At 36.3% G+C, this 1153433-nt stretch overlaps 5 protein-coding genes, 4 long non-coding RNA genes and 3 pseudogenes across 34 annotated transcripts; 6 read left to right on the top strand and 6 right to left on the bottom strand.

Annotated features, from left to right (window-relative positions):
* The first annotated feature begins 36292 nt into the window (after window positions 1–36292).
* On the top strand, window positions 36293–38130 carry LOC138918775 (uncharacterized). The gene is made up of 3 exons (XR_011428518.1): window positions 36293–36408; window positions 36883–36969; window positions 38054–38130. It is a non-coding gene; the product is annotated as an uncharacterized lncRNA (long non-coding RNA).
* A 199490-nt stretch (window positions 38131–237620) lies between these two features.
* On the bottom strand, window positions 237621–240001 carry LOC100061448 (4-hydroxybenzoate polyprenyltransferase, mitochondrial-like; annotated as a pseudogene).
* A 74201-nt stretch (window positions 240002–314202) lies between these two features.
* LOC100061409 (NADH dehydrogenase [ubiquinone] iron-sulfur protein 3, mitochondrial-like) lies at window positions 314203–314998 on the bottom strand (annotated as a pseudogene).
* A 55538-nt stretch (window positions 314999–370536) lies between these two features.
* Window positions 370537–389868, bottom strand: LOC138918774 (uncharacterized). Its single transcript, XR_011428517.1, has 3 exons — window positions 389741–389868; window positions 373958–374034; window positions 370537–373096 (listed from the first exon to the last, which is right to left on the bottom strand). It is a non-coding gene; the product is annotated as an uncharacterized lncRNA (long non-coding RNA).
* On the top strand, window positions 389745–861528 carry KCNH7 (potassium voltage-gated channel subfamily H member 7). 12 transcript variants are annotated; one of them, XR_011428514.1, is made up of 17 exons: window positions 389748–390047; window positions 391714–391944; window positions 692448–692603; window positions 718754–719182; window positions 723703–723723; window positions 724153–724176; window positions 736175–736389; window positions 780611–781036; window positions 796612–797011; window positions 806546–806749; window positions 829564–829816; window positions 832939–833144; window positions 835010–835085; window positions 843275–843538; window positions 848321–848489; window positions 856567–856759; window positions 858085–861528. XR_011428514.1 is itself a non-coding variant. In XM_070241909.1 (17 exons), the coding sequence occupies exons 1-17, from the start codon at window positions 389972–389974 to the stop codon at window positions 858349–858351; spliced, it is 3597 nt and encodes a 1198-aa protein (XP_070098010.1). In that variant the 5' UTR covers window positions 389748–389971; the 3' UTR covers window positions 858352–861528. The 12 variants fall into 12 exon arrangements, 8 of the variants coding, with proteins under 8 accessions (XP_070098009.1, XP_070098010.1, XP_070098008.1 ...); XR_011428513.1 differs by having other exon boundaries at window positions 834986–835085; XM_070241909.1 differs by having other exon boundaries at window positions 806546–806745; window positions 829573–829816.
* Window positions 454801–456727, top strand: LOC111768911 (uncharacterized). Its single transcript, XR_002801580.2, has 3 exons — window positions 454801–454905; window positions 455162–455287; window positions 456545–456727. It is a non-coding gene; the product is annotated as an uncharacterized lncRNA (long non-coding RNA).
* On the bottom strand, window positions 858559–902526 carry GCA (grancalcin). 5 transcript variants are annotated; one of them, XM_070241913.1, is made up of 11 exons: window positions 902399–902526; window positions 901994–902074; window positions 901678–901877; window positions 901350–901433; window positions 878942–879115; window positions 876207–876276; window positions 875284–875327; window positions 874846–874993; window positions 872177–872290; window positions 871775–871833; window positions 867425–870893 (listed from the first exon to the last, which is right to left on the bottom strand). In XM_070241913.1, the coding sequence occupies exons 5-11, from the start codon at window positions 879092–879094 to the stop codon at window positions 870867–870869; spliced, it is 615 nt and encodes a 204-aa protein (XP_070098014.1). In that variant the 5' UTR covers window positions 879095–879115; window positions 901350–901433; window positions 901678–901877; window positions 901994–902074; window positions 902399–902526; the 3' UTR covers window positions 867425–870866. The 5 variants fall into 5 exon arrangements, with proteins under 5 accessions (XP_023478797.1, XP_070098013.1, XP_070098014.1 ...); XM_023623029.2 differs by lacking the exons at window positions 867425–870893; window positions 901994–902074; window positions 902399–902526 and adding an exon at window positions 858559–858865 and having other exon boundaries at window positions 901350–901931; XM_070241912.1 differs by lacking the exons at window positions 867425–870893; window positions 901350–901433; window positions 901678–901877; window positions 901994–902074; window positions 902399–902526 and adding exons at window positions 858559–858865; window positions 883667–883835.
* IFIH1 (interferon induced with helicase C domain 1) lies at window positions 902468–954535 on the top strand. The gene is made up of 16 exons (XM_001494330.5): window positions 902468–902920; window positions 909344–909512; window positions 914123–914269; window positions 926567–926671; window positions 931819–932039; window positions 939577–939787; window positions 940660–940877; window positions 942036–942152; window positions 944135–944258; window positions 944796–945062; window positions 945443–945702; window positions 948075–948224; window positions 949714–949875; window positions 953062–953252; window positions 953839–953932; window positions 954034–954535. Exons 1-16 carry the CDS (start codon window positions 902468–902470, stop codon window positions 954211–954213), a joined length of 3069 nt encoding a protein of 1022 aa, XP_001494380.2. The 3' UTR covers window positions 954214–954535.
* Window positions 954536–980003: 25468 nt separating this feature from the next.
* Window positions 980004–1054219, top strand: FAP (fibroblast activation protein alpha). Of its 10 annotated transcripts, XM_070241903.1 has the most exons (28): window positions 980086–980380; window positions 981625–981805; window positions 982140–982224; window positions 984239–984349; window positions 997109–997207; window positions 998155–998249; window positions 999178–999252; window positions 1000772–1000824; window positions 1004442–1004514; window positions 1005194–1005314; window positions 1006262–1006416; window positions 1008899–1009002; window positions 1011122–1011257; window positions 1014833–1014877; window positions 1020778–1020882; window positions 1020981–1021051; window positions 1023304–1023357; window positions 1024984–1025108; window positions 1029343–1029390; window positions 1036100–1036198; window positions 1036651–1036720; window positions 1037464–1037658; window positions 1042540–1042594; window positions 1050269–1050368; window positions 1051429–1051493; window positions 1051993–1052065; window positions 1052327–1052400; window positions 1053819–1054219. In XM_070241903.1, the coding sequence occupies exons 6-28, from the start codon at window positions 998247–998249 to the stop codon at window positions 1053918–1053920; spliced, it is 2001 nt and encodes a 666-aa protein (XP_070098004.1). In that variant the 5' UTR covers window positions 980086–980380; window positions 981625–981805; window positions 982140–982224; window positions 984239–984349; window positions 997109–997207; window positions 998155–998246; the 3' UTR covers window positions 1053921–1054219. The 10 variants fall into 10 exon arrangements, with proteins under 10 accessions (XP_023478788.1, XP_014587994.1, XP_014587995.1 ...); XM_014732508.3 differs by lacking the exon at window positions 984239–984349 and having other exon boundaries at window positions 980028–980380; XM_070241905.1 differs by lacking the exon at window positions 1036100–1036198 and having other exon boundaries at window positions 980080–980380.
* On the bottom strand, window positions 1011915–1019942 carry LOC138918773 (uncharacterized). The gene is made up of 2 exons (XR_011428512.1): window positions 1018831–1019942; window positions 1011915–1013629 (listed from the first exon to the last, which is right to left on the bottom strand). It is a non-coding gene; the product is annotated as an uncharacterized lncRNA (long non-coding RNA).
* An 18278-nt stretch (window positions 1054220–1072497) lies between the features above and the next one.
* On the top strand, window positions 1072498–1081691 carry GCG (glucagon). 2 transcript variants are annotated; one of them, XM_001494268.5, is made up of 6 exons: window positions 1072499–1072653; window positions 1075635–1075735; window positions 1077179–1077340; window positions 1078946–1079083; window positions 1080428–1080571; window positions 1081204–1081691. In XM_001494268.5, exons 2-6 carry the CDS (start codon window positions 1075644–1075646, stop codon window positions 1081208–1081210), a joined length of 543 nt encoding a protein of 180 aa, XP_001494318.2. In that variant the 5' UTR covers window positions 1072499–1072653; window positions 1075635–1075643; the 3' UTR covers window positions 1081211–1081691. The 2 variants fall into 2 exon arrangements, with proteins under 2 accessions (XP_005601602.1, XP_001494318.2); XM_005601545.4 differs by lacking the exon at window positions 1081204–1081691 and having other exon boundaries at window positions 1072498–1072653; window positions 1080428–1080575.
* On the bottom strand, window positions 1081530–1089810 carry LOC100061192 (securin-like; annotated as a pseudogene).
* Between the last annotated feature and the right edge of the window lie 63623 nt (window positions 1089811–1153433).

Here is a 1153433-nt window from a genome sequence, read left to right as displayed (position 1 = left end):
TTAATTACTTCTTTAAAGATTCTGTCCTAATTACATTCACATTCTACGGTACTAAGAGTTAGGACTTCAACATAGGATCTTTGAGAGAACACAATTCAACCAACCGATAACACCAGGGCTGGAATTCAAGCTATTGTCCATTAGTTGGCACGTTACTAATCTACCTCTTTGATGATACCTAATCTGATTTGCCATCTTTAATTCTGTCTTTCTTATTTCTATATCTCTTTGAACTTTTCCATAGGATTTGGGGAAAAGGAGAGGACAAAGACAGGGACTCAAATTACAATTTTATATTGAAGTCTTCTGAGGTTTTCCAACACCTGTGTAGGAGACAAAGAGAAGAAGGAAGACATCATTAGAGATCACTATAGTGTATTCATCTATCTTAACCCTGAAGGGCATGAGCTGTGTGTGCGTGTGCATGAATCTTCAGGGAAGAATAAAACTGAAATGCTATCACATTTATTACTCATTTGAATTGCTCCAAAATGTTTATAACCCACATTTTAAAGTTGTTGATTAATATATAATTAAATATTAATATGATTTGTAAAATTAAAGATGAAATACAATGGGAGTACTTGTGATTTATCTGAGATCATGGCCAGAATATCACAGTAACACTTTTATATTACAATACTTATAATAATATATTGTATATTATTTATAAATATTTATATCTATATAATTTACAGTGTTTCTGCCTACTAGTGTCTAATTTGTAATCTTATTTTCTAGTCATACCAAGACATGAGTCTTTACCAACTATACAAGCACTGCTAAAAAGGATGATTAAAAATGGGTTTTAAAGTTTCATATTGGAAGAACATTTTCTGTGAATGTATTCCATTCTCCCCTCTTGATACCTCAGCCCACACAACTAATACAACTGCTCCCTTTAATTAAAATGAGAAAATATATTACTTATAAAGCTTAGTCTTAAGCAGAACCAGATACAAAATCTATAGTTCCCATAATGGGAGATGCAATATAAAATGGAATAAAATGATAAATTGATAAATAAATGGTATAATTATTTATTCCCTGTTGCAATCTATCTTTTATCAGGGGAAAGGAAATAGAAAAGAATTATAAAGTCTGTGTTTAATAAAAGGAAAACAATGAATTATATAACACATGAGTTCTTACAGTTCTAAAAAGTTTTTGAACTCAAAATTCTCCCTAGATCTTTTTATCCTTGACACAATTTTTCTCTTTTCTTTATAATAATTAATAAAATCCTTATGGATAATTTCTCCTGTTTTTTTTTTTTTATTTCAGAGGAGCCAAATTATTGAAGGGAAAAATAGTTTTTAATGACGTGTGCTTTATTTTGTATTTGTCCATGAATACTTTGGTCTTAGACTGAAAAAAATGGGACCAAAATGCAGCTGTAATATGAGATGAACTTTAGACACCAAATAAGTATTCCCTGGAGGGGAAGAAACAGAAATATGAGCTGCTTACTCTAGGAGCTTTTCAAATCCTCTAATCTGTTTGAAATTATTTTGATGCTGTTATTTAAAGGTTAGAGTTTTATTGTTACAAGCAAGCTTCGGTCTGGCATTCCTTGCCTGTGCTATCCTAACAGTTGTTAGGATTCTGGAATCAGGACTTCCTTTCATTCTGCCTGAAGTATAGTTGGGTGTTTCTACTTACTGTTACATTTTGACTCAAATGAAATTTTCACACTTCTGCTCATAAAATATATATTTCCTGAGAAGGGGAGAAAAGGATGTGGAGATTGGGGGCACCAACCCAAATGGGCAACTATGCTCACATATAGTTGATCACACAGATTGATGAAAATACTCTATGCCTTCATAGCTTTGTGTACAGATTTCATATTAAATGAAAGAGACACTGTAATGCAGAGCTACATTTAGAAAACTACGCACACTCAAAGCATTTTCAAGATGCTTCTACCACAATATAAAAACAGAAAAATTGTACCATTGTTTTATTGTGTTTATTTAGCCCTAGGCTAGTGTGTAGGAATATAAAACCTAACGGCTGTTCCTTAGGGAAGTAGGAGATCCAATATGTTTTTCATTTTAATTCTGTTTAAAATAAAGTGCCAAGGTGCTACTTGGCTTTAGTGGACTCTTGGCTTAAGCCTCACTTTTCTATTTTTCCTTCCCCAAAGCCCCATACATAGTTGTATATTATAGTTGTAAATCTTTCTACTTCTTCTATGTGAGCCACCGCCACAGCATGGCTACTGACAGACCAGTGGTGGGGTTCTGCACCTGGGAATTGAACAGAGGTCACCAAAGCAGAGCATGTCAAAGTTTAACTGCTAGGCCATCAGGGCCAGCTCAAGTCTCGCTTTTTGAGGCAACTTTTAAAACTTCAAGTTCTCCAAACTGGGTTCTGGAGAAGATATAGAGACTAGGTTGAATCCATCATAATGCTCCAGTAACGAGAAACAGAATAATCAAAATAGCCCTTGCCTACTAAATGTCAGATACATTTCTCTATTTCTTACAACTTTCAACTAATCTGTTAAAGTACGTTATTTTAACCATTTTTATAGAGGGGAGAAAAATGGACTCAGAGAGTAATGGTGGTACCAAGACTTGAACACACAATTGTCTTACTCTAAAAGCTACACTGAGTCCAACTCATGCAGTTGTCTTTGAAATATTCAAAAGCCTGTACTGGTTCCATGGCTTATAGTTACCATAGTGCATGTGAAGTCACAGGAATGAGGTTGAAGCATAGCTGAGGTGAATCACAATTCTACACTGTCTTTTGGCTCCACCCAAGCAATTCAATCATGTAGTCACAACCGAAGAAATGAATGAAAACATTATATACAAATTCTATAATTATTGCTCAATGACTTCCTAACCACGGGGCCCTGGAAATACCTCAGATGAATTACAGACATTCTGAGATTCATAGATATGGAATATCTGCGTTCTTGAGTTAGTATGCCTACCCCCTGGCCCAAGCTGCTTGTCTGACCTCCCCCTACCCACCTGTCATGGTTGTAAGCATAGGAATCCTTTACATTTCAAGAACATCCTTGCCTAACTGGTCCAGTTCTGTTTTCTTCCATTGTCCATTTGGCACAGCAAGATTAAGATCCTGACATTTCCGGGACACACCATGTTCTTCTAGACTGTTGTGTCTTTGATCAAGGTGACCTCTGTTTGGCATATTAACACCACTACTACCTTCTTACTAAACCCAGCTTTTCTACTCGGGATCTCAGATCAAAGGCAACCATCTCTGTGGCTCCTTCTTTAAGTCCCCAGATAGACCAAAGACATTCTCCTAGACTTCCACACAGTTTGTGTATATCTTTACTATAAAAGTAATTATTCCAATTGAAATGGCTTATTTCTATCTTTCATTACTTTCTTCTCATTGTACTCTAAAACTCATTCTGACATAAACAATGCTATCCCTAACTAAATTGATGACTGGATCAGAGTAGACCTCCGCTAAAATTTGCTTAATTAATTGTTTAATAATTGATATGGAAAATAAGGCCAGACATTCCCTTTATTTTCAGCTTTCTTCTGGCAAAGAAGCCAATATATATCCCATCCATATAATAATTAATGTTGAAAATACATTCCCAGGATTATGCTCTACTTTGTACATAAAAAGGCGATGCCAGAGTTTCAAGTTCCTATTTAAAGAAAATTAAAGAAGAAAACTTATTAAGGAATCATTCTTTTTAAAAATTTTTCAAATAAGAAAAATCCTGTATTCTTCAAGGAAGTTGTATTTATTGTTTTCCTTCCCAAGACATTTTGTCTCAGTGTTCCTATAATGTAAGTACTTAAGAGTTAAGTGACAACATGAATATAAGGTCAATGGACAAAATTTTTTCTACTTTGTATTGAAGAGTAGAACCTATCAAAGGGGAATACCAGAGAACGAAGCCATGAATTACCATCAAAGGGGCTCTTGTATCCTACTTTCAATTAGAGTTTTAGAGTTTACATTTGGGAAATGCTGATGCTGTGTTATGTATTTTTTAAGTAAATTTAAACCTGAATTTGTTTAAAACAACACAAGCACAACAAAATGTTAAGAGTGTGCCTAAAAGTATTACCATTCAGGGAGTACATCAGATACTTGCATCTCTCTCATAAATATATTCTTGAAATCTCTTAAAATTTCAAAAATAAAACAGTACCTTAAGAATTATTTCATAATGGTTAATTGTATGGCACTTATTACATTGTACATAAACTTCCATTATTTTTTGAAGATACAGAAGAGTCTAACAACATAAAATTAATCTCATAAAATTTAGAGAGGAAGTTTTATTTTATTTTACTTTTTAAAGATTGGCATCTGAGCTAACATGTGAAGCCAATCTTCTTTTTTTTCTCTGCTTCTCCTCAAGGCCCCCCAGTACATAGCTGTATATTCTAGTTGTGAGTGCCTCTGGTTGTGGCATGTGGGATGCCGCCTCAGCACAGCTTGACGAGCGGTGCCATGTCCGCACCAGGGATCTGAACTGGCAAAACCCTGAGCTTCTGAAGCAGAGAGCGTGAACTTAATCACTCAGCCATGGGGCTGGCCCAGAGAGGAAGTTTTTATGCTAAAGGCTTATAAGTCTTGAAGTGTTACTCACTGGATGATTTGTGTAGAATTAGAGAATAAGCACATGGAGCTATCAAGTGGTTACTAGGAAAATTTGTCACTAAAAGTTGAGTTTCCACGTCACCATATTTATGTACCCCTTTACCCCTTTCACTCACCTATTTGCCCTCTGGTAACCACCAATCTGTTCTCTGTATCTATGTGTCTGTTTATCTTCTGCATGTGAGTGGAGTCATACGGTATTTGTCTTTCTCCATCTGGCTTATTTCCCTTAGCATAATACCCTTAGGGTCCATCCATGTTGTCACAAATGGCATGATTTTATCTTTTTTATGACTGAGTAGTATTCCATTACATATATATATGTATATATACCACATCTTCTTTATCCAGTCAGCCATTGATAGGCACTCAGGTTGCTTCCAAGTTTTGGCTATTGTGAATAGTGCTACCATGAATATAGGGGTGTGTACGTCTTTTTGAATTAGTGTTTTCCTGTAGACTTTTGATGGTGAATATAATGCAGCCTATACAGAAGCTGAATTATAATGATGTGCACCTGAAATTTACATAATGCTATAAATCAATGTGACCTCAATAAAAAAAATTGCCAAAATTATCTCATTTTGCTTTGTCATGTCATGCAGGATAGCTATCCTTATAACTACATTTTTTTTCTCACTCGTAATTACTTTCTCTAGAAAATTATTTATCATTTTGGCTAAAACACTATGCAACTAAGATTTTTGATCTGTTCCCAAATTATTCTCCAGAAAGTTTTCATACGTTTTTATACCAGAAATTTTAAATTTTAATGTCATCAAAATCAATGTTATTTTCTATTATGGTTTCTGGGTTTCCTTTCCTGCTTAGATAGCTTTTTCACATAGTAAGATAATGCTATTGCTCACCTATATTTTCTTGGAGTGTGTTTCAGCCCATTGTAATGTGGATAATGGTGTGGGTGATTATATGCTCATTTATACCTTAGCATCGAGCATGATTAAGCCCATGCTATTGTTCTCCAATCATATGAGGCTTTATGCTTAAGGATCTTTAGAGTTCCTTCTAGTTGAAACACTTTCTCATTTTATGGTTCTGCACTGTGACATTATTGCTGCCAGTATAAAGCTTCACAAGTTACTAAATGCTGTAGATGTTTATTCTGATGCTATACAGGTTTTCATGGAAGTTCCTTTTTTGGTCATCCCTTCCATGATGAACCCATAAAAACTTAAAGGCAACCAGTGTTTCTGTTATACAGTTGAAAAAATTCTAAAAAACCTTGGGTTTTTTGAAAGAATGGCATTGCTTCTCTAGACAGAGGCAGCAAAAGTACCAGCAGAATGCTGCTTTGTAAGCTCTTCAGCTAAAGAAGAATTGTTTTCTTCTGTGCTACCATATCAGTTTGGTAGTCCTATTGTCTCATGATTTTTCCCCCTTTCATGTTCACCCTACCTCTATTTGCTCTCATGATTATTTTACGTGAATCATAGACACAGGGACTATGGGGAAAATGACAGGTCATTGTATTCAGACCCCTGTACCTAGTGCATGTTATTGCCAGACACTTATATTATTCCCTTTAGAATTATATTTAATCTCTTTCTGAATGTCTTATTGATGTTTCCTCAATGACCTCTTTGGGTGGCTATTCCATTGTTAAATTGCTCTTGCCTTTAGGACACTTTCTCTTATAAGTAATTTAAACATGCCCTTCTTATTTCTTGTAAAACATTCTAAGTCAACCACAAATGATTCTTCCCTCTACTGTATCTTATTTCCTTCTTCTCCAGTAAAATACCACATGTCATGGGAGGCAAGCTCCCCATTCAACATGTAGGCCGTTCAGAAGAAACCTAACAGATTTGTGTCATTCCTTCATCTGTAAAAGGAACATCTAAACGTTCTCTAAAATTCCTTCCAGCTCTAATCTTCTGTGATCCTAATATTCCTACATTTGGTTGTGGGATTTCCAAATTAGTCCCTGTCCCACAGTTTGTTATGTCTGTGAACTTTTAAGTCTGGCATTCTTAAATCTATTATTTTTAACTTTTAATCATCTGAAAATATAAATTGTATCTTATAGAGTTAATAGTATCTGCTTTTATTGAATATTTTATTATGTACTACTTTATATTATTAAAATATTTATATGTTTAAAATTTCTCTCTTAAAGATATTTTCTAGTGTTTTACTGGAGTTAAATATATGTGCACACACACATAATACGTATTTAAATTTATTCCATTGGAACCATTACATTCAACACATCTTTTTTTTATCCTTTTTCCTCTTGTGCCATCGCATCCTTTTTCCTTTTGCTTTATGAAGAATTTCTGAGGACACTTGTCCCATAAAAATACTTTACGGAACTCTTGTCCTATTCTCTTTGACACTATTTCCAATTCTTTTTATCTCTTTATGGCTACCAAGGAGGTTTGTTTACTTCCATATATTTTCAAGAACTCTAGAGGTAGCTAATATTTTCAAAAAAAGAAATATGTCTTATTCCTTTTGAAATAACTTAGAAAGAGAATTGTTTGATAATCTCAAACTGAATAGATTCTTTGTTGTATAAAATGTTTGTTTTATTATTAATTAGGTGATATTATCTGTCAATAATGATGAGATTGGGCTCTCATACTGCCTACACATGATAATCCTAGACCTACCAAGAGATCTTTTCTATTAGTCGTGTTTAACTGAGGGATATTTCTTGGTATGCTCTTCAAGCAACATTCCCAGATGCTTTACTGAAAAAAGTAGAAAACCATATCTAGGAAACCAGCATGTTCTTAGGGCATCTGACAATGGAAAATAGGTTCGATGCAGTCCATAGCTGCACACTAGGTAAGTCTGCAGACAAGGTTAATTCTAGGCTTTGTGTGCCTTAGTGATTTGGAGCTGCCACCTACAAATCAGGCACATGTATCTTCCTTCTAACAGCCATCCTATCTATCATTTCTTTGAAAGTTCAATTTCTGGACAGACTATTCAATGGTTAGTGTTTTCACAGCCTCTCTTCCTAGTCCTGCTTCTTTTCTTAGACTCTCTTCCCACCTCTCTACCTTATTCTGCTTCTCTACTGTCTCAACCTGCCCTCAACAATGTGGCTTCTTTATGTTTAAACCCAATGGATGCATGTCAATCCTTATCCTACATGACCTACCTAGGCAGTTGCCATTATTGACTATTATCATATTTTTGAAACTTTTCCCTATATGGGTTTCTGTGACATCATTCTAGTTAGGTGGAATAGTGGTTAATTATTCTGACTCCGGAGACAGACTGCCTGGGTTCAAATCCTGACTCCTCCAATTGCTGTGTGAACTCGAGGGTACCAATTAACTTTTCTGCATAAAATGTTGAGGATAATAACAGAATCTACCTCCGGGAGTTGTTGTGAAGATTGAAATAGCACACCCAGAGGCACTGAGAACATTGCCTGGGATGTAATATTATATACATGCTACCTATTCTTGTTCTCAAACTCTTTCCTGCATCTTCTTCCTCCTTGGATTCTTATTTTTCTTGTTCTCTAGGTTTCCATCCATGGTCTTTTTCTGTTTTTTACTACAAGCTATTTTATGGGTAATTTTATCCTTTCCTAGGTATAAATAACCAAGAAAATACTGATAATTTCAGTGCAAATCTCTCAATTGCTATCTACACCTGAATATACAACTACCTATTGATTATTACTTGGATGTCCCAAAGGCATTTCAAACTCAATATGATTCAACTTGAAATCCCTTTCTATCACTTTTCTCTCCCTTTCGATCACAGTCAGCTCACTGACTGGCAACATCAGATATGCCAGTTGTTTCCAGAGTGGGATGCACACCCACAGGCGAGCAGCTGAAGTGAAGGGAGAAAATATTAGGACTTCTATTTATATTAAAAAGTCAAGAATGAAATTTATCTTTTCAGACATTTAAACCTTAGATTGACACTGGCTTACCCACTGAGCCAGTGCATCAGATAGACATGAGCTAAGCATCCTGTGAGAAGAGCAAGAATCCACACCAAGGAAGGGTTGACCATAATGCCCTCACTCTTTCATTTGCTTTCAGCATTTTGTGACACACTGAAGCTTTCTTGTGCCTGACCAAGCGGATTTTTGGATTGTTTTATGTAATACTCATAAAGTGGACATTTTTTCTCAAAAGTTTTCTTCAAATAAACCAAGAATAAGATAGAATTTCAACTTTGTATCTTCCAGCTCTCATTCACAACATACATTACAGCACTAAGTTCTTCATTCCAGTATCTTCACTCCATCTTTCTGCCCACAGTCTAGGGGAGGCTCTCCTCATTGATTATTCAGGGAGTATATAGTCCCCTAAATGATCTTGCTCCCTCTAGTCTTACTCCCTCTTACTCCTTACTGCTCTATCTAACAGTACCCTCTTCCTATAATACACAGCCGATCATGTTTGTTGAACCTGTTGAACACCTGTTGAACATCATTTGTCTTCGTCTTCTCAGGCTGCCATAACAAAATACCACAGACAAGGTGGCTTAAACAACAGAAACTTATTTTTCTCACAGTTCTGGAGGCCAGAAGTCTGAGATCAGCCTGCCAGCATGGTCAAGGTCTGGTGAGAACTCCCTTCCTGGCTTGCAGACAGCTGCCTTCTCACTGCATTCTCATGTGGTCTCTCCTCTGTGTGTGCACATGGATATACCCACATATACATACATACATACATACATACATACATGTATATATGTATATAGAGAGAGGGAGAGCTTCCTCTTCTTACAAAGTTACCAATCCTATCAGATTATGATCCCACCCTTATGACCTTATTAAACCTCAATTATTTCCTAAAAGCCCCATCTTGAAATATAGTGACTTTGGGGCTTAGTGCTTCAACCTATGAATTTTGGGAGGAACATAATTTAGTCCATTGCATCATTTGTTGCTTCTCTATCTCCCATCTTGTTAGATGCTGGGCTCCGGGTCATGGCATCCAAGGATCTCCATGATCCCACATCAGCCTGTCTCTCTTGCCTCAGCTATCATCATGCCTGCCCCAGTGTGCTGTACTCAAGCCGTACCTACTGGTTCCTCAAAGCATATCATGTTATCTTCTTAGTTATCAGCCTAGATTTTCCTCCTACCTCATTTTTAACATTTCCTCTTCATCCTTAGAAACTCAATTCAGGCATTTTCTCCTCCAAGAAGCCCACAATGTAATTCTTTACTTATACTCTATTCCACATCCCTCCATCCTGAGTCTGGGTTAAGGGTCCATCCTCAGTGCTCTCTGGATACGTTGATATCACACTATATTATAGTGATTTGGTCACTTGCCTGCCTCCCCATTAGATTATAAACTCGTTGAGGGCAGGGTTCATGTTTTATTTTTATTGCTATTCTTTCTGTTCCCCATGGTTACTATTAGCTGGTTAGATGCTCAAAAAGTTCTTGTCACTGAAAGTTTTTTAGCATCACCTATATTTATATAAACTGATGAGTATGGATATCAATATTGCCATCAAAAAATACGAAGTCTCCTACTCTGGATGAGTGTGGAATAATGCCACTATAGCTTATATTACACGGGTATAGAGTAGTTAGAAGGCAGACAGTAAAGCACTGCTTAATTGTGCAGAAAGGGGGGGAGGGCTGGGAGTGGAAGACAGGGCAGAGAGAAGAAACGTAACTGAATCTGTTATCACACTTTAAAGAAGAGTGACATATTTAAGAAGGCAAAACATAACAGCTGAGAAACATCCCTCCATCACCATCTAGGAGGCAGGGATTCCTCCCACCTGAATGCCTGTCACCAGAGTCGATCAGTGTTTAATCATTGCCTAACCACTTATAACCAATCAACACTTTCCCAGTTAGCAGTGTTTGTAGTCTGAGGGGCTGTCCTGGCATGCTCCACGCCGAGCTCCCTGAAGAGTTCACTTGACATTGCTCTCCATTTAAATCCCATTCCAATTATAATGACTCAACTGAGATGGATGAAAAAACCATAGTGGCTCCATATGTATGAGTTAAATGAAAAAATATTCCTGGTTTCCCAGGATAAGGAACTGGGCCACATCTCCTCTTGCCAGATTTGCTACGGTGTGAGCTTTCTTGGTTTTACTGTCAGGTCCAGGGTGTATGTGGAGAGATTCTCCAGGCAACCTCAAAAATTTTGCTTTCTCTTGAATTCTGTGTTCCTGCTACTTGGGTTTGGGAAAAAGTCTAAATGGAACAATACCTCCAAATGCACTTGCCTGCCAACAGCCCTTTTCCTGCCCTGTGGTCAAAAAACACAGTATTTACCTCATGGTACTGCCATGCTTCCCTCTTCTTAACTGACTACATGAGAACAATCATTTCAGGCATGGATCAAAAGGCCGTCATGCACTCCCTTCTTATCCTCCGGGTTTCACTGTCGTTACAGCCTATCCTCCTATATCCATGGGTTTGCAGCAACTATCAACCTTTCCTAACAAAATATTGGAGTTCTTGAGACAAGTGTTTGGTAATTAGAAGTTATTTTCACAAAGAATCAGTTTTCCATATATATAGTCAATCATCTTTAGTGTTGTTAAGAAGATGAATTTAGGGTATAGCTAACAAATTATAAAAATCGGTCAAATATAATTAAGAAAAACTTCTTAATCATTGGTGAAGTGTTTCCAGAGTTCAATAACTTCCAGAATTTATACCTACTAGTGGTTAAGGAGAGATAAAACACAGTAGGTGGATAATTCGCGTACAAGATGATTTTTATAACACCTGCAAAATACAGCTGTGAGTTCTTTCGTTGGGGAACATATGTTTCTGTTTTTGAACTGATGACCTCCTTTGCACTTCTCAAACAGCAGCAAAACAAAATTCCCTCAGAACTGAAGAAATTTTAAACACGTCAAATAGCATGTGAAGCTGAGAATCCTCTAAGGCAGAGGAATCCAGTTTTTAAGAGGGTAGAGAAATAAGCAAAATGACCCAGACAGAAAACTTACCCTAAGAGAGAAAATAGCTGGGAGTGGAAAACCAATTCTTCAGAGGACAAAGATAGGAGGATAATTGGTTCAGAAGAAAAACTTCTACCTGAAGTAGAGAAAAAGCAGGTTGATAACCCTTGGGGAAGTACGAAGGAAGAGAAACTAGAGCTGTCTTCATAATCATGGAGGCTGGGATGGCCCCCAGTATTAGAGACTCTATTGTGGATGTTAAAGGATAGAAGAAAAGGAAGTCATTGTTCACTTGGAAAGGAGCTAAAATGTTTTCAGGCCAAAGAAAATTCAATACTGGGATCGGAACTATGAAGAAATAAAAAAATAAGTGAAATCCTAAGTGGAAAACCAAAGATAATACCAAATAAATAAATAAAACCAAATATAATTTTTAGGGAGATTATTGAAAACTGGGGAACGCATATTCTCCAAATTATTGAATTTATTCACATTTCTATTTCTATTAAACCTAAGCGTATTATTTCAAAATAAATGAAGTCGATGATAGTTTTTCTCTTTCCTACACATCAGTCTACAGGTATGTGTTGAACACTTACACATAGCAAACATAAGGTCTGCAGAGACTACTCAACGCTATGTGAGGTGGTTAAAAAGTCAAACTTTGAGCCACTAGAATCAGAGAAGGGAGTGTGCTTGTGTTTAAATGTGTCACACTGAGAGTGGAATGGCACTCTGTCTCTTTGTAATTCTGGGAATCTTTTCCTTTTGGGCTGCATCTGGAATGTTTTTCTTTTTTTCCAAAAGCAAGAAAAATAAAACCTCAATATTGCAGATTATGGAATTATAGAACTAGAGACAGAAATAAGACTACTGCAAACAGATAGGCAAATCTTGGAGAAAGTAGATGCCTTTAAATACAATTTTTAAAGAATATACATTCAAAATTGGAGAGTGAGGGTTTTTTTTACACTAATTTTAGCAGAATTATGCAAAGGAGAAATCATTCCAATATAGAAAAACTTTGGACAAAGAACACGGATACTTACAAGAGAACATTGCAAGCTGAATGATTCAAGAGAAAAGTATAGATCCAATGCTCACATAATATGTGTATAAAGACTTCCTTAAAAAGAATCAATCGTTTTTGAAGGCAAATTTAAAAGTAAATAAAATATTGTTATGCAATTCAGGGGACGTTGGGAGCTCCTCTTCCACTGATGTTCAGAAATTTAGGGAACTCCTGAAGTTTCTGTCAATTCCGCAGCCAATGAAACCCAAAACTCCACTGGAGCAGATGATGTTGGTGCCCTGCCCATATCCCTTCACTCAACTTGCAACTTCTACCACCTGTATATTCATCTTTATCTCTTGGGGCCGGAAGTGCTAAGGAATACCCTCGGAGAGTAGCCCTCAACCAGTGACAGGCAAGAATGATATATGAATGCCCAGTCCCTCAGGGAGAATAACTCTGTGTTATTATTCTCTCTGTGTGTTTCACACTGGCTCCCCTTTCTCCATCGGGATTAAGTCCACCCACAGGTAGTCGGTTTAACAAAGAACATTTTTCGGGCTGCCTTCCCTTCCTTGTTTCATTTCCTCCCTGCCCTACTGGTGGGTTCTTCTCCTCCCAAGTAAACTATTTGCACTAGAATCCCTAGAATCCTTGTGTCAGCATCTACTAGTAGGGACATACAAACTCTAGCACCTTCTCTGAGATTTGTATGTATTCCCAGGGTGATGACCTTTTAGAGGCCCTGGATCCTCATGAGCAAACCAGGGATGGAACTCAGTTGCTTCCTCAGGTCTCCAAATAAATTTTACTCCCCCAACTTTTATGAATTTCAAAGACTTTATTGAGAATTTGGAAGGCTCTCTGGAGGAGGCACTTTGCACAACATGCAGCTTTTCCCTCTCCCTTTTCTCTTCCTCTGTTTCCCTTTTGCAGATTGCCTGGGGAACCTCAAATTCTTCTTCCTTCTATTACAGACAGCAATTTCTTTTTCCTTTCAAGGCTTAGTGCAGGCCGTCCGGGGCCTGGGAGTCCCATCTACTACTCCAAGAACTTCTGCTGTTTTCTCAAAGATTGCACTCTCCCTTAAAGGGACTATGGAGTCAGTAGTTAAAATAATAACATTTTCTACATTCGTGTGGTCACAATCTTTCTGCATGACCCCTATGTTCTTAAAGATATTATTAGTTATTCTTATATAGAATAAAATATGAAGTAGCTATTCTTTTTTGAAGAAGAAGAACAAGATTAGCCCTGACCTAGCTACTGCTAGTCCTCCTCTTTTTTGCTGAGGAAGCCTGGCCCTGAGCTAACATCCATGCCCATCTTCATCTACTTTATATGTGGGCTGCCTACCACAGCATAGTGTGCCAAGCTGTGCCATGTCTGCGCCAGGATCTGAACCGGCAAACCCAGGCCACTGAGAAGCAGAACGTGCACACTTAACCGCTGCGCCACCGGGCCAGCCCCAAAGTAGGTGTTCTTAAAGTTATATTCTTAAGCCAGCCCTGGTGATCTAGTGGTTAAGATTTGACACTCTTGCCACCTCTGCCAGGGTTTGTTTCCTGGTAAGGGAACCACACCACTCCGTTGTCATACTGTGGTGACTGCCTGTTGCCATGATGCTAAAAGCTGTGCCACCAGTATTTCAAATACCAGCAGGGTCACCCATGGTGGATAGGTTTCAGTGGAGCTTCCAGACTAAGATGGACTAGGAAGAAAGACCTAGCTACCTACTTCCAAAAAACTGGATCATGAAGGGCCGGCTATAATGCCTCTGAAAATGTGTCTTCTTGGCCCCTAAATAGCTCACTATCTGTGAAAGGAAGAACACACCAAAGATAAATCTAGCATAAAACTCTACTTGCTGTCTTCATGTTACCTTTGGAGGTAATTGGATCAGCCTTATATTCAGGTGGAGGGGCAACCCAAATTCCTGGGTTAGTAGATAAGCCCAGGGTAGTGGGGCATAAACCCCCAATGGGATTGTAATAAATACCCCTTGAAGTATCTATCTTCCCAACTTGCAAATGGCCACTACCCCAATTGCCTTTCGTCAGCTATATTGGAGTACATAATCGATCTTCCTATTCTAGTTGATTGAACCAAGAAAGAACATTCTCTCCAACCTGAGCTGAGAAGATTTTTATTTCCAGGAAATTCAGAACTGATAGTAATATATCCTTGTTCAGCTGGGAGCAACTGTAAACTTAGAAGTGTGAGGCGGCTCTCTTCCACTCACTGCAAACTGGGAACTGAGAAGCAGAGAAAACCAGTTCACAGAGAGAGAAGCTGCCAGTAAAATTTCCTGTTTACGGGGCTGAGCTCATGCTTTCTTCTTTGGGGGTTAGAATATACCTGTGCATCATTTATAATGTTTGGACTTTTTCTGTTTGTTTCTTTATACCGTAATCTAGCTTGAGTTCATTTCAGTTAATTGCAATTTACACAGTCCTAATGAATACAGAGATGCAACTCAAAACCTACGTTTATTTTGTTAAAAAAAGCCCCCTTCTTATCAAGTTTGTCCTCCTTCAGAATTGTAACTAGAATTTGCTATGATACTTTTAGAATCTAATTAACAGGAGCCAGAATTTTCAGATTCAGCTATGACCAGGACTATATCTCAGTGTGATGTGGCCAGGACTGGTAATTTCTGAAGGCAACGGTTATTTCTCAAGGTGCATAGTATTAAATATGTCTTTACCAGATACTTCCGTAATTCCATGTTCTCCGTTTAAAGATCGAGGTTATCTTATTTTCAGTTTCTTCCAGTCATTAATATATTCCTGTTTTTTTCCTTCATAGAAACTTTTGATAATGAATCTTTGCTTTATTAGAGCTTGGGGCTTTTTAAAAAGTTCAATTTCACTGTGAAGTCAAGGTCTTAAAATTTCTTATAAGTAAATGATTTATGCTTTATATTCATCTCATTTACTAGATTAGTTATAGCCTCAACTAAGCATTGATTTGATATTTCTTGTGTGTTTGTGTCTGTATGCCTGCATTTCCGTACGCATGTATTCATGTAATAGTAACTGTCTAAAATAAATTATCATAGTGCAAGCAAGAGGCAGGTGAAGGCCATCACTATTAACTCATTAAATAAAAGTAATTTCTTTAGTTAGTCGGGTATAATCCATATATGGACGTTATCATTTGGGAGTCCAAAGTAATTTGAGTATTTTCTGAGGCACAGGATGCTTCCTATACTAATAATACCTATTTTGATTGTCTACCTGATTCTGTTAGATCTTCTGTTCCTGAGAAATACATAATTTTAGAAGTTGAAAAATATTTTAAAGGTAAAAATGTCACTCATTAATTTTCCTAAGCAATGTATTTCAGTTGCAAAACTTGGAAATGGGTTAATATTTCTTTCAAATTTTATGTCTTATGAGTAGTTTAAAAGGTTTGGATTATCATCTTCATACCTTTCAAAAAGATAATCGAATAAAATTACACAAAACAAAACTTAGATTTGATTCTTCCAAGAAGAGCTAAGAGTATTTGCACATCATTACAGTCCCCATGGTTGTTTCTTTCTTTAAGCAGATATTTAAATTTGGAGCTATATTTACTATTTAAAGTAACCCAATATAGCAGAAAAAGTAGGAACCCTCAAGCCACATCTCTTTACATCTCCAATACATAAATATTGTATCCTAGCATGACATTAGTAAGATTCACCGGGGAAAATGAAATTTTATGATAACTGATTGCAATTTTCTTGTAGCAAGCTGAGCTGGGAAAACCATACATAGAAATTAGAACTACAGTTGGAGCTTAAAGAGGATGCAGGATAGAGCAACCATTATGTAATAAATATTTTACTTGTGGGGCATGCCTTTTTTTCATTGATTTTAATTTTTTTGTGTGCAACATATGCATAAAATACATAAAATGTGTAGGAACAATTCACTTGTCTTTATTTGTAGTTTTATCATATATATGTTCACCCAGAAATAATTTGATTTGTATTATTTTTGAACTTTATATACATGTAATCATACTGTCTATATCTTTGTTGAATTATTGTTTTTCATTCAACTGTATGACATCTTTTTTCTTTTTTTCTGTGGAAGATTAGCCCTGAGATAACATTACTGCCAATCCTCCTCTTTTTGCTGAGGAAGACTGGCCCTAAGCTAACATCCATGCTCATCTTCTTCTATTTTATGTGGGACTCCTGCCACAGCATGGCTTGACAAGCAGTGCACAGGTCCACACCTGGGATGCAAACCTGTGAACCCTGGGCCGCCAAATCAGAATGTGTGCACTAACCACTGTGCCACCGGGTGGGTCCTATGACATGTGTTAAAGATTTTTCATATTGTAGATCATTCATTTTCACTTCAAGTAATAGTCTAATTTTTAAGATAAATAGTTTAGTAAGTTATACACTTGGTAAATATCATCTGGATTGTTACTAGGTTTTTAAAAATTTGTTCATTTTTAGTTTTACTGTATTGCTATGAACATTCTTGTATGTCTCTAAGGTATATATCTAGAGTTGAAATTGCTGAATCAAAGAATATGTGCACATTCCAATTGATTAGATAATGCAAATTGTTTTGCAAAGTTGATGTAATATTTAACAATTCCATCTATATATGAGAGCTTCATTACCCTAAATCGTAGTCAAGATTTAGTATTTACTAATGTTTTAATTATTTTCTTGGTGATGGGTGAGATAAAGTACATCATAACATACATATAAAATTTAACAAAACCTTAAGATGATAAAAATCTTCACCCTTCTCCTTAATAATGCTGGGATTTAGAATGTTTAAACTCTGATCACCCACTTCTTAATATGCTATTGTTGAACAAGATTTTTATTCTGTCTTGATTTTACACCAACTCCATGAAGTAGTTATTATTATAGTTTTATAGAACACATGTGTCGAGTTTAACCTTTTTCCCTCAAGTGATTCTTTTTTTTATCTCAGATCTTCCTTCTCGAAAGCAGTATATCCTTTAGGATTTTCCTTAGTGAGAGACTTTTAGCTTTTAACTCTCCCCATTTTCTTAAAGTAAAAAAAACTTATTTTATCTTCTTCTTTGAATATTCTTTTCGCTGGATGTATAATTCATTATGTACAGTTATTTTGCCATTTGAAGAAATCATTCGACTTCCCTCTTTCCCCCTGTTGCTCTCGTTGAGAAACTAGTTATCTGTGCAATGCTTGTTTCTTGGTGGTTAACCTATCTTATCGCTGACTGTTTTTAAGATTTTCCAATTTTGTGATTTTTCCTTTTAACTTTGTCTAAATGCTTTTTAAAATTATTTCATGACCTTCGAATTATCTTTATCATTTATCTTTTCCAGAAATTCTATTGCACATTTTTTCAAATCTTCCCAGTGTCTAATTCTTCATCACACGAAAAATTGTTTTATTTTTAAAAATATCTTAAATATTGTTACTTTATATTTGATATTTATTAGTTCAAACCCTGCAGTTTTTGTGAGTTTGATTCTGAAGTTTTTTTGTTTCTGTTTAGACTCATTTATAGTGACTCCCTTCTACATGTTTTAGTGACTTTTTTAGTTATGAGACTATGTTTCTATAAACTTTATCTGTGGGAATTCTTTGAAAATTGAGTTTAAACACGTACTTTCCATAGAAGAATTGTATATGCTTCTGCTAGGGGCCTGGGGGACTTATTCACTGAGGAACATTTTAAATGAGACATTTGGCTTGGGATTTTGAGGGGCCAAATGGGAATCTGAATTCCAGTTCTCAGACTCTGTGAGGGTAGTTACAATTAAGAATTTGCGGGGAAACTTTTTTCACCATTTTCTCTGGATTTACTCAGAAGCAAAGACAAAACAGTTAAGTGTTCTCTAAAGTGGTAGGTTGTTCTTTAGGTCACTTACAGAAGGCCCAACAGTTTTGAGGGCGCCAGCTTTTGAGGAGGCTGTCTGATTTCCAACTCGCTTCAGCCCTCCTTTGCCTTCTCCTGCTTCCCCAGGATGGGGCCTTTAACCGGGACAGGTTAGCAAACGCCCTAAAGGCAAAGCTTTCAAGGCTTCTTTACACCTGTGGAACAGGTTTCTTACAGTTCCTTGCCTCTCAGGGAATTATTTTTCCACTGTCTTATCCATCTCTCTCTATTAAAAAAAAATATCAAACAGTTTTGATTTTCTCTGCTGGGAAATGTTTTGTTGCACATTTAGAGTCCCATACTGTGAGAAATTAAAATGCATTGCTTTTTTTTCTCTTCTTCCTAAAATTTAGGTCGTTGGGGTGCATAGAAGATTATAATTTTAAGCACAAGTGGGGCTCTGGCATGATTCTCTTTTGGTCAAAAATTGTGTTTTGGGCGTTTATTAGCAGTGCGATCTTGGGAAAGTTTCTGAAATGACTTCCACCTCAGTTTCCTTCTGGGGTTAGTAACTGTACTTACTTCATAAGGTTATTAAGTTGTTAAATGAGTTTCATAGTTAAACTGGTGACTTACACAATAGCAGGTACTCGATACATGCTAATAGTATTGTTGTTTTCTCTGATGAAGTGCGAAGAAATCAAATGTCGTCTTCTTGTTAGGCCAGCTTGCATAGGCAGGAAAAGCAAAATTTTGTAAAATATGACTTGTAGACTGAGTTAAAGATAGCCACTATCATAAAGATAGAACCTTGTGGTTTCAATCTGTCATATATTCCTGATTGTATTTCATCAAATTCTTAAAAGTTAAAATTTTCACCATGGCTATCGCACTTTATTTAAAATTTTTGGACTATGAGGCGTAAGATACAAATATATTAAAATATTTACTCAAAAATGTGTTCCCAAACCAATAAGAAAGGTTGCAATTTAGGTATTTTAAGCCCATTTACTGAATATTATGTTTGTTTAATTGAAAAATGGATAAGACGATGTGGTTTCTGCTCTTCCTACTAATGTAATTCTGCTCCCCCAGCTCCACTAGAATAGAAAAAGTAGAAATGACTTTTAATGAAAAGCACCTTATTTCCTCCATACGTTGCATCAACTCTGATTATTGAGTATAGCCCTATGGCTCATTTGTATCCAGCACTGTGAGTTCCGAGGAAGGAGCAATTAGACTCTGACAATGGGATTCCAGAACATAATGGACAATATGCCAGGTATTTAGTTTCAGTGTCTTCATTTCTATTCACATCTTTATGTACTGTGTGATTTTTCCTTAATTTAATTTTAGGGCCATTATTGTATCTTCTGTTTAATTTTTTTATAGCTCGCTATAATTAAGCTTTTATTTGGAAGTCATTTTAAAACCACTGCATCGTTGTCATGGAATTGTTGGTAATATGTGATTACATTATGTTGTCTTTTGCCAGGACACTCTTGTAAATGAAGCATTATCCTCCGAGATTTTCTTGGCTGAAAATGTAAGTAATTAAAAATGTAAACAAATATTATCTGTTACATATGCTGCAATAATAAATACTTCAGTATAATACAAGTTAATGTCTCTTTTGGGACACAGTTTAATCCTGCTACAACATGTTTTATAAATGGATGAATAAACGGTTAAGCACTTAATATCTTATGTACCACGGCATGCAGATGCCCAGGATTTTTATATAGTCTCTCTTTGAGTATTTATGCATTTCTTAACAGGCATTATCAAGAATCTTTGAGTAATATTTTTTATTTAATAACAACAGAAGCTCTGGAGATTTGAAAAACAGAATCACACGTCAAAAATTCCCAATTAATAACCAATATAAATGATAGTCTAGGAAAATGGGCACTCTTTGTCTATAGATAAATAAAAATTAATACATCCTGCTTGGAAGGCAATTTGGCAATATGTGTCAAAAGCCTAAAAATGTGCATAACCTTTTACTGATGAATGGACTTCTTGGAAGTTATCCTAAAAAATCATTGAAATATACACAAAAGAGAGTGGACATGATTTTAATCATTATGCTATTTTTAATATCAAAATATTATAAATGAGTGAGCATATATCTGTAGAGAATTGGTAAAGTAGAATATCATCAATCCATAAAATAGAATACTATGCAGCTATTAAAACCAAGTCATAGAGGAAAAGTAAATGACATGATAGCATAAAAGTTTAGATTATATGGATAAGCAACAACAAACAAAAATCGGCTTAACCAAGAATGGTTCTCCAATGATTATTCAGATCTTTTAAAAAGAAGTCATCATGGGCTCATATGAGGAGTATCTATCGTAAATTAGTGATTTTGTCCACACTGAAGGAAACCACACAAAGAAAATTATTAGATCAACCAGTTGAATAGACTGATTTTTAAAACAAATTGATTGCAATGTTGATTACATAAACAGCTCAGACTTTCTTGAACCTTTCCTCAGCCTTTACACAGTGTACAAGAAGCAATATATTGTACTAAAAATCCAGGCAATTCCACGTAAAATCAGATTTTTAAAAAGATGTATAATATTAGCAGGGAAATTCCTGTGAAGTGCTGAGAAACTGTATCTATCTTTTTTGTACAAGGGTAGCTTTATCTAAGTTTTGTTAAAAGAGAACTTAGGTTTTTACTCTGGCCAAGTGAGAGATTATAAAATTCTTATTCTTCAAAATAAGTATAAAACTGGACAAAATTGACAAAAATAACTATTTCAGTATGTATAAAATTGACAATTGCATAAAACAATCTAAGAGGGATTTATCCTTGAAAATCTGCTGAACTTTGGGTAGTATTATTTTGACTTTACAGCATTCTGGCCTCAAGCTACTCCGCTATCCTCCACCATCCAACCAGCTACCACTGCTAGGATTAGATGGTGCGGCAGCTTCTTTGCAGTACACCAGATTTAGAGTGGTGGGTGGTACCCATAGCCAGGAGCATTGTTAGTGGACAAGACTTCACAAAAGCAGGTGAAAAGGGGAGGGCCAATGACTCAGTGTAGTTAGCCTACGATTGCCATTATGACTGGGCAAACCTAATTCTACTGAGATTGGGTATATATGTTCAGTGGAGATTGGAGAAGCTTCAAGCTATTCACATACTCCTGGCCAACGCTGAGGCTGTGCATGTGCACATAGGATACTTGAAAGGGCTCAGACAGAAGGTAAAACCTGGAGCAGATCTTAACTGTTCTAACCACAAAAAAGAAATGGTAATTATGTGATGTGATGGAGGTGTTAGCGAACCATATGGTGGGAATAATTTTGTAATATGTAAGTGTATCAAATCAACATGTGTACACCTTAAACTTGCACAATGTTCTATGTCAATTATATCTCAATAAAGCTCAGGAAAAAATGGTCTGGAATTTGGAAATGATATAGATTTATCAGTAGAGAACAGTAGCCATACTGGCTAATCATTAATTGATTAGTTTGAGATTCTCGATAAGGATATATGAATATATATACACACACCCACACACATTAGATATATGTGTAAATATATGCATATATACATTATGCATATGCATATACTAGAAATTCTGGAGTTGAAGAGTACAATAACTGAAATGAAAAACTCAGTAGAGAGCTCAACAGCAGATTCAAGATGGTAGGAAAAAGAATCAGTGAACTTGAAGGTAGATTGAGGGAAATTATACAATCTAAAAAAAGAAAGAAGAGTAAAGAAAAATGAACAATCTTAGAGATCTGTTGGTCAACATTAGGTGTATCAACATACGTGCAATCAAAGTCCTAGAAGGAGAGAAGAGAGAAAGAAACGACAGAAAAAAAATAAAGAAGTAATGATCAAAACTCCCCAAATTTGATGAAAAACATAATCTATACATTCAAGAAAGTTACCAACCCCCAAGAAGGATAAGTAAAAGAGGTGAGATATATATACAATTAATGGCTGACTTCTCATCAGAAACAATGAAGCCCAGGAAGCCTGGAATAACATATACAAGGGCTGAGAGAATAAACAAGGAAACAAAAACAAACAAAAAATTGCCAATCAAAAATTCTATTTTTAGCAAAACTATCATTCAAAAATAAAGATGAAAGGAAGATGGAGTATACATATTGTTCCCCATTCCTCACTCTAGGTACTGCTAAAAAACTAGAAATTATATATAAACTAAACATAAGTAGAATCTGAAAAGTGTAGACAGTGAGGCACTTGCCTAGAAATCTCATGCTCCACAGACTAACATAATAGTGCCCAAGACTGAGTAACAAGGATGTCTACTCTTACTACTCTGCTTTTAAAATTAATTTTTTATTTTTTAATTTTTTTTTGCTGAGGAAGATTCACCCTGAGCTAACATCCATTGCCAATCTTCCTCTTTTTTCGTTTGAAGAAGATTAGCTGTGAGCTAACATCTGTGCCAATCTTCCTCTATTTTGTACATGAGTTGCCTCCACAGTAGGCTGAGGAGTGATGTAGGTCTGCTCCTGGGATCTGAACCCACAAACTCGGTCTCCCAAAGCAGAGCATGCTGAACTCAACCACTAGGTTCCGGGTCAGCCCCCTCTCACCATCCTTATTCCACAAAGTACTGGAAGTTCTAGCCACTGCAAGAAGACAAACAAAGAAATAAAAGGCATATATATTGAAAAGGAAGAAATGAAACTGGGCTTATTTGCAGATGGCATGATATTTTACATAGAAAATCCCAAGGAATCTACAAAACAAAACTCTTATGACTAATAAGTGACTTCAGCAAGGTTGCAGGATACAAGATAAACAAATAAAAATTAACTACATTTTTATATACTAACAATGAACCTAAGGAAACTGAAATAAAACGCAATGCCATTTACAATTGCTCCAAATAAAATGAAATGTTTATATATAAATTGAACACTTGTGGAATTTGTATACTGATAATTATAATGCTTATGAAAAAAATCAAGGAAGATCTAAATAAATGGAGAGACATACATGTTTATGGACTGGATGACCCAACATAGTTAAGATGTCGATACTTTCCAAATTGCTCTTTATGTTCAATTCAATTCCTATCAAAATTCCAGCAATAGCTTTTGTGTGCACTCATAAGCTTATAACTAAAATTTACATGGAAAGGCATGAGCCCAGAAATAGCCAAAACAATACTGAAAAAGGAGAAAGTGGGATGAATCACATTAAGTGATATTAAAGTTACATATATATTGATATATAGCTGTAGTAATCATGATGGTTTGGTACTGGTGGATGGATAGACACATAGATCAATTGAATAGAATAGAGACCCAGGAAGAATCCACACAAATACACCCAACTGATTTTTGACTAAGGTACAAAAGTAATTCAATTGAGTGGAGAATGGTATCTATTTCAACAAACAGTGCTGGAGTAATTGGACATGTATGGGCAAAAAACCTCCACAAAACATTGTTCTAAACATTATACTTTCTACAAAAATTTATCTCAAAATATATCACAGAATGCAAAGTGAAAAGCTATAAAACTTTCAGAAAAAAATATGGAGAAAATTTCCATTTGCATTTCCAGGACTAGGCAAAGAGTTCTTGGACTTGACATCAAAAGCATTATCCATAAAAAGAGAGAATGATAAATTGGACCTCATCAAAATTGCTCTCTAAAAGACTGTGTACAGGATAAGGGGACAACTGTAAACTGGGTGAAAATATTTGCAAACCATTCTGGATAATAATTTTCCAACTTCTTATAAAACCAAATGTGCAATTTCCGTGAGATTGAAAAATTGTACTTTTGGGTATTTATCTCACAGACATGAAAAGCTATGTTCACACAAACACCTGTACATAAAAGTTATAGGAATTTCACTCATATAAGCCCCAAACTGAAAACAACCCAGGAGTTTTTCAATGGATGTATAGTTAAACAAACTGAGGTACATTTATACTACTGTGGAATATTACTCAGCAGTAACAAAGAATGAACTATAGATCCACACCACAGCATGGATGAATCTCTGGGAAATTGTGCTGAGTAAAAAAGCCAATTCCAAAAGGGTATATAGTATATGATTCCATTTAGGTAACATTTTGAAAAGACAAAATTTCAGAAATGGTGAACAGATTCATGGTTGCGAGGGATTAGTGCATGATGGAACATGAGAGGGAATTGGGTGTGGTTATAAAAAGGTAACACAAGGGATCCTTTGGTGATGAAATTATTCTGTATCTTGACTCTGATGCTTGATACACAAACTGACACATGATGGAATTGTACAGAACTAAATACACACACAAACAAATACACACCAATGAGTACACCTAAAATTGAGGGGATCAGAATAAGATAGGTGGATTGGATCAATGACAATAATCTAGTTGTGATGTTGTAACATACATTTGTAACATGTTATTATTGCTGGAAATATACAAAGGGTACAAGGAATCTCTTTGTATTATTTTTCACAACTGCATGTGAATTTACAATGATCTCAAAATAAAAAGTTTAATTTAAAAAAAGAATTATATTACAACCAAGTGAGGTTTATTCCAGTGATACAAACCTAGTTCAATATTTAAAACAATCAATGAAATCCTCCATGATAGCAAACTAAAAAGTAAAATCACATGATCATATCAATTAAGGGAGAAAAAGTCCTTAATTAAATCCATGACCTGTTCATGCTAAAACCTCTCAACAAACTAGTAATAGAAGAGAACTTCATAAAACGGATAAAAGACATCTAAAAAACCCCCACAGCTAACATTATATTGAATGGCAAAAGACAAAGTGCTTTCTTCCTATAACTGTAAACAAGGTAAGAATGCCCACTTTTTCATCACTTCTATTCAACAGTATACTGTAACTTCTAGCTAGTACAATGAAGCAAGAAAAAAATAAAATAAAGACATTCAAATGTTTTAAAGGAAACAATAAAATGGTCTTTATTGCAGAATTATCTGGTATGTATAAAATCTCAAAAATTCACAGAAATCTATTATATTTATATGTATGAAAAATCAAAATCTGAAAATAAAATTAAGAAAACATTTTCATTCAGAACAGCATCAAAAAGAATAAAATACTTAGGAATTTGTTTAATAAAAATCTTCAAACCTGATGTATTAGAAATTATAAAACATTGCTTAAGAGAAATTAAAAGAGATTCATATAAACCAAGAGATAGTCCATGTTCATGGATTAAAGTTTCAATATTGTCAGGATGACAGTTCTCCCCAAGTTGATCTCTAAAATCCCTGTAATCTCTATTACATGCTAGCCAGCTCTTTTGGTAGAAATTGTCAAGCTGATCCTAAAATTTGTTTGGAAAATAAAAGCACCTAGGATAGTCAAAACAATTTTTAAAAAGAAAAAATTGTTGGAAGACATATGACGCCTGGTTTAAAAGCTTACTGAGTCCACAGTAGTCAGGACAGTGTGGTACTGGCATAAGCCTAGAGAGACAGAGCGATGGAACAGAGCTCAGCATTCACGAGTAAATCCTTACAGCTAAGTTCAATTGATTTTCAATAAAGACAAGTCAATGGAGAAAGGTTAGCTTTTTCAAAATATGGTGCTGGTACAATTGGATGTGTACATACAAAAAAACCCAAAACACCACAAAGCTTAGACTCTATTGTTATCTTATACCATATTCAAAAATTAACTCAAAATGGACCTTAACCCTAATGTAAGAGAAAAAACTATGAAACTTCTAGAGAAACACAAGAGAACCATGCCTTTCAGTTGAGTAAAGTGTTCTTAGATGTGAGACCAAAAGCATGATCAATAAAGAAAAAAATAATATATTGGATGCCACCAAAGTTAGAACTTTGTGCTTCAAAAAACACGATTAAAAAAATGAAGACAAGCCATATACTGGGAGAAAATTTGGCAGACCATATATCTGATAAAGAAATTGTACCTCGACTATAAAAGAACTCTAACAACCCAATCAAAGAAGACATACAACCCAATTTTTAAAAAGGCAAAAGATATTAACAGAAATTACACCAAAGAAAATATATGAAAGGCTTATACTACATCAAAAGATGCTCAACATTATTGTTGTTGGGGAAATGTGAGGTAAACTAACAAGAGGCTACTACACATCCATTCAAATGGCTGTAATCAAAGAGACAGACAATACCAAGCGGTGGTGAAGATGTGAAGAAACTGGAGTCCTCACGCATCGCTGGCGGGAATGTAAAATGTTACAGGCACTTTAGAAAACATTTTGGCCATTTCTTTAAAAATTAAAACTAAGTTTACCATATAAACCAAGAATTCCTTTCCTTGGAATCTATAGCAGAAATCTAAACATATTCTCACACAAAGACATGTATGCAAAGAGTCACAGCAACATTATTCAAAACTATCAAGTTGTGGAAAACAATCCAAGGGTCCATTAGCTGGTAAAGTGATAAACAAATTTTGGTATATCCATACAATGCAACACTATTTAGCCATTAAAAAGAATGAGCTACTGGGGGCTGGCCAGTGGCACAGGGGTTAAGTTCGCACATTCCGCTTCAGAGGCCTGGGGTTCACTGGTTCAGATCCCAGGTGCAGAGCTAGCCCTGCTTGTCAAGCCATGCTGTGGCAGGTGTCCCACCATATAAAAAGTAGAGGAAGATGGGTGTGGATGTTAGCTCAGGTTCAGTCTTCCTCAGAAAAAAAAAAAGAGAGAGAGGAGGATTGGTGGCAGATGTTAGCTTGGGGCTAATCTTCCTCAAAAATAAAAGAATGAGCTGCTGATACATGGATGTCAAAAAGGTTATGCTCAGAGTCAAATAGAAGCCAGAGTCAAAAGACTGTATATTATGATTCCAGTTATTTGAAATGTCTACAAAAGGCATATTCATAGAAATGGAAGGCACATCACTGGACTTGGGGGAGAAAAGGGGTTAATCGTGAAACAGCTTTTTGGGTTGATGGACATGTTCTAAAACTGGGTTGTGGTGATGTTTTCACATCTTTATAAACAATCTGCCAACATCATTGAATTGTTTTACAATGAGTGACTATTACGTGTCAATTATTTATCTCAATAAATCTATTCAAAAATAAACATTGTTTTCATTATATATAACACATATTTTGTTTGAACAAATGTAAAATAGACAATCGAAAAAACCTGAGTCCTTTAGTCGACTCTTGTATGATCCAGAATTTTGACGGCTGCTCACTCATTTTGTTTTGTTTCCAGTGTCTTGTGATGCATATAGTTTATGTCATGGTTTTCCGGTGAACAGACTCACTTGATAAGTGCATAATATGTTCAGTAAGACTTAATTTTAGAAGATAAATTTTACATTCTTTTTTTTAAGTTACGTTCTTCTACAACCCACTGATTCCATCATTTTTAGAAACGTAGTTCACACTCCAATGTTTCCCGATGCTTCGGTAGTTCTCCGAGCAGGTGAACACACAGGTGGAGAGCTATCTTTACCAGGAAACATTTGTTTAATGTCCACCTGTGCACATTATATTAAATAATTAATCCATTTTGTATTTTGCATTCTTGTAGGACAAAAAAAATGCTGTAATAGTATTTTCTCACACAGTGTTCTAAAATCATAAATGAGAAGAGGGCTCAACAATGTTGGAACACTGCCAGATGCAGAGCTAGAGAAGGAGAAGCAGCTGGAGGAAGCCCTGAAGTCAAAGACACCGTGCATGTCTTAAGTGTGCCAAGGATTAACTCCTGTATTCTGGTCTCTAATATCCAGCTCAGTTTACTCCTTTTCTCTCTGATTTGGTGCACACACTCTTACTTTTAATATCAGATCATCACATAAAAGCCCTTTTTATGTATCTTGCCTGTGCCTAATGGCATGCCGAACTGGTCAAATACGTGGTCTTTGACCTTAAAGCAAATAGCTTAAAACAAGTAGCACATATATGAAAGGCATTTGAGCAGCTAAATACATATGATTCTAAGGCCTAAAATGTGCTTACTTGTCATTAATATTTTGTTTTATAAAAATGGTAGTCAGCATTCATACAACCTTGAGTCATTTCATTTCACATTAATCTTTACTTACTTTTATAGCTCCATATAAGAATTCCTCAGCCTTTATTTTAAAGAGGTATGAAGAAAAGTGAGGGATGTGACAAAGTGATTTATATAGAGAGTTTAAAAGTTAGGCTTTTTTTTTTTTATTGGTTAGTTTTGAAATTTTTTTTTTTTCAGTCTTGGAGAAGGGGGCCAACCAGATTGAACAGCCCTGCCAAATTCCCAGGTGTCTCCACTAGTGTTGGAAGTCTTGTTTCTTTGCTGAATATGTGGAGTTCACTGAACAAGCAGTGACTCACACAAAGGAAGAGGAGAAAAAGATAAACTAGTATGACGGAGAAGTAGGTAATCATTCTGTGGTCTTCTCCTCCACTATAGAAAAAAAGGAAAATGCTGCCATTAATTAAATCTCTGTGTTATGAAGCCAAAGTGTCTTCAAATAAAGCCTAAGAGAAGTGAACTGCAATAAAAGGAACATGTGTTAAACATATTGGTCATTCTACCTCTGGTTTTCCAGTTGCAAAACCAATTGATACTTTTAAAGAGTTCTAGGAATCCCAGCTGGCATCCGTGATTGCTGTTCCAAAGCATAAGAAGCAGCAAAAGGAGAGCATTACTCACCAGGAAAAATTCTTTAATTACTTTTGTAAATGAAGGAAAATGGAGAAATATACCAACAGAACACTCTCAGGCATTTAAATTGTGTTTATTCAATGTTACAAACACTCACATTAAATTAAGAGAAAGAAGCTAAAACACAATAAAAAAAAAAGTGTCTCATAATTGTATACCACGTCTTGATACAGGGCGGAGCTCTAATAAAAAATGAGGCCTCTTTTCTAAACCAGCAGGAAGGATGTCCGAAGCAGGTAGCCTTTCAGTCCTTATTAATTCAAAACTGCTGTATTTTTTCAGGCTCAGACTGTGTATCAGACACTAGCCCTCCTATTCTTTATTTCCTCTTCCCGCTTCCTCTTTGCTCTGTGGATGATAAGGGTACCAAATCAATAGCTGTGTAGAAGAAGCAGATATAACATTCCCAGAGACACTGGAGACAGGGAATAGAAGCCACAATTCATTTTTCTGTCTCAGTTGAGATTGTATTTATACCACCTGCTGTGCCTGTGGGAATGGAATCTATAGTAGTGTCTTTAGACACAAACTTTCTCTTAGTCTCTTTCCTTTTTCTATTCAGTATGATAGGTTTTTTTTTTTTTTTCTAGGAGGAGTAGCCTATGGCACTTGGCTGAAGAGATGAGACTTCAATGAGATATAGGAGACAAAGAGTGACAAATTAAAATGACAAGGCTGTCTTATAAGATTGTGAGCCAGTGAAATGAAGTATTTCTTGCCCAGTCAATGTAGACAGCATTATGCTATGTGGTAATAGATTGCAAGACCTGGGCAGCCTGTATATGTCTTTGAGATAACTGAATTTGTCACTATCAACACTCTCCCAAAATGTGTCTCTCCTGGCTTTTGAGAATAGGAGTACGAACAAAGGTATTCATGTAAGTCAAATATTTAGGGACATTTTATCTTTTATTAAAAAAGAAACCTTTAAAAAAGAAATTTTAATAATCTGTTAGTCAGTGGCATGACATTAATCCAAGCAGAAGCCTTGAAATAGGCAACTAACAGCCCCGAAAGTGGCGGTGAACTTTGGTATTGTGTCTATTGAATGTCTTCTTATATCTGTCCCCTCGTAACTCTAACTGGTGGTTGAGCACACGCTCTCTCCGACCTTCAGTTCCATCCGCTAGATGTCTTTACCTTGTCTCAACATCATCATTCCAAATTTAACAAACATTAAGTAAAATTTTTAGACTTTCTTTAAAAATAAACAGCAGAAATGCAATTGTACATTATCAGAAAAAGAGTTTGTTTGGTCTGCATTCACATACTTGGTATGGAATGGGGAAGGGAAAGGGAGCAGAGGATTGCAAGCACACTGGAGCAGGAGAAAATTTGGAGTCATCTCTAATATGCCCTTCTTTGTCATCTCCTACAGGTGACTTGGTAAGACACCAAGTCCTGTAGTTGTTTTGTTGCAATATTTCTTTCAAACGTTTTTCCCATTTCCAATCTTTCTGCCTCCCTCCTAGCTCAGGTCCTCATTTCTTTTCAAAGTGAGAAATATAAATCATCCAGGGACTCTAATCATGTTATAAATACTTTCTGTGGAACACTGAGAATACAGAAGAGATTATTTTTTTCCTTTCATCAAAGTTCCTCTTGATGATTCTGGCCAATTATATTATGTTAGGGAATTGGGGCCACCATAGTAGGTTGTATTTGTTGTATATTTTGGAAATAGTCTAAGATTTCTTGGGAATTCAACCCAAGAAAACGTTAGCCTCTCATAAATTAGTGAATACCTTCAGTTGTGGATGGTCATGTTTTTCATCTTTTGGTTGGTCACAGATTTTTAGTTGTTTCTAGTTTATTGATGCAATCACTACAAAAACTAGAGGATGGTGTGCTTTTCTCAAAGCTATGCGACAGTCGTGGAATAGGAAGTGTCTTTACATAAATGTCATTCCCATTTCCCCAGGTAGACTATACATTTCTTTTCTTTTTTTAATTTATATAGTTTGAGGAGTATTTTAGGTGATTTCTATTTCACCAAAATCAAATACTAAACAGTTTAGATAATTAGTGAAAAAGTTGAATAAATGAGCGATGGCAAACCTGATTGTTGCAGAAAGCTGAGATTCCCCAAAGTTCTTTCATTGGAGTGGGTTGTAACGATAGCCCTTTGGATGCAAAAGGGTTTGAGTGGAGCTGTGTTTTGTAATTCAGAAATACAGAAGAAAAGTTAAGATAGAGCTATCATTCTTGGGAACAAGCGAGTCCCTCGTGGTGAATCAGGAGTTTCCATACATACACTGGTCTTCCCTTACCTGCAGGGGATACCTTCCAAGCGCCCCAGTGGATGCCTGAAACCATAGATAGTACTGAACTCTATACATGCTATGTTTGTTCCTGTACTGTACATACGTAACTATGATAAAGTTTAACCTGTAAATTAGGCACAGTAGGAGATTAACAATAATAACTAAAATAAAACAGAACAAATATAACAATATACTGTAATATAAATTACCTTAGATCTTAGTAACCTCAGCATATTTTTTTTTTTTTCCTTATTGAGTAGAGAACTTTCACCTTTTCACTTAAAGAAAGCACTATATGACTTCTCTTTGGCATATCTGAATTGCCAGCATCACCACTCTTGCACTTTAGGGACAGTATTAAATAAAATAAGTTTTACTTGCACATAAGCACTGTGATACCGTGACAGTTCATCTGATAATCGAGAGGGCTACTAAGTGACGAACGGGCAGGTACAGTGTGGATGCACTGGACAAAGGGATGACACATTCCCAGTGGAACAGAGTGAGACAGTAGGAGATTTCCTCACGCTGCTCAGAAAGGTGCTCAATTTAAAATTTATGAATTGTTTATTTCTGGAATTTTTCATTTAATACTTTCTGACTGTGATTGACCATGAGTAACTGAAAGTGCTGAAAGCGAACCAATGAATAAAGGGGGACTATTGTATTCTCATAACATGAGGAAATAGAAACTACCTTCAGAGTCCCCAGTCTTATCCTATTGTCTTATTTTTTAAAACTTTAGATTGTTTCACTCAGTTCCCAGTTTTGGATTTTCCCAATGTGTTAAGCAGAGGAAAATAAAAGATAAATCATAAAATGTCAAAAAAAAATTTAAACACGCATAAAATGTAAGACCCGAATTTGACTTACTTCTCAGATTCATGCAGGTAAGAATCAATGAACATAATCTCTCTTTTGCAAACTTACTGTTTCTGAATTATATATTGCTCAATATACAATTTTTCCTCTAAAGCCAATGGAAAGAGAATGATGACTTCAACAGCAAAGATAACACTATATAAATGAGCTCAACGATGGTCATCCTTTACTCAATTGGATTTAAGATGAATAAACAATTTCAATAAATTGACTTAATTAGATTGTGCTTAAGTGTGCAAGCAGTCTATTTGCTGAAATCATGTACAATAACTTATTCAAGAAGTGCTGGTGTATAATTGCCTGAAGTCAGAAGATAAAAAAGAGAAAAAGCTGAAAATCCATTATGTTCGTGTTAACAGTCTAACTAAACTAATTAACTGCTATCTGAATTTTCACACCTCTATTTCCTGATCTTCTTGCCTCAAATCTCCAAGCTGCAAAAGCAACAAACAAAAAAACCATTTGAAAGAGAACAGTACTAAATATAATGCAGAATATCCCATTTTGTAAACCAGTTACTCTTATTTTCTCCACCCTCATGTGTTTACATTGTTTGACCAACAACCTTGTCATCTATACTCTCTATATTACTTATGTATCTTAATCAGTTATCCGCACACAAATGAAATAATAAAATATTTTCTGTACAGCTATCACCTTAACCTGACTCATGTGTATAGCTACTTTTAAATTTAATACTGAGAATTAGAATTCCTGATACTGCAGAAAAGTGTGGGAGATCTGCAAATTCAAACTTTTTAAATAATTAAATAAAAAGATTTCAAATCAAGTACCAATACCCAGCTCTCCAAATTTGTTACACCATATTGAAAATGTCTAGAGTTTTCTTCAGTTTCTAACTGGATTTGAATACACAAACTCTCAGTTACAGCTAAAATCAATTTATCCACACACCTTCACTAACTAGGATCTGTTATCTTATATTTGATTTTTAAAGAAAGAGACATATGAAAAGGAAACAAGTTTTCCTAATTAGGAATTTATGCTTATGTAACAGGAAAGTGAACAACGGCCAACAGAAATCAAAGACAAACTGTTATGTTGAACCATAAGAAATCTCCAATATTTGACTTTTTTTTGTCTTACATAAATGGTTATTTAATATGGTTCAACCGGATTTCATTCTGGTTTAAATCAGAGTTCTTCATTTCTTATACATTCCAGTTAATGGAGGCATTATAATATAATGAAAGATCTCCCAAAAGTCTTCCAATTTTCATTACCTTAATGTCAAGATGCCAATTTTACCTTTGAAAATTTGAGAAGTGTGGCCAGCCCCGTGGCTGAGCGATGAAGTTCGCAAACTCCGCTGCAGCGGCCCAGGGGTTCGCCAGTTCGAATCGTGGGCGCTGACATGGCACCACGCATCAGGCCACGCTGAGGCAGCGTCCCACATCCCACAACTAGAAGGACCCACAACTAAGAATATACAACTATGTACTCGGGGGCTCTGGGAAGAAAAAGGGGAAAAAAATTGAGAAATATAGCCTATAATATATCCCCATCACCAAATAACAGTCTTGTAAGTCACTATAATGAAATGCAGTTTATTGAACGTACAATTATTCTCATAGTGTATTATTCTCTTGTAGAAGATATTCTGCTGTTGCTTGATGATTGGCTTTACAGATATGTATTTTATTGTGATTTACTGTGTAATATAATTTATTTCAATTTTGTTTACAAGAAGAGATGATATTGATAGTGATAGCAATTTGTTTGAATAGATATATTTGCATTAAATTATTTTATATAATAATTATACCATGTGTAAAATACATAATAAATCATAATATTTTTACATCGATTATTTCTTTATAGTTTCTGATACACTTTAATTTACAGAGTTCTAGACAAAACAGAACTACCATGAACAATTTTCTTATTTTTATTAATAATAATTCTTCTTTCTTGATAACTTTTCATCCATGATTCGTGAATAACACTGAATCTGAAACTGCACCATCAATTTAAATAAATTAAGAACTCACAAACCACAGATCATGTTATATTCTAGAGTTGAATCTGCTACTAAGCAGTGTCATATGCATGAATAGAAATCTTTGAGAATGATCAGACCCTAATTTCTTGTGTTGCTATCCCTCTCTCATGCTGTCTGGCTTACAGATTGTCTGGCTAATTTCTACAGTTGAGTTCTGACTGTGAAGTGGCATTGAGGTTCAGCAGGACACACTTTCTGTATATATCCATGGCTGGTTGTGCAATTGGTAAGAACACTTAGCTAATGAATCCAAGGTCGTGAGTTCACTACTGTGTGGACATGTTTGCTTTGTTCTATTCAAGGGTTATGGATCACACCCCTCCTCACAGGTAACTTTCTTGTGCATATATGTTACTGGTCACAAAAGAGGTCCACACGATGGTGTTTGGGAGGATCAAAGCAAATCCATATGCACAGTTGGGAAAATCACCCAAAGTGCTTGTTCACTAGAGACTGAGTCAACTTCTTCATCCAGGATTCCTGCTGTTCTCTGTTCTATGTTCACGTGTCCTCCATACTCTTCTCCATGCCTCACAGCAGGGTGATGATGAGGCTCTTCAAGTTTGGGGGTGAGAAGCCCTTATTAATTATGTTCTACCACTCTGCTACACGCGTGGTAATGAAAGAATGAATCTAACACTCAGAGTCGTTGTCACAAATCCTATTCTTCCAGCCTTTGTATGTGGATTTTGAGCTTTAATTAATATCATCAAGAACACAAAATTTCTCAAATCAAGAGTCATAAACTCCACAAACCTAGGAAATTCTCACGTTATTAAAGAATTTGTGAGTCAAAAAAGAAACTTTTTCTACTTATTTATAAAATAATTTCATAAAGCTGTGCTTGTTATAACTATCTAGTCCTCCCAGCCTTGAAGACATAACTTCAAGTAATGTACATATTTTTAGAACTTAGAAATATTTATCTTTCTAAAATGTAAACAGAAAAGTAACCAATAACATGAATGAAGATCTTTTATAGAGTTTAGAACTAATATCCGCTCCACTGGATTTTATTTTCAAACAAATTAATCATTTGCCTATAAGTATTTATGTTCTTCAAGTGTTAATCAAATTTTAAAAAGCAGTTACTGGTTGTGCTAGAGTGGAAGCCTCCAAAGGTAAAGACTTGGAATAGTTGCAGACCCAAATCATAACACACAAATAAGGCAGAGAATATTTACAAATAGAATTTTCAAGGTCTAAAAGTAAGAGTATTAAAACAGCATCAACCAGGCATGTCCATCTTGAAACTTTCACATAAATGTCAAAAGTGATATTATGACTAAATAGGATAAGGTCCTTGTGATATTGAGGTGCAGAAGGATTTCTTATACACACTCCAAAAATCCAAAACAAGAGTATACTTTACATCAATTAAAGAACTTCCGTAAAGTAAAAAGAAAAAGGAAACAAACTAGAAAAATGGACAAATAGAGTATTGCCACTAGTAAAGAGAGAAACGCAAATTTAAATAGCAGTACTCTACCTGTAATGATATGCTACAATACTCAGTGAAATTTAATGTGTAGATATCTCTACCATATGACTCTACAGTATGAGACCAGTCTGAGTATGTATGCCATCCAGAGAAACCCTTGCTTAGGTTCCTAAGGGGATATGTACATAAGTGCTTACTTCAGTGCTGTGTGTGTGTGTGTGTGTGAGTTGGAAGCAATCTAATGGCCCATCAGCAGGGAGATGAGTAAGTAAAAGTATGGATGTACATGATGAAATACTATGAGGCAGTCAGAAGTAATAAACTAGAAGTAGATAGTGGAAGATGAAATCTTAAAACTTACAGCTGAGTGAAAAAAGTAAACAAACAAAAACACAAAACCCAGCAAAATAAAAACAAGGACTATAGTATGACAGGCATTACGTAAGACTAAAAATTCCAATATACACAAAATGATCTTTTTAGGGATTCTTATATATCTTACAAATTTGCTTTCATATTAGAATGGGCACCTATTGGGAAGAGGAAAAGCGAAAGAAAGATGGGGACAATGGAGAAAAAAATAAAAACAAAATGGAACAGTGACAGACCTTGCAGAGATGGAAGATGATAAGGTGCCAAGAGCTGAGGAATGTAACTCGTTCCTTTGCAGGTTGTACAAGAGAAAGAAAATGGAGGAGGAGGAAAGAAGAGTCAGAAGAAAGAGGAAGAGGAGAGGCTCCAGCAAACATGTGCCTCCTACTCTGCCTAAGTCACCAAGGATGTGATTTTAAGTAAGTTTTGAACTCAAAGCAAAAGTGCAGTCAATGTTCTCAGAACACCCCCGACACAGTGCCTTCAGAGGATGGAAGTGCTTAGTTCACCTTATGCTTTCAGCAAAGATGCTGCTGGTTCTCATTCATCATATGATCCTTACATTCTGGTAACGATAGTCTCAGATTTTATTAATTCGGGAATTGTTTTTCTAACAAGGCTATTTGTGTGATGACAAGCCCATGTGACTTTGAATGCATTTGGTGAACCATTAGAATCTTAAAGGAGTACATTGGGTATACTAAGCTTGATTAGAAAAAGTGTCACTGATTGCCCTACAGCTAAACTCTTTATTAATTTGTACCGTGCAATTTCTAGTTTGAAATTCATAGGCATTTAGAAAATTAATCCTTCACAGAGAGAGGATAATTCAGGTGGTGAACCTAGTAGAAGGCAGCCCTTTTGGGTATTTACTCTGGACACATTATCCCCAGCAGAACTGAATGAAGAGCACTCTGAACCATTCACGGCACAAACCCTTCAGCAAGGCAAGTTCAGATGTTGGCCTTCATCAGCTTATGGTGAGTGAATAAATCTTGCATTTACATAGTCCTTTGCATTTTAAGAGTCTTAAAGTGCTTTACAGGCTACATCTGATTTAAGTAGGCAGAAATATAAAATCTCAGGGGCTAGGGGCAAAGCAATTCATGCTCTTAACCACACACACACACAAACAAACAAAAAAGCCACCAATTCTTCCTCAGTGGTAGAAATCAGTGTTGACAGGAAAATCTTTCACCTAGAAGCCAACTGTGATATCACAAGCATAAGATTATAGGCACATTTTCTGCCAGCCAGCTACATGGAAACTTGAAGCTGAGTTCTATTCTTAGTGATTTCAGTTCAATTCTCAGAGGAGTTTCGTGGCATAAATATCAAAGTGCAGAATTGACTTTGGAGCATAAGTACATGAAATAAAAGCTGGTTTCTATAGAAAAGGCAGTGGGATGATTAAACTCATATTAAACAACGTTATTTAATGGTTCCATATTTCTTTTATATAACTCAAAGGACCAGAAATAAACTCACAGAGCATTACAAAATCAGTGTATATCCAGCTGGAAAAATCGTTCAAAGGCTGATTATCTCTAAGATTTTTTCAAAGTGAGTATAAACTGGTAACACCTTGGAACTCAGTCAACGATTTTAATGTATACTAATTGCACATAATGTATACTGTATGTCTACTATATGCATTTATGTATATCTACACACTTATTTTTTCAGAATATACCACATTAACAGAAATGCATATAGTCCATACATATCCATTTGTAAATGTACATATATACACACATCAGGGATGGCTCCCTGTAGAATAATAACATAAATATACCTGAAACTTGAATTTAAAAAACACAAATGTATCTTCAACTTTGCAAACAATCTATCCCTAGTTGTCTAGAGAAAAGCAACACTTTTAAAAATAAAGTTTTGCTTATTATATTACCATTGTGCACGCTGACGAAAATTCTTAGGAATATTAATGGATGACACTTTAAAACGTTGCCTAAATCTGTGGTTTCTCCTTTTTCTGTCAATATATTCTAATATTGTGGCTAAAGATACTCATGAAGAGACTTACTTTTTGTTTGATGATTACAGGACATGAACCTGGTGGCAAATCAAAATTGTCTTCTGAGCTGAGGAAAGTGACCAAGTATGTCTGTTTCCTTTTTGTTGTTGCTGTTTTAAGAAAAAAAATTGGCACTTAAAAATAATGATGACAATTCCTAATGAGAACATTCGTTGAAGACTGTGTGTCAGTGCCAGTATAAGCTAACAATTTCAACAAAGTTAGGTAGTTGATTGACATTAGCTGGGACATATAACATTCAAGGTGTGTCTGTGTGAGTTTTGAATATTACCTTATTAATTGTCTCTGGACGGCACGTAACCTCCTAGCGTTCAGCTAAGTTTACATCACTTGGTATCTGTATATAGGACAGAGGGTCCTGATTCCTTTCTGATAACGAGCTAATAGACAAGTATGACAAACTTACCCTGCTGCCAATCTTCAAGTCTAATACTTGGTTTTCTGAGACTTTTAGAATAAACTAATATGGTCTACTAATGATATGGTCTGTGATTTTCATCAGTAGGTATCCTGGGAAAGGGTCAGTTTTAGAAATAAGTAGGTTATAGATGAGGGCACACTCAGGCCTGAGGGCCGCAGCACATCTGTGGCCAATTCTGAACAGATTTCTCAGACCTTTCAGCCACAGCCTCTGCGCTCTACTGGCAGGTTTGTAAACATCTTTAAAATAACGAAGAGGGGGAGGGGGCGGGGAATAGGGAGATGGTTGCCCCCAGATTGACAGGCACACCATGCGATTATCTTTTATTCCTTGTTTTTTTAAAAATGCATAGATTATTCATTTTCATAGCACATAGAGAAGAACAAAAGAAATGATTTCAATGTCTATTACCACCTATTATCTGGGACTACATTAAGGAGGTGCTGGTCAGCTTGGCTTCATTTGTCCTCCAGACGCTGCAGAGATGTGAGGCCAGGCCAATTGGGGTTAAAGCCAGCAAGGAACCAATACAGCTGGGGATCGTTAAGAGTGATCAAGGGGCAGCCAGAAGAAAAAGTCAGCTGAAAACAAGGCTGAGAGCTCTTCCAGGCAGAGCGGCAGAGTCGTGTGCATTCAGGAAACAGCCTAACCCCATCCAGCGAACTTTGTTGATTTAATTAGATTTTGTTTAAAATTCCAGAGTAGGAGCAGCTTGGTCAGCTTTGATGCAAAAATTGGCAGGGGAAAACTATTGTCAATTTTCAAAATTAATATTATTGGGGCATTTAAGAAAGGTTAAAAATCTTTACCATGGTGAAAATATTTATATATGTAGTACAGCACACGATTGTCTCTTTGCTGATAAAATATTATCATCTTTCCGTGACCAATTAATACATAGATTGCGAATTTTAGTGGGAGCCTGCAGATTTATGCACTTTTAATTCATTGGCTTTCCTCCTGTCTCTGTCTCACACTTCCCTCACAGTACTTTCCAAATAAATTATTTGCACCAAATCCTTGTCTCAGAGTCTATTTAATGAAACTAAATCAAGATGTTGAAATTCTAGCAATTACTTAAATTCAATTCTTGCCTCACAGGGATGTTGTGAGGATCACATTTGGTAGTACGTGCAAAAATAGCTTTTAATAGTAAAATGATACAAGCGAAAGTTATTCAATTTCCTCCACCCCAACTATGTTTTTAAAGACCAAAAAATTTACTTTTGTACCTATTGTAATTTGCAGAATTATCAAAATAGAGGAGGAATTTAATAAAGGTCTGTGGGAAAATGCTAGAATTCTGTTGCTCTCTTGCCCACCTAAAATATTTTGAGAACTAAAGGAGGGCTTGTTGTTCTCACGGGCGTATAGATATGAGAGATGCTGCTACCGAGTCCTACCTTCTGCATGGTTCTGTGAGAGTAAGGTGTAATCCAAAACTGGGGAAGGGGAGGCAAAGAAAGAGGCAAGTAATATTAGCAAACACTAGATCTTTGCCTATATTGAGTCTTGCCTACAAAACATAGCCCTGAGGAAGACAAACAAACAAAATTCTGAGTCCCTAGAGGCCAAATTATTTTCCAAGGATAGGTTAAACCAAGTAAGATGCTGAAGGAGCAGATGGACTCAGTTCATTAGTGTATTTTTGTTGTTTTTCCATGGAGCCCTGGAAGTTTCGTCTCTTCTAGTATTTGCCTGTTTAGGCATAGCTTACACCAGTAGTTCTAAAAGTGTGGTCCTCAACCACAAGCATTAACATCATCTGAGAGCTTGTTAGAAATGGAAATTCTTTATTTTAAATTATTATTCAATATTTGTATATATTGCAAAATGATCACCACAAGTCCAATTAATATCCATCTTCATACATTGTTGTAAAAATTTTTTTCTTGTGATGAGAACTTTCAAGATGCACTCTCCTAGCTATATTCAGGTGTGCAATATGGTGTTATTAACTATAGTCGCCATGCTGTACATTACATGCCCATTACTTATTCATTTTATAACTGGAAATTTCTGCCTTTTGACACCCTTCATCCATTTTGCCCACTCCTCACCCCCTGCCTCATGCAACCACCAATCTGTTCTCTATATCTGTAAGCTTAGGGGGTTGTTTATTTATTTATTTTTTGTGAGGAAGTTTCACTCTGAGCTAACATCTGTTGGCAATCTTCCTCTTTTTACTTGAGGAAGATTAGCCTTGAGCTAAAATCTGTGCCAGTCTTCCTCTGTTTTATATATAAGTCGCTTCCACAGCATGGCTTGACAAATGGTGTAGGTCCATGCCTGGGATCAAAAGAGGAACTCACTGAACTTAACCACTATACCTTGGAGTCGACCCCTTTTGTTGTTCTTAGATTTCACTTATAAGTGAGATCACAGGGTATTTATCTTTTTTTCTGTCTGATCTATTTCACTTTGCATAATGCCCTTGAGGTCCAGCCATGTGTCTCAATTGGCATGATTTCACTCCTTTTATGGCTGAATAATATTCCATTGTGTATGTACACCAAATTCTCTTTATCCATTCATCCATCGATGGACATTTAGGTTGTTCCTATGTCTTTGCTATTGTAAATAATGCTGCAATGAACATGGGAGTACAGATATCTTTTCAAATTGGTATTTTCATTTTCTTCAGAAAAATATTCAGAAGTGAAGTTGCTGGATTATATGGTAATTCTATTTTTGATCTTTTGAGGAACCTCCATATTGCTTTTCATAGTGGCTGCATCAGTTTCCATTCCCACCAACAATGCACATGTTCCCTTTTCTCCACATCTTTGCCAACATTTGCTACTTGTATTTTTGATAATAGTTTTTCTAACAGGTGTGAGGTAATATCTCATTGTGGTTTTGATTTGCATTTTCTTCATGATTAGTGATGTTGAGCATCTTTTCATGTAACTGTTGGCCATTTGTAGGTCTTCTTTGCAAAGATGTCTATTCAGATCCTCTGTCCATTTTTTAATTGGGTTGCTTGATTTTTTGCTATTGAGTTGTATGCATTCTTTATATATCTTAGATATTAACCCCTTATCAGTTATATGACTTGCAAATATTTTTTCCCATTCAGTAGGTTGCCTTTTCATTTTGTTGATGGTTTATTTTTCTGTGCAGAGAGAAATTCTTGAGTCCCACCCTAAACCTACTGAATCAGAAGCTCTGGACTTGTGGCTGAGAAATGTGTTTTCCAAGCCTTCTAGGAGATTCTGATACATTCTAAAATTTTAGAACCTCTGTCCCCCAGTGATATCTTTGGACAAACTGAGAATGCCTCTGGTTTAAAGTGAGGATCCTAGAACCAGTCTAGTCTGCTAAAATTCTCTTGGACCAAAGCTTGCCTCTTTCTGTTCTTAGAACATCTAAAATGAGGATCTGAGTTACATTATCCAAGTTTCCAGGTGCCAGAGCAATAGGAGGAAGCATTCAGGATATCTAGGAATAGGACTTTGGAAATCAGGTTCTGCATAAATAGGTGAGGGTAGGGGAGAGCAGAAGCCTATGCACATCTCCCGAGCAGGACACAGTTAAGTTAGTAGTGGGAAACGATGTCTCTACCGAATGACCTCTGCAGAGGTCAGGAAATGATACCTTCCTAGTGCTGTCTGGATAGAGAAAGAAAGGTCTTGCTGGTGCACAACTTCTTTCCCCCAATCCATTTCAATGCTACTCAAATGTATCATTTCCTTGGGAAATACTATCACTTATATTATTCTTTTTTTGTTTTTTTGAGGAAGATTAGCCCTGAGGTAACATCCGTGCCCATCTTCCTATATTTTGTATGTGGGACGCCTGCCACAGCATGGCTTGATAAGCGGTGCCTAGGTGTGCTGCTGGGATCGGAACAGGCAAACCCCAGGCCACGGAAGCGGAGTGTGCGCACTTAACTGCTACACTACAAGGCTGGCCTCATATTATTCTTCATCTTGGTTATATTGCATGCTAAAAGTCCTGGTGTGACCTCTGTGTACGGTGACCCCCAACATTCTTGATAAATACTGGCTCTTAGATAAGTAGCACTCTCTATTTTATTTGGAAAGTGCATGCAAATTGGATATAATGGCAGTTTATTTGTATTTACTATTGTGTTTTACTGCTTGTTAATACGTCTAAATTCAGTTTTTTTCATGGTCAACTTGACGCTTGTACACTGTGGTGTTCAACTTGGGACCATCTTATCATTTGAGATTCTCACATTAAGCTAAATGTGGAAAACAGTATGTGGAAGACAATATGAAGGAAAGAAGTGGAAATAACCAGACAATTTGAAAGCAGACTAGTGGGGAAAGGTTAAGGGAATTCTGGTTAAATAGTTTAGCGAAGGGAAGGCTGAGAGGCAGCCTACTCCTTTACCTCCAGTTTATGGAGGACAGCCACTAGCACTTCATCCCATTCAATGGCAAAAGTAAAAGGGTGAGCTTAAATTACAGTAGGTAGGATATAACTTAACTAAAAGAACCTTCTTAAAATTAGGATTAATGGTGCAATGCCTCATAATTAATGAAACTGGACTTCTTCAGTGGAAAACTGGGCAGTGACTTGATGAGAAGGAAGCCCAAGTATGTTCATTCCTAGTCCAGGTATGGGAATGTTACTGTGGATTCTCACTCTTAGAAACTCAATAAATGGCAAGGTATTGTGGGAAGTGATCAGTTCTACTTCACAAATGGTTAAACTGCAGTTAATTCGTGGACACTAAAAGAGTATTGACAATGTATAATTCAGGGAGCTTTAGAATCAATGACCTACCATTTAGCCAAACCTTCATTGTTTTTTTCCCTAAATTTGACCATTGTAATTCCTACCATTTCCAAACATTGATGTTTCATTCTACCTTTGAAAAATTTTCCATTTAAAAACTAAACTATTGGATTTTGTAAACCTATTGTTGAAATCTAAGGAAATTGATTAGGTTCTAATTACCTCCTTTATTAAAAGGAGTGTTCTTTTTATGATGGAAAGATCGGGAATATTCACGTCTGAGAGGAGGATCTGCAGATGCCACTGGCATTCAAATCCATGTAACTTCTAAACTCATAGAAAATTTGAAATGTGTTTATACTTCAACTTATTTTTCATGTAATAAAAGAGTTGAGGAGCTTAATAAATCAATAACAAATTTGTTTCAATGAGAAAAAGGTTTGGCATTCATCGTATTTTTATGTAAAAGAAAGAATTAGCATTTGATTTCTCTAGTAGTTCTCGGGGTGCTGAAACTTTGTATGTCTGCATGCATAGGAGGGTGACTAGGCATATGCTTATGTATGTGTATTTATGAACATACATGTGCACACTCATGTTTCACATTTCTAAATAATAATTAAAAACAGAATCCCTCAAGAAGAGTAGTTCCAGGACATGATTGATATAAATGAAACCCTTAGACTTGATAAATGATGGAACTGGAGAAATCTTGGCTCAAGGTTACTTACTTTATTAAATCCTCAATTTTTAAGTGGAGAACAGTCTTATGTTGTATAACCAACCACAAAAGTATAGAATCTAAAATTATAGTGCTTCACCCTTAAAAATAGTTGCATTTCAATCTGAGACTTAGAAACTTGTATTCCTGCAGTTATAAGAGTTAACATAGGAGAAATATTGCATGTCAATTTAGATAGTAATGATTTGAATATGTTCACAATTATCATTGCATTATTTTATTAATCTTTACACATCTGTTAAATAACATTTACAACACAACTATATAAATCCATTAAATAGATAAATGTTTTGATTATCTTTTATTGTTTATTTTTCATCTTCAGGGATTCATTACATTGACTATACCTTTCAAAACATAATCTACAGCTTAATTAAGCCTTGCAGTTATAAATTTTGAGCCAACATATTAAGAGAGAAGTTATTGCTTTTGGGGGTACAATATTACTAATGAATGTTTTGCTCTGCGACACCACTGCTGGTATAAGATTCTAAGTCTATCCAAAAGAAACTGTCCTTGATTTCACTATACAGAGATCATAAGTCAACTTTTTATGTACTATAAGCTTCTTAGGAACAAAATCCAAACCCATTGATGGCTGAGTAAATTTCACAGCTTGTAGAAAAGACACATATCATTGTAATGTGTGAAATTTTAATCAAAAATGTTATGGAGGAGAAAGGTAAACTGACTGCTATAATTAATGTGTTCTGACACAGAGATTTAGCTGGCACATTTGTGGATGTGCTGTGCTGTGTTAACTGTTCCATTGCTTAAGGACTGTCAGAGTTTGAGGAGTTCCCATGTTATGGTTTCACCACTCGACACATTTTCCTAGAGCGTCAGCTTTGTCATGATTTGAAATGTAAAGTCATTTCTTCCTTGGCTTTGCTATTAATATTTAGTAAGGTGTCATGGGTGTCCGGTGATAGGGTATGTTATCTTTCTTTTAAAAGCAGCTTTATTTAAAATTAAACTATATAAGCATTGCTTTTAAAGCGAATCAGCCTGTGTTTTGTTTCTCTGGTATTTAAACATTACCCAGTGTCTTAAAGGTAAGAGGATTGAGTAAAACTAATTGAGGTAATGAATAAATTAGGAACTGTACCTCATGTTACACATCATAATAAAATATTTTCATATTATGCCACATATATTTCCTAATTAAATAATACTCGCTTGCTTTCACAAAGTAAGCAAAATATTTTTCCATATATGAAATAAACTCTGATTTTAAAAGGACTTTTGCCATATTTATAATTTGGAAGTAACATCAAATTCATGAACTACTTGTAAAATCCTGCTAAAATATTCTTTCATGCTAGACACTGGCTGAGATTGTGGCTCTATATTTCAGAGAGATTCCTCCGAAAATTATAGATTGGATTCCTAGCTCTGCGGTGTCAATCTCCTTGCAGAGATCCACTGCACACTCTCTCCGAGCACTGCCAGCGTGGTTGTGCAGTAGACAAAAGACATACCTGAAAGAGGAAGACAGATATGCCACTTAAATTAAATAGGAAATGAATTGGCCAGCAAGTTGGCGTGTCTGCTGAGACAAATCATGGACAACATGTCTCTCAACAACAAAACTTATTTGTTTTCTCTTGCCAACAGATTCATCACTGCCCAGGCAAAACAGGCAAAATACATTAGTGTCATGGTAAACTGATAAAGAGAAGTGCCTCAATCTAGCATCCTCAATGGCGAAAGTCTTAGGGCAGTATTGATCTGTGTTATATAAATCTTGTTTTCTGTCTGCAGAAGTGAATCAGGAATGACCCGTAAGGTTAACAAACATTGTAATGTCTTTCAGCTGGGGCCGATGCCTGGGAGTTCCACACATTGTGTTTGGTCAAGTTCCATCTTGTCATTTTACCGCCAAGAAGCTTAACTAATTGCTGGCAATCATAAGAATGTTGGACGGAAGGAGAGAATTCCTACAATTTTTACCCCCTCTCCCATCCCCTCTTTTTTTTCTTAAGTCTTAACAAGCAGTCAAAGCCAAGTAGCGGAAAACAATCAACACTGAATTAGTCAGCAGGAGTCTTCACTTAGTTGAAAGTTTATGTAATCGGCATGTCATGTTCCTACATCGCCAGGAACAGACCTGATTAAGCTGATGCACTTTGTTTCAGTAAAGTTTGACAAAGAAAGCTTCTTATCCTTTTGAGTTACATGTCAGGGTATGTGCTTAACATGATTTTCTTCTGTTCACGAGGAATCAAAGGCTCAATGTGTACTCTGTGAACTGATGCAATAAAAATTCTCACCAAACCAAGGCCTGACAAAGTTGGTGTTTTGGGCAAAAGAGGAGGGAATATCGGTAGTGAAAGATAATCACCAATGAAAAGAAAATTTATTAGCAAAAATGCAATTACCCATAAGAATCTGCTTTATTTTATAAACAGGGTACTCTTAAAGGAACCACAAATTCAGTCCTATTTTATAACGGGATTCACTTGACCTCACAAGCTTTCTCCACACGCAGTATTTTATGCTTTAACTTACAAAAAACAATTGTCACTGTAGCTTTAACAAAGTTTTACAATGGACACTCTCTTTAGAGATTAATCAACCTTCTAAATTTGGTCTGCTAACTTTTTACAATCCTTTATTCGGCTGTGTGTGATGGATTCTGCCCTTATTTGGAGAGTCAGCCTTTACGGTGAAAAAACAAATGCCTACCATTGGAAGAGACTCCATAAAGCTTATGATATTTTATTTGTACTTGCTCACACAAGTGTCCCCCTTGTCATAACCCTAAATCAAATGATAGATTTGAACTTGGCTTAGATTATTAAAGCTAAAAGAGAGCAGTGGCTGAGGGAGCGGTTCACGCATCTGTTACGTCATAGCTGACAGTATAAGGGCAAGATTCAGGGAACTAATGGAGTTTCTTTTTCTTCTCCCCTTTTGTCATAGAAAGGTCAAGCTAGTTTTCACCATTTTTATGTATGTCATTCTCAATATAGCAACAGAATCTCTTATGGAAAACAATGTAAGTAAATGTCTGCACGATGCTACTAGTCACCTGATCAAAAGCCAATGTTGAAAAACACTTCTAATGACTGTCTCTTATGCATCAGTGCACCTACTAATGAGCTGCCAGAAAAGGCTTTGTAAAGCTTTGCTAAGATAGAGCAGGAATGTGAGAAGCCTGAGATAGAACTTCCCTGCTGTGATTCCTGCCTTTCTACTAACAGGGAGCCTAGACTCGGAGCTGCTAATGAGCATGCTGGAGAGAGTGTCCAAACCGATGCAGGCTGCAGACAATTCACCTGTCTGCTTTCAGATCCAGGGTGTGATGCATGACAGTAAGACACCCGGTAGTAGCTTTTCTTTAAATAATTTAGATATTTATTGATTTTCCCTCTCTACCCCATATTTTGATTTAGTCCCTGCATTTTACTTTCTTTCAGGGATTTCTAGCACCGTCAGAGAAAAAGGAATAAGGATTTTTTCTCCCAGCTCGTTACTCCCCTACCCACATATATATAAGAAATTAATGTCATTATGTCGTATAATAGCAATATGGAGTACCTAATTAGTTTTTCTGTGGGGAAGAGAAATATGTGCTTTTCGGAGGTGGTATTTATAAAATGAGGCAGTGGAAATTAATAGCTTTTTAAAAGCCAAAATATGGCTTATTTGAATTAAAAGAATTCAAAATATGGCATATATTTTGACACTTAAAACAATGTACAGCATAAGTTAAATGCTTTTCTCCCTCTAGCAATGCCTTGTTCAACATCTTTATCCATAGGCAAAACCCAGCAGGATCTTTATAAAGAACACTTACTTAACTTGGTTTGTAGCAATTCCTGGCCTATAAATGAAATAGTTAACTGCAGGATACCTTTCAAGTTCAATGTTAAGCTGTTCACATTACACATTTTGATGCTATGCTTCCTTTGAGTTTTCCTAGAGGCTATTTTACTAGTTAATTTTTTTTTTTTAGTCAAACAAAATTACAGGATACAAACTGTGTAATTTCACCAATTTGCAATGCCACAGTTATCCCAGAAAGAGAATCAACATCACTACCCATTAATTATAATCCTATCTCCCAGCGTCCCAGGAGGCAGCCCATGCGGTTCACATGGGCTGGTGCTATCTGTCCCTTCCAGTTGCCGATGTTCCTATTTTCCACAGCTCACCCTTGCTTTTTCTCTGGTTGATACAACATGCCATGGGAAATCTCAGGCTCCGTGGTGACCAGGGAGATAAGAATGCTCTGTGCCTTGGCAGCCTGTTTTATCCAAGGATCTCCAAAGAGGTTTATAAAAATCTATTTTTTTAATCCTCTGGATACCCCAGTGAGATAGGTATTAGCCTGACTTCACAGCTAACAGAACTCAAATCAGGACCATCTACCTGCATCTCAGCTCCTGAACCCTTCTTGCTGTTGGATAGGGTGCAAGGAGAGAGCTTGGATTCTGAACCCAATTCTGACAATGTAGGGGAGGGGATTGAACACCTGTTTCCTGCCAGGAAATTTATGAGGCCCCAAAGCATTTGAGCTGCACAGAAGTACAATTTTTGAAAATGTAAACACTAAACAGAAATACTAATAATATAATGAATATTTGAGGTAACCACTGTATTATAACACACCTGATTTGGAACTTTGTCACCAAGAAATCCTTACCTTCTCCAATTTGGGACTCCAAAGTACCCTATTTTAATTTTTTGTTTGGTAGACAACTTGCCAAAAGAGTAGGGAGGATGGAGGTTAACCAGTAAAGGTTTTTGAGCACATCTCAACTCTGTAGAGAGCTACCCAATATGTAAAAATCAACTTCTTTCTCTCAGGAAATTTATAATCTAAGAGGAAAGAGAAAAATAGTTAAGCTTATAAACATAAATGATATGCATATCATGAATATAACCTGCTATGGCTAAAAAGTTATATTTTGGGAATTTCACTATCTATAGTGATAAAATATGGAGAAAATGTCTCTTTTTATGATGCTATTTGTGGAATTCAGTCTATGCATATCTGCATCTAATGGAAAAATAAATTCTTAGTTAATAAGGTATTTTCTTATTAAGATGTGATCTTGAAATACTGTAGAATGTTCTATTAAGGACTGCTGAGGTACCCAGGGGCACAGTAGATGTAATATTGTTGTTGTCCTTTGGAATTTCACATTTCATTTGTAAAATTTTGGTTTGGCATTAAGTTTTATTGTTTAATCTTATCTGTTTGTCAAAATATGTAAACTTGATATAATTTTCCTTAAATTTTATCTTATTTTAGATCAACATGATCTAAAATATTCTTTATTCCTCAGTGACCAAATATTTCAGAACCTAAATAAATTATCAAACCAAAACTATAAGAAAATCTGCATACTTTCTCTTTATTTTCCCCAAAATCCAAGCTCGTGGAGAAAGGCAAGTAAAGCACAATGTTATCTTAGCTTACCAATAGATAAGCCGTGTTCTTCTCTAAGCAAGAGAATTTCCTGACAGGAAGTTAGGCCCTTGGAAAGAGAGGTTTGCTCTCTGAGCCACCAGGGTCCTATTATATGTGTCACGTTGACTGGTGCTTTATGCTCAGTTTAAATTTTTGTATTTCCCACTTTTATCAGTAAAAGATTTGACCAAGCATCTTTAATATATTTGCATTTATATATAAGTTATGTATCTATGCTACTACTCTCTCTATATATTTTGAAGTATACATAGAATATTAAGAAGAATGAGAGAAGATAAAGAAAATATTTTAATATTTATTTATTAATAGGGCAAAACATTTTGCTTCTAGTAATGGTATTAATTATAATACTTTGGCAAACTATATATAATTGGATATGATTCCTTGTTTTTGGAAATCTTGGTTAATTCTTGGTGGTATTACAGTTTCCAAAGACTGGCCTCTAGATTCAGTTTATTTTGATCCTTGATTTTAATTGTTACCATAGCTGGAAATAATACCTCACAAAGTATTATGAAAGAAATGCATTTGTGAAATCATTATATTGATTTTTAAATTCCATCCAAAAATATGCAAATATTTTCATTTGAATGTTGATAGTAAGTTTCCACCTGTCTGATGACAATCATTTTTGCATTTTGTTGGATTGAGTGGTATTTTAATATTTTTAATGAATAGCTTCAACATTGCTAAAATTCTTTGTTTAGGAGATTTCAAAACATGTTAGAAAATTCTCATTGCAATTTTTTTTTTCTGTTTCAGTGGACCAATGTGCATCTTCATACAAGATACATCACTTTGGCTGCAAAAACCCAGAATGACAAATCATTTCCAAATATCTATTTTCAAAATTCATTTTCATTATATGTTTCTTTAAAAGTAAAGTTTATTTATCAGTCACTGGAATAAAAACACCTTTATTGAAAGAGATATAATTAATGTGGTTTTATTTGGAAAAAGAAAAACACAGCTACTTATCATACCACTGGAGCCATTGTCATCATCAGCAAATTTAGAACACTTGCCTTTTTATAAAAGAAAAACACATGTCTCTTCTAACAACTTCCTTGTAAGATAACCAGGGAAGATTTTCATGACATTCTTCACGTCATTCAAAATTACTATAAAGGGTCTACTTTTTAAATGAATTGCTTTTATGAAAATAAACCTGCACTTTTTATCTACAAAATGAAAACTGCAAGTTGTTATGATATACTGAAGGCAAACAACTGGGTAAAGCCATGTCTTTTAGGCTCATTGTGGAACACCATTCTTTCCTCAAGATAGAGTACATAGCAATGAGCCTCTCTCTTTTGGACCAGTATTGATCTTTAGAAAAGCATAATTTCTTTCTCTTTATTAGATTAAAACAAATTTCACTGCATGAGCTGATATTTTCCCATATCCTAATAGAATGACTTTTCCACTTTGGTGGCCATCATTCCACAATGGAGAATGGAACAGCTCCATTTCACTGAAGGCAGCCACAAGATGAAGTGAGGATCATTAGGAAGGCTAGGGATCTGAATAAAATTTTAGTTGGGGCCAAAGCAATATTATCACACATAAAAATAATATTGGACAATTTGGAACATGGTCACAAACATTAAAAGAATTCAGTATATCGGCTGGTCATAAAGTTAGTATACGCAAGTAAATAGATTTCTCACATACTAGGAGTATATTGGGTTAGAAAATAGAGTGACAAACTTGTCATTTTTAATATTAACACAAAGACACAACACCAAGAAGTAAATCTAAAGAGAAACATTCAAGATCTATATGAATAAAAGTGTAACATGTTCTGAGGGACATGAAAAGAAGACAAAAATTGAAAAGAGCTACTTGACTCTTGGATAGGAATACAGACACATGGGGATGGAAATAGTCATTGCCTCTGGGAAAAGGAACTCTGGCAGAGATGAGACAGTTATTTTTTTAATGTACATCTTTTTGATTATTTAAGCTTTTTTAAATTGCACATGGATAGTGCAATTATTATTTTCAAAGAAATACTATAATACTTATACTCACGATATGCTTATACTACATGGCAGGCGGTGTTCTGTGTACTTTACATATATTAACTCACTTAAACCTCACTACAACCTCATGAGTTGAATAACGTTATTCTTATTTTGCTTTACATTTTAGGAGACTGAGGCACAGATAGGTTATGTGTCATAGGCCACGTAGTAAGTGACTGGAATTTTTAACCCAATTAGTCTGATAAACAGTCTAAGCTCCAAGCCTTAGTATATGCTTTCTCTCTAGAAGAAACACCTAAAAAATAATTTTCCCCCAAATTTGAGGTGATTTTAATAAATCAAAATAACCAAATAAAATGTATACTTATGAACATACTGTTTAGATGTTCTAAATATTCAGGAAACATTACTGAACTCTGTACCAAGGCCTCCCAGGTAAGCACAGATCCTTCCACAGACTGACAAACATGAGACCAAAGTCAGTCCTGTGTTTTATGAGAATTCACGCAAAGTCTCAGTCTGCAGACAATGTCTTCTATTTAACAAGGAAAAAAATAGAAAATTGTTACAAACTTTGTCTTAGAAATGATTTCTCACTGTTTTCTAACACAAGTCGCCATAACCAATCACACGTACTTTTTCCTGCCCTAAGGGTTTTTCTCTGAGCTTTTCCCCCACACCCACACCCTCATGACTAATTCTGCTCACCTTTAAGACAAAGGTTAATCCCCCCTCTTGTACCAATGCTACCAGAGTAACATATTTTGTAGTTATTTTTCTCTCACATAAAGTTCTTATTATACTCACATAAAATCTGAGACATACCTGGCCATTCTTGCTCATATTTTCTCTTAGAAATATTTTCTAATTTTTTAATATATGTACATGGTTTCTCTTTTTTCTAATTTTTATCAAATTCTGAAAAATGGATTCTTTTTATGTTTCCTATACTACTCAACATAGTGTGGAACTCAGTTAATTATTTAATTAATATTTATTAACTGTCTTTTATGTACAGGTCTGCTAGATGTTGAGGTTGTTAGGAAAATGAATAAAATTATACCACTTGCTCTCTGGGAACTTACAGTTTTGTAGAGGAGATGTTAGAAAGGTAAGCATTATATTGAAAGTTAAGCACAACAGTAAGTGATTGTGAAATGACTGACTAAATATTTGAGTGTATAGTCAGTCTTTACCTTGGTTTTTTGACTCCTGAGAATACAATTCATATTTGTGTATCCAGTATTTTTTAATAAGATTAAAAAATTATTCCTCCAAATCAGCATGACATGGAACGTTTAATGCTAAAACTATGTCAGTCTTATATAATGTGTATTTGTTTCATAAAGTTCATTTTTAACCATACTCTTGAGGTTAAATATTCAACTTACAATTTTTCAACTCCTTCTGGTCTGTTATAATCCCAAATACTTATGCTTTGTTTTTTCTTTTAAGTCACATAGCATAAATTCCAAATGGTTGAATAACAAAGCAACACATATCAAAATAAAACACAGTTTACTCAGTTTTTTCCTTTTTCTTCTTAGATGTATTTCCATGATACAAGTTATGGATAGGCTTATCATTCTACGGAAACTCAACATGTGTGTGTGTGTGTTTGTTAAACCTCCAAGGTAACATAAAGTAGGAAGGAAGCTTGTGTTTTAGAAATATTTTACATAGCAGTAAGTAATGGAGAAATCAATTGCTTGATCCATATTTATTATGTATATTCTCTACACCACATACATGCTATCTCTGAGCATATGGCACTTTTGGGGGGCTTTTTCAAGCTACATGATGCAGGCAACAAAATGTATATACTGAAATTGACAGTATTCTGCAAAGGAACAGTGAACTATCACCACATGATATTGCTGCTAATGTGTAGAGAATTCCACAAGACTGGCTGCCAGCTTCTCCATGGAGCTTCCTTGGCTTGAAAATATGTCTCCTATATATGTAACTGCACTTTAAAAAGAAATATTTGAAAGGATGGAAAGACATAAAATTAAAACTGAGTTTTTTTATCAGCTCCACCTGCTGCTTTCCTCTGTAACACTATATACCAAGCTTTCAGTTCTATTGATCTATCATTGTACGTGACTTCTACTGGCTTCTCCTTAAGAAAGACAAGAAATCTAGCTCACTGATATTCTTTTCTTCGTAAACTCCTCCAAACTTTGTGAATTAATATTTTTATCTTTAGCTATATGGGTTACCCCTAAAAATCAAATACTATTCATGACTTTTTATTTCTTGGTCCATAACTTTTAGGTGCTGTATATAATTCCCTACACATAAGAAGACGTTAACACTCTCTTTCTCCATCCTTCTTTCTCTTACCCCTCCCAATGTGTGTTAATCATGTCATTAGTTTTATATCATCAATTCTATATTTACTACAATTTTATACTATATATTATACATAGTATGTATATAATAATTATATAGGATAATAAAATATATTTTATATATGTTTATATAGTATATAATTTAGTTTTCTATACTTTGCTTCTGGATTAATTTTGAAAATTGGTAATGAATAGTATTTGATATATTATTATTATGAAAATAATAATAAGTTCTGTAAAGAATGCAATATGTAGTAATTGGTTCTGTAGAAAAGCAGACACAGTTTTTTGAACTAAATCTATTTCTCTTAAAGAGAGAGAATCTAAATGTCAAAGTCAAATGCCTTTTATTTTCTTAAACTCAATTAGTGCCCCCAAACTTTGGGGCTATGACTTTCTTGGACAGCTAGAGTTTCTAATTATATAGTTTTCTCATTAAAAATATAAATATGTACTCTTTGTACTACTGGATGCCTGGTGAAATTTGAACAAACTGCTTTCTAGGACTAAAAGCACTCCTGCTTAAGATAAACTCTTATTTTGGATCTCATGTCTTCCTCTTTCTTAGATTTTATTTTCATCTTCTTGGAATATTTTAATTTTTTTAAGAAAGTGGACCATGGTAAACTACTAGGGGCTTGCATTTTCAAAAAGTGTTCTTTATTTCACTGTACTGCCCACTGGTATGCTGGAGCTGGCTCGTACCAGCTCACAAATGCTGACTTTGTAGCATCTCTTCCCAATTCTGTGACCTCACTTTGCTTGAAATTGGCCATCTTGGGAGGATTCCATAAAAATAACCGAATACTACAAATCAGGTTGGCTACTCTTTTTTTTGGAGAGCTAGTTGTTAAGATTTTATCAGCATGCTGCTTCACCTACAAGGTTGGGTACAAAATTTCAGATTCAAAATTACTTTCCCTGTATATTTAGAAGCTCTGGAAAATATTCTTCTATGGGTTATTTACATTTTTTCTTTTCTCCTATATTTTCTCTTTTTTCTCTTTCTCTTTGGAATGCCTTGTGTGTTGTTTAACTACTCCAACACGATGTAAACTCCATAAGGGCAAAGACTGTTTCTCATTCATTACCATGTCGAATCCATGAGGACAATACGTAGCACATAGTAAGCACTCAATATATATTTGACTAATGAATGCATCAAATCTTGTTAGGAAAACATTGGCCCCCCTAGATTTATATCTCTGTCTCTCTACTTTTTCCTCAAGTCTTCAATCTCTTGATGTTTTATTCTATGTTCAGGGAATTTTTCAGTAAATTGCTCTTATTATTATATTTATTATTTCAGCAACCAGTTCAATTTCGGGAGCTCTTACTTGTTCTCTAACTGCTCCCTTTTCATAGCAGCATGTTCTTGTGTTATGTGCAATGTCATCTAATGCTCTTTGGGAGGTCACCTTTGGAATTCTTTTAACATCTCTTTCCTTCTCCTAATTTTTCTCTGCTTCCTCTGATATTAGTCCTTCTGTTTCTTTATCTCAGTCTTTTTCTCTTGAAATGCTGATATTCCCTAGGTCTTATGATTATTTGGTGATTGGTTTTTATTTATTAATGAAGAATTAGTTTGATTTGTATTAGTTCATGTGGGCTTCTCTTATTATTGCTATTCCCTCACCTGATTTAAGAGGACTGACTATAAAACCTTTGCAAGTGGATACAGTTTGTTAACAACCTGAAGGCTTTATTTTGGTCTAGCAGACAAGAGTCTTGCCGCATATCACCATATTCCATGTGTCAGTACTAAAAGGATCTATTCTGAAGGATCAATACTCTCTTCTGGGATATGAATAAATATATTTACATGTATACTTATATAATGTTTTAAAATTTAAAATTGATGGGCTTTCTTTATCCTTAGGTGTGATTCCATACTCTTTCTCTTATAAGAAATTCTACAAAACAGTTGGCCCTCTGACATTCTTGTCCTCTTCCTTATAGCTTCTACCTAAGAATTTTAAAGTATTTTTTTCACACATATTTCTTTACAGTCAATTCAATGGATCTTAATGAGAGAAGGTAGTTAAAATGTGTGCTCAGCTCTCTGTCTTGAATCACATGGTTGGTTTACATCTTAATAAATTCCTCAACAATAATTTAAATTCTGAATATTTGGAAGATTTTTTACTTCATAGAAATAGATCTCCAGTATGATATTAGATATTTGTGAAGGATAGAATTTGCATTATCAAATTTGCAACTAATAGTATTATACGTATATTCCGGGATACATCTGTAAGTGAAAATCATCTACAGCACATTTTATGATCTCAAAATTAATACCTTCTTAGGAAAACTGGGATGTAGGAGAGGAATTTGGCAAGTGTGAATCTCACACTTAAGGAAAATTCTCTATATAATATCAAAGCCCTATGCAGTTCATTTAGACGTGTGACGTTAGGCTATCACGTGGAAAAAAGAAGGAACAGATGCATTTTGAACATGGTATATTAAGTTTAACAATAGAAAATCAAAGCTATTTCCTTTGGAAATGTTGTAGTCTATTGTGGATATGTAAGTAACCATAATTAGTGAGTTATGACAAGAGAAAACTAACTAAAACATCTAAATTGTATTTGTTTGCCTATTGTGATTAGACACAAGAAAGGATCATTGGCTGTTAAGATTCTTTATTGGCCCTTCTTCTAGAGTTTCCTGGAACTTTTCCTCTATTAACAAATACCCTTAGCTTGAATTTAACTATGACAAATGATCATTGGCATATGTGTCCATTTCCAGTAATTGAGCAGGCAGTCTATAACTCCACAAACTATAGATTTGTTGTGTTATAGCAATCTAATTATATTAATGCCATTCATTTACAGTGCTATCTTCTGATGTCTCTTGGCTTCTGGAAAAGATATAAGTCCATTACTTAATCCACACAGTATATACACAATGGTCTTCTGGATTGCTGCCACAATCAACATGTTCAGAAAAAGAGGACTTTTAAATATCATCTCTATGAGATCTGAATCTCTAAAGTTTTGGTTTAAGGAGAGTGGTTCTATGGATCTCACCACAAGATTGATCAATTTAGGGTAGTTACCATTTCTAAGTTCAGTGCTTTTTTTCACCTATAAAACAAGAAAATTGTATTAATTATTATTTTGTATATCTTCTAGCTTTAAAATTCTATGATCATAAGCTTCAAAGATGGTAACACATACAATAATAATATACTGCATCATTAATACGTAACGTAGAAACCTAAGAAGAGTATTTAAATTTGAGTGTATTGCCTTATAAAGATTTAAAATTATGAGAACAACCCTGGGTTAGTGTTAAAGTTTTACACTTGAAAACTCTTAAAATGATATTAATAAACGCTTTCTTGAAACTCTTCTTCAATTTTGGCAAAAATTTAATCATTTTTAAATGTATTACTATAGAACATATTATATGCCAGAAAAATGATTAATAAAAGTTGAAATCAGCTAGTAATTTCATTAAGTGAAATGGGAAATCAGTAGCACAAAAGGTGAAAAGTAAATGCCTCTTTCATGTTCTCATTTAACTTATAAATAATGCAATTAGAGCTTTGTCTTAAATGTTTATTGAGACCATGCTCTCTCATTGAGAACTCTCAGACTTTGCTCTCCTTGTACTCAAATGTTCAATTTCATTAATACAGTTTTGGCATGAGTAATAAAGTATAAATATTTTACAGAATCAAGGTTCTAAGAAGGTACTATGAAACAGTTGGTTGGTGTGTTTCTTAAAGTAATTCCCTCCAAATTAATTTAAATTGGCTCTGGAATGAACACTGAAAATTTGCTTAAGGACCATAAGAAAAGGTAATTATAAATGGCAGAGCATCCGACTTAGGGGAGCTGTCTGGTGGGGTGTTTGGTGTTCATCCAAGTTTTCTCTAACAACTTTATTAATTATCTGGAAGAAGAAATAAACAGCATGTTAATTAAATTTGCAGCTGATAATAATTGGGAAATGTTGCCAACTCCAACGCAAAAAAACGAGAAAAGAAAACAAAAAGAAATAATAGAAGAACAGATTGGTTTGATATATGATCAGAACTATAAGAAAACAAGAAAGAAATGAGAAATATGATAGAGGAAAATAAAAGAATAGAATGAAGAATCCCAATCATAAACCCATGAAAAAAATACATTAATAAGCAATTTAAAAGATTTATAATATAGCCAATATAACTAATAAATATTGTAAGCTTAAACGTGGTAGAAAATGTACATAGGTGGTCTGTAGTGCCTTCATACTTTAAATATATGGATCATCAATGATTTTATTCAAGAATCAAGCCCTAACACAAAAGATGCATGAAATCTTGGTGTTTTAGATTTGGAGAGATCAATATGATGACCAGGGTAAGACTATTGTCGATCAGACTGAGTCATATTTAGATTTTCTTCTACCTAATCTCCATCCGAACACTCTTATCACCAGCCTTTACACAGTTTTTACCTATTCTTAAAGGCAAACAATTGGAATTTTATAAAAGACCTAAGTTATTTGCTTTATAAATGACAACTGTATTATGTAGCATACTTATCAAGCGTACTGTCAAGAATAGTTTTTGTCATATATTCAAACCTAAATAGTCATAAAATAGAAAGGAGATGAGGAAAATAGCAGATAATATAGGAGATGTTTAACTATAAGGAGATGTTTAAATAAAGATGCAGCTCTTTCTTTCCTTACTCTCCATAACTTGTTGTTCTCCTAGTCATGATAACCATGTTACAGGAAGACTTCACAGATTAAACTCACATAATGTCTTAAAAATGGATCCTTAACACTACTTATCACATCACAAGTATATGCTTATTTATCTGTCTCTCTTCACTATGTGGTGAGATCCTTGAGTATAGAAAGCACATCTTAGGCGTCTTTGTAATTTTCAGCATCTAGAGCCATGTCTGATATCTAATAAATGCTCAGGTGAAGTTAACTCATTGAATACGTGCTGCGTGATATTTTGAAAACCTTTCTTGGCTACTAATTATCTCTGTGACATTGAGCAGATTTTTACCTCTGAGTCTCAGTCTTCCTATTCCTAAAAATGAAGAAAATAATATCCCATTTTAAATGGATCTGGATAAATCCTGCATATAAAATACAGTGCCTAGCCATAAAACTTCAGCTCCTCTCCCTTTCTTTCCTTCCTTTTTTTGTAAGGAATCCCAACAAAACCAATGTGGGTGGAGATTTTTCCCCTAAAATAAGTTATTTCATTAAAAAACTATTTAAAATATTTATGAATATCAGTATTTTAAAGGAATAGATACTTCTAAGAGAGTTGAGCTTAACTATATCGAACAGCTATAATGGCCATATATTTTTTAATATTTAGCTCTCTCTAGAAACTTGTAGTTTTCTTTTTAGATTTTATCCAAATTCTACGATCAACTCTATATGCACTGTTAAGTAGCTATTAAGTGACTTACCTTGACTTCTCATAATGATAATATGTGAAAAGATCTTATGATTTATGTATTTGGGAATTTTAAGACAATTATTACTTAGAACACTATATGACCACTCCATAAAACTACACATCACTGTAAAATAACTGCATATGGAGTATTTAATCTTGAACTTCTAAAGATGAAAAGTGAAAGTAGTTACAATAATCATTATTTTCAATTTTATGTAGTTAAGTGGTTTTACACAAAAAAATTAGCCTTCCAAATGACATAGTTATAATGCGTTAATGGTAGCATAACGTGTTATTACATTACGCAACATAATTCATGGATATTATGTATGGCATTTTAGAAACTCGTGTACTTATAGTTATTAGAAGATACTCAATTTTTTCAGACCATGTTCTTCTTAACCCTATTACTTAATGTAATCCTTGAGTGGTTTCTCTGCCTTTTGATGAGGTCTTTCTATGGATTGTATAACCTACTTTCTAACAGTTTAACTTACTGTTCCCTAATTTCTTCATTATCATCTTTTTGTCTTATTCTTATTTCCAACTGAATATTTAGAATATTGTCTTAAAGGAATCCCAAAGTCAAGAAGTAGTTATGATCCAATGTATCTAATTTATAAAAGTGCTTTGGTTTCGAATGTTGGCTATTTACGTAATAAAGCTTAACAAGTTTAGATGGAATGGTATATCTCTTCTATTCTCAGCACCAAAAATAGTGCTTTATTCCTCATAATTCATTCAATTCTTTAATAATAAATTATCATTTATCAAAAACTTAGCATTCAGTTAAATCACTGCTTGCTGAGTACCTGCTTTTTGAGAGACTGTACACATAGTGATTAAAAACACAGACCCTTCCTTCAAAGATAACTGGATTCAAATCCCATATTTGATACTTAATTGTTTTGTGAGTTTGGCAAATTGATCTCTTAGACTCATTTTCTTTACCTATAAGAGAAATTTAGTAATTATCACTCCAAACATTTTTTTCTTAAGGATATCTGAAAATAAGATAGCTAAAACGTCTGGCACATGGTAGCTGTTCAGTACATGATAACAGATATTGCTATTCTAATTAATAATTCAATGTGTTAGTGGTAGTATTACAAAGGTAAACAAAGAGTTCTTAGTTTTATGGAGCTAGGAGCTGACAAGATCACATAATCAGGTAAGATTAAAGTCTCTGCCCTCAAGAAATGCCATGTAGTACTCGTTAAATAAATTAAAATGCTAGCAACTAAGATTTGTATAGCATTAACTTCACTGGAAGTCAGGGTCTTTATTACTATAATGGATATAAAAGCAAAGTACTGTGGATATTCAGGAGAAGGGGATTGAATGATTATGGTTGAGGAGGATGAGACAAGGTTTAGAGGATTTGGAGGATAAGTGGGAATTTAATGTTTGGAGAACGACAGGAGGGTATTCAAAGCAAGAGAAAACCATGGACAAAGTCACGAAAGCATTAATTTCTTGAATGTTTGCAAGGTCAAGATTTCTAGTACTCTATGAAGGAGAGGTGCAAGGTTCAGGAAATAGAACAACCAGTGATGGAGAGGTATGAATGGGATGATATATGTGACATCATTTTCTGCAGAAAATGGGGAGGTATTCAATGAACAAAACCATCTAAAAAATTTAGAAGGCGTATTTATGTATTTACATGTGTATGTGGAATGTTTGTTTGTGAGAATTGTGATAGAGCTTTAGGTTCTGTTCACAACAGTCTGAGCCCGCCCTCTAGCATCTTACAGCCTATTCTACATTGATCGCAATAGACAAATGAAAGACACATAGAAAGTGGTCTGACAATGGTCAATATATTTGGGACAGTAAGTTAGAAGGAAGAAGGTTGTACTGATGAGTATCTGGATGGGGTGAGGCAGTACTTAGAGTCTGAGAAGACCCAACTTGATAAGCAGGCAGGTACCAAGCAAAGGATTTATTTCTCAAAACAGAAATGATGATGGCATGCTCCCAGCATTAGTTTCCTCTATTAGCTTGTAGTCCTTAATACAAAAATGCTGTTTTTATCTCAAGTTTGTTCTATTCATTCTCTCCTTCAAGGAACTCTGAGTTTTGCTTTACTTCTTTCGTCTCCCACTTTTCCTTGCAAACGAGTCAAGAAATGTCTCTGGCAAAAAGCTTAAAATGGAGGGCGTTCCATCAAGTCATAATATGAAGTAATCAGTTTAAGGTATTGAATCAGTATGGGCTTTGAATCAGAGACCCATACTTACTGGGCATGCTGCTCAGCTGTTCTAAGCCTCGGTTTCTTCATCTCTACAATGAGAGTATTAATAATTTCTTCTTTATAGGGTTCCTCTGGGAATTAAGTTCAGTAACGCATTCAAAGAACCTAGCACAGTTCCTAGCATATAGTATCTGCTCAATATAAATTGACCTTTATTATTGTCTTCGTGGTAAAGACATTAGACCAGTGCTTTTGGAAGAGGTGGTTTCTTCTGTCTTTGCTACTTATGAAATGAATGAATTAGAGCAAGTCACTTAACACCTCTGACATTCAGATCTAAGTTGGTTAACATCTCAAGCCATTCAAGAAGCAAGTCTGTCATATCCCCTAGGGTTTTGCCTTTTCCCAAGGAAGTCCTCCCAAGTCAATGGTATCTTGCTTATTCAGTCTTACATTCTAGCAACCTTGATCAAGTTCCCTCAAGATCTAACTCCAGGGGTGTTCCCCTAGCTACTGCCAATACATGTCTGCTAATTTTTGCAGTTACTTTAGGTTGTAATCTCTTTCCTCCTTTCTCAAGACCAGCAGGTCCACAACCGATTATGTTGAGATTTAACTGTAGTTATTGTCCTGGTAGCTGAGTGAGCAGGTGGGGCAACTTCTGAGTAGGGCACTTCTTGCCTTTTGGGTGAGTCTTTGCAGATTCTCATAGCATGCGTCAAGCGCTAGTCTTACTCCAAAGGATTGGACAACTTCTGAAAGCTCTAAACATTTAAAGTGTTTACAGAACCAAAACCTTAGGAGCATCCATCCAGATGTCCCCATCTCATTGTAGGATCTCAGGTTTTCCTTATCAAAACCCTACCTTAGTGTAACACACTTGCCTGGACTGAGTGTTTAAATGTCTCTGGAGCTCTTCTATCCTAACAATCAGATCCTGTGTTTGATCATCAGCTGTGTCTGTTCTGCCATTGCAGGAAACAAGGGCCTATTTTTACGTCACCATATATACCCTCAAGCCCTAGTTCCTAGCCTTTAAATGTTTGTTACAGACCTCAGTTTTCCATTATCCCCCTGGAGAGCATCAATACAACTTAGTAATAGCCATCCAATTCCATTGTCCTTGTAGGCTTTATTTTCCTCTTATTTTTCAGATGCCCGAATTACTGTACCAATAAGAATTTCTCTTCTACTGGGATATTTCCCCAAGTCACCAATAGTGAAATCTTCAGTAATTGGGTCAGCACTTTGTGCAAGGGACATTTTGTGGTCCCCACATCCCACCTGTCTTATTAGGCCAGTCCCTGTTTACCTCTGTCAGGCAACAAGATGAAAGTGGACATGGAAGAGATTTATTTGGGGGAAACACCTGTGAAGGAGAAAGGGCAAGGAGCAGGAGTAGGCAAGGAGAGCCTTCAGATGATGATGTAGGTCTGGTACCTGAGAAAGGAGAGAAAGAAGGAAAGATGGGGGAGAAAGAGCATCAGACTATATCGCAGTTCTGATAATGTTCTTGCCAGGTTGCTGGGGATTCCCGAGAAAAAGTTATCTATTAGAAAAATCTTTCAGTGAGCAAGAATGGTCTGGTTTTGGTAACTCTGCTGTACTCAATCCTTGGCTGCAAGCAGCCTGTAAAACCATGTGTTGGCAGGGACATCACATTACATCTAACGGTGTAGTGCCTAGAGACTATTGTTACCCATTAAGTAATTAATCCTCATTTTCCTCCACCCTTAGCCCCTGGCAATCTCTAATCCACATTATGTCTCCACAGATTTACATATTTCATATAAATGGAATCATACAATATGTGGCCTTTTGTATCTGTTTTCTTTCACATGGCATAACGTAGCATTTTTTTTTATTACTCATTCCTTTCTATGGCTGAACAACATTCCACTGTATGTATATACCATATTCTGTTTATATATTCATCCATTAGTGGACATTTTGGGTTTTTCTACCTTTTGATTATTGTGAATAATGCTGCTATAAACATTTGTGTACAAGTATTTTTTTGAGTCACTGTTTTCAATTATTCTAGTTATATACATAGGAGTGACATTTCTGAATCATATGGTAATATTATGTTTAACTATTTGAGGAACCATCAAAATGTTTTCCACCGTGGCTGTATCATTTACATTCCCACCAGCAATGCAAAAATGTTCCTATTCCTCTACGTTCTTACCAATGCTTGTTATTTTCTGTATAATTATTGTTATTATGAATGTAAACTGGTATTTCCTTGTGGTTTTGGTTTATATTTTCCTAATTACTAATGATGTTGAGCATCTTATCATGTGCTTATTGTCCATTTATATGTCTTATTTGGAGCAATATCTCTTCGAGGTCTTTCCTATTTATTAGTTGGGCTTTTTAATTTTTTAATTAATTAATTTTTTTTTTGAGGAAGATTAGCCCTGAGCTAACTGCTGCCAATCCTCCTCTTTTTGCTGAGGAAGGTTGGCCCTGAGCTAGCATCCATGCCCATCTTCCTCTGCTTTATATGTGGGATGCCTACCACAGCATGGTTTGCCACATGGTGCCAGGTCTGCACCCAGGATCCGAACCAGCGAGCCCAGGGCTGCCGAAGCAGAAAGTGCGCACTTAACTGCTGCGCCACCGGGCCGGCTCCTCTTTTATTGTTGAGTTGTAAGAGTTCTTCATACATTTTGGATACTAGTCCCTTGTCAGATATAGGACTTGCAAATATTTCTCCCATTCTGTAAGTTATCTTTTCACTTTCTTGATTATGTCCTCTCATGCACAAAGTATTTAATTTTGATGAAGTCTATTTTTTCTTTTTTTGTTCATGTTTTCAGTGTCATATGTAATAATCCATTGCCAGATCCAAGGTCATGAACATTTACACCTGTGTTTTTTTCTAAGAATTTTATGGTTTAGCTCTTGCATTTAGATTTTTCTTCTGTTAGATTTTCAAAATTTTTGCCCATCTTCTCATTGACTTTACAGAGGAGCAGGTTTTTGAAAACCCTTTCTCTGCCATTCTAAATGTGGCTCTATCTACCTTTGACCTTTAACCTTTTCACTTTTTAAAGGTTTAGGCCAGTTATTTTAAAGAATGGCATCATTTAGGGTTTGATATTTCCTCATGGCTAGACTCAGGTTATAAAGTTTGGTAGCGAAAGCAAAGAAGTGATGTTTGTCTTTGGTGTGTCATATCAGAAGACACATGGTACTGATTGGCAAATTAATATGATGTTAACTTGGATCATTTGGTTAAGGTGGGATCTGTCATATTTATCCAATGTGAAATCTTTATTTTTCTCTTTGTAATTAACAAATCTGTTGTGGGAATATAATTTGAAACTATGTAAATATCTTGCTTCACGTTAAATTTTTTCCAATTCTTTTATTATCCACAGCTGTTTCTTACTTTAATAAATTATTATTATGATGGTTACCAATGGTAATTTCCTAATTATTTCACTTCTTCTATAATAGTTGGCCATATCTTTGGCTTTTGGTTGCAAAGAATTTCAAATTGATAGACTGCAAGTTTCAAAAAGGTCAAGGTTGAGTCTGTGTCATTTGTGGTGAATGTGTAGTAAAGAATTTGACCTTTTCCAAAGAGATATCTGGCCTTGGTCCCTGGCTCCTAGGAGGTAATCTCTAAACACTTGGAATTCCCTGAGTAATAAGAATGTCTGTGCTATTCATGATAGATTCCTTGGACCTCTCCTGATAGTTTATGCTGACAAGATGACTCATGTTGGGCCTGTGGACCACGTAGTATCAGCCCAACATCTGGGGAGATTGGGCTGGAGACTGTGTTCAACCACATAGGCAATTAATCAATCAATTATGCTTGCTCAATAGAGCCCCTATAAAAACTCTGTACACCAAAGCTTGTATGACCTTCCTGGTTTGACAATACTTCATGCATATTGCCACTCACAGCAGCTGGGAATTAACGTGTAATGAGGACAATGGAAGCTTTGAATCTACAAGTTTCTTTGACTCTACCTTACGTGCCTCTTCCTTTGGCTGATTCTAATTTGTATCTTTTCCCTGTAATAAATCATAACTGTTAGTAAAATAGTTATCACTGAGTTCTCTGAGTCCTTCCAGCAAATTATCGAATGTGGGAATGGTTTTGAATACTCCCCAAAATTGCAGTTGGCATCAGAAGTAGGACATTCTTGGGGACTGTGCCTCAGACTTTGCCTTGTGGCTAACTCTAGGTAGAAAGTGACAAATTTTCGCTTCAGAGTGGAGTCTTAAGAGCCACTATCTGGTTTGTCATGCCCTCTTTTCCCTGCTTCCACAATCCCAGAAACATGGTTGAAATGAAACCTCCCCCACACCAGTTCTGTGAGTGCCTACAATGAGCTGAACCCTCTGACTGGATGGTCATGCAGCATTAGTGAGAGTGAAACTATGCTGGTTTAGACAACTGAGATTTTCGGGTTGTTTGTTACCACTCATAAACTTGCCTACCCTGACTTATACTCTAATTCTAGAATATGGTAGCCAAGTAAGAAAGATTGTTAGTGTTTATTCTGTGGTGTCTGCATCAGGCAGTCACAAGTATTTTTTTAACTAGAGAAAGGACTTTTCTTAAAATATGGGGATAATTTATCAAGTTTTTTCATAGGCATAATTCTAGTCTCCATGCAAATCAAATATTTTTTGCTTTTATTCTAATCAACCATCATATCTGTCTCGATAGCCCATTTTGGCATAATGAGCATTTCAGTTAGTGGAAAGTTTTCATTGTCAATGATAATACATAAATTAACATTCTTCTTTTTTTACCATTCTCTTATAAGTCAATTCCTTAGAATCTCACCAGTTAGTAAAGAGGATTCATTGACCTGCAAAGTTGAGAAAAGATCAGGATGTATCTATGGTGATTCTACCATTTGGAGAAGCTTTGCTTCCATTGACAACTTTTATTTGAGTAGCTCTTTAGCTAGTAAAAGGTTTCAAATTCTTCAAACAAAATTATTTCAAGGAATGATGTTAAATCATTAAATATTATGAGACACTATTATGTGAAACTATTTATGTTAAACTATTCATGAGAAAAATGATATTTTGTTATGATGTGAAGTTTTTACTACCTTTCTTGAGAGCATTTATTTTTTCTCTTTATTCTTCTTCCTAAAAGATATCAATCAAATATAGTTATTCTCTTTGGAGTTTCCCTTTTGTGATAAAAAATTATTTACCACAAAATTAAATAAATTATTTGAAACATTTCAGGCATTGTGTATTTTCCCTCAACAAATAACGAAAGAGTTGAAATCACCTGAAATAGCAGGTAGTTTGTTCTAACCATCTGTTCTATTTATTTTGACAATTGTGTATCCTCATCCTGCCTTTCATTTCAACTTTTGTTGTGTGTATCATGAATAAATAAGCTATAGAACAGCTCATACTCCCAACATACAACTGTGTCAAATGGGTTATTTAGTAAGGCACATTGATAGATTAAGGCAGAGGAATAAAGATCTATTAGCTAAAAGCCAGGAAGATCCAATTTATTGGATCTTAACCTCATTTAAATCAATTAGATCAATTAACCTCATTTAAACCTATACTGCATTAAATACTGTACTTTAAAATAGATGATACTAAATCACCTGTCACCTTCTGCCAGAAATACAGTCCAGACATTCCTTGAAATGTGAACAGTGGAGTAATGAAAATTTATTTTCTATTTATTATTATGTTTCTTTGTGAGGGAGATTGGCCTTGAGCTAACATCTATGCCAGTCTGCCTCTATTTTGTACATGGGATGCCGCCACAGCCTAGCTTCATGTGTGGTGTGTAGGTTGCACTTGGGATCTGAACGTATAAACCTAACTACTACGCCACCAGGCTGGCCCCCAAAATTTATTAATAGAATCAATTAGTTGATGCTCTCCCTTTCTTTCCTCCACTCAAAAGTTTAGATCATCAACCCCATCCAAGGCACCATCAGAACAAAAGCTCCTATAGATGACTTGTTCTTCGGCCACTTAGCTATTCTCAACCTGCTGTCCCCCTTGTCCACCCTTCACTACAGAGACTGAGAAGTCTAGCTACTCTCTTTCCCAACCTCTCTTGTAGGTAGGAATGATCATACGATACAGTTCTGGCCAATGAACTATTAGGGGAAATCTGCTGTGAGCTTTCTGAAATGTTTTATTTGATAAAAGGAGAGAGACATTATTATAAAGTTCTCATGCATGTCACTCTGCTTTCCACTTTGGATATGTGTGTGAAAACATACTGACTGGGGCTGCAGCAGCTATGTGTGATCAAGAAGTGATATGTCAAAAATTGCTCAGATGGTAAAGCAAAAGGATGAAGGGACTCTGGGTTCTTGAGGATAATGCAGAGCTCATGAACTAACCTTGGGATAGCCTGACTCCAGACTTCTCATCCAGTCAACAATAAATGCCAGGTACTAGTTAAGTAATACAATGTGTCTCAAACCCTGCTACTCAAAGGGTGGTAATCATCAACATCATCTGGGGAATTTGGAAAATGTGCACCCTCAGGACCCACCCCAGATCTAATGAATCAGATAGGCACTTTAACGAGATATCCAGGTGATTTCTATGCACATTAAAATTTAAGAAGCCCTGGTTCAAGCCCTTGTAAGGTGGCCATGGTGTTACTTGGAACTGCAAATTATTTAACTGACAGGACTGCTCCATTGCCAGTGTCCTGTGGTACTATCTGTTGTTTATTATATGGTATTCTGACCCTTAATAGTTCTTTTATTTCCCCACATTAGAATCAAATAAATACTATACTTTCTATGCTTCTCAGTTTTTCACAGTTAAGAACTCATCTAATTTTGACTTTTCCTTGCTCTCTATTGACTTGTTCCTGCCTGCCTTCTGGAGGAAAAAAGTTTCCGCTCCTCTTCTTTTCCTTCTTCATTCTTTAGTTAATTAAGTTTATTAAGGGCTCATCACCAAATATATATATTGGTGATAATATATATATATCATATATATGTAGGTGATATGAATGTATGTGATATATATATGATGACGTATCTCAAATATATGATATAGGTGATATAAATATATATGCTACATATATAGGCGATATGTATATATATGTATATGTATATATAGGTGTATATGTATATATTATATATAAGTATATATATTATAAATATATGATATTTATATTATGTGTGTATATATATATATATACACATGTAAAATCTACAGTTCTATACTAGCACTGGCATTTAAAAAATTAAATAAGACGTGGGCCCTATTTGTTTTGTTTTGTTTTTTAAAGATTGACACCTGAGCTAGCAACTGTTGCCAATTTTTTTTTTAATTTCTTTTCTTCTTCTCCCCAAAGCCCCCCAGTACATAGTTGTAGATTCTAGCTGTGAGTGACTCTAGTTGTGCTATGTGGGATGCTGCTTCAGCATAGCCTGATGAGCGGTGCCATGTCTGCACCCAGGTATCCGAACTGGCAAAATCCTGGGCCCCGAAGCAGAGTGCTCGAACTTCACCACTCTGCCACCGGACCGGCCACCGTGGGTCCTATTTATAATCAAAATACTACTCTTCCCTTATCTTTATTAAACAACTCAATTATTTTACTGAGGAAACAGATATAAGTTTGGATAAAAGGAAAGTAAATACGTAAAACTAGGAGAATAGTTTATCATAGTTAAAATAGGAAAAAAAATGTAAGCCACTCCCAAAGCCCTTGAATGTATTCCATGGAAAATTTTCACAAGACTTCACTTTCTTATCAGTTGTTTTTAATTATACTTGCAGCTTTACTCAAGAATCAAAATTAGGGGCCAGCCCAGTGGCACAGCGGTTAAGTCTGCACATTCTGCTTCTCAGCAGCCCAGGGTTCGCTGGTTCGGATCCCAGGTGCGGACATGGCACCACTTGGCACGCCATGCTGTGGTAGGCGTCCCGCATATAAAAAGTAGAGGAAGATGATCACGGATGTTAGCTCAGGGCCAGGCTTCCTCAGCAAAAAGAGGAGGATTGGCAGTAGTTAGCTCAGGGCTAACCTTCCTCAAAAAAAAAAAAAAAGAATCAAAATTAGGGGCGAGCCCAGAGGTGTAGTGGTTAATTTCACATGCTCCACTTCAGCAGGCTTGGGTTTGCAGGTCTGGATCCCAGGCACAGACCTACAACACTCATCAAGCTATGCTGCGGTGGTGACCCACATTTAATAAAGGGGAGGAAGAGGGACACAGATGTTGGCTCAGGGACAATCTCCCTCAAGCAAAAAGAGGATGATCAGCAACAGATGTTAGCTCAGCGCCAATCTCCCTCACCAAATAATACTAACAATAACTTTTATTTTTTATCCAATGATATTTTTAAAATATAATATCTTTAAGAGAGATTTACTTCCATTCCTGAAAGTTTACACCATTTTAAGTTCATAAAAACTAATGATTTCGTGGGCTGGCCTGGAGCCTTCATCACTACATATCATTTTGTGAAAGAATCCATGCCAAATGAATCATAAACACATTTTGATAGTCCAATCTATTTCTTTGGTAGGAATACTTACTGCATTGCCTGGAAGTTTGGTACGTGCCAGTATAGTACCATTTAATTCAAGTTTATGGAAACTTATCCCTTGTTCTTCAAAATAAAAAAAGTTACTACTTATGAAAAGTTTATTTTCTTCTAGGCTCCATTCAAGACATTTTCCATGCATTCTCTAATTTAGTCCTCACAATATCACTATGATAGGAAATACTGTCAGGGATGAAGATATAGCTGCACCAAGAGATGACGTAAACCAGGATAATAAATGAATGTGTAACAAAAGAGATTTGTTCATTTCCACTATGAATATGGATTCCAAGAAGCAAAAATTTGTGTTTTTAAAGTAAATTTTTATTGTAAGGTAAACAATTTTTTTTCTCTCAGTTTACATTCACCAATAATCTTTTTTTTTTTTTTTCAGTTTTCAGGAAAACCTCCGCTGATGTTGAGACTGTTGATTCCACGGGACTTTTGGCAAAACAACTTTCTAATTTGTGCTTTGTGGAGTTTTATAGGTTTCATTGGCTTATCCCTTGAGATAGAGCTGAGAAGTAGGGGCAGTTACTCCCAAAAGCCTACGGAATCAGGCCCGCCATTGCTGGTGCCCTTTCTACTGGCTGTTCTGGGCACCAGATGCTTCTCTCTGCTGTTGTGACAGTTGGGAAAGCACTGTATCTTCATTCTTTTCATCATCCTGCTGGGCCTTTTCCTGAACGTTTGACAGTGGCTGCTGTTTAATGACAGTAAGGCTGTTGGTGAAATAGCTGTTTCTTGTGTTCAATGATATATAAATCCATGGTCAAACACTGTGGTCTGGAAAAAGTGGATGTAGAGTTAAATGTGGCTCAAATATTTAATACGAGGAACTGTGAAAATGTTGTAAGAAAGACCAAGTACAAACAGGGCTTATCACCACGCTCATCAGAATATAAAGACTTCCTTACTACAACATGAGGATGACCTGGCTGAGGCTTTCAAAGTCAGCAGTGACTTGCATTTTTGATTGGGTCTCAGAAATCAGAGGACTTCCCAATGAATCCATTTTCCCAGCAGCCAAGTGCTAGTTACCTGCCTCTCCTCTGCATGCTACTGGCATCTGTGATCTACGTTGGGCAAAGCAGAGATCGTCCTCTGCTTCATAAAAGTTAGTCATTAAGAAGGTTTTATGTTTTACCACTTTTTAAAGATTTCAAAAAGGCCACCCCAAAGAACTTTGTGAATATAGAAAATTTAAAGAGGAGAAAATCATCAGTTATTTATTTATTTATTTTTTAAAGATTGGCACTTGACCTAACAACTGTTGCCGATCTTCTTTTTTTTTTTTTTCCTGCTCTTTTCTCCCCAAATACCCCCAGCACATATTTGTGTATTTTTCTAGTTGTGGGTCCTCCTAGTTGTGGCATGTGGGATGCCGCCTCAATGTGGCCTGATGAGTGGTGCCATGTCTGCGCCCAGGATCCAAACTGGTGAAACCCTGGGCCGTCGAAGTGGAGAGTGTGAACTTAACCACTAGGCCACGGGGCCGGCCCCATCAGTTATTATTAAGCTATAAAATCAATGATAGGATTTGTATGCTGAAGGGACTTAGATGAAACTCTTCAATTGACCTGGACATTTGAGAGCCAGATAAAGTCAAAGATAAACAGAAATAAATTCATGCTCTTAGAACTCGGATCAGACCCTTGATGCCCAACCTTGTTTCTGTCGGTTAGGCCCCTTTACCCAGCAGACTGAATTCCTAATAGACAGGGAATATGGACAGGGAGCAGCAATGTGAATCTCAATGTCAAATAGCCTACAAATTGCCTTGAGGCCCATTAGACCAGATCTGCTCTAGCAAATGGCAATTAACTTGAAAGGAAAATGTGCTGGCTTGAAGGAGTTACCTAATTCTGAAAATCATGTTTATTTTGTTTTGTTTAAATAGAGGATTGCTATAGGTTAGATTTTAGACAGTTTCAAAGAGAAAGAGAAAATGTGGGGCCAGAAAATAAGCTCCTCCTAACCAATGTCACAGCCAGTTGCTGGACTAGCAAGAACATTTCCATGAAATTTAAATGAGGCATTTAAATTGGCTCCTTGTATGAGTTACCCTACATGGATATTCTCCTATCTGACTTACATGCTGATTTTAGATGGGTCTTGCTGCTACATGGAGTGTAGTTTATGTAAAATAAATAAGGATTGAAAAAAAAAATTTTAGGTTGGCCCAATTTGAACAGGTTAAAGTAGAATAAGAGAAGAGAATACTTCTCCCAAAGCTTACATTATTTGCAAAATTAGATGCAAAAACACCATTTATATTAAGGAAAAAATAAGTTTGAACTCTTCATTGTAGAGATATAAGGAATTTACAAGTTATAGTAGGATGCTTCCTTCAATAGAAAAAACTCTGGATTCCAAGAGCTTACATTGCTTCATATGAGGAAAAAGAGGAGAATTCTTAGCAACTAAGGTCAAAATGGGACCTAAGAAATTGGAGATAAAATTTCATAACTCTCCTAAACGCCACACGTTTCTTTTGCTGAGCAGTGGAACACTGTCCACAATACAAAGTTTGGGTAGTGAAGGGCGCAGGCTCAACCAGTCTGGCATATCCCTCCGTTGGCTTCCTGCTGTTTCAGATACACTGAGGCTGATTTTCCTCTTCCCCTCCTGCCTCACCTTTGTCTTAGAATCAGTACAGTAGTTCTGCATCTGACATTTCAATGTGACTAAGAATGTCTGCCTTGTGGTCACTGTTAAGGAAAGGCATGAGTTCTCCAGTATAAACACTTGCTTCCAAAGTCATGTTTCATCATTAACTTGAGAACACTGGTTATAGAAGTATTTTTAATTGCTCTATGTTTATTGTTTTAAAAAATGTGAGTTTTTTTCCTATTGAAATGCAGAAAACAAGTCTAATAATTATATTGACTCTTTGAAGAATCCAGAGTATTCTCATGATATTTTTAATTCTCCAAAATATTAGAATATATATTCCTCACAATACACATCTTATATACTTTAAATTCATACTTGGAAAATTATTTAGAAATCCATATACTAATCTTAATGAACTATCTTATATTCTCCAATTGAATGATATACTGATAAGACACCAAGGAACTAAAGATTTTTAAGGATATAAACATCAAGGTGATTACAAGTCAGGTTGTTTGATAATGTCTGATGGAGTCTGAAACTCAAGATGTCTTTAAATTGCTGGAAAGACCATATAGGTTCCAGGAATTCCAAATAGTGCCTGTTAAGGGCTGAACTGTGTCCTCTCAAAATGCCTATGTTGAAGTCCTAACCACCCCCACTACCTCAGAATGTGACTGTATTTGGAGATAGGGTCTTAAAAAGGTAATTGAATTAAAATGAGGTCATTACGATGAGCCTTAATCCAGTATGCCTGGTTTCCTTTTGAGAAGAGGAAATTTGGACGCAGATACATACAGAGGGAAGACCCATGTGAAGACCCAGAGAGAAGACAATCATCTACAAGCAAAGGAGAGAGGCCTCAGAAGAAACTAGCCCTACCAATGCCTTTATCCCAGACTTCTATTGTAAGAAAATAAAGTTCTACTGTTTAAGTCACCCATTCTATGGTCCTTTGTTATGGCAGCCTTAGCAAACTAATAAAGTATCCCAGAGATTGAAAGGAGATAATGTGTTCCCTAAATTGCCTCTCCAATTTCCCCCAAAAATAGCAATCTCTCAGACAATCTGGCTCTTTAACTCCTTCAGTAATTCACTAATTAATTCATACTGTCAACAAATAAGCACTCATTGAATATTTTCTATCCACTGGTCATTTGCTAAATTCTGGAAAAATAAGGATGACTTCTCAAGAAATTCACAACTAGTGGGAGATATAGACATGCAGAAATAATTGCAGTCAATGTGGGATGTCCAAGTGAATATCTTCATTCCTTTATGCTTTCACTGATTTTCCGAATCCAATCCACATTTGTTGAGATCTTAGGAACATTGAACTCTTATGGCAAGATATTTCAATAAAGCACTCCCTAAGAACATGTCCATTCACTAATGAGGAAGGAAAGTTTTATTAAATGTGTTCTATTATTTATTATCTGGATATCCCATCAGTATCTCATACTGAAACCTCCATAACAGTGCCTATTGTCTTCCCGAACTCATCCCTCTTGCTGATTTCCTCATCTTATTCCCTGGCATGCTCGTCCACCCAGTCACTCATGTCAAAACCTGAGATCAGCTGCCTTTCACTCTCACCGTGTATCTGTTGAGTCATCAAGTCTGCTGACTCTTCTCAAATATCTCTAAACACTCTAACTCTCTCCATGCCTTATTCTTTATTTCAGGCCTTCATCACCTCTTGCTTAGATTAGTTTAGTCTATAATTGTTATAGTCTACAATTTAGGATCTAGATTATTATCTTCTATAGTAGGAGCACTTCTACCTCCTGTTGCCTCTCATTCTAATCAATCTTCTACATTGAATCAAAAATTATACTTTTAAAGTGAAAATGTGGGTATGTAACTCTTTGGCACAACATTTCACGACTGCTAATGACACGTAGTATGAACTCCTTAACCCAGTACACTAGGTCCTGTCTGCTTCTCCAGTTGTACTTCCCATCACTTACCAGAATGCATCTTATGCTCTTGTCATAAGAAAATTAAGATTTTGAGATTTCAAATATAGAATATAAACCTGAATAAAAACAGGAGAAGAAAGGGAAAGCTTTGTGTTTTCTTTAGTAACTGTCAAACCAGAGAGAGGATTACCATCCTAGATCTTAATATTTGTGTGCCCTGTCAATAGCTATGGTTCAATATTTGTTAAACCAAATGTCCCTGTCTAGATCCTACTTATATTTACTATCATCTTCATTCCCCCTGCAATATGCATACAAGACTTACCACTTGCAGGGGGAAAGAGGAAGACGACACTATCCAAAGAAAATGTTTAATCAAATAACAAATCTCCATACTTTTTCCTCACAGGAAAAAGAGTATCCAGTGAAGAATATTTTAAAGGAAAATTCAAACATTCAAACATTTAACTCAGTGAAGGCAATAAGCAAGCATATTGCATTATATTTTTCATGAGTAGTAGAATACATATTATGTCTTATGACCAACAAGTTTTATGTGACATGGATGACCCCAGAAGCAGAATCAAAGAGTTATTGAATATAGCTAATAATGTAAAGAGTTGTTTTTCCCTTACATTAATAAGTTTGCTAAAATATGATTTCATGAGCCATTTCTTCAGAATAATAAATGTTCAGAAAAAAATACTGACGTATTTTAAATCAACCAAAGAAAAAATTTCCCAAGTTTTGATAGCAAAATCTGCCAATCTGAATCTTTAGACATTAAATTCTTGGGGTGTCTTTTTCCATCAAAAATGAAAGTGCTAATATGTCTAGCCTCCCCTTTTGGCATATATCACATTGTGAGAAATTAATAAATATTAAGAAATTCTTATCAAAAGATGAACTGTTTCAGGCATCCAACCATGAGTAGTGTCTTCAGAAGTTCCAGCCTTCTGGAGCCAGCCGTCGAATTCATGAGAGTTCTGGGAGGGCACAGTCCAATGACTGCAAGTGTGTCTGAGGATAAAGGCTCGGAATACTATGCTAGGAAGCACTGATCATCAAAGAGAGAAAAAGAACCCAGCTTGATTTTAATGAAATCATTTGAAAGTGCAGGAGAGGCGAGGAAGGTGGAAAACATCAGTGACTTGGGAAGCAGGTTGGAGGAGGGGGCCCCCAGTCTATTCAGAAGATTACTTGGTACCAGACGCTAATTAGATAGTCTCTTGGAAATGAGTTAATGGACGGCCCTTACTCTGGGCAGATATTTCCCTGTCCAAACTCCAACTTATTGCCCAAAATGGATCTGTTAAAACCCTCCTGCCTACATCAGTTGGGCTTGGAGATTACAGTCTCTTCATTGGCATTTCCAGGGCTTCTACAAAAGCTTTTCCTGCTCTACAGGTTTTATGGCTAAATGGAAGTTTCCAGCCTCCAGAGCTGCTAATTTAAGAGCTTTCGTGAGTATTAGAGTTCAAGGAAAATAATCCTTTTTAAAAGTGTACATTAAGTTACTTCTCACTAATTCATGAGAAAGGCCTTCTCTCCCAATTACTAAGTATTAAAAAGTTGCCAATTATTAGAGGCTTTACTGACAAGGTCATTTATAAAAGAATCATTCAATCTAGCCAGAAAAAAAACATTGCTGAGAACACAACAAGAAACAATTCTTCAGCTAAATTCTCAGGAAATTAATGTTTCTGTTATCTATATTTGTATTTAGAGAAGGAGCTGTGAGAATGTTTCATCCTTGAACTGAGAAACTACCTCCGAGCTCTTTGCAGAGAAAAAGAAGAAAGTTTGATTGCAATGGCAGGCTTGAACAGTTTGGATGTGTTGAGTATTGATTTCTCTCCTGTTTTTATTCTATTCTTGTGTTAGGAAATGTTAAGTATCTGGAGAAGGATGGCAAAGTGGACATTTTTAAAACAGTTTGAGATGATTGAAAGTCTTCATATGTGTCAAGGTGTTTACCTGCTATATGGAATTTTTTTGCTTTCACATTTTTGTTCTCAATAGATGTCATATCCTTGAAACGTGTCAGATTCATGTCTCTGAAATATCAGTTTTTCAGTTTAACACCGGACGCAGTTAGTTCTGGACTAGGGAGCTGCGATATGTTGATATAGCCATATGTTTTTGGCCCCTTTTTTTACTAATAAAGAGTTGGTAAGTCCAAGGAATTGCCTCTATTGTGCTGCTCAGCACATGGATCAAACTGTTCTCAGCTCTGTATTCTAACCAGCCATGGCCATTCTTTAGCCCTGTCTCAAAAGGTACCACAGTTCCCAAGCTGGTTTCTCTGGCAACTGTAAAGACAGTTGAATTACAATTCGTAATTGACCAGTCACCAGCCCTGGGGATTTTTCTTCATCCGCCAAGCTTCCGTGTGGCCTGTGGAGTGTGGAAAGTGCTTGCCCCTCCCAGTTTCCTGAGTCCTTTGAGACAGAGCCAGTGAACCACAACCCTCTGTGTTCTGATCACTGGAAGGATTTTTTTTTTCTTTACGATTCATTCAGAACTGCTTTGACTTTCTTAAAAGACTGTTATTCCAGGGAACAATGCTGCTTATTTTGGATTGTTTTGTGCCCTTCATACCTGTTGAGCTCGAATTATGCTAAAGCTGCTAACTCACTTTATACAGAGTCATCTGGAAAACAATTCGAAAATGTCATCTTTTTGCCTCCTTTACAAACTCCACTCCAATTATCACCAAATGTAATGAGAATAATAACTTGTTGGGCTCCTAAAATGTCTCTCAGATATTGCTCATGTGGAAGCCATTTCAAATAAGTCGTCTTAAGTTAGAGTTATTATCAAAGACTCTTTATGTCTTAAGCAAATTTGTGAAAAACTCCTTCTGAGCTCTTGAAAGAATATTTAGTATATTTCCTTTCTAGGTTTATGAGTAAGAAATCTTGGCATCTGAAAATATGCTAGTTATTTTAGGCACTGAAAATCTGTCAAATTTGTCATAAATATAGTCTAATTTCAAATAAGCCTGATATTGAGAAGCATTAAATATTTTGGGAAATATCCAAGCACAATCCTGCATTGTTTGATGTATAAATAAATTCCAAAATCTATATGACTAGGGTAATTGCATTTGGAGTTATAGATACTTAGAGTTGCATGAACGTTTATTTTGCATTATCCATTGATTTGATCTAGGTTGATGAAGATGGTAGACTGGCGGGAATCTTTACATTTTTAAGTTCACATCAGGGTCCATATAGGGCACAGACGTTCGGGGCAGAGACTGTGTGGAAATGCCAGGCTTCAAGAAATGGAGCCTGTAAGCACCAACACCACAGATGCCTGTCTGATGCCACTAGAAGAGAAGCACTCCTTTTGCTCACCACTGTCAGTCACCTTATCGATCACTAGCACTGGAGAGGAAATGTTACTACCTACGGTACAAATTGAGCCAGAGAAGTAACTCAATTAACATGATTCCAATGCCATGGCCACTTTTTCAAGATGTGTTCTTGCTCACTCAGTGACTTTCCTGTTTCATTGATTCTGGGCACTCAGTTTCCCTGAGAATATATATGACCAAGTGGTCTTTCTTTTGCTTTTATGGCTTACCATAGCACAAATTGCTGCAGATGTGAATGTTCTTATTGGCATACATGGAAGAATGACCTTACTTTATAGAGCTATTATAAAAGCACAGTTTAAACCAGCCTTTCAATTTTTGTGTGACAGAAGAAGGGGCTAATCTTATGGGTCTTGACCTCTCTCGAGCATTCAAACTATTGATGACAGAGCACAAGGCTCTTTACATTGCCTGCTTGTCATTTTCTTGGCTGTAGATGGTTTCCAACCCATTTCAGTGCATATGCCTTATTGACGTCCTGCATTGGAGGGTAATGCATCTTCTCAGACTCAACATCTCTGGTCCACTCTTCTGCAAGGATTAAGGAAAGAAACGATCTGCATGAGCCCCAGACCTGGCTTTCTACATCTCCAATTCATAGCAGCATAAATACTAAAGGAAGTATAAGACTTCCTAGGTTTTTAAGAAGAATACCTAATCAATAAATTATTTCAAGCACCTGGTTGATCACCCAGTTTTGTGGCTCACATTTGTGTGCTAAACTGGATCTTCCTCAGAAACACCTGTAATTTCTTTTACAGCAGATGTGTAAATTAGTTTTCCATTTTCCGCTGAGGTTTCCATGAGGATTCCATATACTGTGCTTATTCCTCCCTTAGGCATTTATCAGTACTCTATACAAATTTAAGCAGGGACAATTTTGGAGTTCTCATAAGGATATACAAATGAAAAATGTAAAATTGTTAAGGACGTACTAAATGCAGTACAAAAGAAGATGTAAATAATACTAAAAGGGGGCATCCTAAGCCATCTGTCAGTTTCACAGTTTCCTTGGGGATTCCAAGGTGCCTGCTACTCCTGCATTCCCTCAGAGGGGTTCCTTATTCAGGTGACGTCACCACTCTAGCCATGTACAATTGGTCCCAGAGTGTGTGCTGGACACAAAGGCACCCATACAGAGTCTGGCCAGTAGAGTGTACGTTGTCCTGGCGAGAGCACTTTTACCAACTGGGTTGCCTTAAAATGGATGAGACTGACAGACCCAATCAGATTTTCCCCTCTTTTGTGAAGTTTGAATGGGACATTCAAAGAAAGGCTGAAGACAATAGGGGGGTAAAGTTGCTGAGAGATGCACAGAAAGGAAGCAGTAAGCAGAAACTATGGGGATGTAGGACTCAGGGTTAAGAAAATGCCTCAATAGAGAGGAGAATAATGAGGGTCAGCCTGCAAGTGACAGCAGGAGCTGTGGATGCAGAGAGAGAGAATGACTGAGTTGGCATCGTGTGGAACGCTTAAGCAAGGAGAAGAGGATAACATGTGCTCAGGGGACAGCTTGGTTCTGTAGAGCTGTGTTTACCCTAAAAGATTGTCCATTTCTCCCCAGAGGCTGGCTGGGTGGTTGTGGGTGCATTCTGAAAGTTGTTGCCATTTCCACGAACCAAGTCAGGCATCTCTTTTGTTCTTCCACTTTTCCACATTTATCTTCTCAATAAACCATGGCTGGAGTGTATGGCTATTCTTAGGAGACAGAAAAACCAGCACAATATTTATAGTCATTTTTGGTGGGGAGAGTAGATGGTGTCTAGTTTAGATGACTTGCAATCATATTGTTGAGAAAAGTTACAGATTTGGCAAAAAAAAAAAATTTACATTAAAGGTGGTAGGAAAAGAATAGTCAGGATATTTTGCACCTGTTTTCTGAGAGACACTTATTAGGCAATTCTTAAAAGTGAGCTTTTAGGATGAGGATAATGTGTTAAGTTTGGGACAGATTTAGGAAGTACATTAGCTTATTAAAGCTCTGTGAAATTTTGCAATTAAGAACAAATATTACTCTGTTTAACCTAGCAAGAGAAAACACCTTTTCATTCCATCAGAGCAACAGATAATATCTCACCAAATTATTTTTTCTATGGCATGCACCTTTTAAAACTTTAATTTATATAAATGATCTTAGTAACCACATTACATTTTATCAAAGATAGCTGGCCTTGAGATTGTACTTAGCTGTGAATTATTCTAAACTTTGGAGTTCTTATTCTTTGCAATGTCATGCAAGAGGTCTTAGAAATAATACTAAAGGTGTACTGGTTATTAAATGTTCTGTAAATGCCAGTCTGAAAAATTTCCTTCTGTCTCTTCCCACCTGCCAGACTACTGGTTGTCTGTAGTAGAAGAAGAGCTCCTTTGTGGGTTGTCACTGCGGTTTGGAAATTTTGCACATAAACTTTCAAACCAGAGGAAATTGGAAGAGCAATAAGATGCGGATGTAGTTGTCTTAATCTCTGTGAAACAATGTGATGAAAATTTAAGGGACCAATAGGAACTGGATAAACTCATCTTTCATACCTGGTACATGGCTAAATGGATTCAAACATTTCCCACAGGATGTTAAAATATTGAGTCTTCTGAGATGCACAGTTTGACACACCAAGAAAAATATTCAAATTTTATATTTCAGTAAGGGGAACAGTAATTAATACTATTTTAATGGAAGTTCAACTTGAAAAGAAGAATGAGGAAAGAATTTCAATTATAAAGGCAACTGTTGGTTTAATCTACAGAAGATTTTTAGGAACATGAAAGTGGAAAATCAGTTGTAAAATTTTGTGGTATCTCCTTAATAACTCTAAAAGTAGAATGGTCAGTAGAATATAGTTACATGCAAACTTTATTTGGCTGAGTAGCTTTTAATTCTGATAATATTTATGTGTGGAGTTTGTGGGTGGAGGCAATAATATTAAAATTATCTGATTGTTGAAGTAATAAATGCACATTTTGAAAATTTGGAGAAGCATAACAAAGAACTTACCACCCACTCATAATTAGTATGTTTAGAAATATTGATTCTTTTATATCTGGCAGATATTTTCTTCCAGTCTTTTTTATACATATATCCTTCTACAGAATTGAGATATTGATATGTAATTTTTCCACCTTTTACCTGTGCTACTATTTTGTCAATATTTTCATACTTCCCATGCTACTCAACTAAGTAAAGATTAATAAAAACTCTTTCTAATCCTCATTTTAAAAGTTACATGGTATGCTATTGCAATTTACTTAACATTTCTCCATTGGTTAATTCAGGTTGATTTAAATCTGAATCAGTGTATAGCTTTAGTTTTACCAACAATACTCTGATGTGTGTTACTCTCTTTTTTCTTTAAAAATGTTTGCTTTGGAATAGATTTCAAAAATGGGATTAATGGGTCAAATGTTTCAACCTTTTAAAAACTTACAGTACATATTTTAAATATTTGATTATAAATCCTGTAAAAATGTACATTCTCTACTATAACATATTACAACCTTCATATGTACTCATTTGTGAATTTCTTGTTCACGTCCTTTCTCCACTCCCCTATTGAGCTTTATATTTTTCTTATAAATTTTATATTTTTTATATTAACACTTTATTTTGTATATTAAATAAAATATTGGTAAATATTTTTCCAAATTGTTTGCTTTTACAAATTTTAGTAAATAGAAAATGGATGATTATGTTCTAGAAGCCATTGATATTTCTGCGATTTCTTCATTCCTTATATGCTTAGCATATCCACTTTTCTTAGGACTAATACAGATTCGGGATGACTCCTCTCTGTGCTACTGTACTCATTGTGAGAGAGAATTTTCTGAACACCCATACAGGGAATAGTAAACAGTTTATTGTCCTTTATCCCTTAACAAGTTTTCGGAGGTGGGGGAGGAGGTATTCTGCCCTTGTTATGTTAACCTCTACCACAGCAGAAATGATGAGTCTGTGGTAATATCTCATCAAATTCTCGACTTTTCAGTTCAGTGAAACTAACGTCTTGTCTAGCCTCTAACAGAATCGTAGCCTGCACTACTTCTAAACCAAGAATGCTTTGAATGTGAGGGTCTGTGGAGGCCGTTCTCTCCCCCGTCAATGTAGTCTATCACCTGGAAAAGGAGCACCTGGATCTTGGTCAGACTTATGAACAGTGGATGACAGTCACACATTTTATTTCATCTGTTTTATACTGCCTCTCTCACAATATATAAACTCATTTGCAGAGTCTCTTTCTGGACTGTATTATTCTACCTTATTGACCTGATGTTTATTCTAATATTATCATCACATCATTGTGTGTAATTTTGATAGTAAAGTTTAAAATCCTGTATGGCAAATACCTTATCATTAGCCTTTTTTTTTTATTTTCCTAACTATTAACGTCTATTTAATTTTTCTAACAATATACTTGATTCTAAAATCGTCCCTTTGGAAGTTTTATTGAATTTTCATTAAAAATATACATTAATTTTAGAAGAAAATTATAATATTATCTTTTAATAGACATCATGACTCACAAAAGCCAAAATTTGTTTCTCAGAAGTATAATGTATAATGGATTGAAGTGTGCTGTAGTGGAAAGAACAAGAGGTTAGGCATTGGGAGATCTGGTTGCTAGGCCTGGCTTTTGATATTCTACCTTTGTGAACCTAGAAAAATTAATTCACCGCTGTATGGCTCAGTTTCTTTATTTGAATAATGAAGAGGTTGGACTAGATAAGGCATTAGAATGGTCAATGAGTTCCATTCCAAATTGTGAATGCAATGAACATCTGACGTTATTAAAAATAATTGTTGTGTGCCCACAGGATACTTAGTAATACCATCTTAGTTTAACAACCACTCTTCCTCCAATTTCAGCACTGCTTTTCTAGGTAAAGATATATTTCACAGAAATGGATAGAAATTATTACACATTAAAAAATTATGCTTGCCATATAAATAGATTACCTAATTACAAGTGGAATGCCACTGTGCACTATTCACATAAAATTAGAATCCCAGATTCAATTAGTTTGGTTTTAGTAACATAACCCCACTATTCCTATCCTGTCTTACATAGAATTCCAGTATGCAAAAATTAACCTGATGGGAAAGAAATCATAAATAACCGAAAAAACCAAAGTAAACTTATAAAATAAAAATAACTAGTAATATGTTACAAAATAGATTTAATGCAAAACAACTTAGTCAAAATGAAATCCTATATTTGAAGCACATTCACAATTTTATGATATTAACCTAAAATATGAAAATAATTTTAAAATAATGGTTTATAAACACTACAACAAGATGTGCAAGCTGCTGTAACAAAACAAACTAGATTCTCAGTGTCTTACAACAAAAATTTGTTACTCTCCTGTGTTATCATTTAATGTGGATTTGCTCTGTGCTGTCATTAAAAGTCTAAAGAGCCTTACCTCCTGTGGATCCACCACCTCCTAGGGCCTCATTTTTCTCTGCATTTAATGGTGTGGATGAGAAAAGAGATGAGAGAGAAGGCACATTCACTCTTAATCACCTAAGCCTGGGAGTGATACATCACATTTCCTTCCTTTCTTTGGCCTCAGTTGTGTGGTTCTCCATAACTGCATGGGAATCTGGGAAATCTAGTCTAGTGATGTGCCCAGGAAGAAGAGAACACATTTAGTTATGAGAACTAGCAACCTCTGCGACAGTCAGCCTTTCTAACCATGAAATATTAATCATCTCTTTTCCTCAACATATAGAACACCTACAACCCCCTCCACAGGAGAGAACATTCAATTTAATTTTTGCATCGAGTGCTAAGCCTGGACCATCCACATGAGAGAAAGTATTCCCATCAGTCCAATTGTGGCTTCTCGTTTTCTGGGGACCTATGATATAAACAGGCAAGTTTCCTCTCTTTCCATACCCAGTGGGCAGGCATGCTGAATGTCACCTACCCTGGCAGTTGAGAAGATAATTTTTGGTGTCACTGTTATTTTTGGTGTCACTTATCTCTGACCTCTGGGAGCTTATTCTCTGTCAGTTATTCTCCACGACCACATCTGAGGTGGGCATTTGAGAGTGTTTCCTTGGAAGCTGTGCAGTTTTCGCAGACTGTTTCTAATGAAGTAAGCTTCGGGGCCCAAAATTTGTTTTACAGCTTCAGCAATCAAAGGTTCTCTTTAGCCTGGGATCATAGTTTTTTTGAGATTTGACAAAAATGTAGTGGACATAAGACACATTTGCTTCTAATCAAATCCACATCCCAGTAACTATATTCCTTCCTAGACAGTTCTTAATTTCTTACTTCTTTTCCCCTCTGCCTCAACTTAATGGTGCTAACTTGGGCAAACTAAAACAAAACCCTCATCTTTGCCATTGCTGAGTTTCTGTCCTCAACTGAGATTTCTCAGTTTTCACTGCTCGATCTTTTCCCATGCTCTCTCTTGCTGTTTGACATCTAGAAGCAAATTCTAGAACTTCTGATCTTCTCAGCTCAGTTTCATTTCTGTTTGTAAACCAACCAATTATTTCTATAGCTCATCTATTTCATTTTAATATTTTGCCAAAGTCACCAATAGTTATCTAAAACACACAGTGTTTCTTTCCAAACAATTTTCCGAGAGCTGCCTGCTTGATGGCACAAGGTCTGCCTTCCAAAGCATCGTGTCAGCAGTTTTATCAAATATCTTACCAAAGGATATTGAGGGCTTCCAGCCTACCGGCCTCTAATATTGATTGGTTTTGCATTAGACGTGGCCTGCTCACTAAGCCTATTGCTGAGCATTTTTGGATACTTTGCATTAACATCACCCCTCTTGATATCAGTTCATTTTTTGGTAAGCATATGTTAATGGCTATAACAAACAACCCCAAATTCTTAGTATCTTAAATTAATAAATATTTATTTTTCAAACATCAAAATCCAGTATGGTTGGCAGTGGAGCTCTACTTCACAGAAATAGGCTTTTGTCCTTATGCAGCGCAACCATTTTCTAGGACTTCGTCTTCTTCCGCATTAAGCAGCTGGATTGGGAAAGAGAAAGTGGGTGGAAAGTGCACGTATTTTTAATTGCCTTGGTCTAAAAAGTGATACACATCACCTCTGCTCACAATCCATTGGCCAGAAACCCATCAAGCCGCTGCACCAACTGCAATAGACTCTGGGGAATGTATTCTAGATGTATTCCCAGGAAGAAGAGGAACCCTGCAGCTCTGCCATAAGCCTGCAAATTACCCGACAAAAAAGGATAAAAATGTAGTTTGTTAAAAACTTGCCTGTTACTATCACTGTTTCTTTACTCAATTCACTTTGAATGTAATATTAGAACAGAAAAGAGTGCAGCAATGATACAGTTCCATCTCCACTTTTCTATAACTTCCTTCTACATTTAATTGTTCAAGTATCACAGTGCTGGAATCTGGAAACACTCAAACTCTCATTTGCTTGCCATGATCCCTGTGCCACGCCCTCTGCTCCATTCTCAAAGTGAGCTATCGGCAAAAGGAGGTGGTACTAATCCTTGGAACTACTTACATATTTGGTCAGAGGAAGAGGTGGTTGTACGTTGCTATAGACACCACATGGCAGTTATTGGTTATTCCGTAGTTCCATGCAATGCATGAATTCTTACATATAGATGCTGAAGCATTTGTAATTTTTAAGAGAGTGAATTTATTAGTTTTAGCACAGTGAACCTGACAAATAGATAATCAGTCTATAGAAAATCGAGAATTAACTATAAAAGAGATAAACACCAATAGAAAGAATAAACAAATGAGACTTCCTCAGACTAAAGAGCTTCTTCAAGGCAAGGGAAAACAGGATTGAAACAAAAAGCAACCCACTAGTTGGGAAAAAATATTTACAAGTTATTTATCCGACAAAGGGTTAATCTCCATAATATATAAAGAACTCACACAGCTCAACAACAAAAAATCAAACAACCCTATCAAAAAATGGGCAGGGGACATGAACAGGCATTTCTCCAAAGAAGATATACAGATGGCCAATAGACACATGAAAAGATGCTCATCATCACTAATCATCAGGGAAATGCAAATCAAAACTACACTAAGATATCACCTTACACCTGTTAGAATGGCAAAAATAACCAAAACAAAAAGTGACAAATGTTGGAGAGGTTGTGGAGAAAAAGGAACTCTCATGCACTGTTGGTGGGAATGCAAACTAGTACAGCCACTATGAAACAGTATGGAGATTTCTCAAAAAATTAAAAATAGAAATACCTTATGACCCAGCCATCCCACTACTGGGTATCTATCCAAAGAACTTGAAATCAGCAATTCCAAAAGTCCCATGCACCCCTATGTTCATCACAGCATTGTTTACACTAGCCAAGACGTGGAAGCAACCTAAATGCCCATCAACTGATGATTGGATAAAGAAGATATGGTATATATATACATTGGAGCACTACTCAGCCATAAAAAAAGATAAAATCGTCCCACTCACAACAACATGGATGGACCTTGAAGGTATTATGTTAAGTGAAATAAGCCAGATAGATAAAGATGAACTCTGTATGACACCACTCATAGGTGGATGTTAAACACAGAGACAAAGAGAACTGATTGGTGGCTACCAGGGGAAAGGTGGGGGGTGGGAGGAGAGCACAAAGGGTGAAGTGGTGCACCTACAACATGACTAACAATAATGTACAACTGAAATTTCACAAGGTTGTAAACTATCATAATCTTAATAAAACGTTTAAAAAAAAAGAGAGATGAACACATACATTCTCTGGATTATGGTTGGGTAGAAATCTGGTAACTCTGTCTCCAGAGGAGGCTTGTTTAAAAAACTCGTGGGCTACATGGACATAACTTGAAAACAACTGACCTAGTCCTCTTGGTAGACAGTTACTGATTCTAATTCTTTGCCCATCCCTGAGTTAAAATTTCTTTTTTCTTTATTTTATTTTTTTATTATGGTAACATTGGTTTATGACATTATATAAATTTCAGGTGTACATCATTATATTTTGATTTCTGTGTAGACTACATCGTGTTTTCCACCCAAAGAGTAATTACTATCTACCACCATACACATATGTCATTTTACTCCTTTTGCCCTCCCTTCTCTCCCCTTTCCCTCTGTTAACCATCAATCTAATCTCTATATCTATATGTTTGTTTGTTGCTGTTATTGTTTTTATCTTGTACATATGAGTGAAATCCTATGGTATTTGGCTTTCTTTGTTTGACTTATTTCGCTTAGCCAGTACTCTCAAGGACCATAGTTCCTCCAATTAGAGATAGAGTGTATTTCTTTACCCCTTGACTTTGGGATCCACCACATGACTTACTTTGGCAATGGATTTTAGTAGATGTGAAGTAAGCAAAGGCTTGAAATATACTAGTGTGGTTGGGCTTGCCATTGTACTTCTGCCATCTCCGTGAGAAAAGCATGCTCCAGGAAATGCACCACTCCAAGAAGGATGAGAGACGTTTGGGGAGGAGTTTGACCCAACTTCCTTCTTGGAGCCAAGACTATCCAAGCCCAGCTGAGCCTAGCCTGGATCATCCAAACCTGAGCCAACTGGCAGATGCACGGACAAGAATAAGCGATGGCTGTTTTAGGCCACTGGGTGTTGGGATGTTTTCTTAAGCAGAAATAGTTGATTGATACACCCTTAACAGGCAATCAGATGGACTACGATAAAAGTTACTTGGCAAAGGCAAGAGCCAGGATATATAATCAGATATTTTTATTTCCAGATGGGTGACCTTTATAACATTATCTTCAGTTCAAAATTAGTTTCTATAGGGATCTACCCTATGCCATGGCTTAGGTTCAGAATAATGAAGCTTATATATTCTCAATGTAAGCAGAATTAAGATGCTATTAGAGAATTAAGCTTTGTTTATGCTTTTTGTCATAGTTTTCTAGAGTGTGCTTTAAGCTTTAAGAATTGGCCACAAGCCACATTGGGACATTAAGTAATCACAATACTAACACATTTCAATATTCAGCTGGCAACAAGGCCTGCAATTATAGTTAAGCTTTTATTCTCTGTGTCTGCAATTATGTAACCAGTGAAAGGAGATTTTCATGATTGCCATTAAGGGTTTAATTATGACTGAGTTAGATGCAAGAACAGTTGTTAGCTAGATATCTATCCATCCCTGTGGGTAAATTGACTCTTCTAAGGACAGGGACTAGAAAGAGAGGGCAAAGTAGTAAAGGCCGCCAGTCAGCTGCATTACTGTGGACTCAGGAAACATTGCTGCCATCCTAGCTCCCTTAAAGAAGTTCACGTGGTATGGGCCACCTTAGTGGCTCTGCACCATCAGAAGGCCAATTGACCTCAGGTGAAGAACAGTTGGTTGTCCTGATGGAAGCCTCTTCCTCTAGGAGTCTGGCTACTTACCCTGTAACCAAGGGTGGAATAAAAGAAAGTTCTCAGCATCTAAGTAATAGACAAAGTTAACACTTTGAGTTGCTTGGAAAAGAACTGGAAGATTGCATATCATTAATCTGTTGGTTTTCTTTATTCAATGTTCCTGTCACTTTAATAGCCCATTTACAGCTATAATCCAACATTGAATATTTAGTGGCTTTGTTATAAACCATATCAAACAATTTCAATCTAAGCGTGTTGGAGGAGAATGTCACTGGTTTGCCTAGTTGTCTGACAGGCGTGTTTGTTGGCAGATAATAAGCCAAAAGTACCATTGTTTTTTAAAATCTGTGGAATCCAGACAACACTCTGAACAAAGGATCAACTAAGAAATAGAGATGGAGAGTTATTATGGAGTGCTTTGGAGAAGCTTGTTAGTAAGGATGTTAGATCATAATGGAACTAACCAAAGGTGATTTTATTTATCTGAGTGTCTGAAGTACATATTGTCCTGATTAGTTGTTTGCTTAAATAGGAGAGCGATGATTATAATACAGACAAAAAAAAACCTTCATGTTTTTGTTATATCAAGAGAAGAAACATTATTCATTGTCCATATGCTAAATTTATTTTAACAAGTGTGTTTTGAACCACTTTTATAGCTCCGAGATTTTTTTTCTTTTCAGCTCAAACCTGTTCTACCATTTCAACTATTTGGAAAATAAATTTGATGAATTTTAGAATGTGCCAGAGCATGGAGGATTCTCAGTAGGAATTTCACGCTGCAATAAATTATATTTTTAGAAAATGTTTAAAATTTAGCTTCAGCCTGAAAGGTGAAATTATCTTTTTCATATTTAAAAATTCCATTAAAATGAATTTAAGTTTAAGCAGAATTTAAAATTATTTTGTCAATGATTATTTAAGTTGAAGAGAATCAGAATTATGCTTTAATTCAATTTTAAAACATTTAAATTTAATATTTACTAAATTTTCCAAAGAGTAAAAAAGATGCCCACGTGATCTGCTTTTTTCAATAAAATTGCATGTTAGAATGTAAAGTAAGAAACTTAAAACCTAGAATTAAATGTAGAAACAGGAAAAGGTAAAATCTCCGAACACCAAAGTCAACATAAAGCCACATTAGAAAAATGGCCACGTGACTGAAAAAAGTGAAAGTTTTAGAAATTAAGACGTGAAAAGATGGCAAGACCTACAATCGACAGATTCAATACAGAGCCTGTGAGAGTAAAGAGGCCCACTCTCTAAAAGCCCCCAAGATAGACACCTTTTCTACCATCTAGAATTTACAAAGAAAGAAAAAAGACAAAAGTATGTGCAAACAGAAGAGGTGATTGTGATGCCTGTTTAATTTGTTAGTTTTTGTTTTTAACACACACTTTTGCAGCATTCACTATAACCAGACACTAGCCGCTAACTAAGTACTTTACAGTATCAACTTATATAATCTTCTAAGTAACTCTATCAGGTAGGCATTGATACTGCTACTGATGCACAGAACAGGTAACAATTTGCCCAAGATCACACAGCAGTTAACGGTGGAGGTGATATTCAAACCCAGACAGGCTGATTCCAGAGTAAGCGCACAGAATCACTATGCTTCAATGCCTGTGTAACAGCTCAATGAGTAGACACTTCTTTGTCTGCATGGATCACCCCACCTATTTTCAGGTTGTTGCAAAAGAATAGTATATGCATATAGTATTAAACTGAAGTCTAGTTTCAGCCAGCGTAAGTTGCACGCTATCTGTTTTGGAATGTATTCCCTGAACGCAATTGAGAAATAAGATCACATGTGTCCAAATACAAAGAGTTTTTCCCTCAAATTTTCCCTTAGGAAAGAGAATATACTGTATAATTGAGTTCTTCTGAAGTTTGTTTGGAGAAGGCAAATTAGTTAGAAATAACCATCATCAGCATTAGTAGCTTGGGATGATTATAGAGGTTACTTACAATCTCTATACTTTTTCTTTAAGGGGTCAAACACATTTACCTACCATCCTTGGGACTAAAACTTCCCAATCGCATTAGATGCCATTTACGTAAAACATATAAATCACTTTATAAAGCAAGACGGTGACTGATTACAGAGATCACATACTATAAAAATCCATTACTAAATAAACAGACAAAAATAACAACAGCTACAACAAAAATCTGAAACTTTCCTAAAGTTATACAAGTAGGAACTTACAACTTAGGATAAAAGTTCCAATGAGAGCATTATATATTGATTCAGAAACTCTCTGTATCAAACAAATTATCTGAATGAGAAAATAAAGCTTTCTAGAACATCTTTCCAAATGACAAAGATCCAACTCAATTGATTACGAAGACACTGATGTTGAAGATGCGTAAAAAAAACATTTAAATAAAGTTGTTTCATGGAACATGAGAGTGGAAAATGTTGCTAAATTAAGATATCATTTTCAGCATGTGGCTTTAATTCATATCTGTAATTAATTTTTTAAAACAAACACTGCAAAGGTGCATTGACTTTCATCTATAATCTTAAAAGTTTATATCCAAAACTCTTTGTAGTTATATGTGATAATTATGCAGTTTATGATATATAAAATTTGTGTGTATGATTGATCTTAAATATTTCACACTTAGAAGTTGAGTTGTCATCTTTAGCTGCGGTCCCATTGTTTGAACAGCAGAAATGAAACTAGGAAGCTTGCCCCACTAGATCTTTATCTAATTCTGTATTCTGTTGAGTACTGCTCATGATTCAGAACCTCAATAAATGTTAAATGACAATATTGACTCTTGTACTCTACCTTTAAATATACTTATCCTTGAAGCTTTCATTAAATACGTGTGCTTTTATTTATATTAGTATACATGCTTTTCACAATTTAAAAAATGTTGTTGCCTACGTATGTTTGTATATGTTTATGTGTGTGTGTGTGTGTATCTGCCAGTATTAACACTTTTAAGCTATTAGAAGAATTGGGCTCACACATTTATTCCCCAAACTTGTGTCAAGTAACAACTAAATGCATTATACCATATGCTTGAAATGACTGGGAAGCACAAAACAATAAAGCTATAATATTCTTAAGAAAAGAAAAACAGGCCCCACTAACTGTAGACCATGCTTTGTAAATAAGTCTATCACTAAATATTTTCTGAGTATTTCACATAAGAATAGTGTTTATGACTGTGCCACAAAACATAGGCTTATGTGCTGGATTTAGACTTCTTCAAGTCTAATGAACATGGATTTAGACTTATTCAAGAAGATGAGCCCTGTGAAAGAATTTGAAGATATCGACACCAATGAACAATGGTTCTAAGGGGGCAGATATCACAAGTCTTTGGAAAAGGGATTACATGTGAAGGAATTTTCATAATATTTTAAGATGATAGATAGTGGGACTTGTCTGGCTGGCAGGAGAGATGAGAAAAAGTAGTTGTGTGTGTGTGTATGTGTACACCGGTGTCTTAGAATTAAGATGGGGATGGGATTAAATATCAATTAAGAATTTATATTTAAACAAATACATAGTGGGATAGTCACTGAAGATACTTGATTGAAAGAAAACCGTTTATAGACATAGCGGTGACGTGAAAATAGCCTTTCAGTAAAATGATACTTATAACTGTATATATGATGTATATGATGAAAACAGCAAGAAATCAGATTCTAGGCAAATCAGAACTGGCACATGGCTATGTCAGTGCAGAGACGGAGTCCAGTCATGAGATGATAAAAAGAAGAACACATGCATGGTGTCCTTCTTGGAGAAAAGTAGGAACAATATACATATAAATTGTCAGTACAGTTAGGATACCTAGAGGTTTAATTTGTGATAACTAAGTATATAAATAAAAATACCCATTGGTGGCATCCAAATTTGCATTTTTCTTTAAATTAAGAAAACTCCATTCCCCATTTCATTACCAGATTTGTAAGAAAAAAATTAGACTCAAAAGTAAGAAGAGTGAATATATGACTCAGTCTCAGAGAGATGAGAGAGAAAATGCTTAAACACAAACTCTTACTCCTGAGAGACTGGTCCATGGTGCCACCTTGTGTTGATGATCCAGTGTTTCTGTTTTGTGTTTTGTTTTGTTTTCAGACTAATTTTCTTGGTGCTCAACTACCTACAGAAGTAAATATGGGTAATTTTGCCCTAATTCCAAAGTAGTGAAGTACTGAAATGGGTATCAAATAAATATTTTTAAATAATCTCGTCCATTAGTCAATTTTTCTGCTCATTTTGTTGCAAATTGGTACATTCTTTTTTTACTAAAATGTGGTCAATCCATTGGGGCCATGGAAAGCAGTATTGGGAACAAATGGATTTCGTACTGAATCCAAGGGTAGAACTTAACAACACACATTGTTTTAAGGTAATTGTAATCAAAGTACACGACCAGGGTATGCACATTCTAATATAACACTACAATTAATTTGTATTGGCCAATATCTATTTTTTTACATCAATTTTTAAAGATTTTATTTTTTTCCTTTTTCTCCTGAAAGCCCCCCAGTACATAGTTGTATATTCTTAGTTGTGGGTCCTTATAGTTGTGGCATGTGGGACACTGCCTCAGCATTGCCTGATGAGTGGTGCCATGTCTGCACCCAGGATTCGAACCAGCAAAACCCTGGGCCACTGTAATGGAGCATGTGAACTCAACCACTCAGCCACGGGGCCAGCCCCTTCATCTATTTTTTAAATGGCTACGAATTACTGACATTTTAACGGAAAAATTTTTTGAATTCACTATTTTGAGAATAATTGAAATAGGAACTGATCAAATCTATCTTTAGCAAGTATTTTTATTATATCTAAGCCTTCATTGTTTGAACTAACAGTTGATCACTATTTTTAATCACCAGCCAAAATGGATATCTCTTTCTGTTAATTCCTGGAGAGCTAGTAGATAAAATGCTTGGGGAAGATAATTTGGACAATAAACTACAAACCCTGTTTCTAAAGCCACTATCCAAAACTGTCTTATGGCCTATAAGTCTTCAGATGCTTTAAATTGAATACTATTTTCTTCCTAGAAAATTGTAGTAGCTGTTTCTTTCCTATTTTCCCTTGTCTTGGTGACTGATTCATTTAAGAGAAAATAAGCTTGAACTGGAGTTTTGTACTTTCCTTTTCCTCCTGTTGAATGACTTTAATGTTCTTAGATATAGCCTGGTATTAAATTAGAAAATAAAGATAACATATGTAATTTATTTAAAGTGTAGTTGGCCAAGATACTAGACCTATCCTTGAAATAAAAGTAGAATTCTCAGACTCTTATTATTATGAATCTTATTATACTGACTTATTCAAGTCAATATAACTTCTTAATTAAAAACTTCCAAATACCAACCTGCATCTGGAGTCTTTATTTGTTATAATGAAACAAATATTTAGTGTGTTTAGTATATACATAAATATCTATAATTATATGTAAACTTCAATATATGTTTCAAGTATACATAATTTATACATCTAACATATACATATAATTCTACTGAAAACTTTGGATTTCCTATGGTTGTGGGATGTGCTGATCATGGTATAATTTCCATATCCTCAGTAGTATGGATAAAGAGATTCTTTGTGTCCAATAGCAAATGACTAAGGCAAATTGTCTACCTATTAAGAATAATTTTAGGTTCTATGTAAACTTTGCTATAGGCAACCTTCTTCCCTTCTGGCACTCAAGTCAAAAAATGTTCATTTCTAGAGAGTTTGAGTCTATCAATTAAAATTTCATACTCTTATGACCAATTCAACAATATGCTTAACTATTGTCAAAGAATCTCAACTCTTCATACAAACACATTTTTTAAGTGACAAACAAGGAATTTACCGCTATCACTTATTCAGGATGTCATTTCTTTCCTTTTCATCGTAAAGGAAATTCTGTCATTCCTTTGCAGAATACATATTTTTATCTATTTGCAGTGCATTATTTTTAGGAGGAAAGCTGTTCAACAGATTAGGGAATTTGAGCTAGCCAGTGGAGAACTTAACTACATAAGCGTACTACACCTAATTATAAAAGATGAAGGTTTTAAAATTTGCATAATTGCAACTATTGATAGGGGTCGGTAACATATTTGCATTATCTACTTATGTTCCATACCAACACTTTTTTAAGCACCACTTTAAAAAAAAGTCTGTAAGTCAGATGCTTGTAGGTGTCAGAGCATCGTAACCTAAAATGCAGGGAATGCCTTTTGCTACCCACACCCCTGGGTTCTGACAGCTTTCTAAAATCAATTTCTAGGTTTTGGTATGATTTCATTTCCTGAATTTTGAAATAAGCAATCTTTCATCCATAGTTGCATGCAGCAAGAGAAATGCCTGGTGCCTCTAAACCAAGTCCCAAGTACTCACTTATTTCCTTTGCAAATAATCATTCCATTTGCTATAATTCATAATCATTCATATTTACAAAAATGGCATTCACAGAATAAAAGCATCGAGATAGTCAAGAAGAGTGGTTGGTTATACAAGTTTTCCTTGTCTACCCAATAATACAAGAATATTTAGTTCTTGTTTGAAAATATTTGTTTAATACCTCTTAAATATAATATTTAGATTTGATATTTGTGTCTTATGCACAGGAATCAAAAACAGTTTTTACACACCATTAGAATGCTCCAAAGAAGGAAAGGTGTTTGCAATTCAATCTACACAAATATAAAAAAGCTAGAAAAATATGATTTGTAGCTTTTCTATTTCTCTTTCATCAGCTTTCAAGGAAAATAACTAGCAATGACTATAAAAAGATTTTTGATGAAAGATGGTAGCTAACGTTACTCCTATGTAAATAACACTCATCCAATTAACTCTTCCATCTTCGTCTTGTCTACTGAGTTTTTGGTAGTCTCTTCATTTCTCAACATTTTCTTCTCAAAGTACTGTTTTCTTGTCTCACAGCATAGTTTTAATATTTAATTAAAAGTGAGTATTTGGTTTGTCTTAGCAAATCTATTTTAGTAATTTATCTGTCCTTAGAACACTGCTTTTCACCCTCCATACTGAAGCATTTTCCCCAAAATTCGTATTTTGCTTTTGTGTTTGCTCATTTTTATGAAGTTCTATACTGTCACCTATTCTTTATAGCTGGTGTAATAATGTTTAGTTTTCGTTACAATCCTCTGGGCTCTGCTCACTTCCTATTTGATGTTCCCACTCTGGCTATAGTAGGATGTTGCACAGAGCAGGTAGTTGCTCTTAGTTGAGGAAGTGAAGAAATAAGTGAAATGCATTTGGTCTTATTTTGAGGACAGCTAATCTTTATGAGCAGAAAAATGTTGAGGTGGTGATCTATCCTATTAACTAGATTATTAAAGTTCTGCCATGGAGGTATTATTCAGAAAATATAGTTGTAATTTTGTGGGAAGGAGGCAAGGTGGAATAGTGGAAAAAACATGGACTATAGTGTCAGAAAAAGCAGGTTTAAATCCAGGTTTAATTTCTATAAGCTCTATAAACTTGGTCAAGTTATTGAATTTCTCTGAGCTTCAAGTTCCTCTTCTATAAAATAGGGGAAAATTATCTATCTTACCAGGTTTTAATGAGAATTAGAAATAATATACGTAAAGTGTCTGGACCTTGCACATAGAAGCTATCAAATTGATGGTAGCTATTATCATCATAATTTTTGTTAGCAAATTCTCAAAACTGATTTATCAATCCCCCTTTCCAGTTTTGAATTCAATTATTTCAGATGTTATTTAGATATTTAAATAAGATCAGCTACAAAAAGATGTTCATTTCTCTAACATACAGGGGTTTTTTTAGCCTCCAAAGTATACAGGCCTTTATGAAGGATGCCCAGACTTCCCAGGAAACCACCAGCACTTCTGCTTTCCATACACTTAGGCATTTTCACGTAGACTGGAGAACACTCACTGAAGATTAAACCAGGCATTCTCCCAAATGTCTCTGCCTATGATGGGAAATTTCCCCTCTCCTCTCTTCTCCTTCCTCTTGAAATCTGGCATAAGTTCTTCTTGTATCACAAAAATGTTTACAGGGGGTGAGGAGGAAGAATAGAACACATCAGAAAAGTGATTTCTACCAAGTATCAATTTACAAGTATTTAATTCAAAATACATGATGTCCAGGGCACTAATGCAATCACAAACTTCCATTCTCCAATACAGAGTCATAGAGGACACATTATTTCCTTGAATGTGAGTTTTTGGAAAATTTCTGAGTATAAGTTTAACATAAACAAAAAATCATCACAGTTACACAAAGAAATAGAAGAGAAGACTCAAACCATAGAATCTTAAATCTAAAAATGACCACTATTAGAAATCATTTTATAGATGAGCAAATAATTCTCAAGGGATTGGTGATTTCCTTCAGCTGATCTGCTAAATAAGAATGGTGCTGCCAGAATTGGAATTCAGGTTTTCCTGTGTACTGTGCTAGGTGTCTTTTGCTGTACCATAGCTCAGCATCTACCTGTGAAGCAAATAAGGCTCATTAGCTCCAGGAATATTGAGACTTGAGACAGCTAGTAAATCACTCGAGGGAAGTCCAGCTCAGGTTTAGCTGTCTCCGAAGACTCTCTTGGCCTCCACATTACTGGACCTGTTACTAGTATCTGGTCTCCCAGTAGATTCACAATGATGATGCAACATTGTGTGTGAGTATTTAGGGTGCTCTTGTTTTGTGTTTAGAAGTTTCTGAGGGGATATTTTAATTCCAGTTTATACAAGAAAATGTGTCCTTCTTGGCCAGCTCACAGTTTAGACAGATACAAAGACTTAGAAAAACAATTTAGGAAAGGGAGATTGTCAAAAAAGGAAAAGGCATTTTATTTCCACAATGAGTCATGCTTTGTAGAGTAACAGCCTGGAGAGTCAAATGGTCAATTTTTTTACTGTACAAATGTAACTGGAAGATAATTTACTCAGTTATAATGCTATATTCATAAAAAATCAAAACAACATTTGCTTACAAATCAAATATTACAAGAAGATATGTTTTTTCTAGTTAAAATTGCTCGTGGTGTGCTGACAATTCCCAATAATCAAAACTGCACAGGAAGCGAGGTTGTTTTAGCTGGCTCCTGGAACGCATACGTTTATTTCACACTTACGGTAAATATCACAACTTTTCACTGGCATTGCCCAGGGCCCCTTCAGTTGCTGCTCTCCTGAGGTAACTCCCAGACCCGGCATTTTCTGTAACTTGATTCCTCAGTACTTTCCAGGAAAGAAGGGTAGCAAGGAGCCTCGAGTTTTATTGTCAACTCCTTCACGATAGGAGAAAGCCTCATCATCGCTTTCAGCTTTTCAGCCATAGAGATAAAAATAAAGTATATAACTACATTTTCTTTTACATGAAGTTAGAATGTCACCAAGTAGAGTAAAATCCATACTCAGATTTCTCTGAGCGAGCATCAAAAATACGAGCAGGTGTGCCTGTGTGCATGAGTGTTTGGGTACGCATAGGTGCTTCTCATATTTCCCATCGTATCTTCACCTGATGGTAATAATAGTATATGGCTCTGCATGAGTGTTTTTCTCACTGCAGATTTTGATTTGCTGGGTTTTGAACTCCTGACAAATTTGGTGACACTATGGCTGATCCACTTTATCCCTGCTTTGTTTGGGCTCAGTCTTGCTCTCTGAGGCTCCAACTTCCCCATTTTCATTGACTTCAGGAAAAGGTTCATTAGTTCTGATCTCTCTGTCTTTTTTCTTCCTCCCCTTTCTTCTCTCATCTCCACGCTGGACTCTGGGGCTCTTTATTCCTCCAGTCCCCTGTAGGTTAAGCCTAAGCTCTTATCCTCTCTTCTCTTTAACTCACAGTCAGCACTGGTACCTGTATTCTGTAACCCTCCATATGAATAAATAAAAGCAGGTACCAGCCTCCCAAATCTCCAGGTCTGGCCAGACAAACAGCTTGAGACACAGCTCCTGTCTCAATTTCACATCACCTTGGAGCAAAAACTCCCCAATGCCATTAAGATGCATCTGACTGTAACTTTAATTCCCTGGTGCTTAAGTTTGCCAGCCTCCCACAAGCCTCTACATGACCTACAAATAATTAACATCTAAAGGAAGAGAAATTTTGGATATAAATGATGCACTAAGACGGAAGGAATGAATGTATCTGTGCATGGGATAATTAAGGGTTTCTGCGGGGATCTTCATGCTTTTTGGAGGGTCTGACTTGTCTGTAGACAACTAGGGTCTCAGCCAGTTTGAGCAGTTTGATGGGTAATTTGCATTTGCCAGGACTTCTCCCTCCTCGTTCTGTATACCCATGATTCGTGTTCTTTACAGAAATTCGGCATTTTTCAAAGAGTATGCTCCTTTGAAATTATTACAAAATGATTATTGTCTGAAAGTGAAACTTGTGAGGTGAAGGGCTAGTACTCCCGCTCTTGTGAAGTTTTGTTTTTGCTTCTGTTTTAAACTTGAGGTTTAAACAAACTTGAGGTATTTGCATTATCAGTTCACAAAACTTATCATCCTGGGTAGATGTGAGTCGCCTATCTTCGTGAGTTGGTTGGCTGTTGATTTGTTTATTTTTTAAAATTCCTTTTGGTCCCTGTTCTTAACCACACTCATCACTTCCTGAATGGGCAACCATTGGAATGTGTAGCTTTTTATTATGTTGCATTCTTGAAAAATGTATATTGTGTTATGTGCATATATTTTAACATAAATGATATTGTTATGTAACTCTTTCTGTTTCCTACTTTTATCTTCTGTGTTTTTAGTCCCCATCCTTGCTTTTAGGTGTGCTCCTAGTTCACTGTTAACTGTTCCATAATGTTCATGGTGTGTCTCTACCACTCTTCGCCTATTCATTAAAGGTCTGAGTTTCACTTCTGAGTAAAGAAAAACAGGCAAATATCCTAAAGTTTGTTTTCTCTTTTGTGCTGGCTCTTTGAGTATTTTCTGTGTCTGTGCTGGGTGAAAGGGATATAATGACCTAATTTAAGGATGGAAACAAAGGGAGAAAGGATGTGATCAGAATTATGAGTCATTTAGAATAAACAAGGTTAAGGTTAGCTGTTTTAGATTCAACTCTGTACAGTAGTAGGGTTGACAGGCTTACACCTGCTCAGACTTGCTGGGTGTTAATCTTGGTTCATCTACTTACCAGCTCTGTAACTTAGGCAAGTTACTTAACCCTTTGAGGGTTGGTTTCTTCATTTATAATATGGATATAAAAATAATACATTACTTGTGCCAATCCAGATAGGCTATAGTATGCTGCTATAACAAACCACCCCCAAATCCCAAGGGATTAAAATCACTGAAGATATTTCTTGCTCACATTATGTATTTGTCAGAGTCTGCCGGGGGCTCTGTTCCACGTTGCTCTCACCCTCACTGTAGGACCGCTGCTGATGAAGCAACCACCATCCAGATTTCTGGTTGCTGAGATAGAGGGTAAAGAGAGCTCTGGAGGCTCACGCAGCGGGTTAAATACTCAGCCCACAGATAACAACTGTCCTTCTGCTCAGAAGTTCTAGGCCATACTCAACCCTGCTGACCTCAACCCAAGAGGTCATAAAGGGAAATCTCACTAAGCGCCCAGAGGTTGGAGAAGATCCTGAAATGTTCAGTGACCATCTTTAATGACTACCATATCCCTCATGTGGTTTTTGCAAGGATAAATGAAGTTATTTCTTATCAAGTAGTTAGTACAATACCTAGAGCACAGCAGACACTGAATAAATATTAGCCGTTATTTTATTTTTTTAAAGATTTTTTTACTTTTTCCTTTTTTTTTCCTCCCCAAAGCCCCCCCGGTACATACTTGTGTATTCTTTGTTGTGGGTTCTTCTAGTTGTGGCATGTGGGACGCTGCCTCAGCGTGGTCTGATGAGCAGTGCCATGTCCGCGCCCAGGATTCGAACTAACGAAACACTGGGCCGCCTGCAGCAGAGTGCGCGAACTTAACCACTCGGCCACGGGGCCAGCCCCTATTAGCCGTTATTTTATAGTCATTAAAATGATACATAAGGCCTTTCCTGTTTTCCAAACACTCTCCAGTTAAACACTGTGTTCTGTTAGTTCCAAATCTTCCTTTTTTCTGCGCACCTCCCATTAGAAAAATATGCCAACACTTCCTTCATGTTTCAGGTGAACAGCATCTTTCAGTACCTTGATCCTCATTCCATTCCTCTAGGCTTTCCTAGCCACTATTGACTCCTTACCAATTCTGCCATTATAACTACATCGTGCCCCTTGGATCTACTTGCCCTACCGGTCTTGGTGACAATTGGCTCACAGTGGTCTTTTTGTTGTTAGCGCAGTTAAGTCGATTGCGACTCCTAGCAACCCCGTGTACAGCAGAGCGGAATTCTGCCCATTCTTTTTACACCATCCTCTCACCTTCTGGTGCTGTATCAGAGAATGCTCTGCTGCTATTCATAGGATCTTCATGGCCAGTTTTTTTGGAAGTGGGCAGCCAGGTCCTTCTTCCTGGTCTGTCTTAGTCCAGAGACTCTGCTGAACCCTGTCCACCATAGGTGACCCTGCTGGTATTTGAAATACCAGTGGCATAGCTTTTAGCATCACAGCAGCATGCAGCTGATAGATGGGTGGTGTGGATCCTTGAACAGGAACAAACAGGGACTGCGGTGATGAGAGCACCAAATCTTAACCACTAGACAGCCAGGGCTGACTCACAGCTCTCTTTACTATGGCTTTATTTATGTTTTGGCATAAAAATAAAATTATTGTCCAAACTAGCACTTTTTAAAGAGTAAAATGGGGCAGTAAGTCAAAACTGGGACTGTCTCAGGGAAACTGGGATGGATAGTCACTCCAGTTTGTTGATTTCAGCCACAACTTAATGGGCTGCTTTAATAGCTTCCTATGGTATCTTTATTCCATATGGTCCCAGCTCACTAGGCTCATGCTGGACTTGAGGATTTTCTCATTTTTCAAGACACCTGGAGCATCACTTTTCCTGGGCACCCTTTCCCAACTCCCTCCTTCCTCCAGAGTTAGTACATTCTTCCTTTGTTTTCCCAAAGAAACAGGAGTATACTACACGGTGTATGAAAATTTTTTATTTACCTATCTCATAAAGCTATGAGGTCCTTGCACACAGAGATCTAATTTCATTCGTCTTTGTAACCCCAGGAAGCTACAGAGTCCTGACACACGGCAGGCAATCAATGTTTGTTGCACAGATGAATGCAGTCCTAGAAATGTAATACCTTAATTAAGGAGACCAAATCTTTAGTGGGCTGGGAAGTGGGTATTTCAGGCATTGTGGGAAGACAGCTGGAGACAGATTTTGAGAAAGAATGTATTTCAGTATTATCCTAAGATTTCATGTCAATCAATTTTTCTGTTTACATTTGAATGCTGATTCTAATTGATTTGTAGTATTTCGTGTCACTAGTTGATAAGAATTATAGTGTTCTAATACTATCTCTGGGATAGTTTTAGATGTTCTAAAACTTCAGATATTTTATTAATACTAATAGTAGTAGTAACAAATAATCACATAAATCTTTAGAGGATTTAGGCACTTCAAATACCTGACATTTTTTTTAATGAAAAAGTAAAAATGAAAAAGCACCCAATCTCATCACTGACAGAATCTAGCAGGCTTCCTAAAAAAGCCTTCCCAAAGAGTCTGGTGGCAAAACTCTTTAAAAAGCCCGAAACCTGCACGACAGTTCCCCGGCCTTTAGAACTCTCACAGGGATCCACTTTCTTTATATAGGCCCTCCTTTTGTTTCCACCCAGGGCGTTGCACTATGGCAAGAGCCTCCTCAATGGCTTCCCTGATTCTAGTCTCTTGCACCTCCAATCCATGCACCTACAGTCATGTGGCCAGCGACTGCAAAACAGTAATTAGATCATATGACTCCCTTTGTCAAAAATTATTAAGAAGGTGGATCCTTATGATTTGAAGATTAAAGGACAGTATGTCCATTCAAAATCCCTCATCAATTATACCTAATTTACTTTCCCAGACCCAAGACTGCTTACTATTCACCATAATTCCTACTCTTCAGTTACACAATTACCTGCCCGAATATACTGTGTTTGCACAACTGTGTCTTTTTCTTATGTTTTCTTCTTCCTTCTCTCTTCCCTCTAAAAAACTCTAATTCTTCGATATCCAGTTAAAGAGCATACTTCCTTCCATTCCATTCCCATGTTTTCAATTTTTCCTTAGCTTAGCTTTTACATCTCCAATAGACTTTAAATTCCTTGACAAGAATTTTCATGTCCTATTCATATTTATTCCTTTTTAGCATCTACTTAAGCTCCTGCAATTTGTAGTTACTGGTTTTTAAATTTTAATTGAATTAATTACGTAAATTAGCCTATTGCATTACAGTTCCAGTTCTGAATGAAGACATAATTCGTTACTGTCAGATTTGAGGAATGGCCTGGACTTCCACAAGAATTTTAACGTTCTCAGATGAGTTTACCTAGGTCCATCTTTGTAGGATGAGGACAATCTTTCTCATTTCTTGATTTCATTTTCTTCCTATACGTCAAGAGTTATAAAAAAATGATAATGGAATCTGCTTTATAAAAATATAAAAGTGTTTTGCAACATATACACAATGATTATGAACTCAAAATTGTTAATATTGTTTGAAGCTAAAATCTCTAATAATCTTAATATAAAGTCATCCATAATGCCTATAATAGTGACATCTGGTGGCTCCTAAGGAATGTTACATTAATCTACGAATTTTAACCTCTAAATATATTTCTATTTTAGTAAGACAGTTGACTTTGTGCTTGTAAATTAGTCCCAATCATTTAAAATATTTGCTCCATCCCTTACTGAAAAATAAATATTACGTTATATGTTTTATTCTCTAATATGTACAAGTCTTAAATTTATATTTTCAGTTAGTAAAAGCAGGCTAAATTGCAGACCTGCGTTCTTATGCCTGAAAGGGGTGAAAGGTGGAAGAATGCATTCACAGCCCCTGTAATCCCTCCTACTGTAAATCTGAACTCAACCCTCCCTACACAACCCTGGTCTTCTAGAACGTATATGTTATAACTTATCCTTTGTACCTGGTGTAAATCGTTGCCGTGACACAAAGATCAGAAGACAAGAAGATTGGATTTCCAGACCAATCCTACCACTACACAATTGTGTAACTCTGAATCGGTCACTTCCATGGGCTTAAATTTTCTGATCTGCAAGATTTAGAATCAATATCCTCTATCTTGAAAATTCTTAATGACAAGGACTTAATAGACAGTGATGGTTAATTATAATGACATAGCTCTCCTCTGATATTTGGCTTTTGGTGCATAGAGGATAGGTATTTTACAAAATGATAATAAGGCTTCTTTAAATTTATATTCAGTATTCATGTAACATCCATTATCAGAGTACCCAATGGGATAACTCAAGAGTCCCAGGGCCACTGGCAAGGAGCCAAAGCTATTACAGTCGCATTTGTGAATAAATTAGAAACAGCTTAGGCTCAGTTTCTCACACTCAAGAATTGACTAAATGTACCTGCTGCTCTATCCCCATTCAGTAATTTCCAAAGTCTGTTAGAGAATAGATTCATTAGAATCATCTGGACACTTGTTAAATACATGTCTCTCATGCTCCTCTCTACACTTACTGAAGGGAGATGATAGGAATCCAGATTTTTAAGAAGCTCTCCTGATAATAATAAGGGTTATCCTGGTTTGGGTACTTCTTACTATCCCAACTCAGAAACCACGTTGATTCAGACAGACAGGGATACTGGTTTCATCTGGATGATGAAAGATAAAGTCCTTTAAATCAGGACTTGTAAACTCAAGTGTCTACAGGGCCCACACAAGTAAGTTAAATGAAAAATCGGCCAAGGCAGAATTAAGGGAAACTCTAGAGAGCATGCCCCATGTAAAGTAGATAGCCTTTAATTAGCTGTAGTGGTTACCAGGAGGGCAAGCTTCCCAGGGTTGCCCTACACTTTGTAAAAAGAAGATGAAAATAAGATTCTTACGTGAAATCTCCACTTTGTAGGAGTTGGTACTAATTCAATGTGAGCTAAATGAAACACATTTGTGGCTTCAAGTCTGTAGTCTCTATTTTAGATCCAATTCTCATTTGTGCCCTCTGTATCACACTTTCCTCTGTTTCAGCTCCACTGCATTTTTCAGTCTAATGCATTTAACCAGCCAGATGAACCTACAGAAAACCCTAAATAGACTGGCCATTCCATCTTTTTTGTTGTCATATCCTTTCAAATTCTTAGAAAATTTGTTGAAACCTTGTCTCTTCCATAAATCATTTTGGAACTTTACTCTCCAACTGTCTGCCAATGCATTCTTTTCAGATACTATTCTCAAAGAGCTTTCCCCTCCATTTATTTAACAAATATTATCATAGGTCTTCTTCATCTTCACATATCACACCTATTAGAGGATTTAGCTTAAATAGGGGAAGATAATAGTTCCAATAATAATTTTTGTTAATGACTAAGTATATTATATATAATTATCCTTCACATAGATATTTAAATGTTGCAACCTTATTATTTATTCCTTATTGAGTGCCTATTACTAGTTTAATATTACCTTGATTAAAATCAAATACTATGCACAACTCTCTTCATTCTGAAGCAAGAGTCAGAATTCTTAAAATAAGTAGATAAAAAGGACCTTTCCTAATAAGAAAGTCAAAAAGAAGCCTTACGATGAGGTGTTCTTGGAGCCTAGATCCTAAGGCAGAATAAAAGAAAGCCTCTGGGGTGGGTGGTGAAGCAAAGGACTTTAAATAGAAACCCAGAAACTTCTCCTAAAATAAACCCTACACCTTATGCTAGAAAGAAGTTTTAATAATTGGCCAAATGTAGTTAGTCAACTTTTTTGTTTGTTTTTTGCTTGTTTCTGTTTTATGGTAGTGCTGGTGGAATGATGCTTCCAGATAACAGGGAAACACCTCAAGTCCCCTGAAGAGAAGGGAAGGAAAATAAAAGCATATTACTCTGAGAGAGGATCTATCACAGCAGTATGGGGACTGAGACTCACCAAAGCACGATCAATTATCTCCACATCCTGGAACTGGTCATCGAAAGGAACTTAGGGATTTATCATAACCTGGAAAGTGTCCAAAAGCCACTATTTCTGATATATGACATATCACCAGGACTCATACCATTGTAAAATGATATGACTCAATTAATTTGAATGAAGATAAAAGATATCTAAATTTTATGTCCTATAATAAGTATCACTTACATGACACATTAGGAGAATTTATAGAGGTTGATGATTTATTGAATGTTAGCCATGATCGTGGCCTTATCTGAGATGATGGAGAAAGAATAAAAATAAACAAAAGAGATCATCTCCACTCTAGAGTAGTTTAAACTCTATTTAAAGAATACAAATAAAGTACATGCATAAAGGTGCTTTGGAACAGGGTAGGGTTCTGAATGAATTGTGTATTTTAATGAGAACTTGGTCCACTGAGTTTTAAGGAAGTAAAGATTCAGAGTACAGTGGCAATAGCTATGCAAATTAAATAAGCTGTTTTTAATTCGTCAGCATAACTAGCTTTGAGTCTCCTAATTCATTCAATCATTTATTCATTCAACAAACATTTGTTAAGTACTTCTCTGCATTTTTATTGAAAGGTAATGCATTCATGTGGCTCAAAAATGAAAAGATATTTTAAGAAGTCTCACTGCTGCTCCATCCTAATCCTCTTCCATAAGTGATCATTTTTATTAATTTATTTCTTATCCTTCTAGTTTACTCATGCAAATGCTAAAAAATATTAATGTGATTAAGAATATATTACTGTGATTTAGTAATTTAACCTCTTTAGTATATAAACGGTAGTGTATATTATATACACTGGTCTCTACTTTACTTTCAGTATTATAAAAATTCCCTACAAAACTGAATAAAATTCCATTCTGTGACTGTACCATTGTTTAACCCATCCCTTACAGATGGATACAGATTATATCCAATTTCTTGCTAATATCAGAGTACTAATATCCCTGTAATGATAATCTTGCAGATGAGTGTTCATATTCCTGTCTTTTCTTATCAAACTCCCTCAATAGATTCTAACACTCTAATAATACTTACATAAATTCTTATTGGTTCGAGAGAAAAGAGGTTTGGGAATGGGTGTGGAGCATAAAGTAATGAAAAGATAACAGCAGAAGTGATAGAGGAAAGGGGACCTTGCAGGACATTTGATCCTGTCCAAAGCGTCCATGGAGACATTAGTTCCACGCCAAGAGGTCCTTGATATTTGGTCATATTTGAGCCTGTCCAAAATGTCCAAGGAGACTTTGGTTTCATGCCAAAAGCTCCTTGACATTTGGTCCTCCCCAAAATCATTTTGCATGGAGCGAATATGCACATGGACATTTTGAGCAGGACCAAATGCCAAGGACCTTTTGGCATGGACCAAATGTCTTATGGACCAAATGTCCTCTGGACATTTCAAGCAGGACCAAATGTCTGCTAATCGAAGGGGATAGTACGAGGGGACAGGCCCTGCTTTGAATGTTGCCTATTATTGAAATGTTACTTCTCTTCTCACAAGAGCTGTATCTCTGAAAGTAAAGTAGCTTATTATTATCAAATTGTGAAAACTAAAAATCCTGCCATGGTTGTCTGTAAAAGAGAAAATAATAAAAAAGAACAGCATAAATTCAGAAGTACTAATTGCTTAAGAAATCCTAAATACTCTGTGATATATACAGGTATATATATTTTTTACGATGTATACATATTTATATAAGAATTATGCATATAATTACATATAAAATATCTGTTATATATAATATACAATTTTAAACTTGATATACATTATTGCTGTTGGTAACATCCCCTAATATAAATCACAGCATGAATTCTCCTCCATTTCCTTTGAAGCCATTTTAAGGAACCCTAGTGCAACCAACCTTGAGAGAGAGATGACATTCTTTGGCTGTCCATACCTCACACTATCATTTTTTCTTAGTAATCACCATCTTTTCTATCTCAATCTCCTATTGGTGTTGGGTTATGGATCATCACACAGTCAAAACGTTAACTGAATCATGTCATGTCCCATGGAGTTTTATCATGTTTAAATTTTCAAAACTTGACTGCATGTAGGAAAATGAAAGGTATTAAAAAAACCAAAGCCCAGGTTCTTCCCAAGCTCTGACAGCTTGAAAGGAACTCCAACAGAGAAACAGAAGTAAAACGAAAACTCCTGGCGTCTTCGTGCACCCATACAAGACTCTAATTGGCAGACTTCCTAGGGAATTTGTCGGTCCTTCAAGTTCCATGCACTTTATTTCCTGATTAACTTTGAAAACACAGACATTGTGTGATACTGTAATTTGTCTCAAAATTAAAGTAAAACATTACTTTAATATTTTACAAAAGTTTACATTTAATGTGCGCATTTATCTTAAAACATACTCGTTACATATTTCTTTATTACTTTTTATTAGAACTGTTGCTCAAATATCTACTTCAAGAACCTAGTCCATTTGCAAATGAGATCATATTCATGATATTTTAATTCACAGCTCATTTAGCCAATTCATATCTTTTCAAAATGCCTCTATCTAAATGTAAAATATTTCAAAGCCCGTCTTTGCAATGTGGGTGAATAATAGAACACACCAGACATACACTTCTGACGACTCCTAAGATCTTTTGCTAATTGAAAAAAAATGAATGCTACTGCTTCAGAAGATCTCAAAGAACTTTAAAATTATCTGGTTTTAAAATCTTGCATGCTTGTGAGGGATCAATATTATTTTGAAGAATATGCGACTTCTGAAAGCTCGGAGTCAGTGGTGGAGCTCAAAATAGAACCAATGAATCTTGACTCTCAATTTGTGTCTCTAGCTAACCACATTAACTGGACAATTTTCTTTCATCTGTGTATTATTAATAACATAATATCCTGTGATACAACAGACTAATAGCCTCTTTGGAGAATTACCTTAGAGTTATGTGGTACACGTTTTTAAAGATGTTATGTGCAGATATATATAACTTATGGACTGTCACATAATTAAATAATTTCTGGCTATTTGGATAAGAGTTTTCACTTCCAATAGTCTTAGTCTTATAAATAGGTATGGGTCATTTAGAACAATGATACATCTTAAATTTACAGAGTAGCTTTTTTCAAGAAATTCCAATTTTTTCATACCCGGATACCTCATGAAGAGGGAGGGAGGTAGAATTTTCACAACCTATCTTTATTTTAGATTAAAGGTAAGTGAGGTCTGGCCTGAGTAAGTCACTGCCTCTGGATCCAAAGGAAATTAGTATTAGACAAGACTTTGAACCCAGGCTATTCAACTTCAAATCAAGACTAACGGGTTTTCCAACTTGTATGGTTTTTGGTTAATGTTATTACTGTTAGCTATTCAAGTATCATGATAACTTCACTATATTTCAAACTTTTCCCTCCCTTAGTGGCAATGATAATGTGGTGTTAAGGTTTTCATTTTATTTCTCTATGTTTAATTTCTTCTATACCATAAATGAAGGTTTTCCTCAATGGTCTCTCCTTGAACTCCTTCCTTTTTTTTTTTTTTTTTTGTCATAAACTTCTATAGCTTCAATTATTGCTTATAAGAAGCTCATTTTAACGTGTATAACACTAGCTTAACCTTACTCCTGAGATTTATTTGCCTTCTAGTCATTTCCTCTTGGGTTTTCATTAGCAGCTCAAATTCAACATGTTTTAAGTTTTCCTTAACTTTTTACTCTTGAGGGCATCAGCCTCATATACTCTGTGATCCCATATGCATAAAATGCCTTTTTCTTTTCCATATTGTCTTATAATTATACCTTTATAGGTGTTTTATCCCAGCTAATTTGCAATCTCCTCGTGAACAGGGTCTTGTTCATTTTGTTGTTCTGGTACATATCACAGTACAGTATCTAGCAGATGCTCAATCCTTTTTTGGTGAAGGAATGAATGAATGAATGATCATTGGGTAAACTTTCAAAGTATATGAGATGGAAGGAGATTGATTTCCTGCAAGAAAAATAATTTAAGCCTTGCGTTTTAAAAAGTTGCTAGAGAATCAATTGTTAAAATCCACTCTAACAACATACTGGAACACCTTCGCAATATGTATCATTATTATGTGCTTTTGAAATACAATTTTAAGAAAATTATATTTTCTTGATGGAGCGTTTTCAACAATAGGTGATAGTCTCTTAAAGTCAGTCTTATAAAGGGACGCCATTCTATTAAAGTTTATGTTACTAAAGTGTTAGGTATTTATAATTATGAAGGAAATACAATGAAGACAAAAGTATTTCCAATCAAATAGGGTTTGATTACCCATTAATGCTAAATGGGAGGTTCATGACCTGAGCCTAATGGGCCCTTTACAAGTTGTAGTGGACAATTAAAGGACTCAGCAGTGAAACTGACGTTGAGGAGCAGATTTTGCCTGCCAGCCACTCTCAGGGTTTTGGTTTGGATTTCACTGGATCATGTTCCGAAAGGTCAGCACTGGACAGATGACCAGTCCAGAACTGCAGATGGCAATGTGGTCACCTGACCACTCTGGGGCTCCCCAACCTGCTGCACAGGCTCAAGTTCACTGAAAGGTCATGGCAGGCCCTTGCCATTAATCAGGAATACCGTAATTCCAGGTACTGTCTCTTCTACATTGTGTGGGAGAAAATGGATCCATTTGGACCCAGCCAGAGGATAAAATCATGATGCTGTTGTAACACTTGCAAGATAGCAGCTTAGCTATAGGCAGCAGCTCAGCATGGGACACCTTTCTTCAGAGGAATGTTCACATTCTGTAGGTGAAACAGCATTTACACACTCACCAGAAACTTGGGTGATATACACCAGCTTTCACGTCTGACTTCACCAATTACAAGCTGTACATCCTTGTGCCAGTCACACCATCTGCTTGAACCTCAGTTTCATTTCCAGCTGTAAACTGGAGAAGATAGTCTTGTACCTATCCTGCCCTCCCAACTTCAGAGAGTTCAGAAACACAGTGTGTGAGTCATCGGCAAGCTGTCTGGTGATATACAAACATATATCCATTTCCTTTCTGTTTGAATGAGAGTCTTTGTGTGAATTTCCAGAGAAAAAAGTGAAAAAAGATTTTTTTGAATTTTTAAGCTGTACAAGTCAGATTTAGTGAGTAAGCGAAAATGCATTTATTGCCCCTAAACTATTTTAAAAAGAGACCCAAAAGGGAAACAGATGATCTAAAAACATCTCTGGTCAATGATTCTCGTTCTCAAATTTTGCCCAAACTAGCAGGAAAATGAGATGAACTTTAAATATTTTTATACTCTTTCAGAGTCAGAATTTAGGAATATATGTTTGAATGAGGCTTTGAACTATTGTATTATATATGCTCAAACAGCGTTTTTAAAAAACGTGTAGGATACCGTCACAAAGTCTCCCCCCCAGTTCTGCTATCCTTTGTAACTCTCGCTGCTTCAACAGGGTGTTTCGTTTGCCCACAGGCCCGACCTCTTGGACGTTGCTCACTCGAGGTAAATGGAGAGAGGTTATGTCCATAATACGAAGAGCTCATCTAACATGAGAGAAAAAGCTGGGCTCACAGGAGGTGCTGGAATCTTAAACAATGAGGTTATTTTTTCTGAAAAGCCTCTTAAGAATAATCAGAAATGGACGTGGATCTGGAAACACCGCCCACGGCCCCTGGATGAGCCTGCAGGAGTGCTTCCGCAGAGTTTTGCGCCCAAATGTTAGCAAACAGCTGCTCTTGGCGGTAAGATTTTAACTTGTTTGTTTTAAATTGTAATATCCTAAAGAAGAGCTTAAAGTATTTTAACTTAGAACAAATGGGAAAGGAAAATTTTATATATTCATTTGATACAATTTTCACCAGACATCTAATTTGCATCGACGCTTTCTAATTTTGCCCAATTTTATTTCCCTACACTGCATCAGCTAAGAGAACAGAGGCATCTGTCTACAGCTAACACAGCCTTCTCTGAAAGTTCTCAGGGAAAACAATCAAGGACACAATGGAGAAGAAGGCAGATGTACAGTCTTCAAGTCTCCTGTTGGCTTGGCTTGGCTTCAGGTCCTGGGAAATAGAGAGAAGGCTGATTTGCATGGTTGATCCCGTTCAAAGGGAAGGCAGAGTGCCCCATTACCCTGTGGCGTGTGCCTAGCAAACACTTCTGGTTCCTTGGAGCAGAAGCAAGAAGACAATAAATAGATCAGTCGCCTCCTAGAAACTAGAAAGCTAGAATTTCTACCTTGTTTTTGCGAAAACTTGAGAACCAGGCAGGTTTTATAGTACACAGGAGAGGAAGACAGTCGTAGAGACAGACAGGAGGTGCCATTTCCTTAAGTCTCCCCTTTCAGTATGTGGGCAGTTAGCATTCTGAGTAGCTTATGTTGTGTCAGGTGTGACACCTGCTCTGCTGTTGGTTTCTAAAAACTATGTCCACACACATGTGGTTAAAACCTTCCTCTCTTGGGTGTCTCCTGTCTGTATTGGGTGGGATTTGGCTCCAGGAACCTGGATTCCTGTTTGTTCACCTAGCCACCATCCCCAATATGGTACCCACATATAGGCCTCACCACTCACCTACTGTTTCTGCCTTCATAACTGTCCCCAATACCTCAGTCACCACCAACTTTTGCCGCCAGAATTGATTTGCCCTGAGGGAACCACTGGGGCAGCTGGTGGGACAAACTGTACTCTCTAACTCTTCTTCTGCACTTTGCATCTTAGGGGCATTTCAATTAGAAAAGGTATGCTCAATGTACTTAAAATTGCTCCTGCAGAGGCTGCTCTAGAAACATTTGAACTGTATGCAAATCTGTCAGCCCTCTCCCTTTCTGAAAACCATCTTCACTTTTTCTCAGCCTAGGTGTCTGTATAGCCCCACAGAACCCAATCCTGGCTTGCAGGGTCAAGCTGTCCTTTCACAGTGAGAAACAGCTGATGAAAATCCTTCACACGGAGGTGTTAAGAGCTTAATGACCAAGGCTCCCTTGAGTATCTTCATTTTGAAAGAGATTGCCTGGAGAGGTTATTGATTTACACAGAAAAATGGATTTCTAATCCTGGAATTTTGTCAAGAGAAGGGAAAAGATTTACTTGGGTGGAGAGAGAGAGAATTTTTTTTGGAATGACTCCAGAAATTAAACAGGAACAGCCACCTGACTTGTCCTCTGATGAGGTGGCCCAGATAATGTTAGTGCCTTTGACTCAAATATAGTGCTAACCTTTGATAGAGAAAACAAAGGAGAAGAGAAAAGGGAGAGAGGAGAAAAAAGAGCAAGAGGAGAGGGGAGAAGGAAAAGTAGAGATGTACAGTCAGTATGACCTCACAGTAACATAAAGGCAACCGAGAATTCCACAACCCACAACCCTGGTGAGGAAATGCATTTCTAGGCAAATATTTCGACTAATTTGGCATAGAACTGTAGCCACAGAGCTCAGCAATTGAACCAGATTAAAATCAATATGTTTATCAGCATAAAATAAAATGAAGTACTATCTTAAAAAAAAAAGCCATAGAATTAATAACTAAATGTTCTTCTCTTGAATGTGACTCCATAAGATTTTTAGAAGTCTCATCTGCTGGAGATTATGACTTAAAAAAAAAAAAGGAAAGGGAAAGAAAACTGAAGAGACTAGGGCAAAATGAGATCACTGTAATTGGATATCAGAGATGACTAAAAATAGCCACTTCATATCCAGATAAGCAAGTACAGGATGAATAAACTAGCAGTAATATTGACAATATTTATTTAAGATAATGATGGTGTTGAGGACTATTCTAATTTCTTATGTAACTAGATCATCATGATAATTCTATGAAATAGATACTCTTAGCATTTTATTTTTATTTTTTTTGGTGAGGAAGATTGGCCCTGCCCTAACATCTGTGCCAATCTTCCTTTTTTGCTTCAGGAAGATTGTTGCTGAAATAAGGTCTGTGCCAATCTTCCTCTTTTGTCTGTGGGACATTGCCACAGCATGGCTTGATGAGCAGTGTGTAGGTTCACACCTGGGATCCACACTCACAAACTTGGATCCAAACCCTTGAACCTGGATCTGAACCCTCGACCCCTGGGGCTGCCGAAGTAGAGCGTGAACTTAACCAGTAGGCCACCTTGCCAGCCCCATCTTAGCATTTTAGAGAGAGGAAAAAGAGGCACAGAAAGTTGATGGATTGACAATTAGCAAGTGGGAGAGCCAGAAGTAAGCAAAGTAGTGCTGTGGTTTCCTTAAGTGTATTCTGAGGCTACGTATTAGCATTTCCGGCATGGTTGTCCTAAACTTTGTCTGTGCTTTTGAATCATCTTTGTTCCACTCCTCTGTTTTAGCATTGTGGGAGTTCCTAATGATGTAGGCCAAACAATGACACATCCTCACATTATTTGCAAATCCTGCAAATTAATACTTCAAAGAAAGCAAGAACCAGTTGCTCTGGGGACTTAAACAAATGGAGGATGATTGCTTAAATGAATCAACCAATTGCCATAACTTTTTTTACATTAAACAACAATGGCAACAATGCTCTCTAAAATTCCTGGTTTTGAAGTTTGGAAGAGACGCTAGAGATAATCTTGTCCCTCACCCTCACTTTACAGACGAGGAAACTGAGGTCCAGAAAGAAGGCATCAACTAATTTGCTCAAAGTAACACAATGGTATGAGATGGACTAATTTCCCAAAAAGTAGTTCTAAGTGGTATTAACCATTGTGTCTTTTAGTGATTTGTGATATAGTTAACTTAATCTAGGTTACTGAGATGGCTGATATAAAATAAGCATTTTGCTACTTTTTGTTAGCCTTCCTCCTTTTGATCAACTTTGGCTTTTGCCCAGAGTCTCCAGAATCATCGCTTCTGTTACATGAGAGTAAACACTGGACTTTTAGATAGCTCTTCCCCCTTTCCTGTTTCCCCTCCGACCTTCATTGTTATCCTTCGCTGAAGAATGAAAGCCTTTTACAAGTCTGTTTTCTTAAGGAGGAATCATTCTTTTCTTTCCTTCCTTTTCTTTGTTTTTCAAGAACATTTGATTTCTAGGACCAAAAAGGAAATTATAGGTTAAGATGTTAGTTGATAAATTTTTGACTTTTTTCCCTATAATCAACTCCCTAGTTCTAGGATTATTTAACTTACGTGTTAAATTTTGTATTGATTTATGTGTGCTTGTACATATTTATATATACATATATTTGTATCCATGTATATGTGTGTGTGTATGCATATATATATATAAATACATTCCCCTCCTGCCCCCCACATCTCTCCTAGGCCAGGTGCCATCTGTGAGGCATTATAGAGCTCAGAATTTGGATTCAAATGTTAGCTCCAACTCTTAGTAGGTAGGTAAATTTGCACAATTTACTTGCCTTCTTGGTTCTCTTATTTCTTCTTGTGTAAATTAATAATAGTATTGATTTTTCAGAGCTGTTTTAAGGATAACAGACATAAGAGATAGTATAAAGAGTCTAGCACAATGCCTGGCATATCGGAGTGATCAAAAAATGTTTCTCTTATTATTATTTTTGCCTGACCTATAGTAGGTGTTCAATAAATACTGCTACTGTTATCATCATTATTATTATTCTATGTCTCTGATCATTCACAATTACTCTCACTACCATAGCAACAATGCTGTATAACTACCACCACATACCTTCGTTCTTTAAATAGAAAAATAGGCAGCATGTAATATACTTGTGAGGATTATGCAAGGCGATCCCTAAACAATTGTCATATGAAGTGCTCAATAATGGTAGATATTATTAGGATTTTGTTTATTAACAAAATTGTTGTACGAGGCTTGCTGTGCACATTTTCCTTTCCTTGATGTTCTAGCTTCTTAATTAGGCTGATCAGCTTGGCTCTTCATTTCTAAGAGAAATATAAAACCACTAATGGTATGGAAATCTTATTTCTATCTACATGGTCCTTTGTGGCTTTGGCCAGGTCGTTCATCATGTATAAGACTCAGTTTCTCAACCCTAGAATGAAGTATGTAAATGAGATCTTGAAAGGACTTTTTCAATTTCATACAAAAGTGATTTTCTGAATCTGTTTTGTGAGTGAAAAGAAAGCCAAAGGGTAGTCACCATTCACCACGAAAGTATGTGACCACTGCTTTGCTTTCAGTCTAATTTGAACTGATCCAATGAGATTTCTTATAAAAGAGGCACAAGCCACTTGAAAGTCAAATACTAAACATCCCTGCTTTAAATACAGTTCTTAACCTCCTGTATTTTCTCCATTTCCTACTTTGGCCTCCTGATGTCTCAGGATAAAAGGCAGCGTATACATTACCTAAACGGTGAGATCTCAGTGTGAGTCATTTGTTTTGATCGTGTTGCTGTAAATTGTTTACAACGTCAGCCTAGACCTATTATGTGCGGAACTACAAAGAATCATAATCTGATGGGCCATGAAGAAATACAGTTTTGTCCAAAAATCTATTTGTTCAGTAAAAGGCATTTACTTTTACTTGTTTTAATACATGGTGTATAGTGACATCTATTGGAGATTGGGTGTAATGAGTGACATAAAGCTAAAATCAAGATTCTATGGGTGTGGTAAGTTTTCATGTAAGGAAAATGCATTAAATGGAAACAGGAAAATATAAATTCAATGTTAACACTTAAGGTGGGTGTCTCCTCAAAGAATGAAAGATGCTTGGTGTATATCCCATAAAGTAAATATCTTCAAATGACTGGAAAAAATTGAAGAGGAAGACAGCAATTTCCATGGTAACCATATAAAGGTGAATTTTGTAAAGGAAGAGTAAGGTGAAGAACAGAAATAAAAAGAGGTTGGCCAGAAAAGAGAATACACCTGGCCAGAAATAGCGCAGAAGTAGTTCTTTAGTTGAAATATCTATAAATAATATTTAATTCTCTAAAACAATAATACTAATAAAAAAAAAAACTATGGATATAATTACAATTCTATCATGTGCTATACCATCTAAATTGTATTCCCCAACCAGAAGAATTGTGTCCCAGACACATCTCGAAAAGTAGTGGCAGCACAGCATGGAGAGAAGAGCAGACGGTGGTCAGGGGATGGACTCAGATTCCAGGGCCGCCTAACTTCTCTGGACCTTCGATGTTTTACCCACAAAATGAAAATGGGTGGAAAGGCAATTTCAAAGGCGGAAATTAGCTCTAAATTTTTCACGAATGATTTAAAGTCGTGGTGACTTTTCTATTTTGATGATTCTCTGATTAGGGACTAACTTGATGTCCAGCCTTGTACAAAGCACTTAACCTCTCCGCACCATGGCTTCTTCACTTATAATGGCAGATGTTTGGATAGGATGATCTCTGGATTGACATCTCTAAAATGTGATTATTCTCAGATGCTTTATCATATTTCCAATTAAAATTTTACTGTGAGGTAGAGTTAAGAGAATCAGTTGAAACACCAAGCATGTAGGTGAAACAACCACTTACATTAAACATGAATATTGTGTCTCCAAACATATTTATACAAGCTTGAAGAAGATATTTTGACTTTTTAAAAAAATCTATGTACCCACACCACTTCCGTGTTTTGGTTGGTATTTGGCGACAGCAATAGAAAGGCTGGTGTGTCACTGAAGGTCTTTTCTCCTCCCCAACCCTATTCCCAATCAGGCTTCAAATTTGGACCAGTGGTCCTAAATAGATGAAGAGGTCTAAATTTCTGAATTTAATTCCCTGGATTCTTCCAAAGCCTTCATAGTTTAATCTAAGGCTCATGAAGACATTGACTAAGATTTTGAAACAATTAAATATGTATTTCCTATACCTGTGCTGAAAAGAGATGTTTTAGTATAGCAAATCATCCTATTTATATTCAAACGTTACTATACCTATTCTGGAAAAAGCTACAAGTTACTAGGATTTCTTCATATTCAACAAAAGAGAAACTCTTTTTCCTGATGTTTTGGCTTGAAGCCAAGCTTAGAATCCTCTCAGTAGTAAATTAAAGACCAATTATATTGGAAACATATTATGAGCTAAAAATGATGTTAAAACTTCAGGCGCAGTGTCTCATTTAATCTTTATAATTCAATGAAGCTTTTGTGACCTTGTGATAAATGAAGAAAATAAAGCTTTGAAAGTTTAACATATTAAGCTTAAAACTGAATTGAAGTATCATGAACTCTCATTCGTTCTGTCTCTCTCACACACCCACATGTGGCACACACATACTTTAATTGGTTCCTGCCATTGTTATCACAGGTTTAGTCTTTCTTACCATACTTATATTATGAGCTAAAAGTCAATGGCATGTTCAGTTTCTATATGAAAAGGGCTAAGTTAAAATTAAGGCTAGAAAATAGTTTTATTATCTATTTCTGATGTTGTTGTTATGCTATGGGAAAGAGAACTATGTGCAGAGAATCTCATATAAGGTTAAGAAATATCAGGTGCTACTGATAGAGGTGAATGGAGTAGTTGAGGCACAGTGCATTACACTTAATGCATTTATTTTGGGTAACTATGTGTTAAAATTTTCATTTCAAAATATATTTTTTTCAATTTTGCCTTTTTTATTGTAAAGGATTTTCAACATTTAAAAAAATAGAATAGGGGCTGGTCCAGTGGCATAGTGGTTAAGTTTATGTGATCCTCTTCAGCGGCCTGGAGTTCGCAGGTTAGGATCCCGGGCATGGACCTAGCACTGCTCGTCAAGCCACAATGTGGAGGCATCCCAAATAAAATAGAGGAAGATTGGAACAGATGCTGGCTCAGGGCTGATCTTCCTCACACACACACACACAGAACAGTAAAGAAGCGTAACCAATATGAATCTATGGGCAATCCTGCCTCAATCACAACCCATTCACTCCCCTTTCCCATGTTATTTCACAGCAAATCCTTATCATCACATCATTTCATCTGCATATATTTCAGAATGGGTCAATAAAATATAATTTTGTGTAATGTAAAAATGCATTTCTCACACATACCCCAAAGTAACAATTTCTTGTTATCAAATATTCAGTCAATGTTTTTTGAAGTACAATTGAATTTAGAAAATATTTTTCTTAGAAAACAAGAAATGGAAAAAGAACTTTCTTAATCTAATAAAGAATGTCTTAGAAAAAGCCACAGTATATATCATAATCAATGGTGAATTATTGAAAGATTTTCTCTAGAGATCAAGAACAGGACATGGATGTATGCTGTCATTGCTTGCAGGAAACATAGTACTAGAATCCTAGCAATAAAAGAAATCAAGAACAAAAGACATTAGTTTGCAAAGCAAGAAATCAAGCCATCAGTTTTGCAAATGACATGATTGTGCATGCAGACAATACAGATTCTTTAGCAAGTAGCTAGATGTAGCAAGGTAGCTGGATATAAGGTAAATATACAAAAACTAATTGCATTTCTAAATACCAGAAATAAGCAGATGGAAAATGAAAAATTTTAAAAGAACATCAAAAACATGAGATACTGAGGAAAAATTCAGTAATATATGTAAGACCTTTACACTAAAAACTACAAATATCATTGAAAGAAATTAAAGAAATCCCATGTAAATGGAAAGATATGCAAGATCTACTGATTAGAACTCTCAAAATTGCAAACATATCAATTCTTTCCGACTTGATCTATAGATAAAAGGTGTTTCCAATTAAAAACACACAAATTAATATCTATAGACTTTACATCTGGTTGTGTATTCTTTTGGAGCATACACGAATATTGACAAAAATGGATTTATACTAAATATTAAATTTGAAAGAATACCCTGTAGGTCCACAAACACAAGACAAAGAAAGGCCTCACAATTTCAATTTGTAAAGATACAAGGAACCAGATTTAGATTTACAGAGTATATTACTTATATGGACAGCAACAAAAATCCCCTATAAACCAAAGATGACATCTCCCTGCGTCCTGGTCTAACACATTAAAAAGGATGACACTGAAGCAAAAGGAGCTGAATGACTGCAATTCAAGTTGTAGAATATTCTGTTGCCAAGGAGCCAAATCTAGACTGAGCTGAGTGCTGTTATATTCTACAGCTCTATATTGAGAGGGGTGGGGCAGAAAGCACCATAACTCATCTGAGCCAGGAAGCAATGAGAAACGGTCTCATAACAGCCTTCCAGAGGAGATAATGAGAAGAGTGGGCAATGGCCTCATTGAAGCTCCTTAAAGGACTCCCACAGTCTCATGTCTCCAGAAGATCATAAGATATACTGCCAAGAGTCAAATAAGCTGCAGTTCATACCTTTGCCTATATGAATACATGCAAGGTCACCAAGGTAGCATGGATGTGCTATTACCCTAAAACTATGTTCTCTGTGAAAAACACAGCCAGCAAAGAAGATATACAAATGGAAAATAAGCTTATGAAAAGATGTTCCAAATTATATGTATTCAGGGAAATGTAAATTAAATCACAATGAGATATCACTACTATTAGAATGGCCAAAAAGCAGAACACTGATAACACCAAATGCTGGTGGGGATGTGGTGCAAGAAGAACTCTCATTTATTGTTGGTGAGAATAAAAAATGGTATAGTCACTTTCAAAGACAGTTTCACAGTTTTTTACAAAACTGAAAATGCTTTTACTATGCAATTCAACAATCACGTTACTTGGTATTTACCCAAAGGAATTGAAAACTCATGTCCACACAAAACCCTGCACACAGATGTTTATAGCGGCTTCATGCATAATTGCCAAATTCTGGAAGCAATCTAGATGTCCTTCAGTAGGTGAATGGATCAACAAACTGTGGTACATCCAGACAATGGAATATTACTCAGTGCTAAAAAGAAATCAGCTATCAAGCTATAAAAAAGCATGGAGAAACCTTAAATGAATACTACTACGTGAAAGAAGCCAATCTGAAAAGGTTACATACTATATGATTCCAACTTATGACATACTGGAAAAGACAAAACTATGTAGATGATAAAAAGATCAGCCATTGCCAGGGGTAAAGAGGGAGGAAAGAGAAGAATAGGCAGAGCACAGAGGATGTTTAGGGCAGCAAAAATACTTTGTATGATATTATAATGGTGGATATATATCATTATATATTTATCTAATGTCATAGACTGTATAACACGAAGAGTGAACCCTAAGGTAAACTATGAGTGTTGGGTAATTATGATGTGTCAAGGTAGGTTCATCCTTGGTAAAAAATGTACCATTCTGGTGAGTGATGTTGATAATGAGGGAGGCTAAACATGTGTGGGGGCAGAGGGTATATGGGAAATCTCTGTACTTTGATTTTGCCATATCTCTGAAACTGCTCTAAAAAAACAGTCTTAAGAAATAAATAATAAAAGTAAAAAAAAGTAAAAATAAAAACCAAACAGAGGGAGGGACCAGAAACATGGCAGAGTGAGCTGTTCCCTTTGTCTCTCCCCCTTCAAACTACAACTAACTAGACATTCATTGTTCAGAGGAGGATATTCACACAGCATATCAAGATAACTGAGAGACCCACTCAGCTATACATCTGAAGAGGGCTGGGCTACGCCCAGGAAGGTAGTGGAGATGGTGAGCACTCTTCATCCCCTGGCAGGCCTGTACAACTGCTCTCCAAGCTGGAGCACCCATAGCATCACTGTGGCCCCAAGGGTGGGAGTGCGTTTTGGTGTGACTACAAGAACAGGTGTTGGCAGGCTTGAGGCCCTGTGTGATCACTCTCCTACCTGGTGGGAGAGCCCACAAGGCTTCCACACACCCCAGGAAGTGGTCCAGGCTCCAATTCAGTGGGGAGGCCCCATCCATCCATCAAGCACAACGGCTGGTGCAATGTAGGAAGAGATGGTGGGGAATCTGCATGCCTGGGTGAATGAGTTCCTGGCTGCTGCGAATACCCATAATACCACTGTGGCCACAGAGAGGGGAGCATGTCTCAGTGGGACTGTGGGAGCAGGTGGTGGCAGCCCTGAACCCCCATGTGGTGGCTTTCCCATTTAGTGGGAGAACCCAACAGTGCCCCTGAGGTCCCAAGAAGTGGCCCAGGCTCAGACAGGCACAGCTGACAGGGATTTTGGCATGTTCAGAATACACAGCTCCTGCCTTCCCACCCCAGTGGTGGCAGATGGAATCTGTTAACAGATACTGTCTCCATGCAAAAGCACAAATCCACTCATCAAATAGTATGAAGTATACTAATACTCCAGACCAGAAGGAAAAAGATAAACACCCAGAAATCAATCCTGAAGGCACAGAAATCTACAATCTAAATGATAGAGAATTCAAAATAGTTATCAAAAAAACTCAATGATTTACAAGAGAACTCAGAAAGACAGTTCAATGAAATCAGGACCAAAACTAATGAACAGAGGGGAGTCTTCACAAAAGAGATTGAAACTATAAAGAAAAACCAATCAGAAATGTTGGAGATGAAAAACACAGTGAATAAGACAAAGAAAACTCTAGAGTCCTTAAATAACAGAGAAGACATTATGGAGGAAAGAATTAGCAATTGAGAGCATGAGAATATAGAAATGCTTCAGATGGAGGAAGAGAGAGAACTAAGACTAAAAGGAAATGAAGAAACTTTCTGAGAAATATTTGACCCAATTAAGAAATGTAACCCAAGGATTATAAGTATACAAAATGGAGAAGAGAGGAAGAAAATAGCAGATAGCTTGTTCAAAGAAATAAAAGCTGAGAATTTACCAAATATGGGGAAGGAGCTGAAATTACCAGTAGAAGAAGTTAAAAGAACTCCTAATTACATCAATGTATAAAGGCCTTCTCCAAGGGATATATTAGTAAAACTGGCAAAAGTTAATGACAAAGAAAAAATGTTAATGGCAGCAAGAGAGAAGAAAATAATCTACAAAGGAACCCCCATCAGGCTTTCAGCAGATTTCTCAGCAGAACCCTCACAGGCTAAGAGAGAGTGGAATGATATATTCAAAATTCTGAAAGACAAAAACTTTCAGTCAAGAACACTATATCCAGTGAAATTATCCTTCAGATAGGATGGAGAAATAAAAATTTTCCCAGATAAACAAAAACTGAGGGAGTTCATCACCGCAAGACCCCCCCAACACACAAGACATAATCAAGAAGGCCCTCATACCTGAAGAAAAAAAAAGAGTTACAAAGCCTTGAGCAAGGAGATAAATAGGCAAACAAATCAGAAAATTGCAACTCACTATCAGAACAGATTAGCAAATACTTTATAACATTAAAGATAAAGAGAAGGAAAATATCAAAATTAATATAATCACTTCATTTTAACCACAAACTCACAACACAAAGTGGAATAAGTTGTGAGAACAATAACTCAGAAGGGGAAGAGGATAGAACCTGCTTATAGTAACGGAAAAAGAGGCTATCAGAAAATGGACTATCTCCTCTACAAGATCTTATATACAAACCTCACAGCAACCACGAAACAAATAATCAGAACAGAGACGCAAATGATAAATAAAGCAAAAACTGGGAAAACTATCATAGAGAGCTGCCAAACTGAATTGGCAGTCCGAAATACACAGGACTAGAAACAAGAGAAATATAGAATAACCAGAAACCAAGTGATAAAATGACAGCATTAAGCCCTCACACATCAATAGTCACTCTAAGTGTAAATGGATTGAATTCCCCAATCAAAAGGCACACAGTGGCTGGATGGATTGAAAAACAAGACCTGACAATATGCTTCCTTCAGGAAACACTTCTCAGTGCTAAAGATAAACACAGGCTTAGAGTGAAGGAATGGAAGATGATATGCCAAACTAATGGCAAAGAAAAGAAAGCTGGTGTTGACATTCTTATATCAGACAAAGTAGACTTGAAGATCAGAAAAGACAATGAGAGACAAAGAGAGGCAATGTATAATGATAAAAGGATATAACACATAAATACATATTCACCTAGCACAGGAGCACCAAAGGACATAAAGCAACTATTAATTGACCTAAAAGGAGATATTAACAACAACACAATAATAGTAGGGGACTTAACATCCCACTTTCATCAATGGGTAGAGCATCTAGACAGAAAGTCAACAAAGAAATAGTGGAACTGAACAAAAAACTAGAACAGATGGACTTAATACGTATAAATATAAAACACTCCATCCAAAATCAGCAAAATACACATTCTTCTCAAGTGCACATGGAACATTCTCAAAGGTAGACCATATGTTGGGAAACAAGGCAAGCCTCAAGAAATTTAAGAAGATTGAAATCATATCAAACATCTTTTCTGACCATAATGTTATGAAACTAGAAATCAACTACAAGAAAAAAGCTAAGAAAGTGACAAATATGTGGAGGCTAAACAAAATGCTACCGGACAATCAAAGGATCATTGAAGAAATTCAAGGAGAAATCAAAATATATCTGGAGACAAAAGAAACTGAAAATACACCATACCAACTCATATCGGATGTAGCAAAAGTGGTCTGAAGAGGGAAACTCATAGTGATACAGGCTCATCTTAACAAACAAGAAAAGTCTCAAATAAGCAGTCTTAAACTACATTTAACAGAACTAGAAAAGGAAGAAACAAAGCCAAAAGTCAGCAGAAGGAAGGAAATAATAAAAATTATAGGAAAAATGAATGAAATTGAAACCCCCCCAAAAAAGTAGAAAGGATCAATGAAATGAAGAGTTGGTTCTTTGAGAAGATAAATGAAATTGGCAAACACTTAGCCAAACTCACTAAGAAAAAAAGAGAGCAGTCTCAAATAAATAAAAATAAAAATGAAAGAGAAGAAATTACAATGGATTCCACAGAAATACCAGAGATTACAAGAGACTACTATGGAAAATTATATGTCAACAAATTGGACAATCTAAAAGAAATGGATAAGTTCTTATACAACCTCCCAAACCAAGAAGAAGTAGAGCATCTGAGTAGACGATTCACAAGTAAAGAAATTGAAACAGTAATCAAAAACTTCCTCCAAAATAAAAGTCCAGGACCAGATGACTTCTCTGGAGAATTCTGCTAAACATTCAAAGAAGATTTAGTACCTATCCTTCTCAAACTATTTCAAAAAGTTGAAGAATATGGAACACATCCTAACACATTTTATGAGGCCAACATCACCCTGATGCCAAAGCCAAACAAGGACAACACAAAATTTACAGGCCAATATCACTGATAAACATAGATGAAAAAATCCTCGACAAAATATTGGCAAACTGAATACAGTAATACATCAAAAGGATCATACACCATTATCAAGTGGGACTTATACCAGGGACACAGGGATGGTTTAACATCCACAAATCAATCAATGTTATACACCACATTAACAAAGTGAAGAATAAAAACCACACGATGATCTCAATAGACACTGGGAAAGCATTTGGCAAGATCCAACACCCATTTATGATAAAAACTCTCAATAAAATGAGTATAGTAGGAAAGTACCTCAAAATAATAAAGGCCATATATGACAAACCCACAGCCCACATCATAGTCAACAGGAAAAAACTGAACAACATCCCCCTGAGAACCAGAAGAAGACAAGGGTGCCCACTCTCAGCACTCTTATTCAATATAGTACTGGAGGCTTTGGCTAGAGCAATTAGGCAAGAAAGAAAAATAAAGGGTATCAAATTGGCAAAGAAGAAATTTGCAGATGATGTGATTTTACACGTAGAAAACCCTAAATAATCCATCGAAAAACTATTAGAAATAATCAACAACTACAGCAAAGTTGCAGGGTACAAAATCAACTACAAAAATCGGTTGCATTTCTATACTCTAATAATGAACTCACAGAGGACTCAAGAATACAATATCATTTACAACTGCAACAAAAAGAATGAAATATCTAGGAATAAATTTAACCAAGAAGGTGAAAGATCTATACAATGAGAACTATAAGACATTATTGAAAGAAATTAATGATGATATAAAGAAATGGAAAGATATTCCAGGCACATGGTTTGGAAGGATAAACATAGTTAAAATGTCCATACTACCTAAAGCAATCTACAGATTCACTGCAGTCTCAGTCGGAATACCAATGATATTCTTCAAGAAAGTAGAGGAAAGAATCCTAAAATTCATATGGGGCAACAAAAGACCCTAAATAGCTACAGCAATCCTTAGAAAAAAGAACAAAGCTGGAGACATTGCAATCACTGACTTAAAAATATACTACAAAGCTATAGTCATCAAAGCAGCATGGCACTGATACAACAACAGACACACAGATCAGTGGAACAGAATTGAGATCCCAGAAAAAAAACCACACATCTATGGATAGCTAATCTTCGATGAATGAGCTAAGAACATACAATGGTGAAAGGAAAGTCTCTTTAATAAATGGCATTGGGAAACTGGACAGCCACAAGCAAAAGAATGAAAGTAGACAATTATCTTTTGCCATACAAAAAAATGAACTCAAAATGAATTAAAAACTTAAAGTTAAGATGTGAAACCATAAAACTCCTAGAATAAAATATAAGCAGTACACTCTTTGACATCAGTCTTAACAGCATCTTCTCAAATACCATGTCTACTCAGACAAGGGAAACAAAAGAAAAACTAAACAAATGGGACTTCATCAGACTAAAGAGATTCTGTAAGGCAAAGGAAATAATGAACAAAATGAAAAGACAGCCCACCAACTGGGAGAAAATATTTGAAAATCATATATCTAACAAGGGGTTGATCTCCAAAATGTAGAAAGAACTCACACAACTCAACAACAAAAAAACAAACAACTCTATCAAAAAATGGGCAGAGGATATGAATAGAAATTTTTCCAAAGAAGATATACAGATGGCCAACAGGCACATGAAAAGAGGTTCAACATCACTAATCATCAGGGAAATGCAAATCAAAACTACAACGAGATATCAGCTTACACTTGTTAGGATAGCTGTAATTACCAACACAAAAAAACAACAAATGGAGAGGATGTGGAGAAAAGGGAATCCTCATACACTGCTGGTGGGAATGTAACCAGGTGCAACCACTAAGGAAAATGGTATGGAGATTTATCAAAAAGTTAAAAATAGAAATACTACATGATCCAGCTATTCCACCACTGGGTATTTATCCAAAGAACTTGAAATCAACAATTCAAAGAGACTTCTGCACCCTTACGTTCATTGCAGCATTATTCACAATAGCCAAGATATGGAAGCAACCCAAGTGCCCACTGACTGATGAATGCATAAAGAAGATGTGGTATATATGTACAATGGAATACTACTCTGCCATAAAAAAGACAAAATTGTCCCATTTGTAACAGCATTGATGAACTTAAGGGTATTATGTCAAGTGAAATAAGCCAGATAGAGAAAGACAAACACCATGTGATTTCACTTATCTGTGGAAAATAGACAAATACATGGACAAAGAGAACAGACTAGTGGTTATCAGAGGGGAAGGGGATTGAAAGGTAGGCATAAGGGGTAAAGGGGCACATATGTACGGTGACTGACAAATAATGTGGAACTGAAATTTCACAATGTTATAAACTATTATGACCTCAATAAAAAAAGCAATATGAAATATTATATATTTAGAAACAAAAAAATAAAGAATATTCTTGGGGTGAGGAAGAAGTCATAAGGGAAATAATTACAACTCAATGTCAAATTTCTGAATGACAGTTAAAGTAGTATTTTTAAAAAGCAAAGTAATAACTTTAAATATATATCAGAAGACAAGAAAAAATTAAAATATGAGCTAAGTATTTAAATCAGATAGATTAAAAAGGAGAATGAAAATAAATCCAAAGTAATAAAGAAAAAAGGAAGGAAATATTTCTGTATGTAATCTTTAGTATGCACACTAAGTTAAACCTGAATTCTTACTGATATCTCTAACACTAATCTGTTACCTCATGGATCAACCCTCAAGCTGTTCTCTAAGAAACCTAGTTTCTGCCATTCATCAGCCATTTACTTAATTATTCAACTCCATTATCTTTGTATACCAGTATAAGAATTGTTAATCTATGTTCCCCTGTGGGGAACAACTTCATCAACTAGAGTACAGTACTGATGTATAGTTCCTTTTGCCGTTAATTTTATAGGCTCCATTCATATCTATGACTTTCTATCTATGTATTTATAGATACGTGTACATGCACGGGTTAGTATACAAACAAAATTCTTTGCTCTGTCAGCTGAGCTAGCCTAAAAGAAATGACATACCAGTAGCAACGAGGACACCAAGTGCCCAGATCTTGGTTTCTAATACCATTCTCCAATAAATGGAACCAGGGCTCCTTGGCGTAATAGCTGAATCTAGGACAGGAGTAGAAAAGATATAAGATGAACTTGGAGCATCTCACAGTGTCATAAAGTAAAAAAGTGCTTAAACAAACCAATCCTCTCACATTGCTGGAGGTATGTCAAAGGGGCACAGAAACCAACAGAAAGAGCCTCCAATAGGAAAGCTGTAACAATTTGAGCAACAAAATGAAGTAGGTTATAGCCCAAAGTACAAAATAAATATTCATGAGTCCATTGTGATAATAAATGATTAAATAAATGAGGCATACAAGACAGAACTAACTGCAAAGAATAATTCTAAATAAATTTTGTAGATAGTCTACACTAAAGAAAGTGGAGCACAGAAAGTGTGGGTTGCACTCAATGACTTCCTTCCAAAGGGTGCAGTATGGGAGGGGGTGAAAAGAGAGTAGCTTTACTGTAGAGAAAACTGACAAGCAGTACTTCAGCCAGATAAACAAAGTCAACATCCACAGTCACAAATCATGTTGATAGTATGTGCCCTGGATATGATGTGAGAAAAGTGGCACTGAACCTCTGTGATCTTACCCCCAAAAACCCATAACCCCAGGATAATCATGAGAAAAACATCAAATTCCATTACAGAGTATCCTATAATACACCTGACAAATACTCTTCAAAACTGTCATCGAAAACAAGGGAATTTGGAGAAACTGTCACAGCCAAGAGGAATATAAAAAGACATAACAAATACATATGAAGTGGTATCCTGGAACAGAAGTAGGACATTCGGTAAAAATAAAGGAAATCAATAAACTATGACCTTTGTTAATAAATTTAAAAAGGAAGGCCATGACAAGAAAGCAGACCCACAAAAAAGACAACAAATGTGACTAATTCGTGCCCACCCAGATAATCCAGGATAATCTCTCCATCTCAAGGTCTGTAACTTTAACCTAATCTGTAAATTCCCTCTGCCCTACCATATAACATATTTACGAGATCCAGAATCTAAGATGTGGATATCTTTAGCCGGGGCGGGGCATTTTTCTTCCTATCACAGGAATATAAAGTAACTTTGAATAAATAGAGAAATGCACTATATTATGAACAGAACTATTTAATATTTTCCCTGAAATAATCAATATAAATGTAAGGCAATCTCAATGAAACTTTTGGTGATAATGAAATAATTTAATAAACTGATTCTAAAATACAAATGACCAAGAATAGCCAAAACAATTTTGAAAAAGAAGAGCAAAACGAAAAGAATTGTATTTCCTATTGAATGAATCAAAACTTTCATAAATGAATGTTATACTTGGGATGGACTTGACAAATAGACCAATGGAAAGAAATTGTATGTTTAAACTGTAAAGATATTGAAAATTGGCATATGAGAGATGTGGTATGAGAGATTAGTAAAGAAAGGCTAGATTTTCTTATGAATAATGATGGAAAACTTGCTTACTACATGGAGAAAATTAGTTTAGAATGCCTAATTTATATCATTTAGAAAACTCCAAATGTATTAAAGACCTAAATTTAAAAGGTATACTATAAAGCTATTAAAATCATATTTAGAATAACCTTCTAAAGATGCGGTGGATTTGGATGTCTTACACAATACTTGAAAACAGAAAATACAATGGGAAAAGTTATTGGTTTGACTACAATAAAAGCAATGCTTTTGGGGCTAGCCTGGTAGCATAGTGGTTAAGTTCGCACACTCCCAGTTTGCATTTTGGGAATCCCAGGCGTGGACCTAGCACCACTCATCAAGCCATGTTGTGATGTCATGCCATAGAAAATAGAAGAAGTTTGGCACAGATGTTAGCTCAAGGTCAACCTTCCTCACAAAAAAACCAAACGAACAAAAACAATGCTTTCTTTTCATTGCAAACACACAAAGATTGAGAGAAGATGTTTGCAATGCCCCAAATCAGAAGAGTAGTAATACTTGGCATAAACAAAAAAATTCTCAAATCAACTAGAATATTATAGGAAACAATGAAAACAATACGCAAGAAATAGAAATAGTAATCTACGGAAGTTAAGCCTGGGTGGTTAACGGGTATTTGAAGTAATGCTCAGGCTCATTAGTAGTCAGAGAAAACAAAACTATTTTCAGCTTGGCAAAAAATCAGAACTTATTTTCCAAGAGTTAAGAACAAGAACTCCTGATGAAAGTGTAAACTGATGTGGCCGCTATACTCAACGTTTTGGCAGTTCTCTCTCCCTCTCCCTCTCTCTTTTGAACAAGCCAACAAGTGAACGAACGTATGTTAGATACATAAGAATTGTCAGGATTCAATTGCTATCTTCATGGTACTTATCTTCTGGTAGGGATACATAGATCTATAAAATCATATATTATATATGTTTAACTTTGGGCTTGGGAGGGGATAAAGGGAAAAGTTAATCAAATTAAATAAAACATGGGAAGGGCCTTGCATGATTATCCAAATAATAATGGATCATGAACTCTCCCTAACAAACATGATGTATCCTACTATTGTGGGTCTGGGATTGGAATTTATAATGCATCCTTAGACTTCAACAAAACTTGAAGACATATTAGAGCATAACTGCACCCTAGAAACTTATTTTTCAGTCAGTACACTGAGGCAACATCCGTTAAAAGCAGAAGAATGAAACCAAGTTGCCGCCAGGCAACAGAAACTTAGACAGCATCTGTTAGCTCTAACTATTCTTAATGGTAAAGAGATCCCAGGAGAATTTTTTCAAGACAATGTCTCTGACATAGGTTTATAACCAAGAGAATGCCCCAAATGAAATCAAGCATGTACCAAATTTATAGAGAAAAATTCCAAGTTTTATCATCAGAGATATGGGGGTTTTTTTTCCTTCAAATCAAGGATTTCTTGTCCTTGGTGTACAGAAAATATATAATAAATGCCAATAGCTCAGAGTCCTGCTCTTCCCAGGATGTAGCTCCAAATAAAACTGGAGATAAGAACCCTTCAAGAGGCAGAACCTGGAGCAGCCAGATTGGCAGGCCGAGGAATTCTCTCTAATTCGAGGCAGTGATAAAACATATGTATGCATCTGAAAATTTGCTGATCCTATCATGTGCCTTAAAATTTCTATGTTCTAGTATGTAGTATCTGTTCTAGTCCCATTATCAATATTCATTTCTTTCTAAGAAGTCTCCTTCTTTACTCTCCTTTTGTAAATGCTAATTCTTATTGCAATTTTTCTGTATTGGAGTTGTCACTGACTAATTGCTCCAAGGAACTCAAGGGAGGTTTCAGAAGCCTCTATTTCTCCAAATTGTTTTGTTGTTGTTGTTATGTTAAGAGATACAATCACCAACCACCCTGAACCAGACTGAGCCCCACCACAAGAGCAGTGCCTGCACGGATGAGCTTGGAGATGACCTAAAGTCACCCTTTGCTTCATTTTAATACTAAAATCTCCTCCCCAGGAGGAGCCTAAGCCTTATTACCATAACACGCAATGTATGTGGAAGCATGTTTTCCAACTGAGCCTGCACAAGCGAATACCCACCTCTCCCTTTTGAATATTCATTCCTCATCCGAAGTAAAAGGCCCCCGCTTTCCTGTGCTTGGGGAGCCATGACTTTGGGAAATGACTCCCCATGGTCTCCTTGTTTGTGGCAAATAAACTTCACTTTGTGTGACAACTACTTCTGGAGAAGGCTCTGATTTCAACTCACCAAGAAGCAGACCCACTTTGCTTTGGTAACAAAGTGATTAAACTTTAATTAAGAGTTTGATAGTGAGGGCTTTTCATAAATCCAGTCCAAAAGAAAAAAAAACTGAAAGAGGAATAGAAGTAACCTGGAGAGGGTGGATTCTGAGGAATATTCCTCCTTCACCTCTCAAATCTTTGGTTTGTGTCTTTGAGAGGAATACTTTTGAAGCTGCTTCTATAGTTAGAATTGTATTATCTTTTAGGTAGACATATTTGGAATCTTATAAATGTTGGTTGGCGATTATGTATTCCATGCCAAAAAACAAAAAAGGATAAGATATCCTGGAAATCCACATACATCCTTCACCAGTCAGCTGTGGTGCAGGAATTGGGTGTTGGTATTTAGAGTGGCCTCTGAGAGGGATCTTTGCAAAGGTGCTGTGGGTGTAGAGAGAATGTGTCCCTGAGTACTACTGTCAGAATCTCCTTACTTGCTTCCTGTCAAGTTTATAGTGATCTGAAAAACATTTTTTTCTGTTCAAATTAATTAATTAGCTTGCTTTTTCCTCTTCAATCCCTTGCCAATGCTGTTTGTTATGCTGTTGTGTCTAACATTTTTACACATACAGAAAGTACAAAGATCATATGTTCTTGCAAATGCTACATAGAAGTCCAAGTTAAATAATTTTATTCTTTTTTGTAAAGGCAATTAATTAAATGAATAATCAATAGTCACTTAATACTTATTCCCTGGAGAATATGTTCACACACTTCAATTCATAGACTAGAAAAGGGTCTTTTTTAAACCATGTGAGGTATTTTTGAATAAATAAAATATGAAGATGACTCTGCCTTTGAAACATTTTGGTGAAACATTTCAAAATAGCGTCAATGCAAATAACCCATAATCAATCTATAAGTCAAAATTGGGGTGAGTTTATTATGAGCCAGATCTGAAGACGAGCCTGGGGCCTTCCTTCTCCTAGGAAGGAAGGGCACCAAAGAAGTGGGGTGTATAGAGTGGTTATATACCATCTTGGAACAAAGAGCATACATCACATATGACAGGAATGTCCTTTTTACCGTTGTTAGGAGATGCTTACCTGGCACAGCAGATCAGTGGTCAGCAGGTCAGTGGTCACAAGGTGAGCACAGGTCGGTAATTAATCCTTAGTTCCAGGAAGAGATGCTTATCCTTAAAGAAATGCTGAAATGGGGGGAAGTTATATCCCTATCTTTAGGGCATCATTCTTGTTCTTGGGACATAGTAAATATTTAAAGCAGATGTACAATGCATGCTCAACAGGCCACATCAGGCCCTTTTGGAAAAACGGGTTCAGGCCAAATTAGTTTTAAGCCAAACAGCTTCCTTAGATACTCCTTATTGCTTTTCATTTATTTATCATTTTTCTCCTTTTGATCTGTAATCTTTTGATAGAAAGGGTGATGATCAAAATATTGTCCCTTGGTGTCAGAGTGGTTGCTGCCTGCCCTGGATCCATCATGTCTCTCGGTGCTAGCTTTTTGTCTCATTTATTTGCTCCATTATCCATGTTGGAGGAAAATAGTCAGACAAGCATAGAGGTATATATTAATGGAGGAAACATTTCATAGGTTATATAAATTTTCAATTAATTTCAGATTGTCACACAAACATTGTGCTTTTATGTGACTCCTCACACTCACATTGTTTACAATCATAACCAATTCCTGAAGACAGCCAACCAAACAAATCAAGACTGAGTGTAGCATCACTTAAGCCATTCACTTGCCTTTTTAATGTGCTTTAGGAAAGACGACAAATTGGAAAATTCATCAGGTATAAAAACACAGCAGTTTGAATGAGTTTACACATACCACCTTAGGATGCAGTTAAAATATCTAAAGCCATTCTATTTTGAAGGAGAGCCTTTTTCATTAAAGACATTTTGGTACTCTGCAAGCCTATTCCTGCTTGACTATCTTTAAGGGCTTGTTGAATAAATTTAGTCAGGGTTTCTATATGTGATGACAACATCTTCTAGTCCCAAGGAAGAAACAAATATAGCTGTTAGGTGGCCATGCCAGTGGAACACTGAATAAGCCCATCTGGCCTTAACGAGAGGAAGGTGGGCAATAGGTGTTAGCTCAGTATGAATCCTTCCCTGCATCCAAGGGAACTTCAGGGTGTAGTGTTTTAGCATCCAGGCAGTAGCCCAGGCCAGAGATTTGTTCCACATAGCCATTGAGTTCCATTAGGAGCCACCTGATAAATGCCTGGTCTTCGAGACCAGTCTGTTCCAAATAAATCACTTTCGTTAAGTATGATAATATTCTTAAAACCTTAAATAGAACAATTACAAAATAGGTATAAAGTTTAAGCATAACAAAGGTTTAAGCATAACAAAGGTTTAAATGAGGAGATATAAGATTGGGAATACAGGCCTGGTCCAGAGTCTTGGGACAGTTGTCTATAACAGATGCTGTCTTCTTCTCATCCTGGTTTGCAGATATTTGTCTTGGTCAGTGGAAGACATGTATCAGAAATAAGAACTGAAACCCACTCAAGTGGAGAGGCCTTTTTGAAAAGAGAAATATGAATCCATGAGTCTATGCCTTTTCATTCTGCACTGCGTGAATTTGTTAAAAGCCCCAGGTATGGTCCTTTCCAAAAGGGCTATAAAGAGTCTTTCACTTGATGCCTCTTCCAGTATATAAATTCTCCAGGTATAGTCCATGATCTTTAAAGTCTGGGACCTCTCTGTGAAAAGAATCAGCTACCAACCTTTCATTTCTTTTAAGCATCTCAATGAGACCATGACAACAATGTAATACATCTCCCTTAAGCAAAGTTGGTTCATATATTCCTTCCTCTAATTGGATAGGCCATCCCATTATTATCTCCAAAGGAGACAGCCAATGTTTACCAAAGTGTATAGATCTAGGATTGAGGAGCACTAGCAGAAGAGCTTTTGGTCATGAGAGATTAAATGCTTCTGAAAGCTTTGCCAATTGAGTTTTGATTGTGCCATTAGTTAAAATGTTGCATTATTGACCAAAAGTGACAAATAGATTGAATTATTTGTCTGGTGAAATGAGTTCCTTGATCACTGTGTAACTTGGTAGGAATTACTCAAACAGGAATTATCTTTTTGAATAATAATTGACCTAAAGCCATTGCTCTTATGAAAGAAAGGCCTCAACCCAATGTGAGAACAGACAGACCATTACAAGATATATTTATGCTTGAGATGGTGGCATTTGGACAAAGTCCAGTTGTCACACCTCAAATAGTCCCTTAGGAAGGGGAAAGTGGCCTTGTGATTCATAAAATAGTTTCCCTACATTATATTTTAAGCATATAGTACTAGTATAGGCTTTATGAGCTACTGTGGGAGAAAGTTTCCAAAAGTATTGTTTTCCCCCTTTTGTTGCTACCTTTATTTCTTTTCTTCTGTGGTGATTTATTGAGCCTATAGAAGAAATCTTTTACTGGGTTAGCAGAGTCAATGCAAAGTAGCAGGCATTTTTGAGGCTGGACAGCATATCCAGCTTGATAATGTCCTTGCTTATCATTTACAGATGCATCTGTAAACTAAATTAAATAATAGAATGCAATCGTGGTCTTTTGCTCTTGTGATGTTGGAAGAAAGGTATCAGGGGTAAAATAGTGAATGATATTTATCTACACATATAACCTAAGAAGGTTTATCACCATTTACTTGACAATGCATCCCACGCAATTTAGCATACCAAACAAGCCTAATTAGTCTCTCTCTCTTTGTAGGAAGAGAGGACACATTTCTTTGAGAAGTCCCAAGGGCCTTCTGAAAATCCCCCAAAAAACATCAAAAGAAAGATTCTGTTTAGGGTATGAATTTTGGGGAGCTTGACAAAAGTATCAAAATGTTTTAAAACACTTGGTCAAACAAGATAAAGGGGTTGTTGATCTTGTTGCTGTGAAACATGAGTTGTTGTGAAAAAATGTTTAGTTATCCATTTAAATAAAGTAAGACTCACTCAAGAGTAAAGAAAAGCGTTTATAATCTCTTTATCAAAAGCAGGCTAAAAGTCCAGGAAAATTATCCTTTTTAAGAGAAAGAGAAAACCAAATTCTAATTTTTTACACCAGCTTACTTCTGATATTAAAATTTATTCACTTAATTAAATTTATTTTAATCTTAGTTTCCCTACTAGTACTTTGGGATAAATTTATCTTTTTTTAATAAAAGAAAAATGTTTCCATTCTTTATACCTTCTTTACTGAAAAATTACATCCTTCCTCAAATACAAAGATGTTTTCCTTATTAATTTTTAGTAGCTTTAATCACATATATTAATTAGAATTTTAACCCTTATAGACCTTAACCTTTAGTGAAAACTAAGAAATAAGTAATTATAAACTGTCTTTCACATTAGCATTCTGTGGCTTGGCAAATTTATACATACTTTTCATAACTTCTAAAAGCATGCTACTTCATAGTACAATTTTTCAATAAAATACAAGGCATGTTTACTAATAGACCTAAACATCTTTTGGTTTCTCTGTAATAAGAAGCCAAATGTATGTAACCTATATTTAGTAATTAATATCTAATATTTTATCTTATGTGGAAATGACCTAGATATTCAATAAATTTGTATCACTTAACCTATTTAACAAAACTCTAAGGTTTCAAGTCATCGAAATGTTTTGAAATTATTTTAAATATACATGCCATAACACACAATTATTTTAAAAAGTTCACCCAACACTTTTATTTTTTTATATCTATTTAGTTTAGTCATTCTCAATAATTATTTGGATTACCTACAAAACTTCACAAAAGATTAGGCAAAATTAGCCAACATTGTAAGCCATTACTTTTATTAACCAGTTTTTTAATAGAGATAACATCGGCTTATTTGATCAATAAACGTAGAATAAAGACTGCATGTCTGCATCGTATCCAATGCTGATAACTCTGAAGGCATGTTAATTTTAATCAAACCAACAAATATAAATAAACTTTCACTTACCAAAGACATATTTGCTTGAAAGACATTATGTTAGTTTCCATTATATTTAGAAATAATTTATGTAAGTGCTTACTTTAAGCAATTAAATAGAGGTCTTAATTTTGGCAATACCGTTTACAGGTAAAAATATCGCATACGTGTAACATACACATAGATACACATATATAGAGACTCCACAGCTATTGTTTTAAAATTACTGCCATGGAGCAGGTACGGTAATATGAGGTTCTCTAGTTATGAATCTAAATTTTGTTTTAAGCTTTTCTTTAGTAATATTTGTGGAGAAGACACTCAAGATGCTAGATTTTTGACGAGGGAGCTCTTACAGCCATTTTTATTACTTTTTTCTTCTTTTTTCCCCTTCAGTTTTAGGAATTAGTGATGGGCTAGAAAACAATTCCCAGAGAGGCAAGGTGATAATCCTTTTTGAGATAAAGGAACTGGGTGGCATCTGAACTGCCTCTGGACTTGCTTTTTAGTTTTGCTGGAGTTTGTATGTTGAGAACAGCTGTTCTACCTGTCCAATTACATCACCCTAATTTGCTTCTTTCCCTCTGGGTGCTTAGTTTTATTTTAACTTAGGGAAGCCGGCCTAGGAAGAAAATTCCTATCAGGCTCTCAGTATCAACTTCCAGTCTGGCTGACTTTCTGATAGTAAATTGTTAATTCCTTTCAAATATCTTGTCAGGTCTTAGCCAGGACAAACTAACTCCCTGGGCTGTATTGAATCTTTGATGTAGCAGTTTCCCAGAAAGTCTCATTAACTCTAGGAGTAGATTACGGAGGTGTCTGTGATGTCATGGCCTAGTATATTTTCCTTTAAGTATTATTTATAACTTAATTTTCTATTAGCTTTTTGCAATAAAACTTTCAACAAGATTACTTTGGAATTTTGAAGTCTTTGCTTTCAAGTGCACTTCTTTTTTTTTTTTTTTTTTTTTTATTTTAAGATTTTATTTTTTCCTTTTTCTCCCCAAAGCCCCCCAGTACATAGTTGTATATTCTTCGTTGTGGATCCTTCTAGTTGTAGCATGTGGGACGCTGCCTCAGCGTGGTCTGATGAGCAGTGCCATGTCTGTGCCCAGGATTCGAACTAACGAAACACTGGGCCGCCTGCAGCGGAGCGCACGAACTTAACCACTTGGCCACGGGGCCAGCCCCTCAAGTGCACTTCTTAAATAATCTTATCTAATTGGAATGTTCTTTCTAATGGCCAATGTAATTCCCCTGAGGCTGGTAGCAGTTTGGTAAGACCCTTAGCCAAGAATGGAGTGCAACCCACATTTCTGTCCGACCATCTCTGACCACAAAATGGAGTGCAATCACATTTTGTCTGACTGTATTTTGGGACCTCCAACCTGACGATTATTAACCTAAACCCTCAGAATATGAAATAAGCTTGGTAAGAATTTTGTGAGTGTGTGTGGGCGTGAGGAATATTTGCCCTAAGCTAACCTCTGTGCCAATCTTCTTCTATTTTGCATGTGGGATGCTGCCACAGCATGGCCTGAAGAGAGATGTGTAGGTCCACACCCAGGATCTGAACCTGTGAATCCCAGGCCACAGAAGTGTAGCACACGAACTTAACCACTACACCACTGAGCTGGCAGTGATTTTTTTTTTTTTTTTTTTTTTTTTTTTTTGCTTTCTTTGTAAACATTTACAGCTTCCAGAACCTTTAGTTTGAGTAATTGTGCTGGAAGTTGGTGAGCTCTACTCTTTAAAAATTTCTCTGTTATCTGGTCCTTAAAAGGGAGCCCCACAGTGGCCATGGTGATTTTAAATTATCCTGGGTTATCTTCTCAGTCATTTACAGCTCTCTTTATTTCGTTAAGCATTAGCAAGTTTCAGCATGAAGCCAGCCGGAGTTCTGCGGGGAGGCTGCCCATTCAAGAACTGGTCAGCTTTTAGAAGCTCAATTTCCCATTTTTCTTTTAGTTTAGTTTTCCATAAAATCTGAACAATTTCTAGGGACAGTGTAAGAAGCTGGTACCCCTTCTTTTCTTGGCAGAACAAGTTCAGACTCTCATTTCTCTATCAAGCAGCTTGTTCAGACTTTATAAACACAATTCTTTCCAATTTAAAGCCAACTTAAAAAGTTCAGACTGCCCCATTCACTCCAAAGTTCCCCTAGGCTCCCCTGGCCTAGGAAATTCCCCCTTGGTTTCTCTTTCCTAGGAATCTCCCCCTGGCCAGGTTCCTCTTACCTAGGGTCTGTACCAGTACTCCCTCAAGACACCTAGTCTTAAGGCTTGAAAAAGCTCATATAAACTCTGGACCATTGATTTAAAATAAGGAGGTCCAGGTTTCAGGAGACCTCACCAGGGTTGCCTGAAAAATGCAGTGATCTGGGGGGACTCAGTGGGCCCCTATTGGTACGAAATGCCAGTTCCGTGTAGATTCCAGGTGGTCTCCAGAGGGTTTCTCTGAAATCCTGCCATGACTACACCAAGAAATGTTGACACAAATAATCCATAATCAATCTATAAATCAAAATTAGGTGAGTTTATTATGAGCCAGATCTGAGGACTAGCCTGGGGCCTTCCTTCTCCTAGGAAGGAAGGGCACCAAAGAAGTGGGGTGTACAGAGTGGTTATATACTGTCTTGGAACAAAGAGCATACATCACATATGACAGGAATGTCCTTTTTACAATTGTCAGCAGATGCTTAACTGGCACAGCAGATAAGCGATCAGCAGGTCAGTGGTCACAAGGTGATTAATTCTTAGTTCCCAGGAAAAGATGCTTATCCTTAAAGAAATGCTGAGATGGGGGCAAGTTACATCCCTATCTTTAAGGGCATCATTCTTGCTCTTGGGAAGTAGTATATATCTAAAGCAGATACACAATGCATGCTCAACAGGCCACATCAGGCCCTTTTGGAAAAAGAAGTTCAGGCCAAATTAGTCTTAACCCAAACGTCTTCCTCATATACTCCAATATAATTCTATTGCTTTTCATTTATTTATCAATAGTTACGGAATTTATCAATTCAAAATATGCTGTTGATTGGAGCAGTGGGGAATAAAGTCCAGGATTGAGTCCTGGAGTGAGGAACTGAGAGAGAAACACAGTTGCTTCAAATATTTCTTCTGTTCTTTCACCTCTTTCTTCTCCTTCTGGTATTCCCATTTCATGTATGCTGCCCCTTTTGCAATTTTCCCACAGTTTTTGGATATTCTGTTCTGACGTTTTCATTCTTTTTTCTCTTTGCTTTTCAGTTTGGGGATTCTATTGACATATCCTCAAGTTCACAGCTTCTTTCCTCAGCCGTGTCCACTCTACCAATGAGTCGTTCAGAGGCATTCTTCAACTCTGATACAGCGGTTTTGATTTCTAGCATGTCTTTTTTCTTTCTCAGAATTTCCATCTCTCTGCTTCCATTATTCATCTCTTCTTGCATGTTGTCTACTTATTCCATTAGAGACCTTAGCCTATTAATCATACTTGTTTGAAATTCATGGTCTGATAATTCCAACATCCCTGCCATGTCTGATTCTGATGCTTGTTCTGCCTCTTCAAACTGGTTTTACCTTCCAGTACATGGTGTAATTTTTTGGTGAAAGGCAGACATGTCCTATCAGGTAAATGGAATTCTGGTGAATAGACCTTTAGAGCTATAGTGGTAAACTGTTGGGGGTTGGGGGGTGGGGGGAAGAATTTTATAGTCCTGTGGTAGGTCTTAGTCTTCTAGGGACCTGCACCCCTGGGCTGTGAACGTCACAAGTGCTTCTCAGTTGGTTCCTTTCATCCGCTTAGGTAGTACAGGACGGCTAGAGGGTGCTGGAGTTCCATTTTGCTTCCTCCAGGTAGTTTAGGCTGTGATAAAACACCAACAGGTTAAACTCTGGCAAAACAGTCTTTCTTGAGGGCAGGCCTTTTCAAAGTGGATACTTCTCCCTTCCCTCTGCAAGAAGCCCAAGGGGATTTTTCTTTAATCTCACACATTCTTACAGTGAATCTGTTAGAATTCCAGGAGTTAAAACTTATAAAAACATTGCTGGGTCCCTCTGACTAGGACCTCTTAGAGTTCCTATTTCTTAGCCTTGTCCACACTGAACTTCCAGCAATTTGTCAATTAGTCCAGGCTTCTTGGGGAAGTTTCTGCTGGTAGATTTCTACTCCAGTAAGTTGTGATTCTCTGTATCTGCTTGTCTTTCTCTCTAATTTGGGGGCAGTGGTTTGTCCTGTGACCTCACTTCTCTGATGGATCTAAGACTTGTTGATTTTTCAATTTGTTCAGCTTTTTACTTGTTAGAATGGAGCGGAGACTTCTAAGCTCCTCACATGCCAGACTGGAAACTAGAAGTCCTAAATCTATACACTTTTGTTTTTATATATAATTTTGTAATAACATTTTACTAGTCTCATAAAATGAATTGGCTATTCCAGCATCTTTTTTTCCCCTTCTGTTGGCTGGAACAAGTCTGTTAGGAGGAATCATTCATTCCTTAAATGTTTGGTTAAAGCCACCTGCAAAACAGTGTGGGCCTGGGAGGTCTTATGATTCTTTTAAATATTGCTTCAGGTTGTGTTTCCATATAGCTCAATTAAATTCTTTGAGTCTTTTGGTTCTCTGCATTCAGCCATAATCAATCTTTTTTCAGTACCTCAGAAAAACTCTGGGTTTTGCACATGCTATTTCTCTTTTTGAAGTAGTCTTCTTTCCATGTATTTTGCCAGCAAATTTTTATCATCCTTTAGTTTTCTTTGAAACTGTCTGCAGTCAATAGCTCTCATCAGATGGCGGTGATTATATGTTATAGAGAACGACATCTTCCAGAAAGCCTTCCTTGATCTAAGTCAGATTGCATGTACATGTTATGAGAGCACATAGATTCCTGTAGTTCTGCTCTATATTCCTTATCACACAATATTGTCATTTGCTGTAGACTCATCAGTATGTCCCACTAGTCCATAATCTCCTTGAAGGCAAGAATTATATCACTTCTTGATTCCTCAGTGATCAACATATATTGTCTTAAAGTATTTGTTAAATAGAATAATTGTTCTATAACACTGTAACTGAGTTATGTTGTTAAAGAGGCAGTGATTGGGCCAGCCCCAGTGGTCTAGTGATTAGGTGCGGTGTGCTCAGCCTAGGCAGCCTGGATTAGGTTCCCAGGCACAGACCTACACCACTTGTCTGTTAGTGGACATGCTGCGGTGGAAGTTCACATACAAAAAGAGGAAGATTAGCAGCGGATGTTAGCTCAGGGTAAATTTTCCTCAGCAAAAAAAAAAAAGAAAAGAAAAAAGAGGAAGTGATTGACTTTTGACTTTCTCCATACCTTTTTGATATTGACATTGGTGAAGAGATTTTAATCATTCAGTATACACTTTAAAGCAGTCAACCACTACCATCTGGTGGCAATTACATGAATTACAGTCTATAGCCTCAAAGTAACTCAAAGTGTGTATGTTCTTTTAAGCCAGTAGTTCTCATTTTGGGGCTTCGGAAATTAGATTACTGGGGGTTTAAGTAACAAGGCGTTTCTTGAAATTCTTCAAAGGTCAAAGTTAACACATTATTTTTAAAAACATTATGAGTGTATTCAGTGGTAAATATATAATCATATATTTTACTCATAATCTCAAAGCTCAAACATTCTTTGAAGATATTAAATTAGGTGAATACACATTTATTATCATTGTATCTCCCCACTAAATTAACTTTTTCATCATTATGAAATGTCCTACTTTATTACCAAAAATTCTTCCTGCCTTAAGTTCTACATTGATATTAATAGAGTTACACCACTTCATTTTGATTATTATTTTGCAAGGCAAGTCTTCTTCTATCATTTCACTTTCAACTGATCTGTGTCCTCATAGCTAAAGTTTGTGACTATCACTCCATCAGCTCCATTGGCTCTGGTTTATATGTCAGATGGTCCTTTGGAGGTCACCACACCTTTCTTCTCTGAGGGCTTTCAAGCCATTACTTTTTCTCTTGGCTTCAGGGAAGGATGACATCATGCTATGCTGGCTTCACTCTAAGCTGTGCCAGACGCGGATAGATATTTCCTGTGCAAATAGGATGCTCTTTTTGTTCTGCCTATGAACGCTTGCCTGTAGTCTCTGTTTACAGCCTTGTGGGGAAGGCATTGAACAAGATCACATCCTACGAATGTGGAGATTATGGCCTAACGTGTTGCAGAGAAGAGATAGGTGGAAGATGTGTAGTTTATGATATGAAATCCCAAATAGGAAATTTAACATGACCAAAAAATAAATTGTTGTTCACATTTTCCTGCATATACTGGAAAATTATCAATGATGTTCAGTTACAACTTTTAGAGAGCTATTAAAAGCTAGTATTCATGGGCAACATAATGGATGATACAACATCATAAGGAACAATGTAATCAGCATCAAATTAATGGTGTTAAAACACCACAGAGGCAAGATCTATATTGTTTTGATACAAACAAGTTCCAAAGAGCCACAGCATTGTGACTAATAACAAGATTGACCCCTTTTTCTAAATATTGGAAATATGAAGCTAGCCAGGAAGAGCCATTTGACAATATGGAACACACAAGAAAATCATTCATGAATTTGAACAGAAAGAAATTGTGTTTTGACACTGGAAAGAATCTTCATGTATGCCAATAAATAAATACATATGTGCCTTGTTTTCTGTGTACTGTTAAAAAGAATCTTCATAATAAATCACTATATCTTATATAGATGCAAGAATATTGAAATGCATTTTAAAATCATGTCCTAGAGATATAAAGAGTCCTCCATAAAATATAAAATATGCCTGATGCCCTCTGTTCACCCTAGAGGGGGTCCTATTTGCAAGCATCTCTAATTAGACAGTAGGCAACTTGTTTAGGAATGGGATCATAGGAGGAAAATATTCCTAACTGATCAAGATATAATTAAACAGAACAAATCGGAAACTTTTCTTATAGTGAGGCAAGTAATGGATTCACACACTGATCATGTTCCGTAAATTAAGGGAAAGCACCAATTTAATTTCAGCAAAAGGATAGCTTGAGCACAGATCTCTGATTTCCATACCTTTCTGAGTTTCTTTCTAGGATAATACCATATGACATTCTAGAAAAGGCAAAACTATGGGGATATAAAATGACTCAGAAATTATACCCCAATCTATCCTATTTGAAGAAAATACTATAGGGATTATTATAATTAAATGACAATTGAAACAGGGCAGAGATTTCAGAGTAGGTGGCAACCAATAAGAGAGGAAAATTTTGTGAGAATTAAATCAATCTTTCTCTTTCTCTCTCTATCTTTCTCTTTACCTACCTACGTACTTATCTATCTAAAAGGACTATGCTTTTGAAATAAAAGCTTTAACCACTCAAGCCATTCAAGAAACGTCATAAGAAAAAATACTAATAGAAGCCTGAAATAGAATTTTTTTTTTTTTTTTTTTTTTTTTTGCTGAGGAAGATTTGCCCTGAGCTAACATCTGTGCCAATCTTCCCTTATTTTGTATGTGGGTCACTGCCATAGTGTGGCCACTGACAAGTGGTGTAGGTCCACACCCAGGAGCCAGACCTGGGCCAGTGAAGCAGAGTGTGCCAAACTTAGCCACTAGGCCATGGGGCTGGCTTTGAAATAGAAATTCTCAATTGTCTCAGCAAAAATTAGCAGGATTGGTTGGTGTGAGTTGAAATTGATACCACTCATATTACATAATGCTAAGAGTGATAAAATAGGAAGCAGATATTTTTCATTAATGTGGATGGAAGATAGGATACTTTTTAACTAGGAGAAATAAGTTTAAATTTAAAAAAGATCCATTTTTGTAAAAGCAAGCAAGCCAAAACTCTATATATGTGCATATACTTGTACATAATTTTGCACGGGCACAGGGTAAGAGGGAATATAAAGGCTATTGACATTGGTTCAACCATGAATAGATAAAGGAGAAAAGCAATTAGAGAGAGATCATTAATTGTTTATACTGCCTTGCATTATTTCACTCATTACAGTGCTCACATAATATTTATTTAATTAACATTTCAATAAGGAAAGTATTAATTAACGAATGGTTATTTATTATTGTGGAGATGCATTCAAAATCTTTTGTTGAGAACCTACTATCTACAAGATCTTGAGCTAAAGTGGAGAATTGAGGCCATATATGAAATCCGCCCTCAAGAAATTATCAACCATTTTCCCACTTCTGTTAAAGAGAGCCTAGGTTGTGGCAGACAAATTATCTGGACATATTTAGGCTTTGGGTATTTATCAAGGACTAAAAGAAAACACAGAAAGGTGAGCCCAATATTTAGTGCAGGCTTTTCCCCTTGAGGTATTTGCCAATTAACGTGTACTATCTGATAGGCTAAAGGTGGGACACAAAGGGCGGCTTAGATCCTGAGAAATTGGGCAGAGCTTCTGACCATTTCATGAAGTTGATGGGACAAAATTATGTTCCAAAGAGACAAAGGAGGAAAATATTACACAAACACTTCAGGTTTTTAGTTAAAGACCTTGAACAATTACAATCTAGAAGTATGGATGAAGGGAAATAGACCATCTGTCACAAATAACAACATCTAGGTAACAATAAAGTCAGAGTTTAAGGTTATTCACCCCCAACCTAGCCCACCAGGAACAAAATTAAACCTTCTTTGGAAGAATACAACATCATCGATAGCATGAAAACACCCTTTCCATACACAATGTTTGGCATTAATCAAAACTACTAGGCCCAAGAGAAGACAAATTACATGAAAAAGTTCAATAGGAAAAAACCCAGAAAATAGAAACAGACCTAGAGAAGATCATTGTATTTGATTTATCATTAACTTGTATGACAATGCACAGCATATCAGAAAAATACTACAAATGAAAAAGGTCAAATAGAAATACTAGATCTGTTATTGTAAAAATAGAATAACAGAAATTAAGAAATCAAACCATAAATTTAACACCACACAGCTGGAGACAAGATTTCCTTAAGGTACAAGATATATTTGATTTTGATGAATATTCCAAATTCTGGGGGAATAAAGGAAACCTCAAAAAATTTCAAACGACTGAAATTGCAAAGCATATTGTTTTAAAACAGTGAAATTAAAAAATAAAGACAGCTAGAAAACTAAATATTTGGAAATAGTGGAATACACCACTAAATATACCATGGGTCAAAAAGAAATATAAGAACCATTGGGAAATATTTTGAACTGAATAGATATGTAAATAGTGCAAATGGATATTTATGTAATGCAGCTATAACCTAATAAAGGAAGAAAGCTATAACCATGCTTCCAGAGAAACTCATAGCCTTTCTTTTTCTTCTGCTTTATCTCCCCAAATCCCCCCGGTACATAGTTGTATATCTTAGTTGCAGGTCCTTCTAGTTGTGGCATAAACTCATAGTCTTAAAGGCATGTTTTAGAACAGAAAAAGACTGAAAAGTCAGTGATTTCAATATCCATCTCAAGAGTTAGAAAAAATAATTAAACCAAAGAAAGAAGTAACAAAATGATAAATATAAAAGCAGAAATTAATGAAATAGATAGCTGACAAAGAATAGAGAAAAACCTCAAAGGCCAAAAGCTGATTGAAAAAAGTGATAAAGTTGTTAAACCTCTAGAATGATTATTGCAGGAAAAAGAGAGAAGGCGCAAAATACCAATATCAGAAAAAAAAAAGAGATAGCAGTATAGATCATACAGATGTTACAAACATTAGCACAGTTTTGTGAACAGCTTTATGATAATACCTGATATTTCCAAATATAGATGAAATTGACAAACTCTTTAAACAACATAAATTGCCAAAACTGACATAAGGAGAAAGAGAACATCTGAATAGTCCTACATCTATTAAAGAAATGAAACCACAATTAACCTTTTCAACTAAATACTCCAGGTATATAAAGCTTTGATGGAGAATTATTCCTAATATTTAAAGAGGAGACACCACTATTCCAGAAAATTGAAAATTAATGAACACTTATCAACTCATTTTATGAAGGCACAATACTTGATATAAAAATCCAAGATGGGGATAATTAGAAAGGAAAATTCCACACTAATTTCCTTAAACACAGATGAAAATAATAAACAAATATTAGCAAGCTAAGTCAAGCAATGTGAAAATTATATCATGACTAATTGGGCTTTTTCAGTGATAAAAAGTTATTCAATGGTTTGAAAAATAAATAATATAATTCACTTCATTAACAAAACAAAGGTGAAAAACTATGTGGTCTTCTTAAATATGTGGAAAAATATTTGATATAATTCAATACTCATGAAATGGGGAAAAAAGTAACTGTAAACTAGGCTGAGAAAGATATTTCTTTAATCTAATAAAGAGTACCTATAAAAACCTACAGTAAACATCATGCTTCCCACAATGAGATTGGGAAGGATTACATTCTATCACCACTTTTATTCAATATTGTAGTGGAGAACTTAGCCAGTGCAATATGATAAGAAAAATAAATAAGAGTTATGAGGATTAAAGAGGAAGAAATAAAATACTTTATTTGCTAAAAGCATGATTATGTATCCCAAAATTTAAAAATAAATATATATGGAAGCAAGCCAAGCATCCATCAACGAATGAATAGATAAACAAATTGTGGTATATACATGCAGAGGAATATTGTTCAGACTTAAAAAGGAAAGAAATTTTGACACATGCTAAAACATGGTTGAAACTTGAAGACATTATACTAAATGAAATAAACCAGTCACAAAAAGACAAATACTCTGTAATTTCAATTATATGAGGTACATAGAATAGTCAAATTGGTAGAGAGAGAAAGGAGAATGGTAGTTACCAGGGCCTGGGGGAAGGGGAAATGGGGAGTTGCTGTTTAACGGGTGTAGGGTTTCAGTTTTGCAGGATGAAAAGAGTTCTTGAGATTGGTTGCACAACAATGTGAATGTACTCAACACTACCAAACTGTGCATTTAAAAACAATTAAGATAATAAATTTTATATTGTGTGTATTTAACCACAATTAAAAAAATAAATGTATAGTTAAACTATTAGAATTAATAAGTGAATTTAAAAAGTTCACTTAATTTCTATACACTATCACCACCACCACCACCAGAAAAAAAGCAAATACTAAATCTAACAAACGATGTGCAATACTTATACATGAAAAACTTTAAAATATTAGTGAAATAAGTTTAAAAAGAATCTAATCAGTGAAAAATGTGCTCTGTAAATATGTCTATTTTATCCAAATATACCCTTAGATTTAATACAATCCTAAACACAATCCTAGCAGTCCTTTTGTGTGTGTTTGAGGTGTAAGTAGAAGTAACTAATCCTGAAAATTAGATGAGAATATGAAGAGCTAAGAACAGTAAGATAATATTGAAAAAAATTGGAGAATGTGGTATTGACAAAAGTATAGGGAAACTATACAAATATAAGAGAATAGATAGTCTAGAAACAGATCCACGTATATATTAAAACTTGATATGTGGTAAATGACACTGCATACTAGTGGAAAAAGGAAGACCTCTCGACAAATGATGTTGGGTAAAATAAATATACAGAAGAAAGAGAATTTTGATCACCATCTCATATAATATACACAATTAAATTCCAGGTTTCCAAATGGATTAAAGGCTTTGGTGTAAAATATAAAACCTTTAGAATGTTATATAGGAGCATATTTTCATGAACTTCTGCTAGGTAAAATTTTGAAAAATAGTACCGAAAGTACCACAAAAGTAGTAATCATTAAAGTTACAAATTTCTCGTCAACTAAAAACCCTATTAAAAGAGTAAAAAAGCATGTTTTGTGATTTTTTACCACAATTTTTAAAAAGAGGAGTAAACAGGTGATCCAGAGAATAGGAAAATCTAAAACTGACAAAGGCCTCATTGAATAATATATAAAAATCACTGACAAATCCACAAGAAAAAGACATAAAGCCAAGATAAAAATGAGCAAGGAATTTTAACAAGCACTTTGAAAAGAAAATCCAAATGGTTGGGAAATGTATAATGACTTGGTCAACTTCATCAGCCCTTAGAGAAATATAAATTAAGCCCATAATGAGATACCACAACATACATCAGAATGGCTAAATTTAAAAAGACTGAAAATTCCAAATGCTGGTGAGGATTCGGAGCAATTGAAGTTCTCATATACTGCTAATAGGACTGTAAATTAGTACAACCTCTTTGGAAATTATTTAGCAGTATCTACTAACGCCGAGCACATGCCTACTCTATGACACAGAAATTCACTACAAGGTATATAACCAGCAGAAATGCATACATATATTCACCAAAAGGCAAAAGGCATGTACAAGAAGGTCATAGCAGCAATACTGAAATGACTGAAAATTGGAAACAACTCAGAGGCCCATTTGCATTAGAATAGATAAATGGTTTTCTGCAAATTCATGTAATAGAACACTATGTAGAAGTGAAAAATAAACTATTGCTACACAAAGTGATGTGAATGAATGTCACAAATATAACCAGCAAAAGAAGTGAAGCCTTAAATACATTCAGTATGGTTCAGTTATATGAAATCCATAAAAGTGCAAAGCTAAATTTGAGGTTAGATCTTAAGAGCATGGTTGACTTTAGTAACAGGATGGGAACAACGATTTGAAGGTGACATGAAGGAGGACTTCAGGATGCTAGTTATATTGTAGTTCTTCCTATACACATTGCTTGTATCGTTATCAATTTGGATAGCATAATTAGAGAAGTAAGGAGAGAGACATCACTAAAGGCAGGCTGAGAAAAGTGATAATCAATAGCAAAAGTAACAAGAAATAGAATAACTATGAAAAGCAATAAATATTTTAAAAGCCAAATAATTCTATAGTCTTAACTGTAGGGAGCAAATAGTCATTCCAACAACCCCATAGGTCATCAAGGGATGACTGGGTTCCAGTATGGAGCACGGTTGATAGTGAAAGCTGTGGCCAGAAATCATTAAGAAATCAACCCAACCTAAAGTTCTCTCCCTCTGTTTTTTATCTTAGTGGATATAACACTAAGATTACTACAGGTATTAATGTGTTACAGAATACATTACAAACATGTCTATTAAAGTCTTCAATATTTATTCAGATTGAGGTGGAAGTAAAGTGGGATGAGATTGAGAAAGTCAAAACTGATCAGAATTTTATATGTATAATATAAGTTCATTAGTTATAATGCCTATTTTTAAAAACTTCTTTTATGAAAGCTTTTATCATTCTTACAAAAAGAATCAGTTCACCAGCAACCAGGGTTGGACCTTGGGAATAATTTCTCTTTATGAGCCTATTTTTATCTGGCTCTCAATGTCCCAGTAGGGGCAGAACTAAAGGCTTTAGACCAAAGCAAAAGTATGTGTAATATATTTGTGATATTCCCACTAAATACACACACACACATCATTTTGGCATTTAGCAAACCAAACTTTAACTGTAAAATTTATTTATAGAGAATACGTTTCCCAGCAATAGTAGATAAATGAGGTCTTATTGTGTATACTATCAGCTCTTCAAATAGCTTAACTATTGAAACATGATCACCAGCTTTGTACTTTAAAATTGCATGATTCTGTTTTAAACTTGAGGATGTTTATAAAAATGCGTATATTTAAGGTGTACAATGTGATGTTTTGTATAAATATATGTTGTGAAATGCTTATCACAGTCAATCTAATTAACATATCCATCACCTCACATACTTACCTTTGAGTGTGTGTATGTGTGGTGAGAACACCTAAAATCTACTCCCTTAGCAAATTTCAAGTATACAATACAGTATTTTCAACTATAGGCACTATGATGTACATTAGATCTTTAAACTTATCCATCCTACATACCTGAAACTTTGTACCCTTGACCAACATCTCTCCATGCTGTGATCTTTTTTACAAGACAAAACTACATAGTTACAAATATTTTCTCTTCCTGAAGCATTATTGCAGCTTTAATTGTATTATATATATAATATATATAAGGTGCATATGTTTTGTATTATATTGTAAAATGCTTGCAAATGGCTAAAATACGACTGACTCCATCTCCCCTTTATTTTGCTTTTTGATCAGTAACAAAGTAATCTCAGAGCCTAATTGGGTTAAAATTATACAAGAATTTGAACATTATTTTTCTGCGCTCAGAGTCATGTGATTCATAAGCATGAATCTTATCCATCATTTCACATATTTTCCCCCAATTTACTTTCTACCCTTAACATTTTAACAAAAGCTACAGTCTTTATCCCTTCTATCACCCCTCCTCTTCCTGCACTGCATCTTCTTTATTTAAAAAAGAGGTAAGATTTATTTGGAATTATAAAAAAAAAAAAACAAGTGAATCATGATTCTGGAAAAACTGTGAAGTCATAAAGGAAGTTCTCTCTGAGAAACAGAGCTATGACCTAGATGGAAAGTTCGCTCTACAAAGAAATGATCCCACATTCTCGGGCTCTGTGAACATTATATTGCTAAAAAAAGTTAGACTAACAAAATCCCAGTGGAATATGTACATTGCAGCAGTTGCTAAGGTAACCCTTTTAAAATTCTCTAAATAGAAAAAAAAAAATTAAAAATACATTCTTTGAGGGCAGATCCACTAAGGCTGTCCCAAGGCTTTCTAAGAGTATTTTTGTGGGAGCAGTGAATGACTGTAAGGAAAACAGCTGGGATCTAAACTGAGACTGAGTCACAGGGAAACAATTAATAGAGCAGTACAAATGAAATTAAGACAACATAGAATACAGCCCTTCTGAAGTCCTCTTTAGGTGTCCACAAGGAAGAGCAGCCTCAAGGAGAACTAAAAATGAGGAAATTAAACTGTATTGTCATATTCATCCCTTAGGGTGAATTCACTGTTAAGATAGAAAGAAGCTGGGAATAATTTGCTCACTATACAGCTCTTCCTAGCCAAACTTTATCTTTCCTCTGCGGTGAACTTTGAAACTACAGATTTCTTATATAAGAGCCTGGAAATACACAGAGAACAAGTTTCAGAACAAGATTAAATTACTCTCTATTTGAAAAGTATAAAATATCTAAATATATATTATTTAAAGAGGAGGCCACTGGATGTCATTGTAATGCCACGAAAATAGAAGTTTCCTAAGTAAACCTTTATTCCATAAATTTGATAGCATTAAGCATAGTTCAGTCTATATTATCTAAAGCATCAGCAAAGATATGCTTTCCAGATTTGTTTCACTTCGTGGTGATGAGATATTCATTAAAGGATTTAAATACCTTATTTGATTTGCATTTCTTCTGTTCTGTTAGTCAACTGATAAGTAGACTGAAAATATTTTATGATTTTTCTGTTACTACACTTTGGTTATTTAAGTCAAATTAGTTTGCATTATTAACTAATGAACAAAAACTTTACTAACTAAGACATTTTATGGTTAGTAGAACCAGAGAAATAATGAAGATTTGAGGCGCAGCTCATGGGATGCTTCAGCTTTTACTGAGGCTACTGTACGTAAATGATTCATAAGGACAGCAGGCATGCTGGGCACTCATGAGGGACAGGATTTGAATACCGTATTTGCCATTGAAGTAGGTCCCCCCTACTACTTAAGACACCCTGTTCAGAGTGCTAGTTGCCCAGAGAAGCTCCTAACAGTTTTCCACAGTTTAAGGACAAATTCAAATTGTCGAATTGAATCAGTGTCTTCTCCATCCAGCTCAGAATTCTCTCTCCAACAAAAACACCAATGAAAGCAAGGTTTGGCTGAGGTTATTCTTACTCTATTTGAGGTCAGATCAAAAAGCTTAGGTAATTAGGAAGGTGCCTTACCCCTATCTCTGGCATTCATATTTCCCTTAATAATAACCCATAACAAATCTATTATTTATTTATATAAACAAATTTACCAAAGTAAATTCAATGAAACCAGGGTTCTACCAAAATTCCCTATAAACAAAAGGGCCCAGTGGTCAAGATTTGAAAATCAAGCACTCTATGAACCTCTTGGAACTTCACAATGAGTTTTATATTATCGAAGGCTCTGAGAATTCTTGCAGTAAAGAAATCTATCTAAATATATTTAATATAGATTTGTTGCCTTTTAATTCCTGTCATAATTTATTAGTTCTAATAAGTTGTCTGTTATTACATGCTTACAATTTATCAACTGATTTTCTAGAGAAAAACAAACACCATACTATATGTACATGCACAATTATTTACCAATCATAATATGTAATTATTCCTAGACTTAAATACCTCTTTCTTCTTCAATAGAAACATTTAGGTTTCCATCTAGACTTTCTTCACATTCTAAATTAAAGATTCTTCTGAGTCACTCTGGGGTCAGAGTTGCAAGGTTTTTCCTACAACGTGATGTCCTTTTATCATGTTCAGTTCTGATGCACCATTTCAAAGACTGATGTTTTTTAGCTATTTGGGGTATTTTATTTCTACCATGCTCTCATTCTGCAAGCTTTGGTGCAGATGTCCCTTTAATCTTACCATAAGGCAGCAGAAGAAAAAACTCAGTACTCTATAGGTTTCATACTCTTTTCTTAGAGAAGTGGTTTTAAATTTCAGCATCCATCAGATACACTTGGAAGGCTGTTAAAAGACAGATTGCTAGACCTCACTCCCAGAGTTTCTGATTCAGAATGTCTGGGACGGACTTCAAGAATCTAAATCTGACAAATTCCCAGGTGATGTTGGTGCTGTGTCCAAGGGACCACACTTGGAGAACTACTGCCTTAGGTCTTCTCTAAAATGATTTGTTCAAACATCAAGAGCTTGAAGGTGGTTAGCTGTACTATCAGGAATAAAAGCTATATCATAGCACATGCTGCTAAATTTATTTTCAGCTGATTGAATGAATTGATTGTTCACGGAACCCATTAAAAATTTATGGACTAGTTGTGTCAACTAGAGATGTCTTGCACAAATATTCAAGAAAAATGTTACCCATCTTGGCACCAGCACAAAAATCCTACCTTCACTTTTCATGCAAGTATAATTATATATTTGAAATAGAAAATGCATGCATTCTTATTTAACTTGTCTCCTAAAATGATATAAGATGGCAGAAGCAGTAACAAGTAGTATCAAAGTGAAGCACTTTATTTCAAAACTGGTGCTTTTGAAATTAATATCTTTAACAGTTTTAGGATTGACGGTATAATTTGGAGGTCTATTTGATGCAATATTTATCTAGTTCTTATCTGGTTAAATTTGAGGTTAATTTTTTTCTTCATTGAATTTTTTCACCAAATCAATGAAAGTCACACAGCACCTTCTGAAAGTCAGACACTGAAAGATGGAAATTTGTCACTTGACTGATATTCCTTCATGATGCACAAAGTGGATCATAAGTTCTTTTTTCTTTGAGAAGTCCGTAATCCTGTCACAGAGGTTTGGCAATATGTATGGTCTTTAATTGCATTTTCTTGTAAGTGACAAAAAAATTTTTTTGAATAAGTCTCAATGACAAAATGAAATATGTCTTTATTTGTACCTTGCACCTTGAAGTTCTGAAAGTTTCTTGGTTTTATTCTTCAAAAAAGAATGTGGAAATGTAGTCTTTTCTCCAGTGATAGAGATTTTAAATCTCACAGCTGTATTTCTATATTCTTTTTGTTTCAAAATTTTATTATAGTGAAAACTTTTAAAGGACATTTTAAATGACTAAGTATATAAATATAAACATAAACTGTCTGTGATTTTATCAATGCTAATAACTAGAGGTGACAATAAGTTAAAATTCTTTTTATGCACATTTGACATAAGCAAGCAAAGACAACACACCTTTCTCTTCTGTCCAGAGGTTAGCTGTAAACATGTGACAAAATGTATATGCATGTATATGGAATTAAGGAAATAAGGTATAAAAAAAGCCAAGGAAATAGTGACATAAGCTGATGAATACATTCTTAAAGTTTCAGGAATTGGTAAATTTGTATACTTTGACTATAGTTTTCTTTTTTTTTTTTTGCTTTATATCTTTATAGATCAGAGAGAGTTGCCACGACTGTTCAGGGGAGAGCTTCTCTATGAATGTAAATACTTTCATCTCTTTTCCTGAATTTGAACTTATCTAAAGGAATTTATTTTAGGAAATAAAAATGATATCAAAACAATTCACAGTCTAAGTAACAAGTAATGTTACATATACAAGCAATGCAAATGTTTTGTCCTCATTCATTTCTATATAGACTAGTAAATGGTATAAGGTTGTGCCTATGTTAGAAGAGGAAGGGAAAACTGAAGGATCATCGCATAGATTCAATAAAATGAACAGAGAGACAAAAACTTAAAGTTTAGTAACAGAAAGGATTGTAGAGATCATCTAGAATGCCTCATTTTACAGAGGAGCAACTTCAAATCCAGTGAGACTAAATAAAGTTTCCAAAAGACAGTGGCCATGGCTAATAAAGATCATAAAGACAGTTAGCGACAAACTCAGAGCTAGCACTTTTCTGCTGAAGGGCTTTTCTACTAAACATTCTAAAGGAATATTAAGTTAAGATGATATGGTAAGTCTCAATAACATTTTCTTCTCAGCTGATTACAGATTCCAAATATATTCTTCCCCCAAAGTCTTTCCTCTGTAGCCCCTTTTCTTTCTGTTTCCTTTTGCATTACATCCAGTCTATGAGTTATCTCCTTTTTTCTTTTCACAGTCTGAATCCCTCATGGTAGGAGAGATGATTCCCTGAGCAAGGCCTGGTCAGGTGGTAAGCAGTAATGCTTATGAAATGGGTGAGGAAGAAGAGAGTGGATTTGGGGACTGGTGGGAGGAGGGCAGTCATGGGAATGGAATTTGACACTGCGGAACTCAAATGTTCAAGCTTATTCATAACGAGTCGGCAGTCAACCATTTCCCTCAAGTAGGCATCTCAAAAGACTTCGCATTTTAGCATCCTATTCATCTCGTGTGTGTGTGTGTGTGTGTGTGTGTGTGTGAGAGAGAGAGAGAGAGAGAGAGAGAGAGAGAGAAAATGAGAGAGTGAGCTTTGTTTCTTTCTTCAACCTGCAAAATCATAAATTCCTTAGAGTTGTAAAAGGACTCGGGATCACACAGCACAGTATTGAACAAATAGCACACATTTTATAAATTATCGTTTGCTTGGTAATTTTATGTATATGTTTTATGTTCTCATATTTGGAGTAATAGGTTTAGCCAATTATTTATTGTTTGAAGGCGAAAAAAAAATCCATTCATTATTTCATTTATTCAACTACCATTAATTGAATGCTCCTCATGTGCCAGGCAGGTACTGTGCTAGACTCTGGAGTTGCAAAGACGTTACTACCTCTACCACATCCTCCACCAAATCTAACGAAGATGTCATAGCAGTTGCTACAGCTGCTGATAATAGAGATGAAGATAATGAATGCTAACATTTGTTGAGAGTTTACTATCTCCCAGGCATTGCTCTGCTTTACTCACTTAATCTTTAGAACAAATGTAGGAAGTAGCTACTATTATTTTCATTTTATAGTTGAGAAAAATAGAGCAACTTGTCCATTGTCACAGCACTAATAGCTGATGCATCTAGGATTAGGTGACTCATCTGGGGTTAGGTGAGTGACCTGGTGTCTGGACTTCAAGCAGTCTAGCTCTAGAGCTACTCACACCTGAGTCATTGTGCTGTCGAGGGTGTCTCTGCCCTCCGGAAGCTCTCAGTCTGAAGGAGGAGCAGCATACGTGAGTGGACACGAGAAGTGCCAACTATGATTTGCAAGATAAATGCAGTGAGTGCAGAAAGCCTGATGTGCTGAGCCCCCACTGGAGAAGTTGTGGAGGCATCCCAGAGCAGAAAGCATGATGTAGGTCTAACGGGAGTTCTTCGTATGATTTTCCTTCAGACTCCTCGGGCAGTCTGACGAATTTTTCACTGAATAATACTTTTAAGCGCATAAAATAAAATACACAGAAATGTAACTGAAACTAACTGTGTGGAAATAAAGTTATTTAAAATACAGTTTTCATGTAATAATATGTGTACGTCTTTATTAATACTTTAAATAACAATATCTAATGGTAGTTCTAATAATTACTCTAATTCAAAGAAGTGAGGAATCTAAATGTTATTTGAAACACCTGCAAAAACTGTAACCTGTGATGAAAATATCTGTGATTTCTGTTGGTGATAAAGTCACAGGTTCTGCTAAGAATACTGAGGTTTGTAGCCTACATTTGTTTTAGAAAGACATGCTAAATCTTAGCTCGGGGTTAGCAAAAGTAGAGATATAATTTTTTCCATACATGTTCACAAATACATTGAATTCTATCCACGGTCTATGTGGGGTCCATGGACCCCAAATTAAGAACCCCTGGAAGAACGAAGAAGCATTTATGATGTGGATAAGGCAGGCATAACTTGCTATGGTATAATTTGGAAAATGCCACATTGAGGGTTATCTTCAGTTTACTCACAAACAAAAGTCCTTCCCCAAAGTATAAGCAGCAGATTATTATTTTCACACCATGCACTGCAAGAATGACCTGCTGAGAAGCACCATTAATTAAGACTGAACAGTATAGTTCCCTCTCTACAAACTTTGTTCCTCTTTCACTACAGCCAACTTAGAATTTACGCGCTCTTGCCAGCACTATCCTGCAGATTTCAGAGTCATAGTAGTTTTATTATAAGGTAAATATTTGATCCCAAAGAAGACATATTTCCTACCTAAGCAGCCTCCATAGTGTGGGAAAGACCTAAAATGTCATAACAAAAGGAGTCCCCAGTCAAGCTGGGACCAGCATTTTGGCAGCCAACCGAGTGGAAGAACTCAGTGAATGTCCAATTTGGGACGTAGGATGCATCTTGGAAGGACTGATAGACGATAAGAAAAAAGAGGGAAAGGGATTCTTGGTTACACTTTGAAGGCAAAGTCGCCATTGAATGTCATGGACATCACTGAAACTCAATGTTCAAATATTTGTTTACCACCTAGCCCCCTGCTGCCAGGTTTCCGTGTGTGCTGGAAGTTTCCCACAGCACATGCAAGGCTCCAAGTAGTTCATTAAGGCTTCTCACCTCTTTCTTGCTCCCCCTCATCTTCAGAGGTGTAAATTAGAGAGGCAGATGTACCATCTGGGAAGTTTTCCAGCTACATATTTAGAATGTGGAGTGTTCGGCACTGTGGGCGTTGAACAGAGTTTTTCAGTCTGTCACACATCCAGCTTCAGTGCCAGGGAAACCCCCCAAAAGGCTCCTGAATGCTTTGTTCTAGAAGAAAATAGTAACCTTTATCAGGACAGGCTGCAGTTTGTTTTTTAATTTTTATTGTATAACGAATAAGGATTGAACTTGGTGGGAGAAAAAGAGGATTCTGATGAAGTCTGGGAAGCCTGAGTTTCTTGGCTAGATGGTATGTGTTAGGAGAAAGTTTTAAAGGGTCCCTTTATTGCAATTGCAGAAAAAGCTTGTGCAAGGAGAACATTAGATACCAGAAGGCTGAAATGGCATAAGAGTATACTTACTTATATTTGAAAAATACTTTCCAATTTGAAAAGTGTTTTTATGTATTTTCTCATATTATTCTTATTAAGCCTCAAACCTACAGGGTAGATTTTATTTTTCCAAAATTTGATAGGAAATCAGTCTCCAGCTAAGTAGGTCTGTCAATGTCATGAAGATATATTATGATGGAATTTGGTCTCAATTCCTTCATTCATGAAACTATTCAAGAACTATCATTTATCAAGAGAAAATATAGGGAAATAGTATAGAACTCTATACTCATTAATTTCCTCCACTATCTCTCAACCTAATATGGAGAGGAGTCATCTGAGAAGTAAAAAGCATCAAGTATGAACGGAGATTCAAGGCAGCCTCATAAAGAACATGGTGACTTGGGGAAATTGTTCCTGTGGGCGCTTTCCGTGCATAGAGATCTGTTTCCATCTCACACTTTTTTGAGCACAATTGAGTTCTCTAGTTTTCCCTTCTCTAAATTTCTCTTATCTTCCTTTACTCTGAATTGCAAAGACTCAGACTCCACTGATGGTGTAAACGCTCTCTACTTTTGTCACTGAAGTGGACTATTCTGAGATGGATTCTGTATGGCTCTTCAGAGGTTCTGAGTAGGACTGAGGGCCAGTTCCCCACCGTGATGACCTTCTCAAGAATGCACACTTGTAATGACGTTCCCTTCTTTTCATTTTTCACTCTCTCTGACCTCTCACTCCTGTTCTCTGGGATCACGTTCAAAATAAGCCACTTATACAAGCCCTTGTTTCAAGCTCTGCTTTCTGGGGAAAGGCAAGGTGAACGCAGGGGAACTATGGGCCTTTGGTTTTGTGTAACCTAAATTCCTTAGTTGGCTGTATGTTAAAAAAAATTCTGTTACTATATGCTATCAACTCCAAAAATTAATAGTTGAACCAAAACACTTTAGGAGAGGAAGTGAATGCCATAAGCCTCTCACATTGAAGGAAGCCAGAACAAGGGAAGCCCAAGTTTCAATTGCCCACAGCTCACACTACAGAGTTGCAAGACCATCTTAGTATTATGTTCTTTCCATCTTCCCTAATTAGAGCTCTGAGCAGAAAAAAAGGAAGACACCTCTGCCCTGCATGTTTTACCCGACACAGACTCAACCTTAAGGCAGATTCCCCTTTCAATTAAGTAGGCCCCCAACTGAGGACTCTACTAATGTGCTCCATCCTATTTTCATCATCAAATTCAGCTTCCTTTTCTTAGCATGATTCATTTCAAGTGAATGTCCTAGGAACTCCCTGTCCCCTTTGACTTTTCTGTGGCAGCAGAACACATGGCGTTGTTCCTGACAGCCACATTGCCACAGGCACCTCCTCCTCATCACAGAGTCTGCGGACAACAGGAAGCAACACCTCTGCCTTCCTTGCCAGTACATTCTGCGCTGGCTTTGGGAACGATGGTTATAGTCTATTATGTGGACACTCCTGCCCCAAGGATTCTAAGGAAAAAATGAATTCATAAACCTCTCGTTCCATGTTTAAATGGTTAACACTTACTTCGTTTTTTTCAAAACTACAAGAGAGAAGCCATATGACTGACCTTCATTATGACATCACTCACAAGAAATTGGAGAGCTGTTCATTTAGCCACTGTCTCCATTCACTTGCTCCAGAGGAAGTCATTATGTGAAGGCTTTTATTTTCAACATAATCCCAATCTGTGGAAAGAATGTAAAAACTCTGGCTGTTCTATTTTCTTGTCTGCTGTTACAAAAAATGAAGTTTCACTCAAACTTTTAGAATAATCCCTTTTAATGGTATGATGGAGCTCAGGAACAAGCATAAATATCTGACAAAAATGGTGCAGCAGCTGCAAAGTCACGATCTTGGATACCTTTTACAGTATTAGACAAATATAGAATAATTATTTTTAGGTGATGGTAGCATATTTGTGTGTGTGTCAGGAGTAAGTAAATCACTCCTCACCTTATGTTTTGAACTTGTGAAATGATCGGTTTTGTCATTTACATGTGGGGCCAGTATAATCATATACACTATTCCAATTTAAACTAAAAAATTTTGGAAACAATTTTGCTATTTTTTAAACCTACCACTAGATGGTATGCAAATACTCTTTCTTCAGGGATGGTTCTACTGTTTTTAGATTGTTAGAATATGAGATGTATCTGTGTATGTGATGTTCTGATTTAATTTTATTCTTGTCTTCGAAGTTGGGGTGGGTAGGAGGAAGGGATGCTGCTTAAACAAGAATTTTTCATAAACTAATGTCACCTCCCCAGGACTAATTTTATTTCTTTACATGTCAATGGTGATATTTTGACTTTTTAAAGTTTTTATACCATTTCCTCAGTATACTGAAGAACCAATTAGTAAATAATAATATTTAAGGATTGTCTGCAATTAGCAAGTGTACTTCATACCTTGAAGTTCTTTGGACTTGAAGAGCTAAAGAGATTTTACATTAGTGATTTTAAAAAATTATTTAGAGGTTTAAAATAGTGCATAGTTATCAAATATAAATATCACTTCGTGGTCTGCAAAAAGAAAAAAATGTGTTTTATATATAGTTATCTAATACTTCTAATAGCTAAAATTAGTTCCCAATTTGGCCTATTCAAATAGCTATATCTTTCAATATATTTGAAAATGCTTAATGTTCCCCTGTCTGAGATTCTGATTTGATTCCTTCTAACTCATAAATGAAATTAATGGGTTACTATTCCTAATGTGGTAATGAGATCCATCACTGTACAACAAATCTATGGTGAGTCTACATTTTTCCAAAACCAGTTACTACGTGAAGTATCAATCAGCTCCATCTCCCAGTATTAGATAGTAGTTTACCATTTCAGCTTCATTGTTCCTGCTGGAACGTGGAAGAGCTTCTCTGTGAAATTTACCTATAAGCTGTCCTGAACTACGGTCTCCAATTGGCAGCAGTGGTCTTCCTTCCATTCTTCTGGATGGAGGATTAAAGAAAGACTAACAAAGGGGGCCAGACGGGTGGTGTAGTGGTTAAGTTCACGTGCTCCAATTCGGCAGCCTGGCGTTCGCCATTTTGGGTCCTGGACAGGGACCTATGCATCACTCATCAAGCCACCCTGCGGCAGGCATCCCACATATAAAATAAAGGAAGATGGGCACAGATGTTAGCTCAGGGCTGATTTTCCTCAAAAATAAATAAATAAACAAAAAGGAAGATTAGCAAAGAGTAGAGAGGAAAATGAAGATGGATGCGATGGCCATAGAATCATTGACTCATCTGTGCTTAAAATTAACCATTTCTCTGAATATGTAGCACAGTCTCATGTATTAGTGAGATTTCAGAAATAAAGGACATCTTATCATGTTACAGCTATTTAGCTGTTTATATAACCACATATATCTACACAGCTATACACACTATCATGTAAACAGCCATCTGCATACATAACCACATAAATAGTAAGAAACTGCCCTACATCTCAAATTATCTGAGCTTTTCTGATTACTCATTCTCACATAGTTGAGACTTCCTTATCAGCCTGAACTTCATGTTCATCTATTTCTTTCCTCTTTTTGCCACATTTTCTTTTTAAATCCTTGGCTTTTTGTTCTCATATTTGCTTTCCCTGTTCTTATTCTAGATCACAAAGTAATCTCACAGGAGGAAAGCTAACCAGGAAGATCTCATGCAGGACAGAAACCAGCTCAGAAGGAGCCCTCCTACTTGCTAATTTACTACTGAAACTCCTAAAGGAATTATATCCTTTGCCCAAGGTCCTGGCTCACTGATTCCACACACAGACACTATTGTGGATGAACTCACCTTTGGTTTCATTGAAAGGATGGAGATTCTTGGATCTAGTCTTCTTAATTCTACATTTTTTAAAAAATAGCTGCAGGGGAAGGTGTAGCGATCTTTGTGATCCATTAAGCAGTTGCCTTTGATCCCGTCATTTCCTGACACCTCAGGGCTTTCCTCTAGACCCAACTCTGCACTGTTTATCTTCAGTCACTCTTTTTCCTATTTCAATATATTTCCCTTCTCTCTTAAAAAAACAAAAATGAAAACAAAAACACTAATGAGTCCTTCCTTTGCCTCTCCACACTTACCCCCAGTTTCCAACTTTTACCTTTTATTTCACTGGAAAAGTGTCAATATTCCGACATTTTCATTCCTCTCTTTATTGGCTGTAACCTCTGCAATTTTACAATTGACTTCACTCTTCTGAAAAATACTCTCTTTCTAATATTCCATTTATTGCCACTTCTAATGACATTTCTTATTTGTCTGGACTTGTGGACTATATTTATTTTTTGACCAAACTAATCTTTGTGAACCTCCCTTGTGCTGTGAACTGTGTGATCCCTCTCTTGATTCTCCTCTTGTCACTCTGAGAGCATATTCATTTATTTGAATATCCTCTTCCTGCACTTCCTCTTTCTTCTTAATTATGAATATTTCTCAGAGCTCACTGCATTCTGATTCTTTGCTATTCTATTTATTCTCCACTTATTTACTTTTTCATTCACCCATTCCTTTTGTACAGCTATCATACCAGTCTACCCATACCACTACTAAATCTAGTATATCTTCTTGTGGTATGGCTCTACAGGGAAAAGATCATTACAGAAGAACTAATTGGAAATATGAAAAAAATGCTAGGGTTAGGAAATCATCGTATTTTAACCAAATAAAGTTAAGTATATAAACCATGTATGGTCATGCATTGCTTAATGATGGGGATATGTTCTGAGCAATGCATCATTAGGTGATTTCATCATTATGTGAACATCGTAGAGTGTACTGAAGGGGAACAAAATTTGCCACATCAAAATGTGTCTTTTCAACATGAGGATTATTTTATGCTGATTTGTTTTTTGGAAGATTGGCCCTGAGCTAACATATGTTGCCAATCTTCCTCTTTTTCTTTTCTTCCCAAAGCCCCATTACATAGTTGTATATCCTAGTTGCAGATCATTCTAGTTCTTCTATGTAGGATGCCGTCACAGCATGGCTTGATGAGTAGCGTGTAGGTTTGTGCCCAGGATCCAAACTGACAAACTCGGTTCCTGAAGCAGAGCGCACAAACTTAACCACTCTGCCCTGGAGACAGCCCCTATGCTGATTTGTTTTAAGAAATAAAAGGCTCAAAAAGGTTTTCTTGTTACCCACCCCTTAACTGCCTAAAAGAATTCAGTTAAAAAAAACCTGTCTCAGGAAGTGAGCTATCACCTTAGCATAACATGAACTAGGTGGTAGACAGGCAAGAACCTAGAAAGCCTGTTTCTTGGGCTTCCCTTTGTGTGCTTCTGTTTCTGTGTAGCCAAATACTGGTTTTCCAAACATTTGCTCCTTCTCACCTACCTATGCATTGCCTTCCATCCCTTTGAAGTCCCTGACTCTCACCACTCTCAACATCTTCTTTTGTCTTTAGCTGAGGATGATATTTAAGGTGAGGGATTCAGCCATTTTGGTGAGTTACTAGGATTTCCTGAGTTTCTCCCATGTACACGTTATTAAAACTTTGTTTTTCTTCTGTTGATCTGTCTTATGTTAATTTAATTTTCTGACCAGCCAGAAGAACCCAGAAGGATAGAGGAAAATTTCTTTCTCTCATGTCACAAAATGAGACAATGATGGATGTTGTCTGCCTCCAGATGTTATGCCCTGGTACAATATCTCTTAAGCCATCTGCACCTCAGCTTCCTTAGCTAGGAATTGAAGATGTGTTTTGTGAATTCAACTCAATACTGTGCTTGAATCATTGCAAACATTCAATAAATGTTGATTTTTCTTTCAAATTCTTCCACATTATATCTTCATACAACATTTCTTACCTTGTGTCCAACTTCTCTTCAGTATGTTTTCTTCACCCAAGTCACATGTATCTCTTTGCCCCAGCTAGACTGGCAGGTAGTATTTAGAATTGTGTTTTACACAGACTAGATGCTGATACATGTTGGTTGTTGCCATTGATGTTGGATTACTGTATAAACTGTTTTTTGATGAATTGGAGGAGAAAGGACTCTTCTAACTTACATTAAGTCTGTTGCTGTAGATACTACATTTGCCTCTGTGTTTTAATTTTCTTACTTCTCTGTATGCTACCAGCAAATTAGTTTCATCACATCTCTTTCTAACCTGATTGAGCGAGACAAATAGGAAAGGCAATAATTTAATTTGAGACAACCTAATTCAAAGCTTATAAACAATTCTTCTCATAATAAATTGTATTTTACAGAACTGACACTGGAAGACATATTTATTGATTATGCTGTGAAGCATAAGGTAACATTAAATTTTAAAGTAAAATTCTTATCCAGGTGTAGCTAAAGAAGCAGGTTAAGACTGAATATATGATGCAATTTAATTAAATAGTTTAAAATCTCATATTACATTAAAAATATATTGGCAAATCATGTTGATTGATTACACAGAGAAATATAAGGCAATTATTGATTTTAAACTAAAGTTATTTTTCAATTGGGTCTAAGAAATAATTAGGATGTTTGATTCATTTTCATTAAGCCACCTTGGAACTTTATCCTCTACATTAAAATGTACTGGTCAAATTTAGATTTTTTGATCCAGAGACCAGCAAGAAATATTGTTTTAAGTTTTATTATTTACTATATTCATAGAGTTTGTGTTCATTAAAGCATATTATGATTTGTTTACATTGTAGCATGAAATAAGGAAAATTAATATCCATTCAATACAAATAAAATGGAGTTGAAGTCAGTTTAATATTTTCTATGATTTTCTCAATTGATTACTTAGTAATTTAGCAACCTTTGTATAGTGATTTAATTTTTTAGTTGAGACAAAGATTTTTTTGAGCTTTCTTTTTAGACAATCTTAGTGAACACATTAAGGTAATAAATGTTTCAGAAATTAAGTACATGTTCTTCAGTTTATAAACCACATTCTTGAAATATAACCTGAATTCTCTGCATATACAAACTCAAAACAACCATCTCTGGCTAAAAACATTAGAAAAAGAAATTAACTTTATGACATCCTAATCCGTAGTATTTTGTAGCTTGTTTTTAAATGCAGGGTTAAAAGCATTTATTGAGATAGAAAGCATTGAATGACAAGTAGAATAATTTTGTTTTGTTTTCTTTCATAGTATTTAAAGACACAATGCTATAAGGAACAATTAGAGAAATGATATAACACAATTCTTTGTTTAATTTAAGTGTAATTTTCTTTTTGTTTTTTTTTAAAGATTGGCACCTGGGCTAACTGTTGCCAATCTTTTTTTTTTCTGCCTTATTTCCCCAAACCCCTCCTGTACATGGTTGTATATCTTAGTTGCAGGTCCCTCCTGTACATGGTTGTATATCTTAGTTGCAGGTCCTTCTAGTTGTGGGATATGGGATGCCGCCTCAACGTGGCCTGATGAGCGGTGCCATGTCCGTGCTCAGGATCCAAACCCTGGCACGCCGCAGCAGAGCGCACAAACTTAACCACTTGGCCATGGAGCCAGCCCCTGTAATTTTCAATACCTGTCAAATAATGAATAAAAGGAAGTGAAAGATATATAAACAGTACATTCACCAAGACTGGAGAATAAAGGAAGTATTCCTTATCAAGATTCTATAACAATAATATTAATGAGCTCTACTTATCAGTTTCAATTTATAAACAGCATCTTGTATACATTAATTTCTACCTTAACTCTATTAGCTCTATTTGACAAATAAGAAAATAGACCTGTATTATCTTTATTTGACAAATGAGAAAATAGAGACTTCCACAGGTTAAGTAATCTGGGCAAGTTCATGAAAAAAGTACAGGCTAGAGCCAGAATTCAAAAATAGGTGAGTCTTCATTTAAAGTCTGCACTTTTAAGCAGTATGCATACTGCCTTCATGGGTATGCTTATATTTCAAGGGTGAAGGCCAAGCAAGTTTTAGTTTCTGTTGTTCTCCTTTGAGCATGTCTATATTCTACTCTCATCTTACCAGAAAACTGGTCAAGAAAAATATGAGTTTTCACATCATGTACTATCTTTTAACCTTTCATTCCATAGAAAGAAACTATTTGGATGCCAAGTTTCAAGTGGAAATGTCTTCTACTGATACTATTTTTTTTTTCCCATTTTAGAGTGAGGAAAATAATACCTACTATCAAATGTTGTTGTAAGGATCAAGTGAGATAAGGCATCATAAAGTCATGTGTAAGAAGTTGCTGAAGTGTGCTCTACAAATGTGAGCACCATTTTTGCCTTTTTCTATGTTTTTCATGAGTACTCAGCATCATGATATAGTTAAGACTTGAAAAAAGAGCTTCAGCTTTGGGATAAATAGTGCCATAACTACGTTTATAAGTATGGCACACTAAAACATTCTGATTTTCCCCTAGGGTACAAGGCAGATATGAGTAATTTCAGGGCTTCCCACTGGTGCTCTGATACAATAACACACTGGCTAGTTTAGACCCTCTGGAGAAGTGAAATATTTCATAAAATGTTTGAGGAGAATCAAAGTTTTTGTGTGAGTGCTCTCTGTTTTGAAAGTTGTTTTATATATAGGTTATATATATATATATATGTTTCTTATGACTATTAAATGAATTGGCTGCATGCTTACCTGCCATAATAAATAAGAACTTGCCAGGTGACTGGATCATACATACCTTTTCTGATATGTATATACTTTCAGTCTGTCCATATAGAAGGGCCCTTTTAGACAAGAATATAAGTTACACTTTAATATTTTCTCAACGGAGTGTCAGTTCTACCACCTGCATATCTGGTGTCTAAAACATATGGATCTCTCCAATTAATGACATGGAATATTGACACTTCAGACACTTGTCACAGAATTCAATAATAAATTGAATGTGATTGCCAAATGCTCATTTGAGATAGCTAATGTCTTAGATGACAGACATCAAAATGCTGATCCAGGTACTCAGAAAACCCCAAGAAGGATAAATACCAAAAAACTTAACTCTAGCATGATACTCAACCTGCAGGGAAACAAATACAAAGGGAAAATCTTGAAAGAAGAGGAAACGAGGGAAACCTTATCTATAGAGGAATAAGGATAAGAACTGCACTGCACTTCTCTTCAGAAACCATGCGTGCAAGAAGAGTGCAGTGAAATATTTAAAGCCTTGGAAAAAAACACCACCACCTCACCTATCTAGAATTTTGTATTCTGTGAAATTATCCTTCAAAACTGAAGGAGAAACAGAGACTTTTTCAGACAAACAAAAACTTTAGGAACTTGTCATCAGTAGACCTGCCCTGCAAGTTTGTTAAAAGAAGTTCCTCCGATGATAGAGGTCAGAGACTCAGATTTACATGAAGAAAAGAGAAGCATTAGAGAAAGAATAAATGAAAGTAAAATAAAATCTTTTTAAAAATTCTTAGTTGATCTAAAAGATAACTGTTCAAAATAATAATAGTAATAATGTATTGGGTGATTATATCTTATGAGTAAACAAAATGAATGGCAGCAATGCTATAATGGAAGGGAGGAAGTAATTGGGAATATTCTGTTACACTCTTCACTTCCCAATGAAGTGATATAGTCTTATTTGAAGGTGGACTTAGATTAATTATAAAAGTATACTTCAAGCCTTAAGGCAGCCATTAAAAAATGAATATGAAAGTGTTACATCAAAATTTGTGTGATGCAGCAAAAGCCAGGATTAGAGGGAAGTTTAAAACGTTGAATGCATATATTAGAAATAAAATAAGATATAAAGTCAATAATCTAAATTACTTTAATAATCTAATAATAATAATAATAAATAATAATTTAATAAGCTAAATACTTTAAGAAACTAGAGGAAGAAGATCAATGTAAACTTAAAACATGAAAAGAAAAGAAATAATAAAAATCAGCACAGAAATCAATGGAGTTGAAAACAGGAATATGAAAAAGAAAATTAATGAAATCAAAAGCAGACTCTTTGAAAAGAACATACAATTGATAAACTTCTACCCAGGCTAACTAAGAAAAAAGAGAGAAGACAAATTACTAATATCAGAAATATACAAAGGTCCATCACTACTGATTCCATGGATTTTAAAGGGTAATAAAGGAATGTGATGATCAACTCCCTGTCCACAAAGTGATAATTTAAGTGAAATGAACCAATTCTTTGAAAGACAAAGTCTACCAAAACTCACACAGAGATAGAACATCTGAAAAGGCCCATATCCATTAAAGGAATTGCATCAACAACCGATAATCTTACAAAAAAGAAAGTATGAGACCCAGGTGGTGTCACTGGTGAATTTAATCAAACATTTAAGGAAGAAATGATACCAATTATCTACGACCTTATCCAGAAAACTGAAGCGGAAGGTACAATTCCTAACTCATTCTTTGAGGCTAGCATTATCCTAATACCAAAACTAAAGAAACACATTATAACAAACTACAAACCAAAATCTTTCATGAACATGCAAAAATCTTCAATAAAATATTAGCAAATCAAATCCAACAATGTATAAAAGCACTAGGTGCACCAGGGTGGGGTTTCTGTTTTCCTCTATTTTTCTTCCCAAATTAATACATGTTCTTTTTAGAAAAATTAGAAAACATTCATAACTAAAAAAATTTTTACCCATATCAACATCTGCAAATGACAAGTTAGTATTTTATGGATATACTTCCTGACTTTTTCTTAGGACAATTCATAACAGTCTATCTTTTACAAAAATTAGGCCACCGTATGTAATTTACAAATTACTTTAAACTAGCAATATCTCATGAATGTACTTCTATGTCAAAAATAAATCTTGATCGCTTAATGGATAAACAATATTCTATCATATGGATAAAATTGTTTGCTTAATCATCTGGTATTGCTGGACATTTCAGTTTTTTACTATTTGCTTTTAAATAAATAATAATAAACATTCTTATACAAAAAAAGAATTATACACCACAACCAAGTAGGATTTATCCCAAATATGCAAACTTAGTTCAACATTCAAAGATCAATTAAAATAATTCATCAAATCCACAAACTATAAAAGAAATGTCCCATGACCATATTATAGATGCAGGAAAAAATTTGATAAACTCCAACACCTACTCTAGATAAAAACTCTCAGCAAACTAGGAATAAAGGAGAACTTCCTCAACTTGATAAATTACACTATAAAACACTTTAATGGTGAAAAGCTAAATGCTTTCCACCTAAGATTGGAACAAGGCAAGAATTATCTTTCTAACCACTCAGAATCAACATTACACTGGAAATCCTAGCGAATGCAACATGAAAAAGAAATAAAAGGAAAACAGATTGAGAAGAAAGAAAGAAAACTGCCTTTGTTTGCAGATGACATGATTCTCTATGTAGAGAACCCCAAAGAATAAAAAACAAAACAAACAAACAAGAAAAAGCAAAAAAAATTGCCTGGAGCTAACACATGATTATTGTAAGGTTGCAGGGTACAAGACAAATATATAAAAGTTGCTATAGATCAGCAAATACATAAAAGTTGCTTTCCTACATACTGACTATGAAAAATTGAAGTTTGAGACTAAAACCACAATACCATTTACAAGGGTACCCTCCTCTCAAAAAAAAAAAGAGAGAGAAATACTTAGGTATAACTTTAACAATATACATGTAAGATCTATATGAGCAAGATTACAAACTCTGATTAAATAAATCAAAGACAAATAAATGGAGAGATATTTCATGTTCATGGATAGGAAAACACAATATTATTAAGATGTCAGTTTTTTTCCAACTTGATCTCTAGATTGAATTCAATCAGAATCAAAATCCCAGCAAGTTATTTTGTGAATATCAACAAACTAATTCTAAAGTTTATATAGAAATTCAAAAGATGCCAAATAGCCAACACAGTACTGAAGAAGAATAAAGTCACAGAACTGAGATGATCTGACTTCAAGACTTATTATAAACCTACAATAAATAGAATAGTAGGGTATTGGCAAAAAAAAAATAGACAAATGGATCAATGGAATAGAATAGAGAACCTAGAAATAAACCCACATAAATATAATCAACTGTTGTTTGACAAAGAAGCAAAAGCCATACAATGGAACAACGATCATCATTTTAACAAATGGTGGTGGGTCAGGTGGACATCCGCAGGGAAAAAATGAATCTAGATGCAGACATTATACCCTTCACAAAAATTTACCCCGAATGGACCACAGAACTAAATTTAAAATGTAAAACTTTAAAACTACAAGATGATAATAGAAGAGAAAATCTAGATGACCTGGGGTATGGCGATGACTTTTTAGATATGACTCCAAAGGCATGACCCATGAAGAAACAATTGCTAAGCTGGACTTCATTAAAATTAAAAACTGCTGTATAAAAGACATTGTCAAAAGAATGAGAAGACAAACAACAGATGGGGAGAAAATATTTGCAAAAGATATATCAGATAAAGGAATATTATCCAAAATGTACAAAACTCAACAATAAGAAGACAAACAACTCATTTAAGAAATGAGCTAGAGACCTGAACAGACACCTTACTGAAGAAGATAAACAGATGATAAGTATATAAAAATATGCTCAACATCATACGTCATTAGGGAATTGCAAATTCAAACAATGAAATATCACCACACACTTATTAGAATGGCCAAAATCCGAAACACAGACAGTGCCAAATGCTGACAAAGATGTGGAGTAACAGGAACCCTCATTCACTGCTAGTGGGAATGCAGAAAGGTATAGCCACTTTGGAAGACAGTTTGGCAGTTTCTTACAAAGCTACACATAATATTACCATATGATCAGCATTTGTGTTCCTAGGTATTTGAAAACATATGTCCACATAGACACCTGCACACGAATGATTATAGCAGCTTTATACATAAATGCCATATTCTGGAAGCAACCAATGTACCATTCAATAGGAGAATGGATAAACAAATTGTAGTACATCCATAATACAGAATATTATCCAGCAATAAAAAGAAATGTTCTCAGAAGCTACAAAAAGATATGGAGGAAACAAATGCATTTTATTAAGTGAAAGAAGCCAATCAGAAAAAAGCTACATACTGTATGACTCCAAGTATATAACATTCTGCGAAGATAAAACTATAGAGAGAGCAAAAAGATCAGTGGTTGCAGGGTGGGGGGCAGGAGGTGGTAGGAGGGGGTACATGTGGGTAGGAGGTATGCAGGTGAAGCACAGGAGGAAATTTTTAGGTATGTGAAACTATTCTGTACTGTACTGTAATGGTGGATATATGACATTATGCATTTGCCAAAACCCATAGAACTGTGCAACACAAAGAATGAATCCTAACATAAACTATGGACTTTAGTTCATGAAAGAAAAGAAAAAAAATTTTTTTAAAAGAAACATAATCTGCTCCTTTGAGATGTATCTTCTCTGACTTATGAACTCTTACATGTCCTCCTAACTATCAGTTTCCTAGCACATGGCTCATTGACTTGCTTCCACCTCAAGTTCTGCTTGTATCCTTGGGGACACAAAGAGTTCATCCAACAATATGGCTTCTCAATTCCCAGATCCTCTCATCTCTAATGACATCTCATACATCTAGGCTTAGGGGTACAGCTTGGTCATGTCATTATCTGAAAATAAATGAATCTCTTTTGAAAGAGTAAATTCAAACATCCCTCTCTCTCATCAAAACTTTTCTTCCATTCTGCTCTCTCATTCAGTTTCTTGTATTATACCACAGTTTGATCTTTGGGCCGCCGTTTCTTCTATGTTCTCTCTACCTACATTCTTCTGTTCATACTTCTCTCTCTAGCCAGCTAAATCTACCATTTTAACTATTCTTTGGCCATATCTTTACGGTCTATTGTTTTTCAATCATACCGACCTGCCAAAACCCAAACTTCAGATCAACCTATCTCAACTGCCTGACAACAACCCATGAATACATCTCCCTTGCACCCAGGTTGCCAAGCCCTGCTGAAGATAATCACGTACAGACACAAAATTGACATATTTCTTCATCTCTCAATGAAACAGAACCTCTAGTGTTGTCCAGTAATCTTTTTGTCTTTCCATACCTTTCTACCTTTTCCCATTCTTCAGAGATACCACTTTGCTGAAATATCTGACACCACATCTTTCTCTCATTTTTCAGCATTAACACTAGAGCTTCATAAAGAAAACATAATTCACTATACGAATAGTCACTTGACTTCCTATATCGAAGCCATTCATCACATGGGCCCTGGAGTGAGACTTATGTTCAAATCTCAGCTCTATTATTTAGCATATGACCTTGCACAGGTAACTTAACCTTTCTGAGTGAGTTTTATCTTCTATATGATGATATGATAATAAAAGAATTTTCTTCATTGAATTGTGAAGATTAAATGAATGGTGCATGCTAAGCATTCAGAACAGTGTTTGGTATATACTGGGTGCTCTTTAAATTATATAAATTATAATTGTTGTGATTGTTAATGGTATTTCTGCCACCTATTTTACAAACTTATCTCCTTCAATATTCTTCATTCCCTCTGATTTTAAACCAGAAAAGTGTCCCTCCTGGAACACCATGAATGGTGAAGGCTTTCAGCTATATTTTGGATTCTATTCCCTCCTACTTTCTCCAGTACTCTTTTCGATTTTTAGTTCCTTTTCAATTCTGTTATCCTGTATCTTATTTATATTACTTACTTGCTTATTACTTACTTAGTTAATTTATTCCTATCTCTTTCTCATCATCATTTAAATATGCTTAATTCTCTCCTATCTTAAAAAGAAAGGAAACGAATTCTATTTTCACCAATGGTCAAGCAGCTTATATCAGACTAATCCTCCTAGAAATAACAGTTATAAACTGTGGAAACATAAAAAGTTACTGTGATGAATGGCAAAAAGCAGGGAGAACTGGAAAAGATTCAACCCTTCAAAGAAGGAAAACACACTGAGATTCACATGTATATGGTTTTTCCACTGAAGGCACTTTGGAGTCCCAGTGTCAGGGGGTAGCTAGTACTTATGTAGAAATCTGAAGTCATATGCCTGAGAAGTAGAAGGTCAGAAAGCAATGCTGCAAGAGTGGCTGGAAATCGATGGAGGAAATTTTCAAAAGGAGGGGCCCACAAAAGGGAGAACCCATCTGGGCTCCATCTGTGTATAAGTTCCTCTTAAATATGGATTATTCTAGAGCTGCAGAAAGCCCAAGTGAAAAAAAAAAAAAAAAAAAAAAAAACAGGCATAAGTTTAAAAGCCAAATAGAGATTTCACCTGTTGCTCACTTTAGGGGAGAAAGAGTTGAAAGATAGAGTGTCTTGATAAAAAACTCAGACTTGAAACCCTAGAAAGGCCGTATGTTAGGAGTAAAAGACTACATTTTTGGACTAAGACATTCTCCCTAGGACAAAATTTAAAAAAAAAAACAGACCTGCTCTAGCAAAGCTTAAAATCAAGCCTGTAGGTTTCCTGTCTAGTAATTGCTGAGTAGCTTCTATTGAATTAACTCTCCTAAAGATAACAATAGATTCTTCATTAAAAAAAACCCCAAAACTACTTGAAGGCACTGAGTTTTTAAAAGCAGGCAGACACTGGAGGGGAATAAACCCTTGGAAGAAGGGGCTATTCTTGGTGATTTTCTTGTTTTTCACAGCTTTACGTCGGAAGGAAGATTGGACTTGACATCACAAATGGCAATTGAACTTGGGTAAAAAAATCTTAGTGGCTCAAAGGAATAGAGAGCAAGGATATGGGCAATCACAATAGCTGAGGTGAGATAATAGCAACTCCAAGTTATGCATATAACCTCTGATCAGATCTCTGGCTGGTCCTTGAATGACACATAAAGAGGACAGGCTGAAAGCTGCCCAGATGTAACAAAAAAGAACTGCAGATAGATTTTAGCTCTCGCCCATGTTAGGGAAAATAGAGCTTGGAATTTTGGCTCAGTCAAGTTAATTATTAACATTAATTATTAAAAAAAATCAACACTGTGAAGAGAATAGAAAGGAATCAAAAATGTCTACAATATATAATTTTTAATGCCCAGTACACAACCCCAAATTATGCATACTAATAAATATGAAAAACATAAACCATACTCAAGAGAAAAGGTAATTAATGGAGATCAATCTTAAGATGACTCAGATGTTATAATTGCTAAATAAGGATTTAAACATTTGAATGACAAATACACGTAGTAAAAGATGCTCATATCATTAGTTATCTTAAATGTAAATTAAACTACATTGAGATACTACTTCACATCCACTAGAATGGCTAAAATTATAAAGAATGACTATATCAAATGTTGGAGAGGATTTGAAGCAAGTAGAACTTTCATATACTGTAAAATGTTACCATTCGTTCGGAAAAAGTTTGGTATTATTTTATAAACTTAAATGTATGCCCAACTTTTGACCTACTACTTACTCCCCTAAGTATTTACTTATATCAGTTTTCTACCAATAATGCACAAATATTGAAAGCAATCTAAATATTCAGCAACAACAGAATGGATAAAATGTGATGAATACCACCCAGCATGAAAAAGCATAAACTACTGATAAACTCAACAATATGGATAATCTCCAAAGCATTTTGGTAAGTGAAAGGAGACAGATGCAAAGGACTGCAAAATGTGTCATTCTGTTACATGAAGTTCGGTAACAAACAAAACTAAACTGGTGAAATCAGAAGAGCAGCTACATTTGGGGATTGGGGTTTGACTAGAAATGGGAATGGAGAAACTCACTGGGGTATTTCAGCTGGTATGGTGGTTACATGCATGTATACACTTGCCATAATTCTTTAAACTCTACTCCTAATATTGATTCTTTAATTTTGCCTGAAAATTCTACATTTTTTTAAAAGTCTTCATCCTCACATACATACTTGACTAACATGATATGTCCACCTTATGCCTGTCATTGCCATATCTAATCAACAGCTTCTGGAAATCATCCTGTTTTCTTCTTCTGCACTGCTGCCTTATACATTTAGGCTATCATTCTCTCTCATACAGTTTATTAAAATATTTTACAATTAAGATCATTGTTTGCAACTTAGTTGAACTGATTTTTTTTTTAAATGCAAAACGGATCACAGTACATTATTACTTAAAATCCTCCAATGGCTGTGAATGGATCTTAAACAAAATCTTAAATCTCTTTCTGTGTCTTCATGGATCTTTATGGCCTGGGCCCTGCCTACCACTTCAATCTTATCTTTCACAATTTACCCACTAGAGCATTTGGTCCCAGACATTAGAAATGTTTTTAGTTTAATTTCAACCTCTTCTCCTGATTCTGGTTCTTCCTACATGCTTTTCCTTTGACATGAAACAATCCTCTTTCCCTCTTACTTGACTAATTCCTACTCAATCATCTCGTTTCAACTTAATTAACCTTTTGCTCTGCGAAGCTTTCCCCAGCCACAAATTCTGTTAAGGGCATAAATGCTACCATAATATCCTACTCTTCTCACACTGCATTTAATTACTTGTTTATTTGTCTATATTTCTTTCTCAACTTTAACCATGTGATTTGAAAGATCACGTCTGTCTTGTTTACAATAACATCCACAGCATCCACAACAATTCCTGGTTCATGATTGAGTCTCAATAAATATGCAATTATTACTAAGTCATTGAATAATTGAGTGAATAAATAAATGAGTGAAATAAAGAATGAGTGAATGCTGTACTCTTGGCCTTTTAAAAAGAGGAAGTCTATATAAAACAGCCATTTAAAGACTAGTTGGATACCATTTACAGAACTGTACTCAATTTCATCCATAAAAGTCTCATTGCTGCTTAAGTTTGTCACCACTTGTGTCAGTTGTCTTTAAAAACTTCTGACTGATATAAGGCAAGATATTCTGGCATACTGAACAAATAAGTTCTGAGAAGTTTAAAACTTGTTCTGTTCCTGTATAAACAGGACATTGGTTCTCCTGTGACAATAGCTGCTAAGTAGTTAAAAATAAAAACAAACCTTTTATAAGTCAACATCCCACGGGAAACTCAGAGGAAGCAACATAGTTGACATCCTTTTATAAACGATGTTAATTTATAATTAAAACAAAATCCCCAGTAGAAAATTTGGGAAGTAATTCATGGCACCTCTCAGGTAACACAAGAAAGTACAAATTCTAATGGTAATTATGTAAATTATTTCTTGTAATTTTATTGCCATGTTGTGATCTCTCCTTATTAGTTAACGCTCAGCCTTGCCCCAGTTGAAGCCTGGCAAACCCACCAGATAAAAATACATCGAGTGATAAAAGTTTTACATAATTAAATAATGATTTTGTTTTGCCATCTGTAAAGTTCTCAGTTAATTTTTTTCTTAGTAATAGGTTATGATGCTATTAGCCAGCATTCACCAAGTGTTTATTATATATCAGATGATGTTTAGTTTCTGATTTACGGACAGGTTTTATTTCACCTTAGTGAAAAATCAATTATGAGAAAATGAATGGTGGGGATATGTCAATAACATTATTGGGAAAAACAATATATTATTAAAAAGTTCACTGAGTATAATTCTGATTATTTAAAATTATGGATATACTATGTATGTGTGTACACATGTAAAAAAGCCCAAGCAGATTCCTCACCAAAATGCTGACAATCATTATGTTTGCATGATGTGATTTGAGGTGATTCTTACTTTAAAAAAATTATTTTCAGTGTTTTAAAAAAGACATTTCATAATAAGTATGCATTATTTTAATTTGCAGTAAACTCCTCTGCCTCCCTACACACATATTTACTTTGAAGAGATATGTTAGACTTTTTATCATATTTATAATCTTCCCTCTATTTTCATGTCCATAAACAGAAGCCTCCTATTTCAAGCTTTATAGATGCAGGGTTTTTTTTCTTTAACTTCTATGTCTGTACCTTAATATTTTACCAGAATCAGAGTGGGTAGAAATGGCTCATTGAAAGATAAATAAATAATTTTATATGGAATAAATTGTAATTGCGTCTTGGGTCATACCTCATACCTCTTCTTAGTATATAGCTAAACAAATTAGTTTAGTTTTAAAATATATTGGATTATGATGTCCCACCATAGACTAAGAATATAATCACTAATCGCATTTCATTACTCTTGAAAGTTGGAATGTACTTAAGAAATTATTTAAAAAGAATAATTTCGTATCAACTACACCAAAAACTAAGTGTTTTCTGGAGAAGAATTTTCCAGTGTTCAGATAGACTATATAAAATCATTCCACCCAAAACATACTCAACAATTTATGAAGCTGCAACTTGAAACTACAGCTTGCAGCTAACGTATGCTAGTAGGCTCAACAAAATCTGTGAACTTCAAAATCAGACATTCTACTAGAGTTGTATAGAGACTTCTTATTGCTATACTTGCACTCAAAATTTTATAGCTTTCAAGTTCCTACTTTTCTAGGCCTTAGGGAAATTTTAGAGATCATTTTGAGAAAATATCTGTAACTTATTCCTACAGTCTATCTTTTCACAAGAATATAAGGTCACCATACTATAACATAATATTGACACAATTACTTGAGGAAATATTATCTAAAGCAAGGGGAGTCTCTGTTTGACCATTTAAATAATTTTTGCCCTTTAGACATTGACCAGAGAGCTTCATCCTTTATTGACTCTTCCAATTCTTGTCAAAAAAATATTTGAAACAAGTGTTCTAGAGAAAAAACATCCAGAAAACATGTTATTTCTATCAGTAAATAATTGTGCTCATCTTCCCATGAAAAGGCCTCTTCTACAAATAAATCTCTTGGAAGTAATTCACTGCTTCAGATGGGGAACCTTAGCGAATATGATCTAGTGAAGAACATGTCCCGGCTTCGGATGACAAGAGCGAGTGAAAAACTTTAAGCCCGTCATGGCTATTTTCTTGTTTCTTTGAGACCTGGTTCTGCTCCTTACTCTTGTGTTTCGAACTAGCAACTGATGCTGAGGACTAAGAGGTACAGTGTCTCATCTTCTATCCGGTCTCGATATATCTTGTCCTAAAACTAAAGATAGTCTAAGAGAATATCTTGTTTTACAACTAAGGGTAGGGAATAAAGGAAGATGGTGGGGTGGCACTGCTCATGTTCCTTATTTATAGCACTCCGATGAGTAGACTTCCCTCTTCCTGAAGAGTTGGAATTACTATTTTTAATTGGTAATTGATTATTTCATAAAATTTTTTACACAGCAGTGGATTCTAGAAGATATTGTGAATTTTTTTTTCTCCACCCTTTATTCTTTGTACCAACACAGAGAGTTTCTTCAGAAATGTCTACTGACAGGGAGAAAAGTTGTCTCTGACCTTTATCAAGGATCAAATGAATTTAAAAAAATTTCCTTTTTATCATATATAAATATTTAATACCCCTTAAATAGATTGTTGTTCTTCCTAAAAGGAATAAGAAAGGAGGAATGATAAATTACTCTTACAATTTGGGGTAAGAAAATGTGTCTCTCTTGACAATCTTTCTCCAAATTGACCTAAAGATTACAATATGCATCTTTTAGTAATGATAATATACCATGAATTTATATTAAATCACTGCATATATATATATATACACACACATAGTTTAAGAGCTTTAATACAGCATAATTCTATTTGTATCTCCCCTTTATTTCTATTATTTTGTCATAAATTTTACTCACCTGTGTTCTAAATATCACATACATTATTATTATTTGTAATTAAATAATCAATTTACTTTTAAAGAATTTAAGAAAAGATATAAAAATATGCTTCTGTATCTATCTACATGTTTACCATTTCTAATCTTCAACATTCCTTCCTATGTATAAGAATTTCTATTGGGAGTCATTTACCTTAAGTCTGAGAAATTTATTTAGCAATATTTTAGTGTAAATTTTCTGCGACAAGTTCTATCAACTTCTGTTTACACAAAAATGTCTTTTTTTTCCTTACATTTTTAAAGATATTTTTCCTGGATATAGATTTTTTTCTTTCAGAATTTTTATAATGTTATTCCATTGTCTTCTGATTTACACAATTTCTTTTCCTTTTCTTTTTTTTTTTTTTTGAGGAGGATTGGCCTTGAGCTAACATCTGTGCCCATCTTTCTCCACTTTATATGTGGGCTGCTGCCACAGCCCGGCTTGATATATGGTACTTAGGTCCATGCCCAGGGTCTGAACCAGCAAACCCCAGGCTGCCAAAGTAGAGCACACGAACTTAACCACTACCCCACCAGTCTGACCCCTGATTGCCACCATTTCGAAAGAGAAGTAAGCAATATTCTTATTGCAGTTCCACTGTGTATAATTTTTCTTTTTCCTCTGGTTGCTTTCAGAATTTTTCTCTGGTTATCAGCAATTTGACTGGGTAATGACTAGGCACGTTTTCCGCTTTATTTTTGCTGTTCTGGGCTCACTGATTGTCCTGCAACTATAGGTTGCTCTTTTAAATCAAATTCAGAAAATTTTCAGCCAATACTTCTTCAAATATTTTTTTTTCTACACCTCCTTTTCTTCTCCTTCTGGGACTCTAATTACATATGTGTTACACTACTTGATACTGTCATTTTGGCCGGTGAAGCTCTGTTTGTACTTCTCAGTCACTTTTCTCTTCATACTTTGGTTTGGATAATTTCTGTTGACTTGTTTCACATTTACTGATCCATTCTTCTCTTTTGTGCAATCTGTTGTTAATAACATGCAGTGAAGTTTTGATTTCAGATATTGTTTTTTTTCAGCTTTACATTTTCCATTTGTTTCTTCTTTACAGTTGTATAGCTCTTCTGAAATTTTCCATCATTTTTCCAGTTTACTCATGATTTCCTCTAATTCCTTTAATGTATTTATCATAATTATATACAAATCCTGACTGATAATTCCAACATCTGGGTCATATGTGGGTTTGTTTTTAGTGGATTATATTTCCTCTTCTTCACATATCTGGGATTTCTTTCTTTTTTTTTTAGAAGCTGCCATTATGTATTGTAGAGAGTCCAGAATCTGCTATTGTCTTCTGAAAAGTGCTGTATTTTGTACAAGCAAGCAGTTACATCTAACAGTTTTCTTGATCTTTGAGAGGATTCTTTTTAGGCTTTCTTAGAGTGGTAAATTTTATTCTTCTCTTCAAGTCTGATGACAAACACCTTAGTCTGTGGATGTAGTCTTTAGTCCTAAGGTGTGACCTTTTGTTGTCAACAGAGAATCTGAGATGTTTACTAATTTCCTCAAAATGGTGAGATTCATTCTCCAGTCCTAGCTCCCCAGCAGTGGACCACTACTAACATCTCAGTACAACTCCTTCAGCCTTCCAGGTGTCGTCTTCCCCAGATGGAGTCATTGATGTCTTATTCTGTGCATGTAGAGCTGAAGGTTCAATGATTTGAGAGGGGTTCATATGCAGAGTGTCCGTGGTTCTCTCCTTTCCAGGATTCTCCCTGCATGTTCTATCCCCTCCCAGATCCATTAATTTTATTGTCTGACTCCTTAAACCAATAAGACAGTAGCTTCTTTTCTTAAATTCTATCAAAGGTATGTCATGTGGACTTGAGAGTTCCCTAAACAGAACATCACATAAGTGGAGACTTTTTCAGGGTTAAACCTTTTCCAGTTTGTGCTTGTTTTTGTTACTCTTCAGTTGCTTTAAGTATTTATATTTTATATTTTGTCTGTAGTTTATAACTGTTTGCAGCAAATCAGTTAGTCCATTATAAGTTTTTCCATCATTGCCAGAAGCTAGAAGCTTCCATCACTTTTATTTGCTTGATTTTCAAATTATTAGTGAACTGAGAGATCTTCAAGATATTTTACTAATATAAATTCATTTAAATGCAAATTATCTCTTAATTATGTGAATGTTGCTACAACAAATGGATAAGAGCCTCAGAAATTAGATATGTCATTATTTTTAAAGTGCATTAGTCATTATGCAATGAGCATACTAAAGTTTACACAAACAGATATTTGGAAGATGGCAATCAGGAATCTCAAGTCATCTTTATACAAGTATTTACTGAAGTTGCTAATATGTTTTCTAATGTCAATTGATGTCACTCTTGCATTTTAGCTTTATAATTATTTAGATTAATTTGCTTATTTAAAATAGCATTAAATGTCTTGGGAAAGGAATTACGTATTTATTCAACATAAACATTTATCCCTAAAGACATCTCACATTCATAAAATACTCTACAGTTTGTAAACAAAATTCTCATATGTTTACCTGGTTTAATTTTCTTAACCACCCTTTGTGGTAGCATGTCAGGATCTCCATTTTATACATTACAAAATTAGAATTTTAAAAGGATTATGGTGACTTTCCAAATAAAACACAGATAGCAGGTGATGGAGCCAGGTCCTGAATACAGACATTCTGCCTCCCAATAAAACTTTGTTCCACTAATTCATAGCAATCTCCTTAATTGTGTCCTATCTAATTCTACTTTGGATCTCAATGTCCTTCTTGGTACAAAAATACTTTGTGTTATTCTTGACATAACAGAGAGCAACACAGGATATTTGATGGTAACTTTGAGTTTGAGACTGGTTAACTTGATGAGAAAATACAATTCAGAAAAGGCTAAGGTAGCATACAGAGATCACATAGATTGACATAGCTCAGATTAGAATTTGGGTATCCTAACTACTGAATGTTCCATTGCTTTGTGCTTGGCAATGCAAATTAAGGAGATGCATTCTGGCTCACTGTTTTCTATTATCCATGTTTATATTTTTAAATCTTGATCAACTTCAAGCTTAATATAAACAATTCATTTGGACTCGAGCAGGGAATGTTTTGTAGAAAAAAATCAGTAAGTGCAATTTTTGAAGTAAATGTTAGACTAAAATCTGTCTCTCTTAGCCTCCTATGTTTTATAATCAGGCGTGAGGACAAATTTTAAAAATTTGCTTGCAAATAGCCTTTTATCTCTGCAACCTGGAACTAGTTTGATTTACCCTCTGGAAAGAAATGGAAGATGAACTTGATTCCATTTTTGATCTACAATTTCCATTTGTTTAACCCCTCTTTTAAATTAAATTATTTTTTTTAACTTCTCTACTGTAGCTCTTCTCTACTAAAGTTGCACCTTTTCTTTGATTGCCAGATGTCCCATGCAGAAAGTGAAGCTCATTCTGAAAAGCTCTTGCCTTGCTAATACACTGAAGGCATATAATTGTAGGGAGGGAGCTCCTTGAAGAACATATATGTGATTCTTGTTACTAGAAAACCATATTCCTAGATTAAATACCTTTCATACAGGAACTGTTCAATGGAAACATATGTCGGTTTGTTATCCATATATATGTATATGCATATCCAAAATTTTGCACATACATAAAAATCAAGTTAAAGTAGGAAATGCCTTCCAGAGATATGATTTATACAAATTTAGTTGTACTGACACTTTTGAATGTCAAAGAAGTATATGATTGATTGTAGGTCTTAAGTTCTTAACATTAGAAGTATAAAGAATGGCAATTTAAAGCATAAAATAAGTTAAATTTGAAATCTTTCCAGTATCTAGTTCTCTGTATTAAAAATGAGTGTTGAGGGTAGTAAAAAGAGACACTTGATTAAATTGTTAGAGCTGAATTTAGATATATCACAGGATTTATAAATTTCCTTTCTTTTAAGATAGTAAGAAAGACATATATATATATATATATATATGTATATATATATATATATGTATATATATATATCAACGTACTTAGTTTCTTGGGGCTTAAAGACTGTTATAGACCATTTGATCAAATTTTCCTTCTATTCCTACATTTTTTTGATAAAATTAGAGAAAGCTGCCTTTTGCAAATTGTTACAATGGTGAAGCGCATCCACTCAAGCACTATTGTTCAGAAAACTTCCCCTTAGTGGGCCTTTGCCTAAAATTAAGCCTGATATAGTGTAATATAAAAAGAAGAATCATTTTGAGCCTGTGGCCAGAATGACCACTAAGCTTCGTGGGACAGTAGGAAAGCTCCACTATTGGGAGCTATCGTAGAGAGCAAAATGATTACTAGCTCAACTATATTTGAAGGAGCTTATTAGACTAGTGGCAAGGTTTAACCCCTCTAGGTTTGTGGGTGAGGTGGTATACACTCTCCCAGCCCTGAAGGAGGTTAAGAGACTTCTCTATAGTATCTTTCTGGGTTATAAAGGGCTCACACGATATCATATGACTCTCTGCGCCTTCAGTTATTTGCACACACATGCTTGCATGCATGCATACACACAGACACACTCAGACATTTAATCAGAGATGCTAAATCTTAGGTAGTTGACCTAGAGAATTCAGTTCTGTAAAAGTCAGTCAGTAGTTGATGCAGGCTAGTAAGCAAAATTTAAACTTGTGTGATATGGAAATTTGTGACCATTATACAAATATTTCTGTGGCCTTGTAAGGGAGTCAAAAGGAAGAGTTTCAGTGAAAAAGTGAGTTGGGATTATGAACTTAGGAAGTATGAGTAGTTGAGGAAGTTCAGCCAGAATTAAGGACAGAACTGTGAGGAGAGATGCTGCTTCAGGAGGGCTGAAAATCACAGAATCGTGAAGTTTCCAATTTGGAAAATATTTAATCAATCACAGCTCTCAGGTTTCATAAATATGCATATTGTAGACCAAAGATTGATTGCCCAAGCTCTTAAGATGTAATGACAGAGACACAACTATATCTTCGCTCTCTGACTCCTATTCCAGAATTTTTCCCATTATATTGTGCTGTATTCACACATACATGAGCTCCCCATTGGCTCTAATGCAACTGCCTTTTTTTACTCCCATTACTGGGAAGTAAAATAATCCTCTTTGAGTGAAGGCCTAGTCACACACAAATAAAAGCATCCATATCCAGTGCTGAAGGACTTTCTTCAAGAGAATGGATGCACTTTGAGGGATCCTGGGAACAGACGCTGGTCACAAAATTATGAGGTTAAACAAACACATCTGCAAAATTATGTGATTTTGGCTAAAAATGAAAAGCTAAGTAATGTAACAATTTGAAAATATTCAGTCTTTTAATATAACTCAGATGCCTATTTTTTCTTTTCGGGTTAAAATGTAAATTGAAGGAATTGAGACATTGGCAAAATGACAAGAGCAAATCATCTTCTAAGACTAAGACATCTTTTAGGTACTTCTGAAATTTCTTAAGCATAAATGATCTGATTGGACTAAATGTTCCAAAGCAGCAGAAATAAACTTTCGTGAGAGATATATATAATTAGCCAGGAATGTAGTTATGTTGCCTTTGCTCTGGATTTTGGTTTGCTTCAGCACTGTTTCTACATTAATTGTGGGTGACTCACGGGGATTGAAAAGATTATTCTTTTTTGGAAAAACCTATCTTTACCAAATATTGATCAGGAAGAAATTTATTTGGCTTCAAATTTTAGCATTTTGAAATGAATAAAACAGCACTTACAGGAAGAGAAGCCGTTATGTGAGGTTTGTCATTTTCAAAACTATTTTTTTCTTTTGAAATAAATTAAGTATGACGCAAAATTGAGAGGCAAAAGAAAATATTGATAACTTCAACTAAATAAAAATTGTATAACTTAAAAACCACCATGAGGGGCCAGCCTGGTGGCACAGTGGTTAAGTGCACACGTTCTGCTACAGTGGCCCAGGTTTCGCCAGTTCGATCCTGGGTGCAGACGTGGCACCGCTTGGCAAGCCATGCTGTGGTAGGCGGCCCACATATAAATTAGAGGAAGATGGGCACAGATGTTAGCCCAGGGCCAGTCTTCCTCAGCAAAAAGAGGACGATTGGCAGCAGTTAGCTCAGGGCTAGTCTTCCCTCCCCCGTCCCTATATATATATATTATATATATATAATATATAATATATATATATATCAAAGAAAACAAAACAAAGCATATATTCAGAGATATTTCTTGCAGCAATATTTCTAATAGCAAATTATTTGAAACAAATAAAATTCTCATTTATACAAAATTGGCTGAATAACCTATGTTACCTCACACAAATGGATAACTAAGCAGATTTAATAAAAATGAGGATGATCTCTATGAATCATACTGCTTTATTTCCAAGATATATTGTGAAGTGGAAAAAACAAGGTGGGAAAAATGTATTACTACAGTACCTTTGGTTTAAGGGTGAAAGGGGAATAAGATATTTATTTACACATCTTTTTCACTCCTAGTTTTTTAGAAAAGAAAAGAGAAAGGAACAGATAGATACTAAAGAAAATGGTTACACAGAAGGAGTGGTGGGAATCTAGTGGAAAGGAAAGGGTCAAGAATAAAACTCTTCTTACTACATGTTTTTACTGTAAACTATGTAAATAATTCACATATTTAAAATAAATTAAATTAAAAAGGATACAAAAGAAACAAACACCAACATGAAAAACAAATAGAAACAAAGGAATGTAGCACTATAATATTGATAACATAATCCTACAGAAGGAATTAATCTGCTTAATCAGAAGAGGAGTTAGCACGTTTTTGAAGATAGCTCTCTGATGGTACACTCGCTATGGGTTATACTCTAAAGATAAGATAAAACAGCAGCAAAAACTACGCAGAAAAAGGGACATGGTAGGTGTGATATTTGTAGTGGTGAGAATGTAGAAATTCCAAAACTATTTGTGTGTATTTTATGATTGAGCAAGTGGAGGAACATATTGATACTGTTGGGACCTAGGTTCTCACAGTGGGAGAAGTGAGACACAAATACAGGACAGGAAAGGAGAGAAAGAACCCTGTGAAGTGGGATTAGCATTAGAGGTATCAGTATAGCTTCTTGACTTAAAAAAAATTTCTGTATCTATCTATCTATTTAGCTAGCTAGCTAGATAGCATTGCTAGCTAACGCATAGCATGCTAGTTTCCTGTGCATTTCTTAACAGTCTCCGTTGACTGGACCTAGAATTCCAGTAGCTATTCAGTGCCCAGATCTTGTTTTTTCTACATTATTTCCCACTAAAAGAAACCAGGCTCCTTAGAGAAGTGACTAGAGGTAGAAGAGGGAAAGTACAAGTTTGAAAAATGACAGACAGAAAGTAAAGAAGCACCCCAAAACAGATGGAGATGTGGAAAGGACACAGGAGCTAGCTTAAAGCGGTGTTCACTGGCCCAAATTAGCACAATCTGAGTATCCAAACGAATAATGACATGAATGGTTTCATAGTGCATGGCATGAGAAAGCATCCATGAGTTTATACAGATACATAAAAAATAAAAAAGCTTTAATGGAGTAGAAAAGGAAGAGTTCTTTTTCTTTTCTTTTCTTTTCTTTTTTTCTGCTTTACTTCCCCAAATCCCCCTGGTACTAAGTTGTATATCTTAGTTGCAGGTCCTTCTAGTTGTGGCATGTGGGACGCCCCCTCAGCATGGCCTGAAGAGTGGTTCCATGTCTGCGTCCAGGATCCGAACTGACAGAACCCTGGGCCGCAGCAGAGGAGAGTATGAACTTAACCACTTGGCCATGGGCTGACCCCGAAAAGGGAAAGTTCTTTACAAAAGGATGCCAACCTGTAAATATAGAAGAATTGATGGAATTATAGCATCATCACCATAGTCATAATTGATTCAGGCAAGAATCATCAACGAATTGTAAAGCTATTACATGAAAGATTGTTGTGAAACAGGATTTTCACACAGTCTCAAAATATCACTTCACATGCTACTTATAGAATTCAAAGAGGAAAGCATACCTTAAGAATGACGGAATCTGGCAGATGCCACCTTGACCAGGGAATCAAATTTAGCATCACCAATAATAGGACACTCTGACTTATAAGCCTCCCTATATAATGCATTGAGAAAGAGGCAATATCCCTGTATAACATTACTGACAAAATGAATATGATCGGGAGGAAATAATTGGAAAATAAAAATTGAAAGACATTCTGCAAAACAAGTGACACAGATGTTAATGTCAACGTTAGAAAATATTACCAAAAAAAAACCCCTGAAGAAATGGTCTAAATTATACACAACTAAAGTGCTATAACACCTAAATGCAATGTGTGATCCCTGATTGGATGACAGATTGAAAAAAAAAAAAAGAAAAAGAAAATAGGCACTATTGGGACAATAGGGAAAATTTAAATATGGACTTGCTTTCAACTACAGCAGAATGAAGTTTGCGTAAATTGAAATGAATTTAAATGAACTATCTAGGAAGTAAAATCACTCAGGAAAAGTGGTTTAATTTGTGACAACAGAACACATTTTATCTAAAACTCATTTTGAGAACTTAATTAGTGATTTTGCTGAAATGAAAGTAACAAATAGATTTTATAAATTGAATATGTGATAACATAAAGAACAATAAGTATTCACTTTGGAAGGACAAAAAAAATACAAAGAATAAAATTAAAACCATTGATTTTAATAAAATTAAAATTAATCCCTTTCCCATGAGAACTCTTTCCAATATTTCAGTGAATGTTGTTCCAATCTCTTTTCTATGTTTACTTTTCTTTTTATTTTTTTAGTTTGGCTTCTTTTCTGTGCACTACCTTTTGCCTAACATAGTGCCCTTTCCAACTATCTTTGAACATTATGCTTTGACTTTGTTTTTACAAGCAGAATAGTATCCTTTAATGTGTATCCACATCTGTATGGTTTTAATTATTTTCTAGATTGGTTTAGCAAGACCATTTTAAACTTGAGTTCATTTTTTCAGGAGACATGTTTTTCCCTAGGTCCTGGTGTGTATGTCTGTAAATAAAAGGGAGCTCCAGTTAGACAAAATAATCTAAAACTCAGTGATAGTCTATTTACGAAATAAAGGAAGCCAGCAGCCATATCACACCAACAATTTCACATTTGACTTGCTTTTCCTCGTAAAATATTAAGAGTCTGGTGCTCATTAGCTGAAGACATACAGCATCAAACGAAAATGCTGCTTGAAATAACAAGAATGTTAGTGCTGGAATTTTCTTTGTTACTATCTGTGCTTCTGTTAAAACAAATAGAGAAGGTTCTTGATCTAGATGGTTGGAGGCATAACTTAGAAACTGCACATGAACAGGGTAAGTGGCAAAGACTCTCTCAGGCTCAGTTTTGAACTAGCTGAACTAGACCTACACACAAAAGGTCACCCTGCTCCAGCCGGGTGCTCTGACTGGTCCCTCTCTAACACCTCCCGTACCTTTCCATTGCAGCTTGTTTCCTTGCTCCTGAGATGAAATTCTGCCTCCTCACACCTCATTCACGTGGCACTCCTACACTCCCACACTTGATGCTGAGCTGAGCTGCCTCCTATTGTGGAGGAATAATTATTTCCTCAGTGACTAGACAAACACAGTTTCTCTGAAATCATAAACACAAACTTATACAGTAATCAATCCAACTCCGGATCTATAATTCACCAAAAAGCTCCATCCTTTTAAAAATAATCAATAAACACATTAAAGTAAGAACTTACCTTTGCTATATACATGACACATTTACTTTGAAAATATTTGGACTACAAGACCCATTTCTTTCCGTATGTGTATGAAAACAATATGCTCTCTTTGCATGTTATATGTGTTCAGGCAGCCAGCAAGAGAGAATTCAAGCCTTAATACGTTTTTAAAAATTTTTCATTTTAATTTAATTAACTGTGACACAAGCGAAAAAATAACTCTATTTTCCCTGTATTTTCCTCACATATGCCTCACACCCCTCCAGCATAAGAATAATCAGTTCTGCCCAATAAAGTTGGTGGCATTAATGATTGCTGCATCACTTCACTGTAACATCAGGCTCTGCAGTGATGGCTGGCTGCCTGCCAGAGGACAATCTTCCTTCCCCTCAGCTTTCTCATTCTTCTTTCATTAGCTGCAAGTGAAATTGTCACATATATTTTCAGCTTTTTTCATGAGAACCTAATTCATTCAATATTATATCTAGCCTGAAATTCTGGGCATCACAGCTTGTGTGTATTTCAAGAAACTTTATTTTTAGCTTGTCCCTTTTTGTGCCCTGTCAGCACTTATGGCTTTCCTCCCTCTGTAGGTAGGTGGCTAGGAAAGGCTAATAGCTAAAAAGATAGATGCATTCAGAAAGAATAGCCTCATGAATCCTTGGGATGACTATTTCTCCTGCTACGCCAAATATTTATAAAACAGCGTGTAAATGAGCATCATTCAGCTGGGATTATTTCCATTGGCACTAAAGGTCAACACTTCCTTTTATAGATTGTGTTTGAATATATATTTACACTCACAAAGCCCTAATTTTTGTTTCTGTCCCTTTATCATCCAAAATGATCCAGCAACATTGTAGTTATGATATGCTGGAAAAAAAGTCCTGCTAGACTTTAGTCATAATGCAGTCCAGGAAATTGGCAGGCTCTCTTGAGTCACACGCCATCACTCTTACTCCTTAAAGCTAGTTTGTCAAACTGATCTATCTACACACCCAGGAAATGTGAAGTACTTTTAGACTTTCTTAGGGTGGGATGAAGAGGAAAAGAATTTACCAAGGTCAGCGAAAAATAGTGTTGATACTTTTGGAAATTGATTTAATTTGAGCCTAGTCCTTGAGTTTTAAGAAGCAGCCAGGTTCTCACACTCCATTTTCTCTGTCTTCCTTGGTCTGAAGGACAAACCCCAAAGGTACTGATTAGTCACTCTGAGATCAGAAGATCTGAAAATTCCCTGGAATTGCTCTTTAGTAAAAATAATTTAAAAGATATGAGTGAATATACTCACTGGTTTCACAACTCAAGCTTACCACAAATCACAACAAGGAACCCAACGTTTAAGCCCAAAACGAATTCTCGTCTCATAAATTGAATTGGCTTTTACACCAAGGAAATAAGTAGCTAAACACTCTCTATGCTTGTTGTGTGTAACTTTACTCTAAAAGTAGTAGAATTTTCCACCAAAATCATATACTGCGGACTTCTGAAAGTCAGTAAGCACTAAGGCTAGAATAATCTTTGTTCTTCAGTGGCTGTTGAGGTGACTAGCAAGGAAAGTTCTGGGGCTTATCAACTAACTGCAGCCAATGAAAGTAGGAGCAGATAGCTTTTTTCAGCATACAGTCAAAATGCGGATTTCACCAACTCAACAAAAAAAGGTGTGGATAAAGAAATTTCATTAGCACACCACAATAGTAAATTTCCTACTAGTCTGTGTTTGGTGAGCTCCTTTCTCTTACACTCTTTCTCTCCAGACATTTCTCATAAAATTGTGTATTCTTTGGGTGGTTGTTCTTTGCATTTTAACAGATATGCTGAACTAAATTTAAAGTTAATCATTCTTTCTATGCTACTCACCCCAAAACATAAGGAACAGAGAATTATCCAACCTGAATATTTCTCTCTGTATTTTATGGCATTTTTGTCGGGTATCTAGGTTTTTTTCTCTCTATTTTTAACAGCAAAAATAAATAATTATTATTTTTGTAGTCAATGTTAATATAGATTTATCCATATTTTAATCAACATTTTTGCACCTTCTTCTGTCTTGCATTCTAAACTTTCATTAAATATTTTTCTTTTTCTTGAAGCATATCTATTGAAAGTTTCTTTAATGAGGTTCTATTGAAGGTAGACTCTCTTAGCTTTATATAAATATGTATTTCATCATACTCTTAAATGTAAGTTAAGGTAGGTTTACAGCCTTAAGTTATAGCTATGTTATTTTAGCAAATCAAAGATATTGCTCCATTAACATCCAGCTTGTATTGTTGTTGAAAAGTTGCCTGTCAGTCTAAATGTTGATTGTCTGCAGACAATCTGTCTTTTCTTTTTCATAACTTTAGGGAAACTCTCTTTGTCTTTGGACTTCTACAGCTTCACCATGATGTATCCAATGTTTTTGGTTTTGTTTTTCTGTTTGGGTTTTGTTGAGATTCCTGAATCTGAGAATTCACATCACCAGGGAACGAAAATGTTCAGCCATTATCTCTTCAAATGTCCCATGTGCATTCTATTTTCTCCTTCTAGAATTTTGAAAAGAAATGTATTAGATGTACTTATTTTTCTCTCTTAATTTCTCATGTTTTCTATCCCTTTGCTTCCCTAGACTTCAGATTAATATCTCTATTTATTAATTATCTTCAGTTCTGTCTATATGTGATATTTATGAGATCCACTAATTTCAATAATTATACGTCTATTGTAGACATTCTATTTGCGTTTGTTTGTTTTGATTTTTGGTTTTGGTTTGGTTTGGTTTTAATATCTGACTACTTTTAAAAGTCTCTTATTCCTTGTTCATGCTTTCATGTACCATTTAATTTTAAACAAACTTTCTTCATATGCTCTAGCTGATCTTCCTAATATTAAAAATACTTGTGCTGATGGTTGTTTCTGCTGATGGCCTCTTAGACACGGCGATTTATTTCTCAGCATGTCTGATCATTTTGAATTATGAGCTCATATTCAGTTACTCTTTATAAAAATTCTGTAAGACTGGGTTGAGGCACATTCTTCTAAAAATTATTTGTGTTTGATGCTTCCACGTACTTGGGATCACACTATCAGCTTAGAGTTTCCTAGAACTCACAAGTAATGTAAATTTAGGCCTAAAACTGTGCGAAACACCTTTGGCCGTGAATTCTCAGGAGGGACATTTTTGTTCCACCTATAATCAAGGTGAAGACAGACTAATTCTCTTGTCATTTTTAATTGCCAGAGGAAATATATTTTCTAGTGTATTCTCCACTGAGCAAGTAGCTCATGGAGGTTCTTTGTTCCGTGCAACTGTCTCAGCTTCACCTCACCATGCTGCAGGGCCAAAGGCCTTATTTCCTTCCCATAATAAGAACAGTTTCTGTTTCAACTTTAGCTTTCTATTACTCATTCAGATAATTTTATTTTTATTTTTTACCCCTTAAGATTTTGTTTTTATTTCTCAAAAGTTCAACTAGGCATTTAAAAGGGTTTTTGTACTATTTTATAAAGAATTTCTGTATTTTTTTAAAAGGAAGTTTTTCAGGCTTTTTAACCCATCAATATAGCCAGAAATTTAAGATCATATATTTCTTTTAATGTGATTCAAAGGATTAATAGAAGTATACGTTAGAAATATAGATTATAATCCTAAATCCATCTCTGATACTCTGAATGTTCATGTTATGAGTAATGAGCAGTGTCTCTTTTCCTGAAAATTTTTTTTCCTATAGTGAGTGTTCTTACTGGCTTTTCAGATTCAGATCCCGAGGTACTTTACTATACCTCAGAAATTCAAGTCTGATCATTACCATGAATTATTTGAGGTACACTTTAGATAGCTCATTTTATGTTATCATACATGTGCGTTGAATTAGAAATCCATCAGTAACCATAGATTTGCCTTGATCTTGCCAAACTCCTTAGTGCCCTTCCTCCAGTTGTAAACATTTTTATAAGGCTTTTGGTGAAAAATTGGAGGATAGTACATGGTTACAGAATGGGGCTGTAAATATAGTTTATTCCTTAATAGAATGATAATCTACCTGACCAACGTAAACAAATTTGATTATAATTAGTTGATAACCCATATGCTTAAAAAAACCCAAATGACCTCTAAAAGTCAAATTAAAAGCCAATCAGGGAGCAAAATGGAAAAATTAAATTATCTAGAGAAGTGTTTGCTAAACCATCACATTAGAATCACCTGGGAAACTTGTTCTTTGACTATTCATGCCCACGGTTCTCTCTGAATAGTGATTTAGACTTTTTAATAGTAGATCCTGTAGAAATGGGTTGGAAGTAAATTATTATAGTCAAACGATTTTGACAGTATATTCCTGAAATATATTGGGACTAATACAGTGTATATAATTTATTTCAGGGAAAAAAGGCATGTTATAGTTTAAAAGAAATAAAAGGAACAAGCAATCAAGAAATGAATTTTGGGGGCCGGGCCCTGTCGTGCAGCAGTTAAGTTCACACACTCCATTTTGGCAGCCTGGGGTTTGCCAGTTCAGATCCCAGGTGTGGACCTACGCACCACTTATCAAGCCACATTGTGGCAGGTGTCCCACGTATAAAGTAGAGGAAGATGGGTATGTGTGTTAGCTCGGATGTTAGCTCAGGACTAATCTTTCTCAAAAACAAAAAAAGAAATGAATTTTTGATGTAATGCCTATAAATATCTAAGTCATGAGATATGTAAATATTCCTTTTCTTGGTATTATTAAAGTATTATACGAATAGGAAGTAGAATTATTTAGTTTTGCTGTCATTGTTATATTACTTCCTATATATTGACTAAAGACAAACATTTATAAATTCTGAACAAAACAGTGGTCTCTTCTAACTTTCCTTTGTAACAGGTCAGTCATATGGAATATTTCTAGTCATCATCACTATTTAAATGAGAGATTTACTAGAAATAGTTTTCAAAATGATTGGAAGAATGGAATGAAAATAGATTGTCATTAGTAAGAGTAGACCATCTCCATGCTAAGGATGTGTATAAAATAATACTTTGACAAATATAAAAGTTGTATGGAATCTACGGTTCTCTAAGAAACCCAATTGAAATCATTCTCTGGTGTTTTTCAAAGGTGAGTTGTCTCATTTTTCCCATTATTAATGTCTCATTATGTTCTACCACCTACAACTAAGTTGTTCTCTCTGGGTCTTAGTTTTCCCATCTTTAAAATAAATAAAATGGAGATAATAATACATATATGGTTGCTATAAAGATTCGATATTATAATGGATGTAAGGTTTTTAGTCCTGATTCATAGTTAGCAAAAGATGTCTTATTTTTGGGAGATGTGAATTTAGATTGCAAACAAACCTAAGTTTCGATATAAAATTTTTTTAGTACTAAAACACAATAGATCATGGTGCTCAGGAATAAATATTTTAAATTTCAAAATTGTAAGAAAAAGAGATCCTTTGACTTTCTTGAAAACAATAAAATTATCATCTGCTAAGAACCTGATATTTTAGTTGATTTGTTTTAAGCAATGACTTGAGGATGTGTAAGTAAAAACAGCCAAATTTTTACCATGCTAATATTTTGAGATAACATTATAAGATCCTTACAATTGCCTCAACAGGTATTATACCAGCTAATGTTAGTTTATGGTGACTATTCAGTACTAGTATGATTTCAAATTGACCATTTGAATATACTTTACATCAAGAGCATAACAGGTAAAACCAGCAGTCCCTTAAAATACAAGTAAAGGAAAATGTGATCACTTTGAAATGAGCAATATGTTGAAATGGCATTGACAGAAGATGGGATGACTAATGAATGAAATAATACACATCATCTAGTGACAGGGGAATATCGTACAATTACACAGGATAACAAATCATTCTGGTTTCAGGATTGTCAAATGTCATGAACTCATCTTAAAATGTTAAGTTCCATAAAATACTCAACACGTAAATTGCTTTTAGATCACGCAAAGGTTAATCTTTGAATTAATTTGAATATCTGTTCAGGATACTATCAAGTGTTCATGAGAAATTTTTAAAGAATCCATTAAGGATTTCCAATGAAGTACCTTTAAGCCAATTAAAAGAAAATACACACACACGGAGCAACAGTAACAAAAATAACAGATCTTGAATGCGATGCTTTGTTAATGTCAAGAATTTACTTGGAAAACTTGTAGTCATCATTTTATAAGGACTCCCAGCTCTGAGGCAAAATTCTCTTGCCTTTAATTCTTGTACTACTTCTAGTCCTCATTTGCTTATTAATATTCTTGAACAAATATTATTGTTAAGGAGACAAGGAAACTAAAGCATATGCAATGGTATTGAGTTGTATTTTCACACCAACAGGGATGAAAATCTTTGCACATAAGAATAGAAATGAAAAATGTTCTAAGGAATCCCAGTGGCATCAGAGTCTGGGATTAAACCTTAAACATATTGGAGGTAGGCAAGCCTGTCTATTTTGTCACGACTGCAGAAGCAAAGTAGATGTGATATAAATCGAATCAAGGAGCAAGGAGTCAGTGAGAGTTTTCCTGCGTCATCAGTGGGCAAGAGAACTGGATGGCAGTTTTGTACAGGTCCTCTTTGATAACCATTAAGAAATCACAAACAACATGCAGGAGGGGGCAGCTTGCTAAGACCGTTTTCTGGGGGCCTACGCTCGATCAGGGGACAACTCAATACTGCTTTGAAACCTATCAGATGCAGGGATGAAGAGGACCTGAAACAATGTCTCTCATAACATGGAATTTCGGTTCACCCAGGACCAAGCAAAATTTGGTCCAAAATGCCATGCAAAACTCTTGCTCTCTAACCACAAAATACATAAATATATAAAATATTTTTAAGTACAGCTTAAACATACAAAAGAGAGAAGATTATTCAGAATCAAAATAATTTTAAGAGAGAATAGGATAGAGGATTTTCCTGAAAGTAGGTTGGGTGAGTACAGGCGGAAAATCATGAAGTCATTACTAGAATTGTCAACATCTACTAAAAGAGGGAGAATTTGGCATTACATAATCTTTAATCACGTGAGTAGAAGTCTTGCTCTTGATCAAATAATTTCCTTAACTCATCTGTCATAAGAAAGAAAATAAAAGATGGAAAGGAGAAATTAAACTTTATAATTCCCTTCTATTCTAGAATTGCATATACTTTCAGGAATCTTATGATTATAATGTCGAGTATAATAGTCACCCCACCACAAGTCAGCCATATAGCATTTCTGGATTTTTGTTTACCTCCTTCTCTATAAAAAAGAGCAATGAAGAAATAGATCTCAGATAATAAATACGAAAAGTGAACCTTACTACTATAGATTTTTTTGTTTATTGTTTGTGCATTTATTTTTTATTCTTGGGTGCTAGAAAAGGAATTTAAAAAGGTGGTGATTACTTGTGCTGCTATGAAACTACAGAAACAATAGAAACTAGAAATTCTCTAATATTGGCAGCGTGCAGCAATAACTGTATCTTTAAAGCCCTACCTGCAGGCTCACATTCCGAAAATAGATCTCTTAGTAGTGTTTTCAGGCAGTATCTTTATTCCTTTCAAACAACTGCAGGAGAATCCAAGCTTTTGCTTTCATATTTTAAGTTTGTTAAAAAGAAATAAAACATATACAAACACTGGCTTTTAGTTTAATTCTACCAAATCCAAGTTTTTTCAACTTTAACCCTTTGAAATTGAAGTTAATTGAGCACCAGTGAATAAAACGAAGCAGCAAGTCCTTATAGTCTACCTTCAATCACTCTTGATGTGAAAATGGGGTTTAGGAACCCTCTCCCAGTTATTTTTACTCCTTGCCTGGGTTCACTGTACTTGTCAAGGAACAGACAATACTCAGAGTAACTTTAAGGCATTTTCAGACTGATTAGAGAAAAGATATTTACAACCGAAAGGTAAGTCCAGGACGTTAAGAAATACATGCATCAGTGCTAGCTCATGCAGTGCACACACGAGGTGTAAGGAGAGGAGAAGGAATTTTGTGGTTTGGAAAAAGTGAAACGTGAGCTCCACATGATGGCATAGACAAATAGTTCCTTCAAGGGTAGAGGGGAAAGGACTCTGTAGGCAGGGGAATGGTGGTGAGCAAATAGAACTTCGGCTAAGAGTTCAAAGCTCAACTGTTTCACAGCCTGAAACCATAATAGTTTACACACGTTTTAGAACCATAGAAATCGCTCACTCTCTCTAGATCTCCATCTTTCTGTCTCACTCCCTCTCTTTTCTCTAAGCACCTCTTTCTTAGTCTTTGTACTTGCTTACTCTTATGCTTTCCTAGTCTAAATTTTCTCTCTCTCAACCTCTTATATTGATATATTCCCCTTTTCTTCTTACATTCTATCCTCAAAAATATGTATTGCCTATGTATATTTTTAGTATGGTTTAAAATACTTTTTACATTTATCTAAAAAAAATTAAGGGTCTCTATTTTAAAATTTTCAACAGTTTTCTTTACCCTTTTACCTCTCAGAAAGAATTTATCTTTATGAATTTAACTTGGAACTCCATCTTGTTAAAAGATAAACCGAGGCACGTGAAAAATTTTGTTTATTTGAGCAAAAATCGATTCTAATTGGGCAACATCTAATCTAGCAGATAAAAAGGAACTCTGAGGAGCTGTGCAAAATGAAAGATCTTTCTAGGCAGAAGGGAGCAAAAAGAAGGCTAGTATAGTAGACAAGAAAACAGGTTGGCTACTGCAAGGGTACTTTCCTTTAGGGGATGGCAGGGGTCTTTTAGGCAGGTTACCTAATAGTGCTGATCAGGCAATTCCTGACTGACTGGTTTAAGATTCTATTTCTGGGAGAGCTGAAATTCTAATTAAGCCTTGATTTGGTGATGTGGGCTTTAGCATAAGTGACTCCATTTTGTCTGTTGTATTGTTTTAAAAAATCTCCATCCTTCTTTTTCAGTACTTCAATTCCCTATAAAGAAAAAAATCTTACTTTGCTCTCTCCCTTCTTTATGAACTATGTTTGGAAGTTTTTATTTATTTTTTAAATTAATTAATTATTTTTGGAACTTTTTAGATAAATAGATGCATGAGTGCAAAAAAGTAGTACCCTTTTCTCCTGATTCCATGCTACATTACACACATTCTCACAAAGCAATCACACCGGTTGTGCAGTGATTGGTGACAAAAGAACAACAGATTAATTCATTGCAAGACTTCTTAGAACCTTAAATGTAGTAACGTACATTGTGAATTCTCTTTAATTCTTTACTTTCTTTTTCTCATAGCATTTCATGATTCAACTAGTGCTCCACAAACATACTGTGGGAAATTTATCATTGTATTTCCATTTTTGTGCATATATTCTGTAATATAAACAAATATCTCTATAAACTATATTTAATTGTTTTCTTTGCATAACAAAGACAAAAGATTACATTAAACCTCTGTCAGAAGAACAATATATTGATTCTAAAGAAAGTGCAGTATTGACATTCTACTGTGACCTAGGGGTACCTTAGAGAATCTATTCTCGGTTTCATGCTCCCTTGGTTCTTATGTTAAGAGTTAAAATATAGATTTGAGTTATAAACAGAGATAACACACTAACAAAAATAGAATTTAAAATGCTCCATACCTATTTTTCCAAAACACCTTGAAAAGAAATTTTACTTGGTAAAGATTATGAGATTTAATTTAGAGATTAAAAACAGTAATGTTGATCTATTAATAATTGGTACATCTGACTCTCAATGTTTGTTAGTTATCTTTATGGCAACTGATATCTTTTTCCCAAAATGGAATTAAAATCTGACGACCATGTGTTCTCAGTATAAACACAGATATACACAGGCGTACACAAGGATTATAACAAGATTGCTTTACTGCCTTCTGCTATGTCTGCGTCAACTGGAAACTAAATTTTTTGAAGTTGGTAAGGTAAATTGAAAAGCCAGAAAAACTATGTTGAAAATGATATTTTTCTAATCTGTGAGTTGCTGATGATAAAATTATATTTCTTTTAGAGACTCTGGTGTGAGTAGATATTTAGATTTCCTCATCCTTCAAAGGAAATTACGTTTCTCCAGTTATAACCTCCGGTTGGGGTTGTGTGCTTTCTGAGGGTTAAACAGATTTTTAATAAATGCACCATATTCAGAATTTGTCATCTTTCAAATCAATTTAAGCTTCCCCTTGAAACTGGGGGTCTGCTCATAGTTTTCCAGGTTTGGATTGCCAATCTGCATTCAAACTGACCCTTGCCAAGCTGATGAAGGTACTTTAACCTTCAGCAAGAAACACTAAGCATAGTGTATGCTGGGATGTTGACCTAATTTTTGAAACTTCAACAATACCAGTGACATCTTTGCAATTAATACAGTTTCAAGCTTCCTTCAAAGGGCTACAAAGAAACATGAGGGTAAAATCTGCAAAGACCTTCCAAGGTGGAAATTAGAAAATTAATAGAGGTGACCATGGGTTCAAGAGACTATATTTCTGTTTTCTTTATTTGCTCCTCTCCTAGTTCCTGCTGGGAAATCCCACACAGACATGTTAATCAAAATTCCACCAGAACTTGCCTCAATCTTTTTATTTTGATTCATCAACAAGAAGTCTAATGTGTGGCATAGAGTTTGAAAACTATGTCAAAGTTAGAATGGCTCTCTAAGAGCTGGAACAAATGGTAGAAAATTTTCTTAGCATTATCATCTGATACCGATGCTTTGAATGGAACCCAATACGTTTCAAATGTTTTATCTCCTTTTCCCCCTTTCTTCACAGAATCATTTAGGCAGGGGCATGGAGTATTATTTCTATTGTAGGAGAGGTCACATTGCACCAAGGAATTTATAGAGAAGCTGGTCCTGTGCCATTCTAAATTTAGCAAGAAGATCCCACTGTGCACAGACATTTGCTCTACGTAATTGCCAGAGTCTCAGGCTTTGTTACAGAAGCTTACGAAAACAAATGCAACCCTCCACCCCAGCAAGGACCAAGTACCCTTGAGCATCTCTAGACCCTGGGTCTAATTGAAGCTTTTCTCAGCAAAGCACTTGTTACTTAAGCAGGCAAAATTCCAGCCATATCTGCACATAGTAATCAGGCTGCAAAGAGGAAAGAGTGGGGAGACAGTACCTAAGGCAGCATGAGTTCTCTATAGAACCTAAGAGCTGGTACTTCTGCCGGAACCAGAAATAAGGGATTCCTTTGACAATAACTGAGAATAGCCTCTGAAAATGTGTTTCAAAGTTACCTTCAGTGGGAAGAAATACAGGATGTTAATCAGTATCAAATGATAATGAGGTAGTATTTTATAGAGAGTAATAGAAAGACTGTACCACCAAAGACTGATGCAGATGTTATGAATCAGGAGACTGCGAAATGAATCCCACAATACAAATCATTTTGTCTTGTCTTAATGTGAGTTAGTTTCTAACGTTTAAAAATTGAGAGAGTTTCACTCAAAGAACCAATTTCTCCCATCTTTTAAAGATTGGAGGGTCCTGGGGCCAGCCCTGTGGCCTAATGGTTAAATTCGGTGAGCTCTGCTTCAGCAGCCCCGGTTAGGTTCCTGGGCACGGACTTACACCACTCATCTGTCAGTGGCCATGCTGTAGCAGTGACCCACATAAAAATAGAAGAAGATTGGCAACAGATGTTAGCTCAGGGAGAATCTTCCTCACAAAAAAACACCCCCAAAAACATTGGAGGATCCGAACAATTGTAGTGTCTGTTAATGAGTGAATAGATAAGGAAAGCGTGGTATAAATAAAGATTATTCAGCCATTAAAAAAAAAGGAAATTCTGCCATTTTCAACAACATCACTCCATTTCCCCAGCCCTCAGCCCCTGGCAGCCACCATTCTAGTCTCTGTTTCTATGAATTCAATGTTTTTATGAGTGAGATCATTCAGTGTCTTTCCCTTTCTGACTTATTTCACTTAGCATAATTCCCTCAAAATCATCATTGTTGAAAATGGCTGTGATGTTGGTCAAAGGGTACAACCAGTTCTAAGATGATTAAGATCCAGGATGTAAGGGACGGCGTGGTGACTTTACTTAGCAACACTGAACTGCGTACTTGAAAGTTGCAGTGAGAACAGAGGTCTAATGTTCTCCCCATAACAACAGCAACAAACTGGTAATTAGGTGAGGTGAGGGATGTGATAACTAACTTCATTGTGGTAAACATTTGCCACATATATGTATGTGGATGAAATCATCGCAATTGTACATCTTAAACTCACACAATGCTGTATGTCAATTCTATCTCAATAAAGCTGAAAAAATAAATAATTTTTTTTGAAAATTGGAGGGCCTGGCAATAGTGGGCCCACATTCCTTAATGTCAACAATGAGCTGAAGCTTACATCCCCCTGCTCCCTTTACTTGGTCTGTTTTGCATGTCACTAGAGCATCTCACTTTGCAAATCCTGCTCTGAGAGATGCTTGAGATAGGAAAACTGGGCCTGGATGTCACCTGGAGGCTTCAAAGGGTATATGGTGACTCTAGGAGATGGCACCTAGAAATATCAGTTTTTAGGTCATTGTAGTTTATCACTACTTCTGCATATAAGGAGACCAGAAATAGGTACCACAAAACAATCAATCTAATGTGTCTGAGTATTACAAAGCCCACCCTCAGGAGTGCCCAAGGCCCTGTGAACCCACACCCCTCACCACATCGCATGCACTTATCTTCTCTGACTTTCTGAAAAGCCCCAGGATTTCAAGGAAGCCCTCTGTGTTTAGAGTACAGTACAATGACCTGTCTGTATTATAGTGGATCTCCTGAAACAGGTCACAATTTCCTTTCACTAAGATCTTAAGTCATCAGGAATTTAAGCTAATAACTAGTTTTAGTGACATAGAAGCACTTTATATTTGACAATTACATACAATACATTTTCCTAACACTTTACAACTTTTAACGTGCTCTCACCTGCATTAACTCCTTCATTTCTTATAATGACTCTGAAAAGTAAGCAAAGCAGATATTCTTGCTCCTTTTAATAGTCTCTGATAGTAAAAATGACCTTTGTTCAAGACCAAAAAAATAATTTGAAAAGCCATGAGTAGAACTCTGGTCTGTTTTCTACCAATAGTGAAATTTTGAAGTGTGTTCTTTAAATACCTAAATTATGTCAATTGAGTAAACGTTACAGAGAGGTACAGGTCTTAAGAATGCAAGTTCTGGGGGCAGGTCTTGTGGCCTAGTAGTTAAGTTTGGCATGCTCCGCTTCGGCGGTCTGGGTTCATTTCCCGAGCACAGACCCACACAACTCATTGGTGGCTGTGCTGTGGTGGCAACCCACATAGAAAATAGAGGAAGATGTCACAGATGCTAGTTCGTGGAGAATCTTCCAAATCTTCCTCAAGCAAAAAGAAGAAGATTGGCAACAGATGGTAGCTCAGGGCGAATCTTCCTCAGCAAACAAAAAAAGCAAGTTCTGGAATTACTAGATCTCGGTTACTATTCTGAGTGTGTTGCTTAATAGCTCTGAGATCATGAACAATTTAATATTTTTTTTTATTTTTCTCATTTGTAAAATGTACATAACTGTAGTTACCTTACAGAATTATTGTGAAAATAAATAAGATAATGCCTGTTTAATGCTTATAACAGTGGCTGGCATACAATAGGATTTCAAATAATATTTAAAAGAATCATCTTAAGATACATAGGAAAGTAGAGAATTTGAATTTACGTAACTGGGTGAAAGAATGATTTAGGTTATTTTACTATAACTTTCTCTTTACGAATTCAATAGCATGTAGGGTAAAAAATGGTCCACGCGGAATTTAACTTAGATAATTGAATATATATATGCAAGGAATCCTATAAAGACGCCAGAATGCTACTTAGGAAAAAAAAATTGCTTTTGGATTCTATTACTCTTTTTTGTGATGCAAAATTTTCAAAAAATCATTTTGTATTTATTTATTGACAGAAATTTTTTAATACTTGAAATGGTTGTAAGTGCAACACTTTTAACAATTCATTTTACGTTAGCATTGACAAATGGAAGCATTCTAAAGTAATGCTTTCTCAGTTACAATTGTGAGAGATTTTGTAAAGCTCTTGGAGAGTTGCAACCTTGCTTTTAGTTTGCAGCAAATTTGACTGTTTTTTTTTCTTTCTTTTCTTCAGAGGTGCTATAATTCTCTCATCAGGTAATGAGAAACAGTCAAAGCTCATTAAGATGAAAACCAACCAACCAAGGCTCATATTTCTCTGTGTACCATGTAACAGATACAAGGTTCTCACATTCGAATAAGTATCAATGCTTAATTTATTGCCTGATCATAGTTCATTAGAAATGGATCCTGACAATAAAATTGCAATACTGTTGACTCTTAATTTACAAGCTACATCCTTACAAAACACAACTAAACTGCATATTCTTTATCCTGCATTGCTTGCACAGTTCTCAAGGGACAATGGTAACAGTGCAGGTGCCTCTAAATCACTTTTATAGAACTCAAGGAATATCATATCTTGTTTACTATCTTTAATGTCTTAGGATTTCGTGAAAAATTCCACTGTTTCATATTCAATTATTCAAAACACCTAAATCAAATTGACAATGACTTTGGATCTTGGCTTAATTAAAGCACTGAAGATTTAGGTAAACCCACCTGCTTTGCCAGGATTTTGTTGGTCGGTTTCCTTATGGTTTATTTGTGCACATTTTTTGAAAAAGAAATTTAACACCTCTCAAGACTTGGTGGTTTTAAGAATTATTTATAAACGTGAACCAATATATTCTTTTCCTTTAAAAATGGCCATTTTAGGGAAGAAATGGATATTTATTTGAATCTGGAGACTCTCATAAATTTAAAGATGGTAATTACACAGCAAAAGGAAAGAGAACTATAAAATCCTCTTTCAATGGTAGTGCTAATATTTTTTAAATTTCCCTTTTAAGTTAGCTTAATAGTTAATACTTTATTGCATCTCTGTTTTCATATGGCAAATTTTATATACAATTTCACTTGCTATTTTCATAGATTTTATTGACTATCAAATTGTTTTTCAGTTACTAACATATACAAATTATTGGAATAAATATATACTTGGGTCTTCATAGATGTATGCATGTGTATTATGTTATAATAGTTTACATTAATTCTATGTCCATAATTAATATATTTCCCATAAAAAGAAGAGTAAGTAAATAAATTTTAATATTTTCAATATTACTTTTAACATTACTCAGGCAATTTTATGGCATTTTTCATAAGCTACAAGGAATTTATGCATATCACAAAAGGAAAAATTTTTATTGGATAAAAGAATTTAACCAAGGAAGCAGCATTAAATTATTACTTAGTTTGATGCACTGTAGGGTTTGTTTACAGACATTTTTTACTGCATGGCTAATATAATGGGGACTAGAAAAACTAAAAGTACTATACAGAAAAACTAGCAGCCACAAATGAAAAAAATAAGCAACAGATCCTTATTAGTTGACTTCTCACATGAAAGTCTAACGCAAGTTGCTGGAGCAAAACAGAACCTTTACAAATATTAAGTTCACGCAAAATTTTTTTCAGAAATATGTTTTGTTAACTATATTACAGTTACTAATTCACTATTTGTTACAGAAAGTAAAATCAAAAAACAATTGAAATGCAGATAACTGAAATATTATAACCTGACATTATTGGCTATTGTTATATACATTGTGATTTGCTTTTCTAGAAGTTATTGTATACAACTTACGTATCTAATGTTCATTTAAAACTTATTTGTAAATCGAAGAGTGTCCAATTTTTCCATCAAATGCTAGGGAATTTGCCTGTGCTCACTATTGACAAAGAACCCACTATTGTCAGCATCTTTTCTTCAGAGGGTCTTGAGAGTAATATAAATGAATAACTTAATTACTTCTCTTAAAAACACATTTTTTTCCAGTACCGAGTTTCAGTCTGGAAATTTTTATACGTAGATTCTAAGAAGAGAAAGCTTCAACATATTTGAATTCCCAGCCCATCTCAAAAGCTCAGACTGTGCAAACACTCGTTTCTCTCCAGTAACTCTCCGTTGCCTACTCCCTTTGACAATCTCTGTGCTGTGCATTTCATTGAATAAGTCAGATAGTCCTTTATCTTCCTTCATTTCATGAAATAATTTGGATCACAGATTTTCACTATTGTGATGTTTTAAATTATATTGGTAAGATTTCTCTATTTGGATTTGCACACTTGAACAAGATAACTACTTCATGCAAATGTCTAATCATTGCCAACACTATCATGATGACAACTACTAGCATTTTCTAGATGTTAACCTTGTGCTTTACATATATTACTTAATTTATTCCTTACATCACCACCACATTTCATTGAATATAAGATGCCATCAATTATAAGAAGTGTCACCTTTTCTGTCCCTAAAAGAAATGATGCTTTCAATCAAACTATGTCCCAATGCTAAAGCATCATAGGCTGTAAGATACATCTTGATTTTAAAGATGTTGAAATGTGAAAAACAAATGTACATTTAAAAATCTATCCAACACAACTACTCTAAAGAACCAAGGATGCTTCCAGAATTATTTCGTAAAACACACACGCACATACACACACATATTTGAGGACGTATCTCTTAGTATTTAGGAAATGCATCACAGCACTTTGGTCTAGTTACCTTTCCAGTAACATGGCAAATCGAAAACTCTGTATATCATGACACCAGAGGTATCTGTTATTTTATCACCCATTTCTATTTCTTTTTCTTCCAAGAGCACTCTAACTTTGCTTTGGGAGATCCAAGTGCAGGTGACTACACATATTCTCCTTGGAATTGGAAGTATGAATAATGTCAAAAATATCAACCATGGTAGCACCCCGAAGAGATTGTCAGTTTTTCCCTCCCAGATCCTGAAAGCTGCCTTGGACGTAGCATTTCCAAGCCCAATGAGTCAATGATTCGGTTTTTCCTTAAATTCTGTGAGCTCACCTACTCCTTTCCAAACAATTTCTTTCCTGCTCCACTTACCTGCCACTAATGGATCCTGAATGAAACCAACCGTGACAGTCGAATGACCTTCCATACAACATGATTCCGTGGTCAGTTAGATATGACAACACTGGGGCAAACATTCCAATAAAAATAGCAAATTTAGTTTACCTGGATATTGTAAACATATATCTATCAGTTTGTTTTAATTTTAATTAACTTAATTATCAATTAAAAATTTTAATTTTTATGTTTAGAGTATTTTGTTGTTTTCAGGAGTCCTTAGCTGCAAAGACATCATCTGGGAGCTTGTCAGAAATGCAGATTCCCAGGCTTACCCCAGACAGATTTAATCAGAATCTGCATTTTTATAAGGTCACCATTTTCAACATTAAAGTTTGAGAAGCACTACTTTAAGTCTTATTCTGAATCAAACACATGAAACAGAACCCTGCTGACACAAATAGAGGCCATGCTCAAAGCTATTATATCCATTAGAGTGAGAGAGATCCATGATTATTGTAGAGTGCTTTTGGAAAATCCATAACGTTCAATCAAAAATGTCTTGTCTGTTCACCATTTTTTAATTATAAAATCTGCCTACTCTTAAATTCAGAGAACAAGGGATTATGCAACTATATATTTGAGATAGTGGCTATTTTTAGTTAATTTCTTTTTAAACAAGTCAAACATGAAATTTATCCTCATAAAATATCCCAACGATAAAAATAAATATAGTAAAAAGCTGTGGTCCTTTGCATACTACCTACCTCACTAATTCCTTACCTCTCCTTAGAGTTAATAATTAGTTCTATGCCCTTTCAAATATTTTTCTATCCATGTGTGTGTGGACCTGTTTTTATATGTAGTTATAGAGAACAGATACATGAATGTTCTCTATAAAAATTTAGATACAGAGAAAGGAACTAACACAGGTAATATGTATGGATCTATGAAATACATCATAAACTTTGTTGTGGAGAAAAAAACGTCTTCTTTACTTTTTTATGCTGGATTCCATATGTATCTTCATTTTTTTCCAGTAAAGGAAAGCTTATTTTTTCCAATTCATGATAAACTCAGTCAATTCAGACATTCCTCAGTTGATTCAGAGATCTTTAAGTTCTAAGGGCTTACGTAACATCATGGCATTGGCAGGAAGACTCTGGTCCTGGATCATCACCTCTCAATGTGATATCTGCTGCTCCGATTAGGTGTTAGCTCATACTCAGGACTCAGGACTGATGGCTCCCATTGCTATCTATAATCGGTCCACTCTCAGCCACACAGAAACACGCTTATTTGCTCCTGCTTTTCTACTGGGGTCCATGAAGACTCTGAGATTGGAATAGGTCCATTGGCCTATGCACCCCCAGATAACCATTTCTACTCTACTTTGTTGTGTCACAGTAACACAGAAAACTTTAAGGGCACTTGCTCCCCTCAGGTTCTTAGGAGGTGGGACAAAAGCCTTTCCTACTATCAGGTTGCTACGCTTATCTAGGAGTTCTGTTGATCACCTCCAGTTAGCACAGGGGCAGGCATAGATAGGGTCCTTTCTCAGCAAATACGCCAGTGTCTAACATTCTTATTACTTCATTGCAGTAAATTTTATCCTTTGGGCAGGTGGAAAACTCTACCTATAGTTGTCTCCCTTCAGTTCCAATAATTCTCTCTCTTTTTGTTTTCCTATGGAATTAGCTAGGACCTGTCACATATATTGAATACAGTGTGATAGCATGCAATTTTGCTTTTACTATTTAGAAGACAGAACCCTCTACCTTTTGGTAAGATACCACGTTATCAAGTTAAGAAAGCTTCCTTCTATTTCTGACTTACCATTTTTAAAATCTGTCAAATTCCTTATGCTGATTTTCTCCTTGGATGTATTAATTACTTATGGGTTCCCTAATGTTGAGTCATCCTTGCATTCTTAGGACAAATCCTACTTGCTTACAATACCAAGTCTGTTAGTGCACTGTTGGACTCAACTTACAATATTTTATCTGGGAACTTTATATCTATGTTCATAAGTAAAATTGGTCTACTTTCCTCTCTCTTTTATTTATTTTATGTTTTTGTTTTATGTTGTCCAGCATTATTATCAATATCCTTTGTATAAGAAACACGTGTCACTCCTGAAAGACTAAGGAACAAGTATGTTATAGGGTACTTTGATTAACCAAATAGTTTAATTTGGTTATACACATTTGGAGTGTCCACCTAAATTTGAGGTGTCCAGCCACCAAATTCCCATGGCTTTCCTTTGTTTAGCATTACATTTTAATAATCTGAGCCTAGTATATTGTCACCTTGCACTTGAACTCTGTATTATTTTACTAACAGGTATGCCACCAGTATCACTCCTTTCTAAAACATTTTACATATCTTTGTTAAAGTAGTCTTCCCAAATCTTTTCATTGTCACATCTTCTTTTCTTTTAAAAACCCATTCCCAATACTCATTCACTTGTCAATATTATGCCTTAATCAGGTAGAGTTGGATAAATTTTCTAATGTTGGATAAATTTTCTAATATTCATATTTTCTAATGTTGATGATTACAATAAAACATGGTAAAAAATAAGTACATATTAAATAAAAAATATACATACATAAAGTACTAATAATCCTTTAATCTTTAATTCTGAAGATACTTTAGAATCTGTTAGAACAATATAAAAATCTTCATTAAATAGTTTATCTTTGTGTAGTGCTGTAAGATGAGGAAAGGATCTTATCATTTGAGATCTTAGCTAAAATATAATTTTCTCTCAGAGTTCAAGGGAAAAATTGACAAATATGTATAAAGCAACAATAATAAATTTTTCACTCTGTATGGACATATGGTGTGTCTGCATTTTAGAGTTTAAAGAAACAAATATTGTCAGTTGTAACTTACAAAAGAAAATGTATGTATTTGTCATTCTTCAAAGATTTAGAATGTTTTAGTTTATATGTTGTCTTGAGAAAATTAGATGAATCTTGGCTAAGTGTAGCACTCAAGTTTCCTTGATTCTACTGAGTTTCATCTGTCTGCAGAATGACCAGCTTTCATTCATCTTGGAAAAAGATGTCTGTGATAAAATACCTCTCTCTTTATATATATATATATATATCTCATATACATATGTATGATCACAAAAATTAATAAATATACACATAAGCTAATACAAATATACACATAATCTAATGTGACAGACAATTAAATGCATTCAGCTAAAGTGAGAGAACAGAACCCACGAAAACGAAAAGAGTAGTGGAAACACAGGGGCCACTTGAATTTCTGAAATATCTATTGGACAATGTGACTTCAACTGTGAAACAGGATTTATTTCCAGCATCAAAAAAATAGACGCAAAACTCCCTGGTTGGATCTATTCTGGTCTATAGACTGCATTTTTATTTTTATGCCACTGTAGCTAAGTTTAGTAATTCTCTCTTCTCTGTTACCAGCTGTAAAACAACACTTTCAGAGTAAAAATATACTTTTCACTGTAACTTGTTTAATATTCAATTTTTAAGTTTAGTTTTCTCATATGATCCAAATGTAAGTTGAATTCTTTTAGGCACTAACTAGATTCCCACACCTACCCTCTCCCTTATTCCTTTGCACTGTATATTAACTCTAAGAATTAACACACTACCCCAGGTTATGGGGATGGGACCCAAAATACACTACTGAAATTAAATTTCCACACAGCTTATTGGAATAGGGGCTAGAAATAAAAATTAAGTAGAATTATAGATATAAAACATGGTTCTTATAACATGAACTTGTAGACCAAAATTCATGCCCTATATAATCATACGATTTTTTGTTGTTTCTAAAAAGGGAATGCAAAAGAAAGGACATTCCAGGAAAGAACAACCTATGGAAAGGTGAAAAACTTAACTTTGATATTTCATATTGTGCCAAGAGACTGCATGGCCCCGATTCAAATTAGGTGCAAAATAAATATTTATTGAATATGTCAAATTAAGAGCCGACACCAAAAGCTGATGAACATTTTGTTTTCTTCTATAAAGGGCCTGTATCACTAAGTCCAGTGTATGTAAAATCACTTAAGAGATCTACCTATCGAATTTCCAAATGCTGTTTATACATCCTCACTTGTGTTTTTTACCCCTAACATAAAGTCTGAAATGAAAGTCCCAAATGAAATGATTTTCTTTTACTTCACCTGATCCAAATTTATTTTAATTCCTTACTCCTTCGGCATCCCTTCAGTTATAAGATACCATACGTCCAATAGCCAGGTTGAGATATATCCTACAACTTCTTGAGTCTCCTAATCCAAGCATGCCTCTAATTCCATAGCCATATACCAAGGATAGACCCTTACTAGCTCATAGTCAGTTACGTATGATTCCACTCATCTAATTTTCATGTCTTGGGCTCTTTCCCATCTGGTGCATCTATAGTATTTCTGCTATGCAGTGCATATATTTCTCAAGAATCTTGCCAGTAACTTAAATTTATTCAAGATTTAATGGATCCAACATTGTAGACTCGCCAATCTCTTGTATTCCCTACTGCATAATTTTAGTTTTTCAAAATTTTCTATCATGTAGCCTCTAAATTGGTCCTTTCACCTATTTTATACATACTTATGTAGAACTGAATACTATTTCCTCACCTTTATAAAAACACTTTGGGGTTTCTACTTCAATTTTTGAGCTTCACTGACCTTTTTGTAAATTATTATTTTGTCTTAGTGATTAAAACCTAGTTAGCTCTATGACCTCGTAATGACTTAATAAAAGAAAATGGCTTTTCTCAACATGTGATTATGTGTCCTAATTAATTAATTCAGTAATTGTTTTTAAGACAGTTGGGATAACTTTAACCTTTACATTTCAGTTTTTATTACCAGGACTTTAAACAAAATGTTTCAATGAACGTTCAAATATATAGCAGATACATTTTGAATTCTTGTGACAATATGGTAAGGAAATAAGGCAAGAACTATTTCCATCTCAAATGAAAGAAAATGAGGCTTAGCAAAGTTGGGCAATTTATCAAAAGCCATTTAACTAATGGCATATTCAAAAAGAATATATAATTTAGTCTGAACATTTGTTGGCCAAACTTCTGTTTCTCAACTACAACAATATCACACCACATGAATAGAAAATTAATCATAAATTCAGATTGAGGAGGATTTACATCTTAAAATAACCCAAGTGGAATTCTACTTAAGTAGCATCTGTTCCCACCCACCATCCCTTCTGATTTTCTTTCCCCAAAGCGCAAGGAAATGGTTATTGAGGACACTCAACAACATTGCTATGTTTTACCTCCAAAGTCAAGATTTAAATTGAACTTGTGATGTGAGCTACATCGTCCTATAAAGCACCAGCTATATATCCTATAGTTAAAAATTCCTTAAATCAAAATAAATCTCATGCTAAGGTTTTAAAAATGAAACCTGAAATTCAGCTAATAATTTCCTATGGTAACATTATAATAAGGTTTTCTTGAATATACATCTGTATATTTTTACTTTAGTCACAAATATGTTTTGTTTGCCATATGTATGATCTGCTCACTTTTGTTTTCCATTGCAGGATTTTCTTTTATTTGCACTTTGCATGGGATGATGATCTGAACTCATCCACGTTTAGCACGCCGTCACCTACAAAGAGTAACTACCAAAGCCTTTAGCTAATATCACATATGATTTCCAGCTTCTTTTTAATGTTCATTACCCTTTATCACCACTCATTAAGGTCTATAGCACTCTCATAGGTGTAAGGAAGCACCTAGAAGTGTGTGAACCACTGCCAATGTTGCAGCTAATGAAAATGGGTCTCCATCTGCAGGCTGCTGTGTCAATCTCTCCCCAGTACTGCTCCCTACTTTCTCCTGCAAATAAGGGAAACAGGTTTGGATAATCATGGATGAGTTCCTTGGGGTTCTATAGAGGTAGAAAGTAAAGGTGGTATTCTTTTATTTCTCCATTAGTAAGCACAAGCTTACCCAGCACTACAAGGTCTATGCTTCAGTACCAAAGATAACATTCCTAGTTCTTGGTGCCGCCTCAAGTATTTACAAGTACACTTTTGTAAACTGAGGAGTAGAGCATTTCTTCCCAGCGGCCAGAATTCTGTTCTCCTAGTCAGAAATACAGATAGGTCTGAATCCAGACTAGGGCTCATAGAATCGTCTTCCCTGTTTGTCTTTCTCCTACTTATTCCTTGCTTCTACCTCTATTTCTGTTATCTTCTCCCAAAACTTTTAAAAGGTAACAGATCTTTTCAAGTAGGAGCTAATATGACAGGTATTTCTCTAAGTGGAGCACACTGAAGTTAAACTTGGCTGAAGGACTTTCACGTTGGACACAGCTTCTGGGGTCTCAGGTCTCAAAATTTCCACTGTGCTCAGTGATTTTATCTCCTTTGATTGTATCAGTTTCTCTTCTACTCAACAGCCTTTAACAAGCATTTAAGTTCATTTATTCCTATTGGTTTACCAGGCAGGAAGGAAGAGGGAGGAGAAAGAGAATCTAATGTCCCAGCTTCTGTCCTACTTTTTACACATCTTCTAGTGATGGCATCAGAGTCACTGAGTCAGTCCTATGAAACACACTATGGCCCAAGATTCAGATGATTTACTGTACCTGGCACCCTCAAAGAGTGTGTGTGTGTGTGTGTGTGCATGTGTCTGTATACTACACAGGAAGTTTTAACAAAGCACTAAAACCTGACAGGGTGTGATGCCAAGGATCCAAGGTAGAACCATTTAAGTCACCATGAAAATGTAACTATTAAGCTCAATATCCACCTGAGAAAAACTTTCTGTCTTCATGGCTCTATCACAGGAGAACAAAGAAACTATCAATAATGAATTCAATGGGCTAGGAAACATATATTCGAATAAAGAATTATTATGAAATAACATAAAATTTAGAAACATTTGCATGTTTCTCTTTTGTACTAAATATTTATATTCTGTCTTTGCCATTGTCCACGTTCATAAAAGGCTCCCTGTTGCTAAAAACAGCGCAAGTGCTTAAGGAAACTTCTTTCAGTTTTAGATGTCCGATTGTAAAAATGGAGAGGTTTCTGAAGATATTTTTGGTGTTATTGATCACAGTCAGATGGAAATGACCTACAAAAATACTTTTCTTTTTTTTGCCGTTTGTGCTATTAGCTGTATCCAAAAGAAGAGCTGTAAACAAAGCAAAGTCAGTACAGCTTACTAACATTAACGATATTAAATAAATAGCTTACTAACATTAACGATATTAAATAAATAAATAAAATATTAATAATAGCTAACATTTATTGAGTAGTTACAATGTGCTAGTTACTATTTCAAGCATTTTATGCTTATAAATTTTGAATTCTCACAATAACTCCAGTAGTTTATTTTAATTCTCCAAATGATTTATGTTGGTGGTAGTTGACATTAATTACTGTTCAATCCAATTTATCTCACTTTTTCAGTAGCGAAACTGCATCATGCCTTATGTCTTTAAGTACTATAATAATTAAATTATAAACAAAAATTAAAACAATTCAATTAACTAAATTAAACCAAATTAATTGAATCAAAAACAAAACAGTCTCTGTTAAAAATGAGAGTGTCGAGTGAAAATTTGACATAATGAATCAAGAGATGATGATATTATGGTATTACAGTTACTTTCAATAGCCCTTTCTTTAAAATTTTCCTGAGGGTCAGTGACCAATGGAACCTCTATTGCACACTGGTAGGATGCTATCTTAATCCATGCACTGATTACTTTGCTATTGATAAATAGAAAATTCAGTCACATGTAACAATTCTTTTAAGTAGAGACACAATTTATGTAAGAAAGTGACAATTAGTTCTTTTCATTTTGAGTGCAGTTTGAATCCACCTTCACTTTTAAACTCCGATGCCACTTTTTTAAACAATTAATTTTGAACAATTACTGCTGCATCCCTAATTCTACTCTTTCAAACTTGCAGTAGTGTCTCCACTCAGCTTCTAAAACTGCCATTTTCTGGCTTAAGACCTTCTCTGGGAAAGCATCCAGGTGTAGAGGATAATGGTGACCTCCTGAATCTAAATCTCTTCATAACAACCTTCCAGAAAACCACAAGATCAATAATGACAAACAAAATGACACAAATAAACAAAGAACACTAGTAAAAATACCTTTGGTGATGCTTTAGGCATTACCAGGGAAAAGAGAATACCAAGAACTTTTAATTCCTTATAAGTAGAGAAAAAAACAAATTCCAACAAGCTCTCATGGCTAGTGAAAGTCTACAGGCATGAAGAATGAGGGAAGGAAAACAAAAGATTCTGTGAAAAAGAAGAGTGGAACAGAAGATGCAGATAAAATATAGAAAAACCCCTTCCAGAAAGAAAAAATACAACCAGAATACTAAACACAAATCAAGGAAGTGGTAGTTCCAAGCATCAGCTATAAGAATAGGGTTTGAAAGTAAGCCGAACTGGAAGTATTCGCTTTGGGGAAGCATTTCTTCTCCGGGAGAATCTGCTAAACAGAGAAGGGATGGCAGTGAAAAGAGAGAAAAAAGAAAGGGGAAGAATTGAAAGTTAAGAATCCCATAGAAACAAAGACAAATATGACAAACCACCCTTTCCCTCTTCCTGCCATCATCCCTACCATCACCAAGATAATCATTTTTTAAATGCATTTTATATATGTTTATATATGTTATATGTGTTTATATGTATTTATATTTATACTGGTAGAAAATGGCACTCGACCCAGGAAAATTATCAAGGAAAGGCTAAAGGATTAAAAAACAAAATCAACCCAATTCTGCAACTGTGAGTACTGCAAAAAGTAAACAGAAAACTCAAATTAAATATGTCCGTGATAAATATTTTTCCAAAAATCAATAAGGAAGCAGAAGGATACTGCAACAAACAGCTTAAATTGAATTAAATAGTCTTAAACAAGCATTAGTTCTGATTATAAAAATGTATTCAATCATACATTTTAAAAACTAATGAGAAAAAAAGGACAAAACACAGGAAAAAATGCAAGGAAAGTCAAACTTAGAAAGGAAATTGAAGAAAAAGACAAAGTCAACCTGGAAATGAAGAAGAAATTAGAACATGCCCCAAAGAATATAAATTGGAATAAAAATTTAATAAAGGGCTTTGAGGAAAGGCAGGAAAACAACCAAGAGAGTTCATTTCAGATTTTAAAATAACAAAAAGTTTAAAGAGAAAGTGAATGAAATGCCAGACAGACAAGAAAAAATCTGTTCTTTATGTAATTAGGGTTACTGGAAAAGAAAAAGAAACAGAACAGAAATAAATATTCTGTAAGACAAGAAAACTATCTGGAAATAAACGACAACTTAAATTTACATTTTGAGGGGACCTACCTTGTACCTGGAAAGTGACTCAAAAACAAATATCTCTGAGAAATATGCTAGTAAAACGATTCTACTTTAAAGAAAAAATTCATCAGGTCCTCTCAACAAAATAATCAAATTACCTATAATGGGAAGAATATTAATCTAGCCTCAGCCTCTCAAGAGCAACATACAGTACATAGCAACAGTGGAGCAGCATTTTCAAAATATTCAATGAAAGAAAAGTTAACCAAAGTTTTTTATTCAGTCAGGCTGTCTTTAAAGTATCAAGACTATAGAAAAACAGTTTCAACTGTCCAAGAACCTAGGAACTATTGTCTGGGTGAGTCATTCATGAGGAATCTACTACAGGATGAGTTCACGTAACCAAGACATACCAAGGAAACCATGGTAAATGGATTGATGGTGATTATTTAACATATTTAATTGTAAATCAAATACTAACAAGAATAGGGTAAGGCGTGAGATAATTCCATTTAAATATTCTGACTATGTAGAAAGAATTCCATCAAAACTGGGAGGAGGAGAGAGGGAGAAGGGTGAAATTTGAAAAACTTAATTGACTGTTGTGCATGTGAGTCTCAATGAGTACCACTGAAAACTGGCAGACTAGATAGCAAAATATTTTTTAAGAAAAATAAAAATTAAGGGGACTCTTAATAGGTACAAATATAGAGATAATTACTAGAACAAAACAGAATCTTTCCTAAGAACCAAATGAAATAATAAAAGAAAATTTTGTTATATTTATTGCAAATAGAACATGATACATATGCATATGTATTTATATGCATATTATATCAATATAGCATAAAATAATGTCAGAATTGAAACTAAATGTCACTCATAACATTAAAAGTACATGGACAAGAATGTCCGTTCTCACCACTTCTATTTGACGTTATACTGGAAGTCCTAGCTAATGCAACGAGACAAGAAAAAGAAACAAAAGGTATACAGAATGGACAGGCGGAAATGAAACTGTTTTAATTTACGGATGCAATGATTGTCTATGGAGAAAATGCCAAAGAATCTTCAAAATAACCTACTGGAGCTAGTAAGTGTGTATAATGGGTAGCAGGATATAAGGTCGATAGATGAAAATCAATTGCTTTCCTATGTACCAGAGATGAAAAACTGGAATTTAAAATTTAGAGAAATACCATTTACAGCAGTATCAGAAAATCCAACACTTAGGCATGAAGCTAGCAAAATGTACACAGAATCTATATGTGGAAAACTGCAAAATACTGCTGAAAGAAATTAAAGATTATGTAAATGAATGGATCGATATTCTGTGTTCATGGATTGGAAGACTCGATCTAGTTAAGATGCCAGTTCTTTCCAACATGATCTATAGATTCAATGCAATCTCAGTCTAAATTCCAGGGACCTGTTTTGTCAATAATGATAAACTGATTCTAAAGTTTATATGGAAAGGCAAAAGACATGCAATCCTATACAACATGATATCCTTTCTTCATTGGTTACTATGTTTCTTTTTAAAATGGATGATTTTTATTCTTAATTCCAGCTTTTCATATTAGTAAAAATATATCATTAATATCTCTGGAAAGGTAGACTGGTTATTGGAAAATTACCTTGGAAATCAAGCTCAAGTGTATCACCACGGGATGCCCTTTTGCCATCCTTAAGGAAGTTGGCAGTTAGTTGTCTATCTGGGTTGCTCCTGGGATTCCATTTTAAACTTCTCACCATTGCATACCTAAAGGATTACATGTGCCTGGTGGCAAGCATGCTGAGTGTGTACCATTTGGTTTACTTCATTGCTCAAAATCGTAATAGATCTCTACAGATTAAAGTTAGAAAGTTATATATTGTGATGGAACTAAACAGTTACGTGAAAATTTATTAGCCAAAACCAAAACTCAAGCAATTCATTAGTTTAACCTGGCAATAGAGTCTGTAAAATCAGATAATTGAAATTCTGTCCTTACCTAATCCTGCACAAGAGATGATTAAATAAAACTTATGGAATCTGCTAGTACTGATCACTATAACTTCCTAGCAGAGTAGCTCATAAGTTTTGATTTATATCATAATCATCAGCAGAGCTTGTTAAACTCATAGATGCCCAAGCCCTCTGCCTCACAACTTACGATACTGGGATCTCTTGGAGATTGGTCATTTGTATTTGTAACTAGCTCCTCAGGTAATTTTGATGTACACCGATCTCGTGAATCACCATCTTAGCAAATAGCAGTCCCTCTAATAAGGAGCATGAAAGGAATTTACTGTTGATTATTCATTATCAGTGCCCAGTAAGAGAGAACCTATTTCTTTTGCTGCAACTACCTCTCTCTGCCATCATTTTCTTATCATTTTACATCACATTAATATGTCTATCTCATAGCGAAGGGAAAGAGAGATGAAACAAAAATTTGTCATTTTTTCTTCTCAAAGGTTTTGGTAAAAGGTGGAGCAAGAAAAAGAGTAAAATCAATTTTAAGATTTTCTGGGGATTTTGGTATCCATACTCTCCATGTTTTTGGTTCCCACAGATTAATAGAGGTTATTATATCAACTTGGATCCTAAATAGATCCTAAAATAGATTCAAGAATCATAGCACTGGAGAGTTAGCAACAGTCTCAGAAATTATCTAAATTGCCTCAGTTTCTTGATACAGAACCAGAGCAATTTTATTTTATGTTTTTACTTTCAAACAGGCTTCTACTTTGCTTGATATCTGCTTCAAATGAAGACAAGTCAGAAATATAGTGTAGGGCCATTAACATATAATAAATGAGCACAATGTGCATGTAAAGACTTTTTTACATCCTGTCAACCTTCTGAAACAGGTTCTAAAATGTATCTGGTCATGATCCAACCAGTTTGAGAGAAACGGAAAATCTGAAGAACAATTGGCAAAGAGGGTTGTTGAAAAGAAGTGAGAAAAAAGAAGAATCTAAAGGATTTATAAGATCTACGATACAGGAGAGTAAAAACATATTTTCCATTTCAATTGGGAATAAAATGAAGAATCTGTTTTAAATTGCGTCAGGAAGGGTTGGCCCTAGCCTATACTTGCAGTTTTGCTAAACTAAGAACCCTATGTCATGCCTCACTCTCTTTGCACATGCGATTTCTTCTACTTGGAATGCTCTTCTCTTACAAGGCTTTCTTGACTTCACGGACTATGCAGTTTTCCTTCACTTGGTGTAATTTAATTGTTCCTGAGCTTGGCTGCTACACATCCCAGGCAGAGATGGTATTTTATTCACCTTTAATTCTTCATTCTTATTAGAATGCTTTGCATACACTGGTTCTTGACAAACCAAAGAGTTGAAGGTTAACAAAAACAAGTCATTGGGAGTAAAAAAAAGTGGCTGCCTTCTCTCACTAGAATTGACCAGAAGGTAAATATGTGAAGCATCTGTTGCTTTCTTCAAACCTGTTCTCTCTCCTATGGTCACAGGGCAATGAGCATGGCAATTGTGGTGGCCCCTGAGAAGCTTCTACTTTAGTTAGACCCACCACTTTCTAAGTCTGAGCACAGAATCTACGGGTTGACTGCTAGCAACCATACTTCATGTTGCAATCCCTGTGTAACTGAACAGCATGAGCTGTAAGGTGGGACCTCCTGTACCAGAGGAGAACTTCATAGCCTGCAGTCAGAAAGCCTGAAGGCAGAAATGCTGGCCTGTAACCAGGAAAAGGTCAACTCCTATCACAATAGATAGAAAAGAAAACACCAATACAAAGGGGGTAGGAAAAAAAGTAAAAAAATTCTGGATAACTATATTAGGACAAGAGCAAGGGGCTGCACAAGATATAAAGCAGTCAATTCCACAAGGCAGGTAAAGATATAGTTCTGCGGAAGTCCAGAAGACAGAAATAGTATACTAAGCTGTGGGGCAGAGCTCAGTGAAGGCATCGTGGATGGAGTGAGACTTGATTTGGGCCTTGAAGAATCAGTAACCTATGAACACATGGGCAAGAGCATCCGCGACGGAGGAAACCTTGAGCAAGGTTTGGAAGCATTGAAGCAGATGATGTACATGGGTAAGGGAGTGCTTCTATTTTGCTTTAGCAGGGTAGTGGTAAGAAATAGAATTGAAATGTTACATGAGTCTGAAAGGAGTCGCAAATGAAGGCCTTTGCTTATTTGGTAACTTTTTCCACACAGGTGCGTCTAACATGAACAGAGCAGCAGACACTTATTTCCAGCTTAAGCAGTCCCAGAGGTGGTAACTGGGATGTCAATATCACCGCCTTTTCAAAATGTGATGAGTCAATTGGAGTCTAGAAAAGACGTCTCTATTAGTCACAGATAAATATTCAACCGAGCCTGTCACATGCACCTAACAAGAGGGGAGGTGTGGCAGTATTGAACAGATGCAGCCTTTTCACGCTGCGGTCCCCAGGCATTTTCTAAAGGGAACATTAAAAGAATGACAGTATTTAGAACCGAAGGGAACTAACACCACAGCCTCTAGCAATGAGCACCGCAGTGTAAGTGAGAGCACCTAGATTCGATCTTGGCTCCACCATTAACCCCTCCTGTGGCTTGGGGTAGAGCCTAACGCACTAAGGCACACTCCCTCCTGGGCTCTGACTCCTGACTAAATTGAAAGGAAAATCATTATAGTAAAAATGTCTCAAGATCTGGCAATAGGCCAGCAAAAGTTGCTGCTATTAGCAAACAAATATTAAATGAATACATGTTTTTAGACTTAAAGTAAAAAAGTTACATATTCTCTTAATTCCAACAATATGGTGGAAATTGAAAACGAGTTTTTTGAACTTTGCAAGAAGTAATAATGTATGAAATCTCTATGTTAGCTATTCAATTGTATCTTGAATATCAAGTTACTAGAAGATAGAGTCATACTACAATGAAGATTTTCTAATTATATAATGTATTTGTTATTTTTTTCCTTCAGGGAAATTATATAACAAAAAAATAATTGTGGAGCCAATCTCAGATGTTGTAAATATATTGCAGGGACTGTTGGCTATGTTTCTCTCTATATTAAAAATTCATATACTTGAAATATATGTGCATATATATGTGTTTAAAACATATATGCTAAAAACACATATACACATAAATGCATATGTGTTTAAAACAATAAGACAAATGCTCATAGGAGTCCCCTGAAAGGATTTTCGTTAATATATATTAACATGATATGGCAAGAAAATCTGACCTCCGTTAAGGATTCAGAATTACACTTGCTGCGTATATACCAAAATGGATGTTATTTAGGATGCCTCATTTAGTAGACAACCGCAGATGATTTCTACCTTATGATAGAAATGAGTTTGCCTCATGTGGAGTGTAGGCCACATTACTGCTCCCAAAGGTAATATTAACATGCCAAATACAAGGGACGTGGTTTGTTGAATGACCTACAGAATTCAAAACGGTGACCTTTAGCTCTGACAATTTTGCTAACTAATTTACTGGATACCATTATTGACTTTTCTGATGACACATCATTTATACTCTCAAAATGTATACATCAATTATTGGCAGCATCATCAGAATGACAATATACCAACACAGTTTCACCATATAGATGACACTTAAAGAAGAGACCCAAGCTACATACACCAAAATTACCGCTGGAAGAAGGAGGTATTAGTTGGATTCTGAAGAATAATAACACCGTGAAGCTCAGAACACACGGAGAAGTAATTTCTATAAACAACTAATTGTCTTTAGTATAAAAGAATGAGGAGGGCAGTTGAGTAGCTCAGAAAGGAGAAAACCAAAATGAGCTTTGATTTAAATTATTTAATGAATTATGGAATGTTGCTGTTGCTACTGTTTATATATAAAAACCAGGCTTGTAGTATTAAGCAGCTAGACAGTCTACATACTAGGAATATTTTTTAGATCACCATTTATGTTCTAGAATATTAATGAATGAATAATTTATTTGAGAACATTTTATGTACAGAAGTGATTCTAAATTTTCTGATCCTAATTGTTAAAATACACTGCTTATAGAAACATGTGTCTTTAAAATAAGCTTAGGAAAATTCCAACTTTTTTTTTTTAAGTAATATCTACTTCTGGCCTGATAGCAAAACATGATGAATACGACTAGCTTTTCCCAATGAATAAATTACATCCTGAGGCAAATTTGCACTTTTTGGGACTCTAACTTTATTCCTCCTAAAACTCACTCCTGAGAGCCTATAGGCAGAACTAAAATAGTTATTTACTAATCATGTACCATCATTTTATTTGGCATATGGCATTTTATTGTTTTATTCTGTATATGTACATGCTCTATTTATTAAAAATATATAGGTTGTAGGGCGAAATAATTTACTATGGTCTACAGCAATCCAGTTCAACAAAGATGTGCTACATACCTACTGTGTGTCAAGAATTGTTTACTTGAATTTTTGTTGTTGATATGTAGTATTGAAGAGTTTTAAGCAGAGAAATTAATCTGCATCTTGTGTGGGAAATGAATTTGAGGCAATCACCCCATTACGAAGGTGATGCCATAGTCCAGGCTAGAAATATCCAAGTTTTATTCAAGTTGTGAGAGAGATGATGAAGAAAGAAGTAAAGAAGAATTCAAGGAATACTAAAGATGTAAATTGCCTCCTCCCGATGATTAATTGCATGTAGAGGGTGAAGACAACCAAGGGAAAGCAAAGAGTTGAAGATGTTTCTAAGGTTTTTAGCTTAGGTTGGGATGATTAGTGACATCCCCAGATATGATAGAGAACAAAGGAGAAGGTATTGATTGAAAGCAGAGGAAATGATGAGTTAAGCTTTGAGTATATTAATTCCGAGCTTCTTCAAGGCATGCAGGTAGAACTTTCCAGCCGAGATATGAAAGTCTGAAGAAGATAAAGGAAACCTCCGGGCTGGATATAGAAACTTAGTCAGGATCAGTAAATGGTATTAAAGTGGATCAATCACATCAGGAGAGAATGGAGAGAAAGAACAAAAATAGTTTGATGGCAAAACCTTGTAAAGAATATCAATGTTTAAGGCACGGATAGACCAAGAAGGTATAGGCAACTAAGTAGAAAAGGTAGTAGAAGGACCAATAATCTGGTTTCACTGGAGCAAAGGAGGTCTATGAATCATCAAACTAATTGTTCACTTAAAACGTCAGCTCCACTGGAGTAAGGCACTTCCAGACGTGTTCACTGCTGAATCCCCAGCACTGGCAGCAATGTCTGGACTGTAACGGACACTCAATAAATGTTGTATGAATGAATCAAACAGTGGTATAAAAGGCACCACAGAGGTTTATTCAAATAAACACTGAAAAATGTACCATTGATAAAGCAATTGAGGGCATTGACTGAAATCATTTCAATGAAAGGATGAGCGCAAAAGCCAAACTATAAGGGAAGGTTAAGTATTACAAACACTGAGGGATGATTTCTCGTCAGAAAAATAAATTCTGTATAAAGGAAAGGAAAAAGGAAGGCAATTCTTAAGAAAAACAAAAGCTTGGGAGACAGGAGATTGTCAAAAGGAAAAATCCTTTAAAGTTTAGCGTGTGAAGGATTGGAGTCAAGTCATACTAACATGGGGCACAGAAAGGAGAATTCCACCACCAGATTGCAATTTCTTGAATAACAGAGCCAGCATCTCACTCCATTCTCTTCTCATGACAGGTTCTGACATGAAGCAGGTGCTCAAATTGGATGCGCTTGCTGAATCAACCACATCTAAACTAACTTTACTCCAACATGAAACCTGTTTGTACTTATTAGTCCTGTCCTTCCTCTCTCTGTCCTCTCCCTCCCCTCCCAGCTGCGCAGCTGAGACATTGCTCTCAGGAGCTGGGCCCACGCTTGAAGAAAAAATGATTGGAAATGGTCAGAAAGGGTGTTAGTGCTACCTGCACATGGGGCTTAATTATGCTCTAGGCCTGGGAGCTCTGAGGAAATGGGATGAAACCATTGCTCCATATTAGGAAATCAATTCTCACTCAACTAGAGATCAGATTGGTTATATAGCACTTGAAATTTTTTATAAGATTCAAAAGGTTTGAATTAGATACCAAAACTCCTTGATACTGGTGAATGCATATTTTAGAGCTATTTATTAGCCCAAATAAAAGTTTGTTTCTGTGGATGCAATTAAGTTACTTTCATATGTTTGCCTGTATATTGGAAAACAATAATATTATTTTAAACCTGGGATTTGGTTTTCCTTATTTCCTTCCTTCCTTCTCTCTGTTAGAATGGATATATGCTGAAGCTGGATGTTTTTGATTTAGGTGATTATACTTGTTTTGTTTCATGTTTCTCTCTTATCTCTACACAGCTAGTTTACAGTGTTTGGATACATTCTTTGGTATCTGCAGTGTTTTGACAAAATACTAGTTGTAGGTAGACTGTTACGTAAGTTACTGTGGCTCTGCAGGCCATGAGCATTTGGAGCTCTGTCAATGACAGTTGCAGATATTGGGAGCTGTTTTATCTCTACTTTACAGGATGTCTCAGTGGATCTTTAATCTGATGTAATTGTGCCAAAATAACCTGGTGCCATGCATGTACAATATGTCTGTGCTAAAAACTCCCATAAAAATTTTGGATGAGTAACCTCACAGACAAAGTAACTGGGATCTGCTATTTTAAAAACAGAAGTAATGTGATTGTGTTTGTTGTTTTCAAATGGCAAAGAGTATTATTATCATTAAATATGCTCATTGCTCAACATAACCTGCATAAATATGCGTTATACTAGGTGTCCTATAGAAAGCGTCAATTTCACGTATAGCTACAAGTGCTTGTTTATTTCTCTCCAAGGTCATGACAGTAGAGCCCCCATTGCCTGTATAAAAGTTCATTGTGATGGGAAACTACTTAAACTATCTCCTAAGACTATTTTGGACCAAAAAAGAAAAAGTCTGTGACATAATGAGCTTTGGAATCAGCTTTACAGACTAAATAATTAGCTAGAAAGAAGTAGAAAAGCATAAGACCTGACTTGCATTAAGGTTTCTCAAACTTATATGTGCCTAAAAGTCATTCAGGAGGCTCATTAAAATTGCAGTTTCATGGGCTCTGTCTCATACCTACTGAACAGGAATCTATGGATGTGGAGGCTGAACTAAGGAATTTAATAACCACTCTTGAATTAATCTTATATCAGTGGTCCTAAGCACACCTTGTGTGTCCAGGCAAAGTTTTAAAACTTTCTGGGATTCAGTGCCAAACAGTCTTTTATCTTAGCTGGTTTTCATATTTTCTTCCAGCCTCTATTTGTATATGAAGATGATGTGGGATTCTCAATAGACCGTCATGAATCTGGAAACCTGCAGAGAATGAAGGTCAGGAGAAGAGAAAGGACTGTGTCTGCCTCTCCTCCTTGGACAGGACATGATGATAAGGCATCCCTGCTCATGAAGCAAAGCAGCCATTGGAGGCCACTGACCACGGAAGTGAAGGGAATTAGGTCATTCCCTGAGCAGGTGAATTTGCTATCTGAATTATCAGGGGAACTGACCTGATTTTCTGCTTTTTCTTGTCGATGGGGACTTGGCCTAAATTTGCCCTCACTGCATGCAAACCGAGTATGATAAGTGATCAGACAGATCCAAATGGTCCAGAGTGCTCTTAAAATATTTGTGCTAGTCTTTCATTAGCATCAACATCATAATAGATTGAATTTTGATAACTATTCAGATATTTTGAAGCCTTTTTTTGTAGGTTATGTCATTTGAGCCTCAAAAATGTACAGGACAGGATTTTAGTCCTATGTGACTGCTAAAAAGACTGAAACCCCAGAAAAATCTAACAGCTTGTTTGTCAATCAGGGACTAAAGCTCAAGTTCCCTAATATATTATTCAGTGATATATCTTTGATTGTGCTTTGATTTCTTTTATCTTAAAAAATTATTAATAAATGTTGCTACCTATTAATAGGAATCCTGAATCTATTAAGATATTTTAAGCTGCAAGTCACAGAAAATCTTCTCAATATGGCCTAAACAATAAAGGCAATTTATTGACTCCTCAAAACAAATGCTCCTATAGCTCGTACCGCTTCCAGAGAGGCTTGATCCTGGGATTCAAATAAGGACCTGGTATTTTTCTTCCTGTTTCTTCATCCAACTTATCATTGCTGACTCCGATCTTCTGCATGATCTTTCTTGTGGCCCTAAAACAATGACCAGCAGCACCTGAAGCAAAACTTTCCTTTTTATACAGCAGAAAAGAGAAAGCTCTCTTCTGGCCAATGGCTAGATTAAAATCTCATTGGCCTGATTTGGATCATATGCCCAGTTCTGAGGGCAGAATGGATGGTACAGCTCCCAAGCTCACACTTGAAGGTAAGGTTCTCAAAAATGCAGTGTCAAGACAAAAGGATGTTCATGGAGATCAGAATAATTTTACTGGTCAGGATTCTGACTTCAAAGTCCCAATACCCTTTACTATTTGTTTTAAAAATATCTTCCTGGTCGCCTGGAGGTTTGTGGTAATGAAAGCGAGACATTGGGTAACATACTAGTTAGACTAGTTTTATAGAAGAAAAACCCCATCATTTTCCTAGTTCTGGCAAAACTTTACTTTTGATAACAAAAGGACCCAGAATAGAGTATGTATGGTTTAGTATAATCTTTGTTCATTAATATGGAAAATAATATTAGCATATAATAATAAAAGACATAGAGTATATACTGCACCAGTAAGTCTTAAGTCACTGATCTTTGGAGGACACAGTGAGCCGTTTCTACAGCTTTATTCCATCCCTGCCCTCCGAAGTCTTCCTGTAATGGGGAAAGATAGCCTCTTTGAAACAACATTGGCCCTAAGTACTAGACATACAGCAAGAATATATCAGTGAAAGAAAAATATGGAAGCATAAGACAAACTAAAAGAGGAATTTTCTCCTTTGAAAACTGCTATGCCAAAAGAAGAACTCTCTACGATTTAGGAAGATTAGGTTATCTGGAGAGAAACCATTCCAATTTTAAGAGCAACAGAACTTTACACAGAAAGAGTAAGCATTAAAGTGCTTCATTCAATGAACAAATATTTCTTGAGCAACAACTCTGTGCAAAGGATTTATTTAAGCATCCTGTTCAATTACTGCAGAGGATAGATTATACTTCTTGGCTTTTTGTTTTGTTTGTTATACTTGTGGATTGACTACCGTCTAACCCCACACTTTCCTTAGAAGGATATTGATTTGCCTTCTGAAAATCACAGCTCTAACTCTCAGTTTCTGCTGTTGGGACATAGTAACCATACCTCAGTTCCAGCAATAAGCACAGGACTAACTCCTTGGCCAAGAATAGAATTTTTTTCCCCTGTCCACAGTAATTGGTTCAGAGATTTACTCAAGCCAGATCACTGGCAGTTATTTCAGGAAATTTTGCTGAAACTATCAAGAAAGAGAAACTGGCACTACTTTTTACATGAAATACTGAGATACAAGCATCAAGCTTCTGAGGGCCATTACAGGGGAGAGAATTGGCTGAGAAAATAAAAACCAAGATGGAAGAGGGCAGAGTTAACAGATGCAGATGGAGATCCAGTCTTGATAATATTTGAGTTGCTGTTATCATCAGCATCTGAAACTATACTATATACTCTTCAATTAGGTGGGCCAATACATCTCTTTTTTTGTTTAAACCACTTTGATTTGCATTTCTTACACGACTAAAATTATGAATTAACATAGTCGCCAATTCTAAGCAGGTTTATAAATGTAAGCCCTTATTTTTAAACTAACAAAGAATTAAAGAATTTTAAAATATATATACTGTAAGGTGAATGTAGCAAGTTATAGTGAATATTATGTTAAATGGGAGCGATTTGTATAAGTGATCAAAATTTTCTAAAAGGTAGACACAATTTAATTGCAAAGTTTTTCAGTAGGTACCATAGCCCTTCTTTATCACAAGTGGTCTGAGATTTCATCCCCTTCATAGAAAGCTTAACGCAGAAACAACATCTCTGCGCCTATATGTATATGTATATATATATATATATGTTGTTTTTAAATAAAATGTGCCCAGTTCTCAGAGGAGGCTACTCCAGGGTCGGGATTTTAGAAAGAGATGACTTCAGACACACTTATAATTTCATTTTATCTTAAGAGGTTAAATAGAGAATTTAAAAGTTGTAGATTTTTGGTCTAGCATGTTCATCTAGGTGACTTTCTGTTTGTGACATTTGGAAAGTGAAAACCATTAACAACTGTGTGTTTTGATAACTCCTGAAATAAATGGTATGGTAAGAAACCATAAGAAAGTGCCAAATTGTGCACTTTTAGTTTGGGTCCAAGTAGGGAAAATCATTCTTTCTTTCTTATTGAGGTAAAATTTACATACTGCAAAATTAAAAAAAAGACAAAGTGCATAGTTTGACAAGCTGTGATATAAATATACACCATAGTAACCACCACACCAGGAAAGATAGAAAAAATTTCCAGTCACCCCAGAAAATACTCTGGTATAAGAATCCAGGCAACCAAACCCCCATAAACAATCACTGTCTGATTTTTTAATGACTATAGATTATTTGCCCTTTTTTGAACATCATATAAATGTAATCATAGAGTATTTACTCTTTTGTGTCTGATTTCATTTGCTCAACGTAACATTTTAGAGATTTACCTGCATCGTTGAGTATATTACCAGTTCATTTTTTAATCATCTTTATTGGGATATGATTTACATGAAATTACATTTAACAATTTTAAGTGTATAATTCAATGAGTTTTAACAAATGTATACAGCCAGGTAACCATCACCCAAACCATGATATAGAATACATCCATCATCCCAAACCTTTCCCACATGCCCCTTTATGGTCAACACTGCTCCCTACCGCGGGTCCGTGCCAAACGCTGATCTGCTTTCTGTCACTATAGCTTTGCCTGTTCTAGAATTTTATATAAATGGAGTTACAGATTGTGTAGTGTTTCGTGTCTGGCTTCTTTTACTTAGAATAATGTTTTTACAATTCATTCATTTTGATATTTAATAGTTTGCTCCTTTTCATTGCTAAATATTATTAATTGCATTTTATTATATGAATATACCACGATTTGTTTGTCCATTTGCCAGTTGATGAATATTTTAGATTTCTTTCAGTTTGGAACTATTAGGAATAAGGTTGTTATAAACATTCAAGGACAAATCTTTTATGGATAATTATTTTCATTTTTCCTGCGCAACTAGCTAAGATTTGTATTGTTAAGTTGTATTCTAAAAGTTTTTACGTTTATAAGAAAAAACGAAGCTGTTTTCCAATGTAGCTGTATCATTTTGTATTCCTGTTGGAGGAGGTCATTGAGAGGACATGACCTCTGGTTGACCTGCAGGCTGGGCCAGGACAAATCAGAGGCTCCTCACCAGCCCCTGTCCTTGGAATGTAGGTTCCACCCACCATTCCCACACTGGGAGCTATTCCAAGGACATAGCTTTGGGAGAGTAAGGTGTTGTTGAGACCATCTGAACTGTATTGTGACTCAACCCCGTTAAGGCCTCTATATAAACTTCTAAGATTCTAGCAAGTGGATGTGGAGACCTACTCATCTTGTGGCCACCCAAGACAAGCCTGGTATGTAAGTTCCCCTCCTTATTATATCTGCCACCCATGCATCTGGAGTGGCGGGCCTCTTTCTTCAGTCTCTACTTGCCCTCTATGTATGGGGGCCAGTTTCTGAGCCAACATTTGGTGACTGAACCAGGAGACTGAAGAAATGGCTTTTGGGAAAGAGGCATTTGTGGGGGATACCCCAAGTTGGCCATCAACCTCTATATGGGGAGGGGTGGCCTGTATGTTAGATGCTTGTGGATTGCCGCCTGAGCACAAGGACCCCTGTAAACACCAGCTGGTCTAATGTGCTTGTGTGAGGAACTGCATGTGGTGCACTGCAGCAAGGAAGGGAAGGGAATGGCTGCGCAGTGGGCTGGCCTCTACTGTGGGCAGTTTGGCTGGCTACCAATGCCCAACTAGAGGCTGAAGCTTGAGTTAGGAAATTGGAAGAAGAGCTGAGTTAGAGAAGGATGTGCAGCTGTCCATTACTATGCCAGTTTCTGGGCTGACAGACAAGGTGGGAGAGCAGGATAATAAGTTGGAGAACTTAGATTGCCCTTTTGCAAAGCTAGAGGGGCACAAACCGCCACAGATTAAGGTCCAAGCACTTCTGGCAAAGCCTGATTGGGATGCTAAGAGACAGAATCCCTGGAAAAGTGAGGACAAGGAGAATGTCATGGTGATTGACAGTGACACAAACGAAAGGTCCTGTGCCAATTGACCTCGAATACAAAGCAAAGCAAAAGCACAACCACCACCACCCCGGCCAGTGGGGCAGCCCCTAGTTCAGGAAATGTTCATGATGAGAGAATCTACTCACACTGAGCTAAATTGATATAACTGCCAAATTCCAGCAAAAGGCCAGGGAAACTATCCAGGCAGGTTAGTGCAGCTATGGGATATGGGGTAGAAGTAGGGGGTTGATGGCATTTCTCTGTCCAGCAGGAGGCAGAGTAAATGAGCAACATCACCACACACCCTGCCCTCCGGCAGCACCGGCATGGTGCTCAGGGGCTCAAGGTACTCACTCCCTCCTAGATTGGATTATTCTAGCTTGCAGGGAGACGCGGTCCAATGAGAAGGATCTCCCTGGGTCTGTGGGACCCTGGAAATCTATAAAGGAGATACAACAAATTCTTAGGGAGTTGCAAATCAGACAGGCAATCTACGCTGCTGTCTTTGAAGGCCCTTCTCCAGTCACATTCACTGAAGAAATGAATGCCAAGTTACTCCAGCCCAACCCCAGCACCCAGTAGGGACACTGATATTCATGATGAGCCCAGCTGTGGGACAAGACATGACGTTGGGCAATCCATTGCTGATCTGGGGAAAACTGACAAATCCCAGAAATGAGTATGAGCTTTGGGAAAGACCCAAGGCAGAGGGGAAGACTGGAAAGCCAAAAGCCTATTCCAATAGGTTGTAAATTCCAGATAAGGGTCGTTGGAGGCAATTGACGGCCTCATATTGAGCTCACTATTCACTGGTCCACAAGAAATAAACAGAAGGTGACAGCTCTGGTTGACACTGGAGCCAAGCATACTGTAATACATGGTTGACCCTCGAGTTGGATCAGGACAAACCAGAGGCTTCTCACCCCAACCCCTGTCCTTGGAATGTAGGTTCTACCCACCATTCCCACATTAGGAGCTGTTCCAAGGGCATACCTTGAGAGAGTAATGTGTTGTTGAGACCATCTGGACCGTAGAAGTGACTGGACCCAGTTAAGGCCTCTATATCAACTTTTAAGATTCTGGGAGGCTGTGTGAAGATCTACACGTTTTGTGGGCTGCCCAAGACAAGCCTCATATGCAATTTCCCTTGCTTAGTAAACCTGCTACTTTCCAATCTTGAGTGGTCTGCCTCTTTCTTCAGTCTCTGTGCTCCGTAAACAGAGGCCAGTTTTTGAACCAACAATTCCCACCAGCAATATATAAGAGTTTCAATTTCTCTGCCTTGTCACTAATACTTGGTATTGTCAGTTGTGTGTGTGTGTGTGTGGTTTTTTGGTTCGTTTTGGATATTTTAATAACCATGATGTGCTATCTAATGTTTTTAACTTGTCTTTCTCTGACAACATGATGTTGAGCATTTTCAGTGTAATTCTTTGCTATTTGTACAACTTCTTTGGTAAAGTATCTGTTAAAAGATTTTGCCTATTTTTAAACAGCATTTTTTCTTTTTTTGGTGAGGAGGGTTGACCCTGAGCTAATGTCTGTTGCCAATCTTCCTATTTTTGCTTGAGGAAGATCGTCCCTGAGCTAACATCTGTGCCACTCTTCCTCTATTTTGTATGTGGGGCACCGCCACAGCATAGAGAGTGTATTTTAAAGAGCAAAATATTTTAATTGTATTTTCTTATGAAATTGATCAGTACTGAAAAGTTCTTAGCCATTGCCATTTTGAGTTGGTGTTATTATTTTAACTGTATTTCAGATAAAAATCCAAAACATAAAAAAACTACTAGGAAAGAAACATGTATACAAATAAAAAAGAAAAAAACCCTCAAATGTTATGTATAGCCAACCTAATAACATTGATTTTTCTCTTATAGGTAACATGTATTTCAAACTTGAATTGCATAATATTTCTGGTCTATTTGGTAAACAATGTTGGGTTAGAAAAACTAAAGTATGAATACAGATTTACCCAAAGGAATATAGTAGCTTAACTTATAGTATCTTAAAAGACCATAATTGTACATATAATGCTTAATGTTTATCTTTAACAAAAGCACTTAATTGTGTAAAAGTATAATTTGAAGTCCAATTTATTTTTTTTTTCAGTTCATGATTTTTGTATCCTGAGGAATATTTGTCTAATCCAACTTTCTCCTATGTTTTTTTCCTAGGAGTATAACTTTAGCTCTTATATTTATATTTATTATTCATTTTTATTCAAAATTTATAATAGTGTAGGGAAAGATATGAGGTTTATTTTTTGCATCTGGTTATCCAATTGTTCCAGCAGCATTTGTTGAAAGAGCTATTGTATTAGTTTTCTATTAGTGCTGTAACAAATTATCAGAAATTTGGTAGCTTATAATAACACAAATTTGCTATCTTATGGTTGTGGAGGTCAGAAGTCTAAAATCTGTTGCTGGGCTAAAGGTCAAGTTGTTGTCAATGCTGGTTCCTTCTGGATGCTCTAGGGGAGAATTCTTTGCTTACATTTTCCAGATTGTAGAGGTCACCGCATTCCTTGGCTCATGACCATTTCCTCTGGCTTCAAAGCCAGCAGTACAGCATTGTCAAATTTAGTTTACTGATTCTGCTTCCATCATCACATTGCCTTCTCTTACTCTGAAACTTCTACCTCCATCTTATAAGGATTCTTGCAATTACATTGTGCCCACCTGGGTAATGGTTTTGGGCCCACTCAGAAAGTAAAGATCCATAATTTAATAACATCAACAAAGTCCCTTTTGACATATAAGTTAGCATCTGCACAGATTTAGATGATTTAGACATGGACATCTTTGGGGAGGGGGCATTATTCAGCCTACCATAACTGTCATTTCATCCATTAAATTACTTTTGTTGAAAATCAATTGACCATACATGTCAGTCTGTTTCTAGACTCTGTATTCTGATCCACCAATCTACATACCTATCCTTAAGCCAATACCATGTGTCCAAATTACTAAAGCCTTAGAGTGATTCTTGAATTCATGGAATGAAAGTCCTCCAACTCTATTCTACTTTTTCAAACACGTTTGGCTATTCTAGATCTGCATTTACACATAAATTTCAAAAGTAGCTTTTCAATGTCTACATCAACACCCATATTTCCATTTGAGAATTAAAAGCTTAGCAAAATGAGATTTCCTGATCAATGACTATTTTATATATATATATATATATATATTTGTGTGAATAAATACATAATAATATATATATGTATCTTTTATTTAGGTCTTCTATAATTCCCTAATCAATTCTTTGTAGACTTTAGTATATAGATCTGTCTTGTACAAATTAAGTTTATCCCTGTGTATTTCAAATAATTTTCTGATATTAAAATGGTATTTGTTTTTACTTTTCAATCTCCAATTGTTTATGGCAAGTATATAGAAATACAATTACATTTTTTACATTGACTTTGTATCTTAAAATTTTGATAAATCAACTTATTAACTTTAGTTGTTTTTATATATTCCATAGAATTTTCTACATAGATGATCAGATTATCTTGAATAACGACAATTCAACTTCTTTCTTTCCAATCTGGATGTTTTTTATTATCTTCCTTGACGTATTACACTGACTAGAATTTCCAGAATTGTGCTTAATAAAAACAGTGGAAGTGGACATCATTGCCTTGTTCCCAATCTTGGAGGATTTCATTATAAAGTATGATGCTAAATGAAAGTCATATGCATATTCCTTTATCAAGTTCAAGAAGTTCCCTTCTATTCTTGATTTACTGAGAGTTTTTAACATGAATTTATGTGAAATTTTTTTCATGACTTTTTTGAATCTATTGATATGATTATACCATTTTTTTTTTTTTAAAGATTGGCACCTGGGCTAACAACTGTTGCCAATCTTTTTTTTTCCCTGCTTTATCTCCCCAAACCCCCTGTACACAGTTGTATATCTTAGTTGCAGGTCCTTCTAGTTGTGGGATGTGGGACACCACCTCAACGTGGCCTGACGAGCGGTGCCATGTCCGTGCCCAGGATCCGAACCCTGGGCCACCGCAGCAGAGCGCGAGAACTCAACCACTCGGCCACGGGAGCTATCCCCTGATTATACCCTTTTTTTATTGGTCTGTTGAGATAAGCTACATAGATTGGTTTTCAGATTTAAAATTCATCTTGTATTCCTAGAATGATCTCACTAGGCCATGACATATTATCCCTTTTGTATATTGATGCAATCAATTTTCTAATATTTTGTAAAGGTTTTTTGTGTCGATATTTATGAGGAATATTGTATTGTAGTTTTCTTTTCTTGTAATATTTTTGTCCAACTTTGAAATCAGTGTAATTACGGGCTTATAAAATGAATTAGGAAAAGCTCTCTTCTATCCTACTTTTGGAAACAGCTAGTGTAAAACTAGCATTATTTATTCCTTAAATGATTGATAAAATTCACCAAGGAATCCATCTAGGCCTGGAGTTTTTCTTTCTTTGCAAGTTTTTAATTATGAATTCAGTTTCTTTCATAGCCAAAAGGTTACTTAGGTTTTTTATATCTTCTTGATTTTGTTTTGGTAATTTATATCTTTCAAAAGATTTGTCCATTTCTTATAAGTAGTCAATTTAGTGGCATGAAATTATTCATAAAATTCTCTTGTTATGAGTTAACGTATGTGGGAATGTCCCTAATTTCATATCTGATGTTGGTAATTTGTATTTTCTTCTTTCAAATCAGTTTATTTTATCCATGTATTGTGCTTTTCAAAGAATTGGCTTTCAAATTCATTAATTTTCTCTACTTTTTTGGTTTTCTACTTCATTTTATATTTTATCTACTTTATCATTTCATTGATTTCTGCTTACATCATCTCCTTACTTCTTCTTAACTTAGATTTAGTTTGATTTTTTCTTGTTTCTTAAGTTGAAATTTAAATCGCTTCATTGAAACTTGTCTTCTTTCCTAAAATGATCATTTAATTTAATGCTATAAAATCCCCTGCAAGCAATGCTTTAACTGTATGCCTCATATTTTGGTATGTGGTATTTTCCTTTTCATTCAGTTAAAAATATTTTATGCTTTGCCTTGTAGTTTCTATTTTGACTATTGGTTTTTTTAAAGTTATGTTGTTTAATTCCCCCATTTTCCAGATATCTTTCTTTAATTTAAATTTAATTGTTTTGTTCAGAGTACATACTTTGTATGCATTCAATCCTCTTAAATTTATTTTGATATTTTTATGGACAAGAATGTGGTCTATTTTGATGACAGTTCTTTGTACACTTTAAAAGAGTGCTTATTCGCCTAATATAGAATACAGTGTTCTATAAATGTTAATTTGGCAAAGTTGATAGCATTGCTCAATTCAACTTTATTTTTATACCTGTTCTATCAATTTTTGAGAAAATTATATTAGAGTATACAACTGAATTAATTACACATTAATCAACTTAATTGTTCATTTGTTACAAGGACTCATAGGTTTCAAACAGTTTTTGCTCACAAAACAACTTTATTATTGAAGGTCTCAAACCACCACCAGCCTGCCTGAAGCAAGGCACCTACATACCAGGAAGCCCAAGGTCTATCACAGTGAAGGTCTTTTAGAGTACGCTGATTTTATAGGCATATTCTACTATGTGACGCGCCTTAACTATTGGAGGCCCTATTACCACCATTTACTGAAACCAGGTGCAAATCATAAATTCAACTAGTATTTCTAAACAATACTGTCAGGATATTAAATCCTGTTCTGAAACAGCTCACAGAACCATGGTTACAGAATATTATTTATCTTTATAATAGATTCCATGGCATTGACCAAGGGCCAGTAGCTCTGGAGAAAAGCATGAGATCAACCCAGATGAGCCAAAGTGAATCCACACTACACCAGTGAGACATAGGTATTATTTATTTAAGAAGACAACTAAAGTAACATATAATTTTTGTAAAAATTTTATCAGAGTTTTTGCACCAACTTAACTATTCTCTGACAATCTTTGTTCACTGTAATTTGAACTTTATTATAAGCTAAAGCTTATAATCAATAATTAACTCATTATTATTGAGCCTAAGTCCTCTTGAGACCCATAAGCTTCCATTGAGATTACATCCTAAGCAGATTCTAGCTCAATTTTCCAGTACATTTGATCAACTATGTGTGTATTATCAAAAGTCTTATTGTCATCTATCAAATTGACTTTACCACTGATCTCAGTATTGTACAAAATTGCAACATTATTATGACTATTAGTAATATAATTACAAAAAAATCAGAAATTATGACTGTAGTCTCTATTGTTGCTTCTCAACAGAAATAACTGTTTTCTTTGTGCCAAATATTATTATGTACATGATTATTAACCAAAGGTTATCTTTCAATGAGGTATGGAGTTCTAGGTGCTCTGTGTGAAGATAACTTCATCAAACAAGATCAAATCAAGATGGATTTCAAATAGAAGGAATCTTTTAAGAGAGCCCCTTAACCGTCTCTTGGGAGAATTCATGTAAAATTTAAAAGTTTTCTATACTCTCAAGTTGTACAATTGGGCTGTCTTATTCCAATCTATTGATGTTGCCAGAGCTGTTAAGAAGACTAATGTAAAATATACTCCCCATTTGGAAGCTTGTATTGATGGAGGGATCCATATATTTTCCATGAATAGGCTACCTCTGTTTTGGCAGTTGTATGCCAGGCCAATGGGATTGCCTATTTTGGCCTCCATTTGAAGCAATATGTCTAAAACTCCTGCTTGTGTTATAGTACAAAGCTTTGCTTACTGTTGTGTTCGGGCATATTGTCTTACCTTTGTTCCATTTGTAAAAATGGTTTAGTTAAAACTGCATTATCAGACCAAACAGCTTGCAATCTTGTCTACTTCATGGAATTTGATTACTCCCCAAGCTACCTTTTCTGATAAGAGGATCATTTTTCTCCGAGAACTCTCTTAATTAAAGCAAATTCTGTTTATCGAATTCTTCCTAAGTCTGTTCTTATTTCCCTTTAAACTCTCTTTGATCTGGTAGTAAATATTTTAGCATTGTCCCCATTGTATGTTGTTCCCAATGTGTGCTAATTGCCTATGGGTAGCTGGAAAACACATCCTGTAACCAGAAATGCCATATTTCCCAGGACTAAGTCAAATCAGAAATGAGTACTCCTATATATCTTTGTGGATACCAGAATGTCCTTCATAGGTCTCTCCAAATTCCAGATATTGTATTTCTGGTATATGATACCACTAGGTTAGCTGTAGGTATTGATCAATCTCGAGAACTCACACATTCTTTTAGTTATTCTTTAAAGGTATTGGTGTGTAATACTATGACACACCAGGCAGGTAGCAGAAGGCATTCTACCATTATAAACTGTTCTTAACAGTGCATCAACATTTTTAGTTCCATAATGATATTTTCAGTTCTAATATAGAAGAGAGTGCATGAGGTTTGACCTAGGGAATGAAATTCCCATAGGAATAATCCTGCTTGAGGCCCCAATAATAAATATAGCCTGTAAAATAAGAGCTGAAAGACATACCATGCTAGTGTTGTTCCATTTAGACATTGTGAGGATTTTTGTTGTTTTATTGAATCGTATGACATAAACCATTCCCGTAATGATGTTGCTTAATGCTTTCTCCCAGGTCATGGCGTTTTGTTCTAGTAGTGATGGAACATTAGCAGAAAAAGATGTATCATTCCTACAGGGATGTGAATCAAAGCTAAGAAAGAAAATTATTTTTTGGCTGTAAGTCTTTCTCAAGGTGCCAGAATAATGTCTGATGTTTCCTAATGAATAATTCCTTTGTTAACTCTACCCTCAGTGATTATTTCACGTTCTTTCCATTTATTTCAACCCAAACTTTTCCTCCCCAAGTATGCACTCAGATCTGGCCACTATGCTGATCCACGTTGCTAGAAGAAATACAAGCCTTGCTACTGCCTCCCCCTTGACCCATTCCAATTCATTTGGGGTAGAATTAGAAAAAACAAAAGACTTATAGACTATCCACTAGGTAATAAGGCATTTGATATTGTTGAAGCCAGCTTTGGCTATATATATATATATTTAATTATTTTATTGAGGCCATATTGGCTTATAACCTTGTATAAATTTCAGGTGTACATCACTATATTTCAGTTTCTGTATAGACTGCATTGTGTTCACCACGAACAGTCTAGTTTTTTTTGAAGAAGAAAATTAGCCCTGAGCTAACATCTGTGGCCATCTTCCTCCACTTTATACATGGGACACCTGCCACAGCATGTCTTGAGGAGAGGTGTGTAGGTCCGTACCCGGGATCCGAACCAGTGAATCTCAGGCTGCCAAAGTGAAGCACACTAACTTAACTGCTGCACCACTGGGCCAGCCCCCTAACAGTGAAGTTTTTATCTGTCACCATACATATGTGCCCCTTTGCCCCTTTCACCCTCCCCTACCCTTTCTTCTCTGGTAACCACTAATCTGTTCTCCTTCTCTGTGTGCTTATCTTCCACATATGAGTAAAATCGTACAGTATTTGTCCTTCTCCATCTGATTTATTTCGCTTAGCATAATACCCTCAAGGTCCATCCACGCCGTTACAAATGGCACAATTTTGTCTTTCTTATGAGTGAGTAGTATTCCATTGTATATGTATACAACATCTTTATCCCTTCATCTGGTTTTATATATTTTGAAGGATTGTGATTAGGAAGATACACATTTAGGATTTTATGTCTCCTTGATGAATTGACCCTTTTTTCCAGTTTTATTGAGCTATAATTGACATACAGCACTGTATAAGTATAAGGTATACAGCATAATGACTTGACGTGCATATATTGTGAAATGGTTACCACAATGCTCACTTAACATCAACCATCTCATATAGATAAAAGAAAGAAAAAAAGTGGTTTTCTCTTGCGATGAGAACTTTTAGGATCTGCTCTCTTAGCAACTTTGAAATATACCATACAGCAGTCCTAACCATAGTCATCATGTTGTACATTACATGTCCAATACTTATTTATCTTATAACTGGAAGTTTGTGCCTTTTGACTACTTTCATCCAATTCAATTACAAATTGACCCTTTAACACTATGCAACATCATTATTTATCCTTCATAATATTCCTTCCACTGAAATAAACTTTATCTAATAATTTGTTTAGCCATTCCATATAAAAAAAAGAAGTTTTTCTTGAATTATAGTTTTTGGCAGTGAGTAAAGGTTACAATAAAGAACAATAAGTCCCAGTTTTCCATAGCTTTATTTTTCCCTAAAAAGAAAGCCCATTTTAGTACAGAATAGAATGCATATTCATTTAGATGTGTATTCTAATGCACATGAAATTTTTTTCTTAAGTGCCAAAACTCATATAATTCACATTATTTCAGAGCAGGAGAATGCATCAACTTAAATACTCAAGGTCATCTCAAATCCTGAAGAGTCCTTGGTTTCTGTGATAGGGGAAGAATTTTGCTAGCAAATAGTTGGAGTAAAATTTGGGCAAAATACCCTAAGTCTTCATCTTCTAATTCTTAATTATTTCATATATTGTAACAGATTGCTTATTCAAGTCTAATTATGTGCTAACAAGACCCGAGAGTACTTTGTCAAAATTTGTTTTAAAAATTCCTAGACAAACTTCATTTGCCAATTTTCTATTCTGCTGTCTATATTTTTCTTCATTTGGTCTGTCTTCTTTTCTTTCCACAAATTCCCAAGGACAATCTCTAGAAGACCATTAGTCATATTGTTTGGTTGGAGGTAAATTTATTTCCACAATCCTCAAGAGCGGATGTCTAGAATGTAGATCTGACAAGCCACTTGGTCTCCAGCAGCCAGAGCAGGGCTGTAGGGAGCTGTCTGATCACTGTTCACTCCCACAGGCTCAGTCCCTCCAGCATCACGATGCTGAAGCCACTGAGCCACTGCTTGGTGTTTTCACTGAGCTGCAGTGTTGTGGACTTAAGACCAATCGGAACATCATCTCTTTTGTCCTGATAGGCATAATAGTATCATATATTAGTGCACATGCAATTCCAGAAAAAGGAAGAGGCAGGTGAACAGATGGATCATAGGGACCCTTGATAACAGACCATCCAAGGAACACTCTTCAATTAAAAGTCAACCCCAAAGCTAAGGCTAATTGGCGCCAGTATGTAATTCTTTCTGTTAGTGGGTAGGTGATGACAAGAAGTAGGGATCCTTCTCTCAGAGCTGTATTTTTTATTGTAGTCCCAGTCCCACATGTCATTAACAGTGCAGCCTGTTCCATGCATCAGAACAGCTCCAATGCCAAAGAGGTATAATATGTATGAATCTGGAAAACAACCTGGTTCAAAGGCCAAATCAATGCTTCAAGTACATGGCAGACACAGCAGCCAGGTTCCAATGGACTTGTCCAACTGTATGAGGAGCAGGTAGGGCTGTAGAGGGTGGGGAGCCCAATTCATGACCTCCAGTGCCACAGGCTGAGTGACTTCTGGGCCTGAGGGCTGCCCATCCCCCTGCAGCAGTGGGCACCAAGGTCAGGGAGCAGGCCCAGGAGTCCTGCAGCCATGCCTGCACAGGCCCACAGGCCCCAGGAAAGCCTGCAGTGGGGAGCCTAGGAGGCAAGATCTCCCTGTCATGAGCTCTTTGTTCTGTTCTTTTCATTTTCTGCCTTCTTTTGGTTATTGGGTACTTTTTATGATCCCCTTGTATCACCATCATTATCTTATCAGCTACACCTCTGTATTAGTCAGGGTTCTCCAGGAAAGCAGAACCAATAGGATATATCAAAAGATTTGTTTTGAGGAATTGGCCTATGTGATTGTGAGGGCTGACTAATGGGAAATCTGCATGTTCAGACAGGAGTTGACGTAGTCTGAAATCTAAAATGTAGAATAGGCCAACAGCCAGAAATTCAGGTGGGATTTTTAAGTTACACTCTGGAGGCAGAATTCCTCATTCTCCAGGAAATGTCAGTTTTTGTCTTAAGGCTTCAACTGATACAGAACATATTCATCATCACAACAGTCCCTCATGTTCCCATTTTATAGCCACACCCTACCTTCTCCTTAACGCCTGTCAACCACAAATCCGCTCTCCATTTCTACAACTCTATCTTTTCAAGAAGCTACGTAAATGAAATCATAGAGTATGTGCTTTCTGAGATTGTTTTCTTTTTCCACTTAGCAGAATTCTCTGGGGTTTCATCCAGTTTTCCTTATGTCAGATAATTCTATCATTTCTGTCATTTTGGTCCGGCATCTATTGATTGTGTTTTTTAAATTGAGACTGGGATCTTCCTGGTTTTTGATAGGAGGAGTGATTTTCAACTGAAATCTGGACATTTTCGCATTATGTTCTGAGGCTTTGGATCGTATTTAAACTTCTGGTTTAGATGTCTTTTTCTGACATTGCTCCATCGGGGAAAGCAGGGGAATGTTGCCTTGTTACTTCCAGATGGAGGTGGAAGTTCAGTTTCCTCACTTGGCCTTTGTTGAGAACAAAGGGAGTAGGAGCTCCTTGTCACCTTTGGTGGGCATGTGAATTTGAGCTCCCCATGTGGAGTCCACTGACATTGTGGTGGAGATGGCCTCACTGCTGAGTGGATGTGAAAGTCTAGGCTGTGGCCTCCATTAACTCTGTGGCGAGGGACTCATCACCAGCTTGTGGAGATGAAAATCCTAACTCCTTGCTTGACCTTCTCTGATACCACCTCTGGGGGATTGTTACAGCACTTCACTACAGCCTCATGAGAGTGGAAGTGTAGGTTTCCCACTCAGCCTTTGCTGGTATGGAAGGGATGTGGCCACAGCTTCTTCTGTGGTTTTGATTGAAGTAGATTGGTTATTGTCTAAAAGTTTTCTGTCTTGCTAAACTGGTCTTTCCCAGTCCCTTGGCTAGAAAGAACAAGCTTTTATGGAGGCTGTTTTGTCCGTACTCTTTAGCATTCCTAGGCTGCCAGCTTCTTCAGCTCCAGATCTGGGATATGAAGCACAACGTGATGCCACAGAACTCACCGCCATTTTGTCCATTGGATTCTGAGCTCCCTACTAGTCTACCTTCTTCCTGCTATCTTTCAGAGTCTTAGAGTTCTACATACACATGCACACACGTGTATGCACACACTCACATGCACACACACATTCATATACACACATTTATATCTCTGTCTATCTATCTATCTATCAATCATCTAACTATCTTAGTTTTCTAGGGCTGTCATAATTGAGTACTATACATCAGGTGGCTTAAACAATAGAAATTTACTTTCTCACAGTTGCAGAGGCTAGAAGTCCATGATCATGGTTTCTTCTAAAGCCTCCGTTCTTGGCTTGTAGATGGCTGCCTTCTTACTGTGTCCTCACAAGTTCTTTCCCCTATGCATGCACATGTCTAGTGTTTGTGTGTCCAAATTTTCTCTTCTTATAAGGGCACCAGTGAGATTAGATTAAGGCCTACCCTAATGGCCTATTTTAACTTAATCACCTCTTCAAAACCTTATCTCCAAATATAGTCACATTCTGAGGTACCGGGGCTTAGAGATTCAACATATGATTTTTTGGGGAACAAAGTTCATACCACTGCACTCTCTCTCTCTCTGTATGTATGTGTGTGTGTGTATATATATATATAGTGTCCAGGAATTTAGTTGTACTTAGAGGAAAAATAGAGAAAAGTACATGCACTCCATCTTCCCAGAAGTGGAAGTCTTCCTTGTTATTGGTTTTAAAGTCATCACTTTAAAGATGACATTGTATTCTGGCCTCCCCTATACCTAGCGAAATGTTAGCCATCATTTATTTGTGGAGTTGTATCTCTCTTTGTAATATACATTTTTTTTTCTTTTGATTTTCGGCAGTTTGACTGTATGTGTCCAGAGATGGTCTTATTTGTGTTACCTTACTTTTCATTTGCTGGGCTCTTTATAGTTTATATTCATTATCAAATATTGAAAATGTTCAGCTCTTATGTCTTCATATGCTTTTTCTGTTCCATTTTCTCTCTCCAGTCCTTTTGGAACTCCAATTATACGTGATAGGTCACTTGATTTTGTGTCACAGATTATTGAGGCCCTTTTTTTTCCTTATCATTTTTATCTCTATTTTTCAGATTGGTTAATTTCTGTTGAACATTTTCTACATATGTTGATCATTTCTTTGGCCGTCTCCAATTATCTGTTGATCCGGTTCAATGAATCTTTTATTTCAGTTATTGTCCTTCTAAATTCTAAAATGTCCATTGTTATTTTTTTATATTTCCCTTTTCCCTGCTGAGATCCTGCATATATTCACTCATTTTGATAACATCTTCCTTTTTATCTTTGTATATATTTTTATTAGCTACTATAGAGCTAATAAATTCCAACTTTTGGATTATCTTGGAATTTGTGTTCATTCACTATTTTTTTCTCTTAAACATGAGCCACATTTTCCCACATGTTTTCATGTATCTAGTAATTTTTATTGTATACTAGATATTGTAGATAATACTTAGTAGAAATTCTAGAAATTCATTAAGTTCCTCTGAAGAATGTTGATTTGTGTTTTTCAGACAGTGAATTATTGGCTGTTAACATTCAGCTTGGTAGGCTTGCTTTTGTGCTTTATTAGAAGAGATCTGTTTGGTTTTATCTTTTTTCAAGATAAATATTGTAGTCCTGCTACATCATCTATGTAGCATAATCTATTAAGGTACAATCTCATGGTGTTTCACTGAGAATAACACAAACTCAAAATTTTATCTCCCTTCTGTGGGAAGAAACTGAGCTATCTGCCCAGCTAATTCAGCCTTCCACTTGATGTTTTCCACTCTTATCATTAGAGTCTTCTCTATGCATGCACAGTTTAGGAAACAGCCAATGATTTGAGGATGGTTATACACAGATTTGGAGCCTATCCTTTCAGTGTTCTCTTCCTTTCCAGAATCTTCACACAATTTCCAGTAACTCTGGCAGCTCCAAACTCTGTCCTCTGAGACCTCAAGCCACTGAGACAGCAGTTTTCTGCTTGAGTTCTAATCACCTCATGTCGTGTGGACTGGAATGTGTTTTAGTAGAAAAGTGAAACTCACTTTTAAGATATAATTCTCCTAATTTCATATCTCTATTTGTTTGATCTCCCAGGCCTTCATATACTTATCTTAAAAAATATTTTGTTTAGAGTTTATAATTGTTATCTGGGACAGGGTTGTGTTATACCAATGAAAGCTTCTCCACCATACCAAAGCCAAAATTCTCTTAATTTATATTTGTAAGTAAAAGAAAATTGTCAATTAAAGAATGATAAGAAGGTAGAAGAAAACATAAATGATAATAATTTACTGGTTTCTTAGAATGGTACATGTAAAGTGCCTTCCAGTGGATGTTTGAGTATTAGCAATCCTGTTTTGTTTTTATCTGAATAAATGTTAGGAATATCAAGTGGTTCAAATCAACTATGAAATAAATTGATAAAAACAGAAAAAGTCAAAGAAATATCAAATTTGGCTTTATAGCCCCATGTCAAAACCTAATTTTTAGACTGAGTCTCACACCAAGTTTTCTAATTCTAAGGCTACATGGAAGAATTTCAATTACCATATTTAAGACTTCAAAGGAGAAATAAATAATAATGCACTTTTAAATTTTTTATTAGATTCTGTGAAAAATAAGGTTTCTCTTCTTATGACTCACAGAATTGTTCTCTCAATAAGATGCCGGGCAGTGGCCGTCGTGTGCAGCAGCATTTGCTGAGCACGTAACAAGAATGTGTTTAGGGAATATTGATGAGGAACGATTAGTGTCCCCAGATATCATTTTTTGCGCTTTTTCAAAATGCTTCTTAAATTCTATAAAATGCTTGCAAACGGCTTTAACTGTCACAGAGTAAAGTAACAAGCTAGTTCCCCTGACTGAGGAGGCTTGATTTCACAAAGTCAAATTTGTACTCTTGTGATTTCAGGCATATTTCTTTTTCTTCCATACATAATTTCAGGAATCAAAATTAATTCTTCTTTACAGCTATTCCTATAAAATTTGTTGTAGCAAACAGAATTAAATAGAAATGCAATTAGTTTCAAAGAATAAAATAATAATCATGTCAGCCTAAACATTGAATTTCCCAACTATGCCCACATTTTGGCCTACCTTTTCTATTATTTAAGATGGTTTTTGTTCTTAAGGCCTTCTTTTCTTAGTGTGCTTGTGAATGAATGGAAAGGCTGCCTCTAGGAAGATTAAAAAGTAATTTTCTGGGAAAATACTTTTATACAATTAAGCACTTTTTTAAAAGATAAACATTAAGCATTATATGCACAATTATGGTCTTTTAAGCAACTATGAGCTAAGCTACTAAATCCCATTGGGTAAATCTGTATTCACACTTTACTTTTTTCAGCCCAACGTTGTTTACCAAATAGACCAGAAATATTATGCAATTCAAGTTTGAAATACATGTGATCTATAAGAAAAATATCAGTTATTAAACTGTTTATACATAAAATTTTGAGGATTTTTTCTTTTTTTGTATACATGTTTCTTTCCTAATAGTTTTTATTATTACTTTTTTGAATTTTATCTGAAATAAAATGAAAATAATACCACCAACTCAAAATGGTAATGGCTAAGAACTTTTCAGTACTGGTCAATTTGATAAGATATTTGGACATTATCCATGTGGCTTCATTATGGCATTTCTCTCTGTGAAGATGGAAATGAGTGTTTATTAATATTTATTTTACTTATAATGTGTATACATGTGTGTGTATTTCTCTTATCTCTTCATCGTCTGCCTCTCACTCTCCTCTCCCCGATGCTCCCCTCAGTCTATTATTTCAACTTCACAAGTGTGTATTTTGCTGGTGACCTTTCTAATTCATCACTCTGTCTGGGTAGGTGTTGATCATTTGCCTTCTGTTGCTAAGTACAAGTTTTCTTTTCAAATCCCATTTACTCTCAAATAGTTCCTGCTTGTCAATTGGGTAGCGTATATTGGACTTCCTAGTATTCTTTTGCACCTACTGGTTCAAGAAACAGAGAAGGCACGCATTGGGTGAAGAAAAGTATACATATCCAACTATGGGCTCTCTCTGGGGAATTGTTATGTCAGGTTCTCATCTTTATTAACATTTATTTTGCTTGTTGCTGCTTCTGTTAAAATGTATTTACAATTTTCAATAATTTACATCTTGTTGAACTCATTGCAGTATATTGAACGCAGAGAATTGTAGTTATGTTTTGGCTCTTATCTCCTGCTATGTAGCTATGTAACATGTAATTGTATCTAAGACACCTAAAAGTAATTGTGCTACTTATAAAATAGCAATTGCATTAATAAAATTAAGCAAAAGCAAAGTTTGATTGAATATGTCTTGGTTATGTCACCTATTCCTGTCACCTGTCTGTCCCATAATATTTGCTCAATTTTGAATTGCATTTATATGATGTGATTGAATATTGTTCACGCAAATGCCACATGCACTATTGCATTTTTTTAGCTGTATCTTCCTTTGATTTAGGAGGATGAAGTTTATTCAATTCATAGTTATTGAAGACCCACAGGTGCATGCAATTTCTTATGATTTACCTGCCAAAATGCTGCTTGCCAGAGCTAGAGCCATATTCATAATCTTTCTCAAATTCTCCAAATTTATTGAAACATTTAAGATGCTATATGTTAGAGGCAATGTCAATAATGGTTCAACTTTTAAAAATTAGGCGTACTCGATGTTTGGCATGGTATACATTCTAGATTGTAATTAGATTCCATCTCTTGATTATAGGCCAAATTGACTCCATTGACATTGTTTCTCTACAGTCCTATGTTGAATAGGCTGTCAAAGGTCTCTTCCTTCTCAAGAGGACAGGGTAGTGGATTAATGTTCAAGGGACAAGGTGTGGCAATCCTTTTGTCACCAGACATGAGCCCTAACCTACTTCTCTCATTCTGCTTAAAAATCTACTCTTTATGTTTGACCTAATTCTCTTGTATTCTTGAAAGGCACAGGGGTTCCTTTATCTAACACTTGGGGCCTTGAGCTTATGTCATTTTCAGCTATGTTCCAGGAAGAAGCTCTAAGCCGCAGTGGCCAGGCACCCAGCTGTGCTGAACTGGACCAGGCAGGCCCAGACCACAACCACAAAACTGAAACCTTGGGGCTGGCCCCCTGGCCGAGTGGTTAAGTTCATGCGCTCCGCTGCAGGCGGCCCAGTGTTTCGTTGGTTCGAATCTTGGGCGCGGACATGGCACTGCTCATCAAACCACGCTGAGGCAGCGTCCCACATGCCACAACTAGAAGGACCCACAACGAAGAATATACAACTATGCACCAGGGGGCTTTGAGGAGAAAAAGGAAAAAATAAAATCTTTCAAAAAAAAAAAACTGGAACCTGTACAAGCGGCCAAAAGTTGTACTAAAGTAACCTGCCCTCATTAACGTCGTAAATTCCCCTCCTCTGGGAGAGGTGAAGCAGCCATTTTTAGGTCATGCAATGCATGTAGAAGCGTGACTTCAAACCATGCATGTGCAAGCTTATGCCCGCCTCTACATACAATAATGAAACTTCTCCTTTGAATGTTCATTCCGCCTCCCAAATAAAGATACCCACCTCCTTGTTCTCAGGGGGCCATAGCTTTGGGAAATTATCCCCTATGGTTTCCATCTTTCTCTTTGCTGCATGCCACAAATGAAAATCGATTTTGTGAAACAACTACTTCTGAGCAGTTTAACTTAACTCTCAAGAAGGGACCCATGTTTGATCCAGTAACACTTTTGCTGTACACTTTCCAACACTGGTGTAGACCAAATCACTATTGATTTACACAATTTGTTCAGTTTCCTAACAGTATGAGGCTATGAGCCCATAACTGTAGTTACATGTCAAAATAAATTGTTCCCAGATGGTATAACCATCTTATTAAGGAGAGATAAAACAACCAGGTAGAAGATATTAAACAGTCTTAAATAACGTAAACATTCTTAGTGTGTAAAGCCAAAGATGGACTAGGGTGTATAGCCAGAAAGAGTTTTCCTTAGTTAGAAGTTATCAAAAGAAAAAACGTTCTAAAAATGTTTGCTTGACAGATGTGAAAAATGATTGTTATTTAGTATTCCTAAACAATGATTAAGGTAGAAATGATGAAATACCTATAAATTCAAATGCTAAAAATAGGAAAGACAGAAAGAGATTAGAGTGTCTATTGACCATTGTGTTTGAAATTCTCGTCATCCCTACCAAATGATCATTCAGCTTCTGTTTGGACTCTGGGAACGATGAGAAACTCATTATCTCATGATCAAGCCTATAGCCTCCTTAGATGAATTTAATTGTCATTTTAGAAAGTATTTAACAAATATTTATTTCTATGGAATTTCCTCATGTCAGTAGACTTATGGGAGTTAAAGGCAAAGAATAAACTAAAAATATCATGTCTTATCATAACATATATTTTATTATCTGCTTTTGTTAAAAAGCAAAATTCTGCTCTGTTTCTAACTGCATGAAAACACTGATATGAAAATTAACAAAAAAGAGAATAAGCAATCTAAGACTGTGACTTTCCTATTTTATTCAGGTTGGGCTTGGTTTAAGCTTGAGGCAAAGTTATGCATGCTCCTTTTGTTGTGATCTTCTTATTGAGAAAAAATTTCCATCCCTTTTCTGAATAAGTAGAAGTATACTAAATGTCAATCTTCTTGCTAAACAAGTTTTAAGATATAGCTTGCAAGTGTATTATCAATCTTGAAATCTACCTTGAGGCCTTCTTTGTCGGGATGCGTGTAAAGCTAATTTAACTTAGCTCAGTTGTTAAACACTCTTTGCTGACTGTTCTAAGCTTTTTCTACCTTTCTTGACTGATAATAAAGCAATTTTGTGATGGTGGGTCAAGTGGTGTGTAGGCATGGATTATACTGTGCTATTCTGCTTTCCTCATCTCCTGTTTCCAGCCACTGGGTATACTTGTTGGGATTTCCAAAAGGTCCTCCATAAATGGCATTATTCCTTTCTACCTAGTTCTGAACAATTCCAGAAGTAAAACAAAACAATAAAAACATGGGAGCTAAAATGTTCCTTTGTTGCTTATAGTAAGCAGGTTACTGTAGGCATCAGGTCTGTTCCTTTGGCAGACTAATATCCTTGTTACCTCTGCCTTGTAGGTTGCAGGCAATCCTCGGTAATTGAGCTAGGCCACCACCACAAAGAGGCAACACTCCCAGACCAGTAGTGGAATGCGTGTCTCTGCAGAAGATAGCTTGCTACCAAGAGGAAGGAAGGCAGAGATGAGCCAAGCTCAGAGATGAGTTAATTGTCTTAAATTTACCCATCTGACAAATCTTACCTTCCTAATGACAAAGAGAGGTGATCTGTATGCTGAGAAAAAATTCTTCCTCAGGGAAGTCAGGAGAAAGGGGAAAAAGTATTCCCAATTAGCATGCTCAGTGAAAGGACATGGAGGCGAAAGTCTCTCTCTACTGATCACAGAAGCTTCACAACAGCGTTTTCTTCCAAAAGGCCACTGTTTCAAAGGGACATCAAGTAAGGTCAAAAAATATTAATTGACATTATATTTTATATATTTTACCCAATTTAACTAGTTTCTTCTCCAGTTGTAAATTTTAATTCTAGGGGCAGTCACAAACACCCAAACCTCTACAATAAATGCCCGGCATTGCCACTGTGTTGCAACATTTATGCTTCTGCAACCCTTTATTAACAGTTAATTACTTCTTTCATTATTTCGTATTAAGTTTACATTTTAAAAATCTCTAGTCGTTTGTAATGAGGTTTTTATATCACGACTTCCCTAGAGCACAAGAGGTTTTTAGTAAACATCTAATCCTACGCTCACATTTTAAACATAAAGAAACTGAAGTCAAGAGACATAGGCACATATGAGGTCACAAAATTAAGATAAAATGCTTTTTAAAGGAAATAACCATTTCCTGATTATAAAATGCACGAAGATACTGGAGTAAATACTTCAGAATATGTTTATTTTATATATACATATCTCAATTAATATTTACTACTCTTATGAGGCACATAACATTATCACCCTAGTTTTATAGATAAGGAATTGAGGTTCAAAGGAATTATAAAACTGCCCAAGAACACAAGCCTAATAATTAGCATGTTTCTGACTTGACCTTCTCCGACTCCAGAGAACTGTGTTTTTTATAGAAAACTTGAAAAATATCAAACTATCTAATCAAGACCATAAAATAGTACAAAATTCCAAGACATAGCAATATCCGTCATCAACAATTTGGTATGTGTTTACAATAATTCTTCTACTTTATATATTGACACATGTTTTAAATAATTGAAATTAGTGTTTTAGTATATATTTTTCACTTTTTAGTGAGATAAGATTCACTCTTTTAAAGTATACAATTCAGTGGTTTTTAATATATTCACAAAGTTGTGTAACTATCACCACTGCCTAAGTCCACAAATTATTCGTTACTCAAAAGTACCTGTTAAACCTTGTACCCACTAGCAGGCATTCCTCATTCTCCCCTTCCACCAGTCCCTGGCAACCACTAGTATACTTTCTCTATGGATTTGCCTATTCATTCATATAAATGGAATCATATAATACAGAACCTTTTATGTCTATCTTCCTTTACTTAGCATAATGTTTTCAAGTTGTTCATCCATGTTCATGTATGTTCAGCCATGTTGTTAACATGTATAAGTACTTTCTCTTAAGGCTAAATACTATTCCATTGTATGGGTATACCACATTTTCTTGTCCATTCATCAGCTGATGGACAGTTGAGTTGTTTCTACCTTTTGGCTATTATGAGTAATGCTGTGAACATTCATGTACAAGTTTTTGTGTGGATGTGTGTTTTCACTGCTCTTGGGTATACACCTAGAGGTGGAATTGCTGGGTCATATGGTAACTTTATGTCTAACTTTTCGAGGAACTGCCAAAATTTTTCCAAATTAGTTGCACCATTTTTCATCTTCATCAGCAATATATAGGGTTCCAATTTCTTCACATATTCACCAAAACTTGTTATCTGTCTTTTTGATTAAAATACATATTTTATACCTTACATTTTTGCTTATTAACTTATGTCATGATAATCTTTGTAGACAGATTATTTTATAATTATTTGGATATATGATTTGCAAATATTTTCTCCCAGTTGGTGGGTTATCTTTTCATTTTGTTCGTGATTTCCTTTGCCTTGTAGAAGCTTTTTAGTCTGATGTAGTCCCATTTGTTTATTCTTCCTTTTGTTTCCCTTGCCTGAGTAGACATGGTATTCAAAAAGATGCTGCTAAGACCAAAGTCAATATTAGGAAATTAGTCAAATTTAGGAGTGTACTCCTAATATTTTCTGCTAGGAATTTAATGGTTTAACATCTTACACTCAAGTCTAATCAATTTTGAGTTAATTTTTGTGTGTGGTGAAAGATTATGGTGTACTTTTGCATTTATAAAAAGACCAAAATTTACATTCTCTCCATCAGTATATAAGAATGAATATGTATTATGGATTTCTCATCAACTCTGAGGATAAGTTCTATTGAAAGGATAAAAGTTACATTTTTATTACTTTTGAATTTGAAAAATGTTCCCAGCTTCTACTGGCCATTTGCATTTTCTTTTCTGTAAACTATTTTGTTTATAAATGTTGCCTCTCCCTGTGATTATTTGTAACTCTGTATTTGTTGTAATCAATCTATATGACTTCTTTGAATATTACATGCATATGAACCTTTGTCATATTGATTGAAAATGTTCATCTCAATTTTTTAAAATTTCGTTTCTAATGTGTATTATAGAGATATACACGAATTTTACTTAAAGAGTAGAATTTATTAATCCGTGGTGGCTTCTTACATTGTTTAGAGACTTAGAGTATTTCAACCACGAGAGATCTGTTAAATATTCACCAACAGTTTTTTTTCCACCTTGTTAAGTTCATTTTACACTTGTCCTTACTACCTGCAGGTTTTATTTTGATGTATTATATGTGTCCAAATCTGTTTGGAATCCTTAACAACTCTCCATTCACAGGGAAGGTAGAGTCTTTTAAAAGGTCACCTGGATCTATCTCATTTCTCTTAGGACTTGTTAACACCGGTAACATTTCTTTGGCTTCAGACCAAGTTTCCATTTCTTGAGTTACCTCAATAATACCTGAGTGTTAATTTGGGCTGTGTCTTTGCTTCCTAAAGGCAAAATTTTCCTTAAAACTCTGCCTGCTGTACCTCTCTCGTGACATGTCCTCAATTGCAAGTCAATTCTGGCACAGCACAGTTTATTTCCTTGATTGAATTTCTTTTTCCAAGTACCCAGTTTACCAAACATCAGTTTTCCGTTTGATATGTGGCTGTGTGTGTGTGTTTGCGTGTGTGTTTGGATAATATATTGTCTGCTTATATGGTTTTTAATTCTTAGCAATATTACACTTCTGAGTGCTATGGCTTTTCAATGTGCTTTAACTCAGCCAGGAAGTGTCCTTTTATCACACTTCTTTCAGAAATAACTATTCCTGACAGTTTGTTTTTCTTTAATGTTTTGATTTAATTTTTATTTTTCACATAATATAAAAATTTAAATAGTTTTACAAGGCAGTTGAGAGAAAAAATTAGTTCTTGCTACTATCTCTATCCCCATTCCTTCTCCTAAGACAAATACATCTTCAATTCCTTTAGTATTTCTGTGGATAATTAACTTCACATCTTTAAATTTGCTTACACACAGCTTCTTATTATTTTGGTTTTAGGCATTATCTACAGACATGAAAAAGACCTTTATGAAAAAAACTTTTTTTGTCCTGTCCTAATAAACACACTTTCTCCCCTGGTCCTTTCTTTCTCTCTTTATTCCCCCATTTCCTTAATACAGTAAATTCATAATTATTGGTTAGAACAATATTCAGGGACTATATTGTGACTATGTGAAAAATATTCATAGCTAACACTTCACATTTCTTTTTTGGTACAAATCTGTTTTTTTCCTGTAAGTAAAAACTGTATCCTTTTGTTCAATTATTTAGTTAGCTTTTCATTATAAATAGTCCTTTATTATGAGTTTGCATAGTGCTTGATACATAAAATAAATTTCATTCAAAATATTTAACATAATTCCTGAACATATGCAATATATTCTGCATATCACTATAATAATGTCCACATTCAAACCTTTAAATATGAGGACACCGCTGTTCCTCACACACAGGAAGACATGGTCAGCGGTCTAATTGTGCTGTTTACCATAGTGGTAGTTAATTTTTTTTTCTTTTTCTTTTTAGCATCTTTATTTGAAAAGTATAGGCAAATTCCTCATTTTTACTTCAGTCCAAATCCTCAGTATTCTTTTTATTTCTGTTGTAATATTTTTAGTTTCCAAGAAATGTTTCTTATTGTTTTTGTCCTACAGCATTATTTTTATGGTATTGTAAAAGTCATTTTTTCTGTCATTATTTTCAAACACATCAGATTTTCTTTCAATGTCGTGCTCATGGAGCCAGCTCTCTGGAGCCCCTTGCCCTGCTCCACTCTGGACTGGCAGCTCCAAAAGGGTGTTTCACTGCTGCCTGCTTGGCGTCCACCTTCCCCGCCATGGGGGTGCTGCTCTTCACCTCTTCGCTCTGTTTCACTTTCTATTTTCTGGTTCTGATCTCTTTATTTTCCTAAATGCTTCAAAAAGATGATGTGCCTCTCACCACCAGAAAAAGTGTATGGAAAGTAAATTTTGTGCATCTTGTATATCAAAGATGTGCTTATTATATCCTCTTAATTGATTTATCGGTTTGCTGGGTGAAGAATTCTGGATTGAAATTTTTCCTAAAACTTTTGGAGCTAGTTTCCCATTGTCTTCTAGATTCTGCTGTTGAGAAGTCTAGCAGTCTGAAACCATTCCAATTCTTGATCTTTTCTATATGACCTCTTCCCCTCCTCACTCAGACAGGTTTTTAAGATTTTTTAGTTTGCACTTTTCTGAAAGTTCATGATATTATAGCTTTGTGTGGGTCACTTCATCCATTGTGCCTGGCTCTCAGTATATCTGCCACTCTTGACTCTGTGTCTTTGAATTCTGGAAAGCATTTTTTATATTTATTTGATAATTTTCTACTCCTGGTTTACTTTATTGTCTTTTCCATATTCTAATAATTCAGATACTAGATTGTTCAGACTAAATCATGTACTCTTATGATTTCTTCTTTTTTTTGCTTTTTCGTCTTCTTCTTACTAGACAAGTTCCTTAATTTTACTTGAATACAAATGCTCAGTATTCTTTTTACTTCTGTTATATTTTCATTTTCCAAGAAATATTTCTTGTACTATCATGTTATTTTTATAGCATTTTAAACATTATTTTTATCTCTTTAAGGATTAGTTACTGATTTTTTTAAAATTGCTTTCTCCCTGCATTATTGCTAGTTTTCTGAAGTTACCATTTACTATTTCTTCTGATCTTTATTTTTCCCATGAGAAAATTCCTTCAAATATCTGGTGATCCATGGCTGTCTCTTCATACTTTAACGTGGGGCACTGAAAGCTCTTTAGGATCCCCATGTCATGGGGAGGTCTTATGACTCTTAGACTTTTTAGGGGTGGTGACTAAGTTGGGTTATTTTGTTGCAGGATTCACAACTCCTGTACATATAGATATTCACTCAGGCTGGTCAGATTTCCCAGAAAAGTTATTGTTTTGGGAGGAGAAGAGGACGTAAAGGGAGTATAAGCATGCAGGACAGAGTGGTAGATGCCTAATGAGGGAAGTTGACTGTGGGTGTGCTTGTATGGGAGAAGGATATCTTACTGATTATTCTATAAATTTTCCTTTAATTCCCCTGGTTTCAATAGGGTATCCCTGGCCTCAGCTGTTGTCTCATCAGCCAGACTTTGTTCAATGTCTCTAGAAAACAATCCTTTCTTACATTGGTGCTGCGATAAAGTAGTTGCTTGGATTTATAATATAGGAAAGAAGAGCTGGAGTATTTAAATCTTATCAAATTGGTGTTCAGCTCATTCTTCATTCCACTGTCCACGCCAGAGCTACCTAATGCAGCCAATCCCAGACTTTCTGGGATTCAGTAGCGCAAAGTACATTACACTCCACTTCCTAGACATTAGCTTTTCATGAGTTTATCCTTCTTAGGGTAGCCAATTTATTACTCCTCTTTCAATTGCTTTCCAACGTCCAAAATTTAGTAGTTGTTTTCTCCTCTACTATTCTTTGGCTTTTAAATTTAACTTCTTTACTTGTAATTTCTGAGATTTTAGTAGTGAGCAGAAGAAAGAATGTGTGCTTAATCTATCATCTTCAATCAGAAGCTATATTTGGTCAAGATTTTGGTTTTGATTAAATTAAGTCAATAAATTAGACTTGAATGTTCTTTGACATAAGTAATTTTTTTTTCATATAAGTTCCCCATAATTTGCCTCTCAGTATTGAAAAAAAATTGTTTTTGTTTTATACCTGTTGTAGATTCTAAGATGTCATTGCTAGTATAAGGAAAGTTAATCGGTTTCTGATATTTTTGTACCCAGACAGTTACAGAATTCTCTTATTAATCTACAATTGCTTAGTCTTCTAGATAGGTAATTGTATTCTTTCTTCATGATACTTTACTTTTGATGTGTACCTTTACCTGATATTCAATTAGATATAGACAACCGAGTTATGAAATAAACACTTTGCACAATTTTATTTGCACTTGAACAATTGCATATCATTGGAATTAGTTGCTACTTTAAAGTTTAAATATATTGTTTACAAAACTGTCTAGCCCTGAAGACTTATTTGTTTGGCCTGGAAAGATTCAGCCTGAACTAACATGTGTTGCAAATCTTTTTCTCTCTCTTTTTTTTTTTCCCTCCCCAAGCCACAGTATGTGGTTGTACATTCTAGTTGTAAGTCCTTCTAGTTTTTCTATGTGAGCCGCTGCCACAGCATGGCTACTGACAAACAAGTGGTGTGATTCTGTGCCCACAAACCAAACCTGGACTGCCAAAGGGGAGTGCACTGAACTTTAACCACAAGGCCATCAGGGCTGGCTCATAGCCCTGCAGACTGTTTTTCAATTGACATCTGATATTTTAAAATTCTTCTGTTTTACTATCTATACAGGTTCTCTCTCTCTCTCTCTCTCTCTCTCTCTCTATGTATACATGTAAATATGTATCCCTGTATCTATAAACATATATAATACAAATATATTTTTTATATATACTATATAGTATAAATATATATAAATCTATGTAATTGATATATTACATATATAGTTATAGAAAATTTTTTAATTTACTCCAGTTAAAAATATTTTGTGTAATTATGTATAATAAACAATAATAATTTTTACAATATCCTGACTACATTTCTTGTTACATCTCTTGCTGATTTTACTTGTATTATCTGTATTTTACTTTGGTTAGATTTTCCAGATAGTTATATATTTTTTGGTGAAAAAATTCTCACTTAAATATCAATTTTATCCCTTGTTAATTCATTTTTTTTACATTTTACCTTTAATATTTTCCCAAGTACTTTTATTCATCTTTATCAATTCATTGACTTGAAGATTTGTCATTGATATTAATTATTCGTATTCACAGTGATATAATTAAAAGTTAGGAATTGGGGGCTGGTCCAGTGGCATAGTGGTTAAGTTTGCATGCTCTGTTTCAGCAGCCCAGTGTTTCTAGGTTTGGATTCTGGGCGCAGACTAGGTACCACTCATCAAGCTACGCTGTGGTGGCATCCCACACAAAATAGAGGAAGATTGGCACAGGTATTAGCTCAGTGACAGTCTTCCTCAAGCAAAAGGAGGAAGATTGCCAACAGATGTTAGCTCAGGGCCAATATTCCTTACAAAAAAAACAAAAGTTAAGAATTGACCGGAATAGATTAGCCACCTTTTACACTTTTTCAGAAAGTATCTTTTTCTTCTGAATATTCTGGAATTGTAATGTTGGTTTTTGTTATGGGTTGAATTGTGTTTGTGTGTTGAAGTCCTAACCCCAAGAACCTCAGAATGTGACTTTATTCAGAAATAGGGTCCTTGCAGATGTAGACGAGATGAGATCATGCTAGAGTAAGGTGAGCCCCTAAGCCAATATGACAAGAGTCCCATAAAAAGAACTCGATATGAAGATACAGAATTTAGACAATAACAGCACAACATGAACATTAAGGCAGAGATTAGGGTGCTATATGTACAATCAAGAAACACCAAAGATTCTAGGAAACCACCAGAAGCTAGGAAAGGGGCATGGAATATATTCTCCCTCAAAACCCTCAGAAGGAACCAACCCTGAGACCCCTTGATTTCAGATTTCCAGCCTCTGGAACTGTGAGGCAATACATTTCTGGGATTTCAGCCACCCAGTTTGTGGTGCTTGGTTACAGCAGTCCTAGGAAACTAGTACAGTTTTCTATTGGACCTTACAATGTAAAAGAATTTTTTTCATTGCAAAAATAAATTGCAAAATATTTTGAAGTTTCTTTTTTAGATGAATACTAGATATCATTGTTAGAAATATTCAAAAGTCGCTTGAGATTTTATCCCTTCATAATATAAAATGTGATATATAACAACTTATTAGTTCAACCAGTATTATTCTAGCTTATAAGGCACCAAGCACTGCTCTAAGTGCTGGGGAAACGGCAGTGAACAAGTCAGATAAGGTCTATGCTTATGAAATGTAAGATAAGAAAAAGAGGAAACAGTTAATAAACACATAAATAGATTTTCAGATTGTGTTACAGCCTACGAAGGAAATATACAGAGTTGTATATTGTAAACTAAGAAGGGTAAGGCATGGAGAATGGTTCAGAGAAGGTTTAGCTAAAGAGATGATGTTCAAATAAAGCTTCAAAGATTGAGAAGGAGCCTGTCAGCTGGAATAGTGAGTGCCGGGAGCCGTAAGCCTACAAGTTAAGCCTCTGCCTTGTGACACGGTCTGGGAGAGACATGAGGGGACGCACGGTGACCCTCAAGGGAATCTATCAGGTTGCCCCTGCAACGAGTCTCCCTGGTACTTTTGACTTTCCTGCTTCTGCTCACTCTGTTCTGCACCTGGGGTTATTTCAGGGGAAGTCAGTCCAGCCCTGGGAATGAGAATGATACAATGCAATATTCTAGGGAAAGTTCTGGGGAAAAACATCTTCTAGGGAAAGAACATTCTGACCCGTCCTTTGGTGGGTAAAGCGGTGGGAGTGGAGAGGGAACAAAGAAATCTGTGGCCCCCACAGATCTCTCTAGGAGGACGGTGGTTACCATGGCCCATTGAGTCAGGCGGCCGCTGGGGGTAGCCTCCTTGAAGTAAAGAATTACAGAAGCTTGACTCCCCCAGGGCCTACATGCAATCAATTGCTCTTAGGATTATTGTCTACCTTACAATCAATTGCTCTTAGGACTATTGTCTACCTTGCAAAAACCCACTTACGCGAGCCAAAAATATGTACTGTGACTGTTTCATGAAATCATCCTTGCATATCCTGAGCCCTATATAAATCATACATACACAAAATAAAGTTACACTTGGACACCAAACTCCTTGTCTCACTGCCTCCTCCTTCGCCGATGCTGTCCATTCCTCAGGAGACCCTGTTCTGGCTGGGGCTGGACCCCGGCAAATGAGCGCATATTCCAAGTAGAAGCAACAGTAAGTGCAGTCTACAAGCTAAGAATAAATATGACCTGTTCAGAAACAGCAAGGAGACCAAGTTTGCTGGAGCAAGGTACAGAGTGGTAGAAGTAGACTAGAACCAAAGCATATACAACCATGTAGTGGGGTTTGCTGTGTTTTGGCATCTAGTGTCCTTTTCTATTTTTCCTGGTAAGAGAACACAGTTGTCTTCTAGGGGAACCAGTCCCCCCCCCAGTCTCAGTCAGTGTGGATCTCTCCACCCACTTTCTCAGAGGTGGAAATTTGACTCAGGCCTGGCTAAGTAGCTCATCACATTACCTTGCCATGCACTTGTGACTAAATCAGAGGAGAGACTTGAGGGCAAGACACGCTCTCTTCTTCAGCATGAGAGCCAGGCATTTCATCATCATGTGGATACCTGATCACGATGCAGAGAGCCAGTCGAGTCACTGAGAACGGATCCTGGAGATATCCTCTAAGTCCTTTACTCGTGATGCTCTGAAGCCAGATCTATCCTAATGGGACCTCTATTTTCAGTTTGATTTTCTGTCTATCAAGGTTATAATAGAAAGAGATTATATCTATTAATTCATCTTTATTAATTATATTGTTTAAATAATTTCCTTTTTTTCTACTTCTTCAGCGTTTGATCGATACCAGCATTTTAAAATCTCTCGCTGCATTTGTATTTCTGTCAATGTCACACTGTATCTCAACATCTTAATGTACAGCTCTTCATTACAGCGTATACCGCTATTGATATAAAATGACCTGCTTTGACTGATATGACTGTTTTGTTCCTGGCATTGTCCTTTGCTAGTAGGAGAAGCCAGGCTTTGCCTTTGGCTTTCTTTTTTCCACCTTTAGACCATTGCATATCCTTCGATTTTTAGACTTTATTATTTGTTTAAAATATTTCTTGTGAGCTGATTGTTGTTAGTTTTTGCTTTTTTTTTTGTTTTCAAGCAATCTGAGCTCTTACCCTAATGTGCCAGGCTTTAGATGCTCTGGTTCCTTAGTAACTTTCTGATTTCGCTGACAGATCTCCTGATCAATCTCATTGCTGTAGCTGCCCTCGCCTCCTTGCTAATCTTTAAATACTCCTGTCGCATTTTCTCTGTAGTGTGTACCATTGTCTAGCATGTTTCATACTTTACTCAGTTTACTTTGTTGATCATCTGACTCTCTTAGTGGAATGCACACTCGATGAGGGAAGGAATTTTTGTCTGTTTTCTTAACCACTCTACACTTGGGACCTAGAATATTGTCTAGTGAATAATAGGTACTCACAAATGCTTGTTGACTGAATGAGTTGAACAAATAGATCTGTTTTTTTTTAAGCTATAATATTTAATTTCAGCATATATTTTTCTTATTTTGTGCTCCTTAGCTGCTCCTTTTTCTATATAAGTTGTCTTATTCTTATTTGCTTATGCATTTGTGGAATTATTTCAAAGTTAGTCATATGCTTTTTAGTTCTACAAATGGTTTTCTTAAAGCTTTTCTGTGACATTTACAAGCCAACATTATACTGTGAAATGTGGAGATTAAGATCAAACCCTTGCTTCAGTTCATCCCAAATGTGTGATTTAGGCAAATTACTTAACTTCTTTGTAACAGTTTTTTTATCTGCAAAGTGGGAATCATAACATTACCTATAGGTTGATTTTGAGAATTAAATGAGTATATATTTTACAGTCCTTGGCACATTGTGAGCACTATATGGTTGACAGAAATTGTCTTAGTCTGTTTGTGCTGTTATAACAAATCACCACAGACTGGGTGGTTTAGACAACAGACATTTACTTCTTGTGGTTCTGGTAGCTGGAAATTCAAGATTAAGGTGTGGCACGTGGCAGGTTCACTGTCTGGTGAGAGTCCTCTTTCTAGCTTATAGACTGCCTTCTTCTCCTTGTATCCTCAGATGGTGGGGAGCAGAGAGAGAGGGCAAGCTCTTATGTTTCTTCTCATAATGGCTTGAGGACTCCACCCTCTTGAACTGGTTACCTCCCAAAGTCACCACCTCCTTAATTTCATCACATTAGGGGTTAGGATTTCAACACATGAGTTTGAGGTGACACAGACAGTTCAGGACAGCATATGATTATTACCGTCATTACCATAAAATCATAGATATCAGTAACAAACTAGTAGTATTTTCCTCACCCTTATGGAAGAGGAGCGTAATCCTTTGTCCACCACTATTTTCCCATTCTATTTTACTTTAATCCACAAATACAACACCGTGTTCTTTTTCTTCTTCTCTCTTGATATGGTTTTACAAACAGTTAATTGAACATAGTGCTAGCCAACAGGTTACAAGTAATAAATTAAAGTCAACATGATCCTAAGGGTACACAGTTTAGTGGGAAAAGATACAATAAAGAGGTGAAAATATAAAACCAAATAAATATATATATAAAACATAAGAAAAATCTTCTGATTATGACAAAACTGCGCTGTGATAGAAAAATACTAGAAAGTTACCTTGGTTTAGGTTTGTCAGATAAGGCTCTCTAGGGTGATATGACTGAAATTCAGAACTGAAAAGATGGAAAGTCTAGGAATGTTGATAATAGAAAGACAGGGGCACCAGAAGGTTCCAGGCAAAAGTAACTGCACGTGCTCATAAGATTATTCATGTTTATTCTTCAAAACTTCCACCAGGATACAGATTATTCTCTTTTCATTAACTTTATCTCAAGGAGTTTCCACTCTCAATTTTTAGACTAATTTTTCTTTAGATACAAGGATTTTTATTCTATTATTTCTATTAGATACTGTTTGAAACTTCTATTTGAGTAGGATGAATTCTATGGCTCTGATCTAAGGGTCTCAATATTTTTCTTTAGGTTTTAAGATTTCCCTTCTTACTCTTTGAATTTTGGGGAATTTCTTGAGATTGACTTCTTTAGTAATTTGATTTTCTGTAGCATTCACTGTCTCCATTATTATTATTATTATTATTTTGGTGAGGAAGTTTCCCCCTGAGCTAACATCTGTTGCCAATCTTCCTTTTTTTTTTTTTGCTTGAGGAAGATTAGCCCTGAGCTACATCTGTGTCAGTCCTCCTCTACTTTGTATGTGGGATGCCTCCACAGCATGGCTGATGAACAGAGCAGATCCACACCTGGCACCTGAACCCATGAACCTGGGCCAATGGTGTAGCGCACATGGAAATTTAACGAGTCAGCCATGGGGCTGGCCCCTTCTGTTATTTTTTAATATGTTAATTATGCTTTAAATTCTCTTTAAATTCCTCATAAAGCCAAACAGCCCCATTTTTATACTTTTATATTACTTATTTATAATTCAAATAGGCAAAGTCTTCTTTGAACCTTACTGAGAACACAAATCATACATTTTAGTGTTTATTTTTTTCTTTTCTTTTTCTATTCATTTAAGCAACTGGTTTAATAAGAATAAACCTCCATGTACTTCAAGAAGTTACCTTTTTTTGAACTAAAGAATCTTTTAAAAGACTAATAGTTTTTTCTGTCAGTAGGAGCTTTCTGATGGCTCAGTATCGGCTGATCATCAGATAGAATTAGACAAAAGTCAGTGAGGGTCCCTGCTCATATGTAAAGAAAATTTTTTCAAGTTCTGTTTATGATTACATGAGGAAAAGTAACATCAAATGGCAATTTGAGTACGGATAATTTCCTAAAATACTTTAATAATAATATTGACTGCAAAAAGAGAAAAAAAAGAATTCCATACAGAATATGTTTAGTTTCATATATTGGATAGTTTTGGTGTGAAACATATAATGAATTTGATTATTTCACATTGGTTAGTGAATTCTAGCTCTAAAATTGTCTTGACTTTTACTATTTTATTAAATTTTTCTTTTTCTTCTCCAAATAGGTCTTAAGGGAAAATAACCCAGTAAAAGACAATTCTGAAATATTCAGAATAAGGAAATTCAGAGGAAGAGAAAGTAGATTATGGTTGCCATAGGACGGAGGAGAGAGGAATGGGAGTAATGGCTTAATAGACATGGAGCTTCTTTCTGGGGTGGTAAAAATATTTTGGGACTCGATAGTCAGGATGATTGCAGCACTTTGAATGGATCAAGTGTCACAAAAGTGTACACTTTAAAATGGTTATTTTTTATGCTATGGGTATTTTTCCACACTCAAAATCTAAAGGATTGCTTACAAGCAACAACAAAAGTAATTCCTTTCTCTTAAGTAACAGCCTTGATTATGCTATGCAATAGGATGTTTCTTTCTCCGATGGGCAAGAACAAGAGGAAAGCACATAAGAGGTCAAAACCCCGGTCAAGATGAGGTGGTTATGGACAGCATACATTGTTCTCAGTTGAGTAAGGCACCTTGTGGTCTGGAGCTAGCCACATCCACAACATGTGATACAAAATGATAGAACAGAAACAGTGACTATAAAAAAGACATCTGCTTGAAAAAGAGCAGAATAGAAAATGCAGCAGTCTCTTCTCCATAGCATATATTTTCTCCTAAATAAAAATGGTGAAGAGTCCCCACCTGCCAGTGGAATAGGCTTCTGTGTTAGCCACTCTAGAAGAGTTCTGCTGTCACGGAAGAGGCTCCTTCTTCATTGTCCTCCATGACCACAACAGAGAGGGACCCTGTCCACGTCTACACTACTTTAGTAGTCCATGCCCTGTAGCATTAAGTTGGTGGCCTTAGGATTGAACATTGACAGGTTGTTGCCAGATCATCAAGAGCCTTTCTATCAAGAGTCTCCTCAAAAACTTAACAGTCTTCTATAATACTTATTTGTTGAGCTAATAACTACAACTAAGATCTTGACTACACTGAAGTCCATGTTCTTTCCAGATTTAACCTTCAGTTGAACGGACTCTGCCTTCAGCCCAGGAAATAATAACCACTAATCAGATTTTTTTCTTAACCAAGTTTGTTCATTCTGTCTGGTGTAGAATGCCTAATGATAGAACCCTAAAATAGGCATGGGTTTCACTCTCGACAATTAGATTTTCTGCAAAGTCATTTACTTCCTGATTCTCTGAAGGCACCAGCTTCAGCTCAAGGATAGTGAAATTGTCTTATAAAACCTGAAAAACACCATATGTAGGGGCTCTACTTAGAAGGCTTGTTATAGACAGAAAGCATCTTTCTTCTCATAGCTGCATTTTCTTCCCTTTCTCCTTTCAGCTCAACCTTCCTTAGGCTAAATTTCTTTCTGTTTTATAGTCCCCTGCTGACAGCCACAGGATAAAACCAATGCACACAAACATTTTGAATTTTTCATGCTTTTTTCCTAGTTTTTTCTTTCTTTACTAGGAGGCCTGTTATGCTAGAAATAAAGCGAAAGTGGTGGTGGGGGTTGTGGGGATAGACAATGACCATTAATTAAAACAGTCAACAAAGTCTGCTAGACTCAGGGCTTAACAAATGTTTATTATGCACACAAACATTTTGAATTTTTCATGCTTTTTTCCTAGTTTTTTCTTTCTTTACTAGGAGGCCTGTTATGCTAGAAATAAAGCGAAAGTGGTGGTGGGGGTTGTGGGGATAGACAATGACCATTAATTAAAACAGTCAACAAAGTCTGCTAGACTCAGGGCTTAACAAATGTTTATTGAATTATTTAGCTTGGGTTCATAGTTGCTTCTGACAGCTCTTGATATTAAGAATGTTTTATTATTTTAGAAATCTTTCCTTACCTGTTTTTTCCCCCAAATTCTAAATACCCTTGTATTAGTGTGATCAGGCTGCCATACACAATATCACAGAGCAAATGGCTTAAAAAACAGAAATTTACCTTTTCACAGTTCTCGAGGCCAGACGTCCAAGATCAAGGTGCCAGCCTGGTTGGTTTCTGGTGAGACTCTCTTCCTGACTTACACATAGCTACCTTCTTGCTGTGTCTCCATAGTCTTCTTTGCGCATGTGTGGGAAGAGAGAGTTCTCTGGGGTCTCTCCCTTATCTTCTTTTAGGGCCCCAGTTCTGTTGGATTAGGGCTCACCCTTATAATCTCATTTGACCTTACTTATCTCCTTAAAGGCCCTGTCTCCAAATACAGTAACTTTGGGGATTAGAGCTTCAACATATGAATTTTGGAGGGATACAATTCCATCCAAACAACCCCATTTTTAAGCAAAATCCTAGTAGTAACTAAGTATGTCTTGGAAAATCTGTTGCTCTCACTGTGAAAGGCACATTACCATTAATAGGTCAGAGGCATTGCTCATTGCTATTGATTAGATGAGAAATCTTTCATTTTGGAGGAGGGAAATTTACTAGATTAAGAAAAATATTTAATATAGACTCCATTTAGTGCAAGGGATAGGAATGTGTAATTGTGATTACCCTGCTTGAACATGTATGTTGACTTGTTAGAAGTAGAGTATAGCAAATTGATAGACTGAGTAAAAGAGGTCTTAGTAAGAAGAAGGAAGACACAAGAAAGAGCAGGAACTGTGAGGATTTTGCATTCTTATAACCATGAACACAAAGCATTCTGGAGAATATTAAGTCTGGCCAAACATGGGAAAGGTTTCAATTAAGAATGAACCATGCTGGCTGCATTCCTGGTCTCCCTGGTTAGTAGATTCCATTGCCTAGATAAGCCATTTCTTATGAGTGCCTAATGCATTCTAGGCACTGAGGATACAGCAGAGAATTAGATAAGACAAGTACAGTAGATGCAGTTATATCACCCCAGCCTCTGGCAGTACAGGAAAGTCCCCATGCAGGCTGACAGCTTTTCCACCCAGGCACCTATGCTTCTTGGTCTAAACCTTAGGCTTTCTCCAGAACTCAGGTAATTGTTCATCCCACACAATGGACAGCCCAAAAGAACTGGAAATTGAGCATTATCAGGATAAATCGCCTCGATGGGAAAATTCTGAGGTTTAATCATTTCTGCTATAATGCTTGTCTTGAAAATGTGAATTCGTTCCAACACAATCGCTATATTAAGGAATGATTTGAGCAGAAACCAGTTTTGTGTTTGCTCGCACATGATTTCTTCCATGAGAAACGTTAAATTAGAGATTGGCAAACTCCGGCCCATTGCCTATTTTTGTAAATAAGCTTTTACTGGGACACCCTGGACATGTTCATATCTTAAAACCTCTTTTCTATGACTGTGGCAGGGTCTGTATGGCCCTCAATACCAAAAATATTTACTATCTGATCTTTTAAGAAGAAATGTGAAAATCTCTGATCTAAGTGAATGCAGAAAACAACATGCAGTTGACTAAAGCCATGTAAAAATACAAAAGCGTGCACACACCTTGAACATCTACAGTGACCCCAGGGCATCACATGAGTTATGAGCCACACCCAGCCACACCTAGAGTTACAACTTTCCAACAGATTTCATGTAACTCTTCTTCCGCTACTTGCCAATAACTCACAAACTGCAACCTTTCCAGCATGCCCCTCCATAAGCAAACATCAGGCCTTGTTCAAAGTAAAATGCCTTATTTATTGTAGATTTTATGCATTTCTTAACCATTTAACATGTGTAACACTGTGCTACCATTTTTAAGAATCTATCTTTTTTATGTGTGACTGGTGAAGATTTCGAGTACTGTGTTCCTAACTTCATTTTTTTCCAGAAGCCCTGTGGTTTGTATCACATGATTTTGTATAGCACAAGGATTTTTTTAGGAACACATATGCCACGTTATATCAGAACTGACTGTACTCTCTACACTCTGTTCCTTAGAAATTTTCCAGAAGAATGAACCCCAAGTGGCCAATCAGTGACTTGTTCATTAACAGATGGACTAAATGGCTTTTTCCTCTTCCCTGTCTCTCTTCTCCCACTCCCTTCTTTGGGCTTCCTTGAATCATCTTTCACATAAACTCCTTGCTCCCAAATCTTTGTCTCAGGCTCTAATTTTGAGGGGGAACAAATTAAGACAACAGATTTCTGCCTTTATGGAGCATATCTCTTAATTTGAGAAAAGAACTATAATCGAGTAACTAAATGAAGAAACAACAAGCAAGCAAGATAAATATATATTGTGATCTTTTTTTTTTTTTTGCGGAGGAAGATTCACCCTGAGCTAACATTTGTTGCCATCTTCCTCTATTTTATATGTGGGTTGCAGCCACAACATGGTCACTGACAAGTGGTGTAGATCTGTGCCTGGGAACCAAACCCAGGCTGCCGAAGCAGAGCATGCCCAACTTAACCACTAGGCCACGAGGCCAGCCCCCAGATTGTGATCATTTTTATGTAAGAAATAACCAGGGTGATGAGAGAAAGAAAAATTGGAGGAAGTCACTTTAGAAAGGATTCAGGGAAGGCCTTTCTGAGGAGGTGACATTTGAATCGAGACATAAACGATGAAAGTGAGCCAACTGGAGTAAAAATGATAATGGTGTTACAATGAGAAATATTAGAGGGAAACCACTAGATGGAAAAGGACCAGAGTGGTACATAAGGATGTTGAATCAATACTTGTGGATGTGTTGGGAACTGCAATGTCTGACATTTCTCCCACTGGTATGGCAACCAACAGTATAAGTACACTATTTCTTAATGTTATATTCACTGTATGGAAAGGACCACAGCCTGGAAGACTGAAGTTCACTTTCAACATTTGTGAGTTGGCATAGGTTCGGAGAAACTGCAGCAACTACTGCCTCAATGGTTCTCCCTGCCCTGTACTGCTGCAAAATAAGGTTTTCAAAAAACGATAAGAACCAACAAGTAGGATAAGAGATCAACAAGCATGGCATAAAAATATGATATGTGGTACAGATAAAGCATCTAAAATGACCCTGGGAATCCTTGAGTCCCCAAGAGTAGGCTCTCAAGGAATAGTGACAGTGATGGCTTTGACATTGACCTTGGTATTTATGATGGAAAGTAGTGATACTCATGATGTTCATTAATTATTAATCCTCAGTGCAGAAATAATGACATATAATCTCAACCACTAGGCTTCTTGCCAATTTGGAAGAGATGCACTATTTGGACATTCTTTATAGAAATGGCTCCTAAATCTTAAGGCGTCTGATCTAAAAGAAAGGAGCAGAGGGAAGAAAGGATGGGTCAAGATAAATGGCACTGCTGAGTATCCACATGGAATCACTCTACGGCACGTTTTATATACAATCTTACTCATCTTCACAATAACCATATGTGATAGTTAGTAGTTTTCCTAGTTGTCACTAACAAGGAGACTGAATCTTGGAGAGGTTCTATAATTTCCCCAAATTCCTATAGCTCATTCAAACCAACGTATATCTGGCTCCGTGCTAAGAGAGGAAAAAATAAGTTACTCACATAGACTAAAGAGATAGGGACAAATTTAAAGAAAGGAACAAACGTGGAAAAACTGAATGCCAGCTTTAAGTTTAAGACTTCATTTAGAAAAAATTGGAAAGGAGACAAGCCAGGAAAGGCTGCAGTGGGACGCGAGGTCTCCTCACTCAAATTGTACTGTCTTTAGCAGTTGATTCATTCTTGTCAATCATCACCTCTACTAAGATACACAGTATTAGGCTTCGTGTCAGTAATTAAACATTTGTGCTGATTTTGAAGAATTTTATGAACACAGTCGGGAAGCCAAACTGATGTAATTGTTTTGCTAATTGCTAATTTGCCTCAGTATAATAGCAGGTGTTTGCATTTGTGTAATTAGGAAGAGGGCCAGAATAACATTTGTAAGAAATCCTACACTAAAATTGGAAAAGTAAGAACTATGTTGACCAAGGGTCCATACCATAAAGCAGGTGGTTTGAATTTTTTTTGAGTTTTAAAATAATATTATGATGCAATGTCAGTGGCTTTCTCTACCCTCTTTAAGTGAGTACACTGATATATCTATCTCTCTGTCTATCTAGATATTTATTCTTTTTGTTTTGTTTTGATTTTTTTACATATTTAGGCTGCTAATGGGGATTACTTAATACGGAACTACAGGAAAGCTCATCACTAGCAGCTGACTCTTCCCTCACTCTCCACCTCTATTTCTTCCTTTTGTCTTTTCTTAAATTTGTCTCCATAAATTTAAAATTTGTCTTCATAAATTTAAAATTTTCTTAAATTAATTTCTATTCTTTTTTAAAATACTGTTCTTGTTTATATTATACTCCTTTACTACACTTTTGGTTTAGTTAAAAAATTTTCTGTGATAAAAAGTTTCTCGGTATGTAAATGAGGTGTACAATTTTTATGTTCTGCTTGATTTCAAGAAATTTGGGGAAATTGCTACAAATATACACTATACTATATACATTTTTTTCCACAGTTTGCTTCATCGGTATGAAGAAGAAAGAAACTCTGTTAATTTTTATCTGAGTCATGTGCTCCCAGGGACAGTTAAGAAATCCTTCCACCATTTTGTTTTCTAATTCTCCTCACCATTTTATGTTTCAAGAAATGGCTAACCTAACTACAAAGGACTTTCTCTCTCTCTCATATTCCAAAAAAAGACTCACCTCCACCCTCATCCATCCTCAGCGATTCAGAGTAAAACCATCTCTGTCCTTCTTCATGACTCCCATAAGACTCACTGATAATTTTCTCATTTACCTGCCTCTATAAAACTGTCCTTAATTAAAGAGCATGCTCGATATTACAATAGCCTTAATAGGATCATCTCCTTAATTGTCTGGTACCTTTTATCTTTCTCAGAATGTTGAATGACTTGGAAGAGATACTTGAATTTATACTTGACAAAGGCTTTCATCAATACCCATTCTTCTTTGTCCTTGAGGTAGCCAGATGGCTGGAGAATATAGTACATAGCAATTAACTGATTCTATTCACAAACTCTTGGCACAAATATGACTACTTAAAGCAGAGGCGATTATGTTCAAGTTCATCACTACCAAGTGATATGAGTTGAATATCATAGGATGACCTTCTGCTCCAAAGTATCTTATTCCTATCTTACTGGTATACACTCAAATACATATCAAAGAAAATATGCAAAGGTTTTAGTTCAGTTCATGGTACACAGTGAATGCTCTATAAATATTAGTACTTTTTTGCTGCTATTGCTAACCAAGTGCTCACAGTGCTTCCAGAAACTTAGCTATTCATTTCTCTGGCTTGGAATACCTCCTACATCTGAGATGTTCACTAATAAATGCAAATCATTTTGGAATAGGTGACATATCAACCTATTATTGGAAAATCTCTAAATTAGTTTGAATTACAACAGCAGAGGAGCCAAAGCATTCTCTCTGGTAATGGGTGGCCAAGAGACTAGAAAGCATCATAAACTATCTATTTATAATTTGGCCTTATAATTATCACTCAAGGTCATAGCAATGTCCTAGAGTTTTGTGTTATTTTTAACAGGATCACAAATTTATACTGTATGCTCAGAGGTACACAGAAAACATACTTTACTTATTTAACTTTTCCAACCTTCCTTAAAGCAACCCACTGCCACATTACATTTATATCAATTCCACTGATATGTGTATATCAGTAGATATCAATTCCACTGATATGTGTATATCAGTAGATATATATTTACATATATAATTTTAATATATTTTATATATATTTACATATATTTACATATATATTACACCCCTTCCAGGAAAAAAAAAACTGAATTAAATGTAGTTCGTTCTGGTAAACTCAATCCGATCTGGTATTTTAGTCTCTGTCTCTTTCAGGTCAAAAGAAATCTTGAAGATATCCTTTTCCTCCCTACTCCTTTCCTAGAAACGTTTTAGATAAAATGAAAACTAAGGCTTTTGTGACATTGTATCTGAAAGAAGTAGGGAATGAAGACTGGACCTTTTATCCACATGATAACTTTGAATGCTCCCTTGCAAATGCTGTGATGTAGCTAGTCTGGGCTACTCTCAGAACAAGTAATTGCTGAGGCAAGATTAGTCCTGTTCAGCCATTAAAGCATCTTGTAAAGGTCACTTATCCTTCGTCAGAAAGTCCTCACACGTGGTGGCTGCTTTGTCCTAATCCCAGGCCTCTGCAGATTCAATGACCTTCTCAGTTTCTCTGTGGCTCTTCAATCAAAGCACATAGAACACCTGGACCCCCTGTGCTTCATACAGGGCTTGGGAGCTAGAAACATTTCAAAAGGTTTTTCTAGTTACTTCTTTCTGCCAGTGCTATACAATCCCACATCATGATAGATGTGACTATGCTATGTTGTGCTAAACCTAGATGTTTGTGGCTTTCCCAGGAAAATATGCCACTGGCCAGTGCCAATGCACTCTAGTCCCTCCATTTCAGGGTGTTTGCCCTATTCTATTTTTCACATCTTTCATTTTTCACTTTAAAAGATGGAAAGCAAGGATGTGTGTGTCTGATACTTTTTCCTCCTCCATGTCTGTCTGCTCTTTGCAGTCATAGTCTGGGGCCATAATGGGTGAATTTATTTTTTTATTATTTACCATCCCGCTGAAGGTAGAAACCATCCAACATCCACCTCCATGTCCCACTTTCTCCTGGGACGCTGGATCCTAAGGACTTCAAGAGACCCTGCTGGCTAGGACAAATGGGCATCTCCATGATAACCAGCATGGGCAGAACACCAGAGGAACTACCCTCGAATGAACTGTATGAGACACTTGGTATTTTACATGACTATCTGGAATGGAGGAAACACCAAAAATAACTGAGCCATAATTTCCCAGCAGGCTAGCTATATGAGGGCTCTTCTTTGACCTCCATAGAATTTAATTAGACTAAAAGAAAATAAATAAATAAGAACTCTATTGCAAGCTTTAATTTGTGGACAATAAATCACATCTGCTGCTTACCATTGTTCCTCTCCCACTGTTAGTTCAGAATTTCTGATAATTTGCTTAACATTCACAAAGGCTAACTACAGGAATTTAGAAATTGATACTTTTAATGTAGATTTTATCCTCCTCAATGTGCAATTTTAATAAATTTAAATCTTGCATGCATTGCATAGACTGTGATAGTTATTTATTCCTCTAAAGGAAATTGAACTTTTGCAATTTGTTATACTGAAATATCCTTGAATTTCCCCATCATCTGGTATGACAAGTATATCATATTTGCCATATTTATATTTTTAACAGTTGTGGCTTTTAAGAATTTGAGTGTTTTAGAGACCAATATACTCAACCCACACATTAATTCTTTATGCTGTGTAAAATATCTAAATCAATAAACATTTTAGAAGAAAAAAATCAATATTACCCAAACTCCAGTGAGTAGACTATGTCCCTGTGCTTCAGGTAAGTGCTGAAGATCTGTGGGGAGACTCATCATTGGATTGATTTTGGTTTTGGCCTTGTGATGCACCTTGATCGACTGTGCTATATTTCCAGCATTCCCCTTTGTAGTAAACCTATGCATTCAGGGTCAGAGCCCCATTTTCAATTGTGTATATTTAGTGTGTGACACCTGAGGGACATTTGGGGTCATCTACTTAGAGATACAAAGAAGTGACTCTAAGGACAAATGTTAAAGGTGATTTGTAAACTGATGATTTATTATTAATATTACTTTATTTTTCAGGGCCATTGTCATAGAGAAGTATAGCATTTTATCTAAACCTGGAAAAAAGGAGGATCATCAGAAATAATAGAATTCTAATTCTCCAGCAACAGACCAAATGAAGCCCTCTGGTGACCTCTATTGAATTAAACTAAATTAAAAGAAAATAAATAAATGAGACATTTCCTGCAAACCTAACTCAAAATGCTAATGTAAATACGTTATAACCAGACAGATAATGGAGTACAGATATATTCCCTTTAGGCGTTACTCAAAAATCATATTTCATCAAACATTAATGTGTTTTTGTATTTTCTATACTTCAGAATCAATTGTTTGTTTGAAAAGCTAGACAGCTCTAACTTGCCAAGCCAGAGTTTGCTGCATGTGTCCTTTTCAGTTATATTTAGGTGCCAAGGTGAACCCCAGTGGATCATCTGGGTTTCACGTACGTTCCTTTCATCAGCTGCTAGGGACTGAATAATTTCCCCCTCCCTAATTCATAAGTTGAAGTTCTAACCCTCAGTGTGACTTTGTTTGGAGAGAGAGCTTTCAGGAAGCAATTAAGGTTAAGTGAGGTCATAAGGGTAGAATCCTAATCAATAGGATTGATGGCCTTATAAGTAGAGGAAGAGAGATCTCTCTCCATGTGCATGCATCATGGAAAGTCCATGTGAACACACTGAGAAGACAGCTATCTGCAAGCTAAGAAAAGAGCCTTCACCAGGACTCAACCATGGCGGCACTCTGATCTCAGACTTCCAGCCTCTAGAGCTGTGAGAATAAATCTCTGTTTTTTAAGCCTCACAGTCTACGGTCCTTGTTATGGTAGCCAGAACTGAGCAAGACATCAACATTTTGTATATCACCCGTACCTCTTACTAATCAAGGTCAATTCCCACTGCTAATATGATGATGACTCTTCTTGCCTGCTGACCCTTGGTCACAAGAAATCCAAAGAGCCATGGCAACAACTGTAGCCTGTAGTTCAATGTGTCCCTTGCTGTGTCCCAAGAATGCACCCTTTTTGGAGACTATGTCCTCTAATCCCACAGACGGCAGAGTTGCAGGGATAAAAAGCATAATTTCCTAAGTAGGTGTTTGGGAGTGATGGTAAAAGGGACCATCCTACTAGCACCATTCAGTTCTCAGATCAATGCATTCTTACTGGGAACACAGTACCATATGCAGTTTTCTGATTTAGTACATATACCGAGTCCTAAATGATGACACCACATCCTTGCAGAGTATTGCTTCCAAGCTGGGACTTTAGTATGGTGTTCACTAGGTCATCCCTATGTTAGAGGAGATCAGCTACTTCTGCTCGTTGCAATATGTGATCTAACCAGTGGATCCCATTATTACAAGCCCACTCTTGCATATTCTTTGCTATAAAATAAGTCCTTTGGTTGGATGCTATGTTGTATGGAATTTAATTCCTAAGGATTGGGCATTCCCTAAACCTGTGGATAGTTGTTCTGGCTGAGGTTCTGTAGACAGGAAAGGCAAATCCAAGCCTGCAAGAGGTGTCTCTGGGAGGATAAACCTCCTGGAATTTCTAGGACAGAAGGCCCAGTGTAGTTAACCTTCCATTAAGTGGCCAGTTGATCATCTTGAGGGATTGTTTCACCTTAGTGGCTCCATAGGGCCTGTATTGCTGACATGTTAGACATTCAGTGGCAGTAGTAGCTAAGTTGGCCTTGACAAGTGGTCCTGTGAGTAACCTCTATCTATGCATAATGGCCACTCTGTTCAAATGCACCCCTGATGAAGACTGGCTAATGCTGACATGTTAATTCATTTCACCTTCATGGTTGCTCATGCTTCTTATGTGATGGATGCTTCTAGTGAGTATTAATCTTCACGTTTTTTGCCCACTTTCAAATGCCCAACCACATGCTTCTACCCCAGACCTCTTTATCTCAAATTTTCCAGTCTAAGTCCTTCTAGGCTCCTGACTAGGTGGTGAGGGCACTGAACTTGCACTACCTTGCATGATTTCTCCTTCTACATGAAATGGAGGATCAGGTATACCATTCTCTAAACCCTTTAGAAAGATTTTCCCTCCTCAATGTTTTTCAAGGCCATTCCTGAATATGGCTGTATTGTAACCACTGTTCATTTCAAGCTTGCAACCATATGCCATTAGTAAGCCAAGCTTGACTTCTTTTTTACTCTTTCAGCTTGCCATTTGAGACCTCCTCACAAGACCATAGGAGTAAACTGGGTTGGTTTCTAGTGCAACTTGATGGGGAATACAGGTGGCTAGGCTATATGCTCATGTAGTTTACATGTTTCCCTGGTCCTCCCCAAGCTCTGTCCTAGATACACCCCTTCCACTTTCTGATGGACTTCTGTTGAGCCTGTTCATCTTTGTTGCTTGATGGCTCCAATAGAATCCATGTTATAAGGGACAGTTCCAGACACTTGGTGTGGGGGTCAATGGTGGAACATTTTCTCTCTTACAAGGGCCCAATAACATAACAGGGTCTGTTTCTTGAAAAATGCATCCTTATCCACTGTGGGTGGCATGGCCTTGCTCAAGAACCTCAGAAGGCTGCATTGCGAGTCTCTAACACAGGGTTGTCATAAATTCCACACTGAATCTTTCCCCATCACTAACACCCCCAACACCAAATATTATGGCCCAAGAGACAACTTGGACCTTCTGTGGAGCCCTTTCCTAATCTGTACCTCACTCAGGCTGGAGGTCTTCCATGTCACACAGTATGTAGGCTGGAGCAGTATTCCCAGGGTTGAAATGTATTGTCTCTAGAACCTGAAGAGATGTAATGCTATGCTTCCTTCTTTGTAAAAGGGGAAGCAAAGCCATAATTTGTCTTTTAACTTGGAAGGACATGCCCTTGACCATGGAGCCTCTTAAATTTTTAATGAAATAGTAGGTCTCTGAATCCCTCAAATTTCATAGGGCTTAATCCTCACTCTTTCAATGCATGTGTTTTACCAAGGCTTCCAGTGTATTAAATACTTCATGCTTATTCTGCCTGATTGCTGTGATGTCATCAATGAAAGGATCAATGTCATGTTCTGCAGACTAGAAAGTACAGATAGCTTCAGACGATATTATGAAAGAAAACAGAAGAGTTCATGTAACTGTGGGCAAAACCATAAATGAATACTTTTATCCATTCCATGCCAATTCAATCAATTTCTAATTCTATTTTCTAACTGTAGACTTGACACCTATGAAAGGAGAGAGAGAAAGAAAGAGAATTGGATAGGAAGAGATTCATACTGCCATGGAACCGAAAATCTAGGCTGGGGTGATGAGGAGTCCTCAGAAAAGGCTTCCCTAGAGGCCCGTCAGACAGAAAAGGCCTGGCTCTAATATTTCCACCATTGTCAGTCATTGCTGGCGGCAGCCCAGGGGAAGCGTGGCCCTTGTGTGGCTGCCATGGAAGAACAAAGGTTATCTGAAAACTCAGTCATCTACGGTCGCTACCACAGATTTTTTGGAAGGGAGATTCAAAGAGTGCAAACTCCTGGTTGCCACAAACAGAAAAAATTGTGTCTGTTATCTCTGATCTCTGGATGAAGAGCGGGAATTTCAAATCGGTTTCGCTTTGACTTCATTAGATAGTCCTCTCAAGTGGAAAACAGACAACCAAACAAATAAACCACTTCTCCCAGCCACTCATCCTTAATTCACTAAAGAAACATTGAACAAATACATAAAGAATATCAATTTGAAGGGATATAAAATTATTTTTCTGCCCAGGGCATTTGCAGTCTAACCCTGTGTATATTCATCGCCTCTGTCTCCCTCTTGAGTCTCTCCCCTCCCATCTCTGCTTTTATTATGCCCATGTACCCTGGCTGTTAGAGGAGACGATATCTGCAGTAACTGCATGCAGGGATTTGATCATTTTCGTTTTTCAATTATTAAGACATCTTCCATCCATCAGATATCAGTTATGGGCTTGTATCTGATTTCCAACCGTTTAAAAGATTTTACGTTTTTAGCATGCAGGCTGACAAAATAACTATCAAAGTGGAGAGGTGCCACACTAAAATGATTTGTAGATCTGGCAGAAACATAAAAATTTTGTGCTTCAAAGCAAGATATGTTACCAACTGACTGGGTGTGCTTTGCCACCTTAATGTATGTTTTCCCACATCAAAAAATGTGTAAGCATATTCAATCTTATCCCTGAAAGTTTTACAAAAAATATTACCTAGTAAAAAGCAAGACCTATTTGTTCTATTAGTTTCTCAATGTGAACACACTATATTCTAATGGCCTATTAGGTACAGCAGGCAAAGCTTTCTTAACTTAAATGTGTGGTTGTTTGACTTGATGGAACAGAGTCTGCATAGGTTTTTGTTTTTTTTTTTTTCCTGAAGGATTCTTTGTCACTCTATGTTCAAACTACCTTTCACCTCTATTGGCATTAACTAACCTCAGCATCTGTCTACAGGATGCTTCACTGTTTACTGTTTCCTCCATATATAGTTTCATCCATCTGTGAAAATTTCTTTGGTGCTTTTTTCCCTGAGATGAATTTTCTGTTTATTCCGTTAGATTGTAAAAATGATCAAAATAGATACTTTATTTAAAATATAGAAGTGGTAATGTATATTGAGATTTCTTCATTGCTATACAACTTGAATTAGTAATACTAACATGCATATATATTGTGATTTATTCTATACAAATATATATATAGTATTTTTAATATAACTCTCTCTGAATATCTGTGTAATAATTGAGAATGTTTTGTTTGACGTTGAAAGACACCCTCTATTAAGAAACCATTTTGGCTCCTAAATAAATCTGGAAATAGTGTTGAATTTAAATTCACGTAACATGGTTACAAGTTTATTACTCTATTATGTGTTGAAAAGAAAGATTTGTTTTACTTAAAACTGAGACCAAATATATCTTTGAGGAAAGAGTTGTCTATAGATAAAATCTCCACTTCTGCATCTCCTATTTATTCTTCATCCCAATCCATTCCACGCTATCCCTCTACCATTCAATTAATTGCTTTTGTCAAGATTGCAAATGTTTTCCAAATCCAGTGGCTATTTATCAGTTCTTATTTCACTGATTGGTCTTAGGCTGCCATAGTTGAATACACCTACTTTGTGAATCACGTTTTTATATTGGCTTTTGTGATGCCACATTCAACTGTTTAGTTTTGTTTTTATCTTCTCTCTTTTCTTACCTCCCTGACCACTGTAACTCGATCTCTATTACTGGCTCATCAAGACATGTTGCAATGTTCTATGAGGCCTAATTCGTTCTTACTTACCTTGCCACCTATACTGGCCAGCTATTGCTGTATAACAAACATGTACAAAATCTCAGTAGCATACAATAATAAAAATTTGTTTCTTACATATCTGTGGGTTGGCTGGAGTGGCTCTGCCGATCTTGACTGGGCTTGTTCATGTGCCCATGGGTTGGGGGTTGTGTGAACTAGATAGACTCATCTGGGTAGCTTTGTTTTCAAACCTAAGATCTGCCAATTAGCCAGGTGGCTCTGCTTTACATGTCTCTCATGTTTCTAGGCTAGTGGGTTAGGTAGAGCATGTTCTTCTCATGGAGATGGCAGAGGTGCAAGGGGGAAGCCAAAGCAGGCAATGTTTGTAAGGAGATTCAGAATTGGCACATTACCATTTCCATTCATATTCCATTGGTCAAAGAAAGTCACATATTTGAGTCCAAAGTCAAGAAGAATGGACATGAGGAAACTAAGGAACAGAGAGATTGAGAAACTTGTCCAATCTACATAATTACTAAATGGCAAAACCACTATGCTCTGCAGGTCCACAGACTTGTTGCAATTCCATAAGCCAAAAGTTCTACAAACCATACATTTTTGGGTCCAAAGAGGTTTATGCACCCCCATGTTCATTGTAGCATTATTCACAATAACGAAGATGTGGAAACAACCTTAATGCCCTTCTAAAGATGAATGGATAAAGAAGATGTGTGGACATGTGTACATATATATATATGTACACACAATGGAATACTACTCAGCCATAAAAAAAGAAAAAATTGTCCCATTTGCAACAACATGGATGAACCTTGAGGATATGATGTTAGGTGAAATAAGCAAGACAGAGAAATACAAAAACTGCATGATTTCTCTCATATGTGGAAGATAACAAATACATGGAAAAAGAGAACAGATTAGTGGTTACCAGAGGGGAAGGGGGTTGGAGAGTGGGCAAAAGGGATAAAGGGGCGCATATGTGTGGTAATGGATAAAAATTAGACTACTGGGGGTGAGCACAATGAAATTACACAATGTCATAAAATATTATGATCCCAGTAAAATTACTTGAAAAAGAAAATCACACATTTTTGTAACTCATTTTCTAGCAACAGAAACTTGACCTTTACATGATTAATCCAGGAGCTTAAGATGGTGGTAACATCAAAGGAAAACTTTTATTTGGACAGGGAGACCCAAACATATTTGCAGGCATCAGGGAAGATGTTCATGGAAAAAAAAGAAAATACATTATTTTGACATATATGCATGTTTAATTTTATTTTTTTCTTAGCACTATGCTAGGTTCTGAGTATATAGCAATGAACTCAACATAGTTTCTGGCCTCATGGAGCCCGTATTCTGTAGAGGAAGAATCCTTGATAGAGCAAGATTTCAGGGGAGGCAGGAGGAGATGGGAGCAAAGCAGTATGATGCAAAGTGTGGTCCATGGATGGCAGCATCAGCATCACTGGAGAGCTTGAAAGAAATGCAAACTCTCAGGTCCTCCCTTAGGCTTACTGCATCAGAATCTCTGCTGAGAGGCCCTGGGTGTGTATTAATACACTTATTACCTGATTCCTATGCATGCTAAAGTTTCAGAATCACTGGTTTAGAGCACACATGGAGAGATCGGCCTTGTTAAGGAGGAAGAAACAAATGAGAAAAGATATTAAAGTTTGAGGAATAGTGAAATGAAGGCAAGGTAGATCACACCAGAAGATCTTCACTTTTCACTGACGTCAGAGTGAGGTCACCTGCTGAGCGTATGCCACACGCTTCCGGTCCCTCTGCAGTTGTATCTCCCACTATGTCTCTACATACTCTCACTCTAGCCAGCATCTCCCAAATACAATAGGCACATTTCTGCCTCCTAGCCTTTTTCATTTATCTGAAGTAACTTCCTGTTCCTCTAAATTTATTAAGGTCTCCCCCTCCTACAAGTCCATGTGGATTCAGTGTAGACTTCTCATAGAAGTGCCTTTCCTGTGAGCTCCTGTTGCAGCTGGTGGCAGTATAGACAAAGTAGAGTCATTACAGGTGCGCTGTAGCACGGGCTCTGGAGCCAGGTGACTGGGTCTATATCAGTTCTACAACTTAACGTGATTTGCGGGGAAAGTTACTTAAGTTTTCTGAACTTCAGTGTCGTCATTGCAAACTGGAGATGATAATAGTATCTTCCTCGTAGGCACACTTGGCAAATGGTAAGTACTCTTTAAATGTTAGTGCTTATTGTTTATTACCTACTTCAGGCTTGCCGTCAGTATATGCTACCTATATAGTTATTTTCTATATATCTATCTATATACAAACATATATACATGCTCACAATGGATTCTCTTCTCACTTGAAACAAGGGATGAATCTTAATTGTTCAACTCCATCTAGCTTCAGAAAGCTGGGTGGGGACTTAATAAATGTGTTGAATAAACGATGATGTAATAGTTATCCATTTTATGCTTTCTGTTTTGAGTCCTGGGCCAGACAATCCCTCTTAATGTATCCCCCACAGTATCTCAACAACTGTGTTCCACGTTACTGCTTTGATGGGTTCATTATTAGCCTCGGAGGAGAAAACTGTGGTGTGATAAGGACACTGAGCCTAGAGTTTGAACACTGAACTCTAATTCAGGGTTTTTCAGGCTCAGCACTATTGGCTCTTTGAGCTGGATAACTGTTGTTATGGAGTCTGCCCTGTGTATTGCAGGGTGTTTTATAGTACCCCTGGCCTCTACCTACCAGATGTCGTAGTGCCCCTCTCCCAGCTGTGAAAATAAAAAACGTCTCCAGACATTACCAAATGCTCCTGGAGGGCAAAATTGCCCCTAGTTGAGAACAACTGATCTACCACCGATCTATTTATGTTTGAATATTGTCACTTTTTAGCTATATGTAATGTTGGTTGGGTCACTCCTCTCTCTAAGCCTCAGATACTTCATCTGTAAAATGTGTATTTCATAACAGCTACTGTATAGGAGTGTTATAAAGACAGAATGAGATGCTGTATTTCAGTGACTCTCAGAATATATCAATAATACAATCTGTTACTCTAAATTTCGGAAGTCTCTATTGTTTATCCAGGCAGAACAAGAGGAAACGCTAAAATGCACCCAAAGGATGGAAAAAGATCATGCCCATTTCTAACCATCTTAATTCTCTCCCACCCTGGCATCATTTTACACTTGACTTGACCCATGTTTGCTGTGGAGCTAAAATTGGCACTGTTTTAAATAACCTTCATGCACCACCTGTCTCTTCTGGCAGCTCAAACTTAAAGAGACAAGTCAGAAGGAGAAGAGGAAGAACGAAACACAACAACCAAAACACACCAGCAGCCGGGAGGAACGTGAGATTCTGAATTTAGAGAGAGCGAATTTTTGGTCTTTAGGGAATACAGCACATTCCTTGGACAGCTTCACAGGGCTCAAATACCTACCTAGGCCAAACTTAGGGAATGCTATTCTTGATAGTTGAAAAATAATATGCCTTAAGTGGATAAATTAATCATTATTACAGAAAATAGAAAGTTAAATAACCCCATTATAGCTCAGTAGATTAATAAAACAACTATCCATGTAGAGTGCAATTATTCTTAAGAAATTATTTGATTCAGCAAACCAATTCTATTTTCTTATGGTATTGAAACTATAAATAAAATATTACCGTTACTGAAATACTTGTGAATGCCTTAGAATATGAAGCCAAAATTAAATATGTCAAAGGATGCAAACATGAGGTCCTTTCCCAAAGGATGGGTTAGCTCTTAGAAGTAATGAAAAACTTGATTGACCAACAATGTTGCTGCAGAATTGAGCTGTTGTGTTTAACTTGAATATTTTTCCTTGCATAGAGTTTTCAAAAATCTCCAAACTGTTGTAAAGTATATTTGCGCATTTTCCTGTATTAAGAAACAAACAACCTGAGAATTTCCTTGCCAATACAGGATCTTGAAATGCTTCAGGGGTTCTCATTCTCATGAAGAATGCGTAATGAAGAGATAGCAAACATTGGATTGAAAGGAAATATCCAGAAAAATGTTTTTCAAATTGTGTCCCATAGACCCACTGTTTTTCTTATATTTGTCTCTGTTTGCTGGAAGCCAAGCACAAAAATACCTAGAAGTAGGTCCTTCGCATTCTCCTTCCGCCCATCTCTTCTTTCCTTTTCTCTTCCTTTCTCTCTTTCTTCAATCCTCTCCAGATTCAACAAATATTGATTTATTATGTAAACCTACTCCAAATGGTAAATTTGACCAATATCTATAAATATTGGGTTACCCACAGGCCTAGCTGCCTCTAGGAGACAATTCATCTCACCACTAAAAATAATGTCTTTGAAACTAAAGGTGTTATAGACACTAAACGTGTATTTTATAATTGCTAGATATCTAGCCATTATTATCGTTCACTTAGAATTAGTGAGTAAATCATAAACTGATTCATAAACTGACACAAAATAATTTGAAACTACTTTTTTTTTTTTTTGGTTTTCCTTACATCTGCTTTTCTTGACTTCAAAAGGATTAAGAGGAGGTAAAGAAAATTATCTCATCATTGCTTACAAATGGTGCACAAATTGCCACTGTCACCCTGTCCTTACGCACGCACACATATATACACAGAGACGTGCAAATAAACACACATAATCCTTCACTTCACCTATATGCTGATTTATTATATAAGGATTTGTTAAAAGAGGTTATTACTCAGATGGAAAACTTTACTTAAGAGAGAAAGCACAGGTTTCTTTGTGACTCAGAAAGAGTTTTCATCCTGTGATTTAATTAATTATTTGCAATTAATGTTCTCTTTGATTCTAAGTACTTATTTTTATTTAATAGTCAACTTATAGTTGCTTCTCTGGTATTGCTCTGGGACTTGAAATTCTGGCCTTTTGTATGAGAAACAAAACATGAATTATTTTGCTTGACTTTCCTATTTTATCTGTTATTTTCCTGAAATTAAAAAGACAACTTGCTCAGACTGTATATCGTAGATTTAATAAGAAAATAAGTAGAAATGTCCTTGACATTTTCCATGACTGTTCCAAACTGAAAATCTATTCAATTTACTCTCATTTAATTAGGATTATGGTAAATATATCCAAGACTTACTTCAATTATCTCATACCCACACACACAAACGCACATGCAAAGGTATGATGAAAATTTTAACTTAAGTATTTGTACTCCCACACATTCTGCATATGTGTATATATATATATGCCAATATGTGTTATGTGTTTGCAGTTATCTCCTTGCAATCATATATATTTACAATTGTCTATATATTTGCATATGTATTTTCTATTTGTAATTTTTACATTTCATATATTTTAAAGTACTTTTCACATAATTTAAATATCAAAATATTCTCTCCCTCCTTGATAAATAAGGAAACTAAACATAATTTTGCTAAATAGCTTATGTAAGCTGACATAATCAGGCAGTATCAATCTGAGACCAGAATCTGAGGCTTCTGCTGATAGCCTTGCAACCTTTTCACTAAATATTTGTGCTGGATGGGGGGGCTTGTAATCGTCATGAGGACAAAACTCATGAAATTGGCTTGTTTGAGTCCAGTAAGGTACATCGGGAATAATCAATGTGTAATAGTTAGCATAACCTTAGAACACTATTAAGTTGAATTTCATTTTGTGCATATCTTTGTAAGCAACACAGGCAGGCAAATTTCATGTTACTATCTGAATACTATTCTTTGGATTTTAAGTCTGTTTTGCCTCTCTCTTCTCTTCCTCCCCCCATGCTTGCACACCCTTCTCTCCACCATTCCTTGCCTTTTCCGGGCAGTGTTCCAGTTTGGGGCGTGAGGTGTCTATGTATGCGTGTGCACACATGGTTGGCTGTGCATGGGCACATGCTCATTTTTGTTTACCATGATGTACTGCATCTCAGATTCAGTTTTTGAGTGGAGTGCTTTATAAATCGTTATTGTTAATGTTCTCATTAAAGCTTTTTTACAAATAGAATGCGGTGTTCAAGCATCTTACCTGCCACAAAACAGGCAGACGGGGAGGCTAATTATTCATCTTTGCATTCCTAATCTTCCTCAAAGAAAGATAAAAGAGGTGTGAGTTTAGAAAACACAGACAAGGTGAATACAAAATGTTCGCTATTCCGAGACAGATGTCTGCGAATTGACTCAATTCAAAAATAGCTATGAGGTATTCAAAAAGCTATTGTTCTGGGAATGCAGAACTAACATGGTCATGTATAAAAACTTTACAAAAGCTGCTTCATATACAAATCTGCTATTGTTTCTTTACACTAGACATAAGCTTGGGTAAATTGAAATGGGAGCCAGCAGCCATAACTTGATCCTGAAAATGGGAAAGGAAAGAAAACTAAAACTAGGGTTAAAAAAAAATTCCTTTTATTTCACTCAGTGAGACCAAATTATACAATTTTCATAACTTACTCCACAAGCTCTAAACTCAATGGAAAATATCACTTAGCCTCTCTACTTGTCATGTAACATTCGAAAATAAAGCTTTGCCGTTTTTGTGACTGAGCTTTTCCTCAACTACTGGTGGGGACTATCTCCAGTTGGACTCCTGTTATGGAGGCCACACATTGGGGTTCGTGGCAGTGTGGTGCCATCCAAATTTCTTTGAGTCATATTGTTTCAGAGAAGTGTGTGTTAAGCGTGATATTAATATGCCAGGGTTTTGGTTTAAATCAGTAATCATAAGTTAGATCTAGTTTTGGTAATATGGCTAGTATTTTAACAAAAAATAATGTCCTGTAAAATTGTTGGAGTACTTGATGGGTATATGAAAGAAAATGTATTAAAATGTTTTTGTTCTTAATGTCATCAATAAGATAGATATATACTGATCATCTGCCAAGTCTTGCTTAATCCCTCAGTAAATCACAAATACTAACCCTATAAGCAAGGCTATTGGAAACCTCTAACTGAGAATATCTAGTATCATAAAAGATTTCCAAAATAGTTTCCTAGCGATTTTTTCTTGCTCTTCTCTGATTCATTTTACAATGACTTGAATTCAGGGAGGAAAATTAAAAGCTGGCCACCAAAGGTGTCACAACTTACTCTCTGGAAATGAAACCAATATGTCATCTAATTTCAAGGAGTCTAAAGTAGTACTTCTATTTAAAGCCTGACAGTATGAACAAGGTAATGGTCTTTTAGCTCCAGTCTTGAGATGGACTGTGTGAAGCAACAGACAAGGAAATGATATGATATTGCAGTAAAGCAGTTCATTTGTTATTTTCAAGTTTCTTAATTCCTATTAGAGTAGCTGTAGCATCAAGGATTGCTATAAGCACAGGAGACAAGTAGATCAGCGTGATCCCACATAGGTACCCCTGGTAAATGGCCTGAACTCTGATGAGTCCATTCAAAAAGATTGGGAGGACATCTAATTTATGCCAAGCCCTGTGTAGGAGCTCACGGCCAGAGCTGCACTGGCTCAATGACACTGTAAGAAATAAAACCTGAAGCACAGGAAGGAATTGTTTCATATGTAGTAGGTAGAAATTTGAGTATTGGCATGGCCCTCACCCAACCTAATATTACAAAAAGCAAGGAGCTCTTAGCTCTCTGATCTGCCGGAAACCTCATTCCGCATAAACTACATTGACCACAAAGCTTGGGACGCATATTTGTGAGGAACTAGGGAATTCTAGTTCCCATTAGAAAGCTACATCCACTCGCTCATTTGCATCTTTATCTCATATATCATTTACACTATTTGAGTCTGCCAGTAAACCAAAGTGAAAGCAATTATGCCAGGTGTGAATTCTCATTTTAACAGATATACATATGTAAATTTGTTTGTTTGTTTGTTTGGTGAGGAAGATTGGCCCTGAGCTAACATCTGTTGACAATCTTCCACTTTTTGCTTGAGGAAGATCGTCCCTGAGCTAACATCTGTGCCAATCTTTCTCTATCTATGCCAATCTTCCTTTATTTTGTATGTGAGATGCCACCACAGCACGGCTTGATGAGTGGTATATAGGCCCACACCTGGGATCCAAACTTGCAAACCCTGGGCTGCCAAAGCAGAGCACATGAACTTAACCACTATGCTACCAGGCCAACCCATTTTAACAGATATTTTGAATGGAATGCATCTTTGTGGTTCATTTGGCACATATTTTGCTAGGTACTCCTGAATATGCAAGAACATGGATTCTAAAGGTGAAGCACAGTATCTTTCACACCTGTTCAGTTAAATCCAAAGATTTTATTTTGGTCAATTAAATGAAAGAACCAATCAAACAATTTTTTCGTTCATTACCTTAAGTGACTTTAATTGACCATATGGTTAATTACATGTGAATTTTAAATATAGGAGTCCTATATATATATAGACTCTTCACCTCTCCCTTTTAATTCTACATGATTTCCTCTTTAAGACCACTGTAGAATCAAGATACCATACAAAATTAAACTCTTCTGGTTCATATTTTTGATATTTTAGATGGTATCTTGTGTTTGAAAAATAGAAGCTTTCTATCTGAACTCTATTTTTCAAAAAATCTATTGTGGCATATTCGATCTTTACATACAAATTATTTAAAGATAAAAAAGAGAGTGCATAGATTATACTCATAGCTGGTGCATGCGCTCCACCATCTGGAGAAAACGCCCTAGAGCCTCATCGTTGTTAGCTAATCTGAAAGAGAAGAGTTCAATTATTTGCCCAAGACAACAAAGAGAACTACAACCAAATCTACATTATAACCAAAAATTCCCACAAAGCATTCTTTTTTACATATGCCCTGTGTTAAGTAGTAAGAATATATTCGCCATAATATTGTAAAAACTTTTAGCTACCCCAAAATTAAAAGTCAAACTTTATAAAGTCAGGGAATGCTAAACCTGAAATGGAATTATGACTGAAACTAATTACATTCCTGTTATCAAGTTATAATTTATTAGATAGATTTATTAATTAAAGTAAATATATGTATCTGCTTATGGAGGGTACTTCCCCTACATTCAAAGTAAGGGAATACCAAGAAGGATCAAACCTAGTCTTGGCTACTATGTAAATTTACCAAGAAAACTTAAAATTCTAAAAAGAAGTTAGAAATTTTAGGGCCTGCCAGCTGGCATAGTGGTTAAGTTGGCAGGTGTGTATCCCAGGCATGGACCTATACCCTGCTTGTCAAACCATGGTGTGGTGGAGTCCCATATACAAAATAGAGGAAGACTGGCACAGATGTTAGCTCAGGGACAATCTTCCTCAAGCCAAACAGAGGAAGATTGGTAACAGATGCTCTCTCTTTCAAAGCTCTGCAGGCATTTAGAGTAATATTTTTGCATATGCAAATACTTTGTTAAATGCCTGCCTTTAATTTATCTAAGGCCACTGCTAGCCTATCTGGTATCTTTAGGCAGATAGAATAAGTACTTACTCTGGGCAACTGATTAGGAAGAGTCCCTCCCTTTTGGCAGATGCCTCCCATGGGCATGCTTTTGAGCTGAGCACTGGCTCGATTTGAATCCCACAGCCCCACCTGGCACGGTTGGCAGTCCCCAGGATGCTTGGTGGTCCTGAGTCTAACCTCCCCTATGCAATCATTGTCTACATTCTCACTTTGAAAAAACTCTTTCCTTCAGTTTAATAATCATGTCCTTCCATAACGGACATCTGTTGACCAATGGATTCTTCACCCTGTAGTTTTAAATCTTTGCGGCCAAGATTTTAGCTTTAAACATCCTTGGATTTATCAAGAAAACAACAGCACCAAAAAGGCAAAACTAAACTCTGCAAGAGATGACTTTGTAAAACATGGACACTTAGAATAAAAAGGTGGAAATCTAGAATAAAAAGGTGGAAATCATCAGCAAGAAAAACAACTGAGACTTTTAAATGTTTTAGTTTAAATTCAACTCCATGAGGGCACCCATGAAATATTTATACTTTAATGTCCCCAAAGTAGTTTAATCTGATCTGCCAAGTCACAGCTACAGCAGAATACTATGTTCCAGGGTCAGGCAATGTGCTGAACTCAGCAGGACAGGCTCAGCTTCCACAGCCAAAAATATATGTCATGCAGGCTTTGGTGAGAAGGCTGTAGCTAAGCAGCTCCCTCAACTCTCACCACAGAGCTCCTTTAGAAATGGTAAAGAATTTTCTGTTTAGATCTTTGGATTTGTTATTTCTTAATTGATATTATGAGTGGAAGAGTCAGTATTTGCAGAATTGCTACACAATTGCACACACATACAACCGAGGTATTGACCAATTATCAACAATTTCGAAGGGCCATTTATAATGAAAGCCATAAAGATGCTTCAGAAATTTAAATGTTCTTAATATCTGGCAATGAGAAGAGTTTGTTAAAATGGCGGGATGGTGGAGTAAATCACTCTTAATTCATTTATCAGTTACTCAGAATAACACCATGATAAATAATTATCACCTAACCACAACTGGTTGAACCATTTCCTTTCAAGTGATATTTATGACATATTATCAGCATACACAACTTAAAAGCTTACATATGTTTTTCTCATCCATGTAATCTAATCAAAGGTGCAAACCCTGGATCTATGCCAGTACAAACCTTCCTTGTTACATGGTTGCAGCCTGCGTGGTCCATCTGGAGTTGCTGGTCTGCTTGATGTCACATGACAGATCCTACTGGCGTGGAAGATGAAAGGATGTTCAGGCCACGTGTCTGGGGATGACAGTTTCCTTTGTGATGAACCACAGAGTCACAGCTTGTTAAATAAGCCTGTGACAGTGATAAAAGACAAAGCCATCAGTTTATAGCAGAATATGGCCTATCTGCCCACGACAAACCATGCTATCTCTTCTCACACACGCTGACATCTCATAAAGCATTCCCACAAGTGGTGGCTAGAAATAGTCTCTGAAGACAGCTCCAAAAAAGAGTAATAGCCTGCGCTTATCTTTGAGTAAATGAATGGAAAAAACCTGGAGTGCACAATGTAGTTCTCTTAGCCTCACAGATAAAGGGGTCTTTCTACTTAGAACATTTTGTATGGTGGACCTATTTCACATAACATTAAAATCCTGAGCACTGACAGAAAGATGACTATGAGGTCTGTTTTCAAATACATGCTACTTTTGAAGGCCCCTCTTATTGTTCCATAAGTCCATAGGCCAACTTTACAAGACTGCTTCTGTTTATTCAGAAACAATATGTCTATTAACCAAATAATAATAATAAAAGAACAATAACAAGAGCTATCATCTAGTCAATACTTACAATGTGCTAGCACAGTGCTAATCACACAATATATATTACTTCAATCAATTTCTATAAGCCATATATCACCTAAACTCAACCGAATGTACCATTTCCTTTAAGGTGATAGTATTATTATACCCATTTTGCAAATGAGGCAACTGAGACCCAGAGAAGTAATTTACTTAGATCACTCAATGGATGAATCAAGGATAGGATTGTGAGACTTCTGATTTACCATTTCCACACTACCAGAAAAGTAACAATTATGGCGGGAAACATTATAAAAATGGATGAAAAAATCTGAGGTCCATCATCTTGTACCCCTACTTTGGGGTCACATCTAAATTCATCAGTGATTTAAATCAAGATCGAGTGTTGAAATCGTTAGGTCCAGTTATCTTAGTGTGTCAGAGCATGATAGTTTTCCAGACGCTTTGCAGATGTGTGGTTATCTGCGAACTGTTCCCACAAAAAGAGAACAGTTTTTAATAACATTCAACCACTCCTTTCCCTCTCTTCTATTTTTCTTCCTCTCATTTTTCTAGTTTCTTTCTAGCCATCTTACTTTCCAAAACCTCATTTCTTTTCTTTCTTCTTTTTTTTTTTTTTGAGGAAGATTAGCCCTGAGCTAACTACTGCCAATCCTCCTCTTTTTGCTGAGGAGGACTTGCCCTGAGCTAACATCCATGCCCATCTTCCTTTACTTTATACGTGGGATGCCCACCACAGCATGGCATGCCAAGCGATGCCATGTCTGCACCCTGGATCTGAACTGGCAAACCCCAGGTCGCTGAGAAGCAGAACGTGTGAACTTAACCACTGCGCCCCCGGCTCAGCCCCGCCGTTTCTTTTCATCTGATGCACTCTACTCCTTCTATTGTCTATGGTACCTTTGAATTTTAGTCTCTTCTCTACTTTATCATCTACTTTATACATACACACGCACACACATACACACACACACACATTCTGGTGTTGGGTTCTATTTAATGGTAGGACATTTTCACATAGTTCTATAATTGTCTTATATATGTAAATTTTGGCTCTCTACTATTTCCGACAAATTTCTTGAGACTGTAAATGGGTCATACACTTCTCTCATAGTTATATCAGACTTTGCAGAGTCCTCGTCAACTAGAAGATGTTCAGTGAATGGTTCCAACTAAAAGTCCTTTTTTCCCAAGAGGAGACTGCACCTCTAATGTTAAGGAACAATACTACCTGCCAAATCCAAACTCTGAACAAGCTTCTCATTCGCAATAGAAGCTTGCTTTGGGGAAAAAATTTACTTTTTCTAGTTCACTAAAATTAAAACAAAAAATTCTTTTAATCTACTAGTTCCTACTGTTCTGAGGGGACTGGCTAAACTCTATTGCTATTTTGGTTTTGATGTCTGCCATAATTTTAAGTGTTTATGATACACTGTGAATAGAATTTATAGACATATTAGGATGCAATGATTAGTACGTAAAAATACAATTTTAATTATAAAACTACAAAATAAGAAAGTTTCAGGCCAGACTTGAACTTTTAAGTTTAATTAACTAATTGATCTTAACTGGTTCTCAAGTCCTACTGCATATTTGAATCAACTACATGGCATTTGACATATATATATATATATTTTTTTTTTTTTTAAATATTTAAAAATATATTTTCAGGTGATTCTCTTATGTAATCAGGGTAAGCCAGTAATCTAGTTTAACTACAGATTGGTGCTAGAGTCTCTTCTATAATACCTCTCCCCAAGATCATGTAACCTATTTCTTTAACACCTTTAAATGACAGAGCAGTGTCAGTGCACTCCACAACACTCATGAACTGAAAGACGTGAGGTCACTTGCAAAATACATTATTTACAATTGGAGAAGAACAACACACTCCTGATTAGAACAAACATTGCTCTTAGATGTCAAAATTAGCATATTTTACAGGTTTACTTCAAAATTGTAAAGCACATACTACACAATATGACTTTTAAGCCCAAGTCTTTCCCACTAAAGGCTTTGTGTTCTTGATGAGAAAAGTGGGGAAGTCAAGTGGAAAATGGCTGAAGAGAGGCCAGGGAAAGATTCTCAAGAAGACAGCAACAGAAAAAGGAGAACAAGATATTAATATAGAAAAAGGATAATTAGTTAGTGTATTATTCTGAAAGTTTGGCTGTACTCTTTGCTTAATTTTCGGCTGCCAGCCTCAAGTCACAGAACAATACTAGAGATCAGATAATGTGTGTGCATGTGTGGTATTGGTGTAACATTCAAGGAGACTGGCAGGCTTTGTAGGAGAATATCAAAACTCACCATCAAGAGAAATCAACTAATATTTATTGAAAATCTATTATATGAAAGACACTGTTAGAATAGGGCTTGGAGAAAGAAGCAGGGCTAGCCAATATATAGAAGCCCTGAAAAAATTAGACAGGCTTGTTGAAGTGGACCAGTTGGTTTTGAAAGAGACCAGAGTAGCCTTTAAATGGAGATAGAGCTGGAAAAACTAACAATGTCTGAGAGGAACGGTGAGAGCAGTGAACAATGATTCTGAGTGAGATGTGAGCTTGGCCTCCTGCAATGGATGAAAAATATACATATTAGAAAAGAATTGCACAATTAGGAAGATAACCTTCTAAAGATTTGATAATATTGAACTAATTATTTGGGCCTCTATCTTCCCCCAGACTAAGAATAACTTTATAGTCCCCAAGCTGGAGTTTGAAGAAAGGGTGGAAAGGATGATATTACAAATGGATGGTATGTGAATTTTGGCTGTAGTTATTTGAAGCTCACAGGAAGAGGGACCAAGAAGATCATCACAGACCCTGTGCCTTATATAATCAATGATTTTAAGGGGATAAGATATTCTCTTACCTCTAATAAAACAAAGCATAAGGAGATGATAAGAAACAATAAAATAAACTTCAAATATAATAATAGAAGGGAAGCCGTAGGATAATAGAAAATTAATTGTACAATGATGAGTTGTTCAGATAATAATGGCTCTAAGAGTCCCAAAAAGGTACAGATCCCTTCAGTCTGAAGGGCTAAGAAAATGTGAAGGAGAATATTGTGACTGGGTGTAAGTAGAAGGTAACATTCCAAGGGAGAAGCATTCTGTCATTAAATGCTTAGAGGCAGGATCTTTAGACAGTTTCAATAAACAATTTATTTGGTAGGAGGGGAATTTTGGGCAAGGATAGATAGCTTTAGGTACTCAAACACATGCTGGAGAGTTTGAACTTTATTTTGAAAACAATGGTGACCCATTGAAGGTTTTTACAGACGGGAGTTATTTGTGATCAAAGCAGTATTACCGACAATTGACTTGATAGCTCATATAGAATGGATCGGAGGGGAAAGAAATTGGAGAGCCGAAGATGGGTTGGGAAGTTACTACAGTAGAGCAGACACAAGGCAATAGGAGTCTGAACTGGGGTCACAGCTGTGGAACAGAAAGAAGAGGTCCAATGCAGGAGTTGCCCCAAAGAAAGAACTGACAAGATGTGTCAACTACTTCTCATTAACTTTATTACTTCTATCATTTAACTGTGATCAGAAGTCTCTAATGAGTTAATTTGGTGAAACATTAGCTCAGTTGAAATGTGTGACAATTTACCACTTAAAAGGTCACACAAGTCAAACCCAAAAAGCTTTCTTATTTGGATACAATTATTCAAACACCATTTGGAAACAGCATTTCACTGACATGCTGCCTACCAAAATTTAGCCAGTCCCCTCAATTAGGCCTTTTCATCTGTGGAATTTATCCAAGTCAACAATGTTCCTTGGCCTCTGATGTCCTTTTCAAATCATATCTGACAGAGAGAGAACCCTCTGTATTTACTGAAGATAGAAAATAACATTAAATTCTAAAGCAGTATGGGTTCATTATCATTTAAAAGGATTTTGAAAACACAGAGGTTATGAATTTGACCATATAAAAGCTCCATTTAGCTCGTTGGTGCTTAAGGTGATGCTGTACAGACAGGTCATCTTTGTAGGTGGCAAAAATAACACCAGCGACAAAACTTCAAAAGTACTTAAATCATTATAAAAATAAAAACAGTAAACCAACCCTATTTCACATCTGGCTTTTTCAAATAATTGAATATTTCTGAAGTAAATTCTATTTACATAATAGTTGAATAATCGAAAATTTGTTTATTACTTAAAATGTATGAACTTCGAAAGTTTATCTCGCAAATATCTTCTGAAGATCTATTGTTACTTGATGTAGAATCTTTAGTTTTGTTCTTTTTGTCCTGAATTCTTTGAAAAGTCCCAGGTACACAAGACGATACATTTCAATCTCTTGTCAGTGATACACTTGGTAATTTGTCCTATGTAGGACATTCTAGGATTATACAGGCATCTCCAGCACATCCTGAGATGATAATACTTCACAGAATCATGACATCTTAAATTTGGAAAAGACTTTGGAAATTATACAGCCAACCTCCCACTCAAGACAGAAATACCTTCTCTGACAAGGATATCCCTGACAGAAATTATCACCCAGACTGTTGGAATGCTTTGCAAGTATTCCATTCTATAGTTTCTACTACAAAAAAAAGTCTTTCTTCTATATATTTATCCAAAGCATTTGTAAAATTTTTGAACAAAGCAAAGCCAAATGCTAACTCTACAGTACCAGAGACCTATTAGAAATATCACCATTCCTTGTTTGTTTGGGGTTTTTTTGTATTTGACCTCGTCTTACCGTCTTGGCCACAATGACATGGGAGATTATAAGACCTAAATTATTGGATTCTTTTGAAGCAAAAGTATTTCAAAAGGGAACAGTCTAGGCACTTCATCTAGGGCATTCTCATCTGCCAGAGGAAATCCAATTAACAGGGCATGATTTGTTCTTTGTGAATCCACGGTGCCCTCTAGTCATCACACTTTATTTTCAAAGTATTTACAAATAATCTATTTAATAATTTATTCCAGAATTCTTCCAGCATTAAATGTTAACTTCATCAGAATATATATTTATGGTATACTTTATTGATTCATTTAGTTTGACCAATATTCGTTAAGCACCTACTTTATACTATGTACTGGTCTATGTTGTAGTATGTGATGGTAAATATGTTCTCTACATTCCAGAAGCTTAGAGTCTAATAGGGAAAATAGAAAAGAAAGTTTAAAGACACTGGTATAAGGAATAAGACAGAAGAAATAGAAAGGTTTTTGGAAGCACATTGGAGGAGTATTTATTGAGGTTAAGTTAGGTTTCCAGAGGATTTTCGAGCTTAGCTGAGACAAAATTAATAAGTAGAAGTTAAGTAAAAGCAAGGATTATCAGTGGGGAGAGATCAGCATGTTTGAAGGTCCCAGTGATAGACTTTCATTTCACTGAGGAAGGGCAGAGTACATAGAGAACAGAGTATGGGCTAGTTTGGGCAAAAGGCTGTAGCGAGAAATGAAACTAAAGAGGACAGTACCACAGGAGGCTTAATATCCAAAAACTCTGCCATTTATATTATATTCCATTATATTCCACTATATCATATCATATATCATATCATATTATATTATATTATATTATGTCATATCATATGTGTGTTTGAAAGAGATACTGAGATGTAACAACCAGAGAGGTAGAAGGAAAAACAAGAGAATGTAGTGGCTTGAATGCCAAAGGAAGACCATTTTTCAAGCAGTAGTCAATTATACCAGATGTATTTTAAGAAATCAAGCAAGAAAAAAGTAGGAGGTATTTATCGAATCTAGCAGCAAAGAGGCTCTTGGTAACACTGATGTCAACAGTATCAGTGGAGTTGGATATGCTAAATCCAGATCATTATGGATTGAAGTGTGACTGCAAGGGTCTTGAGAAAGTATATACAGTAAATATAGAGAACCCTATGGATAACTTCAGTGTGAATAAAGACAATGCGGTAACTAGGAAGAAAACTCAAGGGAAAATTTTTTAAGCATGGAGATACCAGAGTTAAAAATGTTTAAATCTAGGGTAGATATTGAAAAAGGAAAAAATAATTTATAAATCTCAAGAGTCAGGAGAGAATAAGATCAAGATCAAATGGAGAAAGCCACCACAGACAAGAGAAGAAACACAACCTGTATTTTAAAGGAAAAAGGGAGAAAAAGATGAATGCCAGTGCAGGAACGTCTGTAAGTTTGGTCATAGCTCTAGGAAGAATGTTTATCTTATTGTACCTTTTACTTTCTCTATAAGACAAACAGCTTAGATGGAAATACTTGTTTAAATTGAAGCTTAAAAGAGTGGAAAAGATCTTGCAGTGAATTTTGCTAGAGATTTGAATGGCTCGCTTTCCAATTCATTAGAAATCTTGAGAAATATTTAAGTATTGAAAAATCATGAAAGTATTATCTGATGGCATAGAAGACCCATTTGGGGGATGATAACAATAAAGTTATAATTTGTACAGTTTTGTGAAACTTATCCATCAGCATCATCAAATAGATTGTAGACAGATAAAAATGCAAAGACTAGATGAGAATGTCTAAAGTGGCTAAAATGGAGCACAGGGAGGATTACAGGAGTAAAAATGGAAAGGCTAAGATACTTGGCAATTGAATGAGTTGTCTTTGTGGAGGCAGGTATCTCCCCGGATGACAGAAGGATGGGAATGGAAAGGAAGACAGTCAGGCACTAAAATCTCCAGTGAATAAGGGATATGTATACAGCAGGATTGTGTCTGACAGCAATGAGGATGACTGGAGGCAGAAATGGCTTGATGTTATTCACCCCAAAAGAGTGATTGTTACAAGGAAATAGAGAAATAATGGCTTGAAATTAGCACTGGAAATTCTGGCAGGAGCAGACCTTGCGATGTGTGGATGTGGGAAAAATAGCAGCCTCCTCTTGAGGGATCTGTCAAAGGGCAGAGTGATCCAGGATCCACTTAGTTGTGATTTCTAAACCAATGTAGTGACTGCTTAACTGCCACTAGCAGGTTTTGCTCCATCCCAGACTAAAGAATATTTATATTCACATAAAGGACAAGTCAAACTAGAAAAATGTGACACTTCCTGAAAACTGGTCCCTTCTCATTACTGGTTCCACTGTAACAGCATTCACCCTGCCCAGTCACCAAGACTCTCTTATGTACCCTCAAGACTCTTAAAAATAATAATCACTTTCCTTCATTGAGTGTTTACTATGTGCAGCCACTTCATGTGCTTTTGTCAACCCTGCAAGGTAGGCAGTACTCTTATTAAACTCTTACAATGAAAGCGATACTTGAGGAAGTAAGCAAATTGGCCAAGTTCACAGAGTTGACTGGCTTCAAAGCTCATGCTTCTGGGACCATGAACCAATTTTCATTTGTATCTCATTTCCCCAATTTCCACTTATTATCTGGCTAATTACTGTATCCTTTGCTGGAAACGTAAACCTCATATAACCAATTGTCCAGTCTATCCATATTTGAATCCCTGCCTTTGATCTTAAACGAATGCTCTGTACATCCGACCTGTCTTTCTCTCTATAGATTTGCTTTCCGATTCATTTCCCAGTCTGCCCATTCTTTATATGCCCAACTGATACCTTGCCTCCCATATGTCTCCACACATGGCTTCCAGCTTTCATCATTTCCATTTTTTGCCCCAGTGATAACATTTGTGGAGTCCCTGGACCTTGCTCTCAGCCATTATGCTAGTACTAAGTGCAGTTATATTAAGAAGAAATATAAAATAACTTCACTGCTCACCAAAGAAACTAAAAACCTAGCAGGGGGCCAAGTAGAATTCTCAAAGGCTCTCTGATGCGAAATCTTATAAGAAGACAATTGGACTTTTGAAAATATTAGATGAAATGGTAAAATGAGCTAATTGAAATTTAAAGGCGTGCTAAGTGCCTTTAAAACCCTGAAATTCCATGCTTCTGTGATCTAAATTTAGAGCAAGCACAATCTTGTACTCCAAGCTGTTCCAGACTGTTGGGAACTTATTGAGTTCTAATCCCTAGTATATAACTGGGAATTAAGCCTCTTGGGTTTATGGGGTCAGAGAACACACAATCATTTGAGGTCGACTGTGTTTTGCAAGCCTGCCGAGCTTGATAGGCAAGCTACTGGAGACGGAACGTACAATAAAATTTCTTTGGACTTGAAGTAAACATTTATACGCCCACAGAAAAAGAAATTTTTCTACACCCCAAAGTGACAACTTACTTAAACTCTTTACTTCTTTCTTTCACTCATTCATCTTATAAGTATTTTTAAATGATTGCTGTTAGCAAGGAAGTTGGGAGGGCACAAAAAAAATCACATTGGAATGCAGCATAAAGATTTTTTTCCCCATAGGGAAGAATAGTTATAAATGTGAATAATTATGATTCATGAAAAATATTATAAAGGCCTTAGGAGTCTTAGCATAAATTTAGCTACAATATTTAATGCTGACTATGGGGATTATAATTAACTATTCCCAATTTTTCATATGCTGATGAATACAAGAAACTGGAAGCAATTCTTTGGAGGTCATAGGCTGGTTGGGAAGAGTTAGAAGGAGAGTAGAAGACTGTGTACTAGCATCTCTGGGGGTGGAAGACAGATACCACCTTTAAAAGCTTCCAAACGATTAGGATATAGGCCCCCACACAGGTAAGGCCACAGTAGAACCAGCCTTGTTAGTCTACTTTAACCAAAGTAAAGAATAGGATGCTGATGAAATGCTTGATCTGAATAAGGGGAGGGCTGTCCCATGAGGATACTGGTGTAGCAGAAGCTAAAGGAGGGTGAGGTAGGTGAGAGTCTTAGCCTTGGAGTTCCACTTATCAAGTGTTGAACAGAAGAGATCTGTGTTGTGAAAAGATCTTTATCTGTCCTTGATAGTTATAGTGCAAACACAAGTATGTAAGGTTAAATGGCCTAGGATTTCTTTACTTGCTATGATTGTATGTAAGAGTAAAGAAAACATCCAGAGAGATTCTTGGTGTCCATCCACCTCTATATGACAAGACAAAGCAAATCCACAATTTCCAACACAATTAGCAAAAATGACCCTTCCTGCTTATGAACTTTTCTATCCTCTCTTTTTCTGTCCTCCGTTCTCTTTCTTTTGCTTTCTTTTACCCCTTCCTTAGTCCAATAATGTCAGTCATATCTACCAGATCTACAAAGTCCATTTAGTTTACACCATATAGTTTATGACAAAAGACAAGGACAAAAGAAAAAGTGAAGCCATAAAAATACATACATATGTATGTAAAACAAAATTACATGACAGAAATAAAATTCAGATGATGAATTATAAAGTGAAATTATCAGTACCTAGAAAATATAATGAAATAAATTCCATTTGCAACAGCAAGAAAAACATAATATATCTAGGAAATAACTAAAATAAAGCAAATGTTACTATGGCATATAAAATAAAATGAATAGATGGTGGCTATTGAATAAATGTTATTGAATTGGAAGTTTCAAAATTGTAAAGATGTTAATACTCCATATATTGATCTACAAATTGAATAAATTAGTGAATCCCAATCAAAGTGGTATTCGTGGTATTTTTTAATATCTAAAAGATTAAATTTTCCCATTGTCCTTTTTTCCCAAAATTTTCTTGGATATCATTTTTTGCACATTATATAAAACGATTTTTGGGATTATTTCATCAAATTACTAAGCAAATGACAAATTTACTCTGTAAAAAATTATGCAAATTGCATGAATGTAGAATGCAAAGAGAGACAAAATAAGCAAAATCCGCCAATGTATATTTGTAAGGTAAATATGTAACTTCTGTAATATAAAATGCAAATAAAAAGATATAACATCTTTTTCCTCTTCAGATTGACATTCGAAAACATTACAATACTCCGTGTTAGTGAGGATGTGAGGGAATGGGTAGTCTTCTATACTGCTGGTCCAAATAGAAAGCAATAAATAACAAAGTCCTAATCTTTAATGTAGTGACTCCCCACTCTTCCCCTGCGCACCAAGAATTCAACTTTCAGGAATTTGTCTGAAAAGAATACTTGAACAAAACCCAAAAGATGTATTTATGAACATGTTCGTTGAGTTCAATACTTCGAAGAGAATAGGTCTGCAATCAACATTTTAGTGGATTAGCATGACCCAGGGCAAGTTACTCTGCTCTCTGACTCTGTATTTCCTCCCCCTTGAAATGGGATCAAAATGCATACCACTCAAGATCGTTATGAGAACAACTATGACGCTGTCTGTAAATACACAGCTTATTCTGAGCATGGAAAACAGTGCTTGCTAAGGGTAGTTATAAGAAAAAGATTTATAAATACATAATCTATTTCAACATATGTAAACATTAAACATTTCTGTGCATTTTTGTCTATAGACTGTTTCAACAGAATGTAGTTTTTATTTTATTTCATTTTCCAACATAGCTTTTAAAAATTGTGAATTGTTTATTTTTTCTACGTAAATAGGACTGCTGAAAAAGTAGCTGCATTCCAGCACATATATCTTTTGCAGTGTAGGTGAAAACATCTTAATAAATGATAAGCTGAGGAAAAATGGAATTCCTAAATATTTAATTTACCCTCCAGCCTCCCCAAACACCCTTCCCGACACACACGCACACAAATGCTCACACACATTGTCCTGAGAGATCCAATAATATTTAAACTTATGCGCCACAATTTAATGTTTATTATGTCATAAGCTTCCCCCAAATCATCAAATGCATGCTCACAATTGCATTTATGCCTGACACATTGAATGCACGCATTGTTACTGCTTTGGAGCAAAGAATACAGACCATGACTCTAATACAGACTGCCTCAAGGACAGGTGTGTTGTTGTTGGCTCTTCTGTTCCATTTCTTTGTGTTCTTGGCAGAGCTGCTTTCCTAATATAGCAGCCTGGGACTGTTTGATTGTTTACACACAAACCTCATTTTAGTGTCTTACAAACTACATTGCTACCAAAGTCACACACAGCAGTGACACAAGCTAATTACACCATTCTCAAGAGTGTCAGAACACCGGGCAATGTGGGAGGAAGGCTACTTGAAGGAGAACTCTATTTAAACTCCTAAAGACAGCCAAAAGTAGGTTGCATACTCCTGTGATCACTACCCGAAGAAGATATCAACATCTCTATAAACTCCACTCTTTTAACATTTTCCTGTAGCCTGGTTTATTTTAATCTAGAAATGATGCAATCGAGGTGCAAGTGTCATATCTCCTTTACATCTGCGTCAAATACAATTTATGTAAAACCTCTTAAGACACAAATAGCAAAAAAAAAGAGATGATTTTGAGTTGACACAAAATGTTCTCAAATTCCTTACTAACCAAACTAGACTATTTCTTAACAAACTTGTCAGATGTAAAATGTCTAAAGCTGGACCTTCAAGCCACCTTATCTCGGTTGAATTAATCCTTTCTGATTATTCTAGTCTTCTCCAGACTGAAATGTAAGCAGTGTACTGCCCTATTTTCAATGTGGAGGTGGAATTCCTTTGGGTTTTGGTTCTCACAGCTAGAAGGTCAGCCACAGCGGCCCCATGTTCTTACCCGGGCTCTTTTTGCCCCAGCTACATGGAAAACCCTCTTGGCTACTGGAACTCTAGAATATAAGATTTACCATCTAAGGAACTGAACAAGGTTGGTGAGAAAATTCACAACAGGATACCCAGAACAGACAGTACATTTTTGTAACCCTTGTGTTATGTGGGGTGGTGAGAAACAAAAGTCCTTTTGCATTTTAATGTGAAGTCTCCTGAGGAGTACATACCGGCCTAGCCTTAAGCGCCCGAATTAGAAGTCGCCAGTGACCCCGGGAGAGCAAATAGCTCACTTAGAAAGAGAAAATAAAACATTAGGATGCCTTGTATTCACATTTCAGGTTTGGAAAATATCCTGCCATGCTTTATATGAGATGTTTCTCACTGTAATTCTGGGGTCTATTCACTCAGTATAGTTTGATCAGTGACAGACGGAGTGCCACTGTGAAAAGGGCTGTAGTACAGCTAGAATCCTCTGGGGTCTACACTGAGGTCATCTAACAACCAAAGTATGATAATAAGAAGCAACTTGTTTATAGTATAGACATTCAGATTTAGGAATCGAGGTAGACTATTGCCTGAATTGCAAATAGATGTGGGTCTACCTTGAAGGTATTCACCATCTGAAACGCTCAGTCCTCCCTCCCCAAATCATTTATCTTGGGATTTCAAATATCTGGCACATATTTTGGAGCAGCAATTGTCTCTTTGTAATTATTAAAGTCATCTGCATGTCCTGAATTGAGAGAAAGAGACCAAGAAACGTGATGGGGAGCCCCCTTCCTGTCCCATTCCAGTCACTACCCTGTAATCCAGGGTAACCAGTATTCCAACTTCTGACGGCACAGACTAGTCATGCTTGTTTTTGAACTTGAAATGTTTGAAATCATAGACTTTGTATTATTTTTATAGCTGTCTTCTTTTAATTGATGTTATGTTTCTTAGATTCATATATATTGTGCTTACAGAAATAGTTTGTTCATTCTCATCGCTTCATAAAATTTCATTATATGAATATACTACAATTTACTTATCCCTTCAACTTTTGGGTGTTTGGGTAATTTTCAGTTTCAGCCTGTTATAAATAGTGCTGTTTAAGCATCCTTGTACATGCCTTTAGGGAACATATCTCCATATTTCTGTTATATCTATACCTAGGAATGGAATTGCTGAGTGATGGTGTGTGTGTGCATTCAACATTAGTGTATGCTGTCAGTTTTTCAAGTTTTTGTACCCAGTTAACACTCCTACCAGCAATGTCTGAGGAGTTCTAATGCAGTACATCTTCTCCAACACGCAGCAGTTTTAGTCTTTTTAATTTTATCCTTTCTCATGTGTGGTGACTTGTATTTTTTGGTTTTAATTTGTATTTTCTCATTATTAAGACTTAGTTTACTGTTTTTAAAATAAACAGGTGTTGAATTTTACCATATTACTTTTCTGCTTCTATTTAGATGACTATACAATTTTTCTCTCACATTTTTATTAGCGTGGTGGATTATGTTGATGAATTTCCATATATTAAAATACCTTTGATTTGTTGGAATAAACTCTGTTTAGTCCTGAAGTATTCCTTTTTTCCAGTACAACTGAGTTTCATTTTTTAGTAGCTTATTTAGGATAGTTGAGATAGATGGGTGACCGATATTGGTAAATAAGTTTTCCTTTCTTTTCATATCTTTGTAGGGTTTGGTTTCAACGTTATGCAAGCTCCATATGAGGAGGTGGAAGTGTCTTCTGTTTATTCTCTGGTAGATTTTGTATGATATTGATATTTGGAAGGATTCATAAGTGAATCTATTATAGCCTGGAATTTTCTTTGTGGAAAGACTTTAAAAATTGAATTAATTTCTTTAAAAGATTTTACACTATTCAGATATTAAATTTCCTCTTAAGTCTGTTTGGCAATCTGGGTTTTCAGAGAATTTTTCCATTTCATTAAAATTGTTAAATGTATTGGCTTAAAGTTTTTCATTTTTAATCATCATAGTTTTAATATTTAGGTGATTTATACTGATGCCTCCTCTTATATTCCTGATATAGGTAATTGGTATTTTCTGCTTGCTTTAGTCAGTCTTACTAGGGGTTTTTCAGCTTTATTAAAAGTTAAGTGAAAACAACTTTTTGATGTTTTTCTCTGTTGTTTATTTTGTATTTCATAGATTTTTTTTCAATCTTACCCTTATTATTTGCTTTCTTCATTCTTGAGGATTGCTTTGCTGTTCTTTATTTTTTTATAGTTTCTTCAGATAGATTCTTAGTTGATTTTTTATTATTTCTTCTTTTCTACAATATGTACTTATGACTTTACATTTCCTTTTCAGCACTGCTTTAGCTCTATCCAGTAAGACTTGACGTGTCTGTGTCTTCATTATTCTTCAGTTCATAACGTTCTCTAATTTCCGTTGTGATTTCTCCTTTGACATATAGATTACTTGCAATTTCCCAGCTTGTAGACTTATTATAGTTTTTTTATTATTATTCAGTTTCAGCTAAATTCTACTGTGGTGAGAGAATATACTCTGAATGACTTCAATTCTTTGATATTTTTAAGGATATTTTTACGACAACATGATTAATTTGGTGAATATTTCTGTGCAGTTCAAAACATTAAACGATGCCATTGTTAGATTCAGTGTTCTGTATATATGAATTCGGTAAAGTTTTGTTAATGGTGTTTTTTGGATCTTCTATGCCCTTACTGCGTTTTCTATCAGTTATAGAGATGCGTCTAATTCCTCCTCTACAATTGTGGAATTGTCCATTGTCTCTTTAGATCTATTTTCTGCTTTGTGTATATTAAATCTGTGTTATTTATTGCATATATATTTAGGATTGTGCTATTTTCTGGTTGATTGATCTCTTCATGATTAAAAAATGTCCGTTATTAATAGTGCTTCTTACCTTAAAGTCTACATTCTCTATTAGTGGAAATATGTTAGTGTTCTTTTTATTAGTATTTTTATATTTCATCAATTGTCCTTTTATTTTCACCATGTCTGTGTGCTTATACTCAGAATGCTTTTCCTCCTGGAAGAATAGAGGTATTCTTTATTTCAATCTAACAAGCATAGTATTTTAATTAAAATATCCAATCCATTCACCTTTAATATAAATACAGATACATCTGTGTTAAAATCTATCATTTTGTTATTAGTTTTCTCTATGTTTCTTGTCTTCTTTATTCCTTTGTTTCTCCTTTTAAGTTTTCTTTTGCATTTGCACAATATTTTTATTATTCCGTTTTCCTTCTTTATTACCTTCTGAATTATACATTCTCTTATTACTCTTTTAGTGCTTACTGATTAAAAATGTATCCTTGACTTATTACCATCTAGTACAAGTTATTAATAATTTCGCTTGTCTGTAATGTTAACATCTTAGAATACCTTACTTTCAAGAATCCACCTCCCATTTTTGCATTACTGTTGTAATGGATTTTGTCTGTATTTTTGTTATAAATTTCATAAAGCATTAAAATTATTTTATATAATCAATATATATTTATCAAAATATTTACCATTTCTAGTGCTCATAATTCCTTTATGCATTCCATTTATTTGTCTGGAATTATTTCACTGCAGCTTAAGAACTCCTTTGCATGTCTTCTGATGTCTATTGATGATATACTCAGTTCTTGTTTGCTGAGAACATCTTTACTTCACGTTTGTTTTCAAAGAATATTTTTACTAGGTATAGGATTCTAGATTAACAGTTATTTTAACACTTTAAAAATATCAACCCATCACTTTATAACTTCCTTTGTTTCTGATGAGAAGTCATCTGTTAGTCTTATTTTTGATCTTTTGATAATACTGTCTTTTTTACTGATCGCCACTGTGAGACTTTCTCCTTGTCTTTGGTGAGCAGCAACATGACTGTAATGTTCATAGTCATGATTTTTAAAATCTTCCTTGTGGTTTGCTGAGCTTATTTTATGTATGTGTTGATGGTGTTCATCTGTTTTTAAAAATGCTCAGCTCACATTTCTTTAAAACTATCTCTCTCTTGTCTTTCATTCACATATATGTTAGACTTCTTGACAGATTTCCTCAAGTCTGTTATACTCTTTTTTGTTGTTATTCTGTGCTTCGAGTTGGGTATTTCCTATTGACCTATCTTCTACTTGTTCAAGCTTCTGTGAAAATTGTCCATTGTTTTCTTAATTTCGCATATTGTGTTTTTATTTCTATAATATTCATTTTATTCTTATAGCATATTGAACTTCTCCCAACATTACCAATATTTTCATCTCTTCTCTAATTTCTTGAATATATTGGTCATAGTCATTTTTAAATCACTGACTTCTAATCTCAATATCAGGATCACCTGAAAGTCTGATTCTATGGTCTGTTTTTCCTCCTGGTTACTGATCATGTGATCCTATCTCTCTGTATGCTTAATAATTTTTTATATAATTATGAACACTGTATATAAAAAAACTATAAAGGTTCAGATTATAGATGCCATTTTTTCACCATAAAGTTTATAGGAAATGAAATGGAGGAACAATCACTTTAATCCAATCAGAAATGGAGCCAGGTCCAAACTGCTTTGGATTTTTGTCAAGATTCAAGCTCTCTCTACTTTGTCTCTATTCTCAGGGATGCTCACAAAAAGCTTTAAATTTAATTGAGAGCCTGGAAAGCATTTTTCTTCTCATTTCTGGGAGATTGTTGGGATTTCTGTTCCGCTTCTCAGAGATTTTTCAGCTTATCTTGTCTTGTGTAGCTTTCAAATGGAAATGATCTTATGAGGAAGTCTGGCTGGAGGTTAGAATGGCAAAACTCTTACTTGTTTCTCAGCTTCCCAAAACCCTATGCCAGGGGCCAGGCCTGGATTCTCTACCTCTAGCTTCACTCAGAATAAGCAAATATCCCCAGAAAGAAAAGTTAATAGTAGAATGTCAGTGTTAGTTCACCACTCTATTCAGTGCCTTCAAAAATTGTTTTTGGAGTTTTCCTCTGGCAGAGAGGAAAATTCAGTAAAATTTCAGTATTCAGTAAAAAATTTAGTAAAATTTCCAGCATAGTTCTTTAACCACTCACTCTGCCCGTCCATAAATGAAGTTATATACTTATGAGAGAAACTGGCCATATCTTTGAGGCAATTTAAGTCTGCAGTCCTGGACAACTGCGAAAAGCTCTGTTGGCTTATTTGTTCCTTCTCATTGGCTTTCTCTCTGAAGGAAGCCCAGACCCTCAGGTTCTAGATCTTGCTCCAACTTCTCCCATGTTCCCAGGGAAAAGACAGCTGGAAATTCTGGGCTAACCTCTCAATATATTTCTGAATATTTTCTCTAAAAATTTAGTCCCTCTAGTCTTCCTTGTATCCACAGCTCTCTGATGCCTTTATGATTTTTATAATTTATCTCATTCCCCTAGATGTTCACATTGGGAATGTTAGCCTCTTGCAAATTACTTCATCTTACTTGAAAGTAAAATTCTCCCTAGATAGTTCATTTTGATTTGAATGCCAGTAAGGGGGACAATCGTTCTTCAGGTTTCCAAAGGTTTTATAAGTCCCTATTGTCTGAAATGCACAGGCTGATTCACTGTAGAGTAAGTTTGTGACAACTATGCTAAAAAAAAAAAAAAAAAAACGTATAATTTTTTATCTCTTCTACCTTCCCTGTTCTTATCAGATTTTTAAGGTTCAATTCAAGCCAAACTCCTCTGGGACAACTTGCCTGGCTGGCAAGAGATGTCTACTTTCAATAAATTTCTTGACACTGTTGTCCTCCTGTGCCATTTTACTCAACAATAAATATTGGCAAAGAGCTCATGTGTTCTAAAAGAAAAGAACATTTCTACTTTCTGAAATAGTTTAGAAATGGGTAGAGGGCCAGGGAAGAATGGCTTTTGACTCTTGCCAATTTCTTCTCACCCTTATAATTGAAAAGTTGTTTTAAAAGACTTTAACAGCTATAGATTGCATGGAAGAAAAGCTAATACTTTTTGAAAAAAGCAGCTCTTAAACGACTTTGGAAAATACAGTTTATAGGTCTCCAAGTGCTTTCTTATTTCTGCAAACTGAAGACACAGTGGAAAAAGAAATTGTATGCAGAAGTCAGTTGCTCCTGATAGCAACATCAAATTTGTTCCACTGAATATGACTATTAAGTTGTTCTATTGAACATTCCACTTCTGGCTATACTTAAAATCCCTCAAGCTTCAGAGTTGGGTGAAAAAAGCTACTATACTACTAATGACTTATTATCTTCCCAGTTTAGGTAAGTGTCCTCTAGTCCCCAAAGGCAATCAGCTAGTGCCCTGAAGCACACAATTTAAGTATATAGTTACTAATGTTAATAAAATGATGGCTCTTATTTTGAAAAATACTTTATAACAATATTGATGATATTCCAGTAGCAATATTTGAAAATCCAGCCATAATACCTTGATATTAAAGTCTGTATATTCAGTAGCGTACACTTATCAATACACCACCACATGATTTATTCATACCACTCACCTGGTCTCCTCCAGCATTGATCTTAAGGCTGTATTTTAGCTCTGTGATGAAAACTCTACAGCTTAAAAATCCTGATCAAATGTCATCGCTTGATTCTATACCAGATCAGAAATATGACCCATGTGGCTTAAAGTAGAAGAAACTCTTTCTCTTGCATCATAAAATCTTGCCCATGGCTTATATTGAGAAAAGGCGGAAAACAACTCACTGAGTCAGCAAACTTACTGTCATCCTCTCATCAGGATAGACTGAGTTTATCTTTCTGAACCATGTGCTCAAAAAATGAAAAAAAATGCGGCTGATCTAATGAGTAAGAGAGAATATTTAACAAGGATGTGACTTTTGGAAACACACTTATGATGGACAGCAAAAAAACCCACACACATACTAAGAAAAAGTCTTGTTTAAAATGAGGTTAATTTAAAATTGGAAACAATCTTGGAACAATAATAGTAAAAACTTCACTAGATTTCTCCATTATCCAATGTTAAATGCTTAGAAAAGAGTTAGCTCTGGATTGGGTAAGTAACATTATCATTTCAAACACCATAGGCTCTGAGGCATGATAGTGACATTTTGACAAACAAAAATGAAAAAATAAAATTCCCAAAAACAAAATTCCAAGGAGACCTCTGAAGTATTTCTGGTTAAACTCTTCTTGGAAGGCATCTTATAAACAAAAGTCAGCATCCTGTGTGGCCTCCGGCTTTATAGCAGGGTTGGTGATGGCGGTGAGGTGCCATACTTTGCTTTTGAAAGACAGCAAAATACCTAGTTTCTATATTATTTGGTGCAAATGAAAATCTCCATCACATGTATTTAAGAGCTATGGGTTTCCAATAAAGTAAGTCCCTCTTTGTTTATATTAATTTAATGTCAGTGTATATAATATACACACTTTTATACAAATGTCTAAAGTATCAAACATGAAAACCAGTAAGATTCCACAGGATAAGAAACAATTGAGGTTGACCTAAGAAAAATCACAGTAGATATAAGAAATGTTAAAAAAAAAATGGACAGAATACCTTCTAGCAATGAAACAATCTCTGAGTTTAATTTCTAAGATGTTATAGTACTTTCATCAAGGTTAGGAAATAGAGTTTAGTAACCTTAAACTATATTTCACTCGTTAATGTTATGTTTCTTATTACAATCCAGATAACTGTATAAGTTAAGGTTAAGCCAAAGAAGCGGAATCAGTAGAAGATATAAATTAAGAGATATATTACAAGGAACTAGCTTACACTATTTTGGCAGCTAGCTAAGCACGTTTGAAATTTGTAGGGCAGGAGGTCAGAAGGGCAGGCTGGAGCTCTCAGGCACAGGGTAAAGCTGCTGTCCACGGAATTTCTTCCTCTTTATGGACGCCTTGGCTCTGCTTTTAACCCCTCTCAGCTGATTGAATCTGGCCCACCAAGACTGTCTAAAATAATCTCCATTACTTAAAGTCAACTGACTATGGATTTAATCCCACCTACAAAAAATTTCACAGCAACACCTATAGTAGTGTTTGAAAGAATAACTGGAGACTAGCCAAACTGACACATCAAAAAGACCCCCACAATAATATATAGAAGTGGCAAATTTAAGTATTGATGATTTCCCCAAATCTCGAACATTTGAAGATGACTCATTTAAAGTTCAAACCCTGACCTCTTTAAGAAAGAGATCTTTAAGATTTTATATGTGGGACATCTGCCACTGCCACCACATGGCTTGATAAGTGGTGCATAGGTCCAAGCTCAGGATCCGAACTGGCGAACTCCGGGCCGCTGAAGCAGAGTGTGTGAACTTAACCTCTTGGCCACCAGGCCAGCCCCATCGAAATACTTTTTTGAACCTTTATGAATGATAATTTTTCTTTAAAAAATTCATTTCTAATTGTTCTTTGCTAGAAAGTGGAAATATGATAGAGTTTTGTATGCTGACCTTGTATGCTATGTCTTGCTAAGCTCACTCATTAGTTCTGAGTCTTTTTTTTTTTAAATTCCTTCTGATATTCTACAAAGACAATCATCATCTGCAAATAGAGACAATTTGGTTCTTTAATTTCAATGAACAGCTTTTATTTATTTTTTCCTGCATTATTACAATGTCTAGGACATCTAGTACAAGATCAACTAGGAGTGGTTAGGGCATCTATTCTTGTCTTGTTCCTGATCCTACGGTAAAAGCATTCAATCTTTCACCATTAAACCTCATGTTACCTGTGGATTTTTTTGAGTAGATTATCTTTGTCTGTTCAAAGGTGTTCATTCCTATTCTTAGCTGGCTAAGAGTTTGTCATGAACAGAATTTTAATTTTGTCAAATTTTTTTGCATCAATTCATAATATCATTTACTTTTTATTCTCTAATCTTTAATTAATGTTGGAACATTAATTCAGCCTTACATTCCCAGGATAATGCTACTTGATGTGGTATATTATTCTACCCCTCTACCACCTCAGTGAGTTTTCACCTCACAGGGTCTCCACTTCCCTGCCCTCTGCCTAGAAAACCAGGGTTTTTTTTTTTTCCACTCCATTGCATAATTCCGATCACTGTGACTGCCTTTGAGGCCAAGTGATGAGAGGGTAGATAGAAAAAAAAAAACGCAATGAAGATTCTCTACACACTATTGGGACCACGGTACCTCTGGACAGAAAGAAGGGTTCATGTCTCTTAGAGTTTTCAGTTCCTGTTCAACTATTAATTCTGCTGCTGGCCCACTGCCATGCGAATGCCTGGGGCTGGAACAAGAGAAAATGGATTAAACCAAAACATAGAGTATTTCCTTCACTTTCTGACCCATCGGAGCTTCCTTTCCCACTCATCAGACCAGAAACAGAGGCCTTCCCTTGGCACTCTTTCTGTCTGCACATAGACAGCCATTACAGGGCTCAAGTTTCCTTTAGGTCCAGCCTGGGAACCACCAGAAAAAGAATAAAATAAGAAACTCCCCTCCAGTTCAATGTTACTTCAAATTCCGGTTTCCTTCTCCAATCTACCTGCTCCCATTTTTCAGAGTCCTCAGAGGGCTTCTCCATGCCTTACACCCAGAGATTTTAGTTGCATTTAGTAGGAGAGACAGAGTAGAATGCTCTTACTCCATCTTACCCAGAACCAGAACTGACACAGGTTTTTCATAGTAAATTACTATTTCATAGTAAATTAAATAACCTTCGTGTCCCTAGATAGACTATATTTACTGTTAATACTTTACCTTAAAGTGCACTTTGATGTTTCAAAGTTGAGATGGTCATTCTTCTCTATAGTTGAACAATACAGATTTTATTTTTATTTTTATTTTTTTGGTGAGGAAGATTGGCCCTGAGCTAACATCTGTTGACAATCTTCCTCTTTTTGCTTGAGAAAGATTTTCCCTGAGCTAACATCTGTGCCCATCTTCCTCTATTTGTATGTGGGATGGTGCCACAGCACGGCTTGATGAGCAGTGTGTAGGTCCACACCCGGGATCCAAACCTGTGAATCCTGGGTTGCAGAAGTGGGCACGTGAACCTAACCACTACACCACCAGGCCAGCCCCAACAATACAGATTTTTAATTCACAAACTTCCATCCTCAGAAATTATAGTAGAAAGAAATGCATGTGATAGATTTTTTAAATCAAGAATCCAATAGAACCATAAGTTAGACTACACATACAACAAAAGTCTGACTACTTTGTAGTTTGAAACTAATTGCATTTCCCTGAATTCTCATTAATAAGAAGGCTTTGTTATGGGGAACAGCTTTAGAGTCTGTCATCAGATGCAGCTCATTATGTGGCCTGCATTACTATTATCCACTTTTGCCTGGCATAACTTATTCTTAGCAGGCTTGGAGCTTTCACACTGTCAACATCTAAGTGCTTTCTGTGGGGTAGCAGGGTGACGGTGGAAAGAAGCAATGTTTGGAGTGTGAGCAAACATGCAGACTTAAGTTTTCCCCTTGAAAGGAGTTATTTCTCATCTGGCACCTTTTAGCTAAAAATATTAAATGCTTGTTTTGACTATTACTTCTATTGCTGAACCCTGAGGAAGAAAAAAGAAAAGTTAGGTATCTGCAAATTGGAGGATTTCTAGGTTCATGGAAACTCCAGGCTACCTGAAGAATTATTTGCTATGCCTGTGCCTAAGCTGTCCAGGATCTACAAAACGGCCATGAGCAGGACTTCCTGGGTCCAGCAGCACAGCCCTGGACAAAAATGCTGAAATAGAAAAGCCAGAACACCTAGGTTCTAGATCTGGTTTTACCCTAAAGTGAAGCCTTAGCTTTCTATTGTGAGTTAGGAGTTTTCTAACACTTGGACTTGCATAGTCTCATTTGATCTGCCCAACCCTGCTGTCAGCCAGGAAGAATGAGTATTATTTCCCCAGTTCTAGGGATGAGAAAGAGGCTCAAAGCAGTGAAGATCTTCTATTCTCTGTTAACATAAGACCTTTCCTTTTGAATATCACTAGTCAGCTGTGTTACTAGGAGACTCAGTTTCTTGATCTGTACAATTAAAGATTTTCATTCAATTTTTTTCCAAGGTCTTTTCAAGTTTGATTTAGTCACATTTGCACATTTAAGACACCTATCAACCATAATCAGACACTTTATAAATGATTTCTTAGGAAATATATTTACAATTCCCCAGTCTACAAAACGGTCTCGTCTCATATTCTGTCACTAAAATATCTAGCGTTTCTTCTGATCACACTACAGTGCATAAGCTCTGGCTGTGGAAATAGCAGCAAATATCTTAGTATAGTTGAATAGCATCTGATTTCTCATTGTGTTTACAGAATTATTTAATTTGAGAATTGTGATCTATTTTAAAGACTATTAAATTTTCTTGATTCCAACCACTCACCCAAATTCTCTAAATCTAATTTGTCTCATTAATATAAACACTCAGTTATAAGGCAAAGATATGAATGAACGAGTCACCAAAGAGGAAATATAATTAGACAAGATAGGTAGATAGATATTCAACCTCACTAACAGCCAAATAAATGCAAATTTAAATAATGACACACCATTTTGTACACATCAGACTGGAAAAATTATAAAAGATTAATAATATATAGTGATGGCAAGGATATATGCAAATGGGAAAACGCCTACATTGGATTACATGAGTTAATATTGTTTAAGCCCTTTACAGAGTGTCTGGCATATAGTAAGCACTTAAAATTGCCTGTTAAAAATCAATCAATAGGAGCCAGACTGGTGGCATTGTGATTAAGTTTGCGTACTCCACCTTGGTGGCCTGGGGTTCCAAGGTGCAGGTCCTCGGTGTGGACCTACACACCTCTCATCAAGCCGTGCTGTGGCAGCATCCCACATACAAAACAGAAGAAGATTGGCACAGATGTTAGCTCAGGGACAATGTTCTCAAGCAAAAGGAGGAAGATTGGCAGCAAATGTTAGCTCAAGGCCAATCTCCTCACCAAAAAAAAACAAAAAAATCAATAAATTCAATAATTAAACAAGCGTGAATTACCTCAAATCTTTTAGAAAATTATCCAGAAATATCTATAAACACGAAAAATTCACTTAGTCTTTGAGTGAACATTGCTACTTTTGGCAAATATCTTACAGAAATAAGAGCACAAGCATTTAAGAATATATGTAGAAGGATGTTTATTTCAGCAAAAGTACTGAAAATAAACCGAATGTTTATCAGCAGGGGAACAATTTGATAATTGTATCTGAGTCCCAAGGAAACAGATAAGTCATGATAATTTTAGGAGAGTTTATTCACAAAGGGAGTATTTTAAAGTATGATCAGTATGTAGGGAATCCACAAGAGCTATTTCAACAACCCGATTTTGACAGGAGTGGCGTTGTTGCCCTCCCTGGACTCAATGAGAGAAATCTGTGATCAAAGTTCAGGAGGAAAGGAGAGGAGAGGAGAGCTCCTTGAGAGGAGAAGTGGCCTTCAGTTGAGGGACACAGGCAAGCTGAGGCAAACTTGCATGGAGGGAGCCAGGAAGTAAATACCCTGCCTTCACCCCTTTTCCTTTCTTTAATCTCCTGCCAGGACTTCCTATCTGTGAACTCAATCAGAACCAGAGGGCAAGGGGACCCGTGAGAGTCGGCCTCCCAGAGTACAAGATAGAGAGGATCTGGGCAGTCAAGTTAGACTATATCTAACATAATACTCATGTCACATGAACACTATGTGGATGAAATAATACACAACTATGGAAAAGATGTATAAACTGACAAGGTTGGTCCATGTCATGGATATATGTATCCATGTATGAAACATATTTAGAAAAGAATGAGGTATAAAGTTTTGAATATGATTCAATTTTAAAAAATAATAATTGTATATATGTGCATGTGTATATGTGTGTGCACATATCTGTGTGTGCATAAATGTATAAATATGTGTGTGAATATATCAGCTTTTCGTTTTAGTGTTTCTACACAGTCCTTTGAAATACACTAGGATGATGAGATGTCACCAAGATTGTGATAGTGCTAAATGCACTTTGCACATTCGTGGCGAGTGACTGGTGACATAGATTGAATAACTGAGGTGGCTGAAATACAAGGATGGTTTGTTCAGAGTTTGTATGAACTAAATTTCACTTTGTACTATGAGTAGACAAAACAATGTACAGATAAATGAACCTTCAGAAAGAGAACATGTTAATTCTATATTTTTGTCATATCCACTTGGCTGGAACTTAAATGGAGTAAAGAATACTGGGATCTGATCTACTTCGGAGTCAGGGAAACATAACAACCCTTTGTAGGCAGCTCCAATGCTGGGGGATTTGATGAGGCCCTTAGCTCTGCAGCAACTTACCTCAAAGTCAAGAAGTTACCCTAAAGTCTGGAACATTTGTTAGATGTTATCTGGTAACAGATCTGATTTCTTCTGTTCAATTAGGAGTCCCTAAATATTTGGGAATTTTTCTTGTTTACTGAGGATTTTGTATAAATATCCTCTCCCCCATTTTTAATAGATGTCTGTGTTTATAACACGTTTTCCATTTTTAAAGTATTTTCAAATGTCATTGACTTTTAAATATTACCTTTTCACAAAGCAACTTGCAGACTTTGTTGTTTTAAAAACACATGCCAGACTTGGACTTGCTACAGATAACACACCATGCTTGCACAGCTGTTTCCTCAGCCTTACCTGGGATCATTTTCAAAATTCCAGGGCAAGACAGGAGTCCCACAACCAAATGCCTGGAACACAGCCAGTCTCACAGCACTGAGTCAATACGACACACAGACAGTGAGTCAAAGCTGCATTTGGTTCTTGGGTCTACAAGATACCAAACAACTGGTGTTCTCTCTCCCTTTCTCTATCTCTCTGTCTCTCTTTCATCTCTCTCGATCTCTTTCTCTCTTTGAAAGAAATATGGATGTTCTGACATTACGGACATAGAGTCTATTGGGAAGAGTCCTAAGAGAGCCAAGGTTTATGTGTGAGCTAGGTGGGAAGGAACGTAAGTCACACTTGGATCTTTTGAGGCATGGCTGCACATGTGGAGAGCATCGGCCATCATTGGTGTTGACTTCAGATGTGAAAGGCAGCAATTATATAGCTGCTTTGAAAAGGAAAACTCATCTGTGTCAAAGAATTTCCTAAAAGTATGTTAAAATATGACTCACTTTTAACCCATAGGAATAAGAATAGAGTCTTTTTTTTTTTTTGCTTTTTATCTTATTTTGGTGAGGAAGATTGGCCCTGATCTAACATCTGTGCCAATCTTCCTCTATTTTGTATTCGGGATGCTGCCACAGCATGGCTTGATGAGGGGTGTGTAGATCTGTGCCCGGGATCTGAACCCTTGAACTCTGGGCCTCTGAAGTGGAGTGAGTGAACTTAACCACTACACCACCAGGCTGGCCCCAGGAATGGAGTCTTAAGTTTAGGAAACTTTGTTAGTACTTAAGCAGTGGACTTGTGTACATTAGCCCAAGAAGGAATTCTGTTGAGTATAAGTTCTGGTTACCTCTAAAATAAATGATCTACCAGACGGAAATTATGCCATTGACATTGTAGAATTATAACTTGAAGTAACTAGGTCGTTATTAGTGGAATCAGAATCCTACTTTTGATCATAAATTCCATATAGCAAGCTAGACAGCAGTGATATTGGAATGAGCTAATCTAATAACTGCTTCCTCTGTTTTCATGATTCATCTTTGTAACTCCAGGTGCCTGAAGGTGGTGGTATAGATAGAGGTTCATAAAAGCATCTGAAAGCTTTCATGACAAAGAACAAACAGGTGACTATTACCAAAAAACTTGCGTAAAATACATCAAAGTTTGAGAATCTTAGCATCTTCCCAGACCTCCAATCCCAACTATTTTAGCGCATAGGAAGTTTCCATGCTAGTAGGAAATGGAGCAGAAAGCAATAAAAAGTTAAATGAATAAGCACTCAATGGGGTCAGTCAATGACTATGACTATTTTGTGACTTTGGGGAAGGCAGAACACCCATTTGCCATCACGATATGACAAACTTCTTGTGAAATACAACTCAAAAGCGAATTATAGATTCATACCACAGGTTAGACTCTGGTAAAGGGATCTTTACCTGAATAAGAATTTTTCAACTGGTTTCCAAGTACCTAGTTGCTAGTTGCTTTCAGTCCATTTTCTTTTTTATTCCTACAGTGTTACTGGTAAAGACTATACCAGGCAAGGATTTTAAGTGTCATGTCATGGTGTGTTTGCAGATTGGAGTGTACTGAAAATACTTACTGAGCTAATGTTAAATTTTTACTGACAATCCATGACTTAATAATGACCCATAGATAAAAATGTCTGTTATTGTCCCTGCTGCCTCTCAACACCTCTGATTTTTCTCCCATCATCATCTGCGCTCTCCCCACTTCCCCCATGCTTTGGTAGCTCTCAAGGAAAAAGTAAAGATTTGCTACCCATTAGGGGGCCTGTGGATTCAGAAGCAGAGAAATATGTGAAAAGGTGAGAAAGCAAAACAAGGATATTTCAGGGGAAACAGAGTTTCATACTCCTAGACTAGTCTGATAGGCCTACTCAGTGATCCACTGCCCAAAACTAGCTTCTTAATGAGCTAGATGAATTTTTCACTTAGCTTCATATGAGTCAAAGGTCAAAGGTCTCTTGTTGGGTTTCAAAAACTTGTAGAAGTATCTAATATCTATTGAGTGACTGCTAAGTAACAAGCATTGTGAGAGAAATTTTATTCTCACAATCACCCTGTGAGCTATGATGTTATTAATCAAATTTACGATATGAGGGAGCAAAAGTTCAGAAAAAGGTTAAGTAATTTACCAAAACCAGGCTGATGGAGTCAAAATTCAAAGACAGGTGTCAAGGCCCAGAGAGAATCTCTCTACTCTTGTTTCTGCTATTCCACATTGCCTTGTGCATCTTTATCAGGGCTTCGTATTTCAATGTGATTTAGCTCAATCTAGATCTACTCATTCATCCTGAGTTCCACAAGCATTTATTGGGCACTGTGTGGGGTACTGGGTTACTTCCTGAAGCCTTGTGAGGTAAGGTGCACTGGGAAATTGAGTTTGATATAGGAGTGGGACAGGTGGCTGCATGTTGATTTTTAGCACAAGCATAGATGGGCATTGCCTGGGGAGGGTGCCTAGGGACTTTGGGGGCTAAGAATTGGAAAAGAACTAGATAACAGAAAGTGAGAAGGTACTAATGATTAGTTTTACATCTTTTGTGTGTGTGTGTGTGTGTGTGTGTGAGTCTAAGTAGGATTTTATTTACACAGACACTCAACTCAATTATAGATACATTGCTAGATCGCTAGGATCCACATGCCTTCCCTGGAGCTACGTGGTTTCAGGTTTCTCATCTCCGGCTTCAAGCTTGAGACACTAGGGGGCTGGAGATAGGCAGGGAAAGCCTCCCATGGGCTGTTCAGGTCAAACTTGGGGAACTCTTGGGCCAACTCCACCAGCTCAGCCAACACCCACTTCACCTTATCATCATAGCGTAGCTCAACATAGCCAGACAAGGGGAAGTCTTCCCAGAAAGGATGTCCCTGGAAGCCATAGTCTGTCAGGATCCTTCTTAGGTCAGGGTGGTTAGCAAAGATGACTCCAAACATGTCCCAGATTTCCCTCTCATACCAGTTGGCTGCCTTGTGCACAGAGACAGTGGACTCGATGGACGTCAGCTCATCTGTGTAGGTCTTCACAGGGATCTGGGAGTTGAAGCGCAGAGAGAACAGGTTGTAAATAATCTCAAAATGGTTCTGCTGGGTGGGGATGTCCACTGCCATCAGGTCAGCCAGGGATTTGAATTGTGCGTTGGTGTGATCCCTGAGGAAAGTCAGCACTGGGATGATCCCTCAGGATGGATACAGATCTCTAACTCATTGAAGCAGGACGCCTGAACTTGGTGGACATATTTGGGCAGGATATCAGCCACGTACTCTCCAAAAGCTGAGAGCCGCCTGTGGGCCACATCATTCCATGGTCTGACAGTGGGGCGCGTGTCCACTGAAGTGCTTTCCATCCTCACTGGCAGCAACAGTACCAAGGGTTGCCTGGCCACTCTGGCCAGTGCCACGGCCCCCACGAGCCCCCACCACCAGCCCCTAGCCACTGCCACCGCAGCCGTCATTAGTTTTACATCTTTTTATAATATCGCTGGATTTGATAGCTTTTAAATGTGGCTAGGTTGAATTACATTTCCTAAAATTCGCTGCATGTTTCTGGTTAGGGTAGGTAAAGAGAATATTTTCATGAGAGATTTAGAAGGCAAGAGTGAAGCAGCAACCTCTTTGTCTTTATGCTCAGGTCAAAGCGGGTGCTTTTGTAGCTCTTGCATATTGTCATTTATCAGCTGACTCACCTTGGGATGAGGTAGTAGTCAGGCCTCCAACTGCCTCATCCTCCCCTGATCCTCCTTCAGTTTCTCTGACTCCTGAGCCAGGGGCATGTTCAGCTCCATGACAAAGCGCACGAGCTTTTCCTGAAGTATACACACATCACCAAGGTTGGAGGCAGCTCCACTCTGTCCTCACAGTTACAGCCGGCTGGTACTCGTAGGTGCCAGCTTGTCCTTGGGCTCCCCACTTGCTATCCATCTTCTGTTCCTGACTGTGTCCTGTGTGTTTCAAGATCCAACATGAGAAGCAGAGGAATAGTCTTACTGAGACTGTTTAACCAGCTTCCAGTGTGAGGTCAAATTCCTGTATCACACCCTGCTTCTCTGATTGAACTCTGACTAACACACTAGGAAAGGAGAGCTCTAAATGCTTTCCTTCCCCGCTTCTAGATTCCATGACCTAACTGTATCTAATACTCTTTGAACCTCGGGTCTTTATGTACTTCAGGCTTGCACACCTCTCTTCCTGTTGGTCCCTGCTATGCACTGAATTCTCTGCCGTTGAAACAAAATTTACACGTTGAAATCTAATCCCCAATGTGATAATATTTGGAGGTAGGCCCTTTGGGAGGTATTAGGTCATGAGGGTGGAGCCTTAATGAATGGGATTTGGTGCCCTTATAAAAGGGGCCCCAGAGAGCTCCTTTGTCCCTTCCACCATGTGAGGTTAGAGCAAGAAGTTTCCATCTATAAGTCAGGAAGCAGGCTCATCAGACACCGAATCTGCCAACATCCTGATCTTGGACTTCCCAGGCTCCAGAACTGTGAGAAATAGATTTCTGTTGCTTATTAATCACCCAGACTACGGTATCTTGTTATAGCAACTCGATTGGACTAAGACAGTCCACTTGCTCACCCTGGACAATCTCACACACCCTATGTTTTCAAGTACCCTCTCTAAGCCCCTATAAGCTAACAAGTACCCCTGTGTATTGGCAGGCAAAATTTCTCCTCTACACTTTAAAATTGTATATGCAGATGCCTACTGAAAAAGCCCACTCAGAAGTACTATATACAAACTAGAATTTAATTTGTTCAATATCAAATTTATTCTTGCTCATCCCACACTCTGAAAAAATAAACGAACTAACAAGCAAACACCCCTAATCTTCTCCTAATGATTTTGCTTTAACTATCGGAAGAACCCTTGATCCAGTGCTCAAGACAGAATGCTAGGAGTTTTCATTCCTTGGTATTTTCTTATTCTTCACATCCAATCACTCAGCCATAAATTTTCTAAACATCTATCAAATCCATTCACTTCTCTCCATACCAACAGCTACTGTTCCAGCTCAAGCCATCCATTCTCTAAGAGATGGTCACTGTTAATAAGTGTGTATATTATAAGACATATACAATATGTACATTTGATATATATATTATGTACTATATTTATTGACGGTATGCACTTTATATATATTTACATATATGAGATCATGTTACACATATTTTTCTGAAACTTCCCTTTTTACTTAATATTTTGTAAATAGTCTTTTTAACTATTGCAAAGTATTATGTGTTATGGGTGTACCATTATTTATTTAAATTATACAAGTAATAGACACATATGGTCAAGAACGCATGCAGAAAGCTATAAAATATAGAATCAAATTTGCCTTTTCCCATTGGCTTATTTCCATTTTGCTATTGCAATCATTGCTAAAAGTTGTTATATTAGTCACACTGAGTTTAATCTTATGACTTTAAATCCTATGCTATACCTCTATTTTTGATTTGTCAACATTAAAGAGTAACTATTTACTCCCTTAAATAATGTGTGAAAATCCACTGTATTTAGACCATCTTCCATTCCCCTGTCACAAATCAGATATTTTTTACTGATTTTAGTTTTTCATGTAGTAATTTTAGCTTTAAACTGTATTCTTAAGCTTTTATTTGTTCTTTTATCAATTTTTACCAATATCTACAGGTTCTCTTCTATGAAAGATGAGGAAATTAATTAGCCCACTGACACGTTCCTAGATCTATTTTTCCTCATTCCATCTCCAATTTCTGTCAGCTACATCATAATTTTTGCAACGTCAAGATTAATAATATTGACCAATATGTTCAGTTTCATCATTATAGTTAAGTCTACTATTCTTTATTTCCAGATTTCTTCTCAAGGCTGAAAACCAATAAATAACATTTGTTATAGCCACATTTAAATACACCTAGTTACTGTACAACTTGATAAAATATTTGGACCATAAAAAGAGCAAAATAATTCTACGTAATTGAAGCTTCTAAAAAGCAAAGGCTGATGGATTCTTTTTTATTTCCTTTCTAGTGTCCTTCATTTCTTCTGGGTCATTTTCAAATATCTTTCGCTTGTACCCTATGCAGTTCACCCTTGGCTCACCAGGAAAGTATCTGCGGCTCAACCAGGCAGGTTTATTACTTGTTGCAGCAGGGAAGACACATACCAGTGGGGACTGCGGGGTGTCTCAGTGAGAGGGAGTTCCAATGAACCAACCACAGGCTTTGGGTTTGTGTTAGATTTGGGGGAGAGTTTAAGTAGGGCTTTGCTTTGGGTTGCATGCTTTCAGGAAGTGAGAGTAATTCTGTGATTGAGTGTCTTAGTAAATCTTTTCTACAAGGAGAGAAAACTAGGCAGAGGCTAAAACCATAATTAATAAAGAAGCAGCAATCACTTTTACTGGCCAGGGTAGGAGAATGTTGTCATTTTTGTGGTTCAGATAATGTTCATGTTTTGTTTGTGTTCAGACATGATTATGTCTTGTTTCATATGATCACAGAGCGGCGTTCTCTGGTGTTGATGTTTAATGTAACTGTGTATGTTCAACAGGAGAAACCAAGGTCTAGCGATGAGTGCCAGCTTGTAGCAACACCGAGACTTAACTGATAATACCAGACTACTAGTTCCCGGAAGGCAGGGGCTGCTATCTACCTATCTGTCTATCTATCTATCTTTCTATTTATCTATCTGCCTGTATATTATTTATAGTTTGTATATGTATAAAATATTACATGTATACATATATATGTGTGTGTAGGAAAGTATATACATATATATATATATGTAAAATCTTACTCATATACATATATGTGTGGGTTTTTTTGTATATGTGTGCGTGTATATATATATATATATATATATATACACAAAGATATCAGTGATTCTTAACTGGGGTGATTCTTCCCCTGACTCGCCCAAAGGTCGGGAATACTGTTAAATATCGTATAACGCATGTAAGTCTTCACAACAAAGAATTATCTAACCCAAAATATCAATAGTGCCAAGGCTGAGAATCTCTGGTATATATGTATGTATATGTGTGTATAATAGATGAGAAATTTTCTGAGTTTCTCCATGTCCCCCAATTTTTATTTTCTTCTCACACTTGATGCATAGCTTGGCCAGGTATAGAACTGTAGGATTAGAATTTAAATATTACTCTACTATCTTCTACTATTACGATGAAAAGTCTGCTGGAAATGTGGTTTTATTCTTGATACATCCTTTGACTCTCCCTCTTCCTCTCTCTTGAATCTTTCAGGATTTGTCTGTTTTTGTGGTTTTTCCATTAATTTCATGGGTCCTTTCAACATAAATATTTACACTATTCTTTAATTTCGAAAATTTTCTGTTGTTGCTTAAATGTTTTCTCTCCTCCATTAACCCTGTTTTCTACACCCTATTTTCTATATCTTTTGAGTCTATCCTCTACATATTGCAACTTTTCTTGTAGACTTTCTTGCACTTTCTCTTTTTGTTGTATAGTCTAGGAAAGCTCTTCAATTCAGATCACTTATTTGGTCTTCAACCATGTTTATTTATTAATGAGAAAAACTATTGCTTTTGTTTTCAAAAATCATATTGTAATTTTCAAGAACTTTTAATTATTCTTTGATTTCCTTTCCTTTATCGTGTCTTCCTGGTTTTATTTTAAAATGCAGTACCATTTGAAAATCTCTGAAGATGTTAACTGCATATTTTAATTACTTTTTTCTTCTAATGCTTTGTTTGCTGGGCAGTTTTATTATTGCTAACACTTACGATGTTGATCATCCTCGTCTCTGCTTAGTCTTGATTGCCCATTCATAATTAATTGAATGATTAGATTGATTAATACAGGCAGGGAGCCTAGAGACCCACACAATTGCCAAAAGGAGGCCTTGGCTTTGGAGATGGAGCAGGATAAGTTATTTCCCTCAAGGGCAGATTGGATTTTTTAGCCTCATCCACTTATCTGTTGTGGCAATGGGACTTGTCCAAAGCTCCAGTGTGCCTCTCTCTAGGACCCTAAACCCTCCCCTGATAGATTATGTACAGACTTTCTCTAATTTGTGTCAGGGTTTTCTCCTGAGGGCAAAATCCTTTCTTGTCAGTCATTCCATTTTCCTGTGGAGGATTGAAGGAGTTACTCCCTCAGCTATGATGCAATCAATTATTTAATGACTTTTTCTGATGGCCCCAAGGCCCACTTCTGTTCTGAGGGTTTGGTGGCTTTTATTTGGCACTCCTTTGGAAATCATTTAGGGAAACTACTCACAGATATCTTGGGCCTCTGTCTCCAGAGCCCATCTCTGAATGTTTGTGCAGGATAAACACTGCACAAGTCTATGTGAATCAAAACTCCTAGAGTTGTGCAGTTCACAGCTTGAAATCTACAAGAAATATCCCGAAATATGCTGAACTTTTATCTTTGTGGTTTCCCAATGACCTCCTGCTTTTTCGCTATGTGACCTTGGAAGGATGGAAAAAACAAGTATTCTTATCCCAATGACTTGAATCAGAAATCATGTACTATATTTAGTTATGTTAGTTCCCCTGGATAATATATATTATTAGATTAATCCCCTAAATAGCATCACTCCAAAATCCATAGAAGGAGAGAAATAATCAAGTGTCTCACAAAATATATGTATAAGTTATTGAATTTTATTTATGAAAACTTTGGCTTACCAGAAAAACACAGGCTTTATTGAGAAATTCTTTGTAAACTATGACTTTATCAGCTTCTGATACGTTAAACATACTAATACGTTAAGTAAAGATGTATGTGTGTGTATAAATGAGACAGAGTCATGAGGATAGAAATTATTTTTTAAATAAATGATGATATTTATGCCTAGAAGTCCCTCTACTTAAAACTTTCAGGTAGGATAAGTAAATTTGATTCAAGGAAAAAAGGACTAGACTTCTAGTTTAAGAAGGAAGAAAATAGAGACAGAAAAGAAGGAATGAAGACTGATTACTGGCTATCTCTTCATTTCCTAGTCCAACCAATGGAAAATGTGACTGAAGTCACAGTCGGTTGTGACTTCAGTTTAATATTTATCAACCAAAGAAGGATAAGAAACGTGTCACAGGTGAGTGCCCTGAGAAGCAGACTCTGAGATGATCAGCATGCAGGATATTTATTAGGGAGTGCTCTTAGGATCAACACCTACGGAAGGGAGAGAAAGGAAGCAGAAAATCTTAGTTGAACTAGGGCATAGTCCAACCAAGACTTCAGCCCATCCCACAGGGAGCTCCAGAACACATCTGGTGTTTCAGAGATGTTTCAAATTAGGATAAAGGAGTTTGGCCTCTGTATCCTCATATTGATCAGCCACTGTGTGTAGGCGTACCTGAAAAGATGTGTGACTTGGCTAAGGTAGCTTTCTTCTACCGGGGATAGCCACCAAAAAAGGCTGTGTTCTGTTCTTCATGGTGAGAAGCACAAGGTGCAATAATTTGTCCCTTAGTTTGGAGAGAACATCCTAGCATGCTGCAACCTTAAAATTTTTATTAGTCTTTTAGGCCCCTGAATCTTCATAGGAATTATTTCACACTCTCTGTAGCTCATATGGCTTACTAAGACTTCCATCATGCTAGCCAGTTCTTGCTCTTCCAGTCAAATTAGAATAATGTCATTTCGTAGTAGTCAAGCAGTATTATGCTCTGTGAGATAGACAGCCTGGATTTCTTCAAACTGTGTTATGACAGAGGACAGAATAACTACCATAGCCTAGAGAAAAACTGTAAAAGTATTCTGTTGCCTATTCCTTTCTTCTGACAAAGATACAAGAGAAAACATTCGCCAGATCAAATCAATGGCCACTTACTAGTTCCCGAGGTCATATTAATCTGTTTTAGCAAATATACCACCTCTGGCACCACAGCAATAATTGAAGCTACTGCTTTCTTAAGTCTACGCTAATACATTTTCTCCTTTAATTTTTGTTGTCTTTATTTTGTTTTTTGGGGGAGTTGGTTATTAAAAGAAATATGATGACAGCTATCACTCATGCATCTTTTAGAAATTTAAGGGTGATGCTAATTTCTGCCATCCGCCTGGCAGTGGGATATTGTGTTTTATTTAATATCCTAGTAAGGAGTGGGGCAGTTTCAGAGTTTTTCACTTGGCCTTAATAGCTCCTACACCACAAGCCAAGCAACCAATGTATGGGATGGCTCCAAGTAGTAAATATAACCACTATACATTTGGGGACTCTAGAAATGACCATTAAGTGAGTCTGCAAATCCAGTGGTCCCACTGTGAACTATGTGTGGGCCAGGACCCAATTTATTTTCTATTTTCATATGATCCCACTATAAGAGGGGGGGCATGATATACTCCAGGCTTCAGGGTATCATATCATCTCGGATCTGTGTTCAACAGTCCTTGAAATGATTAGGTATTCCACTTCGCCCAGTGTTCAGCTACCAGAGTAAATACCTGAAGGTCCTCTTCGGAAAGTACTTAAGAATCATTGCCATGTATAATTGCTATGGCTTTGCAGGTTTCTTTCTCCTGGTGACCCAGTCTCTTCTTCAGTTAGTGGATTTGAGGTCCAAAATTTGGCTCTGAGATGGGAACTGGGTAAGGCATTGTGACTTTTTATCAATATATTTGTCCTTACTCTTAGCTTCCTGATTTTTATCATTGATTTTATGGATTGAACAATACATTTTTGGCTACTTATTCTTCTTGGGATGCTATATTCTATTAACTATCTCTAGAACTCTGTGAGTTGGGCTTCCTTAGCCCCTTGACTTGACTCCAACATTGATGCTTAATCTCATTATTGCAAATGCACCCATCTGCCTTCTGATGGGTAAATGCTGTCATCTGGTCTCTATTGTGTTGTGTACTGTTATCCCCATTGCTATTAGTGATATGAGTTCTGTAATATTTTCCACTCACCTGGCCCAGAAAGGAGAGCAATAGATGAACTTCTCAGTGATGTTTGGACCAGTTTCACCAGCATATTCATTATTATTTTGGTAAATACTCTATCCCACTTGCCCTCCCATGGAACAGAATAGTCTAATGGGATTTATTACCTTATGTAATACATCCCCTCTAACATACCCATCTCTCTGGGACTTTCTTCTCTTCTTCCAGTATCTGCCATGATAGTTCTGACATTGCCACTTCACTAGAATGCGCCACCTAAGCGGCTTGCAAGTAAGTGCTGCCTAGCTGTGTGTTCACATCATTTCTCAGGTCCTTGCCAGGGTGATACATCCTGCTTTCTTGCAGAGTACTCCCAAAATTTGTGTTCTACCCTCCCCCTTGGTCCAGCATGCTCAGAATCCAGTCCACAGCATACTGTTCCACCTCACAGGGGTACATGTTGGTCAGGTCCTAGTGTTCCTTTAAGGTAGAATCTCTTTTTTCCCTTAGTAGACTTAGCACTTCCCTGCCTTGGTTGGTATAAATTTTTGCCTAAATTATTCCTGGTGGCCAGGAGATGGGGAGAAGGTAGATCCTGAAGACATGTTTTCTTTTAGGAAAGAAGCCTCTGCATTTTTTCAGACAAAGGGGGGATTGCTAATCCTAATAGGGCTAATTGGGCCATTTCTACAAATTGAGAGGGTTCAGGGGAATCTGGAGATTCACGATTTTTAGGTGTATTACCCCAGGTATTATTCTAGGTGTCAGTACCTCATTCTTTCCCAACAAAGAACTGCCTTTGGCATGGCACATCCACTTGTTTAGGAATTTAATCTTATTTTGGAGCTTGGTACTCTTACTATTCCATTCTGGGCCTAGTTCCTCAGCCTTCTCAGTCCTCTTGCTATAGGAGATAAGAGCAAGGAGGCTTTCTGGCTTTTGTACTTAGCTTTTAATTGCTTATTAATCAATCTTATCTTTTTATTTTTTTTTCCAGAAAGTTCATAGAGCTTAGCAAGAGCAACTCAACTCCAATGTCCTTGGGGTTACTATTTCCCCATAAGTCTCAATTGTCTAATGTATTGCACAGGCTAATGCAGTCTCTTCCACAGGACAACCTTCCAGTTTGCTGCTGATGAAAGTGTTAATAATTATATTGCCCCCTTATGCTCAGGAGCTTTCTGTGTTCACCTATTACTAATGATGGGCTCCTGCTTTCCATCACCAGACAGGGACAAGTGATCCAGCTTCAAAATTTCAGTCAATGTCTTGTTTCTCTGACCACTGTCCGTACAGTGGATTGGTTTCCCTGGGAAGCAGATTCAGAGATAGAGCCTAGTGTGAAGAAGGATGTTTATTAAGGAGTGCTCTTAGGATCAACACTTGTGGAGGAGAGGGCAGGAAAGAAAGCGTGATTAGGGAGAGGCAGAAGTGGAGCTGGGATGAAGTCCTAACAAAGGTCCAAGCTGGCACCATGAGAAGTCCTGGAAATGCAATGGTCTATCAAAATTGTATCGACTTGGGACAAAGGGTTCTTTTTACCCACTTGTTGATAAGTCTTTGCATGCAGGCCTTCTCCTGAAAGGAAGTGTGAAGTTGAATGAAGCAGTTTTCTTCAACCAAGGCAGTTCTAAAAGAGGTCTGTATCTGAAAGCATTTTCCAGCAGCTGGGGGAAATATTCTTCATTCGAAAGGGCAATCTTGATGACACATCAGAGCATCTATTACATGATATGACCCATCTGAAGGGATATCTTTCAAACTGAGGATGGAAACAAAAAAAAATTGTGGCACATAATAAAGTAAATAGTTCCTACTCTTGTTGTTTTCAAAATGTGACTAGAAAATCATTTCAACAAGATACTCATCTGTTATTTACCCATTTCTTTAAAAACATTACTTACTGAGAAATAACCTATATGTTAGGTGCTTGTTGGTATTCAGATGTGAATAAGATAGATAAAGTCCTGCTTTCATGAGGATTACATTTTATGAGAAGAGATAGATGCTAAAAAAGTAAGCAAATAAATACATAATTTCAGATAATTTATTAATGAGTACATGTTAATTGGATAATTTAGTGCATCTTATTGGGCACCAGCTCTATGCACATACTAAGCACTGTGTGGAATTCAGAAAACTCTGTATCCTGTGTTAAATGAATTAAACAAGGTGGCCGTTAGACTGATGTGGCTTTAATGCTGTAGTGGCCTACATAAGCAAACCGATCTAAGCCTGTAAATGCCTCAAAGTTACAAAATCAAAATGCCAAGGACAACGAATCACAAACAGCCAACAAAGTTTTAAGCGATAGTCAATTCAATAATTTCCTTTCTTTGCTTCTGCACTGTCTCTATATGTCTTTGCCCTGGCTCCTATCAGCAGAGTGCTCCCAACCACTTCTGGTTTGGTGCTGCTCAATTCAAATCGATTTTTCCTCAAATAAACTTCAAGAATTTTTAATACACCTCGGTTTATCTTATAACATCTCAATGACTTTATAATCTTACTGGGGCAAGCCAAACAGGCAGAGAGAAAATCTAACTCCGAATGAGTGTGTGATTAAGATTCAAATAAATGAACCAGAGAATAACTGCAATGCTTTGCTTCTAAAACTGCAGTCACAGACCCACCAGAGTCTGAAGCAACTGCAGTTTTTGTTAGAGATGCAGATTCTAGGGATCTAACTCACATTTGCTGAATGAGAATATCTAGTGCAAGGGATACTGCGGCGCAGTTGTGCTGGAGAGGAATTTGTGAAAACAATACCTCAGAAGAGGTTAAAATAATCATCTGTTGGCAGAATGCAAGGAAGATCCATGGAGCTATGAATCTTGAGAAGAACCATGAAAATGGGTGGAATTTAGATCAATGAAGAGGGAAGAATGTGTTTCATATGGGGGAACTGAATCCTAGAGATATTTAAGAGATCTTGAATAGATCAGACAGACTATAATGATGCACAAATTGGAGAACAGTAGGAAATGAAGTTGGAAACGAAGTTTGCATCAGGTGGTAGACAGCTTTGCACGCCAGACTTAGAAATTTGTCTTGATTCTGAAGCCAATAAGGAGTATTTATTTATGTCAAGGGAGAAGATTGATACAAGCAAAGTTTTGAGAAGATTAACCTCGTCGTGGTGTTTTGGATATTCTGAAATGAAGAGACACTGGAAACAGGATCTCAGTTAAGAGACCACTGAGGTAATCAAGGTATGATGCCAATAGCTAGATTAAGGAATGAAAGCGGAAGAGGTAGATGGATATAAGAGAGATGATGGGAAAAATACTTCATCCACTTTATTTTTTATGAAAGCTGACATTTATTATCCTGAAGGAGGCAGAGAAGCTTAGATAAGATAAACATCTCATGTCATAAATGGTAATGCATATCATGTACTTGGTCTAGTCACTGACATGGGACTGAAGCTCAATGAATCCTGGCTCCAATGCTGATTATTCATATGTGGCACAAACCTGTGCTGTCGTGAAAGTGTAATTCGCTAGAGTAAGGAATTCTGGGTCCAAGAACTGGCAAGGTCTTGCTTTTTTCTGGGCCTTGGCTGTTTCTACTAGGGTATGCAGAGAGTTATACAAGAAAGTCTGAAAGTCCTTTAAAGTTCTGAAATTCTATCACTTTAAGAAATGATAACTTAATACATGTTATAATAGATATCTTATATATGAATATGCATCCTATACCATAAAAATAGTAGCAATATCCTCAGTCTCTTCTAGGCAGAGATAATTCCCTTCTTCTCACATAAAGTTTTTTCTTTTAATTCCTTTATTTGTGCTATTTTCAGTACACAATATGGCATTTGAGTTAGAAGGAAAGAATCTTATTTCAACTTTAACTAAGAACCAAGTTGTAGTGTTTAATGAAGGAGAATAAACAGCATGGTACAACAAAGATTAGAACTGGGCAGCTTTCATTTGCCTACATTTGTAGAAATAATTGTGGAAGTGATTTTAACATCCTGTTTCTAAGAAAAAAGACACAGAGGCACAAAGGAACTTACAGATGAACTTCAAAGCTTGAGAAGCTGTAGAATATCCCCAGTGCATGTTGAGTTTAATGGCCAAGAACTATGACGTCAAATGCCTTTTCTGTCATTTATGAAAAGAATTATAAACTGATTTCGATCAGACCTGTCTTGTTGAAAATCGTATACTGCAAAGGCAGTGCAAGTATTTTTCAATTTGGAAAAACAATTACTTTCTTCATCTTCAATTTAAAATAAAGGCAACTTGCTTTCTGCGATATAATGTCTCCAGCAAAACCAAAGCGGGGAGGTTTGTGCCTTATAATTTAGCGTTAGGCAAGCATTTCTAGTCAAGCACATTTTTCTTTACCCATGCTTGTAAGGCAATCTGTATGAAAAAGCAACTTTAAAATAACTTGGGTTTATTTAGTAGCAACCATGATAACTTTGAAAAGTTCTGATGTCAACAAGGATTTAATTTTTAAAATTTACTAAATTTACTAAAAAGTACTCTGCCTGATACATAATTAACAGATGAAAATTGTGATTCAGATTTTTTTAAAGTTTATTATTTTTATGGAAATACTCACCCTAGGAATGATTTGAATAGCAAATTTCTCAAGTATGTTAAAAGAGATTCAATTATCCAAAATGTATTTTATATTTGTTTTTAAGGTTCATATTTATTAAGTTTATTTGTACCTGTACCTTGAGTCCTATGTGTTGAATTGTGGATATTTGAATTAGCTGCCTGGAATTTATCAAAGACATTGATTAGCCCTGATCTTATGCACCAGTGTATGATATAAATCCTAACCAGAATAAAAAGTGTGCGTATGGCTCTTTTTATTTATGTATTATTTTCATAATATGATGGCATTTGTCCTTTTTCAAATCAGCTTTAAGATTCTTAGAATAAGCGTTCTTTCTGATTATGTTTTTTCAACATTTCTTTTGCACCTTTAAGTGCCTAAATGATGTAACTTTAAGATGTAATCAATATGATATAGGAAAAAGCATATGGGATGTGTCATTTGGTCGTCAGGTTTGTCTTTTGAACTCACTCTAACAAGAGTGACTAGCAGAGAGGGAGCTGAGGGAAGTGCCAGTCTATTATATAGTCACAGGCTGGCATTGTCTGGGAGGCACCAACGGTATAGAGAACTGCGAAGGGATGACAGAGCCATTCCAGGGGGACCAGGAAGAAGCATCCCGGAATAGGAAGCAGGATTTAGGTAAAGAGTCCTTCAGTTCTCTCTCAGGTGTCTTGAAAGTATCATAAGGACCCTGTTGCTAGGAGACTTACATTTTTCAGATCTTGAAATTTGTACGTTTCCCGAACACTTTCCTCTAGACCCACTTTAGGAGGATACTCCCCAACAAAATTCTTTTGAAAAGAGAAAGGGAAAGATGGTCCAAGAGGGATTTTAACAAGTCAAACAAGTTTTGAATTTAGAAGGCGTGTATCAAGACTAAATAGCCCCATGAATCCCATAAGTATTAAAAGCAATTCCTAAAAGAACAGTGCAAGATGTCAGAGAATTTGTAGAATGATTTCTACCAATTTCAAATTATTTTCATGCCATGCTTGCTTATTTTTCAGCAGTGTTCATTCCCAAATGAATATTTGGCAAGGTAGGGAAAGGAAAACAAAGCTGTCTTCATTCTGTAATTTCTTTATCAATTCAAGTCAAGAAACCATGGAAAAGTGATAATAAAGAGCAGGAAATCTGAGTCAGACATAAATGAATGATGATAAATACCTGAACGTGTTTGAATTATGGTATTCTGAATAGATGTTGGGGAAAGGTTGCTGAATTATCAACTTGCTTCTGCTGAAGTTTTAATTTGTGTTAATTTGAGAGCCTAATTTTATAAATACTGTGCTGCAAATTGAGAGTGTTATTTTACTGCATTGACTTAGAGAAATAAGCCCATTGATAGACAAGATGAATAGAAAAATAAATATTCACAGCCACTTATTAGCATAACTTTGGTTGCTTTTATTTTCTTTCCGTAGTTTCCAGTACAAGGCATTCACTGTATTCACTGTACAGTGAATTGCACATTTCTTTAATTTGTTTTGTTGAATTTTATCTGTGTTTAATTCGAAAGTTCTCCCAGTTTTGGGAACAAGCTCTGCGTAAATACGTACAACCTCTCTTTAACCTATACCCTTGAGGTATGACCAGTGGATTGTCTCCAAATCTATAACGTAGAACTGGGGTTCCAAGTTCTAATGGCTTCGGCAGGCATAACAAAATATATTTCAGGTAGGAATACAAAATCCATTTGTTTCAGCCCCTTGCTTCTGATGAAACATCCAGGTTCTGTTGCACATCAGATCCACAGTCAACAAATTGCCACTTTTTCTTTAGGTTGAGGATTAACTAGTCTGGCTGCTCCCTGGCCAGCCTCTAACTCCTCTGACCCCAGGCAATCTTCAAAAATCTGTCAGGCAGGAAAAGGGTGCATCTGTGCCATACACAATCAATCACTGCTAGGAAAACAAGTCAAAACAGGACAACCTGCTGATAGTAACCTGGCAGTGATGTCTCGTTATAGGCAGTGCCATGTATTTATCTATTACTACTCTGATTTCTATGACTTTGTCGACTCCCTATTCAAATATTAAACTCCTTCAGATGAGTCTGAGGATACAACAAAGAAAGGGTAGGAGGCCAACTAGTCAAATGTATAACTCTCCAAATCTGACTTTTAAGAAAAATTCTTGTCATCAGTTTTAAGGGGGTTTTTGGCTTTTTTAGTAAAGCCCAACTGGATAGGGATCATGACTTACGTTAATTAATTGCTTACATTAGTCTCACAATTATCCTACTAAAAGAAGGAAGGCATAAGTTGGGCCATGGTTATAATTTTTCAGGAGTCAAATTTACCTGTAGGATTTTCCTCCTCCCGATCAACACCCTTCCTAGATCATCTGGAATACACTTCCTAGATTCTAGTTGCTGAATTCCTCAAGATTCACATGAGCCATCTAATCTAAGTTTAACCTCTCATAACAACTCTTTTCTTTATCCCACTCAACCACTTTCTAATTGACCCATACCTTTTACCTTAGATTTCCATCAAAACATAATTTCCACGAAGGCATGGACCTAGTATGTCTTGCTTACAATTTTATCTTCAGTCTGGTATTGATAAGTAGATCAATACATTTTTTTGATAAATAAATGATCCATTCACTCTGACTGATTTGAGCTTGTCATTAGAATAAATATTTCTGATTCAACTCATTTCTAGCAACATCTCAAATCTGATGATAAAGATAACTTCATTTCCTTAAGGTGTTAAAGAAAAAATTATTCGTGATGCTTATTAAGGAGAATAAGGAGGACTTCATTTAAGAGGAGACTTGAATAGGCATAGGGTATAAGGACCACTGCAATAAGGTCTTGCAATGGAGGAGGTAGATTGGGTTCAACTCCAAATACAACAAGAAAAAGTGGGAATTTATGGCCAAGCAGTAGATGAAAAAATGACTAAGAAGAAACATGAAGGATAAGAGGAATTCTAGCTAAACAGACCTAACAAAATTCTTGCTGGAGGCAGACCAGGTGATCTGACCTCACTTAGGGGATGGTAGAAGATGAAGAATCCAATTAACTATTGAAGATGATCAAATATGGAGGATGGAGGATTCTGGCTAAACCGACCTAGCAAGATTCTTGCTAAAATTGGACAATGCAGAGATGAACACGAAAGTCCAAAGGTCAAGACCTACTTGAAAAAGAGCTCAAAAGACCCTGATTAGAATTTGGTCAAAGGTCATCTCTGGACAAGAATCAGCTAAGGCATTGCCTGAATTCTACAGTGGAAATTAAAGTACCATTTCCAGGTTTGCTTAACTTTTTGCCAAACAGTTTCACATTTTGATGGCATTTACTACCAACAGACTAGAACATAGGATTGAGTTTTCATCTTTCTTACTTATCCAGAACTATTTATATACATTTATGAGTAACCTGATTGTCTTACTCTATTATTAAGCTATTCAAACAGAGTGATTAAAACATATGAGCTATCTAAACTGCCTTTAACACTTAAGATATTTAACTCATAACTGAAAGTCCAGAATTTGGATCTCAAAGGGTCTTCAAGAATTTAGCAGTTCTTGCCTCTTGCTTGCAGACTATTAAATGCCTAACCCAACCAACATGAATGGTTTGGGATGTGATTTCAAAATATTACCATAATAAAATTGCTTCCCTGAATGTGCTTAAACACTAGTAAAAATGGAGGAAGGGTGTTTATAAAGAATAAAGAGTTTTATTAGAATTAATCCTACATGTGAAATTACTCCAATTCCTCTGCTTCCACTTTGACTACGTATAAAACACTTATTTTGCCAATGCGTGGTAGATAGTAAATGTAATGGCTTAAAAAATTACTTTGAAATTAATAGGAGCATCAGAAAAGACCAGATTTTTTCACAATGAGATAAATGAAAGCTTCATGAGAGTTGGTGAAGAATTAAATGCAGGAAAGACAAGCTTTGGGATGGCAGAGAAGGAGAGTATACTAGTTTCCTAGGGCTGCCATAACAAAGAACCACAAACGGGGGTGCTTAAAATGATAAAACTTTGTTCTTTCATGGTTCTGGAGGCTAGAAGTGTGAAACTAAGATGTCAGTAGGGCCATGCTCCCCCTGAGAACTAGAATCTTTCCTTGCCTCTTCCTAGATGGTGGCCATTAATCCTTGGCTTTCCTTTGTTTGTAGCTGCATCACTGCTGTCTCCACTTCTGTGACCACATAGCACGCCTCCTATGTGTCTCTGTCCAAATTTCCCCCTTCTTATAAGGACATCAGTCATATTGGATTAGGGCTCACTCTAATGACATCATCTTAACTTGATTACATCTGCAAAGACTGTATTTCCAAGTGAGGCCACATTCTGAGGTACTGAAAACTAGGACTACAACATATATTTTTGTGGTACACAATTCAACCCATAACAAAGAGTTCCAAATAGCTTTAAGACATCCATCTTGGACTATTGACATGCTAGTTAGGCCAATCATGAAATCTGAGAGTATAAGAAGAAAGTAAGTCTGGAATGAGAGAAAGCTTAGGAAGCAAACAGTTTATGGGTGGTGTCAGTTGTGCTTGCCTGAGGAATCCACATTGGTTGTCATTAACCTGTGGATCAACAGGATTTCAATGAGCAAGAAGAGATAGAAAAAGAAGTCAAGCAAGAATAGGCAGGACCTTGGGAGAAAAATTAGGGACAGTGAAGGAAAATAGAATTTCAAGAAGGAGACTGGTCAATAGTGCTGAGTTGTTTGTTCCACCTGGAAAGGAAATCTTCAAATTTGAAACAGAGGACATCATCATCATGGTGGCACAAGACAATCCTTTTGTCTCTCCCTCTCAAACTACAGTAAATAAAATATCCATAAGCCAACAAAGGCTACACTGCACAACACACCAGGACAACAGAAAGATCCACACACCAGTACATACAAAGGTGAGTGATTTGGAACACATAGAGGAAGCTAAAAGTGGGAACATCAAAGACAGAGCCCAAGACCCTGGATTTCAGACACCCTAAGCCCCAGAGAACTTAGTGGGCAGCAGTAGAAGTGAGTTTGCGACTCCAGCCAGCCAGCCATGGCAGTGCCTGTAGGCATGGAAGCAGAGCAGCAGCAGAGGAAGAGTCCTGTGATCCTAGGCCCTCTGGTCTTGGCTTAGAGCCTGACAGCCACACCTGAGGTGTGCACAGAACTCCAACATCCCAAATGCATTGGTGCCTATGACCACAAGGTAGCAGACAACAGCTGAGGTGGTACCCTGTGTACCAGGCTCCCTCCCACCTTGCTGCTCCCCCCACCACAGCAGCAGAGCTTTCAACCCAGGTAATTCCAGATGCCACTAAGGTGGCAGCCATCCCTTTTCCCCCCACTGGCAAAGTCAGCAACCTTAGCAATACTAGCAACAGCAAGGCATTAGTGACCCCCAGAAGTGCAGTCAGGGATGACAAGGGTACCTGCAACACTCCAAATAGAAATGGTGGAGGTAAGAACCTGTAGATCTTCAAATATAGCCAGAGGCAGCTCAGATAAGAGAAACCAAAATCTAGTTCTATAGCACCACCTCCTTAAAAACAAAACAAAAGCTTCTAATCTCCAAGCAGTTGAAAAGTTTGAATCAAAACAAAGCTACCCTAGTACAAAAAGGTCTATGTCATTTACGAGACCTTTTATACAAACCACATAGTAACCACAAAACAATAATTCTTAACAGTTACAAAACATATAAAAGAAGAAACAAAGAAACACCACAGAAAACCACCAAACTGAACTTCTAGTCAGAAACACAAGGAAAATGAAACAATGGAAATATAGAGCAACAAGAAAACAAAAGATAAAATGGCAGTATTAAGTCTTCATATATCAAGAATCAACCTAAATGCAAAAGGGTTGAATTCACCAGTCAAAAGATACAGAGTGGCTAGATAGATTAAAAAACAACACCCAACATTATGCTGCCTCCAGGAGACCCACCTCAGCTCTAAAGACAAACATAGGCTCAAAGTGAAGAGATGGAAGCTGATAGTCCAAAGAAATGGAAACCAAAAGAAAGCAGGTATAACCATACTTAAATTATAAAAGACAAAATGTACTTCAAGCCAAAAAAGATAACAAGAGACAATGATGGACTTTTGTATTGATAAAGGGAAGAATCATCAAGAAAACATAACATTTATTAATATATATGCACCTGACACAGGAACACCAAAATATATAAAGTAATTATTACCAGACCCAAAAGGAGAAATTGACAGCAACACAATAATGGTAGGGAATGTTAATGCCCCACTTACATCAATGGATAGATCATCCAGACAGAAATTCAACAAAGAAATATCAGCCTTACATGAAATGTTAAACCAGATGATCTTAATAGACATAAATAAACTATTCCATCCAAAAATCAACACAATACACATTCTTCTCAAGTGCACATGGAACATTCTCTAAGCTAGACCACATGCTGGGAAACAAAACAAATTTCAATAAATTTAAGAAGACTGAAATCATATAAAAGATCTTTTCCAACCACAATGGTGTGAAACTAGAAATCAACTACAAGAAGAAAGCTGAAAAATTCATAAATATGTGGAGACTACACATGCTATTGGATCAATGGAGAAATAAAAAAATACCTGGAGACAAGTGAAAATGAAAACACAACATACCCAAATCTATGGGATGCAGCAAAAGCAGTATAAAAGGGAAATTTATAGCAATACAGGCCTACCTCAAGAAACTAGAAAAATCTCAGATAAACAATGTAACATTACACCTAAGGGAACTAGAAAAAAGAAAAAACCAAGCCCACAATCTGCAGGAGGAAGGAAATAATAAACATCAGAGTGGAAGTAGATGAAATAGAGACTAAAATTACAATAGAAAAAATCAATGAAACTAATATCTGGAATATCTTTGACAGGATAAACAAAATTGACAAACCTTTAGCTAGACTCACTAAGAAAAAAAGAGAGAAGTCTCAAATGAATAAAATCAGAAACGAAAAGGAGAAGTAACCATAGATACTACAGAAATACAAAGGATTATAAGAAAATACTATGAAAAGCTATATGCCAACAAATTGGATAACCTAGAAGAAATGGATAAATTCCTAGAATCGTACAGCCTTCCAAAACTGAATGAAGAACAAATAGAGAATCCAAAGATCAACCGTGTGTTAGGAGATTGAAACAGTAACCAAACATTTTCAAAAAAACAAAAGTCCACAACTAGGCAGCTTTTCTGGTGAATTCTCCAAACATTCAAAGAAGATCTCATACCTATCCTTCTCAAACTCTTCCAAAAAATTGAAGAGGAGCAAATGCTTCCTAACTCTTTCTACAAGGCCAACATTACCCTGATACCAAAACCAGACAAGGACAACACACAAAAAAGAAAATTACATGTCAATATTGCTAATGAATATAGCAAATTTAACAAAATATTATCAAATCGAATTCAACAATGCATTAAAAGGATCATATACCAGGATCAAGTGAGATTTATTCCACTGATGCAAGGATGGTTCACCTTTCACAAACCAGTCAACATGATACCTCACATTAACAAAATGAAGAATAAAAATTACACGATCATCTCAATAGATGCAGAGAAAGCATTTGACAGGATTCAGCATCCATTTATGATAAAAACTCTCAATAAAATGGAATAGAAGGAAAATACCTCAACATAATAAAGGCCATATATGACAAACACACAGCTAATATCATACTCAACAGAGAAAAACTGAAAGCTATCCCTCTAAGAACAGAAACTGGACAAGGATGCACACTTTTGCCACTCTTATTCAACACAGTATTGGAAGTCTTAGCCTGAACAATTAGGCAAAAAAAAAGAAATAAAATGCATCCAGATTGGAAAGGAAAAAGTAAAACTGTCATTCTTTGTAGATAACACGATTCTATATATAGAAAACACTAAGGAATCCATCAAAAAACTATTAGAAATAATACATGAATAGAATAAAGTTTTCAGAGTACAAAATCAACATGCAAAAATCAGTTGCATTTTTATACACTAACAATGAACTAGCAGAAAGAGAAATCAAGAATACAATCCATTTACAATAGAAACAAAAAGAATAAAATACCTGGGAATAAACTTAACTAAGGAGGTGAAAGGCCTATACACTGAAAACTATAACACATAATTGAAAGAAATTGAAGAAGATGCAAAGAAACAGATAGATATTCTGTTCTTATGGACTGAAAGAATTAACATAGTTAAAATGTCCATATTACTTAAAGCAATCTACAGATTCAATGCAATCCCTATCAAAGTCACAATGACATTTTTCATGAAAATAGAATAAAGAATCCTAAAATTTGTATGGAACAACAAAAGATCCCAAATAGCCAAAGTAATCCAGAGAAAAAAGAACAAAGCTGGAGGTATCACACTCCCCGATTTCAAAATATACTACAAAGCTATAGTAATCAAAACAGCATGGTACTGGCAGAAAAACAGACCCACAGATCAATGGAGCAGAATTGAGAGCCCAGAAGTAAACCTACACAATTATAGACAGTTAATTTTCGACAAAGGAGCCAAAAACATACACTGGAGAAAGGAAAATATCCTCAATAAATGTTGTTGGGAAAACTGAACAGCCACATGCAAAAGAATGAAGGTAGACCACTATCTTATACCATACACAAAAATTAGCTCAAATTGGACTAAAGAGTTCAGTGTAGACCTGAAACCATCAAACTCTAGAAGAAAACATAAGCAGTACGCTCTCCGACATTGGTCTTTGCAGTGTCTTTTGGAACATGTCTCCAAAAGGGAAACAAAAGTAAAAATAAACAAATGGACTACATCAAACTAAAAAGCTTCTACCTATCAAAGAAAAAGAAAAGACAATCTACCAAATGGGAGAAGATGCTTGCATATCATATATCTGACAAGGGGTTAATATCCAAACACATAAAGGACACGTACAACTTAACAACAAAACAAACAATTCAATTAAAAAATGGACAGAGATTCTGAACATTTTTCCAAAGAAGATATACAAATGACAAACAAGCACATGAAAAGAGGGGTTCAACATCACCAATTACAGGGGAAATGCAAATCAAAACTACAATGAGATATCACCTCATGCCCAGCAGAATAGTTATAATGAAGAAGATAAGAAATAACAAACAATGGAGAGAATTTTGAGAAACGGGAACCCTCATACACTGTTGGTGGGAATGCTAATTTGTATAGCCACTATGGAAAACAATATGCAAATTCCTTAAAAAATTAAAAATGGGACTACCATATGATTCAACTATTCCACTTCTGGATATTTATCTGAAGAACATGAAAACAGTAATTTGAAAAGATATTTGCACTCCTGTGTTCATTGCAGCATTATTCTATAACTATATAATATAATATAATAATTATGATAGCCAAGACTTGGAAACAACCTAAGTGCCCATGGACAGATGAATGGATAAAGAAGATGTGGTATTTTTATACAACGGAATACTACTCAGCCATAAAAAAGATGAAATCTTGCCATTTGTGAAAACATAGATGGACCTTGAGGGTATTATGCTAAGTGAAATAAGCCAGACAGAGAAAGACAAATATTACATGATTTCACTCATATGTGGAAGATAAACAAACAAACAAAAACACATAGATACAGAGAACAGATTGGTGATTACCAGAGGGGAAGGAGGTTGGGAGAGGGTGAAAGGGGTAAAGGGCACATGCGTATTGCGACGGATGGCAACTAGACTCTTGGTGGGGAATACAATGTAGTCTATACAGAAGGTGAAATGTAACGGTGTACTCCAGAAACCTATACAATGTCAAATGATAAAACAATGTTACCTCAATAAAAAAAAAAACACAAAACAATTTTGTTCTGAACACATAATAGGTCATCAATAGATACGTATTTCACTTAAAAGAAAATAGCAGTGAAACGACACTTCATATATCCTGAAGCCTTAAGCGGACATGAATTCAACATTATGCTGGGCAAATTTCTAATCCTACCATCATCATGCTTGTTCCCTTGATTGTTCAATATAAGAGGATCAGAATGCAAATAATGTAGCCAGCTGTGTTTGTGTATGCTCGTGAATGTGTAGGCTGCTGTGTGATAACTCGGAAACAACCTGGCCAAGCCTGGTCACAGACAAGCTGGACTCCTGCCTCAGCTTGCTCTGTGGCTCTCACCTGCACCAATGAGGGTTTGCAGATCATGTCAGAATAACAGAGCCCAGAGTAATTATATTCATGATGAGTTGGTCCTGTAATTATAATTGAAGTTGCTAACTAGTTTTACCATTGCAATACAACCTAGAAATTTCTGGGCTTTGATTTTTTTAAAGAATGACCTATAGAAGACAAAGTCATTACATATTAAGAACAAAGGCTATTCAGGAATCCTCCCACCACCTATTACACGTTACAAATTAAATCTGGACTTTTTTGCTTTTCAACTTAAATTATTAATAAACAAGCCTTTGCAATTCATTGCATAGCCTCCCATTTGCACTGAAGCAGTGGAATGTGGAGGAATGAATGCTGGACTGGGAGCTGGCATTCCTGGGTTCTGGTTCTGGTTCTGCCAGTAACTTACTACATAAATATAAGCTGTTCATTTAACTCCATAAGCCCTAGTTCTCGTCATCTGCACAAAGAGCCTGTTTTCAAACAAAAATGTCGAGGATACAAACCTGTAAGAAGCAGATTTATTCTTATGCTGAGATAGAATAGATTTTCCAGGCATTAAGGGAAATAATGTCAACCTTTATGCTAAACATGGACTGATTATTCCCAGAGAGATTTGATATACTTTTACATTTACATGAGCTGTTACAGCAATTTTAAGGCTACTTCTAGGCAAAAAAGTAAAAAATAACATTTTTCATTGACTTAGTGACTTTTAAATCCAAGAATTCAAAATCATTTTAGAAACTTAATGGGAAGTTATGACCAGGAGAGCAGATTTTAAGTGGTTTGGTAACAAAAGCATTTTATCTTACTGTCACAGTAAGCAGATTGAAAATATAAAATTTCTCAGCTATGTTTGGAGTAACGTGAGTTAAGAAAAGAGAAATACAAAAATCTTGTAAATTAATACAGAGACTCAGCTGTACCAGCTTGAAGGAATTAAAATTATCTTTGAATAGATCAGGAAGTAACTGGGTAGTAAATTTAACAGCATACCCCATCAAGAGTTGATAGCGTTGCTTCCACCAAAGCAATCCTGGAGTTTTGAATAATGATAAATAATTAAAACCATTCATTCATTCATTCAACCCAAAATGATTTATTGACATCTTCTCTATGCCTAGTACTGTTTTGGGTGCTAGGAATAAAAAATGAGCAAGCAGAAAACATCTCTGCCCTCATAAAGATTACATCCCAGTGGGGCGAATTAACAGTAAATGGGTAAATAAATGATGCAAGATCTTTCAGAGAATGACATATGCTTTGAAAGTAATACAGTACTGAATTGTAGTAGAGAATGACCGGTGAGGGGAATGAGATGATTTCATTATGGAGGTGACATTTTGCTGAGATCCAAATAAAGGGAATAAACCAGCGTTGTAAGCAAAATAATGGCTAAATGATGTTCATGGCCCAATCCTCACACCCTGTGAAGATCTTACCATACATGTTAAAAAGGTCTTTGCAGATGTAATTAAATGTAAAGACTTGAGAAGGGGAGATTATTCTGAATATTTGAATGGGCCCAATCCAACATATGGTCCTAAAAATGGAAGAGGAAGACAGACAAGTGGATCAGAGAGATCAGATACAGCAAGGAATCGACCTACCCTTACTGACAATGAAGACGGAGGAAGAGGGTCAGGAGCCCAGCAATTCAGCAGACTCTAGAAGCTGAGAATAGCCCTCAGCTCACAGGGAGCCAAAAAATGGGGACCTTACTTACACAGTTGTAAAGAACTGAATTTTGTCAACAACCTGAATGCAGCCTGCTGATACCTTGATTTTGTTCCTGCGAAACCTATACCACTGGACTTGTGGCCTGCAGCACAAGATAAGAAGGTTGTATTGTTTTAAGCCATTAAGTCTGTGATGATTTGTTATGGCAATGATAGAAAACCATTACAACTAGTGTCTTAGTCTGTTCAGGCTGCTATAACAAAATACCATAGACTAGATGGCTTCTAGACATCAGAAATTTATTTCTCACAGTCTGAAGGCTGGAAGTCTGAGATCAGTGTGCCAGCATGGTCGAGTGAGGGCCATCTGCTGGGTCACAGACTACTGACTTCTTGCTGTCTCCTCATGTGGTGGAAGGGGCTGGGGAGCTCTGTGGGATCTCATTTTTTTTTTTTTTAACTCAGAAGGATTTTACCATTTTTTTTTGGAAGATTGACCCTGAGCTAACATCTATTGCCAATCTTCCTCTTTTTTTTTTCCTCCTGAAAGCTTCCCAGTACATAGTTTCATATCCTAGTTGTAGGTTCTTCTAGCTCCTCTTTGTGGGACGCCACCTCAGCATGGCTTGATGAGCGGTGCTAGGTCTGCACCCAGGATCCCAACTGGTGAACCTGGGGTCACTGGAGCAGAGCACATGAACTTAACCACTGGGCCATGGGGCCGGACCCTGGGGTCTGTTTTATAAAAACACTAATCCCATTCATGAGGGTTCGACCCTTGTGACCTAAGCACCTCTAAAGGCCCCACCTCTTAATATCACAGTGAGGATTAGGATTTCAGCATACGAGTTCTGAAGGATATAAGCATTCAGAACATAGCAAGTTGATTTGTAAAAATTAAGTTAACTTCTAGGGATGAGTATTCCAGACAGAGAGAAAGCAAATGCAGAGGTCTCAGAATAGGAATGAGTTTACTATATTTGATAATCAGAGAAAAACAAACAAAAATTTTTGTATGACTGAATCATTATGAGTGAAGCGGAGTGTGATGAGAGACAACATCAAGGAGGTAGACAGAGACAGGATTCGAAGGCCTTATTGGCTCTGGTAGAGAGTTTGGATTTGTTCTAAATGAAAATCAGAGACACTAGAAGTCTTTAAATCTGAGTATGACGTGATATAATTCATTTTTAAAAAATATATTAGTCTTGCTGCTGTTTGGTAAATGGATTGTAGGAGGCAAGAGCAGAAGTGCTAAGGACCACTAGGAAATAATGCAGTTGTTGATGTAAGATGATGGTGAATTGGGAATCGCTAACAGAGACAGAAAGCATAGATGGATTTAGAATATATTGGGAGGTAGAATCAGCAGCATGAGCTGGTGGTTTGGAGGCAGGAAGTCAGTAAAGGAAAAAAATCGAGAATGACTCATGTTTTTGCTTTAAAGAATTGGCTGGTTGACAGAGCTATTGTCTTATATGGTGGAAACTGGAGAGGAAAATAGAGTCCCATTGACTATTGGTGATAATCAATCAGGAAGATGGAATCTCAAATATAAATTGACCAGAAGCAGTCTGGGAATCTTTGGATTTCATATTTATTCCTCAGGGAATGTGGGAGTGTCTCCTATCACTTTCTCCAGCACCTTGGTGAAACTTCGGAACATTTATTCAAGTGTGAGTTCCACACAACTCAATTTAATCCCTTTCAACATCCCTGACAACACGGCAACCAGAGCCCATATGTTGTGGCTACTCTTTACCTCTAGCAGCTGTGGAATTTGTCTTACTCAAGGAGGTGGTATACCAGCAGGTTTCCTTTTCCCTGGGATTTGGCTTTAGACATACTATTATTATGATGAAAACTGAACTGACAAGACAGATTTTAAAAGTAATTGCCAACTGTGCTCTCTGAGAGGAACTAGAAATGATAAGTAAAGTAATAGTTATAACTTCTTGAGATCTCATTCTGTACCAACCCCTGAACTAAGTGGTTTACACCTGCCTTTTATCTGAGGTACATACTACCTTTCACTCCTTTGCTGTATGTGATACCGATATTCCAGGAGGTTAAGTAACTTGAGGTCACAGAACTAGTAAGAGTGGAGCTGTGATCAAACACAGGCTCGCAGTTCTTCATATTTTACATTCTTAACCCTCACACTCAATGTTTTTCTTCCTTGAGATCTCCCTTATAAAAGCCTAAAATTCTACCATTTTAGGTAACAGATGTTTACATATTTACCCACACACGCAACCTCAATGAAGTATCATAGCAACTCTTTAATGGAAGAATTATTATTCCTTTTTTTTTTCTCATACAGAAAACAAGGATTAGAGGGCTTAATACAATTTTCAAAGCTCACAGAGCTACCATTTGGAGCTACTAGGGTTTATTTGATCCTAAATCTCAATGCAAATTTGTTACCTAAGTTTATTTCTCCAATACAAAAAGTAGCAAAAATAGAGACTTTATTAAAAAACTATGATTTATTGTGTGCAGGCACTCTCCTAAGAACTTGAAATAATCTTTTTAACAACCTAATTGTTGAGACTTTTGCTCCTCACCAGGATGTAGTAACTGGTACCAGATTCACCATCCTCTAAACAATACAAACTTGGACAAAATGTAGGAGTTTATTGTTTGAAGCATTGAATATCAAGCAGTGCAGTACTGTGATCCTTCAGAGAGGAGAAACACACAAAGTGAATCCCATATTCTTTCCAGTTTCTTCCTGAGAGAATTTTATAGACCACAGCACAAGGAAGATGAGCCTAAAGAGAGAACAGAGGTCCTAGTAAGTTGAGGTGTCAGAGATCGGAGTTTGGACTCACTGAAATGTCTGGAATTTGTGCAACAGGGCGATGGAGAAAAGGGAGCAATGCAAGGATGAAACAAGCCTATGATTTTCCTGAGGTCCTGGGTGGGGACTGGGTTGTGCAAGAGCAAGACAAACTCATTGAGGCTTAACAGAGAGCAGATGGTGTGCAACTCAAACCTGAATGTAACTGTCAGAGATCAGACAAGGCTGAGGCTGCTGACATTCTAGCTTATTCAAAGTGCAGAGACCTCCCTGAGTACACTGGGCATTCTTTTGAGACCCCAGAATGATTAGACTTTACGTTAAGGACCCCACTCTAGAGTAAAGGTGATACCATAGGACTAAGGACAAAACTGAAATAGCCCTTTAACAGAAAACAAAAGGAAAACTGATAGTTTTCCCATAATTTACCTATAGAGCATTTCCCATAATTTATCTATATGCCAGAACAAAACATCATATCTTTTCTAGAAAGAAAACAGTACTCAGATTGCCTACTATGTATCACATACAATCTCCAGAAATAAATTAAAGAATCACTAGAGATGTGAAGAAAAAAGAAAGTGTAACAAATAATCAATTTAAGAAGGCAATGAGACTGAAAGATGACCCATATGTTAGAATTCAGACAAGAATTTTATAACATTTATTTTATGCATGTTCAAGGACCTAATGGAAAAAGCTAGATCAAGAGAAATGGTAAGTACTCTTAGCAAAGAAGTGGAAATTATTTTTTTAAAAAAGGAAATTTTGCAGCTAAAAACTACAGTATTGGAAAAGAAAAATCCAATAGATGGACTAACAAGAAGATTGGATACTACAGAAGAAAAACGGATCAGTGAACTTGAAGACAGATCAATGGAAATTGTTTAAAATAATTCCACTTCCAGAATGGCAGCTGTGGAGCTCCATGGACTCACTCACTAGTTAAACAATAGGCAAAAAATATTTTTTTTAAAAAAACAAAAAATCATTTAAAGTCTCTGGGAATTGTCCTATAGGTAAACAGAAAATGAAGACATATTTATTCAAGAAAATCTGCTACATCTTAGGAAGAACAGTGAGAGTCTTTGGAACTTTGGAACAACCTGCTCAAGTTCCATCTCAGTGTGACAGAAGATCCGCTATGTGTGGGTGTGGCCAAGAAGATGGGAGTGGGGATCCCTCTCCTCTCTCAGCTCCTAGTCAAGAAATACTGTATCTCTCCTAGAGAGAAGATATGCCTCCAGCATTTCTCATACCCCACCTCCAGCCTTGAGTTACAAAGGATAACTTCCTAGTAAATGCAGCCAAAAGGTTGGTGATTCCTTTCTTCTAATCAGCCTCCACTCATAGAATGGCATGCCAGGCTGAGGATACCAGTGCCCTAATCACCCTTACCTCAGCTTCTCATAGGGTGGAGGTTTCACGTTGGGAGAGGCAAGCCAAGAATACCAGAAACTATCACTCTAAGGCAACATACTGCTTATAAACAAAGGATATCACTCCTAAAGAAGCAGACCATTGTCCCCACATGCACTACAGAGATTTTGCCAAGGGGAAGAGGCAAAAAGCAGAGTGATCCAAAGTTCTCCCCAAAGAAACCTAATTTATTTGAAACAGAGTGTGGAAAAGTTCAAGCCTAAGGGCACTCTTAAAAACAATGAAGATTTTGATGGAAAGCAATTAAGAAGAAGTTAGTAGCTCTATAAGAGCAAAACTGCAGGCTAGCTAGTTTACCAAAGAGAATCTGGAAAAAAAGACAGTTAAGAGCCCTACTGGGGTAAGAAAAAATCTCATTGACTGGCCTTAAAAACTATCCCTGTAAAGGGGCCTGGATTTAATTGGACCAGACTATGGAGCAGTTTGTGCCCCAGGGCATTGTTGAAAACAGTAGGGGAAATAACTAGCAATTAGTGGAGCCTAATGATTAGTATGATACCAACAGAAGCAGACGGTTTACCAAAGAAATCAGGGAGAAGAGATACTCAAAGAGACCAACTAAAACCACTATCATCCCAGAATGATTGCGCAGTAAAAATGTCTATTTCTTCTTCTATATTCTCTTAAAGAATTTTAAAAGTAATTGTATAAAACAATATACACATAATTGAATTGTTAGACCTATAAAATATAGAAATGAAATACATTTGACAATACATGTATCAAGGAGCAGGTGGGGGGCAAAGCTGTATTGGAATAAAGACATCAGATGATAACTTGAATCCTAAGGAACAAACTAGGAGAATCAGAAATGTTAAACAAGAATGCAAACTATAACAAACTTTAAAATATATACTTGATTCCTTTTCTATCTTATTTGAAAGATATAAAATTACATAAAGTAATAATTATAACAACACATTGGAAGGGCTGTATCATACACAGATGTAATAACAGCACCAAATGGAGAAGACAGAGAAGAGCTATATAGGAGTATTATTTCTTTATCTTGCTGGAAATAAATTATTATAAATCTGTAGTAGATTCCAATAGGTTAAAATGTATCGTGAACCCTACGAAAATAATTCTTAAATTTAGTGAAAAAATAATTAAAGGAATTAAATATTACACTAGAAAATATTCACTTAATGCAAAAGAAAGAAGTAAAGGAAAAATAGGTGAACAAACAGACGTGAGACATATAAAAGACAAAAGTAATTTGACAAACATAAATTCAAATATATGAAAAATAATACTAAATGTGAAAGGATTAAATAATGCAATCAAAATGTAGAGATTGACAGAATGGATTAAAAAACAGCATCTTACTATATTATGTCTACAAGAAACACATTTTCTATTCAAAGATACAAATATGTGGAAGGTAAAAGGATGCAAAAAGTTACATCATTCAAATAGCAAATATAAGATAACTGGAGTGGCTATACTAACCAGACAAAATAGATTTTAAAGCAAAAAGAAGCTACTAGAGATAAAAAGAATAAAGATACATGGCCAATCCATTAGGAATATATAACAATTATAAATATATATGCACCTCACAACTGAGCCACAAAATACGTAAGGCAAAAACTGATAGATGTGAAGGGAAAAATGGACAATTCAACCATAATAGTTGGAAACTTTAATACTTCACTTTAAAAAACGGATAGAACAACTAAGCAGAAGATAAACAGGGAAATAGAAGATTTAAGAGCATTACAAACCAACAAGACCTAACATATCTACAGAACACTTCATTTAACATTAATAGAATACACATTCTTCTCAAGTACACATGGATTGTTCTTCAGGATAGGTCATATGCTAGGCTGTAAAAGAGGTCCCAATAAATTTAAAAGGAATGAAACTTTACAAAGTATGTACTTTGGAATAGAATAAAATTCCACAATGGAATAAAATTAGAAATTAATAGAGAAATTTGGGAAATTCACAAATATGTGAAAATTAAACAACACACACCTAAATATACAGTGGATCTAAAAAGAAATCACACAGATTATAAACTACTTTGAACTGAATGAAAATTAAAACACAACAAAGAAAACATGGAATGTGGCTAAAGCATTTTGTAGAGGGGAATCTATAGCTGTAAAAGCCTATATTAAAAAATAAGAAAATCTTATAATACTCTAATATCTCACCTTAAGACTATTAAAAAAGGGCACACTAACAGGAAACAAGCAGAAAAAAATGAAAATAATAAAGATTAGAGTGGAGATTAATGAAAAGAGAACAGACAATAGTACAGAAAATCAACAAAACCCAAAGTTGATTCTTTGGAAAGATCACCGAATTGACAAAATTTTAGCTAGACTGACTAAGATAAAAAAAAAAGAATACTCAAAATACTAAAATCAAGAATGAAAGAGGGGACATTACTACTGACATTACAGAAATAAAAAGGATTATAGAGGAATACTATGAATAACTGCATGCCAATGAATTAGATATATTAAATGGGTAAATTCCTAGAAAAACACAAACTATTACAACTAACTTATGAAAAAGTGGAACACCTGAATAGATCTATAACACATAAAGAAAATGAAAAAGTAATTGAAAAAAATACCCACAAAGAAAAGCCCAAACCTAGAGGACTTCACTGGTGAACTTAAACAAACAGTTAAAGAAGAATAAGCACCAATTCTCCACACACTCTTCCAAAACAAAGAAGAGAAAAGCCTTCCTTTCTATGAGAAGAACATTTCCCTAATATCAAAACCCATTCTATATGGGCCAGTAACATGAGAACAGTATTGTCCTGATTTCAAAACCAGACAAAGACATTGCAAGAAAAGAAAACTACAGATTAATATCTCTTATGAATAGAGATGTAAAAATTCTCAGCAAAATGCTAGCAAGTTGAATCTAGTAATATACAAAAAAGGATTATAGGACCAGCCCCAGTGCCCAGGTGATTAAGTTTGGCATGCTTTGCTTTGGCAGCCTGGGTTCAATTCCCAGGCATGGACCTACACTACTTGTCTCTCAGTGGCCATGCTGTGCTGGCAGCTTACATACATAATAGACTAGGATTGGCAAGAGATGTTAGCTCAGGGCAAATCTTCATCAGCAAAAAAAAGATTATACACTGTGGCCAACTGGCACACCCCAGAAGTGCAAAGTTGGTTAAATATGTGAAAATGAATTAATGCAATAGAGTACATCAATAAAATAAAGGACAAAAGCCTTATAATCATACTAATAAGTACAGGAAAAGCATTTAACAAAATTCAAAATCTATTCGTGATATTCAAAAAATAACACTCTACTGGCAATAGAAGGGGTTTCCTCAATCAGATAAAGGGCAGCTATCAAAAGTCCACAGATAACGTCACAATTAGTGAGGAAAGACTGAATACTTTCTCCTAAGATCAGGAACAAGACAAGAATGTCCAGTCCTACTGCTTCTATTTAACTTCATATTGGACATTCTAGCCAGGGCAATTAGGCAAGAAAAAAGAAATAAAGCACACCCAGATTAGAAAAGAAAGAAGTAAAACTATTTGAATTTGCAGATATGATCTACTATATAGGAAATCCTAAGGAATCAACCAAAAATCTATTAGAACTACTTAATAATTGAGTTCAGAAATGTTGTAGGAAATAAGATTGATATGGAAAAATCAATTGCATTTTTATACACTTGCCATTAACAATCAAAAAATGATAATAAGAAAGCAGTTTCATTTCAGAAGCACAAAAACACTGAAGACTAAATTTAATGAAAGAAATGCAAGATATGTACAATGAAAATAACAAAACATCACAGAATAACTTTGAAAGACCTAAATAAATGGAAATGTATCCTGTATTCATGGATTGGAAGACTTAATGTTTTTGTGAAGGTAATTCACCCACACATTGATCTATAGATTTCAGGCAACTCCTGTCAAAATACTGGACGGCTTCTTTGCCGAAGAATCTGATCCTAAAATTCATATGGAAATTCAAGGTATCCAGAATAACAAAACTAATTTTGACAAAGAAGAATGAAAAGACCCATACTTCCTGATTTCAAAACCTACTACTAAGCTACAGCCACAAAGAGAGTGTGACACTGGCATAAGGATAGACATGTAGATCAACGGAATAGAACTGAGAATCCAGAAATTAGCCTACACATTTATGGTCATTCGATTTTCACCAAGGGTGCTAAAACAATTCAATGAGGGAAAAGAGTGTGTTTTCAACAAATAGTGATAAGATAACCAGATAGCCTCATGCAAAAGAATGAAGTTCGACCACTTATGCACATTATATACAAAACTAACTTGAAATGAATCAAAAATTCTTATAAGGAGACAGCCATGTTAAGACAAACATATACAGAGGGAAGGCAATGTGAAGACACAGGAAGAAAATGGCCATCTGATTGGAATGCCATGTATTTCTCTGAAAGAAAAATATGTTTTCATAATTTATTCAATTTAGCTATGGTTTTATATTTAAAAGACATCTCTTGTGGATTTTACATAGTTTTGTTCTTCCTTTCTTTTGATAATCTCTACTTTTTATTTAAAGTATGTGGTTCATTTACATTTAATGTAATTATTTATATTATTATGTTTGTCTACCACATTGCTTCTGCTTCTCTTCATCTCTTTTTTGTTCTACTGTTTTGTGATGGTAATGTTAGAAGCTATTGATCGTCATTGTCTTGATTCATTATATTCTAATACTCTAATATTTCCCTTTATGTAGTCCCTAAGATGTTGACCAATGAAGGTTCCTTTCTTTTCCTTTTCTTTCTTCCTTCCTCCCTTCCTCCCTTCCTTCCTTTCTTGTATCATTACAAACTCACATGTTTAAACATAACTGAAGAATTTTAATGCCTTGCAGTTGTTATCTTCCATATTTTATTCTTATTGATGCACAAACTGTTCCATGTTTGGCCAAGAGGAAACTTCTCAAGTTGATTCCTGAATCTTTTCACATGACTCTCACAATTTTTTATGGCTGTCTTGTTTTCTGGTATGATGGAATATTCCAGGCCTATCCTAACATTTCCCGACCCAGACCTAGATTTACCCATTTCTAAAAGGAGATCTGATTAGGTTCAGTGGTAAATGGTGTTTAGAGACCAGAATCTGTGCATTAGACATGTCCATTGCTATTGGGTTGATAGCTTTTTCTAGGCTTTTCAGTAAATAGAGACAGAAAATAATTTGCCTTTCTTCTTTAAAATAAAATATATCATAAGTTCATGCTGATACTTCAAATTCAGAACTTATTTTTATGACGTCATTAATTTTTCATCTTTACCCATTTTCTGTAATACTGAAAATTTGCTTCCTGTAATATGCACATAATAGTTTAGAATAAAAATGACTGTACCACCATAAAATATGACAAATAAAATCAGTTTAAGCTTTCTGTACAGTTCTTTTGTCCTCAAGATACATTCTACAAGTTGTAAAATCAAATTACTGTCTTGATGTTTTATGGAATAAATCATATTAGTTTGCTTATGTCGCCAACTTAAAACACAGGTTCATTTGTTTTATTTTTTAATGTTTTCTTTTAAAAAGTTAATTTAAATTCATAATTATGTAAATGTTTATTTGTTTCCAAAGTCAAAAACAGTATATTCAGAGACATATAACTTCTTTCCATGTTTCCTCAACCCTCTTTGCTTTGTTTCCTTTGGTAAATGTCTAAAGCACTGTTTCTGGTTTATCCTCTTATTTTCTTTAAATACAAGCAAATGCGTATATTCTTTTGTAATTTCCCTTTCTTAAATAAATGGCAGCACACTACACCTCTTTTTCTTCCTTGTTTTTGTCACTTAACATATCTTTGAGATCACTCCATAGTACTATATGGGTATTTCTCGTTCCATTTTACAGTTGCATAATATTCTATTTTGGATATATTACCGTTCACTCAATCAGTCTTCTATTGATGGACTTTTAGCTTACTTACAATCCTTTATTATTACATATCATGTTTTTAAAGTACATTTGAAGAAAAAGTTTACTGAATATAATCTATCTTTAACCAAATTATCAAAGTCATTAAAGTCTCAATAAATGTTTTTGTCTTTGGTTCTAAAACAAAGGTAATTTTTGTTCCTTTCAAAGTTGAACTTTGTCAGAGAATAAAAGCTTTAAAATAACCATAAAATATTTCAAATTACCTTGATATTTAAAATAATGTATGGTTTTTCCTGTGTTGTCTCTAATCTTTCAGCAGATAGATATTTTAAAAAATAACAAGCACAACAGAATGATCTGTCCAGCCATATACTGACAATAGAAACATCAGTAGTATTTTAGGATGGTTATGAGGATGTGGTAACATTTTTTCCCCCAGTTACGATTCTAGTATATGCTTCTATAGTACACTTATTGAATGATTTAGTAAAAATTGTACACAGTTTTAGCAAAAAAAGAATGCACACACACATACACATGTACAGATACACATACACAAAATCCTCTTACAATTTCAGCCGGAGCAGCAAAGCACTGAAGCCTATCCTTGGACTTTGGGCTAAGAATCTACCTTAACATTAACAGCATATGGAAATGAAACAGCTGCTGTGCAGGGTGTGAATTTCTCTGCATGCGAGGTCAGCTTCATAACTGAAGCAAAGTGTTTTCCCATAGAAATTACAGAGAATAGTTTACCTCTAAAGACAGATTTGGCTTTCTGTTAAAAAGACATTTTTACCTTTATAAAGAAATTTTGTAGAATTCCATAAAGTAGAAATAGAGGGGAAATTGAAGTTTTTCATCTTGAACTGGGAAGACTAGTTACTATCAAACATACTTGTTGCAAAAAAAAATCCCCACTATTATAATTTATATTTCCAGTGATTTAGATGTTCATTTATTTGTTAATAATAAATATATATGTGTGTGTGCATGGATATGTGTGTGTATGTATATACATACACATATATATACTGATGCTAGATTACATGTGCTGGGGAATAAATGCTGATCAAAACTAGACGTTTTCTGCAAGATGGAGCTGTAAGTATAGTGATAGAGATAGATATTAATCAAAAGTTCATTAAAATAATAACTGGATTGAAGGATCTGGTGTTATGAGGAGAGCTTATAATGGGGAAATTTAACCTAATCTAAGAAGGCAGAAAAGTCTTCCTTTTAAACAGAAAAGTAGTAATTGAGCTGAGATATGAAAAAAAAGAAGTTACATAAGTAAAGGGAAGAGGAAACATTCCTTCAGAGCAAATTCTTATATGACTCTTCCATGGCTAGAAGGATTATGGAATTGAAATCTTTCCCATAGTATTCTTACTCGTTTCTGTATATATAGAAGTGTCAAGAGGCAGTTAACAAACCTTTGTTTCAGTACTGTGTCTATAGATTGACTATTGTTCTCATGTGCTCTGGGCAGTCTTGGTTACAGTCATGATGTGATATGTCATTAAGAGTGCCCCATTCGTTCTCAGAAGTGTTCAGTGTAGACAATGAATGGCTTGGATGTCTACATCTCTTCTGAGTATCTGGGGACCTTTACAAGTCTGGATCCTTGATCTTTAAGTTCTTTTTAGCTATGAGTCCTATTGCAATAGTTTTGATAGCCATCAATTTCTGTTTCCTTTTGATTTCAAAAGTAGTTTATTCTTTCATACTGTACATGTAATCATTACAAATATATTCTTTGACTGCAATTCTACCGTCTAAATAAACATAAACTATTCTGTCATATTTCTGCATGTGTTCATGCATGCATTTCTGCACGTCATCGTATGTAAAACCTATTAATTGAAATTTCTTATATCACCCAAGCATCCTTATATTAACAACGAGGTACCTGATGATTAAGTCAGTGGTATCCTCAGTCCTTTTCTTTGGCCATTTCATACTAAAATGTGAGAAATTACATGGCAACCTTATGTGTTGTCTCACTGCCACCTGGTGGCAAGAGTATGGAAAAGGCAGCAAACGAAGATGGAAGAGGGCCCAGGTGAGTCATTTCCCATAGTACAAAAATCATGTTTTCAAATTTTTTTCAAAGATCCCCAGTAGAAGCATTTTTCCTATCTAAAGTTTGGCTCTTTCAATAAACTGCACACATAGCCCTAAGAAACAACAAGGAATGTAATCGTCAATGATTAACCAATAAATCTTCAACGAGAAAATGTGAAAATAGTAAGATGTTAAAAGATCTACTTTAATAATTGAAGTATAACTTTGGAATGCTTTCTTTAAGTAATTTTAAAATTTCAAGGGTAAACTTCCTTAAAAGTTTTTATTTTGTCTGGCTTCACTCTTTGTAGATAAAGGAAATCAAGTTTCTGATATTCGAAAATATATGGCAATAAATACATTTTTTAAATCAAATAGCTATATTTCACAACCTGTCTATGTGGCTTAAGTCATTTGCAAAATAAAATCCCCAAGACTAAAATCACTGCTTTTAGCTTCAGTGTCTGTCCTCATTACTAGCTATTGTTTTCATTATTCTTTACATCACTATAGAGTCAAGCATTGACTGATAGCTTTTCAATGTCTAGAAATTTCATTATATCAAAATAATCTGTATTTAAGGAAATAATAATACCGAATGTCACTTTGACTCTTGCTGTTCAAATTTTTGTAATTCATTATGCTTTTAATGATGAATCTCCGGAATATCAGGGTTGACTTCTGTGTTCTACTTTTTCTATTTGAGGAATTTTTCAGTTCAGGCTTCCACATTTGTCACAATTGTATATATGTGTCTATGCAACATGGTATCCTATTTGAGTTATCTATGTATACTATAATGTATTTCTATATTGGAATTAATTGAGTCTATGTGTGTGTATTTTTAGTATTAAATTAGTACTTTGTATTTTTTTCAGCTTTATTGAGAAATAACTGACATATAACATTGTATAAGTTTAAGGTATACAATGTGATGATTTGATACATGTATATATTGCAAAATACTACAATAAAGCTAGTTAACACATTCTTCACCTCACAAAACTACCATTTTGTTGTTGTTGTTGTTATGGTGAGAACATTAAAAGTCTACTCTCATAGCAACTTTCACATTTTTACCAATTTTCTTTGTATGTTCTACTGCATTTGGTTCTCAAAAAAACTCTTGTAAGGGAAAGAGGAAGGAAAATAGACCAAATTATTCCTATTCATAAATAAGAAAATAGAAATATTTTTGGCTGAGTGAGGAATTGTTGAACCTAGGAATTCTGGTTCCAACTCTAGAATTTGTTTCAATACGTCACAAATGATGGGGCAATTTTTCCCTGCTTTTTGAATGTCCACCGAAATCTAACATTGCTAAGGGAATTTGGCATGCTCCTGAATACACGCCCCAGGAGGTGTGGAAGAGCGAAAGAGCATCACCTTGAGTTTTACTGAGTGTACGGCATGGTCTCAACTGAAAAATTAGAATTATAACACATTCCTCTCCAGTTTCATAAGAGGATTAGAGTTAATTTATGCAAAGCTCCTACCACAATGCTGGGCAGATAGTAGGTGTTATAAATAGCTATTATTGCAATGAAAACATGAAGGTTACAAGATTCTCGTGGATCATCAGACTCATACAGAAAATAGATCCTCTAAGATGAACTGAACTGACAATGGATTACCTGAAATGTACTGCCAGATATTACTCCTGAAGTCCAAAGCTACCCCATCTCCTGTTTGATGCCTAGCAACGACGTTATCACTGCCATGTTAACAATGATTGGGAGGAATATGTAAGTGTTATTAATGTTTGCAAATCTGGGTCCCTTATCTAGAGCCACATATAGTTACAGTTAGTTTAGTTCCATCTAACCAGTACATGCAGGCACATCTTTTTCCTAGCGCTGTGCCAGAGAAGTTTGATGAAACAAACAAGCAAACAAAACTCAGAACTGTACCAAACTGAATATATCTGGCCAATGCAGGAGAGAATAAATTGCACAATATAACAAATAAAAATTCAGTCCTATCACTATATGATCATTCCTGGATATGGGGTGTGTGTGTGTGTGCACACATGCATACACATACTTGCATGTATGTGCGTGTTTTTATGGAACAGTATACATGCCCTGATCACATAAGTAAAACCAAACTATGTAATACATATCCCTGTAGGCAAGAAAAGTGAGTGGGTTTTGGCCAGGACTCAGAACTGGGAAGACACTGCCGGGTGCCAAGACAGCTTAACCAATTCAGAATCTAAGAAAAGAACGTTAGAGAGGGCAATAAATGGCCTGGGGAGAAAAACAAAGTGTCACCTAGTAACCACTTTACAGTAGCATGCTGAGGCCACAACATTCTCAAGATAGCAGTGCCTTATGCAAAAAATATAGAAAAGGGACCTGTGGGGAAAAAAAGACAAGCTGTGTTAGGGCTAATGTTTTAGAAGAAGAGATTCGGAATAAAAAGGAGCATTTATGTAATAGATGTAGGAGAATCTGAAAGAGTGAGTAAAATTATTGTTTTGAAAGTCCAGGAAATAGTTAATGTAATCAAAACAAACTTCATATTTCTATGCAAATACTGAAATGGTACATATTTTCTTCAGTATATTTATTCATAACTCATAAATAGATATAACTGTCTTTAAGCAAGTATATAATAGAGAAATTATAAAAAATAACAGAAACATAATTGATTTCTTTATAAAATAAATCACTGACCATTTTCTTAACAAAATAAGTTCCATTTGTGCATTTAAGTTTAACTCTCAAAAGATGGTGATTTACAAACAACTGTGGTTATGGCACACAGTGAAAAGTCTACCGTAGTCTCAGGCATGAGGAGTATAATAAAATAAAACTGCACATTCAGATCTTAGGTTTAAGTATCACAGAAATTCAAGCATTATAATCGATGGTCTACCAGTTAGACAAGGAAATTGACTTACTAAAAAAGAGACTATAATATATCTCCAGGATGGTAGAAAAATGAAAAAAGTGAAAAGATCCAGTCTTTAGGAAACTGAGTCATCAAATGTTGAATTTCAACACTATGATTCTTCTCTGATTTCATAATGCAGAGACAGGAGTACTCAGTTTTTACTCAAAATTGATCTTGAGAGATAAATAAGCTACCAGATGATTGTCTCGAGAGCTCCATAGTCTAGCTATAGTGAAAAAAACTTGGACAGGAAGTGTACAAATCTGTGAAAGAAAAGACACCTAATTGTAACTCAACCCAGAAATACACGGAGAATGATAAAATGCACCAGTAAAAACCAATCCACAAGATACTTGCCCGGCTTTAATGAATGGTTGGTTTTTTTAAGAAGGGACTATGTGGGAGTCTATGTGTATTTCTTCCACAATTGTAATTTTCTACCCTGGCTTCACATTGTATCACCTGGGTCACCTGGGCAGCTTTTAAAAGAGAGATGTTTGTGCCTCACTCTAAAATAATTAAATTGAATTTCTGGAGGTTGAACCTGGGAATTTTAAAAGTTCTCCAGATGATAATATGGTGCAGCCTCAGTTAACAAACAATGACCAACATCAATGATAGTTAACACTAATTCAGTTTATATGTGCTGGGTACTGTGTTATATGGTTGACTGACATTCTCTCATTAATGCTCAAAACAATGCTATCGGGTTGTTATGGGGCTTTTTTCATTTATAAATAAGCAAACTAATGTTTTAGAGAGGTTAAGTAACTTGCTAAAATATAGGAACTGAAAGGAGAAAAAAAGAGATTATCTGATTTTAGGAATTTATGATCCACTTCTATAACCAAATCTACAAATTCATTCAATTATATTTTCAATCATTCATTTATTCAACAATCATGTTTTGAGTACCTATTATGTATTAAAATTTGGAGATATGGACAAATAGGACAGGACCCACGCTCTTGGACCATTTATTCCTAGAATATTCCTAGGTTTATACCTAGAGTGTAGCTGTGACTACTGGTGTCATTATGCTTCTCATGTGCATTATTGCCATCTGTCTTTAACAGCTCCTGAGATAGGAATTTTACAGCAGCTGCGCAAAGTCATTTTAAGCAGATATGTGTGCAGCATTCTCTACTTGGACCCTATAATTCTAAAGCTGTGACAGGTTGTTGGCTGGCTAATATTTAATACAAAGTTGGGTTTTAATGAGTTAAATTGCCTTCCAAATGTCTGTGTTTGGCAACTGTCTCAGTTGGACATATTTGCTAACATTTATATCTGTACTACCTAGCACAGTTCCTACCTAGTACATAATAGATATTAAATAGCTTTAATAGAAGTAAACCAAACCAAATGGGAATAACAACTCAAGAAGCTAATCTGAGTTAATGAAGGATTCATAGTTTTAGGTTTCTTTTTCTTTCACAGGCTTAAATATTCCACTCCCAGACTTCTGCTAATGGTGTTAGACTCCTAGATGAGGTCATTCTGATGGGAGAAAGCCTTATTTAGATAAATGATGATTCTGTTTTGTATCTGCTGCTGGGATCTATTTATTCTCATGATTTGATCTAAATTTGTATATTCACTGGGATAGGAGGTTTATAAAAGTGCCATGTACTCTACCGAGTCCTTCATTAAATATTAAGCAGATATTAATGGAATTAAACATAGAACTGATTCCAGAAAATTAAAATAAGCAAAGTCATCATTTGGTGGCCGCCGTTTTATACTTTAAAGTTTACGTATACAATTACAGGAAGGACTTAGGGCAATGAAATCTTTTAACTTTGGGAGAGAAAAAGTTGCAGTAAAGTCTCTGATATAAGAACACAAATATTTCCCCACAGAAATGTGTGCTAACTCTTGGAATTTAAATGCTGAATTTTGAGTTCTGTCAAGAGCTATCAGTGAGGCATTCTCTCCAACCAGACAAAAACTGAAAGAGAATAATCTCCCCTACATGAACTAGTACTTTCCATGTTCTCTTTCCTAAAATCCAGGTGGAGGACGGAGCCTGAAAATGAAGGTTAACCTTTTATATTTGCATAAAAATGGCTGTTTCAGGGTTTTAAGTAGCAAAATGTGAGTGAAACGGAAAAAAAAAATTACTCTAGGCCATTCTTACTTGTGCAGACCTTATTTAAGCAGCTAACATCATTGGTGAAAAGCTGTCAGATCTGATAGCAGGGACTGGCCACAAGCCTTAACAGGCAATGAACAGGCCAGCACATTCAATTTTAATTAAGTCTCCATGCCAGGAAAGAAAGCTTTGGGGGAAAGCAGGCTTTAGGGGTGCCATGTGTTCATGGAGTTGCTCTATATTCATGGAACCATTTGAAATAATTGCAGCTGGCGTGGACATTTAACTGACCAATTAAAAGAAGTTTATCATTTGACTCCTGCCAAACATTTGACATAACCACAAAATGATCTTTGAATTATGCACACCTTCATGGCTGTTTGTTCTCCTGGGAGGTGAGGCTTTCATCCAGAATTGCTGTCTCTCCTGAAGTCAGGCCAGTTGTTCCTCTTTTAGTTTCCTGTCACAAGTAATCAATGAAAAATAAACCATTCCATTCTTCTTGCAAAAACACCAAGGACTTGGAGGTAATGTTTTTACCCCAAATTCAAGGAGGCGGAGGAGGCCAATTACACCTGTCGAAGGCAAGCTGGACTCCGTCGTTGCAGGTAATAAGATCTGCCTGACACTCACCATCTGCACCTTCACAGCACCAGTTGCTATCAAATTACATTTCCCATAAAGAAATTAAAGAAAAATCAAATCACTCACCATATGTAGATCCATCTCCTCTGGTGTTATTTACATTTGCCTTTGCCACAGTGACTACTAAGATATGGCCTTATACCAGTAATGCCACCTTCACATATGTTAGGATCTTACCAGTTACCTTAGGAACAGGAGGCCGTAGTTTCAATGAACCATGTCTCCTCATTCTGGAGTGCAGAAGAAAGTTGCTAAATAATAATAATAGTAATAAAATACATGCAAGTTGGGGCTCCTATCATGAATATTTCCCTTCTGAGCCAAAAGTTGGTGCTATGGATAAAGAATGGAACTGGAAAGCAATAGCCTTTCTTAATAGCACTAAAATGAATCAGAAAATTTCTTTTTTAGCTATAACGCTGTGGTTTACAGTATAATCAGGAGAGGAGGGAGGGGACGTGTGTAAACCGGGACAGTGCTTAAAATCAAGACTAACCTCTTCCTTGTCGGTATTCATCTGGCTTATTGATCTTTAATGTCTTCTGGCACATTGCCTCTTTCGCTAGTTATATTTAAATGCTATAATTCCTTCTATCTTAAAAAAAGTCATCAGGTCACCTCAAGCACCTATTCTGCTAATATATTACATCTCACCTTACCTTCATCACTGTGGTGTTGAAAATCTCTAGTTGCTCTCTTCTCATCAGTGCCTTAGTTCACTGCAACTTTCCTCATTTATCCTCAGCATTCCATTAAACTGGAACATCCCCAATTCGATGCACATATTTCAGCCATCATGCTCTGACTTTCTGCCCCACTCACATGTTACCACACCTTTCTTTTTTAAACACTAGCTGTATTCACTGCCTCATTAATATTCTTTCCTAGTTTTCCTTCAACCTCAGTGGTCTCTTCTTCCTGCTGTATCAAGCCCATCCTCTTCTCTCATCCCCACTGTTGTGACCTTAGTACAGGATCTTATCACTTTTTGTCTATATTGCTTCAAAACTCACCTAATTATTATCCTTCCACTGGTTTGCTGAAGTTTCAATCCTTCTTTATTCTTGCTGCCTTTCCTATCGTTTTTTAACAACACTCATTTCTTCTCCCTTGCCTTATTAAACCCGTGCAATGGTCATTAGAATAAACCCCAGACGTCTTATCATGTTCTGCATGTGTTCTGGTAACTGCTCTGCAGCTTCACCTGACACTCATTTACAGATGTGAAGCCATGCCAAATTGTTTGTGAGTTACCTGACTGTTTCACTCTTCTCATCATACCTTAAATATTCTATTCCATCTTCTAGTAAAGCCCTTATTCCACTTTTTCACCTGGATAACTCCTACCCATATTTCATGACATATTTCAAATCTTATCTCCCTGAAAAATCAACCCAGACACCGTATGCAGACAGCCCAATGTCCCTCTTCACTGCTTTCGTTGCACTCTGTGCATGCTTCTATAGTCACTTACACTGTTTTGCAACGGTCTGTATCCTGCCGCTAGACTCATCTCCTTCTAGTAATGGACTATGTTTTTTATTGACGTATTCTTAGCATTTAGAACAAAGCCAGATATTAGTCAGTTGATAGAAGAATGCAAGGAAGTAAAACAAGAAGAAAGGGAAGCTAAGGAGGAGGAAAGAAGAAAAGGAGGGAGGGAAAGAAGGAGGGAAGAAGGAAGATAGGAAGGAAAGGAGATATGTGTTATTGTACTGACACCGCATCCACCCATCCACTCATCCATCCTTCTGATAGTAGTTTCCTTAGGAGCCACCCTCTCCTACTTTTAGTTCATGTGATTCAGGTGGAGTTAGTTCCATACTTGACCTCAAGGTTGGATATATGGATTTTGAAAATATAATATTAACTTTGCCTGCCATTTTTGAATGTGGAAGCTTTGAAAGCTCAAATATTTCAGAAGTACAAAAGATTTGGTGTATGTTTTCCAAAATTATGTCAAGTGAAATTGTATACTCTTTTAGCATACATATCAACAAAACTGAGATATCTACTAAATATCCAGCAGGTGTAATATCCCAAAAGTCTAATCTATGAATGAGCTCATTACTTTCAATGGTGCATAAAGTCGTTTATCCATGCAAATGAGTCCTTGGATGCAAGTTTACATACTGTTTGTGAAAACTTACTTGAACTTTTGCCTAGAACATCTTTATGCATATCCTGTATGTTGATATTCTTTTGCAGAGCAGCTATTTTTGACTCATTGTTTTTTCTTTTAATCATTTATAAAATCGTTCCTCTGAGAGGTCCCGGGAATTCCATATTTCATCTTCATCTCCAAAGTTCTTATTCCACTATCACGTTTCTTAGTTGTCTGTCGTCCTTACTCCACTGAGAAAAGCAGGGCATACTCCACCTTTCTACATTCTCTTTACCCACCAACATGGAAGCGCAAGTTCACAAAGCCAAAAACTGTATCCAGCCCACAGATATATTTTTCAAAAGCCAAATTGTAACTATTTGAGAATTTAATATAAAAGCTAAATTTCCAGCTTCTCTTGAAAAACAGTTTCCAGCAAGCCTAAAGCCCAAGTTCTCACATGGTAACTGTTGAGGGTTCAATTGTGTCCCCCAAAAGATACATTGAAGTCCTAACTACTGGTACTTGTGAGTGTGACCTCATTTAGAAGCAGAGACTTTGCAGATGTAATCAAGTCAAGATGATGGCCAAGGTGGGCCTTAACCCAATGTCTCGTATGTTTTGAAGAAGAAGGAAATTTGGACACAGACACACACAGAGGAGAACACCATACGAATACACACAGACACAGGAAGTATACCATATGGCAGAAATTGGAGTGATGCATCTACAACAGAGGAACGTCAAGGAATGCTGGCTATGAAGAGGTAATGAAGGATCCTCCCCTAGAGACTTCAGAGAGATCATGGCCTTGCCAACACCTTAATTTAGAACTTCTAACCTACAGGACTATGAGACAACAAATTTCTATTGTTTTAAACCACCTGGTGTGTGGTGCTTTGTTATGCAGCCTAGGATAAGTAGTACAGTAACAATGGGCTAGAAATGAATAAAGGCTGCCGCCTTTGGACTGGCTTGTGATCTTCAGTTCCAGGAGTTAAGGATAGTCTCTGTCACCCCCTATGGTTTCTGTGCCACCAAGGCCAAGTGTTAATTGCTATCTGTCATCTTATACTAAGCCAATTTCCCTCATCTGCTTTTCATCTTTTGTCCCTATAAGGCTTTGAGTTTGTGATATCTTACTATTTGTATATTAATACGTCATTTTTATTTCATGTTGCGTATTTTCTTTAATCTATCTCTCAAAAATATCATTCTGTTATTGCTGCTGCTGCTGTTATTGTTGTAGTTGTTGACATTTTGGATATTGACTTCATCTTGACAAAAAAAAAGAAAAAGAGAAATATCTAGGTCTTCACTTAGATATTGATAGTTTGTGCTGGATAATTCTTTGTGTTGGGAGTAATCCTGAGCATTGTAAGATATTTATTGGCATCTCAAGCCTCTACTCACTAGATGCCAGAGGCACCCCCATAGTTGTGACAGCCAAAAATGACTCCAGACACTGTCAAATGTTATGGAGCTGGGGAGGTTAAGAAGGGTGAGGGAAGAGGGGGCTGAATAACAAAATCTCCCTCACTGAGAACTGCTATCCTAGGCCATTTTTCCTATCCAGTCTCATAAAAAGAAATAAACACAGTAGCACACTATAACAAATGTTTCAACACAAAAAATGCCTCTCAGAAAATAATGTGTATGTCTCAGTGATGGCAGCACACTTTTGTCTTGTCACCCTCTGTACATCTAGCTGTAAGAATTCTCCTCCTTAATAGGGAAGAAGTGAAACTCTCGCTGTTTGCAGACTACATGATCTTATATATAGAAAACCCTGAAGAATCCATTGGAAAACTCTTAGAAGTAATCAACAACTACAGCAAAGTTGCAGGGTATAAAATCAGTTTGCATAAATCAGTAGCATTTCTATATTCTAACAACGAACTCACAGAAAAAGAACTCAAGAACACAATACCATTCACAATCGCAACAAAAAGAATAAAATACCTCGGGGTAAATTTAACTAAGGAAGTGAAGGACCTATATAACGAAAATTACAAGGCCTTTCTGAGAGAATTGGATGAAGACATAGGGAGATGGAAAGACATTCCATGTACATGGATTGGAAGAATAAACATAGTTAAAATGTCCGTTCTACCTAAAGCAATCTACAGAGTCAATGCTATCCCAATCAGAATCCCAATGACATTCTTTACAGAATTAGAACAAAGAATCCTAAAATTTATATGGGGCAACAAAAGACCCCGAATTGCTAAAGCAATCCTGAGAAAAAAGAACAAAACGGGAGGCATCACTATCCCTGACTTCAAAACTTACTACAAAGCTACAGTAATCAAAACAGCATGGTACTGGTACAAAAACAGATGCACAGATCAATGGAACAGAATTGAAAGCCCAGAAATAAAACCACACATCTATGGACAGCTTATCTTCGACAAAGGAGGTGAGGGCATACAATGGAGAAAAGAAAGTCTTTTCAACAAATGGTGCTGGGAAAACTGGAATGCCATATGTAAAAGAATGAAAATCGATGATTCTTTTTCACCATTCACCAAAATAAACTCAAAATGGATCAAAGACCTAAAGGTGAGACCTGAAACCATAAGGCTTCTAGAAGAAAACGTAGGCAGTACAGTCTTTGACATCAGTATTAAAAGGACCTTTTCAGACACCATGTCTTCTCAGAGAAGGGAAACAATAGAAAGAATAAACAAATGGGACTTCATCAGACTAAAGAGCTTCTTCAAGGCAAATGAAAACAGGATTGAAACAAAAAAACAACCCACTAACTGGGAAAAAATATTTGCAAGTCATACATCTGACAAAGGCTTAATATCCATAATATATGAAGAACTCTCACAACTCAACAACAAAAAAATCAAACAACCCGATCAAAAAATGAGCTGGAGACATGAACAGACATTTCTCCAAAGAAGATATACAGATGGCCAATAGGCACATGAAAAGATGCTCATCATCGCTGATCATCAGGGAAATGCAAATCAAAACTACACTAAGATGTCACCTTACACCCATTAGAATGACAAAAATATCTAAATCTAATGTAACAAATGTTGGAGAGGTTGTGGAGAGAATGGAACCCTCATACACTGCTGGTGGGAATGCAAACTGGTGCAGCCACTATGGAAAACAGTATGGAGATTCCTCAAAAAATTAAAAATAGAACTACCATACGATCCAGCCATCCCACTACTGGGTATCTATCCAAAGAGCTTGAAGTCAGCAATTCCAAAAGTCCTATGCACCCCAATGTTCATTGTAGCATTATTTACAATAGCCAAGACGTGGAAGCAACCTAAGTGCCCATCAACAGACGAATGGATAAAGAAGATGTGGTACATATATACAATGGAATACTACTCAGCTGCAAAACAGAACAAAATCATCCCATTTGCAACAACATGGATGGACCTTGAGGGAATTATGTTAAGTGAAATAAGCCAGTTAGAGAAGGATAATCTCTGTATGACTCCACTCATATGAGGAATTTAAAAATGTGGACAAAGAGAACAGATTAGTGGCTACCAGGGGAAAGGTGGGGTGGGGGGTGGGCACAAAGGGTGAAATGGTGCACCTACAACACGAATGACAAACATTAATGTACAACTGAAATCACACAAGATTGTAACCTATCATTAACTCAATAAAAAAAAAAAAAAGAATTCTCCTCCTTAAGTCTGTGACAAAGAGTGTGAGTTGCTTCCCAGTACCCCCTTGGATTTTCTGCCTTAATAAGAACACTGATATTTTTGTGGGCACATTGCCATGCAGATAAAAAATTTCATTCCCTAACCGAGTGTTGCCAATCAGAATATGTCAATAGATGTTGGCCAATGAGATTTGAGTGGGAGTGCTATGTGACACTATCAGAAAGTGCCATTAAAGAAAGGGCTTACTCTTCTTCAGTTCTTTTTTGCTTCCTGCCGCCTGGAAGTTTAATAGAACGGTTAGGTCTCTGGCAGCCATCCTGAGGCAATTCACTAAAAACAGAAGAGAAACAAACTAGAAGAAGTCTGGGCCACTGAAACAGGAGCTGCCATATAATTTTAGGACTGCCTTCCTGAGGAATTGAATTCAAGAGAAAAAAATAAAATTTTATCTTATTGCGATCTCTCTTATTTCAGATTTCCTGCCCCACGGAGCACAGTCTACTTCTAGTTAATGCATAGTCCATTCTAATTCTAAGAAGCTCTCCCAAAGTTTATTTGATGCTAATTTACACTATTTCAATATTGACTTGTGTATAGCTCTCTGAAGTTAAAATGTTGTCAAGTGTTTTTTCTAATATGGCAATAATAATATATGTCTTGTGAGAATATGTTTCAGATCAAGGATAATGTATATAAAGCACTTGATACACCACCTGTGTGATGGATATGTTGTTATAATCAACCATCAAGACAATTGCAACCGTTGTGATTATTTTTAGATCTCGGGATGTCTTCATGTAGTGTTCCTGTTATCTAAGGAAATAATTCTAATAGTCTTTACACTGTCTTCTTTGGGAGGCTAGGATACCTGCGTAGGTGAAACTTATATATTTGACAATATTTTCTTTTGTGTCATATTAAGTACAATATTAAAAACACACAAATTAATATTTTTAAAAATGTTTCCTTTGGCAAAAATGCTATAATATTTAGGCTTTTAAATTGAAATACAATTATTTCCTTTAAGACACTAGATCTGAAATTTGGCATCACCAGCGATATTTTAAATCTTACACATGCCTGGGTACCACTACTAGAGATTCTGAATGTATTATTGTAAGATGCAGCCTAAACATTGGGATACTTTTAGAGCTCCCCAGTTGATTAAAATTCACAGCAAAATGTGAGAACCACTGCTTTAAATAATAGTCAAGACAGGTACTTTCGTTATTGTTTGCTTTAGTTGTCAGAGACCAAGGGCCTGACACCTGAAAGGAGTGAGCAAAGGTGGCTCTCCATTGCCTGGTGCTAATCAAAGTTATTACAATATATTCCTCTTTTCTGATATTCTTCTCTCTCCATCAATCATTGGCCATTCTAAAATAGGAGAGGGATTTGCCATTTAACTTGAAAAACTGTAAATGAACCCTCAGAGTAACAGTTGAAAACAGGAGATAACCAGAATGGCTTCGCATCAGAATGGATTCCTCTGGAATTTTTATCCATAATTGCCTGACTTCCGACCCATTGCTTTCTTTACCTCTAGCATTGACCTTTGTCATCATCACCACTGTTTTTTCACACTAAACTGAAGGATGACAAGGAAACACAAAAAAGAAGTTACCTTTTTTTTTGCATCTTGAAAACTGCCTTTTAACAAATTACCAGATGAAATAAAGCCATACAGAATGAGGAAATGATATTCTGTTTTTTAAAACCACTTGATATTTCTTAATATCCATTTTCTATGAGACAATAATTTATCAAATTATTCCTCTATCTCCTTCAAAACTCAAGTTGCTAAAAAATTACAGATTGTAACAAGTAAAAATCCAATTCTTATGCCTGGAGTTTGATTTTAAAGTAGACAGAAAGCATATTATCGCTTGCCCTAAGTGGATATTATGATCTAGGATTTAAAAGAAAACACTGTATATACCCAATTGCTGATGTCAAACAGGTTTTGAAGTGCATCAGTTTTAATAACAGAAAATGGAATTTGAAAATTGAGCACAAACATTTTTATTTGAACAGGTCAAGAGTGGTATTCCTTTAACTTGGTGGTAAATACCTTTTTTCCTTGTTGGAGGGGAAACTCTCATAGAAAGAGAATTAAATAAGCTTGTTTGTAACAGGAAAATATCCATGTTAACACCCTCACAGGTCGAGAATGTAGAACATTGTCAGTACCCAGAGCCCCTCCTGTCGCTTCTCAATCCTCACGCTTCCGTCCTGCAGAAGGCAGTCACCATCCTGAGTTCAACGGTAAATATTTCTTTACTTTCCTTTATAGATTTATTAATTCAACATGTATCCATAACACTAGAATTAGTTCTGTCTGACTTATAAAATTTATATATGTATTTATAATTTATATAAATGTGTATACATTTTATATAAATTAAATTATAAAATATGTGTTCTTTTGAATCCATCCTCTCTCAATCTATGTTGTGTTTGTGAGAGTCATTCACATGATTTCCTAGAGTTGTAGTTTACTTAATATTAATGCTACATATTATCCAATTGAGTTAATATGCCACAATTTATCCATTTTTCCTTTAATGCACATTTGATTGTATTCAGTTTGAGGATATGATAAATAAGACTCCTATGAATATTCTTGTACATGTCTTTTCGAGCATCCAATAGAAGTGAGTGTGACAGTTAAGGAGCCTGACATGCAGAGAGCTCTGGAGAAGATTAATAGATGGTCAGCTAAAAAGAATACAGCTCAATTTATACAAGGATGAATGTCCAGGAGTGAGAGCAGCTCTACCACCTACAAATAAGAAGTCACAACTCCTTACTCAGTTTCTGTACCTCAGCTAGTTCTTAGACCCCAAATCTATCAACTGGAGAAAAAGTGGGGTCCTCACGAGGTAGGAGCAGTAACACCATGGCAAGTATATACAGTGATGATTCCCTGAGCCCTTCTCAAATCAACATGTATAAATATACTCAGGTTACCATCCACTGTAAAAAGAGGCAAGCCCAAATAATTAGTACACATACCCAGGGACCTGAAGCATCCTCATGGCCTGCTGATTAGGTAGAGGTTTATGTCGGGGCAGGTAATAAATAGTGTCTTGACCCAGATCCAGCTTACAGTGAGTCAGCTAGGTCCACAGACGAACTAGTGATCATTCCTAAGTTCCTGAGTAAATAATTATAAGGCACATCACTTGGTGATTGACAGAACCATAATGCTGTTTCCTTGGCCTGTGGAGTAAGAGCTATTATAAGGGGGGAATTCAAAGTGTCAACTGCTGGGACTACCAACACTCTGCTCTGTGAAAATAATGAGCAGAAACAATATCCATCCTAGAGAGAATTACAGAGATTAGTGTCACCTTTAAAGATATAAAGGATATAAGGGTAATATTCCCATCATATACCCATTAAATTTTCCAATATGACCCCTCAACAAATCAAACAGAGCCAGGATAATACAATAGATTGCCTCAAACTTAACCAATTAATAGCCTATTTACAACTGTGAAGCTGTATGTAGTATCTTAGCTAGAATAGATTAATACAGTCTCAAGTATAGAGTCAACGATCTAGCAAATGTATTCTTTTTCAGGTTTATGGGGAAGGGGAACCAGAAATAGTTCATATTCACATGGGATGGATAAAGTATATATTTACTATCTTGCACAAGGGCTATGTTAATTTCCTCAATCTCTGCCATAATATAGTCCAAAGGGACCTGAACCACTTGCACATTCCACATGACTTTTGGTCCACCATATTAATAACATCAATTAATCGGATCAAATGAATAAAAAGAGACAAATACATTGGAGGCTAGGATACAGCACGTGAACTTCTGCCACTTTGGATATATGACCCAGTAGATCCTCTGATAGGAGAGGTACCTGTGATGAGAAAAGATGTTGTGTAGAGTTTATGGCAAGCTCCAGTAGAAGTATTACAACTCATACTCCTGGGGTTCTGGAGAAATCAGAAAGTATACATCAACTGAAAAACAGCCCTTGGTGTGGTACTGCTCTTGATAGAAATGGTTTGTCTGACTAGGAGCCATCAAGCGACTGTGCAGCCCATCTTGAGATGAGTTCTACCAGACCCATCAAGTCATAACATCAGGTGGAACCAGCAGCAATCCATCATAAGATGAAAGTGGTTAATTTTGAATCAGACAGAAGAGGGGCAGAGAGTACACATAACATGCATGGCCAGGTACTAGACCTCATGCCATATAACACTGTTGCACCAGAACCTCTCCCTTGGCTCACATCTACGGTCTCTAACAGGAGAGAGATGATGAGTGTGGTAGGAAGAATAATGGATTCCCAGAGATAGCCAGATCTTAATCCTCAGAAACTGTGAATATGTTAGGTTATGTGGTAATTGGCCACAGAGTGTCTCTTAAAAAATTCATGTCCACCCAGAACCTCAAAAATGTGACCTTATATGGAAATAAAATCTTTGCATTTGTAATTAAGACAAGAACCAAGATGAGATAATATTGGCTTAGGACGGGCCCTCAATTTAGTGAAAGCATCCTTGTAAGAGACAGAAAAATACACACAGTGGTACAGAGAAGAAAGTGATGTAAAGATGAAGGCAGAATTGAGTAATGCATCTACAAGCCAAAGAATATGAAGGACTGCCAGCAACCACCAGAAACTATAAGAAAAATATAGACTGATTTCTTCCTCAGAGCCTCCAGAAGGACTTTACCCTGAAACACCTTGATTTTGGACTTTTGGACTCCTAAACCATGAGAAAATAAATTTCTGTACTTTTAAGTCACCAGTTTGTGGTAATTAGTTATGGCAGTCCTAAAAATTAGTACACACAGCAAATGGGAATTAAGGCTGTAAATGGAATTAAGGTTGCCACTGAGCTAAATTTGAGATGGGAGATTATCCTGAATTATTGAGGTGGGCCCAGTGTCAACACAGGGATTCTCAAATGTGGAAGAGGTTGGCAGAAGAGAGACAACCAGAGAGATGGCAGGATGAGAAGGAATCTGCCTGACCATGATGGCTGTGAAGACAGAGGAATGGGAACATGAGCCAGGGAATGCAAGTGGCCTCTAGAAGCTGGAAAAGACAAAGAAATGGATTCTTTAAAGTTTTGAGAAGGAAATCAGCCCTGCCAACACTTTGATTTTAGCCCAGTGAGTCTCCTCATTGTCCTGTGAATAAGAATTGTATCCTTAAATCCCATCCTGTACCTTTGCTCTGGTTGGTCCTTTTGCCGGGGGCTTGGACAGTTTCCCCCATCCAAATTTTACCCATTTTTCAAACATAATTCAAGTCTTTCCTCCTCCAAAACAGCCTTTCTTGGTCACTTTATTCCTTATCAAACATTTCTTTCTCAATTTTTTCTAGTATTAATAGTCTATATCACATAATATAATACATTCAGATATTTTTATATTATATACTGTTGATTAATATATGCTAAGCTTGTCTTCCCACATAAGTTTCAAGCTATATCAGTCGGAATCCCAACCAGTAAGAGATGACTATGGCACACACAAGGTAGGATAATTTGAGTAAGGTTTATTTACAAAAGGACTATTTACAAAGATTTGGGTACTGGCAAGACATAAGAGATTATGGAGTAAACTGAGAATAGTACCAGTAAGTTTTTACCATCCTTAAGCAAGAAGGCATAAGAGGGAAGGAGTAGATACCAGAACCCAGAGGGAGAGACAGTAACATATAATCAATTGCTTTGAGAAGAGCAGTGACCATTGGCTAAGGGAGACAGATAGCCTTGCGAGGGACTTTGCAAGGGAATAAATACCTTGGTCTCACTCTGGTTGGTGTTGTCATTGAAAAACCTAATGAAAATCATAAGGCAAGAGAGTCCTGTTAATATGGTCTATGTGGTTCAGCCTCCTGGGGCAAAGAACAGGGTGGAAAATATTGGAGAATGGATTAGTAGAGGCGAACAGAATAAGAGCTTTAGCATCATTCAAAGCATTCAGAGGTCCTGGCAGGACTATAGGAATGCTACCTAAATATACACTTTATAAATAGTTGTTATATATATTTAGTTGAATATAAGAAAAAGAATCTATATGATTGTATTAATTAAATAAACGTTTATTAAATACTTACCATGTGATAGTCACTCTTCTTCAAGTCCTGAGGATATAGTAAACACAACAAAAAAAAATAAAACTTCTGTTTCATGGAGATTGCACATCTTATGCCAAGGGTATATGACAGAGCTGTAAGATGCTTTGCTATATGCTAAAGATTCACTCAAATCGATTTCAAATCTCATAACCAAAACTATCATCTAAATAGTTTATTGATTTACCAAAGGTCACTTATGAGACAATAGGTAATAGATGAATTTAAAAGTTATATGTAGAAATTTTTTTAAAATTTAGTACTGAAAAATTCTAGTAAATTGTTTGATTAAAAATGTCATGAATTGTTTGCATAAGTATTGTGTTTGCTTAATACTAGGTGAACATGTACAGATTTGATCTGTAGATTAGAGCCCTCAACATTAGAACTCAAATGATGTGGGTGCACGTTGATACAAATAAATTCCACAGACGCAGAGTCCTCCAGCTTTCAGCTAAATTCCAGACAAACTCCAGCTTAGTGCAGCCCTATGAATTACCTCTTTGATGAAGATCTTTTTTCTGTAAAAATTAGGTATTAAATCCCTCAATTTTAATGCTTACATAGTCTTTTTAGGTTGGTCCATGATAGACCAATGGCTCCATTGGGAGGTGTAAAGTTTTTCAAATGTTAAACATGAGAATTGCATTAATTTAGTCACCACTTCAAGGCATTAATTTTTGGTGCTCTTATGAATATCTGTTAGCTCCTTTGTCAGGACTGATTAACTCCCCATTTCCCTGTAATTTTCCCAAAACCCTCTTTATCAAGATATTGAAGGTCAGTAGATATTTATTAATCAAAATGTTCAACATTCAGAATAAAAAGACACTTAGAGGACTTAGAATAAATCTTGACGGACAGGATCTTAGGCACAGGTATTCATTATAAATTATTTTCAGATAGCCAGCCTAATTATTATTATTGTACACCAACTACATAAAAAGCACTAGGTTAGGTACTGTGGGAAGAAAAAGATACATAGAGTATAGAAAATGTTTTTAAGAAGTTTCTAACCCAGTTCTAGAGGAAATGTGGGGTGAAAGAGAACTGTAACTCTAAGCAAAATGCAATTCTGAGGTCCTCATATACTGGAATTTAAGAAGATACTAACTGTACATAAACAAGAAATGCTTCAGGGGAAATAAACATTTGAGCTGATTCCTGCAGAATGAGGTATTGTTTTTGTTTGTGTTTGTCTAAGATGTGAGAAGGTAACATTTCAGAAAGAGAAAATGGCACAACAGAAAAGTAAGTATTAGAAAGTATGGAGGCCTTTAGTCATCCAAGTTTTTTTCTTGGACAAATAAATCTGTTTGGTTTTGTCCATTAGGAAGATACTATAAGGAAAATTTCCAAGACCACTTTCTTCCCATTGTGTCTGGAGACATTTGTAATACTTGCAGCCAGAATAATTACGTTCAGTTGCTTCTTCTTAAAAGTAGATCACAGGTTACAAGATCAATAGTTTTAAACAATCAAATGTAACAGATAAAGAATCTGATGAAATATGAAATGTTAACTATTCAATCAATTTTAAAACCTTTTCTTCTTTCTACTCATCAAAAATTCTATCAGTCCTTTAAGGACTTATTTCTCCATCTTCAGATGAGAATTTCCCTCTCCTTATTTCATGTTTATATAATCATTTGTATGTGTTTCTGTGAAAAATAACAAGATGATATATTAATTTTAGAATTTAGACTCAATTAATATTGGTTTATCTTGAAATATTAAATTATCTAAAAACAATAAAAATTATGTAACAGGTCACATTTGTCTTTTCCCCTGGAATGCCCCAGTGCATAAAGCTAACTTTGATGCTCAATCCATAGGAACTTCATTAAGCTAAGTGATCAGTGTATTTGCTTCTCCTTTCATTTAGATGTCTATTTTGTAAACTGTAAAGATGTTAAGATACGTACACACACGTAGTGTGTATTTTAAAACCAGTCCTCTAATTTTAACGTAGCCTTTTTGAAACACTTGAGAAAATATAAATAATAAATTGCTTAAAATTTTATTTATATTTTGAAATATACTGCTGCCCATCGATTGTCCTGAGTACAAGAATGTCTCCCATGAATAATTGTTGCACATTTATGAACTATTCTTTCTCAAGTACTGTAGCTAAGAGTTGGTTGAGAGTTATGACTCTACTAAATAAAATATAAAAACAAAGAGGTGGAGTCAGAAAAACTATTTGTTAGAACACATAACTTTGTAAAAGTTATACCTTAAATTCACTAAAATTATAGTGACAGGCTGCCCATTTAGTCTCTCCCAACAGCTCACTGTAGGAACTTGCAGATAGGTTTCATAGCTTTAATTGAATTTTTACTCACCACAAAAGTAACGGTTCTTAGAGCTACACAGCTTAACAACCAAAGAGGTTTATGTACAATTATAGATAGTCAAAACATTTGCGCCAGCAGATATATTACATACTCCATTTCCCAAGTTACAGTTGTGTTTTCTGATTAGCAAATCATGGACTATACGCAATCTTGTTCAGTTCATAGCATGATTGACAAAGCAGCAAAAATATTGGTCATATCATTTGAGTCACCATGTGGTTGACCCTTGGCTAATTAACTTTTGACTTTGGGTTTTGGTGAGAATGGTAGGAAATCATTACACTACTCCAGAATAACAGATGGAATGAAAGGAGGTGAAACTGTTTGGAAATCATAATCTAGGTCAGAGGTAGTTCTGTGTGTGTGTGCTTGTGTGTCTGTTAACATGATTTGAGCCTGGAGGTAACAGGATTTGCGGAACATTCGAAATTTCAGATCTCAAACCCAACTTGTTAAAGAATCTTTCTAGTCACCTTTCATTCGAAGGTGGCTATGATGCCACATAGCTCTGCTCAAGGAGTCATAAGGGATAGTGTGGTAGGCGGTATTTCTGAGACTATGAAGGCTTTTTAAAATTTAAATAAGAAGGGAGGGTAGATTCAGCTGGTACATCCTTTTCTACCTTTTTTTTTCTTCTTTTTTTGCCTGAAATCATCTTGCCTGGAATACTGGTTAGAGGCTATTTTGCAACCATGAAGAAATAAACATGAGAAAAATAGTAAAGCATAAGATGGGATAACTCCATGCCTCTAATGGTATATGCTTGAGCTGTCTTGCCTAGGAGTTCCCTAACAAGGACTTTTTATGGCATAAGGCTAATAGACTTCTATCTGAGTCAAGCACATTAGTATAGAGTTTTTTGTTGCTTGTAGCCAGGTGCTATTTTAACAGATACACTTTCAATCACATTGTGCATAGAATTCCCTCCCCCATCACTTAGTAATCTTGTTGCAATGCCAAAACCGATGAGATGATGCGAACTTTCCCAGGAGAATGCCAATGTTACATTACTTAATACTGACACCAATGTTAGAAAGTCTTTGTAAAGGTGAAGGATTCTAGAACAATCCTAAATGATTATTATGGAAACTTATTCTACATAGAATATGCTACACATGAACAAAATAATGCCCAAGGTGGTTTCTTTCATGAACTATTTAAACAATCATTTAGAGCAAAGAACTCCCATCTGCATAATGTCTTTTTTCTCCTACTTTTATTTTTAGCATTCTTCATATTGTAGTGTCTGCCAGGATAAGGTAGAAGAAACCCTATTTTGGCCCATAATGGTATATGACAAAATATCATGAAACAAGAGTAAAAAGAATTGAAAGAGGAATTTCTTGACCTGAATTCATTCTTTAGATTATGGTTGACAGCATAATGAGAAATGACAGTGAAAAATGACCTGCCAGGGAGAATGATCCAGTATTATTTGCTGCTATGTGGCATTATGCTATGAAATAATAATTCAGATAAAAAATGGTAAGAAATTAAATCTTTAAAAATACAGTAGGAAGAATGTATGTAGTAGATGAGAATTATTTTCAATGCTTAATTCTATCCAGGGCTAACAATGTTAATGACTAATTCAATGGAATCACAGTTTTGTTATTTAGATTAACTCCCTGTATGAAATATATTAACAGTATTCAGCAAAAGAATTTAATGCAGAAGGCTTGAAATAAAATATTAGTGTGATATAGTTTCGTAATTATATTTTGTCCAAGCAGAGACAGATTACTCAGTCAGGAAAAATTAGAGAAGGAGAAATGGAAATTTGTCTTTGAAAAGATTAAATACGTCCACACTGGATAAAGGCATCTCAAAGAATTTCAAGATCCAAAGTACTGTAAAACATGACTAAAATGTGCTTGAATGTGCAGTATGGTTTAGAGATGCAGTGTTGGTTAAAAAGAAACATTCAAATTAGCTATCAAATTTAGAAATTTAACAGATTTGGAAGAAGGAGTCTGTTTTAGCAGTTAGTAAGGGCAAGAGACTCGCATATTAGTTACAAGGCTGGAAAATGAACTGAGCTGAACTCATTTTGAGACCTAAAGCAAATCTCCTCTCTATCTCCATTTCCTTAGCTGTAAAACTAAGCTGAGAGAGACACGACAGTTCTTGTTCTCTTTCTTGTCTCACTCCACGGGCAGGAGGTTCTCTTCCAAGTTGGTGCACAGAAGGCTGAAGAGGAGAGGGCACTGAAAACAAACATTAACGCACATTCAGTTGTATGTATAAGCCCTGGATTTTACCGTCGTAGTAACAACCACTTGCAACTATGGTTATCTTTGATTTGCAGTCAAGCACAACCCTTTCATTGCAAACATGTATATATCTTCACTTAACAGTTTCAAGGTAGAATTGATTTTATATTGCCAATAAGTGTTTTGCTTTACTTATGCACATGCTATTCTTCTTTATAATGTCATTAAAATAGATGTCAGTTCGTAGTAAATTGTTTGCAGACAGCTTTATAGTACCAAGTGTAAGATATAATTGTATATCAACTTGAATGAAACATATCTATGTTTATTTAGAAATACAATCTTACCGATACTTGGAAATAAGATAGCTCTTTCAAGTCATGTGGGGTGGGATGGTGTAAATTTTTGGTGCTGCTCTCTTAAGTGGTTTTGGATCGTGTAGCAGTAAGGATGACCAACTTCCAGAAAGGTTATGATGGGCACGTGGTTAACTTTATTTCTTCCTTCCACTTTCTTTCCACCCCTCTTTCTTTCCTTTCACCCTTTCTTCACTTTCCCTTTCTCCTTCTCTCTCTCTCCTTGTAGTCTTCCCCACCTCTCTTCCTCCATCCCTTTCCTTTTCCTTCTCTTTCTTCCTTTCTGCCACTTTTTCATCTTCTCTCCTTCCTATCTCCATTTCCTCCTATCTTTCCTCTTTCTTTCTTATCTGTCCTGACTCCATTCCAACAATCCATCCTGCTTGCTTCCCTTCCTTCCTTTCATGCATTCTGCCCCCCTTCCATCCATCCATTCATAAACTTATCCTGGATGCTTTCCTTTCTGCTCTCTTATAACAAACATTTATTGAATACTTACTATGTGCCAGATGGCATGCCCGATATTAGGAATCCTGAGATAAATAGCACATGATCTCCAAGGAACTGAATGTGTGTCTACAAGGAGGAAGGATAAATTTAAAACTTATTAGTAAAGTCATATAGATGACTATGAAGAAAGAGGTATGGATTGAAAAAATGAGGCTTGTGCACAGTGTTCCATTTCTACCCTCTATCCCTACTTTCAGAAACCACTTACATATATCTAACACAGCCAATAAGTGCCCCCCAACTATGATACTCTCTGTTGGATGTTATCACAACTATTAAGAATTACTTTCTCTGCAGATCTCAGTTCTTTCTTTCAATAGCCCATCATATTGTGATAAGAAAGTTCCTTCTGAAGAGATATTGGATTACTGAAGCACCAGAGGCCATCTACTAGGGTTTCTCAAACCCCACACATCCCCAAGAAAGGCCTGTCTTCAGGACTTTCCTTTCATTGGACTCTGGGGAATTGACCTATGAGGCCTTGGAATATCCTGCCTGATAAGAGTGCTTTTGTTTGCCTGAGGCCTCAGGCTATGCTGTATCAGTTTGACATCTGGCTCTGGTGGGGCTGGAGCTGAGTAGGTGAGTGAGGTCAGTCACACGAACACTGCATGCCTTTGTGACTGATCTTCAATAAAAACCTTGGACATCAAGCCCTGAGTGAACTCACTTTGTTGGCAACACTTCACATGTGGTCACATGTTGTTTCTGGGAAAACTAAGCTTGTCTCCATATGGCTCCACTGGGAGAGACATCTGGAAGTTTGCACCTGGTTCTCTTGGACTTCCTCCCTGTGCCTTTTCCCTTTTCTGAATTTAATCTGTATCCTTTTACTGTAATAAACTATAAGTGTAACAACTTTATGAATCCTATGAGTCCTTCTGGTGAATCATGGAGCCTGAGTGTTCTCTTGGGGACCCCTAACATGCCAAGAGATACCTGGCCCCTTTACTGCACTCTCTACAGATCATACATTGTGCTGTAATTATGTAACGTGATACCACGGGGAGCAACCGGATGAAGGTGTATGGGATCATCATATTTTGTTTCTACAACAGCGTGTGAATCTGCATGTACAATGATCTCAAAATAAAACTATTTTAAACAACTGTTTGAACCATACCCTTAAAAGAGGTACATGTTATTTTACATCAATTTTGCATCAAAAAAGTTGATTGTAAAATTTCTGGGGGCCAGCCTGGTGGCGTAATGATTAACTTCACACGCTCTGCTTCTATGGCCCGGGGTTCACAGGTTCAGATCCCGGGTGCGGACCTACACACCACTTATCAAGCCATGCTGAGACAGCATCCCACATACAAAATAGAGGAAGATTGGCATAGATGTTAGCTCAGCAACAGTCTTCCTCAAGCAAAAACAGAGGAAGATTGGCAACAGATGTTAGCTCGGGGCCAATCTTCCTTACAAAAAATAAATTTATAAAATAAAATAAAATTTCTGGATTCTGACACAAATCTTCTAAGAACTAGGAAAACATGCCACTACTGTCAGTAAGAGACTAAGATTGAAAAAAGGTCTAAAAATTGCGTTATTATAAGATCCTGGTCCCTGCCCTTCATATAGTAGCCAGAAACATCTATGCATTCCCTTGATGTTGGTTTTTATTATGAAATCAACTTTTTATGCTTTTTCACTTCAGTTTAACATTTTTCCGAAAGGCCCTTCAATCCCTCTCACAAATAGCGTTTTGTAGGGCAGCCCCATCGTTTTGCCAACAGTACTCAAATATGGCGTAAGGCCAGTGAGCCACAGACTGGAGTTCCTCCCTCAAAATAAAGACAAATGTAATACCCTTATTCAGTGAACTCGAAATATATTGACTGAGTGCTTATTTAAGGCTAATGTTGTACCAGGAATTGCAGAAGTTATCAATTTATTATAAAACAAGATCCATGCCTTCATGGACATTATTGTAGCTCTGCTCCTTGCTAGCTATGTGATCCTTGATGAAGTTTCTTAACCTCTTTGAACTTTAGTTTTCTCAACCGTAAAATACAAAAATAAGAGTACTTAACTCATAAGTTACAAAAATTAAATGAGTTTCAAAGTATTACATAATGATGCAAAGAAAGTGCCTTGATGGGTGGCAAAGAGTAAATACATCCTGGGCTTCAGAAGAGGAGAGTAAAACAATGATTAGAGTAGTCAGGGAATTAAAAAATGGTGGAACTTGAGCAAGGTGTGGAGAAGTTAGGTGGAGGTAGAAGAAGTATAAAACACTAATAACAAGGAGAATGCTTGGCATTGGACTAGAAATCACAGTGAATCTACAGGGCTGTGGTGGGAGATGAGGGTGGATAGATGAAAGGTACAACTATGGAAGAGCTTTACATAATAAATAGAACTTATTTCTATTCGAGAAGTAATCAGAGACCATGAAAACTTTCTAATATGTGCACAATAAAAAGTTGATGTTTCAAAGAATATGGATGTGATATAGATCAGTAGGATGGTTAGAGTTAGGATAGTCTGAAAACAGGGGAACTTTTTAGGAGAATACTTTGATGATCCAGAAATGAAGTGAAAAAAGTCTAAAATTTTAAATTTGGGATCCAAGGAATAAAATGCAGGAAATTAAACTAAATAAACCACTTTATAATAACTTCCAGATGGCAATAATAAGATCTGTGCTTTTTTTAATGAAGAGAATATCTGTTGATTTAATGGTTAATTAATAGTCTATAACTATGATACATGTTATCTCCTCTCAATGATAATTTACTGTTTTCTTCTCAGCAGATGAATGAATGACTCATTATTAATGCCAATATATCAAATATACACTGTGAATTTTTTACTAAATTTGTTACATAATCATCCTCAGACTACTCATTCATTCAGTAAATAATTGGGTCTATATATACTGTATTAGTTATGGTAAAAATATAATCTTTTATTTAGTAGGTAATATTTTATGAGTTGTAAAGCTTGAATGGCTCTTATTTTCATTTTTACTTCCACAAGTGGATAAATATAACCACCACAATCCTGACATAAAACACTTCAATCACCCCCAAACTTCCCTCTGGCCCTTCTACATTCAGTCCTCTTCATTCACTGCCCTTTGATGACCACTCATCTATTTCTGTTAGTGTAGTTTTGCCTTTTCTAAGAGGAATTTTATTTAAATGGAATTACAGAGTTTGTATTCTTTCGTGACTGGCTTCTTTCATTTAGCATAATGCGTTAGAAATGCATGCACATTGTTGAGGCTATCAGTATAGATGATTTCATTTTATTCCACAGTATTCAATTATGTGAACAAATCACAATTCTTTTATCCATTCACTAGTTGTTGGACGTTTGGGGCTATTATGAATAAAGCTGCTATGAACATTTACATAAAGACTTCGTTTGGACTTATGTTGGGTCATATAATAAAATATATGCTGAATTTTTTATGAAATTCTTTATAAGACACTTTATAACTTTTGTAAGAAACTTATCTCAATAGTGGCTGTACCATGTTTTAATGCTACCAGCAGCATATGAGAATTTCAGCTGTTCTACAACCTCCTCAACACTTGGCATCATTAAATATACATATATATATATAGGGTTTTTTTTTTTTTTTTGTGAGTGTGTGATGAAGATTGGCCCTGAGCTAACATTTGTGCCAATCTCCCATTTTATGTGGGATGCCACCACAGCACAGCCTGATGAGTGGTCTTTGGTCTGTGCCCAGGATCTAAACCTGCGAACCCCAGGCTGCCAAAGCGGAGCATGTGAACTTAATCACTATGCCTCTGGGCAGGCCCCTATTTTTTTTAATTTTACCCGTTCTATTGTGGGTGAACCGGTAGTGCTTTTTGGTTTTGATTTGTTTTGCTAATGATTAATTATATGACCATATTTTCAAGTGCTTATTGCCATCCTTATAGCTTCTAATTTAGCATGGTGTTTGCTCAAATATATTGCCCATTTTTATTGATTTTTGTCCTCTTACTATTGACTTTTAAGAAGGCTTAATGTATTCTGGATACAGGTACTTTATTGGATATATGTCTTACAATTTTCCACAATGTTTGGCTTGCCTTTGCATTTCTTAACTGAACAAATGTTTTTAATTTTATTGAATTCCAATTTATCATTTTTTTCTTTTATAATGTGGGGTGTTTCTTTTGCATTCTGTTTAAGACATCTTTCTTTAAGCCAAAATCACTAGGATTTTTTACTATGTTTTGTTCCAGAAATTTTATAGGTTTAGTTTTTATATTTAGGTCTATGATCTATTTTGAGTTAATTTATGTATGTGGTATAACATACTGGTTGAAGTGTTTTTGCTTTCCATATGGCTTCCAATTGTTCTAGCATCAGTTATTGAAAAGACTATCTTTCTCCATTGAATTATCTAGGCCCATTTGTTGAAAGTCAATTAGTTGTATATGTTTGGGTCTATTTCTGAGCTCTCCTTTCAGTTCCATTGTTTATGTGCCTATTTTTACACACTACCACACTGTCTTTATTAACATAGCATTATAGAGTATTGAAATCAGATGTTGGAAGTGTTCCCATTTAGTTCTTCACTTTTAGAATTGTTTCCGCTATTTTCGATGTGAGGAGTTTCATATAAATTTTAGAATTGGCTTGTCAATTTCTATAAAACTCTGATGGGATTTTTATTGTGATTGTATTCAATCTATAGATCAACAGAGGGGAAATGGCATTTAAACAATATTATGTCTTTTGATCTAGGAACATTGTATATCTTTCCATTTATTTATGTTTTCTTTAAGATATGAAGAGTAATTTTTGGTGTATCTTTTACTTATAATTTTTAAATGTATCCCGATATGGATTCTGTAATCTTTAGGCTATTTTACATTGTGTTATATTTTAATATAATTTCCAAATATTCATTGCTAGCATATAAAGACGCAACTGATTTTTTTAAATTTCTGCTTGTATATTGTGAGGTTGATAAGCCCAATTACTAATTAGTTCTAAGGCTTATTGGTGAATTACTTAGGATTTTCTGCCAAAACAATCATTTAGTCCATGAATAAAGATAGTTTTACTTCTTCCTTTTCAATCTGTGTACTTTTTATTTATTTTTCTTGCCTTTTTGCAGTGGCCATAATCTTCAACAGAATGTTGAATAAATTGTGAGAGAAATTCTTTCCCTGTTCTTGATCTTAGGGGGAAAATAATTTAGTTTGTCACCATTAAGTATATTTGAAAGAGGCTTTTATAGATGCCCTTTGTCACGTTGAGGAAATTCCCTGATATTCTTAACTTAATCGGGGAGGTTTTTTTTAATGATAAATTGATGTTTGATATTGTCAATTTCTTTCTAAATCTACTAAGATCATTTTTTTTCTTTTTATGCCGATATGGTAAATTACATTGATTGATTTTTAAATATCAAATCAACTTTAAATTCTTGAGAGAAACAACTCAGTTTTCTAAAATTCGAGTCGGGAGAGGTTCATGACTATGTTCATGAGGGATAATGCTCTGAGATTTCTTGTCATTTTCTTATCTGGCTGTAGGATCTGGTGGCTCTTCTCATGGTTTGAGAATTTTCCCTCTTCTTTCTGTAAAATTTTCTTTAGAATTGGTGTTATTCTTCCCATAGATGTTTGATAGAATACAGCAATGAAGCCATCTGAAACTGGAATTTTCTTTTTAAGAAAGTTTTAACTACAAATTTGATTTTTCTTTAATAATTATTGAGCTATTTAAGTTATCTCTTTTTCAGCGGGTTTTCTTAATATATATCATTCAAAATTGTGTGTATTTCATTTAAATTGCCAAATTTGTAGGCAAAAAGTTGTTCATAATTTTAAAAATTATTTTTTAAATGTCTATGTGATTGGAAGCATTGATTCCCCTTTTATTTCTAATATTGGTAATTTGTGTTTTCTTTCTTTTTTTCCTGGCTAAGAGTGTATCAATTTTATTGATCTTTTTAATGAGTTGGTTATTGTTCTCATTGATTTTCTCTATAGTTTTCTGTTTTCTATTTTATTAATTCTGCTCTTATCTTTATTATTTTCCTCCTTATGCCCAATTTTTCTTCTTCTTCTTTTTTTTTTTTTTTGAGGAAGCTTAGCCTTGAGCTAACATCTGCTGCCAATCTTTCTGCTGAGGAAGACTGGCCCTGACCTAACATCCGTGCCCATCTTCCTCCACTTTATATGTGGGACACGTACCACAGCATGGCTTGCCAAGCGATGCCATGTCAACACCCAGGATTCGACAGCGAACCCCGGGCTGCTCAAGTGGAAAGTGTGCACTTAACCACTGCACAGCCAGACCGGCCCCCCAATTTTTATATATATATTTTTTAGTTTCTTAAGGAGGAAGCTTACATTATTGATTTGGTAACTTTCTTTTTTCTAAAAAAAAATGAGCATTTAATTCTATAAATTTCCCTTTCAGCATGCCTTATTTGCATCTCACAAATTTTGATATGTCAGTTCTTGTTTTTCAATCAGTTCAAATTATCTTCTAATTTTACTTGTGATTTCTTCTGGACTGTAGCAGTCAGGGTTCTAACAGAAAAACAGGTAGATAGATAGATAGATAGATAGATAGATAGATAGCCAGATATAGATAGATTATAGAAAAAATATATATGTATGATTTATTGCAAGGAAAAGTAACTGGCTTATATGATTGTGATGACTGGCTAAGCAATTCCTACATCTGTAGGGCAGGCCATCAGGAAGAGCAAGCTGGAACTCTTGGGCATGATATAAAGCTGCAGTCCACAGGCAGAACTTCTTCTTTAGGGAACCTCAGTTCTGCTTTTAGAGTCCTTTAACTGATTGAATCAGGTCCACTCTTGTTATATAGAATAATCTTCCTTACTTAAAGCAAACTGATTATAGGCTTTAATAACATCTGTAAAATACTTCTACAATGACACCTTAACTAGTGTTTTATTGTATAACTGGGAACTACATATATAACCTAGCCAGCTTGACACATCAACTGACCATCATATTGACCCAGTTATGTAGAAGTATATTTTTAAATTTCTAAATACTGGGTGCTTTTTTATATATTTTAATTTTTGCATTCTAATTTAATTCCATTTAGAACTTATAATTATTTTAAATGTAAATTATATTGTATTAAATTAATATAAAATTAAACATAAAATTAAATTTAAAATTAAATTATATGATTTAAATATTTTTACATTTCTAGAGCTTATCTTGGCGATTGTTTATCTTCGTGATTCTTCCATGAATACTTGAAACAAATGTGATTTCTGTTACTCTCTTGTGTGGTGTTCAGTAAATGTCAAATAGCTTAAATTAATTGATAAGTTTATTCGTCTTCTATATCCTTACTGAAGTTTTGTCTATCTTTTATTGAAAGAAGAGTGTTAAAATTTCTAACTAAAATGATAGACTAGCCTATTTCCCCTTTTTCTTTTATAAATTTTTTTGCTTGTTTAAGATTTTTTTTCTTTTGAGGAAGATTAGCCCTGAGCTAACATCTGCTGCCCATCTTCCTCTTTTTGCTGAGGACGACTGGCCCTGAGCTAACATCCATGCCTGTCTTCCTCTACTTTATACGTGGGACGCCTGCCACTGCATGGCTTGCCAAGCTGTGCCGTGTTGGCACCCGAGATCTGAACCGGGGAACTCTGGGCCACCAGAGCGGAATGTGCGAACTTAACCGCTGTGCCACAGGGCCGGCCCCTCAAATTTTGTAATAATAGTTTTCATGAGATATAATTCACATACTGTAAGATTCATGCTTTTAAATTGTACAATTCAGTATGTTTTATTAGTTTATTCACAGTTTAACTTTCACCACAATCTAATTTAGAACATTTTCATCACTCCGAAAATAAACCTTTTACCCATTAGAGATTACTCCCCACTCCTCCTTGCACTAGCCCCTGGCAACTGCTCATCTATTTCATGACTTTAGGGATTTGTGTGTTCTGGGCAAGTCACATAAATGGAATCACATAATATGCGGCTTTATGTGCCTAGCTTCTTGCATTTACCATAATGCTTTCAGTATTCATTGATGTTGAGCATATATCAATATTTCTTTCTTTTTATGGCCTAATACTATCCATTATATAAATATATCACTTCTATTAGTTATTAATTATATATGTTAAAACTTCCTATAGGTGTATATACACCTAAGACTGTTAGATTCTCTTGATGAATTAATGTCTCTGTTGTTATGAAATGTCCCTCACTATCCCTGGTAATAATTCTTTTTCTGAAATTCACTTTGTGAGAGATTAATATAACTTCAGCTTTTTAAAATAGTTTGCCTGCTCTATCTTTTTTCATTCTTTAACTTTAAACCTTTTTGCATCTTTGTATTTAAAGTGGATTTTTTGTGGAGAGCAGTAGTCTTGATTTCAGATTGACAAACTTTGCTTTTCAAATGGAATGTTTAATTTAGTTAAATTTCATATAATTATTGGCATAATTGTGTTACATCTATTGCATAGCTATTTTTTTAGTCCCATCTGTTCTTGCTTCTTTTTCTCTTCTCCTTTTGCATTTGTTTGAAATATTTTTTATGATTCTATTTTATCTCTACTCTTGGCCAACTAGCTATACATCTTTACTGTTTTTTATAGTGGTTGCCCCAGGGTTTACAATATACATCTTTAGCTTATTATACTTTAAGTTCAAATAATATACTGTCTCACAAGTATCATAATGAATTTGCAAAAGTATCCTTTTCATTCCCCTTCTTGTCCTTTGTTTTGTTGTTGTAATATTCTTTACTTCCATATTGTTATAAACCTCACAATTGATACTTATTGGTTTTACTTTAAACACTCAATTATCTTTTTAAAAAGTTTTAAAAAATAGTAGAGAAATTCTTTTATTTTGCCCACAGATTTACCATTTCTTATGATCTTCATTACTTTGTGTCAATGCAATTTTCTTTCTGACATGATTTTTCTCCTTCTGGAAAATATTCTTTTAACACTAATCTTCCTACAGGTCTGCTAGTAATGAATTCTCTTGGCTCTGCTAGTCTAAAAAAGTCTCTACTTTTCCTTAATTTATTAACGATAGTTTTTACTAGATAATGAATTCTAGGTTGAGAGCTTTTTTGTTTTGTTTTATTTTGTTGTTTTTTAAATACTTGATGGGTATTGCTGCATTATATATTTACTAGCATAGATTCTGATGAAAATTCTCCTTTGTATGGAGTGTGTCTTTTTTTCTTATTGTTTTTAATATTTTTAAAATCTCTATCACAATTTATCATCAATTTGATTACAATGTGTGTCTTGGGGTGGTTTTCTTTATTTTTCTTCTGTTTGGGCTTTGTTAAACTTTGTGTATCTCTAGGTTTCAATTATTTTTATCACATTTAGAAAATATGTAGTCATTACTTTGAAATCATTTTCTTGTCCTGACTCTCCTCCCTGCCTGACTCTAATTATATGCATGTTAGATCACTTAATATTGTCCCACAGGTAATTTTGCTGCTATTTTTCAATCAGTCTTTTTCTCCCTGTGTTTCATTTTGGAGAGTTTCTCTTGCTATATTCTAAATTTCACTGTTTTTTTTTTAAATATATATAATGATGAATTGCTCTTAATTTCATTCAATGTATTTTCTTCATCTTAGGCATTATATTTACATATCCACAGTTTGATTTGGATATTTTTTACAATTTCCATTTCTTTCTTCATTAGGTTCATGTTTTCCTCTACTTCTTTGGGCATAGGTAGTATAATTCTAACAACTGTATAATGTCCTTGTCTGCTAATTCAATCATCCATGTCTTTTCTGGTTGTTTATGTTGATTGATTTTTTGCCCACTTTTTTGCACACCTGATAATATTTGGTTGGAGGCTAGATATTGTTATTTTGAGTCTTGCATGCTGGATTTTGTTGTATTCCTTCAAGTATAGCTGGCGTTTGTTCTGGGACATAATTATCATATCAGTATAATCCTTTTGAGATTTGCTTCTGAGCTTAGTAGACCAGTCTCTGCTTAAGGTCTGATTTCACCCCTCTTTTAATGCAATAACTTTCTAAAGAGCATAGTCAGTGTTCAATGCGTTAGCAGGTTTCTCACCTTAGACAGTGGCATAGTAACCATTCTCCTTCCTGTGTAAGCTTTGGTAATTGTTCTGCCAAATCCTTTCCTTAGTTTTTGTCCTCTGGTCTTGGGTAATCTCTTCACATACTTTTGCAAAGCAGTGAAGGACAAAGACTTGAGCTGATCCATATGAAGATATCTGGACCTTTCTTTCAATGCAACTCCCTTCTCTCCATTAATCTGCTCCGTAAATTCAAGCCTTCTTGATTTCCCTAAACTCTAAACTTTGTCTTCTCAAGGCATTCTATTTAGGTCTGTTTGATTCTTTACCCCATGCACTGTGGCCTGGAAATTCTCTTTAGCTGGTGAGCTGGGGCAATCACAGGGCTCACCTTATTTTTACTCTTCATTCAGGAAACAATCTCCTCCACTTCTTTTTGTCCAGTGTCTGAAAACTGTTGTTTTCCATATTTTGTCCAATTATATAGTTGTTAAAAATGAGAAGGTAAATCCCGATCCCATTATTCCACCATGAACAGATGTGGAAGCCCAAATAATAGCTTCCAAATTATTTGAGAAAAATCTGGTTCCTAGTGTACACATTTCCTTAAATATTATAGAATTCCTATAGTAGAATAAATCTGTCCAAAGATATAGAGACACTTCTTAAAATAACTAAAGTGAATTTGTTTCAGAAAAAAGGCAATGCAATTTAGCATAATTCTAGGACAAAAATCTGTATTTCCACAAAGTGTAAAGACCAATCAAGTTAGACTTAATGAATACAACAAAAAATTAATCTGGATAATGATAAGAGTACATTGGCCAACTAAGAAACAATTTTAAGGTCTACCAATATAAAAGAAACTTCATACACTACCTTGGTCCGCAAAAAGCTATAATGTGTAACAACTGGCTCATTTTGGGACCTATGTTGTAAATTACTTATAAACTGAGTAAAGAACTCATCCTCTAAAACCACCTTACCAACGCACCCAATCAAATCTTCATTTAGAATATCTATTTAATTTTTTTATTTTAACAAACTTACGTTTTATAAATTATAAGAACCCAATCAGGTCACTAGCAATTTCTTATGTCAACTATTGATGAATGTACTAACAATGTACTAACTACACATATGAACACATTCTTTTCTGCAGGAATAGGTGGCACCTTTTAGAGAAGTGTTTACCAACAACTGTAACTTCATGTTACAGTAAGATTCATGTATAATCAATGAGATTAGCCAAATATTAACCATTTGGATAAAAACTATAATGTGGAGTATGTTATTGCAAAAGTATCTTAGGTGAAGTGAATAATAATTATCTGGATTAAAACTAACATATAAAGAATGTTATTAGGAAAGGATCTAAATTTTATGAAGAAATATTCAACTGTCTAACTAGAAAAGGTTATGTTAATATATTAGGAATAGTCACTGGTATTAGTCCAAGTCATTCAGACTAATGAGTATGAGTATGATTCACCTACTCCATTCTTACTTCTAATGCTCCAAACACACACACACCACAAGCAACCACCATTAACAACCTTAATCTAAGTTAGCTAAATCCTATATGTTAATATTATTAATTTACTAATTTTAAAAACATGGAGTGCTTAGATTGTAGGACAGCTGTCATTTATATGTTGACTACCTGTCAGAGTGTGTGCTAAGCACTTTGTATCCATTTTCCTAGTTATTCTTTACATAAAACTGAAAGATGAGGATTGTTGCACTGATTTTAGAAAGGAAGCTATGAACAAGAGAGCTTAACTATTTTCATTAGTTTCTGCTATAAATGGCAATTTCAGGTTAGAACTCAGTTTTTTTCTGCCCTTTTCACAACTACATGCTGCACAGAAATATTGCAGTTTTAGCAGATGACCTCAAAATTTCTGCCTCTTATAATATTCTAGAGCTATATATGATAATACAAGCCTAAAGTTTGCCTAACTTGGAACTGTAAAGTCAGATATTTCTTAGGTTAAAAGTGACCCAGTTACTAGAATAATACCCAGGATTCCCATAGAAGGCCACATTAAAATAGCCTTTATAGTGCTGCATTATGGTCATCAGATCATTAAACTAATTTTGTCAAATGGAGAAAACATCACATTTATTTCATTGATTTATATTCTACATTATTTAAAAATGTGAAACAAATTACCTGGCTTATTTGAGCTTAAAATGTTTTCATTCTCTTTCAAAATAAGAATGCCACTTAAATAGCCCATAATAGTTGCTACTATTTCCTTACAGATTCAAGCATTAATGTATGATACTTAAATTATTTCTAATGTAGGCTTCTTAAGCAGGGCTCTATTAATTCTGTGGGCTTTCATGCAGAATTTTGTGTGTACTAAATTTACGGACTACTTACTATGGTGCAAGCATTGTTGAAAGGTTTTTAACATTCTGTAAATACTAAACTACTTAATTTTACAGTAACTGAGACAATTAAGTAATTTTAAGAATATATCTGAATCTATTCTGTGTCTTTGCCCATAAGCAGGTTGTGACTATATACTTGATCAGATTTCAACAGTTGAACTTATGTGCTTTGTTTAATATTTGAACTTCCAAAAAAATCCCCAAATATTAAAACCTTATGAAACCTGGCTTCAACCCCCCCAAAAATCTAAAGTTCACTTTTGTAGACAGCAGGGATGAAAGGAGGGGTAATTTTCCAGCCAGCAAGCTGCCATGATTACTATCCTCTGGTTTGATTCTATTATTGGCTGAATATAGATTCATGTACTTGTCTCCACTGTACCAATGTATAATGCATGAACAGGATTACTGGGATAATTTAGAAACAGGATGCCTTTAATCTTGTGCTCAGATCAATCAATTACGATACATAGGTTATAGAATGTCCTATGATCTTACACTGAATCCTTAATAGAACTAATCTTAGAGCTAAATGAGGTTGGGAAAAATGCGAAGCCCACAGAGATTGCTCATATGAACACAGACAATAGAACTTTAACCGCCATGTGTTTAGTTACCCAGAGCAAACAAACAGAGACTACTCTGAAGGTTGTAGAGAAAGAAAGAACACTTCAGGGAGCAAAAAGCTAGTTTTCCTCTTGAAGAATCCACTCTTCCACCCTTAAAGTAGAATTCAAGTGTTTCCAGACTCAATAGTCTGTGAAAGTTAGTATCAGACTCATAACTAGAGACATTATGCACTGTTATTTTCTGCATGTCAGTACATCTCATCATATGGCAGATAAACTTTGGGTTTCAAACTGCATTTGGAAATGCCTAGTTCCCTTTAAAACAATATTCATTCACTGAATATACATGTGATTTGAAAAAAATATATTTGCCATACGACCTTGTCCTAACTTACTATTGTGTTATTATGCCTTTATAGCGTACATGAAACCTTAATTACAAGCCACATAATATGTAGTTTGTTCAGTTTTCTCTGGAGTCCTTGATGCATTTTGGGAGGAATACATTTGAGCTTCCAGTTAGCTAAGAAGCTAAATAGAAAAGGGAGATGTTTTAGAAATGGGATGCAAATAGCACTCTCTGTTTCTCTGGGTATACGGTGAAGACAAGAAGAGTGTGTGAATATATCAGGGCCACTTGCCCGAGTTTGCAATTCTATTGTCTGTGGCTGGATGTAGGCAGGGAGCAGTTGCTAACGGCAGAATCAGAGTCAGCACCACGGATAGCTCCATACGTTTACCACCTGGGAAAGGAACTCTGTCGTTTCACAAGCCCAGCTGCAGCTAGCGAACACCACAAAAGGATCCACTTATATTGAAAAGGGGGAGAAAATAAAGCCGTGCTCTGGAGGATCGTGCCTTTTTAGATTCCGAGGGAGGGAATCGTACAGATTCAGAAAAGCTCAAGCTCCCATAAGAGCCTAAGGGTTGTCATGGATTGTTTCTTTTTAAGTAAAGCTAATTAACCAGAAAATTCAACATTCTCAGGCAATGTCTAGCGTTTCTGGTTCATTTTCATTACTCTGATATGAAAAAGTAAGAACTGCTTAGGTTCTTGTTTTTGTTTGGATTTTTTTTCCTGGCTTATGCTTTCTGGAATGTAAAGTAAAAGTCATTACACTTATTTCCTCGTTATTTACTGCAGTCCACAGGATTCACCTTTCTAACCCTCCCTCTCGGCCTCATCTCACTTCCGTCCTCATTTTTTTACTTCAGAACTGAAGTTGTAACTGAGAAAATATGAACCCGACTGACTCAAGACACAGACAAAGCAGGTTAATGGGCTGCACGAACTCCCAAAACTCTATCATGCAACTACATGTTTTGATAGGAGACTCTGCACCCTTTGCCAGCTGGAAACAAGCGGTTTGTCGGTCTTCTTATTCTTAGGCTGTAGTGGTGGCAAACTCCGCTTACAGAAACGGGCCTGGAGAAGGGCTGACTATTGGGTTAAAGGAGGAGATATCATAAATGAAGGGAAAAGAATAAAAAAAAAAAACTAGAAAAACAACTTAGAAAACACCCTCTCCTGGCATGGCTTGTCACATTTGATCTCCTAAGGCTCCACAGGGACTATTTGAACAGAAGTGTATGTGTATTACGAGACTCCCGCATTGGTAGGTTCTGAGAAGCAAGAACCAAGAGGACTCTATTCTGCCCCTTAAACCCTTCTCCATCCTAAACGAGACGATTCCTTAGAAATGGTGAGTGAAGAGAGCAGAACGGAACGTCTAGTGCGTTTAGGGGATGAGTGGCATGGGAAGTCATACCAAAGCTGGTAACTCTTAGCCCCACCCACCTTTTGTTCCTTCCACTTCGCGCCTAGCGTCACCCGTTTCAAACTATTTTCTTGTTTTGTACCAGTTGCTGGCACAGTCTTTGGCGTTCTCGTCTTTCTCCCAGCCTCCAGCACCTAGAGACCCAATCCCCCCCAACCTTGCAACTCCTCAGAGGTTCAAGCAGTGAAACTGGGCATGCTCAGGGGCGGCGCCAGCAGCCTTCAGTCTTTGGGAGGCGCGGCTCAGCTCCCGGCAGGGACGGGAGCGCTAATTCAGCCCCGGCTTCAGCGCCCGCCTCCGCCGAGCCCAGAGATCCGAGCTGCAACCTGAAGCTAAACCTGCACCCTTAAGTGGCTCATCCTCAATCTTCAACCTCTTGAACGCCACCAGTGTTTAGAAATAGTCCTCACTGAGGCACTGTTTTCCCACCTGTCTTTTTTTTTTTTTTTTTTTTGGCAGCTAAGGGCATTTTAGCCACTGCAGCGTGAGGAGCTCAGGGATGGAGCCCTGTGGCTAGTGGCTGTGGAGATCACCTTCCCAGAGTAGCTGTTTGTCACTGAGTTTTGGAGATTTCTTGGCTGGCTTCCGCTAAAGCACGCTTGAGTAATCCGAGCTGTGGCGGCGCCCAAGCTCTCGGGATAAAGGGAGCGTGTGTGTGTGTGTGTGTGTGTGTGTAGGGGGAGAGGGCGGGGATAGATACGTCAACCCCCCCCCCCCCCCCCCCCCGCCCCAAGCCATCCTCCTTTTCTTTCTCCCCTTCCTGCAAAAAAACACACAAGTCTTCCATCCCCCCCTCAGCCATCCTCATAGCTCTGAGCAACCGGCAGGTTAAGCCCATTTGCACTGGGAAATTGGCACTGTTTGGTAGAAGAGAAACAGATCGATTGCCCTAGTGACTCCCCGCCCCCCTCCCCACCCCACCCCCACTGCTCCCTCCCTCTTTTCCTCCCCCGCCACCTCCCCTCACCCCGCCTCCTTCCCTTTCCCCACCCCCAAACCCTCTCACCCGCGGCAGTCCGGTGCGAGGCCCCCTCCGGAAGGTGAGGGGAATGGATTGGACTCCGGTAGGGAAAGCGGGTGTCTAGAAGTGGTGCTAATGGGAAGAGATTTCTGGTTTCAAAAGAGGATGCTCTGCCACAAAGAGCGGCTCGCGCGCTGGCCTGGGCTATAGCCGAGGAGAGATCCCGGGAGAACTCCGGAGCTCGCGGGGAGCGCTCCTCGGAAGACCGGGGTCAACATGCCTGTTCGCAGGGGGCATGTGGCACCACAAAACACATTTTTGGGGACCATCATACGGAAATTTGAAGGGCAAAGTAAGTTCATTTGTTCTCTTCTCTTCTCGCTCGTTTTCTGCTTGATAGTGTACTCGGCGTCCGCCGCTTACAAGCTGAGGAGACGGGAACTCTGGGCTCAGTCAAGTTAAGAGGCTGTGAGACCCAGCCAGGAGGTTCGAACGGGAGCAGGAGTGTTCTGCCTCTGATATTAATTTTGATTTACATTTTAGATTATGGTCTCCATGATACGAGGCAATTTGATCCTCCTCTCCCATTGCTCCATTATCTGTCTTGCTACTTAATGTCCTGCTCTTCTACTATCTTAAAGGGAACGTACTAGGATAACATGAGTTTACATTTTGAGGCTGTTTTATTGTGGACTTTTTGAAAGTCAAGACCAGGGCAGAGTGTACTATTGGAACAAGAGAATGTAAATGGTAGCAGCGATGTAAATGGCTATGCAAACTCTCCTTTACCTTGGTTAAATTGCAAGGCTGTGGTGTGATGGGGATGCTTGCTTGCTGTTAGTTTCCAGAAGCTAAACTTTGCATGGAATCAATGCAAATATATCCCAAGCACGATAATTTGGAAAAACCAATATCTGATCCATGCTGGTTCCCAATGCAAACAGCTCATTATTCAAAAGAACATTTCTGTCCCTACATTGTCCCCTTAAATTTCAGCCTAGAAATTTAAAAATTGAAGTGTAATGAGTAAACCCCACAAAGACTGAATGCAGAGAAATGTAACATTCTCATGAGGAATAACTATGAGAAATGAATTATTGTTATATATATATACATTAATGTTAAATCCTATACTGAGTTTATATTCGACATTTCCTTAAAACTACCTTAACACACATTTATGTTGTACATTTTGCAGTTATTTTGCACTACGTTTAGTGACTTGAGGATATAGTACCTTGTGTACAAAATAAACTTGTACATCCTGCTTCACATTCTACCTAGAAATAGTAAATATAATCTGTGATCAAAATTAACAAGCCCTTTGTGTTAAAATCCTTACTACTACACAAAAGTGCAAGATTCCCCAGAGTAAAAGTGAAAAGGTGTTAACATGATATTTACTGAGTATGTGTATGTGTGTGTAAGTATTTCTTCTGGAAAATATATGTTATAGAAAGGTGAACCTTTCGTTATTGAACTGCTAATTAATGTGAAATAGTTTCATTGCTAATAGTTTCTTCTTTCTTTTTTTAATTTGAGGTTTGTAGTATGTCTTAGAGGGTTAGAGAAAAGCCAAATCCAAGAATAATGCCTACTTTGAGAAAGTTGTGCTCTAAAGGCCAGGCTTGAAGTGAGAAATTTGACAGCTACTGATGTGTCACTGTTTGGCTTTGAAAATATTTACCTTACAATTAAATGGCATTCTGATAATATCAATGAGCCAGCTGCTTGTCTGAGTGTGCCTTAGATCCCCTGAGAGTTACAGGGCTTGAGAACTAAACTATTTGGGAAATTACATTCTTGAAATTTGAAGAGCAGTTCCTTAGTACCTTTTGTTAAAACCACTGGGATCCTTAATTACACTTTTAAGGTTTTTTTTTCCTTTTAAAAGTCCAGCCAGTTAGCAATTTGGGAAGCACCTGCATTTCAGATCCATCATGCAACAAATTGCTCCAGTGTTTATGAGAATCTTGTGGAAGCTTTTTAATAGATATCTTACTATCTTCTTATTACAGATAAAAAATTTATCATTGCAAATGCCAGAGTGCAGAACTGTGCCATCATCTACTGCAACGATGGGTTCTGCGAGATGACTGGTTTCTCCAGGCCAGATGTCATGCAAAAGCCGTGTACCTGTGACTTTCTCCATGGGCCCGAGACCAAGAGGCATGATATTGCCCAAATTGCCCAGGCATTGCTGGGGTCAGAGGAGAGGAAAGTGGAGGTCACCTACTATCACAAAAATGGTAAAGTTTATCTATTTAGGATTCCTTGTGTTTGATTCCATTGAAATGAAATTCTGACAACTGATTACTGGAAGTTCATGTGCAGAGAAGTCCCAAATATTCAGTTGTAGAGATATGCTTTACTCATAGTATTTTGGGATTCAAGTAATATGAATACTCTCATTAGTGGACTAGTGGGAACAATTTCTTCTTTGAATAAAGGTACTCTGTACTCTTCAAAAGTGCAGTAACTTAATGTCACTGGGGACAAAATGCCACAAATCAGTCTTACGCTCTCCCCTTTCTAAGGAATAATGTAAAAGCCGATAATTTACTGGTTGCGTTGATATGTATTTGGTAGGAGAGAAATATAGACTTTTATTTGCTTGAACTTGAAAATATTTCACAAAGTCTTGTTGAAAACTGTATATCCGAAACTAAAACTATTATAGTGATACATCTTTCTTGGATAGGCAATACCTCTTGTTTCTTTTGTTCCTGTTTATTCAAGATTAAGGATGATATATAGCAACTTCTAAAATTGGTCTTGTAAATTTATGTATATTCAAATAATAAAGGCTGTTCATGTATTCAAGATTTGCCCTAAAATAAGAAATGCAGCAAAGGAACTATGATACTGTGGAGTTATTAGTACTCATTTTTACAGCTGCAGCAAAACTAGCATCTCAAACTTAAGGTCATACCTCAACTTCAAGGGCACTCCTCCTTCTTTCAGGCTTGCTATTGGAGCATAAATATGTTAGACTTATAATAGTTCCTAAAAAATACACATTTAATGGACATGCATTCATTCAACTTGCAATATATATGTATATGAACTCATATGTTCAAATATTCAGATATACCCATTTTAAAGTATATACATTCTCAGATGTGCACACCTAATGATATTTGACAGATTAAGACTTAAAGGTAAATTGATTTTAAAAATGCACACAGCAGTTAGTTTTGTTGATATTGCATTATCATTTATTTCCTTTTATTCTATTGACAGAAATCAGTGAGACGGGGGGGTGTCTAGTCAGATTTTTAAGTAATGCTTAAGTTTTGTAAATGAGTGATATGTTATAGCCTGTATCATATAATGACTCATCATTTGGTAAAATACAGAGAAAAAATTCTATCAGGGAAAAGCTTTAACTTTTCTTCTTATTTTCTGATAATTAAATATTTCATGATAGAAAATATACAATTCTTAATCATTGGATTTTCTTAACATCAACTTGAGTGGGTATGTGTGACTAACTATGATTGGAAAAACAGGTATGTGTAACTTTGGATTAATCTGGAGTGAAAACAATTCTATGATTTTCAACCAACATAGAGACTGTTTTTAAAGTTCTTCTCATTTTTCCCTCACTTTTCAATCAGTAGTGTTGGCATACTAGAAACAGCCTAATTGCTCTGTTGTCTTGAAAGCATTTCTTGGACTGAGGCTCTCACTACCCAAAGCAACTCATCTTTTTTGTGTGTGTATCTGATGCCAACAATTTGGGCTTTCGGAATAATTTGAATGTCTAACATTTTTTCCCATCTGAATATTTATCGTGATGTTGACACCATCTATATTGTGGTTACTGCAGGGCGTGTTGGTCCACGTGTGGTCATTATGTTTTCTAGGACATTTCAGAATTTTTTCAACTTATAGAATTTAAGTATAAAATGAATCTGGACTGTCTGGATCACTTAGATACTAACTATATTTTTCAGGCAATGTTTTCAAATAGAAGTTGTTATTTATTACATTGCAAGTGGAAAGGTGATGTTTTGAAACCTGGTTTAACTTGTACAATGTGAGTGTGTAGAATGATCCCAAAACACCTAAAAAAAGAGATTTAATGTGGAATCACAAACATGAATGTAAAAATTTCTGCAGTGAAGATGCTGGTACATTGACTAATGCGAATCTTCCCATCTGAGTGTTTTGCTTGGTTATATGAATTAAAACTTCCCCATTTTAGACAAGGAATCTTTATTTGGAAGCTTGTTTAAGTTATAAATACCAATCTTTGGTGATGATTTTGAATCTTTTGGCTTCATTTTCAGATGTGACTCAGTCTATGAGAGCTTGGGTACCTTTAGAGTTAATGGCAAACGTTGCCTATTTTGTTTTTATTGATATGGGAAACATGAGGTGATGGGTCAAGCTTTTTCTTTTTTTTCCAAAGAAAAAGATTAATTTGAATGATCTTTTTAGATTGTGAAGACACATAAGACTTATTTGCTGTGAATGTAATCAACTTGTATTTTTGCTACTAGTTCAGATACCTTGAATAGAATCTTCAGAATGTATTGGCTTTATTCACATGGCAACTGCAGAATCAGTCAGAGCTTGTGAAGTTCAAATGCTTTCAAAGTCCTACCTCTTAAAGACATCCCAGCCACTCTACATTTCTGAAAGCAGGGAGGGACAAAATCACCAACATTTTCTTTAGTTTATTTCTCAAAGATTCCTTAATTCTTTATTATTAAGGTCATTTGCTTTTGAGAGGTTCTTGGTTTCTTAAGTATATACAGTAAATGCTTCCTTTACTTATTCTTTATTTAGCATTTCACAGGAATATGAATAGGGATGTGATAAGCACAATGAGCATATTAACAAAAAGTTGAAATATTCTGTTTCTACTTTTTCCATTCACTTATACTGGAGTAACAAAAATGTAACCACGGTATTATTTCTGAAAGCTTGTTTCCGTAAACTGGCTAGAGGCTTTACAAGCGGTGTAAACCCATGATCTATGATGCAATGCGTGGTGAGCCGCATCATCACTATTGCGGAGCAACACTTCCCACCATGCAACTTTACGTCATTTTACTAGGTCCAACTGGACTTGCTGTTTATCAGAATATCAATTTTTAAAAGCCTAGTTATTTGCAGTAGGAATATTTGACAGCCCTTCCTTTGAGGATTCTATTTTACAGTTTAAGTCATTATTGCATAAATCGTTCTTGGCAGCTGTGAAATATTGCTTGAGGTGATAAAGCTGTAAATCTTTTGACTTGAAACTCTAATTATACAAAACTATAATTACGCTGAGGCTTATATAAGGATGGGCATGTATTTTAAAGCATAATACATTCACTTTAAAAGCACCTTTTTAGCATTAGTGATTGAGAAATAACAAGACTTCACTTGTTAACTAGTTCATAGTTTGGAGACGATGTTAATAGTAAGGAAACAGAAAAAAATAGTTTAGTTAGTCATTCCTTAATTTGTTGCTTGTCTGGCTTGGGGTATGTCATGGAATAGAGCTAGTAGGTGAGGTGCTCAACCACGTCAGGCGTATTTAGACATGTGACTTTTACCTTAATTCTGAAGCAACGCTAAACATTTGGAAAGTCAAAGTAAATTGTTCCAAGAGAAACAAAAGTCTTAACTCAGTAGGAAAAACAGGACTTCAAACGCATTATTTTTAGATGTCCGATTGTTTCTATATTTTTGCCATTATGCTTGCAGACATAGTGCAATGACAATTTTGTTAACACATCAGAAGTGTCCCTATCTTTGTGTTGCTTTTAAAGAACTAAAGGATGAGAAGAGGCTGAGGGAAATCCTTTCCTGATCCAGACAGGGACCATCCAGAACCAGACAGGGCACCTGTCATGCTGAGACCAGCAAAAAGGCAGCCTTTGATTCAACTAAACTCAGAAGAGGTTTTGGTTTGATGTCATCGAATGTGCCACCTCTCTCTAAGGGACTGTTTTGGGCAGTAGAGGAACACTAGGAGGAGCAGCAATGGAGGGTGTGAACTGTCTCTGCTCTCAGGATGTTTGTATTATACAGTGACTAGTGTTCGTTTCTATCTTCTAAACCCCAAGTTGTTTTCATGAAATTGTTTTTAAAGAAAAGGGAATATATAGACTATGAAACGAAGAAGCTTTTAGATACATGAAGAATAGAATTTAGGGCTAATTACCACACTTCTTCTATTCCTCAACTCTGAAATAATCTTGTTTATTTGTATTTCTTGTCACCTTTTGTCTTTTATACATAATACTAACTTATTAAAGACGTAATGTAGTTTAGTTAAAATTTTAATAGCTCAAAAGTAAATTTTATAATAGCTTTCTGTAAGTTATATGACACGTAAAATACTCAGCTCTCCTGATTCCTGAATTGTGTAGTAGAGATATAGATGGTAGCTTATAGAGAAGCATAGAAGTTTATTTGTGTGTGTATAATTCAAGCAATAAGAAAGTTCTGCAGGGATTATCTTGCCTATAATTTGTTTTGGTGTTCATTTTAACTTTCAGTTTATAAATTTTCATGCTCATCCAATAGAATATTGTGACAACAGTAATCTTAAAATGCATTTCTTTTACATACTTAAATTTTATAACATCTCATGGACTCTGGATATTGTATAGAATTTAAATTTGATTAATTGTTTTTGTTGATAAAATAAGAATTCTCAAGAAACGCTCCTCCTGGGGCCAGACCCATGGCTGAGTGATCAAGTTCGCCTGTTCCGCTATGGCACCCCAAGTTTCACCGATTCGGATTCTGGGTGCGGACGTACACGCTGCTCATCAAGCCATGCCGTGGTGGCATCCCACATGGAAGAACTGGAATGACTTACAAATAGGATATACAATTATGTACTGGGGCTTTGGGAAGAAAAAAAAAGGGAGATTGGCAACAGATGTTAGCTCAGGGCCAATCTTCCTCACCACAAAAGCATAAAAACACCCAGTGCTTCCCTATGAATTGTTTCAGGAGAGGGGTTAGTACACCCATTAAAAAAAAGAAAGAAACTCTCCTCACAATTTGAAAATTTTGTTTCAGCATTGTTCCAAGTGAAAACAAAACGTCCTAAAACTGCGGATGTCCTGAAATGTCCAAAATGTCCTAAAACTATGGCTGTGTTTATCAGTCCCTTTTCACCACTCACCAACACCTTACCTCTAAGCAGCTCTGGTGCTAAAAGAAGTCATGTTGTCCGCTGGCTTGAGAGATAACTGCCCAGTTATTTTCACACCCAAGGTCTTGAGAATGAGGTCAGTTTAAGACTATAGGCATAGGATATACTTAGTGGGAGAAACTGACTTCTCTGGCTTCTATTGGTTTCCAACGTTGTTTTTATTTTTGTTTTTTTTTGCTATAAATAGCCACTAAATCAATTACTGGCAGTCAGCAGCTGGGAGAGTCGTGGGATAATTGATTCACAGGGAAGTTGCATTTGGAGTATGAAATGTTAAGACATCAACATTCATCTGGCCATCTAAACTGGAAACCTTGGGGTCATTTTCTGTTTTTACCTCTGTTTCCTCCATAAACTGAATTAGTCATCAATTCCTTTCAATGCTTACATCTGAAATATCTCCCAATGCTACCCCCACTTTTCTATCACTGCCAAGCTGAAGCCCTCTTCATCCTTCTTCGGAATGCATTCTCCACAATGACATCAGACAGTTATTTCTGAAACTAGAATCACATACACTGATGACTTATTGGAGCCAGCATCATCATAAGTGAATTTCATATATTAAATAATGAGTACAACAATCCCGTAAGATATATGCTTATTAACCCCATTTTATGGGAAGAACCATGAGACCCAGAGACACGGAGTAATTTACCAAATCACACACAGCTCATAAGTGGTGCTGCCTGAGCTCTTAAACACTTTGCCATATCCGCTGCTCAATGTACTTATGCCATACCTTGGTTTAAAAACCTGTCTTAATTCATTAAAACTCTCAGGATGAAGCTCTAGTCTCTTTAGTAGCATACTCGCTGCCCTTCAAAGTTGAATTCATTTGGGTTTTCAGTAGGATATGTTTAGAGGAACCAGCTGATTCCCAGCTCTGACAATTGCTTGGTGAACTTGACCAAGTTTACCTTCTTGGTACTTCAATTTCCTTTTCTGATAGATATTTGGAAAATAACGTCTACTTTGTTAGGCTGATTTAATATGTCATATACTATAAAGTACTGAGCGTTATCTCTAGCATGGTTTCTTGCCCATAACGTGTGCTCAATAAATATCAAAGAGTTGAATATGTTATCAACTCCATTTCTCTTACAAATCTTATGTTCCAATAATACTTGACTGCTCAGAATTTCTCAAATAAACTGCACTTTTATGTCACCAAAACTTTTCTCACGCTTTAGAAGTTTTCCTTTATCTATAATAAACAGTGCAAAGTCTTCTGAATGGAGTGACTTTCCTCAGTTTCTCACCCTAAAGAAACCATTATGATGTTTCCAAAGACAAATCAAAAGACTTCTCTGTGAAGTCCTTCCTGATGCCCCCACTGCCTGCTCCAGAATATTAATTTAACATTCCTCTGTGTCTCTGTAACACTTGGCTCTTGACTCCAATGGAGCACCTGGAGTGTGCCATATATCATTATGTATTATTGTGATTAATTTTATCTGTTTTTTTGAGCTTCTCCAAGAAAATATTTTTTGGAAATTTTTTCCAAGAAAATATCAAGTATTATTAATTTCTATGTCCTGAAGACATGAAAGAGTGCCTGGTATGTAGTACATGCTCAATTAGTATTCACCCAAAGAATGAAAAGAGGATGAGAGATGGTACCGTAGAGTTGGGGAAACAAGAAACAGATTGAGATCAGGAGGTCTTTAGAAAAGTAAGTTATAGGCAAAATATGATGTTTTGATTTTTCTTATTTTTTTGAGAACACTTCTAAAATATGAAGAATAATTTTCACCTTAATTTTATTAATGGACATATTTCTTTGCTTCATAAGCTAAGGTATTAAATCATCTTCATAGCCTGTAAGTATGCAAATAGCTAGAAAAATATTTAATAAAGAGTTAGAGAGAAAGCATTAATCAGAAATTATTAACCACTCTCCAAAGTGTCACTCACTCACCACCAAATCGAAATAACTCACTAGTGTCTCCAACAATCTCTATGTAATAGCCAAACCCAAAGTTCTCTTCTGTTCTTTTCTGACTGGAATTTGTTGCTGTTTGATGCCGTTCCTCTACTGACCACACAAGCTACACAGTATTGGCGTTTTATATCTCGTACAACGGTTTACCCCTCAGTGTTTTATGGAAAATTCTTAATTGAATGAAGCTTGATCTCAGGGTCACTCAATAATGAGAGTGTTAAATCTACAATAATAAAGGTACCTTATTAATAATAATAAAAATAATAGTTACTGTCAAATGAATGTTTTCTCTCTCTTTGCTGTCAGCATTTAGGAAAACTACTGAACTACCAAGAAGCAATAGAATCAGGCAGCAGTAAGACATTAATCAGCATAGTGAGGAAATTTGTCCTATCACTGAACAGTTGAGAAGGTCAGATTGCCACTTGTCACAGGTGGGTTATGAGAAAACCAAGTACCAGGCTCCTATCGCCTTCTGTAGGACTGACTGAATATTCCATATCTTTCTCTTGCTCCTTTAACTTACATGACATATCTAATTAAGAAAATCAAAGTACTCGTTCTGTGGACAGCTCAAATTCTGGCCTAGGCAGCCCCCTGTGGCCTTCTCTCACAAAAAGTGAGTCTGCCTGTATACAAACTCCTTTTTAGGGTTTTCACTGTTTTGTGGAATGTCCCACACTACTTTTTACTGTGAAAATGGGTCAAACAACTTTGGCTGGTGCTTGGTGTGTAAGAATTTGGGAGAAGGAGTGAGAGTGGACTGTGGGTGCATTTCTGCCCTTAGTCGGCTCAGTTGTAAAATAATCTCAAGCTAGACAACACCAGGCTGAGCCTGGCAAGGCTGCCTGGCCACACTGCTTTCCTTTACCTGCTCTTTCCTCCTGGACAATGGAGCAGAAGACACTGTTACAGGTGATGGACTCTCACCATTGCTGGTTTATTGTTTCCTTTTCCTGTTTTTTTTTTCCTTCTTCAATAGTACTTTTATTTGTCATTCTTTATTTTGATAGGACATTAATTCTTGCATGTTGTTTGAAGCACTGGTTTTGAGAAACATGTCATAATGAATGACCGTCACCTCTCATACCAACTATTGACCTCTAGACTCACAACACCTTTTTTTAATTCTATTCAGTGAAATCTGTACTAATGACCCAAGATGATGGGCATGATGATGGATATTAAAGCAGAAAATTAGTGGTGGTTTCATAACCAATTTTTCAAAGATCTAGTAAAAAACAGAATCTAGGACAAACTAAATAAGGTATTTATATGTTAATAAAACAATAAAATCTATTTGTGCTAGAAAAGATCACATATTGAAATAATTATCCTAAGGTTTTTGAATATACTAATTAAGATCACATCAATTAATAAAATCAATTTTAGAGCTATGCAACATTGTGTATTCTGTGAATAATTTTTAATCAGATTCCCATTTACTTCTCTTAGCTAAATAATTCACATTTCTTCTGGTTTTGCTAAAAATTCCTATATACACCATCAGTTTTCTTTAATAGTATTAATCAGTTGATCTTTAGCTATACATTTATTTAAGTCTTTCACACACATGAATGTGCTCTCTGGGTTTTAATTTCCATGCTTGTAGTTCATAGCCCTGCCCCCAGTTTAGATCTTCTCCCAAGGGCCTAATATTAATTGAGTTCTGATTCTGTGACTAGCTCTTTATATGAATTACTTTGTCTGATTCTCATGACAGCTTTGGGAGTAGATATTCCCATTTTACAGATTAAGTTGAGGTTCAGAGAAGTTAAGTAAAGTACTGATGATCACAGGGCAAGGTGGAGACAAGGTTTAAAATCTAGATTTGTCTATTCTTGAAAACCTTATTGCCTTCAAATGATACACTTTTTAAACCTCACCCTGCCACGTCCTATATGCCCTAACTCTAGTTATTAATCATAGATTCTTAACGATTACCCAAGGTGTGAATCTTATCAGTTTTATTCACACCAAAAGATGAATGAAGCAAGCTTTATCCTAGATATTTTTTATTTTAAGCTGGACCTTAGGTACATGTCTACACTGAATTTGTTATACCTCTCATAGCATCAGATGGGTCTATTGAGTAAGTTTCTCTTGCCCTGCTAAGATTTCTTTCCTTGTCACTGTTGGAATGATTTCTGTGGGGAAGATAGCAAAATTTTTCACACATTTAGCATAATCATGTATCAATTCAAAATGAATCTCTATCTGGCAGAATGTTCAGTTTCAATAGAGTGAGGATAGCTAGTATATGCCTGTAATCTTTGCATAACCATTAATGGCACTCTTTTTCACTCTTAAATGTGTCCCTGTTTTGGATTGTAAATTATATGGTCAATTTATATTTGGGGGACATTTTAGTTGCCCTTTGTTTACTATTTGTCTAGTCCTTATCCAGGAAGTCTGGAAGAAAATTCATATAGTAGTGTGATTCAGTAGCAGAAGCTCTATTGTGTTCTTATCTTTTTTTTCTTCCCACAGCAAACTTTTATTAACTGGCAAAATTATGTGATTTCATAAAATCCACCAACAGTATTTAAAAGGGAAATCATAAATTTACTGGTGCGAAGAATCTCTGGTTTACTTAAAACACCTCCAGTTTTCTTCATCTTGGGCCAAATGTCATACTCAGGTCCTGTTACACACCCTACTCTCTTGTGCCTCTGAGTTCCTCCCAGAGGCCAGCATCCTCTCCTTTGCATGGTCTTTCAATTCCTCAGGCAAACTTGTCCACATTTCCTAACATTTTTTTTCCTTATCTCTGTTAGAACACTTATGAAATTATCTTGTAATAATTTGTTTCTATGTCTGTCTCTTCTATTCAAGATTGAACTCTTTGAAGGGATTCATTAACACACTTTTTTTAAAAAAAAGGAAATGGAGGGAGAGCAAAAATAAAAATTTAAAAGAACCCTGGAATACACCTGTTTACCAATGAAAAATCTCAGCTGGCAGGTTTTAGAGAAGTCTCATTCACTCATTCATTCATTCAACATCACATGCCAGCCATTTTCCTGGAGTTATAAAAATTAACAGCTTACGTTGCTTATTAATTGAGTAACTTAAACTTGCTGCCATATGGTTTATATATTATGAAGCAATTTATTCTAATACTTAATAACCTGTAGCTCTTTCTAAAGAGACAGAAAAACTAATCGCCCTTCTTCAATTAGCCTCAGAGAGAGGTGAATGGTCCGAACAGTTGAATACACATGATAGAATGCTTATAAAACCTTGCAATTATTCTTTCTTCTGCTGCTGCTTTTCTCCACACACTGAAAACAGCCCCATACATACATTGGTTTCCCAACACATTTCATTCTTTTTCCCAAACCCAGAATCAGGGGTTGAGATTGTAAGGCCTGTATGGTATCAGCAGACACTTCATCAGTCACATCCTGATACCAGATTTCACCACCTCCGCAAGGACTTCATATCTCTACTCTCTCTCAAAGTGGTTTAACTCCACTGTCGAAAAATTAGAAAATACAGAGAACAAACAGAAAAAAAAGACCAAAGACCAATAATCCTGAACCTAAGAGAAAGCCACTATCAAAATGATGGCATGTATTCTGTCTATAATTTTTCGACACAAATACGCACACACTTTTTTTCCAAGACCAGAATAGCACTATATGTTCCAACTGTATCCTGTTTTCCTCACTGAGAAATTTATCCTTAATACATATATGTTTTAATGATTATATAATATTGAACACATGAACAATCTGTAAGTGATTTTAATATCTACAGAGGACATCATTAAAGGAAATAAAATATTGAACATTTTATTATTTCCAATTTTTCACTATTATGAAAACATTCAAAGAACCCAAGCATCTATCTTGCACACCTATGCTATTTTTTCCTTAGTGTATATTCCTAGAAGTATAATTTCTGGATAAAACAACATGGATATCAATCTTTGGTACCTCATATCAAATTATATGCTGAAAGAGAGTGCACTTGATTGCACATTTACTGTGTATAGTAAAATTGGTACTCTTTTAAAATTTCCTCAACTCAATAAAAATAGTATCTTATCGTCTGGTCAGTGTATTTAACCCACAATCTTTATTGAAAAACACAAGTAGAAAATATTTGAGGTAATTTATTTTATTATTTAAACAAAACAGTGCCCAGTATTGCCAAACCTAGGGAGCAGTGGGAATCCTCCAGTAGCTGATTGTCCAAACTAGATGCCCCACCTCCCACTGGGGTCACCCTTCCAAACACTGCTCTTCACATTCACATTTTCATTTTAGTAATTTGATGGCAGTTTTCCAAGTCTCAGACTCAGAAACTAGTACCAATTATTAACTAGTTAGCAGCATTCTGTAAACTTTTTCTCCTTTCTTTTTGGAATAAGTTGGATTTTAAGTTATTTTTGATATTTCTTATCTCTGGAAACTATGATGAAAATCTTGATTAGGGAATAATTTTTACTTGGTAGTTCGCAACTGGGTGTTTATACATATACATAGGTATCTTTAAATTTTATACTTTAGCTTAGAGTCAAAGTGATAGGATTGAAAGGTAATAAACTTGTAATAAATAAACATTTGGCTAGGATACCATGTAACAGAAATGAAATGTACTTATAAAACGTAAGTGGCATCAAATGCTGAAAATTACACAATAATATGTAGGAAATATATAAGTGACAGAAACTCAACATTACTATTGGATGAACCCCTAACTTTATCCCAATATAATACTACTAAAATGACTGCAGGAAAAGATCATTCTCTTCCTAGGCTGCCTTGCTTAAGCAAGAGATGCAGAGCTCCAGTAATCTGATCTTTCTAGCTGTGACTCAGTTGTCAGGTCTTCCCTCCAGGTGTTCTTTATAATGAATGTCACTTGACTGAGACTCAGTAGGATTTATGGATTCCCAGATTACTGTTCTCAGAATTTCCTCCCCCAGTGAAGGACTGTGCAGAAATGCCACTAATAATGCTCAGCTTCAACTCTCCTGCTAGTCGGTTTCTAGTAAGTTCTCACTCTAAAATTGCAGGACTTGTTTCTTCGCAGTTCATATTTTTAGAGTGAGCAGAAGGTATCCTACTACAATTTCATACCTACTAACATTCATTATTTTAAATATATTCACAACAATGTGAGTATAGTGTAAGTGACACATTTTGTTTTCATTATTGACTCTTCGGAGATGCCAATAACTTCAATGATGAATTTCCCTCCGAAGAATACTTCATTTAAAAGAGTTCTGTTAGGACTTTTTGTTATTTTTTTGAAATGTGAGAGATCCTGATTCTGTTCTTTAAATCTTTACCAAGCAAGAGTTTTATAACATTCTTTATTTTTCTTCAATAATAGAAAATAAAGCTAAATATCTAGTTGAGTTACAGCTCAGCTACAGAAATGAAAATCTCAAGTGTAAAAAAATAGGCAAAGGTATTTGCATAAATACTTCTTATATGGCATTTCAAAAATCACTAGCAACATTAAAAAAATTTCCAGAAGAGAGGGCTTAGAGATTTTAGTTGGAATGTCTGAGGTCAGAGAATTTAAAAATTAAAATATAAAGAATGAAGATGAACCTGACCTTATAACTACTTTAGCTGCATATTGGAACACCCAGAAAAGCCAAACAAAAGAAATCCCAGGTATTTCATTTTCAATCCAGCAGAAGTAACGTGTATTAACTTCTGTTAAAGATTCCAAGGAACATGCACTAAAAAACCCAGAAAACTTTTTTTGAACTAATGACATTATAATATCATAGCAAACGCCTCCTTGCTACCAATTCCGTTATTCCAGACTCAGAATAATCACCCCCTCCCCATCCCCACACCCAGTTTAACCACAACTCAAATGAAAAATCAAATCCTAGAATTTTGTTGTTTTTATTGATTTTTACTTTATTTATATTCATGCACACTAGTCTCCTGCTAATGAGTTCGAAGACTGGGCTTGTTAAATTATATGTTTGTGACAACTTGTATGTTTTCTGTAACTGGGATGAATTAAATAATAGAGTGTGGTTTGAACACTTTAAAGGATATTAATAACTCTTATTTATTGAGCACTTACAATGTGCCTATACTTTCCTAAAATCTCATTTTTTCCCCATCCTCACAACGTCCTATGAAGTAGGTATTGGATTGCTCCCATTATACAGACTGAAATGATGAAGTCAGTCGACTTTCCCCAGGCTGCACCAAGCAGTATGTGACAACTGCAATTTAAGTGCAGGTTGTCTTCTTTCAGAACCCATGACCTCAGAACTCTGTGGTACCACCTCAGGCCACCTCCTGTCCATGCAGTGTCCCTGACACACACAGCTCCCACATATGTAGAGTCAAGTCCCATCTTGATGGAAGAGTGTAAATTGTTTCTGCATTTTAGACATTTAAATGTTTTAAATTGAAAGGCATCTAATCTTCTCTGAAATGCAATTAGAAAATTTGGAGGCATTTAATCTTCTCTTAAATGCAGTTAGACAAATTCCTGCCTCTAGTGTTTTAGAAATAATTTAAATTCACTTCTGTTTCCTCAGTGCCTACTACAGTGCCTTGCACAGAGTAGCTGCTCAACAAATGATTTCTTTAAATAAACGAATGAATTAAAACATGAGGCAAACTCTCTTCATCATTTGATCTGTCAGTTACTGCTTCAATAATGTGGAAGTCATCTCTTCCCTATTTGAGAGGAATGATAAAGAAGGAGCATAGTATAGTGGCTGAGGTCATGGACTCTGGAGTCAGGTTGCCTAAATCCTGAGCATATTCACTATGTGATCTTTTGCTAATTACCTAAGTGCCCTGTCCTCAGCTTCATTATCAGTAAAATGGGGATTACGATAGCAATAGAAGCTCTCTTATAGGATTTTATGAGGACTAAATGTGTCTATATTTTTAAAAGCACTTACAACACCTCCTGGTACCTAGTAAGTGCAATGTAAGTGTTAACAAATAAAATAATATGAAAAGAAAAAAATTGTGAAAACGAATTGGGTTAGAAATACATATTAAGTTGATATGCTCACCGAGTGTTGCACTCAGAAGGAAATTTGGAGCCCCATGTGTGATGGAGTCAAAAACGTGAAGCAAATTTTGACATCAGTAGGTGAAAGAAGAAATCAGCAGTATTTCTTGAAAATTTAAAATGTGAAATTCCAGGGACTTTATCCTGGTTATTATGTCATCAATCAAATTCTGTATAATTTAATTTATTTTCTAGACCTATTTTGAAATGCTGAAACTCGTTTTCGGTGTGGTTGCCCTGAAAATGTCAGCAGTCTGAGCAACGTGGGCTCTTACAATTTTTCTGTGCATAGCTATCTTGCAGCTATGTTGCACCAATTCCACTAATGGTATTCCAGAAACCAGTGTACTTTGAAAGCGAAAGTTCCTCAAGTCACAGTGAAGTTAAGCTCAGTCTGCCCCTCCTCCCCCAGAATTTAGTAGGAATCAAGATAAATCTTATTTGAAGCAAACATATATAATTAATTGAAATCTATTGATTTGAAGAAAATACGTTGATATAAATACCCAAATATAGGCACCATAACTAAGGTGAACATGTAACTTATTATCCAGAGCAGGATTCTGTTTAAAGTAAAAGGGGAAATTATTAATAATTATACCAGCAAAACAGGAAAAAATTCAAGACTGACCAGACAGACTGGATGTATGAACACCCTCGATCTGGCACTGTGTATCAAGGTTTTCAAATGTATACCATTCCATAGGGCAGACTTTTTATGAATGTTTTTGGGCTCCTGAAACTGGTGAGTTTAAAAATGTAGCGACTCATTCTTGTGATGCCTAAAATGCTTACTTCATAGACAAAGACAGTATCTTGCAATCTGGAAAAGTGAGTCAGAATTCCTCTCAAGAATATATTGCACCTGCTGACCTCTTTGAAATAAGACTACAAATGAATCTCTCCATAAATACCACGTTGAAGGTTCTTAGTAAAGGAATTAACCTTAACCACTTTCTGAACCTCAGTGAGTCATGAGAGCAGAATGGACTAAAAGTAAAGAGATGGAGTTCATTGTTGAATGTCAACACTCCTTTACAGGATATCTTTGATCTCAAAGATCTTGTAAAGGATCTTTACCTCTGAATCTGTTAAAGCATGGGTGTACGCCGGGAGTATGCACAACCACTTTTTTCCAGCTTCTCGATTAGGCCTTAGTCATATGTGTTAGTCTATTTGTAATTCCGTGATAAAATTAGCCTTGCTTTGGGTGTAATATTTGTTACCTAAAGGATGTTCATTAAGTAGGAGGAACAACTCCAGAGAGTTGGGACAGACAGCATTAAAGCAGAAAGTTATCAGTATTCTAATAAAAACAAACAAAAAGTTAATTAATTAATTCAGATTGGTAATACAAAGTAAACTTGTTAGTTCTCAGGAATTCAAAAGGGAATTAATCTTTCTAAACTTAATGAGAAAATGCAATTATCAAAAATCAAAATTAAGGAGTAAGAATTTCTTTTTCAGAGGAAAGTTAAATGAAAGCGGTACAGCTGGTGTTCTCATTTTGTTTGTATTTTTCCAGTTCCAGTACAAACATAAAGGAAATCATCTTTGTCTGTGAAAACTGTTTGTAAACAAATTTAGCTTTTGCAGTGCTACAACGCAAAAAGCAAAAAAAAAAATCTATGAATAACAGTAATTATAAAAATTCTCCTTCCCTTCCACATTCAACTAAATATTCCTTTTAAATTACCCCTGGTTGTGGAGGTCATTGCCCATGATCAAACATTACCAGAAGGATGTGGGCAAAATAAATGGAGGAATGAGAAATTACACCCTCCACACTTATCTGTCTGTTTTCTTGTTGACTTATGGTGTCATAGTCACTTTATATTTGCTAAATGAAGTTTCAGGGAATAAAGAAACACCTGAATAAATACATTGAAGAATTTATATAACATGTGGAGATGGAAGTTGCATTAGTATGAGTGGTCATATTTTTGGCTGAAACTGTTTCCCCCTCTTAATGAACTGAAATGGAAAAAACACACGCAGGCTTTCAATGAGCATTATTTTTATTTAGCCTTACTGAAAAGTTAGTCATAGAAAAGAACAGCACATATTCTTGGTTTAGGAGCAATTTCTTCTTGTCCCTTGCCCTGCTTTCTTCCTCAGCTCTTTATTCCAGGGAAACATTGTCCTGCCTCCAAACAAAACATAATGAGCTGGACATGGTTGAAATCTTTGGCAGCTCAAAGCAAGATTTACTACTGTCTTTCAAGTGGCAACCAGATTAGCATTATTCTTGACAAATGACAGGAGACATTGATCCATCTGTCCAAATCTGCTATCATCACTTTAATTAAAATTTTATGTTGAAAAATAGTCAGACCTGCAGAAGAGTTGCAAAAATATTGCAATGAACTCTCATGTTACCTTAATATAAGTTCAGCTACTGTTTACAAGTTGCCACATTTGCTTTCTCTCTCTCTACATTTTCTGTATAACATACATATGTTTTCTGTATAACAAACATACATACATACTTTATTTACTTATTTTGCTGAGCCACTTGAAAATTATTTGCACAGATCAGGACCCTTCACCTTTAAATACTTCAATATTTTATCAACTAATAATAAGCAAATTCGTATATGTAACTTCAGCTTAATTACCAAATTCAGGAAATTTTACATGGATACAAGACTATTACCTAATATACCCTATCTTCAAATTTTGCCAATTGTCCTATGTTGTACTTTAGCTAATTTGTTTTTAATATTTCGGCATTTAAACTGGTGTCATACATTGCAGTTTGTTTTCAGGTCTCTTTAGCCTCCTTCAATCTGAATCACTTTCTCAGCCTTTCTTGTCCATCCTGATGTTAATATTCTTTAAGGATACAGGCTCATTGTTTTGTAAAATATTCAATTTGCCTTTGTTTGAGGAATCCCCATAACTTGATTCAAGTTGTGTGTTTTTGCCATGTACAATATATAAGGGATGTTGTATTCTTTTCAGAGCGTTACCAGAAACACCTATAATGTCAGTTTCTCCCATTATTGGTGATGTTAATTTAGATGACTTGTCTTGTTAATTTTTTACATGGTTTGACAAAAAATTGGAAAATGAAATTTAAAAATACCTTTAAAATCACCATCAATAGAACAAATTTAACAAAAACATGCAAGAAATCTACATTAAAATAAACACAAATATTATTAAGAGAACTAAAGGAGTAAATAAGTAAATGGAGAGATATCCAATGTTCATGAATTGGAAATCTCAATATTGTAAAGATGTTGTCTTCCCAAATCGATCTGCAAACCTAACCAAAATTATAGCAGATTTTCTTTGACATAAAGTAACAAGCTAATTCAAAAATTTATGTGAAAATGCAAAGGATAAATAATAGCCAAAAAAAAAATCACAGAAAATAAGAACAAAGTTGAAGAATTCTAATAACCTGATTTTAAGAATTACTATAATGCTACAGTAATCTTGACAATGGAGAGTTGGCATATACACAGATAAATAGATTAATGGAGCAGAATAGTCTGTAAATATAGCCTCACATATATAGTTAATTAATTTTTGATGAAGGCACAAAGGTAATTCAATGGGATAAAGGTGAGTCTTTTCAAAAAAAGAGTTATTAACTGGAAAAATATATGGAAAAAAGTGGATCTTGACCCTTACATTATACTATGTACAAAAATTGATTTGATATGCTTTACAGATCTAAACATAAAGGCTAAAATTATAAAATTTCTAGAAATAAATTTTAAAAAATCTTTGTAGCTTGGGTGGACAAAGATTTTTTATGAAAGACATTACCTATAAGAATAAAAAATGAATTGGACATCATCGAAATTAAAAACTTATGTTCTTCAAAAAATTCTATTAAGATGAAAATTGACATGGACTGAGAAAATATCATCAGTGCATTAATTTGACTAAGGAATTATATTTTATATGTGTGTGTATATATAGCATATAGCCTATAATAAATATATGTATATGTCTACAAGTCAGTAATGAAAAGACAACCCAAGCAAAAATGACGGGCAAAAGACTTGTATGGATGTTTCACAAAAGAAAGATATACAATGACCAGTGAACACATGAAAAGGGAAATACAATTTAAAACCAAAGTATGATGTCATTTAACACTTGTCAGAATAGATAAAAATAAAAGACTGACAACATGAAATGCTGGTTAGGATGTGGAGGCTCTCATATATTGCCAGTGGGATTACAAAATGATATTAACACTTTGAAAAACTGTTTAGTGTTTCATTCTAAAAGTAAATATGCACCTCCCTTTTGATCCAGCAATTCCTTTTCTAAGTTTTTATCCAAGAGAAGTGAAAATATATGGCCACAAAATAATTTGTATAGAATCTTTATAGCACATTCATTTATAATAGCCCAAATCTGGAAACAACCCAAATGTTCGTCAACAGGCAAATAGCTAAGTAAATTGTGGTATAGCCATCAATGTTATACCAATCAGCAATAAACACTGACAAATTATTGATATAAAAGAACAGCAAGATGAATGATTCTCAAAAACATGTTGAGCAAAAAAGCCATAAATAAAAGAATGAATAGCACATAATTCCATTTATGTAAAATTTAAGATTAGGAAAAATGAACTAATCTATGGTAACAGAAATTAAACCAGTAGTTGGGGCCGGCCCGGTGGCACAGTGGTTAAATGCTCACATTCCACCTCGGCAGCCCCGGGTTCACCGGTTTGGATCCCGGGTGCGGACATGGCACTGCTTGGCAAACCATGCTGTGGTAGGCATCCCACGTATAAAGTAGAGGAAGATGAGCATGGATGTTAGCTCAGGGGCAGTCTTCCTCGGCAAAAAGAGGAGGATTGACAGCAGTTAGCTCAGGGCCAGTCTTCCTCAAAAACAAAAACAAAAACAAAAAAACAGTAGTTGCCTATGGGGTGGGGGGAGTAGGAATTGACTGGAGGGGAGCACATGGGAACTTTGGGAAGTGATGGCCATATTCCATATCTCAATTTAGGTGTTGATTATATGAGTCTGTATATTAGTCCAAACTCAACAAATTGTATACTTAAATTTGCATTTCACTGTACGTAAATTTTCCCTCAATTTAGTAAAGTCACTATTTACTTTCAGATTCAGACTGTTTTCTGTGTAACCATACAATCGTTACACGGACTTCAGCAAGACTTAAGTAAACACATCGAGAGAAATACATTCTTCAAATTCTGGGCATTTACTTTCATGGATAGGGGAATTAGTATTATATTTAATATTATACAGTCCATAACTCATTTTCTGTCTTTTGTTTCAAAGTTGAGAGACATTGGTAATATCCTGAAATACCAACCAGGATTTATTTTCATGGTTTAGGAAACAAGGATTACGCGTTTGATTAGCAGCTAGTTTTGTTTATTTTCCCCAGCAGCCTCTCATATTTTAGCAACGCCTCAAAGGAACTAAATCTATTGTTTTAGTATATGTTGACCTATTTTCTATCCACTTTTACCCATGTAACAGTGGTAATTCATAATTTTAAATCCAATATTTCATCCTCTTAAAACTGTATCTAAACTAACTGCATTTCATTCTTTCCAGTTTTCATAAATGGATCTCAGTTTTGTTTCAGGGCATTATTTTCATATTCAAGTGGCAAATGGATCTTTAATAATCTGTGAGCCCTCCAGGGCAGGGTACTCTCTATTGATTTCTGCTTGTAGTTTTCAAGATTCTATTACGGGAAAGGGCAGAAATGACCATTTTAATGAGATCCATTTTTTCTTAGATGCAGATCCAAAGAGTTCTACTAAAACTCAGCATGAGGAAGGAAAGAAGTTGGTACAGTAGGAAGGCTTTCTGGGAAAGGACAGATTTCTAAGTAGAATTTTTTAATCTGGAGCATAAGGGTTATGAGGAAATTCATTAGTGTGATCCAAAAGATATCTCTGTGCTACTCAGGTGGTCAGATGCATCTCTTCTTCACCAAGATATTGAAATCTAGAATGACAGAGCTTTCTTTGAAGATTGAAAGAAAGCATATTTAAATGTAGACCTACATTGTGATTAATATGGCTGCCTCCAAGGGATGATAGCATTAAATTTATGAATATGTCTTAAAAGAAAAGTTTATTTGTGGCTACTAGAGCTGAGACAGACATATTTGAGATGCAAACTCAACATTTTATTGACTTTGAGACTAACATAAAGGGCAACCAGGTTTCCTGGGGGGCCATCCCTTGGTGTCCCTTTGTTCTCCAGTATGCATAAAATCTATCAGGGCATTCTGACCCAAGTTTTGCATTTCTCACTTTCTTCTATTCTTCTTTATGTTTAATAGTTTAAAATCAATTCAAAACCACACCTAAAACCTAGTGCACATACAACTGCATCGCTTCGCAAGATTTTTCTAATGACAGAATGTTTGCTCACACTTATTGTAATGAGAGTTGAGCTATATCCGAATTATTTTGCCATGTGATAGACCACTAAAGATTATTGAATACATATTTATATCTTTATTGAGGAAAGAATTCATGTGTCTCATTTTTTAGTAATATTCTGATTATTTCTATCAGTTTGGAATCTCTAAAACTTCACTAATTTAAAGAGAGGCTTCATTTGGATGACTCTGTTCCTCTAATTATAAACTCTACAGGCGTGTTTAGAATAAGTTGGAGGATAAGACATATCTTCTCCTTTAATTGTAGTAAACATTAGATTAGGATCTACGGTCTTTAAATTTGAAGTATTTGGGGAGATTACTTTCTGTGAAAGAAAATATGATTTTCAGAGTATGAGGACAAAGTTCATATTTGCTGCTCAGTTATTAGAAAAGGCAAAAAACAGAAACAGAAGTGGAGAAGCAAAAATAAGGAGGGAAGATTCAAATGTAGGAAAACGAAACTGTGAAGTGCAAGGAAAACAGGTATATGGACCTGCAGTGGCAAGTGAGTAGGGTAGGAAATCCACTTCAAGGCAATGAGGGAATAACAGAAAGAAAAACACATAACAGAAGAGAGACTGCTGCTTCCTCCCCTCAAAAAAAAAAACATGCCAGTGAAATCTCTGACAAGCACAAGTTCAAGAGGGTTATCTGAGACTAGACACCGTGATCCTGGGAGGATGGATTCTTCAGTGTGAAGATTTATTCCTTAGATCTGTTTACTGTTCTATTTGGAGCTAAGGCAAGAGTGATGAATAATGGATAACAGGCCACCCTAATTGTCTCTGTAACAAAAGCAGCGGCACTGGCCATCACTATATCTTATTGTGTGAGAACCACATATTGACAGTTACACAGATGAAAGAACTTCTCTATAGATAACAGGTCTTTGTTCCAAACAACAGACTTACTTTTCCAGAAGTAGAAGCTAATAGTTGAGACCTATTCTGCCTTCCACACCTCATCTCTTTGGTGAAGTAAGTAGATTAAGCCTCATGGAAAACAAGATAATAGTAATGGCATTTCCATCTTGAGTCAGTTTAGAACAATGTTGTCTAGAGACGAAATGTTGCAGAATCACACAATTTTAAGACGGTAAGCAACTGGGATCACTTTCTAAGAAAAATTTCCTGGCCCAGAGTAGCTGCCCCCAAAATGCTAATTAACTAATTAGCTTCCTGCCTGCCTGCCTCCCTGCTTCTTTTCTTCTCTTTCTTTTTTCCTCTTTCCCTGCCTTCTCCCTTCTTTTCTTTCCTTCAACAACCTTTATTTTACAATGGTAGAAACCAAGGCCAAGCGACTTGCCCAGGCTCACTTCGCATCAGGGACGGGACCCACATCTTTCAATTTCTAAAACAAGGCTGGATTTCCCCTTATACAGTGAAAGCATTGTCTTCTCGTTCATGCTCTCAAACAAGCAATATTCTTACAAGTAACAATGAAGATTTAGTTTCCTTTTCTTGAAGATGAGGAGTACTTTGCCTGATTTTCAAATCAGCATTTTTCACTGAGTTTGAGCAATCATATAGCTTTATATTTCCTCATTAAGCATTTCATTTGCTCTTTTGGTGCTTTTTAAACAACGTTTAATCCCACTTTTTTCCCCCAATACAATCCATGAAGTGTATGAAACCCTGGAGAAGAGATGGTGCTGTTTGTACTGTATATTAAAATAGTACAGCATCACTCTTTGCCGTAAAATGATATAGCAATATTCTAAGAGAGGAACTCACATCTCACAGAGCGTCTGCAGGGGCATTAGAAATGAAATGGAATGCAGATCTGTTTGACTTGGTGAATTTGATTTATTCTGCTTTGTGAGCTCTTGCAGGTAATTTTGGGTAATGAGTTACTGCAAATAGTTTTGGAGAATGTTTGTATTTATGTCCAAAAGAAATGCTAATATTATCCAGGCTTATATCCATGCCATGAAGACCATTCATGTTCACTACAGAGAAAAAGAAATTAAATGAGGATGGTGCATTCTAGTTACAGCTAGACTTTTGGAGTTTGTGCATTTTTCTGAGTACAGTTTCAGAAATTGAATATAATCCTTAGAGATTACTCTTTGTCCAAAGCACACCATCCTGTGAACTATGATCATGCAGTGCCCCTTTGGCTCCCAGTTGTGTGTAAGAGGACACTGGCGATAGGACAATTATAGAAACCCCGATTAAAGAGCCTCACCAATCACCCCTGATGGCAGCTGATATTTTACAGTCCCTCTAATAAAGCTTTCTTCCCCGTGGTTCAGTGATACTATTGTGGACACAAAAGTAGACGAATGCACCTGGTGAGGAAGACTGTTCTGGCAGAATGGAAGAGTGGAAATCTGGCTTTAATTTTCATCCGTGGTTATCTCACCTTTCTTTGAATTGAAGGGTAGCATGTGTTGGTTATTCCTGGGTCTGCTTGGATTCGGAGGGGTAAAAGCAACGTAACATTCACTATACTGGCTGCCATATTTTCTGACTTATCCTCCCACCTTCAAAATTTCCAATCCTCTGTCTCCATAGTCTTTGTCCTTTCTGACTTTGAACATGCAAATATATTGCCTAAGTTTCAGAGGGAGGGTAGAGAGGAGATCTGTTACCTTCTCATTGGTCACTCTCTGATTTCTGTCTCCTTCTTTCCGCATAAGAATTCTTGGGTTTCTTCTTCCTATGTTGTCTCTATATTTCCTTACCACCCTCTCCATTCTTGAGTCCCAGAAATCTTTGAATCCCAGTTACCCTCCTGAAACTGCACTCTCAAAGGTCACCAAGGGTATCTTCACTACAAAGTCGGCCTACCCTTCTTCAGAATACACTCCAGAAAACTCTCCTTTCTCATCTTTCTTAATATTGTAATGTGCTTCCCCTCTGATTGTTTCTTTGATTCTCATCCCTTACTATCTTTAGATCTTAGTTGTTTATTATTGTTGTTGATTTTTCATCTTAACTTGACTTCTCAATTCCTACCTGTACAGCTGTTTCTTCACCCATTGTCGAGTACCATTCCTAATGCCTAATGTTATTTCATCTTCACTCCAGTTATCCTGGATTTTACTGCCAAGCTGACCTCATTTTGGCCCTGTTTTCAGTGTGTCACTTTTTCTCAAAATATTCAGGGACCTCCCATTTCTTTCTGTTTCCTATCTAGATTCTTGGTTGATATGTTAAGTTTTAGGGTCTCCCATAAACTAACTTCACTCTGAAGCCTGATGTTTTTCAAACTTTTTAAACCTTGACCAGAAAATAATATATTTTATATTGCAACCTAGCATGTGTGGACACACACACACATGCACACACACACACACACTGTGCTGTACACTCATGTAATTGAAACAAGTTTCCTGTAATGATATTTACACATACTACCTACAATTTACTTTTATTTTCCTATTGTATTTCCTTGAAAACATCAAGTTTATAAACCCCTATACTGACTTCCTTTCATGATCCCATAGTTTGAAGTGGTCCAGCTTTTCTGATTTTCCACCTAGTCACATTCTACCTTCTTGACTCTCTCCAGAAGAGCCTGTCACTGTGCTATAAGCACAAGCGCTCAGGTTTCTGAGTTTTATTCATGTTTTTCCAATTCAAGTATCTTCTAGTTGTGAAGACATCTCTCCCAGCTTCAGCTCTTGAAAATCCCCAGTTCCTCTGAAGGACAGCTTCTCTAAACTGCCCTGTACAAGATGTCTCATAATCTTCTGCTGAATTTATAATGATTTTATAATAGCACATTTTATCTTTTCTATCTCATTTGTAAAGTCATTAAGACTAGCACTACGTTTCCTATAGCACTTAACTTTAAGTGGTCAAAACAAAGCTACTAGGTTCTCTTTTAATTGATAGAATAAGATTGTAATTAATTCATTTTTCAAACTGCTGAATTTATGTGATGATATGAAAAGAACTTGGTTTCTAAAGGCTAGGTATAAATCTCAGCTCAGCTATCTATAAGCCATGAGATCTTGGGCAAAATCCTTAACATCTCATTCTTAATTGTAAAACAGGAAAACTAGAACCTGCCTCAGAAAATTGCCAAAAGGGTGACATGAGAATGCTTGTGAAAACCCCCGGCGGATATCAGATGCCCAATGAATGTTTGCTGTTCAATACGCTGCCCTGGCACATAAGCGTTTTATCACATTTCTTGCTTGATTTTCTTTCTATTTGTTTATAATATTTTCAAATACGATCTTTTCTCCAGTCTTCCTTGTTACACTTTTCTGATTGTGCCGATTACCTACTAGACATATTTTTCTAAATTTTACACTTGAGACAAAGTCTAATGAGCAATAAATAAGAAATTATGCATGCCTTCAGGCTCTTGTCTCCCCTGTAGTACTCAGTGCATGAGTCTCTAACGTTCTAGAGAACAAAGAGATGCAGCCAGCTTCTATATTATATTTTCTTTGTAGAAGAGTCTTTCATCATAAGATTTGCTGCCACCAACTCTGAAGGTTCATTATACCAAATTAAATTGATTTTTAAATGTTTTATTTAAAAACAAGAAAAGTTTCTAAAATAAAAAAGGACATGCTTTGAACAATTCTTCATTTTGGGCAAGTGGGTGGTGATTTGGCCTTTCGCATAGCTAGTTATTTGACCAATTATGAGATGCTTTTTTTTTTTGAATTTGTGAAAGGAAGGTTTTGTATTTTAAGATAAACTAGGACACTAAGTTTTAGAGGCACATATTGCATCAGATTTTAGAACTAAATTTAAATTCATTTTCAACTTTCTGCGCTATGATATATGCAGTTTAAAAGGAAAGTGACACACATAAAATCATGTCTAAGTGTTTTAAATTTAAAAAATAGTTTTTTACTCACCAAGAGTGGAACTTGCTGGCATAAATTATCTAGCATCAGTTAGATGGCAGAAAGTAGCAGAGATTGATAGCAGATAGAAAGGCTAAAGATGGGTGGGACAAGCAAACATGGATATAAACATGACTTTCCTATTAATATTAGCTTACCTCTACCCTCAAATTAAATTCAGTATGAAACATTTCTCTTTCATATTTCATTTGGTTTTTATCATATGTGGTAAACATGTAACCTGTGACACGATGACAAATTTCTGCCAGACTTTCTGACATCACCCATTTCTTATCTTGATTTCCTTCCCACCCTTCTCCCCATTTCAGAGATGTGTTCGTAGCATAATAAACTTATTTTGTATCCATCTATTAAAAGCATAACCTCTATTGGTTTCAGTTTATTCAACTATAATATGAATATTTAGTATAGATGTATTATAGACATTATTATTAGATTATAGATGTATATTATATTAAGAATAGGTAAGAATGCATAATTTACAAAAGAGTTTTGAAATTCATGAATTTCTATCAAACAAAAACTGTAAAAACTTTCATAGAATCAAATAAATCTGTTAATGTTATTCTTGTTCCAGATTACCTCTGCTCCTCTCAATTAATATAGAGAATTTAAACATTACCTTTTGCTTATATAGTTACTACCCTCTGAGTATCTAGAAATGTTTTTGTGGCATGAAAGAGTTAGAGCTGTGTTATCCTGAGTATCCTAAAGGAAAGATACTTTATAAAGCTTTACCTCTTATAAGATCCAATGGTCTTACTATGCTCCAATGGTCTTACTATGCTCCACAAAATATTTCCAGCAAAATTTGCTTTGATACACAAGTCTGACATTTGTTTCTTAGTAAAATGAGCAATGATAGTTATTGTAGTAGTCATAAGTACTGAATAAAGCTTTACCTTCAATGAGGTTAAGTTACATATGAATAAAGCTTTGACCTTCCTCTAGGAAGAGGCAGAACAAGAATTTGTGAAATGTCATTCCAATACTTCTTAGTGTTTCAAGTTAAAGAGATAGCATCTTCTGAAAAATCTAGGTCTTAACAAATTCATGTCACAAAAAACAAGAAGCTAAAGAATGTCGAAAGACCTATGACAAATTTTTTAATTTCTTATTCAGTTTGCCTAAGAAAAGGGTGGAGACAGTTGCCAGGTATATTTTTTCCTTTGAACTTTCTTTCATAACATAGGGCTTAATAACAGTTTAGCTTTGTATCACTGTGTAGTCAGTGATAATGATCATCTTTAAGTTAAACTAACTCTCAGTTGATGGATCTCAAAAATGACTCCATCAAAATCTTGGCTCAAATTTGTTTGTAGAATTCAACTGTTAATGGGTTAGAAAACTCTATCAAGAGATCCTGCTAATCACTAATTTGTATAGCGCAGCCCTCGCCCTCCTAGTACTCAACCTCACAGAACAAACACTAGACCGTCTAAGTTAGGACTAGCATGATGGTTTCTCTGGGCAAAATTCAACCACCAGGTGCCTTTAGTTCATCACCCGGAACCTTTGTGTTGTACAGCTGCTTGTCCTTGGGGACTGGAAACTAGTTTCAAAATTACTTTGTGAAAAATACTATTAGGATTCTTTTATTTTATATGTGTATATGCATATATGTATACATACACACATATAAATATGCACATGCATGCATGTACGCATGTGTTTGCATGTGTAGTTATGGTACATTTCAAAATGGAAGGTAATGGGAGAAAGAGTAAAAACGGTGGGCCACATTTTCAAAATCTGTTAAAATTTGTACTCTGTTGTTATATTTCTTTTTGACCTGGTCTTCACTTGGTGATTGATAGTTTCTAAGTTAAAAAATAAATGCTTTTTAAAAAGTAACAAAAATCTAGTAAAAAAAAGTCCAAGCTGACTATATAGTATAGAGAAAAAAGTAAGAGTCTTTCTTATGTCCCTTCGACACCTAGCCCTACTCCTCAGAGACTCCTTTAGCCCACTCCTGTGAATTCCTTCCATACTCAAAGCTCTGTGGGGTAAAGGCTATTACCATAAATCCAGAGCCTCACACTGCATCTGGCACATACTAGGCATTCTCTGAATATTTGTTGGAAAAAAAAAATGAATGTCAAAGAAGAACTAAATAAATGGAGAAATATTCCATGTTCATAGATAGGTAGACTCAATATTGTCAAGATACCAGTTCTTCGAAACTTGATCTATAGATTTGATGTAATCCCAATCAAAATCCCAGCAAGTTATTTTGTGGATATCAACAAACCAATCTAAAATTTGTGTGGAGAGTCAAAACCCCAAAATAGCTAACATAATATTGAAGAAGAAGAACAAAGTTGGAGGACTGACACTACCTGACTTCGTGACTTAGTATAAAGCTAAGTAATTCAAACCAGTGTGGTACTGGTGAAAAAACAGACAAATAGGTCAATGGAACAGAATAGAAAGCTGAGAAATAGACTTACATAGATATATAGTTAATAGATCTTTGACAAAGGAGCAAAGACAATTCCATGGATAAAAGATAGTCTTTTCAACAAATGGCACTGGAATAACTGGACATCCACATGCAAAAAAAAAAAATCTAGACCCAGACCTTACACTCTTCACAAAAACTATCACAAATTGAATCACAGACCTAAATATAAAATGAAAAACTATAAAACTCCTAGCAGATATTATAGGAGAAAATCTACATGACCTTAACTTTGCCATTGACTTTTTATATGCAACACCAAAAGCATAATCCAAGAAAGAAAGAATTGATAAGCTATGCTTCATTAAAATTAGATATTTGTGCTCTGCAGGAGAAATAGTCAAGAGAATGAAAAGACAAGCCACAGACTGGAAGAAAATATTTTCAAAATACGCATCTGTTAAGGGATTGTTTTCCAAAACATATAAAGAACTCTTAAAATTCGAGAATAACGACACAAACAAATCAATTAAAAAATGGGCTAAAAGCCTTATCAGACACCTTGCCAAAGAAGATATGCAGATGGCAAATAAGGGAAATGCAAATTAAGTTAACAATGAGATACCACTACACACCTATTAGAATGGGCAAACTCTGGAACACTGACAACACTAAATACTGGTGAGGATGTGGAGAAACAAGAACTCTCATTTGTTACCGATGGGAAAACAAAATGGTACAGCCACTTTGGAAGACTGATTGGCTGTTTCTTACAAAACTAAACATACTGTTACATATGATCCAGCAATTGTGCTCCTTGGTATATGCCCAAAGGAGTTGAAAACCTCTGTCCACAGAAAAATCTGCACATGGGTGTTTATAGCAGTTTTACTCAGAATTATCAAAAATTGGAAGCAACCAAGATGTCTTTCAGTAGGGAAATGGATCAATAAACTGTGGTACATCCATACAATGGAATATTATTCAGGGTTAAAAAGAAATAAGCTATGAAGCCATCAAAAGACATGAAGGAACCGTAAATGCATATTACTAAATGAAAGAAGTCAATCTGAGAAGGCTACATACTGTTTGATTCCAACTATATGACATGCTGGAAAAGGCAAAACTGTAGAGACAGTAAAAAGATCAGTGGTTTCCAGGGGTTAGAGGGGAGGGAGGGATGAATTGGCAGAGTACAGAAGATTTTTAGGGCAGTGAAACGACTCTATATGATACTATATTGACGGATACATGTCATTATACCTTTGTCTAAATCCTAGAATGTGCAACACCAAGAGTGAACTCTTATGTAAACTATGGACTTTGGGTGATAATGATGTATCAATGTAGGTTCATCAATTACAACAAATCTACAACTCTGGTGGGCGATGTTGATAATGTGAGAAACTATGCGTGTGTGGGGGCAGGGGTTATATAGGAAATCTCTGTACCTTCCACTCAATTTTGTGGTGAACTTAAAATTGCTCTAAAAAATAAAATCTGTTTAAATAAACGAATAAAAGAATGGGAAAAAAAGAATTGATGATTGAATGTCAAGAATATAAGTAATAAAGTTTCAAAGTCCATGGTATATAAACTATTGAGAAATTACTTTTCTACTTCAAGTCTCTTTATTTTCAACTTGCAGAGGGATGTCAGACCTTAGGTTTTACAGATACAAATAAATCACGTTTGTTTTCAGAATCTCCACTTTCTATTGAAATTAACATGTAGAGGTAAATATTTTTAGAAGTTTTTTGTTTTGTTTTTATGTTTTTTTTACTTTATTTTTTATTTTTTGCAAGACAATATTTATTATTCATCCACTGCATTTCTATTTCTATAGTTTCTAATTTTCTATTTCTATTTCTGTACAATTCTATTTCTATTAGTATACTTCCTATTTCTGTGTTATAATTTCTATTTCTAATATTATAGTTCCTTATTTTAATGATTTCCTATATAATATTTTTACACACATAGATTACATAGTGATCTATATTATGGTCAATACCAGCTAGCTTAGGTGGCACTTTCAGTTTAAAAATTGGTCTGGCTACTAATTATCATTTTTTCATTCCCTGTTTTGACCTCATTAGAAAATAATACCCCTTCCTCCCACAACTTCAATTTTACTGAAACCACAAATTCCATTCAAACATGTAGTATTGCCAGTGGTGTGGATGTCTATTGGAATACAAAGTATCATTCTTTATTAAGACAAGTTATATTATCTCAGACTACTATTATTTCTTCCATTGATGACTTTAAGAGAATGTCCTAAAGCACAGTGAAAACTGTAACACTGAATAGCAGACTTTGAGAACTTGAAGGCCAAATCATTTCCTTTTTTACCAGCAGTAATGACAGATATTGGTAATTGTTTTATCTCTACCCATGACCTATTGAGATAAGGAAATCTGTAAACTACAGTAACAATTTGTGTCAGTTACAATTCAATTCAGAAAGTTTCCCCATTTCTGATATCACAGAACAGAGCACATAGTAAGAACTCAATAAATTATGGGTTATAAATAGCATTTTATTATCATCATCTAAAAACCCTTCTATTCAAGATAATGTATGAAGAAATGAGCTGTTGTTCCTAAAATTGAGTTGCCTAAACTTAAAGTTGGTTTAGAAGGACTTTATAAATTTGCGTAATTCTTTGAGGCAGTAATACCAGAAAATTTTGTCTATGAATTTAGGTATTCCCATTCTCATATTCACAGAAATTGTATAATTGAGGGTAAGGGGAATGATAGTAAAATAAAGTTACTTTGATTTTAAAGTATTTTTGGAAGAAAATTTCTTGATTTTTTTTGAGATAATTGGAGACACTTCAGCATGTGACCGAATGTGTCATTGCCCAGGGGTCCTGTAACTAAGACGTGAAGATAAGGGGACATGGGCAAAGAGAGCACCAGTGATTTGAAGTGCAGCTTCAGCTTAGTTCCAAGTTCCAGTCAGTTCCTTTGTCCCTTTATAGCTCTAAGTATTGTTCTGTGAATTATATATGAAGGTAAAAACTGTTCTCTTCGGGCACTAAGATTCCAGAGGTGGTTCTCTGATTAGAATGAATTATATGCCAATAATTTTGGTTCCCAGATTATTGCTCTATGAATAATGGTCTTTGAAAAGTGAAATTCTATATTATCTCATGGTACCAGAGTCTTACTGTAGAAAGAGCTTAGGCTTCTCCGCAGGCAGAAAAGGATCGTTTACTAGCTGTGTGACTTTGAGAAAATCATGTGCTCTAAGGGTCACTTTCCTCACCTGTAAAAGGGGGTTGCTAACCCTCTATGAATGGAGAGTTAAATCCAATGTTATAATATAATTAAAATATCTCACAAAGGTAGGTCAATAAAAATGTCTTGAGTTTATTATAAACCTGGTTTACCAATAGCAGCTATGCCAGAATTATTTTTAGATTCCTACTCTTTCCTTTTGTGTATTTCTAACATTAGCTTAACAAAAGTAAATTTCTCATGTATGGAAATTGATGTAAAATTGAAATACGTTTTAAATAGTTCAACTGTTTCTCTGAAGAAGTCTGTAGAAAAGTTTAGAATAAATAATTCTTTTTGTAAATAAGTTGATTATCTCACTAGTGATGTGTGAATTGTAAAAATTATTTATATTAGAGTTAGAATAGGATTTAGTTCTCAAAATAGAAATCTTAGGGAAATTAAGAATAATAAATACAGCAGAATAGTAATGTGTATGGGATCATTGAGTTTTCTACTTTCAGCTATGCTCCATTATCTGAACAAAAGGCACTTTCGGTAAGGATAGAGTCCTTCCTCTTCTGGCTTGGTGATATCACATCACTGAGTTTTGCTCCTTTCAAGCTGTCCAGTTCTTCTTCTACTACCTTCAGTAGAATTTGAGGGCTATTTTGGAGACTCAAGAATTTCCCTAATATAATCACCTATCCATAGGCCTTCTCACATCTCCTCCTGAAAAAAATGGATCCACGCTGTTGTGAAATATATAGAATTTTCCTTTTTTTTTTTTTACGGTAGCTACTTACCCATATGTAGCTAGTAGGAACTTGAAATAAATATCAAACTAGTATGAGTGAGAAACTTAATTTTCTATTTTCTGTTTGTTTAATTAAATTAAATTTAAATTAAAAACCTGAAGCAGTCAAATATTTCTTGGTTAAACAACACTATTGTTTTTGTTAAACTACATTTTAATTTAAACCACTGAAAATTTAGCATCTGCATTGAGATGTGCTATAAGTAAAATGCATACCAAATTTCAAAGATTTAATACAAAAATGTAAAATATCACATTAACAATTTTCATATTTTGTTACACATTGCAATGATAATCATTTTTAATATAGTGGGTTAAATAAAATATAATGTTAAAATTAATTTCGCCTGTTTCTTTTTACTTTTTTTTGTAGCTACTAGAAAATTTAAAATTGCACTTATGGCATTCATTCTGTTTTTATTGGACAAGGCTAATATAGAGAGCAGTCTGAAGTAAAAATACATGAGAATTAAACGCAGGCTTCCAATAAGTCAGATCAAGCTTACAATATGACCTGGGAGACGAAGGACAGCTTGTGGCAGAAAAGAACGAAAGTTGTCTGTTCTTAAAGATTTTAATTTAGAAGCTGCTGTAGAGTTTAGTCTTAGCAACTAGTGTATAAAATTGTCCTTTAGCTAGAGTCCTACTGACAGCTTTACCTAATTTATAATAGCTTAGGATTTCCCAGTTCATTTGAGTACTGGGAAACTTTTGATGACACTGTGTCTCTCATTCTTTGGAAAAGAAACTAGAAAGTTATTAAACCAGAAGAGTAGTTCTCAAAGTAGTGCTGGAAGCAACAGCATCTGCATCACCTGGAAATCCTTACAAATGCAAATTCCCCAGCCCCACCCCAGTTCTAAGAAATCAAAAAGGCTGGGGATGGGGTCCAGAAATCTCTGATTTAAGCCCTCCAGTTGATTCCGATGCACACGAAAATTTGTGAACCACTGGAATATAATCTTCTTGTACTGGAATATGATGTTCTTGCTAACTGATTAATAAAATTCACTAACAGGCTGAGATATCAGTAAGTCCATAGGTATTTAGTGAATAACTATAGAGCCGTGATTAAGTACTGAAGCTGAGAGGAACTCATTAAAGTGCGGGCATGACTCCCTCTTCCACCAACGACTTGTGTTAAATTGTTAGTTTTTAGGAAGATTTTCCTGTTTAGTGTTTAATTATTATTATTAATTGCCTTAATGGAGTTTACTGCTTAGCATTCTCAAACAATTCCTGCTTTATCATGATGCAAGAAAGTTTAATCTACCACAATGCTTTTACTTTTCATAAGGTGCACAGAGCATTGCTGAACAGGATAATACTTTAGTTTTAAGGCATCCCCTTCTGCTTCATCCATTTTGATGAAAAATGATTGTGTTGCCTTTTGAGAATGTCAAAATGATTATGTAACTTTCATGGTGTTAAATTATTTTGGATATGACATTCTTGGAAAGAAAAAAGAATACTTCAAGAAATTACTTCAGGATCTTACTAATCTTTTTATTCCAGATTTTGCTTGTGTAAATTAAAAAGAAAAAGAAAATTACTTTATTGAGAATTGCTATTCCTGTGGTAAATTTTAGCACCCTCACTATTTAAATTAAGTATAAATCTTTAAGTTAAAAAGAGAAGACAAAACATAAGAAGGGAAAGCTTGTCTTTTTTGGATTTTAAATTCCCAATAATGCATTTTCTCCTTTATTATTCATTTAATTTTTAGGATTGTTTTATTCAAGTCTATTAAAGATTATGCACTTGTGCTCTAAACATATTTACCCCCTTAAAGTTAGTTCCAAACACATCAAAATGAATTTTTCCTTCTTTTAAAAATGGACAACCCTTGTCTGTATCCTTGCATCAACCTAAATATGGATTTGAAAGAAATAAAGCATGCATTTTACATTAAAATGTAAAATAAAAAGTCAATATATGCATGTACTATTTGAGTACATTTTCTCTTTCTTGCAAGAAGAAAAAGCCAAGGAGAAATCTCTAACTACTGTCACCTTAAAGCATGTCTTTGCAAACACTGATCACTAACCTGCAAGACAACATTCTTAAATAAACAAGGCGTGCATATGAGAACACAGGATTACTTCTACTACTTAAAGCTAGGAGTTCTTCAAAGAGCTTTAAACATGGAAGTATCAAAGGCCTAGCACATCGGCATGCAACATCCTTGTCAACATTGATGGGTATGGCGTTTTATAATCTAAAGCACAAGGAATAATAGAAGCCTTTGCAGCTTTTCTCTTTGTTAGTGTTAACAAGTGCTATTCTTATTCATGTACATGACTAATGCCTTCTTAAAACGTACTAATTTGACCCAAGAATGCTCTATTCCATTATCATGGGTGATAATATTCCATTATCATGGGTAATAATATTCTTTACTATGACAGGGGGATAAATGCTTCAAAGGGCCCTTAATGGAGTGTTTGGAATTAGAGCTTGAGGTATACTGGAGTTAAATTGTTTTAATCAAAGTTTTTGAGTTGCAGATGATGAGTGAAAGAAACAAACAGATTAACACAGGTAATAATAGCACATACAATAAAAATGTACAAATACTAATACTGAACATAACTTTCAGTAAAATGCCCTGGCTCAACCCCTAGACAAGCTATTTACTTTCACTTTCTACAGTTCTGCACCTGGACATTTCTCTAAACTGGTTTAAGTTTTTTCACCAGCGAGCTTCTTTCTTCTTTTCAGAGGACTCAGTGAGTACCCCCAGGCTCTTGTCATTGTTTGTTGTCATGACAGGTTGATAAGAGATCTATTCCTTTTATAAAAGATACAATATGTATATGGATTTATATTTTCCAGCATTCGAAGACTTTGAGTTGGTTCCTCCTATTCCGAGTACTTATTCATAGTATATGTATATATGGACATGTAGATCTATGTGTGTACCTATGTGAAACAAAATATTTTATATTTATGCTACAAAGCCCCATCTCTTACACTTCAATAAGCACCTAGTGCAGAGATACAGAAAAGACAAATGTATAATTGATGATGCCCCGAACTTTCCAAGGCTTTGAAATGAAAACCAGGCAGGCAAATTGTTTTACCAAAAATGAAAATGTCCTCTGTATGACAGCAGTTTGTTCCAGCTGCACCTGTGCTTTGCTATGATTCACAAATTGGTTGAAATTTGGCCCTTGGCATCCTTTTAGCCTTAAAATGTTTAAGTATTGTAGGGGAGAAAAAGGAGACTTGAGCATTTATATACTCTTACATCTGATTTTGTATGAATTTTAATTTTGTGGGTATAAGATAATTTTTTGAATAGAACTATTTGACAAAACAGGAAAGGTTACTTATAACTACTTACAATGATGCGCATAAAAGTCTTCTAAAAATTTCAGATCTGGGTTATAGTGATTGATGATCTCAATGTTTACCTAATCTTTAAAAAAACATTAATTCATTGATTATTACTTATGCTCCATGTCATTCCACAAGAGATATATGACTGCTTTAGCAAAGATGGATGCAATTCAATAAGATACTTTTTCCAAAAATTAAAACAGGATTCTCTTTTTTCGAAAAATTAAATGGAAAATGTATGGAGAAAAAAATCATGCAATATACGGACCATTCAGACCCCACAATTGCTATACTTGAGCATTGAATTTGGCACTGAATTTCTTGACATCTTAAAGAAAGTGTAGAGAGGGCCAGCGAAAAAGAGGAAAACATCTGTTTCTCATGGGAAACAAAGCTCTTCCTGGTACTTAAAAAATAAAAGCTATTTCTTCTGTGAGTCTTCACCCGGAGGGTCTTTGGTGATAAATATGTAACTAACTCTGTTCAAATACCACCCAACAGCAAACCTGGTGAAAGAGTTCATTTCTTATACAATCCATCAGTGAAAATCAACAAAGTGTTAAAAGTCAACTCATTGTTTTATTTCAAGGACAAAAGTGAGAATTTCTATCAAGAAGTGCTTTCCAAAATTTTCTGTTATTCCTATTTCTTTCAGTTGTATTTTTGCTGAATTAAAGACAGTTGAAATTCTTTTATCTGGCCAGAATTTGAGATATAGGAATTCTCCGTCATTGATTAGGAACCATATTTTTTTTTAAATAAGAAAAGTAAACCAAGAATATTGGCCATAATCAAAAAACAAAACAAAACAAAAATAACAAGTGTGGCAAAGATATGGAGAAATTGGAACCCTTGTGCCCTGTTAGTGGAAATGCAAAGTGGTGCAGCCTCTACAGAAAACAGTATGGAGGTTCCTGAAAAAATTAAAGATAGAACTACATATGATTCAGCAAGCCCACTTCTTGATAGTTAGCCAAAAGAATTGAAATCAAGATTTCAAAAAGATATTTGAATTCCCAAGATCATTGAAACATTATTCACAATTGCCAAGATGTGGAAAAACCTAAATGGCCATCAACAGATGAGTGGATAAAGAAAATGCATATACATAGTATGGAATATTATTCAACCTTTAAAAAGAAGGAAATCCTGCAATATGTGACAACATGTACTAACCTTGAGGAAATTATGCTGAGAAATAAGCCAGTCACAGAATTACAAATATTGTATGATTCCATTTATATACGATATCTCAAATAGTCAAACTCATAGAAACAGAACGTAGAATGGTGGTTGCCAGTAGCTGAAGGTGAGGGGAGGAAACTGAGCAGTTGCTGTTTAATAGCTGTAAAGTTTCAGTTATGCAAAATGAAAAAGTTCTAATGGTCCGCTGTACAACATCATATTGATAGTTAACAATGCTGTATTTTACACAGAAATTTTTTAAGAGGATAGATCTCACATTAAGTGTTCTTACTAGAATTAAAAAAAAAGAATATATCAACAGTAATTTTAAATGACCATTCAGCGTTATCTACAAGTGTTGAACAATAGGTAGCCGATCCAAGATGCATAGACTGTTAGGTGAAACAGGGTGTCTGGTCTCCCACAGCGACTTTATAATTACTGTTCATATTTCTACCTCCATGATTGAATCACAAGCTCCCTTATGAGTGGGGACTATTTTTCATTCACAATGTAGTGCCTGGCACATATTAAGCCTTGATAAGGAAAAAAAAATAATGGAAAAATTGTTAAAGCTCTTCTATTAGCACCTTCTGTGGGACATTTTCTATTTTTGAATCTTAAAAATAATATTTTAAGACAATATTTTAAAAAGTATTTTGCAAGAAGGATTTATTCATACTGTCTGTATTTTTGGGAAATGACAGAACCAAATGCAACGTAAGAATTTCAATATATATTGTTGATTATTTTAGTTTGAGCCAAAATTTCTACTATTATGCATTTGGATGAGATCTGACTTTATGTTCCTATACTAGGGAAACAAAAAATTCTTAGAAATGAATCCTAGAAGGTTGTTCAAGATTCTATCACACGATATGTAGAATGTGCAATGAAGGCTTTGAAATAGCTACATATAATTTTCTAAAATTCATGTGTGTCTCTTGAGGAATCTTACTATATTTATATCATTTATAATGCAAATGAAAGCTTTTGTAAAAATTAACTTGTTTGAAATTTTTTTCAAAAGTATTAGCTCCACAATACTTTCTCAGCAATTCTGTGGGACAGCAAATTCACAGGGAAAAAATATACGTTTTAAAAAGCTTTAGGGCTAACCATTTTCATTTTCTTGTTAAAAAACTCTCTTTCTACATCCAAAATACTATCTACATCCATATATAGTGTATATGGGGGCCCAAGGAGGAAAAGCTTTTTACCTACTGGAAGCTGATAAATTTATATTTCTTTAAAGATTGCTTGAACTCATGCTATAAATAGTATTATTATTCTTGCCATTATTCACACTTTTCTTTATTCTATCATGTAGGAAAGAAGATCAGAATTAGTCTCCCTTTTAATTCAGAAATGGGCTACCATAGACCGCTAATGCAACAATTCAAACTTCCAGTTCCTTAATGTTATATACTTGATTACTTTGCATAAATCCATACAATCTCCCTCTAACCTTTGCTGAATTTCCAGAGAAAGAACTTGGCTTGCACGTCTAGTTATCAGACTGAGTCAAAATGGTCAATTTGCTTCTGGTGCACAGGGCTTTCCCAAGGACGTCCTGGGGGTCAGTGCTGCCCACCATGCTCTCACATTTAAGATGTACACAGACAGTCTCATTCCCATAGCTTCAACATTTACATCACAGGGCAGGGGTTTGAAAACCAGGGCCATGGAGTACGAATAATCCAGAGATTCCTTCAGTTTGCTTTCATTTTGTTCTTGATGTTTGATTTGAATGCCTTCTTTTTTTTTGCTGAGGAAAACTGAGCTAACATCCGTGCCCATCTTCCTCTACTTTATATGTAGGAGGCCTGCCACAGCATAGCTTGACAAGCAGTGTGTAGGTCTGCACCTGGGATCTGAAGCAGTGAACCCTGGGCCGCTGAAGCAGAACGTACAAACTTAACTGCTGCACCGCTCATTTACAACAATCACTTGGCCCCTGAAGATATGTTAGTTCTTCATCCCCATGACAGCTCTTATTTTCTACTGAGTAATGTTAGACTTGTCTGTTCAAACAAGAATTGTTAAGGGGCTGGCCCGGTGGTGCAGTGGTTAAGTTTGCAAGTTCTGCTTCAGCGACCCAGGGTTCACTGGTTCAGATCCCAGGTGCAGATCTACACACTGCTTGTCAAGCCATGCTGTGGCAGGCCTCCTACATATAAAGTAGAGGAAGATGGGCACAGATGTTAGCTCAGTTTTCCTCAGCAAAAAAAAAGAGGAGGATTGGTGGCAGATGTTAGCTCAGGGCTAATCTTCCTCCAAAAAAAAAAAGAAAAGAAATGTTAATATCCTAACAACCACTAATGAATGGATCAGTTCTCTTAGATAACTTGTGTGTTTTCCAGCAAGAATCATCAGTGTCATAATCTAGAGATACTGAATAGATTACTGACTCTGATCAGACATCACTGACTTGATAGAAGCTCATGTTGGGAAGATAGGACACCAAATGCAAGTTCACAGTGAAAGACTACAGTTATTGGTGGCCACAGGCTGTGAGAGATTAGGGTTTATCAAATTTGTATAGTTCCAATAGACAAGAATTTACCATATAATGCCTTATAATTCTAGACTTAACCATCTTGCCCTACCACGCTTCGACTAGATTGTAGTCCAACTAGATAAGTATCCCTCCTAAATATTTGTGTACCCTTGTGGCACCTATCACAGAGCTTTACACATGGAAGGCTACCTGTATAACTAGAATGAAAGTAAGCCAGGTCTGAGGGGGAGCTGTTTTCTGACCCCCATCTTCTGTTGCAACTTTACATACAAAGGGATTCAAAATTTAAAAATAAAACATGATTAAGCAAAAACAGGTTTTTAAAAAAGTCCTGAGTGATGACTATCAAGCAAACATGAACACAGCTTATTTTATTGAAGCTACAGCTCTCTTACAGTAACCCTGCAGTTGCTAGTGCACAGGAACTATGGCTTGTTCAATGTTCACATATGCACTATGCTAAGCAGTAGTACCTGTCCTTGGAAATATTTTCCTGATACGAAGAGATGAAATACTATCATGTATTTTACATTATCGAAGACAAACTGACCATAGATCAGTTGTATTACGTGGATTACATGAGGAGAAAACCTCTCAATTTACTATCATTAGGAAATACTTAAGCCCACTAAGCTCACCTGAGGCAGATGGTTGAGCATCGCACTGGACAAAATTTTGCAACCCCAATGGACTCTGGTTCACTCAATGTCAATGGGTAGTTGTCCTTGCAAACAGTGTTGGCTTTCAGCCTGTTATGTGCTAGGGTTTGTCTTGGCACCTTATGTACATTATCACATTCAATCCTCTCAAGAACACTTTGAGGTTCAGATTGTTATACCCATTTTACAGGTAAGAAAATTAAGATTTAGGAAGATTAAATAACTTTCCCAATGTCCTGAAGCAGTGAGAGATATTAGGTTCAGAGCCAGGCCTCTCTGATTCCAGTGCCCGTGCTCTTCTTTTGTTGTCAGTCATGGTGTACATGAACAGCTTTTCATTTAAGCTAAACATAGATGTTATCGGGATGGAATGAATTTATTCTAGAATTTCAGCTTTCCTCTTTGTTCCTTGAGCCTGACTGTGCTTGTCTTCAGATTTACTTTTTGAGGCCGCATTCTTACTCTATGCTCTTCTTTGTTTCCTTTTTTCACTCCTCTTCGTTTCACTTCACAGAGGTAAAATAGCCAATATCTGTCTGTGAGTCTGTGCACAGAGCATGCCCATGACCCTGTGCTCACAGACTAGCTCATAGGAAGGACCCAGGATGCTTTCCTCTCACTGTAGAAACAGAACCAGCCAGAGCAAAGTGTTCACAATTATTATCTTAAATTGTTTTTGAATCCCACACATGTGCACTCCTGTTCTGGGTACATCTCAAGATAAGATGAAGAGAAATAGTCTCTATTCTACAGAGAAGATTTCATGACATATCTCAGTATGAGCAGAGGAACCCTCAGTGCCAGAATCTGAGTGCAGGAATTGCCTCCTTTACAGCTTCTTTGATATTCTTCTCATTTGCTAGATTTGGAATCATAGATTTTCAGAGCTAATAGTGAATATCAAAGTGTGGGTCGTGGGTCCTGAAGATAGGACTCAAGACCTTCTAGGAGCCAATGGCGTGAGTTGCCCTCAGGGTAGACTTCGCCCTACTTTAACAAAGGAGTTCCATCTAAGTGGGATAGCCTTTGAAAAGAGGGGTTTTCCTGGATTCAAAAAAAGAAATTTAAACCACACCAGTGTAGCCTAGATTTCTCATAATTGTTGCTGCTCCCTCCTTTTCTCTCTCCCCCTTCACCACCAAACTCTCCTAAAAGTATAAAGTTTTCAACAATTTTGTTCCAATTTATCCACTAAATTTCATAATGATAAAAAAGATTTTAATAGAAAGTAATTGTATTATCTAATTACTGAATCATATATCATTAAATCATTGATAATATGCAAGGCAAATCTTAATCTACAACTAATTAATGAGTCCTTTTGTATCTACAAAATGAGTTAACTGTCCAAGAATATAGATTTTGTGGTTACTTATTCATTTTAATGATATTAAAAGCTAAAGCATGTTCTCAATTACTGACTAACTGGGCAAAATAGTTAAGAGTGAAATGAATAGATTAAAAAGAAAAGATACATAGTGTAATTTCACTGACTTTGTTATGCGTTTTACTCAAGGTCATGAATCAGAACTTTTAAAACTATTAAAACTGAAGGATATCAAGGAATAAAATTAATGTGTTTCTATACATATTAATAAGGTCATTTTTCCATGTCAAATTGTTCTAGGACCTAAACCATATTATAGTTTGAAGTTGGGCTTTTTTGGAAGGGACTATCATGTATTAATAATAGAAACACATAAATGGTACAATAAAAATTGGTTTGGTGAGCCTAATTAGCAGGACGACTTCAGGCAATTCATTCAAGTAAGACCTTTTTGAGAGTCTCTTTTCTCATTTGGGCAATAGAAGTAGGCTTGGAGTATAAGTGTATTGAAGAACATATGCATGAGAGAAAAAGCGAAAGAGTAAATATTATAAGGGCAGTGGTTGTTAGATACTTGTGGAGATTGTTCTGGCAGTTAATGTATGAGTACCACGTGAATATACAGAAGCCGCAGCTCTAATCTTTCCTCCAGTGTTCCTGAGAATCTTTTTCCAGCCCAAAGCTGGGTGAAGTTGTGTTTGAGGAGGGGAAAGATGATGCTCTCCGCAGTGTCCGTGTTGCTCATGGGCAAGAACGGGTGGTTTTGCATGCACAGACAGCAGCTATGTAAATTAGTTCCTGCAACATAATTAATCAAATCCTTCCTTCCTTCCTTCCCTCCTTCCTTCCTTTCCTCCTTACTTCCTTCCTTCTTTCCTTCCTACTACCTAGCTATCCATCCATCTATCTTTATTTTACCATAGAATTTCCATCTAGTATGAAGACTAAAATTTTTTTTAAGCTATGGAAATAGTCTTGCAAAATTTGGAGATAAGAAACAAGTAACTTTTTAAATAATTTAGCTTAAAAAGTTTAATATCTAGATCATTCTAAAAATTAACGTACTTCATGTTTGGTAAATTCAAGCTCACTTATGTTGGACGGTAGCTTATATTCAGAATGTTTGCTTAAAATGAAAACATAATTAAAAAATACTTTATTGTAAACATATTTAAAATTTGCAAAACAATTTCAAACATATTATACCAGAATTTGTTCAAACAATCTGTAAAACCATGTGGGTTTTTAAACTTGTTTTGTTTTTAATAGAAGCATGAGAGCTCTGAAGCTACGCTCCCAGGGTTTAAATCTTGGCTCTGTGACTTGCTCCCTGTGTGCCCTTGGGCAGATGATTTATCTCTGTGCCTGTTTCCTCGTCTATAGAATGGAGGTAATAGCACCTACCTGATGGAGTTGTAATAAGGAGGAGTTGATATATGTCAAGCTCATAGAACAGTGCCGGGCACATATAAGAACTCTGTGAATATTGACTCATATTACTAGTTTTAATAGAGGTTGTCAGAACCATTAAAAAGGGGAGTTTATTAAATGATTGGAAAATTAATGGTGCAGCAAAAGTGGTGCAGTCACAACTCAGTGCCCACTCTCAGGGGTTTCAAAGTAGCACTGGTCTCAGACTCTTTCCTGAGAAAGTTGTCCCCCAAACCTCAAACAACCCAAACCACCAGCAATCAAAAACAGCAACGAAAACAAAAATCCTACCCACTCCTACACACACACACAAATCTTTGCACATGCACTCTGAATGGGGAATAATAATGGAAGCCAGAAAAAACAATCCCAACACAGAAAGGCTTCGTTTTTAACTCACTCACTTGAATGACTAAAGCAAGTGACTGCAAAAAACTCCACTGAAGAAAGTTAGGATGTCTAACTAATAGCAAATTATGATCCTAAGTCAATAAATCAATGAAATGTTGAAAAACTTTTGGTGTAAAATACCAACTGGTGGTAATATACTAAAAATCACCATGCTAAGCAAGAGCTATAATGATATAATCAGAAGTTAATAGAAAAGTCAGGGTCTTATTAAAGTGTTATATTTAAGACCATCAATCTTAAGAATAGGCTTTGCTGACCAGTGTATTTATCTCCAGCTAATGTGATTCATAGCAGTTTAAAAGACTGATGTTTCTTGGTTTATGATGTTTCATGACAAGTTAATATTTTCTTTCAAAAATGAAATATATGTATAGATGACAACATTTTAAAAAACAGAACTGGGAAATAGTGCAGACCCTTTGCATAGTAGAGTCCATCCTTATTGGGCCCATATCGGCTGTTACTGGCAGATTGAGAGCAGGAGTTGGAAGAGGTCTGGGAGATGATGGCTCTCTCCAGAACAACGTCACCATTCCTCCCCGCGTGGGCTGGTCATAATGCTGTGCAGATTAACCAGGAGTTAAAAAGCATTATACCCACTGGTCCGGACTTAACTTTATTCTAAATTCAAAGCTTCTGAAATATTACTGTGGATAACACGGGACAATTTTGTCAAAGATTCCTTAAACGTTTCCCTTAAGTATTTGCTGAAATTTTCCGAAACAGTAAAGCATCCCAGGCAGTGCTGTCTTCTGAGATCTCCAGGAGACGAAGGGAACCTAATGTTTATTGACTATGTGACTGCATTTGACCTACACTGCAATCGGGGGGGTAAGGTGATCTGCCTGCTATTTTTGTGGACGAGGACACTGAAGCTCAGAGAGTCATTTGCCCAATGTTGCCAAGTTTCCAAAGGGTGGGTCTGGAGTCTTCTGGCTTAAGCTCTTTCCACTGCTTGACAGGATTAGGAAGAAAATTTAAATAAAATTTAACACAAAACCACTCAAATAGAAGATAATTCTTCAGTGCTCACGTCAGTGGCTATATAATTGATGATAAGTTAATTAACACATCTCTGGTAAGAGTTAAATGAGAAATAAATAAAATATTGGAGTCAGTAGTATTATTTCTATACTAGCATTACAGAGATTGAAGGAAGGAACACTAGTCAGCAGTCAGTATGCCAGGGTCCGCACAATAACTCTACTCTCACTGGTGCTAAGAATATGGGCAAATTATTTAATCTCTCGGAGCCTCCATATTCTGTAAAATCAGCCCACAAGATGGTCAGGAAGATTAACGAAAACAATGTAATAGACAATCTCTAATGTATATTAGCTCAACAAATTGTTGTTGACTTTGGATCAATAGTATTGAATACGATGCCTTTTTTTAAAATCTTTAATTTGGGGACAACTTCCACTGCTCTTCTACAGACAGCCTGCGTTTCACAAAATCCAAATACTGGATGGTAGAAACAACATAAATTAAAACTAAATGAAAATTTTGCTTGAATAAAAATCAAGGGAATTTCTCAAAATTTGGTTTTTTTTCCAAAGGATATCTACATATCTTTTACTCAGACACACTAGTTACTAGCTCTTTGAGCTACGGCTAGAATGCACTCAATATTATTAAGGAAGGAGTAACTCTGAAGTCTGGAATCACTGATAAAAAAATCAAACATTCATTTACCTTTCAGACTGAAAAGTGCAGAAAGATTCTCTTCAATGTGGGTATCTTATGTTCAAAGCTGTGGTATTAAAGTAGAGAAACTTTGCTGGGTTTTAATGACAACACCCTTTTGTATTTATCATCTTAGAGATGTCACCTTTAGGGGATACAGCTAAAAGGATTGGTAAAATAAATTTAAAAGAGGATATTTATTTAATCTAGTTTCACGTTGTCTTTCCTTCTGAGTGTTTGCTGAGGCATCAGACTGGCAAACACATCTCTGTCAACATCTGCTCTCATTTTCCAAATTGACAGCATTAGGAAGCAGAAGTTGGGATTAAATGTTGTTCTTAACCTTGGATCAAGCTATACAACTGCATTCCGTCTGCTACAGAAAGCCTTCCTGAAAACACCTCAGACGTTGTTGGCCTGAGCCAAACATGTCCTGCAAGAGACTTAAGTTTATTTTGCAATTTTCCAAAACTTGCCAATATTTGCTAAGTTTATCAAACGTTAAAGCAAATGGACAGTTTTCTGTAAATCAACTGAATCAGGCAAGTCCAGGCAGGGGAACAGAGTTGCTAGTGAGTGTTCTAGGGTAAGAAATTTGTTATAGAAATCAGAACTTACACAATTGTGAAAGAAGCTGTGGAAGCGAGGTCAGAATTAATAGTTGGATCAGCAGAGGAACAATCAATCTGAGAAACCATGCACCTCCGGTTACCTGGTTGGGCTGCCAAGGGGAAGCTTGTGTGGGAGTCTGCAGGTAACTGTTGCCTCTGATAAGTTACCGCTGCTGTGGTTTCATAGGGAAGCACCTGGTGGTGGGCTTGGCCACTGTGAGATAACAGAATCAGCAACCAAGAAGATGCTGGATGCAGAGTGGAAGAAAGTTAAGACAGACTGGAACCCTCCAGGTACCTCTATACCTATCTATCACAGCATTTAACGATGATTACCCTCATGGAGTAATGACTACTGGATTCCTCCACTTTCGCCTTCCAAATCTTACACGTGATCCCATTTTGGTCACATATATTTGGCAGTCCTAGAGGGAAGAGCATTTGGGAAGCATAGTTTCCAGCTTAACCAGATACACAGTACAAACCATCACATGCTCCAAAATACATGCTATGGAAGCCCGTTCCATTGCTGGCCTTGGTGAGGGTCATTCAGCCTCCTTTTGGAGCTATTTGACTTTAAGTCCATTCTCAGAATAATGCAAAAGAAGCACACTTGGAATCATTGCTTTTCTTACTGCTTGGGTATTTTCTTCATTAAACCTCTCCAGAGGCTTTCTGATTTTTCCTCAATGGGAAAGCCAAAGTCCTTACAAAGGTTTGAAGACTGTTTTGAAGACTAGACTCCTCATGTCCTCTCTGAGCTTATCTCCCAGGCTTCTCTCTCCCCTTCCCTCAGCTCCAGCCACCCTGACCTTCTCATGCTTCCCTGAAAATGTCAGACATGCTCCTGCCTTTGTGCCTCTGCATTTGCTGTTCCCAGAATGCTTTCCTGAAAACGTCCACATGAATTATTAAGATTATAATCTAACAGACTATATATACTCCATACGTATTTTGAGTGCTATGTTTTTTCCCACACTGGAATGTAAGCTCCATGAGGGCAGGAATTTTTGTCTGTTTTGTTTACTACTGTGCCTGGCACATGATGAGAGGTAAGCTAGTAGTAATCCCACAAGTGTTTATTGAATATATTCAATGTAATGATCAGAGTCACAAAATTGTTTGGTCTATTCATAAGGATTGTGCAGGGGTTTTGTGTTATGAATGCAAGGTGTAATTTTAAAAGCCATATTTCAAAATTAATAACTCTGGAAAAATCCCAATTCCGGTTAGTTTTTCATTCTGACTTTCATCTCACTGATGATGAGACTTGCACCATGAGGAATATTTGCTGAATTTACCTAGCTGTCTAAATTTCTTCCTTTGCAGGGCTCTATACAGCCAGTCACTAAAGGAAATTTTCTCTGCCATAGTAAAAAATTTGGTGTCCTCTTGAAGCCCTGGATTGCTCTCTTTTCTAACTGATCCCCCTGAAATTTTAAGGGCTTGAGATTAGAAATTTAACGGAAGGACAGTTTAAAACCAGTTCTCTAGATTTTCCTGTTGATTTCTTAAATTTGACTGTGTAGCCACTAATCTTTAAGGACCCCATGCTCAAAAAGTGCTGTTGAGAAATGTATATAGGTAGATCTTAGAACATCGTTACTTATTGCGCCACGGCTCTCTTTCCTACACTACCGTTTTCATTTTTTTCCACCTTCAATCCAATTTTTATCTTCATCATTCTCATCTGCCATATTTAGTTGTTTCCATTCTCCTAGGTCATGAGAGTTTGCATCGATAGTGTTGAGAGTTAATAAATGTATGGATTTAGTTAATAAACATAGAGACAATTAATGTGTGAATTAGGATTAATTAACAACCCCAATTCAGTCTCTTGCCTTACCACTTACTGTAGCCTAACATTGTAAAAATTTTTTATTTCCCTAAACTTCATCTGTTTAAATAATAATAGATAATAGTAGATTCTATCTTTATGAGGATTAGATGAGTGAATACACATAGAGGATTTAGCACAATGCTAAAGATATAGCACACATTAAATTCATACTATTAGCAATATTATTTATAAATAATTTATTATTATAAATAATTATTAATAAATTTATAAATGTGAATATACACCTTGTATGTGATACTTCATCTCTATGATTCTCAGTTTCATCAGGCATAAAATGAGAATATTAAACTAGAGTATCTTCAACTTCCTTTTCAGCTATAAAATTCTGAGTCTATAATACACAGATTTTGTCTGTATATTGGCGTGTTTAGATATATAAATATATGATATAATCTCTATTGAATTATCTCAATTAAATGATGATGGTAATGGAATATATAACATCATAATATCAGTTTATTACAGTCATTATATGTGACTAAAAGCTATTGTAGTAGTATTTCTTTTGAAAAGGAATCAAATCATACGAATTCAAGGCAGTATACTTTTCAAATTGTGTAACTGTAAGGTTTTTAGTTAATAATTAGTTTAAATAATATCTTCTGCAGGAAGTGCCATCCTTACAAATATATTCTGTCCCAAAAGTTGGACCTCAATTGTTTGGAACTCCAAAACCTTTTACACAGACATAAGGTTAGAAATGGAGGCCATGTTTCTCCATGCTTGAGAAAAAGTTAGTTCAATTATGATAAGGGTGTAGATAAAAATGGTTTTGCAGAGTCTGAAAGTTGGGTTTGGACCTTGTCACAAAACTTAGGGTACTAGTTTTTATCTTTATTCCATCTCAAAATGTTAATATTTTCTGCCCTTACTGTTAGTGATTCCATGTCTGGGTGTTCATTGTATAAGTGCCTTAGCGCCGGCACAATGCATATTTTTCTGTGGTAGCAAAAGACTAGAAAAAAATCTAAAAATCCTTCAATGGAGAACTTGTTACATAAATGAGGCACAACCATCCAGTGAAGTATTATGTAGCCCTTAAAAAGGATGAGGCAACTCTTTGTGTATATATATGAAAACATTGCTAAGATATGTTGTGAAAATAAAACAAGGCACAGAAAGGTCTGAATAATAAGTTATGATTTTTGTGGAGGAAAATAGTATTTCTATGTATATGTCTGTGGAGTACTACTAACGGTTTTTACCTCTAAGGAAGAAAATTATTTTTCTGGAAACAAAGAAGGAGAGAAGGAGACTTATTTTTACTGTTCCTTATCAAAATGAGTTCTTAAGCTCGTAGGTTAGCTTAGGATTTTCCATCTCCTTGGATACATTTGTACCATTAGCACTCTTGGTATCCCAATCAACCAGACATCAGAGGGTTTTGTTTAAACTCACAGTTGCAACAGAGGGAAGGAAAAAGCAGATATACACCTTGAGGAAATGGAGGCAATGGAGAGGGGAAGAGGACGAGGGTTTAAAAAGACGTATGAGTCCATTGAGAAAGAGATTGTCTATGGTGCAAATAGTTAAGATGTATAAAGGAAGGAAAGAGGAAAACAGTGACAGTGGACTGTGCAGAATTTCTCTCAGAAGGAAGAAGAGATGATGGAGGAACATGGTTGGTTCAGACAGTTTTCTGCCACCAGGTGGCATCATCAACTCAAGACAGTTTGGATGCTATGGGTTAGTATGGGTTCCTATGCATTAATGACTTAGTAGAGGGAGGGTCAAAATGAAATAGCTTTTGGATTAAGAAGTGGAAAGCAATGTATGAGCAGCTATTCAAAATTTATTATAGCAAGAATATGTAACACATATAACAACTCAGTTCGTACACTGATAGTGCTTCTTTGGAAAAACAATTGTATTATGTGTATGTATATAAAACTGTTGTTTAAAGCTTGCTTAAAATCTATTGTTTCCCTTAACATTAAAATTCATATTATGTCTCTTGAAAAAAATATTTTTCTCCACAAATTTTTTCAGCAAAATGAAACAAAATGAATTGTATATTAAAACAGAGTTGATATAAGTAATGAAGATGGCAACAGTTTTTGAGTTGCATTAATATTTGGGTTGAATGACCTCGGAAGCTAGACCTTCCAGAAAAAGAAAAAATATTGGGCTTCTGGCCTATGAGATGTCAGGTTCAATGAGTCAATAGCTGACTGAGTAGTAAATGCACATAGCTTAATGGATAAGTTTACTATAGCAGACACATGGGTCATGCCTGTGTCAGAGTATCAGGTTAGGCAGCGATGTCTGATGTGCACATGTTAATCTGAAATATGAGTATCTAAAATATGAGTTTTATAATCAGGTAAAGATGAATTGTATCCATGTATTCTCTATCATCTCCATTTACATGATTTAATAATTTTGAAAGAAGTATTTTAGATCATGTTATAAAATATATTTTTGATATCTAGTCTATGTAGGACAGAATCTTGTGAGATCATTTATTCAAGAATATTTCCTGGTTATCCACCCTGTACCAAGTTCTGTGCATGCACCGATAACAAGATAATGAAAAAATGTACAGTCCCCACCCTCATGGTGTAGGATAATGAAAAAGTAAAGAATTTGGAGTTAGACCTAACTGGTATTTTAACATGTTGCTTGTTGATTGTGTAATGCTGATCTAATTAGCTAGCTTCTCTAATTGTCCATTTATTTTAAAAATATTTATGGAGAGTCTTCCATGAGCCCACTGCAGTGTAAGGTGAGCAAATAGGAGTGAATAAAATAGATAAAAATTCTTGGCCTTAAGGAACTTACACATCTGTTTCTTCATCAGATAAATAACATAATAATCTCATCTCAATAAATATTGAATGAAAAATTGTGCAGATAGGGCACTGAGAGCAGTTCTAGGAAAGAAATTGACTCCCAATAAAGAGCAGTTCTCTTCTCCTTTGATAAATGGGTCTTTCCATATTTTTTCCTACAAAGCCTCCTTTTGCGGGAAGGGAGGGTCTATCTCTTTCCAGTCTTCGCATTCACAATAGGAACTCAGTCAAAGTTTATCAAACTGTTATTATTTGGAGAAGTGGTAAGAAATAAAACTGGAAATCTAGGCAAGGCCCAGAACTTATCTGACAAACTAAGGAGTCTAAATTTTTCTCTGTAAGCAGTGAGGAACCACTGAACGGTTTTAATCTAAGATGTTAGGAGTTCGCATTTACAATTTAGAAAAATAACTATGGCAGCAAAGTCGAGGGAAAGAAGAGAGGCGGCATGGAAGAAGTTAGACTTCCTGGAAAAAAGAAAGATCAGCTCATGATTAGAATAGCGTTTGCACTCATTATTCTGGGAGTGGATGATTTTGCTCAGGGAGATCTTGTATAGTGAGAGGCAATGTAGGCGAAGGGCGGAACCCAGGGACTATCGAGGTGTTGTTACAATCCAATTATATAAATGCTACTGAGCACCTGCTACGTGCCAGATACTGTTCTAAGTGCTGGAGAAATGGCAGTGAATGGAAGGTTGAAGTTTGCATTTTAGTGGAGGAAGATAATAAAGAAAGAAACAAATAAAAACCAGAAGAAGCTATCAGATAGTGACAAGGGTTATGCAGAGAGTTGAAAGAAGTTGATGAGAAGGAATAATCGTAGGGCTCGCTTGGTTTAGGTGAACACAGAAGCCTCTCTGGGAGATGATGTTTGAGATCTATCTGGCAGGAAGGAGCCAGGCCTGAGAAAATCAAGAGAAAGTCCACTTTGGGCAGGAATATATAGGGGTGAGCAGAGAAAAGAGAGCTGGCCAAAAGGACTGAGAAAGAGCAGTCAGAGTAATAGAAGGTAAAGGAGATTGGTGTTGCCGTCCAAGATAAGAAAAGAAAGAGTTCAAAGAAAGAGTGGTCAACACTGACAAATCAGAAAAATCAAGTTATAAAAAGCCCACAAGCAATCAATTAGATTTGTTAATTGATGACCTTAGTGAGAGGAAAGAAGAAAGAGAACTAACATTGCAGGTGATAATAAGTGGTTTTTATTTATTATCACCTGCAAAGTATATATAGCTGTGTTATTTTACTTTTTAAGTAATTGTTTATTTCAGTCTTCACAATATCAATAATATTACTATATCTGTATTACAGATGAAAGGACCTAGAATCAGAGGTGTTAAATACATTGTTCAAAGTCAAATAGCTGATAAGCTGGTATACAAACCCAGTTCTATTTAACTGCAAAACTTTCAGTGTCTCCAAAATGAGTGGTGGTGAAAGAAGCAAGATTTCAGACTGCAGTTCAGAAAAGTGGAGAGTAGGACAGAGAGGAAGTGAATGTTTTATGTACATAATTCTTTCATGAAATTTGACCCTGAAAGAAAAGCTGTGGAGTAGGGGCAATGGGCTATTTGACTTGCTGGATTAAATTTCATTAACAAATAATATTTGAGATGGAAATAAAACTATGAAAGGCCTTGAAGAACAAGTGAAAGTTCTTATTTTTATTTCAACCTGTAACAGGGGTTGATAAACTATAGTCTGTGGGCGGAATCCAGCCTACTCTTTGTTTTTCTAAGTAAAATTTTACTGGAATGTGGCCACAGTCACCCGTTTACACCTGTCTATGGCTGCTGTTGCCCTACATTAACGGAGTTGAGTGGTTGCAACAGAGACTCCATGGCCCACATATCCTAAAATATTTCCTTTCTGGCCCTTGATAGAAAAAGTTTACCTAACCTAATCTAATTTTTTTTTTTTTGAGGAAGATTAGCCCTGAGCTAACATCCATGCCCATCTTCCTCTTCTTTATATGTGGGATGCCTACCACAGCATGGCTTGCCAAGCAGTGCCATGTCCGCACCCAGGATCGGAACCGGGGAACCCTGGGTCCCCAAAGCAGAATGTGGGAACTTAACCACTGCGCCACCAGGCCAGCCCACCTACCCTAATCTTATAGGGAAAAAGTAGAGTTGTTGAAAGTTGTTTGAAAAGTGAAATGGATTAGGTGGAACATATAAAATGATATATGTATAAACAAGATTAATGTGATTTTTTTTTTGAGGAAGATTAGCCCTGAGCTAACTACTGCCAATCCTCGTCTTTTTCGCTGAGGAAGACTGGCCCTGAGCTAACATCCGTGCCCATCTTCCTCCACTTTATATGTGGGATACCTACCACAGCATGGCTTGCCAAGCGGTGCCATGTCCACACCTGGGATCTGAACCCACGAACCCCAGGCCGCCGGAGCAGCACATGCACACTTAACCACTGTGCCACAGCGCCGGCCCCAAGATTAATGTGATTTTTGATGTAGGATGAATTTGTAGGAAAATATGATACTATTTCAGGAAAGAAGTGTTGGGAACCTTGCCAAGGTGGGAATAGGCAGGAAAGGACAGATGTGGACTTGGGAGCTGATTAAATGGGGGAGTTGTTGGAGAACATTGAGGGCTGATCCAAAAGGCCTGGGGGAGTGAATGCAGAAACAGGGAAGTCAAGAAAGGAAAATAGTATAGGGGAAGATGCAGAAGTATATTTTAGAAACGTATAATGCGCTAAATGTCACATAGTGAAAAGAACATGGAATTCAGATCTGAGGGACCTAGGTTTGAGTTCCAGCTCTCCCAATTGTACACATGTAACAGTAGGATATAAGCTTTCCCAGTCTGTTTCCTTATCTGTAAATTAAGAATAATGACGTCCGCCCTCCAGGGTTTGGGTGAGGTCAAAATGAGATGCCATGTACTTAGCATCATGCTTGGGACATAGTTGCTAGTTGTAGTGATGATAAGCTATTGTTATTATTGTCCATAAATTTGTTGTGTTTTAAAATCTATAGAAATTAAGCCATCATTATAAATATTATATTACATTAAAGTAGATTTAATTTTCATTTGTGTCAAAAGTGAACCTTTAGCTTGACTTTGGCTTATTTCTTCTTATTCAATCATCTTTTTTTATACTTCCTTAGTAGACAGTTAGATAATTTGTCATGTACAAGCTCAAGTAAGGAAACTTTCTAGCATAACATCAATTTCTTTGGCATTGAAGCATAAATTAAAATGATTCATTAGCATTACAGGATTATTTGTTGTAATTGATATCATTTTAATGAAAATATAGAATGTGATCAGATCATTCTCTTCTGAAAAATTAGTATTCCAACTTCACATTTATTTTTATTTTTAATAAATGCTTCAGCTTCACTTTTTGCCTTTCTACAGCTATCCTAGGGCATAATTACATTCACATAGTTACCGACCTAGTCACCCAAGGATTCCTCTAGACAAATTTTTCCTCTCTGTGCCATTCCAATCTTTACTGATCATTCCATATGGTTTTAATATATTACCCACTAATCAAATGACAAAATCAAAATTAAATAAAACAAAACAACTCTTTTTTATGCAAATGGCAATGAAGAAGTCTTGTGCATATACAAATGGTCATAATGCGCAAAGACGTGAAAAATTAGACAGACACTGCCTCCCGCCATATAATCAGTTTTAGCTATTAAACTTTTAGGAAGTACAAAAGAAAGCCTTTTCTTCCCTCTCTGATTTAGAAACTAATTGAGAATTAGATGAGGGGTCTAATAGCTGGGTCAATTTTATTACTGATGAAAACTAGGTTTGGCAAGTTTAGCTTAGACGCAAGTAAATAGACTTTATAATACTTGTTAAATTGAACCTTATGCACCCACTTAAGAGGGGTGAAAGGCCAAGAATGTTAATGCAGCAAAAGTTTCTCTGCCTGGAAACATTAAGAGTAGGGAATAAATATTTACCCATAGCATCAGGTTGTTCTTAGAACTCTTCCTTACAGTTAGACAAATGTGAGTAGAAGAGCAGAAGGCTAAATGCCCCCAGCTTATTCCAAAACAAAGGAATGCAATGTTTAATTCCAATTCATTGTGATATCAAGTTCCCCTCAAAATCTTATTTTTCTAAAACTTCTTTTATCCTGTCTCCTTTGACACGTGTCCTCTTATGCTTCAAGTATTTTCAGTTGTCCTGAATTTGGATGTTTTACTACACCATGGACACTGGTATTTATTTTATTGCTAATCTTTTATCTCTCATGCAAACATGATTTAACTTCCAGTGTGATTTCACCTTCATGGGTACCGTGGTGGCTCACTGAGCATTCAGTCTTGTTGTAAATGTGCATTGCTGTGTTTAGTATATTTTGGTTTATCTTTTTAAACAATTGGCAGTGGGTTTAAGCTTACTGCTGAACGCCTCATTAATATCAGATCTTTCATAGTGCACACATTGGGTTTGTATTTAAGGATTCGTTTACCTAACACGCACCATAAAGGATGATTATATTGGCCAAAGTTACAGTCTTTACTTTATTTTAACAATAACAATAATCAGTCTTAGAAAAATAAACTTCTGTTTTAAAATCTGCTTCAACTTAGCATTATGTTCAGCATAATAATGCAATCAATGTTAATTCAATTTATGTTACTAGTTACCTTGTTTTACATGAGGAACCAAATAAAGTACCCGGTACTGTCTTCTCTATGGCATCCTGTTGTGAATTTACTCAGAGCCATGTATTTTAACTCTGGGTAAAATCCTGGCTCTGCTCCCGGCCTTAAGGCCATTGGTAAGTTGCATTACTTTACTAAGTCTGTCCGTTTTATAAAATGAGGATGATACAAGCCTCACAGCTTGCTGGAGAATGAAATGAGATAATATAGTTAGTATATGTAAAGTACTTGGCATAATGCTTAGCTTATGTAAGACATGCTTAACATGTATTAGTCTCCTCAACTTCAGTATTTACCCTCTCACTTTTAATGCCACTAGAAGAGTACTATATTGGTGATACTTGTTTAGTGAAGAGCAGAATGATCTTAAAGATTCCAGGACCCCTTTATATGATAAGTCACTCAGCCTATATGTATGGAGTCTCTGATGGTGAGTGGACACTGGGCTCCAAGTACCAGCTCCAACAATAGAGGATTGAGAACAAGGAGACAGAGGGAGAAAATAATAGCTGTTGGAAGGTTTATATGGAAAACTTCTTTTAGAATAGCTGGTTCCATGTCCATACTCTACCCAAGGCAGGAAGTTATTTCATGTTTGCCTGCTATGCATTGCTTTAGTTAAAGTTCTTTGAAGAATGAGAAACAAAACCACATCTTGATATCTCAAGTAAAAATGAGAGTAGAACAGTAGCAGATATTACAGAGATGTGAGAGTAAATCCCATTGCCATCCAAGATTATGAAGTGAAGCACAGCCATACACCCTGGAAAAGGAAATCAGGAATCACTCAGTCCAAGACTGAGCTACCCTCTCTCTCTTTTAGAGACTCCATGGTCTCAAGGTTCTGTCTTCTCCTCTCTCTTCTCTCTCCCAATCCACCCTCTGCAACCCCTCCCTCGCCTTCTCTTTTCTCTCATTCTCTTTCTTCTCTCTCGCCTTTTCTTTTTCTGTCATCTGCCTCTCTTTCTTCTGTCTCTTTCTTTCCCTCTGCCCCCAACCAGCATTTTTCACTTGTATTTGGTTTAAAATGCAGTCTTCAAATCAGTACATCCTTTCAGGTCATCACTCAAGGATAATTGACTCAGCCTTTCACTATTTTAATTTCACTTCCCAGAGAGGAGCTGGTTTGGCCCAGATTACTTGTATTAGCCAATGGCTTGTCATCCCTAGATATGAAGCTGAGCACTTGGGATTATGCTCATGTGGTATCTATGTTAAGCCTCCCCTCCAGAGGCTAAATGAACAGACTCATTAGGAAGATATCAGTTATTTTCCTAGCACTTCACTCAGAATCTGGAATGTAATCTGTGCTCAATAAATTCTACTGAATATGGGAATGATACCACTAGATTCATAGCTTATTTTAGTAAGAGTCTCAGCTTTACTAATAATTGACAGTCAGTATGTGTCAAGTGTTCATCATTAGCCAAGCATTTCTTGATGCACATTCCGCGTATTCCCTCTGTAATCCTCACAAAAGTCCTGTGGGAAAATCAGGCACAGGAAGGTTAAATAACTTGTCCAAGGTTACAGAGCTAGTAAAGCGCTGAGCCACGTCTACCTGGGCACTTTGACTCTAGCCTCCACACTCTTGACCAGTAATCTAAATCGGCTCTAATTCTGAGCTTCATTTCAAACACTATAAACTAAGCCTATATTAGCTTATACTGATATTTTAGTACTTTTCAATAGTAGTTAAAAAAATAATGGAGCCGGCATGGTGTCACAGCAGTTAAGGGCGCACGGTCTGCTTCTGCGTGGCACAGGGTTCACCGGTTTGGATCCCGGATGCAGACATGGCACCACTTGGCACGCCATGCTGTGGTAGGCGTCCCACATATAAAGTAGAGGAAGATGGGCATGGATGTTAGCTCAGGGCCAGCCTTCCTCAGCAAAAAAGAGGAGGACTGGCAGATGTTAGCTCAGGGCTAATCTTCCTCAAAAAAATAAATAAATAAGAGAATAGAATTGTATAGCAGCAAATTAAGAGACATCAAGAAGGTCAGGGTTTCCTGATAGGCAATGCAGATGGATGGCTAAAAAGTGTAAATATTTTGTTCCTAAAAATCTGTTTTCTTTTCTCCCTTTTCTATCCTCTCCCTGGTTATACATTTCTACATTCTCTCCTTTTTCTCTTTTTTCTTATCCATCTTTTTCCTTTTAATATCCATTTCATCCATATCTATTTGACTATTCAGTATGATAGTTACTGTTGTTGTAGGAACTATTTTTACTCAATTTCTATTCTATAGCCCAGATCCACGTATTTTCAATGCCTCTTCGAAGGAGAATATATCAGTAGAAAGGAAAGCACGATAGACCATGAGAGGAAGGCCTTTTGTGCAACAAAGAACATGTCACAATGGCAACCTAATCTCAAAGACTCAAAATATTATGTAAAATACCAAGACAATGAAATGAAAAGTACAGCATAGTTCAAATTGAAGTTAGACTCACTATTAATTAAAGAAAAACAAACTAAAACAGATTTTTTTTTACTAAACTAGTACATTTTAAAAAATGGTACTACCCCTTGATGTAGAGATGGCCTAAAGCAGAAGACTGTGTTTCTAGCAAATAATATGGTGATAGGCATTACAGGCTGTAAAATCTTCATACATTCCTTATTTTTTGTATTTGTATTTCTTGAAAAAAGACAATCTGCTGCTTATCATATCATTTTGTTGCTACTAAAAACAGAACAGGGGCTGGCCCAGTGGCATAGTGGCTGGGTTTCTGCACTCTGCTTCAGTGGCCTGGGGTTCACAGGTTTGGATCTCGGTCATAGACCTGCACACCATTTGTCAAGTCATGCTCTGGCAGCGTCCCACATACAAAATAGAGGAAGATTGATGCAGATATTAGCTCAGAGACTACCTTCCTCAAGCAAAAACAGGAGGATTGGTAATGGATGTTAGCTCTGGGCCAATCTTTCTCACACACACAAAAACCAGAATGGATGATATTAAGGTTGTAAACATTTTTGAAATACTGATACTCCTCAGAATTGGTCTATCGTAATTAGTGTTTTGTGATGACACTGACTCTGATAAACTAAAGCTTGAACCCAGCTACAATATGAATGGTTATTTCATAGGCATGGAAAAGTTGATTTGTACTCTTTTTCAGCTTTGTTTTGTGTTTTTTTCATTTTACTTGTGAGTCATAACACAATTCTTATTCTCTCTTTTGTCATTGTCGTTTGCCAGCATCTTCAGTTCAAGTTGGCAAGATACAAATTCCTAAAAACATTATTGTTCCTTATAAAGACATATTGGAATTATTTAGGAAGATACTTTGTGACTGCAATATTCAGAAAGCTTTTAGTTTGATATTGACCAAACCATATTTAGTCTGTAAACTTCTTTCTTATTTGGTATTTTGACCTTTGGAAACTGCCAATCAGATTAAATTTGCCCTAGTTAGTTACTAAAAATGAAACTCAGAGAAAATAGTAACTAAAGGGTCTACAAAGAGTTTATTTAGAAATCTTACCTTGATATTAAAGGAATTATTTTTTCTGCAAGTTTATAAATTCCTGGAAGCCTAGTAATCATGTTTATTTATTTCCACAATGCTTATATTAATGAATGTATGTTGAATAAATTAATGAAATTCCAAGGAGACATGTCTACAAATTTTTGTCTTTTTATTGTTGTTCATTTGATTCCTCGATTTAGAGATTAATTTCATAAGTTTGTGGGTGTTATAATTTCGGAAATTCCTAGTTTAGGAAGTAGATAATATTGATTTTAGATAAATTTTTATTTTTAGCAAGACCTGTCATTTATCTCTTTTCAAGGACTCTCTTCCTTTGATATTGGAGGACAGACTGTCTCTATGATTTGACTGTTACAAATTATCATTTAATTTAAGGAATATAGCCTGTTTTGCTCTAGCAAGAATTCCTATATGATAGGAAAATTAGCCAAGTACAGTTTTATATAAATGTATATAAAAGATCACTGTAATGATTGAGGTGAACTGATCTAATTGAGGTGAAACTCGATAACAGTTGGTTATTTGGATAAAGATAGTTGTAAAGCTTCAGGGAGAGTGATGAGGTTAGCCATGTGTAGGGATCAGTGGTTCCTGTCAATGGAAAGAGTAGAAACTGGTGCTCTTCTCTTTTCTTCTGAGTTGTATGTCTCTTTCCTCCTCTGTATAAGCTCTGCAAAGACAAGGGTGGCGTCTTTCACTTTGGTACACACTAAATGAATATTTGATGTACTGAATTGGTTGAGGTAGGAGAAAGAAAAGGGAGGCAGAATGCTAGAGATGCAAAAGTTAAGGTCGTATTTAGTTTAATTATAGTTCTAATTGGCCTCTACTATTGATCCTATGTGATTGAAATAGCGCTTTGAGGATCTTAAGTTTAAAATAGATTGATGTGTTTCCAGCTGTGTCTGAACTGGCTGCTCTGGTGCTCACTTGACTTTAAAAACACTTGAGGCCAGTGGAAAGTGGGGAAAAAGGAAGACAGATTTAATATATACTCCAAGAGGAGAAATTATACTATATTGAATGAATTAGGACCCCAAAAAAAGACAAAGGTTAAAAAGGATCCATGAGGCCAGCCCCATGGCCTAATGGTTAAGTTCAGCATGCTCTGCTTTGGTGGCCTGGGGTCAGTTCCCAGGCCTGGGCCTACACCACTCACTGGTGGCCACGCTGTGGCAGTGACCCACATACAAAAATAGAGGAAGATTGGCACAGATGTTAGCTCAGGGAAAATCTTCCTCAGCAAAAAAAAAATCGTTTTTGTGAAGCAAAAGAGGTGATATAATTGATATTACTGGAGAAGTTGGAAATAAAGGACTATAATGAGGCAGTAAAGTGTATGCCACATGAAGGACATAGCATGATGAAAAGGCATAGCCTTGTTAGTCAGAAAATCTGCATTCAAGTTCACACTTCCTCTAGTTACCAGTTATGACCTTTGCAACCCTCAGTTTTGCCATCTCTAAAATGGAAGAAAAATTAATCTTTTACGTACAGAGATATTGTCATGATGATTGAGTGTGATAATACATCTTCTCTTTTAGAGATTGTTTGGATGTAAGAACCTGAAATCTATGTACTAACTCAAATAAAACAGGGATATATTTTAGAGTACAGGGGAATTAATTGCTATAACTTAGAAATATTACCTATCTCATAAAAATTTTAAATTTTTAGGGGGCCAGCCCTAAGGCTGAGTGGTTATGTTTGTGTGCTCCACTTTGGTGGCCCAGGGTTTGCCGATTCAGATCCTAGGTACAGACCTACACACTGCTCCTCAGGCCATGCTGTGGTGGCACCCCACATAGAAGAACTAGAATGATCTTCAACTAGGATATACAACTATGTGCTGGGGCTTTGGGATAAACAAAAAGAGGAAGATTGGCAACAGCTGTTAGCTCAGGACTAATCTTAAAAAAAAAATTAAATTTCTACTGTGACCCTACTCTCTTCATATCTCTCTCTTTCTCCCTGGGATCTCATGGTCTATCATCAATTCATTTCTCTGAATTCCTGTGCCATTCTTTATGATATTTTTGGCCAAGAGTAACAGAAAACCTGATTACAAGAGGCTATACAACAAGAGATTCATTATCTTATGTAACAAGATATTTGGAGGTAGGACAGATCCAAGGTTGGTAATTCAACAGCTCTGCTCTGTTATCATGGACCTGGTTCTTCTCGTCTTTATACTTTTCTACCTCAGCCTGCAGGGAATGTCCTCTTAAGCTGGCCCCTTCCAGGATCCCCAGATAGATACCTCAGTCTCAGGCATCAGCTGTCTTCAAGGAGAAAAGGGATGTCTTTTCCTGTACATTTCTTTTTGAGAGCAAAGACAACTTGTTAGGTATATCCAGGCAATAATCTTATTTATAAACTACATAGCATTATACAAGTAGTTTTAAAGTTATTCATGAACTATTCAAATGGAGATATTATGAAGATGCAAAGTATGGAATCAGAAAAAAGTTTAGAAAAACTCCAAGTTTCACTCTGGGACATACTTTATTGATAGATTAGAAATTATCCATAGTCATGTATAAACTGTTTAAATTTGTAGAAATTTTATTCATTTAAAGTACCTTCCATATTAAAGTTTATTATAGTAGTTGCTATAGCGAACACTAAAATGAATAAATAATATATCTAAAAATCTCACAGAGGCAATCAAAAATATACAAAAATAAGAATGACACAAAACCAGAGGAAAGACCAAGGTCTACCTCAATATGAGGGAGGGAATTGAGGAAAAATTCATAAAGAAGTGACATTTGACCTCTACAAGTTGGGATAGAGAAAGGCTACCCACGGCAAGTGAAACAGAGTAAGCATAGACTTGCAAAAAGCAAAGTTGTAAATGCGTGCATAATGTTAGAGGATCATGAGAAGTTTCATTTTACAAGATCAACGAAAATAACAGTAACATTTAAGCTGGGTTTTGATCATGGAATGCCCTGAGGGTCAGCATAAGAAGTTTCATCTGAACAGTTGGAAGCCAGAAATCATTCATTATTTAGGGGAGACAGTAATATGTGCTTTGAGAAAAGGAATTGGTCTGCAGTATGCTGGGGAACTTGGAGCTCTAGAGACTCTCTACAATAGTCTGAACAAATCCATAATTTCAACGAGAGTTTAATGGGAGTGAAAATGAAAGCTCAAATCCATGAGAACAGCCCCAAGTTGTGAAGGTGTAAAACTTAATCACTCTGATTTAAGGAAAAGGTAACTGAGATTTTTGAACTTTAGGAATTGGAGAAAAGATAATGCCTTTACAAGAAATATGACAGGAGGAGGAGAAGTTGGTTCAGAAGATGCTATGAGTTGTTCAGATTTGAATCCAATGCATTTAGGATATCAACAGGACTTCAGTTGCAAACATTGGGGAAATTCAGGTGTGAAGTTTAAAAGAAAATGTTACTAAATTAGGAGATTCAGATATCATCATCATATTGAGAATATGTGAGAATATAAGAAGAGGATAAAAGTGAAAATCAAAACAATTCGTGAGATGAAAAGTAACAAAGACTGGTTACTTTCTCGTAATAAGATGTGTCATTGTAACAGCATCATATGATATTTACAGTTGCTGCATGAAGTTACATGTCTCATCTTAATTGATTCTCTTAGAAACATGCCCCAAAGGTGTTAGTAGAATTGTTTTATAGTTTGTGAGACTGCTATTCAAAGAGGTTAGACAACTTGCCCGAAATCAAGCAGTCGGAAATCAGAGAAATTGGAATATTTGTGCTTGTCTTTGGACTCGAAATTTCACCTTTAGTAATTTATAATGAACTGAAGTTAGTACAAAATCTTTGGATCTAAAATATCATTATTATATAAGTGAAATAAATATGCATACATATGAGATCCAATAGTAATTCTCAGGAATTCTAGATTTAATTAAATAATCTAAACGCCTTTACTGTTCTCTAGATTCTATCAAATTTTTAATCAAAGTTTGTTCATTCAGATTTTATGCAATATCAGGATAAAATGAATGTGTTGTGGTGAGAATTCAGGCAAATATGTAATCAAATTGCCATGAACTGAGGCTTAAGATGTAGTACCTGTGAATACTTGCAGTTGGCAAATTAAACCAATCAAATATTTCATGGATTTTACTAAAAATTCAAAGTTTAAAAGCCCCTCATTAGGCAAATGATGAATAAATTTTAATAAAAAACAAAAGTGTCGCTTTGCTTTCCTATTGCACTTTTCCAAAATCCCAAAGGGTTAGGAACTCAATAGTACACCTATGTTCAACATTAATTTGTTTGTAAGGACGTCTGTGCCTTCTGCTTTGCTTATTTGCATCTTAAGTTTGTGTATTTACAAAATTTGACTACTCAAGTAGCAGATGCCATTTTTAATGTTCTGCATCAATATTTTTAACCCCTTGGGTTTCTATTTTATGCCATATACTAACAAATATACATATTTATATATATATGTATATATATATATACACACACACACATACATATACACGTATACGTATATACATATGTTGGAAGGATGTTTATTCCTTAAAATAAAACCTTATTTTTCCTCATTACTTACAGATAGATAGCTAGATAGCTAGATAGCTAGATAGATAAAGGCATTTGTTCCTTAAAATAAAACAGTATTTTTCTCTACCTTTCCCTTGGAGATGGCCCTTCTTTACTAAGGTCTATAGAGGGCCTTAATAGGCTGCTTTTAATAGCGGTATGTGGGCAACAGGATGGTTAATTTCACGAGTATTATTAGTTTATGAATATTCATTAAATTTGTTTTTAAGCAGCAATTCAACTTTGTAAATGGTTGCAGCCAGAAAAAGCTCTAATTAGAGGAATTAATTAGGACTTGGAAAGGTGAACAGGGATTTGTGGGCATTCAGAAGGGGTATTTTCTCAACAAGAGACAGATACCTCCCAGGGAGCTGGCAATACAGTTTGCACGTACACCAGGTGAAAGAGAACAGTGAGTTTCAAGCCTTAAGGCAGAGTGGAGGTCTGTTGTTCAAGTTAGCACAGGACATCTTGCAGATTACAGGACATCCAGGTCTTTCTTTGGTGGAATTCATCTTTTAAAAGATCTTGTTACCAACATTCAAAACTCACATTTAATCCTAGTAAAAAGTTAAACCCAGTTAAACAAGAATAATGTGACAATGGAAACTATTTTCCATAGTCGGAGTGGTGCGTCTTTCCCTCTCAGTTATCTCCATAACATGATGACGTCCCTGCCACCAGAAACCCAAAGGAAGCAGCTGCTCTGAATATGTACAAACAAAAGAAGCTGTTACTATAGCAACCATAGAACTCTGTGGATAAGCTCTCCCTTTAGCACTAGCCAATCCCTCTCTTCACCCCTCCCTCCCATCCTTTTGTGCACCGGTACACACTGCCTTTGGACAGATATGGTGATTGTGATTTGACTGCACTGGGGCGGGGTAGGGGCTGGAGTGAACAGTTCAGTTGGCATTTACACTTTGCAAGAGCTGGAGGACTTGGTTCTGGCCAAAGCTTATGAGAAGGCTGCAGAAATTGACACTTACAGAGCATTGGATTGCTTCATTCCCTAACTTTTCTTTATTATCCTTTAAAACATACTACTGGCCTCTCATTCTCTACTTGATGAAGTAATGATGTCTATTCCATCTCTGTCTTTCATTTCAGTTTTCATCCCTAGCCCATATTCATGCCCATGAGCCAAATGCGGCATGGCTGAATGGAATCTGTGGACTGCTGATTCCACAGTTGCTAATGAATTGGATGAAAGATAGAACTGTTTTGACTTCAGAGGTAAATGGGTGGTGTTAGATGTTAAAGGTTGTTGTTGTGTTTTTCCAAATGGTAGAAAATATAGTCATAGTTTAGCAAAATTAAAGCCAGCTTCAGAAACCCTGTCCTAAATAATTAAAATTCTAGTTATTTATTCTCAATTTTAATGTTCCATAAAGTTTTGTCTTGATTAATCTACCAACAATATCTTTCATTTAGTTTTATATCTCCTTTGGTAGTCAGCCTTCAATTTACTAATTGCTTGTACTCCCAAATTAGTTTGGAAATCAATAATTTAGGTACTTAAAATTAGTTTTTAAGTCAATAATTTAAAACTGGGAACATATTTTGATGTGGACACTATCTGCTAACTATCTTGCTAACACAAATCATGGCTATTTTGTTAACACAAATCTGTTTATCCCTCATGTCGCTTAGATATTTTATCTTGGCAAGGAAATGTTGTAGAATACTATTTTACTTTTAAGTGTATAGCAAGGTCCTTTATAAATAAACTCCAGATCCAAAAACACCTTGAAGTAGGCTTTCTAATGGGGCCTAACGCTGCTAAAATTTGTTCACATGAAAACTAAAATCCTGAATTTAAAAAGTGTTGAAGAGGAAATTCTCTTATCAGTTATTACAACATATTTTAAAACTTTATAAGTAAAGCTATAAAAACAGGTCAATGGGACAAGATGCAAAACTCACAAGACCCAATTATTTATGAGGTTTTAATATATGATGAAAGCACCTTTCCAAGTGTTTGGGAAAAGGATGGATTCATTAACAAATGGTGTGGGCACAATTTTAGTAGCCATCGGGGAAAAAAAGTGGGTGTACATCTTAAATCTTACATCATAATAAATTCTGAAGTGGACAATTGTTAAATGTAAAGCAATGAAACTGCAATCATAGTGAAGACCATGGGAGAAAGACATTCAGAACCTGAAAAACTACTTTTTGCCTATCAAGTTGAAAAAAAGAATCATCTATTTGTATATGGTGTTGAGAAGGGTGTGGAGAACAAACACTCTCATCCATTGCTGGCGGGAATGTAAATTGGTAAAACTTTTATGAAGGACAATTCAAGTATAGCTTTTGAAATTTCAAATATACATATCCTTGAATTGAGTAATTTCACTTCTAGAAATGTACCTGCAGGTACAATTAGACACACTAGGAATGCCAGGATTGCATGTTTATTCATTGTGGTAAAAATTAGAAATTCTGTTTATGCCTGTGAATATAATATGGGTTAAATAAATTCTTTTACAGCCATACGATAAGAGGCAGCCATCAGAGAAAGAGAGAGAGAGAAGATCTTTTTAAACTCTTTATAATCTGATAGGAATAATCTCAAAGATCAAATGTTAAATTTTTGAAAAGCAAAGTGAAGAACTTATGTATAGAGTATTATACCTTTTGTGCAAAAATAAAAATGACATCTGCATGTGCGTATGTGTGTGTGCATGCAATTTGCTTAGAACCTCTCTGAAAGGACACACGCACGCAAAGACACTAGAAACATCAAAAGTTTCTAGAGAGGTAGCCGGGTATTTGGGTAACCTAGGTGGGAGGGAGACTTCATTTTATACCTTCTGTACCTTTTGAATTTTTTAGTGTTACCGATTCAAAAATAAATTTATGTAAAATTGTCTAAAAACTATTGCTTTCTAATCTTCTTGCTCAGATGTTGGGCAGACAACTGAAAGGAGACAGCTGTGAGAGTGACCAAAATTAAAGCCCATGATGAGACTTCTCTCCTTCCTCTTCAACTATTCTTTGGCTGACATATCCCTCTTGCTACCTTCCCATTGTTTCCGCTGTCCTATTGATCTTGGAAACAAAGGCAGGGAAGGAATAACATTGGTTAAGGATGAAAATCATTTCCAGATTTCCTCAAGATAATTTGAGACCACCCTAGGTCAGAGAACAGTTTTGTATAATCTTGAGGGACTGTCCCTGCAGATGGATTTGTAACAATATGTATTTCTTATTCATTCCTGAGTGGAAAGATGTGAAATTTGTTAATGGCTACACACATGTAAGTAGGCATTGATGTGTTCACCTGAAGCTCGCCCATCACTTTTGAGGCATGTCTGGTGTAAGCCAAGTATCATCTAGTACACCTATGTATTTAGTAGTAACTCAACAAATATTAATTGATATTAAGGATCATAAATAAACTCAGTGTGCAGCCAGCTTGACTCAGATCTATATAAACAGACTGGTTATCATTTTAAGGGCCTTTTCCCTGGAAAAACATTTAATTAAACTTTTTAAGAGTTACTAGATACAGGATCAACTGTAATGTATCATTATGTGTCATGAAACTTTTGTTAGTGCTTTTTAGAAAGAACTCTACTTTTGGTAACTATTTTCTTCAGATGAGATTAATATGCACAGTTAACCAGGTTATATTTTAAAAATCAATAAAAATTCTGTAATATCATAGACATGAAAAAGAACAAAGCCAACTAAAATATATAGATAGAAGTCCAGCTTAAAAAGAGATCTCTGCTGGCCAAGCTTTTTTGTTTCATTTTTGAGGAACTCACTGATTTTCTGATCAATTTGGAACTTGGACTTATGAAAAAATATTTTGACAACAAAGAGATACTAGACAGATTTGAAAAGTTCACAAAAGGGATTCCATTTCCATGTTCTTGACCTTCCTTTTGCTAATAATCAGGACTTTCACAAATTCACAAGCCCTTTCTTCTACTTAGATTTTTGTTTTATTTACTTTTACATAAACTTTCGTTCCATGTTAAGGTACATGTGCAAAGTGTGAGCAACATTGGCTAGCGTTGGAAGTGGACTATTCCAGTAAGTAAGGGGCACAGGTGATTTCAAGCCTTCTGGCCTTTTGTGTCGCACACACACATAAATATGCACACACACACACAAATACTTTAAAAAGAAAGAGAAAGAATATAGGAAAGAAAATGACATGTTAAGATTTTTTTAAATAGTGGAGAAAGAGAGGAAAAGAGAATGAAAAGCAGAACATTTAATGTAAAAGAAAAAATGCAGAATTTTGGCATCAGGGTGAAGATAAGTGAAATTCATTCATTTTGTTATATTTTTCATTATATATTCATTTTTCATTATATGTTGGACCAGCTCCACAAAAGACAGTAAGATGACCACTCCTCATTCATACTAAACACACTCTCTATTATATTCAGTGAACATTTTCCTTATCTTTAGAAACACCTACTGTTAGGAGAACAGTGTGGTGTCAACAAAGTAGGCTATATTGCCTCAAACTCCTATGAAGATGATCCTCAAACACATAGCAAAGACCTACCATATATTGGAAACTCCACAGAATGGGAAATATTGAAATTATCAAGAAGAATTCTAACAGGGTGAGGTTCAAGGTGTGCATGCTCAGTGTTGACAATCTTAGTTCTCATTCTTAAACATAAAGTCAGAAGTGAGCTGATAGTTATTTAAATATTTACATAGATAAAAAGACATGTGTGTACATATTTTTTGGACTTGTACACATACCAGGATTCAAGTATCATATATTAAAGGAGTTTTGACATTTATATCTTCTATTCATTTTCCTCTCCCTGCACCCTGAATTCAGGTCTGTTCAGGCTTTCTTTCTTTTCTTCCACCTTGCCCTCCTAAGGGTAAGTTTATTGTTGAATGTTGGCATCAGGAGCAGACTCAGACTGGTCTTCTATTTTCTGCTCACCTGTCTTCTTGTTCCTCCTTCCATATCCCTTTCCTACACACATCAAACAAAATCTGTAAAGTCAGTGTAAATATTCATGTCAGTATCATGACATTTTAATATATGCTTAATTTCTTTTTAAGTCTCTATTTGATGTTTATATGGCTATATATGTCTAACAATTTAAAAATATAACTGCCTTAAAAATTATGTTAGCTAACCAAAATTTGTTGGCTAGGCTTTCTTTACTATTTAACGTAAATTTATTTTTGTTGGAGTAGACTTATATATGATCCTTCATAACATGCTAAAATATCATGAATTTAGGAAAATAAATGTAAACTTGAAACTGCATCTGCTTAGAGATATTTGTGTTTACATCTGGTAAGTGCTTTTAATTTTTGGAAAATAATTCATAAATTGATTTTTCTGGCATCTATATCCAAGCCTACATTGTTTATCCTCTGTCAATTTTGTTCTAGCTCTTGTACTTGTGGTAATTTGTAGAGGGAAAGATTATTTATGCCTGGGCATAATCCAAGTGAAACAATTAGTCTATTTTGTCCATTGTTTTGAAAAAGCATTTATATATCATTTTGCATTTTTAGTAGTTTCTAATGATACCTTAGAATAATCTTGCTGGTTTATACCAGATTTTATCAACTTTATCAACATTTAGATAATTGGGGAAGAAAGTACAAAGTCCTGTCTAATTAGAAAATATTATAAAGGAAGCTACATGGAGAAAAATATTCCCTTGGAAAGGATTTCCTTCTTAATATTTATATAAAATATTGCTACCTTGTACCTTGAATTTTTATGGACACACGAGCCATGAAATCAAAGCATCACTGGTTCTTATAGATGTTGATATTTTTCTTTTATAGAATGAAACTTTCCAAGACATCACACTAACTGTAAATTTTCCGGTTTCTGACTTACAGTTCTCTGACTTGAGATTTACATGAAACCTTAGGGAATTTTATAGTCATAGTAATACATTATTGGAGAATATTGACCCATTCCTGATGTGGAAAATATGACAAAGGAAACAGCAAATATTTGGAAAGAAAATAGTAGAAAGAAAGTTTACAAACACTGTTTACTGGTATAAAATCTTACCTTCAGGCAGAGAAACTTCACACACCCACACACACACTTCACACACGCTCTCTCATGTGCACACACACACCGCTAAGCCCTAAGGCATCTTTATTATGCTTTCCTTGATCCACTATCATACTTGTCACATTGTTTACACATCTGTCTGATTAAAGACAAAAAAGCTAAATTTTATCCGCAGAGGCTGTTGTAGTAGTTGGCACTCAGTAGGTACTGAATAAATATCTAATGGATGAAGGAACCAAGAAGCACAAGTCATGTAAAACACTTGTGCTACAAATGCTTTCTTTCCAGATCAATTTTCCCCAAGTTAATCAACCTAACTCAGGAAAAATTACCAGCCCTCCAACGTACCCTGGTCCTTTGTTTCTTCAACCCAATTCCTAATACCTCCTTTCTTTCTTTTGTCTAATTCAGTCCAACATTTACTGCCTCTGGAGACATCCAGCTCTGACCACCCTATTTCCCACCAATTTACCGGCAGAAATAGAAAGAAGCATACTGTGTAGCTTTCAGTGAGTAATTTGCAGTTTTAGGTAATAAAAATCAACAGTGTATGGATGCTATTTGCAATGAACAAACAATATCTACTTGGCCTATCGTAAATGGGAAACAAAATGGCATAGTGGTAATTGATATAAGAATGAATATAGATCAAAGACTTTTTCTTTAAAATGCTGACCAGTTGGTAATTTAAAAAGTGACTTGGAAATAATACTTTTAGTGTTTATTGAGTACTCGGAATGGTGCTTAGCGAACTATGGTCACTGTCTTAAAGGAGCGTACATTCATTCTCTTATGAAAGTCAATTTGTATTTGTATAATTCAGACAAAGTTATACAAGCTTAAAGAAATGTATCAATTGGAGGAGATCTTGGGACATGGTTCCTGAACTACTCTTAAAAGAGTGGGTAAAAAAATGGAAAGAAGAAAAATCCGTAGTAGCAGTGAAGGATCTTATCGTCTCTTTTCTATTCATCATATAATAAAATGGTTTCAAGGTGTCATAAGGAATCTGTTATTTTAATGGCTGTATATCTTTCTTTCCTCTCAGTCAAGTTAAAAACACTGCTTACATAATAGTTTCTTAAATACATAGAATATATTGACAACTTATTCTGGATAAAATGCAGTTTAAGATCTAAAGAAGACAGAGGGATGCAGAAAGAAAGGGAGTCTAGCCGCCCTTGGGACCTAGAGAGATCAACAATGGATAACGACTTCCCAAATCCTCTACAACACTGAGGGACTCACCTTTACTGTGCTTCCTTTCCTTGGAGTATCAGCACCCAACCTAAACTAGCTTATGGAGAGAGTTGAGACTTAGGAGAACGAGAGATGCTGTTGAAATTAAAGGAATGTTTAAACATTCCAACTGTTGGAAGGACAGAAGCTGTAGCACTGATACAGCCATATCTCAGAAGCAACTGAAACCACAGACTCAAATACCACCTGACACACTTGTCTAATTCCTGTGTGATGTGCATTACATTCTCACACAGGTTTTCTCCAACTGGTAGAGGGGAATGTACTGTTAAAAGTTGCCAGGTTTGGGCTGGCCTGGTGGCGCAGCAGTTAAGTGTGCACATTCTGCTTCAGCAGCCTGGAGTTTGCCAGTTTGGATCCCGAGTGCTGACATGGCACTGCTTGGCAAGCCATGCTGTGGTAGGCGTCCCACATATAGAGCAGAGGAAGATGGGCATGGATGTTAGCTCAGGGCCAGTCTTCCTCAGCAAAAAGAGGAGGATTGGCAGCAGTTAGCTCAGGGCTAATTTTCCTCAAAAGAAAAAAAAGTTGCCAGATTAGGGCGCCTACCCTGTGGCATAGTGGTTAAGTTTGGTGTGCTCCACTTCAGCAGCCTGGAGTTCGTGGGTTCAGATCCCTGGCATGGACCTACACCACTTGCTACTCATTCTGTGGCGGCTGCCCACATCAAAAGTGGAGGAAGAGGCACAGATGTTAGCTCAGGGTGAGTCTTCCTCAGCAAAAAAAAAAAAAAAAATTTGCCAGATTAATCTGATGTAGTCCTATTTGTCTATTTTTTCTTTTGTTTCCCTTGCCTGAGTAGACATGGTATTCAAAAAGATATTGCCAAGACCCATGTTGAAGAGTGCACCACCTATATTTTCTTCTAAAGTTTCTGCAAAGCAAAGAAAACCACCAACAAAATGAAAATACCACCCACAAGCTGGGAGAAAGTATTTACAAATCATATATCTGACAAGGGATTAATTTCCAAAATATATAAAGAACTCATATAACTCAACAACAAAAATATGAACAACTCGATTGGAAAAGGGACACAGGATGTGAACAGACATTTTTCCAAAGAAGATATACAGATGGCCAACAGGCACATGAAAAGATGTTCAACATCACTAATTATTGAGGAAATGCAAATCAAAACTATAGTGAGATATCGCATCACACCCGTCAGCTTGGCTATAATTAACAAGACAAGAAATAACAAATGTTGGAGAGAACGTGGAGACAAGGGAACCCTCATACACCACTGGTGGGAATGCAAACTGGTGCAGCCACTGTGGAAAACAGTATGGAGATTTCTCAAAAAACTGAAAATAGAAATACTGTATGATCCAGCTATTCCACTTCTGGGTATTTACCCAAAGAATATGAAGTCAACAATTCAAAAAGACTTATGCACCCTCATGTTCCTCACAGCCTCATTCACAACAGCAAAAATGTGGAAGCAACTCAAGTGCCGACCAATGGATGAATGGATAAAGAAGATGTGGTGTATATATACACAATGGAATACTACTCAGCTATAAAAAAGATGAGATCTTGCCATTTGTGACAGCATGAATGGACATTGAGGGCATTATGCTAAGCAAAATAAGTCAGACAGAGAAAGACAAATACCATGTGATTTTACTCATATGTGGAAGGTAAACACGTAGATAAGGAGAAAATATCAGTGATTACCAGAGGAAAAAAGGGGTGGAGGCAGGCAGCAAGGCGTGAAGGGGCACATGTTTATGGTGATGCATAAAAACTAAACTATTCGTGATGAACATGACAAAATCTATGCAGAAACTGAAATATAATAATGTACACATGAAAGTTACACAATGTTAAAAGTCAATATGACATCAAAAAATAAAAAAAAGAGGGAGAGAATTATATATTTGCTGAAATACATACAAAATATCTTAGGAAGGATGGACATTAAACTCATGATAGGGCTGTATTGGGGAGAGAAACCAGATAGCTAGAAGGAGGTTTTCTCCCTGTACATTCTCATAGCTTTAGCATTGGTGCCATGGGAATACACATCATCATAAATAAATGAACGCATTTTTCAATAAAATAAATATTTTTTTAAAAAGTTGCCACATTAAAATCAGACTTCCTGACTTCAAGGGCCAATCACTCATTTGCACTAAGACTTGGGTAACAATTCTAATCTATAATTTCCTCACCTGTAAAATGTTGTGACTAATGATAGCATTGTTGTAAAACGTTTAAAGTGCTTAGCAGAATGTCTGAACCCAACAAATATCAACTGTTGTTTTTGCTGTTGTTGAAACAGATATTTTGGCTTTGGGCTCTCACTTCTCACAGTGCTGTTGCTTGAGACAGACAGTTTCTCTTCCCCAGGTTCTGATTTCAAACAACTTGAGAAAGTCACCAATTATCCTAGGTGTGGTCATGTGTTCAGACTATAAGGATACGGGGACTATGGAACTACAAAGCTGAAGTCAGAATGGGGAATGGGGGCATTTCAAGAGGAAGAGAGAGAAAGGATGCTGAGCAGAGCAAGCAATAGATGCTCTCCACAGATATCACCGATATCTGTCCTCTGCCTACACTAAATCTCCCTTCATAAGCTTGCTTGAGTGGGTCTAATCACATCTCTGATATAGATATTGATAGAATTATAGGTATAAATGTAGAGGAAGATAAATGTCCACATAGATTAGATAAGTATTATATGGCCAAAAGATAATTGTCAGTTTTTATAGAATAGCAAAAACAAACAGTTTTGCTGTAATATGTCAATCTGATTCTTACACAGAGAAACTTTTAGAAGGCATTCATAAACTTAGAAATCCCTGCCAAGCAACTAGAATGATATATTAATTATAATTAGCTGCTATTCTACATGTAAATAATGTATTGTTCATAATTGAAAGAATAATGGTCTGTGCTGATCTCTCTAAGGAAGTTTTATTAGCATGCATATCTAGAGATATTTTAAGTGTGCGGTTCAAAAAGATCATATTTATGCATTCAATAAAATATATATTTAAAAGGGAAATCCTTGTTGAGCAGATGCTGCAATGAAATAAATGCAATGAAATAAAATATTGTAGCTGAGCTTATTTGTATGCATATCAGACACTTAACATTTCTGGTGTAATTAGGTTTTAAAGACAAATGATTCACTGCTTTTGATCACATTAAGAATACCAGGCATATGATTCAGAAGATACCATTTAGGGGACTAACAGAGGATGGTTAATTAAAATCACTTAGCCACAAATCAAAATGTATATATTTTGGTTTTTTTACTGAGGTCACAATAGTTTATAACGTGTGAAATTTCAGTTGTTCACTATTATTTGTCCGTCACCATATATACATGCCCCTTTACCCCTTTACCCCACCCCCCAACTCCTTTCCACTCTGGTAACCCCTAGTGTTTTCTTTGTCCACGTTTGTTTATCTTCCACATATGAGTGAAATCATACAGTGTTTGTTTTTTCTGTCTCACTTGTTTCGCTTAACATAATACCCTTACCACCCATCCATTTTGTTACAAATGGGAGGATTTTGTCTTTTTTTGTGACTGAGCAGTATTCCATTGTATATATATATATATATATACACCACATCTTTCTTTATCCATTCATCAGTTGATGGGCACTTGGGTTGCTTCCATGTCTTGGCTATTGTGAGTAATGCTGCAATGAATATGGGGGGTGTAAATCTCTTTGCATTGTTGATTTCAAGTTCTTTGGATAAATACCCACTAGTAAGGTAGCTGGATCATATGGTATTTCTATTTTGAATTTTTTATACTGTTTTCCATAATGGCTTCACCAGTTTACTTTCCCACAGGCAGTGTATGAGGTTTCCCTTTTCTCCACATCCTCTCCAATATTTGTTATCTTTTGTCTTGGTGATTATAGCCATTGTAACAGGTGTGAGGTGATATCTCAGTGTAGTGTTGATTTGCATTTCACTGATGATTAGTGTTGTTGAACATATTTTCATGTGCCTATTGGCCATCTGCTTTGGAAAAATGTCTGTTCCTATCCTCTGCCCATTTTTTGATTGGGTTGTTTTGTTGTTGTTGTTGTTGTTGAATTGTGTGAGTTCTTCATATATTTTGGAAATTAACCCTTTGTTTGATATGTGATTTGTACATATATTCTCCCAGTTGGTGGATTGTCTTTTTGTTTTATTCTTGGTTTCCTTTGCCTTGCAGAAGCTCTTTAGTCTGACAAAATCCCATTTGTTGTTTTTTTCTTTTCTTTCCCTTGCCCGAGTGGACATGGTATTCGAAAAGATCCTTCTAAGACCTATGTTGAAGAGTGTACTGCCTATATTTTCTTCTAGGAGTTCCATGGTTTCACATCTTACATTCAAGTCTTTAATAATTTTGAGTTAATTTTTGTATGGAGAAAGATAATGGTCTACCTTCATTCTTTTGCTTGTGGCTGTCCAGTTTTCCCAACACCATTTACTCAAGAGGCTTTCCTTTCTCCACTGTACGTTCTTAGCTCCTTTGTCAAAGATTAGCTGTCCATAGATGTGTTGTTTTATTTCTGGGCTCTCAATTCTGTTACCTTGGTCTGTGTGTCTGTTTTTGTGCCAGTACCATGCTGTTTTGATTCCTACGGCTTTGTAGTATATTTTGAAGTCCAGGATTGTGATGCTTCCAGCTTTGTTCTTTTTTCTCAGGATAGTTTTACCCATTTGGGGTCTTTTGTTGCCCCATATGCATTTTAAGATTCTTTGTTCTATATCCATGAAGAAGGTCATTGGCATTCTGATTGGGATTGCATTGAATCTGTAGATTGCTTTAGGTAGTATGGACATTTTAACTCTGGTTATTCTTCCAATCCATGAGCACAGAATATCTTTCCATTTCCTTATGTCATCATCAATTTCTTTTGATAGTATCTTATAGTTTTCATTCTATAGGTCTTTCACCTCCTTGATTAAATTTATTCCTATATATTTTATTCTTCTTGTTCCAATTGTAAATGAGATTGTATTCCTGAGTTCTCCTTCTGTTAGTTCATTATTAGAGTATAGAAAGCCAGCTGATTTTTGTAAGTTGATTTTGTACCTTGAGACTTTGCTATAGTTGTTGATTATTTCTAACAACTTTCAGATGGATTCTTCAGGGTTTTATATATATAAAGTCATGTCATCTGCAAATAGCAAGATTTTCACTTCTTCATTGCCAATTTGGCACCTTTTATTTGTTTTTCTTGCCTAATTGCTATGGCCAAAACCTCCAGTACTTTATGTTGAATAAGAGTGGTGAGAGTGGGCACCCTTGTCTTGTCCCTGTTTTCAGAGGGATGGCTTTCAGTTTTCCCCATTGAGTATGATGTTGGCTGTGTGTTTGTCATATATGGCCTTTATTATGTTGAGGTACTTTCTTTCTATACCCATTTTACAGAGTTTTTTAAATCATACATGGATGTTGGATCTTGTCAAATGATTTCTCTGCATCTGTTGAGATGATCATGTGGTTTTTATTCCTCATTTTGTCAATGTGGTCTATCCCATTGATTGATTTGCACATGTTGAAGCATCCCTGAGTCCCTGGTATAAATCCCACTTAATAATGTTGTATGATCCTTTTAATGTATTGCTGTATTTGGTTTGCCAATATTTTGTTGAGGATTTTTACACCTATGTTAATTAGCAATATTGGCCTGTAATTTTCCTTCTTTGCATTGTCCTTGTCTGGCTTTGAGATCAGGCTGATGTTGGCCTTGTGAAATATATTAGAAAGTGTTCTATCTTCTTCAATTTTTTGGAATAGTTTGAAAAGGATAGGTATTAAATCTTCTTTGAATGTTTGGTAGAATTCTCCAGAGAAGCCATCTGGTCCTGCACTTTTATTTTGGGGGAGGTTTTTGATTACTCTTTCAATCTCTTTGCTTGTGATTGGTCTATTCAGATTCTCTATTTCTGCTTGGTTCAGTTTTGGGAGATTGTACGAATCTAAGAATTTATCCATTTTTCTAGATTGTGCAATTTGTTGGCATAGAGTTTTTCATAGTATTCTCTTGTAATCCTTTGTATTTCCGTAGTGTCTGTTGTTCTCTTCTTTCATTTTTAAGTTTATTTATTTGAGCCTTCTCTTACGTTTTGTTAGTGAGTCTGGCTAAGGGTTTGTCAATTTCATTTATTTTCTCAAAGAGCCAGCTCTTAGTTTCATTGATCTTTTCTACCATTTTTATTTGTTTCAATTTCATTTATTTCTGCTCTAATTTTTATTATTTCCCTCCTTCTGCTGACTTAGATCTTTGTTCTTTTTTCTGTTAGGTGTAGTTTAAGATTGCTTCGTTCAGATTTTTCTTGTTTGTTAAGGTGGGCCTGTAGTGCCATGAATTTCCCTGTTAAGACCACTTTTACTGCATCCCCTCTGAGTTGGTGTTGTGTATTTTCATTTTCATTTGTCTCCAGATATTTTTTTATTTCTCCTTTAATTTCTTCAATGATCCATTGGTTGTTCAGTAGCATTTTGTTTATTCTCCAAATATTTGTCACTTTCCCAGCTTTTTTCTAGTAGCTGATTTCTAGTTTCATAGCATTATGGTCAGAGAAGGTCCTTGATATGATTTCAATATTCTTAAATTTATGGAGGCTGGCCTTGTTTCCCAACATATGTTCTATCTTTGAGAATGTTCCATGTGCACTTGAGAAGAATGTGTATTCTGCTGTTTTGGATGGAGTGTTCTATATTTATCTATTAAGTGTATCTGGCTTAGTTTTGCATTTAATTTAACTATTTCCTTGTTGACTTTCTGTCTGGATGATCTATCCATTGATGTAAGTGGGGTGTTAAGGTCCCCTACTGTTATCGTGTTGCTGTTAATGTCTCCTCTTAGGTCTGTTATTAGTTGCTTTATGTACTTTGGTGCTCCTGTGTTACGTCCGTATATATTTATAGGCATTATGTCCTCTTGGGCGAGTCGACCTTTTATCATTATATACTGTCCTCTTAGTCTCGCATTCCCGTTTTTATCTTGAAGTCTACTTTATCTGATATAAGTATGGCAACATGTGCTTTCCCTTGTTTGCCTTAGCTTGGAGTGTTGTCTTCCATCCCTTCACTCTGATCCTGTATTTGCCTTTAGAGCTGGGATGTGTTTTCAGGAGGCAACATATTGTTGACTCTTGTTTTTTAATCCATTTAGCCACTCTTTGTCTTTTGATTGGAGAATTCAATCCATTTACATTCAGAGTGATTATTGTAATATGAGGCTTAATGCTGCCATTTTATCACTTGTTTTCTGATTGTTCTGTATTTCCTTTGTTTTTCGTCCCACATATTTCAGTCTGCCAATTCAGTTTGGTAGTTCTCTATGATGGTGTTCTCAGTTTTCTCTTTATGTATCGTTTGTGTCTCTGTTATTTTTTGTTTAGTAGTTACCATGAGGTTTGTATAAAAGATTTTGTAGATGAGATAGTCCATTTTCTGATAGCCTCTTATTTCCTTAGTCTAAGCAGTTTCCTTCCCTTTCCTCTTCCCTGTTCAATTTATTGTTGTCACAACTTATTCCATTTTGTGTTGTGAGTTTGTGGTTAAAATGAAGTGATTATAGTTATTTTTGATGTTTTCCTTCCTTTTATCTTTAATATTATAATTAAGTGTTTGTTAACCTGTTCTGATAAAGAGCTGAAATTTTCTGATTTTGTCTGCCTTTTTATCTCCTTGCTCAAGGCTTTGTAAACCCTTTTTTGTTTTCAGGTATGAGGGCCTTCTTGATCATTTCTTGTAGGGAGAGTCTTGTGATGATGAATTCCCTCAGCTTTTGTTTCTCAGGGGAAGTTTTTATTTCTTCGTCATATTTGAAGGATATTTTTACTTGATAGAGTATTCTTGGCTGAAAATTTTTGTCTTTCAGAATTTTGAATATATCATTCCACTCTCTCCTAGCATTTAAGCTTTCTGCTGAGAAATCTGCTGAATGCTTGGTAGGGATTGCTGTGTAGGTTATGTTCTTCTTCCTCACTGCCCTTAATATTCTTCTTTTTCATTGACTTTTGCCGGTTTTATTATATATGTCTTGGAGAAAGTCTTTTTACGTTGCTGTAGTTCGGAGTCACATTAGCTTCTTTTGCTTGTAGTTCCAGCTCTTTCCCCAGGTCTTGGAAATTCTCAACTATTATTTCTTTGAACAAGCTCTCTGTTCCTTTCTCCCTCTCTTCTGCCTCTGGAATACCTATAATCCTTATGTTGCATTTCCTAATTGAGTCAGATATTTCTCAGAAAATTCCTTCGTTTCTTTTTAGTCTTAATTCTCTCTCCTCCTTCATCTGAACCATTTCTATATTTCTGTTTTCTAAATTGCTAATTCTGCCCTCCAGATCAGCTCTGTTATTTAAGGACTCCAGATTTTCCTTTATCTCATTCATTGTGTTTTCCATCTCCTACATTTCTGATTGGTTTTTCTTCATAATTTCAGTTTCCTTTGCAAAGAATTCCATCTGATCATTAATTTTATTCCTTATTTCATTGAACTGTCTTTCTGAGTTCTCTTATGACTCATTGAGTTTTTCTATGATAGCTATTTTGAATTCTCTGTCATTTAGATTGTGGATTTCTGTGCCTTCAGGATTGATTTCTGGGTGTTTGTCTTTTTCTTTTTCCTTCTGGTCTGGAGTATTATTATACTTCTTACTATTTGATGGAGTGGATTTGTGCTTTAGCATAGTGATAGTGTTTGGTCATAGATTCCACCCCTGCCATTTGTGGGGTGGGCAAGAGCTGTGTATTCTGTGTATTCTGTACTGCAATCCATGGCTGCTGTGCCTGTCTCCCTTGGAAGCTATGCTTACAGAGTCCATCTGCTCACTCACCACTGCTGCTTTACAAAGAATGTGAGCAGGCACTCTGGCAGAGGTCCCTTGCTCTGGCTGACCAACCAAGCTGCTCTTCCAGCCAAGGGAAGGGGCACTTTCTGTCATGTGTGTGATCCCAGGTGCACTTGCTGTCTGTCCTCATGGGCTGCTTGGCTTGGTGAATATGCCCCTGCAATTTCTTTTTTTTTTTTTGAGGAAAATTAGCCCTGAGCTAACTACTGCCAATCCTCCTCTTTTTGCTGAGGAAGACTGGCCCTGAGCTAGCATCCATGCCCCTCTTCCTCTACTTTATATGTGGGACACCTATCACAGCATGGCTTTTTGCCAAGTAGTGCCATGTCTACACCCCGGATCTGAACTGGTGAACCCCAGGCTGCTGAGAAGCGGAATGTGCGAACTTAACTGCTGTGCCACTGGGCCGGCCCTGCCCCTGCAATTTCTTAGCCTCCTCAGTGTGGAGCTTTCCCACAGGCTGGGAAGCAACTTGGAGAGCAAAGGCTTTCCCATGGATTACTGCCCCCTCTGCCCCTCCTCTCAGAGCTGTACACATCACTGTGCCCTACGTTGCTGCCATTGGGGGAGGGAAAGGAGATCCCCTTACCTCTTCCACTGCCTCCCAGAGGGTCCAGCAACTCCACTTTCAGATGTATGGCTGCGTGGGTCTCTCAGACGTCTAGTGAATTGTGTGAATGTCCTTTTCATGGTATGTTAGTGGTGAGAGTCTAAGGGAAGAGCTCACTCTGCCATGATGCTAACCTACATTTTTTAAGGTAACTAAGTGATTATACATTTCCAATCTATGGATCACAGACCTTAAGAGGATGCAGGCTTATTGCATGGACTCCACAAATCCATAAGAGAAATCAACATTATATAAAGATTGAATTAAAAACATTCCTTGCAATATATGTGAATTCTCTCACATACAATGAGAAGTTGTTGAGATTGATAAAAATGTAAGTCAATTACTGAATAGTGATTTGAGGGCACTATTTATCTCTTCAACTAATGTATATCAGAACAAAGTATTACGTGTATACCTGAGACATTAAAAAAAATTATGTCAAGTTGTTTCTAAACTGGATAGGGTTTGAAGCCCCTGCTTTAGATTCTCACTGAAATGAGTCAGGTTTCTAAACTATGCTAATAAATTGTTAAGATAAATAAATGTTCTATCTAGCTATCATAAGCTATATTGATTTATAGCATTAAGAAATTATCTGCTGCATGCCACACAATTACTTAACATTGTGAAAATACTAAGACACTTTCCACTTAAGCTGCTTTCTTATCTCCCATTTTCAGTAAACACACTAGATACAAAGTTACCACAGGTCGATTCTTCAGAATTCTCCATCTTTTGAATATTTTAGTAGGTGGGACTTTGAACCCTAATTTGAAAATCTTAGTAGCTAAATTTAAAACAATTAATGGAAGCAAATAATAATTATCATCTAGAAAGTGGTTACTAATACATTTGTAACAGGCTTAAATTGCTTCAATTTTCTCTGGTTTTAAAAATTCTAAAAGTTTTCCTTTCTTAGCTGTTTTTCTTTTTTCGTTTCTTTTCTTCCTTTCCTCCTTCCCTCTCTGCCTCCCTTTGTTCCTTTCTTCCTTCATTCATTCCTTCTTTCCTTATGGTTTTTAAATCAAACCTGGCTTTCAACTTCTTTCCAACTCATGTCAGTGATAAGTCCAAAAGCAATCAATTTACTGCACCCTTACTGTTCTTGGATTGCAGTGGCCCCAGGGCTTACATAGGCCAAGAAAATGGGTTGAGAAGATCTGATTGGCTAATCTATTATGGTTACCACTGAAGCTGTACCTTGACTTATCCTGGGGGTCTACTTGAAAGATGGCATTTCTTCTGTCAAATTCACTCCCTCAGTGCCATGCTGGGCAATCCTCCCCAGATTCTAACAACATCCATGCAGCTACCCCTCCTCAGGGGTACTGCTTCCCAGGACCTGTGTGTGAGGCTAGGTTGCAGGCCTCCACCATTAACAGAAAATACAATCCAATTTACTTCTCTGTCTTGGGCAACTTCCTTTTATATTCAGGAGTCCCAAGGCCTCTATTCACTTTCTTATGTAGGTAAAAATAGTTTAATAATCCCTCCAGAGATCTAAATTTTCAAAAACAACTGTTGGTCCTGGAGCTAAAAGAAGCCCAGACTTAGTCCTTGCCTATATGTCTGGAAAAGAGTGGGAAAATACCTCTCTTTCTTTCTTGAAGAGGCAAAAATTTCTTAGGTCATTCAACAAGGAATTTTCATTGGATCAGCCTATTAGACTATATTTGGATATTCTTTATGTCACCCTTTTTCTTCCTTAAATAATTACCCATTTTTCCTTTATATTTCTTTGGACTCAAAATAGGTTCATAATGGTACCCTTAAACTTCCTCTTGTGCGTAGCAAATCTTGAGAGTTCAAAGCTTAGCTAAAAGGCAATAGACTTTCTATTGCTTGTCTGCTTTCAGTTTTTATTGAAATTTCTGTAAATTGACTCACGTTCTAGGTATACAAGATTAGTCTGTAAGGGTATTCAAGGGTAAAGCCTTTAGAAAAGAAATAACTCCTTAGAAATTTAATGCTTTATTAGAGTGGCTTGCATATATTTTGGAATCTAAAGCATTCACACAACTATAGAAATATTTTTTAAAGCAATTAAAATTGAGTTATTACTTAAAGCTAAAGAATTTCTTCAACATTTTTTGCCTGCTGTTTATATCAAAAATAACTTTTTTTCTCTGGTTTGATGAAACAATATATCCTCTAATACCAATATAACCTTGTTGCTTACACTGGATCCTGCCCAATATTTAATGCCTGCCTTGGAGCTCAGGCCATTGCATCTTCTGGGGATTACAGTGCAGCGTTGATCAGGCTCCTAATGAAATGACATAGCTTTATTGCTAGAATTCAAATCAAGCAAGAATTTGCCTGATTTTCCTGACTTTGCATTGTCTCAAGGTGTTATGTTCCATATTTCCTGGAATATAAATATTCATTTGTTTATTCAACAAATATTTACTCAGCTCTCACTATAGGTCAGGCACAATAGGTCTCATGGAAACAACAGAGAAAGGGTAGGCTATTGTGCCTTTTCTTCTGTTTACAGACCAGCTCTACATATAAAGTCTTCAGTCTTACTTATTGTGCTGACTCTAGCCTTGGTTCTGCCCACACACAGTGAGCTCATTGAGAATCAGGATTCTCAGTAGTGCATGGTACAAACTCGTGTGGATTGAATGGTTGAGTGCATGAAAACTTAGCACTCAATGGCAGTGCTTCTGATAAGTGCTAAATTATTGGAGAAAGTGTATAACTTGACAATTCTCCCAAGAAACAGGATCTTTGGCGGCTATTTACTTGTCATGGAAATGCATGCCCTGCTTACTATCTTGTGAGAAATCTAGGGTCTGATATAATGTGCTCCCAGGACACAGTGGGGGGAAATCCTTTCACATCATTCTTCGTAGCAGGTTTGTAAGCTCTAAAGAAATAATCATCACTGCCTGGCAGTTCCTTTATTTAAAAATGTTTGTAATTTAAATACCTTTGTGGTCAAAAGTTTCTAGAGATATACATTTTCAGGGGAGGGAGTGGTTAACTCTATAATCATTTCAGGGAGATTGTATTTTGTTTTGTATTTCCTGCCAGATTTAAATTCTAGCAGTAAAGCTGTATCACTTCATCAGTAGTCTGATCAAGACTGCGCTTTTGGAAAGGGAAAAATGCATTAAATAGACTAATTGGGGAACCTGAAGGGTAGTCATTAAAATCAGCTGCCTTTTCAATACATGTTGAGAGATTTGTCTGGGAGCCTTTCTTTCAAATGATACTATTTCAATCATGCCTAACATTTAAATCTCTAAACACTGATATTCCCATTTTAATTTTAGCTGGCACCAGAAGGAAATGGTAAAACAGCAGATGATTACCTCAGTAATTTATTCCACATTTTCTAACAGCTTTACAGATTCAAATAAAAAATAATAATCTAAAAATGAAAAATACACAACTAAAATTAAACATAGAAAAATATTCTTAAGCCAAGAGATTTTTTTCCCTCATACTCCCCAAATGGTGAAAAGTAAATTCCACAGTGAAATGTAAACAGGATCTAATTTTATCACTGGTTATGTTTTGATGACTAACTTGAACTTTTTTTTTTTTAAAGTGAGATAGATTCAGGTCCTATTAATTTAAATTTTGTGATCGTTTAACTAAAGGATTAGTTGGTGTTTGTTTTTAAACTTACGTTATCTATGAGTAAATCTCACTTTAGAAACACCCTGTATATAAATTAAATTAAATTGCTCTTTAAAACAAGTCCTCTAAACGTTTTGATTTAGTTTAGTTAACAGTTTCAACTGAAAACAACAGAGATGAGATTTTCCTCAGAAGTAACAGAAAGGAGACTGAAGTTGGGGAAGTGTCATGTCAACAACAGGCATTTACTGAGAGTCTAATACATGCCAGGATTTGTCCTGGATTCTTGGCACAGCAGCAAACAAATACGCAAGCCATTGCTCTCACACGGTTTACGTTCAAACCTGTGACTTCCTAAAATTGGAGCCTTGGTAAGTCATTCTACTTCTTTTGGTTGTTTTTGTAAATAAGACTACCCTCCTGTTTAGTTGATACTGTTGAAATTTCGATTCATTTTGAAGGGGAGATATATAAAATCTTATCAGTCTAAGTCTACTGAATAATAAAACTAATTTTTTATGTTTATTTTATAATTCATTGGTGATTAATTTATGAAAACTCAAATAGAATTATTTAGTTTAGTTAACATAGAATAGAACATATCCCTTAAAATAAAATGTGAAACATTGAATTTTAAAATGTCACTTGCTTCTCTTACCTAGTTCTCTTAATTTAGCATTTTATTAATATTAAGATTAATTTACCTAATTCAACAACAATAAAACAGATATAAATAGGACTACTGCTCTGGTTGTAGAACACATCACTTGTAGATTTCTTAAAGATTGTCATTGAGATTTGCCAAGTCTATTACAGCTCATGATTAGTATTTCATGTCATAACATAAATAGTATGGTAAAAGTTTTCATAAGTCAATAATGAAATGATGATGTCTGTTTGGATGTGTCTGTAAGTGGAATGAAACTTCTGTCATTACATCTTAAGGTTATGCACTCCAGGAAATGAAAGGCTATCTCTAAAAAGATTTGTGTGTAAATAATAAATATCATTATCATTTAGTAAATAAATTCTAAATATCATTCTGTTCTATTAGATACTATTTTACCTGTTTAAAATGCTTTTATATACATGATCTATATAGATTATCCTTAAGATTGAAGGCAAGTCATGTTATTTAATATAATGTTCTATCTAAGTTGAAATTCATGGGCAAATATAAATTATTAACTCATGATACATGTAAGTGTATGGGAGGAAGACATTTCCTCTACCCACTCTAGTTTCTTCTTGCCAGAGAATGAATTAAATTCACATGAGACAGAATAGCAGGAGAAAATTAAACAAAGCTTTATAACAGGTGTACATAGGAGAGGCTCAGGCAACCTGAGCAGCTCGCCAAAATGGCCGAAGCCACCACCTTAAATATCATCTTCAGCTAAAGACAAAGGAGGATGTTGGGGGTGAGGGGAGTCAGTTACAGGAGATTACCAGATAAGTACAGTAAACAAGGGTCAGGGTCAGGTTATTATGTAGATTTAAGTCCTTGCCTTCTGCATTGCCAGGAGTTTCTAGAGATAAGGTGATCCCTCCTTCCTGGTACAGAGAGGGAGACACCTTTACAGATGGAGATTTCCTTTACAATGTAAATGTCTCTTAACAAAAGGTAAGTAAACTCTGCTTTTCAAAGTTTCTTTCCTGTCTGCAGTTTTTTTTAAAGTAGCCAGCCCAAAATATTCCTCATGCCACAGAGACATATCTTGGGGTGGCCAATTCTAGTCCCCCACATAAGCTATTACTCTTGTAGAGGAGGAAAAATAATTTTCCCTCTACCCTCCTATGTTCTTGGCTGAGATTCCCATATAATAAAGAAACAGATTAATAGGAGAAAAACAAACAGAAGTTTAACTTTATACCTCCTGTATACATGAGCAACACTCAGGAAAGCAGAGTAACTCCCAGAAATGGCCCAAACCATCATTTTAAATGCCATCTCCAGCTAAAGAGAAAAGATGTTGGAGGTAGAGGCAGCCAGTTATGGGAGGTTATCAGGCAAAGTACAGTAAACAAGGGTATGGTTGTTATGCAGATTTAAGTCCATGCCTTCTTCATTGCTAAGTTTCTAGACATTTAGTCATCCTCCTCTTCCTGGTAGGAAGGGGAGACACCCTTACAAATGGAGATTTCCCTTGTAAATGTAAATTTTTCTCACAAAAGGGTAACTTCTGTTTCCAGAGCTTTTCCTGTATCTGCAGTTTCTTAAAAATAACCAGCTCAAGATCAACTTTATGCCAAAGAGGCATATTTGGAGTGGCAAATTCTGTTCCCCTTCACTCTGCAAATAGGACTTTTACAACCTGACTACATATCGACTATATGAGTTTGTTAAGCTTTTAGAGAGAAAGAGGAAATAAGAAGAGAAACTAAACAGGAAGGAGAAATAATTCTTAAACCCAAAGTCATTCATCTAGGAAATCATATTATCGTAGAAGGGTGAACAGCTTGTTCCAAACTAATGTAAAAATTACAAAATAGAATAGTCCCATCTGCAGCAATTCCTCTAGAATGCCAACTGGGAGATTATAGAATTACAGTTTTTGGTTTCAACGGAACCAACTTCAACTAATATAAATGAGAAGAAATTTACTGAAAGAATATTAGGGTTTTGCTTATTCAGCTCAAGGTTGAATACATTTTAACACCACTGTCTAGTTAGAATAGAACACTCAATGTTTTCTGTCTCTTTGCTCTCTGCTCAAAATTCAGATTCTAGAGAAGGAGCATCTTAGTGGCCTGGTTTGTTATAATTCATAATCTGTTTTTAGAAGCATCTGTGAAATTACAAAGTAGATTTCAAATATAGAAAATAACCTATGACAGAAAACTGTGCTGAAAGAAATTGAAATTGTATGTGTATATTTTCCACACTTAAGCAGGCTAAATTAAACAAAAAACCTAAAAAAAATTAGTGTTACCACACAAAGGGCACGATTTGCTCACCATCAAGAAGCAAGATGGTGGCAGAGAAAGGGCAATTTAAGCAATAAACTAGCAAATTGGAAGAGGGTGGACTAGCATCGTACAGCACTATCTTAAGAGGGGCACAGAATCTTGAAGCAGTTATATAGGCCAATGGGTTGTAGGGGAGAGGATTAGCAATGTTAACCCTCTGGTGTTACAGATTGGGAGTCACCACACCAGATCTTTCAATTGTCATTGATGATGGCTATCAACATAAACTCTGGGAGTCATCACATTGCTAAGGAAGTCAAAAGAACAAAGGCATCATCTTATCGCAACTGGAAGGTACATCCACAACAGGGGTCATAAAATCTACAGAGCAGGTAGATCTCCTGGAGGGCGCATATCCAGCTGGGTTGCTTAGTCAGAGGTCATTCAAAGTTACAATATGGTTTCTTTTCTACAATATGGCCACCTTTATGTCAACCTTGTGTTGAGCCAGTATCAATTGCACTGAGAATGTTTATGATAATCCAAGAGAATAAATGTTAGAATACACCTCAACTAATGTTATCCATCCTTCTAATGGGCAAAGAAGGAAGAAAGAAATGAAGATCAGGACCAAATTATAAGCATTTTTAAAACTCAGTGTGGCCTTTTAAATGTATTTTCTTGCTTTCTTTCTTCCTTCCTTCCTTCCTTCCTTCCTTCCTTCCTTCCTTCCTTCGTGAGGGAGATTAGCCCTGAGCTAACATCTGTGCCCATCCTCCTCTATTTTTTCTATGTGAGATGATCCACACCATGGCTGATGATGAGTGGAGTATGTCTGTGCCCAGGATCCGAACCCTTGAACCTGGGCCACTGAAGCAGAGTGCGCAGAACTTTAACCACTTGGCAAAGGGGCCAAGTCCTGGTTAAATGTATTCTTGAAGGAGTTCAAGGAATTTCTTTAGAGATCAAACTAAAATGGGCTATATTAGCTAAGAGTTCTTAATCTTCCATTGTGCCCTGTGCCTCTGACATTCTGGTGAAGTCTGTGAAGCCAAACTTGGAATAATGTTCCTAATCCAAAAAACTAAAATTCATGGAAACTAACACTTAAATGGTTTTAAAAATATGAAATTTATGGGGCCAGCCAGGTGGCATAGTGGTTAAGTTCACGTGGTCTACTTTGGCGGCAGGCCCACTTTGGGTGTGCAGGTTCATATCCTGGGTGTGGACCTACACACTGTTCATCAAGACATGCTGTGGCAGCATCCTGTAGACAAAGTAGAGGAAGACTGGCAGCTGATGTTAGCTCAGGGCCAATCTTTCTCACACACACACACACACAAATAGATGAAATTTATGATATATTATTTTTATTTAACAATATATTAAGTAAGAAGGCCAAAGATGGTGAGTGTAAATGATAGTTTGGGATATTTACAACATTGTGGTTGATATAAACTATCTACTTTCTATTGGTATCAAAGTCAAAGAAATTTTTAATGCCTTTATAGTAAAATTTTTTTCCCCTCCAACCTCATGGACTCCCTGAATCACAGGTAAACAATCCCTGTCCTAGGATACTTTCAAAGTCTGATCTTACCTGAACACAGAGAAATTATTTAGATGACTTCTTCTTAGTTATTTTAACCCTATATTTTCAACTGAAAAGTGACTTATTTAAAAGTTGATAAGAGGACATTACTAGACAAAAATAGGGAGTACATTAGCTTATTTGTTTTTTAAAAGACTCAAGGTATATACTAAAGGCAGGCAAATACTTGAAAAAACTAAATGAGTTGTATTTTCTTCTTGGAAATCCTCTGTATTCTCCATGATTCTAGGTAGTTAGACATTGGTTGATTAGTCTTTAGAGAGATTTTTAATTTTAGCATTAAAAAATGTTATTTGCTTCTGCTGAAAACTCAATTGCTTAAAGAAGTACTTTCTTTTTAATATTTTTAAGGTAAAATTTTATGTAATGGATTATTAATACAATTGGCCTCCATCTTAGGTAAATATAACCATCAGTTAAATAGAAAAATAGGTCTACTGAGATGTAGAAAATATAAATTATAGCAAGAAAGAGACAGCAGAAGAAAAACTAAATGGGATTTAATATAAACAGGAAAATGTAAATTACTTCTTTAATTTATTTTGCTTACTTCTTTTATACATAATTCTTCTTGTAGAACATTAAATGATATAATACTTTGGTGGAAAGTAGCTTAGCTGTATAAAGTTATTATGAATTTCCGTTTCCATCATAATTCATTCTTTGGACAGCATGAATGCCTTCCTCTTATGAGGAGAATTAAATATAATGTTACATAGGATAGATACCTAAGATACCCAGAAATCAGGAGGACCTGAGTGTCACACCAATGAACTCTTCTTCTGAGACCAAATTGCTTGTAGTAGAAGAGTTTTGGGGGAAGAATCGTGTCGTCAGGAAAGAATTGGTTGTTGATGATGTTGTTGTCTTGGTTTTTGACTTTTTAAAAGTTGGCCTAGAAGTTGAATATAAGAGAACTAAGTCCTGGCAAGTTCAGAGAAAAAAAAACGAATCCAGTTAAATTTTTTAGATGAAAATTTTAAAATATGTTTTTATTACAGAACAAAAAAATGAAGTACAGGGCCAGCCTCGTGGCATAGTGGTTAAGTTCGCACACTCTCCTTCAGTAGCCCGGGGTTCACAGGTTCAGATCCCGGGTGCAGATCTACACACCATTTGTCAAGCCAGGCTGTGGCAGCATCACACATACAAAATAGAGGAAGATTGACAACAGATGTTAGCTTAGGGGAAATCTTCCTCATCAAAAAAAAAAAAAAAAAGAAGCAGCCCAGATTTTCAATGAGATTCTTTCAGATTTGGCATATTTTCCATAAAAATATTGAGAGATGTAACTTTTTTCCTTCTTGTGCCCATGTGTAAGAACTTGAGCAAAAATAATTCCGAGGTGACACATTCTTCCATACACCTCTAAACCTAATTCAAATAAAATGTAAATGCTGATAAAAATGATAAATCAAACTGCTCTTAAATCTTAAACTCTTTTAACCTGCCTTTTAACTTTTATGAATGGTTTAATGTACTTCTTGTACCTCTAAATAATCTCTAGGTACCGTACAAATTCATTCATTAAATATAACCTTAACTTGGAAAGTATTTTATAAATTATATTAATTCTCTTGCATGCACTTTGAGTTGTATTAATTCTCTGAATTCTATAACCACTTTATTCATTTTAGCATCAAGTTTATCCAATACTAATATTTTATGCTTTTTTAAGCCTATCTAGAATTGCTAAGTCTTATATTCATTTTACTACATAAGCTAAAGTTTATCCAGTATTTTTTGTTGGTATGCTCACTTGATTTTTTCTTTCCTTTGTGAGAGTAACAGTTAAGTTCCAAGACATTCTCTGTGCTGTCTCTGTATTTCCATTCAGAACACAGCAAGGCTTGTGGTTCTCTTTGTATCCCATCCCACTCTCAGTTTCTTTCTGTGGCACTACCACCTTGAAGCTAATGCCTCAATATGTTCTCTTGACTCTCTGGCTTTGCAAAGGCTGATTTGCTGTCATTAATGATTTTAAAGTTTTCATCCTATCACCTCTATGTTAATAGGTTGAATCCAGATTAGTCATTCCTTTTAATTAATCTGATTAATCTTCCTAGGTTCACATAAGTCCCCAGCGTAAGTTTCATGTTTGAAAGCAGAAAAACACTTTGAAGATCTTTCCAGGTCGTCAGTAGGATAAAATTAAGTTTACTCGTTAAAAAGATTTGCTCATTCCTATCACAGCATTTATTTCTTTCTGCCTTTAAACTTTACCCAACTCTCAGCAGGAACGTTCTCTTTCCATCCTTCAATCCTTATCAACATCTTTAAATTCTAGTCACTTCTGTGCTATGCATTCCTTCAACACCCATAGAGACCCACTATACTCTATTTTGTTCTTTGAGATGTGTTGCTTTTTGGTATTTTTTGTCATGTTTAGTCTATCTGTGTACTTGCTGCCCAGCTATGTAAGTCGTGTCTTGGAGATGGTCTAACTTGAGGACTGGCTAATTCCTTCCAATCTGTGCTCAAATATCAGCTTCTTAAAAAGGCTTACTGTTTAAAACTGCTATATGCTACTCACCCCTCTCCTCACATTTGTCATCCCACATTCCTGAACCCCCTACCCTGCTAAATGTTTTACACATTACTTGTCACATTCCATAGCATGTATTGTAAAATTTACCTGTATCTTCCTTTTATTATGTTGTTATTTACAGTCTGCCTTCATTCGAAGAAGATAAACCCCACAAGGACAGAGATTTTTGTTTATTTTGTTTACTGATGGATCCTATTTACCTAGGAGAGTACCTGATATATAATATGTGCTCCAGAAATAGTTGTTGAATGAATGAATAATATCAATCTGCTGAAAGCAGAATTGTGTCCCATTCCCATGCTCCTTAGTATTTAGTGCAGTGTGTTTCATAAAAGGTGATCAAAAATTCACATTGGGTATATCTCCACTAAACAACAACAACAAAAAACGAAAATGGAAAAGAAGAAAGAAAGAAAAGCAGAGAAAAGAGTCACTAGATGCCTGTTGACTTTGTTAAGCATTGCTTTCTTGGTGCTATGTCTCCTGTGCTCACAGTCACATCTCCATGATTTTTAGGAGTCTTTTGAAAGTTAGCGCAAAAAGAGTACAGCTACTTTTATGCTAATAGCAGATGGTCATTCTAGTCTGGTAAGATCTAATTTGGAAAGAAAAACACAGAATTATGAGGAAGAGAATAGCTGTGAAGCTGGAAGACCAGCTAAATAGTTGAGTCTGCTACATCTGGATAACCCTCATGCATGAAGAGTCTTCTATTTTCCTTTCATCATTGATGCCTTGGCATAGGTATTCAATATTTCACGTACATAATAGGACTGTTCATTAAACAGCTTGACGAGACTGAAAAATGAAGAGTTAAATGAATCTGGGGAAAGGCATAAAAACCTAGTATATCTCATCTCAGCAAAAGGACTATTGTTCTAGCTGAAAAATATGTGAAACATGAAAAATCCAATCTGGATAGCACTGAGTAGCATATGAAATTTAAGAACTACAGTGATGACACTTAAGACATATTTCATAGACGCCATAACAAAACTTTACGGTATGAGGAATCCTATAATGTATTCCGAAAAGTGTTCTCCTATAGGATTTCTCTGAGGGCTATAAAATGATGAGGCCCTACGGGCATTTGCATTTCCTTTGTGCAAGTCGACACAGACCATGTTTAGTATCTTTTGAAGACTTCTCAGAGTAAAATGATTTTGTTGTTATCCAAAGATTATCTTTCAAGGTTCACTATTTGCTTTGACTCCCAGACAACCACTCCAACCACATTATCTCTAAACTACAGAACAGCTGTCAAGAAAGACAAGAAAGAAAAATCAGAATGAGTGTTTGTTCATAGGGCAGATAGACTTGTGATATAGATTACTCCTTTTTTCTGGGAAGTACTATAAGTCGTTTTTAAGAGTCACTAGGTCATGATATAAAACATCGCCTCTTTCAAAAAATGAATTATGTGAATAGTGAGTGCATTTGAGTATCAAGAATCCAATTCCACACTGGAAGTTATAAACATAAAACTACCTGGTTAGTTTTGGTAGCTTTCCATCATCCCAGTGTGCTCCATTTTTTGCGGAGTCCTTAAATTCAGTTCACCTGGTAGGGTGACTTCAATTAGCAAGCCACTCTGACATCTTGAACTAACCTATTGGGTGGGATATTGCGTTCAGTTCTGCCCACCCATTTGCTGTCACTCCACAAAATCCCAGCTGCTCAACCCACACACAACTAGAATGTACAAACAATACTTTTTTAAATACATCAACAAAAAGCGATAAAAACACAAGCACTTTGTTCTTAGCCACAAAAAGTAGAGAATATGTACTTGCTTTTGAAAACTCTTGGGAACAATTCCCAGGAACTAAGATATTGGCTTCTGTCCTTTTCAATGCTAACAGATCAAAGTTCTTGATGGTTTCTTTTATTATTTTTAACTCTTGCCGATGTTAAACCTTCAGAATCTAACCCCCATTTAGATAAAGCTTCTTTTTAAGAGTCGCAGTTTTCTTACTCATTCAATTGGTGTTCACACCAGACGGCTCTTTTGCTACCTTATTTTTAAAACTTTTCTTATCCAGCCACCCAGCTCCTCCTGCATGTAATGGAATACCCAGTCAGCTACACTCTGGAGTTAAACTTTAAAACTCTGAAAATAAATGCATTTAGAATATTTTTATAGGCAGTTTTTATATCTTTACCCAACAAAATGATAAGAATTTGTATACTTTTTTTCCTTCTTCACTCTTTTGCTTTCATTATTACTTCCACGTGGCAGAAAAACCTAAATTGTTAATTATTAGTGGCTGATGACAGGATCGTTTGGAACTTCATGGAATCCAAGAAAGATGAAGAACAGAGTCTTTGCTTTTTTTTCCATTTCTTTTATTCTGACATGACTATTTTGAGAACCCTCATGGATAACTTCAAGTTTTTAACGTTTAAAATGTTATCTTTTAAATTTCCTATGCTAATTATCTATGCTGTCCCCATACGTAGTTTGCAGAAATCATCACGAATAAAGATGATTTACTAATTGATAGATCTATGTTTTGGTGTGTGAATTTATTGGTATTTTACTTGATTTCTGATTTACATACTTGTTTTACGTTTATAGCAAGTTTTGTTAAAGTTTCAGGACCATGGCAATTTCATGAAATTGGATTTTGGACAAATCTGGACTGAATTTCAAGTTTGATTTATTATTTCAGGCAGAAACCATGTAAAGTTTTGCAGTGTGAGATAAGTTTTGAGTTTAAGTTTTCTGGCTCATTTAAACCTGAATCTCAAAGAATCCTCAAGGGATAAGAATGCACAGGAACTGAAGCCAAACTCACTATAAATATTTTCAAGATAAAAATGGTTTCTGACCTTTAATTCCAATTCCTTTTCATATATTAACACTCATAACATTATTGTCCAAATCAGTTATGTTTTCACAGGCTAAGACAACAAATTACTATTTGAATACCATGAATTTTACTGTAGCATGATTAAGAATGATTTGGCTGAAATGCAAAGTCAGTGAGAGTTTGAAATTATTAAACACATTCTTCAGTAGTATTAATTACTATATTTATTGTTACAGTTTTAACTTGAAAATCTGAAAACCAAAATATCATAGGAAAGGGGGGGTTGAAGGGAAATAATTGTTATGTACTGTTTTAAAAGATATCCAGGGGCTGGCTTGGTGGCGCAGTGGTTAAGTGCATGCGTTCTGCTTCGGTTGCCTGGGGGTTTATCGGTTCGGATCCCGGGTGCGGACATGGCACCGCTTGGCAAGCCATGCTGTGGTAGGCGTCCCACATATAAAGTAGAGGAAGTTGGGCACGGATGTTAGCTCAGGGCCAGTCTTCCTCAGTGGAAAGAGGAGGATTGGCAGCAGTTAGCTCAGGGTTAATCTTCCTCAAAAAAAAAAAAAAAAAAAAAACAGATACAGGAATTAAAACAGCAACTCTTTACCTTAGAAAACAGCAAGCTCATGAATTTTGTTTTGCAAATTCTACATATGGAAAAACAGTAGTCTTTATAAAGTTACAACAGCTCCAAGTGTCAATGTGTTAACTGAGCTGGGAGGCAGCAGATGTTGGCTTACAAGAAAAAAGCTACAACACACTCAAGTGTTCCTTAATATCTTTTTGATACATAAAGAAACTAGAATAAAAACAGAAAGCTTTTTTTTTAAGAGGACAAAAACTAAGAAAAAGATAATTGTAAAGTTTTATCTAATGCGTACTTAGAAAAAAGTACTTATTACCTATGATTTTTTTTGTTTTTTAGTTTTGGTCTTCTTGAATTGTGATTAAACAAACACTTCAGAAGTACAAAATGGTATGCTGTTATATATTATTTTATTCTACTATGTCTAATATCTAGTTAGTCCCTTTGGAAAATCTATTCTGTGGGAAATATTGCTTTTTAGAGGAATATTCTGTTAAGGCAATTGAAGTCATACTTAGTATTTCTTGTTTAAAAGGATTTTTTAATTGAAATCACATGTTAGATTGCTACTTTCAAACTAAAGAAAAATCTTTGTTAAGAGGTTTAACCTGCATCACTTCCTAGATGTTCCATCTAATATCCTTGGTTATTCATTCACTCTAAATAAATGGGGTCTTTAGCAAAAACAAGCTGTTAGGTAGTGACACTTTGGTCGAGCTGCAGTTGTAAATGATAGGTCAAATACAGGGGTTGAGTAGAGGTAAGTGAGCCTTGTTAAGGTAAATGAAGCTTAAAACAGAATTGGGATTGAACTGACAAATGACTACGTCAAATTGCTTCATATTTTACCATTGTAGACAAGACCCCTACATGTTGTCTCTGTCTGTAAAGGGCTAGAAGCTGTATTTGTCAAGTTCACATAAAGTCAGGGAGTCATACTAGGATATTCTCAAATTTCAATTCAACTGTTTTAATGTCTTCCAGGGACAAAGCGTCTTTGGACATTTGGGCTACTTGCATGACAAAAAGTAAATCGGTAAAAAGCAATGAGCAGTAGCTCCAACTACTCTTGCAAAGTGTTTGTTTACTTGTGGGAACCAGTCAGGAAGGTTAAGTGAGGTCTGGCTGTCAGCAGGACTGCCGCCTCAGTCTTGTTTCTGGAATCACAGGTTATAGCGGCAATTAAAAGTTCTGGAAATTGGAATAAAACTGTATGTGTAGAATTAAAGTTGTCAGGACAGAGCTAGTGAGACACGGAGTTTAGAGGTAGGAGGAGCTGGGAATACCTGCCTGGTGGGGGAGCTTGTTTGCCTGGGGAGAACTTAATTACAGTGGAAATACCAGAATTATGAGGGAGGAAAAGGCTGTTGCTTAATCTTAAAATGTTGCATTGGCAGCAGTTATATATCTTAGAGAAACAATACAATGCATTTACTCAGGTAGACCTTCCTGATGTTTTAAATTCTCTGTGATTTGGGATATGAGTAGCCAGGTGTATCTGTCAGTTTTTCATAACCTGACAAACTGCTATGTTTGAAAGGATGATTTCTTTCCTATTTCTTTATTAACTGTTTTACCTCCCTAAAGACTTCTAGATCGTCAACATTTTGGGGCTATCGTGAACCCAAGAGTTATGTGAAATTTGAAGTAGAAAAAGGGTTCTCTTGGCATCTGTAAAATATCTTGAAATAAATCCCTTTATTCTTGAAATAAAATCATTTCACCAGAACCTAGATGACTGTGAAATTTATTACATAATTTTGTGGCAGTGAGTTATCCTTCCTGCACACTAGTACTATATGTGAAGAAATGCTGTAAAATATTTTATTTCTCTTTAGATGCACTTCTTGATAATCTGTCTTAATTCTTCTTCTGTGATTAAGGTTCTAATGAATGGCCCAGGCACTGGCATTCTAGAGTGGCATAATGTAAAATCTAAGGACCTCTTTATAGTCAGTCTTTCTTATTTTTGTTTTTCTTGTCATTCACGTCAGTTTGCTCCAGACTACTGAAATTTTGGCCCTAGTAATGTCTGTTGGTTTACATGGGCGTTGCATTAAAACGTTTTTCATAGTTTTAATTTTTCAGACTAGAAATATGACGAGTCTAGTATTCTGGTCATTGAACCTGCATTCTGATCCCAGTTCTTAAGCAAATTTTACTTATGCTAGAAAGTTAGTGTTATTTTCCCATTTTTCTTTTGCTAACATTCTATATTATATACCATTTTGATTTTGAAAATAGCCTCTGGATTCTTTTCCTTTTTAATCTTTGACATATTCGTCTTTTTCTTTTTTCCCTTTCTTCTGTTCTTTTTCGCTTCTCATGATATTATCATTTATGAATTGCTTTCTCTAGAGTTTCTTTTGAATTATTATTTTTTTAGTTTTTTAAATAAATGCACAAGATACGAAACTCAAAATGCTAAATACAGTTTACAGAAAGGCTCTCATGTCTGTCCCGTAGCCATCAAATTCCACTTGCCAGAAGTTGCCACCTGTAAACGGCTACAGAGAGATGCAGAAGGTAGACTTTATCATGTAGAGTCATGTAGTAACTAGCAAACAGAGATGGAGGGAAACATAAATCCTGGAAGTTAATAGGAACAATCAATGAAATGGGAAGAAGCAGTAACTAGTGAGAGAATCACAGAAGGACCAGTTGGACCCCAAATATGGCTGACAACTAGAGTTTCTGCTGATCCATCAGAGCCTGTAGTAGATTACTGAAAGTGAGGAATAACATTCCACTTCACCTAAAGCCTGAATGCATTACTTCTGAGACGTTTCTTACTCGTGTGTATTGTATCCTGACAATAAACTTCTGCTGCTTGAGGTAATTGGAGCATATCTCTAATTCTTATTGCAAGAAGCATTAACGTATGTCACAAACAAGAGATATGTCTTTGCTAGGTTTCAAGTGCACCATCAACCATAGGGAGGTCTTTCAATCTCTCTGTTGTTCTTTTCTGTAGTAGTAAATTTATACCAGAGTGCAGTGTGATGAAAGAAATGAGGCCTAAAATGAAAAAATCTGTTCTGTTTTAATCATACACTTAGTTGAATTGCAGATAATTTGTCTAAAATGTTATTCTGTTCTCTCTGAAGAAATGTTTTTAGAATTTTTAGTTCTCAAGAGAAAAAAGGGAAGAAGAAAAGAAATAAAGCATTCCATTCTTACCAAGGAATGAAATATGAAAAGTACAATGTGTAAATTAGCAGATAGATAACAAAATGGATTAAATATGCAAAATATACTTTATAATTTATATTATAATTTATATTTATAATTTATAGATTCAAATTAAATTTAACTTGTAAAAACAAGAAAAATATTTTTTCTATTTTATAGTTAAAAAAGGGATGTGAGGGGCCAGCTCCTATGGCCTGGTGGTTAAAGTTCGCTGTACTCTGCTTCAGTGGCCTGGGTTCAGTTTCTGGGCACAGAACACACCAATAGTCTGTCAGTGGCCATGTGTGGCGGCAGTTCACATAAAGAAAAGAAAAAGAGAAAGATTGGCAGCAGATGTTAGCTTAGGGCAAGTTTTTCCCAGCAAAAATTAAAAAAAAAAGAGAGAGAAAGAAATGTGAGGAAAAACTTATAACTTATATAATCTACGAAAATATAAAAATGAAGTGAGAGGAAACTCATTTTACTGCCATCCATTAACAATACAGGATCAAAGTTGAAAGATAAATTAAACCAATTCCTTCTGTCACTCTTATTACACACATTGCCCTGGACCATTTTCAAGTCACCTTGATCTTCACACTTCATGCCACTCCTAGTTCTGAGTTCTTTCATTCTTTGAGACTGTGTCTCTGCAGCATAAATATCTGAAGATGTGGCTTTCATTCTCAGAACTTCTGTCATAATTTGGAATTGAAGTAACCTCTGGGTCTTTAAGATAATATTTTGAATTCTCCATGCAATCATTTTGAACATGGCTTATCCCATCACAAGTGATAAAATAAACATATTTTCAAAACAAAGCATGTAAATAGATCCAACCATTCTCTGCATCTATAATTCTATTCATGGGCAACATGATTGCTTCGAGGAAAATAAATTATATTAACTGCAAGAAAACAAGACTTTTTAACCTTGAACTGTCTTTCAGAATCTTATACGTTATCTCACATTGCTTCATAAAAATGGAAGAATATTTTGTAAAGGGAGCTAATGTTTGAAAGTGCCTTGAGAAATCTCAAGTGTTTTATAAAGCTCTGTATAAATGTAAACACCGTTATTTTTATGATATGAACTGATAGTTATCCATATTTCTTAAGAGGGTCACAATAGAGATTATGAAAGTTGAGATTTTCATACTTAAAATTTGAAACTTAAAAGCTGAAATCAATTAAGATTGTTGACTAACATGGGATTACAGTTAGCTATGGGCATGTTGGTAAAAGAGTAGTGGTAGATAGATAAAATATGTAACATATTGGGGCTAGCCTGGTGGCATACTGGTTAAGTTCATGCACCGCTTTGGTGGCCCAGGGTTCATGGGTTTGGATCCCAGGCACAGACCCACACATCACTCATCAAGCCAAGCGGCATCCTACATACAAAGTAGAGGAAGATTGGCAAGAGGTGTCAGCTCAGGGACAATCTTCTTCATCAAAATATATATATATATTTTTATATAATATATAACACAGAGCATATGGTATATTACAACTTTAATATATAATATTAAAATACGTAACTCTATTATGAAAGTGCTTTTGCTTTTAATTTTTTAAACTATGAAAATAACATATGTTACTTAACATGTTAACAAATGTTAATATGTATAGTGCTAGCAAACCAGTCTGACATTGCATAATACCAAACACTCCTCCACTGAAATATTGCTTGAATTTTACCTTGAGAAGACTAAGTTAACCAGTGTCTGGATACGCATAACCAATTAGTCAATTGTAAAATATTTCTGAAGGCTATATCATGTGCAAGGTTTTGAATTAAGATTCAGAGAGAACTCCAAAGAAATAATAAGGAAAAAAACCAATGTCCTTGAGATGATTTCAAACTCCCATATATAGCAAGCTAACAATTCCAGGAAGTCCAGAAGAGTGCTTTATAGATACACACTGACCATAAGAGCTATAGCATTTCTGATGACTTGACAAGCCTTGGGAAGGCAACAGAAAGAGGAAAGGAAATTGCAGATGAGGGACTAGTGCAGTCATGGAGGCAGAAACAGCAGAAAGTTTGAGGGGCTGTGCTAGATGCCATGATGTAGAGCTGAAAGGTGACTACTAAAGATCTGCCTGGGAATTGAGAGGAGTGGAACCTGCCATATGATTGACAGACTGGAGATAGGAGTTTGAGGATTCAAATTCAATCCTTACTGAGGCATCATCAAAGTCACTGAGCAAGGGTGTGACTGTAATAACTTTTCCTTTATCCCATGTCTTTCTCTTTAATTAGATTTACTCACGAATCTAACCTGCAGACCCAAACACACTTCTCTCCAATTTGGGAGCGAGGTCACTGTCCCTACTCTCTCTATCTTGTACTGGCTAGAGTCTAGCTGTGCTACCACCCTTGTCAGTCTCCGATGTGCCTGGGAAGAGACCCGGGATTGGTTTGGCCTTTGACTCACAATGCTTTCTAACTTCTGTACATCTGCTTTTTGTTAGCTTCCTAATGCCTCATGGAAGACTGGCATGTTGCTCCAAACTCATTTTTGTGGTAAGTCTTTGTCTCCTCTGACTATTTAGCTCCTACTTTCTTTTTACTCCCCTCCCTTGAGACACACATACCTGCTGTCCAGCTTTTGGCTGGAGTCACAAAGGGATAGATCTCTCTGAGCAACGATGACTTGACCTTACTGTCTGCCCTTGAATTATCACTGCTTTTGTGTCCTGTCATCTGAACTGGAATCACCCATCCTTTACCGTAGGTAATGGCATGCCAAAACTTGTTGATCCACTCCTCATATAGCTTCTCCTTGGGACACTGGTCCATGGACTTCTTGGCTCCCCTTGTCTTTTTGCTGTTCAGCTAATTCTCCCCATGTGTAGTACTTTAATGAGTGGTATTTCTGGGACTCAACTCAATCCCCAGCCTTATTCACCCATGCACTGACAACCTAGTACGCCATACCTCATAGCTGTATCCATTCTCACATGTCTGAGTGATTGTATCTTTAGATGCAGCTGTTGACCTCAGATTACATGTAGTAGAATGAGGCAGGAACAAATAGTCTGGGATCTGGCACTGTGACTACTCCTTGAAGCCAGACCAAGTTACATGGAAAAGTATTCAGGAGGTGTTTCCAATGACCCAGGCTCACAAGGGATCCTGGAATGCCCTTCTGTCATTTCCAGCCTCCAAAGGCAGACTTAGAAAATTTTTACGGAGGCTCGCCTGATGACTGTGCCCCATGCAAGACCTGGGGCACAATATCTATAGTCACCCACAACAGCCCAGGATGGTCCCCATTGGTGCAGCGGCATAAGCAGTTAGGAGAAATTTAACCCAGCGGCCAGTAAAACACATGATGCATCAGGTAGCAAGGCAAAAGTAGAGAGCATCCAAGTATATGTGGCTGATAATCAAGATGTTTGAAACAAAGTAAAACTGTATCAGAATATGGTGATAAGGCATCTAAGGATCTCTGGTGACAACACTTAGAAGTGGAGGTAGCCAGTTGGCATTAGGGATGCATCAGCAGGGAGGTGGACTGTAGCCATTTTGCAGGAATCTGAAGCATGGTTCATGGTCTTTGAGACAGGAAGTCAGGCTGAGTGTAGTGAGAAGGAAAGACAGCCAAGAGCAGGGCAGGGGTAGACAGGAGGCTTTGAGAAGGGAAATTGAAAATACGCACCAGGGCAAAAGTGCATTTATAAGAACTGGAGCACACAGGGGTTGAGGAGCTCTGAGGTTCCAAAGAAGATGGGCATCTGTATTTCACAAAGGCTTGAATGCCAGCAGGCATGGGGAGCTCAGGAAAATCTGAGCTTGTGCACAGGAGTGGGTTAGTATCCAGAAGTAAGGGCAGAACTAGGTGTCTCAGAGTGAGAATCTAGTGGGGAGGGATTATAGATTAGGAATTAGGCTGGGCCTGACTTGGGAAAGTGATGTTCTGCTTCTTCCAAAGTTATGTTGTGCTGGAGTTCAGTGTATGTCAGGGTGGAGGCAGGTAAACAACTTGGTTGTCTAGGTTTCAACAAGAGATGGATGGCAATTAAGATTCATTAAATGCTGCTTTGTATATTCTTTCTTTTACCTTCATAGGAGCTCAGAGGAGGTGGGTGTTATCCTCATTTTATGGATTAGTTTCAGTAAGAATAAGAAATTGCTAAACAGCCAGACAAATATCAGAAAAAAAGGCAAACAGGGCTCTGAGCTTTGTTTTTGAACATTTGTCCAGTGTGCTCTGTTGGCATCGACTCAGCTCCAGCATTTCTTTTAGGAGTTTTGTTCCTGGGGAAGAACTGGGTCAGATTAGGCAGCATTCGGCATGAAGCTACCTAGTTCAGAGACCTGCTGACTGAGTCAGGAAGGCTTCATCAGCAAGTTCTACAGAACCCTGATTAAATGAAAACCACAAGGCAAACTTGTCCTTTGAAAAATATCAAATAAGGGCACTGATCATCTTAATATATAAGGATGGTGCTTCTCTGTGCTGAAGAATGCTGGTCAGGCAGACCACTTGGTCATCAAGGGAGGGTCATCAAGACCTCACTCAACTAGGGGTTACACACAGAAGGAGGAAAGCCTTTGCAAACGAGGACCAACAGCACATGCATGTGCATATATGCATGTGCATAGATATATATACATACACACATGCATACACACGTACACACAAACACACATCACCAGAACTGACCAATGACTTGGCCACTAGCCTTTAAGTTTAGAATCTTAAAAAGGAACTTATCATAGAAGTATTCTATTTAACTGCAGCAAAGACAAAGTAGAGCTGTTCTCTTTTTACAACTATTTTTAAAAGCCAAGCAGTATCATCCTATGTTCGACCCTCTTGACCTTACAGCAGGAAAGTGATCGTAAAGTGAGCCAAATATTTTAGACTCAGTCAGTAAAGTTCCAGAGTGTGTTTGTGATTGACTTTGAGTATCGTTATTTTTGTCTTTGATACTGTAGTTTCCATCAGTTATTAGTATCATTTTCTTTAAACTCAGTATGTGATTTTGAAGGCCTTATTTTCAAACGTTACTTTATTTAGTGTTTGTATATATTTTCCCCATTAGGGGTCTTATAGAATTTAATATACGTAGCCCAAAGGGGTATATTTTATCTCTCACCTGAATGACAGCAGAAACTTGATACCTGCCTCTGAGAATCCTTGGAATATTTACGCTTTCGCAATGCCCTTGTGGCCCTGTCTCATTTCTTCCTTCCTGCTCTGCTGATCTCACCTTACCTTGTGCTAGTCACAAGGCTGCATTTTCTCACTGTTCTGATCCGTGAGCGTGAACAGGGTCCTCTCCAAATCAATTAGCAGCTGCTCCTCTTGGGGCTCACAGGCCCTCACTTACTGCTTTGGGTCCCCTTGTGGCTCAGGCCAAGGAGAGGAAGCCACCTCATCCAGACCCAGAAGACAATCTGTAGCCCGACAATGCTTAGGTTGATTGCCCTTTCTTTCCGAGATGCCTTTGATGGACTCAGAGAAGACATAACAGTCCAGTCTGAATTGACCAAACACCAGTCATGCCACAAATAATGTGGAGATATTTACTAGTGTCCCCAATAAAAGCCATGTTCTCCAAAACGTTACATTTTTCTTGCTAGAAACTGTAAAGGCAGTTTTCCTCTCAAAGGATTTCAAAGTTCCATCTCCCTGGGTACTCCATGTCGAGGTATAAATCTATAGGAAGGGGGGATGGGCTGTATGTTTCCCTGGGCAGTTCTAGACATAGTCATCTTACTGTTAAGATGATTCCTCTGATTAACCGTTACTGTCCAACACATTCATTTCTCTGTCTGTGACTTTATTACCTGTTATTGGTGAACAAGTACATCATTTGTGATGGGTGAGCTGTTTAAGTATCCCTTATCCACAAAAGCATCATTTACCTTCTGAGTAACTTCCAATTGGCAACTCCCTTCTCAACTTACAACCTCTCATCTTTTCTTTATAAGGGCAAGCCACTATGTGTCATTTATTATACAGGACATTATTACATAAAGGCCTCTATTTTAATGTAAATCATATTTGATAGGGACCACAACAAAACAGGCCTCAAAAGCAATAAGATCTCAGATTTTGAGGGCTCATGTGCAATGGGCAAAAAGTTTATATTTCTTAAAATGATACATGCAAAAAGTAACTGATTATTTTTCTATAACTGAAATTAATTTTGATCATGGGCCTCCAGTCTACTTAATCAGCAACTCATTTCATTCAGGGTTTTCTTGGTCCAATTGGGATTTTTAGTAAGTGTGGGATTCTCTTTCTTCTTCTGGGGCTGTGTCAGTGGACCCACGAATGGAAACCTGGTCCTGAGTCCTCATCCCTAGCCTGGCTGACATCAGTGAACAGACAGATTTTGCATTGTTTTTTGCTTTTTGTCATCAGCATCAATCCCAACAGACATCTACTCAAAATATCCATTCCTTCCATGGTTAAGTCATTGGACCACACAAGTTACTCAGCATTCTCCTTATCCTGACCACAGGTTTCCTCAGATCTACTGGCTTTCTCTCACTTCTCAAGAAAGCTCCTGTAGGCTCTGAAATGATTGGTGGGGCACTCTATCAAGCCTTGTCTAGATGTGTCATGGCCATTTCTTGCCATCTCATACCACATGAGACTGATTGTAAGGCCTGCCATCTCCCGGGGATGGAGGCACAGATTCTGTTAGCTTTAAGATCCCCAGAATAATCTGTTGGCTTTTAGATCCCCAAACACTGAGTTTGGAGACAAGGCAGTATAAAGGACAAGGTTCTAACCACCTTTTTGAAGACTTACGTCAGCATCTAAATCTTTTGCTTTCATTTGTGACTCCTTTCCTTTAATACCACTCTCTCCTGTTCTGATTTTCATTTGTTAGTTTAAAAAGAATGGTAAGAAAAATTGATTCCAACCAATCATAGATTTTTCTATGACTATGGCTTATGACAGAAACTTTATGTCTTGAATTCTACTGATCTGTGTCTTTTGATATTTAAAGCCATGGTTTTGAAGTTAAAAATAAAATTGTTCCTAAATTATCTATGCCATGAGTTTCAAAATTCCACCTCAAAACTCAAAACACTCCATTTCTGTTTAAACAACTTTCCCCTGAGGCAAGGAGTGCTTGATGTCTAGTTTTCACAGGGGGAAGGGCTTTTGGATCCTGGGGAAAAAAACAGCATAATTTTTCCATGTTTCAAAATACGTCCCACCACGCAAGGGCAGGACAATTGCAGTACTAACGGAAAGTGAGGACCTGACATCATGTTGCCTTGATGTTTCCAGATAGATACTAGGCAAAATCAACATCTATGATCATTATCATTTTTCATAGGAAAACACATTTTGTCATAAAAACATAAAAAGGTCATAATCTAAAAATAAAGGGCAATCCTTTTTTAATGGATGATATGGAGCATTATGGAAAAAAACCTATTTGTTTTCCTATATATAATTTTCCTATATAAATATTTTCCTATTTATCTCATTTATCCATATCTTAGGGAGGCAGGGGAGTAGGAATAAAACTTTATCATGGTATGTCACAGATCCATGGAGGAATCACTCTCTCTACTCAAAAGTCAGGTAAAATTTAAATGCTACTGTGTTATAGAGTAGAGCTTTTTGAATAAGACCTTTTAGGATCTATGTTTTCAAGAATGGAGTGGGTTTAGAAAAAAAGAACATAAGCTTAGGACTAAAAAATATACATATTCAAATACAGACACATCTAAATTTCTGAGCCTCAATTTACTTATTTGAGAACTGAGAAGAACAGTAACTATACATTTAAATAATGTTGATCATTTAAAATGAGGTAAAGTATGAAAAACACTGGGCACATGGTGGGACTTCAGTTAGTATTAATTTACATCCATTTTGCTCTTAATTGTAAAACTAAGGAGGAAACATTTATGCCATTTTATACAACAACTGAATCCTTCTACCATGCTCTATATAATCGCATTTTTCAAAAATTTCAGATTTAGATCTCTGGATCAAATACCTACTTTTTAGGCAGTCAAGAGATTGCTGCTCACGTTTAACAGAATAAAATGGCGAGACAAACTAGAGGGATGTATGGGTTAGTTTCAGCTAAGCTGTGCTGTGATAGAAAATGACACCAAAATCGCAGAGGCTCACAATAGCAATCACTTATTTCAGTTCACGCTATAGTGTGCATCTCGAGTCTGCTTCAGCTGTACTCCTTATCATCTTCATTCTGGGACTAGACTAAAGGAGCAGCCGCCATCTGAGGAAACCTGGTCTCTTGGCTGAGGAAAAGTTGCAGAAGGCAGAGCCACATGATGGCTCTTAAAGCTGTTGCTTGGAAGTGGCGTATGTCCCAATTCATTGGCCAAAGTAAGTTATGTGGCCAAGCCTGATGTCAATGGGTTGGGAAGGAATAATCCTGCAATAGGGAGAGGTAACAAATATTTTGAACAATAACACAGTCTGCCAAAGTGGGTACAAGTAAATGAATGTAAAGAAGACAAGGTATAAACAATGGAGAATGGTAAGCGCTATTGGCAACCAACTACACAGCTCTAGTTTACTTGCTGACATGCAGGATTGGGGACCCACTGTTGCCAGATCTAGTTTTTCAAAAGAAGCTGGGGACTGATGACTGTGTCCAATCATAGTTCTCTGAGCCCAGTCCAGCTCTTGGACAGGTCCTAGCCTCCTACAGCTCTAATAACAGGTGTAATGTAAGAGTACACCAGGGCTAGAAGGAATGGATACTCACTGTTGCTAAACATGCCTAATTTTTGAGACAAGCTGGGAATCTGGAATTTTATCTAAAATCTTTATATTTCCTAATATCATCATTGAATTCAATTATTTTAAAAAAAGCAGTGCCAGACTAACAAAGCATGGTCTGGGTAAAATCTGGCTCAGTGACCACAGTTTCTGAATAATGCTGGTGCTGTGGCTAGAGATCCCTTCACTTTCCTGAATTGGAGCAGCTTCTGAGAGGGAGCAATCAAGCAAGTTGTCAGATTGCTACATGATAAATGAACAGGTCATTTTCTTTTTCTAGTGTCTGGGAATGCCAGCTGCTAGAGACTCCATTTTTGTGTGACTGACATGTCTAGAATATCTAGGTCGAAAGTGAAGGATTTGTACTATCACAAAACATTTACAGTGAGAGAATCAATGAAAGTGAACAATGATAAAATGGTGTTTCAAGTTCTTTCTAAATTTGAATTGGTAAATGTTCATAAAGCTATAATGCAATGGAAATCTTTAAAATTTTGAAATTAAAAAGAGAGCTGGCATCATCATTAATGTAATTTTATATTTAATGCACCACAAAAATCATAGCAGAAAGGTATGTTAAATGGGTGTAAAATTCAGGCAATAGAACAATTAAAATTAAACAGAGGCTTATTACCATATTAGGAAATCACAGTAAATTAAAATAAGCTAATTGAGATTCATTTTTCCTTTTATATCTAAAAAGATTGCATTCTCTTGGGCACATGGGGGTGATGATCTCCCTTTTCCCCACATCTGTCTCTTCAATATCCTAATCCTTGCCATGGTCTAGAATTAGGACCACAAAGGCCGCATTTGAAGTATGTGTACATTTAGGTAAAGAGAAGATTTTTGCGTATGTTTGTGTCTTCATCACCTAGCAGAGTGTATGGCACAAAAATAGGTGCTCAATATCCTGTTAAATGATTTAATATTTAGGATAATATAGATTTTCTATAAAAAAAATCGACCCCTCCCATTTAATATTCTATTTAACAACATAGATATTTGAAAGCAAGAATGCAAGTTTACTTTACTTTATTCTTGTTACATTTGAGTCACTGGGCCTGAATGAATTACTGAAATACCTAGAGAGAAAGCTTTTAGCCACAGTTCAGGACGTGTGTGTATCTATCTATATTATTCTACCTGTCTACCTACCGAGCTGTATCCCTATTTGTAAGAGACATAATCAAAGTTGCGGATACCTGTACAGAGTTCTTTCCCATATTTCACCATCTTTTCCAAGTTTCAGTAATCTTTTGAGGCGGATATTAACAATTGCAATTTTACTATTACAAATGAGGATATTAAGGTTCAAAGAAACAAAATCACTTGCTGAAGTGAACACATCTTGTAACTAGAAATCCAGGTCGTCAGATCCCCAAGTCAATTTTCCTTCCATTATATCTTAATGTTCAGTTCAGTTCTCCTTACTGGATCCCTATTTATGATTTTAAAAACATCCATTCTTTAACCAGTAGCTGAATAAACCTGAAGCACTACTTACCCACATGAACATATAAACTCTAAGGGAACATATCCTTTGAAGAAAGAAATAAGAGAATAGAATATCTTTATACACTTGGTACCTGCTTAATTTACTCTCAGTTTCCCTTTTCTTTTTCTTTTTCTTTTTTGCTAAGGAAGATTCACCCTGAGCTAACATCTGTTGCAGTCTTCCTATATTTTTTATGTGGGTCACTGCTACAGTATGGCCCAAGAAGTGGTGTAGGTTCTCACTCCGGAACCAACCCCTGGCCACCAATGTGGCGTGCTGAACTTAACCACTAGGCCTTGGGGCCAGCCCCTCTGTTTCCTTTTTTCTATATGGAACTTATTGGTTTCAAAGGTCCTGGATCATTTTTGGCATTTTGAATTTGCTATAGGTCATTTCCATAAATATTTATGTACTTTTATTCATCGCATTGCAGATATCCATAAGAATAGTAAGGCATTGCCCTGTATGTTTTATAAAATATTATAAAATGTTTTAATCTTCTGAACTGTGCATGTTTTGTTCAATATTATGTTTATGTATCCATATTGATATACATAGCACAAAATTTATTTTGATTACTACATGGAATTCAATAGAATGAATGTACAAGAAACTCTTAGTCAATATTCTATTTATGGACATATAAGTTTTTTCTTTCTTTTCCCTTTTTGTCCTTTCTTTCCTTTCCTCTGTCAGCTCATTATTACAAGCAAAGTTACAGAAGCAGCTCCTTGTGTACCTGTGCAAGAATTTTCTAATGTGCATAAATTAGAAGTAGAATTACCGTATTAAAAATATACACACCTTTATATTGCCTAATTACTCTCCAAATGGGTGCTACAGATTTGTCTTTCTTCCAACAGTGCATGAAATAGCACATTGCTTCACAACCTCAGCAATATTTGATATTATCAGACTTTTTAGTTTGTACGATGTGATGGATGCACAATTATATCCTGTTAGTGAGTTTGAACTCTTTTGTGTTTATTTGTCATTTCGGTTTGCTCTTTTGTGAATTGTTTATTCATAGCTTTGCCCACTTTTGGGAAGATTATCTTTTTAATGATGTCAAAGGGCTCACTATACAGATTCAGGACATAAATTCTTTAAGAGTTAGTAGGCATTACCAATAGTCTTCTCAGCTTTTGACCTTTTTTCTATTTCTGAGAGAGAAGTTTCTTATTAGAATGCTGTCAGTTTTTACCAACTGTTTGTTTCGTATTTTGCCTATTTAAGAAATCCTTTTTACTCTGAGATAATAAAGATTTTTCTCTTGTTCTTTACTATACATTTTAATTTTCACATTAGATCAATAATTCACTGCAATTTAATTTTGTGTATAGTGTAAGGATAGAGTCAATTTTGTTTAACCTGCTTTTCTTCTTTTCTTCCTTCCACCCTTTCTTCTTTGGTTTCTTCCTTCTTTCCTTCCTTATTTTGATAACCAGTTGTTCCAATACCTATAATTTTGTTTAGCATTTTTGTATCTTTGCTCATAAATGGTACTGGAACATACTTTCTCCTACTGTATTTTTCAGGTTTGAGTATCAGGTTTATACTAGACTGATTAAATGAATTACTGAGTTTCTCTCTTTACTTCTAGTTTTTGCCATACTTTATGTAAGATTGTCTATGGAACTATATGGGTATTGTGGGCAAATTTTGAGGGGAGGATATTTGGGAAGAAATGATTCAGTTGTTTAAATTGTCATTAGTAATTTATCTTTTTAATTTATTCTCATGTTAGTCATATCCAAAGGTAGATACAGAAATTTATTAAGAATATTTTCTTATGATCGATCATATCATCATGTCTATAGTTTGAGCCTTTCCTTTCTAATATTGTTTATTTGTGCCCTCCCTAATTCCTTCATCTTATGGTCAGAGTTCTGTCTATCTTACTACTTTTTTCAGTAAATCAGCAACTGATTTTATTAATTGTTTCTTGATATTATGGTTCATTATTCTCTTCACTTTAATTGCTTAACTCATTTTTATAAGTTTTATTAGGTTTTCTCTAGTTTTTTCCCTAATTTTTGAGTTGCAAGCATAGTTAGTTTACAGGTTATGATTTTCTAATGCAAGAATTTATAGCAATAAATTTTCCTCTTAATGGTCTTTTAGTTATATTCCACAGCATTTAATACCACAAATTTAATATTTAGTGTTTAATTTTTTTAAGATTTATACATATTTAAACTTATTTCTAGCTTTTTCATTTCTGGTATCACTTAGGTTTTCACCTATGAGGTATTTGGAAGCAGTTTTATTTTGTAAAATTTCCAAATGCCTTTTTCCTAGTTAATTTGATGTTATTTTCCATTTAATTACATGTCATTATTGAATGCAACTTGTATGATATCAATTCTTTAGCTATGAGGTTTTTCTTGTAGTGAAATTTTTTTCAAATAAGTTGCTAGAATAGTCAATTTTTTGCAATATGTAATTCTTGATACATTAATTACTTTTTTTAAAACTATGGTTGTCTATTTGTTAGTTTTTATTTTTTTGGGCAGTGTTTGCTTTATATATATATATATTTTTTGGTGAGGAAGATTGGCCCATAGCTAACATCTGCTGCCTGTCTTCCTGTTTTTGCTTGAGGAAGATTGTCCCTGAGCTAACATCTGTGCCAGTCTTCCTCTATTTTTTGTATATGGGATGCCGCCACAGCATGGCTTGATGAGCTGTGTGTAGGTCTGTGCCTAGAATCTGAACCTGTGCACCCTGGGCTGCAGCAGCAGAGTGCACAAATTTAACTACTACACCACCAGGCTATCCCTTGCTTTTTACATTTTGAGGCTGTAATGTTAGTTGAATTTAAGTTTAGACTTATAATATTGGCAAGTTTTTCCTCTTGGCATTATGTATTGGCCCTCTTTTACCTTCTTATCTTTTGCCTTTAAACAAATTTTGTCTGATGTTACTATTGTTATAACTCCTAGTTCCTTTTTATTTGTATATGCCTGATAGATTATTTTCATTCATTTACTTTTAATTTTTATATATTCTTAAGTTTTTTAGTGTCTTTTATAAATGGCACATTGATTATACAGATGTGTGGGTATAATATAAGCTTTGTTGTTGGTTTTCTATAAGTAAGCTTATTTTATATGCATGTATTATGATTTCTCATATATTTGGAATAATTTCAACATCTTATTTTGGGTTTTTTTTCTTGTTGTTTCTTTTTATCCACTTTCCCACTTTATTGTACATAGATCATTCTTTAATCTCCATTTAGGGAATAAAATTTCATAACAAGGTATCTAGGTATGTATTTTTTACTAATATTGCTTCAAACTTACTGTAACATAGATTGGGGGTTCATGCTTTTCATAAAATATGAAAAATTCAACTATAATCATTTTCAATATTGACTCATTCTCCATTCCCTTTCTAGAAATATTAGAATCATTTGGATCCATGAGTCTTAATTTCTGTTTCATATTTTCCGTCTCTTTTCATTCAAAATCTTCCAGTTTCCTAATTTGGCTGTGTCTAGTAATATGTTTAAACCACACTTTAAGTTTCTTATTTTAGGAACTGTGGATTTCCACAATTTGTAATTAGCTATTTTTTTTAAATCAGCCTTTCAGACTCAAACGGTCTTGCTTTTTTTTAAAAATATATTTTCAATTCTTTATTCCAAGTCTAATACCTTTAAATCTACTTATTTTGTAGACTTGATTTTATTACTAAAAAAGTAAAACCATATGATCATCTCAACAGATGCAGAAAGACATTTCACTAAATAATTCAATACCTACTCAGGATAAAAACCAACAGAAAACTACCACAAGAATAGTATTTTCTCAAATTTTAGGGTATCTAAAAAAAATAACTTATACATGACATCATACTTAATGAAGAAGGACTGAATGCCTTTCCCCAAATTGAAAAAAAGGCAAAGATGCCTATTTCCATTACTTATATTCAACATTGTACTGGAGGTGTTACCTAGTTCAGAAAGCATAGAAGAGAAAGAAAAAGCATGCAGATTGAAAAAGAAGTAAGAGTGCCTATAAATACAGATGCCAAAAGTTACTAGAATTTTATTTATAAGATTAGCAAGTTTGTTGAATACAAGATCAATTTCCAAAAAATCAATTATACTTCATAATACTAGGAATAAAGAATTAAAAATTGAAATTATAGCATCAAAATCATGAAATATCTTGGGATAAATTTAGCAAAATATGTGCAAGAACTGTTCACTGAAAACTACAAAAGATTGAAAGATGCAATATTGTTAGGATGTCCATTCTTCCCAAATTGAGCAATAGAGTCTATATCATCCTAATGAAAATCCCAACAGGCAATTTCAAAGAAATTGGCAAGCTGATTCTAAGACATATGTGGAAATGAAAAGGACCCAGCCTGGCTAAAATGACTTTGAAAAAAGAAAAAACAAACACCAAAACCCAAAACCAGAGGACTTCAAAACTTACTATAAACCTATATTAATAAAAATAGGAAATACTGATAGAGGGAATATATGATAGTCATATAGATCAATGGAACGGTATAATGTTGAAAAATAAACCTCCATATAAATATGGTCAAATGATTTTTGACAAGTGTGCCAAGGTAATTTGATGGGAAAGGCTAGTCTTTTAAACAAATAGTGTTGTAATGATTAGATATCTGTATAAAAACAAAAGAAAGTAAAATCTTGAGCCTTACCTCACACCATATAATGAAACTGACTCAAAATATATTGTTGACCTAAATATAGGAGGTAAAACCATAAAACTTTTAGAAGAAATCTTAGGAGAAAATCTTCATAACTTTGGATTAAGCAAAAATTTTTAAGATGGGATCAAAAAAACCCCATGAACCATAAAATAAAAATGTGATGAGTCGAGCTCCACCAAAATTTTAAACTTTTGTTCTTTGAAAGACACCGTTAAGAAAATAAAAAGGCACGCCACCCACTGGGAGAAAATTTTTGGAAAACGTATGTCTTATAAAACATTTTAACCCGGAAAATATAAAGAACACTTGAAACTCAAACAAATTCATTTCAAAATAGGTAAAAGCTTTGAAGAGACATTTCACCCAAAAAGATATGCAAATAGCAAAACAGCACGTGTAAAATTTGTCAAGATAGTTAGTCATTAAGGAAATGCAACTTTAAACCACAAACGGATACCACCACACACCTTCTCAAATGTCTCAAATCAAAAAAAAGACTACTGATAATTCCAACGGTTGGAAAATATATTAACTAGGCCACTTATATATTGTTGATGGAAATGGAAAACAAATTCAGCGGGTTTTTTAAAATAAAATTAAACATTCACTTACCCTATGATACAGAAGCACCTCTCCTGGGTATTTTCACCAGAGAAATGAAAGTCTATGTACTCACAAAAATTTGTACATGAATGTCTATAGATTTATTAATAATAGCCCAAATTTTGGAAGCAGCTCAAATGTACATCAACAAGAGAATGGATAAACAAAAAGTGGCATATTCATACAATGGAATAATATTCAACTACTACAAGGAGATCCTAACAACACAGATGAATCTCAGAAACATTATGCTGAGAGTAAGAATCCAGACAAAAAGAATACATGCAGTATTATTCCATGTATGTCAAATTTTCAAAAAGGTAAAATTATAGTAACAGAAACTACTTCAATGAATATCTGGGACCATGGCTAGGCAAGGGGGAGATCGACTATAAAGAGAAATATGGGAAATTTTGTGCTAATAGAGTTGGTCTGTATCTTAACTATGGTGGAGTCCATATCTTTGTCAAAGCTATAGGCTTAAGGGGCCAGCCTGGTGGCACAGTGGTTAAGTGTGCCTGTTCCGCTTTGGCGGCCCAGGGTTCTCTGGTTTGGATCCTCGGTGCAGACATGGCACCACTTGGCAAGCCATGCTGTGGTAAGTGTCCGAAGTATAAAGTAGAGGAAGATGGGCATGGATGTGAAATCAGGGCCAGTCTTCCTCAGCAAAAAGAGAAGGATTGGCAGAGATGTTAGCTCAGGGCTAATCTTCCTGAAAAAAACCCTATATGGTCAATCTTATTGCATGTTAATTATACTTTGATAGAGAAGATTTTTAAAACACAAGTAATTTTGTTATACATCCCTAGTAGGGTATGCCCTAAGACAAAAATAAAACCTTAACAAAAAAATCTTACTCTTTAGTCATATTTTTGTTGGTAGTGTTAGTATCGCTATTCTAAGAATTTTAAAGGTCAACTGTAGTATAAAGTATGTAAGTAATTATATGTTATCTTTGGAAACCAGGATTCTTGGTGTAGGTGAAGGGAGAAATAGACAAGATAGATAAGTTTAATTAAAAACTCACTAGTACTAAATTTGAATTGAAAGTACGTGTATGAAGTCATGATGTTTTTATCTTTAAAAAAATCTAGCTTTGTCCACTCACAAGCAAACCCTAAAATAAGGACTTAGAAGCAGTGATAAGCCTTTTCCCCAATATTTAGATTATAGTCCCTAAGTATCATTTCCCACTAAAATGAACCAGCGTTCCTTGGGGAAATAGCTGTTTTCACTCAGGTCTAGGGTAGGAAATGTACATATCAGCCCAGAAAGCAAGGAATTGTTAAAGCCAATAAGCATATATCAAAAGGACCCTGGAGCCAATTGAAGAGGCTTCCACCAGCCAAAGATGGGACAATTTGAACACGCAAAAGAATAATAACCTCCATAGATTGAAACATGGTTATATATGGGGTCATAATAATACTTCTTAAGAAAAATCATTCATCACTGTTCAAGGTAAAAAAACTCATTATTTTGAAAACTGGAAAATAAAGGGAAATACACACTTATCCTGTTTTTCTGTATAAATTATACCTTCAGTAAACCAATAATCGATGAAGGGATTTTATAAAAAAATAAATGAAGAATAATTGATAGAAATACAATCACACTTTTTTGAAACCTCTGTTGAAACAATGGAACTAATCAATGATTATCAACTGTTGCTTACATCATAACAAACAGAAAAATGACCAGATATCCCTGTATCTCCTGATGAAAATACACAATTGTACCTAAGAAGCAGCAGTATGAAAACTGGAACCTGAAACCCATCAATCTCTGCCTCTCATGTTAATCAATTTACAGGAAATATATTGACAGAGGAGTATGGAAAACAGCTTCATGAGGACATAATCAACAAAACCCAAACTGGGAAACTATACAGAACGAATGAAACAGTTTTTAAAAAAAATTCGAAAAAGGGATAAAAATAGAGGGAGACTAAGTGTGTAGATCAAAATTTATAGGTGAAAACCTATTGATCAAAAGAGACAAGATACATATACCTTCTAAATGCCATAAGTGTACTTTATTCTATCTCAGTTCAAACAAATTTTTAAAAATCAGGGAAATTTGTATATTGATTGGATATCTAATGACATTAAGAAATATTTCTGGGGCCGACCCAGTGGTGCAGCAGTTAAGTTCGCACATTCCGCTTCTCTGCGCCACGGGGGGTCCCTGGTTCGGATCCCTGGTGCGGACATGGCACTGTTTCGCACACCATCATGTGGTAGGTGTCCCACATATAAAGTAGAGGAAGATGAGCACGGATGTTAGCTCAGGGCCAGGGTTCCTCAGCAAAAACGAGGAGAACTGGCAGTAGTTAGCTCAGGGCTAATCTTCCTCAAAAAAAAAAAAAAAAAAAAAAAGAAATATTGCTAATTTTTAAAAGCATCATTATTGCATTGTGGCTATATATTTTTTCAAGAAAATATTCTTTTAGAAATAGGTGTTGAAATATGTGCAGATGAAAGGATGTGATATTTGAAATTTGCTACAAAATAATCTGATGCTGTGAGAACATGGATATTGGTATAAATGAAGCAACATTATCCAGGAATTGATAATTATGTAAGCTGAATATTGAGCGCATCAGATATTTTCACTCTGTTATCTCTAGTTATGAATGTGTTCAAAGTTTTCCATAATAAAAAAAGTTTTTAAATGTCCATCTGGGGAAAAAAAATCACTTGTGCTCTATCTACACAGTGTGAAAGAAACCAGACATGACCTAAGATTGATTAAGGGAAAAAGAAAAGAAAAACCTGGCCTTCTTCCTTTTGGTGGTCTTGTTCCTGAATAACGTCTGAGTGCTTTCATTAGGCCGGTGCAGGGACAGGAGATGAAGTAGCACAAGGTAGTTAAGACTCAGATAATATCGGGTACTTTTTGTAAAAAGGCTGCCTTAAAGTTGTATGCACATGTTCTGAAGGTGTCTTTCAGGGTGCTTGTGCTTACTCTATGGTTAAGGATTTTTGTTTATAAATATTATTTTAAAGAGAAATCCTACCCTAAAGAATATTCATTATAAAAATGTAAGCAAAGATGGTAATAAATGTTTCTGCTCTAAATTTAAAAATAATTTGGAAAAATGTTAAAGACGACTTTTGTACCAATGTGATTTCACTTATGCTATATATTAAACTATTGCAGTAGGAAGCAATAATCAATGTGAATGTCTGGAAGTGAATATTACTAATAACAAATCTGTGCGTGCATTATTAAAGTTTTATCTAAGTCTTATCATGTTATCAAAAACATTTGAAGTAATCTTCTTCTAATCTAAATACAATTGAATTGAGAAAACTGCAGTTATGGCTAAAATTAGATTTAGAAGATTTCTTGTTCAAATTACAGAAATATTCATCAGCAAGCTGTTGGCTGATGTGACCTTAGCTTTCAGAAGACAGTCCAAAAATAAAACACACTTTCAGTGAGTCATGAAAAAAAAGTATTTTCCAGGGTTGAATGGGACTTAAGAGAAATAACCCTTTGCTTTGATGCAGTCAGTTGCCATTATATCTATTAGAATATATTCATTTTTAATGCTATTTGGCATACACACACACAAACACACACACACAGAGCAGATTTAAGTATGTTAACAGGTCCAGTAAATCAGTTCTTTTCCTCAGCTAGAAAGATATGACAGGCAGAATTTACAATGCTTCATTGTTACCTAGAACAACTCCGAAGTTGTTGATTTATTTTTATCTCATTTTCCAAGTCTATAACCTCAATGAGTTATTAGCAAACTTTTCATTCTAACTTTTTCAACTGAATCTTTATCAAACATAACATCTTTCCAGTAAAACTTAAAAACCTATATTTGAAACTGTGTGAATTGGTCCTTAGTTATGATTGTAGCCTTCATGATTCTATCCTCAGAACTAATGGATTAATGTGCTTTTATGTGCTCTGGATTTTTTTGAAGAACTCTTTTTCTGCCCCTGGGTCACAAGATATTCTCCTATATTACCTTGTCATAGCTGAACTTTTACTTCTTGCATTTGGTTTTTTGAATCCAGATGGAGTCCCCTCCTGCATCTGTAGTAAGCAAGGATTTCGTTCATTTTCTCCGTACAGTGAGTTAGTTTTAACAGCACCATCTACCAAACAATCTGTTTTCCCCCCATTGATTTGTGGAGATTTTAGTACAAATTAAGTTGCCCTTTATACACTAGTCTATCTCTGTAATCTCTGGGTTTTTTTCATTGATCTATTTGTTTATTTATGTATCATTATCACACTTCTTTGTTTCTTTTTTTGGTGAGGAAGATTAGCCCTGAGCTAACATCTGTTGCCGATCTTCCTCTTTTTGCTTGAGGAAGATTGGCACTGAGCTAACATCTCTGCCAGTCTTCCTCTATTTCATATGTGGCATGCCACCACAATGTAACTTGATGAATAGTGTATAGGTCTGCACCTTGGATCAGAACCCACGAACCCAGGGCCACCAAAGCAGTGTGTATGAACTTAAACACTACACCCCTGGGCCAGCCCGCATTATCACACTTTTATCACTATGATTTGGGAGTATCTTCTGCAATATAGTAGAGCAAGTCCTTCATTGTTCTTTTTTAGGGTTAACACAGCTATTCATGGACTTTTATTCTTCTGTATAAATTTTAAAATATGTTTATCATATCCTTTAAAAAAACCACCTGGAATTTCAGATTGGGATTTGTGATTAATCTAACAATTTACTGAGCTATCCTACAAATTCTAGTTGTTAATTCTATTGTTTTTCTACATAATCATGCCATTTACAAATTCTAATTTTAATCACCTTTCAATCTTGATACCTCCATTTATTTTTTTCCTTATAACATTATCTCAGAGATCCTATACATTATACAATAGTAAAATTGGTATATATTTTCTTTAATCAAACTGAAGAAGTCCTATTCTATTTCTAGAATGCTGATAGATTTATTTCCTTTCATACTGATAAATAAGAATTAAGCTGTATCAAGAAAATACTACAAAAAGCTATACACCAACAAACTGGACAACCATGAAGAAATGGATAAATTCTCAGAATCATGCAAACTCCCAAAACAGAATTATGAGGAAATAGAGTCTGAATACATCAATCACAAGTAAAGAGATTGAAACAGTAATCAAAAACCTCCCCAAAAACGAAAGCCCAGGGCCAAACAGCTTCTCTGGTGAATTCTACCAAACATCCAAAGAAGATTTAATATCTGTCCTTCTCAAACTCTTCCAAAAAATTGAAGAGTATGGGATGCTTCCTAACTCATTTTACAAGGCCAACATTACCCTGATACCAAAACCAGACAGGGAAAACACAAAAAAGGAAAATTACAGTCCAATATCACTGATGAACATAGCTGCAAAAATCCTCAACAAAATAGTAGCAAATCAAATACAACAATACATTAAAAGACTCATACAGTGCAATCAAGTGGGATTTATTCCAGGATACAGGGATGGTTCAACATCTACAAATCAATCAATGTGATACACTACATTAACAAAATGAAGAATAAAAGTCACATGATTGTCTCAATAGATGCAGAGAAAGTTTTTGACAAGATTCAACATCAATTTCTGATAAAAACTCTTAATAAAATGGGTATAGGAGGGAAGTACCTCAACATAATAAAGGCCATATTTGACAAACCCACAGCCAACATCATACTCAACAGTGAAAAACTGAAAGCTATCCCTCTAAGAACAGGAACAAGACAAGGATGCTCACTTTCGCCATTCTTATGCTATATGGTCTTGGAGGTTTTAGCCAGAGTAATTAGACAAGAAAAAGAAATAAAAGGCATTGAAATTGGAAAGGAGGGCATAAAATTGTCACTATTTGTGGATGACATGAGTCTATATATAGAAACCCTAAAGAATCAACCAAAAAAACTATTAGAAATAATTAACAAATACATTGAAGTTGCAAGGTACAAAATCAACATCTGGAAATCAGTTGCATTTCTGTACACTAATAATGAGCTAGCAGAAAGAAAAATCAAAATGCAATTCCATTTACAATCTCAAGAAAAAGAATAAAATACTTAGGAATAAATTTAACCAAGGAGGTGAAAGATCTATATACTGAAAACTGTAAGATATTATTGAAAGAACTTGAAGAAGGCATAAAGAAATTGAAAGATATTCTTTGCTGACAGATTGGAAGAATAAACATAGTTAAAATGTTATATGCCTATATTACCTAAGGCAATTCACAGGTTCAATGCAATCCCAATCAGAATCCCAATGACATTTCTCACAGAAATTGAACAAAGAATTCTAAAATTTATGGGAAACAACAAAAGACCCCGAGTAGCCAAAGCAATCCTGTGAAAAAGAACAAAGCTGGAAGTATCATTCTCCCTGAATTCAAACTATAGTGCAAAGCTATAGTAATCAAAACAGCATGGTACTGGCAGAAAAACAGACACACAGTTCAGTGGAACAGAACTGAGAGCCCAGAAATAAAATCTTACATTTATGGACAGCTAACCTTTACAAAGGAACCAAGAACTTACAATGGAGCAAAGAGAGTCTCTTCAATAAATGGTACTGGGAAAACTGGAAAGCCACATGTAAAGGAATGAAAGCAGACCATTATCTTACATCAGACAAAAAAATTAACTCAAAATGAATAAAAGACTTGAATGTAAGACCTGAAACCATAAAATTCCTAGAAGAAAATGTAGGTGGTACACTCTTTGATATCGGTCTTAGCAGTATCTTTTTGAATACTGTATGTTCTCAGGCAAGGAAAACAAAAGGAAAAATAAACAAATAGGACTACATCAAACTAAAACGTTTCTGTACCACAAATGAAACCGTCAACAAAATGAAAAGACAACCCACCAAATGGGAGAAAATACTTGCAAATCATATATCCGACAAGGGGTTAAATTCTAAAATATGTAAATAACTCATACAACTCAACAACAAATAAATGAACAACCCAATTAAGAAACGAGCAGAGGATATGAACAGACATTTTTCCAAAGAAGATAAACAGATGGCCAACACGCATACGAAAAGATGTTCACTACCACTAATTGTTAGGGAAATGCAAATTAAAACCACAATGAGATATCACCTTATACCTGTCAGAATGGCTATTATTAAAAAGACAAGAAATAACAAGAGTTGGAGAGGATGCAGAGAAAAGGGAACCCTCATACACTGTTGGAGGGAATGCAAACTGGTGCAGCCACTATGGAAACCAGTATGGAGATTCTTCAAAAAATTAAGACTAGAACTACCATATGATCCAGCTATTCTACTTCTGGGTATTTATCCAAAGAATATGAAAACACCAATTTGAAAAGATATATGCACCCCTATGTTCATCACAACATCAATCACAATAGCCAAGACTTGGAAGCAACCCAAGTGCCCATCAATAGATGAACAGATAAAGAAGGTGTGGTTTAGATATATATAGGATGAAATAAACAAAATTGTGCTGTTTGTGACAACATGGATGGACCTTGAGAGTATTATGCTAATCAAAATGTCAGAGAAAGACAAATACCATATGATTTCACTCATATGTGGAAGATAAACAAATACACACAGATAAGGAGAACAGATTAGTAGTTTACCAGAGGGGAGAAGGTTGGGGGAGGACAAAAGGGGTAAAGGGGCACATATGTATAGTGACAGATGGGAACTAGACTTTGGGTGGTGAACACAATGCAGTTTATACAGAAGCTGAAATATAATAATGTATACCTGAAATTTATACAATGTTATAAACCAATGTGACCTCAATAAAATAATTTTTAAAAAAGAAACTGTATGAAATAATACTTTAGGTACTGTTGGATTCAGTTAGCTAATATTTTATTTAGGATTTTTGCATATATACTCATGAGGGAAATGACTTATGGTATTCTTCCATTTTATTGTTATCCGGTTTTGCAATTGAGATTACACGAACCTCATGAAGTGAGTGATGGTTTTCACGCTTTTCCTGTTTTAGAACTAGTAAAAATATACAGATTAACCCTGAGTTTTATTAACTCCCTTGTATGATCCTAGAGTGCGAGAAAGGAAGTATTTACCATTTCAGTTTTTAATGATTAATCTGTTTAAGTTTTCTGTTTCTGAGTTTTATTAACTCCCTTGTATGATCCTAGAGTGCGAGAAAGGAAGTATTTACCATCTCAGTTTTTAATGATTAATCTGTTTAAGTTTTCTGTTTCTTCTTGTACCACTTTGCCTTTTAAATATTTTGAGATAGAGAACAATTTCTTATAGATTTTAAAGTTTATTAGAGTTCATTTGTTTGTATTACGTTTTAAAAATTTCTTCTAGATCTATAGTCCTGTCTTGTAATTTTTCATGAATGTTCTTTGTATCCAGCCTTTTTTCTGTCACACTTTTGAGAGGTTTGTCTTATTAATATTTTTTAAGAACAATCATTTGCTTTGTTTTACAGCTTTTCATTGTTTTTTATTTCAAAGACTTTTACCCTTTTCTTCATAATAATTGTTCTTCTTGTTTCTTTGGGTTTGCTCTGTTGTTTTCCTTACAATTCCCGTATTTGAATACTTCGCTAATTTTTATTTTAACCTGTATTTTTTTCTTGATAAATATACTTAAAACCGTGCTTACATACTGTGCATACTGTCTCTCCTCATCTCTGTTTTTGAATGCAGTGTTCTATCCTTACCTAGTAATTTGTTTGTTAATTATATTGCTCAGATGACTTATGTTTCTGTTCGTGCTTGTTATTAGAGGAATTGTTAAAATTTTAAATTATAATTGGTGATTTCTCTATTTTCCTTGACATATTGTTACATATTGCATTATATATATTAATTTTATACTCAGTTTTCTATGCATTGTGATAGTTATATATTCTGCTCTATTGTTTCTTCTTTGTTCATTTCTTGTTTTCCTTATTATGTCATTTTGCTTTAAATTATGCTTTAAATTTCATTTCAGTTGTTTAGATATCCAGATTACTATTTCAACTTTATTTTGGTTTATACTTGCTTGGTTTTATCTTTTTCTATTCTTTTATTATAAACCTTTCTATATCCTAATGTTTTGTGTGTCTCTTTTAACCAACATATTGTTAAATGTTTCTTATCCAATCTGAAAATTCCTGTCTTTTAGTTGGTAGGTTAAATCTATTTTCATTTATTGTAATTATTCTTATTTCTGCCATTTTTTTTCATATATTTCATTTACTTTACTTCCTTTTGGTAACGTTATCCCTCTTTTCTGTTTTTAATTTGTTAGGTCAAGTTTTCTTTAACTTGCATAAAAAGTGGATTGCTCTATTTTTGTTCACATGGTGATTATCCTTAAAACCCATACTGGTATTTAGCCCTGTACATTTTTAAAACTTATCACCATCCATATCTTCCTCTAAAGACTCGGTATGCTATCACATCTTTCTTGTCCCTCTCCTCCCCAGCCCCCAATTAGGCAATGTTTATATTACCTAGAATTAAAGTTTTAGGGTTTTATTAATATACTTTTGATATGTCACACCTTTGCTGCTTCATATTTTAGAAAATAATAAACTTTATTTACTACCTCTACTTGTAGTGTTCTCCTACGTTTACTTCCTTTCTCATTTGCATACTTACTCCAAGAGAGTTTTAAAAATTAATCTTCATGGAGAAAACTTTCTGAAACTTTTTAATGTGAGAATACCTTTATTATACTCTCTCATTTGAATGGTAATTTGGCTAGATATAAAATCCTGGTTGATTTGTTTTCCACTTTGAAGCTCTAAGTGGAAACTACACCATTGTTTTCTTGTATACAATGTTGCTGTTAAAAAGAAAATCTGATTAGTCTGATTCCTAGCTATGTAGTTAATCCATTCTTTTCTTCTAAATACTTTTACAATTTTTCATTTCATTTTCTGACTTTCATGTATGAAGGTATGATTATTTCAATTAGATGGACATTCTATGAATCTTTTTAATAAGACAGTTCATCTTTTTTTATTTCTTGGAAATTTAATCTTATGTTTTTAACCTCCTTTGGGGATTTGTGTTATCTGGATATTGGCATTTCCCATCCTACCTTCCATTTCTCTTAGCTTTTAAATCTACTATTTCTTTATTATCATCTTCTGTCTTCTGTTATGATATCTCAATTTGATCTTCCAGCTCTCTTATTTATTCTTTGTCTATATCCATCCTGCACTTTTCTGTTCTACTTTAGTATGCATTTAAACTACCATACTTTTTATTCCTAAAATTATTCTTGGATAAATTTTATGACTTCTTGTTCTTGCCTCATTGTTGTATCTTGTATTTGTTAAACTCAAATACTTTAACTGAGTGTATTTTCTTTGCTAATTTTAAAGTCTTAGTTTCTGTTTTCCAAATATTCTGTTTCATTTAGTTAGTAGTGTTTATGTGTTTATTTTAGATAATGTGCTCTGCTCATGTTCCCTTAGTGGTTTTAGCTATTATATCAGTACTATGGACTGGTGAAAGGTTTAATGCTGGGCTCCAGAGTCATCATAAAGAAGAATGTCATGGGTCTGAACATATACATGGCAAAAATAAAAGAAAATGTTAAATATTACTATGTGTTATTTCAATGCAGTTAGAGCCAGGTACCTGAGCGTTACTGTAGATATCCAATAAAAACATGATTGCTTTTCAACCTTGTTCCCATCATGGACATAGATGAATCTTGCCAACTTGCTGTTTTCTTGTTTAACTTGAGGGGTGACGCAGGGGTCTCCAGGATTTGTGAGCTTGTTTTACAGAAGAAAGAGAATGACTTTGGGGAGGTTGCAATCACCCTGGATAGTTGGCCCCCAGCTGCTGTTGATGCCCAGAAGTTAGATTGCCCAGGAACTTATCGGGAGTGACCCCTTTGTTTCTCTCAAGCTCCTCCTGCCAAGCCCCTTAGCTCTATAAAACTCCCTGCTTTCTGCTCTTATTAAAGCAGATTTGAGTGAACCCATGTTCCTACCTTCATGTTTTGGCCAATTTGAATGAACCTTTCTCCATCTCCAGGCACTGATGTTTGTCTTTGGCTTGCTGCACACCAGGCACAGGAACTTGAGATTAGGAGGCTCAGTATCACAATCAACTTAACGTTTTCTAAGAATTTATTTACATATAATTACTTGGTAGGATGTAAAGTTATTCAGGCATCAATTTTCTTTCACTGAAATATTAAACATTGCTATTATTTTATTTTTTAAATAAAGACAATCAAACACTTGAAAATTCTTAATCTTTGCTTTTTTATAATACATAAGATTTTTTAACTTCCATAAATGTGGGCTTTCTGATGTCTTTGGATTTAGTGTGAAAAATTTTACTTCCTACAGAATTTGAAGTATAAAATAATTACAGCATATCAATTACATGCTATGAAATGTAGCCAGTAAAAAGGAAATGCCTAGGCAACCAAAAGGCTAATTCAAGCATAACTGGACATGATTCCATTCTTTTTTTTCACCTTCCCTACTGGGTGGTGTGATCAAGTGGTATAAAGTCCAGCTGAGGAAGGGAGTGGCCGAAAGGAAAGACTGAGCTGTGGCTGGGAAAGAATCTTAGTATCCTATAATGCCTTTAACTTATGTGGATATTAAGGTAAGTTGGAGAAGGTAGCGTCTTTTTTCAGGTTTCAGATGTCTTTCCCACATGTAGTAATGTGCTGGCACCGCTTGACCAACTTATAAGAGCTAATTTTTAAATTTTCAGGAATTTTGTCTGCCATCATTGTTAAACATCATTAAAAATTAAGCTATTTTTAAATACCAGCCATTATTAAAAGTTAACTTAGAGAAATTTACAATTAAAAAATATGATAAAAGCATAACTCGGGGGCAGGTCCTGTGGCTGAGTGGTTAATGTTCTGTGCACTCCGCTTTGGTGGCCTGGGGTTCATGGGTTTGGATCCCAGGTGTGGACCTACTCCACTCATCAGTCATGCTGTGGAGGCATCCCACATACAAAGTAAAGGAAGATTGGCACAGATGTTAGCTCAGGGAAAATCTTCCTCACACATACAAAAAAGAAATTTAAAAAAAAGCATAACTCAAAACTCATCACTCTCTAGTTATTTTACTCCATTTTACTATTATCTATGCCCTTGGGGTTACTTCCATCTATTATCTGAATGGTAGAATCCTATGTCATGGTGTGCTTTTGTGTGTCTCTTCTCTCTTTCACATTCCCTAGAATTATGTTAATTGCTTGAAATAGGTCATGGTGACAGTATTTAACCTCAGAAATCAGCAAATGCTACAAACGTAGACTTAATTTATGGTTTTGTTAATCGTCTAAGTTTAAGAAAATGATAGGGAAAACGCTAATAATGCAGATTATGGGTAAAACTGTATAGTGCCCATAGGCATTATATTGTGACTAGCACACAAAAAATTGAGGAAATGTTCTTCCAGCATTCACAAGTTTATCATCCAATTCAAGAAAGGAGTCACTTACATCAAAGACCAGCAAGGGAAGTTCCCGCATGTATCACAGTTGCTTCACTTTCCTCTTACTCGTTCACTTAAATGAAAAATGAATGACCAACGTTCAGGTCAGAACTACACAGATTCATCAACTGCAACGGTATTTTGGCTCTGGATACGAGAATTCAGCAAAATCCAACTAAAGGATTCTGTGAAAATCAATTGGCTATATGGAATTTACAATAGAAGTATTGTTTACTTTGTTGTTATTTTAAAATTATGTACTACACAATCTTTATATTAGTAAAAATTATATTCAACTTGTGTATGTATATATCTCTGCATATGTGTGTGTGTATATATATATATATATATATATATATATATATATATATATATATATATATTGGAGAGCTGGTCGTTAAATTCCTATAAGCACACCACTGCCCTTCATAGATTAAGTCTCAGATAACCCCAGAAGGCTAGATTTTGCCACACCATGGTTCATTTTTTTTTTTTGTTTCTTTTTTTTTTCAGTCAAACATCACAGACTTTTTAAGGACTGGGGAGTAAGGAAGGAAGGCTTATAGAGAATTTGTGATTTTAGTTGATCTCCTGTACTTGACTAAAAAAGAAATTGTTCCTACAAATCTTCTTCCCTGGGGCTATTTAAAGACTAGCCTTTCAGTAAATAGTTGCTGTAGAGATGCAAAAACGTCTCTACAAATGTGCAAGTGAAAATACTTGATTCCTGGCCTTCCGATAAAACGCATCTCAAGGTAGCAGTGAAGCCATATGTTTGTGACTGTTATCTCCATAATTGTGAGGCAATGGAAACTCAGATTGACAGGTTTTGAGGCTTTACTTTGTTCTTGGCCATAGCTAACAACTCCTAGTATTTTAAACATATCCACGGATGCTGACTGTGTTATAAATAAACTTTCAGGGAAGCAATCAAACAAAGATTGTTAACACAAGAGGAGGGGTGTGATAAGTTGGGACATCAATTCAGGTAGACTTTTTCTGTCTTGGGAGCTTTTTGTTTGTTTGTTTGTTTTTTCTTGAACCTGAGGATGTTGATTGAAAATAGCAAGCAATTTGGGGTGGTGAGTAGGTTGAAGTCATGGTTTTGTATTTAGTATCTAGCCCCAATATTCCTATTTAAGAACGAGGTTGCAAAAATTAGGGTTTTCACTCCATCTGTTTAAAACTAGTATTTGCATAGTCAGGGTGTTCTTTTTTGATATCATAAAATGCCTCTTGCTAAGACATGGTGAAATCCTTGTTCCTAAGAAATTTGAGATATTTTGTGGATATTAGAAAAAAATAGAATGCAAGTCAGTTCCCTTCAGAAAAAATCTTCTCACAAGTATCCGTCATTACTTAGCAGTTTGACATTTCAACCTTTTAGGATGTAGGTTTGTATTTAGAATATCTTATTCATTAAGAGAAAACAAACAAGAAACTCTGTGTCTTACACATTTAATGTGTACTCACCAATAATAAGCTATGTTGCTTTACCCGGTTTCATGCAGACTTATTATATTTTCCTAAAAAGGATGAAGCAAGAATAAATATTCACTTTACAAGATATATTACAATATGTTTATTTTGAATAAAAGAATATCTAGGACGGGAAAGCATTACAGTGCTTTGTCCTGCATTCACATTGGCACAGGAGAAACTGAGGCCCAGAACAATTAGGTATCTTTTCTGAGACCCGCAGGTAGTATATTCCCAATTTGGGATACGAACTGGTGTCTCCTGACATCCCTCCTTTCAGAGAGTGATATTATCATCGAGTTGAAAGACAGCTAGGAGGTCATGGACCAAATTCTTCTCTTTACTTTTTTTTAAAAAATTCTGAATGTTTATATTTATTCTAAGTGTTTGGACAAGGAAGTGTTCAGGCTAATTGAGAGTTACCAGCTATTATATACATATTTTATATTTATTATATATAATAAATCTATAAAGAATTAGAACATAATAAAATATGCTTGACAGAAAACCATATTAGACTTAATTTAATCTTTCTTTAATGACTTAGAAAGCACTTAAGTAATCTGCAAAACTTCTGAAATATCATTACAAATATAACTTTTAAATTCATCTTATATAAAATTTGTAGAAAATTAGACTGAACTTTACCGAAGGTGTGACATTCCCTAGAAGTCTCATGTAAGAGAAAAGCATGAACATACAATTTTAACAGTATGGAAAGGAATCAACTGAAACATGAAATTTGACCTTAAACAACCCCAGCTCCTAGCCCTACTATTTGAGTAGCTATACCTTATTAGATGGCCTTCTATGTATTCTTTTTAAATTAAGAGACTACGTTTTTAGAGTAGTTTTAGATTCACAGCAAAATTGAGGGGACAGTACAGAGATTTCCCATATATCCTCTGTCCCAGTACACACATAGCCTCCCCCCTTATCAACATCCTCCACCAGAGTGGTACTTTTGTTACAATTGATGAACCTACATTGATACATTATAATCACCCAAAGTGTGTAGTTCACGTTCAGTCTTGGTGTTATTCATTCTATGGGTTTGGACAAATGTGTAATGCCATGTATACAACATTATAGTATCATAAACAGTAGTTTCACGGCCCTAAAAATCCTCTGTGCTCCACTTGTTCATCTCTCTCCCGCATCCCAACCCCTGGCAATCACTGATCTTGTTACTGTTTCCATAGTTTTGCCTTTTCCAAAACCAATTTTTTTCTGCATTTAAAATTTTATAACTCTCTGACTGTTAAAATTAGGTTGTTAAATAGCATGTGAAAAACATCCACTGGGCAAAATGAAGTTATCCACCTAGCTAGTTAATATGATTATGTAGAGAACAACAGAAAAGGTATCCATATGCAGAAGCAGAGATATTTACAATTAAAGGATACATGGAGACCGGAGAGAAAACTCTGTATACATTAACTATAAAAATGGATTGGCATTTTTTTAAACATATAGTTTAAACATCAAAATGAGTGTTGTTCCATCCAAGATAATGATCTGGGGAGTCAATACCACGATTCCTGTTATGCTAAGACATTCAAAACGAGTCTCACAATCTGATTTCAAAAGTTCTTCCAGGTCCACTTGATGAGCAATCAGTGAGAAAGATGTTCTAGTCACATCGCTTTGTTGATGAAAAATTCATAAGATCTGCTTTGTTCATACCACGTTTCCCACAGTGGGTTTTAAATGACTTCTGACTATTTCCAAGACCGAGTCCACTCTCAATAGATAAAAATATTCATTATTAACTACGTTAAAGTTAGATTTTCACAAGTTCTGAAGGTAATGGCAAAAAATTGTTGCAAGAAATGTGTTTGAACAATGCTAGAGTCACTGGGGTCCGTGTGCTGCCTGCCAAGGGGTTGATTTGAGATGACAGTACCACTTAGAAATGTACACCCTGGTATATTTCATTTAACAAGTCATATTGCTTCTTAGACACATGATAGATTTCACTAAATGGGGTGTTAAAATCAAATATTAGTGTCCGGAGTTTCTAGAGCTTCTTTCTAGATGTCAGCTAAGGGAGTTCATTCTTTAGGGATCATTTTTATAATTGTTATCCTTTTCAGGTACTACTGAATTCATTTTCCATAAGCAGCTAGTATCTCATTCATCTATTCATTCAGATGCTGGAAATATAGCTTTGAACAAAACAGGTGCTTGCTTTCTACTGGGGAAACTGACAATAAACACCCAAATGAATAATCCAAGGTCAGGTGGTGAGAAGAGATATGAGGAAAAATTAAGCACAGTAACGGTGTGTTGGGGGTCATCATTTCAGTCAGTGTGATCAGAAACGCCTCTTTAAGAGCTTGACAAATGATCACGTATCTGAATGCCTATAGTTGGAATGTTTTCCTACCAGAGGGAACAAATGCAAAGGTCCTGAGGACTTTGAGAAACAACAAGGCACCAGTGAGGCTCAAGAGAAGCGACCAGGGGCTGTTGGTAAGAGGTGGACCCTTCCTCAGAATGGTATACAAGAAAGCAATCAATGTCCCGGGTCTACGTATTAGCTTCAACAATGATTATTTGTGTGCAATTTACTTAACCTTTCCGTGTCTTGGATCCCCAACTGCCAAATGGGACAACAGCAGCACCATCTCCTAAGCATGGCAATTGCAGGAGATAACACACGCACAGCACTTGACATTGTGTTGTCAGCGATGCAGCATCGGATGAAGGAAGACAGAGTGGAGACATGAAGTTGTGTCTGTCCTAAAATGAAAGAGTTAAATATCTGTTCACGTATTAAAAAGGGAAACCTTCAAAAAATTAACTTCCTAGCTCTAGCTAACGGTTAGGGGTTGCCATGCAGTTCTTTCTTTCAACACCTCCTTGTAACAGCTGCCATTGGTTTACTTTTAGGTTCAGCTCCGTTAAAGCAGCACTCTCTTTTTCCAAGATTTTTAGGCACAACTTAACTTTTTGATGCTTTTTTTCATAATCACAAAAGTATTACATGGTTGTTAAAGAAAAAAATTTTTAAAGCATAGAAATATGAGAAAATAATAAACTTCTTGGCTGTAATCAGAGACTATCTTTCCATGTGATCGCATATCAGTAAATTGAACCATTTCCAAGGACTCAATGTTGTAGTAAATATTTGATCATATTTCAGGACTTCGTTTTTACATTGAGTTTTCTAGTTTATCTCAATTTTATCTTTCTGTATGGTACAATGGGGACCTAACTCTAATTTTTCTCTCAAAGGCAAAACTTGTCTCATTACTAAATTGAAGTACAATCTCTTTCAAACACTAAATGTATAAAAATTGCTCGGATCTGTTTTTGGACTTTCCTTCTGCTTCCTTGATCTGTCTTTTCATGAGCCAGTATGACATTATTTTAATAATTTTGCATTAAAATTATATCACATATATAATAATATTATAAACACTAAATGTCTTATTGGGAAACTTATTATGCATCACTGCTCCTTAACATAATTTTATTGTCTACTCTTAGTCTATTATACTTCCAGATAAAGTTTATATTATTTTACCAAGTAACAAGAAGCATTTTTGGGTTTTTTTACAGCAAGTGTGTTAAATGTATAGATGAATTTTGGAGATCTGACATTTTTACATTATAAATCTTCTCATCTTGGAATATATCATGTCTCTCTCTGTGTGTGAGCATGTATGTGTGTCTATGTGTTCATGTGTTATATGTGTCCTTTTACTAAAACTCAGATTTAAAGAGAATTCTTTATTCCTCACCTTTCTTATTCCACTTCAACATCATTAGCTGTTAGGAAAATGCAAATTAAAACTACAATGAGTTGTCACTACACTATACCCATACCAGAAAGGCTAATTTAAAAAAAAAAAGTAACACTATGAAATGTTGGCAAGGATGCAGAGAAAGTGGATCCCTCATTCATTGCAGGTGTGAATGTAAAATGGTACAGCCATTCTGGAAAATGGTTTGCTAGTTTCTTTAAAAAACTGAACATGAAATTACCATATGACCTGATAATCGCATTCCTGGGCATTTATCCCAGAGAGATGAAAACTTATGTTCACACAAAACCTGTACAGGAATTTCATCATAGCTTTATTCATAATAGCTAAAACTGGAAACAACTCAGTTTTCTGGCTACAGATGAGTGGTGAAACAGATTGAGGTTCATCTATAACATGGAATATTACTCAGCAATAAAAAGGAATAAACTGCTTATTGATACACGCAACAAGTTGGATGAAGCTCCAGAGAATTATGTCAGGTAAAAAAAGGAAATCACCAAAGGTTACACACCACAGGATTCCATTTATACATCACTCTATTTTTTTTTTTTGGTGTGGAAGATTAGCCCTGAGCTAACATCTGTGCCAATCTACCTCTATTTTTTGTATGTAGCGTGCCACCACAGCATAGCTGACAAGTGGAATATGTCCTTGCCTGGGATCTGAATTGGCAAACCTGGGCTGCTGAAGCAGAGTGCACAGAACCTTAACCACTTGGCCATGGGGCCAGCCCCTATACATCATTCTTGAAATGACAAAATTATAGAAATGGAGAACAGATTAGTGTTTGCCAGGGATTAATCACAGGTGGGAGCAAGTAGATGTGGCTAAAAAGGACTACAGATCCTGTGGTGAGGGAAATGTTCTGTGTCTTGACTGTATCATTGTCAATGTCCTGGTTGTGATAATGTACTATAGTTTTGCAAATTGTTATCTTTAGGGGAAATTAGGTAATTAGGCCATGCAGAATCTGTCTGTATTATTTCTTACAACTGCATTTGAAACTACAATTATCTCAAAATAAAAAAGTTTAATTAAAAATAAATATATGAGTAGAAATTTTAAAAATGAATCCTTAGAATTAATTTGGATTGAAAGTGTGTTAAATTTATAAATAAATTTGGAGTCCTCTGACATTTTTACAGTAGAAATCTTTTCATCTACAGGCGTGTTTCTCTCTCTGTCTCTGTGTGTGTGTGTGTTCCTTTAACAAATCTTAGTAATGTTTAAAACAAAATTAAAGTGATTTCATTATTCCTCAACTTGTTTCCTTTGGTTCTCTGCTTATTATCCTAAAAGTTTCAAAGTAGAATATTGACCTAGATAAAATAGGTCTAAAATAGCTGGATTTCCACATGTTCAACCCTTTTTTCTATGATATTATCTTGTGTCAAAAATGAATCTTCTCCTGAAAGTCCTGATTGGCCGTGGCCTTACGGGAACAAGGCTTTGGGAGCCCACGGCTGCAGGTAGGCACACAAAATAAACCGCAGCCAAAAATTAGTGGGCTATTGGAAATCTGATCAAATGATTGATATTTATTTTATTAAAAAGTGCATTTTTCCTCAAAAATAGAAAAGGCGCTGGATTGGACTTTAGATTTTTAAAAATCTTTTGTGTTCTGTAACTTTTTACAGATGACGTCTCCTCTGAGTCCACTTTTCTTGTCTGTAAAATGGAAGATAATTTCTTTGTGTTCTTTCATCTTTCAGTTTCCTAGATTGTTGGATGTTTTACATTTCTATGATCTTGTAATAAAACTCTAACCAGTGAATACAGTACATAACTATGTGTTACAATGAAGTATCAAATTATTCGAACTTCTCAATAAGGGAAGAAATCATTGGCTATTAAGCTTTTTCGAAAGCTCTTTGGCCTTTTAATATCCAGGCCCTTTTATGCTGTAATCTCTTATAGAAGAAGGGGTACAAGTTTGGGAAGAGACTAATATGATTCAAACTGTGGCTCCACCATTTACTGGTGTGATACCACTCTTTAAAGGTCACCAGACTTTTCTAAGCCTCAGGTTCTTCATCTAGGAATGGAGATTTGAGGGTGACAGATATATCTACATGTCTGACAAATGAGAGATCTTCATAAGTTTTTAATTACTATTTGATAACGATGATGTCTATTCTTTAAGGTAAACTTATTTTTGTCCCCAGAGGAAGATAAGTCTTATGCAGTCTCTTTGTAATCCTCAAATGGAGTATACGCCCTTGTTGCTTTCTGAAACACCTATGTGATCTCACAGGGAGTTATAAAACTGTTTCCAACTTTGCATTCAAACCAAGCTCACATTAGCACTTGATATGTATTATTTTCAGATAAAAGTAATCAGAGTTGTTTCAGATAACTTTTTATACCCTAGACCACTTAAAAAGCTATTATCAATCCTTTGGGGAGAGGCAGCGGTCAGGCTAAAAACGTAGACTGTAGAATTTGTTGAAAGCTATTTGTAGACTTTTTGATTTTTCATACAATGCAATTTGCAAAAAAGCATTTACCTAAAACGATATTTTAGATCACATTTTATAATATATTACTTTTGGACACAGAACATATAATAGACTTGTTTGTACAATTTAAATGTCTGCAATCTAAGCAGAATTTATTTGAAAGCCTAAAAGGCTGAAATAAGACCTGATTTCACAATACTGAAGATTAAGGCTCATTTCTGAGTCTCTTAACACATTCCCATTTACTCCTGAGGGGAATAATTGAATTAGTTCATTATCTCTTACACTAGAGTATGTATAGGTAAATAGGTCTATACAATATGGTTTAAAAAATATTTGTAAGTCCATTAAATGCAAACATACATCTTTATTCGAGAAATAATCTTAAATCTTGTAAATTGCCTCCGTATTTTCTTCTAAATAGTCAGCATGCTTCTCTCCTGCATCTTATTAATTTCCATGTTTCTTTGAATTTAGATTTCAATTAAAAAACCTAAGCTCTGATTCTAGCAATGCCTGTTACTAACCATATGGCTCTGGGAATTTCAGAAATTTAGGTTCTGAAAGAATTCTCAGAAATTCTTTTTAATTTCAGAATTTTAGAATTTTTCACAAATTCTATTCAGGACCTGGCTAAATTTTCTCCTTTGTAATACGGACAAAAATACCTACCTTCCTAGACCAGTTGTATATTGCCACAGTACTGTTGCTTAATAACAGCCACAAAATGTAAGTTGCATACAATTATAAACATTTATTCAGCTCACAAATAAACAAGGGTCGGCTGATCTCAGCAGAGCTTACTCATGTGTCTGAGCTCAGCTATGTGTTGGCAAGGAGATTATGCTGATCTTGTCTGGCCTTCCTCACATATCTATGGTTGCCTGGCTGTTGACTGATCTAGATGGCCTTGGGTGGGCTTATGGGATTCTCAGCTCTGCTGTATGTGTGTTTGTGTGTGTGCATGTATGTTTTAAGACTTTATGTTTTTAGAGCAGTCTTAGGTTCACAACAAAATTAAGAGGAAGGTACAGAGATTTTCCATACACTCCCTACCACCACACAGGCACAGCCTCCCCCTTATCAACATCACTCAACAGAACAGTATATTTTTTACCAAGCATGAACCTATATTGACATATCATAATCAGCCAAAGACCATAGTTTACCTAAGGGTTCACTCTTGGTGTTGTACATTCTATAAATTTGAACAAATGTTTAATAACATATATCCATCATTATAATGTTACACAGGGCATTTTCCTTTTTTTTTTTTTAAAGATTTTATTTTTTCCTTTTTCTCCCCAAAGCCCCCAGGTACATAGTTGTATATTCTTAGTTGTGGGTCCTTCCAGTTGTAGCATGTGGGACGCTGCCTCAGCATGGTTTGATGAGCAGTGCCATGTCCACGCCCAGGATTTGAACCAACGAAACTCTGGGCTGCCTGCAGCGGAGCACGCGAACTTAACCACTCGGCCATGGGGCCAGCCCCTACACAGGGCATTTTCACTGCCCAAAAAATCCTCTGTACTCTGCTTATTCATTGTTCTCTCCCACTCCCACCCACCGACAACCACTGATATTTTTGTTGTCTCCATAGTTTTGTTTTTTCCAGAATGTCATTAATGTCATTAGAGTACGTAGCATCTTAGATTGGCTTCTTTCACTTAGTAATATTCATTTAAGTTTCCTCCATGTCTTTTCATGGCTTGTTAGCTCATTTCTTTTTAACGATGAATAATATTCCATGATCTAGACATACTATGGGTTTTGTATCCATTCACCTACTGAAGGACAACTTGGTTGCTTCCAAGTTTTGACAATTATGAATAAAGCTGCTATAAACATCTGTGTATAGGTTTTTTGTGGAAATAAGTTCTCAACTCCTTTGAGTAAATACCAAGGAGTACAATTACCAGATCAGATGTAAGAGTATGTTTAGTTTTATAAGATACCACTAAACTGTCTTCCAAAGTGACTGGACCATTTTGCATTCCCATCAGCAATGAATGAGAGTTCTTCTTGTTCCATATTCTCACCAGCATTTGGTCTAGTCAGTATTTCAGATTTTGGCCACTCTAGTAGGTGAGTAGTATTATCTCGTTGTTTTAATTTGCATTTCCCTGATGACATATGATATTGAACATCTTTTCATATACTTATTTGCCTTCTGCATGTCCTCTTTGGTGAGGTCTGTTAAGGTCTTTGGCCTACATTTTAATCTAGTTTGTTTTCTTACTGCTGAGTTTTTGGAGTTCTTTGTGTATTTTGGTTAACAGTCCTTTATCAAATGTGTCTTTTGCAAATATTTTCTCACAGTCTGTGGCTTGTCTTTTCATTCTCTTGACATTGCTTTTCACAGAGCCGAAATTTTTCATTTTAATGAGGTCTAGTTTATCAATTATTTCTTTCACGGATAGTACTCGTATCTAAAAGTCATCTCTATACCCCAAATCCTCTAGGTTTTCTTGTATGTTATCTTATAGGAGTGCTGTAGTTTTGCATTTTACATTTAGGTCTGTGATCCATTTTGCGTTAATTTTTGTGAGGGGTCTGTGTCTAGATTCATTTTTGTTGTTGTTATTGTTTTTTTTTTAAATGCTTTTTTGGTGAGGAAGATTGGCCCTGAGCTAACATCTGTTGCCAATCTTCCTTGTTTTTTTTTTCCTCTCCAAAGCTTCAGTACATATTTGTATATCCTAGCTGTAGGTCATTCTAGCTCTTCTACGTGGGATCCTGCCACAGCATGGCCTGATGAGTGGTGCTAGGTCAGAGCCCAGGATCCAAACTGTCGAACCCTGGGCTGCTGAAACGCAGTGCACAAACTTAACCACTTAGCCTTGGGGCCGGCCCCTAGGTTCATTTTTTTTGGCATGTGAATGTCCAGTTTTTCCAACACAATTTGTTGAAAGGACTATCTTTGTTCCATTGTATTGTTGTGCTCTTTAGTCAAATTTCAGTTGACCATATTTACGTGGATCTATTTCTGGGCTTTTTATTTTGTTCCATTGACCTGTTTCTCTATTCTTTCATCCATACCACACTGGTTTGTTTCACTATGGCATTATAGTAAGTCTTTGAGTAGCATCAGTCCTTCAGCTTTGTTCTTCTCCTTCAATATTGTGTTGGCTATTCTGGGTCTTTTGCTTCTCCATATAAACTTTGGAATCAGTTTGTCGATGTCCACAAACTAACTTGCTGGGATTTTGATTGGGGTTACATGTAATCTATGGATCAATTTTGAAAGACACAGATATCTTGACAATATTAAGTCTTTCTATCCATATACATGGAATGTCTTTCCATTTGTTCATTCTTCTTTGACTTTGTTTATCAGCTCTATGTTTTTTATCCTTCAGCAGGTTACCTCCAGCACGTTCTCATGGTCATACTGAGGGATAAGCACTACGCGGAATCATTCAAGCATTTTTCAAATCTCCCTTTGTGTCACAATTGCTAAGATACCTTTGGCCAAAGCAAATCACATGGCTAAATTCAGAATGAGGAACAATGGAAAACACTCCAAACTCTTGTTGTAAGGAGCTGCAAAGTCATGACAATGGGCACGGATACAGGGAGAGCTGAAGAACCAAGTCCATCATGTGATCAGTCTACACACCAACTTATTACAAAGGGTTGTGAAAATGAAAAAATTGTACTTGAAAGCCCTTAGTAAATTATGATACATTTTGCACATTCTGTCACTACAGACATTTTCATTATTATCACGACATTTATAATAAGGCTGTCTTGACTGACAGAACTTTAGAACAGGGATCCATAACTTTGGCTCATGTGCCACATTTGTACGATAGCCTCTTTTTATACAGGTCATGAGTTAAGTTTACATTTTTAAATGGTTGGGAAAAAAATAAAACTTTAAGAATGGTATTTTGCATCATGTTAGGATGGTATGAAATTCAAATTTCAGTGTCTATGAAGAGAGTTTTATTGGAGCACAGCCATGCTCATTGGTCTGTAGCCACTCTTGCTCTACAACGGAAGAATTGAGTCGCGACGGAAACCATGGGTCCCACCACGGCTAAAATGTTTGCTATCTGGCTCTCTACAGGAAAAGTTTGCCAAGTCCTTGTGTTTTACATGTACAATACTTACATGGATCTCAGGTTTTAAACAGACATTTCTAAAGAAGTCCAGCATGGTTATGTGGGTCACTCCTCTAAGCTCCTTCAGTGAATATTTGGAAGGTTCAGGAGTGAAGTTATGTGACTTCTGACTAACAGTACTGGCAATGTACCTGCTTTGTCAGCTTAACTCCTACCTCATTCTCTTCTCTCACTGCTTTTTTGCTTCATTTAGTCTTTCAGCACCACACTAGCTGACTATCCTTCTGCAGTGTCCTTGCAGCTCAGGTTTGGACAATTAACTCATGTGAGTCTCAGTGGCCAGTTGTTCCCTGCAAAGTTCATCTCAAGGAGAAGTCCAGTTCTGGAAGCACCCCGCCAATACTCCCATCTGTCAGAGGCAGCAAGAACTATAAGCCCCTAGCTGGAGCCTGCTGGCTCTAACCTAACACTTTAGGCTCCAATTGGACAGAAACCCTCCGAAATAAGTACATAGTTAGTAAAAGGAACAACCTCGTCCAGAACTTAGATATTCTGACTCTAAACATTAGAATAGTGCTACATCACTCTGTAGGCATGGTTCACTAGATGTTTTGCTCACATTTACATTTTCCACTTCATCCTAATTTAAGAAATTAAATATGTAATGTTTTGTTCAATAATTACACATCAGAATTAAAACTCTGCGTGCAAGTTATATTTAGTCTTTCAATTTTTAACTACTTTCATTTATCTAAGTATTTGATTTTATGAATAGTCACTAAACTAGTATGAGTATTTTTATATAATTCTGCTTTTATCCTCACACTCAATTATAAAGTCCTTTCTAACTCACCTCCATTTCTTACTTTGGAATTGGCTTGCTCTCAATGCTAACATAAGGTTCCAAGTGTTCAGTGCATTTGGGCATCAAAATGCCATCAATTTTGCCCAGAGCTACCTGCCACAAGGTATGTCCTCTGCCTATCAGAGATTTTCCAGCTCATACAGCAGTTTTCTTAGCACTTTTTTGTCTCAGAATTTGCCTTCCCAGTCACTCTCACTCAACTGGTGAAACAAGGAATTTCCATCTCATTCCTTCTCTTGACAGCGAATGCCTTATCTATGACTACTTTCTCTAATCATAAGAAATTGTCATTCTAACATCCTGAATCAGTTATTTGAACTCTACACACATCTTTTCTTCCACGTATTGCAAAAGAGAGATATTACAGCCAGGTAGCTACATCTTGCAACAACAGCATTCAACCGGCATATCACTGGTGTCAAATATGAGTAGAGATTTTTCCCCTTTACTTTAAATAAAGTGGGAAATATCTTCCTTTTGCCTGGTAAAGTTCAGTGAACTGTTCTGATAAGTGAAGCTTAAAATATAAAAGCTGAAGTTAGCTTCTAATACTTTTTAAATGGTCATTTAAATCATATGTGTTGAAAACTAATAGCAACCAAGTTGGTAGAAGAGCAATATTAAGACATTCGTGTACTATAAAATATCAGTTTAGATGTTTTAAAATGTACGAATTAACCTATTTCAAGGACATTTTGAGAACGTTTCTTCATTTAATCCTTCACCTTTCTTTGTTTTAAAATCACTCTGGTAATTGTTTCAATTTTTTACATTTTAAACCATTCTGAGTGCAGTTAAATAATGTTATCTCAACCACTCATCTCTTATGCAGCAAAAAGACAAAGACGGCTCCTTGTTCGTGAACAGTGAGAGGAGGGAGTAAGTAGGGGGCGCTGCAGAGAAGGACTCTTCTGGAGCCCGTTGCCAGTGTGGAGAACTGCTCCACTGAGTGGGGTGGGGTGGGATTTGGAGACTGATAATGAAGTAAACTGGGAGGCAGTCTCACAAAGAACGCCATCGTGCGCACTTAGCACTGAGGAGGGAACAGTGTGCCGCACAGACGCATTTTTCTGTGATTCTCAGAATCTGCTTTTGTTTGGCTGGTGTTAAAATTGTTCACTTTGCTTTTTAATTCTAAAGATGTCAACAAGTCACAGCCTAAAAATATGATGGGAAAAGGCTTAATAGAGTGAAAAATTTAGCCAGTTAAGCTGCTGAGTAAAAATTCTTGTACCTGAGGGCAAAGCATCACTTGATCCAAGGAGTCAGGCCCTGTTGTGAAGCTCTTAGAGAAAAGGCACCATCCCAAATGCACAACAATGAAAAAGGGACAAAGACTGATGGGAAGAGGGGGGAGGAAACTGCTCCCTTTTGTCATCTCCTGGCTCTTGACCCTTTCGTATTTATTGCCTTTAGCATGTGCTTGTTTTGGACTCTTCCCTTTTCCCTTTCTTTTGGAAGGTAACGGCTATTGTAAACCTGCTTCTCTGCAGGAACAGAGGCTTCTGCTGTGTGCTCCTTCTTTTATGAGAACAAAAACACACTTACTGTGTGAAGCATTCAGAACTTACTCTGTCTGTCTGATTTCTAAGTTGACAGCATATTTTCACCTTTCCAAGTTTTGAGTTAGGGGAACTGCTGACGAGAAACATGACTTTTGGTCATTAGGAGAAGGTCCTGTGGGGTTGCATGGGCACACAATAGCTCCAAAGTCAAGTCATTCTTTCAATGAAAAGAAGAAGAAGGAAATTCCCTTTGAAATCTGTTACTGAAAATGCAAGATGTAGGTTGGGGCGGGGCAACGTTCTGTGACTTTTGCTGAGCAATACACGTTACAAAAGGCTTTTACATTTATAACCTGTTTCACAAAAGGCCAGAGGTTTCTCTCATTTATACTGTATCAAGGGGTTGATGCTCAGAGACTATTTTCATAGTCCCTTCCTGGTAAAGGCAGAGACTAATAGATTAATGGTGGCAATAGCAGCCTCAGTGAAGAGTTCTAGAAATACAGTGCCTTTCAAAATCTCTGCTGATATAGAAGGCCTAGAGATGACATCTGGATTATTGCTTTAGGAATATATTCAGCCCAGAGGCCATGCGCTCAATGAAATAGGGGCAAGAACATTGTGCAATCTACCTTTCCCCTTAGAAACTCCTGCCCCTTGCTTCTTGGTTTGCACATATCATTTCAAAGCCTTTCCTGTTATTTCTAGATAAGAATTTTTTCAGCCATGTGGAAATGTACTATAAAAAGTGTAATAGTTATTGTTAACATCTTATAGGTGAGTTTTTTTATGTAGTCGTTGAAGTGATGCTGAAGAGGATCATCGTTTGAATCCAAAGCAAAATTGCAAAATGGTGGTTGGCAAGCCATATCAAGATGACAGATGTGTTCAGTTTGATGCATAATATTTTAGAAGAATTTGAGCCAACTTTTAAAGTCCTTAAATTTCACATTAAAAAGTTGGGGTTTCGGGGCTGGCCCCGTGGCCGAGCGGTTAAGTTCGCGCGCTCCGCTGCAGGCGGCCCAGTGTTTCGTTGGTTCGAATCCTGGGCGCGGACATGACACTGCTCATCAAACCACGCTGAGGCAGCGTCCCACATGCCACAACTAGAAGGACCCACAACGAAGAGTATACAACTATGTACTGGGGGGCTTTGGGGAGAAAAAGGAAAAAATAAAATCTTTAAAAAAAAAAAAAAAAGAAAGTTGGGGTTTCTAGCTTCTCCTGAAAACTTGGAAGACCTGGTTATATTAGGCCTCTATTTTCAAATGGCAAAATTGGCTAGCGCTAAGTAACAGCAGCTACTAACGGGCAGCTCTGGGCAATGTTTGCCAGAATCCCTGACACCAGTCCACATCCTTATAGCGTGCGTGTGCTATGTACCTGCACTCCTCCCACTGCACTCATGAGGGTCCCCTGCCTTGAAGGCTTTGAGTGTGTGATCCTATTCCAACAAAACACTAAAACTGATGTGTGTCTTTTCCTAAATATTAGTGGATTATAGTGCTAACATGTTTGTACTTTCTGAGTGTGTCTATATAAGCACTGGTTTATGATGACACTTTGTGCAATTCTACTGCATGGCACACTCAGCCTCTCCATAGTACCAGTACCAAAGGACTGACAATAAGCATGAGTCATCAACAAATCAGGAAACAAAGACAGAAAGTTCTGAACTAATCCAGAATCTTGGTCAAAATATCTAGAAATAAATTAGTCTAATTATATCATACATGCATGTTTTGTATTTTACAGATTGACATTGTTTTTGTTTCAAATTACTATGGTGGTCTCCATAATCATTTTAGTGTGTTAGAGTCTATAAAGGATTTATTGGGTTAACTCTGAGCAACTAAATTTTCAAGCTCCTTTTGAGTCTTAGAGGTAATGTTGGATATCAGATTAATTTCGTGTGACTGTGAAGCAAAACTATTTAAATATCTAACCATCTCTGCTCCATGATTGGCAAATCCTTGGCTATCACTCTTGGAAACTGATGTTTTCCTACTCATTCTTTTCTCTTTTTTTCTTATTATCTTTCTTGTTTGATGATCATGCACGTGCAGAAGGGTAAATTCCCTCCAAAATCCATTCCCCAATGACCCAGTTTTATACCTTCAACTTCCACTGTTGAAAGACCAAGCTGTAAACCTTCATAATTTCAGTAGCAATGCACATTTCTGGGTGTCTGGTACGTATTGAGCAGTCTGTGAAAGTACAGATTTTAAGTTCAACAAACATTCAGAAGGGGAAGTTCTCTCTAAGGGTTGGGACAGACAGAGAAGTGCATAGGAAGGGCATCAGTAGAACATTAGCAGAAGGAATGATAACTAGCAAGCTAGGAAAAGGTATCCCAAACACAAACAATGAGAAAAACAAGGGCATAGAGATAAGGAGCTTGAGATGTTAGGAGAGGTATGAACAGATCTTTTGGCTGGAGTAAAGCTTTGCAAGAAAAGCTGGGGACAGAATGTGGTGGGCATTGCGTTCCAAGCTTAGGAGCTCAAAGTTTATTCCATATAGATAGGAAATAGACACAGAAGATCAGAGCAGGGGATGGTGGCATAGCTTTTAGACAGCTAATCGGGCAACGGAGTTTATTCATTCAATAAATACTTATTAAGTACATATTATATGGCACACACACTGTTGTAGGTGCTAAAAGTATAAGCATGAACAAAGAAATTAAATTGTAGATCAATCACAGAAGAAACAAGCAAAACCTAGGAAGACTGGTTAGGATGTTATTATGGATACAAAGCTACTACATGTATCTACACTTCAAACACACACACACACACACACTCACCCCATCCATGCTCTCTTGTCTTCAGCCATTCTGAAGTGTTCTGACATCCCCACTTCACCTTCTACATGAGCAGTTGAGAACCTCTGCTTTAGTGAACCGTTGTTACAGATGGTTACCCATGTGATCTCTCAGTCATATTAGGGAATGAAGAAAATACTAATAACTACTGGATTGAGAGGTTTGGTTTTCAAGGTTTTGCTCAGAAAATCACCTACAAGGAACTAGCTCCTGGGTCCAGAGATTCTTGACACTTCACCATCATATATTATTCCCTCTTTTTTTTTTTTTTTTTGAGGAATATTAGCCCTGAGCTAACATCCATGCCCATCTTCCTCTATTTTATGTGGGACGCCTGCCAGAGCACGGCTTGACAAGCGCTTCTAGGTCCGCACCCAGGATCCGAACCAGCAAACCCCAGGCCACCAAAGCAGAATATGCAAACTTAACTGCTGTGCCACCGGGCCAGCCCTCCCTCCTTTTTTTAAAGCCAACACTTATATAGTACTTACTTAAAGCCAGACACTGTTTTGGATACTTGACCTTAAACTTATCTGTTCTTAATCATTCTTCATGTGTTTTCCCCCAGAATTAGAATGAATTTTTTTTAATCATCACAATAAACCTATGAGATAGGTACTAATATCATCCCAGTTTTATAGATAATAAAATTGAGGCATATTTAGAATCTCGTGGATTATTAGGGCTACGCCAATGACAAACTTCAGCATATTACTGCCCCACCGCTATCACTGTCTAACCTTGATTCTTTCATCTGTAGGCGTCTTTAAATAGTAGCGACAACAACATAAGATCATTTTTTGAGTGCCTACCGTGTGCTTCCATACTATGTATTGAAACTAATATTAGGTAATTCTAAAGATATACTCACTTTTTCTACTTCATAGCTGTCCCATCCGGCATTCTGTCACTTGGATCTTTCCTGTCCCTAGGCCTGGATGACACCCACGATATTCTTTCTCTGGTCTTTCTCCAGGATGACAGGGAGGGTATATGAGGTGGCTGATTGACTTATCTATAGGTACATATGATATACTTGCAAATTCTCACTACCATAAAAGCCGTACTACTTACCCTCGTGGTTCTCTTTTGCACCCTGTCGAATAGCTATTCCAATCTTTTATCCTCGCAGAAGCCCCCAATTTCTGCCCCTACTCCTTTCATTCTTAGTAAATGGCCTTGGGGAAAATGAGCTTCCGTAGCTTCCCTCTCCTAACACTTACTGGTTCCTCTTGATTCTCACCTATGTCTCTCTCCTCCTTCGATCTTATTAAAGGATGAAGTGTTCCTCCAGAGAGGAAGCCAATTGCTCTACTCATGCCTCTGAACCTGTGTCCTTTGATTCTTTCATTGATCATCAGTGGTCTCATTTTTCTTAATTCTTTCTTCTTTCTCTAGTCCCTACCCCATATTCCTTGATATACAAATATGTTTAAACTTATCTTAGTTTTAGTAAACCAGGACTTTCTCTGGACCCTGACAATAGTCCACCTTCTATCTGAAATCTTTAATTATTGTTTCCTAAGGACTCCACCTTAAGCTAGTCAACGCTTCATTTATTTATTCAACAAATACCTACTAGAGTCTAAGAATCTACTCCAAGCTCTAATAAATTAACAGTTAACAAAATAAAAGTCCTTGTCCCTGTGACTCTTAGATGGTACAAAGGAGAAAAACATGTCTTATATAAGAAAACATTATACTATGTTTGAAAATTAATAAGAGCTGAGAAGAAAAATAAGGTAGACAAGGGCAATGGGAAGAAGGTAGGGTGGTTGTAATTTTCAAGAGGGCGATGAGGGAAGATGTCACTGAGAAACAACATTTGAGAAAGTTTAAATGAAAGGGATATCTGGACAAAGAAGAAAGGCAGTGCAAAGGTCTCAAGACTGAAGAGCACCTGGTTCTTCAAGAAACCACAAGGAGGTTAGTCTGGCCAAAGCAGAGTGAGTGAGGAGGGGAGGAGTAGGAGATGATGTCCGGTGAGTTAGATGATGTCACTATCACAACATCTTCTTTACAGCAAGGTTTAATCTTGTTCATCGTTGTATCCTTCACAGACCTTACTTTTGCTCTTTTGCTACAGTAGATGTGCTTGATCAATCTTTCTTAAGTGAAATAAATTATGACTTTAAAAATGAAGCATTTAGGGGCTGGCCTGGTGGTGCAGCAGTTAAGTTCGCAGCGGCCCCAGGTTCGCAGGTTCGGATCCCAGGTGCGGGCATGGCACTGCTTGGCAAGCCATGCTGTGGTAGGCGTCCCACATATAAAGTAGAGGAAGATGGGCATGCATGTTAGCTCAGGGCCAGGCTTCCTCAGCAAAAAGAGGAGGACTGGCAGTAGTTAGCTCAGGGCTAATCTTCCTCAACAAAAAAAACTGAAGCATTTCTTTTCAAACATATTTAAAATTGTTTAAATTAAATTTTTTCAGGTAACGGGTGCTAGTTACATAGTTTGTGATAAAGACTATCTAATTCATATCTTCCCGTTTTAAGCAGAATGATATCTAAATCCGGCCATTATTGACTAATGGGGAAGTCTTCTCCTTAAAGGTTAATGATCCTAGTGGTTTTTACCTGTTTTGAATTTATGAATTCTGTGCTTTCTCTTTTAAATCTAAAGGAATATCAAATGAGTTCTCAAATGTAACCTCAAATTTATATCCAACATTAACAAAAAACCTAAGCAAAAATGAAATTAGTTCGATGTTTTTATAGTTACATTGATCTGGATCCTCTTCCTTTTCAAATGCAAGGAGAAGAAATGACGTTCTCTAAAGATGAAACCTCTTAGGGGAAAAAATATGGACTGTCAAAAGATGTGTTAATAAGTTGTGTCCTTGGGCTTAAGTGAATGCATATTCTAGTGTGCTGTGAGGGAACACCATGAAACTGGAGATGTTCCATGGCTTTCAGAAATAGAAAGCTTTCCCACTCCGACTGTGCTCATTAAAGATCTCAGTAACACACATTGTAAAAACTAAAATGTTGGTTTAAATGACCAGACCAACCTCTAACTGTGGTTATTACCTTTTTAAGTAGGACAAGCAATTTTAAGCAGTTTTTATTTCCTATGTGGACAAGCATTATTCCAAGCCTCTTCCCTCCTACAGGCAGCTGCATTTCAGAGGTGGCCGACATGACTTCCCTGAGCATGGAGGCAATTAGAGGCAAATAGTTTATCAAGAGCTCTGAAAGCTTTTGAAATAAAGATATATTGCAGAGATACCGGATAGTATATTTTTTGGAGGAGCTTGTACACCTTTGAGTATGTAAAATGGTAGGGTCATTAAGGGTAAATACTTTGTAGTAAGGCATATCTCGGCTCCCAATTGGGCTCAGCCTTATGTTTACTGTGACCTTGTCAGGTTACCCGGCATCTCTGACCTTCAATCTTCCCTTCTTTAAAATGGAGATAAGAGTGTCTACCACAGAGTTTTTATGAGGATTGAATAATGCATATGAAGTACATAGCAGACATTCAGTATATGAAAACTCCCATCATCATCATTGACAACGATATCATCATCCTTCAATTATCATCACGATCACCCACAAAATTACTAAAACCATTTTTAACGAGATTATAGTTTTTCCCCGTTTTTCATTTTTGGAAAAGTTCTTTGTTTCTTAGTGTTTCTGTAGGTTAAAAGGTGAAATTTAAATATTTCCAAGGATTACTAGTTGGCTAAGACATCCCAACTGCAACAAAGCACCATGGTCTCTAGCAAAGCTCCGGAAGCCCTCCTGTCTTTGGGTAATGAAGCACAAAAGATTTTACATTTAGCAGAGCACTCTTCTGTGACTCAAAAGTATACCTCTGTGGGCATGCACAGCAGAAGCTCAGCTGAAATATCAGGAACTTTGAAATGGGAAGTCTGACTTTTAAATCAAGTACATTTGTGTAGAGTGTGTTTTCTTTCCAATGTTCTAATTTTATTGCATCATGAATGCTCCAGCTGGAAGCACTGGTTGACAGTTGGTTTAGAATGTTTTAACTTAATTTTTAATGCATTTTTAGGAGTTTTCCAATTTGGTCCCCAAAATTCATTGATAAGAACCACAATTTACTGATTTCATTATTAATACCAATTTTTTTTCTGGATGCTCTCAGCAAATTTTTAGATGGGCAAAGGTTAATTTAAAATCTATAATTATTTAAATTGGGTTTTGCGAGCTATTCATAATATGACATAGTCCATTTTATCAGCCCAAGGATAACAATGGTATCATTAATTGGACAAATCCCTGAATACTAGTTTAGCACATTTTCACAATTTACACTACAACAAATTTACACTAGATTAGACACAAAAGAGTCATGTCCAGACATAATTTCCTTTTGATGCATGAGGCAAGCAACTTAAATCCACCTTATTGTTTCAGTGCTCTGAAAAGGCAAATGTTATGTTATAATCTTCCCATAAGTGAGGAGGATAGCTCAAGATTTGTAAATCTTATCTGTTTGAAAAGGATCCTAGTGATAATAAAATTGCCACTACACACTTTAGTTCCTCAAAGTTGCTATTTTTTAAATACTTTTAAAATATGCCACCCTGTACTTGCTTTCACTTAGACAGGTATTATCTCTAGTTTCTAGATTAAGAAACAAGCACAGAGCGTGTACCCATGGTTCCAACACAGCACTGCTACTGAAGATGCTATGTGATCCGCATGTAAATTCTATAATATATTCATCAATTTTTAGTTATTAGATTACTTTGTGGTAAATTTCCTAATTATTATGAAATGTTTTTTCATCTGTTTTTCTCTTGATTCTAGTATGATTTAATGATTTCCATATAGCTTTAGTTTGTGAAGAGAATGCATGATAATAGAAATGAATTATGATTTACAAATATGATTTACCAAAAAAAGCACAAACTCATAATGACAAGCTATTTAAAAGTATTAAGAAATTTAACTCTTTTATTTTAGGTTTTATCCATGGTAATTTTGTCAAAACACAGATTTCTAAAAATATGAGAATCTTTCTTGCTATAAGCTTTTTTCCCACTCGGTTTCTTCTTCCGTACTTCCTACTCTACTTCAAATAAGAATTCGATTAAGAGGGCAGAGGAAAATATATCCATGTAGGGTTTTGGTGTCTTTGTATACTCTGCCTGGCCATAAAGCCATTTTGGCTTCAGTCACCTAGAGATGCCGAGTGGGGCTCATGGTTTCAGAGACAGCTGACTAATACTCATGCTCAAAGCAGCAGGGAATCTGGGAAGGGGGGTTGAAAGAAATTGTCTCTCCCATTGCCCAGTGGGGTTCTTTTCCTGTCTTATGGAGCTGAAAAGAGAAACTCTAGCTGGATAAGGCTGTGGATTTCTTTTTTTAATCAAGTATTTAAAAATAACTCTTCCAAAAGACAAAAGGTTCTAAAAGTTTGACCCTTACTTTCACCCTGAACCAAGACAAACCAACTCATAAAATATGGGCTATAATTTCTGTATAACCAAAGATTGCATTTCAAGGCAGTTTAAACTCATGGGAGGAAAAATACTGTCCATAATGTCTTTCCCTGAGATTTCAATAACTTGATTGCCTCTCTAATTGACTTTTTCTGATTTTGAATGTATCAAGGTAATAATAATGCTTTGCCATTATTTGCACCTTTTAATTTTTAAATCTGTCAACATCTGCCTCCCTGGAAGCAGGTCCTTTCTTGAGGGGAACTAAAGTACAGGAAATATTATGTGATTTAGTCAGGGTCCACATAATTTCACTGGTGAGGCAGGCATAACAGGATATCTAGGACTATATTTCTACTCTGGAAAATATTATTCCAATATTTTTCAAAAAGCTCACATATATAGTTATTTGCTAACAGTTTTCACAGTAACCCTTTAAAATATATTAAATATATTTCGTAGCAGAACTCACAGTATTACCATAAACTGATTTTGCGCCTTTACACTTTTCCATATTAATAAAAAGCTTTCTAGTATTCCTTTCTCTGCCCTTTTCCAAGAAACTCCCAGATAATTTTTGAACAGTTGGCAGGTTGATTACTTGATTAAAGCACCTTCTACTGTTTCTGTCATTTTCTTAAGATCATCTGTGGTGCCTCAGAAATGCTAGAGTTTCTAGCTGCAAGATAATTGAGTCACCATTTCAAATGACTTCTGTTAACCTTCTGGTACCATGATGACTATGGTGACAGGTAATACCTGTCTAGAAAAAGTCAATGTTAGTCCAAGGCCAGATTGCGAAGTAGTCAAGTTTAAGTTTCATGCTCCTTTATTTCTTTTCTCAGTTTTAAAGCACCTACTCCTTAAAAAGAGGTTGCTATCATGTAGACGTTATATATAAGGTTTAACACTCTCTGTGTTTAAATATAGATATGTCACTTGGAACTGTTCTTTTAAATGCAAAAATCTACCTTATCCAAACTATTTCCTCCTCTGATATTCCATATTTCTACCATTGTATTCTCTCAAGTATACATGCTTAAATCCTTGAAGTTTGCTTAAGCTGCCTGTAATTTAGGTGTCTCATATATAAAGTAGAGATAATGATGGTAGCCACTTCACGGGTTGTTGTGGGGATCAAATGAGATATTGCATAACACATGGTGTATAGTATTATCTACTGCCAGCTGTTATTACTATTATTATTATTTGCCTCCAACTGCTATACATAATTAGAATCAAAACTGCTCCTTCTTTTTATTATCTATCACATATAGCAACTTTTTTCTTTCTTTTTTTTTGAGGAAGATTGGCCCTGAGCTAATAGCAGTGCCTATCTTCCTCTATTTTATATGTGGGATGCTTGCTGCAGCATGGCTTGATGAGCGGTACATAGGTCCAAGCCTGGGATCTGAACCGGCAAACCTCAGGCAGCTAAAGCGGAGCTCATGAACTTAACTGCTGCGCCACCGGACCAGCCCCAGCATTTTTTTTTTAATCATTCATACCACCTTGATGATAGTCCAGGTCCTTGCTGCTCTCCTGAACTACTGCTATACAGCACTCTGTACACAAGCATTTACCGAGTTCCTCCAAAAATCTAGCACATTTTGGGACCCTTAGATTTCCAAAGTTAAATCAAATACTCTTCTTCAGGAAACATTTGGGCTAATTAGGAAGAAAGAAAAGAGGCAGAGATTTACAATTAGTGTGACTAAAGAGGATAAAATAAACTAACCTGGTAAAAGTAACAGTTAGGAAAGGGTACTCCAGACACAGGAATCAGCTTGTTCTAATGACCAGAGTGCTAAGAAAGAAAGGAGAATTAGAGATGCAGTGCTTAAATGCATGAATAACAATTTAACTTCCAATTTGACTTCTTTTCCTTAAAATATTGGAACACATGTCGAGTTCTTTCCTATCACATCTACAGTGCGCTATTTGACAGATTATCATGGGATAATTGTTGCAATTATTTTTAGACTATTTTTAAGCAATTCAAGCAAATGATGAGTAATAGCATTTGAGGCACAGTATTTCATTGATGGCACTAAAGCGATACACTATATTCAAGGTGGGAACCAGATGTCTCTACCTGATGGTGTGTCATTTATTTGACAGAACGAATTAATATCATACGACTTATTTTACTACTGTGGCTAATCTATGTATAATATAGTGTAATAGCCTCAGAATTCAACACTTTGACAGGAAGGAGGGAGACACCACATACAGATCTAGCTTTATCTGATTTCCAAAGAGAATATTGTGCTTATCACAATCAGAAATGACAATGATGATGATGATAATATATTGAATGCTGTTTATGATTCATGCTGGCTGATATTTCTCACTCTTCTTACTTTTCTTTAAAAGGACTTAACATTTTGAAAATAATATTTTATCTCCTTGTAATGCCCTTTAGAAATTGAAATTCGCTGAATTATACAATACTGATGAGCAACAAGATAGAATCTTTAATTAGATCTTAAATGTTTATAAGGTTAAATTCTAACCCTCAAGTCTCATTTTAAATTGGCTTTTAGAGGTGTTTGGAAGGATTATGAGATTATAATTTTGAAGACGATGTTTTGTGTGTCCCAAATAACCATATCTAGGAAAATCTAGCATGTCAGGTCCCTTCTGGCAATATCATTTTTTTCTGGACAGTTAGGTGCTTAAAATAGTAAGTAAAATTATTTTAAAGAGATTAAAATACTATATGAAAGGATTTCAACAAGGGTAAATTTCTGGAAATGGTTTATAAGCAGTTATTGAACATTTCTAGGACACAAAATAGACTATCGTGAAAAACCTATATATTTACATTTATATAATTGCTAAATATAATAATTCTCCAGGTAACTCATCAATGATACACCACTAGGAAAATTTTTATTATGCATGTCCCACAGCAAAAAAGAAATTGAAGTCTTTACACTAGATAAACCATAAATAAAAGCTAAACCACAAGAATAAGAGTGTCTTAATTATTTCTATGTGACAGTATTCAGAGTGGCTTTCTTTTTCTTGTCTCCCAATGACTCCTTTAGAACTATTATATTTTGACAGTGCCCTTAGTAACAATTCATTGACTTCACTATTATAGTTCTGAAGGGGCCAGGAGTGCAATATGCTTGTCATTCTTTATTAAGTGGGCATCTGATTATGTGAAAAACTGTTGTTAAGTTAGTTATGAAACCAATGTCCTGGCACACAGGGCAAACACAACAATAATTCCATTTCAAAAGAACAACCCCAAAGCCTTAAAGAGAGCAACCAATATTTAACCATTTTAATAAGCCAAAATTCTGATTTTAAAGATACCAAAACAGATTTGTTGTATCATGTTCATCCAGGAAAAAAAAAAAAAAAACCCCTAACTGAATGAGCAACAATCTTCCAATTTGTTAAAAGCCTTTGACAGACTCAAAAAAGAAACAGATTCTTAAATGTTAAGGAAAAAACTGAGAGCAACAGTTTTTAAACCTCTGACACAATCACTAAGAAACAGATTCTGTTAGCTTCAAAGAAGTTGGAAAGGATCTTTATTTTTCAAATATGCTGACAGTCATAAAGTAATGGATTTTTTTAAAAGAAGAGACTCCTTGCAAATATTTACATTTTTACATGTAGAATTCTGGAGTAGTTGTCTAGTAGAGCAAAGGATGGCAGTTCCCTCACATTTAATTCATCCCTTTTTCCTTTCCCATGTACACCAAAATATGTATTTCATATCGTGATCCTCACAGAGTAGAAACTTTCCCATGAAAGGCAGCAGAGAAGCTGGCCCATGGGGATCTCTCTCTGACTTCTAATCACGAGGTTGGTCAGCTGGTGGCATGAGCAGGGATTCAGAATAACATTTCATGACTCCACAGCAGAATTGTAGATAAATGAAAAGTGTTTGCTTTTGATCGTTTCCTAGAGGGACATTAAAATGTCTCTTCTCTTCTCTTCCTCCTGCTTGGGGCTCTGGGGATTGGTGTATGCCATCATGCCTCTGTCCCCAGAACTCCCCATTTCACACTTCCACCACCATAAGGCTTGCTCCAGCCAGGGGAAGTCAGTCTCAGCTTTTGATATATTTGCATATTCGTTGGGAACTCCCCCAAATGTTTTTTGAAAAAGAAAGGAAATGTGAAGATTTGTCAAATTTGGGGTTCTTTTTCACCACTCCTAAAATTATACTACCAAGACAGATGCCAACTTGAAAAACTGGTCATAGCCACAAGGTACTACCATTGGTTTTAATGGAAATGTATCTATAGTTCTCTTTTCTTGGTTTCCTAGGTCATGCTTGCCTTCCTTTGTCTTCCCTATCACCTATATACTTCTTCAGAAAATGGGCAGTGGAGGGTGGGGGGGCGGGGACACACTCATAGAGATGTAGAACTGAGTGGCTCTTTCTGTGCTGTTCAAAGGGAAACCTTTCATTTTATTTAGAACATTATGAGAGAGAGGAAGCTATGTTCACCATAAACAGGAAAGACCATGTTTTTACGTTGTTAGAGATGAGTCTTGGCTATCTATTTGTCAGTCAGCCTATGTTAAGTTAAAAGCAAATAAGAAACAGACTGTCACATCTCAAGCAGATCAGAAATGTAGCAAATTTAAAAATATAAATGTTTGAAAAGAAATTGAATCTGAAATAAAGAAAAGTATCCATCACTTAGAGATGTTGTAGCAAATTTAAAAATATAAATGTTTGAAAAGAAATTGAATCTGAAATAAAGAAAAGTATCCATCACTTAGAGATGTTGGTTGTAGATTACTGAATGCATATCTGATACATTTGCGCTATATTTTCTTGATCAAAATAAATGTATTGGGGAATGAAGATAGGAAAAAGTTTAAAATTGTTTAAAACTGCTAATATGCCTGGCCAAAGAAAATATTTTCCTGTCTAGTAACTATTTCAGAATTAAATCTACTCTAGCATAAAACATAAACTTCAGAATGTAATATTTAACAGGTAAAGGAGTATAATTATCATTTAGAAGCTATCTGAAATACTTTAGATGCGTTTTCTCATTTAACCTTCACAGCAGCCTTGGAATGTTGGCCTTATGGTCTCCATTTTATAGATGAAGAAATTGAAGCTCATGGAGATACAGTAATTTCCCCTTTGAGTAAATACAGAACCTGAGAATGAAATACAGATCTGTTTGACTCAAAGCTATTGCCCTTTCTAATGTCCAGTTCTTTGAGGTTTTGCTCAAATACAATTGATTCTTAGGGGTCTCTAATTTTGAACTATTATAAAAAGATATGGTAGTCATATAAAATACAAAAGGTTTTTTGAGAAAATATGGCATATCAATAAGCCTTGGAAATATCAATTTATGCAATGAAAGTATAAAAGAAGTAGATTACAATTCTCCTACGAAACAAAAACTTATCTTCACTGACCCACAGAGAAGAATCGCAGGCTGAAGGAATAATTAAAAGGGAAATTTAGTGCTTACAAGTTGCCATGGCTTTCTATCTACAATCTTAAGTGCTAGGGTGCATATTGTTTCCAAATAGATGCATCAATTTAACAGGATAAAACACTCTTTCTCTCACTGACGTCTGTAGCATTCCATTCATATGTGTAATATCTTCTTGTGGGAATGAAATGTTTTATGGGTCTGAAATAAAAGCAGGAGAGTAATAGACTCAAGGGTTGAGGAGAGGGAATTGGAGTGAAGGCGAGCCAGAGGCGGTGATTTCAGTTCACCTGTCCCAAGTGTGAGCTCTGAATCTAATTGTAAGCACTTTCTGATATGAAAGCTTTGAGAGAAATGGGGTGGTATTAATTCCAGGAAACTAAAATCTTATACTCAAACGGTTAACACTACCTTGGGAAAATTAATATTCTCATTTTTCAGGCCCAGAGATTGAGACACAAATAATGTGAAGCTATTTTTCTTGGATAGAAAATCAGAGATAAGAGATTAAAAATAGAAAACAAGAATATAAGATAAGGCGGCTGAAGTAAACCAAAACTAGTTGTCCACTTGATAAGTCTTTTTAGCATTAGATTGACAACTAGTTATTATTTTGATTTTTAACATTTTATTGTAAAATAAACTGCCTATACTGAAAATCACTTAAAAGAAATATATAGCATTGTGAGTTATTATATGACAGGTATTCTTCTATCCCCACCTAGGTCAAGAAATATAACTATAATGACCTACCCCAGAAGGCCTTTCCATACTCTGTACCAATATCAACCCTTTCCTTTCCCATCCCCCGTAAATAGTCATTACTCTGATCTTAATAACCATGAATCCTTAGAATTTCTTTTCAGATTTATTGTCCAAGTGTGTATCCGTAGAAAACAGTTTATTTAGCCTTGACCATTTCTTTTCAATTTAAAATGTGTTTCAATCTACGGATTCTCTCTCCAGCCCTTGATTTTCCTTATAGTTTTATACTAGTACCCAGGGCATTTCACATGTAGCATTCCCACAGTCTACACTTTGCCGATTGCGTACCTGTGGTATACTGTAATGTGATTCTCTGACCTCTGTATTTCCTCAAGTTGGCAGCTAGATTCAGAAACTGGACCAGACCCAGCCCCATCCTTTTGGCAAAAATATGAGTGGTGGTATATTCTCTACTCAGGAGGCACATAATGTCTGATTGCCCTCTCTTTTGGGGATGTTGATAGTCATTGATGCTCAGTGCCTAGATTCATTGAACTATTGGCAGTTACAAACTTCTGGCATTTCCTTTTCATTTCATTAATTGAAATAATTTTATGAAGAGACACTTCCCAGGGCCAGCCCGGTGGTGCAGCGGTTAAGTGTGCACGTTCCGCTTTGGCGGCCCGGGGTTCACTGGTTCAGATCCCGGGTGTGGACATGGCACCACTTGGTAAGCCATGCTGTGGTAGGTGTCCCATATATAAAGTAGAGGAAGATGGGCACAGATGTGAGCTCAGGGCCAGTCTTCCTCAGCAAAAAGAGGAGGATTGGCAGCAGATGTTAGCTCAGGGCTAATCTTCCCCCACCCCCCCCCCAAAAAAAAAGGGAGAGAAAGAGACACTTCCCCCATTTTCTATTTAGTTAGCCAGTGGTACAGTTCATATAGAAAAGACTAGCTAAATGGAAAGAATCAAGACTAAATATTTGATCCTTTCATTTATCAGTTTTCAAGATAAAATGAATTAGTTTCCTATCACCTTCCAAAGGTCAATTAGATTTTTAAAATATCGTTATGAGCTTATGGATTTAAACATACTTGAAGGATTTCAATCAATTATAGTTGTCATTCTTTTTGAAGCTCAAATAGTCCCATTTTTGGTGGAAGAGACATCTTTACTTTGGCTCCTGAGTCCTTTTGGCATGACCCTATAGTTGTTGCTAGCTTCTGCAATATCTGATATGCCACAATTTCTCCGGCTCATTTACACTGTCCCTGCCCCAGACCTGGAATCAGCCGTTTCTTTGAAAAGTCCTGGGTTCTGTTTCTGGGAAAGGGTATTTCAAGGCTACAATTCGAGTGCAAGAGATGCTTATTGCTGGTACATTGATCACTGTCTCCAGACTTCTTCAGTAGACACCACTAGAAAATATATCCGTAAAAGTAAAATGCCTCATGAATTTCTAGGGATATTTCCCATTCATATTAGGACCCTAGGATTTATTATTATCATTTGTTACTTATCATCTTCTGTATCTTCCATATCAAAACTTCTAGTAGTGAAGGACTCAGGGGATGATAGAATTACAATAATCTGTAATTACTTACTTAGGTAGAAACTAAGTTACACATGTAACTGACTCAGAATAACAGTACTACATGTATAACTACTTTCTAAATATATATTACTATAATTATAATTCATAAATCATTTATAAAATCATTTAACATATTATTTCTCCCCTCCCTTTTTAAGTAATATTATATCTACATTACCTAAATATGTAGCCTTTGGCTTCCTTTTTAACTCTCACTTAGTCTTAGTGCTACAAGGAACCATAAACTTACTGATCACCTCAGTCTTTATCTCTTTGTCTCTTTTAGTCATTTGACTCCTTTGAAGCTCATTCTGTGATAGATTCCTCAAGAAGAGCTTATGTGAACAATAATCCTTTATATAAAATTTGTCTTTGTAAATTTTTAGGAAGAAGTAGCAGTCAAGGTACCTTTTCTAACTACAGAGTCCCTTATTTGTTCTTTTCTTGTAATGATCCAAACAATATGGTGGCTCGCTGTCCAAGATTTCCTGGAGCTGGTCCCTTTGCCTGCTTTTATGTGCACTGTCTGTGCTGAATTGCATTTGTCAATAGCCAGTCCAGTTTTGCTCCTTCTCCAATAGTTTTTCCTTAGAGTAGGGCATTGGGTTATCAGTTTCAAGAGATATCGGGCCTAGACTGCTGCAGCCCCTTGTTCTCTGAAGGCATACCTACCTTGAGTCTCTTGCACTTGCTGACTATTGTACTAGGCCAAACCACTCTCAGTTTCAACAGCTGTTCTCAACTTGGCCCACTGTGCTCGCTAGTGAAAACCTCTGGACTATTTTGGGGTTCTCAGAACCATCGGTTGCCCTATTACTTCCCTCTTCTTGTTCCCACAAAGATTCAAGTAACCTGTAGCCTGTGTCTGGCAGTGTTTTCTCCTCAGAAGCTTGTACTTTTATTATAAATGTCATCCATAGGTTTTTGGTTTTTCTATCTTATTAACTTGTCTATTTTTGTGTTGGAATTCAGAGAAATTTGAAAACTATGATGCTGCTGCTGAGATCATCATCCTCCCAGAATCCAATAACTGATTATTATTAAATAGAGGCACAAAAATACTCCAGTTAATAGCAAAAAGAAGATTAACAGGCTTATATAAATAACAAAGGCAATGGGATCATAAGTTTCTTCCCAAGGAAAAATGTGAAACTTTATTCCTTCAGATATCATTAGTATCCAAAAACCCTGCAAAGTAAGAATATTTAGATTTAGTAAAAATCTTCTCCACTAATTGAGAAGCAATAACTTTAAGAATTATAAGTTTTTTTACTCTAGGCTAGCCGGCGGATGTACCCCAGGCAATCTCTTGGCTGGGAGTTGTGCTTGTGCTTCATTTCCTCCTCTTAATTATTTTGTTCTAGCCTGTCCTCCATTCCTGGGAAGCACATCCCTGGAAAGAGCAAGAACTCATGACATTGCCTCTAATTATGCATACTCATGCTCAAAGACTGTAACATCAGCTTCCTGAGTGAGAGCCCCGACTCCTCATGTGAGTTTCAAGTATGCACACACACACACACACACACACACACCAGATGCGTCTCCCAGTGTTCAACATTGCAAAGATCTGTGAGTGCCCACTGCCTGTCTGCTAGAGTGAAATAATGGTACTGAAAGCTGACCTGCCTGTTAAGGTGGAGAAGTGGATCTGAGTTCTCAGTGAATGCGTTGATGACCTCTTGCAGATATCTTTGTCAATGACATCAGATGCCTTTTCTCTATCTCCAAACTGCAGAAGTCTGCCCACTATTTTCCAAGTTCTATCTGCTGATGAGCATTCTTCATAATATACAATACAAATTACTGCAAGATTGAGTTAAAACACAGATGATTAATTATAATTCCTCAAATATATTTTCAGATTCATAGTATATATCATTAAAATATGTAGATACTTGTTAACAGCTAAGCTTTATGCTTGTAGAGCACTTTTCTCCAAGGGACTTTGAAAACACTATCTCATTAATCTTCACAGGCTTTCTTTTTTAATTATGAAATCACTGCACCATTCAAAATTAACAGCAATAGAACACCATTTCTCCCACCCATAATATGCTAATTGACTCATTATTAGCTGTAATCTCCTCTGAGATAACAGCCAGTCTTTCTTCTTCCTATTTTTGCTAACATGAGAAAGGTTTAATATTTGTGTTAAGCTTATATTGCCATATTGCCACATATTTTTCAGAGATTTGGAAATTGTCCTTATTCTTTTTGCTCATTAACTCAGAAATGTCATCTTCTTTATAAGTTCTTTGTGTCCTATTTTCATCCCCACGTGCTCAAAAGTCTTCTGCCCCTCAGCCAACTTTTTTCCTGTGAGATATACTTCCAATACCTCCTGAGCGCATGCCACTATCTACCTCCTGCCATCAGTGTCTTTTCGTCCATAACTATTCTGATTTGCAATTGGATGTTTGTGTTGATGCCATAACACATTGCACGTTGAAAATGACCTTCCACTGACCTGATTCTGTTGGAACATTCTTCAACATTATCTTACTCACTTTTAATACTTCTTGAATGTATGACATTTTTCTGATGTGTGATTTGTAGTGATGTGTAGAAAACACAAATCTCATGCTATAGTTGAAAATTATTGAGTTAACCGTACTCTCCATATCCTGCTTGAAAATTTAGTCACTTCCTTTCCTTTATAAGTTTTTATCTTTAAGCTATTTCTAGGTGTTATAGCTGCATGTGTGCCGAATGTGGTCATTTTTTGTTGTTAATTTACTCGAGAACTCTTTTAAAATGAAGGACCAGAGTTAAGCTAACAGGTCCTGGGATGTGTTTTTCAATGAGCAATTTTAACAAGGAAAAGACCTTTATCAAATCGTCGATATAGATAAACTATTTAGAAAGTCTTCTTCCAAAAACATTTTTTTGCCACTTATTCAGCATACTTGTAGGTGGACTATTTGTCATTCTTACCTGTGTAGACATAATCTAAATGTGACAATTTATCTTTTTTTGTTTGTTTTGTTTTGTTGGTTTTTTTTGAGGAAGCTTAGCCCTCAGCTAACATCTGCAACCAATCCCCCTCTTTTTGCTGAGAAAGACTGGCCCTGAGCTAACATCCGTGCCCATCTTCCTCTACTTTATATGTGGCACGCCTGCCACAGCATGGCTTGCCAAGCAGTGTGTAAGTCCGAACCCAGGATCCCAATCAGTGAACCTGGGGCCGCTGAAGCGGAACGTGCGAACTTAACTGCTGCGCCACTGGGGGCCCTGATTGTTTACATTTTTATGAATTAAACAAAATAAACGACCATGCAGTTTTTCTTTCATTTACTTATTGACTTCTTTTCTCTGCGTTATTTAAAAGTTTTCTTTGGAACTCTAGCGTGTCCTTCCTTATCTATGTCTCTCTCTTTCCTACTTTGTTTTGCTGGATTACTTGCAGTGTGCTGGCTACTTTACAATGTTTACTTTTGTTGGGTTATATTTATTTTTGAAGTGGCCTCTAAATTCTCCCATGTGGCCCTTAATTCATGAACATCAATGTTTGTTTTCTTTTCCGATGATAGAAAATAAAGCACAAATATGAACTTTTCCAAACTCTTCCCAGCTCACCTCAAGTACTGCTTTTGTCCTTTATGGTGTTATGCCAGCATATAATCTAAACTATCAATAGAGAAAAAAATCAAATCATCTAGAAACTCCCTTGTTCCTACTAGATTCGTCAGTAGAAAAATGAAACAGTAAACAATCTGTTCCCTACTGTGACATAGGCTTTTCAAAATTTGGTATATTGTGTTTTTATTAAAGTACTCAAACACTTTGATATTTCAGATGCAAAAATGTGTGTGTGTGTGCACACGTCTGTGCATGTGAGTGTGCATGTGCTACACTAAGAGATTTTGTTTAGAGAAGTCTGACTTAGATCCTAAGATCCTCAATTCATTGTAGCCAGGGTACAACTTTGATTATGAAATCTGATGTTGTTCACATCAACATTAGTTTCCCTTAGACAATACCAGTGTCATGGTCTCAATAATAAGATGTAATCTATCATACATGCAGAACTGAACACAACTGGTCACGTCTTGATTCCAATAAATCAGCAGTAGCAGAAATCAAAGGGGGACAAAGTGAGATTCTTCTTTGAGGTTATCAAGAGAATATTATCAAATATTAAATGTAATGCAATAATTGAGTATTGCATTCAGTATTTAGTATCACAGGAGTATAATGATTGATGCTATTTGCGGAAAATGAGCTATGTGCCAGACACTGACTTGGGAAGTTGGGGAACATTATTGCGTCATTACTGCTACGAGGTTTACAACAACTCTGGCAAGATGGCAGGTGATGTTCCCATTTTATAGAGAAGAAAAGTTACACGGCTAATAAATGGTAGAGAAAGGATTCATTCCAGATCCTTCTGACTCCACCTCTGGGCTCTTTGTACTATAACAGCTTGTAGAACTGGGAGATAGGACACCTACACCCACCTGTTGAATGACAGTGAGGCACAGCATGTCATTACAGAGCAATGTGGACAGCAGAGATAAAAAAAAAAGAAAATTGGGAGATGGGATATTAGTAGTTAAAGAGACAGTGACACAGAAGCAGAGAATTACCTGAAGAATACCTACATGATGTTTATAATTCAATCAGAAAAGGAATGAGTTGCACTGAATTGCCTGAGAAGCCATAACACCATTGGAAAAGTATGAATTGACTTTAAATGGAGCGCCCTAAATAGAGTTAGCCCTATCTAAATGCAATGAAATAGCTTGGTAGGAACTATAAACTTCCTAATTGCTTAATGAATTTTTATTTCATTCTCAAAACTATAGTATTATTTCTATATATTATAAATTATCACTGGTAAATTTCCTTTTTATTTGTTTCCCTATGCAGTGAAACATGCTTTAGTTAAAAATTTCTTGATGAAATGCTTGGCAAAAATAGCTCAGATTGTGCACAAGAGTAGTTTTTATTTACTAGAAGGCTCCTAGCCATTTTACTTAGAAACCCATCTTTTGGGTGTACTCTTCTGAGAGAAAATCAATCTGCTGATTATCACGCAGGAAAAAGCTGAATTTTAAATTAACATATTCTTTATTCTGCCCCATAGCTCAGCCCTGAGAATAGTGGGTCCTTACTAGTGGTGTGCGAGTAAACGTTTAACAAGTGGTTTTCCAGCAGAGAGGGGAGCTCTAATTTGAAGTGTCTGCCAATTTTTGTGGTAAATACTTCCAACATGGCTGATCTCAAGCTACCAATGTAACATCACTGAACATGTTGTTGTGAAGAAATGCACAGCAATACGCCTTATAAAGTATTTCTACCATGCAGATGCAACAGCATAAATAACCTCAAAGCATAGATCATATAAGCATAGATTATATAATAATTAGAAAGTGAGAGTTTTGTAAATTCATTACCTTTGTTTTTAATATAATTTATTTAATTGAAAATTTATATAATTTAATTTTTAATAATGGCTATGTTCAACCACTGTCTCACAAAAGTCTTGAAAATAGCATCACTTCTTGGGAGTCATCATGAACTCGTATTAGGCAGCGTTAGCTGGCCTCGCACATCATGTTCCCCATAAGTACATTGCAATGCAAAGCATCCAGGTTTTGAAAATGAGAATGGGAAATGAAGATAGTACTATCTGGAAAACGGTCCAAAGTTAATCAATCAGGGTCAGTTTCAAGGCTGAGGTTTTTACCTGTCATCTTTCCGAATGGGCATTTTCATTATTTTTGTTATCGAGGAGAGAGAACTGGACACTGCTTTTCTGGTTCCTGCTGCCCATGATGACCCTGGTAAATGCAGACAAGGAATCGTAAAAACAGTTAATTAGCCACAACTACTCTACTAGAAATACTTTCTTCTGAAAAAAAAAGAATTCCCATACTGAACGTGGGCTTTACTGGGGATCTGGAAGATTCGAATGAATAGAAAATTGTTCATTTCTAATGAAGCAGATGCTGAAATTTCATCTGAGGCTGCTTGTATGCCAGGCATGCTTGTGACCCTCAAGAATTTATACTAGCCTAGACAGGTTTGTCTGTGAAACTGGTTTGGACCTGTAAGGCATAGGCACGTTTGAAAAAGGGCAGACTAAGGAAGAAAAATATGGAATTACAAGAAGGATTTAAGGAATCATTTCAAAGTAGAAAAGTAGAGATTGTTCTTTTAAGGCTTGCAACTTTGTTCAGATTTTTAGATGAACCTTTCCTAAGGCCTGAACTGATTTGCATCTCTTGTAGAGTGAGATTTGCAAAATGTGAGCCACGCTGTCTCCCTGGCTACCTCTTATGACCAAACCATGACCCACATTTATAGCACCACTAGCCAAGGCTAGTAATATTATCTCTGGCAATGAATAGAGTATAGTTTGCACTCGCCAATCCTAGCTAATAAAAATCATTAGTTTTTGTTTGTGAGGTGATATTAGCAAAAACTCAGGATTAAAAATTAACTGGTATATTCACTCCTCTGGTTGGCAGAGATGTTACCCACTTTGGAGAATTTATTTCTTTAACCTCCAGCCAAAGGAGAAAGCAAACATATTCTTAAGTTTGGGTTTTGAAATTGGGAAATTGCTTTTAATGTTTTAGTGCTTAATTCCTCTGTTATAAAAAGAAGTATATAGAATGAGAGCAAACCTTTAAGGTCATTTTCATGCCCATCAGAAAGTAAGGTCGTTGCCACCCAATACACCAGACTTTTCACAGTATCCCCAGTGAATATATTTTCCTGCTCTCTGTCTCAGTCTCCTTGATCTGGTTGTCTTCTCCCAGTAAACTAGCTATGGTCTGGACAGTAATGTTAGAGAACAATTGCTAAACTGAAGTGTTTTTCTTTCACTGTAGTCAGATTATCAATCACCTGATTAGAAAAAGAAAGGGCTAAGATTTAGTGAGCTGACTTCTCCTTTTAGCCTGAGACATCTCTTTCATTGTTTTGTTCTACTTTGTTTTACCTTCTCTGACCGGATTAGTGACAATGAATTATTATTAAGGGTTGAGTAAATCAATCTGTCTTTACATCCTATCTAATTTCTCTTTCCCCTAACTTTTAGCTTTGTCCCTTTCTGTTCTGCAGGCCAGGCCCTGGCACAAACCTCCCTGAATGACTTCATATGCATATAACCTCTCAAATGCATCTCTCGCTTTTCACTCTGGCTTCATCCTACTTGTCCTAATGCATCCGAAATACCCCCTTCCACCAGGCACTTCTCTCTCTGCCCTGAAACCTCTGCTGCTATTTTCTTGCTAATATGTTTCCACTTTGAAAACCTACCAGTCTCCCAGCACCACCTCAGTTCCAACTTCAACACAGAACCATTCCCAATAATTCCAGCCTTTCATTCTGCCCATCCACAACAAATCATCTTCTTACTGTACATTGTGTCACTAGAATATATTCCGTTGGCCTTTTGTTGTATATTATATTGTACTATACTAATTTTCTAATTGTACATTTTATTTCTTAAATAAGATACCTTCCCTGAAGGTATGGTCCAAAAATATTTTTATATTGATCTTATTCCTTAATAATTTTCCAGGTACCCAGCAGTTACTAAAAAATTACTTGTTAATACCAGAAAGTGCTATGATTGAATTAGAGAAATATTACATCTAAATGAATTTAGACATGCAGGAAAGGTCCTTTTATACTATCAGATTAGACAGTTTCCTAATGTGACCTTATGTCTCTTGTTAGAAATGTCTTCACTCTGTCTCACATTTGTGACATACTTGGGTAATTTGCTTGAAAGCTTGAGTTGCTCTCAATGACCCACATGAGATCAGTTTAAGGATGGTTTTAGGCGTATAAGAAAAAAATAAAATCAAAGGGGAAAAATCCTTGCAAAGAATAAGTTATTGAAACGATATATTAGAAGAGCTTGGTTGAATGTTTAAGAGTCATTTTAAACAAGATTAACAGAAAGATACCAGGTTAGGAATAGAAGAACATGGTCCAAAGGGGGACTCTGCCTTGTATCATTTAAGGTGACTTTGAATGAGCCACTTAATTTCTCTATCATCAATGCCTTCATTTCAAATATGAGGAAATTATAGTTGATGAATCCAAAGGCTATTTTCAGCTCTAAAATACTGTAATTTCTAAGTGAGAAATTTTCATAAGTGAGGAATTTTTGATTGGGAGATCTAAAGAGATTAATTTTTAAAATAACTGCACTATCTGAGTAGGGAATTGTATGCTTTGTTTGAATATCAAATAGTAGATTTACATTTAAGAAAATTAGCATTCTAATTTGCTGCACAGAGAGGGATGTAAATCTTTAAATACTAAAATGTAATGTGTCTCTCTATAAATAAGTAGACACCGTCACTTTGTCACACCCTGCAATGTAGTTCTCGTTCATTCAGGAGGAAAACCATTTGTGTATTACTCTTTGTCCTACCAACAATGGTTAAAGTTTTGACTGTGTGCTTCAACATTTCCTATTTCAATATCATCTTTCTTCTGTGTCTATTTTTTGATCCATGCCCTTGAGAAGAGAAATGCAAAAAACTACACTTTCATGTATTAAGCAAGCCAAATTCAGTAAGAAAGTCTTTTATAAGCTGAAATGTATTGATGGACAAATCATTTATTGTGTGGGTTTTTCCTCAATGAACATTCAGGAAATGATGGTTCTCTGTGGTTCTATCTAAATTTTGTGATATTGATCATTGCGCTACAAGCAGGTTTATTAGTACATTTTTAAACTTAGTTTCAACATCTATAATTTACAGTTTACTGTTTCCCTCTGATTACAAAAGTAATGTCTCTTTATCTAAAATTGTAAATTATAGAAAGTACAAAGAAGAAATTAAAATTGTATATAACCCCACATCTCAGAAATAACTACAGAGAATATTTTGTTGAACATTCTTTATGTTATAATATCTATATCTTTGAAAAATAAATAAATATCACTTTATCAACCTAGAACTGTCACCCAAGCCCTGAAATACAGATGGACTAAACTATGACTATGGTATAAAAGATCTAATTATTTTGTAACAAAATTTCCCAAATTCTTATCTCCTTTCTCTCGTTCTCAGAACACCTAGACTTATTAATAAATCAGCTCTTACAATTGGTAGGATGTGGATAATAGAAACAGCAAGGCTTTATGCTTCTACAAATGGCCCCGGTGTAACAGATTCCCATTGCTCTGTACACTGCATGTAGGTATTACCGTTTCTCACTCTCCACTGCTTAGGATAGTACCTGGAACCTATTGGCCCTCAGGTAAACATTTTTTCGGTGAACGCATACATCCTGAACTGGAAGAAAGGGAGGTTTGGCTATTCTGTTCTGACTCCGTGGAATCCCTGTGCATTGGCATCAGTACTGTATTCTGAAATCTGGTCCATCACTTGGCAGGGTCAGAAATACAGTTTTATGACTTCATCTTTCTGAATAAATCATGGGGATAAATTCGTTGCAACCAATCCTTACAAGAAGAAAATTAGTTCTGGAAACAAACAAAAAAAAAAATCAAGAAAAATAAATTTCCAGTAACAGAAAGCAAATGACAAGTGCTAAAGAGCTAAGATTTTCAGAACTTTATCTCTTGTGCTCTTTCTTTTAAATCCATTTTCTCCTGAATGCATCAAAACAAATTAAATAAATAAGGACTCCTTTTAAAAGAAAAAAATATCACCATCTTGAGTTCAGCTCTATGTTATTTAAATATTTATACACTTAAAACTAGTTGCAAACTTCTGCTATGCTTTTAGCTCACATGTAATTATAAAAAGTCTAAATTTACATTAATTCCGTGCAAAACTAGTAACACTTCAGTCAGCAACACTAATAGGGATTTCTTTTTTATCCAAACTAAACCACTTTCACAGCATAAAAAGCATTAATATGGCGCCGACTACTAATGCATGAGTTTTATGGCAGGACTGGAGAGAGAAATCTGCACCAGCATCTCTATTTTCAGTTAAATTAACTTATTTATTGAAATATACATAAAGAAAAGTGCACAAGCCATAAGTGTACAGCCTTCAGAATCATCACAAAATGAACACACCCACATAATCATCACCTAGATCAAGAAATAGAATATCACTGTCAACTCAGACACCTCCCTCATGCCCCATCCCACCCTCCATGCCCAGGCTCCTCCCTAAAGGCCACCTACACTAATTTGTGCATGTGGCGTGTTTATATGATTGCACTCTCCATGGCTACTCAACTTCTATCCTCTTCTCTTTTTGAACTATTGTGAAAATTTTGTCTTGATAGCACTCTGTGATAGCATTTGGCTTTTTATTTTGACACAAATTTATTATCTATGTAAGTCCACATTTTTCCCATTAATAATGATAGCTAACATTTATTATGTGGTTACTATGTCTGGACAATGTTCTAAGTGCTTAGCATGGAATAAACTTATTTAATCTTCAAATAAGACTACAAAGCAGATATTATTATTCTCTTTTTATAGATGAGGAAACTGAGGACACAACGTAAGTAATCTGCTCAAGGTCATACAGCATGTAAATTGTGGTTTTAAGGTTGTAGTTCAAGTGGTTGGGCTCGTGTCCATGCCCTTAATTACCTACCCTGCTATGCCATTTTAAAATTTTAAAATTTAAAGATTTTCAAAATTACCAAGTGGCAACAGTTTCAGAAAAAAGTCAAACACAAACAGAGTCATGGATATCCCCTGGCAGTACTAGTTATGAAGTGGTAATCCACATGATCAAGTATAAACCTATTTTAATTTTTTAGATTATTATTGAAATTCAAAGTCAGCTTTAGAAAACACTCTCACACAGCAATTTTAGAGGCTCCCATTCTTCCATATACAAACAAATGTGTCTGTGACCCCTGTTTGAGAAAAACTGAGTCTAAGAAATAAACTTAAATAATCTTTTCCTTATAAAGGGCAGTGGGCCAGGGTATAATCACATAGGATAATTATCTCTAATCCTTGCCTCTACAGAGTAACTCACCAAATGTCAGTAAAACAAGTGAGTAAGTAAAGACAGGTACTGCCTCTAATCATTGAATATTATTTTATAACTGTTAGATGATTCTAGATGTGCTGCACCTACTGGGCACAAAAATGAGTTAGAAGCATCCTGACTATTTCTTTTGTCAAACATGATCTATGATTTACAACGGTTGTTACTGGAATATATTATGAATGAGCAAAGTTTCAGATGAGCGACCTCAGAAGGTCACTAAGAAATGCAAAGTAGACTCTCAGAGAGTATCCTGAGAAGCACAATCTGCTCTTCTTTTTAGTGAAAATTACTAACCTTTCCAGTCTCTGCCTCTATCCCTACTGGTATCTTCAAGTGGGAACTGATAGCCCCATGTCTCTGGATCAGTTTTGAGCTCTATCCTTTGGCTTACAGCAGTGGTTGTAATGCACGACTTTAGAGATGAAACGATGGAGGTCTGGGGAGTACCCTAAGCTGATGTGATGGTGCTAGGATCACCCCACAAAATGGTACTCAGAGTTCCCCTTAGTTTTTCTTTTCTATATTGGTTTAAAATTGTTTTTTTTTCCCCCTTGGAATTTTATTCCTAGAGTTTGCTGATATTAAACACACGAAAGCTTCATGGTTTACTCAAAAATCAATGGTGTTTTGTTTTTTTTTAAAGTGACTTCCAGTGAGTTCTTTCATTAGAACAACTTAGAGAACCATTGAATTCACACAAATTCTCATAGACCTGAACCTCTTCTTTGGACAGCACTTATCAGCCAATTATTTCTAATCAATTTAGCACTTAATTACAACTGTCTGTTCTCTTCTTAAAACACTACCTCTTCTGAACTTGACTTGGCCAACAAAGCCCTCATGACCTGCCCTCTCTCTCTACCTTGCGGCCCACTGTTGGCCACTTTCTCATGTTCCCAAGCTTTAGCCACACCCCGGGGTTTTAAGCTCCCTGTAGGATCCAAGCCCCCTTGCTTAGGCCCTTTGCTGGAATACTCTGGCCTGAGCATTTTACACTTACTGTCTTCTTTATTTATCTTTCTTTTCCTTCTGCGTCTTTTTAAAAGTAGACATTATATGTTCATTTTCAGAAGTTAAAACTATTCAGAAGTGAATAATAGAGAAAGTGAAAGTTCCCCAACATCCCACACCACAGTGACAACACATAAAAGTCTTTGGATATCTTACTATCTTTAACTTTTCTAGAAATTATATTTAAAGATTACATATAAAGAATTTGATAAACACAAAAGAACCTATGTGGTATATATCAATATGATAATTATCCGTCATGATCCACTACCCAACCTAGGAAATGTAACATCGCCAAAAACGAAGTCCTACGGGCTTTTCACTGATCTCATTTCCAAAGTTTCCTTCTTCAGAGTATTGTTTCTTTAATTTTACAGAAATTTTGTAAACTAGATACTAGTATTATAGTCATTCAAAAATGAGTACATGAAGGCTTAAAGAGTTTAGAAACCCAGAGTCACAAAGGCAATAAGTGAACCAAACCCAGGATTCCCTGACTCCAGAGCTCAGGGTCTTAAGCACTACTCCACACTGTTTTTCCTCAACTCCCATGCAAGGTTTGAGACCCTGATAAACGTTGTCATGACATCTAGAACTTCACCTTCATGAAAGGATCATGACTATAATTACATAATTATTTGAATACCTATTGGCACAACGGCAATTTCCCGCTATTTCATAAGCTCCTTGAGGGCAGAACCCAGAGGTGTCTTATTCACCATTGTAATCCCCAGTTACTGGAGCTCCATATGTATCTAGAGAGTGGATGGGTAGATGGACTGGGGGCTGATTATTTACATGTTTATTAATTTCCATAGACATCCTGCTAGTGCAATGGAAAAAATAAAAATGACTTGAGTTTCTCCTATATTGTATATATATAACTATGTAAATCTAACTCCTTTCGTTCCTCCCCAAGTTCTACTCGCTTCACTAATGAGTAGCCTGTATGGCAACTGTGTCTTCTGTTTCTGTTTTCTCACTTTCACCGATGCTAGGCTGTCCTTTTCATCACGTCCTCCCTGCCTTCTCTTCCTCCTCAATGCTTCCAGACTGCTTCTACTTGAATGCAAATACTGTAGAGGGAGGATGGCCCACCATGTGATCACCAGCCTGCCTGCCACCCTCCCCTGGGTATGATAATGGTACAGTTCTAGTGAAAATTGCTTCCTTTTCAGTTTTTATCCTCAAAAGTGAATGAGCAAAAAATACAGAGACTGTAATGTCGAATACCGATAAGCCATTAAAATTGCCTAAGGTCAGCCATAAGAAATCATGAAATCTGGCCATTTGTGACAACATGGATGGACCCTGAGGGTATTATGCTGAGTGAAATTAGTTAGAGGGAGAAAGTCAAATACCTTATGATCTCACTCATAAGTAGAAAATAAAAACCACAATAAACAAACACAGCATCGGAGATTGGATCGCTGGTTACCATAGGGAAAGGGGGAAGGGGGGAAGGCAAAATGGGGTGATTAGGCTCACATGTGAGGGGATGGACTATAATTAGTTTTCGGGCGGTGAATATGATGTAATCTACACAGAATTTGAAATATATTATGATGTACATGTGAAAATAAATTAATTAATTAATTAAAATTGCCTAATGTCAATTAGCTACGTATTGCCATTCTTTATCTAGAAAGCTGCTATATACTTTATTGATTTTGTTTCTGCAGTAGGTTTAACCATGACATGTTTTCTACCTATGTAAATAAAATTTCAATTTTCTGTATTCTTAAATTATGTAAATTCCAAAGATTCCATAAACTTTAAATGTACTCAACTAAGTTTTTTAAATGGATTTTCCAAAGCAAATTAAGTCAAATTCAGAAATATCTTTTAGAAGGTCATTAAAATTGAGAAATATGGGATGCAGACATAAATAAGGCATAATGTATTAATTAACACAAAGCTGAACCCTGCCTTGGTGTTCACTGTGAAAGAAAGATAATTGGAAACAACACTTTGAAGTATTTTTCATATGACTCCTGGGTTACTGAATGGATGAGAAATAAAGATAATGATACAAAGAAAAAGTTGAATGTGACATTCATAACATAAAAGCAAAAGACAATGCATAGTTTGATGTTGCTGTTTTGTATTTAACTTTCTAAATTGCTCCCATATTTTAAACAACTGTTCAGAGTGTTTCAGTAATTAGCACATCAGGGATGTATAAATATAAAATGATAGTCTTGATTTTGGGAGTTATTTAAGCTTTAGTAATCCCCTTTCCCCAAAGCACAACATGCAAATAATTTAAATTAAAACAATCTATCTCAATCATCTACCAATGCATTTAATATATTAAATACAGACAAACATATTAGCTTACATGTGCCAACCTTAAAATACTGCAATATGACTTGTTAAACATTTCTCTGAGAGGACGAAAAATATGACTACATGACAACAATTATTTACAGTCTGAGAACTGTACAAGCAAGACTACTGTTCTGGGAAACTGCTGTTTGCCAATCCTGTTATGTGGGACTCTGCACTTCCTTTTACATCTCAAGTGCGTCTTGTCAACTTAGCTAAAAAAAGCCACTCTGTTTCTCAAAGCTTGTACTCCAGGATAATCTGTATGCTGCTGCTCTTTCCGATTTCACACCTGTAACCTGTTATTTCAAATTTTGCCTCGGAGTATATTTACACTTCTTAAAGTGCATGTTGAAATATAAAACTCCTGGACTCAAATATCCACAAGCCATCCAGTGCTGAGTGTATTCACTTTAAGCTGTTTGGTCGATTGTCCAGTGAATGTGTAATCATCATCTTCTCATTCAGTCTCAAGCCTCCAAATTATACTCACTCTACATTTGGATAAATATCCTATGTAAGCTTAATATTACCCTCCATCCCAAATATGCCCAGTACCTGCCGAGAAGCTATGCCCTGCCTCAAGAAAGTTGAAAGAGTTTCTTGGCAATAATCAATGTGAGACTAACCCCAAAATCTGTTAACAAAGTCTGTTAAAGAAATTTCTTACTCTCTAAGGCTCTAAAGCAAAATCCACACAGGCAAAGCCCTCAGAATATTGTCATTTGAGTTTGATGTGTTGTGTAATGATGCCAATGAAGCCATAATCCTCAGGTTGCCAGCCTTTCCAGAGCATTCTGAGGTTACTGGTAGACTTCAGACATTGCCATTTCTCCCCAATGGGTACAGAATTATCATGAAGAGATTTTTATCGGAAACAGTTCTTGACTGTTGATGAAATTCTTTGATCAACTACAATTTTTCCTTCATTTGTTTGGATATTGAGATCCATCTCATTCAGAGTTATCATCATTCCTTAGCAATGTTTTCAATGCTTCAAACTCAAGTTAAATAATGTAATTATAATGAGAATAGCTATCATTTATTGAGCTTGTACAACATGCCATATCTTCTTCTGGGAAACTTAGAAATTTAGTCTCATTTTCACTAAAGGAATGTTGTTAGAAAAACAACACACTAGGAAAACTCATGGCCTTCATTTGGTTTAGAAAACTTCAGTCATCCAGCATATATATATATATATATATATATATATATATATATATATATGTACACATATGTATATATACACATATGTTAATTAATAATTAAAATGCTTTACATTTGTTTAACACTTGCAAATTTATAAAGAGCCTTCATTTATGGTGTCTCATTTTATCCTCAAAATAACTTGATGAAAATCCAATAAAAAATGAGCAAGAAAACTTAAGGAGGCACGTTAAAAAGAGGATATCCAAATGGCCAGTAAATGAAGAGATACTCATTAGGACAAGCAAATCGAAACCATAAAGTAATACTACTACATACTCATCAGAATGTTGAAAATGAAAAGACAGAAAAGACCAAGTATTGGTGAGAATGTGGAGCAACTAGAACTCCTATAACCTACTAGTGTGACTATAAATTGGTAAAACCAGGTCGGAAAACTATTTGGCAGTATCTACCAAACTAACCACACGTGTACCTTACAACCCAGTAATTCCATGAAACACATAATATATTTATCTAAAATGTACAAGAATGTTCACACCAGTATTAATCCTAATGATGGAATTGGAAACTGCACACAGACTCCTCAGGAATAGAACAGATAAACATATTGTGGTGCACTGTGGAATATTACACAGCAATAAGAATGAACAAATCACAGCTCCATGCAACAAAATGGATGGCTCTCACAAATATAATACTGAGGCAAAGAAGCCAGGCACGAAAGGGAGTCTAGGGGGAGGGATCTTGAATGGATATGCTTCTGCAGCACTGGTAACATTCTGTTTCTGAATCTGGATGTTGGTAAAATGCATGTGTTCAATTTGTGAAAATTCATTAAATTGTGTACTTATAATTTGCTTACTATTTTGTGTCAGACATTTCAATATAATGTTAAAAAACAACATGATGACATTACCAAAATGAAAATTAATTAATGACCAAACAATTAAACATTTTCAGAGTACATATTTCCAGACCTCTATACTTTCTGCTATGTAATCTGTCAAAATTCACAAGAACCATGGATTGCAATGATTTCAGTCATTTATACTAATATTGTTATGTTTGGTTGACTAAGTTATTTGGCACAATTAAACAAGTTAAGAGATTAAGGTAGTAATTTTGTGCTGTACAGTAATATTTTAGAAAATTTTCTACATTTATGTAAAAAATGTTTCCTATCTTCAAGCAACAGTATGAAAGGGTTTGTTTGTTTATCTTTGTTTTTTCATAACTAGTATCCTTGAAGATTTTCTAAGGCATGGGTAATTTTTCCCAGGGAAACATCAGACACATGAAACAAGAAAGTGAGTATTCTATCACAAAATGAAGCCTTATAAGGTAGGACAGAATAGGAAAGTTTTTCTGTGAAGTTACTTCGGAAGACTTCATTTTTATTTCAAATTTAAAACCTGTGGCAGTAGTAACTACTGGAGCTCTCCAAGGTATTTCTATTTGTACCATTTAGCTCTGGATTTCTTTTAAAATTATTTCAGAAGCTCTAGGGGATGTCAGCTGTGGCAGTTGTACCTCTCCTAGACATAGAAATAGAAATTGGAAGTGCCTTGCTTGCTAGTAAAGTTCAATTTTGTTCTTTCTGTTTCATCTCTTTTTTGTTAGAAACTGTCTTATGCAACTATGTCAATGAAAGCAGAGGAACTGGAGCATTTGGCATTTCTCTTCGTTGGTTTCCTAAGTCCTACATTATCAATGCTCTGAAATTGATAATTATTTCATAAATAGTTAAGAACATAAAATATACCCATTTTACTATCAGATTGCTTTCTATTTAAGTCTAACAGAGATTTGGGAGTGGCTTCAATGAGATTTCCTACTGGATTACTTAATTAATTAATTAATTACTTAATTACTTAATTACTGGATTACTTAATAGAATCCATTATGTCTTTAAATCTTTAAGAACTTTTCCTAAATGTTAACATGCTTTCCTGTGAGTGGAACAGAGCCTTGGTGATAAATCTTACTTGAATGGAAGATAGCCTTTTAGCAGCATCACTACTATAAGATATTCAAGCCAACACTGTGTATACTTTTAGGCACTCAAGGTAACTTCAAATTTGGAAAGGAGTTGTTTAGTAAAAGACACTGAAGTTAAATGCAAGATTAAGTACTGCTTTCTTATCTGTACTTCTCTATCTATGCAATCCTTCATATTTCCCATTATGGAGAGCTATTGGAGATATATTAGTATAGTAGTAGAATCCTGGCAGTGAACAGTATAAGACAACCTCAAAGAATTCATGGATATATGCCATTGATTCTAAAACTTTGCGTGCTACCTTCATACTTTCTGTCATATAAAACTTTGCCTAACTTTTTGTTTTATTATTTAGGTAAATGATTGGCAAGTATAAAATAATGTTTTAAAGTGTAAGTTACTGACATTAATAACACACACCCAACCATCCACTACTCAGCTTAAGAAATAGAACATTTGAAGTCCGCTTAAATGCATCCTCTCCTCCCCACCATAGTACAGCTATGGTTATCATTCTTTTCATTTTCTTTAGTGTTATGATACCAGTAAGCCATACATTATGTTTTGAATACTTTTGAATTTAATATTAGTAGAAATATACTGCATGTTACTTTTCTCTTGCATATTTTTCACTCAAAATTGCGATTGTTAGATTTATCTTGTGTTGGTGCATGTATCATAGTTCATTCATTTTTATCTCTAAGTGGTATCCCTTTGTATGGATGTATGACAATTTATATATATATAAATGACATATATATATGACAATTTATACAACATTCATTTAATATATATTTTTTTCTAGCTTTTTTTCCTGCTAGAAACTATCTTGTATGTTTTAATTTTATTAGATCTTTCAAATTTATTTTTCTGAGTTGTATCAATTTACGCTTGCTCCAGGAGCCTCAAGTCTTCCTGCAGGCCCAAACACTATCAGTATTTGGCAATATCTGACTTCTTAATTTTTGTCAAATTAATGAATATAAAATACTAACTTGAAGCCCTGATTTGCATCTCATTTATCACTAATTTCATTGATTATCTCTTAATATCTTAATATATCTTATATATATCTTAATATATCAAGTATCCTGTTCTATACAATATCTGCTCATTTTTGCCTATTTTCTGAATTAGGCTATTTATTGTAGTCTTATTGACTTGTAGGAGTCCAGTATATGTTCTGCAATCTAGTCTTTTGTGAGCTATTGGTTATAAATATCTTTTCCCAATTTGTAGCTAGTCTTTTTAATTTCTTTGCTCTGTCTTTTGAAATAGAAGGTCTATATTATAATGTAGTCAGATGGATCAATATTTTCTTTATGATTAATGCTTTGGGGATCTTCATAAAGAAATCTTTCCTTATCAAGTTCATAAAGTTTTTTTCTCAAATTACCTCTCAAAGGTTTTACAGATTGCTTTTCATATGTGATCTTTAGCCCACCCAGAATTGATTTTTGAATACACTTTGAAGTAGATATACATATTTTTCCCAGTAAAATGATCTGCTCTTTTATTTACTGATCTCTCCTGCTTGTTCTATTCTATAGGTGTTTTCCTTGTGTATGAAATAATTTCTGCAATTTCTATTTTGTTGAATTGCTCTGTCTATCCCTCTGCTGATATCACATCTTTTAATCAGTAAAACTCTGTAGTGAATATTAAGATCTGATGAACAGCGTCCCCTAGATTTCTTCTTCTTCTTCAATGTCCAAGCCATTCTTAGGATTTTCCATTTCCATAAAAAATTTAAAATCAGTATTTTAAATTCCACGAAAATACTTGTTAAGCTGTTTATTGCACTTACATGGATTCTTTGGTTAAATTTAGACAGAAGGGGCATCCTGCAGACATTGATTCTTCCTATCCAAGAACATGGCATATTGCTCCATTTACTCAGATCTTCTTAAATATCTTCCATTAAAGTTTAAAAATAGTTTCCATAAAGATCACACAGAGATATCACATTAGATTTATATCTAAATACTTTATTTTTTGCTGTTATTTCTGCTATATATCCTAACACTTTTATTCCTGGTATATATAAATGTACTTGATTTTTATATTAATTTATATCAAATAAACCTGCTAAACTCTCTTATTAATTCTAAAACTTTATGAGTGCATTCTTTGGATTTTTTGGTACATTCTTTGGATTTTTTTGTACACAAGTATATCATCTGCAAATTCTTCCTTTCCAATTCTCTTATGTTCAATGGGTTTTCCTTGCCTTACAGTGAGAGTTAGGTAGCCTTTTTTAACATTTACTAGAAATGATGATAGCGGACACTGTTTTCTTGTTTCCAGTCTTAAAGATAAAGTATGCAATATTTCATCATTAAAAAATATCACAGGTATTTTATGTAAAGGTTTTTTGCAGATAATCTTAAAAGAATTTTCTTCAATTTTCAATTTAAGATTTTTAAAAATTATAAGTAGATCTTTTATTTTATTAAATTATTTTTCTTCCTTTGTATGAGGTTAACACAGGGTTTTGCTTCTTTAACCAAGAATCTCAGTGTCTCTGTGGCATTCAACAAAAACATTCACATCTTCCACATGTTACATGACTGCTGTGGGTCCAATATATATGGATTGAGTTCCAAATGTCATTGCTTTCCTGGGGCCATATTGAATGAACAACTGCTCTTTGGGACATGCTATTCTCACAGCAGAGAGCAAAAATGCAAGGGAGAAAGCCAAGTGGTACAAGGGCATTTAAACCTTCCTCTTAGACATGATATGTCATATCTCTTCACATCCTATCAGCCACCATAAATCGTTTGACCAAATCCTAGACCCTGGGGTGAGGAAGTGTGGCAGAGTAGGGAGGCAAAGAATAGTTGTAAATGGATAATATAATTTGTTAATGTGGGGGATTATATTTATTTGTTAATATTAAACCAAATTTGTATTCTTGGGATAGATCTAATTGACAATGCTGTTTCATCTTTTTCATACTTTGTTAGATGTGATCTTCTATATTTTATATAGAATCGTTACAAATATATTCATGAGTGTTATCAGTCTGTCATTTTCCTTTCTTCTGCTGTCCTTATCTCAGAATTCTCTGATAGAATTTGTCAAATAATGCAACTAGTTCTTTTAAAGTTTGGTAGAATTGTTTATAAAACATTCTGAATGGCATGTGGAAATATTGTAAAATATTGATATGTACTTTAATGATTACAGTCTTGCCTTTTCTGCATTTCTTCTTGAGTCAATTTGAGTAAACTATATTTTACTAGGAATTAGTTCAATGAATATAAATTGCGTTTTGTTCTAAAATGTCATTTGGTATATCCCCTTATTATTTAGACATTGCATCAGCATCTTTGGCCTATTTTCCATTCTTACTTCCGTTTATCATTATATTTTATTCTTGAAACCTATAACCAGAATTTGTCAATTTTATTCTATTATTTTTGAAGAATCTTTGAGTTTGTCGTTGCTATGGATCATATCTTGATATTCTATTTAATAATTCATCACACAACTGGTGAAAGGAATTTAAAGTTAATAAAAATAAAAGACAGTACAATGTCCAACATACAATAATTGTTATATGAGTTCTAAGTAATACTAGTATTTCTATTTTTTTCTTCTATTCACTTCACTTACAACTATTGTGCTTTCACAAATTCTTAAGCTAGATGTTCAGTTTATTAATCTTTTTTAGCAAAAATTTTATTTTCTCCTCCAAATACCACTTTAGCTGTATCTGACTCACTGTTAGCTATTTGTGTTATAAGTCATTTCTAAATATTTTCTATGTGCCATTGTTTTCTCTTTTTTGAGTCATAAGTTATATCCACAAGTGAGTTTCTAAAATTTTCAAATATGTGAACATCTTCGAATTTTCTCTTTACTAATGATTGTTCAGGGAATCATATTGTGGTCAGAAAATCTGGTATATGTAACCTCAACCTCCTGAAATTTGCTAAGACTTACTTTATGCCTACTATTTAGTCATATTTTGTAAATATCTCATGTGTGCTTGAAAGGGATGTGTGCAATGTTTTATATATGTCATTAAATCAAACTTGTTATTTGTGTTAGTCAAATGTTTTGTCTCCATAGCATTTTTGTCTGCTTGATGTATCAATACTGAGTGTTAAAATCTCTCACAATGATAAAAGATTGATCAAATTTTTCTTGTAGTTCTGTTAATCTTTGTTTTATGTTTATTGAGGTATATGTTAAATACTAACATTAATTACATATAATTTTTTCTTAAAGTTCTATAAATTTCTGCTTTGTATTTATTGGGCTATATTATTACTTACATATATGTTTATAGTTGCCTAGTGAATTAAAATTTTGAATGTGTATATTGACTTTTTTATCTCTAATCATTAGATATAGTTTTGTACACTAAGTCTTCATTATTTGGGGTGATACAACTATTTCGGTTTTCTTCTAGTTGACTTTACTTGGTTCATATTTTTTGAATTTCATTTGTACTTTCATCTGTATATCAGTCTGACAATCATGTCTTTAGCTTAAATTTATCATGATTGCTACTATAGTTGATCTATTTCTTTCAACTTATTTTATGCTTTTGATTTTTCCACCTTTTTGTATGACTTTTTCTCCCTTTTTTGTGCTTTAGGGTTTTTTTTAATCTTATTTCACTTCTTTTCTCCATTAGTTTTCAGAACTAATCATCTACTGGTTAGCCTTGAAAATGTAACGTATACATAATTTGATGACGTATATATCAAATCAACATCTCACCTACCTGCTTAACAGTAATAGGACATTGGCAAGCTAATCAACCCCTAATTTATATGCTATTCTTTTCCAGTGATTTAGTTTTATATTATTATTATTATTGTTGTTGGGCATACAATTGTAGATTGAGGGTTATTTTCTCTCAACAAGTTGAAGATATGTTCCGTGGACTTTGGGCTTGTACCTCTGCTTTTGAAACTATTGCCATTCTTTTGAGGATGATATGTTTTGCCTACTTTGGCTTTGGTTTGTCTATGATGTATCTAGATGTAGACCGTTTTTTATTTGCTCTCATTAGATTAATTTTGATTTTTATTAGATTATTTTAATTTTTATTTAGTCTAAATAGTTACATCTTTCAATGCTTCTAGAAAATCTCCCAACTATTATCTCTTTAATTATTTCTTACTCATTTTTCTCTATTGTCTCCTACTGGATATCCAGCTGAACATACATTACAACTCTTCATTCTATTCTCTGTAATTCTTAATCTCTTTTTCAGACTTTAAATCTCTGACTCTCTAGGCTCCTTTCCAGTTACATTTTTCATATCTATATTCTAGTTTTTAGAAAAATTTTTTAGCTGCCCTAATCTACTATTTAACTCATCTATTAAATTTTTACGATCAAGTACTACATTTTTAATTTCTGTAGGACAGTTCTTTTTCTTAATTTATCAACCATTTTTAAGGTTTCTGGATCTTCATATGCGCTTATGATGCTTTCTTGCCTTTTTGAGCATAATAATTGCAATTGTTTTATAGTTTTTATACGATAATTCTCATACTTATATCTGAAAATATGTGTTCTATCATTTTTTTCCTACTGCTTCTCATTCATGATACTTTATTCTTATGCATATCTTATGGTTTTATGGCATGCTCATAGTCAATAGAACTTTATCTATGAGAACATTATGAGATGCTGGTGGAAGATTTATATTCTTTTTCAAAGAGAAGTTGCTACTGCTTATGTAAGTAAAGCACTGGGGAAAACTACAAACTTTGGATCACTTTAATGCTGTACTTGGGGTTTTCCAGATGACTTCGATAATGATTAACTTGATATCCAACTCTACCTCAGGGATGGCTTGTGGTTTTGAATCATTAAGGACATTCTCCCCTCCTCCCACCAATTGTAACAAGTTTAAGGCAAAATTCTTTACTGTTGAGTAGAATTTGCTTCTACCTCTGTTGAGTAGTTTTTACTGGGAGTACAGTCCTTTGAGTTTCCACATTCTCTCTTGTCAGATTTGGTAAACCCTAGATTTTATTTCTGGTTCTCCACACACTTAGCAAATGTTGAAATTTAAACCCACCATCAACAGGATTGGTGGACACCCTCAAGGTAGCTGTAAACTTCAGATAACGTTACCTTTCTGGATTCTTGTTTTCCCCTATTTTGGCCCTCTGGTATTTTTATTACTTTCATGACAGCTCAGCAATAAAATTAAACATATATGCTGGGAATGGAAGTCAATTTTATTTTATTTTTAAATAGTAGTTTATATAAATAAACTCAAGCCTAAGAATGCTACCTGCTTGATTCATCCAATAAATATTTATTGAGCAGCTACAGCATTCTTATCACTGTTTTAAGCACTAAAGGTATAATGTGAATAGGACAGAATCTGTGCCTTCAAGTAAATTATTACATTCTAGTGGGAGGAAAAAGATAATAAACACAAAACAAATATATATAAAGAATAACTTTGGACACCAATGAGTACTATGAAGAAAATTAAGTAGGATGATGTGGTAGAGTTATCTGGGCCAAGGGACCTGAGTGATCTGGGATTGGGATCAGTTGCTCTGGGGAAGTAAAATATTAGTTGAGGCCAGAATGATGAGAACCAGACACTCACTCAAAGGTGAGGGATGTTCCAAGCAGAAGAAATAGCAATTACAAAAAGATCCTGAGATGCGAATTAGCTTGAGTGTTTGAGCAAAGAAAGATGGCCAGTTGATCTAAGTGCAGAAAATAAAGAGATGAGTAGAGAGAGATAAGTTCAGAGATAAAGGTACACGACAAATAATAAGATATGCAGGTCATGAGAAGGGATTTGGATATTTTAATAAGCGGAATGTGGAACCATTGAAGACTTTATGTATAGGAGTGAAGAGATTTGATTTACACTTCTGAAAGATCCTCCTGGCTGCTGTATAAGGAATGGGCTGGAGGGTACACGAACAAAGGTAAACTTGTAAGAATATTTTTGTCATCCACACAAGGTCATAGCAAAGCTTGCATTAGGGTTGGAAAAGAGGTGGTGGTAAGAAGGGTTGGCTTGGGATACATGTGAAAGCATAAGTAATATATTGAGTGAATGAGAAAGAGAGGAATAAAGGCTGACTCTGAGGACAGTATTTACTGAAGGAGGAAAAATTTACAGGAAAACATGTTTTTGGAAATACAATAGTAATTTTGTTAATATTTTTGTTTGAGATGCTTATTAGATATCCAATTAGATATAGTAAGGAAACAGTTGCGATCCAGAACTAGAGAGAATTCTAAGATAGAGATCAAATTTGAGAGTCATCAAAGTTTTGTAGTGTTTTGAGCCATTGAATTGGATGAAATTACTTTCAAAGAGAATGAGCATAAGGAAAGAAAGAGAACTAAGGACAAAGAGCAGGAGTAATTCAGCAATTATTGATCTGATAGAGAAGAAAATACTAGCAAAATGAAATGAGGAAGAAAACCAGGTGAGAAGTGTGCTTTTTAGATAACTGTTCATAAAATTAAAGTGAGTCCAGTCAATCCAGTTATATAATTTCTTAGCAACTTTCAGCTGCAGTGGTACACCACAGGTGTAGAGTAAGTAGCTAATTGGATTAACTGGAATTAAGGTTTTATTAGGCAATTTTGACAGCAGTAGAAAGGGATTAGTTAGTTACAATGTTTGCCAAGGACTGGTTATAGTACTGGATCATGGAATCTAGTCTAGATAAAGAGGTAATTGCAGAAAGTAGAGTCACAGATTGAGACATTTGCTGTGCTCAGAGAACTGTTGGATTGGATGTGCTAGTCTTATCTAGGGCTGGAAGGAGAGGAGATGACTGTCAATGAGAGGGATATCAAAGCTGGTATATTGAAGAAGGTACAGATATTGGAGTGATAACAAGATGTAGGGTATGTTTCTTCCAAAAGAATGGATTGACTGAGGTGTTGGAGGTGAATGGAGAAGTGAGACATGATGAGCTTCAACCTGAAAGTCAGAGGACATTGCAGTGACTAAAGACCAAAGTAGAGAAAGAATCATTGTTTTCAAGAACAATGTTTTCAGGAACTAAGAGGCCTAGTTTGAGATGGATCTTTTTGACAGTAGAAATCTCCAAGTACATTGGAGAAGAAGTCATGAGCTAGTTGCTGACATCATCAGTATGTGATACAAAACGCCCAGGAGGTTAGTAGATGACAATGAAGAAGAGAGGTAAAAGATGGTAAAGTCTCACCAAGTGTCATGAGGCAGTGGGATGCAGTAGAATTAGACTTGGATTCACATCCTGATTCCACTGTAAACTGTGTAATTTTTAGCAAATTATTTAACTTCTGTATCATTCAACTTCATCTTCTGTGAAACGGGGCTCATGAAGTCAAGAGACAAAGAACAGAAGACATCCAGCACAGCATCTGATGCTTGGCAGTTACCCAATAAATGGTTAACTGTTGCTACACATTTGAGAATTGGAAGGAGATTGCTGAAGTTAGGTGTTCTTCTAGAGTTTATCAGTGGTTGGGATGTCCGAGGAGCCTCTAAAATTGCAAGTAAAAGAAGTTGTATTTACATGCGCATTCCTCTGGGGAAAGGGTCCATGGCATTTGTAAGATCCTTAAATTTAAAACAGTCAAGTAGAAAAAGCGATTGAATAAAATTTGGCTGAAAGAGGAATGATATGGAAACAGAAAAAGATTAAGAACATGGAGTAAGGACACAACTAAACAGGGACTCCTAATGGTAAACAGGGGGACCAATGTGGAGAATTTGCAGAGAAAGGAGACGATAGCATTGATACAGTCTTGAAGAGAAGGTGTAGTTGGCAGAAATGAGTAGATGAGGTCAAACAGAATTAATAAAACCAGGTAGAAGACATTGTAGCTTTGTAATGGGGTCTGCAGTAAGGGCAGTCAGTGAGTCTTAACAGATTCCTGGGAAGCTATTATATTTCAAATGGCTTCTGTTTTATCTTCCCTTGTTACTCAAAACCATTTACATAGGTCAGTTGACTGTATTATGTGTTTCACATTGATGTTTCTTCCCCATTTTGAGATATTTAAGCCATCTCATCTCTGTTGTATTATCGTATTGTCTGATGTTACTTATTCTCATAGAGTTTGATGAAGATTATTCAGAGAGCTCTTCCCTACACAGGTTGAATGTTTAGATTTGCATTTCAATTTCTATTCTCTCTGGCAGTTGATCATTGGATTCTCTTGAACATTTTCAGAGTGGACAAAAAAGTTAATGATGGTTTTCTGGAAGAGCAAACCAATCAGCTTTCTATTAAAAAGGAGAATTTAGTGATAATCAAAATTCTGCATTACTCTGAGAGGAAAGTGAATAAGATAAATTCTACTTGAATTTATTGTCATTAGTAAATCATCAAAAATTGTCAGCAACACATATCTTAGACTAAAACTAAATATGAAAAAGATAGCAAAAATGTTGATGAAACCATACTGAGGAAAATTTCACAAATGTAAAATTTTTCTCCCAAAATATAAAATGAAGCTATATGAGGAGTCCTGGAATCAATATTAAAGAATATACTTTCTAAAAATTCATATTCAACAAACATCTACTGCCTGTCTACTCTGTGCCAAGCACAGAGCTTATGGGAATTATATTTTAGCTTCACACAAACTCATTTATTGATTTTACAGATGAGTAAATGGCAGCTCTGAAGGTTATGACTTACCCAAGGCTACCCACAACTACATTTACCAAGGGCCTACCATGTGCTAGTACTTTTCATTCACTGTCTTTAATCCTCATGTCCACAATGTAAGACATGTCTTATCGTTATTATTCGTATTTGCAAATGACAATGAAATCCAAGACAAATTAAATAACTTGCTTATTTGATAGAAAGATGATATAGAAGAAGAACCCATGTCTCTTGACCTCAAATTCAATGCTCTTTCTACTATGTCATATTTATGTATTTACTTATTCTCAGAACAAATATTTATTGTGTACCTAGTAGTTGCCAGGCATCTTGCTAAATGTTGTACATAGAATCATGGTGAACAAAACAGTGATGGTCGTCGTTCTAATGGAGTTTATAGACTTTTACAGGAAACAGATTTTAAACTATAAGCAAAAGAGAATAATTTGTTAAGAGTAAAGAAAGGAGGTGATCAGAAGACCTCTATAGGAATCAGCTGTGAAGAGAGAAAGAATGTTCCAGCCAAATGGAAGAACATATGCAAAGGCTCTGAGATAAGAAAGAAATTGGATTTATTAACTCAAAATGAAAACAATGATCAAAGACTTATTTTTTGCATAAAAAGTGAAATGTCTATTAAATAAAGAGATCACATAAATCAATTGTCTAGTGTATCAAGTATCCATCATCAATTTACTTAATCTGAAAACAAGCTTACTTGAGAAAAGGAAAAATATATATATATGGAGATTATATGTATGTAATTCATAGTGTGTCTCTGTGTGTGTGTACAATGAATACATTTTACTCAGTTATCAAGTTTTATACAGAAAATGAGAATTTTAGTGCATACCAATTTCTTTAAAATTATTTAAAAAGCATGCAACAATAATATAAAAATTTTGAAATCATTACTACCCGGAACCCAAACTGCTTAGTTTCAGGACATGTTATAACAATGTATGCAGAAACCGAAGGAGAAATGAAGCAATAGCTCTCGGGAAACATCTGTCAGTGTCACTGGATCACTTGCGCTTCTCATTTCCTTTCTAAATCTGGAGTACCTCCTTCTCAGTAGCACATGAGCTTTATTCCACAAAATTTATGAGATTTTCATTACCTGAAATAGCTTCTTACAGAGTCATTTTGATCTCTCTATTACAATTCACAGTTTCCTGTCCTTACCACCAAGATAGAGCCTCCATGATGTCAACAATCGACACTCATAACTTACCCAGAACTTTGTGACTTGGATGAATGGAGATGTTTAAATTCTCAAATAAACAATCTTCTATTACACACGATGACCTTCAGTGTTCTTAAATATAAATAATATTATCAGAAAAAATTAAAGATTATTTGTTTCTGCATTTATTTTGTTAAAGATGCCATACTCTGGTTCCTATACAATATCTGGTTTATCTTTTATAAACTTTATTTCTCTTTGCTGTCTTTTCCTCCAACTCTGAATGCTTTACCTTTCCAGGTCCCTGTCTCAAAGAGCAACTTTTAGCATTTTGGTAACCTTCTGCAAATGTAGGGGGTAACAATTGATTTCGTTTTACACTAGCAGATAAAGATTCATAGCATTTCCACTGACTGAGCATCCTTTTGTGTGGACTGATACAAGTAGGAGATAGCAACTGTACTATAACACTGTATGTTTGGGGGCATTCAGATCATAGCATTGTCACATTCACTCTTGCCTGTGGAAAATGTTTTCTTCAAAGTGTGTTGAGAATAATTTTAATTTGTCATAGTTTCTTCAAAATAGTAATAAATCAAACTGTAAGAAATTCTGTAAGATAGAACTTTTTCCAAAAAAAGTATTGTATTATTTTGCAGAACTTTTTGTTAAGAATCATCAGGAGGCCTGGCACGGTGAAGACAAGACTGGAGTCTACTGGTGTCTAATGAAATAAGTCCTTGTCCTAGTCTTACTATGCAATCGTTCTAGGACACACAGATTTTAACCTTATTTTGGTCTTAACTTCTATGTATACAGTTTGAAAGGTTGCATTCGATTTAAGTCCACCATGTTTCACAGCATGTATTTTTTAGCTTCCCAGTGTGTAAAAAATAATTGAATACATTTATAGAGTGAAAAATTGAGAATTTTTTGACAGATCTAGCAGGGAGAAAATCAAGAAAGACATAGTTGAACTCAACAGCACCCTCAATCAATTGGATATAATTGACATCTACAGAATATTTCACCCAACAGCAGAAGAATACACATTTTCTCAAGCTCTCATGGAACATTCACTAAGATAGACCACATTCTAGGCCATAGGATGCACCATAAAAGAACAGGAATCATATAATATCTGCTCTTAGGCCACAATAGAATTAAGCTAGAAATCAATAACAGAAAGATAACTGGAAAATTCTGAAACACTTAGAGATTAAATGAAACACAGGTCAAAGGAGAGCTCTTAAGTGAAATAAAAAATTTTTGAACTAAATAAAAATATAACATAAAAATGTGTAGAAATCACAAATCGTGAAAACAATGCTTAGAGGGAAATTTATATCATTGAATGCATATATTAAAAAAGAAGAAAGATATAAAATCAATAATCTGTTTCCATCTTAGGAAACTAGAAAAAGAAGAGAAAAGTAAATCTAAAGTAAGCAGAAGAAAAGAAATAATAAAAATTAGAGCAGAAATAAATGAAATTAAAAGCAAAAAATCAATAGAGAAAATCAACAAAACCAAAAGCTATTTCTCTGAGAAGACAAATAAAATTGATAAGCCTCTAGCTAAGCTAGCTAAGAAAAAAAGACACAAATTACTAATAGCAGACATGAAAGAGGAGACATCATTACAGATCCCAGGGACATTAAAAGGAATATTATTACCAACTCTATGCCCACAAAATTAATAACTTAGATGAAGTGGACCAATTCTTTGAAAGATACAATCTGCCAAAACTCACACCAGAAAACATGAACCATATGCTTATAGCTATTAAAAAAATTGAATTAATAATTAATAACTTCCAAAACAGAAAGCACCAGACCCAGAAGGATTCACTGGTGAATTCTAACATTTAATGAAGAAATTGCACTAATTCTGTGTAATCTCTTCCAGAAGATAGAAACAGAGGAAACAATTCCTAACTCATTCTATGAGACCAGTATTTCTCTAATACCAAGTCAGACAAAGACCTTACAAGAAAAGAAAACTACAGACCTATATCTCTTATGAACATAGATGCAAAAATCCTCAACAAAATACTTAGCAAATTGAACACAACAATGTATAAAAAAAATTAGACAACAACCATTTGGATTTATTCAAGGTATGCAAGGCTAGTTCAAAATTCAAAAATTGATTGATGGGGCTGCCCAGGTAGCATAGAGCTTAAGTTCACATGCATGTTCTGCTTCAGTGGCCTGGGGTTTGCAGGTTCAGATCCCTGGTGCGGATCTACACACCATTCATCAAGTCATGCTGTGGCAGATGTCCCACATATAAAATAGAGGAAGATGGGCCCAGATGTTCCCCAGCAAAAAGAGGAGGATTGGCGGTGCATGTTAGCTCAGGGCTAATCTTCCTCAGGACAAAAGAAAAAAAAGGAAATGAGGTATCAAACCATGAAAAGACATGGAGGAGTCTTAAATGCATAATACTAAGTGAAAAAGCTGGTCTTCAATATACTGTACGATTCCAACTATATAACATTCTGAAAAAGGAAAAATTGTGGACAAAGTAAAAAAATCAGTGGTTGCCAAGAGTTCGGGGCACAGAGAACTGACTAGGCAGAGCACAGAGAATTTTTAAGACAGTAAAACTATTATATGTGGTACTATAATGGTGGATACATGTCATTGTTCATTTGTCAAAACCCATGAATTGTGCAGCACTAAGAGTGAACCCTAACGTAAACTATGGACTTTGGACCAGCCATTGATTGTAATGAATGAACTGCTCCCTGTGGGATGTTGATAATGGTGGAGGTTGTGTGCATGTAGGGGCAGCGGGTATATGAGAACTCACTGTACCTTCTGCTCAGTTTTATTGTGAACATAAAACTGCTCTAAAAAATAAAGTTTATTTTTAAAAATTGGAAGTTTTTTTCTAGCAGCGATCTGCTAGAGGTGCCTAGCACCCTAAGAGAGGACACACGCTCTCCAAATGGCCACAGCCCTTCCCAGCTTGTTCTCATTTTTCTCCTCTATAGTCATTTGAATTTGCAACCCTTGAGCTTGATGATTAATCATCTGTAATATTCAGATTTCTTTTAAGCTGAATCTAGCCAAACAAATCAGTGTATTTTTCCTGTGTATTTTTTTACCTCACTTTTGATGCTCCATAATGTACATCCTATGAGTTTCACCATTAGTGCAAGCTGCTCATTTATTGATTTTCTGCCATATCAATGCGCCAATCAAAATGCAGTGTCCTACTAACAGACCTGGACAGTCTCAGAGAAATGGAAGGGAGAAGAGATGAGTTGCAGTTCTTATGCTCGTCTTCTCTTGCTCATTCTTATTACTAAAGCAAAGCAATGTCTTTTCATCCTTGTACATATGCCCTGTATAATTTCAGTCTATGATTTCTTTTCTCATAAAAATGATAGATAAGAAGGGGAAGCCAAGCAAGAGAGCAGTACGAGAATGGAATTCAAGAAACGCACCTCTGAATGCTCACTCCTTGAATGCTGAGTATAGACAGATAGATAGATAGATAGATAGATAGATAGATAGATAGATGATAGGTAGACTATATTATGCTCTGTATAGAATATTTTATGATATATATAGACTTTATGTAAATTTTTAATAAAAATATTGACACTATGGTTGCATAGAAACTGGAGCCAGTGGATTTATTGTTTGTGTTTGTTTCTCCGGAGAAATTTGCCAGGAACAAAACAGGCATCATTTTAGACTTCCTAGACTGTGTTTACAAAAGACTAACCTATCCACACAGGTTTTTCAAATTCCAAGAAGGAATGTTTAAAGTGTATTACAGGCTCATATTTTAAGAACTATTTTGACAGTACAATAGAATCCTTTTTGAAGAGCTTGCCCCATAAAGTTATTTGTGATTGTAGATGTGCACGTGTAGGTGTGTGTACCTTTTTCTATGTGTTATATTGTTGTTATTTATGCCAAATACTTGATCAAGAACTTGTTCCTATTAAGATATATGCTACAATTACTATTGTTTTTATCCTTATTAAAGACAAACATTTATTGAGAACTATGTGTCAGGCACCATGCTAAGAATTTACGCACAATATCTGAATAATAATCACAATAACTCTGTGAACTAGGTATTTTTATCCTCACTTTACAGAGGAAGCTTTAGATTTTCCAAGGTTTCACAGCAAATACATGGCAGAGTCAGGATTATAACCTAATACATTGGGCCTTTAGGACTTCTAATCCTGGAGCTTTAAAAATATGAAAATTGCATCAATAACTTCTGTTGAGTTCAACAGAGTATATGTGTAAATATACAAATAGCAAGCACATGTATTGACGTTGCATGACTTTACTCTGTACAGCACGCTACACTCTAAACCCAGAGCCTTAGGCATTGTGCCTGCCTGAAATTTACTACAATAAGGTCAAGGTCTGTGATGTTGGAGTCAGGCTTGTCGCTTAAGCCTCAGTTTTTTTCCAAGTGAAATGGAATTATAACTCTGGGATTTTGTGAGGATTAAGTGAGATAAAGTAAAGCCCTTGGCACACAGGAATCACTCAATGGTATCCGCAGCCACATTAATCCCAAAGACACAATGAGAGCTGCTACCTGGATCCAGATTCCGTGACGTCTGTCTTTCTTCAAATAGTCTATGTGATTTTAAGAGACTTAAAACAATGTGTTTGTTATATAGAGAAAAGCAATTTTTCATAAATGCTTATTGTTATGAAGGTATTGAAGTTTAGACTAGTATTTATAAAACATCTCCAGTACAAGTTGTTTTATTCAAAATAATCTCATTTAATCCTCATAAAAATCCTGCTAAGTGGAATTATCATTATTTGAGAAGTTAAAGGCTTAAAATTTGAGGAGATTTTCCCAAAAATACGCAGCTAGTGTTTGTTTTTTTTTAAAGTATGCTTTTCTTGGTGAGGAAGATTGGCCTTGAGCTAACATCTGTTTCCAATCTTCCTCTTTTTTTCTTCTTTTCTCCCCAAAACCCCAGTACATAGTTGTGCATCCTAGTTGTAGGTCATTGTAGTTCTTCTCTGTGGGATGCCACCACAGCATGGCCAGATGAGCGGCATGTACGTCCATGCCCAGGATCCAAATGGGTGAACCCCAGGCCACCAAAGCGGAATGTGCAAACTTAACCCCTTGGCTACGGGCCTGGCCCCAGTGTATGTTTTCAATCCACCCAGATAGATTGCGAAGTCTCAACTCTTTCAACCACATCAAAAGCTTAATGCTCACTGCTTTTGAGTTTTCCTAATTAAAACTAGAGATAACTATGAAGTGCTTAGGAAACAAAGCATTTTCTTTTGCTTAAGCTTCTGTAGGCAGAAATCATGCACTAAGCTATTTCTCTCCCACATTTCATAGGCATTCATATTTCAGAACTGATCTTGAGCATACAGAAAAAAATGCCATAGTCCACTTTTTAATAAATTAAAAAAAAGATTTATATGCGTTTGGGCAATGTTATTCCTCCAAAAAAGTTTCCAAAACTAAGCAGTCCTTCTTCAGTATGAAAGCGTGAATTTTCTCAAGATAATAAGTAACTATTAGTAATTTTTCCTGTTGTCTTTGAATGTTATTTATGGTGTAGTTCTCAGAATTTGGGGAGAGAAGGGTATGGCCTTAGTTATAACTAGCACCTGCTAAGTGACAGTCTCCGTTGAATCTTCAAAGGCTCCTCTGTTTATCTATTCACTCCATCATTGAATATTGAAGGGCAGCCTCCCACATGCCAGGTATTATGCTAAGAGAGTGAATACAAAAGCTCGCATGGCCCCCATTCTGCTGCAGCTGAGAGCCTAGTGGAGACACAGGGATCACACAAATAATCACACTGACAAGCTGAAAATTGGCAACAGAGCTAAGTTCCATGAGGGAGAGATACATAGCTCTGAGGGAGTAACCCACAGGAGAATTGAACCTTGTCAGGAAGGTTGAGAAGGCTTTGCTGGAGAGGTGACATTTGAATCTAGGTCTGAGGAATGAATAGGAGTTGACTAAGGCCAAGAGGGAAGAAGAAACTTTCCCTCAGGGTAGCAGCATATGCCAAGGCTTCTTGCTAGTTTCTTTCAGACTGAATAGCTATCTTATATTGAAACATAGCCCTCAAGACTATAACTGCACACCTGGGTTCTGAATTATGAAAAAAATCCACTGAAGAATTATAAATGAACTGCTAAGTCATAAGAAAAACCTTTGTTTCATACACCTTACACACAAAAAATGATTTTTTTAGCATACTATCATAGAAACAATTACAAAGCATCTCCACTGACATATGAGGTAGTTCTACTATGTGCTTTATAATGGTGGGGAAATGTGCACAAGCTTTAGCCATGTGAAATTCACTAAAGACCTCACAAATTACCACAGTGGGCCAGGAATTGTGCTAGGCTTTAGAGTCTCAAAGATGTATAAGATAATGCCCATGTGCTCTGAGAGCCCATAATCAAACCAAAGATCCATAAAAGCAGTGAGCAAAATATCATCTAATTAGGCCAAAGGTCAAACTCTTTAGCTTATTTAAATACTATAAGAACATAAAGGTGGGAGCAATTACTTTTTTCCCTTTACTCTTTGCTACATTGTTTGGCTTTACCTAAAGGCCCTATATATTAGGAAGGTATTAATTATTTTACATAAATAAACATGCAATCAAATAACCCTCTGTCATTAACATAACGATATATTGTTATTGCTGTATAATTGTTGAGATGAATGTAAATGTGGCTATGGTTAATTATGCTCTGTTACTAACCCAACAAAGGGGGATAGCAGAATCCCTTTAAATTGGAAGTAAATATTCTGAATTGTAAATAACCTCTGAAAATTCCACCTTTTCTTTTTTGGTCCAAGTATTTGATAGTAACACATCATCAAAGAACGCTTTCAATGCGGAACTGGGAAATTAAGACCCAGAACTTGGGGGCCCGCCCGGTGGCGCAGTGGTTAAGTTCGCACGTTCCAATTCTCGGTGGCCCAGGGTTCGCCGGTTCGGATCCCGGGTGCAGACGTGACACTGCTTGGCAAAAGCCATGCTGTGGTAAGCGTCCCACATATAAAGTAGAGGAAGATAAGCATGGATGTTAGCTCAGGGCCAGTCTTCCTCAGCAAAAAGAAGAGGATTGGCGATAGTTAGCTCAGAGCTAATCTTCCTCAAAAAAAAAAAAAAAAAAAGACCCAGAACTTGGTCTTGGGTTCTGCCATTGTCTCATTGAATTCTCAAGAGGAGTCTCCCCATGTGCCAGTGCCCAGAGCAAGGAAACACACGCTGTACTACTATGCACAAGCAATGTGACTTCTCAGGAGAAAGTTAATATTTGACTGCAAAATAAGAAGTGAATATTAAAAAATCCATTGACTGCAAAATTGTACTAGACAGTTGTTATTACAAACCTAAAGGTAAAAATCATTTTCAAGTTTTTCCGGCATACTTTTATTCTCTAACATTTGTGGAGATTTGAGCTTTTCTTGAAACAAAAAGCCTTATGCCATAATTATTTAGACATAATCTCTAAGAAACCTTAAGCATACAAAAAAAGGCTTTGTACGTTTTGTTTCAAAATCCTCTCATGCATAACAAAAAACATACTTTTTCTCCGAGAAGGTTTTGTCCTGAATAGGTTAGGAGAAGAAAACACTCAGGTGAATTTATTTAATAATTGATAGTGGAAATAGAGTCTTAATGAAATTTCCATCTTCCTGAAACATGAACTCTGTATTTATTACTTTTTATTATTACCTAATACTAATGTGTGCAGTTACCTGACATAACCTAGCTGAAACTCCCTATTAGCAACACAAAGTATCTGCACTGGAAAATTTTTTCAAGCACTATTATCTCTCCATTAATCTCAAATATAACCATACGAGCAGTGGTGACGAGAAAATCCTCATGATAGAAATGTGTGTTCTTGCTGAATACATTTTAATTTAAATAAACATTTGTTTTTCATTTTCGGTGACAGGACATTATTAATGGTAACATTTCACTGAAACAGATTATTCTTCTGGGTGTTCTGTGGAATTATCTAAATTCAAAACCACTTGAAAGTGGTTTAATTTTCACCCTCATTAAATGAAATTCACAGAATAATCATTTGTAGAACTGTAAAATTTGGAAAGGATTCTCCAATATTAGGGCCACTCCCACGCCAGCACTTTTTATTTTACAAATCCGAGATACTCAAGCCCAGAAAAAATGAACTTCAATTGCCTAATGTTCTAAATTGCCAAACCAGCAACTACAAAAAATGAGCAGTGTCCTTAGCAGCTCATCTTTCCAACAAAGGAACAACCCAACATGACAGACAAGTGATCATCTGGTATCTGCTGGAATTCTTCCAAAGATGGGGACCCCAAACTGCTCCCAAATTGTCCATTCCGTTTTTGAACATGGCTCTTTGTAACTTTTATTTATTGATCCCTATTCTGCCCTCTGGAATCTCACTAATTCTTTTCTCTCTTCCGCAACTCTCTTTCATCTCTGACTACAGCTCTCCTGGCCCTTTGGGAATCTTCTCTCCTGCCCATTCTTAGTTTCACCCATTCTGCATAAGAACTTTCCTTCAAACTTTAAATATTCTGTTGCCTCTTTCTCTGAGAATTTTATTCTATCAATTTCCCTTCCAAAATGTGATGTTAAGAATAGAAGACAATAATAATTTGATTTTGATGTCACCGGTTACTATAGAGTTCAAAGAGGCTATGACCATTCTTAGTGTGGCCACTAAAATTTATATTATCACAATTATATTATATTATATAATCAATATAAATTATATTCTCTTATTTTAGTGTTATCGTATTTGTAGCTGTATTTAAAGTTAATCTTAGACACTCTAAAGAATAATTATTGAAGATAATATCCTCATCATAAGCACATTTTATAAAATTCACTTACTAGATTTTTTTCTGGGGATTTGAGACTTTAAGGATTGTAGTACTTTAATATAATTGAAATCATTCTATAGCAATGTATAAAGTAACAATTATGCAATTTCCTCAGTCCAGGAAAACAGAGCCTTTGTAAGGGCCAGATTATTGGAGCTTCCTTCCTAATAAGTAGGTCAGACAGTAGCTGGAGGCATCTTGAAGGCTGTTAAGCATTCATTAACATTATGTGAAAACATTGCTGCTGTAAGGGAACCATACATTTCTAAAGAAGATGCCAATATTTATTAGCAGATTATTTAGGAATGACTGCTCTTTCCTCATCAAGAAATTTTTTTAATGCTAACAAATAAAATTAATTCAGCACTTACCTTGTTCCAGGCACCATGCTAAATCCTCTACATGTCTTATCTCTTCTATCTCTTACACTGCTTTTAATTATATACTACTATTAAACCCATTTTATAGATGAGGAAAAATAAGGGTTATAGAAAATCATTTGCCGAAGATCATAATTCTAGTTAGTGACAAAGACAGGACTTGGACTCGGTATATCTGACATCCAAGCTCTTAACTACTTTGCATCATCCATCCATTACTTAGTTACTTTATTTAAAATAAACTTGCCCCTATCGTTGACAAGGCTCAAATATATTAATATAACTAGTAAGTGTAAGGTCTTAACTGACATGCAAGGATTCTGAACTTCTGATCCCAGGATGAGCAACTCTTTTCACATTGCTGTGGCAAAGTTGAGACCCCAGAGTTCAAAACTACACATCACATTTGCCTCTATTTAGATAATATTTTGGAAATTCAGAGAAACCAACACACAGTTTGGTCTCTATGTCTCTTTTCTCCCATAATTTAGTTAAAGCATCTCAAACTTTCCCATCAAAATGTTCCTAATGCCAGAGGAAAAATGTATGCTTGTAATGTAATTAAAAGAAGTCCCTTGTACAAGCTATGCATTTCTTGAAAGTTTTGTTTTGCCACTTAAAAATTAATGCAAATTTTATGCTTTACTACATAATACATAATTGTTTTATTACCTTGTGTTTTTTAATCCAATTTTTTTTTTAGCAAAATTAAAGCTTTGGAAAGAAGCACCATGTGAATTTCATGCCCTCGTTACTATCATGTACCCATAGGACATGCATACCTCAGTCTGAGAATAAGGGTGGTAAGAGGTCCATTCAAAATTCATTAATTCATTTTTCATACTTTCATTCATTTAAAACATACCTATTAAGTACCTACTTTATGCAAAGATGATACAGACAGGATATGGAGACAAATAATGCATATTACCTGTCCAAGAAAACCTCAAAATCATAGCAGGGGAGACAGCCTAGCAAGTAATTCTCATACTTACTGACGCTCTAGTAATAAATGCTGTTGTTAATAAAATATTAACGTATTCTCTTTATCTAGCTTTGTATTTGAAACCTATATGGGCCGTTTCTAGGCAGTGAATGAATGTTGATGCCACAGATGTAAATGCCATTTCTCAATTGCTCTCTTATTTATGTTCTCTCTCTGTTTTTGCTTTGAGTGTATTTACTATAAGCATCTTTATATAGGAGAGTAGGTGTCTGAGACAGCAGACCAAACGAAACCTTTCTGTCATTACAGGATTTCATGTATTTATTTGATGTGTTCAACTCCAGGCTCCCGTCTCTCTCAGTTGTAACATTACTTTCCAAATTATAGCCTTCTATGATGATTACAATTTGCTGGTTACTGACATCCAATACTTCTGTTTGATCCGTATTAAGGAGTTTCACTGTTCTCATATTCATCTAGCTTTCAGTGTTCTAGTCCATCTTTACCATCTTATCGTGCATGGGATTTCAGGGTCGTTGTCGATTTGCATTCCTTCTAATATATTGTTGGCATTTCTTATGTGGTTTCTCAAAGTTCTTTCAAATAGTTCAGCTATTTTTGCACTTTTAAAACTTTTAAACTCTTAAGTTAAACTTCGAAGTTGAAACTTTGTATATATTCCCAAATGCACACAAAATCATTAAACATTCATAAATGCAAATATTTCTTACCGTTTAATACTCTATTATATTCACAATATGTAAAACATATTAATAGCAAGTACTGCAAGTCCAGCCCTAGTTTTAACGATACTGTATAAACAAATGTTAGATATACACAGAGATTTTATAAATACTCACTCCCTGCCTGTCACCTACTAATAAAATTTATGAATTAATAGTTATTATATTCAAGTGGTTCTTGCATGTTTAATTGTTCATTGACAAAAATGACATGTGAAAACCAGGTCCAGCCAAAACCTGGAGAAACATGTCTGAGCATTTTATGTGTAGCAAAAAGCAAAGCAATGTGAAATAATTGGTTAATAAAGTTGTAAGCAATCTATTGAAAAGACTTAAAAATAGCCTTTTTCTCCCCAATTGGGAGAATATAGGTAGACTTCATGGAGAAGGTGCTATTTGACCTGGACTGAAAGCAGGAGTGAGCAAACTTTTCCTGCAAAGCGTCAGAGAGTAAATATTTAAGACTCTTCAGGCCAAGAGGCAAAATCCAGGATATTATGTATGCATATATATAATCATTTAAAATGCAGCTATTTAAAAATTTAAAAGCCATTCTTAGCTTGTGGGCTGAACGTAAAACAGGTGGAGGGCCGGATTTGGCTTGCAGGTTATAGTTTGTTGACCCCTGACTCCAAGTGTGACTGAGAGTTTAAGATATGAATTGGGGGGAAAGAATGTTCTGGGCTCAGAAAAAACCTAGGCGAAAGCATAGAGAGCTATGTTCTTTGAATGTGAACAAGCACGAGAGGAAGGAGATAAAGCTGGAAATGTATTAGAGGCTATATCATAGAGGGCTGAGTAGGATGAGTTAAAGTTTAGTTAATGGGAAGCATTGCAGGTTAATAATAGGTAATTAGTAGCATTTATTGAACATAGTATGGGCCAATAATCTGCCAACTGGAGTTTGATTCCAAATCTTACATTCTAACCTATGATTTACTGCTTCTTATGAACATCATTGATTCGACAATTCATTTAATGCCTACTACCAGCAAACAAGGATATGACAGTACATGTAACATAGCTCTTGTTCCTTAGGCATTTATGGTCTTATGTACCATAAACCATGAAAAGGGATATTAATATGAAGAAATGACCCCTTACAAGTCATTCCAAGCTCCTCAGGTTATGGTTAGAGGTCTGAGGTTCCTCTTTCCTTGTTGACTGTCACCTGGGGGCTGCTCTCCACTCCTAGAGGGCATTCCTATTCCTTCTTTCACAGCGCCCTTCTCACACTTTGAATCGTTCTGCTTTGCCCTTCTCCCACCAATTGGAGAAAGTGCTCTGCTTTTAAGGGCTCACGTGACTAGATCAAGCAGCCCCTTGGACAAATTCCTTATCCTAAGGTCAACTGTGCTATTTAACATAACAGTCACTGGAATGACATCTCTTCATATTCCAGATTTTGAGGATGAGAGCATGACATCTTTGAGGGGAGGAACCATTTTGGAAATTCTGTCTTCTATGCTATAGAGTGAGGTGGGGGCAAATGGAGACTAGAAAAAATAAACAGTGAAAGAATAGGCAAAAAGGAGGAAGAGAGAATACTATAAGTCACTTGTTGGGGCTCTGTGAAGTGCATGATATACCAGCTAAATTCATCCTTCTTTGTGATAAATGTCATGGATCATATAGATATATGAGAAGCAGATGTTATCCTATAAAACCTTTTACTCTCTCCTGCATGGAAGTTCTCATTCACCATCTATAAGGATAAAACATAGATAGGTAGATTTACAAATATGGAGAGCTATGGGACTCTTCTCTTGTTTTTTAGGGCTTGAAACCTCAAAAAAATGGCAGATTTTGCTACATGTGTTGAGTTGACAAAATCATTCCTTGTGTACTTTGACCACACTGATTGCATATCTTTTTATTAAACCTCTAGATTTCTCATGGTGTTTAGAAACATTCATTCATGTCTTTGCAGAATTAGATGGGCAAATAACTGTCGTTGGCTTATCAACCTGGGAAACAGATGATTCATGTGAGTTGAGAGATGTATCATACAAGAAGTTTAAATTTTCTCATTGGACATCAACGTAAAAACATTTTCAGAAAAATATACATTCTCTAGGTGTTATCAGAAACTCTCATTGTGACCTCGTTTAGGAGAGAGGACAGAGAGCTCGAAGCAATGAAATGCTGTTGCACATTCTACCCATGCTCAGTGCATAATGGAAACCTACAAATTGACTTCCTCTTTTGCAAGCAAAGTCACTCTCCAGGAGAGGAGATGAGAAATGTGCATGGCTATAGCATGCCATCAATTTTCGGTTTTCTAGATACAGTTTTCTAAGATTTCACAGATAGGGCTAATAGAGCATAGCACATGATCATAAAAATTGTAAATGACCTCAGCCACAGAGAGTTGTTCCCCTGTTCCATGGTAAAATTAAAAATACATATATTTCACACTATAAAAATGCTCCAATGCCTGTAAATACAAGCGCTATCAAGCAGAGGCAATACATAGTAAATCTTCTTAAACATAAATTGATTTTGCTAAAACAGAGCAGAAAACTTTTACTAATTGTAGAGAGCCACAAGTTAAATATGAATTAGCAAAGTGGTAGCAATTTTTAGAAATTTAGAGATGTACATGTCAACTAAAGTTGTATTTATAAGGTTGTTATTTTCCAGGGTCATGAAACCCTGGTCAAATACATATTCTCTATGTTTAGCAGTATTTGACTTTTAATAAAACACTGCATTGAATGTAGTCTGCGTTTGCTGTAAGGAGGTTTAAAGGTTTTCAAAGAAGAAAAATTTAAATAATTAAAGAAATAGGACCTCTGAGGAGAGAAATTAGTGTCAGTTTATTTAGACAAGCAAAAGCAAAGAGGTTTCCTTCTTTCCAAGTAGATGACACATTAGTACAAAAAAAGAAAAGTAACGTTCTGAATCGTGACTTTGCTTAACTGTAGCGTATTATTAAAATGAATGCCTATTATCTTTCATTATAGAAATATCAATAAATAAAATCCCATATTTCTGCTTTCGATAGACCCTAATATTCGTCAGATTTCAAACCACTGAACTGCCTTTTTGGTCATTCTCAGGACAGAACGGCTTAGCTCACCATTTTGGTGAGAAAGAATTGGAAATGTATTGTTATAGAAACAAAGGGAAATTTCTGGCTGATAAAAACAAGTAGATCCAATGTATAAAAGTTTTGGATATTGTCCTGGAATTATTAGTCACTGTTAACTATTTTTATATGGACAACTTTACTGAAAAAAAAAACGCAAAAAACAAAAAACGTTAACAATCTGAAACAATACGCTACCAGCAATCTCTTCTCGTATTAATGACTTCTTGCTTGCTCAAGTTTCCGAGCAAAAGACTGTTTCTTGAAACTGGATGAGTCTTTATAAATAGCACAGATGCCGTGTGTTTTCTCAAGCCTGTTTTTCCCGAACTTACCCAAAAAAACTTCCTTAAACCCTGGACAGGTGATCAGGGAGAGGGAGAAGCAGACAAGAAAGAAGCATACAGTAGCAGAGGTAGTAACACGAAAAAAAGAGCAGTACAGCGGTGATGCCAAGCCCTTAACCTGAGGAGTCACGCTATCTGCCTGCTGATGAACTAGTTAGAACTTTCTGTTATTATGTCCCTGTAATTCTCTGAGAATCAAAACCGCTATTCTTGAAGATCCAGACAAATCTTATAGGAGAATATATCAATCTGCTTCATTAAGCATTTTCCTTTGAATAATTAAATCCATTTCATCCTTTTCCATAATGTAAATACAATTTTCATTTCAGCTATAAAATTTCACACTCACTTTCTCTAAAATTTACACCCATTTACTGTGCAATTGGGGTGAAACAACATATTCTGGGAGATTTTTTACAAAAAGTTTCTGATAAATTGCTCAACATGGCGTCCAAAATCAAGTCAATTGTCTGAATGATCATCAATTAGGGATGCTCTGAGCCAGCTGGCTGCCCTGACTGATACAATGTTTCCAAGGTAAGCTGGTTTAGAATTATTTGATAAAAATCACCATTAAAATACTGGGAGGGCAGTTCTTAGAGTCATTAAAATATTTCAAAGGAAGAAATTCCATTAACTCAGAGATTTCTCTCAGTAATAGCTTGGGCTGTGTACAGTTTCAAGTTTTAATTGCATAAATATGTCTATTTTCTGTCTATTGCGCACTACAAAGTATTTTCAAAATTCTCAAAACAGAAGCATTCTTTCATCTTACACTTCCCCAAATGCCCATAATTTGACCACTATTCTTGGTTTTGTTAAATTGTTTCAGCATAACAGTAAACACAATCTGGAATCTCTGGTACATTACTTAGTGCTTTTCTGGTTACTCAATGCTCCTCCAGCCTCCTGGTTATCCACTCTCCATTCTACAAAAATAGCAAAACAACAGCTGCCTGCTGATGGGGATTTTAAGTTAAGCAAGTGTCACAGCAGCCCTAAAGTGCATTTGTGGCTTCCAGCAGACTCATGCAGGTGTTTCTGCTGCCAGGTGCTCTCTTGTTCCTAGGAGTCACCAAAGTATGATACAAATGACAGAAATGTTGTAGTAGCAGAGAAGACCTGTCTGAATCATACAAATATTGACAACAATGCACTCCTTCAATAGCCTGCAAAGCCTTCTCTTGACAAAGCACTATAAATAACTAAATTGAGAACCTTTCAGTTAATCACGTAATTCAAAAATAAACGTTCTGTAAGACATTGTAATAGGGTCGTGGTGGATACACAGACAAGATTCAGAGACAAGAATTAACCTTTAGGGCCTCACAATCTATTTGTTAAAAAAAAATGCACATACAAATGAAAATTAAAGGACAAGATAATAATGCAAAAGGAAAAGGTTGTGTTCTAGTTCAGTGCCTTACATATAGGGAAAGTCAATACATATTTCTTGCTATGATCAATATACTAGCTGAGTTGTGGATACGAATGAGTGCTTTAAGAGTCCAGACAAGAGCCATCACTGTGGATAATGGCTATTTGGAAGCTTATTTGTTGTGGTAAGGATGGGTAGGGTTTGAGACAGTGAATTTAATCAAGGCAAAACCTCCCATAATTTCTCTCTACCTAGTGGAACTTATTGGATTCAAGAGTCTTGAATTGCACTTGAAAGATGTGCTCTTCATGGCCACATCATTGTCCTTCTTCCTTATGAACAAATAAAAGAAAATGATCACTTGGGCTTCATTGAAACTGAAATGGCTAAAAAAATATATCTAAGACTTTCCAATGGTTAAACTTATCTAGATGTCCCAGACTCTTTGATGTTTTTTCTATTTATATTTTTTAATTATGCTCTTTGTGTTTTGAGATCATTGTAAAAAATGTAGTAATAAGAAAGAATACAGAAAGATTCCACTGTGACCTTTAGTAGTTTCCCCCAATGATTATATCTTGCAAAACTATACTACAAGATAGCAACCAGGCCATTATCACTGACAGAATCAAGATAGAAAACATTTCTATCACAACTAGAGTTTCTTAGGTTGCCCTTGTGATCGTTGCTACTTGCCTCTCATCCCAACACATTCCTAATCACCTACAATCTCTAATCTGGTCTCTATTTCCATAATTTTGTCATTTTTAGAATGTCACATAAATAGAATAATATAATATGTAACCTTTTGGTATTAGCTTAATTCCCTGGATATTCATCCAGGTTTTTGTATGTATCAGTAGTTCATTTTATTGCTGAGTAGTATTCCATGGTATGCATGTACCACAGTTTGTTTAACCATTTATCTGTTGAAAGACATTTGTTATTTCTGGGATATGGCTATTATGAATAAAGCTGCTATAAAAATTCATGTACAAGTTTTACATGAACATAAGTCTTCATTTCTCTGGGATAAATTCCCAGAAATGCATTTGCTTCATCACATGGTAGTTACATGTTTACTTTTTAAGAAACTGCCAAACTGTTTTGCAGAGAAGCTGTGCCATTTGACATTCCCACCAACAACATATGAGTGATCCAGTTTCTCTAAATCCTCACTAACATTTGGTTTGTCAGTATTTTCTATGTTAGCCATTTTGATAGATGTGTAATGATATCTCACTGCAGTTTTAATTTGCATTTCCCTAATGACCAATAAGATTGAACATCTTTTCGTGTGATGATTTGTCATTTGTATGTTTTTTTAAGTGGAATGTCTCTTCATGCCTTTTGTCCCCTTTCTAATTGGGTTGTCTCTTTTTCTGTTGAGCATTGAGAATTCCTTATATATGATAGATACTAGTCCTTTGTTGGATATGTAGTCTGAAATATTTTCTCCCACTCTGTAACTTGCCTTTTCTATCAGAAGTTTTTAGTTTTCATGAAGCCTAAATTAGCAAGTTTTCTTTTTATGGATCATGCTTTTGGTGTCAAGTCTAAGAACTCTTTGCCTAGTCTGGATCCTGAAGATTTTCTCCTATGTTTTTTCTAAAATTTTTGTAGATTTACAATTTACATTTCAGCCTGTAATACGTTAGGGGTTAATTTTTGTATAAAGTGTGAGACTTAGGTTGAGGTTCATTTTCATTTTTACCCAGGGATGGGCATCCAATTACTTCACCTCCATTTGTTGGAAATTATATTTTTGCTCCACTGAATTGTTTTTCACCTTTGTAAGAACTCAGTAGGGCATATTTGTGTAGGTCTATTTCTGGGTTCCCTGTTCTGTTCCATTGATCTATTTGTCTACGCCTCCACTAATAGCACACGATCTTCATAACTGTAGCTATGTAATGTCTTGAAATCATATACACTGATCCTTTCTACTTCATTTTTCTTTTTCAAAATTGTTTTAACTATTCCACTTCTCTTGCCTTTCCAAATAAATTTTTGAATAATCTTGTCTGTATCTACTTAAAAAAACCTTGCTGGGATTTTGATGAGAATTGTGTTAAACCTATTAGCAATTTGGGGAAAATTGAAATCTTCACTATTGAGTCTTACAATCCATGAATTTATAGGTCACTCCATTTATTTATATTTATAATTTTAATTAAATATTTGTAAATCTATAATATACATACATATATTTATATTTATAAATCTTTGATTTCTTTCATTAGCATTGAGCAGTTTCCAGCATATAAGTTTTATACATGTTTGTTAGATTTACACTCAAGTATTTCATTTTTTTGGAGATTGGAAATGGCATTGTATTTTTATTTTTTATTCATTGCTAGTATATAGAAATAAAATTGATTTTCGTATGTTTGTCTTATATCTTGTGACCTTACTGAACTCGCTTACTCAGGAGTTTTTTGGCAGATTGCTTGGGGATTTTCGATTTAGACAATCAGATCATCTACAGAAGGGAGAGTTTTATTTCTTCCTTTCCAATCTAGATTCCTTGTATTTTCTTTCCTTGCCTTGTTGCACTGGCAAGAATTTCTAGCATTATGTTAAATAGCAGTTCTGCGTGGACATCTTTGCCTTGTTTCTGATGTTAGGGGGAAAACTTTCAGTCTTTAGAACCGCTGATATTTAAATCTTAGCATTATAGTTAGCTTTTATGTCAGTTCTTAATGTTCATTTGTTTTCGTAACAGGTCAACTAAAGGCTGTACTGAAAGACCTTGTGATGTACTGCTTACATGCATGGGCTTTGAGTTTAGTCAGAACTAGGTGTGATTGCATGCTCTATCCCTTCCTAGAAGTGTTCCCTTGGGCAAGTTTCATAGTCCCTTTAAGTCTCAGATTTTTCACGTGAAAAATGTTACAATGCACTTATTCATTCAATAAATTTAAATTCTATATTTTAGAAACTTGATAATAAAAGTGCCTACCTATCTCACAGAGTTATGAGAATTGAATGAGACAATACTGGCTAAATGCTTGATAATACATGGTTGGAATTTAAATTTTAGCTATTATTAGTATGACTGTTAGACCACAAGTGTCAAATGAAAGATTCTCCTATAATAATGTAGTTAGATCAGTGGTTCTCAATGGGAGAGAGGAGAATGATCTTATCCCCACCCCAAGAGACATTTGGCGATTTTTGGAAACACTTTTCATTGCGGTAGCTGGAGGAGGGAGATGCAATTGATATCTAGTAGATAGAGGCCAAGCATGCTGCTAAAGACCTTGCAATGCGTAGGATAGGCCTTAACACTGAATTAGCTAGCCCAAAATATTAATAGTGTCAAGGTTAGGAAAACTGATTTAGTTGGGTAATAGAAGCCTATGTGTGAATATGTTAAAAATTGCTTACAGCCTACCAGTGAATTCCCAAACCCCCCCATAACCCTTGGCCTAAACCCACCTTCTCCAGGACCCCCGCTTTGGACTCTTAAATTCAGAACTTCCCTTAGTCTGGCACCCTTTCAATGATATATTAATTTATACTTTTAGATCTGAATTGGGTCACCAACCAGAGAGTGAACGTTTGCACGCAGGAAATGCATATTCTTTGGGAGTAACTCTGCTTTGCTGGTACTTGTGACTGATAGTCATCAAATGTGTTTAATATCTCTTCCTTTGATTTTGTTTTTTTAGTCTTAAATTCTTTTTACTTTTAATTCATGCTTTTCTTTACACTATTTCAGCAAGTCCTCAGAGTTAATGATATGACATCTTGTCTGCCAATGATTCAGCGACAGTGCTAAAAAGTTGCTCTTCAGCTTTCAAAATGAAGAAACTTATTTTTCTATATGCTCAAGTCATTAATATTTTCTGTTAGAAGCACCCAAAACAGCAATGTATATAAGGTGATCTCATCTTGATTTTTAAGTCAACATTTGAAAAATGGACTCAAAAATCAGTGGAAAAAACTCCACTGATGATTGGGTACAAATCCTTTCCCCAGGGTACCAGTCTAAAGCAGAAACTGAATTTACGTACCTTTAGTGACTGTGTCAGCCTCCTCCACAAGCATTTCATAGCATAATCCCTGGTCACTGAAGGTGGAAATGGAAATATTCAGATCTACCTCCAGATGATGTTAGAACTACCACCTCAGCGTAAAAAATAAACCAGCCAAGAACTTTATTCTGAAGTATCATGCCTATAGCTAAAGTGTACTTCTCTTTAAATGCTAAGTTTTGAAAGGTGAATCATATTCCAAAAATGCTCTCCCATAGACCTGCCATTGAGTCTAAATTTCCTCCATGACAGTAAACTCTCTGAGTTAAAATGTTGTGTGTCTCACATGGGTCTATCAAAAGATAATGCAAATATAAGCACTAAGAGGGGTAACACACTAACACTTTTCATCAATTTACATATAAACTAGTACATTAATGTTTGAATCTAAAGTGTCCAATAGGTTACAACCATTTTTTCCCCTCCAAGATTGGATGGGGATTAACACATGAACTTTCTAACTAGTTAAATGGATTAGACACTAAGGTTTAGGTATTTGCCCACTTAGGACTCTCTGATATATTTCTTCCACTTGTGCAAGACAATCCAAGGGATAGTCTACAGAGCAGATACTTCCCTCACAAGTTGCACTGGGAATCACTGCCTTCAACCCACACGACTTGCCCAAGGAGACAAGAGGACCAGGTCCCATAAATGTATGAAGTCTCCAAATGAAAACATAAGGTTGGGGGGGCGTCCTAACCATCAGCGTGGAAAATGGCAAGATCAACTGTTTGAGACCGGAACAGAAGGCACAGAGGAGGAATGTTTTTATGTGAGCAAAGTGATGAGGGATTGTGAGGAATAAAGAAGGAAGAAAGTCGCAATGTTGAGTCATCCTGATTGAAGCACTAATGAATTCCCTACAAAAGAGGCCCCTTTCTGTAAGATTCTATGAATACGAAGAATGCAGTAGGGGTGGAGGAGGAGAGCAGCCAGGTGGCCCTAGATTAGGTGAGGAATAGATTGAAGAAAGGTGGAGAGTTGAGAGTTAAGTTGGAAATAATAAAAACAAGCTCTGTCACTCAGTAGTATGTTATTAGACTCGCCTTGCAAAGCACAGTGAAAGACTTGGGCCAGTGGAGGAAATAAGAATGAGTAGCTTTGTTTCTTGCCCTCAAGGAATGTATACGCTAATCCAGTAGGATTATTTGCTTCCATTCATGTCGATGGGATACATTGCTCCCATTTATGTGAAGAAAAAATACCTAAACACCTACTGACCATGGTCAGTTTATTTGAAACTGCACTGTGTGATATGACGTATGTAACACGTGATGACTGCATCGTGTCGCCAGACTTTTATGTTCAGTCGTTTGTTTTGCATTAGAATACTGGAGCCCTGAATCATCCATGCCTGGAAACAAAAGGGAAAACTTGTATCTAGAGTGTGAGAAAAAAGGAACATAAGAAGCCAGCCAAGGCTGATTTTGCATGGATTAGGAAACACAATGAGGGTCCAACAGCTAGCAGGGAGCAGCAATCAACACGACATTGGCACTTTGGTTGACAGCACTTGGCAACAGCTGTAGTGAATGTCCTGCAAACAGACAGAAGGGTTCAGGTAGAAGCTGTCCAACATTCAGTGACGAATCTTTCCTTAGAGGCAAATGGATGTTTTAGATACATTTAATCATTTCTTCTTTATTTCCATCTTTGGCTAAGATTTACCCTTTATTTGATAGTGCTAATTTTAGGCTATCTTCATGAAATAATGTCGTCTCATAAAATGTTCTTGTTGCCAAATAGAAAAATGTGCTAAATAAATACTACTAAACATCAATCTGAAAAGGAGACATTTCATGCATGCATTCTAAAATACCCCAAATCAATGTAGGTAAAAAAGGAAGCTCTAATGAAATGGACATGGCTCTTCCAACAAAGGTGAACTGAGTTTTTGCTGTATTTTTAAAGTGAGAAACAGAATTACTCTTATTAACTCTGGGTAGAGAGGGCCTACATAGGGGGCATATTTGATAGCTTTTTTTGACAGCAAGAAGTTTCCAGAAAACCCTCTGGCTTGTGGATGAAAATTCTTAGGGAAGTCAAACTTTCTCTCACACAGTGAGAGAACAATAGGGCTTTCCAGCAGTTTCTCGCAAGTGAGGACTTTCAAATGCTTAATAGTAAAGAATTGGACTGTTTTGCTGATAATTTTATCAGTGATTATTTTGTACAAGATGAAATGGGGAAAATTCTAGGTCAAGATTTTCTATTTTTCGTTAGGTAACAAAGACAAAGAAGATGTGAATAGATCACTCCCGACAGTCATTATCTAAAAAGAATTAGCAGAAATTGTGATTCAGATGTATGCTGCCAAGGCAGCAGTTCTGGGCCTGTGTGGGTGGGTGTAAAGTCAGCACTAAGATTTGCAAAACTCTAAGGCAAAAATCAGGACTAAACTCAGAGAATTCTTAGGGCAATAGATAAGTCAGAGCACCCCAGATCAATCTGGAATAGGCAACCATTACACATGTGTGCAGAGAAAAAGACCAGGAAAAGTACAGTAATCTCTTGGGGACCTATTATTATTATTACTATTGCTTATTGTTATTCCCAAGAATGGCAATTCCATTGCATTGTCTCCCACTGGATTTTGAGAAACTTTAGAAAAGAAATGTCTTTCCTGTTTTTGATCCAATGCCTACATTGATATGGCACATAGTTCATGTTAAATATTCACTGAGGAAATGAAATTATAGAGCAACTCCAGAATATGATCTCTGGGTCAGTGTACTAAATCAACACTGTTCAATAGAGACTTCTGTGATGATGGAAATTTTCAGCATTGCCCAGTTTGGTAGCTGCTAGCCACATGTAGCTGTTAAGCTCTTGAAATGGGGTTAGCATGACTGAAAAACTGCATTATTAATTTTATTTAATTTTAAATAATTTAAGTGTAAATTTAAGTAGCCACATGTTGGATAGTGTGGTGCTACGTTTTGCAAAAGAGTAAAAGGAACAGACCATGTTCATTTTCTTACTTGCTATTTTAATACTTCTTGACTATTATCTATCCCCCCTTTCTATTTATTATCTTTCATCAAGTAAGAAACCCAAAGGAAAAAAAATAGTCTCATATACAGGTTAGTGAAAAGTGACCAGTCTTTTCCTTGTTGACTTGCAATGACCAAACATCAATTTTCTTTCTCATAATCACTGACTGTGTGTCTACAGCAGAGCATCATGGAAGAGCACTAAGCACACACACCTTTTGGAATCCTGAGTCTGTCAGGTACTTGCAGAGTATCTGTGGGGACGTTCCTTGAACCATCTGAGTCTCAGCTTCCTCATTAGTGAAATGGAGATTATAATACCCACTTGATAGGTTGTGGGAGAATTAAAGACATTATTCTTAGTCCTTAGTGCAATGCCTGATACATAACAGGAAGTAAATTGTAGTTGTTACTGCTGTAGATGTCAAGGGTAAGATTATCTGCTAAGTGCTGTGAGGATATTGAAGGATATACTGTAGTCCCTGGATTTTTAGTGTGATTTCCTATAATTTTTCATTTATTCTACATAGGTACCAATGAATTTTCTGTCCGTTAATCAATACGTCGTTAATTCTAGCCCCTGATATAAAGATTACAGGCACTTCTACCAGGCCCTGCATACTTTTGTGGAAGCAATTCCTGTTTTACCTATATCTTCTTACTCCTACAAGAGAACCCAGCACTTAGTCCTTAAAGTGATTGAGTGTGAATGATATAAAAATATAGTCTTCAGAGCTGCTACTAAAAAGAAACAAACAAGGTGCTTGTAATACACAGCAACCAGCAATACCTACAAATAGAAGATATGCTACAACAGAAAACGTGCCTTTAATTATAGTAATATTCACCTCACACACAACTCCTTCATCACACACATGCACAAGCAATCTAGGAAAACAGTCAACAACAAATGTGAAGGATCTATGGGAAGAAAATTATCAAATTTATCAAATATATATTAAGAAGATTTGAATTAATGCAAAAGCATGCCTTGTTCCTGGGTGGGAAGAGTAAATGTTGTAGAAAAGTGTAATCTTTTTCGACATCAATGGTTTGTGGAGAATTTCCAAGAAACTTTTGAAAAACAAGAATAACGAGCTTTCATTCCCTATCAAATATTGAAACAAATTGTGGAGCTGCAGCAATAAGTAAACCAGCGTAAAGAATAGACGCGTAAGTGCAATAAAATGAACAAATTCAAAATGGCCCCTAGTAAAAGTAAGAGTTTAACATAGGAAAAGGGTCTCCTGTATGGAAAAAAATCAGTCTAGCATCTCACCTCATACTGCATACTGAAAATAAATTCTAGATGGATTAAGGGGTTATATGATATGACACAAAGAAACAAGTAGAAAATAGTGTCTATCTGTTGCAAGGAAGGCATACTAAACATTGAAGAAAGCAATTGCATAGATGACAATTAATAGTTGTATGTCTACAGGCTCTTTCAACTTTTTACCATCAGAAACATATGAACAAACAGAATTATAAGCAAAAAACTGTGAAAAAAGTTTTATAAGCACAATCAAAGAGAAGTTCATAGCGTTAGGAATTCTTCAATGAAGACCTTGGTTTAAATGCTGTCTGAGACATGTATAACTACACAATCTTAGGCTGATTATGCTGTCTTATCTCTAAAATGAAAATTTGAAATAATATATCTCATAGGGTTAACATGACACATTTTAAAATGTGTGAAACATTCTAACGTTTACCTAAAACGTAGTAAAATGCTCAATAAATGGTAGCCTGAAAATAAGAAAGGATCAATATCCTTGCTGTGTAGTTTTATAGCTTATAAATATTACTTTTTCCTGATACGAATCTCTCAAATATTTTTCCAAGACAGTTATTACTTTGAATTTTATTTTTCCTATCTTTATAAGAGAGAAATTTTTAATTATTATTTGGTCGTATCTATTAGATTTTTCCTTCACGGCTCTGGAGTTTCCATTATACTCAGCAAGTCTTCCTCTCCTTTTCACTTTCCTCCACATGATTATAAAAATATTCTCCTCCATTTTGATCTAGTATTTGGACTTTTAATCCATATGAAATTTATTTGTCAGCATGGGGCACTGTAGATGCTCTGGTTTTATTTCATTTTAATTGATTAACTGCACAACACCATTTATTAAATAGTCGATCATTTTCAAAAAATCTTAAATGCCATTTATTCAAGCCATGTTGACATTTATTCATAGGTCTTTTTCTGGGCTCCATTCTTTTTGAATAACCTGTTTATTTGCTGCTCAGACAACCTGGTTATTTTAATTACTATGGATTTCTGTTTCGACCTCTTTTAGGACATTGTTCTTTATTGAACGTTTCTATTCTTGAATTTGTTTATATGAATTTTAGAATAACTTATCAGGTTCTATAAATATTGTGTTGAGACTTTGATTGAAATTGCTTTAATTTTATAGATTAATTTGAGGAAAATTGACATCCTAAAAAACTGAGTTTTTAAATCCTAGGAGTTGATATCTTTCTCTAATTAAGTTATTTTTAGCATCACACATTCAATAAACTCACAGTTTTCTTCACATAGTTATCACACATTCCTTTTTCAATTTATTCTCAAGCATTTTCTGTTTTGTTGTTGCTATTACAAATGATATTCTTTTTTCCATTAAATTCTCTTATTGGGTATTCCTGCTTTATAGAAAAGCTATTGAATTCAGTGAACTTATTATCTTGCTGAATAATTTTATTACTTCCAAAAATTTTCAGTTGATTCGTATGAATTTTCCTGTTAGATCATTTTATTTTCTGCAAATATTAAAAGCTTTGTCCCTTCCTCTCCAATACTTGTACCTTCATTTATTTAGCTTTCTTTTTCTTTAAATGAATAGAACCTATGTGTGATGATGAATAGTGGTTTTGTCCCTAATATCTGTTATAGGAAATATTTCTAATGCTTAGCTATTTAGTACAATTTTTTGTTTGTTTCTAATAGATAATCTTCATCAAGGTTAGGAAGCCCCACCTCCCCCTTTTCCAAGCCAATCCCTACTCTGGGGCCTTCCAATTGTAGAAAGAGACATTATGACTTTTGCCTGGGAGATAAATCCTTGAAAAATGGGTGGAGAAAGGTGTTGGAAAATAGATAGGAAAACTCTGCTCAATATTTTTACAAAAAAAGAACCATTTTGAAACAGAATTCCTTGCAATCCTTTAATTTTGTATTTTCTCTTTTCAAATTGCATTTACATTCTTCTTAATCCTCAGTTAGTTTTCCACTCTCTGACTTATTCTTTCCTCTCAATGAGCTATTAATTTTATTCTTTCTGTAATTCATTGTGATCTAATGTTTTTTCTTACTGTTCCTTTTTCTGTTTTTTTCCCTAATGTGTCAGATGCTTTCTGGGTGTTATAGCTATATTTACCAATTTATCTGAAACTGAAATGAACTCATGTTATTCTATGATTTTAAAAATAAACTTTTTTTCCTTTGCACACTTTTCTGTAGGGAATCTTATAAATTAAAATTAAGGAATTCTATGAATTTATTTCAACTTCACTCTTACTTAGGTGTTTGATATTAAATCTATCTATTAATAAAAAACATTTCAGATAAACTTTTTCTCCAAATTTTTTTGAAGGGCTATTTCTTTTTATTTCCTTAGTTCTTTGGACTTTTGTTAGACCAGCGTCTAGAATGGGCATACCATATCTTAACTAGTCCTTTCACAGACAATTATCACAGGGAGATGGTGTTTGATAGAAAGATACCCAGAGACAAGGGAAAAAATGCAAGTTCCCTCAGTATATGACAAAAAATGTAATGTAAATGCACAGAGCTGGTAACATAGTAGCACCCACAGTGGGGTGTGGTGGGGACCAGGTTTCCCAGCCTCCTAGTCCCTACCAGGTGAAAGTGCAGTAAAACCTTGTCACAACACAGTTAAGTGGCATCCTACAAAATTCAATTGCCTAAAATTCAGTTGTTGGAAATAAATAAAAGACCAGGGCAAATCTACTCAGTTTGCCAGTCTGGTGATGTTGAGCCCCAGCTATGAAATCTCAGTCTGCCTCGTCCAACTGCAGTTGGCACCACCCGGTAGTGGTCATTCAGTCTGGGTTTAACATGGATGGGGATGACCCTGGGTCCTGCGGCAAGCAGCGATCTTCAGAATCACAGCAGCTCTGCTGGGACTCTCGCAGTTCCGGGAAACTGATCTGGGAATAAGGCTTGCAGACAGCAAGATAGGGTTGCTTGGAGATTCCTCACCCAACTCTGTACCTTCTCCCTTCAAGAAGATTAAAACTTTACCCCTGCTCCACCCCGATGGGAAACTTCAATTTTTAAAGATCATTTTCCCTTGGGTGCCATTATCCCTGGCTGACATAATCTTTAAACCTGCCTAGAATCTATTACTACACCAATATTGCCAATTTATGTTCAATATTTTCCTTTACTTTGACAGCATCAATTACATTTCTTTAAAAAGATAGTCTGCATTCAGTGTTTTTATTGTTTCATCTTCTCAGTCCACTGCCTGAAACAACTATTTTCTTAAGAGAAAAAAAAAAATGTCTCATTGCTAAAGCCAAGCTCTTCGCCTTTGGCTGTGACATTGTATGTTCTTAGTTATTTTCCTGCGTCTTTGCTTTTTCATGTCTCTTCTTAGTGTTCTTTCCTGATTTCTCCTCTTCCTCCCATCTCTTCGTTGCAGATGTTCCTGCAGGTCTTATCCTCAGCATACTTCTCTCCCTCTCTAACTACGTATCTTTCCCGGGATAATCTCATCTAGGTCCATGTCTCTGCCCATCATAACAATGAATGTAATTCCCAGAATTGTATCTTGAATCTTCATGTTCCCTCAAGCTCTAGATCCATAAATCCTATGGCTATTGCTTATCTGTTTACACAAGGGTCCTCCAAAGGGACTTCAAATTCACTGTCTTGGAAACTTAACTCAGTTTTACATGTATCTAAGTTCTTACCATCATGTTGAGTGATTCTCATGTTTACATGATGCCCTTTCCAGCCCCAAGCCTTGAAGTTCCTTGATTGCTTTGATTCCATTGGCCTTTAGATCCACTCCATTTTGGCAATTCACTCCATGAACAAGCTTGGATGTTCTCATCACTTGCATGTTTTCTGCCTCTGAAACCCAAAATGACAACTTATTTTATCTTAATCAGTAAAATCAGTCCTATCTAAATTTTTTCATTCACTTCCAGGTTATAATTTAACCTTTCTTGGGTAAATTCAGATTCAGTATTTTTATCTCTGTCATTATTCAAAATTCAATGCCCTGTCTTTAAGAATTCACTCTAAACAGTAGTGTGCTGGTAAATGCTTAATAACTAGCTCTTTAAAATAAAATCCCTTATATATATAGCATTTTCTGATTTCTGTGATGCAAATACTCCCAACTTGGTCAATTTCAAGCTACCAAGACAATGTCACTTAATGCACTGTTGGGAAAAGCTGTGTACAATCAGCTCTTGAGGGCTTGAAAGAGGCAAGGTGGCTCCAGCGTATCACTCACTGCCTCTAAGCTTTGTTTTCCTCTTCCTCCTGGCTCATGCCAGATTCTAAACCCCTCCAGGCCCTACGTTTACACTCCATCTAATAGTAAGGGCAGTGGGGAAGAGGAATCTACTGAAAAATGAACACACAGAAATTGCAAGTTGTTTACTTCTCTACAGGTGTCCTTGTCCAGTCCAGTCTCTGCCAATGGCCACTTCTTGCCACCAACTATGTTATGTGACTCTCTGTGTTTCTACTAGACATCTCAATCATAGTCTCTTGTGTCAGTGATCTAATGGAAGCATAACCACTTGGTAACACTCACTTGCATGAGAGTGTTTTCCTTATTCAACAGCCCACTGGTGAGATAGTCAAGTCAACATTGGCCCAGCTACCTTCTCTAGGCCCATGGGGGAGATTTCTATTCCTACCACATCACCACACCACCATACAGTTGCTGGCTTTACAGAAAATTCATGCATGTATGGTGGGAGTGTGGGCAGGGAGGAGATTGGTCTTTATTGCTTTTTACCTTATTCCAACTCTCCACCCTATAATGCCATGTGTCTACTGACCTTATCCCACACCCCAAGGGTATGTTCTGCCCTTATGTGTTCTTCCGTTCATTAAACTTGAGGTCTAAAATGTTTACTAGTCCCCATGTTCAGAAATACCTACAAACCGCTCTGAGGGAGTCTCTCTGGGAATAAAGATTCCTCATAAAGAAGGAGGATGAGTGTTCCCCACTCTACACAGAGGAAGGAGGTCATGTGGAAAGGATGGGATAAGGCGCTAGGAACTGAAGAATCACAAAAGATCTATGGCCTGAAGACTGTCTCTCTGTTTCTGGCTAATATTACATCTCTGCCTGGAGCAAGGGAAGGATGAAAAAATTGCTCTTCTATGGTATCAGTAATCTAGTTTCTTTGTTCTGTGTGAGCCCGGTAGGGCATGTTTCAAAAAGGGAGAGAAGTTTTTTTTTGTAGTATCAGACTTCTTCAAAAATCTTTATGTTACAATGCAATGCTTGCCATTTAGAAGAAAGTAAATGCATTTTCTTCTTAATGCCAATATTCTCATGAAGAGATTATCTATCTATCACCTAAAATTTGGAAGCATAGAGGAATATATGTGTACGCATATGTGTGCCTTTATTTTATAACAACTCTGATTCATCATTTTTTATTTTTATGCAATTTGATGCTTTCAATAGAAACTACAAAGACAGTATACATATAATATGTGAATTCTTTAAATTGTATAAGTCAATAAGTCAGTCGTTCTTTTGATTAAAAACTTCTGAGTATCCATTATATATGAGTCATAACTACACTCTGAGACTAAAGAGGGAAAAAAGATATGGTTTCTGCTCTCAAGGATTTGTTCACTAGAAAAATTTAATGTTGTCCATGTCAATCATTCAATTAGCCAAATCCTCCTGGCAATCAGTGCAGTGACAGGTGTCAGATTACTCCAGAGTCCAGGTCAACCACTAAGACCTTTACAATAACTTCAGTTACCTGAATCTGAAGCCTCAAGCAAATCTAGATTGCCGAGCAGTCTCAATATTCTTAGATGCTGAAGAAATCAAGTCCCCCAGGCTGAATGCCTCTAGCAAAACATAAGAGGTCAGACTTTAACTTTCCCAAGGATGTAAAGAATACGTATGGTTAAGAAGCCTCTCTCAGGACTAGGAGGGAATTCACTCACTGTTTCAAACAAATATTTGTATTTGAGTACATTCTATGAGCATGATCTTTCAAGTTGCCACAAGGCAGGAGTCAATGGCAATGTATTTTTTAAAACTCTTCTCTTTGATTTGTACTACATAGAGTAAAAAAAGATTACCTTATTTTTGAGGTTTTGGAGAAATAATCCAGCATAAAAATTGAAGTTCCATCAGCTTATTTCCGCTGTATTTCCTATATTGATAGTTGACTTTTCAACTAATTGCCTTTACATCTACAATTGGTGTTATATAGGCTAAGTTATTAATTCTCATTTTTTAATTCTGTAATCATATGAATCTTTAATAATGATTCACAATGGGTATAGAGTGAATCTGTCTATTCAGTGATAGATAGCACCTATTCCTAATGACAGTGCTGCTAGCCTACAATTCAGACCAACCGGGGATTTAATTTCAGCTCAGATGTTATGACTGAATTTGTTACATCAAAGCATCCATTACTCATTAAACTCTATTTAGATTACCGTATATTACAAAGGCCTATCACTTATTTTTGTAGATAAAAGGAATTTTGGATCTGCAATCACAACAAATGTAACAGGTTACTTCTTGACATTCAGAATTCCCATTTTCTTTCATTATGTTAACTACTCCTCTTTTCTACCAAATAGCGGCATCTTCCATTTTTACAATTTGTTTTATGACTAATATTAGCATTATGATTATTCTATGAAACTTTGGACATGTGTTACAAAGGCTGTAAAACTAAGGGTTTAAGTAAGGCCTTCATCCAAATATGTCAAAGCTTTCCATGGGTACTCTGTCTAAATATTTATTATCTTAATTAGCAAATGGTTTGTGTTTGCTGACATCTTTGCTCAGTTGTTTCTCCCACAATTAAAATTTTGTATTTCAGAGTGTAACAGAAACTATGTACCATGTTTTTATTAAAAATTGAGCTAAAGGGGCTGGCCCCGTGGCCGAGTGGTTAAGTTCGTGCGCTCCACTGCAGGCGGCCCAGTGTTTCGTTGGTTCGAATCCTGGGCGCGGACATGGCACTGCTCGTCAAACCACGCTGAGGCAGCGTCCCACATGCCACAACTAGAAGGACCCACAAGGAAGAATATACAACTATGTACCAGGGGTCTTTGGGGAGAAAAAGGAAAAAAAATAAAATCTTTAGAAAAGTTAAAAAAAAATTGAGCTAAATACTCACATATCAATATAAATAAAATTTCCCCATATCCATAGCATACCACAGTTAAGAGCAGCTACGTGAAACATTTAACCAGAATGTAACTAGACTGCCCCAAAGTCCCGTCTCTGTGGCAGGGTCACGTTCAAATGAACTCCACTTGATCAACAAAAATATTATTATTATTATTATTATTTTAATAATTTCAGACAGGTACTAAGATTCCCACAGCAAGACTTTTTAGAAGCCTCTTTCCCCCAGGTGACCAAAGACTCTCCTCCTCTCTCACCTCACCCACAACTCAGGCTATGCCTCTTTGTTTAAGCTCCTACCCCTGCCTTTCTTGATGAGCTCTGTCCTTTAGTCGTAGCTTTCCCTCTTTCCAATGTAAACTATCCAAAGTAATCCCCATTCTACAGCTCTTTCCACTTATGACCCTCACACATGATATAATACTAGAAGGCTACACAGCAAAACTCCGTCCAGTGGGGTGGAGTTGTAAATATTCTCACATTAATTTTTCTTCTGGTTACCCAAGTTTATTTTTTCAATCATGTAATAACTATAGAGCATTTTTTTCTTTAAAAGAGGATCTTGCTCCCTGTGCCCAGATTCTGCCTAAAGCGGCTATACCTCTAAAATTCTTCATTCCCCACAGTCCCCTCACCCCGTACTAGCTCCTACTTGCGTAAAGTGAGAAAATAATAATAGGCAACATTCGCTGAAGGCTTATCACATGCCAGGTAAGTTCTTGGTGCTTTGCTTGCATTTACTCATTTAACCTTCACAACAATGCTATGAAGCAGATACTCTTTTTTTCTTCTTCTTCTTTTATAGATGACAAAATGGAGGCCCTAAGGGTTAAAGAAATTGCCCAAGGTCATAGGACTAGTAAGTAACAGAGCCAGGATTTGAACCCAGGGAGTTAGACTTAAGAGTTACACATTTAACCACCAATCTACTTAAAACTCACTGAAACTTGCTTTGGTACAATGAAAAGATTCATTGTACAACTGATAATGATAATTCTCTGATTTATCAGAGAATATTAGGAGACTATTAGGAGAAAACCTTTAGAAATTGATAAAGAAGATAGTAAGATTATCGTCTAAGAAGTTATTAAAAATGAGTACAATTCCTTATTCTGGGAAGATGTGTATGATAGAAGTCCATAAAATCACAGATGATATAGTTAAATAAATAAGGACTTGTCTAATTAATTTTGGAATATCAGCATTTGAAAAGGACCCTAGAAATTTAGAGAGGTGAGAATGTGGGAATAAAAAGAGGGTCTCGCACAGTAGCAAATGATAGACCAGGTTTTACATCATGCACGTATAGGCACTATTGCTTCCCAGTTTTCAAATGAGGAAATGGATCTATATGGATTAAGCATTCAAATCTTGATTTCTCTGATCCTACAGCCCTATTCCTAAGGCATGTGTTATGCTGCTTCTCAAAGACTCCTCAAATTATTGGGTGAAAAGATACTGATATTAGCTAACATGTATACGTAGTGTAAATGAGCTTCAATCACTATTCAAAGAGTTTTGTAAATGGTAGCTCATTTAATATTTATCACAACCACATAAGGTAGTAGTATCTCCGTTTTACAGGAAACTGAGGTGCAGAGAGGTTATATAACTTGCTCAAGGTGATATGACTAATTCGCAGAACTGGACTTTGAACCCAAGTTGTTAAGTCTTGGATCCATATTCTTAACCTCTACACTAAACCACAGTAAGAGGAATTTTAATTAGATCAGTGTTTTTCCTTTTGTGTCTCCAGTATTAGGAGGCCACATACAGAAGGAGTTCTGTAGTCAAACCAGTCTACTATATTTTTTGTGTGTGTGTGAAGAAGACTGTCACTGAGCTAACATCTGTGCTAATCTTCCTCCACTTTATGTGAGATGCTGCCACGGCGTGGCTTGACGAGCAGGGCTAGGTCTGCCCCCAGGATCTGAACCTGCAAACTCTGGCCCCAAGCTTTATATTATATATTTTCTTATTAAAGGCCCTGATACATCGACAAAGACACAGTCATCTGGGGTGGGGGGTGGCGGGCAGCCCTGTGGTGTGATGATTAAGTTGGCACGCTCTGCTTGAAGTAGAAGTTTGCTTGCTCTTTCCCATTTTGGGACTAATGCTTTTCACTAATAATTAGGATCATAGGATAAAAATGTGAAATACTCTTCTAATGCCCTTCATTTTACAGAATAGAAATCTGTGGAACAACAACAAAAATCCATGAAACAAAATGTGTGAGAAGCAAAGCCAAGACTCAGTGCCCCAATTCCATACCAGTCCTGTTTATGTGTCTCCTACTCTCCTCCCCTCACAGTGGGTGATTCTCTGGGCATCTGTGATCAGGACTTTTCATTCTTAGGAGATCTGTGACCAGGTTTTATGACCAGTTACAACTGGGCTTTTAGTGGCACATACATAAATATAAATTACAGAATTTACTATTGCATTCCAGAGGTCTAGGCATTAAGAGACGAAATTTTTAGATCTAAAAAAAAACTCAGAGATCAATCTCGTCTTTCACCGTATCACCAGCAAGGAATGAAAATGAAACCAAGGAGGGCACTAAAGCTTCCTTTGGCATAGAGGTGTTTAACTGTAACTATAGTGTGTTAAGAGTAAACTAATTTAACATCATTTGACATCTGCCAGCCTTGGAGGAGTTGTTCGATGACATTTGCCACTGATTTGCAATAAAAGAATGGCCAATATAGCTATGTTAGACCCAAAGAAACCATTCTGTTCTATACGTCCTGTTGTGATCAGGTGGCCAATATCCATAACCCTTTCCCTGACTGGCTCACAGAAGCGGAGCCTGCATATCATTACAAGGAGGGATGGTACTGACCCGCTTTTGATACTCCCGTGAGGTTTTATCTGAATGCAGAGCTGATCACTCTCATCAGCATGGGACTACTCCTGTGAGCAGTCGACACAGGAGTGTTGTATATTTGATAACTATGCACAAGAATGGCAGTTAATTTCTTTAGGAGTTTAATTTAAGCTTTTCTGCAGTTTCTAAAAGTAAGCGGGAGAATGAATAGAACAGAATGTTCTCATTTTGCAGAAATAGAATAGCAAACTCTATATCAAGAGAAAAAGTAGACTGAATATTCTTTAAAAAGACTCACATGAGAAGTAGCATGAGGAAAATACCCTTAAGTAGCAATTTTATCTTTTGGTATTTTGGTGACTTTTCTCATAAAAGAAGTATTTGCACTATGCATATAACTAGTGATGATCCAGAGAATACTGCAAACTAATTCTTTAACAAACATAACTAAATAAACTACTTCTATTTTGCTAAAAAACCTTTATACTGAACAACATTTATATAAAACAAGACTTTACATAAAATTTCAGCCTGTGGAGAAATTTAACCAGCTAATAATATTTAATCTTTTTGCTTTTTCTGTACATATACCAACTGGCAAGAGCAGGTACTGAAAATATACTTATTGAATTGATTTAAAGTCTATGATTTAAATATATATGTAGATAATAATTTTGTCTGGTTTTATCCAGCTACACAGTTACAAGTGTATAATCAGTTGTCAAGACAAATGTCCTAAGCACAAATTATTTTCAAAATCCCAGAGAAGCATATATAGGATTACAACACCGGCAAAAATGTTTCAGCCCACTCCCCTACTCTGGAACACAAAGTGAGATAAATTTACAGGTCCTAAGGGTAGCAGAGCAAAGGAGCATTCTCAGCAGACAGAGACGTCTGTGTGCTTTGGCTCTTCATTAGCTAGAAGATCATTGCCAGCAGGGCTGTGCCCTTAGTGTCCTCCGTGCCAGGGATCATCCTCGTGTTTTCTCTGACTTTAACAATGAGTTTACCCAGGATTTGAAGCAGAGGAAAAACAAAACCATCACAAAATAAAATTACAGAGTTGCCTCAAAATTAACAACGTCTTGTGGGGATAACTTAAAAAATTGCTTAATCAGGGCAATACACATACACACACACACAAATATGTGTGAAATGGAAGAGAGAGTGGGATAAGTTAATTGGTGGAGGCATTTAGAAGGCAAGGAAAGAGGTTTGGGTCATTTCTGCTTCAAGTGACCATATCACGCAATTGACTGGAAGCATTCCCAGTTTATGCCTTTTGTTCCAGCATAATATTTAGTTCGAATAATACACCTTACTAAGGCTGGGTATTAGACATTTCCTGCATATTAATGTGCAAAGGAATTATGTGACCGAGGGTCTGTGACAGGAAGATTATTCTATGATTTCTTGGCACCTGTAGCAAAAGAGGGCAGGAAAAATGTGAGAGATATTCCTATTTATGCATACATGAGTTGACTATTACTTAGTGATTAGGACACAAATAATGAGGAGGATCCATAAGATCTCATAGAAGGGTAATTGACAGGATTTTTAAATGATTTAAAATAAATTATGATGGATAGAGGATCTCAAAAGTAGACATGTTATAAATCTAGGGAACTTGGGAAATGGCAATGTCAATAATAAGGATGAAGTATTGACAGGAAAATATTTTAGAGAAAAAATAACGAGCCCAGTATCTAAAATATCATTTTCAGGGGTCAAAAAAGGCAAGCCGAGGGGTCAGCCCTGTGGTATAGTGGTTAAGTTCCCCACACTCTCTGCTTCAGTGGCTTGTATTCACAAGTTCAGATCCTGGGTGTGGACCCGCACCACACATCAGCTATGCTGTGGCACTGACCCACATGCAAAATAGAGGAAGACTGGAATAGAGGCTAGCTCAGGGCTAATCTTCCTCAAGCCAAAAGAAGGAGGAAAATTGGCAACAGATATTAGCTCAGGGCAAATCATCCTCAGCAAAAAAAAAAACAAAGGTAAGCCAAGGAAGTTGTGTCATCCTATAATAATCAACAAGTAAGAGTCTAAAGAAACAGGAAATGCACATTTGAAATCATCATCACATAGGTGATTTTGCATGTCTCTTAAAATTTCTGGATCAAGTTGACATTTAAATCTCTAAAAGGGATCTTAGAGATCAGGGAGTCCAACATCTTCACTGATAGTGTCCAACATGGAGTCTAATATCTATTTCTACGTATCTGTACCTATATACCTCTATCTATCTATCTATCTATCTATCTATCTATCTATCTATCTATCGAGAATATATACTGATTCAATGCAAGGTCAGCTAACTATAAAGCAGTGGGACCAACCACAGCTCTCCCAGTGCTTTGGACTCAGCACTCCATGGTACGTCTGCCTACATAGAACAAGTTGTGGTAAAATCCCAAACGCTTGAAGGTTGAGAAGTATTATATTTAATTTAGATATTTATGGAAATTCCCAATATCCTTTTAAAAATAGAGTATAAGGATAAATAAGAGTTGAATACTAAATAACAAATTAAAAAATTGCCAAGCTATATGCTCTGGAACAAAATCGCTGGGACAAGGTGAGTTTAATTACTGTGAAGCATCTCCCAGGATCTGGGGATTAATTTGCTATTGCCAATAAAGTCTTTAGTTGTCAGCAAATTCCTAAGAGAAAAAAGAATTATTTCATCAATGATAGGGATATATATAGGCTTATCTACACAAAGGATCCCTTTGGGGGAAGGTCATAATTGTCTTCTATTTTGTTTTCAGCTTGTGCTGTCGCAGAGGAAAACATTAATAGATGAGCTGTCATGCGGCATTGATTTTGGAAGGTTTTTTTAGAAGTAGACTAGGGAAAGGGATTTGTTCTTTTGGAAGAATTGAGTATTCTGGACCAAAGGGATAATTCTGCTTGTTGTTCCATCCTTAGGGAGAATTATGAAAGATTTAATTAATCCCTCTCAAAGAACCTTTCAATATTACCCTTGATCTTTTGTCCTGACTACCCATAGCATATACCCACTTAATAAAATTTTAATGTTTTCTAATTTGGTCCTCATTGTCTTAGCACTACCTTTTCAGGCCTTGTTATTTGTTTGGAATCTATCTTAATAAAATGGAGCATATTATATTTGTTAATATGGATAACTTTTTTCATAATTAGTAACTTTGTCCTCTCCATGGTTAGTGACTGAATAGCCTAGCATAGCTCTTGACACACAATAATTAATGAAGAATAATTGAATGAGAGAGTAAATGAATGGAGAAACAGCTGAGGTGTACACAGCAAAAGCTGGCCAAGATTATAGCATCCCTAAGGACAAGAAGTTTTTCCTTTTCATCTCTGTATCCCTAACAGTGCCTAGAAGAGAGATTTACCCATGACAGAATTTTAATAAAGTTTGTTGGAAGAACAAATCAAAGCATGCGTGAATGAATACATTAATGAGCTATAGCAACACTGCCTGGTCTAAAGTCTCCTAAGCTAGCAACTCGATTCTTTTGCATCCTATTTAATTAATCTATATAAGAATGTGACTTAAAATTAGTTTGCTGTGTTGGACAGTTTTCCACATCTCCTCTAGTGCATATAGAAGAGAATCAGAGACAGTTGTTTATTTATTTATTTATTTGAGGAACATTAGCCCTGAGCTAACATCTGCTGCCAGTTCTCCTCCTTTTGCTGAGGAAGACTGGCCCTGAGCTAATATCCATGCCCATCTTCCTCCACTTTATATGTGGGACGCCTACCACAGCATGGCTTGTCAAGCAGTGCCACATCCGCACCCGGGATCCAAACCGGTGAAATCTGGGCTGCTGAAGCAGAACGTGTGAACTTAACTGCTGCGCCACTGGCCCGGCCCCCAGAGACAGTTATTAAGCTACTTCAGTTAGTTTGAGAGAAGATTCATTTGACCCATCAACTCATTAACATCTGCAACCATAAATTCATAGAGTGTTAAAGATAGCAAGTAATGAAAACAAAATACAAAAGAATTTTTAAAGCAAATGTGGCAATTTATAAAAGATTAGAGTTTGAAAAGTAAGATTATGTTATCTTGCCAAAGTAAAATTGAATATCATTTTATTTCTAAATCAATACTTGAGGTTTTTTTTTAACTAATGATTTCTTTGTATACATTTAAGCTAAAATTCTGTGTAAGGTTGTGTATGTGTGTGTGTGTGTCCTCCAAAATGATGTTTAAAATACAGATTTTACAGTAATTAGCTTATTTAATAATGTTGTAAAACCTATGTTATAAAATTCAGTGTTAGGGCTATAGGGGAGAAAAAAGTTTTCCTCGTCTCTCTTGAGCTCTCTGGTTGGGTCTGAAAATTAAACTGAGGAAGACAGATTAGCCGGAGAAAGCATACAAATTTCTTTAATATAAGTTTTACATGACACTGGAGCCTACTTAATGAAATGAAGACCAGAAGAAATGGCTACATCTGAGTGTTTTTGTGCTAGGTTTGTCGTGGAAAGATCTGATAGGACAAAAGCTATGAGGTAAGTGTGGTGAACGGGGGGAATTTAGTAAAGCTTGTTCCTGCAGATTCCTCTCGGTGGCCCCTTGTCTTCAGTGATAAGGAGGCTTCATCCTGCCACCCACACTAACCCAGTGTGAAGGTGAGGTTGAGGCCAACAATTAATCCTATGTAAGGACAAAAAGGCCAAGAAAATTGATGGTGTAGGAAGATTGGAAGGGAGTTGAAACATCATAAAATCCGATTTGCTCACTTTTCTTTTGTTGAGGTAACATTGGTTTATAACATTATATAAATGTCAGGGGTACATCATTATATTTCGACTTCTGTATAGACTACAGATGGGGAAATCAAGACCTGGGGAAGGGGCCGGCCCGGTGACGCAGCGGTTAAGTTCGCAAGTTCCGCTTCTTGGCGGCCCTGGGTTCACTGGTTCGGATCCTGGGTGCGGACATGGCACCGCTTGGCATGCCATGCTGTGGCAGGCGTCCCATGTATAAAGTAGGGGAAGATAGGCATGGATGTTAGCTCAGAGCCAGGCTTCCTTAGCAAAAAAGAGGAGGACTGGCAGTAGTTAGGGTTAATCTTCCTCAAAAACAAAACAAAACAAACAAACAAAAAAGACCTGGGGAGGTTAAAAAGTGTTTCTTAACCAAAGTCGTACAATTAATTGGTGACACACGAGGACAATAATCCCAGTTTTCTACCATCCCAATTACTTTTCTCCTCCACCAGATATGACAGACACATCATTGTGTGATTATTTTTTCACTTAAAAGATTTAGCATTTCCAAATGTTGTCTCCCCAAAAGTCTTCAAGAGTCCAGGTGAGGGGGGCTATGTCAGCCTCCACATAGGTTAGCATATAAGGAACATAGGGTTTATTTAATATATATGAGTTAGAATTAAATTGAGTGGGATTGAATTTCATTCTTTTATCTCCATAAGTCATAAACTGAAACTTTGGAAATGGAGATCCAATTAATGTGGAAAACCAGAGTGGTAGGGCATGCCTCTCATAGCCAGGACACAATCAGAAACTTTGGCATTTTTAAAGAAACATGCCTGATTTCCACTCTAGCAACACTTTGGATTTGAAGGCAGTTTAGAAAGCCGTAGTATTAGAAACACGTCAGCAACTTTCCTATCTCTAATTTAGCAAGTTCTAATTTAGTGTGAAATAGAAAATCATTTTGTTAATTACTTGAAAACTAACTTATAAGCAATTCAGGAAAAAAGTGATACTTTTTTTTTGGCCAGTGTATTTAAAGTATAGGTCATTTGTACATTTTTGCATGGGTATCCATAATTATAATTGCATTCATAAACATTCTCCCAGAGCTAAAACTTTTGCTGATCACAATCTTTTAAAAAGAAAAAAATACAATAAAGCAATGGGAGAGTTTAATAACCTCATTGTTTTACTACCTTAACAGTAAATAAAATGACTCTAAATTACTCTGCATTCAGAGAGTGCTGCATAAATGATAAGTAATTATAATTAAAAGTAACAATTGGTAGATAATACTTTCTGTGTGTGCAGAGCATTAATAACGGTTCTTAAGGTAGGATTATGACTTTGCCGTGCTACCCGGCATTTGAGAGCCTTAATAAATTTTTTAAGCCTCAGGAGAATCTAACAAAGAATGCATGTCACCCTGACCACTGAGGCAAAACTTCCCTGGTCTTGTTGTTAACTGAGCCCCTCCAGCGATATATTTTTAATGCGTTGTTTTTATGGAAACAGTCAGCCAGCAGGGTAAGGCCATTGCCTGTTTATTTACAATTAACACACTTGTAGACAATGTTTGAAGTGCTGAATAAGAAAATGAAAAGGGTATTGTAGTTAAGCTTGGATTCCAATGTACACAGTGCTTTTTTCTGCTTACTAGAATCTTCCTGTAAAAATCTCCCCTGAGAGGCTCCAGGCTGCCCGTACACTGGTGCCTGGAAAATACTTGCTTTCCGTAAGGCTAGGACTCAGACAAGGAGTCAAAGAGAAACCACAGGTGATGTACTTACCCCAGCTTGAGTTATTAATAGCATACAATTTGAAGTTCTGTAAACTGTGAAAAACAAAATTCTTCAAGTATGTTAGAGAATGGCAGATTTGAATGACTGCTGACATTTAAACCACATCTCTCTAATTTTTAACTCAATTTAAGAAATATTTATATCAATCTTTCTTTTTTAATTATGGAATGTTTCAAACATACAAAAAGATATAATGACTATAATGAACACACTTGAAATTGCTATTCATCTGAAGTAGAACAGTACAAATAGGGTTGAAGAACTCTCTCTAATAGCATTTTCTTCCCTTCCCATCACCCAGAAGTAGTCACTGTCCTGGTGCTTGTCCCTCCTATGCATTTTTTTATACTTCTCTACAAATGCATATATTCCTCAAGAAAACATAGCATCATTTTGTATTATAAAATACAATCATACGAAATGTATCATGCAAATTGCTTTTTCCACTCAATATTATGTTTTTTTAATAGCTACCTGATTTGATACATTTACTTTTAGTTCATTCATTTGCATCACTAAATATTATTAGATGTATGAATATTCCACAATTTATTTAGCCATTCTTTGGGGAGCATTTAGCGAGTTTGTTTTGTTTCAGTTTGTTTTGTTTTGTTTTGCTATTACAAGCAGTGCTACTGTGATTGCTCTAGGATATTCTCCCTATGTATGTGTTTAAGGCTTTCTCTAGAGCAGGGCTGCTCAAAGGGTAATGTGGACCGGTGTCCATCCATGAATTATCAGTTATCGAGGATGAGGCAAGTACAACTACTGAGAGCAAGCATTTGAAAACTTTTATAGCAATTTGACATTGCTACAACATCTGTGCTTGTGGTTTTGTATTTGAAAAATTATCACTCTGCAGTGGATTACACATTTAAAAAATTGCTTTTAACCATAGAGGGCTTCAGAAGTATCGTTCTAGCCTCTATACTTTGGGATAGAATTGTTTCATCATGGGCTGTGCATGACCTAATCTGTAAGATTTGGCCAGTTTTCCTGCAGAATGGGTGTGCTGATTGACATTCCCACCAGAAGTGCGGAAGAGTCTTTGTTCCTTTGTGCTCTATTTACTCTGCTTCTTCTATGCTTATTTTTAAACTTCTCCTTTGGCAGAAGGATTATTCAGTTTCTATTTCATTTTCCCTCTACTACAGAATTTAAATGCTCTATTTCTGTTCTTTCAGTGATGACTCTTCAAAAATTTCTCATGTATACTTATCTACAACCATTCTCTCCTCTCTTATGTGTTATTTTTATCTAGTATATTTTTCCATCTTATTTTTTGTTGTTTGAGTTAATAGTTATTGTTTTATACCGTCAATGATTGTTCAATCACCTAAATTTTAACTAGTTTTTGCCTCAGTCTTTTGAGCTTCTTGTCTTCCTTCTGGAATAATTTTATTCTCAGTAATTAGGAAGTTTTAGTGCTTTGAAGTTTCTTCATTCACTGAAGGTCTGTTGATGGCAAATTCTTAGTGCTGTTTTGACCAAAATATATATTCCTCCCTTGAATAAAATTCTATGTATTTTCTCTTAGTATGCGGAAGAATTGCTCTACTGTCTTCTGACTTCTAATGATGCTGTTGAGATGTTTACAGTTACCTTAATTATAGCTCGTGGGAGAAAATCTGCCTTTCTCTCAGGGTGCTTTTGAAATATTCTTATTGTATTTAGTGTTCTGTGGTTTCGTTGTGACACGATTTGTCTAGCTATGGACTCCTTTTGATTGACTTGATTGAGATTTGTTAGACCCCCTTCAATCTGAAGATCTATGCTTTTCAATTCTAGAAAATGTCTGTGGTTTTTCCTCTCTTATCTTTCTCTAATTGTATAGAATCTTTTCACCAGAAGCCCAACTAGATACATATTAAATCTTCTCATTCATTCCTCTAAGACTCTTAAATTCTCTGTCATATTTTTCATCTTGTGTCTCTGTACTAAATTCTGGGTGATTCTTTCGATACAGATAAGTAATTTATCAGTTATCTCTTCAGCCGGTGTCTAGAGTAGCTTGTTATTTAAGCTTTCCATTGGATTTTAAATTTTAGTTATTTTTTACTTCTACAAGTGCTTTTTAAAATTATAAGTATTTTTCGAAAAGATATTCTTCTTTTTCATGTTTCAATCTACTTTTTTCTAAGCATTTTAAATATACATATTTACATTATATATTTAGTAACTAAATTATTTGGTGTTCTTGTGGATCTAATTTTATTTAAGCACTTTGCTAATTCTGCCCCATATGTCTTATAATTTTGCACTTTGAGTTCACGTTTGGCAGAGCTTTATCCCTGGGAATCTTGAGAAGTTTCCTTTCTTTCTGCCAGATGTCCTGGTAAAACATCAATCAATACCAATTACTTATGGTAGTTTTCTATTTGACATCTCCAAGACCACCCACAGAGTATAAATATGAACTTTAGATCCATGTGAATGTAGGCTGATGATTACAGATTTTCAAGTGAAGGCTTTGTTCCACTCAAGCTCAGGTCAAGATGGTTGAGTTTCCATGTCTTTTTAAGTCCACTTTTGACCAATGGTATATTCTTTCATGGATTCTGGCTTCGTGTGGTGCTCTATGGTCTAAACTTGCATAACCACTAATACTCAGTCCTCTTAGTCACCAAGATTGGGAAAATTTTCCAAGGCGGCCATAATGTCTACATCTTCTTCCACTTTGGATTTTAGCAGACTTCACTTTTGACTTCTGATGTTTTCCCTTCCTTTCTTGGAAGCTCAGTTCTGAGTCTAAATGAATGTTTGCTATATTTTATTCAACATTTCTAGGTATTTTGAATGCATAAGATTTTTAAAACTATCTAATATGCTGTAATACTGAAAATCGAAGCAAAATACTATCCTTTCTATTAGCCATACTATGTGTACTCCTGACCACAGCTTTATTCAAACATCCACTCTTCCTGTAACAACCTTCTCCATTTTCCCAGATCCTATCTATAAATTAAGACTCAACTCAATTTCTGCCTTCTTTATGAAGCATTCCTTGACAGTCCCACTCTCAAGCAAAATGCACAGTATGGCCTAGAAGTCAGACATCACAGAAACAATAACATTATCTAGATGTCTACTCAATTGTAAGTGTCTTAGGAGAGGAAATTGGTGCTACTCTTCCTGGTATACATCCAGTACATTGTTGTGACGTAAAATTGCAGGTGTAACTCATCCTGTGCTCAAATGTGCAAGGGAAAATATAACTCTTTTTTTCTCCCATTCCTAATGCTGTCTTTCTTCTTAACCTCAAGTACTTCTTGGTCTTAGAACATTAACTTAGGGCCTAATTCATTCAATTCTTTTTCACATCTGCTGCTCTAATTAGTCTCTTTAGGTAATGTTGACACACTCTAGGAAAATAACATCTCTTAACATCTCATATTTCTTAACTCCTTATCCTTTTCTTGATTTCTCCCCAGTAAGACATCTGAGTATTGGAGACCAGAGTGTGTTTCACACAACCTTGTATCAGAGGGTGAAAGTCAAGGTCTAGAGGTGTGAGGATATATGGCTACTCATGTCACAGGACAAGATCTCTTGTTCACTTGATTGCAACTCACCATGCTAGACTCCTTAGATAATGAAGAAGGCCTGTGTAACTCAAGACCTTGTTTCTTTTTACTCTGCCTGGGGACCTCTGCATCATTGCCACAGTCTCCATTTGTCCTTCTCCCTGGTGTTCCACCCTAATGCCACCACAGCGAGCTTCATGTTAGGCACCCTGGCTTTCAAATTTGTACCCATGCCAAGTGTAACTGAAGATGGTTGGAAAAGTTAAACTTCAAGGCCTTCCTCTGACTGATTTTTCTGTGCCTGCAAGTTTACTTTCATATGCTATACCCTTCATTGATGAAGGACATTGTGTTTCTTTTTGAGGTCCCCACAGGGAATAGTATCTAGAGTCTTCCTTTCCCTCATTTATCTAACATACCTTCCCATGTGGCCAATACTGTGTTTACGCTGAGCCTGGCTTTCAAAACTGTTGTCTCATAGAATGGTCTTTTTGTTTGTTTGTTACTTAATACCTTCAATAACAAATCCTAATTCTCACCACATTCCTCACTCTTTCCTTGACATAAGCAGGGTGAAGGTCTAGTGCTCAGAAAGGTAAAAGAGGAAACACATTGCTAATTTTCAGGGTATTAACCCAATTATTATCGCAATATCTTACGAGAGACAAGATGAATAAAGATGAAAATAGATAAATCATCAGTCCTATGCTTTGCTTGCATGATATTGGCAGAAAACCAGGACTAGGAAAGTAGAAGATATTTTAATAAATTGTGGGCTACATATAAATTAGCAAAATTAGGGGAACTTTGTTATCTCCAGACATACGCATATAAAAACAATTCTCTAACTACTTTAATTTTCTGGTTCAATGGCAGACTAGCCTTAGCATTTAGTGAGTTGGGATGGTCTCCTTGCATCCTAGGCTTTGGGAGGATGCAACACTCCACAAAGGCAATGTTTCTTGAAAATGACATGGGCAGCAAGATCTTGGCAGGAAAAAGAACTAATTTAGCTGTTTACTAAAGGAGCTGTGGTACGTAAAGTAAAAACATAAATGCCTTTCTCGGCAATCATTTGAGGCCACCTTACCTGGGATCCTTAACCTCTCAAATTATACTGTTAGGATATAATTTTCAGAAAGTTAAGAACAATGTTCCAGTATGACATTGAAAGGACATGCCGCACTCTCTTGATCTTATTTCCAATTTTTGGGTGACGTGCTCCTATTTTCCCTTTCCAAGTTCATTCTGATGTTCAGTTCAACATGCCTTTGTTATATAAAAGTGTCAGTGAGAGAAAGAGACCCACAGTGAGTGTAATCATCCCTGAGCTCCCCATTGTCCTAAGGAGAGCTTAGAATCTGAATGCTCCTAGGGATGGTCCACTTTGAGCCCGAATGAGACTGAAGTAGATTTGGATTCAGACTCTTCCATACTACAACCTCCTGGCAGATTTGTCCCGGGCCCAGGCCAGCCCTCATTGTCTTACAGCACTGTGACACCCTCCCCCGACCCTCCACACATTTAAATCCTTGACTCTTCCAGAGTCACCACTAGTGTCCGGATCTCTTTGGGAAGCTGCTATTCCACTCCCCAATTCTCCCCTCCCTTTCCTCTACTTTCTGCCAACTCTCCCTTCAAAAGGAGGAAAAAGCAGCAAGAAGTTTGCCTTAACTTCATTTATGCACTCTTAGCACTTTCTCCCTTAACTAACTCATCTTGCCTCTGGGCCAAAATACCTAAAATACTTTCACAGTGAAATCCAAAAGAAATATCAATGAAAAGTTTAGACTAAGAGATCTCTAAGGGCCCTCCTAGGAAAGAGTTCTATGACTTCATATGAGGACAACAATGCAAAGGAAAAATCCAATCCAGTCCTCAAAAAAATCCTGTAAGTATTGAAAATTCATTATGTGTGAAATGCTAAATGGTGGCCGACTCAAAAAAATAAAAGATACATTCCATGGCCTCAACAACCCTATAACCTAGTTATTAAGTGTAGAAGACATACGTACAAGAAAAGTTAAATAATATTGGAGGAGTTCATTCATTTATTCATTTGTTCATTCAGTCATTTATTCACGAATGATAAAGGAACTCACAGTCTTGTGGAGCTTTACTTACAGAAGATGAACTAAGCAATTTAAGGGGCCACAATAGGGAAAGTAGAGGATACTTGGGTATCATGTAGAAAGATAGACAACCACCTCCCATATAGGAAGGTAGACATGTCTTCTTGGAAAAAGTGATGTCTCAGCTGAGATTTGAAGACTGTGTGCACACACATGTGTGTGTGTGTGCATGGTGCAGCAATGATTAATTTGAATCAAAGAAGGACAATGATCTGAGCAAAGCAAGTACCACATGTAAAGGTCCAGAAGTTAGGGTAGGGCCACCTCCTTTTCAGGAGACTAATAGTAGTTCAGTCTGGCTGGAGAAAATTTAAACAATAATATAAAACCACACAGTAATGTACAGGTCAGAAGATGCCACAGCAAATAACAACTGAATTGCCAGTTGTGTGTGGTAAAAAGAATTGCCAGTTGTGTGTGGTAAAAAGCTAAAACTTCAGAGGTTGATTAAGATGAGTGACTTGAGATTAGCTACACTAACACGTGTGGGGATGGTATGATATTAGTAATTCCTAGTAGAGTTAGCAGTGTGATCGAAGGCAGAGTCAGAAGAAAGCATGACATTTTCAGGGACTGCAGGTAGGCCCATTTGACTAAAGTCAGGATATGAACAGGAATTCACTGGGCAAAATTTGCCACCTCGAAATATCCCTTCCTCCTGCTGCTAAACAAAGAGAAACATTCTGATAGCTCCACAGAGTCCCCCACTGCACACTGCGAGGGATGGGAAACTAGGCTAACAGGAAATCAGAGGGGAGTGACTGAGTACAGAACGGTGGCCACATTATGCCCAGCTACAGTCCGTGCTAGGGGGGCCCTGGTTAAATGCCAGGGTCTGGCATCGTCCTATGCTTGTGGCACAAGCTTTAACACTCTTGAAAACAAATTTTGTTTGGAATTGAAAATACCTAATTATGCCAGCTGCGTGTTTCTTGTCAGCTAGTCATGCCATCAAGCCGTCACACAGAATCCCTGTCTGCTGAGTCTTAGCCATCTCCCACTGGCTGAGCTACTCGCTTTTTTGCCCTGTTTATAGATATGGCCAACACAGGAAAGTCAAATTCGAGGAGCAGAATATGGCTCATTTTGAATGGAGCCATAAACACCCCAGACCAGGTACAACCCCAAATACTAACTAGCTTTTGGACCTAATGTAATAGAATGAATCTGTCTAAGAGATATAGATATGGAATATTTATTAGGCTTAGAAACAGCTAAAGTAGTTGGCCAGATTTTGTGAATTAAGAAATCTGGTAAGGCAGCAGACTCCATATTTTCGGAATGCTGTAATTGTATTCACATTTTCTAGCTGGTTTAATTTGTTAAATTTGGAGGAGATCAAAATGTTATTTTTTTGTAAAATCCAGTACTTTAAAATTTTATATTTTCAGTCAAAGATATGTAAAATGTAAAATAGTAATTATTACATGTCTGGAAATAATTTGTATAAACTATAATACACTTAGAATTTCCATCCAACTTAAGTATATATTTAAGGGTACTAAAATATGGTTAATAAAGGGAACAATTTCACACAGCTTACATTATTATTTATTAATGTCCATTTAATACAAGTTAAAAACTAGGTAATAATGCAAGACTTTTTCTTCTTATTCCAATTGTGTTTTTACTCTCTCCAAATTTAGCAACTATGCAGTCAACTTGCTTTCTGTTCATACACAAGCCATTTTTTATTAATTTTCAAAAGCATTTATTTTCCTAATTGTAAAATGAATATGTGTTCATAGGCAAATAAAGACATGAAGAAAACATAATTTGTAATCTCACCACCTACAAATAATCACTATTCATAGTCTGATATATTTATTTATATTCTTATTTTTAATCTATGTATATATTTTAAACAGGAGTCATTACATATGCATGTTGCATCATTCTTTTCTTATTTACCTTTTTCAATTTTTTTAAATTCATGTTTTTATTGAGGTAAAGTTGGTTTAGTATCACCATTTTAAACTTATTCCAAGTCAATATGCATTCTTGGAAGACACCAATTTTAGTAGTATCATAATATTCCAAATTACGAATGTTCCATAAGTTATTTAGTCATTCTCTGATTGCTTTTCATTTAGACTCTTTTCAACTTTTTTCCTATTAAAAGTAACATTTTAGTGAATTTCTTTGTTTACATCTTTTCTTTAAGGTTCTGATTATTTTAGATTTCTAGGAGAATTACTGAATCAAAATGTATGAACTTTAAAAATTATCTTGCCACATTTTCTTCTCAGGAAAATTTCTTTTTTTATTTTTAAACCTTTATGCTCAAGTGTATGAGCCTGAAATCCTCAACAGCACTGTGTATTTATCTTGCTTATCCTGATAGACAGAAAATGGTCCTCTGCTCAAATTTACATTGATATGCTTAATAGTGAGGTGAAACATTTTTCACATTTATAAGCCATTTGTACTGTTCCTATTAACTGTTCATATCCTCTATTACATTTCCATTCCTTTCCGATTAATTGAATATTTCTTAGGATTTCAAACACTGAGTTGAAAAAGATAATTTAAAAAATGATAACTGTAAATGTCACCTTGTAATTAAATGAATACTTAAAATTAATCAACTTTTAATTTACTGTCAGTTAACTCAATGAGAATTTTAATTAATGCAATAATTTTAACTCAGTTCAGTTTTCGGGTTTTTTTTTAAGCTTGGCTTTTACTTTTGAATCCTAAATCAGGTTTCTCACTAATGTACATTGTCGCAGTTTTCTTTCCTCTCCTGTATGTCCTTTCTCCCAGGCCACACATCCCATGCCACATGTTCAGACCTATTACCTAGTAGCAACTAAAAAGGATCTGGAAAAGAAAAAATTCACGGGCCAGAGAAATAAATCTTTAACAATCGAACTTAAAGGTAGTGAGAGAGATTTATTTACACATAAAGGGATCTTCTATATGTAGTCAGCTATGGCTTACAAAATCTGTGCTGAACAGAATATTAATCTTTGTAGCACAACTAAAATAAAGGGGAAAAAAGACACTATTTTTGGAATTTACTAAGAAGGCACAAAATATGTCCAACTAATATGCAAGCAGAGAAATATGAACATCTTGATAAATTATAGTAAACTTTAAGTAATTATCCTGCATCCTAGTTGCATCTGAGTTATAAATGAAACCCCAGATTTTTTGACTATTGTGGAAATTGTGGAATTTTTCTCACTGACCTTGTCAGGGGTCTCTTTCAATATTGAGGAAAGCAAATTACAAAGCTCAGTAACAGGGATGGTGCAAGCTCTCCAGGGGAAAGGTCAACACAGAAAACTGAAACTTCAAACAACCAGAAAGTCTTCTTACAGTTAGAATATTTTCCATCATAGAAATGATAGTAGTGAAATTGATAATAAAGCAGTATCTATTGCTCACATCTATCACCTCCTAAGCATCTAGAACTCACAACAAGGAAATTCTGTCAAAAGAGTGGAGATTTCAGGGCCAGGCCAGTGGCAGAGCAGTTAAGTTTACTTGTTCTGCTTGAGGGGGCCCAGCATTCACCAGTTTAGATCCTGGGTGCGGACCTACACGCTGCTTATCAAGCCATGCCGTGGCAGGCGTCGCACATATAAAATAGAGGAAGATAAGCACATCTGGAGACCATGTTAGCTCAGGGCCAATCTTCCTCAGCAAAAAGAGGAGAACTGGTGGTGGATGTTAGCTCAGCTCAGGGTTAGTCTTCCAAAAAAAAAAAAGGAGTGGAGATTTTACTCTTTCCTAGAGATTTGAAAAATAAAACTGCATTCTACTTTTCTTTCTCAAAGATTTCAATTGTAACTCTCTAGATGTCTGTTTACTGCTGGCCACTGAACCAATATAAGTTTAATAGCTGCTAAAACAAGAATCCTAATCAGATTTAACAAATCTTCTCTGGAATGATTTATCTTGTCATAGCTGCAGAGCAGATAAATTGAAAAGTAAAATGAATCTGCCTCTATAACGGTGAACTCTACCCTATCATGTAGTCGGTGACAGTAATTAATGCTACTTTAGCTTTCTTTCCATGCTCAGCCCAAGAAACCTAGTAATAATTTAGGTATGTGGAAAACCTGTGTTGAGCTTCATTCATTTCAGCCACACAGGATGAGGAGAGATTGGCATGTTTACACACTTTGAATCTCTCCCAAAAAAGAAGCTTCTGAAAGGCAATTCTTCTTTGCAATTTTCATTTGAGTTTCATATAAGATTAGATACTTTTCTATTTTCTAGTGGGAAAAAGAGAATTGATCAGGAACTCTATGGCAGCTTATAAAAACCTTGATAATAAGGTGATGATATTTTAGGACTAATTTTTGAAATAAGTATTTGAGGGTATTTTCCCCAATGTACCAATATTTTTGAATACAGACAGATAAAAACAGTATTTTTAGCTGTTCATTGGTTCTAGTCCTGAAAGCCAGCTTTTAATTTAAAAAATTAGGGAGAGGGGATTCTTTCTTGCTTCACAAGTCAAGGTGATTGTTATCTTCCTTTTTTATAAGGCAAAAAAATCTCAACTAGTAGCTTAGCTTGAAAAAAAGGGAACAGGGATGGATATGAAAGATCAGAGAAAGTAAAATCAAAACATCAAATAGATTTGAAGTGAAGCAAAGGTGAGGAAGAGGAAGCTTCCAGAATAATTCTCCTATTTCTGGCTTTAGTCACTGGGCAGCTAAGGGCATCTTTCATAAAGATGGGAAATATAGAAAGAAGAAGAGATTTAGAAGGGAAAACAAAGAGTTCAGCTTGGTTATATCATTTGTGAAATATGTGTGGAACAGGCAGTCTGATATGCAGGTGGGAGCTTAAGAGAGAAGTCTGGGCTTAAGAAATAGATTTGGGGATCCTTAACACCTAAAGGGTCCTGGAATTCATAGAATTGAGTGGAATCAGCTAAGTAGTCTATAGGCAATAGTCTATAAATCAATGCCCATTCTCTCAATGGACAATTATTAGATTTTTTTTTAAATTTTAGGATCAATGAAGAATCCTTTATCGAACTAAAGAGTAGATATCTAGAATGTTCATATTTATTCCTTATAATCTTTTTGGTTCATCAATCAAGACTATGTATAATCAATATAAATTTATTAAGTTCTTAAAATTGATAATGAGGCAAACAGCCACAATAAGGGAAAATGTCTGTTTTCTTCCTAAAACAATCAAAGTTGGGGGAGAATTCCTAGTGCAAAATAGAGCTTTCTCTAGTTAAATTAATCTTTACCACTCACATATTTTCATGTCAATGAAAGAGGAATCAAAAAGCCAAGCTTCCCTAATAATTTAAATTCCAGTATTTTATGGATTGAGATTTTATTTTTAAGGTATACATTTTAACACTGTTAGTATTTTGCTACCATCCATAAGAAAACAAGCAACACCATAAATATGTTTCATATTTTTTTAAACATCGTACTAGAATAGAGTATTAATTGATACTAAATTTGCTTATGAATTCTGAGACCAAATCTTTCCATTCTAGGAGAAGAACAGACCAAGCATGAGGTTTAAGAATATAGCACACCAATAATAGGAAAAAATGTGATTTGGAGTAGATAGACATTTTCTGAACACTGATAGTTTATTTGTTTCTTAAATGAAAGCGTGTGGAAAAACATCTCTCTAGATGTTAAAACTCTGTGATTCTATCATCTTTCTTGAAGATAGTGAAAATAATATTTTCACAACCACTTTTTGCATCTTTCATTAAATATTTGAAAATATACAATAGAAAGAACTACTTGGCCATATAAATAATAAAAGTACAGCATTTATATAGAAACAAAAGCAAATCTTCCAGCAATACAACAAATCTAAGAACAAAATGAGAATTTGAGAGCATCACCATGACCACATATTGTACAGATTTTTTAAAAAAATAAATAGTAAAACCACAATGTTTCATTTTATTAGGTCATAATTTATCTTCTTGAAATCTATATATCCCAAAACTGTAATAAAGTCAAATTATAATTTGGCATACATTTTCATGCTGGTAATGTCTGTAATCCACTTTATTTGTATTCTTGAGCCCTAGAATTCAGCAGAAATGAAAAATAACAAGACTCTGCAGCTTAAAAATCACAGAGTTGACACCAAAAGAGTCTCAAACTCCTAAATTCTGCCTGTCTGGTTCTCAAGTTATCTCCTGAATGTCATGATGCGCTAGTCCAATTCTGTGTGTCCCTGCTGTGATTCCAGTGGAACCCTATGCCATTCTACAGGAGCGCAGCAAAAAGGGCTCCCAGCTCCTCCTCCTCACATTTCATGACTTACTCCTGCAAGGCTGACTTAACCTTTCACTTTATGGTATTTCCTTCAGCTTTTGACACTCTCAGTGTTTACTCTCATTGCTGATTTCTCCTTTTCTGGCCTCTTTTTTCATTCATTGACATAAAATAATAATATAATACCAAATGGCTATAAGAGGTATGAAGAAAAATAATTCAGAGTAATGGGATGATTAATATTGGACTATTTTAGATAAAGTGTTCAGGGAGAGTCTTTCTGAAGAATGGAATTTGAGCAGAGACCTGAATAAAATGAAGGGGTGAGCCAAGTAAATCTCTAGGCAGAGGGAATAGAGATCCGCAAAGGTGCTGCGATGACATCAATGTGCCCACGTGTTTAGGAATAGAGAGGAGGAGAAGAGAAGAAAAGAAAGTTCGAAGGATAGCTGGAGGCCAGGGCATTTGGGGTTTTGAAGGTCACAGGGAGGACTTGGTATGGAGCACCTTCCTCATATCTGTTAGCTTGCTGCACTCTCAAACGTGGTTTGGGTTTTCCCGCCAGCTACCTTACTTTGGGTCTCTTTGGAAAGACCTGTGAAGCAGCTTTCCGGTTTAACTGGGACCCGAAGCCACACCCTTTCTGCCTGCTCACCTGGCAGGGTTTGGCTGTCACTCAGGAGACTCCCGTTGCAAATTTCTTTCTAGGCCTCCTACTTATTATCTCTAATCAAATTTACTGGGCCTTGTTCCTCCCCCACTTGGAAAGAGGGAGTAAAACAAAATGAAATTGCATTTTATTCCAAAATATTGTAATAGATTCTCCCAAGTGTGCCTTCTCCCACTGTCACCCTAGTCCCCTCCTCTGTAATAATGTTCGCATCCTGGTGGACACTTCCAGCTCTAGTTCCTTTCCCAGTGGGAGTCAGGAGTATCTAATTTTTTCATCTCTTGTTTATAACATTTTGGAATAGAATGTTGTTATTTTAAAACTCACAGCTAAACTGTTCTCACTTTTCTTCTTGAATAGATGTTCAACTATTTGTCAGAGAACATGAATTCAAAAAATGCTGAAAACTGTTTATTCCTTATAAAAGTTAAAGAGATACATGTCAAGAGAAGGGTATTAGGAAAACTAAAGTGTAGTCCATATTTAACACATCAAAGGGAGCATCCACACACCTAAGTATTTACAATATTTAATATAACTTGATAAGATAAAGTCTTCCAAAATCCTTAAAGTAGATCAGGTATGACTGAATGCCTCCTTTATTGCATAGATAATTGTATGAATTATTAACCTTCGAATAAGATAAAATAAACTTTCCATTGATGATCCAAACAAAAAGGTAAAGAGATTAATTGTATAATTTGTTAAGGAATGTGACATTTAAGTACAAATTGAATAACGGCAGGATCATTAAAGGTCACTTGTGCCCTGATTTAGAAGTTTAGTCTGAGAAATGTTAAAAACACACAAAAAAGAAAAAGTAGTATTTTTTTTTTTTTTTAAATTGAGAAGTCAGAATAGATGCAATATAGTCAAATGAGTGCTGGGCGAAAAGGTTAAAGCCAAATGCCCAGAACCTAGAGGGTGGAAACGTAGGCCTATCTTAAATGAAGGCACCTCTGGTCAACTAATATCATTTGCCCTATTATCTGTGAACTACTGGCCACCAGGGTGTCACAAACTTTTACTGTATTATATTGAACACAGTTACTTTTCTCCAACTAGCTAGTGGAGCAGAACTCCAGCTAGGTATTGTTCTCCCAGGAGTATTGATGTGAACAGCATGAGTTACCCTTTTTTTTTCTTTCCATTTGGCTAAGTTCTCACTGAATCTTAGAGCAGAAGGGGACTTTTAAAATCATCTATTTCAGGGATAATAAATAACATACATGGTGCCTCTTCCCTCTTTTTCTCTCCCCATGGGACACACTACGTCTCCATGGAATGTTCTTTCCCATGAAACATAGAATCTGCCCCACAATTTCCAGGAAAGCACTTAAAGCAACCACTTCTGGTCAATTGGTGTGTCAGGTAAAAGCTACCTGCCACGCCTGATGTAGTCCAAATTTCCATTTCACAGTGAAGGAAACAGAGACCCAGCACTCACTCGCAACTGGGTTAGAGATTCAGCCTATAATGTTGAAATGAAGCTTTTCTCTGTTGAAAATAAGTTGATCCATACAAGAGTAAAACTTTTATCTCCTTTGCCCTATATTCCAAATTCCTGAACCAAAACATATATACAGACCTGCTTCGTACTGAGCTGGCAACTTGAAAGGCTCACTTTTTTACAATTTCTCCTGTACACAAAAGTAATAGAGCATTTAGGGAGCTGTCACTGAAACCAATTCTTTTCACATGGACGAAATAAAATTTTCCCGAATACCGGGCAACATGCTGTTTATCTTGCAATCAAAAGAACAGTAAATCTAACAGAGGCAAATCTTCCACCCTCAAATTATCTGGTTTGTCCATGAAATAATGTCAAGGTGGAAGCCGTAATTTGTTAAGTGCTCTGAGGGAATATGCCACCCAAGGGTGATCACCTTCCTGTGTCTGCTTGGTTCATTTAACCCAGTGAGACTTCTATTTGTCTTTCTCTGAGGCCCGGTATGAAGAATAAGGCAATCACCAGAATTTAAAAATAACGCAGTGTAGAACCATTTCCCCTAAGCATGTAACAGGTGATGTTCTGCAGAGAGCAGTCCTGGGCGCATTTAACATCTCTGTATGTGATTGATTACGAGCTGGAGAGAGTAGTCATTAAATTTGCCAAGTACATCACATCATCAGGATGGGTGAGCACCTTGGAAGACAGGAGTAGAATTAAAAATGACCTTGACAGTTTGAAAAATGATTACAGGCAAATGAAATTGAGTTCCCTAGAATCAGCTGTGCAGCCACATACTTACTAAAGAGACCTCACGCTGCACAAATTCAACTTTGAAATGGGCGAGTTGAACAAATGCTGGTTGTTACCTAGTGAGTGGGAAGCCGTACTTTGATCAGCATTGCTTTGCTGATTAGAAAGTTAGCATCATTCTGAATTCTACCATTAAGAAAAGCAGAGGACTATGTATTTCATAAAGTTTATAACCTAATATTTCATTAAATATGTTATTAAAAGTCTAATGAGAATATAGATTAATCAGTAAGTAACATTTTAAAATTAATTTATGAAGTATATAAATTAAGGCTTGGAAACCCTAGAAAAGAATCGGAGACTTAGAATGGAAATAATTGCAAGGAAAGTAAAAAAAGTTAGGAAACGTTAATAAAAGGAAGGATTTAGAAATGTTGAGAGTGCAAAGATGGTCAACATCCAAAGAGAAATGAAGAGAAAATATGTTAAATAACATCATAGAGGATTTAGGCTGTAAATAAAGACAAAAGATGTTGAATGTTGTAAACTCTGATTTGATTCTGAAACGTTATCTCATAGAGATAGTGTCCATCTAGGCTATTGACTTACTGCTTTACCTGGATCCAACAGCACAAAAGAATTAGGATTCTGTGATCTTGTAAGGGTATAATATTTACGTGAAGTTTTAATTTCTCACCTTGAAGAAATGCTAATTTATGAGAATAGTTTTAGTCGCATAACATTTCATAAGTGATTGCAAAGCAATTATTTCAGCTATTGAGAAATTATAAAATTCTCTCAAAACTCTTTTTATAAAATCTTTAGTATTATTTGACATAGAGAATCACAAGTAATATGTGACATTCTTTAGTAATGCTGATAGCATATAATGTCTCTATTGTGTAAAGCAAGAAAAATTGGTGTGGGGTCTTCTATATTATCCATGAAACTTTAATGCTAGAAAGGGCTTTTGACCGAATCCCATTGATCATTTCATTTGGCAAGTTTAATGTAACAACACCTTTAATAATTATAATACCTGAAGTGATAGCCACACAGTACTCTTGAGTGTGCAGTAACAATTGTTAAAAAAAAATTAACCAAATAACTCAGTAAAGGACCCTTTAAATTTGTTTAGATTCACATAAAATATATAGCCTATATGCTGATTTATAGCTGCTACTGTGATTTTAAAATACTGCATTTCTTAAATACCTAGAGGGATTTTTTTTTGTCACATGTAACACTGAAATAATTTTAGTAGACTATTTATGCATTTGGATATGTATAGTGTGTATTCACATTTAACATCTTTCAGATGAGTCTTTGTATAATTAAAGGGATTTTTCTCACTGTGTTCTTAATTTACATCAAAATGTCATTTTTTTGCAAGATTCCACCACTGTTGTTATAGCCTGAGCTTATGAACAAAGAAAAACTCTGTGGTAACTTCCATATTAACCTTATAGGTGTTCTGAAGGAGTTATCCAGTCTCTTCAACACACAGCTAGATTCTGAACAGTTTAGCTTGTGTGCACAGTGTTGGTCTCAGCAGCTTCCTCTTTACCATGAGAGAAATGTTGGTATCTGTAGTATTGGCTGTGTCCAAGCCATGGGAGTAGAAGAGATTGGGAGTAAGAGAGCAAGTGAATACTAGCACAGGCTGAACAAACAGGCTGGAGATTGGCTAGAAATACTGGGATTTGGGGTAGTAATGTTCTCTGAGAAACAGTGCTCAAACAGAATTCTGTCTTAGACTTCACAATTTACAGATCTGACTTAATGATTATACGAAAATGTTCCTGTTCCTGATAGCAGGAAAAAATGCATTTCCCAAATGTTAATTTGGTTTGGCTACATTCCCTTTCCCTTGCCCCCATCTCAATGCTCATCCCCAGTAAAAAGTCTTGCTTAGTTTGAGTAGAAGTAGGATATGAGAGAGAAAGAGGGAGAGAGAGAGATTGACAAAGACTAAAAGTGGCTGAAGCAATTGCATGAAGCCTGTGGTTCCAAGAAGACAATTCACTGGTTATAAACTAGCATCTCTGTGAGATAAACTACCATGTTCTTCTGAAAGACAGTGATGGGGTATGCCCCCTTCTACCGCAGATTCTCAAGGCCTTCACCAAATTTCAAGTCTAATTTGGAATGTGATAAACTAAATGTATCCCATACAACCAGAGCAAACTGCAACCAGATGAGAGAAGACCTGGTCCAAAAGGTCATGGAAGACAGGACTTCCTGCTCAAAATGATGCTACTAAGGTCATAGTCTTTCCTTCATCCTTCGTACATAGCATTAGCCAGCCAAGTGCAAGTGCAAGACAGGAAAGATAACACTAGAATGAGGATATGCAACATTTGAAAGAGAGTTTGCAACATCTGAATGCTTGTCTGTGGATATATTGAGTCAATAAACACTTAAATTGGTCTGTTTTGAAGATAATTTGATTCAACTCTCTCTCCTTGGTTATGAAATTGAATCTTTGACGAGTATTATTAGAAACAAAAAACATAGAGAAATCATCATCATTTTCATTTAGAAATGAGAACTTCACAAACTGAAAAATGTCACATAGGCACATGGCCCTATTGTTATTGTTATTAGTTATCAAGATGGAAGATTTGGCCTGAAAGCAGGAAAAAAGATGGAAAATCATATTATCACAGATAAGAAGTGGCAATTCTTATCCCTGCTCAAACTACTCCAACTTAAATAACCAAAGAACGATATTGCAGATGGCATTTCAGAACTACATAGGGTGCCTTTTCTGGAAACAAAAAAATTTTTGCTACCGATGTTAAATTGGGTCACATTTCTTCTAAAATTGGACTAGACTAGACTAAGATTGACTACACTGCTGTGGGCATTTAGAAATGTTTAACATCCCTACTCTCAAAGTGAACCGTCTCTCCCATAATACGGAAGACCTGTCAATTCTGTCTGCCTGCATTATTCTGCCCATTATATTGAAGAGCAAAAGTGAAGCTATTTGGTTGAAGCAAAGCAAATTCTTAAATATAATTTCCATTACTTATGCCAAAAGTCAGTAAATTGAGGCCCACGGGCCAAGTTCAGCCTATAGCCTATTTCTGTATGGCCCTGGATCTAAGAATGATTTTTACATTTTAAAAGGATTGTTGAAAAAATGTATTTTGTAGTAACAGAGACCTTATGTGGCCCGCAAAACCTAACATTTTTACTATTTGACTCTTTACAGGGCTATTAATAATATAGTTCCTTTAAATGTAACAAGTTGTTAATTATTAGTAAATTAAGTGATTTGGATAAAAATGTAATGTAGCTATCTAAACCTAGAACACAGAAATAGGATGCAGACACATTTCATTCACAAAATGCTATGATATGCTTCTGATGTAGAATTGGTTGATGAGATGGCAGAAATACATCAATATTTTGATATCAAGAAGAAAGAAGCTTTTCTATTTGTGGATTTGGCCAGCTCAACAGAATATAAATAAATTGACAAGGTAAACCTTTGCCTGTACAGTCTATAAATAGGAGTCATTAAATAAAAACTATACATATATAGACACATATGTATCATTATGTGTCATTAACATTATTATAATACAGATATACAGATAAGGTAGTGTTAAATTCTCCAGTAAGTAAATAAGGGCTGGGAGGGTCACTATAGGGAGAGATTGTATTAGCTGCAGCCAATTTTTGCAGGTTTCATCTGGCTCCGTTGAGCTAAATCACCAAAGTCTTGACACCTGTTCATGCTGTTAAACTTCTAAGCCTGCCCATCGCCCTTAGCCAAGAGTACATTTTCCCAAATCACTCCAGATTTTGTAGGAAGAAGAGTCGCAGAGAAGACCTAATAAAACGCATATGCTCATTGTTTTTCCATTCTCCCCCGCACACGCCTGTGGACTGTATTTACTAGGCTGGACTCTCCCATACTTAATGATATCCTCCCTGTCTCTGACGGCTTCCACCTCTTTCCTATAAACTTAGAAACGCATCAGCCTCCTCGCCTCAATATCACTGTGGTGCTGATTGCAGATTGTGGGTGAAACCTTCGTCTATCAAGAGACTAGGAATAGATCAGGAAACTCAGCACAACTCTGAATTAAGTAACCTTTCAGCTATGGGAGACTTGAATCACCCCACCAAACTCGCACACTATTCTTAACTGTTTCTTTGTCATGCTCTTGTTAAATGGAAAAGGATAAGACTGCCTTCTCTCTCTCTGTTTAATCTAGTAGAAGGAAAAAGTAAAAGTGGACTAAAATCCATTGATTCTGCATGGGACCTTCACCATTGGCTCAACATTCACAAATCTCTAAACAAGTTTCTCAGAAAGCTATTAATTGGGGCTGGCCGGTGGTGCAGCAGTTAAGTTCTCACGTTCTGCTTCAGCGGCCCGGGTTCGCCGGTTCGGATCCTGGGTGCGGACATGGCACTGCTTGACAAGCCATGCTGTGGTAGGCGTCCCACATATAAAGTAGAGGAAGATGGACACGGATGTTAGCTCAGGGCCAGTCTTCCTCAGCAAAAGGATGAGGATTGGTAGCAGTTAGCTCAGGGCTAATCTTCCTCAAAAAAAAAAAAAGAAAGCTATTAACTGGTTATTTGTAACCAGCTGCCTTAGAACACTGGAACTAGGAGTATAATCTGTGATAGGAAGAGAAAGGAGCTAACGAGAATAACAGGTATGCTGATTCTTAACTAGAGAGAAAAGAAACTGATAACAATGAGGTTTAAGTTTCAAAAATGAAAGCAAAAATTCTTCATTACTTCTATAAGAAAACGTTCCAATCACAATTTTAATTTTAATGATAATAAAATAGTCTATAGATTTTATGTGCCAGTCAAATAACTGCTGTTACTCGTTTTTGACATAGTGACATGACAAAACTATGAGATTTAAGTCACTTGATGACTCATTAAGAGTTAATTGTTCAGCCACTTACTGGTAGCTGCATGTGGGTTAGCTGCACCACTGTGAGGACTGGCCGTTCCTTTTCATGCCATGCATGGTTTCTGTTTTGCTTTTTGCGTCTCCCACAAACTATATGTAGCTGTTTAATTTTCTGGGTAAAATGTTACCTTTGTAAAGGTGGGATTTTAAAACAGGAACAGTTAAAAGTGACTAGAGGTATTGATTTTTTTAAATAAATAATTATTAAGTTCTTGCTATATGCTGGACACAGTTATAATGTCTGGAGAGACACATGTGAAGGAGGGTCTTTGCCTGGTTGAAATCACATTCCAGTAAGAATATAGACCAAAAGTAAAAATTAAAGAAACGCATAATTTCCGATAATTTGATGTAGATAATAAATTGGGTGATGTATAAAGAAAATAACCTTCTTGGGGGAGATAGATTTGTTGTTCCAGGAAGATCTCCCTAAGAAGATGGTAATCTGAGCCCTGAAGATGGAAATGGAGCAAGCCATTAAAAAGCTCGGGAAATGTATTCAAAGGAAAGACACAGGCAAATGCCATGGGCAGGAGTTGGGATTGGGCATGTTCCACGATCAGAAAATTTACTCTGGCTGATACAGTGAGTGTGGATGGGAGCAGTTGAAATGAAGTCAAATGGTAGGCAAGGGCCAAATCATGGCCCTTATAGGCTGGGTTCAGGAGTTTGAATTTTATTCTTGGATTATTGGAAAACCATTGGAGGACTCTAATGACATGCTCTGATTTAAACATTTAAAAATTACTCTGGCATATGTGCAAGGAAAGTAGATTGTCACCTTCAAGTCTAAGTTGGGTTAGGCATTAATCCATCAAGAACCCCATAACTCTGGTCTCTTTCCTATGTTAGAGCTAAAATATGAATCTCAAAGCCATTTACTGTTTTTGTCTCTGATAGAAGTTTTTAAAATATTTGTGCTAGCTCTTTGCTGTTCACAGCTACTGCACTGCACTGGCCAGAACTTCAGGAGATGTGGCTCTCCTCCCACTCACAAATGCAATAGGACACATGCCTAATACAAGGCATCTTCTCTCTGGCCATGCTGTGCTTGGGAACTTTTGAAATCTCTTTGGCTTAGATGGGACAAAGCTATCTTCAAATGTACTTCTATGCAAAAGTCTAAAGGCCTATTTTTCTCCAGTTGTTTCCATGGTCTATAATTAAATATCTCCTTTGTCCTCTACTCCCAACTTCCATCCAAAGCTACACACTTAGTGCCCATCTGGGGTTTTATCACTTAACTAATACCTTCCAGACTGAATAAGCTAATCTAGCTTTCTACATCTCATTGTGGTTTTCTTCTTTATTTTGCATTTATTTCCCTCCATTCATTCCTCAGTGTAACAAACCTTACCTTAATGGATAAACACTTTAACAAAAACATGTTGCATGTTTAATGGATGATGTGTGCCCATAGATTTACCACAGCTCAATAATAGAGGTAATAGTGGTAATAGTACTTTAATTGATATCTCTTGTATCATATGCCACCCAAGGATGAAATCTGAAAATTTAGTTCCTTCTTATGTTAAATCCATGGTTTTAAAACATATTTTATCTGTGAAATTGTTCCTCAGATGGAATCCTATGTGGAACCCCAACCCCTAGTATTTAAGACATAAGAGGAGAGCTGCCCTGCTGGAAGAGGAAGATGAGCCACCTTTCAGTCTCTTCCATGTTCCCTGATACAGTGCTTGGACATTTATCCATACGAAGTCTTGTGCTCTACAAAATGCAATTTGAAACCTCAGTGCTAAAAAATTATTCTGAATCTGTTTCTTTAAAATGTCAGATTTGGGAACTTTCCTACTTGTTCTACTTGTTATGACCACAATCACTGGTCCTGATGATGTATATCTCATACACATACACACACACACACACACGCACACACATTCCTCTTAGTCACAGTAATGGATCCAAGCTACTGAGAATATTTTATTCTCTGCTTCTTGATAAACGTCGACGAGATCGCCTTCCTCAGAAGTGAAGTTTCGTTCAATAAATAATGAGGCCGGCTTTCTGGACCCTCCTCACCACTCATACAGTTTATGGTCTCCACAAGGGGCTGTTGGCGCAGAAAGTCCTAGGGTGCTATGGCCACGTTGCCCCTCTCCACCTAGAATTGTTGTATTTACTTCTACGTCAGCCTTGTGAGGTAAAGAGGAGTGAAATCTTTCGTATGAGTTCAAATGTGAAGACCTTAGACCACATTTAGGGAGCCAAATTAACTCTCTAGATTATCTAGTCATGAAAATGTGATTGGGGTGAGACAGAGTGTCACAAAAACCACATGGCTATTACATGGGTCTTTTATTCCTTATTTACTCTCTCATTACTCTCTTTACTATAGTCAAACTTTACTCCTTGACTATAATAATCCGGGTTTAAGATTACATCTGCCGTTGATCACTAGGAGGGAGAGGGAGAGGATAAACAAGTTAACTGACAATTCATCATAATTATTGAAGAAATTAACCTAGAATATGCCTAAAATAGAGGATTAAGAAAGCCAATTTTGACTTCAACAAGAGGTTCATTAATTTATTATACATATCTCAATCTGATAAACACCCAACTTTTGTTTTGGGGAGTATATGGAAAAGACCATAGTAATAGTAATATATTAATTAGTAGTAATATATTAATTAATTAATCAGTCAGTTAATTAGTAGTAACAAATTCATAAACATTTAGATCTGTTTCACATTAAATACAATAATGAAGCTACCAGGATCTATATCAAACAAAGATTACTTATTGGGTGAAGATACCATCAAAATGTTGCCTTTTTTTTTCATGAAAATAACTAAGTTCAGATTTGTGCTGTTTCTTAATTTTTTTTCTGAGTTTTCCTCCAAGCATCATAATTTGAGTGACATTCAGAGGTGAGAAGGTTAGGAATTGAGTGGTCATTACCAATGCCTCTTTTCATACTATACATATGTGACAGTGATTTAGTTGTGTATGTCCCGTGGTCATTTAATGGCTCTTTCAGGACAGGAGCAGTGGGAGGAAGAAGGGACAGTTTGCCAATGGTACCATTCTTGCCATTCAATAGTATGACTGGTTTTCTTGTCTTGGCAGCAATTACAGATGTAGGGCTACTTCCTGGGAAATGCTCTTCTTGGTATATACAGCAGATTTTTCATGCATCTCAGCTGTGCTACCCTGTATTGTTATATATACTGACTCATCACGTGCTCCTAGAGTGCGAAAAAACATAAAGACTTTGCTAAGTGAATCTGGCATCTTATGGATACAAAGGCAAGGCAAATGAAGAGTAACATGTATTATGGTAAGAAGCAAATGTTCGATACTCCATAGGTATAACCAGTCACTACAGTGCAAAAGGATATGCTTTTTCATTTGCTATTTATCATCACACACTAATGTCTCCTCTGGACAAAGCTGGGAAAAGAAAGCATATAAACCAAAATAGACTCACAGGAACACAGAGAGAGAGTATGGATGACACAGCACGTGTGTGCATAGAACTAAAAATAAAAGTGTTTTTGCTGCTGCTTTTGCTACCTTATATCTAAAAAAACCTCTAAATGCTATAAGGAAAATAAAATTGGTATTAAAAACAATCTCAGCAATTTTTGAACATGGGCTCTGTATTAGTTATTTCACAGCAAGCTTGTGATAGCTCTGGGAAGTCATTGTGAGTGCATATCATATAGACTGGAGGGAGTAAACATATATTCTAAAAGAAACCTTATTATACTGTATTCTAACGGTTTTGTTTAGGTCTAACATCTCAATGACAGTTTCCCAGAAAAAGAAAATCCGGACTTAAAATATCTCCCAAGTAAAAGACTGTTGTAGTCAAAGTGTTTGATGAAGCCTATACAAGTTTCCCTGATGTGACTGTCAGATCACTCATAAATAGGAAGTAAATAGCATAATAAACAAGCAGAAAATTAAATACATAAATTACAGGCAAAAGATTACAGCCACCCATGACAGCATTCATGTACATGAATTCATTTAATACCAACTGAAAGCTTTACTTATAAGTAATGTTGAAGCAGGAGAATCTGAGATGAAAGAGCATGAAGCTATTCCTTCCATGGGGAAAAAAAGTGTGTGCATAGTGTATGAATTAGGATTTAAACTGGACAAGGAGTCTTGGCTAAATTTTAGTTGTGATGATGATGGAAGTATGCAAAAGTAGGGATAGTATAGATGACTTGATAAACAAGGTTGATACACACGTTTCTTGTTTTCATTGGGTTTTTAATACTTGGTGAAAATTTCTTGTACCAAGAAAGCCATACATATTGCTCTATTTCTAATTTCAAGTTAACTTACAACTTTTGTTTTCTATTGATTTCAAAGCCCAAATTTCTATTTCTAGGGGGGATATGAAAAGAGAAAAGAAACCATTATCATTACATCAGTTATTTACTTCATCAGTTATTTAGGCGTTTCAAACCATCTCAAATTTAGTGGCTTAAAGCAAAAACCATTTATTTGCTGATAATTCTGCAATTTGGTTCAGCTCAGCTAGGCAATTCTATGGCAGCACTCACCTGGCATCACTCACAGGATTACAGTTGTCAGATCAAGTGACTTGGGGCAGGATGTCTAAGATGGCTCCAGGTCTGAGGCCTAGCAGGTCTGAGTCCTCTGCTAAGATGGCTAGAATGGCTGTGGGCGCTGGGCCTTTCTCTCCATGTGATCCCTCATCCAAGCTTTTTCAGTGTCTCATGCTCTCAGAGTTCCAAAAGGGCAGAGCAGAAGCTATGTGGCCTTTTGAGGTCTCATCTAAAAAGTTGCACAATGTCACCTCCTGCACATCCTATCAGTCGAAGCAAGTTGTAAGGTCGGCCCATATTCAAGGAGTGTGAGGTGAGAAAGAGAATCTGCCCCTTGTTGAGTGGGGCAGGGATATTACATTACAAATGGGTGTGCAAATAAGGACAGGAGGAATTTAAGGCTGTATTTTGCTACCTACCACAATCATCAAAATAAAAAGGAATGATATTTTGATAAATTAATAGTTATGCAATCATGAATACATAGGAAGAAAATTTAAAATTTTATTTAGCAAGAAAAGCTCTGGGGTGGACCCCATGGCTTAGTGGTTAAGTTTGTGTGTTCTGCTTCTGTGGCCCAGGGTTCGCAGGTTCAGATCCTGGGTATGGACCTAGCACCGCTCATCAAGCCACACTGTGGCGGCACCCCACGTGAAATACAGGAGGATTGGCACAGATGTTAGCTCAGGGCCAATCTTCCTCACAAAAGAAAAGAAAAGAAAAGAAAAGAAAACCTCTTATTACCTAAAAATCTATTTTAGTTCTTGATAAACCTTTTAAAATATTCCTAGATTATGGACAAATCATTCTATGTCTCTGTGAATTCACACATTTGTTACATTTCACTGTAATACATGTAAATCCTTCCTCTTAAATAAGCATAGCTAAAACTTGCCAACATGATCAGTTCCAATACAATTCTAACTTGCTTAATACTAATCTAACAGTGTTCCTGAAAGTTTTTGCTCTAAGTTTGGGTCAATGAGATTTGGCCCAGAAAATTGCACATTATTTAATCTTTTATCAAGTTCTACCTTTTTTATTTAATCATTTATCGAGTTGTGCCCATTTATATTACATAGGGACTATTATTAGGTTATATATTAGAAGATATTTTAAAACTGCATTACTAATCATTATCAAAAGATTAATTTAAATTTTATTTTCTTCCAGATTCTGTGAATTATTAGAATAAAAGTCTATGTGTGACTAGACGTATCCCAGTTTGGAAAAAGTGGGCTTTAGATACAGTACATTTTTAAAAGCTGTAGATGTTTCCTTCTCTCATATTTTATTAAACAGAGGCAATTACTCAACTGTTGTTTTATGCACAGAAATTTGCCAATCATGGGGCAGATGTTAGACAGCGAGAGAGATAATGATAAATAAACAGATCCTGACCAAAAGAGTTTATAATCCACTGATGGGAAGATCTAACCACATAAAAAAATGCAAAGATGTTCAGAAAATAGAAAACAAGAAACATATGAACTTGAAAGTAGGCATATTTGTGTTTCCAAATTGGTCACTTTTAAATCCCCGGGTTGAGGAGTACAAGTTGAGAAGGCACAGAGCAAGGAAAACCCTTCTCCCGGTAGATAAGTCAACATGAGCTGGAACCCCAGAGCACAGGCCAGCTGGAGGAGCCTGGTCTCGGCTCATGCCCAGAGTGTGGTGGTTGATAAGTATTCACTTAGATTCTCACAGCACATCTTTTTACAAAGCATTTTTGTGTACATCCATATTCTCAGAAATCCTACAACACTCAGTGAGACAGGTAGAACCTTTGTTTTGGATCAAGCAACTGGCAATGGGTTAGGGAAAGTGACCTGCCCAGAGCTAAACAAAAACTTACAATGAGACAGAATTAGGGCAAAACCTAGGCCTCGTGCTCATCTCACTATTCCTTTCTTTCTATAGAGAGCAAATTAGAAGCACAATTGGTGGGTAAAGGCTTGATGTTGCATTAGCATCTATTAGTCAGTTCACAAACGCTGCAAAATACACTGGCTCTGAGATTAACAGTGTGAACTTGAGATCTTGATTCTTCAGCTATAATAGGTTTCCCATGAGGTGATGTATGTAAAGATGAAAGGATGGGTTCTAGCATGTGGTATCTTCTCAAATAACTCCACCTCCACCTTCAATAGCTCTAGGATTTAGGCCGCAAGACCAACTCTCACTGCTCTGTGCCAGCTCCTTTGGGTATTTTAAGAGCTAAACCACCTTTAAGTGGTATCTGAGGTCCACTTTCTTGACTCTCAAATGTATTACATCTTGGTTCCTTTCTCAAACTAGGGTCTGAGGCACTTGGAATTTCAAGGACATTCTTGGGAACTAGCATATACTCTACAAAAATTATTTTAACTGTATTGAAATTGCTAATAGAAAAACAATGGAGATGGACTTACATGTATGATGTTTCCATACCATGAAAACCAAAAGATTTCACATTTTGCTGTGTGAAAGAAGGTTTTACCAAATATAAAATAAATCATCACAAAGCATACTGTATTAGAGGTCTATAGACCTGTATCCACAATTCTAAATGTAGTAAGTTCTGGAAACCAAAAAAACAATGTAAATCCTTTTCACTCATTTGGTAGTGAATTTGACCTGTGTGGACATGAGGCTATCTATAGTTTTTATTTATATTTTTTACCATGAATATATATATATATTCATATAGTATGATGCAAAGATATTACTATGTTTGATTACTGTGTACTGCCTCTTTCTAAAATCTGAAAGACTTGAATTCTAAAATAGATCTTTCCCCAGTGGTTTCAAACAATAGGTTCTGGAACATGAGGGTGTGATACTGCAAATGGATGTGCATCAGGTGGCCGGTGTGCTGTTCTTTATTTATTTCATTTATTTATTTATGTTTGGTGGGGAAGATTCGCCCTGAGCTAACATTGGTGGCCAATCTTCCTTTTTTTTTTTGCTTGAGGAAGATAAGTCCTGAGTCAACATCAGTGCCAATCTTCCTCTATTTTGCATGTGAGATGCCTCCATAGCATGGCTGATGAGTGGAGCATGTCTGTACCCGGGATCCAAACCCGTGAACCTGGGCCCCCAAAATGGGGTGTGTGGAACTTTAACCACTCAGCCACAGGGGCTAGCCCCTGCTATTCTTCATTTTTAATGGCAGCTTTATTGAGACATTAGTGCCCTACTCTTATTGGTGATATTTTTTCCAGCAAGGCAACACCAATCATCATATTAAATTACTGGTATTCATTTCAGTTGTGCGTTTTTGTTGTTTTCTTTGTATTAAACTTGCAACTTCATTTTGGTTGTAAATGTGTTAAGAATTGTGGACATTTGAAATTAATTCTAAATTTTATGTCTTTATATATTTTTCATCCTATTTTAATAAAAATATTTTAGGTCAACACTGAATAATTCACTAGATGTTTTTCTTTGCTTGTTTAAAAACAGGTATATTAATCACAGTTGACAAACTTTGTTTAGCATTGTACTTACTAACTAGAACAAGGATAACAAGGTAATAGTTTAGAATGGCTTTCAACATTTTTAAGCTTTCCGTACTGACAAAATTACTCTGGGGAAAATGTAGCTATGCCTAAAATATTACTGTGATACTTTGCTATGCGTCAGGGAAAACAATTTTTACTACTTGTCACATGCTCATGAAAGTTTACCTAAGTTTTCCCCCTCACAGAAAGAGTTATGAAAATCTTGGTCTCTTTACTATAGGAAATCTGTGTCTTTGTAACTAACAAATATCCTGCCTATCTTTGCTACTAACCATCTGGTCACCTCCTCGAAGCATCTGTAGATTCTGGGAAATGAAAATTTCTCTAAATATATAGGAACTAATTACAAACAATTTACAGCTATTAGTCCATCAGCTTTGTTTAAATAGTTGGGGTGCTTTAAAACTTCAAAAATACAACCTGGGATGCAATTTTGAAATGTAGCATTTACCACAGAATTCGTCTCCATTGTTTATGCTAAAAATAGATAATAAATATCTCACTCTTAACAGCTAAAATGTAACATTTAAGATGCTACCCAGTGTGGGAAGATTTATGAGCAAGCAATCACAGCAAATCCCATTGAGTTGTTGCTGGTTTTACTTTCTGGATACAGGTGTCACCTAATATCCAAGGCAATGATCACAGAACAAACAATCTCTTCAATCCCTTTGCTCTGCGGAAGAAAATGAGGTTTTGAGAGCCTTCATAGGCCATGCATGATCACGCAGCTAATTAGTGTCAGGGTCAGGTGCCCTCCCTTTGAGTCCAATTGTTCGAACAGTTTTGTTATCATTTGAAATGCTGTGCTCTAAATCCAAGGAGGAAGTGACCTTATCTGCCCCGAAGCCTGCAAATCAATTGTCTCAGAGTGCCAAGGCAGTCGTGGAGCCCCGGAACAAAGAGGGTGACTCAGCCAGACCCCCTTCGGCAGCGCTGGCTTGGAAGCTGAGTCACAGAAAATCAGAGTGCAGAGCAACAGTGCTAAGCGTTCCCGGCCTGGTCCTATAAGTAAAAGGGCAGAAAGCCTCCACCAAATTGGGAGATAGGGGAGTTTCTCTCAGGGCTTCCTGCCAGTCCTAAAGTAATTATTTTGAGTTTTATCCTTGCTAATCCTTACTAAAGGATTAAACGCTAAAGTGTCACACCATATCCGAGAGTTCAGGGTACTGCTTCCCAGGTTTAATATTTTAATAAGGGACTCCAGGAGACCTTCTTCAATCCAAAAAGAGAAGGGCAGGATGTTTGGGGCAGCAGATCTCAGCCTAACACCCCCTAAACCAAACCACATGGGCAGCTAACTACTCGCAAATGGAGTCTTACATCCTACCCCAGCAGGGATGATCTTGACCTTTTAGAATCACCTTTGTCATAAATCTCAAACTGCAAAGGGCGGTATTGTGCAGCCATGCTTATCCAGCCGTGTCTAAATGGCCCTTCAGTTTATCCAGCCCATTTTGCTTTGCAAGCTGGCTTGTTCGTGGAGATCTCAGTCCTTTCAATCAGACACTGTGCTTATCATCTTCAAATGAGAAGTGTGACGGGGAGTGAGAGAGATCCCAATTCAGCAGGTTATTCTTTGATGATGAGCATCTCGTCACTGCTTGTCATTTCCAAGGTTGAGTGGTTCCTTTTGTAATAAAAAGGTTTGAGGCATCTCTGGATGATTGCAGTTTTCTTAATTAAAAATCAAACCAAATTCCAATCAATTAAGATAGATGACATTACTCCTAGCACTGGATATTTCATTTTTCCCAAAAAATTGTAAATAGTACTCAACAAAATAAATAGTAACTTTCAATCAGTCTAGTGATCTAAGATACCTTTATGTAAAATAAAGCTTGCATTGTGGGGGAAAATCTGCATTTAAATATACTTAAAAAAAAAAAAAAACCTTAAAGATTTGCAATGAGACAAAATGGTAATTTTCCATGGTTAGAAAGGACAAGCAGGGGATATGACCTGCAATGCTGCTTCTTATAACATGGTAAAGACTAAGCTCTCCTCTCCAAAAGAATATGCTTCAAACACCTTGGTAATGGATATAATAAAACAAGGGTTCTATTTTTACTAAGCTGTTAGGGTAGTGATTGTTGTGTTGTTCAGTCTATCATATATTTCATGCGGTTCTGAAAATAGCTATCCATTGTTGTTTGATTTATTAAAGTCCCTTCCTTCACTTATGGATACAAAAGGGCATCTAGCAAAGTAAGTATAGTATGCCATGCCCTGGATTGGAATTTTTTAAAAAATAGGTTTTAAAGTTTGGGTTCATTTTGACTGTTGACTTGAATCTGTCATAAATAAGGACCTCAGCCTTATTATTTGAAATCAAATGGAAGTTCTGCCTATAAATCAGGAATCTATCCAGGGATTTACCAAATTTCATTTGCTGAAAGCCTGTCACAATTACCCATCCTGCTCACTCCACATTCTTCAGAACTTGGGAAAACCATATGGCCATATATCCTTTTTCTCCTTGAGCTTTAGTTATAGTGAGGCAATGTCAATAAACATTCCGTGACTCTCATTGTGCATAGCCAATATAAAAAATCTACTATTTTTCAAAAATCTCTGTTAGTCTCACTCTCTTCTTTCTCTATCAGAATATCACCCAGGCCTCTGGTTGTCCTGAGACCATTTCTACAGAGGAAACTTAGAGATTTCTCCTCTGTTCTCAGTGCCCACAGAGATCTTCTACTTGAGGCTGTGCTCTCTGCCTCCTGTCCCAATCAAACACTCTTCTCAGCCTTCCTGGGGCTACTCTGCTGATGAGGTTCTCCAAAAGCATCTATTATGGTGCGATGGCTGGATCTCTTCTCCTGGTAGGTCCTCTTTCTCTCACCCAAATCATTCATTGCTCTTCCCAGATATGTGGTAGTCGCAAAGGGGACCTCCTTTCTACAGCAACACATGAAACTCTTGTTGTAACTAAAGATTGTTGAGTTGAGTTGCATCAAATAAAATAGAAGTGAATTAAGTTGACTTGAATGCAATGGAATGGATTGGACTATGATGGGAAGAATTGGAATGGGCTACCTTGGTACTGGACCCCTCTTCTTTGAAGCCCCCTCCTCCCCATGTATACTCTTGTAGTGAGCTCAAGGTTCACTTCTTGGAGTAATAGTCCCTTCCATGTTTCGGATTTATTTATACCCATTTTTATTAAAAAATCACTCCTATGAAATACTATATCTTCCTGAAGGACAGGAACTGGCTCCTAGTGTTCCTTGTAGGCACTTGGTAATTTTTTTTGTCTGAAAACCAACTTACACCATTTCCAAGTGATGGACATGGATAGTGAACCATAAATAAACAAGTTAGCACTGCCAGTGGACAAGAGTTCAGTTATAACTTAGAAAGACCTTCCTTAGCCTCGAGTTATGAGGCCTGTAACACAAGCCAGGAAAGGTCATAGAGTTGCATTATCCAAATACTTTCAAGAGAATAGGTTGGAGGACCTGTGACCTGATCTGTAGTCAAGCCTGCTTTGAATGAAGCTGGAGAACTACTACATGCAGTGGTCGCAACTCTTCACGAGGGTGTTATTTTCTTTTTTTCGTCCACAGAAAGCAAGTTTTACCTTTCCCTAAAGAATCATTTAAAAATCATTATCAGAATATTTCACAAATAGGAAATCATTATGTAAATCTCTCCGTTTTGCAATTCCATTTGCTAACCTTTGTGGAGAAAAAGTGTTTTCTATCTATAATTAAATACTCTAACCACTGTGTATCTGTCTTACCAGGGTTCCTCATTAAACAACTGCCTCTGTTGCTGTTATAAGATACATGGACTTTCGGGAAGGCTTATAAATGTTTCATATGTGCCCACCGTGTGAGGGGTGAGCTGAACAGGGGCAGTTTATCGCCAACATCCCTGAACTTGCTCGCCAACTGTTTCACTGTACCAAGGATGAGAAGCCCTATAGGTTTCTGGGCTGCAACTGATATATCAGACACTAGGGAGATTAAAGCGTTCCCAAGCTGCTCACTGACACTGGGGAAAACAGAACTTTCATGTTGACGTAGCAGAAGAACAGGAAGGACTTTAGCGTTCTGGAAATATGATTGCACCAGTTCTTTCCAAACGCTTCCATCAAGCCAAGAAATACTGCATCTCCCTCTACAGGAAGTAAAGTTGAACAAACCTGCACTTAGAATGATGTTCTCTTTGAATTTCCCAGGAGAGGGTAAAGAGTGACTCAAGTCAACAAAGGAGCCCAGTGACTGGTTGAATAATAGAATATGATCCTGGTTCTGGGGAGTGAGGAGCTTCATACTCAGAAGCAGTGAAGTACCCCTTCTGGCCTCATTCCCCCTCAGTCAGCACAAACAAGAAATGCCTTGGCTCTCTGCTCGAATAATTTGCATGACGCTGAAGAATTCACACAGCCCCTTAAACCTCAGAAATTACCCTAGAAAAAATAAACCTGATTTTTTTTTTCATGCTATAGCTGGATTTTACTAATAAATAGAATTGTTTCATTGCCCAATCAGTCCAAGCGTAGGTGTTTCAGTAGACAGGTGGGCATAACATAAAATTGCTTTCCTTGCCATACATAAAAATCCCATAAACTTGAATGAAAACTAAAGTTTTGTTTTTAATAGAACTGAAAAAACTAATAATTTGGTAAGACCATACTCCTAAGAAGTCTGTTTCTTTACCCAACGATAGCAAAAGATGCTTATCAAGGAAAGTAGGACCCACCTCCACATCAAGGAATCACTTTTCTCTTTTCCATTTGTAAATGGATATATTTGAACCCTCAGTTCCTGTACCGTGAGTGAGACAGCAGGATCTCTCCAGGTGCCACCTTCAAAGTCAGTCCAGGAAAAATCGCTGAAGTAGGCAAGTACTCCGGTTTCTTCTTTCACTGTCAGCGAACTAAGATTTGGCCCTGGCTCCGTAAGGTCCTGAGTTCGGTGCTCTACCTTGTACGCTATACTTGTGCACTGAATTGACCTTCAGACACTGGCAAGAACCCAAACCTTGGGATCAGAAGCCTTGGTTGTGTCACTAACTAGTTTGTCATATATTAGACATGTCATTAACCTTTGTGAATTGGGAATAATAAAACCTACTTTACAGGGGCGTGATGAGGACTTACCATAAATATGTGGAAACACAACTGAAAGGTTAAAGCACAAAATAAATATAAATATTTAAACACCTTGAAATAATTTAACAGCCAGACTCACTAGATATTCATTTACTAAAAAAGTAATTCTTCAATAAATGTTATTTTCGTCTCATCCCCTTTGATATTGACTCAGCTCGAATTGAAAGGCCCAGTGTTTTCCGAAAATCACACACACGCGCGCACACACACACACACACACACACTCCCCCTACACTTGCAAGGTCAGTATTTTCTCATGACATTCTATCAGAGTGTTCATCACATTTTATTTGTAATTACTTGTTTATTGTCTTCCTTACTTGGCTTTAAGCTTTATGAAGACAAGGACTGCATCTATTTTGTTCACCTTTGTCTTGCCAGGACCTGGCATTTTGAAGACACTCACTGAGTGAGCAAATCAACAAATAAATGAACGCACACATACACACATAACTCAAAAGCTCTCTCCTACTTATTTGATTCATGAAATTCTTCTATCCAGAGACAATTATTTCAATCCAAATTATAGATATATAGATAATGAATATTCCCAGGGCAGGGCGCTTAACAATTGAATTTCTTCCCACTAAGATATATATAATTAAAAGCAGATGCCTTATAAGCATCGTTTTTGAAAGGGTGAGATCAAAAGAGAGAAAGGCCTAAATGGAGAAAGGTGAAGACTGGACCCTGGGCAAGAGAGTGAAAACCGTGCTCACCTTCTTGATAATTTTGTGAAAATCTAGCCTGCCCTTTTTAAAAATGCCTCTGCTTTTTGTTCTGGTCTGCTCCCAATCTTGATTCCACTCAATGCTGGTAGATGATCTGAGTCGGCACCAAATAAATCAGTGAAAATGGCTGGAGAAGAGAATATCCAATCAGTGTCATGCTTTAGAGATGCCACAGAAACACTTTCTGTGGAAAATGACCTGAATCACTGCAGGCACAATCGCCTTGGGTGTGCATTGTCGCACAGGGACTCGTCTGCGTATTCTTTGGTACCAAGGGCACAGCATCCTAGTAGAAGAATCATAGATGAAGCCCACTTGGAATCAGAGCCCGGCCACTTAGGAGCTCTATGACCTTGGGAGAGTGACTTAATCTTGTTGGGCTTGATTTCTTCAACTGCGGAATGGAAGTAGCAACGTCTACATGGGAAACCTGACACTGGTAATATGAATATAGGAAGGGTTTTCTAAAACTTATTTATTTAGAGGAGAACTTGCAGAAAATTCTAGAAAAGAATCTTTTAAATAAAATTGTGCTACCTTAGTGAGGATTAGGCAAATTCACTTTATGGAGAAAAACAATAAATGAAGTATTTTATGTTGATATAGTCTTTTGAAGTTTATAAAATAGTTCCTTAGAAATCTTCCTCGCCTGAGCTAATATAACTCTGTGAGGAAAGGAACAGGTTATAGTCTCTCAGTTTTACAGAAGCAACTGAAATTAGGTTAAGTACCTTGGCTAAAGTTTCAGGAAAATTCATACGAATGGGCAAGCCGGGTCCAGAGTCGAAAGCCCAAAGCTCAAGGCTTTTGACCTAGGACCCAGGATTCTTTTCGGCATACTAAGCTAGCTTCCAGAGAAGTTTCCAGAGCATCAAACTTTGAAACCTCTTCAGCTTCCTCAATATATGACTCCCTCTGCTTTCTTTCCTGTCTATGATAATAAAGATGTTAATATAATTTGATGTGGCCTTAAGTGAGGGAGAGTGAGGACAGAAATGGCCAGAGGAGTTTATAATAAATTATCCTGGTTGAAAGAGCCTCTGTGCTTCCTAGTTCTATCAGATCAAATTCAAACTTACCTGTTCCTTCTCTTTTTCTCCTCTTTTCTCTTCAGCTTTGTCTTTTATTTGCAATACTCTTTTGGTCATCATCATAGTCTCTGCTAGCTCTAAAAATCTATGATTCATCATTTTTTTCTTTATGCCCTTTTGCAAACAAGAAAAAAACCTGGAGATATTTTCGTGGTTGTGGTCGACTTTTGGAGGGGAATGGGATGAGCACATTGTTGAGGAAAGATAGATTTAAGCAAAAGATGGGAAAAGGTTAAGACAAGATAAAAGGATGGAGTGGCTAATTTCAGTAACTGTCCCCAGGTTTTCCTGTTTTCTGCCTTTAAGGAACAGCTTCTCTTCAGGAATAGGTTCCATTTCAAGTTCCCTGACTCCTTAAATCTCGCTCTATTAGAATTGGAAGACATTTCATCTCCTTCCTTCTCACAACCCCCAAGCCCCCAATTTTACGGAATGAGAAAGTGAAAGCCAGAGAGGTTACGTAACTCAAGCAAAGTTGCAAAGAAGTTAAAGGAACAGCAATTTTTCTTGTCTTTTGCCTCAAGAATTTCTAATCCTTAACCTCAAATAGCGCTGGAGAAAAAAAGTTTAATAACTGTTAGTAAAGCCACAGAAAAAATTCCATGAGAGAATTTGAATTCTTCACATCAATTAAGAAAAAAAAGTTTCTTGGTGTGCAGCCATGATCTCTCTTTTTGCAAAGAATGGATGCTGCTATTAGAAAAAATGCACTTTTGCCAAATTCAGAATTCTTTTGAAACTGATGGGTTCAGTTTTAAATCAAACCCAAATTATGTGGTTCTCAAAGTTGTTTATGCATGGCAAAACCCTATTTCCTGCAAGTGAGTCAGCTATCTGAGAGATCACTCATAATGCTTCAAGCACTACAAAAATAATTGTTTGGTTTAAATTAATTTTACAGTTCTATGGCTACCTGAGAAAGTAAAATGTCTCTGTGAGCTAGTTTTGGATTTTTTTTAAAACTAACGTAGTGATTTGTTTAAGGGTTTTTTTGAGTATAGTTATTTCTCACATTCCAACTCACATGTAAGTATAATCTCCCTGGTTTCAAGGTAAAATATTGTATGCACAGTTAATTCACGAATAAATGTTATTGCATTAAAAAGGCATAAGAAAGTACTTGGAAATGCCATTGGGACATAGGGACATAGTCAGGCAGTGTAGTTTATGCAGAAGAGGGGGCAGGGGCCAGCCCAGTGGCACAGTGGTTAAGTTCTCACATTCCGCTTCTCTGCAGCCCGGAGTTCATCGGTTTGGATCCCGGGTGCAGACACCGCACCGCTTGGCAAGCCATGCTGTGGCAGCCGTCCCATGTATAAAGTAGAGGAAGATGGGCATGGATGTTAGCTCAGGGCCAGTCTTCCTCAGCAAAAAGAGGAGGATTGGCAGTAGTTACTTCATGGCTAATCTTCTAATCTTCCTCAAAAAAAAAAAAAAAAAAAGAAGAAGGGGACAGATCTTAGTGGCCAGAATCTGAAATTTTATGTATTTCCCAGGGAAAATCAGTGTCTAGGGTATCAGGTGCAGCTGCTGGTCCCGGGGGAAAGTCTAGCCCTTAACAGAATAAAGTATGCAGGAAACATGGCTGTAGGCAAGAGCTGGCCATCCTGGGCATCATTTGGCATGAGGAGATCCAACAGAAGTAAAGAGGGTGACTCAACAGGCAGCAAAGCAAGCGCGGTGTCAGGAGTTCCAGCGGGGCAGTGGGGCAGTTGGTCTCTGGCAAATCTGTCTACAAGTAGCAGAGCCCCACACAGTAGATGGAGGCCGACTGAAGTCCCCGTGGGAGACTATCCTAGAGGAACAGATGGCAAAGCAAGTTACAAAGACTGAGATTCAGACAAGAAAGCAGGAGCAGAGTAAATGTGGGAAGGGAACTAGGGTTGGGGAATAAGGCAGAAAGCCAGGTATTCTAGTTGATCTTCAAGGACAGGAGCAAACTAGCAGCAGGTGTGGTTTGATCCTGTGTCCCTGAATAGAAGGCTTTACAGCTCTAAACCTTCCCACGCACGCTCAGATTCCCGGCTCTGGATCCTGGGCTGACACTGCCTGCCAAGTGACTTAGCTAGAGAGGAGGGGGCTGGGGCCCAGAGGCAATGCCTGGTAGGAGCACTACAATTTTGCCACTATAACTGAAAAATCAAAAGAGTGAAAACCTCAAATGCCCTACACTTCCACTGACTTTCTATATTGTATGCCAAGGATAGCTCATACAATATTACCATTCTCATCTACCTGAGCATTTCGCATTCTACCTGAAAACTATTTGATCATGAGAAGAAACAGCAATTAATGTTTTACTTTTGTAAACTCAGTCTGATAATACTATGAAGGAAAGAACATGGAACTGAGTCTCCAAAGAACAGGCTACAGGTCGTGGACCTGCTGAGATTGGCCGTAGGATCACAGCCACCACCCAGCTTTGTTCCCGTCACGTGCACCCTGGCAAGAGGAGCTTACAGGTTCCTTTCAGCTCCAGCTTTCCATATTTTCATTCCAAAACTCAAAGAGATAAACACTACTAAAGTCTCTAGGGATTTTTCTTCTAGACAGTTCACATGGCACTCTTAACATTGAATGCTTACATGAACAACAAAAGAAAGTATTGCCGTGAATAGCTTCAGAAAGTCATTACAATCTATTAAGTAAACAGCTTACATTTCAAGTGCATTTATACAACTGTATTAGGAGACCATAATAAAGGAATATTACGTTTCTATTTAACCAACTCTCTAACAGGTATATGATTGAGTTTTTGTTCCTCTATTTTTTGTTCACAAAGAGAACAAATTAAGACTTAAAAAAATGCCAAATTTAAAAAGAGACCATTAAAACCCTGAAATAATGAGCTGAGACAAGCACTTCTGTCATCTTGACGGATGATTAATGAATAGTCAGACTGTACAGCCCAAACTCTCTCAAGTAGTAGCATTTGCACTGTATTAAACATTCATACTTATTAATCTCTATTGTATACAGTTCGTAGTGTCCAACAAAAAATATAAATATCCATGCCACAGAGATGCAAAATGTGTTTTGTAGACTTGTTCAATGAACAGTCAGTGAATTATGTGATTGAAGATAATTAAATACCAATATCTAAGACAAATTTCAAATTCTTAAAAACATTTACCCACTTAAGAGTAAGAGGTTTGATGACAATTTGAATAAATGAAAAATTATGATTTACAAATATGCTTATTCTACTCTTTTATAACATATTCATAATTTATATAGAAACCCATCCTCACTGGCATTTTTTCCTAGTGAGTACATGCACCAACGTACTTGCATATGTATTAAACTATGATACAACTATCTCTTTACATTTTCCTTAAAAAGTTGAAACATAGAAGCTACCTGCCAATTAAATATATAGCAATATTTCTGTAAAACAGTTAAGTAATCTTATTGAACATGATAACGTGTTGGATAATTCTTCCAAGGTAAGACCTAGAATAATTTTGCTAATCTTAATTTAGATTTATACAACATAAACACAAAATAAAAGGTGACAGAAATACTTATACATATCTAGTGGACTGAAGGAAATAACAATCCTATCTGCAGATATGAAAACAATAAACATTTTATGACAATTCTGTGAACGTGTAATTAACAAATACAGTGCTTGTAAATTCCCAAGCGAAGTAATTTTATAGCTTACTATTTTCCAAGGTGTTTTAGTTTGAATATCTTCTCCTGATTTTTACTTATATTTTAGTTATGTTATTAATAGTGCCTCCATTAAACTGAAACTTTCATTCATTATTGTACTTATTTCTTCAGAAAATGTTTATCCGCCTCCTGTTTTTCAGCCACTGGGGGCTAGATATTGCCACAATAAAGAAGAATGAACTATTATTCCTATGCTTGAGAGTCTCTCACCCAATCATGGCTTGATTGCAGAATTCCTCCATCTCCGATTGCAATTTCCGTTTTGAACTTTCTATATATGATACCATTTAAGGTATTTAAGTTAATTTATATAAAGTTTTTTCCCCTACCATTTCACAACATTTCTTAAAGGAATTAGGGTTCAGGGTTTATTGAGATCAAGTCTGAAGATTATTAGGCTATATTTATATTTTTATGACACATTTTCCCAACCCAAAAGTATAGTTTTATTTATGTCATACGTGCAATGTCTGAGAAAAACTATAAAGATACTTTAAGAAGCCCAAAAATGTATTTTTTAATAAAGATAAGTATCTCTTATGCTATTTGAGCTCTATTTACATTTGATTCTATTTAAAATAATTTTCATAAAAATCCCCCCAAATTTTACATTCTTCTCCCTACTTCTGGCTGGGCTTCTTCCCTTTACCTATTTATGTACCCTTAGATTTCCTTTGTATTTCTCTGCCATCTAATAGCTCTAATTTCATTCTTCTACCGATTGATTCCTAAATATTGACATCATGCAACCCAACAACAAATTTTGAACAAAGAAAGAAATGCGTATTAAAATGTCATTAACCTGTCCTTCATTATAATAGTTCTGCTATTTAATGAATGAGAAATGGAAATTATACAAAGTATTTAACATAATATCTTAAAAGTCTTAAATGACGTTGTTTCATACATATATTTGTATTGTCAAAATAATTCTGTTCATTTTTTAATTTGAAAATTATTTATTGAGTTCTTACCGCATTACAGGCACTATTCTAGCCAGTGAAAAGAATAGTAAAAAATACCCCATAAAGTTTACATTCTAGAAGAGAGAGGTCAAAAATAAAAATAAATAAGTAAAACTTATAGTGTGTGTGACATTGCATGTCCTACCATATCACTAAGATGCTCCACTTAAGCCATACTTGTTTTTAGCAGGAGTTGGGGGAGATTAGAAGCCTAAAAAGGACTTGCCCTCATGGAGGGTACAGACAATTAACACGTATGATAGTGGTAACTCCTACTGTTCTCAATTTTACTCAATTCTAGCTCCCAATTTTATGTAGATACTTACCTTGCCTAGCTTCATCTAATGGCTTTTGGACTGAGTTATTCAGAAAGGAAAGAAGGAAGGAGGGTTGAAAAGATGTGTCTCATTTGTCCCTAACCCTTTGTAAATTCCAATCTCATTTAAAAAAGATCTTTTGGGCTTCAGAGTGTAAAGAGTTATTTTAGAGTATCGTACATAGCTAAAGTAATAGTTTTAGTGTAATTTTCATCTTCCTCCTAAGGAATGGCCATATTTTCCAGTTATCCTTTTTTTTTGTATGTGTTGAGTTTATGCCATAAACATGCATATGAATAAGTTCTTCCCTTATTCAGTGAAAAATTACCCTACTGACACGTCATCAAAAGACCATATCCTTTGAAAGCCTGAATCCTCCCATCTCCATCCAGCTGATCAAATCCTACTCATCTTTTAAGACAAGGCTCCCCAAAGTTTATTTGAACAATAAAGGCACTTCTGACACTCACTTGCCCAAAGGAACTTCACCGTTCCTTTGGGTACCCCTGTGTCTGGTACATAATTCTCTCATAGCTGCTGAAACAAAAACATCACACTTTGATGTTTACAGATTTGGTCTCTCCTTGAGCCTCACTTTTGCTCACCAGAATGAAAGCCCCTCAATGGCAGTGACTCTGCCTTATTTGTCATTGCAGCTTCTAGCAAAAAGTACCTGATCTTTATTAAGTACCTAATAAGTGTTTCCTGGTTAAATGAATAGTGAATTAATGAATAAATGTTGTTTACATAAGGTGGTGCATTGACAGTCTCTTATTTTTCCTTCTTTGTACTTAATGATCATATTTTTCGAGACAGCTAGTTCAATTTAGGCAGGTAGTTTGTGGCCATGGAGCAAGCTGTATGGAACTGAGTCTGTAAGGAAGCCTCATTCTCATGTTTTTATAAGTAAATAAGCTGAAAATGGCTACAAAGCTTTTATTGAGCACCTGGAAGTCCCCAGCTATTATGCTATCCATAGATAAAATTGGCCTACAACAAGGTGACCATGCTTTACATAAAAATAGATTTAGAAAAGACAAACCCAGGTAAGTGTTCTGACTATGAGGCTGGTGAAATCTGTGAAATATAATGGAGAGGGAAAACACAGAATAACCAACAACAGATATCTCTTTTGAGGAGGAATGGCTTGGTGCTGGTAGACTTCCCAGAAGGCAGTGGCCTCTTAGGTCAATGTCTTTCAAAGACTGTCAGTCCTCCCCTATGACCGTTAATGTGGCAGGGCATGCTTCCCAGATAGATGAAAGTGACTTGTAAATATCTTAAAGTAACAACTAATAAGCTAATATTTACTAATTATTTCATATGCTAAGCACTTTATAGCCGTGATTTTATGTAGCCCCACAAAAACCCTTTATTATCCTTGTGTTTTATAGATGTGGAATTAGAGGCACAAACATCTCAGTAATTTCTCCAAGGTCACACACCTCAGAATAAAGAAGCTAAGATTTGAATCTGAGGTGTCAGTACATTCCTAACTGCTATCCTGTTTTAAGCTTAAAATATATCAAGAAAACTTTTCAGATGATGACATTTTATAAATACAGTTTCATATCCCTTGTAATGATCTTGGAAGACCAAGGACTGACTTCAGATTTGCAATGTCCTAGTATGTTTTTAGAACCATGGGAACAAGTCTCCACTCTATGGCATCAGGATAAACCCCCATTCTACAAGTGACTATGGAATGGGACATGTTGAGATCTTTCATACAGCAATATAATGCTGATTTTTTCCTGTCCATCTTATTTTACCATTCAGTAAAAATTGTCATCCTTTGGTACTTCTTATCAAGATATTTTTGTATGCTACGAATTTTTTATAACATTTATATATAAAACATGTTCTATCCCAGTGGGAGAATATACTAAATAATTAAAATCTATTCAAATAGCCAATATTGTCTAACTTATGTAAATGGAGATGTTTCTTAGGTCTAGTTAGGTTTTTTTTCCCCAAACTAATTTAGGTACACATGTTACTTAAAGAAATGATGATCAGGAAAGAAATATATCTTATGTTACTCAAGTCTAAGCATTGTGCAGAAAAGACCAAATGCAAAAAAAGAAAAATTCCTGGGAGCAATACTCAGATACGGGTGGCAGGCATTATGCCAATCTGGCAGATGGACATACGGAAGCCCCTACTTGTTGGTATGAAATATTAATAGTGAGGGCAGGATTCCAAGCTGAGAACATAAAAACAAATTACTTTGGAGGTTAAGGGGATGTGCCATCACTAATCCATCGCTGAGCTGAATTAGCCTTCAGAAATAAAAATGGCTCCCAATAACATGTCTAACCTAATGCTAAACTTATTTTAACCAGGTGGAGTTTTGAGAGACTGTAAGAAGCTACTACAAATTTTATGAGCTCACGAAATGTGGAATCAGAAGTTTGATGCAGAAGATATATTGATCTGTGGATGCTAAAAATGAACAGAATGGGAATCTAGCCTTTCATGAACCTCAGAAGTAGAATCATGTAGTAATTTTACAGAGGCAAAAATATTATGTTGTACTTCCTTAATCCTAAACCAATAATCCTTCTCATCCTTAATGTTACAAAGAATTAGTGGTCAAGGTCATTCATAAAATATTATGCGATATGTAAGGAAAAGTAACCTGTATAAATGTCTCTTTAAATTACCACAAAGGGTCTTCCCAAGGTCTTCCAAGAAAGAAAAGCAGAACAGATCAATTGTATAAGCAATTTTAGGGGTTAGTGAATTCTCTTTCACCTCTCTGGACCTCAATTTTCTCAAGGGTATGTGGCCTGCTTCTTGTTGGCAAAGCTAAGAAAACTCATTGAGGAGAATTCTGCAAATATAACATTCTCTTTCAAGACCTATACTAATGCTTTGAACTGGGACTCAGCACCTATGAAATTTCTACCTTGTTTCTTAACCTTGGTCCTGTCATTTAAACTCTCTGGGTCATATCTGTAAGTCTGGTAGAAAAAATACAAGTCCTAACCATGCTTCACAGGAATTCTGGAAAGAGAGATTAAAAAAAACAAGGGAGAGATGGAAAAATAGGGTCAAAGAAGCAACATATATATGGTAATAATTGTTTTAAAATGAATTATATGTGAGAAGGAGGATATAGAAGAAAAAAAGTAATACATATGTTTTAAGTTTTGAAAGAAAGTCATTTTGAATGTTGCTATTAGAGAATGAATATCCAATGAAAATTTTATTCTAGATAAATTTTCAAGGATCTAATAGGAATAGCTGTGGTTTTAATTGGGAAAGTGTATTTCTTAAATAATCCCACAATAAATCATTCCTATAAACACCAGGCACAAGAGAATGTTAAGGAGAAGAAAGAACTAGGAATTAATGTTTTTTCTAGGTTGACAGATGGTTAGATTCAGACACCGTCTATAACCATAAGGAGACAATGCCATGGAGTCACCTCTTAATATCTAAAAGGATCTTATTTGCAGAACTCTAATTATATGCTTTCATCCAACAGTCAACATGCTGGGTTAGTTTTTCCAGTTTGCACTTTATAAACTTTGAACTCGGTTTTCATTGCTTTTTTCAAAGAATAGTAGGTAAACAGCCATATCTGTAAATTCAAGAACATAACACCAGAAGTTATTGAATCTTTGAAAAGCTGTTCTTTATCTGATAGACTTATACCATTTCATCCTAGATTTACTATTAGCTAGAAAAAGCATAATTGCCTTGTGTTCTTAGCTATGCAAATAAAAGCACCACTGAGAAGGGTGCATGTGTGTATGTGTGCAAATTTCCACATTGTGTTAATCAAGAAATAGAGTACAGGACAAAATAATTCAAATGTAAATGCCTGCATACCTGGAACTGTTGTCAATTGCTGCTTACTAAATGGCACCATTTGTGTGTCTAGCACTTTCATGTAAGTCATTGTATGATTGTATGCTGAAACCCACCCACAAAGGAGTTGGTATTAACTGAGTTCTCAGATGAAGAAAGCAAGTTCCCTCTGATAAGATGTGGCAGAGATCAAACTCAAACCCTCGGCGGTTGTCCCTGCCTGGGAGGTGCTTATCACTGCACATTTTAACTCAGTGAATATGCCATCTTTCATTTAGTGGCAATCGCTTAAATTACAAGTGTCGAAAATAGTTACCCTATGAAAAGTGACCTTGTGTTTCTGAGTCAGATAAGTGACAGCTTGAAGGAAGACCAAAACTCTACCCTTATCTTCAAATGTTAGCGATGGCAGTAGAATCTCCACAAGGGCAAGCATTCTTCGCTGCTGCCACAGTCCCACCAGGCTATATAGCACAAGTATAGATACCTAACTTGAAGGTGGATTCTAGAAGAGATGACGTTGTGCTAGAACATTTAAATCAGACTTTGCGAAGGGCCCATGAATAGCAACACAGGCAAGACAAAGAAAGTAACACAGATGTTGAAGAGCCAGTTTGCAAACTCCCATTGCGTTTGGGATTGCCCAGCAAGTTGCTTCTGTTTGGCGGAGGCCACCCTTCCCCAACCACCTAGCAACACCCTCAGCTTCTTTAAAGCCCAGCTCAAGTGAGCAGGGCTTAGAGACAAATAAGTTTGCCTCCATGTTCTAACAGCTGAGCTGAGGACCACCCTCTTTTTCCTGGGTGGCTAACACCAGAAGTATCCACTCCTTTATCCTTAGCCTTCACTGCAGCAGCCTGGACTCATCCTCAGGCCTCTGCTCAGCCAGTTCAGAACACTACACAGGACATGCCATCTCCATATAAGAGAGACATACCATGATCATACAGCAGCATATGTATATATAGAAGGAATTGTCTCTTACACTGTCAAACCCATATCCTTACAACTAAAGCCTGTCTCAATTACCTAACTTTAATTTTCTATGAACAATATTTTAATAAAGTTTTCCATACTATAAATCAGTGATAAATTTTAATTAAAAATTTGATTAAAATTTTGTATATTGCAAGGCAAAGGTAAAGTTTTCATTTTTACCAAAAAATAAAAAATTGTTTTGGGGCCAGCCCAGTGGCATAGTGGTTAAGTTCGCATGCTCCACTTCAGTGGCCCCGGCTTCACCAGTTTGGATCCCTGGCACAGACCTAGCACAGCTCATTGGTGGTGGCATCCCACATAAAATACAGGAAGATTGGCACAGGTTTTAGCTCAGGGCCAATCTTCCTCACACATCCACACAAAAAAATTGTTTTAAAGAAAATGAGATGCTGATTCTTTTCAGGAACAATGACAACTACTACTGTTACTTCGCAGCAAAAGCAGCAGCCATAGCAAAAATATAAACAAATAAAAATAAAGTAACTCAAAGTAAAAAGAAAAGGGAAACATACACATTATACATCATGGGTTTTCAATATGAATTCAATGAGCAATTATGGTCTTTCAAGAACATAAACAAAAATTAAAGATCTGAAAGAAATCTCCTACAGAGAATTTTTTTTTTTTTTTTTGAGAAAGATTAGCCCTAAGCTAACATCTGCCACCAATCCTCCTCTTTTTGCTGAGGAAGACTGGCCCTGAGCTCACATCCATGCCCACCTTCCTCTGCTTTATATGTGGGACGCCTACCACAGCATGGCTTGACAAGTGGTGCCATGTCCACACCCAGGATCCAAATGGGTGAACCCTGGGCCCTGGAACATGCAAACTTAACCACTGTGCCACTGGGCCGGCCCCATGAGCAAACTGTTTGATGATGTAAAATCCAATAGTCAGTGAAAACAATATTTCCAGATTGTAAAAAAAAAAAGTTATTCTAATTCTATATTTTAGGTATGAAGCTGGCTTTCTACCCTGGTGCTGTATAGGAATCGTTCCATTTTAACAACAGACGCCCTTCTAAAGACTAAAATACTGAAAAAATGGCCTTGCACTTTGTTATTTCAAGAGGGGTGAATCATGGCATGAGCCACTGCCTGAAGAGTCACCTTTTAAAGAGTCTTACTACAACCCCTTTAATCTTCTGTAACTCTGCATTATTTTTAAATCACAAGTATTTGTGGAAATAAAATTTTTTCTATTTTGAACAAACAGCTCATGAAAGTGCATTAATTTTATCTGTTTTTTCTTCAGTTTCAATATTGGAAGTATAATATAGACATTACAACTACATGTTCCAAAACTATCTAATTCTGTTTCATAGTTGACCAGCTTCACTAGTTCAAAGGCGTAGCACTTTTAACCGTGAATACCTCAGGCGTCCTTTTACACACCAAGGGTAAGGGTCAGAGCTGGGGCACAGCACATTCCCTTCTTTCTCTCTGTCCTCTTTTTAATCCTGGTTGCTGGCCATCCAGCCACATGCTGATTCCCAGCTGTCTCCAGCCTAGCGAAGTAGGCCCTTCCCTTTGGGCCTAAGGCCTCTCATCACCGCTGAATTCCCCTTAATGCCCAAATGGTGTGCTGCTTCTCTTCCTGTTCTGATGTTGTGGTTAGAAGTTAGCTACTTACAGAGAGGTGAAAAGAGCTTTTCAGCACAGGCATCTCAAAGACCAGGGCCTTACATTCACAAGAAACTTTGAAATGGCAGAGAAATTCTTCAGAAATGTAAATTTCCAATCATAGAGAAAAACTGGGTTCCCCGATTCATAAATTTTGTAGCAATGCAATTTGACGTTCTCTTTATTGGCTTTTGGGAACATGGTGTTCTAGCTGGTTGCCACACAAGAATTATTCTTATCGTTGGCATCCTCACTATTTTTTGGAGTTTACCCCCAAAGAGAATCAACTTCATCACAGACTAACATATGGGTCAAATTTATATGTTAGAAAATAAATATTTTAGAAAGCTATAGCTAACGCCTACAATGGCAATCAGTTTCTGAAGATGAGAACAAGTTCTATCCTGTTTTATTAACTAATAAATTTCTGTGATTCAACTCTACATTGTAAATTGTGTTCACATAATTCAAAACTGCATCTATCAGATGTCATTTGTGACAACCATGCTTCAAGCATCACCCACACCCTCTATCTGCCCACTGTTCACAGGGACATAACCATAGTCAATGCAGACACATTTTAGGAGGCTACCCTGCCCCATCAATATAGACATCATCATCATTTCATTGATCCCACTTGTTTTCCTGTCTCATTCTATGATCATATCTGAAGCTTCAATTTTAGGGTAGTTACAACAAATGGCAATGACTCAAAAGAACCCACTGGCAACTTGGAAATAATATAATATTGTTATGGGTATCTTCGTTGCAAAGTGTGAAGTCATAGAAATGGTAAACTAAGAGAGACATTAGCTTTTGTTTTTCATATCCTTGCTTTTAAACATTCTAAAATACAATAGTTTTGTAAACAATAATATTGGTACTAGGATTTATAGTAAATATCGAGAGTATTTTATGCAGTTTCTGGCATAATTCAGCACTTTCATTCCTAATTCTGCTATTACTGATCACAGTTGACTTTCACATTGATTTTTCTCCAAGTGATTCATAAACACTCTTTGATATCGAGCTCTTTACATGTGGTCATGTAATTGAGTTCTTTATAAATTGACTATTACTCTGGAGTCCAGTTCCTTAAATTCTCTGACTCAGATTCCTCATTGGTTAGTTGAGGAGGCTAAATTTAATGACTTCTAAAACACTGTGGTTCTGACTTTTAAACCATTTGATGTCAAAAGACGTTTATGCCTTCCCCACCTGCAAATCATCTATTTATTCTTTTAGACTGGCACACTTTTTTAAGAAAAGAATTTATTTTGCATTTTAATTTTGTATCAGAACTTCATGTGCTTTCTTTTGATTCTCTTGCTTCTTCCTTCAGTGGATCAAAGCAGAAAGAAAAAATTCAGGGTTAGGTATGAATTCCCCAAAAATACATATCTGCAAGACTATTTTTATCCTCATTTATAAATTTCAAACCATAACAACATTTGCTTCTTTTACTTATTTATTTTAGGCTATGTACAGACTGAAATTTATCTAAAGTAATTCAGAAGAGCTCACAACATCTATAGGACTATTTCTTTAACAGAGCTTTAAAGTTATAAGAATCTCAAGGCAAATTTCATTTTTAAAAAAATACTGAATTTAAGTGGGACACATAAAAAGTGGGACACAAAAACGTCTACTCAAATTTGAGTAGGATTTTTAAAAAGATGTATTGTATTTCTAATCACACCTGTACCTTGCAATCTATGATCGGTTTGCTCTCTAATTAATGTAATTTGATATGGCTCTTTGTCAGGTTTTTGGTTTTGAACTGAAAACATACAGTAGCACCATAGCCCATAATATGTGTAATACCCAGGGCTTTATGCTGCAGTGGATAATTGCAACTTTAGGGAGAAAATGGATTCTTCTGATTGTCACTTGAATTGGGGTTCACTATAGTTCTGGAGGAAATGGGGAGAGAGGGAGAAGGAAGGACACAGTTAAAGTCCTTTCAGAAATGCCGCAGAGGGTAGCAAGTGACTCAGATCAAAAGCACTGCCATGTTGGTAGAGAGATGGGAAAACCAACTGGAAAGAGCAAAACTCAGCTCCCACACTCTGAGGAGAAAAAACAGTTCCCGCTCAGCTGCTGTGGAGCAGAGAACTCATAGGTGGCACACACACTAAGGGTGTCCCTGTGATCAGTGTCCCCAGCACAGCCCTCACATGGTCATAGGCACGTATAAGGATGAATAACTTAATTTTGAATCTTCTTTATATTAATTTCCAAGATTATTCTGTAGCATATGATGGGGAAAACACTTTTTTTTAAGTATGATGTTTTGGTGAGGAATATTGGCCCTGAGCTGACATCTATTGCCAATCTTCCTTTTTTCTTTTCGCCCCAAAGCCCCAGTACCTAGTTGTATATCCTAGTTGTAAGTCATTCTAGTTCTTTTGTGTGGGATGCCACCTCAGCATGGCTTGAGGAGTGGTGTGTAGTCTACACCCAGGATCCAAACCAGCGAACCCCAGCTGCTAAAGTGGAGCATTCGGACTTACCTGCTGCACCATCAGGCCAGCCCCCAAAACACTTATTTTTAAAGGCCCGTCATGTAAACTTCCAAAAATGACATCCACATCAACCTAGGTAAATAACCTCAAATTGCAATAATTTTAAAAGGCCTTGTGCATGTTATTTTTTACCAATAAGAGTTAAATATCTTGTCAATTTACCACAGAAACAGATCCCACAGTTAAAGCAATAAGCCACATTCAAGAAAACTTTCCAAATGTAAAACTGTTTTGCCAGGAACTTAATATGCCTTTTGTCATTTTTAATAACTTATTAAACAATTTGAATATCAAAACCCCCACCTGTTTTATGTAACAGTTTGTTATTTAGGAAGAGATTTTGGAAATTCTAATTTTATTTATTAACTTATATTCAATATTTGCTTAATGCTTAAGTTAGATTTGAAAATGTCCTTCGTATTTCCACCAGTACTCATTCTATACCCTCTCTAGTCTCTCGATATCTCTTGGGTAGGTAGCTGAGATATGTCTCGTTATATTAAGAAAAGGAAGGAAATGGAAAGTTCTTCAATACGGTCTCTCTGCAGAAAAAAGTGCCAACTAAAGCAATACATGTAATTCTTTCTTCACATATATAGGTCTTATCAAAATCATTGAGGATTTAAAATCATCTTCACAAAATGATGTAAAGTTTGAAGGTTGAACTCTAATTCCATGTGTACAAACTTTTAAATAGTTGCTTCCCATGTATGAAGAGAATTTTGCTCAAGACATCTCTGTGCGCAGTGCTGCTTCTTATTTTTAAGCACATTAGAAAAAAATACCATATTCTTTAGATTAGATGGACTATTCAAAGAAAGTAGTTTTACTAAAATAATTACATACCCACACACAGACATACTATCCCCACTCTAGTTTGGGAACCTGAAATCAAAACAACAAATTAATCCACAAAACTTTTCACTAAAACTTACTATGGACCTGAGGAGATGTTGTGACATGTCAGTAAGGGCAAGGGCTATACCTGCCTAATTCGTCTATACCTCGGTCAGTGTCTGGTACGTAGAAAGCTCTAATAGCCAGTCTGATGAGTGGATGAATTAATCACTTTAACTTGACCTAATTGTCTGTAATAGCTTGCTCTCCTTCGTTATGATTGCAATTATACAAAGGACATTTTATTCATTATCTGAGCTTGTTTGAATACACATCTAGGTTAACAACAGAAATTTAAATTTTAATCATTGCTCCTTCAGTTTGGAGCACAGGGAGATAAAGGATCACAGTGTAAGGTTCTGCTACATGTTCGTCTTTCCCTGTATTGTGAATTCAGCAACTATTGTTTAAAGAGAACCCACAGTGTATGAAGTTGTGTGCTAGGCAGTGAGAAACAAATATTGTAAAATATTTCAGGAGCCGGCCCCATGGCTGAGTGGTTAAGTTTGCGCACTCCTCTTCTGTGGCCCAGGGTTCACTGGTTCAGATCCTGGACGCAGACCTACCCACTGCTCATTAAGCCATGCTGTGGTGGCATACCATATAGAAGAGCTAAAATGACTTGCAGCTAGGATGTACAACTATGTGCTGGGGCTTTGGGGAGGAAAAAAAAGAGGCAGATTGGCAACAGATGTTAGCACGGGGCCAATTTAAAAAGAAAAATATTTCAGGGCGCCAGCCCAGTGGCACAGCATTTAAGTTCCCACATTCTGCTTCTAGGCGGCCCAGGGTTCGCCGGTTCGGATTCCGGGTGTGGACATGGCACCACTTGGCAAAAGTCATGCTGTGGTAGGCGTCCCACGTATAAAATAGAGGAAGATGGGCATGGATGTTAGCTCAGGGCCCATCTTCCTCAGCAAAAAGAGGAGGATTGGCAGTAGTTAGCTCAGGGCTCATCTTCCTCAAAAAATAAATAAATAAAATATTTCAGATATGTTTTGTTGCCTCCAGAAACTTTCAGGCTAGAGTCACATGATTTTTATCTTTGACTATAACAAACTATTTTATTATTTCTAATTATTTAATTATCTTCCTGTAAGAGATTAAGCATTCCTTGCCACATTGATGTTGATCTTAACCACACAATGTGTCTTGGGCTAATGAAATGTGAGTGTAAGGAACATACATCACGTTTGAATTAAAGTTTTAAGAGCCATTATGCGTTACAGTCATTGCATTTTCTTTCTGCCATAAGAATAATGTGTCCCAAATAGTGGCAGCCTTTTTAGCCTGGATCCTGGAATAAAGAAGGATCTAAGAGCAGAATCACAGATAATCCATAGCTGCCTTAGTCTACATTTAACAGTAGCATAAAATAATCCATTTCTGGAGTAGGCTACTGAGATTTGGGAAGTTGCATTTTCCATAGTGTTTCCGAAGGTGACTAACATATGACAAATTCAACAATATTTTCCAGGCAATTTTAACATCAGAAAGGTATTCTCACCAAGTGCTTCTCTGCCTTAAAAAATTGTAGCAATTTTTACCAATTTGATTGAAAAATAAAAACTAGATTTGTCTGATGCCATACTTTTTCTGCTGTACCATGTTATCTTTTTTAGTGCAATATTAATGGTAATTGGCCATATAGGAGTATGCGGTAACATCTAACTCTCTCTTTGACTTTATTACACTTTCCCATTTAATCTTCCCAATAATTATACAAAGTAAGCACAGTTATTACCGTCTCCATTTTATTTCTTCTCCAGGTTAAAAAGGTCAAATAGCTTGCCCAAAATTACATGGCCATCTTCACCCTACCCACTGTCACTTCTCATTCTTGTTTCTTCATCTGTTTTTCACACAGAAAAGTCTGTAAACATACTGTGATGCAAAGAGAAGGGTCCTGAAGATAGAAAACCTGTGATTCAACCCCCGTTACCAGCTATGTGACTTTAAGAATATCACTTAACTTACTTATCCCTCAAGTGCCTGATCCATAAAAAGTTTGATGCAGGCTCAAAACAGGAAATATACACGAAAGGTCTTTATAAATTCGTGGGTACAAAGATGTATGCTACTACATTATATAGAAAGAGTGATCTTCCCTGTTTTGTTATTAACTTTATAGGTTAACAGTGATTATACTCAAACTTCTTTTATAGTTTTATGATTTCTCTCTGTGAATTCACTCTTTACTGCCAACCTTTATTCCCACTCTGCACATCTTCACTTCCCAATCACCAACAATCAAAAGAAAGAAAATAGCAACTGAGGAGCCAGCCCAGTAGTGCAGCGGCTAAATTCTCACATTCCACTTTGTGGGTCCGGGGTTCTCCGATTTGGATCCTAGTGTGGACATGGCACCGCTTGGCAAGCCATGCTGTGACAGGCATTCCACATATAAAGCAGAGGAAGACGGGCATGGATGTTAGCTCAGGGCCAGTCTTCCTCAGCAAAAAGAGGAGGATTGGCAGCAGATGCTAGCTTAGGGTTAATTTTCCTCAAAAAAATAAAAAATAGCAGCTGAGACAGAGAAATAGACTATCAGAAATTTAATGTGACGTATCCAGCATTATTTATAATAATCACTATCAAAGGGAAAGAGATCACCTGTGGTAACCAGGCTCCGAAATCTAGGAATTTAACCCTTCCCTCTAAATCACATAACTTTTATACTTCAGCTATATTTTGCAAAGACTAGATGAAGCTTGTTTTTTAATGAACTGCAGCAGGTTGCATTTTCCAAAGACAGCTGCACCAATATCTCCTCTGCCTCCCACCTCTTGACACGGTTTCATCAAGAAGGGGAGGCTATTTCTCTACTCCCTTGAATATGGGTGTCCCCTCTGGCCTCTTTGCCCAACAGAATATGAAAAAAGTGATGCTATACTGATTCTGGGCTTAGCCATTGGTTGCCCTGGCAGCTTCCACTTTCTACCTCTTATAAAGCTCACAACTGAACACTTGTTCTTGGGATGCTTTCTCAAGAAACCAAGGTACTATCCTCTGAGAAGCTCAAGCCACTTTGAGAAAGCATATGTAAACATTCCAGTTTATAGCTCTACTTAAACTCCCAACCATCAACCAGCGTCAACTGCCAGCCGTGTAAAGTATGCCATCTTGGATATCCCATCCAGTCCAGCCTTCAGATGACTGCAGCCACAACCATGATGGAACCCCAGCTAGAACCAACAGCTCAGAACTTAACCTACAGAACCATGCAAAATAATAATAAATTGTCACTTTAAGCTGTTAATTATTGGGGTGGTTTGTTATGCAGCAATGGATAACCGGAACATCAACCAATCTGCTGCATTGCTTGTTCTTTGCTTCTTTCTGTGAATCCATTAACACAATTTACTAAAACCAACGTGATTTCCAAACAAAAACCTTTAGTGATTTCATCATATTGATGCTATGTGCTTTTAAAATTCTTTTAACTTATTTTAAAATGAAGATATTATTTCACATGTTTTAAAGCCTACTGTGAAAACTAATTTTTTGGAAAAGATGGAATTTGCACGCAAACACGAAAAAAATCATTGCATTTTTATTCTGTTATTTGCATGGGGATTTGGGGATCTAATTTGAATTTATTTTCAAAATAATGAATTTTGAAGACGGTAAGATAGGTTTTCAAGTATCAGTTTTCTTACATTTTAAATAAGGTATCATGTCAGATAAATTGCAGCCAGGTGTTTGCAACTGATCTCCTCTTTTGTTGAGGATCACTTTTTTTCCCAAATGAAAAATATCTTTCTTCTTTTTCATAATTATAAAAGTAATACACACTCATTATTGAGAATTCCCGCATAGACTGTGAGCAAAGTAGAGGTAAGAGTCCTCTGAATATTTATATCCCAAAGATAGTGCTAGGTAACCAAGTGTCTTTGGCAAGTTACTGCATCTCTCTATGATTCAGTTTTATCTATAAAATCGAGATAATAATAATAATTCATAGGCTTCCTGTGGGATTATATAAGATGGTACACATAAAGCATTTAGAACAGAGCCTGGAATATTATAAGTATTTAATGTGCTAGTCTTAATTAGTAACAGTTTGATGTATAAGTATGTTTCCTTCCAGATTTTATTGTAAGCAGGCATAATTATATGTGTACTTTTTAAGCAAAAATTTATAGAATCATAAATGCTCAGTTTTCAAGCTGATTTCTGAACTCTTCACTATATCGTGTGGACATGGTTTTATAACAATACTTAGAAGTATGCCTCATTTATTTTTACAACCACATTGTATTCTACTTTATTAACAACATAATACATGTGAAAAATACTGGATTCTATTTGATTTTTTCTTTTTACAGTTTGAGTTAACATATAAAACACTGCAATGAACATGTTTATTTTGAAAATTATCTTCCCCGTAGGATCTTATAAACAAGAAAACTGGAAAAATAATTGTCCTAAAATGTATGGAAATTTTTACTCAAGTAGATCAGAATATTTTTTGATCATATGGCAAGTGCTTTATTAATTCTAAATCTTTATCGACACCATGAAGCTGCCAATTTGCATGCATATAATCAATACTGATGAAACCAATACATAAAAACTATAAGAACTAGAAAAATCTAAAACCTAAAATTCCCATAATATTATCAGGATTAGGCCTCCTAAATAATCAAGTTTAGTTCAAAACTCTGGGTGCCCTATGTTCATTGCGGCATTATACACAATAGCCAAGACTTGGAAGCAACCTAGGTGCCCATCAAGGGATGAATGGATAAAGAGGATGTGGTATTTATACACGATGGACTACTACTCAGCCATAAGAAATGATGAAATCCGGCCATTTGTGACAACATGGATGGACCTTGAGGGTATTATGCTGAGTGAAATAAGTCAGAGGGAGAAAGTCAAATACCATATGATCTCACTCATAAATAGAAGATAAAAACGACAAAAAAAAAAAAAACACATAGCACTGGAGACTGGACTAGTGGTTACCATTGGGGAAGGGGACAGGGGGGAGGGAAAAGTAAGTTCACTAGCCCTCACCCTCCAACTAAATTGCCGCCCCTGAGCTCCTCTCGTTTGGTAATTCTGGAGCCCCCACTGACTGCTACCTGTTTTAGTAGCTTTTGTACAATAAATCTTTTATATGGTTATCATGTGGATACACATATAAAATGTTTTACCAGAAGCTTTTGAGTTCTCATATCATATGAAATCTTCTCTTTCTAGAAGTCTTACAGACAAAGATACATAAATAAAAGATATCCCCTGTGGTAGGATAATTAATGGCCCCAGAAAGAAGTCCACGCCCTAACCCCCAGAACCTGTGAATATATTACTTTATGTGGCAGACAGGACTCTGCAGATGTGATTAAGTTAAGGATCTTGAGATGGGGAGATTCTTCTGGATTTTCCACGTGGGCCCAATGTCATCACAAGGGTCCTTATAACATGGAGGTAGGAGGGTCACAGTCAGGGAAGGTGATGTGAGCCCAGAAGCAGAGGCAAGGAAGAAGATGTGATGACAGAACCAGGGGTCATAGCCAGAGAGAAATTTGGAGATGTTACATTGCTTGCTTGAAAATGGACAAAGGGGCCATGAACCAAGAAATGCAGTTGAGCTCTAGAAGCAGTAAAAGGCAAAGTAATGGATTCATCCATAGAACCTCCAGAATGCAGCCCTGCCAACACTTTTTGTATTTCTGACCTCCAGAATTTTTAAGGTAATAAATTTATGTTGTTTTAACCTACTAAGTTTGTGGTAATTTATTATAGCAGCAATAGGAAACTAATACACTCCCAGTGAGGTATGACATGATAAAGAATTCCATAGCTCATTTCTTCATAATAAAGCAGCCAAATACGTAAAGTGTGACTAACTAGAAGAGTGTAGCTAGCTAGAAACATTTGTTATACAAATATTCACAATGTGTTAAGTTCTGATGAGAACACAAATGTGATTCTATTTTCTATCTCTTTGTAAGGCTCACCTCACTCCTTTCCCTCAGCGCACCTCAATAAGCTTTCATCCCAGCTGTACTCTCCAAAATGGTGCAAAGAGTGCAGAGTAAACTACACCTTCCTTTTATTGCTTTTTGCAACAATGATTTTGAACTCTCTCTATAGCTGTGCCAAGGATGAAGTGACTTGTTTCTTGCAGCTAAGATCCCTAAGTCACTGATAACCCCAAATTCCCTAAACATCATAAAGAAGTACATGTGGAGAATGTAGGCAAATGCAACCAACGTGGTTACTTCAGCTCTGACTCCCATATGAATCATAGTCATGTAGTTTGTGGTAGGACCAACCATGGGAAGTTGATTTATTCATTAAACTTGAATTAAATTCTTTGTGCACAGAGGGGTTATGTGGTTTTAATAAACATATATAAACAAAAGGAGTGGAATAACTTCATCTTATACTCAAATTGGGAAGTTAACATACACAATGCAATAGAATCCTATGAAATAGACTGTCAATGTACAATGGTATAATAAAGTGCAGAATTCTTTTCAAAGTGCCAAGGAGATCCAGATAAAAGGGTAATTAGAGTCCTTTGGAAATGTCTAATACATTGCCCTTTACTCCTTAAATTCCTGCAAAAAGAAAAGAAAAGCAATGGTTTTTAACTGTTTTCTAAACGAAGACAACGTGCTTCTTTCCCGTTCCTAGGTCCAGGTAACTATGAGAATGAGATGTCAAACATGGCCAATTAGTCAGGCTTTTCATTTTACATCTCTTTTTGTCACTGTCTTGTTGAGGAGATTTGCGTTTAAAAGGTTAATTACTCTTTGTCATACATTTCCATTGGTTAAAGTGCTCATAACAACTCCTAGAAGAATCATGAAATGTAAAATTCCCATTCTGTATCAAGAATTTAGTAATTTAGAAACCCAAATTGTAAAGATAGTAGTGAATAAAGAAAAATACACAAGAGAATTGGATTGCAAATCTTCCATTTTGAGACTTAAAGGTGATTTTTATGCTTTATATATTGACATTAGAAATCTTTTCGATGCTGGAAATTACTCCAAATGTTAAAAATGCCACATGGGTTTAGACTATTGCATGAATAAGCAAGTAAATTAAATATATCAGGGATACTATACAAAATGATATAATAACCCAGTTATTTGACCTGAGAAATGTGAGGATGTATTCAAACTTCCAATCTTTTTTAAATTTATAATAATTAGATTCATTAAACACTTCTTAAAATCCTTTGTAATTTCATTCTATACAACTTCTTGAAGTAACAAATTTCTTAAATATACTATCAATTATGAATAAAACTATGCTTCGTTTTGGTTTTAATTTTTAGAATTCCTCTTTGTAACATCAAGAGGAGCTATCTTGTTCTAATTGTTAGGCCCTTTGACGTGACCCAATAAACAGCATTTCTTTTCCTACCGCACACCAAACTTTAAACTAGTGGGAAAAGAAGGCAAAAGAATATGATTTCTGAAGCAAAACAACACTTTCATTACTCAAAGCTAGGATGAAGCTGACGTCTTTTACAATTGCATTTATATTTTTGGGATGTTTAGAGTTGCTCATACTAAACCCCAGAAAAAAACAGCCTTATCCACCCATTTAGAGACATGCAGAAGAGAAAATGTGCTCTCTTTGGTCAGGCTTATTCTTAAGAGATATAAAGAAGGAGCTGAATCAAGAATTCCCAATATACCAACCAATTTTACCAGTCAGATAAATCATGCTACCTTCCCAAGCGCGAGGGGATCAAAGCAATGGAGAGGAGTCAGGACTGTTATACTAACCTAACTTACTGGGTATGGAAAGAAACACCTGGAAAGGGAAAGAAAGAGCATCCCCCTCGCAAACTGTGCTCTCAGATTGTTGCCAACAGAACTTCTCTGCAGTCTTACTCTTTTTTTTAAAATAAACTTTGAAAATATTTCTGAAATTTTTCATTCTCCAAATAAAGGGCATATTTATAAAATATACTTCCTCAGAAAAAACTGTTGCTCATTTTAGTTGCTCAGCTGAGAACCTCGTCTATCACTTACGTATTTCCTGATATCTAGTTAAGAAGGGTAACTCTTCACATTATCCTGGGAAAGAATTAACCGTATATTTTTTTCCAGACCTTTTGTTTCTAACTAGTTTCCAATACCCTTCCTGAGGATGCTCAGAAATGCTGTTGCTCTTCTCAACAGTAGCATGTTGAGCCCATGTCTGCAGGGAACAATGAAAGTGCTCACTATAGCTCTTTAATGAATCATAATTGCGGGTTGAGACCCATTCATCATCTTGCAAATATCATCCAGATTAATTCTTCCTAAAATGCCTTGCCTTAAACCCACACTGAAACTTCTGCCATTTCACATGGTTAACATATAACTCAGTCTCCATTCAGTGTATTCCCCACAGATCAAACTGCTACTATATGCACAAGCTGCCTGTAATTTTACTGTTCTATAGCCTGAACTTTTGTAAAAATGTCAGATAAGACAAATTCCAGAAGAGGTTTTTGCTGTGTGTTAATTTCCTATAGCTACACGATAAAATACCACAAATAGCTGCTTAAAACAATGCCCATTTATTAGCTCACAGTTCTGAAGGTCAGAAGTCTGGGCATGGTGGGACTGGCTTCTCTGCTCAGGTTCTTACCAGGCTAAAATCAAGCTACCATCCCAGGGCTGCAATTCTCATCTGGGCTCATGTCCTGTTCAAGCACACAGGTTGATGGCAAATTTCATTTCCTGTGGTTGTAGGACTGTGTTCCCATTTTCCCACTAGTTGTCAGCAGTCAGTTCAACACCACATTCCGCTTCTAGGGGCTTCCCCTCTCTGCAGTTCAAACATGCGTGTTTGCTTTCTTCAAGGCCAGCAGTGAAAGCAGACTTCCACTCCTGTGACTAGCCAGAGAAAAATCTCTGCTTTTAAAGGTCCCAAGTGACCATGTTAGGCTCACCTGGATAATCTCCCTTTCTTAAAGTCAACTGTGCCATATAACATAAACTAATTGTGAGTCAAATCCATCACTTCATTGTCTCTAGAATTATGTAGGGTGGGTAAACCAGAGGCAGATGATTTTGAAGACCGTCTTAGAATTTTGCCTAGCAAACACTGTTAATGAATCCTAGACATAGAAATGCCTGATTGCTCCTATCCTTTTTTCTTTCTTAGTTTTGAGTCAGCTTATCTTTGCAAAACACTGTCCAAATCAGACTGTTCATCAATTTTTAAAGCCTTCTAAAATCTCTAATAAAAATCAGTTAGGAATTTTTTAAAAATCTAAATGAATTACTGAAATAAACAGGGTACTTATAACAAGACAGACCTGGGCAGGAGTCTGAATTCTGCTTTTTCGCTTTTTCGTGGCGAGTCAAACTGAGCCAGTGAGTAATGTAGTAATGGAGCCCTTTTATTCTGTTTCCTTCTGTAAAATGGAGACAATAATTCCTGCCCCTGGAACACTGTCAGTATTTAATGGGTGTGTTAAAATTCATATCGCAAAGCTAGGTCCAGAGTGGCCAGCTAACAATTTCTCTCCTATTCCTTTGTTTTATCTCTCTTTTCTTTTCATTTTGGTTCTGTTTGTTTTTTATTTAAACTCAAAAATCTCCAATAGATGAAACAGGCAAGATTTTCACCTTACAGAAAAATGTCACCTTTCCACCAACACATTATTCTCCACAAGGTTTTAGTATCCTGCAATTTATTACCATTGCCAACAGCTCGCCTGGTATGGAAGCACTGCTCTAATCTGTTGATCCCTCTTAAATGCTTATCATGGGAATCACATTGATTATCAAAAAAATAAATTACATTCTTCAGGCACCAGCATCATACTTGAGTATTCTAAATATTGATCGTGGGAGATGATTTATTTATGTTGTTGTTGTACAATACACTTAATGCATTCTTGTTGTATAAGGTGGTTCTAGAACTCTTCCGTAACTAGTGGAATAGTTTTTAGCTGAGTTTCCTTTCTACACTGAATATACCTTCAGTGATCAAATTTGTTCCCCAGTTCATGTCCTCTGGTTTTTTTAATCTTCCAATAACTTATCTAATTTAATTAATCACTCATAAATTTTTTTGTAAGTGCCCCTCAAATTATTTTTGGTTTAATTTTTTACACTTGACCTTCTATTCTTACTAGCTTCCCTGATTCTCTTTCAAAATTTCTTCATTTTGGAAAAAAGTTTTAATTTTTTGTTTATTTGTTTTCTTCATTCAAGTGTGCGGTTTTGCCACTTAGTCATCTGAGACTTGCGGTTGAGTTATTTTCTTAGAAATACATTGTGGTGGGTTTTTGTTGATTTTTTGTTTTGTTTTTGAGGAGGAGGATTAGCCCTCAGCTAACTAACATCCATGCCCATCTTCCTCTATTTTGTATGGGATGTCTGCCACAGCATGGCTTGCCAAATGGTGCATAGCTCTGCCCCTGGGATCCGAACCAGTGAACTCCGGGCTGCCAAAGTGGAGAGTGCAAACTTAGCCATTAAACCACCAGGCCAGCCCCTACGCTGTGATATTTTTAAATGACTTAAAGGTTTCCCCTGGGATATTAATGAGGTTTTTTTTTAATGTTTTCAGTCTTCTGTCAGTTTTTGCTATTTCTTTGTTTTATTTTCTATCATTAAGCACTCTCCTACTGACGGGTATGTTTAGTTCTCCTCACTTTCACGAAAATGTTGAATTTGATCATACTATTACCACTGCATAATTTGCTATTCTTCTGACCACTGCTCAGAACTATATCTGTTATATTTCATCCTCCTTGAAGTTCTAAAGGAATTTAATTTTGGAAAGTCATTTATCTTATCCAAATACCTGACACCCATATTTTGTCCTGATTAAGATTTCCACCAATCTATGTGGGCACAAATGTAGTGCCATATTATTATTATTATCTGGTCCAATTTTTTTAGGTTCTTTTTATTTGTTTTACGTATCCAACTGATTGTCAGTATCCCAGTATTTTGCTACATCTTTATGTTTCAAATATGGAACGTCTGCTTACCAAGTTTCCACTTACTTTCCTTGTCTGGTAATATTTTTATCCTATATGTTTCAGCATCCAAATAGTTTTGGAACACTCAAATGGGGTAATTGGAGGAGAGTTAATGAAAGGACAATTTACAAAGGTGAAGGTAGGGTTTATGAGAAGCAACAAGAAATGGTGCAGTAACAGTGGAGAGCCATTAGAAGGGGCAAGCACAGGGAATGATAGTTATTGGAACCTTGAGACAGAACTATCTGCTGAGGGCTGACAGGAACTATGACATTTAGTGAAGGATGCACCCAACACTCTGCATCCCAGTAGGCCTGGAGTCTAGGGGAAAAATAGTTCATCGCTTTCTTCCCTCCCTCCAATCTCTTGCTGGAAATCCCCACTGGTTAAAATCCAACTGGAAGCCAGAGGATAAAGGATCCCTTTCAGCATCTTCTCTCCATTCTGAGCAGGAGAAGGATGGAGAGCGAGTCTGAAAGGGAAAACTGAAGAAGTTCAGCACAAGTATCAACACTTCTTACATTCTCATGTCAATGTCTTCCTAGAGAGGATTATTTTCCCTCCATCTAGGCTCTGAAATACCATTCACTATCTATATATTTTGCCAAGCATTCTATATCACCTTGCCTTCTGAAATGAGTTTGGAAATATTTATGCATTCTCCATTAAGATGCAACTTGATGTCACCTCTCTGGGACGCTTTCCAGAAAATGCACACAGAGACACTGAAATACTGATTGCTTCTCAGGTGCAGTTCTTAGAAAGAGAAACATTTTAAAGAATATCAATGAAATCAATTCAGGCTCTACTTGTCAATCATATTTTGGTACAGGGCCTTCTTATTATCTTTTTCCAGTGATCTGAGTAGATGGTAAAACGTTTGCTCCTTCCTTGTTCTTGTTAGCATTAATGCTGTATCATATTGCCTGCTTTCTTTGTCCCTAGCAATTTACAATGACAGTAAGGGCAAGAAATCTAGGAAATTAATTCCTTTCATCTTAAAAGTTTTAATCTCTTTCTTCTAAAATATAATACATGACAGATCAGCTTTGCTAGTGGTTTTATAATGTCTATCGAAATCTCACCAGTGTGTTCAATCTAAATTTTTTTTCAGTTCCTCTTTACCATTTGAGAGGTAATAAAAGTCTCCATTGCCATTAAAATGTCTCTCTCACCATAGTGCCTGAAATTTTCATCTTCACAGAAACTTCTCTGATATAGGGCTTTATCTCCAGAAGTTTCCTATCAAATGGGTTTTGATTAGCTAAGAGAGGTAATACGTTCACCACTTCTCACATGTTCAGAGTCACTGATCAGCTTCAAAGTCATCAGGCAAGAAGAAGGAGTCATGGGTATTTAGATGAAGGTACCTGCTTAGAGAAGTTAAAGGTTTCACCTTCAGCTGATAGAATTAACCTATTTTTATGTCCAACATATTTCTAGTCATGGGTAAAACCAAATGAGCTTAGGGCTTATCTGCCAAAAATTTTCAGACATCAGAGCTGAGATTTATTTCCTTATCTGAAAGTTAAGCCCCATGCATCTCTGTTAACAAATGCTACTCAAGACCCTTGGATAAATATGTGGACTGGTAGATTTTCATAAGGGATAACACTCAGGAGAAGTTTAGAACTAGGGGCAAGTTCTGAGGAGGCAACTGTATAGTTAGAGGTGAATAGGATCAGAAATACGGGATGTGGGTGCACAGTGAGATGCTTACGAGGGAAATGGGTATACTACAAGCACATTTTGTCTCCTCCCCTCAACTTAAAAAAATGTTAGGCTCTATCCTTTAGTCAATGACTTGTTTGCTATAAAACTCAAAATTATTCTTTGATACTTCCTTTATGATAATAACAGCTAGCACTTTTTTCAATATACAAGGCAATGGTTTAAGCTTTTTAAAGATATTGGCTCATTTAATCCTCACAATAATTCCATGAAGTGGGTAACATCATTATCCCTATTTTACAGATGAGGAAACTGAGTCTCAGAGCAGTTTAGTAACTTATTCCAAGATCAAACACAGGCAAGTGGCAGATCCCGGAATTAGCTCCTGACAATCTGATGCAGAGGCTTTATGCTTAATCACTATACTACACAGCCTCTGATGGACACAGAGAGTCCATCCTGCCCCTCAGATAAACGTAAGTTGCTGTGTGTACAAATCAGATCATTCCCATCACACATCTTCCTCTGTGGTCTCAGCGTACAGCTGGACCATAGCAGACACTGCTCTGATATTTTGAAAAAGCATTAGGCTAGGTCATGAATCCTGGTATGGGTAAAACATAAAAGCAACAATAAATGTAGTCTGGGTGAATTTGAAATAAAACATCTTTCCCTCTTCCTCTGTAGCTGTATTTGGAAAAATATATCCAGCAAAGATGAGCGATCGCAAAGCAATTCCTGCTATCAGGCATCAGCTGCAGGACCATGCCTCCGGCAGCCTTCAGAACAGGGGACATCTATAGTAGCCACATGCCCTAAAGCCTAGTGTCAAAGCCTGGGAGAAGGTGTGCCTCACTAGCACTGCCAATGGAAAGCTGTTGTCACTAGTTTCCAGGACATCCTTTCTGCTCCATCAGCAATTCTGTAAAAATAGTCTAGGCATTTAAAAAATAAAAATGAAAATCCCGAGTTACAGTGGTCAAAGAGGATAGGAATTGTTGTGAGAAGAGGGAAGGGCTCAGTTACCTGGCGAGATACCTTCAATTTCACCTTTTTCTGCTTCTATCACTTTTTTGTCCCAGAGATGCCTACAGAGCTTAATTTTAACCCCATCAATGTCAATACTCTTCATAGAGGACTCTCAGAAGAATTCTAAGCCACTTTCAATGATTTGATTCTTGTTTTAAAACGTGCCTTTTTCTGAGTTGGATGAAGTAGAGGGTGTCTAAGAATCTTGAAGATATGTGCTGAAGTTGAACCCTAGCAAAATGTAGAGCTCTATGTGACTGCGGTCACTTGTATCACCTGTAAATAAGTAGAAATAAAAGTCTCATTATGTGGTGTGAAGACCTTGGCTTGTTCAGACCATCTAGATTGGAATCCTGACTGCAGCGTCAGGCTGTGTGACTCGGGAGAAGTCAAGTTCCTCTTCTATGAAATGGGGATGTTTTGTGTGTGTAGTTCATGAAGGTTTTTATGAGAATTATTTGGGATGAAGCATGTAAAGGAGTCAGCATAATAACTGAGTCATACTGCACATGGAAGTTGTTTAATAAAAGTTAACTATTTGTCGGTGCTGTTGTTATCATCAAAATAAGAAATACCAGGCATGAGAGCAATAAAGTTGGTTGCCCTAGAAGGAGCCACACATCATGCTCATTTCACTCTAGAGTCACACATTCCTTCATTGCTCGTGCTTTTCCCTCAGCCTGAGATGCCTCCACTCCCAATTTCTACCTATCGCTATCATTTTACATCCAGCTTAAATGATGCTCTTCCCATGAAACCCTCCACATCCCTGAGAGGAATGACTTGTTCCCTTCTCAGTCACACTCTCATGAGTGGATTCTTCTTTTGATAAAAGGTCCCTACAATTTCGGGTTCGGTACCTTGTATACCATAAGTACCCAATTCTTATTAAATTTTATTAATTTAAAATATATTTTACTCATTCTAAGATATGAATAGACTCACATTATTCATAACTTTTGTTCTTGCTCCAAAGTTGCAAACGTAGTGAGAACAAAAAAGATACAATTCCTTTCACCAATCGGCAATACACCATGAGCAGAGCACACCAGGCATATGGCCCTGGACAGCTGCAGTCAGCAATGACATCCATACAGTGATGGCTGGCCTTGGGATTCTACTTGTGTTTGACCTTGACAATAGTGTGCACATAACATAGTGATGCGCAGATCTGCTCATAATCTGAGTCAGCCCAGTCGGTTCAGTGCTAATGCAATTTTACTAAACAAATGATAGTTTAGTGGGGTAGGCTGGTTTTTGATACATTTGAGGCTTGGTCATATAAGCATGTCTTGTGAAAAAAAAGTTGAACCAAATAACCAAATATTTACTTGGGTGTAAAAATCACAAATTATTAAAAATTGTCACACGCATGGCTCACACTTCCTGATTACAAGTGTCGACATGGTTTGCCTGGATGCTGAGTACAGCACTACAAGTCTGCCTTAGCTTGCTCTAACTCTCACAAGTTCTAATACACTAAGTCAATCCAAAAAACTCCAAAATTAAACAGGAGCCAGGGCAGGTAATCATAATAGGACATCTTAAGAGGCAATCTGATTTATGAGTCAGACAAGGTATATGAGATTTTCTTTCTAATTTCAATCCCCAAATAATTTATCAGTGGTTTATCACATATAGAAAGACAGCTGAACTTGCTGTTTTTCAATAGTCAAGTTTATAAGCATGAAGAGAACCTAATACTAGTCTATATATGTTAACAGAGAATGTGGAAATGGAAAGGAGTGAGAGTCAGTAAATAATTATACATTCACGTATGTCCACATTTTGAAAATGAACAAGAAAGACTCCTGGGGAAATATAGCTGAAAATATTTCCTTGCAGATGTCAGAGTTATCTCAAGAAATTTCCCATGCAGAATAGTAATGGATTATTGAATTGGGGCTATTATGTTCTGAAACTGATCTCTGTCAGATGGCATGAACTGGACCTAGGATGTGAAACACTTTGCTGTATTTTAATATTTAACAATAACTTTTCAACTTAGAGCTAGCTTATAGGGAAATCATTGCTGCAAGATATGTGATCAAATGTGACAATGCTATTTTAGTTGGATTTCTGAGGGCTGAGACCACAACCAATACCAAGCAAAATACATTGAGTAAGTGACACTGGCCTTTGGCGTTCTCTTTTCTCTCCTGCCCTAGCCTTTCATTCCCTGTAGTTCCTCCCTCCCCAATAAACATCTAAGTGACCTATGATATTTACCTTCCTGCCTCTCAGAAGGATGTCTTTGAAACAGGGGGCGAGCATAACACAATTCACTGTTTCCCAATGACATTCCAGGGAGCTAGATGTTATCGCAAATTTCTCTAAAATAGGATTTTAGAGTCAAATTTGGGAAATGCATTAAACAAAGTAAATATACTTGTTTTTGCAGAATTTCTCAAAACCTCTGATAGACTAATGTGCACTGAGCATCTCCTAGGGAAGGAGATTTCCCAAATTGGATTAATTACAGAAAGCCCTTTCCAGTAACATCTATTAACATCTTACTCTTTGGGAAAAACTGATGTAGGAGAAAGAGTGAAAGGTGGAAAGGTCTGAGTTCAAACCCTGGTTCTACTGCTTACTTGAGAAACTTCTCTGAGATAAGGTTTTCTCATGAGAGACATGTGGTACATAGAAGACATCGAGAAAATGGTAACTATTATTTAATTACGTAGTAGCTAATAGTAGTAGTAAAGATATATACAGGGATCCGGGGAGCTGGGTAGAGCACCTTTATTCTTAGGAAGCTCAGAGCTGATAAGAAGGAGGGGGAGATGGAAAATGGTCATAAGGTAGTATAGGAACAAATGGATTAAAATGAAATGGGGGGTTGGGGCCGGCTCGGCAAGTACATGGTGCCTTCTTGCCTGCCAGGTGGCAGAAGGGAATTCTGCCTAATCCAGGAGGGCTGCAGAAATGTGTAAGACTGAGAAAAAGAAGTAGGAAGAGTTTTATTTCTCAGGCCATTGCTTATAGAAGATGAAAATCTCTTAGAACGTACCTGACTTAAAAATCATGGAATTCAGGGTCTTGGTATAATGAAGGTATTGGAACCCAAGCGTTCTGCCTCGATCATGGAAAGGGGAAGAAGTGCCATCAAGATCAAGGGAAAGGAGAAATTGTGTATACTTAACTTTTAATCTGCATAGCAGGGATGATAAGGGTACCACCATTGTTAAGATTTTGTGAAGATGCAAAAGATATTAAGGCATGTAAAGCCGTTAGAACAGTGGCTGGCACCCAATAAATATTAATTGTTATTATCTATCTTCCTAAAATGTGTTTTCAAATACTGATCATGGTACTCCTAGAGCAAATCCAGAAATAAAAATTGTTTCACACATATAATATACTTTTTAAAGGTAATAGGACAGTCCACAGGGACAGGGGAAATTAAGAAATAAGCCAAGAGCCTTGTCACTGCAAAGTTAAGACATATTTTAGACACTAGATGATAAAAAGATCTTCCACTGTCCAAATGGCTGTTTGAAGCACCTTCTCATCTGAAGACAAGGGAGTTGACCTGATGAGTTGATCTCTGATGCTTCTTAAAAGCTGAAGGACTCCATTTTGAACATTTGAAGGAAATTTAACCACCATTTCGAGTTGAGAAACTGATTTTTCCCAGCCCTGTTAATAACAGTAACACTCACTTATTACTCACTTTCTATACCCCAGGCTCCATGCCAAATACTTACATGGACTATCTAATTTCCCCTTCCCAACAATGCTATAAAGTGGTATAGTCTCTCTTCCTTTCTTATTTTACAGGTGAGGAATCTGAGTCTTGGGGAGATTAAATAACCTGCCCAAGGTCACTCAGTGGATAACAGCAGAGTCAGGTCTGTGCAGTTCCAGGGGCTAGACACATCCAAGAAATTTACTACTCACTGACACTCCCTCACCATTTTCTGAATATTTGAAATCACTTTGAATAAGTAATTATAAATAAATTACTCATGCTGTTGAGTCTCAGACACTGCTAATACTACCACATAGAACATAAACATGCCAACCGGGTTTGTGTAAATTAGGTTAGTTCTTCATTTTTCAAATGAAAGACATACATACAATCTGTCCTGGAAATTCTGAAAGGGTACTTTTAGTCCCATCAACCCTTTCAACTATCTAAATGTACTGATCATAACAATTTAATTATGTTGGTGATTGTTATATTAAATCCATATATGTTGGCGATTATTATGGTAAGGTTGTTTCTTTAGGCCTAATGTATTATTAGATGCAACTGCCAACTTTTTGCCAGCTCAATCCTTTTGCTATTGCTTCTGTGAAAGGGTTTTCTTTAGCTCACATGAATTCCTCCTGTTTGCTTTCACTGTACTTATTTAGGCTTAAGCAGGTGGCTGGTGAAATAAGAGAAACCCGCAAATATTAGGATACTTGCTTCCCTCAAGCAGGCTAGTTTGACGCAATCCAGAAGGTCAAACAGACTATATGCGTTCATTGGAACTACCTATTCCATTTATCACTGTTGATATGATACTGTATGAGATACTGTCATATGATACTGTATCAAGTAGTTTTAAATGTGCCTTCTGTCTCTTCAATCAAATAGCTCCTATATCTTTTGAAATTACTTTCCTTCTCTAAAACATTACTAGTACTCAAAACAGCCCATGTGCTAAGGCTGTACACTAAAATACTTCTTTTGCAGCTACTCTCATGCTTAAAGCAATTCACTATATCCCCAACACCAAAAACCCAAGAACATAGAAGGCCATCAAGACATGACCTCCTACTGCTCAGGCCTCATCCATCACCTCCTAGTTCATACTATATGCTCTAGTATACTGTTACCTAGTTGCTTAAAAAACTAACATAAAATGTTCAAACCTAGTTGCTTAAAAAACTAACATAAAATGTCTCACATGTCCATGTCTCTACAGTAGCCAGAGCCTAGCATTTCCCTTTCTCAACCCATCCAATGGCTTCCCCTTGTCAGCCCAAGTCATTGCAATGCCTATGAGGTTCTACTTCCTCTGGCACCCCCCACCTCACTTCCCTGCTCTGTTACCTCTCTGACCTGCATCTCTTACCACTTTCCCCTCAGCTTAATCTGTTTTAACCACACTGGCTGCCTGCCCTGGCATACTCCAGCCTCAGGGTGTCTTAATCAGCTTAGGCTGCCATGGCAAAGTATCACAAGCTGGGTGGCTTAAATAACAGAAATTTGTTTTCTTACAGTTCTGGAGGCTAAAGTTCATGATCAATGTTCTAGCAAGGTTGGCTTCTGGTAAAAACTCTCTTCTTGGCTTGCAGATAGCAGCCTTCTCACTGGGTCGTCACATGACCTTTCCTCGTGTGTGCGGACTCCTGGTGTCTCTTCCTCTTCTTATAAGGAGACTAGTCCTATTGGATTAGGGTCCCACTCAAGGAACCTCAGTTAGTTCTTTGTAGGCCCCATCTCCAAATACAGTCACATTGGGGGTTAGGCCTTCAACATATGAATTTTGGAGGACACTCTTCAGCCCATAACAGGGCCTTTACATATGTTATCTCTTTTCCTAGATATTCTCAAGACTCACTTCTCATCTTCCTCAATTCTTTACTCAAATGTGACCTTCTCAGAGAAGTCTTTCCTACTCTACTAAAACTTACAAACTTTCCCTACTCCTGGCACTCACTATCCCCTTTATTTTCTCCACAATATTCTATGTACTATCATCATTTTATCACTACATATTTTACTTATTTATTTCTGTTTCTTCCAACCCCACTAGAATGTAAACTACACAATAGCAAGGATTTGAGTCTATTTTGTTCCCTGCTGAACTCCTAGTACCTAAAACAGTGCCTGGCACATAGTGGTTTCTGAATAATCAGTTGTTAAAGTGAAATTGGTTTGAATTGTACATGTGTTTTTTCTCCATAGAACTTCCCTCTTCTCCAAGTTTGTTCCTACTCAGCCTTAAAAACTTAGGCTCAGTGTTCCCTGACCTCTTGCAAGAATAACACTTTGGGCATATCCAGTTTCTATAGCTACCACATTATGTTAAAAGGTTCCACTCCCGTGAGCTACCATCTACTGAGTGTCTACTATGTGCTAGGCATCATACTCTAAATATATTTTCTCATTTAGTGCTCAAATACTTTAAAGCATAAATACATCATCCTAAGTCTACAGCGAAAGAAGCCAGAACACAGAAAAGCTAAATAGCTCATCAAACTTAGAACCCAGGTGTCTCTTTAACTCAAAAGTCCTTCTTCTTAAGACTGCAGGCTACTACCCCCCACAGTCACAAATGCAGCCCTGGCCTGGCTCAAGGGTCATTTCCTGTGGACAGCTTTTCATGAACTATCTCATTTTCAGGGAAAAGTAAAAAGCATCATTATTAGATCAGCAAACACTCATTGATTTCCCACTATGTGTTGAGGCCTATGTGCATAGATTGATAAGATCTTGTCTTTGAGGAGCTTGCAGTCTAGTTATACATGTGCTGTAAAGTGGAATATTTTCACTGCTCTCTTTTTCTGCAAACTTTGGGATGAATTTTAAGAGTAAATCATGAGTGAAGATGAAGTCTCTGTCATGTTTACTTTTCTTATCAGAAGTAGCATAACATCTGTTAAAAAATAATCAAATGGCGAAAGAATGTCAGATAAACTCTCCATTCATAGAAATTTCTCCTAGTGCTGCTCTAGGACTCCATAATGGTCCTCTCCTGTTCTTTAGATTGCAACTTGTTCCACAGCAGAATCAATATCAGCAGGCAGTTACTTATATGGTGTGAGTTGAGGGATATCTAGAAGGTCCTACCCACACAACCAAAATATTTGTTCTATGTAGAGGCTACATTAGAGCTCATTTTAGGATAATTGTCATTTTTTGCTACTCCTCTTTAAAAAATTCTCCTGAAAGTGGTCATTTATTATATCATTAACAGTTTTATGAGAAATTAATTTGTCTTGTGATGCTCCTCCTTGATAGAAGGAAGTTCGTAATATTTCACCTTGAAGGCCTGGAGAGAGTAGAGAAAGATGGAAGAGATGCTGAAAGAAATAAATAAAAGGAAACATTACATACAGAAAAGCCAAGTACAAATTTTGCTGTTTCATCATTTGTGCCCCCACTTAGCTAAACCTTAAGTCATTTGTGACTGGTAGCTTCCTCCTTCTAGAAGGTCTAACATTCCTCTTTGCTTTTCTAATAGGCTTTTGAAGTCAAGATGAGCACTGCTGCCTCTTTGGTGAGGGCTTTGTATCATGAGGCTGTTATGTTTTGTTTTTCTTCTAGGGCAGGTCTCTAATGGTATTTTTTAATCTTCAAAGAGCTCCCCAGTCTACTAGAAAGAAAGGAATTAAAAACTCTGAGGCATTCGCTAAACCAATCAGCTGTATTGGTGCTCCAAATGTGAACAAACCACGTAGCTCGTGGTTCTAAGAATGGTAAAGGCTTGGAGGAAATTACAGAGAGACCCTTGAGAGTTAACTCGTGCCTCTGCTGACTCTCCAACAAAAGGCAAAAAGAAGAGCTCATGTTATTGAGTTTTGCTCCATGCCGGGTACTGCTAACAGCTTTATACGTATGAGTTCTACTGAACAGTGTGAACTCGGACTGTGAACAAAATGCAGCTTACTTTTGTTTTTTGTCATCTCATTAAACTTTATTTAGTGAAGTAACTGACCACTGCCTTTGGATGGTGATTTGGCAGATTCTTTCCTTCTGGTCACTTTCTGTTCTAACAACAGCCTCCTTTCTAAAGTTGCTATCCCCACCCCGCTTCAGGTCAGAATGCAATAGGAAGCCAGCTTCAACTTCCTGCCCTCTTCCCTCTTCCCCACACTCTGGATGCTATTTGCTCCTTTCCAGGTAGAAGGTGAGAGGGAGGAAAGGTTATGGAGCAGGACAGTTCTTACCTGGCTGCGGTGTTTGCCCTGCCAGGGTCTGGCAGATGGGCAGAGCTGACGCTGTCCCTCCTGGACACTCTGCTGTGACTCTGCCTCCCTTCAGGTCCCTTTCCCCACTGATGCCATCCCTCCATCCCAGTGCTCCTTGCCTTTTCCCTCCTTGGCCTCCAGGATCAGGTAGTTTACCACTGTCTCTTCCTCTGGAGTCCCCTTGCCTCTCATCCCAGGAAGATCTTGTGCCCATCCTTGTCCAGGAGACCTGATGATAAGTGCTATCCCACCAATTCTTGGGTGTACCCACTTGTTCCAATAACCATGCTCACTGTCTCTGCCAAAGAACTTGAGAACTTGTCCCTTCTTGGCCCTCTCTACCCCCAGGGTTGAGGTTCCACTATGGCCTACCATTCATCCACATTGGCTTTCAAATACTTGTCTTCTCTGTCTCCCAATCACAGGGAGCACATTTCAAAGGTCCCGGAGTGGAACCTCAAAATGCCCTCATTGGGCCTGGCTTAGAAGGTGGCATCTCCCAAGTTTGGAAATATGGGAAACTCACATCGATGGGCCAGGCCTCTCCAAAGAAATCTCTGCCAATCCTCTCACACCAGTCTCTTCTCCACTCCTTGGTGGTTTTACACTCTTGATATAAAGGTTCCCTGATAGCTATTATATTAGCATATCATGTCAATGAAAACTAAAACAAGGAGAAGCCTATTCTAATACCCTAGTACATAGGTACTAGCTCTTTTGGATCCCAAAACAATTCTATGGAATAGGAATTATCCCCATTGTACAGATGAGTAACATGAGGTGCCATGACATTTAGTAAATCACCCACGTTTTACTCATCAGATAAAAGATAGAACCAAGATTCAGATTCAGACAGTCTAATTGGACAGCTGGTGTTCTCAAGCCATAGACTATATGCCTTTATCTACAGATATCATGTACATGGAAAATCAAGTCACCCTGAAGTGAATTGCACTTGGCCAAGGAAGCAAAACACAGAAAATTACTAAGTCTTGGAATAGAGTTAGACTTTTATTGAGTCTTATTAAACGATCAGACTTTATGCAACAAAAATATGGAATGGAACTATTTGAAAAAGATTAATCTACTTGTATAAAAATATGCTGCAATATCTCTCACCTACAAATGCAAAATCAATCACTTTTAAATCTTCTCCAGCTACCTCAGGTTTCTGGTTCACTTCTTTAGTAAAACACCTCAAAATAATTTTCTATAATTATGTCTGCTTCTTCTACTCTCATTCACTCTTGAATGCACTCCAAACAGTTTCATAGACACTAATCTATCAGAATATCTCTTGAAGAGGTTACTTATGACTCCAGGATCTTTTCTCAGCACTCATTGTGCCTATCAGCAAGATTTGTGCAGTTGATCACGCCCTCCTCTTGCAATACTTCCTTCTCTTAGCCCCCAGTGCACTACACCCTTGATTTTTCTCCCACCTCACCATCTGCTTCTCCACAATCTTCACCGCTTCTTCTTCATCTTCCTTTCTTTGATGCTACAGTGCTTCTGGGCTCAAGCCTCAAACTTCTCCAATTATATTTGTTCTTTAGATAACCTGATCCAGTCTTTAAATATAATACATTTCCTAATGACCCTCAAGTTCGTATCTCTGGCTTGGACTAATCCCCGAACTGAACTACAACCTCTTGTATCCCACTGCCTTCTAGACATCACCACATGGTATCTTACAAGCAATTTCAAACTTAACATACTCAAAACGTATAGATTTACATAATCCCCAAAAACACTTCCTCCCACAGTCTTCCTCATTGTAGTAAATGGTGTCTCCACTTTCCCAGTTCCTCAACCTCCAAATTTGGACTCTCATTCATTCACATCCCATCCAATATATCAGGGAATTCTATAAGCTCTACTGTGAAAACATCTCAAATAGACCCCTTCTCATCACCTTCAGCAACACCACCCCATCTAAACCACTCTTATGACTTGCCTATGCTATTGGGATGTTTTCCTAACTGGCCTCCCTGCTTCGATCCTGGCCTCCGCTACAAGCTGTTCTTCACGTAGAAGTCAGAGGGACACTTTTAAGTCAAATCAGGCCAAACTCTGCACAAAACCCTCCAATGCTTTCCCATCTAACCCAGAGGAAAGTTCCAAATTCATACATTGGCCTTCCACACAGCATGGCTTTCGGTTTCTCCTTTGACCTTACCTACTCTCCAACCCCATCCTACCTTACAACCACCACACTGTTGCACTAGTCACACTGGCTCTCACACTGTTTCTTGAGCTTTTATAGGAGAAACATTCCCTGACCACTGCTATTATCTATCATGTTATCCTGCTTTCTCTGTCTTCTTGGTACTTATTTTCACTTGATATATTAATGCTTATGTGTTTATTTATTGTGTCTCCCCTTGTAGGATACAAGTTCCATAAGTGCAGAACTTTGATTTGTTTTTTCACTGCTGTCTTCTCATCACCTGATCTAAGAACCCAGAACAGTGCTTGACCCAATATTAGGTCTCAATAAACATTTGTTGATTTCAGGGGCCATAAGGATGCCCTATGAATACAAACAGTAGAATAAAATATCTTTAAAGAGGCGCAAAGGGAGGAGTCCTGGTCTTTTATTTTTAAATGCAGGTGGGAGTATGCCACTAATTTATTAGTAAAGGAGTAATTATTCAGATTACCCTGAGTTTGCTTGCTCTGTGGCTATGGTTAAAAATTAACATTCTAGACATTTTATGAAAATGAGCACTGTTCCTCCTAAGCAGTCTTTCCCACTTTGAAAATGTTTTTACTCCAGAGACAAAACATGGAAATAAACCTGAGTCTAATTAATATAAGTATAATTGCATGTATAATTATTGGATAATGTTATTGTAAATAAGCTTCTTCTTAGCAAACATAATTTCATTTGAATACAAGATTCACTTTTAAAAGTTCTGAACTTTTTATTTCTAGATTTTTTTAGTTCTCTTATTTATGCATTATCAAATGTGTCTATGTATTTTTCATTGCTGGATTATTGTTTTATGGCTTATATTTCCATTTCTCTTGCTCCCAAAGTTGCATTCAAGAAAAATATTTAGGAGCACACAGTAATAACTTCTTAGGGTAATGTTACTTTACAAAAGTAGTATTTTAACAGAACTTAGAGTTTGTAGGATTATGCAAGCTAAAATGTTTCTGCTCTATGAAATATATTTGGTTCACCTCCTCTTCTAAATTCCATGTATCTCCTTTCAATATCTGCTTTCCAGGAGACTATGGAAGATTGATGGAGACATTAAATCCAAAAACTAAAAGAGAAAAACATGTAAATGTGAGTCTTCAGTTGCCTTTAGAGGAGATATATTGCTTAATAGAAACATGCAGGAAACAATGATAGCGGGCAGTAAATCCCAGATTAATTACATTTATTCAATATGCTATGGAGCCAATGCATATAGCTGCACTTTTTTATAAAGCACTATAATTTATGATTTTTGGCACTAGACAGTAAATTTATAAGCATTCATGCTGAAAGACATGATTTTGTCCCTTATTACCAAAAGCAAAATTACTCTGCTCTATTACAAACCTATGAGATCTCTATCCACACATCTTTTATTTATTGATTTCTCAAAAATCTGTGCTTTATGTTTCGTTGTACAATCATCAGTATACCTCAAATGTTGAAAGATTTGAAGCTGCTAAGTAGCAAATATTTGAATTCACAATGATATTCTAAATGATCCCGGAAACATCATTTTAAGTGGTAAAATCAATATGTATTTTGGTTCAATTGCAAAATACATAATGGCTATTTCTAGCATCTCCTCAGACTCTCTGTTTAACCAATTTGTATTGTGATGTTTGGCCTGAGGCACTTCTATTTTTAGTTCTAATGAAACAGGCTTAAATTGCTTATTTTCTGTTTACTAAAGTCAGCCCGTTTGTTACTATGGGAACTATGACAAGTGCTCTAGCTATTTTATTAAATGAATTAAAAATATAGCTGAAGACTGTGAAGGTGCAGCATGTCATTCTTAAAACATACTTTCCAACATCTGTAAAACCATGGCCATACTTATAGAAAATAAGAAAATAGCTATAAATAAGGTCTTCTAAACTGCAAATCTGTGAGGCTATCCACGTTTAAAAATATGAATCATAACTCACACATAGGCATCCCCAATTTACAAAAAGTCTACGTTCTACAAGTATACTTGTAAGTAATTTCCTTGGAAATTAGAACACGTTCACCCATGGAAACAATTTCTTAAATAATAATTAGATCTCCGGGCCCACCCTCAAAAGCTCTTCAACCTGTGATATCTCAGTCTATAGCAATGTTAGCAATAGCCTTTGTTCTCAGCTCTGATGACAGGAGCCATGTTGCAGGGATGAGAAGAAAGGAAAAAGTTTACTCATACTTATTTTGTTTTTAATAGGCAGAGCATATATTGGACACCATTTTGGAATACTAGCATCCACTAGACTTTGCTGGTGTTGAGGCCCCCAACTACATTCTTCGCTATTTGCCAGTGGCCCTGTCCCCAGCCTCTTGGTGTCCTCTCACTTTCCCACATCTCCCTCTGAAGTTTCATGCCCGACTTACCTTGCTCCCAACCTCCTCCTGCCTGTACATTGCACATTGAATCCTCACTTTCCTCAAGATTCAAGATGCTCCTAGCTAGTGTTAAAAAAGAAAGCAATCAAAATACACTCTATTGCCCAAACAATTGAGAACTCTTCCTTAAGTTTTTGAGTTTTAAAAACACAATGGAGTAGTCCCCTCTATCAGCAGTTTCACTTTCTGTGGTTTCAGGTACCTGTGATCTACTGCAGCCAAAAACATTAAATGGAAAATTCCATTTCAATTTGTAAGTTTTAAATTGCACACTGTGCTGAGTAGCATGATGAAATCTCATGCCATCCCACTCCAGCCCTCTTGGGATGTGAATCATCTCTTTGTCCAGCATGTCCATACTGTATACACTACCCACCCCTTAGTCACTTAGCACCCAGCTTGGTTATCAGATCGACTGTCACAGCACCACAGTGCTTGCATTCAAGTAACCCTTATTTTACTTGATAATGGCTGCAAAACATAAGAGAAGTGGTGCTGACAATTTGGATATGTCAAACAGGAGCCCTAAAGTGCTTCCTTTAAGTGAAAAGGTGAAAGTTCTTGACTTAATAAGGAAAGAAAAAAAATCATTTGCTGAGGTTGCTAGGATCCATGGTAACTTTTATTACAGTATGTTGTTATAATTGTTCTATTGTATTATTAGTTATTGTTAATCTCTTATTGTACCTAATTTATAAATTAAACTTTGTCCTAGGAATGTATGTATAGGAAGAAATGTAGTATATATAGAGTTTAGTATCGTCCTTAATTTCAGGCATCCACTGGGGGTCTTGGAATATATTCCACTGTGGATAAAGGGGGACAACTGTACTTTTGAACCTAGACAAATCCCAACCTGTGAAATTTCCATCGCTATGACTAACGAAAATATTCAGAGGGTAATGATGTAAGAAAACCACTTTGAGGGAATGTTCAGTTGTAGAAGTCAGATCCAAGAAGTCAGTCAGAAGCCAGTTGATTTAAAAGAAGCCAACTTCTTGACTGTATTCTTTAAATCTTGGCTCTTAGGTTTTCTGTTAGAGATTGGGTGGTGTTAATTAATTGTAAACTGAGTTATCTCTGTTCACTTCATTTCCAGAAGATTCTAATAAAATGTATTTTATTAGCCCTATAATTCTGCCTTTAAAAGAGTATCATCTTCCTGGTTGAAGGGGTCAAATTAACACAATAATATAGACAAAATTTTGTTCTTATTTTATGACAGATTACAAACCAAACAAAATCATCATAATTTGGCCACTGTGAATTTTGCACAAAAAAGGAAGAAATTACTGGAACATTTAAGACAGAGTCAATAATTTACTATTTTGTGTCCAAGAAAGGAAAAAAAGGAAATAATTTGCTTAATGCTAAAATCAAGATGACACAAAATGAGTTATATTCATTGTTTATAAAGCTATATTTTATATAGATTCAGAATTAATCAAAATATATAGGGAAAGGCTAAGAGTTTTTTCTAGAAAGTTAAAGAATGTCTTTTTTTCTATACTAATTATTATGGTGGTGGATGTGAAAACAAATAAGGTTTGATATTCTGTTTTTCCATAATGTAGTACCTGAATTTGCCAGTAAAGTCTTTCTGGCAAAATTTGTACATTTCTGTGTAAATACATGTGTAATAAAATATAAAATAAAAAACAAAATTATTTTTTATTTAATTTCAGTGGTCATTTAAGATAGAAAATTCTATAAGGGTTTCACAGAATTTTAATATTACTGATGCTTCAAAATAAAGACATACTTTTGACCTAACTCTCATTTTTCATTTCCTTAGGGTCTACTTTCATTTGTAACACTCACATAATTCCAGTGAAAAACCAAGAGGGAGTGGCTATGATGTTCATCATTAATTTTGAACACGTGACAGATGAGGAAAATGCTGCCTCCCCACAGAGGGTAAACCCAATATTACCAGTCAAAACTGTAAACCGTAAGTAAAAGGCAACATGTACATAATGCGTGTCAAGTTGTCCTACTGTAGTAATTTTAATACACTTTTCCATTTTGACTCAGTTCTCAAAATATGTTTGCATTGTAAGTAAAATAATTTTAGATAAGGAAAAGCCATAGCTGATGTTACCCTTGGTGCCCTACACAATTGATCAGCTGATTTCAAAGCCGTTTGACTTGGATATACCATAGTTCATTCAACCAGTCTCCTACTGATGGACATTTAGGCTGATTCCAAACTTTGGCTGTTACAAATAACGCCAGAATGAATTGTGCATATGTGTTCTCATATGTGTATATGTATATTCTTAGACAAAAGCATCTTCAGGGCAAGGTTCTGTAAGTGGGATTCCTGGGTCAAAAGGTAAATGTACATGTAATCTTTTTAGAAACTATCAAACTCCCCTCCTTATGGTTGAACCATTTTACACTACCACCAGCAGTGTATTAGATCTTTTCCCCAAAGCCTTGTGGACAGAGTGAGTCATGCTTCACAATTTTTGTCTTTATGATAGGTGAGAAGTAGTACCTCAATTAGTTTTAGTTTACTCAATATGAATGAGGTTCATATATTTAAGCACTATGAGCATTTCTTTTTCTGTCAATTGTCCATTTCTCATATATATTTTCAATTTTTTGTTGTCTTTTTTCAAATTATAGAATAAATGACAGATTGCTTCCCCAGCCAATAATTTGTCTTTTATATTTTACCTGATTTTTGTCATGTAAAGGTGGGGGTTTTTGGAATGTGGCTAAATTTATCAACCTTTTCTTTTGTTGATTCTCAATTTTTGAGCTATAATTAGAAAAGCTTTCACCATTCCACAGTTGTAAACAAATGCAATTTTTTTTCTAGACCTTGTATGGTTTTACTTTTTAGTACCTCTGATCCATTTTAGGTTTAGCTTGGTTTATAATGCAAGATATAAATTTAATTTATCATTTTATCAATGGCTCTCCAGTTGTGCTAACGTCATTTATTGGAAAGTCTATTTTTTCACCTGTAATTTGAGATGCTGTGTTTACCATGTACTAACCTTCCTTAAGTGCTTACGTATATTTCTGCACTTTCTATTCTGTTGGTCTTTTTATCATTTAAAATCACACTGTTTTAAATATACAATTAATCTCTGATATGACATGCACCCTTTGATATTAATTTTCAGGTGTTTGGGGTTATTTCTTGCTGAATATTCCGTATGAACTTTAGAATCAACTTGTCTAGATACAGAAAAAAAATTGGATATTTTATTGGATTCACATTAATTTTATAATTGAATTTGAGGAAAATTAACATCTTTATGATGTTCAGTTATTCTATACAAGAATATTATGTGTATTTTCATTTTTAAGTCTAATTTTTGTGTCTTTTAGAAGTGTTTTAAAATTTTCCTTATTGTTTAATTTGCTACTCGGCATTTAACATTTTTGTTGTTGCTGCTATTATAAATAAAATCTTCTCTTTCATTATGTCTTCTGATTATTTTAAAGCCTCCTGTTTTTTTCTGAGTATGTTAATTGTATATCCTACCATCTTAGTAAGCTTTCTTAATTTGCAGTGGTTTATATATTGGCTCTCGTGTTTTTCAAGAGTCCGATTATATCAAACAGAAAGTGTTTTACATTTTCCTTTCCAATTCTTACACATCTAATACTTTCTTTTTTAATTGTGCTGGCTATTACCTCCAGAATATCATCAAAAAAGAAATTGTGGTGAACATTACGCCTTGATCCTGACTTTTATGTGAATGCCACCAGTGTTCCCCATTAATTCAAATGATGACCTGTGGGTTGTGTTCTATGTGCTTTATAACTTTAAGGAAGTTTTCATTGACTTACATTTATTAAGTATGGGTGTTGAAATTTGTAAATTGCCTTTACAGCATCTATGGATATGAGTGTGCCATTCTGTTTTCTGATTTTTATGGTAAATTTCATTAATGGAATTACTAATACGGAACTCTTCTTACATCCTTGGAAGGAGCCACATTTGGACATGACATATTTCATTTTGCAATATATCATTGGATTTGTCTAAAATTGATTTAGAATTTGTGCATCGATATTCATTAGGGAAACTGATCTGTAATTTTTGTGTGTGTATGTGCAATTTCATCAAGTATTTGTATCGATGTTATAATTCCTCCAGAAAATAATTTGGAGCTTCTTCTCCATTTTCTATGCTACAGAACCATTTAAATACTTTAGGGATTATCTGGACTTTAAAATTTAAGTATGATCCCCCTGTGAAATCATATAGCTCCAGTACTCATTTGTAGAGTAGCTTTTTGAAAATATTTTTTCCAGAGATTGGACTATTCAAATTATCCAGCTCACCAAGTATCAGTTTTGTTAAATTTTATTTCTTGAAAAATAATTTATTTAATGTAGATTTTTAAAATTTATTTTAATAGAATTATGCAAAGTTGCCAGTTATGATATTTTAAGATTTCCTCTGTTCCTATAGTTATTTCCTTCCTGATATTTCTCAGTTCTTCTATTTTTGTTTTCTCCCATTTGAAATTTTCTGTTACTTAGTGCTTTTGTTTCCAAGGAACTAAATTTCATTGTTTTATCAACCCTCTTAGTTGATAAACTCATAAAATTTTGCTTTTATCTTATTAATTCAGGTTTTTATCGGTTTACTTTGTTCATCTTCTAACATAATTGATTTATCTGCATTCTTTCAGTTTTTTTGATATATGATTTTAAGGCTATATATTTTTCCCCAAACACTGTGTAAGCAATACTCTATGAATTCAGATATGTGGTATTTTCATAATCTTTTTTTAGAAAATATGCAAATTTTGTTTTCTTAGTTTTTAATTGGAGTTGTTTTGTGTAGAGAATTTTTAATTTTCCAGTAGGAAAGGTGTTTTTTTAAGTATTATTTTATTAGTAACTTCTGGGTTTAACATCTTACGGTCATAAAATGATGTCTTTATTATTTCTCTTCTGTAGTTTACTAAGGTTTTTCCTATGGTTTATTATTTGACCAATTTTCATGAATGATCTACATGAATGTGAAAAGAAGGTGATATTCAAGAATATTAGGGTACAAAAGTTGACATATACTTTGAAAAGTCTGCCTTATTGTGTTGTTTTTTAAGACTTCTAAACTTTTGTTTCTTTTCTGTCCATTAGATGTGTGTTGGATTAAGAGAAGTGTATTAAAGTCTTCTGTTATTAGGGTATTTTCTCTGTTTTTCCTTGTATCTCTTGTAATTTCTGTTTTACAAATATTGCTGCTGTCTCACTTTTTTCGTAGCTATTCACATTTCACAGATAGTCATATAAATCGTTATATTCTTACTGTAAGTTAGCCTGTAGCATGCTAGTGTATCGTATTTTTTAATTAATGATTTTCCATCTAAATTCCACTGTATCTTAGATCATGACATGTGTTTTTTCTTTTTCCATTTTCTGTTATATCTTTCAACCACCTTTTAATCTTTTTTTGTTTTAGTTATGTCTTTTTTATACATTGTAGAGTTAGGTTTTCCTTTGTTTCTTGTAATAAAAAACACTTTTTTCATTTTAAACTACAATAGGCGTTTACATTTATTGATATAACTAATATATTTTCTCTTAGTACTAACATATTGTATGTTAAATATGCTCTCGTAAAGTACTTCATGAGGTTATGTTTTCTTTTCTCCTTTTTACTGTGTGTTTTTGGTTTGTTTGACCCTGTTTTCACTTTTATTTTGGTATTCAGGTACATTTGTATTTTTTTCTAGCAGTTATCTTTACAAAATAATTTTATATAATGCCCTTCATCTCTACCCCTTTTCCTCAGACACCGCATTTTGGTTCCTTACTATAGCAAGAATCAAATTAGCTTCTAATTCTTTTCTTCCCCTTTTCCACCATGAAATTTTAGTTAATAATATTACCTGCCTTAATGCTTATCTTTGTACTCCTACCTATCTTATTCTTCTATCTTTCAGTCTGTCAACTTAAATTATGTCATTTGACTCCCAATTTTTACCATCAGGGCACTCAATGAGCTTATTTTACATTTTCTTCTTTCTCTTTCGCCTCTCATTTTGTTTGGTTGTGGTATTTCTAGCTTGTCAGTGGTTGTAATGTTTACCTACTTCTCACTTTTGTTTTGGTCTTAAATTTCTAGTGAAATGTATTCAGTGCTTACCACTAGTCTTTTTGCCAAAGGTTCCCCATTGTAACTTCTTGGATGAAGTTCATCCTCTTCAGGAAATGTTTATGAGTAAAATATTTTCATGGTTCTTTCATGTTCAATGCTATTTTTCTAGAGCCTTGACACTTGAAGGACAATCTAGGTAGACATTACATATTTGGCTCACAATTTATTGCCCTGTGAAACTTGTAGATATTGTTCCACTCTTTTCTTTCATCCAATGTTGCTAATGAGAAATCTGACGCCAACCTACTTGATTACCCTTTGTAAGTGATTTTGATAGTTTTTCAGAGTCCCAGAAGACTTCAGAAATAAACTAATAATAGGAGACTTTAATACTACTTCTCTTTCAAATCATGAAAGACTTTTAAAATCTAAAATTTTTACTAGCATATGTCCAGATTTGACTAATCTAAATCAATTTTCCCAGACACATGATGGGCCTTTCAATATGTAAATTCAATTTATCTTTTATTTCAGGAAATTTTTTTGAATTATAATTTTAAATATTTATTTAATTTCTTTTTGCTTGTTTTTCTTCTTCAAGGACTCAAATAATACGTATATTGGACCTTTGTTGTCTGTCTTTCATATTTATCACTTTCTCTCTGGTCCTTTTTTCTCTCTATTTCTGTTTTATTTTCTTGGCTTCTCTCATTTCTAACCTTTATTCTTGTGGGTGGCTTGTACTGTGGTTTTAATTTTTTACATGATTTTTCCTTTTTCTTTCCTGAATTTATTCCCTATATTTTTCAGTTCTAGCTTTGCATTTTCTTCTTGTTTGTCCAGTTCTTATTCCATGTTTTTCAATTCCTGACTCATAATTTTATTTCATATCTTCAATTATTGGCTTAAATGTTTTAAAATTTTTTGGGGGGTGTTAAATAGTTATTCTATTTCATAATTATCTTTTTAGCACAATTTCCTCTACAAAGTATGTTTTTATCCCCATTTTCTGTTTTTTTTCTTTGTACAAATATTAGAGTTTTCTTGTTTATCTCTATTCATGAAGGACTTTCTTGGATCAGCATTAAAAGGAAATCTAGAGAGGGGCAAAAGAAATGGGACTTATTTGAGTGGGTTTCTCAGTTTTTCAATTCAAAGGCTCGTTCATACATTGCAAGGAGTTTGTAAATTTGGGAGATTTTTGTTGTTTGTTCTTTAAAACATATGGCACTCCCTGTTTTTCCTTTGTCTTCTGATTCTTCTATTCCCTCTTATTTCAGTAAGGAGAACTTATATTCAGCTGCTTCCTTATTTCCCAGCCTCCAAGAGACAATTCCACATTTGGAGCTCCCTCCACCTCTCCAGGAAGTAGTGCTTTTCCGAGGCTGCTATCTGGGGTCTTGTGCACTTTTCAAGCCACTTTCTATTGTCTCTCTAGTAACCAGTGCTCTGCCCATTCAGGTCATGGATCTGCTCTCAGTATTTCTTACTCAGTGTGGAGCCCTCTTCTTCTGAGGGTAAACCATATTTTATATGTGTCCCATCACTCGAAGGAGACTTTTGTACTCCTCTTTTTTCACTTAGTTTCTGCCTGATTCTCTATTGTACTGTGCTCTCCTGAGCCAATTCTGCTGGTCTTGGGCCTTTATTTCCCTGCTTACACATAAGTTAAAGTTTGTAGTGTCTCTTTCTGTAGTTAGTCTTTGGGCATAGTTTATGAGTGTTTTTATTGGCCTCCCTTATTGATCTCTATGGTTTTTAGGAGGATCCATGAAGAAAGTGAAATTTAGGCATCTATCTTTGTGGGAATCTGGAAGCCTTATCACAAAATTTAATGTCTGAGAAAAGAAATTGTTATACTGTATATAAATTCAGATAGAAAATTATACATAAGACAGAAAACACAGTCCCAAAAGCCTATGTTGTAAAACTAAGTCTAATACTAAATCAAATGTACACTCAGCTGAGAATTTTTTATAGTGTCAGTTACTTCCTTAGGTATGTCTAAATGACAGTACAATATTCTATTAAAAGATTATTGGGACAAATATATTAATGTAATATGATTCCAACATTCTAAATATTTTTCTCTGGACAACACCACTTGGGGAAAACTCTTTATCAAAATCACCAATTTGTCAGTCTCCCAGGTGACATATTTAGAAACAAAATGGAACTACTGTAAAAAACTATTGTAATCCCAAAATCTTGCTCCTTCAAGTTGGTGACTGTTTTGATTTCTTTATTTTCTACCAACAAATTCCATCATTTTTTAATGATTCCTGGGAGTATACTTTAGGTAATGACAGCCTGTATTTTGATCTTAAATGTCAATAAGAGAATTTGTTTTGAGGGTGCCTAGTTTTGTTTCTTCATTGTCTCCACAAATTATTCATTTTTTCCAAAAATTAGTTATCTTGCATGATCTGTAAAATTGGATAGAAGTGAAAAATGGAGTGATGTATCAGCAGCATGGCAAAAAACCAGGAATTTTTTTTAAATAAAATATTCATTTCAAACTGAAATACAAATGGAAACTTGAAACTTAGATTTCTTTGATGGAAGATAATCTATACAGTAGCCTCCCAGGATATAATACATTACATACGCAACTTTATACTGTGATTAAAATAGCATCTCATGTGAACGTCATAGCAAATTCAACAGAGATTGTTTTTTATTTTGTGAACATGAGTGATTTCCCTACACTGTGGCTGTCATTCACACAAGGAATCATTGGATAAAGTACAAATATGCAAATAAAATTGTTTCTAGAGCATTGCAAAGGCCCATTATTTACAACCAGTGTATTGGTTTTGATTATACCTTTCTGTTATTATATGCTTTAACTTTCCCTTTACTTGGTGTCAGTTTTTGAAGAGTTGACTGTTAAATCAAGCAGAAAAGTTAAAGAAAGACAAATTAGACTTGGTAACTTCAAAATTTCCACTTTGTGTTATTTCTGATCTTGGGCAAACTCCTGCTGATATTTTTTTCTTAAAATATAATTTTACCACCTGTGTAAAATAATGATGTTGGTTATTTCAAACATTGTTGCTCCAGTGGTAGCCACTAAAACAAACAAACAAAAAAAGAAAATCAAATCAAATTTTGATACACCTTTTGTCCAGAAACATCTTAACCTTTAAAATGATTAATTTCTTATCTAAATAGGAGTGTGTACAGGTATGTGTACATGTGTGCCCCTATGTGTTGGGATTTAAGTGGGAGTAATGGGGAAATGGCTACTGTTTGTCTGAGAAGATGTGGTATTCTTTAGACTGGCTCTCCTGAAATGTAGGCAAACTAAAGGAAACAATGTGAACTGACAACATAAGAAATAGATGAAAAAGAAATGACATGTTGAATTAAGAAGATTAAGTAACAAAAAAGGAGCTAAATATACAAGAGAAAAGATGGATCATAAAAAGGGACTATGATAAATGGGGCTGAGTAAATTCTGGAAATCTAGAAACTTGTTTTGTACTGAATGAAGTGGTGGGTCATTTCTAAATGCAAATATCTAGTTTCTGGATCAGGAACCCTATACAACAAAAGTGAGCAGCTATCTCTGGAAAGAACTAATTTTTCACAAATTTATTCTCTGTTGAAGACGTAGGACCAGTCACAAATAGATGACTTATGTCCCCTGGTATGAAGCAAGTACAGAAGAGAGTATTATTTTGATAGGCTTAACTATCAAATTGATAAGTGCTGCACAATTGAGTCAATTAATTGCTACAAAATAAATGTAAATACCCAATAAAAGATGTTATTAAGCTTTTTCTCGCTGATGGTTTCTGTAAAAACTTTTCAGCCTGAAAAACGGAAATAGTACCGAGGGGAAGATAAAATTGCACTTTTCCTACCAACTAAATGGGGGCCACATTTAAAGGAACTAATAGCAATGGGAAAATGTTCTCTTTTTTCCTGCTTTAATATCTGTTGTTATGAAATATTTGCATAATGTGGAAGATAACCAAATTATGTCTTCTTGCATACACTATTAATTTCAGAGTTCATTGTCATCAAGTTTGAGACTTTTGCTTTTATTATTCTAAATAAAGTATTTTTGTTTCATTTTAAATTATTTACAAGTATATTTGAGTTTCATATTTCTTCTATTTTATAGCAGGAATCTAGAATTACCAGTCTGGTTCACACACACACATACACATTTTAATCTGTTAAAAATTTTTCAAAGGCATTGGGGGAACCTAAATTAAACAACAATTCTTGGCTTAACAGTAGATGTCCAAACAGAAAATGAATGCATTCTATGTTTTTATCTTGTTTTAAAACCAATCAATTTGAACCACTATAAAAGTCGACCTTAAGCTCATATCCCCAAATAAATTTTAACTAATAGCATTTTCATTTCTATCAGTTTAAAATAGTTTTTATTTAAATTTAAGTCTACTTAATTTACTGTTGCCATCACTGTCAAAAATCCATGAAGTATTCTCACTTTACTAAACTTGAAACATTTGCCAAGAAGAAAACAGGCCCCAAGTTAAGTATTTCATTCACAGAAAGGTAATGCATTTTATCATGTATTATTTTATAAATGATTATACTGCATGTCAAAACTATGCATGAGACCCTAATTTTTGTTTCAGATCATTCACCTCTTTCCCTTAGCAAGTATCTCCGACCTTCCTTAGGCTTCTCATGACTCTCACCTCAAATTCACTTCTCTGTCCCCACAGATAACCTCACCTCCCACACCTCAGAGCAGAGGGGTAGGGCGTGGGCAGGAACTCTCTTAATCAGCCTGCCCTCAGCAAATATATCTCAACCCCTGGTGATAAATCTTACCTGAGTCTCAAATCTCCACTTGAAACCCATTCCCTCCTCCATTCTCTCAAAATCTCTCCACCAATGCACCCTCTCTCACCAATCCTTTCCACCGGCTTTTTCACTTTTGCTCATACTCATGCCGCTGAGAATAGGCTGTATTTCAACAGATACATTCTGTTTATATGACATAATATTTTCTCAAAGTTTTAATTAGTTGAATTTGTTGCCATCCTTTAAAAATTGTAAGATTACACGTAAAATTAAGATCACTTGCTTATTTGGGAAAAATAGGAGTGTCTGGCCACATGTTCTCAATAAACTGAAACAGAATACTGAGCACACTTTCAGATGGGGAGTGCACTCTCTACTTTGCTGCAGTCCTCATCTCTCCTTATTGTTTGATTATATCTGGCTTTCTTCATTTATGTTATTTGTCTCTTCCTGTAGGCATTTGGATTTTCCAAACCTTCTCACTCATATCCCTTATTTTCTTCATTTCTCTGCCCACTGGAATTGAGCTCTCTATGTTGTGCTCACTGCATTACCCTCTAGGTTGAATGTACCTTGCTAAATGTAATTCCTTTCTCTCTGTTCTTTTATGTTCCATGACACCATATATCTATGCTTCTTTTGATCTCTGTAACATTAGTACCAAAATTTGGTACCGTTTTCTTGTTCCTCTTACTTTACTCTTAAACACTGTTTGTTTATCCCCAGAAGGTACTCTTAGCCTTCTTCTCTTCTTGTTCGTCTTCTCAATACACCCTGCCTGGGCAAACTCATCTGTGACCTCAGTGTAAAGACCCGCCTCACAAATCAGTATCTCCAGCCCTTACCTTTCTCTAGACTTTTCTCATTACTTAGGACTTCATATATCCAGTTGCTCACTGTGCATCTCCTTTGGAAAATTTTAGCATTTCTGGAAGATTTAACATTTCAAGCTAAGTCTTGTCTTTCCATCTCCAGCTACCATTCACCCCATCCTGTCAAAATCTCTTGCTCTTCGTACATTGTGATGGTGACATCAAGCCAAGTGAGCCAGAGACCTGTGCATCATGGTAAACTTTTCCTTCTCTCTAATCCTCCCTTCTCCTAACCAAACAGTGGTCAACTTTTGCCAAGCACACCTCATGAATCTCCCTCTCAAACAGCCCACCATAACTGCCCACTCAGGCCTTCAACACATCTTCCTTGGACTGATGCAATTATCTCATGATTTGTATCGCTGCTTTTGGCTACTTTTCCTCAGGGTCACATGTCATACTACTGTACATCAGATCATAATACTCCACTATTTATATCCTTTACAATTTCTCTATTGCCTGCAAATATAAAGCTCCAAAACCCTGTGCTTTATACAAAAGACTCATGCTATGGCCTCCGATATTTTTTCAGCCTCATCTCCTATCAAAATCCCCTCCCCAATCAGATCTGATATTTCACCGGTGGTTCCTTGAAACCACCATACATGTTATATCACTTTGTTTGGTATCCTCTCTACTAGAATGACTTCATTCCTCTGGCACACCTTTTCCAAAGGTGGAGCATTCCTAACTCACCCAGACAGATTTCCATCTTCCTGCCCCTGTGACATCATGATACTTTATACCTGTCTCTACCACTATGTTGGTCATATCTATTTGCCTGGGAGACCAGTAACATAAATGACTGAAGAAGGCCAGGAAAAAAGAGAGAGGTGAGGGTTGAGGAAAACTAGAGAATGTTTACCTTATTTAAAGCAGCCAAGAACCATTCTACTCTAGTTCATAGCAGGGATGTTGTATTTTCTTCCATGTATCCCCAACGTTTTACAAATAGTAAGTATTCAATACATATTTGTAGCATATATAAATAAATGAATTGCTAAGTTATTTTTATACTGAGTATTTGTTATCTTTTCCTACTGAATGAACATTAGTCAGTGATTCTCCAAGTGTGAGACCATCAGCATCATCTTGGAACATGTTTGAAATGCAAGTTCTTGGACCTTGCACCAGAACAACTGGTTCAGAAACACAGAAATTCAGCAATGCGTGTTCAACAAACCCTTCAAGTCATTCTGATACCCACTAAAGTTTGAGAACTACTTGGTCTAAGTTAGTTAATATCTAGATAAAAGTATAGAGATAAATTGTAAGGAAAACAGGGTATAAAACTATTATAAAGTTAAATTTCTATAGTATCTTATTCTCATAGTTATTTTCAAAAGTGAACTTTTTCATTTACTCTTATTAAGGTACTATAAGGAGGTTCCATTACCTTTGAAATGATTAAAATTATACTCTCTAAATCAAGAGAAGGTTTTTACCTTTATACTTACCAAAATAAAAGTTTGAATTACTCTCAAAGCTTCACCTGAAGCTAAATCTATACATACAAAATACAGTTGGTAATTTAGGCAACTATCTAGATAATTTAAGCCACTAAAAATGTATTCATATGCTTTACACTCAATATTCTGATTGATTGACACGTAAAATATATAGTTGCATGAATAGGTACATTACTCCCTCAAATTTGTATTTCAGTTTTCACACCTCAAGCTAAGGAACAAAGAAATATTCTGTATAGCTAATTTATAAAAGGGCGTTCACAGTGTTTTTACTGCTCTGCATTGGAGCTGAAAGTTATTCTTTAATTCAAAGATGAAGAGCTGCGGTAGTAATATAGAGTTTCCCACTCAGCGAGCATTACTATAGAAACAATCTGTTATTCAGATGGATTTAATTAAAGGTTTTATAATATAACTAATGTTTACCATTATCATGTGTTTGGAAGTTTCCTCTTTTTTGAAGATTAAATTTGGTATAGAAGAAAGAATCATGACATGGTTGCTAAACGAAATCTGGGGAAAGTTCAGTCAGGGGTTGCAGTCAATTTTACAGCATGTCTTCCCCCCAGGATTCAGGCAAAATACATATTTCTAAGATCAAGAAAATTGCTGGTGGTTGAAAAAAATTATGCTTTATCCCTTCATTAACAATGAATGTTAATGACAGCCTAAATCAGCATATCCACACCAGAGAGTCCCCATGTGTTCTGCGTATCATTTAGAAGAATTTGTTACCTAGCAACAACCAAATAGGGTTCAGTCCCTATTCACACAGCATTTGGGTAACTGGTTTCTGTACCATTTGTGTTTGGAATACTGCATCAAGAGAGTCCCTGTCAATGTGATGAGAACATGGTCATCCTGGGTCAATCTAGGTTAAGACATTATTACTTTCACATAACTTGAATGGACTCTTTAATTTGGCATTTGGAAAAGGAAGAAATCTATCAAAGAGAAACAAAATAACAGGATTGGTAAATCACACTTGGATTTATTAAGAAGTTATCACACAGAAACCTAATTAGGTATGTATAACAGTGATGTGTTTGCTTTCGTTTCCAATCCCTCCTCACTGAGGGATTTGAACCTTGGGTTGCTAAAAGCAGTCCACTGTCTTGTCCTGTTTTCTGCCTTATCTCCTTTACCCCAGACCTGTGTTTTCAGCTTCTTTGCTCTCATGATGACCCAGTCAGGTTGGAAGTAGTGTCAGACATCATCAGCTTTTGCAAACCTGTTCTAGAAGTTCTCTGCTGCTGCTGCAGTTCCTGTGATTGCCCTCACGCAGGCTGCAGCACTAACTTCTCCGACCGCTGCACACGTGTGCCGTGCGCTACTGGGTTGGGACTGACGTTGCTACATGATTCCAATTTGGTCCTATAGTTACTGCCTTATTGTAAAATCTTATTTTTTCTCTGGTATCTCTTACCCCAGGAAATGTCCCAGGAGTCTTAGTCTTTCAAGGTACAACTGACCACATCTGCTCCTCTGAAAGCTCTCAAATTTAGCTTCAGGTTTACTAAGTCCCTGGTGATCGTTTATTGTCACTAACACCAGGACCACACCGGTGGCACTGCCCCATTTGTCACCCACTAAACAGATTAGCCAGTTCAGACTGAATGATCCTTTTTCCCAGTCTAACTTCTAACTACTGCCTTCTTTGATAATATTATGGGCTGCTCTAGCAGCCAATGGGCAACATCATAAACTCTTTACATAGTTAGGAGTAGGAAAGACTCATTTCCTTGCAGGGGGACTCTGTGGAAATTTCTCCCTAAAAAGAAAAGGCAGATATGTCAATTATCTTTCCTCTTTCTCTCTTCAAATTTGGTATATCGCTCTCTCTGACTCAGAGATTAAAGTCATGTTTCTCTGCATATCCAGAGCTATTTGGCTGGAGAAAAGTCTCACAGTGATTTTAAGCCTCCCAGTTTAAGTGTCAGACTTGTGAATTCCCTGACTTTAGAAAGGTACATTGACATTAATTCACAAATCCTTATTTTGTGTGCTAATAGCTGATAGTAGACTTAATTCAGATCATAGTCTCTTTCAGATCAAAAACAGGCTAGTCTTCCCTGTCTGTACAGTGGACACCATGTCGCTCAGCCAGATACCTTCCTCAAGGTTGGTTACTGGAAATGTTGGCTGCTGAGGGTGCATAACTCCGCCCCCATTGGAAATCGTGTATTGCTTTACCCAAGGCTATGGCCCTTCCTATGGGGTGGCTGTAGCCAGTGACTGACTGATGCAGAGAGACAAAGGCCAGTTACCCTAACTTCAATCTGGCATAAATCTGCAGGGCTATCCCAGCTCCAGAGCTCCCAGGAGGACTGGCTGCAGCTTCAGCTGAATTTGCAAGACCGCTCAGCTTCCTCTGCCCAATCCAGCCTTCCTCCCTTCCTTATGGGTGCATCTCCTGAGAACATTCCCCATAAAACCAATCGCACAGTCCATTTTCAGGGATCCAATCGAAGACAGCTCCCACCACTCCTAATCCTTTGTGAGGGGACTATCGCTGCTCATGGCCTTTACAATGTCCGTTACACACCCACACCACATGTATGTCCTTTCCTAATGCCACTATGTTCTCTAGTTCACGTGACTTTTTCAACTTAAGTTTCTCTCTACTTTTCAGTCTATACTTCGACTAAGCAGAACCAAGCAGGAGTAAAATGTTCCTGACTTATATTTAGCTGGCTTTTATTAGATAATCAAATTATTAGATAATCAAAGTTCTAAGAGTTTATAAAAATGATGAGACATTGAACCAAAGGAGTGATTGGAAATTTGTAATTGTGAAGAAATTCAGTGATTAGGCATGTATGGAGGATTTTTCAGAAATATTTGATTTTCTGCAAGAAATATTATTGTTTATAATATTCCTAAGTATATTCCTAAGTTGGAAAAATTGTTTGAGGTCAAAATGGGCACCGTAGTTTTTTTCCAAACTTTGGTACATGAAACCCAGCTCCCAGAGGAGAGAAAGAGAGAGGCGGAAAGAAAGAGAAATAACAGTTCACATTGATGAAGTCTTCTCAATTTGAAAAAGTTAGGAAAACCATTTCCTAAATTTACTACCACAGGAGATTGGGGAGAGATGTGGTTGTGATCACTATAATTTTGCGAGAACTGTTGTTAGAGCAAATATATAAGCCAAAAACTCAAAACTGGAAGGAAATTAAGAGTCAAGTAATCCTAAGGGATCCTAGGGGAGGTTAGTGGAAGGCTTTTGGTTGGGAAGGGGGTTTTGTTATTCAGCCTCTGAGATCATAAACAAAATTGTGTGGATGCATTTATCCACATTTATTTAGAGGAGAGAATTATTATTCTCACTAGATTCTCCTAAGGATATCTGTAGCCCAAGAAAAGACCAAATCTTCGATAAACTGAAATTAAATCAAGAAAATTCCTATTTTATTCTGACTTTACCCTGATTTCCTATGTGATCTTGGGCCAAGTATTTAACATCCTTGTGTATATAAATTTGAGTCTTAAATCTAGGCTTTTTAAAGAGAAGGATGATGGGAATATCTCTATGTCTTCTTGGTTGAGAGGTAAAAAGCTCTTAGTCAAATATGATATAGGATATATGAAGATGCAGCTTTACAAATTGACATATCCTCAGAAAGACACTGTAGTAGTAGTTAATTGTAAGATCATTGTTTTAGAAACTATATAACCTCTTAGATGAAAATAGCATATTTAAACAAAATCATGTCCGTGTAAGTAGTTTATCAGTACTTATAATTATTTCAGGGGATGTGTTTAAAAATGTGTAAAAAAGCTTATTCTATAGTTCTTATTTCAGATTTATCAAGCATTTAGTAGATCAAACAAAATAGTATCTATGTTAATTATTCAAGTTAGAAAGCAAATATGGTAAATATGGAGACTTAACTTACAAGGGTGTTTTTCAGTGTTAAGAACCATAACAGGATTACCCTCATCTATGTTTCATATTTCAAGCCAGAAAGTGCTGGCATTGAGCAAAATTCTCAACGTGTATTCTTTCCAGATGAACTTCAGTTAGACAACTAAATCTATAATGCAATATAACACGGTCATGTTAACCTAGTGATGCAGAAAAGACCATCTGTACCACCTTGGATATGACTAAGCTATAGGAGCAAACTAAATGCCTTGTGTGGTCATTAATTAAGAAAGGCAGTGAATTGTTTTTAAAGGAGGAGGGCAATGTAATTGTTGAAAAATGAATAAAAGTAGGAATTGACCTTCAGTGTATTGCAATAAGTTTACGGAATTGATTTGTAAACTGCTTTATAACTCAATTCCATGTGCATTAGAAACTAATCAAATGACTGTGATGCAGTTCACTGATTTTTAACTTGGCAATTTACTTAAACATATAAAAGTTGTTAGTAGAATTATGTAAGAATGCTTGCAAAACAGTTACCGTGATGCACTGCTATTTAATCTTATTTGAACAGATTGGTTACTTTCATCTATATTTTATTAATCCGGAGTTTAACGCTGAATGCACTTGGAGTTTTTGCATTGTGGCTTGTCTTTTATTGGAAAGATAAATTCTATTTCAATTATACTTTACACTGTTAACTATTAGCCCACAAATTAAAGCTTACAATAATAAATTAGCCTGCTTAATTCTAAAATTTCTGTAATGGGTATTTTACATATAATCCACTAGATGATGAGGAGTTTGGAAACATTTCTGTGTATCCTCTAGAATCAGAATGGTAGCAATTAATAATCTCTCAAAAAAGGTAAAATTAACAATGAGCTGTGTCAGGTATATAGAGTTCACGATTTCCATGAGCTACTGAGTCCTAATTAAACACTCATTTTTTGTAAATATGGGTCAATATAATTCCAGAAGGCTAAGATTCTCTAATTAGATTTGTCAGAGCAATTAAATATTCTAGTTTTTCAGTCATCAAAATTGAAGCATATTGTCAGTTTAGAATCTGCTCATGGAAATTCATTGACCCTGCTCAGGCATTCTGTCAAAGCTAGGATTTGGTGAGCAAAATAGACAGGGCCCCATCCTTATGAAGCCTACCGTCCACTATGGGAGAGAAGTATTAATCAGAAAACCAACAAGTAGATTAGCCCCAATTACCCAGGTGGATAGAAGGGAGACAGGCTGCTCAGAATGGTACTAGGGGGCATCATTACCAGAAACAAGAGGTTGGAATGATGTGAAGAAGGGGTCACAAGCCAAGGACTACAGGAACCTCTAGACACTGAAAAAGACAAGAAAGGAATTCTTCCCAAGAGCCTCCAGGATGAATGCAGCCTTGCCCAAGATCTTGATTTTAGACTTCTGATGAGAGTTTTGAAGATTGCAGCATAGGAGGACTCTGAATTCACCTCCTCCCATAAATACAACAAATCTAAGACTAAATGTGGAACAATTTCCTCTGAGAGAGATCTGGAAACTAGATTTAAAAAACCTCCACAACAAGGAACTACACTACACTGACAGGGGTGGAAGAGGCAGAAATATAGCTCTGCTGAGGATAAAATCATATCCTAACCATGGCATTTCATGGCCAGGAGCAATATCAAAGGTATGGAACTTTTCCCACAAGAGTGGGGGATCTGAGCAGGGGATCTATGCCACAGTAGGCAGTCTCGCCCTTGGATTTAGCACAATGGAGACAGGATCACATAATACTTGGCTTTGCTGACTTTGAAAACCAACAGGGAATACACTCTGAAAAACTGTTGAACTCCAGAGAAAGAAAAACCTGCTCTTAAAGGGCCTATACAGAGATTCACCCATTCCAGAAATCAATACAAAAACATCAGAAAGAAAATTTCATAGTCCATTGATAGAAGAGACTCACCTACTAAGCTCAGAGTGCATCTGGAAGAAGCAGGAGAGAATTGGGTCCACGAACCCCAGGGACTAAGACAGTGGTGACAGCCATTATTGTGACCTACTTCAGTTGTGCTGACACAGATGTGAACAGCTGCCATTGGATTCCATCCTGTTAGCCCAGGGGGTTGCCCCACTCACTAGAGCACTCAAGGTAATTGAGTACAGCCAGGAGAGGCAGCCCATCCCAGGGACTGGCCCCACCCACTATCAAGGCCACAAAAGACTTGTGGGCCAGTGTGGCCAGGGTGTGTGGGAACTCTGTAGCAGGGAGAATGGGTCCATGGGTGGTGGGGCATGTCAGCCACAGCCAACTTGTGCCACTCATCTCAAACAGCCACACAAACAAGAGATCTTCCCTGCCTTCCAACTCCTGAAACCATTGTGTGTTGCCACATCTGGAGCCAGCCCCATCCATCTGCACTCCTGAGTGAGCAGGGAGGTGCACTGGAGGCCTGGATCACTTGGAAGTCCCTGAGCCTAGCAACCAGTCACACTGGGGCCTGACTTGCTTAACAGCAAAACAGTGGTAGTTGTATGCCATTAGACCTGGAAATCAGCTGTGCTGGAGCTTGCCCCATCCAATAAAATGACAGTAGCAGCCACATGAGGCTGGACCTTACAATGACCTGGCCCAGGGCCAGCCTAGCCTACCCATGCCACAGCAAGATCAGCCCCACCACAACAGAAGGACACATGTAGCTCATACATGGACACTCCTAGAACATGTGGCATGCATGATGAGAGAGGAGAGCATTGCTGGGCCCCACAAGGCATCTCTTACATAAGCCCACATTTTCAAGAGCAGGAGATGGAGCTGATCTACCTAATACATAGATACAAGCACAGAGAAATAGGAAAAATGAGGATACAAAAGAATATGCTCCAAACAAGGGAACAAGACAAATGATCAGAAAAAGAACTAAATGAAATAGAGATAAACAATCTACCTGTTAAAGAGTACAAACAAATAGTCATAAGGATGCTCACTGATCTTGGGAGAATATATGAATGCAGTGAGAACTTCAATAAATACCTGGAAAATATAAAATAGAACCAATCAGAACTAAAGAATACAATAATGGAAATGAAAAATTCACTACAGGGAATCAATAGCAGAGTAGACGACATAGAAGGATGGATCAGTGATCTGGATGAAGAAGTAGAGGAAATCATCCAAGCTAATCAGAAAAAAAGAAAAATAAATTAAAAAGAATGAGGACAGTCTAAGGGACCTCTGGGAAAACATCAAGTGTAGTAACATCCATATTATAGGTATCCCAGAAGGAGAAGAGAGAAACAAAGGTGCGGAAAAGCTATCTGAAGAAATAATAGCTGAAAACTGCCTTGACCTGAGGAAGGAAACAGACATCCAGGTACAGGAAACACAGAAAGTACCAAAGAAGATGAACACAAAGAGGCCTACACCAAGAGACATTATAATGAATATGTCAAGAATTAAAAATAGAGAATCCTAAAAGCTGCAAGAGAAAAGCAATAAGTTATATACAAAGGAAACCCCATGAGGCTATCAGCTGATCTCTCAGCAGAAACCTTACATGCTAGAAGGGAGAAGCATTATATATTCAAAGTGCTAAAAGGAAAAAACCTATAGCCAAGAATACTCTACCCAGTAAGGTTATCATTCAGAATTGAAGAAGAGATAAAGAGTTTTCCAGACAAGCAAAATCTAAAGGAATTTATCACCACTAAACAGGCTTTACAAGAAATGTTAAAGGGACTTAAGTGGAAAAGAAAAGACCACAAATAGGAATAATAAAGTTGTAAAAGTAAAAAAATCATTGGTAAAGGTAAATATATAATAAAGGTAGTGGATCAACCACCTATAAAGCTAGTATGAAGGTCAAAAGACAAAAACTCTAAAAATACGTATTTCCAGGATAAAAGGTTAAGAGATACCCACACACAAAGAAGAGGTAAAATGTGATATCAAAAACATAAAATGTGTGTGGTAGCAAGTAAAATTAGGGCTTTTAGTAAGAGATCAAACTTAACAGACCATCAAATAAATATAGATTGCTGTTTACATGGTTTATTATATACGAACCTCATGGTTATCACAAACCAAAAATATATAATAAATACACAAAAATTAAAGAGAAAAAACTGAAACATAAAACTAAGTAAAGCCATCACATCACAAGGGAAGAGAGCAAGAGAAGAACTACAAAAACACCCAGAAGAAAAGCAACAAAATGGCAATAAGTACATACTTATCAACCATTTCTTTAAATATCGATGGATTAAATGCTCCAATCAAAAGACATAGGGTGGCTGAATGGATGAAAAAAAATAAGACCCATATATATGCTGCCTATATGAGACATACTTCAGATCTAAAGATACTCACAAACTGAAAGTGATGGGATGGAAAAACATACTCCATGCAAATGGCAGTGAAAAGAAATCTGGGGTAGCAATACTTATATCAGACAAAATAGACTTTAAAACAAAAACTGTAACAAGAGACAAAGGAGGACATTACATGATGATAAAGGGAACAATCTAAAAGGAGGATATCACACTTGTAAATGTCTACACACCCAACATCTGAATATATAAAACAATCATTAATAGACATAAAAGAAGAAATAGACAGCAACATAATAATAGTAGGGGACTTTAATATTCCACTTACATCAATGGATAGATCATCAAAACAAAAAATCAATAAGGAATATTGGCCTTAAATGATACAGTAGACCAGATGGACTTAGTAGATAGATACAGAACATTTCATTCAAAAACTGAAAAATACACATTCTTTTTGAATTCAAATGGAACATTTTCTAAGATAGATCACATATTAGGTCATAAGACATGTCTCAATTAATTTAAAAATATTAAAATAATACAAAATATCTTTTCTGACCACAATGATATGAAACTTGAAATCAGTTACAAGAAGAAAACTGGAAAAGCCACAAATATGTGATTAAACAAAATGCTACTGAACTATTGGGTCAATGAACAAGTCAAAGAAGAAATTTTTAAAAAACCTGGAGACAAATGAAAATCAAAATATGACATACCAAAATTTATGCGATACAGTAAAAGCAGTACTAAGAGAGAAGTTTATAGCAATAGAGGTCCACTTTAATAAACAAGAAGAATCTCAAATAAACAATCTAACAATACACCTAAAGGAACTAGAAAAAAAACAAAGCCCAATATCAACAGAAGGAAGGAAATAATAAAAATCAGAGTGGAAATAAACGAAATAGCAACTAAAAAAACAATTAAAAATCAATGAAACTAAGAGCTGGTGCTTTGAAAAGATAAATAAAATTGATAAAACTTTAGCTAGACTCAACAAGAAAAAAAGAGAGAAGGCTCAAATAAATAAAGTCAGAAATGAAAGGGAAGAAATTACAAGACACCACAGAAATGCAAAGGATTCTAAGAGAATACTATGAAAAGCTATACACCAAAAAACTGGACAATCCAGAGGAAATGGATAAATTCTTAGAATCATACAATCTTCCAAAACTGAATCAATAAGAAATAGAGAATCTGAATAGACCAATTTCTATTATGGAGAATGAAACAATAATCAAAAACCTTTCCAAAAACAAAAGTCCTGGACAAGATGGCTTCTCCAGTGACTTCTACCAAACATTCAGACTTAATACCTATCATTCTCAAAATCTTCCAAAAACTTGAATAGGAAAGAATTCTTCCTAACTCATTCTATGAGGACAGCATACCATGATACCAAAACTAGACAAGGACAATTCGAAAAAAAGAAAATTACAGGCCAATGTTGCTGCTGAACATAGATGCAGAAATCCCCAACAAAATACTAGCACATTGGATGCAACAATACATTAAAGGAATTATATACCATGATCACATGGGATTTATTCCAGAGTTGCAAAGATGAGTCAAGACTTGCAAAGCAGTCACCGTGATACACCACATGAACAAAATGAAGAATAAAAATCACATGATCATCTCAAAAGATGCAGAGAAAGTATTTGGGAAAATACAGAATCCATTTATGATAAAAACTCTGCATAAAATGGGTATAGGAAGAAAGTATCTCAACATAATAAAGGCAATATATGACAAACCCACAACTAAGATCATACTCAAAGGTGAAAAACTGAAAGCTATCCCTCTAAGAAACGGAGCAAGATAAAGATGCCCACTTTCACCACTCTTATGTAACATAGTATTGGAAGTCCTAGCCAGAGCAATAAGGCAAGAAAAAGAAAGAAATGGGATCCAAATTGGAAAGGAAGAAATAAAACTGTGACTATTTGCAGATCACGTGATTTTATATATAGAAAACCCTAAAAAAATCCACCAAAAACTATTGGAAATAATAAATGAATACAGTAAAGTTGCAGGGTAAAGAATCAACATACAAAGATCGGTTGCCTTTCTATACAAAGCAACAAAATAGCAAAAAGAGAAATTAAGAAAACAATCTTATTTATAATCTCAACAAAAAGAATAAAATATAAAGGAATAAATTTAACTGCAGAGGTGAAAGTCCTGTACACTGAAGACTATAAAACATTGTTGAAAGAAATCCAGGAAGACAAAAAGAAATGGAAAGATATTTCGTATCCATAGATTGGAAAAATTAACATCCATTCTTCTTAAAGCAATCTACAAATTCAAGGGAATCCTTATCAATGTCTCAATGACATTTTTCATGGAAGTAGAACAATGAATCCTAAAACTTAAATAGAACAACAAAAGACCCCAATAGCCAAAGCAATCCTGGTAAAAAAAAGAACAAAGCTAGAGGTGTCATACTTTCTAATTTCAAAATATACTAAAAGCTGTAGTAATCAAAACAGCATGGTACTGGCACAAAACAAGACACAGAGATCACAGAACAGAATCAAGAGCTCAGAAATAAACCCACATGTCTATGGACAGCTAATTTTTGACAAAGAAGCCAAGAACACACAATGGAGAAAAGAAAATCTCTTCAATAAGTGGAGAACTGGACAGCCACATGCAAAAAAATGAAAGTAGACCATTATCTTTTACCGTACAAAAAAATTAACTCAAAATGGATTTAAGGCTTGAATGTAAGACCTGATAGCATGAAACTTCTAGAAGAAAACATAGGCAATATGCTCTTCAACATCAGTCTTAGCAGTATCTTTTTGAATACCATGTATGACCAGGCAAGGGAAACAAAAGAAAAAATAAATAAACGAGACTACATCAAACTAAAAAGCTTCTGCACAGTAAAGGAAGCCATCAACAAAACAAAAAGACAACCTACCAATTGAGAGAAGATGTTTGCAAATCATATATCTAATAAAAGGTTAATATCCAAAATATATCATGAACTTATACAATTCAACAACAAAAAAACAAATAACCCAATTAAAAAATGGTCAAAGGATCTAAATAGACATTTTCCAAAGAAGATATGCAGATGGCCAACAGGCACGTGGAAAGGTGTTCAACATCACTAATTATTAGGGAAATACAAATCAAAACTACTGTGATTTAATCATCTCATGCCCATCAGAATGGTTATAATTAACAAGACAATTAATAAGAAGTGTTGGAGAGGATGTGGAGAAAAGGGAACCCTCATACACCATGGGTAGGAATGTAAACTGGTATAGACACTATGGAAAACAGTATGAAGTTCCCTCAAAAGATTAATAGATCTACCATATGATCCACATTTTCCACTCATGGATGTTTATCCAAAGAACATGAAACCAGTAGTTCAAAAAGATATTTGCACCCCTCTGTTCATTGCAGCATTACTCACAATAGCTAAGACTAGGAAAGAACCTAAGTGCCCACCAATGGATGAGTGAATAAAGAAGATGTCCTATATATACACCATAGAATACTACTCAGCCATAAAAATTGTGAAATTTTGCCATTTTTGCCAACATGAATGGACTTTGAGAGTATTATGCTAAGTGAAATAAGTTGGAAGGAGAAAGTCAAATATTGTATGATTTCACTCAGTAGTGGAAGAAAACAACAACAACAGCAACCACCAAACACATAGATGTAGAGATTAGATTGGTGCTCACCAGAAAAAAGAAAAGAAAATCAATAAGTGTTTAACTATTAACTATGGTGAAAGGTATGAAAGTAACACTAATGTAGTTCAGAGGGAAGGAAAAGCTTCCCAAAGAAAATGACTTTGGAGGTCAAACATAAAGGATGTGCTAAGTAGGAAGAATAAACTGTGTCAGACACAAGGAAGCCCTGAATTTGAGAGAAGGACAGGCCTCTGGAGGAATAAAAGTCCATATGGCTGGATCCCAGAGAGCAAGGTAGGAAAGACGAAGCTGCAGAGTGGAGATAGTGATGTCTTCATCCCCAAAGCAGGAAGTGATTGGGAGCAGTGAAAGACTAAATGATAGTCTACATGATCAGAAGTGCATTTTCTAAAAGATAATTATTCATTTAAAGGATGGACAATATGATGCAAATACACAAAGTGATTAGCATCCGATTGCAAGAAATCAGGTGAACCGTGATAATAGCTTAGACAAAAGTGAGAGCAGTAGAGGTGAGAGAAGTGAAAACATTAAAAAGATTTTCAGGAGGTGAAGTGAACACAATTACAGGATTGATCAGATATGAGGAATGGAGGTGAGAGGGAACAGTAACTAGAATGGCCCTCAAGTCTCAGGTTTGTATGATTAGATGGATTGCAATGCCATCCACTGAAAAAAACTGGCTGGGCTTGGAGGGATAGATCATGAGATTGGATTTGCTATGAGATTTTGAGGTCTATTTAAGACTTTCAAATGAAGATGTTGATAAGGCCATTAAACATGCAGGTCTGGAACTAAGAGAAGAAGTCTAGGCTGGAGATACAGATTTATGAACCATTGGACTAGAGATGGAATTTAAAATATGTGTGTAGATAAGACCATCCACTGGAAGAGTATACTCAAATAAAATTCAAAGAGGTTCATGAATTTTAAGAGTGTTCTTCCATGTTTAAAACCATCCTCAATGCATTGAGGAAAAGTTCATAGTAAATATATTAAAGATAATGGTTCCCATGACACTTAAGGAATATAAGAAGGTAAGATAACCTTGTAGCCCAAAGATAGCAAATGTCTGACTAGAAGGGCGATCTGTAATTGTAAAGCCAAGGAATGATGTGGACCTAAGCTACTGCACTGGCCATAGAAATTAGAAACTACATTTTCTTGTAGACAATAATTAGAAAAGCTTTGAATTACACAATATTGTTTGGATGCTTTCTCTTATCTTTTCATTTCTTCTAGTGGTAGAAGTTTTATCTTAGTTTTTTTAAAAATTTATAAAAGGATGCATGCTTGATGCAACAAACATCTTTATATTTTTATGTATGTATATCTTTATATAAAGGGATATATAAAGAAGAATGCAATACTTTATACTTTCCCACTTCCAAACCCACTTAGCCAATCAACATTAAAAGTCTGGAGTATGTTCTTCACATCTCTCTACTCCCATACAACTTATATGGAAAAATATATGCTTTTATTATTTTTAATGAAGTAATATCATCATAAACACACTAAGCTGAAACTTGCTTTTTCACTTAACACTGTATTTGAGTAACCCTCTAATCAAAACATACACATATTATTGTTTTTTAAAGAACACCATAAGATTCCAAAGTATATAAATGCCATAATTTACTCAACCATTCTCCTTTTAATGGATATTCAGATTGTTTTTATTTTTTGTGCCTTTGTAATATACTATAAATGGGATTGCTAAGTCAAATGAAAAGTGTATTTTTTCATTTTAATACATATTGTAAACCAGCTTTCCAAAGAAGTTGTAGCAATTTGCAATCCCACCAGCAAAGGGTCAGAATGCTTGCCAGCATTCTTTGCCAGCACTAGATGTTATGCTTCTTTTTCCTCTTTTACTGCTAAATTGAAGAGTGGAAAATGATATCTTTTGTTTTAATTTGCATTTTTTACTACCAATAAGTTTATGTATTTATTAGCTAATATTTTAATTTTTTTTTAAAGATTTTATTTTTTCCTTTTTCTCCCCAAAGTCCCCGGGTACATAGTTGTATACTCTTCCTTGTGGGTCCTTCTAGTTGTGGCATGTGGGACGCTGCCTCAGCATGGTTTGATGAGCACTGCCATGACCGTGCCCAGGATTTGAACCAACAAAACACTGGGCCACCTGCAGGGGAGCACGTGAACTTAACCACTGGGCCACGGGGCCAGCCCCTAATATTTTAATTTTTAATGTCCACTCTTCACTCTTCAATGTTTATATTTATTGTCCTTCTAAGCATTATCCACTCTGAGATATGTAAAACAATTTCATGCCTTATCCTCAGTTTCAAAACAAAAAGTCAGGAAAAAGAAATTCTTGTCGTTACGATACATCTCTCTCTCTGAAACCAAAAGCTTTTTAAGAATTCCAAATAGAATGAGGAACATCTCATACACAGTTGACCCCACTTCCCCAACCACGTTGACATACAATATTATCCAATACAAACCTGCTAGGTATGTCAGGCCAGTTCCTTACCCCCACCTCTTTCTCTTCCCTCCTACTTCCGATACAATAACCCCCCTACCCCCCACTCCCCCAGCACACACACACACATGCAAACACTATAATCTTTCCTGTGTCTGTCCTTTTTACACATGGTGCTCCATCTCTTCTTTTCCTTTCTAAACTGTGCTCCACCCTTCACATTCCCTTAAAAAATGGATGTATGGTGGATATATGATTTTAATTTGTTAAACCAAAGAAGCCTCTTATGATCCAAATAATGCTTTCATGTCACTGGAGTATATCTAACCATCAGAAACATGGTAAAATTATTTTACTACTTTCTTTCTACTGATATGATAATTCATATTGGTCTCAGAAATTTTCTACGATATCTCACATTACAACTGTAGATGATTTGCTTAAATATTGATTAATAACTCTTTTTACATGTATTTAAATATGAGTAAACAATGTTTGTTTGTGTGTGTGTTCCAAGGAATATACTCTTTGTCTTGTGATAATACTCTTTCTTCTCTCCATTTGTAGGGAAGCTTTTTGGGTTCAAATTCCCTGGTCTGAGAGTTCTCACTTACAGAAAGCAATCGTTACCACAAGAAGACCCCGATGTGGTAGTAATCGATTCATCTAAACACAGTGATGATTCAGTAGCCATGAAGCACTTTAAGTCTCCTACAAAAGAAAGCTGCAGCCCCTCCGAAGCAGATGATACAAAAGCCTTGATACAGCCCAGCAAATGCTCCCCCCTGGTGAATATATCTGGACCTCTTGACCATTCCTCGCCCAAAAGACAATGGGACCGACTCTACCCTGACATGCTGCAGTCAAGTTCCCAGCTGACTCATTCCAGATCGAAGGAAAGCATTTGTAGTATACGGAGGGCTTCTTCAGTGCATGATATAGAAGGATACAGTGTCCACCCCAAGAATGTGTTCAGAGACCGACATGCCAGTGAAGGTATGTTTGGGTTTTTTAAAATATGGAAACATATATTAATGGGTAACAAAAGATAATCTCCATATTGTTTTTAATTTCAACATTAATATTTATGCCTTGAAGAAATAAATATGAGTAAAGGTATTAAAAATATGAGTTCTACATTCAGAATTGTTACTAATTTCTTTTTTGAACCCTAGTAAATAATTTGGTTTCTTCTGGCTTCTTTATCTATGTTTCTGAAATAGTATAATAACCATATCTGCCTAATTTATGGAGTGTTAATTAATTAATGCTTAATATAAGATACGCTTAAGTGATGGCACGATCAAGCATAATGAATTTTGATGCATTTCGCGAATAGTCAAGCACTGGGCAGACAGAGTGGTGTGCTATCGCCGAACTCTTGTATTGACCCACTCTTTCCAAAAGAAGAGGTGTAGGAAATGTGATGTATTTAGTGATCAGAAAGCTGTAAACTGATTGGGGGTGGGGAGGGAATGAGTAGCCAGAAGGGGAAAGGTTTAGTGAAAAAAAAACCAACTGGAATTCTTAATCTCAAACAAAACCAATTTGAAAAGCAAATTCAGAATTCATTTGTTTCTCCCCGGCCTCTTTCTGTTCACATTCTTATATTAGCCAGTAGTGAAAGTAGGGATGCTTAAAGCCAGTGGCAAACAATTTGTCATTAACACAATAATGGATAAGGTTTGTTGAGTATTTACCTACGTGAGGCAATCTAAGTGCTTGACACACGTTAACTCTCATTGAATTCTCACAGCAACTCTGTGAGTTAGGGATTATTATTAAGCCCCATTTTATAAATGAGGAAACTGAGGCTTAGATATCTTAAATAAATGATTGGCCCAAGGTTACAGAGTGCCAGAGCCAGCCTTCAAACCCAGGACTGGCTCTCTCCAGAATCTACAATCCATCCATGCAAAGTTTTTCTCCCCTCACTCCTGAAACCTTGCTCCGTGAACCTGGCCACAGGAGGGCTCTGCTGAGTCACTGAACTCTCCCCAGGGGGTCCAAGATTCAGAGTACCTGTTGCATGAATACATTGGTCCCACTTTTCTAAATCCTACAGATTTGGGTTCTCCCTGGTATTTATTCCTTCGAGTGCCCCTCATCATCCATGCTGCTGCTAATTTTCATTTTAAAACATAAATCTGATCACAGGGCTCCTTAGTGTAGGGTACCAGGCACTTTGCCAGCTGGCCACGGTTATTTTTCAAGCCTCATTTCTAGCCGTTGCAAGACTCCCTCCCCTACTGTCTACTCTATTCTAATCCTGCACAAAGATAATTGCCTTTTCTCAAAAATATATCACACATTTTCTTGCTTCCTTACTTTGTTCTGCCTGGAATACTCTTCCCTGCTTTGTCCTTCCTCACACTACTACTCATAGCCATAAGAGCCATCTCCCCTGCCCAAATGAGAAGAATTAAATGATTCCACACCTGAGTGTGCAAAGCAGTGTTGACATGTTATAGCATTTATAGCATTCTACCTTTCTTCTGCATTATATATCTGTCTGTCATTCCTATTAGATATGCAAACAAATAATTAGATTGCTGAGAGCTCCTCTCACACAGGAGCTCCAGTATGGTTGGCCCCACACGCAGCCTTAGGATCCAGCACAATTGCCTGTTTAATGGCAGAAACTCAGTAAATGTGGATGTGACGTTGAGAAGACTGCTCATGAATGATGTTCCAAAACCACACACATCAGGAAATAATGAGTTATCTGTTCCACAATATGCTAAAATTTAAACCAAAATCTTAGGATTGAAAGAAAAGGTGAAAGAAAATGAATTGGCAGGAAAAAGTTCAAAGAGATTCAATATTGCAGAAAGAGACAGAACAGTTTTCTATAAGAAATAGGTTTAAGAAACTGTATATGGTACAAGAGCAATTAGTACATCCATTTTAATCTGTAGTCCAAAGAAGATCAAAAGGAAAACAAAATCAATGACAATTCCCAAACTGGATAATCATCTAAGGCCCTCCACCGTGTAGTAATGGCGTGCTCAATATCTCCTGACTGCATGAAAGCTCTGAAATTTGACCTTGGAGCAATGGATCCTATGAGCCAACAACAATAAATCCAATATGGTATTTCAAATGACCAACATCCATTGTGGTTAGTTTGTTCAGTTAGTGTGGTCATCTTTAGGAATCGTACTGACTTTTCAGACATTGGCCTTATTGCCTGGAAGCTGATTTACAGTATAATAACAATCAGAAACAATAAACTTGAATATTTAATAAAAAATAATCTGTGCATGAAACAGACTTAGCCTGTGTTTTGACAGTCGTGCTGAGTAGGTCAGATCAGATTTTATGATTTAATTTCACTGTTTTCAATTTTATGTGGTCTCCATTTAGTACACAGTTACTGATACAATTATGGGAAAGAATGATTTAATACTTTTGGATTTCTCAGTACAGGTTATATACATGGACACTCGGTGTTGAGATCATCCTCAATTTTCTTCCTTCACCCAAGCTGTTATTTAAAAAAAATGTGTTGATTTCTTGCAAATGCTACAGTCAACGTCTGGTTATCAACTGATAAATTCAGAGGACATTTTGTACTTCAGCTTTAGAGCAATTTTAGCTACAAAATCACTGATTAGTATAGAAGAAACTACACTTCCTAAGGCTATATAATTTGATATATCTTAGAAACTGAGCCACTGATAAGGGAAGATGGAAAACTTTAAAAATGGATTTTAATTTTATGAATTCACATAACTGTTTAACAGGTTAAATTCCCACATGCACTAGATTTTAATTCAGATTGTTGTCTCTTCAGTCAGGAAGAGAAATTGTCTCCTATATATAGGCTATCTTTACAGAACTTTAAATAATTTGTAATATATTAGTGCATAATATTTTACAGTATGCTTTCTTTAATCTACATCAACAAGTACCTTAGAACAGTACTTCTCAAACCATTTGTGGTGAAGGACCAGAATTCTGTTCTAACCTGTCATGGACCAATACATTTGTAAATACAATAAAAATGCACTACAAGAAAAATAAAATGAAATAAAATAGATGTACGAAATATAAATCCCAATTGTTTTATTATTAGATTGAACAGACATAAAATTACTCTGTCACATTGCTACAAGACTCTAAATGCTTACTCTAATTTCTTCACTTATGCTGTCGTGGAGGAGTAACAAGCAGGTCTCAGCTGTCACCAGTGCACAGACTGCATGCCCTGCCTAGAACGTCAAAGCAGCATTAACTATATAAATGTAACTTTTGGTCAGTGTTTTGGAAATTTGCAAATTTCCAGGTTTTGTGAGTAGAATCTTAATTTTTCACTACTTGCGAGCAGTTGTTACTTACTAATGATTTTTGGCCCAGCTTCTGATGGAGATAATTAATTCTATGTAATTGAGGTCTCTTCCTTTATCCCTATTCACTTTTCACGGTCCCTCAAAGAGAGCAGAGCATTGTCATGTAAGGTCATCATTTTATTTGTGTATCTCTGTTTGAGGCAATGTCTACACTAGCAATTCAATACACCACATTATTGAAATTGTTTCCATTGTAAGCTTTGGAACACGTATGATATATTGCAAGATTTTAAATATGCATACATTAGCATAGATGTCAACAAATGTTGAACAGATTTTTCAGATTTTGTGTATATTTGAATGGTTTTGACATGACTTCATTTATTTTAAGCTTGTTTGTTTCAAAACTAGTAATGCATATTTTGTTAGTAGCAAATATCGGCAGAGTCAGATTGCTAATCTCAAAATAAATCTGAAAACATTCCATTCTGAGATTTGAAAGCATTTTAATATAAATAAATTTCCTGAATATTCTAGGTATTACCCTGAATGCACCGTGACAACATGAATGTAAAACCTCACATTACCTTGAAACAGTCAAATCTCTCACTGATTTCTTATAATTATTTTTGCCTAAGAATGACTCTCTGAGTACTATTTGGCATTCTCAAAACATACATTAAAAAACATTTGTAGGAGGGATAGTTAATAAAATTATGATTAATAGCATAAGTTGGTTTATTAAGGTAAACGGTTGTCTTAGAAACATTTTTCATTATTAACATATTAGGTTCAAGTATACAAAAAAGTATTACTTAATGTGCAAAATGTTGTGTATTCTTTCTTTGTCAGTGATAGCTGAACCAACACTAAAATTGGCTTCTGACAAGGCTGAAAGTATTTATCACAACTGCAGGCAGCTAGGGATGTCTTTCTCCAAACTGTCATAATTATAAAATCTGTATCTTAGAATCCATTTAAATTAAGTGAGATAAATGTTTCACATATTTGAACATGAATGCTTATGATGGCAGATATTATTTTTAGTATATGCATTTTACTTGGTTGAATAGTGCAAAATGTCATTAATTTCAAAGATAAATTTTCAATCATTACATCCTGTTTTCTCTATTTGTTTTTACAGAGGTAATTCAATGTATATAACATAATTTTAGTCTTCTTTTTATATTTCTCTCTTTTTTTATCCTTCTGTGCTCAAAACAGACAATGGTCGCAGTGTCAAAGGTAATGTACAAACTCAAACTTTACCATCCAATTCTCAAAGTGCCCCTCTACTCGGCATGTTAATTTGCCTGCTGTATGCCCTGTTCAATGCAACATCACGCTGCCCTTAGCTAGTCCGGGTGCCTGGTGGAGACATCATGGCTTGATTTTGTTGGAGACGTTGTTACTTCCTCAGCTGTGTCACCAAAATGATTATGAACTCCTTTTTCCTGCAAGAAGTATGAACGTAGGTTGACAATGCACACTTCCTAAATATTTAAATCATTTGAAAAGAAACAAATATCAAGCTAAATATACTACCGTCTGAAAGAGGCACATAAGCCTATTTCAACCAAAAAAGTTTTTTTCAGTACAAGATTAAATAAAATAACCAAAGTGCTACATGACAGCATTACTTCACTTGTTCCTCTTTTGTTTCCTTAAAACTAGTTTCACGTTCCTGGATGGCAGGGGGTATGGTTTTAAGCTTACTGTAGTAAACTGTACATGCATGATAGTCATGTTCTACTTTTCTATATTGCATTTCAGTCATTTTTAATTGTGTACTATATTAGTCTGAAATCACTGGCATGACCTACAGCTACTGTAGGGTAATGTTTAACAGGCAATACCTCTGGATAACTTTGGATTTGGCTAAAAATTTGAAATCCACTTCTGTTTTTCTACTATATCGCAGTAGATACAAAGAATCACAAAATATAATGATTGTATTATTCTCATCAAATTGAAAACTTTTTGGGCTTAGTCTTTTTACATCAGCCATACATGCTGCTGTGGGTGTGCACATGGTGACAATGACTCGTTTTATGCATGTGTGTTGCATGGACACGTCTCCACCAGTAACCGTCATTACTTAGAATTCACTGTTTTGGCCTCTTCCATATGTCAGTGCTACTCTGATCACCGTGAAGTTTTGTATATTGATTTCTCAATTGCTTCCCTAATTAATATAGAGCTGATAAAGGTTATGAATTAAGAGCACTAGAAACTAAAGATGTTTTCCGATCAGCAGCCCAGGGTAATTTGAAAACAAAGGAAACTGTGGTGGCCTCTCCCCAGCCCAACTTTATTTTGTAAGCACTTCACAAAGGGTCTATGCAGGTGACCTCCAATAAAGGGATGGATGTAATCTCTGTGAGGGTTCTATCCTTGGCCTGTCCGCTGGCCTGTCTAAAAGGGAGCAAACTAGTGTCAGCTGTGGGTGGTGATTTGAGTTGATATAATTCAGAACATAACCTCAAGAAACAGGATACAGACAGCTCTCACCAACTTGCCTGTGTGAAATATGACTGATTCTTTCATTTAATAATTAGCAATAAATTATTAGACATTAATTTTCCAGTGATCTTTTCAATGTAGTGAGAAATGAATCTAATTTTTCTCAATAAATAGAAATTTGAGCTTGCTTATCTCCCAAGCTAGTAGTTCACATAGTTGTTATTCAAACTATAGTAATTTTATTTTTGTCTCATAAACTGATCCATTTCATCTCCAACCTTTTTTCCTCAACCTTCCATTTTTTTAATGGTAAGAGTCTTTGAATGAAAATGAATCATCAAGGTCAAAACTTAGGATTAGGAAACTCTAAACCACTGTAGAAAGTGTTCACATATTAAAATTTATGAAGTTAAGCTCCCAAATTAGATAAAACGTGCAAATTTAATAAAAATTTAATGTAAATGTATCCTCCCAAGTCTTCATTATTTGTTTAGATGCTGATTTGGAAAACTATTTAAAAAATAGTTGTGCCTGTCCCTTTAAGATTTTCACAGAGCAATTAATATACTAATCAGATATGTGACAATACATTAAGTGTGCTTTTTAAACCTTTTTGGCTTTTTTTAAAACCACATTTAAATAAAAAATTTAAAATATAAAAGACAAATTTCTACAGTACTTTGTATACAAAAGCATTATTACAGTTTTTTCCATATCTAACTCGACCAAAAATCATTTCTTTGTCAAAATAAAATAAATAATTTAGGAGTGCATTTGAAAGGTCTCTAAGGTCATCTAGTTTATTCCCTTCAGGTGGGAGTGTTGTCTAAATCCCACTCTGCAGGTGACAGAGGCATCTTTATCTTCGGAGGGCCCCATTCTTCGGCTTTCTTGGGAAATACATTTTACTGCCTGTTACACAAAGAGCTAACCTAAATCCTTCTTGCTGAAGTGTAATTTTTTTTTACCTTCAGCTATCCTGAATAGACAAAGATACTAACTGGCTATATCTAATCTTGGTGTAATATCACAGTCTAAAAACAGCAAATTGGTACTCACTCTTTTCTTCTAAAACTATTATAATTCCATTTAACCTTCTTTCTTAGGATCAATCTTGTTTCCCTTAAATAAATTCTCTTAGCACTTTAACTCTTTAAAATAAGACTTCAGAGATCTAAAAGTGCAACCCATTATTGAAGAGTGAAAAACGTTAATTCAAATAGTTTGCATATGCATTAATTCAAATAGATTATATGCTGTTTATATACACATGTGTGTGCATTATATTTTTTAACCATCTCTAATATGTGATAGGTGAACCTAATCCTACCTCAGTCACTCATAAACTGATTTTCACGTCAAACTTAATGTTTTCCCTTCCTATTCTGCTTCTCAAGTCATCAATAAAAATTAACCCCACTTACCCTACTTAGTAACTAAGTCATCAGTATCATTTTACCCCTCTATTGCTTCCACCTCCTTACTATCCCAAGTAACTCTACATCCTACTAACAATGGTATGTTCAGTTTTCAACTTGTCCATGATTCTGGCATGAGTCAGAAACAAAACTACTCTCAAGATTTATTACAGCTCTCACAAAGTTGATACAACTTGTTTCTCATAAGCTATATTGGCCATTACTAAACATTTACGATCTTATAAGAATCTGCAAATTGATTTTCAATGGTGACAATTTACTTCTGTAAATTATATGTCATGCACTGAAACAGACAGTATGGATATTGACTACAAATAATTTGATGATTACTTATTCTTATTCCCTTTTGGCTTCATATTCCACCTGCTTAGGTTTACAATAGCAAAGTGAGGATATTGCTAATACCTATCTTAATTAAAATTGTTGGAAATTTTTTTCATTAGAATTTAGATAGGTTTTAGATGAACCTAAGCCAACACTGATCATCCTGCAGACTCTAACAGACTTCTGCCTATAAACATCAGCTTCAAAAACAGTGGAAAAGAGCATAATGATCTTTGTTATACAAGATGAAATATATTGTAAATGTCTTATCTAAGTAGCATGCATGAATTATTAAGTAATATTTTAAGTTCTGCTGAATTCTTTAAATGTATAGATTTAAAAGAAAATCTACCTTAAATTACTAACACTAAGAGCTTAAAAAGGAAATAGAATAGAGTAACAGTTTAAAGAGTTTTCCACCAGTAAATAAGAAAAGCAGAAATACTGACTACAATGAAGTTATAATATTCTGAGGCCAAATCTGAGTATGACACTTGCCAATCAGTGGTTTCTCAGGCTTATCAGACCCAATGTCCCCTTGTTTCAACAAATATTTTGTTATACTTATTTTGTTATCGTGAAACAACATTCTGGGACAATCTAACCTATTCCTAAAAGATGAACATGATTCCCTAACTGTCATATAAAGGAGAAATAAAAGGAAAGTAGTTTATAATAAAATGATATTTCTCTCAATATGTTACTGTTTAAATATAACTACACTAGAAGCCATAATACAATAATCAGACATAAGAAAAAAATTTGGCTTTAAGAAGATTAAGAACCCAAAAAGGCCCACACCAAAACACATGATAATTAAAATGTCAAGGAATAAAGATAGAGAAGCCTAAAAGCTGCAAGAGAAAGGCTACGAGTTACATACAAAGGAAACCCCACAAGGCTATCGACTGACTTCTTAGCAGAAACCTTACAGGCTAGAAGGGAGTGGCATGATATATTTAAAGTGCTGAAAGGAAAAAAAAAAAAAAACCTATGGCCAAGAATACTCTCCCCAGTAAGGTTATCACTCAGAATAGAAGGAGAAATAAAGAGTTTTCCAGACAAGCAAAAACTAAAGGAGTTTATCACCAAGAAACCAGCCTTACAAGAAATGGTAAAAGGACTTATTTAAGAAGAAAAGAAAAGACCACAAATAGGAATAAAATTATGAAAAATAAATAAATAAAATCACTGGTAAAGGCAGTAAAGGTAGCAGATCAACCACCTATGAAGCTAACATGAAGGTCAAGAAACAAAAGTACTAAAATTATCTATTTCCACGATAAGAGAGTAACGGATACAGACACACAAAAAAGAGGTTAAATACAATATCAAATACATAAAATGTTGGAGCAGGGGAGTAAAAGAATAGAGCTTTTAGCAAGCGATCAAACCAACAAACCATCAACTTAATATAGATTGCTATATACGTAGGTTATTGTATATGAACCTCACGGTAATCGCAAACCAGAAATCTATAATAAATACAAAAGAAAAGTTAAGAGAGAGGAACCCAAACATAATAGTAAAGAAAGCCATCAAACCACAAGGGAAGAGAGCAAGAGAAGAAGAAAGGAACAGAGAAGAACTACTAATACACCCACAAAAAGAGTAACAAAGTGGCAATAAGTACATCCTTATCAATAGCTGCTTTGAATGTCAGTGGACTAAATGCTCCAATCAAAAGGCATAGGATGGCTGATCAGATAAAAAAACAAGAGACCCATGTATGTGCTGCATAGAAGAGACACACTTCAGACCTAAAGACACTCACTAAAAGAAAGTGAAGGGATGGAAAAAGATATTCCATGCAAAAGGCAATGAAAAGAAAGCTGAGGTAACAATACAAATATCAGAAAAAATAGACTTTAAAATGAAAACTGTAACAAAAGACAACGAAGGGCACTACATAATGATAAAAGGAACAATCCAACAAGAGGATATAACACTTGTAAATATGTATGCACCCAACTTGGGAGAACCTAAATATATAAAGCCATTATTAACAGACATAAAAGAAGAAATAGACAGCAACACAGTAATAGAAGTGGACTTTAACACTCCACTTACACCAATAGATAGATCATCCAAACAGAAGATCAATAAGGAAATACTGGCTTTAAATAATACCTTAGACCAGATGGACTTAATAGATATATATAGAACATTCCATCCAAAAACCACAGAATATACATTCTTTTTGAATGCACATGGAACATTCTTCAAGATAGATCACATATTAGGCCACAAAACAAGTCTCAATAAATTTAAGAAGATTAAAATAATACCGTACTTCTTTTCTGACCACAACTATATGAAACTAGAAATGAACTACCGGAGGAAAATTGGAAAAGCCACATAAATGTGGAGATTGAAGAAAATGCTACTGAACAACTATTGGGTCAACAAAGAAATCAAGGGAGAAATCAAAAAATACCTGGAGACAAATGAAAATGAAAATATGACATGCCAAAAATTTGTGGGATACAGAAAAAGCGGTTCTAAGAGGGAAGTTTATAGCAAAATAGCCCTACCTCAACAAACAAGAAAAATCTCTAATAGGCTATCTAACAGTGCACCTAAAGGAACTGGGAAAAGAAGAACAAAGCCCAAAATCAGTAGAAGGAAGGAATAATAAAAATCAGAGCAAAAGTAAATTAAATAGAGACTAGAAAAAATAGAAAAATCAATGAAACTAAGAGCTGGTTTCTCTGAAAAAATAAACAAAATTAACAAACCTTTAGCTAGACTCACCAAAAAAAAAAAAAAGCTCAAATAAATAAAATCAGAAATGAAAGAGGAGAAATTACAATGGACACAACAGAAATACAAAAGATTATAAGAGAAGGCTCTAAAAAGCTGTATGCCGACAAAGTGGATAGTCTGGAATAAATGGATAAATTCTTAGAATCATTCAACCTTCCCAAACTGAATCAAGAAGAAATAGAGAATTTGAATAGACCAATCACCAATATGGAGATTGAAACAGTAATCAAAATCTTCTCAAAAAATGAAAGTCCAGGACCAGTTGGCTTCCCTGATGAATTCTGCTAAACTTTCAAAGAAGAAGTAATACCTACCTTCTCAAACGCTTCCAAAAAATTCAAGAAGAGAGGAAGCTTCCTAACTCATTCTGTGAAGCCAATATTACCCTGATACCAAAATCAGACAAGGACAACACAGAAAAACTACAATCACAGACCAATATCACTGATGAACATTGATGCAAAAATCCTCAGCAAAATACTAGCAAATCAAATACAATAATACATTGTAAAGATTATACACTATGATCAAGTGGGATTTATTCCAGACATGCAGAGATGGTTCAACATCCACAAATCAATCAATGTGATACACTACATTAACAAAATGAAGAATAAAAATCACATGATCATCTCAGCAGATGCAGAGAAAGCATTTGGCAAGATACATCATCCATTTACGATAAAAACTCTGAATAAAATGGGTATGGAAGGAAAATATCTCAACATAATAAAGGCCATAAATGACAAACCCACAGCTAATATCATACTCAATGGAGAAAAATTGAAGCTATCCTTCTAAGAACAGGAACCAGACAAGGATGCCCACTTTTGCCACCCTTATTTAACATAGTATTGGAAGTCCTAGCCAGAGCAAACAGGAGAGAAAAAGAAATAAAATGAATCCCAATTGGAAAGGATGAAAAAAAAAAAAAAACTTACGTTGTTTGCAGATGACATGATTTTGTATATAGAAAACACTAAAAAATAAAAAAAAACTTTTAGAAATAATAAATGAATATGGTAAAGTTGCAGGATACAAATTCAACATACAAAAATCAGTTGTGTTTCTATACACTAACAATGAAGTAGCAGAAAGAGAAAATAAGAATATAATTCCGTTTACAATTGGGGCAAAAAAATAAAGTACCCAGGAATAAATTTAACCAAAGAGGTAAAAGATCTGTACACTGAAAACTACAAAACACTGTTGAAAGAAATCCAAGAAGACACAAAGAAATGGAAAGATATTCCATGCTCTTGCATTGGAAGAACTAACACAGTTAAAATATCCATACTTTCTAAAGGAATCTACAGATTCAATGTAATCCTTATCAAATTTCCAGTGACACTTTTCACAGAAATAGAACAAAAATTCCTAAAACTTATATAGAACAACAAAAGACCCCAAAGAGCCAAAAGAATCCTGAGAAAAAAAGAACAAAGCTGGAGGTATCACATTCCCTGATTTCAGAATATACTACAAAGCTATAGTAATTAAAACAGCATGATACTAGCACAAAAACAGACACACACATCAATGGAACAGAATCAAGAGCCTAGAAATAAACCCACACATCTATGGACAGCTAATTTTTGACAAAGGAGCCAAGCGTATACAAGGGAGAAAGGAAAGTCTCTTCAATAAATGGTGTTGGGAAAACTGGACAGCCACATGCAAAAGAATGAAAGTAGGCCATTATCTTACACCATACACAAAAATTAACTCAAAATGGATTAAAGACATGAAACTTCTAGAAGAAACCATCAGCAGTATGCTCTTCAACATGTCTTAGCAGCATATTTTCAAATAATGTGTCTGATGAGGCAAGGGAAACAACAGAGAAATAAACAAATGCATCCACATCAAACTAAAAAGCTTCTGCACAGCAAAGGAAACCATCAACAAAACAAAAAGACAGCTTAACAGTTGGGAGAAGATATTTGCAAACCATATACCGATAAAATATGTAAAGAACTCATACATCTCAACAACAAAAAAACTAAGAATCCAATTAAAATATGGGCAAAATATCTGAACAGACATTTTTCCAAAGAAGATATACAGATGGCAAACGGGCAAATAAAAGGATTTTCAACATCACTAATTATTAGGGAAATGCAAATCAAAACTACAATGAGATATCACATTACACTCATCAGAATGGCTATAATTAACATGACAAGAAATAAAAAGTGTTGGAGAGGATGTGAAGAAAAGGGAACTCTCATATACTGCTGGTGGGAGTGCAAACTGGTGCTGCTAATATGGAAAACAGTATGGAGATTCTTCAAAAAATTAAGAATAGAACTACCATATGACCCAGCTATTCCACTGCTGGGTATCTATCCAAAGAACGTGAAAACACAAGTGCATAAAGATACATTCACCCCTATGTTCATTGCAGCATTATTCACAATAGCCAAGACTTGGAAGCAACCTAGGTGCCCACAAGGGATGAGTGGATAAAGAAGATGTGGTTATATATACGTAATGGAATATTACTCAACCATAAAAACAATGAAATCTTGCCATTTGTGACAACATGGATAGACCTTGAGAGTATTATGGTAAGCAAAATGTCAGAGAGAGAAAGTCAAATACAATAATTTCACTCATAAATAGAAGATAAAAACAACAACAAACAAACACAAAGAGATAGAGATTAGATTGATGGTTACCGGTGGTGGGGGGGAGAATGGAGGGAGCAGGGCAAAAGGGATGATTAGGCACATGTGTGTGGTGATGGATGGTAATTAGACTTTGGGTGGTGAGCATGATGTAATCTACACAGAAATTGAATTATAATGACATACACCTGAAATTTATGTAATGTTATACACCAATGCTACCTCAATAAAAATAAATAAATAAATAAATAAAAATAAACATCAAAAAAGAGAAAACAGTCCATAGAAGTACTTTATAAAATGATAAAACAGGAGTATGGATGGATCACAAAATAAAAACCATCATTGGAAGAAATAATAACAGATCAGACCTATTTATATATGAATTTTTAAAATGAGAAATAACTAAAATTGAATTATGAATATTATACAAAGACAAACTGGGGAGAAAATGAGAAAGTATGACATTCTCACAAATGAGCTGGCCCCTACTTTTAAGTGTAATGTCAGAATGATTCCCTAGGTGATCATATGCAACAGTAACGGATTGCTCAGAGGAAACAAATCCCACTAAATGTCAGGACACACATTCATCTTCCAACACTTAAATAAGACCTTGTAGACCATATGCCTTCATAAGCAGTGGGCAGTAGAAAGCAGACTGGAAAAAGAAATGGCAATCAAGCCACGATGGAGAAGTTATGGAAGATCTCTAGGAGTTATCAGAGTGAGATTGACAACCAATAAGCATTCCCAAAACAAATAATTTCCAGTGTTTAGTTTTTACCACATAGATTTCTTTTCATTGTATCACACATCATTCTACATATATAGAAGAACGATAATATGTCTGAAATAATATATTTGAAAGAAATTGCATTACTGATTTTCAGTGTGATTCCTATACTTCTCTGTGAAATTAATATTTGGTTCCAACACTGTTAGAAAAAAAAAGACTCAAATCTCTTTGCTTACATAGTTGCCTGTGACAGCTGCAAACACAGACTATAATCTGAAGTCTGAAATTTTGTATTGACAACTCAAGTGCCACGAGTAATGTAGCTCCACGTGATATGATTTTCCAAAATAGTTAACAACTTCTGGTAAAGTTCTGAACAAAACAAGGTAAAATCTTTTCTTTACTCATGGCTCTGGAGAGCTCAATGTATATTCAAATCATGTTAAAAGTACATTGTACTCTTTATATGTGAGACAGGTTCAAGGCTCAGATCATTATAAGCAGGCTTTTCACCTACGTGAATGCCACAGGACAATTTTTCAAGGCGAGAAAATAGCCACCTCTTATCATTGTGACAACCAAAACTGCCCCCACAAATGCCCCCTAAGGTGAAGTAGTGTCATAGTGGAGACTACAGGCTTATCAATGTAGCCAATTGAGTGGAGTTTATTGGAACTGGTCACAAGGACAAAGTATATTATCAGTGCCTCTCTGCCTTAGCATCATAGATGATTCATGTTTTCATCTGATTTTTTAAAGACCTCTATAGACAATCTGCTACAGAAATCCAACATATAGAAGGATGACATAGAAAGAGAATTGAAAGATGGGCTCAAGGGTTTTAAAACACAATTTAACTATATACCTGAGCTCAACCCTCTATAATCTCTCGTCAGTGTCCCTGTGTGCAGTAAAATTGCCTGAGTGAAAATAAGGCATTAGAGTTTGGGAAAAAACAGCCTCTAAGAAGTCTGAAGTCCTAGAATATTTTACAGATTTTAAATATTAAGATTTAGGCCGGGAATGCAGCCATATAATTCTGCAAAAAAAGGAAACACTATCTAGGATATGTTATAATAAGAAACTAGCAGTCTGTGGTAGAGACTTCTACCAAGACCTGGAGAGTAGGGTTTCCTTCAGAGATCTTCTTTTTTTTTTTTTTTTTTTGAGGAAGATTAGCCCTGAGCTAACTACTGCCAATCCTCCTCTTTTTGCTGAGGAAGACTGGCCCTGAGCTAACATCCATGCCCATCTTCCTCTACTTTATATGTGGGAGGCCTACCACAGCATGGCGTGCCAAGCGGTGCCATGTCTGCACCTGGGATCCGAACCAGCGAACCCTGGGCTGCTGAGCAGAACATGCGAACTTAACCGCTGTGCCACCGGGCCAGCCCCTTGGCTCTTATTTCTATCCTTGTCATATAGATAGAAAAGAGTGAGAATCTATATGCAAGTAAGAACATACTGAGCAACAAATGCCCAGAGAGCTCAGTGACATTCTTCACCTAGATGGACTTGATCATCATCATGGATAAAACTCAGAGAAGAAACAGAAATGCAACTCAAGAAGCAGTGTTGGGGCTGCCCGGTGGCACAGCGGTTAAGTTCTCATGTTCTACTTCAGTGGCCCAGCGTTCACTGGTTGGGATCCCAGGTGGAGACCTGCACACCACTTGTCAAGCTATGCTGTGGCAGTTGCCCGACATGTAAAGTAGAGGAAGATGGGCGCGGATGTTAACTCAGGGCCAGTCTTCCTCAGCAAAAAGAGGAGAATTGGAGGCAGATGTTAGCTCAGGGCTAATCTTCCTCAAAAAAAAAGAAATAAAGAAACAGTTTGTTAAATAGGTGAAAATTCTCCTAAAACCACTTCAAACTTTTATAATAAGCAAATATAAACTTTTATAAAATAAATACAGTGTGATTTTTCTCCAAGGTAACTATGAACTGATGGATATTCTTTTCAGCACTATATTTGACCTGAGTTTATTGATTGTTGTGGTACAAAATATACAGTCTATAAATTTAACTTTCAAGTGTTTATACCTTGCTTGATGTGTAAAGTACATTTTGATGCCTTAAATGTGTTAATTTCATTCTGAACAGGCAAAAAAGAGCATAAGGCAAAATGCGCTGACCAGCAAGTTCATTCATGCAGTCTGTATGTTTTAAGCACTCTCTAAGGCAGAAAGTTAATGGCTGTGTAACACTTAGGCTGGGGATTTTCACAAAATTCTTCCTTATGCTAATTTTTAAGACCTACATAATGGTATAAGTAACATTACCCATTGTACAAGAAACTCTTTAGAACATTTCCTGACTCTTTATAAGCAGCAGACAATAAGTCATTTCAAAAGAGGATGGAGCTGGTCAGGGTACTCTTCCTCAACAAGGGGGCCTGGAGTCCTGGCACCTCCCCAATTGTCTTTGCAGGAAAGGAATGTGGGACGTGACCAAGGACGGTCCAAGGATACACATTGCCAGCTGTAAAATGAATAAGTTGTGGGCTTCTAATAACCAGGTACTACCAACTCCAGACACATCCTGTTACCTAGCTAAGGTCACTTCAATTATAAGTTATGTTTGCCAAAGTATTCTTCTGGTATGGTTTTTATTTTTTCTTAAAAAGTGGTCAGTCCTAAATCTAAATGAAAGAAAAAAAGAAAAGGAAGGAAAGACTTAAAAACTCCCCACAAAATCCTAGAATTTTCATTAGAGTCCGCAAAAAAAGGAAAGGAAAGAAAATGACATTTGCCCTTCTCAGCCTTACCTGAAATTCCTGTATCTGGACTTAACTCTTCTAGAAGCTCTGTGAAGCATCTTGTAAAGGCAACAGAAGCATATGAAGAACCCAGCTGACTTTTCACTTGTCATGGCACAGAGAGGGAGGTAATACAAATTGGAACAGGGTAGACAGCCCATTCAGAAACTTCATGGCCAACATGATTTTAACCATAGGCAAGTCTTTCATTGAATAACTCCTGAATTATAAAAAGAAATTCATGAGAAACTTTGAAAGTAGTATTTGACCAATAATAGGGAGTGGAGTCATTTCTTCTATTCCAATCTTTAATGAAAGAAGCTGATTAATAGCTAAAGCTGCCATCTGCTCTCTGGGTGCATACCTAGGACCGCTTCTTATCATGAGATACTTCCATGCCACTCCATGTGGTAGATGGTGACCCTAAACCCTGTGTCAGGTATCAGCAGGCTGCATTTAGTCACACCTGAATTGGGGTCATTTTGGTCATGGATCCCTAGCAGGTCATCCAGGACCATCTCTTTCTTCTTCTGTTTCTTCTGATACTGCTTTCACAAATACTTTCCAATTTTTTTAGGACCTTTTAATCATATCAAGTCAAGCCTCCTGGGATCCACATCGGATTCAAACCTCAACAAATACAGCACCATAAACAAGATTCCGCAGCTCACGCTGAATTTTTCAGATGTTAAAACTGAAAAAAAGAATACATCCCCTCCTTCTTCCGATAAAACCATTATTGCCCCCAAGGTCAAAGATCGAACACACAATGTGACAGAGAAAGTTACCCAGGTAGGACATGATTTTGCGATCAATTTCAATGGTTTTGAAGGTTCTTTTCTGCATCATAAACACATTCTTTTTCCTATGAATGACTATCAAGAGAGGTAAGCTATTTATTTGCACTCCAATTTCTTGAAATGTTGCGTAACCTTCTAATGCAACAGGCAAATAAAATTATAGATTGTGATCTGGTCTACTACAAGACTAAGCAAAAATGGACTAACTTGGTATAGTTCCCTTTGTTGCAGAGGTGGTTAACCTGCTATTCATCATGCTGGGATATTTATTGTTTTGCTGCCAACTCTTGCGTTCCTAATGTGTGGCTTTTTAATATAATGGATGTGTCTATTGAAACTTTAGTTGACTAATTGGGGTTTAGTCTTAGCTGTATCCTCCTTTTTTGCACTTATTCTACTAAGTAGAGTCAGATATAAGTCAGTTGAGCTGTCTGGGATGATGAAAAGTCAGAGCAAAACAAGGTGTTTCCTAGGAACAATATCTTATTGTTTTCAAATAAATATCGCAAGTTGAACTAGGGTAAACAGGTTCTGTCTAGCAGGAGTCCTGCTTTAAAGAATAGATAAAAATGATTTGTACTTATTATATCAAAATACCAACCTAAGCATTACCTAGCTTTTGCTTACAATGCACTTACATTGTTGGGAATTCATGATTCTAAAATTTGTGTCAAGTGAATAGGTTTTTTTACAAACAATTTACTCAGTATATTTGATCAGCAAATCTTTTCATAAACTGTCATGATATAAAGATAAATTTGACCCCGATGTGTATCCCAAGCATTGAAGCTTTTGAACTAAGTTTTTCTGTAATTATAATCAGTATTATAACAACGCTATAGTAATTTGTAAATAAGCTCTTGTGTGTGAGCTGAAATAACCTTGTAAAGACCGTGAGTCAGTTGTAAATAGATGTAAGTAGTCTCTATTTATTTGAAATGAGAAATTATACATACTGCTCTAATGTATATTTTGATAGGTATGTAGTATAGTGATGAGACTTTCTGTGTTAATGATGGCATTTGGTTTTCCCTAACTTATGCTTAGTAAACTAGGCTTAACGGTGGTAAATGAATAGTCTACTGTTATTCATGTTGTACTGGCACCATTTTGATAATTTTGAATTTTACTTGTAATTGTTTTTACCATAAAAATTCTATTATTAGTAGACAGTAACCATCATATGGGTATAGAGAAATTAAGAGATTTTAGAAATTGCACGAAAGACTGGTGGCAAATATTATGGTCCAGGCCGTGCCAGTAGCATAAGCGATAAAGTAGGCATCAGATGCTTGACCAATGTTTCCGAATCTTCTAGTTTTAAAAAGAAGCTGAAAATGCAGAATTTAAGGCAAACTCTTAATTTCTAGGAGTTCGCAAACTCAACCAAAATGCTTTTTTATGCCAAACAAAATATACCTTATGGCCTGCAGGCAGTCAAGTGTGAACTTTGCAAGGCTCTCATGCCCTTGATCCACCACAGGGCCCACCCTGTCCTGCCACACTCAGTAGGTCCACTGTGCCAAGAGAGGGTGATACACATGTGATCAGAGGTGGCACCTGCTCTGGAGACCTTCTGAGCCTGCTGAGAGGAAACAGATATACAAATCGCTATACTGATATAATATTAATAAAGAATACAGGAACACAGATTAGAGGGAAAGTAATTATGCTTTAAGGTAAGAATTTTCCGAGAAGGAAAAGAGATGGGATGGGACATTTAAGCTGGACCTAAAAGCTTACTTATCAAACTGGGTAGTAAGTTGAAGAGCATAACCCAGAGTCACATGAACTTGTGTTTTAATTCTGGCTAAGTCATTTATTCCGTGCCATGCAGACCACTGCCATTTATTATGTGACATTGAGGCAAGTTTTAGTGATGACAAAATTTATTTCTCAGGATTGATATAAGAATTAAATAGAATGAGTGGAAATTCTTCATCACAGTGTCAGGTACACAACGAGCAACGTCAGCCAATATTGTGTTTATTAGTGTTCTCGCATGACTTCCCCCTGCCCTCCTCGCCACCTCTGCAAGATCCTTTTATCCTACACTTCCGGGGCCTAGTAGAGGACCTGGCAGAGTGCAGTTCATGAAATCTTTACAGAAGGAAGGGAGTGAGGAAGGGAGGGAGGGAGGGAGTCAGGGAGGGAGGGAGGAAAGAAGGAAGGAAGGAAGGAAGGAAGGTAGGGAGGAAGGAAGGAAGGAAGGGAAAGAGGGAGGAAAGAAAGGAAGGAAGGACAGAAGGAAGGAAGGCTGGTCAAATGGACAAGGAAAGGGGTGAGAATCCCAGGAAGAGGAAAACAACAATAACAAAGTCGTGGAGGCACAAAGGTCACTGTGTCTTCTGAGAACAAGTGTTTCCCTGGCCCAGGGAGAGGCTAGGCTGGGCAGGGGCTTGTTACAGGTTGGGGAACTGCTAGAACTTTCCCCTCTAGATGGTTCTTCACTACCTTTTTCCCATAAGTGCCTTGGGGGTCTGAGTAAAATCCAACAGCTTCCATCAAAAGCTTGGCATTCTTTTAAGATCTCATGCTTTCTCTTTAAAATCCCTGTGGCTTTTGTGTTTAGATCCATAATGTTGCAATATTTATTTTAACATTTTAAAAAATGTTTTAAACTACTTAGCACTGAGGGGATCTGAGGCCCACAGAAAGGCCCTAGAGTTTTTCTATAGCTTCTCCTGCTTCACCCAAATTATGGAGTACTCCCCCCCAACAATCTCCAAAGTACCCCAATCAGAGAAATACGATGCAGGCTAAAAACCTTTTTAAAGTGATAGAAGATTAGAATTGAATCTTGTTTTATAAAGAGTTTTTTTCTTGAAAAAGAGTGGCCCTGAGCTAACATCTTATTCCCACCTTCCTCTATTTTGTATGTGGGACAGCACCACAGCATGGCTTGATGAGTGGTGTATGTCCATGCCTGCGATCCAAACCCACAAACCCCAGGCCTCAGAAGTAGAACATGACAAACTTAGGCACTGCGCCACCAGGCCAGCCTCCTTTGTTTTTACCATGTGAAAGATACAGTGATAGGAAGGAGATTCTGGAGACAGATAGAGCACAAGTAGCTATAGTTCTGGCCAGAAATGATGAGGGACTGGAAAAAGTCTGAGATGGGAAACTAGAAAGCAGAGGATCAGGCATGCTCTATCTTCTTTTTAGTGCCCCCTTTAGCTCTTAGTAACAAACCTTCTAATAGTCCACATGTCAGACCAAACAAAGTAGAGGTCAAATATTGAGAAATTCCTCCCACAGACATAGCCTCTGGAAATTTTGTTTAAGAGCTTGCAAGCAGGGTGACCCTATCACTATTTTCTCATTTCATGGTCATTTAGTTTCCTGATCATAGCTATCTCTGGAATTCCCATATTCATAACATATAGCACACTTGTTCCCTCCACAAAAAATAACTTGATAATAACCCAAAGACTTTATTATTCCCTTTGTTAGGCCTGTGTGGAAATTCTCCTTGTCAAGGTACTCTCAATGTCTTTGCTGTAGGCAGCCAGCAGCATTTTCTTTATCTAATGTTCTTATTTATTTTATTCCCTTTATAGATTTGTATGGTAATCCTTTCTTCAAAAGATATCTGGGTTTGGTTCATATATCATTCAACAGGGAGTTTTAAACACTCCTCTGAGCATGAATAATAGACCAAACATCAAGAAAAAAAGTCATAAATGAAAGGAACAATTAATCACTGCTCATGCTATGCTCTCTTACCATTTAGATATTATCTATTATTACATTAGCTAATCACTAATTAGCCAATTAATTATTATCCTTCCCAGCTAGAGTGAGCTTCTTCAGAATAGGAGCCATATTTTTATTCATTTATTCCTTCATGTATTTGTTTCTTCATTCAACAAGCATTTATTGAGAGCTAGTATGTACAGGGCTAGGTTGTTGGAATTTCTGCCTTCAAGAAGTGAGAGAGACAGACAATACAGTACGTGGGCATTACATGCAGTCTGAAATATTACACTACAGGTAAACTCAGAGTGCAGAGGGTGCCTAGAGAGGAAACATGACCTACATTGGCAGTTTGGGGCAGTAGATAGGGAACATAGACTCTTAGATGAGTTTTGAAATTTAAGAAGTTTCTGGCTAGGAATTAGAATCTGGAGTGGGGTACACTTGGAGAATTGTGAGTACCGATGAATGAATGAACCATGAGGTGTCTGTATCACTAGTGCCTAGCATAACACACAGCACATAGGAAGGACCGTCAAAGATTCACTAATGGACCACTGAAGGTATTGGGAGAATTAATCAAGAGTAAACTTGTGGGTCAGAAATCCCCAAAGAAAATGCTTGCCTTCCAAATTCTCCCCTTCGGCAATATCTGATTCTTGCTGTTTTAGGTCCAGAGACTCCTTTTTTTGGCTGGTCTGACAGTTTCTGGGGTGCATCAATTCTTTATGCCGTATTCCATCTGACCTTCTCTACTCACTGGAGGAAATCCACTCTCAGAAGGTGTGGATTTATTTTTTCCTTAAGTACAGTCCAGCTGGTACAGCTGATATGTAGTAGGGTCCACTTTGGGGAGGCAGGGCCCTGGTTGACTAATTCCTACAAAATTCCACTGGAGTGGTGGAGAGAAAACAATGAACTGGAAGAAAAGTTGGGTGGGTGGAGAGCAAAGATCTGCTTTTACCATACAATTGTGGCTCTCAGTTGAAAATCAAATTCTTGACTGTATCTGTCCCCTTTTAAATAAAAGTAAACCAAACTTTTGCACCCTTGTATGATTTCATTATCCCTAAGGCTAGTTCTAGTTCAAACGTTATGCTAATTTTTAGGATAAAATGTATTATTTTGTCATGTTCAATTTTTACAAATTTTGTATTAGATCACTCTCCCTAGATATGCATAAGAATATCAGAGGGTTTAAGAAGATGGCACTGTGGATTCCAGGTCTTTATTGGCAAGTCATGTGAGACTGTATCAGCCAATGCTGTAACAGAATGCAAGTAACAGAAACCCAGCTGGAGCCACCTTAAGCAAAAAATGAAAGGAGGAGGGGCAGTTTATTGAGTCACATAACTGAGAAGTGCAGGGGCAGATCTGCTTTGGGCCATAGCTGCATTCGTTGTTTGAACAGCTGATGACACTCTCTCCCTCTCTCAGCCATGCTTTCTTCTGTAGTGACTTCCCCGCACATCTGATTGAAGCAAGACCCTTTGACCCTTACGTCTCACATAGTGCTCACAGTCGGTCATCTGATGAGAAGAGCTTTCTCTCCTCCAGTGTCCATATCATTCCCAAGAAAGTGGACTCTGATTGGCCAACTTGAGTCCTGTGCTCATCCTAAGGGTGGAAGAAGTGTAGCCCTTTGACTGATGACTACATCCGAAAAACGCAGTGGGGAGGAGAGGCTGTAAGGAAGAACAAAACAACAGTGGCTCATTGTAAAGATGAAGATAGGCATTCAGACTAACAGCATCTCACACACACACATACACACTTATTGAATGCTCATTATGTGCTGGGTAGGAGCTAGAGACTCAGAAGTATAGAACCTAGTACCAGTACTCAAGAGGTTATAAACTACTTGGAGAAACACAATACAACAATATATAATAATAGGATTTACAAGTGCTAATGTAATAAATGCTACAAGATCATATTAGGAAACTAAAGGTAGTTTGAGTTCCTTTAGCTTAAGTACTGGTCAAATACAACTTATTACTTTGTTACTAAAGAGGAACGTTTTGGTGAGTTTAACAGAAACCCATATCGTGATCATCAGATAATAAGATATAGGAAGGGACTTAAATGAATCAGAAGATTTTAATCTGGAGAAGAGATGTTGGGAAAGGGATTTACTACTAGTCCACAAGTATAGTTTTCCTATAGTTTCACTAAGGAGAGTTCTCAAGAAAATTAGTTTTAGGAGTAATCACAGAGACTCAGGTCATAAGAAAGATATTTGTCATAGAATCTTGAAATCTACAAAGAACTTTAAAGCCAGAATAGATTCCCATTATTTAGGATTCTTTGAAGTATATTATTGGCATAAAAATAGAATTAGGATAGATCTACTAATAGCTGACATTTTTTACAATTTACAATTTTACAATTTACAATTGTGAATTTACAATTGACACAGTAAGTTGAGCATTCACTGTGTGCCAGGCTACATGCTAAAGGGTTTAATGGATTATCAGTTTTAATCCACGTAACAGTCCTATGAGTTGGTACTATTATTATCATATCCATTTCATAGAGGAGGAATCAAGCTTAGAAGAAGGAAGCAACTTGCCCAGGCCACATAGGAAATAGTGGAAGTAACCTTCAAACTGAAGTCATTGGACTCCAAAAGTGAAATTCTCTCTCTTTTTTTTTTTTTTTTTTTGGTGAGGAAGATTGTCCCTGAGCTAACATCTGTGCCAATCGTCCTCTATTTTGTATGTTGGATGCCACCACGGCATGGCTTGATGAGTTGTGTGTAGGTCCATGCCTGGGAACTTGCAAACCCTGGGCCACCAAAGCTGAGTGCACGAACTTAACCACTACACCACTGGTCCAGGTCCCAAAAGTGAAATTCTTTTTTTTTTTAATTGAGTTAATGGTAGGTTACAATCTTGTGAAATTTCAGTTTTACATTAATGTTTGTCATTCGTGTTGTAGGTGCACCGCTTCACCCTTTGTGCCCACCTCCCACCCCAGCTTTCCCCTGCTATCCACTAAACTGTCCTTAGTCCACATTTTTAAATTCCTCATATGAGTAGAGTCATACACAGATTATCCTTCTCTAGCTGGCTTATTTCACTTAACATAATTCCCTCAAGGTCCATCCATGTTATTGCAAATGGAATGATTTTGTTCTGTTTTGCAGCTGAGTAGTATTCCATTGTATATATGTACCACGTCTTCTTTATCCATTCGTCTGTTGATGGGCACTTAGGTTGCTTCCACGTCTTGGCTATTGTAAATAATGCTACAATGAACATTGGGGTGCATAGGACTTTTGGGATTGCTGACTTCAAGCTCTTTGGATAGATACCCAGTAGTGGGATGGCTGGATCGTATGGTAGTTCTATTTTTAATTTTTTGAGGATCTCCATACTGTTTTCCATAGTGGCTGCACCAGTTTGCATTCCCACCAGCAGTGTATGAGGGTTCCTTTTTCTCCACAACCTCTCCAACATTTGTTACTACTAGTTTTAGATATTTTTGTCATTCTAATGGGTGATATCTTAGTGTAGTTTTGATTTGCATTTCCCTGATGATCAGCGATGATGAGCATCTTTTCACTTGCCTATTGGCCATCCGTATATCTTCTTTGGAGAAATGTCTGTTCATGTCTCCAGCCCATTTTTTGATTGGGTTGTTTGATTTTTTGTTGTTGAGTTGTGAGTGTTCTTTATATATTATGGATATTAAGCCTTTGTCTGATATGTGACTTGCAAATGTTTTTTCCCAGTTAGTGGGTTGTTTTTTTGTTTCAGTCCTGTTTTCATTTGCCCTGAAGAAGCTCTTTAGTCTGATGAAGTCCCATTTGTTTATTCTTTCTATTGTTTCCCTTCTCTGAGAAGGCATGGTGTCTGAAAAGATCCTTTTAATACTGATGTCAAAGAGTGTACTGCCTACGTTTTCTTCTAGAAGCCTTATGGTTTCAGGTCTCACCTTTAGGTCTTTGATCCATTTTGCGTTTATTTTGGTGAATGGTGAAAAAGAATGGTCAATTTTCATTCTTTTACATGTGGCTTTCCAGTTTTCCCAGCACCATTTGTTGAAAAGACTTTCTTTTCTCCATTGTAGGCCCTCAGCTCCTTTGTCGAAGATCCAAAAGTGAAAATTCTTAATCTCCCTAGTACACCCTTTCCATGATTCTGTTTTGTTTTCCTGTTGGTCTCCTAAATCTACTCAAAAGTCAGCATGGCATTTGGATATCCTTGTAACATTTGGCCGTACAGCCAGAAGTCTTAATCTGAAAGCTTAGTAGTAACTTATCAAAAAAGTGAGTCTACAGAAATAGGGAAAAGAATGTGGTAGATTTTCTCCAAAACTCTTCAAAAGTTGAAAAAAACATCCTTAACAAGGGAGCTTCATTTCAGCCTTATCTTTTGTTTAAGTTTATATCTCATCTTTGTAACTAACTTTAGACTGGGCTGGAGGGATTTTGTTTTTTGTTAGTGGCATGCCACTCAGTTGCAGGAAAAGCAAAATTCTACTCCTGTTACTGACATAAAGAAGAGCTCAAATATTACGGCTTTCTATTTTCTGCTGAACTTTGTCCATTGTAAACACGCACATCATTTCTTCATGTGATTCCAAGGCTTTCAGTTTATACTTGCTTTGACAGAGATCCAAAACAATATTTGTAATTCAGTATTTCTTTAGAAATGAAGACTGATTTATAATGGAGAGATAGTGTTGATTTCATTTTATTAGCTAATGTTTAAAATTATAAATGTGTGCAATTTTCGTATATCAATTACACTTCAATAAAGCTAAAAAATTACGTATCTCAGGCTTAATAGTAAAAACTTTCTTAACACTTTCTTTAGTTTCCCTCGAATTGGGTAAACTTAGTCCTAAACTTTCTTCAATGGCAGTATTAAAAAGTATCTTCCAGACACAACTACAAATTAAAAGTGGTTTTATGTGTAGCAATAATTTTCAGTAGTAATGTCATTATAATTCGGACTCCAATTCAGATTCTGACACCTGCTGGGTGTCCTACAATTCAATTAATTTTGACACTATCTACCAGAGATAGCATGAGATTTCACAAATTAAGAGCTCAATTTCACAAGACTGCCCCCCACTTCAGACACCAATCACAAGTCCCGGTTGTCACCTGTGCTTCTGACAGGCTGGCCATAAATTGGAGGCTCCTACAACTTCCTCCCTGGGTTTGATTGATTTGCTAGAGTGGCTCATAGAACTCAGAGAAGCATTTACTTATGTTTGCCAGTTTATTATAAAAAGCTATAACTCAAGAACAGCCAGATGGGAGAGATGCATAGGGCGAAGTATGGGGTGAGGGGTGCAGAAATGCCATGCCCTCTCCCAGCATCTCCACATGTTCACCTACCCAGGAGCTCCCCAACCCTGCCTTTTGGGTTTTGATGCAGGCTTCATTACATGGGCGTGCTTGAGGAATTCATTGGCCATCAGCAATCACTACAACTTCCAACACGTCTCCTGTCCCCAGAAGTTGAAGTTGGGGGATGAGACTAAAAGTTCCAACTCTCTAATCCCGTGGTTGGTTCCTCTGTTGACCAGCTTCCATCCTTAGGTGACCTAGGGCCTTTCCAAAAGTCACCTCCTTAACATAACAAAAAATACCTTTATTGCTCTTATCCCTTAGGAAATTAATAAATCAAGGCTTTAAGAGCTCTGTCCCAGGAACAGGGACAAAAACCAAATATGTATTTCTTATTATAAATCACAATATCACAGTCATGAATTAAAAATTACACTTAATTAAGGGATCTATTTTTCAATGGTTATTTTTATAAAACCTTATTGATTGTTCACTCTTGAAATTACAGAAATCAAAATTCACAATACTTCTACAATATGATTTAAATGTTTTCCTAAACTTCATTTCTTGCCTAAACTAATATAAATATCATGCAAACCTCAATAAAACTGTACAGATCATCTTGAACTGCCAGAAATAGTAATAATCACGAAATTCCAAATTAAATTTGAAATGTAATGCAGGAATCCAAAATTGCCTCTGAACACTTCCAATTTAATATGACATTAGTTTTGCATCCATTATCTTACTGTTATTTATAGAATACCAGCAAATTTGGTTCGGTAAAACAGAAATCCCATCCAATGTTTTCCCCATATTCTGGATTTAGTCTGTGTCTACACATGCAAATTGAAATGAAAACCAATATATATGGATGCTGCAAGTAACAGTAAAGCACATTTATTGGGATAGTTGTGGACTCAATATTTGTGAGTGCTTATTAAACATTAAGTCAAAGTGTTATGTGAAAAGGTGATGCAACAATGTATGTCAAAGTCCTTGCTTTCAAGGGCCTTTGATTGAATACAAAGCTTTGATCTTTGAGATCCTGGATTATGTTTTCTAGTAGTCTATGGGCAAATAAATTTATTCTGTAATCTATTCAATGATGAGGAAAAGATAAAAAGTAACTATAGACATTTAAGTAACAATTGACTACTGCAAGCATGCTGTATGCTACATATATATATTAAATGTTAAGTAAGGATGTTCACTATTTTGAAAAGGGAAGCGTGTGGGTGTAATTTAAAAAAGCAACAATTTGGGGCCGGCCCAGTGGCATAGTGATTAAGTTCATGTGCTCCAATTCAGCTGCCTGGGATTCATGGGTTCAGATCCTGGGCATGGACCTACACACTGCTTATCAAGCCATGCTGTGGCAGCATCCCACATACAAATAGAAGATTGGCACAGATGTTAGCCCAGGGACAATCTTGCTCAAGCAGAAAGAGGAAGATTGGCAACAGATAACAGTTTAGGGCCAATCTTCCTCACCAAAAAAAAAAAAAAAAAGCAGCAAATTAACTTTCTATCTGTTTTCACTAAATACTATATGCATGTGAAAATTGATCATCACTTGCTGACATACTCTAAATTAAAGTTTTACTTCAATTTAAAACATCTTAATTAGTTCAACATACTTCTCCATACTTTACATGATGAAGTAATAACACCAATATGAAACCCTAGTAGCCACTGACTAAGAGCCATAGCTTATAGGACAAGCATTTCTGGGTAACTGTTTTTAAAAATCACCTGTTTGGTTTTGTACATTCATCACACATTTTAAAATGAAAGGAGAAAAAAAATCTCCTTTAAAAGTTTTGTCTGCCAAAGAAACCAGGTTGAAAATAGATGCGTGAAGTAAAGAAGTAAAATACAAGTGGTTAGAAAAAACAGGTAAAAATAATTTAGTGCACATACCAATAGCCTGGTTGCTATGGCAACCGGAACACATGAGATTGCAGATTATCTGTTGCCAACATAGTTCAGTGTTTATCTGCTCAGGTAGCGTGAGCCTGGGGTTAAAGTCAGACCCAGGGCCAGAAGGGAAGCACTGCAAGGAGTTCCTTTGCTCATTTGCCCTCATTGCCTAGGGATGGGGGCAAACACAGGTCAATATGGGTTGCCCAATGAGGGTGGACAGAAGCAGCAAATTGTTCATGTTCCACAGGATTGGAATTAGGTAAAGGATTTTTATCAGATATAGAAATTCCAGAGAAGACATGGCATTGTCACATCCCAAGCAACCCAAGGTCTTGTAATGTTAAGTGGTTGTGAACCATTTCTTGTGTTAGGAAGTGAATTCAACCGTGGCATCTTACTTAGAAGGAAATCCCAAATAAGAAAATAAAATAAAATACAATAAAAGATCCCATTGGTTACCTGGGTGGTAGAATTGTGGGTAATGTATTTTTGCTTCTAGTTCTACTTCTCTGTATTGCGCCAATCACATTTATAATGGAAAATATGTCGTTAGATAATCCTCTAAAACTCAGTTACTGCAAAAGAAGTTATTAAAAAGCAGTTAATCTTCCAAACACATGGACAAAGAAAACCAGATTGGTGGTTACGAAGGGGAAGGGGTTTGGGGGTGGGCATAAGTGGTAAAGGGGCACATATATGTGGTGACTGATAATGTACAACAGAAATTTTACAATATTATAAACTATTATGACTTCAATAAAACAGTAATATTTTAAAAATCAGTTAATCTTCATAAAATTTTAAAATTCAAAAGACCCTTAAATATGATCTTCCTCAGGGTTTTTGGTTTTTGTTTTTTGTTTTGTTTTTGTTTTTGCTGAGGAAGATTCACCCTGAGCTAACATCTGTTCCAATCTTCCTCTATTTTGTATGTGGGTAGCTGCCCCAGCATGACCACTGGCGAGTGGTGTATGTCCATGCTGGGGCACCAAACCAAGCCCACCAAAGTGGAGAGCGTCCAACTTAACCACTGCATCACAGAGCCAGCCCCTCTTCTAGCTTTTTTTTTTTTTTAACTTCCTGATCAAAGGAATCATCTGGAACACTTCTCTCTCTCTCATTGTCCTCCCACCCCCTGGAAATTCAAAACGTTTCAATGGAACCTGAGGATTCTGAATTTTTAACAAGCCCCATTCCGTTTGCAACCTCTACTGCCATATTTTTAAGAACAGGAAAATTTGGGAAACACGGATGTAGCCCAGCCCTCTCATAGTGCAGGTAAGAAAGCTGGAAAGAGAACCTCGTAGAGACTTAGGTTTTGTTTCTTCTTTGTTATTGTAGATTGTAGCTCTTTTTGTAGATTTCTTAATGAGATCATTGGTTCAGTTATATATTCTTAGGATGTTTTAATTACAATATTTTTATTTAAAAAAAAAGACGTTAATTCTTATTTATACAATTCACATTGGAGAAATAGGCTTACTTTCATGGGGAAGCTACTGAGTCCAGGGAGAGGTACTGCCATATGGAACTACTGTGCAAATCCTCTAAGAAACAATCTCCATTTAAGAGAGTTTGCCTGGGGCCAACCCGGTAGCACAGCAGTTAAGTTCACACTTTCTGCTTTGGCGGCCCGGGGTTCTCCAGTTCGGATGTAGGGTGCAGACATAGCACCGCTTGGCAAGCCATGCTGTGGCAGGCGTCCCACATATAAAGTAGAGGAAGATGGGCACAGATGTTAGCTCAGGGCCAGTCTTCCTCAGAAAGAAAGAGGAGGATTGGCAGCAGTTAGCTCAGGGCTAATCTTCCTCAAAAAAAAAAAAAAAAAAAAAGAGAGAGAGTTTGCCTAGGCTGGAGTGCTCCAAAGTATCTTCTTCAGGACACTGGTCTCACAGATGTTGCCTAGAAGAAAATTTTCTTAGTCAAATAATACCTTCTCCTGCCCCCAGAAATTAACATGGCAAATAAGTACACTGAAAGTTCTGAGAAGTCCTTGGGGCCAGCCCCACGGTCAAGTCCAGCATGCTCCACTTGGGCAGCCTGGGTTCACAGGTTGGGATCCTGGATGTGGACCTACACCACTCATCAGCCATGCTGGGGCGGTAACCCACATATAAGTGGAGAAAGATCGGAATAGATGTTAGCTCAGGGCTAGTCTTCCTCAGCAAAAAGAAAAAATTCTGAGAAGTCCTGAATTAAAGAAATCTATAAAACTTCACCTTACTCAATAAGCTTTGAAATTTTTTTGGTGATAAAACCCATTTTTAATTATCAATTTGTTTATGTATAACACCTATTGATATTCTGAAGAACTCATATTTGAGAAAAGATGCTTTAGGAAATACTGACCTAGACAAATGCTTTTTCACAGGTAACTGAGAGCACCGTATGCTCAACTCAAACACGGATGGGTTAGAAATTTGAAAACTTTTAAAAGGAAAAAGGTTGGGATAGGCCTGAAGTAACAGTGGTGGGAAGGAGGTAGTACCTAACAGGAAGTACATTTTCCCTCCTTGTTTTCGTGAAGTCCACTTAAATTTCTCGTCTAACCATGTGCCAAATATAAACTCAGCTTAGATGAGCTGGAGAAAATACCATCCATATTTCCTTCTCTGTTTTAAATATCATCTATATTTCCTTTTCCGTTTTAAATATATCTGTGACAAGTACATCTGTATTTTGAAGCCTACTCCTTTAGAATCACTTAAGTAGAAATGGGAATACTGTAGGACACAGGGTCATGGAGAAGAGAATTAAAAAAGTGTCTGTCTTTCTTCTGAGAGTACCATAGTTAAAGCTGACCTTATGCCGTATTTTAGTAGCCATCGAGTCAAGAATGGAGAACCTTCTTTTTCTGTATCTTGTCCCGATGTCCTTAGGTTGGTGGTACTAATGATATCACTTTAATGGTAGAGACAGAGATGAGGTAGCCTGTGGCGAGAGGTGAACCAGGATAACCAGGTCACGTAACCATGCTGTTTTCCATACTTCCTCAGCTCCTCTATGTCCTGTTGGTCTCTCAGTCCTCCTTTTCCGATGTGGCAGAAAATATTCAAAATGGTCTGCAGCCAGGTCTAGTCTCTGGTGCCTGGTGATCCCTCTCACATTTGAAGTGAAGAATCAAGCTGACGAATCCCCATGCCATTATTAGAAATACAATCTTACTTTTCAGGTCACAGCAACAACAACAGGTGAAATTGAGTGAAGTAAGTCAAAAGAAAAACAGAATGTAATAGAAACATTCTAGGGCTGTTTCTTGGTTGACTGGCAGCCTTCAGATGAGCTGTACAATCCTGTTTCCGATGATAAGCTGTCATTTGTAAATTATGCCCATAGCAATATCCATTATTCATGACTTGGTATTGGAAAATAGTGATTTCAGGCCCCTAAATTTTCCTCCCTGCAGGCACCTGAAATACTTCCAAAATTGACTACTATATTACTTCTCATTCCCTCTCTTTGTTTTTCCCACCATCATCAGATCCTACCAGCCTACTTTGTGTTTTCAGTGAAGAAGGACTTATTTCTCTTTCCTACATATCCTTCCATAGAAATGGATGAATAAATCCTGATAGACAGAGTACTCTAATTCTAGTAAATGGTCAACTGCAAGCATGAAATTTCAGTTTTAATTTAAAATTAAAAGTGTTTCCCAAAGAATAAGTATTATTGTCCATTCTACATAACCTAGTACTTGAAAGTGAATGGAAACTAAAGAAATGTTAAAACTACTGGATATTAAAAAGAGAGAGATCTTTATCATAATTTTGCATTTTAGAATTATTTTGTGTTATATAATAAACTAAAATAACCCTCAGCTCAGACTTCTGATTAGTCATTTTAAGATTTTTGAATATGTTTCTTACACAAATTTCCCTAAATTTGTCTGCATTTTGAAACCAAACTACTCCTTTAGAATCAGTAAGGTAGAGAGGGGAAAAGACCAGTGTGCAAGGAAGTAGAAGGAATCTCAACTTGGAGGCAGTTTTGTTCCATCCTGAATCTTCAAACTCTATTTTTTTTAAGTTCAGGGAAAACAGCAGACACAGATTCCTTAGTTCCTATTTCATTCCCATGCAACGATCTTCTCTGGCATATCAAACTGTGAAGGAAAGAATTATCACATATTACATGGATAGATTAAGGTTCATCCTGACGGTTGTAGTCTCTCTGGTTTCTCCACCATGTTATTGCTACAGTGATAAAGAACGTAATAGAGAGAAATACTCTGATGCTGTTTTCAAGGAAATCTCTTTTACAAAATATAAAGCTCTCAATGCAATTGTTCCAATAGTTTTGAAATATGTGCTCGTTTGAGTAGTAGGTACCTATAAGCAGGATGAAGCATTGGGACCTCCACACCATCTCCACATTCAGTAAGACCAGCTTCATTCTAAGTGGCTTTATAGATGGGCTTTCTCTTAAGAGAGTGTGTATGTGTGTGTATTTGTGTGTGCATATGTTTTCAAGAACCTGAAAGGGTCAGGCACTCTCAACTTTGCTCTAGTTCCACTATTTATTCTGTGCTTTCTCTTACCAAAACTACTTAAACGTCTTAATTGATTCTGCTCATCAAGTCCTTATTCTTACAGAGAATTTTGAGTTAAGTGAAGTATCCAGAGTCCCACAAGTTGTCAACTGCGCACCTGAGACTAGAATCCCCAAATATGGACTTGGAGTCTAGTGGTTTTTCCACTTGGCACTCCCACTTGGGCCATTTTAATTCCTGTATCCTTTCTTTTCCATCGAAACTGCAGAGTCCCAGAATTCCATCAGCCTCCTGGTCCAACTTCTCCTAGTCCCAATCCTCTTCTCCACAAGACACATGGCTCAAGAAGCACAGAGTTGCTGGCACAAGTCAGTTTTCATAACCAGCTAAAACCAAGTAATCAAACAGGCTACATTCTTGAAGATAAGTTTTCTACTATCTGCCTCAAGAATAGACAGAAAATTAACTTTGCGGGAAAGTAAACTTAACTTTTTTTTTTTTAGCACAGTCACTAAAATTTAGGCTATTACTCATTCGTTCTGAAAATATTCTCAGAAAAAAGAATCTGATGCTACTTTTGTACCAAGAGGTTCAAATGTAGAATTTATATTAATTGTCAAGGAGAGACACAATATACAAGAACATAAAAAAAGCAACAGAGAAAACCATGAACTTCTGTTTCTTCAGAAATTATTTTTATCACTGAAAATAAGATTCTTAAATGTTGTCAAGAACAGTAATTCTACATTGCAGAATCCATCTTTCATCGTATGTAAAATTGAAATCCATATCAAAAGACTATACAGCAAAATACAGACATGCATGTCTCATAGTGAAGAAAATAACCTGATTTAGCCAGCGTGGCCTCTGGTTCACAGTATTCCAAGAGCTTATAATGTAAAATTTTGAAATGATTGGTTTTAAGGTAAGACTTTTAAAAATATTTTCTATGTATTTAACATACACATCTCTGTTACCAACTCATATGGAATATTAAATTAGATATTTTAAAATTTATGAAATTCAAGAGTGAAAATTGAGAGGATATTATAAGACCAGAAATATACTTTAGTTTTTGTGCAGTCTATTTTTATTTCCATAGCTTATAAAGAGTTAATTCCTTATTAATAGGAGTCTTTACCCATATTCAGCTCTTGAGAATAAACCCGGAACACAATTACTGGTTCATAACAGTTCCAGGAAGTTTTAGTTACAACATGTGAAATTAACCTGCTAATAGTTGGGATATAATTACATTCAGTTGGCACTTGACATTCGGTTTGTGTTCCAAAAAACATTAAGAATAGACTTTGAAGTTCGCAGGGAAACATTTATTTTAGTGTAGTTATCCAGTAGAGGAAAGAAAGATTCCTGATTAATCTATAAAGGTTAAGAGAACCTGCTTCTGCAACATTTTCAATTTCCCAAAGTTCTGTAGCTGTGGAAAGCAGCAGAGATCAATAATATCATTCTCTTCTCTTGCTTTGGCTTAATGCTTAACCTCAGGGACCTGCTACACACCTTGATTCTGGTTCAACCAGTGAGCTTAATGTAGCTATTTAAAAGTACTGGCATTGTTTGAAACAGTTATTCCCAACCCTATCTTAGAGAGAAAATTCTGTTTTAATGGGTTAATTCCTTCTTTGCACTAGAATTCACATGGACTCACTTTAACACATCCTTTGGAATCAACTATTCTCATCTTCCCAGAAAACAGATATACACACATACACATTACAGAAGACATGTGAATATTTCCTCTCCCCAAAGCGCTCTTAACTATGCATGCTTTCCCCCTTTCCTGCCTCTTGTATTCTCACTCTGCACCAGCACATACTGTCTGCTCTGGGCATACAGTGTCTTTTAAGTGCCAATTGTCCTGCTTATAAGTCCTTAACATTTGTTCACAGTGGTCCCTAGAATTTCTAATTGCCATTCTTTTCTCAGAATATCAAATCCTAACCATTTCTGAGATCCATAGCATCTCCAGGTAAATTTGAAGCCTTTCCCAGCTTGCATTGACCTCTCCCATCCTTAAATTCTAAGGATATTTGGTCTTTTCTCACGCAACTAAACAGTTTATTTCCATGTTGCTTTCTATCTCTTGGTAGATGGATAAATGATAGCTAGACAGTAGATAGATAATAGATAGATAGGTAGATAGATAGATAGAGACAGACAGACAGACAGATAGATAGATAATTTGTGTGTATGTGTGCATGTGCAATGAGTTTCTTTCCTCTTTGTAACTTTGTCTTGAGAAATAGGATTATAACATCTTCTTAAAATATGTCCCAAAGAACCTAACATAATGCTCACTCATCAATTGTAACCAGGCTAAATAAAATGCCATTTCATACAGTACATTCTTGACGCTCAAAGAGAAGATTCTAACTTCTGATATATTTCTTTGGTAAGAAGGAATAAGGACCTCATATGTCCACTCATTTAGCATTCTGAGTTCCAGCCTGGGCTGAACTGTAAGAGGTTGAGACTCTGATATCTTTAGCTTCCAAATGGAGATGAGAGAATGTCACTGGATTCAACTTCCAGCTCCCTTCACTTAATACTGCCAATGTTCTTGACTACATTGTCTGATCTTTCTTTGTCTTAGATCCCTAATTAGGATTCAAGTAGGAATAATATCTTCCTTGTTGTAGGCACTAACTAAATGTGTAGTGTTAGGACCAAGGCAAGATAGCTAACAATTCTCTCATTCTCCAGATTTGTATGGCATGCCTACTATGACAGGATACTGTGTTAGAAAGTCTGGTTACAATGGTAACACACCCCTACCCTCTAGTCAAGTGGGCAAAGATACAAAGATTAACAGAACCCATCTCAAAGTGTAATAAAGGTTATATTATAGAGTAAGGAGTAATCTGTGAACACAGAAGGGGCATTTAACCTAGTCTGGAGTTGTCAAAGGAGGCAATACCTACCTTGAAACAGGGAGGAGGTGAGAAAATAGAGGATGCTAGCCAGCTAGAGGCATGACAGTGAGGGTGCAAGGCACACAAACATTAGCACAGAGATTTTTAAACCTAGTAACTTCTTGTTCTGTGAGGTAGACCATTCTACTTGGTCTATATTCAACTCAATAATTCTCCCTCCGTATCATGGATGACTATCTGATTATCCAAATGTTCTAAAGTAATACATAAAATTATAAATAGAGTTTGTTTAAAAATAAATTCCCTCAGTTCTTCTCATTGTAATAAAAATCCATGTTTTCTGAATGTTGCTAACTTGATTAGAGTATTTCATATGAAAAGCTGCATGAAAATCCAGGAGTTTTGTTCTCACTAGGATATATTTGCATCTTAAAGGAGAAGTTCATTAACTCAAATGAATCTTTTATTGATGGAAACATGGCAGAGGGAGGTGAAGGGATGGCAGTCGAAAGAGAAGATATTTTTAAGAAGCAGGCCTTCTGGTTCTATCTGTATCCTCCCGCATTTCCTGCCACTCTGCTCTCCTCAGGTACAACCATTGCTGTCATCATTCCTCTTTCTGCACCTTCAGAAAGAGTTAGGGGCTCTGTAAAACAGGCTTCTCCTGAAGAAGAAACATTAATTGTGATTCAAAATAAATTTATGAATGTGTGGGCTTCCTATGTTTACTGTAGACTGAACCATTTTCCATGTAGTAATTGGTCAGGAAAACTAAGAAAAACGCATACAGCACAGGTGTCTATTTAAAATAGTAGCATTTTAATAAACCTAGATTTTAAAAAAAAAACAGAATTCTTATATTAACTAATCAGAACTCCATTTTTTATAGCTTAATCTAATACTTGCCTTCAATTAGAATTTTTTTTTTCCTCTCCTAAGGTCTTGAAATAGCTTCGTTAAACCCTTGAGAAATTATAGTCTCCTTGGCAAAATCATTCTTCACAGAATATCGGGCTACATTTGCAATCCCTTCAAATAAAATCTAAGATGACATTGTCATGAAGTAGAAGTTAAAATAAATTCCATCTCTCTATCTTGAGGATCAGCCTGCACTTATTTCCAATCTAAGAAAGATGAAAAGTCAGGAATTCATAGAACTTTAAAAAGGGCATTAGTATGGATGCTATGACGGCCTCTCCAGAGGCATTCCCAGGTAGGTAAAAATATATTTTTTTGCTCTTGAAATCTGATTCCAGTCTATACTTCAGTCATCATACAAGTAGGAACAGTCTTCACAACACACACATACACAACACACACACACACACACACAATTCCTTAATGTTGTTTCTCAAGTTTCTCTATCCTTTGGGGACATCATTTATTCTGTATCTATGACACAAGGCACTGTCTACCCGCTGTGCACAAGCAGCATACAACAGTGACTTCCCCTGGTGAATTTAGGTAGGGAGACTATTTCTAATATATGACATAATTAGTAAATACTAGAGAGCTGTGTTTAACTAAAGTATGGGCCAGACTATATTTTCATTCAGGTAAAGGTTATATCTGCATGGTTAGGAGAAACTTCATGGAAAAGAGATGACCTCTTCTGGGCGTTGAGTGATGAGCAGCATTTGGAATAGTGGAGAGGGTGCTGTAAAATGAGGCTAAGACTGAGCCATGGCCCGGCAAGGGGAGTCAGAAGCAATTACACAAGAACAGAGCTCCTCGTCTCCAAAAAGTTGCCATTATCACCTTGCACTTTTTATCTCCATACCAAATTATCCTTTTTCCTTTTGAGTTCCCTCAGATGAATGCCCTTGGGTGCTTATTTATCCTATGAGTATACACACAAATTTCATTTCCAATCTATAAAAATTGAACAGGGAGCAAAATATGTATTACGACTTGATGTAAGCTTGAATTGTGAAAGCTAACTGCTCGTTCAGTTGAGTTTTGAGCTATGCGTTGGGTACTGATCATTGCTGTCATAAATAAATATGCTTGCTTGGAACCCACAAGAATATATAAAGTTCATAAGCCTTCCTTTTCACCAGAAATACAAGCTCTGATCATCCTATCACACAAAACTAAACCTTTGATCCGTGTGTAAGGGTATCCTTTAGCCAATAAATAATTAGCATTAGTTTTAAAAGACAAGTAATTGATATTCAGTTTCTCAATAAATTTAAGATATTGAATGACCTTTCATATAATTAAAAGAAGACTTATAGATCCTCATGTTCCCATTCCTGTTAGAGGAACATAACATTTTCCAGTAATTGAGTCATCCCCACTTACCTAAATTTAGAGTGAAATACCTCTCTCCCCTCCCTCCTGATTTCTGTGAAGAGATCTGAAGCTTTCAAAATAAAAATTTCCCCTGTGTTTTGTTTGTATCAGTTCTGCTTCCTTCTCAAAAGCACCAGGAAAGCCCAGGGAGCTACAATGATTAATGTTCTAGAGTTTAACCTGCTGTCTAAAATGTGCTGCATTCCAGAGCATAAAAGAAACTCTGAAGTAGGTCAGGAGCTTAAATAGCCCAAGGGCCTACCTGAAACCAAAGGCAAGCAGGAGGTTTGAAATTAAATTAGCACCAGAAATTGCCATGACTCATGATTCTGTGGCTTCATATTGGACTGACAAGTGGGGAACTACAATATGTAATAAAGCCTTAAAAACCTAATTCATTCAGACTTGTGCAATTTTGGATTTGAATTAATTCAGATAGTAACCTGGTTTGAAAGAGCTTTGTGCATTCTCTACAGTGGGTTGAGGTGGGATGGAGGGGAGAATTTGCAAAGTGAATCAAGGAAATATTTGGCCTATGAGAGTAGAAACTAACATAATACGTTCAAGGATTACTTTAGAAGAGTCCCAGAATGAATGTGCTAATTACAAATAATTCTTATTAAACTTAAAATTTTGTATGCCAAACAAGTAGATTAAATCTACAAGATGTTCACCACTGAGGTGACACATGACGCTCTGTGACCTCAAGCAGGTCATGGTTGCTTGCTGGACAATCTGTTGGCTCACTTCCATCTCTAAAAGTCTGCAATACTATAATCCACGTGGGAAACCCACCAAAGCTCCAAAAGCTGTAAAGAACAACAAAGTGGGAAGAGATGGAATATTAATGGGGGACAGAGATAGCTTCTTCCAGAAGAAGCCTGCGTTTCTGGGTCCAGGGAATGATTAGGAGCCTCAAGGCGGTTATTACAGGTGTGTGAGCCCCACCTGTCTCTAGTCTCACCTCTAGATGCCACCACCATACCTAGCATAAACACCGTTTTCTCAAGGATGCCTTCTTCACCCACCTTACCCGCACCAGACTAAGCTAAATTCATCTAGTTTTACACTCTCACAGTGCCTCCTTTTATCATTTATTACACATATCACGATTGTAATCAAATCTTTGTGTTATATCTGCCTTCCCCCACTGGTAGGTGAACTCGATGAAGACAGAGCCTGTCTTTTTTGTTTCTCATAGCTTTCCCAGTGTGTGATGCACTACAATGGTAGGTGTTCAGTAAATGTCATATTGGTAGATGGGTGGATGAACGGATGGATAGCTATATAGGAAGAGATGGCATAGTTGGAAGAGGCAACGTGGAGCCAGATTTCCACCAAATCCCCTCCTAAATCTATGAAAAAATTGGCTTTTAAGAGATGAAGATTTCATCCAGTATCTAGAGACTGAAAATAAGGCAGCATTAGAACAAAATATTTTGTTGTAGAATTTATATTTCTGCTTCATATGCGTATCAGTATTATTCCCTGTGAAGACAGAAGTGACAGGCTGCTTTTCTCAGAGCCTGCCAACTGCAGAAAAAAAAGTAAAACTTCCTCCATTTAAAATCTTTCCTTCTCTAGCCTATGTCTGAAGCCTACAGGGAAAACCCTGTTGACTTTTTTTTCAAGTCTGCTTGTCAGAGGAGATAGAATTGGAAATGGAAAAAGAGCCAAAGGAATAAGAACACGGCTGGTGAGGCTGCCAGGCCCCTTTGTGCTCCACAAACCCTGGGGCTTGGCTCTGCTTTCTGTGCCCGCTCCTCCTTTACTCTCCAAGGGCATGTTAAACGCTGAACCCTTGTGACGCCTGGAGGGCCTTAGTCTCCCAACCCCAAGGGCTCCCAACCCCAAAGAGATATCATGGCAGGAAAATCTGCAGAATGTCAGGAATGCTCGTAAGCTCCTAACCTTTCAAGATACTGCCTTTAATTGTTCTGAAGTCCCAAGCAAGAATTCCATTTTTCTCTTTCACTCTTCTTGCTCTTCTCATTGCAGTTAGGAAATTTATCTTTGAAAATCAGTTTTAATCCGTGCCGGTGAATGAGAAGGTTTACATGGCCAGCCTGTCTTAGAAGTCCTATTTCTTAACTCCTGAGGGAAATGAAATATAAATGATGTTCAAGGGTACGTCTTCTGCTCCTGACCAATGCACATTTTTATTACCATAATAAAAGCTTGTATTGCAAATGTGGGACTTAATCATATGCATAACCACTTTTAACATTCGAGAAACTGTGTTTCTACTAGAGGTGGCGACAGGATCTTTTTTGAAGCTTTAAATTGGCAAATATTCTCTGAAAAGGCATTCTTTCTTCTGCTCAAAAGGAAATGCTAATGATGTTCTCTCCATTGTCATTTACTCCAGATAGTACAGGGGTTACCCTCCTCCGAATCATCGATTATCTCAAGATTAATTGTATTTAAAGATGTTTTAAAATGTATTAATAAAAAGTACTAATGAATCTATAATCTTAAGGATACAGAGAAAATGATATATAGCTTAGCAAAATGAAAGTAATTTAAAATGAATTGGTAAGAAAACTCTTCATTAGTTTAAGATTCATAACCTTTATTTTAAATATATATTAAAGATATAAAATCTGCTGTAAAAATTACCACATTTCAGCATCTGTCTTTATAACAAGGCAGATGAGAATTTCAAGATAATGAGTTTTTCTGAATTTCTGAATGTATTAACATGCTCTGAGATATTCTTATCTGACAGTAATCCAGGCAAATATTAATATTTTGATACAGGTTCTGGTATAATGAATATGTCTTGGAAGATTACCACTAGAAGTTTGTTCTGTGTATAAAATTCAGTGTAATTTGGCCAGACAGTTAAAGGACATTATTTCAGCAGGTTACTGAGAAAGCTAAGGATTGATGGATTGAATGCTGTTAATAGGCACCAGATTCTTTTAATGAGATGCCAGGCTTCAGAGGCTTCATCCAGGTTCTAAATGTTCGGGACAACGCTTGCCAATTTGCTTTGCTGAGGGCACAGAGTTCCCCCGTAAAACGGGCTTCTCCAGTTGCAGTTTTCTGGCTTAATGTATTCTAGGCTGAATTATTTCACCCATTGATTGCTGCCCTGGGAATTCCAGTGTTCATACAAACTAACAAATGTCCACCAGACAAGCACCAGCAATGCCCAGCTGGCTCTTTGTCCCCCATGGGAAATTTTCTCAGTCAGAGCCTGGTAATTGTTTAGTGCAGCTGCTGCAATTTCAGGGGTGCCAGCTCATCTGAGCCAACTGTATGCATACAGCCCATGACTCACGGGGCTGAGAAAGTACACATCAGGGGTGGATGGGGGCCTTCAAGGACTCCATTTTAAATTTGTCTTCTGTGTCAACTATTTAGGGGAGAACACGTAATGAAAGGCAGTTATTTAAGGATTATAAATAACCTATATAGTCATGAAATCCAGCTATAGGAGTGCAATGTAATCTCATTTGTATCAAAAAGCATTTGCTGTATATCTCAACAGTCACCTACTTGGCTCTACAGTACGTGTTATAATGACAACTGTATTGTATCACCTGTGGTTTTGTCCATATACCCAGATATGGGATAAATAGCTGGCTTAATATCCAGAGTGAGGGGCAATCTGGGTGGAGGCTAGAAATGACAGTCCGGTTGTCTGACCTCATACCATGCTCTCTGGCATGAGGGTTCGCTAGCAGATTTTCCAAAATGACACCAGAAATACCAAAAATATATTTTGTGAGGAAAGCAGACAAAACCAGGTTATTATTCTAAGGCAATTTGAATCGTCAGGGCTTTACTGTCAATTAGAAATAGTAATATTGTCCTGGAAAAATCTTCCTACATAATATTCTGTACACAAATAAACAGTGTCAACCTGCCGCATATATATACTAAATGTCTCCAGGGGATTGTGGGATGTATGATGATTAGGGTGACAATTCTTAATGGATTAGTTTTCTGTTGCTGAGAAACACATTACTCCAAAGCTTAGTGACTGAAAAGAACGAGTAATTATTATCTCACAGTTTCTGCGCGGCAGGAATCAAGGAGAGGCCTAGCTGGGTGGTTGCTGCTCAGTCTTTCGCAAGGCTGCAATAAGGTGACAGCCAGGGCTACAGTCAACTCAAGGGGAGGGATCTGGTTCCAAGCTCATTCACGAAGCTGGTGGCTGGCCTCAGAGGATCCTCTTCCGAGCTCCCTCCCACGGGCCTCCACATGGGGCTGCCTCACACCATGGCAGCTGGCTGCCTCCAGAGCAGCAGTCCAAGAGAGAGAGAGTGCAGGCAAGACTGAAGCAACAGTCTTTGTATAACCTAATCTTGAGGGTGACATCCCATCATGTTTGCCATACTCTATTCAGTAGAAGCAAGTCAATAAGTCCAGCGTACCCTCACAGAGAAGGGATTCTATAAGGAAGTTTAATACCAGGAGGCAGAAATCATTGGGGGCCCTCGGAGAGGCTGCCTACCACGTTGAGAAACTATCTTAATTCAAGCGTCAGCAAGTCTCTCTGGAATTATAACAACCACCTCTAATTAGTCTCAGAGCCCCATTTTGATCTCCCCCAATCAAACTATCCTTGCTGGGGCAAAGTGGTCTTTAAAACTGAAAATCTGATTATTTCATGTAACAATTAATTGTCCTCAGGAGAAAGCCTAAGCTCCTAACATGACATACAGGACCCTTTATATACTGTGCCTAGAGGCAATGTTAGATGGTCTTTAAGATCACCCAGGCTTGTCTAAACTCTAATCCCAGCTCCACAGCTTATCAGTTTTATGCCCTTGGCAAGTTTATCAACCTCATTGGGCTTCAGTTTCTTCACTGAAACCTAAAAAAATAGCAATATCTACTTCATAGGATTATTGTGAGAATTAAATAAGATAATCCTTGTGCAGCTCTTGGCACAGTGTCTAGCACATAGTAAGACCTGAATAGATGTGGGTTGTTATTATAATTTCCCCAATTTATCTGGAACCATTTCACACAACATGGTGCAACTACACCAACCTACAGTGCAGAGGCAATTTTGACCTCTTATGAGGATGTTTCCTTTGCCTGGAAAGCCTTTCCTCATTTTGCTTTATCAGAAGAACTTTCATTTATGCTTAAATACTCAATTCAAGAGTTCAGTTTTCCTCCAGGAAACCTTCATACACACACACACACACACACACAATTCTGGGTTAGGCGGCCCTTCTTGCACTCCCTCAGTTCACATGCGTAACTCATCACACAGGATTGTCACTGTCTGTTTATTTCTCTATGGCCCTATTGAAATGTGAGCACCTCAAGGGAAAGAATGAATCCTATATTTCTACACCTACAGAGCCCAGCTCAGTGACTGGCACATAGTAGGTCCCCAGTACATGTGGGTTGAGTGATTTAGTGAATGAGTGATTTGAGAGATTACTGATGCGGTCTCTTTGCTTCTTCTGCATTTCTTGATACTGCTTCTCACTCTCACTTACTCATCCCTTCACCCGCAGGTCCTGGTTCCATAAGAATATTTCAGCTTTGGCTTTGAAGAGACTGCTGCCCAAACAAGAGTAGTTTAGATCAAAGAACGTGCTTCTCTTCACTTGAAGTTCTTAAGACACCGTTTAGATAAAAGTCAATATTTCTTTCACTGACTTCCTGTTCTTTGGGATTTTGAAGTCTACAGCTTCATAATAACTGTATGCTTCACAAGCCAAACTCCTCAGGCGGGCATTTAAAGCTCCACATAATATTGTCCCCACAACCTTTCCATCTACATGGCTCCATGCCTCCTTCTTCCTTTGCCCACTCTCAAACACATACACATACACACAAACACATACACACACACTAAACACACACCCAAGCATATGTACACATACACACATCCACAAACACACAAATATATACACAGGAGACTGTTTTTGATTCACTCTAGCTGCTTCTTAAAATTCAGATTCCTGAGTTTCACCTAGACTCAGAGGGCTGAGAGAGGAAATCGGCCTTTGACAAACCTCCTGGGTAGTCCTTACACACAGCAAGGCTTGAAGACTGCAGTCCTTATCCTGCTGAACGATCTTGAGTATGTCTCCAAGCTCTACTAGTGTTGTGACCTCTTCCTGAAGAGCATCTCATTTCCACCTGAAAAAAATTTCCAGTTACTTTTTAAGATTTACTCAAATAGCACCTTTGGCAGGCACCCCTAGATGGCCCCACAGCAGTTGATGGATTCTGCTTGCCTGACCCTTGGCAAATATTATGAAAATTATTAGTTTGCACGTTCATTCCTCAGGTCAGTTCAAGAGAAACTTGAGTGTAGGATCCACCTCTGACAGCACTTCTGGTACAAGGTCAGAAACAACCATTGCTCAGTCAGTGTCCTGAAATTTTAGCTATGACATTAAAATGTGCTTTTGCTCTCAAATGTGTTATCTTGTATGAGTCTAAAAGACTTTACTTTTTCAATATAAAATAAAATATCATAAAAATATTTAGCCATTAAGTGCCACCTTAACTTTTCAAATACATTATAATAAAGAATAAATACAATGCTCAAGATATATAAATAGGATATTAAATTAAGCTCATCTGTCAAGACATTCTGTTGATAATCTTGCATAATTTGTAATAGCTAGCTACAAACTAGATAATGTACAAATTTCAGTTGTGTTGGCTTAATAGCTTTATATTCCTTAGTACAAAGGCATAAGATCAGATTGTGTTGGTATTTTTATTTATATTTTGCTGTTCCAATTATTTTAATGCTTCAAGATTGTTGCTGAATGTTTCTTCTCTAATTGGAACTTGGAGTGTATTAGGTGGCCAGTAATCAGGTTCCTCCACCTTAAGATGAGTGGTTGCCAAGATTCGTATTCAAACACATTTAAATGGAACCACTGCTGAGGCCACCACTACCAGAGTGGCTGCCCCAAGAGGGAGAGGACCAAGAAATGTGAGCATCAAACACCTGAGCGGCTGCTAGAGTCAGCTCCTGGCACATAGATGTATAAGTTCACTACCTGATTGAGAACAGTGGATTACATTTAGAATTCAGTTGACATATTCATTTCACAAGCTTTGGTAAAAGAATCACTTCCACCTTCTCTGTGGTGTGATACCTTCTTCTGCTGACTGAACTCTCCCCTAAAGACAGGCAATTTACATAGCTTCCCAGCCCTCAGTCAGTGTGGAATCCTTTAGGCTGTATGGTTTTTCTTTCAATAGTTTGTGAATTTCCAGAACAAAGCCTCCCACTGTCATAGGCAGGAACTGAAATCCATCCTCAAGTCAGACAGAATTATTTGGAAATGACACACAGATTATGGTAATTCTCCTCTTTCCCTCAAGAGCACACATAAGCCAAGATTGATAAAGCAATGCATCTTTCCATTTGTAGGTAATTCTTTCTCCCTTTAAAATAATCACTATTACTCTATTTGACATTTAATATATTAGAATCACCTCTCCTCATTCCACAACAACTTACTGATAACGTTAGTGCCCAGTTAAACTGTCCCAAAATTTACTGGCAATTAGATAATGTTGAGTATTTTAGCTGAGCAACAATCACTTAAAGCCCATTACCAGTCCTCAAATTAAATGAGGAACCAAAACTAGTTACCAGTGCAGTAGTAGTATTCAAGATGGCAGCCTGAGCTGCCACTTATTTTACTAGAGAATTAATCACTCCTAATCTACAACATGTATAGTGAATCACAGAAATGTGTTTTTGATACCTTCGAAGTTTTCTTTCATGATACAATATTTCCAGGCAAGAGTTTCCTAGCACATTTAACATGTAGTGTCTCTCCCTTGCTATTTTCATACTCTAGCCAATATCCCAACATTGATATATATATACACACAAATACACACACACACACACACACACACACACGTATATTATATTTATACACTCATTTGCAACATAATTATAAGCTTAGCCCCTAACCACTGAGCTCATAGTGTCAAGGAAGTAGATGCATTCAATTAAACAAAGAGAGATAAGACAGCTCTCTAATGAGATGTTAAGTTTGATTTTGTGTAATGCTGGGTAAATTCTGATTACCTTCAGACGTTGAGTTTAGTTCAAAAGAACAATCTTATGAAAAATATTGAAGATGGATTTGAAAAATAGTTGAATGATGGACAGTCTATTATCTAGGAAAATAGATGCCTCCTCTGGATCTATAGTGTACTTAAAAACGCATAGAGAAAAAGATGAAAACAGGATAAGGAGGTGCATGACTGATGGTAGGATGTACATTCCATGATACTTAGTGGATTTGGAGATAAATATATAATTTTAATAGACACAGTTAACTATAGTCAGGTCCTACCTGTACCTTTAACAAGAATACAGTGCACATTAGTACTCAGCATGACTCACCGAATTGTCCCTACATGGAATAAGATCTTTGTGGCCAAAATGATTGAGCTGAGGCAGCTTTAACTCTCGGACAGTTGGGTTAAACATGCAATACACTTGGACAGAAATCTTAGTACTCAGTGATCTGCCACTATTAGGTCCTATACTACCACAGCAATGGTCTATCTAATAAGTGCATAGGATACATCTTTATGCTTAAAAAAAATTGAATTTGTATATTGGGAATCTTCCCTTTCACAATAGAGCTTGAATTCAACATCACCAACACAGTAACCACTCTTGCCTAGTACAGTAATTTGCAGTACAAAACGTGCAGTAACAGTTGGAAACATAGAGTATGTTAGGGCTGGAAGAGGTTTTAGAGATTACTTAACTCAACTCATGTATTTTACAATTGAGATCATCTGTATGACACTATTTCCAAACACTGGTCTGCAGAGCAGTGCCTGTTGGTGACATAGTTTATACCATCCACAGTAAAATGAGAAAGATTAAATCATACAATAAGAGTTTCATAAAGTGGAATTTACTCACTTAAAATGATTGCCTTTTAAGAGTTTGTGCTTCCTGATTTTTTTATATTAACATACTGTTGTGAAATGATAGTGATAGAGAAAGATAGTTTCTTTTCCTAACATTCATAATTGATTAAATAAAAGCTTAGCAACCCTGTGATACACCTTATTCCTTTTTAATTCTACCAGACTATGAAATCCAAGAGTTGGGAAACCACTGATTTAGATGCCAATATAGAATAGAGTCCGTCGACTATTTTATATACAAAAGATTTAAGCAAATGTATCAATAAGGCAAAATTAGTGAGAAAGGTTATTTACAAAATGAGTGATGTTAAAGGACTTTGCTCCTATTTACTACGTAAAATTTGATAAAAGGTTTCAAAGGAAATAATACATATCTTTTGCTACTCATATGTGTCTCTGACAAGACAGTAAATGTAATAGTTTTTACCTGTATTTGAAAAAACTGGTATATTTTATCTATCAATGAGGTGTAAAAGCTGCAAGAATAAAGAAATCAAGGAGATTGAAGTGTGGACATAATCATATTATTACACATTTATTAGGCTAGAGGTTATTGTCATCAGGAGGCATAAACTGGCTTGATTTTCATTTGTTCTGTGTCACTTGCTTAATACTTTTTGCGTTAGGTAAGTGTTATCAGATTCATGCCACCCCCAGGAGACATGGATAGGAGTCAAAAATCTTAGTTTCTTTGCAAAAAATGGCAAAGTAAAAAAAAACTCTAATGAGATAAAAAAACATAATATCAGCCAAAATGGAATTCAGGACCATTTAGAATCAAGAGAAATTACCTCCTAGAAAGTTATCCCTGAGAAGTGATGCATAAAAATAGGAAGCTAATGAATCTCTGGTACAAAATTATGCTTCTACATCAAGTCTTCTAAATAAGCAAGAATATCATATGTATTTCTTTTCATTTATTTCAGATGATTCAAATGCGCATTGCTTTAATGGTACTTAAAAGATCAAAAGTGATTTTCTTGAATGAACTCGAGATGACTCTGAATGACTTTGAAAGAGGGACTTTGATTCTTCTTTCTTTCTTTCTTTCTTTCTTTCTTTCTTTATTGGTGAGGAAGATTGGCCCTGAGCTAACATCTGTGCCAATCTTCCTCTATTTTATGTGAGATACCACCACAGTGTGGCTTGACAAGTGGTGCTAGGTCTGCACCCAGGATCTGAACCTGCAAACCCCAGGCTGTGGAAGTGAAGCACATAAACTTAAACACTATGCCACTGGGCTGGCCCCAAGAGAGACTTTGATTGATAGTTGCTTATCAAAGAAGGAAAGTTATCTCATTGATAATTCTAGCCATCATTTAGGTATAACTCTTTTTTGACTATGAGAGAATCAATCTCAGATTTAATTCCAAGATTCATTATGGTTCTCAGTAGAATATTTGGTGGATTTTTTTCTCTCTTAGAAAAACATAATATATCACAATTAAAATCTAATGTCATTTTCAGATTTTTTTTCTTATTGTGCAGTTTTAGTCAGCAATCTTTTTCAACATGGAATACGTTTTTTTGCATTTTTTTGCTGTTGCTGCTATTTGTTTTTTTTGTTATTTGAACACGGAAGAGACATTTAGATTTTGAGTACTCAGGTTGCCCATGTCACATTTAAGGGCTATTTCTGAGTACTAGCAAGACATTTTTCATAGGACCTTTTGAATTTAAAATAACAGAAAATAATTCATCACACAACTGGCCTCCTTCTTCTTATGTATTTTTGACCACTTGGGTCACAAGTTAGTCATCCAATAAAAAATAGATAGTGAGTACTTACTGTGTGGGCGACAATGAACAAGAGTAGTCTGAAGTGCAAAATGATAGCAAACACTAAGTCTCTCAAGCAGTTTAGAATCTAGTAAACAGCTCTATAACCTAATTCATAATTCCTCCTTGCAGAAGTTTGACTTCTGTTAAACCTTTACATCTTGGAAGGAAGTAAAGAAGGAAAGGAGAAGGAAAAGGAAAGAAGGAAGGAAGGAGAGATGGAAGGAAGAAAGGAAGGAAGGAGAAGGGGAGGGAAGAGGAAGGGAGGGAGGAAAGAAGGCAAAAAAAGAAAAATAGATAATTTAACAACTGATTCTGTATAAGGCATCTCTTTTACTTATTATGATTGTATTGAGTTGGCCCATAGATATTCTGGCATTCTCTATGCATTGCTCTTTCAGGTCCCTAATGAAGTTTCTCAGACCTCCAAAAAGAACAAATCCAGGAGGCAAATGATGGCCTTCCAAGAACTTGTTCCTAAAATAAGTGATGTGAGTGAATTCCTTCAATTAGAGTCAGGTTTTACGGACTCAATCATTAGACATGGCCTAGCCAAGTAAGACTTGTCAACTACAAATTTGGTGAGAATGTCACAGTTGCTAAGGCTACTTAGTAACTGAATGTACTCAATCCTCTCCAGGAAGACAGTTCTCATTTGGAAATTTAGTAGGGATGAGAAACTGTCCTTGAAGCCAAGTTATTTAAAATCAAAGCATAAGTCTTAGAATTAGCAGACTGGACATCTTGTAAATACTCAGAAAATCTCTGTCAATAATGGAAAAACTACTCACCTGAGATTCAGTCAAGATGCCATCCTTGACTTCACTGTAACTTTGAGCACACGTACTAGTGACACCCCATTACTTTATGCTTCATCTTCTCTCTAAACATTTCCTATTCTTCCTCTTTGCTTCTCTCTCCCTCTCGCTTGATAATTCTAAATGTATTTTGTGGTTTTAAGGGATTTAGAAACCCATAGAAGTCCATGTCCTAAGACAGTGTTTTGAGCTACTTGTAGGTCACAGATGACTTTGAGAATCAAATAAGTGACATAGAAACATATTTCCTGAGAAACAAATAGCACCACACATCTTAGATCCTTTTAAATAATTTCAGAGGAGTTCACAAAAGCCTACTCGTACATCCCAGGATGATACACTGTGATAGATAACTATGTTCTTGCTCACATACACACACAAATTTACAATTCCCCATCATCCTGGAATTTTTTTCCAGTTTTATTGAGAAATAATTGAAATATATCACTGTATCAGTTTAAGGTGTACAGAATGATTGTTTGATTTATGTATGTTGTGAAATGATTACCACAATAGGTTCAGTCAGCATCCATTATCTCATATAGATACCATAAAAAAGAAAAGAAAAAGAAATTTTCCTTGTGATGAGAACTTTATGCTGGAATCTTTTTGGAGAATGTTTCTGATTTCTTTCCTTAAAATACATTAATCCTTGACCTGTAGATGATACAAACACAGTAAAACCACACCAATTTAATATAATTGTGTAAACAACCTGTGTGACATAAGAAAAATAATAGAATCACAGAATCTCACAATCATCTGTACTGATTTTGTTGCATCTATCATTTGTACAGGATCCTCGGGAAGTATAGTCAAAATTTAAAACTGACAGGGACTCCATAAATACTTACTGAATTCGTTTTAAAGAAATACCATTTCATTAGAGCAAAATAGAGAAATAACATGCAATCTTCGAAGATACTCAAGAGCAATTTTCTCCGACTACCATCAGATGTTTGATTCTCTTTATGATAAGCATTCAAACTAAATGTTCCCTAGTTCCAGGGCACATGCTTTTATGAGGAAATATCCTATCGCTTGTTTAAACTGAGTCCTTTCAAAGCATTTGAGGGCTTTTAAAAAATAGTTAATTCCCTAAATTACCACTTTACACATGGGCCACAGGCCAATATAGTGTAACTAAGCAGTTCCTAAACAAAGAAAAATTATCTTACCAGCAAACACACATAACCAAGAGGCCTAACCATTTGTCTTCTGCTGTCTCTAGCTTTGCACAACTGACTTGCTCCAAAGGTCACACCAGAGAACTGGGTTCAGTCAATAACTATAATTGTCATTGAATGTTACTTCTAACTCCATTTCTAGCAGTTCAAGTTAAATATGCCTAAAATTATAAAAGTAATACTCACTTATTGTGTGTTTATGTTGAGACAGGGGTTATATGTGGAATTTATGCATTTGTTATCTTACTTATTGCACAGTTGCCTAGTAGGTAGATATCGGTTTCCTCATTTTGCTACTAAGGAGTCTGATACTCAGGGAGATTTTTTTAAAATGACCATGGCAAGGCTGGAATATGTAACCTGGCTCTCTCAGTACAGAGTCTGGTCTATCCAGCAATACTTGACAGATTATGAATTTCTAATTAGTGAAATTATCTTTATTTTTGGTGCTCCTCATGACCATCCAACATTTCTATTTTGTTCTTCTTAATGCCACTTCTTAACAAGTGGCATTTAGGCTCTTGGCAAGAAGTGGTTCTACATAATTCTCTTTAGTCACTATTTGGGCATAGGTGTGTAGAATTTTATTAAAAGCATTTTAATAACTATGAAAATAGTCACCCAGACCCTATAAAATAATTTCTTCTTCTGGAAACAGTATGTATAGTAAGAAAAAACAGGCTTTTATCCTCATGAAGAAGTGAACTGAAAACTGGTATGCTGCTGTAGATAAGAACACAGGCCCTATGGAACCAGACAGCCTTAGGAAGTTATCTAGCCTCAGTTTTCATGTCTGTAGAATGGAATAAACAGTAGCACTGTCTTAGCTTCCTGGGCTGCCATACCAATTACCACAAAATAGGTGCCTTAAAACAACAGATACTTCTTCTCTCATGGTTCTGGAGGCTAAAAGTCTGAAATCAAGGTGTCAGTAAGGGTGTCTGAAGACTCTAGAGGAAAATCTATTTCATGCCTTTATCTTAGCTTCTGTGTTGCTGGCAGTCTTGGTGTTCTTTGACTTATAGACACATCACTCCAATCTCTGGCTTCATCATCACGCGGCGTTCTTTCTGTGTCTGTCTCTATGTCTTTCCCTCTCTTCTTATAAGGACACCAGTCACATTGGATTAAGGCCCACCTCAATCCAATATGACCTCATCTTAACTTGATTACATATGCAAAGATCCTATTTCCAAATAAGGTCATTTTCATAGGTACTGGGAGTTAGGCCTAGATCATTTATTTTTGGGAGACAACTCAACCTACAGAAAACACCTACATTGTAAAATTGTAGCCTTTAAATGAGATAATTCTCCTCAAGCCCTCAGTAAATAATAGTCATTCAATAAAGTTAGAGAATATTATGGTTAATGATACTATGACTGGCTCTGAGACCTCGGGTAAATTATCCAGCCTCTCTCCAGTTTCCTTCTCTGTAAAAATAGAGATAATAGTACTTATGTCAAAAATGTGTTGCAAGAATTAAATGTCATAACTCGGTGCTGGGCCTGGTAACTAGCATGAAAGACGCTCTTTCTCCAAGACAAAGCATTGATGAGCAGAGTGGGAACTCTCAGGACTCACCATGTCATCCCATCCACCATATTTCTAGGCAAAAAACAGAAAGAGACAAAACAGACTGACAGAGGACCAATGAGGGCAGCTCAGCTCCTTTCCCAGGTATCAGTAGTGGTGTGCAGTGGCAACCTAAGGAAGGAGGCGTTGGAGAAAGCACATGACTCCCCAAAGGAGCACCCCTCCTGTTGACCTTTGGTTTGCTGGTAGTGATTCTGGGGACACGTGGGCAGAAAGAGCTTGACTAAGCAAAGCAAGCATGAACATATCTGTTCCTTTGTGCTTCCTTACCCCAACCTTGAATAAGTTACCAAACTGATGGGTGAGCTGGTTCACGTGATTTTTGCTGGACTTAGATGTGGCTCTATTGGTCTTTCACACATTGATACATATCATTGTTAACACCAGTTATGTGACTTTATTAAACTAATCTTCAAGGGAGAGCAGGGGAAGGAATGACATGAGCTATGGACTTGATGTTCCTTTCCTGCCTGTTTGAAGTCTCTGTCTTATCAAACATGCAAGTATTAGGGTAATGACAGCTACTGGAGCTAATAAATCCCATATCACTTTGGCTTATCCTCATAGTATATTTCATCCTCAGCCAAAAGCAGAAGCTGGTATTCTTGTCCAGGGAATGATGTTCTTTCTCTTGGGAATTTGGTGGCCCAGGCTTCCCACATTTGGATTCTCCACCAAGCCATAGACATTAAGGACCTGAGGCCTTGAAAGTATCTGACTTTATGCAGTGGAAGGAAAAAGCGGGGAAATACACATCTGCTTCTTGAACGCTTTGACCAAGAAGCGCTACTCATCAGACACATGGCCATACCTAGATGCAGATGGGGCTGGTAATACAGCTCTTGGCTAGGCAGACATATTCTAAGAACTGTACTCCATGGAAGAGACAACCACAAATTTTGGTTCAAGCAGCTGTCTCTATTATAATTCATTTTCTCGTGAATTTTTGGTCTTGCCAGCTCCATTGTCTCTTTTTCTTTAAGCTACAAACTTGCCCATTCAACAACTATTTTGAGAGCTTACTATGTATATTCCAGGTACTGTGCTAAGCCCCAGGAACACTGCCTTGCCTTGTCTGTCAGTCCCACATTTTAGTTATTTCCAGTGGATTTCCTCTCTCTTTACTCTCTTGGCAAATGAATCCACTTTCCAAAGCTTTCAGCCGCTGCCTCTGCAGGATGAAATATCAAGCTCCAACCGCATCAGGAGCTCTATCCCAGACCTTCTGTCTGCCAGGCATCTCCTTCTATGGGCACCTGGCATGTCTAACTCAAATTATCCCAGCCAAACTCTTTACTTCCCTGTCCCATCTTTTAGCCTGTTCCTCAGTCATCTGTGCTTTTGAAGGACATTTGTGAACGGCTTACTTATGAATCAGTACGTTAAGTGCTCCTTTTCCTCAATTCCATTTTTTCTTAAAGTAGATCAATTTTTAAATAAAGGTAAAGGAAAATTATTTGAATACAGAACGCTGCAGTGATTCTACTGCCTAATTTTAATATTTTATTTGTTAAGAAGAAAACTTCCTATGTGACAGATTTGATTGACTGTGTGATTCTTTTTCATCTTTCAATTTAAATATCTGGGTAATCATCAGGGGGGTTGCCTGTTTCAATGATAATTATGCAGGTTTTACTGTGTTTCTCAAATCTTCTGCTGAAAAGCCAGAGGCATTTACATCTTTTCTGATGCTGTGTAATCTATCTGATTCATTTGGTTACTGACTACCCTTCCCGATAGTTAAAAATACAGCTAGCCCATTAGTTAACTGAAAGTCCCGAGTAAAGGATAAATAACAGATGAGCAGTCTCTACCAACACCTCAGCATGGCGTGTAACAGCTGCCAGAACTACTGTGTAATCTTCTGGAAGGCTTAATCGTTCCCTATTGCACTTTTCAAAGGAGAAGAGTAGTTATTAATCCTGGTGTTCGCACAAAATTTTCGCAGTAGATCTTCATTGAATAAATAGTGCTGTTTCATATAAAGATTTTGGTTTTATGTAACACTTAACTGTTAGAGGTTAAATAAATAGCAATGTGCTAGCAAGAAAAAAAACTGCATTTGGTAAAGAAAACCATATTTTAGGCTGTATTAAACTGTACATTTAATTGGTGGTTTGAGGAAAGAGAAAATAGAAATGTCTTTCTAGAGACCATGGAGTTCCTCTTTTTTGTACAGTGAGGTGTTTTCCCCCCTCTTTTCTTTCTCTCTTAAAAGAAAATCCTTGTAATAGTTCAATTAATCATGTTTTATCTTTCTAAAGTATGTTATTTCCCAAATGTGTGGGAGAAGATGGCTCTCTTAAGGAAACATAATAAGACTGTATAGCAACCTTTTTCTTTTCAATCATTGGCCCCTTAGAATCCTATTGATGTTTTTAAAACAAATACCTACCTATCAAATATTTTATTTCCAACAGAATGGCTCCAAAGTTCTGTCATGATTAATTTTAACTTACTTGTGACTTATGATCTATACATTTATCCTTATTTCCAAAGAAGTATGAGGTGACATTATAAAAGATATATGAGTTTAGACCATGCAGATGGAACTAGAACAATTAAAACAATGTAAGAGAAATAGAAATAATTGTACTGAAACTCTAAGCTCATAGAGTCTTCTGCAAGAAAAAAAGATACTACAATTAACAGAATAACTTCTATTGTTATGTTTTTAAAACAAAAAAGAGATAAAATCTTTTGATTCCTCATTGTTTTCTAGAAGTGAATTATAAAAGGACTATACAATACAAATATTTATAAAAATGACATTAAACAATGTAAACATTGTGTTTAGTGGTATTTTTGCGGGAAAAAATGCAAAAACATACTTCTTATACCAATTCAGAATGAAAGCTTGAAGTTTGAATATGAGATACTAACAAAGTAAAAGTATTTCAGGAAAAGGCCTAACCTGGTGAGTCTCTGAAAAGTGGCTGTATATTAGTCTAACCTGATGATCAATGTAGCTAAGTATACTCAGGGAAGTGGCCATCTGCAGACTTAGCATGCCTGACTATCTTCTCTGACCATCTGCACACTTAGCATGCCCGACTCTCTTCTTGTTACATGATTGTCCCAGCCACCAATTTGATGGAAATTTAAAGGCAAACAGTACAAGATTGGGCAAAGCTGGCATTGTGTGCAGTCTGTGGCTGAATGGAGGTCAACATAAAATCAATTAGATGTGCAGGGAGCAAAGTAAACATTCTGTTGTACGAACAGGAATCTAAACTTGCCTGATAAGGAACCAACTCAGTTCTGATAGGAGTGAGCCCCTGTGATGTGTGTAGAGCCAGTTCTTTTTTTCCAGCAAAAAATTATATCCTCCAATATCTTAGACCTTTCTCTCTGAGTTTCTAGAATTCTTTTTTTCTTTTTTTACTTTTTATTAGGAAAAATTTTAAGCATGTTATAAAAATAAAGAGAATAGTGTCTACCCATAACCCAGTTTCAATAAACATCAATGTATGGTTAATGCTGTGTATAGAAACAGACTTTTCTCCTCTTTCCTTCCCCTACTCTGGATGATACTGAAGCAAACTCCCCAAACTATAGCAATTCATCCGTAATTATTTCCCTATGCACACCTAAAAAATAAGGACTATCTTTTGAAAACATAACCACAATAGCTTTATCACACCTAAAAATAACAATTATCCATAATTCCTGTGATAGCTCATCTCCAAGACAGCTACAGTTAACTCCTTTTCTTTTACACGCACGCCTTTCCCCTATCAAAAGGTAAAGACCCTTTCTCCACTTTCTTGAATCTAGGCTAGGCTTTGACTGCTTTGGCTAATAGATATGGCAGAAATGATGCTGTACTACTTCCAGACCTTGATTTTACAAGGACTGGATGTTTCCAGCTCTCTCTTGGAAGTACTGAACCTCCACAAAAAACAGCTACTACCCTGCTAAAGAGACCATGTGGAGAAGCTCCTGGAAAGAGATTATATTGAAAAATTATATGTAGTTTTTATAGCAACTATATATAGAGAAAGATATAGATATATAATGTAATCTAAAGATATGTATCTATTTCTATATCTATATATACAGACACATAAATAGAGAGAAAGATCCAGTTGTTCTAGCATCTTATGTGAGTCCAGCCTTCCAACTATCCCCACCAAAGTATTGGACATGTGAGTGGAGCCTTCCTGGATTCTCCACGCAAGCTTAGCCACCAACCAGATACTCCTGAGTGACTCCAGTTGACACTGTGTGGAGCAGAAGAATAGCCCAGCCAAACTCTACCTAAATTTCCATCCATGGAATCAGGAATAATAAAATGACTATTGTTTTTAAACCATTATGTTTTGACTTAGTTTTTTCCAATGAATATTTAACTGAAACAATTCCTTAATGTTATCAACATCCAGTCAGTGTTCAACTTTCTCCAATTGATTCAGAAATGTTTTAGTTGTAGTTGGTTTCTTTGAACCAGATTTTAAACAAGTAACCCTAGAACTCTAAACAATAATGAAATTACTTCATGTGAATAGTCCCCATTTTATCAGTTGCTTTCATAGAAATTATCTGATGTGATATGATAGCTCTGTATAGATAGGTAATTTGGGCAAAGATTGCTATCCCCACCACACAGATGAAAAAAAAATTGAGATTCAGAGAGATTAAATGACTTACAGGAAAAATTGTATCTGGAATTCAAACCCAGGGCTTCAGATTTGAAGTCTAGGGCTCTTTCCCTTATTCTAAGTGTGATTGAGCTTTCAGAGATTTATATTACCAAGATTGGCTCTAGTAAGACTCATTATTAGAACCAAAGAGAAACAAATATGCTTCTCCACTCCTTATTCTTACACGCTGAGACGCATTTATTTCTCAAATGTGGCCCTCCTCTCCACTTCTGCCACCTGTCCCTAGTACAGGCTTTCCTGATCTCTCTTCATTTATCTATATTTCTTAGTACCAAAGTCCTAATTGATCTCAAAGCCTGTGGTCCTTCCCCCTCTGCTTTCTCCTCCATTCCATTCCCAGATGTATTTATCTAAAACTAAACTTGGCCGCTTTGACTTCCCTGCCTAGTAACCTTTAACAACTCTCAAACCAAATCCATGGAAAGGAAGACTCTCAAAGGGCCGTGAGTTCTTCTGGCACATAATAATAGAGTACTGCCATCTACCTGACTTAAGTGCCTATGATTGCATTTGGATTTACAATGAGACCCATGATGCTAAAGCATGCTGTATAAATAAAAGACTTTGAAGTCGTTTGGCTAGTTAAGTTTATGAGAGAATTGAGTGATCATATAACACAGGCACAGCCATGCAGAAGTCAAAAGAACTTATACCATAATATTTGGTACCATACCAATTATTACAAATGCATTGTCAAAACACACTCCATGATTGTACATACCCAATTTCAATGGTTTGGTATCAATAGCTATGTTGGAATATAATAAATGAACTACCTTTCTGATCCTAGTTCCAGAGCTAATTTGATTAGATAATCACATAATGTAGAATTCAATAATGCCCCAAAGCTAAACTGAACTTCAAATAAACAAAAACTTTTATAAAGTCCCAAGTAATACCATTTAAATTGGCTTTTAAAGCCTGGTAGGAGCAAAATTTGAATTAAAGATTAGACTAGATTATCCTAAAATGATAATAAAATCTTTGAAGTTTGTAATACTATTTTGACAACATACTTTTACAAAAGGCATTGAGGTTACAATACAGAAAAATATTTTACCTATTAGATCAAACCACAAATAATAGCCAAAATTCAAACATTTTTGGCCTACAGATATGTCAAATATTGAATTAGTGCTGATAGTTTGAATTCACTGGTTTTGCAAATATTCTTATAATTCGTTTCTTTTCATTTTTGTCGTTATATTAGTTTTCTAGGACTGCCATAACCAAATACCACAAAATGGGTGGCTTAAAGAAACCAAAGTTATTCTCTCACAATGCTGGGGGCTGGGAGACCAAAAACCAAGGTGTTGGCAAGATTGGTTCCTTCTGGAGGCTCTAAGGGAAAATCTTATCTTTGTTCTGGTGGCTCTCACCAATCCTGGGGTCTCCTTGGCTTGCAACAGGATCTGCCTCCATTGTCACATGGCCTTCTCCCTCTGTGTCTTTGTGTCTCTGTACCTGAATTTCCCTTGTTCTATAAGGACACCAGTTATTACATCAAGGCCCACCTCAATCGACTATGACTTCATCTTTACTTGATTACGTCTACAAAGATCCGATTTTCAAATACGGTCACATTCACAGGTACTGGGCGTTAGGACTTCAACATTTATTTCGGGGTACACAATTTAACCCCTAAGTCATACTAAGAGGTATTAGCATAAGAGATTTTAAGCTAGTTTTATTTTTGTACATATTTAACTAATATTATAAATAAAAATATAAATCATCATTGGGGTTCTGCAGTAAGTATCTCTCCCCTAAAGGGAGCCTGCATTTTATTCAAGTGTGAGAAATCCTAACCTAAAGGTGAAAGCCCAAGCACCATAGCATGTCACATTAGATCTTCCACAGCCTGTCACTGTCTTCTCCACTGCTGTCCTCTACCACTACTTTCCTTGCATGCTATCCATCAGCAATATAAAGCAGCTTATAATTCCTCAACACACAACACGTTATTTCATGCCTCCATACTTTTGTTTATTCTGTTCCCTCTATCTGTAATATTCTTCCCTTTCTAATTTCCTCACCCTCCAGCTGCATTCTTTTCTATTTCCTACTCAAAGTCTCAGTTCAAGCACCATCTTTTCCCAAAAGTCCTCTATGGAGACCACCCCCCACATCAGCACCACCGCTGACCACAGGAACTGAGTAAAGTGGACCTCAGCAGGGCTGCCATTTTCCTGCATATCTGCCTCTCCCAACAGGCCATAAACTCCATGATGTCAGGGCCAATGTCTTCCTAATTTTCAGTCTCCAGCTCTTAGCACAGTAGTCATCCAACTGTTAAGTGAGTGTCTGTATATGAAATGAATGTCTGCATACGTGGGACGGAAAGAGTTTCATCCACAATTTTTACTTCTCAGGGGAAGCGCCAAGTTGCTGTATGCATTCTAACTTATACTTCTGCTAAAACAAGGATTCGAATTGCCCCATGTGGGAGTTTGGCATCTGAAGTATGTCAAGTAAGCAGGGAGCCTGCTCAGCCAAATACCCTTGTCTTTAAAAATAATCTTTTTTTTGTTGTTCTTGTTGGATAACTGTATACTCTTTTTTTTGTGAGAGAAATTTGAGAATTTAGGGATTTGGGAAGATCTCAGCAGCTTAGAAATTTCAGTCATGTCTTACCAGAGTACATTGTGTGCATAGAGGAATCTAATGGGAGAAGGAACTGAAAATACAGAATGGGTCCATATTTTAGATGACTTTGAAAGCCAAAGTAAGGTTTTGGATTCTGTTTTCTATATTCTGAGTAGTCCTTGGTTTTTGAGAAAGAGACATTACACGATGACACCTTAAGAGATGAACCACTCTTTCCAGACCAAAATGTCATATATTGGTTTTCTGTACCAAGCATGACAGGATCCCAATTCTACCAGTCTGCGCTTATCAACCAAAAAATTATCCAAACATTATTCCATTTTGGGTTTTGGAAGTCAGCTATAGATATAGATAGATATAGATCTTGGATTCTGAGGATTTTTAATGTTTTTTTAAACAGTGAAATCACTGTTTTTGCCATATTCCTCTTTTACTAATAATTAATTCTTGTCATTTCTCACAATAGCTTAAAATAAAGCCCTATTTCCTCCATATACTGGTAGTTTAAGTTTATTCTAGGCTGCAAAAATGGTTAGGTTCTTTATTATCTTTTTCAAAGCTAGTTAAATCAGTTTAGCTGTTATCTAAAAACAGCTTTGTCTATTTTAACTGAATTCTTATATTTAAAAGTCATGCTGTACCTCATTTGGAGTTGTTATTTAACTTCTCAAGTTCTTTTTAAAATAGGAATGCTTACTTGTTATATGTAAAAAAAAAAAAAGGTATGAGATACAACAATGAAAATAAGATTTAAAATTAAAACTTGCCTGAGATAATTTATTGTTATAATCAAGTTAAAACCTACATGGATAGAATTACCAAGAATATGGAAATAACGTTCTTTGACTAGCCAGTGAGGGACTACCTGAGGTCTATGATAACATATTAGCTATGTTGAGAAGAATCTAGTCTAAAAATTTACTCAGTGAAATAAACTTTGAAATAGGGGCATTGCATATATGTGGGATAGTCATCATCAAAGATTATAACCCATTACTCCCTGAAAAAATGTCTCTATGTGTCATTTGTGGAACCACCAAAAATTTTAAATTCTTTAAAACTCGTATGTTAAGGCTAATTACATTTTCTGGGTAGCTAGATGACCTTTTTGTTTTGACCTTTGTTCTTGAAACTTGGTCTGAAATCACAGGCTCATAAACTTTTCTACTGGGCAGGGTAACAATTCAAGTTTAGCTCTCATTTTTTCAGATAAACTAAGATTCTAAAAGATGAACTATTTTAGTCTACCCAATACCTTATTAAGTAGAATAAATCTTAGAGTTTAAGTACCCCTTAGAGTTTAAGTACACCCTTGGTGGCTAAAAATCTTGCAACATTTGCAGATCAATATTCTGAACATCTTCTTGCACCATTCTCTCTTCACAATTCTCAAAATGTGATGGAATAGTTCGGGTGAAAGTATATTTGTCCCAGAATATAAAATACTCTCTCAAGCTTTTGGCAAAAAGACTCCTTTGTGTTTATTTTAATCTCAAGTGCCTTTGTTTCTAATGTTAAAACAGATTGCAGGTGGGAACATTTTAATTAAAGATTTGAATGAGTTGGGTTTAATTTATCAAGGTTTAATTATAAATTAAGTATATGTAAATTAAATATGACCATGGATCCAAGTAGATTGCTTCTATTCATCACAGTTAATCCTTTCTTAGGTTTGAAAACTGAATTATTCATGTACCAAACTGATTTTATGACTTTCTAAAAACAGCATGTAATTTTATTTCTGATCAGTAGCATGTTCCAAAGGAACCAGTAACCATTCCTTGGTATCTCAGTGACAGTATTCATTATTTATCAGTGAAAATCATATTTATCAAGAAATACCAATGAGATTTTCTCAGATCAAATATATTGCATAGTGAAAGTTTATATGGATTCCTTTAAATGTATGTGTTTGTCATGCACACTTCACAATTACATGAATTCTTTCTAATAGATTTTGCTGTATAATTACCTTTATATTTGTATAGGTTCAGAAATTAAATAATGGCACTTTTATGTATTATACAATTTTCTTTTCTATATTCAGGTTCTCTCTTTGGGAGCAGATGTCCTACCAGAATATAAACTGCAGACGCCACGCATCAACAAGTTTACAATATTGCACTACAGTCCTTTCAAGGCAGTGTGGGATTGGCTTATTCTACTGTTGGTCATATACACTGCTATATTCACTCCCTACTCAGCAGCCTTTCTCCTCAATGACAGAGAAGAACAGAAAAGACGAGAATGTGGCTACTCTTGTAGCCCTTTGAATGTAGTAGACTTGATTGTGGATATTATGTTTATCATAGATATTCTAATAAACTTCCGAACAACATATGTAAATCAGAATGAAGAAGTGGTAAGTGATCCGGCCAAAATAGCAATACACTACTTCAAAGGCTGGTTCCTGATTGACATGGTTGCAGCAATTCCTTTTGACTTGCTGATTTTTGGATCTGGTTCTGATGAGGTAAGAGCTGCTTAAGAATCTTATTTTCTGAAAGATTGCAATTATAAAAGTGAATCTATTTTAACTGCAAAAAAAAAATAGTTGCTTTACAAACTTCTATCTCAGATGAGAGTCATTTTCAATTGGAAATGCTATAAAATGAAAGGAAACCATTTTGTCATTTCAAATATTCACAATTCCTTCTACTTTTGCTAAGTGGTACTAAAAAGAATTCATCCTGTAATCAACAAATTAAACTTTGAGACAAGCGTTTCCTAGCACATAGTACATTCCCAGGATGTAAAATCTACATATCAACTTCGTGGGTATAGCACTGTCAAAGATGAAGATGTCTCTTTCTTTCTTAACTCATAATTGTGGTGTGGGACCGCAGCGACTTGTTTTATGTTCAGCTTACATGGAAGAGGCATCTTCTGAAAAGTGTTGTTCAAAACTCTCTTAATTAATATCTAGGTTAGAAAATACTTCTTGTGTTCCCAGTACCTCATAGAGTTGGAAACTTTGAGGAAATCTGACAGGTATATGTATAGCGCATTTTCAGGAAAAAGAGTCCGTAACTTTAAGCAGATTCTCAAAGGGTTCTTTGATCCAAAAGAAGTTAAGTTCTTCCAAAGTCACCTCCATTTAATTGCCACTAACTTTTATTGTAGATAAGTTTCCTGGATTCTGTAATGGAAAGATTTGAAGAAGATGTGAAAGTAGTTCTAAGGGAGTAGGCTGAGAAATATAACCTCAGTGGGTTGAATTTTAAAAACTCAAGATCTTTTTCTACCTTAGAACCCCTCATCCCTTCGCCATCCCTTTCATTACCGTTGTTCAAGAGGAGATCAAATGTCAAAAATGCCCTCTGCAGATGGTTGCTTCCTGATCAATTAAGGTTTCAGGACAAGAGAATCCTCCTCTGCCAATGGGAACCAATAGGCTTAGAAGCAAAGCCTCTCCTACAGAACAAGTCCATCAAACTGTGTGTCAGTTAAGAGCAGGGCAATAAAACAGTACATTCTTCCTGGATTCTGCAAACCTTAGACAAAGTCTCAAGCCTGACGCTCCTCCCCTGTAAGGATAATACCACTTTCGCCTAAGTTGTTTTTTTTTCATTTGAGACTCTAATGAGATAATACATGTGAAACTCAGCCAAATACTGGGGAAAAAATAAACTACTGTTAAATTACTTGAACTTTTACTGTTAGATACTCCTAACTTTGGTTTTTAATTAAAATGCAAGAAAGTGAAATACTTTTTTTAAAAAAAAGAGGATCGGCACCTGAACTAACAACTGTTGCCAATCTTCTTTTTTTTATGCTTTTTCTCTCCCCAACCACCTCCCCCAGTACATAGTTGTATATTTTAGTTGTGGGTCCTTCTAGTTGTGGTGAGTGGGATGCCGCTGCAGCATGGCCTGATGAGCGATGCCATGTCTGCCCCCAGGATCCAAACCAGCGAAACCCTGGGCCACTGAAGCGGACGCGCAAACTTAACCACTTGGCCATGGGGCTGGCCCCAAAAGGGAAATACTTTCTTTTTGATATTTATCTCTACAAGTTTCTTACAATAGGTGATCCATGTAATTACACCAAATAAGTTCTTATTGATAAACAATAGAGTAAAACCTCACTTGTTCAAATTTTAAAATATATACACCAACAGCAAATTACTTTCAGCTTAGTGAAATGAAAGAATGGGTAGACAAATAAATAGGCAAATAGAATTGTTGAAAGTTGATTTACTGATGATATTTAATCAATAACAATCAAACCAGGATTAGATCAAGATAACAGAGTAGGAAGATCCTTAGCTCACTTCCTCCCAGGGACACACCAAAACAACAACTACATATAGAACAACTATCTCTGAGAATGACCTGAAGGCTAGCAGAACAGATTTTCCACAACTAAGGGTGTAAAGAAAAAGCCACATTGAGACATACAGGAGGGCAGAAACATGGTCTGGTCAGGACCCACACCCTAGGCTCCTGATCCACAAGTGGGACGGACATCATAACCATGGAGGTCTACCCAGATGAGTGAGGGGCCAAAACCCCAGATTGGGCTCCCCAGCCTTGGGAACCTGAGCCAAGATGAGTTCCTACAAGGTCTGGCTTTAAAAATAAGTGGGGCTTATGTTAGGGAGAGCCGGAGGGCTATAAGAAACCAAGACTCCACCCTTAAAGGGCATGTGCAGGAGCAGCCTGGTGGCACAGTGGTTAAGTTTGCACCTTCTGCTTTGGTGGCCTGCGGTTCACCAATTTGGATCCTTGGTGCAGACCTATGCACCACTTATCAAGCCATGCACTAGCACAGATGTTGGCTCAGGGCCAGTCTTGCTCAGCAAAAATAGGAGGATTGGTGATGGATGTTATCTCAGGGCTAATCTTCCTCAAAAAAAAAAAAAAAAAGACATGCACACAAACTCACTCACTCCAAGTTCCAGTGTAGAGACAGCAGTTTGAAAAGTGCCTGAGTTATACATGAATGAGATTCATTGACTAATTTTAGGGCATGTGCTGGAGGGGCAAGGATCTGTTGGAACTTTCTCCTGGGACAGAAGTGCTGGTGAGCGCCATTTTTTAATTCTCCTTCTACCCCTGGCAAGAGCCATTTCTGTCATTCTCCATCTACCTTTCTAGCACCACTCACTCCGCCCCAGTGCTCCCTGTGGACCTGCCCCTGCCAACACTCCTCCAAAGTGGTTCCTGCCCCAAGGGGCCAGCCCTGCACACAGTGTGCCCACAGCAGTCATGGCCCAGCCGCAACAAGAGGGCAAATGCAGCCTACGCAAGGAACAAACCTGGAGCACCTGGCTCTGGTGACCAGGGGGTATTGCACTATTAAGCCCTATATGACGCCTTCTACACAAACCCTCCTACACATCTTTAAGACTGGGAGATGTAGCTGATGTACCTAATATAGAGAAAGAAACAGAGAGTTAGGCAAAATGAGAAGACAAAGGAATATGTTCCAAATGAAAGAACCAGACAAGAAGTTCAGAAAAAGAACAAAACTAAATGGAAACTAGCAATCTACCAGATAAAGAGTTCAAAGTAATAGTCAAAAAAATTCTCACCAAACTTGGGGAAAGAATGGATGAACACAGTGAAAACTTCAATAGAGATGGAAAATATAAAAAAGAATCAATCAGACTTGAAGAATGCAGTGACTGAAATGAAAAATACACTACAGGGAATCAACAGCAGATTAGATGATGTAGAAGAATGAAGCTATCTGGAAGACAGCATAGTAGAAATCACTCAATCAGAACAGCAAAAAGAAAAAAGAGGTTTAAAAAATGATGATAGCTTAAGGGACTTTGGGGATAACATCAAGCATACTAACATTCACATAGTAGGGATCCCAGACGGAGAAGATAGAGAGAAAGGGACAGAAAATTTATTTGAAGAAATAAGGGCTGACAGCTTCCCCAACCTAGTGAAGGAAACAGACATCCAAGTCCAGGCAGCACAGAGAGTCCCAAATAAGATGAACCCAAAGAGATCCACACCAAGACACATTATAATTAAAATGTCAAAAGTTAAAGATAAACAAAGAATCTTACAAGCAGCAAGAGAAAAACACTTACATACAGGCAACTCCCCCTCCTCCCCATCAAGACTATCAGTTGATTTTTCAGCTGAAACTTTACAGACCAGAGGGGATTGACACCATATATTCAAAGTGCTGAAAGGAAAAATCTTCCAACCAAGAATACTCTCCCCAGCAAGATTATCATTCAGAACTGAAGGAGAGAGAAAAAATTTCCCAGACAAGCAAAAGCTAAAGGAATTCATCACTACTAAACTGGCTTTACAAAAAATGCTAAAGAAACCTCTTAAATGGGGGGGAAAGCTGTAACTAGAAATAAGAAAATTATGACAGACAAAATTTCGCTGGTAATGGCAAACGTATAGCAAAGGTAGTGGATCAACCATCTATATAGCTAGTTTGAAGGTTAAACGACAAAAGTAACAAAATCATCTATATCTACAATAATTAGTTATGGGATACACAAAAAGATGTAAAATATGACATCAAAAACATAAAATGTGGTGGGGGGAGTAAAATGTAGTGCTTTAGGAATGCACTTGAACTTAAGCAACCACCAACTTAAAGTACATTGCTATATACATAAATTGTTAGATATGAACTTCTTAGTAACTACAAATCAAAAACCTATAATAGATACCCAAAAAATAAGTGAAAGGAATACAAAGATAACACTGAAGAAAGTCATTAAATCACAAGAGAAAAGAGCAAGAGAAGAAGAAGAACTTCAAAAACAATCAGAAAACAATGAACAAAATGGCAATAAGTACATACCTATCAATAATTACCCTTAAATGCAAATCAGCTAAATGCTCCACTCAAAAGACAAAGGGTGGCTGAATGGATTCAGAAAACAAGACCCATCTATATGCTGCCCACAAGAGACTCACTTCAGATCTAAAGACACAGACAGACTGAAAGAGAAGGGATGGAAAAAGATACTCCATATAAATGGAAATGAAAAGAAAGCTAGGGTAGCAATACTTATATCAGACAAAATAGACTTTAAAACAAAGACTATACCAAGAGACAAGGGCATTTTATAAAGTAATGTTTGTAAAGTTGCGAGATACAAAATCAATAAACAGAAACCTGTTGCATTTCTAGACACTGATAACAAACAATTAGAAAAAGAGAAATTAAGAAAACAGTCTCATTTACAATTGCATAAAAAAGGATAAAATACCTAAGAATAAATTTAAGAGAAAGACTTGTACTCTGAAAACTATAAGACATTGATGAAAGAAATTAAAGATGACACAAATAAATGGAAAGATATATCATGCTCATGGATTGGAAGAATTAATATTGATAAAATGTCCATACTATGCAAAGCCATATACAGATTCAATGCAAAACCGATCAAAACGCCGATGACATTTTTCACAAAACTAGAACAAATAATCCTAAAATTTGTATAGAACCACAAAAGACCCCAAATAGCCAAAGTAATCTTGACAAAGAACACAGCTGAAGGTATCACACTCCTTGATTTCAAATATACTACAAAGATATAGTAATAAAAACAGCATGGTACTGGCACAAAAACAGACACATAGATCAGTGAAACAGAATAGAAAGCCCAGAAATAAACCCACATTTATATGGTCAATTGATCTACGACAAAGGAGGCAAGAGTATACAGTGGAAAAAAGACAGTCTTTTCAATAAATGGTGTTGGGAGAACTGAATGGCTGAATGCAACAGAATGAAACTGGGCCACTTTCTTACACCATATACAAAAATAAACTCAAAATGGATTAAAGGTTTAAGTGTAAGACCTGAAACCATAAAACTCCTAGAAGAAAAAATAGGCAGTAAGCTCTTTGACATCAGTCATAGCAATATGTTTTTGGATCTGTCTCCTCAGGCAAAGGCAACAAAAGCAAAAATAAACAAATGGGACTACATCAAACTAAAAAGCTTTTGTACAGCAAAGGCAATCATTGACAAAACAAAAAGACAACCTACTGAATGGGAGAAGATGTTTGCAAATGATACATTCCACAAGTGGTCAATATCAAAAATATATAAAGAACTCATACAATTCAATATCAAAAAACAAACAATCCAATTAAAAAATGGGCAGAGGACCTGAATAGACATTTTTCCAAAGAAGACATACAGAGGGCAAACAGACACATGACAAGATACTCAACATCACTAATCATCAATGCAAATCAAAACCACAATCAGATATCACCTCACATCTATCAGAAGTGAGAAGGGTAAAGTATGTCAGCATCAAGAATAGCAAGTGGAGGGGTGAGTCTGGAAGGAGCATAAGGGAGTCAGATATCAGGCTAGGTCAGCTATGAAGGATAACAACAAGACTAGTCATGGATTGCATTACTTCATACGTTTTTCAAGACTGACAATGAAGATATTTATTTTATACGTAAACTAGGTTATATAACTATATCAGGCTTTTCAGGACATAATGATATTTCAGAGTAAAATTTTTCCAAAAGTGTATAATGTGTCATGTAATGAGTATTAAAAATATACAGCATCCATTTTTGTTTCTGCCAAAAAGAAGAAAAGAAATGCTTCCAGAGAAAAGAGATCTTATACTCAAATTTGGGAAGTTTCATCACATAAATAGGAAGGAAAAAATAAGTCTGGGACTTTCCACCCAAAATTAAATGACAAATCTCAAAATCATTAAGCTAGAGGTCACTCTGATGAGATATCATCTAGTCCAATCTTCTCCAGCCTGGGGTTTCATGGAGATGCTTGAGAAAGTCTCAGAGGCCCTCAAGAGTTGACAGCAAGACAGTCTGATAAGACTCAGAGCCATCCACGTCTGCTAGAAAAAAAAGTAGCTTGATTTTATCTGCTTTACCAACTAGAGTTTCATGTAAATTTTCTATAAATTTTAATGAAAATTTACTTAATTCATTTTACCATTTCCAGAAAGGATTATGGTAACCCCCTCCTCAAGTAGGTTCATTCATTCTCTAACTATTTATTAAGAATGTACTATGTGCCGGTGTGCTAGACCTTGGGTTTATATGAAAGAGTCAGACGAGGACCCCACTGTCTGGGAGCTTGCAGTCTCAGATGGGAGAGCAGCAGATGAACAGATAGAATACTATCTGATAAATGCTTTGATAGTGCCATGTACAAAGGAACATGTGAGCGTAGAAGGAGGAGTTCCTGATGACCAGTGGAAGTTTTCCAGGTAGAAAGGTCATGCTGGTTAGAGGGGAAGTCCTTTAGAGGCATGGAGCTATAAAGTGTTGGTTCCCAGCTCTGTCAGACCCAATATAACAAATATTATACAGTGTCCTCTTTTACTATTGTTAAATAAGTCATAGATAATATAGTCTTTTTACACACATAATGTCACAAATGTAATATATAATGCCCATCCTTAATATAAAAGAGAAATAAAAGAAATGTTCATAATAAAATAGTTGAATATGTAAATGCTTCAGACTTATCTACATTAAATCATATAATGAAGTCATCAGATGCTTGTACCTAGTTGTAATGAGTAGGTCCATTTTTAAACAATAAATTCAATATTAAACTGAATATTGCTGCTTTCTTTATATTTGTATTTAACATAAGGGTTCAATATATATGTATGTATGTGCTTATATATGTATATATGTATACACATACATATATAGGTAAGATATGTATATATGCATATGTATGCATATATTAACATTTATACACACCTAGAGATGTTGTGACTGTCATAACTACAAATGTAGACTGCTATGGCTGTGCTGCATATCACACAGTATACAAATTCCACAAGACCTGTTGTCATTGAAGATGTAATTTTCTGAAACAGTGAACAACTCTTAGTGAAGATCCAAACTAAAAAAGGTAATCATCTCTCAATGCACATGATAGCTAAATTCCTGGAAATTTTAATGAATATTAAAATGTACAAAAATGAATTTCTCTTTATATGTAAAACCTAGCTTCAAGGCTCAGTAACTATAAATTTGCTGTTCACCTATACAAATGACTGTGGGACATTGAAAAGTTATATAATACACAAGACACTTTTTTGTTGTTGTTGGAGACAGCTCTAGGCATTACAGAACTTCTACCTGCCTTACTCTGCTAGGAAGTGAAGGAAAATTCAAGAAGAGGATGTCAAATATTGTAAAAACATGAAGTATGATGAGGACTGAAAATAAGTCACTGGATATGTCAGTTCCATGTGTGTTGATTTTAATTGGATCAGATGGTGGCCACAAACCAAACTAAAGTGGCTTCAGAAATTAACACAAAATGGGTAGGGCCTCTTCTTGCTAGAATCTTGGTAATAAAAGGAAAGTATTAGAAGCCTGCACATGGTGAAGGCAAGGGTTATTGTTTTTGTTGTTCCTCTTAAGATGTTTGTGAGCTGAGAAGAAAGAGGCACACGGTGCAGAATAACTTGGGTGGGTGGCTAATTTGGATGGGGAGATTAGGGAGGATCACTGAGGAGGTGCCATTTGAGCTGAGACTTGACCAGAAGAAACAGTCTCATGCAGAGCATTTCAAGCAAAAGAAAACACTAGTGAAAATGGCCCAGTTGAGGAACAAGCTTGGCAAGTTAGAAGAACAGAAAGAAGGCCAGTGACCACTGGACTGCCTCACGGTGAGTGAGGGGTGGAGTGCTAAAATATGAGGATAAAGAGGCAGGGACCAAATCACATGAAGCCCTGGGGTTTGGTGTTTATTCTGGCTGCAATGGTAGCCTTCTGGATGGGAATGACATGATCTGATTGACATTTTGAAAGACCTCACAGCTGATGTCTGTAGACAGCTTAGTTGGGGTAGAAGCAGGAGAACAAATTCTAGAGCCTTTACTATAATGTAAGAGAAACAAAACAACAACAGCTTGGACTGCAGGGTGGCAATAGAGGTGAAGAGACATAGATACATTCGGAATATATTAGAGGGGAGCTGTTTGGTCTTGTTGATGGGTTAGTATTGGTGGAGGAGTAAAGAAAAAGCAGAATAATGATGGTTCAAAGATTGTGTTATTGTTCTTTTTTCTTGTTTGAAACATTTTATTTGGAGGGGAAGGGGCTTAAGCAACTTTTGTAGATGGTCACGTAGTTATCCAGATGGGAAAAACCTAGAGAGAAGAAGATGCCTTATGGGGGGAAAATTCCTGTTTGGGCCATGTTAAATTTGACATACCTATTAGTCATGCGTGTACAGATGGCATGTAGGCAAGTCAGGCACTGCATGAGCAACTAGAGAGATATATATGCGAGTTTAAGAAAAAGAAATGAGATTAATTATAAATTAAATATAATCACGGCAAATGTTGGTTTGGATCAGTGTTTCTGCATCAGGACTATGGATCAATTTCTGTGTGGATCTTAGAAAGAGTCTGGAGATTCATAATTGGTAGATTTGAGGTAAAGCCTTGAAACCTGCAGTTTTAAAAGTGGCAAGAATGATTCTGTTGGTTAGATATACAAGATCTGGTGGCCTTATCTGGGACAAAGAGGAAGTCCAGGAGAGGACTTTCATGTGCTCACAGGTGAACATTTCTATAAAATAAATACACAAATAAACAAGTGAAGGAGTAACTCTCAACTAAATATAAGAACAGTCATGATTTCTTAATTGCTTAATTTTAACTGATTATTAAAATGTTTTCTTCTATGCATCACAGCATCATGGATGACCTTAGAGAAAAGAATCTTGTCAATGTTAATTAAACATTAATGTCTTCCTTGCCAATTTCCCTAAATGGTAAGCTACTGTGACATTTTAATGGTACTTACATTTAACTCTGGAGAAGAAGAAATATTCAAATTTTGGATTTATACTATTTTATCTATAAAACATGTATGTTAGCAATGCTGAGTATAGCTTGGCATATATGTTTTTACTAAAGCAGACATGTGAGCAGAATTGATCATTTTTTTCAAAATAATCATTTTTTAGTTTAAGTAAATTCAAATCTCCTACTAATAACTAGAGCATCTTCTATAATGTTAAACAAACATGTTAAAGAAAATGAATACTAGCAATAACTGGGCTTGCCTGTGTCATTAATATCTTCCTGATGTTAATGCCATCCAGATAACCAGGGAAAAGACTATTTCTTAATTTTTGTATCATCAAACATCATGCCACCTACAGCAAATTACCTTCATATCATCGAAGCAAAGGAACAATATTATTGGCTCAGTCTCCAGAAAGTCAACTTTTCGTTGTCTACCACAAGTTTTCCCATATTGTGCTTATCTGTGGCAAATCTTAGTTTCAGAGATAGTAACACTAATAATCTAGAGTACTCTGTTTAGTTGCCTGCTTCAAAAACCTCTTCCTTTCCTGAAAATTAATATTATTTTGATTAATTACTTGTTCTGTTGACCTCTCTCCTTTCACACTTCACTGTTATTTTTCGTGAATCATGAATGCAGGCAAGAAAGGCCTTTGAAACCTAAGTAAATACGGTGCTCTTTGAAGAAAAGTTCTAATAGAAAAGAGGAGTTTCTGCCCTTATTGGTATGTTTGCTTTACTAGTCTGGCAGATGAATCATGGAAAGGACACAAGGGAAAACTTAGCAGGCATACGTATAGAAACTCTGGTCATCTGGTCACTATTCTTTCTGAAGCTGATCTTTACAGCAGCTATTCATTAGTTTGTTGGAAGTAAATTTCTAAAACATCGGACATACTCATCTTCAAATTTAAATAACAAAGCACATTTTGAAGACCTGTTTGCACATCTGTGTCTACCCATAAAGTAACTCTCTCTCTCTTTACATTGTTCTTGGGAGTTAAAGCATAAGTGCCCATTGGCTTGTATTTGAAGCTGTTGGTCATGCCTCCAAAAATCTGTGATGTGACAAATGAGGGACATAGGATCCCCAGTGGAGTAATTTTTGAACTAAGGAAATAGAAAAACATTCCATCAAAAAAAAATCATTTTGTGTTAAGTTGATCATTTATTCATCATTTGCATGTGATTGATTGATTATGATTTGCTAGAGATGGTATATGGTACAATTTTTGGTTAAATATTTCTCAGATCAAGTTTAATTCCCATTTTAAAAATATAATATCCTTAATTGTTTATTCATGGCAACATTTCCCTACTACTGTTTAGAATCATTTGATGATCAGTTTTCCATGTAACTGTAACTAATGAAAGAGAAAGTGAGTTCAAATTGCAGCAAAGTAGAATCTTAATTATAAAATAAAATAAAAGTAAAATCGTCTGGACAGTAAAGGCTATTAAATATTAGAGTGAGTTACCCAGGGATGTTGTCAAATCTCCTTCTCTTCAAAACAAATAGTTTGTGGAGGAATTTGTGAAGTTCAATATGAATAAAGGAAGGATAAGTTAGGTGATTTCCCCAAGGGTTTTTTACACATGCAAAATGTAGCCCTTTGATTGTATTAGCGAATGTGTCCTTAGAAATATTGAACTAGTGTGACTCAAGCTGAACAAAAGATTAGAACCTAGTTTCAGTACTATTGGGTTTTATTGGGTAAGTAATGCATTAAATAGTGTATACAACTACTGAAGCTTAGAGGGAATTGAAATGAAATCTAAAGCAAAACATGAGTGTGGAGTTATGAAATGTATTCCTCAGTAAGTGTTCCCATTTCCCCACCTGTACCCAAATATTTCTTGACAAACAGGACAGAATGATGGATTAAGTAGAAAGTTTCAGTGACGATTCACTCTATCAACACTAGACAAAACTAAAGATCACATACTTATATTTCCTCATTTATAAAAGAATAATTCTATCTGCTTATCAGAGGCAAAGGTTTTAGGGAGTAAACGTCTGAAATAAAGTATTTTAAATATAAGATTCTTGAAAATGCTTACTAAAAAAAAGTAAAATTATTTTTCAAACTTATTTTGAAAAACTCTTGAGATAAGATTTTCTCCAATTGATGAGGCTTTCTCAGCTGAACTGTAGCCAAATTTATTATTCAGTAGAGAGTTGTTTAATACTGCTAAGAAATCACCTATTCTAATTTCTAACCTTCAAAAAGAATTCTATTTACATTAAAAGAGAATATTGCTTGATCTATTGTAAAAGTCTACTAAAAAAATCACATGGTCTTCTTGAATCTGGGTCTAATATGTAACATACTCACAAAATTGCAGTTGTTTAGCATACGTATTTTTTAAATAAAGTTTAGTTAAGAAAGTCGTACCTAATAGAGGAAACTAACTTCTACCTCAATCTAAGAAAGTATCTGGGGCTTTAATAACCTCTGGATGTGAATATGTTTTTAAAAAATTGAAATTGGATGATATTCATCAGCCACCCAGAAACTTGAATAATTAAATTTCCAGAGGAAGGGTCCTTCTTTTAAAAAAAATTCTGACAAAGTGTATTAAAAATAAAAGTCTTAAATAAGTAGACTTTCTTTACTGTGGCATTCAGGCAAAAAGAGTCTGAAATATCATTCAGCCACAGTAAAGGAGTCAAGTTCTGAGATGGCATGAGTGTTGGTGAAGTGAAGACTCAACTTGTTAAATTCATTCTGTCTCCTTTGTATAGTTCATGGGCAGACTACAAAACAAAGTACCTTGCTTCAGTCTACTGCAAAATGGCTCATCTCTTTCTATATCTTATTTGCCCTCATGATATCTTTGTTTTCCATAATAATAATCACACTACCTCTAGCAAGATTTTATGTTTGTTTGGTCTCTACCAAAAGTAACAATAAACAGACAATATTTTTCTAATACCAGTGAAAATTTCAAGAAGTAACATCTAAGAGAAAATTCTTTACTATTTTTAAAATTGTTGTGATAACTTTAAGGATAGTTTTATTTCTGTTTTCAAAAATTGTAAAAAAATCCACAGAGACAGATTTCCATAATATTTCTGGATATTACATGAAATTAGATATACTGTGAGATAAACATGCATTCTGAAAACATTTACTTAACCAAATTATGATGTTAACACAATTATATTATAAGGCAGTTGTTGGTCCAATTTTTCTCTTGCAAATAGTACAAAGATAGTCAATTGAACTACACAATCGGCACTAATAGTCCCCAACAAATCAGCAAGGGGAGATTGTTCCTTCTTTTATCCACTCTGAGATTTTGGTGCAATCACTTCTCTCTATTCTGTAATCTGGAGCAAAAGCACCTTAGATCTTTAAAGAGCTATTTAAAGATGAAGAAGAAGAAAACAGTTATTGCAATCCTAAATGTCATCTACAAGATGTGCTGTACACAACTGTAGCTAGGGAAGAATGCCCAGGTGTGTTAGCAGCATCTTGATAACAAGAGAAATAAGGCCAAGTCGTTTGTTACATTGTCAAACTAGCATATGTAGTTATGCTTGGTTGCATGTTACGGAATCACAAGAGAATCACTCTGACCATTGAAGTCATTATTCATTCATCCTTATGATGCAACTGAGAGATCAAACAACTGCTTAATAATCTCTCTACCTCTGTCTCTCCCTCTGCAATTATTTTGTATAAGTACTGTCAGTTGGGTTGAGAGTTCATCATGTACCATATTTCTTAAGAAATTTTTCCAGAAAAGATGTCATTTGTGTGTTAGTGTATAAATTATATTTATCTGCTTAGAGAAACTTACTGTGATCCAGGTTTTACCTCATTTTGATATAATCCTAGAAAAAAACATCAGAAATTTCTTTGGAGGAGGGCAGAAAGGAGGGTGGCACACATAGCAGATTTGATTCCTTTTCTTTTCATAACATCATTTTTACTCTACTATCTTTGCAGCCGGAAGAGTCCTTAGTACTTATTATCACAATGTTATTAAAACAGCTCATTTGTTTTGAAGCGTTTCACTTCCTTAACCAAATATCTAGAGATTTTCATTACATTTCATTTATTTTGAGGTCAGAGAGAAATTTTGTTCCAAAGACAAGAAGTTTTAAACAATCACCTGAGTATTTCTGATTTCTCAACGCAAGTAAATAGGTAACAGAGCTAGGAGGAAAAATAAAGACACAACTTAAGCTGTGAAGTGTAGAAATGGAGACACATTGAACCAGGGTAATTCCTGTTTCCAGAGTCTGAGCAGTCAGTGCATCTAGAGGGTGTTCTTGTCTTTAAAATCCCTGCCATTTCCTGAGGAGACAGAAAGGCCAGTGTGGAAAAGCCTACATTTGGAATTTTAGATGTCAAAGTAATTCATTTGGAAAATAAGTAAGCTCTATCAACCCACCTCACAATATAAATTCCTGTTTACTGAGAAACAAAAGCATATGGGATATTCAAACAAAAACACAAAGAGCTACCCTTTACTGGGTATTATCTACAACCCTGTAAGGAGACATTATTATGCACAATTACAGATGAAGAAATCGATGCTTTGAGATTAAATAAATAACTTATCCAAGGGGACACACTGGTACAGAAGTAAAATTCAAACATAAATTCACCTGTTCCTTTGTATAGTTCATGGGCAGAGTACAAAGTCTTAGCATATAACTACTAAGATAAAATATTGATAATACAAATAGTGGAACATTTCTCTCAGGGAACCACCTAACACTAACTTAAACTCTCCATTTATTCATTGAGAAGAGATATACTTTTAATTTTGTGAAGAAAGAAACGCTATTTTCTTTATTTTACCCTGAAAAATAATAACTCAGCATTGGAAACAAAGAAGACTCATCTGTCTACACATTCCCAAATGAGCAAAGTCCAATTGTAAAAAGCACATCTCAACTAAGCAAGTTCCTCTCACTTCTAGAGGATTCCAAAACTAACTGAAAAGTATTCAAGGGAGACTGAGGGATCCCACCTTCCCTTGTGACCACTCTGACACAAGAAAAAGAAAATACCACAACGCTTACTACTAAATTTTAATAAAAAGAGTTTTCTTGATATTTAGTGCTCTTTTCCCACCAAGTCAATATGAATAGATATAGGGTGATAGTTATGCATGTGCTATTTCTTTAATTAAAATATGTGTTCTTAACTCAGTTGGATGTACTTTGCAAGATAAAAACCAACAATGAGCACATAAAATGACTCAATAATTGATTGGTAAACACCATGTAACTATGGAATAATTATATGCCCTGTGAATTATATAGTACTTATAGTTGACATTATTTAGGAATCCTAAGAAATGAACTTGTAATTTGTACTTATCAGATTTCAAATCCAAACAACCAGTTAAGTATCATGTTATTATATAAAAGTGTCCTATCATTAGATACCTGGTCAATAATAATCATACAATTAATTACACATATCACACCCTAAAGCAAAATACATAATATCTTGGGATATCCAGAAACAATTTATCAATTTAAGCCATTTAGGAAGAAAAAAACGAATTCAAATATAGTGCCTAAGGAATGCATGCAATCATCCAATAATTTTCCCAGTTGTCTGCTTGACCGGCTCCTTCTCATTACACAGGGCTTTGTCAGCTCTAATGCCAGCTCCCCAGCAAGACCTTCCTCCAGCTTCCTCTCTAATGTGGACCAATCCCAACCCATTCCCCCAAACACCCTCTATCATATCACTCTGTTTTATTATCATCATCACACTTTTCGATCTTTGAAACGATCTTACTATTTGTTTGTTTTAAAAATATCTGTCTCTTTGCAATAAATAGTGGACCTTGTTTCCCTTCATTAGAGAAGACAGTTTGTCTAGTAAATAACTGTCTCTTTCTATTAGAAAAGTGACTGTCTGTTTGTTCAACACTATAATCCCAATGTGTGGCACTTCCTAGGCACACCAGCAACACACTGGAGTGTTTGTTGTTGAATGAATGATTCACTGAGTACCCATTATGTGCAAGGCACTTGGTTAGAGCATAAAACTAGACAGATAGAATCTCTGTCCCATGGGTGGTGTTTGTGAAGATATTGAATTAATGTACCACACACTTTTAAAGTATTTTCCAAAGCAGGTGTAAAATTAAAAATAAAAACTAACCTTAATACTTAATTCAAATATACAGTTACCCTCAATGCTATCATACTGTTTTAATCTGTTTCCACCTGCTTTGATTCACAGGAACACACATTGAAATGTTTACCAACTGTTTCTGACCATGCACGTTTATTTCCACAGACAACAACGTTAATTGGTCTTTTGAAGACAGCTCGACTCCTTCGTCTTGTGCGAGTGGCCCGGAAACTGGATCGATATTCAGAATATGGCGCTGCTGTTCTAATGCTCTTAATGTGCATATTTGCCCTGATTGCTCACTGGCTGGCTTGCATTTGGTATGCAATTGGGAATGTAGAAAGGCCCTACCTGACTGACAAAATTGGATGGTTGGATTCCTTAGGACAACAAATTGGGAAACGTTACAATGACAGTGACTCAAGTTCTGGACCATCCATTAAAGACAAATATGTCACGGCACTTTATTTTACCTTCAGCAGTTTAACCAGTGTAGGATTCGGGAACGTGTCTCCTAACACCAACTCCGAGAAAATATTTTCAATTTGTGTCATGTTGATTGGCTGTAAGTAGATTTCTCTTTTGTTATCTATTAGGATAAAATAATATCACAAAATTGATCACTCTAGAACATTTAGACTAAGGCAAAAAATGTCATAGAAAATTGTGGAGATCATGGGATTACGTATATATGGGTATTATATTCTATCAAATCTGATTCTGTCTGTGAAGGGGAGACAGCAAAGATCTTTCAGGACCTCAGGAGACCACTAGCATGAAACTGGAGTGACATGGGTCTTGGAATTCAGGAATTGAGGCTAGCAGTTCACATTTACTGCTGTAAACAAGTGTCTATAATTTATTACCAATGGTTATTTTCTGTTTCAAGCAGAGGTCAGATTAGAATGGGAAGGATTAGCTTATATTACATTACTAGATAGATATATAGTAAATAGATATAGATTGCATATGTATACACAATACATACATATATATGTATTTTGATATACGTAATTTTCCCTGCAATTGACTAAAAATTCCTTTCCCTGTGACATTATGCCAAGGTCTAAGTGATTGCCCTTTGTCCTGTAATGAGGTAATGACATGGACATCGTTTGTAAAGTATATTCTTCAGAATAAGAAAAAAAGTTCTGTGTTAAACTAAAGATATTTTAATGTTAATATTTTTAAGAAATCACACTGTGGAACCACTAAAGACAATCTTGCTGATAGCAGTCAGCAATTGACAAAAGCATGATGGATCTTTAAAGCTTAAATAAGAGTATCATCCTTAGATTGTGCACATATTTGAGAATAGATCCAGAGTTGATTTTTAAATACTAACATATTGACTAATGAAATGTGCTTAGATAAGCTTAATAAACAAAACTTAAATAGATTCATCCAATTTATTCAGCTTATTTAAAATTTACTTTTCATATACTTGACTTGGTGTTTTTATTTTGGTGAGATTTGTATAGGCAAATAACGTTATATTTCAACAACTCCTGAGATATTCTACAAATTCGGGCTAAGCCTGGGCTATAAATACAGCAGTTGCATTGCACCCAGAAGGAAATGGAAATGAAGCTGACTGGAAAAAAATAGAAAAATCCGTTCCAGAGAGACTGAATCTGTCAGAGGAAACACAGTCCCAACCGCTCTGTGATTGCAACTGTTAGCAAATACTTTATAGTGATTTTCAATTTTAGTGGCATAAGTAGCAAAGAGAGACAAGGAAAGAAAGTTTGTTCTTAATTACTCAAACATCTGTGTAGAAAAAATATATATGATTTTTTTAAAGAGAACAAAACCAGCATCTTGAAAGTTAGAATTTACAAAAAAGAATTTTTAAAAATGCACTGAAGTTGAACCTGTTCACCATTTAGGAATCCTTACCACCTGTGAGAATTAAGTGATATTCATAGTACTGTTTATCATGTGAGTTATTTTAAATTAAAGAAAACTCAGTACTGTACTTCCTCTATATCCAATCTCTAATCCCTAAATGAAGGGATTATTGACAGTTTTTTTCTTCCTTTTTTCCTATCTCCTTCCTCCCTTCCTTCTCTTTCAAATGTGACACTAGGCTATTTCTATTGATTCTTAAAGAAGAATATTTGTTTCCTGAAGATGAATTTTATATTTTAAGAAAAGAGAAAACACTCTAGCTAATTGGGTAGAGCGAGGTACATCCACATTCCACATAACATGCTTTATTTGAGTAATAGACTTGGTTCTACAAATCTTAATCAATACAGGACTATGTAAAGCTTAATGTCACTCAGAAAAAGTTTATAGACATTCCTGGAGAATTCTGTCATGACCTATTATGCCATAAATAAAGAAAAAAGGTAAAATTAGGATTTGAAAGTTAACAATAATAAGAATGCCATGAAATTTGCTTAGCCATTTTATGTATATAGGTATATCTATTCATGATATTTCCATTTATATCCAACGGTGTTAGAAAATGATTTGGTTCTCTTTGTTTGGTTATATTTCTATACCAAGTACATACTCTTCAGATTTATGAGTGGCCTGATTTAAACTTAAAAATAAAATACAATATCCAAAAATATAATGTAAAATATTGTATATGAACCTATCCTAGTTATAGTCTATTTTGTCTAGTTATCAGGTCAAATTCTCTCATCATCCCTAAACTTCTTTAAATCTAATGCTGATTCTAAAGGAAAAATTTTAGGCCATGTTGTAGAAAACAAAGCAATCTACCATGTCTCTGACAGCAATATAATTCAAGGAAAATAAAAATTAAACATTAAAAACTGGCATATAACTAAATATGAATAATTCAAATGCCTATAGATACATTTTTAGAAGCTACTATTTGCAAGACAGTTACTAATTGTGCTGCTGAATGTGTACAGAGAATTCATTTTAAAGGTGTACACAATTCAAGATGAAAAATAAAGGAAAATTTTAGTGGTCATTAGATAAGTGTTAATATAAGTTATGATCATATATTTAAATCTATGTGTTCTAACATATACATTTATATTTTTATTCAAATAATATAGCATACACATTTAATTTCAAAAACAAATAAACCAGTAAATGAAAGCAAATGTATTCCATCTCTGCTTGACAAACGTCTTGGGATCATTTTTTGTTTTTATAGCATGTAAAAAATGTTATTAGATTTCTGCTTCTAGCCATGATGGAGTAACTGGAACCTTACAATACCTCTACAAATTTTTAGAAAAATAATAGAAAATTGAACAAAATATACAAGGCAACTGTTTTCAGACATTGGAAAACAGAAGTAGGGAAATTTGATCCCAGAGAGAAGAAAAATAAACAAGATGGATCCCATAATACCCTCAGCTTTCTGCATGGAGGCACTTTCTGGATCGTATTGAAAGGAGAAGCAACCTAAACAGATGACAGTGATCTTGCTGAGTTAAGAAAACAAGATCAGAGGCTATGGAGGCTGAGGTGCTAAAATTTGCAAGATAACCAGAGAAGAGGCAGCTATGGTAAAGAAAGCTCCAGAAATCTATTTACATATTCGTTTGAGTCTGCTGATGAATAGCATCATAAATGCATGAGGCAAAACTCCTCAAGGACTGGAAAATAAATACCAGAAGTACTGTAAGCTGAACAGTTTCCAGAGCTCACGTAGTTTTGGGAGAAATTCAAGTTCTTGTCAGCAGGATGGAAAGCCCTCATTGAATATTGAGCATATTTAATAGAAACCTCAGGAAAAGGTGCCATAGTACTATGGCTAGTCTAGCCCTAACAATGCTTAAAAAACAAGCCTCAAAAGGAACAAAGCTGATCTACAAGTATTTTAACTGCCTGCAAGAACAATGCATAACATTTCTAAAGGTAGACAAAAAATACACAGCAAAGAGCAAGGTTAAATTTGCAATGCCCAGCAGCCATTAAAAAATTAATTAATATGCTATGAAGTAGGGAAATGTAACTCATAAGCAGGAGAAAAACTTTTTTTAAAACTCCTAACTGATAAAGAAGATGTGGTTCACACACACACACACACAGGATTATTATTTAGCCATAAAAAATTAATCTTGCCATTTGCAACAACATGGATGGACCTTGAGGTCATTATGCCAAGTGAAATAAGTCAGAGAAAGACAAACACCATATAATCTCACTTATATGTGGAATCTAAAAAGAAAAAATTCTTTTTAAAAACTAAGCTCATAGATACAGGAGACAAATTGGTAATTGCCAGAGGCTAAGGTGGGGGGCGGGGTGGTTGAAATGGGTCAAGGGAATCAAAAGTACAAATTTCCAGTTGTTAAATAAATAAGTCATGGGGATGCAATGTACAACATGGTGACTATAGTTAATAATAATGTATTGCATATTTGAAAGTTACTAAGGGAAAAAATCTTAGAAGTTCTCATCATGAGAAAAAAATTCTGTAACTATGGATGATGACAGATGTTAATGAGACTTATTGTCGGGAACATTTTGCAACATATACAAATATCTAATCATTATGTTATACACCTGGAATTAATATAATGTTTTATGCTAATCAGAGCTTAGTGAAAAAATGAAAACCAAAAATCCAGAAACAGAATTGACAGAGATGATGGAACTAGCAGACAGTCCCAAGGACTTGAACAAATGTGTATGTGGACTCCCAGAAAATGGGGGCTAGAGGGGCAAGGTAGAAAAGAAATTTTTTTTAATGGCTGAAAATTGTCCAAAATTTATAAAAACTATGAAGCACAGATCTAAGAAATTCAGTGAATCTCAAATAGCTTAAACACACACACAAAAAAACACACCAAGGCACATCATAATCAAATTACTGAAAACTCATGATAAAGAGAAAAACTCTTAAAAGCAACCAGAGAGGAAAAAAATGGCACATAAGGTGCAGAGGGAAAACATTAGGTTGATAGCAGATTTCTTATTAGAAACAACGCAAGCTAGAAGACAGTGGAATAAGATCTTTAAGCGCCAAAAGAAAAACAAAATCTGTCAACATAGAAATCTCGGTTCAATTAAACTGTCCTTCAAAAGTGACAGACAAAACCTGACATAATTCATCATAAGCAGATTACAAGAAATTATGAAGTTCTTCAGGTGAAAGGAAAGTGATACAAGATGAATCAGTAAAGATATAAAAGACGAAGAATACTATCAATTAACTTGATACATAGGCAATTACAGAATATCAGCAGAATTCACATTCTTTTCTAGTGCATACGGAATATTTATCAAGACAGACCATATGCTGGGATAGAAAACAAGTCACCAAGACAGATCATATTCTGGACCAAAAAGAAATGTCAATAAATTCAAAAGTATTAAGTCATACAGAGTATTTCTCTGACTGTAAGAGAAACCAGAAATTAGCAAAAAAAAAAAAAAAAAAGAAAAAAAGAAAAGAAAAAGAAAGATTAAAGAAAGAACAGTAGATAGATATTTAGAAAGTTTCCAAATATTTGAAATTAAGTAACACACTTCTGAAGAACCTGTGGTTCAAAGAAAAAAATCACATGGAAAATTAGAAAATAGTTTTAACTGAATGAAAATCAAAATAGAATGTATCAAAAATTGTAAGAGGTAGCTAAAACAGTGTTCAGAGGAAAATTATAGCTTTAAGTGTTTTTATTAAAAAAGAAGAATGAGAGGCTGGCCTGGTGACATAGTAGATAAGTTCGTGTGCTCCACTTCAGTGGCCTGGGGTTTGCAGGTTCAGATGCTGGGCATGGACCTATGCACTGCTCATCAAGCCATGCTGTGGCAGTGTACTGCATGCAAAATTGAGGGAGATCAGCACGGATGTTAGCTCAGGTACAATCTTCCTCAGGCAAAAAGAGGAAGATTGGCAACAGATGTTAGCTCAGGGCTGATCTTCATCACCAAAAAAAAAAAAAAAAAAAGGCTGCAGGGCCAGATGTTATTATGATATAAACATGTCCTACTGCACCTGGCATTAAAAAAGAAGAAGAAGAAAGATCTAAAATCAAAGATCTAAGCTTTCATCTTAAGAAGCTAGTAAAAGACAAGTGAATTAAACCTAATATAAGTAGAAGAAATAATAGAGATAAGAGCAAAAATTAATAAAATAAAAGACATGTAGAGGGGCCAGCCCTGTAGCCAAGTGGTTAAGTTCTCGTGCTCCACTTCGTCAGGACGGCCCAGCATTTCGCGGGTTCAGATCCTGGGCATGGACATGGCACCACTCATTGGGCCATGCTGAGGCAGCATCCCACATGCCACAACTAGAAGGACCCACAAGTAAAAATATACAATTATGTAAAAGAAAACATAAAAAAGCAAACAAACATATAGAGCCAGCCCTGATAGCCTGGTGGTTAAAGTTTGATGCTTTCACCGCTTTGTCAGCCTGGATTCCCTTCCTGGTCATGGAACCATACCACCAGTCTGTCAGTTGCCATGCTGTGGCAGCGGCACACATAAAAAAACTGGAAAGACTTACAACCAGGATATACAACCATGCACTGAGGCTTCGGGGAGGAAAGGGAAAAAATAAAAATAATAAAAATTAAAAACAAGCAAACAATAGAGAAAATTAATGAGAATAAATTCTGGCTCTTTTAAAAGATCAATAAAATTGATAAACCTCCAATTAGACTGAAGAGAGAGAGAGAAGACGTGTTACTAATGTCTTGTGTGAAAGAAAAGATGTAGCTACAAATCCGAAAGACATTGAAAGGATAATAAAGTAATATTATAGATTACTTTGTGATAATAAATATGACAATTTAGATGTAACGGACAAATTCTTTGAATAATACAAATCACCAAAACTGAAACAAATGGAAAAACAACCCAGAGCCATAAAATAAAAATTGATAAATTGAATTTCATCAAAATTAGTAACTTCAACTTTTTAAAGGACTCTGTAAGAAAAGGAACAGGCAAATGACAGACCAAAAGAAAAAGATTCTCAACATTTAGACCTGAAAAAAAGACTTGTATTGAGAATATATCAAGAATTCTTACAAGCCCCTAATAAGAAGACAACTCAATTTAAAAATGAGCAAAAGATTTAAACACTCATTTTACAAAAGAAGATATATGAATAGCCAATAAGTACATGAAAAGATGTTATTAGTCATCAGGGAAATGCAAATTAAAAGCCCAATGAGATATTATACTACCACTGCAATGGTTAAAACGAAAGACTGATAATACCAAATGTTCGAAAGGTTGTGGAACGACTGATACTCTCATATATTGCTGGTGGGAGTGTAAAATGACACAACTTCAGGAAATAGTGTGGCAGTTTCCTATAAACTCAGCAGTTCCACTCCTAAGTGTTTAAATGGGAAGTGAAAATAAATGCCCACACAAAGACTTGTACACAAATGTTCATGGCAGTTTTATTCATAATAGCCAAAAACTTGAGACAGTGAGATTTCTGTCAACAGAAGAGATAAATAAACTGTGGCAGAGCCACATGATGCAGATTTACTCAGCGACAAAAAAGAACAAATTACTGACACACAAAATAGAATTAATTTCAAAAACATTATGTGAGCAGAAGAAGTCAGACACAAATGAATATGTACGTTATAACTCCATTTATATGAACTCCTAGGAAATGCAAGCTAATCTGTAAAGACATAAAGGAGCCCAGTGGTTATCTAGGGTCGGAAATGGGTGGGCAGGTAGTCAAGGAACACAGGAACCTTTTGGGGTGATGGAAATGGTCTATATCTTGATTGTGTTTACAGAAGTGTGTACATTTGCCAAAAATAACTGAACTATATAGTTAAAAGTGCTTCATTTTATTATATGTAAATTGCACATTAGTACAATTTATTTTTTTGTTACAGTTTTTTTAATAGGTAGAAAAGCAAGTGTATTTGTTCTATCAGCATGTTTCAGCTAATACCCAATGACCAACTAAATTCATTAGTTTGGTGAGCATATCAGATTTTGGATGTGGTATGCTAAAGTTTTAAGACATACCTGTTTTATTTCTATAGTATCTAAACCTAAAGTAAGTCATTTTGATGAAATAAGAACTCCCTATTAAGGAAAGCTAAGGAAAATGATGAGTTGCGGAGAGAAACACCTATCTATAGTCTGCCAACTTGCTTTTGATTCACATTTTACGGCAGATGGTGGGCATTAACTAAATAATGTATACAGAATATTAGCATTTTGTGCTTCTCTCTTGCTTACAGCCTTTAGCTCTATTTGCTTCCAAAAAAAAAGGAAAAGAGGGGCTGGCCCCGTGGCCGAGCGGTTAAGTTCCCGCGCTCTGCTGCAGGTGGCCCAGTGTTTCGTTGGTTCGAATCCTGGGCGCGGACATGACACTGCTCATCAAACCACGCTGAGGCAGCGTCCCACATGCCACAACTAGATGGACACACAACGAAGAATATACAACTATGTACCGGGGGGCTTTGGGGAGAAAAAGGAAAAAAATAAAAAATCTAAAAAAAAAAAAAAAGGAAAAGAATTCATGCCTTATTATAATTTAAAAAGCCATTAGCATAAAATTTCCTAAGAGGTGTCATTCATGTATTTAACCATGAATTTATCATTTAGATTTTGCCATCTTGTCAGTGAGTGGAAATACCTATTTATGACCCAAACTAGTATTTGGTTCATTTTTATGGCAGTATGGGCATAAAACAACAGTATTTATTAAAAACTAAGTAAGAATGTTTTCCCTGACTCTTCTACTAGTAATGTGTTTTAGGTTAAATAACTAGCGTTGATTATGTGCCCTCTGATTAAATCAAGTAAACTTACTCAGTACTAACTAAACTATTTCCTGAGAACATGACAGGTACTTTGGAGACATAACGGCATGCATAAATATTTCCAATACTACAATTAGGAAGAGTAAAATATGTTTTTCACTTGAATCTCCTTGGATCATAGAAATCAGTTTCAGGCAAGTGTTGCTAACTCCCTAATGATTAACTATTCATTTACTCAGATTAGGCTTGAGTCTTTTTTCTGTGGAAGATACAAACTAAACAACTTGCCTGTCTTACTGAGAATTGCTGTCTTTCCCACATCCCAGTTCAGCTCCCTACAGATCTCCCAACTTTCATCCCTTTAAATAGATAAAAACAAGGGCCACCCCGTTCTCTCAGACATTCTCTTACTTGGGACATCTATAGTAAACAAGATCCACGCTAACCAAGAGACAAAGGTAAGATGGAAAAGAAAGCAGATGACCGAGAAGTTAAGTCATTTTAACACACGCTCAAAGATCAAGATATAGACCATGTATCATGATATGATTTTTGTACAGAGTATAGCATTTTTTTAGGATTATTAGAAACCAATACAAATATGAAAAGAAAGAGAAGACCCTTAAAAAGCTTACGTTAAATAATAACGATTTAGCCCAGGCAGCACTAAAACGGGTATTCTAAGTATTGCCTATATAGCAAGGGTTGTCTTAGCAGTTTCTTTCTTCCCTTAGATGAAAGAACAAAGGCATATTCTATTTTTCTCTACAAAATAAAACTATATTCTCATATTCTAAGCCAGAGATATCTGTTTCTCATGCAGAAATACTATAAAAATCAATTTTAATAGATTAAAAATTGTATACAAGTAGATACGCTAAGGAAACTCCGAGTTCCTTAAGACAATTTATCCTTCCTAAGCAAATCCAAAGCATTCAAAATAATCTTAAGATTTATAATAGAGTTTTAATATTACAAGGTTAGGTTTGAGGTTGAGAGGCAGAGCTATGACAATTTAAATATTTACATTTTAACTCCACTTCCAGAAAACGTATCTATGGAACCCCATGACATAACTTCTTATTACACTACAAACAAAATATTTATTCCAAATGCCTTTTATCTCTCCTCAACACTCTACGTTATAGGTTGATATTGTAAACAATCTGAGTTTTTGCTTTAATTTAGAATCCATGGTGAACTTGGATCTCTTCCCTCTCCAGATATATCATCAAAATTATAAAATTTAAAACAGTATTGGCTAAACTTCTTTTCTCCCCATAGGCCAATGGTAAATCGTCACAACTGGATTGAGATAATCAAAAATCTAATACTTGAGATTCTGACAAGATATAATATGCCCAAGTGCAGTCTTCCCCCATAACTTTGTTTTTTATCCAATCCAGCACTAATGTATGCAAGCATTTTTGGGAATGTATCTGCAATTATCCAAAGACTATACTCGGGAACTGCCAGGTACCACATGCAGATGCTGCGAGTAAAAGAGTTCATTCGCTTTCACCAAATCCCCAACCCTCTGAGACAACGGCTTGAAGAATATTTTCAGCACGCGTGGACTTACACCAATGGCATTGACATGAACATGGTATGTATTTCTGTTTTCCAAAACGGAAGCACCTCAGGCATTATAGCTACAGCCAAAATGGAAAAGCCAGTCTCACCAGCTTTGAACCCCCTGCTTTTGTTTTCCTCTCTCGGATGTTTATTTTCTCCCCTGGAGATAGTCTCTCATTCTCAATTCATGGCATTGCATGGTGCTGTATCTAGTTATACTGTGTGGCAAAGGCATTATAACATGATGCAAACTGATATAACTGTGTGTGGTAGAGTTCTCACTTCTGATTAGAGAGAGCTTTGCTAAACTGGGACTTGGGCTCTCACCACATGGTCTAGCTGCCAGCACCCATATAAACACTAGGACCCATGTGCAGTAAGATTTGGCAAGTAAACAGCAACAAGTATGGTGCCCCCAAACAGAAATCTTTAAAAAAAATAGGACATTTTGAGGGTCTGTAGGAGAGGTTAGGGAGTTTAAGTATGTCATAAACATTTTATGATAGGAAGTTTCATGTTTTTGTTAAGGACTATTTTTATATATTTTAGACAATTAACTATGTGCCCTTTTACTGTACCTGGTTTAATGCATCTTTCCTTTCAAGGGGGAAATATGGATTCCTTCGTAACTTTTAAGCAAATTCAACATCCACAATCACTTTTCATAACCCTTCCCTACTCCATCAATGATCACAAATCAACACAATTAATAGCTTTACTGTGTTCCAAATAGCTCTTCTTATTATTAGGAGAATTGCACACATTCTTTTGACCTAGTTCTTTCACTGTATAGATTGATTACTAAAGATAAATTATATGATAAATACAAATTCTGTGGAGTATCATAGACCTATTAAAAATATGGTGCCCTCCCATCTAGCTACTCCTCCACTGGGCAAGGACCCTGTTTCTAAGAATTCCTCAGAAAATAAAATCATTCACATTTAATGACATCAACAGCATAATACAATGCATAAGTGAGCCTGTTCAATTTAAATTGACATATTTTATTTGACCAATAACATTCTAACAAAAAAACAAAGGTTCAAAATTAGCAGTCAAGGTGCAGAAAGCATTGCAACTATTGACCAATTTGAAAGATATATTTAGATATGGATACGTATCATAGCTGTGCATTATTTACTTGACTGAGAAGTAAGGGCATGCCATTATAAAAATTTTAATTTGAAGAGCTAATCAATTAGCACATTTCAGACAAAACCACAACTGAATTCCATGAGTTATATATAATTATCCCAATGTTACTCCTGAAAATTCATTTGATAAATTGATCTCACCAAGGTAACACTTTAATCTCACAGGAAAGCACCTACAAATTGATCCCTTTTATATATTTCCATCTGTATTATTGCTTTAAAAAGATATAAACATTCGGCAACTATTGGGGATTCTCTAATGCTGGGTTGGTGGAAGCAGTGTCAAGAATTTTTAATCAAAACACGTGTCACTCAATTTTGTTGTTCCGTACTGCTACATTATTTCAATAACAGTAGTAAAACAATTATTTATTGTACCTCCCCTCTCCATATAACTCTAGTTTTATGAGCATTTTTTGTGATAAAGTCTATTTTGTGACAACTATTTACCTTTCATTGTTTGACTCTATTACCTATGAATATGGTTTATATACCACTTGCCTATTTACAATGTACTTATGAAAGATTTATCTCTTTCCTGTCTGCTTCACACCTTAATACATGGAATCACAACACCCACCGGTAAGAACAGGAGGTATTTATATCCAATTTAATTCTCGTGTAAATTGTGGAGAACACCCTTGTTATCTGTCAGGTTTAGAGCTTGTTAAATGATTTCCAATGTTAGTTCTGATTTTTTTTGCATGATGTAGCAAGGAATTGCAAAGCAAGAAACTGGGGAAGATAACCTGGCAGAGGCCAAGTACAGAATAGAAGTCCTTAACTTGAACAATGACTTGACCTCTAATAATATTTATATACAATTTCCCTGTTCCCACAAAAAGTCACTTATCTGCCCCTTCCTCCACTCTGGCAAAGGTTATGGGTATACGGTTTGCATTAGATAATTGTCATAAAGAAAATGTCATTCTCTTTCATCCTCCTCTATTTTCATGATGTAGGTGCTTTTCTTTCCTCTCATCTGCATGCCTGTGTTACATGATCCTGGAGTGTGTGAGCTCTAAACCATGTGCCACTGAGTCTTGCATGTGGTTTTGAGAGCTTGACTTTGCACGAACTTCTTGTTTGTACACAGTGTCTACATTTCTCATCTTGTGACTGCAAAGTGAGTAAAAAATCAAAGTGCAAGATAACTCGGAAAACTCAGCAAATGGAAGATGCTTGCTTATTAAGCACAATGTGCAAAACAAAACAAAAGTTGATTAGAGAAAAGCAACTGTACTCAAACTATTGAGAGGTAAAAAAAAAAAATTCAAAGTGGATTTTTTTTTACCTCCAAAACCACATTGTTAAAATCCCTGTGTCTTGTTAGTTTATTGTTAACTAAATGGTAATTTCATAATAATTTAAAGTGATTTAAATTTATGTATTGTGGTACATAAAAGTACATCAAACTGTTGTATTTTACATCAGCATTCCACGTTATTCCATTTAAGTATAACCTTAAATATAATTTCTCATGAAACATTTCAGGTCATTTTTACTGTTCAACCATGTCCAAATGAGGTGCAAGATTTCCAATCACACTGTATTAATTGATCTAAAATTATTTTTCATAACCCAAAACATTTGATTCCTTGATAGATCACAAAACGTAGGAAAGATTTGTCCTAAAATGTGCAGCCGTATTTCTTAGTCCCAAAATCTTTTGCTTTTTATGAAACAGCTATTGTCAGAATGTTTCAGAACCAAAAGCATTCTGGGACCACTTATGGGTTCCCCTTCAGTTGAACCAAATTGTTCACAGTGCAAAAGAAAAAGGGTTAGGATAATGAAGCTAGTGAAGGGAAAGTTATTTTGCATCTGATGTCAGGCTTAGGAATAGTAAAAGTTACTTCAAAATATCTATAGTTCAATTCTGAAAGAACTTTGCCCTCCTACTTCCAGAAATTTAACTAATTAAGAAGGAGGAGATACTTTCTCAGATTAGGACTGAATCTCCAGGAATTTCCCCAAATCAAAGCTGTCTGCTGACCCAATTGGAAACTTTCGGACATTATCTAACGTTGATTATAGTTACAACATTGCTAAGAACCAGAAATCATGTTCCATGTCAGTGTAGAATCAAGTTTCTTCACATCACACGCAAGAGCCCGGCTTGAATGAAGAAGAGTCCCAATATATGCCACTCTGGATGGAGAGAAATAAATCATTTATAACAGAAATCACTCCATAATCTAAAATTATATTGGCATGGAAGAAAAGCCTTTAGGAACATTTAATGAAGAATTTTATTCCTTACGTAAAAATGCCACCCCAGTAATACCTGAATAATATAAAAAGATATGGAATAGGAATTCGGAAGACCCAAGTACTAGCTCTCAATCTGCCACTAATCTTGAGCAAGTCACTTAACCTTTCTGCAATTTCATTAAAATTGTCATTTTCAAATAGTTGTAAAGCACCAGGACTCAAAGATGCCAAATGTGTAAAACAATTCTTATTGGAGCTTCTCTGTTTGGAGATGGAGATTCTAAGCTATCTGCTGCCCACTCTCTTGCTCCCTGTGGTGAGCCTCTGAGCCGCCTTTGTAGAACATTTGCTTCTGCATTGGGTATTATTCAAAAACCACTGGACTAGGTGGGTGGTAGATTTTTGATGGCAGAGAATGGAAGGGAACCATTTCAGGTAAAAACAGGGACAAGAGTAGAGGGTAGTATGTGGGAGAGTGCAAGGAGAATGAAGACCGGGAATACACAAGCAGTATTGTTTAATTCATTTTAGGAAGAAAAAGGAACAACTGAATACTTTTTTTAGCCTGAGGCATTAACGGAGAAAATTTTGAGAGACAGACATAGAAAGGATTTGGAAATAAGAACCTAGGAAGAGGGATAAATTGTTCAGCAGAATAGAGAGACAAGTTTTCCTTAAAGACAGGCAGGAAAGAAAAGAGAGGATGAAGGCGTTGACCTTGAGGAGCAAAGGAGAAAAGTTGATGGCACTTACACTACATGGTTCATTCTTCTTGGTCAAGCAGAGACTAGATGAAGTCCTCAGAGAGGAGGAGATGTGGGACAGGAGCTGAGTTGAAGAGGTGGAGAATTTTTAGAGATTTCAATCGAGAGTCAACCCAGGAGGCTAAAAATGCTTAGAATCACAGCAGGACTCTGAATGACAAAGCACACATTTATATCAACCCAACGAACAAAGCCAATCAAAGTGGAAAAGAAAATAATGAAGAATGGCATATTGTTTAGTAGAAATTCTTACTTCTTGGGGCTGATGTGATTTTTAAAGAGCATTTTAATGAACATATGATTTCCCTTTCTTCCATGACTCTTTTCCAGCCACTCTGTTGTCTGTCAGAGTAGCCTAACTCTAACTACCGACCTTAAATACTAACCACCTACTACTATTACTTACTACTAACAGCTATCTACTTAACTACTAACTACTAATACTGACCCTATTATCTGCATCTACAATCTAACTTTACTCCATTAAAAACTTTGCTGCACCCATTCTCTACACTTATTCAAATGACTTCATCTGTGCCAGATATTCACATTCAAACCGACTGTACCCGTGGACTGTTTTGATAGACCCTAGTGAAATCTGCTGATGAGCTCTTTCAGTTATGTACAATTCAGCAACTAGATAACAACAATCCTTGTGACATTAAACTCCATCAGAAATATAAAGCAAAATTTACAAATAGCATAGCTTGTCTTCACCATATTGCTTTTATCCCCCTTACCTTTTTCTCATGATCATTTATAGATTGAATTGATAAATATGATCAATGAAAAAACTTTGATTAGAGTCACAGAACTATAATAAAATGATTAAAAATATAATGCCCTTATATCTGGCTATGCCTCCACTGGGCAGTGATCCTGTTCTAAGAATTCTTCAGAAAATAAAATCTTTCACGTTTAAAGATATCAGCAGTGTAATACAATTTTTGTTTAGGTGAGCCCGTACAATTTAGATTGATATTTCTTGCTTGACCAGTAATATTCTAACAAAAAACTCTACGTTCAAAATTAGTAGTCAAGGTGCAGAAAGCATTGCAAATATTGCTTAGTTTGAAAGCATACGCCCATTCTCTACACTTGGGTCCAAAGTGCCTAACAAATAAATCCACACATTTACAAAGAGGGCATAGAGATTGACAATAACCTGCATTTAAATGATAATGACCCTCAGGACTGATGACATCTTTTAGTTTTCTGTAAAGACATACGTAGTTACCATTCAGGAGTTGAGTTAAAATAATTGTCATCTACAGTGCCCTTTAAAAGATATTGTCATCTGCATGCTGATTAGTTGACAGAAATTGTCTGGCTCCACAGAAACTGGGTAGGTAGTAAAATTTTGCACTAGCAAGAAATCTGTTAACATACATACTTGCCTGCTGTAACCAACGCCTGAACAACAGGTGCTTAAGCAAGGGCAAGGCATACACTCTTATTTTTCACCAAACCTATTTGCCCTAAAGTCTCAAAAATACCACAGAGAGGGGCTGGCCCCGTGGCCGAGTGGTTAAGTTCGCGCGCTCCCCTGCAGGAGGCCCAGTGTTTCGTTGGTTCGAATCCTGGGCGCGGACATGGCACTGCTCATCAGACCACGCTGAGGCAGTGTCCCACATGCCACAACTAGAAGAACCCACAACGAAGAATACACAACTATGTACCGGGGGGCGTTGGGGAGAAAAAGGAAAAAATAAAATCTTTAAAAAAAAAAAAAAAAACCACAGAGAACGATGAATACCATCTGGAGCCCCCTGACATGAAGAATATCAAGCTTAAGATAGGCATCTGGTATTTTCACGTCACAAATGGTATGTACTCAATCATGTTTCACAAATGATGATGGTCACTTTATCCCAGTCTCCAACCATCATTGAGAAGGACTTAGAGCTGGCACCATGCTGCTTACGTACAAAGCAAGTTCTCATCAACAGTGGGATCTGATCTTTAGTAGTTCCTGAGCCAAGAAAAACAGTGACAGCATGGCCTGGGGCTTTACACATGAAAGACAGTCATTGCAGAAATACCATGCTGAGGCAATGAATATATTTCTGTGCTTCAGTTTTTCCATTTATTAATAGTGCTCCTTTTCCTTTTTAAGGACAGTGAAAATTATGTCTCAGATTGTTTTTTAACTTTTTAAAATAACAGTACTATTCAAAGAGGACTCTAGGGTACAATTTCTTATGTTGAAGGGAGTGAGGTGTTCCCAAATGCTTTCTTTGGAGTGTTAGGAGCACAGAGTAATTTTTTTAATGAATTAATTTATTCTTTATTGCAGTAATATTGGATTATAACATTATATAACTTTCAGGTGTACATAGTAATATATTTCGAATTCTGTGTAAATTACATCATGTTCACCACCCAAAAACTAATTACGATTCATCACCATACATGTGTGTCTAAACACCCTTTTCACCCTCCTCCTTCTCCCCTTTCCCTCTGGTAACCACCAATCCAATCTCTGTTGCTATGTGTTTGTTTGTCATTGTTTTTGACTTCTACTTGTGAGTGAGATTATATGGTATTTGACTTTCTCCCTCTGACTTATTTCACTTAGCATAATATACCCTCAAGGTCCATCCATGTTGTCACGAATGGCTGGATTTCATCATTTCTTATGGCTGAGTAGTATTCCATTGCGTATATATGCCACATCTTCTTTACCCGTTCATCCCTTGATGGGCACCTAGGTTGCTTCCAAGTCTTGGCTATTGTGAATAATGCTGCAATGAATATAGGTGTGCATGTATCTTTATGCATTTGTGTCTTCAAGTTCTTTGGATAAATACCCAGCAGTGGAATAGCTGGATCATATGGTAGATCTATTTTTAATTTTCTGAGGATACTCCATACTGCTTTCCATAGTGGCTGCACCAGTATGCACTCCCACCAGTAGTATACAAGCATTCCCTTCTCTCCACATCTTCTCTAACACTTGTTGTTTCCTGTCTTGTTAATTATAGACATTCTGACCGGAGTGAGGTGATATCTCATTGTAGTTTTGATTTGCACTTCCCTGATAGCTAATGATGTTGAACACATTTTCATGTGCCTGTTAGCCATCCATATATCTTCTTTGGAGAAATCTCTGTTCAGGTCTTTTGCCCATTTTTTAATTGGGTTCTTGTTTTTTTTGTTGTTGAGACATATGAGTTCTTTGAATATTTTGGATATTAACCCCTTATCTGATATATGGTTTGCAAATATCTTCTCCCAATTTTTAGGTTGTCTTTTCATTTTGTTGATGGTTTCCTTTGCTGTGCAGAAGCTTTTTAGTTTGCTGTAGCCCCAGTTGTTCATTTTTTCTTTTGTTTCCCTTGTCCAATCAGACATGGTACTTGAAAATATGCTGCTAAGACCGATGTCAAAGAGCATACTGTCTATGTTTTCTTCTAGAAGTTTCATGTCTTACATTCAAGCCTTTAGTCCATTTTGAGTTGATTTTTGTGCATGGTGTAAGGGAATGGTCTACTTTCATTCTTTTGCATGTGGCTGTCCAGTTTTCCCAGCACCATTTATTGAAGAGACTCTCCTTTCTCCATCATATGCTCTTGGCTCCCTTGTCGAATAGTAGCTGTCCATAAATGTGTGGGTTTATTTCTGGGCTCTCGATTCTGTTCCATTAATCTGTGTGTCTGTTTTTGTGCCAGTACCATGTTGTTTTGGTTACTATGGCTTTGTGGTATATTTTGAAATCAGGGAGTGTGATACCTCCAGCTTTGTTCTTTTTCCTCAGGATTCCTTTGGCTATTCGGGGTCATTTGTTGTTCCATATAAATTTTAGGGTTCTTTATTCTATTTCTGTGAAAAATATTGTTTGAACTTTGATAGGGATTGCATTGAATCTATAGATTGCTTTGGGAAGTATAGACATTTTAACTGTGTTAATTCTTCCTATCCAAGAGCACAGAATATCTTTCTATTTCTTTGTGTCTTCTTCAATTTCTTTCAACAATGTTTTATAGTTTTTGATATACAGAACTTTCCCCTCTTTGGTTAAGTTTATTCCTAGGTATTTTATTCTTTTTGTTGCAATTGGAAATGGGATTGTATTCTTATTTCTCTTTCTGCTACTTCGTTGTTAGTGTATAGAAATACAACCAATTTTTGTATGTCGATTTTGTATCCTGCGACTTGACTGTATTCATTGATTGTTTTTAGAAGTTTTTTAATGGATTCTTTAGGATTTTCTATATATAAAATCATATCATCTGCAAGAGTGACAGTTTCACTTCTTCTTTTCCAATCTGGATCTCTTTTATTTCTTTTTCTTGCCTGATTGCTCTGGCTAGGACTTCCAATATTATGTTAAATAAGAGTGGTGAAAATGAGCATGCTCATCTGGTTCCTGTTCTTAGAGGAATAGTTTTCAGTTTTTCTCCATTGAGAATGACATCAGCTGTGGGCTTGCCATATATGGCCTTTGTTATGTTGAGGTATTTTCCTTCTATACCCATTTCATTTAGAGTTTTTATCATAAATGGATGCTGTATCTTGTCAAATGCTTTCTCTGCATCAGTTGAGATGATCATGTGATTTTTATTATTCATTTTGTTAATGTGGTGTATCATGTTGATAGCTTTGTGGATGTCGAACCATCCCTGCATCCCTGGAATGAAACTTACTTCATCATGGTGTACGATATTTTTAATGTATTGTTGTATTCGATTTGCTAGTATTTTGTTGAGGATTTTTGCACTGATGTTCATCAGTGGTATTGGCCTGTAATTTTCTTTTTTTGCGTTGTCCTTATCAGGTTTTGGTATCAGGATAATTTCGGCTTTGTAGAATGAGTTAGGCAGCCCCCCCATCTTCTTCCATTTTTTGGAACCATTTGAGAAGGATACTCCTCTTTGAATGTTTGATAGAATTCACCAGGGAAGTCAACTGGTCCTGGATTTTTATTCTTGGGGAGGTTTTTGATTGCTGTTTCAATCTCCTTATTGGTAATCAGTCTATTCAACTTCTCTACTTCTTCTTGGCCCAGTTTTGGAAGGTTGTGTGTTTCTAAGAATTTAATCCATTTCTTCTAGATTATCCAATTTGTTGGTGTGCAGCATTTCATAGTATTCTCTTATAATCTTTTATATTTCTGAGGTGTCCATTGTAATTTCTCCTCTCCATTTCTGATTTTATTTATTTGAGCCTTCTCTCTTTTTTCCTTAGTGAGTCTAGCTAAAGGCTTGTCAATTTTGTTTATCTTTTCAAAGAACCAGCTCTTGATTTCATTAATTTTTTCTACTGTTTTTTAAGTCTCTATTTCTTTTATTTCTGCTCTGATTTTTATCATTTCCTTCCTTCTGCTGATTTTGGGCTTTGTTTGTTCTTCTTTTCCCAGTTCCTTTAGATGTGCTGTTAGGTTGTTTATTTGGGATTTTTCTTGTTTGTTGAGGAAGGCCTGAATTGCTATAAACTTCTCTCTTAGAACCGCTTTTGCTGTATCCCATAGATCTCCTTTGCTTTCTTCATTGACCCAGTTGTTGTTCAGCATTTGTTTAATCTCCACATTTTTGTGACTTTCTGATTTTCTTTCTATAGTTGATTTGTAGTTTCATACCTTTGTGGTCAGAAAAGATGCATGGCATTATTTTGATCTTCTTAAATTTATTGAGACTTGTTTTGTGGCCTAATATGTGGTCAATCCTGGAGAATGTTCCATGTGCATTTGAAAAGAATGTGTATTCTGCAGTTTTGTAATGGACTGTTCTATATGTATCTACTAGGTCCTTCTGATTGAATATGTCATTTAAGGCCGTGGTTTCCTTATTGATCTTCGGCTTGCATGATCTATCCACTGGTGTAAGTGGAGTGTTAATATCCCCTACTATTATTGTGTTACTGTCTATTTCTCCTTTTATGTCTGTTAATAATTGCTTTATATATTTAGGTGCTCTTATGTTGGGTGCATAGAAATTTACAAGTGTTATATCTTCTTGTTGGATTGTTCCCTTTATCATTATGTAGTGCCCTTCTTTGTCTCTTGTTACAGTTTTTATTTTAAAGTCTATTTTGTCTCGTAGAAGTATTGCTACCCCCGCTTTCTTTTCTTTTCTATTTGCATGGAGTATCTTTTTCCATCCTTTCACTTTCAGTTTGTGAGTGTCTTTAGGACTGAAGTGTGTCTCTTGGGTGCAGCATATATATGGGTCTTGGTTTTTTATCTAATCCACCACCCTATGCCTTTTGATTGGAGTATTTAGTCCATCGACATTTAAAGTAGCTATTGATAAATATGTATTTATTGCCATTTTGTTACTTTTATTTTTCTGGGTGTTTTAGTAGTTCTTCTCTGTTCCTTTCTTTTTCTCTTGCTCTCTTCCCTTGTGGCTTTTGGCTTTCTTTATTAATATGTTTCATTTCTTTCCTCTTACTTATTTGTTGTTATTATAGGTTTCTGGTTTGTGACTACCATGATGTTCCTATATAATATTTTACATATATAGCAATCTATATTGAGTTGATAGTCTCTTTAGCTTGACCTATTTCTAAAAGCTCTACTTTTTTACTCCCCTCACAGAGTAATTTAAATTCAATTCAGTTTAAAAATACTTAATGTTCAACACAGATTTCACCAATAATAAATAAGAGAGAGACATCAAGGTTCAGTTTTAATTTTTTTTTTTGGAAATATAACTTTAAGTCCCTCTTAATTCAAATTTTTAAGGAATTCAACTTTTACCAAACTTACTGGAATCAAACCATCCACAATTTCTCCCAAAATAAAAACTCAGTAATTTCTTTAGTGGAAGAATTGTCTGAGACATTCCCAGTGGCATGGAAACTTATATTAAAAATGGATATGTAAATGTTCCAGATTTTTTTGTCAGTTTTTTAATCACTTTTTTAAGGCTGAAAATAAGCGCAAGTAGTTCATCTAGCCCAACTGATCATATAGCTTTAAGGCAGTAGTAATCAGGAAAATTACATATATGTTAATTGTTTTTCTTGGTTTTGACGTATTACTATCCATGGGGATGAGTACGAATGAAAAAAACATATAATCATTGCCTCTTTCATGCCAGATACTCCTAAAGAACCTTTTTTAGTTTGTGTCTTGGCTCCTATTAGTTAGGTGGGCCCCCCACAACCCCCAGCAAACCTCTCCACTCAATTTAGGGACTGTCGGATAAGAATCTCCATTATTTGGGGTCCAGCATCTCAGATGGTGCATTTAACACTCTGAAGTTGTACTAAATTATTTACTTATATGCTGTAGTTCATTTTCCCCATTCTATTGGTAATCTCCTTATATCAGAATGCTCTACAACACACACAGAACTGAAGCATATCAGTAGTTAGAAACACCTCCTATAGTGGGAAGATAAGCCAAAGACTCACTCCACACAGCTATAATTATTATGTTTGAAACATAGAGGTCCATTTCTAGCCATCATCTAGTTCTGACTGTGGATCACCATGTGTGGATGCTGGAAAAATGGAGCCTTAAGAACATTTTCTAAGATGGAAGCATTGGTCCAGAGTCTTACTCTAATTCTATTGCTTTATCTGTGAGCTGGGCTTAATACCTAACCATAGGTAACACCAGCACTGAGGTCAGAGCATTATAATAAAGCAAGGGTAATTAAGATTGTTAATCAAGGGGCAGGCCCTGTTGCTGAGTGGTTAAGTTCCTGCTCTCTGTTTCCTGGCCCAGTGTTCACTGGTTTGAATCCTGGGGGCAGAACTACACACTGCTCATTAAGCCATGCTGTGGCGGCATCCCATATAGAAGAGTTAGAATGACGTGCAACTAGGATATATGACTATGTGTTTGGGCTTTGGGGAGGGAAAAAAAAAGAGAAAGATTGGCAACAGATGTTAGCTCAGGGCCAATCTTCATCACAAAAGAAAAAGATGATTACTCAAGATGTTTCTTCTATAAATTACCTATTCATAGTGTTTTTGTGTAGTATTTGGTTACCTTTTTATTATTATTCTATAAGAACTCTTTGCAAATTATAGATATTAATGCTTTATCCGTCATCTGCATTGCAAATTCTTCCTAATCTCTTTTCAATATGTTGGTTTGTTTAAGATATCTTTTGCATTTAGAAGTCTTTTTTGTTTTTTAATATGGTCCAATTGGTCAACTTTTTAACATAGTTCAGAGATCTTGTCCTGTTTTTCAAAGGTTCTGCTAAATCTGTGAATTATACAAGAAGTTCCTAGATTTTGTTCTAAGTTTTGTTACATGATTAGGAAGAAAATTTTGTAATCTGTTTGAAATGTAGTTTTATAAATTGTTTCCTTCACATGAGTAGAAGGTAGTACAGATAATTTAAATAATGCCAATATTTTTCTATTGATTTAACATATTTATACATTAATTTATCAGATATAATTGAGATACATATCTTTACTCTCAAATTGGCTCTGTTTGTCCATTCCTATGGCAATATAATAATGATTTGTACATGCTTTAATATCTAACATAGTAGGTCAATCCTTTCTAAGTTTGTTTTCCTTATTTTCCTTGGCTACTTCAGAGTATTTATTCTTCCATATAAAATATATGGCCATTTTTTATTCAATTACAACAAACTCCACGTTGGGCTTATGACATAACCCAAAGATCAGATTGTCAAATATGGCTTACAAGAGTCAGAAATTGTAACAAATATCAAGATTTACTAATAATTTCAAGAATATATGTAATCATAAGGCATAAGGAAAGCATAGAGATACTGCCTTGCCATATTGGTATGTGTTCTTGCTCAGAAATAACACAGGACAGCCCTAAACAGTGTATGTGATAACATAACGTTTAAGCAGAATGAGACACTTTTGGTCATTAAACATTCACATTTTATAATCCAAAAGTTATATAACTTACATGACATTTTCCAGAAAGCCATGTCCTATAAATCTATTTATAAAACGTTTGTTTACCATAAGCAATTTAGACTAGATACATCCCGCTAAAAACATTCCATAGCTAGGAACTACTCCACACCTTAAGTGTGTTTGCCAGGAGCAGGTCATTAAGGTTGGTCATTAGCTGGTCTCTTTTCTTTCTAAGTGTTGCTTAGGAAAGATAGAGAATGCGTGGTAAGCCTGCTGCTAACCCTTTTCTTCCTATGAATTTTATATTAATTTTTATACAATTTTAGAATTTCAATATTAATTTCTCATCCTTGCTGCACATTAAATCATCTGAAATAAGTTAAATAAATTTCAGTGCTTCAGATCCACCTTACAAGGATTAAATCAGAATTACTTACAGTGAATTTTGATCATCAGTATTTTTATATGTCGATTCTAATATGTAGCCAGGATTGAGAACCGCTTGTTTAGATCTTAAAAAGTAAAATCTACTTCAATAAGATTTTATAATTTTCGTCTTAGAAATTCTTACCTTTGTTATTAAATGTATTCTTAAATTTTTATATAGCTTAGTTAGTTGAACAAATGAAATATATTACACGTTTTCATTTTTACCTGATTATAGATAATATGGAATGAAACTATTTATCTTCTTTATAGACACCTTAACTCTGACTCTTTCTGATAGGACTTTTTCTGTAGTTTGGTTTGGTGTATCCCTTGAGGATATGCTCTTGGATATTCTAGGTATTCAATCATATCAGAAACAAAAAGATACATTTATTCTCTTTTTTTAGTACTATTTGTTAGTCTTTTTTAGTTCACAAGATTCTCTGAAACAATTTTGAATAGTACTAGCTGATTTTAATGAAAATAGCTTCACCATTAGGACTAATATTTTTAAAATATCCTTGCATTCCTAAAATAAATCCTACTTGATCATAGTTTTGATACTTTGTTGATTTTATTGGCTAGTAAATTATTTAGAATTCTGCCACTATTCTATAATGATGTGGGTCTACAGTTATATGCCCTTTAAATGTTAGAAAGAAATCATCTGTAAAACCATGTGGTCCTAGGGGCCAGCCCAGTGGCATAGTGGTTTGTTTCACACACTCTGCTTCAGTGGCCCAGGGTTCTCAGGTTTGGATCCAGGCAGGGACATACATACCACTCATCAAGCTATGCTGTGGTAGTGTCCAATATACAAAACAGAGGAAGATTGACATAGATATTAGCTCAGGGCCAATCTCCCTCACCAAAAACAAAACAAAACAAAACAAAAACCGTGTGATGCTAGTGGTTTTAATAGCAGATCTTTAATCACCAGTCCAGCTCTACTATAGTAATTACTTATTCTGTTTCTTCCTTGGTCAATGTTGGTAATTTATATTTTGTGAAGAATTCATCCATTTCATCTAGGCTTTCAAAGTTGTTATAAAATTACGTATAGGATTCTCTTTTACCTCATTTAGTCTTTATCAGCAGGTCCATCTGCTTTCTCGTTCTTAAACTTGTATTTTTTTTGTCTCTTATTTCCTTTAGCAGGCCTTTGAAAGGTCCTTTATATATTTCATTGGATCGTTTTTCAAGGCACTGGCCTTTAGATTAATTTATTCTTGCTACTATTCTTTTCATTTTCAGCATTTCCTTTCATTAATTCTCTCTTTTTGATTTCTTTGGATTGTCCTATTGTTCTTAACATTTGTATTAAGGTCTTTTATTGTTTGAGTCTTTCTTCTGTAATAAGGAAGGCATTAAGACTCTACATTTTCCTTTCAACACAAGTTTCTCTGTAGTTCTGTGGGGTTTGGTATGAAATGTTCTCCTTTTATTGCTTTCTAAATTATTTCTTCTTTGATCCAAAGGTTGTCATAGAGTGTGGTTCTTAATTTCTGTATACTTCTTATTTTCTGGTCACTTTCTAATAATTTTTTATTTTTTGAATTATAATCAGATCTAATGGACTGTATAACATTTCTACTTCTATAAATCTTTAAGCATCCACACCTAATGCAAAAGCAATCTGTGGTTGCACTTTTTTAAATGACTCACCTTTATAAAGGTTTTCCAGAACATTTAGCTTTATTTTCATGGCAATGGTGGGGCCCTGCTCTCTTTCTTTACACATATTTTATTCTTTTATATGCAACATAATTGAATTATATAATTCCACTAACAAGTACAGCTGGTACAAATAGGTTTCAGAACATACACAACTGGTGTGTAACTCAACAGGTAGAAGTAGAAATGTGCGGGGATACAACAGTGTCTGGAATATTCAGAGTGTTGGAATAGCAAGAATCAATACATATTACAGAGGGGAATCTGATAGGTTGAGAAAGAGAACTTCAACTATTTTGAGAGCTTCTGCTATTTTGCAAAAGGTTATGTAATTGCTGATACACCCATTGCTTTCTCTAGAAAACAACTGAATTGTTGTCTAGCAATAATCTTTCTGAGGAACATATACCCTAACTGGTACAAAATGAAAATGACATTTATGCTACATCTCCATTCTCTGTTACTTATTGATAAAATCCAATAAATAACAATTAGGAAACATTTTGTATCTCACCATCTAAAATGCTATACATGAGAACTGTTTCTGAAACATAAAACTAAATTCAAGTTCAAGATGATATATCAAGTGCAAGGTGGTACTTAAATCATTCTTTTCAACATCTGGTAGATTGCACGTTCCTTTTCCTTACTTTATGAGCAAGCTCGGGCCATCTACAATCAATCCACTTGGGAAGAAAAATTTGCAAAGTAACCAATAGAGTTCACTATAGTTGTATTCTGTTTATGTCTTCCCTCACTCTTCTCTCTCAAGTAATAGGGATGTTGAGGGAAGGGTCCTGAAATTGCTTCTCAGGATGCAGATCCCTCCTGTTACCTTTAGAAATGCTAGTGTGTTCCAAGGTTTCCCCTTGAGACCTCATTTCAGAAACTCTAACTCACCTTCTTAAGTTAGGCTTTTGCTCAATTAGCAGAAGGACTCCAGAGTCAGGGTAACAAAGACGTGTATGTGAAAGCAGTAAATCCCCTGTGCCTACACATCATCTCCCACACTCCGACTCACCCTTGGCTCTGACTTAGTTTGGTTCAGGTTAACGTTGAAGTGTTCTTCTGAAAGCAAAGGAGCCCCTCACAGTTATGCTGTTAACCAGGGTCAGGAGCTGCCGGAGAGGGAAGGAGACGATGCAGGAGAGAGGACTATTTCATTTTTCAAGGAACCTTTACTTGTACCAAAACTGGTTCAGGATTTATGATGTTGTTTGCCATGTCTATGTGTGGCAAGTTTTTGTTCTGCTCATATATTTTTCTTAAATAGTGTAACCATATGATAAATGTTGAAAAGTTACATGCAGAAAATTAATTTTCCCAAGACTTATAAAAGCCCCTAGTCATGGATTCTACAATACTCTGTTTTGCCAACAATCTGGCGAGATATTACAGCCTTATGCAATAAAACAATTTCATATTCTCATCAGCCACATGAAGGTAAAATAAAATAGATGACAAAGTAATTTAAGATTCAGACTATGGCTATATATATTTGTATGTTTAAAACTATTAAAAGAAACCAGCCGTCATGATCAGTGATTTAACAAGAAGTATTAAATGTATAATCACCAAGAAAACATGAAAAATATGTTTCCTATTCCTTAATGATAAATCATAACCATTGAAATAATATGATCTGAAATGACCTCAAGTTATAGAATCCACTAATGAAGGACATTAGCTTCTAGAGACAACAAATAGCAAGGTTCAGTATTTAAGATATCAAACGTAAGATACCAAATGCTGAATGCCCACATGGCAATGATTCTATCAGAATCAGAAAATGCTATAAAATATTCAGACTGTACTCTAGGGCAGAGACTTAAGATTTAATATATTACTTGCATAATCTATTTGATAATCATGCTTGAGTTTTAGTGTTTCATAGGGAGTGTTAATTTGTGTTTTGATTAATTCTAATTTGTCAAGATTTAAGTGTATTTAATGGCCCAGAGAATATCCCCAGAAAATTTCTTAATGTCAGTTATCACAGTTACCAAAGTTGTTCATATGATTAATTTACTATTTAGGAGAAACATTTGCCGCCCTCAGACTGTCTTTCTCAATGTGCCTTTCTCAGCCTGCCTCTAGGAATGTCTCCCTCTGCAGCTACACTGCATGAAACAAATCAGAAACCATACATTACAACATAGATCAGCTTTCCAGTACTATCTAGATAGGGGGTACCTAGTAGAGAATACATTTTGATTCTTTTCTAAAGCAAACACAAGGGTTTAAAACACTATGGAAGGAGTCTGGAGAGAGTCTTGGTAAAAACTCAGTTGTTGATGTTCTCCCAACAGAACCTGGAAAGTGTACCTACATAAGAGAGTGTTTTTCAATCCAGGCTAAGAAACAGCAAAATTGAATCCCGTGTCTTAAATTTGAAGAAGGAATAATAGAGTTTATTGTCAATATATTGTGAATATTTAACCTCATTTGGAAATCCTTATCTATCAGCAGCCAGGTAAAAGTTGAATAAGGAAATAACTTTCTCTCCTACAACCCTTGCCTTTCTTTAATCACTCAGAGATGGGGCCAGGAACATGGAGACCATCTCACAGGAACAAAGGAAGCCTTAAATTGCTGGTCGGAGAAGGGAATCATGGGTTTGGGACTGTAAGCCAACTGTCTTACTCACAAGACATATAGCTATTGTGAAAGGATAAAATTATACAGAAATTTGACCATAAAAAAACTATTCCCAGAGTAAAATTCAATATAAAGCTGGCCTTACCTTGAAGGATGACATAATAGTGTCACATCAAAACAGAGAAAAATCTTCGTTAGTTAAGATATTCCTCCATTCAGACTCCACTGACGGAAGCCCAGGACACATTTCTCTAATTGTAATCTATCATTCACCTGGGCCAAACTTCTTTTTCATTTATGTCCCAATATATAAAATAGATGGTATAACTGTTTTATTAGCATAAGTATATAGGTTTAAATTTAAGGATTTACTTATTAAAAAGTTAATGAGACTAACGTCATTTTGATGAGCACACGTACATCAAATCACAAGTTGCAGGCCTACACTAACTCAGGTTCCATTCATTTCCAAAATTTATATTGATTGCTCAGTATAGAGAAAATCTGAATTCACATACTACCTAATTGCAAATATTAACAATATTGTAATATTTATTCCATTATGTGTGTGTAAGTTTGTATATTTGAGGGAAGTTTAACATAAAGTTGAATACTTCTGAATTAATGTCTGATCATGTTTGACAGATGCTTGTCATGGAATAGTTATTTCCATTTTTGTTCTCTCTTTGTGTGATTTCTTCGAAGAGTTTTACTTTGATTTAATAATGCTATCTTGTTTTGTAGTTGTTGGATTGATCTTGTTTGAATGTCCTTAAACTTTGGGTCCTCTAGCACTAAGCTATGGGGTTGATTTCTTTTAACATTCACAGAAAGCACTTCAGGCTCACTTAAAAGAACAAACGTCTCATTTGTCTGACATAATTTGACAGTCCCAGAGAGTTTTATCTACATAAATTCAAGTAAAAAGAAGTTAATACTACATTTATAAAATATTCAAGTGGTCTTACACCGTAATGAAGACACGGGATTTTTACCAGCCCTGAAAAACTTTTCTGGAACTTCAGGAAGTTTTAAAACTCTGTCCCATAACAGTCAATATTAGAAAAGTGAAATTAGAGCTATTTACTCACCTTAAATTAATTGTTACCTTGAGGGTTCATTTGAACAACCATTAGTCTTATAAACGTACATTGTAAATGTCCAATCTGGCATGGAAAGCAAAGTGTAGGATGTTCTGTTTAAACTATTTAAAAAGTTTTTTTAATCTGGGCATTTAGAAAGGTTTTAGGGCCAGGTATTTTTTCAGACCATGTTTATTCGTTGTTATGCTCCCATGCATAGCATAGTGCCTGATATATAGTAGATACTAAATAAAGATTTGCTAAAAGAATGACATTTTCCAAGCTACAGGCCATGAAACTGATTCTGGGTGATGTTCATTGGTCTTTGAAATCAGACTAACTCAATAAAACAATGGCTCCAGATGCACAATGAAAGGTGCTGTGTACCCTCAGAGTTTCAGAACTTGACAGACAAGAAGGTTGTGTAGAGTGCAGTGGAAATGATTATAACAATCATTAAACCAGCTTGTGTACTTGACATAGCTGCTATTTGTAGCCAGGTCTGCTTGGTCCAGTAAAAAGCCAATATTTGAGTGCTAAATGAGGAAGCTCCCAGTCAGGTAGTTTACCAGAGGAACCAAACCTGATAAAAAAAAAAAAAGTGCCATGAGCAAGAAGCAAGAATGGCAACCCAGCTGGGACCACTTGAAAGTGATGCCTTGGATACGTATCTACTTAAACCTACCCCTTTCTTCCCACTCTTTTCAATATTCTTCTACCTCTATTCCACTACAGCTGCCTTCTCATTTAACTCCCTCTTAAAGTCCCTTTACTTAGGCATAACCCAGATTCCAAAGATGCTAACTTATTTAGGACATCCAAACCTCTGGGCTAGTAAGAGATTCAATTACTGAATATTAACTTCTATTGAGTTTTACTTAGTCATCTATGTAACTGACTTAAGAAAATTAAGAAAGTCAATTAAGGACTAGCATCACAGGAGAATTCCTTAATCTAAACAAGTTCTTCATGCCAAGGTCTGTATATCTTCCTCATGTACAAACAAAAGCCTCTTCATGCAACTCTATGGTACCTCCAACTTGAGGTCATTCTTTCTAGTCATTGTCACTTCTATAACAGGATGAATGTCAGGAGGTGACAACACTTAACAAGAACACTTGAGAAGAGAAAGATGTTGAAAAACTTTCCCAAATGTCCTTTAAGATTTTGTGAGTGGTTCTAAGAATACTGGAATTCCAAGAACATATTTGTAAATTGATTTAGTAACTGCCTACTTTCCCAAAGGTTTTAAGATAACTCACAGTGAAAATCGAAGTGCAAGTAAGCCAAAACATTTAACACAAGTCAGAAACAGGAAATAAAAGTTAGAGAGAAAAGAGGGAAAAAAAATTTTTAAACTCTTTTGAGGCAATAGAACACAAAACTTAGCGGTGAATTTCCTATTCACCAAAGAGACCAAAGAGAAAAACGCAATGGGTATTTGTATCTCTCAATTTCTAGTTAAAGAGGACTTGATAGTTTTTCAGGAACAATAAATATGTATGACAAAAAAAAAACAGAAAAAGTCAGAAGTAAACTATCTATTGAAATCTACAATGCATGGGATGATTTACATACATTATCACAATTAATTGTGGGAAGACCCTGTGAGGTAGATCTTATTTTTACAATAGAAGAAACTGAATCTCAAGAAAAGTTCATTGCCTTAACCAAAGTCACAACAAGTAAGTGATGGAACTGGGACTTCAGCTCATGCCTGTCCGATTCCATAGTTCTTATAACACACTCAGAGAAATGAATAGCCCCTGCCTCTATCTCATTTGCATCTTCCAACTTAAGGCACGCATACACATCCATGTGCACACACACACACACAAATGCACAATTTTTCCTTCTATAACCCAGGTATACTCAGAAAGTATAACTGATAAACTTAGGGAAATACCAGAAATAACAGCTACAAGCTCAATATTCTCATTCAAACTACCATAATGGTAGCAATATCTCCTCAATTTACGTAAATATAAACTGCCTTTTTGTACCTTATTACAGCCAAATCTTAAGAGAAAAATAGGTATATCTAATTTGTTGCTTGGTGTAATGCTCTTCACCTTTTTATCTGTACCAGGACATCTGAGAGTTATGCTGAGACTGCAACAGTGGGCTTCAGGGAGAAAAAGTAAACCATATGCAAAGAGGCCAGTAAACTGGGGTTTTTTCCTACTATAGCACCCCCACGTAAACTGGTCCCATTTCAGAAAACTGTCCAAACCTAGCTTACCTCCAGTCTAGCATCACCCGCCAAAGATTCCAAGGAGGTAGTTTAGACAGGTAGAAGGGACCGGCAACCTAGTGGGTTGATTCCATGAGAGGAGCAGGGTTGTTGAGGATCCCAACAAAGAGTGGGAAAAGAGCCTCCAGCCCCCAAAGGCAAAATTGTGCAAAGACTAGGCAAGCTACCAATTTGGAGAGGGCTTTTTAGTCCAAGTAGGAAATCTGGCAGGAGTCCGGTCATGTAGACGAAGTGTGTGAGTTACCGTCAAGGGAAGAGGTTTCAGATGAGTGCCCAGGAACTCAAACAGAGGAAGGCTCATTTCTTTGAGGTCTGAGCCAGGTAGCACAGAAACTTCAGGATAAAAGTCTGAGTTCCTACAGCTGTGTAGAGTTGGGTGAGCAGTGTCTGACAAATGGCACACCGTTTATTGGTAACCTAGGACAAATTTCAACATTGTAAATGCTCTTCTTCTCCGGCAAAGAAACACAGGTGGATAAAGTGACTTGCACAAGTGTCAGTCTGTGGCAAATTCATGACCAGAACTCATATTCTGTGAGTTTTCTTCTAAAACACCCTTGACCCGTTTCTGTGGGTGACTGTGCAATGAAGGAAATAAGATCAGAATTACGTATTTCAGTTCTCTCTTTGATCCTTCTGTATTATATCACAGTCAGTCTGACCAATTGCATCACACAGTGATCCTACAGAAACAGGATTCCTGTGGCTGCTTTAATACTTAAAATAGTAATAAATTGCAAGTTAATTCAAATATGATCTAACTTGAAGTTCTCTACCAACCACATACGTTTGGATTATCTACAAAAATAATTCATGATTACTTTTAGCTTATTAGACAGCAATAACAAGGTTGACCCAAAAAGGTAGGAAATCTTAAAATTACATTATTAGGCACTCTATAATGCCTCTTCCCTCTACCCCACAGCATATTTAAATGGATCTATTTTTACTGACAGAGGAAAATCAACATGAGAATTAAAATCTATATATGACACCCAAAATAGCTAAGACACGTACAGAGAAGCAAGAATTGAGTGTCTGATCCACTGTATACTGGGACTTTTATAAAATAACGTAATATTTTATTCAGTATAAATTGAGTAGCACTTGTCAGAAACTATTGTTTAATCTTTTTGCAAGTTTAAAATTAGTCACTGAATAAGTTGTCAAAACAATAGCGTTGGTAGAAGAATTATGTATGCATTGTAACTTCTGGCACCATTTCCATTTCTGAAAACTGAGCTACACTTTTAAAGTATGTTTGCTGTTTTCCTTCCCTTTCTCTATTTTCAGTACTTATAAAAATATTTAGTATTAATAATGTGCATATTAAACACAGGTATTCCAAGTAGCATTAACTAAGAGCACTCTCTGGTATATGACATTTACAAATACCATAGCTCTTTCAGGATCATTATTTTTACACAATTATAACTAAGATATATACCAGAGATAGCAATCCAAATGGACTTGAGATTCCTTAAAAAGGTTGTCTTTCTAGTTGTACTGCCTTTCATTAGTTATGTCTTATTAATTGTCACATTGCATTATATCTGTGCACAGTATGATGCTACATAACATAATGCAGGGAATGAGAAGCAGTGTGAGACATTGTAGGCATTACATTTTAATGAAACAGCATTTGTGTTGAGTCTGAATGCCTGCAGTTAATTCAGAGAAAAGTATTTGAGTTAAAATTCTGACATGTTTAAGAAACCAAGTATTCATTGAGGTAGGCGAGGTAGAAGCATTGTAAGAACTCCTGTGTGACAATTACTACACCTGCGGTTCTGTGAGCAAGAAATAGACTTTATTTCCGGTGGAGGTACCCTGTGCCCTGCTAGTATGAAACTCTTTATGTTTTTTCTTCAGGTCCTAAAGGGTTTCCCAGAATGTTTACAAGCTGATATTTGTCTACATCTCAACCAGACTTTGCTGCAAAACTGCAAAGCTTTTCGGGGGGCAAGTAAAGGTTGCCTTCGAGCTTTGGCAATGAAGTTCAAGACCACCCACGCACCTCCAGGAGACACCCTGGTTCACTGTGGGGATGTCCTCACTGCACTTTATTTCTTATCCAGAGGCTCCATCGAAATCCTCAAAGACGACATTGTGGTAGCTATTCTGGGTGAGTGTTTTAGAATTGGATGGTGACATATTCAGTTACTAGCTGGTGCAATGCATAGTTTAAAATGATAGAAAAAAGGACTGACATATTTATTTATGGGTGCTATTTAATGCTGATAGGTAATTTTAATGCTTTATTTAAAATTCAATTCAAATCAAATTAACCTTGTAGAAAATATGTTTTCATAACTGTCTCACTTTTTCTCTGATGTGTAAATGCTTCCATGCCTCTCTTCAGTTCTTGGCTGCTACTTAAGCCTTTGAGACCAAATATATGAAAATAGTCAGCATTTTCTATTTCATGATAGAGTATCTTGGATTCATGCTTGATCCCTTAACACCTTAAATAAAATGTACACGTTGTAAGCTTACTTGCTAGCACGTGCCAGTGCCCTATCATGAACTCGGTTTATGTTTGATGAACTTCATCTATACGCCTGCCCTTTTTCTGTGTCCCATCAAACAGAATTATATGTCCTACCTAGGTAATATAGAGCTATGAACTTAACATCCAGGGATAAAGCCCATGAGGGGATTAAAATTAATAGTAAATTGAACTTCTTTGGGTGCAAAAAAAGTCCATCTGTCCAAGCTATCTTGTTAAAAATAAATTTAGTTGGGCCACCCAGTGGTGTAGCAGTTAAGTTCGCAGGCGCCATTTCAGCAGCCAGGGGTTCACTGGTTCAGATCACAGGTGCAGACATACGCACCGCTTGTCAAGCCATGCTGTGGCAGGCGTCCCACATATAAAGTAGAGGAAAATGGGAACGGATGTTAGCTCAGGGCCAGGCTTCCTCAGTGAAAAGAGGAGGATTGGCAGATGTTAGCTCAGGGCTAATCTTCCTCAAAATAAAAATAAATAAATTTAGTCAGTGTGAATTTGTAGGATTTCTCGGGGATATTAGGACAGTGGGGAGCAACAAGGGAGCAGAGAGACACGAGATCAGTTCTTCTCCTTTCCTACCACCTAGCCAGTAGGTTTAAGCCTCCGGCTCCTCATGGGAACACCCAGCCCCAATGTGTGTGAACATTGGCACTTCTTTATTTTCCTGTAGATTAAATCCAGGTCCATTTAAACAATGAGCATGTAATTCAATGCTTTCCTTTCACTCAACTCTTGATGTTAACATTCAAAAGGACAAGGACGTTGTCTGTTTTCTTGGCTGCTGTGTAGAGCCAGAGTATGGCATAGCACAGGACTCTACATGAATGAAGATGTTTGAATGATTCCTATATATTTTGATGATTTTATTATAATCACAGTTTTAAAAAAAATTTCTAAAATTGATACTATGCACAATTTGGTTTACAATCCAATGAGCAGGCAGAGAATTGAAACATCCTCTAAATCACTTAGCAACTACACAATAAAGTCGGATTTTCACCAGATTTGGCCTTGACAGTTTGCTCTGGTATGTTGCCAGGGAAGGAGCATGCTTCCTTGCATTCCCGATCTTCAAATCAGCCAGTCCTAGCTTCTACAGGAAGGTAATAAGCCTTCTTGCTTTATGAAATAGTAATTTTAGAGTGTAGTTAAGCTGTACACGCTGACTGGTTTACTCTTTGCTCATTTACAGTCATGCAAGCTAATTGAAATACAAAGTCCATGCTGAATTTAGTTCAGAGCTTTTCTTTGATAATATCTGTATGGAAGTATCAAAACGGTAAAGAATTATAAGAGATTCTCCTTTTCTGTTCTCATTTCCTTGTAAATCTGCACCTAAAATCCTCACAGATTATGATTATTCAATTTCTGAAAACTAAGTATTTATTTAAACCAAAGTAAATGCATTCTCCCCAATATCAGTTTTTCTTGGAAAGATATGGTATCTGATTTCTCTGCATTATTCACATTTAAAATAAGAACATTACAGTTTTTTTTTTTTTTTTTGACTAGTTAGAACTTTATTGTTGAAAAGTCTTTGATAGTTTCCATAGTCGGGTGCAAATGAACTTGTCACCAAAAACTAAATTAACAGATCCAGAGGGTTTTTTCTAAATCTGAAAAAACACTTCAGGATATATGTAAGAAAGTACTATTTTATACTACCATTGACAATTTTTAAAAATTACATAATCAATAATCTATCAGTAGTTATTAAGCATATATTCCAAACATACTATTTTTAAGACTCTTGACATTCAGAGACAGAAAAATCTAACTGGTCATGACATGCAGGGAAAATATTGGGAGGAGATTAAATACATCAGATGTGTAAAGATTTTGACTGGAGTCAGAATGCATGGCATTTAATCATGGCTACACTTTGCCTCCTTTCACTTCACTCAACTAAGAAGGTGACCTTGACCTAATCAGTTTACCATTTTAATCCTCTTTCCATATTCATAAAATTTGGATAATAATTAGTAATTTCTTCATGAGATTACTTTAGGGATTAAATGAGTTAATGCACCTAAGCATTTGACCCAGTGCCTGGCACCTGCTTTGTCCTCAATAAGCATTTGTTATTGTTGCTGTCATGATCATCCTCATTGTTGAACAAGGCCTGGAAAAGCAGGTGGCCTGTGGCTAGGCAGAGGGCATGAGAAGGGCCCATCAGAGGGGAGACACTGAAATAACCCCAGATTTGCCAAAAAAGCAAGAAGGACACATTTTTATAATAAAGGTCATATTGTTAAAAAGCGTTACTATATATGTTGAGCAAATTGTAAGTGTTGAAAGTGCTCCACCATAACTCCATGCTGGGCGTCACCTCCAGAGACCATCCTGAGATAGAAAGTTCGTGAATCTGACTCACTGCAGCTTGTCTCATATTCCTGGACTGACAAAATCAGACTATACCTACCATATGGCAAAACCCTTTTCTAGCAATGTGGGGCATAGTAGACTAAAGCCGTGTTTGTTGCATTCTAGATGCTTAGCCAAAGAATCAAAACAAGGAAATAATAAGGATTATACCAGGGCCAGTGAGCCAAGAGGCAAAATTCCACTCAGCAAATAAACGTGAGAATGTTTCTGCCCAGTGTCTATTGGCTGTGGAGTCTTACATTTGAAATCTTTGGGTTCAGGGATTGGTCACTTGTCCCCTTCTGCTTTTAAAAAGAACACATTAAGTTCAGATTCCTTTTACTTCCTTTTTTCTTTTTTCCTTTTTTTTTTAGGAAAAAATGATATATTTGGAGAAATGGTTCATCTTTATGCCAAACCTGGAAAGTCTAATGCAGATGTAAGAGCTCTCACATACTGTGACTTGCATAAGATCCAGAGAGAAGACTTGTTAGAGGTTTTGGATATGTATCCTGAGTTCTCCGATCACTTTCTCACAAACCTAGAGCTGACTTTCAACCTCAGGCATGAGAGTGCAAAGGTATATGTTAACTGATTGTTTATTTTTGTACTTCTGATATTTTGTTGTATTCTGGGATTACCCAAATACTTCTGAAAGATCAAGTGAAATATTGTAGAAAAACTTTACCAATTCTGAATATATGGAAGGAAGAGTTAATTTAATATTGGAATTTCTAAATTATAGGGAAGAAATTCAGTCTAATTACTTTCAAATATATTGAATAACTTTAAGTAGGTGAATTAAATTTGACCTTTTAGGAACTCTAACGTGACATACTTGATATAAAATAGCCTTGGTTTATATTAAGTGAGCCAATTATTTGTAAGAAATGGGTGATTCTAGACTATTGAAAATCCCCAAAAAGAGTTTATCTTATACAGAGGTTAAAACCTTCTCTCAGCTATTATTTACATCATACATTGGTTAGCAATGTCTTTTCAATAATAATAAAAAAGTTAAACTCATTCGTGTTTAGGTCCATATTTAACACAATTTCCAACTCACAGAAGGCTTATACCCGAGTCAAAATTAATTTTGCAGAATGAAAAACATATGTTCTAATAGAGATAATATTTTAAGTGATTCTACATACAATTTAACCTGGAATGAGTTTTGAGAGTGCAGCTCTTATATCTCCCATTCTCTTCTAGTATGAAAACGTGTCCCTATGACCTACTACTGTTTTAAGAACATAGAATATATGTTGCAGCCCACAATTTATCACTAGGTTATTCCTCCACCCCCTTCGCTTCGAGCCCTGTAACTCCAACTCAAATTCTAAAGACTCCTTTGTCAGAAATCAAATGTTGGACTTTTGACACTTGCCAGTGTATTTTAATGCTAACTAATATACTCTCTGGAAAAAAGATCCTCAAGTCAATAGTTAGGTCAAAGGTGGTAAATTTAATTCTCCCTGGAGTTATAGTCATTCCCAGGTACTGAGAGACTTAAAGAGAAAGAGAAACTTTTAAGATGACCAGTGTGCCATTTAATAACCTGAAGCACCAGCTCCAATAATAGCTTCTTTTCAAAACACTGAAAAATTGAAAAATATTTAGGTGGTAAGAGGTTCAAGTTATCAAGAGCTTATGTTTTTCGTATAATGATTTAATTCAGTAGTTTATCAAACCGCAGTTTAATGTCATAAGCTCCTTCTGATTTTGGCTGGAAAAACAACAGACATCTACCTCACATAACTTCTTTACATAAAAACTTTAGGCAGTAACCAAATAAACAGAACAAGAACTTCCATTTGTTTTATTTATTTGGGAGCTTCCATTTTTATTTGCAAGACTGATAATATTTTACAGAATGAAACAGAGGGGGAGGAAAGAGGAACTTGGAACAGAAATAATAAAGGGTTCAAAGCATAGTGTTTATTGAATTCAACCTTATATTTATCGTTGTGAAATTTAACCTTGCAACCATTGCCATGTAATTTAAACATCATGGCTAATTATAATTAGTTTACACCTTTTTCTGTAGTAATACAGATTCTGCAAAGTTCTTTAAATTATTATTATTTTTATTTTAACTTTACCGTGTTACACAAAATGCATTCTACATGTAGAAATATGTTGTCTCTAAATATTGACAACATCATCCCCAAGCAATTCTGATAAGCAACTGCTACAACTATGATTTCCCCATCAGACAGTGATTCTACTAGAATTATTTTATCAGTCTATTTTATAATTTAGAGACAACCATTAAACAAAGTATTGTAGCTATTTGCCTGAAATCTAATAATTAACTCTGAAAGTGTTTGAAACGATATGAAATAGTGGAGCGTTTACTGATAATATGTTATGTTCAAGTTGAATCTACTTCCATTCTATCTTCACGTTCCATTAACAAAGGCTGATCTCTTACTACGATCGCAGTCCATGAATGATTATGAAGGAGACAACTGTAAACTGCGAAGAAGGAAATTGTCATTTGACAGTGAAGGAGAAAAAGGTAAATCCATTCTATTTCTAAAGTTTAAATGTGGAACAGGTGGCTATTTGCTGTTCCTACTTAAATGCTCATTATGCTTCTGATTTCAAGGGCAAACTTCATTCAGGTTTTATGAAGGCAAATCCTTTGTTTTTTTTCAGTAGCTAAAGTGGTTTCTGATTGATAGCTCTCAACAATGTCATTTAACAAAGCCGTTTGATATCTGCAAGGACATCACAGAGAGAGAAATAGAGTAAGTGGGTTAAAAAAAAAAAAAAGGAAGCCAATTAATAACAGTTGAATAACTGCGCCTCAGAGTTCTGAGCAGAGTGTCCTGGAGGGAGGACCTTGTTAGGCCGAGTGCGCAATCCTCTCACACGCATGTATGACAGGGTGGAAGGTGGTATTTGTTAGTCTTTTTCATGCTCAGACTCTCTGAGTTACTTGCCACTCCTTGTCCTCTCTAGGTTTTTTGTCCCCTCTGACTATTCTTTATGTTTTACTCATATGTTCAACAAATATTTATTTAACATTTCACATTTTTAGAGAGCTACTCAATTTCTGAGACCCAAACTGTGTAAAACAGCCCTTGCCCTCCCTAGGAAGGGAGATGTCACACCCTCTATCAGTTCGAATACAAATGGTGCTGTAACAAGAACAAGCACACCTCAGTGAGAACCCAGATGGGGGTGCATTTATTCGTGCCTGGGCAGATGGGAGAAGGCGCCCCTGAAGAAGCTCTGCCATTACCCCACGTTGATCCAGCAAACATTTTGGTCTTCACTTTATTTGGCCTCTCAGCAGAATCTGACACTGTGAACCAACTCCCCTCTTTTTCCTGAATATTCTTCTCTTGGCGTGTATGACACTGTAGTTTTCCGCTGTGCCTCCTACTCTCACCAATTCCCTGAAGATAATGTCAGGATCATTATCTTCTAAACCAGTTATTAGCTGTTGGAGTTTCTCAAGGGGAGGTCCTAGGTCCTCTTCTCTTCTTATTCTATTTCATACTCTTTCCCTGGGTGATCTCATTTATACCTATAGTTTAATTATATTCTCACATGGGAGATATATGTATTTACATCTTAATCCCAGACCATCAATGTCATGTATCCAACTGCCAATAAAACCATCTACTTGAAAGCTCAAAGGCAGCTCAAACTCAACATTTCCTAAATTGAACTCATGATGTTCCTCTGGAAGCCTGTCTTTCTGTCAGTTGCCATGTCTCTAAATGGCACCACAATCCAATCAGTTGCACAAACCAGATATCCATCTAGGCGTCAACCTTCTCTTAACCTCTCCATCAATTCTGGCAACAAGTCTTGTTATTGCTACCCCAATACATCTCCATTTAGTTTTCAAACTAGGTCCCTTTTGGTTCACTTCTTTTCGTCTTTATTGGCACAACTCTAGGCCAAACTACCATAATCTGTCACCTGGTATCCTGAAACAGCGTCCCAACTCCCCTTTCCACATCCAGCTTGCCCTCTCTCATCTATTCTCCACACTGGACTACTGGTGATTTTTTCTTGTAAATACAGTTGTGTTTATGTCATCCACATATTTAAAGCCCTCTAAAGACTTCCCATTCCCTAAATCCTTAACAGGGTGGGTCTATGCCTACCTCTTCAGTCTTGTCTCATACCACCCTTCCCCTAACCACCCAGCCTGGCCTTCCTCCATCAGCTCCTCTCTTTTGCAGCATTTATTTAAGTTGTACCTCTATGTTTATTTGCAACATTATTTAATCAATGTTTTCTGCCTGTAGACCATAAGCTCCATGGAGGTGGGAAATATTTTGTCACCTGTAGCTTCACTGTTTGTTACATAGCAGGTATTCAACAAACATTTGTTGAAAGAATGAATGAATTCATTAAATAGAATTTGAGCGTCTTCCTTTTGATGCTCTTCCTCCTTTTGCCTTCCTAACTCAAATTCTTTTCTTGGCCCTTTTCTCTTCTCCCTGAATTCTCTCCCTAAGGGAGATCATCTACTAGGTTCAACTTGCTCTACAGCTCAAGTGAACTAACCTGCCTTCTCTTCCATATAAATTGTTTCTCTGTTTTTGCTCATATCGTTCCCTTAAATGGAATTTACCTCCCTCTCGTGAAACACATACACATGCAACCACACCATACCGGTGACTTTTTCTAAAATCGGAACCATTACTGTCAAGCTATTCTTCCACAGACTTAATCTAAATCTCTTATCCTGAAGTTAATCTTTTCTTTCAACATTGCTGGAAATGAAGAACAGCTTGAGAATGTTGTCTATATAATAATGTTTCCCTTACAGTTGAAGATTTATTAAATCTCTTTTCAATCTTATTTAGTTTCCTCATTCTGAAGCTAAATAATCTTTTTTATCTTCTGATAAGTCTCTGAGAGAATGTCACAAATTATATTATGCTCATGCAACTAGACATTTCTATTGATTCTGAAAATTTTTCCTTTAATCACAGACTTAGTCTATGAGATCCATTTTATATAAAGTATAGATGGTAGGATTTGCCTGCTTGCAGCTTTTTGAAGTTTCCTGGTGTGACAGTGAGTAAGCATGATTTGGTCAATATAAAAACACAATTAACTCCAGTTATTCAGAGCCTGAGAGCCTATTGCAGTATTCAGGACTCCAAGGTGCTACATGTGAGTGTAAAATTTGCTGAAAGCGATTTAATCCCCGTCACTCCAATCTAATGCTCTCAAGGTGGCCGTTCATTATATCCTTCTTGATATAGAATCAATATCTAAGAGAAAAACACACATATAAGTAAGTATAAAGAACAGAGAACTTTTGGGAGATAATTAATGCTAAATGATATGGGGACACATAAACTAAAAGCTGCCCATAAAATGCATTGATTATTTTAGAGTTAGTTTACTGCTCATGTGAAACAATACCTTGAAGGCAGACATCCAGGAGCACTAATGACTGTGAATTAATCACACAGGCATCAAGAACCAGAGGGAACAACATGTGGTTGGGCGTTGAAGACAGACAGGGGTGGAGTCCTGCATTGCCACTCACTCCCTACTCAGTGAGGCACTGGAACTCTCCAGGCTTCAGTCCTCAACTCCCCACCCCTCACCCCAACCTTCCAATCATGCCTGCCACATGGTGCTAAGGAGCTTACATTCAAAAAGACATATTAAAAAAGAAAGTATATATATAGAACCTCTGGCAAGTTGACTTGAACAAAATAGAAGCTTAACATATTGGATCACTTCTCTCTTAAAATGAATTTGTTGATGAAAGAGCTTCACATTTCTTCTGAGGAAATAAACTCGCTTCCCAACAAGAGAAAGTTGTCAGTTCAGGTCCGAATTTGAGGACACCTTGTATTTTTTGAAGGTATCGTCAAATAGTTCTCTTTTCTTCCTAAAATTCTGGCATGGAGGTGCCCAGGTCCTTCTCAACTCACTAGGGTCATTGTAGGAGGAAATGCTACAGTTTCAGAGACAGAAGTAAAATGTTATTGTTACAGAAAGTGAAGAATAAAAATGAATCTTCAATGACCTATTTAGTGGCCACGAGGATTGATCAGATGATTGGACAGAATAGAAGGAAATGAGGCACAGTCATTTGGAACATGCTGAAAATGTCTCTAAATAGTCTTGAGAGTTGGATTGTTCTTACTTCAGAGTGTGCCATTATGATCCATTGGGTTATGGGAATAATACATTTTTTTAAATTTTATGTTGTGTGGATTTTATAATATACATATTAACGCAATAGCATGTATAATGGCACATGAGAGACACACACACACACGTATGTATTTTTTACTGATAGTGCTTCTGTGACCACATATTTGGAATATTCTGCTGAACCCTTTCTATGGACAGAAAATGCAGTATCAAAGTAACTACCAGTGGCTGATTTAAGGAGCCAATGACCTTTTGGCAGAGAATAAGCTAATGAGAACAGCAATATAAGAGGTCCCAAAAACAGGAAAAAAATTAAAATAGTGGTAAAGATGTGCCTGTGCCAACCAAAGGCATGGAAATCAAAGCAAAAAGATCTTCAGTATCCTCTTTCCACTGGACTTAGATTGTGCCATGCGTGTCATGAAAAATAGAAGCCCATTTTGATAGATATATCATACATCCCCAGAGGAGGGAAAGAAAGATTGAAATTTTCTCATTTCCCTACCCATATAATTTTTACTAAAATGGGCACTTCTATATTTTTTTAGCTGGAAAAATCTAATATTCCAGAAAATAAGGGTGGAGGTGTCTTGAATTCATCACACCTTGCATTTCAAAGGATAACAATAAACTTTATTTCTTTGTAATATTAGTTCAGTGATTTCATGTTGTCATCCAAAAGTCAGTAAGTTTTAATGTGTTTCTTCAAAACAAAATAACTTCTATAAAAGTTATTGAAGTAAGGAACAAATATATACATTTTTAAACTTATTTTTATAGAAGAGGAGTGGTCTAATTCTAATGTCATTAAATCAAGCTTTTAAATATATTTGTATTATACTTTGGCATCTCTTTGGACTATCTTCTCCAATAACGAATAATGGCTGATTCTTGTTATTCATTTTAGTCATCTATAAATGTATCTTTATTTTAATTTTTAAAATAGTTTACAACTTTTTATCTTGCATTTGTATGGAAAATAACACTAGTCGCCTTTCAACATTCTTTGAAGCTGGAGAGGAGCTAAGGTACTTGAAATCAAATGAAGAAATTTATTTTAAACCCCAATTTTCTCATGAAAGGAATTGTTTTAATACATCTGGCTGGCAAATGCTCAGCTTATCTCAAAATTGTTATCAGTGGAAATCTAAAACTCAAATACTGAGAGAGTACATTAAATGCCTTTTTTTGACCAAAAGTTAGGTCTAGCTGTTGGGTCTGGCAAATAAAAATAGTAGTTAATCTGAGAGAAAGACTCCATGAAAGACGGAGGTAGCACAAGCGTGTGTTCCCAGATTGTTTGAAATGGAAGAATTTTATCGGATCATTCTTAAGATGGATGGGGTCAACCACTCCATCAGGACACTCTTATTCTGTGTGCTTCAGTTCATTCTGAACCCAGAGAGACACCCACAAGACAAATCACAAATGCTTTAGAATTGCGTCCTTTGAGAAAAGGGGAAGAGAAGAACTGTCAGCTTGCAGAAACAAAGGATGAAAAAAAATAAAGATTTTCAGTAATCTAAATCAGAAAACAAATTTGAGCCTTCAACAGGCAAAAGCTTTTCTTCGTAAAATGCTGGTAATGGGAGTGATTATACACTCTCACTTCTAGCAAAGGGGAAAATGTAAAACTCCCTCAGAATGCTATTTCTACATGGAATAAGAATAGCATTAAGGAAAAATAGTAACTAACACTATTTAATGTCTGTCCAATAATCCAGTTTAACTAGAAAAAGGAAGAAATGGAACAGGCCATCAAAATCTAGAGGTACCTGGAGGCTAGTTATAATGTATTTCTGCTTAGTTTCATGTATTCCGTCAGCCAACCTCCAGCTTAAGCCTGAGCAGTTTCCATTTTTAATCCACAAATAGACTGTCATTTCAACTTTCATTTTAAATGATAACGTATTCAGCTTTGATTTATCTAGTAAGGAACAGAAAAATGTTGTTGCAGTTGGACTGCACCAAAGAAATTGTTCACATGGTCTGGGATCCAGGAAGCAGCTGGCTGATCATCCAATGGCAATGAACACAGAAATAAATATGGAATAATTCCCCTTAAGAACTGGAAAACGTAGGGCTGGCCCAGTGGCACAGCTGTCAAGTTGGCACGTTCTGCTTCTCAGCGGCCCGGAGTTCACCAGTTCGGATCCTAGGTGTGGACATGGCACCACTTGGCAAAAGCCATGCTGTGGTAGGCGTCCCATGTATAAAGTAAAGGAAGATGGGCATAGATGTTAGTTCAGGGGCAGTCTTCCTCAGCAAAAAGATGAGGATTGGCAGTAGTTAGCTCAGGGCTAATCTTCCTCAAAAAAAAAGAAAAAAAAAAGAATTGGAAAATGCAAGCATATCGAACTTTTTCTTCTTCTTTCATGATCCTGCTTTTACCTGGACATTTTCCTAAATGATTTAGATACCACATATATGAAGTAATTTGCTCCATTTTACTAAAGAACTAAAAAATAATCCCTCTTTCACAACATTTTGTGAATACTTATCCTGAGTTGAAATCAGCAAGTTATCATTCAATTTAACAATATATGCTAATTGATTAATTTGTGCCTAAACATTCAAAATAAAGCCATAAGTTAGAAAACTAAGACCTAGGCCCAAGTAATAGGTGGGATGGAACATTTTACTGTGTGTAAGTATTTAAAAATATACAGAAAATTCCCAAGACCTCTCAAGCCAAAGACACAGCGTGGCTGAATAATTTGTCATGTACATTCATTACAAATATACGTGTTAGCCTTATCCATAATTAGACTGGAGGCATATGAACTGTTTGTTAATTCCTTTTACATTTGCTTCTGCTGGAAAAGATTCCATGAAGGCGTTTAAAAGGAAAGCATTTTCGGGAAGATGAGAAGCCTGAGCTGATTCACATCCCACTGGTGCTTGAACTGCCTAAAGGGTTACTTAGGAGCAGCAGACTGACGCAATTCACTAAGCAGCTATGAGGATAACTAAGAAAAGTGAAGCTTTCCTTCTTTTTAACATTTACTAGCATAAAATTGGAAACTATTATTTTTTGAGGAATGAAATGATATGTTCATAAAGTGGGGAATGTTGAATTTTCAGGACAGAAGTTAAAATCAAAGAAAATGGAGGAAGAGATGACAAGAATGAAGTTTAGAGACTTAAGGAGGGCTGTGTCAATGACACTGGAGAGAAAAGCTTTGTGTCGGAAGAGCTGATCTGAATATTTTCAGCCAATGAGATTAGTGGTTGAGTGGAGAAGAATACGTGATACTGAATAATCAAGGATGTCTACAATGCTTGAGGCTGGAAAGGTCTATGGTCTTCTCAGCAATGATGAGATCAATGAGCAAGTGTGAAATCTTAAAGAAAATAAATTAAGCAATCTGCTTTTGCTATGTTTAACTTTAATTGAGAGAACACAAACTAACTCCTTAATAACAATTTCACATGAAACTGATTCTTAAACTCTATCCATTTCTACCTTGGGCTACATTCTGGCTTCTCATATTTTAAATTATAATAGTTTAAAAAAATGAAGGAAAAAAATCTCTGTTTAATTTCCCTGCCATATGGGAATTTAAAAAAACAGTTGGAAGTTTCTCTGGAGTGGCCTTAAATCAGTTTATTTGGTCTTCTATAAATAACAAAGTAAGCACAACCAGGCAGAGAGTAGATGGGGACACTGTCTTAACCATTTCTCTAGAAAATGATATACCTTCTGGAGTATATTGGTTAGTTATTCACAGTAACCAGATGGAGAATTATACCGTCTCCCCAGGACACTAATGGAAGCAAGTTCTGAGATTTGTCTCTGAGTTTTTCCCACTGAAATATGTTCTAACATAACCTGCAGTGCTGAAATTATCCTGACATTTCAGTATAAGACAGCCAATATGCACTATTGGCTTTAATGTAATTAGGTAAACCTACCTTAATTACTGTATTTAGCTTTATATTCTTCGCAATATGCTGCACAACCAAACTGCTTAGAATCTCAAAGCCATTACATTCATTGAACTAAGGTTGAAATTCAGCCCGCCAGCCTTTACCACAAGGAGGCTTCCAGTTTTGACCTTCACAATGTATGAATGGCTGCCGAAGATAAGAGGGCATGAGGTTAAAAACAAACAACAAGGTACAAAGGGTTGATATTTTAGAATTGGGACGCATTTTCCCTCCCTTTTCCATTTCCTTAAAGAGATAGTGCACTAGATTTTAAGAATACAAATGACTGTTGAGCATGTAGAAGGTTGTAAGTTATCCACAGTTTTTTCTCCTGAGATATAAAGATTATTACTATCACAGATAATCTTTTAATTTTGAAATGAATAATGTGTTTAATTAAAGATAATCTAATGTCCCTTGAATTAGGAAAAAAAGTCTCCTTAAGTAGCTACATTTTCAATAGGAAAAAAGAGAAAGAACAACTTTCCTGGTGGTTTTATAGAAAATTCTATGTTAAAGTTATTCAAAGAACATTACTATTAAGAAGATAGTTTATATCTTTTTAGGTAGGATAATATGCATAGAGTCTCACATTTGATTATTTTCTGTAAAATAACTTTTCTTTAATAGATTTTGGCAAAGCAAACGGGGCAAATGATCTTGAAGACTCTGTAGATACCATAAGAAATTATCAGAGCTCCAGGAAACACCTGGAAGAGAAAAAAAGCAGATCTTCGTCTTTCATCTCCTCCATTGACGACGAACAAAAGCCTCTCTTCTCAGGAATAGCAGACTCTCCTCCAGGAATAGGGAAAGCAGCGGGACTTGATTTTGAAGAAACAGTGCCCACCTCAGGAAGAATTCACATAGATAAAAGAAGTCACTCTTGTAAAGGTAATCAAGTTTCTCAGGAATCTGTTTGTCTCTCTTCAGTGCTAATCAAAAATGGTGACTTTTCACAAATAAGAGCTGTACTGACACATATTAATCTAATCTGTTGATACTTCATGAAATATTTGCAAAGAGTTGAAATCTCAGATCATCTACAATGTTTGTACAATTCTGGAATAGTGGTAATTATACCCAAACAATGATAGCAGAAGAGGGTTTTTGTGACCAGACTTAGTGTAATGCCACGTAGAGCATTGTGGGAATGTCTATTGTAGTGATTCCAACAGAGAGAGGGAATCAATGAGCATTTTAAGAGGGCTAACCGGTTGATTCTTATATGTATCTTCTGTACCCATTCCTCACCCCCAACACTGTTGTTTCGTAGCATGAAAGGCCAATACAATAATTGCCAAAAAGAATTTCATTTTACTGGGAATTGTCAGAAAATAAAGAGAAATGCCCCTAATAAAGTATGCTCTTGATCCAACTCATTTGAACACATTTGTTTAACATCTCTACCAAAAGGAATACCCAAATATGTGGGTTTTTTGCAGAAAATATTCATGAGATGGGTAATAATGCTTGATTAACGCACGCAGATTTGATGCTAAAGGATGAGAAACTCAAGAAAACTTGAGAACAATCACGTAGAAGAACAATTAACTTAGCATAACAGGAGCTAGATTTACAGATCTAGTTAGAGTTACCTATTAAGTGGGTGCAAGAATAGGTGTGGGTCAGACTGCTTGGGTTCCAACCCCAAATCTGTCACTTGCTCCCTTTATGACTTTGGATAAGTGACTCCCCACGCCACCCCCAGGTAAGACTCAGTGCACATCTTTAAAACAGGAATAATATTTTCTAACCAACTTGTCAATTGTGATTATTAAACAAGATAACATGCAGAAATTACTTTCTCTGAAATAAAATCCCAACTCAGTTTAGTATTTTCTCACAGGTTTTATTTGCCAACCCTTTAATCATCAACTATATCCCTGGAGATATAAAAATGTAGAGATAAAGAAGGTGTAGCAAAAAATCAAAAGAATGTAACAGAAAAGAAGGAAAAATAGGATGTTCTTGGCTTGGCAGGAGAGCAAAATTTTGGCATGCAGTAAATATTACCTATCATCATCACCATTATTCAAAGTGACTATATTTGACAACAAAAGTTTTATTGAATCTAGGATGCTTGGGCTTTACATTTTTTTCAGAGTTTCTTTCTTTATCTTATCAAATCAGCTTTGGCCATGACCCCATGTTGAAGTAAGCTAAGAATATATGCAAATGTTCTCTGGACAATCTAAAATCTTGATGAAGTGAATGAAAATAGGACCTCATTTATCACAATGGAAGAATGGAATATTAGATGTGATTACCAAATGTCCCGTTTTAGTTATTTATGAAAACGGATTCTGGGAAGTGCTAAAAATAGAAAAAGGTTGTATCATGGAAGTTCTGAAGAGCTTGCTGAACCATCTCTACTGTCTCCAAAAGTCAGCTGAGAGTAGGCCTGATTTTTTAAAAAGTACTTCTTGTTGTTTTCCTCTTGAGTTTTATAGTCGCAAGTGACAAGGCATTAAACATATATTTGGGGGATTTTATTCAACTTCATAATGACTCTTGCTGACAGTGAATTCTCATGCCCTGCATCTTATATTTTTCTTTGACACTTTTTCCAATTATTTTTAACTAGCTATTCCAAATGCACAATTAAAAAATAGTATTTTAACAAATAATTTTAATATCTACAAATTTTAATTTTCCAAGATTTACAATGCAAACTTTATTTAAATATAGACAATTAACCAGAAAATGCATAGTTAAATATGCATGATTGAATAAACATAGTCAATGTCATATAAAGTCAATCAGTGTGACACACGGTTAATCAATTTACTAATAGGACCAACCAATGGAGAATTCTAAAACTTCATTCACTGCAAATTTCATTCCCTAATGGTTTTTTAAGGTGAAGTACTGTGGAATGTTTGAGAATTTGAATAATATGTAGAGTGTAGCTGTAACTGGTGCAGTTTGAATTACTAAATCTTCACAAAATTTAGTTTTATCGTCAATAGGAAATTTCACTTACATTCCTGGCATTTGTCATGCCGACTCCAACAGAGGAGCACCTTTAGACAAAACTAAAAAGAAAAAAACAAATTGAATGGACTCTGATCCTACTTAAATTGAGGTCAAAAGTTGACTCTAGGAAAATTGTGTACCCAGAGCAAAGTGAAAGTTTCCTTTCTGTTCATCCATTTCCAGAAATGTGTCTTGCAACTATAGCAACATTTTCCAAGGCAACCAAGTGCAGATTCTTTCTGAGCTATATTTAGAAAGTGTCTACAAGGATATTCATTTTGATTAAGACCACTAACTGTGATTTTCCCTTTGAACTCCTTTTTTTCATATTGCTGTTAACACAAGCTAATCACACATATCCAGATTTTAATAAAAGAGTAAATTATAATCAAGCAAGCCTTTATCTAATAGTTTACATTTTATTCATTTTTGCTAGGAGAAGATAACGTGCACTGAAGAAAAAGTATAATCCTACATAATTTATTACATGTGATTCACCATTGTTATTTAAAAATCAATTTATTATATATGATTTGAGAATGAGAGAGCTGCTAAGCATCGGCAGAAACTGTGTAAGCTTTCTTGGTACAAAACTTCTGAACATAATATGTAACTTCCCTCCTGTCAGTTCTTATTGTCTTCTTTAAAGATTCCTACCTTAATCAGCTAGCAGGAGCCTACAGGGGCAAGCGTTGGCCTCACCAAACCATTGATCTGTGCGTCTGAATGTTTGGTTGGCATTGCTGCTCCCAAATTGGAAACCTAGTGCAGTAAAACATTATATTATTGTTTTGCATTTTAAATAGAGTCACATATCTGTGAATAGTAAATCATACTTTTCAGTGAAAATCTGCTGATATATTACTTGAAACTCCAGCAATATCATTTTTCTATGTTTATTTTCATGTTGTTGTGTTTGGTAATACATCAAAAGAGATTATATACTGTCACTTAAAAAAAAAAACAAAAAACAAAGCACTAGGATCCTATAGGCTAAGGAAGCACAAAGAACCCTTTGGAATTCATAGCAAGTTCTCTGAGACCTGTGAGCTATTTCCACAGAACAGGGAACCCTGACCTTGCATTTTTCTAATGCTCTCTTTGGATATGCTAATTTCTTTGTTACAACTTCACCCAATGGAGGCATAAATTGTAGGCACCTTATTAGAGAAATCTCAGTGTATTCAATGATAAAAGGATAGTGACAGAAAAACCATGAAGAAAGGATACAGAAATTTTGTCTGCTACTTGGAGAAAGAGGATGCTTTTAAGCTATCTGTACTTTAGGAGAAATCGTAGGAAAATGTAGGGACTTCAAGAAGTCCTACGAAGCTTGTTCCCTGCTTCTAGAATCATAGCTAATTCTCCTCAAATCGGTTACTTCCTATCCAACTTTTAAAAATAGCCCAGAATATAAATTCCTTGAGTTTACGTAACTTTTGTCAGTGTTTAATCATAGCTACGTGTCCAAAAAAAAAGCTTTTCTATCAAACCAAAATCACTTTCTGTAATTCAAATCTATTTCCATGTGAAAATGAAGACCAGTTTTAGGTAGTCTTTTCCTCCTCCTAGCCTTGCAGTGAGAAAAATGTCTTGCTCCTTCTTTATCCCTGAAATAAACTCCAAACTCCACTAGTACTTTTTCATGGGTTTTGTTTTCCAACCTTCTATTCATTTCAAGCCCTTCTGTAGATACATAAAATGTAGAAGGTAAGAAAGCATAGTGAAAGCCATCACAAGTATAGGACAAAAATGAGAGGAAAAGTAAGATATTATATTTTCCCTCAAATATTGATAACTAGCATATACAGATTGTAGGAGAAACAGTAAATTAAAAGAAGCTCAGAAAATGACTCTCTGGATGAAAAATTATTGAAACCTTGGTAGACTGAATTCCTCAGGTTGCAGGGCCTGTATCTTCTTGGTCTTTAATTCCTCCACATTTAGCAGAGTGCCTGGCACATAATGGACACTCAGAGCATTTGAAAAGTGGACTTGAACAGATAAGCAATATGTTTTAAAGTATAGAACATAAAAATATTTTAAATAAAAGAGCCACAAGAAAAATATTGGAAATTAATGTGACTATATTAAAGGACAGTGCGAAGGGAGCTACCAGGAAATGAAGAACATGGAAGGGTGTCATGGGACTAGAGGACTTTTAGGGCCCTTCCCACTTTTAATGGCTCATAGTTCCTTGCCTCTACTTTGAGTTGGGTTGGCCTAAGGGAATGTAGCTGAAGATCAGGACTTCTCCATGGCTCTCCTGGGGCACACTTTGAATCATGAAGTATGCAAATTATCCTGGGGGAAAGAGCCGTAAAATCTTACATCAGAGGGGAAGCAGTACAAATGGTGCTGTTTCTTCCCAAATATAAAAGCATGAAATCACTGTTCTTTAATCAGGGTTTTGGGTTGACCATCCATGTCTCCTCTTAGCATGAACAGAAAGAAGGCAAAGTTGTATTCAAGACTCATAACCAGCGATATGTTTTTATTCACATGGAGATGAAGGGTCAGGGTGGGTGGGACTCAGCTTTCAATTGGTTGTGGCTCTTGGACAGGTCTGAGTCACTCTGGTTCTGTCTTCAGGTTGTACTTCCAAGATCCCTTCCTGCTTGTGTTGTGGATTTCTCTCTGTTACTCATGCAAATGGGAACCCAAGGAAGTTGACATCCATCTTGTTACTTCCCACAGATATCGCTGACACGGGAGGCTGGGAACGAGAAAACACCCAGACTCAGGCTGATGAGTCTAGTCCCTCAGCACTTCAGCGAGCTGCCTGGGGGATCTCTGAAACTGAAAGTGACCTCACCTATGGAGAAGTGGAGCAAAGACTAGATTTGCTTCAAGAACAACTTAACAGGTATAAGCAATGACGAGGCAAAAAGAGAACATAATCCAAGCCCTCAGTTGGGTCTAGCTTTACTCCTTGTAAGCAGCAAATTCTTCTTGCAATAGATCTCATAGTTTCCTCATACACTTAATTAAAATAAAACTAGAAGTTGACAGAATTATTAATCTGTGTTGCAAGGAGCATTTATTTAGAACACTTTATACTTCTGGCAGCATAAATCCCATATTTTTCTTTATTTGCCATAAAATTAGTATATTAATCACACCAGCTGCCTAGGAAAATTCCTTTTTTTTCCTCAAAATAATTCATGTTTAGCTTGTTGACTCCTCTTTTAATCCTTCTTTTGTACTTTTTCATTGTTCCTGGTAACCTAGCTACGTGTTAGGCATTTCTCTTTTAGGTATGGACAAAATTATTTAAACCTTTAGTTATTCAGTCAACTTGTCAAAAAAGTAATTTAACTGAAAACCCCACAGAGTTGAAGTCCAGGTTGTCTCCATTTTCCCTCCATCTTTGATCTATATCCTTTTGAGATGAGGAGTAAATTTTGTTTTTAGGGAGGATGGAACTCCTTAACCCAAATCTGCATGAATTCCTTAAAATTAAACTGGTCAATAAGACTCTGAAAAAAAACACGTGAATAGCTGCCTTAGTTATGTTTCCCGTGGGCGTTTACCTTGATTCAAAGGTAGCTTCCAGGTATACCACCAGGCAAAGTACTCCACTGGTCACAGACGGAAAGCTTTATGCATTGAACTAAAATGCTCAAATCACAGGATTTAAATCAATTTAAAACACACAATGAGAGATGAGGAGAGCTAAATGGGACAATTAACACATTTCTAATAAGTGTAAGCATGGGAAAGGAAGCACGCTACCTGAATCCTGATTTATCCAATGTTCATATAGGCCGCATCAGCCTTCTCTGCTAATGGTGTTGTTACCAGGACCAGAGTTGAGGTTTGCACAAAGGGGTCCCCAGACGGAAAATCCCCTGTGCCAATGACACACCCTTGCTCTACCACAAAGATGTAAGGCACCTGGCCACAGCTATGGCTCTGTAATTAGCCTGCTGAACAGCCATGTGTTTCATCGGCCTTTTTTAGGTAAAGCATATGGGGAGCCAGAATGAGTCTATACTGTATGTCACCAGTGGGTGACCAAATTTGGGGGTGACAATTGTCTGCCCAGAGGTGACATGAGAATAATTGGTTCTTTCCATTTCTTCCTACGTATAAGCTACCGTCTAATTTGTTACATCATATTTCTATTCTATCTTGGGTATGTCTTACAAGTTAGTAGCATGCTGTCTGTATTTAATACATCTTATGAATTCTGCCTGTGTCTAACAAGCTACTTGCTAACTGCTTATCTATACTTAACACATTCTATGAGTTTTGCCTATATCACGCAAGCCACTGGTTTACTTACTATCCGATTAATATCTCTTATGTGTTTTATCCATGCTGTTTGTTATTTTTAATGTTTTTTAAATATTTATGCCAGAATTGAACAGTTTCAAACAATACAGTAAACACATTAAAATCTGTGTGCACACACATATACATAACCATGAAATTTAATTGAATTTAAAATGGCCTGGTGTTGAGATCCATATCTCATTCCAAGTGCCAAATTCAAGTCTTGTAAAATTGAAACATACCCGAGAGAATTTAAACAGACCATCATTTACTTAGTGTCACTAATTCTTAATTAAATTATACGAATGGGCTATGATTATTATTATTGGTCAGAGAAACATATTTAGTTACTAAATTAATACATTTGCTTTTTTTCTCTCCTTGCTATGTATACCAAGCCACATTGATCTTTTAGTCATAACATACATAAAAATGTATACTGTGCGACACATAAGAATTGATATGTGTGGTCTTTGAACTTGAATTTCTTCAATTCCTGTGACTGAGAGAAAATAAGTGCTCATTTCTTTACTGCCAGGACATAGAGTATGTGAGAGAATGAATGGATGAGTGACAGGGACAGTCATGATTCCTTTAGCACAATTCTTGCACAGTACTCACAATTGGTTAGCCTAGATTAAAATCATAACTCTACTACTTAACCATTTACAGGATGACTGGGTCAAGCCATTTAGATTCCAGGCTCAGTTTCTTTCTTTGACTCATACCTGCCTGCAGTGCTGTTGTAGAAACTAAGATAATATATGTGGAGGCTATATATGCTATACAAACAGAAAATGTTGTACTTGCAGTTAGGGAAAATTTGATTAACAATGAACTGCACTTCTATTATTGGTGTTTCTCTGAGTGTGCTGTAGTCCCCCCTTAGCCACGGGGCATACATTCCAGGACCCCCACTGGATGCCTGAAACAGCGGATAGTGCTGAACCCTGTATATATTATGTTTTTTCCTATACATACAAACCTAAGATAAAGGGTGATTTATAAATTAGGCACAGTAAGAGATTGATAACAATAACTAATAATAAAGTAGAACAATTATAACAATATATTGTAATTGAAGTTACCGTAGATCTTAGCAACCTCAGCATATGATTTCTTTCTTTCCTTATTAAGTCGAGAATTTTCACCTTTTCACTTAAAGGAAGCACTTTATGGCTCCTCTTTGACATATCCAAATTGCCACATCGGCACTCTTGTGCTTTGGGGACATTATCAGGTAAAATAAGGGTTACTTGAATGGAAGCACTGCGATACCGCGACAGTCAATCTGATGACCGAGATGGCTACTAAGCGACTAATGGCGGGTAGCATATACAGTGTTGATACACCACACAAAGGCATGATTCACGTCCCAGGTGCGAGAAAAAAGGACAGTGGGAGATTTCATCGTGCTGCTTAGAACAGTGTGCAATTTAAAACTTATGAATTGTTTATTTCTGGAATTTTCCATTTAATATTTTCAGACCATGGTTAACCACAGGTAACTGAAACTGCGGAAAGCAAAACCGCAGATAATGGACGACTGCTGTATTTTCCTCTTCACGTGTATTTTTACATCTCCTGATTCGGACCTTTTTTTCAGGACTAAAATTGAGATGTGTAGGGTTCCCTCGTTGCCTTGTCATTGCTAGGAATCATTGCTGCTAGCATAAGTCAAAGATTATTGAAAACATTTGTTTTCAATATTTCCCAGGGCTGAAAGTATAAACTTTTAAGGGCATATATATCTAGGACTCATTTGGTTTGCAACTGCCAATTAGTAACAATAATGATTATTTTATTATATTAGTTTTTTTAAAATTATTACTTTATGAAACTCTTTCACAGCCAAATTGCAATTAAATCTCTTTTGGCAAGTTCCTAGCACCTGCACGTCCTTTGACACACTTTTTTTCTTTTAACTAACTTCTTTCTATTTGTCTCTGATTATTTTCACAAACATTTTATTGCCTAACTCAGCTTAGCCTCTTTTGGATTTAAAATCCAAAATATTACATCTTTGCCATACTGCCGTCTCCAACAACCTCTCCTCTCCACTTTACTCTGGAAGCAAAAGTATAGAAAACAAGTTTGGAGAGGGCGGCTCAGTTCAGACTTCGACTTCGCGGAATGAGAATCCTGGGACACTTTCTACAGTCGAGTCTACCCTGTTTAGCTTCAGCATTCTGTTCTAGTATAGAACTGTGAATTTCTACCCCATCTGTCTCATCCAAATACACATATTAAACCCACAATGCAATAAAAACAAATATAAATGGTGGATCTGGAGTCATCCTTGCTGTTGCTGCTTTTCTGCTTTAATGGTCAATTAAACTATATGTAGGGTTAAAGGTTTACCTAAGAAATGTTCTTATATGTTTATATATTATGCCTACAGATATACATGTTTAGGGAAATAGTTAACTCTTGGTCCTAAAGCAGTGCTTCTCAAACTTTAATGTGCATTCATATCACCTGGGGATCTTGTTAAAATGTAGATTTTAAGTCGGTAGGTCTGGAGTCTGGCAGAGATTCCATATTCTAACAAGCTCCCAGCTTTGACCACTCTTTGAGTAGGGAGGCCCTAGAGAAGCTAAAAGCTTTTTGAAATGATTCCATCCCTTGCGGAACAATTATTCTGTGTGTCTTCACTATGGCACTGAGCACTTGCTTTGCCTCAGTGTTACAGCAATGTATGCACTTCCTTCATTTTTCCTTCCTAGGTGGTCTGCTCCTGTTAGCATCTGAGACCAGAGTCCATATTTATTCATCACCATGTTCTCTCCTCACTTTCCTACCTAACACAGTGCCTGGTACATTGTGGGTCTTTGAATAAGTAAATGAAAACATTCATTTTACACAGTTGTATAGCTGTGCTGATGTACGAGAAGAAAAATAATTTTCCTTCTACCCTTCTGAGTTCTTGGCTGAGACCCCTGTCATAAAGGACAGATTAACAAGAGAAAAACAAACAGAAGTTTGTTAACATCTATGCATCATGTATATATGGGAGATATATAGGGAAAAACGAGTAACTCCCAAGGCGGCTTAGAATTCAGGATTAAATACCATCTTAATAGGGAAAGGGGAGGGGGGTGGAGGCCTCTCAGAGGAGAATTAATGATTTTTAGGAAAGATGAATGGACCTTTAGAAGACTAGATAGGAAGTATGATAATTTGTGACAAAGTTTGCCTGAGTGTGGAGTCAACTTCTAGCCTCCTCTCCTGTGACAAGAGTCAATCCTCCCTGCTTGACGAAGCTCTCGGGGAGAGGATTTATGACAAGTGAGTTCCTTTTGGAGGATCTGCCTTTAGGCAGATAAGGGGTGTTCACAGAAAGCCTCTCCCTGCATTTGCTGTTTTTCAAGCACCTACAGCTCAAAATTATCAGTGTGGTGAAGTGGCATATTTTGGGGTGGCATATTCTGGTAACTTTCACTGACAAAAAAAAGTTATAAAACTGGGTTATTTATTCTTTTCTGTTTTAAAGACCACATTGGACTTTAAAACAATTATCTGTAATTCCTCTTGAGTAAAGTAGATTATTTAGTCTCAGTAGAAGAGTCCATTCCAGTTAAGCCAATAGACCCTAGTCATAAAACATGAAAATATAATCTATGCATAGTAAAAATAGTCTTCACTGGAGCTTCCATTTGTCGAATGTCTTAGTATGTTCAGGCTGCTATAACAAAAATACCATAGACTGGGTGGCTTATAAACAACAGATATTTCTTTCTCAGAGTCCTGGAGGCTGGAAAGTCCAAGACCAAGGCACCAGCAGATTTGGTATCTAGTGAGAGCCCACTTCCTGGTTCATAGGTGGCTGTCTCACTGTGTCCCCACATGGTGGAAGAAGGAAGGAAGCTCTCTGGAGTCTCTTTTATAAGGCCACTAATCCCATTCATGAGGGCTCTACCCTTATGACCTAATCCCCTCCAAAATGCTCCACTTCTTAATCCCATCACATTGGGAGTTAGGGCTTCAATATATGAATTTAGGGGAGGGGGACGTAAACATTTAATCCATTGCATTGAACTACCCAAGATATCAGATAACCAGTTAATAAAACAAAACTAAGTATTCAAAATCACTGCAGAAAGGGAGACTGCAATCTTAAGAGACCAAGTGGTATCTAAGGAGGGGGAGTAAGAAGTAGGATATTTATAGCATTTTGAAGTCTGGGCCTTTCAAGGTAGGAAGGTGATTGGAATTTGGCAAAGCTCATGATATAATAGTTCAAGATTGATGGACATAATGAGGTGAGAATCTTGAAACAAGTCCGCAGAAATAAAATTTGTTCGATAAGCAAGTTATTTGTTCAGATGAGTAGACAGCTGTCTCCAATGAGTTCATCTGTAGAAATTTCCTGAAGGAGTAAAGTTATTTAGACTTATTTTTCTCTGGCAAAGTTTTCCTGGAACAAACAACTAAGCCACGTTGACAGAGGTCGTCTACAGTCTTATCTAAGCCATGTTGACACAAACAGTCTCATTTCTCGCCCCGCACCTGTTACTTCGTCAGCACATTTGAAGGTGAAGTGAGTTCCACTCATGGCAGCATGTTACAATCGCTGAAGCCCCACCTTCCAATAGACTTTTTTCTCATAGACACTATTCAAATAGATAGACTCCGTGATATAGAGATCCTGTTCGCTGGAGATCACTGCTGTTTGACAAAGGTTTTATAGGACTCAAACATTATCATGATTTTTGACTCTATTGAGTCTTGAATCCCAATTGTTGATGAAGTTTTTATTCCACTCCCCACCCCCAAATCCTTTTATTTTTATTTACTCATTTATTTATTTCCTGAGGAAGATTAGCCCTGAGCTAACATCTGCTGCCAATCTTCTTCTATTTTGCTGAGGAAGATTGGCCCTGAGCTAACATCTGTGCCCATTTTCCTCTATTTTATATGTGGGACACCTGCCACAGCATGACTTGATAAGCAGTGCATAGGTCTATGCCCAGGATCTGAACTGGCGAGCCCTGGGCTGCCGAAGTGGCGTGTGTGAACTTAACCACTGTGCCATTGGATGGGCCCCCAAATCCTTTTACGTTCAATGTAATAAACAAGTGTAAGCCACTCACTAAATATTAAATGCTGTTAATGATAGGACATGTTTGTACAGAAATACTTATGATGAAGTCTGAACATAGAATTTTCTTTCGGGGCTCAGAGGAGAGAAAAATTAATTTTGAATGGGTCAAATAAGGGAAGATTTTTGGGTACAAATAAAATTTGAGCTAGACCTTGAAGAATGAAAGGAAAAATTGATGCACAACCATAAAATAACAAATCTGCTCAGTTTACTTGGCACCATAAAAAATGAGATCAGACCTACAGGCAACAAGTAGATAAATAAACTAGTTGATAACTCAATTCTTCTCTTTTCAGTGTGTGGTTCTGACATTTGCAAGGAACAATCATGTGTAATTTATAGCTATTGGTTTAGAAGACACTAAGCTATATGTCTATATATATCAAATATAGAAAACCTCTAAGAAGAATGTGTCATGATTCTCAGAAGGGAGATTTGTAGTATCAATATTAAGAACTAAACATTAAAAAATGATCTTTTTCCATGTTTTTCATGTTTATTTTTGTTCTCTCTCAAATCAAAGGTTAAATTCTCTCCACTTTGAATTCCATAAATATAGCATGTATGTAACTGGGCAAAATTAGTTCTATGATTTTAATATTTTTGGTAAGATTTACCTTTCTTTGCATTTTTCATTCAGAGACAAAATAGTGCAAATAAATAAAGAGTTAAAAGGAGAGTTTTCTAAAGAGGCATATGGTCCAAATTTTTTTGTTCTTATGCCCACAAAATTTTCTGTTTTTTAATGATGTTAACACATGCAAGGGAGGGGAGTCAGACCTATTGTATTTTGCTATTTTCCCTTGAATTTTAATTTAAAATGAGAATGAAATTAACAGGCCAGTTGGCTACTTGTGAGCTTTGGGGAAAAAATAATCAGACTGGTATTTTGCAGGCTAGATGGGTCACAGAAGCAAGCGAACTTTAACGTTTGGTCTGTTTCCTAAATACCAAAGGCCCCGAACAGGAGATGGGAAAGAAATTTAACATTTAACAGTACTTAACATTAAAGAATACAATGATTACTATACACTACTTGATGTGAATAGGAGACAGGCAAGGCAAAATGAAGGTAATATGAACTAGAAACATATAAGAAATTATCCAGTTGTTGCAACTATGAAAGAAATGTGCTACCAAATCTATTTTTTAAAGAGTAAATAAGATGTTTACAAGAAACTGAGCAAAGCTTGATTAAAAAGCAAAGACAATTATTGATTAAAAGTAGATTCTCAGTGCGTTTTACATTTTGAAATCAATAAAGCTTAACTGCAAAAATTTAATACAATGTGCATTGTAAAAACGTAGAGTAATCCATTCAGCTGTTTCTCTGTCAAGATCTTATTGAATGAGCAGGAGAGCAATGGTCTTTGTCAGAACATTAATGAGACATCGAAAATGAGCAACAGCCAGGAGAGAATCTCCATGCTCCCTCTCCTGTCCTTCTTGTTTAAAGCAGGGCCGTGATTCTGTTTGTGGGTGGTGCTGAAATTTTCTCATGTGCTTTGCAATCCTGGACTATACTTAGGACTGTCTCCCCCAATTTCTCTCTGTCCTGCAGACTTGAATCCCAAATGACTGCTGACATCCAGACCATCTTACAGTTGCTGCAGAAACAAACCACTGTGGTCCCCCCAGCCTACAGTATGGTAACTGCAGGAGCAGAGTATCAGAGACCCGTCATCCACCTGATGAAAACCAGTCATCCGTTAGCATCCATCAAGACTGATCGGAGTTTCAGTCCTTCTTCACAAGTGAGTATAGATAGTGTACAACCAAGAGGGTTTCTCAAAGTGTGGTTCCAGGGACCACCTGAATCAGAACCACCAGGTGTGCTGGGGAAAGTACAGATTCTCATCCCCATCTCTGTTTCTACTCAATTAGAATTTCTGGGAATAGGCCCAGTAATCTGCATTTTAAACAAACCCCCTGATTCTTATGCTCATTTAATGTTTGAGAACAATGGACCTGGAGGAATGACCTTAAAACACTAGCATTTTTTTTTTAAGAAAAAGTTTTTTTCAAGAATCAATCTACTTAAGTTTATATATAGTAGAGCTTTGAATGCTAAGAGCCCTGGGTCCAGAAAGTGCTTCAGAGAAAGGTCTGTAATTTGCTCAAGCGATAAGAGGCTGGGCAGGGTCAGAAAGGAAGGGGAGGAGAAATAGCAGCTGGCCAGAGAAGACCTGAGATTCAAGTGCAGTCAGGCTAGTAATCTCATCTGTGCCCTACCCATCACCAGAGATCTATAAACTTTCCTCACCTTGAGGTTGGTAAGAGGAGGAATGTTGAGGTGTCCTTTATCCTGCCTCTGAAGCCCTCTAAGAGGGCCCTTCTGAATTATGTTAATACAAAAAGTCTAGTTCCTTTGGAATCCCACTTTGGAAATCAATCTTAATTACTTAAACACTATGGCCAAATTGGCCCTACGAATGATGATTTAAATTAGGATTTACAGAACAATCTTGTAAAACTTTTTTAGAAGTTTGGAAATTTAGTGCAAAATGTTCTGGGAAATGAAACTACATCAATAACAGGAGGTAATGTGCAGAAGGAAAATAATGTGATCTTTCCAAAATACGAAAGTAGAAATTTATTTATCTCTAACTAGTTTTGAATGGCTGGGAAATATGCAAAACCATGTACTTTGTTCTGTTTTCAGTGGATTTAGATCATATTTTCTGACCAGGGATGGGTGATTTTCCTTCCTTTTTTGTTTTCTCTCCTCCTTATACTCCTTATTTACTAAAAGACCCACGTTTCGGATCCCAGTTTTGTCTTGAATTGAACTAAAATTCATCTGGAAAACTCAATGTGAAAAAAATGTGTAAAAAAAGAAGAATCTGATCTGGCTTCAGAGTAAAATTAAAGTTCTTAGAATGGTTGTTAAGGATTATCTAAACTGATACCTGACCTCTGAAGTCTTGACTCATCTTTGGGAGGGAAAGTTTGGTTAATACCACCCATCAAATTCAAATTTATGGGGAAAGAAAACACATTTAGGCTTCCTGAGTGTAATTTTAGAACTGTGTCCAAATGAATTACAAAAATGAGTTTTCTTTTCTTTTCTTTCTATCAGTGTCCTGAATTTCTAGACCTTGAAAAATCTAAACTTAAATCCAAAGAATCCCTCTCGAGTGGGGTGCATCTGAACACAGCTTCGGAAGACAACTTGACTTCACTTGTAAAACAAGACAGTGATCTCTCTTTAGAGCGTCACCCAAGGCAAAGAAAAACTTACCTTCCTCCAATTAGGCATCCTTCTTTGACAGATTCATCCCTAAGCACTGTAGGAGTCTTGGGTCTTCATAGGCATGTTTCTGATCCTGGTCTTCCAGGGAAATAATCATTTTGTACTATTTACTCCACATACAATGTAAGTGCTTTTAATGGCTGTTTTCCTTTTTGTATTTAAATCCTCTCTACTTGACTCAGGGGCTCACAAGGTACCATTATATGCAAAAGTACTGTATATTTTCCTAAATTGAAGCTTGTAAGGTAAAATTGAGCAGTTAGGATGTAAATATACAGATGAACTCTTTTGTTCCAAATGTTAAAACTGCCAGCATCTCAAGGCACCTTATTTTTTATTTTTATTTTTTAAATCATGTGCATGTTAGGAAACTCCAATTTCTCTTGCATGGAGACTCCTATTTACTGCTTTTACTAAACCAGTACTTTGTTATGAAAATGCCTTCCAAGCAAATAAGAAACCAAGGGATAAAATTGTTCATGGATGCAACTCAGACGATCCTCAACTCATGGAAATTCAAGGGGGAGAAAGAGAACTTAGTTACTTTTGAGAACAGATACCCTTCTGTATGGAGATGTTTATAGTTAATTACACTCATTCCACGTCACTGGAAAAGGAAAAAAGTTTTACAGTTATAAATCTCTGACAGTATAGGAAGTCATCTCCAAATACATGAATGTAGGCCAGCAGTAATGAGGACAAAAAGGCCTTTCTATTTAAAATTCTGTCTCTAACTGCATTCGCAAACTACCTAAAATATTTTCCACTGGCACATTTCCTTGAATGCTTAGAAACAAGTTTCTCTAACTTTTCTTTTTTGAGGGGGCAGGAGGGAGTCTCCTTGAGAGCTGTTACAGTGTGAGTGACAAATTGACAGCCACAGCTTTCTGATTCATATTTTAGGGCAATCCTGAATTTGATCAAAAGAGTGGACGCACATAGTTTTCTTTTCAAAAAATGTACAATTTTAATGGATATGCATGGCAAAACTGGCTTCCATTAAGTATATGCTGTTCTATGGCTTTCTGATTCCAGCTGTGGAAAAACGATGTGCATTTACCTGCCTATAAAGGAAATGCACACATTCCAGTAAAATTTCAGTTTTGTTTGGTTATCAAACATGTTTGCTAATTGAAGATTAAATGGAAATCTTTTATATATGGATTGGGCTGAATATATATTGACCCCAAAATATTGGAACATATAATATCTTCAACTGTTAGATTGAGGGGGGGCGGTGTATGTGCCTCATAAAATCAGGGTGTTGAAAAAATTGCAAGCTAATTTAAGATTCTGATTAGTCAATTTCTAGCTGTTTTATTTTTCATTTGAGTAGTTTTAAGCTTATTACAGACTGATCCATTATATCCTTTCCTTCTGAAAAAAATTTTGAAAATTTTTGAAAGTTTCTTCGTCCTTTACTAATTCTTACACTCACACATATTTTTAAAGAAACATTATATCTGTGCATAATATTAAATGGATTAATTTCTCTCTCTCCAGGACAGAAATATAATCTATTGACTTACCTTTACCCTTGACATTAATATATTAGTTTCAAATACAAGCAATTTATAAAAACTCTTGCACTATTTAAAATATGATTAAAGTGACCTTAAGTTGCTCCTTAAATATTTTTAAATGGTCACATAAATTGATAAACAGTGTGGGAGGCAAGCTGTAGGCATAAGCATGTTCTTATCCCTGCTTAATTTTTGAAAAACCAAAACATAAGCGACCAAGTACATATGGCAAAAGACCAGTAATTCAGTAAAAGTATAATCATTTTAACCAGTGTCCCAAATCATTTGGTGTTATGCAGATACAAATTTAGGGACTAACTGAGGCTTTCTGTTCCTCATTTATGGGTGCCTAGCAGGGGAGAGAGAAATGGCTAACCTTGATTCAGAGGACGATTTAGAGATTTTATATACATATTTTAAGCACATTTTTGCAGCTGCAAAAAATTTCCTAAGGATTGCCAGCCTAAGTTCCAGGGAAATTCAGGATGAATTCACCAGAGTCTGTTCATCTGTAGGGAGAGAGGATTTTGCAGGTGAGAACTTTAGATCTGATTGATTAGTGAAGGCTTCAGCTGCAACATTTGGTATGAAATGTATAAAATTCAGCCTTCTACAAAAGCTTCAATACTTTTTGATAAAAATTGAGCATGAAGGAATGGGAAGATGGGGAATGGTGGGCAAGCACCCAGCTTGTTTAAATTCTAGTTTAACACAAATCTTTTTTCTTCTTAATTCCTTGACATAAAATAATTGCTTGATATCAAGTTCAGAGAGCTGGACAGGGTTAGGAGGGTCTCTTCCTGAGGATGTTAGCTTATAAACAGCCTGAGCAGGGGCTGACCCTGTGGCCGAGTGGTTAAGTTTGTGAGCTCCGCTGCAGGGGGCCCAGTGTTTCGTTGGTTCGAATCCTGGCTGCAGACATGGCACTGCTCATCAAACCACGCTGAGGCAGCGTCCCACATGCCACAACTAGAAGGACCCACAAGGAAGAATATACAACTATGTACTGGGGGGCTTTGGGGAGAAAAAGGAAAAAAATAAACTCTTAAAAAAAAAAAACAGCCTGAGCAATATTAAGATGCAGTTAGGCATAAACGTCAGAAGACTCAATGGTTAAAATGACTTAAAGAAGATGACCAAAGCAATTATCTTAATTTACAAAATTTATCTCTTATCCCAGCCAAAGATCTAATGCCTAAAATCACTGTCACTTTCCCCATGGGCTGTAGCAAAAACAGTCTGTCCCTTCCATCGAAGAGCCTGCTGAGAGCCAGGTTTAACTGCCGCAGCCAGTAACAGCAGTATAGCAGCTGTCTCCTAGGTAATTAGAAGCACTAACATAACACCTTTTGCCTCTCACCTAAAAATAATGTTACCTGGTCCCCAGGCCTAAATAAAATGCCACCTAAAGTCTACAGTTTATTTGGATTAGATGTTTTCCTGCTGTTATTAACTGCTGGGCAGAGAGCTGAAAGTTAAGACTTATCATTTTACCCTAGAGGGGAGTTTCATACTCTAATTAGTTGATGAAAAAACCAGGAATAAAAAACGTTGAAGCAGGTGCCAGCCTGGTGGTGCAGCAGTTAAGTTCCCACGTTCTGCTTTGGTAGCCTGGGGTTCACTGGTTCAGACCCCAGGTGCAGACATGGCACCGCTTGGCACACCACACTGTGGTAGGTGTCCCACGTATAAAGTAGAGGAAGATGGGCACGGATGTTAGCTCAGGGCCAGTCTTCCTCAGCAAAAAGACGAGGATTGGCAGTTAGCTCAGGGCTAATCTTCCTCCAAAAAAAAAGAAAATGCTGAAGCAATGTTCTTGCGGGGTCTTTAAATTAATAGTCACTCATTCAACAAACATGAGAAGGCCAGAGAAAATTTGGGACAGCTAGTTTCTTAAGTCCATTATAATGGGTTGGTCATCAGAGTCGAACTTTCCAACGCTTCTAGTCAGGAGATACGGAAACGAAGTCAGCACATGAGCGGCATTTGATGTCAGGTTTAACATGTATGTCTAAGGGTTGCTTACAAAGTCCTCTTGGAGGTTGATCTTTAGCAATGGCTCCAAAAGGCCTAAAAGAACAATGACCTTATCCAAATGTTATTTAAAATCCCATTGTATACTATCAAAGGATAAAATGTATCACCTGATCGGCATATCTAAAATAATAAACAACAGTCTCTTTCTTCCGAATGCTTTTCATGGTTAAAAAAAGGAATTCGGTAGATCTAATTATTAAAAGTGAACTGCACCACTCACAATTTATAAAATAGTGGAGTCTTTAAATTGCTTATCCATAGTTAAAACCAAAACTAGATCAATATATTTAAGTAGTTTTCTTACTGTAAATGAAATTTTTTATAATTACAAAAAAATTCAAATGTTATTGGGTTTCTAACCATATTTTTGCCGTAAAACAAACCTGTCTATCATGTGAGTTCAGAGGCCCTTGGAAGAAAAGAAGATGATGTCCTCAAGTGTAATCCTAGAATTTGTAGCTCTAACACCACCTGGGAGCTTGTTAGAAATGCGCAATCTTGGGCCTAACCCAGACCTAATGAATCAGAAACTCTAGGAGGGGGTGCCCAGCAACCATCTTTTAACAAGCCCTCCACCAGAAGATCCTGTTGCACACAAAAACTCTGAGAATAACCAACGTAGATGATGGGCACTGCAGTCAGACCAACCTGGGTCTCAGGATGAGTTCTCTCATTAAGAGCTGTGTGACCCTGAACAAGTTAATTAACCTCCCTGAATCTATAAAAATGGATAGCGGTACCTGCCTCGAAGCTTGTAAGGGAATGAGATAACATATAGCAAAGTGCCTGGCACATAGTAGGTGCTCAAAAAATGCTAGATTCTTTGGTTCTCATCCAGGAACATGACATTAAAAACAAGCAGGACAACAACTTTCTACAATTTAGCTTTTGCATAATGTGCTTTGTCTCCAACTAAACAGCTGTTACCAAGACTAAAGTTTTTGATTCAGGAAAATGCGAGTGTAGCTATTGTTTTCTCTCTCTTTATTTTGCACTATTAGGTTTATAGCTTTAAAGTGATACTATTTACAATAATAATAGTGAGAGTCTGAATCTCATTGTTACAAACATATCTTCTCTGAATCGACTTAAATGCCAAGTATGCAAAGCTGATCTGTCAAATTCAGTACTACTAGAATGTATACCGTAAAGGCTGGCTCACCGTGGAGGCCCCTCTCTACATCCATGATGTAGTTCCCAAACACGATATAGTTTCAAACATATTTGAAAATACATTTTCAAAATACAATTTTGAAATAAAATAGACTTTCTACTACTTCAGCAAATAGAATTTTACAGTTGTAGTGGTTCTTTTCAGGCACTGAGGCTCACTCCCTCACGCAGAGATACCTTAAACAGATCTTAAGCTAAGAGCTAAACTGCCTAAGCTCTGGTGTGGAATGGTGGAAATGGCAAGAGACTCAATGTGGTAAACCCGAATTCAAATCCTACCTTCTCCACTTACTCTCAAGGCAAACTCTCAGTGAGCTCCATTATCCAAAACTATAAAAAATGAAGGTAACATCTTAAATATCTTGAAAGAGTGTTGAGAAGCCTCTGAAATATCTATGTGGAAGTACTTTGTAAACCATAAAGCACCAGAAAACTGTAAGATCATCATGTGACTTGTGCATCCTCACCAGAGGTGGGGGTATTACGGTGGAAGTGCGGAAGCCCTACCTACGTCTTCAAAAAACCTTCTGTTCTTCTTTCCCCTACCCAACACTGACCCCATTTACACTCTGTGACAAAAATCTGTGAAGTGATTCTCACACAACTCTCAAAGATCCATTTGCTTAGAGTAGAAGGCCAGTGTTAGGGAAGCTTCTTCTGCTATAGCATTCCAATATTTGTCAAATATTGTCTTTGTCCAACATCCATAAAATTACACATCTGCATCGCAATTGTTTTCTAGGTATGTAACACCTTCTCCCAGCCCCCTCACTTCTCAAGGTTCTCAAAGCTGTTTTCTTGTGGTTCTACTTAGCATGAAGTGATGTTAACCTTTGAAAAACTAAAAGGGTCATGTTTTAAAATGCTTTATAAAGTATATTGTGATGGATCAGTGACCAAGCTTAGAATAATTCATTACATGCTCTTGTGATATAAATATACTTTGCTTTAAGAATATGCGATACAGAAAAATTCACAGGAAGACATGAATTATTAATAGCTGACAGCATGAAAAGACATTATCACAAGGCTTATTTATATAAACTATTAAGTGGAGGTTGAGAGAGATGATAACAAGAAGTTATTTAAAATTAACATTATTACTATGAACAGAAGAATAAAACATCTATAGAAATGCAATGCTAAGAACTCAGAACCATATAATCAATTGACCAATTTCATTGTTCTACCAATCATAATCAAACTTTTAAATGAGAATAGCAAAAAAATATTACAGAAATGCTCCCAATATTTTTACAAGAAGTGGCAATACTAACACGGTTATTTTTGAAAAGCTTAGATGAATTCCTAAATTGCAATCATGACATCTGTGACTTCCATTAGTTAATTTGTTTTTTCGAGAGACACAAAATAAGTTAGTACACTTGTGGTTTTAAAGCACTATACATTTAACCTATATTCTTTATACTTCCTCTGTGTGTATTTTATTGTTTTTAACTTGAAAATAATCACAACTATTAGCATTTAAACTGTATTTTTTGCATACCGACATCATAGTGTTTGAGCATATAAGAATATTCCACACCATTCCATCATCCTTATTTAGGAGTAAAATTCAAGGATCATTAATCTTATAATTAATTCCTCCACATAGTCTCATCAAAATGCCCCTACAATTACAATAGCATTGAAATTATATGGCACCCTTTTTCCAAATATTAGAGAAATATACAAATATTGAGAAATCCCTAGTTTTTATCTCCTAGTCACTTACTGATTTTAACTAAAGAACATTACCTCTTTTTAGCTGGAATCTGCATTCTGTAATTTTGATTGGAAAATGTATATGAATGTTTGCCAGTTAAAGAATAATACATTTCGAAAAATAATGTGTGTAACTACTTGAAAATGTCAGTCATCTGATATAAAGAAGCTCACTCACATTGGTTAAGTAGTAAGTACCCTGGAATGCTTTAAAAGTAATGAAACAATCTACCAAAACACATACTTTTTCCTAGTCTTTAGGCACATAATGTAGCATGAAATCATGATGCTTTTAAAATACTCTGTGCAGAGATATTTATTTTTTAGCAAATATTTTCTTCAAAAATTGGTATGCGGTATTGACAGTGTAATCTACTTGCACAACTAGTTTTGCAATAACCTACGAATAACTGTAAATAAGGAAAATGTAAATTTCATGTAAAAATGGTTGCAAATTTTTGGTAGCTACAAGTGTACAAGTTGTATTGAAAATATAGTATATATACATAATTTAAGAATGAAGCATATAATTTCTGATCTATTTATACATGAAAATTCAAGAATTTGTAAAAGAAATTATTTTGGGGAAAAAGAAAGTAAATCTCATTAGCTAGTTAGGATACTTTTATTAGAGAAGCTAATTATTTCCAACATTTTACTAGGTACAGAACTAGATACAGGCATGGTGGTGCTGATGTATTTCATGAAATCACACAATTGTCACAGTGCTACTGCAGTTTTACTCAGTTCCATTGGGACGCTAGCAAGCTGGACTGAGTGGGAAAAAGCATTAAATCTAAAATTAAAGAAACATAAAAACATTTCACTTTTTATTATTGCCTGTCAAGAACACAATAGTAATTAATTAAAATATTTATTGTTTGATTACTTAAAATTTCTGATGGCTAAACAGGTTTTAACTTACACATCAAACAAATTTTTTATAATGTATGCTTGATTCATTTTTTCCCATCAAGAATGAAAATATCTCGATAACATTATTTTCATTTCACTAAGTTTCATACATTCTTAATTTCTCCCCTAGAATCACTCATTTATTATTTAAGAAAAAAAATCAAACTATCTTCAAAGACAACTTTTAAATAAAAATTTGTTGGTTGTAATGTGGCATGTTCTAAGGTAGGGGCCGCTTAGTCTGTTTGGTGGTTTAGATTCTCCAGCATTCATTTTTAACGGTTTAAAGGTTTAAAAAACCAAGAGAATATTTCCCTTTTGATAAATGAAAAATCAAAGCAAATACAAATTAGCAGAAAGCACTGTATTGATAGCTGTAAGTGAGGCAATGAGAAAATGAGAATCAAAGTGTGAAAAAGGTAAATATTTAAAAACTTAAAGTCTCTTGCCCTAAGACAAATTTGGGGGTAATGCATTTAGATAGCTTTGGAAAATTAAATATGCATCCAAATGTTCAGTTAATCCTAAAATCATTTCAAATGGCCTAGAATTTTCAAAAGACTATGGTTTTTAGTTTTTTTCTAGAGCATTCAAACTGGCGCGGTTCAGGTTATCCTTTGAAATTTCAGTGATCATAGCAAGAAAAAATGTGATTAAATACAGTGAACCAAACTGCAAATGACTGTATGCATGTAACTTTAAAGGACATATTTATATTTTTATGCTTAGGGGAAAGGGCTGGGGCCCTCCTCCACCCCCTCCCCCCATACACACACATATCAAAAGAATGTACTAATTCCTGGCATACTTGCCTCTGAATATAGTTATTAAATGAAGACCTAGCCCAATTCTTCTCAATCTCTGTAAGCTTCCCAAATTGCCACCATCTCTGATGCTGCAGAAGGGGCATACCTGAAAACATAAGTAACACACAGGCAAGGACCCTACTCATTTCCCGACTGTACAGCACAGCACAGTAACATAGAAGTGCTGCCAGAGGCCACTCGCTATATATTCAGACGTACAGAAGCACACTTGAGTTTTGAATGCTCGCAAAATAAAACACAAAGCTGCATATTACCAAGCTGCTTGGGTAAAAGGAATGTTAAATAATATAAGGATCTTTTCTTTATATGCCAGTAAAATATGTTTTTTAAAACAAGTAGAAAAAGACATGGCAAGAAACAATTAAAAGCACAAATTTCCCAGCATTCAAATGAGCTGACAGTGAGTCAGACAGAAACTTTTCATAAGTTTCCCAGTGTTTTGCTAGAAAGTAGTTTTGTGTTCAGTATTCTAAAGCATAGGAGATTTTTAATTTAATAAATGGACATATGTAATGTTATGACCTTATTCTAGACTACAAACTATCTGAACAGTATTCACTTAAATTCCTGTCAGCATTCATCACGTTAAAAACAGAAGTTCTAAATTTTTATTTTTTCTTGGTATCATCTAATATTACTATGAAGTCTAGCTATGCTCTTAGATGATACCTTAGCATTGTCTATTTATGTCAAAATGCTTAAGATTCACTACATAAATTTCATTGAATTAAGACCAAAAAAGTTGTGATCTTTTGATATTCAAAGTAATAGAAGACTCATGGTTGCATTTTAAAATGTAAGAGAAAAGAAAAAGATGCTAACCTGAAAGAAGTCTTGGATTTTACTCACTAGATTTACGATATTTTTGCAAATTTATTCCTATTAATTTCCCAGAAAACTGCTATAAAGAAATAGAAAACATATCATCTATAAGTTTGTCAAACATAAAGGACAAAGAAAAGCATATTTTTGACAAATAGTATTTATTTTGTTTGTCCAGTTTAGTAATGCCATAAAATTACAAGCGAACTTGATTTGTATATTTAACTTAAATAATTACAAATTATTTTTTTTAATTCAACAGCCTTTAAATTACATTAATAAATTCTACTTTCTTCCAGGTAAATGTCTTTTCTGGAAATAAACATATCACTTGACCTTTTTTATTATTTTTTGTTTCTGCATGCATGCTTAAATAGATAAAATGAGCACAGTCCTTGAAATTACATTCAAAGTGGACCAAATTAAGATTCTAATAGTATTGATTTCCCCTTAATGTAATTTACAATGTGTAAACTGCCACTCGAAATGGAGCTGCAATAGCTGGCATTTAATCATTTGGCAGTGTTTTTGGCAGAGATGAATTATTGCACTGTTATTTGAACTGAAGCATCTCATAATATATATGTAACAGATTTTGTATGATACAAAACTTCACAGCAAGCTATTTGAATGTTTATTAAAAAAATCTCAAAATGACATGGAAACGTTTACTGTATAAATAAAAGCACTTAGACATTGAAGTGTACATTATTCAATAATTTACATCATCATAAGAAAACTGGGTGTGAGTTAACCAGTACAAGCTACCATACTCCATTCATATTCCAGTCATGTCCATCATAAAACGATTTAATTTTTACTTTAGTAATGGATGCTTGTTACATCAATTATCTTAAAAGCATCAAAAAAGTGAATTGCATTTCAGTACAAAAATCCCAGTAAAATATTGCGTATGCCTAAGGTGTTTATAAGATTATTTATTTAATGTAAAGTGCAAAAGAATCGTCTGACAATTAAGTTGGATTGGCACAGAACATTAGTTTTGCTAGGGAAAGGGGTTCTGTAGTCAAAAAAGTTCATAAAAAACTCGGTCAAGTAAAATTAAATAGGATTTTATGTACCTTAGGCTTTATCCAGCTCCCTGAGGAGCATGGGAATTTCCCAGATATGTTTGGACATGCAAACTCCTTTTTCACAGATCTCCTATGACCAAAAGTCACAGGAACATCTTTGGAAAAGGATGAGTTAGAGAATTGTGCAAAGAGTTCTAATACAAAGTGTTATTTGGCAGAAACTTATATGAATAATACCATATGCCATTTTTCAAGTTTTACCTCAACCACAAGTCTCTTAGTAAGAAAAATTATAACTGACCTCAGAATAATACAGTAGCTGGACTGGCTTTAAGCTGGAGGTTGACTCCAGGCTGCTGTGTCACATTATCACCATTATTCAACGTAAACGATACACAGTGTGTTTACATTAGCTTTTGCCTACAGCACTTCTAATCAGAATTCTGTATTTTTTATGGCTCAGTTAACATCCTCTCACATTATCAAATATATGTTCCTGAAAAGAAATTAACAGCCAGAGGACAAAATTATATGAATTATTTATTCACATATTTTTATAAAAGTGACCAAATGAATTTGACGGCTAATTATATAAAATCATCAATGTCAAAATGACTATACATTACTTCCTTTCCAGGATTTTTTAAAGTGAAGGTTGATTTAAAATTCCGTAAGTTTATAAAAAGTTTTCTTCAAGATACTACTGTTGGGGCCCAGGACAGGCGGCCTCAAAATATTCCACAATGGCGTATTATTTTGAATTCAAGTCGCTCGAGAAGCAACCAGTACAGGAAGAGCACTGGGACCCTCCCTTGTCTCTCTGAAAGCAGGAAATCAATCTCCCAGGTGAAAGGCACTCTCCCTACATCCTTATCGCCAGAGCTGGGGGATACAGGGCTCAGAGGCCTGCAGAAACAAACCTTGTTAATTCACTGTCTGCAGCCTAAACTCTGTTTAACTTCCTCACTAATCACATACCTCAAACCTAAGTTTCTTTATCCTGTCAATTCCTCACAAATTTATTGGTTTTTGTGTAAAAGATATACACACTGCCTGCTTCGTTCACTCACCAAGCATCATTTTCATAACTCTCCCGTGCACACGTAATTAAACGGGGTTTTTCTCCTGTTAATCTGGTCTTGTGTAAATTTTACTATTAGTCTAGCCGTAAGAACACAAGAAGGGTAGAAGGGGGAACTTCCCTTTCCAGGACAGTGCCATTCATTCTTTAAGAAATGCAGAGTTTTATAAAAATTATAGATTAATTTGGTCATCAGCCATACTAAAATTATGTCAATTTGTATTCACCTTTAAGCTAGAAGATATTCAGTTACAGTATAAGAAAAATATGTGGTTTATTAAATCTTCATTAAGAAAAACTTAGGGTGTCTCCCAAGAAAGGGGCTGGATTAATTATAACAGCTTATAACTAGGGATTTTAAATGCTAAGGATCTGGTGACTCCACTTTGCAATTTCCATAGCAATATCACTCAGAAATGTCACCATGGTGCCTACCGTGTGCAGTACCCCACATTACACAGATGTGCTCAAAGGAATTTTAAAAGACTTACTGGTTTACTAATGCCAAAACCACCAGCTAATGTTGTCAAGAAAGACAAATTTGTAATTTCTGAAAATTTAAACAGAGTGGTAGATTATCTACTTTTTTTTAACTTTGTAAACAGTTGGCATTATGTATACACAACAATGCAGCTTAACAGAACAAATTTAAATGTTGACTTTTCATTAAAAATTTGTCATTTCCAGAAAAATCTAGATTTAGAGAAAGATGCCATTTCAGGTTTTCTATGTCTTCACTAACAAAATAAAGTGCAGAGAGAAAAGTTGTTTATTAAGAACCTTTTTTCCATAGGAGACAACAAAACATATTGAAGAAAAATATAAAATGCAAAAAAGAAAAGATATTGCCTCCTATAGTCTTATTTCATTATTGATTATTTTATGGTCCACCTAAGGCAATTTAAAATAAAATTTTAGGAACTACAATTTTCTTCAACACAAAGACCCATGAAGATTCTGTTCTCTGATTATGTGATCAAAGAACAAACCCTATTACGAATATGGCACAAAATCCAGGATTCTCCTTCTAGTTCACCCTGAAACACCAACAACTACAAACAAAATTTCAATGCATGATTTGTAACTTTCAGATAAGTATAAATTAGTTTTATCTAGGCTTTGATCATTTGGCTTCTTATATAATCTATCTCGTAAGTACATTCCTCTAGGTGTATATTATTAAAAATTAAGGCTAAGAGATATTTATATAAATTAATCATACCAATATTTTATGACATTATGCAGATAGCTGTAGAGTGATAACTTTTCCAAAAGCAATAATATCCCAAATACAAAAACATCTCTTTTATTGCTTTGAACTGTGTGCTAAAGCAAAAACACATAGAAAGGAAAAAGATTTAACAAGTAGGAATATGGAAAAGCTCCAAAAGTGTTAATTCAAAGTGATCCAGTTTGTCTCTTCCAAGCAGAAAAATTCACAGTATTTCTTCACCTTTCAAATTCTAAATATTCAAATTGCCATAGTGCCCTGCAAAAACTAATACATAAGCAAAATCATCAGCTTGTAACAATAAAATGTTAATTTTTTTTAGAAAAAAGATTGGCCCTGAGCTAACAACTGTTGCCAATCTTTTTTTTTTTCTCCTCCCCAAAGCCCCTCAGTACATAGTTGTATATTCTAGTTGTGAGCACCTCTGGGTGTGCTATGTGGGACACCGCCTCAGCATGGCCTGACGAGTGGTGCCCCAGGCCACAGAAGCAGAGCGTGCAAACTTAACCACTCGGCCACGGGGCTGGCCCCTGGTTTTTGTTTTTGATTAATTCTATTCCATAAAAGCACTTTCACAAGAGAAAATACTTTGAGTTTCCAAGGCTTATAATTCAAACCACTATATACTAGTAATGTTGACCCTATAACTTACACATAAGAAAAACACAACCAAACTAAACAAAAACCCTGAAACATCGAAGCACATGTGAAATATAAGTTTCCTATAGCTTCAGTTAAAAAAAACCCAACTGGAGTCACGTTAAAACAAACTTTGAAATGAGAAATGAACAGCTTCATAATCTATCACAGAAAAATTTCCTATCTCTATTAGAAAAAAGATCACCACGAGTAAACTACTCCTGATAAAAATAATGGTAGCTTTGCCTTTAAAAATTATTTGGAAGATAAACTGCCAAAAGCCTGTTATAAAATTTAAAAGCATTTTTATGTTTAATATAAACTCACATTGGTACTTGTACCAATATTGATTCTTATATTTACATTCAGTTGAAAAATACAGAAAAAGAACATGGTCTATAAAATATATTATTCCCAGTATTGATACCAGGGATCACTTAAATTTCTGGTAACTATGAACACATCTAGAACACAGCATAAATATCTAAAGTGTTATTCAGGATACTTACATCATCATATATGAAATTCACAACCCCTTGTTGCAAGTGGTCTCTTCTCCTAAAGAAATCTTTAAACAAAAAAATTACTTTTTTATTATAATTTAAAATCTATAGTTTCAAATACTTGGTGTCCCCAGGAACTAAAAGGATGAATAATTTCATACTCAATTCAATTTTAAGTGATTTTATATCCAAGGCAACTGAAACATGAAGAAAACTTTCCAAAACAGAGCTACAACAATTTTTCAGTATTTATATTCCTAAATTTTTAAAGCCTTAAAACTCTGACTAGATTTAATAGTGAATAAAGGAGAGAAACACATGATATCATAAACTTACTGGAGAAAATGACAGATACTACTCAAGAAAAACAGCTACTTAATACTGTACCCATTTTTAAATGGTCAATACCTGTCAATGCTCGAAGCTTCACACAGCAAGCAATATAATCATCAAAGAAGATTCTGCCATTCTTGCTATAACGTCTAACAATAGCAGTTAATGTTTGAGGACTCAATCTATAACCTAAAAAAAGGGATTGATAAAATTAAAATTTCTAAAACCAAATGCCGTAAGACCACCAGAACAAACATTGCATGCTTCTTAATAGTCATAAAATAACTTTCAAGATACATTCCATAAAAATATATATTAGAAACAAAACGTTCATAATGAAATGGATCAGACAGAGGCTTCATTACTAACAGTTAAGTGGTAAATAAATATCACAATTCTATCTTTGTGATAAAGTCGAAGCTAAGGAAAAGAAAATAATTATCTTTCTGTGTCTTTAAAATATATTTTGATTTTGAAATAATGTCTAGGGTATTTCATAGTTTTAAGTGCTTCAATATTTCAATTCTGAAAGTTTATTTATTTTTTACTCTTCAGGTGCTTTATTTATTTTTAGTTTTTTATTGAGGTATAATTGACATCTAACATTATGAGTTTCACAGCATAATGATTAGAAAATTTATATTGATCCAAATGATCCACTGGCAAAATGATCAGACTGTCAAATGATCACCATAATAAGTCAACACCCATCACCATACAGTTACAAAAATATTTTTTCTTGTGATGGGAACTTTTAAAATCTCTCTTAGCAACTTAGAAATATGCAATACAGTATTATTAACTATAATCACCATGCCGTATGTTATATCCCCATGACTTACTTATTTTATATGGGAAATTTGTATCTTTTGAACACCTGTACGCAATAATTCTGTAATTTTACAGTTCTTTAAAGAATATCAAAACAAAGATTACCAGTGATCTTTGCTATCATTCAAATACTATAATTCCCACTGAATATATTACTTATATGTATCTTTTGTGGCCAAAGAAAATCTGAGGATCAACATGGTTATTCAGAAGGAGAAGAAATATGAAAATGTTATTCCTTTCTGTCCCACAACCCCTCTTCTGTTTCTTCACAGACTTTCATCTTAACCACAGACTTTTCACTATCTTTTCGGTTCTTTGTTGTTTAGACCTGTGATTCCAAAAGTTTTTGACTACATACTCTTATCAGTAAAATGTTTTGGATCATTCACTCCCATAACAGGCATATTAATTTAATTTTAAATTCTATACATGCATTACCGTCTGATTATTTACATTTTAAAAATATATAAAACTGAAATTTAAAAAATAAAATAAAAATAATTAGAAATATAAATTAATATATTCTACTTTCTGCGCCCCTATAGATGGTCCTGTGAATTTAATGACACATGTACACTTTACTGTGAAGAATGCTGGCCCAGAAGTATTGTCTTCATATATTACCAGATTAGTAGATCTACACAAAAGACACTAATTCATTCAAAGGGGAAAGCAATAAAAATAAACGCAATAGGAAAATTCTATGTGTAGCTATAATAAAATGTAATCCAGGAAACTAGGTGAAAGGAAAGGCATAAATTAATAGAAGTAAAACATGCAAACTAATATAATTATATACAATGCATTTTGAACTTCCCATTAGAGGGGTATGATCTGGATGTGGTACTGATAAAATTCTTAAGATTTCCCATAGCATTCTAAGCAAAATAATATGAATAATTTTAAACATATCTGAAGATCTTAAATTTGAATAATCCAGAATACCTCTTTGTTACCCTCGACTGCCTATGTGAACTCTTTGGTGGCTTTCCATTTTGCAAAAGGTTATATTAATTTTCTAACGTTATGCTGAATTAAAGACCAAGTTTAAACCACTGGGTATTAAGCCTCTTTATACGGCCAGGATTGTCCCTAAAATCACCATCTGTTAAATTAAAATATCCACTTATAAAACAAATCACTGGTTGTCACTTCTTTAAATTAGAATTTGAGATAATTTGCATTGGGTTCAGATTTTAACTTCAAAAAGTTAATTTTCTTACAAATGTATTTTGTTTAGAAATGAGTATAAATTAAAATGACAAGGGTAAACACAATTAAAAGGACTACTTACAACTGCATTAACTCTAAGCAAATTAAATACCACTGCATATTAGCACTTTTTGAAAGAAAGTAGACTGAGAATCTTAGCTTACCAGAGATTTGATTAAAAAGTTACATTCTTTTAACATATTCTAAAATGCAGACTTCCCATTTTGGGATATTTTTATCTCTAGTGTGTGTTCTATACTACACAAGAAAAAGAAGAAAAACAAAAAACATGGTTTTTACTGCTGAAAAGCTAGACTACGATATGGAGACCTGTAATTGACTGAGATAAGCCTTTGTTGTCAAATTAAAGATCTTACCAAGTCAGCAAAGAACACAACGTAAATGCTAAGTGAGTACTAACAATTAGAGGAATAAATTTAATATACTCAACAGAGAAAATTCAGAAATTATTTTATCAACCAGAATGCATGAATGACCATCTTTTGAAAAAGTCATAGATAAATGGTTTTGTTAAAGGTCTAAAGTCAAAATTTATCTACAACCCTGAAATCAAACTAGGTAACTGCGGATCAAATAATCTCTCTCTTTATCACCTAGCAAATTGCAACAATTAAGATTCATCTGATCTAAGAACAAAGACAACCTGGACAGATTCTAAAGAATGTTAATATTCTTACCCATAGCAGCAATAGCTTGATTCAATTCATGATGCTCTACTGTGCCACTCTGATCTTGATCAATAGTTATGAAGTTTTGCTTCCAGGCATTAAGAGCTGCCCAAAGTTCTTTGAATTCATTAAATCCCATCTTTCCTGTGTAATCTCTCTGATAGTTTTATTAAGAAAAATAAATTCTGATACCAAAGAGAATTCATCTGACCCCAAACTCCAACATACTGACTAAAAAATTGTTAGGATGCTTTCGTAAGAGTTAGTCAAATTTAGCATATGAATAGATTTCTGTGTAAAAGAAGGAAAAGCATGAATTTAAACAGGATCTTACAAAGTATTTTTAAACTCTCTGACTTACTATGGTCATTTATAACCAACAATTGCCTTAATATTCAGAAGCAATTATTCTATATTCTAGTATTTTCTATTTTTATTCAAGGATACATCCAACATGGCAATCATAATTCTGCAGGTTTCCAAACTGAAGGCTATAAAACATATTTATTATTCCAATTGGTGTCTTGCCCAATTTTATTTATGTAAAATTATGATAATTTCTATTTTCGAAATATTTAAAAATTGCCAAAAACACACAATTACTCCATCAACAAACTTTGATGAAATGTTAGGCATCCATAGTAAAAAAGAAAAAGCTAAAGTAAAAATTACTACCCTCAAACTATTCACATCTAGCACAGGGATTTAGGTAATTAAATAAGCAATTATAAAATAAGTGAAAATTATTGTCATGGGGAAAACAGCTCTGGTCTTCCTAACATAAATGACAAGTTGGGTTTAAGTAGAAGTTTGGCATATACTGTGATTACAAAACTTGAAAGAGTTAGAGATTTAGTTCAAGCTTGGGATTTATGTGAAGCAGTGGCATAGGATGACATCAGAAAGGCAGATGAAGACCAGATCATGAAAGTCTTGAATGCCACCCTAACTGAAGTCACTGAAGGATTTTCAGGAGCAGAGGGGCAATTCTAAAATGTCCATTTCAGAGCATTAGTTTACAATGAACAAACTATAGAAGGATGAGACTGGATATAGATAAATCATCTGGTAGTGTATGGCAATCGACCAAGCAAGAAAAAAATGAGCTTCTGGACAGAAGCAACTGTTTTTCCTTGGGGGAAGGGAAAAGAAAGGAAGAAGAAATAAATATGAGTGGTTAACATTGGAGAGATAGAAATGGACAATGAATAGTTATTTTCATTACAAGCTTTGGAGAATTATGTGACTTTTTCAACTACGCGTATATATATCTGTGATAAAAATTTTTTTTTAAATATTTTAAGTACAGGGACAAAAAAGTCTGAAAATTAATTCCTATTCCAATTTTAATGGGGTGGGGGAGATCTCACGAGAATAAGTTCCAGTGATTCCAGACTGTGTCAAACATTTCTGGAGTTCTTCAGCATCCACTTCACCATCCTGTTAAAAAATAATTATAGACTGATTTACCGCGCAGTTATATAAATATGCATTCTTCAAAACATTATTCTATTATCAACTATATAATTACAGAAATATTAACAGCAAAGAACATCATACAACATGAACAATTTTTTCACAAATTACATTCTACTAATTTTTTAAGCATTTCAAATATAATTTATTTTCTCTGCTTCTGAAAAATAGCATAATCACTCTGTCCTATAATAGCTCAAAATAATATCTTGTGAGAATCATTGTACTTCTACTTAAAATAGTTAGAAAAATGCTTCAAATGTGTTCTGAAAAGTCTCAAAAACTTTCCCCTTGTGCCCCTTTTGGGGCAGATTATTTCTACAGGATAGTGAAACTTTAAGTGGAAGGACAAATATTTTTTTGACCACCACCATTACCCCCAGCAAAATTTTAGAGTCCTCCTACATTTCGTTGCTATTCTTCTGATTACTGACCAAACATTCTTATTTGAACTTATGGAAAATAAAAGTTTTTAACGCAAACAAGAAATCACAAGAGAAGCAAAACAGGTTGAATATTCTCATTATGATTCAGTACCTCATTCTATTTTCTAAAAAAATACAGAGTAATTTACCTGGAAGTATCACATACATTGTCACAAATGCAAAACAAGAGCTCTGAGAAAGGATCAAGGAAGCAAATTTAAAATATGTACTTTGTGAGGCTGGCCCAGTGGTGTAGTGGTTAAGTTCGTGCACTCTGCTTTGGTGGCCTGGGGTTCACAGGTTCAGATCCTAGGGAGACCTACACACCACTCATCGAGCCATGCTGTGGCAGTGTCCCACGTACAAAATAGAGGAAGACTGGCACAGATGTCAGCTCAGGGCGAATATCCCTCAAGCAAAAAGAGGAAGACTGGCAACAGTTGTTGGCCCAGGGTCAATCTTCCTCACTTGCCCCCCAAAAAAGGTACTTTGTAAGAGACCTAAGAAACAAAAAAAACTTTTACAAACTACTTCTAAGAAGTATTATAAACATTCATGGTCTATGGATCTTTAGCAAGGAACTCCTTATAACAAAAATTCCAGCAGTTCTAACACAGGAATTAAAAAATACTGAGAAGCATTCTTCTTAATGGACCATCCATGTAGTATTTCCTACACAAAGTAGCTTAGTGCCCTTTTCTCTGTCATGCATATTTTTGGAAATTTGCTTACAAAATTTTAAATTCTGTAGTTAGAAAATCATACTTTAAAAAAATTAGCCATATTTTTAGATTGGGAGCTGGGTTAGAAATTTCTCCTCCAATGATAAAGACTTTAGAAGGAATTTTTATTTAATCAACAATTACCTACTTCCCTATTATATCAAATCATTATTATATTTCAAGACTAAAAATTATACACTTCTAACATGACCTAAGAAGAAATTTTCAGGTAAAAAAACAAAAAAAACCCCAATGAATGAAGTTCACAGCTGCCACTGTCAATAATATCTCAGTGAAATGAAGACAGAAATGCCTGGTCGTTGTCAATTATCAGAAAGTAAATTTTAAAAGGCAATCCTTTACAAATAATTAAAACAGAAGAATAGAAACAAAGGTAGAAAATGATTTTTCTGTTTTTTAACTTAAAAAACATCTTCCACCTTCTAGTACACCAAAGATAACATGGTTACAAATTATTTTTTCCTTTAACTTTTCTCAAGTAGGAAAATGGTGTTCTATCTGAGGACAAAATTAATGAGAATTACTAAGGCTCATCAATTTTTTCTCATTTATCAAAATAATGCATTGTGAAAACAACAAGCTCAAACTTAAAACTTTCTAGAAAAGAGAAATTTGAATTTACTAAAAATCTAGCCCAACCCAATTAAAGGAGGGGAAATTAATTCAATGTGGTCTGGTGATAATTTCTGTTCAAGTATGAGCTTCCTCTGTAACACTTCACACAGAAGTCTGCTTAGTGCACAGAGGACCTTTCTCTAAATTCTATATTTCCAGAGACACAGAAGAAGGAACCTTGAAGAGTATATAGGTTCTTTTGTATAGGAAGAACAAAGTTTATAGAGAAAGCAAAGTTGAAAAGTATGTTAAGAAAATATCCTCTATTTCTAGTAAAGCATATGAGATCTAGTAAACACTTAAGTGAATGAATAATGCAGGAAAAATGTTATCACAGTTCTACAAAATTCTAACTATTCAATATATTTTTCTTGACCAGTATAAAAGAAGATATGGACTGTGACTAGGGCTTAAGTCTGAATGTCTGTCTCTGCTCATTAGTCTAGACCTCCATTCTGGCCTGTCTTCTTTACCTTTTCCTGATCTGCTTTACCATCAAGACTCTCCCAGAACCACTCACAACTTACAAGTCTCCTTTCTGATACTCTGGCCCAGCTTCTGTAAGGAGATTTACAGGCAGATCTGTGTTCAAATCCTCTCTGGCTTAGTCTCCATGCATCACCCTGTTTCCTCTTTTAGTTTGTGTCAAGCATTGTACCAACAGACTTTTAAAAATGAAATAACTATGACTACCCTCATCTCTGATCTCAGGAAGAAAAGCAGTCTAGTTTAAAACACAAATTTCATATACATTTAAAATGATATATTAAGGAAAAGAGTTCACATTTCTTTTAAATAGCAATCATTTTGTAAACTGGTCTTTGTGCAATCCACTTAGCATCTCACCTGTCCAGCAACAGCAGTGAAGTAAGTCCACATGGGGTCTCCCGCTGAGGAATAACTGTCTGAATATGCTGGGTACCCAGAATATCCACCAGGGAGCATGTTTGGCCCTGTTCCTGGCACTGGCTGTCCCATTTGCATCTGCATTCCTGGCATCTGACCACTAAAATTTCCAAACTATAAGAGTGAAAAAGGAGAAAGTTATTAATACAAATATTACCTATCTTCCACTAAAGTTACTTTAAAAGAAAATATTTATGAGAAGGCCTTTGAGAAGCAAGAATAGTGTTACCGAAAGCTTCCAGATTCACTATCACAAAAGCTGTTAGCTACAAAATGGTAGACATCCTCCATTAGGACATAATTCAGTCCATTAACATGTTATCCAGCATTAAAAGAACTTTAAAGAAAAAAGAAGTCTCTGGCCTCTCAGAACTTAGTCTAACAGATGAACATGAGGCACAATTTTAAAAAGTGTTTACCATCATCATCACTGAAATAAACCAAAAGTAAAAAATACAAGAAAATTTCACCTATAGTAAAACCAAGTAGAAGTAAATCTCAAGACACATACTTTGAAGAATACATGGTAAACACAATGCAATTGTGACCTAATCATGGGAAGCTGCATAGGGCTGAAACACTCTCGCTACCAGAAAATATTCTTAAAAAAGCAAGACCCCAATGAACAGATCAATAAAGTGATAATTCCAACAACAGTCCTCTTAAAAACTATTAAGAATAACAAACACAAGAATACCAACAAAAACACAAAGCTACTATTTATTGAGAGCTTTTCATATCCCAGGTACTGTTCTGAGTACTTTCCATCTATGATATAATTTGATTTTCCAACAACTCTATGAGGTAAAAGTATTATGGCCTTTTAGCAGCTGAGGACCTGAAACTTTAAGAAGTTTCCTGAATTGGTTAAGGTCAAATAACGAGTAAAAAGCAAATGATGATTCAAATACAGACAGTCTGACCCCAGAGGCTACATATTGTTTGTTCCTCCTAGAGTTCTGGTTTCTCTCTTCTTTTCACTTTTGGTATACATTTTTAATACCTTAGAAAGGCATTTTACTCAGTATTTTTATGAGTCAGGAAGAGGAAAAAGTATCAAGAATGTTAGAAAGTTCATTATTCCAATCTGAACAAAAATCATCCTGACCCGCATCCTTGAAGGATGAGCAGAAATTGCCAGAAGGCAAAAAGAGAAAAGAATTCAAAGTATTAGGGAGGGTAGGAGGAAAGGCAGGAGCCTTTGGAGCAGGTAAGGGCAAAGGTATGGAGGAATACTGGAGCACCAGGAAATGGGCTCAAGAGGGTGGTCAAAACCTTTGTTTAGAGGACAAATCTAAACCCAGATTAGCAAAACCCCCAACGCAGCTTTTGCTCTGAGAGCATGTAGCAATAACAAAGAGGTAGACTTTGGTTCCAAGGCCTCCAAGGCCACAGAGAGTAATCAAGGCCACAGACAGATCCAAGAATTTAAGGCTTATTGAAGATTCTTGCCACCTTACCTTCACATAAGAAAACAAACTGAAAAACTTTTTATATAAGCATATTAGTGAAAAGCTAATATTGAAGTAGTATCAAATGACAGGGTATGGACGCTCTACTGTGGCATCGCCATTTGTGCCTTGAGGGTTCAACACACTTGTTTTAACCAAAGTCAGGCAAGCTGTATTATACGAAGAATCTGTTCTTAGGAATAACCTTCTTTCTACCTTTTCTTCCTGACTTCCAGCATTAACCTCCCCCAAATCCAAAAATGTGAGAGCCTAGTAGTGGTCAGATTAAAGATGGTTGCAGATTCTTTGCCACTTCTCCCATGCAAAGGGAAAGACTATTTCTCCACTCCCTCGAATCTGGGCTGGGCCTGCTTTAGCTTCATCAGGTGGAATATGGTAGAAATTGCACCATGTCCGTTCCAGGCTTAAGACTTTAAGAGGACTGGCAGCTTCTGTTTCTCTCTCTTAGAACACAGCCAGCATGAAGAAGCCCAAGACTCATGTAGAAGGGCCGATGTGAAGGGGAACTGGGGCCTCTGGCCAACAAGGTTAACCTCTAAAAATAGTTTCTATAAATTCATATTTCAGATTGTCTTCTTGATAGTTTAAAATGAGTTAAAACTCATCATTACATCATCATTTTTATTACCTAATAATGTGACTAAAGAAAAGCTTGGACTTAAAAGTATCAATGATGTCATTTTCATGCTATTTTGCACATTTTTGAATCTTTATTATTATCTTTGATCTCTAGTTTCTTCCCAGAAATTTTCAAACTACTTGTCCATTTTGTGATGGTTAGTTAAAACTAGATCATATAATCTGTAACCCCAGAGAACTCTGAACACATAAACTGTAATAAGTCACCATAGGCCGACAGGAGACAAGTGAGAGGCCAACGTATAGAACTCCACCTCCTCCCTCAGGATACCACCAACACCTACACGAGGGTTCTTCAAACATTTTGCTTCCCTATCCCTAAAAAATTTTCTTAAATTATATACCTTTCCTCACAGTTTATGTTGACATATAAAGTTTTTATCTTAAGTTTGAATAGTTATAAAAAAATGCAATACCCAACATAATTACAAATCTCAAGATTTACAAATAAAATTTTGCATCACTCTTTGGAAAGTATCCTCTGTTATCTACACACTATAATGATCTGATACCTGCTCCCATCCATTTTAAAAAAGGCATGAAAAGGCTTTTCTGCAACATTTAGAAATTTTACATTTTTCCTTTTACTCTTTGAATTCATTTTTTATTCTATTACTTCCATGAATATCTAATCCGTGTTTTATGCTTAAAATGTATTTTCATGTTTGAAAATACTGATCCCTGTCATACTTACCTAAAATAAAACTATTTATATAAGTTGAAATTTTAAATTTTGTTTTATTTCCTGTGGCCATAATGAGAAACAGAGAAAAAAATCTCTTGAGATTGAGTTATAATTTGTATTAGTACACAATAAGTAAAAAATATATATATTACAATTTTGATAAACAATTGTTAAAGAAGACAAAATTTATCAGAAATGAATTTTCTAATGAGATGAATCATGCACTTAATTAGATAAAAGTATACTATCAAAACAAATAGGTCTAGCAGCTAACATATTTTATATTTTGTTAAAAGAATATAGGAAACATTAATAAGAGGCAGATTGACTATAAGTAATATGATTTATAAAACAGTTTTAAGTATCTCATTAATATACTCTGAGTAAAGAAATCATATGTTTTATTTGTAAATTTTATCCAATGCATCTCTAAATATTTCCATTACATTTAAAAGAATCAGTCTCACTAATCTACATGCTTCAGCTATTCGAGGGTACTTTTCCTTCCAGCTACTAATGATGAGTGTGAGAACAGCTGAAAGAGCTGCTATGTTTAAGCAAATGGAAAAGGGTATTTAAATGTTCAAAACACATACAGGTCTTGTCTTTACTTTGCAGAGTAGGACTCTCCATCAAATACATGCACTCTTTAACAAAAGCAGGGGTAAGGTAGTACCAAATTCTTCGAATGAAAACTTACTACTCTCACCACCCCCTCTATCATCTTTATGACTTCAGAACACACAATAGTTATAAAAATACTACGTATCTAACAGCAAGCTTCACCCTAATGAAAATATGTAGAAGACACGGAAATTTTAAAACCCCCATGGGTTATGCCACCTTGACTAATCTTTGAAGGGGGATTTATCCTTATTACTTCCCCATTAAGTTTAAGGACTGATGAGGGGTAGAAATTGTAAAGTGCAAGACCCCAGGGGGAACTCTGGCAAGTTTTCAAGCAAACAATTTTAGGACCAGGAGCGAGTACGTGAGGAAGTTGAGGGTCTGGAAACTCATTCTCTTAAAAAAAAAATTCCCAAGTATTCCCAGGGGTCTGAGTAACTCTTTGAAGACCACTGCCAAATGACAGTGTTAAGTTCTATATTATATATTAGTAAAGCTCAATTTCTCTTTCTAGATATAAATAAATAGAAATAAAAATAGAAAATACGTTATTTTTTACCCACACCCCCAGTGGATCAGCCCGCACGCTCATTTTGTGAACAAAATGTGCTCACCCCACTTTGGAGATCATGACATAAGTACTGAAGGTGTGGGCTCTTTTCTAAGAAGAAAAAGCAAGCCATCAGGATACTAGTGACAACTTTCAACTCTCAAAGATGATGAAGATAAACAGTTATGTAAGAAAGAGTAACCCTCCCCACCCCATCACCCCAAAACTCTACAAGAACAGATTGTCCTTGGTAGAACAACAAGGATTAGAAGACATTTAGCATATCTTAACTTATTCATAAGTAACTGAAAGGACAAAAAACAAGAAGTGGTCAGAAAATTCCGAAAGAGGACGTCTCGCAAAACTGAGGGGGGAGGAGGTGGACCGCAAAAGATTACTGGAACAAGAAGAGTGCGTGGTTCTCCATTCCAGGAAAGAAATGTTTAAAAACACACCACATCCTTGGCTGGCCACGGACGCGCCGAAAGGGCCCTCAGGGACCGGAATACCTGCGGCTCCCCGCTGGGCCCGGCCCGGCCCGTGCACTAGCACCGAGCGGAGCGCCGGCACCGCCGGGTACCAGAGGCCAGCGAAGGAAGCAGGGACCGAGGGCGGACTGGCACGTTGGCACCGCCTGCAAGGGCGCCACACCCCGAGGGGGCGGAGGCCGCGGCGAAGCAGCCTGGACTCACCCCTCCTCCGTATCCCGGGTAGGCCATGACGAGCCGCGCGAGCGTTCCCCGTGCCCCTTCGAGACCGCGTCCGCCCTGCGGAAGAACGGCGCCGGAACAGGTGCTTTTGCAGGTGAGGCTGAAAGCACGCTTACCACACTTTTCGCTTCCCCGAGACCGCCCCCTCCTGGAGCTCAGCCCCGCCCTACTCGGTTCCGATTGGCTGAGTCTCACTCTTCACCGCCCACACTGCTGTAGGCCACCCCTTCCCAGAGCATAGTCCCACCCATCTGGTCTCTGATTGGCTTTACGTACCCATCCCCTTCCTCCTCGGCTCCTATTGGCTCGGTCAGGTCTCGCGCTCTCTCTTCACAACCGCGAAAAAGCCTTTGCCGCGGTAACTTCCAGCCCCTTTGGAAAGGCTCTCCGCTGTAAAGTTTCTTTGCTCTGTTTAGAAACCTGACACTGCCTGGTCCATGACTTCTTTTAACCTACTCCTCTGCTCTTCTGAGCTGAACTTCCAAATACACATGTATAAATTTAAAAGTTGCAGAGTTAGTCACTTTTATTTTTGCATGGCGTTGATGTCACATCATCAAAACTTTGAAACCTTGACCTCTGCCCCAAGGGGACTTTCTAAGCCAAATAAAACCCACTAGACGCTAAATTTTACCAAAAGGTTATTTGCAATTTGTTTGATAGATAAATGGTGTCTAGAGTAGCCAGATTTAGCAAATAAAAGTACAGGATGTCCAGTTAAATGTCATTTTAAATAAACAATGATTTTTTTAAAAATATAAGAATGTCTCAAATATAGCAGTAGACACGGATTTACTAAAAAATTATTGTCTATTTATACACTAATAATATCCAGGAAGTCCTGTATATTATCTGGCAACCCTGCCAATGATTCAACCTTTGGGCAAACTCTTAAATTGTGCCTCCTGATTATATCTACTGAGAGGAACAGGTCGGTTTTATCACTGGATGAAAAGTTAAATGCTCAATTATTTTGATTTATTAAGTAATAGTGATTGAGTAAGTAGTTCTGCTTTTCTCTAGAACTCAAATGCACTTTGTAACTTCAGCTTTAAAAAGACAGGACACAAACACACACACAAACCAAAGGGTAAGAGCTTAAAGAGACCAGGATCATATTATTTTGAGTTGTCGCTGAAGAATAAGACAACCATTAAAATGTTTCTTACAAATAAAGATGTGGGGGAAAGTGTTTACCTATTTGCAGAGGAAATCAACCTTGCAAAGCTGAATAACTACTGCTCAGCTACATTACAGAGGAGGAACATGTTGAACTTTGTGAAACCTAATTTTATCAGGCAGAGGCGGAGAGAAAGGAAGATTGCTAACGTACAAGCCACTCTTGAGAAAGTATGCATTAGTTCCTCTAACATGATAAGAAATACTTCAGCCAATAGGGTTAAATTATTGGCATAAATGAATAGATGAATGGTGACAGTAAAGCCTACTTGATAAGAGAAAGGAGTGTCTGACTCATTAAAGCACCAAGGGATAAAGCAGTACAAAACAAAACAAATTGTTGCAAAGTTTTATTCTAATTGACTAACTACATATTCAAAAACATACTCAGAGAGGATTGAGAGTTTTACATTTACAGTACTAGTCTAAACCTCTGGTCAGAATTTTTGTGCTTCTATTCATAATAGCCTTACTGATGCATTGCATTTGTGTATATTGGGAATCAAGTCTCCATGGGTCTTTTGCATTTCTACACAGATAGTTTCAAAGATAGAGATAGTATTTCCCTCAAGGGCAGAGAGAATATTTGTTGCAGGATAACAAAAATAATCTCTCCCTCCAGGGCAAAGTTTGGGTAGGTTTGCTAGCAGGACTTTCATAAGCTCAGAGTTCCTCCTTCTGATACAAACCTACTGCTTGTACAGCACCTGCCTAGAGGCTCCATTTCCCTCTGTGGGACTTCAGAACAAGAGGAATCTATGAGAGCCTGAAGCTCATGCTACCTGTTGTGTCTTGAATAATAAAGTCCTTTGTCTCTGATGGATGAATCTCCTGCCTTCTATGAAACTGTGGCAGGCTACTTATCAGCATGCAAGTAGGATAAAATACCAGATCCTTCACAGTTCTTAGCAATGTATCTCTTTCTGAGAGAAAGAGCCACCCAGGGAAGTTTGTATTGAAGGGCAGCAGAATATGCCACCCCAAAATTTGTCACTTTGGCATGAAGATTATTTTGAACTTCAGGTAACTGAGAAACAGAAACAAGAAAACCTCTCTGCTCCCTCTCTATTTGCCTAAAAGCAAGACTATATCTACAAAAGTGTCCCTGTTCCTCTCTCTGCCAGGAAGGACAAAGATTAATACTCTGAGACAACTGTAGACTCTTATTAATGGAGAAGGCAGGGACTTAAATCTGTCTAACAAACCTTTCAGTTGTTTACCCTGTTTTCCAGGTAACCTCCCCAAAGCTAGTCTACCCCACACCTTTCTTTCTTTTTTTTTCTCTTTAGCTGAACATGGTATTTAAGCTGGAGTTCAAAGCCACCTCTGAGAGTTACTCATTTTTCCCTGGATGTCTCCCCCATATACACGACAACACATGTTAACAAACTTCTGGGTTTTTTCCTGTTGTTAATCTGTCTTTTATTATAGGGATCTCAGCCAAGAACTCAGAAGGGTAAAGGGAAATTGTTTTACCTCCTGTACACTACTATAAGAGATACAGAAAAAACTTTCAATACCACAGTCTGCAGCATTTCTCTCTCTCTAAACCTTGTATTTCAAATTATAAATTTTCTAGTATAGGAAATTAAAAACTCAAATGAGCCTATGAAGAGGGTTTTTTTTAGTAATAGTAATGAAAATGTGCCTCCATAATTCAGTTAGTATTGCATGAACAATATCATTTTATGAAAATGTAATACATAAAAAAATTTTTAATTATACATTTTTCTTTTCAGAAAATACTCCATAATTCCATAAAAATAGCTGTTTATACGGTGAATTCTATGTAACAGGTACCGTATGTTGTGAGGTGTTATTCCTCAAAACAACTTTGTCTGGTATGTGCTATTATTATCTCCATTTTACAAATGCAAAAAGTAGGGAGTTAGATGTCACTTATCCATAGTTGCATAGTTAGTAGCCAAATTGAGATTAGAGTCCAGGCGGTTTGGCTGCAGAATGTGGTCTCTTAAACAATGCATTTTCCCTTCCTTCCCCACCCCCAACCACAGTCAAATATATTTCAAAATATAATAAAAATTATTTACACTATAAGAGGAGAAAGTTTAAGAAGTAGAAAAATGGCACACCAATCACTAGAGGAACAGACAAGAAAATGCATGATTTTGACTAAGATTAGCCAATCTAATTACTTTCCTTACACAGGACACATGCTTTCTGGTGACCATAAAGCTTTCATGATTATGTCCACTTATGGTATTTCTTCTGAATCTTGGAGGCCTTTGGTCTTATCATAAATTTAGATATTCAATTGACCAGTACATTTTCCTAAACACCGAATTGATTATGCTTCCCTTTCCTGTCTGTAGACCTCATTTTCTCTTTCCCTCTATATGAATGGAGGTGGGGGTGGGGAGAGAGGAACACGAGAGACAAGAGTAAAAATCTTACTGCTCCTCAGCAAACTTCAGTTCCAGAGCCAGAGCCTCTCGCTCTCATAGAAATCACTTATATACTATATATCACTAAGAAATCTCACTGACAAAGGGTAATTCATTTATTCAACAAATATTTATGGAGCACCTATAATGTAGGACTAGTTTAGATGGAAAAAAATACACCAACGGGGGAGGGATGTCCTTGTCTTTCTGGAGCTTACATTCTAGCAGAGAGAAAAGACAACAAGTAAAGATAATAAAACATATAGTATGTTAGAAGATGATAAATGCTATGGAACAAAAGGAAAACGGAAGCAGGGGGAGGGAGGTGACAGAGTAGGTTGCAGTACTAAATGGGAGGCTCAAAGTAGCCTCATTAAGTAGGTGAGATTTGAGCAAAGACTTAAAGGACGTGAACAAGTTGGATATGTAGTTATCTGTAGGAAGACTATTCCAGGTAGAACTCGAGCTATGGTCCTAAGGCAGAAGGCTGCTGACCTGTTTAAAGAACAGCAAAGAGGAATGAGTCTGGTGTGGACTGCGCAAGCGGGAAAGTCGTAAGAGTGGTTACAGAGCAGGGCCATTGGGGCAGATTATGTGGGCCTTTACAGGCCATTATAAGGACTTTCCGTTATACTCTTGATGAGATAAGGAGCCACTGAAGGGTGTGGAGCCATAGTGGGACATGATATGACTTAATTTTTAAAGGATCACTCTTTCAGCTGTGTTGATGATAGACTGAAGGAGGTTAGCGTAGAAGCAAGGAGATCTGTGAGCAATCTGTTGGTACTTTAGAGATGCTGGTGACTTACCAGAGTGTAGCAGTTGAGATGGTGAGCAGTGGTGAGATTATTTTCTATTTTTAAGGTATTACCCTCAGGATTCACTGATGTTTTGGATTTGCCCATTAATGACATGATGACAAAGATTTTCTCCTTGACCAAACTCAAGCCAGGTTCTTCTGAGACCTCCTCTGGACTAGGCCTTAATCCTGGCCTATAAAGACTTGAACAAACACTGACATAGTTTCTGACAGCTCAAGACTGCATCCCTAGGATGACCCTAGCCCTCCTTAAAGTGCCTACCTGAGAAAACTCAAGGCTGCCAAAGAATTTACTGTTTGTCCCAACCGACACCTGAAGGTAGGCCCCTGTCCCCCAGTCTCTGTGGCATGTAGGAGCCTAACTTCACTTAGCACCAGTTAGCAAACCCAGATGGGTTTCACATGGACTAGTATCGACACATCTTCCTGTTTTTTGTAATTTTTCACTTCCCTGACTCCACAGAGCCCCACTTGCTCCTTCCCTATTCCCTTATTCTCCCTTTAAAAAGCCCAGTCACCTCTGTACAAATCAAAGTTGAATTCAGTTCACAGCGGACTCTTTTCCCTGTTATTAATAGTATATCAATTAAAATCATCCTTACCACTTTAACTAGAGTCCAGCTTTGTTTATCTTTGCCAGTGGTGGAGACTGGAGGAAGAGCTGTTTGAAATGAGCAAATCAGAAATCAATATTGGGCATGTAAGATCTGAGAAGCCTATGAGTCTCAAATGTTAAGTAGGTTGTTGATCCAAGAGGCTGGCTGGAGTGAACAGCTTAGCTAGCCAGGGTGCCTACCAACCACTCAGCATCTGCATCTTAATGAACCTTGATTCTCCCCTTGGGACATATGCAGCAACTGTTGAGAAGTAGTGAAGAACTTAGTGGGAGGTGGGAGGTGCTCGTCCAATATAGCCCTAAAATGAAAATTAATTGCTCATGCTGGTGATGACAGTGAGAAGGGCCCCAGAAATTAGTGCCTCTTTGACATCATTGTCCATAACAATTAATGAATAATAGAAATAGCTTTATGACCTAGTGGATTAAAGTTGTGGCTTATTATATAAGCAAATGATTCTGGCAACATTTAAATCCATGTAGCTTGAGAAACTACATAAACAGTGTCCGAGTCAGCTCATGCTGCCATAACAAAATACCATAGACTGGATGGCTTACACAACAGGAATTTATTCCTCACAGTTTGGGAGACTGAAAGTACAAGATTAAGACGCCAGCAGGGTCCAGGGTCAGTGTCTGGTGAGAACTCCCTCCTTGGGTTACAGATGGCTGCCTTCTTGCTGTGTCCACACATGGCCTTTCCTCCGGAAGTGTGGGCAGACAGAGGAAGCAAGATCTCTGATGTCTCTTCTTAGAAGGGCACTAATCCCATCATGTGGGTCATACCTTCATAACCTCATCTAAACCTAATTTCTATCCAATGACCCCATCTCTAAATACCATCGCACTAGAGATTAGGGCTTTAACAAATGAATTTTAGGGGGACACAGTTCAGTCTACAGCACACAAAGTCTGAAAGGTGAGAAAAAAGGGACACTTAGTCATAATGTCTACTGTTGTGTTGTCACCTTGGATCCACCCTAGTATTTATTTATCTATTTCATACTGAAATGTACTCACATAGATTTCATGCCATAGTTTTAATTGATATACATGCAATAATTAAAATATTTTCTCCAGAATTATTCATTGTGTTTTTAATATGGAACAGTGAAGGTTCTATATTTGTTATTTGCATAAAGCATAAAAAATATGACAGTATAAAATGAAGCCATCCAGTAGTAATTTCATTATAAGTTCAAAACTGTTTCTTTCAGCAACTGCCTAAGGGTTACTGCCCACTAGTGAGCACAGAGAGAAATAATAAGCTTCCTAAATGAGACAAAAATAAATATTATTTACCATTTATTACTGAGACTAGCCACATGACAAAGTGACCTTATTCAGCTAAGCTTTCAACAACACAGTTTTCTGTTTCTAAGTCTGGTAATATTAAGTACTCTTTTGGCAGAAGCACAAACTCTAAAGCAATTTAATAAACAGTAATGCATATATGAAAAGTGTCAACAGGACTCTTCAGAGTGGTGACAAATGATATAGTTTCTGAATATATACATCTTCACTTGAATTTTGAAGCCTTATTAAGTAATTTGGATTCAATGCAAACTTCTTTAGAAATGCATGTATATAATGTTGACTACAATGTGTCCACAACTAATGCTCAGTAAAAGCAACAACACTATGATTAATGGCCTCAATAAAGTAATCTGTTACTCAGGCAATGTTGGAAAAATACCTATCTTAAATCTTAAATGCAGGTTTCATGCTTGTGAATATCAATTAGACTTCATATTGATAACATGGGATCATACACTCACAAAACTGACTTTCTGGAAAGATATAAAGGAAATAATGTTGATTGAATACTTTTTTTGTTGGTGTTTATTCCTTTGCTAAGTAACTTGATTATGTATAATGTAAGTTAAGTTAAAGTGATCATGTTACAAAAAACTAAAAATGCTTTAATCAAAAACATAAAAGTGGCCTAATTCTTAAATAGATTATAGACTGGCTAAAAGCGAGATCATCCCATCTCCAAGCTAATCCTTAGGTATTTTGTGTATGTGTGAAGATACACAACACCCCACTCCCTAATTAATGTCAAACTAAAAAAATACAATTTATTTATTTATATAGTACATGATGCTTTTTACAGCTATTTTGAAGATTATCACATTTGATCTTCACAACAATCTTGTGAAATAAGTATCATGAATTGCATTTAAGAGGAAACTAAGATAGTAATAAATTGCATTGTGGATGTAGACACAGATCAAAACAATTACAAAATATTTTTAAAATAAAACATGACCTGATTAATTTTCATGTTTGGAAAATGACAACCCACAGTGCTCCTATAGTTTTGAACAAATGAATGAATGAAGTTCCATGCTTAAAGCTTTTTAAATTGCTTAAAATCTAAGAATTAAGCTATAAAGCACTTTATTGCATGAGTTATCCCAAATTAGAAATTGGAATAAAGTAAAAAGAAAAAAATTTGGTATTCTCCTTGTAAGATTCCTGAGGGTAGGAATTATGACATATGTTAACACAGATGAGGAACCATGATCAGTGATGGTGCCAGGAGTAACCCAGGTGGGTGTAACAAGCCCAGTTAATGCACCATCCAAGATCTGCTCAACTTTGCCTACCTTGGATATTTGCCTTGCTTTTTGGCCTTTAGCCATAAAATTCAATTGCTGTCATAACCACCAAAAAAGCAGATGGCACACTCAAACACAGTAACTGAAGAATTGTAATAAAGTCACTATTTACAAAGGTGTTGACATAGTTAAGAGACACCATTAAGCGATGGTATAGCATCTCAGTGCAAGCGACAGTGAGGATCCGTTACCACTTTAAGGCTGAGGAGCAAGGCGAGGAAGCCATTATTAAGACCCAGAGAAAGTAGCTGTATGGAGAGGGCCATTTGACCTTTAGTAAAAGGATGCATGATGAACTGGATGGAAAGGAGCTGAGGGAACCAATACTACAATCGCATTCTCTTCCCTGCCTCTGATCTCCTGCCAGGGCTTCCATTGACTGATCCCAATCAGAAGCCATAGGAAAAGGGAGTTCATGGATGCAGTCCCTAAAGGTCAGCCTCCCAGGAAACAGTTCAGTGTAGAGGAGGGTGGAGCACGATCTTCAGAGGCAAGTGGAAAATATCAAAGACAGTGAAGAAAAAGAAATTCCACAACTTATACTTATGATCCTGCCAAAATTTAACTCTTCAATTAGAGACTCAACCTATGTAATTCTTCTGTAAGACAAAAATCCAGATAAATTATATAAAGTAAATATTTATAGAATAATTATATTGAATGGTGAATCTCTCTTTAATTAAATACAAATACTTGATCAAGCAACTAGGATATGTACAAGAGGGAGAGAGAATGAGAGGGAACTTAGGTTTTAGTTCAGCCACCATGATTCCAGTATGGACTTGAGCCACCCCTTACAAGAGGCACTATGGCAACCAGCCCAGGAGAAGGGAGCGAGGGAGAAAGGAGGATGAAAACTGGCAACAGAATCTTTAGGCCACAGTTTGCTCATTAATTGTCAAGATAGTAGTTAGTGATATCAGAAAACAAGAATTAAATGAAGAGAAAGTACGAAAAAGGGGTGGGTGGGGACATAGAGAGCAAATATCTAGGTATATGCATAAAAAAGATCAAATATTTATTTAAATTAAAATTCCTGTATAAAATGTCTTTCTGTACATTATTTTAAATAAATATGCACATAAAGCAAAAACTGTTTAGAAGGAAACAGAACTGATTTCTATTGGAAAAGTATGCACCTAAAATATAGCTTTTTCAGTAAAAATTAGAAAAATTAAATGATTATGATCTCAACCTTGCAGTATTAACTAAGCAAAACGTATATCTTCAAGCTTATTACCCTATAATATAGTTTTACAACAAGGAAAAAACAGCAAATATTTAGATTAATTTTATTTATATTTAGATCAATATTTCCTCCTGATATTTGGGAAACATTCATATAGAAAACTATCTATCAGCTAATGATATTTTGCAGATAATAAATTAATACCAATATCAGAGTTAGAATAATTTCTCTTTATTAACTCTACTGATTTCATTCATTCACATATACTCTCTGATTTCAAAAGAATATATTAATTGGTATATTAACTACATTTTCTTATTTTCTGCATTCTTGATGCTCTGGCATCTGGGGCCTTGCTGACTGGGGAGAGACTGCCCCTCCCAGGACTAGCCAGTTCTTAGAGATAGCAAATGACTCCTCAGGAGGTGTGCCGTTCATAGGCAAACTGGCCAATCCAGAGCTCAGACTGAACTAGCTCCTCTCTCTGGCCCTTACACTCCAAGGGGCAGTATTCCTCTGCACTAATCTCCCCAGGGCGGACACGAGGCAACTAGGGACAGCCCCTATGCCCCAGAGCCTGCTGAAATTATTCCAACTCTAACCCTGCCAAATCTAACCCTGCTGACCCTACCTTGCCTTGCCTTTCCCATGGAAACCAAAATGAAGGCTCCTGTCTATGCTTTCCTCTTGCTCCTTCTGCCCCCTCACTGATCCCGGTGCTTTCCTGTGTGGCTCTGCATGGTGTCCTGGGCCCCCTCCTCTTGCAAACTGTAACAAACTGTTTTTTTCAGTGGTAATCTTCTCCTGATCTGTTGTCCTCTTCATACCATAATAATAATAAAACCTACGTTTTAAAGCAATTGGTTCTAAACATTATTGTCTATGATAACTCTTGAAGGAACTGTGCAATAAATATTTTAGAGTTGACAATTGACTTCATGTTGATCTGCTGACAGTGTGACGTTGGGTAATGTAATGCAACTTCTGGGAATCTCCGTTCCTCTTTGGGGATATTTCCTACCAGAAGATCAATTAGTTCTCTATATGTTGTTCTCTGCTTTTATAAAACAAAATACTTTAAGTTTATACTAAATTATAGTCACGGTTTTATCTTCCCATTAGGAAATACGGATTACCTCCCTTTTCTGTTACCTGTCAAAAAATCTGTAATTGTACATGGCTACAATTTTACTTCCGTGATACCAGCCAAGTCAGTTCTGATGTAGTTAAGATTTGACAGTGAAAACCCCACAAGGTGGCAGCAGAGGCAACACCATCATCAGCAAGGAGCAGTACAGAGAAGCCTAAGGAGGAAGCAAGGGAAGACTTCCCCACTTCATAGCTTTCTGAGAACGGCCTGGGCACAGCTGAATGTCTAGGACCTGGCCTGGGCTGCTTTGTGTCTGCGGCTCCTCAGAGACACTGTGTCATTGAGGTTTCAGGGAACAGAATGAGCCACAGGCAGTGCTTGGCCCCACCTGAGAACCTGGGTCAGCTTTCAGAATTCATTTTGTGAGGAAGCTCAGGTTTTCTCCATAGTTCATTGTGGTGTTCCATAACTATTAAATGTTAATATTATTCTTAATTCCTAATTAACAACACGAAGCACATTTATGCGTACATATGCAGTCTGTTCCTGAAAAACATAACATTTTTGAAATGCTTAAAATCAGATATCACTCCTAGTCCATGCTTGCAACCTTATTTATACTCATCTATCTGTTAAAATCATAACTCCTTCATTTTGAAGCATTTTTAAGTAGATCATTTGTAGCAGTTATTTGGACCACTCTACAATTTTTCAAAAATCTCCCACATAGTACAGTATGTGCCTATTGAGGTTTTTACTGCATCGGAGGGAGAAAGAATCAATGAAATGAAACCATCTATGCTAAATAAGTTTTAAAGTTTTGTACCAGTTCTAAGGGTTGGGAAGGAGTATGCAAACTCTCCTAGAGCTGCTAAATCTATACACCCTCGACACAAATATGCATACAGGCCTGCAAATGCAATACACATATACACACACATTCTAATTAGGAATCCAGAGGAGGAAAAAATTAATTCTTTTAGGAATAATCAGGAAATATCTTAATAAAAATATTATAAAATTTAAATTAAATTTAATTTTAGTTATAAATTTAATTACAAATTTAAATTCTAAAATTTACTTTAATTTTACTTTATAAAATGTGGTATAATTTGCAGCCTCAATAAATTGGTATATCATCATTTCATTCATTTGCTGATTTTACTCATGTATTCTTTCATTTATAACAATAGCAGCATAATAGAACTGAAGTCCCTTTTTCTCCCTCAACAATATGGTGTATTTGTTCCAGAACTCACCCAACTTTTCTAATATTTGGTTCTATAAGAAATTGACCAGATTAGCTGGTCAGCCTGAACTCATATTGCTCCTAGTTGGGCATATATAAATATGAGAGAGTCTAAGAAAGCTCTGATACAATATTTTTATTTTTGTAAGAACTATACATGATGTTCTGACCTCCCAGCACAGAGGTTTTCAAATACTTTTCCAAAAATATGGAACTTCAAAATGTAAAGCCAATAAAAGTCAATCCACTTTGGAGTGGGCAGAGTGGGGAGCCAGAGCCTCACCCATTGAGCCTCTCTCCATCAGTCTCTAAGGTACCACTAAGCTTCTTCATACTACAGATTGAATATTAGTCGCCTCTCTCCATCAGTCTCTAAGGTACCACTAAGCTTCTTCATACTACAGATTGAATATTAGTCACCTAGTGTATGATAAACTTGCAATAAAAGTGGCTATGCAATGGAGCTTATTTTTGTGTGGAACTTGAGTTTCCTGATAATATTCCCAACTTCCCTCTTCACGGTTGACAAAAAGTATAAGAAACTACAGTTAATTAATATAAGTAAGAGTTTTTTTGGGTTTTGGTTTTTGGGTTTTTTTTTTTGAGGAAGATTAGCCCCGAGCTAACTGCTGCCAATCCTCCTCTTTTTGCCGAGGAGGACTGGCCCTGAGCTAACATCCATGCCCATCTTCCTCTACTCTATACGTGGGACACCTACCACAGCACGGCTTGCCAAGCAGTGCCATTTCCGCACCCGGGATCCAAACTGGCAAACCCCAGGCCACCGAAGCAGAACATGCGCACTTAGCTGGTGTGCCACCAGGCCGGCCCCAGTAAGAGTTTTTTAATGATATAGGGGTACCTCCGTCTGTCTCTCATTCTCTTTGCTAAACCAAGAGGTTGGAAAACTACCATCTAGGTAACAGCTAGGCATGTGATAAACAAAAATTCTTCCAGTCACTCAGATTCAGATTTCCTGTACTTGTTATTTTCTCTCTAGTTTAGAGACATTAGGTGACCTTTTAGCTGAATTTATACATTATCCAATTTTACCAAATATAAGCTAGAGATTTACATTCTGAAGTGTCCAAGGTGCTATTGCCGTGAAGATATTTATTCTCTATCACGCATAATAGGTTTTATTTGTTCTGAGCAAATACCTGACAATGCCCACGTCAACGTATTTGGCAGAAGAATGTTCCAAGCTATAACATCGCTCTTAATAAATTGCTGAAAATACATGTTCATTAATATCACAGTTTTAGCTAAACTGAATTAGTACGAATGATTCAGCAATATGTCTACAAAGCACGATCCAGTTTTCCAAATTCTCCTGGTTAGACAAGGAAACTATTCACCTACTTGCCAAAATATTTATTTGTTACCCAAAAATCATTAGCTTTCGTGCTTTCAGGGTCATTGGTGAACATGTGCAGAGCAGCGAAAAATTTGAGTTACCCGATGGGCATGTTCCTAGCTGAGATCAAACAAGGCGATGCTCTGCCTTCTGGTCAGCTCTCATACTGTAAACAAATGTCCTTTTCATGATATATTTAGTGCCTTACTATTAGAAATCAGATTTTTTTAATGTATCATTTTGTTTTAGGGGAGGTGGGCACAACCCAGTTCCAGCCAACGAGATATATAAGAAATTCTGCTGGGGAACTCCCGGAATATTTTTTTCTTCACTGTTAGAAGGAGGCAAATGGGAGAAACTCTATGCTCCATCCCCATACAACCTGGGTTTAACTGAAGTTGGAAGAAGAACTGATGTTTGGAGCTGTTGTAGCCATTTTGCAACCACGAGAATAAAACCAAGACAATTACAGGACACATCCCAGAGTTCTGACCTCAGTGAATCACTGACTCTTTTTGTTATGTGAGAAAAATCAATCCCTCTTGCTGGGTCAAATTTATTCAGGCATTCTTTACCTTGCAGCTGAAAGCATGGCTACTGAGATGGCCCTTCCCATCCTGCAGAGCATAGCAAGTCTGGCACAGTTCCTAAGGTGTTTGAGGTTTCCTATAGGGCTTACACTCTCATCATTTCCCTTGGATGGAATTCTCAATCCATACTCCTTGTCTCAATTTCTAGACTACTTTCTTTCTGTGCAGCTCTGCTCCACCACATGGGGCCACTGCCTCTCCTTTATTAACCAAATCACCACTGCTAACTGCCTGTTATATTGGCAGACTTTTAGGAAAGATCTGGGACTAAGAAGGGTCAGTACAGCAAGTGCAACACAGGAATGAACTTGTTATTCAGTACTAGGCATTGCTGCCCAAATATCCTGCCCATCCCCGCCATAGGGGATCTCTCACAGGCTCTGTCTCCCGTTGGCATGTCAACGTGATCTCCCTGTGGAGATCTCTTCCTGGGAGATCTCTTCCTCACAGTTGAGACCATCTCAGCTCACTCTCTGTTGAACAAATGTTGGATGTGTATATGCATGCATACACACCTATATTTACACAATAAAATACTGGTAGGAAATACACTTAAAATATTAAAAACGCCTATCTCTGGATGATGAGATTAAAAGTAATTCATATAATCTTCTTCAATATTATGTGATTTCCCCAGAAATTTCTGCAGTGAACATAAACTATTTTTTAAATGAATTTTATTAAAATATTCAATTCAAGAAAAAATCTGGTGGACATCATGTCTGGCAATAGGATACGAAATATATCCTTGCCCATGTGTTAACTTAGTATACTGACATTTGTCACAAAGCAATAATAATATTAGTAACCTGAAATGTTCTACTTCAAGATCCCAGTGCTGGATTGTCCTTTTTTCCTCAGAGTTCTCTCTCTTTTCACCTATGCATCTTTCTCCTCCATTCTTGTTAATCCTGCTCGTCAGCTGAATTCATTACACCCTCTAGCCCTTGGGAGGCTCTCTAGAACCGTGGTCTCCAAGGACTTTGTTCTTGATCACTATCAGTAAAAATATTTGAACATAGACCCCAATAAATGTATATGTATTTACTTAAAAAATCTTTAAATGTACAACTGTAATAATACATCATAAAATACAAACAAAAATTCAATAGTAAGGGGTCAGATGAAGATAAAATAAGATTGGTAAATGTAATTCATATACTCTAGTGCATTAATAATAAAAAATATTTTGTAATTGACAATACTTTATTATTCTTTAAAAATCTTAATGTAACCATTTATGATTTAGCAATTTGAAAGATTGGTTCGATTTATCTCAATATTTGATTTCAAGAACTCACTTGACAGTACTCCTACTTCAAAACTTTGTCAGTTATAATAGAAGAGAGGTTAAATAAAAATATTTCACTAACTGTCTGGGGCAGGTATTAAACCACTGGAACAGCCACCCCTCAGTCAGAATGGACAGAGGCTGAGACATCTAACCCCCAAATGCCCACCATGACCTCAAGGCAAAGACAATGGCACTCTAATTACATTGGCCTGTAGTCTGCTGTTAAGCATGTATTCTAAAATAAAGTAAAAGAAGCATAGCCAATCTGTATCTGTGAGGTAAAGCTGCTGTTTTAACCAAAATATGTGTAAATGTGCAAGTAACTGTTTTTGAAAGAACCTAAGCTATAGAGGAAGCATTTGGAAAAATGGATGTTTAAAAAATTTTTCACTGACATCTGATTTTTTTTTTGTCAAAACTGTTTATTATGTAGAAAAGCTTTCACATGTGCACACTTAAAATCAGAACTTCACCATTGAATTGGTGGAAGTAATTAAGAAACGAGTATCATGATCTAATAAACTTAGCCAGAATTTCTTTTTCTATTTTGGAACTACTCATGTTTTTGAAATATAAAGCCAGGACAGTATCCTTTTAGTAAACTTTTCCTGCTAAATCAGCCCATCAGCGTTCGTTTCTTGCAAAAACCAAGCCTGTCTAAAAGCTCAGTTACGTGGCTAGTTATTACATTGTGTTTATGTACATAACTAATTTATTTCCTCTATAAATTGTGCCTTCTTTGACAACTAGCACCATCTCTTACTCATTGCCTGTAAGAATGCTGGCAGTCACTTACTGGGCACGTACAACATTGCAGCCCTGGGGCGAAATGCTTTACAGTACATCCTTTGAACAACCCTATGACATGGTAGTGGTATCATTCCATTTTACAACTGAGAAATTGGACATCCTAAGCTCAGAGTCTCTCTGCTTAATCATGACTCTACACTGCTGGGTCAATGGTATCTAACTGTAAATGCCATGGAGGAAACTCTTTATTGAAACAATTTGTTAAATAAATGAAGACACAATAACAATTCTAGAAGGATTTCCTCATTTAACTAAATCTATTGTCATTTTCTTTTGGAAAAGACATTACTGCCATGTGTGACCATTAAATTGTAGTTCTAGTTTGTCAAAGAAGTAACAGTTGTGATTTGTACTACTTCTTAATTGTAGAAAACTCAAATGAAAAGTTGGATAATAGCAGGAATCTGTTATCTAGTATGTTCTTGAATTACTATTTAAAGAATAAAATGCTAAAGGGTGACTTTTAAAAATGATGAAGACTGAAATTTTCCTTTTAGGTTTATAAAGACAAGGCAGGTCTAGAGAAAAGGAAAAGCTATAGATCAGCATGATTTCCTACCTCAAAGGAGAAAGGAAACAGAAACTTACATTTAGAAAATAATGAGGAGGATGAAAATTGAAAGTGATGAGAAGAAACTTGACAGAAGAAAACATTACTCAAACAAAAAGCAGACAATAAACTAAATCACAATGCAAAAATATAGGTGAAGAAAAGGGATAAATTTTGAGAGGCTGTGGGTTGGATTTTTTTTCCTCAACCTTCTTCCTCCAGAAGGGGTCCTACCAAGATTATGGCAGATTCCTAAAAAAGAGGTTCCTTTCCATTTTCCCTCAGATGCTCCCACTCATGCTCAGTCCTCGTCACTCAATCCTCGTCCAGCAAAGTGACTCTTACTTGAGAGTAAATATGAATTGTTATGAATGGATATTATGTTATGCTAATGATGAGGGCGAGGAGAGGGCATCTATATGGAAAATCAACCAGGGAAACTATAATGTGCACTATTATCTACATCTCACCATAGTCCTCAGAACACTTATCCTCACCCAGCACATCGCATATTTTCTAGTTATTATTCATTATCCATCTTCCCACTCCCATTAGCTTGTGAGCTCCATAAAAGTAGGAACTTTGTTTAGTTTTATTAACTGCACCGAGAGTAGCGCTGATCATATATAGATACTTAATAAGTAAGTTTTTAAATGATTGGATGAATGAATGATATAATCTAAATACCAAACATTTAAACTTCTGCTTTGGACCCTCTCTCACCAGGACAGCAATTCCATGGTGTTAAGAAGATGAGATCATTTTCCCATATTTAACTATCAATCCCTCCTTATTCCCCAATGTTTGAAACTAAAGGATAGAAGAATGGGTACCAGGGCACAGAATGTTTTTGATTTGCTTGTTTTTGCTTTACCATACTGAATGAAACCTGCCAGCACCTAAGCGGGTGAGGGGGAGGTTTTTGTTAAAAGACATCTCATAGACACAATAACTAAAAGTAATAATTTGAATACTTTTGTAGAAACATCTAGTATGATTATCTTCTACCTAGGTACAAAGGAAACTCCCCAAAGAAAGTAAAGATACAGCAGTGTTTATGAAGAGACAGAAAAAAATAGCACAAATTTGGCCCACCTGCAAGGTAAAGGTTCCATTTCATTTCAACAACTTTCACTGTGTGTGTGACATTCGGCCACTTGCTAGAGTCAAGGCAAATAAAACTCCCCTTCAGGGGCAAAATCAGCAAGGGTCTACTATTTGTGGAGTATTGTACTGGTTACTGTGTAAATACGTCCTTTATTCAAGTAGTTTACAATCCTTTAGGGAAGAAAAAGGCTTAGCTACATAATATAATTAGAGAATAAAATAAGACAACATGTATAAAGTACTCAGTTGGATATTTTGTATGCCCCCCCGAAAATACTCACAAAGACTCTAGATTTCTCTTATCCAGTCCCCAGCACAGCCAGGCTTCTCTGGCCTATTTAAACTTCATTGAATGTGCTTTGCTAACCAATTACTTTTTCTATATATCTTTTTGACAGCCTAAATGACCGCTCCATCCTCCCTATAATTCTGCGCCATGAGGTTCTCATTACGAAACTTATACACTACCACCCACAGCCACCCAGGGCTACAGGATGCCTTAGCGAGTAGCAACCTGAAGGACTCACATTTATGTGGTTTCTGTACTGAAATGCAGCTGCCATTTTTCAGTGTGGGTGTCTTTTTTTCCCTCATGACATAGACAAATGTTGATGTTTACTACAAGTTGGTACATTAGTTGCTAATTAAGTTCTTAGCTGCTTCAGCCAAAACTTGCTGTATTGAATCCAAGAAAAGAATGGCAGTCATATCAAAAATAAGTTGTTGGGGATTTTGTTTTGTTTTATTAAAGGAAGGTTGTATACTAAAAAATACAGGGAACTTACATGCTGAGAGAGAGAAAACCTTCAGTCTTGGCTTCCTCCTAAGCTGAGTTGGTGATTAAAGTCCTCTGCGTCTGTCACCAGGCACTGGTCAAAGACAAATAAATACCACAATCTACGCACGAGGGAATGAAGTTCACTGTTTATCATTATTCGCTCTTTTTCATACCCAGCCACAAATTCCCAGAGGAAAGAGTTCTTGGGGACCCACAAGAAGTCAGATTTATTCTAGAAAGGGTGCAGAGGTCACTTCATCCTGGGGTTTTGGGGTTTCACATCTCTAGAAAGGTGTCTTCTTAGTTTCACTCTCCACCTGCCCCTGCGGTCTTACCACTCTGGCGGGCCGGAAGCTGCCCGCATTCACCAGGCAAGGGTGCATCCTCCCTGTTGGCAGCAGCGTCCGTGGCAGTTTCTCTTCACGCCTGGCCTGGGAAGTCCCGAATCACGAGCTTTCACGCCCTCCACATTTTAGCTGACAAGGGGTGTTTCAAGGCGGCTGTGGGAAAGAAATCTGAATTTTGAGGCAGGATCCTGCAAGGGAGACAAAATCCCCGTTGGCGTTGTTGGAACGTCGCTGTCCGACTCAGGGGGAGAGCATTCGCTTCCGTTTTCCTTTTCCCCCAAGTGCCCTTGAGCAAAGGACTCACCGTGCCAGACCCGAGCAAAGGGTGGCTCCTCCCGACCAAATACACACTCCCTGCCCGGCGGGCGGTTACGTTTGGAAAGACCTAGAGAATCGAAACAGAAACAAAAGTCGCGCTAACTTATAAGACAGGCCTGGAAGAGAGCTGGACTCAAAGCTCCCACCCGAGCGTGCAGAGCGTGCCCTGGTCCCCGGCCCCGGCGAGTCCCGCAGAGAGCCCGAGGGGCCGCGCCCGCCCCGTGCACAGGTCCCCGCCGCGTTCCCGGCCCGCCGGCACGCCTGCCCGCCTGCCCAGGTGCGCCCACCTGCCCGCCTGCCCAGGTGCGCCCTCGCCTCCGCGCGCCGCTGTCAGGCCCCTCGCTGCAGACCCTGGCCCTCCAAGGCCCCGGACAGCGGCACCGCGTCTCACCTGTTGGGCAGAGAACAGCCACCAGTCCGTCTACTTGGGAGAATCCTCTCCCTTCTCTGAGAACGAAAGATGGCGAATGGCTATTCCACAGACAAGTGTTTCCGCTATCTCATCTCGTGCTTCAGGGCCAGGGTGAAAAAGTACATCCAGGTGGAGCCGGTACTAGACTACCTGACCTTTCTGCCTCCAGAGGCGAAGGAGCAGGTTCAGACGACGGCCGCCACCACTGGGAACATGCAAGCAGTTGAACTGCTCCTGAGCACCTTGGAGAAGGGCGTCTGGCCCCCTGGCTGGGCTAGGGAATTTGTGGAGGCCCTGCAGCGAGCAGGCAGCCCATTAGCCGCCCGCTACATGAACCCTGAGCTCACCGACTTGCCCTCTCCATCCTTTGAGAGTGCTCATGATGAGTGTCTCCAACTGCTGAACCTCCTTCAGCCCACTCTGGTGGACAGGCTTCTGGTGAGAGATGTCTTGGACAAATGCGTGGCGGTGGATCTATTGACGCTTGAAGACAGAAATCGGGTAGGTGTCAGTTCAGATCCAGCTAAGCTTTTAGACAAATTTTGCAACTCCGGGTTGCTCCTTCATTAGCTCCATTCCAGATGTTCTTTGATGTCTTTGGGTGAATTTGGTTTCCTCCTTCCTTGAGAAGAGAATCTCTAGGCACTTATAATTTTTTAATTAATTTAAACACAGAAAGGCTGTTTTTCTAATCTTTTCTCTGAATAAGCTAAAGAGAAGTTAATTCTAGAATAATAATATCTACTGACAGGTAACATTTACTAAACACTTACTATGTGAGGTTAGTATCATTTGCAGAGTGTGTTATCACAGTTCATACTGGCAATAATTCACTGAGGTTTTTAATGCTACTCTGTTTTACAGATGAGGAAACTGAGGCAGGATAATAACTTGCCCAAGGTCTCCCAAGAAGACAGTGGCAAAGCCAGAGATTTAGGTCCTGATGGTGTGGAATTTTATGTCTTATATAACATAGCTCTGTAGAACAGGAATTAGCAAACCATAACCCATGGGTTAAATCTGGCCTGCTACTGGTTTTTGCAGGCCCAAAAGCTAAGAATGGTTTTTAGATTTTTGAATTTTCAGGATTCGTAAAGAAAGTTTCATTGGAACACAGCCATGCTCATTCATTTACATACTATGACGGCTTTTGTGCTCCAAGGGCAGTTGGACAGAGACTATATAGCCGGCAAAGCCTAAAATATTTATTATCTGGCCTTTGGAGAAAAAATTTGCCAATCTCTGGCCTATATTATACATTATGCCATTTAATTTTGGTCCAAATGGGGAAATTACGTATAACATGAACACACACACACTTTTTTTTTCCCTTTAATCAAAATTTCAACATTCTCTGGGAATCAAAAGTTAGAGATAATTCGTTAAAAAAAATATGTCACCGGTTGCAGGTTTTCATATAGTGAAAGAATAGTGGATTTTCTTTTAGGTGGCATTTTGACAGGGTAAATTTTACAGGTGACTTTACACTTTAATGTAATGTTTATTGTTCGTTGTTTTTCTCTGAGTGAGCATGTACTGTGAAGTATAGAAATGCTGACTTATTCAAGAATATGAGTCCAAAGTATTAATTTGAAAGGCGTATAGGCAAATAAACCTATGACTAAAAGTCAAAGGCTTTGTCTAACGTGCTATGATTTTGCAATTTTCTGTTTTTCTCTCTTTCCTTTTGATTCATCAGTTGTTTGTATCCTCATTACAAAGTTCTGGGCATTGGTCTCACACTAGTCTATGATGTGACTTTGTCTTTAGTGACTAAAGTTAATGCTCCTTTGTATACTTGACAGCCATAGGGCCTGTCCCAAGACCCAAGCATGCATCTAATTTTGATGGCTGGTTTTCCCAACAAGTAAATTACTTTACACTGTTGTCTGTAACGTTTATGTAGTTTTGTGTATTGAGAACCAGCTAGAACGCATTATAGTAGTCCAGCTGGATATGACAAATGTGTACATCACTGTGGCAGAATCTTAATTTGGAAGACAGTATGCAGCCTTCAAGCCAGCTGGAGATGGAAGATGGCATTTCCAGCCACAGTAGCTGTTAGGAAGTCCAGAAGCAACAGAGTCCAGTAACACCACAAAGCTGTTTATGTTTGGTGGGTATGATGTCCCGATTGCCAGCGAAACAGCACTTCTCCTTATTTACTCTAAATACTTCTGCCTATCAGCATCACTTTTGTCTTGCCTGGATTGAATTTCCGCCAGCTAGATTTTATCCAAGTTCTTGATTCTGGCAAGCTTGGAGGCAGCTAGCAGTAATGCAAGGGATTTGACACAAAGATATAGAGTAAAGGGACATTTGTGTACTGGTAGCAGTTAAGGCCAAAACAACCCAAACTCTTGGATTCCTATTTCAAATGAGGCTCTGAAAGATGGAGGAGCTATGTATTTGAGGCTCTCTAAGGAGGAAGAATGGCTTTGTGAGATTCTGGAATAATTTTGTACCTATAAATTTACATGTATTATCAGTCTCAAATAAGCTATGGAGGGCAGTGAGAAGGAAGCACTAGGTTTAGAAGAATCTATATTAATATGGGGGTCATCAGTGAGTGGTTATCTTATGACAGCAAAGTATAGTGGGAAAAGCATGGGAATTTGTCATGGGAAGACCCGAATTTGAGATCCATCTTTGTTTCTTACTGTGTTTGTTACTTTGGACCTAGTTATTTAAGTTTCCTGACCCATGAAAATGGACATAATGATAATTTCTCCTCGCATTCATAGTATTTTAGTGAACGTGAATGAGAAATCATGTTTATGAAAAAGCTTTATAAATAATAAAGAGCTATTTTGATATGATGATGATGATGACTTTTATCGGCATTTATTTCCTTACATTTCCTTATGAATTTAAAGTTTCAGGGATTTTGATAAATCTCTCATGTTGCAATTGAGATCTGCTTCTTGAAGTCCCTGGATTAAACTGTGATTTGATGGAAAAATTGTCTTTCATCTTTAAGCTCCCAGAACCCAGCCAGGAGTAGGTATAGAGTTGGTGCTTAATAAGGATTGATTGATTGAATTTATTTCTAAAAAGTTGTCTGGAACAAAAGATAAGGACACATGATATAATGAATTGCCTTGCCAGGCTTTTGGAAATGTGTGAATGATGGACATAAGTTCTCGAAATTTGCTTTTTTCGCAGCATAAAGTAGCATTTCACTAAGAAATCAAGACTTCTAAAAAATATTTTATTTTAATTCTTTTCTTGTTTTCAGGTAAGCATTTTCTACTTGGTCTGTTATTTTAGTTTAGGATTTCCACATCCACCCCCTAGTCCTGCACCCTCATACATCAGAGCTTCTGAAAATGATCCTAGATTTAGTTTTGTGTCCAAGAATTACCCCAAAAAACTGATTTAATTGATTGAGTATTCATTCACTTGGTTTAAATTTATGAAGTGACATCTTTTGCTAGACACCATGCTAGTGGTGAGAAGATTGGAAAATAATGTAGTTATTATCTGTACTTTCATAGAGCTTATGTTGTAGTGTTAATCAGTGTTCATTAGTCTAACAAATAGTTAAAGAACGTCTAGTGAATGCAAGGCACTGTTGTAAATACTGGAGACTCAGCAGTAAGTACAAGAATTGCTTTATAGATCATTTTAATAGAATGATCCCTAACAGTAATGGAGTGCCCCTGTACTGACCTGCCTCTATTTTAGGATGCTTAGTGATATCTTGGCACATCCATTGACTTAGACAGCCATGAACTCTGGAAAAGAAGCGATCATATAAACATTTTCATAGTGTCTTAATACTGATCTGAACAGCTGAAGAGAGGTGCATGTTTCAGCCCTGGTCAGTTCAAAGCATACACCTTTCATTTACATAGGAGAACCAGACATACTATGACCAGCACAGGTAGAAACTGAGTCCAGTTCCCCCTACGTGAAGTTGTGTACCTGAGTCAGTCTCCCTCAGCTCATTGTATTGTCAGGTAAATTAAGATGGATAAGAACTCTATTAGCAGGAGGAAGCACTAATAAGAAATTAGTTATGTCAATATGACAATACGTATTCACTGGTAAGACAACTTTTGTGGGGAACTAGTTCTTTGAAGTTCTTCGTTTTTAACACATGAGTTTTACTTCTTGATTTACTGGTACTGAGCATTGAGCTCAGCTGTGTTAAAAAATCATCATTATATTTGAATAGCTATCTAAGGTTGTAATGGGGAGAGAAAACATTTTTTATCAAACTTTACAATTGTGTTGTTAAGCCAGTGCTTAATGGAAAGATGATTGGTTTCTCCACTGATTTCTGTTGAAAAGAAAAAACATAGATCAAAGTATTTAGAATATGAAAGCATTAAATTATATCCCCCACAAATTCAAATTCATATTTATTTTATATTCCGTAATTAGTTAACAATGTACCCATAGACACTTATAACTTCATATTCAGAGAAAACATTCAGTGGAGGAAGAACATGAGTAACGATCATTATATGGCCTGCTGCAGTCTCAAGTCTAAATATTCACTTCAGAAGAATTTCAGTAATTGGATTTATATGTTGGGATCTAATATCTTTCCTATATTTTAGGAGAACGGATTAAGTGAAAAAAAAAAAAATGTGTGGTTGCTTCAAAGGGAATTGATGTACTTTTCAGCCCCCATTTTGAATTTTGAATATCTTAAAGAAATTTCTTAAAAATTCAATCTTGATAAAGCTGCTAAAATTGCACAAATGTTATACATAGTTTCACAATCAAATAATAAAAATACTTGTAGGAAATAACGGCATAAGATTCCTCAAATGCCTGAACTCAATAAGGACAAAGCAAGTTGACAAATGTAATTCTACAGTAAAAATCAACTTAACTGATTAATAGTTGAGGAAAATTTAGTGGATATAATTATGCTTAGGTTTTTAACAAAAGTATTCATTACAGTGCCTCACTTGTTCTTTTTTTTAGAGAAATTCTTTCGATTACTTTTGTCAGATGTATTTAAAGCTGATTAAAGGATGGGGTAATTAAAAAAGAGAATAGTTGAGTTAAAAGAAGGTGCTCAAACCAGTCTTATTTAACATCTTTAGCAATTATTGCTTAAATTAGCACAATTATTGCTTAAATTAGCAGATAATAATAAAGATGTCACAAACACCAGAGAAGACAAAGAATTTCCATTAGATTAATGAAGTTAGAGAAAAGGTAGGAAATGAGCAAGAATCTGCTTAGAAAATGCTGTGGGGGAGATGGATTGAAATCATCTAAATTTTATTAAGTCAAGTAAGCATTTTAATCATTTTTTGCCAGAAAATGAATTTAAAATTGGAGACAATTATTAGCTATAATGATAGCTCAGGAAGGCAGTATTCAACCTCTGAAGCCAAATGCCTGGGATCAAATCCTTCCTCTGCCATTTACTAGCTATGTTGATTTAGGGAGGTAACTGGACTTCTCTGTGCCTTAGATTTCTTATCTGTAAAATGGGTTAATATTGGTACCTTCTTGAGGGTTTCTGGATTAATATATGCAAAGCCTTTATAATAACATTATTAACTATTAGCTAATAAGACTAACATATGCATTAGGTAGAAATCATGCTATAGACTCTTGTACTACGTAAGTGTCCACTAGTGAAATGTTTGTAAAGGTGGATGCTTTTGCTAACATCTAATAATAGCTAACACTGGATTTGTGCCAGACGTTGTTCCAAAAATGCAAACAAATTTCTGACATTGAAAGGTTATGGCATATATTTATAGGACTAGAAAATAGACAAATTTTGTAGGAAACCATTAATCTCGGTACACAATCCAAATTATACATGTAGAAGATGGGCAAATGTTGAGAAGGAACTTTGAGAATGTGTGAGTCAATATTTCTTGTCTAAGCTGCTGATTAGAATCGTGAGGTGCTGTTTAAAAAATTTTTCTGGTTTCCCAAAATAGACAAACCAGCATCTTTGCGGGTAGATCCTAGATATCAGTATTTTCTAAAGCTCCCCCAGATGCATCTAATATGCAGCTAGGATAGAGAAACCCTGAAATTTATTTTCAATTGTCTTATTTTACACATGTAGGAAATGAAGCCCAGAGAGATGACGTGGCTTGCCTGATGGCACAGCAAGCTGATGATGTCCTGTCTAATTTCTTTCTGGTCTAAATGTGGCTTGTGTTAGTCTGTTCTCCAAATGTTTGGTGCTGTATTAAGAGCTGGGGAGATGCACTGTGATAATGATTACCCAAATGATCCACATTTAAAAAGACTTATTAGATTAATCTAAAAGAGAAATTAAATAAAGGCTAAAGATTGTAATGACTGGATATAGAAATAATTCTACCACATACTTTCAAAAAGGAGTATTGAAATAAATTTGTCTCGTGATAGTAAGTAAACACAAATTTAAGAAAAATTTATTATAGCGATAATAAGTAGGGCAAATATTAAATAGGCAAGAGTATAAATCGTGATAGTAATTACTTATTCCATAATGGTAATAGTGAAGAAAGAGGCATTGAATAAGAAATGTTTGATTTTCCTTTGATCCCACTTGTAGACTCCATGGGTTGAAAGGAAAAAGCAAGCAAGCCCTAGATATACAGAAAGAGATTGATGTAAATAGACATAACATGACTAGAGATTAAAGACACTTTCTTTGCACCCCTTATGCAGAATGGCAGAGATAAAACATTTATTTCCTACGTGTCAGGTTTGAATATCTCAATAGCTTAAAAAAAAATGCATATTTAAAAGGCATTTAGCCAGAGATTTTTTTCCCCCCTGGAATCCAGAATTGCTACAAGTGGCATTGCTGTATTTTCTTTAGTATTTGAAAACGAGCCTTTATTTACATTTATGCTTAATTGCTCAATTTTTCTAAAGGCTAGTTCCTATTTAAATTTATTCAGAAGATGTTTGATCTTCTTTAATTCTACTTTTCTCTTAAAACAGATTGCTGCTGCCGAAAATAATGGAAATGAATCAGGTGTAAGAGAGCTACTGAAAAGGATCGTACAGAAAGAAAACTGGTTTTCTACATTTCTGGCTGTTCTGAGTCAAACGGGAAATGACGCACTTGTCCAAGAGCTAACAGGCACCAATTGTTCCGAAAGCAGTGCAGGTATTTCTAATTCTGCTAAGGAGGAGTTTGTACATTTTGCCTAGTGATCGAGAGTTTGATAAAGGCTGTAAACACAGTGCCAACTATGAGGATATTTAGAATCAAAATTTCAAAACTGGAAGTGATTTGAGAGATCGTCTACTTTATTCCCTTTACAAATGAGGAAACCACTGCATGGGAAAAGCTTAACTTCCCCCAAATCGCAAAACTCAGCAAACTGGGCTAGAATATGGGAAGCTGACTCCTAGTCCAACACTCTTTCCACTACCGACCTTAGTCTGGAAACAAAGTAATTGCTTAAAATTTTTATCAAGATAATTTTCACATTGAAACACAAATAAATTGAAAGAAAATATTTTAATGGTTATTACAACTCTGTTGCATAGTCTTCTGGATATTTTTTATATATTTTTAAGTAATTTATTGAAAATTTGGTGAAAGGTCTGTAATTGTCAACATTTCTCAACACTTTTTCCTGTGAGTTTTTAAAATTATTCAATTACAATAAAAGTTACGTTCTGCAGCCTTTTCACATATATAATTTGTAAATCTAATATAAACTACCATCTTATTTTTCTTTTCAGAGTATATATCCTATGTTTTAAAAAATATCATATGTAAGACAAATCGAAAGTTAATTGGTAATGAATTATTTAAATGATTATAATCATTTCAAGCTTATGTTACTTCTTCTATTCATTCATTCAGTCAGTCAGTCAGATATTCAATTAACATATAATGAGGCCAATGATACACCAGACACTGTTCTAGGTGCTGGGGATATGGAGTCAAATGAGACGTCCAAAGTCCCTATTCCCATATACCACATTTTCTAATGGAATAAGATACACGTGAAACAATTTTCTAAGTTACATATGCAAATTAAAAACAGTTACTAAATTATTACAGTAAACAACATATTATGTTTTTATGCTATACTCTTTATGAAATAGCTTAATTTTGCCCAGAAGTTAGAAATACACATACACAGATAGACATGTGGAGAGAGAGAGAGCGAGAGAGAGAGTCAAGTATTTCTACTATGAGGTATTAAAAAGCCCTAAAGAATTATAAATTGGCCTTCATGGACCTGTGTGTGGATGAACCACGAGGCGTGAGTGTAATCAAGATGTTTGGGCAAGGTCTGTTTACGTCACCCCAGAATAAATGCTGTGCAGTGTCATATGTTCAAGACCCCCACAAGTGAAAAGCTCAAGAAGCCTTGCAGCTCTCCCTCCTCTGTGGAATTATTTAAGGATTTGGGGATGCTTACTCAGCCAAAGGTGGTCAATCCAGCTTTTTTAAAGATTTTATTTTTATCCTTTTTCTCCCCAAAGCCCCCCTGGTACATAGTTGTATAGTCTTAGTTGTGGGTCCTCCTAGTTGTGGCATGTGGGTTGCCACCTCAGCATGGCTTGATGAGCAGTGTCATGTCCGTGCCCAGGATTTGAACAGACGAAACACTGGGCTGCCTGCAGCGGAGCATGGGAACTCAACCACTCGGCCACGGGGCCGGCCCCCTCAATCCAGCTTTTAAAAGCCAGGCAGTAATTCCATGATCTGTCCACCAGCAGATTCCAGGGTTGCTGCTGTCATTGCTTCTGTTTCCACAGCAAAGTGTAACTGTATAAAAAGTCCTTCTCAGTCAGAAGCATCTTTATTTTGCTTGGATTCTCTAGAGGGGGCTCAGTGATACCACTTGCTTGCAACATCAAGATTATGGTTTTTTGCATTTATACATTATGGCCCAGCCATTGTTTCCATATCATAACTCTAACGCCCATTGGCTAAGTTTGAAGTGACTTCCAGCTGAAGTTACATAATATGATGGGGCCAAATTTCACACACCGCGAGGATCAGCTGGACCCCAGTCCAGACCACCCCCCTCATGATGAGTTCCTGTTCAAGAACTCATGGGACTGTTTCCACCCATGACGAATATTCTAGGACTTGAACTTCAAAGGGAAAGGCCTACAGTCTAGATTATTTTGTTCCCTGAGAAATTTTGACTTCAGTGTATAAAGGGATGTTGGAATGGGCAGGCTTTCAGATCACAAACGACCTTGTCATATCTATCCCCCAAATTGGAGGATACCTAGTCATTTTATAGTTGTGTACAGCGGCATACGCATTTAGGGAAGAGTCTAGAAGATCTGCTCCAAACTGTCTTCTAGATTCTCCTGACAACATGCGCGGCCATATTTCTTTCTAAGGTATTGTGAAGTCCCACTTTGCAAGGTGCCTTGTGAAAAGTTTAATATGATTTTTCAAATTATAATTCTTTAAACAATAGCAATCCAAGTAGAGTATATATAGTGATTCCCATGTCATACTTACGTTATCACACACCTCATCACATACATCTAGTATGCACATGCCTTCTTCTTTCCTTTCCTCTTTGTAAGTCATAACTTTGTAGTATGTTTAAGTCTTTGTGTGTGTGTTTCAGAATGGCTTGGGGACTAGTTTATCCGAACTCTCCCAGCCCCTGCACGTATACTGGCTGGCCAAGGCTAAGCACTTTATAGAAGGGAGAAAGGCCTCTGAAAAGAAAAAAAGTGGCATCAGTTATCCATCACCCGTTTTTCCTTCCCTGGTCCCATGGCAGGGTCCTCTCACATTGGGGCTTCTCCCTCATTTGACTAAAGTGGGTGATGATGGTTGTTGACTCCAATATGTGGGCTTTTATGAGGGCAGAGTGGAAAGGGGTCTCTTAGCTTCTTCTGAAGGTTGGATGGCAAATACCAGTCCCTGTCTGGGGCTCAGCATTCTTATACTCTCTCACCACCCCTCCCAGCAGTCAGGTTGCTCCTGACCTACTCATTCCAGATAAGTCTGGTTTACTTCTCATTTCCTCAGAAAATCCAGTCAGGGGAGTCAGGGGGTTAAATATTGTTTGCTGAACTGTGCATCTTTTTATGGGAATCTAAGCATTTTTCTGGCAGGCCTGGATGACCAAAACAAAGTTAGCCGTGGTTATTCTTGTGGTCAGGAGCTGCTATGGCCTGAATGGTGTCCCCCCCGACAAATTCATACATTAAAGCCCTAACCCCCAATGTGACTATATCTGGAGGTAATGTCTTTACGAGGTAATTCAGGTTAAATGAAAGGTCAGAAGGATGGTCCCTAATCGGATAGCAGTGTGGCCTTATAGGACCAGGGAGAGAGATCTCTGTCTCTGTCTCTCTCTCTCCATCATGTGAAGACACAGCATGAAGGTGGCCCTTCTGCAACCTAAGGAGCATGCTCTCTCCAGACACCAACCTGCCGGCATACTGATCATGGACTTCCAATCTCCAGAACTGTGAGGAGATAAATTTCTGTGGCATAAGCCGTTCAGTCTATGATATTTTGTTATGGTGACTGGAGCAGACTATACAGGAGCCTAGGCTCCGGATCCTGATTCTTAGTGAATCCTGGCTCCTTCACTTCCCTGGATGTGTGACTTTGGCCGAGTGCTTGCCCTCCCAGTGCCAGTGCCTCAGTTTACTCTTCTGTGAAATGAGGATAGTAATATTACTTATCACTTAGGGCTATTTTAAGGATTAAATGATTTAACATATTAAAGTACTTATATGGCAATCACAAAATAAGTTGACTATTATGATTATAAGCCTGACAAATAACTTAACATGTGGTTGCAAATATTGTCAAGTTGTTTTGTCCAAAGAGAAAGTCCAAAATCACAATAGTTTTCTTCAGGAAATTCTCCAAACTGAGGACACATTTTTCTCCTTTTTCCTTAAGATAGGCTAGTCCCAAATGATACTTTACAAAATTTTCTTTATGGCATCAGTGTTCTCTGACAGATTGTAACTTCGGAAGGACAGAAACTCTTGTTTTTCCTTGTAACCCACTTAGGCCCTTAAGAAAACACTCAGTACATAGTGGTTGAAGGAGGAAAGGTGGGAAGGGAGAAATGGAGGGAAGGAGAAAGGACAAATACAGAATATTTCCTTGAATTGTAAAAAATCTCCAGAAATTCAGAATACATGAATTTCGGCTGACATTAAAGCATATGTACATCTTGTGTAGAACACACAGCGAGGAAACAAAATGGCAAGAACACAAGCTAAAGAAAAACCACCACCAATTTGCATGTTCATTAATTCAGCCTTAAATGTGACTTTGTATCACTGAATAAGTGGCTTCCTTCCTAAAGGTGATGGTCAGATGGGAAATCATCACACTTTTCTTATGATTAGCATAATACTTATTATGTTGTCTTTTTAGATAAAATTTAATCATTACAAAAGAATTACTCATTGTGTCCATATTAAAAGTAAAAATACTGTGTCAGAACAAAAAACACGTTCCAGGCTTTTTAAAATGTCAAAGTATTGAAATATATTCAGGCAAATCTCTACTAGCGACCTCCACTCGATTTTCAAAATAACAATAACATCAATTTATATCTTAGAAAAGCTTGCATTGCAATACAGTTTACATTCTGTTTAGAATTTCTAAGTATATTGAGTATATTTAAGTATATTCAGGTAAATCTCTATTGGGAACACCCTTTTTGTTTTCAAAATAACAGTAATGATTCTGTATACTGTATAAAAACTTGCATTGCACTATTGTTTACATTATAATACTTTTTTTCTTAGAAACTGAGAATTTATCACAAGAAGATGGTCCCGAAGTTAAAGAGCCACTGCTTCTAGCCACAGATCAGCCGAGTCCAGAGAAGGATGTCTGGGACGTGGAGAATAATGCATTGGAATCATCTTATGCAGATTCTTCTGTAGTTTCAGGTACTTGGAACATGTACATACTTTACGTATGCTAACTGCCACTTCCAGAAAAATCACTTGGTGCATTGATGATATCAGGATCTGTTCAACAGAGAGAGAAAATTTGGGCTTTGGGGTTTTGTGAGCATTTTTATTAAAATAAATTTTCTAGAGGAGATTAAATTAAAATAATTTCTCTCTGTGGCTAAAAGTGTTTTCAAAAGTAATGCAATATTAATATGTTCTGAATATGAACACATTTGTTTCTAATTTTACTTTATAAGCTAGCCATGGTCCTTGTAATGTGATAAATATCATAAGCATGCCCTATATTTCATAGTACTTTGAAATACATTAATTAGTTCGACTCACCCAAAGCTCTGATAATTAAATAAGACCACTACCTTTCCCCCTATATTACACACTGGGATGTCTCAGAGAGGTTCAGCTGATTGCAGAGACTAAAACCAAAGCTATAGAAAGGACGGTGAACAGATGTGAAACTGGGTTTGGCTTGAACTGCAGTAACTAATTGGTGTGAGAGATAGATAACATGTCCACCTTTTTGGTGTGAAACAGCCCTGGAAGAATCAAACTAATTTAATTATGCTTCCCTCCCTAATTTGTTCATAGTAGGAGAATCCTTCTCTCTTCCCCTCTCTCCCCAGAAGGGCTACATTCTATTTTCTCAGGAGATACTTCAAGTCTGTGGTGTGTGGATATGTTGTGGAAGTAGCTCTCTGGGGAAAAGAAAAAAGCCCTGATTTGTAGCATTTGACAATCTCCATGGAGTAACTACTCCCACTAAGGCTGATTTCAAGCCTCCAACATAATGTCACTGAACACACAGCTGGGAAGAGAGGTGCACACCATTACATAGCATTGCCACCATATAGACACCACAGGCATAAATAGCCTCAACATCAAAGATGATTATAGTAAAATGATGAGGAAATGATGAGTTTTAAATATTCATTACCTTTGTTTTAATATAATTTATTTAATTGTAAGTTTATGTAATTTAATCGTTTTAAATGGCTATGCTTAACAGCTGGCTCACAAAATTCCTGAAAATGTGACAATTGGCCCTTGTGAGCCAGTATAAGCTGACTCCAGCACACCACTGCAAAATTTACCACTTTCTACTCACAAAAATAATATGGCTGCATTGCAGGAAATTTGGAAAACACAGAAACACACAAAGAAAAAGTCACCCGTACTCCCCCAGCTTTGACATATTACTCTTAACAAGTGGGTATGTATCCTTCAGGTCTTTTTACATACCTGGATGTTTATAGATAATGGCATTTCTCCTGTGTTCATTAGATATTCTTCTACAGCACGATTTTTAAAGACTGAATAATAGTTTCATCCGTTGGATGCATTATAATTGATTAACTAATTGTTGAACATTTAGAATGTTTCCAAATTTCTACACCTTAAATATTGCCACAATAACTCCTTGTATTTATGACTCAGTTTAATTCTTAAAAACGTGTTACATAATTGGAATTTCTGGATCAAATGATTCCTACGATTTTAAGACATTTAATAATTGATGCCAAATTTCACTCCAGCAACTTTTACCAATTCCATGTCCTCCAACAGTGTAGGAGAGCGCCTATTACCCTGAAGTCTCTTCTACAAGAGCGGGTAATAATATGTTCAGAGTTTTCCAATTGGGTACTTTGTTGCTTCAATTTGAATTTTTTTTATCTCTAATGAAAAACATTTTTATAAGTTCCTTCCTTTTTGTTGTTGTTTTTGTTAATTACCTATGTATTTTTCCAATAAGGTATTTATATTCTTCTCTGTGGTTTATATGAACTACCTAAATATTTAGGATAACAATCCTTTGTCATAAATAGTACCAATATTTTTTATAATTTGCCTGCTATTTAGCCTTGTTTATGGTGTTTGTTTTTTAAACGCAGTTCTTCTGAAACTTTAATGCGCGTATGAGTGAACTGGAGGAGGGGGCTTGTTGAAATGCTGTTTCTGATTCAGCAGGTTCTGTGTGGGGCCCGGGAGTCTGGCTTTCTCGCAAGCTCCTGGGCGATGCAGCTGCTCCTGGTCCTGGACCACACTTTAAGTAGCAAGGTTTAATGTACAGAGTAGCAAAGCTTTTCAACCTGAATTCTAGAGGGTTATTTTTTTCAATTTGAGCAGCTGTGCTTTCCTTCAGAAATCATGATTCTATAGGAATGCCAAAATCCACTATCTGATTTGGGGTTCTCACTTTTTAATAAACTTCCCTGGTGGGCTACCTGACATCTCTGTGGGTTGCTTGGTATTTTCGAAATCCACACTAGAAAGAACTGAAGACAGGATGGAGGCTGGGAGATGATCCTGCATCTCAGATGAGGGTTTTTCACCAAAAGTTGCCAGACAAATGCATCTTGTCAGCCTGTGGTTTATCTATCTATGGAGGATTCTGAGTCTCGAAGTGGACAAAATTAAAGGCAAAACTTTTTAAAATTTCTATTTTTTTTCTATTTGATATAAAACTTAAAGCTGCATCTTGTGGGGAAAAAAAAATCTGGATCTTAATAATGGCCTTAGAGGACAGAAAGGATTTTTTTTTCCCTCCTAGATTCCTTCCCTTTCTCTCTTTCTCCCTCCCTCCTTTCCTTTCTCTTCTTTCCTTAAACAAATATTTATCAAACTCCTATTATATGCCAGGCATGTAGTGTTCAGTGTTCAGCACCATAAATAGGGGGGAATGTAACAGAAATGGTTTCTGCTCTCTGGCACTTTCAACTGATGAGCGTGTCAACCAAACACTTGTCACTAAATAGCTGCACATCAAGTCCTGTGTAATAGTCGTATAATAAGTACTGTGAAAGACGAGTAAGGACTATTGAAATATGTAATAGTCTGAGGACATGTGAGAGTACAGTGAGCCGTACAGTAATCTGAGGACTCCATCCAATTCACAGACTTTAACAGTCTTCTAGTCTGTAAGATCTTTGTGATATCTGGACTTCTCATGTGGATTTGGAAACAGGTTAGTTCAATCCATTCTGGCCTTTTCCAGAGCAGTAACAAAGGGTAACTTATTTCTGAAAATGTAGTGCCTTTGCTTTAGGGGTTAGACACTGCTGCTGATAGATGCTGTGGATCATTCCAGTGTCTGTTTCATTTTCTTGTTGCTCTTCGGAACTAAGAATTACTGACATAAATAACTTGTAAAGTACCATTAGCCCAAAGAAGTTATTGGAGTTCTTTTGATTGAAATTTTTGTTGCAAAATTTACTGTAGAAGGATTTGGCTTATACAGGCATTCTTTGACAGAATTAACAATCAATATAAATGTGAAAGTATTCCATAGTCTATAATATGTATTTGCATAATTTTGTTTTGTGTATCTTGTTGATATTGATAACGTATAACCTTTATTTTGAATTCCTATATATATATATATATATATATATAATGTATAACCTTTATTTTGAATTCCAATATATCGGGTTAAGATTTTAAATACAGTTAACCAAAGTGGCATTGAAAGACACTTGTTACTTAAGCTGCACACATTCTGTGAATATGATATGCAGGAAGAAATGTGACTCAAATTATTTCTAATTTTAAATTGAGTTCTCTAATTTTTATTTCCAAATCAATTTCTAAAGTGCTGTTTTTTAGTGCATAGTAGTCTTGGTGCATACAATGTTAATTATTTATAGTTTTAATGCAAAGATTCTTTATAGATTGTTTTTCAGCCCGTTTTACTTCTTAACACACCTGATGGGTGAGACACACCAGCATTAACAATGGTGGCCCGCCCTGAAACCAATTTTAATCATCTCTCCTTCATCCATCCTAGGGGTGATATATGAGAGTTTCCCAGTGGATAGTTCTGGAGAATGATTTCTTCATGTCTCCACAGTGGAAGCTACTATTTCTTCCTTTTTCCTTCCAACTGCTTCCTATTAAAAAAGTGATTAATAATTAAGATATACCAAAAATGTTATTTATTTTACCTGTTTCTGAATTAACACAATAATTTCTAAAGCGTATTTCAGTAGTTCTCAGACTATTGGTAGAATTTTAATGCTGGATATTATAGTTCTGCTTTCTGAAGTCACTGATCAATTTATAACAAGAAAATATTGGAAAACTTTGGTGTTTCACTAGGACACGCTTCCCTAGAAAACATCAGAGGAACACCAAGTCCACATTCATTTTCTTTCATTAAAAATATTTTCCTTATAGCAAATACATAATTATCTGGATTATTTTAATTCTCTAGGTTTAAGTAAAATTGGTTGTACAATCATTTTTAGTTGTCTGGCTGCTGTTGCTTTGTCACAAGTGAGTAGTTATTTTACATCGAAATTTTTATTATACTATAGGAATTAATGCTCTATAAGAAAATAAAAGTAAAATAAATGAGATTAAAAATGAAGAAAATTTATTGTATTTGGAATAAACTGTCTTCAATGCAGAGTTCTACAGAAAATTCCCCAAACTTCCTCATTCTATGTTGAATTTCCCTGTTGTGAAACTAGAAAATGCAAATACCTCAGATTGGCCAGCAGAGGGCGCTTTTACATTTATAAAGAAAATGAAATTTCACTGTTCCAGCGCGGAGGTTATAACGTAACAGTGTAGAGTGTACCATGTGTGAATATACAGTGCGCATGACTGTGAATGCGTGTGTATATTTTGATTTATATATTCGTTCACGTGAAGATTTTAAAATTCCACCCCAGCTAATGAGCTTACCAACCTGCTTGTTTTCAGACTTTAATACCTTCTTTTTCATATTCCCCCATATGTTCCACTCCTTAGGTTTATCCGGTGACATTATGCTTTGGAATATATTGTGGATATATTTTGCATAGATCATGTTCTGTAGGAGGGGTTTAAAAATTGACCTTTATAAAACAGCCTCCTTCTCCCTGGCCCAATCTGTTATAGCACTTTTTTGTTGTTGTTTTGTTTTGCCTTTTTATAGACCAAAGTCCAATCTTAGATTTGGTCTATACTAATTTCTGTAAAAATGCCACAAAATTTATCCTTGCACTTGAGGACCAAAATAATGTTCCACAGCACTAACCTCTAGAAATTTGGAGATTTTTAGAATCTCTAGAAATAAGTATCATATAGCACTTCAGACCTTAGTGGGAAAGATAATTGATACAGCAGTGTACAATAATATTATGAGACAATCAGCCTTACTATTACAGGATTGGTTTGAATTAAGATAGCTCTCTTTCACTTCTGTATTTTCTAAATTTAGGTACGTTAATTATTGGGAACTAGAAATACTACTGAGGCAATCCAAAAGGCAAATATTAATTTGAGCTGAGAAAGAGACAGAGAGATGCTACTGCTGCTGCTGCTATTGGTGTTTGTTAAAGGACAACATAGGTTTGTATTTTATTTGAAACCTACCAGGAGCCATCTAGGTCAGTTATATGACTTACAATTACACAATAGTTCTGGAAGGGTTAGTGTTCATATCTCAGGAATGAGGACATAGGTATTTTGGTGGAAAGAAATCTCCCTAGTGTGCAGCTAATATATGCTGGATTTATTTTCATGACATTCTTTTATATCTACAAACCTAAAGCTTTTTTAGCAGGATTTTAACAAAGGTGATGCTTCTAATTTTAATTTGATTATTAGACCTTACCTGCTCTATTTTGGCTGTGAATGAGGACCAGAAGGCAGAGAGTGAGTAGTCAGATTGTCTTACTGCATTGAGAGAACCAGGTACTGAGATATTTTCCTGACTCTCAAAGAGATTATAATTATAATCCAGTTCAAGAAAACACGTTACATACTCTCAAAGAGAAAAAGTAATCTACCTACAGCAAAAGAGAAAGTATTAAAGAATGAGGAGAGAAAACTTGTGAAAGAAAGAAGACTTAGAGACAGCTCACAGAGGAAGAGTATGAGATGTTTTGTCTGAGCCTGGAAGGGCCTGTGTTGGATTGGTAAACAGAAGTGGCAGGCAGCATTTCCGGTTGCATGAACATCATGAACAAAAGCGCAGGTATGAAAAAATTCGAAAGAATTTAGGGTGGGGAATGTGGATAATTGGGAAGGCTATGCATATGTTGGGGGAAGGGATGTATGGGTAATCTCTGTACCTTCAGTGCAATTTTGCTGTGAACCTAAAACTACCCTAAAACTAAAGTCTATAAAAATCAATCCAGTTGTAATAAACACGGCAAAATTCTATCAGAGGTGTGTTTAGAGGAACAGTTTGATTAGAGGGGAACATTGTGGAGGAAGGTGGTGGGAGAAAAGATTTCTAAGATCAATGAGAGTTAATGGGTTTTTCTAACTATGAGTTTTACAAATGCTTGTCCTAAGGCAAAAAAAAAAAAAAATGCTCTTAAATGTTTATCGTTCCTTATTTGGACAATTATGAACTACTAACACAATGCATGTGTGATCATCTCAGATGGTGTTTGTGGGAAAGTCCTTAATTAGAGGAATGTATCCAGTGGGGTGCTGGAACAAGAGCCAAATGTGCACATCTCTGCCCGACTCCACTCAGTGACGTCATGCTGGCCACTTGAAATCAACCACGGTGGGAATATTTACACCATAAAAGATGACAAACACTTTTAAATTGTGGCTTTTTCTCCCCAAAGAGCCGACTGTTGAACATTTACCAGGATACCCTTAAATGTCTTGCTCCCAGTACTTTCCTCAGGTCTTAACTTGAATAGCTCTTCCTGAAGTGTACCTACCAAAGAGGCTTCCAATTCTTCTTCTTCTATCTTGTCATCCCTACACCTTGTTATTGCCAACACCTACTTCCCATGTGGTCATCTGGCGTATCACCCATAAGCGAGGTGATACGCCACTCGAGGACTCTTTGCCTCTGTTACTGGCTGGCAATGAATGAATGGGTCATTCTAGTGAGTATGGGTTATCCCCACAACGCTGGACTTTAATAACTATCTTTCTACTTGAGACTCAAGTCCAAAGGCTAAAGGGCATAGATGTTACAATTGAAGCCAACATCATGGCACACAATTCAAATTTAATTCTGGCTGCAACATTTCAGCAGTATGAATTCTATAAACAGGAGCAGAGGAGCTCCATGGATAGCCATGTGGGCCTGTGGCTCTAGGAGAGTTTTTTCTCTTTGGGGAACTCATTTCCTAGAAGCTTGGATCCAGGAGAGAATATGCAAGGTGGGTGGAGGTGGCTTGTCTCCATTCTGCGGGAACACATGTTCCCTGGCACAGAGAGCAAAATCTGACAGACCAAAATGTGAGCGTGTGTGTGTGCATGCGCATGCACAAATCCATATACATAAAGCTGAAAATAAAAGTCATCTATTTCCTCTCAAAAAAGATTAAGTTATTTCAAAAGAAAGGGAAATTTGTATTATTAGTAGTAAGAAAGTAAGCACACTTAAGAAGCCTATGCACTCTTTGTGTGTGTGCCTACACGTGCACAAGCATTTGAAGTTTTAGGGGTCGTCTTTGACATTCCAGGCTGTGGGGATTATGCAGCTAGAGGGAAGATGGGCATAGCTAAAGAGGTGAAGTTAAAATGCATCACAAGATCAGAGCTAGCATAAACATAAAATTAGCGTGACAAGTGACGTTACACTACTTGCAGACCCTGTAAGCACTGTGTCTCAGGAGAAGGGAATCTGTTGCTGCCCTTCCTCTTTCTCAATATGCACAGAGGCCCTGGCCCCTTGCACTGCTTCCGGCCATAAAGCAAAACCACTTTCCAGCAAAGAGAACGTATGACAACCTGAGGCAAGGCATAAGAAAGGAGAAATATTCTGTGGATGAGAAATGCATCTAGGCTGAAAATACGAGAGACAATACCCAGCAGAAACAGAAGTCAGAACCAATTCCTAACTTACCTAATGAAGCTTAGCTCTTAGGGTGCACAAACAATGTACTTGTCAACTAATTGTTATAATAACATTTTCCAGCAGAGGGCACACTTTACATTGAAATAGATCTAAAAAGGTGTCAACAGAGAGGTTTTCATTTGAATTTTTTTTAACTTCAATATTTTTGGTTTCTAAATGGTTTAAAAATATTTTAAAGTATTTAAGGTTCCAGAAGTTGTTAAATATGAAACTCCTCAGATTCCAGTTAATATTTCTGTCTTATTAGTAAAATATTCAACATGTGATTGCAAAATGAGGCAGTTTTTTTCCATGGTTTATGGACTGGTCTTAGATACTTACTATCACTGTAAGCAAAGCTGTTCTTTTTCGGTGTTATTTACAAAATTATTACAGAAAATCCTACCTTTTAACTGGATGAGTATCATTTTCCTTCATTCCAACAGAGTTTGATATGAATAACTGCTTTTCTTCAACAGCTAGATATTTCCAGCATTTTCTAATCTGTTTCACAGCTAGCTTTGATATTTTCCCTAGAGGAAATAACACCTATATAAAAGTTAACTAAACTTATTATATAACGTAACTCCAATATTCAAAGCCTCTTTAAGCAGCAACTTCACACGAATTTGAGGTTTCACTTCAAGATTCATTTCCTTGATCTAAGAGAATCATTCTTACAATAAATGAGAAAGTAGAAACTACAACCTATATTAAAAAAATTTTTAAAGGTTAAGTCAATTGTTAGCAGTGGCTGAACTCAGATCTGGAGACCGATCTGTTTGACTCCGTAGCACGTGTTCTTTTCACGGCAACCCCCTGCCTCCAGTCGACTCTGTTCTATCTGATCTATTTTAAAATCATAGACACATGACTTTATTCACTTAGGACATAAGTCCAGGTTGACATACTGTGAAAAGCACAAAGAATGAAACAAGGTAATCCTGGATAATCAATTGCAGGAATTCTCGGCTTATAAACTCAATAAGCCGGTTTAATTTGGGCATCATATAAGCACTTTCTTGATCTGGCGTTTTGGTGTGTGTGTAACGTGACTTTTTTAAGTGAATGCAGGAAGAAAATCTCACGGAAGACATTATCAATGTATGGGAGATACAATATATTTTCTTATGTTATTAAAATTATTTCCTTTACTATTTCTGTTTCTATGAAATCAAAAAATATATATATTAAATGTGTAAGGATTTGCTGCCTAGGAAACAAAATTATTTTTGTATTGAGAAACTGGAAAATTATATATCCTTAAAATGACAAAGAAATAGTCCTCTATATGTTCTCTTTCCTTTTCCTAATGATCTCTAGCAGAATTATTGCAATTAATTTTGTCCAAGGGTAGAAGTGTTCCTCTTTTGTGTGCACAAAAAAAGTTTGAATATAAGTGTGTGTGTTTAAATGTAAAGTAAACGAAAGTCTATTGATGAAATCAGAAATGTTAGCAAAATAAAACAATCTCTCAATTTTTTTTCTTGGAAAGATAAGCTGTTTCAAGATTTATAGAAAATTTGACATTACAGTGAAAATGTCTATACGCTTAAAAAAAACCTTTCATTTCACTTAACACTATGGATACAGGATTGTTTGCTTGTTTACAAAACTTCATGCAGGTCAGTAGCCATTCGTGCTGTTGGGTACAAAGCACTGGGATACTGAACTTGAATTCAGAAAATGGGGATGCCCAGCTCTGGCCCATTCTAGCTGTGTGATATGGAGAAACCATTTAACCTCTCTGAGCCTTGGTTTCTCACCTATAAAGTTAAGATAATAATGGGTATCTACTACATAGGATGTTAAGAGCTTAAAATATAATTTGCATTATATCTGTGAAAGCGCTGAGCTCAGTGTCTTTCTGACACATTGCAAATTTATTTGTTGGATCAAAATAATCCTGATAATAAACAATTAATAATGCCCTGTTTTGTGTAGCAACTTTCTTTAATATTCATAACTATTAGTGCACATTACGTTAAATAGCTGCCCCGAACCTTATGTACGTTAGAACAAAGCTTGGGGAAAATCTTGACTTTATATATACATGAAGTAGATTTGAGATTATGGTTCAACCACTGGTGATTAGAAAATAAAGTGAAAATCAAATGTAATCTCCATTTTTATTACACTTGTGGGAAACTTAAAGATACAATGTTAGATTTTAGATAATATTTGTTAGTATTCTTCAGTATTTTTGGTATTGTCTTCAGTTCTCAATTCCACATTTAAAACAACAAATGAAAAGCATGTCAAAATTTACTTTTTTGTCTTCAAAAATCTTGGTCTATATTTCTAGGTCTAGAATTATCCTTGCGATGACATTTTCCCCATCTCATTTTACACCTTGCCTTTTCCTTACAAATCATATTCTCTTTTCATCAGTACATCTGCCCAAAACGCTCTTCTAGTTGACAGCTCTATCCCACACTCACCGCTGAGCTTCTAACAAGGCTTACCTCTGGGAATTGCAAAGTGCCATATTTAAAATCTCTCAGTGAGATATGCAGGTTTTCCCGTGTGATCATAAGGGATTCCTCAAATCTGAGTTTTAGAGCTAATCTACGACAACTGATAAGCACAGTATTTTCACATTAGTGTATTTATGTTGTGCTAATATACTTAAACAGAATGTGTGTCCATTGAGAATTTGTCTACAAATTTCTTATCAGCTTTCTTTTAACTTTTAAGAAAGCTATTTTACATATTTGATTGGCATTGGCTGTAATTCCTTTATATTTCCCAAGCTAAATAGGCTTACCCACGTTGGAAGGGAAATGTCGTGTCACAGGTGCTCAGTGGAATACTAGCCAGCCATAAAAAGGAACAAACTACTGATATAAACAACAACTTGGGTGTATCTCAAATAGGTTATGCTAAGTCAAAGAAGCCAAAAATACAGCCTACATGTTGCATGAATCCATTTATGCGACATTCTGGAAAAGACAAAACTATAGAGACAAAACCAAATCATTGAATGCCAGGGGAAAGCAGGAGGGAATTGACTAAAAGGGGCTTGAGGGGACTTTTGAAGTGATAGAAAAATCTTGATTTTGATGGTGGTTATAAAACTGTATACATTTGTCAAACTCATCAAACTATATCTCTAAAAAGAATGATTTTTATAGTATGTAAATTATACCTCAATATGCCTGACTTAAAAAGTGTAGCTGGTTAAAGAAAGAGAAGATATCTGTAGTTTTAAAGAGTTTTATATTGTCTCTTTTCAGGGAAGTTTCATTGATAACTTACTGTGTGTCTGTTTTTCACCCATTTCTCTTTCCAGCCCTAAATGTGTGACACTCAGACTAATTTTAAAAAGATAAAGGCTACTTTAATATTCTTTATTTAGTGCATTTGGCAGCTTTAGCAAGAAATAATAGTTATCTAACAAGTATAAATATTATTAATTATAAGAAGAACATTATTAAGTGAAACTCTTGCTCTAGTAATACACCAACTACTTGAATTTTATTTTGTTTTCCAATTACCAGCAATTAAGCTAAAGTGCTAAGAGCTTACTGTACTTCATATTACTTAATGGTTATCAAATGCTATGAGGTAAATTATACTAGTCCCATTTTAAATAAGAGGAATTTAGGCACAGAGCAACATCAATGGCAAATTTCACGAGTCCTTCCGATTCCAACACTGACATTTGTAGCCATCTTTCATTTATTTTTATCAGTTTAGGAGTTGTTCTTATCCTTGAGGATGGGATTTCATTAGTCCTTGGAAAAAAACCGTAAGGAGGGAAGGCTTCCCTTTAGGGAAAGAAGGTTTTCAAAAGAAATTGATACTGGGTACTGAAAACACAAAATCGGGATCCACAAGAGAAGATGTGCCCTTGCTACTCATGTTAATTGTACCTCTTTGATGGAAGCTTAGTTTAATCATAGAGAGGGAAAAAATTGATTTCCAACCTCACGTAAGCTTCTAGTACAATTGCAATGCCAGGCTTTAATGATATTTTTTTGAGCAAATTCTTTTTGATTTTAAGTTATTTTTATCACTGAACTGCTGTTTTCGTAACTAATCAGTAAATCCATATACTTTGTTTTTACCTTGTTAATTCCCTACCATTTTACGTGAAAATAACTCACTGCTTTATATATTATTCTCTTTGTTTAAATGACATTTTCAAGCCTAGGTCTTCTTTTTTTGGACAAAGTTTACATGTAGGGGGACGACAAAAGTCATACATCCTTGCAAATTTGCATTAGCTGTCATGTTGGACGTATGCTACTTTAAGTAGGTATGTGTATTTGATTCACTCCCCGGCAGCTGCTCATCCATAGTGGAGTTTTTAAATGCAGCTTGCCAGAAACTCTTACCTTTTATTCATAATTGTCTGGGTGTGCCTTCCCCACTTGCATTGAACTGTATGTACTGTGTGCTGTAGAGGTGTGCAGTTAAAATACGTTTATTCTCAGAAATATTTTAAAAATATTTTAAAATGTTTTCCTTTGCAGAATCAGACACAAGTTTGGCAGAAGGAAGTGTCAGCTGCTTAGATGAAAGTCTTGGACATAACAGCAACATGGGCAGTGATTCAGGCACCATGGGAAGTGATTCAGGTACTGCCTAACTGTTGTGTAAACCTTAAAAAGTGTGAAATAAGACACCATATAGTGGAAAGCATGGGGGCTGTTCATACCCTCCCTAATGTATTTATGCAATTAAAGCAATTCTTTTCTACAGTTGAAGTAGTTCTGGAACTTTGCCATTCACTTTCTTTAAAAGTACAACTTACAAAAGTCTTAGAATCGAGCTCTCTAATTTTGATCCAGTACATATCTTTCTGGTCTGACACATGCCATATTCCATAGAATCATGTCGTCTATTTTATTGATGAGATCTGTTTCAATTAATTTGACTGCTTTTAAATTCTGTGTCCAGTTTGGTACATTTATTCCCAAACCCTAATTTTTTATTTATTTTTAAAATACATTTTAAATAAAAAATTAATACTATCAATGAGTATGACTCTAGATAACTGCAGATAACAAAAGTCCTTTTTAAAATGAAGAACTAGAAATTACACATCTAGTTAAGAGTCCCCATTTGTATAAATATCTCTTGCATTGGAGTAGAGTTTGCAAAATATTTCCATCACTAAAGGAGAACTTTACTAGGTGCTTCCAAATTGTTCTCCATGTTAGGTGACTATTCCACCAGCAATAAACAAGAGTGTCTCTTCCCAATCCCCACATTTTGGCAGTACTTCCTGTTATCAGATTTCCTAACTTTTGTCAGTCTGATTGATTTCAAATCTCTTCTTTCTATGTTTTGAATGTGCATTTCCATTATTATTACTGAGCTAAAATGTTAACAACTTTTAAGAATGGGTAATCGGTCCTGGTCCTTGGATGTCTGTTATACACCTGTCTATATTTGTCTGTACGTTTGAAATATTTCATAATGAAAATTAACGGGTTATAAACAAAAAAAATGCTCTGCAACACGGCCAGCCAAGAAGGAGTAAAAAACTGTCCAATTAAGAAACAAATTACTTTATTCTTTATTTGTTCTGTGATTGAGTTGTAGAAAACACTTAAAAAATATTGTTTACTTCAGGTTATCCTGGATTGTCAGAAGAATTATAGAAATTTAGATCTACAACAGACCTAAAGGGGTAAAATAGTTTACATAAAGATGATCATCTGCCCTAAACGCTTTCCAAATTGGAATGTACCACCTCTTTCATTTAAATGTCCTTTTTTCACAATAACACTCCTGAATCCCGTAGAACAAGTTGGTCTGAGGAAACTCAATTCACCAAATATCAGTCATAACGTTAACTTTAATTAAAAAGGGTTAATTCATTTTCTGTTCAATTTAGTCAGTGTTTATTAAGTTCTTACCATGTGTTTGTTTCTGTTATTGTATTTGTTTTTTCTATGCTTGTTATACAGTCATTAAATTCAATAATTCACATTTTTATTAAATGCTATTGATGCTGGAACTCAAAATCTGCCCTAGCTAATATTTAACATTTTTATGGGCTGCCTTAAGCTTCTGGACCTCATCCTAATTTTTGTTTGTCTAAGTAAAGGCGTTTCAACAATATTCACTCATTCAATAAATATTTAATGCACATCCTCTACGTGCAGGGCATTTTGTCTATTTGGAACTGTTAGCCAATGTAACTATTTACTGATTTTCAGTCCTCAATGTGGCGTGAAAGACGTGATAAATCTAAATGCAACCTACTTTTAAAAAGCAAATACATTTTCAAAGGCAAATACATTTGAAGACACACATTTTCAAAGTGCACCCATTGACGTTCTAGATGGGGTCAGTGCTTAGGAACAAAGAATTACTTTGCATAGTGGGTAGTAAAATTCTTAAATTATAAAATTCTTAAATTCCTTTCCCTCAGGTACATGATATAGGATGAAATAAAAATCAATTCAAGAAAAGGTCTAGCTAAATTGTGAATTGTTAAACATGTATTGAATCACCGAAAAGCGTTACAATGCTTGGGATTGTGTTTTAACCTTTGAGGTTGACATCAAAGGACCCTTATTCCATTTGTCCTTTGTCCATCTTCAAAGGTCACATAGTGAGCCATAAAAATCACGGGCATGACCCAATATCATAACATTATGTTCCTCTGTGGAAGCATAGCGCCTTTGTAAAATATAATTAGTGGTACTTTCAAAGTTTAAATATTCTATTTATACTTTGGAAGGCTTTTTTGTTTTTCTGTTTCTTATTTTCAGAGAGATATACTGCTTCTCACAAAGTGGCAATATTTTTGGCAATACACATTGACCTGATATGTAGAAAGTGTTTTCTTACTATTTTGAAGTAATACCTATTAATATTTGTCCAGCTGGAGTGGTGTATTTTTTCATGATTACATATAGGTAAAGGAATACTTTGTCGATTTCAAACACATGCAGTGACAGACCTTTTCTCTCCAAGAATAACTCAGCTGTCAAAATCAATGTGAGAATGAAATTTGCCACATGGTGTAGTTCCAATAGAATGTTATTATTTAAGCCCTATTTGATTTCAGTTTTTGACCATTTATATGATACAGTGTAAATTTAAGGTTTCAATCAATATTTGTTGTAGAGGAAGAGCACAATGTTATTCAAAACCTGCGCATATTTTAAACATCGTTTTCATTATTGCATTTAATTGATTTTGCTTTTCAAAGAGAGCCAAAAAGAAACAAACAACAAATAAACAAAACCCAAACATTTTTTTTCACAAAGGAAATTGGCTCCTGGCTCATTGACACCAGCCCAGTTCTCTCCTTCTGGTGACAGAGAAGAGAAAATTTTCTTTTCATTGCTTATGTGGATAAATTCTTCCATCCCTATGTCAGAGGATGTGATAAGGCAAGAATCAGGCTGAATATTTAGCACTCACCCAGCTCTTTTTCTTTGGATGCTATTCTCACAATGAATCCAACTTCAATTTTTTCCACATTCACTCCGTGCTTCTCTTATAAACTTGGGGCTACCCATTACATTTCCTAGACTTGACGAGAAAATATGGAAGATAATTTAGCTGTCCATCTAATAGCCAGATATTTTTAGTAGCAGCAGTATAAACCCCTAGACTCTGGAGTCCTTGAGGACAAGGACGTATTCTTGGGAGTGTATGGCATATAGGCACCCAATAAATAGTTATTGCAGAATGAATTAGTGGTACATGACTAATTAAGTGACAGTAAAACATCATGACTTCAGTTATAGAATTAAATTTTGAACACAATAGCTGTTTCAACATTCTAACTCTTCTTAAATAAATATCTAATATGCATGAGTGATATTGATGTTTTACTCGTTTGACTTAGTTTTAGATTTCTGGCAAAGAGACTTAGAAAATTGGTCTAAGCTTTTCTTTTAAATTTTTGTTACCCAAGGATATAGGAGTAAGCATGAAAAGCAAAAGAAGAAAATGATTATTTTTGACAGTACATGCCACTGTTATGAGGAAACCAGAACTTTATTATTGTTTTTTAAATCTATGAGAAATGTACCTTGAGTGAAATTAAAATGAATTTGCTAATAACTTTTAACAAACTTGCTAGATCAAATAGCAATTTAGCAAAAGTAAATTCATGAATCTTGGTGTTAAACACAATTTAAAATACATTTCTTTTGCAAATATTGTGGCTCTTTTGAAAAAATTAGGTGACAAAATCTTCCATATATAGGTGGAATATTAGGATTTTGATAGTCTGTAAAAACCAGTTAAGAGATAAGTAATGATATTCTTAAATAAACTTAAACCTTACATAAATAAAATAGAAGATGAGTTATTATAATTGCTGTAGAGTTCAAAACAAGCATGGAAAGAAAACTTGTAAATGTATATTTTTAAGTGCTGGCAAGCTTCAATGAATTTTTCCTGAAAATCTTATTAAATGAATCAGCAGCTGATCTAATGATAACTTACATGTATTGCATCTCTGTTTACTCATCCATATGGAAGGCAAATTTCCTGCCAGGTTAGTAGATGATTTTTACTGAGTGGGTATTTGGTGTGAATTTTCCTACCTGTTCAGATAGTACTATCACAACAAGTTAAAACCCAATTAAATAGAGTCATCCAGTTGCTAAAATGGAACCATCAGCAACTTTTTTGAAGTTAATGGCATTATGTTAGTTTAGTTTTATTGCAATCATTGATAAGGGAAAGAACACTTACTTCATGTGTAGAGAAATACTGATAAGTGCTGTCATTTCATTTTTTCTTATGATTACGTAAAGCTTTTAAATTGTTACAATATTTATTTTACTGCATTCCACATGATAAGTTATAAAAGTAATGTATGTTAGTACTTACTTTGTCAGTATTTCAAATTTAGAAATTTATGTTAATTGGAAATATTTTTAATATATTGTGCTTTGAGTTTCAGGAAAATAAGAATATGTGGAGGCATACATATAAGGAAGTGATAAAAATCACAATTCAAAACTAAATTGCAAAATTAGTCACAATTCAGTTTAAACCAACAAAACTGTTTTTCATCTTTCAATGAAAACCTACTAGTTAAAGGCTGGCATGGGAGAAGTTTTTCCCCTCTCCCTAAATGTTGCTTCTGTTTAATCTGTTTTCCTCAAATGGCAAAAGTGGGATTTTTGGGGTCATTTTTCTATTTAAGATAGACAGAGAGACAGACAGATAGATATGCTTTTTGGTATTTGGTTGTCAGATAAAGTTTTTCAATTGAAGGAAAGTAGCATCAGCTATAATATCTTTGCAATAAAATGTAAGGGGGAATATGGAACAAGAAGGACTAATGATTCTTGCTTTCACAGTTCCTCTTGATTTGTAGGTGGAAGGGCTGAGAGAAAGAGGTAGGGCATAATGGCTCAACAAAGAAATGCAGTGTCTGATGTGTTCAGAACCATTGACTGCAAATCCTGCATCACAGCCATTTCTGTGATTTCCCCTTGGCTTTGCCCACTCTGTGAAGACTCCCCCATGTTGCCCCCTCCCAGTCTTCTACCCTGTTAATTCACTCCTTCTGCACCCTTACGCCCCAGGCCACTTCCATGATAGACCAACTGGGCTGTATCCTGCAAATGCAAACAGAGAGCTGACACACTTTGGGTGCAGAAAATAGAAAATGGATTGGTTTGGACCACACGTGAAAAGTAATTTAAACCACAAGAGGCTTATGTAGAGTTTCAGGCTTTCTAGTCTCAGTTACGTTGTTGTCCATTCCCTTACTTTTCTTCCTTTTAACTTCCTTCAGATGAAGAGAATGTGGCAGAAAGAGCATCCCCTGAGCCAGAACTGCATCTCAGGCCTTACCAAATGGAAGTTGCCCAACCAGCCTTGGAGGGGAAGAACGTCATTATATGCCTCCCCACAGGGAGCGGGAAAACCAGGGTGGCTGTTTACGTTACCAAGGATCACTTGGACAAGAAGAAAGAAACATCCGAACCTGGAAAAGTTATAGTCCTTGTCAATAAGGTATTCAAAAGGCGCATCATATAATGCTATTTTCATTTTAGCATTCTGAAGCTTTTGTATAATGACATTTGGAGCAATGGATCACACAGATTTAGTTTAATTAGAAGTAATGTCAAAATAAGTAATTTATTTTATTTTAAATCTTTGCTTTTCCAGTTATATGTAATATCTAAGTTATTAGCCTTTAAAGCAAATTTTTCCATAAAACCAAAACATTAAATCAAACAACTGTAACTTAGGTATAAAGAGTATATTTACCCAGATATTCTTTAAGGTTAACTGCTACTAATTTAAGTTATCATTGCTTGTAAACATAAATGATTTCAAAATATCACTGGAATCTAGGATCAAATATTGTCAGAGTATCTTTAACCATTGACCTGTAGTCAAAGGTGGCAAATATTCTTTATCTAGAATATATATAGTTTGATTTGAAGATAAAGAGAAAATTAAGTGAATATTTGGCTGATCTATATCTAGTTAAATAGAAAAATAGATAACTAACTTTCAAGATTACATATATCAGTATATATAATATATATATATCGTAAAGATATATGTATCAGTTACATTAAATGCAACTATGTTTTTTCTTTACTAATTCATATCTTGGGGTATTTGAAGGCCAATCTTCATAAACAGGTATAAATCTCCTTCTCTGTAAAACAAAATCTCGTTATTTGAGCTTTATTAAGATAAATGAGAGTTTATTAATTTATAAATTTCTGAATTCGGGGTGTTAATCTTTACCATTTTATGGAGTAAAATTGAATATACTTTTCCATGACCAGAAACAGTCTTTTTTCCTTTACCTGTGGTAAGTAGATTCTCTTCTATTCCGTTACAGAAAATATAGTAATAGATTACACAACTGTCCTATATTTTTTGGGTTTCTATTACGCTAAAAGATTTAGTTGCAACTTGCTTTTCAGTACTAAAGAAATGTACTCAGAATTCATGATCTGAATGACTTCCATCATGTAGTCATTTAGTATGTATCTAGTGAGTCTGAAGACCTCTCCTTTAGACTTGTATGCCCACTATTACTTCTCTTGTGATAATGGTGATACCATCAGAATTTATTTGTCCATAGCCTTTCACATATTCCCTTTATTAAGGACATTATCTTTTGTAATAAAACAGTTATAGCTTTGATTAATATTTCTACCTACCAGTACTTTGACTTTGGACAAATTACTAACATCTCTCACTTTAGTTTCCTCATCTGCAAAATGAACAAAATAATACTATCCAATACAGTTGTTCTGAAGTTTAAACTAGATAATCTATTTAATCTAGGAATGACTCAGTAAATATTAGGTTTTTCTCCCACTCCTTTCTCCTCGCCTTCACAACTAATGAAATGGAATTCTTTCACCAGTGAATAGGGTCTTAAATGTCAGGTCCAGAAAAAGAACAAAATTAACTGAATTCAAAACCACCTAAGCAGACATTCTTGATACCATTTGAATATTCTGGTATATCCTCAAACTCAGCCTCATCATCTACTCACCCAGAAGGCTCTCCGCTGTTTCTCTCTCTCTCTTTATCACTCCTCCAAAGCAAGTAGCCTCAAAACCTAGGAGTTATTTTTTATTCATCTGCTTCCTTTACTTTCCCTATCAGGTCACAGCATCATAGTATATTACAGTTGAAAGAAGCCCTCAAGATCCAGCTTTCCTCCACTGCGGAGTGGTTCTGTCACCTCTGCTGAGTAACTTCTAATATCAAGGAGGTCTCCCTTCTAACAAGACAGCTCGATCCATTCTTTGAACAACTGACACTGTTAGAAAACCCTTCACGTATTTTCCAAAATCTGTTTCTCTGGAAACCACACTCATTGGTTAGAGTTCTTTCCTCTGTGATGGTACAGAATAAGTCTTAATTCTCTTGCTTTATGATAGCCCTTCACATAGAGAAGGCAGCATCATGTGGCGCCTAAGATATTTTTCTTCTTGTTCTATGGGATAAATATTCCGAGTTCCTTTAACTCTTCTTCATATAACGTAGTTTCCAGACTTTCCATCATCCTAAGTACTCCTACATTTCCAGACATTTATCCAGAACCCTCTTAAAACACAGTGTCCAGAGTTGGACAAGATACTACAGATATAGTCTTATCAGTGCAGTGTAGGAGAAAGGAGATGTGACACTTAACCTATGACTGGGTTTGCCTTTGTCACCAGTGTTGGTAGTTGGCACCCACAGACTCACGTGGAGCTTGCCATGAGCTAAAAAGCTTCAGGTTCTTTTCATTTGAAAATCTGTTAAACTAGAACTTTCTTGAGTGATTTTTGTGGAGTTAAATTTTGAGCCTAAATATAAATACTTATGTTTCTTTCTTCATGTTGATTGATCATTTCAGGTCTCATGTTTTTATGAGTCTAATGCATCTTCCTTTCTATGATAACTCCTTCTCCTCTTGATGCTATATTCTAGTCACAAATCTTTCATCCCATTGCATCTAGATGAATCTATTAGTCCACATTTATAGCCATGTTTAAATGTTAAATTATCCTCATTAATTATTCATATTCTTTGCATTATTGCATAGACATTTCAAGACATGACTCTAATTCCTGACCTGCTTTCCTGTTATTTTTCCCTAAGAATTACTAGAAATCCCTCCACTAGTTCTTCATCTATGTCATAATTGTTTACTTTATTATCCCATTTCTTTGAATGTTAAGGTAATTTCAGCTTTAATTCTTTTTGATTGAGTTAAGAATCTCTGGCTCCGTAAGTCTACACAACCTGCATTCTGTGTTTAGCCCCATAGCAAGGTATTATAACCTTTGATCTAGAAAAGAGAAATCCTATTCCCTAACACCATTTACTTTCATCTCCCTTCCTCCATTGTTTCCAAAATTATTGCCTTCAAATGCAAGGAGAAATGAAAACACCACCTGTGTTCCCAGACTTTCTATTTCCTATCTAGGGCTTCAACATCACGAGAGATGAATCCCAGGTTCCTTCAGATGCTGTAATGCAGCCCCATATGATTCAGCAGAAGTGGGTACAGTTGGGTTTGATTAGTCTTGGCAGGCACTCTGTCACATCTCAGGAAAAGATTCCAAGAGGACCACACACCTCCCAATTAGCCATGTCACACTTGCATCTGGCTTTCTCTGTGTCCTTCACTAGGGAGTCAGCACCACCCAGAGTGAGTATCAGGGTTTCCTACACTTGCTACCTCCTGTGACAACTTCTTTTCATTCTGTAGATCAGAAGTGCTGCTTCTTTGGAAGATCTTGACTCACCCTTTATGGGCAGAACCTCAGGTTGCCATGTCACTCCACGGTATAGAGATTCTTAAATCATTCAGCAACCTGAGGGGATTTAAAGACAAATCCAATGCAGAGCCCGTCCTCAAGGATCTTCAGTCTAGGAAATGAAAGATGTGTATTAATAATATAATAATTAATATTGTATTACATTTTACAATATACTATCAATTCTTTTTATTGGATCCCATTAAATCCACACAGCTACTCCATGAGGTAACCGTGACTATCCCCTTTTTATCCATCAGAAAACTGAGACTCTGGCCTGTCAGGGATCATCTAGCCGATAAGCAGCAGAGCTGAGGCTTGAACCCTTTTCCTCTGAAGTTAACTGATCGTCTCTTGTTCCCAGACTCTACTGCTAGAAAAAAAGGACAGGTGAAGTAGCAGGGAAGTTTTCTGAGTACTGGCAGTATGTTAACCTCTATTTCACTTAATTTTCACAACAGCTCTGTCATAAATTAACATTATCCCCATTTTATTAATGTGGAAATTGAGATGATTGGGATCACTAAGTAACTTGTCTAAAGTCACACAATAAGCAAGTGGTTGGAGTAGTTGTTTTCAGAGCTGACTTTCCTCTGGATCGTGCCCTCTCTTTCCACTAAATTTAATTTCTTTTCTCTTTCTCAAAATCTTTCTTCCTGAGTTCTTTCTCAGATTATTTCCTGTATCTTTTGTATTATTATTCAGTTTGTTTAAACTGAAACAAACAGAAAACGGTTCACTCATTTCTCCCACCTCCCACCCCCCAGCTCTGGCAACCTCCAATTTCTTCTCTGTATCTATGACTTAGTTTTTTAAACTTTAAAAAAAGTTAGATTCCACATATAAAAGAGATCATACAGTATTTGTCTTTCTCTGTCTGACTTATTTCACTTAGCATAATGCCCTTGAGGCCCATCCATGTTGTCACAAATGGCAAGATTTCATTCTTTTTTGTAGCTGAATAATATTCTATTGTTAGAATATTATTTCTGACAATTCTTTATCCATTCCTCTATTGATGGACACTTAGGTTGTTTCCATATTCTTGGTTATTGTAAATAATACTGCAGTGAACATGGGGGTGCATGTATCTTTTTGAATTGGTGTTTTTGTTTTGTTTGAATACATACCCACAAGTGGAATTGCTAGATCATATGGTAGTTCTATTTTTAATTTCTCAAGGAACTGCCTTACTGTTTTCCATGTGGCTATACCAGTTTACATTCCCACCAACAGTGCACAAGTGTTCCCTTTTCTCCACATCCTCACCAACACTTGTTATTTCTAGTCTTTTTGATAATAGCCATTCTAACAGATGTGAGGTGATATCTCATTGTGGTTTTGATTTGCATTTCCCTGATGACAAATGATATAGAACACCTTTTCATGTACCTGTTGGCTACCTGTATGTCTTCTTTAGAAAAATATCTACTCAGATCTTCTTCCTGTTTTTTAATCAGACTGCTTGTTTTTTTGTTATTGAGTTGTGTGAGTTCTTTATATATTTTGGATATTAGCCCCTTATCAGATATATGATTTGCAAATATTTTCTTCCATTCAGTGGATTTTTTCATTTTCTTGATGGTTTTCTTGCTGTGCAGAAGCTTTTTAGTTTGATATAGCCCTACTTGTTTGTTTTTGCTTTTGTTGCTTGTGCTTTTCGTGTCAGATTAAAAAAATCGTTGCCAAGACCTTTGTCAAAGAGCTTACTACCTATGTTTTCTCCTGTGAGTTTTATGATGTAAGATCTTACATTCGAGTCTTCAATCCATTTTGAGTTAGCTTTTTTGTATGTTGTAAGATAGTGGCCCAGTTTCATTCTTTTTCATGTGGCTGTCCAGTTTTCCCCAAATGATTTATTGAAGAGACTATCCTCTCCCCATTGTATATTCTTAGCTCTTTTGTCATAAATTAATTGACTATATATGCATGGGTTTAATTCTGGGCTTTCTATTGTGTTCCATTGATCTTTGTGTCTGTTTTTATACCAATACCATACTCTTTTAACTTCTATAGCTTTGTAATATAGCTTGAAATCAGGAATCTTGATGCCTCCAGCTTTGTTCCTCTTTCTCAAGATGGCTTTGGCTATTTCTGGTCTTTTATGTTCCCATACAAATTTTAGGATTTTTGTTCTATTTCTGTATTCCTATTTAAGTGGAATGAAAAGAACAATTCTAGACAAATGAATCAGAAACCACTTTGTGGCAGAGAGACAAGAGCTGTGGTTCTCAAATTGTAAAGACTTAACTTCACATGGGAAGCTTCATAACAGTGCACGTTTCAAGACTTTGTCCCCAGAGAATTTGCCCAGATTTGGTAGTTCTTGAGTGAGGCGAAGGAGTATGCGTTTTCCAAATCTCTCAAGTGATCTCATGGCAGGTAGACTAGAGACTTCACTTTGGAAAAAAAGAGCACTAACAAAGTTTCTCTCCTTATTTTTTCCACCCTGTGTTATTTTCTTTCACTTACCAAACTTAGTTATTCATTTTAACTCCACTTTGCTTCCTTGGACTTCTTGAATTCGATTTTACAACCCCCCTGCCCCCCCCCCCATTCATTCTTAGATGACTTCACTATTTCTGCTAAATAATAAAACAAAGCAATGTTCTTCATACACCGTTCTCCTCATTCACAGGGATCAGTCAACCTTCATTTTACGCATAAGTGGGGCTCACCTCAAGTAAACTGATGAATAACACATGCCCTGCAGACCAGTGGAAGGGTAATCACTGATCACATTATCAGGGAATTACATTATGAGGAATATAATGCATATTCTTTGATACTTGCTCTTGAAACTCTTCCTGCCAACTCTCTGTTTGCCAATACTGTACACCCCTGGGCTTTCATTGCATGAATTCTTCTAGGATATGACCTTCAAGATGGCCTGCTTATTCCTTTCCCCTAATCAGGAGGTATTGTGAATGTCTGGTAACGTGTAGCATTGAGATGTCAACTCAGCCAACTTCAGCAGACACTATGACATACAGAGACTCAGCTACAAAGGACTCTTTTTCTTTCGTTTATTTTTGCTACCATGTGACAAAACCATTTTAAACAGGTTCAGCTATTACTGAAACTGGTAATTTCTAAACTTAAATTGGGGCAAATGGCAAGAGTACAGGGTAATGCAATCATTGGGCACTATGAAAGCAAGACTGAAGAAGTTAATAGTACCCCTCGGACAGAGGACCAGGTGCAGGGTTGACTTTCTCAAGGTTGTAGTCAGAAAGAGTGAGGCCACCTTCCAGTTGCTTGCCTGCAAAGATGAGCATTTGCTGGCTAAGGAGGATGCCTTTTTCATCCTGGATCTTGGCCTTCACATTCTCCATGGTATCACTGGTTCCACCTCTAGGGTGATGATCTTTCAGGTCAGAGTCCTCACAAAGATTTGCATTTTGACCTGTTGGCGAATGTGAAGATACTAAGAATTGCCCATCAGGTCAAGGCACCTCAACACCAACACACTGTCACTTGACAGTGCTAGTTGCCTCTGAAAGACTTTCCACTGCTTTTGCCAAACCGGTTAGCTGTTTTGTTCTTTCTCAGCCACCAAAGCTATTCCAGTAGCCCACTCCTTCACCTCACAGCCATTCTCCTAAGCAGTCCCCTGCTTCCTCACTTTTGGTTCTCTGCTCCCTCCCCTTCTTTAGGCATGTTGCCTCTAGCTCTATCCCAAAACAAACAACAAGCATAAATCAACTCTGCAACACAGTTCACAAGGGTCCTATGAACTGTTATACAAAATTTCAAATACTCTATTTGATGTTCACAGCCATTTACAGCCCAGCCCTGCTCTACAAATTCAAAATTTATTTCTTATCCAGCCTTGGTTTCAATTTATCTCTTTGCAGTTTACAAGATTAAAAATCCTTCTAAACCCTTCTCTTGAGCAGTCAGTTGTTTTTTCCTCTTTGCCGTCACTTTGTATGTTTCTATGGGAGAATTACTACGTTGTGTTATAATAATTTGTTTTGTTTTGTTCAGTCTTGGTCTATGTGCTCAGGTAGACTGAGTTCCTGAAAGTTGTCGACCATATCTTAAACATCTTTGTGTCCCAGACACGATGTCTACGCCTAATAGGCATTCAATAAACGCTTATTGACAGATGAATGAATGGAATGATGGATAGACTGTTATGCCTAATTAACTGATAATGTAGACACCTCTGATAATGCTTGACACATAGTAGACCTTTGATCAATATTCCTTTTGCTTTGACCACGCTCTCTTTCTTTTTTTTAATTTTGCTGTTTTTAAAGGTACCGTTAGTTGAACAACTCTTCCGCAAAGAGTTCAATCCGTTTTTGAAGAAATGGTATCGTATTACTAGATTAAGCGGTGATACTCAATTGAAAATATCATTTCCAGAAGTTGTCAAATCCCATGATGTTATTATCAGTACAGCTCAAATCCTTGAAAACTCTCTTTTAAACTCAGAAAAAGGAGAAGATGCTGGTGTCGTGTTGTCAGGTTGGTCGAAGTGTTTATATTTGCAAAAAGAAGAATTAGTAATAATATTAATAATTGTTAAGAGGCTGTATTAGTTAAGTAATTTTTAAAATGTCAATAAAAAAAGATTAGCTTTGGTTTAGATTGTCTTTCATTGCTTCAGTTTTCATTTAAATCCTTCTACTTCCTTGGAGAAAGAAACAGACAAAAAATTTAATAAGTTTTTAATTAGATCACTTTATTTTGTGTAAGAATAGCATTATTAAATCAAGCACTCACTGGGCTTTGCATTTACTTCCTATTTGTAGGTACTGACAAGTTCTTTTTATATGCTAATGGATCCTGTTAGATCTGCCTTCTTCTCCATAGACTAAAAACACAGTCCTTTCTATTTGGTGGGGGGTGGGAAGAGAAGGTAGGAGAGAGTAAGGGAAAGAAGTATAAATAATAATAATAATTAAATGCAATGATAAAACAAAGCAAAATTATCCCTCTGTAAATAGTATGGTTTTCATTTGATATAATAAAAATTAAAGTTTACTAACTTAAATATTTTATTGAAGAACAAAAGTATAATCCTGAGAGTTTTGGCAATAAGCCAGGGTTTGAATTCCATCCCATAACACTTTTTAAATCTATAAACTTTCTGAAACTCATCTATTAAATGGAGATAATATCTAACAGGGATAGTTTTGTGATTGATATACATGAATTTCTGTATGTACAGGTGACTACCATAGTTACATTTCCCTCTTAAAAAGTGGAAGAGTGCTGTGCCAGTATTCTGCCCAAGAAAGAACCTCCCCATAGAGCTTAACTGACTAGGTTAAAGGTGCTTTTTTTTACTGACCTTTCTGATATGGACAAATGAACCATCTGAATTTTCTTTTAAGACTTTTCCCTCATCATCATTGATGAATGCCATCACACCAACAAAGAAGCAGTCTATAATAACATCATGAGGCGTTATTTGAAACAGAAGTTGAAAAACAATCGACTCAAGAAAGAAAACAAACCAGTGATTCCCTTACCTCAAATACTGGGACTAACAGCTTCACCTGGTGTTGGAGGAGCCACCAAGCAAGCCAAAGCTGAAGAACACATTTTAAAAGTAAGTCATTAACCTTATGTATAACCAAAACAACCAAAGCTAAAACAAATGCCAGTGCTATTTGGGCTTTTTCAGTAAGATTGGGTCCAATTGCCATGGAGTACATGAAAGGATATTCAGAGATCATCAATGAAATGAAATCTCTTTGCTTTAGTTAAAATAATACACTCAATCTTCTACGGAACAGTAATATGCCTTAATAAATAACTGTGCCACAGAACAATATCACAAAATTTATAGAGAACAAATATAATTAATGAAAAATGGGACAAATGAAATATCTTCTTTAAAAATATTTACCCCTATTGTTAAACTTGATCTATGTGACATGGAAATATGTGTAAACTATGAAAGTTTCTAATTTTTGTACTTACTCCATGAGTTTCAAAATTGCATCTGTGCGTCTTTTTTGTTCCGTGTGATTCTCATATGCTGGGAAATTCAAATTAAATGGGAAAATGGAGATATGAGGATCTTTACTTAAAGATGTATTACTTGTCAACTGCCCCCAAATGATAACACCACATAAAGTACTGTTGTTGGTCCCTAGTGTTAAATGAATTCAGAGTAACCCAAGAAGTGTGTTGGCACCAAGGCAATTGCATTCATATTTTAAGGCCCTTTCTTTAAGTCAAATTCAGTAAAAATCATGCAGAGTAGACAAAGATTTTGGTTCCAAGATACAATTTATTACTGGGATTAAGGACTAACTCCACTCTAGATCCAGGCACGTGAACTTCAGCTGCTCCTAGCTTTGCATTGTCCTCTTTATGTGTAGAAGAGGGTGGCAATCTGATCCAGGGATGTCAGGTGACCCTTAAAATGCCTCATGTAATATGGTCATCTCAACCATTCTCTGCTGATCTCTGCAATTTGCTGTACTCTTTCCATGTCAGCTTTTCCAGCTGGAAAATGGAATTTAGGAAATGAAAATAAATACATTTCTTTTCTGGAAGTATCCACCAATTTTATTTAGAAGCTCCTTTTTACTCTATCAGGATAAATGTTATTGGTTAATCAGATCCACAGTAAAGCAATACTAAAATGTTATATTTAGCAAGTCCCGGTACTTATTTCTTACATGAAAAAGAATTCTACAGTGAATCAATTGAAAGGGAAAAGTAATTATTTGAAAATTGAGAATTGTCTCTTTTCCAGATATGTGCCAATCTTGATGCCTCTGTCATTAAAACTGTGAAAGAAAATATTGATCAACTCAAAGATCAAATAAAGGAGCCATGCAAAAAGTTTGCTATCGCAGATGACACGAGAGAAGTATGTGCTTAAAATTTTATATTTAGTTGATTGGTGATACCATACTCAACTGAAAGATGCAAAGATTGTTTTATACCGACCATCTAAACAATATTATTTTAAATTTTTAGCAAAGAAGTTACAGTTTTATTTTTTTTAATTGATATTAGGCAGCAGAGCACTACTGTGAATTCTCTCTTTCATCCTGCTTTTAGTCTTCTGGTTTATATGAAGAGTAGCTCAGTAATTGGTTGACTGCATAGGAGCCTTGGAGGGTAAGGGTGGGGAGGGTTGTACAGCTAAGCTAGGGGTGTTACCATAGATTGTTTTATCCTTCTTTTACTTTCTGGGTGAATTCCAGGATTGATTTTCTGACATTCCACAGAGCCATTTTGTTGTTACCAGATTACAGTTGTCAATGATAATGGGAATCCTACCTGATTTGCATATTTACTTTCTTAGGAAATTACTGACATGGTAAAGACATGAAATATTTACTTTAATGGTGCTTTTGCAAGGAATATTTTTTCCTCCTAAGGTGTGCATTTCTTTTTGGTGAGGAAGATTGGCCCTGAGCTGACATCCATTGCCAATCTTCCTCTTTTTTTTCTCTCTCCAATGCCCCAATACATAGTTGTATATCCTAGTTGTAAGTCATTCTAGTTCTTCTATGTGGGATGCCGCCACAGCATGGCTTGATGAGTGGATGAGCGGTGTGTAGGTCCACGCCCAGGATCTGAACCGACGAACTTCAGGTCACCAAAGCAGAGAGAGCGAACTCAACCACTCGGCTGTGGGGCTGGCCCCTGCAAGGAATATGTTAACTACAGTCTATAAAAACTGCAACTGAGAGTTAGTTTGAACATTATTACCAGTGCATTATGTTGATACTTTTGTTCGTAAAATTTTAAGAGCGTGATAAATTTTATCTGTATGTACTTGATAATAAGTGTGATCGTTGAAAATCTACCTCAAAAAGATGCTAGGATTAAATGATATTAAATATGTGTAATGAGTAATAGTTGTGTTTGAAATGTGGTGGGCACTAAACCAATGTTAGTGGCCAACTTCCATAGATCTTTCCTGAAATTTTGAAAAAAGTAATGTCCATTTCAGCTGAACTAGCACGTTTGAATATGCTTTATTTTCCTTCACTTTGTGTTACTTGTTCAGGTTTACTTGACAAGTTTAAATGCATGTTTCTTCTGATACTCATTAAAAAAACCAAACACAACAGTCTCAGATATTTTTTAAAAAGAATCTGCCATCCTACTTTTTAACTTATTTAACTTTTGGTATGCTTTTAATAAGTATAACACATATACAGAAGAGTACAAATTTGTAAGTATACAGATTGCTGAATTTTCATAAACTGAACACGCCTATGTAACCAAAATCCACATCAACAGACAGAACATTTCCAGCACTCCAGAGCCCCTCCTTCCCCCTTCCAGTGACCATCCCCCAAAGACAGACACTATCCTGACTTCTAACATCGAAGCTGGGTTTTGACTGATTTTGAACTTTGGATGAATGAAATCATGTAGTATGCACTCTTCTGTTTCTGACTTTTTTCAAAACTCTAACGCTTAACTTTTATTTTGGTAGAAATCATACTGAAACCATTCTTCAAAGAGGAATATTTCTTAGATTAGATTGCAAGCTTTCTAAATAATTGTGGCATTACTTTAATATTTTTTTAAAAGTGACTATTAACGTTCCAGGTTTATATCATTCATTAATTTTACTTTTGTAAAATTTTTAAATTGGAAATTTCAGAAGGGGTTCACAGTGTTTGTGTGAATGTGGTTTGAGAGTAGAGGTATAAAAGAAACTAATAAAAAAGTAAATGTACAAAGAGATGATCAGAGATTAACTGGCTACTTTGTCTAGACAAAGATTCTAAGTCAAATTTTTTATAACGTGGAAATTATTTTCACAAAGATAATGTGATTCCGTTAACAATATAAACATGTGAGAATAAGTGTATAATTTATTTTTAGGATCCATTTAAAGACAAACTTGTGGAAATAATGACAAGGATTCAAACTTTTTGCCAAATGAATCCAATGCCAGATTTTGGAACTCAACCCTATGAACAATGGGCCATTAAAATGGAAAAAAAAGGTAACTTGAGTTTTGACCTAACAGTTTATTCCATGTTTGTGCCAAGATTTCAGATGACTATATCACATATTGCCAAGCAAACTGAAAGTCAATTTAACATCAAATGGGATTGCTCTTTTCTGAGTAGGAAAAGGATAAATGTTCTAATTCCTTTTCTAAGGAAAGAAGCATCAGTTCATCCATTTTCTCTCTATTTCCAGTATTTCACTTATTGTGTATTTAAGATATTAAGATAAATATTAACAGTTCTATCACCAATCACAAACTCAACTAATATGTTTTTCATGCCATTCCTCTGAGTCAGCATGGATCAGGTATGTGTTCTTGCTGATGCAGAACTCAAGCAGCAAATCTAGGAGTCAGAAAACTTGCCCCCTTTTAGAGCCCATGAAACATTTTGCGTGTTAACTTGCCCATCTCAAAAACAAGATAAAGCCTGTTCTGGGGTCAGTATCATAAACATGTTCAAGTCCACAGCATAATTTTAGGGAGTGTGTTTGATCGTTATCTCACTATACATAATATATTCTTTCATAGCTGCAAAAGAAGGAAATCGCAAAGACCGTGTTTGTGCAGAACATTTGAGAAAGTACAATGAAGCCCTACAAATTAATGACACAATCCGAATGATTGATGCATATAACCACCTTGAAACTTTCTATAATGATGAGAAAGAAAAGAAGTTTGCAGTCCTAGAAGATGATAGTGATGAGAGTGGTGACAATGGTGATGAAGATGAGGTTGATGAAAAGAAACATTTGGAACTGGAAGAGACAGATAGTTTTCTCATGACTTTATTTTTTGGTAAGAATCTATGTAACATTTACTGAATGGTCTCATCCATTTATCTCTTTGACATAAACCTGCTACTTCTCAAAAGCTCTTCAAAAGGCCCTCTTAATCATTCATTTTGAAAGAAGAAATGCCACTCATATTGGGGGCATTTCTAATTGATATGATCAGATTAGCCATGAGTTGCATGATCACAATCAATCAATTGGTCATCTGGTTTTATTGTCAAGATGACAGCAATAAATTTATTTATTAAACTAGTCTGTTAACTAGGTATAACACAAGACTAACTGTAGTTGAGCCACATCCTAGTCCACCGTTATATAAAATCTTCCAGTGTGATTATTATTCACATGAGTATTTTACTAATTTAAGCTAATTATTTCTTAAAGACAACAAAAAAAAGTTGAAAAAGTTGGCTGAAAACCCAGAATGTGAAAATGAAAAGCTGACCAAATTAAGAAACACCATAATGGAACATTATACAAGGACTGAGGAATCGGCACGAGGAATAATTTTCACAAAAACACGACAGAGTGCGTATGCCCTTTCCCAGTGGATTACTGAAAATGAAAAGTTCGCAGAAGTAGGAGTCAAAGCCCATCATCTGATTGGAGCTGGACACAGCAGTGAGTTCAAGCCAATGACACAGGTATAAACATCCTTCTGGATTTCTTTTCTTATGCGGTTATTGCTCTTCCCAAATTAGTTGCAGTCTTTTGTTCATCAATTCTCTCACCACCCAACAAATAATTTTACATAATGAAACACTTGTTCTTGAAATAAAATGTGAGTTTTATAGCAATCTAATCTGTGGTATTTGACAGGCTATGCGTTGTCCTAGTAGTCATTTTTTTCACATACTTGGAGGAGCTTTCCATATTGAGTTTCCTTTGTGAAAATGATTGAAATTTAAACTTAGTGACAAAATGGAAAATGGCTACAATGTAATATCAAGTGGAAAAATCATATCTCCACAAAAATGTGTGCATAATAATTAGAACTAAGTAAATTTGTTTGCATAGGATGAGATCTGTGAGGGAACTTGGAAAAATTAAGACATTTGATGTGTTAGAGATTTGAGACTATAAAAGAGATTTTCTTTTCCTTTTTAAGAATTTTGTTTTGTTTTGTTTTCATTTCATTATACTACTTATCATGTGCACAGTCAAAAACACTTGGGAGAGAAAAAAGGCGCTTGGAGACATTACAAGCATGGATGAAACAATGATGGCTTGTTAAAGTAAACTGTTCTTCTGAAGTCCTATTGATCCTGAGTCTTGCTGGACAAAGGGACACTTCAATTCTGTTATGGTCATCATCTCTCCATCCAATGGAGCAAATTAAATTTGTTTTAATGTTGGCTGAAAAGAAATGGTTCTTGAAATTGTCCACTATAACTCTCGATATATTCTCTACGTGTACTCATGTTAAAGTTGCCTCTAAGATTTATGCCAGAAAATGCAGTTTTCCTTGGCTGAGGAGTTTACTTCCTCCTTTGTGATGAGCGCTAGTTTACTTAACATGTTTCCTTTTTTGCCCTAGTTTCCGGGAAGCTCATGTGCAAAACTGAAGTTCAATCTCGCAGCCTCTCTGTTAATCCTTACAAGAAATAACATCTATACTCTTTCGTTTTTGGTCTTGTTTTTAAGTTTCTATTACATTAGCTTTAGTGGTATGACTTTGATTTTATGTGGCCTCAGCTCCTCTTTGAAAAGAGGCGAGGTCAAATGGAAAATGTGTTTTCAAGCTACTTTTTGCTCCTTATCCGTTTCAGACTTGGGGCTTGCATGGCAAAATATAGAACCCCCCCCCCCCCACCTTTCTTACTCCCCACATCCTCACTTTGTAAACTGAGTTGTACTTACTCATTGGGAAAAGAATTAGGCATCTACTTGATGTGATTTGAGAGTCTGACACTGTGTCTGAAATTCTCTTTATTAAAGTTACTCCTTTGAATTAAGGCACAGACGTCTGCTAAAATCCATTACATGTAAGTTTTTGTCAGTGGATGTGAGTGCAACAGGGAGAAATTCTCAGAGAAGACTGTAGAGGGGGCCTTCTGCAAGATTGTCCAGCATTTAGGAGTCAAATAAAGACACGTCTGAGAAGAAAGGGAAGGAGATAGGAGAAGACACTGTCATTTGGACATGTTTATTTTTGTTTAATATATGGGGGCAAAAGGTAGTCTGAATGTGCACCAAAGGCCAACTGTACCAACAGCTTTGGTGAGAGTGGCTATGAAAATAAAACTACACTTGCCATATCAGGTTAGGTTTGTGATCACCCATTCCTCCTATGCAAGGGCTAGAGTGCATATTTAAATTTCTTACCTATATTAACTTTAAAAATTCAGATTTTTAAAATTTAAATATAGTTGATTTAATAACTTATTCTCTTATTTTTATTTATATCATGCCTTTGAATAGATAACATATTTACCTCTTTCAAAATTAGTAAGGTACAGGGCACACCACTGTCCTCCAGTCTTCTAGCATCCTTCCCTGGAAGCAGCCAGTGTTTTCAGTTGCTCACATGTCCTTTCAGGAATGTTCCATACGTTTCTTGCTTGAATGACTCTGTTGACTCAAAACTCAACAATCTTTAAAAATGTCACTGCATCTTATTCTCTGAATGTTAAAGATTCTGAAATTAATGTAGTGAAAAGCAAAACCCATTTTAGTTTCTCATCACCTTATCCTCTTCTCAACTAAAAGCTTCTCCTCCTTTTTTCCTCCCAAGTCACCCATCAATTTATTTCCTTGGCATAAATGATGGTCTTCCCACCTCCAGACTGGAGGATGGAAATATTTTTGTTATTGTGTGGTAATCCCAGATTGGAAGTCAAATGTTGTCTCACCATCATGTCTTTGTTCAATGCCAAAAACAGATGGCAGCAAATCCGTGTATGAGCTAATCCTTTGATTTACACTGACCAGTTGTAATTTATTATTTCTTCTCCTAATTAGAAGATTTTAATGTGTTTAGCATCACAAAATTTAATTTATTAAAATGTTTCTACAGAATGAACAAAAAGAAGTCATTAGTAAATTTCGCACAGGAAAAATAAATCTGCTTATCGCTACCACAGTGGCAGAAGAAGGTCTGGATATTAAAGAATGTAATATCGTTATCCGTTACGGTCTCGTCACTAACGAAATAGCCATGGTCCAGGTACATTCAAATACCTCTAAGAGGTTAATTTTTTATTTTGTGTTCTTATTTTAATTGTTTTCTTTTAGTAAAACAGCGCTCACAGTTTTAAAAATATATGTTTTCCAACTAAAAGATAAATTATTTTGCAAGGTATACAAATATAAAATCATTATGTTGCACACCTGAAACTTATATGATGTCATATGTCAGTTATAATTCAATAAAAATCAAAAGGGAAATCTTGAAGAGCTGCATGCTGCTGCCTTTTATATTGTTTAATTCATATGACAACCAGATACCTGTTGTATTTTTAAGCAAAAATTCTTCTTTGATTGTTATTTATGTGTCCTAAGATTTTTAGGAACGTGACACTGGCTCCATCCACAAGAATCAAAATTAGCCCCCTTATTCCTAGGATTTCTGTGAGCCCACAGAACCAGGAATCTGAAGTACAGTGTCCCACAAATGTCTGACAAAGTGACATATCAAACCTTAGAAAGACTGCTGTTTCTGCCCTTATTCTTCCCTTATTCTTTCAACTTTTCTGTATATTTGAAATTTTTCATAATAAAATGTTGGAGGGAGCAGGCGTATACATGCAAAAAGAGAAAAAAGTAGCACAATGTCTCAGTTTTCATTCAATTTCACTTTATCTCTTGTCCACACTATGTTAACAATAGATTGTTACCTTTTGTTGAGTAGGTACAGGAGTTGTGCTGATTAATAGAAATAATATTCCTCCTATGAAACGAACTAAAGGCTTTTTCTTCAATACTTTAAATTTCATCCTCAAATAGAAGGCAAGTCCTAGAAGACTAAGATAACCAGATAGTCACCAAATTAGGAAGTAATTGTATTTCAGGAGTTGATTTATTAGTCAGCGGTTTATTACTCAGAATGCATTTTTCATGAGGATAATATAACAGGTAATAGTTAGGTTCCTGGACCAGACCACAAAATCTTCTGTTACTCAAAACATGATTAAATATCATTGTATAAAGAAGACTATAGAAACTTATCACCATGTTGAGCATGTTTTCACGGGAAAATGTGCTCAGAATCCAATGTAGGATGCCAGGAACAGAGCTGCACACTCCACAGCCCTGGTGTCAAGGTCAGAGATGCCCCTTCCTCTCATTCATCCCTCCTACCAGGCGAGGGGAGGGGGGCTGCCCCAGTCCAAGTCGCTGATTATTGTTCTCAGGGTTTGAGAGAGAGGTCCTGGGGAACAAAAAGGCTAGACAGGATGGTGTTGCATTATTGAAGCTTTTGAGGGCTTGTGTGGGGATCTAACCATCATCACTCTAGAACATTTCTTCTTCATGAAAGTGCATTTTGAGTTTCAAATAGCCAACTTGCAATGAATGTATAATAACTAACTTTACTGAAAATAGAGAGATCGTTTGAAGGCTAGGATGCTGAGCAATGAATATCATTCCAGGACAAAATTGTGAGAGTTCACAGCAAGGTCTAGCCCTTCATTTACTTGATTTCTCTTTGTTCTCAGGCCCGTGGTCGAGCCAGAGCTGATGAAAGCACCTATGTCCTGGTTGCCCACAGCGGATCAGGAGTTGTTGAACGTGAGACAGTTAATGCTTTCCGAGAGAAAATGATGTATAAAGCTATAGACCATGTTCAAAATATGAAACCAGAAGAGTATGCTCATAAGGTATTGTTTTTGGCCCTCTCTAAATTTAGTTTTCACTTTAAAATGTCTGCATGTGGTTGCCATTAATATCTTTGTGGTTAAGTCTTGAGACAGAAATTGTGCTGAATTATAAGTTCCAGTCTGATGAGCTGTGCTTAGTCCAGATTCACATACAAAGCATCAAGATCCACGGGAGGCAGAAATTGTCAGGAAGCCATTCCAGTGGGACCAACCATAAACTTTGGTAATATAAAATTAGGCTGCCCTCAATCCAGAAAGACTAGTGCAACTCCCTCATTTAACCCAACCTGGTTATTTTGGTTTGGTCCAATCTGTTTGTACAAGTACAATTTTTTCATTCCAGAAATATTTACAAAATGCCTACTGTGTGCCAGGTAATGTTCTAGAAACAAAGAACATGTGGCAGAAATAGACCCCTGGCATATGAAGCTTATATTCTAGTGTGTACATGGTGAGATTTGAGGAAGAGACACAATAAACAGAAATAAAGCAAGAAATACATTATGTAGAGATAAGTGCTGGGGATTAGACTACAATGACATGAAATGAGCCACTGCATGGGTACTTTAGATTGGGTGGTTGCGAAGGGTCTCTTAGAGTGAGTGACACTGAGGCTAACTCTGAATAATAAGAAAATACATAATATGTCCTCGAGCTGCATCTCAACTTACTAACATAGAGTCATTTGAGTTGTGAGAGAAATACAGTGAAGGAAGTGTATTTCTACAATATTTCAGGAAATCCCCCATACCACTGAATTAAAGACTGTAACTACTATAATAGCAAACAATCCATTTAGAAGAAAATTCACACCCTTGCATATGGGTGTGAATGTTAGTTTCTTAACATTGGATTTGGCTCTACCCTAAATAGAGTTTCACGAAAGGGATGCTTTCAAATTGGTGTGCATTGCTATAACCAACTCCAAGGTTTCCTGGCCAGGTTTCTACACAAATTTATATTTTAAAACCCCTTTAAATATAAGGCAAACCAAACATTTTATAGTGTCAAATCAAACATTTGTGGCCATGTAATACCACTGGAAAGTTATTGCCTTACATTTAATGTCCTAAATGAATGAATCACATGGAAGTTTTCAAAGGTTGATGTTTCAAAACCAGTCGTTTTGGGTAAGCTCTAGAATAACCTTTGGAGTTTATGAGTCTAATTTTTCCAGACAATCTTTAGAACAAGATACCATCCCTTTGGGGATCCCACAATGGACTACCTTTGTAGGTCTCCTTTGGCTAAGAGACCTACCCTCGTAAAACTACTACAGGTAGCCAAACTCAGAGTAGGGACAACAATAATGTGTGGTATGTGCCACCACTATTCTGTTCCAAGCCCTCATCAGACATTGCTACCAGGTCACAGCGCTCATTTTGTCTGATCTGAGAATCCTTCTCAACACAATGTTCAGAAGAACTGCTAAGAAATGGTGAGAGTTGACACAGAGAGTGAGGTCTATTTTCTATGTCATATACAGGGTTTATACATAACTAAAAGCTTCTAAAATCAAATCAGACTTGTAGGAGCAAGTTGAAGATTGTTAAAATTTTCCCTGGCATTGCCCCAACAAGTTTTGCCACATTATTTACATTTCAGTTGGACTTTGATTGATTATAGCTGTGCCTTCCATATTTTTATTATGATTTCTTTTCTTTTTTTGTTCCTCCAGTTAGTTTAGATTCTTTACTATTTTAGAGCTATTCTTTTAGTTTTTGCTGTCCTAGTCACATATCCATACACTGACCTTGATTTATTTTTATTTTTTCTGTCGCACTCACAGGTGTTTCTTAATTGCCCACGTGTATGCGATCCTATGCCAAATCATCTTTTAATCAGCTCATAGAACCATAAATATCTTTCAAGAACAACCTAAATAAATTTTAAGGGAAGAGACTACTTCAATTTATTATGTTGTTGTAATTTAAATAGGAAATTATTCTTGGTACTTGTCTGATTAAACTGTGATATGGCCCACAGATTTGCTTGCCAGATTTTGTTCTTTTCTGTGCTAAATATGGTTGCCTCCAGTCAAGGCCTAAAGTATAGAGGCAAGAGCCAAAGAGATGGGCCACTCAGCTTTGTTCTTCTGCACTGATAATTTACTTTTACTGAAAACTTCCCTTCAGTCTTAAGGAAAACAATGGCTTCCTCTATAATTTAATATAAATTTGTCATCGATGAGAGGTTCAGTTTGGAGGTAAATTATTTAAGAATCAGGTTTTTCTACTGTGATGTTATGTAGGTGTGAGAACGGGCCAGTCCCTCTCTCAAGTTTTATATCTCTCATAAACCACATTGTTTCTGTTATGAAATAAGCTGGGCCACTAGCCACAGAACCTGGAATATAGTGGCTTAAGGGCTTATTCTCTCACATAAAGCATGTGGGCAATCTAGATCCACTTGATAGCTCAGTGATGTCATGAAGAAGCCAGGATTCTTCCCTCTCTCTCTCTTCTCTGCCCTTTTAGTATTTGGCTTCCATTCTCAAGGACAAAGATAGCTTTTAAAATTTCACCTGCCACATGCTCATTCTAGGCAGTAAGGAGGAAGAAGGTGGAAAAGGCAAAAAGTGCACATGCCAGCTATCTGATACTTAAGCAGACTTTCTGGAAATCTCACTCAACATCTCCTTAAGTCTCAATGGCCACTGGCTTGGAAATGTTTCCCCTGGATGGGAAACTAGTAGTTTCTGCCACAAATGGGTAAAGCAGAGATTGACTAAGATAGCGGAATGTCTAGAAATTAACAACACATGAGGAAAGATGAAAGAAACTGGGGGGCTTGTCACATATAAGAGAAAACTATAGGTAAAGTAATAACAATGTTTGGTTCTTTAGAGATTCCTTGGGGAAGAAAGTTTAGACTTATTTTATGAGACAGAATTAAAACTAATGGGGGGGGTTAGAGGGAGAGATTTTTTGGTTGAATATTGCAAAAAACTTTCTAACAATACAACTTTTGTAAAATGGAATGGGCAGTTTTTCTGAACACTTGAGGCTCCTACATTTCCATGATTACAGGAGATTATCTACTAAATTCTTTGAGGGGCCATCACCTCATTATTTTATTTCTAGACCATGGACCAAGTGTCTGTTTTCAGAACTAAGATCTCTGAATTCCAGGAGACTTACTTCAGTGAAACTATGAAAAAAAATTGAATATTTTTTCTCAATGCAGATTTGGGAATTACAGATGCAAAGTATAATGGAAAAGAAAATGAAAACCAAGAGGAGTATCGCAAAGCATTACAAGGATAACCCATCATTAATAAATTTCCTATGCAAAAACTGCAGTATGCTGGCCTGCACTGGAGAAGATATCTACGTAATTGAGAACATGCACCATGTCAATATGACACCAGAATTCAAGTAAGTCCAGGAAGACTCAATTTTAAGTTTCTTTATAAGGGGTGAGGCAGGTTGTATCGTAAATGTTCTTCCAAAGTAGTACAAATGAGATTCATTATTTTTCAGAACCTCCCCTCTTTTAGTCCCTAAATATTGTCCCTATTTCAAACAATTTTTCAAATATGCTGTGTTATATTACTGTAATCACTCCAGTTTTAAGATTAGAGTTTGCATGGTAATGTATTTTTCTCGCCTTTTACTTGTGCACTGGGGCAAGGAGGGAGAGGTGTAAGACCCAAAGTCATTTTGATCCAAGGCACATCAAATTACTCATATTTCTTCTCAACTTTTTAAGCAATTAAGTCTGGTTAAAATAATCCAGAGACTTGGAAGAAGCCACAAAAGGCAACATACTCCTTCAGAGGTGTATGTAGAAATGGGGCATTTGCCTGATGATCTGGGGAGACAGGAAGAAGAGAAAGAATGCGGTATGGGATAATGCCAGCATGGGGTCCAAAAACTTCAGGCCCAACAACACATACCCATAGCCTTCATATTGGTCCTTTGTGAATTCTCGGAGATGTTTCTTACTCCTTGATAATTTTAGGGAACTCTACATTGTGAGAGAAAACAAAGCACTGAAAAAGAAGTTTGCAGACTATCAAACAAATGGTGAGATTATCTGCCAAAATTGTGGCCAAGTGAGTAAACGACTATGGGCTTCATTTTACTTTGTGCCAAAACGAATTCTTAATCGCATGCGTATTTAATTTTTCTTTTCACTTTCTCTTTTGTTTTCCAGGCTTGGGGAACGATGATGGTGCACAAAGGCTTGGATTTGCCTTGTCTCAAAATAAAGAATTTTGTAGTGGTTTTCAAAAGTAATTCACCAAAGAAACAATACAAAAAGTGGGTAGAATTACCTATCACATTTCCCAGTCTTGACTATTCAGAATATTGTGTGTTTAGTGATGAGGATTGACATTTGGTTCAAGATTCCTTCAAAATATTACCAACTGAACATTAATATGATTTTGATTAATGTTTTTATTATACTACAGAACTGCCGTGAGAATTAATAAAGTCATTTCTTTACTCTGTGTTTAACTGTAAAGAGGAAGACAGTATATTATGCTTTCAATTATCTGTTTTGGTTGTGGGCAGGGGTAAAGGAAATCTAGCAATAATACTCGTTACTGTGGAGCACTATAGTACTGTGGGAAGAATACTGGAGTATAAATGAGGATCCAGGGTACCAATTTCAGTCCTGTCACTAATTTTCAGAATAAAGTTAAGCAAGTCCATTCATCTTTCTGAACCAGTCTCCTTATTGGTTAAATGGTTTTAGTGTTATTTACTTTTGTTTTTATTAGTTTTCTATTTCTGCATAAAAAGTAGCCACAAACTTAGTGGCTTAAAACAACACCTATTTATTATTGCACATGTTCTGTAGGTCAGAAGTCCAGGCAGGGTCCTCTGCCCAGGGTCTCAGAAGGTGACATCAAGGTGTCAGCCTGATGATGTTCTCATCTGGACGCACTGGGGGAAGAGTCACTTCCGAGCTCTTTCAAGTTGTTGGCAGAATTTGCTTCCTTACAGCTGTATGACTGGGATTCCTGTCTTGCTAGCTGCTCACTGGGGATCACTCTGAGCCCCTGTTGGGGCCTGCCCTCACCATGTGGGCTGCTTACGGGCCCTTACAGCACCACTATTTGCTTCTTCAAAGCATGCAGGAGAGTTTCTGTCTCAAGTCTGCTAAGATGAAGTCTTAACTGTAATCACAGCAGTGACTATCCCATCATATTCGTAGGTGCTGCCCACACTCAAGGTCAGGGGATTTTTCAGGGCATACACAGTGATGGGCAGAAATCCAGGGGGCTACCTTAGAATTCTGCCTCCCACACCACTTGCCCAGTTTTTGTGATTAAGTGATATATGTATACATATGAAAGCACACTTAAAAATTTGAAGCAAAATTAAAAGGAAACATAGCTTCGAATCTCTTTTTGATAAGACCTAAGCCAAGAGGAATATTAACCAATCAGAGCTCTTGGGAATGCAAGAGGACAAAGAAGATTGTGGTTTTCTTCTTCTTTTTAATTTTGTTTGAGGAAGATTAGCCCTGAGCTAACATCTGCCGCCAATCCTCTTCTTTTTGCTGAGGAAGACTGGCCTTGAGCTGACATCTGTGCCCATCTTCCACTACTTTATATGTGGGACACCTGCCACAGGATGGCTCGATGAGCAGTGTGTAGGTCCACACCCAGGATCTGAACTGGTGAATCCCGGGCTCCCAAAGCAGAACATGTGAACTTAACCGCTGTGCCACCCAGGCTGCCCTATGGTTTTCTTAAAATACTTTTAAAACTCCAGCTGACTCCATTTAAAGTATTGCTATCTTCTAGAACATTTTGGAAACTATGCAAGAAACTAAATGCATAAAATAGCTAAATGTACTACTGTAACATATGCAGACTGTTTTTGAGGTGTCAACAAATATCAGGTTTTTTCATCGATGTTTTCCAGTAATTTTTTTCAATAAAGTGTTATTTCTATTTCAAAGTTTTAAAATATGTGTTTCAAATAGTATAAAACTTAATATGTGATGGTACCTGAAAACTCAAACTATTGTGCATGTATTTCATTTCAAAACAATTGTCATAATTGTAGCACTTCGATTTATTGTTACCGAACAGTTAATACTTGTAACATTTTAGGGTCATTTACAACATATGCTCCTGACACATAGACATTAGTCTGGAGTTAGGATGCTTGAGTTTCAGTCCCCACAAAACTGCAATTAGTTGAGTGACTGAGCAACCTCCTCTCACAGGGCCTGTGTTTCCTCTCCTGGAAAATGAGAGACTAGATTAAGTGACACCAAAGGTCCCTTACAGCTCTAGCATTCTCATAGTCCATGCTTCTGGTTCCCTGTCTGCTTTCATTTTAAGACCTCGTTTAATGACTTGTGGTAATACCAGCTGTGTGCTAATTATCTGCTAAATACATTCCACATGTGAAGGGATCTCATAATTGCTTAAGGGCATTGCAGGGGTCTCACAGAACAGGTACAATGGCCAGAGTCGTGTCTCAAGGCAGGTTTGAAGGGTCTGAAAGTATCAGGAAATCTTCAAATACAAGCATTTCCAAGTCAACAGACCACTGGACAACCTGTGGATAAGAAATGTAAAGGTTTTATACCAGAAATCAGAGATCCTTTCAGGCCATATGAAATTAAAATACAGTAATTTACAGTTTATACAAATATCTTGAATGTAAGGCATTGAGGCAACATAAAAATAGATAAGGAATGGTTTTCCAAAGGATGATTAGTGCTTGTCGCAAGAGATTGTTGAAATTGAAAAATACTGTAAGAGAGGGGAATATTTTTCTTTCTGCAATTCAGTAGTCCCTACGTTGGAGTGTTATGCCTTAGGGAAAAGAAAGTTGTTTTCAATTCAGTTGAACACAAAGCCAAAGAGAATATGAATTATCCATTATTAAGTTGGGTTATTGTCATCGTTGCTTTGAAGATGTGAGAGACTCGAGCACACTTGCAAGCTGACGTGCCAGAACGGCAGAGAGTGGGACAATGTTAGCAGTGCTCAACCCCTGAGGAAACTGTTCATTGGCTACTCTGATATTTTCTACCAAATGTTCTTATTACAGTCTTTCCTGGTCACCCTGATCCTGTCTCAAATGTGTGCCTTTGCGCAGTTAGAAACCCTTCTTTGCCACGTCTTCAGCAAACATCCTTTAAGTTCTTCAAAGACAAAAACAAATGTCACTTCCCAGCATCTAGCACAGTTCATGTTTTCAGAGTAGAACGGAGAGAACACACAGCGAAAGTAACATTTACTCATCCTGAGCGTAATAAAGTGCCCGTTTTAAAAATCTGGTAAACAATTGCATGAGTCATAGCAATAAAGAAAAGACAGGAAAATTACTTTATTTCCTTCTAAGAGTTATGAAGTTAATTTGAAATGACAACAAGCTTCTGTCTTCTTTGGCTTATGAATGTCTCCTTAATTAGTCAAACTAGATACACAATTTTATCCTTATTTTTATTGAGAGAGCATGGAGTGAGGCAAACTTGGGTTTGGATCCTCATTAGCTTTGTGACTTGGGCAAGTCACTCAATCTCTGTGACTCTAGGGAATTAATACCAACCTTGAGGGACTGCAAGAGCATGTGTATATTGTATGGAACATATCTAACAATTGGCATAGTATGAATTAACGGATAGAGTATAGTAGCAGGGGTAGTTATAGTAGTGACAGCTATAGCTATGGCATAATAATAGTAAGTTTTAGGCCTATGTTTAATAATAAGTAGGATACAAGTAGGATTGGAGCCCCATACATCCAATATTTAGCCTAGAGTGCTTATTTCAAGAAGGGAGTAGTAGCTGTAATGAAACATGATTTCTATGAGCATGTTACTCAGTGTAGCTGGGGGAAGATTTAGTGTCCAGATATTTTATAAATGCAACAGAAAGATAAGTATCAATATCAATATCAATGTCAACATTTATTTATTAAGTGGTTATAGGACTTTACGTCGATTATGTCAAATAAAATTTTAATTAGATTCTGTCTTCATCTTCAAGAATCTACTATAATATTGTTGTGACCTGATCAGCAATTGCATAAAAAAGAGGGAGAGCGAGATTGGGTGGTAGCATGTCAACAGTAATTTTTGTCCAGCGTAAATGACGGTTGTCTTTTATTTCTTTCTACATCCCTAAACTTTTTTCTTAGGTCATAGATTATAAAACATGAAATATATATGGAATGCATTGCAGATAGTCTTGATAATTTTTAGATATTTTCCACACAGAGTATAACCAAGTCCCTCTTTCTGTGAAATTAATCATCTGTAAGCATCCCTAAGCGTCTCATTTGAAGACGAAATGTGAACGCTGGTGAGCCCTATCAGTTCATAGTTTTTAAATCCAAATTAAAGGCCAGATCCTAGGGGGCCATGGGAAGAGGAACAGACTGTTTATGGGAAGTAATATTTAGCCATGCTGTTGTTACAATACATTTGTGCCACGATTTTAAGTTAAATATATTTGATGAAGTTCATTAATTTTTTACATACTAATTTTTAAAATGGGCATTATATTAACACATGAAAAACATTTTAAATTTTAATTCAGTTACATATAGAAAATAACAGTGAGCCAAAGATGAGCATTTTTCCAATTTAAATATCTCCTTCAAACCCTGTCTTTTGTTGTTTTTATAAGCTTATGTGTTTTATTACATACATATAGGATGAATGGACTGCTGGGTGGTTAGTTCTTTCATTGTGAATCCCTTAACAGGACATGGAAAGGATTATAATTCATCAAGCTGTAAGGATTTGTATAATACTACATTGACCAGAAAAACTGATTTAGTGTTACCTTGGACAGGGTTGCTCACCTGAGATTAGTATCAATTTAGTACCACATCAAGGTTTCAACTACTAAACTTACTTTTTTCCTTAGCCTTCGACCCAGGTTTATATATTCATGACTTGACTTTGTACATTTCATGCTAAATAACTTGTTGAGTTCAAATACATTGCAACTTAATATAATTTTCAAAAATTTATCTCATTTAACAAATGAATCCCAAATCTTTCTCTAAAACATTGATTTATCTTCTGTTTAATTAGACTGAACAGTTTTTTCATTGCAAGCCACTAACCTCATGGGGAAAGACCAATTAAGTTTCCATAAATTTTGTAATAAACAACTTAGTCCAGCATTTTATTTTTATCATTCATTTATTTTGAGATAAAATGTAAAACTCAAATAACTGCAAGAAACAAACAAAAAGTTTAAGTGCATGTAAAATGTTATGTTCTATGCAGGAGTGGCAAAAGAAGAGAAAATGAAGATTAAAAGGGAATAAATAGAAACAAAGTGAGATAGAAGCAAAGAGGATAAAAAGATACTCACACTAAAACACATAGACAAAGAAATGAGAAGGGAAGAAGGAAAAATAAATTTAACTGAAGGATATACATACATCTAATAAATGACCAATTATTTCTTTATTCATCAAGTATCTTTAAGTTCTACTATTTGTAAGGTACTATATTTTAGGCACAGAGAATAGTGAGTAAAATAAGGATCTTGTCCACAAGATCTTTTACCCAATAGTGAGGATAGTTTACTCAATAGTGAGTAAAATAAGGATCTTGTTTTTAGGATTTGCCTATACAGATTAGCCATGTTCATAAATATCAATAGTATATGGAAGATAGTGATCAATGCTGTAAGAGAGGGGAAGGTGAGATTACTGCCAACAGGGATGGAACATAGAAGACTGCATTGGATTGTGGAGGTTCCAGGAGATTTCTCAAAGCCCTTTTTGGGGTTATCTGATTTTGGGGCTAGAGGTGTTGAGGATGGATAGTGTGGAGATAAGAAAAAGGGAGAACATATGACAGCCCATAAAAGAGAATTTTATTATTAAATATTATTATGATAACCTCCCATTAGAAAAGGAAAAGTCATTCTAACTATGTTTAGAATAAAATGTTTTTTGGTTTAAAGTGTATAATCAGTTTAAGCTAATTTTGTAGATAACATAACATTGATTTAAAAAATATTACTAAACTTTATTTACCTAAGAAATTATAAAGTAGTTAAAGTAGTATTAATAAGATTCAATGCCTCTGTAAGGTCTGAGAGGGAAATAAACTAATGAAAGAAGGTGCCAGCTTCTGATGTAACAATCATGGGGAAAGGTCAGGACTTCTCTGAATGGAGCTGGAGGTGGGAGGAAGACTGTGAGACACCTGATCACATCCATCCTGTTCAAAAGGTGTCTTGAGACCCAATCCTATTTTTCGTACATTCTCGCAGACAGAGGCCTCAGCAACTGGTCCAACAGTCATCTGCTGGCCCAGATAAGGTCATTACTTCACAACCATCCTGAGGAAAAGAATGCCCAGACAATCATAGTTTTCTTTGGAACCAGAATAGCAGATGGGCAGATGGGTAGTTGGTGCCGTGTACATCATTGTTCACAACAACATCCAACGATTAAGACAGTTAAAAACATCTTTTTAAAAATGTGCTTTATAATGAGTGCTCAATTTGAACTCTGTGGTTGAGCTAAGGAAAACTGACCTATACCAAGAGACCCTGGTAGATATTCTTCAACAAAAACTGAATTTGAGGAGGTGAGGAAACGTATGTAACAAGCATGGATGATCTTTAAATGGGCATTGTAAAAAAGAGAAGGAAAGAGATGAGAGGAAAATTTTGATAGGGGATCAATCCAAAGTTCCAAGCCTGTTTACAGGATGAGAAGTAAGAGTCAGGAAAGAGGGAGAGAGATTCAAGACTCAAGGGGGAGAGAGGAGGGCAGAAGTGTTGAAGTAAAATGCATGGGAAGAAGGAAGAGGAGGAAACCAAGAGCACAGGAAAAGGTTAAGTTTGGATAGAAGGATAGCTATTGCTGCCACTGCTTCTGAAGCAGGAGAGAAGTAAATATGAATGCAAGACAGTTTAGGTGAAGGTACAAAAGCAGGAGGCTGATAGAATTCACTCTCCTGGCCTCAGTTACCAGGCTGTCTGCTGAGATTGGCTTTGGACTTGAGAATGGACATAGGGACATAAGGAAAGTAGTACAGATTTTTAAACTTGTGGCAATGAATGCAAAATGGCTAATTAGAAACTAGTAAGAGGACTGCCATGCAGTACTAAGACTGGCTGAATTGGAAATGATAAATGTAGAGCCAATGATTTAATAAATATTTATGTGCAGGATATTAGACTAAGTTCTGTTTTATTTATTCTTTGGTATGTAATGTAAAAGGGAAAAAAAACTGAATGTTTAAAAATTTGATGGACTCAAAAGCTTTGAAAATGCTGTGGTCAGTGTAACCCAAATAAAGTATGTGGCTTCTCTCAGCATAAGGTTGTATTTAGAAGAAACTCAACATCAACATCCAAATTAACTAAAAAGTAATCTAAATATTTATTTCTGGCATGCAAAATAAAAAAGTCCAAAGGAAATTGGACGTTAGACAAATATTTTCAACACTTTTTAACTTTGTGTTACCAAAGAATAAGTGAGAAATACTTTACCACCTCTTTTTCTCTCTTCGAAACTCCTCAAAACGATTTCCCTAAAATCATCCTGCATTGCTTTTTGTCTCCCTGACTTCTTCTCCCAATCTCTTTCTTTTAAACTGTAAATCGATAAAATTTTACTGTGTTTATTTGTGTCCCTCTGTTCACTATCCTCACCTTGATGGATGCCTGAGCCACAAATGCTTTTTCTACCTTAGAAGTGGGCATTAGAGAGGAAATTTTTGTGAATATTCATATTAATATTTTAAGTCCCTGGAATATCAGAAAATAACAGTACCGCTTATCAAGGTATTGCCTCTCATCTCCAAACTTAACCTTTTTAATCTGCTTCCTAAAAAAGGTATCTGGGCCCTTTAAATGTTTTTACCTTGCCAGCTGGCATGCACTAACCTTTGCCTGTAGAGGGTGCTAGAGAGACAGGGCAGAAGGAAAGGGTATTGCTTCCTGGTTCTGGCGTGCTTGCTCGGTAAGCTTCTGCAGGATGGGTGGCTTCTCCAGCGCCAGGCTCTTGCAGTATATGGCGGCCAGCAGTACTCAGTGGCCAGCAACTGCACCTCCTCAGGCAGTTTTGTGTAGAGGGCCTCCAGCAAGACACCTCCCCATGAACAGCTTTCTCTGGTACCCAGAGGGCACATTTCCAGCAAGCTCCAAAAGACAGATTTCCAGCAAGTTCCGGTGGCACCATGGCAACTTCTTTGCTTTCAGTGACCTATGATTGCCCTCTCGGATAAGATCTGGATCTCAGTCTTGGGTACTCTATCTCAGCCACAAGAGAACTGGCTGCTTCAGATATCTATTTCCATATTCTTTAGAGTTCTTTTTACTTCTTATTAGCTAATCCTTTGTTACTCCAATCCCGTTATAGTTAATAGTTATTTATGTTAAACTTTACCTGTTCAAATTACTATACGGTTTCTCCCACCAGATTCTACTCAGGTTCATACAATAATATCTAAAGAAATATGAGAATTAGTACATTAGAAATTATAATTTTCAAATATCCAATTACTCTGGTGTATAGCATTGTATTTCACATAGAAAATGACTCAAATGCATCTGACCAATTCTCTAACAAATAATTTAGAAACAGGAAAAAATGTTTTTTATAACTAGATAATTCATTTTTGAAATCCAAACAGCCAGTTTTATAATAACAATAACTGAACTAAGAATTCCTACCTTACGTAAAAGCCCATATTACTAAACTTCTACACGTAGGCCACCACTTCCACTGCTCTTGTATGTTCAAAACATGTGGCTTAGCATGGAAAAAAAGTAAAATAAAACTACAGAGGATATTAAACTTTCAAAACATGATTAATGGAAAGAGAACCAACATTTATTGAATATACTTTATGTGCCGGGCACTATCCTTAGTGCTGTGCACCAAATTATTTTATTTAAGGATGCTTTATTTTTACAGCAAGACATTTAACGTTACCTTCAGGATCCCAAAGCAAACAAGGCCCTGTTCTCTTACAAAGAATCACTACATTCTGGTTCTGAGCACAGAAATCCCATATAGAGTGCTGACTTAGCCAACATAGCCAATTCTTAAAAATAAGGCGTTTGTCTTTTATGTAATCTGCTTGTTGTAAATGCAATAAAAGTATTTAGAATCTTATGACCTAAGTTCTAAGGTTCTTATTTTTTAAAATGTGGCTATAAAAGAAGGAAGAATGATTCTTTTAAAAGAAACCACCAGAACCTATGTTTGTAAATAAGAATTCCCCCCTTTAGAAAGCTGTATCCAATCCCAGTTATGCTGTACTTGTTCACAAGGTCGTGGGATCTCTTCAATTGTAAGACCCTCAGAACATACTAGGATTAATAGATAGGTAGGTAGGTAGATAGATAGATAGATAGGTAGGTAGATAGATAATGTAGATATATACCTTTACTTCAGAGTGAGAACTTACATTTGATCCTAGATATTAATAACAGAGCATCACCATTTCATTCACTAGGCTTGGCTCTAGATGACTTTTGGCTATTTCAAAAATGGCATTTAAAAAAAGTGAATATTTGCCAGAATATTGAAAAAAAATGTATATTGTACCTTCCAGGCCATTTTACAAGATATAATTCAAAAAAGTTTTCAGCGACAAGAGCAATATTAGACTAAGTGTAATTTCTGCTATATTTCTTGAAAAATCAGGTACTAACGTGAATTTACAATTGCTATACGAACATGTCAATTCTTGTGTGCATCACAAACTGACATCAGATTGTTATTATTATTACTCTTCCAATAAAGCCTGTTTCTATTGGATTGAATTTCTTACAGCTTTCCCCTGTGCATAATACTTCTGCCAATCCAAAGCCACGAGTGTTCCAGAGTAGTCTCACTGCCTCCAAGAAGCCAACTTTAACTCCTATGTTAATCTTCTCGCCTTTGTTTGGACTTCCTTCACAGATGATGTATTTAATCTGTAGCACACTAGTAAACATGTTTTACACGTTACTTTAAACTTGTTTTCTATCATTTTGTATATTTTTGTTTATATCTCCAATGGATCTATTCATTTCACCTATTCAAGTTTCATCTATTTCACCTATCCATTCTCCAATGAATGTATTCATCGTCTTTCATTAATCTATTATACAGGAAGCAAATATGGCAGGAGAGAGAATAAAAGGTGAGGAAAGGACTCTGAGTAGAGGTGAAACTTAAGGAGGTGACCTGGAAAACAAGACAACCATCTTAAAGAATGGAGGGAAGGGACTTTCCAGACAAAAGCAACAACAAAGGCAAAGTCCCAAATGAGGAGGGCTTGGTCTATTCAAGGAACTGAGAAAAGGCCAGTGGGCTAGTGTGGTTGAATGTGATGAGTCAGGAGAATGACCTAAGATGAGGTTGGAAAGGAGGGCAGGGCCAGGACATACAGGGCCTTGTTGGCAATGATCTAAAGTTGGATTTCAGTCTAAGGGTAATCAGAAGTCATTAGAGATTTTCATCAGGGGAGTGACGGGAATTGATTTACTCTCCAGCTCTCTGAAAAAGTAGTTGGAAGAGACAAAATAAAAGCAGAAAGATCAGTTAGATAGCACCAGACAAGTTGACTGTCGTGAATTAGGGTGATGGAAATGGAATGTACCAGAAAGGGGCATATTGGTGGGAGATTCTGGATGTGCTGGATATGGAGAAATCAAAGAAAAGGAGGAATTAAGGATGAGTCTTATAAAAGGACTGACTTGTCTTTTGTATCTCAGTGAATATAATATACTCAGTTAAGTCACTTTGAGTGCTTAGTAGGGAAGCCAACTGAAAACATCAAAATATATGACCCATCAATCACGCTCCTTGGTATTTACCCAAAGGAGTTGAAAATTTAGGCCCACACAAAAACCTGCACACGGATATTTATAACAACTTTATGCATAATGGCCAAAACTTGGAAACAACCAAGATGTCCTTTAGTAGGTGAATGGATTAATAAACTGTGGTATATCCAGAAAATGGAATATTATTCAGAGCTAGAAAGAAATGAGCTGTGAAGCCATGAAAAGACATGAAAGAATCTTAAAAGCATTTCACTAAGTAAAAGAAGCCAATCTGAAAAGTCTACACACTGTATGATTCCAACTATCTGACATTCTGGAAAAAGCAAAACTATGGAGACAGTAAAAAGACCAGTGGTTGCCAAGGATTGGACTATGGAAGGGGGAGAGATGAACAGGCAGGGCATAGGAATTTTAGGGCAGTGAAAATACTGTATGATACTGTAATGATGGATCTGTGTCATTATGCTTTTGTTCAAACCCACACCAAGAGTGAATCCTAAGGTAAAGTGGAATTTGGGTGATTGTGATGTGTCAATGTACATTAATTGTAAATGTTCAATGTTCATCAATTGTAAAAAACATACCACTGGTGGGGGATGTTGTTGATAATGGGGGAGGGTGTGCAAGTCTAGGGGCAGTAGGTGTATGAGAAATCTCTGTACCTTCCTCTTAATTTTGCTGTGAACCTAAAACTGTTCTAAAAAGTTAGAAACTTTTTGAAAAATCCCAGACAATACTGACATTAAACAAACAAACAAAGCACATCAACAGGATGAGAGCAATTATCTCCCAAACAAGGCAGGGGATGGAACAACATCCTCTGGTGAACGGAGAAGCATTCCAGCCACACTGGTCGTGCTCTGTGTGACCACAGCAGATTGCTTCAGCTCGCAAGTCTCAGTTTCTTTTTTCTGTGAAGCAGGACAGCAACGTTGTTAAGAGTTTGGGCTCTGGAATCAGACTGCCTGAGTTTTAATTCTGGCTCTTTCACTTACTCTCTGAGTCCTCTTGGACAAGTTGTTTAACTTACCTTCACTTTGTTTCCTAACCTCTAAAATGTGAATAATAAGAATACCTTCCTCTTTTGTTTATAGCGCTGGTTAAATGAGATAATATGGATAATGCACTTAAAACAAAGCTTAGTGTGTAGTAAACACTCAATAAATATTTATTGCTAGCTGCTGTGAAATGGATTGTTGGGAGCGTCAAATGAGAAAATTGTGTCTAACAGAGAAAAAAATTACTTAAAACTCACAGAATATCTCAGAGAGAGAGAGAGAGAGAAAGAGAGAGAGAGAGAGAAACTGTCTTTGTTTTAGAACCACCGTAACACGTATGTTAATTTTAAAGATCAGGCCTTCTTAGGGCTCCATTGGTAATGAATCAAAGAGATAACTAAACTGTTTTTGCATAAAACAGGACCAGTGAGAAAGAGCTAGAGAAGAAGAGAGAAAATGTTGAAGAGAGAGGGAACCCCAGGAGCAAGCAGGAGGCTGCAGCCCAAGTAGTAATTACCAGTGGAAATTCCACCATCATTGTCCCAAAGCACCAGTAAATCTACTCCTTACATACTTGAGTCAGTGTTTTTTGGCATCAGGAGTCAGGGCAGTCTGGCAGGGTCATGTGGAAATGATGAAGGGAGAGCACAGACACAAGGAAAAGGGGATACAGAGAATTCTGGATAACAAATGTTAAACGCATTTTACAGTGCCTGACATAGAGAAAGCATTCAATAAATATTAATTTCCTTTTCCAATTTGAGGTAGAAGAGGTAATCTCTGACCTTGGAGAGTTAACAAATTGGTTGCAAGTTCAATGATTATGCAGATAAAATTATCTGAAAAAAATATGAGTATACAGCAATCATGTGATATACAAATTGTGGGTATCATGAGTTCAGGAAAGTCAAGAATCAAGTGAGAAAAGCTTCTGGAATAGAGTGAATAAGGAACTGGAATAATATCTTGTGTATATTAGACATTCAATTCATATTTCTTTAAAATAATATAAAAAGTGAAGAAGAGTCGGAAGTACATTCTAAATGGAGGGAATGAGGAAGAAGGAAAAAGGAAAATGAATATATTTTGCCTATCTATTGGGATGCCACACTGAGTCTGGGCTTGGTTGGGTAACCAATATGAAGTCATTCTAGTTTTGTGAGCAGGGGAGTGACATGTTTTAGAAAAGATCTTCTACAAGAAGTTGGCGGCGAAATCAGAGACTAAAGAGAAAAAAATTGGGAGGAAAAAGATCAAGGAAGGAACATTTGGGCTGAGGTGATGAAAATCTGGACTTGGTCATTGGCAGTGAGGTGGAAGGAATGAGCGGTTCTGGATGATGTTGAAATAAAATCATGAGCTGGGGAAAACATGGCTGGCATGGAATTGACGGCAATAAACAAAATAAAAACAAAAGTACAGCACTGTTGGTGGTAGAAATAAATACAAGTATTTTTTACTTTACCTTATTTTTGCTCTATGACTCATATTTCTGCTTAGTCTTCATCTAGTGCCACATGTGGTCGTATTCCTGGCATATGAAGTAATTATTTCATTGCACCAAAGGACTTACTCACTGAGCTCCAGCTGTTTCCTAGTCCACCCATACTGATCACTGAGCTGTGATGGTTACAATCCCTTGTCCTGAAGCAAAGGTTTAAAATGAGTCAGAATCTCTTGATTTGTGATTAAAGCAAATGTTTTTACTTCTCAGAAGCTCTGGCTCCCAAGAAGGATGGCACAATGAATCTTGACTATTTCCTACATCTGTTCTCACCCTACCAGTGGGAACATAATGGTTGTACGACCCAGGTCATATCTTGGTCTTTCAAGAACAAAGTAAGATGCTTTTGGGTTGCTATTCTAGTAAGGCCTAGGGAATGAGTTTCTGAATGTGTAGAGAGGGGTTCTGCACCCTATCTGTGGCCCTTTCCAGTGCTACTCTGCCTTAGGCTGTGGGCTGATGTAACAACACCTTTGTCAGACTTTGAGATTAGTCTAGACCAGCTCTGTCCAACCAAACTATAATGTAATATACATAACTAATCTAAAATTTTCTAATGCCTACATTAAAAAAGTTGAAAGAAACAGGTGAAATTAATTTTAATAACTTTATATATAGCAAAAAATCCTATTAACATGTCATCAATATAAAAATTACTAATAAGATAGTTCACATTATTTTTTCCTATTAAGTGTCAAAAATTTGGTGTGTATTTTATACTTCTAGCACATCTTAATTTGGACTTGCCACATTTCAAGTGCTCAATAGACACATGTGGCTCGTGGCCACTGTAGTGGATAGTGCAATTCTAGACATTTTATTTTTTAAGACATAGATAAAATTCAGTTTAAACATGAAATTCCAATAGTCTTCTTACAAGTTATCACCTAACTTTGAATTCTCTTATTTTCTCTTATTTCTGTGAAATTTTCTTATCTTTCTGATTTTCATATCTCTATAGCTTATAAAACAATTAATTGTGAGAACATGTCATGGACACCATGGTTCTTTCCCCAGATCCTCTCTTCGGTGCCAAGATACCCATCCTTGGGTCTGGGAATATGGCTACTGACAGCTCCCAGCGGCCTCCCACATTAGATATTACCCTAGTCTGTGGGGAACTTCCCTCCCTAAAGTTGTGCCCTCTTGGGGGTGGCCTGAAGCGAAATAACTGACTGATAAGAGGACACAAGCCTGTCCTTCTTTATTCCATTTGGGACAACTCTGAAGGGCCATCCCACTCCTGAGGTCCCTGTAAGGTAGACTGAGGTCTCCTTTGCAATTGTACTGTGGGTCAGTGTCTCCCTCTGCCACATCCTGCCTTCTTCACTTCCCTACAGGTATATCTCCTGAGAGCAACCTCTCTCTACCCAGGTACCCTACGCCCAAAATAAACCCTGCTGCATCTCTCCATCTCAGAGCCTGTTTCCAGGGAACCCAGTTTGACAGAGACTATACAGTAGTCTCTTTTCTACCAAGGCAAGATTATAAGCAGTGTTTGAAGCGAGGAGAGGGAAAAGCAGGAGCCAGGCTTTGAATCATTTCTGTGTATTATAACTATATTTAGTCACAGGTGAGTTAGGCCAGAGCTCTCTCTGACCCTCCCTCTCTTCATGTTTATTCTTTTTTGTTTTCTATATCACATCTCTCCCAAAGGACAAAGTGAAAATTGAGCAAGTGGTATGGCCAAAACTGGGATTCATCAACAGCATTGGGATGACGCATGAGAAAATTATTGCGAAACAAAAAAGATATCAACTGAACGATATCATAGCCCATACATTTATTGACATCAACAGAGTACTGTCTTTACTTTTCCTGGCTCTCCAGCGCCTACCTATATGGGTGGAGATGCAGAACAGTTTTGCAGTTTACAGAAGCTTCGTCTTCTAAGGCAGTTATTGCCTTTCATTTCTTTCTTCTTCCTCAGGAAAGTCCAACCTTTCTCGCCTTTATACTGAAGGAAAGCAGAATATGCCACCCCAAAGTGTGGCACTTTGGCATATTGATTATTTTGAATTAAAGTTACTCAAGAAATAGCTGGTACTGGAAGAACATTCTGGCCCTTTGTCACTTTGAAAGCAGGAAATAAACCCCCCATGTGAAAGGTACCCTTCCTATACCAGGAAGGTAGAAGGCATCCTTGTCTCCCGAGATAGGGAACTTAGGGCTGAGAAAGCTGTATAAATAAACCTTGTTACTTCTTCAATAATTTACTACCCAAACCCAAACCTCTTTGCCTTGTCAATTCTTCACAAACTTATTGTTTTCTTGTCAAAAAGGTGTAAAATTTGCCTGCTCTGGTCACTTCTTTGAGCCTCATATCTTTGGTGTTCCTGTACATACAAAATTAAATTTTTTTCTCCTGTTAATCTGTCTTATGCCAATTTAATGATTAGACCAGCCAAAGAACCTAGAAGAGAAGGGAAAAGTTTTCCTTCCCTACAACATTTATATCCCTTTGCTGGCGTCTGTGAGTCTCTGTCTTCCTAGAACACTCTCTGGGTCATCTTCAGGCACCTGAAAGCCTTAGATGGATAGTCTGGTCCAAAGTTTTAAAGCTCTTAGGGGATGGGAAGGGGGTACATCAAGATCCCCCTTGTTTTAAAACCTGTGCTTGTCTGCCACACAAAGATCTTCAACTCTCAAACAAGTAAGATCATTCTCTGGGACGATATTGGCTTGTACCATTCCTGCTTTAGCCTTCTTTGATGACTTTATATCTCTGTCTCACACACACATATACACATACTTATCCAGGTTAATGACAATTCATTCTGCACAGCACTTCTATTGGCTCTGTTTCAGATCTTACAAAGTTATAATCAATTGATTATTATAGCTAAGACCATTAAAACATAGGGAACTGGAAGAAGGGAGACATTATTCCCCATTATTTTCCGTTCCTCTCCCCTATGGCTGAAGTCCTCTGAAAAGGATGCGGTAGTCAGTTCTTAGACCTGAATTGAGAACTAGGAGACACTGATTCTCCATCTGATTTGGTCTCTTACTGAAGTTTTTGTGACTGGTTTAGTATCTGAAGGATTCTACTATCTAATTGTTTCATAGACTGTAGCAATATAATGATAAAAATTGCTTTATGTTTCTGAAAAACTTTTCTAGTCTATAAATTCAGGTTAGAAGGTTGGATAAAATCTTACACAAGGTAGGCAGTGTTTCTTTTCCTCAAAGAGCTTACTGCCTCTTTGCTATTGGTAAAATTCAGAAATAAGTTTCCCAGGTGAAAGGCGCTCTCCCTGTGTCCGTATCACCAGAGCTGGGAATTCCCGGCTGAGAAGCTGCAGAAACAAACCTTAATTCACTATCTCCAGCCTAAACTCTGTTTAAATTCCTCACTAATTACATACCCCAAACTTAAGTTTCTTTGTCTCGTCAATTCCTCACAAATTGATTGTTTCTTTGATTAAAAGATGTATATACCGCCTGCTTCGTTCACTCTGAGCATCATTTTCATGATTCTCCATGTACACATAATTAAATTGGGGTTTTCTCCTGTTAATCTGGTCCTGTGTCAATTTTATGAATAGTCCAGCCATGAGAACATAAGAAGGGTAGAATGGGGGAATTTCCCCCTTCCCGACACCACCATGGTGATGCTGTAATGGTACTGAAAGGCCAGTGACTGAGGGTATTTCAAAGGAAGGACTCTACAATTAGAAAAGGAAAAACATGCGGGAATAATAGGAATAAGGAGATTCTGGCATAAACAATACTTCAGGCTCTGAGAATATGTTTGGAAAATATCCAATAGTGCACACTGGATATTTCTATTAGATGAATATAAGCAAAACTAGGGTGATCCTTCATGCAGTCAGGCATGGCCCTTCCTGCATTTTCCCAGGAGATGGGAGGGAAGGAAATATTCTTGTTCCTTTTTCCTTTGATAGTAGGAACAAGGTTACAAAAGAATAGAAGGTCATGCCTCAGTATCACAAAAAAAGTAGTTTCTTTAGCCTTCGGTGTTTGCCAGGAAATTGAGGGTTTGAGCTCATGCCTCACTGTGGCCAGTTGTTGCGGCATCACATTATAGGACAATAAATTAATGCCTGAGTAGATTGTGTCGTTCCACACAATCCACTTCCTCCTGCTTTTCCTTGCTCCTGCCTACTGCTTCCTTCTTCCTTCACAACTCCCTCCTCTGTGATGGTTCATCAGTATGAGCCTGGAGGAGGAGACTTCATGAAAGGGAGAACTTGCTGCGCCAGAGTTTGTGCTAATTAGAGGAAAAGCCCAATCCCTCAGCCACATGATGGTCCAGACAGCACCACAGGCTTTTCATCTTGACCATGTCGGCTTAGCTTTGCCATTTGAATTGATAGTTATACCAAGTCTTCCACCACGAGCATGGCAAATCACTTGTCAAAAAAATAGTTCCACTGTTTTGGCACGTGAACCCCACCACAAAGATTTTTCTAGATTTCTGGCATTTCCAGAATTTAATCAAATGATTGCTCTTATAAGCAATTATAATGCTCTGATACTATTATTTATGTAAATATATATTTTTTAAGCTATAATTGCTGAAAAAACTATCAGAGTGGAACACAACATTGATTAGATCATGTATTCATTGAAATTGTGCTAATTAGAATGTCAAAAGGAAGCAGACATGGAGTTCAACTAATTCTCACTTTACTAATCCATAAAACAGATACTTCTCACAAATAGCTGGTAATCTTTCCATAGTTCTCAGGAAGAAATAACTGAATAGCTGCAGTGCAGTCTCCTGTTACTAATTCTCCACGTTATAATGAACAAAACTGCAATTCATGTTGAAAGGCAACCTGAAGCAGTAGCACAAGGATTAAATGACCGTTGTTAGATAACAATGGTTAATATCTGATTGTTTGACAATAATGATGGTGGCCTTTTACTGGTCACACCTGGAGGCACTCTCCTTGAGCATTATTTAGGTTGGGCCCACAATGAGCAGCAGGTAAGCTCCATATCCTCTATATCCTTCCTTCCTTCTTTCCATGCTTCCTTCCTTCCTTCCTTCTTTCCATCCTTCCTTCCCTTCTTCCTTCCTTTCTTCCTTCCTCCTGACAGCAGTATTTATTAAGCACCTATTTCATGTCGAGCATTGTTCCCATATCCTTGGAATATATGAGTGAAACAGACCAAAAATGGAGCTATACGTGGGAGAAAGAGGAATAAGCAATAAAAATAACAAATAAATAAATAAACAAATATGACAGGTTGTTAGGAAGTGGTAAAATCTATGGGAAAAAAGAAGAAGAAGTTTAAAAAAATCTGGAAGTTGAGGGAGGTCAATTTTACATGAGTGATTTGGCCTCATCAAGGAGGTGACATTTCAGCAAGAACTTGAGCCCATGTTGGCAATGTCTTTCCTATTTTTTCATCTATAAATCTTACTCTGCTATCATTCTCTTTGTCTTTCTTGATGCTATATACTAGACTCATAAGAAAAATTATTTGTGTGTTGGCTTAAGACTTCATAAAACCTCAGGTCAGGGCAGCGTATGATTTCTCTCTTGAAAACCTAGGAGGCCTGGCCTTACTCATGGTAGCAGTTGGTAGGCACCTAAAAGATGTGACATGAGATGTGCTACCAAAAGTCCCATCTCCTCTTCTCCCAGTTCCTTTATGGTTTTAAAATCTGCTTTCTAAATAAGTTACATAACCTTCCCATCAGTCAGCCAAACTGACTGATTTCACCACTATTAAGATATTCGTTATTTTCGATTAAAGTATAGCATTATTAGCAATTCTTTTTTAAAATTCAAATTTGCCATGGGAATCAGACTCAAGAAAAAACGTTCACATTCTTGGAGGGAGAAGGTTGCATCTGTAGTGTGGAATGACAGGTTTATAGACAGAGGATCCCAGTCTTTCACTGCTAGGAGATCAGGGGCCGAATTGGGGGCAGGAGGAGTAGACAGAGCACAGAGAGAGATCAGACAAGCATTGTAAGGTCTTAAACTTGGCCTCATATACTTTGCATAATACACACAGAGGGATACTTTTTACTCCCACAAAGAAATATGTTCTCACACAATTTTTCTTGACCAACTGGCCCTCTGATCTAATTTTAGTATCTCACTGAGATACATCTTTTTGACCTTTGATGGAATGGCATAGCCAGGGTGGGTTATGGTGGGAGTGGAGTGGTCTGCTTCAGGAGGAAGGAGTATTTTATCACTAAAATTGTTTAGAATTGCTGGACGTGGTGATAACAATAAGCAGGCTGATTTTAGTCGGTTTATTATTGTTTGTAAATATGCTATAGATAGTGCATTCCCTTTATTTTCTGCTTCCAAGAAAGACTACACTCACCACACCACACCTTGGTACCCAATGCTCTGAGGCATATGTTTCCAGAGTTTCTACTATGTATATACCTACATAAACATTTTCTTCCACAAAACCCCTCTACAAAAATGGGATCATATTATACAAACAAGAAATAGATTGTGGATGTTTTCCATGTCAAAAAACTTAGACCTACATCATTCATTTTTATATGTCCCTAATGGATTTGTCTAATTCCCTCCAGATGGGCTTTGAGACGATTTTCAGTTTCTAGATATTGTACGCTGAGTTTCAACAATACTCTTGTATTTGTGTCTTTGCACACTTATCCAATGTCATCCTTAAAGTACATTCCTAGAGGTAGAATTTCTATCTTACAGGAGATGCATAGTTTTGATATTTACTCCTAAAGTGCCCTCCAGAAAGTTTGTGGTACTTTCCTCTACCATCAGCTGATCGTGAGAGTGCTTGTTTCTCCCGTGCGCCTGTGCTACCATTTTTTAATCTCTGCTAATCTGATAAATGAAAAATATCCCATTTTGGTATTTTATTTTTCATTTCTTTGATTTCTAGAAATATTTAACATTATGTTTATATTTCTATAGTAATATTTTTATATTTTACGATTTGTGGATTTGCCTAGAGAAACAGCCCGTTTTTGCCCTTTCTGTTGCGCTGTGAAGCAAAAGAGGGAAAAAAGATTCTGAGCACAAGTGTCACCTACAGTATGAGGCACTTAGTGAAGAAGACCTGCTAATATCCGTCATATGAATTTGTAGATTTATTTTTTAAAATTCTGAAATTATATAAAAAATCATGTGGCTCTCTGTTTCTACTAATGTAAATATTCCCCTCATACAATGTGTCCTCTATACCATTTGGAGATGATATGGTGGGGACTGTTATGTGTACTCCAACTCTTTTTCTGTCCATCACAGATGAAAGCTCTTGACTGCCTGCTTTGGGAGATGAGGGCATGAGTTTTCCCGATTTTCTGTATGTGTTTCTTTACTCTCTTCCACTTTCCAACTTCTATTGGATTTGTTTAATTTTATTGATATATAAATGATAAATAATTTTGATTGATAATTTTTGACTACAAAAAAGTCTTTTGTGATTTGTCTACAGTACATTATAAAAATTTAAAACAATAAACACTCAAACTGTTGTGACTATGTAAATATTCTTTTGAGTTAAGCAGTTTGGTAGGACTACATTTCATTCTCTGTGGGTCCAATAGTACTTCTCATGCTGATCAGTAGAGAATGTTCTTAAGACTCTACTTTTACATGCCATCAATTACTTCCATCAGTTACATAACTATTGGGACTCACGTTTACAAGCGGCATGAAAAACAACCCAAACTTAGAAAAAAATTACTCAACAGAACAGACCTGACTTAAAAAATGGCTGGAGACAGGGGCTCGCACATTAGCCTCTGGTTTCCAAAGACCAGATTCTTCATTTCTGGGCTCAGCTTTGCTCTCCTCTGAATGATGAATCCAGTACTTTACTCACTCATTTTGCTGAAAGACACCCTCAAGTTCCTTTCTAAGAAAGGATATTTGGAATGTAAACTTTCTAAGTTCTCACTCATCTGAAAATTTGTTTATTTTGTCCTCATATTTGACTGGTTTCTTGGCTAAGTAGATTGTAGCTTGACAAGCATTTTCTCTCAGAACTTTGAAAACAATCATTAAGATATTTAAAGTGTACATTGTAGTGATTTGATATACATATACATTGCAAAAGGGTTCCCCTCATCTAGTTAATTAATACATCCATCACCTCATCTATTTATCTTTTTATTTTTTTGGTGAGAGGTGAGAAAATTTAAGTTCAGTTCTCTTAACAAATATCAGTTATACAATACAGTGTCATCATCTCTAGTCCCCATGTTTTACATTAGATCCTCAGACTTTATTTAGCTTATAGCTGAAAATTTGTACCCTTTACCAACCTCCTCCCTATTTCCCCCTGGCAACCACTCTTCGACTCTGTTTCTATGAGCTTGACTTTTTTTTTTTAGATTCCACATATAAATAATAGCATGCAGTATTTGTATTTGCCTGGTTTATTTCACTTAGCATAATGCCCACCAGGCCCATCCATGTTGTTGCAAATGAAAAGATTCCTTCTTTCTCATGGTTGAATAATATGCCATTTTATATATATATATATATGTGTGTGTATGTGTGTGTGTGTGTATTGAATAATATAGAATAATATTCCATTCCATAATATATATTGAATAATAATATATATATATCACAGTTCCTTATCCATTCATCCACTGATGGACACAGGTTGTTTCCACATCTTAGTTATTGTGCATAATGCTGCAATGAACATGGGGGTGCAGATATCCTGATATCCTGTTTTCATTTCCTTTGGATATGTAGACAGAAGTGGGATTGCTGAATTTAAGCATTTTTAAAGGTTGTCTTCTATTCTCAGAATTATCTCCATGGTCATTTTTTATGTTTTCCTTGAGTGTCTTTTTTTTTTTTTTCTTATTTCTTCTTCTTAGTGTCTTTACTTTTTCTTTCATGTTTCAGGGTTTTGATTCTTCTTCTTTTAGGAAAATTTTTTTTTATTTTTGTCTACTAATTCTTGCTTTTGTAGCAGATACAAGAATGAAGTAAGGATGGAGAGACCCTCGTATGCACGTGGGGCTTGCTGGCCAATGTTGTTTAAGGATAAGAAGTCAGGAAACCATTAAGCTGGAGGACTAGATTTACTCTGGTGCACTGACTCCCAGGTAGCTCCTCTAGTACTCTCCAGTTATAGTTTAAAATCTCTTGAAATTAAATCTCCTCTTTTTGCCTGGAATAAATGCACAGCTACAGATTGTTCTGCATCCAGAGGTAGAGAGTCCATATATGGATGTCCAACTAGTCTTCTTTTTTCAGCCCTATTTCTCTCTCTTACCCTCAGTAGTAAATGCCATCTCAATTCCAGAACTGTTCCGCGCAAGTTCCTTTCTAGGGGTGTCCCAGACAGTTTCCATTTCTGTTCTGCTTTATCCACTGATGATGCTCTCTCCATTGTCTCCATTGTTGTATGTCTTATTCTTTTCCTTCCTTAACAGTCAGTTTAATGGAGTTTCAGAAGGCAAAGAAGTTGATGTACATATTCAGTCCACCATCTTGAACTGAAAATCCCTCCAACTCTTTTATAAAGAGTTTAGAATGGGATTCAGCGTATTTCTCCTCCCTCCCCAAGTATTGCTAGAATTTGAAGTGAATTAAGTTTCCAGATAGACATCCAAAGTGACACCCTAGCCTCTCACTCTTTTGTCAACTATATTTCTAGGTACTTTCACTTCTTTCCTCTACCTCAGCCATACTCTTCTCTAGCCACTCCCTAGACTTTGTCAGTTCCTTGAACTGAAATCTGAAACTGAAACCTGCTGCTTTCTGGTAACAACTTCTTTTACTTTCCACTCTATCACTCAGTTACTACTAAAACACATGCTTTTGGCCTTATCAAGATATCCAGATTACTAGCCTATCTAATTTCTTCCTTCAGTTTCACCTCCTCCTTGATCCAGCCTCAATTACACATTCCATCACTGTACCTATATATACCCTCCTGCCAGAACCCTAAACATGGACCAACTAAATTGTGTTATACAATTAGACTGTCCGGGTTCATGTTTCATCTCTACCACCCACATAGCATATGAACACATAGTCATAAGCTATGTAACTTTTGGGAAGTTACTTAAATTTTCTGTGACTTCACATCCTCATCTTTAAAATGAAGATAATAATAGTACTAACGTTCTCAGGATGAAATGAGACAGTATATGTAAAGGGCTTAGAAAAATGTCAGGCTCAGAGCAAGCCCTGATGGTCTAGTGGTTAAAGTTCAGGACTCACTGCTTCAGTGGCCTGGGTTTGCTTCCTGGTCACTGAACCACACCACCCATCTGTCAGCTGCCATGCTGTGGCGGTGGCTCACATAGAAGAACTAGAAGGACTTACAACTAGGATATACAACCATGTACTGGGACTCTGGGAAGAAGAAAAAAAAAAATGGAGGAAGATGGGCAACAGATGTTAGCTCAGGGCAAAACTTTTCCTGAAAAAAAAAAAAAGAAAAAATCAGGCTCAACAAAAGTGTTCAATAAACATTAGCGAGTAGTAACAATATTCTCTAATGTAAAAATACTAGTGAAATAGCAGTGTGCTTTAATAAGTTATATCACAGTGTATAAGGTGCTTACACGTTCAATTTATACTCTCCAGTCAGACTTCCTATTGATTAACCACTTTTAAAGAGATGTAATACTTGCATTTTTAAACTACATCAAAGCACTCAAAAAATGAGTTGTTTCTCTAATGCTTCTTTTCTAATTCAACTTTGATAGTTAACTCTCTACACCTCCAAGGAGAACTTGCCCTAATTATTATAGGATAATGAACCACTGACATCTAATTATAACATCTATTAAGGTAGTAGATACCAATTAGAAACCGAGAGGCCTGTTGCTTCATACTCTCCCTTATGTAACAACTGTGGTTTCAGAAAATAGACCAGACTCAAAATGTAGTTTAAACTGTATCATTTCTCATTGATGCTATGTTATGCCACTTCTTCCAGATCTATAACCATATGCTAGTTATCATGAACGTAGAGATCTCAGGCCTCTTCCTAGTTTGGATCTCTAAATTTCTTTGATGGTGGATATTCTGGTGAATCCCTTAATTTAAACAAGTCCCCAGAAGAAGATTTTTTAATCCCAGGGACTATATAAGTATTGCTCTGATTGTTAGACCCTAATTCTAGCAAAACGCTAACCAAGTTAATATTTCAGTCACTTCCCTGTGGAATGAGACTGTAGTCTTCCGAGACATATAACAGTGTCCTCCGAAGACAGGAGGATTGTGCATATTTTGGTTCTAGTGATTCAGTTCACACCCTTAAGATGTCTCTCAATAGAAAAATCAGTGAGATGTCAATCAAAATTTAAAAAAATAGTTATTACTCTGGGATCAGCTTCAGGAAGTACCACAAAGAAGCAATGTAATATAACACTGGGTTGTGATAGAATCTTGGGAAAGTTATCTAATTTTTCTGAACTCCATTTCCTAATCAGTAAAATGAATATTGATATGAGTTAAATGAAATATGTAATGTATTAAATAACTTTATATAAATAGTTAACAGGAAATTTTTATTGAATCTGTGGAATCAAATGGGCAGGCATGGCCTTCTCGGGAGCACATTCTTATTTGAAGAGGATAAAATCGAGACTTGTGTTGGCTCCACTCCTGCCCTCCCTTGCTTGTCACTTGTCCTTAAATAATCTGTCTGAGCCTTTGGTTAATGCATGTATCCCTCTTTCTTTATCTGTCTACCCTCCAATAGAAAGACAACATCCTTAATTATGCTTTCAGCGTAGTCTTACCTTTGCACTCTAAGATGGTATAGCTGAATGTGTTTCCTGGGAAAACACCTAAATCAAAATCATTTTGGAGCAGACGTACGATGGCTGTTACTAAATAGTTCTAGAAAGCTCTCTTAGTAAGCTAAGGATTTATGTTATAGTTAACTTACCCAATGGGATTACAAGAATGTAGTCATATTCCAAATTAAGCCATCTAAGGTCCATCTTTAGAAAAATCTAATTCTTACTCTTAATTTTTTACAAACCTACATCATACTTTGCATTTTTATAGCATTTGAATCGATCCAGAGATGCTTTTTGAGAAAAGTCCTGGTCCTGACAAAAATTAGACTTGAATTAAGGGTTATAAATATGCACTACGTGTATTTTCTGTTCTTCCTTCAGAGTCCACGCGGAAATCACCAACCAGTCAGGGTGCTCTTTCCTACTAAGCACAAACCGAGCTTTAGGCTCATGCTCAGCAAGATCTCCAGCAAGGCAAGAGAAATAAATATGTAAGAATTTACCTGCCATGCTTGTACTAAAATGTAAGCTCCCCGAGGACACAGACCATGGCTTACTCATATTTGTTTTCCCAACAAAACTGTTGACTGGACATTAACTAACTGTACCAACTAAGAATAGTGGTCAGTTTCCTTAATGTTTAAAAAAAAGCATCAGCATAAGCATTTTCATATTGACTCTAAAAGGGGAAAAAGCCAGTAAAGACGTTATAATATTAAAAGAATCCAAATTTTTGTGGGAGTCCCTATTTGGATGAAAATTGGAACATTTGTATGTTATCTCAAAGGAATGGCAGTGTGTGGCTCTGTTATAAGCAATATATCCCTAACTCATCAGATGGAAAAACTCCTAACATCTTTATTTCTGTAGTCAGTCTCATTTTTCTTATTACAGTTCAAACCAGTAAGAATTTTCCAGAAGTTACAGTTTGAATCACCCAACCTCCTGAGGAAAAAACAAACAAAACTAAATAAACAAGTTTCAGTCTCGTAATTTTTCCCCCTACTAATAGTTTCAACTTAAATTTGTTCCTCTTAAAGCCCCCCAATTTCTCCAGAGAACCTGTGAAATGAGTCTCTTATAGATGCCCACACTTGGCTGCAATCCTAAGTGGTACTCAGACCGGTCACATGTCAGTGCATTTTTAATTGCTGATGCAAATAGTATCCATCTTAATTACACCCTCATCATTTATTACAGTCAGTTTCTCTTCAGAATATAAAGTCTTGGAAGCAAACCCTTTCTAAAAAGTGCTTGTGGACTTTGGGGCTTTGGCAGCCTGGGACAGAACTTCTGAGAACAGCCTGTGTGAATTTTCCAAAGAAGGCATTCCATCTGAGAGGACCCACATGAGAGCAGTTCATTTGGAGCCTGTCTAGTGGCTTTTATCTTGGATTTGAGGATCTCACAATCACATGGAGATGCCTACAAGTGCCTACCATAACTTGGATATTACTCTTAATGATTGCTACAGTTTGTGAAAAGCTGGCCCCATCAAAGGCGAAGGAGGAAGGCTCATCTAGAAGCTGGAGTGGCTACATCTGTCTGCCAGTAAGTGGTTAATGACTCATTTTCCTCAACAGAATTTTCATAAGGCTGGAATTCCGGGAGGGCTGTCTGGAGAATGTCTGAGAGGAAGTTCATAAGCCACTGTCCTGCCGTTTGCTGGAGAAAGCCTCCCATGCTAGCCAGACCAGCGACCAAAACAAACAGCAACAAATTTCAGTAACATTTCCTCCTTACCTTTCATGAACAATTCATGAAAGATCACCAAGAAATTTGTTTTAGTCAGGTTGGGAATATTACAGACTTCCAAAGAAGAAAACCATTAGTGGAAAAACTAAAGATACAGTAGGCTAACAACGGTGTATATGTGGAACCACAGAATCTATCCAAGTGAATTGCATTGAACCAGCCAGAATACTCCAGGAAACTGTTGTGTGTGTACTTTTTTTTTTTAACTCAGTCAACCATTTTACTGATCTGTCAGGTTGACCAATTTCTTTGGAATTATGTAGATTTAGCCAAAATGAAATTGAACATAAGACTTACTTCGCTTTTCAATGCTTTTTTATTTGTTTCAAAGGCTTTGTAATTACTAAATGTTCTCTCTCAGAAGATATTCCGAGAGGGAAGAAAAATATCACTTTTGCAAAGCCATTTCCATTCTTCCAAAGGTCTGCTGGTAAATTATTCTTACTGATCTTTCCATCTTTCTGGCCTGTGCATACACACCTAACCCATACTAAATTTCACCAGATGGCATTTTGTTTCTTTAAAGTAAAGCAGTCGTGGGTTTAGACAGTTGAATTTTTAAACTTCTGTATTTACTGAAAGTGCATATGGTGCTATATGGACAAAGAAATTGTGCTGAAAGAAAAACGTTTCTGTCTGCAGTACCTCCTAATCTCCCAGAGAAAGAAAAAATGCAGTTCTATGGTTTATTTCTCTCAAAATTTTATGTGGCTTTAATTTTCTTCCTCTGCTAAAAATTAGACATATGTATACTGTACATACCTGGAAATTTGAATTATTTTAAATTCTTCTTTTGGTTGCAAATAGAGAGCTTATACAAAACCCAATGGCTTGCCAAAGTGATCCGTGAGTGATTTCTAGAAGAAAATGAAACATAAACCTGAACTTGTAAAAAAACAATTTAAAAACCTCTGTATGTCAACGTAAGCAGATGTGGTGTAGAATTTACAAGGATGAGAAGGCTATAAAACCTCCCTTGAGCCATTCACAGTTCATTTCAAGGCCAAGAACGCCCCCAAAATCTGTTTCTAATTTTACAGAAATCTTTTGAAATTTGGCACGGTATTCAAAAGTCCGTGGAAAGAAAAAAAAACCTTGTCCTAGCTTCGGCTTCCAACTACGAAGGCAGACTTGCTTCTTTTCAACGGTTTTCACAGATCTAGTGACCCACGCTCTGAAGTCAGAATTAGCTAACTTTCAGAAACATCTGGAAAAATGAAGGTTAGTATATGCAGCCTCAGGTATTGCTAAAGAATGAGGGTGAGCTGAATTGAGTGCGATCAAAGTTTTCTATTGTTTAGAAGGTAAGGATTCGTACATAAGTATGTACTTCCTGGAGTGGGTTGGGATTGGGACATTGTTCTAAATATACCGTAGAAACATTTGTCCTTGCAGAGCTGGAAGAATTCCAGCAATTATAGCCAGATCAGTGGAATACAATCAAAGGCTTTGTGGGGAGGGAGAAACAGGATTTAGTTGTAAACAAAGTCTTGCCATTTCCAATAGTTAGCAGAAACTGTGTGTATGTCTAATTTTTCTATTTTATTTTATGTAGACATGGTTAAAAATTGTGTTTGGAGTTGCCACCTCTGCTGTGCTTGCTTTATTGGTAATGTGCGTTGTCTTACGTCCTTTAAGAGGTAAGAATTTTCTCTGATTTACTCTATCTGCCTAGAATAGCTTGGAGAATGCTCTAATGCATGGTCACAAGTGACTGAACGTTTCCTAAGTCCTTATTTTCCAAAGCAAGTCTGTTATTGCTAAGAAGATGTATAAGCTCACAGATATGTTGTTGAGAAACCAGAAATACTGAGGAATTTAAGGCAAGGGTAGGAAGGGATTTCCAGTATTATTTCGGCAATAGAAAAACCTAAGCACTATTCTGTATCACCCCCACATCCTCCCAAAATATATGTAAATCACAAGCTTTAGAGACAATATTTTTAACTAACGTTGCTTTTCATTATTGGATTGCCTCATGGAAAGTAAAGATGAGTAAGAATTGAAAAGTTAAAACAGAACCCATGGAGTTTTTTATTAGGAGCCTTTGCGAAAATTTAGGGAGGCAGTCAAGAATGGAGATCTCAGGAAGAGCTGCATAGAAAAGTGAAATTGCTGTTCTAGATGCAGCAACAATGAACCATCAAATTAGAAGACTAAATATTATTAAACAAGCATTATGTTTATTGATAAATCAATCCTTTTAGAAAAGATTAGATTAAGATTGATTTCACTTTGCTGAAAAATGGAAGACACTATGGACTGATATTGGGGCTAATTTAAATTAAGACTCCAGCTATAAATAATCCAGTGATATTAGGGTATTAGGGGAATTAGGTTTTTATAAACTCTTTATTAAGAGAAGCTCAAGTTCTAAAACAGGAAAACCATACAGCAATAACAGGTCTTGTGCCTTTGGGTCTAGGGAAGGGGCAAAAGTATGTACTAACAAATACTAAAAGCTTATGAGAGCTAAGGTGGGAAATATCTTGGTTAAAAATTAACTGACAGTAAAGGATGTATATTGAATATATGAATATAAATATACATACAACTGAATGAAGAATGTATGAGTCTTGAATGATCTGTTGCTTTAAAAAAATGAAATATAGAAAAATATTTTGAAAAATTCAAAATGATCATAGGATTTTCACAGAATTACAAAAAGAAGAGGTTAACCAATAAGATGAAGGCAATGCTCTTGTATCTTCAGTATTAATCTTCCATCCTTATTCCTGCTCTCTGCTAGCACACAGTTATTCTTAGGCTGTTGAGATGTGTCGTATGCACCATATTTTTTTATTTTTTAGAGTTAAAATTGTTTTCAGAGCAGTATTTCACCTCAGTGCTTTTGGGGTTATATTTACCTCATACTAACAATTGTCAGGTGGTGGGTTAGGTCCTATTGACTGTTGAATGCTAATCCATTCAAAATTAGCTCTGATTTTTTAAAGAAACTCATGAGTACTTGAAATTGACACTTCGCTTCCTCAGAATAAATGTTCAGAGAACAGAAGTGTGTGGATTTTATTGTGAGCCTGCCTCCACATCCACAGACAAGGATAGATTGCATTTGCACTTTGGAATTTGAGCCACAATTTCTAATAAGAAGTATACTATAATCACACATTTACAAGTAGTATATAAATATACACACATGTGAACATTTGTGTAATTGTATATAATCCCAATCCTTACCCTCTTCCCAAGTTTAGACATGTACATTATACACATAAATATATGTTATGAACTAACATAATTATATATTATAAAAGTCCTATGTCATTTGTAACATAAGTTTCTGTCTCAACCAACAGGATAGCTTTCAGAGCAAAGTAATTCCCTGGTGGAATGAAATAATCACACTAAACTTTAGATGAAATTTTATTGCTCATTCAGAAACTGGAAAATTATGAAAAAGCTGAGAACTAATTTTTTTTATCATAATATCATCACTTTATATTCTAAATTGGCTGAAGAACATTTCAGAATGTCAATTAACTTGTACTTGGGACTATTCATTCCCCTACTTGCCTTAGCAGGACGAGGGTTGAAGCCCTCCCTGAAGTCAGTGGTATAGGCAGCCCTGATGTTGTATGTGTCCTTCTGACTTCACCCCTTTCTTCTCACACCCCACTCCTTAACTATCCCCAGTCTGAAGCTGCAGGTCCAGTTCTCACTCACATCTGCCCAGTGCCTGGTGAGGACAGGATCTGAGGTGACAAGGCAGGAGAAGGGAAGGAGGACTGGAGAATTCAAAGCCAAGTAAGCTTCTAGTTGGCCTTCTCACACTTCCTCAGAAATCCCATTACCTCACCTTTGCCTTAGGTGCCCTCACATTCTTAGCCCAGAATTTATGAGCCTGCATAAGGACAGTCTTCCTGAGAGAAACTTAAAAACCCACTTAAGAAACATTCATTCATTTATTTATATATTAATGAATTAATCCCACTAACTACCGGCTCATCGTTGTGCCAGTTGTTGAAATAAAGGTACAATAGTCTACATTTCCCTCTAAGCGGCAGGATGGGAACCCAGTAAGGATACATAGTCATCACCACCAATAAGGGATAAGGATTTCTGTCATTTCCAACCAGGTCGAAGTGAGAAAAGAAAAGAAAGGGGCTTTTCCACAGAGGGAAAGGGTCCCAGGAACACCGGCCTCAAGATTACAAGAATGTGGAGGAAGTAGGCAGGAGTTTAGGGGCAAATAGGAAAATGTAGAGGTAAAATGAGGAAGAACTGTTTAGATTACTCACATTATAATAAAAATAAGGGACTTTTTTTTTTTGAAACTTCTGAATTTTCTCAGTTTTATTTTCACCAAACGCAAAACATATGTGGGTTTCTGCCCCTTAGTCCCAGGCTATCCTCCTTGGCCTCAACCTACTCCCCTTCAACTGATTCCTTTCTACTCTCCTGCTTCTATACCTTTTCTTTTGTTCCCAAGCATCAATTCTTTTCCTGTGTGAAGATGCCATCAGACGGAAGGTGGAAACTAAGCTCCACATCTTCCCCTGGTGTTTACCAACCCCAAAGACAAACTCACAGACCTCCCCATTTTAAGAGATTTACAGAGGTGACAATAACAAAAACCAAATAAACAAAAAACTAGAACTGAAAAGTAACAGAGGCTCCAGAATTTCAAAAGTAAATTCCATATGGCCTAGCTTCATGATTTATAGTTTCTGAATTCCTGGACCTGACTTTGTGATATTCATTTGTGAAAGGAAGTATGGGAGTTATCTGTCCTCTCCTTGAATTCTATTGAGTGCAGAGTTCTCCACATGGTGATGAGCAAACACTCAATAAATATCAGCTATTATTTTCCTACAATTTCTGACTTGTAGCAGCTGCTTAATAAGCGATAGCTAGAATTTTACTGTGTTCTTCAGCCTAATATACACATACACACAAAGAAAGCAACTAGCCCTTTTTGTGTGGTGTGTTTCAATTTCAACAGTGTTCTTCTTAATTCTGAGTTCTTCTTAATTCTTCATCTGTGGGTATCCTCCCTGTTCCTATCTCCCACCTCCTTGGATCAAAAACGGCAAATATTTCTCAGAAACTTTTGTATGCAAGACAGTCACAGGACATTGGAAGCTCTGAAGCAAAAGCAAGAGAGAAGAAAGGAAGAGAAAAGATAAAGGAAGCTGGGGTGGGGGATGTGGAGAATAAAGCTGAGTGAAAGAAAAATGAGAGAGGTATGCAGTGTGGAGAAATAGCCAGCGTGCCTGTGCTGTGCCTCCAGGACCTCTCAGTGAAAGGAGAACCAGCATGAGTGAAGCCTCAGATCACCCTGAAGCCCTCTTGTCTACCCTTAAACACTTGTCCTTTTATTGTTGTTGTTTTGAGCCTTCAGTGTTTTATACAAATTGGTATTAGTTGCCAATTTTTAAAAATCATAAGATTTCACATAAGAATTTATATTTTGGCTTCTCTTTAAATATTAGATCTGGCGATATGGGGCCCATGGTAATAGCTGAGAAGCAGTTGTTGTCCTTAGATGGACAATGCCTTCTCCAGTTTGCCACAGACCCTACAACTTTCTATTTTATTATGCACAAGATGCCATATTCCTTGACAATAATCTGTCCAACCTCAATGAACAGGTGGATTTTTAGCCTTTGGACTGAAGGAGGCATACGGTTCCTCCTGGGATTAAAAATAACCATCTACTGAGTGTGAAAAAGACTGAGATTAGCACAATGGCAAGTCCACAGCAGCTCCCGGACACTGGTTATTTGTCCAACAATTATTTATGAAGAACCCTCCAAATACCAGGCACCGGTCTAGGGCACAAATGACAAGGTTTCTGCCCTTAGGAAAGGGTAGTTTGGTAATAAACAAGTGAACAAATAAATTCACAGACAGTTTCAAATTCTTATAAGTGCTGTAGAGAACAACTGGAGTGAGGGTTGTGTTAGACATCTGGGGCTGCCATAACAAAATATCACAGACTGGGCGGCACAAGCAACACAAACTTATTTTTTCACAGTTCTGGAGGCTGGGAGTCCAAGATCAAGGTGTAGACAGGCTTGATTTCTCCAGAGGCTTCCCCTCTTGACTTGTAGTTGGCTGCCTCCTTGCTGTGTCCTCACATGGCCTTTTCTCTCCGCCCACACTCTCCTAGTGTCTCTTCCTCTTCTTATAAGGACACCAGTTATATTGGATTAGGGCTCCACTATCATGATCTTATGCAACCTTGATGACCTTCTGAAAGGCCCTATCTCCAAATGCAATCACATTGAGGGTTAGAGTTTCACTCTATGAATTTCGGGGAGACTTAATTCAGTCCGTAACAGAGCTGGTCAATGAAGCCTTCTCTGAGATGATATTTGAGCAGACACCTTAAGGACAGGGAGGATACAAGCTGGGTGATAAACCCTCAACACAGAGGAAAAAGATACTAAGGCCCTGAAACAGGAAAGTGTTTGGGAAGTTCAAGGAACCAAAAGGAGACCAATGTATGATGCCAAAATTATGGAAACAAATTAACATAGTAAAATATGTATATACATATATATATAAAATGTATAATGATTGCTTACTTAGCTAAGTAATGCCTTATATAGTTTATTTCAGAAGACATCTGAAGTCACAGACAATTCAGACAGAACAGAAATCAATATTTTATAAGAAGAAATGTCATTTGGAATGTCAGTATTTTAGGCAGAAATCCACTGTTGTTATTATTACTATCATTATTATTGCTATTGCTACTACTACAACCTCAACAATCACTTTTTGTAAAGTAAGATGCATGTGAGATGAAATCATCTTCAAAGAAGAGATGAATATATTTTTAAGGCTTGAAATTTTCCCAGTATCAACATTCAGAATTGTGAAAGACTCCCTCAAATATCTTAAGAGTTTTAAGCTTATTTATTCACTGTTCCTTTGGAGGAAATATGGGGGAGTCGAAAAGGTTGAGGAAAAGGTTCAGAAAGTTCACGGACACAAAAGAGCTTTTGAGTTGAGTGTAAACAGATCACCTTTTCAGATTACATTTCTCTAATTTGCACTTGGATTTTAAAATCACAGAAGATAAAGCTTGGCAAACTCTCTTTGAGGTTTGCCAAATTATGAATAATTTAGAAAATAATCCCAGTCTTTGGACAATTCCCATAATGCAGAGGAGTTTACCTGTCTCTGATTTCTGAAGCGATTGTGTAAAACTTATACAAAAATATCTAGTCACAGATATACCTTGAAAACTACATGTTCTAGAGCTCAAATCGGGGATGTAGGATCAGGGCTAAAAGTTTTTAAGAACCAGAGGCAGTCAAAGTGAGCCTTAAAATATAGCAATAATTAACACAGTAGGCACAGATTGAAATGATCTTTCCATAGGATAATCAAATACTATTCAGTCTTTTTAAAATTTATTCCTGTTATATGTAGAGCAAAGAGTTTATTCTTCATTTCAGTATCCTTCTGAAGTAACAAAAATTATGCAGTAAAAACAGAATAACTTGTAATCCTTATTAAGTTTTATTCCCATTAATTAAAAAAAGAATAGGATTGCTTAGTATCTAAATTAAATTTTTTATAAGATTATGATTTTATACTTAATAGAAAAACTGTAATAGGATTCTTTAAAGGAACAGGATAGAAAGATTGTATGTGAAAAAATCAGATAACTTACATGATATGGACAAATTTCTAGAAAGATTCGAACTACCAAAATTTACTAAAGAATAAATAGGAAACATGAATAGTACTGCAACAACTAAAGAGATGGATTTAGTGATTTAAAAACCTCCCACAAAGAAAACCCCAGGCCTAGGTGGCTTCACTGGTAAACTCTATGAAACATTTAAAGAAAAATTATTATCAATCCTTCACAAACTCTTCTAAAAAGTAAGGGAACACTTCTCAGTTTATTCTATAAGGCCAGTATTACCATGATACCAAAACCATACAAAGGTGTCACAAGAAGAGTAGTTACAGACAGTAGTTGCAGACCAATATGTCTTACGAATATAGATGGAAAAATCCTCAACAAAATACCAGCAAACCAAATCCAGCAATACATAAAAAAGACTGTACACCAAGACCAAGTGGAATTTATCCCAAGATCACAAGGTCGGTTTAACACTGAAAATCAATTACTGTAATAAATCATCCCAATAGAAAAAAGGACAAAAACCACATGATCATCTCAATAGACACAGAGAAAGAATTTAACAAAATCCAACACCATTTCATTATAAAAACACTCAGCAGACTAAAAATAGGAAGAATTTCCTCTATCTGATAAAGGGCATCTACAAAAAACTCACAGCTAATATCATACTGGTGAAAGATTCAGTGCTTTCCCCCTAACTTCAAGAACAAGAAAGTATGTTTGCTCTCATCACTTCTGTTCAATATTTGATGGGTGGCTGTAGCCAGGGCAATTAGATAAGGAAAAGAAATACAAAGTATCCAGATTGGAAAGGAAGAAGTAAAACTCTCTCAATTGGCAGATCCTAAGGAATTCACTAAAAAACTACTAGAACCAATAAACAAGTTGGGAAAAGTTGCAGGACACAAGATTAATATATAAAAATCTGTCATATTTCTATACATTAGCAATAAACAATATTAAAAAAATCTAAATAAGTGGAAAGACATCCTGTGCTTATGGGTCAAAAACTTAATATTTTTAAGATGGCAATACCCCTCAAATTTATCTAAAGATTAAATACAATCCCTATCCAAATCCCAGATGAGTTTCTTGCAGAAATTGACAAGTTGATCCTAAAATTCATGCAGAAATGCAAGGGACCCTAAACGGCTGTCTTGAAAAAGAAGAATGAAGTTGGAGGAATCACACTTCCTTATTTCAAAACTTACTACAAAGCTTACATAATCAAGACAGCGTGGTACTGGCATAAAGACACACATATAAATTAATAGAATAGAGTTGAGAGTCCAGAAATAAAGTCTTACATTTTGTGGTTAATTGGTCAATAAGCCTGCCATAACAACTTAATGGAGAAAGTATTTTCAACAAATGGTGCTGAGACAATTGGATATTCACCAGCAAAAAATGATATTGGACCCCTTTTCTCACACCATGCATAAAAATTAACTCAAAATGGATCAGAGATTGGGGCCAGCCTGATTGCACAGTGGTTAAGTTCACACGTTCCGCTTCGGTGGCCCAGGCTTCGCTGGTTCAGATCCCGGGTGTAGACATGGCATCATTGGCAAACCATGCTGTGGTAGGCATCCCACATAGAAAATAGAGGAAGATGGGCATGGATGTTAGCTCAGGGCCAGTCTTCCTCAGCAAAAAGAGGAAGATTGGCAGCAGATGTTATCTCAGGGCTAATCTTCCTCCAAAACAAAAGGATCAGAGATCTAAATGTAAAAGTGAAAACTATAAAACTCTTAAAACAAAACATAGATATACATTTTTATGTCCTTGTATTAGGCAGTGGTTTCTTAGATATGACCAAAATCACAGGCAACAAAAGAAAGAGCACATACATCAGACTTCATTAAAATTTAACACTTTTGGATTGCAAAGGAAACCATCAAGAAAGTGAAAGACCGCCCACAAAATGGGAAAAAAATGTTTGCCCATCATATATCTGATAAGGGACTTGCATCCAGAATATATAAAGAACTCTTACAAATCAATAATAAAAAGGCAAATAACCCAATTTAAAAATGGACAAAGGATAAACATTTCCCCAAAGATAAGCAATAAGCACATGAAAAGATGCTCAACATCATTAATCATTAGGAAAATGTAAATCAAACCAAAATGAAATATCAGGAATAAAATTACAGGTGGAGCAATTAGCCTGCCTGGTGAGAAATGGCTTGGCCGTGGGGGTGCAGTAGAAATGGAGAAAAACAGACAAAGCAGAGAAAGATTTTGGAGATAAAGTGGTTAGGCCTGGGTGTTGGATAAAGGCGATGAGGGAAGGGGGAGGTCAAGGGTGACCCTCAAGCATTTGAACTGAGGAACTATGTGGATGACAGTGCCATTGACTTGGAGAAATCTGGAGGGGCAGCTTGGAACTTCTTTTTTCTTAGCTTTGGACGTGTTGATTTTGAAGAGCCTGTGAGATATGTAAGTGGAGATGTGAAGGAGGAAGTTTAATATACAGGTCCGGAATACAGAGAAGAAAATGCAACGGGTTTCAGGTGCGGCAGTGATGGTGGGGGTGAGTCAGCCTAGGGATAGGAAATAGAAACTCTGGGAGAATGAAACTGCTGGGGAAAGCAGCTCTTCCTCAAGTCCCGAGTTACCCAATACGAGCCACACCAAAAGTTAAAGTCGAGATTAAAGAAAGATGAGCTGGCAGCACAACAATAAAGTAATACACAAATGGACTTAAAAACGCTGATAGTTCCTTTGAATAACTTATGTTGTTCAGTGTTGTTTGTAGAGAGAACCAAGGAAAATTGCTTTCAGAGCTGAGAGCTCCTACATCCTGCAGCCAGACTTGAAAGCTTGCTAGTGACCGCTTTGCTTTGACAAAGCTCAACTTGCGTCTTTTCTCTTAACCTACGTTTTTAGGTATAATCATTCTACCCCCCTTGTGTGTTGCTTGGTTCTTGACCTTACTTGTGTGTTTGTTATGTGTTGCTGCTATGCTTTCACTTGAAACCATAGTATAGTGATGAAGCACCCAGCCTCTAAAATCAGATGGAGCTGGATTTAATCTCCAGCTCTGTCACGTATTCGGCCAATTACTTTACCTAATTTCCATTTCCTAACCTGTAAAATGGTGTTAATAATAGTACTTCTCTCAGAGAGTTGCTGTGAGGATTTAATGGGACCACGCATGTAGACTGCTTGGTACCTATAGGACTTAGTAAGTTATAACACTTCATATTATTGGTCTAAAGCTATCTTAGGTCCATTTTTTTCAAAGTTGTCAGCCTTTGCTCCAATATAATATTAGTTTAAAATAGTATATTTCCCACACTAGTATTTCCTACACTTGCCCCGACCCGGTGCAACGGCTGGAGAAGATGCCTCCTCATAGACAGCATCTCTGCAGAGGCAGCAGAAAGACAGGTACAGTGTGCCTGTGAGTCCATGTCACTTTTCTTGAGGTGGCCTCATAAGCATCAGCTCCTGGTCAAATATGAAAGTGAAAACAAAAGGACCTGCCAGCCACTTGTATGCCCACTTAATAAACCATATTTTCTCATTTAGTTTATGATGAATATTAGAGCTAACGTCAGATGTCTCTGCTCTGACACTTACTCCCAGTTTTTCAGGACTAGAAAATTAAATGGCAGAAATAGAAATAGAATCCTACTAAAGAGTAAACACAAAGTTTTAAGAAGGAGTTAAGAGAATAGTGAATCACTACTTACTTGTGAATCATTTCTGTGAATTGTAATTTCTTGGATTCATAATTGAAATAATTTTCATCTTTGCTTTCCTAAGTTAAAAATGCAAATAATTAAAATATAGTTAATTAGAGTGTTTAAGCAGTGAGTGAGTAACTGTGCTAAAGATGGGCCAAATTGAATAAAAGGGCACTGTCAGGAATTGTGTTAATCAAATAAGTGTCAGTTACGTATGGAAGAGAGAGATGCTTTCAGAATTCATTTCCACTTTTGCTCGACTATTTAGAGTTGAAAAACTATAGATGCCAAAACTAAACTTCCAAAATTATCAAAAGATTTTATTTCAGCATTAAAACACGATTTGGAAGGGGGCATGAAAATCTATTTATTCAAGCAATAATTCTTAGTGGAATATTTTTCAGGTGACTGGAACTTAATTAGCGTGATTGATGCTATAGAGATGCACTTTGTACTGATTTACACACACATACACATTCAAAACACTAGAAAACAATGACCCCCAATGTTTTTCCTGCATTCTTGCTTGAATCTAATCTGGGGCAGAATCAATCCCCTTGCCCTTTTTCCATTCCTCAAGGATCAGCAGAGAGAATGTACCTAAAAAAAGTTCATTTGGACATAGCATCAAAAGACAATGAGCAAGAGGACTGAATAGGGACATAAATGTTAAAGGAGACCATTAACATTCCTTAAAAGCCACGATCAACACTTAGATGTGGGGAGTCTATGTCCATGAGGTGTGGATTCCTATGCAGGCCAGCCGCACCCACCTACCAAGGGTTTATAGGCAAAGAGCGATTCCACTGACAAGCACAGGAGTACACTGGAGCTAGCAGATTCAGTGAAATAATTAAGATTCTTTGCAGAAGAATTGCCTGGGGAGGCTTGGTAAAAATGAAAACTACCAGGGCTTCATCCCCAGAGATTCTGAATCAGTAGGTTTGAGATAAGGACTAGGAATCTGTTTTTCAAACAAGCATTCCAAGTGACTCCAAGGACTAAATTTTGATACATATTTAAACGAAGGCATATCCAGGTACAAGAGTATATTTATGAAATTTACAACATGGACAGGAAGGTAGAGAATAAGGGCATGTATATCTTTGGGGGAGGATTAGTGAAAACAAGTTAACATAAACTTTGTCCAGTTGATTCGATTTTTCGTTCAACAAACATTTATTGTGCTCTCACTATACGCCAAGCACTGCCTTAGCTGGTGGGCATATAATAGTGAGGATAATCAAACACACTCTACTCTCAAGGGTAAAGACCTATGCCTTATGCAATTCACATATATAGAGAGATGAAAAAGGTTCATGTTCAACAAATTTGGGTAAGTATTGAGATAGCAATAAGCCAATGGAATTTTCATAGAGTCCAGTGGAAGATCATTTCTTTTGGTGATTGATATAGGGGTCAACACTGGTAGTGTAGTGAAACATTATTATGTTTATGATCTTTCTAGATGTACAAAGAACCAGAACTTAGAGTCGAAATTCTAAATAAACTTTATGTTTCATAACTCTTAATATGTGACCTAAGGCAGCATTTCAGAGCAGACACATTACTCCATTGCATTTATGAACGTGCAGTCATTTCCAGCAGAAAGCAAAGAATGCTTAATTTAAATTTTTTGCATTTAATTTGGTTTCACTCTGAGCCAAGACTGACGCCAGCGTAATCACACCTTCTGAGCCCTGGCTACATCACCTGTGAGGTTAGGAGTAATCATCTACCCAAATCTGTGCCATGAACCCTATTTCCATGTAAATACAGCTAGCTCTTCTGGATATATTTTCTGTATATCCACTCATCACTTCTTGGGTGCTAGTGGGGCCTATTATCATTATAGTAATTAGTAGTACAATTAATATATGTTTCAAATTGCTTTACAGATATTTTGAGTCATAATACAACGTATGCTAAGTTCTCTGTATAGATTATTGGCATTTATAGCTACTGCGTACTTGTTTAAAATAAATGACTAACTAGGAAGTAACATAAAATATACTCTCATGTAACTTTTCTGGATAATCAAAGTTGGAGGTTCTAAAAGAGTAAATAATCCTTAAAGTCTTTTTGAAATCTGCTAAGGATCAGCATGATTGTTAATATTATGAGAAGGAAAATGATTAGTTATTTAAAAAATAATTTGAAACTCTTGACTTTAATGAATTTTATTTAGCCATATAAGCAATATCAGTACTAACTATACTTATGATCATAACTGTGATATTTCAGTTATGGAGCTATATGATAACCAAAATGTTCTAAGTACAATCGATAAATTTCTTTGTATTAGAATAAAAGTAAACATTAATTGTATATTCTAACAGTCTAATCTGAAACTGCATTTTCCAAACCATGATTTTAGTGGATATTCAAAAACAAAAAAATGAATGTTCTGGTGGTCAAATTAGTTTAGCAAACACTGATCAAAAATATTTATTTGAAGAATACTGATAAGCTATGATAATAGCAAAAGCTAATATTTATTGACTGCTTACCATGTGCCAAGCAAGAGCTAAATGTTTCACTTGAATTATTTACTTAATTTAACTTTCTATAAAAGTAAAGACTAATTGTAGCTTTGAATGTCTCAATTAAGCATAATTGCAAGTATGGAAAATTATATGCAAGGATACTTAAATAGGAAAATCTATTATACAAGTCATTAGCCATAATCAAAGCATTATTTACGCTAGACAAAAAAAAAAGACATCACCAAGATTATATTCATTTATTAAACTAACAAAGTTTTTTAAAAAACAATTATCTAGTTGTGGTTTTTGTGATATTTACAATAAAGGGATTCATTAAATTTTAACATTTTCATCTAGATGTTCAGGATTGTGTAGACACAAATTAAATGTATCTCAAATGGAAAGTAATTTCCACTACAAATGTTTTTAGAATTTCCTCATGACTACATTAGAAACAGATTGCAATTTGCTCTTAAGAGAGTTCAATAAAATTGAATTCAAATACTTAACAATTATTCTAATGCTATTGTAGTAAAATGGTGTCTTATTTGTTGAATGAGAATTACAAAATCAGTAGTATGAATTTTGCACAAGACCATTTAATTTAACAGAAGAACTTTCATTATAAGTAACTGTATGATATGTACAACCTTACTTAGGATGCAAAGAGAATGTAAGCAGATGATTATTTAAAACAATAGAGTACCAATGTTATTAAGTATTTAGTGTCTGGTTGCCAAGGGGTTCACCAGTAACTTGTGTTCTTATAGCCATCAGAATAATTCTTAGTAAATTAATAAAAAATCTATGACCCTAAACAAGTGTGCGGGTCATACATAGATCAGTGTAAATCTGTTAAAATAATAGAAGATGCTATTATCCAAGTGGTTATTTGGTTCTTATCACATGGCAGTATGTTTATGTGACTACAAGGTTACTATAGCATGTTGAGTCTCAAATTTCAAAATCTAGTGTGATAGAGCTAGGAGGTATTGTCAGCATTTTCTAGTCTGGTCCTTTGTATTACAGGTGAGCAAGCTGTGTTATCAGAGATTGACTTCCTAAAGCCATACAGGAAATTTGTAGTAGAACCATTTTGTGAAGAAGAGGGCACAGACCTCATCCATCCATCCATCCTTCCATCTTTCATTTCACGTATTCGTTCATTCAACAGATATTTATTAAATGCCTGTTGTGTGCTACACACTGGGGATGTGATGGTGAGCAAAACTAGATATAGTCCCTGGCCTTCTGGTGACTGCCTTGAGAATACAATGGGAGGTGGAGAAACATTAATAAAATAACCACTTGAATACACACATGATTACAAACCAAGACCAATGTTCTAAAAAATAGAATATGGAATATAGTAATGTATAATAAAGGAACCAAACCCACACCAGGGGGTCAGGAAGGGCTTCTGAGAGGAAGTGGCCCCTGTATTGAGCACTAAAGGCTGGATACAAGTTATAAGACGGGAGAGAGTGGAGCGAGGTGCAGAAGCCCTGGAGAGAGAAAAGAGTATTTGAGGAACAGAAAGCCCAGCATGCTTGGAGACTAGAAAGTAATGAGTGAGGGGCAAGAAGGGGCTGCAGGGGCAGGCTGTCCCAGACCACCTGGGGCCTGTAGACCAGACTAACATTCTTGGTCTTTATCCTAAGAGTCATGGAAAGCTATGGAAGAGTTGAGCGGGAGTATAGAGTTACAGCTTTCCTCTTCGACAGTTTTATTTTCACGTGGGTGAATGCCAGATTCCAAAATGCTATTCCAGGTATAGGACATTGTTCTCAGTTTTGGTTCTGGAAGTGGTGGCCTGGAGAAGGGGTGAGGTGGGAGGGATGCAGAGTGGCAGTATGGATATAAAGGAGGATTGAACGTTGGTTGTCATACTACCCATCTGGCGTATCTGCCTGTTTCGGGGCTCTGTAATGAGTTTGTTCTGAGAATAGAGTCATGTTTGAAAAACACAGTTGTTTTGGAGGATTCAAATATAGGTGAAATTTGCTTGTGGTTTTGGAGCTACATTAAGTTAGTTTTTACACGGAAAACCTCTACTCTTGGAATTTCTAAGATCATTTGTCTAGATGGTGTCGTTTTCTTTTCTTCCGGTCTTTGTATCTCTTTATAAGACTCCCTAGTCAGGATAAGATATTAGGAATATTCATTAATGCCCCTCCTGAGATGTCTGAAGGTAAGGATTCTGGCTGGTCTCATCTGATTAACTGAGATGCTAAAATACGTCATTGATAAATAAGTAGAAATCTAAGGCAAACATATATGAGGAAACAGAGTGAACTGTTTAAAAGGCTAGGTCTTCAGTCAAACCCACATGGTCTGCAACCCCAGCTTTGCAAGGCCTAGAGTTCTTGGAACCTCATCTCATTTTCTTTCTTCAAAACCTCTGTCAACTCTTTGCTGCCTAAAGAATAACATCCCCACTGCTCAGCATGGTGCTCCTATATACCCTTCAAACTCCTCAACATTTTCCCACCAGTGTTCCCTTTCAGGCAATCAAATTACCTCTATGCTTCAGTTACCCTACCTATAAAAAAGGAAATAATGCTTATAGCTATTAAGACAATAGTTAAACACGTATTTAGCAAATGGCAGATCTTTTCGTTATATGAGAAAGAAAAGATCAGAGACACCTTTAGAATTTATTTGAGTTGTTAACCTTCTTTTTAGTGATAATATGTTTCTTCCTCCCCCAAAGTTCAGAACTCTGAAAGAAGTACAGCAAGAGCGCTCGCACTGAAGGATATTTTAAATGGGACATTTACTTATAAAACATTTTTTCCAAACTGGATTTCAGGTAAGTAAATAATTTCTTCACGTTTTTTAAAACATATGTTTTTGTTTTCTGTTTTTAGTGCCAATATATCTCCATGGTAATGGAAGCCATACAAGTTGACATAGGAAAAAAGAGCAATTATTTAGATAAGTCAAGTGGCTGCCAAAGCACTTTTGACAGAACCCTTTAGAGCTGATTTACCCAATAGCGATGATGCCAATTGGAGTTTTACCAGAAAAATAAAAATAGAGAATGCATTGTTGGAATAATCTGAGTGTAAGGTATAGTTTTTCAGAATGGGAGATATGCACCTATTTAAGAGAGGTCATGAGAATTTTACCAAAAGCGAAATTCCATTGTTAATCTGGATAATCTGAGAAACGGATAATTCTCACCCTAACAACAAATCCTTTAAGGCCACAATATTGATATTTGGGTATAGGTTTTCAAAATAGGATGTTGTCAAATAAGTCCAATCTAACAAATGGTAAGGTCAACTAAATAGTTTTTGACATCATAGTTTATTTCTAAAGTGCCAATAAAAGTTGATATTTTCATTTTTCTCTTGAGAAAATAAAGTGCACACAAAAAATAAAGCACACACAAAATAGGTTTTAAACTAAATCAAACCCAAACCAAATGCATTTTTTTATTGAAAAAGAAATGTACCATTTTTTATTGGTTTATCCCCTTCGTAACACAGAGAAAACCCAATTTATCCCTGAGCACCCTGAACTGGTTAGAATAGGGCTGCTACTGGCAAACATAGCATCTTTGTGTAAAGTGGAAAAAATCATCCTTTCCTCCCTTTCACCATCACCTTATTATTTTAAATCTGACAAAACAACATGTATTGGACAGGGAGGAGAAAGAAAGTAAATCTGTGAAATAGAAGAGATTTCTCTGTTATAAATGTATTTCATATTAAGGAAGATCATTTCAAGTTTTGTTTTCCTTCTTATTTAAAGGACAAGAATATCTTCATCAGTCTACAGATAATAATATAGTATTTTATAATATTGAAACAGGAGAATCTTATACCATTTTGAGTAATACCACCATGGTATGTATCCAACATCATCTTCCTCCTCAAAACCTTTGCCAGCTCTCCACTGACCAAGGAAGAAAGTCCGAACTCTTAGCACCTGATCTGGACCCAAACCGCCTTCTCAGCTCAATCTCCCCTGTAGATCTCCTCCAGTTCTCTCTTTCAGTCACACTGGACTACTGTCCATGCCTTCTCTAAATCACCTAGCATCTTTCTTCCTGTGGGGAAGTAGTATGGTATGAGATTGAGGACTGAGTGAAGAACTCAGTTAAGAACTCCATCCTTATAGTCAGACAAATTGAGGTTCAAATTCTGGCTCTGTCACTTACTAGTTATGGAAACTTGGGTAAGCTTCTACACTACACCAACCTCACTGTGCCTCAGTTTCTCCCTCTGTCAAGCGAGAATAGCAATACTCTTTGGGTTAATATAAGAATTGAATGAAATAACATTTGAATGTCCTTAGGACAGTGCCTAACAGAGGATAAATGCTCAATAAATGGTAGCTATGATATGTGCACACACACTATTCTGTCCTCCTGGACTCTCAATCCTCCTACTCAAGTCAAGTTAATAATACTTTCCTCCTCTGTGCAAGCAATGATCCTCTCATGTGGATTCAATCACCTCTTTCTTCATGCTCTTGCAGTGCTAGGTTTATATCTCTTTTACAGAATTTTCTAGTTCGTAATGTAAGTTGCTTATTTACAGGTTTAACATTTTAAGCTTCTTGAAATCACAAAGCATATCTTCTCACATTCTCTTCCCATAGTGTTTAATGTTTCTTTGTATATAGTAGGTACTTCATAAACATTTTCTTTAATTACATTGAAAGTACATGTATATAGGAGTGTATCAGTGATATAATATTCTTTTAGAACTACAAATTTACATGGCTGTTTATTTTTTTTATGCGTTCTAATCAACTTCTTCATAATTTCAGAAAACTGTGAATGCTTCAAATTATGGCTTATCACCTGATCGGCACTTTGCATATCTAGAAAGTGATTATCTAAAGGTATTGACTATTTAATTTGTGTATATCTGATTATATTTCCTACTAATCCACAGATTGGTTTATAAATGTAAGAGGAACAAAGAATCTATCTATATCTCTAAATATTCAAAAAATTAATGTGGATTCTAGATGAGCCCAAAAAGCATAATTGAAATGTATACAAATAATTCAGAATTTGGCATTCTTGTCTGGTTATCAAGTAGTAGAAACTACTTTCCTCTGGGAGGAAAAAAATTTCATTTGGGGACACTGTATTCATCAGAAATGAGAAAATTACCTTATATACTTCTAAAGCTATTTGACATTATAAATCATTAGTTAATTCTCACTTATTTTAACCTTGTGAATGTTTATTATTCTTGAAAATGGAAAAATCAACATGTAGCTTATTTAACTCACTTGCTCAAGCAAGATAATACACAGTCAGTGGTTGACCAGGGCTTAAGTCTGTTTCTTCAAAATCCTACTGTAGGAGCATCCACCAAACCAGACCATTTAGCCTTACTTCATTTCCCCTTCCTGAATGAAGTTACGGAGGGAAGTTAATCATCTTATTTTTCTACTTATATATCCTGAAGATGATTTTCTTTTTGCAAAAGAACAAAAGAATTTACTATCAAATTAAATTGCTAATAATTATTTTTAGATCAAAAACCTTTTGTTTTAACTGCCATTTTTCATAACCAACTCAACCTGCAAAACTCGCTGATATACAGAATGAACAGTCAATCTTCGCTCTCCTCGGTTGTTTAATCAGCTGATTGTTTTCCAATGGACCAAGTCCTGATCACCAGCAATCTTCAGAAAGATTGACATCTCTCTGACAATTGTCAGGAAGACATGTTTCAACCTGCTGCAGCTTCTTTGCCGAGAGTTTGAAAGCCCTTTTAAGAAACAAAATCCAAGTTAATACTTGGATTATTCACTAACCGCAGCACAAATATACTCAATGACAAAAAGAGCAGTTTTTTTAAGGAGTCATTATAAGCTATATATCTCCTATTTATTTTTTTAATTTCTATTATTTTAAAAAAGAGAAAACTATCTAGAAAAGGCAAGAATTCTGTAACAAAACTGTACACTGAATGAAATTCTCTTTATGCAGTTTTAAAGGGTGTCATTATACTGAATTGCCCAGGTGCAGGGTAATCCTATGAGCCACAGAAATCATCCTGGTTTTATTTCAATCAAGGTAAAGCATAAAGGGAAAATTCTTAGGATAGAGTGTGTCAAAGAAAAGCTTTTTATATTAAGAAATGTCTTTGGATGTGCTTTTTATGGCGTGAGAGTTGAATCACCGCTGAGATTAGTTCTGGAACTTGGACAAAAAACACAAAAGTCCCCAGTAAAACTCTTTAAATGAAGACTTGTTTGGAATTGAAACATATCCTTCCTAGTGCCTTGTGAAAATAGTCCTTTTATAATTCTGAACCTTCAGTTGAATGAACTATGATTATACATTATTGATATAAGCTTTTTAAGAGTTATAATTTGTCTTTACCTCTCTTCTTTCTGACAGCTTTGGAGATATTCTTACACAGCAACATATCACATCTATGACATCACGAATGGGTAAAACTTCATGTCTATTTATTAATACTATTTAAATCTAATGTATAGACTTTTTCATTCTGTTTCTGATTTGAGGTTAAGACTACATTATCTTGCTACTGATAGTAGTTTCTTACTTCTTTATGTATACCTGTAAAACTTAAGAAATTATAGGAAATACTCCTATGGAATATTCACATTTTTTATTTGATTAATATTTTGCATTTTTATACACAATATAGTTTTATTTTTCCTACCTTCCTATTTGAACACCACATTATAGATATATCATTTATAGAAGTAAACATACATAATAAAAGTACAAAAACACACATAGGAATGATATACTGTTTTTAGGAGAGTGACTACTTCATTGGAAGGAAGCAAAAGGGAGAAAGAAGCAGCATTAGTTGTATCTGAACACATATCAATTAATTGCTTTTAAATTAATTTTTTTAAATTGAAAAATGTTAACATCTCTTAAAATTAGATGGTGGATAAATTGTCATCTGCTGTATTATTTTCTTTATCTGTGTGTTTAACTATTTGAAATATTTACAATTTAAAAGAAAAAAAAGTAAATGAATGAGTAAGTAGATGAAGGACTGAGGGAGAGAATTCCTGGCAAAGAGAATATATGTAAAGCCCCAAAGGGAAGCGAGAGCAAGGAGCGTTCAGGAAACTCAAAGTAGGTCAGTTGAGTTGAAATTGGAGGAAGGCACACTGACTAGTGGGAGGTGGTGTAAGGTTGCGAAGGCGTTGGGGCCAGGAGGCATGGGTCAAATAATAATGTGGAAACCATTAAAAAGAGTTTAGATCCCATTCTTATGACAATAGGGACTCACTGAAGGGTTTAAATGGGAAATAACATGATCAGATTTGCACTTCAGGAAATCACTGTGGCTAAGTATGGAGAATGGATTGGTTTAGTTACTCATCTTAATGTGATATCCTATTTGCTGTTATATAAAAGGGAAAAATAATTAGATGGCTTGAAGAGGTATTGAAAAATCTTATGGTCTATTTCGCCTTTTGTCTAGCAAGAACACAAAAATTCAAAAGAGATTTATCTAACTACTTCTTTTAAATGGTCAGAAAATAATAATTTTGACCACTTTAAATTTTCAAGTAATGAATTAGAAACTGCTTAATAAAGTAGAATCTAAATCCATCTAATGAACTCTGAGTCTTTCTCTTCTCTGTATCCACATCATCACCAAATTCACGAAGTATTTATTGAGCATCTATGTGAAAAGCATATATGGGGAAGACACAAATGAACTCGAGGCACCAACCCTACTCTCAAGAATCCTTTAGACTAGTGAGGTGGAAATCTTACTCTTTCTGTAGAATTCTAAAGATTTTAACCATTTCCTTGTTTCTCTTTTCCTCCTTTTGAAGTTCTCCATGTTCTACCTCTGTTGAAGATCACCAAATCAAACAGCATTCCAAGAATATGACAGTACTAATATTTTAATCATAGTTTGTATAAGCTTTATGGCCTAGAATCGTTTTAAATATTTAGCTTTTATGCAGTGCGTTTAATCAAACCTTTGGTTTTTGTTTTTCCTGCACACCTATCTAACTTGCCAGATTGTTTTTCTCTGAGGTAAACACAGTGTAATTTACAAACTAAGGAATGACAAATTTTTTGAGCTTCAAGGCAAGACTGAAAATTCCAAGTCTTCTATATGCCTCTGGAAAGTCTATAAATATCTACCACAGAGAAAATGAAGATGGTTCTGGTTTCAAGCAAGTGAAGGAATACTGAGGAGATGACAACCTTCGTAAGGCAGCCTCCTCCACTTTCTCTCATACTGTTAATTACTTAGAAAACAGAGAAAATGGCAGCCGTGGTGACTTGCCAGTCATGAAGAGACTGTGCCCCGAGATTTTCAGCTTCGCACTGTCTACATGACTGCATAGATGATTCCACGGCTTGTGGAAACCTAAGGCAGTGTTACAATGTCAAAGGTGACACGAATATTGGCTTGAAACAGTTGTAAACCAGGTGAAGAATGGCTTCCCTTCTGGGTGGTCCCTTTGCCTGTGCCCTTGTATGTCTTTCAATATGTTCCAGACCTGCCAGGGGCCTGGGGCTCATCTACCGCCTTCTGGCAGTCAGGATTCCCACTGCAGCACCAATGGTCTCCTTCCTCCAAAGGTGTCACTTTTTCTCCAATTAAAACTGATCTGTCTGGGCTGGCCCAGTGGGGCAGTGGTTAGGTTCACACGTTCCACTTCTCGGCAGCCCAGGGTTTGCCGGTTCGGATCCCGGGTGCAGACATGGCACCCCTTGGCACACCATGCTGTGGTAGGCGTCCCACATATAAAGTAGAGGAAGATGGGCATGGATGTTAGCTCAGGGTCAGTCTTCCTCAGCAAAAAGAGGAGGATTGGCAGTAGTTAGCTCAAGGCTAATCTTCCTCAAAAAAAAAAAAAACTGATCTGTCCCCTGCCAAGTTCCCTCATTGTTCTCTAGGCCTCATGCTGCATGACCTAATAAGTTAAATCAAGGCAATGTGTGTTACAAGTCTTCACAGCTGTCCAAATTTTAAAAGAATGGGAAAAGTAGAAATGTCAGACGTGTTAGGGCCAGGTTGGAGAGATTTCTTTGGAGAGGGAGGCCAAGGAGACTTCCTTCAGGCTCCTCGCATTCTATCTTGGAGGCTGGTCTTGTTTCGCAGCTCCATGAAAGCGTTCTTAGTGAAACTATTAATACAATCCTCAAGAAGATAATAGTCAAAACTTAAGCATGGCATCCTATGACTCTTTAACACTTATAAAAATCTGAACACGTTCTTGCTGAAGAACGACAAAAACTCCACAGTCAAGTCAGTGAATTGAGTATTTGCAGGGCGACTGTAAGCATCAAAGTGAGATTTTTGGCCAATAGGATATTTGAAATTTCCCCATGGGTGGAGGACTTTGCAAGCTTAAGGCATACTGCCCAGTATATGATCTGCTTTTCAGTTTAGCTTGAGATCAGATGTTCCTTTCCTTTTCTGATTTCAAGTCAGATCCCCGGGGAGATTGTCAAATGGCATCTTATTTTCAAAAATTTGAAATGCATATGCATTCACAGAGATGGGGGTTGTGAATGAGAATGTGGAAGAGTACATATTAAACTTCAGCACAATTATAGAATATGAGAGCTGGAAAGCACTTCAGCGACCATCTCAGCCTGGTGTGTACAAATTTTACAGTCCTGAGGGTTAAAAGACTGCAGTTTAATTTTAGGGGTGTGCCCAGAACAAGCAATGTGATTTTAAAAAGTCACACCATCTCTCTAACTTCACATTTATTTTCTATAAAGTGAGGAGTTTCCATTAGATAATTTCTAGAGATATTCCCACTTTCACAGTTTATACATCTTTAATCCGTTCACGGCACTATAAAGGTCAGAAAACAGACCTAGAGAAGTTAAGTGACTTTTATGTGACAAACAAAGAATGGTAACTACTACCACTACCCCATGTCTCCTGTCTCATGATGCCACATTCTTTCCATTAGGTTTGAAGAAGCAGAGAGGAGGATCCTTCATTTTTATTCTTTGTTTATTTCTTCTGTTTATACTGATTTTTTGTGTGTGTTTAACAACAAGGTTTATTTATTTATTTTTCTTTCTTTCCTTCTAGAGAGTTTGTAAGAAGAAACGAGCTTCCTCGTCCAATTCAGTATTTATGCTGGTCGCCTGTTGGGAGTAAATTAGTAAGCGTTTAAATTGTAGAAGTGTTTAATCATTTAAATAAAAGAGAAGCCATTTGAATTTGGCCTTTGTTAAGTTTCCCTCCCTGAAAGAAAAAAAAAAAATTCATGACTATTTTAGTGGTTAAAAATGGGAAGAGTTTTGATAAATTGAAACCCATCTGAGAATTCAGCAAAAACTCAAGCTCATGGATAGACTTCTTTAAATATCGCAGTCAAAAACTTTATCCTTATACTGAGCCAGAATGCGTTGTGCCAGAAAGCTCAGGAAAAATATGGTTTTCACAAGTTTCCCAGACTAGCTTCAGACAACATGAAATTTTGTCCAAGCTCTTATTTAAGGACTCTAAATAAAGATTAGATCTGGCTAGCTATTAATATTCAGAGATTTATTTGACTTTCTGTCAATGTACGTAACTATCTATTTGGATAATAAAACAACTAATGTAATAGCAGACTTTATTCTTAATTTGATATAGACTTTAAAAATCGTTAGCTATTTTAATATGAGTTGGTTGGTTTTTTTGACTTATTAAAATGACATTTTAGTCGTGAATCTTTTTTTGCATCTGGATTACCACTCCTTTTAAAGGTATTAGGTGAATAATTAACACAAATATGCAGACTGCATTGTATTTCTTATGGAATTTCTCTTTATTAACTAACTTACCACCTCTTCTAGGCATATGTCTATCAAAACAATATCTATTTGAAACAAAGACCAGGAGAACCATCTTTTCAAATAACATTTAATGGAAAAGAAAATAAAATATTTAATGGGGTCCCAGACTGGGTTTATGAAGGTAGGCTGTATTCTTTTTCTACTGCTGCTGTTTTAGGCTTTTAATTGAAAATAATTGCATACATTTAGTAAGATTCAGATGAGGGGTATGCTCTTTAGCTGAATGGGGCATTTCTGAAAGCTTTTATTAGGTTGTGAACCAGGTGTGCATGTTCTGAAAGAATAAATTCTTGTTATCAGAACACTGGTAGAATTTATTTTCGTGAGCATTGTGAAGTGGTGGTAATAATTTATATTCCAGGAAATATGTGGTTCTTAGATGCTGTATTAGCACATTCTCTCAGGTTTCTTTTTTCTTGAGAAATAAATCTTTTTTCTAAAACTAAACAACTGTCAATATTATTTTGTGATAAAATCTTCTCAGTTTTTGATACTTTTGTGAATTTTATCCTCTTTCTAGTTTATGTAGGATGTAGGACCTAATCGGACTTTCAAAGATCTTCTAGTCCTTGCCTTTATTTAAAAAATATAACTGAAGTGCTTTTTAAAAAGAATATTCCCAGGAGAGAAAGTCAGCTTTCAATGTTTATGTCACCCTGTAGTATAATTGCAGTTCTCCTTGTTTGGCTACTTCAGGTGACTATAAAAATCAGAAGCTGCCTCAAAAGGAAAAATTAATTATTGCTGAGATGTTTATTATTTATTTAAAAAGTTACATTTCTGATTAATGTCAATTCCTAACAAGACTAATAGATGTTTGGTATGGGGTATAAGGTTAAACTATTCCTCTATACCCAGACTATTTATCTTTTAATAATCAAAGTATGACGTATGTCACATCCACATTGAATAAATTATTTCAGTCAACAAATGGCTATGTACAGTATATTTTGAAGTATATATTAAATAATATATATGAAGTATATATATATATATGAAGTATATATTAAATAACGATTTTAAGAGTAAGCTGTAATTGTAGTTAACATGCTGTTATTTATTTTTCAGAGGAAATGCTTGCTACAAAATACGCTCTGTGGTGGTCTCCTAATGGAAAATTTTTGGCATATGCAGAATTTAATGATACAGAGATACCAGTTATTGCCTATTCCTATTACGGTGATGAACAATATCCTAGAACAATAAATATTCCATATCCGAAGGTATGTTGCATACTTTTAGTAGATGCTTTCATTTCTATGGTGTCAAAATGAGCAACCAATACCATGAATAGAGGTGGGATCAACAAGTTTGGAGAGCTTCTTATCCTTGTGCATTGTAAGGCAAACATTGTACTGTGCTCTATTATTTATGTGGACATCTGTTGCTTTGGACATCTGGTTGTGCTGGATGAAGAAGTCTTTGCAAAACCCATTGCAGAATCTTTGAAAAACATATGGTCTAGATCATGGAGGAAAAACAAGCTTAACTTAATTTTAATTTTTTCATATTTCATGCTCCAAATTCAGGGTAAAGTTCTGTTTTGCAATTCCCTCTTGAATTCTCATGTAAATGCAAACTAGATTGGGAAATATAAATGCCGAACTTGATGTTCCTGTCAAGTAGAAGCAGGCATGCGTTATGATCTTTTCTGGACTTACAAGGTAGGTTAAGTTTGTGAGCCTAGTTTATTCCCTGAGGGAATTAGATATGGTGTGAGCACAAAGTTTCTTGCATAAACATTCTTAGTGCACGTATTTTTCATTCAGTCCCATGTCCAAGGAGAGGAGAACTGTATGTGCAGTAGGACAACGGCCAGGTCACAGTGGAGAAGTATCGTATCCTAATTTAATTTAGACAAGAAATCTGAAAGGAGATGGAAGCATAAATTCTCCTCTTGCACAAGGAATGGCAGTGATTTTAGAAGGCAGTTCTTTCTCCTTTAGTCCCTATTGTTTTTACTTGTCAAGGGGAACACTGTCATATGGATCCAGTGGATCCCTATATGTGACAAAGATGGGTGTGCATACACACAAGTGGATTCTGAAGTGAGCCAAAGTGGCTGTAGTGAAAGAAGGAAATTTCAGATGGTCTAATACTTATGTTAAAAGTCATATGAGAGCCAGCCAGTGGCCTAGCAGTTAAAATTCGGCACGTTTGGCTTCAGTGGCCCAGGTTCGGTTCCCAGGCGTGGAACCACACCACTTGTCTGTCAGTGGCCATGCTGTGGCGGTGGCTCAAATAGGAGAAGTAGAAGGACAACTGGAACTACAACTATGTACTGGGGCTTTGGCGAGGGAAGAAAAAAAAGTCATTTGAGAAAATGCAATGGATAGATCATGAGTGTTTAGGTAGGAGACCCCTCAAGGGCTGTGTAGAAAACCTGAAACCGGGAGATGTTTGGAAGTGAGAGGTGCAATAGTTGAGACCCAACATGTAAAAGAACTTGGATCTTTGGGAGGGTGTGAGGGAGCAGGAAGAGATGAAGAAACCTAGAACTTGGGAGTAAGTGACAATGACAAAGAAGTTGGGACCCAAATTCTCATGTTTCTTTTAAGACTGATGCAACTGAAACATCTGACATGGGACCAATAAGTGAGAAAACAGTCCCAGCTAAACTTTGGAGTGAAACAGGGAGGTTGGAGGAGAGCCTTGACAATTGTTTAGATAAATTCAAACAGCATGGAGTCATTTAAGACAACATCCCTAAATTTTGTGAATTTAAATTTTTTAACAACTCTTAAGATTCTCTTTTTCTGTAGTAAAATAACAGAGGAACTCTAAAAAGCTGCCTGGGCTTGAACTATACTGTCATGTAAATTGAGAGTGTGTACTAACACAGAAAGCACAAAACAAGAAAAGTATAAATCCTATGGACACTTTATTTGGAGGTGAAATTTCCCTAATCTTTTGGGGATGGTGGTAGTAGTAATGTAACCAGCTAGATTCTGGGTGTGGTGATTGTCCTTGACCAAATTATAGGGTAAAACCAAAAGGTATCTTTCAAATATTTCATCATTTTATTCTTTACACTCTTCTTCCAAAAACCAGTCCCCTACTTCACTTCCCCTAGCACATGGAGAAATGGTTATTATAATTACCCTAATAATAATAATGGGAAATATCTGTCTTGAAAGTCAGAAAAGAGAATATTAATTACAGAACTACATTGTCATATCTAAAATATTTTTCCCTATGGATCAAATCTCCCTCATTAATCATTTAAAATACATGTTTTCTGGCCAGCCAGGTGGCGCAGTCATTAAGTTTGCACATTCCACATTGGTGGCCCAGGGTTAGCCGGTTCAGATCTTGGGTGGGGACATGGCACTGCTTGGCAAGCCATGCTGTGGCAGGTGTCCCACATGTAAAGTAGAGGAAGATGGGCATGGATGTTAGCTCAGGGCCAGTCTTCCTCAGCAAAAAGAGGGGGATTGGCAGCAGATGTTAGATCAGGGCTAATCTTCCTCAACAAATAAAATAAAATAAAATACGAGTTTTCACTCTGGTTGACACAATATTTGTAATTGCCCTGCAAGTAAAATTGAAATGAAATTCCTGGTCATGTTATAATTAGAATGTTTTCAACAGTAGTATAGTTAACATTATTAGCTTATGAAAATATACCTATATTCCTAAAGTGTCTTTAAAATGTTGATGATAATTAGAATTTTATGAGCTTATATATCTCCATTTTCTTGTCAGGCTGGAGCTAAGAATCCTGTTGTTCGGGTATTTATTATTGATGCCACTTACCCTGACTATGTAGGTCCCAGAGAAGTGCCAGTCCCAGCAATGATAGCCTCAAGGTATATTAATCTCAGATCCTTCTCACCTTTTCAACTGCATTTTAACACTGAAATTTTTTAATCAGCATTTACATTTCTTTTCTTGTGAGTTCATGATGTGTATACTATAAGCATAAATAAATAAATAAATAAATAAAATTGGCATGTAAAGCTAAACACACACAAGATTAAAATCACCAATAAGTTTCTTAAATTGGGTTTAAAATATCTGTCCTTTTCACATATACAAAGATGAACACAGTGGTCAATCTAAGTGATGCTTTCTTTAGATGTGTTAATGTAAACTTGAGACCAAGAGGCAGAGATAGTAAAATTCATATACATCCTCAGTTGGCTTCTTTTAAGTCTGGTTTACTTTCTTTCCAACCTGGGGTGTGTGGATCAATGCTTATCACATGTGCATAACAACAGAAGATAAGCCAACACTCTCCAAATAGCATTTTTCACTAGGATGCAGTTTATTCTCAATTATCTGGTTGTAGAATTATCTGTTTGGGGATTAACTATAGACAGACAGGGACATGAAGCATTCTCACTTCCCCAGCATGGTGCCCTCTGTAGATCTTGTCTGATTCATCCTGATGACAGCAACCTTCCAGCCCCCTATCAGTCCCCCATGCTCATTCTGGTTGAAGTGGATAAAGGAGAGAGATTCCCCAAGCCCTGCCTGGTGGAACTCCTTACCTCTTCCCAAACTCCAACAGGCCAATGCTTGACTCCTCTCCTCCTGCCTCATGAAGGACAGCCAGCCAGGGCCAAATGATTGATCACTAATAGGAGAGAGAACCTCATCAGAGGCCTCGCTGGGCCTTGGCAAGGTGAATTCACTCTTGAATAATTAAAAGTGGCTTGAACTTTTTGAGTTATCTGTTATTCCCCACCTCAATCTAGTTGATGAAAACTTAACTAAATGCATCTTTTTTTTAAAGTGGAATGATAGAAAGAGCACCATACAAGGAGTCAAGAGGCTTGTTTGAGCATCTGTGAGACACTAATAATATAATAGTAATAACTAACATCTTTTGAGCACTCACTATGTATCAGGCATAATTCTTAAGCACTTAAAGACTCTCAGCAAATCTTTACAACAACCTTTAAAATTGGTAATAGTATTCTTCTCATTTTATATAAAGAGAGGCACAGATGTGTTAAGTGACGAGCCTAAGGTAGTGTAAGCAGGAGATAAAGCCAGAAATTGAGCCTGAGACCCCTTCCAGCTCTGTGATTTCTTTTACATTGATGTCCAAAAATCTGCGGTTCAATTACATTGATCTTCTCTATCTATAAGTTCATCCTCAGAGCCAAGCAATCATTGCAGCCGTTCATTGCCGCCTGCTATGTGCCAAGCTCTATTTGAGTTACTTCGTGTACCTCATCTCTGATTATCATACTAATCTGAATTTCGAACCCTGAGCATGGTCATAGCTAAAACTCAGCCTCCAACACAAACCTGCCTGGAGAGAAAGACGGCCTTTACCACACTCGGCTCTCTCTCAATTAGTTAAAAGGCGAGAAGTTGAGTTGTCTATGCAAAATAACCAGTTTAATGCTTTTTCCCGTCTAGATTGACCAGTAGCTTTGGCCTTACGTCTTAAATTTTTTCCTAAAATGTAAAAGTCCAAAACGCAGAGAAAAGTCAAGTATGAAATAATTCCATTAACTGAATGCACTCTCCTTTAGATATTCTTTAAAAGTCAGCAGGTATAAACTTTCTCTGTGAAGAAAGAAAAGTTTCGCCTTCCTTGTCTAAGGAATACCTGTTTCATAATAATAAAATTCATCCATTAGAAAACAGAAATTGAGAAATTATTTGGAGGCCTGCCCAGTGACAGCAGTTAAGCTCACGTGCTCTGCTTTGGCAGCCAGGGGTTCGCCAGTTGGGATCCCAGGTGTGGACCTACGTACGTACCGCTTGGCAAGCCATGCTGTGGCAGGCATCTCACATATAAAGTAGAGGAAGATGGACACAGATGTTAGCTCAGGGCCAGTCTTCCTCAGCAAAAAGAGGAGGACTGGCGGCAGATTTTAGCTCAGGGCTAATCTTCCTCAAAAAAAAAAGAAATTATTTGAATAGGAACTTGGTTTCTGGTTGTGACTTTCTGTTTTGATTTATTTGCAGTGATTATTATTTCAGTTGGCTCACGTGGGTTACTGATGATCGAATATGTTTGCAGTGGCTAAAAAGAATCCAGAATGTTTCAGTCTTGTCTATATGTGATTTCAGAGAAGACTGGCAGACTTGGGACTGTCCAAAGGTAGGTTATATGAAAACCACAGAGGTGTATTTTGAAGATGAAAGTACAAAAGTGGGGACTTGTTTATAGCTAACAGTTTATATTATAAAGCCAGAATTATTGCATTCAACTCCTGATTGCTTTGTGGAAAAAAAAAAACAACAAAACACTTTAGTCACAGGTCCATTATTTTTATTAAATAAATAAGATACTTGCTGTTTTCTTGAATGAGAAATTGAATTAGAGTTGAAATCTAATAGAGAAAAAGACTAAATGAAACCATGCAATAATGGGAAGATCAGGTAGCTGGTTCTCGATTAGGATGGAAATCCATCCTTTTGAGATTACAAAATTGGCAGTCAACAAAAAGCAAAATAATAAAGATGAAAAGATAAGATGGGTCTATTAGGGAAACAGATGTGTTCTATACAAAAGAACCAAAGAAAAAATGCAAAGGGCAGCATGTTCTATTCCTTGTCAAAAGTAAAAAATAAAAATTTCAAAGGAAATAGATATTATCAAAATAAAGCTAAATATTCCCATTTTAAAATCAAAAGTGGGTGACTGAAAGCATGACTTGAAATATCAAATCGGATTATCCTGTTGTCCTGTTATCTTAGGAGAGTGCTCCGCACTGTGCTAATTTTAGGGAGAAAAAACTTGAAAACTAGGCACAGATTTATTGTTTAGTTTTAATTGTTTTTATTGCTCAAATCCAAACATAGTCTGTTGAATTAATGAGTCAGAAAACTACTTCACCAATCTAAAATCTTTAAAATAAGCCTATTCGTAAGTACTCATATTAGAGACTAAGAAATACAAGATGTTTTCTTTAAACAGTAAATTTGATGAGTACATTTCATGAGACTTCTAATTATGAAGAAATGTTTCATTAAACCAAATATAGAATAAGCCTATTTTACAAAGTAAGAAAATAGCACAGAGCAATCAAAGTAAATCACTAAATTCCATGTTGAAATTGAAACATTATGTTTTGCAAGGGAAAAGTCATATGAGTCTGTTTGGAAATATATCAGGACTATAACAGTCAACATTACTCAGGCTAAAAATATTTTTTAAGTCACTGCTGTGTCTGTAAGAAGCTTGACTAATTCTGAAGTAATATTCTAGAAGCTTATTTTTATCTTATTTATATTTTAATATACAAAGCAGAAAGATTTTGGCTTTAATGAAGTATCATAAGCAATAAAAATGTAGAATAATCTTGATTCTGCTAGTTAATTAGAAACCCTTGGTCTAATTTTTGTTGAATCTAGATACTAGAAATTATTGCCTTAATTTTATCAGTTTAAAACTATAAGATTGGTCATTTAGATGCAATTTTTAGCTCTTAAAACTAGGCATTTAGAAACTATGATTGCTTTGGAATCTGAAATTCTAATTTATCGAAATCTGAGACAACTTTAATCCAAACTGACAGAATATATACGATGCACATTCAATGAGATGTGGAATTCCTTGGAATACAAACTTTAGTTTCATGGCCAAAAACAGTGATTCAATTTAGAATACCAGGTTTGAATAACCTTAGGATTTCAAAACTACCTCTGTTTCAAAATAATCTTATAAATACATCAACACATTTTCAGATTTAAGAACAACAAAGTATTAAATTTTTTAGCAACCATACTCATGATTGATATGTGTGTGTGTGTTGAAATCAAATAACCTTTAAGGTTAAGTGACCTGGCAACATTTTATTCACGTTGGGAGTCATACCCAAAACTGGCAGTAGTTATTTGTAGCATAGTTATGTTAATGAGATTTATTAAGAAATTTGTAGTTTGGGAAAGAAACATATTTCATATTATTCTTTCTTCTCTGAAAATGAAATTAAAATTGATTTTATCTTTATGGCTAAAAATAATGAATCAAAAAAGTTTCACTATTTTTTCAAGTCTTGTCTTAACTTGTTCTCTCTAAGGCACCAGCCTATTCCTATAGGAGAAAATCCAATCTGTGTTTTTAAAATTTATCACTCCTTTGCTTTTTATGACAGTACACGCTCTCAAAGTTCTCTTTCTCCTTCACTGACTGTTCTTTTCCTTTCCAGCTCTCCTTCTTCAGACTTCTCTAGAAATCTTATTACCCTCCAAGTTAACGCATTTGCAAGGCAGGCTAACTGTTATAACAACAACAACAGCAACAAACCCTCCAATAATTCAGTGGGTTAATTCAGTAGAAAATTTTTGCACATTCATGTAAGCCTCCATTAGCGAGTCCAGGTAAGTGGGGAATGGTGAAGGGTCGGGGATGGAGTGCTCTGCTCCATACATCGTTCCAGGACCCAGGTTGATGGTATTTCTGCTTTCCTCATCCAGTGGCTTCCCAGGCTAGTCCAAGATTATTCAAATCTGAGCATGAGCATCCAGCTGGGAGATGGGAAAAAGAATGAAGGATAATGTATGAGAAGTTTTTATAGATTAGGCCTAAAAGTAGCATGAGTCACTTCTGCTCACACACCATTGGTTAGAACTTATCACATGACCACATCCACTTGGATGTGGGGGGGGCCTGGGAAATGTAGCCTAATAGTTCAGCAAAAAGAAGAAATGGTTGCTGAATATCTTACGGTTTCTGTTACAACTCTCTACTTGCACTTTAGGTGATTTTTGTCTATACCAGAGGTTTCTGTTACAACTTGGCCCTCAAATCCATTTTGAGGATTTGAACTTTTAAACATCTCTGGCTACATCTTCTCTGCTCCATCATCACTACTGCTGCCTAGATTTGGGTCTTTATCATTCTTTTCCAAACATTACAATAGTCCTTCAGTTGGCCTCTCTACCTCCTTCTGTCTTACTCACTTCTAATCCACTCTCTGTATCATCCACAGTTATATTTTCTAAATGGTGATTTTGAAATACTTCCAAGGATTTACCCACAGGAGAAATTCAAACGTCCTAGGATGGCATAAAAGTTTCTCTAAGATCTTGCTGATACCTCTGCATTCTGCCTCATCTTCTAACTCTTTCCCGTAGTCACTCTCCACCCAGCCATCTGAACCACCTGTGGTTTACTGAGCTGGCCTGGTCTCTGTGCTGTTCATTCTGTTTAGAATCTTCTTTCTCTAATTATTTGTCTAGGAAAGCCTGTTCATCCTTTTACACTTACTAAATATCTATTCAGTAAGTGATTGGTTGTATTATGCGAAAATATACGCTGAAGTAAGATTCAGTGCAAATTTTAAGATTCCTCGCTAATTCACAAGACTAAGAAAGAATTTAGCTTAAACTTCACCGTGAAATGCCTTTTTGGCTGCAGAACTCCAAGCGCTTGGGTTATGCTGGGACTCCATAGATGTTGGGAAAATTTCAGTCACTACCTTATGGAAAATTTAACCAGGATTATTAAAGATTTGCAATAAGATCCAGCCCTTAGATTACCCATGTGCATGCAATAGTGCTGTTGTATAAAATTTTGAATACAGTCATCTTAAACTCAAGTGTGAAGTGAGTTGACTAGTAATAGTAAACTCTGACCAGGCAGCTTAACTGGTTCAAATGCCCAGATTATATTTAGGAAAAACTGTCCTCCTAATAATATATTTGATATGATCTGTTTTTTTCTTTTAGACCCAGGAACATATAGAAGAAAGCAGAACTGGATGGGCTGGTGGAGTATGATTTTGCTATCTTTTCCTTATATTTTAATGAAATTTGACAGATTCTCAGCTACCAAAGTACTATTTGAAATGTGTCCAAACTGGCACTCATTTCCATAGAAAAAATATCAAGGTAAAAAACACAAAGGTAGTGATTCTTTCAGCGATTTCGTGCCAGACAATTTTAATATCTATATATTTGGAATTCAACTGAAAATAAATCACATTCCTTGTGTCTCAACCCTAACTTTTTCAACTGACTCTCAAATATCCATAATTAATATTAATTCTTAAATAAATACAATAAAGATCATTTTTCAAAAGGGACCACAATCTCTGACCTGCTTAAAATAATCTTAATAATTATTAGCCAGTCACTTGAATCCAGGAAAAAAAAAATACATTCAGTATCCTTGGTAATTCAGAGACAATCTACCTCATATTAAATTTTATATAACCTGAAATGAAAAAGTGAATTATATGTGTATTCATTCTACCTTTTAAGTAAAGTGGTATCAAATAGGAAAATGAATTTTGTTATGGTTTGCGATCACTTACATCTGAATTTTTTGAATAGGCTTATTCAATGATCTAAGAAGATTTTTAGTGTAGAAAAAATCATGTTTTAGGAAACTATCAATTGTATCTTATATCCTATATGAAGAACACACAAAAGGATAGAAAATAAGTGGATGTTGTGTGGATGCTGCCACTTGTCATAAACATATGATTGAATTTAATTAGCATTTGTGTAAAAAAAAAAAACCGGCTACTTCTCTGAGATTTGGACATATGCAAAGAAAACGAAAATTCCTAGGGTCTGGTTTAACACATTAACCCATAATACAAGGACAATAAAGAATTCAGAAGTCAATTCTAAGATGACAAGTCTTGTAAAAATTCAAAGTTAAGATGGGTAGGGAGAAGGTAAATTATAAAGTAAAAATCTTCAGATATTAAAAACTGTTGTACACTTTTCTGAATGTAGCAATTTTAGCTTATATATATTTGCTCCCTGTTTTCAGTTAAAGACACTTCGGTTTTATTTATTGACTAGAGAATAGTTATTAATTGTATAAAGTAAATGTAAATTATATTCTAAAACAACAAGGTAACAAGGATAAGTGTGTAATTCAGGAGAAAAAATGGGAAAGTCCTATTTGAATTCACTATTTGCCACTGTACAGGAAAAAAATAGGAGTATTCAGTGAAAGAACAGGATTTTCTGAATTTTTTGAATTCTTGGTCAATCAGAAGCTCACCTTCCACAAAAGTGATTCCTAGATCTGCATTTGAAAACTTGAGAAAAGGAGAAAGTTAATTTATAAATTCATTCCCATCGTAAAGATTTCCAGTAAAGAATGAGGGGAAGAAAGAAAGCTGGAAAACTTCCTTTAGTTTTGTTTTCCGTATTGATACTGTGACTAGAGTTACTATAAAGTAACATAAATGATGTGGTTTTACAAATAGATAAACAATGATACCAACAACCTTCTCAAAGACATGATCTTAGGAATCCACCCACGTTTATTCTGAAAATGCTACCAGCCTTCGAAACACTCTGAAATATTTTAGATTGCATCTTTTGAAATCTCCTATTTATGAGCATCTTAAGGACAACAATTGTATCTTAGTTTTTACAATCTGTATAGCACCAACCTTGCAATCTCAGCAAACATTAGCTGAATGAATGGACGAATGAATAATTCATTAATTGCCTTCGGAAGCTATAGAACATTGTTTTAAATACCCTCAGTGGAGGCACATATGTGTCCTGTGAGGGAAGACGAGGTCCCTACATTAAATCAAAAGTCATGCCAAAATAACTCTAGTGAATAAATGAATTATTTATCTGCAACATATGATTCTGCTCTAGAGCATTCTGATATCTGCAGCTTTAGAATTCCATTGCAAAAAATTATTTTTCTTATGTATTAATCTCAGTCTCTTAAAATTTATCCAAGAGTCAGTAAAGTTTCTAAATACCGGAAAAGGAACTGTCAGAAACTCTTTGTAATTGTAGCTTTCAAGAGTAAGTTCATACTCTCCCAAAGCAACTGCTTTGAAGAGGACATTCATTGGATTTTGATAGTTCTGATATGTCTTTTAAAAGATTCAGGTCACAACTTTATATAGTCATAACTCATATGTCATAACATGCTGTGTAACTTCCTTTGACCTATAATCAAACCAGTGACTTAATAAACATGCTGTGTAACTTCCTTTGACCTATAATCAAACCAGTGACTTAATAAAATTACCCAGAAGTCACCTAGAAATATGTATGTCTTTCAGATATTAGTTCAAGTAATATTTATGAGGTGTTTAGATAAAATGTACAGACTAGTCATCTTAGTATAAATTTAAAGAGCAGTTTTAGAGCAGTTATTCCTTTAGAATTTATCAAACAGACTTAAACGGAAAAAGACACATTGGAAAAGTGAGATTAGATGACTTGCTAAAAGTAATTAATCTGTTAGTTGCAGGCACAGAACTAGCAAACAGTTTCTTGAGAGCTTTACCAATCACTTTCTTCCTCCAGCATGAGATATTCAATGTCTTAATTTGGGAAAAATAACCTAACTTCTTCTCTTGTATCTGATCAGAAAAACAACAACAAATTCACGTTAAATAAATTGCTTTTTGCCCTGTAGAGAACAGACAAAAAGGAAGATTTAATCAAAGAATCTAGTATTTAATCACTAAAATTTGGAGAACAAACACTAGAGCCATAACGCTTAGATGGCAAAGCTACATTTAAATTATTTTAAAATAATCAAGCAATACACTACACCTCCTTTAGGCGGCTGGCAAAAATCCCGTGGTTCAGGAAAATGAATTTTCTATTTGACGCCTGAAAGTCTGTGCTTTTGACTGGATGTGGACTCAGTTTAGGCCTCGGCCGTAGATCAGTGGGACCTCAGGTCTTTTACCAACCGTGGCAAGAAATTATCTCGTGGTAAATAATCTTGCCTTCCAAATAAAATATTTTAAATGGCTTTGCACGTAGAGATGAGTAAATTTCTCAGAAAATCTAAGCATGATCAAGGGACCTGCAAAGAGGCCTTGTTAAAATTGAGGACCACCTAGCCATGTGTGCTTTTCTAGGGCCCAGGGTGACTTGCTGCAAGAAGCACTGAACTCAAAATGCATTAGGGACCCAGCTCTGGCAAAGTGAATGCGGAAACATTTCACACTCTCTTTACCTCACCCGAGTTACCTGTGCGTGGAAAGCAGCTGTCTTTGATGTGCGCCATAAAAGGGGAGAAGATAACAGTCTTTGCTTAGCAGAAATATTCTTCCTGTTTGCCTGATTCTAATATCTTCAAACGTCACACTCTGCCCTGTCGTCTTCTTTATTTTCCGTGAAAATGAAATTTTAAGTTTTAATCTAGAACAAAACCTCTTTTTAGAGTTTCTTAACTAGCTGCAGGTGTGAGGAGAATGTTTTTACACTCTGGCACCTTAAAATATTTTGTGACCCTGGTTCCATTTTAGTGCTGAAGACACTAAAGAGCCAGTTTTTGTCTTTCACCCTGAGGAGTGACAGGGACGCATCATAAAGTGGTTCCTAGTAAGTAAGCATATCATCATTTGGCTCAGAGAGCAGAAATTTACTCTAAAATGAAAGGGTAATTTGCTAGACCTATGCTGATAAAATTCCATCCACAAAATTGCAAATCAGAATTTCCTGTTCCTGGGCCGCTTGGCCCTCAATTTCACCTAGAGGCATTAGTCTCAATACACAAACTCCTACCGAGGCTGGTCTTATTATTAATGAAACTAACAAGAGAATCATGTAAAGAGACAACAGTTTCTTATTATTCCATTTTTCATTTTGTTAAAGACTTACCAATTCTGTGCCAAAGAGATAAGATTTGGGACATTGTATTAATTTCCTGGGGATGTTGTAACAAATTACCACAAACTTCGTGGCTTAAGACAACAGAAGTTCATTCATTCTCTCACCCTTCTGGAGGCTGTATGTCCAAAGTCAACGTGTCAGCAGGGCCATCCTCCCTCTGAAGGCTCCGGGGAACAATCCTTCATTGCCTCTTCCAGCTTCAAGTGGCTCCTGGCAGTGCTTGGCCTTCCTTGGTTTGCAGCTGCATCACTCCCATCCCAGCTTCCGTCTTCACATGGCCTTCCTCTCTGTATCTCCCTGTGTGTCTTTGTGCCCTCTTGTTTTCTTATGAGGACACTAGACATTGGATTTAGGGCCCACCCTAATCTGATCGGATTCTTACCTTGACTACATCTACAAAGACCCTATTTCCAAATAGGGTCATTGTCTTAGTCCATTTGGGCTGCTATACCACAGATTGAGTGCTTATAAATAAGAGAAATTTATGCTTACAGTTCTGGAGACTGGAAGTCTGAGCTTAGGGTGCCATTGTGGTTCGGTTCTGGTGAAAGCTTTCTTTTGGGTTGCAGACTGCTGACTTATTGTTGTATCTTCACATGGTGGAGAGCAGAGCAGAGGAAGTGAGTTGTCTGGTGATTCTTATAAGGGTGCTAATCCCATTTATGACCTTATCTAATCCTAATTACCTCCCAAAGGCCCTACCTCCTGATATATCATTTTGAGGGGTAGGGTTTCAACATATGAATTTGTGGGGGGATATATTCAGTCCATAACAGTCACCTTTGAGGTTCTATGTGAAAATGAATTTTGGGGAACGTTATTTGGATAACTATAGATACCGTATCAAATAAATTGAATTTTAATATCATGCAATAATAATCATCCATTTTATCAAAAAGCACCAAGTATCAGATCACACATGGGGCCATCATTAAGGAAGCCTACAGAGATTTCCCGTGCCCTCTTCTTACCCAAAAGTAGGTCTCAGACTGGATGTCAGTAGGATAGGTATTTGTAGCTAAAAGATACTGGTATTCTTTTGGTGGTTGTCTCTTAGTCAGTTCTAAAGGAGCTGAACAGCTTGGTCGCCATCGTGTGGAAGTGTTCTGGCTAGAGAGAGCTGGTTTGGGATTACTTATGGGGCTATCTACTCTGCATGATGTAGAGTAGCTCTTTCCTCATGTAGGCCTTTCGCCATTTAGCATCCTTTCACAACCTGATGACCAGAAAAAAAAGAAGCCAGCAAATGTAAGATCAGTCTAGTTTTTGAAAGGGAGAAACTGTTACGTAAATTTAGTGTGAGGACATTTGCAAGATTTTAGCTATCTGACCATTTAGGATAGTTGATTCAACAACCATTCAGGATGGTGCTCTGTTCCAGGATACACTAGGGACTCCACAGGTCATTAAGTGCTTCCCAGCAGGTGGCCAAGGGGGCCCTGGGAAGAGGTCAGAGTGAGCAATGAGGTCTGCTTTGCTCCCCGAGCTCAAAGAGCAAATCTCCCATTTGCTTGCCCTGGGTGACATTTTTCTCTCAAGTCCAGAAATCCATCCCTACCATTAAAAACTGTGGCTAGTAGGCCGTGATATTTTAATCTTTAAAATGTCTTCATTGAGTCATTGTCATTAGGTGCTTGGCATCAGACAAATCAAAAATTAAAAGGGCTATGAGCCTTAATGAAAGTCACCACTTTGGTCAAATATCGCATTTTGAAGTTGGACTTGGTTAAATATCAACATACATTTGTGATTTTTTTTAACTCTCTTTCAAACCACATAAACTTAGAACATAGACATTCAGTCAAATATAACATGATACACCCAAAGATGTGTTGTAACAATCAAGCAGTGGTTGGAATGTGCAAGTGCCTGTTAGAATTACTACAAAAGCTGTCTTTCTGAAAGAATGCAGCTTCAGATGTGTGTGACGGAAGGTAGGGAAGTCAAGGCATTCTGGTTCCTATACTTGTCACTAGACATTGCTTTAAAAAGAAATCTGTAGGTTTAGTTCAGTTTGTCTTTTGAACATAACCTCTGTTAATTTCTTTCAGTTCTTTGTTTCAACACCAGTTTTCAGCTATGATGCTATTTCATACTACAAAATATTTAGCGACAAGGATGGCTACAAACATATTCACTATATCAAAGACACTGTGGTACGTTCCTTCCAAGATTTATCTCCTCAAAGATCATTCACTTGAGGTTGCTCAAATAACGCTCGGCTTCACACAACATAATGTTTGTCTTTTTATAGGAAAATGCTATTCAAATTACAAGTGGCAAGTGGGAGGCCATAAATATATTCAGAGTAACACAGGATTCACTGTAAGTATTGCATGAAGCACAATGCGCCATTCAAGTTTTAATTGGCACTGATGGACGTACAAAGGATACTGCACCCGCTTTTCGTTAAGAGCACTTTTGCTATTTACTCTATAGTGTAGTTCAGACAGCCGTAATTTCATTACGATTGCATGTTCTTTAATAACTAGTCAACCTGATTTCCTTTTGGAGAGAATATTTAGTAAGTCTTCGTTTTTCTTCAGATACTTGGTAGATAATCATATAAAATTTTTTAAATAGTAACTGGCTGTCCAGGCAAATTTTACTCTTCAGCACTTGAAGCAAAGACGACCTTCAAAAGTCTATAGATTCCTTTGTAGTGATTCACTGTTACATAAGTTTAAGATTATTATCTATAACAGCTGTCATTTATTGAGCAATTACTGTATACTACGTACTGTAAAGTAGAAATGATTATACCAGTTTTACAGATGGGAAAGCTGATACTCAGAAATTTAATTAACATGGCCAAGGCCACGTAGTTAGTGGCAAAACTAGAATTCAAACTCAAAACACGTTAAATCTAAGGTTCTTATAGTTAACTTCAACATGGGACTTATTTCTTCCAGTTCTTTCCTTTTCAGTCCATCCTGTATACTGTCTAAATAAACCATCTTAAAATAACCCTTTATAATCAAAGTTCTCTGATCAAGAATGTACAGTTCCTTTCCTAACTTCTAATAAAGTCTAAACCCAGGGTATTCTCTTCATGCTCATAATCTGCCTGCCGTTAGCTGGAATTCTAGGAGCAAAAGGGGAAGATTATTAGAAACCTGTCAGAACCCCATTGCGAATCCTTGAAACTTTTTGAACATTCAGCAATGGGTTTTGGACATTCTATGGAGCAGCCATTAAAATGGCCAGTGTAAGAGGACAAGATAAAGACAGAAGGGAGATTAATTTCAGTCATAATAGGTTCAGGAGGTAGGGGAAAACTGAAGGCAGGAAGGCTCAGCCATGGTCACAATCTCAACCTGAGGTGGTAGAAGTCTGAATCAGGATAGGGGTAATGCAATATGAACTCTCTTTGAGGGAAAAACTATACCTCATTTTTTTGCATCCTTGGCACTTGACATAGTACCTGACGCAGAGTTGGAGTTCGATAAATGTTTGTTAAAGGAATGAGAGGAAGAGTAGATACACAGTAAGACAGACGGAGGCTGGAAAGGACTGGGGAATCAGTGGCTGAGAGGGAAAAGGAAAAGCGGATTCTACTGCAAGTGTTAGAGACGAAGACAATCGTGAAAACTTTGACATAACAAGAAAACTTCAGGGGGCTATTTGTAAAAGATACTGAGTAGCTTATTCACGGGTAGTCTGGGATGATGTGGAAAAGGCAAGTGCCAGTGATGATTGGAGCCATGTGAAGTTAGTGAAGATATGTAGAAGGATGCCCTTTAGAAGATAAATTTAATACCGAGAGAGTTGTATTCTGTTGCCTTTTCTTTTTATTTGGGAATATGCAGGTTTTTATGAGTGAGGAGATGGAAGTACCTGGGCTGCTGACCAGTCCCAGGAATTAAAAACTGGTAACCAAAGTTTCGTTATTCTATTCCAAACTTTTCACATCCCTATTATGTTCTTCCTAAAAAAAAAAAAGGACAGTTACTTTTGTGATATTCAGATGAACTCAAGAGAGGAGTGAAAATTGTGTCGCTAAATTGGATTTCCCACTTCATGGCTATATTAAGACAGGTTAGAACTGGGACCCGGATACATAAGTAACAGTATGTTCTCTTGTGACTTGGTTTGCCTCTGGGTAAATTAACATGTCCCTTTGTGTGGCACCCCAGTGTGGGTGAGTTTCCCGATTTATAACAAACTTATCTACTGTCAGGCCTTCTGTAAAATAAATTCAAAGTATGTTCAGAATCACAGACAAAATTAAATACTACAGCATAGAGAAACCAGTAAACTGCTAATCTTGAAGGAAAGGGGTGCTATTAATCAAATATCCAAGTTTATTTTGTGTGGCTCAAAACTAACGAATCAGAATATAATATACTTATAACAAAAAAGATCACTGCGTAATTTAATCTTTCTCCTATGAGTTGAAAGTCAGAGTAAACACACAAAATTCAGAGTTATGAACAGCAGGGGTACGTGTACATAAATGCCAATCAATAGTTTCATTAGATGAACGTTGGACTATATTGTTTATTATATTACTACTAACAATTGTATCCCCATTTAGTCATCAACACTTATTTAGCAATTTCTGAATACATTTTCAGGTTTTATTCTAGCAATGAATTTGAAGGCTATCCTGGAAGAAGAAATATCTACAGGTAATTTTTGTCAAGTCACTCTAGTATTTTTATATGTTGATATTCGAATAAAAATATGTCAGGGTTCTCAGGAAATGTAGAATGTTTTTTGTCTTAAATTTAATAAAAATAATTTATGAATTAAGATAAAACATTCAGAGAGTATTGTACACTACATCAGTATAAAAAATATCCACCCCCAAAATATTGGCCAACTCAAAATGTTCATTTCAAAAACAAAAACCAAGAAATTCTAGTGCTGATGCAAATATGAAACTAAATCCTTGAACTAAATTTAGAGGCAATTAAGGACATTCATTCACTTAACACACATTTATTCAGTACCTACTGTGTACCAAGCATTGTATTTTTTCCCCATAATGTGTGATTTCTTGTAATATGGCTCACTTTGGCTTAAGTCTATTATGATTGGAAGTAACTCATCTCTGTTTCTAAATTAGTGTTTAAGTCAGTCAGTGGTTCACTTGGTGAAGGGAAAGATGCCCTCAACAGCCCCTTCTGGATGTAGAAATAAAAACAATGGTAGTGTACTATATGCCAAGCACCTTTTTATCTGCTTTACATATGTAATTTCATTTAATCCCCACAACTCTATGAGGCAGGTGATATTGTTGGAGTCCAGATTTGTACCTAGGCATGCTGACCTCACCTCCTTACTTTTAACTGCCTACCTAATGTTTCCAAGATCACATCAAAATGTGAACATGAATACAACTGTAGTAGAGAAAATAAATTTCCCCTTGCTGCGTTCCTCTGTTCCCTCTGGATCATGGCTCCTTACCTGTTTGGGAGAATCCCTCTCTGCTACCCTCTACCATGCCCGAGGCAAGGTCAGGGGCAGCCACAGAAGAAATACTGCGGTGGCCACAGGTAACTTTACCAGCCACAACAGGGCTCCAAGCCTGCCCCTATCCTGGCTCAATACCACGTAGTCTGCCCCAGATGAGATTCTGATTCTGAGGGTTTGGGGAAAGGTCCCGGAGTCTATGTATTAAATCAATCACTCTGTTCAGGAGCCACACAGACGGCTCTGCTGGGGAGAGAGGGGGCAACATGGGAGGTGCAGGTTGGCTTGTGCAGGAATGTGTGGAGGGAGCATTCCCAGGAAGAGATCCCGTGAGCCCAAATTTCCCGCCACAAGGAATGAAAGACACAGTAGCCACATAGAACTGTAGTTTCTTATTTCCAATTTGCTTATTAGTAATTTCTCCTTCTCCTTTCTTGGTGAAATGGCTAGATTTTCCTTGTATGTTTTGCTGTGGGAGCACAAAAAGAGCAATGGGACAATGAAGAACTATGCATTCTCTGATAAAATTGGTAAAGTGTAAGAGTAATGGCTATAGGAAGTGACTACCTCACTCCCATTCAAGGTGTTAGATATTTCTCCCACCCCAGGAAAACACAAAGGGCCTCCCTTCAAGGTTTGTGCCTCTTCAGGCAAAGATGGATTGAAAATCAGGCTACATCAAAATACTACGATTCCCCTTTACTTTAAGCGATATTGGCAACAGAAAAATAAAGTGGGTTTGATGTCAATATGTAAATTAGTCATTTTACATGGAGTACTACATTTTGATAAGTACAATCTCAAAATTTCAGCTTGGTTTTATTTTCATTTTCCTCTAGAATTAGCATTGGAGGCTATCCTCCAAGAAAGAAGTGCGTCACTTGCCATCTAAGGAAAGAAAGGTGCCAATATTACACAGCAAGTTTCAGTGACTACGCCAAGTACTACGCACTCATCTGCTATGGTAGGTCATGCACCTAGCACAAGTTCTACCATCCCACTGCCACTGTCGTCATCCTTGTTACTGCCATCTGATCAATCCTTAGCTACAGATTATTCAGTCCTTGTTATATGTGAGGATCTTATCTTATCTGAGGCTTATGGGGAAAAAATGAAAGGAAGATAAGAAAACATCATTATCTCCCTTTTTGCAGTTGAGGAAACAGAGTAGCTTGCAAATGTCCACACTGCTGGTAAGCATCAGAGCCAGGATGGCAATAAGGGTCGTTTACGGTAAACCCTGAGCTCTTTACCTACCACGTACCACTGCACCATGACGTGGTATGCAAACACTATCTACCAGCTATCCACAGCAGGATTCAAACAATATCATAAAAACAAGTGTTCTCTGATAAAATGGTTGCTGGACTTCAGCCCCATTTTACCGAAGAAATGTCCATCTCCTACAGCCAAGGGAAAGAACAAAGGCCTAGAAACCTGAGCTCCTTTCCTTGCAGGCTAATAACTCTTTGAACTGCAGCTTCAATGGGGGTGGAAAATGAACTTTTGTCACCTAGTACGTCCTTTCTAAAATGGAAAACAATAAGTAATTCATTCAAATAAAAAAATAGGTAATAAAATAGACTAAACATTTCCTAGCTATTTAGGCCATGTGTGAATAATTTGGTGAATAATTTCTATCAAAATTATTTTACTTTATGCATAACATTTTATCTACATCTTGAACAAGTGGCATGCAATAAAACAGGCTACGTTAGGCGATCAGTAGATCATGAGGTATGTTGGGGTCTTGGTAGTCATCATGCGGATTTGGAAAACTGACTTGGAAAATAATTACCCTTTCATTCTCTGTCCTGTCCCCCTGGTTAATCCCTGAGTTTCCCTGATGAAGTTCAGAAAACAGAAGGGGTTATAACAAAATGTATGCCACTCTCCTCTTTCTGGTATCAATTCTCCACATGGAGGTGGGCGGCTTAGAGAATAAATGGAATCTGACTGACTGAGATCCCCACTCAGTTGCAGAGGACCCTGGGGTTCCCTTTACTTCCCAGAAGGAAGGCCACCCTGACATGCCACTTCCCTAGGTCCAGTCACCTGGCCCCAGAACCTGAGCCCCAGCTCATTTGATTATGTAGAAATGACTAAGCATTTTAACCCAAATGCTCCCATCAAAATGGACACAAGATGTCAGTTTGATACAACGCCTTCCCAAAATGTTTGGTCAGTGGCATTTATGAAAAATCAAAAGATTGTTTGTTGTTCATGACCATATGTGCTGATTGTGGTTATGGCATTTAAAGGTATATGTTAAATGTCCCTCTCAAGTTATGTGCAACATTTTTCAACCCACGCTATGTATTTCTGCAGGATATATTGAAAGCTTACGTGCCCGGAAAGTAGTGTTATTGAACTAACTGTACTGAATCTTCTGGTTGTCTTTCTCTCTTGAAGGCAGAGGCTACTTTCTTTAAATCTTTATAATCATAAGGCTAATGCATAATAAACATTGAAAGTTTGCTGAATGAACATAGGTACTAGACAAGATCAAAGTTTTGCTGCCTTTTGCAAAGGCTACCAAAAAACTCATTTTTGTGCTGATATATATACTGCAAAGACATCAGTGACCCTACACTTACATACTTGTATTTATATGTATATTTACCAGCATTCTGCATTTGTACAATCCTTTAACGCTTTTTGAAGGCACTATACCACTTTTTATATCCCTTTGTCTTCCTAATATCTACTTGAGCCTAAGTGCCCACTAGAGAGAAAAGTGAGCAAAGATTAAGCTCTCATCAAAAGTTGGTGGAAGAGTCCTTTCTAGAACTTGAATCGCCTGACTTTTCCACACTCACTTTTCCTCGGCAGTATGGTAATTTCCCATTTAGCAAAAAATACACTGTGTGGGAAGCAGCACATCGTCTGGTGTTTTTGAAGCTCCAGTAAAATGAGTCACTGAGCCATCATAGGAAAAACCTTGAAATCTTTCCCTTTGGGACTAAGAGTAAAGCCTCATTATGTAACTTCAAACTCTCCAAGAGAGAGGGTAAGTAAATCTCAGATAATAGAATTAAAATAGGTAAAAAGATATTGATGATGCTATGGAACGAAAGCAATGCAGAGGAGGGACTCTATGTAATTGATGCTTATCCCAGTAGGACCACGTCCTCAGGCAGCTGTGTCAATGGTGGTCAGTCATTAGTTTGTCTCATAGTTTGGGCAAAAAAGATATGCCAATTGTCACTACTGGAATTGTACATCCATGAAAATTCCATAGAGTGGATGCTGATTGACTGAAGTCTAGAAATGCAGACTCATGTCTCATTTCCTTGCATTCTGACCAAAAATGTGATATGTGCTTTCCCTTTTAATAACTTTGAAGAAAAGCTGGCCAAACTGAAAATCTCTGAAATTAAATCGCATAAAATTTTGAGAATGCAAACAATAAAGAACTGCTGGTTTTTGAGGGAGCCTAATAAATAATATCCCTTCTCCTCCCTCCCAGTTGTACTGAGAAGCCAGGCAGGAAATCATAAGATTAGTTTTATTATCTACCAAGGTGAGCTGGAGAATGTGGCTAAGGTGTGGCTTCCTAATACTGCACCCCAGACTGACAATTATTCACACAAATATGGGTACAAGTGGACTGCCACTGGCTTTCCCCATGGGGCCTGGCACTGTCACGCATCACTGAAAAGCAGATCAAAAGCATGTTCTCTGCAGGGAGAAAGATGCCAGGAATGAGGCAGAAAGAGCTTCTCACACCCAGAACTCACCAAAAAGGTCATTCCCTTTCCATTTGCTTGGGACCAAGGGTGCTACGCTAAGGACACTCCCTCCACATAGAAGGAAGCATCACGAGGGCAGATGAACATCTCACTCCCACCTTCCGTGTTTGCTACTCTAACTCATTGACTACCTGAGCAAATTTATCCTTTGAAAGTATACTTACAGGGGCCGGCCCGGTGGCGCAGAGGTTAAGCGCACATGTTCTACTTCAGCGACCCGGGGTTCGCTGGTTTGGATCCCGGGTGCAGACATGGCACCGCATGGCAAGCCATGCTGTGGCAGGCGTCCCACATATAAAGTAGAGAAAGATGGGCATAGCTCAGGGCCAGTCTTCCTCAGGAAAAAGAGGGGGATTGGCAGATACTAGCTCAGGGCTAATCTTCCCTGGAAAAAAAAGTATATTTCCAGGTATCATTTTAATCTATAGTTCAAGTGATAGATAATTAGTGTTTGATTGTAGATTTGTTAAAACAATCAGTTTCTGCACAGAGACCCTGAATTCCGTGTTGGAATATATAGTGGACACCAGTATGCCACCCAGACCCTCTACCTTCAGGACTGAATCACTCATTTCTCCAGCTGCTGAGAGTGCTGGTGGCTGACAGTTCACAGCTGAGCACCCCTTCATGAGATTATTCTTATCCCAGGCCACATCCAATGACCGTTCCATTCTGGACTATAAAAGCTGGCCCTGTTGGTCCCATGCAAGACAATTCTGCAGCTTGTCTAGCTCCAGAGCTCCCTGTGGCGTTTGCGGAGGCCTGTGCTGTGACTGTGCAGAGGCCCTCCTGCCTTTGCTGCCCCACCCTTCCTCTCCTTCTCCCACAAGTGTGCATCCTAATACCCACCCCAGGTAAACTTTGGCCCCAAAAAACTCCTTCTGGGTCTGTTTTTGGGGGGGAATGTGACCTGCCACAGAATATTTGAACAGGCAACATATTCTATATAAATTTGCTTCTGCATATATTAATTACAGCAAAAAAAAGATGTTGGGTTCTACCTACCAAAATAAACTGAGCATTGAACCAAGAAGCCAGATTAAAAATACAATCTTGGTACCAGTGAAGGTTATTTGCTAATAATGTTGCAGCTAAAACTGGCTCGAATAGCATGACATCTTCCCAGAAGATGCCCCATTTATCCCATTTATCACTGAAGTTTCTGGGGTCCATTTGTGTAATTAGATCCTGACTGTTCAGGAGCACTCTTGGAAAAGTGCACAAGTATCTCCTCTCTCATATTTGTTCTTTGATTGGGATCTGAGACCACGTGTTGTTTAAATGTAACTTAAAAGGTGATGTTTACTTCTCTATGGGAACAATATAGCTGCAGAATTAAAAGATGTACTTGAGTTTGACACTAATCACAAATACTACCAGCAGTTCTTATTGTAAACCATGTTATTTTAAAACTAAGCCACGTGTTTGTTTTCATCCTGTGCACAGGCCCAGGCCTCCCCATTTCCACCCTTCACGATGGCAGAACAGATCAAGGTACTCTCTCTCTTGCATGCTGTTGTCTTGTCTAAAGAAATCCTGACCTCTCAGTGACACTACACTAGAGGAAGCGAGACTGTTTCCCCAGACCAACAGGGAGAATTACGATGGACTCCATCATCATAGCTTATTATTATACAGATTTGGGTATTCTTTGAATCAAACCCAATCATGTGAAATTCAATAATTATTTGCGATAAGAACCTGGTGTATCGCAGATGAGTTTTAGTAGAGGGATTAAACTTATCTTCCCTAATCAGCCTTATAAAAAACACAGAAGCCTAGAATCAGAGGGAAACTCAGGATATTTAGTACAACCTCCCTCCCAAGTAAGAATTCCTGTTTTTTTGTAACATCCCAAACTGGAGACAAATTCCAGATATAACTTCAGTTCACGCTAGCTTTTGTGTTTTAACAGCTACATCACACTATTGCCACGTATGAAAGCCCTGAAATTTGGAGGTTGTTTCCATTTTCAACTGCTGTTGAGGCAGCCCTCCATCCCATATTTGCGATATTGGTTCAAAATAGTTCACAGCTCAAAGACAACTGTTTTTGCTCTCGAGAGAGTTGTCCCAGTATATAATTGCCCTGATACTCTTCCTGAGGTTCTCTACCTTTTGATTTACTAGTAAACAACATTAGAGGGTTGAAGTTGACAGAGACTAGGGACAATGAGGGACTTCAGCACTCGATCATCCCTGGACAGCTTTGGTGACAATTCAAGAGACTGCTTTGGGATTAGTTTGTCTGCCAGCTCAATGGCTCAAGTGGAAGTGAAAATAAGGTAATGAGGAAAAATAGAGTCAGTTCAGGAGCTCTGGACAGGACAGGCATTTTAATAATGGGACCATGAATTTGGTTTCATTTTGAAGGGTTTTTTTACCTTGTGTCTGATGATGAAACACTTTTAAGAATAACAGATTGTATTTCTCAATTTGGCTCATCCCAACCTTCAGGGAGAGAAATTTTAAAGCAGTACTACTTTCAAATCTGTAAGTTTTTGTTTTAATGGAAATCACCATAAATCTATAACTCCCATTTTATCAAGACTGCAAAGTAAAGGTCAGCTGTCCTTTTCCTATAGCATGAATTTCCACTTTCTTACTGTCCTTCTCATATTCCTGCCAGATACCAATTTTTGTACTGCTTATGAAGCTTTATTAGTTCACCCAGTACTTACAAAACAGGTGCAGTGTTCATGTCACTCTCATATATGTCATTTGTATTTATATGTTTTCTACCTTGCGAAATAGACTACAGATTCTCTTAGAGCACAGTTTTGCAAACTTGCCTGATGGTGAATTCTCGGGAGGTGTTTATTATAAATACATATTCTCAGGCCCTCCCCAGAGATTCCAGTTCAGTAGATCTTAAATTGGGCTAGGGGATCTGTATTTTTCATAAATGCCTAGACGTAAGTTTTGAGCTGCTTTTTAGAGAAGATTCTACGTTTTCTATTTATTTGTAGTATTTTCACCCATTTTCCATTGCATTTGATGCCAGCAATCTTCATTCAATGAATACTTATTGAGCACCTACCACATGAAGTCAGCCACTATGCTGGATACTAGATCCTTAAAATCAGCAGATACTGGGTTAGACATTGTCTGTGTCCTCAAAGAGATTATAGATCAGTGGGGGAAGCAAACATGTGAATGGGCAGTGCCAATGCAGTGGGGTAAAGTATTAAGATAGAGGAAATAGGGCATGAAAGCACGTAGACAGGGCACCTTCTCTGGGTTTCTTGGATTGGGAAATGATGATAGCTACATCAAACTGGAGTTTCATAAATATGAGGGAGGGATGGATGCTGCTTGGATGTCTGACTTGGTCAAGTGGGTTCATATTGATGCTTTTTACTGAAGGATGGGATTCACTGTGGAACGAAGGTTTTGGGGGAGATGATGAATTTTGTTTTGGATGTTGAGTTTGACATACTGATGAGATATCCAAGGAGAGCTGTCCTGGAGTGATATAGTTTTAGATATGGATGTTTGAGGATTGGTTTGGACTGAAGATGATGGTCAAGAAGTCACTTGTTTATGGACTACATGGTTACTAAGGCCATGGAAGCGAGTGAGATAGCAGAGTGGGAAAAATGGGGGTGGGTGGGGGTGATGGAGAGTAAGCCCAGAATAAAACTGTGTGATTACCAAAAAGACAAGAAATAACAAGTGTTGGCAAGGAGATGGAGAAAAGGGAACACTTGTGCACTGTTGGTGGGAATGTAAATTGGTGCAGCCACTATGGAAAACAGTTTGAAGGTTCCTCAAAAAAATAAAAATAGAACTATCATGTGATCCAGCAATTCCACTTCTGGTTGTTTATCCAAAGAAAACAAAAACACTAATTCCAAAAGATATGTGCACTCCCATGTTCATTACAGCATTATTTATAATAGCCAACACATGGAAACAGTCTAAGTGTCCACAGATGGCTGAATGGATAAAGAAAATGTGGTATATATAAATATACAAAGGAATATTATTTGGCCATAAGAAAGATTGAAATCCTGCCATTCATGAGAACATGGATGGACCTTGAATGCATTATGCTAAGTGAAATAAGTCAGGCAGAGAAAGAAAAATACTTTATGATCTCACTTATATGTGGATTCTAAAAAACAAAAAAAACTACAGAGCTCATAGATGCAGAGAACAGATTGGTGTTTGCCAGAGCAAGAGGGCCAGGTGGTGGGCGAAATGGATGAAGGAGGTCAAAAGGTATGACCTTCCATTTATAAAATAAATAAGTCATGAGACTATAAAGTACAGCATGGTAGCTATAGTGAATATTATATTGTATATTTGAAAGTTGCTATAGAGTAGACCTTAAACATTCTCATCACAAGGAAAAAAAATTGTATGGTGATGGATGTAAACTAGACATTGCAATGATCATTTCACAATATATATAAATATCAAATCATTACCTTGTACACCTGAAACTAATATAATGTTATATATAAATTATACCTCAATTAAAAAAACTGTGTGGAACACCAACATGAGAAATAGAAAGAGACAAATGAGCCTGTAAAGGAGACCAAGAGAGAACAGAGGGAGGAGGACAAACCTTGAGAGTATGGCGTCATGGAAGGCGGGGAGGAGAGGATCTCAAGAGAGAGGGCGTTCTCATCTGTGTCAAGTGCTGCAGAGAATGAAGGCAGACCTTCTCTAAATCAATGGATTTAGCAATAAGGAGATAAGCATAGCACTACCTCAGACAGAGCAGTTTCAGTGGAGCAGTGGAGGTGGAAGCCAGATTGCAGTAAATTAAGGCCTGCATAGGAGGTAAATAAAAAGAGATGGTATTTTCAACAGGTCTGGCTAATGAGAGGAGGAAAGAGGTAGGATGGCTTGAAGGGATTGGTAGATATTTAATTTTGGTTTTGAAAGATGATGAATGTGTGAGCATGGCAAATGCTGATGGAAGAAATTAGGAGACCAAAAGGGGTTGAAGACATAAAGGAGAGAGGTCATTGAGAAGCTGGGAAAAGATGCATTCCAGAAACAGGTGAGGATTAATTTCTTGCATTGTGATGAGAGGGAATAAAGAAATTAACTACGTAATTGTAGGAAAGTTTGTAGACATTGCAGAAAATAGTGCCATGACTTCATTTTCTCTGCAAAATGGGGTGAGGTCATTTGAAAATAACAGATAGTACTTGCACTGGATGCTATGGAAACCCAGGAGAACTTGACATGGAGTGTCAGTTGAGGCTTAGTCACTTTAGGCACAGTAGGTGCTCATTAAAATTACCCAACTCATTGATATCATTTATCAGCTTTTCCACAGATTCTTCACATAATTTAATTAATGAGCAATCCATTGTGGTTAATTTGATTTAAACAAAAATCTCACACATGATCCGTCTTTATTACCACTTGATGTCATCAAAATGAAGAGTCTACAGATAAAGAGAGAACATGTACTACATGTCAGTTACTAGGTACTGAGTATGCTGGGTACTTCGTATACAATGATGAGTGAAAGAACATTAAAGGTGCAATCTGGACTGAGCGCTCCTTTGCCAGGTCACAGACTTTAAAGTATGCGTTTTGTTTTTTGGGGGTTTTTGTTGTTTTTGTGAGGAAGATTGGCCCTGAGCTAACATCTGTTGCCAATCTTCCTCTTTTTTTCTTTCTCCCCAAAGCCCCAGTACATAGTTCTATATCTTAGTAGCAAGTCCTTCTAGTTCTTCCATGTGGGATGCTGCCACAGCATGGCTTGATGAGCAATGTGTAGGTCTGTGCCCAGGATTGGAACCAGGGAACCCTGGGCTGCCGAAGCAGACCACAAGAACTTAACTACTATTCTCCCCAGGCCAGGCCCTCATCATAGACTTTTGATGCAAAGTCACATAATGCAATTGCTACCCCTTCCTCTCCACACAACCCTGTGAAAATCCATTTTGCTCCAAGGGTGGGAAGGTTGCCCACTTATCATCCAGAAAAAAATGTAGAAGCTCTAGTAAGCTTTAAATTTAATTTGACATTTCAGCAATTCATGAATCAGAAAAGTTCAATAGCTAGGAACAGAATGGAAAAGGAGTCAAAGTCAAACCAATCTGACACCACCTGTACTTTGTCTCGGACTTTCAGTACCTGTTAGTAAAATGATAAAAATAGTACCAAATAAGTAAATAATGCAGCCACTTTGTGCTTGCTCTCCATAGGACTCCCTTTATCAGGTGATAGCTCCGCATACAGAACCCACACAAGGAGAATGAAGAGCTGGCTCCATTGTACTTAGAATTGTGTATTCATTTTATTTTTTTGGTTTTAATTTTTAAGATGTCACAAGTATCTCTTTCCTGATGGATTATCCAAAGTTAAAATGAAATTTATTATGTATCTTATACAACTCGTACCAAAACATCTATACTTGTTCTAAGATTAAATATAACATGTTGGAGCAAAATGCCATGAGTATATGAAAACTGAGAGTTACAAGGGAAGTGGTTTGGCAAACTTAGTGTAGTTACAAGTACTCCTCCAGTTCCCTATCTTCAAAGACTACTTTTTAAAAAGGCACAAAAACAAGAAGTCCACAGGATGTCTTTTGTAGAAGTTGCCATATCTCAGAAGTCATCCAGACTCTCTTTTCAAAATAAAGGTAAAAACTCCACGTATTATTTGAAAGCCTGTCTTTTCCCTAGAAGAAGACTGGTGTCAATTCTAGTTCAAAATAAAGTTTACAAAAAGCTCTCCATTGCTAGAAACTTATTTGTATATACCACCAATCTACAGCATCAGGAGATTAATGGATTTGTTCATTTTCAAAGATTAAAGTGTGAAACATAACTGAGCTCACATATAAATAGCAATTTTTTAGAAGATCTTTTAAGGTAAAAGACAAAAAGAGATCATAGTGTGTATATATTCTTGTTTTGCTAAGATATATAACTACCATGAGAGAAAGGATTTTTTTTAATTGCATTAAATTGGTTTATAACATTATACAAATTTCAGGTGTACATCGTTATATATTTCAATTTCTATGTAGATTACAGCATGTTCACCACTCAAAGACTAATTGCTATCCATCACCACATACTTGTGCCTAATCACCCCTTTTGCCTTTCTCCCTCTCCTCTTCCCCTGTGGTAACCATCAATCCAATCTCTGTTTCTATTTGTTTGTTTGTCATTGTTTTTATCTTCTACTTATAAGTGAGATCATATGGTATTTGACTTTCTCCCTCTGACTTATTTTGCTTAGCATAATACCCTTAAGGTCCATTCATGTTGTCACAAATGGCTGGATTTCATCATTTCTTATGGCTGAGTAATATTCCATTGTGTATATATGTCACATCTTCTTTATGCATTCATCTCTTGATGGGCACCTAGGTTGCTTCCAAGTCTTGGCTATTGTGAATAATGCTGCAATGAACATAGGGGTGAATATATCTTTATGCATTTATGTTTTCATGTTCTTTGGAAAAATACCCAGCAGTGGAATAGCTGGATCATATGGTAGTTCTATTCTTAATTTTTTGAGGAATCTCCATACTGTTTTCCACAGTGGCTGCACCAGTTTGCACTCCCACCAGCAGTATATGAGGGTTCCCTTCTTTCCACATCCTCTCCAACACTTATTGTTTCCTGTCTTGTTAATTATAGCCATGAGAGAAAGGATTTGAAGGAACAGGATGCACAGCAATTCAACTGCCCCCTCCAAAAAAGAAAGAATATCTTATATTAACCAAGTGCAACAGCAAAATGTTAAGAAAGAAATAGATATAAAAAAAATTTTAGAAAATGATAATTGACTTCCCACATTGAAAATTTATTTAAAAACTTTGTAAGTACATAATTATTTTAAAGTTGATATTTTAGCAAAATAGATTTTACTTCTATTACTTTTTTTTTAGTAGATGACAAAAAATGTCACCTACTCAGATTATAGCTTTACATTAAAAAATAAAAGTTGGCGATGGGAAAATGTGGCTGAATAAACATTGTTGCTTTGATGATTCTGTTTTGATGCTGTAAGGAACAGTTTAGGCAGCAATGATTGATGTCTTTCATAAGCTCATACTTGCTTTAAAGGCTAGACTTAAAAATATGCTTGTCAATGTGAAACTCCTTAGCAATCCTTGCAGAGATTCAGTTTCATCCATATTAAAGCCAAAGGAATTTTAAGAAAGGAATTTTCTTATGGAAATTAATTAAAAATGAACATTTTCCTTTTTTAAGAAATTAAAATCCTGGAAGAAAACAAGGAATTGGAAAATGCTTTGAAAAATATCAAGCTGCCTAAAGAGGAAATTAAGAAACTTGAAGTGGATGAAATTAGTAAGATCTTTTAAAAACTTCTTATTTATAGATATGAAGCTGAACATTTATCTTACTTTTTTTAAAAAAAAGTTAGATGGTAAATATTTAAGTCCAAATCCTATAATTTTCAAACAATCTTACCATAATAGTAGAGTTTCACAAAATACCATTAATATGTTTATGAATAGGATTGATCCTATACTTTTCTGTAGCTCCATTTCAACACTGATATTTTTTTAAAAAGAGCTAGTCTAATTTTAATTTTAGAATGTGTGCTTCTAGAAAAGCAATAATTCAAGATTTGTAATAATTTGAAATTAGACAAAAATACGTAATAAAAATCAATTTGAAACACATTCTTGATTCTTAACTTGCTAGTTATGAATTTGTTTTATGTTCTATGTTGTTATTAAAGAAAATAAATGATGCTATCAATCTAGTGGAATGACTTTTCTCCTTTTTTTCCCTAGCTTTATGGTACAAGATGATTCTTCCTCCTCAATTTGACAAATCAAAGAAGTATCCCTTACTAATTCAAGTGTATGTAGTATTTTCTTGTGTGTAAGAACTATTTACTGAAAATATGTTGAATTAAATACACATTTATGAGATAGAATAAACCATTCTCCTTGGTAACAGTTCCTATTGATGCTGTTTTTATATATTCCTCAACTAATCAGAGTAAATAAAATATGGCTATTTAAAATAGATTGAGGAAGTTTTGAGATTTTAGATGGACTTGCTTGCCTTTGCTGTGTTAAATTTCCTTTGTATGGCAAATTGCCGAATGTGTCAGAATACCTTTGAGATAGAGAAAATGCAGCCAAAAAAATATTGTAAATCATCTTAACATCTTATGTAATTGAGTTAGAAATGAAATAAGGCAATGGAATACATTTAGTGGAATCACACCCAAAATCAGTGCTGACCTACACACAATTTGCTTAAAACACCATGAATTTTTTTTAGTATATCTTATGCCTGCTTTTAGCAAGTGGCAGGTGGCAGAAATGACGAAAAACCCACACATATTCCTTGAAATGCCAACCCTAGATGTATCCGTTTTGGGGAATAAGAGAGGCTGTGTCCCAAAACAACTTCCTTGTAGCAAACCTCTGGGAAAAGCCTGGTCCTCTCTTGATTTTGAGCCAGTTCTAATGCCACTGTTATTGAAATTTTATCATATAAATGTATGAAGAAATACTAAAGGCAATTCTTGGCCATGATGGGAAGTTGAGTTTTACAAAGGAATAAGAGATTCTATGTATATTTTTTTCCTTTAGGTATGGTGGTCCCTGCAGTCAGAGCGTAAGGTCTATATTCGCTATTAGTTGGATATCTTATCTTGCAAGTAAGGAAGGGATAGTCATCGCCTTGGTGGATGGTCGAGGAACAGCTTTCCAAGGTGACAAACTCCTGTACGCAGTGTATCGAAAGCTGGGTGTTTATGAAGTTGAGGACCAGATCACAGCTGTCAGGTGAGCGCTTTGTCATTCAAACAGAAATTGACATGCAACAAAAGTCACACAGTCACTATTGGGTTTATCCATCCTTAACAACTTAAATCTTTTTGTCTATTTACCTAACTTCGTCCAAAGCTATCATTAATCTTAAAGAGATATTTTTGCCCATGAGAAAAATATTATTCATGGAATAATGGAAGAGAGCTAATAAATTCTTATAAAATGATTTAAAGTGATAAATGGCAAATACTCTTTCGATATTTTAGTCTTTCTAATATTTTTTCACTTATTAACATGGTTCGTAATTACCAGAAAAATTTGTATAACTCTAGGGATGGTCTGTAGGAACCCAAACATCTGAACTTGCTGAAGCATTGTGGATTTGACCTTTAAATTTAGAAATGGCTCAAGATCTTGTCAGCACTGTATATTTATAGATGTTAGACATTAATTTGTAATTAAACTAGCTCTGAAGTTCAGCTATTTTAGCATGAAAATGTTTTCCTATTTTCATTAACAAAAAATTCATCTTACATGATAGAAATTATATTATGAAAACATTTAGAGGAGGAAAGACAGATTCATAACCTGAGTTCTTCTTCTCAACTACATTCTCAATCACAATTTATGGCTCAGTCCTTTTTTCCTAAAACGTAAGGAATGTAATCACCAAAATCATTGCTTATTTGGAAAAACTGCACAGGATTCTTCTGGATATTTCTCTATAGTTATTGGGTTTCTGTTATTATGGTATGAATAGGTGAAGTTAGAGAATGGTAGTTTATAAATGGGGCCAATTGCACTCTTAGTCATGAATGTCTATACATGCATGACAGCTAAAGGTCAAACACTGTTTCACAACAAAGAGCAATTTAGAAAATTCATTAGTACATTTCTTTTATCATCTTAATGTCATTTAATAGTATTACTAGTTATTGATTTCAATGCAGCATACACAACACAGATCGTATTCAACAACTAGGAGCCAGGCCTAGACAACGCTTTTCTGTATTTTTACCTCTAATCAAAACAGAAGAGTTTAGACTCACAAGTAATTATTTTTAAAAATGGAAAAGTAATCACAACCCATGTGTTTTCAAATTTTTCTTCCATTCTTTGAGCAGTAATATACACACACTTAAACACAAAATATTCGATTAAAAACAAAGCCTATTTGAGGGAAATCTGACATATTTATAGATTATTATACAACATGAGAAGATCTGTAGTGACAGATATGTAGGACATGAAACCACAAATTGAGATCACCCACACATAACTTCTAGGAGGCTCCATCTTTCTTACTGATGCAAATTTTTGGCCTTTCTACTGCCAACTTGTTTGGGGGAGTCTTCTGCCTGACAGAGAGACATAGAAGAGATAATTCAAAGAAAAAGTCCACCAAGAGATCTCATATGAAGACTGTAGTGTGCCTTAATGGGAAGATGAACACAACTGTGAGCATGATAGACTTAATTCTTTAAGGAATTTCGTGTTTTGGTTTTTTTTTTTTCAGCACTGTGGGTCACATCTCTTTGTATTTAAACCATCCAATAAACCCAAGGACAGGTAATCCTGGGACGACATCAAAGACAGAGATGTAAATTATGCCTCATTTGTAATTCAATTCGGTCTTTTCCAAAGTTCGTAGAGCTAAAAAGTGGTTTGTTTTGGCATTGGTTAAAAAACAATCTCATTATCATCATCATCTCATAATCACAGCACACCAATAACAAAAACATACATTATATTTTTGTGCATTTGTTTACCACCAAAACTGCAGCATTCAAATTTAAGAATACCTCGAGAAACAGAACAGATCACTTATTCACATGTTCCTTGGGTGGAATGAAAATTTAAACCTGAAACCCACGTATAGCCCTTAACAAAAGTTGTTATTTCTGATGTTCAACACATAGGACATGAAGCCACAAATTCTACCAGTTTTCACAATAGCATAAATGTCTTTGGCGTTTAAAATTGAAGATGGGCCAGAGGCGGTAATCGGCTAGCTTTACAACTTCTCTCAGCCATTTTTAGGATTGAACCTGAAGAAAACCTTCCTGCTATACAGCAGGCATATGTTCACTCATTTGTTCAACCACTTAACAGCAATTGGTCCCATATTAATACATGTGATTGCAATGCCCTCTGTATAAAATTGTGTAATTTACAACTTCTACTGTCAGTGCACTCCCAATCTTTGCGAAGTAGACAAACCACCTGCACTCTGAGAAAGCGTTGCTTTTAGTTACTTTTAGTAAACACCCTAGTGAACAAGTGGCGGCCGTGTGGTCCATGCAAAGCACCCATACAACAGTGGAGATGCTAGCTGGGGCTGGCCTTGACTTTGCTTGAAATCATTTTTCTGCAAAAGTGAAAAGAAAGCCTTGGAACCTAATGCTCTGAGAAAACAAAAGCTAAAAGGGATAGATTCATAATGATAATTCTGGGAATAATTCAAGCACATGTCTCCCCAAGAAGTGTTTTAGGAATCAGACGCTGAATGTCTGGCCTGGGGAATTGAGGTTGTAATGCCTCTATGGTAGCCCTCAAATACCCCCCAAAGAATGAAATTTGTCCCCTTGAATCTCTTATAAAATGCGATCTGACTAAATTTTTTACATACAAAAAGAAAATCATACGTGTATATTTGGAAACACCAGTAAATACTAGTCAGGGTCAATAAATAGATTCAAACAAAGCAAAGCGTGGGGGGAAAAGTCATACAACATCACAATTTTTGGCTATGCAAAAGAGAATGCTTCTACAGAGCTGCTTGTGAGGTCAAAGCATAAGTGAACCTGGGACCTACTTTCTTCAGGCTTCCCTGCAAACAGTACATTTGTGGGACCCATAGAACTTCAGTAGTTATAGAGTCAACTCTGCTCATTTGATGTATATTTGGCATTTTTGACATACCCACAATTTTGAAATTTTATATAACCTGAGGGTTAATGGTAAGGAAGAATTACATGAGGAAAAAATATCATATCATACTGTTATACATGGTATCAATAAGAATATTTCCAAAATAGAATAATAATTGATCACTAGGCTTCCAAACTAACCTTTGGTCTAGGGCCATTTTCATGAGAGAAAAGTTGTAAACTTCAATCCAGCTTCCCAAATTCAAAAATCATGCTTTTTCATTTGTTACTAACATTTTGTTGATTTAACCACATTATCTACAGTATTTCTGATAACCCTCCTGGAAGCTCTTCAGAATTTGGAGTTAAATTTTACAGAGCCTGGTTGTTCTCAAAATGCTCTGATTATCTAGCTAACCTTTAACCTAGTCTTGCCACATTAAGTGTTAATGTTTCATTTCCAGGTTAACTATTGCACTATCGTTTCCAGTAAATGTCATCCTTTCAGAATAAACCTAGGAAGGGAGTTGTTAAGAATTTCCTGTTCCCATATATCACCTGTTATTTGCTTTTACCCCAGATGCAAGGCAATATGATTGCTAGCTTCTGGGAGATCATAAAATCACGATTGGTTTTATGGCTCAGAACTGTCTTCAAGCACTAGTGGCAAGATGATTTTTTTAACAAAGAAAGTGAACCTTCTCTTCTTTCGTTTGGTTTTTGAAGTTTGTGGAAGAATTGCAGAAATGCCACACTTTCCTGCACGCTGTCTCTGCTTTACCATGAACAGCATCCACACAGGTAGCGACTTTCCATTCGCTACTGCGTTTCTTCCCTCTAGACTCCTCAGTGTCCCTCAGAATCAGTGTCGGGTAAGCTGTGACTGACGGGGCTTCTTCCCATCTGTTTGTCCCGGGCATTGGCCCAACTCCTCTCTGCATCGGAAACGTGCTTGTTGAATCAATGCAAGGAGCAAAATGGTTGCTGTGAAATCCTTTAAGAAACTCTATTATTCGCTAATGAAAATGACTCCGTCCTACTTCCAGAGAATGAGAAAGGACATAAGACAACTGAAGGGAACAAAAAATGGTATTTTTCTGGGGCCGCGTGTGCCACTTTGGTCTCCCCCTCTCCTCCTTGTGTTGCATCCAGGCCTCCACAATGGCTCATCCAGTTTGCTGTTTAATTCCACTGCTTCTGCTTCTCTGAGAGTTTCTTGAGTTTTTATCAAACCATTCTCAAAATAAATCACAATGCTCTAGAACACCAGCCCTCAAGGGGACATGGAATAAATTAGCCTAAAACATTCTTGTTTTGTACCAACTTTGCAAAGCTACATTTCTGAGGGCTTCCCTGAGGACTTTTTAAAAGCTGCCCTTTACCATGGCCTCTTGCTCCCAAGGAGAGATTTATTTTCAAAATAGTTTTCAAATGGAGGCTCTTCCATAATGGAGCTCAAATGAATCATGTCCACATCCTAAAAGATACCTATAATTGTCCATACCTTGATAAACTGAGAGTACCTGAGTATGAAATGGCAGGAGGATGGATATTTTTCCACAGATGAATGTGACCAAAACTGAACTGGTGATTATCATTAACATCTAAGCCAAGTCATAAGAAATTAATAAAACTTAAAACAGCAACAACAAATGCCTTTTTTCCAAAAGCCAAGGATTTGGGAATTTGGTCTTAGTCATGGTGCTATTACTTCTTGTGTTATTATGAGCCCGTGTCTTGACCTATTTGAGTCCCAAGTAACCCACACAATGAGGACATGTGACCTTACAGCTCTGAAAGAACTACTCAATAGATGTACAATGAAGTCTAAAGGATCCTTTTATCCTCTGCAGAAAACATGATAATACTCTTTTAATTATTTGTACATGTGGCCTTATTATGCATGTGTTTAAACAAAGAAAATGTAGCATTTCTATTAAATCTTTGGATTAAATATGCTTGTGTAATGAAGTAAATGTCATGTTTACACACTTAAAATTCTAAAAATTTGTTTCTTTTACTTTAGAAAATTCATAGAAATGGGTTTCATTGATGAAAAAAGAATAGCCATATGGGGCTGGGTGAGTTGTTTTATATGTTTTATGCCTGTTATTCAGTTCAGCAATCATCATTTTCTAAAGTGTTCGCTTATAAGGTTTCTCATGAAATGTTAATGTTGTAACATAATTTAATCTGTCAATGGAAACAGTCAATTTGGATAATCTTGGCTTTAAAGTGGTGGTTCTAAGTGTTTGTTCCTTTTTTTCAATTATTTAGTTTCTTCTCTGTACAGCAAATTAATTCATAATTGATACATTTTTACTTAATTTTTTGGTATTAGATTATAGTAAATTGAACTGAACCATATTCATCAGAAGTTTAATTTTCTTTGTTACTTCAGAGTTAATATATATCTTCTATTTTATATTTTGTAATTTCATTTTTGTGAAAAGATAAGCTGAAGTTTGAAACTACAGGAACTTGCAAAGCATAAATTCCCTAGCACCTAGCCTATCCCAGTCATATCTTGGCTGTTTTGATTCTTTTGGGGGTTTTTTTGGTAACCAAGTTATTTTACCAAACCTAATATTAATTTGTGGTAACTGGAGAGAAGTATTAGTGTCTTAATTATAGGTCATGGAGATAATTTCCCAGGTTTGAGGAGCTGTTCAGATTTTTAAACTGCACGTTAAAAGGACGTGGCAAAACTTATCTGTCACGGGCAATGAAGTCATTGGAAAGTTTAGAGAAATATTGGAAAGAGTTTAGATTTGCCCATTATAAATTATGATAATTACCCTTCAAAGAAGATTTCCTGTTTCACTTTTTGGTCTGGATTTGTACATTTGCAAGTCAATTTGCAGCCGTTTGTGCTTGGGTTGTTTTTCTTGGCTGTTTTCTCTGAGAGCGGCCTGCACAAGATGGAGGGAACGAAACCCAATATTGAAGGGAATCTGCAGGGTTGGGCTCAACTCAGCTCAGTGACCAGATGAAGAGCTGTTATGAATTTGTGGAAAGTTGTTACTTCAAGCCATTTGGTCCTTTTTAAAACTATCAAATGTTAAATATCTAAACAGAATGGAATTCAAATGGGTGAGAATAAATGAAATATTTTTATAGTGAAATATTTCAGATAAGACCTACCATCCATTTTTATGAAATTTCCTAAAGTAAACCCTTGAAAGATTCAAATTTCAAGCTGAACACTTACATATAGTCATTAACATTTCTCTTAAGAGCTTTACTTTGCTTTTAGTACAGGCTTTGAAATAACTATAAAGTAGAACTTTTAATTTCATTTATAGAACATTCTAGGTATTAGTTTGGTAGAGAACCATCCCTGTGGGATGATTTAAGGAACCCACTCATCACCCAAAAATACATTCATATCAGTCTGAAATTCTTCAATGAGAGATTCTCACCATGTCTGTGCAAATGCTTCTGGAAGAAATAGTATATTAGGCCCCCTATATTGATTACGTTCCAATGTGGCAGTGATTGTGAGGTAAACCCTGATAGCATGGGTGGGAGAAAAAAATAATAAGTGGACTACCAATGGATACAACACTCAAGTAGCCCCTAAATCATCAAGAGGACCCAGAAGGTCCTGAAGGAAAAAGACCTTAATGCTATACTGTTTTTATTAGTTCTTTGAGTTTAAGACTAATCCATATTTATTAATCCATCCATCTGACCATTGACTCATTCATTCTTTCATCTATGTAGTAAATTTTTCTTGGATCTTCACTAGGTCTTACCTTAGGTTCTTGAGGAAATGAAAAGAAAGTAAGTTATAGCTCTGACCTTCCAGTAGAGCGAAAAAGCAATTGCTCAGCAATGTTCCATGTGTTAAGGGAGATGTGACTTCTTGTGGAGAAGACCAGGGACAATAGTGGTTAATTCTATCTGTGAGAGCTAAGGGGAGATTCAGAAATGAGGTAGCATTTGAGCTTGGAGAAGATAGGTTAGTAATGCAGCCTTCCAGGCAGAGAGAAGACAACGTTGCCCAGGCCCTGAGAGAACAAAGAATGTGGAGTACATGGGGGCTCTGTGTTGGTTGGGAATGCCTGAAACTTCATAAGTTTAAGGTGTATGGTGAGGAAAGTGTAAGAAATGAATCTGAGTAGGTAGGTAGCCAGATAACAGGAGGCCTTTTAGGGCACTTAAGAGAGAGTGGGCTTTGTCCATGGCTCAGTGACACATTTTCTCTTGTCATTTTTCTGTGTCTCTATGATCATTACACTCCATTTATTCTTTAAATGTTGGTGTTTTCCTGGGTCTGGCCTTGACTCTCTTTATTCTTCACTTCCTTGGGGAAATCCACATAGTTGCAAAGATGATGATGACTGCCAGATCCCTGCCACTAGCCCCCCACTCACTTCTGAGCTCCACATTTCAAATGCCTACTGATCATCTCTCCCAAATGTCTTACAGGGTCCTCAACCTAAACTTGCCCAAACTAAACTTGTTATAGTCTACTTTTAAATAAGCCCTGATCTTATTAAGGAGCTCACCACACACCCAGTCACCCAAATTAGTAAGTTCAGAGCTATTTTCAATTTCCTCTGCTCCCTGACTCCAACATTCTGTTGGTTAGTAAATACTGGCAATTCTACCTTCAAACACCTAAATCTGTTCCCATCATCCCCACTGATGTTGCCTCAGTTCAAGTTTCTTCGTATGTAATTTAGACCAGTGCTTCTCAAAGTTGAGCTCACATAAGCATCACCAGGAGAACTTGTTAAAACACAGTTTCCAGGGTCCTACCATCAGAGATTCCAATTCATAACTCCAGGTTTGCATTTCTAACAAGATCCCAGGTAATGCTGATTCTTTTGGTCCATGGACCATAGGTTGGGTGCCACTGGTTTAACTATTCCAATTGTCTCTTAACTAGCCTCCTTCCTTTGGCCTCATAAGCTCCAATGTTGTTAATGTGGTTATTGTTCCAAAACACAATTCTTATCATGTTGCTTTTTTACTTATGTATTTTCTAGAGCTACACATTGACCTCAACCTAGTGCCCAAACATATTTCCTTGCGTGCAAGGCCTTTGGCAATCTGGCTGCAACCTATTTTTCCAGGCTCATCTCTCTCCACTTCTCCCCACACTTTGCGAATAATTTGACTTATGTCTGTGCTTCTCTGTTCCCACGATTTTGTAAATCCTGTCCCCTGCACCTGCAATATCCATCCTCTTCTTCCATTCCCACCTCTTTCTCACTCCAAAATGAAAAATTCATACTTGTTCCTTAAGATCCAACTCACACGTGACTTGGTTTGTGTTCCAATAGCTCTTTATACTGCTCTTACAAGAATTAACATCTTGTCTGTCTACGGGTTTCTCCCATGAGAATGTAAGATCATTGAGGAAATGGACTTTGTCTTTTTTTAAGCCTTGTTTCTCAAAGGTTAACACAATAGTTGGCCATCTCATGATCTATGATGTTGTTTAAACTGAATTAATTATTTAAGTCAACATTCCCCCAAATGTGTCCCAGGAAATTTTCAGGAAAAGATTCTCTGGTATAATAATTTGGTCAATCATGAATTCTATATAATAGTATATATAGGCTCTTTGAAGGAATAGTAAAGAATCCTCTTAAATTTTGTTTAATACAGTGTTACCAAAAAGTATTGGATTCCATGAATACCTCTTTGAGAAGTGCTCTTGAAGTCACTAGGGAGTGGAATTGGTGTCTTAGAAAGATATTCTTGGCTGCAGGGGGAAGAATGGCCTGAGGAGGGGGAGGGAGTGGGCCAACGAGCTAGGAGAGCAGTAATACTGACAACATATACCAAGGGTCTGAATTTAGGCAGCGAAGTAGGATACAGGAAGAGGGTATAGCTCTGAGTGCTCTTTTCCAGTTCAAAAGCAGGGACCTATGGGAAATTGGAGATGGGAAAGAAGACAATGCTTAGAATGACCATGAGGGTTATTTAGCTATTATTATGTTCCATATCAGGGAAGGAAGTATCTGTTTCCATGAAGTGTTAGACACTTTAGTGGTCTGGAAAATATGCTATAGCTCACTGCACAATTTCTTTTGTAGTTAATTGGTCAATAAGCAGCAAACCCTACATTTCCTTCCCTTATCCAGATTAAGAAGGGGAGAAGAGGCATTTTTATCTTATCCTTTTATTTTTCTGGCTCACACAAATCAAAGCCCAGTAGTCCTGTTTTTAGCTGCTTATCAGATATCCACTCTGCACCCAGCACCATGCCTAGGAAGTGTCTGTTATGATAGTGGTTCTTAACTGGGCAATTTTGCCCCTCAGGGGACATTTAGCAATGTCTCAAGACATTTTTGGTTGTCACAACTGGGAGTGTGCTACTGGCACCTAGTGAGTAGAGGCCAGAGATGCTGTTAAATACCCCACAATACACAGGACAACCCCCCCAAAAAAGAATTATCCAGTCCAAAATGTCAATAGTGCTGAAGCTGCAAAACCCTGGTTTATGCAAAGCAAACTTGAAGCAGTTATTCTGACAATTGAAGAGCAGCAGGGGTTTTGCCTAAATTATTAGAATAACAACCTCATTTATGGGCTTTGCTTTGTTGATATAGGCCTAGCCAGGTGGTGTTGAATAAGCATTAGTTCATGATTTAATCTTAGTTCCTTTCTCTTCCAGTGACTAATTATAAGCAATTTAAATTGCTATGTGTGATCAGCGATATAAAAGTAGGACAAATGCACCTCTAATGAGACTGTGTTAGACTCTGAACTTCTCTGATGAGGTTGCCCTAGTGTAGGAATACTCAGGAAATGGCATGGGTTGTAGAGTTAGGTGTCCCGGTTTTCAGTCTCAGCTTTGCTGGTTACTAACTCCATAACTAGTCTCAGTCCACTCTGGGCCTTACCTTCCTCATCATGAAATGAGCAATAATTTCCTCACCAAGGCATTGTGAAGATTAGATGAGTTAATAGCAAAGTTGTATATTCAGCAAATTTTTATTCTATTCCCTCCTGTGTTTCAGGCCATATTCTTAGTGCTGAGAATACATTCATTAAGAAGACAGATAAAAATCTCTACCTTTACGGAGGTGGAAATGGTTGGGGAGAAAGATAATAAGCAAGAAAAATAAGCAAAACGTATAGGATGTTAAAGGATGATAAGTACCATGGGGAAAAACAAAACAAAACAGAACAAGAAAGGAGCCTGACGCAGGGTTGATGCAATTTAGATTAGAAGACAAATGAGACTTTTTTTTTTGACTCAAGACTTGAAATGGGGAGAAAGTGAGCCATGTCAATTTCTAGGGAAAGAGCGTTGCGGGCAGAGGGTGGCAGCATTTGCAAAAGTCCTGGGGCCAGATCATGCTTGGAGAGTTTAAAGAATATCAAGACAGCCAGTGAGGAAGGGGGAGGTCTGAGGTGGGAGAAGGGAGACAGATTGTGTGGGACTCTAAAGAACATTGCAATAACCTTGGCCATACAAACATTAGCTAGTTATTACGGCCTGGAGGTAAAATGTTTCAGTGTGCATTATGGCTCACATAAGGGTGTTCCATAAACCCCTTGAAATTCTGTGCCCTTCTAAGAATGTTTTTAAAGATATCCTTCACTTAAACAAAATGGCAAGGCATCTAAGTGCAAAGGACAAAATTCTAGAATTCTCATGGCCAATCTGCTCCGTGGGTTCTTTTCTTGCAGCAGCCACCCACTCTGCCTTAGAGCCCCACCCATGGGAGAGCAGAAAAAAGTCAACTCAGGGTTTTTTTTTCTCTTCACTTCTACAATAGGAATAGCTTTTCTAAGCTGCCTGAGAATTTAAAGCACACTTTCTTTTGTTGTGCTGCTGCTACACTAGCTTTGCTCTTACAAATTCCTAGAGACAATTTGTACTCATCCTTAAAACAGGGAATTTTATTTAGATACAGCACTGTCATCTAATCACTGAGTCAATACAGGTAAACAATTTCTAAGGTTTTGAACAGAAACGTTCAAAAACCTTTTTACTACGTGCAAATGTTTTCCATTTTAAATTTCACTTCATGCTATTTCCTGTTCTGGGGCATAGAGTGGAGAATAAGGATCCAGAATTGCTATTTTCAAGGAACATACTTTTCCCATAAAACTGTACACAATAATGACATTTCTAAAGGACTCAGGCTTACTTTGCTTTCATTTGAACCTAAAATTAAGAAGGAAGGAGAGATCTTCTCTTTCAGTAATACTTGTTGCTAACCTACTCATAAAACAAATTATTTTTATATAAGTCAATGTTTGAAGCTGATAGAGAATTTTCTCTTACCAAAATCATTTTTAAACCCAAATGTTCCTTCTATTTTTAAAATATATTTCCCCCCTATTAAAACACGTGTTAGTTCTTCTCCAAATATAATAAAAGGAGGCCATGTATCATTGGGGCTGCCTCTTTTATTCTGGGTTTTGAAGCCAAGTGTCCTCAATAAAATTCCCCAGAGCTGGAAACAAAAAACTGTAAACTAGTAAGGGACTTCATCCTTTAACTGCTGAATTCAGCAGGATTGTTTAGCTTATTCTCCCACTGCATGAATTTTGTAGCTTAAGAATAGACCCCTGCCACTGACCTGCTGCCATCACCATCTGTCTGTCTGTCTCTTGCTCCATAGAGCTCTCACTCATCTCGTTCTTGCACACTCTCTAAGAACTGACTTTTCTGTGGCAAAAGTGATAGGATCTCTGCTGACCCGAGGGAAATGATTCCCAGAAGTTTATGGTAATAAGGTCCTAAAAACAAGACATGTCCTTAGTTGGAAAGTCACATTGTCCTCTTATAATTTGTAGGATGGAGAATACATGCTGAGAATCACTTCCTAATCTAGGGCACACCTTTTTGGGGGTCCATGTCCCAGAACACTGCTTAATCCGTGTTCCCAGGAGAAGCGTCCCTCTCCCCGCATGTTTATACAGACCAAATTCATCTTCCAGGGGGAGATGCAGCTTTACTGCGTTGCTCTGCTCATTTCCTCATTTTTAGAAAAAGGTTCAAATTTCCAAGCGACATGGGCAGACATCTCCTTCTGTTATCAGAGTCACATTTCTGAATCACCTATTGATTCCTTGGGGAAGAAAATTGAGAGCTAAACCTACTCCTGACTGTGCAATTTGTATCCCCTTTTGTATTTCTTTGTTTTTCTATTAAATTTGTGGAAGGATATGCAAGATTTTTAAGACACCAATGGCTTTTCCTCCTTTGAGCTGCTATTCCAGAAATCCTCAAAACAGAGTATATGACACTATATTATACACAAACTCTGGCCATGCCTTTAACTATCCCAAAGGTTCTGATGTCTTTCCCTTGCTATTCTGTTGTAACCATAAATAAGTAAATACACCGATATAAATTCTGCTTCACATGACTTTTGCAAACTGTGGGAAGTATCGTGCCTTTACATTTTGGGAATAAGCTTTTTTTGTGCATTTCTTTCAAGTAAAATCCTAATTTTGCTCTAGCAAGGTTTTGGTTGGAAAAATATAGAGGGAGGAAAAAAAGAAAGTTTTTGCAGAAAATTTGTAATTGTATCTATCTCTTAAACTTCCCCTATTACGTTGTGATCAGCACACTAAGAATTTATAATTTATTAGTTGTGAAATTACTGGTACGTCTGGTGGAGCTTGCTGCCAAGGGTGCAAGATAGACACTTAATCTACCCTATCCATAGCTCCCGGCTCCCGTCAGCACTAATCGTGAGTAGAGTTGCTGTAAAAATATGTCGGAGAGTTTATGAAAGTAATTCTGAGACTGACTTGTAACAACGTCTCTACAGTCCTATGGAGGTTACGTTTCATCATTGGCCCTTGCTTCAGGAACTGGTCTTTTCAAATGTGGGATAGCGGTGGCTCCAGTCTCCAGCTGGGAGTATTACGGTATGGAAACATTTCATAAATGTTGCTGCGAAAACATTTAACACATAATTACTCTATATTTGAGGTTGCTAGGAAAACAAATTATGCAGTAAAATTCACCCCAGCATCACTGGGGAAAATATAATCCGTAAACAAGGTTGTTTATATGATTCATTATAATCATGTTGTAACAATCAAAGAAATCTTAAGCGTGAGGGAAGACATTCCCAAAATCCAATATATCTTATTCTCTCCCAGAAACCTTGTGCTCCCTGCCGAACCAAAGCTTTAAAATCAGAGCTAACTCTGTGTTTTTGCAGGCATACAGTTGCAGCGTAACTGGCTTTTATTCACATTTTACACAAAGTCAGTCTGGGGCCAAGCAATTCACCTCCACACCAGCATTTGCAGCTGCCAGCTCCATTGCTCCAGAAATCAAAGACGGAAAAAATTTGTTTGCAAAGTACACCTCCCATGTGTGCCTATTTTTATGATTAACATCAATACAGGATGATTCTTTGGAATTAACTCTAATAATTGTTCAAAAATGAGTTTTCATCAGATCCTCTTCCCTGTGTTGGGGTAGAAATGAGACAATTGTGACTTGTAGAGAATCTTCATTCAGGAAAAAAATGTGTGTGTGTGTGTGTGTGTGCTGGGAGAGGAAGATTTGGGGAACATATTTCCATCCCAGATTAATTCAGACACTAGGAAAAGTACTAGAGGTAGCTGCATCTGTGATTTATTTTAAATTATCATGAGGTCATTCCCTGGGGTCATTCCTATCTCAACATCTCCCTGCTCAAGAGCTTTGTATAGAAGTGAAAAAGTTTTAAGACCAGCCCTTCCTAATGTTAGCTGCTCCTGTTTCCATCATCTCCTTCTCCATTGCCTCTCTAGCGCAAGTGAGGCAGATTGCAGAGCAAATGACTTGGGTGGAGCGTTACAGTAAAGGAAAGCAAGAACCTTCCTCAGCAGCTCCACACGGGAGAGTTGAGTAGCAGTTATCAAACTAGTGGGTCTTGTTGGTTAATGAAATGACATATTACATGCAAACAACATATGTTTATATATTTTATAGCGTCTATCTACACAGAGCGATTCATGGGTCTCCCAACAAAGGACGATAATCTCAAGCACTATAAAGTAAGCATTTTCTGTTTATGTAGGTCATTAACTTATTTCAAATATGCTAAATAATTTTAAAGCAGTCATTCAGAATTTACACTTTGCTGGGTCCCCAAGCAAATATGATGATCTTTTGTTAGCTGCCAAACACCTCACTAGGAAGGAATTTACTTCATTTGGATTCTATTCTTTCTTTCCCCATCCTATCTTCCCTAACCTCCCTTTTCCCCATCCTCCTCCCCACCCCCAAACCCTACACAGCTTGAGCGGGCATCATTTATGCCTAAGGTCTCACTCATATGTAACATATGACACATAAACTTTCAGTTTTTCAAGCTAAGAATCAGATGGAAGTAATGCAAATGATGATGAAAATGTGTTGCTCTGACTCTTAAATATTTATCAAGCAAAGCAATACATAATTTCAGTATTGGTGCTAAGTCCATTGCACAATGATTTAGCTAGTTTTCTATTAGAACTTGCAGCAACTAAAATGTTAATTTTTCCTCTTTTCCAGAATTCAACTGTGATGGCAAGAGCAGAATATTTCAGAAATGTAGACTATCTTCTCATCCACGGAACAGCAGATGGTGAGGTTTAAGCAAGACTCTTACACATAAAAATACTGAGCCAGCATCACTTTGTTTAAGAAACATTAACCATCTTCCTATGCCTATGCTCAGGGTCAGTACCTAAGAGTCAGGGACATTTCCATAAATGAGTGTGATTACTCACTGCTGACAATGTCAACTGCATGACTAGATAATTGTTGGTGTTCATTTCCAGGCAGTACATGTCACTCTGTGCTTTCTGGTATTTAGCAGCACTTTAACTCTCTCTCTTTGTTGCAGATAATGTGCACTTTCAAAACTCAGCACAGATTGCTAAAGCTCTGGTTAATGCACAAGTGGATTTCCAAGCAATGGTACATAATTTCGTTTTACTCATGTTCACGGCCTTAGACCCCTAAGCTGAAAGGAGGAATCTTATTTTTTATTTTTTCACTAAAACCTAACAAAGAGGCTGTAGGGTAGACTAGGCAGAACATTAGCAAATGAACCTTGGACTTTTCATTAACTCCCTGAAGATCACTAGGCAAGCCATGTCACCTCTGGGGACCCCAATGGACTCACATATAAAATGAAGGGGTCCACAAGATTAAGTGGTCTTCCAGCTCGAACATCCAGCAGTTCTGTGTTCCTGTGTACGTAAGCGTGGCCTGTGGGTGCAAAACCTGGGAGTCCCAACGCAGCTAGAAGATTCTGTTTATTCAGTAAGATGCAATTGCAGAATGTTATCAGAAACCTCAGAGGCTCCCTGAAGTCATACAGCTTCACTCAGAGTCAGAGAATCCTTTCATCTACGTGTTCTCAGCGCCTGGCACAGGCCAGGCCCCCCACAGAAGCTTATATTTTTACTGAGTGAATGAATGAATGAGCTAGCTGTAAAATCCAGGTTGCGTAAGAAAAGGGAAATGGAAGCAGGGAGGAAAATCAGGCGAAAGCCAAGTCAAGGGAGACAGTCCCCAATAGCTGTCTTTCCCCCTCTTCAGTGAGCGTAAATTCTCCCTCACTTGCTTATGTTGAACAAGAACCCAGAAAAGGAAACCCGGATCTTTTAGAAATTTCTGTTTTTTAAAATAATTTACAAAGCATGAGGTGAAATTTTTCCGACTTTTTTTAATCATGACCTCCAAAGGAAATTCAGCTTATAAGTACAGAGCATTACATTCTAACCATTAGCCACCTTTATTCAGTGAAAACAATAATCTTACCAGCATCTCTCCAATTATAAAGTTTAAACCTATAATACCAGCTTCCTGGGTTTTTTTTAAATGATACTATTTTAACTCCTATAAAGGCTATTTATGGTTATATGTGTTGTAGATTTTCTGCAACAGAGAGGAATTAGATTCAGAGGCTAAGAGCCTCAGAGAATGTTTGAGCCAGAAGGAGCTTTAGGGAAAATCGAATCCAACCCCCTCATTTTTCAAATGAGACAACCAAGCTCCAGAGAAGCAAAGAAACAGACCCAGCGCACAAGCTCTGGAACCCATGCCTGCCTCCCGATCCCCGAGGCTGGGGCCACTGGGAAAGGTCAGCCACCAAGATTTAAAGCATCAGTTTAAAGAATACGAAACAATAGTGAAGGTTCATGTAAGGTCTTTCAATCTTCCTGCTCTAAATGTTTATATGAAAACTATTTTATTTATTCAAGTAGTCTTAGGTAGAATTTCAACCACAATATTAGAAAAGTTATCAGGTCCTGAAAGTATTAAAAAGTCGAAGCTAGATGCATTGTGTGGCTGCAGGAATAAAACAGGTTTCTTCTCTCGTGTTTCAGTGGTACTCGGACCAGAACCACGGCATATCCGGCCTGTCCACGAAGCACTTATACACCCACATGACCCACTTCCTAAAGCAATGTTTTTCTTTGTCAGACTAAAAACGATGCCGATCCAAGCCTGTCACAACCTGAACACTTTATATAAATGCCTCAGACCATTTGCTTGTTTTATTCTTTATGCTGTTAAATGTTGGTATAAACAAACAAATGAACGTTGTTTGAAAGGCTGGCACAAAATTAGAAGGACTCAGAAGTTCAACCTAAATCTTGTTTACATTTTCTGGTACTCTGTGAAAGGAGAGAAAAGTGAGCCATGCCTTCTGATTTGGACACAGACAGTGTTTTATCACCTGTTCATTTGAGGAAAAAAATAAAGTCAGAAGTTAAAGTGCTATTAATTCGTCTGTGTGTGTGTTAATTCCGAGTTCCAGTTTCTATCACAGAAAGAAATGCTTCTGCTAGGCAAGTACATGAATAATACTAGGGTAGTCATGGAGGAGAAGAATCTAGAAGCAGTTTTGGATTTCTGTAATTAAACCTCCAAATGCTGGAATGAACAGCTCAGAGTATGGAAAAGCATTGTTCAGAAATCAAGTTTGAGATGAGTTTTATAGATGCACCCTGATGTTTGCACTCTATGCTGTCCTTCCAAGAAATGTTTATTAAATTTCTCCCAGAAGATTTCTTCAACATTGCCAAAAGCATTTCATAAGGATAAAGTCAGAATTTTGAATTCGGGCTCCTTTTAAGAAATGTTTCAAATTTGGAAATGTTCCTATTTTTGTATCCCTTTTTAGAATTAGTAATGGTAACTGCCTTCAGATTGCCAAACCACGCCAAACTAAACAACACAAGAAATTAGATAAAATGGACATCAATAGCTGGAGAGGGAAAACGTGATATCTACAAGATTTTTCTGGGGTTTTAGTTCTACGTTATAGAGTTCATTTTGAAAAAGAAAAAGAAAAAGCCATAATGCCTGTAATCCCAAAGGCAACGCTAAGCCAGTAACTGTCCCTGTCAATAAGAAACTTATGGGCAGCTTGTCATCTCTGTGATTGCCACAGAGTTAAAAAGATGCACATCAGGTCACCAGAGGCTGTTTCTTAGATGAATATTGGAAGTATCCATGAAGCCACTGCCTAAGGACTGTTCGTTGACATGCTTCCTAACCCTTGATTGCCCTGGAGGCTTTCTCCCCATTCCCAGCTTGATTCTTCCCAGTTGCAGGTAGAAGATCCTCATGCCTTCTCTCATTCTCTATAGCCAGGAGAACCAATCCAGCATGGCACATTGCAGCAGGAAGGGACCTCGGAGATCATAGACCAGAGACTCCTTTGGAGTTTCTAGACATTTCTCAGTCCAGCACGTTTTCCACTACCGCTTTCTGAAACCGTGCCTCCCACTCAGACAACATAGCCCCATCTTGCTGGTCAGGAAGAAGTGCTTTGTGGCAGTCAGGGAGCCTGGGCAACGCCCTCACAGTTTCACAACTGGCCACAGCTCTTCCTCTTCACAGCCGTGGAACTGCTGATGCCCTGAGGGTCAGAAAGAAGCTACTACCTTCTCTTTCTGCTCTGCATGGAGCAGCCTCTGAAGCAAGCCCAGGTTTCCTCTTAATTTTCTTACCATTCACTCTCTTCCACTAGGGAGAGGAGAATAACCAACAGTCATTTCCTAGTATTCTACCAAGGGAGACAACAGTGCAATTACAAAAAATGAGACAACCTTGATACTTTAGCTTATCTTCTGCTTTTGTGGAATATGGAAAGCCGGTATTTAATGCCAATGTGCAATGAGTGGTCTCCAGCTTCAGGCCTTTGTTCCCACTGCCACAGAGGCAACTTCTAAAAGATGAATCTAACTGCATCATTTAGCCTGTAGAAACTCCAGCGATTCTCCACAGTCTACAAAATAGCATTGTAGATATTAGAAGTAGAACATTTCCATCATCAGAGAAAGTGTTATTGGACGGTGCTGTCCTAGAAGAAGCTTCACAGTCCATGTCTTGGAACATAGCATATGGTTGAAGCTCACCAATTGGTGAGTGAGTACATGCGTCTGTGTTCACGGAAGACTCAGGTTCTCCACATTACTGTTGATAAAGCCTTCCCGGACCCCGGGTGGAATCGTTTAGGTGCTCCTCAGGACCGTCAGCATGTGTTTGTGGATTTCTTCATTTATTCAACAAACATGGGATCTGTATGTGTACCAGACACTGTGCAGGACTTTGAGGATGCAGCGAAGGGCAAGGCAGCAACTTGAGAGGCAGTTGTTTTTTACATGTGCACATTTTGTACGGCTTTACTAGATTCTTCTTTTGGCTTGGAAGATAAAAGGTACATAAAGTACAAAGGGGAAAGATTTTAGTAGGAAATACCAAATTAAAAGGGAAGATTCAAAAACATGTTACCTTTTCTATTTATAGGAAGCAAATTATAATAATAGCTATCATTTACCGCATTTTATTCTTGCCTATGAGATTTGGGGAGGACAGTGTCCCAATATCCTAATTAACGCTGCAAAGTATAATCATCCTTCATATATCACAAACTTGAGATTTTCATTCATTCATTCAACAAATGCAATTGCAAGCCACTGTTTTAGGCACTGCAGGTTCCCCCCACGTCCCCACACCCCGGCAAGGTAGACATGTATATTAAACAGGACATATATCTATAGGCAGGGGCTTAAAGTCTTGTAAAGATGCGAAACGAATGTAACTATAATTCAAGTTCAAATGAGATTGGTGGGATTCTAGTACATGTAAGAGAGAAACCATAAAAGATTATACCATCTCAAATAATCTCAAATTCTAGACCTGCAATGCTGGGCTTAGAGCTTTTTTAGAAGGTTCCAAAATTCAAAGTGATTATTTACTATTTCTTAGAGTGAATGAGAAAGAAGCAGCAAGAAAATGGGTATTTTGTTAAATTTAACACAAATGAGGGAACTTTTATGGAGATTTAAAATTTTTTTTAAATCTATCCCAAAGTGTAAAATGTGTGATTTATTTTCTTTAAGAAAGATTTTTGGAGTACCTAAGCTGTACATGGCAGTATTCTGGATACTGCAGGGGTTACAAAGATGAATATATGACAATTTCTCCGTTTCTAGACTCTTTCAGTAAGGGCAACTTAACGAATCTGATTTTCCCAACATTTGAGCATTTTTCAGAAACTGACAGATCTTTATGCAAATGTTGTTGCCAAGCTGTTTGTAATGGTGAAATTATACTTTGACAGTAACTCTTTAAAATATATTAAACCCAGCTAAGGTTTTTTTGGAAATGTTGCCAATTAAGTGACTTTAATGAGCTTCTTGATGGTAATGTAATTAAAATTCAGATGTTCTAATTGTAAAAAAAATACGGTTCTGGGAAAGTTAACAGTAAAATAAGCAAACGTAAAATGAATTAGGGCTAATTTAAATGGTGACTATGTGATCTTCTGAGAAGATTCTACCAAAACAATGCTTTCAATTATGCTGTTTGTAAAGAAGAAAGAAGGCACCTAACAGATATTTTAAATTTATCTAGTAAAGCAGATATTTTGAGTTTATCCAATAAAACAGATCAAAAAAAATTCTGAACACAGTAAATTATTCTCAGCGTGTTAAAAGAGAACTGCTAAAATATTTCCTTGGCCTTATGGACAGGTACCTTGGCAATTTGAAGTGGAATAATTTCTAATTCAGAGAGAAATAAGTGCCTGGACCTTACCAGGCTATTCGTGGGGAAATGATCTGGCTCCTAGCAAAAGTCTGTAATGACCACCTGCTCAGATTATTGGCATGTAATACTAACATGCTGGTCATAAACACTTCTTTTGGACACACAGGTAGTATCTTTGGCAAGCTAGAACAATATGATTTCATTTTATTGACTTCTAATTAATACTCTAATTAATGCATATGCTTTGACAGTTTGTTTTAATAAATATTCGTTGGTACAGCATTACGTCCTTCACTCTGTGGTTATCCAGAGTCTGCATCCTGTGAGTAAGAGAGAGCAGTAATCAAGCCAAGGTCATGCCGCAAGGGTTTGACAACTCATCTTCCTTCTTTCATAAGCACTGTTCATTGACAAGCAAAGACAGTAACATCTTTGCTAATCATTAGTTATTAGGGCCAGGAATTTTTCTCACTATTACAGAGGGTCGATTTTTGAAATAAATGTCTTAATGAAACACAAAATAATATAAAAATTATTTGTGTGTTATAAACTACTATTCATTCACGTATATTCAGTTTGTTACTGAAACATCCTTTCAGATATTCATAGACACAGCAGAAGTTTTGGATACATCACAAAATTTACTTATATCACATTGACACTAACTAAATTTCCAGTTTTAAGAGATGGTAAAAAGTGATGATGCTTTAATATATACAAGTGCTTCATATACCAACAAAAAACAATGCTGCTTTCTCCTTTTCTTTAGAAGATTAAAGTAACGCTTTACAATATTGTAAATTTCTTCCTTTCAAATGAAATACAAGATAGCTCATATGTCAATTCTTTTAAATATACTATGTTCATCATAACTCATTTTAGAGGTAGCAGACTGTAATAGGTAAGGGCATGGATACTCAAGTCAGACTACTTGGTTTGAGTCTCAGCTCAGTAACATGCTAGCTGTGTAACTTTGGTCACTTTTCATAAGTTCTTTCTGCTTCAGTTTCCTTCTATCTGAAATGGAGGATAATAATACTTCCATATAGAAGTCACGAGTGTCCAAGGAAGCTCATCCACCTTGATACTTGATCTTGAATGAGTCGTTCATCCCCGTATCCCCATACTTGTCTGAGGAGTTGACTATGTGTGACAGTAGTCATGGAAATGCCTTTGGGGAAGACACACTGCCAGAGAAATGTGCGGTTGAACAACATGGACAGTTCACTCACCCAGCTTCATGCACGACCTACAAAGCACCACACAGGCCTTCTGCTCTGGCCGTCTCTCCACCACTCTCCCATTGCCCTCCAACTCCAGCCACACGGGTCTCCTTTGTGGGGTTTTTTTGTGCAGACCAAGCTTATTTCTGTTTCAGGGACTGGAATGTTGTTTTCTCAAATTTTCACTTGGCTGTCTCCTTGTCATTTAGGTCTCAGCTCAGGTGTTATCACCTTAGAGAGAACTTCTCCGGTCACTGGGTTGAACGTTGCTTCCACCACAGCCAGAGACTTTCAGCCACATTATCTAATTTTGCTTTCTTGATAGCACTGGTAAACATTGGAAATTATTTTATTTATGTATGTGCCTACTTGTTACCTATTTCGCAGATTAGAATATAAGCTCCCTGTGAGCAGTGAGCCTGCCTGTCTCTTTACTTTTCTGCGCCCTGGGTCTAAACGGTCCCTGGAATAAAGTGGAGGAGGCTGAGAAATATTTGCTGAATGTAGTACCATCTTCTGTGGATAGGAGGGCCTGTGAAACTCAAATCCTTATGTGTGATCTCACAGTGGAAACAGATCTTGCCCTTTTTGCAACTTAGTATATAAAAGGAACTTACTGTTTCCCCTCAAAGCAAAGAGGAAGAAAAATCCCTGAGCAGCGGGTGGCCCACAGTCATGGGAATGGGGTAACGGAGGACATAATCTTAGCCAAAAATCTAAAAGACGTTTATCTTTGAAACAAATATAATTTAGGTTAGGAAATGGAAACACAGCCCACTGCACTATCCAATCTCCAATATTCCCTGCTTCTAGATGAATCTCCGGGACACTACAGACTGAGGAAGTTTGCCACAAAATGTTCATACTGGAAAAAAGTCAAAGTAATTTCTGGAATGCTATTGATTACTCTAGAAGCTTTTATTTTAAAAAAAAAATGGAGTTTCAAAACATATTTTACTTAGTAAATGTATTTCAAGCACTAATGGTTTCTTTCATATTATAAAACAAGGATACCCATGTCCTACACTGTTTCTGTCTCCTGATCAGATGTCTCGTATAAGTTCAAACCCAAAGTTTGGTTGGTTGGTTCCTTTAAATGCAGATTATAAGCTTGGAGTCACCAAAAATAAGCCAGTGAAATATATCTTCCAAAAACTGTACATTTTAGATAGTGTTTTTCGAGTTGGTCATTTAACATGGGTGAATTGAACTTTCTAGGATCCCACTGATGCAGCTGAGTGGGGCCTTGTGTTCTGCAAAACTGCCAAACTGAATCAAGAGAACTGAATTCTATTTCTTGTGATTTAGGAAAGCTTCTTCTCTTCCTGAGATTCCATCACTCCCTCTGTGTGCCACAGTTACTGGGCTAGACCCATGGGTCTGCAAGCCCTAAGAATTCCTCTGTGTTCCATTAGGGGATAGTACACAGAATTCCTAAGCCTTAAATCAGCTTCTAAAACCTGAGGCCCATAGGTTGGATAATAGGAGTCAATCCCATGCTTTAGTTCACTCTTCTCTCCTCAGATCTATCATTTCTGGGATTACAGTATTTACACTGAGGATTTCTGTTTCCTCTCAATATGGAGCTCTCATTGGTCTCCTTTGAGGCTCTATTTATAGAGATGGGATGGGATAACAATCTTATATTCCCTAGAAACACTGAGGTTAAAGTGTTCTCCCTGACTTAGGCTGTAAAAGTGAGGCCAGGGACCCACCATGGCATCTCACTTGATTCTGATATGATAACATTCTCAAAGGAATTGCCATCACCATCACTATCCGCCATCTTCCTTGATGAGATGGATTTTATATAAATTAAATTTTAGTCGAGAATCTTGTGTTAGACAAATGTAACAAATGCCTTGCAGCAATGTTCCCAATCTCAAGCAACTGCTAAGGCCAGCCAGGCAATCAGAAGGAATGAAGAAAACCAAGGAGGGGCTCAGCAAAGTCTCCAGGAACCTAAGGGTGGGACTCTGGCAAGCTGGTGAGTGCATCTAAGGGGATAGCAACCAATGGTTCAAACTGTTGCCATGTGGAAACATGAGCCTATTGTTTCCCAGACTCATTTTTGTCAAGAGAAACCAGAAAATTGGGTTTTTAAATGTAAACACTCTGTCAATTTTGAACCCATAACAACTAATTTATGAGTAAAGAAAACTCAGCTGTGAGCCAGATTTGGCCTCCGGGTATCAATTTCTATTTTAAGTAATTTAATTGCCTTTCTTGGGATGTCAATTACATACCATGTACTCCATATACATTACTCAATTTAATTCTCCAAACTCTGTAAGTTAGAAATTAAAGTATGTGTATTTCCGATTAGGAACATAGGCTACAAGTGTGGAAGTTATCCAAGATTTTATAGGTTCAAGTCTGCTGAACCATGACCTTCTTACCACCACCACACCTCCATGTAATACAAGCAGTGTGGTTTGTCAGGTATTCCAGAAGGATATGTTGAATGCCTTTTCAGATGGCTTTGTTATATATTATCGTCATTAATCAAATATTCAATATAGAGTATAAATAAACATAAGCCTAGTAGCAGGCCCTTATCAGTCGTTATTAGAATTTAAGTACAGTTAATGAAGTAGCCATTAAATGATTGCTTAAATAAATATTTGTAGGGTTGCTTTGAAAATGGAATTTTGTGCCTCCCTTTAACTTAGTGACTTATATGGGATTTGCATCTTGTTTCTGGCCCCAGCAAAATTTTGTGTTATGTACAGGCAAGCCATTCAATATGCAAATCCAATTTGTGACTGGACTCAAAGTAGCATCAGTTTTCTAATCTTCCCATCGCCTATCTCCACTCATCAGTATTTCTTCTGGACACCTTCTAACGTTACCCCTGCTCTGTGTCTGCACACACCTGGTCCCCTACCAACTCCACACCATGGCCATGAGCTACAGGAGAGGGCAGGATGGGGAGGAAGCTGCTAAGAGATCACACAAGAAAGGTCCCCAAATTGGCATAGGATGTATCTTGCCAACAGCACTGCAGCTGCCTAAGCAGAGGCTCCAGGAAGAAAGAACAATGAAAGTGTAAACCTGAGGTTTTTATTCCTCCAGATCAAGTTTTGAGAACAACAAAAAGTAAAATTTAAAAGATTCCATGTTAAATAAGCATTTTGTATCTTTCTGCTGTTTTTAGTGAGGGGTTATCAATGGATGCTTTAAAAAAAAATCACATTTGTGCCTCCAGGTTGCAAAGCACTGTCCACATATCCGGAGTACTTTTAGTATTTACTTTTTCAAGTTACAGTATCAGGAGCCATAAAATATTGTTTACATATTCTTCTTTGGTGAAAAAGCCGTGCCCACTGAAACCTGCTATAGAAAACTCTAGTATCAGTTTTTTTACATATACTTAGTATTTTGCATAGTATTTCCTCTTAACAAATATTGGGAATTTATCATTATCAAAGTCTTAAAAATAGGTGGTAAACTTTACAAATAGCTACTCAATATTCACATTGTCCTTGTGTCATATTTGCCAGAGAATAATTAAAGTCACAGAAACTATGAATGCAATTGTTAAGATGTGTAGTTGTTTAAAATGTATAATTTTTTTTTTCTTGAGGAAGATTAGCCCTGAGCTAACATCTGCTGCCAATCCTCCTCTTTTTGCTGAGGAAGATTGGCCCTGAACTAACATCCATGCCCATCTTCCACTACTTTATATGTGGAATGCCTGCCACAGCAAGGCTTGACAAGTGGTGTGCAGGTCTGCACCCAGGATCCAAACCTACAAACTTTGGGCCGCCAAAGTGGAACATGCAAACTTAACCACTATGCCACTGGGTCAGCCCCAAAATGTACAGTTTTTTAATTTAAATTTCATCCATTTTTGAAAAAGAATTTCATATATATTTTCTACATATTTTGTATATATGTTTTGTATGTATAATATACATATTTACATATATAGGCATATATGTGTGTGTGTGTATTATATATATATATAACTTTATTTGTAGGGTCTAGTATCTAGAGTATATAAGGAGCTCTTACAATTCAACAACACTATTAAAAAATGGGTAAAGGACTTGGATAGACATTTTTCCAAAGAAGATATACAAATGACCAACAAACCCAGGAAAAGATGCTCAATATCCTCAGTCAGGGAAATGTAAATCAAAACCACAATGAAGTATCACCTCACACCTACAAAGATGGCTATAAAAAAAATAAAAGAAAGGAAACAAGTATTGGAAAGAATGTGGATAAGTTGGAACTCTCATACATTGCTGATGGGAATGCAAGATGGTTCAGCTGCTGTGGAAAACAGTGCAATGGCTCTTCAAAAAGTTAAACATACAGGGGCCAGCCCAGTGGTGCAGCGGCTAAGTTCACACATTCCGCTTCAGCAGCGGGGGGTTCGCCAGTTTGGATCCGGGTGCGGACATGGCACAGCTTGGCACGCCAAGCTGTGGTAGGTGTCCCACGTATAAAGTAGAGGAAGATGGGCGTGGATGTTAGCTCAGGGCCAGTCTTCCTCAGCAAAAAGAGGAGGATTGGCAGCAGTTAGCTCAAGGCTAATCTTCCTCAAAGAAAAAAAAAACAAAAAGTTAAACATGCAATTAACATACAGCCTAGCAATTCCACTCCTAGGTATGTACCCCAAAAAATTGAAAACAGGTTCTCAAACATACATGGACAGGCATGTTCACAGCAGCACTATTCACAATAGTCAAAGGGTAGAAACAGCCCAAATGTCCATCAGTGGATGAATGGATGAATAAATTGTGGTATACACATAAAAAAGCATTTATTCAGCCACAAAAAATGAAGTACTGATACACACTACAATGTGAATGAACCTTGAAAATATGCTGACTACAAGAAGCCAGACACAAAAGGCCATTGTATGATCTCATTTATATGAAATATCCAGAATAGTTAAATCCATAGACATAGAACATAGATTGGTGGTTGCCAGAGGATGGGAGGAGGGGAAATGAGGAGAAATTCCTTAGTGGATGGGCCGATTTATTTTGTATGGATGGAAATGTTTTGGTACCAGTTGAACGTGGTGGTTGCACAGCATAGTGAATGTACTGAACACCACTGAATTGTTCACTTTCAAAGGTTTGATTTTGTTACATGAATTTTCTCTGAATAAATTTTTTTAAAATCTGTTTTAAAAAAAGTCATTTGTGGAGCCGGCCCCATGACTGAGTGGTTAAGTTCTGCACGCTCTGCTTCAGTGGCCCATGTTTGCAGGTTCGGATCCCAGGGGCTGACTTACTCCACTCATCAGCCATGCTGTGGAGGCATCCCACACATAAAGTAGAGGAAGATTGGCACATATTAGCTTAGGGCAAATCTTCCTCACACACACACAAAAAACAAAACTTCATTTGTAATGATTTTCAGCATAAGGAATCTATAATAATTATGGCATCGTTTCTGGAATTAGTAGACTCAAGCTTTTCCTGTAAAAGAAGAGTATATTCCAGGAAATTAGGCTCTTGGGTGCCTTATGAATATTTGTTTTGATCCATCCTCATTTGCCAATAAAAGGAATATTTTCCTTCTCAACTGAAGAAAAAATTAAAATCTGTTGTACTTATTTTATTCAGTTATGATTCACACCACCACACCTCTGGACACAGAAGAGAGGAGACCCACAAGATTCACCCTCTCAGCCTTTGCAGATCCATCCTTTATACCTGATGAGCATTCAAAACAACATGGATGAACTCTGAAAATATTATGCCAAGTAAAAGAAGTCAGACACAAAAGCCACATATTGAGAGATTTCATTTGTATGAAATGTACAGAATATGCAAGTATCTAAACAGAAAGTAGATTAGCTGTCGTCAAGGGCTGGGAAGGGCTGGGAAAGGGGCAATGGGGAGTGACTGTTAATCGTTACAAGGTTTCTTTGGGGGATGATGAAAAAGTTCTGGAAGTACACAGAGAGGATGGTTATACAACATTGTGAATATAATAAAAACCACTGAATCATACACATTAAAAATAAAAGCTAAACTATAAAATACCTGGAATTGCCAATTGTTTAATCTTTAGATGTCTTGCTATCTTAGCCATCTGGCGGCTGTGAATGGATTGAGACAGCAGTCAAGGCAGATTCTGAGGTTGGGAGATTTTGGCTCCCACCAGTACGTCGCAGAGCCTCGCTCTAGAAAGACAGAGCCTCGCTCTAGAAAGACCGAGCCTCGCTCTAGAAAGGCAGCATGGTCTGGATTCATATCCAGATGTGACTTTAAGCAACTTGGTTGCCTGTTCTAAGTCCTCGTCTCATTATTTGTAAAACAAAGACAAAAATATTTAACTTACTGTGTATTGGGAGAATTAGACAACAGTATATTCAGAGAGTTTTGCCCTTATTAGGCATTCAATAAATGGTAGCTATTTGTATTATCCTAGGGGACTTGCTCTTCATCTCTGAAGTAAAAACAATCTGGCCTTAAACGATAGAAATATTTCCTATTCCACTCAAATTATTGTTTTTTTCTAAATCTACTGCCTATAATTGAGCCTGTATATGAATTCCAGGTGAAAAGTGAAAAAATAATCACCTAATCAGGTGGTTGGTCCTGCATGTTAACCACAAGAATGAAAGGATATTACACTTTCATCTAGGTATTTCATCAAATATACCCTGAATGTATAATATATGTTTGATTCTTTTCGTCAATGTCAACTGTCCTAAATAATAAATACATTTAAGTAGGACAAGGGTCCATAAAAACATTAGACTCAATTTGGTGCTTAATAAATCAAACCAAGGTTTAAGATAATCCATTGAATCACCTCTTTTGCTATGCGCTATGCCTAGTGTTGAGTGAAAGGATACAAAAAAACGTGTCAGAGCCATGGTCTTTGATTTCTAGAGTTTGGCTGATCAGTGTTCATGGAGGAGCGCCCTGATCAGCATGAACCAGGTTTATGAGAAAGAAAGAGAGAAGCTACCTTTCTTCAGCAGAAGAAAAGGCTCACAGTTGATATGCTAGTGTGTTCTATGAAGAGAAAAAGACTTTTATTAAAATGGAAGTGAAAAAATCAGTCTTGACTTCCTCTGACAACGTGGCAACAAAGAAAGAATCTACTTTTCAGCAAGAAAGAGTCAGGATAGAACACAGCACTGAAGACTTCCTGGCCGTAGAACTATTTCTAAGTGCAAAAATAAATTATTTTTGGTACTTTACTACAAAATGAAATTGTAGAAATTGATTCTCTATGTTTGAAGAATAAAATAGCCAAACAGTGAATTGCAATAAATTGGACTCTACTTAAAAAAGGATAATAAGGAAGGACTGGCCCCGAGGCCAAGTGGTTCAGTTCGTGCGCTTCGCTTCAGCGGCCCAGGGTTTTGCCGGTTCCGATCCTGGGCGTGGACATGGCACCGCTCATCAGACCATGCTGAGGTGGCATCCCACATGCCATCACTAGAAGGACCCACAACTAAAACATGCAACAATGTACAGGGGGGATTTGGGGAGAAAAAGTAGAAGAAAAAAAAAAAGAAGATTGGAGGCAACGGTTGTTAGCTCAGGTGCCAATCTTTAAAAAAAATAGGATAATAGCCTAGTGGGCTTTATAAATTATCCTCCACTCTATAATTATATCATTTCAGTATCACCAAAAAACTGGGCATATCTTTACAATACATCTGATAAAATGTGAGTTGGCAACACTGAGGAAGTTTCAGGCAAGGGGCAAGTCTGATTACAAGGCATAATGAATAGGAAAAAGCTTATAACTCCATTTTTGCATTTTCTGCCCTTTTTTAGTATATAGATTTCAAATTTTAATTTTCTAATGGCTGAAGTTACTTCCTTTCACAGAAGCCTTTGAAAAATTGCAATGTTTTAATTGGTTCACATTAAAGACTCTTAGAAGCTTGAGGAAAAAAGTCTTTCCAGATGAGCAAGAGGTTGGATAAATGTAATGACATATGGTTTGTTTTTTATAGCTACAATATGCGAAAAATAGAAGTATAACACATGTATTCAATGGTATATATGTATTATACATATAAATATATATTCTGCCTATAAATTATGAGATAAGATTATTTTGCACAAATGTGATTTTGTTTTCTTTCTTTTTCTTGTTCCCTTTATGAATAAAAATAACAAATGAAACTTAGAACAATTTTAAACATCTTATTATACCAGGAACTTAGCAAAAGATGAAATCAACGAATGCAAAGCCACGTTGCCACACGGTCCCCTGCTCAGACTGTGAGCAGGGCTGCCTACAGGGTCTCAGAGCCTCAGGGCGGGAAGACTGTCCGCTGATCTTATTACCAAATCGTTCCCCCACCCAGCAGGCTTCCTGGGAATCATTCCAGATGGATGGGTCACGAACTATTTCTTAAATATCTCTCAGTAAAGATATTTCTCACATCCTCTGACAAACTAAGAACTTTCGGGGGAAGTTTTATTGTCCCTGGATCCTTGAGCCCATCAAGTCACTCAGAGAGAGATAGAGGGCATCTGATTATGACAATGTAGGTACTCAACTTTTAAATTTTCAAAGGCTGTTGTTAAATGACTCTCTATACTTTTATCTGCAAAGGTAAAAAAAAATTTCAACTAATGTCAACTTTTCTCTCACAGTGCTATCCATAATCGATTTTATTTCACTTATGTATTTATTTTTTGATCTTCTGAAGGCTCGCGCCTATTTTCAGAAGACGCTTGTTATGGAGAATATTGAGAGGATTATCTCTGAGAAGCAAAAATGGACCTCACACTCCTAAGAATCATTTTACAGGCCACTGCTGAGTCTTCCGTAACAGAACAGAGGCATCCCCTAGGGCAGGCCTTGAAGAAGACTGAGAAGCGAGCTGTGATCGATTTCCCATTACCTCTGAAGGGTGGCTCCCTCCCCCTGCCTTCTTGGCAGTTTTCCTGTTACCCAAGCTCTGCCCTGTGCTATCATTTTACCTCCAAGCTTTGTTGCTGCCACCTGTCTCCGAAGTGCATTCACTTTAGCCCGCTCAGGCTTAGTAACTAAAGGGTCAAACTCTTTAGCTTCCAAAGTAACTGATTAGTTGGTGCTAATGTCCCTCCTCCACACTTATTTTATTAGTTTTAATTTAACTTGTTAGTTTAGAAAATTTCAAACATATGTAAAGGAAGCAGGATTGCATAATAAACCCTGTTTACTTCAGCCAATTACAACAGTTATCAATATTCTGCCATGCCTGTATTATTTATACCTCTACCCACACTCCTTTTTCCTTTTTTAATTTTACTTTTTTTTCTTTTAGTTGAAATTTACGTAAATTGAAATCACAAATCTCAGCGGCACTATTTTGACAATTGGACATATCTGGGCCACTCACACCCCTTTCATAATATGGAATACATATTTCCATCTCCCCAGAAAGTTCCCTCCCAGACTATCCTCACCCTTCCTCATCCAAGGGACAGCTACAGCTCTGAGCTTTTTTTAACCTTGGTTTTGCCCGTTCTCGAACTTCTAAAAATGGATTCAAACAATATGTGGTTTTTTGTGTCCAGCTTCTCTCCCTGAGCATAATATCTTTTAAAACATGCCAGTATGAGTTATTGGTTCTTTTTGTTATTGTTCAGCAGTATTCCACTATATGAATTCCATACCACGATTTGTCTATTTTTTCTCTCATTGATGGATAGTTGGTTATTTCCAGTTTTCAGCTATTGCAAATAAGGCTGCTTTGAATATTTTTGTACAAATCTTTTAGGGAGTATGTATTTTCATTTTGCTTGGGTAAAATACTTGAAAGTGGAATTATTAGGTCAAAGCGTAGCTGTAAGTTTAGCTTTAAAGTTTAACCTCTTCCCAAGGTAGTTGTACTGCCACTTCTTTTTAAATTGCATTTTTTATTGTTGTTTTGAATAGATAATTAAATCAAGTGATCAAAAACATTCAAAAGCATAACAGGTATATATTGAGAACTATTCTTTGCACCCTGTTCCTGACTACCCCACTGCTCTACACTGCCTCCTACAGGTAAACACTTTCATTAGTTTCTTGTGTATTCTTCCAATTCTTTGAAATGTAGTGATGAGTAAATAAATATGTATTTGTCCCCCTTCCTCTCCTAACACAAAAGATGGCCTTCTATATACCCATAATGCACTTCCCTATTTTCACCTAATCACATATCTTAGAGTCTTTCCATATTGGCAAATAAAGAGCTTCCTCATTCTTTTTCTAAACATTGCTCTATTGATGGACCCTTGGATTGGTTCCAACCTGTTACTATTATACACAATGCTGCAATGAAGAACCTTGTATCTACATCATTACATATAAAGATAGGAATATATATGGGATAAATTTCAGAACGGTGCCTTAGCCTTACTAGACCAAGGGTTATAGGCATTTGTAAATTTGATAATATTGCCAAATTGTACCCTAAATGTGTTGTGACGTGTTGTACTTCCATCAGCAATGCATATGAATTTCCCTTGTCCATAGTCTTGCCACCAGACTGCACTGTGAACCTGGATCTTTGCCATTCTCAAACATTTCAACCCAAGTATCCTGAACAGCTGAGGAAAATAAACATACAGAAACCCCACACCTCATGATTTTGTGAGGTGTGGTCCTAAGCAGAACCCACTACATAATTTGTGAGGCCAAGTACAAAACAAAAATATAGAGCCCGTGTTCAAAAATTACTAAGAATTTCAAAACTGTAAGAGTAGAGTATTAAGCCAAGCAGGGGTCTTTTCTAAGCATGTGGCCCCACGTGACAGCACAGGGTGTAATCCCATGAAAGTTGTCCCTGGTCCTAAGCATCATAAAGAAAGCAACAAATCTTTGGGACAGTACTTTATTTTATCTTAAAGCTTGATGCACATTTTTGCACTCCACTCCATGCAATAATTCTGTTTTAGATTACTTATATCAAATCAAATTGACCTTTCAGCAAGGCATTTTGTAACTACTGTGTGGCAATACCCCTAAACTACCACAAGTCACCCCACACACAGCCTCATGGGAGAATTCTGGATAACATCTTCCAGAACTTCCCTGCTTCCAGATGAGCTTTTTAACACGAGTCAGATAAATACAGGCCCACCACTTTCCCTGCCTCACATCTCCATAACTGAATCACTGCCATGATGGAAACTGAAGAACAAGTAGAGTGGAGTGTTGGGACAGTCATTGGAAGAAGAGCCAAAAGTCCAACCTGCGCTTGATGTTTGTATCAATTCCTAAGAATACAGTGTCCATTAAGGAGCCTGCTTTGCTCTTCTAGGGAGGGAAGCAGTGCCCTATATAGTGGAGCTCTTAATGCTTCTGCATTCTCAGAATGCTTACCATTATGGTGTTGGGGACCCCCAAGAATCAATGTTGGAGGTTTGGAGATGAAGCTAGAGGAAATTTCCTGAAACAACTTGGGATCATCACTTCTGAAATAATAGAAAGCAGTGGGGTGGAGGGAAAGAACCAAGTTTTGTAGAGAGATACTGGGAGAGGGCATTCGCTGAGATGCCAGGTGCTCTGTTAAGGGTTTTATATACATCATCCACAGAGCTCCCTTCTTAGGACTGCTCCACAAACAGGTAGCATCTGAAAAGGAAAGAGAGACGGAGAGACAGACAGAGACAGAGAGGTAAAAAAACATCGACTCAAATAGGCAAAGGGAAAAAAATAGAACTGAATGCCAAAAGATTAATAAAAATATAGCCTATATACTTACAAGGATTGAGGCGAGGGAGAAAAACAATTTGATCACATGTTAAACTAATCCACTCTTTCAAACCATTACCGTATTTGAGTTAATCCCGACGACCCTGAGGGATGCCACCGTTCTCTGCTCTTTCACGCCCTCTGCTGATAGCGCTAAAAAGCAGTCCAAGGTCAAAATACCAGTTAGCACCACGAAGGAAGTGAAGAAAGAGATGGGCGTTTTATACAGTCATGCTTCTCAAACTTCAATATGCATATGAATTGCCTGGGAATCTTGGTAAAATGTAGATTCTTATTCAGTAAATCTGAGCTTGGGCCTGAGATTCTGCATTTCTAGCAAGCTCTGAGGTGATGTTGGTCCTTGGACCACACTTTGAATAAAAAGGCTTTAATCACCAGCACAAAAACCCTTCCTGAGGTCTCCCAGTTTCACATAGAACTGATCTGTATGGCCTTTAAGTAGCACTATATCCAACAGTGGGTCCAATCCACCAGTGAACAATTTAAGTTCACTGGGAATGTTTCTCCTGCTGCCTCAATGATTTACTTCTGTACAAGATATCAGCTTCTTCATGCAGTTGATGATATTAGAATGTTGGACTTTTGTTAGGACATATTGTGATGATTTTGTCATATGGGATCAGATTTTTATTTTAGAAGAGTCATTTAGCCAAACCTCTGATTTTACAAATCAGGAAGCTGTGGCAGAAAGGGAGAATGTGACTTAACTGCAGTCACACAGCTTGTTGATAGCAGCCAGACTAAAAGCTAGTTACACTGACACTGTTCTCACACTGTATGTCCAGATTATATCTTATTTTTCTCTTTCTTTAAAGTGACCTATAGATCATTAAAGTCCCAACTGGCAGGTCACAAAGCTCAAGAAATATGACAGTATGCATCTCATCTCAACACTTTTCCTCACATCTCATTCTTTTGTAATTAGTGTCCAGGTCTCTCATCAGTAGAGTTAGCCTTTAAATATCTATTAGAAGGAAAAAGAAATACTAGAACCTGTCTTATTAGCCTCACCTATCTTGGATGTTTAATCCTCATTTTGCTTTCTCATTTCTGCCTGAATCCAATTTACTACAAAGGATACATTAAATCTTAATTGATATTCTTTAAAATTCCCCACCAAAATAATACAAATTAATTCCATATAGAGGTGATGAGAAGATTGTTAATACATATGTGTTGATTTATTATCTGGGTAGACAAAAGAATGAATTGATTATATTCAGATTAAATTCATCATAACTAAATAGTGATGAAAATAATAAAAAAATTTTCACATATTGAGGTATATGGGGAAGCCATTCTGGTTTAAACCTGATTCGACCTAAACTTATTTTTCCCAGAGCAGCCTGACTTATAGCCTGTCAATCATGCACTGTGCATCTGCTTTAAACATTAAACATCATCCCAAAGTAAAGGAGGCGCTCTTTCAAGATAGGAATGGATGCCTCCCCTCTTCTAACATCAATATCAGTACTCTTTCGAAGAGAAGTTTTTCTTCTCAGAAACCAGGGCCAGGTCTACCTAGTGTGTATGTGCTAAACTTCAGTAGACTAGCTCCTTGTGACTTTGAGAAAAAAATATATCCCTGTCATGCTTCATGTATGTTCTTTGCTCTGAAATGGTATGTAATCATGCCACAAATCGTGCTTCTCCGAAACGTTTTCTCCCTTTGTGGAGACTGCCTTCCCAGCTCAAGTAAAATTCACTGTATCTCTCTTATCTATAGAATGGTTATTGGTTATTTGCATGGACAATAGCAAACAGAAGGACTCATAAGACACTCAAACGAAGCCAGGCTGAAAAAGGGGTTAGTCATGGACTATGTTATTTCAAGTTCATTCGTCTTCAATATCAAAATTCATTTTAGAAGACTTACGTAATTTTCATGCCTGACTGAGAGTGAAAGGTGATTTTTCAAACTGCCCTTTCCATTCCCAACAAAAAAAGGCATGAGAGTAAATAAAAAGTTTCCTGCTCTCTGAGGTCTCACCCAACATAAGCGTAGAATGCAGATGAGCAAAGTGAGTAGGCGAGTGAAATCGTTTGTAACAAAAACCCATTATTTACAGATGAGAAATTTATATTGTCAGCATAATATCTGTGAGGCTAAACAACGCTGGGGAGTATATAAAAGCAGCGCACTTTGCTGCAGAAGTAGAGAGCTCAGGAGACAGCACATCCAAAGTTCTGAAAGGAGGGCGCCCTCTCTCTCCACCTGCTCTGCTCCACATCACAGTGTCAGAAGGTAAGACTAAAACTGAGTGACTGTAAGATGGCAAATCCGGTTTGGGGCACAGTTAAGTATTTTTATGGGGACAAAGTATTGTGAATTAAAGTACTCTTTCACCTGATACTCTATTACTAATAATACATGGGGTATAATTGAGATGAAAAAGTGGTATAAAATGCATTTACATATACTTTAACATAGTGATGCTGCAAAGAGAATTGAAGAACTAATTCAATGCGAACATACAAAACAGAAAGAAAAAAGCTTCAAATCAATGCACTTGTTACAAGACTTAACTGTTATGAGAACTGCATTTTAAAAATAAGTGGTAAGATTTTGAAAAATAAATATTTTCCCCTGGATTTGATAAATGTGTATACTACTTTGAACAGAAGACACCTTTCAAACTTAGCAGAAATGTGTCCATTAGAGAGGCTATAACAGCAATTGCTCCTTCTCGAATAAAACTTATGGTTTTCCAAAAGAAGAGAATCAACATCATCTTTCAAATATTCAAATTCCTGACGTCTGTCAAAAACTCAAAGTGCATGAAATTGGTTCTTTGTAAATAAGACATAGCCTATTTCTTACAGAGAACAATATCGACTATTGGGAATTCTTTGGATGGAACTGAGTAAACTGCAGATTAATAATTATTTACTATGTATTGCGGACCAGTAGTAATAAACAAAATATCTAAATGTTCACATTCTGAAATGACATTTTAGTAAATCTCTTTAGAAAAAAAATCAGATGTTCTAAAGTTAAAATACCTCTTTAAGCTCTTAAGGATAAAGAACAATTTTACAAGATTCTCAATGGAGTAAATGATTAAAGTGGTGTGTCTTTCCCACACATACCAATGACCTAAGAGAGGAAATTAGCTAACCAGTTTAAAAAGTATTTATGTGGCCTATAACATCAATATATATAAGGATATAATATAATGTCACTTTGCCTAGGTCTAAGATTAATCTTTCTGAAAGACTTTTTAAACAGGGAATACTACTGTTACTATATTTTCCTTTTAAATTGGAGTGGACCTGTGTGGTTCTTATGAAACTACAGATTCTCTCCTTAAGCTACCTAAAAGAGATGAGGAGTAACTGGAAATTCTTCTCCTATTGAATGAGATTTGGATACTATAATAACATAAATATTTGCTTTCTCAGTAGTGGTATTCAAACAACTAGCCTTATTCCTAAATTTTTCACAATTCTGTAGACTTTCGCAAAATGAATAAAAGAAACTTTAAAAGTTAGTTCCTTCTTTCAGTAGAACTCATCTTACTGCCTGTAGAGGACTTTGAGTACTCCCTTCTGTATTGCTTCTCCTTCCATCGGCTCCAACAGTGGCAGAATACCACCTGCTCTACAGCTGCCTACGTAGAACATCGTAGAAGATACTGCAAAATACTTTAGGGATCTGGCATTGAAGGAATTATTTAGGACTAAATTGGCTTTCCAACAGTGGTGTAATCCCAAAAAGAAATGCTTGCTTTAATTTTTTTAAATTCCTGAAAGGATGACTTTATAATTAAGAATTATAATCATAAGACAGTACCTACATGTAACGCAAGGTTTCCAAAGTTTGCTGTCTAGATAAACTGAAGAATACAAAAACGCCAAATTATTAATTTAATGTTGATGAATGAAGAAGGATGAATATGTAATTCCCATTGTGTTACTTTGATTGACCACTTAATCTAAAAGGACTCGCTACTTCAAAGAAAAAAAATACCACTGCAGGTATTACAGTCTCCAAGCTTTAGTGCCAAAATAGATAATAAATATGGCTAGGATGTTAAAGAAAAGATTGATAGTTTAAAATGATAATATTTGTAAAATCTTTGTTTCAAACCAAATGCTATTTGCTAAAAATACTCGTTCAAATTATTTGTGGATAAGCATAATCAAACTTGGATTGAAATCCTTACTTCTCAAAGTAAACACAGTCATATTTGAAAGTAGCAAAGAGAAGCCTGTGACAAGTACTGGACTTGAGGTTTCCATTCAGAAAGTAGAGGAGCTTGCCCTGTGGGGACATTCTGCCCCACAGTCGTGTTGGTCACCGCCCCATCCACACTGCGTCATCATGTCTTTGGCATCCTATGGCTTCCTGGGGCATCTGCTTGTGAGACGAGGACAAGCAACCAGGTGTATCCCACAACCAGGTCTAGGATGTCACTAGCAGTGAATGACATGTCCTGGACTAAGTCCAATTATAAGACAACCTGGGGACTTCCAAGACTTCAGAAGCAAGCATTAATTTTCTTTATGACAGCGATCTCTTAGTTTCTTGGTTGTGATTGTTCAAGTTGCCAGAAGCATTAGTTCTTGTTGCAAATTGCTTGTCTTTAAAATGATTTTTTTCCTTTAATTTAGAACAGGTCAAAGCACCCTAAAATACCTCAAATCTGTTGGCCGCTTTATAATTACAAAGTCTAGACCAAGTTACACTATTTAAAATATAAATGAATAATACATCTGAACCGACAGCTGGTATGCCAAGTTGTAGCCTGAGGCTGCTTTAAGATGGTTGAAATGCAGTATAATGTAAATGCTTGGAAGTGAAGGACTATTAATTGAAAGCCAGACTGATAGTGAAGGGGGTGGCATTATGGATAAGGTGCCATTCAGACTAACCATATGTAGCATATCATCTACAGTGGATATTTTAAATGTTTATCATGGACATTTTTAATTTCAAGTCTGGAAATGAGCCTTCTAATCATTAACAGAAGTGTCCTACACTAATGAAAAAGCTTAATGGTGGTACACATCTTTTGTATCCTTTTTTGACACAAAAAAAATCTGGAAAAAAATCTACTATTTAATATTAAGCTGGAAATATAATCAGAATAAAATTGATGACTAGCTTTTTATTTCTATTTATAATATTTACTTTGTCAAAATTGAACTAATTCAGCCCAACATTTTAAACATGGTTGCCTGTCTCCCCCTACCCCACTTCCCCTTGACTCTGTGTTCCAACAGGCAGCAAAAATGAAAAGCATCTACTTTGTGGCCGGACTGTTTGTAATGCTGGTACAAAGCAGCTGGCAACGTTCGCTGCAGGACACAGAGGAGACATCCAGGTACTAAATCTTTAGATTTGAACTAACATAGCACAATGGTTAGAATACAGCCTGTGAAAATGATGTTTAGTGAGTAGGTCTTAGCAATGTAGAATAAGTATTCTGCACAGTTTTCAAATGTTTAAAGTGTCATTGAGATAAAGGCTTTTCGGGACTATAGATCAGAGTATGTTGTTTCACAACCAAAGGGGTGGGCAATGTGGAAAAATGTGTTACATGGGAAATTGTAGCTCTTTGAAATCTTCAGCTGATCCTATCTATCCATTCATTACTCGCACACTGCATAGTAGATTATTTTAATTATTCACACCAACTTTTCCTTTTGTTATTCCTTTTAAAAAGTAACATTATTTCTCACTAATTGTAAAAGTCATACATGTTCATGATAAAAAATATATGAAGAATTTTATGTGTACTGTATATATATCTGAGATCATTATGCAGCTTTGGATTATGCTTTTGCTCTTAGCATTGTGTTAACTTTTTCCCATGTAATTAAAAATATCTATTAAGCGTATAATGTATTTCATTTCACCAATGTACAGCATTTATTTAGCTATTCCTCCTCTGTTGAACACTTGAGTTCTTCAAATTTTCCCGCAGGCAACGCTGCAAATAACGTTTTCCCTACATTTCTTACTATTTTCTGAGGATAGATTTCTAGGAGCAGAATTACTGTGTCAAAGGGTTTGAATGAGTTTAAATCCTTTATAACATCTTGCCAACTTGCTTTCCAGAAAAGTCATACACATGCACACTCCCATCAGCGATATAGAAATACTCTTCTCACACGATCCTCCCTGGTATTTAATCTTTGCTAATCTCCCAGGAAAAAATACTATCTCATTTCTATTTATGAGTATTAATCATATTGAAGATTTCCCCTTATTTACTATGGGAACCAACTCTTGATTGCTAGCATGTGGGTTATTCACTAAACAATTTCAAATGACCAAGTGTGCTTTCTCTTGTCCTTTGAACTTTTAATTGTCCCTCTTCCACCATTAGTTACCATACAGCAGGTAGTTGAGTTACTTTTTTATATTAATATATGTGAAGCAGAATTGGGAACATAAATTTGCTGCCCAAAAAAATGATGTGGGATTCTTCACTCTTTTAAAATATTCCAGTTATTGCTCTCTTCTGTCATTATTAGCATAATCACGAGTAGATGTATTAGTTGAAAAAGATTTGTTTAATCTTTTTTCAGAAAAAAAGAAGCCAGTTGAAAAATCTGTCACTAGAATTCAGAATCAGACTGTATTCAGCTCTAATAAAGCTATGGGATTCCCATAGCTAGCTAAGGTCTCTCTGAACCAATGGAAATACTCAAGGCACCTGCCTTCCAGCTTCATGTGGTCCTATATTTTGTAGAGAAGATGCTCCTCAAGTGAATCTACTCTTGAGGAGAGATTTAGTTGCACCAATCACTCTTCCTCGTAGATCGTTCCCAGCTCCCCAGACAGACCCACTCAGTGATCCGGATCAGATGAATGAAGATAAGCGCCATTCTCAGGGCACGTTCACCAGTGACTACAGCAAGTATCTGGACTCCAGGCGTGCCCAGGATTTCGTGCAGTGGTTGATGAACACCAAGAGGAACAAGTAAGAGTCTGAACCTGGTCCAAAATTTGCACACAAATATGCCTGAAACTTCTCCTGACTTTCTTAATTTATCATGCTCATCAAATAGTGCCCATAAGCTGTTTCAATTTTGATGATTTTTAAGGTCTATAATACTATCCTTTGTATTATGCCTTTGACTTCCCACCTCCCACCCCTCCAAACTCCTTACCCACCTTTCAGTGGGACATAGACTTTAAATTATTTTCCCAACTGTGGTCTTAGAAGTATTTACTCTCTTGCCTATTTTCCTTTAAAATTGGAAGCTGACTTTTGTGGATCTAATTTCTGACCAAAAGATAAGAGCAAATTCAACATTCTCCTGTAGGGTTCAAACTATGACTGTGATCACATTCAAAGTGTGATCTCTAGCCAAGTTAATCATGGTAAGGAATGGAAACAGATGCAGTCTTTTTCTTGTAGAATACAATCCAAGATACACATTTAAAATTACAGCCTAGCTGCGCAGCATAAAGAGAGAAGAAGGCAAATAAGAACACAATCCTATCATAAGGCATACATTTTAATGTTGGATTTTCTTTGACAGTGTTGGGTTTTTTGCTGCATCTAGGCTACTGGAGGAAATCATCCACAAGGGTTTAAGAGAGATGGTGGAATTTTACAATTTCTTTGGAGAGTGGCCCACAAGGGGGAGTTATGCATACAAAGTAGCTGAAGGAATCTAAAAATCAGGAAAAGGGCATAGATTTATCTTCATAGAATGGAGAAGGGAGAGGGAGAGCATGAGAACACAAGCCAGCAGGAGGAATAGGAGAGACAGAGTGGTTGACCAAAAGTTTTTAGAGTGAAGGGTACAACTGCAGAGAAGACAGCAATCACGGTCAGAGCAGACACTGGGAGGAGTCCCTGTTAAGGACTACAGATGGGGCCACTGGTAAAACGTGAGAAATCACAAATTTGAAAAAATGAAAACTGTCCTCATTTCTAGAAAGGGAATGCCACAACTTGGTAAACTAATGTTAAACAATCCTCGCTCTCGGACGGTTTCTGCTGTGTGTTTAAGATGAAACCTTCCAAGGGTAATGTATGCCAGGAAGACTGAGGGGAGCTGGCCAATCACCTCCACAGAGCCTTCTGCCCATACTTGAGTTGATATGGGGTCATCTTCTTAGCTTTCCTCATTGCTAGCCCATCACACGTTTCCTTAAATCTTGTATCAAGTGGTCCTTGTGATAACATTTTGAGACTGTCCTTTGCTTTCTCTTGAATCAATTAACTAACTGTGATCCCATACATACTAATAACAAAGAGCTGCTTTGTTTGCAAGTAGCATTGCATAGAAGATAGCCCACATATATTGAGACAGCATAAATGCAGCTTTAATAATCAATGGCACAGACAAGCAGGGGAGGTGAAAACGGGTGTGCTGGGTAGACATTTAACCTCCCTTAATTGTTATTAGCCCTCTCCCATCAACCTTCAATCCAGATAATTAATGTAGCTTCTCCCAAATCTCCCTAAGCCCCTTCTACATAGAATCCTGAACCCAAAGCTGCCACTGCTTATAGGTGAGAACCATATTGCTGAAGAGACAGATCTTCAATTTAACTTTCACATTTCCTTCAGGAATAACATTGCCAAACGTCATGATGAATTTGAGAGACATGCTGAAGGGACCTTTACCAGTGATGTAAGTTCTTATTTGGAAGGCCAAGCTGCCAAGGAATTCATTGCTTGGCTGGTGAAAGGCCGAGGAAGGCGAGAGTAAGTCTGTACATTCCTATTTAACATTTTTTTTTCTGCTTTATGCTGAAAACTTAGACTACAGTTATCTATATATGGATCTGGATTACAGAAGCAATTAGTATAGTCTCACAAAGTAAGGAAATAAGTCCCATTGGTGGGAGACAGTCTACAAAAGTCTAGTCTGACTTATCTTTGGTGGCAAGTATTAATAATAGAGTCAAACAGGTTACACTTTTATCCCCCATTATAGCTGTGTTATAATCAGGCTACTAATTTGTCGATCCAGGACACTTTTGAGAATAAATAGCATGCTTTTGACAAGTACACCAAGACAACAAGCTTAAACTAGGGCTGTCCTAGGAAAACTAGGGATAAGGAAAAATAAATAAATAATGCTGAAAACTTAAAGTTTGACTTTACGTATGGGATCAACATATATTTATGTGTTAGTAAGTATTCAGGTGAAAATGCGACGAAGACTGAAAGGAACTGAACTTAAGATGGTTAATGAAATCACACTCAAAATACAGATATGTGGAAACATCCATACATTTAACAACATATCCGTTTTTTTGTGGGACTGTCATATAGATAGCCATTAAGTTATTGCATTTGAAAATGAGGCTAAGACTTCTAGGTACTTTCTTGAATCTTGCCACAGCCAAACAGAACCTTGAACCATCTCATTTTCTCGTGATCATTTTGATTGACATTTGCATTGTGAGAAGCAGAAAATTCATGTTCAACTCTAATTTTTTAAGTGAGGTTTAAAACAATCTTACTGAGACTTAAAGAGATCTCAAGACAAGAGGGAACTAGTATTATTGCTGATTTTTAAAACATTAACAAATTTACAAAATCAACAGTAAAATAGTCACACGAGAATATTTATAACGTTTGAAAGAAATACCAAAAATTCTGTTAATTAAATGGATCAAAGAGAAAATCTATTATAGGCTAAGGTTTAATCCCTTAATACTGCACTTTGCAAGACTGTTCTGATAATCACTAGTTTTACAGGATGTAATACATTTTTCTGAATTATAAACAAATTAATAGTCTCAAAAACTTCTGTGTTGCAAATATTCGAAAATCTTTGAAGCAGCTAGAATATTGAAAAGGGCATGAAGTTATACAGCTTGGTTTCAGATCCCAGTTCTGCTCTTTATTTTCTCCATAATTTCCTTTCCAATATGCACCAGTTCGTACAGGTTTCTATCAGGCTTTTCATAATAGACCCTCTGTAAATAGGAACTTATCGTTTTCTCAATGACCCTCACACATATTACCAGTGATGGGCAATCAATAAGCATTTATTGAAAACATCTAACCCAATACTGCTGTCACCCCTCTTTTTCTCAGTTTCCCAGAAGAAGTCACCATCGTTGAAGAACTCCGCCGCAGACATGCCGATGGTTCCTTCTCTGATGAGATGAACACAGTTCTTGATAATCTTGCCACCCGGGACTTTATAAACTGGTTGCTTCAGACCAAAATTACTGACAGGTGACTGCATTTTAGTTCATTTTGAAAACCATCAAAACTTTTATCAATATTATCATACTGCTACAGGTTGTTCCCAATGTGAGGGAGAGTATGTAATCGAGACTATGAATCATTTGAGTACATTATTATGTTTCTTTTTGATCATTACGGTTTTATCCATTCGCCCATTTATTCCAAAAACATTTCCTGAGTGTTAACAAGGGACGAGACATCAGGAACACAGACATGAATAAAACAGAGATGTTAAGTCATTCTCATATTAATGTCACAGTACAAATTGCCAAATATGTTGACATTTTAGCACAAAGTACAATACCAGGATACATGGTATCATACTTAATGTAATAGGCATAGTAGTAAAAATCTAAACACCAAAAATTAACCACTTATCTTGATTGGTTGTAATTGCTTTTTATAATTATTCATACGCTTTAAATTTCTTGATAGGGGAACTTTAGGATAAGCCGTCTTTAAATGCAAATATTTGACAAGTCCACAAGACTAAGGGATTTATAACACGAAAAGATTGATAAACAACTTTTATCAATAAATATTTGAAATATTTCCCAGATAGGTTAACTACAGTATCTGCAAATTATAGCTATGTTAAATCGCTGTCTTTTTATTTCTAGGAAGTAAGTATGTCACTATTGAAGATCATCTTCACAACATCACCTGCCAGCCACGTGGGATGTTTGAAATTTTAAGTTCTGTAAATTTTAAGAGGCATATTCTGAAGCCATATTGCTTTACATGCCAATAAATAAGTTTTCCTTTAATGTTGTGTAGCCAAATACTGTAAATTGAATAAACCATTGTCAAAATATTGCTAAAATATCAGCTTTAAAATCTGAAAATGCAGAATTCTCTTATTTTCTTCTTATTTTGGATGAAGTACCTTAACCTGCTTAACTTGGCAATGAAATTGTTTTTCTATGATACAATTTGTATATATAAATTATTCCAATCACAACATATCTGTCTTATAATAATAGATATGGAAGGACTGGCAGCCACAGTGGTGAAATGGGAAAGAGAAATTTCTTCTTAAAACTTTTATCATAAAAATGCTTAGCTTTCAATGTATCAAAGATAGACCTAAATAAAATTTTCAAGCTTCTTTACCATTGTCTATTTTCTCTCTTCTTCATGCCCCAACTCCTTCCAAACACCCCTTCTTCCCAAACTGGTAGCCCAGAAGCCAAATCTTGTGACCAGACCTGGCTTCCTGTTTTGAACGGCTGCACAATGCTTTAACATTTTGAGCCAATATTGAAAAATCAAGGTATTTTATAGAAATACATTGATTTCTGGCTTCTCTTTAAAAAGTAGGCCATCAGGCAATATTAGATCCACCAAACAAATATTTTCTGGAGCTGGGTACCAGCTGCCTCCTTCTGAAGGGTCATATGATCTTTAGCTCACTATTGTGCGCCCTACACATGTGCACAGGCGCACACAACACACATCTATGCATGCTCACACACTCACACCTACATAATATACACATGTATGCTCTTTCCCTTGGTCCACTCTATTTATACATCTCCCTTCCCTGGCCCCCATAAGCACTTAAGTTTGTCTATAATACCCTGTACTCTTCTCTCCCTGTCCTGCAGTGTCCAGTAAGTTGGGCCTGTCCAGGGCTGATTGCCATGGTGGAGAGTTTTCTTTGATGTAGACAGCATTGCCAACTCTCTTTCTCTGTCTCTCTCTCTCTTTTTTTTTTTTTCCCCCAAAGATTGGCACCTGGGCTAACAACTGTTGCCAATCTTTTTTTTTTTTCTGCTTTTATCTCCCCCAACCCCCCGTACACAGTTGTATATCTTAGTTGCACGTCCTTCTCGTTGTGGGATATGGGACGCCACCTCAACGTGGCCTGACGAGCGGTGCCATGTCCGCGCTCAGGATCCGAACCCTGGGCCGCCGCAGCGGAGCGCGTGAACTTAACCACTGGGCCACGGAGCCGGCCCCTCTCTGTCTCTTTTTTTATTGAGATAAAATAAACATAACATTTTGTAAGTTTAAGAGGTACAATGTGTTGATCTGAAACGTTTATATATTGCAATGCGATTCCCTTTAGCTAATATGTCTATCACATCACATAGTTATCATTTCTTTTTTGTAGTCAGATCATTTAAGATCTAGTCTCAGTAATTTTGAAGGATATAATACAGTATTCTGGACTATAATCACTCTGCTGGGCATTAGATCTCCAGAACTTACTCATCTTCTAGTTGCAAGTTTGTACCCTTTAACAACATCTCCCCAACTCCCCCTGCCCCCCAGGCCCTGGGCGGGATTTTCTTCTTTCTTATGACTCAATAATATTCCATTGTATATTTGTTTATTTGCGTGTGAGTGTTACACACATATGTGTGTGATGTATATATAGCATCTTCTTTATCCATTCATCTTTTGGTGGACACTGAGGTTGTTTCCATGTCTTGGCTATTGTGAATAATGCTGCAATGTTTAAACATGGGAGTGCAGATATCTTTTCGATATCCTGTTTTCATCTCCCTTGGATCTATACTCAGAAGTGGGATTGATGGACCATATTGTATTTATAATTTTAATTATTTGAAGAACCTCCATACTGTTTTCGATATTGGTTGTAACAATTTACGTTCTCACCGACAGAGCACAAGGGTTTCCTTTTCTCCACATTTTTGCCAACACTTGTTTTCTCTTGTTTTGATGATAGCCATTCAAACAGGAGGGAGGTGATATCTCATTGTGGTTTCAATTTTCATTTCCCTGATGATTAGTAATGTTGAGCATTTTTTCATATCGCTGTTGGTCATTTGGATGTCTTCTTTGGAAAAACACCTATTCAGTTCCTCTGCCCATTTTTAACAAGATTGTTTTGTTGTTGTTGTTATTGATTTGTATGCCTTCTTTACATATATTAGATATTAACCCCTTATTTAATATATGGTTTGCAAATATTTTCTCCTCTTTCTTAGGTTGCCTTTTCATTTAGTTGATTAGGAGTTTTTTTTGCTGTGCAGAAGCTTTTTAGTTTGATATGATCCTGCTTGTTGACTTTTGCTTTTATTGCTTGTGCTTTTGGTGTCATATCCAAAAAAATCATTGCTGAGACAAATGTCAAAGAGCTGCTTCTCTATCTTCTCTATCTTTTCTTTGGGGAGTTTTATGGTTTGAGGTCTTATGTTTAAGTCTTTAATCCATTTCAAGTTAATTTTTGCGAGTGGTGTAAAATAGGGATCCAATTTCATTTTTCTGCTTATGCTCATCCAGTTTTCCCAACACCATTTGTTAAGGAGACTATCCTTTTCCCATTGAGTGCTCTTGGCTCCCTTGTAAAATATTATTTGACCATAAGTGTAGGGGTTTATTTCTGAGATCTATTCTGTTGTAGTGGTCTATGTGTCTATTTTTATGCCAGTACCACACTGATTCAATTACTACAGCTTTGTAGTATAGTTTGAAATCAGGAAGCGTAACATCTCTGGCTTTGTTGTCAGGATTGCTCTAGCTATGTGGAGTCTTTTGTGGTTCCATACAAATTTCGAGATTGTCTTTTCTATTTCTGTGAAAAATGCCATGGGAATTTTGATAGGAATTGCGTTGAATCTATAGATGACTTTGGGTAGTATGCATATTTTAACAATATTAATTCTTCTGAACCATGAACATGAGATATCTTTACATTTGTTTATGTCTTCAATTTCTTGCATCAAAGTCTCATGGTTTTCATTATACAGATCTTTCACTTCCTTAGCTAAATTTATTCCTAAGTATTTTATTGTTTTTGATGCTGTCGTAAATGGAATGGTTTTCTTTGTTTGTTTTTTTTTTCAAATATTTTGCTGTTACTATATGGAAATGCAACTGATTTCTGTGTGTTGATTTTATATCCTGCCACTTTACTGAATACCTTTATTAGTTCCAACAGTTTTTTGGTTGAGTCTTTAGGATTTTATATATATAAGATTATATAATCTGAAAATAACGATAATTTTACCTTTTCTTTTCCAACTTGGATGACTTTTATTTCCTTTTCTTGACTAACTGCTCTAGCTAAGACTTCCAGTACTACGTTGAATAAGAGTGGTGAGAGTAGGCACCCATGTCTTGCTCCTGATCTTAGAGGAAAAGCTGTCAATCTTTCACCATTGAGTCTGATGTTAGTTGTGGCTTTGTTGTATGCAGTCTTTATTATGTTGAGGTATTTTCCTTATATACCCAATTTGTTGAGAGTTTTCTTTTATCATAAAAGAATGCATTTTGTCAAATGTTTTTTCTACATCTAGTGAGGTGATCATATGATTTTTGTATTTCATTCTATTAATATGATGTGTCACATTTATTGATCTGCATATGTTAAATTATCCTCGCATCCCAGGGATAAATCCCACTTGGTCATGGTGTATGATCCTTTTAATATGTTGTTGATTTGGTTTGCTAGTATTTTGTTAAGAATATTTGTATCTATATTCATCAGGGATATTGGTCTGAAGTTTTCTTTTCTTGTTGTGTCCTTATCTGGCTTTAGTATCAGGTAAAGCTGGCCTTTTAAAACAAGTTTGGGAGTATTACCTCTCCCTCAATTTTTGGGAAGAATTTGAGAAAGATTGGTGTTAATTCTTCTTTAAATGTTTCGTAGAATTCACCAGCGAAGCCATTGGGTTTCATTGTGTTGGAAGGTTTTTGATTGCTGATTCAGTCTCCTTACGTGTCATTGATCTGTTCAGATTTTCTACTTCATGATTAGTCTTGGCAAGTTCTATGTTTCTAGGAATTTATCCATTTATTCCGGTTATCCAATTTGTTGGCACATAATTGTTCACAGTAGTCTCATGACCCTGTGTATTTTTGTGATATCAGTTGTAATGTCTCTTTTTTCTAATTTTATTTATTTGAGTCTTCTCTCTTTTTTTCTTAGTCTATCTAAGGTTTTGTCAATTTTGGTTATCTTTTCAGAAAAACAGCTCTTAGATTTGTTATTTTTTCTATTGTTTTTCTATTCTCTGCTTCATTTATTTCTCCTCTGATCTTCATTATTTTGTTTCTTCTGCCAACTTTGATCTTAGTTTGTTCTTGTTTTTCTAGCTCCTCCTTGAGTTGTAAAGTTAGGTTGTTTGTTTGAAATCTTTCAGTTTTCGCAATATATGCATTTATCACTTTAAGTTTTCCTATAATAACTGCTTTTTTTAATTTCCATTTTGATTTCTTCTTTGAACTATTGGTTGTTCAGGAATGTGTTGTTTAGTTTCCACATGCTTGCAAATTTTCCAGCTTTCCTCTTTTTGTCAATTTATAGTTTCATACCATTCTGGCTGGAAAAGATAGTTGATGCAATTTCAGTCTCATCAAATTTTCTAGGACTTATTTTGTGGCCTATCATATGACCTATTCTGGAGAATGGTTCTATGTGCACTTGAGAAAAATGTGTATTTTGCTGCTGTTGGATGCAATGTTCTATAAATGCCTGTTAGATCCATTTAGTCTAATATATGGTTCAAGTCTACTATTTCCTTGTTGATTTTCTGTCTGGATGATCTATCCATTGCTGAAAGTGGGATATTGAAGTCTCCTACTATTATTGTTTTGTTGTCTGTTTCTCCCTTCAGATATGTTAGTATTCACTTAATATATTTAGGTGCTCTCAGGTTGAGGGCATATATATTTATGATTGTTATATCTTCTTGATGAATTGACCCCTTTATCATTATATAATGACCTTTTTTGTCTCTTGTTACCATTTTTAGCTTCAAGTTTATTTTATCTAATATAAGTATAGTTACCCCTGCTTTCTTTTGGTTTCCACTTGCATGGAATATTTTTCCATCCCTTCACTTTGAGCCTATATGTGTCCTTAAAGCTGAAGTGAGTCTCTTGAAAGTAGCATATAGTTGTCTTTTTTTTTTAAATCCATCTAGCCACTCCTTGTCTTTTTATTGATGAGTTCAATTTATTTACATTTAGAGTAATTATTGATATGTAAGGACTTACTAATGCCATCTTATTAATTGCTTTCTGGCTGTTTTGTAGTTCAGTTGTTTATTTTTTCCTCTGTTTCTGCTTACTTTTGACAATTTTTTATTTTTCTTTTTTTTCTGTTAAGAAAAAGAATTGCTTTATTAATCTGACAACATACACACACCAACTATAGAGTACTAAGAAACTTAAATATCTAAGTCATAGCAAATAGGTGTCAATTCAACACCCAGAGTCAATAGAATACCTGAAAGAGACTGCAACAGAGTAGACTCCCATAATGAAGAGGGCATCTTCAGAGGTGAAGGGGAGCCCAAGTGTAACAGCTTTTCAAGTTCCCTCTCTTCAGTGAGGATCATAAGAGGCACTCCATTCAAGGGGAAGTGTGCAATCTGATGTTTTCAGGTAGGTCGAAACTATCAAAGTCTAGAGGATTAAAGGGAAAGAATTTTTCTATTTCTGTCATCTGAAGCAGGAACAGTTTTTTGCTTCAACCGTCTTCTCAGTCATCTTTTTGGCAGAGAAGTTTGTCTGTTTCTGTATGAGGGATCTATTATTTTTTATTGACTTTTCTATAGCTCTGATGGCAGTTCCCAAAGGCTTTCTAGCAGCTTTAGGTAAGGCTGGTGGAGCATCATTTTGCCAACATGTAGCGTTGAAACCTGAGATCTCCCATCTAAGACTTTGACTGAAGTCTTAGATCCCAGTTTCAGCCCATCCCCAGGAGTCACATGGGTGCCTCGTTCTCCATTTTCCTTAACAAAGATAAGAGTAGCCAAGACTTAGCCTCTTTTTCTGCTCTGATTGCTCTTTCTGATTTTCTGCTCTGATTCCCTTTTCATCTTTTGTGAACTGACTCTAGGTGTCTGCTTTGTGGTTGCCATGAGGCTTACATAAAACATCTTAGACGTAAAACAGTTCATTTTAATCGGATAGCAACTTAACTTCAATAACATACAAAAACTCCACCCTTTTACTCCCTCCCTTTTGTATTTTTGATCTCACAATTTGCCTCTTTTATACTGTGTATTTGTTAAAAAATTATACCAGCTTTTTTACTTTTCCTTTAAGCTTTATATTATAGTTACGTGGTTAACACACTGTCCTGTTACAGAATTAGGGTTTTCTAAATTTGACTGTATATTTACCTTTCCAGTGCATTTAGTTACTTTCATATATTTTCATGTTACTAATTAGCATCTTTTCATTTAAGCCTGAAGAACTTCTTTCAGCATTTCTTGAGAGGCAGGTCTAGCAGTGATTAACTCCCTCAGCTTTTGTTTTTTGGGGAAAGTCTTTATTTCTCTTTTTGTGTGCATGTGAGGAAGATTAGCCCTGAGCAATGCTTGCCGCCAATCCTCCTCTTTTTGCTGAGGAAGACTAGCCCTGAGCTAACAGCTGTGCCCATCTTCCTCTATTTTATATGTGGGATTCTTGCCACAGCATGACTTGATAAGTGGTGCATAGATCTGTGCCTGGGAGCCAAACCTATGAACCCTGGGCCACTGAAGCAGAGCACATGAACTCAACAACTACACCACCAGACCAGCACCTTTATTTCTCTTTTATATCTCTATTTCTCTTTCATATCTGGTGAAATCTGAAATCTGAGATCTGATATATGATATTTCTCTCTCATATCTCTTTCATAACTTTGCCAAATAGAGTATTCTTGGCTGGCAATTTTTTCTTTCAGCACTTTGAATATGTCATTCCACTCTGTCCTGGTCTGTAGGATTTCTGCTGAGAAATCTGCTGATAGCCAAGGGTGATTTCTTTGTAAGTTACTATCTTTTTTTCTCTTGCTGCTTTTAGGATTCTCTCTTTCTCTTTCATTTTTGACAGTTCCATTACAATGTGTCTTGGAGAGAGTCATTTTGCACTGAAATGATAGGAAAATCTATTAGCTTTGTGAACTTGGATGTCCAAGTCTCTGCCTAGGTTTGGGAAGCTCTCAGCTATTATTCCTCTACATAAACATTCTGCTCTCTTCTCCCTCTCTTCCCCTTCCGTAACTCCAATTATTTTAATATTTGTACTTTTTATGATGTCTTATAAACCTCATAGGCTTTATTTGCTCTTTCCTTTTTTCTTTGTCCTCCTCTGATTGGGTTATTTCAAAGTTCCTATCCTCTGGCTCACTGATTCTATCTTCCACTTGGTCTACTTTGTTGTAGATGCTCTCTATTTCTTTTTTCTTTTTTTTTTACATTTCATTCATTGACTTCTTCAGCTCCAGAATTTCTGTTTGGTTCTTTTTTATGACTTCTATCTCTTTGTAAAATTTCTCATTTTTGTCACATATTGTTTTCCTGAGTTTGTTGAATTGTATTTCTGTGTTTTCTTGTAGCTCATTGAGTCTCTTCAAAATAGCTATTTTAGTTCTTTATCAGCTAGATTACAAAATTCTATGTCTTTGAGTTCAATAATTGGAGAATTATTATCTTTTGGTAATGACAGGTTTCCTCAATTCTTCATGTTTTTGCAGTTTTGCATTGCTACGTTCATGACTGAAGGAGTAGACACCTCCTCAAATCTGTACTAGTTGACTTCAAGTGGGATACACTGTTCATTGGTCCTGTTATATCTGGAGGTTTCTCTGACCTTGTATGGATACACCTGCTCCACACTTTTTGCTTTCTTTTGTGGCAGAATTCTTAAGCTTCTGTGTCTTCTCTGGTTCTTACAACTCACCAGGCTGGTTGCTGAAAAATCTCTTTTGTTATCCAAAAGGTGGCACTACAGCTCAAATTTGTTGTTTCTCCCTTGTCCACAGACCCTGATCTGATTTCTGAGTGCAAGCCATTTACTAGAGCTCACTCTTACTGCCACACTCAGGAGCATGCTCAAAAAGCCAGCCTCAGAGTGGAGAGAGGTATGGGTTTAGCACTTGGGGAATTGGAGATGCCTATGAGCCTGACAGAAGAATCTTCGGATGAAGTTCTCTCAGAGGCTTATGGATACGTTTCTGCTGGAGTCCTGAAAGCAGTCAACAGGAACCATGTCCCTTTTAATGCCCTTTGATATTTTTATCTGTCTCCTTCCTGATCTCCTTTCTCCTCCCAATCATGAATGTTCCACCTCAGTACTCTGGCTGCTTCTCGAGAGAAATGGGTTTCTCCAGCAGTGTCCTGCACAGCTCAGGGAGCCAAGCACTCCCTTGTCAGTCTCTCTTTCTCCCATGGGAGAGGTTGCCACCAGCTAGTTCAGCCCTGCACTGTGTCACCTTGGGGAAGGGGCGGAGTTGACAAACTTCCTGTTACCTTCTCCATTGAGTCAAACTTTACTTATTTTTTCTGCAATGGAGTGCTGGAAGCTCCCTTTGGGAAGGCTGGACTTCTAAAAATTCTCCTTCATCTGGGGATGTCTGCCCAAATCAGCACTCTCCAGGTTTTCCCCAATCACAGCCAAGGGCAGCTTCACAGGCTCCTGTTGTTTCCACAGACCACATCAAGGTCTGTCTGCCTACCACCAGATGCACAGATGGGACAGACTCCACCCAGGTCTCTCGGTATAGGGCTCCAGATCCACAACTACCATAGGGGAACTTTTGTTCATGGATAGATGCTGGGTTTTAGTTGTTAAAAAGGGATTCAAAAAGGATGGATAACTTACACCACCATGATGCTGAAGTCACTTCTACTTGGATCCTCTTTCTCTATCTCTAAGGCATTCTTCTAAGCTAGAAGTTCCCAATTACCCACTAATAAGATTCCAAAGTTTATAAATTATTTATATATTTTGATCAATGGGAGCGAATTTGAATTAATATCTGTAATAATCCTCTCAGCTATTCATAATGATGAGCTTTTCCTGAGTTGGCTAGAAACTTCAAAACGAGAGTTATCTAAGTAAGGTTAGTGCTGGCTATAGGACCCTGAGCAGGCAATTTAAGCTCTCTGGACCCAAGTTCTTTATGTGAAGAAATAAGATAAAAATTTTCTAATCATCACCACATCTTACAGAAATCTTTGTTCATAACTCTGAACGTACCTTACAATGAGGTCTCAGTAATAATAGGATCCTGAAGTACTCATCCTAAGATCATTGTTATGGAGCTACTCAGGGCAGAAGTTAACTTTTGTATGTATCAAGATTGTGTCTGTCAGCTTCTCCAGAACCAAAATCATGACATTTTCCTCCAAAGTCTCTGACTGGGGGTAGCTCATAGGCTACACAACTATTTTCTCAAAGTAGGGTTTTTGTTTGTTCGTTTGCTTGTTTTTTAGGTAGTAGATGGCTTTGTGGATTGTTAAGGCATTCAACTGATAAGATTAAAGTACCATATTTTTCACGTTTCTGATCTAAGCAGCTCAATGCAACTCTATAATGTCCACCATATTTTCTTCTATGCAAATTGTTGCCTTTACCACTCTGAAACCAATGTACCCACAGGTGACCTAACAGAGTGCATATGGAACTGAAATTTGGTTTAGACACTGAATAGATATGTGTTCCATGACACCAAAGTCAAAAGCCTGAGAACATCTCTGAGCACACTCCAGTTAAGCTGCAGCCTTCAGAACCATAGGCTGTGCTCACACAAAGGAGGGGAGATAGTCAGCTAAGAAAACTGGTACCTGGCTGGAGTTAATGGAAAAAAAGAAGCATAAGACAGCAAATGTGAGTCAAGCTCAAAAGAATGCCAAAGGTCAAAACCAGAGAAGATGAGTCTTTCCTTAAGTTCAAGAGGCAAACTAAGGGATGACAATGGGAAATGAAGCTAAAGAAGTAAGCAGCCATGTAAGAAGTAAGCAGCCATGTAAATGTAGAAATAAAGTTGAAAATATTAGTTAGCTATTATGTTTTACTGTGTGTAATACAAACCAAACCACAGAGACTTAACTAAATAGGGGAATATGTTTTTTTACAAAATAAGAAGTCCAGAAGCAGGAAGTCCAAGGGTAAACATGTCAGCAATAGCCCATGGTCTTTGTCTTTCTGCTTTGCCCTCATTAAAAAATGACTTTCCTCTCACAGTCACCTCAGGATTGAAAGAAGACTGGTCCATCTCCCAGTTTCCTATGTTTCCTATCTTCTAAGGAAGATGATGAAGAAAAAGGAGAAAGATGGGTAGGAGAAGAAAGAGGAAGATGAGGAGGAAAACAAGAATAAGAAGTAAAGGAAAGGAGAATTGACAATCAGGAAGGGAATACACCAATTTTGAGAAAGCAAAACATTCCTAGAAATCCCCAGCAGATTTTTAATTATGTCTCATAGGCCAGAAATGTGTCCCATGATGACATCTTGGCTGTAAGGAAAGCTGGGAAACATTGTCTTTCAGCTGGATATATTGTAGCTCATACAAAATCAGGGTTCTATTAGTAAGGAAAAGGGAAAGAATGAATATTACATAGGGAATTAAAATCAAAAGGCATATAGATTGCCACAGTCAGGTTGAGATGCCCAAGGCTCATTTTACTGAGTGCTACTTTTGTATTAGTGGGTTTTGTTGTCCTAATTTAAGTTCAAGCAGGTTTACAAAACCCTGGACTCCCTCTGAATTCAATATAATAAAAGTAAAATGCTCTACAAAGAAATTATTGGAGAATATTCAGCATAAGATTGTACAAGCATTTTATATCTTTGATTATACAGCTAAGATTAAATAATGGGGATAGAGGGAGTCAGGTTAAATGAACCAGGCAGAAATAAATATAAAAGAAAGCAGGGGTTGCACTCTTGACCTCAGAAGGCAGAACTCAAGAAAAAAAGATTAAGTAAGGGAAAGGATACTTTAAAATGCTAAATGTATGAATCATAATGAAGATACATAGCAGTTATTAATATCTACTCTCCCAATAACACATCAAACACTTTCATAAAGCAGAAACTGCATGAGATTCAAGGAGAAGTGGTCAGAAATACACTATTAACAGGAGATCTTAACTCTCCTCTCTTAGTCCAAGACAGAGGCAATGAAGCAAAAAATTAGGATACAGAAGAGCTAAACAACATAATCAATAAGGTAGATCTTATAGATCTAAATTGAACTATGAATTCTGATAAAAGAGTATACATATTCTCCAAGAGCTATGGAAAATTTGCAAAAATTGCCCAATAGTAGACCACAGACAAAACCTCAATTATGGTACAAATAGTATTCTCTGACCACAACGTAATAAAACTAGAAATGAATAACAAAGTTATTTTTAAAAGCTTTCCTTTCACTTGGACATTAAAATACACAATGTTAAATAATTCTCTGGTCAAAGAGGAATCACAATACAAAATTTCCAGAGTTTATAGAAAATAACAATCATGCAACTATCACACATCAGAATCTAAAAGATATTGTTAAAGTAGAATTGAAAGGAAAATTCTTACTATGAAATATTTGTAATACAAAAAAAATTTAATTGAAAATAGATTAAAAACGCAACTCAAAAAGCTAGAAAAAAGCTAAAAGTAAACAGAAATAAAATGCAAAAGGAAAGAAAAAATTTATTAGAAAATAAAAAAATAATGAGATAGTAAACAAGTAGCAAAATTTACAATTAAATAAAAATTCTTATTCTTTGAGAGAAAAACCGTCAAAATAGACAAATGACTAAAAAATCCGTTTTTTAAAAAGGGGGCGAGCACGAACACCATAATAAGAGATGAAAAAGAGGAAATAATTATCAAAGGAATTTTGTTTTAGTGAGACCAATTTGAACAACTCTAAGCTAATACATTTAAGAATTTAGATTTTAAAAAGTAGCTTTATAGGAATATATAGTTTACCAAAATTGTCCCCAATATGATGGACAGCCTGAAGAGATCCTTTTCCACTAAAGAAACAGAGAAAGTTTTAAACGATTGCTCTATAAAAAAACACCTGGACCAGATGGTTTCACGGTGGATTTCTACTTAATCTTGAAACATCAGATCACTCAACGGTATTTAAGGTATTCCAGCATACTGAAAGAATAAAAATTTGTAAATTTTTTTTCTGAAATTAATGAGTGTGACATTTTTATTGAAACATGAAACCAAATTACACAAAATTCTACAGATGAATTTCACTTATGGACATAGATGCACATATCTTAAAAAGAGAATCTGGCTGTCTATTAAAAATAATATAATATGAAGAAATTGGAACACTTGTGCACTGTTGATGGAAATGTAAAATGAAATAACCAACAAAAACTACAAAAATATGAACAACATGGCACTAAACACACCACAAAGATTCTTATTTACATCACAAGAGCTGAAACAAGATGACAGAGCATCACCTTTTTTGACCTCTGCTGGGAATACGCACATAGAGCTACTTAAATTTTACTCCACTCTGTGCATGTCCGTGAATGACAATAAAATGGCTATGAGTATTGATTTTGGGGTTACAAATAAAATTTAGTGAGTAGGTGAATTTGCAAATATGGAATCAACAAATCATGAACATCCACTGTAGTTCAAATAGAAACTAGAGTGAGGTGGCGGATACAATTTCAAATATACCAGTTTTACACAAAATGTAAATGAATTAAATATTCGTATTGAAGACTAAGATCAACCAACTGAATTAAAAAAAAATCCAACCAACTATTACACGAGATATATTTTATACATAAAGACAAAAGTAGTTAAAATAAAAAGACTACAAAAGTTTATAACATGCAAATACCCATTCAAGAAACCTGTGTAGAGTATTAATATCAGGAAGTAGACTTTAAAGAAACTAGCATTACTAGAAATAAAGAGGGGAATTTAAAAATGATAAAGGAATCAATCCATCAGAAATATATAACAATTCTAAATCTTTATACGACAGAAAGCATAACTTCAAAATAGATGAGGTCTAAAATGACTGAATTAAAAGTAGACAAATCCACAATCACAGTGGAAGGGTTAAATAACTTGGTCAATAGTTGATAGAGCAAACAGACAGAAAAATCAGTAAGATGTTATAAACTCAATCAATAAAATAAACAACATTTATAGAACATTACACCTAAGAACAACAGAATGAATATTCTTTCCAAGTGCACACAGAATATTTACCAAGATTGACTTCATCCTGGATCAAAAAATTTCAGTAAATTTCAAAGACTGAAATCGTTCAGAGTATGTTCCTCGACCACAGTAAAATTAAACCAGAAATCAAAAACAAGAGATATCTTAAAAATTCACAACTGCTTGAGACTAGGCAATCACTTCTAAGTAACCTATGGGTTAAAGAAGAAATCATAAGGAAAATCAAAAAATGCCTTTGAACTCTATGATAATGAAGATATCATAAATACAAACTGGAGATGCAACCAAAGCAGTGTTTAGGCATATAATATAGCTTTAAATGCATTTTCTAGGAAAGAAGGAAGTTTGAAAATCAATAGCCTAAGGTTTTACCTCAAAAAGCTGGGGATAAAAGGACAGCAAATCTCAAAAGGTAAATGAAAGGAAAATTTAAAAGATAGGAGAAAATAATGAAATAGAGAAAAATTGATGATAAAAATGAACAAAGCCAAAAGCTGGTTCTTTGACTAGATTAATAAATTTAATAAATCCCTAGAAAGACAAGGTAAGAAAAAAACAGGAAAAATTACCAATACCTATAATAAAAAGGAACATCTTTAAGGATCTAACAGATAATAAAAGGACGATAAGAATATATTATACAAAATTATATGCCTGGTAAATTTGACAGTTAGATGAAATGGCCAAATTTCTTTTAAAATGTTACTAACATAGACACAAATAATAGGAAAATATTAATAGTCTTCTGTCTATTATGGAAATTGGATCTGTTACTTAAAAAACTTTTCCAAAACAGAACTCCAGGCTCAGATGGCTTAACAGTTGAATTCTTCTAAACATTAAGGAAGAAAAAAAATATATATGGTGAGGGACAAAAATTAGACTACTGGGGGTGAGCAGAATGAAGTGTATTCAGAAATTGATAAGTAATAATGCACACTCAAAATTACACAATGTTATAAATCACTATGATATCAATAAAATTACTTGAAAAAAATCTTTCAAAGATTTTACAGAAAAGGAAAACAACATGAATGGATCAATGTAGCGATATATAAAAGGACTATTACAGTACAAATAAGGTATATTCCAGGAATTTCAGGATGGTTTATCATTTGCAAAACAATCAATGTTAATTCACAACACTAACAGAAATACACAGGAGAAAATTCATCAAACATTTGATGAAACTTAAGACCCATTAATAATTTTTAAAACTCTCAAAAGAAAATAATAAAGTTAAAAACAGTAAGAAATTGAGTAGAAAGCAAAACAAAACACAAGAATAATAATCAAAATTATGATTCCATGAAAAGAAATAACAAAATAGAAAACCACTAGTCAACCTAAGCAAGGCATAAAAGGAAACAACAATATACAAAATAAAATGAGTTTGGAAGCAATCATTGAAACAGATGAAATTAAAACAAATACGAAACTACTGAAAATAATGAACAAATATACAGTCGCGTGCCACATAACAACGTTTGTGGTCAATGATGGACCATGTATACAATGGTGATCCTATAAGATTAGTACCATATAGCCTAGGTGTGTAGTAGGCTACACCATCTAGGTTTGTGAAAGTAGATTCTATGATGTTCACACAATGACAAAATTACCTAATGATGCATTTCTCAGAATGTGTCCCTGTCAATAAGTAATGTGTGACTATATTTAAAAATCTAGAAGAGATGCATAAAATTTTAAAGAAAAAATTTTAAAGAAAATGTAATTTTAAAAAAATTGACACAGTAGGGATAAAGAAGCTTAAATAAAGCAATTTCCGTAGAAGAAATGGAGAATAATGTCAAAGAACTATCTCGTAAAAAGGCACCAGGTCCAGATGGTTTTGTGTGGAATTTCCATCAAACTTTCAAAGAGTGGGTAATTATAATGCTTCATAAATTATTCCAGAGATTAAAGGGAAAAAAGTAGAATGCCTTAATTATTTTTTATAAAGTGAGTATAACATTGACACCTAAACTTGATAAAGACAAAGGGGAAAAAGAAAATTATGGACGAATTTCCCTCATAAACATTGATTTTAAAATCCTAAAAACTATCAGCAAATAGAATTCAATAGCACATTAAAAATATTGATACACTGTGACTAAATGTAATATATTCCAAAATTGTCAAGGGTAGTTCAATATTAGGAAATCTTTCTTATAATATACCATATTAAGAGATCTAAAAAAAAAAATCTCATCATTAACCCCACCCACACTGCACAGGCCTTGGACAAAAATCAACAGCCATTCCTCATACAAAATTCAATAAAATGGAATTAATGCATTATATATTTATATCAAATTTGAAAAAGCCAGCAGACTAAATTGTAGCAAAGTTGTGGAACAATTGGAAGTCACATACATATCTGGTGGTAGTATAAAATGGGATAGCCACTTGGAAAACTGTTTGACCATTTGTTATAAAGTTAAACATACACCTACTTGGTATATAGTAACCGAAAGAAATAGATTTTATAAACAACGTAAATACCCATATATTTATCCATAAGATACTGGTTGAATGAATCAAGTTATGTCAACAATATCAAAAACTACACAGTCATTGAAAAAATGTATGGGGCCAGCTCCGATGGCCTAGTGGTTAAAGTTTGTTACACTCCACTTCAGCGGTCTGGGTTTGGTTCTCAGGCACAGAACCACACCACTCGTCTGTCAGTGGCCATGCTGTGGCAGCAGCTCACATAAAAAAAGAGGAAAATTGGCAACAGATGTTAGCTCAGGGCAAATCTTCCTCAACAATAACAAAAAATATGTGTATATGTATATATATGATTTGAACAAGAATGTTCTTAGTGGCTTTCATAATAGCCAAAAGATTGTAAATAACCCAAATGTCCACCAACAGAAGAATGAACAAAAAACCTGGTATATTCATAAAATGAAATATAACACAGCAATAAAAAGGACAAATTATTAATACATTCAGCAACATGAATAAATCTCATAAATAGCAGGTTGCACAAAAGAAGCCAGACACAAAATAGAACATACTACAAGCTTCTTTTTTTAAGAAGTTTAGGAACAGTATAAACTGAGCAACGGTGGTACAATAGCTTAGTGGTTGCCTCTATGGGAGGAAGGCGTGGAATTTGAGTAGAAAAGGGTACAAGAAAACTTTCTGAAATGATGGAAATGTTCTATTTCTTGATTGAGATGTGGGTTCCATGAATGTGTACATTATCAAAAGTAATCAAGATGTACACTTAAGATCTGTGTATTTCACTGTGTATAAATTATGCCTTAATAAATCAATTTAAATATGCAAAACCTATATGAATAAAACTATACTGAGATATTTTTTCTAATTCCAAAGCTTGACAATATATTCTGTTGGCAAGGATGTGGGTACACAGAGTCTTCCAAACACTGCAGATGAGCATGCAAAATGTTATTACCCCTTGTGGAGGAGAATTTGAGAGTATACCAAAAACACATGCATTCGCCCTTTGACTCAACAGCCCAAGTTGTAAAAATTTACCCTGAAGATACACACTCAACAATTTAAAAAGCTACATATGTACAAGGTTATTCATTGTAAAAAAAAATCAGAAACAACCTGAATACTCCCCCATAGGAAACTGGGTGAATGAATCAAGACACGTCCACAAAACGGGGAATTGTATAGCCATTCAAAAAAAAAAGGAAGAATGAGTCTCAGTTCATAAAGACAGATTTGTTTTCAGTAGTGTTATTAGTGTAATAATTCTGAAACTGTTAGGAATCAGGTTCTCACTGCATGAGAAGGGAGAAACAAATATGGAGTAGGAAAGGGAGGAAGAACTATGTGGATTTGAATTGGAGATATTAGTACATATATGTGTGCATGAACATATGTGTGTTTGTGTATATACAGATACATGAATTATATATGTGTGTTTGTTATATACATATAGACATACATAAGTGTATCTATACGTATACATGGAGAGAGTCTAGCTAAAGTATTCTGTAATACACCAGCCCCTTTCCCTGCAGTGCATGCCTTAGATAACAGTCAACAGAGTAACAAGTAAACCTAAGTCCCCAAGATGACTCCCGCAACTGCCCTTGCGATAAGCATTCTCCCCGCCTCCCAGGCCTTCCCCTTGAGCACCTCTTAGATAAGACCCCAACGAAGCTTACCAAAACCCCACTTTTTTGGTTTGAATTGACGAATCTGGCCTTAGCCCATGAATCCCAAAGCACCTGACCCTCAATTCCTAATAAAGGCATGTGCCCCAGGTCTTCCAGCACTCTCTCTCTCTCTGCCTGCACCCTGCCTTGACTTCCCTGTGTGGTCCCTTGAGGCATGCCATGTGCCTCCTTCAGGACGTGTGAGTAATAAACTCTATTTCACTTTTTCTTGTGGTCTTTTGTTGAAACTTGGTTTACCAGCCCACACGCCAGGGCCTTACTTAACAAAAGTTAATTTAACAAGGTCACAGCGCACATCACACAGACAAACACACACACACACGCAGGGATGCACACATGCAAGCACGCACACATGAGTTTTTAAATACCATTTCCCAGTAAAAAATCAAGAGCTCCTTGCAGAAATGCTTGATTTCCCTGAGGTGTGTAAAGTATAAGGTGTGCTTGGAACATCTTGTGCTGGAAAGCAAGGAAATGTTCAATGGCTGATCGAAGAGGGGATACAAATGTGACAAAGTACTACCAACAGTGTGAAGAGTATATGAGTGTTCATTGCACTATTCTTTCAACTGTTTCGTAGGTTTAAATATTTTTCTATGTAAAACATTTTTTTAAATATTCATTATCATTGAAAATTGCTGGGAATCAACTCATTACTCCAAGAAAATGATAAATATAAAGAAAGAAGCAAGCATTTGTTATACTTTTTCTGCACAGATTGTTCTTTAGAGTAACTAAATGGTTGGTGAGAGAAAACATTTTTTATAGAATTTCAGTTAAATAATAAAAAAATAAATTATAGAGTTAGAAAAATTACCGTTTTGCAGTCTTTAATAAAATAACAGATCCAGACAATAATCATCATCAAAAGATACTAAAACCATGAGGTGAAAATTTGGTGAGGAATTGTGTAATGCATGGGTTAGCTGACAACATCTGAACCCTCTACTTGAGATGTGATGCAGTAGAAAGTTCCACCCTGAACTAGTCTTGACTAAAAATTGAGCCTGAATCCATGAAACCACTTACTCTAAATACTAGTTAATAAGAAATATGGGGAAGCTGTGAACCAAATGCAAAGTGTGAAACATTCTATAGGCCAAATTATTCCTTTTCTCTATCAGATAATTGTTATTAAAAAAAAAAGGAAGAGATCTATAATAGAATAAAAGAGATACAGTAAAGACATAGGCAATGGTAGACCTCATTTGGATCCTGAATCAAACAATAGAAAGACATATTGATAAAATTGGGAAAATTTGAAAATACTTAGGGTGTTAAATAACATAAAAGAATAATTGCTAATTTGGGTGGAGTGATAACAGCAATATACATATTGGATCTGAGATCAATCGGCAGATCTGAAATGTAATCTGGAGGGAGGACTAACAGAACTAACTGGATATGGGAGATGAACAGCAGTGTGTTGGTAAATATTTAACACCCATTCTCTGGGGGGATGAGGGGAAGACCCTTGATTTGTAGTTATTGCCAATGTTCATGGGTGACTATCCCCCCATGGCCAATCTCTCACATGGATTTGAACATGGATTTGGGAAGAAATGTGCACAATCGCCTCTCCCCAGTATGTGAGCCCACATCATCATTCCACAAGATGAGAAAAATGATGAATCAAGGATTAGTCATCAGTTTTTCTCATCAACAATTGGGTAGTGTAGCTGAGACACTACCTTAGGAGACTGAGAGAGCCATTGTAATTCGGGGGTTAAAAGTAAATATACAAGGGAATGAAAGAATATCAATACAAGAATAACGGATTACCTCTGCTTGGGAGTCAGGAGGAGAAGGGAAGACCAACCACAGTGTTTCTATTGTTATGGTATTTGGAATTTTCTATTTTAAGATTGGTGGTGAGTATATGGGTGTACATTTAATTATTCTTCATATCTTTTAGAATGTCCTAAATTTGTCATAATAAATTATAAATGAAATGAAGATAAGAAAAGAGAATGAGGAGAGGTTATTGTTTTCCAGCTTCCCAATAAAATATTCATGAACACAAAATAATGTTAATAATGAATAATAATAGTAATAATAATAAAGCGTTATTTTGTCGCCATGGCTGGCAATTCTGGTTACACTTCTGTAAACTCAGCTCCTCTCATTACTTCAACAACTCTCATTGCATAGGATATGCTTACACAGACTATATTTCATCTAGCCATGCTCAATTATACCATAATATTCTGGGAGATGGGGAATGTTTAGAGCACACTAGTCAACATGTATCTTAGAGCAGTCACTGTGACCCTCACATTTTAGCTCCTGTCTTCTGTGTAATTTCAATTTCTCGTCGTTTTCTTAATTTCTTCCTTTGGCCATCTTACTGCTCTGGACGTCTTTTGCTTTGGCCACAGATATCTGTGTCTCCTCCACCTAAGCAGTTCCCTTTCTTTTCTTCTTTCTCTTTTTTTTTTACCTGGAGTGAACTATTAATCTCATAAGACAACTTTAAAGAATGGAGGCAAGCAGCAACATGGAGAGTATTTCAGTAATTCAGTTAAAAAATGATGAATACCTGAATGGAAAAACTGGGAGTGAGAAGAAAGAAAGAGGTGGGCAAAATATTAAGGGAGTGGCATAGATGGGGAAGGCGATATGGAGATTGCATCCTCGATTTCTGGTTCGGCATCTAGATGGTATCATTCACTGAAGAGTAAATACTGGATGAGCAGCAGGTTTTAGAGGCTGGAGGGAAAACAGTAGGTTTATTTTGGGATATATAAAAGATATCCAGTTGGCTTCTACACCCACCCCTACCCCATAAGAACACAATAAACTTGTCCCACACAGGAATGATGAAGCAGATCAAATTATAGTGAATTAAGAAGAGACAAGAGAATGAGGAGAACAGATAAGCGTAGACCACTGTGGTCTTTCAAGTTTTGCCTGAGAGGAAAGGAGTAGGGACTGCTGTAAGGCTTACATATAAGAAGGACATAGGAACAGTATGGTTGGAAGAGGGGCGGGACTTGACACTGTATTTGCATAATGTTTTATATAAAATTGAGAAAACTTACTGATTGTTCGGATGAAAAAGGGGGAGAGAGAAGCTTGATGAGTAGAACCAATGGGTGGCTGTTGGTTGGTTGAATATTTGTTGGTGGGTTTGTGAAGATGAGATGACTTGAGAACACATTTCTATCTCCTCCCAGCCTGGGCAGACCACATGGAAAGTAGAATTGGGAAAAACTGGTATTAAAATGAAACTGTACTCTCTTCTCTTTTAAACAGAGAGAACTGAGAAAAGGAAGAGGACGCAGAGATAAAACAGCATCTACCTTACCTAACGTGTCGAATTACCTAGGTAACAAAAACCGCCTGAAGAACGACAAAATTTCAGAAACTTTCATAGGGCAGAATATGAGTTTAAACCATAACTTTGCTGGAAACTAATTCTGAAGTTTTCCTCTTTAGAAATGATATTTTCCCAGGGAAATTACAGGTTCCTGCCAAGACGAGAGAGTTCTTGCTTTTCCCCCAATGTTTTTGAGTGATCCCTCTCACTTTTCCAACAATTGTAATTTCAACTTTGATGTTTGAAATCATTTCCATCTGACATCTGGAACAAATACATAGTATTTCTAGGAAACTAGCTGGTTTTTTTCCCCAAGAAAGTTACATTTATAGTAACACATCTTCCTTGAAAATTTGTGGTGCTTCAGATTCTTCACAATTTTACACCCCAGCTAGAGAAGTGGAGCATTGAGCAGAGGCAGGTTAATGTGGTAGGGGACAGAGAAGATGCGCTTTAAAACTAGGCAGACAGGGGCTTGAACGTCAGCTCTGCCAGCACCTGGCCATACTGCTTTACTTCTCCAAACCCCAGTCCCTACCCCATGGTTTTGTGGTGACATTAAACTGAAATAGCACATTGCAAGCTCACGGTGCAGTACCTAGCACATAGAAGCCCTTCAAGAAGTGGAACCCTCTATTACCTAAATTATTTTAAAACAATTGATAAGAAGTTAAGGTTATCAACAATCTAGGAAACACCCACCAGTTTTCTTGTGGCTTTGGAGGATGGGAATATAATACTATGAAACCTTTATAAATCCAAAAATTTTCTGTTCAATAAAACCATGAAGTTCAAGACAAGCACGGATATTTTCATGAATAAAGTTATATTCGTTTCTTATTGCTGCTGTAACAAATTACCACAAACTTAGGTGCTTAAAACAACGCAAATTTATTACCTGCAGATAAGAAGCCCAAAATGGGTTTCAGTAGGAGAAATACATGTCTCCACAGGGGCTCTAGGAAAGAATCCATTCCCTTGCTATGTCCAACTTCTTAGAGGCTTCCTGCATCCCTTATGGATAAGGGGACTTATGGCCTCTTCCTCTGTCTTCAAAGTGTATCGCTCCAATCTCTGCTCCCATCATCTTGTCACTTTTCTCTCTGACCCTGCCTTCCTATCTCTCCCTTATAAGGGCCTTTGTGATTACATTGGGTTCACCTGGATAATCCAGGATCATCTCCCCATCTCAAAATCTTTATTTTAATGGTATCTGCAAAGCCTCCTTTTCCATATAAGGTAATATATTTGCAGGTTTTGAGGATCAGGATGTGGACATCTTTGGGGGGCCATTTTTTAGCCTACTACAAGGCCCCAAGACAAATTAGCCAGACATGACATGTGGAAAGTAGCAGTTTGACAGTAAAAGGCTTGAGATTTATCGTGGAACATAATCTATGCCAGAAACAAAAATGAAGCGCTGTAATTTAAACAGCAGATATGATACTGGGATAAGATAAGAAGAAAATTTTGCTGTTTGTTTACAGCTGATTAGGACTTGAGCAGAAATACTACTACCAGTCTTATAGAGTGAGCTACAGAATAGACTCTAAGGAAAAAAAAATAATTACAAAAATCATTGTAGAGGGAAAAAAATAAGTCTTTTGAAAAATAAAGGAATTGCAACTGTGTAGCTTGAGGGTAGCATAAATCTTAATAATTAATTGCAAGAGTATGGAGTGTGGGCCAAAGTTAATTAGCAGGAAAGGTTGATCGTGTACTCTTTATATTCCCAGAAAGCTGAAAAAAAGAGGAAAAGGTCCAACCTGCAGCGAGAAGCTGAGCTTTTAAAAAAGGAAGTTCTTGACCATGAAGATCAGACTACCAAGGGAAGCTGTGTAATCTCCATCCTTAAAGAGCTTTAAAAATAGTATAAACAGCCATCTGCACAAGATGATTTATGCATTGACCTTCAGGAGGCGGGCCCAGATCATCTCATGACGTCCCTTCCAAGTGTGGGATTCTATGATTTAATCAGTATGTGATTTTTTTCTCAGCTCCACATTTTGTGAGATAACCAGCAGATGGAAGCCACAAATTCCCCAACATCATACCAAAATCATGGTTCCTCACACTGGTAGGGCCCGGTCAAGCTTGCCAAATTGGCATCAGTTGTAAAAATCATTGAAGGACCCACCTCAAACATTTATTTATCTCCTCATGGGTGTCTGGACCACCCATGTCCACAAAATACAGATAATCCTTACATTGATTCATGTGCATTTAGCTTTGATTTAGCAAAAGAGAAAGTTGCGTATGTTAGAAATATTTGTCTGGTTTTGGAATCGGAGGCAATAGCTCTCAAAAATGTTCGCAGAAATTTACAGACCCTTGTCTAAGCAGAAAGGAGGCTGACTGGACACTTTGCTCTGAAGAGATTCACAGCTCACTTGGACTTTCGTGTTTCTCACTTAGGTAACAGATATAGTTCTCTGTGTATATGCCTTTGTTCATCGAACGAATATTTGAGAGCTGACTGTATTCTAGGTTCTGCACAAAACACGGGGATGCAACGGTGAGGCAGACTGTCCTTGCTTTATGGTGCTTCGAGTCTTCCAGGAGAGACAAACAAATAAATAGGCCATTTTTTTTAATTGAAGTATAATTGACACAGTATCTTATTAGTTTCGGGTGTGCATCATAGTGATTCAATATTTATATACATTGTGAAATGATCACCATGATAAGTCGTTGCCATCTGTCACCATACAAAGTTATTATGATATTATTGATATTTCCTATGCTATACTTTGCATCCCTGTGAATTATTAACTTTATAAGCAGAAATTTGTACCTCTTAATCCCTTTCACCTATTTTGCCCCCAATTCTTTCCCCTCTCTGATACCCACCAGTTTGTTTCAGGTATCTATGAGTAGGTTTCTGAAACAGGTCATCTTGATGTAGAGCGATAAAAGCTGTAATGGGGTTAGGGACATGGTGCTAACATAGGAGGAGCAACCAACTAAGTTTTTGGGGACCAAAGAGGATTCCTGGAGGAATTGAGGTCTAAGCTGGTATCTGGAGGATGAATGGGAACTGCTGGGGGAGGGTGAAGGGAGAGTATTTCACGGACAGAAAACAGCCCGGCCGAGAGGCTGGTAGAATGCCATGGTACGGGAAATGAGAGTCTTCGTGTATAGCTGGAACTTGGAGGGTGGAGAAGGTGGGCAAAAGGAGAGTGGGAAGAAGGAGAGAGTAAAGGGAAGTCAGCAATGAGGCTGGCGAGAGCCGCAGAGGCCTCAGAGGCCATGCTAAAACATTTGGACTTGATGTGAGGGTATGAGCAGACATTGAAAGATGGAGATCAGGTTTGTTATTTTAAAAGATATAATACAATTCTGAATTCAAGGGACAGAAAAATATTTACATTTGTTTCATCAAAAGGAAGAGTTTATCAGAAGGATGCTGGGAATATAAGGAATGCAGGGAGGAACTGTACATCCAAGCCGAGCAAAGAGCAAAGATACTTGCAGGAAGCTACAGAGCCAGGCATGGGAGCAATGTGGCGCTCAATTCACCTCCCACTGCTGCTCCTTCGAGCTTCATTCCTTCCACTTGCTCTTTTCGTTTCTCTAGTTCCATTAATGGTCACCAAAAGCTCCTGATATTTAAACTCTCAGTCTTGACAACCCGGAGATAGACTGGTCCAGTTCTCTCATTTCTAAATCCAAAACACCAATGGAGGGGACTTCTAGGCCCAGCTGTATTCTAGGAGCTCATCTCTTGACCAAAGAGCTGTGCTAGGGAGCAGAGTTCCATGACTATGGGGCAGCTGTGCTGCAGCCACTTTGATGGGGAAAGAGGGGTTGTTCTCAAAAATAGAAGGGCTGTTTTGCAGATTTGCCCACGTGTCCTTGCTGCAGTTTAGCTGGGTTGATGGAGAGCCCAGAGGTAGAGCCAAGATGGAGATGGTTGCATATATGGAGCTTGTGCCTGGGGTCAATGAGGAGAGTGGAAGCCTCCATTCAGCCCAGGAACGACACAGCCACACTAGTCACAAGCCCAGAGCAAGCTCTGGACCTCCATCAGGCTCCACAATCCAGAGAACAGGTTTCTGGGAATGTGTTCTTATTCAAAACTATAACTACTGGCAGGTTCCACTCTCATATATGAATTTCCAATCAGCATGCTTTTCTCAAGTAGTTCTTTTGTTTCATCGTGTTACTAAAAAAAAGTATGACAGGTTGGCATGCCTGTTTATGCGAATGTCTGCAACCATAATTTCTTACATGTTAACTTAGGATCCTATATAGGCTACCATTTAAACAGTAAAATCACCTTGTCAGTATTAACAAAACTTTCCTTAAATTTGTGGAGTGTGAGGTAGAAATCTTTTTGTTAATAAATAATTTACCTCCCTCAATTCTCCATCCATTTTAAATTTCTGGCAGTAGATGATACGTTAAGAAATACGTATGCAGTTACCTGTTTAACCACTAGATGGCACCATACATCTTTCCTTCTAATTTTATCTCCGACTAGGTTTTTGAAATGGGATTTGCTTTCTGCTTTTTGTTATTGGTTTTCCAAAGAGTTAATGGTACTTTTTGCCCCATTTATTGAATATCCCTCAGAGTCACTACTTATTTATGATACTACCTTTAATGAAATACTAAATTTCTATGGATGCTGTATTATGCTTCCAGGCAATTTTATTATTTTGTCTGCCAATCCTTATTATAAAACCATGCTGTTTTAATTATTTTAGTTTTATAATACATTTTAATATCTTTTATCACCACCATTACTCCACAATTATGTCTTCAATTTCAAAATCTTTCTTATCTATTAACTTCTGCACATGAACTTTAGGCTCATTTCATCATCTTAAAAAAAAAAATACACTGGAACTTTTATTGTAATTGCCAATAAATTTATAAGTTAATTTTGGAGGAGGTTACATCTTTGCCATATTTATTTCCTTCAGGAGAATGAATATTTTTGAACCAGTGATGTAGACAAGAACATATGCAGAGTTCTTGGCATGTGCATGAGAGCGTGTGTGTGTGTGTACAGAATAAATGAGTATATAGAGAGAGACACATTCAAATATTCTTTATAAAAGAAGGAAAACGGGGGGAACAAACTCATGTCCAACTGTAGCAGATTGGCTAAATAAATTATTGTATAATCTCAGTGGAATATTTTGCTCCACTACATATAATGATTTCAAATGATTGTCAAATGAGAAAATGCTCATAGTAAGAGGTTAAGTAAATACAGTGGATGTAAAATTATATATACAGCATGATAACAATTTTGTTTAAAAAATAGAGACAGAAGGAAATAGATAATACACTAACTCATTCTTTCCAGGTGTAGAATTACAACTAATTCATATTTCCTCAACACTTTTCAGAATTTTCTATATTTTCTATAGTGAACATCTATTGCTTTCATAATCAGAAAAGAAAAAATAAACTTCTAAACCTTTAAAACAAATGGGCTTTATGGAGATTTCAAAAATATGCCATTGTCTTACATATAGATAAAATTATGTAAATTATTTATTAAATAAATACCCTTGTATTATTCAAAGTTAGAAGGACTCTCATAGCTCAAAAAGCACCTTTATGATGCTTTTCCATGTATGCTCCCTGCTATTCCCTCAGAGAGATGGTGTGACTTACCTCAAGCTGTAGGTCAAGGTCACCAGAAAGCTTATTGCGATAGGACTCTCCCCCTCAACTCCTTTCTCACATGTCCAACCTCTCAGTCTTTCCCTGAGAGCTAGTCTTCACCTTCCAGTGAGTGTTAAAAGTCAGTGGGTCTAAAACTTTCTGGTCTCAGGGCCCCTTTACTCTCTTAAAAATTATTGACTACTCCAAAGTACTCTCACCTGCCAGCTTCTCCCTAAGAAGTATTGGTTCGGACCCCACATTTAGTGGTCCAACTTTTAAGACTCTCGCCTGATGGATGGGCCCCCACACACCTAGTTCTGAAAGCCAGTGAAGCTTGTGTCCACAAGACCCTCAAGAATACAGCAAACAAATAAACAGCTCTTAACAGGTGTGCAAGCACTCGCTGTAGCCATCCCTCCATGGCTCAGCACAGAGGAAGCAAGGAAAACTGCCCAGCTCCCAGCCTTTCCCTAAAAGGGTCCATCTGCAAACTTTGAAAGCTGCTGCCTGAGGGTCAGGCTTCTAATTTAACATACACCCAGGGGCTGGCTGAGATACTCCCTGTAGGATGCCCACTCTCACCACTTTTGTTCAGCATAGTACTGAAAGCCCTAGCCAGAGCAATGATGCAAGAAAAAGAAATAAAAGTCATCCAAATTGGAAAGGAAGAAGTAAAATTATCTCTATTCACAAATGACATTTTATCATATACAGAAAATCATAAAGACCTCACCAAAAACTGTTAGAACTAATAAACAAATTCAGTAAAGTTGCAGGATAGAAAAGTCACTATACAAAAACCAGTTTCATTTCTATACACTAGCAACAAACTATCAGAAAGAGAAATTAAGAAAATAATCTCGTGTATGACAGCATCGAAAAGAATAAAACATTCAGGAATAAATTTAACAAAGGTGGTGAACGATATATACGCTGAAACTGCAAGATAGTGATGAAAGAAACTGAAGAAAACACGAATAAAAGGAAAGATATTCTGAGCTCACATATGGGAAGAGTTGATATTGTTAAAATGTCTATACTACCCAAAGGGATTTACAGATTCAGTGCAATTCCTATAAAAATGACAATGGCATTTTTCACAGAGATAGAGAAAACAATGCTAAAGTTTTTATGGAACCACAAAAGACCTCAAATAGCTAAAGCAATCTTGAGGAAAAAAACAAAGCCAGAGGCATCACACTTCCTGATTTCAAACTATATTACAAAGCTATAGTAATCAAAACAGTATGATATCAGCATAAAAACAGACACACAGATCAACGGGACAGAATAGAGGGCCCAGAAATAAACCCATGCACACATAGCCAACTAATTTACAGTAAAGGAGCCAAGAATATACAGTGGAGAAACGATAGTCTCTTCAATAAGTGGTACTGGGAAAACTGGATTATCACAAGCAAAAGAGTGAAATTGGACCCCTATCTTGCACCATACACAAAAATCAACTCAAAATGAATCAAAGACTTGGATGTAAGACTTGAAACAGTGAAACTCCTGGAAGAAAACAGAGAGGGTAAGCTCCTTGACATCGGTCTTAGCGATGATTTTTTCGCATTTGACACCAAAAGCAAAGGTAACAAGAGCAAAAGTAAAAGTGGGACTACATCAAACTAAAAAGCTTCTGCTCAGCAAGAGAAACCATCAACAAAATGAAAAGGCAGCCTATGGAATAGGAGAAAAAATTTGCAAATCACATATCCAATAAGAGGTTAATAGCCAAAATCTACTAGAAACTCATACAACTCAATAGCAAAAAACCCAAATAATCCAATTAAAAAATGGGCAAAGGACCTGAATAGAGATATTTTTCTGAAGAAAACATACAATTGGCCAACAGGTACATGAAGAGATGCTCAACATCACTAATCATCAGGGAAATGCAAATCAAAACCACAATGAGTTATCACCTCACACCTGTCAGGAAGACTATTATTAAATAGACAAGAGATAATTGTTGATGAGGATCCAGAGGGAAGGGAAACCTTTTACACTGTTGGTGGGAATATAAGCTACCATGGAAAACATTATAGAAGTTCCCCAAAAAATGAAAAGAAGAACTACAATATGATCCACAAATCCCATTTGTGGGTATATATCCAAAGTAAACCAAAACATACCTCAAAGAGATATTTGAAAGCTCATGGTCATTGAAGCATTAGTCACAATAGCCAAGATGTGGACACAACCTAAAGTATCTGTTAGGGATGAATAGATCAAGAAAATGTGGTATAAGTATACAATGGAATATTCAGCTTTAAAAAAGAAGAAATTCCTGTCATTTGCAACATGTGTGAACCTGGAGGACATTATGCTAAGTGAAATAAGCCAGGAACAGGAAGACAGATACTGTATGCTATCACTTATATGTGGAATTTAAGAGAAAAAAAGGTCCGATTCTTAGAAACAGAGTAGAGAAGTGGTTGCCAGGGGCTGAGGTGTGGGCAAAATATGGAGATGTCGGTAAAAGGGTACAAAGTTTCAGTTATAAAATGAATAATGGGGCCCGCCCGGTGGCGCAGCGGTTAAGTGCACACATTCTGCTTCTGCAGCTAAGGGGTTCGCCAGTTCGGATCCCAGGTGCGGACATGGCACCACTTGTCAAACCATGCTGTGGTAGGCGTCCCACATAGAAAGTAGAGGAAGATGGGCACGGTTGTTAGCTCAGGGCCAGTCTTCCTCAGCCAAAAGAGTAGGATTGGCAGCAGATGTTAGCTCAGGGCTAATCTTCCTCAAAAAAAAAAGTAAATAAAAATAAATAAATAAAATGAACAAGATCTGAGGATCTACGATATAACAGGGTGACTATAGTTGATAACACCGTACTGTAGAGTTGAAATTTCCTAAGAGAATACAACTTAAATATTCTCACACACAAAAAAAGAAAAAGGTAAATATGTGAGGCTGTGGATGTGTTAATTAACCTGATGGGGGAATCCTTTCACAATGTATAAGTATATCAAATCATCACAATAAACCTGAAAAAAAAAAAGACTTTGGCTGAGGCTTCAGCCCCATTTGAGGTTCTGCTGAAAAAGGCTATGCTTCCAGGCTCACTCAGGCTGTTTGCAGAACTCAGTTTCTTGCAGTTGTAGGACTGAGGGATTTGGTTTCCTGCTGGTTGTGGGTTGTTGGAGGCCGCCTTCAGCTCTTTGAGGCCACCTGTAGTTTCTTCCTACGTGGGGTTCCCCAACATGGCCACTTGCTTCCTCAAAGTCAGCAGAGGAGAGAGGGAGAAACTCCAGCATAAGAAGCACTACAGTCCTATGTGAGAGAACCATACCATCATGCGTAAGCCACCACATTTGGCATATTCTATCGGTTAGTGTCTTCAGATGTGTTCATGGAGGGGGCTGGCTTAGGATACTTCAGATAATTTATCTGATAGGGTAGGGAAGTCTTTTTCTGAGGAGGGGATATTTTAGCTGAGACCTCAAATGATGAGGAACCACCTGTGAGAAGATAGGGGATAGAGGTGAGGAGCATTCTGGGAAGAAGGAACAGAAAGTGGGAAATGTAGCTATACCCACAGGCAGAAAATATTATCACAACATTATAACTGTTTTATTTGTTTCTGTATCTGCTTTCTCCATAATGCAGTGAGCTGTACAAATTATCTCAGAATCTTCAGTGTTTATTACATAGTAAACACTCAGTAAGTTTGTTTAATAAATGGGTGGATTTTTAAATAAAATAAAAGAATAAGCCTATTACAAATTAACAGAAATAAAAATTTGGGCTGGCCCCGTGGCCGAGTGGTTAAGTTCGTGTGCTCCGCTGCAGGCGGCCCAGTGTTTCGTTGGTTCGAATCCTGGGCGCTGACATGGCACTCCTCATCAAACCACGCTGAGGCGGCGTCCCACATGCCACAACTAGATGGACCCACAATGAAGAATATACAACTATGTACCGGGGGGCTTTGGGGAGAAAAAGGAAAAAGATAAAATCTTAAAAAAAAAAAAAAAATGGGGTGGGGGGAACTCTGATATTTTCCAAAACAGAAAAACAAATCTTTTTTAAAGACATTGTTTTACATTTTCTGAAATATCTTTAATTTCTAGCTTAATAGAAGACAGCTGGATTTTTATGACTGGTTCTGTACTCAATCTGTTGTGCTATTGTATGTCTTGCAGCCTCTGGAAAACTTCACCATACACTCATAAGATGGAAAGTGAAAATGGCAAATGACATCTTAGCATTATTATGCAAATAGCTATGACCTGAAAAGACCGTCTTGGGAAACTCCAGGGGCCTCTAGACTACACTTTGAGATTAATTACTTAGCTGGATTAAACTAACTGAATGATTATTTCTCCAAATTCTTTTCTCTCTGTTTCTTTTGTAATACTTACACACTCAACTGAAACTGAAAAATAATGATGAGAATAAGAATCCTAGCATAGAACAATAATCCCTCATTATCCACTAGCCCACATGGAAAAACTAGGAGAACATTTTAAGCCAGACTTGTGTGTCATTCTAGAGGTGACATGTAGTTGAAGTCATCCACTCTCCCACCCCACGACTGCCCCCACCACTACTTGGTTACTCCTTGTTATTCTTTGAAAATAGTTTCTAACTCTCTTTTTAATTCTACTCCTCTCATTCTTCTCAGTGAGTTCAATATCCATATAGACAATGCTTCCCATGTCTGTCCTCTCAATGCCTTGCCCTCCCCTCTTCCAGTGATCTTGTCCTCCCCTTTACCTTGGCCACACATTCCCATGGTTACACCTGGACTTGTATCAGTAACTGCAAACCCTCCATAATCTCAATTTTAAACAGTCTACTTTCTGGCCAATAACTACCTTTTTTTCCCAGCTCACTTCCTCTGCTCCAATTCCACCAATCCCTCAATTCCACAAACACCTTCAATCCATTGATTCTACAGCATTTTCACTGCTTCTCCTGTGTCCTCAGTCTCTTCCCCCACTATCCAGTTTAAATTCCATGGTCACTTATAATCACTCCCTTAAATTTGTCTCCAACCTCTTTGCCTTACTCTTGTTCATGAAATTCTCTTGGATAAAGCTCAATCTTGGTTAAATTCAACATTCTTCCTACTCTATGCCTACACCCACACAGATGAAAATGTCTAGAGAAAAATCTACTGATGACATCAATCTAGATTCACGATCACCAACATTATGCGGATGATTAACACTGTCTGGCAATTATATTGTATTTCCTTAGATCATTTACACTTCTACTCTCCTAAGTGACTGTGTCTTACCTTATCCTCTCTCCTCAAACTCCAACACCTCCTCCACCCTCATTCTCAGAGGACGACTTTGCCTCCTATGTAACTAAGAAACCTATAGCAATCAGAAGAGCCCCTCTACATTTACCCACCCACCTGCATGTGTGCACGTGCACCACTTCCCTTCTTGCACTATGGTTGAGCTATCTATGATCCTAAAGACCATCCCCTCCAATGGTGCACTAATTCCTTCCCTCTAACCTATTCAGGCCATTGCTCAGAAATTCTCCTTCTCTCCTGCCTCATCAATTTATTCCTCTCTACTGGGTCTCTCCCATCAGCCTAAAAACATGCTTTATTTTACAGAAAACATCCGTATTCACTGATAAAAAACTCTTCTCATCCTATTTCTCTCTCCAGCGATTGCCCATTCTTCTCCTTCCTTTAACAAGAACAACACTCCTTGAAAGAGCTGTCTATACTCACTGCCTCTAATTTAGCTCCTTTTGCTCTCTGTTGAACCTACTCTAATCAAACTTTCGTCACCATTACTCCCCCAAATTTGTTCTTATCAAGCTCACCAGTAACTTACACTTTGCTAAATCCAGTGATCAAATCTCAGGCCTCATCTTCCTGGATTATCAGTATTTGACAGAGTTGTTCACTTCTTCCTTTTTACAGTTTTTTTCACCTGGAATCCACAACATTTTGCTCTCCTGGTTTTCCTCTGTAGGACTGCTACGAGGGCAGAAGGGAGGAGAGTGTTGGTTGAACTAGAATTGTGCAGATCTCTGTAGTCATTGGAAGATCGAGTTAGGGGAAATAGTCAAACAGAGAAGGCCCAGGAGGCTCACCTGAGGTTGAAGGAGAGAGAGTTATTGACTCTTGCCTGATGCAATAGTAGGGCACTGACCCAAGGAAGACAGTCTAGGTGCATATTGGTATTCAGGACATCACATCTTAAAGATCAGGGATCCAAGCAAAAGACCAAGGGATGCAGTAAGGATAGGTAAGATAAAGATAAGGTAATAATGTTACCAATCCCAACTCCAGCTTGGTAACCAGGTTGTACTCATAATAATACCATTCATATATTTACTACCTAATTTGTACAAAGTGCTTTCATGTCTATTGTTTCTTCACAATATCCCCAGAAAATAAAGTTATTTTTATCCCAATTATATAGATGAAGAAACTGAGGCTCCAAGAAGTTAAAACAATTGTCTAAAATTACACTGAAAGTTATTAACAGAGTTGAGACTGGAACCCAGACCCACGAAAACCAAGAAGCAGCATCTAGGCAGCAGCAACCAAGGTGCTAACACAGAAATCTTGGGCAACAGAGTCAGAAGCTTCAGATGGCTTGGTTCAGAAAGACTGGACAATCAACACCACATCTTGAGACTGAATAGCTGATTTGGGTGAGTGCAGGGATGGGGCGGGAATAAGAAGCCAAACTGACAAGCCAGCAGCAAGGGGAGCTTCCTGGGTGCTAGAACTCAAGTGGAAGCAGACAAACTGAGCTGAACACAGGTGAAAGGAGCAGGTGGGTTCACCTGACTGAGGGGGCCGGGTGGAGATGGAGAAAGCTGAGTCATTTCTTACAATCATCCCAGAGAATAAATAAACCTTCAGTTCTCTGTTGGAAGAGCTAATGTTTATCTCCTGGAATCCTTTGGCCTCTGGCCTAAGGAAGAAGAAAATATTTGGCATCTACTGGGATGGTTATTGGGTACTACTGGGGGCTGAGCAAGGGGTGGAAAGGGTGGAATTTTTTCCTATATTTATCTAGATCATATCTGAAGGATTTTAAACAGTTCATGGAAAATGCATAATCCTTACAAAGTGGAGTAAAAGAATTGACAAATTATCTCTTTGACAAGCAATTTATTCCTTTTTGTTAGAGCAGGAGTTTTGAAATTTCAGGTGTAATGGATATTGAGCAAGCCTGACCCATGACTAATTCCCAGCCCCTTTGTTCTTATGATCCAGTCCCCCTACATATGTTTCAGTGCAATTGACTTTCCCTTGTCCCTGGATGAACACTCAGGCACATCCTAAGACTTTCCTAGACACCCTCAGGTATTTATGTCAGGACAAGGACATCCTATAGTCACTTTAGTAACAAATAGAGTTAAATTCGGTAATTAGAACACCTTACATAATCAGAAACTAGAACTGATTTAGCACTAAACCTTCTCCTGCCCCTTTGCTTGGGCTGCTTCTCAGTGTGTGGCTTGTTCTCGATTTCTCCACCTCATGCTTTCCCTCCTCCCTCCTGGTGCTCTTCCTGCAGCTCACTAACCAGTTTCTGGTTTCAAGTCAGAGGCAGGAGAAGAGAGAGAAATGGCCAGTGGCTAGGGTATATCCTCCATGAACTAGCTTTGTTTAAATATTTACAGTGTTTACAAGTGAGCCTTCTTTATCAGACGCTTTCAAAGGCGTTCTCTAGGGTCTCTCTTGGACCCTCCCCTGCGATTCCCCTGTCTCCGGCAGACAGATGCATCCTATTATGGGTTGTCAAGGGTAAGGTAACCAACCATCCCAGTTTGTTGGGTAATGTCCCTGTTTTAGCATTGAAAGTCCCATGTCCTGAGAAACCCCAGTCCTGGGCAAACCAAAATGGTAGGCCACCCTAGTCGTGGGTGCTTCTACAGCCCTTAATTAACCTGGTATCAGCTCCAACTTCTGGATTTTGGTCCTTCATCCCTTTAGGGTCCCATTAGACTAAACCAATGATAAACCCACATTGACTCCCCGCCCCCCCAGTGACCCACATATCTGGTCCACAGAAAATATTTCTTTGCTCCTTTGGAATCTGGAGGTAAAAGCCCTCCATCCTGCCTGAATCCAAATATTTGCAAGGGCTATCTCCAAATGCACAAAGGAAGCGGCTCCCTGCACCTCCCTTCTCATTTCCTGGAGAGAATCAAGTTGTCCTGAGCCCACTGGAACAGATTCCTTCCTATCACCTCTGAGAGGGTTTGGTGACAACCAAGGGGCCTCAAGGGGCGTCCACTTTAGGTTTCTCCTCGGGAAGAGATTCCTCAGGGATGTGGTCAAGTCTGTACGTAACCCCTGTGATGTACATGGTGAGTCCATAAATAACCTTAATCCGGAGCCACCTACCCTATTTGCTCCCTACTATGGGATAATAAAGAACCTATTGATTAAATTACCTTCGAAAAACAATAGTAATTTTAATAAAATAATAAATAAAATAAAACTATTATTTTAACTAAAAATAATAGTAATAAGTACTAAATTTTAATAAAAAAAGATTTTTAATAAAAAATAAGGATAACACTTTATCTTGTTGCCATTACCCTTTTTGGCTTTCTAAGTTATAAGTCCTCTGAGAATCCCAACTGCCAGGAACATGGTTCAAAACTCTCCAAATGGACCCACTGAGATCTCCTCTTGCTAACGATGGGGTAAAGAAGACAATCCCACCACGGGTCCCCAGGATGGAGCAATTGCTCTTTCCAAAAAAATCATTTCAAAATTCTCCTCCATATCAATGCTTTGCATCTGAAAGTGGTTGGGGGGATTCAAGTCCTGGAATGCAAATTTTGCATATTGTGATCTGGCCATGGAATATCACATTGGTGTCTCAGTCTCTAACTTTAATCTTAACATTCTATTATTACACAAGATTATCCAAAATAAAAACTCTACCCAGTAGGTGGCACTTGCAGAAATATATGCAGAGCATTTGGAGGAGATTGCATTTTCTAGAGATTGCCATAGCAATATTTATGTTCCCACATACCCTCCCAGAACCTTGACATCCTTCCATCAAGCAGTGGAACCTATTCTTCTCTCTTCAAATATGAGACACCTCAGTGACTCACTTCTAAGAAATACAGTGTAGTGGAAGTCTGACTTCTTAAACTAGGTCAGAAAGGGCAATATAGCTTCTGACTATTTCTCTGTCTCTCTGTCTCTCTGTCTCTCTCTCTCTCAGTCAGGACCAGCTACATGATTTGCGGGATCCATTGCAAAATGAAAATGAGCAGCCCTTTTTTCACAAATTGAAAATTTCAAGGCAATGATAATAGAGCACTAAACCAAGCACAGGATCCTCTTGAGTGTGGGGCCTTGTGTGACTGCACAGGTCACAAGCCCATGAACACTTACCCTTGGAAACCAGACACCACGTTGAGACAAAGCCCAGGCTGCATGGAGAAAGAGCCACAAGAAGCTCTTCCAGATGCAGCCCTAGAAAGACCCTCAGCCAGCAGTGACATCAGCCATAAGCCATGTGAGTGAACAAGCATTCAGATGGTTCCAGTCTCAAGCCTTCCAGTCTTCTGGATGAGACTTCAGACCTTGTGGAAACAAGCTGCCTCACTGTGCCCTGTTCAAAGAATCCAGGAACATAATAAAAGGGTTTTTTATGCCAGTAGGTTTTGGGGTTGTTACACAGCCATAGTAACCACAGCAACATGATTTACAGACACAGCTTGTGAAAGACATGCTGCCCAGTCATACCTGCCCTGTCTCTGCTATGTGAGCATCTGCTCACCACCTGTACCCTCCGACACAAGTCTTCCCCAGTGTTGCTGGTGAAGCTCCAGTGCCCTGGGCTGCAACCACCACAACACCCTGAGGACAGAACTCCAAACCTCCACCTTCACCTGAAGCAGTCTTGGCCTTCGGCAGCTTTGCCAGCATCAAACCTTTATCATTCTCCACACAAGGCTCTGCTGCTCCCTTCACAGGGCTTCAGCCTCAGGACAGGAGAAACATTGAGACCACCCAGCCCTGGCACCATGGACAACACTTCAGGTACCCCACCGATGAGACAGACTCCTTGATTTCAGATTTGGTGTTACCCTTCCAGCAACCATGTACATTAAATTGGGCTGATGGAGTGTCTTTGGTACTAATGCATCATTAATATCAGGGTTTCTATGAAACTGAGAGTCTGAGACCCAAACCTCAAAGTTTTGAAACTCAATGTTTTCATTGGTTAAGAACCACAATTCAGCCTCTAATGACGTACAATCCATTATTTGACTTAAATAGCTGCTGGAGGCTAATGACACTATTTTTCCGCATGTTTATTTGAGTGCCTTGGGGGTCATGTCCTTTGGAATTTAAAACCCAAAGCAATTTAATATGGCATAGCACTCTAGAAAAGAAACACAAAAACAAAAACTCTAAGGTTTTTGTTAGACATTTTTTAGGTTTTACAAATTGTGAAACCGTGACCACTGAAAGAAACTCATCCTTTCTACAAAATGATGTTATGAGTGATTTTGAAAAATATAGGAATATTCTCAAAGTAAATAGGGCTTTTTACCATAATAAGTTTACCGCATGCAACAACTTACTGAATTATCTGCTCTTTATTTTATTTGGTTTTTTTCGAGGAAGGTTAGCCCTGAGCTAACATCTGCTGCCAATCCTCCTCTTTTTGCTGAGGAAGACTGGCCCTGAGCTAACGTTCGTGCCCTGAGCTAACATTCGTGCCCATCTTCCTCTATTTTATGTGTGGGACGCCTACCACAGCATGGTTTACCAAGTGGTGCCATGTCCGCACCCGGGATCCGAACCGGTGAACCCCAGGCCGCCAAAGCGGAACGTACGCACTTAACCACTGCACCACCAGGCCAGCCCCTGCTCTACTCTTGTTAGTTCTCAAATTTAGCCGTTAATAAGTGAAGATGCCGTTTTTTCCTGACTTTTCCTGTAAGTCATATATTAGTACATGTATCATTTCAAATGCCATGTAAACATTAACTTACATAATATATGCTTTTTAAAAATCTAAATATTCTCAAATCTTGAAAATATTTCTTACATTTCTCTTTGATATCCAGTTGCCAAACAATCTTAGATTCAGATTTCTGTCAAATTTGTTTTCTATACCCAAACTGCACTGATTATTTGGAACACACCAAGCATAATAATAATTATAATAAAATGGCATCATCTCCTAAGGGATTCTATTTAATTATTAAAAAACAAATCTGTGAAGTTTTTTTCTGTTTTCTCTCTTCTTTGTCCTGATTAATGTCCAAATTAAAGTAAGCATGATCATAAACTAAAGCGATCGGAATACGTGCAGCTCAGCTTCCCTAAGGGACCCTTCATATTGCCATAATGCTGCAAAGTAGTAATAGCAGTTAATCTATGAGGAAATGTGAATTCCTAGCTCCCACATCCAAAAACAGAATGTTAGAGAACAATGGAAAGCTGCCCTGCCTCGTGGTGTATGTACAACTGGAGAAATTGGCCAACCAAATGCCATGATGAAATAAATGGAAGCAATATAATTTTTAAGCACTTTGGAATGTTTTCACAGTATTTGGCTCCAAGTAGACACTCAATTATAAGCTTGTTAAATAAAATAAGATAGCATATCTCATTTTTTTCTCCTCAACTACCTTGCAAGGTAGGTAATACTATCATCGTTACTCAGGGAAAGTCACGAGGTTATACAGCTACTCGCTGTGCAATGCTCTTGCAATATTTCACACATCTGATACTGCACTCATTCATTCATTTATTTACTCACTCGTTCATTCATTTACTCTTCAAAGCCAAACTTGTGGTTAATACATTTGAAGAGTACCCAGTCCAATGGGGAACAGAGACAGGTAACTCCAACTCTGCATTCCAGAGCAAGTGGTCGAATAGAGTCTGCTGTGGAGTCAGGTAGGGGTCCCTGGAAGAGGTGATACTTAGTTGAATCCTAGAGTAGAGATAATCTAACAAAATTGTTTTAGTGCATATTGTCTAACTCAGCACTTCTCCAACTATGCTTGAAAAAACATTAATGTTTGGCTTAACACCAATAAATATTCCGTGGATGACACAATATCCCAATTAGCAGCAGTTGCTCTCTGGTTTGACCTAGCATTTTTTTCATTGTAAATTATTTAAGTTGGCCCACTATTTCACCAATGAGCCTGCTGAGTTTGATCACTCAGAATTAGTCAGACATAATCTGGCTTGTTTATACAATAAGATCACACAGGTGGCCTGACAGTGGTAGGACTAAGGCACAAGACCCTGGGACAGAGGGGACAACTTATTGCATCACACCCCAATTCTCAGCCTTCCTGTAGCCGATACACTGGGTGGTTTTTCTTAATTGCTTAAGGAGGAACTGGACATTCTTTGGATGAATTTAGTGGGTGTGATAAAAAAGAATTCATTTTAAAAACAAACTAGAAGTGATAATAAGCTGGATTGTTCAATATTTAAGTAAGAAACCAAAGTCAATTTCTCAAAGGAGCCTTTTGAAGTTGTCTAAGGTAAAATCGTCTCTGCTCCAGGGTGAGATCAAGTAACACGTACCACAGAAAGCCACTCAGCGCTCTCGTTTCCCAGGAGAACAGAGAAGAGAGACAGTGGGTTGCCTGTTTAAAGTGGATAATCTGAGCAGAGTAAACGTTGGAAGTCAAAGTCAGAATTAGGTTAGTCAGAAAAAATTTAAAGTGAGAAGGAGCCTCTTCAGGTGTCTCCAACTGTACACAGCGAGTAGCCAGGCCTCAGTAACAACCTTGAGAAAAGCACACCCCTTTGTGAATTAGAAATTTGGCAGTAACCTAAGTAGACACACCTTTTTCAGTGTGTTTCATGTCGTTTTTATAGAAGTCTCAAATGGGTGCTAGTAATTTCTGCTAAAATTTCCCCTCAGGATAAAACTTGTGGTCATGGCAAGACTTTGTAGGAGTTCTAAGATTTGTTTATGCTTGCCATGCTTTTAACTGTTTGAGGCAGGGTAGCACAAGTTGAGGATGGAAGGGATGCCCTCAATAACATGACGGGGCCCATCTTGGTGCCCGTTGTTCTAACATCTAAAGGTGCTTTGACATTCAATAGCACAGGGTGCTCCTTATTTTTGAAGATACTCCATACTTACAAATCACCTCCTTGGAGATTGTGCAGATTGACCATGTTAGCACCGAGGCTCCTGTGTGCTGCAGTCTGAACAACAAGGAGGAACAAAGATTTGTTGAGTGTTTTCTCTGTTCTGGCCTCTTCACGACATTTCCTATCTTAGCAAAGAAGTCGGACTCTCTGCTTCTGAAGTACCAGTACCCTGATTGCCACTCCTGCAAATCTGTCCCCATAGCACCTGGCACAGGACATAGCAGGAACACACTTCTGTCCCTCAGCCCAGGTCCCTGTTCTTTTCTACAACTCCTGGGAGGCTATTGTCCTTTGTTATTCTGCCAGACCTCAGGTAGAGTACATTCTGTACTTTGGTTACAGACAGAGGGGAGCAGTGGGAGAAAAGAGGAACAGAGAAAACAGTGCTCTGCTTTTCATGTGATGACTGCCATCTTCTCTTACCTGAAGAAAGCACAAACTGAGGAGAGTGTCCTGTTCCTCCTCTTTCTACATCTATCCTCCTCCACCCTTATTTTCTTGGCTGTTTTTCTAAGGCCCATCTTTTGCCACAAGAGGGTAAAGAATAGGGTTGGGTAAAGAAAGTTTAAAAACAATTCTAGTTCCTTTCCTCTTATTTCAAGTCTCAGAAACCAATTAAAATCATACTTTTCCTCATATTCAATGTACCCACGTAAGCACCTGCCACAGTTGCATTGGCTCCATGACACCTCCACTGTCACACCTCACCTGTCTTCCCTGTAGTGTGGTGGGAAGAGCAAGGACACAACACCATTTACACAACCTTGTGTACAATAGGCACCCCCTTAGCCACAGTTTTACTTTTCTCAGCTTCAGTTACCCACAGTCAACTGTGGTCTGAAAATATTAAATGGAAAATTCCGGAAATAAACAATGAATAAATTTTAAATTGCATGCTGCTCTGAGTAGCATGATGAAATCTCGCACTGCCCACCTGGACATGAATCATCCCTTTGTCCAGCATGTCCACGCTGTATGCACTACCCACCCATTAGTCACTTTAGTAGCCTTCTCAGTTATCAGAGCACTGCAGCAGTATCACAGTGCTTGTGTTCATGTAACCCTTATTTTACCAAATAATGGTCCCAAAGCCAACTTTATTATTATTGTTGTTAATCTCTTGCTGTGACTAATTTGTAAATTAAATTTTATCATAGGAAAAAACCTAATACATATACAGTTCGGTACTATCCAAAGTTTCAGGCATCCATTGGGCATCCTGGAACAAATCCCCCATGGATAAGGGGAGACTACTGTGTGCTTAATTCTTTTTTTTTTAATTCTGGAGTTTCAAAGAGAAACCAAATTATACTTACTAAAAAACAAGTTTCCCAAACCAAATAATAAATGATTTTGAAAGACAATTTTCCTATCCAAAATTTATGACATTTGGCTTTACTCTGTTTTGCAAACGTCAAATCAGTCCTCACTGATCAAGTCCAGTGAGAAGTGAGAACAAGAAAACACTAAGTGACCTTTTTTTAGCATTTTTAGGGAAATTTCACAATTATACATACACACACACTTGTGTGCAAGTTATCTTGTAAGTTTATTTATTCACTTATTGTGTTTTCTGGTCAACTACACTATACCAAGTATGACAGCTCATGCTAGGTGCTGAAGAAATAGGAGTTAATGTAACAGTGTTGTGACTATCTATTGCTGTATAACAAACCACTCCAAAACTTAATGCCTTAACACTATAATTCATCGTGATCTCTAATAGTTCTGTGGGCTGACTGGGCTCAGCTGGGCGGTTCTCGTGGAGGGTCTCTCATGTATTTACAGATAATGGTTGGTGTTGGAGTTATTTGAAGACTTGACTGGTCTTGATGTCTTGGTTGGCTTGTTTCTTTACACTTGGGATGGCTGGAACAGCTTGGGCTGGCCGAACATCTCTCTCTCTCTCTTTCTCTCTCTCTCTTTCTCTCTCTCTCTCAGTCTCTCTCTCACCGTGTGACCTAAGCACAAAGCCAAGTTGGGTTTCTTTACAGCCAGGCAGCCTCAAGTAGTCAGACTTATGAATTCCTCCAGACTAGAAAGAGACCAAGACAGACATTGCAAAGCTTTTGTGACCTAGCCTCAGAAGTCATGCACCTCACATCCGCTGAATTCCATGGGCTACATAGGACAAGCCCCGATTCACCATAGGAGAGGACTACCCAGGGCCACGAATGCAGGGAGGTGTGGTTTGGCTTTGAGACTAGCCAAGATAAACAAGCGTAGTCCCTAACCTCAAGAAACTTATAATAGTTAAATAGACACTGAACTAAGAGTTGCAGTCCCGACTACTAATTTTGGCTTTGCCACGTGGTTGCCAAAGTCATTTCACCTTTAAAAAGCAAACAACAAAAAGCTTAACTGAAATCCCCACTGAAATGGATTTTTAATGGTTTATAAAACTAAGCACTATGCAGCAATTAAAAATCATGCTTTCAAAGAATATTTGTGGATGGAAAGTGCTCAAGTTCAGTAGAAAGCAGAGCACATAAAAAGAGTATGTTTGTAGAATATTCCTAATTGTTCTTAAAACACACATATACATACACGTATAAATTCACAGAAATTCATAAAAAGAATCCCATGAACATGTTTAAGGTGGTTACAATATGAATGGGATCTTTTTTCTTCTTTATACTTTCCCAAATATCCACAATTAACACACATTGTTTTTATAACAAAATTACATTATAATATAGTATATTTATAACTAATATCCTAAGAGAAAAGGAAAGTGAACAATGAATCTTTACACTTATTTTCTGGAAGTTGGGCTCTCCAAGACAACCATAAAAGAATGGCACATTAGCACTGAATCCTAATATAATACTTTGTAAGAATTAAAATGAAGACATCAAGGGGCTGGCCCAGTGGCACAGTGGTTAAATTTGCACGTTCTGCTTCAGCGGCCCAGAGTTCGCTGGTTCGGATCCCGGGTACGGACATGGCACCACTTGTCACACCATGCTGTGGTAGGTGGCCCACATATAAAGTAGAGGAAGATGGGCATGGATGTTAGCTCAGGGCCAGTCTTCCTCAAAAAAAATAAAAATAAAAAATGAAGACATCAAGATGGTGAAGGGGTTCAGAACAGGCCTCCCCAAGATGTGCCACTTTGGCATGTGGAATATTTTGAGCTAAAGGCCATCAAAACCCTGCAGGCTCAAGAGTAATTTTCACCGCCCCCCCCCCAAAGAACTTAATAAGAGTTAATACCAGAAATAACTTTTTATGATCTACCTGAATGGCAGAGCAAACCTTTAATTAGTGAATATCCACTCTTCTTGTCATCCCATGAATTACCCTCCTCGCCTCTGAAGCCTCAGGCGTCTATCCCATTCCTTAGCTCAAGGAATATATACCTTGAAATATAACGACATAAAATGAGGCATGTATACCCCATTTTACCTTTTTGTCTCTGAACCTCTCATGTAAGTGGGGTTCCTATACATACAAAATTAAATAAATTTGATTTTCTCCTATTAATCCATCTCAATTTAATTCTTAGATCAGCCAGAAGAACCTAGAAAGGTAAAGGAAAATTTCTTCTTCCCCTACAGTGGCTAGGGGTGAGGTTCACAGGACTCTAGTGTTAACAATCTTATATTAGAGGAGCAAGGCAGCAGGGTATCTCCTAAATTCTCCTCTGAGCAGAAACCACAACTTGACACAGGAAAGAGTCGCGGGTCCCTGGGCTTTTTCCTGGAACATTGAAGTTCTTAAGAGAGGAATGCTTTTGGTCATGATACTTGCATGATACCATTTGATCTTATTTCCCAAGTTTCCATAAAGGAGTGTAAGAATAAAAGGAGGTGAAAGAATAAATATAATCAAATGTATCTGTCTCCATAGTGTATGAGAACAAGAGATCAAGGCCATCCATTGGGGAATCCAATAAATTGTACTGATGGTGGGGAGATAGTCTTTTCCTATCTCACAGATGTTATATAGGTGGGAACAGGAAGGCATTTCAGTGGGAGGAGCCATGGGTGGTAACTAGAAATAAGAACTTAGATGAGCACTGAGCCATGGCTCGTGTGACTCAGCCCCAAATCTATGTCACAGGCAATGAAATATAGCCAAGATTTTATTTCAAAATAACTCCAATTCTCCACTTCAAGGACTGTTAAAAATATTGAAGAACATAGTTCCGAATACCACCTTAGAATTTTCCTTCCCTATGGGACATCTGCTAGTCATCTGTCCCAATATCCATTTTCCTTTTCTTCCTTAGAAGTGGAATCCCTGATTTGGTTGGACACCTAGAATAAAATAAAACTTTTCCCAGGTGTGGCCATGTGACTCAGTTCTGGGCAATGAGTTTAAGTACAAGTGTTAGATACAACTCCTGGGAAATTTCCTTAAAGGGTATCCCCAGGCATCCTTTGTGCTGGCAATAATACAGATGATTTGGCTAAATCCAAAAAACCTATTTTAGACCATGGGAGGTCATGCAAAGGATCATGGGACAAGAAGAGAAAAGGATCTCAAGTCCTTGATGGTCACAGAACTTCCATAACGGTGATAAACTATCTGCATTTTGCCTTTTTAAAGTGACCCAGGAACAAAATTCTCTTAGGTTAACTACTGTTATTCAGAGGTTTTTCTTTGCTTGCAGCCAAACGCAATCTTATAACAATTCAAAGTCAAATTCCTTACATTGCTCATCTCTATACCCTCCTTTTCTAAAACCCCCTAGAAAACTTCCTCCTTACTTGCAGTTTCCAGGACGGATCCCAGCCGCAAGAGGCTTTTCTTTCCTTTCCTGAGAGAAAAACGTCTCCCCTCCCCCTGACAGGGCTCTTGTCATCTCACTCTCTCCTTTCCTCCTGACCCTGAGGCTCTAGCTGCCTGTCGTCATTCTCAAATTCTGCAGCACACATTCCACATGACCTGCAACGGCAAGGCCTCTTTGGAAAGGAGAAGGGGCAGAAACCAAGCAATCTCAGTAAAAACTCTCTTCTGGAGGAAGGCGACAGGGGCCAAAAGCTGTGGGAAGACTTCGACACACAACTATTTTGGAAGTGTATCAATTAAGGAAAAATTTCAGTAATGACAAGATACCCTTTTACTTGTGCAAATAGCTTTATTAAAAATGTGCATTTTTCTATTATGATTATTTCCTGTATTGAATTAAAAATTGAAGAGGGAGAAATTGTACAGCTTTTTGAGATGGTAATATTTGAGAAAGAGCTATCCTGGGGCAGCATTTTAATTCTTTTAGCTCTCACACTTACATGGCATTTGAATGCAATACTTCATTTTGCCTTCTAAACAACTCTGAGGGGTAAAATGCTATTATCATCCTCTGTACACAGGAGAAAGCTGAGGCTCAGAGAGGTGAAATGCCTTGCTCAAGTTCACATAATATGTCAAACTGTATTATTGTTCTCAAATATTGGCTGCCCCACATAATGGTAGGATTAGACCTTGTCACGTCTTTGACATCAGGCTTGACACTGTGACTTTCTTGGGCCAATGAAATGTGAGTAGAGGGCCTGATGCCAATTCCTAACACAATCTTTAAGGGTGATTCTTCTACCTTTTCTTCCCTGCCATAGATCTGTATGCCCAGAGAGAAGCTGGGTCATTGATCAAATGTGTCAAATTGAGCCACAGCCAATGCACAATGAACATGTAAGCTGAACAATAAATGACACTGTGTTTATTTTAGGGTCATTTTCTCCTGTCATATAAGTTAAACTAAGGTGATTGATGCACAAAGTGAATGGAAAGCCTGGGGCTGAAAGATCATCCCATTCGATGCAGCATTTGCTTAGAACTCCCTGGCCTTCCAGCAAGACCCAAAGAGCTGAAGGAGTTGTAGGCAACTGTCCACTCCCAGCCTCATCCTCCCTCTCCCATGGTGGGAAGTTCTCCAAGCTATGTGAACCTGGCAACTCAACACACAGCACTGTCCTTGGCTGGTGCCCAATGCTCCTGAGTGCCTAGCCGGCTGCAGGCCTTCGTTGGACAGTGGTTATTCTGCCCACCAATGAGCTCTCACTTTCACTGTCACCAAACCCCAGCTTCTGACTCCATAGATGATCCAGTGGACTAGCAGAGTTTCCCTGAAGACTTCCCTCCTTCTCCTCTTCACTGTTCCAACCCCTCAGCTTTGTAAGAGGGAGGGGAAAAAAAGCTTTGAAATTAAGTATGTTGTGGTAGTTCTAAGACAGAAGGCTTTTGGCAGTCTTCAAGGAACAGACTACTCACAGATCAGCTGGATGAAAGAAGGAAGATCAACAGATGTCTTGTCAAAGTCCAGCCAGGACAGCAGCTATCACAGAGAAATCTAATGTGTAGGCCAGAGCTGTACCAGGACATCAAAAGTGGCTGCCATGGCTGCCAAGAAAGGCCTGAGTTCCCCAGATTTCACTGCAAGATTAAGAATCAGCTTGGGAGCTGGGAGACAGAGGCTTGGGGCTTCCAGAAACCCCACTGGATGGGACACAACTTGGTCACCCTCTCCAATGTTGGCGTGGCTTGAGAAAATACAGTTTACATTTTACACACATAATACACTGATTATATTTGTCATAGCAGGTTCATTCTTGCCAAAAGCATCTTTCCACTACCAGCAAATGCATGGGTTCCTCATGATGACTTTGAGTTGCATGAGTTTTCCCATATCTTATTATCAGTAGAAGCATTATTAGTTGCTATAAGAGAATAATGGGGAAGTTTTTAACATCTACAGTCATGCATCACTTGATGACGGGGATACATTCTGAGAAATGCGTCATTAGGTGATTTCGTCATTGTGTGAACATCTTAGAGTGTACTTACACAAATCTAGATAGTACAGCCTCTGCACACCTAGGCTATATGGTACTAATCTTATGGAACCACCAGTGTATATGTGGTCCGTCATTGACCAAACGTCATTATGAAGCACATGACTGCACAAGGAATCACAACTGTTCCAGTTACAGTGTTTTTTAAGGAAAATTACTTATCCTTTGGCTTTTTTCTTTTGAAACCATTATGATTTTAGAAACTCCCTATAAAGTTTATTTAAAAATCTCATTTCCTGGGGCTTATTATCAAACTTTTAAGAGTAAACTGGATGGAAAAAAATATCTTTACCACAGGGTAAGTGATAAAAGGAGATATGGGGAAAAGCCAGGATAAGTTTCTGATGTCTTTTTGGGAAAAGGATACCTTCTGCAGGAAGGAATCTGTAAACTCACTAAGTACCTGTTCACCTCAGCAGGAGGCCCACAATTTAGCTGTTTATCTCCGTCCTAAAGAAGTGAAGCCTGAGGGAAAATTAGGAAGAGTAGAAATGAGGACAAGAGATTACCCAAAGATTCAAAGGAGGAACTTTCGGGTACAGTTTGCCAGACAGGTTTGACTTGCAGTACGGAAGTGATACCAATGTTAGCTGGGCTATATTTTACTTTCTTTACAACAAACTAAATGTGTCTTGTAAATGGATCCATTTCTAGGTTTAGGTATTCTGGTAAAGTCCGGGGTGTGTGTGTGTGTGTGTGTGTGTTTCCCAAAAGTGAAGAGGAAAGGGGATTTTCCTCACTTTGGTGAGGCTAGCCGAAAAGATCTGTTTCTAGAGGCCATATATCCCACTGGCAGTAACTGTTCCAACAGGACAGCCAGGGGAGAAGCTTCAGAGGAAGGCTGGAGGAGCTGTTATAACTGACACTCCACCCCTCCCCTCTCCCACAGACTCCTTTTACCAGCTGTTAGAGTCGTCCTTTTTACTTTTTCACATGATATCTATATTTTATCAATCTTTCCCCAGATCTCCCCATGACCACTCCCTCACTTCCCTCAGGTCTTGCCCAAATGTCACCTGCGCAGTGGGCATTCTCTGACCGCCCCCTTTAAAACTGCAGCCCTTCCCTCTAGAAACCAGCATTCCGTATTCCCCCTTTTCCACTTATTTTCTCTGTAGTACTATTTTATTCTTTGAAAATGTAAAATTTGATGTGTACAAAAGAATATACATAATATACATGTAAACTATAAATCATTCTAATAAAATAAACACCTCTGAAGTTCGCCACAACTTAAGAATTAAAACATTTTAAATACCCTATCATCTTCCTCACTGTATCCCTGATACGTGCACCAGGAGAATGCTCATGGTGGTACACATAATTACAATACAAAACTGAAAACAGTACAAATGCCCATCAAACCAAAAATGGATAAATGGATTACAATATATTCTCCCCACAGAATACTCATCAGGGGAAATGGATGAACAGCAGCTCCACACAACTGAGCGTGGATAAACCTTAGCAACATAATGAGTGGAATAATTAAGTCCCAGAATATCAAACAGAGTATGATACCATTATATAAAGCTCTAAAACAAGCAAAACAATGTTATTAGCATGAGTCTTAATAAATGCTAACACTATGAGACATATTCATCATCTCTATCTTGGTTTATTATTCAGATAGGACTCCTCCAATTTCAACGTACATGTAAAATAATGTCTTCTAAATTCACGCCAATTTAAAAAACTCTTAGTTCCCAAAACATAAAACTATATTAACCTTCCAAATTGGAAAATAGGAGTCAATCCTGACACCTTTTGCTTCATGCCCATCATATAAAACTAGTCACCCAATCAGAAAGAATTGTCTCTTGAATCAGGCCCCAATCTCCTTCCAACTTCCTATCTACCACTTTGCTAGATAAGATCTTCAGCTTTGAATTCTGGACATTTAAAAGTTTCCTAACTTACCTCCTCATTTCAGTCTATTCATAGAGTTTCTTTGTGTGAGTTATTCAGAAGATTAACTTTTTTGGTTTTTACTTTGATAAACTTCAAATCAATTTAATATGAACATAATTGATTTATCAAACAGTCTGAACTTGGTGGGAGTTCAAACCTAAAGCAGTTGTTTTTTTTCTCCAGTTGCCACATTCATCTGCGCTAGGATAAACTCTCCTTTCCAGTTACCTTCCAATTACTTCTAGTCGGTCCATTCAATTCTGTTAAAACTTTCATTCTCGTAGAGTTCCTTTCCGCCCTCCCCACCCCCACAGTCCCTAGCTCATGCTGCTTGACCCATGGCCTGAAATCTGTAAGGCACAAGAGGTGTAGTCCTCACCTTTCTTTGAGCATCTCCGCTGCTCAGGTGAGGGGAGTTGGATGGGGGAATAGGAGTTATGGAAGGGGATAATTGGGTCCTGTTAAAGGGTGCTGTTGTTGTTCTCTCTTGACTACACTGATTGTTTATCCACTCCCTCGCTCCGGCAGGAGTCCCGTGACGCCTCTTTTGTGGGCAGTGTAAGTTAGGGGCACAGTGTGTTCTTGTGGGAGAACACCATTTAGTTCTGGGTATAAGATATCTGATCCAGCTCAACTCATTCCAATCTCTTTTATTCAGTTGTATTCTGGAGCCAGCTCATACTGGCCAATCGTTAAATTTTCAGAAATTTTGTGAGCTGGTTGTTAATCCATTGGTAACTTGAAATCAGTCATAGGGGGAGAATTCACACTACACAAATTGGCAAAAACTACAAATCAGTTCTATCTTTTTTCTTTTGGAGAGCTAGTTGTTAAACATTTACTAGTATTTACTAGAACGTCCACAGCTTTCATCTCCTCTCGCCAGTGATTTACCCCAGAGCTTCTTGCTGCTGGAATCTCTTCATCTCAGTCCTTTTGAGTGGAGTACTGATAAAATGATTGAAGCCTGACTACTGGACAAACTGCTCGTGTAACTCAGAGGACAATCATGCACCCTTGCCACACCAAAGGATGTGAGTGCGAACAATTGCACTGTTGGCTCTTCATTCTACCGTGTCATCTCTCTCCAAATCTTTACTCTTTCTGCCCAAATTAGGATAGTAGCAGTTCAGCACTCAACTGCCTAAGAAGGCACATAGCTCAGGAAAGAAATATTGATCTTCCCTTCTTAGGGCATCGTCAATGTCTGGAAGCAATTCTCCTGGAGTCTCCTTCTCACTCAGAGAGGGGAAGGACTAACATCACATATAAACAGCATTCCCAAGGTCTTATCTCCCTGATAATTTTCCCTGGGCAGCAGTTCTCAAACATTTTGATCTCAGGACTCCTTTACTCTCTTAAAAAATATTGAGAATCTCAAAGAGGTTTGTTTATGTGAGTTGTAGCTACCAAAATGACTGCACTAGAAATTAAAGTGGAAAAAATTTTAAAACATATAAATACAGAAACTCACATTCTGTTAGCCACCAGAGTGATGACATCATCTCATTTTATGTAGCCTCTGGAAATCTCCACTGTATATTTGTGAGAGAATAAAAGTGAAAAAAGGAAATAACGTTTAGTACAATTGTAAATGTTTTGGCCTCATTGACTCCCCCATGTGAACATCTCAGGGAACTCTAGAGTTCCACATTGATTGTTGAAGACAATTCCCCATGAGTCTCTTGTGTTTCTGCATGCCTTGCAAGCACAGGCACCAACTGCCTTTGATCACTGTCTTTTCAAAGATGTTTCTATTGTGGACAAGCGTGGAAAAATAGAGACAAGTGTCTCCCTCCAGAGAAAAGAGCAGGTTTGTTTACTGTTGAATATAATGGAGATAATGTCTCCCTCTGGGGTAAAGTTTATTATAAAAGATCATAATGTCCATTGTAAGGTTTCATTTTCCTTTCCTGTAACACAATCCACTGCATGCACAAATGTCACCTGACACTTTTCACATTGCCATGTGAGAACTGAGGTTTGGTAAACTTGGTGCAAAATTGATGATACTCTGGCTGCTGCCATGATTGTGAATAATAGATTGTTCTTTGCCTCTGACCAAAGAGTCTCGTGTCTTTGGTCAGCATCTATGAAACTGTGGCAGACTAACCTATTAACTTGCAGTAGGGTAAATTTCATATCTTTCCTAGTTCTTGACATCCACATTTTGAAAATCTCACAGTCCTAGAGATTTCTCAATATTTTATAAACTTACAGGTGTATCATGGATGAACTCCAGGAGTTTTGGGGTTTGGTACAAAGTGTATTACATTTTATTTATATAATGCCATTGTATTGTGATAAAAACACCATACAATGCGTGAGGGAGTATACCAAATATTGAATTTCCATAAAGTGTCCAAATAGAATCGTTTCAAAATTTTAAATGAAAAACTTGAGCTTGCTTCCTTGAGTGTGGTTTTCATATCAGATTTTTTAAATGAAGTTGTCCCACGCTCTTTCTAAACAAGAGTTTTCACGTAACTATTATAATTATACATTTCTATAAATGTCACATCAACATTAAGAATAAATTACTGTATTATGAAAGAATAGGGTGATTTATGGGAATGGTAAGTAAACCACATTCTATTTAAAAGTCCTTGAAAGTCATTGTCCCTGTCACAATTCTCATTTCTAAGCATCCCTTTCATTGTTTGATATAGCAATGATAATCATGTACTTCTGTACACATCACTGAGAATGAGGTTTTGTATAATATCATTTTAGCTTTTGTGTTTGCTTTTTAAAAAGTAAGACTTATTGGAGTATGATATACACACAGAAGAGCATACAAATTGTAAGTGCCTAGTAAGTTTTCATGGAGTGAATACATCCATGTTGCCAGCAGCCAGATCAAAAAACCAGTGTCAGAGCTAACCTTGTGCCTTCTCTTATTCACTTCCCCCAATGGCAGGAAAATCATTATCCTGACTTCTAACTTCATAGATTAGTTATGCTTGGATAAGGTTTTTAAAATAGCTTTGTTGAGATATAACTCACACACCATATAATTTATCCGCTTAAATTGTATAATTCAGTGGTATTTAATATATTAACAAGTTGTGAAACCACAGCTACAATCTAATTTTAGAACATTTTCATCACCCCAAAAAGAAATCTATACTCCTTAGCAGTCACCCCTATTCTTCCTCACTCCTTCTTAGCCCTGAATAAGATTTTTAAATACTTATATCTTCACATTCTTGGGATTTGATATCAACAAAACTTCATTCACTTAAATAGATAAGAAAATTAAAATCACTTATTTGCAACTAATCAAATATTTCCAACAGCTGAAGTTCTAGAGAATCTAAAAATCATCTTTTCCTTTAACAAATCTAGTATTACTATTTCCTATCAAAATGTGAATGAATTTTTAGATACTACTGAACTCTTCCATTTTGTATTAATTATCTGTTGCTCAGTAACAAATCACCCCAAAATTTAGTGGCTTATAACAATAGTAAAAATTGATTATCTCACACAATGTCTGTGGATCAGGAATTTAGGAGTGGCATAGCTGGATATTTCTGCCTCCGATCTCTCATGATGTTGCAGTCAAGTTGTCAACAGAGGCTGCAATCATCTGAAGACTTGACTGGGGAGGGAGGCTCTGCTTCCAAGGTGGCTCACTCCTATAGTTGGTACAGGAGGCTGAAAGATGGCCCCCCAAAGATATCCATGTCCTAATCCCCAGAATTTGTTAATATGTTACCTTACTTGGAAAAAAGGAATTTGCAGATGTGACTAAATTAAGAATCTTGAGATGCAGAGATTATCCTGGACAATCCACGAGGGCCCAATATAATCACGGAGGGTTATTATATAAGAGGGAGGCAAGAGGATTGAGGTGAGTAGTAGAAGATGTGAAGACAGAAGCAAGAGGTTGGAGTGATACAAGGAAGGGCTCATGAGTCAAGGAATGCAGGTGGCCTCAAGAAGCTGAAAAAGGTGAGGAAATAGATTTTCCTCTCTGAGCGTCCAGAAGGAACCAGCCCTATTAACACCTTGATTTTAGCCCAGTGAGACGGCTTTTGGACTTCTGACCTCCCTAACTGTAAGATAATAAATTTGTGTTTTAAGCCCCTACATTTATGGTAATTTGTTACAGTAGAAATAGGAAACTATTACAGTTGGAAAGTTGATGTTTGCTATTGGCAGGAGGTCTCAGTTCCTTGCCAGGTGAACATCTCCATAGAACTTATTAAATGTCCTCTTGTCATGGCAGCTTGTTTCTCCAAGAGCAAGCGACCCGAGAGAGAACAAGGTGGAAGCCACAATACCTTTCATGACCTAGCCTTGATTATCACACTCTGTCATTTCTGCAGTACCCTACGGGTTACACAAATGAGCCCTTTACAAGGTAAGAGGGTACTATGTAGGGCATGAATTTGAAGGGACAAGAATTATTAGGGTCCATCTTGGAATCTGGCTAGCACACGCAAGTATTTTAAATGACAGTGAAGCTCTAGCTTACAGATACATTTATGCCTTGAAAGAGTAGTCACCTTGTCTAGTCTCCATGCCATCAAAGAACACATCAACCAGAAATAGACAGATGACCAATATAGTTGGGGCCTCTAGATGACAGGAGACCTAGCCTGGCTTCTCCAACACCCCTCTTTTCTCCCCACTACAGGCCTTGGGCTAGGGCAATGTTCCTTGGGCACCTACCATATGAACTCATCCAGCAGTTCCATGAACCCTGTCACAGTCTGGGTCTCTGAAAGCAAATCCTGAAACAAAGACATGCATGCAGATAGTTTATTTAGGAAATGAGTCCAGGTCAGAGCCTGGGACAGTGAAGTAAAAAGATAGTAAAGTCAATAAAAAGATGTGTTTACAAATTGGTCACCAAATTGGTACACCATTATGTGTTTAATCCCACAGGACCTTCTGGGGGGCCCTTTTGAAATGCACCTCAGAATGATGCCAAGCGATGAACAGGTCAAGCATTGATTCATCAGTTCCCATTCACTTTGTCAAACATTGCTCCAAGGGCATCCATCTTCCCACATCTCCATGTTGTGTGTGCATAAGTGCTAAACTGATTCACACAGGAACTCAAAGCCATGGCATCTGAGAATCCTAGGGACAATAAGCCAGAGGCACACTGAAGAGTCTCAAGGAAGACGCTGTTGAGATTGCCCTGTGGGAAGCTGGTAAGTCTGTGTGGAAACTGGTCACCACAACAGTGGCTAAAGAGGTGAACTGAAATGATTTAGAGTGATCTACAAATGGTGTTCAATATTCACTCTTTGTCCAGGATGGGTAGCCTATAATTGGCTTGTGACATAGACAGGTAGATGCCCAGATGGCAGAGTGCCACCTTGGCCATGTTGAGCATGCCATATGGTGTCAGAGTAACAATACTGTATGTTTCTCCATGAGGACCTCATGGTATCTGTCTTCCACGGGAAAGGAGAAAGCAAAGTCTTTTGGGCATTTCTCAAGTCCTAAATGATAAACCTAATGTCTAACAGTAAGACTTCTAAAATGAGAGATATTTACCACCCAGTTGTTCTCAGATTTGGAACTTAATTGTCAATTTTAGAGCTTATGGAAAAAACATTCCCATTATTATTCTATCAACAAGCATATTCTAGATCATCCAGATGACTGCTATATAAATAAGAAAAGATGCTTTTTTAGTGTCCTACGTCTGTGTTTGTGTTTAATAAGATTAATTATGACACCCTGTGGTAGTTATAAAAAGTGGCTGAAAGTTCTTTGAAGATCAAGAGATGAGGACGACATCCCCTCTCCTTGAATCTGAGTGGACTTGTGGCTCACTGTAACCAATATAATACAGTGGAAATGACCTCAAATGACTTCTGAAGCTAGGTCAGAAAATGTGAGGCAAATTCTATTTTGTGAGCTGGGACACTTGGGAGCTCTGAGCTGCCATGTAAGAAGCCTGATCACCCTCAGGGTCCCATGCTATGAAGAAGCTGAGGCTGTCTGGAAAGGCATGTTTCAAAGCTCTAGTTGACTGCCCCAGCTGAAGTCCCAGCCAACAATCAGCATCAACTACCAGTATGAAGATGTCAAGTTACTTCCAGACACTGAGTCTTCTCATTTGAGCCCCAGATATTGTCGAGAAAAGACAAGCCATTCCCACAGTGCTCAATCTGAATTCCTGATTCACAGGATCCATAAGCATAATAAAATGGTTGTTCAAGCAGCTGAGTTTTGAGGGAGACGTAATATATCAAATGAAGGCCAAATGACTTCACACATGTTGTATAGATTAAAGATGCACAATAGTTTGAGCAGCAAAAAGAAGCATAAAAATCGAATCATCATAAAACAAGGTATTATAGGCATGTTGTACCCTTTTATTTTTTCATGAATTTATTTCAGCAAAATATAATCCTTCATATTAGATTAATATCAACTTGAATTTTAGAATTCATATGGTTTTGTTTTGATTTATTATGTAAATTAATTTTGGTTCTTAGTTATATAAAAGTTATAAGCAAAAGAAATTTATATATAATGAGTTAAAGCTGATACATATAGGATATATATTATAAGAAAAATAATCTGTAAGTCTCGAAAAAGTCCTCAAAAAAACATTTCAATTAAAAAGAGGCATGTAATAATCAGATTTGAGAAGCACTGGTTGATACTGTTAGCCACTAGCTTCTACTTAAAAGCCCCCTAAAATACCCTATTGCCTATCACCTTTGGATTCAGTCCAATTGCCTTTATAGGAAACACAAAGCTCTTCCCAATCCACTCCAAAACCATCTTGGTTTCTTTCTTCCCTTCATTCATTTACCTTATGTTCCAGCCAACTTAATCTTTTCTCCCATCTTCTCAGGACCTCCTACTTCTCAACTCAAGTGCCACTTCCTCTGTGAAGTCTTTCTGGATTCCTCAAAGATTTCCTTCCTCTGTTCTCACAGTGTATCAGTCAGGGCTCTGCAGGGAACAGCTGGCACATTCAAAAAGGTAATTTGAAGACATTTCCTTAAAAGCTGTGACTGGTCAATGGATGCAGGCAGCCCACTGTGAAAGGAGCTGGGGGACTCAATAACACCTCGTGATTAACCTTTCCTCTGATCTGTTGCTGGGGTCCCCATTGGCTGAACCCAACCAGAAGCCAAAGGGCAAAGGAACCCATTGATGCAGTTGATATAGATCAGCCTCCTCAGGGAAAAGAGCAAGATGGAGAGTGGATATAAGGGCAGGGGGAACAGAAGATATCCAGGCTTTTTACTTACACCTTAATAACATTCTATTGCTATGACCTGTTTCATGAGTGCTTTCCCACTGGACTCTGACCCTGCCATCACTATTTCCATATTCTCTGTAGTTGACAAAGGATTTGGACCAAGGTAATCTGTTAATAAGTGATTATCAAATTCATGAATTAAGAAGGGACTGACGTAAATGAGAACACCAAGAGCATAACTGGTATTCTTGAATGTTCCTCAATTTTTGTTTTAAAATTTTTTCTCTACAGTTGTTTTATTTCTATCTTTTGGAATCAAATTTTTTTTGTACAATAATATCTTGTGATTTTTTTTCTAAGCAAAGCAGCTAGTTGTATTGTATTTTTGTTTATTTGAATCTTGTTACTGAGATTTTAGTTCTCTAGGCCAGTTAGGATTCTATCTTATATTAAAGCTTATTTTAATGTTTTATTTTTGTGCATATAATTATGGAGCAATTTAATTTATAATATAGGACACATTTATGGCACATGGCTTAAAATTTTCCTTCAGTTTTGCACTGATTTCCTAAATTCCTTTACACTATTTGTATGGATCTTGTCAATCAAATTTAATTCTGTGTAAGAGATTAATAGAGGAATGCTACATTATGAGCCTTCCAGTTTTCTTGAATGATTTTTAGTATTCTGTAACACTTTTTTGTAATTAAGATTTAAATACCCAATCCCTCAAGACTTGCCATACAGAGAGCTGTCAATCAAAGAATTGGCAGGCTCTATGAACTGCATGATGAAGTCTTTATCCCTACTCTCTGATGCCTTCAAGACCAGCTTTTGCGAGCTGATCCTTCATTTCACATGTCTTAGAACTCACTCACACTTCTTATGCTTGGAAATGTAACACACAAAGTGACAACGTAATCCACAGCTAATAAGTTAGCAGCTATAAAAATGAACATCCACATTAACTTGCCAAGCATGGAGGATCGAGGTGTTACACTGTACTCGTGTATATATGTCTGCCAGGGCAATAGTACATATGCCTTTGGAGATGCTTCTAAGTTATGCAGAGAAGCCGACAATAATTCTTGAACTTTGTTGTCAGGATCCAGTTTCCTTTAAGAGCCAAACCAACAGCAACAAAACACTTGGCCATGATCAGCCACAATCAAGCCGGCAAAGAAAACATGTAAAACTAGCCCTTGGGTTGTAAATTATGTGGAAATAAAGCTACCTCAGCTGATTCTGTTGTGTCCTAGTTTAGGGCATATGTTCTCACTGAAAAAATAATAGCAATGAAGGAGTTCTTAGATCTTTTTTCTGCATATCTCTTAACTCATTACATAGTCAAGTAAAATGAATAATTACTATTATTATTTAGAGAAAATATTTGATCTAAAATTTTTATCATTATTACCAAATATAAAAATACAATTCTATTTTTTAGTTTACACTCAAAATTTAAAATTTTAAGAGTTTATTCAGTTACAAACAATATTTCAAATAATGCACTATAAAATTTGTGTCCTAAAATTTGAATCCAATGTTATCAAACTGTGTCCGCCCATTGAAATCTAACTTTAAGTGTACTTATTTTATACAGCAGGATAGGATATTTGACATACAATGCTTTAAACCCTTAAAAATTCTTGATATATATTTTTTAATGTTATATTTATGAATACTATTTTTAATAAATGTAAACTCTCTTACCCTTTTCTCAATATGATTTTTAAAATTGTGTGATCACATACATGAAGGAGGATCATCTTGAGTCCACTGGAAAGGTGAGCAGAGATTGATATTAAGTAGAAGTAGAGCTGCATGTTGGGAAGGAAGGAAGCCAACATTATTGTGTGTTTATTATAGCACATGTTTAACATATCTTATTTTAGCACTTACAAGAATTCCATGAGGTAGACATCTTTCATCCCTATACCAATTCATATGTTAAGTCTCAGGAAGGTTGGATAAATTACTCAAATTCACAGGGCTGGTAAATTGTAAAGCTGGGATATAAATCCAGATGTAATTGAAAAGTGTGTTCTTTGTATTATCCCACATAGTCTTCCAATGTACAGAAAGTAAAACAGACTATAAGCTCTTCAAAGATAGGAGCTCTGCCAAAAGCACCATTGTGTATCTGCATGCTGGTCTGTCTGTCTTCCTTCATTCATTCCACAAGTACACATTCAGTGCCTACTCTGAGCCAGGCACTGTGCTAGGCCCTGGGAATGCAACAGTGAATGAAACAGACAAGAGGCCCTGCCTTCAAGTTGTTTGTAGCCTGTAGAAGTTTTCAGAAAAGCAAAAATGGAATGGTAATTTACCATGGTCACTGCTACAGGGAGAGGAATGCTAGGGGAATTCAGATTTTCAGGATCTGCGAAGGTGACTTGGAGGAAGCAGCATCTAAGCACAGACCTCACAAACAAGCAGGGATTATCCAGGGGCAGGACACGGGGGATGCTGGTGAAGAGACTTCCTGGAAGAGGGTACTGAATGAACAAAAGCCTGGAATGAAGAACAGGCTTGAGAAGGTGGCAGGAATAGTGGGAAGGGAGGCAATGTTACGAAGGAATTTATAGACGTGCTCAAAGGATTGGAAACAACAGAACCACGCTCACATTTGAAGACAATCTCTCTGAGCAGAATATAGAGAACTGACGTAGGGTAGGGACAAAGGAGGGCAAGGAGTAAGGAGAGGCCACTAAGAGAAGTGGCTGTGGCCTGTACCTTGAAGTGGTTCTGGGGACTGGGAAGTGGGAAGGCTGAGTCCAGGGACTGACTGGATGTGAGGCAGGGAGAGCACACTGTGGGCTGTCCCTAAAGGTTTGTTAGGTTTCTCAGGAATATTGAGAGAAAAGCACTAAAGCAATTAATATTGGTCATATCCCACCACAAGGACCTCGATGGGAAGCAGTTATAAATGAACACTCCCCAGTGATGAAAAGGGAGACTTCTCATGAGCTCTAAAGTATAGCTCTTCCTTTAAGAATCTTAAACTGCAGCATCTAAACGGAAAGTCTCTAGTAATAAAGTACTCAAGCATTTTAAGTTGTTTGTCTTTGACGGGGTTAGGGGTCTTAATCTAACTTCCTCTAATTGATAGGAGAGAAGCCATTTTTTCCTCTCTAGTCAAGATGCAGCCATTCTATGATTTTGCATTTTCTTGTTTTCCACAAAAAAAGATTTACTCCATGATTAGTGAGCCTGTTACATTCCTCCTTCTGTTTATGCTGCACCATGCCATCAGGTGTTCATTAGCTCCTTTATTAAGATGGGCTGTTAGATGCACACAAACTGAAGAAGAGCATTAGTTCTTTTGTATAATTTAAAGTTGTGAATTATTACTTTATCTGGGACCAAAATATAAAGGAAGGAGGTTACTTTTGGACATGTGTTAGCACAATTAATTCATGTACAGAGTAGTTAAAAATTTTTAAAGCATTTCTTGTTGAAATACAGAGTCTTTGGAGATAAAGGAAGATTTCTTAAAACTCCTTAACACAATTTACCTCCAACTCAAATAACACAATAAAGAGTTGTTTCACAAAATGTTATTGACTTCAGGGTTTATAGTAAACCAGTATTTTTTTATAATTATAAGTTTCATATTTAATTACTGGATATAAAATAACATAATTATGTCTTCTTTCATTAGTTACTGGTTTATTACAGTATGGAATATACTATCATGCTCCTATTTTGCAGCTGTATTTAAAACAATTTTTGAACTTTTCTTCTTAAGTGTACTATGTTACTATTCCAATTTCAATTTTATGTTGGACATAGTATAGAATGTATTATTTCATAAATTAACTTTAGACATATTAAGTCATACTATATGAAATTATAATTCTGTGAGTCAAAAATGGTTAAGGATCAGCAATTTCATATGGTTTAAATCTAATCTTTCCATACACGTTTTTTTTACCCCTTTCTATCATCAGGAGGAATTAGTAATGGTCACCCAGTCATTAAGTGAATGCCTAAAGGAAGTAATATCCACCTAGCATATATCCCATTAACCATTTGCTAAAAGTAGTTCACCCATCCATAAGAATTAACTTCCCACAGGGATGACTGGATAGATGAGAGGTCCAGGAATCTGACTCTGTGTTATGTTTGAGTTAAGTTTATGTCTTTCACTAAAATAATGAAGACTGCTTTGTTTTACAGTAAATTCTGTATTTGACTAAAACTTCAAAGATCAATTGCTAAACACAAATTATCCATTTACTAATCAAAACAATAGGGAGGAGAAAGCTACTGAAAATTGCCACCAGCAAAGCCTTCAACAGAGTATAAGAAAAAAACAGAGGCTCTTCTTGGGAAAACATGGACTTTAATCAGAGAACCTGCTCTGTCCAGGTGGTTTTATTTCACTCCTCTCAAAAGTGAGAATGCCTTGCTTGTTTCCCTCTCAAAGCAACTGTAAGGCCTGGAGAGGACAGCAGGACTTCAGGGGTAGAGATACATGCACATTGCACCCTTGAACCTCTGAGATCCAAGAAGGAGGTCAGATCTGCTGGGTAGAGGTCTCCGCAGGGCCGAGGGTTGACATATTTTGCCACTACAGGTAGTACACCAGGTGTTGCAGAAAAGTATTGAGAAGAAAGAAACTCTTGCCATTTATACCTTTTATGAATTATGTTTATATGAAACTCTACTTGTGTTTAGCAATACAAGTAGCTTGAATTTCTGGATTTGTTTTATCCATATGTACATTCTTAGTTCTTGAAAACTCTGAGAGAGAAAAAAAATTATTATAAATACAAATTAGAAGACATGGTTCCTGCCCATAAAGTACATACATTCTTCTTGGGCAGAAAAGATGAACGTAGATGAAAGAATTAGAAACACATCGTCTTACACAATTCCCCTCCTCTCTCAGGGCATTCATTAGCACAATATACTTATATAGAGCCTCCCTTCTCACTAGCCCAAACACCGGCTGTGGAACAAACTCTTGAATAAAATACTTCCCACAATCACCCTTTAGCCAGTGAGTCCATCTGGGAAGTCAGTTCAGTCCCTTCATTCTAATCAAAAGCTCTTCTAACTTTGGGATCTTCCTTAATCAACCTTTGTCATGATGGGGCAAATCCTCAGAAATCCTAGCCAAAAAATTAAGAAAATAATGCTAGTGAAAAATAATACTAATGATAAATCCACTGTCATAAATCCACCGCCTGGAGCCTACCGTGAGCTCTTTGGTAAGTGTGTGTCTTATTTTCTCTATTTTTCTGATCCTCACAATGCTGCTTGCAAAGTGCTGCTCAAAAACACAATGAGGCACAGCTGAAGTAAGCAATTCACCCACGCTCTGGCTGCTATAACAACTTGTCTCTCAAACATTAGCCACCGAATGAGCCAGAGATCAGAACATGAAAATTATTTGTTTGCATGACTCTGAAATTTTGACCTGCCCCCAACCCCATCCCACTCAAAGTTTTCAAAGTTTCTAGAGAAAGTCTACAATGCCTTTTAAAACTGTCTCGGGATTTTAGAGTGCTCATTTGGAAAAGAAAGATGCAAAATACACCTACTAGCCAGGAAATACCATCGTTACTTTTGCACCCTTTTTAGCTGTGCCTGAGTCACGTGGGACTTGAGGATATTCTTTTATAATGTTATGTTGAAGCTCAGGCTGTCTTTCCCCTAATAAAGTTGTCCCTTTTCCCCTGTCTCAGCTCATCAGAGGGCAATCTAGGCCTGTTGCACATTCCTCTCCTCTGTGAGACCTGTAAACATCTATTCAACATCCTTCAAACTAGGGCCCATTCATGCATGGCCTTCAGGGCACTAGAACATTGATCCACAGCTTTTTCCTCTCCAAACTTGATCACCACTATTTTCAGCCCTGTAGATCATATTTTTTCAACACTTCAGTCATTTTCATGTCTCTGCTTATTTTCCTCCTATTTCTCCACGATGTGTAATATTCCTTTGAGTTATCTTTTTCGAAGGAATGCAAAGAACTCGATGATTCAGCCCTCCACCCACACATCCACATGAGGCAGGAGGCTCTCCTCCCTGCTTTTCTGAGGTATAAAATTGTTTGGCTCCAATGAAGCTATGTTTTTCCAGCTGTCAAGCAGCAGCTGACCAGATTTTTTTCTACACACTGAAAATTGACATGCAGCAACGTGTGTTATGGTGTGGTAGGGTGGAAGCAAGGTCTCATAAAAACACAGAGGCAAAGTGGAATCTTGGAACTCAGAGTGGCAGTAAACCTACCAGAGAGACAAGCTTAACAACTTTATATGTGCCAGGTATCAGGCTAGCTGCTGGGAATCAACCGTATAAAACCTAGTCCCTAACCCAAATGAATTAGCATTTATTCATTCAGTGAGTCTGTATACTGTTTATGAGCAGCTATGACATGCCAGACTTTATTCTAGGCTCTGAGAGTACATCAGTGAACAACACAGACAGAATTTTTGGAGATTATTGGATACAAAAACGCATAGTAGATGATTACATGGACTCTGGAGTCAGACTTCTTGGGTTCAAATGCTGGCTGTGTAATACTGAGAGGAATATTCACCTCTCTGTGCCTCTGTCTCCTTATCTGCAAAGTAGGGATGATAAGGGTACCTAGTGCATAGGGTCATTAGGAGAATTAAAGGAGCTAATACAAATAAGGGACTTAGAAGAATGTCCAGCACAGAGCATGGGGTCCATATATCTTAGCTATTATTACATTAGAAAATTACATTACACTGTGATGGGGGCTTTGTCAAAAAGAAGTGAAGCATGAACCTTTCCAGGAGCACAGAGGCAAAGCACCTCACTCGGACAGGTGGTGGGCAATGCCTCTTAGAAGAGATGGCACTGGAGTCTGGAAGGTCGACTAGGATTTAGCCAGATGAAAAACAAGAGGAATGGAATACCAGGCAGAGGGAACACTGAAGATTTGGAAGCAAAGCAGAAAGCAGCAATTCTTAGAAATGCAAGTGTCAGGGCTGGCCCGGTGGCATGCTCTGCTCTGGCAGCCCAGGGTTTGCTAGTTTGGATCCTGGGCGCGGATCTACACATGGCTTATCAAGCCATGCTATGGCAGACGCCCCACATATAAAGTAGAGGAAGATGGGCACATATATGTTAGCTCAGGGTCAATCTTCCTCAGATAAAGGAGGAGGATTGGCAGTGGATGTTAGCTCAGGGCTAATCTTCCTCCAAAAAAAAAAAAAAAAAAAGAAATCTAAGTGTCTTAGTGTAGGTGGGAGTTGGAGAGGAGTGGTGAGAAGGAAGGTTAAGAAGAGACTAGATCATGTTAAGGAATTTGGACTTTATCCTGTAGCAGAGGAAGCCACTAATTCTCAACAGGAAAGTAATAGAGAGTGCACTGGAGTGAAATTACAAGACAAGAGGCCAGTCAGAGGAGGTTGGTGCGGTCATCTGAATTGGAAGAGAGGCAGGTCTGAACAAAGGTGAAGGAGTGAACGTAGAGGGATGTGGACAAATAAAAGAGGTATTAAAGCGGTCAGTGTGGGGAAAGGAGTGGGTACACATAAAAGAGACTCCTTGGTTTCTGGCTTGGACAATGTGGTGGGTGATACCTCCTTCTGAGGTGCAACATGACGAAAAAGAACCAAACGGTGTATGTGGTAGGGGATGAGCAGTGATAATGCCAGGAATTATTAATGATTAACTTACTCTTGGCTAAATTGCATTTGACAGGCCTCTGATTCATCAGACTGGGACATCCTGTTGGCTCAGAATACAGCAGAGAGATCCCAACTAAGAGATATGTGGACAAATCATCAGCATATACATCAATTTGAAAGCTTCAGGGAGTAGCTGAGATTATTTGGTTATTATCTCATTAAATCTCTACAACTCTGTGACGTAGGTTAAAAAAAGACCCACAAGCATATAATAATTGGATGACAGACCCAGGCTTGTCTGATTTTAAGATCTTCCCTCTTTTTTCTCCACGCTGCCTTCCAGGTGGTATGTTGAATGGCTGGAAAAAGCAGTTGTTTCTGTGTTCCTGGCTCCAGCATATTGCTGAGTTCACTCGAACCCAACATCGCTGTAGTTTCTGGAAATGCAAATATGAATAAAACATATCTCCCACAGTCAAAGCAGGGGAAGAGAGATAGAGAGTCAAGAGATCATTTCAATGTGATATGGTCAGGGCAGTGAAGGAGGTATGTACAGACACATTGGCACAACTTGTAAGAATCAGAGAGGGCTTCTGGCTTCAAAAAGTCTTGATATGTCAATCCTGTCAACCTCCAATCAAGTCTGTCATCAGAATAAATGGAGTTTGAGAGAGAAGAAAGAAGTGGAAAGGTGGGATCTTTGCCTGAGGAGACTTGTTTGAAGGACATATTACTGAAGGGAATACTTGGCATAGAAGAGACAGTAAAAAAGAAGAGACAGCAAGACCTAGGAGAGAAACAGAAGGAAGGGTACCTATGGGAAGGAGCCAAGAGGACTACCACGCTCTAAACATCAGACCCATAACCCAGTGCATCCATGTGGCCTCTGTGAATTCTACTCTCTTCCCCCAGCTCTCCCCAAAAATCTCTTTTTTGGTAAAGCTGAAGTAAAGCCTAATCATCTCTGAGATTTAATCTTGGGTTTTGCTGGCAAGCTTGGATCGATTAGCAATTGTAAACTTGTTTGTAAACACTGTGATCCTCGTGATGGGCCTGACTAGTTCACCATGATATTCCCAGTATACTGCCTGGCAAAGCAGAGTCTCAAGTATGAACCTTGATTAAATTAAAGCTAAATGTAAATAAGCAGTTATACTCAAAATAATTTTTAAAATTTCTAAAATATATTTTTCTAAAATATTGTATTTTACATAATGGATTTAGCATGTGGAAATTTTTTGGTCTTCCATTAGTAGAAGGCAGAGTCCTGAGTTGTCCGTTGAGGAACCTCTGATGAAGTTTTTTTCCTCAATATTCATGGCATCATCTAGTTTCTATCCAAAAGACTTTGGGTAGTCTTTGCACTGTTACTCATAACTGCATGACCTGATCTGGAATCAATCTTCCAAATAAATTCATAATTCATCTTTCAGTTTCTCCTGAAACCATTTTTAGTTTACTGTCAATATACTAATGCTAATACATTGGTGGATGTAACAGGAAGTCTTAACTATAAAGAGGCAAACATTTGTGATGACATTCTCAAGAATTAGTCATTTGGGCACTGAACCTTTTTCTGGGCCCCATCAAAGTTAACATATAAGTATTCAATAAACTCAGTAATAGTGTCTTTATATGTGTAAGACTCCTACTGAATGACTTATCTAAGTCTTTTATCACCTGTCTGCATTTCCAAGCATCTTTGAATATTATGACTGCTATAGTCAAATAGTCAAAAAATGTGGGCACATCGGGGCTGGCCCCGTGGCCGAGTGATTAAGTTCGCGTGCTCCGCTGCAGGCGGCCCAGTGTTTCGTTGGTTTGAATCCTGGGCGCGGACGTGGCACTGCTCATCAAGCCACGCTGAGGCAGCGTCCCACGTGCCACAACTAGAAGGACCCACAACGAAGAATATACAACTATGTACCAGGGGGCTTTGAGAAGAAAAAGGAAAAAAAATAAAATCTTTAAGGAAAAAAAAAATGTGGGCACATCATCTGAATACTGTGACTGATAAAGAACAAGATAAATAACGTTACAGTAACCTTTGGAGTAGTTAAAGAAAAACAGAGACCAATGAATGAGTCATTCTTGCTGCTGAAACACTGTAATGGAGAAATGAGAGAATTATTGTCTGCAGTATCTGTTTAAATGTGCAAGGTCTTCCATGGCAGCATCCCCATTCCATATTATGGAAAGAAACAATGACCACCCAAATGGAAAGACAAGAAAAGGCTATTTTTTCAGAGCTTACTATAGCAAAGGTATCATCCATCACCACTTGGCATTTGGACTCAAAGGCAGGCAGGAGAATGAATGTTTTATGGTGAAAAGGAGAGGCTTCAAGTATGCGGATTGGAGACTACTTGCCTGGGAAAACAGGAGGCAAGCTAAGCAGAAGTGGGGCATCTTACAAGATTGGATTGAGGAGAATATTAATCTTTTTCTGGTTGGTCCTGAGTTGGAAGCAAGGGTAAAAAATAGGGAAGCTGACAGTCATTGACCAAGTCCTGACCACTCTGGGCAGATTGCTGTAGAGGTTGTGAGTCAGAATCCACTTGTCGTATATGATCTGGCCATTGTCTGTTCGCATATTCAGTCTCACAGCATTAAGATTTCACAGGTTACCTTTCCCAGAGTGAACTTAGTATTTCTACCATATGCTGGAAACAGTGCTTTAAAAGGGTCATGGTACCCTGCTGATCCTGAATAATTGCCACGCTCATGTTGGAACTGTGTGTAACTATAGAGCACGCGTTATCAAGGAGAGCGATGCCCCCAAGGGAGTGGTTCTTGGGTGCAAGAATATATTAGTCTTCTTAGTATGAAGTACAGATATATATATAAGTACATATAGTACACAAACAGACATACAGTATATCTGTGGTATTAGAACTTCATGGGAGAATGGTTAGGAAAAAAAGATCTAAAATAGGTTCAGAGTGGGGAAGGGTAGAGAATAAAGACAATAAGTTTGAGAAAGATACTGTAGAGCCTGCATAAATACCTCCACCTACAATTACGCTTTTCAGCCAGGAAGCTAAATAGCATCTGACCATCCTTGCTGGATTGTGTTTGCCTTGTAGTTCCTGGCTCTTCAAACTTCTTCCCAGTTGGTTTCTTTCTGTTTGAACAACTACAACTACTGTCCTTTCTTCTCTCAAAGCACAAGGAATATCACCAGAATAAGGGTCTTTGCATAGACCCACAGCAAAGACCCCTATGTGATATCACTAAGAAGATCCAGTTTCCCAGGTAGTCATTCTTTTCCATCCTATATCTCCTTTACGAAGAGAAACTCAAGAAGCAGAAGCCAGACACCAGTCCAAAATGAAAGATAGTCAAGTTGTATTACCATGAGAGTAGTCAAGTTGTACTGCACTATCTTGCCAAGGAAAAGGAGAGTTCTAAATCAATAATCTTAAGTTGCATGTTTAATTGACTAAAATTACATTATAAGCTTTGGATTACTCTGAATAAAAAAGAAATGACTGTACACTTAAAAATGGTAAGATGGTGGGGCTGGCCCCGTGGCCAAGTGGTTAAGTTGGCGCGCTCCGCTGCAGGCGGCCCAGTGTTTCGTTGGTTCGAATCCTGGGCGCGGACATGGCACTGCTCATCAAACCACGCTGAGGCAGCGTCCCACATGCCACAACTAGAAGGATCCACAGCGAAGAATATACAACTATGTACCAGGGGGCTTTGGGGAGAAAAAGGAAAAAATAAAATCTTAAAAAAAAAAAAATGGTAAGATGGTAAATGTTACGCTATACACATTTTACCACGATTTAAAAGAAGAAATAAATGACGTAATTCTTTTTCCCTCTAATCCAATACCCAGCATGAACTTTTTTTTTCCCTTATTATTCATAAAACAGCACACAACAAAATCAGGAGGCCCTCTTACATATGATTTTCTGACTATGTGATCCACCATTCAAAAGAGAATAGGTGGTCCCACACATGGCGAATTAGCTCTCGCACTTTCATTTAGATTGGGGCCCCATGCAGTGTTCTACTGATCTCTGCTATTTCTTTCCTTAAATTATAGCGTTCACTGCCCCACCTCCATTCCACCAGTAACCCAGCCTCATAAACATACACCACCACCATCACATCTGCCACATCTTTATGGCTTGGAAAACACTAAGGAGGACATGTCATCATAGCCACAGACACTTTGTGAGAATCTGGCTCTAAGAATCTTAAGCACATTTTCTCAAAATGTCATATAATTATTTCCTAAGTCACGGGCTAATATAAGAAAATTCTTCAAATTAAAAAACCCACAGAATATCCAAAGAACATCAACAAAGGAAGAGTAAAAAGTCCTCCCCCTTTGGCTGGTGTCTGGTCTAGCAGGTAGCATAAGCCTTTATTGAGCGCTGAGTGTAAGCAGAACCTTTCATTTGGTATTACTGATAATTGGGACAAGGAAAACACCCAAGACCACAGCTGGGAAACAGTGTTTTAGAGACTTATGTGTTAACGAGTATAAATTAACATGATTTAAATTCTTTTATGACAAGCTCCACAGAGGGAGGCACCTGTCCAACTAATTTTGCAACATTGAGTTTATTGACTCTCATTCCATCTTGAGTTTTCCCCTTTCCCATCTATCCAGCATAGGCTACTGCCTCATTCTTATATCTAAAGTTCAAGTCTGACTGGGTTCCTTTCTCTAGCAAAAACTTTCAGTGACTCCATAGTACATACTGAATTTAAAACTGAAGAATGTGTCCATGACTGACCTTTATTTCCCTATATTCTCTAGAATACCTCATATTCTGGTGAAACAAAGCTAACAGATATTTCCTAAAGTTCCTCCAGCTTTCTTCTCAAGCCTTTGTGTATAGTTATTCCTTCAGCTTGAAATTTCTTCTTTCCAGAGATCTAAATTCATAGGATTAGCTAGTCAGCTATCTGTCTATGACCTGTGTACCTCCTGGTAGACATGAATTTTGTCATAAATAAGTTCTACCTTGAGCACAAGCAGAATAATATTCCAAACTATAGTTGGTAGGGAAAGCAGAAAATTGAACAGAAATAGATGGGGTTAATGCTGAAGGTAACCAGGAAGAGTCCGATTTGACCTTGACTTCAAAGGAGGTGAGATGTAAGGTTTGGCTTTGGGGCAGAAGGAAATCGTTCCCACATAGATGGGGCAGAATTCTCCTATTAGGTGGAGAGCGGTGTCCACAGAGCAAAAGAACAAATAAATATCTTTGTGCTTCCTTTATTTATCCCCCAGAGCTGAAGGCGAGAGTAAAATCTGTTCAGCTCCCTCACCACTCCTCCCACCTCTGGCATCCTCCCACTCTCTTTTTTTTCTGTATGTGAGATCTCATTTCTTCCAGACCTCTGGTTCCAGCCCCCAAGAATACAAAGAAAGATCTGATGTTATTTTTTTCTTCATTTATCATTTCATTTTTTTATTTAGTCAATCAACACTTATTGACTACTGATGTGTTCCAGATATTTTACTAGACATTGGAAAGAGAAGGATGGAAGAGAAAGGTAAAAGAATAAATGGAATGTTTCCAATCTTTATGAGGAGACAATTTGGCAAATAATACATACTACAATCATGTTGGGCAGCTTATTTGGTTATTTTTCATTTGGGCCTTCCCATTCATTCTTCCTTCTTATCTTCCCTGCCTAATGCCTTAGGAGACTGACCCCTGCAGACAGCATCCTCTATTATCCAGGCGCCTTTGCCCTCTGCCTTTAGTTGGGTTCAGCCAGTGGGAGGCATGAGCAAAATATTGAAGAGAAATAGGAGAAAGAGACCAAAGTATTTATTCCTTCTGCTTTTTATCTGCTTTGTGCTATAATCTAACATTGGCTTCATCCTTCCAGTGCAACGCTCACTCTACCTCCAACACTCAGGTTCTTAAAAGAGGCTATTACCATAAACTGCTGCAGGGACAACACGGTGATCAGAGTGTTTAACCTGCAATGGTGGTGGTTCATTTATCATGGGTACTTAAGAACGAAGTAGATGAACAGCATTCTAAACTACAGCTTGATTTAAGCAATCGGAAAAATTCTAGGTCTGGAGCAGAAATCTCATTTAAGTTGCCACAATAGAAATTCATAGCCTTTCATCAAGTTTCCAGGCTCAAACCAGTTCATAGACCCAGAATGCCTTGTTTCAAATCTTTTAGAGGAAGGAGCCTGCAATGCTGTCACAGTACATACCTTAAATCTTCTTTCAAGTCTTCCTTAGAAGGACACGTGGCATACAGCTAAGTTTGAAAATGCCCTGTGAAAAGAGATATGCCCAGCCCTCCCAAGAGTTATTAAATACTAGCTAGAGGTTTGCACTAATTTCTATAGAGTTAAAACATCACTGTGATGCAGTGGTGTATTAGTTTCCTATTGCTGCTGCAACAAATTACTACAAATCTAGTGACTTGAAACAACACAAATGTATTATCTTATAGTTCTACAGGTCAGAAGTCTGAAATGGGTCCTACTGAGCTAAAGTCAAGGTGACATCAGAGCTGTGTTCCTTCTAGAGGCTCGGGGGGGAAATTCATTTCCTTGCTTTTTCCAGCTTCTAGAGTCTGCCTGCATTTCTTGGCTCATTTATCTCCTGAGGCATGGAGAGAGATTATGGTATATAAAGGCCAAGTGGAAGGTCCTTCCCCACCCATATGATAAACTAAAAGTAATCCTGAATCCTTGGGCAAGTACAGAGATTATTATCACTATTTAAGAACTTGAAAAATGCAGGCGTGCTGGTTCCCATCCTATGCTCAATTAACTTTCTTGTTCAGTCTGTGCAAAAGTAAGATGGATTATGGAAAATAATTATGGATCAATCTCAGCTGCCGTTTCCAGTGTGGTAACTTTACTGGATCAAACAATACAGTCCTAGTATCTGGAGCTATTAACCTAAAGAACACTTTCTTAAAAAAAAACTATATAATAAGGATAATAAGAGTTTACCTTTACTTGGAAGGGTCAGGAGTGTATTTTTACCACCTTACTTCAGGGCTATGTCACCTCTCTCTCTCTCTGTCATAGTATAGTCTCCTGGGACCTTGATCATCTCGATATCCCATAGAACATCACATTAGTCCATTACATTAGTGACATTATGCTAATTGGACCTCAAGTACAGTAAGTAGCAAGTTCCTTACATGCTTTAATAAGACAAATGTGACCACAGAATAGAGGATAAATCCCATGAAAATTATGCAAAGTTTCAAGGCAGTCAGCGGTCTGGAGCACGTCAGGATATTCCCTCGAAAGTAAAAGATAAGTTGCTACACTTTGCATGCCCACCACGAAGGGGAACAATGTTTCTCAGAACTCTGTGGATTTTGGAGGCACCATATTCCACAACCAGATGTGCTTCTCCAACCCATTTGCTCAGCAGCCTCTAAAGTTGTCTGTTTTGAATGGAGCCTAGAGCAAGAGAGGGCTCCCCAGGTCTAGGCTATAGTGCAAGCTGCCCTGATACTTGCATCTTAATGACCTACTGGACACAATAGTTATCAATAGTTATTAGAAGTGTTGGTGGCAGCCAGAGGGAATGTACAAAGCCTCTGGCAAGCCCAAATAGAAGAATCACAGAGAAAATGCCTAGGGTTTGTAGAACAAAGCCATGCCCTTTTTACTAATTTTATTGGTTATCTATTGATGTATAATAAAATACCCCAAAACGTTGGGGCCCATCTTAGATGCTGGCTACAACAGTCAACGACTATTCACTGTATGAAAATCAGCCTCGCTCTTTCTACACAGCCCTGGTAGAGAATGAAAGCATTAGTTTTCTAAGGCTACCGTAACCAGGTAGCACAAACTCGGTGGCTTAAACAACAGAAATTTATTGCATCACAATTCTGGAGGCTGCAAGTCTGAAATCAGCAGGGTTGCTTCCTTCTGAGGGCTGTGAGGGAAGGATCTGTTTCAAGCTTCTCTCCTTGGCTTGTAGATGGTCATCTTCTCCCCGTGTCACATCCTCTCCTCTCTGTGTGTGTCAGTCTCTGTGTCCAAATTTCCCCTTTTTATAAGGACACCAACAATATTAGATTAGAGCCCATCTTAATGACTTCTTTTTAATCTGATGATTTCTCTAAAGATCCTAACTCCAAATAAGGACATTTTCTGAAATACTGGGAATTAGGACTCCAATGTTTCTTTTTTGGAGGGGGCACAATTCAACGCATAACACCAACTATACAACCTGAGCTACCTATAATTAACTGGCCATTACCTGATCCACCAAATGATGAAGTGGGGTATATTCAGTGGTATCCCATTATTAAGTGAAAATAGTATCTGTAAGATATAGCAGATGAGTACAAGAGGTCCAGAAGGCACAAAACAATCGCATGAGCAGAGAACTTAGACTCCATGGTGTCTTCTCCCACTGCTTCAATGTCTTTCCCTCAACACACACCTATAGCTTCATGGGGAGTTCCCTATAACCAGATAACAAAGGAGGGAAAAGAGTCAGCCTTATGCAAAGTAAGCTGGTACCAGTTATAAGTGGATTGCTGCTGCATCACGGCCCTATTCAGGAATGCCCAGAAATACAGTAGAAAGAGAAATCTTCATAACAGACAAAACTTTGAGTAGTACATCTGTTTTTCCATTTTGCATAGAAAGAGAGATGGCCTGATATAAAATCTATACTGACTCATGGATGGCAGCTAATGTGTTGGCCAGCTGGCTCTTTAGGGACTTGGAAAAAACAAGATTGAAAGACTGGTGACAAAGAGGTCAGGGTAGGAGAGATTTGGGAAAGTATCTCTTAAAGTAGGCAAAGTGTGAAGATAATTGTGTCTCATGGAATGCCCTCCAGAGAACAAGATGATCTATCCCATTTCATCATCATATGACATATCCTACGTCAGTGAACCTCCCCCCAGCTTCCCCAGGGCCTGCAGAATGTACAGTGCCACGGTGCAGGCCTGGAGGTTAAGCATGGGCCCAAGTGCATAGATTTCCCTCTCCAAGGCTGATGTCACTTGTGGCTTCCCTCCTTCATTGCCGAGTGTACAACCTGGTGAGAGCAGAGGCCAACACTGAGCCCCCAGTATGGCACCATTCCCTGTAGTTCTTGCTGGATGTCCTCTCTTCACAGCTCCAGCGCACAGACTCCAGTAACACTATTGACTCACCTTCCCCAGCAGTTGGAAGAGGGAGAGGGGGATGAATTTGAGAGACACTTGTAAAGGTAGAGTTG

This window comes from Equus caballus, chromosome 18 (genome assembly GCF_041296265.1).
Source record: "Equus caballus isolate H_3958 breed thoroughbred chromosome 18, TB-T2T, whole genome shotgun sequence".
Taxonomy (NCBI): Eukaryota; Metazoa; Chordata; class Mammalia; order Perissodactyla; family Equidae; genus Equus; species Equus caballus.
The sequence above is the reverse complement of the archived record's forward strand: the minus strand, read 5'-3'. Positions and strand labels throughout refer to the sequence as shown.

What these genes read in the sequence shown, in the direction of transcription:
- KCNH7 (XM_023623023.2), top strand. Translation starts at nt 389,972, where the DNA reads ATGCCTGTTCGCAGGGGGCATGTGGCACCACAAAACACATTTTTGGGG. An exon ending in ATGGCATTGACATGAACATG is followed by an intron (nt 806,746 to 829,563) that starts GTATGTATTTCT and finishes TTTTTTCTTCAG; the next exon opens with GTCCTAAAGGGTTTCCCAGA. An exon ending in TGACAGTGAAGGAGAAAAAG is followed by an intron (nt 835,086 to 843,274) that starts GTAAATCCATTC and finishes TTTCTTTAATAG; the next exon opens with ATTTTGGCAAAGCAAACGGG.
- GCA (XM_001494347.7), bottom strand. Translation starts at nt 883,693, where the DNA reads ATGGCCTACCCGGGATACGGAGGAGGG. An exon ending in TCACTGCTGTTGCTGGACAG is followed by an intron (nt 876,277 to 878,941) that starts GTGAGATGCTAA and finishes ATTTTTTAACAG; the next exon opens with GATGGTGAAGTGGATGCTGA. An exon ending in AATCACTGGAACTTATTCTC is followed by an intron (nt 875,328 to 876,206) that starts GTGAGATCTCCC and finishes TATGTTTTATAG; the next exon opens with CCTTCAGTTTGGAAACCTGC.
- IFIH1 (XM_001494330.5), top strand. Translation starts at nt 902,468, where the DNA reads ATGGCGAATGGCTATTCCACAGACAAGTGTTTCCGCTATCTCATCTCG. An exon ending in ACGAAATAGCCATGGTCCAG is followed by an intron (nt 948,225 to 949,713) that starts GTACATTCAAAT and finishes CTTTGTTCTCAG; the next exon opens with GCCCGTGGTCGAGCCAGAGC. An exon ending in AATATGACACCAGAATTCAA is followed by an intron (nt 953,253 to 953,838) that starts GTAAGTCCAGGA and finishes TGATAATTTTAG; the next exon opens with GGAACTCTACATTGTGAGAG.
- FAP (XM_014732508.3), top strand. An exon ending in CCAGCAATGATAGCCTCAAG is followed by an intron (nt 1,009,003 to 1,011,121) that starts GTATATTAATCT and finishes ATTTATTTGCAG; the next exon opens with TGATTATTATTTCAGTTGGC. An exon ending in CTCCAGCTGGGAGTATTACG is followed by an intron (nt 1,050,369 to 1,051,428) that starts GTATGGAAACAT and finishes TATATTTTATAG; the next exon opens with CGTCTATCTACACAGAGCGA.
- GCG (XM_001494268.5), top strand. Translation starts at nt 1,075,644, where the DNA reads ATGAAAAGCATCTACTTTGTGGCCGGACTGTTTGTAATGCTGGTACAA. An exon ending in ATGAACACCAAGAGGAACAA is followed by an intron (nt 1,077,341 to 1,078,945) that starts GTAAGAGTCTGA and finishes CATTTCCTTCAG; the next exon opens with GAATAACATTGCCAAACGTC. An exon ending in AAAGGCCGAGGAAGGCGAGA is followed by an intron (nt 1,079,084 to 1,080,427) that starts GTAAGTCTGTAC and finishes TCTTTTTCTCAG; the next exon opens with TTTCCCAGAAGAAGTCACCA.